Genomic DNA, 1,153,433 nt, shown 5'->3' with positions numbered 1-1,153,433 from the left:
TACAAGACTAAAGAGTTTACAGTAGTGACTTTGAGAGGCTGTACACAGCGGAGCTGAAGGAAATGCTAACGTCAGCATGCCAACATGCCCAGAACGACAATGCCAGTGTTTAGCAGGTATAAAGTTTACTATGTTCCACATCTTATTTTGTAGCGTTAGATGGCTGCTAACATTTGCTATTTAGCACTAAACAAGTCAACGTATGCTCATACAACGGTTCGTATGTTATCTTATGTAAAATGGACAAATGGAAAAGTTTGACCTGATGATGGTACTAGAGGAAAGGTTGAGGGATTGAAAGATTACAGATAATCCTGGGAGGAACGTGTATGTGTGTATTCATGGGAATCCATCCAAGACATTTCACTCAAAACCATTAGAAGTACCAAATTACCACATTATATGTAAATCTAAACAACCGGTAACAATGAAATCACAGCAAAAGGTACAGCAACATATCATCACTGTAAGAGTTATGAATTAATATCATTAAATTTGTCACTAAGACTTTGTTAAACTTGCATGTTCAGTGTTGCATGGTTGTCAGAACAGCTGTTTTTTCCAACCACTGTAAACCACAGTTTCTACAACAAACATGTGACCACAAGTAAAAGAACATCTGTACATGTGATATTCTATCATTTATGGATAATAACATGGATGGGATATTCATTGCCAACATTGTTGAATGAATCAGCCTACTCCCTCTCTCTTCTTTTTTTCCTTTTTGCATATTAATGTGCTTTCCAACCGTTTTTGGATGCCTGGCACACATAATTATATTGCGTATTTGTATGCGTGTATGGAATAATATTAGGGACTAGGTGATTGCTTATATCCTCAAAATTGCTTTTCTGACACCACATGAAAAATCACCTAAATCACTTTCAAAGATGGTAGGAAAAAAACAGGCTGGTGTGACAAATACCAAGGCAAATTGAACATTTGAACAAGAATTAATGCGCATTTAATCTTAATCAAACAGTAGAGAAAAAAAAGGGAGTGTATCTATCTATATCTAGGAGTTTATGACTTGAATATTCAAATGGATTAATTTTTTGAGATTACTGACAATGTGATGGCTTACTGATTGACTGACAGATATGGAAGGATATAGATAATCACCCCAAGATTACACTAGTCTGTTCAACTTATGGATACATAATTAAAATTACCCATGCAATGTTTTTTTTTTTTTTGCATAAGGCATCACTCACTTACTGCAAACAGTGCAATCAGAAAGTCTTAAGAAATTGGCACATTTTTTGGCATTGTAGCCCAGCTTTAAGATGAAATCATATGAGCTGGCAGATGAAAGGTGCAGAAATTAATTATAGACGTTTTACTATTTTTTTATACAACTTTAGAACATAGAAAGCATTCGGATAAACAAAAATAAACTTAAATGAAGTTATAATATTTCATATTTTACTTGAAATCCTTTTCAGTCAATGACTGGCATCGCTTGTTATCCTTATTAGCATAATGTTGGAAATTTAAGGTATGTTGTGTTATTTTTGTGACATGTAATTTTAAATAGTATAAGGATACGATTTAGATAATTATTTAACAACTTTGATCAAGTTTCAGGTGAAATACTGTATGTTGACCGTATTCCATATTACCCGTTTTACTCTTCACTCTAAACTAGTTTGTGAGGTGCAAACCGTTTTAATTAAGTCATGTGTAAAACTCCACTTTGTGAACACTTACGTTAAAACCAGGCTATGTTTGAAATTATGAGCAGCTAGTGCAACTGGTTTAAGGTTATTGACTTGGGAATAGGGCTGCACAAATATCAAACTTTTATCAAAATTGTAATATGGCCCGCTGCAATTTTCAAATCGCAGGAGGCGCAATATTTGTTAAAGGCAAAATGTGTATCAAAATACCATTTTAAATTAAATATTGTCATGCTGCAGAGATGTCCTGGCCTTGGTACAGATCCCCCCAAAATTACATCATAATCATTTTAATATGTTTTCAATGAAAATAAGAATAATGATGTAAAAATCATCATTCCCTCCAATATTGCAAATCATATCGCATTTGCAATATCAGTCAAAATCATCGCAATTAGATATTTTTTTCAAAATCGTTCAGCCCTGCTTGGTTCCTTTGTCTGCACAGTTCTAAAATTAGAGAATATGGTACACTGATCACCCATTGACCACACACTTCAAGCTAAAAATGAGGTGTTGAACCGCATGGTCTTTTTAAATCCAAAGTGCTGCACTCGGTGCCAAAGCAATTGTTCATATATCATTGTCCCAAAACCTCCTGACTGCACTCTACAAGGCCAAAATGGTAATGCCAAACTGCACATTACAACCTGTTCCCATTCTGTGATTCATGTAGAAATGTAAGCTATATTGTCATGCCGAATCCCTGCTTTCCGCCTCTTCTCCCACACCCACTCATTTCGCTCTGACATGGTGTTAATAAAGTTCTGATTAGGGAGCATGATATGATTTCATTACAGTGAAATCAGGGTAAGCCAAGGGAGGATGGAGGTTGGAGGTGTCTGCAAATATATTTCCTGGTAACCCAATCATTCTTACTCCTATGTGTGTAAAATTGGGTTTTTATGTTTCTCTTGGTTCTGAGAACTGTGTATTTCCTGTTATAAATGCTGGTTAAAGCTTCATGCAGGAAGATTGGACAATGTGCATATATCAAAATGGCATAATTGTGGCCATAATGCTTCCATTCAAGCTTATGAGCAAAAAGGGACTGGATCTACTGGCTGATTTTGCTGTGGTTCAGTGGCATTTCTGGACCATTTGTTGCGGTCAGTTGATATTTTAGAAGGGCCAATTAAATTAGCCCTGAAACTGAGCTCTCATTTTAACACTGGCCAGGCATGGGAACAATCTGGAGGGAGCCAAGTGAAATAGGTCCTCTGAAACACTAGGCAGTGATATTTAACAAACAAAGTCAACCTGTTTAGAGCTAAAGTTAACACTGTGGGGGAATACACAAATTCCATACAGTGGGCATTCAATTGTAGTAAAGCAAACAATTACATTTAGATGACATATATATATGTTCAAATAAGTATTGTAAAGAATTGTTTAGCTTATTCGGATATAAAAGTAGATCAAAAGTGCAAAACGACAACCTAGACAAGCTTCAAAAGGTTTACATTTACATTCACAGAAGTGCAGTACAGTATAGCACATGGATTAAAGAAATGACACTCTTACCTATATGCTTGGATTACAGAATGTGTAGGATTGTTTAAAACTAATTACTCATTGTACAGTGTAGCCTAAATGTAAGGCAAGGAATAACAGGGTAGTCCTGCGTTCCCTTGTCTTTCAGGAGAGAAGGCTAATTTATTATAAGGACCCAGGATTGGTGTCACAGAGCTACTGGCTCCTGGTTGAATGACAACCAGAACCACAACTAATGGGGTTATTCATCCCCACTAAGTGTGGAGAGTTGGATTTTCTTACAGGGCCACTAAAGTGAAAATTGCAGCTTTCAGGCACACGGACATAATGAAATGCACATAAAGCATGAACTCTAATGTGCAAGGGTTGCATGTCTGGTGTCCCTTTGCGTCTATCCTTGATAAAGCATTAGACAGTCTTAACCATGCCCTACATTTTCTGTATACACAATATTATTCTAAAGTTATTCTGTAACCACAGGACAAAAGTGCTGGCAAAAGCCACAATGCCTACAGAGTGTGTCCTCAAAATGTATCTTTGCATTGTCTGAAAGGTATTTGGAATATGTGACAAATTGAGCAGCTTTTGGCAAAGGGGGGAGCGTTTTAAATTGCTGGTCTCTGTATAAAATATACTGTTGCTAGGCTTACATTTACTGTATTATCCCGGCCAACTACAAGGCTGATTGAACATGAAGAATCACCTCTAACCCAGAATAATAACTAGTGTTCTATTAATGTATATGCAAGGGGCTCCAGTGAGGCGATAAGAATGTGGGCATGTGATCTGTGGTGAATGTATGCATATACGTACAAGAGGTCATATGCTTTGATGTTCTCCTTTTTGTCATTATATGTGGTTGAAATTGAAGCGTAAGTGTAACTGGATAATTACATTTTACAGGGTATCTCTGGAAGGGTTAATTGCAGGCCTTTGAGATGATATTATTTCTTTCTTCTCCAATTGGTAGTGGTACTTTTCATAAATGAAAACTGTCTCAAACATAAGAGTTGTCAGTGTTTGTCAATGCAGAATCAATGAATACAAGGATGATTAGCAGCTTCTTATCAAAACCATATGAAGCAAGGATGCAGTGTTTAGTCATGGCATTAGTAAAAGTAAGGCCTTTAGTCGATATTGCGTGTGCCACTTAATTTGTTGTTGAGTGTTATAAGAATGCTACTATATCAGTATGTGAGAGCCATTAGGAAGATCAATATATGCACCTTTCAATTGTACAATAACTTTTATTATGTTGGCTAAGAATGTGGTTCACAACTTTTCTCATATAGAGGCTAATAAGGTTGCTGCTGGTCTACAGCGAGGAGAGGCTCACGCATAATGTGTTTGTCTGCCGGCAAGAAAGCTGAAAGGAGGAATGTGTTTCCCTTGTTTGTCTTTTCCTCTCTGTTCCACGCTAAAAAAATGACCTACGTGGGCACACCATTCTCTGAAAATAAGACACATAATAAAGCGTGTAGACCTCACAGCTGTAAGGCATTGCTTCTATGCTTTATTTGAGGACTCGGGGACTTTGAATCCAATTTTCCACCTGTAAGCAGCAAGTAATTGATTCACACCTAGACTCAGCCATCTAGATAGATGACTGTGCAGCACACCATCCTTTAAAAAACTCATTGGGATATTAGTCTAGTCTATTATCCGCTATCCCAACACCATCCTTTAACAAACTCATTAAGATATTAGTGTAGTCTATTAACGGTTATCCAAACACAATCCTTTAACAAACTCATTGAGATATTAGTGTAGTCTATTAACGGTTATCCCATATAATCTTTGCCTTCTCTCTACAGTTTATCATATAGATAAGTAGCAGTCACACATTGTCACTTTGCAAACAACCTCTCGTTTTTTGTGTAGTTTATACACACAAAAAATATGTAATAGAAATGTAGCTTGAAATAATAACTACAATAAAGAAAGCCGACTGGACCACATAAAAAAAAAAAAAACAATATGAACATTTTGTTTTATTACTATATGTTGCCCTCATGACTCATTGCAAGCACTTAAAACGGTGCTTTTTTCATTTTGTCGTTTTAAACCTGTCGCCAACGGAAATAAAGTGGAGAGAAAACAATGAACAAAGCAGAAACAAAATCAATGTCCACATTTTTCATCACCTTCGCGGGGGGCTGAAAATAACCAGCTTTGAGATTAAACCAGCAGACTCCCCAAAAATTCTTGCAGCACTTTTTGTAAGGCCAAAAGTCTGGACTGGCAAAGCTCCAGCATAAGTAAATCCTGCATGTCTTGGCAACAGAAATCTCTGCATAGTTGAAATCTTGCCCACTCTGAGGATTTTGTACCCTTCTATTCCACACATTGTTGCTTTTTCTGTAAGCTACATCACCTGTTGTAAAATCCATGTGACCCCCATTCCGGTAACAAATGAAAAAAAGAACAAGTTTGTACCTCATGCCCCTCATTAGTTGAACTGTTATACTGTAGCACAGGGGGGCTGATTGCCTGAGCAGTACTGTTTGTTAATCTGATCATGTTTGTGTTTGGAGCCGAGCAAACAAGCTGCCATAAACAAGCTGAAATAGTGAGCCAGACCTCGCTCTTGCTCTCTCCGCTGCTACAAACCCCACACACACACACTCAAACACACACACACACACGAGCGTCAGCCTCTTCTCCAGGGCTAAATAATGAAGAACGGAGGCACATCGCTTAGGTGATTAATTATCCATGTCACCAGATGGGACGATGAGCAAAAAAAGTCAGATTCTTTTTTTTTTTTTTCCTAAATGCATTTCAGAGTGAGGATTCGATTGGGGTAATGACAGCCATATGTTGATGGATGACCATGGGCAAGTATTAATCAGAAATACAGATTTGGGATGTTACCAGGACAGAGGACTGTGTGTGTGTGTGTGTGTGTCTGTTTGTTCGTTTGTCTATGCAACCGTATGGAACCCGCACCGTGTTTAAAACTACAAAAAAAGCCTTGACTCTCAAAACGTGGAAAGAATAGAGGACAAGAGGAAAGATAATGCAAGCCAGCAGATTTTACATTATGTATTTTAGTAATTAGATTATGTATAGAGCCTCTTCAGGAATATGTTTTTGGACTCTTTACCAAGCTATTTCGGCTGTATCTATTAAAGTAATAGCCCATTTATCACATTCAAGTAAATGCGGTATGAAATGATTTCAAAATGAGTGACTTTAGTTTTATTTTTTGCCAGTTTTATTGTCAATTAAACAATTTCTTTTCCACCATGACTCACCTAACCAATCTAACTCATAATTGTATCTTGTTCACAGCCAAATTAAAGAGCGCCTAAAGTCAAATAATACTATTACGACGAGTGAAAAACTGCCATTCATAGCAGTTGAGATCAGCCATTTGCTTTAATTGCCATCTGTTGTACTAAAAATTCTATCAAAAAGAAAAAATATAGAGCAGACAATTAAGCTAAGAAAGTGTGTCAATTTTTATTAATGGATCAGCCATTTTTGTCTTTGGTTGAAAAGACTGAAACCGAGGGGAACTTGCCTCGGGGAGGCTGGGTACACACTGGGGGCCACTTATGTAGGCTGGTCAGGCGGAGAGAGTGGTTCAGGTCATTTTATCCCTCATTGCATGGGCATACATGTCAAATATCTACACCCTGGAGCACCATCATAGTTTTTCTTTTAAAGCCAGTTCAAAAACTCAGCAAAAATGTAAAGTAACATTTCAATAAGAATTTTGTAGGAGTACACTCAAAGTGCAAAGAGAGGAAATTAGCATTAGCTTCCTTGATGGAAAGGAAGACAAAGTTTAGTCTGTTTGACACTTTGTCTAGGGCGCCAGTAGCTCAGTCTGTGCGGACTTGGCTTGAGAACCGAAGGGTAGCCAGTTCAAGACAGTCTAGCACGGACCAAGTACGGAGTGTGGGTGGGTAGATGGAGAGATGCCAGTTCATCTCCTGGCTACTGCAGAGGTGCCCACCAAAACCGTAACTGCTTGGGGGTCGCCTGACCATGGTCAGCCCCATCACTCTAACATCTCTCCAACTACATGTCTGCGGGTCCTGTGAGTGTGTAATTCAGGCCTATGTGAGTGTGTGGAAATGAACATAGACTGAAAATCTTTTACTGACCTGTAAAACTTAACATCCACATAGTGTCTGGTGAAACATTTCCCATAAGTCCCCCATAGCTATTGTACATTGGGTTAAGAGTTGTTGACCTCAACACACATATTGCTGCAGACATTGCAGCAATGTTACTTTAAAACTGGATCACATATGGCAGTTGCCCTTTCCTGTATCGCTCGATAGTAAGTGCTGCATTTCAAAAATCAGACGCTATCCACTTTAAAGTTGGGCGAAGGCCACAATATGTCCAGCCCGCTTTCAAATAAAAAAAAGTAGGCATGAATATGAATGAATATAATCCTGGATTAGAAAAAAATACTTGTTATTCAATCCTTGCCTATCAACATCCTTTTTTCTTTTTAAACTTCTTGAAAGCTACGAGTCCATGAAGATCTTAATTCACAGTGTTTTGAAAGAAGCTCATGTCAATACAGTTGACAGATGACAGAAAACTCTTTTAAAACTTTAAAACAGAGCATTGATCAGAGCAGAAGCTCCATCTTTTTGTTGGTGATGCTGACTGGCTGAATATCAGATATTCAAAACTAGAGCAATATTGGTTCACTATATGCCAATATGTGCACTGTTTCCCACTGAAACGTCTGAAAACTGGTTGTGGTCCGAATATAAAAATGAAGTAGTGTTATGTATATGAGGTAGGAAATGAAATTCAGTCGGGTGGCTTGAAGAATGACCTCTTCACCTATTGATTCCATTCTGTCTAAATGGCGGATCATCAGGGTGTGAGAAGCACATTAATTTCGAAAAGTGTTAAGGCAGCTCCCTTTGACAAACTTTTGACATACCTCGCACTTACTGAGATTTATAGAAAGATTATATAAAACTATGTCAACAATGTGTATCGTTGTTACTTTACCAACTCAAAATATGTCTATATGTCCATAATCTATAATACTGTTGTGCTTCTCATACATGTACAAAGCTTTAAAAGTCATGCTAACTGCCCGTAGATCACATCTGCTTTGTCGTTAGATAAAAGCAAGACATGACTATGAGTGGACATGAATTGTAGCAAACATTGTGAAAGTTATTAACATGCATTAACAGAAGATAGATACTCACATTATTAGCTTAGCTTCAAAAAAGACTGGAATTAGAGGGAAACAGCTAGCTTGGCTCAGTCAAAAGGTAACAAGATCTGCCGAGCAACACCTTCTAAGCTCATTAGTTACATGTTAAATCTCATTTCTTGAAGTTTCTGTTGCCTGGCAACTTCATGGTAGCGACAAGTCTTCAGGAAGTTACTACTCCTAGCCAAGAAATAATCTGGCACATAAACCCCAAACACAACTTGGTCGTCGCACTTCAGTTTCTGTACTAATTAAACAAGACAATGTGTTAATTAATGATCTTGGTGTTGGTAGGCAAATCCGAATCAGAAATGCTTTGTTCCCCGGGGGTAAATTAGAAATGAAAAAAAAGAGCAAAAGTCTCTCTACATGTTTTTTTTAGAGAGTGTGCAGCTTAAATAAGATAATGCTAAAGAAATCTAACAAATAAAATAAAGAAAAAAGCTAAAAGTTGAAAAAAAAAAAGAAAACGAGCCGGGGCAACTGCAACAGGCTGTGTGCACGGTCAGCGCATGCACACATCATCGTGTGACCTTTGAACAGAGCCAGGCCAGCTGTTTCCTTGCTAAGCTAACTGGCTGTAGCTTTATATTTACTGGACAGATATGAGAGTGATATTAATATTCTCATCCAAGTCTCAACAGCGAGCCATTTACAATTTGAAAAACAAAAAAGAGGAGAGATCGGCTATAAAAGTGCATTGTTAAGTATGTGTATGCTACAAAAGTCATCACTTGAAAATAATCTAAAACTAGGGCTGTCAAAGTTAACGCAATAATAACGTGTTAACGCATATTTGTTTTAACGACAGTAATTTCTTTAACGCATTAACGCAGTCGATCTTCCGGAGGTTGTACGAGGCTCAGTTTTAAAGCTAGACTGAAGATACTGGCGTCATATGCAACTAGAAAACCTCCATTAGTACCAACTACGTCATACTAGCTTGTCGCCAAGGAGGTTAAATAACGCTCCAAAGTTGTGCTACATTTTGGTGAGGAAAAACTGTCATGGCCATATTCAAAGGGGTCCCTTGACCTCTGACCTCAAGATATGTGAATGAAAATGGGTTATATGGGTACCCACAAGTCTCCCCTTTACAGAAATACCCACTTTATGATAATCACATGCAGTTTGGGACAAGTCATAGTCAAGTCAGCACACTGACAGCTGTTATTGCCTGTTGGGCTGCAGTTTGCCATGTTATGATTTGACATATTTTTTATGCAAACTGCAGTACCTGTGAGGGTTTCTGGACAATATTTGTTATTGTTTTGTGTTGTTAATTGATTTCCAGTAACATATATACATACATTTGCATAAAGCAAGTATATTTGCCCAATCCCATGTTGAACAGATAAAATGTGGGCGATTAATCGTGATTAAATATTTTAATCGGTAGACAGCCCTACATGTATCTAAATCAGCAGATGGGGAGACAATTCCCAAACAACATGTGCCAAAAAGTGAGCTTCTGAAAACCAAGAAATCATAGCATTTACAGTGAGTAATATTGGCTACATATATACAGCCATTGTATGTGCCTGATAGCCGTACTTGTCGTTGTGCAGCTGTGAGGTTATCCTTCAGCTTGTGCTAAACCCATTCTGACAGCAACGTCACAAACTCCTGACATATTTATTCCTTCTAAGTTAACCACTTACCAGCGTAGAGTTCACATTTGGGTTGCGGCCCAGAGCGCAAAAACTGGTGGGAACAACTAAGGTGGAAAGACATTGACTGAAAATTTTAGGATGTTATATTTCAATAATTCTGTTCACACCTTTAATTAAAACTTAATACACCTCAGTGAGTGTGTAGGGGAGAGCGGCTACGGCCTTGTGGTATATTTGGTTGTCTCTTTCTTTTATACCCCAAACTGTGTAAACTTTGCAGGATTTAGCGGGCTTACTCCTGTGGAGAGTGACATATTAGACGTATTTACACTAGCTGCAGTGTGAACACTGAGTTATTGAGTCATTGGCTTTTGATGAATAACTTTATCAAAGCTCTGCAGAGCTGTGGCCATTTTGTGCTATGAGGAAAAAGTGTTATTGTAACAGTGACCTCTCTCACAGAAGTAACAAGTGAATGGATGGAAAAATGAAGCCCATTGTGCCCACTCTCTACTCAGAGTATTATTGCTCATGACTCATCTCTGAAGTATTTTTACAATACCCTAATACCTGAGACATTCATACTATATGTATTGCAGAAAAAGTGGCTTGAGAAGTAAACAAATCTTTCTTTTCTTTATTATTTTACAATGATATCATGGCATATTGATTGCAGTGATGAGTTGTTGGCCAAACACAAACTCAGTCACCAATCAGAGGCATGGCTCGTAATTAATTCTTCATGAAAAATATGTAGAAGTGACAGCAATCACAGTTCCAGTGCTTGTTTGGGTTTAAGTCATGCAGCTGGAAGAATAGATAAATGTCTGAGAGAGGGATGGGTGTGCTGTCCTGAATTTCTGCCTGACAGCCACAACAATAACAGCTTTTGCTTGTTCCCCTGTCACTTACTGTAGCTGACAAGTTGTTCGGAAATCCAACACTAACAACACACGACTGCTGCTCACATTCAGCTCCCTTCACTTCAAGGCTTTTTTCACATTCTTGACATTATCATTGCACAAACACACGCTACTTTATCCACACAGTTACATGAACGGAAAATTCGTAAAGCTAATAATCACATTGAAAAACACTTTAGAATGTACACTGGCACAGAATATACAGTACATGTCCAACATTGATTATTCACTCTATGCTAATATTCGCACAATGACAATTTAACAAGCTGATGTTTAGCAGGTAAATTGTTTATCATACATTTGCTGATTAGCACCATAGACTGTATAGAAGAAGTGGACCATCCAGTGGTTTGTGGACTGCCGTTTTGAAGCCTCAAATTCAGCATTTTGGCAGTCGCCATCTTGTTTTTTTTGCAACCAGAAGTGACATGAGAGGGTCGAGCTAAGTACAACCGAACACTAAATAAGGCATTTTTAGGCGACTAAAATGTTACAATTAACTTTCATGAACTGAAAACACACTGTGAAAGGGGTTAAAGTTCTAGACGAAAAGGCAGACAACTCCCAGACCAATGCCGTAGTAGCGACCTGTCAATTACAAGGTAGCCACGCCCTAAAGCATACCCTGCTTTATGGTTTTACTCTAAATGGGACCATACTTTACTAAATGAACATCATGCTGTATTGAAGAAGACTTGAAACTAGCGATTGAGACCATAAACTCGTGTTAACAATGTTTACTGAGGTAATACATCAAGTGAGAAGTAGGCTCATTTTCTCATAGACTTCTATACAATCAGACTTCTTTTTGCAACCAGAGGAGTCGCCCCCTGCTGGCTGTTAGAAAGAATGCAAGTTTAAGGCACTTCTGCCTTGGCTTCACTTCTTAGACCTGGACCCGAGGCTAATGGGAATGTAATTAGTTTTGCAAGTATTTATTTGGTCATAAACCAAAGTATTGGAACAATTTAAATGTTGCCTTGATGAGCTGGTGCTAGATGAAGAGTTAAGTGATCACCAAAGTGATCTTTCTGATATTTCAGTCTGGACTAAAGCGTTGGACCATCATCAACAAACCAACATTGCCATCCCTATAGAGCCATGCCGCTAGCATTTCTAAAAACGTTCTCACATCAATGAGTACCTCCTAAACTCAATAGCTTGCAACCATATTTTATCATAGCATCTAAGATGTAATGCATATATCTGACTGAATGTAGCTTCTAATGTACCACAGTACTTCGGTTTGTTTAGACTTGAAAGGAAACTGAAGTATAGCCTCTTATGAATAGGGGTAGATACAGAAGCAGATAAAAATAAAAAAAGATTGCTCTGTGAAGTGTAGATCATGTGTTGGATAAAGGGAGCAGCAAGTGCTGGATAGGGAACACTGAAACATATGGGGAATAAAGAGAGAGGAGAACCAAAGAACAATTAACAAGTCTATGTGATGGTTGGAGGAGCAGTAAAAACACACTTTGTTCTATTTATATTATTTATGTTTTCTTTATTTGTATTCTTCACAGATTTTATTCGCCTTTATAGCTTCAACTGCGGCTCAAAATCCCTCACTGACCTTATGAAATATCATCCATTTCTATTTATTTACATAATTTTACTTTTATTTACACAGGCAAGTCAGTTAACAACTGCTGTTTTTTACTGCTCAGCCACGATGTTGTCATTGCACAGAAGATACACATGGTGAATCATGCTTTGAAAAGGTCCTCATTTCCCTGCAAAGCCACCGTGCTGAGTAAGATCTGAGGAAGGCAAAACCATGAGGCTGGATTTATTAGGGCCTGCAGCATTAAAAGTAAATGAGGGAGTAAAGTAATATTAGCAGGGTTCTGGGAGACATGTGTCGCCTGCGGAGTGAATCCAGAGCCTCAGCTGAGATGAGGACATGAAGGATTCAGAAACTGAGAAGAAGAGCAAAAGACTGCCTCAGAAACTGATCTGATGCATTGACTGATGTTGAAAATAACTTAGGATCGCTATCACAAACTTAATGCATATAATCATTGGTTTGATTTGTAAATGACTGGGTGGACAGAGGGTGCGCTCGCCTCTCAAACATGAAAACAGAGAGACAACTCAACTCTAGTGCACCCTGGTGCTTCAGTTGGCTCAGGCACATACTGCACAGAGCAGAAGGTCTCAACCCGCGGGCCATGGTGTGCCAAAAGTCTGCAGCTTCTCATTCAACTTCCTCTCAACACTCCAGCTGATTTCACTGATTAGTTCCCCCCCTTTGGTTTAATATGTGCTAATCAGTGAAATCAGCTTCCATAACATTTAATTTAAAAAATAAAAAAAGATTATAATAAAAATTGGTGGTACAGTAATGTCTCGGTTTGAGTTTGGGGGATTTTTGTCTAGCACTCCTGACTGCAAAATACTCAGTCCGTAACAATCAGTTAGAGATTTGTGAGAAAGTGTACACACACACACACACACACAAATGTCTGTACAAAATTTCAGTAATTGTTGATATATTTCATGCTGAACCAAGGACCAACCGACCAACAAATCAAGCTACGGCACTTTTTAGGTGGACGTTTCGTCTGGAAGTCACTTTCAGTCAAAAATGGCGGGAAGTGTAGCTTTGCTGCTGGGCGCTGATGTTTCAATGGAACGAACAATTGCCTCTAATGTAGCCAAAATAATATTGATAAAGTCTTCGGGTACACCACTTCAACATGGGTCACTAACAGTGGCCACTCCGGGGTCTGAAAAGTGAAGGCAATGCAGAAATGTCTTAAACTTGCATTCTTTCTCATAGCCAGCAGGGGGCGGCTCCTCTGGTTGCAAAAAGAAGTCTGATCATATAGAAAATGAGCCTACTTCTCACTTGATTTATTACCTAAGTAAACATTGTAAACATGAGTTTATGGTCTCAATCGCTAGTTTCAAGTCTTCTTCAATACAGCATGATGTTCATTTAGTAAATTATGGTCCCATTTAGAGTAAAATAGATGATAAAGCAGGGTATGCTTAAGGGCGTGGCTACATTGTGATTGACAGGTCGCTACCTAGGCGTTGTCCAGTCTGGGAGTTGTCTGTGTTGGCGGCAGCCAAAAACTAAGATGGCGGCAGCCAAAAACCAAGATCATGAAGGCTTGAGGTTTTAAATGGCAGTCCACAAACCAATGAGTGGCATCACGCTGACTACATCCACTTCTTGTGGAGTGAAGCAGATAGGCCTACAACTGTAAGTGGTGTATAGTTTTGGTTTCAGCTAAACAAACACCATCCACATCAGCGCTACCTGTCTACCATCACCCCCGTCATTTCCTCCATGTTGATAGATGACCACCATGGAGGAGAGCGGGTCTGTTACATCAAGACCAACAGACAGAAAACAACCCAAGACACACCCGCATGGGGAATCTGGGAACACTTGTGCAGAGGTGGTGTGAGTAATGGGGGTACCTGAGTGGGGTCAATGTGGCATTTTCAGGCTAAATGTACCCACCATTAGCCAATGCCAGAGGGTCCATCCGAGCCCCCCGCACACTATTAACCCACTTGCAGGGCCACTGGACTGGGAAAATGGGGAATGAGGGGATTTCGCCCAGAGGAATACCTCTGTGTGTCTGTGAAGGTGCATGCATGTGAGTGCAGCATAAGCAGAGCTGGATAAATGTGAGAATTTGCTAGTTTCGGCACGAGGTGTGTGTGTGTGTGTGTGTGTGTGTGTGTGGTTGCGTTTCCATGTCAGTAGAGGCGAACGCCTGCCTGGAATGTGTTCACACATGCAGTCAGATGAATGAAGCGGAGGGGTCGGAGTTGAGCTGCGACAGTGGCAGCTGTCAGCACTGTGGTGTGTGTGATGTATGAGCTCATCCGTCACTACCGGTCCCTTCCTGTGGAGGGGGTGGAATAGTAATCCCAACATAATTTCCAATGCTTTCCTCGGTCAATTCTCATCTTGAATTTTATTGTTTCTTGTTCAGTTTAATTTGCAGTTCTTCTCTTTTTTCTATATGTTGGCACAGATGAGTGAGATGGGGTAAATATTGGTACTCTCTGCTTTGTCTTTCTCCATCTTTGGGAGTATTATGATGCAAATGTTTGCCTGTAGATGGGCTGGACAAGTAAACATGGGCATGAAACCACAAGATTAAAACTGGAAAATGTACTACTTCAAATCCATTTCAAAAGGCATTAATCATTAAAACAAAACAAAAAAGCTTTGGCTATGTTGTTGCAGATGTTGGCAATAAATATTTAGATTTAAATATACTTAGTTTCTAAGCTCTCTCTCAGCTGGATAAGTTAAATGTAAAAAAAGCCAACACACCAACACCCACGCACACACACAGACTCCTGGTGACACATTTATAAAACACACACATATTCATATGCACACACTCCCTGGCCAGTGTACAGCCTCCAGAGACTCAGACTGAATACCAGGGGACACACTGGTGCCACAGTGCCAACATGCTGCCAGTTGGCCACACCTGAGTCAAAGCCCACAGAGGATGAGACACAGATGCAGTGCAAATACGACACACACACATGGTGTGTGTGTGTGTGAGTATTTGTGTTTGTGTAAAAGTCGGAGATAAAGCCCGGGGATACAATAAAAGAAAAAGACTGCTGACGAAGAGAACTCAAAGGACTCCAAATAACAAAATAAATTCCTTGCAGGCCAAAGTTGCTGATGCTCGGTTTGCTTTACTTCATACAAATCTATACCCTTATGTCTCAATTATTAGGTGGTTAAAATAGATCTGCATAATGGATGCAAAAACAAAAAAAGTTTCTCAAATAAGTCAGCTCAGCGAAGGCACAGTTGGTGACAATACACTCTTCATTCCTCCAGATACCCACGGTGTCCGATTCTCCGTGCAGGAAGTATTAAAAGCCTTGTGTAAGGTACGTCTTTGAGATTAAGTGCAATAGTAGGAGATGTGTTACCTCATGTCCCTTTACTTACTCCCCCTAAGGCCCACTGAAGCACATTGAGCAGTCATCACTGCGATCCCTTTATGGCTGTCCATTCTGTCCTCATGAATTACATCTCACATAATTTCCACCTTTGTTCATGCACGGCGGTGCCAAGAGCCCTATGTCTGACACGCGTATAAATCAAAGAGCAGTTCACCGTTTGGATTAAGGTTGCCGGATACAGGCCATCGCTGGAGTCACGTTGTAAAGTATGGACATGAGCGTTCTCCGCGCGCCGTGCCAAGAGCACACGCACAGCCAATTGCAAGGCATGACAAGTGCACATAAGCATGTTTTATATTGCTAGTTTTATGCCTCACCATGTTTACATCAATCCCGTTAGAAGGCAACACGCCCTTCAAAAGCAGCACGTTGTGTACGTTCTTACAGCAAGCTGAGATAGACGGAGCATAAGCTTAATTATACCTCCCAAAATGCTTTATTTGCTAGCTGTGACCATAGACTGTATTATAAAGATAGATGACATGACAGCTCCCTAAAACTGAAGCCAAAACATCTTGATTGCCCCCTGGTGGCTGGCTGCAGTATAGGTCATAAATCCCGCCCCCTCCATGTTAGGGGATGGGACATGGGCCGAATTAAAAAGTCGAAGTACGTCAAATACATTTTTCCCAAAGATGGTTTCTGTCATTTCATGTAGTTCTTATAACGCTGATGTGTGTTCAAGTGTTAATTATTTGGATAAGTTTGGTTTTAATTAGTTATTTGATGCTATAAAAATGGGATGAGAAGTCATAATTTGACAGCTGTGATTGACAGCTGCTCTGAGTGAAGAAGCCGCAGTCGGAGGCTCGGGAATTGTATGAGAGATGAGATGTAATTTTAACTTTCTATAACCGTAATGAGTCTGTGTAATAGAACGTGTCAATTTGATCATAGAGAGATATTACAGTTAGTTGTTGTGTCTTTCTAGTCAAACAGCTACCGTGGTGCTAACGCAGCAGCTAGGTGGCTCACGCTAGCAAGGCGCGGCCGAGCTCGGCTCGTGATTGGCTCTAGCGTGTGTGTGGGCGGGACCAGGATACCGCAGCTCCAACCCAAGCCCCCAGGAAGATCACCAGATTTTGAAGCAAATTTTTTGCAGTGGCCAAACGGCGGTACTACAACTTCTGTGTCTGTCACCTGATGCCATTGGGCCAAAAAATACTTTTTCCCATAGACTTCCATTGGGAAAGAAGTGCATGAATCAGCGGATAATTATTTTAGAGGTAAATCAACTCCCCAGTACGAAAACTTGAATCGCCCTTATTTAAATCATTAGGTCCTAAAAAGTTGTAAAATGCACTAATAGCTGAATCCAGAGTTATTTTCCTTCCTCCGTTCATGTGAATGAGACCGCGGCTGGACCGAGGGCTGGGCTGCTCAATGGGCCCAATGGATGCGGAAGACCGACGGATGATCCGTGTAATTCATTACACGGCAGTCGAGCCATTTTGGCTTAATGCGCCACTGAGCAACTCTCACAGGAAGGAACAGGCGTCCGCATACACCGCTATATCCAGTTCTCTTTATACATCCCTGCTCCAGCCCCCCCCGATCACTACTGCCCAAACTCTGGCTCCAAATGACATCAAAATCTCAAGATGGCAGCTCCTGTATACAGGATATTTTGGCTTCACTTTTGTACAGTGGGAGGAAGTAGAGATGCGTCGTCCATCTATATATACAGTCAATGGCTGTGACACAGAGCAAGTCCAGCAACTGATAACAACTGACAAACAGATTTGCAAATAAATTGTCTGTATTGAATCTCTTCCTCTCGTTGTAATTACTTGCTTGTATTATTTTTCCTTTTGGTTTTGTGTCATCCTATTGGGGTTCCAGCGCACCAAGTGACAGAGCACTTTGTTTTGGGTTGCATTCTGAAGTCTACAGAAAAAATACCACCCACACTGGCTGTGACTCATGCAGCAAACACATGTTTGCATAACTCAAAATAATTGCATAGCATCCATCTCTAAAAAAAAATCTAGTTATGCCCTTCTCTCCCTTTTCTGGTACTCTCTTCTTTTTTCCTCTCTACAGTGAAAGACAAACAAGAAAACCAATAACGCAGAGGCCTCTGAGATGGCAACAACTGAGCAACACATCATGAAATGATTTGAACAGCACCACCCAATTCTCTTTGAGGCAAGCAAGCCTTACTATGCACAACAACCAACTTGCCACTTATTCACAGAGCGAAAGAAATCGTAACCACAGGCCACTTTCTGGGGCCAGTATCCACGGATGCCTGTGGGAATCGCAGAATCTTGCGCGGCTGCCCTCTAATTAACTGTATTCTCCTCTAAGAAATGCTGTTTGTTTGTGAAAGTGCCGCTTTCCTTTCTTGATGTAGCTTTCCGCACATTATGGTCTTTACTTCCAGCCAGCTTAATGGCGAGCAGAAAGTGGTCACCGTGATCCTCCCTGACCCGTCTTTTCATCGTCACCGCTTAATGGGACGTTTCCATCAGCAACTGTATCAACTCTTTTGCAATGCGAAAAAAAAAAAAAAGAAAGTAGCGGGTTGGCAGAGAAAAAAAATGGGACGTGGCAAGGAGTGGGATGGCAGATGCTTCACGGCATTGTGCTCTGCGCCGCTGCTGTCAAGTGTAGGTGTGCATTTTTTCTCGTTTTAAACAAGGTATGTTGTTGAAGGCCGAGTCATAGAGTACATTTAGATCCCAAAGGCCATAGAACGTATTTTACTGTTGGTCCAGGGTGGCTGAATTCATTATTTTTTTTTATCCTTCATGCTTCTCGTGTCTCTATCACTCTGTCTTGTGGGGAGCTGATGGTCTCTGAAGCAGCAAAAATCTGTGTAAATGCATCACTACCACTTGTCAGGCCTGTTGGAATAGATTTTGAAGAGTATGCGAGAGAACACAATGCTAGAGGAAATGAATAACCCAAGGCCTGCACTATGGCTTTATTGACAGGCAGTATAAATCCTTCACACATCTCTCACCGCCTTTCTCATGCTGTCTGTCTGTGAGCACGCACGTTAATACTACTACCACAAAAGCAAAAGAGAATGAAAAACTTTTTGTAAACATGAAGTGAATAACATTAAATGTGCTTTTCAGTGCTAAATACCTCTGCTGCAACCGAATAAACTGAGAATACTGGTATTAAACATCCAGCCATAAATATCTGAATTATGAACAGTCACGTTGTGTTCCCTCTAGGGGTGTCACGATTCCCCAAATCCATGATGAGATTCGATTTTCGATTTAAACATGCTTTTGTTAGACTATGGAGTCTTGATTTGTGAAAATCAACCGATCAATGGTTTTTAAGCCCTGACAAACTGTCATTTACACTTCTTTGAAAAGAGAATTGAACTCCCTTTTACTTAGAAAGTGTTTCAAAAATGAGATTACAACAGTCCACAATATAAAAAGCTGCATCTTTCCAATATCAGTATCTGTGTTTTTTTTTTTTTTATTTGACCTTTATTTAACCAGGTAAAATCAATTGAGAACCAATTCTCATTTACAATGATGACCTGGCCAAGAGGCAGTAGCACAGTCCACACAAGTGACACAAACAGCACAGATACAATACAGTATGACAAACACATGAGAAAATGGCTAAAAACAGCATAGGTAAATTAATAAACACTATGTACAAAAAAAGGCGGATTACTGGATGTTCTTTGTAAAAATGGAAGAGAGAGAGAGAAGTGAGGGCTGGTCAGCAAGTACAGCAGTCAACTATGACTTGTTGCAGCTTTTGTTTGAACATGTTGAGAGAGGTGAGAGCTGTTAGTTTGAGCGTGTTTTGTAGTGAGTTCCAGTCATTTGCAGCGGCAAAATGAAAGGAGTTATGACCAAACACAGTACGGACTTTTGGAATGATGAGCCTAATGAAGTCACTGGATCTTAAACGGCGATTGCTGTCGGAAATGTGCAGAAGATTGGAGAGGTAGCGAGGGGTCATTCCCAAAATGGATTTGTAGACCAAGAGCAGCCAGTGTTGTAGCCGCCTGGTGTGAAGGGAGGGCCAATCCACCAATCTGTAAAGATCACAGTGGTGGGTGGTGAAGGGTGCACATGTGGCAAAACGGATTGCTGAGTGGTGGAGTGTGTCCAGTTTTCTGAGGGTGGTCTTTGATGCCATTTTATAAATTATATCGCCGTAGTCAAATAGAGGAAGGATGGTCATTTTCACAAGGGTGAATTTGGCAGAGTGTGTGAAGGAGGCCTTGTTTCGATACAGGAAACCCAGTCTAGCTTTGACTTTAGCCAGAAGGTTATTGATGTGTGTGTTAAATGAGAGAGATGAGTCCAATCAGAAGCCAAGGTATTTGTAGGAGCTGACAAACTCCAGCTCCGAGCCATCAGCACTGTAGATCTTGGGAGGGCTGGGGATGATGAGGTTTTTCCGGTCAAACAGCATACATTTGGTCTTTGTGTGACCCACCTCGGTACATAATAATTACAAAAACAAAACATAAATCCTTCTGCAGTGCATTACAAGTGTGCTGTAACCTACAAAAATGCAGTGTTGTTGTCACTTACGGTCGTGCTCGTTTCTCTCTTTTTTACCCCTCTCTCTCCTCTGATCACTGTTTGTCATTGAGGGCTTGTTAAACCAAGTAAGACTAAGAGTGATGAGTAAGGAAAAGTAACTAACGAAAGTGCGTTGGCCACTAGACTAATTCATGCAGTGTGAAATGCCATAGGCAAATGCAGGAGGTGAGTATCGTAGCGACAGGGGTGAGGGTGAGGTGGCCATTACATTTCTTGAGTACAGCTGTATTTTCCCATACACGCAATTGGGCAGGGCGAAGGGAAACATAATAATCGTTGATCTTGCTATTGATTTCAATAGTCAAGATCGGAGGCTAATTTCGATCGATTTACGATTCAGGATTGACATCGTGACACCCCTAGTTTCCTCAGATATTGAAAATTCAACTCCGTTTTCAGGTCCAAATTCACTAATTAGACGGATTCCTTTTCAGCCAAAATAAGACACATACTATCCTAGATTATCAGTCTTAATGTTCTTGCTTCAATTTCACACTTTTAATAGATAAAAAAAAGTTTGTTTTAAAACTGTGCAGCTCCTCGAGCACACACGTCTGGAGAAAATATCCCCAAAAAAAGGGATGACATGACCTTTGAAAATCCTGAGGCAGCCATTTGTTTGGCTGTGGATGGATGGATTCCCAAACCCCACTTAAAGGATGCAGTATGAGAAATGAATTTTTTGCGTGCTGAGTATTTTAACTTGCATGTCAGCAGTGGCCTAAAGGTTAGATAAGTGGGCTTTTTACAGTCCTGATGGTTTTTTAAATATTTTTCTTACGTTCACGAGAATTTTTTTTTCCCTTCTGCACAAAGCTCGTCCTCCTCTGCTTCTCCATTCTCGACCCCTGTCAATATCTCTCACTGTGATTTTGTACTTTTGCGCCATCTTCCTCTGTCATCCTCGGCTGTTTCCACTAGAGTGTTTCTTTCTGTAGCCGGTCTTTCACCAGAGCCTTTTGTACTGCCCTACTCCCTCATTTCTTCCCGTCTTTACAGTCTCTCAGCGGCTTTGTCACTTTCCTCCTTTTCCATCTTACTCCTCAACTTGCTTCAATTCTTTTCCTGTGCTCCATTTCCACTTCCTTCAAATCTCTATATATTCTACCCTCAGTCTTTCCTTCCCAGTCAGTCCCATGCAACACTTCAAAGTCCCCATTTCCATTTATTGTCGACTTTTTTGTCTTGCGATTGTTTAACTCCGTCTATACTTTTGTACTTTAGTCTGCTTAGTCGATTTCTCCTGTGTAGCTCTCTGAGGTCTGATGCCACCAGACGGGAGAGCTTGTTGTATTTTTGGCAGCATTTTTGTTCTAACGTGTATGTCTTCCCAGTAAAGCAGTGTGTAATATCATCGCTTCACACAGACACATGTTGAAACATATTATAATTGAATTTTGCGTTAAAAAAAAGCCATATTTTGCCTTCATTTTTGTATCCATATTTTCACTCCCACCAGCAGCTATATTGATAGATGTCGATGTTCCAATGGATTCAGTTAATAATGGAGGTCTGATTGACAGGTTGCAGCTCACTCTGTTAGATATGTTAAGCAGACACTACAAAAACATAATTGAGGAAGCACTGTTTCTTTGAGTTGACTGAATGAATGGCCTAAGGGGCCAACTTTGCAAATCTAAAGAAAACCACCTTTTACTACCCAATTAAATGCTCAAATGCTTTAAATGTCACCTTTGTGTGACACTGGGCAAAATGATTCCAATATCCAAAGGTGAGTTGATTTATGATTAGTTACATTTATCCAATTGGTATTTATTTGGGCTGTAAAAGTTAACGCGATAATAGCGTTAATTTCTTTAATGCATTAACGCAACTTGCGATTTTTAGGTTGTAGCAAGCTTCGCTTTAAAGCTAGAAGATACTGGCATCATATGAAACTAGAAAACCTAAGGAATCTACTGGTACCAGCCATGTCATACTAGCTTGTCTCGAAGGAGGTTTAATACTTTGGCAAAGAAAAACTGGCATGGTCATTTTCAAAGGGGTCCCTTGACCTCTGACCTCAAGATATGTGAATGAAAATGGGTTCTATAGGTACCCACGAGTCTCCCCTTTACAGACATGCCCACTTATGATAATATCATGCAGTTTGGGGCAAGTCATAGTCAAGTCAGCACACTGACAGCTGTTGTTGCTTGATGGGCTTGAGTTTGCCATGTTATAATTTGAGCATATTTTTTTTATACAGTATAAGTGCAGTAGGCTACCCCTGAGGGTTTCTGGACAATATTTGTCATTGTTTATTGTTGTTAATTGATTTCCACTAATAAACATTTACATACACATTTACTTAAAGCAAGCATATGTTCCCACTCCCATGTCAATTAGAGTATTAAATACTTGACAAATCTCCCTTTAAGATACAAATTGTGCGATTCATTTGCGATTAATCATGATTAACCATGGACAATAATGCTATTAATCGCGATTAACTATTTTAATGAATTGACAACCCAAGTATTTATCCAATATCCAATCCAAGTTTGACAGAGATTTAGCTCTAACTTCACCCCACTTAAGCAATTGAGGCAACAGAACTTTAACCTCAGTGATGCTTCTTAGGATGTGTTCAGATTGACAACAGTGCTCTTAAAACAGGTTCTTAAGTCATTTCTGTGTGATCACTGCATTGACACAGCGAGGGTGGTGACGCTGAGCAAAAACTTGGCTCATCTTTTTCTGAAACACATGTGGTCACATGCACCATTGGTGAAACAAATACAAGTATACCAACAATTAAACCACATTTACTTTGACCTCAGCATACTCCTAACCACCAATAGGTAGTTGCAATTATTGCTACTATATCTATTTAAAAAAACACCACACTCGCTGATTTTCAATGTTCATTCTTTCCAATATGCTGTACAATACAAATCATATCCCTCATGTACCCATGCATCTAGTGATCTGATAAACTCTTTCGCTGGATTGGGTCTTTAACTTTGTGCTGGTCATGGGCTCCTATACATTCACACAGTGACAGTTTTCTTTTACTTAACTCCTTTTCTCTTTTCTGAGTGTTTCACATTTTAGTCATTTTGCATATCTCTACTGTTTTATTTAATCCTTTATTGGCAATGCATAAGGTGTATGGCATATCACCCCAGTATGCCCATCTCTCTTTCATGTATCTTGTGTACTAAATAATGAGAAAGCAATCCTAAAAATAACACCCACAAAATGTGATGTACAAGAAAAAGAGTTCAGGTTATATTATGGTGCATTTTGTTCTTTTATCATGAATCATAATATGGGGAGGTTAGAGTATTTTATAAGACAGTGTTAATTTATGGAATAAGACAACACAACAGCTACACAATTATGTTAAACTTCAGCTGTTGTTGTTATACACCTTTGATGGCAGTCTAGTTATGTACTGAAGGTGTTTTTAGGTAATGTGGCTGGCATTTACTTACGTATTTATAGCAGCACTTATGGGGTAATTTACAATTCTGGCCATGTGTTCGTCTTGTGAATCACGAATAACAATATGATGAATTTTTCAAAATGTCAGAGGGTACAACTCAGTTAGAAAATCATGCTAATTAATTATGAATTAAAATTACATAGTTAAAGACCGGCTCGCGAGAAACTCTGCGCCGCCAGCGCTTCAAGCCAGATCATCTTTGATGCATAAGATCATCGCATGCAGCCGTCTTTAATTATAACTGAAGCACCCACTCTCTTATGTCGCTTGTAAATCACTTGATCTTTGATTCATCCTCCAACAAGCTGACAATATACGACTATATGTTTCTATAAAACGTTTACCGAGGTTTATAGCTTCTCAGACATATTTCAACTTTCATTTTTGTACTCACTATAGATTAATTAATAGATGGAAGAGAACATCTGGTGACATCTTTCTGAAACATTGTTTCGATAGAAAAAACTTTATGTTCTTTATATTTGTTGACCTTTGGGAACATTTTTCTTGAGTGACACTTCATCAGCAGAACAAGGATAAAGTAAGCCGCTTTTATTCACTAGAATACACCTGAAATAAGGTCAGACAGCAGCTGTGTTTCATTAACATGCTGCTGATAAGAGATCAAGTGTTTTGCTTTGTTGTCTTTGTAGCGAGTGTGACAGTGTGTTGGTAAATGTGACCATGCTGTGGCTTGTAAAGATCCAATCCTCTCTTGTCAGTCTCTCTCTCTGCCTGTACAGTTTCTCTGTGGTGGCACAGGGCATCAGTGAGGCGCTAATTAGATGCTGCAGTGGAGCATGGGACAGACAGAGCGAGTGGACAATCACCACGGTGAGAGATGATTTCACACTCTCTGCCCTGATAACTGTCTAACGGCTGCTGGAAGCACAACTGGCAGAGAGGCCCTGCTCAGTAATCTCTCTCCAAGCTGAACCAAAGCAAAAAAAAAAAAAAATCATACTGTACGAGCAAGAAAGCAAGCGTGTGTGTGTGAGGATCTTCAAATGGCAATCATTCATCCCATCAGCACTTGATCATAACCCTAAACACAATCCTTCAACTCAACTGTGTTACCCCTTTCATTTGAGGAATAGAGTTGTGGAATAAAATAGAGGTGATCTTTATGAGGTGATGATATCATCCACCATGCAGATATTCAAATATTAACATTACAACAATATTAAAGTTGAGATGAATTGAAAAAATGCTTTTTTAACCTTTTTAGATTACGTCTCCGGTCATTTTGTGCACCTATTTAAAAAGGTGCCAATTACGGCTTTGGGCGCATTTCTATTGCCTCTCAACGGCTCTTGACTTGGAGACGGCGAACCAGATGGCTCGCAGCTAATGGTGCGAACACTAAAACTGCAAAAAATGGTAAAAGTGCTGACAGAGATAACATCTTTTACCTGAGGGGGAACTGGTGGATGGGTGCTATGCTTCCGCGATGACGCTGTCGATCAGGACGGCATTATTATCAGCTGTAACCGTCGTATGAGAGCAGTACAGAGTAGCGGTAACCGTGAGCTAGCCAGTGGGGTTACGCTCACTTGCACAAAAATGCACTAAAAGCAGGCACGGCCTGCTGGCTATGTCAACAAAGCACAGAGAAGCTGGGATTACAACATATTACAGAGGGAGAGTGACTTCATTCTCTGCTCAGGTAGACATTACTCCACTATATCTTTACATAGAAAATAGTTGTTTGCTGTTATATTAATGCTCTGGATATCAAATTTAGCACCTTTAACAACAAATGCAAAAAAAAAATCAATTTCTTCAAGTTCTTTCTTTGTTTCTTCTTCTTTTCTTCTTGTAAAAGAAAATATGACGTGTGCTTACATAAGCTAGTACCAACCGGTTTCAACCAATAATATTGTAACCATCAATCAATCTGCAACTTTTAGCGACTAGGGAGGTGTGTGGAGCGACAGTCAATATATGTGTATATGAGTTTCACATAAAGTATTGCCACGAATAGTTGAGTCAAATGAGAACTAGAGAGAGTAGTTCAAATCCTACTTTCTCACCTCTGCACACCTAGCCAATCACAGCGTGAAGAGGGTGTGGACGTTGGATTCTTGGTTTCGGGAAATTACAGAAATTGTCGGACATTGAACATCAGAAATAGTGTGAGGAGGGACGGGGGGTTCTGAGGCTATTCAACCATCTGACAAGCAGTTCTGCCGTAGTGTACTGGCACCTTTATCCTTACCATTCGCCAAGGTTATTCATTGAACAAGTCCAACTAAGTGAGGTTAAATCTTTTAAGCTTTGAGAAATAAATGACTAAAAGAGTCAGTTGACTAGCACTCACTCTGGTGCAGAAAGGGAAGCATATTAAGGCTTCATGAATCACAGGTCAGGAGGACAGAAATGCATCAAGCTTGCAAGGATCAAGCACTAAATTGATTTTCCAGTGTTACCGCCGGACATCTTTTTACAACCAAAATCTATTTCTGTCGCAAAATGATTAGAATTACAAAATGGCTCAGCATGTTCTGTCTTTGCTTTATATGTTAGTCTTTTTCAGTATCCATCAGCACAGGCTGTGACATAAGACAAGCAGAGGGACAGAAAGGAGAAACTGATACAGACAGTAATGGAGAAGACTGAGAAAGGAAATATATATTTTTGGTTCTATTTGGACAATCCTGAAATGGAAGTTTGCCTTGTTTGAGTGATAGCTACAGTACTTGTTGGTTGTTTGGCCCTTTGGCAATTTCCCAAATCACACCTACTATACTGCTTCACTTTGCCTTGGCCCTCCATAGTCTTGCCAAAAATAACTCTGGTTTTAGAGATGTGCATGCGCCCACGCACACACAAACCTGCACTAACTAAATGGTCCTCCTACCTCGCTCCCGTGTGATAGTGCATTGCAGATGTTAGTGATTAGCCTCGTAATGATGATAACTTGAGTCTGTTTCCCGGCTTCTCGCCTCGCTCTCCCTGTATCCCGCCCTTTCTGTCTCACTCTCCATCACACATTAGGCAGGTCTAGCCATCCTGTGATGTTGATGCTGGGTCACGTTATGTGTTGGAGGCCCTCGGGCCATGGGGTTCAGCTCTAATTAGCCCTGTTCCCTAGCACAGGATTGGCCATTTACACATGTTGCCAGGCAATTAAGCGGCTTGTCTGACATTGGGGTTTCTGGTGAGGGCTGACAGCGTTATCACATGTCGGACGAGAGGATGTGAAAGCATGGTTTGCTGTTGGAAGGCAAAATGGGGGCTTATGCTGCCTTCCCATCCTCTCTCCTTTTGCTTCTATCATGCCAGTGCCCACATGGTGATTACAGACAAAAGGGCAAAGAACCAAAATGCTCCCTGAACTAAGGTTCAGAAAGACCCATTCCTCAGATGACGGCACAGACAAAAGTGTTTCCCTCAACAAAATTCTTCTGGATGCGTATACCTCAGCTAGAATGTGTCAGACAACCAAAGCCAGCAAACAGAGATATTCTTTGGACGATTGCTGGAGCAGTGTGAGCCAGAAGAAGCCTTTGTTGGTTGATCTCACACATTAGAAGGCTGGGAGTAAAGCCGGTCCAGGCACATAGTGGACAGGCAAAATCACAGTTCTGGAGACTCACATCGGGGGGTGTGTAGGAGGAAGACGTAAGCAAGATGCAACACTGCAGGAACAAACAGCCCTGGCCACTTCAGCCATATAACACCAAAGCCATGTCTATTAAAAACAATACAACAACATTTTGAAAATGAATCCATTTTTGAATCCACTTATCATTTCAAATCCCCAATCGCTTCAAATGTAATTAGCTCTTTCGTTTCCAACATTTTCAAGTATAGTACTTTTTTGTCATTTTTAACTTTAGTTCACTTTTTGTTGTCTGAGAAGCCAGAAGCATCAGTTGTGATGCTGGGAGTGGTCAGAGGTGAAACAGGCTTGAAACCTTCCACCAGAGAGGGCAGGAAATCCCAGCTTTTCAACCTGCCGTTAAGTTACTCTTTAAACTCAAACTATATAGAGTACTTTATTAATCCCAGTGGGAAATCATAACATTATAGCAGCTTAGAGCAAAGACCAAGGTAATGAGCAAAAAAACTATACAATACTTATCAATAATATGTGATTCTCCCGAAATTTACCTTATGTGAGCAGTTGGATGATTTCTCTATTGATGAGTTGAACTACAGGCTTTCCTCTTGCGGCCATAAAGTGGTGTTACACCAACACATTCTCATCCCAACTCGTAACATACTGACGCTTTGTCAGACCCCACTGCGTCACTTTTTGGTCGCAGTAATCACATGCTTAATGTTGTGATTAAAAAAACAACAACACTTGCTTAGTTTTAGGCAACAAAATCACTTAGTTAGGTTTAGGAAAACACAACATGGTTGGGATTAAAATTACAATATTTGTACAGTGAAAATGTGACTTGAAGTTGTGAACACACGACACAACATGAACAGATTGTAAAGTGAAAGTGACGCACGGGACAAGAACAGCACTCTCCTGGATGAAAGCCCTGTGTTTGTTGGAATGTTTACTACATAGCTCTTCGCTAATGAAAAGAGGAAGCAGAGTTAAAAATGTTCTATAAAAGATTATGCTATCGAAATCCAACATTTAAAACATTGTTAACTTTGTGTCTTGCAACTGTCATAATTCAGCAACTGAACTGTGGTAAACTTCTCATGGCTCGGTATTACTGTTTCTGGACTGCTATGAAGGCTATTAAAAGCTATAAAAATGAGCTGTTACAGTCCCTAACTGTGGTTGCGGTTTCTAAACTAAACTGTTGTTCCAAGCTTGCAGTGAAACCTGACATTAATGCTATTAAAATCAATAGCAAGAACAGAAAAGTTTGAGTTATGCAAACAAAAAAAAGCTCGGAACTATTTTAGGGATGCACATCACCATTACGGTTATCAATTAGATTGGGTGGTTAGTAAATGCTACCACCTGTCTAAAAGTCTTGCACATTTACAACAATATTCTCATTGTTTAGATGACAGAAAATACTGCATTCACAGATGTGAGCATTCTATGAAAAAAGATTAATTATGATGCAGCATTCATTGTCTGAGCTGTTTTCATTATCAATCTGGCTTCCTCAAGGGAGAGCATCAGTTGCACTAGAGCGACCGAGGATTCTCGTGAAGCTATGTTCCTCAGGCCAAAGTAGTTGTTATGGTTTATTTATCTTCTCCAAAAATACTGGGGTATACGTCGGTCACTGATCAAGCATTTGAGCACAAACGTTCGCATTCAGAGGAGGACAAAATTATAAAATAGGCAAAGTATTATTAAAATACTGTATATCAGGTGTATGGTATGTCTAGGTATGTCTATGTTTTCCACGCTATCTATCCCTTAGCCTGCTTCATTGCACCATTTTCATGCACACAATCACCCCCTATGTCGCATGGGTCTTTTGTGGAATACAGGCGTGTTCGTCTCGACAACTTATTACCGATTAGCACCATTACAAAGGCTGTCTGTGTGCGAGTATACGTCACAGTGCAAATTTGACATGTTTCATTTTGTTTCCATGCCATTTTGATTATACCCTGTTCTTTTCCACGCTCGCACCCTCTTTCACACACAAATACACTCGTGCGTCACCTCGCTTGACTGGCAGACCCCCATGTCTGCTCCCTGGGGCACTGTGGTCCCTTTTATTAGAAATGTATTCTATCAGTGCTTTTAATGTAAAAATGCAATAAAGTCATTTCACGCCATGTTGAGCAACTTTGCCACGTTATTGTTAGGTCTCTGTGGCTTGCGGACCCACATCTACACGCACACACACACACACACACACACAAATACACTGATCTTGGCAACCTCGTGTACCTCCTCTGTGACAGGTAGAGGAATAGAAAAGAACAGATGAATAGCTCAGTAAATCTCTGTATACTAGTGTTGGAGTGGAGTCAGCGGCGAGAGAATAAGCCTCGTTGAGCCTTGCGTAGGTCTGTAGCATATGGATTTTTCACTGGGATGTCACAACATACTGCACAGTACAGTGTGGTGATAGCACATGATGAGTTCATAGTCAAACAGACCAGCAGTTTGCCTGTGGTATCTTCATGAACCAATAGGCCCTTTTCACAGCAGCAATTTTGAAATGCAATTGCAGGGTAACCACTAGGGGTGGGGGAAAGAAAACGGATATTGTAATAGATTTTATAATGCCAGAATCTATATATTTGCTTCATTTGAGTCTATGCGGAGGTAGAGGGAAGTTACCGCTTTTATCATCGGCCACAGCTAGCCGAAACTAGAAAGTAGAAAACGTTGGAGGGTTCACGTGGATACGACCTGCACCCTCACATTTTAAATCCGACATGGTAAACGTTACACATACAGTAAAGTATGGAAACACTTTGGGTTTCACACATTGCCAGGAAAAGCAGAGCTCGACATGATGGCTAAAGCTGCATACTAAACTCTGTCACGTTATTGTATTGCGGTAACGTGCGGTCAAGACAGCCGTCACTCACATCTCCGTGGTCAAATCAGCCGACGTTACAACTGTAGAGCACCCATATACTGACATGTATGTTAAATGCATTGAAATGGCCCCCGATGGAGCTGACCATGGATGTATAAAGAGAACGGAGCTGACGGGGAGAGCTATCGACGGATTTGGCGAAGTTAGCAGAAGTATACACGTGTGACTACGTCCGGTTTTCAAAATAAGGTGTTAAAGGGAATTGTATATACAAAATACATATATGGAAATAAGATTGATTAGATTATATTCACCAGAAGTATAAAAGCATTACATGTCCCTTAAATCTTAAAAAGAAAATAGCACTAATTTGTAAGGGTCTTTATTCTTTGATTTTTGGGTTGCTGGAAAAAATAAAGATAAATAATGACAATAACTGATATATTTGACTTCAGGACATCTCTGACTGCATATATGCTGAGAACCAAACATTTTGACCATATCAATTTAGATATTTTCTGTAAGTAAAGTAAAAGTAATAAGTAAAAGTCCCTAGACGTGTATGATTCAACTTTTTCCCATGGTCTAGCATTAAAAAAATTTACAAAACATACTTGTAGAATCGCAATACTTACAAATCACAATACATATTGAATCGACACCTAAGTATCGTGATAGTATCGAATCAGGAGATATAGGTGTATCGTCCCAGCCCTACTAAACACAGTTAGCTGGTCATTGTTGTGAAATAAACCCCTTCAGTTCAGTTCGTCGTGGCCCACCCGTGCAGCATCGCCCTGCCTGGGTTTATTTCACAACAATGTCAAGCTCCCTGTACATTATCCCTTACATGACATGTCAAAATGACTGCTTTGAAAAAGAACTATAAAAACATCACATGATCATGCTGCTGGAAAAATCCCTCATTTAAAAAATGGCTCGTTTCTTACTGTCTCTATCCGACCTTTCGCTCATTCAGTTGCGGCTTATCGTTATGCAATCTGATAAACCCTTCATGGTACTCTTGTCAGGACACATTCAGACACTGCAAGATCTATTTTTCTTCCCCCAAACCTCCAGTATTGAAAGAAAAACAACCCACAGAACCACCAAACTTCTGCTTGCAAACTTTGCACAGCAGGTACCCCTGGGAGGATGCTAAAAAGACAGTGGTGAAAGCTGATGAGTTATGCAATCAAACCAGTCAGGGGAATGCTCATTATTGTGTGTTTTTTGGTTTGTTTGTTTGTGTAGTTTTTTTTTTTTTCCCCATCCTTTCTCTCCTGTTTATCTCTCAATGGCAAACTTTGTTGTCTCATCTGAGGACTGCTCATCTCTTGGTGATATCGCATTCCTCTCAATTTGATATGCACACCATCTAGCTGATTCTAAATGTTCTTCTGCACAGTGCCAAGGCTGACATGGCAACTTATCAATGAGGGTTCGAGTCACTGAGGCTCGATCCTCCCTCCCATTCATCTGGTTGCATTTGTCAAAGGCTATGAGGGAGTCTAAATGGCCACTAAAGGAAAGGCAGTTTTGGATAGAGTTTTTTTTAAAAAAAAGTATAAATAGAAAAGTGAACCTTATAATGCAATTTGTTTACAGATAGCGTCCAATTAGTGTCTCAAGAACTGATGGTTAATTTGTGCCTGGCGCTGTCTATTTGGCTGACAAGCCCATTTCTGTTAATCAGGAGGAGCTCTTTGACCACTTTGCTACTAATTTGGGATAATAGCAGCATGTTCATTCTCTAAACAAACCTCTGCCTCTGAATGTTTCCTGAATCTCACTGTGTTTGTCCGTCTATCTTTCTTACACTGTCTCTGGTGTGTAATTTCATGGCAGTACGATGGTTGTGGCACAACCAGCACTGCTACAAGTTTGTATTTTCTTGCCTTAAAATGTGCTTTGTTGGCATCTTAAGTATCTTCATGCCTAATGCAGTGTACATGGTACAATAATGGAGAGAGAGATGCGAAAAGATGACCAGGGTCAACTTTGTATTGATTGACAACTAAAACTGGGTACGCACAAAAATAGAAATATGCATTATTTTTGTCGCGCAGACGCCAGATTCTGTGTTATGAATCTCAATCATTGTGGAACTGGGGTGCACTTGCCAAGCCTCATTTCCACAATCACAGTTAGCCATAAATTGATGTAGAAATCCTTAAACATCCGTTTGCGTAATCCATACTCGTGCCCGCTCCACCACTCGTTAGACCCGTCAATGAGAAATACGGCACAGAAGTGCAATTTCACCGACTGTGTCGCATCGACGAGGTTCTCCAGCGGTGCCAGAGAAGCTGTCATTACGCACAGCTGTGGCCATCATCCCTATTTATTAGCACATCTTAAAGTATTGTTGTTTCGAGCAGGTGCTCTTCTTCAGGCTTTTAAGTATTTCAAGTCTGAAGAAGACCATCTGCTCGAAACATTACCACTTTAAGCTGTGCTAATAGATTGCACTTAAACTTGCAGTAGGCAGAATATTTCCATAATAACCTTTAAGCATATTGTAATTCAAGTGTTCCGAGAGAAAACTAGACCTCTGCACCTCTTCATGGCTCTGTTTTCAGGCTTTAAAAAATCTAGCCCGTGACGGAAGACTTTGGCCAATCACAGGTCATTTCAGAGAGAAAGCGTTCCTATTGGCTGTTCATTCAACGGAGGCAGCTGTCAATCATTTGCAAACTCCGATCAAACAGTCAAACTGTCAAACTAGGCAGCGCTGATCACATATGAATCAATATTCTTTTACTGTAATGCCTATTTCTCGCCTTAAATGTTTTCAGAAACATCTTGTAGTGTACTGTTTAGCTGTGAAATGAGAAAGTTTGCTCCTAGCTGGTGGGCGGCGCTTGGTATATCCACAACCTATCTCAACAGGGCTGCTGGGGTCACAAACTTTCTCAATACTCATTATTATTAAACATCAGACGGATGATCAATGATTCAATTATAGCGCTCATGCAAAAAAATAATCATTGAAATTGACAAACAACCTAAAAACATATTATATTCAATCTCCTCCTTATCATTTAACCCGCAGCTATTTCAGCTACAACCATGTGTACGCCTGGTTTGAAATATGCATCTGAACTGTTTATACATCTGGCCCCAGGTGTTTTCAGCACAGTGCCATTCAGTCGATATCTGGTGACTCCATCAGTAATCACAAAGTACACAAAATACACATTAACTACAGAATATTACCAAATAATAATAAATAAATTCTTAAACACTCTCCAAACAGCAGACATCCAGATCAGCAACAAAAAGGTTTTAATTCACTCCACCTCTGCTTGCTTGCTGACTGTACTCAAGTCTTCTCCCTCAGCTGATTGAATCCCTACTGCCACCTGAAGGCATCCATTGTTAACTTCAATCATGCACCACACGGCTGCCCCAAAATAAGCAACACAAACTCATGTGCTTCAGCGCACATCACGCTCGGTTATAACTCGGTATTATCCAGTTTTGTGTGTGACATCCTGGGATACAATTTAAAAAGCTCAGGATGAAAATTTCTTGAGATTATTAAAATTCTTTCCTTTCTCCTTTTCCTTCCAAGAAAACCATGACGCATGCAGCTGTTGCCGCTAACAGTGTTGTGCGTCACAGCTTCCTTTCCGAACATGTCAAAAGGTGGTGATGTTTTAAAAATGCATTTTTAAGTGATGTGATGCAGGAGAAGTATGGCTCTTAGTTGGATTGTTGGTGAGATAGTTTGGGCTATATGTTTTATGTGGGTGTGAGTCAATAACTGTCTGGACAGTTATGTAAACAGGATTATAGAAATGTGTCAATTAATGCAGTCATAATCAGCTTAAACAGTTTTGCTTTGTTTTGGCAGCAGTGTCGTTATTGTCACATGTAAATGTAGCCAAATCTAATTAAATGCTACAGTATTAGTTTGAGTAAAAACTATAAAAATGCAATCAGGATTTTTTTCTTCATTTTAACTTTTATTGTAGCAATTTCCATGTAGCCTACAACAAAGTAAGAAACTGGATATGACAAATATTGTGTGGATAATTGTGTTACAATAGGGCTGTCAATCGATTAAAATATTTAAACACGATTAATCGCATGATTGTCTGTCGTTGATCATGATTGCTCGCAAATTAATCACACATTTTTTATCTGTTCAAAATGTACCTAAAAGGGAGATTTGTCAAATATTTAATACTCTTAACATGGGAGTGGGCATGTATGTTTATATTTACTAATATATAAATCAATTAACAACACAAAACAATGACAAATGTTGTCCAGAAACCCTCACAGGTACTGCATTTAGCATAAAAGAAATATGTTTAAATCATAACATGGCAAACTGCAGCCCAACAGGCAACAACAGCTGTCAGTGTGTCAGTGTGCTGACTTGACTATGACTTGCCCCAAACCACATGTGATTATCATAAAGTGGGCATGTCTGTAAAGGGGAGACTCGTGGGTACCCATAGAACCCATTTTCATTCACATATCTTGAAGTCAGAGGTCAAGGGACCCCTTTGAAAATGGCAATGCAAGTTTTTCCTCGCCAAAATGTTGCGTAAATTTGGAGCGTTATTTAACCTCCTTCACAACAATCTAGTATGACATGGTTAGTACCGATGGATTCCTTATGGTTCCCACTGTTTTTTTTAGTTTCAACTGACACCAGTATCTTCACTCTAGGTTTAAAACTGAGCCGCTACAACCCCCAACCGCTACAACCAAACATTATTATTGCGTTAACTTTGACAGCCTGAGTTGCAAAAATAAAAAACGTACAACATTATGCAGAAAACATGACACGGACCAGACTTTCAACATTTCCACAAACATCAAATCGATTTTTTAAAAAGGCACATCATCTTCGTTTTGGATAAATATTTGCAATGCTGCATGTTATCATTCTGATCCTCTCAGAAAAAAATAAATTGTTTTCCTACTTGGAGAAAACAGTTTGATGAGTCATCCTTGTCATGCACCACTGTGTGATTTGCACAAGTGTTTAAAAGGTATGAAATGAGTACTACAACTATAGCCGAGAGGATAATGATGAATCATAATGCCCATATATTCCACTTCAGAGGGCTCGGTATGAGCTAAAGAACAGGTGTGCTCGAGGACATCCTCATTGACCTTGTGTAAACGACATAAAGCTTTATGCTGGTCTTGCAATTGTAGAATGACAATAGAGCTGTCTTTGTCTCTGTTAGAGGGCCGTATTATATATATATATATATATGGCTTAACAGAAGTGGACAAGACAACAAATTGCTATGTGTGTGTGTCTGAATACATTAAATGCATTTAAAGCCTTTTCTGTGCATTCATTTATCTATGCATGTGTGTGTGCATTGCACATACATCTACACTTCAGTGTGCGATCATACTGTACACTGTCTGTCTGTGTGGATGCACTTGTGCCTGTGTGTGTGTGCTGCTGCAGTGCTGTGATCGTCCTGACCTAGAAAAGCACCGAGACAGAGAGCCAAGACTCTCTGCGCGGTGACAGAAGGAGGGGGAATCCAAGCGTCGTGCAGCTTCACTGAGCCAGGCGGCAGTCTCACTCTGTCAGTAGCACCAACACCCCCCCACCCCCACCCCACTAACCGAAGTGGTGCTGTGGAACGCCGCCGCTCCAGGATGAGGATAGGCACCAATCACAAGTTCACCGTACCCCTCCGAGAAACAATTTTTGAATAAGTTTGAAGAGTTGCTTGCGTCGCACTCGTCTGCCGCATCAAAGGCGGTTACTCATGCTCGCCTTTCAGCTCACTCTGATTCAACTCGCATTAATATCACATGCTTTTGAGAAGCTGTATCTTTTCAAGCACCGTTTAGAAATCTTAATACAAATCATCCTCCCAAAGCGCCGGGTTTAAACAGCGTGTCCACGCGATGTCATATTTCACTGACAGATTATTTCTCATGCTGCTCGAGAGGACAAAAGGTACCGGCAGACAATGCTTAACACTCTTTCATAACCTTTTTAGCAGATAGCAGTTGCTGTTTTCAAAACTACAATTGAGCCCAGTCCCTAGCTGAAAAACACGGTAAGGAGATAAGAAAGGTGAGGCAACAGGGGAGCACATCTGTGACGTATCATGGCAACGGAGGCAGACGGAGGAGAGGACCGTCATAGGAAGGCCATTCACAGCTGCACAATAGATTTGTCACACACTCTCACAAAATACACGCCAGCGCACATTATCCTATATCATCAATCAGGCAAGAGGCAAGCATATTGTCTTTGCGATGAAAAGATCCTTTACTCCACATGAAGAGTCAAATTAACTTAGTTTAATTACAGCCCCAGCTTCCCACTGTGCACAACAAAGACAAGTGGCTTTGTACCCCGAGCATCCCGTGGGCGCTTTATTCACTGATAATGACCCCCGACTTATATTTAGTGGGAGTAATGTGACACACAGGGTTCAGGTGGTTTTTTTGTGTATGAAGGAGCATCCAATCAGACGTGGCAATCAGAGCTGCCAGCATCCAACTGAAAACAGCATCTTACTGACTCACACACTCGTGATAATGTCAAGTGCTTCGTGCGTTTGGACCTCGTTTGGGAGCGACAGTAAATTTGGGTGAGATGAGATTGCTGTTGAAGTGACAGACGTATTCAGACGGACTTAAAGTCTTCAAAAGTAGCTCAGAACATGTCGTTTGCTGTTTCAAGTTTATGTACGAGAGAGAGAGAGAAAGAACACCACGTGAAAATAGGCTATATTCTTCCAGCTGATGTCAGCCCAGCTTTAACTTCTCGGATCCCCTCGGGGCATTTAAGACTTTTGTTCTTCTGAGATCAAACAGTCGCGCTAAACTGCTACTCTGTCCAACCAATTAACACCCTCTCTTTCCACAAAGGGATGAAAGTTGGCGTTTTGGCTATGTTTGGTTTGCGGCAATTGTGTTGATTTATTTCCCCCTTTAGCCAAGCCACCAGTCATAACTGCAAGCAGGGAAAATAACCCAAACACAACACAAGAAACTAAGACATAATGGTCTTTGACATGTCTCATAGATCAGTGGCTCCCAGCCTTTTTTTCTTTCCTTTTCTATCATCGATTAAACCATAACGATAAGTGACATTTTATGGATATTTCATATTATATTCAATGTATAACAATAACAGAACAGAACGACTGATAAACTGAACAATCGACCCAAATAGTGAACGCAAGAACTGCAGGACGTTTGTGTAAAACAAGCAATTTGGATGAATTTTGAGCAGATTATATCCTGTGAATATTGCATCAGAGATGAGTTTTCCTGTCATTTTTAGAACTTTTAATACATTTCTCTGTCTATATTATGTGTTTTTTTTATTTTTTAAAAACAATCATTCATGCTTTATAGGCTTCTTTTTTGAAAATGTTTGTGTTTTCTTCTCCCCGACGATTGGCCATTGTTCTATTAGCTCTTTGGTTGTTTTAACTGTGTATTTTTCTCATGCAGAACAAGGCTGTTTAGCAGAGAGGGAAGGCTCTGTAAATATAGGTTGTGTTCATGTCTTCACTGTGCCCTCATCCTGTTTATAGAATAACTTTAAACCAGTGTCATAGATAACGTCTCTCACTCTTCACACATGCTGTTTGTGTGCTATGCTGCAATGCTTATTGTGTAAGCCATGACTTGTTTTCCCACAAAAAGACGTCACTTTAACCTTAATTGATTTGTCTATTTAATAAAAACAGGTGTGTATGATGTGTACTTTAAGAGAGGTGATGAAACCAATTAAATCCAGGGCCATTGTTTTACGTTATAGTCATTATTGCATTACGCTGCTGAAACAGAGACTGTTGCTGAGGTCCTAGAAGGTTACCTCAAAGCCAACAGCTCTGGACTGGTTTTGTTTTATTTAACTGGCAGGTACATGTGTTACCTCTGTACTGTTATGTCTGAATCCGGCATATGACATGAATACACACTAAATATCCTTACGACATTAATGACTTACTGTCAGCCTCTACACTGTATTTTTACATTGTGTTCCAGCACGTTGGATTTCTCAAGAAAATAGAGATTACTTGACTTCATTGAGGGATTTTGCTTTATGGCACAAAGCAGGAAGAGAGCTTCCAACACAAACAAAGCTAAAGCTTGCAGAGAATTTGCACCAGAATATCAGATGGTGAACTGAATGAAAGATGATCTAAAAATTACTTCCAACACAATTGTTCCTTTTAAATAAGCAAAATAAGAAGCAAAAAGCACATAAAGCAAATAAATATCCTGATTGTGACATGACGAAACAAGTTTACTGGGAATAAAAGCTCAACATTTTGGGAAATATGCTCATTCACTTTCTTACTGAGAGTTACTGCAGATTACAAAAGATGGATACCCAACACGTTCTCATCCCAACTTGTCACACCCCTTGGCGTCACATTATTTTCGGCATTAAAACCACTATAGTTATCCTCGGCATCCCTTTAAGATTAGGCAACAAAACCACTATAGTTAGTTTTAGGAAAGATCTACAGGTTTGGGCATAAAACACTACGTATGTACAGTGAAAATGACACTGAATGTTGTGAACACAGGACACAAATGAACAGCTGATTGTAACGTGACGCACGGGACACGAACAGCGGTCTCCTGGATGAAAGCCTTGTGATTCTTGGACACATCACACCTGGAAACTGCCCAGTACAACCACAGTCTGATGTGCTGGCCACTGAGTTAAGTGCCTTGCTCAAGGGCAACTGAGTGGTGGTAATGAGGAATGGGAAAGCACTACTATTCACTTTCCCCAACCAGATTTATCCTGCCGGTCCGGGGGATTGAACTAGTGACCTTCCGGCCTCAAGCACACTACTCTAACTTTTAGGCCACCACTGCCCTCGTTTACCGTTTCCGCAGATGGGTTTGCATTATAGTTAATAGATCACCCGGTTCCTTTCATACTTGTGCCTAAAGAGAGCCTTGTGCGGTGTTACCGAATGCAGACGGCCGGGAAAAAGCCTCCGTTTTTAACGCCCTGGGAATGAGAATGGGCTGGGATACCACTCTCATGTCTCTACGATAAATATAAAGATAAAGTTGCTTAGCTTAGCATAAAGACTAGAAATGGGGTGGAGGACAGCTAGCCTGGCTCTGTCCAAAGGTAACAACATCCGTCTGCCTGTACCTCAAAAACTCCAGATTGCGGAGTTATAATTTCTTGGCCGGAAGCCGTGACTTCCTGGTGTCGCCACTGGCAACCTCCCGATGTCAAACTATTCCTTTAAGAATCACTTGCAATAGTGCTTGAAATGCATTCAATCCACCTAATTAAGTGTAACAGATTAGTTGGGTCAATACAGAGTGGATATTTAACTTCTCACTTTTAGGCTCTGACCTCTTCACTCCCCCACAGGCCTACCGACACAAAGCTCAACACAGCACCGACTGGGAAGTGACAATAATGAACGTCCCTCAAATAAAAAACACCGTAGAAACAGACCCCTACACAATCCGCTATGTGTGAGCCCAGCATCAGACATAATGTGACATCATGTTCCACAATAATAGCACCACCAACCGTTGTGAGGAATATATACCATCTAGTAAATTAAGATTAATAAATCCAGCAGCAGGCTGAGGCACAACAGTTATGCAGCATCAAATAATTAGCATTTTAAACAACATTTTTATGGCTCGGAGCGAGTCAGTTTCCTCTTATGGAACATTGTGTTGCATTGATAAGTATCAGTACATGAATGTGAGCTTAAGGTTGGCAAAGAGTGCAGGCGGCCGTGTAAATCGCAGAAGAGGAGCTCAGCAGTTTAGATGCAATTATGATATGAAAAATAGTAAAGCGAGATGACGTATAAACATGTTGCTTTGAGGTGAAATATTTCTCTAATGCTTAGCTAAATATAGCTCTGAAATGGGACTACTTATCCTATGCACAAAATGCACATGCTTCCTGTGAATATGAATTTGAATGAGCTGTGCACCAGATAAAAGCGATGCTGCTACACCCCTGAAGCCAGAGTTTGCATAAAGCTAATAGGTCACCACTAAAAACAACCACAACAACCCTCTTGGAAACATGTACTCATTAATACCCAATGAATATTCATATTGTACAACAATTGAAGCACAATGCATGTGCTAAACAACAAATAAGCTCAGCCACAGCACAGGCAGAGAGCATCTAGCAACATGACATGGCCCAGGTAAAAGACCTGGGAGAGCAAAACAAACAACCAGCAGCTTCAGCAACCTTGTAGCACATTACCAAACACACTTATGGCCTTAACTGAACACAGCCAAAGACATTAACACAACAAAACAGCAGACACTTACCTCGGTGAAGTGAAGCTGTGTGTTCCTCAGCAGAAAGATGTCCATTTAAAAAAGTGTCCCGAGGTGATGAAAGCTCAAGTAGGACAGGAAACTGCCCACTTCCAGGCTTAAGTGCTAGGTTAAGGCCCTGAAGGCAAAGGAGAGGAGGTGGAGCTTCTACACCTCAAATGGACCGCCTTAATTGGAAAGGGTGCATTGATATATGTAGCAGGGGATTGGAGTCTGTCATTTGACTGTAGCAGCAACACTTATCTTACCTTATAGCTTGCAGGTTTTTGGTGTTTAAATTTGCGTCACATACATGTATGGCACATGTAAATTGCTCTTACAATTCTAATTTGGTCATGCAAGTGGGTTGACTGACTGTTGCAGGACTGGTGAATTAGACTGCATTATATTTTAACGTGATGTACCTAATAAACTGGCAAGTGAGTGTATATGCTGTAAATTATCTCCACTAGCGGCAACATTAAAATGCACAGGTGTTTTCCCGTGTAGCTGATTAGACCTTTGCTCAGGTTGAAGTTGGGTTGTGCAGACACCTCATCAAGGTTCGTGTAAAACACCTGTGTGGGTGGACCATGGGTGTGAAAGGGCCTTAAAGGGGACATATCATGCTCATTTCCAGCTTCATTCTTGTATTGTGGGTTTCTGCCAGAACATGTTCACATGCTTTAATGTTAAAAAAAAGACACGTTATTTTTCTCATACTATCTGAATATACCTGTATTCAGCTTCTGTCTGAAACGCTCCTTTTTGGTGCCTGTCTCTTTAAAGGGACTGTTTGTAACTTCTTACACCTATAAATCAATGCGGGTCGGTTTCCCATGCGCGCTCGCGTGTGGCTTCGATGTTCAGACTCAGACTCCAACACAAACTACACGAAGCACCAAAACCACAAAGTTCATAATGACAGAGGAAAGAGATGAGGGAACGGTATTGGAACGCACAGATATTCTAATGAGCCTGTAAGTGACATGGGAAGGGAAGCCAAATCTGATTGACTTGTTGAATCACATGTTTTCTGATCTAGGCAGTCCACAAAAAAACTGACTGAGTTGTCATATTTCACAGTTTGTGGGTTGGTAGGCACACCAGATAACTAAACGTACTGTATGTGCACAAGCACGGAAAAGGTGTGTTGTGTGGCCTAACGTTTAAGGTAAAATTTGGAATACAGGGCTCACTTATTTGTAATACTTGTTTTTTTACACTGTTCTACTGGTCTGTTTTCTATATGTAAAGAATCTGAAAACGTCTCTCACCGCTGAATGTTAGAGAATTGGATCTGTTATAACATCGAGAAGCGCCTCCTTCTTCTCAGCCTGGGACAATTTATAGGCCGGCTATACCCCAGGCAACAGGGGGCACTTAGAGGTAAAGTGTCAGCACAGCTGCACACATATTTATCCAGCAGCAGCAATTTATGGGGAGGGAGGCCTTTCACCTGGCGACGCCTCAGACAGCAAGGGGACAGCGTGGGGAGGATGGGGGTGGGGGGGGGGTAATAGAGAAAGTAGTGGTCACTGCATGTGATTGGGAAAGAAGAGTAGAGGACAAATGTCTGGAATGTGAGAAATATTCACAGTCTAGCTTTTCTCTCTGTATCTTTTTTGTCTTTCTCTCACCCACACAAGCAGACACTCACAGTACATCTAATCTATGCACTGGGGCCGTCTCACTGCAGGGTCAGACTGAGAAAAAGACAGAAGCGTAGGGGGGGAGAAAAAAAGCAATAAAAGATTCCGATAATGAATCCATGCAACAGAATGATAAATGATCGCAATGAAATCAGAACTGGTTTAATGACAGCATAATGAAGATGGGTGAAATTGAGGGTGCGTGGAGAGAGAGTTAGAGAACATGAAAGTCAAAGCAGAAAAAGAAAAAGAAAATGAAAGCGCCAGATGTAATGAAAGTGGCAGTAGGGAAAATCTATACAAGACAGAGCGAGTGGAGAGATGGAATGGTAGTCCTTCTCTGCTGCAATAAGCCTCCAGCAGTGAGGGTAAGAGGCAGAGAGGCCAGTATTCCTGACAGAGCCTTATCTCATCTTCACCCTGGAATAAAACCCATTTTCCAGCCCGAGACAATAAAGCACAAGGTTACCGAACCTCGCACCCGTGACACCCCTATTTAGAGAGGGGCCTCGGCCCAACATAAAAATGCATAACACCATCACGGCGCTGAGAGGTCGTGTATGACGCCAGGGCTGAGCTCGCTATGTCTATGTGTGTACACGTGTGCTTTATGATAATGCAACAGACGTGTGTTCAATTTCAACGTGTAGTTGAGCAGATAAGGGCAAGTAAAGAGACTATACACTCCAGCGCTGTCATGCTCGCTGTTGTTGTTTTGCATTTACATGCTAAGAGTTCATTTAATTGCATTGTTCATAACCTTCAAGAGCAGTAGAGTAGTGTAGTTGTGCGAGTGTGTGTGCATGCATGCATTTAAACAATTGAATGTGCTTACACCCAGCATGCATGTTTGTTTCCCCCCTGGGATTTTTTTTTTCGTCCTCACACGTTGATGTGAATGTGACAAGTGGCCCCTCATCATCGCTAAGTGGATTGAGCTGCGTGATGGGCATATCAGGCGCCCTCCGGAAAAAAAAAATGCCACGCGAATCATATAATGTGATTCTCGCCTGTCGTAATGGGTGACAAGTGTTTCCTGTCTGTCCACCCACCATCCCCTCATCCATCCATCCGAGGAGCACTGTCTCTCTAAGCTTCGCCCGAGGAGACGTGGAGGCAGAGATGATAAGATGGAGAGATCGACAGGAGACAGCGAGAAGAAGGGATGGATGGGGGGAAAAAGGACAAGATGCCTCTGCGCATCGCTTCGAGCCAGGAGATGCCCACGAGTCTTTAAGTTTCTTGTCTCATTCGCTCACAAAAGAGAAGGCAGAAAGTGAAATGTCTGCTGTGACAGAGAAACAGACTCTGGCAAAGGGAGATGCAAACACAGGGTGGCTTAGGCTAACATTTGCCCACAGCTAACGCCTGCTTGATTGAACTTTTTGTATCTCTCTCTCCCTCTCGGTCTATCTCGCACACACACAAGCTTATAAAACCGCATTACCCAAAAGAGATGCGAATAAGAAGTAGCACACCACCATGTAGAAAATCCAGCCTGCTCTATTTTCTCATATTATGCTAATTAGGTCAATTAATCCAACGCATGTTTGGCATCATGGAGCGGCTTGTGCAGTTCGCAGAGCATTAACAGCGATGTCATACTAATTGCGAGTCTGTAGAAAAAATTTCAGTCACCACCATTTGGCTCAGATGTGGGTTGCAGTTTAAGTCCCCTGGCCTTACCTTTCTCATCAGAAGGAGACACGGAAAACTGGCCCCGGACCAGTCAGCGCCCATTTGAAGGAAAGGTTTCTCTGGCTCGCTCATTTAAATGAAATAGCGTTGCCGAGCCAGGCGCTGGCATTCACAGACTCCTTTAATTGCTCGAAACACTATAAAGCGGGAAAAAGAGCTATTTGACTGGAAAGCACACTTATCTAATCTCTTGTGAAGTATTTCGCTTGGAAATACAGCTCTGGGAAAGCCGAGACAATTAGCACCTTTTAGAACATATTGAGATAGATCTTGGGCAAATTTCAGAAGGCGTTGGGGGATGATGTGATCATTTGAGGATTTTCGAGTTGGAACTTGGCACTGCTGTTAAAGATATGGAGATCCTTCCCCGGCATCTGAAAGAAGGAGATTACAATGGGGGCATCCTTTCATTCAGGGACCGCACATTTTCAGTTCCAGTCTGAATATCATTATATAGCTATTAGGAAATGCAGTAGCTCTTAAGGCCCAGACACACCAAGCCAACATCGAAGAACTATCAGCGATGAAGGCCGACTGTTGCGTTGCTTCACATCATCTTTGTCTTGGCCGATAAATTGCATTTGAACACACCGCAAAGACTACAGCTGACGGCCAGTTAGCACGTACTTTCTGCTAGTCTGTATTAGTCATTCAAAAAGGGAAACCGGAATATACGAGCCGTTGTTATGATACGTACATGAAACAAAGTGGCATTTGCTGACCTTTTTCACATGATCAGATGAGATGAAGATGAAAAAGAAGAAGCTGAACATCCAATCAGAGTGATTTCTCTCACAGACGGGCTCCGCCGCCGATTGAAGATGCTGAATCTGCCAAAAAAGCCTCCCACACGGGCAGACTATAGGGCTGACAGATGCTCACCGACGGCCCAAAACTGTCTGACGGCCGACTGTCGGCTTGGTGTGTCAGGTCCTTTTAAACAAAATAAGTTAAAGGTGCAGTGTGTATCTAGCGGTGAAATTGCAGATTGCAACCAACTGAAACTTTTACCATGTGCCAAGCGTGTAGGAGAACTACGGTGGCCGACGCAAAAATGCAAATAGCCCTATCTAGAACCAGTGTTTGGTTTATCCATTCTGGGCTACTGTAGAAACATGGCGGTCAGCGAAAAGGACCCGCTCCATATGTAGATATAAACGGATCATTCTAAGGTAACGAAAACACAACAACTTTTATTTTCAGGTGATTATACACTAAAGAAAACTTAATATTATCAATTTCTGCCAATAGATCCCCCTAAATGCTACACACTGTTCCTTTAAAGTAAGCACATGTGCACACATTCTTTATATATTGTATGTGTCAAGTAGCTCCCATATCAGCCAGAAAAGAAAAGAAAAATATGTTAATGCAAATTGTCCCCTAAATATTAGTACAGTCTATAAATATTAATATGCTGTTAGTCATTTAATACAGTGCAGAAACTTATTATGATGCCCTGTAAAAAAAAACTGCCTTTTGTATGTACACACAAATCAGTGAGAAAGTGTTTGTGCCACCTTTATTTTGCATTCTACAAGACAGAATGCTGCAGGCGCCGCTGATCTCTAAAGTAATATAACAGCCATTAAAAATTGACTGCTATTATTGCCGGATCTATTCTCTCATTATTGCCAACGAAAACAGCACTTGAATGCATGATATACTTGCATTTCCATCGTCTGCATTCTGAAGTAAGAGCTTACAAAGTGTACTTGAAAGCGGCACCACCACAAGGCAATTTGCAGTGTGAAAAATAGCTATACTCAGCTAGCATTATTTGACAATGATGAAATGTGAGCTCCATATTTTCCTTTAGGTGTTTGAGACAGTGCAGAAAACTGTAAAAGGGGTGATGGAGGCTTAACTCCTTCCCTAGCATTAGGGACTAAGCCCAACAACTTGGTGTGTTTCTTTGGTAGTGCACATGAGTGAGTCTTTGTATGTGTGTGTTTGTGCGTCCTATACGTGTGTGTGTGTGTGTGTGTGTTTCTTTGTGTGTGTGCGCAGAAGCCCTTTATCAGATGCTGGCAGAGTGGAGCACAGGGGGATCGATGGAGCTTTGGCCTGAAACAGGGAGACAGTACCTGGATCTCGGCCGGCCTCCACCAGTCCTCTCATTGATCTTCATTACCTCCACAGACTGGAGCCGAGCAAGAAGGAGCTGGACGCAGTGGCCCATACACACAGGAATACATACTGTACACACTCCCATAAACGTACATGCGCACACACACTGTACAGTTACAAAGAGTCACAGTAATCTCTGACTTTGTAGCGACCTTAAGTGAACTGAGGCAAGACACACCACCGCTCATCCTTACATCCAAATTACAAATAAAGCAAATGTTGCATGGACGCAGCGTATAGGCAACATCAAACACAGGCCAGGCTATGTATTCTTATTCTATGAGGTTTTTATTTTGTTTGAAAAAAAAAATTGTTGGACCCCTGTCTTCCAAGATTTTATGAAATTAATTATTTATTATAATGTAATATAGTTCAAATAAGTGCTTCAATGTCGCATACCCATTTGCAAAGATAAAATAAAATTAGTTTAAATTTGTAGTTGTCTTATGCTAACCCTTACTTGACTAATAATCTTACAGAGACAGATATTAAGAGTCCAGTCCATCTCACATAACTTAGTTTATAGTGAGGAATGTAATCCAAAATATCATAAAACTATGCTGGGTGTTCTGTTGTGTTTATTGCTATAACATGTTGGAAGTTTATTTAGTATGAGACTCATTCACATACGACTCATTTTAATCTTCAAGTCCAGGAATAATTCAAGCCATGTCAGTGAAAGCTAATTTGAATGAGTCTACTTTAAGAAGTAATTTAAGTCTAGGCCTTGTGTCTCAATTCGAATACTTCCGTTAGTACACTTTCAAGTAGTACACTGTGCACACTATGTACTTATTTGCGTAGTGCGTTAATTTCGACAGGGTAGCGTTGTCTCGAATCGCACACGGCTGTTATGCACTCACCAGAAGCTCATTAGATCAGCTGGCGATAGTCAGCCACCAACATCACGCTGTATCGGCAGTAATTCAAAGTGGCATAAACAGGCAAGGAAGCATGGAGCTTCTGAATGAGTGCCATGCTGCAATTCCGAGTCAACATGGATGAGAAGCCCCGGAGGTACTCCGAATCATAGAGAGTTTGAACATCTGCAGTTCAACGATGACCGAGCAAACACAATCTCCTGTTGAAGACCATGCGATGCGGTCAAAAGGACCTTGTTGACTGCTGTTTCAAAGTCAAGAATGAACAGTCAAGCTCTGCTTTTGAATGACATCACATTTTAATGATGGCCACTGCAGGGCAACTTTTAAAGGGGCACTTCAGTGTTTTAGTATTGCACTTCAAAGTCGGGGAACTTGCAAGAGACATATTTTTTTTTACAAAGAATAATCAAAATCTAAGCAGTACTTTTAATCCCTTGTATGAGTGGAGCTCAAAAACACTGGATCTGACTGTACACTTCCCACAATGCAACTCCTGACAAATGCCCACATATTTGAAACTCCACACTCCCCAGTATGGAGCACATCAGGCTTCCTGCTTCCAACAGCAATGTTGAGCAGAATGAAGATTAATAATTACATATTTGAACCTGCAGGTTTCATATTCATATCAAAATAATAATAAACATTAAAAATGAAGCTGTTATGTTTACAAGCAACATGGAATGATTGAGTAGAATTCAGAACGCAACTAATTATAGTAATGTAATCACACACTATTAAATGCTAACACGTTTAACACATCTCTCTAGTTGTAAAGTGATTATTGTTGTCGACACCGTTGATTCGGTAATGTTTTGTTTAGCTCACAGCTCCATATTTTTACCACATGACTTCCAGTTTGCAGGAAAGCCTTTTTGGACCTCCTCATGGTGAGCTGCTCCAATTTGGATGTCATTTATATCCTTGACTCTCTCTCTCAAAAAAAAAATTCAGATCATGACTTTGTTTACGAAGCATTGTTGGTTCATGTCCAAATAATGTATCTGTATTCATTTACAGTACGTCCCAAGCGGGCACCCTTTGTACTTTATTATTTCCACAAACAATAACACCAAAATTGGATGTAAACATATTTCAGGTTTTAATCAAACCCCAACTTTCAATTAAGCTACTGAAGGTTTTGTCTGTTTGAAGGGAGTATAATTACTCTATTCAATTCAATTATTGAACCGAATGTCCTTGACAATGGAATAACAAACAAGCAAGCAAAAGCCTTTTTTTTTTTTTTTTAGTCAGGGAAATTGCTTGAAATACCCATGTAATCCTTTAAAGATTTCTAAACACTCCCAATCCAAGACAATTTACAGTCAACAAAAGCAAACACGTCAACAAAAGCAAACACGTCCACGCAGCCGGCGAAGACGCCAGGTCTGGCACGTGGATTAGAGACGTTGTTTGTGCATTGTTTGTGTGTGTCTCTGTTCACCTTGTCTCCAAGAAGCCAGGCATTTAATGCACACATGGGAAAGTGGGTTAAAAAAAGGAAGAGGAGAAGCAAGGGGAGAGAGCGAGTGAATGAAAGGTGCTTTATTGAATAACCAAAGCTCTCAGGTGCCATTCTCCCCTTGTGACTTAACTTAATTCAATTCCTCCCCCCCCACCCTGTCCCATCAAGCCTCGTCTGGAAGTAGACGGCATCAAAGCAGAGCCGGAAAACACTAAATGATTGTAACTCAATTGTTGCTGGGCCGTCATTGATTGTTTGTCCGGAAAAGAAGTTGGAAGAGAGACAAGACACTTATTTTCTCCACCTCTCCAACCCTCGGCAATCACTTTTGGGATGGATGTGTGTGTGTGTATGTGCATGTTTGCACCTATTAGGATGAGGAAGCTTATGTGCACTGCATGGGCTTTCACCTGTACTTACAGGGTATAAGCACACAAAGCACTAATGAAGCACAAAGTAATTACAGGGGGATAAAATTGCATGAAAAACACACTTTGGTCCCACACATAGACAGATGGATATTTAATTACAAGCCTAAAACATTTTGAATGCTCTCACGCACTCAACGACTGCGACTCTGCCACATTTTGACGGCATGGTGTTGAGCTGTGGTGCAGACAAAAATTGAATTTACTTTACTTTCTTGAATTAATATTTTCTTGGCCAGTGGTCCAAGGACTATTGTCTTCAAAAACATTAATCAAGTCTTGTGCCAAATATGTACGGAAGAACTGTCTAAGAAAGTTGGTGGTAAAGGGACACTCAACTGATTTTACAGATCAATTTCACTTTACTAATCGCAGGGAGTATAATTCAGCCTTGAAAACACGAATGTCTGCTGCAGCTCTAGAGGAAGCTTTCGTAAGTCTAAAATAAGCTTGGAGACTGCAAATTTTTAAAACTAAAAGCTGTGGGCGTGTAGTTTGAATGACATGAGCAGCGAAGGTCTAATATATTTTCTTTTACCAATTGTCAAGACACACAAAGTGGTACTTGTGTCAAAATTATTGAAACCACTTACTCATTTAGCCTCTCTATTGACCAGGTATGCTTAATCATGAGCACATTGTCTGCTTTACACTAAGTTTGAAATTCTAAAACACACTTTGTTTCGCAAATAACTACACACGCTAATCTACATTAGACCCGTCGTTCAATACAAAAAAGCCTGTATGTTGTTTGTTAAACACTGCCACTGAAATGCCTACACTCAATTATCAATCACCTGCACCCAGAATGCACCTGTGAAAACACTTATAACCAATTAGATAACTTAGAAATCAGAGCTTGGTGTGCACAACAGTGGAGGTCAATTCTAGAGAGAGATTAAGAGGAATGTAATTGCAATATACTGTATTCTGTTAATAGCACAATACAATAAAGTAATTGTGTCTGATGCTGTTATGAGTATTTGAGTATTGAGAATAAACAAATTAGTTTGGTTCCCCATCGCATTTGTGTTCATAGTCTACATTTACAGCATGCTACAAATGAAAATGCCAAAGACTCTAGATAATGGTGTTTTATACATAGCACATCAGTGTGCAGTTGGCTTGTAGAAAGAGCTATATATTTGGTGTTTATTTGTAAAGTTGTGATGCAAAAATATTTTATAGTTTATATAGTTTTGAATTAAATGTTTGCTTTCGTAAGAGATGAAAGATATTTTGTGTAAATGTTTTTTTTTGTGTGTGTAGACAGAGAGACCCCTAGATTCAGACATTTTGTTTTAGCAATGCAAAAAACTGTAAAATATGCTGTTGAGTTGCATTATGGGAAATGTAGGATCCAGTGTTTGGGGGCTTGACCCATACTTGAGACTAATGTCAGGGTATTTCAGCCTCTACTGCTTAAATTTTAACCATTTAAAAAAAAAAAAATCTGTCTCTTGTAATTTCTCCAACTTTTGTGGAAGTGTAATACCAAAACACAAGAGAACCCCTTTAATCAAATGTACATCTGTATGTCCCTACACAATTCCAACCTCCTTTACATCCATCTGACAATGCTATGCATATTTTTTGCATAATGAAATACATCAAAAAAGCGTCCCCTCTAGTAACCTAAATGTAAGTATGTATGATCTGGGAAAAGAGAGAGCAAATAACAAAGACATAAAAGACAAAACTTCACTGAAAAATAGTTTGAGCTGCTGTTAAATGAGTGTCTTCTACAGCAAAATGCTTTAGTGGCTTGTCCAAGAAACAAAGAGCCCAGCATGGGGCCAGGAGACAAATGCTTTGGAGGCTTTGTCACCTGTAATAAGAAGTGTGCCACAGGTGAAGAAAAAAATGGATTGACCTGAAAGTGATTGCAAAAAACGGGATTGCAGAGCACAAAAGAGATGTCAGTGCCACAGGAGGGGGGCAGAGTACCACTTCAGCATCATCCATAGATGACAAAATAGCAGCAATTATTGCTGAGAAGTCTCAGAAAGCCATCACGGCTGATGGAGTCTCTGAGAGCACAACTCTGTCAGAGGAGGCGAGGACCATCAACATATAGGGTACACAGCACACGTTTATATCGTAGTAATGGTATAGAAACTTAACGTAAAATGGTTAAAACTGAATGTCTTTAACATTTCCTCTGCTCCACTCTCGCTCAGAAAACTGCTCAGTATATGCTGCTGGCCCTCAGTGATTAATTGCTAAAGAAACAAGATGATGTAATCCGGAGCATTGCTAAAGTTTAGGAGTTTATTTTGTTAAATAAAGTCCTATGATTTGATCAGAGACTTTTCATCATAGAGCGAGAAAACTGTAAATAAGACCTACTTGGAAAGCTTGTTGTACTACAGCAACACTGGTTAGAGGTTAAGCAATGCCTGAAGACATGCTTGACCTCAACTGTCTAAAGTTGACAATGTTCATCATGCTGATATGGTTAGAGTTTGTGTGATGAATCCAAGCGGCAACCTCCGGACGATCCACCTCTTTGCCCATTTTTGGATTAGTCGTGAGTTAGGCTGTGTGGTTACTGCCAAGATGGCACCGGCCAGAGGCACCAGCTTCACAACGGCTTTTCAGAAACCTATTGGTGACGTCACGGAGACTTCATCCATATTCATCCGTCGCCCGCTCCTTATTTGCATAAAGTTGAGGTCTATAGGCTGCTTTATGCAAATCACAGACGTCCAACGCAACTCGCTGTTTCTGGAAACTCTCGAGAAACATTTAAACTAAGCACTGTCGATCTATAATGAAGATAGATTCAGCAAATGTTTTCTATTTTAAACTATTTTCGTGATATAAGAGAAGAAAGTTTTCAAACGAGTCGCCATATTGGTTCCAGTTTGAAAGCTGGGAGCAGCAGCCCACGAGGGAAAGCGTTCGTCCAATCAGGTGCAGAGTGCCTTGTGTCTTGTGGCAGCCCGTCCAATGCTGGGAAGCGAGGCGATCCCTCACATTAAAATACCACCTGTGGACATGTACTATAAGTCTTTGGCGCTTCTGGTTTGGCATTGATCTTTACTTATTACTCCATTCAGTCATTTTGGACTTTCTAGGGACACAACTCTACCTGATTTTGTTATAGCACCCATCAGCACACTCCAATTCCCAGATTCCCTCCCATTCCCTGTCTGTTCATATTTGAAACTGAGCTGGAGGGAGATTTAAAGATTGGGGGTTGCTGATAGTGGCCATTTTTTCCAGTTACTGTAGCCTGAAATATAAAAAGTTGGTAGGGGCTAAATTGGGATGAGAAATGGTATGTACAATTGCTGAGTGTGATAGGCTGAAACACATGTCGGTCAGTATCAAGGTTATAGGTCAAGCTGATAATTCAATGTAAGTCTGCTGATTGAGTTGTTAAAGAGGACCCCAAACATAACATTAAGGTTAAACTGTAATATATTTTTCATAAAATATTCATCATCTAGCACACAATACAAGTTGTTGTAGGAAAAACAGACCTTTTATTTCTTAGTAAAGTTTGGGGTTTCCCTTTGGGAGTTTTCTCTGATCCAGCATCTAGTGGCCACAAGAGGAACTGCAGCTTAAGTTTCCTCAATAGTGTCTTAAGCATTCAGGCCAGGAACAGCCCTGTAAGCTCTTTCATTTGTCATTCCTATCAGTTCAATTAATTTTTTCATCTCCGGCAGCTTAAAATAAGAAAAGAGGTCATCCATATTCCTACTATGGTGTAGATGATGCTGCATAACAAGTTGTTCAACTGTAAAGAGAAGTTTTATAGAATTAAAAATTGGAACTGGAATTAAAATCAGTAGCTCGACAAGTTGTTTCCTCAGAATAAAAAACAAAAACCAGAATGTGTCATTCCAGGGCTCTTTTGGCAGGTGTTAATGTGTTATTCATTAGAAATAAATCTGTGGCACAGTACTTGTCTATCATAAAGTTCTGCAGCTTGATGATTTCAAACTGGGTTGAAAGCACCAATCCTTGTTTACTTGTTCTCCCAGCTTTGTTCTCTCCATGCCACTTCGATGCACGTATTGGCATCTTGCTGAGTCACTTGGAGCCAAACAGAATCACAGCTGAAAAGTCATTACCAAAAAAAAAAGCCTGGAAAATAAAAGACTTGAAGAGAGTGGCACTGTTTATTAGCAGCTAAGTTTTAAAAGTCATTGCAAAGTTTTAGCAAAAAATGGAAAATATCGTCCATGCTTAATTTATTCTGTCTCCTACATGGCCAAAATTCACTAAAATGAAATAATGCCATTTCACATCTGCGGTAATAAGAGCATGTTTAGGAATGCGTCGCTGTCCGAGTTCTGCAGCACATTAACTGCCGACGTCCATGTGAACATCAAAGTTTAGTTTTTAACATCCATGCTAGATTAATGGTTATTTCAAGCTCTCTCTTTGGCTAAATCCATCTCGTTAGAAACAATGAAAAGGTCACTCTCATGACTCAAACCACTGACACGTTTAATAGTCATCTGAATATGCTGCAGTGAGTCACGCAGAGCGTTCTTTCTCGCCATGTACTTTTAGTTTCATATGTGGGCTGGGTTGGGTAGGAATGTGTTAACAAATTGTCTACTTCATCTACATTAGATGCATTTCCAGGACAACTCCTCTTGACTCTCACAGGTCACTTTAACTTTCATTCCACAGTTCTGCCACAGTTGGTAATAGAAAACAGGAACTGGACTCAAATGCAGACAGTAGAGGAGGCTGCGGAAGGATTTCAGTGATTTATTAAAGAAAAGAGGCACATCCATCTACAGTCTGACATCACACAACAATGGAAGCGCACATTGTAAATGCTAAACCATCAACTCAAAGGCAGAGCAAAGTATATTTGCTTGTATTTTATTAAAATAATTAGGGCTGTCAATCGATTCAAATATTTAATAGCGATTAATTGCATGATTGTCTATAGTTAATCACGATTAATCGCAAATTAATCACATTTTAAAGAGCCTTAAAGAGATAATTGTCAAGTATTTAATACTCTTATCAACATGGGAGTGAACAAATACAGTATGCTGCTTTAGGCAAATCAATTAACAACACAAAACAATGACAAATATTGTCCAGAAACCCTCACAGGTACTGCATTTAGCATAAAAACAAAATGTGCTCAAATCATAAAATAGCAAACTGCAGCCCAACAGTCAACAACAGCTGTCAGTGTGTCAGTGTGCTGACTTGACTATGACTTGCCCAAAACTGCATGTGATTATCATAAAGTGGGCATGTCGGTAAAGGGGAGACTCGTGGGTACTCAGAGACACCATTTTTATTCACATATCTGGAAGTCAGAGGTCAAGGAACCCCTTTGCCATGCCAGTTTTTTTCACCAAAATTTTGAAGTTTGGAGCGTTATTTAGCCTCTTTTGCGACAAGCTAGTACGGCATGGTCGATACCAATGGATTCCTTAGGTTTTCTTCACTCTAGCTTTAAAACTGAGCCCGCTGCAACCTAAAAATCATTTAAAATTTGACAGCCCTAAAAATAATACATGATATCATATAGTAAAACCTGGTCTGCATGTAAATTGATGTCAAAATACAGTATGTCGCCATGTTACTAGGTAGTTGGTTACAGCAGACAATCTCTGAAAGTGATCGACTGCACAAATGTTGTTCGGTAATACATCAAAAATGCAAGAAAAATGTGGAGGCTGCACTGTTAAGAGTTCAATTGTGTACACACTTTCCAAAGCTTGTCACGGTCAGCCATGTTTTTTGTTTACGTTTGGCGTTGTGCACCCCAGGCCTTTTGAAAGAGGCTGGGACACAGTTTTGAGCTCTGGGGTATGACACATGCACATCAGTGTAACTGAAGCTGCGGTCGGGCGTTGCTATTCACTCAATTTTGGAGAGTGCAGATCAGATTTTACTGTGCACTTGTTGTACCCTAAAGATATGACGCGTTGGGGACGCGTGACATCCTCTTTTCACCCTCTTTGCGTGCACCTGGAATGCTTGGAGGTCTGAAGTTGGAAATTTCAACTGGGAAAATTCCAATCTCCAAGTTGTCTGGAACGCAGCATAAACACTTGACTAAAAACTAAACACTAGGAAAAAGACTGCTATGGATGTACTAAGACAAACTGGAAGAGAACAAAGGAACTGGGCTGGTATATATGTAGTGAATGACTGACTGGGGAAGTGAGAACAGGTGAGCAGGAGGTGAGGTGACTGCAGGATGAATAAGGACAGGTGGAACTAACAGCCAATCAAAACACTCAAAGGCAGGAAGTGAAGTGAAACGAGAGGTGAGTAACAAAACAAAACGGGAAACACTAAACATGAATGATACGAATAAATGAAACAAAGAGAAACATAACCTCAGGAGCAGGGGCGGATTATCACAAGTGCAGGGCAAGCTGTCTCACTTACTCACACATCATTAATTGTACAATCTTTAGTAGACGGTATAATCACCCAACTCCACCGAGCATGTCAAGGTAATTAAAGGGCACTGCTCTGACTGACGGGATCTGAGAGTGCAGGCATGTGTTTGCCTATTATTTCTGCAGTAGAGAACCAAAATTTAGAATTAAGAGGCATGGCAAAGCTCTTCCATGCCGTATGTCGTATGTAACTCTGCTGTGTCATTATGAGCCAAGTCATTTTTTCAAGCGGTAACATTTTTTTAGATACTGAAACATAACAAGAGGGTATTTTAAAGAGCTTTACAGATAGCATCAGCACAGTTTGAAAGCTGCCTTTAGTGTGGCTGTTAAAAGATAGCTTGGGATATTTTAGATGCTGAACAGGAGTCTACTGAGGTACAAACTTGGCTTTGGCCTCAATGCCTGATTGGAATGCTTTCCAAAAAAAAAAAAAAATTACTTCATAAAAATAACTATCCTTAGAGATTACAGAATAGCCACAAAAGAGTATTTAGAATATTATAAAAAGCCTCACTTAAATTCACATTACACCCATTTAAAGGATAATTGGGTTCATTAACAGGTGAAAAACATAAACTGTGATTAGGCATGTTGTACACAAGCCAACAGTGTAGCTAGATGATCTAAACATTTTATTTGGAGGTAAAAGCGAAAAGTGAGCACAGCCACAAATGTTGGTAAAAATTGGGATTAAAGTAGCCTATATGCAAAATTAGAGATTTGTCTGTAAAGCTCTTTGATACTGAAGAAAACTGTGATTGTGATGTTTCTCGGGCAAGCTATAAAGCATCTTTTTTCTATGATTTCGGAGCGAATTTATGGTGGTTCGTTCACAATGGACATCAGAGATAATGATATTCTCGGGAAGTGTAAGACACTCCGAATTATATCAATTTGTTTCATGTCTGTGTGTTAAAAATTTGACTCAAATTCACCTCTTGCAGTATATCTCCGCTTTTGGCTTTGTCTTGTGAAATGTCTAAGTCTATTGCAGGCCATATCCTGTAACTCTAAGATTGTTAAAATGCCATCCGGAGCGATGAGTTAAATTACAGAGAAGCACCGTTAATACTTCATTCCCCACCTCCCCTTGTGATGTTAATCCCGTCCAAATAGGGTTTAAAAGTCTAACAACAAATTACCAAAACTATTAAAGCAATATCTACATTTTAATAGATGTAAATCATCTTTAACTTCACTAACAGTACACTTGCACCTTAAACATCAAAAGGTGTAAATGTATTATCGTGAAGAGCAGCAGTTGGCTTTGAACAAGGTGTAGGATGAGATTAATGAGTGGATGTGTGTGGAATAATGATGAATATGTCTCCTTGTACAGAAGTGGTCCAGAGATTAGCAGAGGAAAGCCCCAGAGGAGTGGCAACCAATCTGCACAAGATCTACCATAATACCACTTGTTGTGCATGCATTCCCATCATCCTACACTGCATTGTTATGCAGGGTCACAGGCTAAAGGCATCACTCTATCGCCAAGATAATTGAAGATCATTTCTGAATATCATCATGCGTTATTTATAACATGAGAGGTTACTGTACATGATATATGGTATAATAGATTTCCAAATGAAATGGGTTCTTTATTTATTGCAGTTTATAGACCTGAAATATAAATCACACAAACAATTTAGGTTTTCAGAGCCTACATTAACAATTAGCATACAATTAATGGTCATCCTATTATTCATAGACATCATAGACTATTCACTGTTTAATCATAAAAAAGACAACTTATCTGCTCTGGCTGACAACAAAACAATGTAGTGTAGTTTTACATGCAGCTCACTGCTCCCTCAAACACCACAATCACTGCCAGTTCCACATACAAAAAGGAACGGTTGCTCTCTGGAATAGCAAATCCTGACCTACTCGACGTTAACAGGAAAACACAATAAATGGCATGCACTACCGTAGCACCACAGCACATTTCTCCGAATCTATCACATTTAAATAAGTGTTATTGCATTTGCTAAAGATAGCTTTGCAGGGGAGAGATAGAAACTCCAAATTTGTAGTTAATTTTTGAAACAGTGGGACTTCACACGGTAGTAAACAAAAGCAGATTTCTCATTAGCTCATAAATGTGGATTTTGTTGGCTTAAATTGCGACTGTCACAAGCCGATTTTAATGCCAGCACTAAAACTAAAAATGAGTCGGTTGAAAACTCCTTTCTTCAGCTTACTTTTTAATGTTTCCTGCTGATTAGTTTTAAAAAAGAAGCCTGTAAAGGGGTCATAAATATGCACATGCGGGCTATATGTAATGTTAAAAGACTGAGGTTAAAGCTATATGTCCCAGTTCTAAAAGTCAGCATTCCTACCAGCTGATAAGGTTCAGCGTCGTCAGCATTGCAGGGTAGAGCTAGTTAGTCCTATAGTACAGTATGATAACTAAAAGTGTATTTAAAACATTAGTCTTTCCAACATAAGCCTGTTGGTTTGGTTGCTGTACAGCTTGTATAGAGAACACAGAACAGTGAGGCCATGTTTCTGATAAGTTTGGCACAGTTTGTGGAAATACTGGGTTAAATGTTCATTTAGCCCCAAGCAAAAATGTTCTCATCCCAGGCAGACAGCAAATACCTGTGAGGTGATGAAAATACCTTGGAAGATGCAACCCGCTGCCCGATTACACAGATAAAATTAGGTTGGGTTTGCTCCATTTTGAATTTCATTTTCTCAGATCAGCTGCATCGTCCAGTCAATAACTGATTACCAATAAGGGGGACGCGTCAGTCGGTAAAAGACTTCCGTGAAGGCTGCTGTCGTGTATCCTCGCTCATGGCTCCTCAGAGATCCCTCCTCGCTCCTATGTGCAGAAATGAGAGCTTTGAGACGGTCTTAAAAAATGGCGGACCAAGACAACTTCCGGTTCAAGCAAATAAGAGAATTTGGATGTACCCATGGTCAGAGACATAGACTGTATATAAGAAGTGGATGTCGTCACCGTGACGTCACCCATTGGTTTATGGACTGCCGTTTTGAAGCCTCGAGTTTGGCATTTTCGTCCGTCGCTATCTTGTTTTTTTGCAACCAGAAGTGAGAGGTTGGAGCTAGGTCCACCCGAACGCTGAATAAGACATTTTTAGGCGACCAAAAATGATATAATTATCTTTCATGAACTGAAAACACACTGTGAAAGGGTTAAAGTTGTAAGACGAAAACATGGACAACTCCCAGACTGGACAACGCCGTGATAGCGACCCTCAATCACAAGGTAGCCACGCCCTAAAGCATACCCTGCTTTATGGTCTATTTGACTCTAAATGGGACCATAATTTACTAAATGAACATCATGCTGTATTGAAGAAGACTTGAAACTATTGAGATTGAGATCATAAACTCATGTTTACAATGTTTACTGAGGTAAAAGTGAGAAGTAGGCTTATTTTCTCATAGACTTCTATACAATCAGACTTCTTTTTGCAACCAGAGGAGTCGCCCCCTGCTGGCTATTAGAAAGGATGCAAGTTTAGGTCACTTCCGCATTGGCTTCACCTCTCAGAACCTGAGGTAGCCCACTGGTCAGAGATGTCATGGCGTGTACGTAGTGCTAAGGTCACATATGGGGCTGGTCACTCTTGAGTGAGTAGTTCAGACACTGATACAAACAAACATTAAGAGGCTTTTATTAAGTGTTGTCATGCAGTTGAGAAAATTACATGTTCAACTTAATCATAATTGATTGTTATCCCAGTGGTAAGTCAAGTACGTATGCAGGCAAGCAATCATACACATTTTTATTAACAACTTTGCCTCACTTTGTGCATTTTATATGGAACACATTAAGTATAATTAACGACTCTTTGATTGGCTGTAATCAGCGGCTCTCAGAGTAAATCAGCTCACAGACAGCTCTGCCTTTTCCCAGTCAGTCAATCTCTTCTGACGAACCTTTTCTTTGCACGGACCAGCATCCCGTGGAGTCAGTGTAATGGGCAGAGAAGGACAGAAAGAGGGAGAGCGAAAGAAGATGGTGACCTCCTCGAGGGGGCATCCTGACATCATCCGCAGTGGCGGAGGAGACATGGCGCTGTCACAACACACGGCGAGGGGGGGCTGGCTCGGTGTCACCAGCTCTGACACACTGGGGGTTGACCCAAGCTGGAGCAATGACTGTGACAGTAATGGGACAGGTCTCTGGGAGAGGGATGGTGGTGGTGGGGCAGGATAGAAACAAGAGGAGGTGGAGGGGTGAGTTGTGGGAAGGGTGGTTTGTTGAGGATGATCAGAGAGACGAGGCATACGAGTAGACAGCAAGACTGTGTCAGCATGGATGGATACAGCATTGTTTGGATATCTGAAGTAAAACAGTTCAAACCTGACATGTGAAAAGCTTTGTGTAGCATTTTTAAACATAAGTGTCAAATTAACAGTGATAGTTTTGTATAAACAAATGATCAGACCAATGTCAAGAGAATGTCAGCCTCTATTGATTATTGTTTTCCTATGAATGTCCAGCAACACGTAACGCACATGTCAATTTCCGCTCCAGTCTTTTCAAAATAAACTTCCATCTTCACAGGAAACAACTTGGTTAGGTTTAGGCAACAAGACCACTTAGTTAGGTTTAGGAAAAAAATGTGGTTTGGGTTAAAATGACTATTTTAAATACTTTGTTAGATCAAACACACCAAGCTGACGGTCGGCAGTCAGTTTGGGGCCGGTTAAGCCTAGTTTTTGCGGCGTGTCTCGCACCGTCGGCTCTAGTCCGCCAATTCAGCATGTTGAATCCGTGGCGGAGCCCTTCGGTGAGAGAAATCACTCTGATCGGCTGTTCAGCTTAAACGAATCAGTGCACAAGAAGAGAGACGGAAGTGAGGATAACAAGCCAACGAGTAAAGTCAAAGAGGGCACACGCAGAAGGCTCTTCTCATTTTTCATCTTCATCTTATCTGATCTGATCATTCTGATACACGGATATTTTCACAACGACACGGTCGTCTGGAATGAAGCTAAGTGGTGAGTGAGAGCGATGTGAAAATGGTCGGCTAATGTGCACTTTGTTTCATGTACGTATCATAAAAACGGCTAGCATATCCGCAGTCCTCTGTCTTCCAGTTTCCCTTTTTTGAATGACGAATACAGACTACCGCCGCCTGCTGGTGTGGAGAGTTATTTCATCTCACGCAGGCGCAGAACGTGCGTGCTAACTGGCCGTCAGCTGTAGTCTTTGCGATGTGTTCAAATGCAACTTGTTGGCCAAGACGAAGGAGAATTGAGGCGACGCAACAGTCAGCCTTCATCGTCGCCGAGTCTTTGATGTCGGCTTGGTGTGTCTGGACATTTAGGCAACAAAACTTCTTAGTTAGGTTTAGGGAAAGATCGTGGTTTGAGTTAAAATAACTTCAGAAATGGCCTAAGTTAATTACGGAAGTTATGTAACAAATAAATCAATGTTGACTTCTGCTTTCACACGGGGTACGAACACCGGTCTCCTGTGCAAAAGTCTTGTCGCACTTTATATTTCCTGGTTCACAATTACGTGGATTACATATGAAATGATTTTGTGCGATATACTGTATATACGAATTACAGTGCATTCATTTTCGTAGGTATAACTACGAACAATGAGATCAGCCTGACCTCAAATAGTACCATATTTTCCAGAAAACCCTTTTTTGACCTTTGCCCTTTCCTCCATCTTTGTAGTTTGCTGTGAGAGACAGTCTTCTTGGGGAGGGTCTTAAATGTTCTTTAATGTCTTGAAATCTCCCTATGTTTCAGTTACCAAGTATAAAGCATTAATTTTCTTTGATTTCCCATGCTGATAATAAACTTGTCCCCCAGTTTTATTTCACACATTTCTAATGGGACTAATTTAGTAGCTTCAGCATTACAAGCATATGCATGTGCACGCTCAGCCAATCAGCCTGAGCCCATTTAATCTTTTGGGGTTCTGCCCGATAAAAAGACTCTTTTATGCATCTCGGATTGCCAGCAGGCATTGTGCAGAGACTATCCGGGGTGCAGAGGTGTAATCCACCATTTCAGGATACACAGCTGAATGGTGCTTTCCATAAACAGTGTGGGGAGAGAGGTGTTGATCCAGTGATTTGCTCATTTGGTTCAGTTGTCTCGTTTCCACAACGTCTGCACTTTCCGGAGGGGTGTGGAGAAAGGTTGCTTTTTTGGCCACCCTCACCTAAAAATGTTCTCTGCTATAGGAAGAAAACATCCAGTGATATATTCCTCTGTGGGAGTTGCTTTTCATTCTTCAGGCCCCGAGAACACTTGTGAACCCACATTTTCAGACAGGCCTCTCTTAAATTGTTGTCACTAAGTCTGCCCTGCAGACTCTACAGGAGTGACTTACTTTTGTATTTTTCCAGTTTATTCCACATATCTGCCGAGTATAAAAGAGCTCCGAATCGCATTCCTCTCAGGCAGAATCTGAACAAAAAAAAAAATCTCTTTTAGAATTAATTTAGGAAAAATGATCTTTGCCATCTGTGTTCAGACAAGGTGCATTTGGAGAATAAGTAATGGCTCCAGGAAGGATGCTTGACCAAAACGTAGCCATTCAATAAATTAAGAGCGTTGACAGTGTTGTGAGCTGATTTTGTTACTTAGAGTTAATTCAGGTCAACAATGAATCAGCCGGATGTCTTCTAGCTTCCTCCACATAACAAGAAGAGCAAGGAGAGGTTGCATTGCTCTTGGCATGTGTTATGTGGAATGCTAAGTGGAGGCACATACAATAGAAAGGGAGTGTCTGATCGGAAGCCTGCGTGTAGTCAGGTATGGACTTTTCCTTAATCTTAACATCTTTGTACAGCTTTGATCATTCATCCTGTTTGTTCATCCTGTTTATTCATCTTTTTTTGGACATGTTGGGTCTTTTACAAGTTACAAATACAGGACTAAAGGAGAGCTTTCACAACTCTTATTCCAAATCCATGAGCAGTTTGCCTAAAAATGTAGTAACCATTTTTTTTCCAAACCTAGTGCAGACCAAGAAACCCAAGTACCTAAATCCACCTGACAATGAAAGACGCCAGGCTTCAGTCATATTGAGGTCTAGTTTATTGGTCTATTGACAACTTCATTGGTGGCACCTTTGCACTGTTAGCGAGAACATGATGAAGAAAACTGTTCTTCGTTTTTCTATGAATTCTATATGGCCTTATGGATGTTTATTCGCGATGGACAGCGGCGAAGCATTAACTTAACTAAGTAGTCGTATTGCGTTTCATTGTCATTTTAAGCCAAACCATGATGTTTTTTTTTTTTAATAAACCTAACCAGGTAGTTTTGTTGCATTTTTTTGTGTTTTGTTTCAATTTCGAAGTCATTTTAAGCCAATTTTTGTTTCAATTTACAACGTTAACCACTTGTTCAGTGGTGGACTCAGGCTTTCTAAGGGGCAGGGGCCAAAAAAAATAAAAATTGCACCAGCTGCATGTGGTGGGGCACCAGCGCACAGAAAGTTTTATAGTATTTAGGGTATTCTATATGGCACTGCATCGCATCTTCTCAATTTTAGGGCCACCCTAAACTTTTCTCCTTTTAAGGGCACCTCAGGAAGCATTGTATCGTGTTTTATCTAGGGACATCCAAGAGGGCACTTTGCAAATTTTTTTTTTCAAACAGGGGGCGCCAAGGGGGGGCAGTCTCTGAGACTCTTGTTGATCCAATGAGTTCAATTGTATTCATGTGTGATGATGTTAGTCCCCATAGTAGCTATTTCATTGTAGTGAGACCATTTTTTGAAACTTGACCTCACTGTATAAAATGACCTGTTGTGACCTCTAGGATAATCACAGCCTCATGAAACTTTACAGCCACAAACTAGAAATCTAGGGCATTCAGAGGTCCTAAGGGGGTTTCTGAGCAGTTTCCAGAGCAGAAGTGCTCGACATCCAATTGCTGAAATATGCAATTCCTGCAGAAATCTCAAAATGTCAAAAGTCTTTGAAACCAAATCACAGCATGGCCCTTTCTATGATGTTCCTAGAGGTCTTTGTGTCTTAATGTGGTATTTTGGAGGGATTATTAATCATTTTTATCACTTCTCAATTGGTAAATAAATGGTCAAATTTAGCACCAAATCTTTGTAACAAATGGTATCAACCCAAAAATTGCCGCTACAACTCATGGAACATAATAGAGTATGGGAATGGATATCGTATACTTTGATCATAATGTTCTAAACCCTTATACACAATTAATTTGAATTAAATCATTAATTAATTTGTGTTTATTTCTGATGTATAACTAGAACAACTTGTCACAGTGCTCAGCTGCATCTGAAATTAATCTTCAGCTTTCAGATGATCTACTGTTGACCTGTACCCCCCTAAAAAAGACAAAAACGGGTCTATTGTGGATCTCAGAGGGTTAATAAACAAGAAAATTCTTTACAGATATGTAGGTATCAGGAGAGAATTTACATTCAGATCCAACACAATGTAATGATGGAGGGTGGTGAAAGTGAAAGAGAGGTGCTCGGTTTGAACTTCTCAGCAGCTTGAACAAAATGATCATGCGCTAGTCGTTTGTGCTAATGTGGCTCTGCCAGCCCATTTAACCTGCGTCAACCAACATTGTTTCCTGGCAACAGTGTGGTAACCACATGCAGTACGATAATGAAAATGTGACACCAACATACCACACATTGCAAAAAAAGTAGGTTAGAGAGATATGAGTTAAACAGGCTCGTTGTGATTGGCTGAGCATGTGCATGTATAATCAGTGGGCGGCTAGTGAAGAGAGCCCTAATGAAGAACTACAACTCATCATAGAGCTACAGTACAGCGGTGATATCATGTCTTTAGTCTCACCAAAAAGTCTGCTGCTGTTTTAAATATTAAATTTGCTGCTCAGCGCAGATCATCTGGAATAGCTCGTCTTTGGTATCGCTATTGACAACCGGCTCTGCAAGCTTTTCTTGGATGCTGCCTCTTTCTTTATCACAGATGATGTGGCTGCTTAGTTTTAATAGGGGAGATGAGATCCTCTGCTTCTCTGTCTGCTTAACATTTCTCCTCTCCCTCTCTTCCCCCCCCACCCCCTCCGTCTGACAGAAAAAAAACTGTGATAAAACGATGGAGCATCAGCATTCTCTAGAGGCCAATGAAGGGCATAACATATTCTCTGTAAACACATTCATCTTTCTCTCCGTCTGATCTTTCTCCTGTCTACTTCCCCTCGATGCGAGATAGTATAATATTTATTGCATAATCCAGCCATGTGCAGACTCTTCTATTTTGGGCTAGGTACAACCTGACTTTTTTTTTTTTTTTTTTTTTTTTTGAAAGGACGAACTGGTTTGATGTAACAAGAGGAACCAAGTGAGAAACCTGCTTTGTGGCTTGTGAGGAAGTTACAAATAAGGTTGACAAACATCACTATGGCACACCCTAACTGAAGTTAGTAAATGCCCTGAGGTCTGTATTCTTTTGCTTTGTCTCTCCCTCTCTCTGTCTGTCATTCACATAGCAACAACAACCGATCTACATACTCATTTTCTACAGTGCACATGTGTACCTTTGTTTACTATATATGTTTCAATCATGGTATATGCAGCCAGCCAACAAGTGGGTGTGTCAGCGTATTACTTGGAAACTAGAGAGAAAGAAGAAATCAAACAAACAAACAATAAAAAGCAGGTCTGAAATCCTTCCCTCCTGTGGAATGTATGGGATTGTTTGCTCTGAAGACACAACTATTATCTACTTCCCACAGGGATTAGCTGTCATGTGTTGATTTTGATTACTTTGTGTATGTGTAAGGGCCATGGTTAGTTTTTATTTTAGTTTTTCAATTTCATCTTAATTTAGTTCTTAGAGTGCATTCGCTAGTTTTAGTTTAGATTCAGTTTTTCAAAAAGGTTTAGTTTTACAGTTTTACTTTATTTTTGTTAGGGCCAGGTATAATATCTCAGAAGAAGGATCTAGATGTACGTATGACCATAATATTTAATCCTTGTGCTACTTTAGTGAAGCAATTGCAGCCATATAAGGGAAGGTCAAGGGCGTTCAGTTTCTGTGGTTCAATGTCACGGAAATTCATGTCGTCTCCTTTTTCGGGTAGCGATATATTATAGTTAAAAATACTCAAATTGAAATTAATTTACGTTCATTTTTTATTATTTTTACTACCCAGGCAATTTTGCTTCAGTTTAACTTTAGTTTTCTTAAAGGATATAGTTTTTATTTAGTTTCAGTTCAGGGCTTAGACGAAGTAGTGGGACACAGTGAGGATGTGATACTGTGGGATCTGAATATGATCCCATAGGGGATTTGGGGTGTGTTTGCTGACATCAGTAGTAATCAGTAAGTCTTCTTTTAAGACCTACTTATTGTAATTCCCAGTGTTTTTCTTTCACTTTTTACTCCAAACTATTGTTTAAATATTTATCAGACTTTCATTTTGAGTATAGGCTCAAAGGAGTGCCTGACATTGTTCTTTTTGTCCACATACAATCATCACAGTGCAAAGGAAGGAAGTAAAGTAAGTCAAATTTAATTTTAGTCAAATCCAGCAATCGGTGGCAAGTTGTAGTGACTCTACTCTCTGCTAAAACTCGTCCGTGGTTGCTCGTGGTAACTTATGTGAATCGTTGGCGTATATAATAAACACAGATGTATTTAAAATGGATTAAAGTAGAATTGAAGGGTTTAAACGAGGACACAGCTGCCGTCACTATACGAGCAACCACGACGCATTCGGCTGAGACTCACCAGTTAACACAGTTAGCAGACACTTTGTACATGTTCTTGACTGTGATGCTGACCTAATGATGTTTACTTTGTGGTCATTAGGTTGCCCTAGTTAGAGCAACAAACATTATATTTCACAATAACGCCACAGTTAGTTGATTGACTTCATTTAGTGTCATAAGCAGTGTTAACTTAGCCGACGTTACTTGTTTCACCATGTTACGCTAACGTTATAGGCAGCTGAGAACTGCTCAGACATCCTAGACATCGTAGTCAAAAGTAATGTTGTATAGAAAGTAAAGGTCAAAGTAGAAAATTGTAGGCCTACACTTCTTAGGACAAGCTTGCATTCAGACGGGGCCGTATTGGGAGACGCCACCCCGGTAATGGCAACTTGGTTTTTTTTCAGAACCTAAGTACGCTAGTAATAGGGTCAGTAAATGCAAGTTGATGACACTGAGGGGGATCTTAAGGTTAAATGCCTGAAACCAGTGCAAAACCAAGTACCGACAATGGCTCATACTTTGCATTGTAAAGTACACAACACAATGCAGGTATGTCAACTGTCTGGTTAGTCACCTGCGTGTTGATGACCTTTACTTTTGATCTAACTATCGTTATCACATCATTTTCCATTCTCGCGTCCAACTGTCTGTTTCTCTTTTTATTCTCTGATGCTATCTCTCTTGTCTTCCCTTGAAAAAACCCCGAGGCAGGTCTACTCATGCAAAACAAGCTCAGGTTGAAACTGCCAGTGTGTGAGAGTAAAGTGTCCGTATACGATGCTCCACCCACTCCTCCCATTCCTGACTCTTCCAGCAAGTCCACACCTCAAAGCCAACCCCCTCAAAAATATCCAGGTGAGACTGAGTCAGTCAGCATCGACACAAGGTCAGCTAGGACACATTCGCTTACCAGACAGTCTGTTACACTGCTTCTCTGGGTCTAAGGTAAGGGGCTTTATCTTTATTTATAAGATGCGTTAGATCAAGAAAATAAATAGATACATTTCAGTTTTAATATCAGATGAATACTATAGAGAGGATTCAAGAGGACAAAGGATTGTGCGAGAAGAAGGGACACTAAAAAGGGCAAGAGTATTGTTCATTCTGTTCCTTCTCTATTATAAGAGGGAAGATCTTGTGTGTCAGGAGGAAGCGCAGCCCTGGTGCGTACAAAAGAGTGAGATTTGTAAAGACATAACTGGAAGCGCTGCGAATAAAACTATACACGGATTGCTTGTGCTTTACTCCTCCGGCTGATACGTGTTACCTTGAAAGATGGAATAAAGTCAGGTTGAAGAAGGCGAGATGTGTGAATGACAGGAAAAAAGAAGAAGAAGACGAAGAAGAAAAAGGCTCACAAGGGAACTTCAACCCCACCTTGTTAGCCAGGAGCATTGACTCATACAGACAATGTAGACTCGGGTATTTGCAACTGGCTCAACCTGTAGAGCAAGTCACCGTTAAGGATCTATCAGCGTGTCAGATGAGGTGGTTATGTACACAGGGATTTAGATAAAGCTGTAGTCACGGAGATCTGCACTGAGTATTAATACAAGTGTAAAGGGATCTTTTCTAACTTTCCTTGCTTATAATACCACACCTGTTTGTGTGATGATGAGAATGTTTATGGTCGTTGACTTCCCTCATGAGAGTCACAACTCATGCACACTGTGTTAGACTCTTACCCCATTTGTGCCCAGTGTGCAGACAAATGTGAAGAATTTTTCAAAATCGGTCAAACCAGTTTTTCCTCATCTTTAAGACTTTTGTTTTTACAATAGACTCCAATATATTATAGGAAAAATCATTAGTCCCATGATACCAAATACTAAATATAGTACGATAAGAAAATGGCTGTATGACAGAGACTACAAGGTGCCCGATCAAGTATTTGGTTTCTATGAATAATAAATAATAAAAACAATAAAAATATTAAAGATATGCACACATATGGCAGGGTAAAAAAAAGATATTAAATAAACATAATGTTAATGTTTTTCCTAATTTTTCAAAAATCCTGATACATTCTTCATGAGATCTAAAAAATTCAAAGTTGTACTATTAGATACTAGACCGAAGTATGTTCTTACTAGGGCTGTCAATCGATTAAAATAATTAATCGCGATTAATCACATGATTGTCCTTATAGTTAATCGCAATTAATCACAAATTAATCACACTTTTTTTTTTTATCTGTTCAAAATATACTTTAAATAGAGATTTGTCAAGTATTTGATACTCTTATTAACATGGGAGTGGGCAAATATGCTTACTATATGCAAATGTATATGTATATATATATATACTGTCAGTGTGTCAGTGTGCTGACTTGACTATGACTTGCCCCAAACTGCATGTGATTATCATAAAGTGGACATTTCTGTAAAGGGGAGACTCGTGGGTACCCATAGAACCCATTTTCATTCACATATCTTGAGGTCTTATTTAACCTCCTTCTCGACAAGCTAGTATGACATGGTTGGTACCAATGGATTCCTTAGGTTTTCATATGATGCCAGTATCTTCACTGTAGCTTAAAAACTGAGCCTGTTACAACCTAAAAATCACAAGTTGCATTAATGCGTTAAATAAATTAGTAGTATTAAAACAAATTTGCGTTAACTTTGACTAACCTAGTTTGTACCAATTTTCAGGACTTTTGACCAATCAGAACAAATGTTGACGCATTTTCCCCTATAATATAAATATAGTCTTTGGGTTTAATAAAGCCACTAGAGATGTATTTGCATCGCTATATTGGAAACAAATGCACCCCATAACCTGAGGTTTTCTCAGTCGAGAAAGCGTGATACGTCTCGTCTGTCACAACAAAGAGAAAGACAAACACACGGCAGAGAGATAGACGAGGCCGCCTTCTGTCGGCACGGAAGGCAACATTGCAATCAAGAGCAAATAGGAAAACAAATTGTGGTCCGGCTTCGCCATCTCCCTCAGACAAGATATACTGCTGTCTCTTGAGTTTGTTATTTTTTCCGTATCTGGGCTGAATGTCACCTCAAAGTTAGTGTATGTGTGAGTGTGCATCTTGTATGAAATTGGGAGACAGCTCGCACTGATGAATCGTATGTTCTATATGTTTGTGCAAAAGCAATGAATGATTAATTCCACTCTCCATTTAGAAGGAGAGGTAACATCAGCAGTGACTGAACGTGTCTGGCTTTCAGTAGCCCATGTTGTGATTGTGAAGGCATTCATTGAGTCAAGTCTTTTTATGCTCTGTCATTTTTAATAGTCAGGAATTCTGGATGAGAGAGAAAATAGCAACTGATTTGACAGCTCAATATGTCTACAGTGATGCAGACGGAAAGTGTTTCTGAATTCAAATTGTCTGGATTAGACGAGACAGAAGTGAAATGGAACAGTGGGCAGCGAGGCTGTTATCCAACTGGTTCCGGGTGCATTCTTTTCTGTCGCTGAAAAAAAATCCTTGAGAAGTTGTAACCCTTTTGTGGCGTTCCAGACTCTCCTTATGTTTACACTTACATAACTAAGTCATAATTCAAAGATGTTTGCATCCAACAATGAGTCTTTTTAAACACTCATTCTGCACCTGCATGCACACACCTACATGCAAACAACACTTCATTTACACACCACCAAACCCAGGGAGAGAGAAAGAGGATACACACACAACCAAAGAAATCTGAGAGCACACCAACCACACACAAGGAAATGGAGGTGATCCATGACAGCTCCATCTTTAAAGTCTGCACACGATCACACCATTAAATCCACACGGTGATATTTTTACTAAAATTCCCTTTCTTTCTGTCTCAGAGCACGGGTCCCGCGGTACGATCAAGGCTTGCTTAACATTCACAAATGAAATGCGATCCCCTGACGGTCCTTTGAAGAAGGTTGCAGTAGGCACTTGGGGGTTACAGAGATGGCTGTGGCGGCCTGATCAGCCACACTGTTCAAATAGCTGACTAATAGAGTTGAGAGTATTGGTTTGTCTTTTCAGCACAGGGAGGCTCGGATGATGACTCACTCACTGATGTGTAATGAGTCAGTGCTGAAGAGGCAGCTCTGTGTAAATACGGATCGGCTATGAATGGGAATGTGTTTGTGAAAATGATGTCTGGTTGTTTTGTTGCCTCACAACTGACCGCCGTTTCAAAATTGCTTTTTTGTTTGTGATTGTTTCCTCGGTTTCTTAGGGCTGGGGGAATAACACAATAAAAAAAGTTCTGTAGCCGTTCGTTGCTATACCTACGAAAAGTAATAAGCATTTTAATTCGTATATATCCCATGAAATAATTTCATATTTAATCCATGTAATTGTGAATCAGAAAGTATAAAGAGCAACAAACCCAGCATAGGAAGAGGTTGGGGTGGATGGGTGAGTGAAAGAAACACTGGACTTTCACCCAGGTGACCGGTGTTTTATTTATTTATTTTTCACGTAACTTCCGTACTTAAGTTGCGCCACTTCCGGAGTTATTTTAACCCAAACCACGATATTTTCCTAAACCTAAACAAGTAGTTTTGTTGCCTAAACCAAGTCAATCTTTTCCTAAAACTATAGTTTTGTTGCATAAACCTAACTAAGTTGTTTTCTGCGAAGACAGAAGTTAATTTTGAAAAGACTGTATGCATGTAACAAGCAGATATTGACATTTGGACCACGTGCGTAGACTGTTTATAAAGATGGATGACGCGTGAAGCCAAAATATCCCGGATACGGGAGCTGTCTTCTTGAGATTTTGGAGCCGGAGTCTGCGCAGTATTGACCGGGCCGTGGAGCCGCGGTATCGAGGTCACCCGCCCGGACCAATCACGGGACGAGCACGGCCGCACATTGTCAGTGAGAGAGACTCACAGACTGCCAATCATGACGTCACACCCCCTTTTTATAGCATCAAATAACCAATTAAAACCAAACTTATCGGAAAAATGTACACTTGAACATACATCAGCGTGATAAGAACTACATAAAATGATTGGAACCATTTTTGGGAAAAATGTATTTGATGTGTACTTTGACTTTTTAATTTGGACCATGTCCCATCCGCTAACATGGAGGAGGCAGGATTTATGACCTATACTGCAGCCAGCCACCAGGGAGAGATGGAGATGTTTTAGTTTCACCTTTGGGGAGCTGTCATGTCATCCATCTTTATATACAGTCTATGGTCATAAAAATGAGGAATAACTCTTCATAAAATATACAAACCGTTTTATGAGGATACATTGAGATGTGTAAATCATTAAAGGGGCACTCTATTTTACATGTCAAGTTCAGTTCATGTGCATGTATAGTTTGTGAAAAACGTTGTATAATATCTCCTGGGGCTCTGGAGGGGGCTTGTCCAATCTGAGAAAATAACCCTGACGATGTCATAGCGGTGTCATCGGTCGACTTGGACTTGTAGACTGCAGATTTATAACAGAAAATCTAAATTATAACTTGGCAGTGTGGAGTTTAAAAGATGTGGGTGTTTACCAGGCAGGGAGGGTGTAACAAAAGACGCCATCTGGTTGCATTATGGGAAATGTAGGATCCAGGACTCTTGGGTCTTCCCAATTTTAGGGACTAAAAGTCAAGATATTTCAGCTGATGCAACACTTGTAACCCTTTAAAAAAGAAAAGAAACAAATCTGTCTCGCTCAAGTCCTCCAACTTTAGGAAGGTGCAGTATTACATCACCGGAGTATTCGTTTAAAGCTGCAATTCTTGCTCTATAAAATGAAATGATATATGAAAAGAGGAATGTGCAGTGCTCTTTAGTGCTTTACTATCCTTTTTCTAAACTGCTTTGTCTTTCTTCCATCACTCAGGTTCAGATCATCAAGAACCACCTGGTCTCCTGAGGAGCTCCCTCATCTCCCTCAGCCTCCTCCGTCCCCTCCTCCACCTCTAAGGCAGCAGCCATGAACTGGTCTGCGTTGGAGTCCCTCATCAGCGGGGTCAACAAGTACTCCACCGTGTTTGGACGCGTCTGGCTCTCCATGGTCTTCGTCTTCCGGGTGATGGTGTTCGTGGTCGCGGCCCAGCGAGTGTGGGGCGACGAGAGCAAGGACTTCGTCTGCAACACAGCCCAGCCGGGCTGCAACAACGTGTGCTACGACCACATCTTCCCCATTTCCCACATCCGCCTGTGGGCCCTGCAGCTCATCTTCGTCACCTGCCCGTCGCTCATGGTGGTCGGGCACGTCAAGTATCGCGAGCAGAAGGACATGAAGTACACCACCTCGCACAAGGGCAGCCATCTGTACGCCAACCCTGGGAAGAAACGCGGGGGGCTGTGGTGGACATACCTGGTAAGAACGGGGGGATGTGAACATTTACGCCTCGTTTCCACGTAGCTCTGTGCACGTATGCGAGTCAGTCAACTGGAAGATCATTCATTCCTATGGGAACCTACGTGATCTCCGATGTTTTTGCAAAACTGCAATGATGGCATATTTAGCAGTTTTGTGAACTATTTTGTTAACAGACGTATGAACCACTATCCATGCCCACTATTGTTACACAGCTAGCGATGTTAGCTAGATATGTCATCAATCTTTTCTCTATATAAATATATAAATATCTAGACTGGACGGCGAAAAACAGACATTAATTCATAGATTAAAAACAATGTTTTATGCAGTTAACTTTCCTCCCATTTCTGTGGTGTTTTTTTTTATTCATCCGTAAAAAGATACATTTCTGCGTTGAACACTAGGGGGCGTAATCCGTATACTATACAGATTTACAGACACAAAACAAATCTATGTGGAAACAAGGCGTTATTCTTGGTGTCCTGCTGTAGACGTCACATGTTAAAAACAGACACAAATGTGGTTCGGCCTTCACCAAACTGAATTTAGTCATTGTTAAAAATGTCAAAAATAATTGCCATGGCTGAGTGGCTATAAAAGGCAGGAGAAGACATTTGTGTAATTACATATGTTGTGTTTTTTCTCCTGGATACAAGAAAACAGTTTTGACAGATTCTTTTGCACCTTTTGGGTCAATCAGAAACAAGTTTCACCATCCCTCCAAACCTGGACTGAAGCTGTATGAGTTATGAATGGTTGAAAATCTTTTCATTATAGATCCTGCATTAGGTCTTCCTCCAGTTTATTATCAACCTCAGAGCAGCAGTGACTGAAAAATCACCTAGATATTGTTTGATGGATGGAAAGACAAATGGCCACCTTTTTTTTTTTTTTAATAAATGTCCCCCAGTTTAACCCTCATTTATCTTTCTCACAGGCGAGTCTGGTTTTCAAGGCAGGCTTCGACACCGGCTTCCTCTACATCCTGTACCACGTCTACGACGGCTACGACATGCCCCGCCTGTCCAAGTGCTCCCTGGCGCCGTGCCCCAACATTGTGGACTGCTACATATCGCGTCCCACCGAGAAGAAGATCTTCACCATCTTCATGGTGGTCTCCTCTGCTTTCTGCATCCTAATGTGCATCTGCGAGATGATTTACCTCATCTGCAAACGCATCCAGAAACTCATCAAGAGGAAGACCGATGCAGAGAGGAGGATGTTCGCCGACAATCACGAGATGACGTCGCTGGCAGCGCCCAGGTCAGAGTTCAGGTCCAAAAGCTCAATCAGAGTGGACCCTACATTAATCTCTACCCAAAATCTCAGTAACTTCAAGGAGGAGGAGAGGCCGTCTGAGAAAAAATGATGCACGATATGGCGGCGACCATGTTGAACAGCAAAGTACTGAAGTGGCCGCTGCAAGCAGATGCATTCATCAGACTCTATGGAGAACTGCTGCTCAACACCAAAGAGATATCCATCAATTCAGGGATTTCTGAGGCAGCGATTTGTAAATATTATCGTGTCTGCAGGAACGCACACTTTATGCATGCAAATTAACCCCTCAAAAGGAGGATTACAGAGGAAGCTAAAGGGTTTAGAATATTGTGTGTGTGTGTGTGAGATGTGTGTTCATGTCTGTATTTGTGTTTTTTGTGTATGTATTGTTGGCCACAGTTACAGTATGTTTAAGCTGTTATATGAGGTACTTTTGTACTCTTGTGTGTGTATATAAAAGTATAAAATGTTGTAAGACCCCTGAGCGAACCATTTCCCTGAAGACACGCACACACACTGCCCCCTAATGAATAAAACAAGATAAACGCACTTCCTTTAGGGGTGACGCAGTAATCGGCAGAGATCGCTTGAGGCGTTTTTGTTCTCAGATATGCAATATGAAGAAAATGCTTTATTGTTCAAGAGTTAGTTGAACTCCTCTTGACATTTTGTGTTCTCATGCTATTAAATCAGCTTAGTGAAGGTATGATACATGTATGAACACATGAAAAATTATACAAAAGATGTTTTTTATACCCACAAATTTGCTTATTTTTTGAAAAATAATGAAGACTCCAAATAATCTATTTTTTTTTGTATTTATTGTTGTGATATATATAAAGTTATTTCACTACTAAAATATTTGTGTGTGTGTGTCCTTGCTCTTTTTGAAGCGTTTTTTCACAATTATCACATGAAACTGTTTCACAATAATAATAACAATAATAACTTAAAAGAACAGTTTGATTGCAATACAACAAACATTATGAATAATAACAGTAAAGTTATACAGCTATTTGCCTCCACAAAGTCCATTAATTCCTGATAATGGACACCTTGAAGGGCATTATCTCGCTTATACCATGGTCACTTACCAAAGAAAAAAATATTAAGACAATTAATTTATATTTTAATGCATTTTGCAACCAAAATCTAAAGTTTTTCTACAATGCATTCACTGCATTTCCCTGGTACCCCTGAAGGTTTGCTAATACCTGGAAAAATCATTACCATCCCATAAGGTTCTTATGTCTTATGCAATGGAAATGTTTTTCACTGCTCCAGTAAATAGGACGGACCTTAGCTACGACTTGGCAACTAGTCCTTTACAGTGTTGTAAATAAGATATTGATTTTGATTCATTGAATGTAGCTGCATCGCATTACTTAAGAATGTTGAACAGACAGTTTCACTGGAACTACTTAGTAGGTGTCAATTATCAGGAATTAATGCACACCCTGCAGCCAATCAGAATTGAGTATTCACCCAGACCATGGTTTAAGTTTAGTTGTATGCTTTACATATCTTTGTCTAGCTTTGTTGTCATTGCATTGTCATTTAGCTGCATTTCTATCTTCCTGTAAATTGTTCTTGGAACTGTGTGCAAGCACATTGAGGGTAACTTAAAACTGGAGTCAAATTCCTTGTATGTGTACACACATACATACTCAAGATTCAAAATTCAAGATGTTTATTGTCACGCCGGATATACAGGTTCAATCGTGTGAAATGCTTTTTGCTGGGAAGCTCCATTAAAATAATAAGTTATATTACAATTATAAAAGGAAATACTTTGTACAAGGGCATATTAAGAACATATACATTAAGAACATATACAGTACAAGACATATTTTTGTGTGAGAAGGTGTCGTATGAATTATTTATTTAAAAGTGGACATTAAAGCTGAATCAGATTCATATTTATAGCTATAAATTAAGGGATTGTGTCTGACTGTGAAGATACGGAAAGGACAGGATACTTTGTTAAAAAAGAGAAAAAGAAAATACATTGAAAACAACAGATAAGCATTAAGGTGATTCCCATCTAAGATTGTGCACTGTAATAGTATAGTATTGATATAGCTAAATTAGATTAAAATATGTCCCCTTAATTATTATGCACGCAAATGAACTACCAGTAAGTGCTCCACAGACAGACTCAGGAAATCCTTTGTCCCCTGAGCCATCAAACTGTACAACACCTCTCTAGGGGGGTGACAAACGAGGACGGTCTGCAGGACAGATTATAATGCACTATATACATTTTTTAACAGTCTCTTCTGCACTATATTCACTTCTTTAATAGTCGTGTATCACAGCTGTTACCCTGCACTATATTCAGTCTTAACAGTTTTCTTCATCTCCTTGTATTTTTGTATCTGGTACATATATATATATTTTGTTGTACTTTGTACTAACTTTTTGCCTTTTTACTAACATGTTTTGCACTATGGAACTGTGATGCTGGAAACTTGAATTTCTATCTAAACCCAGTATGTATACAGGACGACACAGCGAGTGACTAACTCACTCACTCAGTATTGGGTTTCCATTCGCATTCATGAGAGTGACTGATGGGCATAGTGATTCATACTCATTTGTTCTGTCGTCATCACTTTTCCACTCCGCCGTCCAATCAGGAGCAGGGATCGCGGGTGCGGTTTATGACAGACCCGGAAATGCACCAATAGCCTCCCAGATGCGGCCAGCTGTCCGCCTCTTCACGGACGTCTTGTTGAAGGAAGTAAAGTCTGTCAAACATGAGTTTCCACTACGGACAGGTACCAAATAACGCTCTTTCTGTTTTGTCTATGTTAATTACACTAACATGTTAGTATTGTTGAATAACTGTGTTATCTGTTTCATCGCCTTGAGATAACGTAACTAAAGGTTTAAGACATAGAAACACAAGTTAACGCGAGCCAGTCATTAGATAGCAGTAAACTACTGTTGCTACTTGATCATAACACTCATTAGCTTGTGTTGCAGTGTGTTCTGCCAATGTTATATACATTAACATTGCTCTAACATTGCTGGAGATGTAGTTAGCCGTCATGGTATTTTCTTATTTGACCGGGTTTCTTGTCTGTGCATGTCCTTTTGTAGTTTCTCTGAGCAGATATCGCGATAGTTTGTACTTTGAGTGGTTTAAAGAAGTATTCAGATCCTTCAAATTCAAAGTGGCAATGTCTTACTGTAAAGATATTAGTCCTGCATTCACAATTTTACACAAGTAAAATACAGAAATAACATCAGGCCTATTATCAGCAAAAAGTAAAAAAGTAAAAGTGCTATTAGGCTTCTATATATATATATATTAAAGGTCCCATATCATGCTCATTTCCAGGTTCATATTTGTATTTTATGTGTGTACTAGAACATGGTTACATGCTTTAATGTAAAAAAAATACGTTATTTTCCTCATACTGTCTGCCTGACTATGCCTGTATTTACCCTCTGTCTGAAACGCTCCGTTTTAGCCATGGATGTATTAAAAGAACTGCGTTGGAGGCGAGGCCCCGGTCATTACTATGAGAGTTGCTCATTGGCGCATGGAACCTAAATGGCTCGACTTTCGTTTGGAAAAGTACCCGTATCTTGGCGGATCTTGGGCAACTGGGACATGCGCAGTAGCGTCCACTCGGTCACATGACTCGGTCACGGGGTCCCAGCGTCACGCCGTCGTCACGGCTTGCGCTCCAGCCTCGGTCTGGGTCTCGCTCACATGAACGGAGGAAGGGAAATAACTCTGGATTCAGCTATTAGTTCATTTTACAACTTTAAAAACGATTTTTTTGAAATAAGGGCTATTAGAGGGTTCGCACTGGGAAGTTGATTCACCTAAAAAAAATGATCCGCTGAGTTACATACGTCTCTTTCCCAATGTAAGTCTATGGGAAAAAGTATTTTTGGGCCCAACGGCATCACGTGACGGACACAGAAGTTGCAGTACCGCCGTTTGGCCACTATGAAAGTCCGGATCGCAGAACGGAAGTGCGTTGCCAGGCAACAGTTTTGGTCCATGTTTACTTCCTGTCAGCGGATGTCATTCACATACAATGCAACTGAAATAAACTGGGGCACATTTAGAACACTTGATGTTTAAAACTGTGAAATGGTTTATATATTATAGATTTGTGACATCACAAATGGACAGAAATCCTGACGGCTTGTTAAAAAAGGCACAGTTCCTGAATACTGGCTGTGTGTATTTCTCCGTGGACTGAGCATTTCGATACTTTCACAGTATTTATATATCACTTAAACCTGCTTTATAATATAACAGAAACTGAAAATCTCACTTCTGACAGTAAGGGACCTTTAAACCGTTGGATTTTTATACTGATGCTTTCGTCTTTAAGCAACATTGAAATGTTGAATTGAGAATCTTTTAAAAATACTTTGTGTTCAGGATAGCTTCATATATAACACAGTGTATCATATTTGATAAACTAATTGCATGTTTTGTAAGTAAAAGTTTTAACCTGCGGGCTAACTTTATCTGCCAGATTAATGTGGAGGTTCGAAAAAGAATATTTCCCACAGAACTGTAGTGGAGTACAAAGTAGTAGAAAATGGATTTACTCAAGTAAAGCGCCTCAAAAATTCAGTACAGTACTTCACTGGGTAGTGAGAACTTCTATACATATTACCTCCATCTAGCCACACACAGCCCATTCATTCCTAAGTTGTACTTCACATACATTCTCAGTGAACTTGTCTTGTCCATCACTGTAGGGCTATCCAGGAGGAGGCAACCCACCACCAAGTGCTCCATACGGGGGAGGCGCTAGTCCCTATGGGCAATCCCCCTCAGCTCCATACGGAGGTGCACCACGTCAACCAGCGGCTCATTATGGTGCTTACGGAGCCCAGGGTCAAGGAGGGCAGTATGGGCACGGACAAGGGGGTGCCCCCGCCGGGCATTATGCGGCGGGTTACGGTGGACAGCCTCACGGAGGACAGCCTCACGGAGGACAGCCTCATGGAGGACAGCCTCATGGAGGACATTATGGACACCACGCTCCTGCAGGTAACTATAGGCCGAGACTGGAGCTGCTTCTGCGGTACCTCTGCCCTGTGGGAGTGGAACAGGCCTATTCTGAACATGAGGAGACTGCAGATGGGCTCTGATTCCCCCCTTCTTCATCGCTTCTCTCTCTCATTTCCTCTCTCCCTCCCTCTCCGGTGGGATGATGGATAGAAAACGACTTACGTTCCCAGACAGTCATGTAGAGACAGGGTTCAGTTTGTGCCCCTCAGCAGGATTACACGGCTGGAGTGATGACTCCGGTAATACTGAGTGAGGGCTAAACAGAGTAAGAGACAGATGGGTAAAGAGTGTGTTGTGTGTGTGTTGTGTGTGTGTGTGTGTGTGTGTGTGTGTGTGTGTGATTATGCTGTTTCCTGTAGTGGCTAAGCCTGAGTCAGAACCTGAAAGCCTATGTTGCTATCACTCCCCGCAGGGACAGCATCCATCAGGGTCTGCTGGCCTGAAGTGTCACCTGTCCCTCTCTCCCCATTCATTTTTCTGACAATCAGCCCTCCCTCCACTCCTCCCCTTGTCTCACACCATATTTTCTAACACCCCCTTTCTCTTCCTCCTTGTATTCAGGTAGTGGCCTCTTGCCCCCGACACTATCTCCCTCTTAGTGAGCTGACTTTTTCCTCAACCTTTCACCCTGCTGTTACCTTTTCTTCACGACCTGTGCTTTATGAATCACTCAGCATGTGTAACTAAGGTTGGGGAGGTTTTCTTTAGCTGAATACAAACTAGTTTCACAACTGTACTTTAGATTCATTATTCATGTTTGTCCCTTAATGGAAGATTATACAGTATTTCAATGAAATAAGTGTGATGGTGGAATTATTAGACATTATTTACAGCTGTCACAAACCAGTATTTCAAACTGGATGAAATGTTTTCGTTGGTATAATCTCACACAATTGTAATGGTTTTTTTTATCCACTCATTCCTATTGCAAGTATATCAATACTGTATCTACCAACTGCAACTTTGTTGTAGGAAGTTATATTAAGCATCAGAGCTGCAACGATTCATTGATTAATTGACTAGTTGTCAACTATTAAGTTAATTGCCAACTATTTTGATAATCAATTAATTGGTTTGAGTCATTTTTTAAGGAAAAAAAATGCTCTTATTCCAGCTTCTTAAATGTGAATATTCTGTGGTTTCTTTACTCCTCTATGACAGTAAACTGAATATCTTTGAATTGTGGACAAAACAAGACATTTGAGAATGTCATCTTGGGCTTTGGGAAACACTGATCGTCATTTTTCACATTTCATAGACCAAACAACTAATCGAGAAAATAATCGACAATGAAAATAATCATTATTTCTATGTAAAGTTTATTCCATGTTATAGTCGTTATATGCTGTTGTTTACCAAATCAGTGCCTTCTAAACACCAAAGCTAAAAGATTGAGTCGAAACACAGATGTATTATTTTTTATGATCAAGTTTCTGCTTGACAGAGTCAGCACAGTTTCCACTGTCAGACAGTGGAAGTGTGTTTCTTCATCTCTCAATAAATAAATAATTGTTTTTGCATCGGAACGAGGCAGCCGCTTCATTTTTCTAAGAATCTTCGCTGTCTTTTTCAGTGAAATAATAACTGGTAAAAAAAAATATAATGACGGGAAATAATTCTAAGAGAATAATTCAAACTAGTTGGCTCAGACATATTGAAGAAGTCGAGGAAAACAGCGAGCAGGCTAAGAAAACAATCTGCTAGTGATGGGCATCTTTCTTCACCCTCCTATTTCTACTCTGATTTCTCCTCTCTGCAGGTAACATCCCTCCTGGTGTTAACCAAGAGGCATACCAGTGGTTCCACACCGTTGACACGGACCACAGTGGCTTCATCAATCTCAAGGAGCTGAAGCAGGCACTCGTCAACTCCAACTGGTCTGCTTTTAATGACGAGACCTGCCTCATGATGATCAGTAAGTCACACATTTGCAGCTAAATGAACTGCTCAACAGTGTGAGTGTGAGGTAGCTCTGTCACTATCAATGCTTTGATTGTGTTTCTTGAGGCAAAATGACACAATATTTCTAGAATACTTTCTGAGGAGGAGGACGTTATTTAGGAAAAAGAAATGGATTAAGGAGTCGTGGGACAAAGAAAGTAGGCTAGGTTTATACGTGAGTAGCCCCCTAAATCTCCTAAAAGTTGTGTTTCTAAAAGGAGAAATGTAGGCAGTAAAGGGGATAGCCGAAAAAACAAGTGAGTCATGTACGTCTCGGTACCTGTTAGCTGTGCGAGCATCCCGACATTCCAGTTGTATTTGCCAGGCGGTGACTAATGTGTTCCATTACCGTAATGAGACCTGTGTGACTCCTGTGTCCTACTTTAAGATAATACAAGGACAAGATCTGCGATGACAGACGAAGGGCTTGCTGGAAACATGGCAATCGCATTTGTGGTCTGTTTCGAAAGACCGTTGAGCTATTTCCGAAGAAAGCTGCCCGAGTCTTGCTTGCCTGAACGTGCTGTCCTTTATGTTTCCTGTTAGACATGTTTGACAAGACGCGGTCAGGTCGAATGGACCTGTTTGGCTTCTCGGCGCTGTGGGATTTCATGCAGCGGTGGAGAGCGCTCTTTCAGCAATACGACAGAGACCGCTCAGGCACCATCAGCGGCACGGAGCTACACCAAGGTATCCCCGTTTGTGTGTGTGTTTGTTACAGATGCTGCAATTAACTGGGGATCATTTTGTAAACAAAAATGACCATGATCGAGACTTTCAGCAACACAGAACAAAAAATGACCACCTATCTTGTTTCCTCTTTCCTCTCTCCCTCTCAGCCCTCGCTCAGATGGGCTACAACCTGAGTCCCCAGTTTTCCGAGACGCTGGTGCGACGCTTCCCCACGCGAGGCGGACGACCCGGCATCCAGCTGGACCGCTTCATCCAGGTGTGCACCCAGCTCCAGAGCATGACGCAATTCTTCAGGGAGAAAGACACGACCATGACGGGCCACATCCGCCTTAACTACGAGGATTTCCTCTCCGGGTCCGTCGGCAGGCTCATGTGAGCCTCTGCACTGTGAGATTCACAGCATCATTCCCATGTTCAGGTCATATTTTGCTCAGTTTTCAAAGCTTTACCATAAGTGCCCCCACCTGTCGGTATCTATACAGCATATCAGCCAGAACACATTATTCCATGTAGGGCTGTCCTCGACCAAATAAATTTTTAGTCCACTAATACATACGATTTTGTCGACTAATCGATTAGTTGATTTAATTAACGTATCTGTGAGTTCTTCCACAAAGAATCACACAAAAGCACCACTTAAAATCTTGCGTTTGTGCTCATAAGTTTCTTGGAAATAAGTCATTCAGCATAAAAAACGACTAATTTACAAAAGAAATCTTAGTCGACTAAGACCAAAACGACCGATTAGTCGACTAATCGATTAAGAGGGGACAGCCCTAATTCCATGGCTTATTGCTGTAAGTAGGTAAAGCCTTACATCACGTACTTGAATGCAGTTCAGTGGCTATTATAAAGGTAGCTAAAGCCCTTACTGGATGGCTTAACTTTCACCAGGGGGTCAGCAGCAGGTTGTGAAAGTGTTTTTGAAGTTGACTGATGCTATGCTGAGTCATAATCTTACCATATATGCCTTGGTGACAGTTAGAAAGTTTCCTGTTTACCAGTACCAGTATTTGATTGAATAGTTTAACTGAGATACAAGAGTCACTGAATGTTGACTTGACAATCCCCTGAGCCAAATATCTGTCAGGGCTGAATCACTGTGTACAGACTTGACTAGGAAGTCAACTGCATGACAAAATTATGCTGAACAGCCAATTCAAACCGTGTGAATCTGCTCACATGCAGCATTAACATGTTCCCGTGCCATTAAAACGATAGCCTTTTAAATGTACGTAGATCAGGAACATTCAGCATTTCCAGAGGGTATTTCCATGCAATAGTTGCACATTGTATTGAACATTGCTTTGCATTCTGATGTGTGTAATTAAGCAAAAAAATCTGAATTATTCTACTCTCACAATTTTTGCTACATTGCACTCGTGTAAGCCAATATCAACCATAAATAAGAATACCTGTGGCCAAAGGATAAGTGACCCCAAAAGCACTAGAAAGTGTTCCCTATTATGTTTGCCAATTTCCCCTCAATGAAATGGGATCTTCAGTGATCATGAGGTCTGTACTTTAATAGATATGTTTTGAAATCAGTAAACATGAACAAAATGGTTCTTCATGCCAAAAACAAATAAATGCTTTTCTATCACATTTTGATGTTTTCATATTCTTGATTAAGGCCCCTATTGACCCACATCTACGGTGCTTATAGCGATTGATAACGCCTATTTAATGGCCTGACAACAGCCTAATCGGCTGACCATTCACACTAATGAATAACTACAGTTCCTACACTTTTAAGAAGCTGCATACTGTACAGTACGTACGTAGTGTTTAATCTTTATCTTAAGGGTAAGTATTGTGTAAATGCAGCAGTAACTACTTTACTGTCTGTATGACAAATGTGGCCATTTCTATGGGCTTGGCTGAATTCTTTTTTTCTGGTCTAAAAGCGAGAAAACGGTAACTTAAATGGAGGAAAATCACTTCAGAATTGTTTTCTATCTCAGCAAAAGTGCAGCTGTTACTGTGATTTCTTTAACAGCAGTCATGTCTCGTTGAAATCCAAACCCTACTCATGACCTTTGCCCTCAAAATGTCCCAAATCAGAAACTCATTGGCTGCACAAAAGAGCAAAAGATCCTCTGTCTTCCCCTTCCACCTCTGGCGCTTCTTTCCCCTCACCAGCTGTTACTCTGCTTGATCAAAGTCAGTGTCAAGAGTCCTCCTGCTCCTCCTCGTCTCTTTCCAAATCAGAGGCGATCCATCAAACTCTCTTGTGCATCTTTTTTTGGTCATATCTCACGTCTGTCTGCTCCTTCCCCCGTCGCCCTCTATCTTAATCTGAGGCTAAACTTAGCCGTCCCAAGTCCTTAAGCACACTTTGTGTCACACTCTCCCTGCCATCTGACACATCACCTGAATGTGGATTTGGTTTGGGGACTTACAATTGGCCCAAAAGTGCACCATGCTTGAAGGTCTCAGCCCCATAGAGAGTGTTGCAGCAGCCCTTTTTCTGGCTTATGTGATTCAGCAGTGATTTAACCTGAAGTCCTGATTGTCATTTCCCGTGTAATGAGGGAATTTCCCACCACTGACCATGCCTGACATCTGTAATTAACTTGGGCAAATAGAGCAGGTCTGCGGGGCTTCAGTCAGCGAGGATGCTCCGCTCCACTCTGTCAGCCTCCAGTCTGTGATTTGGATTGATAAGACGGTTGTATTTTTACATAAAACTCTTGGCTAGTGCAGCTCTAAATCTCATTTACTAATAATCAGGAGCTGATGAAATAATCCTGGCACTGCTGAGGTTGCTGGTAAATCCAGAACTGGCACTAGTTAATGTTGTTTTCCCGCAGGGGATGATGAACACATTTCACTTTATCTGACAGGACTGATCAAATGCCAGTTCTGGCAACTACAAGATGGACGGCATCGAGGGAGGAAGTGCTTAAAAGAATCATTTTGAAGCATGAAGCATAATCACCCACACAGAACCCTGTTAATCACAATAATTTCAGCAGTCATTGGAAGTAATGACAACATAAAAATGTGGATATAGCTGCGTTTTTATTTTACTTTCTGCCTCTGCACAAATGACCAATGAGTCGGAACTGGTCATCGCTCCACGACAAGCCGCATTCCAATCGCTATAGATCAGCCCTGCGCCCTGCATGGTATAGTTTTGTGGAAAACTTTTGGGCCTGGGAGCTGAAATATCAGTGTCATCAATCATATGGAGCCTCACAAAGAACACTTACCGATTCACTACCCAGAAACTACAGTAGCATATTTTCTCCCCTCTATAGTCAATGCTGCAATTTATGGTTTCCCAGCTGGGTGGCTGAAACTTACACACAATTTCTCTGCATCCCTCATAAGCAGTTAAAGCAAACAAAAGCAAAACTTCCAAAACAGTTTGTGTATTTATACGGTTTACCAAGCCTCTGAGAGTGTCTGTCTTTAAACTGTACTTTTTAAAAGAAAACTATCTTGGCACTTTGTCATCCAAGAGGGGTATAGTTCACGCCTTGTCAGCGTACGACACAATACTGGTGACAGATCTGTCATGAGTATTCCTTGAGAGGAGGGTTTTTCTGCAAGAATGCCATTGTTGTTTGAACAAGGAAAGTAAAGATGATATTGTTATGGCTTCCAGGAAGGGACAAACATGCATGTATGGTATGCAAACGCACTCCTATAGTCACAAAGCACATGCTTTTGAGGTTATTTGATGGTAGTGTATTATTAGTTCTACAGCTTAATGAGACATATTTGGAATGTTTTTCATACTTGTAGGGAAATTGTTGTTTCAGTTTTCAAAGGATACACAAACAAGTAAGTTACTTTAGCCTATAAATGTTGGAATACTGTTATATTGATATAATATGTAACCTAGTTTCATTTTTCTGTTGCAGTGAGTCATTTTTTTTTTTTTTAATTTCAAAATGTATTAGAGGATAAACCCCTTGAGATGCACAATCTCATATTCAAGGGGGTTTCTCAGGCAGAAAATATGGAAGTTAACAAACATTTAAGCAAATACATAATAATAATGATAATAAATTAAACAAAAAAATACATTCAACAACAAAACAATCAAAATAGTAACATCAACAAGGACATACACATAAAGGCTTTCCCTCCATCCCATCCCAAACCACACCAATATAACATGAAAATAATGAACATAAAAATAATGATGAATATAATAATTAAATAACATTAAGTCAAAATACTGAGTCTGTTTGTTAACTGAAAACAAAGGCAAATAAAATCAAAAACAAGTGAGTAACAACCGAGTAAATTGGGCAAATTATTCCAGTCTGATGGTACTTTAAACTTAAAAGCACGTTTCCCAAATTTCTAGGCACGATAAAAAAAAAGGTTGTTGAAGTGAATATGATGATCTGAATCTGACCTTTGTGTCACTTTTGTGCAATGCAAATACTGTAAATCTACTGTTACGGATATGTGCAATAACATATGCTGATCACTCTGTGCAATAATTTTCTGATGCTGTGCAATAATTATATAAATATCTGACGGACACTTTGTGCAATAATCTGGCAAAACTGTAATCTGGCAACTGTCATCTCATCAATATACATATTGTATTTTTAAATTTTATATTGTATTATCTTTTCATTAGCACCTATGGGATTGTCACAATCTAATTTCGTTGTACTACACAATGACAATAAAGGGCTTGAATCTTGAATCTGATATCATAATAATGAAATAACATTAAGTCAAAATACTGAGTCTGTTCATTAACTGAAAACAAAGGCAAATAAAATAAAAAAACAAGAACAAGTAGATTTAAGATAAACAAGCAAAGAAATCTTGGAGTTGTGGAAAGAAGTAATCGATCTGAGTAAATTGGGAAAATTATTCCAGTCTGATGGTACTATAAACTTAAAAGCACGACTCCCAACTTCTTTAAGAATTCTAGGCACGATAAAAAAAGATTGTTAAAGTGAATATGATGATCTGAGTCCACATATTTAATTATCTTAAATTTAATATATGTATTTTTATATCATTGTCTATAAAGTAATTATTGCAAAGCGTTGCACAATGTATTAGATAGATAGATAGATAATAACTCTATTGATCCCGAGGGAAATCAAGTTTCCATAGTGCAAAACAGGTTAGTAAAAAGGCAGTAAAAAAGGTAGTAGTGCAAAGTACAAAAAAATATACCAGATATAAAAATACAAAGAGATGAAGAAACTGAATATAGTGCAGGGTAACAGCTGTGATACACGACTATTAAAACAGTGAATATAGTGCAGAAGAGACTGTTTAAAATGAATATAGTGCAGTACCAATAATCACTAGCAGTACCAGTAGTATTATCAATAAATATTGTTGTATATTCTGTTTCCTAAAGTATTCCTCCTCTCAGAGTAGTGCACTATTTCCACCACTAGGCGGCGCTAAAACACAGAGAAACACGCAGGTAAACCCTTCTTGGTTAAAAGCAAAGCGAGACTCATCAGCCAATCAAATTGAACCAGGACGTCACACGGATATTGCGTATATCCGGTGCTGCGCCAGCGTGTTATAACTGCAAAGGTGAGTGAAGACTAACGAAAGAAACTCTTCATTATCAAAGTATTACAGAGATTAAACACCACACGGACTTGTTTCTAGTAAAGACGAAGGGTGTAGCCTATTACTGCTCGGATTGTAACGTTACTCACTAAGTTACTGTAACTGTAAACACTCCTCTCCACTGTCTGGTTATAGGTTAATGGTTGGGCCGACGCCACGCCAGACTCCATAACAAATTTGACCATTTCATTTTCATTTCTTATTTACAAATAAACCATACGGCGTAGGACATAAATAAATACAGTTTCCGAATCGGGGAGAACCGCTTTTCAATTCGGCATAAAGCAACACACGCACAAACGTGAAATTATCGTGACATTTTAAGTTTTAAAATGTGTAAAGACGGTCATGTTGGCATTGCTAAGTTAACGTTACATAGGGTTGTTTACATTCACGACACTGGCGTAAACTGTAATCGGCAGAGGGCATGAGAAGGACTGGTGTCTCTGCCTGATATTAATAGGCTACCCAAGACAATTAGACATGTATCATACAGTAACGTTACAGTCAGTTTCAGACATCTCATGTATCAACAAAGCTGAATTATTTTCATGTCTAGGGAAGACTATAATAAACCTCACTATTTTTGATTTGATGATTAAAAATGTTAAAAAATACACTTTCTCAGCAGGTTTTCTCCCCTGTGGTTTGAAACCAGATGGAACAGAAAATGTTATTTTTAAATAACAGTCTGTTATTGAATTCAGTTACATGTTGGACATAAATGCTCTAATATGTGTGAATTAGGGATGTCACCATACCAGAAATTTAGTAGTCGATACCAATACCAGTGAATTTCCACGATTCTCGATACCAATTCGATACCACGGTAAAAATAAAATAAATCCCATGGAATTCAACACGCACTCTTTTATTAAAAACATTTGAACATTACAAAAAACATGTAGCCTTTAAGTAATAAATAAAAAGATTTGACCCATTTTGTTCATTTTGGCGTATCAGCGGCATGTTATCAATCGATAGTCAAGACGACGGACGCTACATACTGACCGTGGACGCATCTGGTCCTTCAACTCAGAGTAGTAGGAGCAGGAGCAGAGGATTTATTATCGAAGCGAAAAGCAAACGCACCTATTTGGCAATATTTCACGTTTAATCCCAATGCTATAAGGGAACCATAACCTTAATGAGGTAATCGCCGCGAGGCGGATGGAGCCGTCACAGCCGGTGTGCACGGAGCAGCGGCACCAGGTAGACCCCCGCAGCAAAAGCGCTACCGGAGAGGCCAGACACACCGCCAACCGATGATAAAGATCACAGTCAGCGTTCTGCACATATTGACCGTAATCTTTCTTGTAAAATGTCCGGTGTAATCGGTAACACCGGTGTTGTCACAAGTTTATTTACCGGTGGGAAAAATTTCTTCACCGTCACATCACTACCAATGACCATTACAGGCATCGTACGGTACCTTCGGTACGGTAGAAAAAGAGTACCGTCACTTTTTTTAAATTTAGGCATCGACTTGGTACAGAAGTATCGGTTTTCGTGACATCCCTAGTGTGAATAGCTCTTCAGTTTCCCACTTACTATAACACTAGCTCTTCAGTTTCCCACTTACTATAACACTGTAATCAACTGTTAATGTAAGCTAAAACACACTTTCAATTTCAACTTTTTTTTCCCCCCAACGCAGCACTCAGGAGCCAAAGCAGAGTGCAGCCATGTGGCCTATAGTTTGGATGTCGGTACGGACCTATGCCCCTTACGTCACCTTCCCTGTGGCCTTTGTGGTGGGAGCGGTGGGCTACCACCTGGAGTGGTTTATCAGGGGGACCCCTAAACTTCGAGAGGAGAAGAGCATCCTGGAGCTGAGGGAGGACAGGAAGCTGCAGGAACAAGAGGGTATGGACAGCACCCAGGTGCTCAGCCTGAAAGAGAAACTGGAGTTCACACCTAGAGCGGCTCTGAACAGGAACCGACCTGAAAAGAGCTAACGCCGTGTTGGTGTGAAGAGACTAAAGTTTACCCTTTCTCAGCAGCAGGACAGTGCATCGGGGGTGAACCAGAGGGCAAAAAACACCCATTCGTCCCATTTACCTCAGCCATACACTCATGCATCAGCTTGTGTGTAAACATCTGCTACTCTTTAGAAAGTAGGGGGTAATTAAAAAACACATTTTGTCTTTTATCAAGTCAAATATGTGCTGTATGTGATTCTTTGACCTTCTGCTTGATGTCGCACATGCATGCCTGTTCATGCGTTGATCAATGACTAATGTAAAGACACACCTTGAATATGGACCCTCTGGGTATTCAACGCTTTGAACTGATGACAGCGTTTGGTCATTTTCTGTTTTATTTATATCTAGTTGTGGTATTATGCCAGATTGTTATTGTGTCTTTGATGTTAAAATCACACAAATGATGCAAGAAGAAGTCAAAGATGCAAATAATTCTCATGTTCCAAGCCTGTCAAAAAAGTGTGTCTCCTTTTAATCATTTCTGTACGTTGAGAAAGGACTTGTGATGGTGAACATAAAAGCAGAGGAAGAGAAAGGAGACAGGTCTTTGTTGTAGTTTCTTTTTATCTCATGTAACCTTTGATGGTATGTGACAAAATAAGCCAACAGCGTGGGCGGTGTCTCAGGATGTTTAAGCTGCGTATTGTATTATTGTCTGGAACATCATACTTTCATTTTAGAAAGTCTGAGTGGTTTGCACACCATGTTTTAATTATGAGTGTTACTTAACGAGAGAAATAAAGGAAATTTGTGTTTGCTGACATCTTTTCTCAAGAATTGTTTTTGAAAAATTCCTGACATCATCCAGTTCCTGCTACTGATTTCTTTCAACAAAGTAATAAAACAAAAGTTTCGGTTTTTGTCACTTGTGTGTCAGCAGCGTTGTTTCACATTCAGGTTCGAACAAATATCTCATCCCACTTGGTTTTGAAACAATGCTGCTGCCAAGGATAGAAATCAAAGGAAGGAAGTAATGACTGCTCATTCAGCTTCAAGACGGAAATTATTCTCGAGGTAACGCGGTAGTCAAAGCCATGATAAATAAGGAAACTGACAACTCATTCACCTTTTGGAATTTGACCTGTGTTCTGCCTTTGGTGTGTTATTAATGATAAAAGAAAATCAACAAATCCATTTGAAAAATCTGGATTTTTCACTTCTTCAAAGCTGGCTTATGATGTATCTGCAGCTGTTGTCTGAGCAACAAGCCCTTAATTAAACCCAAACCTCCAAAAAAATGCAGGTTTATTCAGATAGCTGGTTCATGACCAAGTGTTTTTAAGGTGAACCCTACACCCTTACATGAAGGCAATTTCAGATACAAATTATACTTTTTTTCTCTCAAAGATATGATGATTTTGAATGAGACATTGGATAAGACATACACTACAGTTTTTGAAGCTAGAAAAGATAAGATTTGCTCTACGAGGACCTAAGATTAATTTTAGCAGCGTATGGCAACCTTTCATTAGATATCCGCCTGAGCAGCTGTGAGATTGTAGTATAGTTTGCTTTCATCATTTGGTATAGAATTTGTTTACTCTAAACTGCCACGCACATATACAAACACACCACGTCTTTTTTTATGTCTGTTTTTTTTCATTATTATTAGTGTAGTAGTAGTTAATTGAAAGCCTGGTGCGTTTCATACAAGCGCCAAAGGGTGCCTTCTGCGTTGCTATCACACGCCAATGGCCATGACAAAGTGTTGGCATTGTACGCCCCGGGAATGAGAGCAGGCTGGGTAGACATTACTCCTTTTTTGCATCTATATTAATGCTCTGAATATCTTATAGAAAACCTAATACATAAGTTGTGGCAGCAATTTTTGCATCGATACTATTTGTTACACAGATTTGGTGCTAATCGGGTGACCAGATCCCAACAAACCAAATGTGGGACATGTTGCCCTCTCGTTGAAAAATAACAAATTATGCAAGAACTCTTTGAGAATCGCCTTCCACCGGCTTTCACCCAGTTATAAGTAGTTTAACAGTCGTTGCTGTAGCTGCATTTCCTTTTCTTTGTGGTAGTTTCCATCATCCCATTGGCTGTAGCGTAGCAAAGACAGGTTAACCTGCACTTGGCCCACTGACGACAGCCTTCCCTGCTTTCTTTACAGCCATTTGATAAAAGCTAGATTTAAGAAAAGCGTCTGTCCTGCAGTGGTTTGACTTTTGAAAGCTAGAGCCGATCAAAATGTGGGACATAGTATCAATATGTGGGACACGGGAAAAGGGATGAAAATGCTGTGCAGTCCCTCATAAAGTGGGACACCTGGTCACCTTAGGTGCTAAATTTAACCATTTTTTTTTTACCACTTGTGAATTGATAAAAAATGATCAATACTGCCTCCAAAATACCACATTAAGACACCAAGACCTTGAGGAACAACATAGAAAAAGCCATGCTGTGATTTGGTTTCAACATTTTTTTGACATTTGGAGATTTCTGCAAAAATTGCATTTTTGGGCAATTAGTTGACAAGCACTTCTGTTCTGGAAACTGCTCAGAAACCCCTTATTGTCAACACACCTAGGAAAGCCCCTGAATGTCCTAGGTCTGCAGTTTGTGGCTGTAAAGTTTCATGAGGCTGTGATTATCCTAGAGGTCACCATGACATGATATGTCCCCTTTAACATAAATAACTGTGTTCTGCAAACACAAATGTACTAAGAGCAAAGGAACTGGTGTTTTCACTCAGACAAACAAGTGCTGTCAGCAGAGAGCTCAGGGTTCTGCTGCAGGTAGTGCAAAGGGCTCACACCTGAACTCAATCCCCTATATATAAACTCTGATCAAGCCAGGCTCCTCCTACTTCCTGCTCCTCCTCAGACAGCTCCGCCTCCAGACCTGTTCCTCACAACAGTGGACCTCATGGTTCGAAATTCAAATTCTCTTAAATGTCTCTTAATTTTCTTTAAAAAAATAAAAGAAGTCAACTACAAATGTACCGAGCATTCTTAACCATCTAAATCTGTTCTTACCCAGGTGTGCTCAATGATTAATCCCACTTGATCGTAAATTGGAGGCGTGTGGCCAACTGTTTGTTATTAGCATAGATAATGCCCTTAAACACCATATAAGGGCAGGTATTGTGCTGTGTGTAAATACTCTGGCACACGCCCAAGAATGTTAAAAGAAGAAGAACATAGATAGATGGATAGAAAGATAATTATATGATATTTGTGTATTTGTTTCCTTGTGTTGGATAAACAATTTGTAGGCTGTGAAAACAAGTATTTTTTTTCTTATCTTGGTAAGAGTGCTCTTGACCTCTCGTAAAATGTTCTCTTAGAGAAGAGCAAACATAAGAAAACATTGGTGAGTCCCAGAAATCAATGGGCACTAACAAAATAAGAACAAATCGTGGATATCGACAAAAATAAGAGATTTGTTAGTATAATGCTTCCTGCATGAAGCCCAATATGTATTAGCCCTTATTAATGTGTTTAGATACAGATTACAGGTGGTCTTGCTGCTACCTGTCGCTGTTGTTAATTTTGAAGTGCATCTTATCGCTAAAGGGCTCCATATACAACAACATAGATAGTTATGTGAAAACATTCCTTTTGATACAGCAGAACAACATGGGGCTAAAATTCACTTTATCCTTTTAAGGGCAGCTTTCTTCTCTTTATCTCACAAGCCATCAGTAGTGTCACACATTTATATATAACAATGATTCACTGTCGTACCCTTGTGATTTTTGATGATTAAAAATATGGTATTTTTTTTTGGAATAATATAGTGCCAAAAGAATATTTAGGAGGACTGTCGCTCAACATGAGCACTTCAGTGATGTCGTCTGTACAAGATGACCTTTGATCTCCCTGTGTCGGCAGAAAGAGAGTAAAAGTTACCACATATTCAATCAAGAGACTCTTTATTATCCTCATTATTACAACGAAAGCAGTGATGTGGTCCGGGAACAAAGACTTTAATAAGAACCCGCCATCGATTGAAGACAGAGAAGTTACTGGTGTCGTAAAACGCTACAAAATGAGAAAACTTTATGAAGCTTTTTAAACCCGACACGTGCTAACTCACATGCACTTAGAGAGAAGTCTAATAATTATTTTGTTGACGCTTTTACTCCAGTCCCGCGGCCTTTCCTGCGTTAAATAATGAAACACAAAGGTCCATCTCTCCCGTGCCCCGGGAGCTCTCTTAATGGATGATAACCTTTTCTAGTGTGCCAGGATAAGTTCCGCTACGTTACCCTGCCAGCTAGTGAAACGGGGAAAGATTATGAGGCCCAGATTTACATTGGCACCGAAGTGGTGAGTGCCGTGCTATCGGCAGTCATCAGCTTGTACTCCCCTCTTGAGTTTGCTATCGGTGGTGGAATGACCCGCTCCACTCCGGTGACCCCGCTCGTGCGTGTTCGGAGAGGCAATTGCTTCAAGCTGGTGGAAGTTTCCATATGAAACTAGTGAGGATGGAGAGGTGCGGCTAAAATATACTGAGAGAGTTACTGTTACTGAGAGAGTTAACAAGGAGTGTGGTGTGTTTAGGTGTGTGTGTCCTCCTGGGAACAATCAGAAGACAGGCTGTCTAACAATGGCCCAGAACTGGACAGTACTGTGGGAACCGAGCACAGAGGCTCCTGGGAAAGGAGGGGGGGATGTTGGAGGTGCTCCATTGTTCATGCTGGATGATGGGGATAATGGGTGCGGGTGATGCTGCCTGTTCCTTTTCTTTCTTTTTTTTAAGGAGGTCCAATCCAACATCCTGAGTGGACATGCCGGAGACGGTGTTCCCTTCGCTGCAGGAACAATAGAGCTGTCTGCCTGCTGGAAGGGCACCACATCCCAACAACACACTCACACACAGAATACAGGTATTGCTGTATATCAAACTTATACACAGACAAGAAGCTTAAATATAAACATATAAAGGGGCTCACACAAGGTCAAGGTAAAAACAGGGGAAATTTAAAATATGAAAAATGTTTACAAAACTTCTCCGACAGCCAGGATGCGTAATATAGTTGGACTAACTAAACTGGTTGACATCAGATATTACTCAAAAATCTGATATAATGATGATATAGTAATGACTACCCATAGAAAATACTGAAATGTAAATATCTTGGCTGTCAATACTGTATATTGTTGTTTCCCACTTAGAGCAGTGTCTCCTAATTCCACAATTCGCCTTATCTATAGATCGTGAGAAGAGCGAATTTGTGCGTAAATGAGCATTCCCGACCGTTTTTACTGCCATTTCTGCATCATACTATAATTATCTTGAATAGGTGAACCAATCATTTCAAAGAGATATACGTTTGATAAATCACAACTTTGTTTTATGCATGTTATTGTAAACACATACACATGTTAGATACTTAATAAATGAGACCAAATAAATGTATTAAGGCGGAGTTAAAATTTTGTTTTTTTCCCTCTAATCAGTAAAACAAACAGAATGTACGCTAGCCTTTCATAGTAGATTCGGTGTTATAATTAGGCTACAATCATCACAACAACACAAACATTCAGGCTCCCTCGTGTGGCTCAAAGGTATACTGCAGATATAAATCTTAAATAAAAGAATGACTGTCTGAGAACAATATTTTAAAGAAATCCTAAATCCTCTTTCATAATTTATCTAAAGGATAATCAGGATGGTTGCATTCTCAACTTTAAAGCCGCATCAATTGTTTTTTTGGTTGTTTTGTTTGGCCACTGGGGTCAGCAGAACACACTGAAAACACAACATTGACAAGTTATCTCGTTAAAAGTTTGATGTGGTGAACATGTTGCAAATAGTTGCCTATTTACACTTGGAGCAGACACTGGGTAACATTTGCATTCACTTGAAAATGTGCTATTATTCACTCTCCTTTTAGCTATTACGGTCTCCACCGACTCTTACTTGCTCATTAACTTGCTACATGCTCCACTACATTCACATTGGTTCTGGGCAGGTAGCGTACAGTCGGTTTAACAGAGCATTTTCACTAAAACCAAAACCGTAAACGTAAAACCAAAACAATGAGCTGAAAGACGTTAAAACGCTCCATAGAGCTGAGGGGGACAGTAGAGCTGGCGATACTTCTCTGTGGGTCGGTCAATATGTGCGATCCCTTTCATCACATTTTAAAGTCGTTTCACAACAAGCACGGATTTTCGTCCGAAAAATCATTTTTCGGACTATTGGTGTTTCGGAATAATAATGGGCCGTCCCCTTCTCAATACCCAATAATGTACAACAAACACTACTACCTCAACAACTAAATAAAGGACAATAAATCCCTTTATATCGCCCAGCAGCTGGGATATGATGAAGATGGTAATATAGCTGATATGCACTTGCTAATGTTATGTTGGTCACGGAACAGGGCAAGCAAAAACAGCCAGCGTTAGCATCAAATTAACATTAGCCCCTGGACATTCTCTGTCTGGATAGGTTTGTGTGGCGTGGACACGGCTCTATTTAGGGGAAACTCACTGGACCTCATTGACAAAAATGGAACGTGGCAACGCAGATAATTCGCACAGGACCCCGGTGTGAAAGTTTGCATTGTGGAAAATTCAAATGTGGATTTGCCGCATTCCCACAACGTATTTCGTGTCGGTCTGGTGAGAAACGGCTTTTTGTCATCTTACTCATTTCATCAATATATTGATTAGTGCAGTTTTAAATTAAACACCCATACATTAACCGATAATGACACTCTCCTCTCACTCATATGACTCTTGTGGTACAACTAGTTCTAAAAGTCTACTTGTAATACAGCTTGACAACCAATAGCTTAAGAGAAACCACCAAATAAGCACAAGCATGCCTTATGCACGCCTGCCCCACCTCTCTCTCTCTCTCTCTTCTCTCTCTCTCTCTCTCTCTCTCTCTCTCTCTCTCTCTCTCTCTCTCTCTCTCTCTCTCTCTCTCTCTCTCTCTCTCTCTCTCTCTCTCTCTCTCTCTCTCTCTCTCTCTCTCTCTCTCTTTCTTTCTCTCTCTCTCTCTCTCTCTCTCTCTCTCTCTCTCTCTCTCTCTCTCTCTCTCTCTCTCTCTCTCTCTCTCTCTCTCTCTCTCTCTCTGTGAGCCATAAGTGATACCAGCCCTCTCAATTGACTCCAGCCGCACAGCCGGCACTGTGCCCATTTCCCTCATCCTCCACTGGCCTTTGATTGGGGTGGCCGTGACATTAGATCAACACAACCTGACGGAGCTGGGACAAAACAATGCAACAATGCCCACTGCAGCCCAATTGTCAGGGTGGACAATCCCAAACGACCAATCCCTGGGGAGAAACAATACTGGAACAGGAAGCAGATACGGAGCCACTTCCTCTGCAGAGTTTAAATTTAGTAACTACTGAAAGCATTTTTTGTTGTTTTGTTGAGGAGCACAAATGCCCAAATTAAGGACTGGGTGCTTGGACGTGACATTGTTATGGATACGGCGAAAGCTGTGTTTCGGCATTGTGTGTACGTATGTTGAGTGAAACAAAGGGAGTTGGCACACACAACGCTGTAAGCCTTTCACACACACACACTATAACATAAACACTGGTCTTTGCTGTGCAAGGCACATTATTTCCAATTACAGCCAAATAAAGAGATCTTGCATAACCTCGACAACCTCATTTACCCTGTAGCTTGCTATTTTGAGCCCTGCTGGTTCCTTGTTTATATGTGTGTGTGTGTGTGTGTGTGCGTGTGCGTGCGTGTGTGTGCGCGTGTGTGTGTGTGTGTGTGAGAAAGTCACATCAGTTATTCCTAACTTCTTGAGTGTGTTTGTGTGTGTGAGTGCCCTCTCTGCCTGTTCAGAGTGCCATTTTGGACCGGCCTGGCACATATGTGGGCTCTTTAAAGGTCTCATTGAAACCATTTTTATGTAAACGAATATTTTTAAAAAATTGTACATTCACAGAGCCTTTAGAAAGGTGTTGAATAAAAGTATGGCTTTTTCTGAAAACATTTTTTATGATTGTGAATTAATCATTTTTAAATGTTGGCGGGTCCAAAATGAATGTTTTGTTTATCTCTGTGGAAGATATCAGATGTTTGGTTCCAACTTCTAACATGCTTGTGAGCCAATAATAAAATGGCGCTGGTATGACGTGGTATCTCCGGGTCGTCAGTTAGTGTGGAAAAAACGAACAAATGGCTGAAATTGACGGTAGTTGCCTGGCAACGACTTGTTGTGAAGTGAATGCAATGGAACGGGGGAAGGAGAATGCGACATCTAGTGGCTGAATGTTATCAAAAGCACCTTTAAGTATAGAGTACGGTCTAGACCTGCTCTATATGAAAAGCGTCTTGAGATAACTTCTGCTATGATTTGACGTTATATATAAAAATAAATTGAATTGAATTAAAGACTGTCCAGAACCTAGTGCGGGGCACGGCTGTAAGACCTTCCCTAAAGTAGAGTTTGCCTCTGGGCATGACACAGTTGGCCTTTCATAACACCCCGCTGGAGCCCGGAGGCTAACTTGACGGCGCTTTGAACTGCTTCACAGTCTAAAAGCTTGTATACTGTAGTGCGTGTGTCCCTTCTGTCTGTGTGAGTACACTCATTCACCCAGCTGAGATCTACTGCCTGTCTTTGTGTGTGATCAGCGGCATGTGGCTTCACCAACAGAGCGAGGAAATGCATCAGCAGTGACTCCAACAATGTCAGGAAGCGCGGTCAGAATGGCACCCGATCCCAGAGGTTGCATGTATAACCGTTAAAGGATGACCTGGCGCACAGATTGGGGTCTTCCCACCTAATGACTCCCACTTTTATTTGCTCAGCTTTACACAAACAAATAGCTCCATTGTCACGTTTTTATTGGAATGTCCTCTGAAAGCAGTGTGTGTGTGTGTGTGTGTGTGGGAGAGTTTGGGGAAATAGTCTAGACCTGATTAGGTAATCAAACCAATAAATGTGGGAACATTTGACTAATTTCCTAACAGAGGAACTAAAATATCACTTTCACCTGCACTGTTAGGGGGCTTGATAGGAGGGCTGCGATTCCTCTGGCGAGTAGGTATTGACTATAGAGGGAAAAAAATGGCCGTTGGAGCAGCAAATAACCTGCAATGTTGTTCTCATCTTGGGAGGTTTATATTTGCTTCACTGAACAGGAGGTGAGAGTTTACTCTGTGGAAAGAATAGAGCAGGGCGTTGGGCTTCTCCGGCTCCATCGGCTATAAGGAAGATGGATGTAAAAGGGAGCTCCGCTGTTCCGCTGCTGGCTTTGGTTGGCAGCAGAGGGACGATACGGGTCGCACCCATGCAATCTGTTCCGTGACCCCCCCTGGCTTTTTGTGAAAACACACACATACAACAATCGCGTGGACACGTGCACACACGAGTGCACACACATGCTCACACCCACCCGCACTGAGATAACAAGACTGCACGGGAATGCCAGCCAAGTTGTTGTGAACAGGCATTGAACTGGGCAGCTTCAGCGGGGCTCTGTTTGGATTGTTTTCTCAACAGTGTCTGCCAATTTATCCTTGACACAGGGAGAGGCTGCCCACAATAAAAAACACATTCCTCTCTGCGGGCAGAGAAACAGTTATTATTATTAGATCATAAAACATTTTGATAAAACCGCAGCAAAAGAAAAGAAAAGTATTTTTAATTTGTTTATCAGCTGCTTGTTGCAGTTCTTGTTTGGCCTCATACTGTTTGTTTTATGAGAACCTGCCTCACTTGGATTTCCCATAAACCCCCTTTTCCTGCTATAGATAACCGCTTATCGTCATGGAGACAGTTCGGTAAATTGCTGGAAATGAGTGCCGTATTGCAGCTGCAGACCCGCAAAGACATATGGCTGCATTCATTTCAGAGTACCTTTGTTAAAGGTGCTGGACTTTTATCAATTACTCCACACGAAAACAGCATTAACAGGCAGGACTCCCCAGGGGATATTAAATAGAGCCAACATAAAGCGCTGTTCCACCTTGTATGAACTTTTACTGGCATATAATTGATGCCTTTCTTCCCCCCGTACAGCCAGAGCTACGGATTTGAAAACAGCCATTAAATCAAAATTATTTCCCTCCATTTGTTCCCCTCAGGAGGTTATGTTCATGATAGCCTGTAAGTCTCATCCACTTCTCCATACCTCCGTCTTTCTATTATTCCCAAAGCGCTCTCTCTTGAGTGATTCAGTGCCTCCATATTGTGACAGTGTTTGGATAGCGGTTGGACATAGAAGCCACTTCAGAAACATTTTCCTCACACAGAAATCTCATCCCTATATTCAGAAACTAAAGTATACCCTATATAGCATTAGGGGTGTAAGAAAATATCGAAAAAATCTAATATTGCAATATTATGTTTTGCGATACTGTGTCGATTCTCAAAATGTAATCTGCATCCATTTTTAATTAATAGTTTACATGAAAAGATGAACTCAATCAATACTTTATTTCATTTGCAAAGAGATGCGTCCTCTCAGCGTATGTGCCCTCTAAAAGTAGTGCTATGGTGTCGGAGGTTACAGTGACTGTGATAAATGCAAATGCAGATCAGAACTGTTCGGATTGCATAAAAAAAGTACACTTTTTTTACTCAGATTTTATGCATATGGTGGTGTGTTCTTTATACTATGACAGTTTTCCTAAAATTATATTAAAAAAAATTGCAATATATCGCATTGCTTACAGTATCGCAATATATATAATCGTAACCCCTGTATCATGATACGTATCATATCGCCAGATTCTTGCCAATACACAGCCCCTGGCATATTTTGTATAACAGGAAAAATGTGGTATGTAATATGATCATAATTTGACAATGTCATCATTAATTTATAGTACTTAAAACTTTATTTTCCACAAAATAATAAATATTAACACTGGTGTTCCTTCATAATACTTTAAAACATTAAATACAGTTTTCACATAATTGGTCATTTCCTTTCATCAAGTTTGCACATTTCTGTACCGCTTTCAGTCCATTCAATGTGCGATCACTAAAGCATCTTTTGAGTTCTCTCTCAGGCTGTCGAAAAAGGTTAGATTTTTAAAACTGGATGCTTGTCTTTCCTCCATTATTCAGCTCTCATAATCTAGTATGCAGTAGTCTTCTCTCTCCCTCGTTCTTCATAGCTAAATTACTCTGGTTACTGGCAATGTTGTACAAGTCATTCACAATCCCAGAATTCCTCTGGTTTGGCTCTCCTTCTCTTCACCCATGTCTTCCCCGGGCCACATCCCCAACTCGAGTGACCAAAACTCACTGGGTGAAAGGGGAAAAGTACATTGTGTGCGTGCACGCATGCATGCATCCACGCAGTCATTATCCTCTCGGGAGCAGAGCGAGATCCAGAGACCAGTACATTCCACAGTGTGGACGGAGCCATGGGAGAGAGAGGGAGAAGAGGAGGGGGGGCCTTCAAAGAACTCCAGGGGTTACAGTGCAATTCCCAGAGGAATATGCTTAAATCTGGTACTCTCCGCAGACCCCCCATTGCACTGTTTTTTTCCACTGTCGCATCCAGCACTAAAGTCATTAAAAGGCATCTTATGACTGTAATCTTCTCTCGTCACGGAGTCTCATTTTCTTTGCCTTGGGGAGTGTTCTCAAAATGTTTCGTTTTGAATAGGTCCATTTATCTGCTAAATCTCCGTTTGCCTGCCTTCCTCTGAGGCATAGAAGTTCACAGTGCAATAGTTGTTCTTCGTTTCTCCCTCATTGGTGCACTCCTGATAGTCAAGTGTCATGTGCAGGATAGTATCCATGAAAAAAGAATCTGGAAACCAAACAAAGCTTTCGTGGTCATAAACAACAAATCACCACATCTGACTGCGTCATACATAATGCTTCTGCTTTGAGAGTGCCTTATGGGCGCCTTTAGTGTTTTTCACCCCTGTGTGCTGTGTGTGTTTCTTATAGTGGACCCTCGGGGAATGCGTTGTCTTCATGGCCCCCACGCAGTTCATATAACTGGGAAGTAGGTCACCCGCAGCCTCCCCGGGTCCCCAGTTCACCTCTATCGCCAGATCCCTGTAGCTCTCGCAAGGGTTCGGGTAGCATGCAGCCTCACGCTGCATTGGGAGGCTAACACGGCTCCCTGCTATGTACGACTGCGACGCACACGCTTGGAGTTCCGGAGCCTCCTGTTGAGCCGGTACCGACCGAGGTAGGTAGTCTTGGAGCTCTGCGCGGTAGCGTTTCTCCAGCCGGTGGGCGATGGCGAGCTGAAGGAGGTGGAGGAGCTCGATGAGGTTGAGGAGCACGGAGACGGCGGCGATCACCTGAGTGTAGATGGTGAAGATGGTCTTCTCCGTGGGTCGGGAGACAAAGCAGTCCACCGTGTGAGGACAAGGGGACCCCGTGCACTCAAACTTCGCCGCGATTAAGAAGCCGTCGTAAAGGAACCACAGCCCCAGGATGAAGCCGACCTCCAGGAGGACTTTAATCAGGATGCTGCACGCGTACGCACACAGCAACCTGCCTTTCAGTTTAGGAGCATCTGGCGGAGGAGCCTTGTCAGCTTTTCTACCTTTCCCACCGTCCTCCTGTCTCTCCTTCTCTTCTGCATTGTCTTTAGTCACATTGTTATTGTCCCTTTCTATTGCTATTTTTCCTCTCTCACCACCACCACCACGACCTTCTGCCTCCCTCTCATCCTCCTCTTTTCTCTTGGCCTTCCCGGCCCTTATAGCCACGTATCCGAAATAGAAGATGCTCGGCGTGGAGACGAAGATGACTTGGAGGACAAAGTAGCGGAAGTGGGAGATGGGGAAGGCTCTGTCGTAGCACACGGGGGTGCAGCCGGGTTGCCCCGTGTTGCAAACGAAGTCGGCTTGCTCGTCATCCCAGGCGGATTCGGCGGCGGTTCCCAGTACAAGCATGCGGAACAGGAAGAGCACGGTAAGCCAGACGCGGCCAACGCCCGTCGAATACTCCTGGCCCTCCTCCAGCAGGTGCTCCAGGTAGGACCAGTCAGCTCTGGACATCCTCTGCTCCTAAGAGGGGACAGTTGGTAAGAGTTAGTGTCAGGCTGTTCTTGTTTAAAACTCTCCTCCGCCTGTTCAGATTGTGAAAATCTATATCGTGTGCCTGGACCCCCTGCACGTCTAGTTGTAGTTGTTATGCAAGTCGTATACTTTCTCCACCTTTTATATTTCCTGCTCCATTGCTGAACAGATTGGCTTCAATGTGCCACTTAACACCTAATTGCTATATTTAATTTCCACGAAAATAGAGCTTTTTATTAATGCACAGCCAATGCACGCGTGTTTAATGATTTCTATAAGCAACTAAATGAGCTAAGTTTCTCCAAGCTTTTCAGTATAATGGTGTCTTTTTTACTGGGGAACACATGTATCTGGCTGCGGCCCCCCCTATTAGTTCTTCCATGAGCTCACACCGTTGTTAAGGGTGGGCTCCAACTCCTCATCATCGAGATGTGAGAAAAGAAGGCCTCCATACACTAAAATGAACTAAAACAAAAACACATGGCACTAAAGTTAACATTTAATATGAAAGGGAATAGTTTACGCTTTCACTGGAGTGAATGAGTCCAAAAGAGGCCACTCAAACTTTTACATTACACAGCATTATTATACACAATTACCTGTGGGTAGCTAATTGGATTTATGAATCGATTAAAGCTGAGTCAAATCATACCTGATTTCATAAAGGTATTGGGGGGTTTGATGAAAGTTATCAATGATAAATGACACAGTCAGTGACTTGTTGGGAAGCTCACACGCACACACACACATGCACACACACGCACACTGACATCTGAATAAACATCCTGTGTGGGGGAGTCAAGGGACTGCTGTGACATTTGTCTATTTGTTTAGACTATTTATGTTTTTGTGTTATTTCTTCCCCTCTGAGAAAAGAAAATATCCTAATAGTGAAAATACAAACTCTGGTGACAGGATGAGACAAGACAATGGACTGTCAGGGATTCTGGCCTGCTGAACAAGCACAAAAATGATAAGTGGACTGATCCACCTCCGGGAGTATTGTCTTCAGTATTACTGGTATCTCTACCACCACAGAATACCAACAAATAACGTGAACTAAAGACTGTAAAGTTCATACGGAGTACATCACAGTATAAAATACACTACAACACTATAACTAAGAAATCATTAGTGCCACAGACACTACAAGGACTATTGACAAGTCTACTTTTAAAGTCATTTCTAGCCTTATTTTTGGCATACTTTAGTTCTTATGTTGTATCAATATGACCTGCGCTCTCACAATATTCTACAGATGTTGGTCCCCAAGTTTAGAACAGAACTAGGCAAAAAAAAAAACTTTTAAATAGGCTGCCCATTGTTTCTTTCTTTCTTTCTTAACACAGATAAAAAATTAAAAAGATACAATTTGCAAAGGAATGGCCTAAAAGACATCCAGGGGCTTGAAAAGTGGCATTCTCCAGGCAGCATATTACATGAAATAATTACAATAATGTAATATACACGATTTGTATGTATCTATCAATAATTGCAGACATACACGTAAAAAAACGTAGTGAAAAACGGATACATAGTTTAGCAAAGTACTTAACAATGCATCCCATAAACACCCATACAGTAGGTGTTGCGGTCACTTTTGATCAGTGTGATTGCTCTTTACATTTTTCACTCAAATCATTTTAAAATTGGAATTGTTTTATGCATTATAACAGTTTTTTGTATTGTATATTAACTGGACATTGTGCTTTTTCACTTGTAGTGTGAGACAGCTGTATTAGTCTGCTTTATAATGTTTGTATTTATTATTGTAATAATGTCTCTGGACCAGGTCACTCTCGAGAAAGAGATTTTAATCACAATGAGATTTTTACCTGGTTAAATAAAGGATATAGTCTATCTTTATAGAAATCCTATGGAATTACAAAAACAAACTAACTAACAAAAAAACACCTAAAACAACTAAATAAATACATAAATAATCATAAAACTCAATATAAGGACCACAGATTCACTATCAGTTATACTGAAAAACTAATATAATACAAAAGGGATTCAAAAGTTCATCATGTAATTCCCTATAGGGGATAAAATAATAACACAGAAAGTCAATAAAAAAGTATACTAGGCACTGTAAACACCGTGTAGAAATGTGATTCTGATACTTCTGGGGATTAAAAAACAATATCAAACACACGATCCACTCGCTGACAGCTATTGACAACTACAGGGACATATGATTGTGTCCTTATTACACAATATAAGTGTCCACATGAACAATCCTAATCTGTTTTTGTTCCTAATTGGTAAAGATTCTTTACCTTTCTCTCTCGTGAAGCGGGTCTTTGTCTCTCCTGGTGTTTATTGGCCTCAGCACTCCCTCCGTGTGTCCTCTCAGTGTGTCCCTCCGCTCCCTGCAAACTACAGTACAGTAGCTGTCTGTAGCTCCAACTCGGTTTGTGTGTTTCCTTCTTTAAAAAAGAATCGATGTAATCGGAAAAAGTGGGGAGAACTTTCCCATGGCTGCTTGGTTTGGCCCTCCTCCCTCAGGAACTGGCTCTGCAGGAAATAGGATGGATGAAGTCAAAGTATAGCTCTCTGGTTTACTGCGCGCAGGAGGTGTTTAGGGGTTTTAACTGTGCGTAAAGAGACGACAATTTGCAGTAATTAGACGGAAAGATCTCTTATTTAAAGGTTAAAGGTAAAGAAGCGGAAGACGTCGAGGCATGAATGGACAATGGCATTCAATTTTGAGTTTTAAACGGAAAAATAAACACTTTAATTCACTGTTAGTGCAACACTATTATAATAAATATAGAATTACAGCACCATAATTAGACTTACATCCAAGTGTCATTTTTTCTCACCAAGAAAACAGCCTCTTATTATCTTCTATAAACATAATTTATCTATATTTGTCTCTACAGCAGCCTGACAGACTTATAATCATGTCTTTATCTTTGTCCTTCCAGCGCCTACCCTCCTTGTTTTATTTCTGATAAGATTTTTTTTTTTTTTATCAGATGACAATAAATAAGGACACTATCTGACTTTCATGTAGACTTGTGTAATTTTCCATGATGCCACGCAACGGCGCCAGTCACCTTATTTCCGAGAAGCTCATCATGACGCACAGATCAGTGGAGCCCCACTCATGCCTCAAATATGAACCTGAGTTATAGAATGGTTTCAACTCCTTATGTTTATGTTTTTAATATCCTCACTTGAGGTATTTTTTTCCATTTCCTGCTACTCCACACTCCTTTTCTACTGCACTACATTCATTTGACAGTTGCATTTAGTTTCTTCTCAGGTTAAGATTTGGATACAAAACATTCATTTTTTAAAAATGATACAAAGCTGCAGATGAAACTACCCAAATGTACATACAGCTTTTAAAATGAGCTTAATCACATCCAACTACAACAATAAAGTACTGCTCCATGTTAATGCATCATTAATAACAATCCAATGATGTAATAATATAACACTGACAGGGGCTATTAAAGCTTCAGTAGGCAGAAAGCTTTTAGCATCATTGGGTAAAAGATCCATACTAACCTTTCAGCATATTGTAATTCAAGTGTTCTGAGAGAAAACTAGACTTCTGCACCTCCTCATGGCTCTGTTTTCAGGCTTTAAAAAATAGCCTGTGACTGGAGACCTTGGCCAATCACACGTCACTTTAGAGAGAGCGTTCCTATTGGCTGTGCTCCAGCTGGTGGGCGGTGCTTGGTATTTCCTCAACTGATCTCAACATGGCTGCCGGGTCACAAACTTTCTCATTTTACAGCTAAACAGTACACTACAAGATGATTCTGAAAACATTTGAGGCAAGAAATAAGCATTACAGTAACATAATATTGATTCATATTTGATCAGTGCTGCCTAGTTTGACCGTTTGATCGGAGTTTACGAGTGATTGACAGCTGCTCAGAGACGGCAAGCTCCAGCTCGGCTCTGATTGGTTGTTTTCCTCCAGTCTGTGAAATCTTGAAGATGCCATTTGGAGCACTGGAGGACACAGAGGCACATGTTTTTTTTCAGATTACCTGTCTCATACACTACTGTAAGTATATAGTGTTTTATAAAAATAACTTTTTTTAATCATATTTGCTCCAGTTCTACCTACTGCAGCTTTAAGATTTGGATACAAAACATGATCAGTTTATAAAAACTATGCAAAGCTGTATGATGAAACCACCAAAAAGTACATAAAGCTGAACTCAACCTTGTCCAACTACAACATAGCTTACATGTTAATGCACCATTAATACCCATCCAATGATATACTAATATAATACTAACATGGGGCTATTTAAGCATAATGAGTACTTTTTGTACCCAATATTTCTGTGCGTTTTTGAATGAATGGAGTGTTTTTATAGTATGGTATTGCTACTTTTGCTTAAGTAAATAATCTGAGTTCTTCTTCCCCCACTGGAATGAAGTTAATAATTAGGTAGCTGCTTAGTAACACTAAGTACTGTATTTAAACCCATTAAGGTTTAATATGTTATAATTTGATCATATATGTGACAATTTGTACTCCCTAAATTAGTGAATACAAATTGAATGTAAGTTGGAGCCCTACTGTGAGTGTTGGTGCTAGACTTATGTGATTTAAGTGTGTATTACTGATGCCATAAATAGGCTTTAATAGTATCGGTTCTGCCTATTCAAGTCATAAAATATCCTACTTGGTAGTATTATAGATTACAGTATCAGAAGGAGCTCTATTTTCTGATGCAAACTATGCAAACAGATCTCACCTTGTGTCTGTGCTTACTGGAAACTACAGCCTGTCTAGTTTCCTTTTTTTTTTATTCAAGGTCCAGACAGCTGGCTGGCTGTGCACAGGCTTTATTTGCAGTTGTGTGGCTATAGCTAACTCAAACGTGTTGTTATAATTCAGATTCTTAAGTCCGTACAGAGATAATGCAAAACCTTGAGGCCCATCTCGGCAAAAAAATGGGTAGAAAAAGACATCTTTTCAAAACAAGCCTTTCTCCTTTCGGAAGATGCAAACAGTACATATTGTACTGTGAATAAAAGGTTGCTGAAAGACTAAATTTCTCATCTTAAATCTATTCTGGCACAAGCGAGGATGCACACCGCTGTGAGTATTAAATCCAATGGCATTCTCATGCTGGCAAGAAATTGAAACGGCGATTGATCGCAAACGAGCCTTTTACACAAATACATTTACTGCATGATGACACAAATTCAAAAACAGCCCAGCTAGTCATAATACTGTTCAGGACCATATCACATTGTCATAACATAGTCTGTGCAAATCCAACTAACGGCCACTCCAGTTATCACCTCCTGACACCGCACCCAGTCAAAATTAAAGTCTTCGCAGAGAAGTCATTTCCACACAGTCGTTCCCAATCAGAGCTGCACCGTCATACGTGTCAATATGTAGATTATAGAGGAGTTAGGAGGCCGGGTCCGTCTGCCCGGCTGCTGCACGGAGCCTAGCTTTATAAAAAGGCTGGTAAATTGACAGTGAATCATCCTGACAGATCAGCGTCTTGCTCTTTCTTTGGTCATTACATCCGTAGATGAATGGCGAGGAGGGAAGTGAGGACAGCCGACAGAGAATAATGGGACTGTTTCCATTCAGGAGGTGTGTTATGCCTTCCTGTGTTCCTTCCCGCCGTATGAAACTAATTGCCAGCTTCAACTTCAATCAATTCCTCACCGCTGGACACATTTTAGCATGCGCTATTGTATTTTAGGACTGATTCAGTCCTAAGTGTGCATCAGTAATGCAGATATGAATGTGGAATGGGAACACTAATTCAGAGATGGATTTGAACATCACATTATGAGTTTTTGAGGATGAAAAATCTATCAAACTTTTTCTTTTGTCATTGTTTAAACCTACATAATAAAAGCATGCAGTCAGGTATATCCTCACGGGGTTAAAATGAAACAGAACAAAGAAACAAAATGACAGGATCCATTAAGTTGACAGCTTAGGTCCCTCTAGGAAAAAGGAAATACTGACAGCCAACAAATCATGCCCATGTTTGTGATTTCTTTTTACATGAATAAGTAATGGTGGGAGTGTTAAATCAACCTTACCTTGCTTTGCTAAATGATTAACTGCAACCATCGCCTGTAGAAAAACAAGCTGGAACACCATCTACCCGCTATATATTTACTGAAACAAGATGGATCTGAAGTTGAATATTAATTTTTTGAAAATAGTGTGTCAAAATCTATGATATTTTTAGCCTTGCCAGAGGCATGGTTATAGGGATAGCCACAGTCGGTCCACCACTTGCCATGAGATTTTTTCTTCAGATATTCATGGTTCCCAGAGGATGAATCACAATGACCTTGGTGATCCCCTTACTTCTACTGATCCCTTCTATAGTGTCTACAATAATGTTAACATTTGTGTTTTTTTTTTATATTTATACACTATTGGATCCTCTAATGCTTCCACCAGGTCAACATTTCCACTTGAAATATGATGGATTGGCACCAAATTTTGTACAGACATTCATGGTTCCCAGACGATGAATCATAATGACTTTGGTGATCCCCTGGCTTTTTTTTCTAGCATCACCATGAGGTTCACATTTGTGGTTTTGAGTGAAATTTGCCAACAGCTGTTGAAGGTGTTGGGTGAATTGCCATAAAATAAGGTACAAACATTCATGGTCCCCTCAGGATGAATTGGTGACTCCCTGACATTTCTGCTTACGCCATCATCAGGTCAACATTTTTAATTGTCCAGTAATTTAGTTTATGAACAAATACCTGCAAACCCAATGACATTCCCACCGGCATCAGCTGCACTGTGTGTTTACTGCTAAGTAGCAAATGTTAGCATGCTAGCACACTAAATTAAAATAATGAGCATGGTAAACATTATAAATGCTTATGTTTGCATTGTCAATGTGAGCATGTTAGCATGCTGATGTTAGTATTTACTTCAAAGCACCGCTAGTGCCTAAGTACAGCCTCACAGCAGCCTGATCTCCTAAAAATTACATTCCCATACAATGAAATTGGATTGTCCATTAAGTTCTGTAGGAAACACATTTTCTTTGTTTGTTTTTGACGTTTCTAATTGAAGTCTACTTAAGTCTGCGTAGGGAGGAGGTTGGGGAGGATGAATGGGTCAAACCAACATAGGACTAATCTTAGCTATGAGGAATAGTCATGTGATGGTGCAGAGGCCGATGGGCGATGCTTTGTGTTGGTTCGACGGTTTTCAACATGGCGGAGAGAATCTTGATTCATATTTGATCAGCGTTGCCTAGTTTGAGAGTTTGATCACGAAACATGGTGTGTGTTAGCTCCGGCCGTCGGGCAGTGCTTAGTTTTCAGCTCGACTGTTTGTAACATTGCTGCCGGGTCACAAACTTTCTCATTTTACAGCTAAAAAGTACACTAAAATATGTTTCTGAAAACATCTGAGGTGAGAAATAGGCATTATAGTAACAGAATCTCGATTCATATTTCATCAGCGCTGCCTAGATTTTACAGTTTCATCAGAGTTTTGCGAGTCTGCCGCCTTACGATGGACGTACCTCATTTGCATGAAGTTCAGGTTGAGGAGTCATGATGCAAATTCAGATACAGGGACTGGTCAGTCAACTCGCCATGCCTGATTCCATCATGCAACGTGCAACCGGATCTCCTGCTCTCCATAGAAAATGAATAGGGTCCGTCAACTTTATGTTCGTCAACGGACTTGGTGGATCTCAACCCTTAGGACCACTGCAAACAAACATGGCATTGTATGGAGAGTTGTATGGGAACATCATTTTTAGGAGACAGGGCTGCTCACATTGCTGCTAACATGACTGTTAGTCTTGTTTATAATCAGTTTGTTATGCTGTTATCTCAGCCTTCTGGTTCCCCAGATGATAAGCTGCCTTTATAATTTATCAATGAGCAATAGTCATGTTGTCTTAGAATGGAAAAAAAGGAGAATTAGCTTTTGGTGTAAACAAAGAAGTCTCTGAGGTACAGGAACGTTCTTGTGACATGCAAAAATAATCTGCAAGAGTAAGTACAAATATCACTACTGCTACTGTATGTCTGTATTGTGCATTGTTTGCATGGGACAGCGCTAGAATTGCTCAGTCTGTCACAGTAACAGTAAATTTCCAGCACAGAAAAGCGGTGTGTGTCTATCAGTGCTGCCTGGTTAGTAAAGATGTCAAAGCTACATGAGCTATGGGCTCCGCAGCCTTGCATGTCGTGTGTTGAAATATGCATGACACTGGCTGGCAGAGCTGTAGATCTTCTGAAGTGATGGATATACATATATATAGTATGTGTTGAATCCTGGTAGGCCGATGGGAGAAGAGTGATATCACACTACACTAACAGGGTCTGTGACATCACCACGGTGCCAGCAGAAACTAAACACAGCTGCACCCTGCATCTCATACATTCTAGATCAGGTTTCTCTCCCCTTTTAGTGGACAATTCGGTGTCCTGATTCTTTAGTAGGATTCCCATTAGCTTCTAGATAGAAGATGCATTACCAATTCGCTCCTCTTTTTCCATCTCATGTGTAAACACAGTGGCATGTCTTACTGTTGAATTCAGGGTCCGTATCCAATCCGAGCGTCGCCTACATCCCCCCCCCGTGGTACTTACCATGTGTCTCCCAGCCTTATTACGCCTAGGGACAGGCGCTATTGATCACAGCCAGGCTTGGAGCGACGCCATGAAAGTGCACATTGGCAGCTGATGACAGCTTTATTAGAAAAGGAGGACACGGCGGATCAGCAAGTTTCCCCGCATCAAAAGGCCCAAAGGGGATGATCCATGGATAGAGCTCATCACATTTGTTTGGGGATCAATTGAGTGGCCGTTTTTTTTGACGGTGATCAATCTGTTTGGCCCAGTGGGGATAATCCACTCTGACCACAGGTAAACATGAGCCATCGCAGAAGGAAAAGCCTCTGTTGGGTGATTATGTGATACTGTAATGGGCTTTTTTTTAATGCTATTACTGACTTGTTTATGAATTCATTTAGCCTTTTTTACATTTTGCAAAACATTCCATGCTTTATAATAATAATAGAAAAACAATGGATTGTATTTGCAGTGATGTATGGATGTGTATTTGTACGCGCTGATGGGATGTGGGCAAGGTTGTGCAAATTTATTTTGGACTGCGTTTCCATGAGAGCCTGCGAGAGAGAAAGATTACTATTTGTTTTTACCATTGACTTTCATTTGTTTCCTAAAGATTGATTCTTATGGGAAATACCTGCTTTGCTAACACTTGGACTGTGAAAGTACGGTAGGTTTTTCAAATAACAATCCAGCCAATGTTTCTGGAGCAGAAAATAGCATTTCCAATTTATTTGTGACCATGGCAATTCTGGACTTCAATCTCAAGATCTATAGCAGGTTTACAGGGAAAGAAAAAAAAAAAAAAATCTTCTACGACACAAAATTGCAACCAGTGGGTGGACTTTATTAGACGTGAGCCGGGGTCAAGGCCTTCTGACATCTGGCTTAAGCGCAGTTCGGACGAGTGCTAATGAAGATACAAACAGATCTGCTGGCAGGCCGTGAAGCAGGTGGCACAAGGCCGAGCTGTAAACGATTCTAGCCCAGTGATGAATGCCCTGCCACATACATGAGGGGTGAGGGCGTCTATTGTGTCATGTTGAAAATGCGGATATTACACCTTGACCCAGTGAACCGATAAATATTCATTAGGCTGCCTTCCATCGAGAGAGAGAGAGTGTACAGTTTCATCTCAGTGGCCTTGTTATGTTGGAAAATGGTGTGCCATGGCTGAGCTGGAGTGCAATTGACTCGGAGAGATGCCACAAACATAATGAGGCTAATATACTAAAGCGCGGTTTTCTCTCCTATACTTTACATGAGCATTAATGCACTCTTGACTGAATAAAAGACACTTGCCTATAGCGAAGCTTAGGCCCCAGGCATGCTGATGTACTAAGTGTCAGTGTGGGAGGTTGGTTTGTTCAATACACCTCTTCTTCTGCAATCACTTTGTGACAACTAGACCACTACTGTTGAGGTTGGTGTGTGGATCCACGCAACGTCTCCTCATACAACGGCTCGTATATCTTATGAAAAGTTATACCTAATTTTTCATGCGTTTTGCTATGAATATACAGCAACACGTGACACACATGTCAATTCCCACTCAAGTCTTTTCAAAATAAACTTCTGTCTTAATAGGAAACAACTTGGGTAGGTTTATGCAACAAAACTACTTAGTTAGGTTTTAGAAAAGATTGTGGTTTGGTTTAAAATAACTCCAGAAGTGGCGTAACAACGTGACAAAAACTACTTAGCTAGGTTCAGGAAAAGATCGACCTAGTTAGGTTTAGGCAAAAAAAACTACGTAGTTAGGTTTAGGAGAAAATTAGGTTTAGGCAACAAAGCTGTTTAGTTAGCTTTTACTCCGGACGTGGCGTAACTTAATCAACGTTGACTTCTGGTTTCACACGGGGTATGAACACCGGCCTCCTGCAGCGTTTGTTGCTCTTTATACTTTCTGGATCACAATTACGTGGATTACCAACACTTTATAAGCCCAACTTGTCACAGCCCTTGTCCTCTGTAGAAAAGAGGACAAGGCCCAAACTTAAAACAGTTCTGCATTTTGAAGGCCATCCATTACATGGTGTTTTTAACGGACTCAGAAGCTCATTCAGTGAACGACTAGTGATGCCTCAATGTTCTACTGAACGATTCAGGAGGTCTTTTGTTCCAGCAGCGGTCAGATTTTTTAATGAACATTCTTAGATATGGTATTCTTAGATCCCTGGCACCTCTCAGCTGTTGATTATGTCTCAAAGGGCTTCTTATGATGTTATTTATTTATTGGTGTATTGTAAATACTGTGTTTTTGTTGTTTGTTTGTTGTTGTCTGACTTGGTGGCAATCGAATTTCCCCACAGGGATCAATAAAGCTGTCTATCTATCTATCTATACCGCTTTGTCACGACCCTTGGCGTCATTTAATTTTCGGCATGATAGTTAAACATGATAGTTACCCTTTGGCGTCACTTTAGGATTAGGCAACAAAGCCACTATAGTTAGGTTTAGGAAAGAAATACAAGGTTGGGCTTAAAACTGCTATGTTTGTACAGTGAAAATGACACTAAACGTTGTGAACACAGGACACTAACCAACAGCTGATTGTAACGTGACGCACGGGACACGAGCAGCGGTCTCCTGGATGAAAGCCTTGTGTTTGTTGTTTGTTGCAGTTCCCGGCATGATCTGAAACATCCCCTTATAAAGTAATCAAAGGCAGATATGATCAAACTGTTCATGGAATATAATATCACTCTGATCTGAAGTTGACTCAAACCTTTCATCCTGAGAGTCAACACGTTTATTTCTAGTGTCAGCATTCTGGTGTGAACAGTTAAAAACACACAGGCACACACACACACTAACAGTCTCACACAGTGGCCTTTAGCAGTGTCACTGACCATGGTGCTGAAACTAAAGGCTGCCAATGCAACCAAGCTGCTCCTGTTCCACAGCCGTCACTGCTATTAATAAGTAAACAGGACTATTTTACAATAAAACACTGGGGAACATAATGCACTTGCACATCACTCCCCATGATAAAACAGTTCTTAACAGCAAAATGCTGAATCCTCATCAAAAAGAGCTGCAGCAGTAAATTAAAGTGTCGGTGAAACACTGTGAAATTGCCAGTGGGTGAAAATCACAAGCTATATAGTAAAACAATTAAGTGTATTTACAGAAAAATATCTAAACCTCAGAGTCATATTCATTTTTGAAAGTACTTTATTATATCATGAATATTTATCAGCTCTGAAAGGGGGTAAACTCTGTTTTGCTAATGAAAGACGGGGAGCTGTGTTCAAGCATGAACCCTGAAATACATCCTTCAGGAGGGATGATATAGAAAATTGTCATTCCACGTCGTGTAAATGTTCGAATTCTTCTCTTAAAACATAAACATGATGGCTGCCTTTACCATTGAGGATAGCTCATATAGGGTGGACCCACCCTGCTGCACAGACTGCTGAGGAGCGTCTATCTGTTTCTGTCTCTGTGGGAGCAGCAGCGCTGAATGTATTTACGCAGCATCGCGAGAAATTAACACAGAAGGCGCCTGTGAAAATGACGGCCCCCGTTAGGAACCGACAAAAAAAACGCCCTCTCGGTTGCACACGCGCATGTGCACACCTATATCAGTCTCACTCTGTCTGACTTCTCCTTCCCTCACCATGCACGTGCATGATGAGTTTACCCATTATCACGAGTTCAGCTTAAAAGTTCATGAAAGGTCATCAGGTAATTATAATAATAATAATTAGTATTCATATTTGCAAGTATCACTAAGCCCTCTTGGTATTCAATCATGCAATAAAACACTCATTCATCAAATCATGAAATGGCCTTAAGGCCTATTGAAAATGAGTCTTTATTTCATCCCTCTCTCTCTCTCTGCTCTGACCCATTTACAGCTACCGTCTAAGTTAAGTGGCTGACGTGATGGCGTATTCAGAATGGCCGGCTACGCTGCTAAAAACATCACAGTGACACACACTTTACCTCAGAGCAACTATAGTGATGTTGTGCCTCTATGTGAAGGGATAGTCTGATAGGTTGAAATTAAAGCTGCAGTGGTAGAAATGGAGCAAATGTGAAGTTATTTTTATAAAACGGTCACTATATCCTGACAGTATTGCATGACACAGGTGATCTGAAAAAAAAAAATCACGTGCCTCTGTGTCCTCCGGTGCTCCTAATGGCATCTGCAAGGTTTTACAGACCGGAGGAAAACGACCAAACAAAGCCGAGCTGGAGCCTTGCCGTCTCTGAGCAGCTGTCAATCACTCGCAAACTCCAACCAAACGGTCAAACTAGGCAGCGCTGATCAAATATGAATCAATATTATGTCATTTAAATGCCTATTTTCTCATCTCAAATGTTTTCAGAAACATCTTGTAGTGTACTGTTTAGCTGTAAAATGAGAAAGTTTGTGACCCGGCAGCCAATATTGAGATCAGTCGAGGAAATACCAAGCACCGCCCACCAGCCGGAGCACAGCCAATAGGAACACTCTCTCTGAAATGACCTGTGATTGGCCAAAGTCACCGGCTAGATATTTTAAAACCTCAAAAAACAGTGCTAGGAGGAGGTGCAGAAGTCTAGTTTTTTCTCTGAACACTTGTATTACAATATGCTGAAAGGTTATTATGGATTTTTTTTGTCCAATGATGCCAAAAACTTTCTGCCTACTGAACTTGATCCTGCAATCATAACATCATACAACACAGGCCTATACAGCTAAAGAAATAGCCTTGAATAGGATTTGAGCAAACATATAATCACAATGAGTAGCCTATATATATTAACCTATACTTTTGTAATATCAACTATGGTTTTCTTTTGCAGTGCACTCCAGCAAATCCAAATGCATCCGCATATATATATTGGAAACACGTGGCTTATAGGTTAGACCATCTGAATAAAAATCGAAATATATATGACTCGTTTTTAATAGAGAAAAAATCACTAGGCATTGGAGCTGAATGGCTTGATTGATTTATTTGCAGTGTGCTTTTTATTTGGCCCCTCCTAAGAGCAGCGGATGAGGGGCCGCTGGGGATCCTAGTGGACCAATCCACGGCTGCTAATATTTCAGTGGGGGTAGAGAGAGAGAGAGAGACAGAGAGAGAGAGAGAGGCTGCTGTTTCTGCTCCCTCCGTTCTCCTCCACACAGCGATCGGGGAGCTGCGGAATAGGCGTGCGTTTCTCTCTTTTCTGTTCCTCCAACGTTGAGTGAAAAACGACGCACAGAAACCCTCGACTTGAAGGTAAGAGGACGCTCATCAAGCGGTTGGATGGATGGATGGATGGAGGGTAATAAGAGGCTGGAGGTGCAAGGTGCTCCTGTGCATCAAATCTTCTCTATGCACGCATGCAACGCGAGCAGGCTTGTTGTCTTTTTGGCTGTATATGGTGAAAGAGAACGACCAGATGTTGGTTGCAGTATAGGGGCAGGTCGGTGTGTCAACAGCTGTGTCAACTTGACAGGAGAGAAAAATGGGAAGTTGCGCCATTTGTGAACGCAGGACGACCCCCATCCTCTCTCAAACACACACACACACTCCAACACACAGGCACCAAATGGTTTTGGGGGCTGGCAATTCAACAACACATCTGGAAAAGACTGTTTGGTGATGGCCGAGTTTCATTCGTGCATAAAATGTTCTTCTGACCGTGAAAGCGCGCTTGTGTGCATGTTGCATGTATGTATGTTGTAGACCTGTGTGTGTCCCGGAGAGGAATTTGCTCGCAAGTATCGCGTTGACACACTGCAAAAGCAAGAGGTGCACAACGGTCTTAATTAATCATAGGAGAGAGGAGAGTATACACAACGAGCATGCATGCATGGCGCTTGGGACAGCTATAGGGAGGAGATGATTCCTCATCCAGGACCACCCTGGTCCAGGAATCCTCCAGGGTGGGGGTCGTTTAGGATGCTGCACATTTATTACTCTACCTGGATGATTAAAGGTGCACAGTCCTGAGGCTATAATGTCTTTATTTATTTAAAAAGAATCCCCATTAGCTGATACCAATGGCTATAGTCTTCCTGGGGTCCTAAATCAAGTACATTACATCTATCACATACATACTATATATACATCATCATATTTGTGTTACACTAATAACATTCAAATTTTCCAAACATATATAAATGTCACCTTCATACACATCTTCCACAACCATTTAGCTTCAAGGCCCATCATTATTAGGGGAAAAGGAACAAAAGAAAAAACATACATGACCAACACTGGACTATCGATCAGCTGCTTAAGTAATGTATTCTTAGATGGTATTTGAAGGAGGATTTGTTAGAGGATTGACGGATGTAATGCACGTTTGGTGCTCCTTTTTGAAAACCATTCTCCCTCTTAACATCTTTTTCCTGTATGCTACAGCCATATACCGCTGCAATACAGACAAGACACCGCCTCACTGCATTTTTGGGGCATTACAGTTGGATTATTTGGATAATGTGTGAAAAATCAGATCGATCAGGCATAGAACATGGCTCATCCACACCACACACACAGGTGTGGTTTGATACCTCTTCCTATGGGGTGTGATGTGAAATTAGATGTTAGGGATGATTGTGGGGGGATTATGGGTAAACCACAGACCGTGTAAACTCGAGTTGTGTTTATCTAATGCATTTGGAGTTAATTAAAGGAACGCAAGTAGCGTTTTTTGCCTCTGATTACTGGGAATCAAGGCTGCATCTTGCCTAGTGTGTGTGTGTTTGTGTGTAGGTGGGGGTTGTCTTGCATTAAAGGGCTTTGATGTTGTGTGTGATGTAGTTAAACATCCTTGCATCCAACACTTGGTTACATGAAACCAAATGTCGTTGGATAACAGAGTGGAGTATTGCCTGACCGACCAGGTACTGTAGTGTAATAAATTATTAAAGCTTTACAGAAGGGCATAGAAACTGTCTTTTTCTGGTGTGGTGAGTGAATGTGCCACATCCAGCTGACTCCCTCCTGCATCCTTTTTGGTTTCCCTCTCGAGTCAGTGTGTCCTGCTTGCACACAGTTTGCAGAAAGAGCCGGAGACACCCTCACTCAAAGGCACTTTTCTGTCTGCAATCTGTCAGATGTGAAAATGGTACGAGGAAACAGCAGGTTCTGTCGTACAGCAGGAAACGCTGCTCATTTTGTCCGTCAATTGGGAAAGATGAGTCACTTTGACAGGACAGTGACGGATTACACAGAAAACAAGATTGATACAGTGGAAATAAAGGTTATTTTTAATCACAGTTTGCTATCTTATATATATACACTGTCACAATATACATATACAGAAATTACAATATTTATAATCACAGCTCCATTTTTAATTATAACACCATGTGCTCTGGACGGAAATAATAACTCCAAACAGTGAATGAAACCCTCCTTTGAAAGCAGATTTTTTGGAATGATCCCAAGCCTCTTCTGTCAAATCAAACCGTCTCTTCTTTATTCACCAGGAAATACAGGCCATTAAGAAGGCAAGATGTTATCAGAATGCAGGTTCACCGTGACTTATCAAGTCTCATTCAACCTTAAAATTGATTTTCTTTCCTTGAACCATGTAAAAAAAAGAATAGGCAATGGGGGGGGGGTGGTAAAGGCTCATTCTGGTGCATCAACACGCATTGCATAAAATCCCATCATTTCTTTTCACCTTCACATAAAAGGCTTGGTAATGATGCTCAGCCCTGATGGGTACATGAAGATTAAGCACCCGTTTCGTTTAAGGTTCCTGCACACAGAGAGGAGGAAGAGATGCAGGGAGTGGGACAAGGTGCACCTTGAAGATCCACCGTGATGACAGACACAGAGATTTCAGTTCAATTTCTTGGGATAAAGTAGCACAACGTCTTATATCTGACGGGATATTATGATGTCAAACAACTTAGAACATTAGTTGATTGTGCTCAACACTGATTTGATCTTTGCTCGTGCAATACACACCTATAACAAGAGTCTACAGCTCATGGCACTTTGAAGCTGTCGGCTATCGGTCTGACAACGGATAAGCCTCTGGAGGCTTATCCGGTGTAGCCAGCGGATATCCAGGGCCAAGACTTCCTTTTCCATGTACTGCTCATTATTTACAGTCCGATTAGCAACTTGAAATGCGAGACTGGAGTTGGACTTGAGAGACGACGTGTATGACTGGATTGTTTCACAAGTAGACAGTTTACAAGCTAATTTTAAACCAATAAAAAGCAAAGTCGTCGTCAGTCGATAGCTGGTGGGTTCCCAGATTGCATTTTGGCCAATGCGTTCCGCCTGTTTTGCTCTGCACACGAACTGTTTACCTGCATTCAACCAAAGCCTGCTCAAACAGGATTGGTCAATACTATGCAGACTACGGAAACCAGAACGCTTCTGATGCCAAAATCTTGTCCCGTTGCAAACAGATTCTACATGTGAAAGCAGAATCGGTTTGTAGAGATTATGACATTGTTAACATGCTGATGTTTAGCAGGTATAATGTTTATACCATGCTCACCAGTTTACCATGCTAACATTTGCTAATAAGCACTAAACACAAAGTGCAGCTGAGGTTGACAGGAATAGCATTAGTTTTGCAGGTATTTGGTCGTTACCAAAATGTAGGACACACTTGGAAATTTGACCTGATGGTGGCGCTAGATGAAAAGCCAGGGATCACCGAAATGATTACAATATATCCTAAGGGGGACTTGAATATGTGTAGAAAATGTCATGGCAATCCATCCAACAGTTGTTGAGACACACACACTCAGAGGCACAAATGTCAACCTCATGGTGACAAGACGGATTCATCACATGGAAACCATTAACGTCCGCACCAAATTGCATAGCAATCAATCCAGCAGCTGTCAAGATACTCAGTAAAAGCCAGAAATGTCAACCTGCTGGTGTGTCTGGACCAACGTGGCAGACCGACAGACAGATCGACTGACATTGTCAGTCCTAGAGCCATGCTGCTTGCATGGATAAAAACTACCAGCTCAGTTTCGACACAAATAGAACATAACCACCCTTCCAAACCCAATTAATGCCAAACATTGAGTGCCAATGCTTTCTAGCACTTCTTCTAGCGCTATTAAGTGATTCCAGGCTTAAAAGCAAAAACTTAATTTGTACTTGACACAAGCTTTACTTAATGTAATATACACTGAGCACCATTGACAAATGTAATGGTTTGTGGACCATCTTTAAAACGTTAAACAATATTAGGTCTACATATCAGATTTCCCTGCCATTAATAGCTGCTTTGGAGTCAAACCCTTTCAGACTCACTGATAGAGGATCGTTTTGCAACGAAGCACTTTATCATCTCTACAGTATATCAAAGCTCTGTGCTGAAATCCTGCAGAAAGCAATACTGGCCCAGATGACAAGGTGAAGGGCTTTAAGGGGTTTTCCATATTGTTGCAGTTGCCTCTAAAGCCGACCGCTGCATGAAAACACAGGGCAGAGGAGATGGTGAAAGAAAACCTCTTCATGTTGATGTAGTGCATTCATTTAAAATCTGGATGAATGGGTGCTGTCGATAAGAACAATTTGGGGGTTGCAGTGGCTGGCTGTGCACATATTCCCTCCCAGCTTCATGTTGTCTGCTCATCTATCTACCTCTCCTTCTCCCTCAGCCCTGACTCTTATAAACCACGCTGAGTGTTAAGCCATAAAGAGGCCATTTTGCATATTGCATATCAATAAAGAGCAGTCAACTCTAGCACTGGGGTTTTTTATTGGGCTCTCACAGACACAACCAGCAGATTGGCGGCCATTTATGCACAATACGAGCACGCCATGGTCTGCCATCCATGTGCTTTATTGAGGTAAGGTTTAGATTTGTTGTCTGGTGATCAAGACATCAACTTTTAATGAATATAGAAGGCAGTTTTTTGCAGCCATATCATTAACGTCTAATGGTCACTGGAGTTAAAACAAATCAAAGTAGAATAACAATGACAGATGTGAAGTAAAGTACACTCTAAGTGGGTGAAAGTCAGCTTAGAGGATCAGATGCGGAGTGGAGTGATAAGAGCCATGGGCGTGGTTTCTCCATTTGAATAATCAGGATGCAGTTGTTTTTTTTCCTGGTGTAATAATCAGCTCAGGTTCTGAAGGGGCCCACCATGACTGATTCATGGTCTAATCTGGCTTGCCTGCTAATATCCCTGTTGTAATTAACAGTCTAACATTTACCTTTGAGTTAATCAGTGGATGTAACATTAGTCATTTAAAATGTTGCCTGTCCTACAGCTGTGTCTTCCTCACGGAACCAAACAGAAGGAAGGAGGGAGATTACTGTCGTTATGAAACGCAGGCCGGCACAGATGAGATGATTAGATGCTGCAGGCGTTATTGAAGCTAAAATAACCAGGTGCATTCATGGTTTTTCTAATGCAGAGTGGGTTCAGTATTGGCTAAATTATGGCAGTAGATGGAACATCTGCTATCCTTGAGCTTGTTGTAGAGAAACATGAGTCATGAACACAGTGCATATAACAAACTGAAGCAGGTGCATTACTTATACCCACATCAATTAGGAGAGACAAGTTAAAACAAATGCTCGGAGAGTTTTCAAGAAATTAATTAATTTGATTCAGTGTGTACAATATAGGAAAGTGTCAGTTGACTAATTTTACATATAAACTCATTATGAGGAGTATACGCAGTCTGTTAAATCAGTTGTGTAATGTCCTCTGTGGCTCTGGAGGGAGCTTTCCAAAGTCTGGGAGAATAACCCTGATGATCCTGGCATTGGCTTGGAGACCTCAAGTGTATAACTGAAAACCAGTGGGCAACCTCTAGGTCTGAAAAGTGAAGCCAATGTGGAAGCGCCTTAAACCTGCATTATTTCTAATAGCCAGCAGGGGGCATCTCCTCTGGTTACAAACAGAAGTCTGATTGTATAGAAGTCTATGAGAAAATGACCCTACTCCTCACTTGATTTATTACCTCAGCAAACATTGTAAACACGTGTTTATGGTCTCAATCGCTAGTTTCAAGTCTTCTTTAATACAGCATTATGGTCCCATTTAGAGTCAAATAGACCATAAAGCAGGGTATGCTTTAGGGCGTGGCTACTTTGTGATTGGCAGGTCGCTACCATGGCGTTGTCCGGTCTGGGTTCGTCTTACAATTTCAACCCTTTCACAGTGTGTTTCCAGTTCATGAACGTTAATTGTAACATTTTGGTCATCTAAAAATGTCTTATTCAGCATTCGGTTGTACTTAGCTCCACCCTCTTGTGTCACTTCTTGTTGCAAATAACCAAGATGGCGATGGCCAAAAACCAAGATGGCGACCACCAAATGGCCAAACTCGAGGCTTCAAAACAGCAGTCCACAAACCAATGGGTGACGTCACGGTGACTATGTCCACTTCTTATATACAGTCTATGCTGAAAAAACTAGTTTGAAAGACATTGGCATTTATTACAATGGTAGATGTCTGACAAAAATATGCTCTTGGTTGAGAAATGTAAGATCCAATATTTTTGGAACTTGACCCAAAGTAGTGAGGAAAAGTCTGGTCTTTTGTCCTGTGTCAAAAGGGTTTTCTCTGCCCCACTCCTTGTTGGCAGGCTCAGAGGGTTGGCCCCAAGACAAACACTAATAAAATAGCGAGGCCTGTATTGTTAATCCAGGTTCGGTGGAGTGAGGGCGTCACGCACACATGCACACACTTATACGGATGCATTTTCACACTTCTCTTTTAATTGTCAGCACTCCCCCTCACATCCATAAACATACCTTCATTGTTGCTATAATGGAGCTGCTCCAACTGGAGAGTTGGCACATTGTTTTGACACATTTCCCCGCCCGAATGATGAGTATTTAATCACGCCCACCGCCCTTATTGCAGGATAACGGGTCAACCCAAACTAATAACCGCTATCTCTGCAGCACACGCTCACAGTAGCTGTACGGGTCCCTCATCGTGCTCAAAATGATGTAATGGAGAGAAAGATACCCGCCCAGCCCCCAACACTCCAATACGAACTCTGTGTTTGAATCGTCTCATGGATGCGACCTGAAACAGAGCTCGCAGGCGAGCGGCGAGGTTAAAGAGGCGAGGGTAATTGCTGTAACCTATCTGGGTGGAAAAAATGTTTGCTCGTGTTCCCAGTGTACTCTTCTCTGATGCACTTGGGCATGAAATTGTTCCCCTTTCCACCCTTGCAAGCCCCGAGCCCAAGTCCATTGCCCATTTCTAGCCAGGCAAGTTGGTCTTTGGTAAATGGTAAATGGACTTGCATTTCTATGGCGACAACTCAAAGTGCTTTTACACTACATGCCAACATTCACCCCCTTCACACACACACACACACACACACACACACACACACACACACACACACACACACACACACACACACATATATTCATACACTGATGGCATGCAAGAGGTCATCTGCTCATCAGGATCTAATCGAATCATTCACATACACTCACACAGAAGCAATTTGGGGTTCAGTATCTTGCCCAACGACTTCAACACGCGGACTGGAGAAGCCGGGAATCGAACTGCAGATCTTTCGATTAGTGGAACATAGTTGTACATCACAACATAATGTTGGAACAATGGCCAACAATGACCACCTTTTACTAGACACTAGACAAACGTCTTTAAATCAGCTTTAAATACTGCCAGCAAAAAAAGTGTATTCTGTAGAGAACAACCAAAGCTGATAAGAGTTTTCAACAGTAGGCACTACTAACAGGCAATCAGGTGAATGTCTGTATCCACTGAATGGGTCAGTCCTACGGATGGTGCAGTGTCATCGACATATAAGATGGTCGTGTCTTTTCACATTGAGAGGAGAGGAGGCCTCGTTCATAGCCAGCTGGATTTCTCCTCCTCGAATTTCTGCAGATCAATGAAAGGCTTGTCGATGGACTTGATCATCAGTTCGCCGCAGTACACACATTCAGACGCAATGATGTCGTCCATGTCTGATTTTATCTGCTCGCGACTCGTGCCTGCATTGCCCACTCTACCTCCTGAGCTCCTTTTTCACACGTGTCTTTAAACGCCGGGGTCGTCTGTTTGCCTCCGGCCGCCAACTGTGTGAATGTTCATTTGAGTGGGTGTTGATGTGTGTGTTTGTGAGGGGGTGGTGGTGGGGGGGGGGGGGGGGTGAGCGGAGGATGGGTAGGCGTTGGGTGTCAGCTGGCCCTCTCCATTCCTCTCTGACTGACAGAATAAGTGAGCGAGCGCTGCAATGATTACGGGCTGCATGGAGAACTGTGGCAGAGTGATCACTGAGCATTTCACGCTAAAATCAGAGACAGAAAAAACAGTATGAGGAGCTGATTTGAGGACAATGGCTCAAGTGCTTCTGGATATGAATCATATTAGCATATGTCCATTCATATATTGATAGAGGAATGTGTGTTTGTGTGTGTTTTTCTGCTTTCTTGATTGATGAATTGATGAGTTTCATGATTGATGGCCATGAGTTACAGCCATTCAGGTACATGGGAAGTTCAACCAGTCATATAGTATGAAAAATATCTATTCTTGTTTGTGTTTCTGTGAGTGTGTAAGTCCCTGTGCTCCCAATAGAAAACCACAGTAGCGTTGGATCTATCCAACATGCTTCAAGCTGTGCTATGTGCTTGAGAAACGCTGCCCAGGAGATGTTTGTTTCCACTGTATATTCTTACTGTATATTCACTAGGAATTGTCAAGGGGAATACGCATGTTATGCTCAGTGTTTCCCATGACAATTGTGTGCAGGAGGAATAATATTTATAAGCAGTCGGCTCCCAGTTTTTTCCTGCATAACTGCATTGTTTCCATGCAAATGTCATGAAATTACTTTTATTTATCACGACAGAAATGAAACATCCATATTTGTACTCTTAGTGAGCACAAAAATCAGTGTTATTCCATTAGAAGTATAGCAAACATGTCTTTAAAATGTCATAAAATATATTTTTTCTGAATCCAATTGACCGTTCGCCAACCCCAACCCCCCTTAGTTACTGTTACTATGCCTGACAACCTTTCCGTTCTTACAAGTAACAGTAGTTTTTATAATATCATGATTCCAGGTCGTCCATCCGTCCGTCCGTCCGACCAATTCTTGTGACCGTGTTATCTATGGAATTTCTTCAAATTTGGCATAAACATCCACTTGGACTGAAGGACGAAATGATTTTGGTGGTCAAAGGTCAAGGTCACTGTGACCTCATGTCTGTCCCATTCTCGTGATATCTCAGGAACTCCTGGAGTGAATTTCATCAGGTTTTTGGCCATAACTCAAGAATTCATATGCTAATTATAACAATTTCACACAAATATCTAATAGGATAAAATGATGAAGTGATGACATTTTGGACAGTCATGGATGTAAACGGCAATCTGACTGGTTTGTGGAGGCATACAACTGCGAGGCGGTAATTCTAGAGTTGTAATTCTAGTAATTTTTTGAAAGAGTCTTCAATTCCACACAGAAGTAAACAAAAGCAGGCTCCTCATGCAGCCGATGACGTCTGAAATGACAACTGTCGCCAACGGTTTCTGATTCTGATTAATCCATTCCTTTCAATTTTACTGCGATTTTGCTTTTTCTAAAACACAAAAAACAAGTGTCCTAAAACACTGCTCAAAAGCATTTTGCCTGATTCATGTAAAAGCCTTGAAACAAGTTGATTGATTGGATATGAAATTATCTCTCCCCAGTGGCAAGTAAATGAAAACGACATGAGAAAACCCGACGCCAGATTAAATGGCGTGTTAAACTGGATGTTTTTATGGTCGAGGCATGGCTTTCCCTTCGTTGCTGGCACCGTTAGAGGGACGCGCTTCACCTGAAGATGATCAGGGGATGGAGGAGCGGGAGGGGGGGAAAAGCACGTATAAAGGAGGGTGGGATGATGGCCTAATGGAGTGGATGAGCAATTGCGTCGATGACTCAGGATGAAGGGATGGCAGTCGTTTGATGAATGGGTGACGGAGGGGAGCGAGGTGGGAGGGAGAGGGATGTGAAATGATAGAGAGGAGTAGTCTTTAAATGCTACATCCTACGGTAGCTATTCATTTCATTTACCCCCATTCTCTTCTCAAGGTGCACCACTTTTTAAAAATGTCTTTCCTCCTCTTTTGCACAGTTTCAATTACTCATTCCTTCCTTCATCTCCTCTCTCCTTTTCTGGCTTCCTTCCTGCCTTCTGTCTTGTCTTTTGGCTTTTATTCTTCACTCCCCTTTCATGCTTCCTCCTTCCTTCCCCATTTCTTCCTTCTTCCCTTCTTCTTTCTTTGCTCCATTCATCATCTCATTCTCCCCACTCCTTCCCCCATCTCATCTTCTGCTTATTTCCCTAATGCCCCCTTAATATCTGCCTCCATCACCTTCTTCCCTGCCTCCATTTTCTAGACTTTGTCTCCCATTTTTATTTCATTTGTCTAACCTCTCAGCCTCCCACTAATAGCTGTCGTGCTTAAGGCCCCCCTCCCCTCCCAACAATAACATCTCGGCCTCCCCATCACTTTCCCTCGGCATGTTTTCCTCTTTCACATCAAGCAGTCCCTTGTCTCCTCTCTGCAGCCCTCTCAATCTCTTGTAAGCTGGGCAGGTGGCGGTGCAAGTACACGCTTTCAGTGGGACATGCCTGCACTCAGATTTAAATAGATAATGGCAGAGCCCTAGCGCTTGTTGGGCTCTCTGAATAATGCAGGAGATCCTGAAGGCATTGTTGCCAGGCATCACTGATGGTGACATGCATACGCCAGCTCGCAAGCTTGCAATATTGATATCAAGAGAGAGGAAGGGACTCAGTGGCAGTTATTTTTATTTTTTTTCCCCCTATATGGCAGCTTTGTTCTTTATTCTTAAAGTTGACCCTTAAGCTGAAGAGAGTGTCCTTCAAAGAAATACGACATCATGGGTTACTTTGGCTGACTCTATGACTCATGTCCATTGGGAGCGCAAGGTGAAGCAGCGTGACATTGTTATAGAGCCACAAAGTCTAGAGAGGGGGAGGTCGAGGTGGTTTGATGCTTCAAAAACAACGTTGAACGTCAACTGTTCATTTCCCATTTCCTACAGTCAATGTTGATTTCTTTTAAACATCTAATTTGAAGCTGTTGAAGCTGATGGTGTCATTTAGCCCACAGTGTGTGCGGTTCATTAGGTGTATTCCATCCATCCATCCATTATCGGTAACCGCTTATCCTTTACAGGGTCGTGGAGGGCTGGCGCCGATCACACATTGGGTGCTTTTTATTTTGCTAACTTATGCTTCCTCGCGTCCTCTCTCCTCCCTTGACCCAGAAATCATTCCTCTTCTGCCGTCATGGAGGATCTTCCGATCCCTTAAATACACCTCGAGGAGCAAGGACAGAGGAGGCTTCTGGAGGAGCTTAGAGTGAGGAAACACAGGGGTGTATCCTACGCGGACACATTCACACCTATGGGCAACTTAGAGTCAACAATGGACCTAACCTGCATGTCTTTGGACCGTGGGAGGAAGCCGAAGAACTCGGAGAGAGAAAACCAACACTAACACGGGGAGAACATGCTAACTCTACACAAAGCAGGGCCCAAGCCAGCCAGCAGGTTCAGATCTTGAACCCACTTGCTTTGAGGCAGCAGTGCTAAGGCCCTAGGTGTATTTCCAAGTACAAAAAAAAAAAAAACATTTAGATTTTGGTGAACTGCTTGAATTGGGGAGGTGGTACAGACTTCTAACATGTCTTTACTTATCCAAAAATCCTGATCCAACTTTTTCTCTCCCGATACCAAATTTGAATATCTTGCTGTGTGGAACTAATTGGAGTCATTATTATGTAGGTGACATGAGGCCAGGGATTGCTATGGCACTAAAAGTGGCGACCTGCTGTCACTGAGCGGATGGGACTAATAGTTGAAACACTTCATTTTTTTTTTAATGACACTGATGACAAAACTGTATTTTATATGGATCAGTCCAATCATGGTGGTACAAGGGTGAGGTGCAGTCTATAGTTCAGTTAGAAAACTGCTGGTTATAGTTCTGCTTGAGCCTGAAAAATCCTCCGTCTGAAAATGGTCTGTGAGGAGTCCGGCCATGAGTCTTTTTTGTGTATAATTCGAGTCATGACTCGGTCAAATCTGAAGTCACAGACATGACATATGGATAGTATCTCAAGCGTGTCGCAGATAAGCATCCATACATCTGTTTTGGAATCACAGAAAAAGAATGAAAGCACTGGGTGAACTTACACGGTGATTGTTTAGTAGTGTAGTACACTGTTTTTCATTATAGATCACTGTAAACAGGGAAAAATACCTGTGGTGCTGTAGTTCAAAACATCACATGAATCAAAATGTATTTGTTCCCAGCCTCTGCGACAAATGATTAAGAACATCTTACAATTTACATTAAAAGCTCCTGAGGTGATGCTAGTCGCCTATCTCATATTGTATGCTATAAGGTTATAGCATGGAGCATCAGATCAGACTCTATCAGGGACACATTGATGATCTTCTGTATAAGTGTCGTAAGTGTTTGCCACTGGATCATTTACTCATTAACCACTTGAAAACCGATCACAACGATAATATCACCAAAACCGTTCTCTTTATCTTCCTCCTCTTTCCTCCGATGCCGGCTGATATTCTCATTTGATCTCAAATCATGCTCTCATGAAACCTAATCATAGGGGGTGATTGTTTAGATTTCCCACAAGCCACTGCGCTAATAACTATCAGTGTTATCCATTCTGTCGTGAACACTAATCTTCTGGACTGTTGGGCAGCTCATCTGAGATTGGCTGGTCTATCAGAATAGCCTCATCGTGATTTGTAACACCTGCAGTTATAAAAGGGAAAGGATGGAGACTTTAAAGAGAACAGGCTCTTTTCAAATGTGGGTAGATTTATTGTGCTTTTCAGCCTTTTCAAGGTTTTAGGGACAGTCTAGTGAAAAAAAAAAGAAGTCATACAGAAATATCATAAAAGGGGAGAAATAAGTGGAGCTGTGAAAAAGAAAAATGTGCCCCATTGTCTCCCGGTGTCCTTATATGCACCGGTACTTGAGGAAAGAAGAATATAGATAGAGTTGTGTTTGTGATCTTATCTTGTTGTTTTCTCTCTATTCACTACTTTTTCTGTAAAGACTTCTCCTGGAGGGCGCTTCAGACTTTTCAAGAATACAGGGTTGGTCCCGTGGGGGGCATTTTAGGGAGCTGTTTGTGTGTGGGCGCCTTTCAAACTGTCTGTCAGAGAGAAAGGGAGAGAAGGGAGATGGAAGTGGAGGAGAGGAAGGACTAGGTGGTGTTTGATCAGTGGGGTGCTGAGTCACACCGGGGTGTGATGGAGAGAGAGGTAGCGTTGCGACAGAGGAGAAAGAGACTAAATGTGAGTTTGGAGAAGCCTCAGTGGTCCTCCTTCCTCCGTCAAGGTGTCTTTCACAGAACAAACACACGTGAAGACACATATGCACAGTCACAAGTCTTTGACTCTCTCTCTTTCCTGTCTCTGTCTCTCTGTGGGGGTCTGTCTTTGAGTCGGAGCGAGATCTGCGAGGTAGATGAAGCAAAAAATCCTGTCTTATATTTCGCCATCCATCAGAGGTGTGGTACAGTGTGAGCGAGAGTTTCTGCTGTCAGCGGCGTTCTCTCTGCAGAGCTGACAAATGTGGGGCCCCTAAAAGCTCCACTTTTACACCTCCAACAATGCTCTCCGATGATGTTGTGAAGTGGGATTTGTTGCTGTCACATGTAGTCACAGTGCTGCATGTCACCGGCAATACGTGTGATAAACAGTTTTACATTTACCTTACCGCTTATGCTTCATCGCAGCCCCACGCAACACTAAGTTTAGGTTATACCAATTTTATTTAATCAAATTGATGATATATGGAATCAGAATTTTTGCAATATAGGGGGCTTATTATACAACCAATTGATAATACATCTATCACATAATAAATTGTGTAGGTTAAATATAATCAGCCAAATAAAATGATTCATCTTATAGAATGCTCCAGGGATGATGTATTTTTTGTATAGGCTAACCAGGAAGTTAGCACACTGCAAAAACAGCCCTACTAGAAATAAGCCAAATATTCTTAAATTTCGACAAATGTTCTTGTTTTGAGCAAAAAAATCTGCCAATGGGGTAAGCAAATTTTGCTTGGCTAGAATTCTTAAAACTAAACTATAAATCTAGACACTTTAAGACTGTAATGTGTCTTAAAACTAGAAAAATAGGCCAAAATTTGGCTTATTACAAGCAAAGAAACTGTTATGTAAGAAATGTTTACTTAAAATGAGTGTTGTGCTTTCTTGATTAAGCTGATTTTAAGATATTTTTACTTAATTTAGATTTAATAACGTAAAGATTTTAATATCTTATTAAGAAAAAGTTAGATATATTTTCTTAAAATGAGATTACTTTTCTAATGCAAAACTTGCTAGTCAAGATTATTTTTCTTTTTAGACAAAAAATAAGAAAAAATTCTTGTAAAGAAGGCTTTTTTTACTTTCTTAAAAATCCTTTTTTTTGCAGTGCATTGCTCATTTTTTGCATTGGGTTTTGGAGTATGGCAGAAAAAAAGCTCTGTGGCAAACAAATGTTTATGATACTTATGATTACTGAGGAGTAAATGCAATCACCAAAAGTAAAAAGCCAACATTAGGCAATAAACGATCTACATCACGGTCACATGAGCGCGAGTATACACAACGAGGCTGTGAAGGCGGACGAGTCGGCGTGATGACGTTTAGTAGTCTCATTTAGCCACTTGTTTGCAACTGCCTTTCTTAAGACACATAAAAGCTTCAAAATTCACAAGTGGGATATTTACTGACGCATTTTATATCATAGAGTAAAACGTTAAAATCTCTTAAAGGTCACCTATTATGCAAAATGCACTTTTCCATGTCTTTTAAACATCAATATCTGTCCCCAGTGTGTCTACAGGCCACCATAGTATCATAAAAGACCATCCTCTCTCTTTTTCTCCTCCTCCGTTTGTCCGGAAATGGGTGCAGAATTTTTTTTTGCTTTTTTCCTTGTATTTTGACGTCATTAGAGAATGCAAGCCACGTGAGGGTTTCCTGGTCGAACCAGAGAGAACCTTCAGTAGCTGACCCCGCCCCACAGCGCGTCACTGTCTCTCCTCCTCAACCGAACTTGAGCAAAGTAGCTCCTACAGTTAGTCTGCAAGAACCAGCAGAACCGTCTTCATGTACTCCCATCATCTAAATATAACATGTTCTTTCACAAAGGCTTTATGTAATTACACTGTTTAAACAGATGATATTTATATATTATATATATTTGATGTCATGCATGTAGCAGAGTACAGGTAGTAAATAGTGACTTGTAAGCAACACAACACATTTCTGTTTCACAGTCAAACTTTATTTGAGTTGACAGATGACAATATTAATTATTCACAGCATTTGTAATCATCCCACCTGTTAGTTAGTTATGTGACATGGTACAGGAGAAAGTCTTCAGCTCTGGTAAACTATGGTAAGCTAAGCTCCGGTGGTCTGTAGTCATGGTAACACAGAGACAGCTACTACTGTAAATAATATACCATTACTCTGATCTTCCATACATTTATCTTTTAGCAGAAATAATGAACTGACTACTGTTTCACATCTTCTATTTTCCACCCTGATGGTCGCTGTGTTTACACACCGTGTCATAGCGGTAGCATGTAGCTAACCCGTTAGCATGTAGCCACATGCTAACGGGTTAGCTACATGCTACCGGGTTAGCTTTGTATCTCCATGTAAACAGAGCCATCTGCTCTCAGCTGTCTGCTCTCCTCTGGGATGATTCTGTCGGTCATTTCTCACAGATGGATCTGTAAAGACAGACGTAAAACAGAGTGTATGTTTACGGTTTACAGAGTTGATGCATGAGGTAAACACTGAGCTAACTAACAGAGATATAAACAGCATTATTTACCTGAGAGAAACCGTCAGGAAAACCTGGAATCTGGACCGCAGATGTTCATCATGTGTCGCCGATTTCTGATCAGATTCCTCCGGTAATGTGCGCTGGGTGAAGTTTCTGGTTTATAAACTTTAAAGTGGTTTATAAACTTTATTCTAGCTGCTATCTCTCCACTCGTCTCTCTCTCTCTCTCTAGAGAGAGAGAGAGAGAGCGCTTCTCCGGGAGGGAGGGGGAGGGTGACGCTGTGTTGTTGAGGACGTTTGATTGACAGAAAACGCTGACCAATCAGAGCAGAGTGGGAGGAGACAGAGGCTACAGACACAGAAATCAGCACTTTTGGAAATGGGCTGAAACAGAGGTTATAGAGACATGCTGGAATGCATGATCTGATTGTTTTTTTGAAAAAAAAACTTCAGAGACATGGTTTGGAGGTGTCTGAGACCTATAATAACTAGTTTAAATGGAGTATAATATGTGACCTTTAAGCTTTTCAGGCATTTAAAACTAAAAACCCATTCAAAAAAAAACATCGACTTCCAGACGAGGGAACCGGAAGTGCAAAATTCTAACTAATTTCCGGGTTTTAGGATTCCTGCAGCAATCTATTGCACAGCAGTTATAATAGAATATTATGAACTCTTTCCTAGTGAGTCATTAGTTGTAATATTGTGTTGCCATCTTTCGCTGGCAAGAAATATGGCATTAGCAGAGACCTTATTACAATAACAACGTGTCCAATGCTAATCACTTCATGACAGACTTGCTCCATTTAGTTGACACTTTTTGATTTGGCTAAACGCTATTTATTTCATTTTCCAGCTGATGGAATTCATTATTTGAAAAGATAATAATTTGACAGTTGAATGAAAACAGCTTTATTCAGAAAACAGATGAAATTGCAATTTTGTCATTTCTATTTTTTCCCCCAAAGTAAAACTGTAACCTCTATAACATGTCATTATAACAGCAATGCTAATTTCCAGTTGGGGCCAGTTTGGGTTAAATGTGGCTCGTCTGGAGGAAGGCCAGAGGCAGCAGCCGCCGCTGCCAGGAAGAGAGCAAGGGGAGGGGGGGCCCACAGCTGTCACCCAGCTCTGACCTGACGGCATACAGGAAGAGCAGAGGTCCTCTGGCCCGACATGATACTGCAGAGACCCTGACCTCTGTCTGCGGTGTGAAGGCCGGCTAATGAGGAGACACACTCGAATATGAATCATAATGAGAACAGAAGAGATGAACTCATTTATTTGATTTGACAAGTGAGGCAATGTGCTATTATTTTAACTATAGTAATAGGCCCAATACTTACAGTACAAGTTGTGATTGTCCAACATACAAACTGTACCTTATGATGCTGTTTCTGACCCCTCGCTGTGTAGACATTACTGGCAAATGTAGTGCCACCAGCAGGCAAATAAATAGGCAAGAGACGAGCTCCACAGGGGGGCCAAACTAGCAAGGTGCATACACTAACAAGCACACACACACACGCACACACTCTCCTGCCACTGTGACAGTCAGTTGCATTTGTTGGATCACCGCAGGGCTGCGGGACCAGGGCCATTAGAGACTGAGCACAGCCAGTGTTCTGGTACCTACAGTACCCACTAATGGAATACATTCACCACCCCTGTGTGAGAGTGTGTGTTTGTGTGCATTTCAATGTCTGTGTGCAGTTAACACGTGCACAGCAAAAACTTTCAGTGTATGTGTTTGTGCAGTTAATGAAACCCACGCCCGTACACGCATGAATGCATGTATTCCCCCCGTTCCCATCATGCTACTGGTTTCCAGCTCATCCTCCTCAGTGTTGGCTGCACTCATTCACTGATTCACTCACTCACAGTGATCACTGTGGGAATGCTCCCACAGTGTTGGAGATAATTGCCTGTGGGCATTTTGTGAAGAAGATTGGCGCCAGAACTATCGCTCTATCGGTTCTATTTATTTATTATGATCATTTGATTAATCATTAAAGTGATTTATGCCAAATGTTTGCTTGTTCCAGCTCGAAATTAATTTAATACCATTATATAATAAAACAAAGTAAGGATCTGTTTTGATCAGGTACATTGCCATGAGCTATAGAAACAGGCAGGTTTACTAGTCTCCTAGAAGCAAAAAAATACTTTATGTGATTTAGATGACATTGAAGATGATGTCCATATACTGCCTATTATGTGATGATTTAAGAGCGATATATTTGAGTGAAATGTCCTTCATTTCTGATGAGTCCTTCTGGTTGGATGATTATAAAAACCTTGTGTTTTAGGGAGGGAGCCTTTTTTTGGTAGATTTTATTTTTCTGATAAATATTTCATCATTGTAACAGTATTTTAGTGTCTTATAAGTGCATATGGGCTCGGCACTTGCATAACATGATATATACTGGAAAAACAAAGTTCGGAAACTTGTGTTTGGTCGATTATTTCTCTGTTGTTACAATGCTAATTGGCATTGTATTTTACATCGTTGGAAAGCCTGTTTATTTACCTTCGCAATGATGTCCAACTTGTAAGGATCATGCATTTGTGGGATGAGCAGCACAGCTGATTATGTGGGTAGCGCCCAAGAAAAATTTGCCAAAATGCTCCGTCAATGGTAAACAGTGTATTCTCCTGTTGGTGTTGACTCTTGTTTTGAGTTGATTGGTGGATTGGATGATTGAACTCTCTATCAGTAACAGGGAACAAACAAGACATATTGGCAATTTTACACTTTATTCATTTAATACACCGTCAGGAGCCTCAGAAGCGGTGGAAGATCCATACGCAGCCACAACAGCCTGGCACCTCCTCCTCATGCTGGTCACCAACCTGGTCACACGTTGCTGTGGGATAGCGTTCCATTCCTCAACCAGGATTCGTTGCAGGTCAGCCAGCGTGGTTGTGTTGGTCACTCTAACACGTACAGCACGCCCAAGCTGATCCTACAAGTGTTGAATTGGGTTGAGGTCTGGACTCATGGCAGGCCGTTCCATTCTCTCTACTCCCACATTGTGGAGGTAGTCTGTGATAACCCTGGCTCTGTGGGGGTGAGCGTTGTCATCTTGGAGGATGAAGTTAGGTCCCAGATTGTGGAGATATGGGATCGCCACTGGCTGCAGAATCTCATCCCGATATCTCGCTGCATTGAGATGGCCTTCAATGATGACAAGCCTTGTTTTGCCAGTGAGGGAGATGCCGCCCCACACCATGACACTGCGCCCACCAAAAGCTGTTACTCCATCGGTGCACCAATCAGCACAGCGTTCTCCACGTTGTCTCCATACTTTGACCCTGCCATCCAACTTTGGCAGACAGAACCTGGACTCATCACTGAACATGACATTCCCCCACATGTTCAGGTTCCATTGTCTGTGTTGTCGACACCAGTGCAAACGGGCCTGACGGTGAAGGGCAGTCATTGCAGGCTTCCTGGTAGCCTTATGAGAATACACTGTTTACCATGGCAGAGCATTTTGGCAAATTTTTCTTGGGCGCTACCCACATAATCAGCTGTGCTGCTCATCCCACAAATGCATGATCCTTACAAGTTGGACATCATTGCGAAGGTAAATAAACAGGCTTTCCAACGATGTAAAATACAATGACCATTAGCATTGGAACAACAGAGAAATAATCCACCAAACACAAGTTTCCGAACTTTGTTTTTCCAGTATATAAATATCATAGCATGTATTATGGGTCTTTGGCTTTTAGGCTGTTGTTTGGACAAAACAAATGTTTTTGAAGATGTCAGTTAGGGCAGTGGTTCCCAACCTTTTTCCTTAAGGAACCCCTTTTCTATCATTGAGTACTAACTGACAGCCACTGACTAGGTGACATATTTTATGGATATTTCATATTATACTCAATGCATAACAATAACAGTACAGAACAACTGATGAACTGTACAATTAACCCAAATAGTGAACGCAATAACTGCAGGAAGTTTGTGTAAAACGAACAATTTGGATGAATCTTGAGCAGATTATTTGATTTCCTGTGAATATTGCATTAGAGAACAGTTTTCCTGTTATTTTCTTGTTCCTGTAAGAACTTTTAATACAATTCTGTCTTTATTATGTATTTTTCTTAGCAATCATTCGTACTTAATATAGGCTTCCTTTTTTTTTTTTTTTTAGCAAATTCAGTCCCTGATGCTTGGCAATTGTTCTATCAGCTCTTTAGTTGTTTTAACTGAGTACTTTTTTAATGCAGGACGAGGCTGTTTAGCAGAGAGGGAAGACTCTGTGACTTTAGCTTGTGTTCAGGTCTTTATCTTAAATAATAATCAAAACTTTTAAAATAACTATTTCGTTAAGTTTTAATCACAGAAATGAATGAAATGTTGAGGTATAGGCCAACTCTATATTTAAAAAAAAAAGTTATCTTACACCCCTTAAAACCAAGAAGACCTTGCAACGCCCCTGTGAAGCATTGGCGACCCTAGTGGGGGTCGGGACCTCCATGTTGGGAACCAGTGAGTAAGGGCTTAGGGAATTTGTGATGGACATTTTTTTCCAAGATGGAGTGATCAATCAAGGGAAAAAAAACAGTCAGATTTTATCAATCATTAAAATAATCATTAGCTGAATAAGTGGACTCTGTGGAAAATCTACCTGAGCCAATAACACCAACTGGGTGAGATAGCGCAGCAGTCTTTTGGTCCATGTTATTTAGATGCTGAAACACTGATTGTGCTCTCTGTTACAAGCCGAGAGCACTTTATTACCTCGTATTAGTAGACCGATATGGTTTATGCGCGGAATTCGTTGTCAGCCATGACTTTCTGTTTAATCGTTCAGTTCCGTTTCAAAAGGCGATTAAATAACCAATCGCCAAATTGTCAGTGTGCAGAGGTTAAATGGTGTTTATTGTACTCTGTGTTGGATTTAGTTTTGAGAGAAAGCAGCCAGGAATTAAGTGAGTGATGGGATTGTGTTGAGCTTTGTTTGTGTGTGTGTGTGTGTGTGTGTGTGTGTGTGTGTGTGTGTGTGTGTGTGTGTGTGTGTGTGTGTGTGTGTGTGTGTGTGTGTGTGTGTGTGTGTGTGTGTGTGTGTGTGTGTGTGTATGTGTGTGTGTGTGTGTGTGTCCTCTGAGCTCTGGGCAGCCCAGTGTGACCATTTTCTTTGACAGCTCTTGTGGACTGGTGTGTATGTTTGTGAAGGTGCAAGTGTGTGTGTGTGTGCTATGAAAGTAAATCCCACAGCTCATATCTATACATAGCTAACCCTCCGATTTACTGTATATGATTTTGTCACTCACTCAACGTTTTCTAGCTTCCTTTCTCTCAGCTCACACCCTTCTCCCCCGTCTCTCATTTTCCACCTCTGATATTAGGGTCACTGCATCAGTCCATCGCTCTTGGAGGTAGATGGACAAGGTGAGGGTCAAAGGGAAGCCAACGGGGAGTTTAAGAGAGGGTGAAAGTGAGGAAATGTAAGGGTCAGCAGTGATGGAGAGACCGGGAGATGAGGGCGGCAGAGAGAGGTCGGACGAGGGTGCTGTGATGGAATGAATCAATGGAGGAGGAGGATGGTCAGGGTGAGGGTGAGGTGAAAAGGGAGGAGGGGGGAAGGAGGGAAGGACATAGGAAGAGCAGGGGAGGTGATGTAAGGGTGAAATGGTTCCCTTTAAGCCCAACATTCATTGAGGACAATATTTTCTGTTTGGAATATGATTTTTATTGGTAAATTCACAAACATAAATGTTTATTTTGGTTATTTGGTTGCTATTTGGTTATTTTTCTCTGAAAACAAGCTGCTAAACCTCCCAATGGAGAGAGATCATTCCTCTTCACCAATGCAAATACACTTGTTTTGAAGAGTTTTCCTAAATTAAGTGGCGCAAGTTGGATAGAAGTTTAAGTGACTGATGCTTGTTTTTGAAGAAATTTCTGAAAAACAGGTTCATTTGCATTAAAAGCAAGTGGAATTATCTCCTATAGCCCTGAAAACTTTGCTCTGAGCTGAAAAATATGGAAAATATCGTAGTTTGGCTTAAAATAACTCCGCACGTGGAGTTACTTAAGTACGTCAGTTACATGACAAATAAATCAACGTTGAGTTCTGGTTTCACACGGGACACGAACAGCGGTCTCCTGGGCAGAAGTCTGGTATATTTTGACCCACCGATCCACCCCGACCTCCTCCGTACGCAGCGTTTGTAGCTCTTTATACTTCCTGGTTCATGATTAAGTGAATTACGCACAAATTTATTTCGTGGGATACGCCACGAATTACAATGCATTACTTTTCATAGGTATAGCTATGAACAGTGTATGAGACCAGTCTGAACAAATACATATCTTCAGAATTCACTTTGTAGTCCAATTGCTTCGCTCACTTTTCTCCAAGCCCTCTCCTCTTTTGTTCTGTCTCTGTACAGTACTGACATTGAGTCGTAGAGCTCCGGGTACCCACAGAAGGAGACAATAAGTTTGTCCTCCATTTCTGATTGTCGATGAATCTCAATGCTGATTGGCTTTCACGATGATATACAACTCGTTGGTGTCTATTTGCGCATTTGCATTCACTTTTTGTGCAATCGTGCCTTGGCGAAAAATTTGCTTCGAACACTCGTTAAGAGAAGAAAATCCATCTCATATGTGCTCATTAGGTAGGATGCTGGAGTCCGGACTTCTTTAGCCTAGCTTAGCATAAAGACCGAAAGCTAAATCTTAGCATAAAGACAGAAAGCAGTGTGAATGTAGAATATATACAGCATTAATGTTCGGTTTGAGATTGACATCAATCATCTCATCTCGCTCTTGGAAATAGAGCATGCACATATTTCCCCCCAAATTTTTTTGCTGCTCCTTTAAGATCGGTGAATCCTGCAGATGTAATTGTCAAACACAATCATGTGGTCATTATGATGTCAGTTAGCCTCCATGATTTTCATGTATACCCCTCCATTGGAAACAATACTTCTCCGGGTTTTTGGTCATTTGTCCTTGTTTCCCCTCTGCCCTTTCTCTCTTTCTTTCTCCCCCTCATTCCATATTCAGTGCATCCATTCAGGTCAGTTCTAATTACTGGGGTCCAATTGGAATTGGCTTTTCAATTGTTGACGCTGCAGTGGTGGAAATCACAAGGTGCCAGCGCCAGCGCCAGCTTTCTCCCACCCCCACCCCGCTGCTCAGCGCCCTCCTAGTATGACTTAATATGCCTGATACATTCACCTCACTGCGCCAACACTTTGCAATGCAGTGTGACTGTGTACGTTTGTGTGAGCGAGAGAAAGAAGGATGAGGCTATTACTGTAAGTCACTATGAGGCCAGCCAGTATGTGTGGGGAGAGAGCAGTGTGTTTAGACAGTGGAGGATGTGAATGCGTGTGTGTGTGTGTGGGTGAGAGAGAGGGTAAGTGCATCAGTGTGTTATAGAGAAATATTGAGGGAGAGGAGCAGAAAGAGGCATTTCTGGGAAGCGAGGGAAGGATGGGAGTGGCAGAAAGAGCCTGGGTCTCTCTCTTCTGTCTTTCCTTGGGTCCGCAGTGCAGGAGAAGAGAAGATTAAAGTGGAGACGCTGCTTTTGAAGTTGGGCAATGTAGAAGAAGCAGCACACACGCGTAGACACACACACACACACACACACACACACACACACACACACACACACACACACACACACACACACACACACACACTTCTTCCTTATAGCCTACTAAGTGAGGGAATATCAATGCTGCTCAGACTGCCTTTGATTCAAACTGCCGTTATGTGATCCCCCTCGCAACCTTTTAACATTCTCTCGCCTCGACCACAAAAAAAACAACCCCTTCAAAAAAAAATAAAAAATCGAATCCCATCCCCTATTTAAATGAGAGCAAGGTGATAAAGAAGTAAACTCGATTAAGTCCTGACTGTGTTTTGTGGCCGTTCGTTGTGGGGGATTTGGAGCCTGGGTCCACGCAGATACACTGGCAGCCCACTTGCTATCAAAGACGGGGATGGAAATTACAACTGTAAATGTTTGCAGTGGTGGTAAATAAGAGGATTAATCGTCCACTTTCGACACACACACACACACACACACACACACACACACACACACACACTCCACCGGGCCCAGTGAAAGAGGCCTGAATATGAGTCTGATGCAGAAATGTCAAGAGGTAATTGTAGAAGTACTCTAGACTGGTGAAATGTCAGACTCGCCCTGCCATTAGTGAGTCCAACCATTCATTACAAGCATATGGACTTTCCCTAAACTAATGGTAAACAATGATCATCGACCACTTCATGTTAATGATTGTGTTACAGTGCCCATGATGTGTTTACCATCTGTGCGCTTGAAAAGTCAGAGGATGCGTGTTCAGGCACACCTACTAACATTTCTGTGTGTGAACGCTCACATCCGTTCCCAGCTTTTCAAATCAATCTGCATTTATGGACATCGACGTGTGCCGAGCACTCCTGAAGACTGATCAGGCTTATACTCGCTCTGGATTGTGGATAGTGAAGTGTCCAAAGTGACAAATCCAGAATAATACTGCTGATGACAGAGCTGTCTTCAGCTCATAAGGCAATGTGTGTGTGTGTGTGTGTGTGCTGTATGGGGAGGAGCTGTCCAAAATAACTCATAATGTGAATAAATTGGATTTTAATGTCCTTGTCAAGTCGAATGGTTTCCCATTTGAATTCTCTGGAGGCTGGTACAAGCGCGCTCCGTAGCTGCTTTTCCTACATGACCTAAAATTCCCTCTCGCTGCATGTTGAGGGGGGGGGGGGGAGAATGTGTGCTAGCCTCTCTTGTTCTCCGGCTGCATCTCTTTGCATCATTCCCTTTGACTGTTCTTCTCACTCGCTGCTCTTGCTTTTGGCGTCATTTGGACGCCAATGCAGTAGTGGGGCAGCTAAGCTGAAATATTCAATTGTGCATTTTGCGATAAAAGAAAGAAATTTGGCACATATGTAGGTTTATATGTTATTAAAATATATAGATATCGGGGGGCTGCAAATTAGGCCCCTGGGGGCCGTGGCAGCCATTTTTCAGGGTGCTAAATATTCCAAAATGTTGCAGAAAACTGATTCTATAACTCTTGATGATTTCCAAGGTGGGTTATAGCTGTGTAGATCACATGTCAGAAGATCACAGACACGTCTTTTTCCCCTCTTTATTTTTTAAGGGTGCTTTTTAAAAGCTAATAACCTGAGAAAAACGCAAATTAAATGAGCCTGGTCACTTCAGGGTCAAACTTCACCCTTTTGACTTCATAATAGAATGACAACCAAAACATCTTTAGAACGGCAAGATCTTCAGCTTTCCAATGGTACATTTATCTTTTCATTAGCAGTCTGTACTATGAAATTAAAAAGTCTGTACATTAGTCTGTACTGACTGCAATTTAAACACATCCGCGTAAATATGCTAAGCTCAGAGTTAGTGACGTAGAATAAAAAAGTGAGAAAGACCACTTGTGGCAGACGGGAGGGGAGGTGGATGGGTCCAACAAACACACGATTTTAAACCAGCAGGCCGGTGTTCAAGTCCAGCGTTTTGTTTAGTAAGTTATGTTGTGACATATTTTTTAATGACGTTTGTGACATGTTTTCCGCACTTATGTTACTGTATTGTACAGTAACCGTGCCGTTACTGTTCCCGTACGTATTATACTTAGTTTACGTACTTATTGTAAGGCTAACCATGATGTTAGCTTGCTAATATATGACCTGTGGAAATAAGATAATATGGAATATGGTGTCACGAGGGTGGCACGGTGATGCAGTGGTTAGCACTGCCGCCTCATAGCAAGAGGCCTCTCTGTGTGGAGTTTGCATGTCGTCATCGTGTTAGCGTGGGTTTTTTCTCCGGCTTCCTCCCACAGTCCAAAGACATGCAGGTTAGGTTAACTATCTATCTATATAACTATCTATCTATTCTTGTATCTTCCACACACACAAACAGGTAAGTATATTCCTTTATTATATCACAATAGGTTCATTTTTGTCAAATGAAAAATGAAATTACAGCTGCATTCTAGAGATCCAGGTGAAGACACACACTGCCTACAAACTCCTCCACTGCAAAATCTCTACACACAAACAACAAACACTGCAGCTAGAACAGCCTCTAGACACTAGACCACACTTCTTTTTTTTTTTTGCATCCAAGGCCCTGCAATCCACTTTATCTTCTTTAAACATGCAGAGCACTCTTTTTTTTTTTTTTACAAACGCACACTTGCAGCTTTCAAACACACACACTGTTCTTCCATCAGTGATGTTCAAGCTCTCAGGCTCGCTGTGTCTGTGTCTCTGAAGGGACTCCTACTGTACACCGAGAGAAAAGCCGCTTGAATTATTGAAGGCAGAAGGAGAGAGATGGAGAGTGAAACAGGGGAACTTGTGCGTTAAGGAATGAGAGAGAGAAGTGGACCGGCAGACTGAGGTATAGATATGGAGGGAGAGAGGGAGGAAGGAAGGCATGGAGACACATTGGGAAGGAGTAGACGGTACGAGGAAAATGCAGAGATGCCGAAGGAGGCACAGACAGGAAGAGAAAGAGAGGTAGAGGTAAGTAGAATAGTGTAGTTTCCCTGTGGCTTGTTTTGCCTGCTGATGAAAAGAGGAAATGGCTAGATCAGCAGGGTGCTTTTACCTACACCTAGTTTAGTTGCGGAAATACATGCGTGCCACACGTGCATATAAAAGTCCGTGCCCCACGGGGACTGGAGGAGATGAAGGGAAAGAAAAACAGACACTGTGCAGTAATGTCTTCTTCATGCTCAGGTTACACTGCTCAATAGAGCTGCAGAGGCTGTCGGGCTTTTTTGCACTTTATTGCTCATGCCACTGTTTATGTGTGTGAACTTTTGTGTGTGTGTGTGGAGACGGGGACTGTGTGTGTGTGTGGAGACGGGGACTGTGTGTGTGTGTGTGCGCGCGTGCGCTATAAACTGGCAAACCTACTGGGACTCTGACTTCCCCCGGTGCTGGCTTTGTATCACCACCCAGCTGAACATGGCTGCAGATCAATGTCATCTCCAACACACCACACACACATGCACACACACACTCTCGCACACTAACATGCACACTTTTGGACTTGTTTACAGTTTAAACAGCAGGTGGCACAGATAACAGCCACTTAATCCGCAGCCATTTGGACAACCGAATGCGATACCCACAAATCTGTGTTTATCTATCTCCCTTCTCTGTAATATACTTGTTCTTTTGTGTGTGTTTTTATAGGAGTAATTTGTTCAACCTTGCTGTAGTGATGCACAAGTGTACTTTAAGGACGCTGTGACATCCCTGTTTGGTCCACGCATATCAGTGTCGCGGAGGTGAGAACGTATAACAGGCTTCTCACCTCAAGCTCTTTAGAGGGAGGAGATGAAGATGTGATTATTTCTCAATGACAGCAGGCGTTTCATTCTTCCTTGGAGTGTGGCTGTTGGGATTACTATAAAGGATTTTACCTTTTGATGTGTTCGGACGACATAGACTTAAAGAGTGTGGTCAATGAGCTAGTGATACCTGGACTTTCATGTCGGAGAACAAAGTTTGTGTCCTGTCACAGACCAACAACTAATGTTGACTCTTTTTTTTTTTACCTTAGCCAATGACCTTGCCGATAAGTTATGAGCGAAACAGTTCTTTTCAGTGTACTGAATCACTAGAATCAGTTCAGTAAAAAGAGTTGTTCAGTGCTTGACCGGAGCTCCAACTGCACTGCACTTAGTCCCACTCACTGAACTAAGACACAGCTGAACATTCAGTTCAGCTCGTAACTCGTAACTAGTGACCTGAGGATGGAAAATTTACTTGGATAAAAATACCGTTTGCAAATAAAAAGTTGTTATCTGTTTTTAAATATTTTTTGACTATAATTAAATGAAAACAAGAAATACAAGTAGGAAATATAAATTACAGTGCAAATAAAAACAATATCGACAAGAAAATACCAGAAAATAAATATAGACTACAACTTTAGTGCAAAAACAAATATTAAATCAAGGGCATAATTGGCAAGATTTAATCCATATAGAAACAATTAATACTGTCTATTTTAAAAATGATCAAAAAGAAAATATTAACTTAAATGTGCAATCAAAAACAGAATAAATAGCCTAACAAATATTAAATAAAGAGCATAATTGACAAGATATAATACAAAGAGAAACTGTTAACAATACTGTACGTTAAAATGAAATGAGAAATGAATGAATCGTTCCAGGAAGTGATTTGGTTCAGTTCATTCACCCAAAAGATTTGTTCTTTTGAATTAATCGTTCGCGAATGACCCATCACTACATCCCTAACCTTAAAGCAAGCGTTTTAGTTGCCAACCTTTACCATTACCTTGACTATACAGATTATGTACCATAACCACTATCTTCCATGTAATCTTAACCATACTTTGATCACACTGTAGTTGGCATGAGCAGATAATGAAGACATTGAATATTTTTTAATGTTCAATGCCAGCTAAATCCAAGGTTTTGCAGGACTGTCCTATATGAACGTTCTGGCATTAGGGCTGAAAAGATAAAAGTGCCACATGCAGAGACGTAAACTTCATGTATAAATCAATGCTGAATGACACGACAGAACCAATCGCATATGTTTGATTGACAAGAGCAATGAATGCTAAACACCAAACATGTCAAAATCAAACCTCATAAAGAAATTGCTTTTATGGAAATCTCGGCCAGCATGAGGTCCTTGTTTATCTACCTTTTTATTTACTGTTTATTCACCTTCACCTCAGTGATTACAGATGAAGTGTGGGAAAGTTTCTGGCATGTGTTCCTCCTTGACTGACAACGTTGCGTCCTCATTGTGAAAGCTGTCAGCCGGCATGTATTTACTGCCGGCCAGCTGTGATGACGCTCACACACACTCTCGGCCGGGCAGCCGTTCAATCCCTGCTGCTGCTGCCGCTGCTGCACCCATGGCCAACACAGCGGGACGGCTTTCAAAACCATGTGTGTGTTTGGGGGCTGGGTCGGGGGTGTGTATGTGGGTGTGGGTGTGTGTGTGTATGCGTGCACATGCATCCATACATGGAAAGTGTTTATTGGCGAGGCATTCTCCTCCCACATCTGCAGATCACTCATCCTCGGGGAGGCCTTCCCCTCCGCTTTCATCAAGCCGCACGGAAAAGTGGGAAATAATTAAAGGGTGAATGGAGTGAAGTGGAAAAGTATAGATGAGGTAGGAAGTACAGTGGCACATGAAAGAGGGAAAGAGAGCGAGATAGCGAGCGATCGAGCTTTAGCTAAAGTAAGGAAAGCGAGCGAGGCATGTGGCGCGGTGAAGGCTCTACCGGTCACCATGGCAACCCTTTAAAGGCCGATCCCCAATGCAATTAGAGTGGCTTTGAGGCAGCCAGTCTGAGGGCAGAGAGTATGAAAAATAATGGCAAGAAAGAACAGACATATGGGAAACAACCCGGCTGAATGAATGAATGAAAACCATTAAGTGTGTCAGTGATTGCATGGGATAATTGTGTGGAGGCGTCCATTTTTCCACACAGGTTGTGGGAATTTTAATAAAGAAGACCCCTCTGGCGAGGCATGTTTATGGGTTTGTAACGCAAGTGTGTGTGCAAGCTAGCGTGTGTCTTAGTGTGTGAGAAAGTATGCAGTAGAAAAAAACACTGCAGGTTATTTATTGATACCTTTGACCGCAGAATCCAAAGGCAAAAGCAAACTTTACACACGTCAGCAATACTTCAACAAGACAAGACAGAGAGGAAGAGGGAGGGAGAGGAGGCAGAGGTTTTATTCATAGCAGCAGAGAGGGATAAAGGCTGAGGCTCAGGCCACCAAGGTGATATTATCAATGAAATTAAACCTCGGAACTCTGTATTATTATTGCCTGCAATCCTCTCAAGTCCTATCTGAGCCCATTAAGCACAACATATCCAGGCACAAATGAGTACCATTTTCTTTGGTGGACACAAGAGCTGCTTCGTACTTCTTGCTTAAACCAACAAACAGCTGCTTAATTTTAAACGGCTTGTGCTCTACTTTCACAGAAGCAAAATGCAAAGTTAATATTCAGGTTTGCGTGCTGAGGGCCTTGGCGGTCCGTCCCACGAGGATCACATTGATTAGTTCGTCTTCACGCTGCGGATCGACTGCCAATTATTAAACAGACGGATCGAGGATTTTTCCCTTGCGATCGTCATCATAACCAGTTTGTGACTTGTGAATATCAGTCATGTCAACAGCCAAGTCATAGGAAACTTATTTGATTAAATAATACGAGGGGTGTCATGGGTGAAACTAGGATGATTTACGTCAGCCAAAATCGATGAAATGAAATATAAAGTTAATGGATATACCGCAGGATTGACTATGGACAGTATCTTTAAAGGCCCTGACACGCCAAGTCAACAGGCTTTTGGCCCATTCAGCATGTTGAAATCACTGTGATAAAAATCACTCCGATTGGTTTTTCAGACTAAACAAGAGAAACCGAAGTGAGAAAAGTTAGCCAACAAGTAAAGTCAAGAGGAAAAACACAGAAGGCTCTTCTCATTTTTCATCTTCATCACATCTGATCATTCCAGTACACAGATATTTTCACAGCGACGTGGCCATCTGGAATGAAGCTGATGGTGAACGACAGTGGCATGAAAATGGTCGGCAAACGGCACTTTATTTCATGTACGTATCATAACAACGGCTTGTATATCCGCAGTCCTTGGTCTTCCGATTTCCCCTATTTGAATGACGAATACAGACTACCGCCACCTGCTGGTGTGGAGAGTTATTTCATCTCACGTAGGCGCAGAACCTACGTGCAAACTGGCCGTCGGCTGTAGTCTTTGCTGCGTGTTCAAATGCAACTTTTTGTCCAAGACAAAGGCGACGCATCAGTCGGCCTTCATCGCCCGCTAGTTCGTTGATGTGGTGTGTCTGCAACTTAAACATGCACTCGAAAAACGAGGGAAAAAACATTGTGTTTGGGCATCAAATAACTGTTTCAAAAGTAAAAGTGAAACTTAACAGTTGTGAACACAATGACAACGACACATTGTTGATTTCACACAGGATGCAAACCTCCATCTGTATGGAGTTCTACGCTGTCTATACGGCAGCGCCTGACTCCCGCTTTTGCTTCTGTCATAATTACTACTGTTGTTAGAGGTCGCTGTCGTCTTCTTTCATTCCTTTCTTTTGGTGATCGACCATGTGAATAGATAATAAAAACCTACCAGTGAGTGTAGCAGGGCCCTACTGACCCACATCTATGAGCCTTACATTTAATGACCTGATAACAGGCTAATCGCCTTGAAAGTAAGACAGGATTTGAACTTTCTCTCTCTTTCTCCACTCTTCACACAACTACTTCTGTCTTTTGAAAGTCACCGTCTGAAAGGGTATACCGTTTCCTTTGAGTGTGGCCAGAACAGGAATGCCTTTAGCTGTGGTTGAACACGAACAAAACACCAACACAACAAAGGACAAGAATCTTGCCCCTTCGCGACCTTCCATCCCACATGAATTGAACACAACATAAAAACACAACCACGTTGTCGAGACATTTTTTTGCCACAACACCAGCTCTGCTTGCTAGAGTCATGAAGGTTGGTGTAAAATACTGTCGACCTTGTGAGAAGTCAACTCTGCTGCCCGTACATGCAGCGAGTCGACTCAACGGCAACTCCATTAATGTGGGGAACGCTCGGAAGGCAAGCAATGAGGATCTTTTTCATTGCACATCCAGGGCAAATTGATGGCTTGTGTTGCGGCCGTAGCCTACTGAGTGTTTATAATGTAGCATTTGCACTCGACTGCCCCGATCCTGCGACCCCCAGAGGGAATTGATTTCTGCCGCTCTGCTGCCCTTTCACGTCTCTATCTTCTCTCGTTGTTTTCCAATTCTCTCTCATTTTTCCTTTTTTCTCTCATCTTCTCTTCCCCCCCATCTCCTTCTGCTCTCTTTCTTCTCTTTGTACTTTCTTGCGCACACACACTCACCAATGTCTTTATGATTCTGCTCTGTCTTCATCTTTCTTCGTCCTTCATTTCATTCGCTCTTTTGCCGTCCTCCGTCCCTCTGGCTCTCTTGTCAGGTCTGCGCTGTTTTATTGCTTCATACAGTATCTCAAAGCCTCCAGCTAGTCTTCGCTCCTCGATTCATCCCCACACTCTGCTCCCAGTTTCATCGTTCAACCACTGTCACTCTCTACTGTCTTCTTCCCTCTCCTGTGTTTACACCCTCCATCTGTCTAATCACTCCATCGTCTCCTTTCAGTCTTTCTTCCCTGTTTGTCTTTCCCTCTCGTCTTCTATTTATTATTTCCTACCCCTCCTCCTGTCTGTTTGCGCCTCCGCCGCCAAGTGTTATCCTTTCCTCCTCTTCTCCGTCTGTCTCCGTGCATTGGGTCCCGTCCTCAGCCCACAGCTTGGTTGACAAATGGATTATCTCTCCAAAGACACCACATAACCATCTCCAGACCGCTTTATTTAACCAGCTACAGCTATTTTATCGCTGTCACTTTTGCAGATTGCTACCGGCGAGGTGGCGCCCCCTGACAAACACACATATGGGCATGTTTCGCTGCTTTTTTTCCCCTTATCTTGAAGTCTTTTCACATATCTTGTCATCACTCTCTGATCTCTGTCTATGTTTTACTCCCTCTTAGTTCATACTGGAAACATCCAAGTTGTCTCATGTTGGAGCTTTAATGGAAAAGAATAAAATGTAAAAATAAATAAGTACAAGTATCTCATATGTATGGTGTAAGGAAACCAAATTTGTTTCATGCTTCTTGACCTCTGTCTCAAGCTTTCTCCCTTTGCTCTGCCCAGGCCCAGATATACAGCAATGTGAAGGAGATCCCAGGTTCCGGTATTAGAGAAATATTAGCTTTAAAATAGGCTGAAATGAAAGCATATTATTCACTGTGGGGCTGTGACTTGCCCCTGTAAAATATTGGATAGGTTAGCTCCGGTGGTTAAGGTTTTTCAAAACTGCCCTTTTGTGTGAATTATTAAGCATTTTCACCGTGGAAGCCTCCAGTAAAAGGCTCGGGCCCATCACACATGGCCCACATTTCTGTCAGGAAAAAAGTTGTATCAACCGCACGACTGTGAACTTTAACCGTGACACCAATTGACCTGACATTTATCACAAGCTGCATCGGAAAGTACATTAAAGACAAGTTTTAGAAGTAATGAAATTAGAGATTTGACCTTTGTCTCCCTAATGACGGGATTCTTTTATTAATTTAATTTATTTTGACGTTATCTCCTGCGTGTATGTGTGGTTGTGTGTGTGTGTGTGCAGGGTTTTATAGTGTGGGCACCCCGCACATTGCCTGAAATAAAAAGCAGCTCAGCTAACGTCAAGAAATTATTAACTTTTAGGGGAAAAAAGCAGTGGCACTACTTCACACAGCAAAGGTAATTTACGTCATAATGCATCTACATTGATAACACGGTGAGATGCCAGGATCTGTCTGATTTAACTAATTAGGTGATTGATTGATCATATCATACGTTCACTTTGCAGTCACTAGAGCAGCCTGTTGTAATGTCGGGGAAAAAAGTAGGAGGGTAAAGATTAACTGATACCTACAATACTGAGACATTTGTAATTTCTCACTATTGTAAATGACTAACCAAACACAGAATTTATGGGCTCTAGAGGATGTTTGACTCAATCATTGGGCTATTGTCATAGACCGTATAAGAAGTGGACGTAGTCACCGTGACGTCACCCATTGGTTTGCGGACTGCCGATTTGAAGCTTCGAGTTCGGCATTTTGGCCGTCACCATCTTGTATTGATGCAACCAGAACAGACATGAGAGGGTGGAGCTAAGAACAACCAAACGCTGAATAAGACATTTTTAGGCGACTAAAATGTTACAAATATCTTTCATGAACTGAAAACACACTGTGAAAGGGTTAAAGTTATAAGACGAAAACACGGACAACTCCCAGACAGGACAACGCCGTAGTAGCGACCTGTCAATCACAAGGTAGCCACGCCCAAAAACATACTATAGACTTCTATACAACTAGACTTCTTTTTGCAACCAGAGGAGTCGCCCCCTGCTGGCTATTAGAATGAATGCAAGATTAAAGCACTTCTGCATTGACTTCACTTTTCAGACTAAGGAGTTGCCCACTGGTTATTGTACATAAGTCGCTGTGATAATTGGCAAACAGTTTTAGTGACTGCAGTCATACTGACAAAGTTCCTTAGATGTTTTTAAGCAATGATAAAGGTAAAAGTCATTTTGTAGTGATGAGCTCGTTCATAAAGTTATTCATTTTTAACATGAGTTAAATGTCCAAATAGTGTTAGCTGTTGTTTAACTGGTTACTGAAGCCATGTGGTGTTTTATAAACAAGGACTGTGCAGCGTTATTGAAATGAACAAATTCAGAAGGATGTAACTAACCATGAATTTTAGTGTAAAATTCATTCCTATGAGACTAGCTAAAGAGTTTTCGACACTGCCCATGTTTACTATTGCTTGTGTGGCAGAAGAGTTTTATGGGCCGTTTCTATTTCAGTATTTGAAATAAAAACTGTGGAAACAATTTATTTTAGTCTCCATTTTATTTCTGAAACCCTGCTGAAATTGCAGCTACAAAATTGGCTCCATGTATTTATTGGTTGTGCTATATAGATCCTGTACGTATCTGCACATGTGTGTGTGTGTGTAGGGATGAATTCTTGTAAAGTGCAGCATCAGTAAGTCCATGCTTTCTCTTTGCCATTTAATCTCCATGTCATTATTGAGAAACCCCTGCATGGCACGGTGTGTGTGTCTCTGTGATTATTACATATTGCACACGTTAGAGGACGGATGGCATGTTACTGTGAGAGATTCGCAGCTGAGGGAGCAGCAATTTCATAGAAAGAGAGGAAGATGGATGGAGAAGCATACAGGAGGGACCACGGAGGAGCAGAGGGGAGGATTTCGTTTGAAAGGCTGGGTGGGATGCTGTGTGACTGGACACATAGAGAGAGAGCGGTATATGACACATGAGGCCTAGACAGGTGCTGTGGTCACAGCCACAGACTGAGTGAAAGACAGAGGCAGTGTGAAAAATTGATGTGCCCTACTTACAGCAGCTGAGCAGAGACGGGGAGAGGGAGGGTGGGAGGCTGGAATGATGTTAGATTTTGGAAGCGAGCGAACCCCATGTTGTGTTTTTTTCCTCTTATTGTGCATTACATCACGCCAATTTGTTTTCTGGGTGTGGGTGTGTGTGTGCCAGTAACTCGTTTAGCTTCATGTTCAGCCAACATGCGGCGCGGCTTTGTTGTTCTGTTTTTGTAACATCTCTGAGCGTTATTTGTTTTCAAACCAAGAGTTCCTCGCTGCTGTTTCCCTATTAATTTTACAGGCTTGGCTGTAAACCAGCCAACATATAGACTTTCTCTCACACACACACACACAGCTCCCATTAGCCCATCTCACACTCTTCGGCACTGTTTGACCAAGTGGAGCCCTTTATCGGCCCTCCTCTTATTTGAACGAGGTGGGGAGGAGAGCTAGGTCCCTGAATGAGTCAGCAGAATGGAAACCGCCGTGTGTTAATCAACGCTCCCGAACTCCACACAGGGGCAACTAAGGAGCTGCGCCGCTTTAGCCTGTTTACTCCAAGGAATATCTTAATGACCAAAAAGGATTTATGGGGGGCTAAGTTGCAGGCCACGCTGGCGTTGAGGCTTTGAATTTATGCTGTTCTCAGCAGCCGGCTTAATGCGATGTAGTGACCATGACTCACCTGAGGGCTGAGATAACTATTACAGAAACCTAGCTCAGTGTTTTAACTCCCATCTCTCCACTTGTTAGGTGGGTATGAATTGGTGTGTGATATTTAAAAGCGCTTTGCCTCAGGCAGGCGAGTCCTTGTGTAGCATGTAAACCAGGCCTCCTCTTAATCCTCCCCCATTTCCTGTTTTCCAAGGGGGTCAATGAACGACAGCGTTTTCCATTTGATTGACAAGACAACTGTCGCCTGTTACCAGGGAGATGATCTCACAGATATGACAACATTTCATTATCCCTCTGAATACCATATGTACTGTATATCGGGGCCATGGGTGCACGATAATACGTGCGACCAGTTGACAGAGAGAGAGAGAGAAACAATACCTCCAGGGACAAATTGGTTCAACACATTCCAAACTAGGAAACATAATTATACAAATTGAACATGCTGCCATTCGAGATAAAGCATAATGAGAACATGTCGTTGTGATGGACAGATACGAACATATGAAGCTTTGAGTGAGTTGCTACTGTGTGAAATGTACAATCATAAGCTTTGGTGTCATGGTGGTCTATAGAGACTCTTACAACCATAAAATACGTGGGATGAGGCCCAATTCTAGCAAGGATCGTTTTGTTGAAGTATGCATAAGTAAAAAGCTAAATCCCTGCCTTGACCTTTGACCTCCCAGGGGAAATAAACTGGACAAAAAGGATTTTTTTTATGGTGTACAGCCATGACTAGAGCTGGGTTTGAAACATCAACACTTTTTTTGGTATAGACTGAACTTTGTCTGCAGTATCAAGTATCAAAAACTGTCAAAGCTGCTAGCAAATGTCTGGTCAGATTTGTGTATTACTCTTGTATTCTTATTCTTTGATTAGACAGTTTGCAGGTGGCACGGTGGTGCAGTGGTTAGCGCTGCCGCTTCACAGCAAGAGGGTCATTGGCATGTTAATCCCGTGTTAGCGTGGGTTTTCTCCAGGTTCTCCAGCTTCCTCCCACAGTGCAAACAAATGCAGGTTAGGTTAATTGTTGACTGTAAAATGCTCGTAGGTGTGAATGTGAGTGTGAATGGTTGTCTGTCTCCATGTGTCAGCCTTGTGATAGTCTGGAGACCTGTCCAGGGTGTACCCCGCCTTCGCCCCATGTCAGCTGGGATCGGCTTCAGCCCCCCGCGACCCTGAAAAGGATAAGTGGTTACATATAATGGATGGATGGATAGATAGTTTGTGATTTAAATTAATAAAGTTGCAAATTAAAAGGCCGGGTCACACCAGCATTTAAAACTAAGACATTTTGCATGAGGGTGAATCCATGCAAATTTTTCACATCAAGTTCAAAGTTGGTTAACTTTCACATGTGAGAAGTTTACCTTCAGGGCTTACTGGCAGACATCTATAGGTTTAGGCAAAAATCTACCTTGTTAGGTTTAGGAAAAGATCATGGTTTGGGTTAAAATAAACCCTGGCAGAAGTCCCTGAAGGCAAACTTCTCCCATGTGCGGTCAACTTTCCAATTTTTTGCCTTTAACCAATAGCAAACAGTCCTGACTCAGCTGACCTTTGAGGGAACGGAAAGCAAAGAGTCCAAAACAGAAAAAAGGCTGCGTTGCACCAACTAGTTTTAATTGAGACAAGGAATCGTCTCTTAACCAAACCATGTGCACTTTTTAGCAACATAGCTAACAGGATAATAATGCAACCAAGCTAACAGAGAGCTATGCCTAGCAATATGGCATGTTAATAGAGTTAGCTACAATCATTCACCAGCCCTGCGAGTAATCATTACGTCACCACCATTCGGGCACCATCTGTTTTGCGATGATGAAATTTGCTGTGCTACTTTTTTTTTTTGTTGCTGTGATCGAGCCTACGCTATTTTATTTAAAGATATTGCATTGAAAAAATTTATTATTTGTATATTGCTATTGGAATTCAATACTCTGCCCCGTAGTCATGACAACAGAAGATTCAATACTGCCTCTGTACTGTTGCCTAACTTTGTAGGGCAGTAGGTTATCATGCCAGCTCCCATATTTAACTCCCTGTGTTAGAAAATGAATCAGTTTGACTCCTGACACAGGCAAATACATAACAGTCACATTCTCCTGTTTGACACGGCCATTAAAAAACAAGGAATGTCCCACACCAAAATAAATATTTTAGTTTGAGAGCATTGACTGATTGTGAATAACAACATATCATAGCTTTGTCTATTTTCAAATATTCTCATTACTGACTTGTACAGTCTAAACAGCTATGTTCCCGCTATAACAACTCTCCTAATGAGGTAACCTCCACCAAAGAGGTTGGAGTTCATCACAAGTTACATGCCGGTTAGATAGAGTATAAAACCTCCTGTGTCTAAGAGGATAATTTTAGCACCTGTCGTCTCTTCCTAAAGTCTTTATCTGTATTTTATGTTTGTCCATCTGTCTCCTCTTTCACAGCACTCATTGAATAGGCCCCATTTCTCTGTGGGAGCAAGGCATGCTGGGTAATTGAAAGGGGGCAACTGGCACAAGTCAAACAGATGGAGATGTAGTGTGCTTAGAGAGTGTGTGTTTGTGTGTGGGGCGGCGTCTGGCAGGAGTCAAACGGCTGTGGATTTATCAGCTCCCCAATGAAGGCCAAAAGCAACGCTTGCCAGATCGCTTCAGCCACTCTCACTCACAAACACACACATGAGGCCTCACGTCTTCCAGTATTTCCCCCACTCCCCTTCTTATTGCCTGTCTTCATCTAGGTGTTTTTCTGGCAGCTTGTTGTTTTATTGTTGTCATGCATCCTTCCATTCATCCCTCCTTCTCTTTGTAGTTTCCTGGAAGCACTCTGAACACCACCTGTCACAAGTACCCTCCCTCATCTTCTTGCTCCTTCTTCTTTGCCAATGGCAATCCCAGTAAGTGACAGATGCCGGGCAGAAAGGGAGAGCGAGTGAAGGAGAGATCTTGAGAAAGGAGAGAGAAGAAGGAGAGAGGAAGAGGAGAGGTTTGATGTTTTGTTGCTCTTGTGTTCTAAAAGGAAGTTTTTTTTCCTTTATCAACAGTCTAACAGGCTGCTGGGCTCAGTCATCCTGCCTTTTCTTCGACTGTTTACTGCTGGGTGTCAGGGCCCGCACAGTTGGTGCCACGCACACACATATTTCTTTCATGTTACAATATGCATGCACACACTGACACTTTATTCAACAAAAAAAATGCTGTCATCCAAAACAAATATTGACAAATATATACAGCATTTGTGCATTTTTAACGGCTGATTTTTTTTTCCACAAAGCATCGCTTTTTTTTCTGAAAAACTGGAGGTCGCTTTTGTTGTAACAGCATCAGCAGGAAACACTCGGAATGACTCAGAAGAAACCATTTCATCTCCAAAGTCTTTTCAAGCTGCTGTCCTTTCCTTGACTGTTCATTTTAGGATTTAAAGGCGCTTCTTCAAGGCGCGGAGGAAATAATCCAGTGTTTCCATAATCCTGCGTGGATGTATGCACTCACCCGGTCACTTTCACACACACACACACACACACACACACACACATATACTCACACGCATATTTAAATGAGCATACACAGGCGCATATACCTGCTGCAGGTGTTCGCTGTGTTTCTGATAACCTGCCGAAGCGGCCCGCCAGTGTGTGACAAATCATTTACCGTCTTTATTGCAATCTTTAAGGCTCTGTGCCGAACGGGATTTGTCACATGTGAACTGAATCTTTTGATGGGTGTCCACGCTTTTGAAAGATCTTCTGTCCTTTTCATCTCCCCCAGCTTTTTTTCTCATCTGAAAAGAAAATGAATAGGCTTGTCAATCAGTCTTAGCGAGCCACCTGGAAATCGTATGATTAGGCTTGAAAATACTTTGTACGCCGTCACTTTGTAGTGCAAAATGAGTGATTGAAATCGGGACTCAGTGTGTGGCCCCTGAGCAAGGACTGAGGGGAATAACATATGCTGCCAATGACAAAATATTATTTTTAGAACTAGAACTTTAAACTTGTATTTTCACCCAAATGTCCCCAAAAATCTTCTTCTCTTTTTAGGACTTTAGTTATCGACCTCACTAAAGTGACTTTTTCCTCCCTACTTTGTTGAAGGTGACTTTTCCTTCCATTCCCAAGCCTAATTGTGGTTTAGGAATGAGCCATTTGGCATCACAAGAATTGTCTTATATTCCTTCAGTAGTTTGGCTGAGCTTCATGGATAAGACTTGGTGACAACAAACAGCTTAATATGTTTTAAAGTGACTCCAGAGAGGATTGAAGACAAAGACAGAGGATATAAAAAAGCCCTCTTTTAGGTCTCTGTTATGCCATACTGCACAGGGATAGAGGGAGGGGTAGGAGAGTGGGCTGTTTTTTGCTGTCTCATACCTTTTAAAAGTTCTGCAGTTTCACAGTCAAACAGGAATCCATCCATGGCCTGACAGGAATGCCAGGACAGTATATCCTGAGCACACACACACATAGTGAAAAATACCCCAGACACTCCAAAAAGCAGGCAGTGTGAGTGTCAGGGTTTAGAAGTTTAATTGGCCAATGTGTCAGTAGAGGAACAGGGTGTGAGAGAAGTGTGGACAACTGCAGAGAGAGCATGTCGCCCTCCAAGCTCTGTCTGATTTACAAGGTGTTACAGCCAAAGATGTGTTCCTGTCTGACTGCCAGTCTCCCTTGTGTCTCCACTGTTCCCTTCAATGTTGCAAAGTGAGAAAGGTAAGCAACTGTATGGAGCGGTTCTTATGTTAAATGTGGAGCTCTTTGGTGTGAGATCATTTTGTGCATTCTGGGTGCATGACGCCTGACTGTGGTTTGTGCTCTTCAAAACAAAATGGTCACTTTTTAGTAGGTCTACTTGGGTTTAGGGTTAAGGTTAGAGTGTTAGTAATATGTCAAAGTTAAGGCCCGGTGGCACAGAGAAATGCATCTGAATGTCTTATGCAAAAATATGTAGTGGAAGCTTGGTGATATAGCGACTACTCGCAGTGGACGTAGTCACCGGGACGTCATTCATCGGTTTGTGGACTGCCATTGTGAAGCCTTGAGTTTGGCATTTTTTATGTTGCCATCTTAATTTTTGCAACCAGAAGTGACACGAGAGGGTGGAGTTAAGAACGCTGATGACGACATTTTTAGGTGACCAAAATGTTACAATTAATTTCATTAACACACTGTGAAAGGGTTAAAGTTGTAAGACAAAAACACGGACAACGCCATGGTAGCGATCTGTCAATCATAAGGTAGCCACGCCCTAAAGCATACCCTGCTTTATGATCTATTTTGCTCTAAGAGGGAAGACAATTTACTAAATGAACATCATGCTGTATTGAAGAAGACTTGAAACCACCGATTGAGACCATAAACTCATGTTTACAATGTTTACTGAGGTAATAAATCAAGTGAGCAGTAGGGTCATTTTCTCATAGACTTCTATACAGTCAGACTTCTTTTTGCAACCAGAGGAGTCGCCCCCTGCTGGCTGTTAGACAGAATAGAAGTTTAAGGCACTTGCTCACAGCATTGGCTTCACTTATTACTGAGGTAACTACTTGCTAGTGAGCTAACTAATCAGTCACAATTGCTCTTCGAGCTTCTTTCTTTTGTCCCTGTAGTTCCATTTACTCCCCCTTGCAGTTTGTTCTTAGGATTTTGCATCATTCATAAACATTAAAGAGTAATTGAAAGGGGATAAAAGCTCTTTGAGTAAGCAAGATTGTGTGCTAACTGTCAGCATGGTTTATTCCAAAGATGAATTTGTACCACTGACTCTTGTCTCATAGCTATCTTGTAAACCGTTGCTTTTTTTGCGGACAAGTTTATACTCAGGAGGTTATAAAAGTGGATGGCGACACACAGCTAGCTAATAATCTATGTTAGCTTCCTCCATCTCGGACTCTCTGGCTATTTGTTCCCTCAAAAGGTCAATGGCCTGAATTTGCATGTCAACCTCTTTCACCAAAGTTGAACTCGTCGCAAAACATTTGCGCTGTTCTTCGACCCCCGAGCAAACTGAGGTTGCTATATTCGATTGGAATGAATATCGCCACAAGATGTCACCATTTTGAGCGCTGATGTGACCAGTTCTTTAAAGTAAAGTCGTGCACATAATGAAGAGTAGTGAGGATAGGTGTTAGAGATTGGATGCAATCAGTGGAACTGTCCATACAAACCTTTGAGTGTATGCATGTTGTTTTTTGTGTGAGCATTTCTGTGCAGGCACGAAAGGGTAGAAGGACTCCCTGAAGGAAAGACCTCATTCCAAGGCCTTGCCTGTCGATATTACAGCCACAAATCAGACCTCCCACACCGCTTAGAGCAGCAAATAGTACCTACTCACACACACACAAGCACACACTCTCAGACTCCATTGACTAAGGGAAAGTTTTATTACCAATCTCTGCCTGATACGGCTCCCCTGCTACAGTTTGGACTGTGCGGGAGTAGCTCCAATGCTCTTTGTTCATCCTGTGTGTGCATGATGTGCTTATGCATGCACATGTATAGGGATGGGCTGGTGTAAGAAATTCCAAGCTGGTTTTATATTAAGCAGAACACCGAATCGGACCGGTATACTTAATTTTACCGCTAGGTGTTGCATCTGATTCCGCAGCTGCTCTCGAGTTGAGCATAATGAGAGTGTAGCGACTCCTGCAGTGTTTATACGTTACTTCTTCTGTGTTTTTCGGCTCACCTCTTTGGTCAGCTTCCAATCCAAAATGTTGCACATATTGGCGCAGTTTTAGTTTTCTTTGAGACTAAAGGCCTTTACACACTGGGAGCGTGCCGAATAAACGACACAAAATTGCTAAATACTCACCTACGAATATCATGTGTCTAGGGCTTTTATTGTGAAAGGTGAGAACAGAAGGTGTGGATCTGGTCTGCGCTGCCTTTGTTAAGGTTGAAAAGAGTAATAATGTTTTCCAACTTGGTTCGGACTAGCTCCGTTTTGTTGTGGTTTCATAAATATAGGCGCAACTCAACCATTCTGCACAACGTGATTGGTCCATGCCTTTATTTAGATCAGATAAATCCACCTTGTTCCAGAAAAAAAATACGGTGCTTTTTCGCTGCATTCTGTGTTTAAATACTCATGACAAAAACAACAGGTCCAAAAAATATATATATTGACATGCAAATTAATTGCACAAAAAAATGCCCCTGCTGTGTAAAGGCCTTAACTCTGCCATGTCTCGTCCACCCAAAAAACACATGAACTTTCTAGTAAACAAACTTTCCCCCTCACACCTCTACTGAAATTTGATCTCTCTCATGTTGCTGGCCTCGGCAAACATAATATATTAATCGCATTGTCCTATTTCTTATTACTGTAACATGTTCGTCCCTGTTCATTGTATCCATCGGGGATTGCCATAGGAAAAAGGGGCAGGACGGAGAGCTCCGGAGAGGAAGACATGGATGGTCAATTGGATGCTCTGTGTACGTTTATTCTTTTCTTATAAAACCAAGCTAGGCGAACTTATGAAGAGCTGGTTGTGGCGGTTCTGATTCCCCAGATTTCAGCTGATCAGGTACATGCCTGAGAATCAGTTCCCAACCAAATAATGCAGAAATATTTGCTCGGAGAAATAAATCTCACAAGTGCCTTCACAATGAAAAAAATGCCTCTTCAATAAGGAAACATGTATAATGGTGGTTTCAATGAAAATTAACCAATAAATCTAAAACCTGTGGATGTTAGGTTATCATTAGGCAAGCACAAACTCTTGCACTAAGATCTGCCCTGATGCAGGTAACCTAGTGGAAAGGTGTTCTTTATTATTCATTCCTGCTTGGTTTCAGAATGCTTAAAATCACCCTCAATCAGAAAATGTAAGCCAGCAAAGGAGTCTCAAAAGGGCCTAAAGAACAGAGTTTCTGGCTGAATCTGCTAAAATGATGTCTGCATTATGTCGAGAAAGGATCAGAGTGCCCTGAGTGTACAATTCCTCACCTCTCTTAAGCCCTAAAGAAAAAGTGTTGTTTCATTCTGATTGGCCAAGAGGGGAAATGCACCAAGCTGCTCTTAATTGTTAATTAGGAGTTAGTCCTCACACCCTGCTCAACAGGTGATCTGAATAACCTCCAATCAACTCAGTAGAACTGTGACATTCAGCTAAACAAATTGGAAAAAGGGAAATGACAGCAAGCATCAAAGAATGATGGACTGCTACACGGTTACATAACTAATGCAATAAAAGTTGGATTTAGCCTCATGATGCTGTCGGCACAGGTTGCCAATGTCGGGCTACTTTTTAATTTGCCAGAATGTGTCATAATGATAAATGCCGGTTCAGCCGGTTTGCATAAAATCAAACCGGTTTAAGCTACTACACCAGACCTGGAAATCGACCCAACTCTACACACGTGTTTATGCCTGTATTTCATTTATTTGTGTGCATATGTATGCACATTTGTGCACACATGGGTGTTTTATTAGTATGCCTGTGTGCATGTGTGGTTTGACCTGTTTGCTCAGTTGGGAAAACAGATTGCACTCTATCTGGACAGAGATGTGCAGTGGAGCAACAGAGAAAACAAAACTAGTCTGAATCAAATGCATCAGCCGGCTGTCTTTGACACTGTTGCCATTTACAGAGCCCTTAAAAGCTTAGAAAAACCCATGATGCATTTCTAATGCTGTGTGTGACCTTTTGTATATTTTGCTTCACATTACGGTGGTCCAAGACACTCGTTTCAGCATTAAATCATGTAATATGTGCAAAACTAGTAAGCTGCGATGTTCTCTAAGCGTTTTTTCTGACAACACTTTTAATTTTATTACCACCCTGCATTTCAACATGTACATTTTCATTACATATTCACAGTTCTGTTAGAATAGAGGAATTAGAAGAAGCTAGAGGACAGGGAAACTCCTTCTAATATAACTCTTTCCCATTATCCATGCATTGCCTGTAATGATAGAGATCAACGAGTAAAGCCTGTTCTTAGTTATGATAGCCGCTCATCCCACCAGCGGATCACACCAGATCCACAAAAGATCCCTCGCTAAACCTGGGTGGTACAGTAAAAGACACTCAGTCATCATCATCCATCTGTTGTCGATTCGCCAGACCTCAACTTTATCTCTCGTCTGACTATACACTTTATCTGCGGGTAAGGGGCAAAGAAGGAAGAGTGTTAGAGGGAGAAACAAAAAGGTGCGACTGATGGAGAGAGACATTGAGAGACAGAGAGAGACCACTGAGACCCACCGAGTCTCTTCCCACCTGCAGCGTTAATGCGACCGGACGGTGAGGGTGTCAGACAGACTGATGTCACAGTCGAGTCCGTCACATGTAGTTCCCTCGAAGTTGTGAAGTTGGACACCCAGCTTGAACTCGAACCTGAACTTTTTAAGGTAAAAACGCAAGCAGGCCATGAAGAATCTGATGATTCCTTTTGCTTCTTACAGCCAGATATGGTTCTTTATTGACTGTGTGAGATTGATTTTAGTTAGATTAGGGTTGATCTGCCGGCTGGAGCTTCCTATGATTCATTTTGACAAGTGACATATTGGACAATAGTGAGTTAAATATGGAACGGATGTATTGTAGTTTGCGTCTCAAATGATCAAACCCACTAAAAAGTTCTCCCCTGGCTCATTGTCCACTCATTTTTCTAATAGTTAATTTTCCATTACACACCCACCCTTTTGTTCCGTGTCCTCATTTAAAAATGCAGCACTTTTATGGACTAAATTGAATGGCTTGTACTGTTGAATTGATTCAGTTCAAATTTGTACTCCCACACACACACATATCTCTGCTCCCTGGTCATGCGGATGCTTCCAACAGCATAATAAAAGCATAATTTAAACAGAATAATTCATCGGTGGAAGCATTGTCAAATCATTTGTTGACAGAAGCCTGTGATACTGTTCATAGTTCGGTATGCAATACTTTTTTTATGAATACATTATGACCACTTGTGTGTGCGAATGTGTGTGTGTCACATCCACACCAACCATTCAAACCGTAAAGCTTTGCAAATGCACAAAAATATCCTCCAGAGCTCCAGGACTACATGGGAGGTGACCCAACGATGTTCGCCCAGGAAGAGGTCAATCCCTCTGGGTCCATCTGTCAGCCTCACTGCTTCACCAGGCCTCACTCCATGGAGCTGGACTTTGGTAATGCAGCAGTCTTCATCCAATTGATTTGGCTAAGTGGCCATTTATCTTGATTAGCTAATGAATAGACTGGTTGAATGGGGATGGACGCAGGGTGATTTGACTTGATCACATTTAGTTTTGCTGGAGAGCAGTTCCACTTCTTCTCGCAATGAATCAAAACCGTGCACCCCGCTGGTTTTATTATACAAGAGATACGAAGTGAATGACAGATGAAATGCAGAAGTTAAAAAAGAGAGATGCAAGACAGAGAGCACAACAGAGAAGGTTTCCAGACTTTTAAAGCCGTCTTTAAAGTCTGAGGGATTGTCCCGACTCCCGGCGTGTTCTCTCTTCTCATCCGAGGCTTTTCTCTCCGTCTGACATCAGATTCATTTTCATTTTTCAAGCCATCAATATTTTGTGCACTGCTGTCACAGTCTGAGGAGACTATAGGTCCCACCACCTGGACCTCACCACTCCTCTACAGGAAGCAATTGACCATTAAGCAAAGCAGTTTAACTCATGTACGTAACGTTGGCTTAATTAGCTAGCTAGCTACAGCGGAATTAATCTGCCAGTGACAGGGTTGTATCTAGAAGGTAACCCCCAAGTTGCGAAAACTATCATAACCTTAATTATTCAAGGTCAATGCCTAACCTTAACCATCTATAGACTCCATATAAAGATGGACGACATGGTAGCTCCCCAAAAGTGAAGCCAAAACATCTTGATTGCCCCCTGGTGGCTGGCTGCAGTACAGGTTATAAATCCCACCCCCGCCTTATGAGCAGATGGTACATGGGCCAAACAAAAAGTCAAAGTACATGTCAAATAAAATTTTCACAAAGATGGTTTCTGTCATTTTAAGTAGCTCTCATCACACTGATGTTTGTTCAGTGTTCATTTTTCTCATAAGTTTGGTTTTAATTAGTTATTTGATGCTATAAAAAGGAGGTGAGACGTCATGATTGACAGCTGTGATTGACAGCTGCTCGGGAATTGTGAGAGAGAGGAGATGTAACTTTAACTGTCCATAACCGGAGGACATAGAACATGTGTCAATTTGATCATAAATGTAGTTATAGTGATATCATGGTGAGTTATGGTGTCTTTCTAGTAAAACAGCTACCATGGTGCTTACGTAACTGCGGCCACGCTTGGCTCGTGATTGGCTCAGGCGGACGAGTGGGCGGGACCTTGATTCCGCTGCTCCAGCCCCCTGATCACTACTGCGCAGACTCTGGCTCCAAATGACGTCAAAATCTCAACATGACAGCTCCCGTATCCCATATTGCAAGAGTTTTGCATCTATTGGGTTACCTTCTAGACACGACCCAGTGGCAGTTATCAATTCAACGTTGAGGGTTGCCGACTAGAAATGAGAGGTCTTCTTTTGTCTTCTTCTCTCTGAAATCAAGTAGATATTGTTTAAAATATTATGATTCATTTTGAATAGTAAATCAGCCACCGTCATTGTAAACTGCAGAGGTGGAATGCATGAACGGAAAGCTTGACGGACGTAGCAACAATACAGCGCAGCTACTATTTGAAAAAGGTTGGAAACAATATCAGGTGCGAATGAAGCCCTCTGTTGCGTGGGCCTGTTAGCATTAACATTTAACCAGCTGTTCTCTTTAGGTTAACAGAAGGTATGTGACATAAGAAACTTGTAGACATCATGTGTTATCATTTAGGCTGACTTTTAAACAAGAACTGAAAAAACACAGAGTTCGCTGTCTACTCAGAAGCCAGGTGCAGCAGATGGTTGACAAAACAAAGGTTTGACAGGGTTTGAGATAGATGATAAAGGTAAAAAAAAAAAAAGTTGCATCTATTATACCTGAAATACGTGCTGTGAAAAAGTTCCTTGATCAAAACCAGCAGTTATACGCTCCAAAGCTGCAGCTATTTGTTCAAGTAAATAATAAAATAACATTAAGCTTAAGCATTCTAATTGCAGGCACTGTTGAGACAACCTAATTCTGCAACGATAAGCATAAAAATTCATGACTATGCTTTGAATTCAGGGTTAAGCTACCCTGGACGAACTAAACAAAGCACAATTAAGGATCAGAGGAGCAGTGGTTGGGGGGGGGGGAATCGCACAGTGTTATAAAGGAGAAAAGAGACGAAAGGGAGTGAAGGCTAAAGCTGCAGAAACTCTAAGTATAAAAAGCCGAATGGAGAGGCAGGCTTAGCAGAGCAGATGGTTTCAGCATTTTTGCCCAAGGCGCTCCATACTCACAGAAATCACTACAAGGAGGGAGAGAGAGAAAGATGATGAGTTGAAACACTAACTACACATCTGCACTTCCTCTCCTCCAGTGCTTCAGAAGGGGTAGAGAGAGCGAACTGGAGGGGTTTTGACAGGCATCACCAACACTGTGCCACATCCAGTAGCCCTCAGTGTTCAGAGCAATCACAGTTGACACACGGCATCCATCATCTCATGATAGGTTTTTTACCAATTTCTTTTACATTTCGCTGGATATTTGCTGTCAAGCAGATGTACTGCGACTTTTAGACATGCATATTTAAAAAAAAAAATGTAGTTCAGTGTTTCTGGGGGCAAACACAAAAACATAGCTGACCTGAAATTCGGCAGCTGAGCTTCAGCGTGACAGCCAATCTCCTCAGTGTCACCTAAAAGTACACTGTGGACAAACACACACACACACCTATGTGCTGCCTGGCTATATAAATGAATGGTGAATGATGGATGAGTGTGAGGCTTGGTAGTGTTGCCATCTGTTCCGACACGACACAGAGAGAGTGGAGGGCTCGCGGTTCATCGAGCTTCAAGCCCATCACAGCGTTCAACTCACCTACTGTATACGCTCCACTGACACCTTGATGGATTTGTGTGTGTGACTGTGTGTGAAGTAGATTCTACTGTATAGGACTCTCGACCTATGCTACTCGCATTACTTAAGCAGAGATGGTGATCATTTCAGATATGGTAATATCTGACTGCGGGGAGTCCATAGTCGCAGAAGTTGATCCAAAATCAATTGCTTTTTCTCATTGAAAATCTCTCGACGTCGCACTGCCACACAGTCAATTTTCTCTGCCTCCTCACGCACATGTGCCCCCTAACTGCCTCTCTCCGTCTCTATTACATGCCCTGCCATTCTCTCTTTACACCACGATAGCCACTCTAAACACAATTACCATCGATTGCTTGATATCTCCCTTTTTTTTTTGCCTCTTTCGGCTCAGGTGAGAGGAAACCGCAGGTTTCTGCACACGCCGCCTGAGAGGGGAGAGGATTAGAGAATGAGAGGGGATTGATTGAAGAGTACTGCTTTCAGTTTGCTTCTGTATCGTCCGACACTTTTCGAATCCCCTCACGGAGATGACTCACACACACACTACATATGGTGTGAACAGCCACCTCATACCAAACGATCGACAACATGACACACAAAAGCAGCATCTCACAGTGCCATTTTGAGTGCTCTATCTGTCCTAGTCTTTGTGTGTGTGATGCAATCTCTCTCTCTCTCTCTCTCTCTCTCCTCCCCTCGCCCTTCCTCCTCCTGATGACTGGAAGGTTATCGTCGGAGTGTCATGCCCAAAAGCCAGCAGACAGCTCTGCCCTTTACAACAAAGTATCGGTGCTAATTAGAGACTATGAGTATGTCACTGGACTTAAGTGTGTGCGTGTCACTGCTGTGACCATCCATGCATGGCTGTATCAGCCTCCTCTTACATTCAAATACAGGAGCGTGTTCATCATCTCAATGGGACTTCTGAGATCTGATCCTTCGTTTTACGAGGCCACATCTCTGGGCGGTCACACACACACACACATGGCTTGAAAACGTCAGTTATTCATCTTGCAGGGATATATTTGTTTAAATATCTAGCCATAATACCTTTCCATACTCTCCCGCTTTGTCTCTGTGAATGATGGATATGCCCATTTACTATGGTTCAGTTTTAGACTTCATCGTGACTGCTTAGCATCATCTGTTTTCATCGTGTTTTAAATATCAGTCCAGTTGTGCTGAGAAATCGGCAGTGTTGCGGAGACTCATTTATCAAGACAGTTTTGTAAATAAACAAGTCTTCGGCTGTGCTAGAGGCTCTGCATGCTAACATGCTCACAATGACAATGTTAGCTTGTATTATGTTTTCCATGGTCACCATCTTAGGTTAGCGTGTTACCATGCCAACATTTGGGTGCCATGCCAATGCATTGTTCCGACTGCTCATTATTCCGAAACCCCACGTGTCTGACAACCTGTTATTTCGAATCCCTAATTATTATGCAAAATGACGCCATTGAACCTTCTCGCTCACAAAATAACTTTTCCTATCATGACGAAGGCATGACCCTAACCCTAATCTGGTTGGCTACCCTGATTACCTGTAGAGGCTAAGCCAAGCTTTAAGCCACTGAGGCGTTGCACCTGGCTCACCTGATCGACGCGCTGATTGACGTTACCATGTATAATCAAAGTCCGAAACACTTTAGCAACTTTATGCACGAATACTGCGTTGGTTTATTTCTTCTATGAAACTTATCGGTCTCCATTAACTCTATTACACGTTCACTCCAATAGCAACAAACAAGCAAAAGCTATACACAAGTAAAGACTGCTGCGACGTTTTGCCTCAGCGGTTAAAAACAGTTTTTGCTTCCAGGCGGATCACCTGACCCGGCCAAGATTGGTTCCTATACTTATGCATTTCAGAACCAGTTATCCCCAGGAGACCCAATAATACACCATCTGGCTCCTACACACCGGCCCCAAATTGTTAATGCCAAGCAGGTATAACAATTCAATACAAACAAAAGAAGAGCCAAATGTGAAAACCTCAATTAACATACATGGGAATGGAAATTAACATTCAATCTACACCTCTTGTATTAAATAAAGGTTAGTTACAGGTCTCTCAATAATGTTGAATTTGGTCTGAAGCTTGTGTTGAAGGTCAAGAAAACATCTTGGGCCGATAGTAGACTGCTTCTTTTATCTTCAACACTTCTTATAAAGTTAAGGTCTACTGGAATCTTCAAAAAACAGATCAAAAACTGCACTGGAGAAGTTTTCAAAGTTTGATGCAAAAGTGTTTATTTCTGTCGTCAAAAACAAACACGAGTCGTCAGTTCGAACGGAGGACTAACATACATGACAAACCAGTCCTCCTTATATACCATGAGCTTCATTCACAATTCTCTTTCATGTTCTTTACCCTCGGTGGGCAAAATACCCAAAACTCATTATTTTCTTGCAAACTCAGCGATTCGGCCTTATTTTGGTCCCATCTGACAAATTTACGACTAACATTTTTACCTCCAGCCTCCTCCATTCATGTCACCGCTAGAGGTGTTAGATCTCAGGAGGAGTCAACGTTTCGCTGACAGTTTGTATCAGCTCCCCCCTCAAATCTCAGGAGGTAGTTTATACTGTTATAAAAACAACCTGAACATTTTTCAACATTTGACAGAACGCACCAAGCCATTTTTGTCTAAAAAACCGCCAACACTTTGCAGAAGGGCCAGGAACCACATGGAGCTGAAGCATTAACGATGACTAACACATCTCCAGAGAGAGATGAGATTTTTCTTTTGTGCATTATGTCTTTATTAATATGTTGCATATCCTGTGCTTCACAACAGTTGAGTGTTCAGGATTTCTGTGTAGCTGCTATCACATACTTTCAGTTGTAGGGTCTTAGAAATGATCAGAAGCTGCACATTTCTGTGAAAAACGGTGGGCATGCTTTGATTTACATATTCATCACTTGAAATCCATACTTTTGTATTACAGGAAGCTGTGTATCCATTACCAAGTTCAATTCAAGGGCGGACAGATGAAAGCACTAACGCATGACACTTTCAAGCAAAAAAGTACAAACTTGCAAAACATACTCTTACACAAAAAGTATATATAACATATTCCAAGTGTTGTAATTTACTTTTTTGGTGCACCAAATTGCCTTGTCTATTTCAGCTTGTACGGAGGGATGTGAGAACTTATCCAGCCGAGACAAAATAAGAGCTGAGTGACTCAAAAAAAATACAGGATCTCTTGTGGCCACAACATTGTATGCTGTTATATATCGAGGCTGCAACCGGAGTCTTTGGGTCTTTTGATGGCACAGCTATAAACTCTGGAAACTATTTGGAGAGATAGAGGTGGTGGGAACAAAAAGGAACAAAGCAATAGGCCCAGCAGTGCAAGGTCCATCATTTTGGGGGTGGATTTCTCTTTATGAGAGGACTTGATTGAGCCCATTATGATGGGATTGTGTCCAGGCTTATATAGAAATACCTCCAAGTGGCAGCCAGGCCTCCCCAAGATGAGATCTGGCTCATTGGATTACAGTTCATGGTGTTTGACAGCACCCATAGCTGCCAGAAAATGCATCCTGGCAGAATGACAACAATCCCTTTTGAAACAGCGTGAAGCCGTACACCAAGCGAGGACTTTGGATGGCATTTTAGGATTTACTCTCTCGTTTGAGTCTCTCCTATTGTCTCATACTTTGCAGGTGAACTTTAGTGCATGCTCGTTAAATGTGAGGCAGATCCTTGTTTCATCGCGCTCCTGCTTTTTCTCATCAGGTGTCTCAGCTTGAAAACGTGTGCTGGTGAAAAAAAAAAGGAAATAGCTGATGTTAAGCTAGAAAACAGAAAATGCAAAATGAAAAAAGCAAGGCGGGCGAGAGCAGAGGAGGGGTCGCAATCTGGTGATTCTGCAACGAAAATGAGAAACTTCCATCTCAGGCATTAGCTTTTGTGATTGTAGATTTAGGAGAGGGCATTAATGGGAAGGATGGCACATTCAATTTCCTGTACTTTATCTTCTAAATTCATTCAAATGCATGAACGCAGGAAGAGGCCTGGTGCGGGCGAAAAAAACACATACCTGCTCCTGCTTCTAAATGCATATTTGATGGTGTGGATCTCTACGGGGTGGGTTAGAGGTCGAGTTTACACACCGGGTCCCACAAACACACTCTCTCTGCTGGCTGGCACTCTGCCCACAACCTCAGGGCATGAGAGGAGAGAAATTCAGCAGAAAGAAAGCAGAGAGAGGAGAGAAGGTTAACCAAAAGTGTGAAGTGGAGGAGTTTCATATTCAAATATGTACTCTGAGAAATAGTGTAATGTGCTACATGCTGTTTTTTTAATCCTCTGTTAACCACTCGGGTCTCTCCTCTCCCCGAAATAATTCTCTCCTTCATTTAAGCTCCAACTTCTCTGCTAGCTGATGAACATCAGACGCACGCTGAGTTTAGGCAATTTCTCTTCCCTGACTCTGTCTGTCTGCAGCGTTCCTCTCCTAGCTCTCTCCATTGGATCAAAAATAACCGAGCTGCTGGCTTTGTTGTCATGTAAAGGACAGCGGGGGGAAATGTAGCTATACTCTATTTGAGATACGCTCCGGCTGTTAGCGCAGTGCATGGTAAATCATGGTTTGTGAGGCTTGTGGTGCGCAGCTCCCATTCGATGAATTAATAAAACTCCAAGAAGAAGAGGTGCTATCTTCGCTGCAGAGCTCAGACTTTGTAATGAGTTTTGCTGTGTGTGCTTGCATTCTGCATGAATGCATGTTTCTGTATGTGTTTTTGTGAGGGCATGCTCGTCTGTATGTTTGTGTGACTAGTACGCAGCAGAATTCTCATGCAATATGGATGTCCCTGAGTGCTCCGAGTGGACTGTCGAAGGGAGCGTGTGTGGGGATGGGCAGCAAAGCAAAAACCACAGTAATGTTATGCAAGGCTGCATCTCGTGTGAAATGGTTTTACAGTGTGCGATTTTAGGAATACACTTTCATTTTTTGTTGTGAAATGTTGCAGAGAAGTTTGGCCAGCGAAGGAGAAATGCATGAATTTAAAATAAGCAGCAGCATGCACAGATGCACACAGCAGCGAGCACGGACAAAGATCAGGTCCGACAGATTTCTCTGGCCAAACATACATACTGTATTTGTTTATGTTTTGGGGGCGAAGGATCATTCATATCCCAAACAGATTCCAACCCACACAAAAACAGACTCCCGTTGGGCATGGGCACACACATTCATCTACTGCCGGGCCAACGTGAAAACAGTTGTGAAAATCGAGGCCTTCGGTATATTCGTAAAGACTGTCAAGTATGAAAAATTGATTAGTGAAGAGCCACATGTCATCACATTGGAAATCTAAGACGTTCCAACGTGTGACTTATGGCTCCTTCATGTGAGTGACACATGGAGAGGGAGTGACTTATGGGAAGTGTGTCTCTCTTAGCATGCGTCTTTTGTGTGTGAGCACTTCCCTGTGTGTTGGCACTTTGTTCCTGTGGAGCTGCTGACAGCGTGTGGATGTTCTTGCTCTGTTTAATGAGCAGATCTCAGGATTAACACAGGAAGATAATGAGAAACAGCATCGCGGGAAGAGACTGAGAGTGCCAAAACAGTTGTTCAAATTTTCAGCACCCTGCTAGTTCGGCTGCACATCAGACTGACTCGTATTTCCATAAACTGCTCATGGTCCGATAGGAAAGCTGAGCGGCTGGAACAGTTGCTGGCTGGCTGGCTTCACATGCTAGTCATGACACGAATATCAGTTCCTTATGAGTGCACTGATTTACTACTAGAAAAATCATACCTGAGCAGTCACCTGTATAAAGCTTCAAAAAACTGCTGAAAACATCACTTGTCACCTACGTGGTTTTATTGTGTCTTTCTTCAGAGCACCACTTCTATTGAATCCAACACACATCCTCACCTCCTTTTAGAGGTTAGTCTTGCTGTTTATGGAATTTATGGGAATAAAATGGGGTTGTTTGCTCAGGCTGCATTTGCCATGCAAATAGAAACAAACCTTTTATCATATTGTAAGCAGACATAATCCATTAATTTGCCAAATAAATCCATTAATTTAATTTTCAACTACATAGAATGTGAGGTATATAGCAAGATAGAGGTATACTATGCAGCATCTTCCTAAAAAAAACTATATATAGACTCATACAAACGTAATCCCTCTCAATCATCACCACGAGCAGTGTGTGGTGGTGTCTGCAGAGACCCTGCCCTCTGCCTGTATGAGGTCAGGACTTTACTTTATCAAAATGTCCAACCAGGTTACATCCCTGTGTCCATTTCTCTCCTCTGCTCTCCGTCTATGTCATGGTTGTATAAAGAGCTGCAGGTTGACTGTGTGTCTGTTTGACCGAGAGCAGGGTTGAGCCACACACACACACACACACACACACTGGCAGAGCAGAGAGGCCACAACAAAGTCGAGCGGACAGGATGAAGCGTGCACTTTGGCTACATTCATTCAAAATCCGGCAAAGCAGCACCTTCCCATGTAGGGTTGTGCGGATATGTGGGTGTGTTTATTTGTGCTTTCGAACGTAACAGCTGTGAAACAATTAGAAAATTACTTTTTATTTCTCTGATTCACTGCTTTGCTCTCGCTAACGCCGCTCCCTCTCTTCATTCAGTCTCTAGCTCGCACCAACCGACAGTGCTGCAATATAAACCTTTAACTAATGGGGAATGGTAGTTTCAAAAGCCGACAATGATTGAGCCGACAATGTGTGCAAACTTAGGGTTTAACGTGAACAACTAATCTATAAAAGATATGTTTTACAATAAAGAATGAATGAAAGTAGATTATTTAAAACTCCTGAATTAGCATGCTCAATCAAGCTACATCCCACATGATAACATCTAGCTTGCAAAAACTAGCAGAATGGGTTAATAAGTTATGTGTACTTTGATATCGATTCTAGGCTACTATCTGCTGGTTATCTGAAATATCATACAAAAATATAAAATATATTCACTCCAGTAATATAATCAAAACTTACATGAAAGCCAATTTGGCTCAGACAGTGCAGTACTGTTGGCTGAACATGTGATGCACAGTGCATGCAGAGGGCTGTAATTGGAATTTTTAGTTCCCTATTTAACTCCTATGGGATGCTGAATGCAGTGCATGATTACAATTCAATTAAATGGGCATATACTTTTAACTAAAACATGCCATAAAACCTAGTATTGCTTTTTTATGTGTATATTTAGCCTGACTCTGCCCTAAGATCACCAAAACCTCAAATTAATTAACACATTGTATCTTGTTGTATTTTTACACCAAAAGTAATGTAAAAAAAACAAAAAAACAAAACATTTTGTGGTTTTAGAGAGAGTTTAGTGCCGTAACTTCTGCAAAACTTCCATGTTACTAAGTAGCAAGGTTGGAGCCAGATGCTCCAGTCGGCCTCTGCATAATAGCAGCAAATGATTATACAGCAAATGAATAAACATCGAATCCTCCCTCTCAAACATAATGTAATGGTTAAAGCGAGTCGTGTTGCTTTCCCCAAGTTGCCAGGTAACATGTAGGTAACAGCAACCCTTTATTATCCACCAATCCTTTGACATTCTGCAAAGGCTGAAAGAGATCCTGTAGCAACTGTTTGTACCACGAACACCCTCCTCTCTTTGTTTTTCCTCGCTCCCTAACAGAGCTCTCCCTCTGGTCTTAATGCATCGAGATGGATTCCTTTAGATCACAGCCACATAGTACAGCAGGAGCTTCACAGAACAAATTCTACGCTAATCCCTGTATTGCTTAAGGGCTACAAGCCAAGCAGTAAAGATGGCGTTGCACAATTTCACAGCCCGTAGATGAATCTGGGCAGTGAGAGGAAATGAGGTATCTCTCTTTTCACTTTGCTTTATTATTTCTGTTCCTTTTGCGGTGACTCTGTGTGAAGTCTCTCTGTCTTTTTCATTTAGTCTTCTAAACATTTGCAGGAAGACATGTGGACATAAACACATTTGGGTGCCATTTTGTTGGGTTTCTTCAATCGTAGGTATGATGTGAGGGGCAGCAAAGTTAGAAAGTCAGGTAAGAGAAAGAGTCAAGAAATCAATAAATAGTCGGAACATTGACAGATTGATGGAAACAGTGGGGAATAACCTGGCAAAGAAAGAGAAAGAGAGAGCTTGTGAATGTGTGCAGATCACCAACGTAGCCAGCATTGTCACATGGAATAAGATAATCACCTCCCTCTAATGATGTGGCCGCTCATCGCCGGGGGCAACCGCAGCCCACGGGACTCTGATGTTGACAATCGCCACACGCGCGAGCACACATGCCGGACATACATCAAGACCCTTGCAAGCGCGACAGCCAATTAATGAGAGGGACGGGATGGAAGAGGACGGAGATTTCGGAATTACGACATTTCTCATTGTCAAAACTCTTAGCGCCGCTTTGCTTCCATCCGCTAATTAGTGTCTAGATGTCCTTCACTTTCTCTCTCTGCAGGGTGCGGATGCAGGTCTCTTTGACATCCACCGTGCAATTCTAGTCTTTGCAGCTTTTTTTCCCCCTGCTAATTGGTATAAGCTGAATGTGCTCGGTGTCAGAAAATGGGATGTTTAAATTCAGGCGTAGTTTCCAAATGGGCTTTGCCACAGTTGTGTTTTACATCAGAGAACATGGCAGAAGAGCAGTTTGTTGCATTTATTTTTGCTTTCATGCATGCATGAAAACCGAGGCCTGCCTCTGTCTGATGCGTGAGAAAGATGCACTAGATGTTTTTGGATTCCTTCATGCTTGCGGGAATGAATGTGGGTGTGTACGTATAGTGGTGAATGTTACCTACAGACTCACAAAGCAGCTGTGACAGTGCTGGCCTTTAGCAAACTTCTATGTGATGGAGGGTTTTACCAATGATAAGGTGAATACTCAATCTGCAAAAGCAATGCATTCACCCAATACGACATATGTGTGTGTGAATCGCTGACTTTTCTCCTCCCCTTCCTCACTTAAAGGTCACCGGATCATTTGCTTTTACGAAACACACAAATAAACACATGCACACACACACACACACACACACACACACACACACACACTGCAAATGACTGTTTAGATTAAGACCGACTCCCCAAACAGAAGAGATATGCAAGCAATCAATTTGGATGCTCTTTATATTGTAATTAGACACACAAACCTATGCGCGTTATGCAAGCAGCAGTATGCAAATTGCAGCGGAGGCAGCCAGTCCGCGACGAATGTTACGCCCATTGGTTCCGCTGGTGTGCACGGCGACAGGTTGATGACAATTTTAAGATACATAAACTCCTCTCTTGTTTGTTTATCTTTCTTCTCTCTGTCTCTCACTTAAATATAAAAGATATATTACATGTAAATGAGGATATAGCTCAGCAGGTAAAAGAAGGACAAATGCATTTTCTTCCTGTTTTGATGCTTTCCTCCCTCTTCCTCTCTGCCTCCTCCGTAACACTTGTCATTGTAATGGGGCTGTTTGATGGTGCACTTTTTTGTGTCCTTTTCCATGAACAGCATCTCTGACCACAAGTGCTGTGTGTTTCTTTGAACGGCTGAATTTTAAACTCAATTAGCACCTGTGCACACACACACACACACACACATACGTGCACGCACAAACACACGAATGCCAGCTCGGTTCGCACTCACACTGGGGGCTGGCACAAATTAAGACTGTGAAACACACACGCACATCCACGCTCTTGAGTGGTGAAGCTAATTTGCCCGAGCGGACCTGAGTGAAAGGAATAATGAGGCTTTGATGACTTCACTCGAGGAGACCCGCTCCACCGTGACATCATCTGCGACCTTGATATGACCCCTACTCTACTGATTTATTCAACTCCCTCCCCCCTCCTCCCTCTGTGGAAATCTGCACTTCTGATTGGCTGAACTCCACTGCGTCACATAAAGAAAGATGAAAACCAGTTGTCGCCACACTTATTTAGCTGCATTTGGGTCAATGAGAAGAGACGTCTGAAAGAGCTGATGTTCTTTGCCGAGAGAGAAATTCAAAGCACTCTTGAAAATGTTGCAAGGGCTTTGAATCAATAGGCATTGAAAAGTAAATAAACTCCAAATGAGTGTTGAATGACGGCTGAAATGATCCAATATGGTTCCATGCTCACAAAGGTTGTCTTTTATCCGAGTGGTACAAATGGGGCCAACATAGAGGTCCCACTTGTTCTCATGCGACAAGGACCCATTATAGAAACTAGAAAAGACAAAGAGTGCTTGCTTATGCTGAAAATCACACAACACTGTAAACAGGTTAAAGTATCTGAAATTGTCAGCATCTGAGATGTTGAATGGGAGCTGTGGTTTAAATTGAAGCACTTTAAAGCAGTTAAAGTGTCAGTTGAAGTTGAAACACTGAAAGGGTTTGAAGCCTCTTTTGAAGTGTGACGGGAGACAGGAGACAGGAGACAGGAGACTAGCGTTCATGTCCCCAAGTGAAACCAGATGTCAACATTGATTTATTTGTCAAGTTACGTACTTAAGTTACGTCACTTCCGGAGTTATTTTAAGCCAAACCATGATCTTTTCCTAAGACTAAAAAAGTAGTTTTATTGCCTAAACCTAAGGAAGTTGTTTCCTGCGAAGACAGAAGTTTATTTTGAAAAGACTGTATGCATGTAATGAGCGGAAATTGACACGTGTTCATGTGTTGCTGGACATTCATAGGAAAACGAAGGAAAAAGGAGGAATAACTTTTTCGTAAGATATCATATGAACTGTATGACAATACGTTGCACAGACAGTTGAAGTGTGTGCATGACATGAATATAAATATATTAGGGCGAGCAAACTAATTACAAATTTTGTTTTCATTCAAATTTTGTATTGTTATTTTGTTCTTTTTTGTTTTTGATCCTTTGTTGGTAGAAAATATGGTTCCGACTGTACACAGTGCAAAAACTGGGATTCACTCTCAGTGTTAAATTGCAGGTGACCTCAGTGGAACCTGATGACGTGGTTCGGGATGACGCTGTAAACCCTAGCTGTAACCCCTGTGTCGTATTACCAATAGTCTGCCGCTAATGGACATCCTATTCATTGCCTCGAGACTGCATCTGAACACACACAATTGCAAGTGCACACATTTACGCACTCACAAAGAGGCAAAACAGCATGCATCATTCATTTCTGTAATCAGCGCGCCGTCAGTATATTTGTCTAATGATCCATAATGCATTAGCAAGCTTGGAATCAGGTTTCGGGTGAAAGGACACGGAATTACACTTAGAGATTCACACATGCGTGTGCGTACAATTCAGATATGTTCAAACACCCACGCATAGACAAAATCTTTTTTTCAGGTCTGACTGAGAATAATGAGAAAGATAGTGATTGTTTGGATGCTCCGGGGCATCATTGCGACTGCTATATTCACCAGCAGCGGCGGAATGAATTAATCATAACTTTAGTCATTCTCCAAATTGCCCGCTTGTGACTGGCGAATAACGGGAGGTAATATGGGGCCACGCTGAACTCTGCAAATTTGTTCCTAGGCCGTTGTTGTTGCTTTGTTTTGCTCTGTTGTTCCTCATCATGTCGTGTCCTAGGAGAGCCGAGCAAATTAACGAGAGAAAAAAAAGGATAGAGGAATAGAGGTAAAATGAAAAGGCCGGGCTCAGGTTGCTGGCGAAGGAAAGAGGAAGGCAGCAAGGAGAGAGCTTAAGTTGTACAAGTGGAAGGTAGTGAGAGGGTAAGAGGAGTGAGTAGGAGAGGGTGAAAGATTGATTGAGAGAGAGAGTGAAGGGAGAAGAAACACTCACTTACAGTATCCAGCTGCTGCCAAGGAATCGCCTAATGAGAACCGAGAGATCCTTTAGAGTCGAGGGATGGAGAGAGAGAGAAAGAGAAAGCAGAAATGCTATGAAAAATGGTGCGCTGTCAGGTGAGTGCTAGAGAGGGAGCTGGGCTCTAAGTGTTTTGCCCTGACCACAGAGAATATGTGTGTGCGAGCGCACCCATAAAGACTGTGAAGCGAAGCACAGCTGCACACACATACACATGTGCATCCATATAAGCGCATACACATTTACAGTACATGCAGTCCACACACAGATGTAACAATAACACACAACCCAGTGAAGCAGAAAGAGTCCCTTCTTTGTTCCTGCTTCAGCTTTTCATTTCCCTGATCCATCTCAACCTTCCCCCTCGTGTCCTTCACATACTTATTATTTTTTTTTTTTTACCTTTCTTTCAAACAACCCATGTCCTTCTCTGTTCAGCTCAGCGGTGCTCCCTCTGATTTATGCATGCAGCTCTTTGCCAGCTTAAGAGCACCATATCACCACCACCTCACTTTAATGTGCAGCGTGTCTGCCCCGAGCTGGTACATTTCATTTGATTTGTGTACAGTCAGAACAGAGTCTAAAACCCATTAAGACAGGAAATGGGGGTGCTTGTTTTGCATCCAGTTGCCATCCAGTCTCTATGTGTGTGTGTGTGGGTCTACTTCTTTGTCCAGCTGCTCATGTGGAGAGGATTTGGCAAAGGGTGACAGTCCTGATGTTGAAACAGGTCATTTGGAGGCCAATAGTGGGAAGTTCTGTACTGATACGGATACTTTAATGCAACCTTGGTTTCAAGAAAAAATAGTTTTCAAAGCATCAGAAAAGGTTCGATGTAGAACAAGTTGAACTGCGTGCAAGAGCAAGCAGCAGTTCTGTTGTTTTCTGACACTATTAGCATTTCAAGGTGAACGTTTCAGGTACTCCTTTCCTTGCCAGAAACAGACATCTAGCAAAGCCATCTTCACTGCCTTTCAATTACCGCTATCTATCACAGATATATAAGTATGACGACTGCAGAGAATAGTCTCATAGTGGCAAGGCAGACATTCCCATTTAATGAAAAAATATAGAGTTACTGTGAATAATAAAATTCAAGACAGATTATCTGATCACCTACATCCATCTGTAGTTGCAGTGGTGCTATCAACACGAGAACTGAGGCTAAACTATGATTCAAAACCAGTTAACCTCTTAAATCAACTTTACTCAGTTAATTCCGTTTTTACCATCCAGCCCTTCTATGTCTCCTCCACCGCTCGCAGGGTTATATAAAATTGCATGGTATGCCACCACTAATAACTTCCTCTACTTTGGACTCTCTAGTTCTCTCAAAGGTCAGCAGTGTCAAAATGGTTTGCAATTCAGACCAAGGGCACAGATTTGTGTGTAAAACTTCTGCGCAAATTTACTTTGCCCCCACAAGTGAATGCTAGCACATCTACTAATTGCAGAAATTCCATTAAAATGTTTTGATATTGATTATAAATGGAGGGTGAAATTACCTGCTACACAGACTCCGTCTTTGTAGCGTGTGGGTGCATGCCAGCTTCACTGTGTGCATAGTTTAGAAGCGCAGGCATTATTAACTGGTACTGAATTAATTTACTGGATTTTTTTAACTACAGGATCATGGATGCACACTGATTTATTTTAATGTGAAATGTGAAAAAAACACCCACAAGGTCGCTCTGCTGCGTTGTATTGCCTCTAGTACAATGAGGTATTGTACCATTGTATCAGTACCATATTGTACCACAACATGTATATTGATTTAATCTTTTTAAACAGATGTATACTTGTTTTTTTACACAGTTCTATGTAGTCACGTAACAGCGCATTTCCACCAGATCCGGTGACGGAGGGCGTCTCAACACTTTCCATTCGTTTCCTATGGAAAACAGGATTAGCAGGCGGTTGCAGTAAGTTTTGAAACTCTTCATTTTGATGAGCCTGTGCAGTGCCTGTGCAGTGCCAAGTTGTCAAACTAGGCAATATAGTTCTAAAATGAAATCAGATTCAGTAGTGGTACAGCCTATTTCTCACCTAAAATGTTTTCAGAAATAGATTTTGGTGGATTGTTTTGACAGAATAACAGAAAGTGTATGAGCAGGCCGCCATGTTTCCTGTGTGAAACCGCGAGCAGAAAACCACAGACCATTCAGGTGCATTCCACGATAGGGTACGTCACCACTTGAGTGGCCAGTTGAGTGGAGCTTTGCGTCCTCTAGCGTCCTCGCCGGATCAGGCCGGACATGAAGCGTCAGTTGATTTTAATGGACGCACTCCGCAGCGGGCATGCTGCGGCAGACGTGTCATTCTTCATGAAAAGCAGCAGAAGCACCTTTCTGTTCACTTCAGCTAGCAAAGTTCACCATTCCTGCTTCATTCTGTTAACCTTTCTTCTCAAGCACCTTTCTTTTATTGCTTTTCTTCATCCATCCGCTACATCTGGATCAGCTCTCATAGATCACCAGGGAAAAGCAAGCATTCCTCTGTCCTTGCCCTCCTCACCCCTTATCTCGTTTTTTTCTTCCCTCTCTGAGAAAGCCTGACCCACACGGTCTCTAAAGCTCTGTCATCTCATGTGCAGCTTAATAGAGCTAATTCTAGCAGGCAGCGTGCGTCAGGCATTTACATTATACATGATCTCCTATAGAGATGTTCTTAGCATGTTCCATATATGATGGGCACTCTACTTAACTATATGTCTTACTCAGAGATTTGCGTTTTAGGGATCCGTGGATTAGCCTATCACACAACGTCATGGTATGGAATGAAGAAAATCAGAACAGTACATATGGAAGGAATACAAGCAACTGTTATTAAACTTTCCCCCCTCTGTTAAGCTGATGGAAATCCCCTATAGGGTGTTTGCCGAGCTGAAGTCAGTGTTCTGTTAATAGGATCTAATTGGAAATGGCTGGTGTTAAGGAAGTTGCTTGGGTTGTCTGAACCTAATCCTGTGGAAATCCCTGAGAAGTTAATAAGAATCTATGTGCTATGTCCTAAATGTAGGGCAGTGGTTTGCAAACGGAACTAAGCTTTCCGACTCGTTGGGTTAAGCAGTTGTCCCAAAGTTGAGAATACAGTAATACAATGCTCTTTTGCAAAGGCACTTTAAACACTGCTTGAGTGTTTTGTTGTCAACTTTGTTGTCAATTCTGTTAGTTGTCATTTGTCAAATACAGCTGTGACTTCCACCGCTGCCTTTGTATACTTACACAAAACAGTATGTTCTGGAGTGTTGCTTTGCCTCTGTCCACAGGAACAAATTCAAATTAAGTTTTCATTTCAGCGCTTGAAACTTATGAGGAATTTTGAGTGCCTGATGGTTGGACACAAGCCTTGTCATCTGTTAGGTCAATGCGCTGCTTTTGCGTTGCTGAATGCCTCGCATTTTTCCACTCTCATTTTTCACAGGAGCACCCTAAACGCCTCGAGTTGAAGAAAATCAACACTGACCGGAAAAAGCGCCTCACATCATTAGCGCCTTTTCTCAGTGTGGTAACTTTTGCTGGATACCCGGAGCTTTGTGACTTTACCAACCGTAGTTACCATGAACTGAACAGAAAACAGCAGGAGGCAAATAAGTCTGGTACTTTTTTTTTTAGATTTCGGGATAGTTGTTTTCATCAATTTAAACTGTACTATTAACTAGTACAAGCTATTAACTACTATTAGGTAATGTCAATGGGTAACTCCGGGGTCTGAAAAGTGAAGCCAATGCGGAAGTGCCTTAAACATGCATTCTTTCTAACAACCAGCAGGGGGCGACTCCTCTGGTTGCAAAAAGAAGTCTGATTGTATAGAAGTCTATGAGAAAATGATCCTACTTCTCACTAGATTTATTACCTCAGTAAACATTGTAAACATGAGTTTATGGTCTCAATCGTTAGTTTCAAGTCTTCTTCAATACAGCATGATGTTTATTTAGTATATCATGGTCTCATTTACAGTAAAATAGACGATAAAGCAGGGTATGCTTTAGGGCGTGGCTATCTTGTGATTGACAGGTCGCTGCCACGGCGTTGTCCGGTCTAGGAGTTGTTCGTGTTTCCGTCTTACAACTTTATCCCTTTCACAGTGTGTTTTCTGTTCATGAAAGTTAATTATAACATTTTTGGTTGCCTAAAAATGTCTTGTTCAGCGTTCAGTTGTACTTAGCTCCACTCTCTCGTGTCACTTCTGGTTGCAAATAACCAAGATGGCGACGGACAAAATGCCGAACTCGAGGCTTCAAAACAACAGCCCACAAACCAATGGGTGACGTCACGGTGACTACGTCCACTTCTTATATACAGTTTATGGTTAGCGTTACAGTTTGCGTTAAACTAACATTAAGACACATTTGGTCGTTGGCTAGCAACAATTAAAAAAAAACGGCAAATGCAGGTAACTGCTAAAATACAGTAGCTGTCTGATTTGGCGTCTTCAACCAAAAAAAAAGCAGCGTGCTGCGCCTCGCTTTTTCAACCTGCAAAACGTGCATCTGACCAGAGCCTAATGCGGACGGGCTTAGCGAAATGTCATCATCATCATCATCATCATCATAAACAATCCATGAACTTAGTAAGTTTAAACAAATTAAAACCTGGTTATTACTGGTGTGTCTTTTACTCTCATCCTCCATAGAAGGGGTGTTCAACAGAGCTATCAAAGTTAAGCAGGTCTGCTGTAGATTGCTGTGCAGCAACTGCTGTCTCTGTGGTCTCTCTCATTGTTTCCTGATTGCATTGGTCAGGCCAAACCTGTCCTCTCCTGGCCTGGTATGAACCGGCCTTACTGCTCAGCCCTGTGGGGAATCCTTGGCGCATGTCTGGCCCTAATTAATGCCCCTACTGCAGTCTCTTGTTAGAGAGGAAGATGGAGAGAGGAAGTGAGAGGGGGGGGATCAGTAGAGAAGGGGACTATCAAATATTGATTGTATTTGCATAAATAGCCGCAGTTGTTAAAAGCCCTGCATGATCCCACTTGCTAGCTTCGCACTCTCCAGGCATGCGTAGTGGAAAAAAATAAAGAGGGGCTGAATGAGGAAGAAAAGTGGTGATTAGAGTCAAAAGAATGCATGGATCTCCCGCAATGCGACATAGCGTCGGCCTCTCAATCAAGCCATCCCAAAGGCTACGCCACTACTTGTTCACTTTGTAATTTGCACCAATTATTGCCCCATTAGTGCGGCCCCTGTAATAAAGCAGACACAAGATAATGATGCTCTTCTGTTGAGTCGGTCATCAATACAATAGGTTGAACAAAACACCTGAGGAGGGGAGCCGTCGCTTTTAGTCGTACTCTGTATATCAGTGGTGGCACTTAATGAATGTGGCCTTTGAAATAGAGGGGCAACACAGTGTAGAGCATCGAGAGAAAAGAGAAAATAATTGCTTTTCTCCACACTTACCTCGCTCCTCTTCATCCAAGCTGCTGTTCAGTTTACATCCCATAAAGCTCTGCAGTCTTGGCCCCTGGACCCTCAGTGAGGTGACCCGTGGTGATCCTGTGTGAGCAGGTAGTGGCTGGACTATATATGATACTACTAGTTGTTGTGGAAGTACAGAGAGTGAGTCTGCGTGTGCAAAAAAGTGTAACACGGCGTGTGTGTTTATATAATATAGCCTATGTATTTGAGAAAGTGTCTATGAGGTTATTGAGGATTTACTGTTAACTAAGCTGTAGCTCTCTCTGCATTTTTAGAGGTTATGCAGAGGAGAACTTTGAGTCCCACAGTTGTTGCCAAAGAGTGTTCAAATACATTTGCTGTTGAAAGAAAAAAGAGAGAGAGGATAAACACACAGAAAAGCTAAGCAAAAGAACACGATTTTCTTGGCATTTACTGGTAAACAAAAAGTCTGGTAAATTATGAGAATCCTCAGTTCTCTTTATTTTCAGAAAAGACCCGAGTCTAAACAGCCTGAAGCTTTATGTAACTGAAAGTATTATGTGATATGACAATCATGATGTGTCTACAGGCTATGTTTTAAAGAGTCACCAGGCAACTTCGCACAAACAATCAAACAAAACAGCCGATTAGACTGTTGTGAGGCCGTTAAATAGGCGTTTCCGTTCTCTATAAGCACCATATATGTGGGTCAATAGGGGCCTACTACACCCAATAGTAGGATTTGTCATCTATTCACATGGTAGATCACCAAAAGAAGGTATAAAAGTACACGACAGTGATCTCTAGCGACCTTAGTAATTATGACAGGGGCAGAAGCAGAAGTCAGGTGCTGTATTATAGACAGTGTGAAACTCCATATGGGGTGGAGGAAAGGTTTTCACAAGGGAGGCCGGGGTTCGCCTCCCATGTGAAACCAACAACATTTGTCTTTGTGTTAACAAGCATTAAGTTTCGTTTTCACTTTTGAAAAAGTGTTTTTGTTGCCAAATTCACAGCGGAGGAGGGGCGAAGTGCAGCCTGCAGTGAGCTGCCATGTAATGTATATGAAAAGCTGCGGCGGCCGCTCCCGAGCTCAACAATTCTGCAGCAAAGTGCGGCCAAACAAAAGTTAGAAAAAGTTTAACTTTTAACTGCAAAGTTCGGCCAGAGAGTACCCTCAGCCAATCAGTATTCAGATCTCTTGTTACATGTTGACCTTAGAATTTCTTCCCACCTGAAACACATGAATACGCCTCCCGGACGCAGAAAAGTGTTATTATTGCGGCGAGCCACACTTCACCGCTGGTGTGAATTCAGCAGAAACCTAAAAAAGTTGTAATTTTGTTGCCTCAGCCTAAAGAAGCCTTTTTGTTTGTGTTCAAAACGTAACATTTCATTCAGTTTGACATGCTTTTAAGTTTCGCTTTCACTTTTACAACGTAGTAGGCGTAGTAGGCCCCTAATGACCCACATCTATGGAGCTTATAGCGACCGATAACTCCTATTTAATGGCCTGATAACAGTCGAATCGGGTGCACACAAAATATAAACAGATTTAAATGGATTCATTTACTATGTCCCTTGCTGCGTCCAATTTTAATTTAGTGTTTTTGTGTTTGTGGTACTTATCTATTACATCCCATTACCACAAATGACTGTAAACTAATGCAATTCTTACACCACAGAGTATTATACACACATACTTACTGTCACAGAAACTAAAGACAGTTTCCAGTCTGGTATTGATTTTGGAACAAGTGAATGAATTTGCATTGACTACGTCTGGCAATATTTTCTTTTTGCCGTGAGGAGCTTGAAGTTACTCATTTTGCACTATGTGCTCCTCGTCGTGAAGTTGGCAGTGTGTGGGCAGCGTAGCTGGAAACTGGTGGGCAGATGAAGCCGTGAGCTGGCGAGTTTTTCAGATCTCACACACCCGTTGGGACTGCCATCATTAATGTAGCGGCCGTGGTGTGGGTATTTACCTATCTCAGTGTGTATGCCCTGTACAGTATGTGCACCATGCCATCGCCATGTGTGCGAGAGAGCATTGCCTCTCCATGTGTGTGCATGTGTGTGAGTTTAACTGCATATTTTGTGTATTAGAGAGCTAGCAGAGCTGATCAGTGTCCATGCTGAGGGCTTTGTCACAGCTGACCTATATTAGATGAAAGCAGCTGGATCAGTGGCCTGCAGGGACAGCAAAAGAGTTGTGTTCTAATTATCTCTGCAGCTAGCTAGCGACACATCACACCCGCACGCGCACACACTTGAACAAGTACACACACACATACACACGCGTACATACTTTTCGGCAAATCAATGGGAGCTCATGAGAGCATCTGCCATGCTTCGCTTGACGAACAACAGCGGCAGATCCTCCGTGTAGGGGTTGGCAAGGATGCATGCAGCGCCTCATGTCACACAATGCATATTAAATTAAAATCCTTCTGTAATCATGGACTATGCACTTCGGTCTCTGAACGTGACTGCATGTGACACAACTCTGTTTTGCTCTGTTTTGAAATCTAATTATCAGGTGATACCCTGCTAAAATGAAATCTCTTGTTGAGGCATTTTGGGAGTTGTAGGAGTGCAGACGTCTTGTAGACGATTCCTCAAATGGGTTCAAACTGTGTAAAACGTAGCAGCCTATTAGCCGCCGTTGCCATGGAACCATGAGCTAACACACGCTGAGGGTGTGCGTTAGTTATAATGAGGCGCAAAATGACAGAAAGAAAACTGCCCAGGGAGCTAATGCTAACAGCGAATAGTAATCACTGGACTAATGGGAGGGTAATAGTTAATAGGGTGAATTAGCCTAATGTGGGTCATTTTTTGCATTTCAGATTTCTGGAATTGATTGTGATATGAAGCCAGTACATTAAATCCAAACCCAGTACTGCTCTGAAATCCCCAGGGTCAAACCAAAAAAAGAAACGTACTTATAAAAGAAATGGTAGACATATCAGTACTGTAATGCCAAAATTTCTCAGACAAATTTTGATTTTCTAATGTGGGACAGTCATGTCCGAAATGTGGGACATTGCAAAGTCTGTTAAAAGGCCTAAAATCACCTTAATTAATGTAGGAAAAACAATTTAATTAAAGTAATTTTACCACTTACAATGTTATTACAAAACCTAGGCGTATGTGTGGATGTTACATGAAGAATCAAACAACATCAAACAAACAAAAAGACTATAAATAAGAATAAATAAAGATTAATGAATAAAGACTATAATAGTTTTGAAGCATTTAAGCATATTAGAAAGACATTAAATATGAATTGTTTTATTGACTTTTATTAGTTTGAGGAAGACCTACACCCATTGGAGCTTCGGTGTCCCACATTAGGAAGTGTCCCACTTTATGGCAACTCACCCTATAGTGTGTGGAACCCCATGGCATCCTCAGTTATCAGCATTTGTCATTCAGCTCACTCAGAAACACATCAAGGATGAACGCTTTATTCTTTCTTGTGTCCTATTATCCCCATTGGTATGAACACATTTGTTCTGACACCAGGTGACGCACTCAAAGTGTTATTTTTGTGTAAGCCTTTTTGTGTTTTCTGAAGTCCAAGTGAATTCACACATTCTGCTACCTTCAGGAGGTAATTGGACGCAGCGCACACTCAATTAATCTGTTAGCCTCTTAGTCATCGTCTCCTTTTTTTTTTGTCTCTCTTTTTCCTGCGTCTATTTCTTTTCGTCCCTTTATATCTAGCACAAAGTTTGCTCTCCTTTCCTCATATGCTCCCGTTGTGCCTTCATTTGTGGGTCTGGGGCCTACAGCGCTCCAAGCAAGAGAGCTGTAAGCCTTAGCCAGGCAGTCGGGGGAGCTTCTTGTTTCGAGACCAACGGACACAGCCGCACATTTTCCACCACATTGCATCTTCAGGCACCGCCGGGGACTATTTTTACAGGTCGTAGCTTATGGGGAGGGGTGCTTTTCCCATGACAGAGGGAGGGATGTATAGCCTACTGTAGTAGAGAAATGAAAGAGAGACAGAGCATAACGCTTCCTGCCAGGTACGATAGCGTTTGCACAAATCATGTGAGCGTTTTACAGTTTCCCTTATGTTGTTCTTGTTTCTCTTCCTCTCTGCAGAGTGACTGAGTTCTTTAGCCGGCCGTTTCTACCTGACGACATGGAGCACCATTTCCTGATGAGACTGTGGTACGTAGAGTTTATGCACGCACACACACACACACACACACGTATGTAATTCCTGCAGCTACTTGTCACCTGCACCCTCACATATAAATCCCACTTATGTCTTGTGTGTCCTTGAAATCCATCCCCACTGGAGGAGTACGTAAGGGTTCCCAGTGGAACCTCTCAAGGATTAACCCGCGTCAGTGAAGTGCGGATCAGGAGCGTGTGTGCCACTCACTCTGTTCTCTCTCGCCTCGGCCTCTAGCATCTTGTGTCTGATCTCACGTGTGAAGCAGTATTGATTGAGTTAGTCTAAATGATTTGCTTTAGAAGCTGCAGTCTACATTCATGGCCGAACACACATACAACGGTCTGAGTTGTACCTACCGTGCGTGGGTTGGGAATGCGCCTTTTCAGAGGTCACAGAATGCATTGATTATTTCGTAGGAACGCGACAAAGTTGGCCTTTCATTTGGGAAAATGATGGATGGAGAGAGCGATGCAGAAAGAGAGGAGAGGAAGATGTCAGACGAGTGCCGGCTGGCACAGTAGTAAAGTAAAAAATAGCAGGACGATCGTGCTGGCCCGAGGTTGTACTACTATTCTTAGCCTCAGTCTCCTCCTTTTCTTCACTCTTCTCCCTCTTGCCTCCCTCCTTTCTCCTTCTTTTGTTACAGCTGTGACGCCAGCGCTCTTCAGTCCATCTGGTGTCTGGTAGCACTCTGGATCTACTCTCCCTCTCTAATTGGCTAAAACCACTTAACTGTCTCCCATCCATCTACCTCCCATCCATTTGTCATTTGGCTTATTTATCCTCCCCATTCACCTATTTATCCGTCACCACCTCAGCTGATGCAGTCATTCATCCCTTCTTTTTTTGTCCAGAGTTGGATTTGCCAATACATGCTCTGAAGCTTCCACTTATTTACAGCGAGAGAGACTTAGAGACAAAGCGTGTGAACGAGTGTGTGTGTGTATTTTCCTCTGATGTGACGGTAAAGCAGGATGGGTTTGGATGTTCTATACAAGTGAAATCACACAATCATCAAAATGTAGTTGTGAAGAAGCGGAAACCATTTTCACTGTTGCCACGGTGATACTTGTCATTGCTTTCGGGGGGGACTGCAGCGCAATTCATGTCTGACAGGTGTACGTGTTATGTCAAGCGATCTCACATGACGAGGTGCCCCGATATAAGGAAGTAATGGACTCGGTGGAGGTGACGGATGAAGACGTCTCCTCTGACATTTCCATCAGTTTCTAAATGGAGACATTTCATCCTACGTATATCATAGCCACTTACCATAGATTGCATTCAGTTGAACTCATGATTTGATAAGTTTTCATCAGTGAAGCATAGGTATTGTTGCTATGGTTACTTGCAGTACTCCTTAGGGTGAAGTTCTGCTACAAAAAAATTGTATTAATTTGTTGGACTTCTTTCCAATCTTTGCTTTTTGTAAAATAGTGGATCATTTTAAATGAAATTATCTGAGAAGTTTCGAGGGGAAATTGCTCTTTGGTGGAACTGCTAACAACTCATAGACATCTTAACATCTTGTGACAAGACACCCCAATTAGACAGTGCTTTTTATGCACCGGCAACATGAGTTTCTTCAAATCTGACAAACGTTCACTTGGACTCAAGGATGAACGGATTACAATTTGATGGTCAAAGGTCACTGTGACCTCACAAAACACGTTTTTGGCCATAACTCAAGAATTCATATGCTAATTATGACAATTTCACACAAATGTGTAATAGGATAAAATGATGAAGTGATGACATTTTGGACAGACATTGACTGGTTGGCAGAGGCATACAACCGCAATAATTCAAGTTTCTTTTGTAAGGGGTCACAAGCCAAATAGGATCTTTTACAAAACATTGTAATTTATAACTTTAGCAAATTTGTTTGTAAAACCTTAATTTGAAAAGTAACAAATATTACAACTGTCAATAAATGCAGTGGAGTAAAAAGTACAATATTTCCCTCTGAAATGTAGTGGAGTAGATGAGATACATACAACTTATGGAAAAACATTTTAAAACTACGTTAGACTAACGTTAATTGAATTTCTGTTTTTACTTTACTCCCTTCAAACTTTGCCTCACGGACCGTCTGCTGTCTGGCTGGTTACCTGAGGCTGGTGCTACGTGCACAATGGGAAAAGGAAAGTCATTTTCTCTGAATAAAAAACAAATGCACACGAGAAAAGCACCCTCGTCAAGTGGGTTGATAATGCCACAATGTCATGAGGAGCCCTGGCAAAGGTCTGCATGCAGGCTCGGGCTGCAGAGCCGGCCAAAAACGGCAATGCCTCACCTTTGGTGAGGGGAAAGGCAGAAGGCAGCGAGCCAGTAAATAATGAAGCAGTCTGTTTCATTACTTTGTATTCAAGTAATAAATATACAAATGTCAATTACATGGTAATCTGCGTGAGAAATGATGCGCAACAACAAAACAGTTGATCAATTGGACCCGGACAGACGTGATCAGTATAAGCGGTTTCCACTGTGTTCCATGTCTGCCAATAGATCCCCCTAAATGTTACACACTGTTCCTTTAAACACACAGGAGTTGGAATGTGTGCCTGCGATTAATAGCATTTACATTTGTACTAACCTAAATACATAAATGGAGATACGCAGATGCTACCTTAAATGGTGTATATAGTGTATAATGTTGTATGTAAGGGATAATGCACAGCGAGTCGGTTATTGTTGTGAAATAAACCTCGACAGGGCGATGCCACACGCCCGAAGGACCCTGACGCAAAGCCTCTGAAGCCTTTTGCATCGCCCTGAAGGGGTTTATTTCATAAAAATTACCAGCTAGCTGTACATTATCCTTCTTATTACATGGCTACTTACTTAAGAAATCAATAATTTGACACAAAAACAGTCCGCTAGAGTCCGACATCAGAACTGCACCCATAGCAACGGTCTGTTATACATAGCAACGGTCTGCTATAAAAAAAAATAACGGACCGTAAAACGCTGTGATTGACCAATCAGAACCGAGTTTTCAACAAAGCCGTGTAATGAATAGTATATATATAGCACAGTTATTGATAAATGTCAAACCCCCTTTATTGCAGTTTATTCCGGCATGTTCAATTTAACATCATTTTCCAGTACAGTGAACTCCTCAAAAGGCTTTAAATTGATGTCATGTGAGGTGTATTTTGCAGAGATGAGTCACCTCTCTCCATTTTTTCCCCCTTCACTCAAGTTCCACTTCTGAATGGGTGCCTGTGTGTGGGTGTGCATACATTATTACATTATCGCGTGCATGTGTGTGTGTATGTGCATATGGCTTTGTGGCTCTGTGCCCAGTCTGCTTGCTGTCAGCATATGGTTTCCGAGAGAGTAAAACTTCAAACAGCAGCTTTTTGTAGCACTGAAGGACGGCATCTCATTAGGCAGCACATCAGGATGTGTGTAGTTTGGTTCGTGTAGCTGCAAAGAGGCAGACAGAAGTGAGCCTGCAGGAGAACATCAGGTTATCAATTGTGCTTCTTGATTATCTGCAGTGCAGCTTATCAGCGGCAGATAAGAGAATTAGCCCGAGAATCGTTTTCTCTGTCGCAGTCCTGCATTCGCAACAACTTAGGCCTAATGCAGGGATGATATTATTTGATTTACTTTCTTATAACAGTAGAAAATAAACTTTTGTTATTATTCCTTAAAGGATTGTGTAATTTTCCAGAACAAAAAAGTTATTTACTCTCCTGCTTCTTCTTCTCCGAGCTGCACAAAACAGAGGGCCATCTGTCACTGTCAAACGCTGCAGCTCCTGCTTTGTATTACAGACAGGAAAATGGACACAATAAAAGCGAGATAACAAAAAAGCATGTAATAAATGTGTTCGCCACTTTGTGCCACGGGGCTCCTGTTGGTCTTTTAAAAAACTGATTGTGTTCTTGTCAAGTTCAAGGAAAAAGGCCACAACTTGAACTCAGCCGGCGGGTAAATTCACTGTCTGGATTTTTTTTTTTTTTTTTTAAAGATGAATCTTATAAATGATTAAAATGATAAATAGAATTGACCCCAAACTTTCTCGCTCATTTGATTTTTTGATGAGAAGATTTAATCAGTTATTCTAGGTGAAAATTAACAAGTATTATTAGTTTGGAAATTACTGTGACATTATATTCTTTCTGATTATCTGTTTCTCTGCATCTATCTGTCCATCTTTCCTTTTGTCTCCTCTCTTGGTGTGTCTCTCTCTCTCTCTCTTTCTCTCTCACTCCAGATGATTTATGGATATCTTTTATCAATGTTGAAAGCAGGGCTCATCTGTTCTGAACTACTCAAATCCCATATCATACAGTGAAAGAAAAAGGAGATTGAAGTGTAAGAATTCCAGTCCGTGTGTGTGTGTGTGTGTGTGTGTGTGTGTGTGTGTGACGGAGGACGAGAGAGAGGTAAGGGGGGGGGGAAGACAGGTAGAGTAGAGAGGGAGGCAGTGACGGCCTCAGCCTTCATATGATTTAATCAAAGCCATCCATCACATCTGGATAATTAGACAGCAGCACGGATCGCATGACCAGTGCCCGTCAGTTAGAACACACACACACACACACACACTTCCACACCCATCTCTATTTCTACACAAAAGAGCCCAGAAAACAGGGGAGTATAGGGTCCCAACACAGACTGAGTTCCAATCTCGTCACTCTGTATGCACTATCGCCGCTAAAACGTGTTGGCACAGATTTTAAACATAATCAGCCTGTGATGGAGTTGGGAGCAGTTTTGGTTTCCAGCCTAAGTTGGTCTACGTCAGAGGAGGTTTTCGGTGCTTGATGGCCAATTAAATGAATTAGTGCTGGCAGTTGGAGAGCGCTGCGCAAAGCCAGATAATGACCAGAACACAGGTCCTCACGGCAGAAAATGTCAACAAGAAGTCACGCAGTGTCAACTGAAGTCTTAAAAGTATAGTCCTACAATAAATTTAAAAAAGGGGATACGTTAGCGTTCCACTTGTTTAACAATGCTCTTGGCGATTTTTTGGTCAGTCGGTTTGGTCTACTGCTGCCTTCAAGTGGGGTCCATATGAACACCACCCTATTGTGGTATTCACAACCTTGTAAGTGGAAAGTTTCTGAAAGCTTCACGAGTTGTGACGTGTTTGTTGACATTGTCAGAAATGGCGGAGGCCTTGGAAGTTCATTTTTAGGTGTATAATAAGTTTATATATTGTAATTTTAGTCAGAGTTTTTCTTTGTAATTTTATAATATGTCTGAGGAAAGTGTTGATATTCCCAATGGACTCATCTTTTTCCTCTGTCATTATGCCTTTGCATTTCCTGCATAACGTTACCTGCTTGCTATAGCTTGCTAAATTGTTAGCCTCTGTGACTCCTAAACAACAACAGTAATGTTAGTATTGCCCTTTCCTAGCAGCGGTGTTCTCACAACCACTTGAACGCCCATGTCGTAACCACATACCACTTTGATCCAGACTGAAATATCTCAAAAACTATTGGTCATGATTATGTAGTTTCACTTATCCCTATCATGGTTCCCAAAGGATGTATCCCTAATGAGTTTGGTGATCCCCTGACTTTTCATCTAATGCCACCATGAGGTTCATATTTGTTGCTTTCAGTGAAATGTCTCATTATCTATAAACTATTGGATGGATTGTCATGGCGACCCTGAGGTTTCTTTTTATGCCAGAGCCCTCTGCTTTAGCAGTGTCACCGGACTGACATCATTCAAATGAATAAAGGGGGCTGCATTTTTTAACCCTGTGCTGAACCATAGACGTAGTGGACGTAGTAACTGTGACATCACCTATTGGTTTGTGGACTGCTGTTTTGAAGCCTCAAGTTCATCCTTTTGCCTTTTGCCTGTCGCCATCTTGTTTTTTTTGCAACCAGAAGTGACACGGGAGGGAGCTAAGCACAAACACATGTTAAACAAAGACATTTTTAGACAACCTATCAATCACAAGATAGCCTTGCCCTAAAGCATTCTCTGCTTTATGGTCTATTTGACTCTAAATGGGACCATAATTTACTAAATGAACATCATGCTGTATTGAAGAAGACTTGAAACTAGTGACTGAGACCATAAACTCATGTTCACAATGTTTACTGAGGTAATAAATCAAGTGAGAAGTAGGGTCATTTTCTCATAGACTTCTATACAATCAGACTTCTTTTTGCAACCAGAGGAGTCGCCCCCTGCTGGCTATTAGAAAGAATGCAAGTTTAAGGCACTTCTGCATTGGCTTCGCTTTTCATGGCTGTAGACACTTAGTAGTTTTCATTTCTAGGACAAAGTCGTTACACATATATAAGACACTGTCTCAAAAATCAGTTGTTAATGATCGTTGTGAGATTTTCTTTCAAATAGAAGATGCTGAAGTGCTCAATATTATGTGTCATTGTTGCAACATATGTCATATTTGACTTGATAATGTGATACTATTTGACTCATATTTGGCTTGACATTTTCTGCAGCGATGTTTCAATGTGCATCAAGTAAACTGAGGTAAGATGTTGGTCCTGATTTGCTATCTTGGTCAAGCCCTCCCTTGCTGATATGTGTCCTGACACCTCGGCTTTGCAGAGATTTAAATCTTTACCAAGCCTTCCTTCACTGCTTTCTATCATTCCAAAAAATGTATACATGTCTCAGTGCCAAGTGTTGTAAAAGTGCATACTGCCTTTATTCAGGTTATAATGATGCTGAAAAATGGGTCTCAGTAGATTGCTATGAGATATCGTATCACATTTACATGCTTGTATGCTAAAATTGCTTGATTTCGACAAAACAGATAAAAAGCAGCTCCAAACATTCCCTGCATGTCAAATTTGCTTTGATCCTCCTGTGTGAATGCTTAATATGTAAAAGACACTCAATAATGACTCCGCCAATTACATGCACATCAGAGGATGATATGTATTGCGACTACAGATTAGCAGTAATCCTGCCAAGATGTAATTTTTTATTGTGCTAGCTCGTAATCAACCAACAATGCTGCGTTTATGCTTTGAGTGATCCTGTTTTAATGGCGAGTTTGTGTTTACATTGATTTGATGAGTGGGTGTTGGGTGGATCCGTGGGCTCTGGTAGGATTTTAAAACAATATAGACTAATGAATGTGCGTATATATTATAATGAATGCATGCACTAAGGGTTGATCTTGGGCAGCAACGTCTCAGTCTCTGCTGACTAAGAGCAGCGAGCTCTCTTGTCCTTTTCCCTCTCCTCTATTCCTCACACATTCTCTCATTGATCATGCGAACGAGTGACAAGAATGCAGCGTCGAGATTTTTCGAAGGAAGGTGAAAACTTCCCAGCGTTTTTTTTTTTTTCCTCCCCTCTTGTCTTTGTACTTCATCGCTGCTGCGACAATCTCTCCTTGCTTCTTTCTCTCTTTCTCTGCCACCTTCTCTCTCCATCTCCCAATAAACACACGCAAAAAAAAAAGCCAGCAAAAGAAAAATCACATCCTGATTCGTCATTATCACCTTATCAGCTGCAATCTTTCTCGCTGCATTTCATTTTCGGTTGTGACTGAGATGTCAGCGCAGGTAATAATAAGAGCGTTTGAGCCTAAAACAGATCAGATTTGTCACAGAAAGCAGCTGGTAAAGTGAGGTGCCGTTCTGAAGCTGTAAAATTCAACAGATTCAAGCCTTGCACACCGTGTGTGTGTGTTTGTGTGTGTTTTTCACACATGAGTGACTGTGTGTATTGTGTCTGGGGGGAGGCAGGCAGTTGCAGATTCTAGTCACTCGCAGCATTTATGCTCCCTCAGTGACCTGCCTTGCCAGTCACAGCTGAAACAACATGTGCTTCAAACAGCACAACACACACACACACACACACATGCACACTGACTAATGTGAGCATTAAGTGACTACAGTAAGGCTGTTTAATCATTGATCTAAGAAGCATTGTAATGTACCGTATTTCATTGAATTATGCATAGACATAGATAAATGTAAGATGGCGTCACTGCTTACTCACTGTGGGCAGAAATATGCTTCCCATCCACCGTAGCAACATCACAAAAAGGAAGTCCCAACAAGAATAAACGTATTTTGAAGAGAAAATAAAGATGAACAACAAAATGATTACCCAACCTGCTCGTTGACCTTTACTGCATGTCATTTCTCATCTGTCTCCCCTCATTTCCTGTCGTCTCTTACTGTTGACTCCAAAGTAAAAGGCATGGAACGCTCAAAAAATACTTTCCCTTTATACGCATTGCACTGTGATAAAAGGTATTGATGTGTATTAAGTCTTCCAGTTTTAGGTACTGGCATATTGTTTTGATAAAACAGTGTATTTTTATTAACTTGGCACATTTAACAATACTGGAAACAGTGTAGGCGTAATATATAGGGAACAATAGATGACACGAATGTAATCATTTTCTTCCATTTCTTACCAAATGTTGATATTTTTTCCTCACAGTTCGGCTGTCAGATCAGAAATACAATCACACGTGCAGCATTGACCCAGTAAATTGTGTATTAGTGACATCTTCGCTCTGGAAATTTATACATCAATAAGAGACACACATTATCTGACAAGAGTTTGTGTGCAATGTACAAACACTGGAAATGAATAGATTGAGGGTAAAAATGGCAGGTGGTTACCATGGTGAAAGCAGCCTATAGCAGACAACCTGTCAAGCGAATGCAGAGAGAAGCCTTGAGCATGTTGCATACGATATACTGTATAAACACACACACACTCACACACAAAAGGTATGAAAATATGATATGATACACAACAAGCTACTCAGAAAAAGTGACTTAACATCGAAGCTACTTCTTCAAAAGAAAAGAAAATATAGCGATGTAGCATTTGGTTGTGCCATCCCACCTCTTACCAGATAAAGTAGTTTACTTTTTAATCGGTATTTCTTCCTTATACAAAATATAATGACATGTAGATATACTGTATATCCCACTCTCACATCTTCTTGTCCAGGGTCACACAAATCACAAAGAAATCAAATGTACACATACAGAAATAGGGTTGCAACTAACGATCACCCTCATTGCCGATTATTGTCTCGACCGATCGTTTAGTCCACAAAATGTCAATGAAAAATTTCCATCCCAGCCCCTCAAAGCCCAAGGTGACGTCCTCAGATGTCCTGCTTTGCCAGTCCACAACCCAAAGACACTCAGCTCAACATGATATAAAACAGATAAAGTAGTTTACTACTGGAAACATTACATGATTTTGCTACCCGACTGGTACTGGGGATATTTAGTTGAGCTAGTAGCGTAGCGGCGTTTCTCACCCGGAATACCTGTATCTGTCTTAAATTAGCTTACAAGGGCCTTTTTTTCCTGAAAAATACGGTTCTCTGTTGTTGATTGGTTGAATGTTGTACACTATAAAAAAAAAAGACGTTTTTTTCAAGAAATTTTACATTTTTTGTCTGTATTTCAGAATGACAGAAAAAAAGTGTAAAAATTACATGTTTCATTTGTGATTTATATGTAAATGGTCTTAGATTTACAGTATTTTTTGTAATCACAATCGTAATTATCTGTATTTAAGCTTTTCTTGATCATTTTTAAAGATAATTATTCTGTTTTTTTAGATGTTTATGACTATTTTAACAATTAATTTATGGTAGAAGAAAAGGATTTAATGGAATTCTAAAAATATTTCTTGTAAAAATACAGTTTTAAAATACAGTACTTCTGAGAGTTAATGTAAATTTGGTATTTTGCAATGTAAAATTACATGTTTCATTTGTGATTTATATGTAAATGGTCTTATATTTACGGTGTATGACTATTCTAACAATAAATATATGTTAAAAGTAAAATATTTCTTGTAATATTACAGTAATAAAGGCTAATTATATAAAGATAATTACTGGTTTTTTTTACAGTTTATTTATGTTAATTAACAGACAGTATTTTTCCGTTTTTTAACAGACATTTTCTGGCGCCCCTGCTGCCAGAAAATTTCCGTTATTTTACACTTTTGTTTTTACAGTGTAAATACAGAAATGTAAACACTGGTGAATAAACAATGTTTTTTAGTTTATTCTAGAGAAGACACAAAGGGAAATAGAAGAAAGTAAAAAAGGAGGATTTGTATGTGCAGTGCAGAGGGAACAGAAAGTGTAGGGCATACGAAATGCATCACTGAGCCGCCAGCCTCCCTGACAATTGACTTTTTCTCTTCTCTCACTTATTTTACATTCTATCCCTTTGCATCGCCGCCGCATTTCTTCACCCCATATCCCCTCGTTCTCTCCATCCTCCGTTTTTTTTATCTCCGTTCCCATGACTGTGCCCTGACACTCCAAAGCTCTGCTCCCCTCATTAACTCTCTTTCATGGGGCTGCAGATGACAATAATTGGTTTGAAAACAGGAGACAATGGGATACAAGGATTATCCCCGGCTCACACCCACCACCACCTCATATACCCACTCCTGGAGGACATCGCCGCATCCTCCCCTCCACTTCCTGTCCTCGTCTCTCCTGCAGACGGCAACTCCACTTCTCCTTTCATTTTCCTGTCCTTTGTTTCATAATTGCCCGTTGGTCTCCTCTCTTTCACCCTCATCATTCCTTAACCCCTCAAACTTTTTTTTTTACTCTTGAACTTCACCCTACACACACTTTCTTATTATCTCTCTTTTTCGTCTCTCTCTAACCCCTTATCCCCTCTTCTTTGTTCATATTTTCTCTCAGAGAGCTGTGAGACGAGTCCCCATAGGGATAAATCTTCTGTTCCTGCCAAGAGTGGAAGTGACATTACTGCCACACTCGCGCACGCAACACGCGCACAGACGGAGAGTTCTGTGAAATGATAATGACATTTGATTTAACACTGTGACTAATGTGATGTCATCTTTCCAAGGAAACCATGAACCTGTGACAAAGTGATGGAGGGAAATGGAACAGGGAGAGGGCAAAAGATGGGGAGGGGAGAAGGAGGAGGGGTGAGATGAGAAATGGGAGAGAAGTGAAAACAAAAAAAAAATAAACCCCCAAAAGGTACAAGTTCACCTCATGCCGAGTGTGCAGAGAAATGTCAAGAGTTGTCGTTCCGCTCCTTCTCTCCATCACCATGTTTTCTCCGTCATTCTCTCCCTCCGTCAGTCGTTTCCATTTGTCCTAAAGTCACTCTCTCCACTGCTCCGGCTTATCCCCCTCTCTCTCCGTCTGCACTCTCTCCATCTCTTCCCTCCGGTGAGGGCTCTCAGGTTTCGGCTGTAACTGCTTTAGCGCGAGGGATAATGGTTTGTAATTCACTCCCAGTTCCTCTCTGCTGGTCAGGAGGTCCACTCATGTACAAGCAGAGAGAAGTAATCAGTGTGTGTGTGTGTGTGTAAAGAGAGGGTCCTCGTATCACTTTTTCAGCCACACTGCCTGTGACTGTGTGTGCTTCTTTCTTTCTGGTTGCATTCATGCGGATATGCGTGTGTATTCGCATTATTTGTGTGCAAAATGTGCACAGAGAGCCTTTCAACCACACTTCCTGTATGTGTGCATGTATGTGTGTGTGTGTTTGTAATGCACAATCTGAAGCTGTATGGGGATCATCTGATATGTTACATAACATGTCAAAGATAAATGCCCCTTCCATCCAGAAATAATGAGCGCACACACACTAATACGCGCTTCTGTTGATGATGCAGAAAGTGTTAAGCGACCCCCTCTCTCCCACTGTGGCACCATGGTGCAAGACTCCAATACTTCACCTCCCTGGAGTATGAATAATAGAAGGATCCCATATGTGTCAGCTTGTAGAACTAGATCACCAACTGTGGGCCCGAGGAAGCTTGGTCGGCCCAAGGGTGCCCCAGGGTGGGGGTGGGGGGAGTGTTTGGGTTGAGGCTAAGCAGGACCAGGCAGACTGTCCACCGTGCGGTGCTCCACCTCAGGGTGACAAACACGCAGTGGGGACCGCATAAGAAGGCCAGTATAGCATCTCAAACAACACTGCCCTTTTACCCATCATTACTGTCGTAGACTGGATTGATTTTTGTGTATGTGTGTCCTTTATGTGTATGTTTTGTTGCATACATACACACCTCTTTCAGAAATGTAAGTAATTAAATATAGATGGGCAAGGAATATGCTTTTTTTTCTGGATTGTTTCAAGGTATTGTAAGGCAGGCTTCTCGCTGCCTTAACTATAAACTTACTTTTTACTGAATTAAACTACTGTAGGGCTGTGGGTAAAGCAAGAGCACGGGGAGAGCTTCGTCTGTGCAGCAGGATCCACTTTAATGTCTCAACTCCAGCGTAGGACAATTGAACACCAATAACCAAAAGGTGGCACATCACTTTCTACTTCATATCACTCCGCCAATCTTAATCATCGCTCACCTTACAAGCACGTAAAGTGCGCCATATTATATAGTTCCGGATATAACTTAAGGAGCAGAATACCATATGTATACTGTATAAAATAAATCTTTACAAAAAGAAATCTAATCTTTCAGTATTGTCACAATTTTCATTTTATTTTTTTTAAAGCGGTCTATAGTTAATATTTTTATAATTGTTTCGGTTTATGGGTCCGCAACTTTACTGCTTTAGTGACATGTCACTACTAACTATTTTTAGCCAAAAAAAACAAACAACAACCTGTATTCTACCTGCCCAGAACCAAACGACAGAGACAGTAAGCAACTAGTTGGTGAAAGTAGTGGAGCATTTATTTGCTAAAGAGCCAGATATTACTCTCACAAGTTGGTAGAGACCAAAAACAGAGCTAAAAGAGAGTGAATATTGGATTTAAATTTGTCCGGTGGACAGAAAAATGGCTCCATATGAATGATAATGTTGCTCTGCTGGATGTGTAATAATTAAATGTATGCTAACACCATAGACATAGAATAGAAGTAGAGCGGACATTATGGTCGGAGCAGTGGCCATTCTTATGTGTACCATTGCCATTGAAACAGGCCAACCTAACTACCATATAAACCGACTTTCGGCAAGTCGTGGATTCAATCATGCCAGCGTGACGTGTAAAACAACGGCGTCTGTGTGTGTGTGTGTATGTAGTCCAACGCAACACACTTTAGGTCCCACTGACGTGTGTTGTCACCATAAGTACTAACAATAATTGCTATTTTCTTTACAAGTCAAATTACCACGGCAAATATTTCAATGTCCATTCTACTCCTATTTTATTTCTATGGCTGACGCGTTCGCTATATCAACTTAAACTGTGATAATATGTCACAGTTTGTTTCCACTGCCAACACAAATACTTCTGTGTTATCTTTCTTCCCAAAGAAAGTTATCCTCGTCAACCCTTCATCCATATCATTGTAATCTTAGAGTACCTTGGATACAAGAAGGAGACTGATCTAGATATTATTTCTTGCACCATGGTGGTGGAATCTAAAGAATAAATGTCTACAGGGACCAATTTGTGCTACATTGGCTATTTCTGTACTTCAATCATTAGATTTCAACCTGCAGATGTCAGACAGGCTGTCTGCCAGTGAAAGTTCAGTGTCACTCAGACTCATCTAAATGGTTTTCCAATACACTCAGAAAGTGAATGGTACTGTCATGTTAAATGCAGAAGTGCCCTCTTCACTCAGAATACTTAATACTACTTTGTCTGCACGTCTAGGTCAAATTTGAATTCAGCATATTGGTAATATAGCTAACTTATTGTTTTTATTCTATTATTTATAAGAGTAAGGTCAAACAGTTTGATTTTGTCACAGTGTGTAGCATACGTTACACAAATCTTAAACCACAAACAGAAAATGGGCAAATTGAAAGGTTTTTGTGTCAGTGACACATGTTTGATTGCAAGTCTACAGTTTAAAAAAAAAAGAAGTTCTATTTCAACACTGCATCAATAAAAAGTCCATCAATGAACCCAGGACAGTTTTCTGGGCTTGTTACACGAATAGTTCAACATTTTAAAAGGCACAGTGTGTAGGAGTTGGCGGCATCTAGCGGTGTGGTTGCAGATTGCAACCAACTGAGTACCCCTCCGCTCATTCCTCCCTTTCCATGACCACCGAGTGCAAAACCGTGGTAACTCCGTTTGCCTCGCTCAGAGGACATCCTTACCATAATAACATTACTTTAGGAGCGGCTGGCGGTACCACATTACCGCAGTTTCACAAGCATATTGGAGAACTATGTTCTACTGGTCCTCAGGTAATGTAAAAATGCTAAAGGCTCTCTCTAGAGCCAGTGTTTGTTTTTCTTTCATTCTGGGTTACTGTAGAAACTCCTTGAAGAGGACCCGCTCAATTATGTAGATATGAGGGGCTCATTCTAAGCTAACGAAACACAAAGATTCTTAGTTTCAGGTGATTATAAACTAAAGAAAACATAGTTATGAATATTATATTCTGTTTCTGCTAATAGATCCCCCAAAATTATACACAGTACCTAAGAAATACGCTTATTTGCTTTCTTGCGGAGAGTTAGATGAGGCGGTTGACATGATATAACCTGTTAAGTGAGCTTTAGAGGTAGTGGTAGGTGGTTTTTGTTAACTTTTGACAGAGCCAGGCTAGTTGTTTCCCCTGTTTCCAGGGCTGGACTGGGACAAAAATTCAGCCCTGGCATTTTGGCCCCATCACCGGTCAATCGAGCTGTGTTTACCACGTTTTGTTGAAGGCTCTGTTCGAGGAAATCCCTTCAAATGTGGTTGTTTTGCATACTTGCCAACCTTGCCAAACCGGGGGGTCTGTGGGTCCTTCCCCAGAAAAATTTGAGTTTCAGAGACTTTGTTTCCTGAATTCTGGTGACTTTAAAACAATGAAAATAACAAAATAATAAGTACACTGCAACAGCATTTTTATGTTAAACTTCTAATTTTACCTTTAAATCTCAGGAAAGAAAACTGAATAATCCGCCCCTCTGGCATAAACTTTGCATGTGAATATCTAGCATAAACTAATGTCCATCAGTTATAATTCATTTTTTGCCCCTGCTGTCCCTTTTTTGGGATTATACATGCTATACAGTACAGTGCCAGAAACAGGTTAAAAAAAAGTTAATTTGATGTAAATTGGGAGAAATACAAATTGAAACCGGGAGAGGGCAATGAAAAACGTGAGTCTCCCGGCACAGAGCGATTGGGCCGGCCCAGTGTCAATTGAGGAAAAGAAATGGGCCGATTTACCCGTTTTATGGGCCAAAAAAAAAAAAAAAGACATACGTCGGCCCAAAAGGACGTCGGCCCACCGGGAAAACGCCCGGTATGCCAGATGGCCAGTCCAGCCCTGCGTGTTTCCAGTCTGTATGCTCATATTTACCATGCACAGAGTGGTATCAATCTTCTCTTGGCAATAAAGCGAACAAGTGTATTTACGAAAACGAAAATATTTCCTTAAGAACCAGTCACTTAACTGCATGCAGTAATTTAACATTTTGACAATAAGGAATGTGAATAGACACATTTTTCCATAAGCACCACTTGAAGAACCAGATTTTGGTGGAAGTGTCTTAGAGCAAAGAACCACGTCCAATCATACAGTGCACCAGTACCTCCCACCTCACCGGTCCGTTCAGCTGCTCCGCTGCACTTTTGATTTAAGCCCCCAGATTTGTTTTCTTTCCAATAGTTACTGAACTTATCAGGCTCTGACATGGGTGTGTTGTCGCTGTCACGGTGCTGGTCCTTCCCTCTGTTGGCAGAGAGGTGGAGAGTTGCGTTTGTTTGTCGAGATGTGCTCAGCAATTCAATTTCACAGCTCTGTCTCCGATGAGAGCTGGAGGAGCATAAGGAGAGAGGGGACAGTAATTGAAAGGCAGTGGAGCTCGTCCTGTGTCCTCCTCTTCTACTTTTATTCCTTTTGTCTACATCTCTCTTATATTTGTGCGGGCATTTATGTTTGCCCTCTTTAATGTCGCACTCTGTGTCATTATTGCTGCAACAATGGTCATTTTTGGATGCTCCATGTAGTTATCCAAAAAACAATGTATTATAATCGTAGCTGGCTCTCCGTCCCTTTGTCCCTGCTTTTGTATGCAGCACAAAGCCATCCCAGATTTGTCCAAAAAAAAAGTGTTTTGATCTCTACCTTGCTTTGAATCAAAGCCCTTTACTTTAATCAATGATTGAATTACCTGTGCGACAGCAGAAATAATCATTTTAGCCACATGAAAGAACTTAAATTTGCATGGAAAGGTACATTGTCGTCCCAGTTAATTTAAATTTGGGAACACATCTTCCTTAAAGTTTGAAACAGGGGGTGCTAAAACTGGGATTGTTCCGTCGGCGATTAAAATGAAAAATAAACTTTATATTTGCGGTATCTAGGGTGACATTGTGACCAGCTAGGATTTAAATATGAGTATGTAATTATGCTATAAAAGATGAGGCGAGGATCTGCAATTTTGTCCTCAAATTCACTGTAAATGGCACAAATCCAGTTGGTGTTGTATGATTATAACATAATATAAATAATAACGTGTTTGTTTCTGCTTTTGGCAATCTGTTTCAGCCATCAAAAAATAACATACCACCAGAAATGAAAGATAATTGCACATATTATATCATACTTAAAATATTTTTTTGACTGATCTGGGCATCTATCAGGTCTCCCTTCGTTGTGTCACTGGAGTGTGAACCAACAAAGGCTTTTAGTAGAGTCTAACTAGGTCTGAATGAATGTTTTGGCTGTGATTTTGGCAAGAGTGGAGAGAGAGGGAGAGTCACACTGCATAATTCAGAGGGGATAGGAGATTATGCGCCATCTGTGTCCATATCCCAGTGGCCCTGTCAGAATTGATCCACAACCCTTGACCTTTTCAGATACTGGGGGTGTTTTCCACCCGCTCTGTCGTGCGCGGTGTGTTAGCGTGCAGACATGTGGGTGTTTGTATTTCTGTGTGTGTGTTTGAGCATGAGTCAGCCTGCTGCTCGCTAACCTTTCCACTGGATTACAGAGTGCAGGTCAGATACACACGAGCACTTTTTTTCAGACTTTATTTAGTCGTCACTCAAATTAAAGGTCAAATATTTCTGCTAGAATGTGGGATATCACTGGCACTAAATACACTACGTAAATAGGTCATATGAAGTTAAAGGAACAGTGTATAACTTTTTGGGGAAATTTTCGCTTCCTTCCAGAGAGTTGGATGAGAAGACTGATACCACCGTCATGGCTTTACGCTGACTCTAGACTCAGCAGGCAGTTATTTTAGTAATTAGAATAAAGACTAAAGACCTGAAGAGGGGGAAACTCCTTGTCTTGTCACACTGTGAGGTTGCCAGACAACCACGGAAGACTCATGAAGTCACTGCATGTGGCCAAGGAAAAGCATGTAACACCCTGTATAACCACAATTTATGTAACATATCATTACGGAGCATGCTTTAGTGAGCTTTTGAACAGAGCTAGGCTAGCTAACCATACAAGGACCTTTGTCTTTTCTCTAAATGATATTTAAAAGGAGTAGTTTGCCTTTTTATTGGAAATATGCTAATTTCTTTTGTGGACTGCTGTTTTGAAGCATTGAGTTCGTCATTTTGGCCGTCGCAATCTTGGCTTTTTGCAACCAGAGGTGACATGAGAGGTTGGAGCTAAGTACAACCAAACGCTGAATAAGACATTTTTAGGAGACCAAAATGTTACAATTAACTTTCATGAACTAAAAACCCACTGTGAAAGGTTAAAGTTGTTAGACAAAAACACAAACAACACCCAGACCGGAAAACGCCGCCGTAGCGACCTGTCAATCACAAGGTAGCCACACCCTAAAGTATACCCTGTTTTATGGTCTATTTTACTATAAATGGGACCATAATTTACTAAATGAACATCATGCTGCAGAAAACTTGAAACTATGTGATTGAGACCAAAATTTTCTCATAGACTTCTATACAATCAGACTTCTTTTTGCAACCAGAGGAGTTGCCCCCTGCTGGCTATTAGAAAGAATGCAGGTTTAAGGCACTTCAGCATTGGCTTCACTTTTCAGACCCGGCGGTTGGCCACTGGTCTGTGTGGTAAGAAGGTGGAGCCAGCTGCCGGTTAGGTTAACTTATTATTGTTTTACACTTGCCTTAAATACACAAGCTATACCGTTCTGCTGGTAGGCAGATCTTGTTACCTTTGGACAGAGCCAGGCCTCCTGTCTGCAGCCTTTATGTTAAGGTAAGGTAACCGCCTGCCAGCTCCATCTTCTTATTTAGTGTACAGACATAAGAGGGGTATTGATCCTTTCATCTGATTTGGCAGGAAAGCGAAAAAGTGTATTTAGTTCTAGTGTGTCTTTCATCTTTACAATTGCAAGACTCCATAAAGGTGTTGTGCAATGGCTCTTTTGTCGGCTGTGAATCTCTGACCAGCTTGACAAAGCATCGAGGACAACCCGATCCTGTGTTCACAGTTGCCATGAAAAGCTACCTGAGTATCTTTTCAAAGAGAAAAGTGTTATAATAGTACAGTACATAGTGGAAGCGTATGGCCCTGAATAGAGTGATGGCTGCTGTAAGTTCATGGCTTTGATCTGAGACTGCAGAGCATCAACATAGCAAGTCCTATTCTCATACTGATCATATGCACACCTCTGCTAGTGCACATCTTTTGCTATAGGGCTGTCGCAGTGATGGAATTTCCCCTGCGGTTATAGGCTCAACAACGCAATATGCAGTAGTATTACACGGCTGTGCTGAATACTCGATTCTGATTGGTCAATCACGGCGTTCTGCGGTCTGTAATTTCTCTTTAACAAACCGTTGGTATGTATAGCAGACCGTTGCTATGGGCGCAGCTCTGATGTCGGACTCTGGCGGACTGTTTTTGTGTCAAAATATTGATTTATTAAGTAAGTAGCCATGTTATAAGCGAGATAATGTACAGCTGGTCATTGTTGTGAAAGAATCCCCGACAGGGCGATGCTGCTTCGCGTCGGGGTCTCTCCTCGCCCTGAAGGGGCAATGACCGGCTCGCTGTACATTATCCCTTACATATTGCCTTTTTTTCCTGCAAATTACTTCATTTATCCAGATTTTTGTGCTATATAAATACACTTTATTGTTAGGCTATTAGGTATATTGTTGCTTTTTAAAGGAACAATGTGTAACATTTCGGGGGATCTAAATTTATTAGCAGAAATGGACTATAATATTCGTATCAATGTTTTCGTTAGTGTATTAGTGTCACCTGATACTAAGAATTGTTGTGTTTTTGTTAGGTTAGAATGAGCCCTTCATATCTACATAGGGAGTGGGTCCTATTCATGGAGTCTGCCATGTTTCTACAGTAGCCCAGAACAAACAAACCAAATACTGGCTCTAGTGAGAGCCTTTCACGTTACCTGAAGGCCACCGTAGTTCTCCGACACGCTTGTGAAACTGCGGTAAAGTGAGCCGCAGAGTGCAAAACCGTGGTACCACCAGCCGGCGTCTGACTTCTGTTGCTCCTAATTAAGTGTTATTATGGTAAGAATGGCCTCTGAGCGAGGTGAACGGCGTTACCACAGTTTTGCACTTGGTGCCTTTACGTTACCGCTGTCTTAGAAAGGAAGGAGTGAGCGGAGGGGTACTCAGTTGGTTGCAATTTGCAACCACACCACTAGATGCCGCCAAATCCTACAAGTTGAACCTTTAAATAACAAAGATGACAGCTTTAAAACTAAATACTTGTTTATTGTTCAATACAGAACCCAGAAGGGCAATAAGGCACAGCGGTTGTAGCATAGCGTAAATTTGCGGCGCTCCCATTGTGAAGATTTTTAAAAAGCAGTTGTGGCAGTTGGTTGCCATCCCCTGTGGTTGGCTTGTTAATAGCACAGTATTGCAATATTGCAGTTATTGCGACAGCCCTACCTTTAGATCTCCTTTATATGGTACCATCATATCCAATATAGGCTGATACAGGTGTGGTGGTATTACCCATTCTCTCCACATAATTGCGATGATGACGAACGAGGTGGCTAATCATGTTCTTTTTGTTACCCCCATACTTCATTTCCATGAGACAGGTGTTGCAGATTATATTGTCCTTATCAAGTTTGTTCATCCAATTACACAATCCAAAGTGGGCCTAACTTTTGATTAAAAATATGCCTCTGTCTCTCTTCAGTGCTTTCCCCAGCTGTCTTGACATTGTGCTACATTTTTATTATCATGGCATATTAGTTAACTTGCTCTCATACCAACATACTTAACGTCAGAGCAACCATAAGGAGTCACAAGGAAGTGACTCTCTGCTAAAGCCAAAATGGTAGCAAGATAATTTAGAGCACTATCAATACTTGGCACACGTGGATTAGTAGCATATTACAAAAGGAAACAATCGATTTAATGCCCCATTGCATTTTGATTTTGTGTGCTGAGGCTACTGTGGTGAAGAAATTTACATCTCAATGTCACAATGGAGTTCTCGATGGAGTTGATTTGGCCAAATGATGAACCCAAGATGAATCTAAATGATGTAACTTACGTATATACCATGTTGCCTCCCATTTATTCAGCAATCTGCAGGAACACAACCTGTACAGTGTCCATTTATCATGTTCCTCTTGCACATTGGGACAAACCAATCAGAAGCAACTCTCTCAGAGCTAAAAAAAAGACTGCTCGATGGTCTCATACTAGCGTTACAGTCTAGAGTTATTGACCATGAGTGGAAGATTGTGAACTGAACAAAACACTGACCTTTAGCTTTTATTCCATCTATTAGCTCAGGAAAAAAATGTACCTTTAGCTCAGGAAATCACTGCATACCCTTTTATCTCTATCCAACTCTGTACATTGATGTGACATGGTGGGTTAAAGGTCAAAATAGACTATTTGTGTTTCTGGATACTGGTAAGTGTATTCAGGGCTAAGGAGCAGGATAATTACTACACTATAAAAGTACATGATACTTGAAATTTTCCATCTGTATTTTTGTCTTCATGTGCTGTGAAATGCAGCTAGATGTCTTTTGTTGAAGTGGGCGCAGCCTTAACATGAGCACAGTCGAATGCCTCCGCAGGAGCAAATCGGCCGCATGATGAGCTTGAACTAAATGACTATCTTACTGTAATTCTCGCCAGGGTTGGGATGCTTGAATACAAAGTACGACATGAAAGGCCGGGAGCCTCGTCTCTCACGCAGCACACATCAAAGAGCAGACAGGCGAATGACACCGAGCTTTCCTCTGATCCTCAAGGAGTCAAGAATGGGAACGAGAGGTTGACAGTGCTCCTTAAAATCGCTCCGTCTCCCCACCCGAATGACTCCCCCGCCTCTTCTCTCCCGCTCATTCTCAGCTTTTGTGATTTTATCTTTCGTTTGATTGACTCCAGATTTTTTTTTTCCCCTCCTCGTCACAGCTGGCTGAGAAGTTAAGGCCGTTAAGGGTTAGTATCGATGTGATGAGCTTGAATCGTTCCGCTTTCATGGCGCCCTTGAAACTTAGTGAGGTCGCGCCGCAGATGCCTGTACACATACAAAAATATAGTGATGAAAAAAAAAACACCCATGGCCAGTCAGACTGAGTTAAGGCCACTGTGTATGTGTGTATGTGAATATGTGGGATGTCTAGGTAACGCTAATGTGCTGTAAATTCCTGTCTGATTGTGATTAATTAGATGATGAGAAGTGTGCGCTGACAAGCTGCTTATTCTGATTAGAGAGATCAGCTTCCTGTGAGAAGCAGAACTAACGAGGCTCGTGAACCTCGACACCGAGCTTTCTTAACACATCTGCACCTTGTCTGCACTCTCTTCCCACCGATTTAGTTTTCTGTCACACCCTCAACTTCATAAAACCCCTTATAAAGACACCCGCTTTATATTTTCATTAAACCAGTTGTTATTCTGGGTTTCAATTAGTGTTTCAATTACAATGTTAAGTAAAATACATGTGCTCAATAACTCAGCCTTGCAATAATGCTGTCAAGCAACAGTTCGGTAACTTTGTGTGAAGCCAAAAAATAACACATTAAAGAAATACTTTTGAAAGAAGAAATGCCATCTTCCTCTTACAAATGATGAAGTTAAATCCATACTCGGAACAAGCTAAAAACACAACATCTGACATATTATCAATTGCCTCTCTTCCAGCATTAGCATTTATTGGGAGTTGTGTTTTTTCACCATTTTCACCAGTTTGTGGGCTGGAAAACCAAAACAATTAGTCGAAAGAAGCTAAAATGCCAACGTATCCTCATACAACGGTTCGTATGATATCCTTACAAAAAGTTATTTCTCATTTTTCATGTGTTTTCCTATGAACATTCAGCAACACGTGTCAATTTCCACTCCAGTCTTTTCAAAATAAACTTCCATCTTCACAAGAAAAACTTGGTTAGGTTTAGGCAACAGAACTACTTAGTTAGGTTTAAGAAAAGATCGTGGTTTGGATTAAAATAACTACGGAAGTGGCGTAACTTAAGTACGGAAGTTTGTGACAAATAAATCAACGTTGACTTCTGGTTTCACATGGGGTACGAACACCGGTCTCCTGGGCAAAAGTTTGGTGATTTTAGACCCACCTATCCACCCTGACCTCCTCCCTATGCGGTGTTTGTTGCTCTTTATACTTCTTGGTTCATGATTATGTGGATTATGAAATGATTTTGTAGGATATATACGAATTACAGTGCATTACTTTCCGTAGGTATAGCTACGAACATTGTATGAGAACAGCCTGAAAATGCTTGATAGAGGAACCACAGAGTTAGGTGGTAACTTCCTGGAGGTTTGTCACTACTGGCAACCACACACACACATATAAATACATTTGATGTACTGTTAATATAAATAAATATTGATAGTGCAGCTTTAAATCAAAAGAAGTGAATTGTGATTTATGAAACATATGGTGGTGTATCACAACTATTTTATAAAACCCACATGAGGCAGTGCTATGACAGTGCAAAACTTCACTTCACTTTGTTCTAAAAGTCAGAGTGGTTTATTGGTTTAAAAGAGAAGGTCTGTATCAAGACAAGTGGTTCCCATATAATTACAAGTGAGAAAAATGTTACATCCACCCTCGAAAAGCTTTGACATCTCTTAGCATTACCCTAAAATATGACTCTGTAGACTAAACGGTGCTTCGCAGAATCACTTCTATTAAAAAATTGGACCACTTGGACCTTTAAATGAATCACCGCTGTTCAAACACTTCCATGAACCACCATATTAAAACTAAATTGCTTTGTGGTTCCGGGGTTCAACAACGGGGTTACATGAATTCCAAGTGGATTAAACATTGACAGAATTATTAATAATGAGTCTTCCTTTTTTATAAGCTTTTCAGTACAAATAAAGAGCTATATGCTTGTGCGATGGTCATACACAACTTGGGGGAGTTAATGAAGAAGAAAATACTATTTATTTGTGAATTGTTCCCTGCATGGATTTGCATCCTTCCCTGTGGGACTTGTATAATCCTCCTCCCTCCCTGCCTGCTGCCTTCGGCCAAATGGCAGGTGTCCAGCTTGTTTTCCAGCCAGGGATGTGAAGAAAATTAAAAATGTGGCTAAGCTACAAACAATTGAAAATCAATTGCATTACAGTTGGACAGTAATTCATATCGAACGTTCAGAAGAGGCATTACTTTGTCTTTAGAGTGGGTTGCTGCAAGGTTTGGCTCAGCACTCAATGCACCAACGCACAACGATAGATTTCTTTTCTTTATCTTTAAAGATCAGACTTCCTATTTAGAAAAAAAATAATTATATATATATATATATATAGGCTATATATAAAGGGTAGGGGTGGGGGAAAATGTATGATTTTGAAATGCCAGAATCAATATATTTGCTCATTTGAGTCTATGTGGAGGTAGAACGAAGTTACCGCTTTATTGTTGTAGTCTGAGTAACGTGACGTCATATCCGTTCCGTATCCGTCAACCAAAACAAACTGCAGCAAGCCGAAATGACAAAGCAGAAAACGGCGGAGAGTCCGCGGGGATACAACCTGCACCCTCACATTTTAAATCCAAAGTGGTAAACACTACACACACAGGTAAGTATGTGTAGTGTTTACAACTTCTACCACTACCACTTCACCAGAAGTATAAAACATTACACGTCTCTTTTAAATTAAAAACAAAATACCACTAATTTGTGAGGGAGATGTCTTTATTCTTTGATTTTTGGGTTGCTGGAAAAAATTAATCAATAATGCCTGACAATGACTGATATATTTGACTTCAGGACATCTTTGACTACATATATGCTGAAAATCAAACATTCTTACTGCATCAATTTAGATATTTTCCAAAGTAAAAGTCCACAGAAGTGCATGATTCAACTTTTTCCCATGGTCTAGTGTTAAAAACGCAATAAAGCGTAATATCGAATCGCAATACTTGTAGAATCGTCATACTAAAATATCGCAATACATATCGAATTGGCACCCAAGTATCGTGAAAGTATTGAATCGGGAGATACTGTAGGTGTATCGTCCCAGCCCTAGTAAAGAGTTTTCCTGAATAAAAGAAATAAGCTGAATTCCATCATGAAGATATCCACAGCAGATGGCAAGGCTCCTCCACAAATGTGTAAATTTGAGTTAAGGTGGATTTACCCTCTACTGTTTTGCTGAATATAGCTTCTCCCTCTGTGTAGGAAGGCTTTCTCGGCTGAAGCTGTCTCGCTCATCTGTTTCCCACAGATGGCTTGTCAGTCATTCAGTCTCCAATTCACCAGAGATCCACAATTCCTCAGAAAGTTTTACTAAGCGTGTCCCTCTGAGTCATCCCAACTCTCTGTGTTTCTTTCTGATTATGGATATTTCTCTGAGGGCTCATGGCTGTCTTCTATTGTCTCCATTGATGGGTGATGGACAGACCATCCTCGCTAGCTCAATGACACATGCAAACACACACACACACACACACACAAATGTGCAAGCCTGTGAAGCTGTTTGGCATTAAAGAAGAAATGATAAGTCCCCTGGCAACAACACAGGCCGAGACAAAGAGACACAGTTGGTGAGAAGATGGAGTGCAGAAGTATACATTACACGTACACACTGCAATTCTACATTTGGAAACACACTAATCATGGGTACATTGGCTTCCATTACTGCGAGTCAGAAAGGTAATCAAGTGACTGTTTCCATGAATTCTCCCCTCATTAGCACTCATAAGCGTTTTCCCTCTCGACTCGACTACTTCCACGATCTTGATTATCTGTGGACCTGAAGTTCAATTCAATTCAATTTATTTTTGTATAGCGTCAAATCACAACATAAGTTATCTCAAGACGCTTTATATATAGAGCAGGTCTATGACTGTACACCATAGTTTAGAGACCCAACAGGATCCACCAAGCGCGCCAAGAAGTTGGCTCTACAAGAACACAGACTTCTTAGAGAAGCAGCAACAGACCTCATTTATCAAGCGAGGATGCAACCAGATTTCATTATTACACTCTGAGATCATTAGTATTTATGAATTAGATTTATTTTATTCTAAATGAGGTATCCACTGTATTAAAATCCGTGACCCCTTGACCTTGCAAGCTGTTCTTATTCAAGTCAGGAAAGACTGACTAAGTGACATTTAAATGGAGCTCCACTGAGTTTACACATCGAGTTTAGTTTACATGCATGGAGCGTCCAATTCAGCCTGTGGAAACAGTTGCATATCTCAGCATGGGCTTGGAGACTACACATTTTTAACAGACAGCCTGCGGTACAAGCTGGGGGTGGGGAGTTTGAATGACATTTACCAGCCAGGGAGTTGGCTTTCGAGTTGCATTATGGGAAGTGTAGGATCCAGTGTTTTTGGAGCTTGACCAAAATTCAGAGTATCTCGGCCTCCGCTACTTTGATTTTGACACCTTTTTAAAAAAAATGTGTGTTGTTAGTCTCTTAATTTTATGGATGTGCAATATCAAATTGTGAAGAATGCTCCTTTAAACTATGTATTGCTACAAAAAAAAAGCACAATCCTCATTACTTACAGTCAAAGGGATACGAATTTTTGTATCACAATGTTTTTAAAACTTTGTGTTAAGTGTATGTTATAGCTGCAGAAATGCTTGCTTTTTGCTTGAGCTTTAAACAATAAGTTAAAAAATATGTTCATATTTTTTTAGTCTGTCTTAAAACAATACTCAAAGTGTCGTTTGCTGTAGGATATCTTCCATAGACTGTATAAAATATGGACATAGTCTCCGTGATGTCACCCATAGGTTTCTGAAGAGTCGTTATGAAGCTCAAAGTGGGTGGCGCCATCAGTTGCCATCTTGGCAATGACGACACAGCCACAACTCACGGCCAATCCAAAAATGGACAAAGAGGTGGATTGCCGGTGGAGTTGTGGCGGGTCGGGTGACGCAGCAGAGCAGACAGCTAGCAGCTAGCAACCTGGTACAGCAACCACTTGTCAAGCAGATGATCTATTGGGATTGATTTGCTTTTGGAGCCAACCTCAAGTGGCCATTCGAAGAACTGCAGTTTTTGGCATTTGCGTGTTGGTTATATTTCTCAGCACCGGAGGTTGCCGGCTGGCATCTTCCAACATCCCTTTTTGAGCTACGGCGGAGGGAATATTGTACTACAAACAGTAACTTTGGAAGATTGATTTGACTGTCAGAATGCTGAAGCCTCGTATTAGCTTTGGCTGAATGTTGAAATGCACTTTTGAGCAAAACAAGGACTATGGATTTTGTCCCCCACCACTTAACATTGGAATCACAATAAGAAGTGATCTCTTTACGGCCAGTAGAACAATCACAGCGACCAATAACTCTTTTCATGTACATGTGGGCATGTGAGTGTTGTTTTAAAACAGACTTGAAAAAATGTGAACCTCACCTTTAATACTGTGTTAATTTACAGGCAGATATTCTTTTATTCGGAACACACATGTACAACCGGCAAAAACTCAAAGCTTTCTGAGCTCATAAACTCAGCACCCTGAAAAGGAAACAAACAAGAGATCCTAACAGCTTATTGTTTCTACCACTCAGCACCACTGACTCCAGTGGATACAGGCAGCCTTCCTCGAGATAACACAGTCCTGTCGATGTAACTGTCACTGTGAAGACATGAAACAAGCCACCAGCACACAATATGTCAAAGTAATTGAAGCAATGCAGGTGGAGGCGACGGTGTCCTGTTTGAAGATGACATGTATTTTCACTGTTCAATAGTTAAACTTTTTAAAGAAGGCCATATTGTAACATGTATATGTCAGAGTTTTAGCACATCGGTCTATTGTTTCTGCAAAATTACAAACCTTTTTAAGTATCTCATTGAGGATAGGACAGAGAAGGTAAAAAGCATGAATTGATGCTTTTAAAAGTTTGTTTATATATATATATATATATATATATATATATATATATATATATATCTCTAGTATTTTGTCGCTATATCACTGCAAAGAACATCTGACTTCCCACATTGTTCTTAGTCGCCACAGCCAAAATGACCTTTCTTGCATTATTCATTCTGCATAACCTGTAGTAAAAGACTACCACTTTCTCTGATCTTTCCTTTGACAATTTTAATAGATCTGCAGACTCATTTTCATTGTGTCTGACAATTTTATCTCACTAACATTTTATTGAACCAGCAATAAAAATCAAAGGCACAGTGAGCCACTAACAGCAGGGAGACACGGCCGTTCCCTTTGCTCCTCCATTCAAATCCTCCTGTTCTACTCCATTGAATTGATTGGAAATCCAACATTCGCACACCACCTGTAAATTTCGCCGGAGGCCGCTGCGCGACTGTGTAAAGATTTTTGGATTCCTGCTTTCTTTCAGTGTGCAATTCTACAGATTATGTCAGTGTGACAGCAAGTGGGAAAGTTTCCCACAATCAGGCATTTTTTAAGGACATCTCAGCGGTGGAACTTGTATTGGTTTCAACAATGGCGTGATAAATGAGGGCTGGTATCAGCGCTGATTAATGAAGTCTTCATTATCTCCTGTTTTCCTGCTTCTTTTCATTCTCGTGTGGTCTCATTGTTTTGCCTGGTTAGATTGCGCCGATTTCGTACTTCATAATGAGATGGGGAACAATAGCAGAGTACTTTTTCACTTCTCCTCATTTGCGATACTTCTTTTGTCTGCATTCTCAATGAATGACTCCTGAATGTCACTCTTTTTTTTATCTCTCTCTCCCTCGTTTTCTGCCAGCAATTCTCATTGATTCTTAACTATGAATGGTGACTGGAATGAATGAGAAGACCTTTCCATTTATAACACTGCTGACTTGTTGGGTTTGTAGGCGGCTATAAACCAAAACACCAATTTATAAAATTCAAATGCACGTATGTGTGGGTGGTTTTAAGTGACAGGACTAAATGTCAGTGTTGTGTGACTATCGGTCTTTTTGAAGGAACAGTGGTTGTATAATGCTACATGGCAGTATGCATATCCTATTAGATAGTATCTATTACAGAAATGAAATTACCTTCAGTTAATTTGATTTAGATAATATTAGGCAAATAGAAGTGTGCAGTGCTCTGTGCTGAATATGAATTGAGTGAACAGAATTATTGCTGCATCTGCATGGGCTGCATTTCAAGGCTCTCTTTCTTTTCCATCTTACTTCTCTCTCTTTTTTTCCTTTCTCTGACATAATCTTTACACAAAAAAAAGTACAGTAATAACAAAAGTCAGTCACTGTGCAGCGCCGACAAGTTCAACACTGAAGTGAAATAGATTACTATACTTTTGTCCGGCAGTGCAGCACATGAGAGTGCAATAATGGAATTACATACATCGCTCATCTCCGCCAAAAGTAGAGTAGGCTTAGCCTCATGCTTGGATGTTTTGGAGGTTTGTAAATCAGAAACAGAGCATTATCTGTGACAGTCGTACACAATGTTCTAGAGGAGTTATTGTGTCTGTGCATCTTCTTCTTAACATTAAAAAAGACAAAATTATCTATGTTCACATCAAGAGCTGTTTTGGCTTTGAACACGTTGCTGCTAAAGCTGTGTTAATTTAAGTTTTTTTTTTTTTTTCAATGATTACCAATGATTGCTCCTACAAATTGTGGCATGTGGCTATCCCAGGCCTGCCTGTAGCTGGTAGCGTGGCTCTTGGGAAGGCAATGACAGCCTGTTGGCATTGGTCCAGACAGAAATATCTCAACTATTAATTTTCTGACTTCTGACTGAGTGCCACCATGAGGTTGTCATTTGTGATTTTGGGTGAAATGTCTCATCAACTATTGGATGGATTGCCCTGAAATTTTGGATTGAAAGAAATATTAAGTCAGAAACAAATCTCACAAGTTCCTTCAAATGAAAAAAATGGCTTTTCAATTATAATAAAATGCCACTTCAATAAAAATCAAATACCTCTTTGATAAGAAGGAAATGTATTTAAAGGGGGTCTCAATGAAAATAAACCAATAAACAAAAATAAAGCCTGCAGGCATTAGGTTGGGTATCAGGAAAGCACAAACTCTTGCACGAATAGCAGCACTAAAAAGATCTGCCCTGATGCAGGTAATAGTGGAAAGGTGTTCTTTATTCACTTGCTAGGTTTCAGAGTGCTTAAAAATCACCCTTAATCAGAAAAAACAAGACAGCAAAAGAGTCTCAAAAGGGCTGAAAGATCAGAGTTTCTGGCTCACAATCACTGCTAAAATGAGGTCTGCATTGCATCAAGGACAGATCAGAGTGTTCACTTCCTCACCTCTCTTAAGCCCTAAAGAAAGGGCGTTGTCACATCCTGATTGGCCAAGAGGGGAAATGCACCAAGCTGCTCTTAATTATTAATTAGGAGTTAGTCCTCACACCCTGCACAACAGGTGATCTGAATAACCTCCAATCAACTCAGGAGAACTGTGACATTCAACTAAACAAATTGGGAAAAGGGAAATGACAGCAAGTACCAAAGAATGATGGACTGCTACACTCTCCCTTCCCCTATATAATAATAATAATTGGAGTTCTACTGGAGTATCTACCCATCCTTCTTCATCATCATCATCATCCTCTTCCTCCCCAGCCAGTACGTGCACCTCCTGCACAACTGCAGGCATATCCAAGCTGACATTTGCAGAAGGCTCAGATTCCAATTCAGCAAGCGAAGGTTCAATGCGGTCATTGTAATGTCTGGATTTTCCAAAGACAATTCAAGAACCTACACTCAATAAATACACTAAACAGAGATCAAAAGATGGGACACGAAACTAAATCTATTTATTCGAAAGATTATGCTTTGTGTCCCTCCTTGATTGACAACTGACTCTTCCTAAGTCCCGCCCCCCCTTATGTTACTGTCAGGCTGTTCTCTCAAACACCATTCATAGCTATACCTACGAAAAGTAAATGCATTGTAATTTGTATATATACCACAAAATTAATTTGTATGTAATCCACGTAATTGTGAACCAGGAAGTATAAAGAGTGACAAACGGCGTGTAGGGAGGAGAGCGTGGTGGATGGGCGGGTCAAAAAACACCAGACTGTTACCCAGGAGGCCGGTGTTTGCATCCCGTCTGAAACCAGAAGTCAACGTTGATGTATTTGTCACGTAACTTCCGTACTTAAGTTACGCCACTTCTGGAGTAATATTAACCCAAACCACAATCTTTTCCTAAACCTAACTAAGTAGTTTTGTTGCCTAAACCTAACAAAGTTGTTTCCTCTGAAGATGGAAATTTATGTTTTTATTATAAGACTGGAGCGGAGATTGACAAATGAACATTCGCAGGAGCAACGTATGAAAAATGAGGAATGACTTTTCGTAAGATATCATACGAAACGTTTCTAGGTCGGACAAACCTGACAAAAAAAAACATGGCGACACCGGCTGGGCGGTTCTGTTAAACCAGGTGCCGCAGAGCGTATTCGATTCGGGGCATCAGGCAATAAAGCTTCAAGAGGAAGACAGCAAAGGACTTGGACTTTTTCCCATTGGAAACTTAGGCATCATGTAGATCCAAATAAATAACACCAAAACAAAGCAACCAACCTATATACCTATCTGTCCTTATCCAAATCTTTTTAACCACAGAACAGAGGTGACCATTGTAAACATTCTACCTGCTAAATATCAGCATGTCAGCATTCTCATGGGCCTTTTTCACAGCAGACATTTTGACTTGTCATAGCAGGAAAAGCACATGCCTAATAACACTTACGATGGGTCTGATCTGTGTCCCAGTGAGAATGACAGTGAGCCAGCATGCACGATACCAGGACCGAAACATTTAGATTGCTGCTAAACACCCACCTCTTCTCACTGGTGTTTGATAAAGTTTATCTCCTGTTGTGCTGCAACTCTTTTTCTACTATTATGTGCACATTATGTTTATTGTTTTTCTCTGTTCTTGTATTCATTTTATATTTTTGTACATGTTCAGCACTTTGGTTAATTGCGGTTGTTTTTAAATGTGCTATACAAATAAAGTTTGACTTGACTTGAGCCTGAAATCTAATGGAATCCAGCCATCATTCGTTTATTATTATCACCTGTGCTTTTCCTACTGTGACAAGTCAAAATGTCTTCTGTTAAAAAGGCCCATTGTGAGCACATTAGCATGCCGACGTTTACATTTAGCTTAAAGCAATGCCGTGCTTAAGTAAGGCCTCACAGGCCTCTTCGTTCGGCAAAAAAGTTGTACCTGGCTCAGCTTTTGCTTCAACGTCATCTGGCAAAGCGCTGTGCTGCCCGATCACATAAATGCATACACACACTCCTGGTATAGATTACTTTGTAACATGAATGCCGTATTTCTACTGTTTACCTCGCGTTCGTCGTGGCGACAGATAAGATAATTGCCTCGGTGATTGCAGATTTGTAAAATCCTGTCTGTGAGTATTACAAACCATTGTGCAGTGTTTCGGTATCCGATAAGCCTTTAAACGAATTCATCTGTTACTCTAGCTGGACTTCCGTCTGAATACCTGCTTAGTCTTGTTTATTGTTCAGGGATTTAACCAGGTCAAAACGTGGGACTAAAATATTAGCCTACGTGGGACTTAATTCAAGTGTCAAGTTAAGTCAAACCTTCAGAGTCAAATCTCACAGCAGTCAAGCTTCAAAGCAAGTCCCCGAGTCCTCAAGTCTCACGTGTCAAGCATACAGCTCTGCAGCCTTTTATTCTTAATAAGGCAGAAACGTGTATCTCAGTATCAGGAAAACTAGCAGAATGTTAAACTTATAGTCACAAAAATACCTGGGAAAGCTGCTGGGCCCACCCTGCAGAGCTATGCTCACTTCTTAGCCTCTCCTTGGGTAGTGCATAGGTGTGTTAGATGGGTACTAGGGGTGGTAGCTGGATGGGATAAGCTTGGTACAAGCAAAGCCAGCAGGAGCAGGTAGTACACATGCTGCACGCTCTAGCATTTTTTACTTCCTGTCACTTCTCACCTATAATGCACAGCTGTGCCTCTATTGCCGGGAGTGTCAGACCACCTCTCAGCACGACAAGGTTTTCATCTTTCCGTGTGTATCTCCAGGTTGTTGTGTACGTGTGTAAAATCCACCCAGCTATTGATTCACGCAGCATGTGGCGCAGCGGACATTGAGTCTGCCTTTTAAATGATGTAAACACATCCTGTTTGGTCGAGATGACTGCTAAACTACTTCTTTTTTTGCCCCTCAATGAGATTAAGAGGTATTAAAAACCTCCTCCATCTGTTCAATATTAGAGTTCTCCAGACTGTACGCTGCACTTCTAGCATTGATATGAGTTTGTGCTATAATGAGGAGTTGCAGTGCAGGGAGGAGAAGAGAGAGAGAGACTGGAAGGAGGGAAAAGTGTGATGGGCATAATAAAAAGTAGGAATATGGAGGAAAGGAGAAGAGAGGAGAGGAAAGGAAAGAAAGTAGAGGATAACAAATGAAAGGAGAGGAAAGGAAAGGAATGGAAAGGAGAGGAGATGAAAACAATGGAATGGAGAGGAGAGGAGAGGAGAGGAGAGGAGAGGAGAGGGAAGGAAAGGAAAGGAAAGGAGAGGAGATGAAAACAAAGGAATGGAGAGGAGAGGAGAGGAAAGGAGAGGAAAGGAAAGGAAAGGAAATGAAAGCAATGAAGTTGGCCCACCTCTGTATTGGCCTCAGAACCACTCTACAAGGCAATCCTACATCAAAGCACCAGCATAAGGGACCACACACACACATGCATTATGCAAATGCACATATGCATTTTGCATGTATACTTTATTTGCATTTCAAACATGCTTACATTTGTATCTGAAACATATTCAACTAAACACACACAAATAAGCCCTAATCCTGCTGCATTGCTGACATGGTTGCACCCCAGCAGATGAGCTGAGGCTGATCATCATTACTGATCCCAGTAGACAACTCCTCTTTCTCTCTCATGGTGTATGAACACCCATGTGAGATTTATGCAAATATGTTCTACATGTAGTAACCTAGTTCACCAAGTAACCTAGCAACACTAGAGTCAGCTGGTTAGAAGTGTGTGTGTTTTTGTGTGTGTGTGTGTGTGTGTGTGTGTGTGTGTGTGTGTGTGTGTGTGTGTGTGTGTGTGTGTGTGTGTGTGTGTGTGTGTGTGTGTGTGTGTGTGTGTCCATCCCTCTGCCTGTCTGTGATTTGCATCTGCGGACACAGCTGCAGCTGGTATCCATGTATGTGCAGCATTTGGAGGAGTTTGGAGTGAACGCATGCTGGGAATCCGTCTACAAACTGGTAAAGTCGTGAAGTAAAACTGGAGTGATCCGTCACACTGCATGATGTTAGTTTGTGAGTTACTGCTTTTTCTGATTTCATCTTTGCTCTTAAGTACGTCTTGCTGTGATTTTTCCTTCGCTGTCAAACACTGGGTCCATAACTTCATGATAGTGTGAGTTTCTGTAGGTCATTCTTTCTCTTGGACAAAGTGGTTGACTAAGCAACCTCACAAAGTCCATTTTAAAGCTTGCTCTTGTTCATATCACATTATCCTCTACTACAGATTGATTTTGCCCAGTGGTCATGGATGGATTTTCAATTTTTTCCTAACACTTTAAGGACCTCTTGTCCATGTTGGCAAAGTTGAGGCAAAGGGGCAGCCAGAGAAGTGTGTGTGTGTGTAAAACAAAATGTCTTGCAAACTTCCCCATTGTGGGACTAATAAAGTAATATATTATCTTATCTTATCTTAAATTAAAACAGATTATTCATGCTTTCCTTGCAGTTTATGAGTATGTTTCTCATAGTTGAGAATAAAAGTTCATTGGCTCATTCACCATGGCTATTGCTGCTCGAGCTAATTAAACAGGCTGTTCTTCTCATACACCGTTCGTAGCTATGATAAGTAATGCACTGTAATTTGTATACATCCCAGCATTTTGTATGTAATCCATGTAATTGTGAACCAGGAAGTATAAAGAGCGACAAATACAGAATATGGAGGAGGTCGGGTGGATGGGTGGGTCAAAATACACCAGACTTTTCTCCCAGGAGACCGGTGTTCGTACTCCTTGTGAAACCAGAACAATGTTGATTTATTGGTCACGTAAATTTAAGTAACATCACTTCCAGAGTTATTTTAACCCAAACCACGATCTTTCCTAAACCTAACTAATTAGTTTTGTTGCCTAAACCTAACCAAGTTGTTTCCTGTGAAGATGGACGTTTATTTTGAAAGACTTTATACATGTAACAAGCAGAAATTGACCACGTGTTGCTTGACATTCGTAGGAACACACATGAAAAATGAGGAATAACTTTTCATAAGATATCATACGAACCATTGTATGAGGGTATGCTGAATTCTAAAAATCTTATTTTTTTGCTACTGAAGAATCCAAGTAACACATCATAGTCAGGTGAAAAACAGAGAACCATTTCAGAGGTGTTGGCACTTTAAGGCGACCAAACTTCATGAGAGTGGGAAAACACTTTGTGCTGCTGTTTGGTGCGTGTGTGCATGTGTGTCTTGATTCTCCTCTGAGCTGCTGGTTTCTGCATCTACCTTTGATTTTCTGTCAGGAGAGTTTGTAATACAACACAACACGCGCGACTAGAGAGACGCAGAGAGAGAGAGAAGGAGAAGCGACGCATTGAGAGAGTGGCAGAGAGAGAGGGAGCGAGAGGAAGACACACAGAGAGGGAAAGAGAGTTATGAAGTGACAAGTTAAGAGCTGCGGAGAGAGGACGCAGATGAAGGAAAGAGGGAATAAAAAGGACACAAAAAAGGAGCGATATAAAGCCAAAAGGAAAAAGTATGGAGAATACACTTCTGTGTGTAACAGAAAAAGAACAGTGATGCCAAATAAGAGCATAAGCACTACAGTGTGTATGTTGAATGACGAGTGCCTTCCTAGAAGAAGGTTAAAGGGGACCTATTAAGCTTTTGTGTTTTTCCCCTTTCCTTTAGTGTGTTTTATAGTTTTTTGTGCATGTTAAAGGTCTGCAAAGTTACAAAGTCCACGCCAAAGGGAGTTACTCTCCCCCACAAAAACAATGCTCCTGAAACGCCTTGATTGAAGTCCCGCCTTTTCTACCATAATGTGGTGATGTCACCAAGTAACGCAAGTATTTGCATAACGGCTAGTTTGGCACTCCCTCGAACAAAGCTATAGTTAGAGTGGAGCTGGGGCGCAGTCCGAAAGGTTTGGTTCGGTTGACCAATCACAACAGAGTGGGCCAGCTGACCAATCAGAGCAGACTGGGCTTTTCAGGGTGGAAGAGGTGCTGCAGCACAGCCAGTATGAGGAAAAATAATGTTTTTTTTTAACATTAAAGCACGTAAACATGTTGTAGTTGAAACCCAAAATACAAGTATGCACCTGAAAATAAGCATAATATGTCCTCTGGCCTGTTACGCTTTTCTCTCATTGCCTTTGCTCTGAATCTGACCCCGTCTAATATCCTCGGTTCTGTCCTCTCACGTTAACTGAGGTAAAGAGGGAAAACGCAGGCCAATTACAAGCGAGCAGCACTCTGCTAAGTGGTGTTGGTATTTTCCTTCTCATTAAGTCACAGTCAGAAGCCCTCTCAGACTGTAAACATACAGCTTTATGCTAAATGTGTTTCTTCATCATGTTAATTCAATCAAGCTGATGAATGTTGGCTGAAAGGCTGTTTTAAAGACAGGAATACATTTCGATATGATTCGTGGGTTTTCATTATATGTCAGGTCGTCTTGTCAGTTGAGGAAATTTACGCTAACTCCCCAAAATCACAGCCCATTCAGTTTCCCTCTTCTTGATATCCTCGGTCAAACAGGATGTGCTTGCTTTGCAGCTTTCTGATAATGCATTTTTTTTTTTTAAATTGGAGTACCAACATACATGGAGCATTTCCACTCATCAAGTAGCGTGTAGCCCAATGTAGCGGAGTAGAAGTACATATATTTTGTTGCAAATGTTCTTGAGTAAGTGAAAACTATTCTGCAAACCAAATACTCTCATAAAAAAAAATAATAATCAAGTACATGTCGCTAAATGTTAACTAACCTGACTGTATAAAGCAGGCAAAAGAAAATATTTTCTTTTGTTAATTAACTTAAGGACTTTTTTTCTTTTAGCAAACTTAATTCAAGACTTTTCAAGACCTGCATATATCCTGTTAATAGAAACCAGTGTTGACAGTTGTCAACGTCACGTGCCAATGTCAGAATCATATGCTTTGTGCAATGACCCCTTCCTCCTCCCTAAGGGGTTTTGTGGCACCAAAACTATTTCCGTCTTTGCGTCTATGCTTGAAAATCTAGGGTTTGTGCAGGGTCATATGTAATTCTAAATGTACATACATTACAACTATAAGTGTGATTGTTGTGTCACAGCCCGGCTCAAAAGCTGCGACAATGTAGGGAGACCACACAAGTTTCAAAGTGGTGAGTAGGCATATTTATATACAACGTAACCATATATAACAAAACAATCAATCCTTTTTTGTGGGGTTTCAGTCAGCACCAACAAACAAACACTGTCACTACTGCTCACTACAGTAGGAAGCTATCGTGTCATTATGGGCGTGTGTCGATTTGAATCAACCTAAAGGCATGAATCATTTTTAATTGGTTAATCCATCCATCCATTTTCTGCCGCCTGTTATAGTCCATGTTGTGTTACTATAATTGATTATATCATTAGGAGTTATTATTATATACTGCTGGCAAGTACTGACAAGAATGTGATATAATAATAGATAATTATAGGACCATATCAACACTGCTCATCCTCTCATACATATATATATGAAACAAGTATTATATTCTACGTGGTATTTAAAAGGTCTTAAATTCAACTTGGTGAACACTGCAGAATAGGTTTCCAATTTGCTTGAATGTGTGTGTTTTTATCTGCATTGTGTTGCCGCCACCACAAACCAAATACCTGATAAACTGAAGGGGTCAGACTTGTTTATGTCCTGCAGGACAGTTGTTTCTGATAGCATGCTGTAAGTAGAGGAGTGAAAGTGAAAGAATAGGAGATAGGAGGATGGAAATAGCAGGTTGTGCAGGAGGATATGGGAAGAATGAGAGATGGGAAAACAGGGCAAGAGGAGGAGTAGACGAGGAGAGCAAGATAGAGGAATTACCCCCCAGGCACTCTTCAATTTTGCCCTTATGATGGGAGCATATTTCCCCTGTGTTGTGGCCATCATCTCTCTCACACACACACCATTCTGTCTCACACTCTCTCACTCCAATATTTCCTCTTTCTCGCTGCCTTTCTGCTACATGTTCCTCCTCTCTCACTTTTATCTGCTCCTCATAGGCATCTTAGGCCACAGTCAATTGTCAGCCACCGTCACCAACGCCTATTTATGTCCAGAGTGTGCGTGCGAGTGCACATACTTGCAGGTGCAGCATCTGCACTCGGATGTTAACTCTTGTCAATTCCCACCTGAATGTGCAGCTACAACATCATCCAAAATAGATATAAAAAGCATGTACCGCACCACTAGATGCCTTGCATTTTTTAAAACCCTAAGCCATTATCTTTTTCTTCATATTTTTTTTTCCACTTATTCCACATCAGCCTCCGTCTCCGTATGCACAGAGCTGCTGACGAGCTGCAGGTCTGGCTCTGCAGTCATATTTTACGGGTCCTCTTCCGCGGGTCACTCTTGAAATGTTCCATCTTTCCCATCATCCATGACTCTTTCTGGATCACGATGGGTTAGCTACGGCAGTCACCCGGCTGCCAAAGTGTGTGTGGTGAGTGTGTGTGTGTGTGTGTGTGTGCATATGGGAGAAGGCAGTGGAAAAATGAAAATAGATCATTCACGGCTAAAAGCTGAGAAGAGCAAATCAGCCCTCCTGCCAGTTACCCAGCATGCATGTCTCTCTGGCTGGTGAAGAAGGAAGTGCAGGCCAACACACGGCTGAGCCAATCCTCTATTATTTCCATTCCAATTTTTATACGTTTTACTATTGTCTGTCCCACTCCCCATTATGGGTGTGCACAGCTCCAGTGGTTAATAGCATCTTTGAAGTCTACTGTATACTGGCACATATGGGCAGATACCAGACTATTGAAAACGTTCCCCATTGTTTGACTACAATTCTATAAGGGCTCTGTACAGTTCCACTTCTCGTATTCCCAAATGAGTCGACATATCTGGTCCGGACCACGCTGCAGCTTCGTTCATTGTATCTGCAGTCGAACAAAGCCGGTTTTCAGACACACAATACCCACTGCTTTGCAGCGGTAGCCCATTTCAATAAAAGCCAAGACTGTGGCTGCCTTGTCCAAATGATTGTCTGCATTGTCTCCCATTCTGATAGCAAAAAAAAACCCTATTTAAAGTTATAATTCATGACATTGTATATATGTTAAAGCAAAGGGGGTTAAATGGCAGGATTATTTCTTGGTTTGGCACAGTGACAACAAGACTCTAGGAAGTTAGCACACAATTCCCCATAAGACTACAACATGTCGTTTAGTAGGTGGATTTTGGTACATTAGGCCAGGCTAGCTGTTTTCCCCGTTTCCAGTCTTTATAAATTAAGCTAACTGGCTGCTGACAGTAACTTCATGTTTACTGTACAGACCATAGACTGTATATAAAGATGGACGACATAACAGCTCCCCAAAAGTGAAGCCAAAACATCTTGATCGCCCCCTGGTGGCTGGCTGCAGTATAAGTTATAGCGGATGGGACATAAGCATATTTCCTAAAAATGTCGAACTATTCCTTTAAAGCCAGTTTTCCATCCATCCATCTGCAACCGCTTATCCCGTTAGGGGTCGCGGGGGGGCTGGAGCCGATCCCAGCCGACATTGGGCGAAGGCAGGGTACACCCTGGACAGGTCGCCAGTCCATCGCAGGGCTGACACATAGAGACAGACAACCAACCATTCACGCTCACATTCAGCCTACGGGCAATTTTAGAGTCCACAATTAACCTAACCTGCATGTCTTTGGACTGTGGGAGGAAACCGGAGTACCCGGAGAAAACCCACGCTCACACGGGGAGAACATGCAAACTCCACACAGAAGGGTCCCAAGCCGGATTCGAACCTGCAACCCTCTAGCTGTGAGGCACCAGTGCTAACCACTGCACCACCGTGCAGCCCTTTAAAGCCAGTTTTGCTTTGTCTAATTTATACCATACATATATTAGATGTTTATTCTCTGGAGGTGACACCTTTGACCATCAGCCGCTTCATTCATGCTTCACAAATCACTGGCTTGTTCACAGCTGTGCGTCAATCAGCTGACCAGTCACGTCCAATCATATTAAGGTGTTTCCGTCCACCAAACTCCATCAAAATACGTTCATCATTTCAGCTGTTGAACTTACAGTATCTCACTGATGTGAAAACACCCTTTGACCCACAACTCACAGCGATGGGAAAGAGCGGGCAGACTCAGCTGTTAGCAAAGTGGGTCAGAGCAGCTGGCATGATAGCATGAATATTTAAAATGAAGCAGCTCCAGACTGAAGCCTCTGTAACAATCACGCTGATGCCAAGCAGTGTTAAACAATGACAGCATGTTGTACAGCTCCAACTCCCCACTGAGCAGCTACACAATATTTCTGTACACAGAGAGGAAGAGGAGGGTGGGGGGGGAGTTGTCCAAAGAGAAAACAAAAAGATGTGTAAAAGGGAAAAGGAAGTAGGTAGGGTCAAATCAAGTAGTGGCAGTACGTTCAGATTTGAAGAGATCCCAGAAGCACCTATTATTTGGTGTATAAAATGTGTGTACATAATACTGTAATACCTCAATTATCTTACGAGAAGAAAGAGGAAGAGAGAACACCGCAGGATGACAGAAAGATCAGTAGAGGCCAAGAGAGGAAGAATGGAAACAAACTTTGTAATTAACTCAACACGGAGAAGGGATGACAGGCAGAGAGCCAGACGGACTGACAGGTTTAAAAAAAAAAAAAAAAAGAAAGAAAAGAGGAGAGCGTAGGGAGGGAGAGAGACATGACTGGAGGATGGATAGAAGTAGGTCAGGAGGAGAGACTGAGAGGAGAGGGAGACATGTGGAGAGATGGATAGAGGGAAGGAAATAAAGGAGAGAAGACAGCCAACGTTCGGTTGTGTCTCTCCTACCTCTCTATCTATTCAGTTGGGTGTCTTTTTTTAATGTGTGGCATGTGCGTGCGTGTCACTGTGACTGACAGCTCCCAGCCAGCAGCCTGCTCCGAAAGCCAAAGACTTCATAATAAACACAACAACATGGTTTAATTTACTCCTCCAGGCAGAGCGGCACTGCTCACTTTGCTGTCTATTCATACAAACAGGGACACACGCAGGCAAGTATGACACACTGTAAATAAAAAGTCCATCTCACTAAAGCATTTGATATATATATATACGTATATATATATATACGTGTATATATATATACATATATATATATATATAATAATTTAATTTAATTTCTAAGAATTTTAAAGCCAAATTGAAATTTTAATTTTCCTCACATTTTGTGCAAGGAGTTACAAACTATGATGACACGGCAATTATTGTGCATATTTTCCTATTTTTCAAAAGAGGATGATTTCAGGTGATTAGCCTGTTATCAGGCCATTAAATAGACGTTATCAGTCGCTATAAACACCTTGGATGTGGGTCATTAGGGACCTACTCAGTGGTGATTTTAGACCCTTTTAGGGGTGCTCAAGCGCACCTAAATTTCATCTCAGCACCCCTAAAATATAATTATCTTACCCACTGAGACTTGCAGCCTTTAAGAGGCTGTAGCAGGCTCTTTCTTAACGCTAGTGGAGATATTGGTGTCATGAAACTAGAAAACCTAAGGAGTCCATTGGTACCAACCACGTCATGCTAGCATGTCGAGAAGGAGGCTAAATAACTATCCAAATTTTGGCTACATTTTGGCAAGGGAAAACTGGCATGGTAATTTCCAAAGGGGTCCCTTGACCTCTGACCTCAAGATATCTAAATGGAAATGTTTTTTTTGGGTACCCACGAGTCTCGAGCCAAAACCATGCAGCTATTTGCATGCAGTATAATATACAGTATAATACAATAACATTAAATGAGAAAAGTTTAGTTTCAACAGGAGAATAAACATTTTGAAAGCAATACATAATGACTGAGAGCCTTACTGCGTAATATTCCAATATATTTTTGTTAATATTTTGAATTGTCACCTTGCGCCTGAATTTTGTGTTTTCCTTTACATAAATAAAGACATTTCCGCCATAACTTGATGCAGAAAAGGCAGAAATTGTTGCATGAAGTTCACCAAAATGCAGAAAATTAAGTATGACGCTCAAAATTTCCTGGGGGAGGATCCCCACAACCCCCCACTTAATATTTGTCCCCCCTAATGCTGAAACAAAACCTACGCCCTTGACTGTACCTGGGTGTACTACACCCAATATTCGGTTTTATCATCTATTCACATGGTAGATCACCCAAAGAAAGTATAAGAACACGACATGACCTCTAGCGACCGTAGTAATTATTTCAGGAGCAGAAGCGTAAGTCAGGCACTGCAGTCTTTTGAAACATTGTTATTTTAAGCTAAAACACAATGTTTTTCTTTAAAATTAAGTGTTTTCTTGCCTAAACCTAAAGAACCCTTTTTGTTTATGTTCAAAAAGTAACGTTTCATGCAGTTTTAAGTGTTATAACGTGTTGCTTTTAAGTTTTGCTTCACTTTTAGTCCGTAGTAGGAGTAGTAGACCACTAATGACCCACATCTATGGTGCTTATAGCGACTGATAACACCTATTTAATGGCTTAATAACAATCAAATCGGGTGATATTTTGGGACATATTTATGGATACTGTTTCAATAAACTTCAGGCGTCTGGGTGCTTTTCCCATGGGAGCGGTTGTCTCTCATTTAGAGTTGCTCGGAGACACACTCTTAACTGTCTAAAGTGCGTCCCAGCCCTGTGTAGCCTACGAACGTGAGTCCCCATCCACCCAGGTGCTATGGCTGTCAGAATAGTGTCCACGGTGGGATGCTGACTCGGAGAGGCCCGTCGTCACGGCTACACCAATGACACGGCTGGGATGTGGGTGAGCTTCCTGGGTGGCGGCTCTCATTCAGCCAATCAAGGCAAACAGGCCACGCTCTATTTAATGATTATCCCAGCATCTGTCCCCTATCTCTCATCTCTGTGTGGAAGCAGACAAACAACTAAAGCACAAATAGACTCGCAGTGAATCCCATCCAGGCGAGCGGCTCGATTCCTGGCTTTCATCGAGTAATTTCATCTCAGTTTAATCAAATCTAGAAAAGCTCGTTTGCATTATAAACAAGCCGTGTGCCCTTGATTCATTATATAGTTAGTGGAGAATGTGGTTAATAGAGGATGAGATTACAATTAATGTCAGTCCAATAAAATACATGATTACAACATTTGGATCAGTTGTTATCCATGTGCTGAAAAGAAAGGCGATACAAAGATAGGCTGATTCCAGTCTGTTTAGTTTTACTCACACCAACCAGAGTGTGTGGGCGATAAGGTTTACACCGTGCCACATTGTTGCTGCGGCTTGGCAAGGTGTATTGATTTCATTTCCTGCATTTGTTTTGTGGAGAAGAAGATCCCATCCTCTTCTGCCTGGTCACATGGATGTTGTGAATCTTGTTATTGTTCAGTTGGTACACTCAAAAACAGTGAATTCGCTCTGTAATTAATAGCACGGAGGTTTGTGAATTTGCTTGCCGCCGCTCTCTATCTCCCCTGCTTTAGGATGCAGGTGATCGATAAACACACTGTTTTCCTCCGCTGTAAATCATGTGAACGCTCCGAGACTCCCCGCAGGCATGGGTGGAGGAAAAAAGAGACGGACAACAAGGAGTGCTGGGCTGATGAATTTAAGGATAAACAGGAGAGAGGAGCGAGAGGTGCTAAATGGGAGAGCGAGGAAACTGAAGAGACACAGTGAGGGAAAAAAAGAAAGGCTAATATTCTTGATTTATCAGCGCAGCAGCCTTTGAGATGAATGAGGAGAACAAAGCTGTCTGTGGCCCCTTATTGCAGCCCGCGGGATGAATGCTCACTATTGCACTGTTTGTCTTTGGTTGGGTAAAATGAAGTGCAACATCAATAGAAATGTTAATCAGAATACGAAAAAACACATTGTGTTCACTTTCAATTTAACAGGCCACTTGATAAAAGAGGGAAAACAATCTGGACATGAATCTACAAAGTCCATTTCTTTTTGTTGTGATTCATTTGTAATTCATACCATGAATTACACTCCACTGCACCTCCCACCTTTGTGAGACAAATACAGTGCAAAAAATCAAATAACTTTGTTTATAGCTGTACGCTCTCAGAATCATATTTTAAAGGATTATACCGCTGTTTTTGCATGTTATAACCCTTAGTGTGTACATTATTTAGAAAGCTTGAAATCTCAGCAACTGTTTAGGTAACAGAAGAGGTATAGTGCAGAGAGCAGATCTACTCATCATCTCACAGTTGTTCTGTGTAATGAAACTGCAAAATATATACTGATTGCAACACTTGATTCAATTATTTGATAAGATTCCTATTTTTCTTCATACTTACAATGCTCCTGTTGTCTCGCATACTATATTGTTGCTCTTTTTGTGCCTCCAGGTGAGACCGGTGCAGCCCTGTCACGCCCACAGCGCCCCCTTTCGGCCCGGACGGCCCACCACGCCCCGGCGCCTGTGAAAGGGTACCATGTCAGCCGTAGCATGTCCCAGCATTCCTCCGGTGGTGGCGGAGGAGGCCCCTGCCACTGCCCGCCTGAGGACTGTGACGGCCCGGGCAGAGACTACTACCATGGTCACAGCGATGGCCACTATTACCCTCCCGGAGGTCCGGCTGAGGCCCTGGCGCTGGAGAGGCACCATTCCCATTCCCACTCCCATAGCCACTCTGGAGGAGGAACCTTCCCTCGCTCCCACCCCAGCCAGCACCCACCTCTCCAGTCATTTGACTCTTGCGAAGAGTGCCTGTCCTCAGGCCACGGAGGGAAGATGCACCGCATTCCCCCGAACATGATAGACCAGTTTGAGAAGCAGGGGCCCTTTCATCCGGACGGCTTCCACACGCTGCAGTACCAGCGCACCGCCAGTGGGGGCGCTGAGCCGCGCAGCGAGAGCCCCTCGCGTATCCGCCACCTGGTCAACTCCGTGCAGCGCCTCTTTGCGAAGTCCCATTCCCTGGAGGCACCGACCAAACGGGAGTACAACGGCACGAGAGGAGGTGGCGACTACCGCGGCGAGAGAGGAGGAGGCCACAGGAGCGGAGGGGAGGAGGGCGGAGGCCACTATTCGGGTCACCAGCCTCGCTCTACCAGGAGGAGCAAGTCTCGAGAGCGTAGCAAGAGCGGAGACTCGCGGCACGAGTCGGGCAGACGCCACCGCAGCAGGACGGCGGGCTGGTGGAGCTCTGACGACAACCTGGACAGCGACAGCAGCTTCCTGGTCAGCGGGGGCAGGCGAGGGTATCCCAGCGGACACGAGAGCCTGGATGCAGCCATCCAGGAGCTTACCATGAAGAGGCCCAAGGAGCGTGGTGGTGGCGGTGGTGGACATGGTGGTGGTGGTGGTGGTGGTGGTGTTGTTGGGGTCGTTGGTGGTGGTGGTGGTGGTGTTGTTGGGGTCGTTGGTGGTAGTGGTGGTGGTGGTGGTGGTGGTGGTGGTGGTGGTGGTGGTGGTGGTGGTGGCAGTGGTGGTGGGCCAGGACATGGGGAGTGCATGGCGTGTACCACAATGGCTCTGGCCGGTACCGAAGGAGGGGGACACCACGGACAGCACGGACACCACGGACAGCACGGACAGCACGGACACCAAGGCCACTCCCTGAAAAGGAGCACCTGGTCGGCCATGACAGTGAGTCAGGCTAGAGAGGTGTACCCTTCCACCAGGGGAGGAGGCTACGAGAAAGCCCTGGTGCCCTTGGAGAGTAAGCTGAAGGAGAGGACCTTCCACTACCTACAGGTACTCTTGCATGTCAACCAATGATCATGTGTGTGTTTGTGTGTATACAGAGGGAATATGGTTTGTGGGTGACTTTGTTTGCTGCTCAAAGCTGACCTCAGCTCCAGTTTACACATTTTGCATAAAAAATTTCACACCTTCTTCTCTGAGTCATAGCTCGATCAAACCGGAGTGCATGCTACTCTTTCCAGTGAAAGAGTAGCGGCGTTTCCAACGTCCATAAACCCTTTTCAAAACTAGAAGGGCACTCGTGTAGAGCGCAGACCTCCGCCAAGGCAATGCCCGATCTCACATTGATGATGAGTGAAAAAATAAACCGTGTATCCACCCTGTGATTCAGATCCCCTTCAATGAAATGAATGGATTCTCCCTCGGCCCATGCTACACTCTTCCACCAAGTTTTCATGAAAATGAAAAAACATGACCACCTTGGCTGAGGTAAACATGTTAAAACATAACTTCAGATCATCCCTAACCTGACCCTGTCAGATGGCTTGTTTCACAGAACCATCTGAGAAGCCGTCATTGGAAACTGTTTGGAAAAAGGGCCGGCACTTTCAAAAAATACTTGGTTGGTGATTGGATGAACCATCTGTTCAAACTAACGAAAGTGAAAGTGACTGGAGGCGAAAACGTCTCCGTACTTTACACCTTCAGTGGCGTTCTTCTCACTCTATGGTCTCACTTTCTCACACACCTAAACCATGCCCGTAGCTACCAGTAGGTGAACCAGACACAAAAGCATTACGCGTGACATCGCGAGAATCCAGTCCATGTCTACAGTGCGAAGGGGAAGCGCTAGCAGCTAATGCAGCACAACTTCGGGGTGCAGATTTGCCTAAATGTAAAGAAATATAGGCTAAAAATGTGGCTCATATGTAGCTAACAGCTAACTGGCAACATAGCACTTTCTTTTTTTGCATTACTCAAAGCATAATGGGAGCCGTAGTGCTCAAATCTCGAAATGTTTTATTCCCAAATTGAAAATCCAAGAAAATAAATGTACACTCAATACATTTTTTTTGCCAAGACGAAGACATAGTTTGTATCAACATGATTAATGTCCTCTATCTGTTGGTTTACAGGTATTTGCAGTGTATTAAAAACCCTTTTCACACACAGGCTAAAAAACAATTTTTCCCTTCCTCTCATTTTGTATACATGAATTCCGTAAAATGAAAAGCTAATGGCTGTTAGAGTGTGTCTACAAAGTCAGGTGAAAGAGCGCACACACTCTCACATACCCACACAAACCTCCAGCTGTGCTGAGGTAGAGCTGCCATGCAGGCTGTGTTTCTACGGAAACAGCAGGTAGCCGCAGGAGTCCCTGGTGTTTTTCCAACTCTCATCCTTTAGACACAGCTGAGGTCTGCTGATAGAAGAGACAGAGAGAGAGAGCAGGGTGTGTGTTAGTGTTTTCAAAGGGAAAAACCCCACACAATTTGCCTCTGTGTCTTAGGATACCATCACATTCACACCTTAGGACACAAAATGAACTTCCCCACTGCAGCTTTTCTCATATCTCCAGGCGTCACTTGCAGTTTTCGTGAGAAGGGGGGGTGACGGTGTGTGTGTGGAGTGAATTTTGTGCTGTGCTTAGATGTGCTGAAGTCAGCCAGATTGATCCCATGGCTTCAGAGCAGACAGCTTCCTGGAGCTGCAGATATAGAGCTGTTCAGGTCTACTCCGCCGGTATACTACACCTCAGGACAAACAGCAGCACAGGTGCCACATTGAAGCAACAGCTCCAAACTGAAGCCTTGTTCTCCAGAAGTGAAATTGACAATGTTTGCTGCCAGACAAGTGCAGACGGAGTGTTTAAAGACTAGACGTCATGCATTCAACAACTGACTATTCATTTATTCAGACATTCTTATCCATCCAAATATGCTCTTATACCCAGGTGTGCTGAATGATGAATCCAACCGTATCATAAATTGGAGCCGTAGCATAGGGATCGCCCCCACATCACTATATAAGGGCAGGTGTTGTGCCTTGCGCAAGTACTCTGGCACATGCCCAAGATTTGGAGAGATGCCACCAAACAGCCAAAAAGACTGTAAGAAGAAGAAGAAGAACTTCAGCAGTAGTGAAATTGAGATACTGTTAAATAATCTTATTCAAAGTTGTTTTTCTAGAGCGTCAGCACTAGCGCTACAGGAAAATCAAAAAGCATCAAAGAGCAGTATATAAGCCATTCAGAATCATCCAAGGGTTTTATAGTCTTAATTGGGATCAATGGACCAATAGTCTTTCTTTAATAAATCCAATCATTATAATTACTCCAAAGTCAGTACTAGTTCATGGGCTACGTACAGTCCAATTTGATCTCCAGTGGGTCGGACCAGTAAAACCATTGCATAATAACCTATAAATAATAACCTCTCCCTTCCTGTTAGTGTAAAGTAGAATTCTGAAAACTTTCACAATTAATGAAAAATCCATTTACAAAACAGATGATGAACAACCTGAGATGTTTCACTGATCTCTCGGTTACGACTAAAAACAGACTGCTGTTTCCTCGAACCTTCCAACAATTCATTTATCTTCTCTGTTCTCAGTTTTCCTGGCAAGTTCTCGTATTTTTCGCCATGATGAATCAGACAGTGGCGCCGAATATTATATTCCTAGAGCAATGAAAGGTGCTGAATACACCAAACACACTGGCTTCCCATTTACCTCTGCGAGGAAATAGGAACTAGTCCATTTTTCTTGGAAAACCCGACACTGTGTCCACTTTTCTCCTTTTTGACAAAGGCATTTGACAAAGGCATTTTCCACCGGCGGCTCCTGCATGAACAGTAGCTTGACAGTGTTGTGTCACATAACCTGTTAGCGTGTGGGGTCTATAATAGTGCATCCAGCATATAGGGCCTGCTACTGAACTCTTATCAGGACAGCGCAACCCCAAAATAGGAACAGCAATGTATTTTATTGAAACATTGGAATTAATGACTTCTCTGCAATGTTTACACTTTGCAAAGTCATCCAGTGGGCCAGATTGGGCCCTTTGGCGGGCCAGTTCTGGCCCCCGGGCCGTATGTTTGACACCCCTGCTCTAAAACATATAATAATCTAAATTTGATTTTACGATATTCATGCGTCTATTTCCTTGTGTTGGAATAAACAATTTGTGGACTGTGAAAACAAGATGTTTTTTCCTTATCTTGGTAAGAGAGCTCTCGACCACTCGTAAAATGTTCTCTTACCAAAAATAAGAAAATATTGGTGAATCCCAGAAATCAATGGGCACTAACATAATAAGAACAAATCGTGGATATGAACAGAAACAAGAGGCCCAATGGATCACATTTCTACTTGTATATGAAAGCGGTCACTCATGATGATGAACCCACAGAGAATTATCACCCAACTCGCTGTTCCTCTCAACTCTACGAAGCTTTATAGCGTCTTTCAACTCATTGTTTGGTTTCATACAGTAGTCTGCAACTTTACTGTTCTAAAACAAAAACAACTGCATGCTACCTGCCCTCCACAGTTAGCGACTAGCTGGTGAATATAGTGAAGCATTTACCAGCTACAGCTCCCTCAGGTGTTAGTGGCAACAAAGAACAGAGCTAAAAGGAGAGTGAATATTGGATTTATATTCATCAGATGGCCAGAAACACGACTCCAAATGAATGCTAATGTTGCTCCTTATCTGCTGGTTGTTCACCATATACGTACATGTATATCAATAATATGTCAGTTTTTGAAAATAAAAGTTTTGAAAAGATCCTGATGACCCTGACTGGATAAGGACATAAGGAATTAAAGTAAAATATCATCATATAGGCTACAACAGTATTGCAAAGTTTGTTGATCTGTTGACCCCAAATTAGCCCAAACTTGTTTCCAATCGAAAAAATGAGTGATCACAAAGTCATGGATGTAGTCATCAAATCTCAAAGTAGAGAACAAGGAAGACATTATGATTCTTCTGAACATAAACATAAAGCATGCTGTACAAAAACAGTACATTTCAAATCAATTCAAGTATGCCACGACTGCTCCTTTAAGTCGGAAAAGAGACCAAATAGTTATAGAAGTTGTATTTTGAACTGGCATTTTGTAACCTTAACATGTATATACAAGTCCACGCTAGGTCGTCGCTCAAGTTTGACGCACAAATGCAAAAAAAAAAGTGAAGCAGTTCAAAGTGAAAATGGAAGCCCAAAAAACAGTGAGTGAATCTTCGCGAGTCTGAATTACTGTGGTCAGAGTCAAAGAGACATGTACACGGTTCTGTCCCATGGTGTCAACGCCAATCACGCCGCGCGGCATCAGACCCTGGCGCTCTCCATTCCCTAAGCCTCTCCCTTCCCATCGGCCTGGGTCTGATAGATAAGGAACGATAAAAAACGGAATATGGAGCGAGAGTGAAATTAAGACAGTGAGGGAGAGAGAGACAAAGATAGAGGAGGGGAAAGAGCAAGGTAGGGGGATGCAGAGATAGCAGAGCAAGCTCAGGGATAGAAAAGAGATAAAGGAGGTGATGGTAGCCAAAGGGCACAGCGAGAGGAGGAGAGAAAGAGCAGGATGAGAAAATGAGTGAGATAGGAGAAGGCCAGAGGGATTGGGAGATTAGGCTGAATCATCTTTTAAGTGATGACCTTAAAAACACACACTCAGCTGGATGCCAAACCCTGGGGGTCTTCCCTATGTGTGTGTGTGTGTGTGTGTGTGTGTGTGTGTGTGTGTGTGTAGGTGTTTTTATTTGGTCACATGCTTGTGAGAGACTACACACCTCACAGCATTTGCAAAAAACTGAAAGATGGAGATGCTCAAGCAGCTGCTGTTACGCTACTTCCTGTTAGACGGCGTGCAAAGCTGTCATCGTACTGGAACAGAAGTGGGATCAAATGGTACAAACACATATTTACATATCGAAGTGGAGTGGTCATCCACAATAATAGAGTTCTCTGTACAAGGTTGGTGGGTATTCACGTCTGCTATGGTGCCAATTAAAGCTGCACTTGTCAGTATTTTTTATATTAACAATGGATCAGATGACTAATGTGAAAGGCACCATTCATAGAATGACGAATCCACGGAAAATCCTCAACTAACCCTGCAGTAAGCGCTTCAGAGCTTTTAACCCTCTTTTAGCTCATTGTTTTGGTTTTTCTTGTCCACAAAGTCTGGTCACATCAAACCCATTTCCAAGCTCAGATAAACAGACAATATGCTACCTGCCGAGCACCAAACCAAACACGGAAAAAGTTAGCAACCAGCTGGTGTCTCTTATAGGCTGCGACAGAAATGGAAGACCAGATGAATTTAAAAAGTACTAAATAGGGATATCTTTTTACAACATAACAAGAAACAACGAAACAAACATGTAAGTCAGTAACCAGTCATGGTTAAGGTTAGGATATATTGTCTGTAGCTTGTCTCGCAAGAGTTTTTGCAGATCTCAGATCAGATTTTGCAATTTGTTGGCTCTTTTCTAGACACCGACCCTGCAAAACAAAGAATAGCCAGCATCAAAAGGACACAGTGACCCCAACTGATTGTCACTGGAGGGGTGCTGCTAGCAGGAAAAAGCAGGAAAACCAGAAACTATTGATTCCCTCACTAAAGCCTGGCGCATTAAAGGTTCCAGTCTAGGACCAACAGTTTACAACTCTCCAATAACTCCTCTGACGGAGCTCTCAAGCAGTCCTCAACATACCATGACTATCCAAACTAATGTTTATAACTCCTACCTGCAGCACACTGAGCTCAAACAGCCCCAAGGCACAACCAAAACTATCACCGCAGCCTCGTCCCTCTAATTGCCTAACCAGGAACTTACTAATACTAGCCTTCAGGTGTTACTTACGCACTGTAACCCACAAGCCCAGTAAAGCAACCAAAAATTGGTGACCCCACCTGCAACTTCCCCAAGATAACTACTCTAACTTTCATCACTACACCATCAAAAAAAAAACAACAAACACCAATGGGAATTCTCTTAAGCCTATAACTGGGACAGAACAACAGCTATTTACTAACCGTATATACAGGATCACCCGAGCTGTGCCACAAAATCACCAGCGTAACACAGCCTGGCGACACAAACACACACGCCAATACATTCGCCACTTGCAATGTGAGATGTTTTCAGTTGTCCTGCTGCCCCCAACTGGCCCAAAAAATCAACTAATGTAGCTTTAAAGACAGGAACTGTGATGTATTTCATTTTCTCTCCTTATAGCTGCCTGGCTCTTCAGTTTTTCATTGGTCAGGTTCCCCAAAAAATCAGACCATACAACATTTTAAAGAGTTATGAAAGCATTCTGACTTATGAAAAGTCATACATTTTACATGACGGCCACAGTGGGAACCTGTCAATGTGATTTTATTTGTTTCATATCATAGCTCCTTATCAATTCTCTGTGTGTTGTTTTCCTCCTTAGTTTCTTGTCTCGTCTGTGTGTGTGTGTGTGTGTGTGTGTTTTTTCATTTTGTTTTCTCATCAGAATCTCATTCATCTGCCCATCTGTCTTCCTGCTCCCTGCCCGCTTAAGTCTGTCCTTCAGCTTCTCTGTTTCTTGGTTTGCCATGCACCCTGTCTCTCTCTCTCTTCCACCTTTCCTGTCTGTCTGCCTACATTTTGTCCGTCTTTCCATTCTGCTGGTCTACCTTTTCGTTCATTGGTTCTCTCTGTCTGTCGGCTTACGCTGTTTTTCCTTCTCGGTGTCAGTGTTTCTCCAGCTGTCAGAGTTTCTCTCTTTCTGTAAGTCCCTTGGTCTCTTTCTCTCTCTCTTTAACATTATCTCCCATGTATATGTACATATATGTTTGTATGCGCTCTCATCGCGTGCATGATGAGCATGCCTGAGCTATATCTGTGTGTGCGGGGTGTGTCGGCTTTACGCCGGGTGCACGTGTGCCGTGACTGTACGTCTGATTCATCACTCTCCTTCTGTTCGAGGTGTGAAATATTTTTCAGTGATGAAATATATTTCTGTTTGGAGAAGTCCTTTGACTTTAACAGCAGATATTGAGAAGAAGAGGCTGCCAACAGTGCAGTGATGACATCCTCAATATCTCAACACTAATTAATTCACACTGTGACCAATTGTTTTTCCCTAAACAGTTAGTGTAGAAGAAGAATGCAAATTAATTTGAAGTCATTTTAACAGTGTTTAACCCACTAAAACTGATTGATTATGTGGTGGTACACTTATATACTCACTGTGTGTTGCAGATTAATCCTCCTCAGTCATTTTTATCTATGACTACGTGAATGTGACTGTGACTGTGTCTCAGGTCCCCTCAGAAGACTGGGGTGGTGGATATGGCGGCGGCGGTGCTGCAGACGGCGGAGGGGAGATCCCATGCCGTCGCATGCGGAGCGGCAGCTACATCAAGGCCATGGGCGATGATGACAGCGCGGACTCAGACTCCAGCCCAAAGGCCTCGCCCAAGTCCACCCTGATCGCCCAGAGGGACGCCTTCAGACGATCTATCAGCATGGATCAAAGGTCAAATGTCCCAAATAGAGTGTTTATATAAATGTTGAAAGAGCCTTCAGCTATGCACGCTGCTCTGCACAAAGCAATGCTCATACCCACTCCAGCCTGCCACTCTCTGGCCTTTATTATGCTACGTTAGCTGTAGTTAGATCACTAACATGTTTGCTCCATTCGAAAGCCACTGAAGGCATAATCTATTGTTGTTGATACAGTACATGACTTTAATATCCTTTCATTTTTGGCGTTAAGGTCCTGAGTTCAAGGGGTACATGATAAAGACAAAAAGTGTCACAATATATTCTGATTACAATACAACTCAAATTCATGTTCACCGCTTTGATTAAAATGTTTACATTGTATTTTAGAAAAAGAAAATCTACATTCTTACAAAAAAAACAAGAGTATATATTTTAAGTACTTAAAGGGGACACTCTAATAAACGCTTTATATTGCACTTTTCAGCCCAGTCTCACGGCAAAGCGTGTAATAGACCCGCCTTTCCACCAGAAGAAGTGTCAGCGTCACATTTTGTGTCGCCGAGATGTGAATATTACACGCTTTCATGAAGGTGCAGTGTTTTGTAGTGACGGTTGTCACGTGATGTTTGTCACGTGTTGTGTAGTGACAAAACTCTAACTTCAGAGCTAGTTATGTAGTATTTAAAGAGAGACCACTTATGGTGGGTGGATCAAACAAACACATGACTTTCCGGCGGGAGACCCATGTTTGAGACCGGTGTTTTGTTTTGCCAGATGGTGGCTTTTTTCACGTGTTTCCCGTACTGACATTACATTGTTTCCGTACGTGTTTTACTTAGTTTACATACTTATTCTAAGCCCAACCATGATGTTTTCCCTTAACCTAACTAAGTGGCTTTCTTGCCTGATCCTAAGTCAGTGACCATGAAGTTTTCCCAAGTCTGTGGTTTTGTTGCCCCCTGCTGGTACTGCATGTTAATACAGGCATGTAATATTCACGTCACCGCGAGGCAAAACGTGACAGTGACACGCTGTCCTCTGGTGGAGTCTATTCCACACTTTTACGTGATATCGGGTTGCGCTTGTATAAAATTGAGGCCCTCCAAAACCACTGGATCCTACGTTTCCCATAAAGCAACTCGATAGCACCTTTCATTAGACCCACCCTGCCTTGTAAATGCCCACCATGTCTCGCAAACTCGACACATTCAGTGTGTAATGGAAACCACACATGTGTGTAGTCTTTAATTAAGTTGGGATAATACACCCTGATGACATCATCTGGGGTTATTTTCTCAGACTTTAGAAAGCTCCCCCCGCAGTCACAGAGGATATATTATATAACTGTGTTCACAGGCTGAGTAAAATTGCATAACATCGGTGGAGTGCATCCGCGAACCACAGTAATTTGAGATGAGGATTTGGTCACAATATTGGTAGAGATAATAAGTGATAATGTTGAATTATTGCCCAACACTATAGTGCAGATAAAATCCAATCTGTTTATCACAAAAGCACAGTCAGGTAGCCAGTATAAAAAAAGAAATACAAGTAGCATCCATGTCCTTATAGTATGTAAGCTAGTGGATACTTTCATATAGGAAAGCTCCTTAACTGCACTTCTGTATAACCAACATGAAAAATACATTTACTCACATGCTTAGAATGATTTCACATAAAATAAATCAGAGTGATAATAAGATGCATTGCAGTTTTTCCCCATTTGACATGGGAATGCAGTATTACAACACTCAAAAATGCCTCCAGCTGGCACAGAGCATGACTCAGCGACATTTTATTTCATAGTTCTGGTGTTGGTTAACCCAATGTGTGTTGCTGCAGTCAGTTTTTGACAAAAATAGCACAGCTGAAGATTTAACAGCCAGAATATCATGTAAGTATACGAAATGTGTTGTCATACACTGCGGTTGTTGCAGTCATCAGAAATGCTGAATATATGTATTATTTGTTTAATTCAGGTACTCGTGTAAGCAGTGTACAGACTCCTACCCCAACAGCCGAACTACACCCAAAACTCAAACCCGCTCTCGTAGTTACACCCGCTCTTTGACCAGCTCACAGGTAATAACAAACAATCTGGTTTTTACTTGTGTGAATTATGTAATTTGTGTAGGTTTGGACTACAGCAATTTGTCTCTTCACAACCTCTCGTCCTTCAGCTGGGGGACACGTTGAACCGTCAGTTCGAGGCGGTGTGTGAGACCATGTTCGGGGAGGTGGAGTCTCAAGCCGTGGAGGCCCTGGACCTTCCAGGTGTGTTCCGCACTCGCAGCCACAGCTACGTCCGCGCCATCCAGGCCGGCTGTTCCCAGGACGACGACTGCCTCTCCGTCTTCTCCATGTCGGGCCCCCAGGGAAGCATCAAGGGCGGGGCCGGTGAGTGTGTGTGCGTGTGTGTGGTTTGGCGAACACCAATTGGTGTCTGCATGAGTGTCAGAAAGGATGTGTGGTTGCCTTTTTCATGTGGTGGCAACCTGGTGGGAGACACAGTAGGACAGCCAGTGTGGGAAGGAATTTTATGACAGCTTGTGTCTGCTTACCTCGACAAAACCACGTTTATGCACTCACACACAACCGCAAACCCAACACACACACCCTCATTCATTGCACAGCTGCGTGCAATGTGTGCAGCCATTTTTAATTTGTAACCTTTTTTTTCCTCCCTATTCCTTCAATCTCTATGATCTCACTTTTTCACCCCATCGTTCTGCAGCACTTTCCTTTGTGTACGCGTATATATGCGCGCACGCTATATAAGCATTGTGTATGTGTTATTGTGCATGCTCTTTGTTCTCTGTCATCTCTGTATCTCTCCCATCGCCCTCCACGGTGTGATTGCAGGTTTCTGTTTCTCAGTAATAGGTAGAGGAGCGCTCGTGATTATGATGATAGCTCAGTGTCTCCGGCTGCTTCTTTCTCTCTATCTATATGTCTACAGTATATGTCTCTTCTTTTGCCTTCTTACTCTCTATCACTCTTTATTTGAGTATTTCTGATCATTTTTTTTGTTTTATCTTTGCAATCATGCTCTTATTCAAGCCTGATATACAGTAAATCTGCAGTATTTGCAATAGTGTATGTGTGTGTGTGTGTGTGTACAGGAGACTGCAAAGCCACCTTGCAGGACTCAAATGTGTAAGCTAAAAGACCAGTAAATCCCCCCCAGATATTTACTAAAGCCTTTGTGACACATACAAACACACCTACATACATGCTTGCACACTTAGAGCTTCATGGTCAGGATCTTTGTAAACTGTGACAAGCTGGTTGGTGTTGAAGACGCTTTGTAAGAAACGCATTAAAGTTTGATCCTTTATTCACTGAAAATTAACTGTGTATACGCGCGTGCACGTGTATGTGTACGTCAGAACCAAGATGTGAGACCGAATCTGCACTTTCTCTCAGGAAATTGCTTTATCGTCCTAGGAAGCAGAGTTAACTTAGCTCAAGGGAAGAGGTTTTCTTTTGTCACTTCTGTCATGTCTGTCTTCTCCACCACGTTGCTCCCTGTCTCCCACTGAAATTCATACCAAAAGCAGATTTTTTGGCGAAAAGAAATAGTTCAGTTTATGAATCTTTCTGTCACATCTTGCATTTGGCATTATTATTTAATTTTTTTTTGTTGTTTTCTCTCCCCCTTCTCTCTGTATTTTTCTGTCAACAAATTCCCCTCCTTGTCTTTCATTTCACCTTCTCCTTCCAGTCTGTCCCTTTTGTAAGTATCCATGTCCCCTGCTCCCTGTTGATATAGTCCACTTTCTGCTCTTAACAGCCCACTATGCCTCTCTCTTCCTTTCTCCCCTTCTTCTGACACTTCAGTCTTTCCTTATCGTAAAGGTGCTCCTCCCCCACTCCCACCTCGCATGTCCAAGTCTTCGCTCTCGGTGCGAGCCCAGAGCAGCACCGAGTCCACCCAGGATGCCTACTTCAGCGGACCGCTGGCCTCGAGCTCAGGCCAGGGGCGTCCCAAGCAGCACAGCAACTCAGTGGACCTGGGAAGCTCCGACGGCCCCTCGGGTCGCTCCTCCAGAGGGGGCTACTACACCGCCACGGGCCCTGGACGTTCCCGACAGCACAGTAACTCGGCAGAGAGCCTAGACGGGGTCAGGGGGTCGCGGGAGCTGGTGCCCTACGGAGGGGGCCCGGGAGTCGGAGTGAGGGCCAAACACAGCAGCTCGGCTGACAGTCTGCTGGAGGGGCCACCCAGGCCGAGCAGGGAGAGGGACGGCAGGGTCGGGGGCAGCTTGGGGAAGTCGGTGTCTCTGCCTCAGAACAGCATAGTGCTGAGTAAAGCTGGGGGGCAGGACGACGGCCGTGGTGGGAGAAAGTGGAGGCCATCCATAGCAGTGCAGGTGGGAAAGGACATTTTACTCCATCAAAATAAAGCTGCAACTAACTTTATAAATTGTCATTTAGTTATTTAATTTTAGTCTACAACAGTGGTTCCCAACCTGGAGTTCGGGCCCCCCTTAGGGGGAGGCGCCAAAGATCACAGGGGGTGCGCCAGGATTTATCTGCTCTGAGGTTGTTAAAATTAGATATGCACATGTATAACTAAAATCATAATAACACACCTATAAAGCAAATATATAAAACTTTTTTAAAAAGATACAATTTTTGCTATTTAGTAGACCACCTTTTGTTTAAACCTTGTATTTCTGGAGGCTACACTAATATTATTAGTATTATATTATTTGTAGAATTAGATTCCAGTGGTGGCTGCGTAGGATTGTTTCCGACTCCTGTGATCCAAATATTTCAAAAAAGTCCAGAGTGTTGTTAAGTCCAAAAGTCAAAATGTATTGTAAAAAAAAAAAAATTCACAGCATGTTTTTATCTAACGAAATATTCAGCTTCAATCCATATTTGTTGGCGTTTAGCCTTTCAAAAACAACATTTACATTGCGGTCAAAAACCTATTTGCTCTCCTGCTTGCCACAAACAAAGGGAGACACACACTGACGAGTTATATTAACATTCAATTCAGTTATTATTTGATACACCGATTCACTTCATTCAAACTGAGGATTTTGTTCGAGGATTTGTAATTATTTTAAGGTATGAAATTTGTATTAGATACAAGTAGGGGGGCTTCAAGGAAAATAGGTTGGGAACCACTGGTTTACAAAATGTCAGAAAATAGTGAAAAATGTCCATCACAAGTCTTCAAGTTGCTTGGTTGGTGTGTCAAAACATATTGAATTTACAATGATATGCAGGTACATGTTAAATAAACACATTCCTTGTTTACATTTTGGCAAATACAGGAATATGCTGTCTTGCAGAGAGAAGATCGATACCACTCCCATGTCTGAGAGTGATGTCGATCTTCTCACCTGAGCTCCAAAGAATGAATGATTAATGAATGAAAATGTCTAACTAATAATTCCAGTTGACATCTTTAAAGTGGGTGTTTTAGCAAATATAAGCTGCGCTCTGATTGTGGTGCTTTGTCGCTTCTTCTGTTCCAGGTGGACAGCTCAGAGACTCTGTCAGATTCAGACGCAGACGGCAAAGCTCTCACCGAGGTCCACTCTATAGGAGTCCAAGTGGAAGATGACAAAAGGTAATGGAAATACAGTAACATCTAAGCAGGGAAAAAGTATTTATCCTTGAAATCTCTTCCCGACTTGAAGTGTGTTTATTTTTGCCTTAATTATAGACACAATCTAGCAAACTAAGATGTGCAGTTGTTTATTTGTTAATTTATCTTTTCCCCCAAAATATGTGGCTTCATCAAGAGCTTTTGGTCTTTGCACAGTAATTTATGTGAATAATTTTAATATGTAATTTTGAAAAAGCCTTCATCTCCTGGGCGCCCAGCAGTGCAGCCACCTATGGTTGATTTCGAGGCTGGATCCTATTATTTCATTTAACATTTCATCAGACATCACAGCTTGAACCCGGTAACACTTTGTTCCAAGAATGTCTTGTTTTTCGACTGTAACCATGACTACTGCAAATCATGCACTCGACATGACTTTCGCACATGATGCAGCCCTTCTCCTAATTATATCCAGCGTCGCTTACGGGTCAGATTCACACGCATCGCATGCGAGCGCTCGCAACATTGCCGAACCCCGAGCGAGTGTGTGATCATGCACCTGTTAACAATGTCCCCCACCTCCTGCGATCATTGAGGATGACAGTGTGACGTCGGGGGAAGAAAACAGAAGTGCGAGAACGGAAATCTGAGTCACACCTCACACCTAAACAGACAGCGAGGGAAAGGATGAGGGGAGGTGGGGTATAAACTTGAAATAGAGTAAACACTCATCACTGAGTCCATTGACATGACATTTGCACACACTGGTGTGTCATATGCCAAAGGATTAAGCAGGGCTTATCACAGCCGAGTGAGTAGTAGTGACTGCACTGACAGCGTGACTATCTTTGCTCCAATAGGAACGTGCAATTATTAAAAGAAAAAAATGATTTTTGCTTTTGCGTGCGATACTCTGACGTGACTGGATGGCTCTGGGCGTGCCGTGACTCCCTGTGTTGCAGGCGGGCTCGTTTCAAGCGCTCCAACAGCGTGACGGCGAGCGTGCAGGCCGACCTGGACCCCGAGGGCTTCCCCGGGCTCAGCATCGCCGTGCCAACCCAGGACAAGAGTCTCCAGTTTGGCTGTTCCTTCCAAAGGCACTCGTCAGAGCCGGAGTCAGCTAGCCAGTTCACCGAGTGCCACCGCACCGTCCACACACAGGGACAGTGGGCTTACAGAGAGGTAGGTCTGCAGTGATACGCTGTATCTTATCATTCATTAGTCAGTGGTCCAGTGTCCCCATACCTTATGGTCAAAACTAGACTAAGACATGAGGATTGAGGGTGAGGTATAAATTAATAATGGTCCAAATACCAAGTCCAACGGTTTCTTTTTGCTGTCCCAGGACTTTATCCAGGGTGGCTATACCACCGATGCCTGTCCAGCAGACCCACGGCCCCACCAGCACCCACACTTGCCTCCACGTTCCCACTCCCCTCTGCCCATCACCTCTGAGAGAGCTTGGGCGGGGACGCCGTCCCTAGAGGGCCCCCGGAGCCTGCCCGATTCGGGCCGGGCCTCGCCCTGCATGAGAGACGGGGAGTTCTTCTTACGCCTCCTGCAGACAGAGGTGGAGAGGATGGAGGGTTGGTGCCAGAACATGGAGAGAGAGGCGGAGGAGAACGAACTGCCGGAGGAGAGTGAGTTTGGGGAGGAGGATCGACAAAAAGGATCAACAATGAATGATTCGCTGATTTCTAAAAAATGACTTGTGTGCTGTTTCCTCTCTAGTTCTTGAGCTGATACGAAATGCGGTTGGCAGTGCCCAGATGCTCATGTCTCAGAAAGTCCAGCAGTTCTTCCGCCTCTGCCAACAAAGTGTGGTGAGTATGTGTGATTGCATGCAAAAGAAATGGCAACACACATTACATACGGCGCATGGTTTTGCTGAGATTCACTGAAGGCAAAATTAGCTTGGCTGCCAAAACACTTTCGCAAAAAATTGGTGCTATTTAATTTGTCGTCTTTCTCTCTTTCACAAAATCCTTGTCACCCATCACATGTCATGCACCCGTCTCCCCACTCACCCAGGACCCATCAGCGTACCCCCAGCCCACCTCTCAGGATCTGGCAGGCTTCTGGGACCTGCTCCAGCTCAACATAGAGGACGTCAGGGTCAAGTTTCAGGACCTCCAGAGGCTCAAGGACTCTGGTTGGAGGCTCCCACCTGAAAAGAAGGTGAGAGGCCCAGGGGTCCAAACAGCCCTGGTTTCCTTAAGGCACTCCCCCAGAGCTAAGATGGCAGTGTGCAGAAGAGTAGCGCAGATGGTCGTGCCCTCCAAGCCTTTGCAGGCTGTGAAAATACAGAACAGCAAGAGGAACTGAGCTGAGCTGCACACGAGACGGCGGAGTCTTAAACTGATAGAAATCTAAATGCATATCAGCTTTTCTTTTGCATTTATTGCAGCTGGCCAGAAGAAACTTGTCTGTTACATTATTGTCTATAAAGGTTAGGCTACTCACTGACATTCTTCTTGATAACAAACTAACAATTGTTTCTCTTTTCTTCTTTTTCTTTTTACATTATCTTTGTTTACCTTTTTCTTCTCCCATTTCATTTCCTTTTACCCGATGCCAATGCATGCTGAGATGCTTTTTTGCTTATTTTTTGTCAATTATGGTTATTTGTCTCTCATAATGTCTCGGTCCGTGATTCTTCCTCTCTTGAGTTTTACCCTTTTTGTTGTATGGTTTTGCTCTATGGTTTGTCATTCTTCTTTGTTTCTCCCGATATTTTTTTTGCATGGGATCCCTTTCGTACAACCATACAAAACCATTTTTTTTCCCACCACCCCGACACAATAAATCCACTGTCCGTTGTCATATTATATATATCTACGTCTCACCATTGCCGGGCTAGGAGGATAAGAAGCTTCCTCCTCCCTTACCAAAGAAGCCAGCAGGCGGGGTGAGTGGCAGCCTCCGGGCCGATAGCGTCGGGGATGTGGGCGCCGGAGGTGGAGGAGGTGGATCGGGAGGCCTGGTGGTGCCTCGCATTGGTGGACACACCCTACCCATCAGGGAGAAGTCCCTGGACCTCGGGGACCGTCAGAGGACAGAAGCGAGGAGGAGGCTGCTGCAGACCAAGCGCACCGCCTCCTTCAGGCAGAACTCGGCCACAGAGAGCGCAGACAGCATCGAGATCTACATCCCCGAAGCCCAGACTCGACTCTGAACACTGAGGTGTCTCCCACCCGCCTCCTCGCTCGCCATCAGCCCTGCGAAGCTGACCTGCACACTAATCTCAGTCTTTCTCTGAGCCTAGTTTTTGGATCCTCTGCAGGTCATCGCTGTTTATCCGCTATACCCTCCCATCACTTCACTTAACCACAACTGCAAATTCACTTCTCTTGCTCATTAAACAAGCAATGACAGCCATTTTAGTGTCTTGAAATTTGGACATTTTACTGACACAGAGGCCTCGACTTGAAGTGGTAGCTAGCGGACTTTTTTAAGAATTCTCTGAATTTCTTTTTGGCTGACAAACAAGAAACAGTCCACTTTTATAACGGTATAGTCAGCGGGAGGTTCACACAGTAGTAGCATGCCTGTGCGTGTTCACCTAGCACTTCTCCATCACTGAGAATAAAGGGCTTAACAGGCACAAAACCTCTGTGGAGAAGAGGAGATGACAGAATCTCCCTGTGGATCCTCCTGAATGCCATTTGCAACAGAATACGATAGAGCCACACTCTTCACCGATGCTACCAGTATGGATGAATAAACATGGATTCATTTCTCACCATCAGTTTAAATGCCCTTAAAGTCAGATGGTTGGCAATCCCCAAAGAGCAAGCATAGTCAGTCAGCTACAGCTGGCACTTTTCACCCAGGTGCCATCTGTCCACTCTGGCGCCCGGTCAAAGAATATGAAACTATTTTCTGTCTCTTTCCCCTCATTCCTCGCATCCCACGTATCCATCGACTACACACAGTGAAGCCGTTTGAATGTGCAAGTGCTATTTGTACATAGTGTGCACACTCATGTTTGCCAAAAGGAGCTTTTTTTGCGGTGTAGCATCACAGCCTTGACAGCTAGAGAGCATCACAAACAAACAGAAAAAACAGCTTTTTATGTAGTCTCTCTGAAGTTTCAAGTGTTCAGGGGTGGGGTTGCTGGGGATTTTTAGGGGAATATATTTTGGTGGCTTTTCAGGACTCTACTGAAGAAGGCCTCCATTTCACTGTGAGACTCTAGCACCACCAAGTGGTCAAATGAGGACCACCAACAGTGGTCCGTAGAGAGTTCTGTCCACCTCAGTCAGGAATTAACAGACGCCCTGATGAAACAGCCATGAAAGAAGATCACTTTCTTCATTACTTCCCCCGCCCCCCAGTTCTTTCCCCTCTCTTCTCTTGAATATTCGGAGTGGACTTTCACATGTAATTGCAAAGATAAAGCAGTGGATCACAAAGTAAAAAGAGGGGGAGAGCTGTCTTTAGCAGAATCCACTGGCCTAACTTGAAGTACAATCCTCTCCGTTTCACACGCCGCTGACGAAAGAGGGAATCTCTGAATCGAGGGAAAAACAAAAGGAGTCGTATTTAATGTAGCTCCCTCCAAAGCCTGTCCAAAGAGTCATCACAGAGAGGAAACCATCCGTTGTGAAATGATAGAAAAGAAGCAACATGATAGTTTTTGGTAATAATGATGAGATTAAGGATTATGAATGGACTTATACTGTATGTTTGTTGCACTATGTGCTCCTTTCCTTTCCTCTTTATTTACTTCTTGAAATCCACCCGCTTCGACTGTTATCAGGCCATTAAATAGGCGTTGTCAGTCACTATAAGCACCATAGATGTGGGTCAATAGGGGCCTACTATGCCTACTACATTGTGAAAGTGAAACTTAAAAGCAAAACGTTTTTACATGTTGTAAAACTGAATGAAACATCACGTTTTGAACACAAATAAAAAGGCTTCTTTAGGTTTAGGAAACAAAAAAATCATGTTTTGGGTTAAAATAACTACGAACACAAAGACAACTACACATTGTTGGTTTCACAAGGGATGCAAACTACGGTCTCCTGGATGAAAGTCCTGTGTTTTGTGTTCTGCTCCTGTCATAATTACTACGGTCGCTAGAGGTCGCTGTCGGGTTATTTTATACCTTCTTCGGTGATCTACCATGTGATTAGATGATAAAACCTACTAGTGGGTGTAGGACGCCCCTACTGACCCACATCTATGGGGCTTATAGCGACTGATAACGCCTATTTAATAGCGTGACAAGTCTTAATGGGCTGAAATCATACTATCTGGTGTTTCCACGGAAGAAAGTGTAGCATGATTTTAAAATCGTTGAAAGGAAGGGTCTTATTTATTTATGTCCAAACAGATATTTCTAATTTAAGTATTTTGTATGGATGGTGCATATAGTGCATATGTGTGTGTAGTGTGAATATGAAGGGCTGTGATGTGATGAAGCCCGGTGAAAAGTCCAAATTAGCTGTTTTAAAGACAAAAATCACAAACTATATGAATCTTTTAGCATGACCTGTTTGTTTGTTTTCTAACATTTGGGTGGAATGTGTTGGCAAAATGGGGATATTTTAATGGGAGATGTATATTTTATAATATAATCTACATTTCTAGATTAGTAGAGACTATTGAGTACAGTATATGTACAAAAACAGCATATATCAAATGTGAAATACTACAGTATTATTATGATAGATTATAGCATTGTGTGATACAGCTGTGTGGCATATCCAGACTCAGTACACGTTGAAAAATGAATTTCAAAATGATTATTATCTTCAGTTTGTGAGTGCTGGGTCAGGTTCACAGGGTATAACTGGCAAGAATTGCCAAGTATGATCCTCCTTAGGCCTACTGTATATCTGTCTGTGGTTCTAACAACATATACTGCTGTATCCCCTCCCCGTATCCCCCCTTTAGAGCCAACTACATGTGCCTAACCAGCTATATGTGGAGGTTTCCTTTGAACACAGTTTACAGTATATATATAGAGAAAGATGTGTAAATAGAAAAGTATCAAAAATCTGCAGAGAAATATTGTTAAAGAAAATGTTTTTATTGTACTTTGTCTCCCTCACTTTCACTTGCAATACACACGTAAGACTGGCAGATTTTGTCGATGTTAATACTGCATGTTTTATGTCGACCTCCTTTGAAAAATTTAGCAGAATCTCATTTTTGACTGATAAAAGCGAAGCAAATTTTGTAGCTTATAAACCGTTTTTTGTGATTGAAAAACAATTGACAGGATTTTACAATGAGTCATGCCTTTGTACAACGATTATATCCTTGGAGGACAATGATACTGGCAACCTTGAAACAGCTATTTTGATTTGAATCGCAACAGATCAATTTAACAACCTCCATGTAAAACAAGCTGCCCTGGCAATGAGAAAAAAAAAGGGCTGAGAATCAGACTCCATGTTTAATTCATTTTGCAGCAGTGTGGGTTGCAGAGCAGCCTTTTGATCCCCCATGTCCTCCTCCTCCTCTGTTACCCTCAAACTTGACAACATCTCAGTGGTGTTTGACACAGCCCTCATCGAACAAAGCACAAAGACCTGCTTTTATACTGTTACTCCACTGTGAAGGCCTCTTGACTCCACCCTCACACTCCTCAAACCTACACGCAGAGGGATGGCAAGGTATTTCCATTACGAGTCGGCCTTGAGGGGACACCAGGAATCAAAGAGGCTTTGTTGGATGTTTATCCACCGTAGCAACTTCTTCTTCTTCTTCGATTCTTGCTGGCTTTTCTCCTCTATACTTCTGATCACACGTTGAGGTGTTAGCCAGCCACCTTGCCTTGAAACAGGTCCATTGCAAACACATTTTTTGGTGGTTTGATTTCCATATTGTGCAGTATTTTACCCATCCATCTGTCCTATATCTTCACAGTATAAATACAGGAGCCTCAGCTAGAAATAGCACCTGGGTGTGTAGTCGTACAAACGTGATCTGAGCACTCACCAACACACCAGACAGACTACTATACGAACCCTTTCACCTCTTTCTAGAAGTGCATAAAAACCCCTCGTGGACAGCCAGACGGACAAGTCAACTCCGAGTACCTCAGTTTCTAGCAGCAGTGTCTCCAACCCCGACCCAGGCCTCTGTCCTCAGGGGATTCTCTAACGCCACACAACCGACGGACCCTGATAACACGGCACCGGATCAGTCCCGCAGGAATGTTGTCCATATTCTCTGAATGAACGGGGGAAATCATTTGATTCTCTAGCCATCCTCCAGTAGCCATTGTTCTGAGACTGGAGAGTGGCAGAAATCACAGGCAGTGAAAGAAATGGTGGTTGAGGTGAATTGTAGCCAATATGTGTGTGGGATGTATACTGTGCATCTGCAACAAAGTGGAGCAGGAGGGATGCTGTAGCAGCAGATTTGAGTTTTAGTTATGCAGACGTTTCTGAGAGGCCGAGCTGCTCTGGAGGAAAAAAAAGTAAAGTCACTGGTTGAGTTAAACCTCAGTGGGAGAATGCCAAGGACCTATTTCGTCTGCAGAGCTATGAGCTGTGGCTTCTGGTTCTATTACTCCCTGCAATATTTAAAACTGATCTAAAAAAATTTAGGAAATTGTCTTGTTTTATAGGGGCATTTGTTCGATGAACAATCACGGTCACCCCATGTTCTAGCAGTTGAATGCTTTTAACTAAGTGACAACAATAGGACATTTGGGGATAGTATCAGCAGTAACTTAATACAGTGGATCTCAACCTTTTCGAGTTGCAACCCCCAGAATAATCAGGTTGGTATTCGTTGTCAAATAACGCTGGATTACATGCATTGTTTCCTGTGAATCTCTTGTGCAATCCAGTCCAGTCCAATCCAGTGGTGGACCCCGCCACTAACATTGATAACTACTACATAGAAAAGGAATTACAGAATTCATGTCAAAAACGGGGTCTGATTTCATGAGAATATTAAGAATTATGTCTCTATATTTATACATTGTCCAGACTTCCTTATAGGTGCAGTGTGTAGGATCTGGTGACATCTAGTAGGTGAGGTTGCAGATTGCAACCAACATGGCGGCCGGCACCTTGAGGAGGGCCCGCTCCCTATTTAGATGCAAACGGCTCATTCTAAGCTAACAAAAAACCCAACGATTCTTATTTTCAGGTGATTATACACTAAACAAAACATACTTATTAATATTATATGCCAGTAGATCCCCCTAATTATTCCTTTAAAATGTCATTTTTTGGCTTCCCTCTCAAAGGTTTTACTTCCCTCTGCCTCCAGAGCAGCTCAAACCTCTGAATACATTTAACTGAAACTCCAATGTGCCTTTAGCACTGAGGTGTAATTATGTTTGTATGTATGTGCGTGTGTGCGTGTATTTACACTGTAATGTTGCTTTACAGTATACACACAGGTAACCATGTGGGTCAGACACAACTGAGCAATTACTGTGTAATTAACAAAAACAAATAATACCCTGCCACCCTCACGTTTACAAAAATGTAAATAACCTGTTGCCAATGGACATTGCTATTCTCAATATATTGTTATTACAATATGATTCTTATTATTAGTATGATTATTGTCATTAAAAGGATTAATTATTGACATCACTCATTATTATAAACGGTGTTGTCGATTATAGCTATGGGTAAACATTGTTCTGTATTCAAGGGGCGGGTCTTGTGTACTGTGACAAAAAAAAATAGTTTAATCTCTGATGACGAGTCTGAAATTGCTGCTACTAAGGAGATGGAGTAGAAGTAAAGCGAACTGACAATAACTCTGGGAAGACATTTGTTCTCTGGGATCAATGACAGACACTCCAATGAGGAGTGAGAGATCACAAGAGGAAAGTAAGCAGATGGACTGAATGGAAGATCCGAACATAAGACCTTCTTTCTCCATGTGCATTTATGTGTGCATTTTAGAGGGGAAACAACATGGACATCACGCTGATACAGACTCTCCACTCGCTGTATTCTACTCTGTAATGTAGCAAAAACTGAATAGCCCCTTGTTGTGTACTCTCTCAACCTCTCCCATGTATTTCTCACTGAACACCATGATTTTTAATCAAACGGGTTTGATATGGCGAGCTTTTCTGTCTTTAAGCTCAGCTTTATCTTGAGTTCTCTTCTTTTATACACGTTTGATTCAGTGCCAAGACAGCATCTTGTACATACAAACAGTTAAATGCTTTTGTTTTTTCTCCTATAAAAACAATTGACTGGAGCATATAGCAATAGCGATGCCATAAAGACATGAACTTTGTTTCAAAAATGCCACCAGTGGAGACACAAGATGCATGAGAACACCACGGTGACGGGGGGAGTCGGAATATGTGCTGGACGGCAAGCGGAGGGTGTTGCACAGTGACGTGTAAAATCATGATTCTTTTTGTTGTGTTGTGGTTTCTCATTTTTGTACATACAAATTTATTTATTGATCTTGTATGTTTTATGGATCTAGATGTGTCAAAAGGAGCACGTCTGATAGCGCTGAAGCCCAGAGAGATGGCACACTGTGACGTGGTTTACCCCAACACAGAATGTAACACTGTCAACGTTGTCAAAACATTTTCTAATGGCTAATATTATTACTATTAATATGATTATTATAAAGCTATTTTAGCGAGTTAAATGAGAGGTGCAGTGTCTCCTTTGTCTTTCTTTTGTGTCGATTTTCTGACTCTATTGAATGTTGCACAGAATCCCTTAGTCAGTCAAATTTACACTGTGTAGGATTTGGCGACATCTAGTGGTGCGGTTGCAGATTGCAACCACTGAGTACCCCACGTAACGCTGTTCGCCTCACTCAGAGGCCATCCTTACCATAATAACACTACTTTAGGAGCAACAGAAGTCAGACAGCGGCTGGCGGTACCACAGCTTTAAACTCTGCAGCTCACGTTACCGCAGTTTCACAAGCGACAAGCGTTGAAGAGAGGAACCGCTCCCTATGTAGATATAAACGGTTCATTCTAACAAAAACACAATTCTTATTTTTAGGTTATTATACACTAAAGAAAACATACTTATAATATGATATTCTATTCCTGCCAATAGGTCCCCTGAAATGTTACACACTGTTCCTTTAAGACTGAGCACAAGACTAAATGACTTAGTAAATGTTTTGCAGTGCAGACAAGCCCACCTGTGCAGCATCCATCAAATATGCAAAGCAGAGGTCAAAAGGGAAGGAATTTTCTAAAGAGAATTTCAATTTGTTGTCGTCTCTCTCTCTGCCTGCGGGGATTTGCAATGCAAATGCCGAGCAGAGCACACACACCTATTAAGGAAGGTTAAAAGAGACAGAGAACAATTTAGCACTGGCACACTTGAGTCAAAAGCACAGTCCCAGTGGGTATACTCTTCCCAGTCAGGTCCAAACTCAGACTGACATATTGAGGGGGAGGGTATTTTTGCCCATTCACACGGTAGTCGTGGTAAAGAATTGCACAAATATAGACTGCTGCTACTGAATATAAAGTTTCCCGCTGATATTTAAGAACATGGAGCAGTAGCCTCAGGGTAAGAGAAGCAGGTTAAGGTCAGGAGTTAGTCAAATATAAATATGTGGGAGGCGAATGAGTAATGTCATCCTGAGGCACTTCAGGGAGTTCTTGAAAATAAAAGTGCAAACAAGTGCTGCATAGAAAATCAAAACAGTCATCCAGAAGTACCCATGTTATCTTCTTCGCAATCGTAACCATTAGTGAAAAAAAAAAAAAGTGATTCGCTACTTCTCGAGTGTAAAAAGCACTCTCGAGGTTTGTACATCTTATCCGAGACTACAGAAATTCAGATAGGACTTGAGTTTTTTAGAGGAGGTAATTGTGTCTGAGCACAAAAGGGCAGCAAGGAACAAGAAGTTCCTAAAGTGATGAGACCTGAAGGATGCTTAAAGCGCCATTATAAGACACATAGTAAGAAAACTTTGTTTCTTGACCTTGCTTTGAGAAAGTGGACCAGTTTCTGAACTTCTTCGCTTTTTCCCCAGAGCTCCTTCGGAATAACATGAACCTCTAAGTTTACTACTCGACAGTATGACAACAACAACCATTCATCAGAAAAATCAAATCATCTTTTATTTAGCCATTTTAAAGATAGATCATAGATAGATAATAGAGTAAGAAAAAAGTGCTTTGTATGTAAATTGTTCAGTTTCCAACAAACCCTTTAAAAAAAGTAATTGTTTCTGAAACAGCAATTAGACAGTTGAGAAGCTGCCAGGTTCATTCATTCAAAAAAAGAGCACAATTAAGAGGCAGTGACACATTAAATCTTTCAGAGCTGCAAAGGAATCATTGAATAGTCTCCCATTCTTTCATTTTGGCAAAAACACTAAATCATTACACAAGCACTGTCCCTTTAACTATAGTGCACAAGTTTCCCCTTATCCCACAAAACAACCTGAGATGAATACATTCTGAATATTCAACCTTGAACACTTCGGGGGTTTAAGGCTCACTGGACGCCGTCCAGTTTGAGTGTCCAGGCCTGACCGGGGGAATAGGGCAGCTCAGGCAGAAGGACAGTAAGGCCAGCGTTGGGCTGGACTGGGGCCCAGGGTAGGGGATTTGGATTCCCCAACAAGGTCACCTGGACAAGACACAATAATCAGTAATTTAGTTTCTCATACCTACATCCCTTCTGTAACTTAATAGTCACTGGGCTGGTTGTAAAATGTCATGTTTTGGACAGCGAGTAGTACAGCTCCTCTAAAAAAAAGCTATGTGTTTCTGTATTAAAGGCAGGGTTAGTAACGTTTTTTTTTTATATTTATTAATATTTGTATTATATCCCGACAGCAATCATTAAATCAAATGCTCTGACACAAAAAAGAAAAAAATCTGGTATCTGTGGCTTTCAAAGGACTGTAATAAACCTGTGCAATCATTTCATTCAGCCTGAATGTAATGATTGTATGGGCTACCTATCTGCCTGTGCACACTCTGGCTGTGAACTCATTGCGCATCACCAGAGTTTTCCAATAGCCGTGTTCGTTGTTTACATTCATAATGATAATTTTTGGGGGAGTGGCTTTGGAGGGAGGCCTGAAGCGACGGACGGTCAGTGTTGCCGACTTGGTGACTTTCTCTCTAGATTTAGGGACTTTTGGAGCTAGTGCTGCTAGCTACTTTCACTGGAAAAGACTTGGCAACACTAGGCTCGTTTTTAAACCTGCCTTTAACAACGTTACATTTGTTTTTGTCACGGTCTTACTGTTGAGTTTTTATAATCTGTAAAAACACACAAACATTGTTAGGGCCTTTACCTTAGTGGATTTTGTTGTTTTGGGTCCCAACAGTTGCAATGTGAGCTTGGGGGGTTTGGATGTCATGATGGCGTAGACAGCGTTTCCTTTAGCTGTAAACCTAGAAAAAAGGAGATGATAATAGCATCATGGATCTCAATTTCAGGGCGTCCAGTAGCTGAGTGGTTGGGCAGTGTGCCACATGACCACAATGTTCTTTGTTGCATGTTATCCCCTGTGTCTCTCTCCCTGCATTTCCTGTCTACATCTCTACTATCCACTTCCAAATAAAAGCAAAATGCCCCCAAAACAATTTTAAAAATCTGCCTTTCATTTCGTGAATCGACCACTTAAACATGATCTTAGCAAAATGTTATTCTGCACTGAAGTGGGATTTGGCAGAGCATATCAAACTTAAAACTAAATATGTTAATTAACACTACACAACGTGTGAACGCATCAATTATAAATAACAGGAACTACAAGCTCACAGACTGCTTCTCGTTGATTCAGCTCTCCCTCGGCTTCTTACCAGATTGGTACAGTGGTGTTCTCGTTCTGGACCCTCCAGGGTGTGGAGGCGTAGATGGCCTCCCCGTTCATCTTTAGCCAGGCTCCAACACCCCTGAGTCTCTCCTCAAACACTGCGGGGATCATCCCGTCTGGTGTGGGACCCACATTCAGAAGGTAGTTGCCTCCCAGAGCCACAGTGCGAACCAGATCCTGTAACAGAAGTACAACCAGGGGGACAACCAGTTAGTCATTGGAAAGAGACGCCTCGCTGATGACTGACACATCATGTACTTGGATTAATTTCGGAGCAGTATTCTCTTGACAATGACCAAATAAAAGGCACACATGATTGTAACACAGCCAATTATGTATCAGCAAATTGACTGATTAAAAAAAGCAACATTTTCCTCATTACATTAGATTCCCGTGGGAATGTTGGCTTGAATTGTGTCCATGACAGCTGTACACAAGAGCAGAAATGACCTGTATTCTATATGTGTGAGAGCCATATACAAAAAAATAAGAAGAACCAGCCTGGTAATAAAATTATACCATCACATATCCTCACCTCTATGATAGTGGGTAAGTCCATCAGCTCGCTCATCTTCATGTTTCGACGGTAACCCCAGGAAGACGTGTCCACAGATGTGCATTTCTCCCATTTGTGCTTGGGCAGCTGGCCTGGAGTGTATTTGTCTTCACAGTTATAGTAGCCGCCGTGTTTACAGGCACAGCCAGCTCCCCATCTGTCATTGGTCACAATGGTATCCTACGACAAGGAAAAGTACATGCAACCATACTGAAACAATTTCATTTCATTTCAAAATGTATTTCGAACATGTAGAATACAAAAAAAATAAAATAAAGAAAAATAATGATCATACCAACAAGTGGATACTCAGAAACAAGTAGTATTTACATACAATGAAAAGCGTAAGAAAAATAAATTGTCAACACTTGATGCCTTGATTTACATATTCGAAAAGGAGTGAGAAGAAGTATAAACTTATTTAATCCAACCTCTTCTCCATAAGTCAATTATTAATTATTAACCAGCTTCCTTATTGAGCCATACATATACTCTAATTCAATTTTCCTAAATTTGGCACCATAATTACTATTATCTATAATTATTCTAACTATAATTATAACCTTTTATCTCTGTCATACAGAAATATAAATTAATTACTGATATAATTATATATATATAAATTTGTTATCAATCCAGAATACCAATTCATTACTTATAATATAACTTAATCACAATACCAATTCATTACTTACATATTTATCTTAATCATATTGACTATTTCTTATCTTTTCTTAAATGCGCAAATTATTATTTATAATATACAATTTATAATTGTATTAGTAATTAGTAGTTGAATTACAAAAACACACACACTGTCTATTTACAGCATTCTTGTACAGTTACGTGTTGCTTCTTTGTTATAAAAAACCCTTACTTTGACGGGGCTGTCGTTGTAGAGCCAGGCCAGAAACTGGGTGGAGTTCCAGTAGGTGTCAGGTGCTTCCCAGTCCCCATCAGACCAGATCAACTCAGGTCTGTACCTGCAAAAACAACAGGAAGGCAAAGGTTTAGACATACTGCCATAAGGTTGTATTGCCATGTGCCTCATACAGGCACAGGTCAATATAAGTAGGAGTTTATTATCATTATTAGGTGCAATAAACATGTTTGTGTTGCAATCAGCGGCTGAGGCTTTACAGACCTTACAACCATGTTATAAAGCTCTGGTAGTAGTTTCTGCATCACAAACTCCTGTGTTTTAAATCCATTCTTCTTGTCAATCAGGTAGAGAGGGTGGAACCACTCATACAAAGAGTTGTAGAGTCCATAGTGCAGTGACCTAAACGAGGAAATAAAAAAAACAAAAAAACAAAATGCAGGCATTAAAACTTAGGAAAGCCAGGTATCTGAATGACATGATAAATGCAAAAGCCACTAATTCAACAACACAATATTTAAATTGTATCATCTACAGTAAGTGTTCTTCTGATATCTAGAGTGGGGATGCACTGATCCAACTTTTTCTCTCACAGTACCAAAACCTCAATTCACTGTATCTGCAGATACGGAGGTCCGATCTGATACCAGGGCTCTCTTTTTCCTAAATTGAAAATCTGTATACTCATTGGAATCATTTTGATATAAAAAGGTATCATGAGAACAGGGATGCTGTGGCACTAAATGCTGAGTCTGCAGCCCGCTGTGACTGCATGAACTGATAGTGAAAACTAGAGCTGCAAAGATCAATCGATTAGTTGTCAACTATTAAATTAATTGCTAACTATTTTGATAATCAGTTTGAGTCATTTTTTTAAGAAAAAAAAAAGTCAAAATTCTCTGATTCCAGCTTCTTAAATGTGAATATTTTCTGGTTTCTTTACTCCTCTACGACAGTAAACAGGATTTCTATAATTGTGGACAAAACAAGACATCTGAGGATGTCATCTTGGGCTTTGGGAAACACTGATCCAACATTTTTCAGCATTTTCTGACATTCTATAGCGCAAACAACTAATCAATTAATCAAGAAAATAATCAACAGAATCTTTAGTTGCAGCCCTAGTGGAAACACAGAATTATTATAATGACATTGACAAGGCATCACATTATTTAATGTGAATCGTCACGGCCAATATCCAATTCACTTATTAGGGCTGAACAATTTTGAAAAATTATTTAATTGCGATTATTTTGACTGATATTACAATTGTGATATGATTTGCGATATAATTTTTTTTAATCATTATTCTCATTTTCATGGCAAAACATTAAAATGATTATGATGTGGTGTTTGCAGGGATCTGTACCAAACAAAGATGTTTTCTTAAGTTATCTCTGCAGCACCACAATACTGTGCCTTTAACAAATATTGCGTCTCCTGTGATTTGACAATTGCAGTAGGCCTTATTGGCCCTACTTAATCCAAAATTCAGCTGCTCAGCTTTTAACTAGACACAACAGAAGATCCCATATCACCCCTATTTTATACTCTCTGCACTGGCTTCCAATCCAATTACTTATCCATTTAAAAATACTGGTGCTAACCTTCAGAGCCTTGCATGGTCAAACACCCCAGTATATCACTGACCTCCTCGTGCCTTATACACCTAATCGGGCTCTTAGGTCTTCTAACCAAAAGCTTCTGTCAGTCCCCTGAACCCACTATAACACCCGAGGTGACTGTGCCTTTCAAGATGTCGCACCCAACCTATGGAATGCCATCCCCCTATCGCTGCGATCCCTAGAGTCCTGTGACATTTTTATGAAACAGCTGAAAACATTGTGATTTAGACAGGCTTTTGTTAATTCGTCTGAATAATCAACTCCACTTAATTTATTGCTTTTATTAGCCTTTTCTTGACTGTATTTGTTACCTGTTAATGTGTCTTTGTCCTCATTTTTTTTGTTTTTTTGTGTTTTTAGCTTGACAGCCCTGTGCTTGTCATCGCTACTTTTAATATTGACTGATGTATTTTTTTATTATTGTAAAGCACTTTGTGATTTTTTATCTGTGAAAGGTGCTATACAAAGAAATGTACTTACTTACTTACTCAATAAGGTCTGTATCTATCAGGTTGACGCATCCCTAACCTACAGTAAAGGGATTTCTATGAAATCTGCAAATATATTTGGCCCAAACTAGCTCTACACAACACTACTGAACAACAGATCATAAATCTTCTTCACCAGTGTTTCAGGAGGAAAGCAGCAGTTAAAATGTCCTGAACAGGACAAGTTGTACTACATTCTTTAAATCATTGTGTTAAATCACAAGTCTCCACTCCACCTGCAAGCATGGTATAGAATGCCACTGCTGATTAAACCACTTCACCTAGATTATATAAATCTGCCCTCCAAACAATCCCAGGCAGAACAAAGAGAGTGATGTGAGTTTGATATGGCATTTTGTACCTTTATTATTTATTTGGTTGAAATGAAATATATATTGTTTGGAAGTTAACAGATTGTTTTGTGTTATGTTAGATACCTGAATTTAATCCTATGTCAAGGAGAAAAGGAAAATTCCAGATTGTGGATGCATGAAAATGTAAATTAAAATGACCTAATTTATAATTTGTATTATATTTATGAGATATATAATATCATCTGTTAATGTTTCTTTGTGTAGACAAAATCATCCACCAACTGCCATCCAACTGAACCACCTTGACTTTAATAAATTGTTGGAACGGCTCCCTGGATCCTGTGTTTAAATATGCAGATGTTTTATGAACCAACACCACCACAAGCAACATAGCTTCTTCACACTGCATTCTTGGTATATTGCTGTCAGCACTTTAATAAGTACCAGTTATAACACTTTCCCTGAACTTCCTATATCATGTGATGATGACCCACCTGTTGCGCACTGCCTCCCCCAGGTCTCCCACCAGGTCCCTGTGAGGACCAGTATCCACTGAGTTCCAGTTCCAGGAGTTTGGAGAGCCCCAGTTAGTGAACCCTTCGTGGTGTTTGGCAGTCAGGACCACATATCTGCAACAAAGACAATGAGGAACACGCAGCAGATGTATGTCAACAATGTGTTCAATACCAGGAAGTGCAACTGTCTGTTATCAGAAACACACTCACTTTGCACCAGCAGCCTTGAAGATGTCCGCCCAGTCCTCCGGGTTGAAGAACTGAGCGTGAAACTGAGGAGCAAACTGCGGGTAGCTGAACCCGGGCGGGTAGTTCTGTGACATGTAGTTCACACACTTCTGGTCCGGAGGCTGCTGGCCCTGCCAGTGCCACCAGAACCACTCACTGCCAAACCCGGGGACAGAAAACACACCCCAGTGGATGAAGACTCCCACCTTAGCTTCGTCGTACCATGCAGGCAGCGGTCTGGCGTCCAGACTGGTCCAGTCCGCGGTGTACCGAGCAGCAGCCGTCTGGGACGCTACAGCCACGAAGAGGACCAATACAGCCAACATGGTTACTAAAGGGTAGCCTGGCTGGATGCTACTTGATGTCTTCAGGCTGGTTAACTAGCCTCAGATCATGTAAAAGTGTTCCACTGCTGGCAGATGTGATAGACGAGGGGTTTCACTTTTTGTTGTGACCCTTCCAGTGGAGCCGGTTTCCCATCATACAGCTGTCACATAAACTATCACGTGATCATCACTTCTGCTTTGTTAGGGGCTTGCTTTCTCTTCGTCTTTGGTGTTTATTGGCGAACCATCTTAGAGGTGCATTACCGCCACCAGCTGGACTGGAGTGTGGAGCAGGAGATTGTGCAGAAATAAAATTAAAGAAATTTAAAGAAAAAAGAAAAAAGAATAATAATAATAAGATATAAGATAAGATGAACCTGTATTAAGCCGATAAATACTGAAATCATTGTCTAAAATACTCACCATGTAAAAGTTTTTACTGTGGAAGGAAAACTACCTCAATGTTTCTAAAACACAATGAATTCCCAGAAAAACAGCCCTGCTGACTACACATTGGACTGTATAGACCTCTCAGCATTTTGTATTTACTTATTTACACTGTGGTTATATATTGTATGTGTTTGATGCACATATTTGTACATATTTCTTATAGTTTCAATGTCTTATTCTTATTCTTATTTTTTCTACAATTTATGTAGAAAAAATAATGTAGCATTATGTACATACTTTACATTTTACATATACTCCTTTATTTCTATTTTCTTACGTTACTTTCTGCTTTTATATAAGAGCTACTGTAATGTCCCAGTTTCCCGTTTTATAAAAATAACTTTTTTTAATCATATTTGCTCCAATTCCACTGCTGCTCTAATGGTAGATACAGCCCTGCTTGGACTGTATAGACCTCTAAGCATTTAGTATTTACTTACACTGTGGTTACATATTGCATGTGTTTGATGCACATATCTGTACATATTTCTTATAGTTTTAATGTCTTAATCTTATTTTTCTCTACATATATGGTGTTATATATTGTAGCATTATAATTCACATGTTACATATACTCCTTTGTTCCAATTCTCTTATATTTCGTTATGCTTTTATATAAGAGCAACTGTAACATCCCAATTTCTATCCGAGGATCAAAAAAGTATTTCTGATTCTGATAATCTATATAAAGCAAATTCACCATCCCATTTATTTAAGGATTTGATTCATTCTTCATTTGAAATGTGTAACTAATGATGCCTGAAGATCATATTTGGTGTTTTCCCCGCGAGGTAATGTTTTGAGCATCTCTTGATGGAGAATTTAACATGTTTATTTAATGGTAATAATTAACAACGTAAAAGTGGTTTTGTTTAGAAATTTGAACAGGATATGTCCAGTAATAATCCATGTGTTGGAGAAGTTCAGAGATTTCTGTTAATAATTATCTGCAATCTGTTCTTTCATTGTAAACACACAACAATATTCTGGATAGACGTTGATAGAAGCAGAAAAAACTGATCATCCAACTACAGAACATTTATAACTGTTTATAATGCAAAAAAATGGGCAACGTTTTTTGTTTTTTTTATCTGATTACATATTAAAGGACCCATATTATGCAAATTTTCAGGTTTATACTTGTATTTTGTGTTTCTACTAGAACATGTTTACATGCTGTAATGTTAAAAAAACAACTTTATTTTCCTCATACTGTCAGCCTGAATATGCCTGTATTCACCCTCTGTCTGAAACGCTCCGTTTTAGCGCATTTTGACGGAATTGCAACAGAATTGTGTTGCTAAGCAACAGCTTGGGTCCATGTTTACTTCCTGTCAGCTGATGACATTCACATACACACTGCAACCAGGAAATAAACTGGAACACATTTAGAATTGTTACGTTTAAAATTGTGTCATGGGTCTAAATATTGTATATTTGTGACATCACGAATGGGTAGAAATCCTGACAGCTTGTTTCAAATGCAGAGTTTCTGAATACGGGATGTGTGTGTATTTCCCTGTGGATTGAGTGTTTCGATACTTTCACAGTATTTATATAGTATTTAAACCTGTATTATAATTAAAAAAAACATTTTGTTAAAGATATATGCACATAAATCAACTTTCTTTGGAATAATAGTCTCTAAACAAGATCTCCATCTCTTTACTACATCATGCCGGATCATTCTCCTTGCTGCACACTAATAAGTCCGTGTGGGTCTCCAGCTCCAGCGGCTCTGGGCAGGATGTGTACGCCGCAGCCAGAGCGTCCAGCCCGGCCTGCACCAGCGTGTCCCTCCGCTGAGACATGCGGCTGTAGCCGAGCCGCTTCAGGGTCCTCCGGGTGGTGGTGAGCGAGATGGGCTTCTCCAGCCCGCTGCTGTTGTTGTACAGAGTCTGGATCTGCACACTCGTAGCCTGGTTGTTAGCTTCCACCACTCTCTCCATCGTCTTCTCACCACTCTCATCGACCAGGCGTTTTCTCCCGCAGGACCCCCGGTGACTGGAGGTCTTCTGCTCCGCACACCACTCCCTGTAGACCCGGGCCACTGCGGTCTTTGAGAAGCCCAACAGGTTCACCGTTTCCCCGATGCTGCAGCCTGAGCGTCGGGCTCCCACGATCATACCCCGCTCAAACTCACTCAAATCTCGAGACTTACCCATGTGTCACTGTGCACTCCCAACAGGGACTTTTATTAAGCAGCACTTGCATATCCTTGCAGATGCTTTTTCTGCTAAAAAAAACAACACAAGTCTTCTTCTTTTGGTTTCTTGGTGGGGTTGCAACTTTACTTATAAAGTGCATACTGACACCTACTGTACTGGAGTATATAGCACGAGAAATTGTCCCTGCATACATACTGTGATTTGGTTTGAAAAACTTGATCCTCATCAGGGACAATTAGGCTCCACAGCTGCCTCTCCTCAGAGATAATTCACCCTACCAGCCTGCTGAGTGGCAGGTGACCCTCACAGTGATGGCCATTCTCATGCTTTATTATGTCTTATAAGTTGTTGCAGCAATTTGTGGTTGATACCATTTTTTACACAGATTTGGTGTTAAATTAAACCATTTATTACCACTTGACAATTGATCAAAAATGGTCAAAAATGCCTCCAAAATACTACATTAAGACACCAAGACCTTAAGGAACACCATAGAAAAAGCCATGCTGTGATTTGGTTTCAAAAACTTTTGACATTTGGAGATTTCTGCAATAATTGCATTTTTTTTGCAATTGAATGGCAAGCACTTCTGTTCTGGAAACTACTCAGAAACCCCTTATTGTCAGTATACCTAGGAAAATACCATCCATCCTCTGAAGTCTCTAGTTTGTGGCTGTAAAGTTTCATGAGGCTGTGATTATCCGAGAGGTCACAACAGCTCATTTTATTGAGTGAGGTCACGTCTCAAATTAATGGTCTCACTACAATGAAATGGTTTCTATGAGGACTAACATCATTACACATGAATATAATTGGGCTCATTTGGATCCAAAAGAGTCTCAGCTTTACAGTGATACCCAATTTATGCAATTCCAAGACTGTTTAGGGACTCCAGTATGCAGAAATATTCAAATACACCATTTTAGAACGGGTGAACATAACAGTTATACTGCATTCAAAACCTGCATTGTTTTTGCCCCAAACTGCATGTGATTATCATAAAGTGGGCATGTCTGTAAAGGGGAGACTCGTGGGTACCCATAGAACCCATTTTCATTCACATATCACAGGTGAGAGGTCAAGGGACCCCTTTTGAAAATCGCCATGATGCCATGATTTTCTTTATTTCTTGGGGTGGTGGTGGATTTAATTGATAAAGTAATGCATTCTTCCTTTATTGCTATTTGATTTTAGTTGTGTCTCCGCTTATTGCATGTAACCTCAGCACCATTGAAAATGAGAGTTTTCCCCCAATGTGTTTTCTGAGATTTTAAAAGAAAATAAATGATGGAATGAGGAAAAAAAAAACTTCCAGTACACAAAAACACTGTCCTTCCTCCATTTTTCCTGAAGCATGAAAAACACAGGCCAACCAGTTTGCTGTCTTCCGTGACCTTTTATACCCTGTCACCTGCTGTCTGTGGCCAATCAGGGAGGATCTCTGGAATTAGTGCCACTTTAACCCAGCTGGCATCAATCTCCCCTCGTTTGGAGCCAGTTGGTAGTCAAATGCACTTTGACAAAAGCTATTAATCAAATGTACCCTCTCAAGAGGCTTGAGCAAATCATATTGTTTGTAAAGTAGACAAAACAAGTGTTCAAGTAACAATTAAGTTCTTTGTAACTAACATTACAGTTGTAAAAATTACCCACAAAGACATTTTAAAGGGGGATTGCACTCCTTAAAGGGCGGGTCCATTAATTTGAGTTTTTTTTTTTAGGTTTTCATATCATTCTGTAGCTTCTCAATGGTGTTCCTTTCCGTCAGACAGCCCTTTCCTACAGGGAACTGAAACCATTGTATCACTCTCCTCAAAGCCACTAGACTCGATTCACAAAAGCAGTAATTTTACCTTGCAGAACATGGAGGTGTTTACAACCCCATTTCAAAAAATCCAAACAAACGCTTTCAGTTATTTACAAATTTAGCACAGCTAACGCTGACTCAGCTAATGCTAGCGTTCACATTATCATAACCTTATTGATTAGCTTTTTTTGGTAACCTACGTCACTGCTTTTTGATAATGCCTGAGTGGGCGTTTCCATTTGAAAACCCGAGAAAAGATCGCAGATGGACCCGCCCTTTAAAGGGCCAGGCAGGTCAGGGAATTATAAATTATATACCCATCCAGAGACCTCTACATGTGTAACCAGCTTTATCCTTATAGTAAATACCTGTGGGAATGAAATAACATAACACAGTGATTGACCATATACTGTTGGTCCTGCTGTGAGCTTTCACAGCCTTTTAATATTACTGTGAATGTAACAAAAAATCCACTTAAATCCCTGATCATTTAATGTACAATTACTCCCACACACAGTACAGTAAAATGTATAACGACATGCCCTTTGACCTTAAGACTACTTGGTGTTGATTGTCTTACAACTCTCTAACGTTAGACGACTCCCTCCAGTTTCAGACACCAGGCCTTTCCAGGAGATATTGGCATAGCAGGCATAACAATCACCAGCCCAGCTGTTGGTGTCAGTGGTGCCCACTTCAGTGGTACGTTAGGATAGTCCATAAGTGTAACCTGTGGATGTACAAGAGTAGAGTGTAGAGTTTATGATTATAATAAAATGAAGTTAACTGGGATTAAACTTTATAGGCATATACTGTATAAGGCTTACTTTTGTGGCACCAGTAATCCTTGGTGCTGTGAGCTGAAGTGATTGTTTGGACGGCCAGTCAAGGATTATGGCATAAACGGTGTTGCTTTTGACAGTGTACCTATAATAGGAGCAAAAAGTGGCTTATTTTACATCACAAAATCACAAGATGTTGCTAGGGAGAGGGACGTCTGGACTTAGCTTGCTTAGTCTGCTGCCACTGTGGACTGGCCTCTCATAAAAATAAAAATCTCACCAGACAGTGACGGTGCTGTTCTGCATCTGGACCCTCCAGGGTTTGGAAGCATAGATGGCCTCCCCATTGATCCCCAACCAGGCACCGAGTCCCCGCAGCCTCTCCTCAAACACTGGAGCGATCATGCCATCTGCCATGGGCCCAATGTTCAACAGGTAGTTACCACCCATCGCCACCACATACACCAAGTCCTGAGGAAAGAGAGTGTTACATTAACACAATAATTAATAAAAAAACAACTAGACAAACATCAGTTGTAGGTGATGACCTACAGTGACCTTTCACCTTTATGATGGACGGCAGATCCATGAGCTCGCTCAGCTTCATGTCTCTTCGGTAGCCCCAGGACCGGGTGTCGATGGACTGGCATTTCTCCCATTTGTGGTCTGGGAGTTTACCAGGTGTGTACCTGTCGGCACAGTTGTAGTAGCCTCCATGTTTGCAGTAGCAGCCCTTACCCCACCTGTCATTGGTAACCACCACATCCTGAAGAAACACACAAGTTGTTATCTACAGAAAAAAAACATGCTCTGATGAAACCATGTTGCTGTAAAGACTCTTTCACCTTGACTGGGCTGTCATTGTAGAGCCAGGCCAGGAACTGGGTGGAGTTCCAGTAGGTATCTGGTGCTGCCCAGTCCCCATCAGACCAGATCAGATCAGGTTTATACGCCATCACAAGGTTCACAAGCTCTGGAAGAGTCTTACGGGCAACAAAATTCTGAGTCTTGAATCCGGAGGCCTGGTCCATCAAGAAAAGGGGATGGTACCATTCATAGAGAGAGTGGTAGAGACCCAAATGTAGTGACCTGTTGGCAGAGAAATATGAGTGAATACACAAAGCAGTTTAGCCCTGTCATTTTTATATCAACAGTTTCCAAACTGACTCATTTAAGACTTAAGAGAATTTAGAAATGCATAAAGAAATGTAAAAGGAAATGTATAAAGAAAAGAATACAGAAATAAATAAGTTTGGGGAAATAAATAGGGGGGAAAGCATGCATAAATAAATAAATGCAATTTAATAACGAGTAAATACATTTAAAAATAAATCTAACATAAATTTAAAAAAATAATAAATACATACATTTAAAAGTTAATATAAATTAATAAATAAATCCGAGGGGGAATTAAATAGAAAAGTAGATAGAAAACAGAAATATAAATAAAACAGAAATATAAATCTATGTCACATTTTATCAATTAATTAATACCTACATTTATTTTAATAATATTTCTAGTTCAGATAATGGCATATTTATCGAGTCATTTATTTATTTATTTTTTATTTGGGCAGGTTCCATCCTCCATAACAGCCTTTTTTTAAAAAAAAAAGAGGTAGAAATTGAATGAATGTAGATGCAGCATCTTTCTCCTAATCTCCTCACCTCTTCCTGACAGCTGCAGCCAGTTCTCCCACCAGATCCCGGTGAGGTCCCACATCCATTGAGTTCCAGTTCCAGGAGCTGGCTGAGGGCCAGTTTGTGAATCCTTCATGGTGTTTGGATGTGAATACCACATACCTATAAAAACATGCACACATTAATGTCCTTACACATTTCTGGTACTTAATTACAAATTCAAGGTACTTGAACTTTACTTTCCATTTTATGCTACTTTATACTTCTACTCCACTACATCTCAGAAGCAAATATTGTACTTTTAACCCCACTACATTTGTCTGGCAGCTTTAGTTACTAGTTACTAGAGAAGGATGCAGTGTTCCTTTATGTGTTGAGAAAATGATCCTACTTCTTAAGATAAATAAACTATTCAAAAACCCTCTTGGATCAGTTGGGAAAAAAAATGCATCGTCACAAAGCTGAAAACAGGGCTGTTTTTCTGACACCAGGAAAACATCTACAGCAGTAAAATGCAACATACACATCAATGCTGCAGTAATATTCAATATAAGAAAAAACATTATATATGATAGTAAAACAATGATATGGAATATTCTACTGCACAATGAGTAGTTTTACTTTTCATAATTTAAGTACATTTTGCTGATAACACGCATATGCATAATACTTTTATAAATTGTACATGTAAGGTTTTGAATGCAGGACTTTTACTTGTAGTGGAGTATTTTCACAGTGTGGTCTATATTGTACTTTTATTGAAGTGAAGGATCTGAATACTTCTTCCACCACTGCCTGGAACAAGGTAGAAGCTATACACTGTTATATATATATATATATATATATATATATACACACACAGTAATATTCTGGTATAACTTTTGAGAAACACTGATTATTGTTTCCTAAATAATATAGAGGTATACTGATTATTATGCCCTGAGTAACTTTGCCTACAAGCACATACATGACCCCTGCAGGTGTGGCTGAGGCTGAGGTTGAGCAAACATGGCAACAAAAGAGACTGCACTGAAACTGACACAGATACACAAATACAACAGGTTTGTGCACATTTCTATGGCACCAGGAAGAGAGCTGTGAGTATCATACAGTACCTGGCTCCAGAGGCTTTGAATATCTCTGCCCACTGATCCGGATCGAAGAACTCTGCGCGAAACTCGGACGCAAAATCTGCGTATTTAAAGCCTGGAGGGTAGTTCTTCCGCATAAACTCAACTTCCTCTGCGCGCTTTTGGGACTTCCACCAGTACCAGAACCACTCACTGTACTGCCCGAAGCCAGGGACTGAGAAGACCCCCCAGTGGACGAAGATCCCGATCTTCGCCTGGTCGAACCACTGTGGCAGAGGTCTGGCATCCAGACTGGTCCAGTTTGCTGCGTAACGCGCAGAGCATCCAGGTCCCCACATGAGAAGAAGGGCTATTACACTAATCAGAGGCATAATGCATGTAGGGCGCATATGAAGTGACATGATCCCTTATGAGTTAGTCTGTAACTCCAATGAAGAAGCTCTTGTTGCTTGCATATAGTCAGACGCGACAGGTGAGTTAACTCTACCTGTCTGTAACGTGCATTACACTTGAATGATGTTGTGGGAAGGGCAAACAGTGTAGCCGCCCCTCTGTGATTCAGTTCATACATAAATGGCCAACATACTTAAAGCTGCAGTGAGTAGAACTGGAGCAAATGTAATTAAAACATTTTTTTTTTTTTTATAAAAAAGGTCACTATATCCTGACAGTAGTGCATGAGACATGTAATCTGAAATAAAAAAATCATGTTCCTCCGTGTCCTCTGGTGCTCCTAATGGCATCTGTATGATTTCACAGACCGAAGGAAAACAACCAATCAGAGCCAAGCTGGAGCCTTGCAGTCTCTTGAGCAGCTGTCAATCACTCACTAACTCCGATCAAACGGTCAAACTAGGCAGCGCTGATCACATATGAATCAATATTCTGTTACTGTAATGGCTATTTCTCGCCTCAAATGTTTTCAGAAACATCTTGTAGTGTACTGTTTAGCTGTAAAATGAGAAAGTTTGTGACCCGACAGCCATGTTGATGAGATCAGTTGAGGAAATACCAAGCACCGCCCACCAGCCGAAGCAAACTTTCTCATTTTACAGCTTAACAGTACACTACATTACATTACAGTAAGAGAATATCAATTCATATTTGATCAGCGCTGCCTAGTTTAATCGTTTGAACCAAGTTTGCGAGTGATTTACAGCTGCGTCTATTAAATGAACAGTCAATAGGAACACTCTCTCTCTGAAATGACCTGTGATTGGCCAAAGTCTCCCGTCACGGGCTAGATTTTTTAAAGCCTGAAAACAGAGCCATGAGGAAGTGCAGAAGTGTAGATTTCTCTCAGAACACTTGAATTACAATATGCTGAAAGGTTATTATTGAATATTTGCCCAACGATGACAAAAACATTCTGCCCTCTGCAGGTTTAAATTGGACTCAGCTCTAATTTTGTGCAATTCCAATAAGAAAACAAACAAACAGGGGAAAAGGCATTTTAATTGGTATCTTTATACATTGATAAGTAGTCATTTGCATTTGATTTCAGTGATTGGTGGCACAGATTTCTACACACTGAATAATTTTTCTCTGGTAGGGGCTCAGCCACTAGAGGGCGCCAAAGGGCACCTTTCGTATCAATACTGCAGTTTGGTCACCTGATGCAAATCCTTGGCAAGCAGCAGGGAAATGTACATATATCACACAAGATAAAAACAAATTATTTACATGTAGAAAAGCACATAAAAAGTGTGATAAAATATGAAATATGTCAACAATTACACAACACATTTATTACAACAATGGTCCCATTACAACCACAAAGCGTAATCTGTGAACTGCAGTCTTTTTGGACAAAATAAAACATGCAACAGGCTACTTTATCATCTGTAAAGTTGATGTTCTCTTTAAATGCAGCACATACAGAGAAATTTGGATTTGAGCAACTGTGCAAAGAAATAAAAATAAATTAATTTATGTTTTAAAAACATTTTAAAACACTAAATCTATTTGCAAATCACTGGAGCATAACATCTCCAACAGTCAAAAAGACACATTTTCCAATTAAAAATGAGTCAATAAATAAGGCCATCTTACAGTAATAATTTAACATCAATAAGTATGGCCACAGTTAACTGAACAGTAGAACAGTTCAAGGAATGGTTTTCTTCTCCTACAGAGTCACTGTGTTATCGGTGCAGACAGCCAGCTGCCTTTCAAGCATCTGTTTCTCTACCAAGTCCTCCACTCTGCCAACCTCCACCTCGTCTACATCGTCCATAAAACTGGACCAATCCGTGCCCCCGTCTGCACGCTCCATGGGCTCTTGTTGGCTGGCGGGGTGAACCGATGCGGAATCATCCTGAGTGGTGGTCACGCAGTTGCAGCTGTCGCAGATGCCGAAGCGTCGGAGTCCCGGCGAAACACTGGATCCAGCGAAGGTTCGCCTGCAGCTCTTACATGATACCGGCCAGTAGTGCCTATGGACCTGTTGATGGTCAGCACAGTGAGAGAGACAACACACTGTGAATTATTTTGCACAGGTAACACCAACTTTTAGATTATTATAGGTGAAGAATAACAACATAGGAGCCAAAAGATTTACTGCTCTCATTATACTCCCTTCACTGCACACAAAACACAAGCAACAGAATTTAACAGCACTCATTAAAGAGGGAGACAGCTAATTGCTTTTTACAACTAACTGCTCGCAATTACTGGCTTTAACTGGTTTTGTACAAACTACTATGTATTATTGACTATACAATTACACTACAACCGAGACAAAATACAACAATTAATCTATGAACTACAACAAGGGGACAGATAATTGCTACTGTGCAGTTTCACCACTACAATTTAAATAACAAATATACGGAACAACTGTTTTCAATATTGTTTTCAACAAGTGAACTCTTATTCTGTAGGATAGCTGCCAACATCTGGCTGGCCATGAAATCTTAAATTCCTCAACAATTTAAAATAATTATAACTCACATTTCAAAATCACTTGTAATTTGCTTGTTTAACAAAGTGCAGTATTCTGTAAATACCACATCCCTGACAACAAAAGACCCAACATTGATTACTATTGGAAAATGGAATTGATAAAAAAAAACAAAAAACAGATGTGAGACTAAACAGTGGGTTTTTGTTTTTTTGTTTGTTTTGTAAAGTAACGATTTTGGTATCGAGTGGCCAGTTAGTGTGGAAAAAATGGATAAATGGCTGAGTTTGACACTGATGTCTCCGTCAGGCTGCAGAAAAAGTGAATATTTACTGACATTAGCACATATAAGCTGTTTTAGCCTAATCGTCCAAACAACAATAATCCATGAAATTACAATTTGGCATATTCAAACAAAACCAACAACTACCAACAGTCCTTACAGTCTTGATTAATGTGTTAGATTGTCAAAATGCGAAAAAATAACAGCTTCAATCCCTGAGGAGCTACGTTAGCATTTTAGGATTAGTAACGGTTGCGTCCAGTGGAGATATGGAAACGCAGACAATAACCTTTTAGTTCCTTGAAAAGTAGTCCCGGGACAAAAATTACCAGGAACTTCTTGGTGGAAACCCGGCTTTACAGGCCTACATATCAAAACCAGGTTAGGTGGGCGCAACACAATGCAAAACTGGGCTGATTATGACGCAGTCACACCGAGTTCTTACACTGAGGGCATGGCTGCGAAGGTGCTCCTGTCTTGTGAACCTCTTGCCACACATGGGACAGGGGAAGGGCCTCTCTCCTGTGTGACAGCGGATGTGTCTCTTCATGATCCCCTTCTGCTTGGCAGTGTACGGACAGAACGGGCACTTGTGGAGTTTCACTGGCACTACCAAACCATCACCTGCAGGGGGAGAGAGAGGCCAACGGTTCAGATATACATCAATGCTTGAGAATGCAACATAGTATTAGTTTCAGGATGTTTTAAGGCTACAGTGAAACATATGTCACCCTAGGCCGTTTGCATGAGCTTAGATTGATATTCAAATTACCTGTGTCCTCTCCAAGCCAATCAGACTGAATCTCCATGATAGATGATCCCACAAACCCTAAACTTTCATCCATTCTGCCTCCTCCTGTGCTGCTACCTAGTCCTTGTGTAAAGCGCTGCCCCACTCTGTCCCCCAGAGGACTGGGGCCTTCACCTCGGGCCAGCATCTCCATTAGCTGCCTGGCATTAAAGGAAGGGCTGTATCCCATGGGAGAGCGCTCATTGGAGGGAGAGGGAGGAAGTAGCCTGCTGTGATGAGGGTTATGGAGAGAGGGCCCAGGATATGAGACCAGGTCTTTGCTGTCAGGGGACTCCATAAGCTCCTCGTCGGGGTCGTACTCTATCTTGGGGTGCACTAACTCAGGGGTCAAAGCAGATGATGAAGAGGATGAGAGGTTAGCCTGATCCATGTGTCCCTTCTGTCCTTCACTCCCAGATGCAAACTCCTCCCTGGAATGGTAGTCGCTGTCCATGTCTCTGCTGGTGCCCGGAGTCGTGGTGACAGGGATGGACAAGGGGGTCCTAGCCGAGGTCACAGACTCCGGACCTAAACCCGACCCTCTATCTGCCTCTGCAGCCTGTGAATGAGTCTCGACAGCCCCGGCACCACTGGAGGTTGTTGCGGCAGGAGTGCCGCTGTCTGCAGGACCCATCCCTCCATCCTGTGACTTGTTCTCCTTCTCTGTGTTCCTCTCCTTGTCCTTGTTGCATATTTCCAAAGATGAGCGGATGTATCCCTTACAGAAGTTTACCAGGTCAGTCATCTGCAGGTAGCTGCCTGCTGACATCACCTCGATGACGTTGCTTCTGTTCAGGGCCAAGCGGCCGGAGTAAAGGTAGTCCAGGATAATCGAGAAGGCATCGGCTGTCACAATGTCCAGCGATGCTGTGCTGTAGCGCTGTCCACTATCCTGAAAAGAGATAGTACATATCATAGCAGTGTATGGCCAGCAAGAACAATAGAGAATCAGCTGTCATATCAACAAACCAGACCAGACAAGAGTGCCCCAACTCCCACCATCCACCCATGAGGAAGCCATTTACTTCTCACATTCTTCTTCACTGCTTTCATAGAAAGTGATCTGCATTTTTGTAACATTTTAAGGCATTAAAATAATCATCGATAACACAAGAATAAATACATTATCTTAGCCAAATCATTACATTTGTTTCTAAGAAGTCATACCCAACACTTGCCCACCTCTCCTAGAAATAATAACACTGATATAAGCTATTCTCACCTGCAGATAGTGGACCAGAAGAGCCCGGAAATAGCCGCTGCCAGCAAACAACACATTACGATGAGCCTTGAAGACACGACCTTCGACGAGGATGCTGCAGTCACAGAAGAAGTCCCGTTTACGCTGCTCATTGAGCTCGAAGAGCAGTTTGGGCAGGTAGCAAGGCACCTCCATGTCGATACCTCAGTGCGACCTGCCAGGGAGAGCGGACAGAAGAGACAATATAAAAGGGGAAACATGAAAAGATTGATACCAAATGAAAGCCATAACATAACCAGGACTAAACGAAGAAATTGATTTTAGTCAGTTTTTGTAGTGGTTCTTATGCATGTGGTCTGGTACTGTTGCCATAAATGATTATATATTATTACTTATTTACTTTTTTCTGTCTTGTTATCTGTATATTTATGTTTTCTTATTTTATTTTCATTATTTTCTCTGCTTTTTTTGACATCCTGTGTAGAGCCATCTAGTGACCACATTTTGCACTTGTCACCTGAGAGTTTATTGGCCTCTTGCTCAGGTGTTTGCAATCATCAAATAGATTAGGTCCAATTAAGCTTCCTGCCAGCTACTAACATTAACATTAACAATGCAACAGGAAATACAAAGAGGATGCATTAGGTTTGTGTACACATTTAATCACTGATGTTAAATAACCGAAAAGACAACAAGGCTTAAACATAAAAACCAAATAGCCACTCGTTATAGACAGTGGAAGTAATAAAAGCGAAGGTAAACTCTACTTTCTGTTTGATTACAAGCTAACTGAGCTAGCACCGAGCAGCCAGTTAGTGAGACTTCATTCAACAAAACGACAGACTAACAACACCCACTGCTCTCTGCAGAGCATGTTGACACACAGTGTGATAAGAAAAGGACATATAATACGGTCTCACCTGTGTAATTACGCGACTGGACGTGAGAAAATGAGGTATCATAACACAGACAGATTAGCAAGGTTCATTGTTCCGTGTCCACACAACAACTTCCGCGTTTAGCAATAAGTGACGCGTCTCGTTCATCCAATCAGAAGCCGACGAAGGCGTGGCCAGTACAGCTCCTACATGTACTGTACACTTTTATGTGGGTTAATTAATAATAATGACAACAATAATGATAATAATTATAATAATAACGACATTATTATTATTATCATTATTATTATATAATATATTATTACACTAGTAGCAGTAGAAGTAGTAGTTTTACTATTATAATATTAATAATGTCATTATTATTATTGTTTTTATCATTATTATTATTATTATTACTAATAATAATATTATTATTAATATTATTAATATACTTATTATTTATATAATATATATATATTATATAATAATAATAATCTCGTTATTATTATTATTATTATTATTATTATTATCATTATTATTATTATTATTATTATTGTTATTGTTCCTACATGTACTGTAAACTTTTATGTGGGTTTATTAATAACAACAACAATAATAATAATAATTATAATAATAACAACATTATTATTATTATCATTGTTATTATATAATATATTATTACACTAGTAGCAGTAGAAGTAGTAGTTTTACTATTATAATATTAATAATGTCGTTATTATTATTGTTTTTATCATTATTATTATTATTATTACTAATAATAATAATATTATTAATATTATTAATATACTTATTATTTATATAATATATATATATTATATAATAATAATAATGTCGTTATTATTATTATTATTATTATTATTATTATTATCATTATTATTATTATTATTATTATTGTTATTGTTCCTACATGTACTGTAAACTTTTATGTGGGTTTATTAATAACAATAACAACAAAAATAATAATAATGATATTAATAATAATAGTAATAATGATAAAAATAATAATAACAACGACATTATTATTATTATCATTATTATTATTATATAATATATTATTATACTAGTAGTAGTAGTAGTAGTATTACTATTATAATAATAATAAACTTTATTTCTTTATGCAAGAAATTCAGCACAAAGTGCTTTACATTAAGTGGAAATAGACAGAATGAACATAAAACCAGTTGCAAGACACTGCACTGACATAACTTAATTGAATTAAAAGAAAGTTTAAACAAGATGTACCAGATGTGAGACGTTATTCTAAACAATGTTCCAAAAAAAATGACCTAAAATAGGGTCAGAAATATACAAACTAAAGGTCTTATTGAAAACATTTTTTAACAGAGGAATATTTAAAAAAAAAAAAAATAATACATCCACAGAACTTTTAGAAGGGTGACAAATGATTGTGAATAAATAATTAAAAACTTTTTGGTTCCCCCTTCTCACAAGGCTTGTGAGCCAATAGTAAAACAACATTGGTATCACGTGGTATATCTGGGTCATCAGATAATGTGGAAAACACGGATAAATGTAGTGAAGTAGTTGAGTAAAACAGTTGACGGAAACATAAAAACTCAAGTAAAGCACAGATACTCCCCCTTTTTCACTTCAAATGAGTTATTATACAGCAGTTAAAAGTACTTGTGTCTTAATCGCCCTTAGATACATGATGGTTATTATGTGTTTTTGACTATAAAACATTTTCTTTAAAGTTTCATTTCCACTGTAGAAACTCATCGATAGTGATGATGGCCATGCTGATGATGATGATGATGATGGTGATGATGTGCAGAAGAACCTCAAAGTGTCGCCCTCCTTCTCGAACCAAGTCCAGCATACCGCTGCACAGCCGCAGGCGGCTCGCTCCTGCCCACATTGTCTGCTCAAGAATACTTGTTTATTTGCTTTCCATTTCGGAGAGAAAATAATTCCCTTTTTTTATTTTCGGACATAGCGAGAGTAAACAAGTAGTTCCTTCAGCGCTGCGCCACACCCTCTCAGCACAATCCACAGCTCTTAGAAGTGTTTTTTTTACACTGATGGGTGCCGACCAAGCGACTTATTTGTTTAAAATATTTTCCCATGGCAAACAGGGCGAACACAAAGGCTTCGTGGTGGCCCGGAGAAACCACAGGGTAGGCGTACATGAGCCTCCATGCTCACCCTCTTTTGAAAATGAAATTTATGGCACCTCATAAAAGTTCTATTCGCGCTTATAAGCACTAAATATAAACCAGTATAAACCAGCCGGGTTTGACTCAAGTCCTTGTAAACTTGACCTGATGGAGCGTTGCGTCCGGCCGAAGGCAGGCCAACCGTCGGTCGACCCGGCCGCCCAGCCCTAACACGCGTCTGCCCCAAAGCAAAGGGTTGAACTGTGAGGTAGCTCTGGTTGTCCTGACTCAGGGAAACACAAGGCCTTTGTTTTGGTCATTTGTTGACATATGGGCAGGAAACTCCCTCTCCACAGCCAAGCAATCACACTGGAGTCTCGACAATACTGCCCTATCTGTGTGGCAGTTTAATGCTGGTTTACACCCATCAACCCCTTAGGAACAAATAATATTCATGATTTATGATCGGGGTTTTGGCTTATGCCTATGATTATGACGACGCGTGATTTACAGATCAGTCTAAAAAATAAATACATGTACATACTGGCTGTTATGCAAGGCTGCATCCAGATTTGGGAGCTCGCTCGCTCAGTGTGTTAGCCGCTGCGAGACCCACGGCTGGCACAGAGGGCTCCAGCAGCACCCCTCCGGGTCCCTGCGGTCTGCGCCTCAGCACATAACAGCCACTTAGGCCGGCATTTTCCCAGGCTGAGACAACACACCACGGTGGCAGCGCGAGCCACAGAGAGGGCCTGATTAAAGAGTAGGGACAATGGAGGGAGAGAGACCGTGGTGGCATTTTCCATCCCCGCCGCTGTCTCCTGGGGGGACCAAGTATGTGCCGTGAAACGTTTGAATTATCCCAGAATCTCTGGAATTCAGACAGAGGCACCGCGGAGAGGACCCTCGACCGGGGATCAAAGAGCTTTTGAGAGGAGTGCGGTGGACTGGTGGTGAAGTTCGAGTACATAAGGGAGTATGAGTGTGTGTGTATGTGTGTGTGTGTGTGCTTGTGTGTTTCAGAAAACTGACTTGAAAAAGATAAAGACGATGTTTGAATTTTAATCATATTTTCTTTTATGGCTACATGTCTTAAGATGTGTTCAAGAGAAGCCATGTTTGACTTCTGAGGATCAGTGATCGTTGAGCAATGAAACACAGGCATGTGGTGTGCGTGTGTGTGTGTTGCTGTCCCTTTTATCCCTCATGGGATCAGATAATGCAATCATAGCCAATCATTGGGAGTCTAATACAGCGGGCGCCCCTCTTTAGTTTGGAGACGCCACTCTCCTCTGTGGTGGCAAGAGGAAGAGGAAGAGAGAAGCGAGAGGGGGAAACCTCGTCCCTCTCTTTCTGTCTATCTCTCTCTGTAATTATCACTTAATGTTCTTCGGTAATCCCGAGACGTCTGTCTCTTGCTCAGTCCTTTCTTCCCTCGCCGGAGAGGAAATGTATCACGGTCTGAAATAAATCTGCCAGCCTTTTTATTATTGTATATTTAGCACCAGAACAGAGTAGTAAATGGAGCCGTCCCAGACCACAAGCTTCCGGTAGTGCAGAGCCTCGGCTCTGGCTGGCTGTCTCTGCCACAGCCAAGTCCACAGATCAAAGCCTCCTGTACTATATACAGTTAGCTCGTCGTCCTCGAGCGTCGACCTCATGTCTGAGAAAGACAGCATGTGTTTGTGCATGAGCCACATGCAGAGTGTATAGAATTAGTTCAATACACAAGTAGGCCTTCCAGCAGTCTGCTGTGTGCACTTTTCTGAATGTGTGTCTGCCTCCGTCCGTGTATCTCCGAGCTGTATAAGTCCAGCTTTGTCATGGCATTGTCTCGATGTCAAACACGACTGCATTTGCGTTGACATAAAAACAAAATGTACAAAGTGGTTGTCTCATGGCATTCAACGATGACACAATTAGCATCATCTGATATAACTGTGATTCCCACCCAGTCTTCAGTTGCCAGCGGTTACAAGAAAAACTCAACTAATTAAATCAACCAAATTCAACTACGGATTTGATTTAAAAGATTTATCCACATACTTGTGTTGGATGGAAATGAACAGCCAAATAAGATTACAAACTGGCGCGATGTTTATCTTTAGTCAATTTACAATAACCAGTGAGCTGCCCATCAAATTCAGCTGAAACACACCAAAACCACATGTGTGTGTGTGAAAACTAGCGAGACAGCAGAGAGGTTGAAATCTAAAAGTACTCAATAAACAAATAATTAGCTAAAAGTAACAATAAAACAGTTGAAATAGCAAGCTAAAAGTAATGAATATACTGTAGAAATAGGTAGCTATATTAGCTATATAGCCATATTTTGATGTTTCGGCAACATTGTTTTTTTTAAACTTTCATGCCATTAAAGCCTAGGGATAGTTAGAAATGATGAATAAACAGTTCAAATAACAGTAAACGTATGGCTTAAAAGAATGGATAAATGACAAACATCTGTTTTCTGCCACTCCAAGTGACACAAATACAAGCTTGACCAAAGTAACCCAAACATTTACAATTAAATTACGTGGAAAAAAGTAACAATAACAACGTAAGGGATAATGTACAGCGAGCCGGTCATTGTTGCGAAATAAACACAGACAGGGTTTATTTTACAACAACGACCCGCTTGCTGTACATTATCCCGCTTATTACGTGGCTACTTACTTAAGAAATCAATAATTTGACACAAAAACGGTCAGCCAGTGTCCGTCATCAGAACTGCGTCCATAGCAACTGCTTTAAAGAAATAACAGACCGTAGACTGCCGTGATTGACCAATCAGAATCGAGGGTTCAACAAAGCCGTGTAATAATTTTATATAATTAATAGTGTTGTATAGCACGCAGTTTATAATCATGAGAACAGACTTGGAACATGATGGGCGGTGTTGATGATGGAAGGGGTACTTGAGGTCATCTGACATAGCCGAGGGGGTATGTCAGACCAAAAAAGAATAGGAACCAATGGGATATCTACTCAAGATAAGGCTCTTCACTCCAGTACACTAATATAGATTGTGCAGATTTATAGCTGAACTGATCCAATCCATTAGTTTAACTGAGCAACGCAGACTTATTTGGCGTCAAAATAAAACAGAATGAATGCATCCATTCTTTCACTTGGTAATTTTAATTATATAAGCATCTATCAAGACCAATAAAAGTTGTACCAACTCCCTCAGGATATGAAAACAGTGTTTGTCATTACCCTCATCCTTCCTCCCTCAAAGTCTTCCTCTTTCCCTGCACACTCACTGTAATCCCTTTTCTGGGAACCGCTAAAAATTACCCGGCAGTGCGGTGGCGGCAAGTTTTTATGCTGGTTTTTAGGGGCTTACGCCGGCTCTTCGGAGCTGCCGTCGGAACGAGGTGTCGGCCGGATGCCTCCCTGATAACGCCGTAATCTGAGGTGTAAAGTTATAGGAGGGATTTGGGGAAGTGAGAGGCTGTCAGAGAGCAGCAGACAAGGGTGACACCGGGATGGAGCACCATCTCCTGGGTTTATGACAACCAACCTGGAATCCAATCAATGCAAATCCTTGAATTTCAAACTGACCGGGGAACAGATGCATATGTCTCCTGTTTTGAATCCATCCTTCTTCTGTACTTTTCCTCTCAGAATTGCCATTTTCTACCAGTGGTGGAAAGTAACTAAGTCAATTTACTCAAGTACTGTACTTAAGTACAATTTAGAGGTACTTTTACTTTACATGAGTATTTGAAATTTGTGGTACTTTATACTTCTACATTTTAAAGGGAAATATTGTACTTTTAACTCCATTACATTTATCTGACAGCTTTAGTTACTTTACAGATTTTACAGACAAAAGATGTAATCAGTTTATATAATATGATACTGTGCTACAGATTAAACTATCCAACAAATCCACCAGCTGTCAACATTAAAATGCTGCTTACGTGTTAAAAAGCATTAGTAATAATTTTCCAATAATATGATATAAAATAATATAAACTCTCTGAAAGGGACAATTCTGCCCATTAAGTACTTTTACTTAAAGTTTATTTTGATGCTAATACTTTTGTACTTTGCTCAGCTAAGATTTTGAATTACGGAGTTTTATTGGACCAGAGTATTTCCTCACTGTGGTATTAACGCGTTTACTGAAATATCTGAGTCCTTCTTCCACCGCTGGTTTCTATACTAAACGCCATTTTTTTATTTTGACACTGACAAAAATAGAAGGCTGATAGAAGAATTAAGCGTCGCATGACTCCATGCAATAAAAATTAGTCTCCTCCATAAACTTGAGTGATAGTCAGAAGTCAAAACGCTTGAGCACAGCTAGTTTTACAGTGGCTAATATTAGCCCAGTCTTAAAACCCCCAGTCATCAAACGAGGCACAGTCGCATGCTCGGCTGAGGGGACACAGTGGATTAGCCTTGAACTCTTTCATTTTTCACTTTCCCCCTTTTTCTTCTCCTCCTCTTTTCTTTGCGGCTCATAAAAGATTGCGTCCCGTGTGTGATGTGGCGGAGGAGTGCAGTCAGAATGAACTGATTACGGACGAGGGCCGGCGTGCCTTTGAGTCATGGCGCAGAACGACATTCTTTCAAGCACTTAAAAATAGTAACAGCTTTTTTCAGGTTTGTTTTTCCGACTTTGGGGCATCCTCTTCTGGCTTTTTTGGAGACTGGAATCATAACCAGATTCCCCCCCCTCCTCCACGTTTCTTTCATTTTGTTATTGGGAGTTTGTTTAATCTTGTGAAGAAAATTGGCCTAGCGTGGGAAAGGCAGAATTCTTTTGGGGATGGGTTTTGTTGTTTTAGAGTTGTGCGCATTGTTGTTGTTTTTTTTCTTAGCGCAGGGAGAAAAAGTGCCAGTTTGTGCCAAAACCTCATGAAGTATTGATAAAAAAAGGAGTTGAGTGAGAGGGAGGCCGCAACACCACGACAAAGATATGGGCTGTCTAAGCAAAGAGCTTTACAAATGACAATCTCCAGGGGGAATAAAAGGGGGAGACAACATAAGGGTGGGAGGGAGTGGAAGAGGAAAAGAGGAGAAACAAATGTGGATGGATTGGTGGGAGGAGGGGGAGGAGGAGGAGGAGGAAGATGGGTATTGGGGGGGAGGAGGGGAATAACGCAGAGCAGTGAAGAAGAAGAAGAAGAAGGAGTGGGTTGGGGGGTAGATGAGAGGGGAAACATTCCCCCTTGCCCACATTAAAGACATAAAAAAGAAAACAAACAGAAAAACATGTCTGACATAAAGAGGCTGGTTTCCGCGGCGACAGCACAATGGCTGCCTGTGGCTCTCGGGGCCCTCGCCGTCCCGTCTGGGGCCCGGCACCAGCGAAAGTCACCGCAGTCACAGGGCCCGTCAGCGTGTGTGTGTGTGTGTGTGTGAAACATGGTGAATGTCATCACAGGCCTAGTGCTGTGGGAACCGCCATGAAAGGGACCCCACTCGGAAGCCACAAAAGTTCCTTTCTGCTTCTTCTCTTTGGCTTTTAGCCTCTTTATTTATCTGTGTGTAGGGGAGCCGGATGAGGAGGGAGGACTCTCTCTCTCTCTCTTTCTCTCTCTGTTCTCTCTCTATGTCTCTCGCTCTCTGACAGGCGGCATGACCCATCGCTGCAGCCCTCCTGCCCTCCTGACACCTCAAATCACAACAGCCACTATCTCAAACACATATACTGACTGTGTCTAAACCCTGTTTCTCTGGGGGTTTATTTACACCTCATATCAGTTCAATCGGAGCATTAAAAAACACAATGCAGCTCTTATAGGAACAAACCTGGCGTTCCCAGGAATGCCTCGTAGATCCAGGTTATTCCGAGTGAATCGTGGCGACGGCCAGACAGTGCCACAGTGCCACAGGTCCCAGGCATTCCTCATGTGTCTGAAGGGCAGATAATTCCCTCATGGGTCCAGCCTAGACAGTGCCAAGCTACTCCCAGTGCCAGTTCCCATGCCAATCCAATCTTGACCCCAGTGACTGAGCGCCCAGCCACAGGCGGACTACCATGGAGGCCTCATACCAATAAGAAATCTACAGATTTTTTGGGTGGGATGTCAATAGCGCTTGCATACAGCAGGGCGCCATGCAGAGGGCTCCTTTGGCCACAATTGGCCTTTCATACATTCTCAACAGGGATTCTAGACAGTGAACAAACATTTCTTTTTACTATTTGATTGCATCTGAGGAGTTATTTTTGGGTACCTTGTTATTTCAAAGATACATTTGCAAACACCAATGCCATTCCTATTGGCATCTCTTCCATTAGCAACCAAGATGGTGGCGCGTGCAGACGCAGTGGCTAAGCTCTCTCCTTTTGTTCTCTTAGTTTGTTTATGTTTCTCTTAGTTTGTCTATTTTCTATCAGTAAAGCAGTAGCCTTTAACACATACGACCGATCCTGTTTTTATGCTGCTCTTACTGTTATTATCACTTTTATTTATTTGTCTTTATTCTGAACTACATCGAGAAAAGCTTGCAAAATTGAATTGTACCTGAGTATAATGACAATAAAGATCATTCTGATTCTGATGATTAAAACCATGGTATAAAAAGTGCATCATAATTGCAAAAACCAAACCAAAAAAACTATGATAAAAAGCATCTGAATGAATATTTAAATCACTGGCGAGCAATAATTAAAAAAAAAAAAAACAATTCAGCGTTTCGCCATCTAGGCTTCGCTCCCACATGTCGTAAATGTATGTCATTTTTGTATTTTCTCTTGCATTATCATAAATGTGCTTGTGATTTCAACACAAATACAGCAGAACAATGTAAAGTAATTTTATTCCAACCCTTTTTTGTGCCTTGCTCATTGAAAGTCTAATGCAGGGCTGTCAAACTCATTCTAGTTCATGAGCCACATACAACCCAATTTGATCTCGAGTTGGCCAGAACAGTAAAACCATTGCATTATAACCTATAAATAACTATAAAGTTTTTCCTTTATTTAAAGAAGTACAAGTACATTCTGAAAACAATTAATGAATAATGAACAATCCATTTACAAAAGAGATGATGAACAACCTGAGTTGTCTTGCTGATCTCTCTTTACGAGTAAAAACAGGCTGCTGTTTCCTCGAACCTTCAAACAATAATTCATCTTCTCTGTTCTCAGTTGTCCTGGCAAGTTGTTGTATTTTTCGTCATGATGAGACTGACAGTGGCGCCGAATATTATATTCCATAGAGCACTGAAAGATGCTGTGAACACACCAAGCACATTGGCTTCCCATGAAAAAATAGGAACTGATCCGTTTTTTCTTGGAAAACCCAACACTGTGTCCACTTTTCTCCTTTTTGACAAAGATATTTTCCACCAGCGGCTCCTGCATGAATAGTTGCCTATACGCTTATAGCAGTGCATTTTATTGAAAAATTTTAATTAATGACTTCTCTGCAATTTTTACACTTTGCAAAGTCAGAGAGAAAGACCCTTTGGTGGGCCGTTTCTGGACCTCGAGCCGTATGTTTGACACCCTGGTCTAATGCATCTACATCATTAAAGATTAGGGCTGTCAAAGTTAACACCATAGTAACGCGTTAACGCAAATTCATTTTTTACGCCACTAATTTTGTCAACGCATCTTGCAATTTTTGGGTTGTAGTGAGTTCCGTTTTGAAGCTATAGTGAAGTTACTGGTATCATAATATTTTGGTGAGGAAAAAACTGTCCAGGCCATTTTCAAAGGGGGTGCCTTGACCTCTGACCTCAGGCCAACTTTATGATAAGCACATGCAGTTTTGGGCAAGTCATAGTCAAGTCAGCACACTGACACACTGACAGCTGTTGTTATCTGTTGAGTTTGCTAAATGAGGTACCTGTGAAGGTTTCTGGAAAATATTTGTGATTGTTTTGTCTTGTTAATTGATTTCAAATAATAAATACTTAATACATGCATTTGCATAAAGCAAGCATATTTGCCCACTCCCACGTTGATAAGAGCATTACTAGACAAATTCTAAGGTACATTTTGAACAGATAAAAAATGTGTGATTAATTTGCGATTAATCGCGATTAAATATTTTAATCGATTGACAGCCCTACTAATTGACCTTTTTTTTAACAGCCCTTTTTTTCACTTTAAAAAATATATTTAAAAAAATGTTTTATGGTCTAAAGACAATGTGATACTGTGTGAAAGCCCCACATCAGTACTTTTAACCAGCTTGTGCCCTTTTGCGAAAAAGAAAATGCACTGAAAAGACTGTTTTTTGTATTTAGTTGATGTTTATTTGTTTTACTTATTTTTCCCTTTCAACAGGTAAATTCTTTTCAGTGTCTTTTTACACTAGACTACCTTCATCTTCGGGAAATAAATGTTGCTGAAAGTTGGTGTTCTGTTTCTGAGTACAAATAATTAAAGTCAACCATGCAGTGAGACATACGGCATCGGACCAGTTATTCACTTTGACATGAACGCAGAGGAAAAAGTCACAAACAAAGTATCTCGTTGAGCTGGTTCCATCTCACAGACTTTCAAACAATAGCAATAGTCATGCATCGGAGGCAATAATTGCAGCCGAGTGTTTGTGCCTTATAAATTGTGGGTCTGCACTGTCCGCATTCGTGTGAAGGAGCCGAGTGCGTATGAATCAGTTGTGCGTATATCCCTGAGCGTTCACACGTTCATATTCGAGTTGCGCATGTGTGCGTGTGTGCGCAAATTGTAAAAGTATGAGCTTGTTAATTTCAATAAGGGACGTCGCCTTGTTGTGGTTTGGAGGGATGGGAGGGAGAGGACTTGAAGTGGCCGACCAAAGATCGCCAGAAATCTCCCAGAATTCCATCCCACCACCCGGTGCCAGCTCTCTCTCTCTCTTCTTCTTATGTTTCTCTCCATCACAACCCCTTCACACACCCCCACCATGAAACTATTTTCATAATTAACTTATTTATTTATTCATTCATCTTCTTAATTACTTTCCACTCAGTGCGTGTTTTTTATGCAACTTGCCTCATCATCCTGGGACGGCAAGAACGATGAGTGAAACCAGAGTTCATTTTAAAAAAACAACAACAAAAGAAACAAGAAAGGCTGGTGATACAGAGAGGAAAAGTTATTCTTTGAAGAGAAGGGTGGGTGGGTGATAAAAATAACAACAGAGAAGAGACTGACTTCATAGATGTCTCTTTTCTTTCAGACTCTTTCTTCCATGTTTTCTGATGCTGAAATGAGATCCAGATCTGAATTAAGGAATGATTGGTAATGAAAGGATATGTGAAGGGGGGGGGAAGGGAGAGAAAGAGGGGTTTCTCTTTTCTGTTAGTCCTGACTCATAGCCTACTCACCACACTATAAGCCCCCTGGTGATGGTCACGCTGATTACTGACACTTGGGTATTACAAACACACGCACATGCACATGTTTCAAGTTAGTTTATTACTTTACACGTATAAAATGCAGGCGGGCAGGGCTCAGTTACGTCTAATGCAACAGAGATTAACAGGAAAAACAAAGCTGTTGAAAAGCACATCATCATAAAAGAGGGAAAGAAAAAGAAACATCTGGAGAAATAAGTCAAAAATATACCTGATTTTTTTACACAAAGCTCTTTTGCAACTTTCAGGACCAAAATAAGCCCACATAAAAAGACTTGTTCCAAAAACATACACAAAGATCTCATGCATTGTAGTATGTTTAAAGTAACACACCCTTCCAGTCTGCCAGGCAGGAAGAGACACACTCAGCTGGGCATTGTGTGGAAGGGGGCATGCCACTTGGCCTCTCTCCGTCTTTCACACACACATGCACACACACCGCTGGGTCAGGCAGGCATCGCTCCTAACAACGGGCGCCTGGGCCTCGTGTTTCCATGGCAATCTGTACCAGCAATCTTCCCACGGTGGCAGCGGAACCGAGCGCTGTGAGTGAGTGTGTCCGCGTGTGTGTGCGTGTATATGTGTGTGTGTGTGTGTGTGAGAGTATAGGGAGCACTATCTTGTCCAGTGAAGAGGCCAGATGTTCAGACACTCACTGGACTGATTCCTCTCTTGACCCCTTGCTACCTGCCCTCATCTCTGCACACAAGTTTGGAAGAGGCTGGGTTCAAATAAAGTCTGCGCCTGAGATCAAAGCTTTTGCTTTCTCAATTAGCAGGATGTTTTTATGTCATAGTTTCTGAGAAAAAAAAAGCCACAGCCAAATCTGTGTCAAAAGTCGCATTTTTTAAAATATCCGCAGTTGGTAAATCCCAACCAGGGATAGGCTAACGTTACTTGAACAAAGAAACAGCTAATGTTAGCTAATGGTAAATGTAAAGATAATGGATAAACAACTTAAATAATGAGCTAAATATAATGGATACATAGTTGAAATATTGTTAGTTAAAAGTAATGGATAAATAGTTGAAATAGTAAGGCTAGCTATTGTACATTAGCTAGCTAAAAGTAGTGTATTAACGTTAGCAGTTAAAAATACAGTTGAAATAGTTAGCTAAAAGTAGGCTAATTGATAAATAGTTTAAATTGTTGCCTTCAGCTAAAAGTGGGCGGTAACCTTCGGGTCTGAAAAGTGAAGCCGATCCAGAAGTGTCTTAAACTTGCGTTCTTTCTAACAGCCAGCAGGGGGCGACTCCTCTGGTTGCAAAAAGAAGTCTGATTGTATAGAAGTCTATGAGAAAATGAATTTCTCACTTGATTTATACGTCAGTAAATATTGTAAACATGAGTTTATGATCTAAATCACTAGTTTCAAGTCTTCTTCAATACAGCATGATGCTCATTTAGTAAATTATGGTCCCATTTAGAGTCAAATAGACCATAAAGCAGGGTATGCTTGTAGGCATGGCTACCTTGTGATTGACAGGTCACTACCACGGTGTTGTCCGGTCCTGGAGTTGTCCGCGTTTTCCTCTTACAAATTTAACCCTTTCACAATGTGTTTTCAGTTTGTGAAAGTTAATTGTAACATTTTAGTCGCCTAACATTGTCTTTTTCAGTGTTCGGTTGTACTTAGCTCCACCCTCTCGTGTCACTTCTGGTTCCAAAAAAACAAGATGGCGACAGCTAAAATGCCAAACTAGAGGCTTTAAAACTGGAGTCCACAAACAAATGGGTGGCGTCATGGAGACTACATATAATCACTTTTATGTAATTAAAGGGCTAAAACATCTATTCATAAGAAGAGATATGGAACATGGCCATGGTAGGTTGGGAATGACTGGTATAAATGGTTTTACACCTTAGTACGCAGTATTAAAGCAATGTGGTTGTTTATAGAGGATAGAGGGAAAAAATATGCGTGCTTTTCTTATTTTTATTGTGGTTCTTTGCTGATCACTGACAGCTGCAGAGGGTCATCTTTGTATCCCTGCGGTAGTGTTTTCTCTCTGCTGTTTGTCTCTCACACTCACTCCCAAAACGCGGTTCAATAAGTCCATTCTCCGAGTCACCTGTGCGATTGTGTGAGAGCCGAGCTTTATGCATTGTCACACACTCGCCCTGTGGATGATGGAGTGTTTTCACAGTCCATCATTCCCACACTCCTCACCTCTCTTCTTCCCTCCCTCCCACCACCATTGTTCTACAAAAGCGGTGTAATTAAAAGGAGCAGAAATAGAAAGAAAGGAGGTTAGAAAGAGGGAAGGAAGGAGAGCAGGATGAGATTGGAGGCTAATTGACTGAGGATGACCGAGCAAAGGGTGGAAAGATGGGGCCGAGGGGGTTGGGGGGGTTGACAAGCAGAGGAAGGCCAGATTAAAGGGAGGGAGGAGGGACAGGGAGAAGAGGCGGGGGAGCCAGAACTGGCAACCCTGCCCCAACTGCCAAAGTCCTATTTTGTCATTGGGTGGCTGTGACAGAGAGAGGGAGCCAGGAGAGAAATAACAGAGAGAGAGAGAGAGAGAGAGAGAGAGAGAGATTGGATGCCAGTGATAAAGTAAAAGACTAAAGCCGCTTGTGAATTTTCTTAGTTGTCATGGGCCCTTGGGGGTCGAGCAAGTGGCACCGCTGACTCAGAAGACACATGAAGAAACAAACTCAAGTGACAAGAAGTAACTAAGGACAACAAGGCTTTTATAAGTAACAAGAGAAACAGAGAGTGAGGGGCACACAGGGTGAGTGCTTCATCCACAGGGGAGACAAACTTCAGCGTGTTGCCTCAGCAGAGAGACAAGATCCCTCAAATCCATCAGTCCGTCGTCTATCCATCCATCCATCAGTCCAGTGAGGAAGAGGCTCAGACATGAAGAGACCTCACGACTACAGCTCGCCAGACTCGGACACAGACGAGTTTATTGACGTGGGACAAGAAGACGGTTTTTGGTGAGCATCCGCCAACCACACCTGAGGTTGTCACCTCATGCCCTCCAGTCACACTTTAAAGGGAAATTACATGGTACACAGTTGAAATTAGTAGCTAAAGACTAATTAGCTCTAAACATACTTGGCAGTGAACTGTGGGGTTTTACAAGCATTTTCACACTTAGATGCTGAGTTGAAACACTACAGGAAAAGTTTTTAAGTCTCAGAAGCTGACGTGGTTCATAAAGCGATGATTTAAAAAAAAAAAAAAAATGTGATTCCGTTCTTAAAAGTTTTCTGCATTCAGCTTTAAAGTTTTTTGACAAATAAGAATTTTGACACATCTTCCAACAAAGCTGAGATGTCAGTTTAAAGTTTAACTTCACACCTCTGGCAGCAAATCTCCCGTATTCACCGAAATATAAACTCATTGCATTGTCTTGTTTGCTCCTTTAACATGTGAGTAAATGCAGAGGTTGGTAGTCGTCATCGCACGCATGACATGCATTACAAGTATAGGTTAAAAATGATGTAAGGCCTGTCATGTCTGAAGCCTGGAGACGGGTTGAAGTCATGAGCACAATTTTCTGATATTGAAAAATAAGTGTATTTAATATGGAAAATAACCTCAGATCAAATTCATTTTTGAAAGTCTTCATTCACAATTTATTCATCAAATATATTTTTGTTAAAATTTCTAATTGCAAATTATTGTGATGTAACAATATTAAATTTTTAATCCTTTTAATTCAGGAACTGTCGAATTACACATAAAACTGTAAAATTAACTCGAAAGTAGCAGCAGAGAGACAACCCCACATCACATAGACAGGAGTTTTTTGTAGTTATTTTGTAGGAATATTTGAGACACACATTTTTTTACACATCAATATATTTTTGATTTAATTCACAGTTAAATATACTGATGTTTTTAAAGGCTAAAAGTTAATTAATCTTCTCAACTTTGTTGTATTGTATGTCATACTCGTATAAAGGAAATTTTGAGAGTCACAATTTCAGACAATTTATCATATTTTGTTCATTATTCATATGCATTTAGTTAAATATATGGAGTTTTATAAGGAATAAGATGGAGATGCAAAAATAATTTTATTTGATAGAAGAAAATAAATCATTTGAACCTTTGACAGCTAATGTGACCTGCAATGTCAGGCTGTTTAACTGCAGTCTATTATGTATAATTTGTTTCAGTTGTTGTGGAAAATGTCTGATAAGCGGTAAAATGACTCCTAACACTGCACACACTCTTTACAAGTCATTATGCCATTTTGCTTTTAAGTTAAATTAGTCAAATTCCTCATCTGAAGTTACGGAAATGTGGATTAAAGCGGACATTCATCAGAGTGTATTCGTAGCAGTGCATCTACAGAATATAAAAACACATTCAATACTGGTTACATCACAAGCACCAAGCCAGCCAGTAACACTAAAGACATTTTGGATAAATCAAATTGCCATGTGACATGCAAACAGAAGACAGCGCCGCCTTTTTCAAGCCGGCCCCATCAAACATGAACCTAAACAAAAACACACAGCTAAATTGGCAGCCTTCATGTTCAAATCTAATAGAAATGCAGAGAGTCTTTGGTGGGGCAGTTTGAAGGGAACTCCAAGCTGTCAGGCTCTTTCAGGCCCGTAAGATGAGAGTTCACAAACAAACACAATCCACATTGAGTGACTGTACTCGGAGGAGCTCGGATCCCATGCTGCACGCTGGAGCCCCATGCGAGCGAAAGCGTCGCCCCGAGGCTATATAATCATCTTTCTAAAAGTGCTTTCGCTCAGATGGAAAGGAGAACAGCATGTCATTTCACTGAGACTAATGTCCAGAAACGCATTAAACCAAAAACAATCTCGTCTTCCCTCCTCTCCCGGGCACTCCTACGCTGTTCTGTGCCCAAAAAACAAATTAGATTGAAGGGAGCTGATGTGCTATCCTTCCTCTGGGTCATATTAAGGACGGTAATAATAACAATATGCAGGAGAATCAAAGTGAACATGTTACTCTCTGTGCCAATACTTTCTCTCTCTCTCTCTCTCTCTCTATCTCCGTGGCACAGCCCAGTCACCGGGTCCATGTCTCCTGGCAGCGCCTCACAGATTCTGGCTCGAAAGAAGAGAAGAGGGGTGAGTGGATTATAGCCTTTGGATGTTAATATTTTTAGTCCTGTCGTTTCGCTTGGCCCTGACTGTCCCTCTGCTCTTCTTTGTTGCGTAGATCATAGAGAAGAGGCGCAGAGACCGGATCAACCACAGCCTGTCAGAGCTCAGGAGGCTGGTGCCCAGTGCTTTTGAAAAACAGGTGACCACTCATAAATCCACCATCATTTAAAAACTGCTTCAACAACAGAAGTGATATCATAAAATCTGATGCAACTGAGTAAAATGTTGCTCATTTGCCCTGCAGGGTTCATCCAAGCTGGAGAAAGCAGAGATCCTGCAGATGACTGTGGACCACCTCAAACTCCTGCATGCCATGGGAGGAAAAGGTGAGACTTCAGAGTTTGTTGCTTGTAAAACAATTTTCGTCACAAAAAGCCTTTGGATAGTGCTGGAAAATATCTAAAACCCATCAAAAACTGCATTAACTGCAACTGCATTCCATTACCATTATTCATTGTATGACTAAGCTCTCTTTTTCTCTTTCAGGTTACTTTGATGCGAGGGCGCTGGCAGTCGACTACAGGACCTTGGGCTTTAGGGAGTGTGTTGGTGAGGTGGTGCGGTACCTCAGCTCCCTTGACGGGGACTCCCCGGACCCTATAGGAGCCCGCCTGGTGTCCCACCTCTCCCATTGTGCAAGCGAGCTAGACCCCCTTCTCCTGCAGTCGCCCCCGGCCTCCGCCATGCCCTTCCCTCCTTGGCCGTGGGCGTCCTTCACTCAGATCTCCGCCGCCACACCGGCCTCCTCCACGCCTCCTTTCCCCAGCGGGCGAAGAGATCTGGCCCTGCTGGGGAGCTACCCGTCGCACGCCTCCCTCCGCCTCGGCCCCCTGGCCGGCTGCCAGCAGGGGGTACCGCCACTCCTCACGCCTACAGCTCTGGCCACCATCCACAGGTTGCCGTCTCTTGCAGCGTCCACAGTGCTAGCCCCCTCCAGACCGACCCAGTCGTCGCCTCACAGTGCCACCAGGGCCTCGCCTCTCCCCCTTCTCACCCCTTCCTCCTCCTCTCCTTCTACCTCCTCCTCCTCTTCTATTTCATCATCTTCCGTCCCGCTACAAGTCTCTTTCAGGCCCTTCGCACCTCTGGGCTCTCCCACAGCCCAGCGCAGGGGCTTGAGCGGAGCAGCCAAGTCGGCCCAGGGATGGGGGACTGAGATCGGAGCTTTCTGAGGGGTCAACTCCGGTTTTCAAAAATGAACTCTGTCCAGTAGACATGGAGCTCCCATGTAGCAAATATGAAACCGTTGGAGAAAGACGTATTGAACCTTCAATGATTGTCTCTGCTTTTGAGGGACTCTAAAAAGCCATATCAGACTGTGGGTGTCAGATAATCACAAATATATATATAATGGAATAATGAAGGAATGTGAAAGATTTGAATAAATTCCTGTTCATGATCTTGCTTGACAAATACACACATACACCAACAGAGCCATATATAACGCTCAACAGAGTGACGTTGAGTTTTTACTGATCTTTTTAACTGTGATGTTTGTTTTTGTTTCCGAAACATTTATACATTTGATTACATTTTCCAAGTCTGAAGAATGTTTGACAAAAAATCTCTATAAAGACTAAGTGCCTTTACCTTTGTTCATGTTTTCCTCTGTGTGTTTATTTCTGACTGTATAAGCAACATGTACTTGCAAGCTATCAATACAAATGGAAAAGGAATGGTTGAAAGCTACATGTTACCCACTTATCCACATTAGCCATGTCTGCAAACACTGCTTGCATGTTCTCCAGCCGTAACCCCCCTCTGCATCTAAGCTGTCTCCAGTGATGGCTGATGGGAGCTGTGGTCTTGTGGCTGCAGAGGATAAACATGGTGGGAGCTGGTGATGTTTTTGGGATGCCGCGGCGAGGCAGACAGACCCATCACGTTGCCCTCTAACTGGCAGTCCCCTGTAATTAACTTTCCCCTCATATCAGTCTATGTATCTTCCTCTCCTCCGCTGTCTCTCTGCCATTCTTTCTCTCCAATCTTGCGGTACACCAGCGGATATCTTCTCTCCCCGTTTGTCTGCGCCACTGTCTCCTCAACAATGGACAGACGGTAAAGGAGAGGGCGAGAGGGAGGATGGAGAGACCGAGAGAGGGGAAAACAAAGAGAAAGATCTGAAGGGCTGCGGTCGGGTGACTGATTTGGCGTAGACGTTCAATAACAGGGTGGGAGGGAGGCAGGAGACAGGGTTAAGGAGAGATGAGAGGGATTGCGAAGGTTTAAAAGGAAAAGGAAGGGAAATAGTGTGAATCACAGAGAGTCGGCCAGCGCGGTACAGGGTGCACAAGAAAGCCCCCGAGCGATGATGAATGACAGTCGCAACGAGTTGTTTCTCAAGAAGATCAGCATAATTGTGCCGTGCTTCACCAAAACGGCTCCGCGGGGATGAGAGAGCAGAGAAGAGCCTTGTGTGTGTTTACTGCTGGAGAACGCTTTGATCTACTTCAGGATGCAATGTCTGTGGTCTGTGGTCCAAAAATGTGTGTGTTCCGCAAAGTGCATATTGTTTATTTGCGTGAGTGTGCTAGTGTGTGCTTAAGCCAGGCTCATGTGCTCTCTGCCCCGTGTGTGTGTGTGTGTGTGTGTGTGTGTGTGTGTTTGTGCCTCGCCGAGTGTTTTGTTTATGTGGTGTTGTGTGCACACATGTCTTGTGTGTGTGTGTGTGTGTAATGTGAGTTTTCAGGGCTGGCGTCAGGACTGAACCGCGATGGCGGCGTGGCTCTCGTGCGAGGCCGGCCGGCGGTCGGACGGACGGTACGGTGGTGGAATGTTTGTGGAGGGTGCGTGCGTGCACACACACATACGGACGACACACAAACATAGACACACACACACACACACAGGGTGGCTGGCACTATTCTAGCCTCTGAGTGGAGGAGCCAGAGTCACCACCACAGCTTCCAGGAAGGACAACCACAGTCACACTGCACTGGGTTTCCCACGGGGGAGGGGAGGCTGCAGGGGGAGGAGAGGAAGGAGGGGAGGGAACGATGGAGAAAGAAGGAGGGAAGTGCATATTCGCGTGTTTGTGTGAGTGTGTACGGCGAGGCGAGGGTGTAAGGAACAGACCGACGTCGTGGTTCAAACTGAAAAGGAAGGAAAAGATGCAGGGAGGAGGCAGAAGTGAGAGGGGAAATAAAAGTGTCAAATTAAATCAGGAAGTGAGAGAGATTTCTCCTAATAAACTCTTTCATGCAGTATAGTGATGAATCTTTTATTGGATTATGGGAGTTCAGTTTCTGTCTCAGAGAGTGTCTGTAGAACGCTGTTCACACAGTTCTTCAGGGAGAATCCAGACACAACATCGGCCAGCTTGGTAACTTTAGGAGGAGCAGGCATGGCGATGACGCGCTTGAGATAACATATGTGTCTAGAAGACAAAATCAACAACAGCATCAATGATTATGTGACATGATTTATGTAGAAATACACCTGCCATCAAATTGATTAAAATTAGAAGTCTGGTTACAATAGCATCTGAGCACTAATTGAATGTACTGTTACACAATTTCTGGGTATTTATTTACTGTGACATTTTTATCAAGAACATGATACAGAGTTGTATCTCTCATCTCTGGTACTGTATTAGCGCTTTGTCCTAAAAATGGCGTTCCCATACAACTAAACTGTATTCTGAATTACATTTGGAGGAGAACATATTTTGTCACAGATTGCGTTTGTCTTTGACATTATCACCACTACGTTTGTAAAGGCATGGTCATACATGCATGAAATTAACACTTGCCTCCCGTTCACTTCCATTATGAAAGTTACATGGTATAATAATGAGTATAACAAGCGAGATAGTCCACTACAGGTGGAAGGGGTGGTGAATGGGTCAAACAAACACAGGACTTTCCCCCAGGAGACCGCTGTTTGTGTCCCATGTGAAACTAAAAGTCAATGTTCACTTATTTTTATTTCATTTTCATTTTCATTTTTATTTTCAGCCAAACCATGATGTTTTTTACTAAACCTAACCCAGTGGGTTTGTTGCCTAAACCTAACTAATTAGTTTGTTGCATTTTTTTGTTTTGTTTTGTTTTGTTTCAATTTAACCACGTGTTTAAGACTTACAAAAGACTGTTTAAAGGCACGGTCACACATGCGCAAATTTAACATTCACCTCCCGTTCACTGCCACTCTATGCAAGTGAAGGGGCAAAAAAACATTTGCTTCCAGTGGCTAAGCAAATTCGCACCTTTAAATTTGCATGAACTTTCAGGCGAATATCGCCTCGGCAGGCGTGTGACCGTGCCTTAAAACTGGGACCACAATCCACGACAAAATAAGTTGCCCTCAAAACGTAAAATGTCATTGAGAAAGCAATTTAGTTGTATGGGAACGTAATTTTGTAGAAGACAGGGTTGATTAGCGATGTGCAATGTCACCTTACGCAGCTTCACCTCTGTTTGACAATACTTGAGTTTGTGTGTGCATGTTTGCATGCATGCATATTAAGACACAGGCATACCTGTGTGGAGGCAAAGGGAAACTCTCATCGACATAGGTGAAGAACTGGCAGTTGGGATCCTCAGTACAAGACCTCTGGCACGCCTCTGCATCATCCGCCCACAAATTGCGAAAGTTAGAACCCCAGAAATCTACTCCTGCATGATGCTTCTTAACCCAGTCTGTTAGCAAAGAGGAACAGGGTTAGACTGCTGCTGCTCGCTAAACTACAGAACACAACAGTAAACAAACCAAAGAAGAAGAAGAAGAACCAAATCACACCAAAACCAAATAACACAAGGTTTAAAGCTGCACTAAGAAATATTTTCAAAATAACGATGGAAACAGTGACTAATGGGTATTGACAAACCTACAGAGAATTAGCACCAGACTCTGGATTTAGTGCGTTTCAGCTCATTGTTTTGGTTTTACAGCCCACAAATGAACTGTTGTGGTTCAGTCTCACTGCTCATATCAACCTCATTTTCAGCCATGTAAAAGCTCTGGTAAACCCAGTAAACCTGCCTATTACCAAACAGTAGACAAAGTTACTGACTAGCTGGTGAACATAGTGGAGTATTTAACAGCTAAAGAGCCAGATATTTCCATCAAGAGTTGGTGGAGACCAAAAATGGAGCTAAAAGTAGGAAAGTTAATTTATTGCTATGCAAAAGCTCAGCAAATCAACCTTGTTACAAATAAACTATTAAGTTGCTTTTTCGCTGGGTAATATTAGCATTCTGTGTGAAAGCATTCATGACAAAAACAACAGTTCAAAAACGTATATTGACGTACTAATTAATTGCACGTCTGTCCGTAAATAGGCAACAGTTTGCTAATACATTTGCCATAACAGGTTAAGGTGATAATATGTCAGTGTTGTGTTTGCAATTTCTTGTGCTACCCCCAAGTGACCAAAAAGAAATCAGTAAATGCAGGTTGAAAGAAGCATCAAATGTTAACCAATGTTGTCATTCAATAAAAATTTGCTTTTGGTAATTGCAGATAAGATGAGGCAGGACCAAAAAAGTAGATGGCACAACTGCCCTAACCATCTTGACTAAAAAAAAAAAAACTTTTACTGTTTATAAGACTGTAAATGCTAAAAATAAATAGTTTCATGTGGCCCAAACAAAGCCACACACAAAATATTAGAGCAGGGTTAGCCTTTTTAAATACCCAAAACACTCTAATGGTCTGTGTGCACTGAAACTGTGTCAAATATCAGTAATATGCTTTAGACTTGATACGTACTGTTGTCTAGCTGACAGGAACGTGCCTGTATCCCAGATGTGAAGCTTTCTTTAGCTTGTACCACCATTTCATTTGAATTGTTCTTCAGGTAACACATGAAGTTATCACTGCAACATAACGACAAAAATATTGGGTTAAATATTATGTGCAAATGTTTAAAGCCTCTGTACACCCACACATGTGTTTTCAGTTATTCTGGGTGATTAGATCTCTGCTCAGGTTGAATGTGGGCCAGAGCGTTGATGGGAATTTATTAGGTCACAAATTTTCATCTACCAATAAGAATAAAGCTGTAAATTGTCCCGCCCTAACAGGTTCAACGAAGCAAACAGGAGACTGAGGAAGATGTCACTCAATACACACCCACACAGTCCTGAACAGAGGTTTAATCAGCCGGGTTAACTGAAAACACCTGTGTGGTGTTCAGAGGCGAATAGGAAAGAAGCATATGGTGCCTTCAAATGAAACTCGTGAGCTCGTGTTTACAACATGGGAAGTCGTGTACTCAACATGCTTGATGTTCAAGTGGTTAAGTCATGAGAGCACCACTGCTAAGTAAAGGCAATATTAACGTTACTGTCGGCGTCAAGTGGGTAACATAATGCAGTAAATGCAAAGGCGTGAAGATGAGGCCTGTCGGAAATATCAACATTTTCCTCAGACATATTTTAAACACACACTACCTGGTATAAGAGAAGCAGGTACATTGTGGATGAGCAGTGCACAAGGTGTGACAGTGTTCAAGAGAGGCAGCAGGCAGATTGTCCATTTCATTTCCTGGGATATCAGTATTCAGAAATAATGTGGTCGGACATGCTGTCAATACACAGATAAAATAGTGAGAAACCATGAACAACAGCCAGCAAGACGCTTCTGCGACCAACAAGTTTGAGTGTTAGTGTACCTGTGTCATACTGTTGACTTATTTGTATTTTGTGGGAGAATCCGGACACTAAACCAGCCTTCGCCTCAAGCCGAGCAATCCTTGGCACTGTCCAGCTGAATTTCAGTTGGCACTTATATCTACAAACAGAAGATGAAATAATATTGTTTTTTCGGTCATCACTCAACCATGTTAATCATAGACTTTAAAACTGGTGTGTACAGTCGCCTAATCTGAGCTGGGATAGTATTGTGGCTTGGAGTTAACCTATAGCCTATAATTTAAGGTAAATAGACTACATTTCTGTAGAGCACGTAAGGGTCTGTCTAACATTACTATTCTAGAGCAAATGTTCCTATGGAGGTTTATCTCAACCATACCAATTTTCATTTTCAACGCAGCACTGACATTGAAAGAAAAAAGAAAATATAGTTTAAAACCAAAGTAACAGTCTCCCCTTTCACCTATATTCTCCTGATGTAAAGTTTCCATTGTTAAAGGTAAAGAAGTGACAGGTAGGGTCATGTGTGCAGGCTCTCTGACACTCCTCATAGTCTGCTGTGAACAAGGTCTTGTAGTCTGCACCTGAGAAGTCCACATTCTGGTACACCTGAGACAGGCAAGGCTCTGGGAGACAGACACAATTAAGGACACTGTCACCACCAACCACTGCATAGATACTGAACTTTAAAATGGATGTACAGCTACTCAGTAACTGTAACTGATTACAATTACATTTATTACGTAACTCCGTTACATTTAACTAGTTACTCCTCAACACTGCTGGTTTGAAACGGTTGTGAGCCTACGTGGGTCTGGGGTGCAGGGTTTGAGAGAAAAGCCAGAGGTGACACCCTGCCGTCGAGCCCGAACATCGGGTTGTCCAGAGGGAGAGGACTTGAGGTAGCAGTAGAAGTGCCTGAAGAGAGAGGCAGGTGTACTGAGGTCAGCAGTCAACATAATCAACAAGGCAAGTAGGTGAAGGCTTCAGACTGGAGGACAGTAAAAGTCAATTTTAATTTAAAGTTACCTTAATGACGTTTGTGACGAATTTTCCGTACTGATGTTACGTTGTTTCTGTGCGTATTTTACTTAGTTTACGTACTTATTTTAAGTCCAATCATTATGTTTTTCCTAAACCTAACTAAGTGGTTTTGTTGCCTAAACATTACCGCGACCGTTTCATGGTAACGCTATGGCATTAAATGACACGTGACTCGAAAAGCCTAAAATGCTTTATCATAACACACGGAATGTCTTTAAAATGTCATGCTATTTTTACGCCTTCCCACGAGCTCTGCTTGCAATAGCCCTGGTCCTTATGACCAAAATTAATCAATCAATCATTTGGCGTCACTTTTTGGTCGCAGTAAACACATGCTTAATGTTGTCAATTAAACAAAAACACTTGCTTAGGTTTAGGCAACACAATCACTTAGTTAGATTTAGGAAAACACAACATGGTTGGGCTGAAAATTACTACGTTTGTACAGTGAAAATGTGACTAGACGTTGTGAACAGGGGACACGAACGAACAGTTGATTGCAATGAGAAAGTGAAACGTAATACACGGGACACGAACAGCGGTCTCCTGGATGAAAGCCCTGTGTTGTTGGGCGGAGAGTTACTCAAAGTTACTTTGAGTAAATCTTTGTTGTTTTACTTAATTTGTTTAAGTAATGTTATTTATAAAAACCACAGAGATTACACTGTCATGTTACTGCTGTGTAATGAGCTCTCATATCTGACACCTTCACAATTTTAATAAAATTGTGCAAAAACTCTTTCTAGGACGACCAAAATTATACTATATTCTGTTATGAATCTTGACTGCAACTATTCACATCAAATAAATCCTTATTTTCAAAAAGTCCTGGTTATTCTGGAAAAGAAAAATGTGCAATACATCCATATTTGAAACATTTTCTGGCTTGTGCTTCGAATTCTGGTCATCACATTTGCAGCAAAAACATACAAGTAAGACCTAAACAATACATCTAATTACAACAGTGGGCAGGGTTTTGTTTTTACACTCGAGCTTTACATTTTGAGCTATATTTTCTGAAAAGCATTTTAAATTAAATACTTTGCTTCTTCCAAAATTACTCTTTATTTCAGTGTGTGTTTTTCATAACGCACTTATTTCTGCCACTCTGGTCAAAGGTGAAGAAGAGGCAGGAGGGGTGCTGGGTGCACAACTGCTGACAATGCTCAACGTCAGGAGAGTAGAGGGATGTTATGTATGATCCCACGTAATTCATGTTCTCCCGAAGCTTCGTACGACACTCTAAAGAAATGGAAGAAAACATGTACATTCACACGTTTAGATAAATAGACACTTGTGCGGTGGTTATGCGTAAGCAGCATGTAAAACAACATATAACATGTATGCCCCCATGACTTGTGTTTAAGGATGGAGGTGCTGTACGTTAAGTCTTACCTTGACTAATGGAGACCCCACAGAGATAGAGCAGACCCACTAAGATAAAATGTGCTCTCATCTTCGCAGATTTGAAGCCAGTAAAGATTCTTCGAGCACCGCAGCAAATTGACCAAAGGGCTGTTTTTTTCCAGTCCCCACATTTGTACATCTGAACTAACTGCGTAACTGATTGTTGACTCATTTAGTGATTGGGTGGCAAGAAACTCTGCACAGCCTTGACCTGCTGTGAGGTAACATGCGGACACAACTCACAAAGAAGATTAATATTTCAATAGTTATTGGCTTAAATGATTATGCATGTTATACTGACTGGGTAACACTTTATTTGGATAGTCCATCTACAGTATTAGTAACATATTAACAGCGTATTAGTTGATTTTCAACAATTCAGCTGTTTCGCTATGTCTGTAGATGTTTAACAGATTGTCCAGAGTAAATTCAACTAACTTATTCTGAGAATATGTAGGTATTTTCATGAATTGTCACATATACTTTATAGATAATCTGTTAAACATCTCAATCTCACCTGTTGCAATGTTACAAATTTTCTATAAACTAGTGGAAGGTGGACTATCCAAATAAAGTGCATTAGTTTCAAAGGGACAATCAATAGTCCAAATGCACCTAAAGAGCGTCCCCATCACCAACATTCAAAAAGATTTGAACCAGCTATCATTCCCTGACTGGCTTTTTAGACAGGGGCTTACACTGAAAGAAAGCAGACCTTTATTTCTAGTTATGATGTGTTGATGAATGTAATACGGATCTTTCATTATGAAGCCTTACATTTATGTTATTAAAAAAAGTACAGATTGGGGTTGAGTATGTAATGTCAAACTGTGCTGAAACTAAATGGAGAAACATGCAATACAACACAAATAAGTTATTAAAACAAATTAGTTTCACAAGACTGAATTAGTATAACACAGAAAGAGATGAGATGATGATGCATAAACCTGTTTACACATTCACATTGTGGGGCCTCACCTTCGAAATTAATGTAAGTCAATGTAATGTCCTAAAAAGTCATGAAAACACAACTGTGTGTATGTGTGTGTGTGTGGGCGTGTATTACTCACATTGTGGGGACATATATCTGTTTACAGTCACATTGTGGGGACGCGCAAAAATGCCTTTCGCCCAGGAGACCGGTGTTCACACATAGTGTGAAACCATAAGTCAGCATTGATTTATTTGTCACGTAACTTCCGTACTTAAGTTACGTCACTTCCAGTGTTATTTTAACCCTAACCATGATCTTTTCCTAAACCTAACCAAGTAGTTGTGTTGCCTAAATCTAACCAAGAAATTGACGCTGGACATTAATAGGAAAACATATGATAAATGAAGAATAACTTTTCATAAGATATCATGAGAACCATCGAGAATGCGTTGCAGAGTTAGAACAGCTGAGCTGACAGCAGCGTCGCTTCATGTGGCCTGTTATCACCCACAGCTAAATATGTTCTCAAGTAAAAGCACCTTATTTCACACTTACAGTATGTACTTAGGTTATTGAACGAATGTTGTGAGCAGGTTTACAGGTTTTAGGTTAACACACACACACACTTCATGCAATTATTAATTTAATGTCTTTGATTTCTGCTAACATTAAAAATAAACCAGCTCTCAAAATCTTATTATACTTAATTTGAAAGGCATCATATTTTTTTCACATAATATTTACCGTGTCAATATTTCTACCACTTATTGTTATTCACTATGTAAAGGTACAAATTATTACTGAATAGGGAAAATACTGTCGTGACCTTGGAATGCTTTAAACTATGGGCAATCGCCATTGCTACAATTATTACAGATAATTAGGAATTGACAGTATCTTTTCATGAAACGTGATGCCAGTGGAAGAATATATTGGTGTAGAAACAGACAGATATTTTAATATCATTGCTCACCTAATACATAACACATGTTCCTGTTACAAGTGGGCTAAAATAGGGCCCTGTGGATACTGACTTTCAAATGAATAAAGCAAGCTGAAAGCAAACTGATGTTCTTTCTGTTTTATTGCTTTTGTTTATACACAAAAGAGTCATCTGCAGAACAACATCTGTATGTATGTGTGTGTGTGTGTGTGTGTGTGTGTGTGTGTGTGTGTGTGTGTGTGTGTGTGTGTGTGTAGAGCACTCCCTCAGGTCACACACTTCCTCAGGTTGAAGCCTGACACCACATTGGCCAGTTTGGTAACTTTGGGAGGAGCAGGCAGGGTGATGGCACGCTTGAGATAGCAGCGGCGCCTAGAACCCAAAATCAAAAACAGCATCTTTAAGCATGCATCATAAATACAGCTGTCATCACATTATAAAATGCTACAATAGTGTCTGATTGATGATCAAGTTGAATGTTTTTACAATTTCATTAAAAAAAATTAACAATATTTGTGTTTATGGAAGTTTGAATGCATGCAAATAGAATAGTGTACCAGTAAGCTCTGTCTGAGTAGGTTTCATTGACGTAGGTATAGAACTGGCAGTTAGTTTCCCCAGTACAGGTCCTTTGGCACGCGTCCGCATCGTCCATCAGCTCAAAACGAATGTCAGAACCTCGTAAATCGACGCCTTCATGTGCCACCGTAACCCACTCTGTTAGCAGAGAGGAACAGGGTTAAACTACAGAAATACTTCACTAATAATAAACTGAAGGATAGATATAAAAACAAGCGCTGAATAATTCTGGTCTTTCTACTAGATCGCATAAGAGTTTGTCACTCATCTATACATACAATGTTAGAGGAAAATGGCTGTTATCATTGTTTCTGAAATGATTGAACAATTTTGCCATTCAGTGAAAGTTGTCTTTTCGTGAATACAGATGAAACATGAAGAAAAAGTCCAGCTTTGGCACAACATCTTCATCACATAGGGTCTTCTGTCATTCCATTAATGTTTTTAGACTTGGAATTCTGGCACAGAGCAAATAACATACTTTAAAAATAAAAACAACATAAAGACCGTAAAACATTTCACATAAAAGAGACAACAGACTTAAAACAAACAGCAGGTTCATTAAGTAACAGGACGTAGGAAGTCCATTCAGTGCTCGATACTTAATCCTGTTTTTAACATATATATATATATGCTTATAAAATAATCTAGTTTAAAATGTCTCTGTAGCTCACACTAAGATGAGGGTCCAAAAACTTTAAAAGTGTTTTCACCAAAAACGGTGCAGGTTCTGGGAATGATGTATCTAATTTGTCCGCATAAACAGAGGTGGCAGCTACTGCTAGTCAGTATAAAACATAAATAAGGAGGCAGTTTGTTTAATATGGCCTGAATATGTGCACTAAATTTCATGGGAATCCATTCATGATTGTTGAGACATTTCCCTCAACTCAAAAGTCAGGGGATCACCAAAGTCATTAGGATGCATCATCTGGGAACCACGAATGTCTATAGAACATTTTGAGTCAATTCAACTAGTAGATGCTGCAGCCCGTTCTCATTCCCAGAGCGTTAAATACCGAGGCTTTGTCACGGCAGTCGGCCGTCGGTGTTCGGTACCACCGCACACGGCAAGGCCCGATAAAGATAAGGCTTTCATCCAGGAGGCCGCCATAGCTTTACATTCATGTACCGTTTTCACAACGTTCAGTGTCATTTTAACTGTACAAACGTAGTTTAAGACCAACCATGTAATTCTTTCCTAAACCTAACTATAGTGGTTTTGTTGCCTAATCCTAAAGTGACGCCAAGGGTAACTACAGTGGTTTTGATACCAAATATAAAGTGACGCCAAGAAGGGGAGTGACCCCAAGAAGGGGAGTGACACCAAGAAGGGGAGTGACGCCAAGAAGGGGCGGTATGTGATGAGTTGGGAAGAGATCATGTTGGATGTTGAGATATTTCACTAAATAAGTAAAAATAAGAGTGACCGACTGACCGACCGATCTATTTCCATCTATAGAGTCATGCTGCTAGCATGGCTAAAAATAACAGGGGAAAGATACGTTAAGTTATTCAGTTAGTTGATCTACCCATCCAAAGTAGTTCAGATGGTCTATGATGGTCTACTGAAAGCCTTTCTCACAGTTTCAGGTTTAATTAGTGATACATACTGTCGTCCAGCTGACAGAAGCGGGCCGGTATCCCAGATATGACTCCTTTTTTTACTTTTGTCACCATTTCATCTTTGTTGTACTTCAGGAAACATTTGAAGTCAGCACTGCAAAAAAGAGAGAAATAAAATGAAACCGTGAATAAAATGATGCCTATATTTTGAGATAACATAAAGTAAAGAACAGATCTGACTGACTGACCAAATATTTAACCACATCAAAAGAAATACTGTCAGGTAAGTTGCTGGAGCAACAAAGATAGGCTGATATAACTCAGCACTTTCTAATTGCTCATTGTATTTGGACACATGAGAGAAGAAAAAGTTATATAATATTTGACTACCTGACAAAAGAGAAGTAGGTGCAGCTTGAATGAAAAGAGCACAAAGTCTGACAGTATTCAACAGAGACAGTAGGAAGAACCAAGATGTCATTTCCTGGGATGTCGGTGCTTGGGAAAAGCTTGCCGTCACATGCTGTACAAAAACAAAGGTATTACAATAAGAGAGCATGCTAAACAACCTTCAGAATGTTTTCCTAATGCTTTTTCTATGAATGAATGAATGTTTGTGTACCTGTTCTAACGTCTTGAGTTATCTCTAAGATGTGGGAGAATCCAGATACTAGACCAGCCTTTCTTTCTGGAGTAGGAGTTATTGGTACTGGCCAGCTGAATTTAAGATGGCACTTGTACCTAAAACACAACAAGAAACAACATAGTTAGAGCCTATTCCATGTCGCCACCCTGCAGGTGCCAAAATCTTTCATCTTACTGGTTGGAATAAACCTTAGACTTGAAGGTACCATCACTGTTTATGTCCAGTGCATCCGAAGATGTAATAGCTAGTAGGAGAGGATAAAACAATTGAATTTCAACAGCAGTGTATGATCCAGTTTTACCTGATCTTCTCTGGTGTGAACACCCCATTTACAAAAGTAAAGAACTGACAGGACTGGTCCTGTGTGCAGGCTCTCTGACACTCCTCATAGTCTGCTGTGAACAACTGTCGGTAGTCTGCACCTGGGAAGTCCGTGTCGTGGTACACCCTAGGCAAACAAGGCTCTGGGATGTAGACAGAGTAAAGGAGTGTGACCATGCATCACTAATCAACAGTATTGGGAAGGTTACTTTTCAAATGTATTCGGTTACAGATTAGTTACCCTGTTAAAAATGTAATAAGTAATATAACTATTTTAATAAATTAACCAATGTAATGTTACTTGTTACGTCTGATTCTTTTTTGATCACATTTCTAACACATGTATAAAACTGGGCAATAAAGCTGAAAAGTTTTTTTTATCAAAAGTTCTTAAATAAAACTTGAATTGAGATTAGAACAAAGCTACAGCATTAAATGTTATATTCCATATTTTAAGGTTTTTTAACCAAAAAATAATATATTTAGATGTAACCCCTTTGTAATCACCAACATTTTGATTTGTAATTGTATATTAATTACATACTTTTCTTCTCAGTAACTGTAAATGATTACAATTATGTTTATGACGTAACTCCGTCACATGTAACTAATTACTCCTCAACACTGCTGGTTTAAAATGGTTGTGAGCCTACGTAGATCTGCGTTGCAGGGTTTCAGAGAAAATCCAGAGGTGACACCCAGTAGAGGAGTCCGAACATTGGGCTGTCCAGAGGACGTGGACTTGAGGTAGCAGTAGAAGTGCCTGCAGAGAGAGCAGATAGTGTGTGTATGTGTGTGTGTGTGTGTGTGTGTGTGTGTGTGCGTGTGCGTGCGTGCGTGCGTGTGTGTCTTTGACTTAAAACCTTTAAAAAACTGAAAAGGAAAGTTGGTCATCTCAGTAAGTAAGACAAATAGTAAGTACCCATGAAAATTACATAATAATCAAATACAGCAGTTTTTAAAGATAACACCTCTAAAAGAGATTAGATAATATATTTTTTCATTTATATTACATTTTGCATCCAGCACCTTCTCGACTTATGGTAGTGTACGGTAGCTCTGGATTTAAACACTAAAAAATTCATACATTTTTGTGACCTTGGTTGGAATTTCTTTTTTTGTTCCAACTTTCCAATTTTCAAAGATCAAATCTTATTTTAACCAAAAATTAAGTATTTGCTCATAGAAATAAGTACTTGCTTAAGAAATAAGTATTTACTCATAGAACTAAGTACTTACTTAAGAAATAAGTATTTTCAAATTAGTACTTACTTAAGAAATACAAATTTACTTATAGAAATAAGTATTTACTCATAAAATTAAGTATTTACTCAGAGATAATTAATTACTTACTTACTTAAGCAATAAGTATTTACCCATAGAAATAATTATTTGAAAAATAAGTATGTACTTATAGAAATAAGTACTGAAGAAATAAGTATTTACTAATAGAAAGAAGTATGTACTTACTTAAGAAATAAGTATTTACTTATTTCTAATTACATGTGTACTGCTTGTTTTGTACCTGTTATCTCTGGTCCAGTCAGCCCGAACAAAGGTGAAGAATTGACAGGAGGGGTGCTGGGTGCAAAGCCTCTGACAGTGATCTACATCAGCAGCGTAGATGAATTTGATGTCTGTTCCCGGAAAATCCACATTCCCCAGAAGCTCTTGATTACATTCTGAAAAAATGGGAAAAGGAAACACGCACATTTACATGTACAAATACACACATATTAAATACATTCTACCGCATGTAAGTGGTGAAACTACAATATATAATGTATGTATTACCTTGACCAAAGGAGAGGCTGCAGATAGACAGCAGACCCACCAAAATCAAATGTGTTCCCATCTTCTCAGTAAAGATTCTTGAAGCACAACTGCAGTAAAAGAGCTGGTTCTGCAACTGCACGTTAGTCAAAGGACTGTTTCGCAGTCACCAAATTTGTATGTTTGGCGATTGTATAGGTAGTCCCATACGAACTATGACCTCAGGTCTATTTGCTCTTTCAAAGTCCAGATTAAAATCAACATTTCGATGTTCTGGCAGTGTTCTGTTTAATTTTGCCCTGCTCACCCATTCCCTATCTGAAATGTTAATGTGATTTTGAAAAGTTTCATTCCCAGTATGCGGTTGTTTTTATGGCATGCTGAATCCTATCACTGCACTGTCCTGGGATGCCCCCTGGACTCAGTGGAGGCGGTGGGAGAGAGGAGGATGATGGCTAAACCACCCCATGCAGGACACCATCTCAGCACTGGAGAGCTCCTTCAGCGACAGGTTGCTCCACCTGAAGTGTGTGAAGGAGCGCTATTGCTAACAGATTGTGTAGAGTAAATTCAACTAACTTATTCTGAGAATATGTAGGTATTTTCATGAATTGTCACATATACTTTATAGATAATCTGTTAAACATCTCAATCTCACCTGTTGCAATGTTACACATTTTCTATAAACTATTGGAAGGTGGACTATCCAAATAAAGTGCATTAGTTTTAAACGGACAATCCATAGTCCAAATGCAACTAAAGAGTGTCCCCATCACCAAAATTCAAAAAGATTTGAACCAGCTATCATTCCCTAACTGGCTTTTTAGACAGGGGCTTACACTAAAAGAAAGCAGACCTTTATTTCTAGTTATGATCTGTTGATGAATGTAATACGGATTTTTCATTATGAAGCCTTACATTTATGCTATTAAAAAAAGTAGATTGGGGTTGAGTACATATATCTGTTTACACGGTCACATTGTGGGGACGCGCCTCCTTTTGAGGACAAAATGCAAGTCCCCATAACATAAATCATTTTAAATACTTTTTAGGGTGAAGACTTGGTTTAAGGTTAGGGTAAGGGTTAGGATTAGGCAAGTAGCAGTGTGTGTGTGTGTGTGTGTGTGAGAGAGAGAGAGAGAGAGAGAGAGAGAGAGAGAGAGAGAGAGAGAGAGAGAGAGAGAGAGAACCTCAGGGTTCAGGCTGTTCTCATATACCTTTCATAGCATACGATAAGTAATGCACTGTAATTCATGTATATCCCACAAAATCAATTTGTATGTAATCCACGTAATTATAAACAGGGAAGTATAAAGAGCAGCCAACGCCGTGGAGGGAGGAGGTGGGGGTGGGTAAGTGGGTCAAAAATGCCTTTTGCCCAGGAGACCGGTGTTCATACCTAGTGTGAAACCATAAGTCAGCATTGATTTATTTGTCACGTAACTTCCGTACTTAAGTGACGTCAACTTCCAGTGTTATTTTAACCCTAACCATGATCTTTTCCTAAACCTAACCAAGTAGTTTTGTTGCCTAAATCTAACCAATAAATTGACGCTGGACATTCGTAGGAAAACATATGATAAATGAAGAATAACTTTTCATAAGATATCATGGGAACCATTGAGAATGCGTTGCAAAGTTAGAACAGCTGAGCTGACAGCAGCGTCGCTTCATGTGGCCCGTTATCACCCGCAGCTAAATATATTCTCAAGTAAAAGCACCTTATTTCACACTTACAGTATGTACTTAGGTTATTGAACGAATGTTGTGAGCAGGTTTACAGGTTTTAGGTTAACACACACACACACACACACACACTTTATGCATTTATTAATTTAATGTCTTTGATTTCTGATAACATTAAAAATAAACCAGCTCTCAGAATCTTATTACACTTAATTTGAAAGGCATCATATTTTTTTGGTGTACAAACACACAGAGATATTTTAATATCATTGCTCACCTAATACATAACACATGTTCCTGTTACAAGTTGGCTAAAATAGGGCCCTGTGGATACTGACATTCAAACAAATAAAGCAAGCTGAAAGCAAACTGATGTTCTTTCTGTTTTATTGCTCTTCTTTATACACAAAAGAGTCGTCTGCAGAACAACATCTTTATGTGTGTGTGTGTGTGTGTGTGTGTGTGTGTGTGTGTGTGTGTGTGTGTGTGTGTGTGTGTGTATGTGTGTGTGTGTGTGTGTAGAGCACTCTACAGACACTTCCTCAGGTTGAAGCCTGACACCACATTGGCCAGTTTGGTAACTTTGGGAGGAGCAGGCAGGGTGATGGCACGCTTGAGATAGCAGCGGCGCCTAGAACCCAAAATCAAAAACAGCATCTTTAATCGTGCATCATAAATACAGCTGTCATCACATTATAAAGTGCTACAATAGTGTCTGATTGATGATCAAGTTGAATGTTTTCCAGGTATTGTCTGAATTGTTACAATTTCATTAAAAAATTTTTTTCAATATTTGTGTTTATGGAAGTTTGAATGCATGCAAATAGAATAGTGTACCAGTAAGCTTTGTCTGAGAAGGTTTCATTGACGTAGGTGTAGAACTGGCAGTTAGTATCCCCAGTACAGGTCCTCTGGCACGCGTCTGCATCGTCCATCAGCTCAAAACGAATGTCAGAACCTCGTAAATCGACGCCTTCATGTGCCACCGTAACCCACTCTGTTAGCAGAGAGGAACAGGGTTAAACTACAGAAATACTTCACTAATAATAAACTGAAGGATAGATATAAAAACAAGCGCTGAATGATTTTGGTCTTTGTACTAGATCGCATAAGAGTTTGTCACTCATCTATACATACAATGTTAGAGGAAAATGGCTGTTATCATTGTTTCTGAAATGATTGAACAATTTTGCCGTTCAGTGAAAGTTGTCTTTTCGTGAATACAGATGAAACATGAAGAAAAAGTCCAGCTTTGGCACAACATCTTCATCACATAGGGTCTTCTGTCATTCCATTAATGTTTTTAGACTTGGACTTCTGGCACAGAGCAAATAACATACTTTAAAAATAAAAACAACATAAAAACCTTAAAACATTTCACATAAAAGAGACAACAGACTTAAAACAAACAGCAGTGTCATTAAGTAACAGGACGTAGGAAGTCCATTCAGTGCTCGATACTTAATCCTGTTTTTAACATATATATATATATATATATATATACTGGAAAAACAAAGTTTGGAAACTTGTGTTTGGTGGATTATTTCTCTGTTGTTACAATGCTAATTGGCATTGTATTTTACATCGTTGGAAAGCCTGTTTATTTACCTTCACAATGATGTCCAACTTGTGAGGATCATGCATTTGTGGGATGATTAGCACACATGATTATGTGGGGAGCGCCCAAGAAACATATGCCAAAATGCTCCGCCAATGGTAAACAGTGTATTCTCATAAGGCTACCAGGAAGCCTGCAATGACTGCCCTTCACCGTCAGGCAGATGGTTTATGATGGTCTACTGAAAGCCTTTCTCACAGTTTCAGGTTTAATTAGTGATACATACTGGTGTCCACCTGACAGAAGCGTGCCGGTATCCCAGATGTGACTCCTTCTTTTACTTTTGTCACCATTTCATTTTTGTTGTACTTCAGGAAACATTTGAAGTCAGCACTGCAAAACAGAGAGAAATAAAATGAAACCGTGAATAAAATGATGCCTATATTTTGAGATAACATAAAGTAAAGAACAGATCTGACTGACTGACCAAATATTTAACCACATCAAAAGAAATACTGTCAGGTAAGTTGCTGGAGCAACAAAGATATGCTGATATAATTCAGCACTTTCTAATTACTCATTGTATTTGGACACATGAGAGAGGAAAAAGTTATATAATATTTGACTACCTGACAAAAGAGAAGTAGGTGCAGCTTGAATGAAAAGAGCACAAAGTCTGACAGTATTCAACACAGACAGTAGGAAGAACCAAGACGTCATTTCCTGGGATGTCGGTGCTTGGGAAAAGCTTGCCGTCACATGCTGTACAAAAACAAAGGTATTACAATAAGAGAGCATGCTAAACAACCTTCAGAATGTTTTCCTAATGCTTTTTCTATGAATGAATGAATGTTTGTGTACCTGTGCTACCGTCTTGAGTTATCTCTAAGATGTGGGAGAATCCAGATACTAGACCAGCCTTTCTTTCTGGAGTAGGAGTTATTGGTACTGGCCAGCTGAATTTAAGATGGCACTTGTACCTAAAACACAATAAGAAACAACATAGTTATAGCCTATTCCATGTCGCCACCCTGCAGGTGCCAAAATCTTTCATCTTACTGGTTGGAATAAACCTTAGACTTGAAGGTACCATCACTGTTTATGTCCAGTGCATCCGAAGATGTAATAGCTAGTAGGAGAGGATAAAACAATTGAATTTCAAAAGCAGTGTATGATCCAGTTTTACCTGATCTTCTCTGGTGTGAACACCCCATTTACAAAAGTAAAGAATTGACAGGACCGATCCTGTGTGCAGGCTCTCTGACACTCCTCATAGTCTGCTGTGAACAACGTTCTGTAGTCTGCACCAGGGAAGTCCATGTCGTGGTACACCTTAGGCAAACAAGGCTCTGGGATGTAGACAGAGTAAAGGAGTGTGACCATGCATCATTAATCAACAGTATTGGGAAGGTTACTTTTCAAATGTATTAGGTTACAGATTAGTTACCCTGTTAAAAATGTAATAAGTAATGTAACTATTTTAATAAATTAACCAATGTAATGTTACTTGTTACGTCCCTTGTTACTTGTTACATTTTTAACACATGTATAAAACTGGGCAATAGTGCTGAAAAGTTTTTTTTATCAAAAGTTCTTCAATTAAACTTGAATTGAGATTGGAACGAATCTACAGCATTAAATGTTATATTCCATATTTTAAGCTTTTTTAATCAAAAAATAATATATTTAGATGTAACCCCTTTGTAATCACCAACATTTTGATTTGTAATTGTATATTAATTACATACTTTTCTTCTCAGTAACTGTAAATGATTACAATTACGTTTATGACGTAACTCTGTCACATGTTACTAATTACTCCTCAACACTGCTGGTTTAAAATGGTTGTGAGCCTACGTAGATCTGCGTTGCAGGGTTTCAGAGAAAATCCAGAGGTGACACCCAGTAGAGGAGTCCGAACATTGGGCTGTCCAGAGGACGTGGACTTGAGGTAGCAGTAGAAGTGCCTGCAGAGAGAGCAGATGGTTTTGTGCGTGCGTGCGTGCGTGCGTGCGTGCGTGCGTGCGTGCGTGCGTGCGTGCGTGCGTGCGTGCGTTTTGACTTAAAACTTTTAAAAAACTGAAAAGGAAAGTTGGTCATCTCAGTAAGTAAGACAAATAGTAAGTACCCATGAAAATTACATAATAATCAAATACAGTAGTTTTTAAAGATAACACCTCTAAAAGAGATTAGATAATAGATTTTTTCATTTACATTACATTTTGCATCCAGCACCTTCTCGAGTTATGGTAGTGTACGGTAGCTCTGGATTTAATCACTAAAAAATTCATACATTTTTGTGACTTTGGTTGGAATTTATTTTTTGGTCCATCTTTCCAATTTTCAAAGATCAAATTGTATTTTTACCAAAAAAATAAGTATTTACTCATAGAAATAAGTACTTACTTAAGAAATAAGTATTTTCAAATTAGTACTTACTTAAGAAATACAAACTTACTTAAGAAATAATGATTTACTTATTTCTAATTACATGTGTACTGCTTGTTTTGTACCTGTTATCTCTGGTCCAGTCAGCCCGAACAAAGGTGAAGAATTGACAGGAGGGGTGCTGGGTGCAAAGCTGCTGACAGTGATCTGCATCAGCAGCGTAGATGAATTTGATGTCTGTTCCCGGAAAATCCACATTCCCTAGAAGCCCTTGATTACATTCTGAAGAAATGGGAAAAGGAAACACGCACATTTACATGTACAAATGCACACATATTAAATACATTCTACCGCATGTAAGTGGTGAAACTACAATATATAATCTATGTGTTACCTTGACCAAAGGAGAGGCTGCAGATAGACAGCAGACCCACCAAAATCAAATGTGTTCCCATCTTCTCAGTAAAGATTCTTGAAGCACAACTGCAGTAAAAGAGCTGGTTCTGCAACTGCATGTTGGTCAAAGGACTGTTTCGCAGTCCCCAAATTTATAGGTTTGTCAATTGTATAGGTAGTCCCATACAAACTATGACTTCAGATCTATTGGCTCTTTCAAAGTCAACATTTGGATGTTTTGGCAGTGTTCTGTTTACTTTTGCAGTGTTCTGTTTACTTTTGCCCTGCTCACCTATTCCCTATCTGAAATGTAAATGTGATTTTGAAAAGTTTCATTCCCAGGATGCGGTTGTTTTTATGGCATGCTGAATCCTATCACTGCACTGATCAGGAAGGCCAGCTCTGTCCTGGGATGCCCCCTGGACTCTGTCGAGGCGGTGGGAGAGAGGAGGATGATGGCTAAACTACCCTATGCAGGACACCATCTCAGCACTGGAGAGCTCCTCCAGCGACAGGCAGCTCCACCCAAAGTGTGTGAAGGAGCGCTATCGCTAATAGATTGTCTAGAGTAAATTCAACTAACTTATTCTGAGAATATGTAGGTATCTTCATGAATTGTCACATATACTTTATAGATAATCTGTTAAACATCTCAATCTCACCTGTTGCAATGTTACAAATTTTCTATTGGACTATCCAAATAAAGTGCATTAGTTTCAAAGGGACAATCCATAGTCCAAATGCAACTAAAGAGTGTCCCCATCACCAACATTCAAAAAGATTTGAACCAGCTATCATTCCCTAACTGGCTTTTTAGACAGGGGCTTACACTGAACGAAAGCAGACCTTTATTTTCTAGTTATGATCTGTTGATGAATGTAATACAGATTTTTCATTATGAAGCCTTACATTTATGTTATTAAAAAAAAGTACAGATTGGGGTTGAGTATGCAATGTCAAACTGTGCTGAAACTAAATGGAGAAACATGCAATACAACACAAATGAGTTATTAAAACAAACTAGTTTCACAAGACTGAATTAGTATAACACAGAAAGAGATGAGATGATGATGCTAAAACCTGTTTACACATTCACATTGTGGGGCCTCACTTTCGAAATTAATGTAAGTCAACGTAATGTCCTCAAAAGTCATGAAAACACAACTGTGTGTATGTGTGTGTTTGGGCGTGTATTACTCATGTTGTGGGGACATATATCTGTTTACACAGTCACATTATGGGGACGCGCTTCCTTTTGAGGACAAAATACAAGTCCCCATAACATAAATCATTTTTCATACAGTTTAGGGTGAAGACTTGGTTTAAGGTTAGGGTAAGGGTTAGGATTAGGCAAGTAGCGGTGTGTGTTTGTGTGTGTGTGAGAGAGAGAGAGAGAGAGAGAGAGAGAGAGAGAGAGAGAGAGAGAGAGAGAGAGAGAGAGAGAGAGAGAGAGAGAGAGAGAGAGAGAATCTCGGGGTTCAGGCTGTTCTCATATACCTTTCATAGCCTACGATAAGTAATGCACTGTAATTCATGTATATCCCACAAAATCAATTTGTATGTAATCCACGTAATTATAAACAGGGAAGTAGAAAGAGCAGCCAACGCCGTGGAGGGAGGAGGTTGGGGTGGGTAAGTGGGTCAAAAATGCCTTTTGCCCAGGAGACCGGTGTTCATACCTAGTGTGAACCATAAGTCAGCATTGATTTATTTGTCGCGTGACTTCCATACTTAAGTGACGTCACTTCCAGTGTTATTTTAACCCTAACCATGATCTTTTCCTAAACCTAACCAAGTATTTTTGTTATCAACCACAGCTAAATATGTTCTCAAGTAAAAGCACCTTATTTCACATTTACAGTATTTACTTAGGTTATTGAACGAATGTTGGTAGCAGGTTTACAGGTTTTAGGTTAACACACACCCTTCATGCAATTATTATTTTAATGTCTTTAATTTCTGCTTACATTAAAAATAAACCAGCTCTCAAAATCGTATTGCACTTAATTTGAAAGGCATCATATTTTTTTCACATAATATTTACCTTGTCCATATTTCTACCACTTATTGTTATTCACTAAGTAAAGGTACAAATTATTACTGAATAGGGAAAATACTGTATTGACCTAGGATTGCTTCAAACTATGGGCAATCGCCATTGCTACAATTATTACAGATAATTAGGAATTGGCAGTATCTTTTAATGAAACGTGATGCCTGTGGTAGAATATATTGGTGTAGAAACACACAGATATTTTAATATCATTGCTCACCTAATACATAACACATGTTCCTGTTACAAGTGGGCTAAAATAGGGCCCTGTGGATACTGACTTTCAAACGAATAAAGCAGGCTGAAAGCAAACTGATGTTCTTTAAGTTTTATTGCTTTTCTTTATACACAAAAGAGTCGTCTGCAGAACAACATCTGTATGTGTGTGTGTGTGTGTGTGTGTATGTGTGTAGAGCACTCTACAGACACTTCCTCAGGTTGAAGCCTGACACCACATTGGCCAGTTTGGTAACTTTGGGAGGAGCAGGCAGGGTGATGGCACGCTTGAGATAGCAGCGGCGCCTAGAACCCAAAATCAAAAACAGCATCTTTAAGCGTGCATCATAAATACAGCTGTCATCACATTATAAAATGCTACAATAGTGTCTGATTGATGATCAAGTTGAATGTTTTCCAGGTATTGTCTGAAGTGTTACAATTTCATTAAAAAAAAAATTCAATATTTGTGTTTATGGAAGTTTGAATGCATGCAAATAGAATAATGTACCAGTAAGCTCTGTCTGAGAAGTTTTCATTGACGTAGGTGTAGAACTGGCAGTTAATATCCCCAGTACAGGTCCTCTGGCACGCGTCCGCATCGTCCATCAGCTCAAAACGAATGTCAGAACCTTGTAAATCGACGCCTTCATGTGCCACCGTAACCCACTCTGTTAGCAGAGAGGAACAGGGTTAAACTACAGAAATACTTCACTAATAATAAACTGAAGGATAGATATAAAAACAAGCGCTGAATAATTCTGGTCTTTGTACTACGCATAAGTAAGAGTTTGTCACTCATCTATACATACAATGTTAGAGGAAAATGACTGTTATCATTGTTTCTGAAATGATTGAACAATTTTGCCATTCAGTGAAAGTTGTCTTTTCGTGAATACAGATGAAACATGAAGAAAAAGTCCAACTTTGGCACAACATCTTCATCACATAGGGTCTTCTGTCATTCCATTAATGTTTTTAGACTTGGACTTCTGGCACAGAGCAAATAACATACTTTAAAAATAAAAACAACATAAAAACCTTAAAACATTTCACATAAAAGAGACAACAGACTTAAAACAAACAGCAGTGTCATTAAGTAACAGGACGTAGGAAGTCCATTCAGTGCTCAATACTTAATCCTGTTTTTAACACATATATATATATATATGAACTGGAAAAAAAAAGTTCGGAAACTTGTGTTTGGTGGATTATTTCTTTGTTGTTACAATGCTAATTGGCATTGTATTTTACATCGTTGGAAAGCCTGTTTATTTACCTTCGCAATGATGTCCAACTTGTAAGGATCATGCATTTGTGGGATGAGCAGCACAGCTGATTATGTGGGTAGCGCCCAAGAAAAATTTGCCAAAATGCTCTAAACAGTGTATTCTCATAAGGCTACCAGGAAGCCTGCAATGACTGCCCTTCACCGTCAGGCCCGTTTGCGCTGGTGTCGACAACACAGAACCTGGACTCATCACTGAACATGACATTCCCCCACATGTTCAGGTTCCATTGTCTGTCTGCCAAAGTTGGACGGCAGGTCAAAGTATGGAGACGACGCGGAGAACGCTATGCTGATTGTTGCACCGATGGAGTAACAGCTTTTGGTAGAGGCTGTGTCATGGTGTGGGGCGGCATCTCCCTCACTGGCAAAACAAGGCTTGTCATCATTGAAGGCCATCTCAATGCAGTGAGATATCGGGATGAGATTCTGCAGCCAGTGGCGATCCCATATCTCCACAATCTGGCACCTAACTTCATCCTCCAAGATGACAACGTTCGCCCCCACAGAGCCAGGGTTATCACAGACTACCTCCACAATGCGGGAATGACGTATCTAATTTGTCCGCATAAACAGAGGTGGCAGCTACTGCTAGTCAGTATAAAGCATAAATAAGGAGGCAGTTCGTTTAATATGGCCTGAATGTGTGCACTAAATTTCATGGGAATCCATTCATGATTGTTGAGACATTTCCCTCAACTCAAAAGTCAGGGGATCACCAAAGTCATTAGGATGCATCATCTGGGAACCACGAAGCTTCGAAGCTCCAATAGAAAATTTTGAGTCAATTCAACTAGTAGATGCTGCAGCCCGTTCTCATTCCCAGAGCGTTAAATACCGAGGCTTTGTCACGGCAGTCGGCCATCGGTGTTCGGTACCACCGCACACGGCAAGGTCCAATAAAAACAAGGCTTTCATCCAGGAGGCCGCCATAGCTTTACATTCATGTACCGTTTTCACAACGTTCAGTGTCATTTTAACTGTACAAACGTAGTTTAAGACCAACCATGTAATTCTTTCCTAAACCTAACTATAGTGGTTTTGTTGCCTAATCCTAAAGTGACGCCAAGGGTAACTACAGTGGTTTTGATACCAAATATAAAGTGACGCCAAGAAGGGGAGTGACCCCAAGAAGGGGAGTGACACCAAGAAGGGGAGTGACGCCTGGAAGGGGCGGTATGTGATGAGTTGGGAAGAGATCATGTTGGATGTTAAGATATTTCACTAAATAAGTAAAAACAAGAGTGACCGACTGACCGACCGATCCATTTCCATCTATAGAGTCATGCTGCTAGCATGGCTAAAAATAACAGGGGAAAGATACGTTAAGTTATTCAGTTAGTTGATCCACCCATCCAAAGTAGTTCAGATGGTCTATGATGGTCTACTGAAAGCCTTTCTCACAGTTTCAGGTTTAATTAGTGATACATACTGTCGTCCAGCTGACAGAAGCGGGCCGGTATCCCAGATGTGACTCCTTTTTTTTACTTTTGTCACCATTTCATCTTTGTTGTACTTCAGGAAACATTTGAAGTCAGCACTGCAAAAAAGAGAGAAATAAAATGAAACCGTGAATAAAATGATGCCTATATTTTGAGATAACATAAAGTAAATAACAGATCTGACTGAATGACCAAATATTTAACCACATCAAAAGAAATACTGTCAGGTAAGTTGCTGGAGCAACAAAGATAGGCTGATATAACTCAGCACTTTCTAATTGCTCATTGTATTTGGACACATGAGAGAAGAAAAAGTTATATAATATTTGACTACCTGACAAAAGAGAAGTAGGTGCAGCTTGAATGAAAAGAGCACAAAGTCTGACAGTATTCAACAGAGACAGTAGGAAGAACCAAGACGTCATTTCCTGGGATGTCGGTGCTTGGGAAAAGCTTGCCGTCACATGCTGTACAAAAACAAAGGTATTACAATAAGAGAGCATGCTAAACAACCTTCAGAATGTTTTCCTAATGCTTTTTCTATGAATGAATGAATGTTTGTGTACCTGTTCTAACATCTTGAGTTATCTCTAAGATGTGGGAGAATCCAGATACTAGACCAGCCTTTCTTTCTGGAGTAGGAGTTATTGGTACTGGCCAGCTGAATTTAAGATGGCACTTGAACCTAAAACACAACAAGAAACAACATAGTTAGAGCCTATTCCATGTCGCCACCCTGCAGGTGCCAAAATCTTTCATCTTACTGGTTGGAATAAACCTTAGACTTGAAGGTACCATCACTGTTTATGTCCAGTGCATACGAAGATTTAATAGCTAGTAGGAGAGGATAAAACAATTGAATTTCAAAAGCAGTGTATGATCCAGTTTTACCTGTACTTCTCTGGTGTAAACACCCCATTTAAAAAAGTAAAGAATTGACAGGACCGGTCCTGTGTGCAGGCTCTCTGACACTCCTCATAGTCTGCTGTGAACAACTGTCGGTAGTCTGCACCTGGGAAGTCCGTGTCGTGGTACACCTTAGGCAAACAAGGCTCTGGGATGTAGACAGAATAAAGGAGTGTGACCATGCATCACTAATCAACAGTATTGGGAAGGTTACTTTTCAAATGTATTAGGTTACAGATTAGTTACCCTGTTAAAAATGTAATAAGTAATGTAACTATTTTAATACATTAACCAATGTAATGTTACTTGTTACGTCTGATTCTTTTTTGATTACATTTCTAACACATGTATAAAACTGGGCAATAAAGCTGAAAAGTTTTTTTTAACAGGACGTGGACTTGAGGTAGCAGTAGAAGTGCCTGCAGAGAGAGCAGATAGTTTGTGTGTGTGTGTAAAACTGAAGAGGAAAGTTGGTCATCTCAGTAAGTAAGACAAATAGTAAGTATCCACGAAAATTACATAATAATCAAATACAGCAGTTTTTAAAGATAACACCTCTAAAAGAGATTAGATAATAGATTTTTTCATTTATATTACATTTTGCATCCAGCACCCTCTCGACTTATGGCAGTATACGGTAGCTCTGGATTTAAACACTAAAAAATTCATACATTTTTGTGACCTTGGTTGGAATTTCTTTTTTGGTCTAACTTTCCAATTTTCAAAGATCAAAATGTATTTTTACCAAAAAATAAGTATTTACTTATAGAAATAAGTACTTGCTTAAGAAATAAGTATTTACTCATAGAACTAAGTACTTACTTAAGAAATAAGTATTTTCAAATAAGTACTTACTTAAGAAATACAAAGTTACTTATAGAAAGAAGTATTTACTCATAAAATTAAGTATTTACTCAGAGATAATTAATTACTTACTTACTTAGAAATAAGTACTTGAAAAATAAGTATTTAATTATAGAAACAAGTACTTAAGAAATAAGTATTTACTAATAGAAAGAAGTATGTACTTACTTAAGAAATAATTATTTACTTATTTCTAATTACATGTGTACTGCTTGTTTTGTACCTGTTATCTCTGGTCCAGTCAGCCCGAATAAAGGTGAAGAATTGACAGGAGGGGTGGTGGGTGCAAAGCTGCTGACAGTGATCTGCATCAGCAGCGTAGATGAATTTGATGTCTGTTCCCGGAAAATCCACATTCCCTAGAAGCCCTTGATTACATTCTGAAGAAATGGGAAAAGGAAACACGCACATTTACATTTACAAATGCACACATATTAAATACATGCTACCGCATGTAAGTGGTGAAACTACAATATACTGTATAATGTATGTATTACCTTGACCAAAGGAGAGGCTGCAGATAGACAGCAGACCCACCAAAATCAAATGTGTTCCCATCTTCTCAGTAAAGATTCTTGAAGCACAACTGCAGTAAAAGAGCTGGTTCTGCAACTGCACGTTGGTCAAAGGACTGTTTCGCAGTCCCCAAATTTATAGGTTTGTCAAGTGTATAGGTAGTCCCATACAAACTACGACTTCAGATCTATTGGCTCTTTCAAATTCAACATTTGGATGTTGTGGCAGTGTTCTGTTTACTTTTGAGGTGTTCCATTTACTTATGCCCTGCTCATCTATTCCCTATCTGAATTGTTAATGTGATTTTGAAAAGTTTCATTCCCAGTATGCGGTTGTTTTTATGGCATGCTGAATCCTATCACTGCACTGATCAGGAAGGCCAGCTCTGTCCTGGGATGCCCACTGGACTCAGTGGAGGCGGTGGTAGAGAGGAGGATGATGGCTAAACCACCCCATGCAGGACACCATCTCAGCACTATAGAGCTCCTTCAGTGACAGGCTGCTCCACCCGAAGTGTGTGAAGGAGCGCTATCGCTAACAGATTGTCTAGAGTAAATTGAACTAACTAATTCTGAGAATATGTAGGTATTTTCATGAATTGCCACATATACTTTATAGATAATCTGTTAAACATCTCAATCTCACCTGTTACAATGTTACAAATTTTCTATAAACTATTGGAAGGTGGATTATCCAAATAAAGTGCATTAGTTTCAAAGGTACAATCCATAGTCCAAATGCAACTAAAGAGCAACCCCATCATCAACATTCAGAAAGATTTGAACCTGTTATCGTTCCCTAACTGGCTTTTTAGACAGGGGCTTACATTAAAAGAAAGCAGACTTTTACTTCTAGTTATGATCTGTTGATGAATGTAATACTGATTTTTTATTATGAAGCCTTACATTTATGTTATTATAAAAAGTACAGATTGGGGTTGAGTATGTAATGTCAAACTGTGCTGAAACTAAATGGAGAAATATGCAATACAACACAAATAAGTTATTAAAACAAATTGGTTTCACAATACTGAATTAGTATAACACAGAAAGAGATGAGATGATGATTCATAAACCTGTTTGCACATTCACATTGTGGGGCCTCACCTTCAAAATGAATGTAAGTCAATGTAATGTCCTCAAAAGTCATGAAAACACAACTGTGTGTATGTGTGTGTGTGTGTGTGGGCGTGTATTACTCATGTTGTGGGGACATATATCTGTGTACACGGTCACATTGTGGGGACGCGCCTCCTTTTGAGGACAAAATGCAAGTCCCCATAACATAAATAATTTTTCATACGTTTTAGGGTGAAGACTTGGTTTAAGGTTAGGGTAAGGGTTAGGATTAGGCAAGTAGCGGGGTGTGTGTGTGTGTGTGTGTGTGTGAGTGAGAGAGAGAGAGAGAGAGAGATAGAGAGAGAGAGAGAGAGAGAGAGAGAGAGAGAGAGAGAGAGAGAGAGAGAGAGAGAGAGAGAGAGAGAGAACCTCAGGGTTCAGGCTGTTCTCATACACCTTTCATAGCCTACGATAAGTAATGCACTGTAATTCAAGGAAATCCCACAAAATCAATTTGTATGTAATCCCCATAATTACTAACAGGGAAGTATAAAAAGCAGCCAACGCCGTGGAGGGAGGAGGTCGGGGTAGGTAAGTGGGTCAAAAATGACTTTCGCCCAGGAGACCGGCGTTCATACCTAGTGTGAAACTATAAGTCAGCATTGATTTATTTGACGCGTAACTTCCGTACTTAAGTTGCGTCACTTCCAGTGTTATTTTAACCCTAACCACAATCTTTTCCTAAACCTAACCAAGTCATTTTCTTGCCTAAATCTAACCAAGAAATTGACGCTGGACACTCGTAGGAAAACGTATAATAGATGAAGAATAAGTTTCATAAGATATCATGAGAACCATCTAGAATGCGTTGCAGAGTTGGAACAGCTGAGCTGACAGCAGCGACGCTTCATGTGGCCTGTTATCATCCACAGCTAAATATGTTCTCAAGTAAAAGCACCTTATTTCACACTTACAGTATGTACTTAGGTTATTGAATAAATGTTGTGAGCAGACTTACAGGTTTTAGGTTAACACACACACACACACACTTTATGCAATTATTAATTTAATGTCTTTGATTTCTGCTAACATTAAAAATAAACCAGCTCTCAGAATCTTATTACACTTAATTTGAAAGGCATCATATTTTTTTGGTGTAGAAACACACAGAGATATTTTAATATCATTGCTCACCTAATACATAACACATGTTCCTGTTACAAGTGGGCTAAAATAGGGCCCTGTGAATACTGACTTTCAAACGAATAAAGCAGGCTGAAAGCAAACTGATTTTCTTTCTGTTATATTGCTTTTCTTTATACACAAAAGAGTTATCTGCAGAACAACATCTGTATGTGTGTGTGTGTGTGTGTGTCTGACAGTGTTCAAGAGAGACAGTAGGACGAACCAAGACATCATTTCCTGGGATGTCGGTGCTTGGGAAAAGCTTGCCGTCACATGCTGTACAAAAACAAGGGTAATACAATAAGAGAGCGTGCTAAACAACCTTCAGCATGTTTTCCTAATGCTTTTTCTATGAATGAATGAATGTTTGTGTACCTGTGCTAACGTCTTGAGTTATCTCTAAGATGTGGGAGAAGCCAGATACTACACCAGCCTTTCTTTCTACAAAAGGAGTTATTGGTACTGTCCAGCTGAATTTAAGGTGGCACTGGTACCTAAAACACAACAAGAAACAACATAGTTAGAGCCTATTCCATGTCGCCACCCTGCAGGTGCCAAAATCTTTCATCTTACTGGTTGGAATAAACCTTAGACCTGAAGGTACCATCACAGTTTATGTCCAGTGCATCCAAAGATGTAATAGCTAGTAGGAGAGGATAAAACTATTTAATTTCAACAGCAGTGTATGATCCAGTTTTACCTGTACTTCTCTGGTGTGACCAACCCATTTAAAAAAGTAAAAAACTGACAGGTGGTCTTGTGTGCAGGCTCGGACCTAGGAAGTCCGTGTTGAGGTACACCTTAGGCAAACAAGGATCTGGGATGTAGACAGAGTAAAGGAGTGTGACCATGCATCACTAATCAACAGTATTGGGAAGGTTACTTTTGAAATGTATTAGGTTACAGATTAGTTACCCTGTTAAAAATGTAATAAGTAATGTAACTATTTTAATAAATTAACCAATGTAGTGTTACTTGTTACGTCTGATTCTTTTTTGATTACATTTCTAACACATGTATAAAACTGGTCAATGTTATAGGTAGTCCCATACAAACTATGACTTCAGATCTATTGGCTCTTTCAAAGTCAACATTTGGATGTTTTGGCAGTGTTCTGTTTACTTTTGCAGTGTTCTGTTTACTTTTGCCCTGCTCACCTATTCCCTATCAGAAAGGTAAATGTGATTTCGCGGTTTCATTCCCAGTATGCGGTTGTTTTTATGGCATGCTGAATCCTATCGCTGCACTGACCAGGAAGGCCAGCTCTGTCATGGGATGCCCCCTGGACCCAGTCGAGGTGGTGGGAGAGAGGAGGATGATGGCTAAATTGTCATCCATGATGGAGACTGACTCCCACCACATGCAGGACACTATCACAGCACTGGAGAGCTCCTTCAGCGACAGGCGGCTCTACCCGAGGTGTGTGAAGGAGCGCTATCGCAGGTCCTTCCTTCCTGCAGCTGTCAGACTCCACAACCAGCACTGCTCCCAGTAGACCACTTACACACCAAAAACTGACAATAACTGCACTATACTGTACACTGACTGTGCAATATCATCACTACTACTACTCAGGTGTAATCCATACTGTGCAATATTCATTCTCACTGTGCAATATCATTTTTCCACTTGTACAATTGTGTTAATAGTCTGGTAATAGTCAATACTGTATATATTGTTCCTATTTTTTATATTTCCCCTTGTTTATATTGTTCCTATTTTTATATTTCCTTCTATTTAAATTGTTCATATTTTGTTTGAATTTTGTTTTGCTTTTTGCATCGTGTTGTATCTTGCTTTTTGTTTTTTACTGATGCTTCTTGTTAGAATTAATTTCACAAGACTGAATTAATATAACACAGAAAGAGATGAGATGATGATGCATAAACCTGTTTACGCATCCACATTGTGGGGCTTCGCCTTCCAAATGCGGACAAAATGCAAGTCCCCATATCGTAAATCAATATATTTTAGGGTGAGGACGTGGTTAAGCGTTAGGGTAAGGTTAGGTTTAGGTTAAGGTTAGGGTAAGGGTCAGGATTAGGCAAGCAGTTACAGTTAAGGTTAAGGTAAGTCTCCAGGAAATGAATGTAAGACAATGTAATGTCCTCAAAAGTCATGAAAACACAACTGTGTGTATGTGTATGTGTGTGTGTGGGCGTGTATTACTCATGTTGTGGGGACATATATATGTTTACACAGTCACATTGTGGGGACGCGCCTTCCTTTTGAGGAGTCCCCATAACATAAATCATTTTTCATACATTTTAGGGTGAAGACTTGGTTTAAGGTTAGGGTAAGGGATGGCAAGTAGCGGTGTGTGTGTGTGTGTGTGGGTGTGGGTGTGTGTGTGTGAGAGAGAGAGAGAGAGAGAGAGAGAGAGAGAGAGAGAGAGAGAGAGAGAGAGAGAGAGAGAGAGAACATCAGGATTCAGGCTGTTCTCATACACCTTTCATAGCCTACGATAAGTAATGCACTCATGTATATCCCACAAAATCAATTTGTATGTAATCCCCATAATTATGAACAGGGAAGTATAAAGAGCAGCCAACGCCGTGGAGGGAGGAGGTCAGGGTGGGTAGTTGGGTCAAAAATGCCATTCGCCCAGGAGACCGGCGTTCATACCTAGTGTGAAACCATAAGTCAGCATTGATTTATTTGTTGCGTAACTTCCGTACTTAAGTGATGTCACTTACAGTGTAATTTTAACCCTAACCACAATCTTTTCCTAAACCTAACCAAGTAGTTTTGTTGCCTAAATCTAACCAAGAAATTGACGCTGGACATTCATAGGAAAATGTATGATTAATGAAGAATAACTTTTCATAAGATATCATGAGAACCATTGAGAATGCGTTGCAGAGTTAGAACAGCTGAGCTGACAGCAGCGTCGCTTCATGTGGCCTGTTATCACCCACAGCTAAATATGTTCTCAAGTAAAAGCACCTTATTTCACCCTTACAGTATGTACTTAGGTTATTGAACGAATGTTGTGAGCAGGTTTGCAGGTTTTAGGTTAACACACACACACACACACACACACACACTTTATGCATTTATTAATTTAATGTCTTTGATTTCTGATAACATTAAAAATAAACCAGCTCTCAGAATCTTATTCCACTTAATTTGAAAGGCATCATATTTTTTTGGTGTAGAAACACACAGATATTTTAATATCATTGCTCACCTAATACATAACACATGTTCCTGTTACAAGTGGGCTAAAATAGGGCCCTGTGGATACTGACTTTTAAACGAATAAAGCAGGCTGAAAGCAAACTGATGTTCTTTCTGTTTTATTGCTTTTGTTTATACACAAAAAAGTCATCTGCAGCACAACATCTGTATGTGTGTGTGTGTGTGTGTGTGTGTGTGTGTGTGTGTGTGTGTGTGTGTGTGTGTAGAGCACTCCCTCAGGTCACACACTTCCTCAGGTTGAAGCCTGACACCACATTGGCCAGTTTGGTAACTTTGGGAGGAGCAGGCAGGGTGATGGCACGCTTGAGATAGCAGTGGCGCCTAGAACCCAAAATCAATAACACCATCTTTAATCTTGCATCATAAATACAGCTGCCATCACATTATAAAGTGCTACAATAGTGTCTGATTGATGATCAAGTTGAATGTTTTCCAGGTATTGTCTGAATTGTTACAATTTCGTAAAAAAAAATTATAATATTTGTGTTTATGGAGGTTTGAATGCATGCATATAGAATAATGTACCAGTAAGCTCTGTCTGAGAAGGTTTCATTGACGTAGGTGTAGAACTGGCAGTTAGTTTCCTCAGTACAGGTCCTCTGGCACGCATCCGCATCGTCCATCAGCTCAAAACGAATGTCAGAACCTTGTAAATCGACGCCTTCATGTGCCACCGTAACCCACTCTGTTGAGCAGAGAGGAACAGGGTTAAACTACAGAAATACTTCACTAATAATAAACTTAAGGATAGATATAAAAACAAGCGCTGAATGATTTTGGTCTTTGTACTAGATCGCATAAGAGTTTGTCACTCATCTATACATACAATGTTAGAGGAAAATGGGTGTTATCATTGTTTCTGAAATGATTAAACAATTTTGCCATTCAGTGAAAGTTGTCTTAACGTGAATACAGATGAAACATGAAGAAAAAGTCCAGCTTTGGCACAACATCTTCATCACATAGGGTCTTCTGTCATTCCATTAATGTTTTTAGACTTGGACTTCTGGCACAGAGCAAATAACATACTTTAAAAATAAAAACAACATAAAAACCTTAAAACATTTACAACAGACTTAAAACAAACAGCAGTGTCATTAAGTAACAGGATGTAGGAAGTACATTCAGTGCTCAATACTTAATCCTGTTTTTAGCATATATATATGCTTGTAAAATAATCTAGTTTAAAATGTCTCTGTAGCTCACACCAAGATTAGGGTCCAAAAATCTCAGTGAAAACTAAAAGCGTTTTCACCGAAAACAGTGCAGGTTCTGGGAAGGATGTATCGAATTTGTCCGCATGAACAGAGGTTGCAGCTACTGCTAGTCAGTATGAAACATAAATAAGGAGGCAGTTCTTTTAATATGGCCTGAATGTGTGCACTAAATTTTATGGGAATCCATTCATGATCGTTGAGACTTGAGATTTCCCTCAACTCAAAAGTCAGGGGATCACCAAAGTCATTAGGATGCATCATCTGCGAACCATGAATGTCTGTAGAAAATTTTGAGTCAATTCAACCAGTAGATGCTGCAGCCCGTTCTCATTCCCAGGGCGTTAAATACCGAGGCTTTGTCACGGCCGTCAGCCGTCGGTGTTCAGTACCACCGCACACGGCACCCTTTAGCGCCGGTAAGAAACACACAGGGCGTTCCATTAACTACAGGGTAAAACTATCGGCGCCAACAGTAAACGCTCTGAGAAAGTGTGCCGGGAGTGTGGTGATGTAGTTTCAACAGAGACCAACCATGTAGTTCTTCTCTAAACCTAACTACAGTGGTTTTGTTGCATAATCCTAAAGTGACGCCATGGGTAACTAGAGTGGTTTTGAAACCGAATATAAAGTTACACCAAGAAGGGGCATGACGCCAAGAACTGGTGGTAGCCTATGTGATGAGTTGGGAAGAGAGCCTGTTAGATGTTGAGATATTTCACTAAATAAGTAAAAACAAGAGTGACCGAGTGACCGAGTGACCGACTGACCGACTGACCGACCGATACATTTCCATCTATAGAGTCATGCTGCTAGCATGGCTAAAAATAACAGGGGAAAGATACGTTAAGCTATTCAGTTAGTTGATCCACACACCCAAAGTAGTTTAGATGGTCTATGATGGTCTACTCAAAGCCTTTCTCACAGTTTCAGTGTTAATTAGTGATACATACTGGTGTCCAGCTGACAGAAGCGTGCCGGTATCCCAGATGTGACTCCATCTTTCGCTTTGATCACCATTTCATTTTTGTTGTACTTCAGGAAACATTTGAAGTCAGCACTGCAAAAAAGACAGAAATAAAATGAAACCGTCAGGTAAGTTGCTGGAGCAACAAAGATAGGGTGATATAACTCAGCACTTTCTAATTACTCATTTTATTTGGACACATGAGAGAAGAAAAAGTTATATAATATTTGACTACCTAACAAAAGAGAAGTAGGTGCAGCTTGAATGAGCAGAGCACAAAACCTGACAGTGTTCAACAGAGACAGTAGGAAGAACCAAGACGTCATTTCCTGGGATGTCGGTGCTTGGGAAAAACTTGCCGTCACATGCTGTACAAAAACAAGGGTAATGCAATAAGAGAGCATGCTAAACAACCTTCAGCATGTTTTCCTAATGCTTTTTCTATGAATGAATGAATGTTTGTGTACCCGTGCTAACGTCTTGAGTTATCTGTAAGATGTGGGAGAATCCAGATACTAGACCAGCCTTTCTTTCTGGAGTAGGAGTTATTGGTACTGGCCAGCTGAATTTAAGGTGGCACTTGTACCTAAAACACAATAAGAAACAACATAGTTAGAGCCTATTCCATGTCGCCACCCTGCAGGTGCCAAAATCTTTCATCTTACTGGTTGGAATAAACCTTAGACTTGAAGGTACCATAACTATTTATGTCCAGCGCATCCGAAGATGTAATAGCTAGTAGGAGAGGATAAAACAATTGAATTTCAACAGCAGTGTATGATCCAGTTTTACCTGATCTTCTCAGTTGTGAACACCCCATTTACAAAAGTAAAGAACTGACAGGACCGGTCCTGTGTGCAGGCTCTCTGACACTCCTCATAGTCTGCTGTGAACAACTGTCGGTAGTCAGCACCTGGGAAGTCCGTGTCGTGGTACACCTTAGGCAAACAAGGCTCTGGGATGTAGACAGAATAAAGGAGTGTGACCATGCATCACTAATCAACAGTATTGGGAAGGTTACTTTTGAAATGTATCAGGTTACAGATTAGTTACCCTGTTAAAAATGTAATAAGTAATGTAACATTTTAATAAATTAACCAATGTAATGGTACTTGTTACGTCTGATTCTTTTTTTGATTACATTTCGAACACATGTATAAAACTGGGCAATAAAGGTGAGAATTTTTTTTTTTTTTAAAAAGTTCTTCAATAAAACTTGAATTGAGATTGGAACAAATCTACAGCATTAAATGTTATATTACATATTTTAAGCTTTTTTAACCAAAAAAATAATATATTTAGATGTAACCCCTTTGTAATCACCAACATTTTGATTTGTAATTGTATATTAATTACATACTTTTCTTCTCAGTAACTGTAAATGATTACAATTACGTTTATGACGTTTCTCCGTCACATGTAACTAATTACTCCTCAACACTGCTGGTTTAAAACGGTTGTGAGCCTACGTAGATCTGCGTTGCAGGGTTTCAGAGAAAATCCAGAGGTGACACCCAGTAGAGGAGTCCGAACATTGGGCTGTCCAGAGGACGTGGACTTGAGGTAGCAGTAGAAGTGCCTGCAGAGAGAGCAGATGTGTGTGTGTGTGTGTGTGTGTGTGTGTGTGTGTGTGTGTGTGTGTGTGTGTGTGTGTGTGTGCGTGCGTGCGTGCGTGCGTGCGTGCGTGCGTGTGTGTTAGTGTCTTTGACTTAAAACTTTTAAAAAACTGAAAAGGAAAGTTGGTCATCTCAGTAAGTAAGACAAATAGTAAGTACCCATGAAAATTACATAATAATCAAATACAGCAGTTTTTAAAGATAACACCTTTTAAAAGAGATTAGATAATAGATTTTTTCATTTATATTACATTTTGCATCCAGCACCTTCTCGATTTATGGTAGTGTACGGTAGCTCTGGATTTAAACACTTAAAATTCATACATTTTTGTGACCTTGGTTGGAATTTCTTTTTTGGTCCAACTTTCCAATTTTCAAAGTACAAAATGTATTTTAACCAAAAATTAAGTATTTACTTATGGAAATAAGTACTTACTTAAGAAATGAGTATTTACTTATGGAAATAAATATTTACTTATGGAAATAAGTACTTTCTTAAGAAATATGTGTTTACTTTTAGAGCTATGTACTTACTTAAGAAATTAGTATTTACTTATAGAAATAAGTACTTGCTTAAGAAATAAGTATTTTCTTATGGAAATAAGTACTTGCTTAAGAAATATGTGTTTACTTATAGAGCTAAGTACTTACTTAAGAAATAAGTATTTACTCTTGGAAATAAGTACTAACTTAAGAAATATGTGTTTACTTATAGAACTAAGTACTTACTTAAGAAATAAGTATTTTCAAATTAGTACTTACTTAAGAAATAAGTATTTACTAATAGAAAGAAGTATGTACTTACTTAAGAAAGAAGTATTTACTTATTTCTAATTACATGTGTACTGCTTGTTTTGTACCTGTTATCTCTGGTCCAGTCAGCCCGAACAAAGGTGAAGAATTGACAGGAGGGGTGCTGGGTGCAAAGCCTCTGACAGTGATCTACATCAGCAGCGTAGATGAATTTGATGTCTGTTCCCGGAAAATCCACATTCCCTAGAAGCTCTTGATTACATTCTGAAGAAATGGGAAAAGGAAACACGCACATTTACATGTACAAATACACACATATTAAATACATTCTACCGCATGTAAGTGGTGAAACTACAATATATAATGTATGTATTACCTTGACCAAAGGAGAGGCTGCAGATAGACAGCAGACCCACCAAAATCAAATTTGTTCCCATCTTCTCAGTAAAGATTCTTGAAGCACAACTGCAGTAAAAGAGCTGGTTCTGCAACTGCACGTTGGTCAAAGGACTGTTTCGCAGTCACCAAATTTGTATGTTTGTCAATTTTATAGGTAGTCCCATACGAACTATGACCTCAGGTCTGTTGGCTCTTTCAAAGTCCAGATTAAAATCAACATTAAAATCAACATTGTTCTAACAGTGTTCTGTTTACTTTTTACTGCTCACCTATTCCCTATCTGAAATGTAAATGTGATCCAGTATGCATTTGTTTTTATGGCATGCTGAATCCTATCACTGTACTGATCAGGAAGGCCAGCTCTGTCCTGGGATGCCCCCTCCAGTGGAGGTGGTGGGAGAGAGGAGGATGATGGCTAAACTGTCATTCATGATGGAGTCTGACTCCCACCCCATGCAGGACACTATCACAGCACTGGAGAGCTCCTTCAGGGACAGGCTGCTCCACCCGGAGTCTGTGAAGGAGCGCTATCGCAGATCAGTATCGCATACCATCACTACTACTACTCAGGTGTAATCCATACAGTGCAATATTCATCTCACTGTGCAATATAATTTTTCCACTTGTAAAGTGGAAAGTTGTAAAGTACTATAAGTTAAAGTATAACTTTCACAAACTAAAAAGTTAAAAAGTGGGCTACAAGTATATACAAGTATACTTGCAGTATAAAAACTATTAAACTGGGAGTACTTTAAGGTTTACTTTCATAAACTAAAAAGTGGGCTACAAGTATATAACTATTAAACAGTATACCTATTCACTTGTAGTATAGTTCATAGTATAGTTGCAGTACAAAATACAACTTAGATGTAAACTAGTTGTGTACTCAAAGTTTACTGTTCTTACACTTAAAGTACACTTACAAGTATACTACATTGATATTAGTATACTTACTAAATAAAGTATACTTCGGGGAAATATACTTGAACTTTACTTAGGTATACTTCATAAAATAAACTTTAAATATACTACTTTTTTGTCACGGGTAAACAGCTCAGTATAACAAAAAGCTTAACCCAGGCAGATTTCAAAATGTCTCTTTTTACTCTTAGTATGAAAGTTCAAGTTCATGTTCTGTTTGTACAGTGTGTTGCCACCTTTTGGACATATATGGAATAACAGGAAAGCTGCAAGTTCAAGGAGCCAAATGGCAACAGTAGAAGCAGCAGTGGTTTATTTGAATTTAGCGACCTCTGCTGTCAAAACTTCAAACTTCCCGTGAGAGACCAGTTTTGATGTCTATCTTGGTATAGTAATCTACAGTTACATTTTAATACCATTGCTCCCTGTTACACAGCATATTCCTGTCAAACATGGGCTCTGTCTGACCTTGAAATGAATAAAGCACGCAAAATTGAAAATCAATTTTTATTGTTTTTGTTTACAGCACGAAAAAGAATAATCTGCAGTTTAAGTCACAAACAAATTGTGTATGAAATTGACAGCAAATGCATATTTCTTAAAAATGCATTAGTGCAATGCAAGGAGCGGTTACATATTACACAACAGGAACAGTTCCAGTGTGTCAGCCGATGTGCGTTTGAATCTTAGATGTCTTTCAGTAGGTCTTGTCCCGGGGTCTCCTTCCAGGTAGGCGGCCAGCTGGCTGCGATGCTGGTTCTGGCCTTCAGTTTGTTATAGTAAGCTGCCAGTTTAGGGTAACGCTCTTCACATAACCTATAGAAGGGAGAAAAGTTGGTGTGAACTTCATATTACAAATGTATCGCTCGTTGGTAATACATGCATTCATTTTGTCAAGCAGTATGAAGTCATTTTTAGTGATTCAATCCACGTACCCAAATCTGTAGAGATAAGCGATGCTTGGGAAAACAATCACATCAGCCAGTGAAAAGGTCTTTCCTGCCAGGAAACAGACCTAAAAGACAAATAAAACTAGTTAAGGTCACATTCAGTCATGTGCTGGTGGGCAGATCTAACAACCAAGATACTCTCTGCTGCTCAACAGGTCTGCATTCATTTGCTATTATCCCTATTAAAAGGAGCAGTGTGTAGGATTTAGTGGCATCTAGTGGTGTGGTTGCAGATTGCAACCAACTGAATACCCCTTTGCTCACCCCTCCCTTTCCAAGCGTGTCGTATTTCAGAGTATTTCGGTGACTTTCAGGTAATGCAAAAATGTGAAAGGCTCTCTCTAGAGCCAGTGTTTGGTTTGTCCATTCTGGGCTACTGTAAAAAAACACGGCGGTGCAACAGGGCTCATTCTAAGCTAACTAAAACACAATGATTCTTAGTTTCAGGTGATTATACACTAATGAAAACAGTTATGAATATTATATTCCATTTCTGCTGTTCGATCCCCCTAATTCCTACACACTGGACCTTTAGCAATTACACTTTACATAAATGTTAGCTGTGATGGATGGCTATAAAGTAGCTAGCTAAAATATATTGCATGTGCCTTTAAAGAAACTGTTCCACATATTCGGAAATAGGCCTACGCTTTCTTGCCGAGAGTTAGATAAGAAGATCGATACCACTCATATCTGTCTGTTAACTATGAAGCTAATGTCAGCAGCCACTTAGCTTAGCAAACAAGACTGGAAACAACTAGTCTGGCTCTGTCTGAAGGTACCAAAATGTGCCAATCAGAATCATTTGACTAGTCCGAATCAGAGAGAAAATTTATACTTTTGGTTTGTTTTCTATTTAGTCTGGTTCGGTTTCACAGTGCAGAAATTAAAGTGGACCAAATTTTTAAAAATTATTTACTGAGGGGCGTGTACGAAGGAGCGAATTTATCTTTTTCGTCTCGAGAGCTGCCGCATCTTTGCAGAGAATCGCAGACTTTGAAATATTGCTGTCAGTTTTTTCACAGTGACTCTGCACAAATCCTTTCTTCTCCAGTTTATCTCTAATGACTTCATAAATGTCACTATTTTTGCAGACTTTATTTATCATATTCTGTATGTTCTCTTCGGCCCAGATGTCAAGCAAACGGTTGTTTTGGTCTGCGTTCACAACTGCCTGAACGAACCGCACCAGAGTTTGATTAAAATGGACTAAATGTTGGCTTGTGAAAGCGTCCTAAAGCTCACTAATTTGCATGTTATATCTTATTTGTTTGATCTGTATAAAAACCAAAGTGTAAAAACAGTAAGTTGTAGTAACAGGTGGTTATGCGCTGGACTAGTTCTTGGCCAGGAGCAGTAACTTCCTGGTTAGTCCAGCACACAACCCCACAACTTGCCATTTTTACACTTCAGGTATAGCAAGAGATTAGATTAAACAAGCGGGATATACAGTGTTAATTAGTAAGTTTGATGGTGCATATCCACAGGGACGTTTTTTTAACCCGAGTGATCGCCTTGCTTCCCAGCATTTGACGCCACTAGATACAAGGCACTCGACACCTTGGACGAACGCTTTCCCTCGTGGGCTGCTGCTCCCAGCTTTCAAACCGGAACCAACATGGCGGCTAGTTTGGAAACTTTCTTCTCTTATACCACGAAAATAGTTCACCGAAATGTGTTTCTGAAAACATTTAAAGCCATGCAGTTTCTGAATCTGTCTTTATTTTGGATCGACAAGACTTAATTTAAAAGTTTCTCGGGAGTTTCCAGAGGCGGCGACTTGCGTCGGACGCTCGCGATTTGCATAAAGTAGCCTAGACCTCAACTTTATGCAAATGACGCCCCATCTCTCGAATCACGCTGCCACGCTACCAGAGTGCATTGCACGGCTGCTTACTTAGCCAATGAATGGGAAGCGTGGAAAGGACAGAGGACCATTATAGGTGGTGGTAGTGTATTCTTATAGTTCTTTTTTTTGTTACCCTCGGACAAAGCCAGGGAGGGTCGCTGTTTCCCCAAGTTTCCAGTCTTTGTGCTAAGCTAAGCTAACTATCTGCTGGTGGTACGCTTCATATTTACCATACAGACATGAATGGTTTCAATCTTGTTATCGAACTCAATATGCTGCTGCTAAAATTTTACAGAACAGCATTCTCTTACATCCAACATTGCGGTGTTCTAACAAACCCTGATCATGTGTCACTTCCTCTGCAGCTCTATATCTTTTATCTTGTCTGTTTGAGGGTAGGCCTATAGTAGTTTATAATCTTCAGATTTACATTCTGCAGGTATCCCTCCCACAGTTTGATCTCAGCTGTCAGAGCCTCTTTGTTTCTCTTAATGGCAGAGTCGTGTCTCTCGTCTTCCGGCACCTTCCAGGTGTAGTAGATGACCTCCCCTGAAAAATGTAAACACAGGCATTCAGTCGTGACGGTTGCTCTCTGAGGTATGACAGATATCAATCAAATCTATCCACTCGTTGTTTAACATCCACTCCCATGCTGTGCTTAGACTAATTGCGTTAATTTCCTCTGGCAGTTAAGGGTGGGGTCAGTCCGGACATTATTACATAACATCAGTTTCAAACTGAAGATAGTAAAAGTGGTTAAAAAAAAGTTTGAAGCAGCCTACTTAAGAAAATGCCATGTTTACTGAACTGTGTTTCTGACTATGCACAAGTTGATTGTAAGTATTTGGTAATGCAACGCTCTCCTGTTTGGACGCCTCTCCAAAATCTGAAGTAACCTGCATGTCTCATGACTTAAGCTTTGCATGCAAGCTGAGCATGTGATCCTTTGTGGGATTATTATGACCTTTCAACCTCTTTTAAAAAAGGGGTGCACCAGACTTAATGCATGGCTTAATTATGTGTCTCAGGTCCCTTGGAGGGAGCCAGTTGATGTTGAGCTCCCTCTGAGGAGATGAAGACACAAAATCTCTGAGGTGTAAAGTCGACAGTTCGGTGCGTAGTGTTTGTTGCCAAGAGCAATGTAGCTCAAAGTCCCATAAGACAGACTCCTAAATGGCAACAACATCAGCTAAGACATAAAGTTGTTGCTGAGATAAAGCTGTAGTAGCCTGGTTAGGTAATATGCCGGGTTTACAGGGTCAAAGGCTACATCTTGGTTTGCAAAACAACAGTGAAATACTTCTTTGCACGTCAGGGTTAACATACCCGCTTTCTGGCTCAACGCTTGACCCTCAAACATGCGCTGGTACATCCGTGCCTGCTCAGCTGGGCAGTCAGGGATCAGCTTGTTTCCCTGGGACTTGAACTGGTTCTGTTGTTGGGAGACATGAAAAGAGCGGCCATTGTGAACGGCTACATGGTGCTCAGGTTTCTTCTCCTCTGGAGGAGGTGTAGGGTGTCTGTTTGTCTTGGAGGCATTGTCCAAGACACACAGCACAATCATCCCTCCTACTTATTAACTCCTTGGTGGCATATGGCTGCATAAAACATTAACTAGGGGGTTCTTACCTCCAGGAATATGCAGGCACCGCAGGACTCATTCAGGATGTAGTCTTTAAATTTGAAGGAAGGCAGCTTCAAGACAGAGAGGAATGAAAACGTTAAGTATCATTATTTTTATTACTAAAATTACAATGTGTGCATATCAGGAACAAGCAGACTGACAGTATAAGAGGATTTGTATTGTAATGTTTAAAGATTTACCTGTCCCCTGGGATTCATGGCCAGGACTTCAGCTGACTTGTGCCCCATTTTCTCAAAGGAGAGCATTTTCTGGTTGTAGCCCTGCAGGTTCTTCTCCTCCAGAGTGATCATGATCCTCCAGCAGGGAGGAGAGCCGGAGCCCCACAGCAGAGTCACGTCCTTGGCGGTCATGGTTGTAGAGTGAAACTGCTGCACCTGAGAGTGAAAGCACCTGGAGTTGTGAGTGGTGGGAGAAGGAGTGCAGCTGGAATGTGTCAGATGTCTGCTTTTATCACAAGCTCCAGCCCTTTGCATCCATTGGTGGAGTTTAGTCCCATCCCACTTTTGTGTGTGTATCACCAAAGATCTGTGACTTAAGACATGTTAAGATCGCTCACACCCAACGCAAGCATGATACACTCCCCTTCAAGCATGTTACACTCCCCTTCTGTTCAGTGAAGGCAACATGATGACAGATTGAAAGTCTGCATATTTCATAACTGCATTAAACTGATTTAATGTTGCATTTTGCCGCTATAGCTGCCTATAGCCACAGGCATTAGCAAAGTCAAGCATGAGGAGGACAGACTTCTCTTGCTTTGCATTAATACTCTTTGATCTCAGCCATGCAGACTTGAGGGCAATAAGGAAAAAAAACATGAATCCAACACTGAAATCATAATGCATTTTGTGCACTGATAACATAATTATATGTTACAGTAATAACCACAGGGGTTATTATTGTAATTAATCTATTCAGTGTGAGTTTGAGCTTTACATTGAACAGTAGTTTTATTATAACATTCCTACAAACATTACTTAGATAATGTGTATCTGTGGAAACCAATATTATCTTGGTTTATTGTTTTAATTTCAAACTATTCCTGCAGTGATTTACTTCATTATTTCCCGGTGCGTGTTTACGGCATGCTGAAATTTGATTGTTGAAACCTCACGGTGACTCAGCACTTTTCACTCACCCCTGCACACACAGGGAAACCAGCTCTGGCAGTTACAACTAAACGATCAAGTTGCACCTGAATATAAAAGACACTACCAATATAATTTCTCCCCATTTATAAATAAGCACCAACTGTTCACATTGTTCACATATAATTTGCAGTTTCTTTGTGCCTCTTTGTCCGGGTCAGTCTTTGAACTCCGGACGTTGTGCACTTGAGTAGCTGCCAGTATCAACTATCTCTTGCCAGTAGGGGAGAGTGGGGTAAGATGAGCCAATTTTTACTTATGCTGTCCTCGAGGTTAGGAAAAATGAGACAGAAGCAGAATGAAAACTTGAACCTTAAATTCAGGATCTCACCTATCAAATGAAATGATCAGCATGCATCCATCACAAAGCTGTCTGGAAAAAATGACCTTCCCAAAAAAAGTGCTCCTGTGGCTCAACTTGCCCCAGGTAAGGGGTAAGTTGATCCGAGTCAGTGGGTAAATTGAGCCATCGTGGGGTAAACTGAACATCTGAGTTTTTAAGTTTAAACCTCAGCATAAGTGTGTTAACAAACAGTTTCACAGTTATGAACTTGTGAGAACAAACCACCAGTGAGTTTCAAGACCATTTAACAATCAAAATATCATTCAATATTCGACTATATTCCAGTCGTCAAGGTTGCAGGGAAATATGAACTGTTGCTCCCTCCTTGCAGTTCCTCCAGCCTTTTGAGGTTGAGGTAGCTCCTTCAGCACATCACTCAGTGGAAAAGATGCCTCATCCTTTTCCTTGAATACAAAGGTGGGCTTCTCACGTCAAGTGTTCCCCCGGATTCTTCTGAGAAATCTTGCACTCACTTCGTTGCCCTCCAGGCTCTCAACCAAGCCAATGTAATGGTAGCTTCTGCCTTTGGATACAAAGTTTACTATGACAAAGTCACCAACTGACAGATCTGAGATGTCTGATTCACTTCTCTCATCATTAGAACTCTCATGCTCAGAAGTGTCATCAAATGGGATGGCATCACACTCTCCTCAGAACTGCTGTACGCTGTGATTTTCGTCTTGGTCTTTGGTTTGACCTAGGCCTACCTGCTAAACCCTGCTCTTTCCAGTTGTTGGGGACAGGAAGGTTGTTCTTTCTGCCAATTCCAATGCCATTTCACAGCATTTCTTTGGAGTAAGGCCGTGGAACTGTTCAGCCAGCTTCTTGATATGGTCTGCAAGCTCCTTCTCTACCTCCTCTGTGAGGACCCTCTTTGCCTCTGCTGTTCCACTATAACCAACTGTTTTAACTTCCTTTATCTCCCTCTTCTATAAAGATTAACATAAAAAAAATCAAACCAAGTTGTGTAACACTCAACGGTAATACCATTTTATACATCAGAGAATTAATTTGGTTAATTTATGGTGGGGTAAGTTGAGCCAGTGGCTCGGAATAATAGTAGAATATTAGTGAGCCAGTGGCTCAACTTACCCCATAGCCTTTGGCTCACTTTGCCCCATAGCTACCATTTTGGAAAAAATGGCCCAGTTTAGCAATTCAGGCTAATCTCTAGCGAAGGGATTAACATGGTGTTATATCTTAGTAAATCACCAACATGTATAATATATTTTTTTAGACCTGGATAAATTTGCTTTGACCTAACATTCATTATTCCTGACATGCAGAAAATTTACTTTGATAGGGAAAAAACTGTTTTTGGTAAAAAAGTGCTTACTACTTCTCCCATGTGCTTAACTCCATCACAGCAAGATAGAAATGATGGGTACTTCCTGAATTTATGGTCACATGACAAAACATAATCACAGTTGCCAAGATACAGGGGGTGGGTCAACTTACCCACTGGCTCATTTTACCCCACTCTCCCCTATGCTATCTTAGTCTGCATTCAAAAGACAACTTGTTGCATGAAAGAAAGCTGCAGACATCACATGAAAAACATGTGGTCTTGCTAAAGCCTGTTCCTTCCAGCAATCTTTTCTGAGAATGTTTTTTTCCTTTTGTTATTTACTCACAAAATACAAACCTAAACCTAAATTCCAACAACTAATCAACACACAAATGCATCCTGCCATTTCAAACCTCCTCCAAACCAATATACAAATCTAAACCGACCCTTTACTAATGCACCCTTCAAACAGAAGTCCTAAACACTGTTACTTTCCTTCAATTTTTACTGTACTTTCATCTTATAGCACGGGTAACATGCAATGTTAATACTTTCGAACAGCACTGACCGAAAAAGAAGAGAACAGTTATTCGTTAAACCTGTTTTCTTTTACTTCCTTCTTTTCTCTTCTCCCTTCCTCTTTTTTTTTATAGTGACATTAAGTACTTTTACACTGTCGCCCATGTTTCAGCATATTCTGTCTCATTATTTTGCAGTGTGAAAGCTAACTTTTCCAACTTAAAAAAAAATATATATATATTGCTTCAATGATCCAATCTTTCGTAGTTGGTGTATTTAATGCAGGGCTGCCCAAAGTGGGGCCCATGGGCCAAAGTTGGCCCACCATAAGGTTTGATTTGGCCCACCAGATGTTTCTAGCAAAAAAAAAATTAAAAATTAGTTTGAAAATGAATTTATATAATAAAAAATAGCTGTTTATACTGTTTTATTTTTGTGAGGTAAAATGCTCTTTAATTATGTAGGACCCCTAATTATTAATTATTGAGAAATAAAATGGAAAGGCAGGGACAGTGGCACACAGACAAAAGGCATTTCAAGTAATTGAACTTGGGATCCTAGTAGCCTACCATTTTGCATTTTAAGTTACCAATACAATAAAATACAATACTGAGATGTTTGCTTTTTGGTCCATAGTCCACCATTAAGTTTCAGTTTTCATGATTACCATCTTTGTGTTCATAAATAACGAGAGAAAGATCTTTTTTCTTTAAAGATACTCTGCTGAAGTTATGTAAATCTCCCAGTATACATGATTGTGATTGTGAGTGAGATGGCTAAATTAGTGTGGATCATCTCTTTCTTTGTTATGCCAAACCAAAGTTCTTTAACTTTACTGCAGTCCCACAACAGATGGAGCAGAGTTCCTTCAGCAGCACCACATTTTATACATTTATTATCATCCCTTATGCCCATTTTATATAGCCGTGATGGAGTGTAATATAATCTGTTGAGTATTTTAAATTGCCTCAGTTTGTTTTTTGTACAACAGAAGGGCTACAGTGAGGAAAATATCTTCCTCAACCTCTTTTTTTATGGAGGTCTGTAGTGCCACCACCCCATATAAAGGGCAGATGAAGTTGTTTGGCACCAGAAAAACTTTTAAAAGGGATGTTGAAGAACCAGGTTGATAAGCAGGAGTAGTGCAAAAATAAGTGCCATTTATTAACAAAAAGTATACTGGAACAAAGGGAAAAAAATGAAACTCGGGGATTTCAATTAAACTAAATTAAACTGAAGAAAAACAAAAGTAAAAAACTCACTTTTCAGTGCTTGTGCACATACATTTGGGTATCTGGAGTGCCTACCAACCCACACAGTGGGAAATAAGACAATCAGGTTGCGTAAGATCGCATAAGATCTGGGTACTTTATCACTTGGCAGTCAAGCCATTTTGGCTTCATGCGCCACTGAGCAACACTCATCGGAATGAATGGGAGCCCGCCTCCAACGCTGTATACAGTTCTCTTTACACATCCATGGAAATACCTTTGCAAATGTGCACCATGTTTTTCTCACAAGCCGATCAGAGCAGACTGGGCTTTTTCGGGAGGGGGGCTTAAAGAGACGGGCGCTAAAACGGAGCGTTTCAGACAGAAGGTGAATACAGGCATATTCAGGTAGACCGTATGAGAAAAATAAAGAGTTTTTTGAACATTAAAGCATGTACACATGTTCTAGTAGAAACCCAAAATACAAGTATGAACCTGAAAATGAGCATGATACGTGACCTTTAAGTATTCACTTTTTGGTATATTGTGATTGTTGATTAATTCAGTAAAGATTTTAAAAAAGAGCCTTTTCTGAGAAGTTAGACAAAAAGATTATATTACAGTTCCTCCATATTTTAAGGACAACCCATCAGAGCATTTGGTCTGAGTGTAGGTGGTGTGTGTGACTTTGAGTGAGTCTGGTGACATTCCACCACTTCATATCATTTCATCTTCATTCTAAAATGCTTGCCACTAAAAAAAAATAATCTTTGTCTTCATCAGTGTGGAGGTTGTCTTTCTTGACCTGCGAGTGTGCATGAGTCATCAGTTCATCTGCTTCATTTTGCTTGACTGGCATGACAAACAGTTTCTATTGACAAAGCATATTGACGAGGACGAAAAGCAATGGTGTTTACAATACAACTGATACGCCCAGGTTCTGCTCCACATGCATTGGCTTGGATATGTTGGTTTGTGTCCTGTGTACACAGAGTGCCCATGCGAAATTTAATATGTTGGTCTGTATCCTGTGTACACAAGGTGTAAGCAAATAAGAGAGGACTGCTCCCACTGGACTGTGTAAATTAAGGCTGAATGAATTAATGCGGTACACAAAATTCAAGCTGTAGTTTTTTTCTTTTTAATGCAGAGGCTCCATAGCAAGGATGCAGTTCTCTGATCACCCAGATAGTTACTTGAGGCCTTTTGTGGTCAGGTTTCCAAAGTAAAATCACATTTCAATATTTGGCTTAAAATGCCACTATTTGTTACTATTACTACTTTTACTTTGGATATCATACATTTGCTCTTGCAGGCTTATTATCAGCATGTGATCATCAATATTTAGCATTAATTCAATGTCATGAAGAGCGGGAAATGTGTCTGCAGACTTTTCCTGCATGTATGAGTCTTATTGAGTGCTTGTCCTGCCAGGAATCAGTTTGATTTCTAGAAACTGATCTTATAATGGCAAATAAGAAGATGCTATTTGATCACGTAAATGTTTTCATAGTTCTTACAGTTAACAGTATATCTCATGATGCAAAGGCAGCAGAGACTTTTGGTTGCATGGGGCAGCCACATGACTTATTTTATCTCTTCCATATAAAAATACCAACTGCCTCTGTAATCATCACCTGATGTAGCAAAACAGAGAAAGCCCCAAGGCCACACACCAGAGCTAAACATGTGCCCAGACACAGATCCAGAACATTCAACAGGTAGCGTTGGATAAAAGGGTCAAGATGAGCAAACAGGGTGTCACTTTGCACAAGTTGCTCTACTCAGTAGAACTGTGAAAAAGCTGCTGAACCCAAGTTTATAGGCATGTAAAAACACCTCTACATTGCAGATGCACAAGTGTATTTATTTGTATTAAAGTGATATAGACCAACATACAACACGGTGAAGGTGCTGTGAATCTCTAAAAGAAGATGTGCACTCTGCTGTGTTGAAGGCTGGGGTGTCATATTGAGCGCTCTGTGGTTCACCAGTCTGTGTTATTGTTGCAGGTGGTCGTTAAGGCAACCGGGAACACCTGATGGTAATTTAAGACTGGATGCAGCTGGCAGCTCGTCTCTCCGTAAAGGTCTCATCACTCACATTATGTAAATGATCCAATCCCATTTATGCAAAGTCATGATAACACAGGGCATTTCACTTACCCTTTGTGCAGGGCAAACCAGTTTAGGCACAGCCACTGACACAATAAAACCATATGTCATGTAGTCAAAGACACCGCCTACCTTTTTGTATTGAGGGATTCAAAAATCTTGTCTAGACTTCACCTGAACATTAGGGTTTATAGAGTTCATGCAATGTTGTATTCAGCTATAGAAAAGTCCAAACTCTAATACAAACTACTCTCACTCTTACTCTCTTAGACTTCCCGCCTCCAGCAGTGACATCATGGTTTTATTTGACCTTTGCTACGGTAGAATTGTAGAGCCAATATACTGGTTTACAATGCAGGGTGTAATGAGAAACTAGAGGACATGTTGAAATGAAGACACGCTGTAGTGGTGGTTATTTAGTACAAGAACAATTTATTTCCTAGGATGACTCGAAATGCATTAGAAACTGCTGTTATAGTGACTTGTACATGTAGATACACGGCATGTATCTCAGCAACAAAAGTTGCTATATCAACAATATCACAATGTGACATTTTGCCTGCTACCTATGCTTGTCCCCCTGGAAACATCACGTTGTAGTTTAACATAGCCTGTGTTTATTAACAGATTTTTATCAAACATTTGACAGAAATATGATGGACAAAAACCTTTAAACTAAATATAAAAGCTAGTTTGACAAAAAACAAAACAAGCACATTCTGCCCTTGTAACACTAATATATTTAGAACATACTTGTGAACTCAACACTTTTTTCCCTATTGAACAAAAGCATTTTTATAGAAACCAAAACATTACGGGCAGACGTGACTTTAAAAGTGTGTGTGGATCTCAGATGTCTTTGAGTGTGTCTTGTCCTTTGGGGTTCTCCAGCCAGTGAGGAGGCCAGCTGGCTTTGACGCTGGGCCGCTCCTTCAGCAGAGCGTAATACTCTCCCAGTTTAGGGTAACGCTCTGCAGACAACCTAAAGAAAAGAACGTATAGGAGACATTTGAGCTGCAATGTCAAGAAGAAATACATCACTTATTTTGTTTCTGTGACTTCTGGAAATCGCAAACCGCCTTCTCCCACTTACCCAAATCTGAAAAGAGTACCAACAGTTGGAAAAACGGTCACATCTGCCAGAGAGAAGGATGGTCCCGCCAGGTGAGAACCCGAGCCCAGCTTGGAAGAAACAGGTGAAAAATAAAGCATGTTTGAACGTGTCAATGTTGAGTTTGTTTGTGTTAAGGTGTGTATTGTATATACCAGCCCGTTCTCATTCTGAGGGATTCAAATACTGACGCTTTGTTCGATACCGCCGCACCCTTTAGCGATGGTAGGAGATGCACTTGGCGTTCCATTAACAACAATATAAACCCATCCACGGCAACAGTAAACGCTCAGATAAAGTGCTGTGGTGACGTAGTTTAAAGAGTGAAAGAGACACGAGGTGTATGTGCCCAACAATACAGGGCTTTCATCCAGGAGACCACTGTTCGTGTCCCGTGCGTTACGTTTTTCTTTCACTTTGCCATCAGCTGATCGTTCGTGTCCTGTGTTCACAATGTTCAGTGTCATTTTCACTGTACAAACGTAGACATTTTAAGCCCAACTATGTCGTTTTTTTCCTAAACCTAACTAAGGGGTTTTGTTGCCTGAACCTAAGCAAGTGTTTTTGTTTAATTCACAACATTAAGCATGTGTTTACTGCAAGCAAAAAGGGGACATCGAGGGGTCTGATAAAGCGTCAGCATGTGACGAGTTGAGATGAGAATATGTTGTATACTGTATATGGTACTCTACCTTCTGCAGGTAACCCTCCCAGAGCTTGACTTCGGTGGTCAGAGCTTCTATGTTTCTCTTTAGTGCTGAGTCATGCCTCTCTGCTTCAGGGACAAACCAGTCATAGTAGGTAACTGTATCTAGAAAAACACACACACACAGTCGTGTTTCCATCACTTTCCATTACATGACATTACATTGACTTACATTAATTTCCTGGAGACTTACCCTAACCATAATTGCACACAAACACACATTCAAGGGATAGTGGCTTCACTGGGTGTTTGATCTCATTTCCTTGGCGTAAAGTATTGCTTAAAGTGTAGCATTTCAAACATCAATAATGTATTGTTTAAAGATAAAGTTGCATTATTCTACATCTTTTCTTGTTGTCAAATATATCTTAGGAAAAGTAGGTCACACACATATATACTGTATATATCTTTTAAATGCCATATCATTTCATCAAACAACTGGGCACTGCAGTTTTTAGCAATCATTACTCAAACAGGTGAAAAAGGGGGGATTATTTTTAGCTGCGGATTAACACACATTTGTTGCAGTGAGTATTTTCAGCACCGGGTCAGTGTATGTGACTCAAAATAATCTATGTGCCCATGTTCATCGTAACAATGAAACATGTCACTAAGTAATATTGGTTTTGGTCTTTTAATGGGATTTACTGATTTTGTATTATTATTTTGATTATGCTTTGCTTTAACTGCCAGAAACTATCAGCTATGTTTGTATTAAAAAGGGATTTTGAGGGATTTTAATGTATTTGTCTTACTGAGTTTTTCGTAGAATGAGAGACCCTCAAACATGCGTTGGTACATCAGTGCTTGTTCTGCCGGGCTGTCTGGGATCAGTTTGGTTCCCTCAGACTTAAACTGACTCTGCCATTAAGGAGAGAAAAAAACACACACATTTGAACATATCACACTTCATAATGTTGAATTTAGTGTTACTATCTGTAAAATTGCTTTTTAAATTGATGTGCTTGTTAGTCGATGGACAGGTTCTACTGACCTCCAGGTAAAAACAAGCTGCATAGGATTCATTCACGATGACGTCTCCGTGTTTGAAAGAGGGAAGCTTAAAAATAAAACAGGTTATAATGTGAACAAGACAGACTCTATTCAACGGTTAACTGCTATCAGTGTTATCGCCATATAGCCATGTCTTAATGCAAATGCCACTGGGAGCTAATCATAACAACCTGCTGAGCTGTCACACTCTTGGGGAACAGAAACTACATGACTACAGCGTGTTTTAGCCCAAACAAATCGAAACAAACATGGTGCTTAGCTAAGTAAAACAAGAATTAAAGTGTGTGTAGTGTTTTCCAAGGCAGTATGACTGTACTGTACAGTACAAATAGCCTATTTACTGCAAATAAAGAATAGTGGTGCACGTTTGCTTGAGCTGACACAGCATTTATAGATCGTTTCAATGGAATTGTGTTGCTAGGCAAAACATTTGAGGTCAAATCTGAGATTATGAAAATAAAGTCACAACTTTACCAGTAAAAAGTCCTAATATTACGAGAATAAAGTCATAACTCCGCGTGAAAAAAAGCCGTAATATTACGAGAATAAAGTCATAACTCCGCGTGAAAAAAGCCGTAATATTACAAGAATAAAGTCATAACTTTGTGAGAAAAAAAGTCGTAATATCAGAGAATAGTCATAACTTTACGAGAAAAAATGTGTAATATTGCGAGAATAAAGTCATAACTTTGCGAGAAAAAAAGTCATAATATTACGAGAATAAAGTCATAACTTTATGAGAAAAAAAGAAAATAACACCTTATAATATTATGACTTTATTCTCGAAATTTCAGATTTATTTTTTCCTCCTCAATGTGGCCCTAATACTCCGTCGTACCGTCGTACCATAGACCTACAACAATGATAAATAAAAATAAAAAAGTAAAACAAAAAACAGTTATTCATTTCCACTAATTTGTTTTAAATTAAAGAGCCACATGTGGCTCTGGAGCCGCAGGTTGACCCCTGACCCCTGGCTTAAGCCCATGTTTATTTCCTGTCAATGTATGTCTGTCACATACACTGCAACAGGAAAATCAACGTTTACAACTGTGACATGGTCTATATGGCAAAACTATTTTCCAAAATCCAGTCAAGTAAAACCATAAACCACGAATTAAGACTGTCAAGTGAGCTGTGCACACCTCTTGTAGAAACCCTTTATTATTATTATAGCTCTGTCGTTGGCGCCTTCTGCTGGGCGTTTATGTGAAAGGCACTTGAGTGAGTAAAATCCAAATTTTACTGATAAAAAATGCTGCATGGTAAAATTTAATATAAGCCGAATTAAAAGGCACATCCATGTGATTCGTCTAAAGCCTTCAGTCATGTTTCAGCAAGTAAACATTTTTGCAGGTAGACTGTAAAACATTGAATAGACCAGATTTTGAATGGAGTTTGGCTTTGCCAACAGCATCATGGAGGATAAACATAGTGGGATTATAGCTGACCGGTTGTCTAACGTTAATGTACTATTTATTTAACAGGTTAGGGTGGATTAAAGCTAACTAACTCTACTCCATACCTGTCCCCTGGCATTTATATCTAGCACTTCTTGGGACTTGTGCTCCATTTTCTCAAAGGAGAGCATTTTTTGGTTGTAGCCCTGCAGGTTCTTCTCCTCCAGAGCGATCATGACCCTCCAGCAGGGAGGAGAGCCGGAGCCCCACAGCAGAGTCATGTCCTGGGCCATGGTGGTTGTAGATCTGACAGGCTTGAGTGGAGTGAGCAAACCTTTCTTCTGCTGTCACTGTGCAAACCAACTGCGCACCATACAAGGGATTTATTGTTACTCTTCTTCCCACAGTTCATGGGGATCTCAAGCTATAATAGAAGCGTTCATTGCCCCCTACTGGTTGGAAGGAGGTACTACAACAACGTGTTGTCTTTGCAATAATTTCCCTTCATCATATCTTTACTTTTGGTCCCATTTGAGATAAATTCCATTGGAAAAATACCAAAAATAAATACAGAATTTGTTTCGAAATAATTAAAATAAAATATATATATATAAAAATAATATATATTTTTTCATTTTCTCACTGAACATTTCTGATAGCCACACAATTTTTGTCTACCACTTCTGAAATCTATATAGAACGCTTTACAATTCTAAACATGACTGTGTATTGGCAAGAATTTGGCGATACGATACGTATCATGGTACAGGGGTTACCATTATGATACGATATATTGCAGTACTGTAAGTAAGGCGATATTTTTTTTTAATCACATTTTTTAACTGTCATAGTATGAAGAACATACCGCCATATGAATACAATCTGAGTAAAGAATAAGTTTACTTTTTTATGCAAATCAGATTAGTAGGATCTGCATTTGCATTATCACAGAGGACGCATATCTTTGCAAATACAATAAAGCATTGACTGAGTTAATCTTTGCATGTAAACTATTACCTACCTCTCTGCCATGGTGGCAGGTGCCCTGAAATTTTGACCTGCCACAGCCAACATTTACCCTGTTTTTGGCAGGTGGCTGGTACTAATTTCATTCCCTGACTAGTAGTATACTTTAATACTTCTTGGGACTAAATTGGCCCACTTTTTTATTTTTAGTTTATAAAAGTATACTTTTAAGTGTACTTTAAGTGTAAGAATAGTACATTTTGAGTACACAACTAGTTCACATCTAAGTCGTATTTTGTACTGCAACTATATTATGAACTATACTACAATTGAACTTATAGGTATGCTGTTAGTTTACTAGTTATATGCTTGTAGCCCACTTTTTAATTTATGAAAGTACACTTTAAAGTATACTCTCAGTAAACTACTATTTTATTAGTTTTTACTGCAAGTATACTTGTAAGTTTTCTTTAACTTATAGTACTTAGCCAATTTATGCATTACATAAAGAGACTTTTGCTATTTGACTTGATATTTTGTGATGAGATTTTAAAAAAATAATAATAATTTTAGTTTTTCTCACATGCCTACACGGTGAACAGAGAATGTAAAAAAACATAGAAAATGTGTACAGATCTATGGATGCATTCGGGCAAAGCATAGAGATGTTACAAGATAAGGGGCAGAATAGAAATGTTTATTATTCAAGTTAGATAGACATTATATCAACATTTTAGACTACCTCTCAGCATTGGTAACGTGTCCCAAACATACTTTGTCCCATATTTGGTTTGTTGGGATCTGGTCACCCAAGGTGAAGGTGTGTGTTTCAGAGATCCTTGAGGATGTCAAAACCCCTTGGGCAGGCCAGCCAGTGTGGGGGCCAGCTGGCTTTAATGCTGGCTCTATCCTTCAGCAGGCTGTAATATTTGGCCAGTTTGGGGTAACGTCCAACAGACAGCCTAAAGAGAAGAAATGAGGTTATGATTTCACTGGTAAAACAAAATCAGTCTACGCTCATTGAACTCTGTCACCTACCCAAAATGAAACGCATAAGCAATGTTTGGAAAGACGATCACATCAGCCAAAGAGAAGGCCCCCGCCAGGTATGAGCCTGCAGCCACCTTGATGCAGAAATCAAAATGAAAGACTGCAGCATAGTGGGTGCACATATACACTGTGTGTGTGTGTACTTTAATGCTCTATACCTTCTGCAGGTACTCCTCCCAGAGTTTGAGTTCAGTGGCCAGAGCTTCCTTGTTTCTCTCCACAGCAGAATCATGTCTCTCCTCTTCAGGGACAAACCACTCATAGTAGATGACTGAATCTAAGACAGATCATCCAATATGAATAGTGTGTGATTGTGTTCAGGAGGTATTCTGGTATTTGTGTGCACCTTACTGAGTTTATCAGTGAATGGGAGACCCTCCATCATGCGTTGGTACATCAGTGCTTGCTCTGCAGGACTGTCAGGGATCAGCTTGTTGCCCTGAGACTTGAACTGATTCTGTCACAAATAGAAAACATAAAGATCAGGCTTATGATTTCAGTATAATATTAAACATATCTTGTTTTTACACTTTACCTCCAGGTATAAACATGCTGCACTGGACTCATTCAGTATGTTGTCTCCATGTTTGAAGGCAGGAAGCTGGCAGAAAGACATGATATTGGCATAAGAAGGCAGGCTTTTAAGTTGGCATTGTGCAGTGCAGTTTGTGCCACAAGTGCATCGTTACATGTATGGAGAACGGAAACTAAAAAATGAAAAATATATGAATAAATAAATTACATTAAATATAGCAAGAATTTATTATAAATAAATGTAGCCATTAATTAACTGGTAAAATGTGCCATAAAATTGATATTTCTGTATTAATTTGATTCTTTATTTATCTTTGTATTAATTCCCTTATTTATTTACTCCTTAGTTACATTTTTTTTTTTCTGGTGATCCATTTTCTAAGTCTGATCTAAATCATTTTCTCTCCTGTGTTTATAACTTAAGAACAGATGGATTTTTTTTCCCTTTTTTTTGTCCGTGAAACAGGTAGAAAAAAATCATTTTGTTAGGCTAATTTTTCTAAGTTACTTTTTTCTTTGCCTCTTAGGTACGGAAGCCCTGAAAAGCAAGCGAGAATTTTTTTTTTTTCTGGTGATCCATTTTCTATTTTATTTTCATTAAATTTTACTTACAGTACTGAATGGTTTTAAATATGGCTGTGTCTGATTACTTGATCTTTGTGATCATCCTGTGCTATGCTGCAGTAAACCCACCTGTCCTCTCGGGTTGATTTCCAACACTTCCTGGGATTTGTGCTCTCCCTTCTCAAAAGACAGCAGCTTGTGTTTGTAGCCCTGCAGCTTCTTTTCCTCCAGAGTGATCATAAGTCGCCAGCAGGGAGGGGATCCAGCCCCCCACAGCAGACTCATCGACTTGGCCATGGAAACAGACGGGGTCGCACAGACAGACAGGACTCAACCTTGAACTGCACGAGTAAAGTGAGCAGCAGTTGTGTGGAGTTTATAGCCCCTCATTAATCCAAAGGTTGGTCAGATAGAGACAGAGACACCCATGTGTTCAAGAAGTGAAAGCAATGAAGAAGAATGACATGCTTTTTTTTTCACTCAATGTTTTTTGTTTTTTATTGCAGAGTGTGTATACACAGCATTTCAAGTGAACGTGTATGGTTTTATTTATGCAGCGATATTTCCCTGTTTTCGTTGTACTGCGAGAGGAGCAGATGGTTCAGCTGAGACTCCAAACTTTTCAAGTTCATACAAAGTGACCACAGAGTTCAAAGTAAATGCCCAAACACTGCTCCCCTCTCTCAGCACGGAGCAATACTCCGACAACACATATTTCAGCTACGACCACATCTTTCATTTATTACAATTCACAGAATAGCCTCTTTTTACCTTTTCTCTCCTCAGACTATAATACAAGTTTCTACAGAAATTACAAAAATAATACATCACATGAACCGCACTAAACATGCACACTGTAGTACTACAGTACTTAGTACCTGGCAGCTGACGAGGGCATTTACACATTTTATGCAGAATTCTCCGCATGTCCTTCAAAATAGATTATTAAAATAAAAAAAAAAATGTCATTATCTTTTTGTCTTTTTACACTTTACAAACAGTTCCTCTGAGATAAATACTTCCTTTTGTCTGCGTTCTGAATCAGTCGCTCATGTCAGCATTAGAAACTATTCATGTTGAGTAAGGTGCAAGATGTCCGAGCTTTGCAAATAAATATTTTTTGCCAAAATAAAAAAACTTAATTGTAATCATAAATTGATATAACTACACCTGTGAATGTGACATTTGTGAGTTATCTGAGAAGTAGGAGGTGACTGAAACAAAGATGGCGAAAAGGTACAGCATCATCCCTTTTAAATGAAAGGCACATCAGATTGAAAACCTTTCACGTTCCTACTAAACACAACTACACTCGTCACTTGTCAATACGTGCAGCTGCAGAAGCAAACATTTGCCTTTTCACAAAGGATAATTCTTAGTGAGCCTCTTTGTTTGTTGTGATCTCTTGGGAACAAATCAAACTTCCTCTTTACAACCGAAATTCACAGCTTAAATAAATGAGAAATTGGTGAAGCCACACCTACAGAAACTCACAAGCAAGAGTTATCCCTTTGGACTAATGCAACGTTTCAAATACATGTTTAGATAAAAAAAATTATCCATTCAGTGTAGAGGCAGCGTCACTCAATTCAAATTTCCTTGCCAAGTTGAATGCATCAGTTCTCTTTCTTCACTTCCACTTCTTTGTGTTGCATTAAAAAAAAACACTATCATGGCTGCAGCTTCATCACTCAGACACATCAGGCAAAATTAGCAGCTGGCAAAAACCTAAAGGGGTTTGTGACTGGTGAAATATAACTTAAAACTCTAAAGTGTGGCGAAGGCAGACAGCTGACAGAGATGTCGTTTCGAAGATTGTAGCTGTGTTTCCACGGCGATGACGACAGGCGGGAGGTTGGACGATCACATTTATGTATCCGGAAAATCGGTGAGTCCTAAAGCGAGAGCTTCCTCTGGGGTTAGACCGCTCTTCAGAGTCCGCCTCACTGTGAGGAGAGAGGAGATTAGTTAGCACATCGTGGCGGTACTGATTCCCAAGGCTTCAGCTGATCAGGAAGAAGCCTGACAACCAATTCCCGACCACACAATAGAGTGCTGCAGGAATGACATATTTTTGTAGGCCAACCAGGAAATTAGAATCGCCCTGGTTCCCTCAACAAAAATTATTTACTAACGTATTTATATTGTAGAACAAAATGTTACAATCTCTTAAGCTTGTGTTAACCGCAGACCTTATTTCAGGCATCTAACTAAAAACCCATTGACTTCCAGACGAGCGAGCCGGAAGTGCTAAAATGCGAACTCATTTCAGGGTTTTAGGACTCATTCCTGTAGCACTCTATGCAACAATATTTACTAAGAGAAACAAATCTCACAACTGTCTTCACAATGAAAAAATGCCCCCTTAATAATAATGAAGAAATGCGTCTTCAATAATAAATAAATGGTTCTTCGATAATAAGGAAATGTGAATAAAGGGGGTTTCAATGGAAGTATTGAACAAATAAAGCCTGCAGGCGTCTGGCAAGCACAAACTCTTGCACAAATAGCAGCACTAACCCAAAACTAGTGGAAAGGTGTTCTTTAATATTCATTCATTCAATAATATTCAGGTTTTCAGAATGCTTAAAGACATTCTATGCAGGAATTATTGAGTACTGTTTGTAAAAACAACCTTCAAAGTTGGCTCCCTTCTCCCCCCGGCTCAACGACACCATAAGTCCACACCCCCTGACCGTGGTTGCCAGAACACAGCAGAGTGTACCACCTGCAGCATCACATATAGCAGCAAAAGTGAAAGCTGTTCCCAGATTTACTCTCGTTTTGGAACAAGCTTTGTCTGCTTGGCGTTTCGCCTCTCTATATTTGCGTTTTTCCAGTGCTTTGTCCGCCATTTTCGTAGCTTTGTCTTGGATGTGGGCTTGTACATGGGGGCTACACACCCACTGCCCAAAGGTTGACACCCAGAAATGCTCCAAACACAACAAAATAACAAGAAAAATACAGGCAGAGGGAGGGATCTCTGCAGATACAGACACCACCGTCATAAGTGATGATTGAGGGGGATTATTTTTGTATGAGGCTTTACATTGTTTTTTTAAGGAAAGTCCTGCATAGTATACCTTAAAAATCACAATCAAGACCAGAGTTTCTGGCTAGCAATATCATCTGAAATGAGGTTTGCATTAAGTCAAGGAAGGATCAGAATGCCCAAAATCACCCTCAATCAGAAAAAGTTGAAGACAGGAAAGAAGTCTCAAAAGGGCCTTAAGACCAGATTGTCTGGCTCACTATCATTATCTCACTATCTATTTCCAAAGGAGGTAACACAATGGTGATTGAGCCTGTCAGAAAATGCTGTGTTTTTCTTCATTGTATAAACATAAAACATGGAAGTATGAACACAATTCTGAAGACTTGAAGCTCATGTATCAAGAAAAAGACTCAAGAGTGCTAAACTCTAATCACATGTCCATTATTTTCACTCAAATAGAAAATTTCGAAATCAACCAGGACTGAAAAGCACCAAGCTGCTGTCAGTTGTTAATTAGGATCCAGTCCTAACACCCTGCTGCTCAACAGCTGATCTGAATAATCTCCAATCAACTCAGGACAACTGTGACATTCAGCTAAAATGAAGAGCAGAAAGGGAAAATGACAGCAAGTCCCAAAGAATAATGGACTGCTAGAACAACATGGTCATTTGGTGTGCTCAAAGTGATGTGTACCAGTTCCATACTAACTTTATACAGTATGCTTTCATAGTACACAATTTCTGCATTTAGTATACAAGAAATCAACTGTTTTAAAATGATACAGTAGGCTTCTTGCTCTCTTGTGTTGTTGGCATCCATTAAACTGTGACTTTAAAATGCTATTTTCTAATTCCACTGTCCCCAAACACACCTGTGACTGCTCCAGTCATGCTACGTTCAAGTGTCCCCTGATCTCTCCCTAATGTCTGATTTTATGTCCAGCACAACTCTGTGCTTGTGTTTTAGTAAGTTCTTTTTTACTTATTGTCAGAGTAAAGGTGGGCGGGCCCATAGTCCAAACAGGTGAATGGGCCCCGCCCCCGCCTTTCAACAACTAGGCTTATAGAGAGACAAAGTCCCGCCCCTTCCAGTGGACCACCATGGGACCTTATTTCGGCGAGAGACAAATCATTTTTATATCACGTTTGAATTGCGTCATGAATCACACACGTTTGTCAATTTAAAACATAATTTAGCAAGTCAAGAAAGTCTCAGTTTGTGGTAAAACTGTTGAAGTATAAAACTGTGAACATAATACGTAATTAGAAAGACTACACACCCAAGTCAGAAGCTACGATTCCTGTGTGTTTCGTATTAGGATGTACTCACACCAGCATCAGGTCTCGCTCTTTCTCTTTTCCCGGCTGATAAAAAGACCCGTAACATTTTTTTGCTGGTCCATAGTTGTCTTTGTTATACATGTCAGAGACTTTTGGTCCAATTGATGAATTTAGGCACCTGCAATCATGGCCGTTCGGAATCTCTGTCTGTATGTCTTTCGCATATCTCGAGTACTGCTCAAATTAATAAACTTTGAATAAACAAGCAACCAGCGCTGTGTTGCAGCGGACGGGGCTTAAGAGCTCTGCAGACTGAGACGAGCATGTCGTCAGCGGCAGTTCACTTGCTGCTGGATGCTCGTCTGGACTCAAACGGACTCGCAGCACACCTTCGCAAGCATGAGACGGTAGTGGTGGAAGTGTTTTAAATAGTAAGATTGGTGAAAATGCATGTGTTTGGGAAGTAGTGAGCATACTACTGGATGAACGAGACTTGGATTATACTGAACGAGTTGTGTGAGAGTTTGTAAACAGATTTTTGATATAGTTTTGCTGCTGTTAAACCTGGACCCCATTTACTTCAATTCATTAAGGATTTTCAGATTCTCCATTCACATGGAGCAATTCAGGTGACTCGGTGGTAGGGCCCAGCCCCCTAATACCTGTCCTTGCCGTCGGGACTGCCCAAGGTGCAACAACAACACTGGTCCGTGTTGCAAATGCAACACATAAAGTAAAGTTTCTAATGTTACAGACGACCCCTCCGCCAGGTTTCCCCTCAACCCGTGTCTTGCGTTCTCATTGGCTGTAGCTCCCCGACAGGTCTAGATATTTAGCATGCTAGATATCTGGAATGCGTGAGCCCTGCACCGGTAAGCCTCTCAGCTTGTGTCTTTGAACAGTTCACACATAACGCTCGAGCACCAAGCCAGCCTCTGATCTGGGGCTTTTGTTGGGGAGCTACAAAAACTGTCGGCGAGCGGAAAATCAGGGCTAAACTTGTGTAGTGCGAACTAGGCATAATCAAAACCTGCTTAGAATTAGCATGTGGTGTGGATTTGAGATAGAAGTTAAGTATTCAGGTCTTACATGACTTGCGGTTGGCCCTAGACCTCCTCCTCTCTCTGGGCTGCGGTCTGGTTCCTGGACCCTGAGTGGCCGACCTCACTATACGCTCCATGATCTCGTCTGCAGCGTCGTCTCCACAGATCTGAGTGTCATCCACGGAGGGGGTCCATGCCGGCATAGTGCGACCTGAACAAATCGAGCAGAATGACAAAAGGCATGAACAAAGAAACCCTTTATGGTGCACTCTTGTTTTACTGTTGACTTCTCTTGTGTGACCCTGTAAGGAACTTCCTGTCTCCCTCACCTCCCCTTCCAGGCCGGGATCTTGTCCTTAACCGAACCCCTGGCACTCCGCTGGCCTCCCTGTCGCCGCCGCTGAGGCTGGTTCTCAGCACGGCTTTCATGTGCTCGTGCTCTGCAGCGTCCTCGGTGTGGTCCAAACCCTGAGGATCCTCGCCCTCCTGGCAGCCAGTGGGGGCGCTGTTGCTGCTGCTGGAGCCACACGGACCACCCTGATGGAGAGAGACCGAACAAAAGAGAATCAGAATTTGGACAGCTTGTATTTAAAATATTTGGGGCTTTGACTCAAACATGCCAAAGCTGAAGCATCAACGAAAACATCCAACCTGTAATGATTATGATGCCTACTCTACTTTATTGACTGATCCACTCAGATGTTAAAATCAGTGAAAAGGAAAATGTTGAGGTAAAGTGGTCCAGGGTTAGTGGTTTCATGCACACACAGACACATGTAGACAGCCAACACTTATGTTGATACCTCACTCTCCTCTTCATCATCAGACTACAGGGGAAAGAAAGAGTGAAAGTCAAAGAAAATGAAGAATAAAAGCGGCGGCAGATTTGGAAAGAGAAGAACAAGAAAAATAGAGTGGAAAGTGTCTTTTTGTGTAAGGGATTCTGTGTTTGTGTGTGTGATGCTCACAGGAGCGTTGACGTCCATGATCATCTTTCCTCGGGTCTTGTTGCGTTCGCGGTGGTCGGCTCGCTTCTGTTTCTGCTGCAGCACGCGGTCTCGGGTGGTTCGGTACTCCAGCGCAAATTCACTGAGGATTTTACTGAACCTGTGGACGCTGACCTCTCTCACACTGTAGGCTGGATGGCCGAGGAACAACAGGAACGAATGGAACCTGGGAGGAAAGGAGAGGAAGAATGAGAAAAAACAATCTTCCTAAAAATCCTTGTAGGAAAGTATTTTCTCCAGGTGTAATGCCATTTTTATAATTGTTAAAGGTCCGTGTATTTTAGGCTGTTTAAGATTTATTCCCAGTTTTATCAGACACTAAAAATATTTATTTCGTATTGAGATATCAACATTTTGGGTTTCACTCACATTTGGTGAAATAAACTGTAGTAATCAAGTAAAAGAAGAATCAGTCGGTCGCAGATGTTCAGATGTGTGTGTGGAGAAAATGTTGTGTTCCGTTACGTGGACGACGAGAGATTGTTGTGAGGGCAACTACCTGTTGATGATCCTGCGGTGAACAATCTTGAGGATGATAATCCTCTCAGCGCAGTCTTTGAGGAAGTCCGACATCTTCTGCTTCAGCTGCGGCTTCATCTCGTGCTTGGCGATCACCTTCAGGTGGTCCCATGAGGCTTTGCAGCGCCGCTCCATCTGACACAGGTTCTCCTGCAGCTGGTTGAAATCCACCTGACAGAAGAGGTGTTGATACAAATAAGGGACCGCATCCAAAATAAAATGTAGGAAGTCCTCTTAGTAACTGTATTGCTTCCCTTTTATAAAGCGGTCAGCTAAGGAATTAAGTGGACCCACCTAATCTTTTATCAATAGCGTAATGTAATACATTATCAGACTTAAGATTTCTCTTTTCATTTTCAGACGAAACTTCCAAACATGAGTTCTTTTGACTTGAAATGATGATTTGAAGGACAATAAGTGAGTGTTCACTGAGAAGCATGATTAGCATATCATTAGACTTCTCAGCATGCATTGTTTGAGAGCTGAATCTCTAAAGGAGAGCTCTCTTTTTTGTAGCTTGAAAAATACATGCATCACTGAAACTTGCTGTGTTACAACAGGTATTAAAACTGTTAAGTTGGTTGATCTCTCTGATAGTAATTAAAACAATGCAAATCATGATGCAGGGTTGTAACACTATCCACTTCAGTCCCTATGTCCGAAAACTTTTAATTTACATAGCCTGACAAGTTATCTGTTAGATCATTAGTGAGGAATCAACTCTTCAAACTGACAAAATGGAAATTGGGAAGCAATTCTGACTGTAACGTATCAGTTTGACTAAACAGCTACTGATTAAACTCAGTTTTACATTACAAGAACTCCGATAAACCGATGAGTTCAGTTACTGTAACTCCCATTTTTAAGGCAGCAGGGGAAGTTTTTGCTTTATATGTTGAACCGGCTTGAAAATGTTTTACAATGTAGGGATGCAAAATAGTACGTATATAAGCTTTCCATCAGTGAGTGGGGGAGCGTACTTACTTTTGCAGATCGCGTGATGGCTCCGATCTCGGAGTAGAGGTCGGTGCTCTGAGGGAAGTTCTCCACCACCACAGAGCAGGCGTGATGCAGCAGAGACTGCTTGTGAACCGTGTCCTTCACCTCTGGAACCTTCTCCAAATACGTCAACTCAAAGCCTTTAGCCTGGACACATGGACATACAACCAAAGACAAGGATTGAGCAAAGAAAACGTAACAAGGTGCATGTGTTCTCACCAAATTATTGTAGCTATGTGATGTAATTTCTAATCTGCAAATTACAGGTTTAGAAAATCCACCATTAAAATCACTGACTATACCTCTACAATTACTACAAACTACTACTACAAACAAAAGAAGCTTGTCATTAGTGTGATGAACCTGTAATGGTCATGACTCACATTGGTACCGTTGAGGAAGTTTCCCATAGCGAGCAGTGTGGAAAGGATGTAGCGGAGAGTTTTGTTCTTCTCCAGCTGTTCCATACCCTCCTTCAGATCCTGCAGCGGCTCTGCAACTTCCTGAGAGGAGGAAAACACACACATCATTAGTTGAGTCAATTAAGACTCACATGTGTTTCTTTAGTCTACAGCTATAAAAGTGGCGAGCAGGTGCACCTCGTCTCGCTTGTTTGAGGTCATGAGGTTGTTTGAAGGTTGCCGTCTCGGTCAGCTTTCGCTATCAAACGTGCTTCTGATCACACGAAGCGTTTGTTTTTGTGCAGCACGTTTTCTCTCGTGTGCATGTGTTTGTGTGCCTGCACGGTATGTCGCCCTCCATTAAGCCTTCCACTACCAAACCGTCCCACAGAGTCGAGTCGGGAACGCCGCTCTGCCGAATGTGCGGTCAGGAATTTTTCAAGGAGATTAAAGACAACTGCGTCCTGCGGAAAGCCGTAAAAATTTACAGGACAAGCAACGGAGGGGCGGCGTGCTTTTCATTCTCTGGGTTTTGACTTTGAACTTCTCCTCCTGGATGCACTCTTCGCCCGAGTAAAACGTGGTGTGCCAGAGGAAAACGAGGTGCCGCTAATAAGCGTGCATGTTTTGTTATGATGCTATGATTTAACTATGTTGATGCTTTGCGGATGTTGTTAGTACTAAAAAAGGATGTTGATACTGACACGGACACAAGAAGACACACACACACACACGCACACATGCTGTGCACATTAACTCAAACCTTCATGGTGCAGGGTTCATTTGGCTTTCTACGTGTATGTCTGTTTCTGCTTTAATAAAACTATCATTAATTTGAAGGAAGAGGTTTCATGCGCCTCACAAGGAATTATAGGTCTGTCCAGAATAATCTTGTAACTGGAAAGACTTCAGAAAGATCAATATTTAGATACGGAATTGACTTATAGTTATTCATAGTTATGAAGTTATTCATTATTCTTACTTACATTTTTAATAGTCTACATTTATATGGATGTGGTTACTAATCATATGTCACACATAGTTAAGTTCTAGTAGCTCAAGGTTAGCTGTGCTTAGTTTGGAAATAACTGAAATGGTTAGTTCAGATTTTTTGAAGTGGGGTTGTATGTATACTCTCGTGTTCTGATTGGTAAAATTACTGTTTTTGTGAATTAACTCTGGTGGCTTTGAAGACAGCGATATAACGGCTTCAGTCCCCCGTTGGAAAGGGCTGTCTGATGGCAAGGTAAGGCGGTGAATATATTCTAAATATAGGTGGCTAAAATTGTTCTGCTTTTGCCGTCCATAGCTGCTTTACCTCGTCATCAGACAGCCCTTTATGGCGTGGAACTGAAGCCGTTATATCGCTGTCTTCAAAACCACCAGACGACATTCACAAAAACAGTAATTACCGCTGCATTGATTGGTTATTGCATTGATCCAAACTAATGTGCCTCTACAGCAGTACATTGCTTAGCTTCTGTGCCAGCGCACCTGTCTGCTTCTCCAAACGCCGACCGCCATCTAAGTAACTGTAGATAATACACGGATAAGGATATATGTATGTATATATATGCAGCGTCATCATGCAGAAACCTACAACAGGTCACATGGGAAAAAGTTTTTAGAAGAGCTTGGAAATATAGCATTTTGATGCAAAAACATACCTACACTGACCAAAATGTGAATTTGAATACATAAAGAAAACCACAGGGAAGCTTCAGAATGATAAAAAAACAAATAATGGACCCACCCTTTAAGATAATGTGAGTCTCTGAAATGTTCGACTCTAATGAAGAGTCGATGCACCTGGCATCGAAACGTTCGTCTTCTAATAAAGTTTGTTGCTTTAAATCCGTGTCCTCCAGTATATTTTGGATCTAATTTCTGAAATGACCATAATCATTTGCTGAGTGCGAGCGTGTGGTTTGGCTCCTCTACATTCTTATGAAAAGTATCTATCTTTTCTTTTTTATTAAAATGATTATAGTTTTATGTAATCGCAACAGTACGGTCGCATGTTTATACAGACCTTCTGGGTTGCCTCGTAGTCCATCTTGAAGGCCCAGAGCTGGAGTCTGGCTGAAAGCTCGCTGATGGAGGACAGAGTCAGGAGGAACTGCTCTGCTGAGCCCAACGGGACATCAGGATTGGCCAGCTGGGCCTCCTGGATCTTCTGCTTCTCCTCCTCTGTGGGGATCATCGTCAGGATTTTCTGAGGGCAAAGGACAGAGCGGGATAAGGTGTCATATACGAGATGGAGGATTTTGGGATGAGTTTCATTTTCTTCCTTCCTTCTCACCTCTATGCCCTCCTTGTTGAGCGCGTACTCGTCAAAGTTAAGGATGGCCGTCTTGATAGTGCGAGGAGGAGGCAGCACCGTCAGACCGATGTTGATGGCGTTACTCCTCTTGGAATCCAAAACAATGATTTCCTGACGCTTGCCGTCTGCTGCTGTTTTCTAGAACACCAAAATACAGAGAGGGTCAATACTGGGTCTCTCTCCCTTTTCTCGGTGTGGTCTGCTTTATGGGTAAGGATTAAAGGGTTACATTGACTGCAGCTGTGGGAACTATATGGTGAGTAGGAACAGTAAACACCATTAAAGTTAAGTCCATACAGAATGTGTGTTTATGTGGGTGTTTGTCTGCAGTCATATTGTCACTGTATGTGAACATATGACCTCACTAGCACCAGGCCATTATAAGCTATAAATGGAAGGAAGTCGTAATATGTCAGCCCATGAACGTGTAACAGAGTACGTGCTAAGACCTGGTGACTGCCACTGGGAAGTTATATTGTCACCATATGGAGACGGGAAGACTTGCACTACAGTACGACTCTGACACTATTGAGTTGCTACATCTTACAGGCCGTGCTGTTCTGATATGTAAGACTAACTTCATTTTTAAAGTATAATTTTAGTGATCAAAATATTTATACCTAACTGTTATATTTAATATTTATATTTGAGTATTTTATAGAAATATATTAGCATAAAATAGAGCTAAAGGCAAAGAATTAAACATTTCATTAAATTTTTCAGGGTATCTTTAGCATTTTTCAACCTGGATTTACCCATGTTTTTGAGTCTAAGTGACTGATGACCATAAGGCGAGCCGAAGCGAGTTACCAACTGGTTCGGCTCTAACAGACGTTTTGGTTTTGATGCAGTGGCTCAGGAGTTCAAAGTGTGAGTGGCCTGGTTTCATCTTAGCGGACCATACTTTTCCTATTTAGAGGCTTTGTGAGAATTACGGAGGATTCAAAACTCCCATGTTTGATCAGGATCAGAACACATGTGAACTTGCTTAACCCTTAAAACATTCAACAACTTTCATGTGCTGGAGATAATGGACACCAAACCCATTGGCTTTGTGGCTGGCAAAGGGAAATTGTTTGTGATAAAGATGTCTTTCCCTTAATAAGTCACAAAAATGTCAAATTTTTAATCTGGTAGCGCCACTTTAGGGCACCGCTGACTCACAGACAAATTAAAATGTAATGTCTAATGGCCGTGAAGTTTCATTTTGAAAATGCTACACCACAGTTGTCAGATGCATCACTCCTCTAACTTTTTGTCAACCCCCAGTTACTGGTGTTTCCATCATGTGTGATGTAGGATGAACACTAACAGCACTTCCCTTAGACACCATTGTGATTAATAGTTGGGTTAGTCAAGTCATACATTCAGTATCATAGAGTGAGACTAATAAACTGGTGTCCCAAACCTCTCTGTAGCCTGTTCAGGCACTGGTTGTTTACCTTTGTAACTGGTATTTCCTTTGATTTCGACTCAAACAGGTGTTCCAGTTTGGCTGTGTCCATTTTCACTGGTTCCAGTTTGGTCCAGAACGAGTCTTCACTCCGCTTGTAGTCCCTGTACTGAGAGTCTGTCGGACGCACCTGATCACAAACAGAACAAAAAATTGACTGAATTAGGTGGAGGCATCTGTTATACTCCCATATCCTGCAGTAAAAGACTCTGAACACAAACAACCACCAATAATAGCATTGTGGTTGTGATGGCTCTGTAATCGTAACAGGCTAATGAAAACGTGCTGTCTTATAGATCTGCAGGAACTCCTGCCCAACCAACAGTACAGGTCAGATACTTCTGAAAAAACAAGTTTATTTTGAAACAACTGGAGCAGAAATTGACATGCGTGTCACGTGTTGCTGAACATTCATAGGAAATCGCATGAAAAATGAGGAATAACTTTTCATATGATATCATACGAACCGTTCGATGAGGATACGTTGTATAAATTCAGTGATAACTGTATCTGACTGATGGGAATGGTAACTGTATCTTGACTCACCTCGCTCCAGAAAAGCCTGATTGTCTTCTTCTTCTTGTTGAAGAGAGGCGGCTCCGGAGGAGGAGGCACTGGAATTGGGGCATTAAAGCAAGGTGGTTGAGGAGGTCTCATAAGCCCAATCAAGGGAGGGGGTGGGGGGCAGCTGCCTAGCATGGGTGGGGGCGGAGGGAAGCGGAGGATGCAAGGTGGAGGAGGCGGCGGCGGCGGGAGGTCACTGCATCCTCCCATCAAAACAGCATCCAGAATGTTTTTGTCATCTTCCTCGGTCAGGTCGGTGAAGTTGATGTCCCCGATGCGCAGCTCTCGAGGGCTGGCCAGGAGCTGGTCCCAGATCGTGTCCGATTCCTTTTTGGGCGGAGGAGGAGGAGGAGGAGGAGGAGGGGGCTCGCTGGCTGGGACATCCAGGTGATTGGAGGTCGAACCGAGGTCCTTGAACAAGTCTCCAAACCGCTCGGCTAACGGTCGGATGGTCCCGTGCTGCTCTGATTTGTCAGCCTTTTGGTCGCTCTCCTGGTCATCGCCCTGTTGCACGTCAGCATCCTCCTGAGTTTCTTTGTCCTCCCCCTCTTTCTCTTTCTCCTTCTCCACATCCTCTTCCTCCTCCTCCTCCTCATCACTGGGCTTCTTGCTCTGGGAGTACAGCATGTCCAGCATGAAGAGCTTGCTGTTGAGGAGTTTGCTGCACTGCTCGTTCACCTCTGGCTCCTTAAAGCCTGAGAAAAGAGATCGATGGGGTTAAAAGGAGCGCGATACAACAAAGAGTGCACACTAAAATAGTTAAAAGTAATAGTATAACGTTTTTCTGGAAGGAGTTTTTTCTAAATCAGAAAAAATAAACTCGGTTTTGGGCTTGAGACCTAAAATTTAAAGCCTGCAACACAAACTGGAGGTGTAGAGTTTGGCAAAAGTGGGCGTTTAGGAGGCAGGAGGGGTCTACTGAAAGACGCTATTCAGTTGTATTCTTGGAACTGTAGGATCTGGTGTTTTTGGAGCTTGACCTTTAAGAATCATCATTGAATTAACCAATCAACTTGCTTGACACAGGTCACGCAACACGTTGTTGAGATTTGGAAGGTGTGCCCATAAGTTCCTGTGCGAGCCTCTGCCCATGGTTTTGAGACTACAGTAGAGTAGTGTTGGTCTTGACTTAAAGTTATGTTTTCATTCACTGTTGCTCACCAAAATGCATCGTGTGAGATCCATGTATGCTACTGTAAACTGGCAGCAGAATGAAACCCACTCGTCAACACATTGCTCTACAGCATTACTAGTGGTTAAATATTCCACAACCTCCGGGTCTGAGAAGTGAAGCCAATGCTGAAGTGCCTTAAACTTGCATTCTTTCTAATAGCCAGCAGGGGGCGACTCCTCTGGTGTCAAAAAGAAGTCTGATTGTATAGAAGTCTATGAGAAAATGAGCCTACTTCTCACTTGATTTATTACCTCTGTAAACATTGTAAACATGAGTTGATGGTCTCAATCACTAGTTTCAAGTCTTCTTCAATACAGCATGATGTTCATTTAGTAAATTATGGTCCCATTTAGAGTCAAATAGACCATAAAGCAGGGGATGCTTTAGGGCGTGGCTACCTTGTGATTGACAGGTCACTGTCCGTGTTTTCATCTTACACCTTTAACCCTTTCACAGTGTGTTTTCAGTTCATGAAAGTTAATTATTACCTTTTTGGTCACTTCAAATGTCTAATTCAGAGTTTGGTTGTACTTAACTTCACCCTCTGGTGTCACTTCTGGTTGCAAAAACCAAGATGGCGACAGCCAAAATGGCAGTCTACAAAACAATTAGTGACGGCACGGTGACTACGTCTACTTCTTATCTACAATCTATGCTTTAAACATGACTGTAATGGTGTAAAGTGGTGAATGTTTTGAATAACTGTGTTTTATATATCTCAGAAAAACATCCTTCTCAACAGGTAATTTAATTTTTGAGTAATAATTACATAATACATGTCAGAATACAGCTCAAAATTTCAATTATTTCAAGAGAATGGCAGCTGAATAAAATCCTTAAAAGCAACTTTATGACTTAAATCTAGACTTGAACTAGAAATGCAACTTGAATGTTCACACAGTGCAGTACAAAACTACTCACCATTCTCACTGCTCCCCCTCTCCTCTCTCTCCAGAGTGCTGCTGGCGGAGGAGATGCTGGAGGCCGAGCAGTTGTCCTTCTCATTCACTTCTTCATTCTGTCGTTCTTTGTCGCTTAGGATGCCGCTGTCCTCCTCTTCCTCCGCCTCAGGCTCCTCTTTCTCCTTCTCCTTCTCCTTCTCTGGTTCCTGCTCACACTCTTCCACCTCCCGCTCACACTCTTCCTCCTCTTTTTCTGCTGCCGCTGCTTCCTCCTGTACTTCCTCCTGTACTTCCTCCTGTACTTCCTCCTCTTTCTGCTCTTCCTCCTCTTCAGCAGTGGCCTCTTTTTCCTCTGTTTCTACACTGGCACTGGAGTCATCAGCCTCTCCTGTCACAAAAAGAAATCAGTGTTTTTTTATATTCTCTAAAATGCCCGCTTACCATCTGGAGTGAAATACAGTGTAAAACATGTGACATGTCTGTCTTTGATTTCTGCACATGGGACGCCAACACAAACTCAGACACACTAATAAGAAAAACAAAAACACAAACACACATACACTAATGTAAACAATATGGCAGGTACAGAACGCCAGGTTGTTGCAGGACCAGGATGTGAACAGGAAATGAAGAATTAAGTTCCTGTTTATGTCAAAACACTCACAAACACGTAACTCCTCAGTACAGTCCAAGCAGTGATGCAGGCGAGGTTAGAATAACACGACACCGTGAGGCCTCATACACTGTGAGCTACAGTACCTCAGCTCATGGCTGTTCACGCACTCAGCTCCACAACAAGGCTTTTTTTCTTACACAAGATGTTTTGGCATTACACTTTCAAAAAGGTCTTTCAAAAACCCTTTTGACCCTTTCACCCATATCCTCCCTCTGTGTGTTTTTTTTTTCTTTCCACCCCGTCTGATGGTGTCCCCTCCTCTCCCTCAGTATGTTCCATTCACCTCTCCTTCTTTTGCTCACGCCTGCATGCTAATTTAAACGGCAGTCTGTAAACTGAAACAATTTAAGGTTAAGAATGATTGCTTAGGGGCGCACTGCTGGGACTTGAACTGGCGACCTTCTGGTTTTAATTATCCTCAAAGTATTAACCAGCAGAATTCATTAAAATAAAAATCTTTAACACACGCAACCATAAAGTTATAATCCTCAAGATTTCCATGAAGTCAAACCCCCGTTTTTCATGCTATTTATGTAATCATTTTTCAGCAATAGCCATTCAGTGTATTTACTCATCACATGGCTTTGTTGAATACTTGATTCTGATTGGTCAATCACAGTGTTCTACGTTCTACTGTTTATTTCTTTATAACAGACCACAGCTATGTATAACAAACCATTTCTATGGACGCAGTTCTGATGTGGGATTTTTGTGTCAAATTATTGATTTCTTAAGTAAGTAGCCGTGTAATAAGCGGGATAATGTACAGCGAGCGGGTCATCGTTGTGAAATAAAACCCGATGTGGCACGTGAAGTGGAGGGGTCTTGTAACGCTGGAAACCGGCTCGCTGCATCCCTTACGTAATTATCTCTCTACATAGTAATTTTCATTGTTAGTGGTGGAGTCCACCATTCTCGCGCTGGATTCAGATTGCCTGCTAATACACAGGATATGATGCATGTATGTAATCCAGCGTTAATGCAGTTTTATGACAGAAATCATTCTTCCAAATACTTGATGAATACTTGGATCAGTTTTAGATATCACAGAGTGATAAAGGCTGCACTCCTCCCACCTCCTGTGCCCTGCTGTTGTCTACTAATGTTTACTATGTAAAACTATTTACAGTGTGCACAGCCACAGCATATAATTAGATTGTGGTTGCAATTATTACAACAGTAGCCTACTAGCAGGATAAACTGTTGCAATCCTAGTAGTAGTAGTATCCCTAGTAATACTGAATATTATTGTATATTTTAACAAAAAAACTAATAGGTGGCATTTGGCTACAGCTTTTTAATTAAGTCTTCTAAACAAACAGAGATGTTGTTATATTTTACAAGGCTATGTTTAGTTAACTTGTCAGTCTTACATCTCGTTGTCTAAACATTTTGACTTGTTAATAACTCACATCCCCACAGAGGCCACGTGTTATTAGTCAGTACTGTGCGTAATGCGTTGATATATGACAGCCACTCCATCAAACAGTATTCTCAGTTTCCCTACCGGTCTCAGAGGGAGTGTAGGGGGTGGCGGGGGTCCCGGCTTCGAGGTCAGCCTCTGCGTCCTCCTGGGAGGCGAAGGAGGACGGGGTGCTGCTGCGTGATGACGAGGGCCAGGCCTCTGCGGGTTCAAAGGTCAAGTTGAGGTCAGGGCGAGTCCTCGACACCCGGACGTGATCCCTCTCGAACTCCTCCGCCGCCAGACGCTCCACGTTCTTGTACCTGAGAGAGAGAGAGAGGGCGAGAGATCAGAGGAGGCTAAAATAGAGTTAGAGTTACTTGCCTTTCTCAGCAGTGCTGCTCTCAGTGTTGGTCTAAACTAAACTAGTTGCCACTCTGCCGATTTACTCAAATTCATCACAAACTTCCAACCTCCTATGTTTACCTTAAAAACACTCAGACTCATGCCACCTCTTCACGTTATAAGCCCACCTCGCTCCTCTACCTCGCCCCATTTATCGTCCACAAAGCATTCATCACTCATTTCCTGCAGCCAAGAGTTCCAGCTAAATACAAAGCTATCACCGGCAGTCCAAAATGTGCAACCCAGAGGGAGATTGGAGAAGAAGAGACAGCGTTAGGGAGGAGAGAGGAAAAGGAGAACGACAGGAGAGAAGAATGGGAGAGATGGGGAGAAGTTAATGTTAGTTTGGCTGCTGAAAGGCCAAACATCCGAAGTGAATCAAAGTAAACCTGTTCAAGATGTGCCTCGATCAGCTCTCCTCCCATGTCCTTTTTCCTTTCTCTTCATCTTTTCCTCTCTCTTTCTCCCCCCTACCAAACTTTACCCCTCAACCTACCAGCTCGAACAGAGATTTAGGGCACCAAGTAAACCCTCTCTCTCTCTCTCTCTCTCTCTTTCTCTTTCTCTAACCCCTCCTCTTTCCCACCATACCATGAATGTGTGGAGCTTCTGTTCAGAGTTCATTAGCATCAGGCCACTTCAGAGGTCTGAAAAAACTGGATACCAATGTGTGTGTGTGTGTGTGTGTGTGTGTTTGTGTTTGTGATTAAGGGTCAAATAGAGCGAGTGAGTCCACTGTGTGTTGTGTGCTTCCATATGCTGTATGTTTTTACATCCTTAGAAATAAAAGGAGTTGAGTGATGGTTTTGTAAAACACTCTAATATATCAGACTATCACTGGAAGAACTATTTATGTCCAAAAATCACTCTTTGATAAGTCGTTAAGCTATACTCAACCAATACGTCTATATTGTCAAATATTGACCTGATATTGCTATTGTATTAATAATCTGTTAACAGTCAGTAGTGTTATGATTGATTGATTTATTTAGTATTCAGAAAAATAATCTACAGCCATGCTAGCGGCTCAATGAGGCGATTGCTGCATCCAAAATCGCATACTACGCATAACATACTCAATATGTGTATCGTTCAACATACTTTTGTGTGAATAAACAGCAGTATGCATCTTTTCGTACGCACTAAGCAGTAATTTACGTCGTCACTTCCTGAGAGCCTCCTTGCTGGTTGGAGACGCGTAACCATGGCAACCCGTTCCAACCTCATGTGACCAAACGATGATTTGTGAGAATCATTAAGTCTGCACTAATTTAAAATATACATTACACCTAGCAAAGTGAAATCTTACACTTACACTTAAATCGAAGCGTCAACGACAATACAGAGCTGTCCGTCAACATCAGTTGTGAACGTCGTCATCGCTGTGAGACATTTATGCTGCCGTAGTGTCCAGCATTTGCATATTGCAATATTTTTTTTTGCCAGATTTCGCACTTTGCGGGTTTGTATCATTGAGGCTTTAACCAGCCCGAGCAAGAGCTACACTTGATACTCATCCAGGCTCAGAAAACACTTGCGGGATAGCCTACATACAGTATGAAATGAATGATGAATTGTTGTGGTCTTATCTTGTATGTTTTGTTTTTCTTTTCTTTTATTGCTCCTGTGTGTCTGAAATAAAGTTTGAATTGAATTGATACCTGTTGGACACGATCGTAATATTTCACCGGAAATAGTATGCAATTCGCCTACTGTTGGTTTCATACTAAGGTTTCAGCCATACTAAAAAATCTCACATACTGTTTTAGCGTACTAAATAGTTATTATGGAATTTTGGATGCAACCTATATGTAGACCGTCTTAGTTTAGTGTGTTAACGTGCTCCTAACATTTGCTAAATAGCACTTTGCAACTAAGCAAATAGCAACACATAGTACAAATGAGGCTGATGGGAATGTATGTTACAGGTATTTGATCATAAACCAAGTTCCAGGGAGAAACAAAAAGGGTGTGTTCAGCGGCTTTAACAAACCCAAAAAATATTTGCGACATGCTTCAGCAATCCAGTTTCTGTCCAACTCTAGTAGGTACGCCATTAACAGTCATTTTTTGGACTCAGTTGTCTGTCATTAAGGCCATCATAATTCATGCAAGTCCTTTTTGTCCAGGTGTTACAGTGCTGTATCTTGTTAGACAGATGGGTCCCTCAGGGAGGTGACTCATGTTTTCCTGATAGCTGTGAAACACACCATAAATACATCAACCTCTCCAGTGGATACATCTCCCCACGTGCTCACTCAGCAGCTCATCTCACTCTCTGTCTATCTTGTGCTTGTTTCCTCCATCTGTTGTTGAATCAAACTGTTCGTAGTTTATCTTTCTTTTGCTCTGTCACCCCTGTATTTCTTTTCACTCTGACACTGTGTTATTGTATAAACGGTGCTTTAAATTGAGGGTGAAAGAGGTCTGAGTCCACAGGGAAAAGGGACAGCATTTGGCACAGTACATAACGCTGTAGTGTAATTGTTTTCAGGTTAAAAAAGGTTGGGTGGATACTGAACCACGATATAATATATGGCTGCATCAAGTAAGATCAGTCCTGAATCTGATCGTGACCTCACATACCCTCTTGAGTAAAATCTCTTGATTCACATTTGCACACAAACATATGTTTATTAGCCTCGTGAAAATTCTTCGTGTCTTTAAACGTACATGTGCTGAAGGAAAAATGTGTATTTGTGTATGTGCACGTGCATTCAGTGTGAAAAAAGCTTGACAAATCCTGGAATCTGATTTTCTCACAGCGTGCAGCCAAAACAATCGAGCCCTTGGCAGAGCGCGGCAGTTAAAACAGGGCTCCTTAAGAAAAGAGAAAACAGGCAGACGGAGGAAAGAAAATCGCTTCAGTATCCCCCCCAACCTTTTTAACCTGAAAACAATTACACTGTTACCGAGCTTCCCAAACCACAGGCTGAAACATATTCCCCAAAGGTACAGTTGTTCTGTGAGTGTGTGCTGTTTTGATTTAGTGCACACACTTACCTCTCCTCCCGCGCATGCCTGGCCTCTTCCATTTTATCCACATAGTCGCGGCTGTGAGAGACACACAAACAGAACATTTTAAAACATAATAATCATACCCTGCACCAGTATCCAGTCCTCTGGAGATCTGCAGGTGTGAATATGACACGGTTGCACATCATGCACACAAGCAGTTAAGGTATTGGTGTAACTCATAATTCTACTCTTTTTCACATATGTTTTGTATGGTAAATGGTAATTTCAGTACACTTCATCTTTTTAACCCGAGAAATCGCCGGTGATCCCGATCGACTCGCTGGCTCAGTTTTAGAGCTGGAGTGAAGCTACTGATATCATATGAAAGTGGAAAAACTAAGAAATTCATTGGCACCAATCTTGTCATGTTAGCTTGTAAAGCTGAAACTCTTGTGGATTCAATGAGCCCAATTGTATTCATGTGTGATGATGTTAGTCCCCATAGCAGCCATTTCATATAGTGAGACCATTTTCTGAAACTTGATGTCACTGTATAAAATGACCTGTGGTGACCTCTAAGATAATCACACCCTCATGAAAATGTACAACCACAAACTAGAAACCTAGAGCATTCAGAGGATGGATGACTTCCTTAGGTATATTGACAATAAGGGGTTTTTTGAGCAGTTTCCAGAACAGAAGTGCTCGCCATCCAATCACCAAAAAATGCAATTCTTGCAGAAATCTCCAAATGTCAAAAGTTTTTGATACCAAATCACAGCATGGCTTTTTCTATGGTGTTCCTCAAGGTCTTGGTGTCTTAATATGGTATTTTGGAGGAATTATTGATAATTTTTATCAATTCACGAGTTCTTGAGTCCACATAATGCAGTATGGGAATGGCCATCATATACTTCTATCATAATGTTCTAAGCCCTTTTACACTTCTGAGCTGCATCTCAAATTAATATTCAGGTTCCCAGCTTTCAGATGATGTAGACCACTTCTATGTGGCATGTACTGTTGACCTGCTATTTCCCCCTAAAGAGGAGTCTCCGCTGGTTGCCCTGTAACCTCACGGTGACAACAAGAGCCGAAAACCGTCTAGACTTGGAAAATTCAGATTCAGGTGCTGCCCTGGTTTAGGAGGCAGAGGGGTCTCATGAAAGACGCTTTTGAATTGCGATATTGAAACTGTTCCAGTGCTTTTGGAGCGTGAGCTATACTGGAGAAAAAAAGTCAGAATATTTCGGCTGCTGTTGTTTAAATTATGACAATTTATTTTTGAGTCTGTGTCTTGTGAGTCCCCCAAATTTAAGGAAGTATAATACTAAATTGTTGGAGTAATCCTTTAAATTGATTTCATTTTTATGTAATCTATCTCTGATCTCATGCTGCGTAGGGATCTTTAAAAAAAAAAAAAAAGCCAGCAATGCCTCACCTGTGCTTGTTCCTCTCCTCTCTCTCTATCCTCCCCAGTCTCTCCTCTCTGTCCACACGGCGGCGCTCTCGCTCGGCCGCCAGAGATTCCTGATGTTGTCGGTAAGAAGAGGACAGAAGACCTCCCAAAGCAGGCCTGAAGGCAAGAGAGAGAGAAGAAAGAGAAAGTTTGATTACACCACTGCACAGTCAGTGTGATGCTGTGATTCTCAAGCACCATTTGGGTTTGTAAAGCACTCTACTTCAGTGCGATAATTAAACATTTCTTCCAAGAGCCCATGTACAAAAGATTTAGATGATATTCCATGTTTCTGCTGAACTATTTTAATCTGCTGCACCACTGTGATGCAAAATGACGATATAAACAGCTTAATCTGTCCATGAACATAACACAACACATGCTCCTTGCATATACAGAGCTTCTATATGTGTAGGTATGTATGTAACACGGCATAAATTATGTTTTAATGAGTGTATTCTCCATGGAGGTAATAGGAGCAGCTTAGTAACTGGGGAACCAGAGAGCTGAGATCATATTCACTTTAGTATGTCATCACCATGAATGCACCACATGGCTGCACACAGACCATACTTGTTACACATGTTGAGTGTGTACATGTTTGGTCCTGCAAACACACATGAATATGTACTTGTGGACAGTACAGAAATGTGTATTCCTCTCACCTGGAGCTGGTGGGCGTACTTGGGGTGCTGTGACAGGAGTAGGACATGAGACCTCCATTCCTGTGTGAGAGAAGGGGTGAGAAAATAGGAGACAGTGAGCGACTTCACCAGTCACTAAGTTACACGACACCACATTGACCAGTGCAAAGCTGTTGGCGAGGAACGAAGGTGACACCTTGTTACATAACAGGAATGCTGTTGGTGCAACAGGAGAGTGACCCTAATTCATAACGGCTGTGGTGTTTAATCCCTTATGTTTCTGGGAAATTCCAGGCAAGGTGTCTCACCTCACTTACAGTCTACTGTGATTCTGACCCTATACTAGATATATATATCATTTAGCCAGGATTTATTTTTTTTGAGCTACTGGTTTGTGATTTAAGTTTCTGGTATAATACACAAAATAACAGAGGTTAAAGATTGTAAATATGCACAATTATTGTGACTTTAAGTCAGCATCTGATTATAGGATTATCATAACAGGCTATATATGAGTAGGGTATACTTCATATGAAATACAGTCCTATCCAACAAGAAAAAAATCTTACACAGCAATACGGTGAATGGAGAAAGTAAAGCTGAGAAAATGCGGGGTTCCACCAAAATAACCATACTAAGAAGCAAGGAGAGACTAAACAGATGTGCAGGTACTTGAAACTGTTCTTGAAAAGAAGGGGAAAAGGTGTGGCACTGGGAAACAAAGCAAACAAGTGCAGATAATCCACGCAGTGACAGAACTAAGAAAAAGAGATGTGAAGGTAACAATAGGTGATAATAAGGGAGTTGACAGCCTGAAGGTGAGAAGCCGTGCAGTCAAAGAAGTGAAAAGAACTCGTGAAAAGGGGGAGGTGATGAATAACAAAAGTGGTGCAAAGAGATCCGAGCTGGTGCAAGGATGAAAGCCAGAAACCGAAGTGGAAAATTGAAAAAGGAAACGTCGAAGGAAAGCTTTCTGTGCTTCTTGAACTCATGGGAGATTGAGTTCTGCTGTCCGTCTGACCTGGGAGACGTCGGTGACTCCTCGCTGGGTTTGGGCGGAGCTGGGGGTGACGGCTCCTCGTCGAGGTCGTAGGAGAAGAGGTGGAAGGGTGAGTGGGGCATGTAAAGCAGGCGTTCGGGGGAGGGCTGTGAGCTGCCGCGCGACGGCGGGCTGACCTCCGTGCTAGCCGGGACAGTGACGACGGGCCTCTTCCTGGCCAGCAGGGCAGCCAGAAGGGATTTGGGTTGTGCTGGGGGGTTGAGAGGGGAGGAGACGGGAGGACAGACGGTGGGGATAGGGGGGGAGGTGAGGGGGGCGGGTGCTGTAGGTGGTTCGGTCCGATTCCTCTGCTCGTCTTCGTTTACGGTCCCCCTTCTGGAAGTGATGGTGATGGACTGGACGGTCGTTCGGTGAACTATGGATGCAAGAAGTCGGGTCGGGCTAGGAACAGAGGAATGGATTGAGAGAAATAAATGGATGAAACTAGGCAAACTAAAGAGAAGTAGTACGATATGTACCCCAATGGAACCTAAACCAAGTACATAGGCCACAAAGAGATCAAACCAACCAGATATACAACTGAAAACAATAGCAAAAGAGACATTAAATAGCTTTGTGGCTTTATTTATAGACCCCCTTAGATATTTTAGAAGACCACACTTAATTTTTGTGTTACTACCATGTCCTAAAAATACCTGAGGGTGGTTAGTTTAGACATATCAGCCCCCTCCTGCTCATCCGAATCAGACTCAGTCACTGGAGTCTCCTCTTCCTCCTCCTCCTCCTCCTCCTCCTCCTCCCACTCCTCCTCCTCTATCCCATCCTCACATTCCTCCTCTCTGTGGAACCGGGGGTGGAGTGAATGGGTAGAACATTCAATGACGATTGAGGGAGAGATGATGAGACGATGAAGCATGCAAATGGAAATCACCACACAATCGAAGAAAGATGGAACAGAGGAAAGGATGAAATGAGAGACGGAGGGTTAGATGACATTGATGTGTGGAAATAATGATTACAGTTACACACAAACATTTATGATGCTCAAAGACGACAAACAAGGACATGACATCTATCGGACTGAGATGAAGTGATAGATAAACAAAAGGATTAAGACAAGAGAAAACACAAAAACTAAACAGGGGAAAGGGGGGATGAATGTTTCCCATTACACACTCCATGCCTCAGGTTATGTAGTTTTACATGCATAAGTAGACAAAGATATGACGACAAGGAGGAGGGTTGCTAAGAGGAGAATAAGCCGTGGCTGAAGAACTTGACTTGAGATCAAGTTTTGTGTGATGAAACCAGATGAGCCTTGTTGCAGTCGGAGTCGAAGCGTTTGCTGCCAGGCGTTGTTCCACAAGACCAGAGCCATGTGTGTGTGACGAATGGGACGTTCAATAAAAGTCATGTTTGTTTTTCTCTGTGTGCACGAACCATGAAGCAGTCTCTGACAGAAACAACTTTCACCCCTCACTTCATTCAATAAACCATATGCAAGCGGATTCACACACAATTATGTACGTTTTGGAGTTAATAAAATCTGCTACAGCCTGGTTTGGTCAGAAGTTGGTTCTATAGGCGACGCATGGCTGCGATCCGCCAGCAAACAGAGTAGAAGAAATAGAGGTTGCGAACCGGAAACATCTACGATAGAAAAATAGAGATGTCTTAAGTAATTTGTTTCAATTTTGCAAGTTTTAATTGTTCTTTCATGTCATGTCTTTCGTGTCAGTGCATCAACTCTTTTTCAACAAAGGCAAAAACCAACTCATGCGAGCGTAAAAACCTTTTTCGCAACTGAGGAAGTTTTGTCTAATTTTGCCGTTTCAATACAGCTTTTCTGAAGCGATCAAAATATGTGAATGGAAACACGGCTAGTGACCGGATAAAGAGATGAAGTAGAGGAAAGATTTACCTGAGGTAAACACCTACAGCCGGCTCTGAATTCCCATTTTGTGCATAAACACACACACACAGCACTGCAATAAGCCTGTGCTGGTTTTAATAACACATATTAGAATTACAAACCTTGAAGGCTTGTGCAGCTGCTGAGATCTTTAGTGGAGCAAAAGTCTGCACCAGTGCTTCAGTGCAAAATAAAAACCCACTCAGAGTGCTTTCTGTGACACGAGACACACTAGTAGCTGTTACAGCATGTAGGTGAGGAGCAGCGATAGGAAAACATAGGCAAAAGGCCACAAAGGTCAGCAGCTGACCTTTTTTCTGAGAGACCTTTGAACTTACATGGATGGAAGGGAACCTGACAGTGCTCTGGAGCAGAAACACATGTGCGTCTCAAAAGTGATGACTAAATATTTGGCACCAATCATTCTTTATACCTGCTGAAAACCAACCCCTTTATCGCCCCATAACTTCTCTCACCGTTCGCTCATTTCCTCAGCTCTCTGTCCATTGAAGGGCTGGAAGCCTGCCCTCTGTGGGGACGCAGGGCTGCAGGGCGAGGCGTGACCCGATCGCCCGAGAGAGGCCCTGCGGCTGCGCCTTCTCTCCAGTCCATGCTTTTTGTCCCCGCCCCCAAGGCTGACTCGTCGTCGGTCCCGGCGTCCCGCCGGCGGAGGCTGGCTGTCATCATCACCATCTTCATGCCGTAGGGACGTCTGGGGGAAAAGTCGATTGGGTGTCAAGTGAGAGTAGTGACGGTTGCTTCACACAGAGAATTTTAGTATTAAGCACTATAAATACTGTATGGAGTCATATTCATTGGATGTGAGCAGCACTTAACAGCTGATCTTTAAAATAAAATGTAAATATCAGCTTCCAATATTTCCCTTGTGATCTCATGCCTTTGTGTGTCTCAAACCTCATAGATGTTGAGCTGCTCAACCAGGTCCAGATCAGTGCCTCTCCGCCCCAGATGTCTTTGGGACACGGTCTCCATGCCCTGTTCCTCCAGACCATCCAACATATCGTAAAATGTGTCCTGATCAGGCAGCGCTGCAAGCGTCTACAAAAAGAAAAGGAGACAGATTGGTCAACAAGGTGTAACTGAGCTTTAAAATCCTCTGATTTTAAACATTTTGGTGGCAAAATTCCAAGATATTGCAATATTGCAAGTAAGTTAATTTTGAAAATCCCTAAAACAGCACCATTAAAACCTAGTGTGACCCAACACACCTGCTCAAAAACATTGGGATATCTTGTGCATAACTGAAGAATTCAATAACAAAACACTCAATTAAAAAAAATAAATGAATAAGGATTGAGTAAAGAAAAGGCGTGTTTTATAGACCAAACTGGCACATACAGGTAGTTTCGCAAAACGCCAAGGCCACGCCCCTTTTTGGGGGATAGAAAACCCACGAGATCCCTGAGATGTCAATGCACTTTGACATGTGTTTGGATTGTAATTTTGACAAGTTTGTATGCATTTATTTTTTATATAATGTCTCTAACCTTCATAGTGTGTTTGGGTTTTTTGGGGAGTTTGTTGTGTGCACTTTTATCCTTTTTGTTTTTGTTTATTTCTTTCTTTCCTGTCTACCTTGGTTGTACTGTATGTCACAATGGTGGCTCACATCTTAGAAAATAAAGTTATAAAAAAAAGTTTGTATGTATTTATTTCTTGTTAAACAAACTTTTGTTTTATAGACATATATAATACATAATAATTATTTTGTGACTTTGCCTGAACCTGAGTGTTCGCGATAACTTAATAAATAATATAATAATATAACAAATAAAAAGTTGGTCGCCATCATACAATTCAGTCTTTCCCCGTCCAACACAGTGTCTGGATACTGCTTATCCGGACATCTATATTTGATTGAATCACCAGGTATCGTTAGGATAAGTGTCTGTAAATAACCAACCTGTTAACAGCCAACTGTTTGATCTACAAGCTGAGATTTAGATGGAGACGAAAGGGTGCGCAGCTTTGGCGGTGACGCAATGGCTGTCTGGTCTGTACTACCGGTGGTCATATCACAGTTATATTTTCCTGTATCCAGTACTAATAATAAATGAATGCTAACAATTATATAAACATTCAGCATATAGACACTACAAACATGGACACCTTATTGATGAGGGTCATGGCGTAGACCAGCAGCTCTGTGTCCACTCCATCCTTCTCATGCAAGATCTCCATAGTATTGGACCACGGCTTGCATCCTGGAAATCAGTCCATTACAAATGAAAACATGAATTACTCTGTCCCTCTTTACCCAACCACCCCTCCCCTATATGTGAAGAAACCAAACAGTTACAGTAAATAACACAGGCTGACAGGATAATGAATGTTCCTCAGCAGCTGGTGGCATGTTGACTTATTTATACCTCTCTTGGTGTCCACAGAGGTGATGGCTTCTATCAGCAGCGGGGCGTTGGACTCGGAGTACTCCACAAACACCAACAACAGCTTCAGCGCTGTTTTCACCACCAGACGGAACTAGTCGGGGGGAATACAAAGTTAGAGACTCACACGGAGACAAGAAACGATACAAACAATGGATATATTATGGTGACCACCATGGTTGGAAATCTGTTATTTTTTCCCCCTGTGCTCGCATCTTTAACTCCTGTTTTAATAGGGCCTTCTAGACTAGACAGTCAGAGTTCACATGATATAGATTTAGCAGTATTGGCAACAAGGAAATTCATATAGACGTTATTTATTTATTGTGTATGTGTATATGTGTGAATAATGTTGTCTACGGGTTCCCGTCGTCAGAATCTTTGCATAGAGACAGAGCGCAATTAAGTCACGCCCACACAATTCATCACTCTCCATTGACTTTGTATTGCATGAAGGTGCCTCCTTGTCACTTTCATATGCTTGCTAACAACGAACAGATGCATAAAAGCTGCTGTGTGATGGGATGCACTACCAACAGGGTAAAGAACCCAGAACTAAGTTTTTCTAACCAAAAAACTGAGGATACAGGCAATAAAACGTGAGGCGTCAGCAGAAAGAATGGGAATGGTTGCTGCCAAACGTTACATGTGCAGCAAGCAATTTGTCCAAATGTCAGTTTTAATGTAACTACATTTAAATGTAACTATCTGTAAGTTAAGCTAAAGCATTTTGACATGTAACTTGTGGAATGTGGATACATCAGAAAAGCTATTATTAAGCTCTTGTGTTTGCAAGTGCCTTAGCTAAGTACAGTAACTTGATAACACATAGCTAACATTAGATCGCCAACAGCTCAATACTAACAGCTAACTACACCCCTGGTAGACATAGGGTGCTAAAATAATCCCTTGACATGATGAAATCTAATGTTTTCAGCCAACTACAGGCAGTTTGTTAGCATTTCAGCCCTTGGTTGCATATTGTGGTGGTGATTATTTCCCCTCCAGTAGGCATGGTTTTCAGAGTATGATGTATTGTCTCTATTGCAGTCCATGTTATGTGGGCTTTTATTTAGATGGCTCAATGTAGATGTTATTCCCTGACAGTTTAATGATAGGTAAAGATAGGGAGTGTATCTGTTGAATGTGTCCATGTTGAAAATTAATCAAATTAAATGAAATTAAGAAATAGAAACAATGCAATGTTGGGCTTCAGGCACTGGAATATAAACTGATACGTTCAGTGCGAAGCAGAAGTGTACCTTCAAACAATTCTGAAAATACCACAAAGCCAAGAAAAGACACCACCCCTCAGGTCAGGACACAGAATACAATCAGTAGCAGATGTGTTTGTGTGTGTTTCTGGGTATAAAAGCTAAAAATAATGCTCACCAAACAATGAATGGCTAGCTCAGAGCTGAAGATAGCCTGCTTGCAGTTTGAGTGTGTGTGTGTGTGTATGTTGAGGTTGTTTTTTTGTATGTATACTCGGCTATACCTTTGAGCCAACAAGAGTGTACAGCCACTGGATTGTCTCAGCGTGCCCAATGACGCCGTTCATCCCGTCTACGTACAGCATGATCTGCCCCAGAGCTGAGGAAGGGGGAGGAGAATGAAACAAAAAAGTTAGAGACAGGACAAATATAGAAAGATGATTCTACACCAAGCACACCAAATGACAACTGTGTGCATCTACAGTAGCTATAAATAACAGGGACAGCCATCAGGGAGTCGGGAAGAGGTTCCTTCCTTATGCTTTAGGTCTTTGTGACGGACAACAACACAAAGAGCAGAAAGTGGAAATGTAATAGTTCTCAAGCCTAAGTGGGTATTGTTTCTCAAAGAGGCATGTCAATTTTGTATATAAAGTAGTTGATATGTGACATGTGTTTTTCCTTTCCTACTAGTAGATCCGTACAGGACACTCTGTAGCTGAGCTGAATAATCTTTTCACTCAGTATTCATAAACTATAGACAGCTTCAGATTATCAGTAATGGAAAGTAACAAAGTATATTTACTCAAGTCCTGTGTTTAAGTACAATTTTGTAGTACACTTTACTTGAGTATTTCCAGTTTATGCAATACTTTATAATAGGGCTGTCAATTGATTAAAATATTGAATCGTGATTAATCGCAAATTAATCTGTTCAACATGTACCTTAAAGTGAGATTTCTCAAGTATTTAATACTCTTATCAACATGGGAGTGGGCAAATCTGCTTGCTTTGTGCAAATGTATGTATATATTTTTTATTGGAAATTAATTAACAACACAAAACAATGACAACATTTGTCCAGAAAACATCACAGGTACTGCATTTAGCATAAAAAATATGCTCAAATCATAACATGTCAAACTGCAGCCCAACAGGCAACAACAGCTGTCAGTGTGTCAGTGTGCTGACTTGACTATGACTTGCCCCAAAGTACATGTGATTATCGTGAAGTGGGCATGTCTGTAAAGGGAAGACTCGTGGGTACCCATAGAACCACATATCTTGAGGTCAGAGGTCAAGCTAGTATGACATGGTTGGTATCGATGGATTCCTTAGGTTTCCTAGTGTCAAATGATACCAGTATATTCCCTCTAGCTTTAAAACTGAGCCCACTACAACCTTAAAAATCACAAGTTGCGTTAATGCGTTAAAGAAATTAGTGTCGTTTGCGTTGACACGTTATTATCGCGTTAACTTTGACAGCCCTAATATTTAGTCATGTACTGTGTCTAAGTACAATTTTGTAATACACTTTACTTGAGTATTTCCATGTTATGCTATACTTTATATGTTATAGTTATTAATTACTTTGCAAAAAAATATTCACATACTGTGCAAAACATTATCAGCTTTTCAAATATGTTGTATTGGAATAGACTAAACTACCCAACAGTATATCAAGTAGTTCCTTCTCAACCTGCTTACACATTAATGATTAATAAACTACTAATGTAATATATGTACTTTAAATACTTGAGTAACACTTCTGTATTTTCTATCACAGAAAGGCGCATGTTGTTAGTTTTATATGTTCAGTTGAGATATGGTTTTCCTTCTCACTGAAACTTCCCTCTCCCAACCTTGCAGCTTCACATCCTGCCAAGTGTCCTGTTGATGCACAGATAATTTTAGATTCAAACCATGAGCCAAAATGAAAGTGAAAGAATTCTCAGTCAAGTTTTTACCACCTGTTGAATAAAAGTTTCTGTGAAGAGAGGGAAAGCTCAGCTCACACACATTGTGAACAAGAGAAGAAAAGAGACACTTTGCTTTCATCCTCCTCAACCATGTATTTGGACTCAAATTTGAAGCATGAAGTTTTGTCCTCCATTCTTGGAGAAATCGTTAAACCCTATGACAACCAACGATGCAAGACAACGACAAATATATTGTCTGTGGATGACTTTCATCTCCACTACCTCATCGGGAAAAGACAGGCTTACGTGAATGAATTTTTCATCGATGAGAAAACGTTTTTTGACCCACAGTATGACTTCGACTTCACTAATCTCTCTGACTCGGCTGCGTGCATGAGAGGTAATGAGCTTTATGAGCGCCCAAAAGGTTGGTACCGCATGGCCTTAAAGGTCAAAGGTACATATCCAGATGGAGACACCTGGCTGGGCACAAACGGATGGAGGAGTGACTCTGTACCCGGAGAATGGCCTGTTTCCTACCACGGAACAAGCTTAGCTGGAGCCAAAGGCATCATCAGGAGCCACTACAAAGCAGGAAGCGGAGCCGTGTATGGAAGAGGAATCTACTCAACACCAGTTGTACGTGAGAGTGAAATCTACGCCAAGACCTTCGCATCAGAGACGACGGGGAAAAGTTACAAAGTGATCCTGCAAAATCGAATCAATCCTGAAGAGAGAGAGATTTGCCCACGATCCGACTACTGGCTCATTCGTGTTGCTGAAGGAGCGTCTACCGAGGAGGAGAAACAGATAGTGAGGAGCTCTATTCGACCTTACGGCATTCTGATTAAGGAATTAAAAGATGATGTTGAAAGCAGTCGTGATGACAGGGGTGATGATGGCAGTGGTGGCAAATATTCTTCACTCCTTTCTGCAATTAAAAAGATGTTTAAGTAGAGCCAGAGTGTCTAATTGTCTGTTGCTCAAGGGCCTTTCAAGAGCTTTATTGTAGGCTCCCTTTGTCTGTTATGTCGTCACAATGTAAAATTTGCATTGACTTTCAATCCATTGTATAAACCACTTAACAAAGCTGTGTTCAAAATTGCTGGGATAGAAGATCAACAACACGAACATGTTATATTAGGAGTTTGATTCTGACATAATAGCTTTAGTGAGTAATGCAGACATCATTTCTCAATCAGCTTCGTACTATGATGATAAGGGTCCCACATGAACACACAATTTTTCTAGTTAAAATCAATCATTTTGTTACTTCACACAAGAGATTTCTGTATTAGTGTTGTGTCTGTGCTCTTGTCACAGTTTGAATTTCTTGAATTCTTAAGGCCTTTACAAATCAGGGGCATTTTTTTGAGCGATTAATTCGCCCGTCAATATATTTCCTTCAAACTGATGTTTTGTTTCCTTACTTCTACTTTAATTTTTTTCTTACTGTTTCAGAGAAATGCTGATTTGAAACCAAGTTTTTCGGTGCTTTAAGAACTACCAGCTTTTATTAGAAAATATTTGCAGAATCTTGTGGTTAAGAAACTTTGAGACTTTTAGAGAAACCTTTGATCGGTGCTCTGATGCTTTTAAAGCTACAGTAACTTATTTTTAAATGAACGTTACTCAATCCAGTTTCCTTGCTACACCTGAAAAACATGTTTGTTAATTGTTCTTTTATTACTGTAATAAAGAGTTTTAAATTGTCTTCCCGTCAGTGTTTAATTGGTGCTGGGGTGTTAGGGGATTTCCTACAAAGACTCTGACTGGCTGACACAGACCACAGGGGTGTCATGTGCCCAAAAAAACATCATAGTCCTTATAATACAAATAGTTTGTTTTGTTTCCCTCTGCGTTTTCTATCACAGATCTTTCATTTACATTGTCCACTTTAAAATCAGTAACAACAACAACATTGTGAAAGTCAAACAGGGAAGACAGTAAAAGAGGTTTCTGTCGTAGCTGCCATCTGTTGCTCTATGTCGACGCAGCACAGATTATTTTAGCTTCAAACATGCAGTCCAAATGAAAGTGAAAGAGAAGTATCATATTCCAACACATGTTTTTTACAAGTGTGTGCAGAGAGAACTCACACACACTGTGAAGAGACAGAGGAGGAAACTTTACTCCAATCTTGCTCAATTATTGAACTTTCTGGACAAATTCTAAAATTTTATGACCATACACGTGGGACAACAGTAGATATTTTGTCTGCTGATTTTTTTTTTTCAACACCATCATCATGAAAATACAGGCTTATGTGAAGGAGTTTTTCATTCACAATAAATGTTTTTTTTTTTTTTATCCAAATTATGACTACGACTTCACTGATCTCTCTGACTCGGCTCGGTGTCTGAGACACTAAAGTTGGTATCACATGGCCTTAAAGGTCAAAGGTACATATCCAGATGAAAAAACACCTGTTTGGGCACCAAAAGGATGGTGGAGTCACTTTGTACCTAGAGAATGGCCTGTTTCCTACCACGGAACAAGCTTAGACAGACCTTTACATCAGAGACGACAGGGAAACATTACAAAAGTGATCCTGCAAAATCAAATCAATCCTGAAAAGAGAGAGATTTGCCTACTGGCAAATCTGACTACTGGCTCATCCGTGTTGTGAAGGAGCATCTGCCAAGAATGAGAAAAAGACAGTGGAGAGCTCTATTCGACCTTAGGCCATTCTGATTAGGGAATTATAAAACAATTATTGAGCAATGACTGATGTAGTCAGTCATCTTTTTCCCCAAACCTGTTGTGGCAAGGAAAATCTCCCTTTTAACAGGCAGATGTCTCGAGCAGAATGGAGCTCTGGGTGGGCGGCTGTCTGCCTCGACCGGTTGGGTTGTGAATTGTTCAGATATATTTTTATTATTATGTGAATAAAAAGTTTCAGTGAGATGTTTTGTTCAGGGACAACCCTCTAAGATTTGTCACCTGGCTGCAAATAGCAAGTCATTAGGTAATTAAGACAAAAACGCTCCATAATTATGCTACTCATGTAATTATTATCTGTCACGTGTGTGTTTGTTTCAGTGTTAAAAAGAGAAAGCAAGGACCTCTCTGGGAAAGTAAATTTATTTACTGTTTTTGGAAATTATGGAAGGTGTCTCTGTGTGTACAATCATGTGTATACATGTTCATAAGTATTTACTTACAGTATATCAGATCATTTTCAAAATCTTAGAAGATACACAATATTTTAACAAACTTAAAAACTAAGAAAATATCAGCCTACGCTGCTGTGAAGTCTTTTTTTAATTACTATAGTGTATCTGATGTTATGTTATTAATATTATTATGTTTAATACATTATCATTGCACTTTAAATCATTCATTTTTGCTCTATTTTGATGTTTGGTAAACATTTAAGCAATACATGTACCATGTACAATGCAGTATGTCACTGTCAGCTGCACTTCCTGAAACAGCACCCAACAATAATCCAATATATTCATGTTTATTTTTTGTATTTATGTCACCAATCTCAACGGTATTATTATTAGTACATATTAGTCACATTATCAAAAATGTTTACTGGTTCTGTTATTATTATTTGTATTATGAATTGTGCTTATTGATAATTCACACACAGACACATGAACACCTACACAAAACTAAACTACATTTATTTTTTTGCACACCTTTGCTAATGTTTAATAGAAGTATTAATGTATTTTTTTGAAAAAGACGTAAAAATCAGCTGTTGCAGTCAGGTTTTGTTGATTATTACATAGGTGTGTTGTTTTTGTTGGGGTTTTTTTTATTTTATTTTTCATTTTTTACCTTAACAATGTTCTAAATATATTTAATATTGATGTCAGTATTCATACTTGTAATACTGTATCTAATTACTGTCGTCAGAGAGTGAGAGAAACTATACCTCTTAATATGTAGTTCGGGTAGTTCTGGTCAGCTTCAGCTCCCACATGTGACATGTGTTTTTCCTTTCCTACTAGTAGATCCGTACAGGACACTCTGTAGCTGAGCTGAATAATCTTTGCACTCAGTATTCATAAACTATAGACAGCTTCAGATTATCAGTAATGGAAAGTAACACAATATATTTACTCAAGTCCTGTGTTTAAGAACAATTTTGTAGTACACTTTACTTGAGTATTTCCAGTTTATGCAATACTTTATAATAGGACTGTCAATTGATTAAAATATTGAATCGCAATTAATCGCATGATTGTCCACAGTTAATCGTGATTAATCGCAAATTAATCTGTTCAAAATGTACCTTAAAGGGAGATTTCTCAAGTATTTAATACTCGTATCAACATTGGAGTGGGCAAATCTGCTTGCTTTGTGCAAATGTATGTATATATTTATTATTGGAAATTAATTAACAACAGAAAACAATGACAAAGTTTGTTCAGAAAACCTCACAGTTACTGCATTTAGCATAAAATATATGCTCAAATCATAACATGTCAAACTGCAGCCCAACAGGCAACAACAGCTGTCAGTGTGTCAGTGTGCTGACTTGACTATGACTTGCCCCAAAGTACATGTGATTATCGTGAAGTGGGCATGTCTGTAAAGGGAAGACTCGTGGGTACCCATAGAACCACATATCTTGAGGTCAGAGGTCAAGCTAGTATGACATGGTTGGTATCGATGGATTCCTTAGGTTTCCTAGTGTCAAATGATACCAGTATATTCCCTCTAGCTTTAAAACTGAGCCCACTACAACCTTAAAAATCACAAGTTGCGTTAATGCGTTAAAGAAATTAGTGTCGTTTGCGTTGACACGTTATTATCGCGTTAACTTTGACAGCCCTAATGTTTAGTCATGTACTGTGTCTAAGTACAATTTTGTAATACACTTTACTTGAGTATTTCCATGTTATGCTATACTTTATATGTTATAGTTATTAATTACTTTGCAAAAAAATATTCACATACTGTGCAAAACATTATCAGCTTTTCAAATATGTTGTATTGGAATAGACTAAACTACCCAACGGTATATCAAGTAGTTCCATCTCAACCTGCTTACACATTAATGATTAATAAAATACTAATGTAATATATGTACTTTAAATACTTGAGTAACACTTCTGTATTTTCTATCACAGAAAGAGGCATGTTGTTAGTTTTATATGTACAGTTGAGATATGGTTTTCCTTATCACTGAACGACAGTTGAGCTAAGTATTGATAAAAGCAGACGTTGCCGCCTCACATCCTGCAAAGTTTCCTGTTGTTCTTTTAGATTAAAACAATTAGTCTAAATATAGTCAAAGAATTCCCTGTGTCCATGTCAGTTGAATGAAGTTTCTGTGAAGAGAGGGAGAGCTCTGCTCACACACACTGTGAACAAAAGAAGAAGAGAGAAACTTTGCTTTCATCCTCCTCAACCATGTATTTGGACTCAAATTTGAGGTTTGAAGTTTTGTCTTTGATTCTTGGAGAAAACGTTAAAGCCTATGACAACCAACGATGCAAGACAACGGCAAATTTGTCTGTGGATGGCTTTCATCTCCACAACCTCATCGGGAAAAGAAATCCTTACGGGGAGGAATTTTCCATCGATGTGAAAAAGTTTTTTGACCCGCAGTATGACCAATTCTTCACTAATCTCTCTGACTCGGCTGCGTGCATGAGAGGTGATGAGCTTTATGCGCGCCCAAAAGGTTGGTACCGCATGGCCTTAAAGGTCAAAGGTACATATCCAGATGGAGACACCTGGCTGGGCAAAAAGGATGGAGGAGTCACTCTGTACCCGGAGAATGGCCTGTTTCCTACCACGGAACAAGCTTAGATGGAGCCAAAGGCATCATAAGGAGCCACTACACAGCAGGAAGCAGAGCCGTGTATGGAAGAGGAATCTACTCAACACCAGACATACATGTTGCTGAGAGAGAAATCTACGCCAAGACCTTCACATCGGAGACGACAGGGAAAAGTTACAAAGTGATCCTGCAAAATCGAATCAATCCTGAAGAGAGAGAGATTTGCCAAAGATCTGACTACTGGCTCATTCGTGTTGCTGAAGGAGCGTCTACCCAGAAGGAGAAACAGATAGTGAGGAGCTCTATTCGACCTTACGGCATTCTGATTAAGGAATTAAAAGATGATGATGAAAGCAGTGATGATGACAAGGGTGATGATGAAAGCAGTGGTGATGACAAGGGTGATGATGGTAGTGGTGGCATTGTTTATTCACTCCTGTCTGCATTTAAAAAGATGTTTATGTAGATCCAGAGTGTCTAATTGTCTGTTGCTCAAGGGCCTTTCAAGAGCTTTATTGTAGGCTCTCTTTGTCTGTTATGTCGTCACAATGTAAAATTTGCATTGACTTTCAATCCATTGTATAAACCACTTAACAAAGCTGTGTTCAAAATTGCTGGGATAGAAGATCAACAACACGAACATGTTATATTAGGAGTTTGTTCCTAACATAATAGCTTTAGTGAGTAATGCAGACATCATTTCTCAATCAGCTTCTTACTATGATGATAAGGGTCCCACATGAACACACAATTTTTCTAGTTAAAATCAATCATTTTGTTACTTCACACAAGAGATTTCTGTATTAGTGTTGTGTCTGTGCTCTTGTCACAGTTTGAATTTCTTGAATTCTTAAGGCCTTTACAAATCAGGGGCATTTTTTTGAACGATTAATTCGCCCGTCAATATATTTCCTTCGAACTGATGTTTTGTTTCCTTACTTCTACTTTAATTTTTTTCTTACTGTTTCAGAGAAATACTGATTTGAAACCAAGTTTTTCAGTGCTTTATGAACTACCAGCTTTTATTAGATAATATTTGCAGAATCTTGTGGTTAAGAAACTTTGAGACTTTGAGAGAAACCTTTGATCGGTGCTCTGATGCTTTTAAACCTACAGTAACTTCTTTTTAAATGAACGATACTCAATCCAGTTTCCTTGTTACACCTGAAAAACAGGTTTGTCAATTGTTCTTTTATTATTTTAATAAAGAGTTTTAAATTGTCTTCCCGTCAGTGTTTTATTGGTGCTGGGGTGTTTCCAGGGAAACATTACAAAGTGATCCTGCAAAATCAAATCAATCCTGAAAAGAGAGAGATTTGCCAAAAATCTGACTACTGGCTCATCCGTGTTGTGAAGGAGCATCTGCCAAGAAGGAGAAAAGACAGTGGAGAGCTCTATTCGACCTTAGGCCATTCTGATTACGGAATAATAAAACAATTATTGAGCAATGACTGATGTAGTTAGTCATCTTTCTCCCCAAACCTGTTGTGGCAAGGAAAATCTCCCTTTTAACAGGCAGATATCTCGAGCAGAATGGAGCTCTGGGTGGGCGGCTGTCTGCCTCGACCGGTTGGGTTGTGAATTGTTCAGATATATTGTTATTATTATGTGAATAAAAAGTTTCAGTGAGATGTTTTGTTCAGGGACAACCCTTCTAAGATTTGTCACCGGGCTGCAAACAGCGAGTCATTAGGTAATTAAGACAAAAACGCTCCATAATTATGATACTTATGTTATTATCTGTCACATGTGTGTGTTTGTTTCAGTGTTAAAAAGAGAAAGCAAGGACCTCTCTGGTAAAGTAAATGTATTTACTGCTTTTGAAAATTATGCAAGGTGTCTCTGTGTGTACGATAATGTGTATACATGTTCATAAGTATTTACTTACAGTATATCAGATCATTTTCAAAATCTTAGAAGAAACACAATATTTTAACAAACTTAAAAACTAAGAAAATATCAGCCTACGCTGCTGTGAAGTCTTTTTTTATAGCTATAGTGTATCTAATATTATGTTATTAATATTATTATATTTAATGCATTATCATTGCACTTTAAATCATTAATTTTTGCTCTATTTTGATGTTTCGTAAACATTTAAGCAATACACGTACCATGTACAATGCAGTATGTCACTGTCAGCTGCACTTCCTGAAACAATAATCCAATATATTCATGTTTATTTTTTGTATTTATGTCACCAATCTCAACGGTATTATTATTAGTTCATATTAGTCACATTATCAAAAATGTTTACAGGTTCTGTTATTATTATTTGTATTATGAATTGTGCTTATTAATAATTCACACACACGCACACCTACACAAAACTAAACTACATTTATTTTTTTGCACACCTTTGCTAATGTTTAATAGAAGTAATAATGTGTTTTTTTGAAAAAGACGTAAAAATCAGCTGTTGCAGTCAGGTTTTGTTGATTATTATATAGGTGTGTTGTTGTTGTTGTTTTTTCATTTTCTTTTTCATTTTTTACCTTAACAATGTTCTAAATATATTTAATATTAATGTCAGTATTCATACTTGTAAAACTGTATCTAATTACTGTCATCAGAGAGTGAGAGAAACTATACCTCTTAATATGTAGTTCTGGTAGTTCTGGTCAGCTTCTGCTCCCACCTTGATGAGACACGTCAGACCTTCAGCCATCACAAACTCATGGACCAGATCTTTGTCATCCTGAAGTAAAACAGAGAGAGAAGGCATAGAATAAGATAATATGGACGTGCTGTATACATACAGACCCACACAAAATCCTCATAATTTTGTATATTCAAGTTTCCTTCTCTTTTGTTACCACATGATGTCAGTAATGTGCAGGATTAGGACTAAAGTTGACAGTACATAAACTTTCAATCCCCAGCTGGTTGAGGCCAGCTGACACACTCCACATGTCAACAACCACGTGTTTTTGCAATGTGTTGCTTTTGCCATGTCATCTCGAAAACAAAAATTAAAAGGGTGATTAATCAAAGCACTTCAAGGAAGTTGTCTGACCAAACTCAAAAGAATGCTGCCTTCAGGTGCACTACCACAGTTCTGACATTATCAAACGTTAGGCACTGATTGCTTGTGTTGCTGGACATTAGTAGGAAAACGCACAAAAAATAACAAAAGGACTTTTCGCAAGAGATATCATACGAGGATATGAGGATACGTTGGTGTTTGTGTGCTGCAGAAAAAACACTCGGTGTTTTACGTGGCTGACTTCTCTCATCTTAAAATAAAGATTCACACAAAAACAAATGTAAACACCCCCCCCCACACACACACACACACAGGCCTACACACACCCACACACAGATACACACACACAGGGAGAGAAATGCCACGTTGATGGATATCCCTGTCATCATGGAGGCGCACGGTAGCCACAATAACCAACTGTGTTCTGCAACAACAAACTGACAGTAATTGCATGTGAAATATGCGCCTCTTACCTGAAAAATCTGCTTTAGAGAGAACAGCGCTCTTCTCAAGTCACGTCCATTGGAGTTATACAGTCTTTCTGGAAAGAGAGAAACAAGAGACAAAGAAATGGTTATTTTTCAAGAATTCAGCAAAACAAGTGCTATTACAAAGTGCTCATACAAAATGTGAAAAACAATTAAAGAAGAAATGTTTCCACCTGATTTTAAACAAGCTTTTTTGTTTGTATTGTTCATCCCCATGCAGCTTTCATCTCTCACCAATCCTCCAATGTGATTCATGACTAGATCAATAAAACTTGAAAGTAAAATGAGTCTCAGCTGTGCACAATAGTTATGATTACGCAGCGGAACGCCGGGAGTCAATGGAACCAATCACACCGCTTGGCTCTGATCACCTGAGGCAGGCACTTCATCACACACTTTCGCCGCGTCCTCACTTGCAGAGCAACACGTGCAACTCTCTCTCTCTCTCTCTCACGCACACAAACACACATTCACGCACACCCACACGTTGCAGTGGTGATTAGAGCTGTACTGGAATGTTAATGAGCTGCTGGCCGGGCTTCAACGGTGAGGTATTCAGGTCACGACACGGAAAGCACTCAGAACCAACGACTATACAAGCTCTTAAACCATCAAACTGATATTAAGCCTTATTATTTTTTTATCTATGAACACAAAGAGATCATTAATACACTTCTATCATGTAACAGAGCCTTAAAATGTTGTAAATTGTGACCCTGGGAACTGTACTTGGTATTTCTTATCTCCTATGGTAACATTGCAATAATCCTTATTTTAAATCTGGGGTTAATTATATATTTCTGGTACTCAGTGTTGCGTTATAGTAATTCAACATACTCTATTCTCTTAATACTATTACAATCATCATATTTATATTATATTCACATATGTATGGATATATTTTGATGTTGATATTTGATCTGAAAGTTACAATTTCCTCTTTCTTGTAAGGTACTGTTATGTCAGTGCCTGTACATCTATGAATCCATATACTATATGTGTGTAGGGAGGTTGACAAAATTCAACAAATACTGGAAACCTGTTTTAAACCTGCAAAGTTACATTTTTGGCAAAACTGTGTTATGAAGTTGTTGATTTATTGACTTAGTACTGTTGTACTAAAGTTTATTATTCTTTCCATAATTCCTCCTATTTTGTCTTCCCTGTATATACAGTACAAGTATTTTTATTTGCATACTATACTACTACACAGTACTTGTATTTGCATGTGCATACCACCATAATGATAAGACGACAGACATATTTTTCCTAGAGATGGGACCGATCTGAGCCAATATCGGTATTGGGTTCCGATATCGGACTGAGGTTACCGATCCAGGTACTGATCCATATAAATATGTCACTTTGTCATTGCACTCCTCTTTAAAATTCTCTTATAACTTTCTAACTCATTTATAGAAATCTTATAGTAGTTGATAATTTAATTGTTGTGCACTTTCAAGTTTTTCAAAGCATTACAGGAGTTGCTTTATCAACTTGCACTCCTACATTTATTTGTGTGTGAAGCCTACTTAACCTATAAATTGCTTTGGAATACATTTAAATGTAATGCAAAATTGCAATGCAATGCAAATATTATGCAAAAAGTGCTCTGATATTGGAATTATGTCGATATCGGCAGATATCCAAATTCAGAAACCTAAAAAAGTGGATTGTGCATCTCTAATTTTTCCTCAGTGCTCTGCATTAAGCTCAAAGTCTGCTCAGTTGAGTGTTCATGCTGTCCATTTGTGCGTATGAACAGTTGTGCATTCAGCTGTGTGTCAGCGGGGGGTTTGGGAGTCTGCATGTGTAAATCCAGAGTTTGCATGTTGATGACAAATCCTTCAGTCCATCAGGAGGGGGTTAAAAGCGTACGGAGGTAAGGGCCTGCTGTCTGGAGCTCAGTGGTTACCGTCGCTAAGCTAGACGATGCTAACCCAAGGCCAGGGTCAAAATCATTATCATTCCGCACACAGACGAAGAATCACAGGCCTGTCTGTCTGCATTCATGAAATACATCTGTGATAGCCTACAGCAGAGATAATCAAATCATACAAATCATTAGTGCCGGGAGGAAACTGTGGCAAGGAGTAGCGATGTGTGGGAACTAAAGAGTGACTCCAAACTCACCCAAAAAAAAAACAAAGAGTATGGTAGGAGGGAAAGAGAGGAAAGAACATTTCTACATACGCATGAAGGGGTTGGACTAAGAGAAGGGAATGGAAGGAAAGGACAAGACAGAAAAGGAAAGGGGTGACCACTGAGTACAGAGCAGGGTCTGATTTGAGGAAAGAAAGCCAATTGCTTCTGGGTAATCAAGGCAGAGGAGACAAATGAGAGAGGCGAAGACGTGGAAATCCCCTTCCAAAAATACACAAACTGCATATACAGTATGTCTCTGCCATGTCTTCTGAGTTCAATTCAGATTTGTTGAGTTAGAACAGCTGATTGAAATGATGTTTAGTTTACAGTAAGAGCCTGGCAGTTGAATGGGACGCAGTGTTCGAGTGTTTACTGCCAAACCCAACCGACTTGACATTTACTGTGTCAGATATTTAGACTACATTTATATGCGCAAAATATTCCTTTTTTTTGTACTTATTCCAAAAAAGACAATATTCCTACTGAGCTGTTTACATGGCTAATGAAAATGAATATACCACTAATATTCCCGCATACAATTAAAGTAAGGCTTCTCCTTAAACGACTGAAAACACAGAACCCCTTCAAAAAAAGTCCATTATAATCTATCTAGCCACACTCATATATGACCTTTCATTTGGTTAAATGCTATTTTTCTATTCTTAAGAGAGCACAGATCGGTGGCAGGTGCAATGACCTCATTCGACAAATCACAACAGACTCCAAACTGTGGCGTAGCTATAACCGGTTTGGTCTGATTCCCTTGTTCTCCTTTCTCTAGGTTTCCCTGGAAATCAAGTGGCCACTCGATGATGCAGGGAACACTTCGTCTGGCCCTCGAGGGTCAACGGTTGATTCAGTCGGTCACGTGTAATGTTCATGAGTGGGGCTGTCAGGGTAACCTTTACCAGCATGTCTGCTGTCTATCAAGAGCATGTCAGCAGCAGTGATAAACCTTAAACTTGGCTGTGAACAGGTGTGGGGAAAAAGTGGGCATTATAATTAGCTAGAGTTTGCAGGGACAAAATCCAGCGATGTAAATAAACACACACTGAATTAAATGTTCAGAAAATACTTTTTGTATTTTGTATTATATTATTACAAAAGTGTATTTAATAGGGCTGTAATAAGTTTATGCAATCATAACGCATTAAGGCAAATTCGTTTTAATGGCACTAATTTCTTTAACACATTAACGCAACTTGTGATATTTAAGTTGTAGCGGGCTCAGATTTAAATCTTGTGAAGTGAAGATACTGGCATCATATGAAACTACAAAACCTAAGGAATCCATTGATAACAACCATGTCATACTAGCTTGTCACAAAGGAGGCTAAATAGCGCTCCAAACTTGTGCTAAATTTTGGCGAGGATAAACTGGCAAGGCCATTTTCAATGGGGTCCCTTGACCTCTGACCTCAAGATACTGTATGTATATTAACTATGGACAATTTTAACCGACTGACAGCGCTAATAGCATCTGTTTACAAATGAAGTGTAAAAACAAGGTCACAAAGTAGCAGCTCCTTGTGGGTGTGTTTGTGTGACTCAGCCTTGTCAGTAAGGAATGTGTTGCTGTTTTTTTCTGGGTTGCTTTTAACACTGAAATTCACTAAGAATGGCACTTTCTCTCTTATCACACACCCATCGTAATCTGACACTAAAATTTGATCACCTGTGATTTTCGCTGGAAAATTATTAAGATGTTTTTCCGCAATGCGTTGTCAAACTAACAGTCTTACAGTCATGCCAACATCAATGTTGTCATGACGATACCCTGTAATCACCTGATAGTTGCCTAACAAAGTCTCGTCAACATGAGTACCAAACTGCTCCAGAGTAAACAGAATTTGACACTCTAAATAATCAATGGGCCATTTTCCCATTGGCACAGTTTAGGGCTCCAGCTGTCTTAACACTGCGTGTTAGTAGAGTGATGGCGCATTCAAGCTGGAAATAATTCAAACAAATGAGTCTCACCTTCAACCTCTGGGCCAAACAGCTTGGCCTAACAACAGAGCCTTCAGAGCCTGCATTTCTCTAGAGGGAGACTAAAATAACAGCAAAATACAAACTAGGAAGATAATGCATCTTGATTAGGTGCCCTCCTCTGGTCTAAGAGACAGAGGACTAGTGGGAATAAGTGAGGAGGGAGGAGAGGAAAAGGAAGGATTTGCCTGTCCACGTGTCTTTTGCTGGTCATTCTCCTTTTTTCCTGGCCCTATATTTTATTATTGTCACAAGAAAGGCTGAAACACTCACTGGGATGTGTCATTGTGGTTTGTGCATGTGCTTGTGCAGAGTGTGTGTGTGTGTGTGTGTGCATGCACGTGTGTGATTGAGTGCACAAGCCCATGTGTAAGCCAGTGCCTGCATTTGCTGAGTGCAGACAGACAGATGAAGGACAGACAAAAAGGCACATTTCATTTATAGGTTCGCTTGGAGTTTTACTGTTTTGTTTTTTGGAGGACTCGCAGCTCTTGTCCACACTGTTTCACCATGACCTCACATGCACTGCAATATGTCAGCCTTAACGAGTCATTAAGTCCCAATATTCCGTCTTCAAATTTTAGATTTTCTTTAAGCAGGGGGGAAAATCTGGCACCAGAATGAGTTATTTCCACTTGTTTCTGATTTAATCTAATATGATTAAAACAAAACTCTTGGTTCCATATGTCTTTAATGATGTTTATCAACACAAAGAAACTATGAACTGTACACCAAGTGTCTATACTCCATAAGAGCTTTCTCTATAATTAGAGCTTTACATTGACATGGACGCTGGAGTCCAGTTACTGTTGGAGCTTGGTCTACACTGACTTCCAAAGGGTTTATCACATCCTAAACACCACAAGTGAGGACCAAACAGATATGAAAAGATTTCATCATGAATGGTTTGACATTAACAATGACCCGATGGCCCGTGGCCACAAAAAGTTACTCCGTGGCCACCAAATATCCCCAAGTTTCATCAGGTCTCTCTTGAGGATGAGACTGCGTTTCTCAATGAGATTACAGTGTTTGTGTCCTCAATCACTTTAATTGCTTTGTTTTCTATTGACATGTCCTAATTAGCCGCGAGTGACGCAGCGCTGCAGTGTGAAGACGCGGCATGCCGTTTTGACCTGGACTTACGTCAGACGCCCTGTTTCTCTTTATTCCCGTCATTCTCTTTGAAAGGAACGGCTGATTAGTGGAGATAGACTGTATCTTTTGTAGTGCGTGAACTAAGAGACTGTGAGAGAACAAAGAACTTGGACTTTTCGATTGAAATAATCATATATTTCATTCTGTTAATGTCTTTTCATTTATGTCCCAGTTAAAGAAGGCTGTGTTAAGTTGCGATAAATTGCCTTTATTGTATTGTTTTTGCATAAGTTTGCATTTGGGCCACCGAAAATGTACTTTGGCCACCAAATTTTAGGGCTTGGTGGCCTGTGGGGCCATTGCTTAAAAATATTAGCGTCTATCCCTGGAGAGTGTCCTCTGCAGTGAAACAGGGATTCCCCCGGTGCCGAGGCTGTCTGCTCAGTCACTCAGGAGTAGTCAGATGCCTCCTTCCTCTCCTGCCATAATGAGATTAGTGCTGTGACCCTTCAGCTTTGACTAATCCCTCAACATTTACTGTACTGTCTACACATCTCCAAACAGAAAAACACACAGGCCAGCTCAGGATACACTAGGCCCTAATCCACAGCAATTATAATCAAAACCACCCTGTACTTTGTTTTACTGCTGCAACGCATTTAATGCAAAACCCCAGAGTCCCCAATTAAACCGACTGTAGTCTAATTCTGCTTAGTTGGCCTTAGCAAAGGGCAGCAGCAGTCTACTACTACTACTATGCTTAATCCTCAGATTTAACAATAGGCAGCCAGCACAGCAGATGTTTCCTAAAATCAACAGTTACAGAAACAGTGGTGTGAAGGTGAGATTCTGCAGGCTGACAAGAAAAAAAGGTCAAACCAAGAGACACATAAGAATCTGTTTGGCATTCAGCATGAGCTCCTCAGTCATTTAATAGCATTATAAGTCTCTATTTGAGACTCTTCTGTCTCTTAACTCACTTGTTGTGGTTTTCTGGCCCACAACTTTACTGATCTGGTTCACCCTCACCACTGTCATTGTCTCATTTTTGGACACAGCAGCGTTTGGTTTTTTTTCTAAAAAAGCTCTAAAAACCTATAGTACGCTAACTGCCCAGCACCAAACGGTACACGGACAATGTTAGAGACTAGTTAGTGGACAAAGTGGAGCATTTAGCAGCTAAAGAGCCATAGATACAGTATTTCCCTTAGGAGGAGAAGACCTTAAACAGAGATAAAAGCAATAGATTATTGGACTTACATTCATATCCAGAGACACAACTCCAAATTAATTTTATGTTGCTCCATATCTGCTGAATTGGCAACTACTACTACTGCTCCCAAGTGTGTTTTTGCAGATTTAAATAAACATGTAACTGACTAAATTTAAATGTATAAATGAATTCATTATAGAAAAGAATAATAAAGTAGACTGTTGCAAAAGAATCCTAAGATGCAGTTCCTCTCAAGAATACTAGACGCTGGCTCCAAGTACAGCGTGAAACCCAACTTCTCTCTGGAAAAACAAATTCAGTGCATTTCTGCAGAGGAAGTGGGGGGTCTCAGCAACTTGATGTTACAGATGCCACATTCATGTTGTCCTACACTCTTTGGCGGTAAGTGTGCGCGATCCAATAGAACCGTCTGCTTTATCATTTCCCCTTTTCTAATCCTTTTTCCAGCCATAGCTTAAATGTTGAGCATAATTACTGGAAGATCATTAAGAATTGATGGATAAAACAAATACAGCAGGTGCAACCTCTCCGCCCGCACTATAAACCTGATCAGAGGGAATTATTTCAGTGTAACACATCTTTATTGGGTCACAGGATATTTACAGACACTGAGGTCAACCAAGGGTAATATTTTTCAGGACGGTACAACTGTCTATGAGTCAGCCGAGAGAGGGGCGGGTCACAGCTGGTGGTCTTGCATTAAAGCCCAGTTATAACCGCTGACCGCTGTGTTTCTGGAGGATTTCATTGCACCCCTCTAAAAAAGCCCCCACACGGCTGTCTGGGCCAATCAGTCAGTTGGCTTCCAGACTCTTCTGTGGGATCTAAAATAAAGGAGTGAGAGGAGCATGAGGTGTAATGGCACGCTGGAGAGCTTGATTTAAGCCAAGGAAGTCCTTTCCCTCTCTGTGCTGGTATGATGCTATAAATATACAGTAGGTGGGTTGGGTATCTAACATACTGTAAAAAGCCTAGATACTGGGGTCAATCTTTGTTCAGGTCATGCAGTGCACTGTGTGTAGACGCTGCCCTGTAGCTCTATATTGACTGAAGGCAAAAATAAGTCAACTGGATGATACAATTCCACTTATTGCCAATGCAGTTTCACCTGTCAGGAATTTCTTATAAACAACTAATAAACTTTTGTCTCCAGCTGAACATTGGAAATAAGGAATTTCACACCACTGGCAGATTTGTTTAGACTTGTTTTAAGCATATACTGTACATAAGAAGTGGATGTAGTCACCTTGAAGTCACACATTGGTTTGTGAACTGCCGTTTTGAAGCCTCGCGTTCAGAATTTTGGCCGTCGCTATCTTGGTTATTTGCAACCAGAGTGACACAAGCTGTCAATCACAAGGTAGCCAGGCCCTAAATCATACCCTGGTCTATTTGACTCTAAATGGGACCATAATTTACTAAACGAACATCATGTTGTATGAGGACTTGAATCTAGCGATTAAGATCATAAACTCATGTTTACAATGTTTACTGAGGTAATAAATCAAGTGAGAAGTCATTTTCTCATAGACTTCTATATAATCTGACTTCTTTTTGCAACCAATGGAGTCGCCCCCTGCTGGCTGTTAGAAAGAATGCAAGTTTAAGGTGCTTCCCTATTGGCTTCACTTCTCAGATCTGGAGTTTGCTCACTGGTTTTAAAACAACTCAATGCAAAATTAAATGATGTAACGGTTTGCATTTGGTGCAAAGATACTGCTGGGTGGTATTTCCTTCTTGTGTGCACATATGTGTGGAGTGGCATGCCCATTAATCTGTAGTTAAAAGAATAAATACTCCATCAATCTGTCACAATCTAATAGAGTTTGGACAATAACGCATGATTTCAGTCTCATGTCAAGTGAAGTGAAAAGGAAAAGTTGGCAGGCAGCAAAGGCCAGACTGCTGAGGATAACTTGGTTATTTTGCGACTGTCTATTTTTTGTCTGTTGGTCTTGGCCTACAGTATGAGTACTGGAGGCTGCTGATGGTACAGATGACGATAGAGGCCCCATGAGCTCAGTGTGTGTGTGTGTGTGTGTGTGTGTGTGTGTGTGTGTGTGTGTGTGTGTGTGTGTGTGTGTGTGTGTGTGTGTGTGTGTGTGTGTGTGTTTGTGTGTGAGAGAGAGGAAAAGAGAGGGAGAGTGAGACCTCCAAGGTTTCACTGTAGCATTCATGAGATTTAAAGAGTGGCAACGGACCTAGACAGAGAGTACAATAGGCTCAGCAATGACACATACCCACACAAGCATGTACCCACGTCCTCAGGCAGATACAGTACGACAACACTTGGGAGTACACAAAAACAAACTTTTATATGATTCCCATAAATCCACCCCTGTGGAAACAAATGGCTGCTATATTTTATAGTTAGCACACTGATATACAGTACATACATACAGTATAGACACACACACACATCTCCAGACTTGTAACCTTGAACCTGGGAAAGAAGCTCAGAAGCAGATGTCTTCAGGAAGGAAACTCACTGCCACATAAACACATGCAAACACATAAAAATACACACATGCTCCCAAACACAGTATGTCCCGACATACTCCAAGACCAGAACGTGCCCTGTGCCCTTCATGTGCCCCTGGCACCTCTGAATTAGATACTGCAAACACACACACACACACACACACACACACACAGGAATAGTTACCACAACACAAACACAAATATATCCAGCTTTTCTTACAGGCACCCCATCTTACCCGTACCACGGTGATGACAGGCCTGAGCCCGACAGGCAGCTACAGTAAGGCTCTATATTCACACACCACCTTAATTACTATATTGTATCCACAGGGACAGTGACGACTCATTATATACTCACTAGGGCTGTCAATCGATTCAAATATTTAATTGCGATTAATCGCATTATTGTCTGTGATTAATCGCAAATTAATCGCACATTTTGTATCCGTTCAAAATGTACCTTAAAGGGAGATTTGTCAAGTTTTTGGGCAAATATGCTGCAAATGTATGTATATATTTATTATTGGGAATCAATTAAAAACACTACACAATGACAAATATTGTCCAGAAACCCTCACAGGTACTGCATTTAGCATAAAGAAATATGCTCAAATCATAACATGGCAAACTGCAGCCCAACAGGCAACAACAGCTGTCAGTGTTTCACTTTGCTGACTTGACTATGACTTGCCCCAAACTGCATGTGATTATCATAAAGTGGGCATGTCTGTAAAGGGGAGACTCGTAGGTACCCATAGAACCCATTTTCATTCACATATCTGGAGGTCAGAGGTCAAGGGACCCCTTTGAAAATGGCCATGCCTGTTTTTCCTCACCAAAAAAATTAGCGTAAGTTTGGAGTGTTATTTAACCTTCTTTCCGACAAGCTAGTATAACATGGTTGGTACCAATGGATTCCTTAGGTTTTCTAGTTTCATATGATGTCAACACCTTCACTACCTTTGCGTTATTATTGACAGCCCTACAATTCACATCAAAATTCAAGATATTGTACAATATTACACTGTGTAAGTTAAATGACTTGTGTAGTTTTTTTCCTATTAGTTTGTTCTCTTGTGTCATTACTGGAAATACATTTTACACAATGTAACTGTTGGAAAACAGCTTTTTTTTCATAAATGTAGAACTGTCAATTTCTGTTCCCAAAACAGAAGAAAAGCAACTTCTTCACATTTTTCTGTCAGAAAGCATTTTTGTGCTGTAAAGATAGAAGCATATTTGCTGTCTTGCAAAGAGTTAGATCAGAGGTTTGACGGGAAACAAGGGGAACTGGCTAGCCCGGCTCAGTCCAAGGGTAACTAAAAACACCTACCTCCAAAGCTCACTTAATAGTATTATATTTCCTGAAGTCTCCACTACCACCACCAGACATGGGCTCCAGAAAATTACTGCTCGCTATAAGAAATAGTCTATATAGATACAAAGAGTTAGTGAGCAAAATGTTAATCTGACAAACTTTGGCCTTTGGCCTTTTAGCCTGTATATTTTTTATTTATTTAACCTTTATTTAACCAGGAGGTCCCTTGAGATTAAAATCTCTTTTTCAAGGGAGACCTGGCCAAGATGGCACACCATTACAAAGTTACAACAATTATACAGTGGAGCATGTTAAAATAGACAAAAGACAACAGATACATAATACAAAATCCAGTTTAGGAATAGCAATTGCACTCTTCAGTTACACAGTTTTTTTATCAGAGCTTTGAACTCTCCCAATGGTATTGGTTTAACACTTTTAAATCCCTTTCATTCACATTTTTACCAAACTGTTTCATGCAACTGACATTATGTGAAGGAGTTTCTCTGTATTTGCATTTTATCTGTGATAATGCATTGTTTTAAAGTGTGACCTGATTTTTTGCAGCATGCAGCCAGACACAAAAGCTGATTGTGGGAAATATTGTGACGTTCAAACCCACATACAAGTGTGCACGTGTGAAACAAGCGTCCAGTGTTTTCCCTCGCTCTCCCCTCCCCCTTTATCATTCTGTCTCTCTCTCTCTCTCTCTCTCTCTCTCTCTCTCTCTCTCTCTCTCTCACGCTTGCTGCTGATGTAATTGTCAATTGACTGGACTCACTGGACATGTGCAATGAGATGTTACATGAGAAGATTGATACTACTGCACTGTCATGTATGTACGGTAAAAGTGAAGCTACAGTCAGCAGCCGGTTAGCTTGGCTTAGCATGAATTCAACTTTTGCTCAACTGTTGCATGCAACCGGCATTATGTTACAGAGTTGCTCTGTAACTGCATTTTAACTGTCATGTGCATAGACAGAAATAAGACTGAAAAAATGACAAGCAGAGAGATTGAATGAAACCAGAGCTTTGTATAGGTATACTGTATGTTCTCAATTTTAGTATAAGTAATGTATAATGAGCACTGATTGTTATGTAATACTATGTAATAATGTTAAGCCAAATGAGCATTTAAAGGTGTTCTTTAAGTAACAACTCTTTTATTGGCTTTGAAAATGTACTTTTGCAAGTGTCTTTGATGGCAAGTCATCCAAATAAATGACTGACAAAGAAGAGAGCGGAAGACAGACATAAAAGAAAGTAAAGACACAGAGAGAGTGAGAAAGGCAAACATATGGAGAAACCAGTGTAGCAGCAGCCAGAGCGGGTAAACAAAGAGGATATTGGAGGATATGTGCTGCTTGCTGAGTGGATTAGCTCAGTGAAATCTTGCTCTGACTCATACCACACTTGCCTGTTATTATACTCCTCCCTTGCTTGTGTGTGTGCGTTTATTTCCTTGTGTGTGACCCTAATACAACATGCATGATGACATATGACAAAAGCTACTGTACAAGGGAGTTCTGGCCTAGTTAAGTATATTTACAGAGGGATGAGACCATATCAGTTACACTTTTTGGAGACTATATTCTGTATGTTGGTCTTGGCTTACAGTAGATAGACAGAGATAAAAGAGTATAACTACAGCGTGGGGTGCAAAATTCATTCCTAAGCAACCTCTGGATCAATTAACCTGCAGATAAACTAAATGGAGACAAGATAAGATGCACTGTATAAAACAAGCATTCTTTCTGCTAGCCAGCAGGTGGCGAATCCTCTGGTTGCAAAGATAAATCTGATTATACAGTATATATGTTTATGAGAAAATAACCCTATTTCTCACTTGATTTATTACCTCAGTAAACAGTCCCATTTAGAGCCAAATAGACAATAAAGCAGGGTATGCTTTAGGGCGTCGTTACATTGTGATTGACAGGTCGCTACCGCGGCGTTGTCCGGTCTGGGTGTTGTTCGCGTTTTCGTCTTACAACTTTCACAGTGTGTTTTCAGCTCATGAAAGTTAATTGTAACTTTTTGGTCGCTTGATATTGTCTTATTCAGCATTCAATCGTACTTAGCTTCACCTTCTCGTGTCACTTCTGGTTGCAAATAACCAAGATGGCGATGGCATAAATGCAGATCTCCAGGCTTCAAAAGGGCAGTCCACAAACCAATGGGTGACGTCACGGTGACTACGTCCACTCCTTATACAGTCTATGTAACAAAACTGCAGAAAGCATTTGTTTATGTTGGACTTGTTGGACTACGTTGGAGACAAGAGCATGATTTTCACTGCTTAAGGCTTGTAAAAGTATAAAAAGGTACTGGGGTTAGGAGTAAAGTTAGGAGCTCATTAAAGTATAGCAGAACCACAGTGTGTCTTTAACTTAGTAGCAGATTCATATCACCTTGGCAAAGTGTTCTCTCTTTCTTCACTCTCCTCACCTGTAAGTTCGGCAGACCACAGAGCTATATGACATAACTTGTGGAGCTGCTGCTCTGTCTGGCAGGTGCATTTCCTCCTTGCTTTGTTTTTCCCTCGTGTTTCCTTCCCTAAGTGATTTACCATTTCCCTGGAAACCATCCTTCTCCCCGTCTCCCTCCACACATCCCCTAAACCCATCATCTCTGAAACCCCACGGCCAGGATAAGATGCCAAGCCCGCAGATTCTCCAGTGTGTGTTCTGGATGTTTAGCTTGTGGTAATTGTAATGTTTTATTGCATTATGTAATAGTTTCAAAATGATTAAAACAGACCGGCCAGAGGTTTGTGCAGGCACACTCAGCTGCATATATATGAACAAGCCCAGACATACCACTCTGATGCACACACGGCCAAACACACACGCACATATGTAGTGATATATTTCTTACTTTATTCCAGTAAGAGCACTGAGGGGTTGGGAGAGCAAACCCCAGACAGCAGCGTATTGTGCCACCACACAGCAGTTGGGCTGCTCATGTTTGTCAGCATAACTAAAGCCCAGGGAAAAAACCCTGCCACATCCACAGAAAGCACAGCACTGTGACATACAGACAGGATCCACCACAGCATCTGATCACGGTGACAATAGCCAGACACAGAGTTGCAACATACAACTGGATTACACAGCAAGAACCATAAAAGCCATAAATAATCACAGTAGACATGTTTCCATTCAATTGTCAAGTGAATTTTAAGCGACATTTTGAAATGTTGTAGAAAAGAAATGCATATTAGGCAAGTTTCTATCAACTGGTTTGGTGCAACAAAAATTTCCCACAGCGTAGTTTGGTTAGAAGTTGGCGCTATAGGCTATGCATGGCTTTAATCAGCCAGTAAACAGAAAAACAGAGGTAGAGTTTGCGAACTGGAAACAAGTCCCCTTGACCATCTAGGCCCAGACACACCAAACCAACACCAGAGAACTAGTGGCAATGAAGGCCACCTGTTGCGTCGCGTCACGTCGCCTTTATCTTGGCCGAAAAGTTGCACTTGAACACACCGCAAAGACAAAAGCCGATGGTCAGTTACGAGGTACGTTCTGCGCCTGCGTGAGAAGAAATAACTCTCCACTGCTGATTCAACGTGCTGAATCGGCTGAAAAAACACAGAAACTGGCTGACTAAAGCCAACGGTGCGGGACACACCGCAGAAACTAGGCCGACAGATGCACACTGACAGCCCCAAACTGGCGGACTGCTGACTGTCGGCTTGGTGTGTCCTTAACCCATCTACGAGAGAAAAATGGAGTGAGGTCTTCAGGAATTTGTCTCAGTTGGGCAACTTTTATTTATTCTTTCATGTAAGCTAGTATTGGCCATTTTTCATGCCGTCCGGATGGGAATATCCAGGAAGACGGCAACTCAGTCATGGGAGTTAAATGTTTGCTAAGTCAGAATTTATTGTTTCCATAATCCATTTAGCGTGTCAACTCAAGCAAGCATAAAACCTTTTTTCCGCAATTGAGGAAGTTTGATCAAATTTTGCCGTTTCCCTACAGCTTTCCTCATGCAATACTTCAAATGTGCATAGCTGAGTCTAAGCAGCATTGCAATATGCACAATTATTTCTATCTGCTCATGGCTTACAGCAACAGAGAACATTTAACTTTGTTTAGACCACTTCCCAGACCTGATCTACTACTAAACTGGAAGACGGCAAGTTATTTACAGTTCGAGACAAACTGAAGAGTGCTACTGCAGAATTGAGAACAGCTGCAGGATAGATGCGTGTTACGAGTTTTTCGACAGCAGCTACTGCTGTAAAGTTATTCCACCACATCCACTGCTCTACACCTCCATCCCTAATGCCCCATCAGCCCATCTCTCCATCTCCCACAGCAGCAACTAAGGCATGACTCATGTGGGCGCAATGCTCTCAGTCGCTCCTCAGGGTCTCAGCTGCTGGTAGGGGTAGAGGGGAAACTATGTGAGTGATTTTCTCATTCCTTCTTTCACTCTGTGAAACACAGATTAAAAAAAAAAGAACAGGGCGTCCTGTTTTCTGAACAAATAACTGCTGATTTCCGGTAATGATGTGATAGTGAAAACAAAATACAATACGGACACATAAACACACATTTGCACGAAAGATATCATGGCTACGCACAGATAAAAACAGATTGAGTGACAGGTCTAAACTTGTCAAAGAGCATTGCAAACAAGTCATAAGCATAGCAAAACATCCTTGTTGACACATCCACACACGTGCACATAGAGAGATCATAAGGCACAATTTCTTGAGCCAAAGCAACAGGTGTCTATGTGAACAAAGAGTCACGAACATCAGAGTAAATATAGATTTAGAGATCAGAGCGGGCAGGCCAGGAAAAGAAATAAGTTGCAGGGGTTAAACGACAGAAGCGGACGGTGTTTGAATGAAACCAGTTAGGAGATGTGGAGGAGAAACAGAGACAAATGGACAAAATAGATTAATAGAGAAATTATGCCAGGTTGAAAAGTAGTCAGAGTATGGCTAAGGCTAATGTTGGTTAAGGTTAGCACAGATATTAGAGTGCAGCGTGTCAGCAAAACCATATAATGTGTCTGGTGTTTTACAACTGCACAGCCACAGATGTCCTATACCACTGCCCCCTCCCAGTTTACCCATTACCAAGCATTATCTCCCTGTCACACCATGCCATTACCAGGCCTTATCTCCCACAGCGGGGGGGACGCCAGCACAGTAAATCACTGTTGGAACCAGCTGTAGTCATCTCTCCCTGCAGCATCTCAAGGCCAGACTGCTGTCACTACCACTGCACCCCCGTCGGTAAAGCAACACTGTACTGCTTTTTCACGAGAGACCACCATGTCAGTAAGCTCATATTTACAGAGATTTTGACTGATTCCATCAAATCCTCCAAATCTCTCTACAGTAAATAAATACAGTTACTATAAACCTTTGTTTTTGTGTAGTGGCCTATCATTATTTTTTGATTTTAGGCAGGAAAAGACAGACAACACAATCTTCAACTCCGTTTTCGACAAGCTGCCAATTTGTCATCTAACAGCCCAACCCGACAAAATCAACCTTCACTCCACTTCAACCACCGGCCCCCGCCTCTCTTTTACAGTACTGCGGGGGGTGATTGGAGACGGATAATTGGGGCACAGAAATCCAGCAGCATAGGAGCCACATTTTTTTTTTTGAAAAAGGGCTAAATTCCAGAGGTAAGTGCCAAGGGATTTGAACAGGCTCCAAAACACATGCGAGGTCTTTTGTTCTGCACTACGGCTCTTTTGTTTCACCTGCTGTACAACTCATTACAGGGAGCTTTACCTGTCAGATAGCATACCCTCTCTGTATTTGATCATTTAAACTGTATTTAATTACTGCATATCCTTTCTCTACAGGAGAGGCTGGGAAATGAGGCCACAATGGGAAACAAAAGCTGTGGGAATGTACAGTTTAACAGTGTACAAATGAGAAAATTACAGTTTGCCAGTGCAGCTTTGTATGTGGTTTCATCATTAATCTTTAATGTTTTTTTCTTTTTTGCAGCCAGCTACAACATTAAAATGCATCCTACATGTTACCGCATCAATAATAATAATAATCTAATATTATAATATATAATAATATAACAACTAAAGAGCCCATTTGGCTGCACAGTGAGTACGTTTGCTTTTATAGGCCTATTTTAAGTACATTTCCTTGATTATATACTTACATACTTTTACTTATGTAAGATTCTGAATGCAGGACTTTTACTAGCAATTCAAAGTGTTTTTTAATTGTGGTATTGGTACTTTTTAGAGCTGTCAAAATTGGCCAAAACTAACGTTCGGATATCCGTTCTAAAAAACACATAGGTTTGTTCTATACGAATATCTATTTTTATTCATTATTTCTATGACACTGTCCTAACTGGCCGGGAGTGAGCTGATCGGTCGCCCTGTTTCTATTTATTCCTGTCGCTCACATTGAAAGAGATTCAATGGACGTGGAACGGCTGATTGTTGAAGTTGAAATGAGGAGTTAGCTATAATTACGATTATTATAATTATTATAGATTACGTCTCCAGTCTGATCTCGAGTACACAGCTGATAGGTACGTAGTTTGTTTGCATGACGTAAAGTACCGCCTGCTGTTAGGACACGGTGTCACTCTCTCTGTGGCTGAGTTCTCTCCATCATTATGGTTGGGGTTGAATTATTCCTCGTTCAGCTTGACCTAACGTTACATTTCATTTTCAATTAATGAAAGTGATGTGTGACTCCCATCATGTAGTGTAGTCAGTGCGCGTGAGGCAGACAGCCGCAGTAGTGCTGCCAACCCCCACAATTGAATATTAATTTTCATATTCAAATATCTGCTTTTTTTACTATTCAAATATATATATACTAATTTAGAATATTCGTTGTCAGCCCCAGTATTTTTACTGAAGTAAAAGATCCCCACCAGCCTCCCAGTCTCTCTGCTTTTCGCTTCATTAATGGAACATTGTAACAGCTAAATGGACCGTTTAGTAACATTTTCCGCTGCTACGTACATGCGCATCACGCGCTGTGCACTGCTCACGTAAAAAAACTGTTTAAAAATCTTTCAGAAGAAGAAATCGATTAGTTGTACAACAAAAGATAGAGTTCATTTCTCATACTACCTATCAACATTATTCCTTCCAATCATCTTCCTCAATCAACACGTTTTCGCCCCTCTCGCTTCCTGTAACACATTTAACGAGTAGAAGTTCAGCACTGTGCTGCCTTCCTCGCATGTTTCTGTGCTGTCAACACATTCTAAAGATAACACCTCCATTCACCTCCACCCCCTGAACCACCTCTCTCCACCCGTCAGCTATACGGTCTTCAACAACTCTGCTGGGACGCTAAAATCAACCCTTAAACAAGGGCTTCTGATTGGCACTCTAACGGGAGTGCAGACCACGAGGATCAACTGAGGCCCTGTTCAGACCTGGCATTATGTGAATGCACCCAAGACGCATCATTGAGATCTGATTGCTCAGACCACATTCGGAAATATAAGAAACATATAGGGCACACGGATAGAGTTTGAGAGACAAAAGAACGCATGAAAGAGAGATAGGCAAACTGATGAGGCTTAGGCCAAATCTTGTTCAACTTCAACCTAAAGCTGAGGACACCCAGGACACCTGATAAATTCCTGTTAAATTGACCCCAATGTCCTGGTGGTTCAAATACAACAAGTACTGGGAAGACCTGGATCATTAAAGTGCCACGAAGGCCTCTCCAGTGCAGACACACTGCTGGTGTAAGCACTACTCTGCAGGCAGACAAAGTCACTGCTTTGCTGACCATGCCAATGTGTTCTCCATCTCATAAACAACAGAAAAACTCATTATCTCACACACATTATCACACCCTCGCTCACACATACACACATCACAGAGCATCCTTAATCCCAAACTGGCAAGTCTGAATGAAATTTGATCTTTCCATCAACAGTGATGCCAAGAAATGCCAAGGAGGGCTGTCTCTCTCATAGTTGTACTCATTTTTTCAAACCTTGTGCCCTTGAAAGAAGATCAATGAGCGACTGAAGGAAGACGCAAACCCTAAGATCTCCCTAACATTTGACCTCAATCAAATCCTGATCCTTGTCAATCAAACCTGAAAGCAGATGAAGACAGCAAGATTAGGAAAATCTGTAAGGAATTGATCCTTTCCTGCATTTTCAATCACATATAACTATCATGCATGTGGCACAGCCAGCAATCCATCAATTCAAAGCCATGACACGCAATCCTATACTATACTGACCAACTAATTGTGAATCACAGATACTTGATTCCACAAGCGATTTGCATCCTTGATTGTGACAGACTTTTCATTTAGGGAGAGTATGCTGACCACTGCCCAGGCGATTTGAAGGTCAAGGCCCCCGAAGGATTAGAGAGCGTTATACTGGCAGATGAGTGGATAGCTGAACTGATTCATTGAAGCAACACTGAGAGGGGGTGGAAAATGGTCAGTAGATCTCTAAAGTGAATGGATAGCTCTGACTCTGGCTCACGCTATCTGATTATACTGTATGTCTGTCTAATGCAGCAGAATTACAAAGTGCCCACTCCAGAGTATCAACTCAGTCAGTCAGGATCTGGTTTGCTGCTCAGCATCTGTGCCATGCTGAATGAAATCTGGATTGTGGGCGATATAGTGAGCAGACTCTATCATCAAGCCTTGGCACCAAGCAACGTTCAAGTTCCACTCATGCCCTTCAAAAGGAAATGCATCTCATATGGTGATGATGCAGCCAATTCTCCAATAAAAAGTTCTGTTTTTGTAAGTTGTTTTTTTTTCAAATCATGCAGAGACAAGCAAATATAGCCTGGCTCTGCTTTTTTTTTTTCTTTTTTTTTTAACCACGATGAGCCATGGGAAGATCCCTCATAAGAGCTTGTGTGTGTGGGTGGGTGTGTATATTACATGTGCACGAGGGTGAGAGAAAAATTTAGCTTACACCACTTCACACTTCATACACTCGGTCGTTTGTGTAGGATGCATGTGCATATATATGACATATCAGAGAACTCTCAGCTTTATAGTTTCTGTCACAACCACACCTGTAATAACCTTGCACATGTCAAATTTGCACATTTGTTTACTACCTCATTTAATTTTATTTCTAAACAAAAATTGTAACTTGCACACTAATGTATATAGTATGTTATTGTTATTCTATGCTCATATTTTATATTTTCTAAGATAGTTGTAGTAGTCTGGCATATTTATAGTATATTCTAATATATTCTTTATATTGTGTATACTATAGATACTGTATTACCTCTAGTGTTAATATATGTATTTACTGTTCCTGTGCATTGCCTGGATAACCTGCTGCTGTAACATGAGAATTTCCCAATTTGGGATCAATAAAGTCTGCCTACCTACCTACCTACACACACATGTATATACAGTATATATCTCATGCGCCGCTGCTAAAATTTTACACATTCATTAATATTGTCTGGTCTCATGTTTCACCGAGTGCGGAGCTTATAGCCTCTCCACACACACACACACGGAGCAGAGCAGTTAACACACCAGTCATAATTTTGTATTAATGAAAACTCAACTCCTGCCTGGCATTTGCTCCTGGTGTTCTTCACCACTGTTTTTTGGAAGAAGGAAATAACGGCAGTAACAGGCAAACCAGCTTTAAAAGTGACGTATTTTGTTTTAAAATAAGTGCTGGTGGATTTAATTTATGCCGTTGTGAAGAGCGGTTCATGTGCATTTAGAAAAGTAACTGATAAATATTTAAAGAAACTCTAAAGAAGTGTGTTCAATTTGATGTAGAACGAGTTTTGGGTATAGACTGCTTTTGGGGCCGCCCATCCATGACACCTAAGCCGTCAATTTAGGGGAAACTCATCGTTTTCTCATCCCGGTAACAGCAAAGCTCGTCTGTGAGGCTGAAGAGATCTCTCATTCTAGAGAGGACAGGAGCCAACTGTTATTTTTATTTATTTTTTATAACTGCACTGTAAAAATATAAGTTATATCACATACTAAATTGAGAAACTGATGGTTATTTTTCTGTATGTGTACGTTTTCTCTCCATGACACCATTAGTCCCACTCCTCGTGACCTTTCACCTCATCACGTTCCCAACCAATCCGCAACACTCATTCTAGGATCCAGATTTAGCACTGCTATCACTGGCATGGAGAATGTTGACCATGCAGACAAGTCATGGAGGAAAGCAACGAGCACAGACAAAGTGAGGGTGATATAAAGAGAGAGAGTTGCAGACAGAAAAAAAGGAATGCATTGCTTGTTGTATGACTTGCATTAAAATAATAAGAAAACAGACAACAAAAAACATCCATGTGTTCTCAGTATATTATTTTTTCTAGATCATATACATTACATGATAAGCCAGTAGGCAAGAAATACAATCCCAGAGTGAGGAAATTAAGTCTTGTAGCAGCTGTAAGGCTAAATTGTGAGTGGCCTGTTCTGGCAACTGTGTTAGATATTGGTAAAATCTACACTTTACTGTACATTACAGTACAATACTAAGAGTCCACAGCTATGCTAGCAGCTATGTTAGGCTGTAGGGGAGAGTGGGGTAAGATGAGCCAGTGGGTAAGTTGACCCACCCCCTGTATCTAGGCAACTGTGATTATGTTTTGTCATGTGACCATAAATTCAGGAAGTACCCATCATTTCTATCTTGCCGTGATGGAGAGAAGCACATGGGAGAAGTAGTAAGTACTTTTTTACACCAAAAACAGTTTTTTCCTTGTCAAAGTAAATTTTCTGCTTGTCAGGAATAATGACTGTTACGTCAAAGCAAATTTATCCACGTCTAAAAAAATGTATTATACATGTTGGTGATTTACTAAGGTATAAAACCATGTTGATCACTTTGCTAAAGATTAGCCTGAATTGCTAAACTAGGCCATTTTTTCCAGATTGGTAGCTATGGGGCAAACTGAACCAAAGGCTATGGGGCAAGTTGAGCCACCGGAGCACTTTTTTTTGGAAGGTCATTTTTTTCAGACAGCTTTGTTATAGATGCATGCTGATAATTTCACTGATAGGAGAGATCCTGAAATTAAGGTTCATGTTTTCATTCTACTTCTGTCTAATTTTTCCTAACCTCGAGGACAGCATAAGTAAAAATTGGCTCATCTTACCCCAGTCTCCCCTACATAGCTAATGATGTTCACCATCTTAGTTTCGCATTTCATGCTATGCTACATACTAACATTTGTTAATAAGCACTAAACACAAAATACACAAATACTGATGGTAATGTCATCAATTTTGCAGGTATTTGGTCAAAAACCAAAGTATTGGACAAACGGAAATTTTTACATGATGGTGGTGTGAAATGAAAAGTTCAAGTTAGGGCTGCACGATTACGGCCAAAATGATAAACACGATTATTTTACTAAATATTGAGATCACAATTATTTACTGCTTTTAGGGACAATATGTTTTAATTGCACTTTCGCATTTAAATAAACAGCACTGCTTTCACTCTCATGTTGTGCTACAATCCTGATAATGTACAAATCTTTGCATCAAAATAAGACTTAAAATAAGGTTATTCTTCACCTGAATTCAGTGCATTTTCGTTTTGCTCGTCTGCTCTCTATTATTACTCTTCTACTATGGAGTTTTTCACAGACTGCCGCTGAAAGGTGCTCGTGCAGCGGCACGACAGCTGCCTAAAAGTGAAGCCAAAACATCTCGATCACCCCCTGGTGGCTGGCTGTTAGTTTAGGACGTTTTCTATCAGTGGAGCACGCATTTTAAACGTCAATATCGCAGTTGATCATGTTCATTTAATTGCAGGAAGCCATTATCGCGATTGATATTCGATTAACTGTGCAGCCTTAATTCAAGTATCTGTAGTACCAAAATAAAAAAAAGAGGATTTGTTGGCTCTGTGTTGCTTCACAGTGTGTTATCCTCTCAACTCCATCTCCTATCATTCCCATCCTCCCTTGAAAAGCTCTCATTCAGTTCTTTCTTCCTATACTCTTATCATCACTTATCGTGCTGCCATCTTTTTCTTTAAGCACCCTCTTACTTTCAATGACACTCACACCTCCCTCCCTCTGTCTCTTCCTCCCTCCTCCTCTTCACCATTACAAACTGGGAAGAGTTAAGGGCATCACACTGTGAAGACTTCACCAGCCCCAGAAGGGGGAAAAAAAGGAGCTTACACTTAAAGCCACATAAAAATCTTCCATTCGCTTTTCTCTATCTAAACCGTGTAAAAGCTTGCATCATAGATCATAATAATTACTGACATGATCACAATACCACGTTGAATTTGGAGTAATTTCACATACCAGTCCAACCTGCCTCTGAGTGGGAGGTCTCAGGTCTGTCTGACCCCAGCATGTACCACGTGTAAACCCCTGGACAGCCATCTAAGCGTGTAGTACAGTGTGTTCTTAGGCTTGCTGATGTGTTTGACGGGGCATGTGTGTGCATCCAGGGAGAAACTCATGTTAAACACATATATAAACATGTCACACAGCACTCACCGATGCAGGCGTGTACACGGACGGTCAGCTGGGTCCGTAGAATAACACTGTGCTTCTTCCCTCTGGACCTGACAACGAGAGGAGAAAAAAATATCTTGAAGTTTCTGCAGCATCATTTTTCACGTACAGCACAACCTGTCAAACTTGTTTCATGTATTTTCTGGAATTTTTCATGGCATTAGTGGAGTGATCTGTCTTGTTTTACAATTTATTCACACTTGATTCTAGAAAAGAATATACTGCAACTAGTAAAACGGCATTGGAAAAGGAAGCACTTATCTCACCCAGTTGGCTAATTCTTTAAGGAAAATAAAAAAAATGCTGTTACTTGTGTCAAGGAAAATGAGATTTTAAGACAAAATATGAGGCAAGGACTTGTTATGATGGACCTTTTGTTTACAATGCAGAGGCAGTTGTCTTGGCATGATGGGAATGGTGCAGACAAACAGTAGCCAGCATTGGATTTGTACCCCTATACTGATACACATCTGAGCCTTGAGGACAGACAGCAAAAGTGCAGGAGCAGACACAACACACATGCACACATCTCCACATACTACCGCGAGCACATATTCATCATACACAGCATATTTCCAGTGGGAAAACAAATAGAGCACACACAAACATAAAGTATGATGGTATTTTGGGAGAAACTCTCTCTCCTAACCTTATCTTCCAATCTGTAGGAGTTAATCACTGACTTCCATCACAAACACGCTGATAGCGTCCAATCCAAGCAGGGAAAGCACTTCTCTGATAACACACACTGCTGCAATATACCCGTTATGCATAACATGCAGTAAGGATAACTCACACCCAAACAAGACACCAGCTGGCCAACTATCATTCCTTCTGTTAAAGCTGCGTTATCAGCTTTGCTCGGAAATAGAGCAAAAACGTTTACACGATCTGCTGAAATGCTGATAGAACTGTGTTTTTCTTGCTGTTACCTGTCTGATACTGTATTGTGTGAGAATTACAGTCAGAGACTCAGGGAGAATGAGGGTTGGACCGTTGGATGTGAGAATGTAAAAGAAGATTCAACATATATAATGTATAACTGTGAGGATAAAAAGTGATGTTATGGATTAAAAACGCTGGTGAGATGGGAGGATTCATTACACTTTATATTTTTATTATTCAAAACACTATTTCAATATATGTGGAATAATACAAAAACAGCTAAAATGGCTTGGAGGGAGTCTGGCTACTCTGCATCATAATCTACAGCAGTTTCCTCCCATTTTCATTTAGCAAACACATACTCTGAGCTGTCCTTGTCACCAGAGGACCTTGTTTACTATCAACTGTGGTGAACAGTGTCCTACCGCAGCTGGAACACATTTTTGACGTGTGGGAACATAAATTCTGGGTGAAAATCACTTTCCATCAATCTACTCTTTATGACACTCTGGACATTCTTCAGTGAAAGGTAATTTTCAGTTCAGGTTCGTCAGTAAAAAGTAGAAAAAAATAAGCCTTAATTATATACTATTAAAACACATTGTCTTTATAGCACATGTGAATAGTGTCCATAAGCCAATCACCATGATACCATGATACAGAAAAGCACATTTTAATTGCCATGCATATAGACAACAAGGCAAAATTGTTGTGATAATTGTGAGATTAGAGAAGCTTCAGCAGGAAAAAACAGTGCATGTGAAAACTGTATGTGACAAACAGCTATAAATAAAGCACAGTACCATCACAACTGTTGAATAGGTGCATCTAGCTAACACTATGCTTTACTTTAAAGGACTACTTCATCCACAAAATAACCATTTGTACATATATTACCCACCATATGTTACCTTGAATTCTTGAAGAAAACATAGTTTTTCTCGCACGCCTCCACGGTGAACGAAAAGGTCGAAAAACGGAGTAAATCCTTGATGAAATTAAGTAAATGGGGGTCCAGGTTTAACAACAGCAAATCTATATTAATTCATCAAGGATTTACTACCTTTTCGGATAATAATAATACACAAATTGATACACAAATGGTCATTTTGTGGGTGAAGTATTCCTTTAAAGCACAAGTTAAAATATGTGGTGTGAGGCTGAGATATTGAGTACGATTAGTTTATTCATTTCCGACACTATATAAATAGTGTTCTTCTGACAAAAGGAGGACAGGAAAAGCTTAGTCAGAAGCATCCATCATCAACCTCTGTGATGTTTAGACATGAAAGGGTCAAACCCAACCCAATAGGTGAATCATCTCCTATTGTCGGCACAGTATGTCCTTGGTTGGATGACAGACAAGCCTGACCTATCCAACCAGTTCCCCAAGAGCTACTTCAGAAAACCACAAGCCTTAATACACCTGTCAATCATCTGTCACATGGTTTACCAAGCACAAAATAAAAACACACATTGACAACAAATATATGTAGAACACAAATGTAGAACACATGGAAACAACCACACAATGACACAGATAAAAACCCAGCCTAGGCCTTTCCCGCTAAAAAAAATGTAAACAATGCACCACGCGTCAGAATTCAGCACTGATTTGTCTGTATATGTGTCAATGTGCTGTTGTCAAGGCTGTTATTATCATGCCTGTGACTCTTTCTGACAGGACCTGTCATTACGCTCATGACTAAGAGAAAGTCGGTCTTTTCTAAAAGGCTCCATGAGGCTTACTCCTTCCTTCATAAAGTAGGCTATACCAGCAACGACAAGGCTGCGTTCTGCGTTCTGCACACACAGAGTACATTTTGGGTCACACACAGTGGAAATGCTGATATAAAGAATCAAATTAAAACGCCCAGATAGCAATGTACTGTATAATAGTTGGCAGAGACTGTGTCACAGTCAGGCCATTTAGCCGGTGTTACACTGAAATCTGTGACCACCGAAATCTGTGACTCCAGAGGAGCCAGCAACAAGACACCACTATTTCTGATGGCTGTCGTCAGAAAATGTGACCCCACTGTGCCTAACTTTTGCTGTCCCAGTTTGCACCACACTTAAAATAATAATAATAATAGTATACTTGTTTTCAGTGCTTATATAGATGTGTATCATGTTCTATATAACATGATACACATGTTATATAGAACAACATGTGTTCTATATACATGTTATTGGGTTAGGCCGAGTCATTATTACCTAGGCCTAACCCAATATAAAAATGTAAACAATGCACCACACGTCATTCAACACTGCTTTGCATGTATGTGGGTCAATGTGCTGTTGTCAAGGCTGTTATTATGATGCTTGTGGCTCTTTCTGACGGAACCTGTCAGTATGCTCATGACTAAGAGAAAGTGGGACTCCGTGAGATTTGCTGCTTCCTGCATAAAGTAGGCTATAACAACAACGACAAAGCTGCGTTCTGCACACACTGCAAGATTACATTTTGGGTCGCACACGGTGGAAATGCTGATATAAGATCAAATTAAGACGGTTACATAGCAATATACAATAGCTGGCAGAGAATGTGTTACAGTTATTTAACCGGTGTTGCACCGAAATATGTGACCGCAGATGAGCCAGCAACATGAGGTTGCCTTGTGTTCAAAAGATTTGACCCCTATCTTTTGCTTTTCTTTTAGAGTTTTTCTGAATACATCTTTTAAATAAAAAATATTAAAATCATTTAAAAAAATTAACAATTTAGTTTTGTGTGTTTTCTGTCACGTATTTATGACATATTATACAGGTAAGGGAATTCAGCAGCAGGCAACAGCAGGAATTCCCTGCGAAGCCGGGGTGGATACACAGGAAACTGTGGGGTCACATTTCCTGACGACAGCCGTCTGAAAAGCTGACCTCATATGTTGCTGGCTCCTCTGTGGTCACAGATTTTGGTGTAACACCTGCAGCCTGCTTTTGTGCACACCTGATACCTTGTGTTTAGCTAGTTTTAAAAGTCATCTGACAATCAATAATTAAATTATACCAATGTAGTCCTTGTGTTTACTAATGCCACCATACAGTTTTCAAATACACTATATGTTTTGTTGGATTTTTTGGAGACAAAACATAATTTTTCATCTGTTCAGGCGCTGTCCATGGTGTTGAAAGGTGCAAATAATTGCTCCCCATCCTGATGGAAAAGCCTATGGTGCGTGCATAAGCGCATACCGGTACACTTAGGGTCCCGGTGACGGGGTAACCGACTTCCACATAACACTGGTGTTTGGAAAATATGGTCACCCTATCTCAACAGCAGCATTGAACACAATTTATCTACTGTTTTGATGTACTGGGAACTTACTAACTAGTAACGTTAGTTGTTGTAACATTAGTTAGCTAATAGTTAGCTATTGTATAGCCTCAGGTTTTCTCAGTGTTTTATAGCAGAGGCTGGTTACCTAACGTAAGGCTGAAATAGAGACTGCTTCCACTAACAATATATACAAATAATACACCTTTATGAAATAAAAAATAACCTTCAAGGACAAGGGAAACGTTTGAGGTGCTATGGTGCTTTCAGCTGCTGAAAATTAAAAGTGATTGGATCCTATTGGATAGCGGATCCCCAGGATCAGTTTGCCATAATTCACTGTCATAATGATGAATAATCAGGCTGGCAAGCTTCCTATAATTTCACTATATAAAGCCTATATATAAATAAAAAAACAAAACTGAAACATGTACAAATTATTGTACATTTAGAGTTGTTTTTTTTTACTTGTTGATCATACAAAGAGCTGAATTATCATACAAATTAGATAATTATGTGAACCTTGCAAAACTGAGGTGCTATTTTGCACAATAAAAAGGCCAGTTTAGGCCCCAATCTACTACTAAATTGATCAAATCAAAGTGTGTCAGGATCTAGATGGCTTACCACCACTGCTATACAACTTTCTGGTGGAAATCCTGAGCCCTAGTAGCAGATTTCCACTTTCCATTTCTCTTGTTAACCCAAAGAGAGACACCAGCACTGCTGCTGGGAGATATAATGAGAGACTGAAAATTACTTCACCACAACGCTGTTACAAAGTGATCATGCTGTTTCTTCTAGAGTTGACAGGTTTGTGAACCGTGAAATTGTGTCACAAAGAAGATCAGAATATCAATTATTGTAAAAACAACAGTGTAAGAGAGCTGTAGCTGTGGAAGGGAGGGCACATCTGTCCCCGCTTTCCAGAGCGCTTCATACTTTCCATGAACTTGTGCTTCCAAGAAATCCATATCCAGCAGCTTGTGATTCTTCCCATTTTATAAGAATGGAGAAACTCAGAAAAGATATATGTGTGTGTCCACGGTTGGAGATGTTTTGACAGTGAATACTGAGAGTGTATAAGTCTGTTTCGAAGGGTATAAATGTGAATCATGTCTCACCCTGTGTCATCCTGCTGAAAGCCCTCCAGCTCGTCCTTTTGCTCAGCCAGAGAGGACTCCAGATCCAGATAGGTGCCATTGTGGGAGAGCTGCAGCGCACAGTCATCAAGCTATGGAAAAGAATGAATACAAAAGTCTCAATGAATGATATAGACCTGAACTAAAAATACTGGATTGAACAGCGTTGAACTGGAACAACTTAACAATATGCATTTACACCCAAATTAGGGATGGAAAATATGGTTGAGCACTTGGACATACAGGGTGGCATGTGAAATTTCCCTGGCCATGCTGTGATGGACGTACATGAAACATCCACAGGAATGACATTGGTGTCTGCTCGGCCTACTATTTTTTTAATACTCGCTCATCTCTGCGTGTGTTTCACACCCGTTTTTGAAACAATTTGAGCCCGTAAAATAAAGCCAGTTTAGGGGATTTCAACATGAGTCGAGTGTGTACAGTGATCCATGAAAAGTGGGAGAACCATATGTGGTGTGCATTACAAAGCTGTTAAGGGAATTAACTAAAAATAAAGTGAAAGCTGTGAGAAAAATTACACTTAAATATTGTTTAAATTGTGTACAATATGAAGCTACAGCACATTTAAGTCTGCTTGTGGAGGGAGCAATCATTCCCACATACATCATTTACATTTATGCACATTCTGTTTTTCACTTCTCAATAACAGACCAGTCTTGCCTTCACGCCATCTGTGATTGCATGATCTAAGGTAGCTCTGCAGAGCGGCCCACGTCAGAATTGACCCGCTATGCTCTGTGTAATGAGAAACCCTGCTGAGTTTGAGACCAGGTGCTCAGTAATATATCTGCACACCACTGGCATTGATGTTTATGGGTACGGTCACAAGTTGATAGCAGGTGCGAGCAGCTACAACTCATAAAAAGTAACATACACCATGGCATTATTGTTACAATAAGCTTTGCAACTTATTGTTAAAGCTTCTGATGTATGAATATAGGTGAATGAGATCAGAGTCATGAGTTTGAGTTAGCATTTAGCACCACCATATGCCTAACCTAGCCTCTGGTGTGCTGCCAACACCCCCTGGCTGTCTGGTCGAGCTGCATGACGACACTCCCTGACCAGCAGAGATCACAAGACCTGCTGCTGCTCTCTGTCGCTCTGTTTCTAAGTGAGAAGGAAGGACAGAGAGACAGACTGTTGGATGGACTCACAGCATAAATATAACCTTGCTATATTTACTCTGCACTGAGGCAGCATGCACACGGGAGCTCAAGGGTGGGTGTGTCTGCAGGGGCTACCGGGGGGCACCGCCGAGGCCAACGTGTTGCAAAAGGAGACGCTGACAGTCATCCATGTCGCAATGAACTTTGCAGCACATAAGCAAATTACTCTGACTCTGGGTTCTGCTCCAGTTTTACCAAAAGTTCATCCTAAGGAGGACATGAATGTGTGTACCAAATGTCAAATCCAAAATGTTGTGCCAATCCATCCAATAGTTGATGAGATATTTCAGTCTGGACCAGTGGGCAACCTCCACGTCTGAAAAGTGAAGCCAATGCTGAAGTGCTTTAAACTTGCATTCTTTCTAATAGCCAGCAGGGGGCGACTCCTCTGGTTGCAAAAAGAAGTCTGATTGTATAGAAGTCTATGAGAAAATGACCCTACTTCTTACTTGATTTATTACTTATTATGACTTTATGGTCTCAATCGCTAGTTTCAAGTCTTCTTCAATACAGCATGATGTTCATTCAGTAAATTATGGTCCCAATAGACCATAAAGCAGGATACGCTTTAGGGTGCGGCTACCTTATGATTGACAGGTTGCTACCACAGCATTGTCCAGCCTGGGAGTTGTCCGTGTTTCCGTCTTACAACTAGACCTTTCACTGCGTGTTTTTAGTCATTTTTGTATTCAGTGTTCGGTTGTACTTAGTTCTACCCTCTCGTGTCACTTCTGGTTGCAAAGGAACAGGATGGCGACGGTCAAAATAAACAATCATTTAGTAAATTATGGTCCCATTTAGAGTAAAATAGACAATAAAGCAGGGTATGCTTTAGGGCAGTGGTTTTCAAAGTGGGATCCGGGGACACCCAGGGGTCCTTGAGCGGGTTCCAGGGAATCCCCAGCAAAAATGTTCACTATAAATCCATCCATATGTAACACACTTACAGAATCTATGATTATTTTGGTCATAGATTTAAAATACTTTCTGTAATAAAATATCTAAAAGCAAAAATCCTATCAGATGGGGAACCCTGGGACCAAATCTTATCAAATGGGGATCCGTGGTCTAATTTGTGTCAATTTAGGGGCCCTCAACGTGAAAAAGTATGGGAACCACTGCTCTAGGACGTGGCTACCTTGTGATTGAGAGGTACCTACCACAACGTTGTCCGGTCTGGTGGTAGGCCTTTTTCACGGAAGACATTTTGACATGTCACAGTGGGAAAAGCACAGGCGTAAATAATGAAACAAATGATGACTGAATTCAATCTAACTGCTTTGATTTCAGGTTCAAGGTGTCGTAAATGCTGGCTCATTGTTACTCCAACTGGAACACTTGAATACAACAGAGCCGTCGTTAGTGTTATTAGGAACACCTGTGTTTTTCTTACAATGACAAGTCAAAATGTCTGCTGTGAGAAAGGCCTGTTGTCAGTGTTTTCATCTTTAACCCTTTCACAGTCTGTTTTCAGTTCAAATTAAAGTTAGTTAGAACCTTTTTGGTCATCTCAAAATGTCTTATTCATCATTCAGATGCCCTCCCTCTTGGGTCGCAAAAAAAACAAGATGATGAAGGCCTCAAAATGGCAGTCCACAAACCGACGTGTGATGTCACAGTGACTACGTCCACTTCTTATATACAGTCTCTAGCACGTCTGAAAATATGAACTAATAAAGAGGAAATAAAGCTAGTGCAAATATTTGAAGGGCCTTTTTTGTAGGCTAGTGATTGACTAAGTAGAGGGGGGAGGGTTAATCATGCCCTGTCCCACTGCCCCACTTTTATGTAGGACAAAAGCATGTCTTGTGCCCAATCCGCCGTCCTTATTCAGCACGTTTCTTTCCAATATTCCACTTATACATAACAGTATGTCTTGCCCTTGATTGAGGCTTTGTTAATGTCTCTGAAAATCCCCCATTCTGTCTAACACATGTCCCAAGACAGAGCTCAACCACCATCACCACCACCACCTCCGCCTCCAGCTCCCTGCTTTCTTCTACTGCTCCGCTTTATCTACACACATTACTCAATCGTACAAATACTGCTTGGACAGCGAGAAGCAATCCCTCTGTAACACAATACGTTAACAGCTCACCCTCCAAAGGGTGTCTCCTTCCTTAAACACTTCGCTTGGGTAATAGCAGTAATATCATAACAAAACACATCATGCTGGACAGAGCCGACAGAGAGAGAGGTGGCTCCAGAAGGAACCGCAAGCTACTTCACACTCGAGGCTCCGGGACGGGCCAGGGAAACACTTAGTGGCTAGTATACTTTACACTCATTTAATCAAATTCTCCCCGAAGAGAGAGAAAAAAGAGTGGGGGTAGGGGAGTAATTACTTCCACGTTAAAACAACATCGAGCCTGCTGGCGATGACGATGGGTCGACATTTAACAATAACCTTACGTAACTTAAACGATGAGTTTTTAAGAACTTTAGTGTCAAAATCAGAGCCACATAGGGCCCGGCTCTTTGAAGAGCGTGGAGGAGGGTGTGTTCTACATGGCTATTAAATCTCCCAGTGTTGCTTTAATGGCAGCCCTTTGGTAATGAAATAAAAGTTGAGCTGTGAAGTCGAGGCTTTGTTGTTTTTTTGAGAGGGAAAGGGAGTTTTTCACTGCAAAACTGTGGCTGTTTGACTGATGGTGAGGCTTCTGCATTGAGCTGAACATCTACTGTATGTATCATCTTGTCTTAGTGCTTAATTTGACTGGAAGGAGTACTCAGTGAAAGTAAAAGTAGAAATACCACTGTGTAAAAAGACTCAGTACAGAAGTATTTTCAGCAAAATATACTTAAAGTATCAAAAGTAAAAGTATTCATTATGCAGAATGGCTTCTTTCACAGTGTTATATTATTATAGAATATTTTATTATTCTGTTTGTATCACAAACAAATTCATGTAAGAGTATTTTAATGTTGCAGTTCCTCAATGTGGAGCCAATTTTAGATACATTGTATACTACTGGGTAGATAAGTAGTATAGTACTACATCATAAGTCTGTCATGTTATTTATTATTTATTAAACATCTAATCGTGATTGCTTGATTGTCCAGGATTAATTGCGATTAATCGCACATTTTTTATCTGTTCAAAATTTACATATTTATTATTGGAAATCAATTAACAACACAGAACAATGACAAATATTGTCCAGAAACCCTCACAGGTACTGCATTTAGAATAAAATAATATGCTCAAATCATGACATGGCAAACTCAAGCCCAACAGGCAACAACAGCTGTCAGTGTGTCAGTGTGCTGACTTAACTATGACTTGCCCCAAACTGCATGTGATTATCATAAAGTGGGCATGTCTGTAAAGGGGAGACTCGTGGGTACCCATAAAACCCATTTTCATTCACATATCTTGAGGTCAGAGGTCAAGGGACCCCTTTGAAAATGGTCGTGCCAGTTTTTCTTCATCAAAATTGAGCGTAAGTTTGGAGCGTTATTTAACCTCCTTCGCAACAGCGATGGATTCCTTTGGTTTTCTAGTTTCATATGATACCAGTATTTTCACTCTAGCTTTAAAACTGTGCACGCTACAACCTAAAAACCACAAGTTGCGTTAACGCATTAAAGAAATTAGGCATTCAAATAAATTAATGTTAGCGCGTTAACTTTGACAGCCCTAGTTTTTATATGTAAAAATATGTTTGACACTTAGTCAAATAAATGTTGTGGAGTAAAAAGTACAATATTTCCCTCTGAAATGTAAGTATGTCAAAATAGTACTTACTGTATGTATAGTACTTGAGCAAATTAACTTTCTTACATACCACCACTGCATCTTTAACATTCAAATGTCCAACTCTGAAAAGTGATTCTGTGAGAATAAAGAAGGAAACTTCTTTGTTAAGCAGTTTGGACAAAATGACACATCCCATGCACACAAACCAGTGATGCACCGATTTAGCCCTTGGCCTAACCGTATGTGTGTGTGTGTTTATGTGTGTTTGTGTTTGAGTCTACACTAAACTGGTACGTGGTCAGAGAGGTGGAAGAAGGAGATGGAGGAAGAGGTCAGGAAAACCACGGTACCCAAAGTGAGGAGAACAAAGTGTCGCAGGGATCCAGGCCCCGGCCGCCGCAGGAATTCTGGGACAAGTGACCTATACTTTACATGCAGCCCAGCCAGCCGTACACAGAGCTCTACCATCACAACATATAATAATACAGTTGGCTTTTCTCAGAGAACAGCACAGAAGGTTAAGACAAAAAGAGAGAAAGGGGTGCTTAAACAAAGAAAGACTGAGAAATAGCTCAGGGAAATGTCATTTTCCGATAATATGATAACATTCAACACCAACTTTTACATCCTGGACAGTCTGACGTGCAAATTTACAGCAGTTTCATCCCTATAATCTAAGCACAATATCCAGTTGCCATTGCGCACAGTCTTCCTCCTGATGGGAGCAAAATTGCAAACACGAACGCAGGCTGTGCCATCTGTCTGCGTATAGGTTGTAATCATAAGCTTTTCTGTGCTGCGGGCCATTTTTCATTTGTTTTGTGGCTTTTAAAGATGGGGCAGCAAAAGATCTCATTGGTCTGGAAAACCACTCTGCTGTTGAACGTTGGTTTGCTGTCAGGACTGTGTGCCAGCAGTGGAACTCTCTTTTTCTCTGTGTCTCACTTTTATTTTCAATTCAATTCAGCTCGAATTAGGCTAAATAGGGCTGTCAAAGTTAACGTGATAATAATGTGTTAACGTAAATTTGTAGAGTGAAGATACTGGTATCATATGAAACTAGAAAACCTAAAGTATCCATTGGTACCAACCATGTCATATGAGCTTGTCAGGAAGGAGGTTAAATAACGCTCCAAAATCACACTAAATTTTGGCGAGGAAAAACTGGCATGGCCATTTTCAAAGGAGTCCCTTGACCTCTGACCTCTAGATATGTGAATGAAAATGGGATCTATGGGTACCCATGAGTCTCCCCTTTACAGACATGCCCACTTTATGATAATCACGTGCAGTTTTGGGCGAGTCATAGTCAAGTCAGCACACTGACACACTGACAGCTGTTGCTGCCTGTTGGGCTTGAGTTTGTTATGATTTATGCATATTTTTTCATGCTAAATGCAGTACCTGTGAGACTTTCTTTGTCATTGTTTTGTGTTGTTAATTGATTTCCAATATATATACGTACATTTTCATAAAGCAAGCATATTTACAAGCAAAGGTACATTTTAACAGATACAAAATATGTGATTATTTTGCGATTAATCCGCGATTCACTATTGTAATCGATTGACAGCCCTTAAAGCATCTGTTTACAAATGAAGAGTAAAAACAAGGTCAAAAAGTAAGCTGCACCTTTTGGGTGTGTTTGTGTGACTCAGCCTTGTCAGTAAGGAATGTGTTGCTGCTTTTTTCTGGGTTGCTTTTCACACAGAAATTCACTAAGAATGGCGCTTTCTCTCTTATCACACACCCATCGTAATCTGACACTAAAATTTGATCGCCTGTGATTTTCGCTGGGAACCAGAGCTTTCACTGACTGTCACATATATCTGGTTGCTCTGATGCCTTTGCACACCTGACACTGTGACAGTGCAAAACACATTCATAAATAAGAAATTCACATTTAGACAGGGACGTTTTCTTATTTCTAACCCCCTCAACGGAGAGGTCGAAGGTTAGCGTCAAGGTTTCTTTGAGTTAAAGGAGATCTTTCAGTAGAGCAAATGTATGCCAACATGGATGGGATATAATGTCGCTGTGGGCTTTGAGGGGAAACATTTGCAGTCCTCAAGCTGGAGAGCCAATCAGTTGTGCTTGCATGTGTTCTCAAAATAGCCTCTGAATGGTGGGTATGGAAGTTTATTTGCAGTATAGGCTTGAAGTGGAAAAAACAACACCTCATGCAACCCTGATTTAAACCTATGTATTCACAAGAAGGTGTGTTTGAATCTGAACATGAAAAATATCATATTTTTATGAAGATTTTTAGTTGTCATCGAGTTTCTAGTGATCTTATTTTTGCTTTATTATGGAATATATCACTATAAAATTCCCATATGTTTTTTTTTTGTTATGTGTTTGTTTGCTTTGTTGTTTTGTTTTTTTAACTCTACTCTTTCTTTTTGTCATTATTAATTATTGTTATTTATTTTCTTGGTTTTGTTTTGGTTTTGAATGTTGAGGTTGTTTTCTTTAGTGTACTTGATGGGTTAATGGTCTGTAAGCTCATCTACTTAAAAGTTGGTTTATAGACTGTTGTAATTACAAACAGTGGATTGCATATATGAAAACAGCCTTGAAAAAAATAAAGTGTAAAAAAATAAAATCCCCATATATTCTCAAGAGGCTACATAAGTGTAAATGAGTTGTTTACTGGTAATCCTACCTTGTGTGGAGCCTTGAGGAGCCGGTGGATGCCTGCTAACTGGTTGATGAGTGGGATATCCTCCCTGAAGGTGTACAGTGGCGGTCTGGTCGGTTCTGGGAAATTGGTGCTGTTGAACGGATCGGTGTCATCTAAAAACTGAACCCTGCACACAAGTGTGGCCATGGTGCATCCATGCAAGTGTCTTCTCCAGTGAGAGCTGTAGGCTACCAGCTATGGGACTCGGCTCGTTGCAGCGCTCCTCTCCTGGTAACGAAAAAACAAACCCTGGGTCGCCAAGTGCGCTCCTGTGAGCAGACTGTTGTCTTCCCACAGGACAGGACAGGACAGGGAGGACAGGGGGGTATAGGAAGAGTACTGGAAGCCGAAAAAGGTGGCACAACCTAAGGAGCCCGGTCAGTATCCTTCCTTGTGCTCGCCCTGAGATTGTTTTGGTGCGTAATTGTCGGAGAGGCAGGTGGCCAGTGGTAAAAGAGGAGGCAGCCTTCTGCTGGAGAGTGAAGGATCAGAGCAGCTTGGGACAGCCGGTCTGTCTGAGTCCCAGTAAATCCACACCCCCACCCTCCTCCACCCTCCATATCTATTTTCCCCTCTGCCTCATCCTTCCCTCCTCCTCCCCCTCCCTTCAGATCACTGCCTCCAGCTTATAGCAGGACCATATGAAAATGAACTGGACTAAAGAATATATATATAAAAAAAAAAAAAAGCATTTAGAAGAAAATGACATTGCCTAAATGAAAAGTAATGACCTGTATGTCGTTGCAATATTAGACAAAAGCTTAATATACCACAAATAGAGACAGTGAGACAGTATTACCCCTTTATAATAACTTTAATAACCTTTGAAAACAATGCTTTAAAAAGTAACAGACACAAGTCCAGATCAGAGTAATACAGGGATAAATATCTCCTCTTGAGGCTTTTGCTGCAAGTTAAAGTGCAATCTTGACCGATGTGGACCTCTGGTGGCTAAAATATTTAAATGCAGGTAATACAGTATTTTTGGCAAAAACTTGGAACACATTAAATTACAAATTAATTATTGTACTCTCGACATCATTGAAAATGAGGGCATGCCCTCAATGATTCCTCCAGATTTAAATAAAGGTTGAATTAATGAATTGTCAGTTACACCAAGTACTTTTTCTACAGTATCAATGCCTCCAGCTTAACAGGACCATATAAAAATGAACTGCACTAAAGAATATATATATATATTAAAAAAAAAGCATTTAGAAGAAAATTATATTGCCTAAATGAAAAATAATGAGCTATATGTCGTTGCAATATTAGACAAAAGCTTAATAAACCACAAATAGAGTAAATAAACTGAGCACTGAGGCAGTATTACCCTTTATAATAACTTTAATAACCTTTGAAAACAGTGCTTTAAAAAGTAACAGACACAAGTCCAGATCAGAGTAATACAGGGATAAATATCTCCTCTTAAGGCTTTTTGCTGCACGTTAAAGTGCAATCTTGACCAATGCAGACCTCTAGTGGCTAAAATATTTAAATGCAGTTAATCAGAATCAGAATCAGAATCGTGTTTATTGCCAGGTGTTAAGAGGTATACACTAGGAATTTGCTTTGGTTTTGTTGGTGCAAGTTAACAGTATAATAACAAAAGAATAGATAAAAACGTTCGAATAAAATAAGAATAAAAAAATTTAATTTCTACCAATATATAATATACAAAATAAGCTATAAACAAAAATAAACATGATATATACAGTATTTTTGGCAAAAACTTGGAACACATTACAATTAAACACAATTGTACCTATAGGTGTCGCTCTTGAATGTAACTGTTTTTTAACGCTGTTCTATTGTTGTCTGGCTGAATGATTCTTGTGATTTGTTAATTATGTTCTTGTGTGTATTTATTCTGTTTTATTGTACTCTGAACATCATTGAAAATGAGACCTGCCCTCAATGGATCCTCCAGATTTAAATAAAGGTTGAATTAATGAATTGTCAGTTACACCAAGTACTTTTTCTACAGTATATTAAACTGATTGTTGAATATTGCAGATGCACTATGCGTTCCTTATACTGTAAATTTAGTCACATATAGTAAACTGTAAAAGATGTCTGTTTGGATGCAGCTGCAATGTGTAAATGGTGTTATCTGCTGATGTAGTTTGTCTACTAGCTTAAAACATACTTGTGCATTTTTAATGGAAACATGAGAAGAGTGAGCACTCTTTAAATTTCCTTTTACTCTGAGGTGTTTTATACTGTATGCCTTATCAGAATCTGATTTATTTGCCATGTATGTGAGCACATACAGAGAATTTTTTTTTTCATCTCTCTCAATGTACTTACACAGAAATATAAATAACAGCTAGGGACAAGGACACAACAAGGCTGAACAAGGAATAGACAGGACTGTTATGTACACAGGTATGTGAAAAAAATAGGTGTAGCATATAAATTACTTTTTATGACTTTTTTTGACATACTATGACTATTTTAATGACTTTTTTTGGACATACTATATTATTACTTTTTTATGAATTTTTTCAACATACAGTACTATGACTTTTTATGATTTTTTTTCTAAATACTATACTATGACTTTTTATGATTTTTTTTCTAAATACTATACTATGACTTTTTGTGATTTTTTTCAACATACTATATTGTGACTTTTTTATGAATTCTTATGACATACTATACTAATATAAATATAAAAAGCACCAATGACCAACAATAAAATAAGATATAAAAAACGTCTATATACAAGGGGTTCACCCACTAATCACGGGGTTGGCGGTTCGATCCGCAGCTCCCCCTGTCCACATGTCAAAATTGTCCTCGAGCAAGAAAACTGCTCCTGATGGCCAGGCCGGTGTCTTGCATGTTAAAGCTTCCCGCCATCGGCGTGTGAGTGAGAGTGTGAATGAGAGGCAACTTGTTTTAAACACAGTCCAATTACCATGTACTACATTACTAGGCCCTTAGTCTGTGCACCTGTAAACATCATCTGAGCAAAATCTATTGTGTAACATGTCATTAAATCCCTAAGGAGATAATCAGTGGAGGTCATCTCGTTGTTACCACTGGAGGGCAGAAAGCCACTTTTAACACTTATAAACCTTGAGGAAGAAAACACATCCACTTCATATTATAATAGTGTGCATCTTAAGTCAATGCATGGTTGTAAAGTGAAGAACAAAGTACAAAGGTTTCTTCTCACACACCCTGACTACTGACATCTTTACTGTGGCTCTGACACATTGTTCAGCATGGTTAAAGAATTCGTAATCACTAATCATAAAACATCATCTTGAGTGAGTGAGATTACTTTTACAGTAATCAGCAAACCACTGAGTCATTTAGTATATTATAACAGCCTACTTGGCATCAACATTTAAACAAAAACTTCTCTTTTATACCACAGATCCTGGCGTTAGGGGTTCAATGAATGATGACAACACATTTGATGAATATCATAAATTGTTGCTGATGATTACCAAACAATGACCTTTAAGGGAAGACTTGGTCCTGAATGCTCCCTTGATGTAATAACACACAGCTCTGAGTGTAAAACACATTATTTCATTAAACTAATTAACAACTGAGAGAGCCAATCTTTCCATAAAGCAAATCTGAAAACCCAACAAGACTTCACAAGACTATTTGACCCAATTTGCACTGAACCGAAACAGAAAACTCAAGACATTTTACACATTGTTGAGAAGTTACTCCACAATGTTTTTAGCCCCTTTTATGGTGTTGCGTGACTCCAGTCACAGTGACCTGCGGATGTCTTAATAAGCAGCTGTGCCAAAGCGGAGAGAGATTATTATATAAGTTTTGAACAGCAGCCACAGGACACGTTTTATCCCAGGATGCAGTGGGGCACAAGCACCTTACCCTACATTATTCTCCCTTATCCGATAGAGACACTGTAGACTTTCTGTCTTTTCTGGATGTAGTTCTGTTGTTTTCTGAACTATTCTGTTTGTACTGTTGCTGTTGTTTTTGTGAAATGCTGTCTTACCTACTTAAATAAATACATGTAGACTTTTATTTGATTTAATATCACCTTAATAATGATACAAACCACAAGATCACTCTAATATAATAGTAGTAATGCAGTATAATGCGTGCCTCTACCCTTAAACACCCAACTTACACCTAAATTAATCTTTATGAGGTTTTAGTTTTTCATAAAATCTATTGTGAGAGCAAATTATTTTCTGTGTAAACACACATTTAAAAGTAAAACTTCTCAATGGGTTGCTTATTAACAATTCTTAATGCACATTTACCCCCCAGGTTGGATAAAAATCCAAGAAATGTCAAAGTCATAAATGGTTAAAATATTAGTTGAACTGAAAAAATACATGAATATTGTAGTTAAAGTCTGGTATTTAACAGTAATGTCCGAGAAATACGTTATGAGTTCCCATTCTGCCGATACATAAAAGCAAATTGGTACATGGTTAATAAATTCTATTAAATTAACAAGTTGATTTTTTAAAGGAATTTGCTTTTGTGTATTGGAGCATGATATAAACATTGAAAAAGAAAATTGTATTAAAAATAAAAGCAAGTATTGCAAAAATCAATAAACATAAATAGAAGATAAATAGAATAGAATTAAAGAAAATTACAATAAAAATATGAATAAAATCAACAAAAAAAATTTACATTATATCTGAATGTGCAGTTTTTAGATCAGTGGTAGTTGTGTGCAAAGTTTGACTGTGCTAAAGGGGGGGATAAGAGTCATTAGAGTCAGTGGGGGGTGCCGGGACTTGTTGATGAGGCCAGTTACAGATGGGAAGAAACTGTTTTTTGTGGCATAAGGTTTTTCGCAGCCACCTTTGCGTGAATTGGTGCACATTGCCCGTACTGCACATGTGTGCGTTTGAGTCCAAATTTCCACCACACACAAATCCAGACTCATCCTGTCCTGACTGGAAGGGATAATTCCAATGTTGACACCCATGACCCACTGTGCCTTCAAGATGGTATATGAGAGGGACAGATAAGTCACACACACACACTGTCAGTGCTCGTGATTTCTGATAGCCAGCAGCACTGAGAATCTCCCAGCTTCTACCGAGGAAGCCTTGTCTGACATTTTGGATCTGTAGACTGGATTTGAAACTTGATACCGGAGGGAGACTCAACAGCTACATTTTCCAGTCTAGTTAAGTTTACAAGAAGCCAACATGAAGTGGCCGAAACTCCCAAACCCAGGACTGGATAACCGGATCCCCTCTCATGCGGACCTGGAAAGGATGGAGAAGGAGGAGGCAGGGGACAGGCCCAAATGGGACAACAAAACCCAGTATCTGCTCACCTGTGTGGGCTTCTGTGTGGGACTTGGCAACGTCTGGAGGTTCCCATACCTGTGTCAAAGCCATGGAGGAGGTAAGCTATTGTTATCTGCAGCTAAAATGTGAAATGAATGCACCTATAGTGGAATCTGAAAAGTATTTGCAAAAAAAGTAGAAAGAAGTGTCTTTAAATAAAAATTTAAAAAAAATACATTATATTATAATGACTTTGTGTAAAAATGAAAATAATAATAATAAATAAATAAAATGAAATACAATGATTGTGATACTTTTACATTTTGTCTGGTGAATACACAAATTATAAATTATACTGTATTGGTTTATATGTTTTAAGTGTTGATTGGCTAGTCCTAAAATTAAATTAAATGGTCTTTGGTCTTTGGTTAGGTGTAGGTATTTTTTGTTAAAGAGACGGGATTCTGGTGTGAGCTGAAATTATAAAACCCAAAGAAATACTTATTGAGCAAACCAATATTCAAAGTGGCACTATAAAACCATAATGCATCACAATGAGCTTAATATCTGCACTTAGAGTGATTAAAGTTAAATATTAACTCGTAGAGGTGAAGGAAAGCTGTGCAAAGCTATAATATCCACTTTACAGCGAAGAACCACTGATGCGTCATTTTCATGCCTGGAAGTTTTAAGACACCAATGTGGCTGGAGTGAAGAAATAATGACTACTGGAAAATGGACTTTATGAATTGTAAAAGAAGTGTTTTATAATATTCCTTGAACTTTACCCCCACAAAGTGAGGGGCGCGATAATGATTACATGTAAACATAAACATGGCCTTGTGCTGAGGTGAGAGGTGCTCTGATATCACTATCATTTATCAGACAAACAAGCATATCTCAAGTCAGCAAACACTCAGATCATTTATCAACCGGAGCAGCAAAGATGCCAGTACAGTACATACAGGAATAATATTCTGTTACTGTTATTACCAATTTTGTTCATAATTTAGTCGAACATGGAACTTTAAGAGTGTGACAAACCGATTAACATCATCAAACATGAAAAAAAAAAAAGACATGAAAGTTTATGCTCACCCTACTATACTCATTTGAGTTTCCTCCATGGTTCCTTCCCAAAAAATTGTCACTTCCTGAAAGTGGCCTCAATGGAATTGTAGTCTTTTTTAGGGGGCGAGAAACTACAAACTAACGGGGTAGAAAATTACTTCAGGGACACAGTAAATGATTAAAATGTTAAAAATAAATAAATAAATAACTATATCTTTATATCTAATCAGAGAGAGCTTAACATGGCCTTTAAATTAATTAAATAATATTTTGGAGAATTTTATAATTTTATGGATTATAGTTCTTGGAGAAGTTGATTACTTTGCACCGGGGACATGGTAAAAATGAAAACATGTACCAGAAAAAGCTCAATAAATATAAAAAAAAGTATTTGTGCATTATTCTTTGTTTATGTTATATAAAGGACCTTAAGCCATTTGTTATAAATATTTGAAATATAAACATAAATGTTGCCGAATGACCCGTCCATTAATCTCCTCTTATCTATTATTCAGATTTATTTGGAATATATAGATAAAGCAACAGGTCGTTAGCATGAGTAGCATTACCCACCATGGCCGTGCAGGCAAATAGGCCACCACCCACAGAAACTCAAAGCTCACCCACCAGTGGTAAAATAAGCTAAAACAGCAAAGATTATTTTAAATAGTACATATGATAGTTAAGCTTACAAAGCAGTTTTCTAGATTTTTAAAAGCCAACATTTTGAAGATGCAAACAGAACACATAGACATACCGTAAATGAGATAGTACAGGCTAAAGATGATAAGATACAGAAGTTGTGGTACATTGGGCCAGCTGAGGTAAAAGATTATTTATAATGTTTAACTTGCTGTAAACTTTCAAGATAATGCTGAGATCAGCTGAAAACCTTGTGGAAATCCGATTTCCCAACAATCTCTGTGCCTCTGATGTCAAGGTTGAGCGTGAGCTGCCGTTCAGAAGAGACTGAATATTAATCTCAAGTAGTTAACATTTAGCTCGTATTACTACTGAGCGCTTCAGAGGCACACGTAACAATCTGTAGTTGGATTTAATATCCCTCTATAGGCCACAATATGTCAAAATGACACAATAATTCAAAGCGATTATTCACAAGGCTCAGAATTTGATGCGTGATTCAGCTTTTTTCCTATCAGCTGTTGTGGATGTCTTCTATCTGGAAAAAGTCCTGATTATTAGTCCGGATTACTGCCCCACTAGATAGCAGAGTGAACTTTAAGCCCTGATAATGAAGACAATAAAAGCTCAATCCCTTCTTGTTTGTATGTGTAGTTGTGTCTGCCAATAGTTTCACAAGATGTTGAAGTTTTGACAGATTAATAACTGTATAAAATGAATTGGGAGGACAATTATGCAGATAGTGACTGATAAAAAAGTGCTTATTTTATGCTGAAATTATCTACTGTTTTTATGTGTTGATGAGGTGTTGTAAAGAATATATAATGTTCGCGCATGGTTACAGTAAACAAAGTGTATCTATATGCTCTAACACCCACACCTCTTTTATATCTCCAGTTATCTAAATGTTGGTATGTCCCCAGGTGCTTTTATGATCCCTTTTCTTATCCTGCTCGTCCTGGAGGGGATCCCGTTGCTGTACCTGGAGTTTGCCATCGGCCAACGCCTCAGAAAGGGCAGTGTAGGGTGTTGGGCTTCTATTAACCCCTACTTGACTGGAGTTGGTGAGTGTGCATGCATGAGTGAATTTTAGTCAAATATTAAAGTCTTGCTTTGCTTTTTGGTTGGATGCACTTGTCTTAACCAGCTCTTGTCAGTACGGTTATTGGTAAAAATCCTCATGTACGCTTTGCACTACTATGGACGTCCATTAAAACCTTCAGTTTTGTTACTTCCGTTACAGGTATTGCCTCCATGACTGTCTCATTCTTAGTGGGCATGTACTACAACACCATCATCGCCTGGGTGATGTGGTACTTCTTCAACTCTTTCCAGAGCCCGCTGCCGTGGAGCCAGTGTCCTCTCAATGACAATCTCACAGGCACGTCACTATTTAAAAAAAAAAAATGTCTTTGCTTTAAAGGGATAGTTTGGGTGTTTTGAAGTGGGGTTGTATGAGGTACTTATCCATAGTCAGTGTATTACTTTCAGTAGATGACGGTCGGCACGACCCCAGTTTGGAGAAACAGACAGGAGTACCAACACCGGAGCAAAGCAATACAGTGCTGTGGATGGGGACGGCAGAAAAACGTATTGTCGCCACCAAAAAATGTTTTATATCCGTTTAAGTGTACACTATATTTAGAATATTTTCACCACTTTATCTTGCTGTCAGACAGCCCTTCCTTCTCCTTTCTGACGGAGAACTGAACTGAAAGTTGACAAAACCAGTATAGATACGCTTCACTTACAGTTCAGTTTGCCGTCTGTAAATATTCTAAATATAGCTTACACTTAAACGGATATCATTTTGTTTAGGTGACTCTAAAATATGTTTTTCTGCCGTGCCTGTCCACAGCATTGTATTGCTTTGCTCTGGTGTCGGTACTCCTGTTTGTTTTTCGATGCTGGGGGCAAGTCGACCGTCATTTACTGTAAGCAATACACCTACTATGGATAAGTACCCCATACAAACCCCACTTCAAAACACCCAAACTATCCCTTTAAGTCTAACATTTTACGATCCATTCAAACAATTTGATTTCCCCCTATTCTGTAGATCTCGTGTCAGAGTGCAAACGCAGCTCTCCAGTGGACTACTTCTGGTACAGAGAGACATTGAACACCTCAGAGACTATAGAAGACGCTGGAAGTCTGCATTGGTGGATGGTGCTGTGTTTGATTGCTGCTTGGAGTGTACTCTATATTTGTTGCATTAGAGGGATAGAGACCACAGGCAAGGTAAGGCATATCAATATGTTATAGAACTTTTTCACAGCCGATATTCTGGCTTGTCAAAGCAGGAAAATAGTGGGTGTAACTACTGTAAATGATGGCTCAGCTCCATTAAGTGTTCCAATAACCCAATAAACCAGCATGCACAGCACCGAGGCCCTGGGTAAAAGGTCTATTCCAGATCAATTCTATACCATGATTACGAGCACGTAGTGATCTGAGAATTCTCACTGTGACGATATCTCATGCTACGTGAACCGGTGGTAAATGGCAACAAAATCCACAATCACTAAAACTGAATCAATTCAGCTGGTCTAAAAGGGCTTTTGCTTTTTTTTGGTTTGTATGTGCTTTCACTTGTTAACAAACTGCTCTAATAGGTGACAAAACAAAAATTAGGTTGGCTAGATTGAAATGGTCTGAATAAGGTTAGCAGTGGCGGTCACCACCTTGGCATGATAATGTGTATACTGTAAACACTCCAATGTTACAATGTTTGATTGGGTTCTCTCCAAGAGTCTGTGCATCACGTATGGCACTAGAGGACATGTTTAGCCTAGCGTAGCATATAGGCAGGAGGAAAACAGCTCGCTTGGCTCTGTCCAAAGTGAAAAAAAGGCCATATAGCCTCCTGTAGGTGGCAGGTTTTGGTATGGATCTCTGTACAGGCACAACCTAACAACAGCTGTTTTTCCCTTGCTTCCTATAAGATAGTCTAAAGGTTAAGTAGTAAAGTAAAGAAGTTAAGTTTAAAGACGTCGTGACTCCAGCATTGTACTTAACAAACAGACATTTGATTGATTAATCCGCTCATTTCACTCTCGGAAAGAAAGAAAATAAGTGTATTTCCCAAACTGTTTCAAACCCCAGCTTTTAAATTGGGGGAGGCTACTTACAAACTGCAATAATGCAAAATCTTACCAAGCATATTTGTCTAATTACTAGTAAAAATATCTCATAACACCTAATATAAGACACAGTCACCTAACAAGTAACATTTCAGTGAGATATAGGGATGTTTTAAGACAATGCATCTTGAATATCTTAAGTAAATACTAGTGAAATATAGCTCAAAATGAGTTTCCCAGCTAATTTCAAGATCTTTTTTTTTTTTTTTTTTAATCTTGAAAGGCCTAAATATCACATCTTATTTCCAGAAATCTTACCAAGATAATTTTCACTTGTTTTAGACTTTAGACTTTTTTTGTCAAGTAAGCGCTAAATTTGAGCAATATCATGTTTTGTTTCTTACAGAAACCATACCAGTCTTTCAAAGATAATATCATGTTATTTTAAAATGATACAAATTGATCCTTTCTCTCAGGCTGTATACATCACCTCCACTCTGCCATACGTGGTCCTCACCATCTTCCTCATCAGAGGACTGACTCTGAAAGGATCTGTGGATGGAATCAAGTTCCTCTTCACACCAGATGTTAGTATAGAAATCACTTAATTACTTTCTCCCTGCTATTAGCATGGAAGACGTAACACTACTGATGATATTATTATTGGTTTCCAGCTAGATGAGCTGGTGAACCCGGCAACGTGGTTGGATGCAGGAGCCCAGGTGTTTTACTCCTTCTCCCTGGCCTTCGGAGGTCTCATCTCATTCTCCAGCTACAACCCTATTCAGTAAGTACATGTAACTACATGGCATCTAATCTTATCAGCTGAGATAAACAGAATAAAGTAGCATGATATTATATTCTATTTAATGCAAAAAAAAAACATTGCAAACATGTATGATAAAACTATATATTTCTATACTTTTTTTTTCTAGCAACAATTGTGAGCAAGATGCTGTCATCATCTCCATTATTAATGGCTGTACTTCTATCTACGCTGCCACCGTCATCTACTCAATTATTGGCTTCCGAGCAACAGAGCAGTTTGATGCCTGCGTTAATGGGTATGTGCATGGAACATTATGTCAATTTATTTGAGTTTATCAAGGCAAAAGTCACTCATGTTCCCAAATTTCTTCTTTCAGAAACATCATGATGCTGCTGAATGCATTTGATCTCACTGAGGGGGCCGTCACAGAGAGCAACTATGACGAAATTCTGCAAAAGCTCAACAGCACGATCTCAGGGTCACAGGTCATTCAGGGGCTGGACCTCAGCACCTGCAACCTAAGGACTTTTCTCAGTGATGTAGGATTATTTTTGGAGGCATTTTTTTATTCAGTAAACAAGCCCCCTGAGTGTTGCGGCTGATTTTGCACTTGTTTTCCAGGGAGTGGAGGGAACGGGTCTGGCTTTTATCGTGTTCACAGAAGCCATCACAAAGATGCCTGTTTCACCCATCTGGTCCGTCCTCTTCTTCATCATGCTCTTCTGTCTCGGGCTTTCCACCATGTTTGGAAGTGTGGAGGGAGTCGTGGTTCCCCTGCAGGATCTAAAGATCTTTCCTGAGAAGTGGCCTAAAGAGGCGCTCACAGGTAAATGATCTCAGTACAGTACAGTACTCACATTTCTACATTGGACTAAGGGGTGTCAATAACTTATTTTGTGTTGTTTTTCTTTGGATTTTAGGAATTGTGTGCCTCTCATCCTTCTTGATCGCGCTCATCTTTGCTCTGGGGTCCGGTAATTACTGGTTAGCACTCTTTGACAGCTTCGCAGGCTCCATCCCTCTGCTCATCATCGCCTTCTGTGAGATGGTTGGTGTTGCCTACCTGTATGGAATGGATAGGTAAGTGGTTAAGACAACTCAAACAGATGGTTGCTAAGCATATTTTACCATAATGAGTAGCTGAAATGTAGTTACAGGTTTTTGGTGATAAAAATGTATTTATTTTAAAGATATGCATTTGAAATTATTAATAAAACAATTGCATAATTTAAAACAAAACCCTAATTAAAAAAATAATAATAATAATACAATTAATTAATGAAATAATACAAAGAAAAATATGGATAGAATTTATATTATTAATAACAATATTAATAATAATTTTAATAATAATAAATACCCACCCCCCACAATAAAAAAATTATGTTTTTTTATCAAAATGATCAAAATTTTAAAGATATGCATCAGAAATTATTAACAAAACAATTACAGAATTTTAAACAAAAACTGAATAAAAAAACTAAAACAATTTGAAAATAATAAATAAATATAATAATAATACATTAATAAAATACAAAATATAATACTGATACAATCATTGATATTATTATAATTAATAATAATTGTAATAATTAGAAATACTCCCCCCCCCCCAAAAAAAAATAAAAATAAATGAAATGTAGTTACATTGGGTTTTTTTGTGTTTAAAATGATATGCATCTGAATGTTTTTACAAAACAATTACATAATTCTAAACAAAACATTAATTTGAAAAATTTAATTAATAACAAATAATAATTTAAAAATATAAGAATGCTAATAAAATTATTGATATCATTGTTTTCATTAATAACAATATTAATACTATTTTTTAATAATAATAAAATATTTATAAAATGAAGTTACATTGTTGTATGTATGTGCCAACTTGATTATACCTCTCTTAAATCAAGTTATACAAACAAATATTGCAACATAACAACAGAGTCCTGAGTCAGATCTACTTTCTTTGACAGGTTTAACGAAGATATTGAGTTCATGATTGGACACAAACCCAACATCTTCTGGCAGGCCACATGGAGAGTGATCAGCCCTTTGATCGTCTTGGTCATCTTTGTGTTTTACTTTGTCACCAAAGTCAATGCCAATCTGACATACATCACCTGGAATCCAAGCTCGGTATGTTTCACAACTGTTGTTACCTACATTCCTCCAAATTATCATATTTGTTTTTTAGACAATGTATAATTTCATAATTCTTTAACTGTTTTCTTGTCATGTCTACAGGAAAACTTCCCGGTGTTGGAGCCATTATCTTATCCCGGCTGGGTCTACGTCATTATCTTCCTCCTGGCTGGACTTCCCAGTCTTTTGATCCCAGGATATGCTTTGTGCAAATTAATCCAAAGATGCTGCTGCAAGAAAACCATCAATAAACTTGAGCTCAACACTGTATCTGCCAACGTCAACATATATGACACTAGACTAGACTGACAAGAACATTACACTGCTGCTTGACAGATGTGAAGTCATATTAAAATAAGACACATGCCATACTGTTTTAGGGTATCAGGGATTTTTTCAAAACAAGAGGCCGGTGCAATAAGGATTATTTATTTCCTACAGGATTTACTTTGTTGAAATTTGGTTTGTTGAAGTGATTTAATTTTGTGATTTATATACTGTATTTTCTGTGTGGTGAGATATTTTTATTGTGTCGATAATGTGTTGATAAGTATATAGAGTCAATGTAGATGTTCAGGAGGATTATTATAATTGTATCTTTTGTGAAAAGCTGAATAAACGGTTTGAAATATTCTACACTGACATTGACTTCATTTTATTGTCCTCTGAGTTAAATATGATAAACACAGTAAAGTTATGAGCTGCCTCATCATAAAGGAGATCTTTCTGGATGTTTAGGATGCCATTTAAACGGACCTAATGAGAGCATTTGAGTCATTTTCCAACTACAGAAGATTTTACTTTTCCATTATTTTGATGAAAACAGTTTAAATGTATGCCATAGCTTTATACATTGCATAATGATGTGAACATTATGGTGAGGGCTTGAAAACACATCACATGTGCAAAATATAATTTTTGTGATAATCACATTTGTGTGCATTTTGTGAAAATGTGTTCAAATGACAATTTATCAATTTATTTATGGTGATTTTGAGGATTAAATTGAATATTTTATTATTGGTATTCAAACATATAAAGGTTTCTGTGCAGGGATTTTTATGGTGTCTGAAGGAGCCCAATACACTGCAACTTGAGAACTCAACATAGATAGATAGATAGATAGATAGATAGATAGATAGATAGATAGATAGCAACTTTATTAATCCCGAGGGAAATTTCCAGCATCACAGTTCCATAGTGTAAAAACATGTTAGTAAAAAGGCAGTAAAAAAGTTAGTAGTGCAGATAAGCAAATGAAGAAAAGATCTTCAGTACTTTGACAAGACAAGAAAGTAAATCAAAAGCACATTAAGTGTTCAAACCTTCTGTGTGGAGTTTGGATGTTCCTTGCTGGTGTGTTTTTCTCCGGGTGCTGCGTATTTCCTCCCACAGTCCAAAGATTACAGGTTAGGTGTCCATAGGTGTGAATGCGTCAGCCCTGTGGTTGACTGGCAACTTGTCCGAGATGCACCACGCTTCTCACCAGATGTCAGCTGGGACCCTCTAGGACAGACCTGGGCATTTTACGGCCCGCGGGCCACATCCGGCCCGTTGGCTGTCCCTGCCTGGCCCGCGTGAGGTCAAGTAAATTAGAACATAAATAAAAAAATAGGCCTATTTATGCTGTGCACGCAATACGGCTGTGTGCTTTTATTTTGAAAAGGTTTTTTTATTTACGTAGTCACGCACATGCGTGACTACGTAACTACGTGACTACGCTAAACAGCTACATGTGATTCTGGTATGCTAAGCTAGCCCTCAACATGTCAGCCCACGGCAGCAAAAGAAAAATCGATACCGAATGCCGCGTTTTCAACAAGACATGGACTGCTAAATATCTATTTACAGAAGTCAAAGGTAAAGCCGTGTGCTTAGTTTGTGGTGTACAGGTCGCCGTGTTCAAGGATTACAATTTGAACCGCCACTATGTGACCAAACACGAGGAGAAATACAAGAACGTGTCTGAACAAGAGCGCGCAAAGGAGTCGGATGCTTTGCTAGCTAAGCTGCAAAACCAACAAGGACTTTTTACTAAACGTTGCACATCCAGAGATGCAGCTGTCAAGACAAGTTATGTCATATCCCAGAAAAAGTAAACCGTTTTCTGACGGGGAGTTTATTAAGGAGTGTCTGCTGGACTCTGCTGCCCTAATATGCCCGGAGAAAAAGGGAGCTTTTGAGAACGTGCCCCTCTCGCGACGGACTGTAACGAGGAGGGTTGAGGACATCTACTCTTCCCTCAAAGAGGAGAACTTTCCATACAGGAGGAGGCATGCTCAGAAGATTCTAGTCCTCTTTGGATCTACCTACGTATGTGAACAGACATTCTCAGTGATGAAGTTCAACAAATCCAGATACAGATCCTCTATCACTGATGACCACCTCTCAGCTGTCCTTCGCATATCCACCTCAGACATTCAGCCAGATTTCAATGCACTTGTTCAAGCCCAGAGCAGGCTGGATTTTTCCCACTGAACAAGTAAAATGAACTGTAAAACATTAAAAGCATTTATTGCTTTTTGCATCAAGTTGACAATTGCCTATCTTTAACATACTGTAAAACACCTATTCAGTATTTGGGAAGATTAACATGTTAAAAATAAAATGAAACACTGATGCAATTATTGTTTTTACTGTTTATTACTTCTATAGGAGTATTTTCCTATATGACCTACACCACAATTTCATATATTTATATAAATATTTACAGAATATCCTTATTCTTCTGATTACCAGTAGCAACTAATCCAAAATATATAATTTAATGCTTTTTACAATTAAAATCAATTAATCAAAATTAATACTGAGCAGAATTAAGTTCAAGTTATTGTTGGTTCGGCCCTCCAACACAACTCAGGTTTCTCATGTGGCCCCTTGTAAAAATTAATTGCCCACCCCTGCTCTAGGATATACAGGCAAATACAGAAATTCTGTGTAATTTGGGTAAAGGCAAAGGTAGATGCAATTTGGTCGTGTCTAGAAGGAACACACAAATTGCTAAACTCTCGCAAGATGGTTAGGGTTAGGCATTGACCTTGCATAGTTAAGGTTAGGCATTGACCTCGAATAGCATATGTCATCAGGCAGCGAGTCTTGCAAGAGTTTTTTGCAAGTTTTTGCAATTTGAGGGTTACCTTCTGACACAACCATTCAATTTGGACACACATTATGTACATACATGGACATCCTTTAAATAACCCTTGATATGGCTGCTATAGATCACCAGTCAGTATACACCACTCTGTAAATGCCGACACTCGTCTTTCTTTGGTTAATAATTGCATTAGAGAGGAACAATGGAACACTGATAAGGTTTATATGCACTCTGAATTGCTTAACAATTAAGCTGCAGGAAAAAATGTTGTGATATAAATACAAACAGAAAAAACCCTCTACTCTGTAACACTTTGACAACTACTAAAATAATTAACAAAAGCATGGCTCTGTATTATAATCACAAATCGGAGAGCGTGTGGACTGCACACACCTGTAGTACAGACTGATATGAGATGCTTGTAGATGCCTCTGCAATAAAACAATCAGATTTCTCAAGGACTGGAAAAGGTGAGGCCTGATAGATATAAGATAAGCTATGATGGGAAAATGTATGTCATTCTTTATTTCTGTCAAACAATGTGAGATTAAAAGAAAGTACATTTTGCAGTATATGTTGGATATGGTTGTTAACCATCAAGAAAATCTTGTGGTTTTAAGCGCAGTGATATATTAGGTAAACAGCCAATGCAATGCTCCATTTCCCTCACAAGCTCATAAATAAAAAACTCATCTTTCAGGGAAACGTGTTGGTGGCGGCACCTCATGTGATGTATTAACCATTATCATGAAGGTTTCCGCATAACCTTGCTGACATTACACAATACAACACAGACTGTAATGAGCTACTGATAACTTCAGTTCAGGTGTCATAGGTTGCGGTTAATACCTCAGTGCTCCTTTGCAGGACATACAGTAGGGTTAAAGCGCTCAGAGAGAGACAGTCCACGGAGAATCACTAACAGTTTCCTTAGAGGACATTGTATGAGAACGGACGCAGCCCCTCGAAGGCTCGCAGGAAAGTAGAAACAACTTGATACCTGAAGGAGACTCAACAGCTACATTTTCCAGTCTAGTTAAGTTTACAAGAAGCCAACATGAAGTGGCCGAAGTTCCCAAACCCAGGACTGGATAACCGGATCCCCTCTCACGGGGACCTGGAGAGGATGGAGAAGGAGGAGGCTGGGGACAGGCCCAAGTGGGACAACAAAGCCCAGTATCTGCTCACATGTGTGGGTTTTTGTGTGGGACTTGGCAACGTCTGGAGGTTCCCATATCTGTGTCAAAGCCATGGAGGAGGTAAGCTGGGTGTTCTCTGTTTGAGGTGCCAGAAAATGAGCAGTAACTGCACTGTTTTCAGTTACTGAGCATGGCTTTTCCAAAACTCAGTCTGTCTACTTTTAGTCAAAATTAAACCTAGTGCATAAAATCCATAATCATAGTGGATTGTAACACATTTACTGACACATTTGAACGGAGTTATTCATTAAAACTGAATGTTTGTATCTTTGAAATAAGCATTTTTTCTCAAAAATTGTGGGTAACCCGAGTTTTTGAAAATAAATTTGTATATTTAAAGGTGTTGTAAGATGTTTACAGACAGCAGGGATGCAGCATTTGTACTCTAACAGGCTTAAAAATAACAGAAATGACTGTTTTTCTTAGACTGATATCTTAAAAAAGGTATAAATCAGTCAATTACTTCTTAATTGGCAATTTGGTTCATAGTGAAACTGCTGGAATTACTTACTTTTCCTTTCCTTTCTCAAACTTTAAAGTGAATGTGTGAGTCTTATTCGTGGTTTATATGGTACATAGTGCAGGTAATAAAACATGCACAATGCTTTTTATGGGTGTCTTTATGGGAACAGTTTTGTGAATGAAGTTGACTGCTGAATATTTACTTACCTTCATGAAAGTGCTGATTAAAAAGTGAATCGCTCGACACAACCCATTATGACAATGTGAATGTTGTAACTTCTAGGAGCATTTATGATCCCGTTCCTCATCCTGCTGGTCCTGGAGGGAATCCCTCTGCTGCACCTGGAGTTTGCCATCGGTCAGCGCCTGAGGAAGGGCAGCGTGGGAGTGTGGAGGTCAATCAATCCATACCTGACGGGAGTAGGTGGGTAAAACAAAAAAGAAGCATGCACATTAGGTTTTGTTGCATAAACAGCACCAGGGATGACAGTAATGTCGGTCGATTGATCCAACTTTGATCCCAACTGAAATATCTAAACAATTATAATTGGTTTAACATGGAATTTTGTACAGGCATTCATGGTCCCCAGAGGATGAATCACGCTTTCCTTTATCCATCACCACCATGAGGTTCCCTTTTGTGGTTGTATTAGATAGATTTACATAACCGTTGGCACAGACATGCATGTGCCCCACAGGATGAACTTTTGATGACATCATCAGATTGAAATTTCATTTTCCAATACTCTGGTTTATGACCAAATACCTGCAAAACTAATGTTATTCCAATCAGCCTCAGCTTGCGTTTAGTGCTATCTAGCAAATATCAGCATGCTAACATGCTAAACTAACTGCTTAACATCATCATAGTAGCGTGTGAGCATGTTAGCATGTCAAAGATAGCATTTAGCTCAAAGAACCGCTGTAAATAGCCTACAGCCTCACAGAGACGCTAGAGTGGCTATAGACTCTTAGTCTTGTTTAAAAAAAACAACACAGACTAATTACTAAATTTAATTTAATTTAATTTAATTAAATTAAATTAAATTAATTAATTTTATATATTACAAGTATTACCTTTCAATATCATTCCCAATATTATTTTCTCTGTTTTAATTGACTTATTTTACTAAAATTATCTTACTTTTATTATCTTTCTATTAGGCACTGATGTTAGTATTACTTCTTATACGCTTTATATTTTTACTCCTCTTTCTATTCTTATGCTGATGCAATTTACTTTTCCATCTTCTTTAACTTATTTTACCAATTGTATCTTACTTTTATTGTTATTCTATTAGGCACTGGTTTTAATATGACTTTTTATACACTTTGTATTTATTCTGTTGTGTTTTTTATTCTCATGTTGTAATTTTGAACAATCTCGGGCAAAAGAATTTCCTTCCAACTTTTATCTGATCTGATTTTTATCTAATCTAATTGTGTCATTTTGTTACAGGTATTGCGTCCTTGCTTGTCTCATTTTTGGTGGGTATGTACTACAACACCATCATGGCCTGGATCATGTGGTATCTCTTCAACTCCTTTCAAAGTCCTCTGCCTTGGAGCCAATGTCCTCTCAATGCCAACAAGACCGGTAAGCCTTCATACATCAAGACAACGGTCCAAAAAAACTGCGCCAACATTTCTTTCCAAAGTCGCTTAAGTTGTCCTTTTGCTACCTGCGTATCCGTCCTTTGCAGGTGTGGTGGAGGAGTGCGCTCGGAGCACCACTGTTGACTACTTCTGGTACAGAGAGACTCTGAACACTTCAGAAGCTATCGATGACTCTGGCGGTCTTCAGTGGTGGATGGTGCTCTCCCTGCTGGCTGCCTGGACTCTGCTCTACGTCTGCTGCATCCGGGGCATCGAGACCACCGGAAAGGTCTGAAAGTCAACATTACATCTGAATAATGTGATGCCTGCTTCCATGCGTACACTATGCTTGTTCAAACACACAGATATGTCTTTGGATCATGTTGTCATTTTCTTCTTCTCTCAGGCTGTGTACATCACCTCCACTCTGCCATACGTGGTCCTCACCATCTTCCTCATCAGAGGACTGACTCTGAAAGGATCTACAGCGGGGATCAAGTACCTCTTCACACCAGATGTGAGCACTGTTGTAACACACCAACCTACATTAGCTTAGCTGAAATATTTGACGCAGATGATTTGATTCATTACATGGAACTGGATGTTCAATGGAAAAAGAAGTATTTGGTGTGATATTGTAATTTTCATACTAGCATTGATAGACCGGAAAGTGTTGCTTTTTGACTCGGGGCGCGACTTGCATGTGGTTCAAAAGACTTAAATGAGCCGTTTATATCTACATAGGGAGCGACTCCTCTCCATCGAGTCCGCCATGCTGCTCCGCCATGTTTCAACAGTAGCCCAGAACGGACAAACCAAACTCTGTTAACTTTTCCTCCTTAGGCCGGAGTCGATAATGTTACACACTGCCGTCACTCTCTCTCTCTTGCTTCACCACTCACTTCCCACATACACACAGACTCTACCACCAGATCCTACACATTGCTCCTTTAAAAAAAAAACAGCTCTGAGCGCATTTAATTTAGCACTTGATTTATCCCCCAGTAGTTCATTTTTATGATCTCGCACAACAGTCAATCATTTTTTAAATTCCTCTTCTCCTGGTTTTATCGTTTGTCAGGGAAGATCAGACTTGAGATAAAACTAAACTATGATCCTGATGTACAGTACTACTATCACTTATTAATTATTAACAATGGCCAAGACATTACTGTATGTGTGTTTACTGTCAATTCTGAAGAGCAGAGATACCACAAAAGGAAATAATTAGCACAGGAATCTTGGCTCAGTTTTACAGTACTTTCTATTGTATCATTTTTAAGGTAAATGAGTTAATGAATCCATCGACCTGGTTGGATGCAGGTGCTCAAGTTTTCTACTCCTTCTCTTTGGCCTTTGGAGGTCTCATCTCTTTCTCCAGTTACAACTCTATCCAGTGAGTAACTGCCTCAACTGCACAGTAATACAATGAGCCTTCTTTTTAACATTTCTCCTCACATGATCATAATTGTCTTTTAGCAACAACTGTGAGCAGGATGCCGTCCTTATCTCCATCATCAATGGCTGCACCTCAGTGTACTCGGCGACGGTTATCTACTCCATCATCGGCTTCAGGGCCACGCAAAAGTTTGACGACTGCACAGGAGAGTGAGTTTCGAATTGCACGAAAGAAGCCTTAAAAAAGCAGTAATTGGGATTATTAAGACTGAACTCATCTCGCTGTGCTTTTATTTTTTAGCAACATCTTGAAGCTGATGAATGCTTTTAACTATCCTGAAAACAACATCACAGAAAGCAACTACAAAGATGTTCTGACCCACCTCAACCAGACCAATCAAGATGTCATTGAAGGATTACAATTACAGCACTGTGACATGCAGGTTTTCCTCAGTCAGGTCAGTAAGATTATTTGATGTTAGAATTTATCGTTTTTTAATCTCACTGAAAATACTTAGTTGAAATATGTGGTTGTTACTCCCTTAGGGCGTGGAAGGGACAGGTCTAGCCTTCATCGTGTTCACGGAGGCCATCATCAAAATGCCCATTTCTCCTATGTGGGCCGTCCTCTTCTTCGTCATGCTCTTCTGCCTCGGCCTCTCGACTATGTTCGGGAACATAGAGGGAGTGGTGGTTCCTTTGCAGGACCTCAAATTGCTGCCCCAGAGTTGGCCCAAAGAAGTTTTCTGTGGTAATTTTCTGAATAAAATAAATATAAAATACTTTTTTCCATGTTGGGATAAGAACATTTGGCCTAGAGATATGAGTGTAACCATGTTATGGTATCATGTTTTTCAGCTCTGACTTGCTTAATCTCTTTCGCTCTTGGACTGATCTTTACTCTGCGCTCTGGAAACTACTGGCTCGCTCTTTTTGACAACTTTGCCGGCTCTATCCCCCTTCTGGTCATCGGATTATGTGAAATGATCGGTGTTATGTACATCTATGGCGTAGATAGGTGAGTCTATCCAAGATGTGATTATTGGCACAGATGGTTTTGTGTTTAGTGCTAATTAGCAAATGTTAACACGTGTCGCTAATATGCTAAACTTACGTGGAAACATTATACCTGCTGAACATCAGGATGTTGGCATCGCCATTGAGAGCATGTTAACATGCTGACATAAGCATTTAGCTCAAAGTACCACCATGCCCAAGTACATGTGTACAAGGTGTCTGATACTTAGTGAGGCTACCACAGTTGAAACAAAGAAGGAAATAACAGATCATTGTATTCTGACCTTGGAACAGAGATAAGGTGTCAGTCATCATAGCTGACACATAGGCACACTATAGAGATAAAGAAGTACAGTGCGTCTTGTGATGTAGCAAGACTATGGTGAGGGAATATGTAAAATATGTGTTTTTTGCTCAGAGTATCAATTATAATGCTGATGAAAGCAGTAAAAATGATTCAAATGTGCAAAATATTGCATTATGTTCCTCCTGTTTCTAGTCTTTATGTTGCGTTAGGATACACGGTTACTAAAGTAACAGAGTGGAGTTTTATTTCCTTGTGCAGCTTCAACAAACAGGCTGCTTTATTTACTATCTAATAAACCTACAAGGTTGTGTTTTATGGATGCTTTCATACACACTCAGCTAACATTACGTCCCCTCTTATTGCTTCCAAACAGGTTTAACAACGACATCGAGTTTATGATCGGCCACAAGCCCAATATGTTCTGGCAGGTGACATGGAGGGTGATCAGTCCACTCATTATGATCGTCATCTTGATTTTCTACTTTGTAACCCAAATCAGCAAGAGTCTCACCTATTTGGTGTGGGACCAGGAGGCGGTAAGTCATCACAATAGTTCAACCTTTTTATGTGTTGTCTTATTGATGGTGGCAGAAATCCACCTTTCTCATTTAAGACCTTTTGTGTGTCGTATACCTTGCTGTCAATTTCAACACTACCTTGACTCTGTTCGTAGGAGAATTTCCCCACCCTCGAACCGCGTCCGTTTCCTACCTGGATCTACGTCATCATCTTCATCCTGGCTGGAGTTCCCAGTTTAAGCATCCCAGCGTTTGCCCTCTTCAAATTCATCCAGAAGAAATGCTGCAAGCAGAAGGACGACAGTGACGACACAGTGCACACTATCTCTGCCGAAATACAAATGAGTGACAAAATGAAGTTATAGATAGCTTTAACTAATATTTAATAACAAAATATGGACTAAAAATGAATATGAACTTGTTTTTTTGGTGGTTTGTTATTATATTATGCTTACACCTTCTTTTTTTCCCTTCCTTGTACAATGACAGATGGGCACACTTGTGACTACTGACTTTTATCTGTGAAAACCACAAGTACATTTTACGTATTTTCTGTAAAATAATGTAATTTTGGAGAAGAGAGTAATTGCTGCTTGCTTTTCGTACCATTGTGATAGTAGTTTATGCTGTGTCATGTTTCACGTGTAACTGTATGTTGTACATTAAAGGAATAGTTGGGACATTTTTTCGAAATTCTTGCAAAGAGTTAGATGAGAAGATCGATACCAGTCTTTAGCCTATTTAGCACATAGATATGAGAGTGTCATCAAACTCATCTAACTCTTTGTTTACAAAAATGTGGAGCTATTCTCTTAGTGTTGTAAGTTTACTAAAGGCCTGTGTCTAGCACACAAAAATAATGTTTTATTTTAGGCTAATATTTTGTAAATAATGTCCAATAGAAGAGCTGATTCTTGTTAAAACTTTTGACATAGCCTACTGTAAACATGTTTTAAAAAGCAAAAAAAAACCTTTTGAGTTGTTTAAGGTATTTGACATATTGCGGAGGGCTATTGTGAAGTTCTTTTTGTTATGTTTACTGCACTTACAATGCCATAAACTGTCTGTTAATAATCCTTTCACCAGTTCAGACTGAGAGCAAAATGAAGTGGCTACTATTTGAAGAAATATATGCTATTAAAATAAATCATGTGGAATATCATGAAGTGACTCGCGCTTTTATGGATTTCGCCTGGAAACAGTTGCAATAAGGCCCATTTGAATGTTTTTTATAGAACCAATGAAATCTCCAGTTTAATATCCTGTCTTGTTAAGACAGGACAATGATTTTGAATAAACCCCTTAATAAAACACTTGAGTAACAAATGACCAAAGCACTGGGTATGATCCTTTCTCACCTGGTAGACAAGGAGGCCATCCAGTGAAATTTTCTATGTTCGACATTTAATTTAATGACTAAGACAAAAGTCCAGAGTGTGCCCCATTGGCTAATATGTGGCCAGCAACAGATACAGTAAAAGATCATAAAGGTGTTTCAACAGTGCTCCATGTGGATCACACATATAACCCCACACTAATGCTTCAACACTAGTTGACTCTACTTTGCTTCAGTGCACGTGTTCACCATGAGGCTCGTGCTTCCTAACCCTGGACTGGATCTCCGGATTCCTAACGGATTGCACCAGATAAAGTAAAAGATCATAAACCTCTTTCAACAGTGCCGAGTGCGTACGCTGAGCCCTCACTTTGACTTCCAAGAACAACAGTGTAACATCTCACCATGAGACTGGTACTTCCTAACCCAGGACTGGAGGACAGGATCCCTAACTATGAGGATCTGGACAGGATGGAGAAAGAGGAGGCCGATGACAGGCCAAAGTGGGACAACAAAGCCCAGTATATCCTCACCTGTGTGGGCTTCTGCATTGGACTCGGTAACGTGTGGCGATTCCCTTATTTGTGTCAAAGTCATGGAGGAGGTAAGACAAAAATTTTGACGAATTAAAGTGTGGTTGAGGTACCCAGGGGTGAATTTATTGTGATCTTATGGGAATTTATGGCATTTTATGGTGTATCTATATCTCAAATATCTAAACTGTGAACTTAACTATTTAATTTTCAATAAAATAAAGTAGAATGTCCTTACTAAGACGACTTAAGGCTGAGAGGAAAGTTAAATAAATCACTCATTCATGGCTACAAGCGAGTGTCATGAAATCCCCATCAAGTTATATTAATGATTCTCAACAGTTAGACGTCTTCTGAAGTAATGGCTAACCTTTAGCATGACATATGAGCCACTGACAGAGCTTTAGTTTTTGGCACGAGTTGAAACTGAATGCTAGGAAATCATTCATACTGCATACTTTGTATGTACAGCATGTGTGTGTTGTTGTTTTTTTCAAAAGTGTCTGTATTAAGTGGGTCACTGGGACTGAGCTACAGGAAGTGGGATAGGATTTAAAGGCATGCTCTTAAAAGTAGAATCTGCTGTTTTTCTGTGACTTGTTAACTAGAGAGCTCAAGCCAATACAGTTAAAACCACTGTCCATAGTCCATGTCATGAGTCACAGAAATGTGACTGTATACTGATTGATACAAAACAACAGCAATGTTGTATTTTAGTCTCCTGTGTGTTTTGAAATTTAATTTTTTTTTGTGTGTATAAAAAAGTCACTAAATTGTATTAAAACATCTGTGAATAACTTAAGTTGAAGACTCAAAGCAATATACAACAACAAATCTGTTACCTTTAAGTGCATACTGTAGTTAATACCTAACTGCTATTAAACATTTCAACACTGCCAACATCCCCATAGGCCATATTATGTTGTCATCTGCAACACTTTATCATACCAATTCGTCCAGCATCTACTTACACATAACACATTCTCATCCCAACTTGTCACATACTGACGCTTTGTCAGACCCCTCGGTGTCACTTTGCTTGCTATAAACATGTGCCCAATGCTGTGAATCAAACAAAAAATACTTGTTTAGGACTAGGCAACAAAACTGCTTAGTCCTGAATGTCATGTTTACAGACATCATGCATAGAATTAAAAAAATCCCAACGTCCCAACCACTTATACATTTTTCAGGTGCCTTTTTGATTCCCTACCTGATCCTGCTGGTGCTGGAAGGAATGCCTCTCCTGCTGCTGGAGTTTGCCATCGGCCAGCGTCTCAGGAAAGGCAGTGTGGGAGTGTGGAGGGCCATTAGTCCTTATCTGACTGGTATTGGTAAGTAAAATAGGCTCTTGAAAAAAAGCAAACGAAAAAAGCCCCCCCAACAACACATTGATGAGTATAGCTTCCTGTGAATTAATGATTGTGTCCTACTTAGGTATCGCCTCCATGCTGGTGTCCTTACTGGTTGGACTGTACTACAACACCTTAATAGCATGGATCTTATGGTATCTCTTCAATTCCTTTCAAGACCCGCTGCCTTGGACCCAGTGTCCTCTCAATGAAAATGGGACAGGTGAATATACTGACATGTTCAGCCCAGACATGCACACCAAAGCACCCCAAATTGCATCACTGTTTATGAATATTTGTTGCCCCTGCAGAATTTGTATCAGAGTGTCAACGAAGCTCCACTGTGGATTACTATTTTTACCGAGTGACTCTGAACAGTTCGACCTCTATAGCGGACTCTGGAGGAATCCACTGGCCCATAGTACTCTGCCTGTTAACCGCCTGGACAGTCATCGCAATCTGCTGCATACGGGGCATCGGCACCGCAGGCAAGGTTGGTTGAACTGACTTGTGTGATAGAACATGAGTCAATTTGATCATAAATGTAGTTATGTAGTTATGTAGTTATAGAGGACTTCTGTACTGTACAGATTCCTATCACTGAGACGCGTTGTCCATCTTTATTTACAGTGTATGGTACAGCCCCGTGCACTCCACTTTAACATGCAGAAAAATACAAAGCTTGAGAGACGGGCCTTTGTGCCTAGTTATGGTTGCCAAGCATTGATTGGAAAATTGATATTTGGGGGAGGGGTTTAGCAAATGGTCGATTATGATACATTACTTTTTATGATACCATTAGCAATTATTTCATCTTTTCTTTTCATGACCTCAGGCAGTGTACGTCACAGCCGTCCTGCCTTACATAGTGCTGTTCATCTTCCTGATCCGAGGACTGACTCTTAAAGGTGCCCTGAGTGGATTAAAGTTCCTCTTCACACCAGACGTATGTTTCAAATCTCGATAGAAAAAGTTATATCTCATAGCCCAAAGCCATATCACAATGTATGCCACACTCTTGCAGGTGAACGAGTTGATGAAACCAACAACTTGGCTGGATGCAGGCGCCCAGGTCTTTTACGCCTTTGGTTTGGGGTGGGGAGGACTCATCTCCTTCTCAAGCTACAACCCTGTTCAGTAAGAGAACTGTGCCGTTTCTTAATTCCAGTGTGCCTAGAAGCACAAGGCAAAGCCTTGTGCAAAGCACACTGGTCTATTATTCGTCGGGCTTATTCCAGTGTGCCTAGAAGCACAAGGCAAAGCCTTGTGCAAAGCACACTGGTCTATTATCCTGCGGGCTTATTCCAGTGTGCATAGAAGCACAAGGCAAAGCCTTGTGCAAAGCACACTGGTTTATTATCCTGCGGGCTTATTCCAGTGTGCCTAGAAGCACAAGGCAAAGCCTTGTGCAAAGCACACTGGTCTATTATCCTGCGGGCTTATTCCAGTGTGCATAGAAGCACAAGGCAAAGCCTTGTGCAAAGCACACTGGTTTATTATCCTGCGGGCTTATTCCAGTGTGCCTAGAAGCACAAGGCAAAGCCTTGTGCAAAGCACACTGGTCTATTATCCTGCGGGCTTATTCCAGTGTGCATAGAAGCACAAGGCAAAGCCTTGTGCAAAGGAGTCAGGGTTTCTGTCGTAGAAGCACTTTTATGACATGTACGTCTCTGGTTAACGCCTATTATAAACTGCCCCGCTGCAGCAGTTGCCAATCGCCACGGCAACTTCAGATTGCTGCTAGACAGCTGATTCTCATTAGCCAATCAGAGCAGGCTGACTAACACACACACACACACACACACACGCACACTATTTACTGTATCACGCCATTTCAGTGAGCCAGCATGCTCTAAACCAGGCTTCAATGGATCAGGGCCATAATTAATGTGATCAATTACACCTGTGATTAAAAGCCCCCAACTCTCATTGTATGATAACAGGAACTAAGTATTCACCTACTTTTCAAAATAAAATCCCTCAACTCTTACTGTATGTTAACAGGAAACTAAACACTCCTCACGGCCCCCCAATCACCATGGCAACCACTGACAGACACGCACGCAGCGAAAGGGCCTACAGTTATGACCTCACTATGGACCTCAGACAGTCTGAATCTGCCCCCCCCTTCCACACACACACCACCCCTAGCCCCCACCCATCCCCCAGCACCAGGCACACTGGTCAAAATTTCTTGCGAAATTTTCTAGTGAAGTCTTACTATTCCTCTTCTTACGGTTTTTGCCGCGCTACTCCTCCCTCAGCGTTGCCAACAATGCCTGGAAGGCACGTTCACATTCATCATTCCATATCACTTTCGAGGTTGATTTTTTTGTTAGTTCGGTGAGTGGTGCCGCCAATGTAGAGAAATGGGGAACAAACCTTCTGTACCACCCCACCAGTCCTAAAAAGGATCTCACTTGCTTCTTGGTCAGGGGTCTTGGAATCATCTGTATGGCCTTTATCTTCTCTATTTGTGGCCTTATCTGCCCACGGCCGACCAGGTACCCAAGGTATTTCACCTCCTCCTGAGCCCAGGAACACTTGTTTGCATTCAGGGTCAGCCCAGCTTCCTGTATCTTGCTTAGGACGATTTCAAGATGCTGCAAGTGTTCTTCCCAGGATTCACTGTAGATTACCACATCATCAAGATAGGCAGCTGAAAACCTGGAGCAATCATTAAGAACAATGTCCATTAATCTTTGAAAGGTCGCAGTTGTGCCATGAAGGCCAAAGAGTAACACAGTGTACTGGAACAAGCCCATCCCTGGAATCTGGAACGCTGTGTATTCTTTGCAAGATGGGTCAAGAGGCACTTGCCAGTAACCTTCATCCATCATCAAGATAGGCAGCTGAAAACCTGGAGCAATCATTAAGAACAATGTCCATTAATCTTTGAAAGGTCGCAGGTGCGCCATGAAGGCCAAAGAGTAACACAGTGTACTGGAACATGCCCATCCCTGGAATCTGGAACGCTGTGTATTCTTTGCAAGATGGGTCAAGAGGCACTTGCCAGTAACCTTTACAAAGGTCTAATGCTGTGATGTAGTTGGCTTTCCCGATTCTCTCTAGCAGCTCATCAATACGGGGCATGGGATATGAATCAAAACAGGAAATACTGTTCAGTTTCCTCATGTCTGAACAGAACCGAGGTTGAGTAAAATTTTTCTTGGGAACAAGCACTATGGGGTTTGACCACTCACTTCTGGATGGTTCAATGACTCCCATGTCCAACATCATCTGCACCTCCTTCTTCAGTGGTCCCATCATTCCAGTGTGCATAGAAGCACAAGGCAAAGGTATTCACCTACTTTTCAAAATAAAATCCCTCAACTCTTACTGTATGTTAACAGGAAACTAAACACTCCTCACGGCCCCCCAATCACCATGGCAACCACTGACAGACACGCACGCAGCGAAAGGGCCTACAGTGCTGACCTCACTATGGACCACAGACAGTCTGAATCTGCCCCCCTCCACACACAAACCACCCCTAGCCCCCACCCATCCCCCAGCACCAGGCACACTGGTCAAAATTTCTTGCGAAATTTTCTAGTTCCAGTGTGCATAGAAGCACAAGGCAAAGCCTTGTGCAAAGCACACTGGTTTATTATCCTGCGGGCTTATTCCAGTGTGCCTAGAAGCACAAGGCAAAGCCTTGTGCAAAGCACACTGGTCTATTATTCGTCGGGCTTATTTCTTATTCTTCTTCTGCCAAACTTTGGCACGCTACTCCTCCGGCAGCGTTGCCAACACCTGTACAAAAAATACATCAAAACGTGCGGAATGATCGGGAATCGTGTGCTATGACCTGGCTAAGAGATTCGCGCAGCGGTTTCCGAGAAAAACGCGCGAAAGCGCGATTTTTTTCTCCATTGGAATGCATTGAAAATCGACGTGAAGAGTGCTCATACACACTCCTCTTTGGGGCCATACAGAGTCGCCATACTTTAACGTAGAAACGGGATTAAAAGTTTAAACGGGTCACGAGACTTGGGACTTTATTTGGCCAAATGGAAATTTTTTGATAGCTGGCACGGTTTTCACGAAATCGCAGTTTACGTTTTGTGAAATTTTCAGACCGTTTCAGATTTTATAATGGGTGTGTATTGCGTGGGTCATTAAGGGCTAGAGTGTGTGACATCATCGCTAGAGTGCGGGAAAGCTTTGAAATCTTTTGAAAATTTTCCGAACAAATTGCTCTGTAGTCCACAATGTCCACTCCTCATACACAATGAATACATCAAAACGTAGGTATTTTTGTGCCGGTCGCAAACATGTAGCTATGGAATCAGTCGGACTTACACATTTGGCGACACATGCCTGAATGTGAGAGCAACTGCAGGCTTCGCTCCCATAGGGCCCCATATTAAATTTCACAGAATTTTTTGGATCAGAGAAAAAAGTTACTACTTTTCGAAACTGCCGCCGAGGTCACATTTTTGAAACTACAGACCCAAATGTCGCACCATTTGTTCATCCGAGACTCCTAACTGGTCTCATGAACAATCTAAGCGATAGGAGTCACGGTTTCTGTCGTAGAAGTACTTTTATGACATGTACGTCTCTGGTTAACTCCTATTATAAACTGCCCCACTGCAGCAGTGGCCAATCACCACGGCAACTTCAGATTGCTGCTAGACAGCTGATTCACATTAGCCAATCAGAGCAGGCTGACTAACTAACACACACACACACACACATTTTAACTATGTAACTCTTATTAGCAAATAGGCCCACAGTTATAGGAGGAGCACAGCCCCCCCCCAGCACCAGGCACACTGGTCAAAATTTCTTGCGAAATTTTCTAGTTTGCAGTTCAAGTCTCATTTTGCTCACAAAAAAGGTAGTAGCCATTCTCAGACCCAAAGTCAACATTTCTTGGTTATTTTGCTTATTTCTTTCCCCAAGCAATAACTGCAAGCAAGATGCTGTGATCCTGTCGGTCGTAACTGGCCTCACCTCAATCTACGCCGCCACAGTCACCTACTCCATCATTGGCTTCAGAGCCACTGAGAAATATGACGCCTGTATCAGTGAGTGAGTAGTCAGGATGTGGGTTTCGATGTTTTTGGAACATCCTAAAAGTTTAACTTTACGTAGGGTTAATTTCAAGGTTTTGAAAAAGTCCAGTGGACCTTTTCATTTTTCAGTTATGATAAAGTAAATTCCACTAATCTGTGACATATTTTCTCCCTAGAAACATTTGGACATTATTAAATGCATTTGAGCTTCCTGAAGACAACATCACTACAAGCAACTACGACACAGCCTTTAAACATCTCAACAGCACCTATCCTGATATTGTTCTTGGATTGGACATGAAAACTTGTCATTTACAGACACTTCTAAGTGAGGTGACTATATTGATGAGTCACAAGTTATTGTAGTTTTTATCTGCATTGTGATTAACTTGTGTTTGTACAGGGAGTGGAGGGAACCGGTCTGGCCTTCATTGTGTTCACAGAGGCCATCACCAAGATGCCTGGTTCTCCAGTCTGGTCTGTCCTCTTTTTCATCATGCTTCTCTGCTTGGGAATCTCAACCTTGTTTGGCAACATTGAGGGAGTGATAGTCCCACTGAAAGACCTGAATATATTACCTAAAACATGGCCCCAAGAAGCACTGACTGGTATTCTGTTTTGCAGTTAAAACAATCTACGCATTGGCTTAGCAAACCGATGGCCAGCTTGTTATAACACAAGCTCCCTTGTTTTTGTGGACGTGTGTTTCAGGAGTAACGTGTGCTGTCGCCTTCGTCATCTGTCTCCTGTTTGCGCAGCATTCAGGGATTTATTGGGTAACTCTCTTTGACAACTTTGCTGGCTCTGTTCCACTTCTGACCGTTGGATTGTTTGAGATGATAGCTGTCGTTTACATCTACGGCATAGACAGGTCAGTGCTCCTTCAAACATCTGTCAAAACTATGTTTTATATGTCAAAACTTTTCAAAACCTCTTGTGTTGCAGGTTCAACGAGGATTTGGAGTTCATGGTCGGACATAAGCCCAACATCTTCTGGCAGGTTTCATGGAGGTTCACCAGTCCTCTAATCGTTCTGGTCATTTTAGTTTTCTACCTGGTGACGCAAGTCCAAGAAGAGCTCACCTACTTAGTCTGGGACCCCGACTCTGTAAGCACACAAGCTCTGTGATCAGCAGTATCCCTTCTTTATGTTGCCTTTTTCTCTTATGTTCCCTTATTGCAAAATACACAAATAATCTGTCACGCTAAACATTTTTAGATAAATGTTGTTCCTCTGTGGTGCAGTATATAATGAGCAACTTGTCTGTAGATTCAGTAGACAGTCATTGCATACCCTGTTTTGTGGTTTACAGGAGAAGTTCCCAGCTCTGGCGTCAGTACCGTACCCTTCATGGATCAACGCAGTCATCTTTCTTTTGGCGGGAGTCCCCAGTCTGGCGGTGCCCTTGTATGCATTATTTAGGCTGGTCTTTGTTTGCTGCAAGAAAAAAATTGTATCAAAAAACACCTAAACTGTATAAAAGTCATACGTTTCACAATACAACAAAATGCAAGATCCTTGAAGTACAATACAGATGTTTTATTGATGCACTTCAGTACTTCTATTTCTGCTCATGTTTTGTGCAAATTTACTGCCGCTGTATCAATATACTGTACTTATTCATCACCCTTATTAGTCTGCTAATATGATTTCTTGTTGTATTGGACCTTTCTGAATTTCAAGACAAGACATCATACTGTTTTCCATCCATCCAGGTTTTATACCCGATTATATGGTGGCAACACACTGCAAATTAAAAAAAACATCTTCACCAATTCGACAACACATGCGCAATATTTAGAAAAAAATGCTACAAAGTTAGAAACACAGCCAAATACAGAAATGTACTGTAAATACACAAAACACAACCACATACAGAAATGCTGCAAGTAGCACAAATGAACACGACATGCCTTTTGTGTGTTTTCTGTATTTGCAGCACTTTTCTGCATTTGGTTGTGTTGTCAAATTGATCAATTAAGAAATTTAAGTTGCAGTGCGTTGAGCTCTCAGGGCTACCATATGTTTATCCTTGCCGTTGAAATAATTTTTGTCTCTGTCAAATATAATTTTGCCATTATAACTTTACAACACATGAATAATGAAATGTATAGCAAATATCTACCAATATCTAAAAATGTGTCTACCTATCGAAAGATAAACAATATAGCAAATGTAAACTTTTCCAATGAAAAAGGGCAAGACGTAGCTCCTAGTAATTGAATGCATCTGAGCCCTGAAAGCAATTATCTACAACATGAAAAACTTGCATAAAGAATGAGGATCTTCTAAAGAAATAATGTGTCAATTTAGATATAATCTCATGACAGATATAGTCTTTTTTCAAGAACAACTTTTAACCAAAGACACAAGATGACATGAGGCAACACATCAGTTGGTCTTTATAGCATAAGCTCTTTGACGTCAGTTTTGTTTATCACCATACAGACATGCAGCAGAAACATCACGTGCCATAACTCATGAATATTAATATTGTGTAAACTATGAATAGGCTGGATCAGGGATAGCTCGGGGTTCAGACTTCACGAACTGACCCATGCACTGTATGTTGTCAGGGACACGTAGACTGGATCCAGATATCTGTATACTCTTTTATTTTTACTTATGCAACATTGATTGTTCGGAATAAATTGTATTATTATGCTTTAACCCGTCTGTTTGGAAAATCTCTTTGTCATACAAGATTAACCAACACGTAACTGGGCCTTGACCTCTTGGAGGTAGAAGGCCAGTTCCTTCAGTCCTTTCCACGCTTCCCATTCTTTGTATGTTTAAGCAGCCGGGCAATGCATTTTGGTAGCGCGCATGGCGTAGCGATTCGAGAGACAGGGCATTATGTTGTCCGCTCCTCATTTGCGTAAAGTTGAGGTCTAGGCTACTTTATGCAAATCAGGGGCGTCCGACCAACGTAACTTGCCGCCTCTGGAAACTCCCTAGAAATGTTTAAACTAAACGATGTTGGTTTAAAATAAAGACAGATTTAGCAACTGCATGTCTTACTTCCCGCATTAAATGTTGTCAGAAACACATTTCGGTGAACTATTTACACTTTATACCCTATGACATCACAAATGTGAGTTTTAGCACTCTCATTTTTAGATTTGGGAGAGAGTTGCTCTTTGTAACTAATATTTTTGGACGTTCTTAGACCACGGGAATAACATGTATGGATTTTGAAAATGGGCGTAGTTCCCCTTTAAGATTGAGTATATGATTTTTCCATTCTAATAATAAACAAATGAAATTGAGATGGATTGATGTCTGTTGTTTGTAGTGTTAATACAGTATGCACTAAATAATTAACTAAAAACCAGCAATAAGGAACTTGATTAGCTCATCATAATAACAGAAGTTTTATTGATGTATTTTCCAGTCAAACTGAACTTTGCTCCTTTAATGCACTTGATAAACAGCCAGACTATTATCCTTTAATGATTCACAAAATATACACCTGCACGCCATGTACTGACCTCTTATATAATCGACTGACTCCCTTTGAAAGATCATCGTCAAGTCAGCTTGGTACACAACTAGCTGAAATAGTGTGACCTAAAGCCTCATGAATGTTTCCATCAGTCAATAAACAGTCTGGGGTGGTTTCAATACAATGAAATAGATAGAGTCAGGGAGTCCTGATGCATTAAAAAAAAATATACAGTATATATATGTTTAGGATGTTTTACCCAACGGGTGCTCTTATGATCAAAACAATATACATTACACTAGGTCAAGATAGTGGTCACCTACTTATACTCAAGTGATTCTTACACCATTTTACAAGGTACAAAGGAAGATTAGGGAACAAGGGGTTAACAGAGGAATTAGAAATATACTAGTCTGTACGCATTGTTTAAAATTACTGAGTATCTATTTAATAATTACATGGTACAGCTATATTATTACTGAGTACTGGGACAAAAATATATGACACTACAGGTTAAAGGTACAGTGTGTAGGATTTGGCGGCATCTAGCAGTGTGGTTGCAGATTGCAACCAACTGAGTACCCCTCTGCTCACTCCTCCCTTTCCATGACTGCGGTAACGTGAGCCGCCAAGTGCAAAACCATGCTAATGCAGGTCACCTTGCTCAGAAGCCATCCTTACTATAATAACACTACTTTAGGAGCAACAGAAGTCAGATGGCAGCTTTTATTCCATTTCTGCTAATAGATCCCCCGAAATGTTACACACTGGCCCTTTAAGAAGCTTTAAATATGGAGTACTTGACTGTGTAGTTAACCGTCATGTACATTATCATTCTTACTGGGAAACAAAACATCAGGCTCATGATCTTAATAAAGTCTGGAGCATGTGGCAATAGCATGTCTTCATCAGAATTAATGTCTTCATCACCACAGTCTGATGAAATTGCTGATTGTTAAATTGAAGGTCCCTTCCTACCCCCCTCTCAGGGCAACATTTTTATAGTTTTGCCCTTGACCTGTACCATGTTTGACGTGTGGTAAATTGATTATATTGATTTGAGGATATACAACATGTAAGCACAAAACTGAAATAAGGTAGCTCTAAAACTAGAGTTCAACACAAGGAGCCTTTTCAAGGTAGGACCTTAAGATTAGATAATAAAGAAGGACCCACCTCAAGGTCCTTATCAGCTCAGTTTGTATAGTGTTTTAGTGCTGAATCCCAAACAAAGCTGCACATAAATTAGCACAACTAGTTGAAACTCAGGCTGCATTGGGGGCCTATGGAGTTCTGGGGTTCAGTTGGCAATCCAGCCTTGGGTTCATAAATCCAGTGACATGGTTGTAGGCAGGTGCACGGGTTTTCTTCCCTTTGGAGGTCTCATCTCTTTCTCCAGGTGCAACTCTACGGCAATCCAGGGATCTCTCTGTTCAACAGTGTTCCTATAATCTCCCTTCATAATATTCTTGGAGCAACAACAGTGAGCAGGACTCCGTTCTCATCGTCATCACCAATGCCTGCACCTCAGTGTACTCTGCAATGGTTATCTGCTTCATTATCGGCCTCAGGGCCACACAACAACATGACGGAGAGAGAGTGAGTTTCAAATTGAGTGAAAGGTAGAGTACTTCCTGGAGCAGTGGATTCAAACCCAACTGGGTCTTCTCACTGTGAGGGGACAGTGCTAACTATCGTGCCATTTTTATAATATTTGATTAAATTGAATGACTAAATGGTAGTATAGACCGTTTAAACGGAAACTGCATTGCTAGGCAACAGTTTGGGTCCATGTTTACTTCCTGTCGCCATATGTCACTCACATACACAACAGGAAATAAACCAGAATACAATGGAAATGTTTACATTTACAACTGTGAAACGGTCTATAAAAACAGAAACGCAGAGTGAGCACTAGCTGACTAATCTGTGGATTGCACCAGATAAAGTAAAAGATCATAAACTTGTTTCCACACTGCCGAGTGCGTACGCTGAGCCCTCACTTTGACTTCCAAGAACGACAGTGTAATATCTCACCATGAGACTGGTACTTCCTAACCCAGGACTGGAGGACAGGATCCCTTCCTATGAGGATCTGGACAGGATGGAGAAGGAAGAGGCCGATGGCAGGCCCAAGTGGGACAACAAAGCCCAGTACATCCTGACCTGTGTGGGCTTCTGTATTGGGATTGGCAATGTGTGGCGATTCCCTTACTTGTGTCAAACTCATGGAGGAGGTGAGCTCAGATGATTATGGACTGTCAAATCTTGAATGATTGTTTGACAAATTATAATGTGTTTGAGGTACTAAGGACTAAACTATACCATTTTGGAATTTTTCCACGAGATTCCCAATGTGCGTCTTGAGAGCAATCACGCCTTCAAACAACTCAAGACAGTTGTAACATTGCAATTATGGCTTTGTGGAGCCTAAAAATACTGCAAAAGGTTGTACAATATAGCACTATATCAATAAAATGTGGGTGTTTATCACCTTGAATGACGGACTTTGGCTGATATGAGGTGTTGAGATGGGTTTTAAGGCACTTCTGTATAATTGAGCATCAGGACAGATATCGGAGCAATCACAATAATCCAAATTTCCTAGTTGTAACTACAACTTGAATGTTGACATGATACCCAGTGGTGGAATAACTTGGAATAACTATTCAGATATTTTACTTAATTAAAAGTAGCAATACTACAGTGTAAAAATGCTCTTGTTAAAAGTACAAGTCCCGCATTCAAAATCTTACTTAAGTGAAAGTACAAAAGTATCAGCATCAAAATATACTTAAAGTACCAAAAGTAAAAGTACTCATTATGCAGAATGACCCATTTCAGAATAATGTATATTATATTATTGGATTATAATTATTGATGCATTAATGTGTTCATCACTTTAATGTTGTTGCTGGTAAAGGTGGTGCTCATTTTAATTACTTTATTTATTTATTACTTTATTTATTTATTTATTATATATACTGCTGGGTTGTTTAATCTATAATAATACATCATCATCATCATTTATTGCTTGATTTATATTTTGTATTAATAATTTAAGTAATGTAAACTTTCACATAAATGTAGTGGAGTAAAAGTATAAAGTAGCATAAAATGGAAATACTCAAGTAAAGTTTAAGTATCTTAAAAATTGTACTTAAAAACAGTACTTTAGTAAATGTGCTTAGTTACATTCCACCACTGTGAATGCCATTTACGAATGGGGAAACTGCAATTACAGTAACTGCAACATGATTATATTGCATGAGAGCCATAACATATTAGTACTGATTAACCTTTTAATTAATGATTAAGCCCTCAGTTTAGTGAGCACACATTCGTATGTTTTAACAAAGTGTACACACAGATTAGCACAAATTTAGTTTAAGGATAAACTTTATGCCCAGTACAGACGTCGCAGGTACAGTACGACCAACCCAACTCCCCCTGCCAGCTATAACTTCAAGGAGAAAACACGGCAGCGCAAGAAAGACAGGCAGAGTGGGTGGGGTCGTCACAAAGGTTATAAATATTAGTATGCATCGTTCACAGGCAGGGCCCTGTTGGACTGCTTTACAGCCCAGACTAAACATTATAGACAACATCCAAGCTTTATTTGGCCGCTAAAGCATTTTTAGATTTAGGATGCTGAAAAGGCTTATGGTTGTCATAAATGCAACAATATTATGTGTAATAGAGTGCTGCCAAAATCTCATTGACTTCCAGACGAGGGAACAGGAAGTGCTCAAATGCTAACTTTCCTAAATTTGCTAAATTTCCAGGTTTAAGGACTCATCCCTGCATCACTCTATTTTGTTCTTCTGATACATTTTTCAGGTGCTTTTTTAATTCCCTACCTGATCCTGCTGGTGCTGGAAGGAATGCCTCTCCTGTTGCTGGAGTTTGCCATCGGCCAGCGTCTCAGGAAAGGTAGCGTGGGAGTGTGGAGAGCCATCCACCCTTATCTGACTGGTATTGGTAAGTGAAATAGGCTCTGGAACAATTTGTCTAAAGCGGAGAAAAAAAACAAAAACATAAATTTATTGATTGTGTCACTACTCAGGTATCGCCTCCATGCTGGTGTCCTTACTGATTGGACTGTACTACAACACCTTAATAGCCTGGATCTTGTGGTATCTCTTCAATTCCTTTCAAAGCCCGCTGCCTTGGACCCAGTGTCCTCTCAATGAAAATGGGACAGGTATTTGCATATACTCATTAAACACTCAAACTCTACTCATGGTTAAAACACTTACAGAGGACTGTTTCTTGCCCCTTCAGAATTTGTATCCGAGTGTCAACAGAGCTCCACTGTGGATTACTATTTTTACCGAGTGACTCTGAATAGTTCGACCTCTATAGCGGATTCTGGAGGACTCCACTGGCCCGTAGTACTCTGCCTGCTAGCTGCCTGGACAGTCATGTGTGTCTGCTACATTCGGGGCATCGGCACTTCAGGCAAGGTTTGTCAAACCTTCACACAAACAATCCTGAACCACTATTGTCCAAATGATTTCATGTTTTTCTTTTCTTGTCATGACTTCAGGCAGTGTACGTCACCGCCATCCTGCCTTACATAGTGCTGGCCATCTTCCTGATCCGAGGACTGACTCTTAAGGGCTCCCTGAGTGGATTAGAGTTCCTCTTCACACCAGACGTATGTTTTTATCATGGAAAAAAGCCAAATTAGGGTTGTCAAAGTTAACGATAATAACGCGTTAATGCAAATTAAATTTAACGCCACTAATTTCTTTGACGCATTCACGCAACTTGTGATTTTTAGGTTGTAGCTCATTTTTACAGCTATCGTGAAGATACTGGCATCACATAAAACTAGAAAAAACCCAAGAAACAAATTGGTACCAACTATGTCATGTTAGCTTCGAGAAGGAGGCTAAATAGCGCTCCAAAGTACGCTTAATTTTCGCGAGGAAAAACTAGCATGGCCATTTTCAAAGGGGTCCCTTGACCTCTGATCTCAAGATATGTGAATGAAAATGGGTTCTATGGGTACCCACGAGTCTCCCCTTTACAGACATGCCCACTTTATGATAATCACATGCAGTTTAGGGTAAGACATAGTCAAGTCAGCACACTGACACACTGACAGCTGTTGTTGACTGTTGGGCTTCAGTTTGCCATGTTATGATTTGAGTATATTGTTTAAGCTAAATGCAGTACCTGTGAGGGTTTCTGGACAATATTTGTCAGTGTTTTGTGTTGTTAATTGATTTCCAATAATAAATATATACATACATTTGCATAAAGCAGCATATTTACCCACTCCCATGTTGATAAGAGTATTAAATACTTGACAAATCTCCCTTTAAGGTACATTTTGAACATGTTCGATTAATCTGGGATTCATTTGCTATTAACTGTGGACAATCATTTGATTAATTGCGATTAAATATTTTAATCGATTGACAGCCCTATATCTAACAAAACAAAGCCACATCACAATGTATGCCTCACTCTTGCAGGTTGAAGAATTGAAGAACCCAACAACGTGGCTGGATGCAGGCGCCCAGGTCTTTTATTCCTTTAGCTTAGCTTGGGGAGGCCTCATCTCCTTCTCAAGCTACAACCCAGTTCAGTAAGAGACATTTATATATAGAAGCCCTGATGTCACTATAAAGATAGTAGCCGTTCTCAAACATTATGTGTCCTGAATCCTTTGCTTTTTTTCCTGTTTCCTAAGCAACAACTGCCAGCAAGATGCTATGATCCTGACAGCCGTAACTGGCTTCACCGCAATCTACGCCGCCACAGTCACCTACTCCATCATTGGCTTCAGGGCCACCGAGAAATTTGACAACTGTATCAGTGAGTGAGTAGTCAGGATGTGGGTTTCAATGTTTTTGGTAACAGAGTAGTCCTAAAAGTGTTGCTATACGTATGGTTAATGTCAAGGTTTTGAAAAAGTTAAAGGTGCAGTGATTGGATTTGGCGGCATCTCCTCCCTTTCCAAGACTGTGGTAACGTGAGCCACCGAGTGCAAAACCGTGGTAACGCTGTTCGCCTCGCTCAGAGGCCATCCTTACCATAAAAACACTACTTGTAGAATAAGGTCACACTAGGAAGGGGTAACGTTACAGTGAGTACAGGAGGAATTATTACAGCAACCAGTAACTCTTTAAATGTACGTATGGTCATGTGAGTATTGTATTTAGACACTAATCTGTGACATATTTTCTCCCTAGTAACATTTGGACATTATTAAATGCATTTGAGCTCCCTGAAGACAACATCACCTCAAGCAACTACGACACAGCCTTTAAACATCTCAACAGCACCTATCCTGATGTTGTTCTTGGATTGGACATGAAAAAATGTGATATGAAGAAACTTCTCAGTGAGGTGATTATATTGATGGATATCTGTCAGATTCACAAGTTATTGTAGTTTTTATCTGCATTGTGATTAACTTGTGTTTGTGCAGGGAGTGGAGGGAACCGGTCTGGCCTTCATTGTGTTCACAGAGGCCATCACCAAGATGCCTGGTTCTCCGGTCTGGTCCGTCCTCTTTTTCGTCATGCTTCTCTGCTTGGGAATCTCAACCCTGTTTGGCAACATTGAGGGAGTGGTGGTCCCACTGAAAGACCTGAATATGTTACCTAAAACATGGCCCCAAGAAGCACTGACTGGTATTCTGTTTTGCAGTTAAAACAATCTACGCATTGGCTTAGCAAAACGAGATGAATTCATTGTCTGTTTTAACACAATCTCCCTTGTTTTTGTGGACGTGTGTTTCAGGAGTAACGTGTGCTGTCGCCTTCGTCATCTGTCTCCTGTTTGCGCAAAATTCAGGGATTTATTGGGTAACTCTCTTTGACAACTTTGCTGGATCTGTTCCACTTCTGACCATTGGATTGTTTGAGATGATAGCTGTCGTTTACATCTACGGCATAGACAGGTCAGTGCTCCTTCAAACTATTTTAGCAACACATTGTCCGATTGTGTTTGCTTTATCATTCATCTTGACATTTACTGCAAAATCACCACACAGCATTAGCAGCATCATTCTGTGCCATTTATGGAGATGGCCGATTTACTTAAAGGTTCTTTATACGGAATTCAGATCCTATCTATTGCCTCTGCACGGCTCTCAACATGGCAACGACTGAGCCACCTTTAGGTCCTGTGTAACATGACACATTTCAAAACTTTTCAAAACTAATGAAAACCCTCTTGTGTGGCAGGTTCAACAAGGATTTGGAGTTCATGATCGGACATAAGCCCAACATCTTCTGGCAGGTTACATGGAGGTTCATCAGTCCTCTAATCGTTCTGGTTATTCTGGTTTTCTACATGGTGACGCAAGTCCAAAAAGAGCTCACCTACTTAGTTTGGGACTCCAACTCTGTAAGCACACAAGCTCATAAAATAATCTGTGTTCATTTATATTTGGGTGTATCAGTTCTGATCTCAACATCAGCATCCATCCTTTTGTTGACTTTTTTTTTATTAATTTAAAAAGAGCCCTCGCATTCGTAGCCCAGTAATAATGCCTTAATACAAGGCCGAGGCAACCCAGTTTACATTCTTCAGTCGGTGGGCTTTAGAAATGCGAGTGGGTTTATTTGCCCAGACAAACAAGAGGATAGCTGCATCAAGTTATTTAAAGAAAGACAATGGTAAATAGATGAGAAGGTTTTGGAAAAGGTACAGGAACCTTGGAAGTACAACCATTTTAATAGCATTGATGCGGCCAATCATTGAGAGGTTCCAGTTCTTGATGTTAGCCTTTAGTTTGTCTACCATGTCAGAGAAATTTAATTTCAGTAAAAGTTTGGGGTTTTGGAAATATTAAATCCAAGATATGTAAAGTGGATTTCAACAATGCAGGGCTCAGATTATTCATAAGAGACATGTTACCCCAGTTAATTGTACATCCCGACTACTAAATGATTTAATGTAGTTCAGGAGGTTGGGAACTGAAACTACTGGATCAGATATTAAATCAATAAATCATCAGCATGTTGCCCTTTTTTTCTAATGATGCCTCAAACACATTAATGTATCTAATATTTGTATTGTTAATGTTGTTGATAATCCAGCATATAGTGGTAACAAATGATTTTGCATACTGTTTACAGGAGGAGTTTCCAGCTCTGACGTCAGTACCGTACCCTTCATGGATCAATGCGCTCATCTTTCTTTTGGCGGGAGTCCCCAGTCTGGCGGTGCCTGTGTATGCATTATGTAGGCTGGTCTATGTTTGTTGCAAGAAAAAATAAAAACTAAGTGATAGAATTTGCCAAATTTCTTAAATTGATTAAAAAGACACAAATTGCAGAGTATAATAAAATGAACAATTATTTAATCTGTTGTGTTGCTTTATTTTAAAAAGGACACCCTCAGTTCCCCTCTAGCGGCAGTTTCTGCTTGTTACGTGCATAGTCTTTTTTCAAAATAAACTTCCAATGTAGGTTTACTTAGTTTTTAGGTTTACTTACGCAACAAAACTACTTGTTTAGGCGTTGGAAAAGATCATGGTTTGGGTTCAAATAAGTATGTTTGTTAAGTAACTGGCGTTAGTTAAGTACAGAAGTTATATGACAAAAGTATGGTAAAATAAGTCCACACACGGGACAGGAACAGCAGCCTCCTGTGGAAAGTTCTGCGTTTGTTTGACCCATCCAACCTCCCCTCCTGCCCACCCGTTTGGTGTTTCTGGGCCATAACCATGCATTACGAATATTTAAAAAGCTAGAAGATGTAGAGTAGCCAATTAGCCAAAAGAGGGGGACCTCAAAATGACAGATCACAGAGAGGCAGTAAAGCCAGGTGAACCAGTTTAACAAAAGACAGCATATGGAGCAGGTAAGATACACTGCATGTGATATAGGGATGTGTATAGATTAAACAAACAAAATACAGCATGCTAATTATTGAAATTGTTTCCCTCTGCTTCCATTGTTTATGCTAAACTATTAGTGGTGGGGAAAAAATCAATACAGCATAGTATCGCAATATTTTGTGTGGCAATATCTGTATCGATATATAGACGTGTATCGAAGTATGAGATCTTTTATTATATAAACTATTATAATTGCAAATACAATGTACTGTAATACAGTTCAGTTTGTCAGGTGCAACATTTATGTTTTTATGACAGTGTGGATCAGTCTGACTGCTTGACAATCCCATTTTGCTAAAAATTATGTAAGTGAGATGAAGGGAATGCATTTAGTTTTTTTTGGTAAAAGTTGCGTGTTGGACACAAATACATCATTTAACCTGGAGAGAGCTGAGACCTGAGACCTGAGACCTGAGACCTGAGACCTGAGACCTGAGACCTGAGACCTGAGACCTGCACCAGCCCTGAGCCTTCACCAGTGTCCTGGTCTCTCAAAGAGGTTTAATTAATGGATACTGGATAAGAATTAACTGGATAAGACACACAAAGGTCTTCCAGAAGGCTTTCCCCAGGATAACTGATGAGGAAACCCTTGAGTACCAGCGACGCTTCACAGAGCCTCGTCTGTCTAACGGGGATGCTGTGTGGGTGGACAGAAAATACTTCCTGGCTGATTTCTATGAGGAGGTGGAAACAGCAGCTCTGGCCCTGGACCACAGTTTGGCTGGTTGGTCGTTTACTGATCGCAGTGGAGACCAGGGGAAACATCTTAAAGCTGGAATTCAAAGCCTCAAACCTCCTCAGCTTTGTCCGCTCCAGCTTATGGCTGGCGACTGTGATGCTGAGAGAGCAGATCAGATCACAGACAGCGCTTTGGTGGAAGAGTCCACCTCCATTCCTGGTGGAATTTTTTTTAAAGGCAAGACCGTCCACACAGATAAGAGTATTAAATACTGGAAAAATCTCCCTTTAAGGTACATTTTGAACAGATAAAAAATGTGCGATTAATCTCGATGAACTATGGAAAATCATGCGATTCAATATTTTAAATATTAATATTTAAATATTTTATTTTGAATTTGATTGACAGCCCTAGTTCAAACACACACTCAGAGACCTGGGGATGTTGATGTTGGTCTGGGCTTTGCAGAAGTATGTTTACGCCAACAGGTGGCAGAAACTGTTTGAAATTATAGCAGCTCAACAAGAAGGTAGATGGGAAGCATAGATGTTTCCTAAAATGACGGATACATTTAGGAGTACATATATTTACATTTACAGTTGTAAAATACTTATTTCTCTTTTATATGTAGCACAGTCACCCTGCACTGCAACCATTTTCATTTATTTATGTGGCTCAGGACTAGGGCTGCACAATATATTGATTTTTTTTATCATCATAGCAATGTCAACTTGCACGATAAACCCATCGTGAACGACTGCAATATTGCACTCAGTGGTTTTTTGAGTTAGTTGAAAGAGTATCAGTAGAAAACTGCACTTTAAACTGTAATTATCGTTCTTTTTTTATTGGTGCCTTTTGTGTTCAGTTCAATTTGTTCAATAAAAGAAAAATAATTTCCTCTCACTTTTTTAATTCAACAGCCATTTGATGTTTTTTTAGCAGTATACTGAAAGAGGCAGACTGTTTGTGGGTTTGTCACCTGTGTGCTTTCACTCCCTGTTTAATTTCAACGGTCATGGTGTGTTTTTTATTAATTGCATCCAAATGGTTCACTTTGAGTCAGTGTAACATTGAAACAGCATCACCAGATTATCCATTAGGGGTAGGTTTCACCACTGAATCATCATGCCTGATGTTTTCTCTCTCTTCCTGGTGGCCTGATTTATTCAGGAAAACCAATAAAAGCTCCATCTGACTAAAAGCTGCAACTGATAGGACGTTAAAGGACAGCCCACTAAAGAGAGTAAGACAGAGGACGAGACGAGCACTTAGACTAAACAGGTGAAGGAGGTATTTTGACATGCACTGAGCTGAGATCAGGAGAATTCTGGACCAAATAAGAATACATATTGAAGTTTAATTTAAGGAGAGTTGCATCGTTGTAACAGAGCTGGAGTTGTGCTGAACATATTGACCAGCTGAGGATGAGCAACACAAAAGACACTGGAGTGGCGGAGAGACCCAAATGGGACAACAAGGTCCAGTACCTGTTGACATGTATTGGCTTTGCAGTGGGACTTGGAAACGTCTGGCGTTTTCCCTACCTGTGCCAAATCTATGGAGGAGGTGAGATGCTATTATATGATGCTATCATATGAGCTGCATTATATTTCCCCAATCTTACATCACACAATAGTTTAATTGAGTTAGCTGTTAGAGATTTATGCATCTTATCACTTACCGGTATGTTATGTTTTCACTGAATTCCTAAAATTGTTCAGATTATTTTTATTCAATCATGAGATACTGAATTGAAGTGCAGCCACACTTTAGAGTCTCTCTCTGCCTCAGGATATTTAGTTATTAACAAATGAACTAGGCCAGTCAATATCAAAATGGTGAACCTTATCTGTGTTTGATTGATAACGGTCAAAATCAGGGTTTGTTTCCACTCAACCGCCCCAATTCCTGTATTTACTTCCTCATAGTTCCCAGAGAGATCTCTTATCCCAAAACCACAGAATCCTAAAGGACCTGGGTCAGGGTTGAGTTGGGTAAGAGCTGATCGTGTTCAAACTTCATATATTGACTCTGAGATTCCTGATTCCCACAAGCAGTGTTACACTCAGCTGAGCCTCTATTTGACCTCATCTTAGTGACCAATAAATACCTTTTTCTTGAGTACCTTAAGCATTAGATCTGTGTAATTTGAGCAATTCAGATTAAACTGTACAATAAATTGTACAATGATGCAACTGTGCAATACTGCATTTATACTGTACATTTCAAGAAATATTCTTATTTAATTCTTATTTATACTATTCTAGCATTTATATTTAACACACTTAATAGATCCCACACACTCAGCATTTAGTATTTACTTATTACACTAATAATAAATAATAAATAATAAATATATGCATACATTTGCATAAAGCAAGCATATTTTCCCACTCCGATGTCGATAAGAGTATTAATTACTTGACAAATCTCCCTTTAAGGTACATTTTGAATAGATAAAAAATTTGCTATTAATTTGTGATTAACTATGGATGAACATGCGATTAATCGGCCCCTAGTTTGATGCTTTGATATTTATATATATTTCATATATTTAAAAATTGTATTTGTATTATTATTTATATTTCTTTACATATATTGTGTTTGATTTTGTAGCATTATGTACATAATTTACATATTCCTTTATATCTATTTTCTTACATTTCTTTATGTTTTTATATACAGTAAGAGCAACAGTAAGGTAGTCGGTAATTTCTGATTCTGAAGCAGAGATAGTTTTAATGGGATTTTATAAAACATTTGTATCAGTCACTTGGAAAATGGTTCAAACAGACACTCATGATCAAAAACACATTTTCTCTGCTATGTATGTTGATAAAGATTGTCTAATCTGGCAGATGAATAACTGTGAGGTAAATATTTACTTCATGTCTCCAGGTGCATTCCTCATCCCTTACCTAATAGCGCTGGTGTTCGAGGGCCTCCCCCTGCTCTACCTGGAGCTGGCTATAGGCCAGAGGCTCCGCATGGGCAGCGTCGGCGTCTGGAACTCCATCTCTCCGATACTGGGTGGACTCGGTGGGTGGCCTAGAATTATCAGTGAAATTTATTAGGATGTTTATTTATCAGATACTTTGTTATGTTGGGTTTTTTTTATAGAAAATGTTATTTCCTGTGTGTAGGAATTGCCTCCATGATTGTGTCATTCCTGGTGGGCATTTTCTACAACACCATCATGGCCTGGGTGCTCTGGTATTTCTTTCACTCTTTCCAAAACCCTCTGCCGTGGAGCCAGTGTCCCCTCAATAGCACTGATAACACAGGTAATATGTGTCTATATGTAAAATTATAATGCATCAAATTTGATTTGAGAAACTAGTACAATTATAATAAAGTTCCAAGATACAAGAGGCCTGGTTAACTATCAGGCTCTGCGTGACATTTCAGGTCAGATTTAATAGGAAAACTACTGGATTGTTATTGTTTTATGGCACCATAGGATCCCGTTGCAGCACAGCATAAAATAAAATGCTTTTGATCAGTGACAGATAGTGGAATACGTGGCAGGCAAAGAGCAAAAAAATCATGGTCTCATTTGTTTTCAGTAATCCTACCAAGATATTATATGTATGGTATGTTGGGGGGGGTAACATGAACACAAGGGATGCCAACAGACTGAACAGGCTGGTGAGGAGGGCTGGCTCTGTGGTTGGATCTGAGCTGGACGGTCTGGAGGTGGTGGCAGAGGGCAGGATGAGGAGGAAGCTGGACGCTATCCTGGAAAACCCCTTCCACCCCCTCCATGATGAGCTAGTCAAGATGAGGAGCACCTTCAGCCACAGACTCATCCCTCCTCGGCACAACACAAAGCGCCTGGGTCAGTCCTTCATGCTGGTAGCCATCAGGCTCCACAACCAAGGCTGACCCCCATATGACAACTATTAGGACTTTTAAGAAATTTAAACATGCACTATCTGGCGCACTTTACACTCACTTTACACTATACATCCTATATACCACTTTAGTGCTGACTGCACATATGTACATATTACATTTATTTATTTATTGTACATACTACATTTATTTATTGACGGACTGTACACACTATGTTCACCCATTCACTCTGTATCTTTTATATCTCTATTATTGTCTTTAGAATTTTTGTATACCTTTACCTCTCCTGTGATTCACTGTTTGCTGATGTTGCTGCTTTGACACCTGAATTTCCCTCCGGGGATTAATAAAGGTCCATCTTATCTTATATTAAAATGTGTTTCATGGTGATACATTGTTTTGCAGAAACACATTTCTCGTGTAATACAAAATCCATTTTAATATTTAACTCTGAAAGTACACTACAGTATGTTACAAAAGTTGATGCATGTTCAAGGGGACTGCACTGGTAAATTGTTCTGCTATTTTGCTTCCATAACGTCTTTTTTCAGTACACAAAATACACATTTAGGTGTTAATTTTACTACTTTGTCTATTTGTGTCTGTAGATTTCTCCTAAATTCACCAAAAGTTAGCATTAGATAATGCCTCATTTGCATATTTAAACATACATTTTCAGAAAACTTGTAATACAAAAAAGAATTGCCTTAATATAAGTAATCAACTTGGGAAGTTTCATGGCAATGTCTATCAGTTAATTTTTTAAACCTATACACTGGGGTGTCTCCCCTTAAACCAAAATAAACACTAATAACTTGAAGATTAAGCCCATGTTGTTATTGTCTTTCACTTCTCTATGCATCCATATATATAGAATATAACGTGGAGTGTGTGAAGAGCACTCCATCGAACTACTTCTGGTACCGTGAGACCCTGAACATCACACCTGACATCGAGACCAGCGGCTCCCTGCAATGGTCGATGGTCATCTGTCAGGCCAGCGCCTGGTGTGTGATCTTCATCTGCTTCATCAGAGGCATCGAGTCAATGGGGAAGGTCTGTTTATCTAGTGAAAAAATACTTGACATCACTGCTGATAATCACAGGAAGATGTAGAAAGAAAGAGGGCTGTATCGTATGTTTGCGTGTTTCAGGCTGTGTATGTGACGGCTACGTTCCCTTACCTGGTGCTGATTATTTTCCTGATCCGTGGCCTCACTCTGCCTGGAGCAACTGACGGACTGCTGTACCTCTTCACTCCTGATGTGAGTTTGATCACTTGCTGCTACTACTACAGGTGATGGTGAAGGTTTTAATACGCCAGACCTGATATGTTGTGTTTACATTCGCTGCAGTGGGAGATATTGAAGAACCCTCAGGTGTGGCTGGACGCTGCCACCCAGATCTTCTTCTCCCTCTCGGTCGCCTCTGGAGGTCTCATAGCTTTCTCCAGCTATAATGCAGAGAGGTAAGGACTCCTTAACTCCCTCAGTAAAATTGTGATGATTTGTGTGACTTTTTTTTTGTTGCTCTGTGTCCATTAGAAACAACTGCGAGAGGGACGCTATTCTAATAGGAATAATAAATAGTGCCACATCTCTCTTCGCCTCCATTCCCATCTTCTCCATCCTGGGATCTAAAGCTACCACTGCCTTCAACGCTTGTGTAAATGAGTATGTACGCATACATATTCTGTGTAAAGCTTCTTTTCTTCTTGCCGATACCAATGAGGCAGACTTTTTTGGTATCCCATCTGCAGAAACATCTTGGATCTGACCAATCACTTTGAGCTTTCAGACCAGAACATAACAGTGGAAAACTTTGATCACTGGTATGAGTATCTAAATCGTGTACATCCAGATCAGGTGGCCAGTTTGAACCTGAGGCACTGTGACCTGCAAGATTTCCTTGACCAGGTATTGTAACTTTGAAAACACATCCAATCTTGTACATTGCATTCTTTTTGCCTGAGTCAAATTTCTCTTTTCCTGGTTGTTTTTGTCTCTCGCCTCCCCTTTCTGTCCTTGGAGTGCAGTACATCATGTGCCGGTTGGTCAAACATGTACAGTCAGTTCATTCCTTTCATCTTCCTCCCCCAGAGTGCATCGGGTACCGGCCTGGCATTTATTGTGTTCGCCGAAGCAGTGCTAGAGATGCCAGGCTCCCAGGTATGGGCCATACTGTTCTTCGTCATGCTCTTCAGCTTGGGTCTCTCCTCCATGTTTGGCAACATAGAGGGAGTCCTAACGCCCCTCAACGACCTCAAGCTATTGCCCAAGTGGATTCCTAATGAACTCGTAACAGGTACCTGCAAATAGACTTAAGCTGTTCTAAAGTAAAAGGTTCCAACAGTTTTACCAATGAATTTTCAAAAATTTTACCCCATTTCCATCCTTTTTTTTGGTAGTTTAAAATAGGTCCTACATAGCGATCATAAGGCGCAGTAGTGAGGCTCTTACTCCAGTGTGCAATGCCCTAAGACACCTGCCACCAATCCTAAATTCAAATTCAAATGCAGCTCCATCTGTTTGAGTTGGAGAGCTTTGTTCAGGCTTTGTCAAACATCATTACGTGAGCAACCTGCCTGGACACCTCTCTGACAACATGCGATTTGAAGTAGGGCGCAATTCCAAATGTGGCAAGGTATGCACACTTTGTGTCCCCACAACGCCATTTGTCCGTTTTTAATAGTGGTGCAACGGCTCAACAAGCCCACGGTTTGGTTTGTACGTCATTGAACGGTTTGGTTTTTTACAGTTTGGTTTGTACTTCATTGAACGGTTTGTTTTTTATGGTTTGGTTTGTACGTTATGAAGGGTTAGTTTTTACGGTTTGGTTTGTAGGTCATTGAACGGTTCAGTTTTTTAGTTTGGTTTGTACGTAATTGAACGGTTCGTTTTTTTTAAGTTTCGGTTTGTATGTCATTGAATGGTTTGTTGTTTATGGTTTGGTTTGTACGTCATTGAACGGTTTGTTTTTTTACGGTTTGGTTTTGCATCCCTAAGCTGTACGAATAATGTGAGTCCATCGTCTTCAGTGCCCACATCATCTTTAAGTCAATGTTTTCCCTTTGAATTCTCTCTCTGAAAAACTTTTTTTCTTACTTCCTTAGCCGCCATCTGCTTCATAGCCTTCTTGACGGCTCTCATCTTCACCCTGGGTTCGGGGAACTACTGGGTAGAGGTCTTTAACAGCTACTTGGGATCCGTACCTCTGCTCATCATTGCATTCTTTGAAATCGTTGGAGTCGTTTATGTCCGTGGAATGAAAACGTAACTTGAACTCCTCTTCTTTAATGTTACTCTGTAGTCTTATTACAATTGAGATCCCAGTGCATTAAACATTTTCTCTGGTCCCCGTATCCTCTGACAGATTCAGTGACGACATCTACTTCATGACCGGGAAGAGGCCGAACATCTTTTGGAAGGCATGCTGGATGGTGATCAGTCCCTTATTGCTCCTCGGGGTGTTGGTTGCCTACGTGGTCCTCCAGGCACAGAAACATCCCACTTATCCCGCATGGAATCCGGCCTATGTAAGCAAGTCGAGGTTACTGACATGGAGATATCAAATGGGATCTAATATGCTTTTGTGCTTTTCCCCTTTCCTTTAGTGTTATATAATTTTGTGTGCATGTAAAAGGTTTGCAAAGTTACAAAGTCCACGCCAAAGGGAGTTACTCTCCCCCACAGAAACATTGCTCCTGAACTGCCTTGCTTGAAGTCCTGCCTTTTCTTCCGTAGCTTGGTGATGTCACCAAGAAACACATTTGCTTAACGGCTAGTTTGGCACAACCTCAAACTAGGGATGCTAATTTTGAAAAAAAAATGTAACCGATAACCGACCCTCGTTAACCGTTAACCAAGCTGCAGTGTTTAAGCACAACAGACAACTGAGTAAGAGATTTTACGTTTTGTTCTACGATATAAAATATGTCAGTAAATATCCCCTTGTGTATTTTGTAGCTTTTATATGTCTTAAAAAAGGCGGCTGCAAGCAAGTTGCGAAATGAGACTTCAAAACGTAATCACGCCAACCTCTAGTCCGCCTTTAGCTTAGTGGTAGTGACACGAAGTTATGCAACTGTGGTGTAGTTCGTTTATAGCCTAACGTTAGCTTTTTACTTCTGACGACTGCATTTACGCTTCAAAAATCATAAAAGGGGTGTTCATTTGTGGAGATTATCTTGCTAAACAAAACGTGTAAGCATAATGTGTAAGCATAATATGTAAGCATCAGAAATTTTTGTTTCATATACATGACATTTTATACTTCTTTGTCTTTTTCTTCAGGAACTGTTCCCAAAAACTGAAGTGAAGCCCTATCCAGACTGGGTGTTTGGCATAATCATCCTCCTCTGTGTAGTACCTGTGATTTCCATCCCTCTGGTGGCTTTCTACCAACTGATCTGCTGTGGAGTCAAGAAGTCCTCCCGTGGCGCTGACCTAAATCCCTACTGCAACGACGGCTTTGAGGTTGAAACACAGGAACAGAGGACCCAGAAAGCTTAAGAAATGCTGCAAGTAACAATGTTCCTGAACAGAAAAGGACAATGTCACTGCTTCTGTGGAATCTCATCTTAATTCACAGGATACCTGACTTATAATCAGTCATGCTGAGCTATAATATACTTTCATACTGATTGTTAATGTTTACATTTATCAGGACTTGACCTGACAACTCGCATTTGCTTCCTGAATTATAAAACGGGATTTATTTAAAGTGGCAGTCTTTCCTTTGTACATTGTTGTGTAGTGTAAGTAATACATCGCCATCTGACTTTGATTCCACATTTACAAAACCTTACATTTTGAACATCAATGTATTCTTAACACTCATTTTGTCTCGAAAAATCATTGTATTGAATCTCAAAGCTTCCTGCTGTTCATAGAAAGAATCTAAAAGATTGTCATCAGTGTAATGTAAAAAAAAAACTGAGCTACATCAAACTCTTCATTTAACTTAACGTAGTGGCTGACAATATTTCTGTGAACTTATTTTCATACAAATTATCTTCCAGGTGACCTCAGATGTCTTCTTTGTGGAAAACTACCACAAAGTGTATATCAAAGTCCAGAGAGACAAACAGCTATGGGATGAGGCGGGGTCTACGTCAGCAGCTGGATGATTTTTAATCATCCAATTTCCTTATACTTTGATCAGGTGTTTTTTGTTTTATATGGTGTGTTTATGACTGAGGTTTATCACTTAATTGTTTTATATCAGATCTGTTTTTCTCTCATTCCTGACACTGTGTCACGGATAATTTTCTTTTGGCACACTGAAGATCAGATAAATCCAAATCACTGATTTCAAATCTGAGAGGGAGACAATAAAAACAACAAAAAAAGGTTTGTACTTTCTTAACTTTGACAGAAATTGGGTCAAATTCTCAGTGCCCTTTGGAGAAACAAAAGACAAAAACTCACAACAGACACATTCTAGAGAAGCTAGACTAAATACGTATCTATACCTTTGAGCTGCTGACGGTTTCATTGTGGTGTTGGGAGCTGCAACTGGGGCTAGCGGCTGGTAGTCTACACCTGGATGGCCAAGAAGTCGACTGGGGTCCTGGGGTTAGTGGCCTGTCGAACCCTGGCCAGCCTCAGATCCCCCAGACGCCGCTCTAGACGGCGCTTCCCTGTCAAGAGGATGACAGCAGAGAACTGAATGATGTTTGTTTTTTTATGGTGAACTGGAAAATTCATCCACCTGAAACATTTCCAGCACCTGTAAGTAAAGATGGCAATAAACGGATTTGTGTACATGTACAGTAAGACAAAGTGTTGTATCTAGATTTGCTGGGTTGGGTGCGCCTCTCATAAAGTCCACATTTAAGGGTTTTGACCTTCCGAGCAAGTTGTAATGATGATGTTTCCATATTGTTCATTTATGGAGTATTTTAAGGTGAGTCACTTCATGCCTCTAAATGAACACACAAGGTGAGGCTGTGTTTATGATTAGGCGGTGCAATTTTGCGCTCATTTTGGCATGAAATTGAACTTGCGTTTCCACCTACTTGGAGCTTCTACCATAATACTGATAGGCAACATTGTAGTTGGCAGAGGCATGTACACACAGACCTGTTTGCTACCCACTTTTACAACTAGATTGATATTTGCATCATATAAGTACAACTTAAAAATGGGATTAAAGCAAGAGGCTGTAACAGGCAGAAGAATAGCTGAGGCTTACTGTATGAATAATGTCATCCATGTGTCACTGAAAGTAATCCAGGGACCTAGCATTCTGCAGAAACATCACTACTGACATCCGGTTTGACCAGTGAGTTGTAGAATGTTGGATCTTTTCCATGCAGTTGATTAAAATATCTTTAGCCATCACACAGCAGCAACATGATTTGAGGCAGGTATGGCTCATTCATTATTAAAGGTGCTGAATGCCAGATTGGGAGCATTTCTATTGCCTCCGCACAGCTCTCAACATGGCGGTGGCTCGCAGCTAACGGTGCTAACAGTGTTAACAGTGAAAACAAACCGCAACTCTGCTGACAGAGCTCAGTGTGGGGTGCTACAATAACACACTCTCTACTCAGGTAGACATTACTCTTCAATATCTTTACATAGCAAATAGTTGTTTGCTGTTATAGTAATGCTCTGGATATTGTATAGAGAACCTTTAATATCTCCTGACACAGCAACAGTAGGGCTGTGTATTGGCAAGAATCTGGTGATACGTTACGTATCATGATGCATGGGTTACGATTCAATATGTTGCAATGTATTGCAATTGCCTAGTTGCCCCTGTAACATCCAACATCATTGCACTACTTTGAGAGGGTGCATCTCTTTGCAAATTAAATAAAGCACTGTCGGAGTTCATCTTTGCATGTAAACTTTTAATTAAAAATCAATATCGTGTTTTTGAGAATCGATACAGAATCACAAAACATAATATCGTGATATAATTTTTTTTCCGATATTTTCTTACACCCGTAAACAACAGGAATGGTCTGTAATATTTTTTTCTTTCATTTCACTGTAGTTATGACAGAACTCTAACCTTGGGTGATTTAACACCTTGCACCACGTTTTGACTCGCTTTGACTAAACAAGACAACTGAAGACGTCACCTTGGACTGTGGGAACTTGTTGAATGAAATATGCTATATAAACTTTTATTATTATCGTAATTGGAAAAATATGTCGTGCTCGTCATCTTGTAGTGCCGTAGGATAGTTCCTGGGTGATATTATTGTGTGTGTGTTTCCTGAGGGTACATACGTTTGTGCAGGTGTGGGAGCAGATCCTTGTAGAGAGGACGGTGTTGTGAAAGCACCAGCAAGAAAGAAAGACAGAAAAGCAGCTCCACTGCTTCATATTGCACAATGCCGGTCTGGGCCTTACTGCCTAATATCAGTCCTGGAGTAAAGGGAAGGGATTAAAAAAAAAAAAGAGATGATAAGTTTTGAACTTGATATTGCTTAAATGATTTTTTTCCCAGATGTATGAAGGGGAAATGTTGCCTTTGTTGCTGAGCCTGATGAGTCGATTGGCGTATTCAGCTATATCCAGTATCATCCGCAGGAAGTAGACAGGGTTCTTAGCAACCGTCTGACCAAAGGGCAAACTCTGGGCACACACGTGGAACCTAACGAGAAAAATAAAAATCAGGAAGAGACAAACAAGACGCGCCCTGCCCATTCAGATATTTACATTCTGAGATAAAAGGCAGTAAAATTAGTTTCAGCTCAGTGCAGGTATTGATTGATAACCCTCCCTGCGCTTACTGTAACAACAGATTAAAATGAACAAACTGGAGAGGGGAAGTGAGTAGTGAAGGAAGAGTTGTGTTGATTGGAACTGTTTTTCAATACTTCAGGTGGATAATGGAAACAAATGATTCACAGTGCCCACTGAATTTATTTAATCTGAATGATAGACAGTGGTATTTTAGCATATTATGTTACAACAGTAAAAATTACAGTACATAATTAAATGGTAACTTTGGAATTTTTCAACCTGGATCCTATTTCCCCATGTTTTTGTATCTTATTGACATAGGGATAACAGTTTCTCAACAATTTACTCCAGTATTGAGGGATAACGCTGCTGATGACAGCTGCTCACGGGCTGCAAGCTGGCACCATCATTTACATCCACTAAAGTGCTTGCTTTTGCTATGACAGGCACTGATTGTTATTATGTCTGTATGTATTAAGTGTCTGACATTATAGAGAGAGTCTTGCTCAAGGAGAAGTCTCCTACTCGATGCTACTCTTTCACGGCTGCTAGTTACAGCGTTCGCCCTCAATACTGGACCAACTTCAAAAATAGCTGTCCCCATGACTCACTTATTCCATGTTGAAAAATACGAAAGTTACCCTTTAAGATTGCACTTTAGGTTTGGAAAAAAAGAGTCAAAAGTCAGTCAGGTCACTGTCTTTACCTGCATGCATGAAGCAGCACCAGCTTGTAGATGTTCTTGTAGACTGCCTCAAGAGAATTGGTCTGAAAAGGAAAAGGTATTCATTATTATAAGATCAGCACAAAAGCGAAGGTGCAGAAATGAAATAAAAGTGACTGAAATAGAAAAAAGATGTGTGGGACTTCCACTCCATTGTATGCATATCAATCAAATGCAAAAATGTTTATGAAAGGTAAAATTGAGGCAAACAGTCTTTAATATTTGTACATGATATGTAACATGGGCAATATTAACTAGTTATATTTTTTTGTTCCCTGATCCGTTTCACTATTTGTCCTGTATGTATTTATTAGTGCTGTTCTCAACCAAAGAAATTCTTAGTCGACTAACACTCTGCTGCGATTTTGTGTCGATTAGTTGATTTTAATCAATCTGATCTGTAAAACAGAGTTTCTCCACAAAGACACACACAAAACCACTTTAAATCTTGTGTTTACCAGAGATGTGCTCATAAATTTCTTAGAAATAAATCATTGAGCATGAAAAAAGCATAAAAAACAACTAATCAACTAGGAGGGGGCTGCCCTAGATTTTACTGATATTTACTATCAATCTGCTTCATTGTTTTTCCATTATGTGTTGACATGAAATGTCACGAGTCATAAATTCAGTTATCATGGACAAGTTTACAACGGTCATTTACAACTTTGTTGCTGTTTGAGAGTAACTTCCGGCTGTTCACCTTGGATATTGTTGACTCTACATGTTGATAAATGCCGCCTGACCGCATCATTTGTTAGAGGAAGTACAAATTCAGGTTTCTACCTTTGTAGGCTGTGTCCTTCGAAGGAGGCAGCCCCTTCACTCAGGCACAGCTAATGTATGTTTGACTAGCAGCTGATTTGAACAGCTGGGGCCGTATCACCTGTCGAAAGGAGCCAGTTGAGGTGGTTCGGGCATCTAGCACGGATGCCTCCTGGGCGCCTCCCTTGGGAGGTGTTCCAGGCACGACCAGCTGGGAGGAGACCACGGGGAAGACCCAGGACTAGGTGGAGAGATTATATCTCTACTCTGGCCTGGGAACGCCTCGGGATCCCCCAGTCAGAGCTAGTTAATGTGGCCCGGGAAAGGGAAGTTTGGGGTCCCCTGCTGGAGCTGTTGCCCCCGCGACCCGATCCCGGATAAGCGGTTGAAGATGGATGGATGGATGGGGGCCGTATCAAAGAAACTAGCCCAACATCTTCTGGCAGGTTACATGGAGGTTCATCAGTCCTCTAATCGTTCTGGTTATTCTGGTTTTCTACATGGTGACGCAAGTCCAAAAAGAGCTCACCTACTTAGTTTGGGACTCCAACTCTGTAAGCACACAAGCTCATAAAATAATCTGTGTTCATTTATATTTGGGTGTATCAGTTCTGATCTCAACATCAGCATCCATCCTTTTGTTGACTTTTTTTTTATTAATTTAAAAAGAGCCCTCACATTCGTAGCCCAGTAATAATGCCTTAATACAAGGCCGAGGCAACCCAGTTTACATTCTTCAGTCGGTGGGCTTTAGAAATGCGAGTGGGTTTATTTGCCCAGACAAACAAGAGGATAGCTGCATCAAGTTATTTAAAGAAAGACAATGGTAAATAGATGAGAAGGTTTTGGAAAAGGTACAGGAACCTTGGAAGTACAACCATTTTAATATCATTGAGAGGTTCCAGTTCTTGATGTTAGCCTTTAGTTTGTCTACCATGTCAGAGAAATTTAATTTCAGTAAAAGTTTGGGGTTTTGGAAATATTAAATCCAAGATATGTAAAGTGGATTTCAACAATGCAGGGCTCAGATTATTCATAAGAGACATGTTACCCCAGTTAATTGTACATCCCGACTACTAAATGATTTAATGTAGTTCAGGAGGTTGGGAACTGAAACTACTGGATCAGATATTAAATCAATAAATCATCAGCATGTTGCCCTTTTTTTCTAATGATGCCTCAAACACATTAATGTATCTAATATTTGTATTGTTAATGTTGTTGATAATCCAGCATATAGTGGTAACAAATGATTTTGCATACTGTTTACAGGAGGAGTTTCCAGCTCTGACGTCAGTACCGTACCCTTCATGGATCAATGCGCTCATCTTTCTTTTGGCGGGAGTCCCCAGTCTGGCGGTGCCTGTGTATGCATTATGTAGGCTGGTCTATGTTTGTTGCAAGAAAAAATAAAAACTAAGTGATAGAATTTGCCAAATTTCTTAAATTGATTAAAAAGACACAAATTGCAGAGTATAATAAAATGAACAATTATTTAATCTGTTGTGTTGCTTTATTTTAAAAAGGACACCCTCAGTTCCCCTCTAGCGGCAGTTTCTGCTTGTTACGTGCATAGTCTTTTTTCAAAATAAACTTCCAATGTAGGTTTACTTAGTTTTTAGGTTTACTTACGCAACAAAACTACTTGGTTAGGCGTTGGAAAAGATCATGGTTTGGGTTCAAATAAGTATGTTTGTTAAGTAACTGGCGTTAGTTAAGTACAGAAGTTATATGACAAAAGTATGGTAAAATAAGTCCACACACGGGACAGGAACAGCAGCCTCCTGTGGAAAGTTCTGCGTTTGTTTGACCCATCCAACCTCCCCTCCTGCCCACCCGTTTGGTGTTTCTGGGCCATAACCATGCATTACGAATATTTAAAAAGCTAGAAGATGTAGAGTAGCCAATTAGCCAAAAGAGGGGGACCTCAAAATGACAGATCACAGAGAGGCAGTAAAGCCAGGTGAACCAGTTTAACAAAAGACAGCATATGGAGCAGGTAAGATACACTGCATGTGATATAGGGATGTGTATAGATTAAACAAACAAAATACAGCATGCTAATTATTGAAATTGTTTCCCTCTGCTTCCATTGTTTATGCTAAACTATTAGTGGTGGGGAAAAAATCAATACAGCATAGTATAGTATCGCGATATTTTGTGTGGCAATATCTGTATCGATATATAGACGTGTATCGAAGTATGAGATCTTTTATTATATAAACTATTATAATTGCAAATACAATGTACTGTAATACAGTTCAGTTTGTCAGGTGCAACATTTATGTTTTTATGACAGTGTGGATCAGTCTGACTGCTTGACAATCCCATTTTGCTAAAAATTATGTAAGTGAGATGAAGGGAATGCATTTAGTTTTTTTTGGTAAAAGTTGCGTGTTGGACACAAATACATCATTTAACCTGGAGAGAGCTGAGACCTGAGACCTGAGACCTGAGACCTGAGACCTGAGACCTGAGACCTGAGACCTGCACCAGCCCTGAACCTTCACCAGTGTCCTGGTCTCTCAAAGAGGTTTAATTAATGGATACTGGATAAGAATTAACTGGATAAGACACACAAAGGTCTTCCAGAAGGCTTTCCCCAGGATAACTGATGAGGAAACCCTTGAGTACCAGCGACGCTTCACAGAGCCTCGTCTGTCTAACGGGGATGCTGTGTGGGTGGACAGAAAATACTTCCTGGCTGATTTCTATGAGGAGGTGGAAACAGCAGCTCTGGCCCTGGACCACAGTTTGGCTGGTTGGTCGTTTACTGATCGCAGTGGAGACCAGGGGAAACATCTTAAAGCTGGAATTCAAAGCCTCAAACCTCCTCAGCTTTGTCCGCTCCAGCTTATGGCTGGCGACTGTGATGCTGAGAGAGCAGATCAGATCACAGACAGCGCTTTGGTGGAAGAGTCCACCTCCATTCCTGGTGGAATTTTTTTTAAAGGCAAGACCGTCCACACAGATAAGAGTATTAAATACTGGAAAAATCTCCCTTTAAGGTACATTTTGAACAGATAAAAAATGTGCGATTAATCTCGATTAACTATGGAAAATCATGCGATTCAATATTTTAAATATTAATATTTAAATATTTTATTTTGAATTTGATTGACAGCCCTAGTTCAAACACACACTCAGAGACCTGGGGATGTTGATGTTGGTCTGGGCTTTGCAGAAGTATGTTTACGCCAACAGGTGGCAGAAACTGTTTGAAATTATATCAGCTCAACAAGAAGGTAGATGGGAAGCATAGATGTTTCCTAAAATGACGGATACATTTAGGAGTACATATATTTACATTTACAGTTGTAAAAGACTTATTTCTCTTTTATATGTAGCACAGTCACCCTGCACTGCAACCATTTTCATTTATTTATGTGGCTCAGGACTAGGGCTGCACAATATATTGATTTTTTTTATCATCATAGCAATGTCAACTTGCACGATAAACCCATCGTGAACGACTGCAATATTGCACTCAGTGGTTTTTTGAGTTAGTTGAAAGAGTATCAGTAGAAAACTGCACTTTAAACTGTAATTATCGTTCTTTTTTTATTGGTGCCTTTTGTGTTCAGTTCAATTTGTTCAATAAAAGAAAAATAATTTCCTCTCACTTTTTTAATTCAACAGCCATTTGATGTTTTTTTAGCAGTATACTGAAAGAGGCAGACTGTTTGTGGGTTTGTCACCTGTGTGCTTTCACTCCCTGTTTAATTTCAACGGTCATGGTGTGTTTTTTATTAATTGCATCCAAATGGTTCACTTTGAGTCAGTGTAACATTGAAACAGCATCACCAGATTATCCATTAGGGGTAGGTTTCACCACTGAATCATCATGCCTGATGTTTTCTCTCTCTTCCTGGTGGCCTGATTTATTCAGGAAAACCAATAAAAGCTCCATCTGACTAAAAGCTGCAACTGATAGGACGTTAAAGGACAGCCCACTAAAGAGAGTAAGACAGAGGACGAGACGAGCACTTAGACTAAACAGGTGAAGGAGGTATTTTGACATGCACTGAGCTGAGATCAGGAGAATTCTGGACCAAATAAGAATACATATTGAAGTTTAATTTAAGGAGAGTTGCATCGTTGTAACAGAGCTGGAGTTGTGCTGAACATATTGACCAGCTGAGGATGAGCAACACAAAAGACACTGGAGTGGCGGAGAGACCCAAATGGGACAACAAGGTCCAGTACCTGTTGACATGTATTGGCTTTGCAGTGGGACTTGGAAACGTCTGGCGTTTTCCCTACCTGTGCCAAATCTATGGAGGAGGTGAGATGCTATTATATGATGCTATCATATGAGCTGCATTATATTTCCCCAATCTTACATCACACAATAGTTTAATTGAGTTAGCTGTTAGAGATTTATGCATCTTATCACTTACCGGTATGTTATGTTTTCACTGAATTCCTAAAATTGTTCAGATTATTTTTATCCAATCATGAGATACTGAATTGAAGTGCAGCCACACTTTAGAGCAGTGGTCTCAAACTCAATTTACCTGGGGGCCGCTGGAGGCAGAGTCTGGGTGAGGCTGGGCCACATCAGGTATTCCACAAAAAAAGCTTTGTTAAAAAAAAAACAATCTTCTCAAACGTCATTATTAACAGTTCTTTAACTTGAATGGGTTCTTCTGAACATGGCCTATTGCGTCTCCCACTTTTCCTGAAATTGTCTGTGCTCGTCACCAACCTTTCTCTTCACTGCAGGCTTTGAAAAAGACATGATTGGGGCTGTGTGACAAGATATATATTCATTCCACTTGGTGTCACTCCGCAATAAAGTTGTGCCTGCTGTGTTTGTGTTGCTCTGCAATTACACCACCAAACCGCTAGTTGGCGGCGGCGTCTCTATGAGTTTCCTCTTCTTCTTGTACTACAAACAGAAACTGAGGGAGTTGGAGCTAATAACTGTTGAACCACAGAACTTTTACTGACATTACTGCAACGCCGAAAAGAGAAAATATATCTGAGTGGATTTGTGTGAACAAACATTGAAAAGATGGAGGCAGAGAGAAGTAGAACTTGGTCCTGGCCGCTCAGCATCGCTGAGAGACTGGACCAATCACAGCTGTTGCGGTCTGCGTCGCCGCGACGTGTAGTTACATTTCTGGAGAGGTGCACGTCAGGCTACGGCGTCGATTACACGCAGAAGTATAAATCAAGCTTTAATCGAGCTTATGCGATGTTACACGGGCGCCGCCATAGTTGTTGTGAAATGTTTCTCTGCTTGCATCAAGCCCGGCCGATTGCCCGCCCCCGGGAGCCATATACCCCGCTGTGATTGGTAGGTTCGTTCAGCTCGGGCTCGCGCAACAAAGGGACCTTCCACGGCAAACTGCCATTCACATAAAACTCGCGGGTTGAGGGCGCCTGGTTAGCTCAGTTGGTAGAGCGGGCGCCCATGTAACAAGACTTAGTCGTGACCACGGCGGCCCGGGTTCGAATCCGGCCTGTGGCCCTTTCCGCATGCACTCTCTCTCTCCCCCCTTTCCAAGACTCTATCCACTGTCCTGTCAATAAAAATGAAAAAATGCCCCCAAAAAAAAAACTTTATAAAAAATTTTTTTTTTTAAAAATTTGCGGGCCGCACTAACATTAAACTTTCATATCAAGGTGGGGGCCACAAAATATCGTCTTGCGGGCCGCAATTGGCCCGCGGGCCGCGAGTTTGAGACCCCTGCTTTAGAGTCTCTCTCTGCCTCAGGATATTTAGTTATTAACAAATGAACTAGGCCAGTCAATATCAAAATGGTGAACCTTATCTGTGTTTGATTGATAACGCTCAAAATCAGGGTTTGTTTTCGCTCAAATGCCCCAATTCCTGTATTTACTTCCTCATAGTTCCCAGAGAGATCTCTTATCCCAAAACCACAGAATCCTAAAGGACCTGGGTCAGGGTTGAGTTGGGTAAGAGCTGATCGTGTTCAAACTTCATATATTGACTCTGAGATTCCTGATTCCCACAAGCAGTGTTACACTCAGCTGAGCCTCTATTTGACCTCAGCTTAGTGACCAATAAATACCTTTTTCTTGAGTACCTTAAGCATTAGATCTGTGTAATTTGAGCAATTCAGATTAAACTGTACAATAAATTGTACAATGATGCAACTGTGCAATACTGCATTTATACTGTACATTTCAAGAAATATTCTTATTTAATTCTTATTTATACTATTCTAGCATTTATATTTAACACACTTAATAGATCCCACACACTCAGCATTTAGTATTTACTTATTACACTGTGCTTATACATTGTATGTGTTTGATGTAGGGCTGTTAACACGATAGTAACGTGTCCATGTCATACTAGCTTGTCGCAAAGGAGGCTAAATAATGTGCCATGCTTGCGCTAAATTTTGACTGTCATGGCCATTTTCAAAGGTTTCCCTTGACCTCTGACCTCAAGATATGTTAATGAAAATTGGGTTCTATGGGTACCAACGAGTCTCCCCTTTACAGACATGCCCACTTTATGATAATCACATGCAGTTTGGGGCAAGTCATAGTCAAGTCAGCACACTGACACACTGACAGCTGTTGTTGCCTGTTGGGCTGCAGTTTGCCATGTTATGATTTGAGCGTATTGTTTATGCTAAATGCAGTACCTGTGATGTGTTGTTAATTGATTTTCAATAATAAATATATGCATACATTTGCATAAAGCAAGCATATTTTCCCACTCCGATGTCGATAAGAGTATTAATTACTTGACAAATCTCCCTTTAAGGTACATTTTGAATAGATAAAAAATTTGCTATTAATTTGTGATTAACTATGGATGAACATGCGATTAATCGGCCCCTAGTTTGATGCTTTGATATTTATATATATTTCATATATTTAAAAATTGTATTTGTATTATTATTTATATTTCTTTACATATATTGTGTTTGATTTTGTAGCATTATGTACATAATTTACATATTCCTTTATATCTATTTTCTTACATTTCTTTATGTTTTTATATACAGTAAGAGCAACAGTAAGGTAGTCGGTAATTTCTGATTCTGAAGCAGAGATAGTTTTAATGGGATTTTATAAAACATTTGTATCAGTCACTTGGAAAATGGTTCAAACAGACACTCATGATCAAAAACACATTTTCTCTGCTATGTATGTTGATAAAGATTGTCTAATCTGGCAGATGAATAACTGTGAGGTAAATATTTACTTCATGTCTCCAGGTGCATTCCTCATCCCTTACCTAATAGCGCTGGTGTTCGAGGGCCTCCCCCTGCTCTACCTGGAGCTGGCTATAGGCCAGAGGCTCCGCATGGGCAGCGTCGGCGTCTGGAACTCCATCTCTCCGATACTGGGTGGACTCGGTGGGTGGCCTAGAATTATCAGTGAAATTTATTAGGATGTTTATTTATCAGATACTTTGTTATGTTGTTTTTTTTTTATAGAAAATGTTATTTCCTGTGTGTAGGAATTGCCTCCATGATTGTGTCATTCCTGGTGGGCATTTTCTACAACACCATCATGGCCTGGGTGCTCTGGTATTTCTTTCACTCTTTCCAAAACCCTCTGCCGTGGAGCCAGTGTCCCCTCAATAGCACTGATAACACAGGTAATATGTGTCTATATGTAAAATTATAATGCATCAAATTTGATTTGAGAAACTAGTACAATTATAATAAAGTTCCAAGATACAAGAGGCCTGGTTAACTATCAGGCTCTGCGTGACATTTCAGGTCAGATTTAATAGGAAAACTACTGGATTGTTATTGTTTTATGGCACCATAGGATCCCGTTGCAGCACAGCATAAAATAAAATGCTTTTGATCAGTGACAGATAGTGGAATACGTGGCAGGCAAAGAGCAAAAAAATCATGGTCTCATTTGTTTTCAGTAATCCTACCAAGATATTATATGTATGGTATGTTGGGGGGGGTAACATGAACACAAGGGATGCCAACAGACTGAACAGGCTGGTGAGGAGGGCTGGCTCTGTGGTTGGATCTGAGCTGGACGGTCTGGAGGTGGTGGCAGAGGGCAGGATGAGGAGGAAGCTGGACGCTATCCTGGAAAACCCCTTCCACCCCCTCCATGATGAGCTAGTCAAGATGAGGAGCACCTTCAGCCACAGACTCATCCCTCCTCGGCACAACACAAAGCGCCTGGGTCAGTCCTTCATGCTGGTAGCCATCAGGCTCCACAACCAAGGCTGACCCCCATATGACAACTATTAGGACTTTTAAGAAATTTAAACATGCACTATCTGGCGCACTTTACACTCACTTTACACTATACATCCTATATACCACTTTAGTGCTGACTGCACATATGTACATATTACATTTATTTATTTATTGTACATACTACATTTATTTATTGACGGACTGTACACACTATGTTCACCCATTCACTCTGTATCTTTTATATCTCTATTATTGTCTTTAGAATTTTTGTATACCTTTACCTCTCCTGTGATTCACTCTGTTTGCTGATGTTGCTGCTTTGACACCTGAATTTCCCTCCGGGGATTAATAAAGGTCCATCTTATCTTATATTAAAATGTGTTTCATGGTGATACATTGTTTTGCAGAAACACATTTCTCGTGTAATACAAAATCCATTTTAATATTTAACTCTGAAAGTACACTACAGTATGTTACAAAAGTTGATGCATGTTCAAGGGGACTGCACTGGTAAATTGTTCTGCTATTTTGCTTCCATAACGTCTTTTTTCAGTACACAAAATACACATTTAGGTGTTAATTTTACTACTTTGTCTATTTGTGTCTGTAGATTTCTCCTAAATTCACCAAAAGTTAGCATTAGATAATGCCTCATTTGCATATTTAAACATACATTTTCAGAAAACTTGTAATACAAAAAAGAATTGCCTTAATGTAAGTAATCAACTTGGGAAGTTTCATGGCAATGTCTATCAGTTAATTTTTTAAACCTATACACTGGGGTGTCTCCCCTTAAACCAAAATAAACACTAATAACTTGAAGATTAAGCCCATGTTGTTATTGTCTTTCACTTCTCTATGCATCCATATATATAGAATATAACGTGGAGTGTGTGAAGAGCACTCCATCGAACTACTTCTGGTACCGTGAGACCCTGAACATCACACCTGACATCGAGACCAGCGGCTCCCTGCAATGGTCGATGGTCATCTGTCTGGCCAGCGCCTGGTGTGTGGTCTTCATCTGCTTCATCAGAGGCATCGAGTCAATGGGGAAGGTCTGTTTATCTAGTGAAAAAATACTTGACATCACTGCTGATAATCACAGGAAGATGTAGAAAGAAAGAGGGCTGTATCGTATGTTTGCGTGTTTCAGGCTGTGTATGTGACGGCTACGTTCCCTTACCTGGTGCTGACTATTTTCCTGATCCGTGGCCTCACTCTGCCTGGAGCAACTGACGGACTGCTGTACCTCTTCACTCCTGATGTGAGTTTGATCACTTGCTGCTACTACTACAGGTGATGGTGAAGGTTTTAATACGCCAGACCTGATATGTTGTGTTTACATTCGCTGCAGTGGGAGATATTGAAGAACCCTCAGGTGTGGCTGGACGCTGCCACCCAGATCTTCTTCTCCCTCTCGGTCGCCTTTGGAGGTCTCATAGCTTTCTCCAGCTATAATGCAGAGAGGTAAGGACTCCTTAACTCCCTCAGTAAAATTGTGATGATTTGTGTGACTTTTTTTTTGTTGCTCTGTGTCCATTAGAAACAACTGCGAGAGGGACGCTATTCTAATAGGAATAATAAATAGTGCCACATCTCTCTTCGCCTCCATTCCCATCTTCTCCATCCTGGGATTTAAAGCTACCACCGCCTTCAACGCTTGTGTAAATGAGTATGTACGCATACATATTCTGTGTAAAGCTTCTTTTCTTCTTGCCGATACCAATGAGGCAGACTTTTTTGGTATCCCATCTGCAGAAACATCTTGGATCTGACCAATCACTTTGAGCTTTCAGACCAGAACATAACAGTGGAAAACTTTGATCACTGGTATGAGTATCTAAATCGTGTACATCCAGATCAGGTGGCCAGTTTGAACCTGAGGCACTGTGACCTGCAAGATTTCCTTGACCAGGTATTGTAACTTTGAAAACACATCCAATCTTGTACATTGCATTCTTTTTGCCTGAATCAAATTTCTCTTTTCCTGGTTGTTTTTGTCTCTCGCCTCCCCTTTCTGTCCTTGGAGTGCAGTACATCATGTGCCGGTTGGTCAAACATGTACAGTCAGTTCATTCCTTTCATCTTCCTCCCCCAGAGTGCATCGGGTACCGGCCTGGCATTTATTGTGTTCGCCGAAGCAGTGCTAGAGATGCCAGGCTCCCAGGTATGGGCCATACTGTTCTTCGTCATGCTCTTCAGCTTGGGTCTCTCCTCCATGTTTGGCAACATAGAGGGAGTCCTAACGCCCCTCAACGACCTCAAGCTATTGCCCAAGTGGATTCCTAATGAACTCGTAACAGGTACCTGCAAATAGACTTAAGCTGTTCTAAAGTAAAAGGTTCCAACAGTTTTACCAATGAATTTTCAAAAATTTTACCCCATTTCCATCCTTTTTTTTGGTAGTTTAAAATAGGTCCTACATAGCGATCATAAGGCGCAGTAGTGAGGCTCTTACTCCAGTGTGCAATGCCCTAAGACACCTGCCACCAATCCTAAATTCAAATTCAAATGCAGCTCCATCTGTTTGAGTTGGAGAGCTTTGTTCAGGCTTCGTCAAACATCATTACGTGAGCAACCTGCCTGGACACCTCTCTGACAACATGCGATTTGAAGTAGGGCGCAATTCCAAATGTGGCAAGGTATGCACACTTTGTGTCCCCACAACGCCATTTGTCCGTTTTTAATAGTGGTGCAACGGCTCAACAAGCCCACGGTTTGGTTTGTACATCATTGAACGGTTTGGTTTTTTACAGTTTGGTTTGTACTTCATTGAACGGTTTGTTTTTTATGGTTTGGTTTGTACGTTATGAAGGGTTAGTTTTTACGGTTTGGTTTGTAGGTCATTGAACGGTTCAGTTTTTTACAGTTTGGTTTGTACGTAATTGAACGGTTCGTTTTTTTTAAGTTTCGGTTTGTATGTCATTGAATGGTTTGTTTTTTATGGTTTGGTTTGTACGTCATTGAACGGTTCGTTTTTTTACGGTTTGGTTTTGCATCCCTAAGCTGTACGAATAATGTGAGTCCATCGTCTTCAGTGCCCACATCATCTTTAAGTCAATGTTTTCCCTTTGAATTCTCTCTCTGAAAAACTTTTTTTCTTACTTCCTTAGCCGCCATCTGCTTCATAGCCTTCTTGACGGCTCTCATCTTCACCCTGGGTTCGGGGAACTACTGGGTAGAGGTCTTTAACAGCTACGTGGGATCCGTACCTCTGCTCATCATTGCATTCTTTGAAATCGTTGGAGTCGTTTATGTCCGTGGAATGAAAACGTAACTTGAACTCCTCTTCTTTAATGTTACTCTGTAGTCTTATTACAATTGAGATCCCAGTGCATTAAACATTTTCTCTGGTCCCCGTATCCTCTGACAGATTCAGTGACGACATCTACTTCATGACCGGGAAGAGGCCGAACATCTTTTGGAAGGCATGCTGGATGGTGATCAGTCCCTTATTGCTCCTCGGGGTGTTGGTTGCCTACGTGGTCCTCCAGGCACAGAAACATCCCACTTATCCCGCATGGAATCCGGCCTATGTAAGCAAGTCGAGGTTACTGACATGGAGATATCAAATGGGATCTAATATGCTTTTGTGCTTTTCCCCTTTCCTTTAGTGTTATATAATTTTGTGTGCATGTAAAAGGTTTGCAAAGTTACAAAGTCCACGCCAAAGGGAGTTACTCTCCCCCACAGAAACATTGCTCCTGAACTGCCTTGCTTGAAGTCCTGCCTTTTCTTCCGTAGCTTGGTGATGTCACCAAGAAACACATTTGCTTAACGGCTAGTTTGGCACAACCTCAAACTAGGGATGCTAATTTTGAAAAAAAAATTTAACCGATAACCGACCCTCGTTAACCGTTAACCAAGCTGCAGTGTTTAAGCACAACAGACAACTGAGTAAGAGATTTTACGTTTTGTTCTACGATATAAAATATGTCAGTAAATATCCCCTCGTGAATTTTTGTAGCTTTTATATGTCTTAAAAAAGGCGGCTGCAAGCAAGTTGCGAAATGAGACTTCAAAACGTAATCACGCCAACCTCTAGTCCGCCTTTAGCTTAGTGGTAGTGACACGAAGTTATGCAACTGTGGTGTAGTTCGTTTATAGCCTAACGTTAGCTTTTTACTTCTGACGACTGCATTTACGCTTCAAAAATCATAAAAGGGGTGTTCATTTGTGGAGATTATCTTGCTAAACAAAACGTGTAAGCATAATGTGTAAGCATAATATGTAAGCATCAGAAATTTTTGTTTCATATACATGACATTTTATACTTCTTTGTCTTTTTCTTCAGGAACTGTTCCCAAAAACTGAAGTGAAGCCCTATCCAGACTGGGTGTTTGGCATAATCATCCTCCTCTGTGTAGTACCTGTGATTTCCATCCCTCTGGTGGCTTTCTACCAACTGATCTGCTGTGGAGTCAAGAAGTCCTCCCGTGGCGCTGACCTAAATCCCTACTGCAACGACGGCTTTGAGGTTGAAACACAGGAACAGAGGACCCAGAAAGCTTAAGAAATGCTGCAAGTAACAATGTTCCTGAACAGAAAAGGACAATGTCACTGCTTCTGTGGAATCTCATCTTAATTCATAGGATACCTGACTTATAATCAGTCATGCTGAGCTATAATATAGACTTTCATACTGATTGTTAATGTTTACATTTATCAGGACTTGACCTGACAACTCGCATTTGCTTCCTGAATTATAAAACGGGATTTATTTAAAGTGACAGTCTTTCCTTTGTACATTGTTGTGTAGTGTAAGTAATACATCGCCATCTGACTTTGATTCCACATTTACAAAACCTTACATTTTGAACATCAATGTATTCTTAACACTCATTTTGTCTCGAAAAATCATTGTATTGAATCTCAAAGCTTCCTGCTGTTCATAGAAAGAATCTAAAAGATTGTCATCAGTGTAATGTAAAAAAAAAACTGAGCTACATCAAACTCTTCATTTAACTTAACGTAGTGGCTGACAATATTTCTGTGAACTTATTTTCATACAAATTATCTTCCAGGTGACCTCAGATGTCTTCTTTGTGGAAAACTACCACAAAGTGTATATCAAAGTCCAGAGAGACAAACAGCTATGGGATGAGGCGGGGTCTACGTCAGCAGCTGGATGATTTTTAATCATCCAATTTCCTTATACTTTGATCAGGTGTTTTTTGTTTTATATGGTGTGTTTATGACTGAGGTTTATCACTTAATTGTTTTATATCAGATCTGTTTTTCTCTCATTCCTGACACTGTGTCACGGATAATTTTCTTTTGGCACACTGAAGATCAGATAAATCCAAATCACTGATTTCAAATCTGAGAGGGAGACAATAAAAACAACAAAAAAAGGTTTGTACTTTCTTAACTTTGACAGAAATTGGGTCAAATTCTCAGTGCCCTTTGGAGAAACAAAAGACAAAAACTCACAACAGACACATTCTAGAGAAGCTAGACTAAATACGTATCTATACCTTTGAGCTGCTGACGGTTTCATTGTGGTGTTGGGAGCTGCAACTGGGGCTAGCGGCTGGTAGTCTACATCTGGATGGCCAAGAAGTCGACTGGGGTCCTGGGGTTAGTGGCCTGTCGAACCCTGGCCAGCCTCAGATCCCCCAGACGCCGCTCTAGACGGCGCTTCCCTGTCAAGAGGATGACAGCAGAGAACTGAATGATGTTTTTTTTTTTATGGTGAACTGGAAAATTCATCCACCTGAAACATTTCCAGCACCTGTAAGTAAAGATGGCAATAAACGGATTTGTGTACATGTACAGTAAGACAAAGTGTTGTATCTAGATTTGCTGGGTTGGGTGCGCCTCTCATAAAGTCCACATTTAAGGGTTTTGACCTTCCGAGCAAGTTGTAATGATGATGTTTCCATATTGTTCATTTATGGAGTATTTTAAGGTGAGTCACTTCATGCCTCTAAATGAACACACAAGGTGAGGCTGTGTTTATGATTAGGCGGTGCAATTTTGCGCTCATTTTGGCATGAAATTGAACTTGCGTTTCCACCTACTTGGACCTTCTACCATAATACTGATAGGCAACATTGTAGTTGGCAGAGGCATGTACACACAGACCTGTTTGCTACCCACTTTTACAACTAGATTGATATTTGCATCATATAAGTACAACTTAAAAATGGGATTAAAGCAAGAGGCTGTAACAGGCAGAAGAATAGCTGAGGCTTACTGTATGAATAATGTCATCCATGTGTCACTGAAAGTAATCCAGGGACCTAGCATTCTGCAGAAACATCACTACTGACATCCGGTTTGACCAGTGAGTTGTAGAATGTTGGATCTTTTCCATGCAGTTGATTAAAATATCTTTAGCCATCACACAGCAGCAACATGATTTGAGGCAGGTATGGCTCATTCATTATTAAAGGTGCTGAATGCCAGATTGGGAGCATTTCTATTGCCTCCGCACAGCTCTCAACATGGCGGTGGCTCGCAGCTAACGGTGCTAACAGTGTTAACAGTGAAAACAAACCGCAACTCTGCTGACAGAGCTCAGTGTGGGGTGCTACAATAACACACTCTCTACTCAGGTAGACATTACTCTTCAATATGTTTACATAGCAAATAGTTGTTTGCTGTTATAGTAATGCTCTGGATATTGTATAGAGAACCTTTAATATCTCCTGACACAGCAACAGTAGGGCTGTGTATTGGCAAGAATCTGGTGATACGTTACGTATCATGATGCATGGGTTACGATTCAATATGTTGCAATGTATTGCAATTGCCTAGTTGCCCCTGTAACATCCAACATCATTGCACTACTTTGAGAGGGTGCATCTCTTTGCAAATTAAATAAAGCACTGTCGGAGTTCATCTTTGCATGTAAACTTTTAATTAAAAATCAATATCGTGTTTTTGAGAATCGATACAGAATCACAAAACATAATATCGTGATATAATTTTTTTTCCGATATTTTCTTACACCCGTAAACAACAGGAATGGTCTGTAATATTTTTTTCTTTCATTTCACTGTAGTTATGACAGAACTCTAACCTTGGGTGATTTAACACCTTGCACCACGTTTTGACTCGCTTTGACTAAACAAGACAACTGAAGACGTCACCTTGGACTGTGGGAACTTGTTGAATGAAATATGCTATATAAACTTTTATTATTATCGTAATTGGAAAAATATGTCGTGCTCGTCATCTTGTGGTGCCGTAGGATAGTTCCTGGGTGATATTATTGTGTGTGTGTTTCCTGAGGGTACATACGTTTGTGCAGGTGTGGGAGCAGATCCTTGTAGAGAGGACGGTGTTGTGAAAGCACCAGCAAGAAAGAAAGACAGAAAAGCAGCTCCACTGCTTCATATTGCACAATGCCGGTCTGGGCCTTACTGCCTAATATCAGTCCTGGAGTAAAGGGAAGGGATTAAAAAAAAAAAAGAGATGATAAGTTTTGAACTTGATATTGCTTAAATGATTTTTTTCCCAGATGTATGAAGGGGAAATGTTGCCTTTGTTGCTGAGCCTGATGAGTCGATTGGCGTATTCAGCTATATCCAGTATCATCCGTAGGAAGTAGACAGGGTTCTTAGCAACCGTCTGACCAAAGGGCAAACTCTGGGCACACACGTGGAACCTAACGAGAAAAATAAAAATCAGGAAGAGACAAACAAGACGCGCCCTGCCCATTCAGATATTTACATTCTGAGATAAAAGGCAGTAAAATTAGTTTCAGCTCAGTGCAGGTATTGATTGATAACCCTCCCTGCGCTTACTGTAACAACAGATTAAAATGAACAAACTGGAGAGGGGAAGTGAGTAGTGAAGGAAGAGTTGTGTTGATTGGAACTGTTTTTCAATACTTCAGGTGGATAATGGAAACAAATGATTCACAGTGCCCACTGAATTTATTTAATCTGAATGATAGACAGTGGTATTTTAGCATATTATGTTACAACAGTAAAAATTACAGTACATAATTAAATGGTAACTTTGGAATTTTTCAACCTGGATCCTATTTCCCCATGTTTTTGTATCTAATTGACATAGGGATAACAGTTTCTCAACAATTTACTCCAGTATTGAGGGATAACGCTGCTGATGACAGCTGCTCACGGGCTGCAAGCTGGCACCATCATTTACATCCACTAAAGTGCTTGCTTTTGCTATGACAGGCACTGATTGTTATTATGTCTGTATGTATTAAGTGTCTGACATTATAGAGAGAGTCTTGCTCAAGGAGAAGTCTCCTACTCGATGCTACTCTTTCACGGCTGCTAGTTACAGCGTTCGCCCTCAATACTGGACCAACTTCAAAAATAGCTGTCCCCATGACTCACTTATTCCATGTTGAAAAATACGAAAGTTACCCTTTAAGATTGCACTTTAGGTTTGGAAAAAAAGAGTCAAAAGTCAGTCAGGTCACTGTCTTTACCTGCATGCATGAAGCAGCACCAGCTTGTAGATGTTCTTGTAGACTGCCTCAAGAGAATTGGTCTGAAAAGGAAAAGGTATTCATTATTATAAGATCAGCACAAAAGCGAAGGTGCAGAAATGAAATAAAAGTGACTGAAATAGAAAAAAGATGTGTGGGACTTCCACTCCATTGTATGCATATCAATCAAATGCAAAAATGTTTATGAAAGGTAAAATTGAGGCAAACAGTCTTTAATATTTGTACATGATATGTAACATGGGCAATATTAACTAGTTATATTTTTTTGTTCCCTGATCCGTTTCACTATTTGTCCTGTATGTATTTATTAGTGCTGTTCTCAACCAAAGAAATTCTTAGTCGACTAACACTCTGCTGCGATTTTGTGTCGATTAGTTGATTTTAATCAATCTGATCTGTAAAACAGAGTTTCTCCACAAAGACACACACAAAACCACTTTAAATCTTGTGTTTACCAGAGATGTGCTCATACATTTCTTAGAAATAAATCATTGAGCATGAAAAAAGCATAAAAAACAACTAATCAACTAGGAGGGGGCTGCCCTAGATTTTACTGATATTTACTATCAATCTGCTTCATTGTTTTTCCATTATGTGTTGACATGAAATGTCACGAGTCATAAATTCAGTTATCATGGACAAGTTTACAACGGTCATTTACAACTTTGTTGCTGTTTGAGAGTAACTTCCGGCTGTTCACCTTGGATATTGTTGACTCTACATGTTGATAAATGCCGCCTGACCGCATCATTTGTTAGAGGAAGTACAAATTCAGGTTTCTACCTTTGTAGGCTGTGTCCTTCGAAGGAGGCAGCCCCTTCACTCAGGCACAGCTAATGTATGTTTGACTAGCAGCTGATTTGAACAGCTGGGGCCGTATCAAAGAAACTTCTAAACCATTACAGATGAACAGTTCCTGAGTCAATGTTTCTATTCTGACTTAAGATAGGAAAAGTGTACTACACAAGCATCCTAACTTCCCAAAATCTTAAATAAACTCTCCTAACTTTAGGATAACTGTTAAGCTGTCCTAACTTTAACTTTTCCATCACTTTTCTTCTGCTCTGTGGATATAAGAGCTGCCTTTTCGTATCACTTGTCAGCGTACTTATTTTTTTTTTTGATAGCATCAACGCTCTGTTGAATGCTGGATACAGCAGAGACTGTATCTGCTATCTTAGCCCGCTCTCTTTCTTTTATCTCCACAGTTAGCGTTGCTGTAAATTTTCCAAAAGGAACATCATTGGATTTCTCTACAGATGTTACCAACACCTCTAACTCATTTGTTGTTTTAATGTACATTTCAGTAAGTTTTCAATGAGAAAAACATAGTTGTTTAGCTCGGCGAGATGTCAAAGTACCATTGGTTGCTAAGTAACAGACAAGCGATGTTGGATTGAGTATTTAGGATTTCCAAGCCTGAGAAAAGATAGGATGAAGTAATAGAAGATAGGGTTCCTAAAGTTAGTTAGGATTTGCTTCTGTAATACCAAATTGGGAAAAATCCTATCTAAGTCTCTTCCTATCTTAACTTAAGACTTAAGATAGGACGTTTCTGTAATACGGCCCTTGATGAACATATATTGGATCAATAGCCTTTTTAAATAGAGTGAAAGACCTAAACCTTTGTAGAGGACCTGTTACTTGACAAGCTCTTCAATTAAAGGCTTTTTTTTATGTAGGCACTATTATTTCCCTGACCTTCAGGTCCAAGAACAAGGCATGGCACTTGAGTCTGAGGATAGCCATCAGTTTCCTCCTCATCTGCTGTCCAGCTGAGTGGAAGGAGCCCAACGTAAGGCTGTAGCGTAAAGACAGGCCTGCATAGCTGTGAGAGATGGAAAGAGAGAAAAGGCGAGAATAGTAAACAAACATTAATATTGTAAATGGATATGTGGTTATATATTGTGTTTTATGCATGAATATTAATTATCCCTGCTGGACTGGGAGTTCTTTCCAAGTATGTTTATGAGTAGGTACAAAGTACAGAAGGTGGAGGGAGGGGGGAGGCACTCAGCTTACAAGAAACCATAAAGTCTGCAAAAAGCCCCATAAGTGATGCAATAAGCACACTTGAGGCAATAATTCTTTAGTTTAATTACATCTGACGGGATGCTTCACCTTGAATAGTCTTTGTAGCAGTCCAGGGAGTGCGTGTCCAGCAGGAGTCCACACCAGGGGAAGAGGCAGTGAGGCGGCAGCACACGGATGCCGGGACATGACCCCACGCTGCCCGACACCTGAAAGTTGACCACCACCTTCTGCGGGTTGACCACCAGACCGTACTGTGGCACCCCGGCCAGCAAGATCCTACACACACACACAACGTCAAAGTGCCATTATCAACCACTAAATTAAACATTCAGCATCACGTTGTGTTAAATCTGTCTCTCAACCTTTTTCCATTAAAAAAGATGGGAAGATTAAAGAACAGATTTGGATTTGGGGGTGGTGATTTCAGAAGATAATTACACAGATATGATTTATAATGGCTCCCAGCAAATAATTAAACAAATTCTGCCATCAATCGGGTCCCTATTAGAACAGATCCAGCCTGCTGCAAGAGATCTTGGTGTTTTGTTTTATAGTCATTTATTTCTAATTAGTTAATTTAAGTTTTGAGCAGCATATCACAAAGCTTGTACAATCATGTTTTATCATCTTAAAAATATTTAAAAAATAATTCTATTTTAGATTTTTAACACACAGAGTCCATGTTATCTCCTCACACCTTGATTATAGCAGCAGCCTTGTCTTAAATAAAAATCTATTAATCGACTACAGACTGTATAGAGCCAAGCTGCCAGGCTTTGAGCCAGAACTAAGCGGTGTGATCACTTCACTTCCGTTTCAGCCTCCTCACGCAGGCTCCCAGTATGTTTTCGGAATGATTTTATGATCTTATTGATTACTTTTAAGGCTCTTTGTGGCCTTCCTCAGGCAGATGTTTTTATCTGTTCCAGGGGCCCGGCTTACGAGCCCAGCCACACCAAGCCGACATCAAAGAACTAGCAGCGATAAAGGCCGACTGTTGCGTCGCCTCACGTCGCCTTTGGCCGACAAGTTGCATTTGAACACACCGCAAAGACTACAGCCGACGGCCAGTTAGCACGTACGCTCTGCATGACAGAAAATAACTCTCCACACCAGTAGGCGGCGGGAGTCTGTATTCGCCATTCAAAAAGGTTCAGCATGCTGAATCGGCCGAAAAGTCTCCAACACGGGCAGGCTAGAGCTGACCGTGTGGGATACACTGCAAAAACCAGGCTGACAGACGCTCACTGACCATTCAGGCTCTGAAACAACCCAAGGAAATAATCAAGCTGAGTCAGTAACATCTTTTCTAAGTGGAGTCAGCGATTCTGGAGAAAGATTGTTGATATTTGAACTCAACACCCAAACAAACAAAAACAAACGTTAACATGATAGCAAAACAGACAGCTGGCGGATCGTGAGGAGACATTTGCTGAATTTAACCAAAAGTGTATTGGATTATTAACGATGACTGCACCTTTAAATCTTTTCTTAATGCATACTTTCAGTGGAGAGCTTATCGTATTTTATTTTATTTTATTTTTCCATTTTATTCTTTATTTCTTTTATCTCATATTTCTGGAATTGACTTTATCCATCTTATTGTAAAAATCTAACGCATTTTGTAACTTGATTTTATAATTTGTTGATTTTAATTTGCCGTTATGTTTAAAGCACTTCATAACTGGGTTTGAAAAATCTCTACAAATAAAGAATATTATGTTATTAACTTCTTTTATTCTTGTTTAAACTAAATTTATGTAACTGACTACATCTCTTGTCTATAAAAAGAGAGCAAAAGAGAAACTGAATGCAAGTGAGAGAAAAGATCAACACACTGTAAAATGTGTAGAAAAACTGTGTGTGTGTGTGTGTGTGTGTGTGTGTGTGTGTGTCATACTTGAGAAAGGTCTGTGCTCTGTGTAGGTCTGGGGTGATCAGAAGGAAATCATCCACCAGTCTCATCAAACATCTACAGGACACAGAGAGAGGAAAATAACTGTATAACATATTTACTGTATGTAAATAGAGATTTGCTACTATACAGAAAGACTGCCCTCTGCTGCTGGACATGTGTTATTACATCTGTAGAAGTTGACATTGACTGATATACATACCCTTTCTTTTCAGTAATATCTTTGAACAGGACATTCTCCATGTGACCGTAGCAGAGACAGCAGAGCAGACTGGACACAACCGATCCCTGAGGAATCCCTCGGCACTGACGGTATGTCCTGAAACACCGAGGGACAAAATCAGATTGTTGCTAAAACGGGGCAAAATAAATGTGAATGTGTGTGATGATGTTGTAGAAACTCAATTAAATAGGGTTGGACGATATGGCCAAAATAGCATATTTCCTGGTAATTCAATAAATAAACAATCTATATGAAACAACCACCTGGTAAATGGTATTTTTGTATACCCCTGTGTGTTGACAAAGGAAAAATACTGATTATTTTCTCATTTAATTAAGAACTTTAGTGCAAATTGATCTGATTTTCCAAGAAATTTGAGTAAGTATGTGCTTGCTATTATCAATTTAGTCAACGTAATAGTGCATCATATCTCGATATATGATTTCATCATGATACGATTCCATTGAAAGACGATAAATTATCATATTAATATTGCTCAGCTAATTACTGTAAGTACCAAGTTCTTTGAATGTGATCACATTTACAAATGAGCTATGACACGCTACATATTGGTCTACTTAATGGTGGTAATGCTTACTTCTTGCCAAACTGAACAACACTGCCAGTTAGCATTTGGGTGAAGAACTGCAACGCCTCTCTGCCGTGAAGATCTGAGCAGAAATGCTGAAAGAAAAGAAATCAAATGCTCAGGGTAAAAAGAAGTATCAAACTTCCTTATCTATTCTAAAGAAACATCTGAGAATGTCCCTCTCACCTGCTCTGCCAGCACGGCGTGATGAACTTTTCCTCTCTTCTGCAGTGACGTCACAAACCCTTTCATGTTGGTGGATCCCATGTTACCCTCCAGGAAATCTGCCTGTATTAACAAACATCAGAAACTCTCCGATGGAAGTTAAATATTGTTATCCTGTATACAGTATGTGTGTGTATGTCGGTACCTGTCTAACAAAGGTTTTTTTCAGGCCCTCGTGGGAATCAGCCCAGATCTTTGCATAGCGGCGGATGGCAAAGAGTTCATCCTGAACAGGTGACAGAGCCTCGCCAACCACTTCAATGAGTTTGTCATGAGGCAGACTCTCATAGGCTCCACTCACATCCACCTTAAATGCACAGAAAGACAAAAAATGAATGAATGAAGTAGGGAAAACCGCATTTAACAAAAGACTGAAACCTGTTTTCACAGTTTTAAGTGTGCTAAAACTACATTATAATGCTTTTTGTAGCTTTATTATCACAAAAAAAAATAATGAATATGACTGCTTAAAAGACATCAGTAACATTTTGTCAGTCTCTGCCAGTACAATTAACAAACTGGCACACAAAAACCAACCTTAACAAAGTAGAGGGGTTGTGGCTCGTCCCTCTGGGCCGGAGCTACAGAGCTCAACACCTTGTGGATATCAGTCATCCCCCACACTGTGGCGCCCAGGAGGGATGGCGTGGAGCCCACACAGGCCCGCAGCATGTCCAGCAAGTCCCGTACACGCCCTCGGTAGAGCTGCAGGAGAAAAGAAATGTCCTAAATAAACACGCTCATGTTATAACACACAACTTATGGATTTGCAAGAGATAATTTTAATCATTATCAAACTGTACCCTCGTTTTGGCATCTGCTCCTACAACTCGTGTGATAGGCCTCATGTTGTCAGTCTTGGGAATGAAGCGAAGGCGGGAGATGACGGTGGCCTTGGGGAGGGATGACACCTGAGCCGGAGTCAACTCCTCCATCTGACCCTTGGAGAGGTGACCTCTAAATCACAAAAATGGTTTGTGTGAGCTTCATGAGTAAAAACCTTTGCAGGAGTGTGTATGTATGTGTGTGTGTGTGTGTGTGTGGGTACCTGAAGGCTAAGTCCTGCAGTTTTGCCCAGACTTCCTGTCTGTAGAACCTGACGGCGTTCTTCTGGCCAAAACTCTCAGTGACATAGAAGCAGGCTCGAACCAGGCCTACAACGTAGCCATCCAGAAGCCAAGCCAGGAACTGACCCAGGATCTGTGTCCGGTATGAGAGCTCACTAGGCGGGAATCTGCCTGGAGATGAGAGTGGTTTGGTTAAGGTTCCATTCACATCAGATCTGGCGGTGCGGTGAAAACGCAAGTCCTCCCATTCATTTTGAATGGGGGTAGTGCGTTTGGGCTGTGGCTGCCGCAGGAGATGCCGGAATTTTTTTTTAAAATAATCGAAATTAGATATTTTCTCAAAATCGTGCAGCCCTACCAGCTATGACAATCTCACCTGTTTTACTGATCTTCAGCCAATCACAGTCATTCACCTTCATCTTCCACATCAGTTCAGCCAGTGAGAGCTTCTCGAACTTGCCACTGCTCAAGAAGCCCCTGACCCTGAAGAAGAAATTAAGTCGGTTGTGGTCGGAGCCCCATAGCTCCTGAGGGATCACAGCAGAGAGGCATTCCCTCACGAACAGGTAGACCCGGTGAGGTGCACAGTGCTGAGGCAAGAGGGAGCTTAATTCCCCCTGTTCTGCATCTCTCTCTTCCACCACTGGGCACATCCTCTGCAGTATCCTGCTGTAGGGACATCTCCTGTGTTGACGCAGCAGTTGACTGAACACAGGGACCATGTTAAAAAAGCGCCGAGGGAGTTTCTTAGGCTTCCTCTCCAGCCCGTTTAGATACGCCAGTCCCTCAAAGAAGACTGTTCGGACCAAATCTTGCCCTTGTAGCCTTCTTAATCCACCAGCACTCTTCTTCTTCCTGTTGAGAAGGAAGCCACGCATACCCCTTCCTCCATACAGGAATCCCAGTGTGCGGATAAAACACTGTGAGGGAGGCAAAGGGGGAAAAATCCCCGATCTCCAACTGGGTCCTCCCTCCAAGGGAATTATGGTTGTTTGCATTTCAACGGGCTGTTTGGAACAAGGAGTGCCATTTTCCAAAGGCTTCATAGATAGTGTTGGTTCCACAGACATGGGCTGCCCTTCCTCCAATGTTTCATAGCACACCTGTTGCATTTCCTGTGTGGGCTCTTGCTGTCCTACCCGCCTCCTCTTTCCTGAACAAGTCATCATCTCCTCCTCATCCTTCTGATTAGTTTCTCTCTTTCTTTTCCTTTTCTTCACTCTTGCATCCCTTCTGTTCCTCGTCTTGCCGATAGTAAGATTCTCAACTTCCTGTCTCCTTTTCAAGGTCACTTCACTTCGATTCCTTACAAACTGAGCACCGTTATGCGTCCTGGGCCGAGGCTGGAGATAAAATCCAGTGGAGGCAGTAGTCATGGACACCCTGTCATAGACGGGAGCGCCACACACCTGGAAAACACATGAAGGAGGGACTGCCACAAACACAGAGCAGCTCTCCAGCAGGTAGCGTGTAAGGTCTGTACCAAGTCGTATTGTGACTTTCTTCCACAGGTCACTGCCATGGATGTAGGCAGCACTTTGAGTCACATCTCCTTTGAATTTGAAGTGGTCTGCATCCCGCTCCTCCTGAGCCAGAGACAGAAAATTGTAGCCGTGTGCCAAGATGTTTCTTTTTCTTTTCCTTTTCAGACTGTTAAGAACAAAGGCCAGCAGTTCAGGTAGAGTGCAGATCTGTGGAAAGCATAAAATACACAACATCAGAATCAAACATCAAATTCAGTCTCTTATAAACCTCACAGCTTAGTGGTTTGTGCATCCATTATATAGCATGACTTATATTTATGTCTTAATGTAAACTATCCACAACAAAGCTACTGACCAACAGACTGATTGCTCCCTCGAGGACGGTCTGCAGGACAGATTATAATGCACACAGTGCACTTTCATAGACTAAGCTACTGGAGTTACCCTGCACTATACTCACTTTTAACAGTCTCTTCTGCACTATATTCACTTTTTAATAGTCCTGTATCCCAGCTGTTACCCTGCACTATATTCAGTTTTAACAGTTTTCTTCATCTCCTTGTATTTTTATATCTGGTATATGTTTTTTGTACTTTGACCTAACTTTTTTACTGCCTTTTTACTAACATGTTTTTGCACTATGGAACTGTGATGCTGGAAACTTGAATTTCCCTCGGGATCAATAAAGTTACTATCTATCTATCTATAATTGTAATCCAATATTATAATATATATTATTCTGAAATGGGCCATTCTGCAGAATGAGTACTTTAACTTTTTAGTACTTTAAGTGTATTTTTTAATACACTATATTTATATTAATATATTATATATATATATACATACTGTATATATATTATATTATTATATATATTATTATATTTATATATTATATGAATATTTATATACTACATTTTTTTATATTTTGTACTTTTACTTGAGTAATATTTTGAATGCAGGACTTTTACTAGGACTTTTAACTTGTACAGTAACACCATTGCCACAGGATCTCACATCAAAACCCAAATAAGAGTTAGTTAGCACGACAGCTAGTGTAAAGTTACCTGGTTGCAGCTCGGCACCTGCTGTAGTTGCTTGTCAAAGCAGACAGAAACCCCCCGGACGAAGGCTTTGAACCGGTTTGAGTCAGACTGTTCAATGAGCTCTGCTCTCTGTCCTTCTCTGAACACGATGCTGTTCGCAAACTCCTCCAGGGACTGTACGTGCTGATACAAAGACCGGAGGATGTCCAGAGTCTGGGACATATCAGTCGTAGACATACTGACCGGACAGCAATGTCCACGTTATTCAGTCAGGGCATGGTTGAGTATAGTGGTTAGTAAGAATGCGTTGCTAGGAGCCCGCGTTATCCTCAGCCAATGAGAGATCAGTTCACTGGACGCGTCCAATCAGATGGACCCATACTCAACAGTGACTTAACAGTTGACCAATAGCCAATAAGAAAAGGTATGTTGTCTTTTTTCTTCCAGGAATAGATGTGAATATTTTACAGTTCAAGTGCAAAAAACAGTGTGGGCGAAAACAGTATTAAAATAATCTTTCTTTCACTTTTTCCTCAAGTCGTCATTCAGATAAGAAACAGTGCAAGACGTCAAACAACAAGATAACCAAGACACAAGGCCTACACAAAAAAAAAAATTATTATAGTTTTATTTCAATTCAATTCAAATTGCTTTATTGGCATGACTGTCAGGTGAACAATATTGCCAAAGCGTCAATTCAATAATAAATTAAAAATTAAAAAAAGAACAAAATTAAAACAAAAACATAAACAAACATATATACAATTCATTAAGCAAATTACAATATAGAGATATTTAAAAAGAACATGCATGTAAATGGAAGAAAACAATAAAGAAGTAATTAATGTTTGTTGTGTCAATAAAACAAACAAACAAACAAATAAAAAACAATTAATAGCAATATATTGCAATATCAAAGGATAAATGTAAAAAAAAAAAAAAAAAAACATGTAGTAGAGGAGTAAATAAAAGGCAGAGTGTGAGTTACATCTATTATGTGTTGTTTGTTGTGGTCGTCTCTTAAGCTGTGTTTTATTTCTTTAAAACCGTTCTGATCCGACAGAAAGTCAGTAATGATGTAAGTTGAAATGTATATTGTCTATGAGCATTCACCACAGAGTAAATCTTTTTTATTTTAATGTCTGCTTTTGTGAATGTCAATCTTTGGAGAAAGCATTCAAGATTCAAGAGTTTTATTTGCCATTTGCACCTAAGTACATTGGAATTCTGAGCAGTTTACACAGAGTCAGCTTTAAGAAAAGAAAAAAAAGGTAGAACAGGCACAAGGTAATTACAGTACAAAATAAGTAGCACATTCAACTCAACACAATAAATAAATAAATTATTAAAATATAAAACGCCCTCAGTGTAGTCAATAAATAAACTAAACTACCCTCTGTAATGATGTAAGTTGAAAATGTGTATTGTCTATGAGCATTCACCACAGAGTAAATATTTTTTATTTTAATGTCTGCTCTTGTGAATGTCAGTCTTTGGAGAAAGAAGAATACAGACTAAACAAAGCAAAAAAAATATATTTATTTATTAATTCATTTATTTATTTTTATTTATTTATTTATTTTTATTTTTTTTAATTTTTTTTTATCTATCTATCTATCTATCTATCTATCTATCTATCTATCTATCTATCTATCTATCTATCTATTAATTCATTCATTCATTCATCTATTTATTTATTCATTCATTCATTCATTCATTATTTTTTTGCAATTTATGTATAGCCTTATGTTCCCACTGGTTGTGTTGGTACGTGAAAGCAGCATCACACGTTCCTCCTGCTGCCCTCTGCTGGTCAGCACGAGCACAGCCGCTGCGCTCATGGGAGGACGGCCCTCCCGCTTGGACAGAGCGCGCGAACGCACCCACACGTCTTTTACACAGTCGGCTGCTTAGTTAGCTAGCTGTTAGCTGTTAGCTTAGCTTAGCTTCCTTCACTCTGTGCTTCTAACAGCAGCGGGGCTCTGCGGGCACACCAGAGAGGAGCACCTCAGACTAACGCTTTGTGGCTCTCAATTATCATAAAGTCTCTAAAGTGGACTAGCGGCTACTTAAGATACCTGCACGATGGCGGACAAGGAAGGTGAGCTGAAGACACTCATTGTTGTCAGAGGGATAACTGACATGTCTAAGCTAGCTAGTTAGCTACCCGGCTGAGCTGGCCGTGATCAGTCACAACAAAAGCCGGGTGCATTTTCAATGTGTGAGCTGTAAAAACCTCCGTTTCATTTCGCAGTTCTTCTCTTAACACTAGTTGGTGTTATATACTATACACCCTCGTTGCAAGTTGAGGTTATAATTATAGTTAACACTAGAGCATAATGATGATAGCCTGGTAAGCTAACGGTGATCTGAAAACATACTGCTACATAGTGAACATCAGTCAGGCCTTGTGGATCATATCAGTCCAGTTCTGAGGTCTCTACACTGGCTCCCTGTCTCAGAGAATTGATGGTTAAAATACGTCTGCTGGTTTACAAAGCACTAAACGGTTTAGGGCCAAAATACATTTCTGATCTTCTGCTATGTTATGAACCATCCAGACCTCTCAGGTCATCTGGATCAGGTCTGCTTAGTGTCCCCAGAGTCAGAACTAAACATGCAGAAGAAGCAGCGTTCAGTTTTTATGCACCAAATATCTGGAACAAGCTCCCAGAAACCTGCAGGACCAACTCTGAGTTCCTTTAAATTAAAGCTTAAAACGTTCCTGTTTGCTGCTGCCTTTTATTAAACCAGATAATGATCTTACACTGCACTACAGCTTTTCCTCTTGTGTGTTATACTCTATTTTAGCTTCTACCCTAGCTTTTATTTTTAGCTCGTTCTTATTTTCTAATCTTTTAATGTTTTTATGTTTTTATAACAGTTTTAAATATGTCTTAATGTTCTTTTGCATTTTGTCGCAATGTTCTTGAATTTTTATGTAAAGCACTTTGAATTGCCCTTTTGCTGAAATGTTCTCCACAAATAAAGCTGCCTTGCCTTGAGTCATTATTATGTCGTTTGCAACTCTTCCAATAGTCGTTGAGGAAGTGCCAAAACATTAACTAACATCAGTAATGCCTAATGACCATCTGAAATACACTTGGCAGCTTCTCAAATATTAAATTGGCACGCTCAGTCAGTGAAAGCTATAACATCAGACGCATCTTGCAAATGGTTGAATGATAGCTCCACAACAATTTCAGCTGACATTTGTTACTCAACTCTGTGTCCTCCTCTCTCTCAGCAGGAGCATTTGATGATGCGGTTGAGGAGAGGGTGATCAACGAGGAGTACAAGATCTGGAAGAAAAACACTCCCTTTCTGTACGACCTGGTTATGACCCACGCTTTGGAGTGGCCCAGCCTGACTGCTCAGTGGCTCCCTGATGTCTCCAGGTACATGCTTTTCACACATTGGACCAGTAGTAACATGCACTCTGTCCTAAAAGTCTGAATAACATTAATGATAAAGCTATTTTCCTCCCATTACCAGGCCAGAGGGGAAGGATTACAGCGTGCACCGGCTGGTGTTGGGCACTCACACATCTGATGAGCAGAATCACCTGGTCATTGCCAGCGTTCAGCTACCCAATGATGACGCCCAGTTTGAAGCCTCACATTATGACAGCGAAAAAGGAGGTGGGAGATGCTAAACGCTAAAGCGTGAATGTTCAGACAGGCAGACTTTTCATGTAGTGTATATTAATGAGGTCCACGTGTTTCAAAGAGACCGATAACATGGACATAACCTGATTAATGTGGTATAATAATAATGGAATGATATTCTGAAGCCATTTAATGAAAAAAGTGACAGTTTTAGTTATTATTAGGCACCTCAGAAAGCATTAAAATGTGATTGTTACATGTAACATAGTTTCCTTTGGTATGAGTAACCACTGTTATGGCATTCTGGTGTTCTTGGGTAAATTGTACCCTTTTAAACTTACTGTTCCTAACTCAATTTCCCTAAAGGCCCAAACACACCATATCGGCATCAGAGAACTAGCAGCGACGAAGGCCACCTCTTGCCTCACGTCGCCTTTGTCTTGGCCAAAAAGTTGCACTCGAACAAACCACAAAGACTTCAGCCAACGGCCGACTACGACGTACTTTCTGCACCTGTGTGAGATAAAATAACTCCACACCAGCAGGTAGCGGTAGTCTGTATTCGTCATTCATAAAGGGAAAGCGGAAGACCGAAGACGGCGGATGTACAAGCTGTTGTTATGATACATGAAATAAGGCAGCGTTTGCCGACCATTTTCACACCACTCTCACTCACCACTTAGCTTCATTCCAGATGGCCATGTCTTGAAAATATCTGTGTATTGGAATGATCAGATGAGATGATGATGGAAAATTAGAGCCTTCTGTGTTTTTCCTCTTGACTTTACCGGTTTACTTGCTTTCCTCACTTCCGTTTCTCTTCTCGTGCTCCGATTCGTTTAAGCTGAACAGCCAATCCGACTAGATCCGACGGTGCGGGACACACTGCGAAAACTAAGGCGACAGACGTTCAACGACAGCCTCAAACTGGCTAATGGCCAACCGTGGGCTTGGTGGGTCAGGGCAGAAAAGTATGTCTTGCCTCCGTATTGTGTCTGTAAACATATTTTCTTGTATTTCCCTGCAGAGTTTGGAGGCTTCGGCTCAGTGAGTGGCAAGATCGAGATAGAAATCAAGATCAACCATGAAGGAGAGGTGAACCGTGCCCGCTACATGCCCCAGAACCCTTGCATCATCGCCACCAAGACCCCCACCTCAGAAGTGCTGGTGTTTGACTACACCAAGCACCCCTCCAAGCCAGGTACATAGATCACACACAACACAAGACACTGCTAAAGGTGGCATGTTGTTTGAACACATTTTGAAAGTAAATAGGGCTAATTGGTACCTTTTGACCAGCTGAAAGAATTTTGTTTAACACATCCTCATTACTGCGTATCTGCTTTTGTTCATGCTGTGAAAGAAATGGACAATTTGCATTATTTTCATTGTCGACAGACGCTTCTGGAGAGTGTCACCCTGATCTGCGTCTCAGAGGCCATCAGAAAGAAGGCTACGGTCTCTCCTGGAATCCAAATCTGTCCGGCTCTCTCCTTAGTGCGTCAGATGACCATGTAAGAAAAAAGTCCGGTTTCATTGCTGTATTAAAACATTATCAAGTATCTTCTTGAGTTTTACTGGATTACCAATTTTAGTGGCACATACTCCTAACAATAAACTCATGCTGTATTTCATGAAATGTTCAAACATGGTATCTGGAATATTGATGGGTTTTTATGTCATCTTTTCAAATCTGTAGACAATCTGTCTGTGGGACATCAGTGCTGTGCCAAAGGAGGGGAAGATAGTAGAGGCAAAGACAATCTTCACTGGTCACACTGCTGTGGTGGAAGACGTCTCCTGGCACTTGCTTCACGAGTCACTCTTCGGATCTGTAGCAGATGACCAGAAGCTCATGATGTAAGAAGCTTGCTGATCAGTCAAATCTGGCAGGCAGATGAAACGGTTCACCTGAAAAGTTACATGATCTTGCATCTTCACAGTCTATGAACATTTGTCATTTTTCTCCTCAGTTGGGACACTCGTTCAAACAACACATCCAAACCCAGCCATGCAGTAGACGCCCACACAGCAGAGGTCAACTGTTTGTCATTCAACCCTTACAGCGAGTTCATCCTCGCTTCCGGCTCTGCAGACAAGGTAATACAATATGCCACCATATCTTAATTGTTGTTATTTAGTTTAATTTACAACATGGTGTTTAATTCTGCGATATCATGTGCATTTAATAACTCTTTGACTAAATGAATACTGATTTATAGTGTTGCTGTTTTGTATCTTTCTCCCGCTCATAGACTGTGGCTCTTTGGGACTTGAGAAACCTGAAACTGAAGCTGCATTCCTTCGAGTCACACAAGGATGAGATCTTCCAGGTAGGATATTTATCAGTGACATTTTATTGAAATAATGATAGCAGCATGTCTTGTGTGCAAATCTGTAGAGTCAGTTAAAAGACAAAGGATGAATTTGGATCACAATGATGCAGTTTCAAGTTGTAAGGACAAAACTGTTTCCTGGTGCTTGTAAGAATCTCTGATGTATAAGTAAAAAAATTATCATAAATCCGAATTATCAACACTTCACATGTACGCTAAGATAAATGTTCCTGACAAATTCTTGAGATTTTCAGTATGGTACGTCTGCGTTGCTGTTCAAGGTGACCTAATTTGAATCTCTGACTGACTGTTGCAGGTTCAGTGGTCACCTCATAATGAGACCATACTGGCATCCAGTGGAACAGACCGCCGCCTCAATGTCTGGGACCTCAGGTAAACAACTTAACATCAATCTCCACCGAATTCAGCTTTGTTGTGTTCAGGCTCCATTGCAGTTGCCAGAGATGATCCCCTGCAATTCTAGCCAGTGAGGACATCGGGGGTTAGTCACACTGTAACATTGTTTGGTACCAAATTTAACTCTTCTGCTTGTTTTTTGTAGTAAAATCGGAGAGGAGCAGTCACCAGAAGATGCAGAGGATGGCCCACCCGAGCTACTGGTGAGTCTCATTGAAGCCTGCTGAACTTTAGAAGTTGAGATTCTCTATTATTGCTAACACCAGCTTGTATCATAATAATGAAAGTGGTGGCTTTTCTTCTATCTACTAGTTTATCCATGGTGGCCACACCGCTAAGATCTCTGACTTCTCCTGGAATCCCAACGAGCCCTGGGTCATCTGTTCGGTGTCTGAAGACAACATTATGCAAGTCTGGCAGATGGTAAGACGGCTGAGCCCACATTTTATTAAAGCATGTTAGCAACGGACAGGCAGAGGACACAATTCCTTCTTAGAGGGAAGTATTTCCCCGCAAAGACAATATAGGAGGTGATGAATTTTGCAGCAACATGTTTATATCACAGACGGCAGGCGACTCTGCTCTCAGGATGTCTCTTACCAAAGCGATAACATGTGGATCAGAGCAGGCGACAGTGAATTTGCAGGGAAAAGTCGTATGATGGGAAGTTCCTGACATTTCAGCTAAGGACTGCAAATAGGAAATCTCAGTCAAGATGGATTTTTGATATATCATTTGGAGGGATTCAGTCAGGGCAAAGTGAGGAGACAGAAGACAGGAATGGTAAGTGTACTAGCCCAGTTGTGTGTTTACTTCCTTCACTTTATAATACTTTTCTACACTACTAAAATGTCTTTGCTGTAACATTACTGTGATAGCTGTCAGAAAAGCTAGAAGTTAAACATGTAGTTGGTAAAATGTGGCTCTTTGAAAGCCCCACAGTTAATCTTTTTCTGGTTGTCCTGGAATTAAAAAATTCCACTGACTTTTAAATACAACCTGACAGTATGTGGCTGAATGATTGACACACTGACTCTTTTTAGGCTGAGAACATCTACAACGATGAAGATCCAGAGGGTTCAACAGACCCTGAAGCTACAGTGTAACTTCCTCTTAACCTACAACCTCATCACAAACTGCCACCTCCGTACTTCCATGCAGCTACCGCTTCCCACCTTCCTTTCTCTACTTTACCGTGGGACACCGTATGCTGTAAATCACTGTAAATACAAGAAAGACAATAATCATGTTATCCCTTTTTTCAATACTCACAGTGAAGAACTCTCCTTTTAACTGAGTAACTTATTCCCGGAAGAATCTCGCTCATGTGTGTCGCACTGCGCAGAAAAGATATATTTTTGTAATCAAATTGGCTCTCCCTCGTACACTGAAATGTTTTAGCGAACACCTTTTTAATTATAAATTAAATGCTCGTCTAGAACTGAAGATGGTGATCATACTGAAAGCCCACACTAAGTGGTAATTCACAATAACCTGCTGTTAAAGAGTGTAAACAGCTCCCTCTGCACATGTTGGAAATGTTGCAGAAGAATCATGTTTTAAGTAAAATGCAGTCCAGCATAGTGACAGTTACTCAGACTGTGATAGAGGTTGTTTGCAGGCTAACATATGGTCCTAAAATGTCTCATATTTTCCCTGCTTCAGTCTGGTCATCACCTAATTGTTCTGGATTTTTACACCGGCTGCTTCTGAATAAATTGACTTGGTTTTCAAATGTCCATTTGTGTTCCCACCTCCCCTCATCGTAGTCATACATTAATCATTTAAATGTTGTCGTGATGTAGATTAGCGGTTGAACTTTTTTTATGTTCAATATTTTGTAATTGTACAGTGAGTGCATTCTTAATAAAATGTGTTTCATTGGTCTTTGGGTCTGCTTTGTTAACATTTCTCAATATGAATGTGTTACTTTTTTATGTCATCAATACGATCAGCGCTTTGCTAAGCTTGGAAGTATTTTTAAACAACCCTAAATAATCCTTTCGGTGAAAGAGTCGGTTACACCTCCTGACACTTAACTCAGACCTTTTTTTTTTGTGATGTCTCGACGCTTCAAACTTACTCACACACTATTAGTCTGTGTCCCACTGTTTAGTTCTTCAGCCATGTTGCCCTTATAAGTACATGAAGCCCTCTCCGCTCCTCATGCAGAGACATTAACTCGTCAGTCGCACATGGATTACAACGAACACAAAGCCTTTATTCATAATAAAAACACCCTCTACAAGCTGCAGTCTGTTCTAAAATAAAACTAGTCAATTTTTAGTTATTTGTTTTAACAACAGCATGTCTCTTAATGTGTGTAAAGTGCAGTAACTGAATCTTGGAGTTCACTATGTTGCAGATAAAAAATAATCAGTTTGTTATTAAATCACAGAACTCAGGTTTTTTTTAATCAAGATCATACAATCATGTTTCCTCCTCATCGTCACACTTGTTATGGTCCTCAATGGCAGCCCTGTAAGAAAAAAATGTTTTAATTAGAGCTATTCCCTAGATGATTTTTTAAAGTATGATACAGAATAACAAGTCTTACCTGTAAAGTTGTAGTTGTTTGTTTAGGCTGTCTCTCAGCTCCTCTATCTCTTTGGTTTGTCTCTTCTGAATTTTTAACTCTGCCTTCAGCTCTCTGCTGCTGTCCTCCAGAAAGTACACTGTCTCCTGTAAGAACGGCATATAACGTTATAGTTTTGTGTATTAAATGAGAGTGCTTTTTACTGATGTACAGTTAAGGGACAGTTTGTCTACTTCCTAAGCCCCCACCTTCTGGCTCTGCCTTCGCCATCTTGCTTACCTTGTACTGCCCCATATCCTCTCTCCTCTGTAAGTGAATTAGTTTGAGTTTCTCCTCCAGGCAAGCCCTCTGGAGATTCAACTTTTGGATCTCCTCCTTTAGGGGTCTCAGCTGGGCCCTCAGCTCCTGGGCCTGCTCTTTGGCTTTCACCAGTGCTGCGGCTGTTGTGTCCCTTCTCTTCAGCAATATGAGCAAAATGGGTTCATACCTGGCCAAGACAACCGTTAAAAGTTCAATGAGATACATACATTTAATCAGACACAACATGAAAATGTAAAATACTCGCCTGTTAATATTATATATCTAGGGCTTTTAATGTGAAAGGTAAGAACGGAAGGAGTGGATCTGCCTTTGTTGAAAAGAGTAATAAAGTTTGCCATGCTGGTTTGTTCTATGGAGCCTCCGTGTTGTTTCATAAATATAGGCGCAACTCAGCCGTTTCTGCACCACATGATTGGTTAATGCTTTTATTCGCTGTGTGAAAGCTCTAAAAAATGTACCTTGTGTCAAAAAGTGTCGCTTTTTCGCTGCGTTATATTTGCATTTTGTGTAAAAGTATTCATGACAAAAACAACTGACAAAAAATATATTAACGTACAAAATGAATTGCATGAAAAAAAACGCCTCGGTGTGTAAAGGCCTTCAAGGTCTGTGTTTAAAGTGTAACAAAAAATAATAAAAGATGAGGGGTGGTCCTTGACGCCCCCATTCAGGGCGATGCAGACCCCGATAAGAAGCGGAGGGGTCTTGTATGGCCCTGAATGGGAGCGTCGAGGACCACCCTGAAGGGGTTTATTTCACAACAATGACCCACTAGCTGTACATTATCCCACTTATTACACGGCTACTTAAGATATCAATAATTTGACACAAAAACTAAAAACATCAGAACTGCATTCATAGCAATGGTCTGTTATAAATAGCAACAGTCCACTATAAAGAAATAACAGACGGTAGAACGCCGTGATTGACCAATCAGAATCGAGTATTCAACAAAGCCGTGTAGTAACAACTTTTAAAACATGATTTTTAGTCTGGCAAAAGCAGCACTAGACAGTGACCGTACCTGTCCTCCAGCGCTTTCAGCCCGCCCTGCAGATACTGCTGGATGTCTCCACAGGAGTGCCTCCTGCACTGGGTCAGTTCGTCTTGGGTGTTGGAGGTCTGAGTGGAGCTCTGGGTGTGAAGCTGTACTTGCAGATCTAAGAGCTGTTGTTGTTGAGCTGCCCTGAGCTGGGAGCCCTCCTCTGTCAGCTGGAGCACCAGCGACTGCAGCTTCTCCTGGAAGAAAGACATTTTTATGTCCAGCTTTCCTCTGAAATGTGATGCACAGATAAAGAGTTTCTTACCTCTTCTCTCTTTAGCAGCTCCACCTCACGGTGCTGGGTGTTTAGGGCAGCCTGGTTTTGAGCGCAGTCCCTCGCCATGGCGAAGAGCCTCCTCTTCAGCTTTCTAAGCTCCTCGTACAGCCCCTGTCTCTCCAGGTTCACCTTCCACAGCATCTTCTCCTCCGCCGCTCTCTCCTCCCTGAGGCTCTGAATCTCTTTCTTCCTCTCCTCTCTTCTCCCCTCTTCCTCCTTCTTCAGTGCGTTCATCAGCTCTGACACTTTGCTATCAATTGTCTCCTCTTCTTCCTCATTGCTCCCCTCTCTGTCTCTATTCCCTCTCAACTCCAGCACCTCCGTCAGCAGCTCCATCCTCCTCTTCTCTAACCGCTGCACCTCCACTATGCACTCCTCCATCTGAGACCCTAGTGCGCCTAGTTCACTCATGCCAGATCCCAGATTGATGGTGTCCATGTTGAGCCCCTGTCTCTCTTCAGCTGGCAATTCATTGTCGTCTACTTCAATCCCAATTACGTCTCCCTTCATGTCGTCTTCTGTCTTTGTCGCCTCACAGCACATTGGATCATTTTCTGTACTATCTATTGGCATTGAAGGCCCTGAAAACCTGAACTGAGGATGAAGAACCCCCTGGTCTTGCCAGTCCAGTGTTTCCATTGAGAAGCCAGCCATGTTGTCACAGCTAAGCACAGGATTCCGCTGGCTTCCATTAGTTGCCGAACCCACTGCTCCGTCATTTCTGCTTTGCTTGGAAACTTCATCTCCCCCAGCATGTTGACCAGCCCAGGACTGAAATTGCATCGGCTGGGTCTCCATCTTCATTGGCCTCTCTTGCTGAACGGGCACCAGAGTTGTACCCCTATGAAGTTGAGGATTCTTACTGATGTGTACATACTCTTGGCTTGCATCTGTAGCCCAGCCTTGGGGCTCAAAGTCCATCCCAGTCTCTTCCATGCAGCTCTCCAGCATGGCCAGCATCCCCAACAGCTGACCCTCGTACTGCACCATGGTTTCACTCAGCTTGTTTCCCGCCGAAGTGAGAGGCATTTGAGAAGCTTCTGCGGTTACTCCACACTTGTTTATGACTGGCGACTGGCCTTGCACTGGCTGGTGTTCTGTTTCAGCCCCATCCATGTGTGTGTCGATGTAGCTTGTGGAAAGATATGCTTGGGGAGGGTCTCCATAGCTCTCCATTGCATCTTCCTCTTTGCTGTGGCTACGAGTTGATTCAGTCAGGCTAGTTTCATTGAAACTTGCTGAGAAGTGAGAGCCAAACGGGATACCGGTCAGCCCCTCACAGCTTTTCAGCAAGTCATCCATCTCTTGTAAGTATGGCTTAATTATGGTTGATTGATTCAGCTGTGTTTCTGGGAAGGTTAGTCCAGGTTGTGCCGTGTTCCGCTCTCTTTGCTCCATGAGGGTTCTGTTCGGATCCGCATCCTCTTCTTTAATGAAGAGAGGCTCGAACCCAGCAGACGAAACGTTGTCGTCCTCCATTGGTTTAGGCTCTTCTGATGTATAAGTCTCCTTTACAACCGTCTCATCCCTTGACAAAAGCATAGGAATATGTTAGACAGCCTAGCTAATACATGTTAAACGTGATAGCTTTAGTTGATGGCAGTCGTGTCACAAATACTAGTCCTGGCCTGCGCTGATGACATGTCAACAGTGAAGTTCGGTTTATATTTTGGCCAGACGTCTGTATAATTTATGCTGATGTCTTTAACACATGCTTTCATGTAGAGCTGGGCAAAGGGGGCAGAGGGTGTGCTACCAGCAGCTGTCCCGCAAGGCTACATACCCAAGGGACCAACTGTCTGCTGGTCATGATCAGACACACACCTCAAACAAGCCTACTCATGCATCTGCAACACCACTTATATAAACACACGCAAACGGCTCTAGAGCTCCAACAAGTGGCATTACACGGATTACATTACAGACCAGATTATCATAACATGTCAATGTGCCGACGGATGGGCATTCGCACTCTCCCCTGGTGAATAATGTAGCTGTAATTTCATCCTTTGAGGTGTTTGCCAAGACTGGCCAGAGACTCCCAGAGAGTAAATTGATCAAATTGACCCAATACTGTCATCGGCAGAGATTAGTAATGTAGAAAGGGCACGGAAGACAAGCGGGACATTCGTTTCATAGCTGCAGTTTCCTCGCCAAATCTTCGTCGACCAAGACGCAGCTCTAGTATTTGTGGTAAATGAGGTCAGATCATAAAGATAGTCTATCTTATAAATAAAATATAATATTGAGTACTAAAATCTACTGGACTGGACAGTGTTGTGCTACGCATGGCTGACTAAAGCCCCGGGGAAGACATGACAGTCACCAGCTGTCTTGCTGCAGGCCAGGCATAGGCACAAGTCACATTCCTTTAGACCTCCACCACCCAAATACAGCACAGGCCTACAGTATATCTGCTGAGCGTTCAGAACACTCACTTTTCTTCTTATGTTAAACATTAAAAAATAACTTTCTTTTAAGCTTCATGTGATTTTAAATAGCTAAATAAGTGAGTTAGTTATTTGGAAGTTGACTCTTGGGAGCGGCATGAATGGTTTGTGTTCTTCAGCAGTTTCCATTCAGATTTAATCAATTACACAAACCATGTAAACATGAAATATAATTGTACTTACTTCTGTATATATGCTTGTTTCTTCTGGCCTTATGCGTTATCCTCTCAATGAATCCGTTAGAAATTAGTTGAGGTTCAAGCGACAAAGCAAAGAGTGAGCGGGAGCAGAGTGTGCAGATAAACTTAGAGAGGAGGAGGGGGGGTAAAGACAGTTGATCCAGCCTCCTCTCTCTCTCTCACTCTCTCAGTCAGTGTGCTGCTATGTGTGGCCATGACTACCTCAATTCTGTTTAGGTTTATTAATAAACACTGGCAGAAAGAGGAGCCACGGCAGACTGTTTGAACCCGAGAGACTTTGCCAAAATGGATCTCTAAGAATGATCCTGAACACATGGTAGCCAAATGTAATTTATAACCAGTTAGTCTAATTTTATATTTGTTGGAAGGAACAAAAGGACCTCGCAACGACCTCACTGAAAGTTGTTTTTCTTGTCAGAAAACTTGCATTTTCATTAATCAAGTGACATTATCTTGATATACGAGGAGTAATCTGCTGTATTTCAAGATATTACTGTAGTTTCAGATAAAACTGAAGGGGAAACTGCATTAGAAATTACAATTAAATAATTCACTGGATTTTTATTTGTTCTAAAGGTACAGTGTGTAGGATCTGGCGACATCTAGTGGTGTGGTTGCAGATTGCAACCAAGTGAGTACCCCTCTGCTCACTTCTCCCTTTCCAAGACTGCGGTAACGTGAGCCTCCGAGTGTAAAACCGTGGTAAAGCCGTTCGCCTCGCTCAGAGGCCATCCTCACCATAATAACACTACTTTAGGAGCAACAGAAGTCAGACGGTGGCTGGCAGTACCACGTTTTTGCACTCGGCGGCTCACGTTAACGTAGTTTCACAAGCGTGTCGGAGAAATACGGTGGCCTTCAGGTCACATAAAAAGTCTCTCTCTAGTGCCAGTGTTTGTTTGTCCATTCTGGGCTACTGTAGAAGCATTGCAGACTCCGCGAAGAGAACCCACTCCCTATGTAGATATGAAGGGCTCATTCTAAGCTAACGAAAACACGATGATTCGTTAGTATTCCTTAGTTTCAGGTGATAATACACTAATGAAAACATAGTTATGAATATTATATTCCATTTCTGCAAATAGATCCCCCGAAATGCTAAACACTGGCCCTTTGAGAAAAGTTTGGGAAGATCATCAATTTGCATCAGTAGAGTAGTAGCACACAGGCGTCTCTTTTTTGCTTGTTTTTTGCTCTATAATGCCAACTTGACTGGTGGAGTTCCAGCTGGATGCATTTATTATGGCTGTGGAGAGGTATGTGTGCAGGGTTTATAGTGTGTGAGTGTGTTTATGATGAAAGAGAACATGGCTCCAGGATCCCTCCCGTCCCTCCTCATTATCGAGGGGTCTTTAAATAGCACCCCTCACTTTTCTGGCCGCTTCCCACGGGAGGATTGGTTTTCACTTAAACTTGTGACCCCAACAACAGAGCACAGGTGGTCTTTCTTCTGTAGTCTGAAGAGAGGGCAGAGAGGATGAGACAAGGTTGTAAAAGACGAAAACATGTGGCAGATGTAGAAGAAAGGTGAAATATCCCAGGGTTAAAGGAGGAGACGATGGAGATGGTGAAGTGTTGAGAAACACAGACCAGTGAAAAGATTTCTGTGACCTGTATCCATCTTGAGCTGCAAATACTCCACGTTTTCATTATTTTTACTCCCAAAACAGACTTCTGTTTATGAAATGACATCCCTTTTATGGGTTATATTTATAATTTTTGCCTTAATTTTCATATTTCATACCTTTCATTACACACTATTTTTGAATATTTCTCAATACTGTATATAGTAAGAGATATAACAGGCAGACACCACTAGATGGCCTCATAGTTTAATTTTAAGTCACCCTAAGGTTAACATAAAAGGAAATGTTGAGTGTCTAACAACTAGTTTAGTTAAGAAACAGTTTCAACCTCTCAACCCTCTTTCTGTCGGCTTTTATATGTATATAGCAATTACATTACAGACATTATACAAGGTTACCGTAATGCGGTGGATGACTTTTCACACGCTTTTCTCTGTGTTTGTCTTATTATTTGTTATTAGAGGTAGAAAGAGAATGGCTGTTTAGCCTGTTTGTGTGCTATAAAATGAACAAAACAATATGAGGTTCATTTACTGCGAATCCCACTTCAGAGTATTTACAAGATCCTTTTTACTACGTATACTTTTATTGTCAGTTAACACCCTGTAAAATAATGACGGCCATTCCTTTGAGATTCTGATTCAGTGTTTCCAAGATTACGTCGCTTGTTCTCAAGAAAAGATGTAATGTTTATCTAATTCCCCCCTAGTTGACCACTGCGACTCTGTGTTTTGGCAAGTCAAGGCTTTGGGAGAGAGATTTACATGAAGTTATGTTCAGGAATTAACTGTTTCAACACGCTGTTCAACCCTGTTGTGCTGTTGCACGCCCACACAGCCACTGGGATCTCCCTCGCTTGCCTGCCACAAAAATCATCATCTTTTCAGTCTCTTTTCTATCATTTCCTTCCTAGAGGATGGAGAGATCATCAGTGTTTGTGTGTGTGGGTGTAGAGAAGAGACAAGGGGAAAGCAAATATTTAAGGGGGAGTTGTGGTTGAGGACTGGATATCCCACTGAGACAGGCCATATGCTGGACATTCATTTGGACTGGTCTGTTACTGTCTGCTCCAAACTGCAGTACTGTCCAAAATCACCAGTGCAGTCAGTGTGCCCTCCTCTTCCTCCTGGTTCTCTTCTCTTTCCATCCTTTAATCGGTCTCACAAACATATAAAGCTGAATTCATCAATGTTTTTTTTTTATTTTCCTGTGTGAAACGTACAGGGTTTCTGACATTCATATTGTTCAAATTACAAACCCTTTTTGCCATATAAGGCTGGCGGCACAATACTATTTCTTGGCTCAAAATTGGACTTTGGTGGAGAACGCCCTATGAGGAAATCTGTTCTGGGATCATCTATTTTAGTGTAATTTCCGACACTTGTGTTGACATTAAGTGCATCTTCATAGTAGGCTGCATATCCCATTCAAAACAAAATGTACATTTGGTCTATTGTTTGCTCTAAAAATGTTTTTTCCAGGAATAGGGAAAGGAACCCTTGCATTTCATTTAAAAGCGCCTTTATGTGTGGTTCCATTGTGGTTGCACTCATAGTTTTATTTGATTTTAGTGGTCTCACCACATTCGGCCTTCAAGGATTTAAGATTTTTTCCTTGGGGATTTTGAAATATAGTAAGGTTAAGACGTTGCTGCTAAATAGTACCAATAAAAAATAAAATAGCGCACATCCAACACAAAAAAAAACCATTGTAGTTACACTACCAGCTCAACAAGTGTTTTATTTAGAAAATGATTTAATTTAGAAGACGGTACAGCAGTCACAGTTTTCGTTGTGTATTTTTGAGACAAAAAAAATGGTAGCACATAATATGTGACCCAAAATAAGACCCACCAGCCTGCATGTACAGCCAAAATAGTAGCAGCCACTATTTTTGTCTGCATCCAAGATGTCTCTTATAAATGCATTAAATTTGCATACAGTAATATGTACTAATGGGAAACAAGCATTTAAAGGAGCACTAATACAAAATCTGAAATGTTTAAAAATGCCAGAAAAAAAAAAGTACCAAGACTTAAAGAATCCATACATGTACTGTGCATCAGTGGGAACACCAACATCTGTAGATTTTGAAAACAAGCTCCCAAAACATTCAGTGATTAGGACAAGTTTTATCTGCATTTATTTATGACATGACAGAAAAATTCCATACATGTGTATGTTTAGTAGGGCTGGGTATCTGTACTCGATACCTTTAAGTTATCGACCGAAATAACCCAATACCATGTAATATCGAAACTTCTCCAGTCAAATGATACCTGCAATCGATCCTTTTTGTGCCCAGATCTAGAAAAAAATGCCTACTTGTATAGTTTTACTCGCTGCCAATCATCACAAGCGTTCGTTTTAATGCGAAGGGTGATTGTGATAGTGGGACACTACTGTAGCAGCTCCAACCCATACAGCCAGGATTGCCTACCTGCACACGACTCTGAGGGCAATCTGTACCAATCTGTACTGCTGAGATAATAAGAGAACAAATTCCTTGCTCAAGGGCACCTTAACCACTATTTATTGTGATCGGAGAGAACATTGCTACTTCAATTTCCCCTGGAACATTTCCTCAGTTGCACGTTTTGAACTGATAACAAACCCACTTTTCCAACTTCTGTTCTCTCTCACTTTGTTGTTCCCTGTCGTCTGTCATGTCGTACATCATAAAGCATTGTCTCACTATGGCTAAGTGTGTTTTAATGACAGTGGCCTTATCGGTTGTTTATTTTAAAGAGAGTGGCTCTGCTACATAATTGTCAGCCGCCATCTTCTTACTGTCGTCAACCACCCAGTGTTTGTACCAGTTGGCTTTTCATGGTCTTAAGAGATCACTTAATATAAGGGGAGGGGGGCCCCCCATGTCCTTCTTCAGTGTCTTTTTCCACTGTTCTGGATTAAGAATGTCCTCTATTTAAAGATGACACGCTCACCCTTAAAGAGACACAGAGCAGCTACAGCTTGTTCCCACAGCGCTTTGATTAGTTTTTTTTTTATCTCACCCAAAACTCTTTTCAAACTGGGCTACTTTTTTGAAAGAACAATTGAGTCTTTGTTGGGAAGTTTCACCATGATGAGACAGAACCCAGGTTTTTTAGTATTGCATCAACCTTTCCTGATTCTTTTGTTGTTGTTCAGCGAATCACCTTTATACTGTGACACAGCCAGTTCCCATGAAGGGACACTGCAGATGAAAACAGCTGATATGGAGAGATGAGCTGACAGAAATGAGATCACATGCTCAGTCAGTGAGGATCATACTGTGGGTTCAGTCATGGGTGACAGACTTCATCTACATGTTGATCTGTAAATCTTTAACCATAGAGACTCAGTTTACATCAGTGTATTGGTGTTTATGTTTGTGTGCATGCGTGTGTCGACACAGTTCCTCCTAGTTCAAGAAATGGAATTGATTTACACAATGGTGGAGGGAGGATTAAGTGACTGCAGAGTCAGTGGCGCAAGAGCCAGATGTATTGTTCACTTGTTTTAGGAAATGGTTTTGCAATTGTTAGTCATGCTAGTAGCACTGCTCTGGACCACCGCCTTGGTCCAGACTGAAATATCTCAACAACTATTGGATGGATTAAGATGAAATTATGTACAAACATTCATGGTCCCTAGCAGCATGTTGCCGCTTTGTTACACCCCTTGGCGTCATTTTATTTTTGGCATCAAAACCACTACAGTTACCCTTGGCGTCCACTTAACCACTTATCTTCCTTGACTTATACTGTAGCGCCGCTACCAGGTTAAAATTTTCACTTATCCCGTGAAATTTTCCAATATATCCAAGATAGATTGGCCCATTTTTTGGACATTCATGGTTCACAGACGATGTACCCTCTAACTTTGATTATCACCTGACTTTTCCACTAGCGCCACCATGAGGTTGACATTTGTGGTTTTGAATGAAATATCTTGACAACTATTGGATGGATTGTCGTGAAATATGGTACAGACATCCCTGTCCCACTCAGGAATCAATTGTAATCACTTTGGTGATCCTTTAATTCCTCATCTAAACATAAGTCCAATTCTGACCAAATACTTGCAAAATAAATAACATTCCCATCAACCTCAGCTGTGCTTTGATTTTAGTGCTAATTACTGTTAGCATGTCAACACACTAAACTAAGATGTTTTTGCATTTAGCTCAAAGCACTGTATCTAAATACAGCCTCACAGAGCTGCTAGCACGGCTGTAGACTCATGTTAGTATACGTGGATGTCACTTAGTTCCAGTAAGTACACCAACGTATTATCCACCACACTAGTCAGTATAAATTGTAGCATTCCTCTGGTGTTACTCATCTCTCTCCAGTAGAGGCTCACCCAGCTCTTACTGGTGCCACTTTTAGCCCAACCGTCTATCATAAAGTCTCCAAGAGGACATTCTGTTCACCTGAAGCTCGCTCTAAACCCAAACATATAAAGCTTAGATGTGAAGCTAATGTTGTTACTGCTATGAGGCATCAGTGTGTGTGTGTGTGTGTGTGTGTGTACAGTATGTGTGTCCATTTAAGACAGTTAATGGTGTGATGTAAATGTTAGTTTGAAGTACTACAGTAAATATTAAGATTGCTTCCTATTATAAAATAAGTTTTATGACCTTTCAAAAGTTAACAATTCTTGCACACTCCCAAAAGCCTTAGAGTTGGACTGCACAAGTACGTTCTTAATCCCTGTTGTTCTCAGAAACGGTTTCACCAGAGAGAATTACCACTCTGTTTTCAGACTCTCTTAATTAGATGTTATGCCGGTGCCAATCCTGTTATTTTAATAAAGATTTGACAGAGGTCACCTCAGGTTTCCTGGCTGTGACGTAAGCGCCTCATTTAAACGACCCCCCGGAGAGATTGAAAACAGGCAGATAGTTCCTCTAAATGGAGAGACAAAGAAAGAAAGAAAGAAAGAGTGATGGTTGGATGGATGGATGGAAACTTGTGGCCTGTTTTTGTCCAGTCCCAAACAACCCAGCAGCAACCACACCCTCTCAGGAATTCCTGCTGCAAAAAAAATATTTCATGTCATGTTTTTAAAGGAGCAGTTCACCCTCCCTCACTATAACATGTTCAATGTTTAAAGCCTCCATGTTGCATAAAAGGATACTGTATATATGGAACTTATTGCAACCATATATTGTATGTGCAAATTGAATTTTTGCAGTAGAGAACATGGTTTTGTTCACTGTTATGTGCAGAGTAGTTATATAAATAGTGTTAAATAGTTATGCTAAAAGTACAAGAAGAGAAAGAGATTCATGTGATGAATTTTACATGGAGTAACCAACGTTTATTAACCCTAACCAACCCCAACCCGCAAGTGTATCAGCTGCGTTTTTCACTCGCGCGTCTTACGCAAAAGATACGCTCTTATGTTAATCTATGCTGTCTTCGCCGGCTCCATGCAGGCTTGTATCTCAGCTGCGTCTCACGGGCGTAACCACGAACTGAAGCGCTTATTTAGTCTATTTTTTTTATAATACCCATGTAAACACAAGGTTTACATGGGTATGGCAAGATGGCCAATAAACACTACTACTTTCCTATATTACTACAATGTACTACATATTTGAGGGATTTATCATTATTTTACCCTTTTATTTATTAAACTTTTATCAAATTATCTTATATTTTCTCATCATCTTCCCTTCTTCTTTGATTGCATTGTCTCAATGTCATGTTTTCTCATTTGTTTCTGTTTGTTTATTGATTCCATTTTGAAATGTGGTATGCAAATAAAGTTTTAAAGTTTCATATAGTAAACAATTTTTTTTTTTTTTAAATCTCAAACTTTATTAACTGCAGGAGAACATTCCTTGTTTCGTGTGAGATCATCATCTATTGGTCAAAATGGGCTAATTAGTACAGGCCTTGCTCGGGCTCAGAGAAAGCTGTAACCTGTTGCAAATTAATATATGCATCAGTGTCGATGGAAAATATAGATCAGGAATACTCACACATATCACAGGAGAACTCCACAGAAAGTTTAACTGCTCTTTTGCTGCTCAACGCTTCACGATCAGGACGGAGCCGGTATAGAGAGTCGCTCAATGTTAAACCAACGCTGTCATAATGCGACGCTGACGTGACGCTAGACACAGGGTTAGGTTTAGTCAGTTAAGCCAAAGGTCAAAGGGAAGAATAGCTATAAAGAAAATGAAACAATTGCAGATTGTAGTCCAAGAAAAAGCAAAAAACAAGGTTGTTCTTAATCAAAAGTGTCTTGTATCAAGGCCTAAATTGCGTGTTTTTTATTTGAGTATATTGTGTGTATAAGTCTGTGTATGTACAGTATATCTTCATGTGTGTATGAATCGCCGGCCAGATGTGTCTGTACACAGCCAGTGTGTTTTGGCTCTGAACACTCCTGGATTCTGAGAAATACTTAACTCACTGCGCAGACAGTTTCACTCTGAACATGGGACACACAGGGCTTTGTATGTTTGCTCTGACTCGGCTTTATTATTTCATCTTTTAGTAAAAACACAAGATCCAGTGGAGCTGGTCATGGACCGTTTACAACGTTATTGTTCCTTTTTTGTAATTTATGCCTGTGTACGTATGTCCAGAAAGGGTCATGTCAACTTAAAGCAAGAACCATCAACAGGCCAGCTTCAACTTGTCTGGGGAGAAGCAAACACTGATTGGCTCATAAAATTTGATGGACGGCTTAGGGGTCACTGAGCTGATCTATGACGGGGTTACACACACGTGGAAATCCCACCCGTCCCCTCTTTCCTAGATAGCATCAGACAGATAGAAACACTGATCTTCAGTTTCTCCAGTTTACACCACAGCTTTTAAGTTCAAAGCACTGCAGTTGATACAAATGTGTGTTTAGAGGCGGCTTCAAAGCAGGAGTTGTTCAAGAAGTAGTCATTAGTGATAGCAGTGAACATAAATTACAATATGACAATGTACACTGTATTGTTTTTGGATGATAGGTATGGTGAGTCATTCGTCTGCCAGACATGTAAATTTATTTCCAGGAATTGAATAAATTGAATTAGCCGTATTGTCTCTTGTCGTCTGGCTCTTGGACAAAATTGTTCCCCAGAGGCACCATAAAACAGACAACAGACAACTCTTACAGCTTCATTTTCAGCAGGTTCAACCCCATATTTTTTCTTTCCTGTCCTCCTCATCTCACACTCACTAGACTATTTCCTCTTCTTTCTGCCTTTTCTCATTAAGGCAATAAAATGGACACATCCCTCCCGCTCTTACAACCATACAACCTTATAACCTATAGTCTTTATGTGCCTCCACTGAAGGCAGAGGAATGCGGTATGGACAGTGAGTTGCTGTCCCTACCACCAAGGGCAACAACATGTCTGGACAGGGAAAACTAGAGTGCAGTGGGGTCGCAGAATAGTTTTTTACCTTCTCCTTTTTCTATTTCTTTTCACTTTTTAACTCTTGAACTACTTTTTCGTTCATTCCTCTTTCCATACCACTTTCTCAAGCACAACTCGCCGCCAACAAACACTGTAACATCTATTCCAGTCGTAGGCTGGTGAGACAAAGCTGTCTCTGTTGCACAGAGGAATCCCCTCTGTGTGTTTCACAGCTGAGTATCAACCTGGAACCTCTCCCTCTTCTCTCTGAAACTATTATTACATGCCTCGATTCTCTGTCCTCGTTTTCTTTCTCTCACCTCTCTTTCCACCCCTCCCATCCTTCACGTTATAAATAGTGGACTGTGGAATGTAACTTTGGAGAGTTTTGTTCTTTCTCGGTGCTTTCGATTACTTTTTGGTTCTCAGTAATGCATTTTGAGGATGCACTGGAGGATAAACATGCACACACTTGTTCAACTAAACAACAGAGAAGTGCATTTGAGACCTGTTTTGGGTGTTTTTTTTTCATGGAGTTTCAGTATTGTATGCCGTTGAACAGAGAGAAGCAGTCGGTGCAGAAAGAATGTGTCTGTAGCCGGACAAAGGCAGGTCGGGAATGATAATGCTGGTCCGAGAGAGCTGGGCTTATCCCAACCGGCAGTATGGATTTCCTGCCTGCAGCCTCCTTTCAGTCACATCTAACACAATCACACTCACACACACACACACACACACACACACTCAGGTCATTGACAGAAAGTTCACGCTGCTGTCATTACTGTGTTGGTACTGTGTGATTTGATCGATCTCAAGGCTTCTAATGTCCTTGAGCAAGGCGTCCAACTACGCCAGTAGATTGTTTGATCTTTGTTTTTTTGAATCCCTTATATCAGCTGTATTCTTACACTTCATTACATGTGTGCAGATATTGTATTACTAGAGCTGTACCGAATAGTTTGAAGCTTCATGCATAACGTTGACATTTTAATTCTAAATTAAAATTCGAATGCTACGCAGCTTGTTCTTTTTTTTTGCATATCTATTCATTCTGTTTGAACTCAGTATTTCTGCACAGTTGCAGATAAAGATTAAGCTACACTAATATTATTAGTATTATACTAGTTCAAGGTTTACACCCGAAAAGTTGTTAGGACCGGTGGCAGGCGGCTTTCTGTCTCTCTCTCTCTTGACCGCAAACACCGACACTCGCTAATGTTAAGCACACAACCTACACACTGAGTTATTCCTTAAAGGAGTTTGCTACATTTTAGTTTAAAAAACATCTTAAAAACATAATTTCCTGATGCTTTTTCCCCGGCGGGGAGTCATCTCAGGCCCGGTGGGCCGCCTGGCTTGCAATACATTTCTGGCTTGCAGAAACCCTGTATTTGTCTAATTAGATTTCAGTTGTGGCTGCGTAGGATTGCAAAGACAAGCAATTTTAGTTTCATTGACAGTACGCAATTGCCCCTGCCGGCTGCAGCGCTCTCGATAAATACTTTTAATACTTTTTTACAATTTAAAAAATTGTTGTCCCCAAGAGTCACTTACACACAAAAACATGGAAAAATAGGATCCAGGTTGAAAAAAATCCAAAAGTTCCCATTGAAGCACATTTTATCTATCAATCTATCAAGTCCTCAATATATTATATCATGATATATACAAATATTGTGATATAAAATGTTATTATTTGTGATTTAAGATTGTATCCACATCTCTACTTGTGTGAGACAACATAGGCCTCTTGTGCTTGCTGTAATGTTTTGGACTTGTCTTCAGACTGTTCGAACTTATATGGGTTTGTGGCTCTTCTTTATATGCTCGCAGTATTCCAGATGCGGCCTTATTTTCTGCATCATAATATCATAATCATACATACATTTATTATACATCCATAACAAGATCCTGTATGCTACATTACATTATTTATTTAGCTGACGCTTTTTATCCAAAGTGACTTATAATAAGTAAGTATGTCTCTAGAATCATGTCTTCATGAATAAACAGAATTCCTGTGTTCATCCAAAGATGATATAGAATTAAGTTTGATGCAACTGCACAGAAAAATGCTTGATCCGAAACTTGTGCAGTATTCCTATTGCATTTTAACTTATTCCACAACTATCTTAAAATGTTTGACCCGTCTGTCTTAGATTCAGTACAATTTTTTTTTGTAGCCGGAAAGGAATAGAAATGTGTGAATGTTAACATAGCCATCAAATGAAGCTAACAGTTGAGCGAGAAAAGTAGAGATGGAAGAGAAAAGAAACAGAGTAGGGGAGGATTGGTGATACATTCCCCAGTAGGCTCATAGTGTTCTGGCGGTTAATGATTTTGAACCTCTTACTGCAAATGTGCAGACACTCTGCAGCTCCCTCGCAGACGTGCAGAGAGAGAGAGAGAGAGTGGCTGTTTTCGATTGTATCGCCTTGGAAACGTTAAAACATTTCAATCTGTTAGGCATGAGTGAACTAAAGTGTGACTCATTTTAACCCCTCCCAACAGCACACAGTATGGATTCACCCAACACTCGCACACACAAAAAACCTCATAACGCAGAAAAAACATGAATCATCCCTTACTGAAAATGTGCAACAGGTCAGATTTTTTTTGGGAAAAGCAAATTAACTTTTAATTATTATGAATCCAGTCTTGGCTGAGAGGTGATCCTTATGATTCTCCAGAATGTTCTCCATAATAGAGGCTGCCGACTAGCACTGAGAGTATGTGATCTACTTGAGGAATGAAGGCCATTAAAGTTGCAGCATATGCCAACCATACTGACAGTGATATCCTTAGGTCGTGTGCCAGAATTAGCCCAGGAATCTCAACGGACAGGTAATTTAGCTGCCTCATCACGGGAACTAAATGAAGACAGTGACCCACTAGCTCGCTGATAATGGATGAAGCAGACCTTGTGAATCTGTTGGGTAATATTTATCACACATTATAACGCAAATATACAGTTATTTTCTTATTATAGACTTGATGTCAATTATTATTATTTACCTTGCCGTCTGACAGTTATACAGTCTATGTTTCTGAGGTGGAACTGAGGCCATTATCTAAGCTCTCAAATTTTACCTCACAGAACACAGGAGTTGCTTGTCTACCGCTGCCTCGATCGGTTAGTTTGTGTGTGTGTTATTGTGACTTTGGTTAGTTTGGATTCACTAATATAGACACACAATACAGCACAAACTCCTGTGTTCTGCCAGGTGAAATTACAGTTTTTTTTATTGGAGTCTGGTACCTTTGGCGAGAACATAGATGGATAAAACGGTTTCAGTTCCCCATTGGAAAGAGCTGTCTGACTACAAGGTAAAGGGGTGAAAATATTCTAAATATAGCGTATACTGATATTGATTTCTTTTAGGTGGCTAAAATACGGTTTGCTGCCGGCCCCACCCACAGCAGTACATTGCTTTGCTTTCGTACGGTACTCCTGTCTGTTTCACCAAACTGTGGGCGTGCCGACCGTCATCTACTGTAGGTAATACACTGACTATGGATAAGTACTTCATACAACCCCACTTCCAAACAACCAAACTATCGCTTTAAGTTTCCTCCCGTGATGTTGGTTGTTTGTCAGTTACAGCCTACTGTTTGCAAAGAGGACAAGAAAGATTGGTGTGGGGGGTTTTGTCAATTGTTGATGGTTTCTGAAAGAGGTTAATGGCGGTCAGATCATCTAGCTCTAATTCCTGAGTGACATATCAATGCAAGTGAACATGAGGCAGGGTGCGCTAATGCTTGACGTGTTCAGTCTATTCTGCTTGGATGAAGATATTTCGATATTATAAGGAGATACTGTGCTGTGCCATTAGCATAGATTATACCCTGAATTGAATGTTGCTAATTGATAAGTTGTATTGTAGACTGTAGCCACAGGCTTGTCTCAGTCTGTTCCACCAAGGCTGAGTCACCTCCTCCTCCAACTCCTGCTTCCCCTTTTTACCCCAGTGGGTCTCCTCCACATTCAAACCAGATGAGCCAGTCCCGCGACACACATATGTACTCCACCCATTTCTGACAAATGTCTCCCCCCCACCCACCCTTCCACCCACCCACACACATACAGTGATGTCAGCTTGTCTCGTCCCCACCAAAGTAGTGCAATTTGAAACTGACTTCAGAGTTCAGTGGTAGAGCTTGTATGTTAAGTACAACTGGACGAGACTTAATGGTAACTGGCCCCTTGGGACTCGCTTTACCTGTCTGTCTGATTGTATGTCATGTTTAACAAGGGGTATCGGGTTTCCACCTGGCTGCACAGTGACAGGAAAGAGCCACTCCCTCTTGACTGCAGAAAAAAAACTGCTGAGCCTTTTCACCTTTGCCAGACCACCTTTCAACACTGGACTGCTCTGTAGGTTCCCAGCAAACTTTGTCATCAGGGGCCTTCACCTGTCCTCTCTGTGAAAGCCACACAAGAGCTGCACCAGGCTTTCTGTCTTGTATTTTGTCTCATAGAGTGATCAAGCTATGGATATGCTGGTCCGAGGTGTGTATTTTTATTTCCTAGCCTCCTTGATGCTTCGTAACCCAATGGTTTCCCCCGTGAAGGAGACTGGGATGACCGCACCTGATCCCCAGAAAGGAGGCTAGGAGGAAAGACAAAAGGAAGACAGCTGGACAAGAAACTAGAAATGACCCATCAAGTTAAAAGACTCAATACTGAAGCTTAAATGCTAAACACCAGCTGTTTGGAACGTGAGGAACCAGCGCTGGAATGGTGTGGCTAACTCCTAACAACACTGTGAGAGGTGGGAGGAGAGGCTGGCTCTCATACAGAGGGAGGGACTCAGAGCATGGAGCTTCATTCACTCTGCTAAACACACACACACACACACACACAAACACATGCTCCGCAAAGCTGTTCTCAGGCTGAGAGAAAAGAGGGGAGCGGAGGAGAGGACTGCACGCTCGCTGAGTAAGTTGCATACAGTTATATGTCCTGTCTGAACATTTTACAGCACATATTTTGCATTGTTTGCTAATGTGATGCAGAAGGAAGCAGATGAAGTGCATGTATTCATCTTTAAATGTGTCTTTTTGTAAGTAAAAAGTATGCCTCGTGTAAGTATTTTTCCACTGCTAGTTTTATTGAATTGAACTTCTTTCTCTTCTCCAACTCACCCGTACAGTACGCACTTTTCTGCTGATGTGAACCACATGTCACACATGCATGCACACACACACACACACACACACACACACACACATACATAGACTCTGCAGAGGTCCAGCTCGCCTCCCTGGAGCTTCTCCTCTACATACACAAAAATGAGAGAATAGAAAAAGGGGAGCGGGGGCGGACGAGTGGAGGGAAAACTTTAGTAGGACAATGTGGGAATGCTCTTACATTTTGTTAACAGTTGGGTTGGTATATTTTCCTGTTTTATCCTTTGATTTTATTTTCATAATTTTTATTTTGTAAAAACATGCGTTTGGCTTATTACAGTTAATCTCCCTGTTTTAATGAATCTGCTCTTTTTTTCGTGTTTTCTCATGTCACACTGTCCTCCCTCTGGGTTTCATTTTTAACCTTATTTTCTCTCTTTCCATCTCACCCTCTCTCTCGCTCATCCTGCTGATCTCATTGTTGTCCCAGGTGGTGACAGACAGGAAAAACAGAGACACTGAGTGAGGCCAAAGAGGGACCGAGGGGTTCATCAAACCCTGGAGAGCAGGGAGGGTTCAGATCCTGTGACTTGTTCCCGATAGAGGACACACTGATCCGGGCGGAGGTACCGGGCCTTCTCTCCCAGGACCAACCTCCAGGATGTCCCGGAGGAGGTCTACAGGGGACCTGGTGCCCAGGGACATCACTGATATCTTAGCCCGGGAGGCGAGGGCTCAGCGTGGGCAGAAGAAGCCGGGTAGCTCCCTGGGACAGGCCTTCAGCTGGTTAAAGGGGAGCAGGAGGAAGAAGAACCTCAGAAATGGGCTAAACCAAACTGGTATTGGTGTGACGGATGCCAAACTGGGACTTCAGAATCATGACCCTGCAAAAGGTGAGTGGGTCAAGACTTTATACTTAACCTTTTTTTAATGTTAGGTGGTCAACTGATGCTTTTATACAGAGTGACAATACATAAAACATAAGAACAAGCTTTGCCTCCTGTCACTGAAAATGCCCCCCAAGCAAACATAAAGACTTTTGCACATTTTCAATATTCTTTGACCATCAAAGGCTCATTTAAAATCAGTAAAGGAGGCTCAGTGTCCTTTTACAAAATTCAACTCAAAATTGAATTTACTCATTGTAGTTCAATCTGTATTTATGAACACGAAAAAGCATATTTTTAGTCTAAATCTGAACTAATACAATCATAATCATCATCAGTGATATTATGAATGCTGTGCTAATCAATATGTTTTACATTAAAGAGTAACTAATCCAATCTATATGGGTATTTAGTAGTGTTGTTGATGGATTCAGGTCCAAAACTTGACATTTTAGTGTTAAGTATTTGAAGTCTACATATTGTGTTATGTAAATATCGACGGCCCTCTACTGGTGAATTGAATGAATTGAATTTTGCTATTGGCTTATCTGATGCCATGTGACGTATATGGTGCCAGCTATAGTCACTAGCCAACCCCCCCTCCCTGCCCCCTTCTTTAAAACTATTGCAGACTGTGGAGAGGAGTATTAGTGAAGAGTCGATTGAGCAAATTGTGTGGATTGATTATAGTGAGTGATTGAGTAGTTAGATTGTAGTGTTAGCATAGGTTATTTTAGCGTACATTTTATAGTTGGCTGTGTGTTTATAGTATTTAGTAGGTTAGTTAGTGATTTTAAACAATAGATCAAGTGACTATGTGTAATGTGAAAACTGTCGCTCATAGTAACGAACCGACAGATAATTATCGCTCGACTCTGCAGTTTCTCTCAGCTCTACGGAGCGTTGCATTGGCTTTCAGCTCATTGTTTTGGTTTTATGGCCCGCAGCTTGAGTTGGTATTTTGGTCAGCCCAGTCGCAAGGAAAAAATGTTGTCATTGGACATTCAGCAAACCAGGGATACGCTGATATGTCAACGTTTTTTGCATTTGGTAAGAGCAACTGATATACTGTAGTTTAAAGAGCGAAAAGAGACACACCGGGCAGGCGGAAGGGGAGGTGGATGGTCCAATAAACACAAGGCTTTCATCCAGGAGATCGGTGTTTGTGTACCGTGCGTCACATTACAATCAGCTGTTCGTTTGTGTCCCATGTTCACAACGCTCAGTGTCATTTTAACTGTACAAACGTAGTAGTATTAAGCCCAACCATGTAGTTCTTTCTTAAGCCTAACTATAGTGGTTTTGTTGCATTGTTACGGTTTGTTACGTTATGTTGTCATGTTGTCACATTATTATTTGAACACAAACCATTATCTTTTTTCTAACCTTAACCAAGTAGTATTGTTGCAAAAGTCTAACCATTTGTTTCACAACGTTAACCATCTGGCATTGCGTTTCTGCAAGCGTGATACAAGACTGATATAAACGTATTTTTGGTTCATATATGTCGCCATTTAACTTCAATTCGTGGTTTGCAGAAATGTCCAATGCCAACATTTTTCCTGTTGACTGGGTTGGTTTTGGTTCACTCTCACCGCTCTCAGGAACCTCATTTTTAGTCACAGAAGGCAGCTGTTTTCAGCAAAAGTCTCTGTAGACTCTAAACCCATAGTATGCAACTTATCCAGCACCAAACAGCAAACAGACAAAGTTAGAAACTATCTGGTGAACATAGTTGTGCATTTAGCAGCTAAAATGCCAGATATTTCCCTCATGAGTTGGTGGAGATGTACAGAGCTAAAAGGTGTGTTAGCTAATATGTTCGCCATAACAACTTTACTTTACTTTTAAGGCTCTATACATGATGTCAGTGTTGTGTTTACAGCTGTTGCGCTGCCCCCAAGTGGCCAAAAAATCTATGAATGAGGAAAAATTTAGAAAAAAACAAACAATTAATATGTGATAGAAATTTTTAAAATATAATTTCATTAAACTGCCTGCGACTTTCAAACCAGGAAAATGTATTTTGTTCATTAGTAAAATCACCAAGGTTATTGTTTCTATGTCAACACAGCCTGATATCAATGAAAGAAGTTTCTGTTTCTAATAAGAGGTGCATAGAAGACTCTCATAGAAGTTATTCCTTGTCAAGGTTCAGTTTAGGTGAGGATCAGAGTTTTGAAGCCATGTTTTGCTTGTTTGGCAGCTCTACTGTACAATTCTGTCTTGTTTTGTCTGTCATGATCACAGACGGTATGGTCATGATGTGTCGGAGAAATGTGTTGACTTTTGGATTAAGTTGTAAAAGTAATAGGGATTTTGTTATCGTCAGAACATCAGTCTGTACATTTATAACTTGGCAAAAGAGACGCACACACACATAGACTGACACAGGGGTCTAATCCCCCTTTCTGTTTACTGATGCGTTTGCTTGGTCGGCAGCACAGAGATTACCCACAGTCCCCATTTCCTGTTTTTGTTCCACGTCCAAAGCTATCCCTTTCTCTTCTGTCATTGTGTATGTGTGTGTGCGTGCGTGTGTGTGTGTGTGTGTGTGTGTGTTACTGTAGTAACTATCCAACAACTCTTGGAAATCCAGATTCACAGTCTTTCAGACCTTGTTTGGTCGTTTGTGGTTTTTGTGCTCGTTCCGCCTAAAACGAACCTCCATGATCCCTTATTATGCAGTACATTGTGGTTTTGTAAGGTCTATGGAGAACTATGAACGCTGGATGGGTAACAGACAGTGACTCCATTTGAAACCAAAGATTAACTAGCATTTGGGCTAATAATTCCCCAGCTGAGGATGTGGTCAGAGACTGATGGTAAAAATGTGTGGGAACCATATATTTTTGCCATTTTTGTCTCAGTGATTTTCTGATTTTCTGACTAAGGAGGACTAAGCATGTCCAAGAAACAGATCACAGATAATCATGAACACCCAGCCAGCTGGGAGTTGCAGATAATGACATTTCACCACATTCCCTTATTGTTTTACAGCATGTGATGTTGTTTATTACAATTTTTTTTTAATTCAACTCTAACTAATTGTACTTGATCAGAGGTGGGTTCTAATGTAAATGCTGATGTGTTTACTATTGGTTTAAAGTTTTATTTTGGAGAGAAAATCTGTGAAATCAGAAAGTAGTAATTCTCACAATATTCCAAAATGCAGCCGTGATTTGTTTTCTAGATCTTGTAAAGGTAACCTGCTGTCGACATACACAGGAGGTCTGTAGCCGCTTGACAGAATGAACGGCTGGTGCTTTCTGTCTCACCTGTGTGTGTGAACAAATTGTTAGGTTTGGATTGTCTTGTTTTCTTTGGCGCTTTGTCTCCCACAGAGAGAGTGAGGGATGCCTGTTTTCCCACCAGTAAATAATTGGAGCATTGCACTTTATTTTTCTCTCGCTGCGGTTCATTCTCCCTGAACCCGCTGGATGACTTCACCAACCTGACGAGACAAAGCATAAAGACAACTTTCGCACAGACACGTATACAGTTATGTACTCACACAAATCTTCATAGTCCCCTTGTCTAACTACTGGGTCTATATGACTACTGATATGCTGGTTTGGTTTACAGACCCACATAGGTTTACAGTACTTGTAATTCATACATTTTATTAGTGTGTACAAAGCAAAACGATCACTCACTAACACAAGTTTCTATTTGACACAAGCCGTTTAAGCAGTGACCTTGATCTTGTCCTATCTTGATAGTAGTGTCATCCAACTAGTTTCAGTTGCTGTTGACTCTTTCAAGAAAATCTCATGAACCAGTGACTGCATTAGACACAAGTGGAATCAACTCAATCAGTTGGTATAAACTACATCTGAAATCGCCCCCTAATTGCTACTTAGTGCACTAAATTCAATTTCCATCATGTCTGCGTGTCTGAATTCTGTTTCTGCACAAAGTAGTGCCCTAAAAGATTCTCAGATAGAGCAAAACATGTATAGAGACAGAGCGCATCATGTCACATGCCAATCAGAGGGGAAAACAATTGGCTCCACGACATGCAACAAAGGGTTGGAGCCTGAAAAAACATAAATCATTTAGGTAACACTGAGGCTACAACTCAGTAGTTGATAGTTCTAAAAGAAAATAGTCTAATTCTCCTGGGGTAAATAAAGATGACTTATCACCCCTCTCCATTTCTCCCTCACACATGCTCTGTCTCAATTCAAATACTTCTGTTAGTACACTTCCATGTAGTACATTGTGAACTCTATGTACTTACTTGCGTAATGCGGGACATTTCGACAGGGTAGTGTTGTCTCAAACCTCACGCCGCATTGGCAGTAATTCAATTCAGAACGATAAATTAACCCAATAATGGATTCTATGTGACTACAGTATAGTGGTACTTGTTGAAAAAAAAAACATGTATAATTTAAATTTGTATAGTTCGGTGGCGACCGTTGAGAGAGAAGTGTCACACTCAACGTTTTCAGTACAACATCCTGGTACTTAGAGTGCAGCACATTTTGCCATACTTCTCAGTTTGAACGCACTTATGTACTCAAAATAGCAAATGTAAGTACAGAAGTAAGTGAGTTGAGACACAGCAACACATACAGAGTGAAAAAAACGTCAAATATTATTTGAATGGTGTATCCTGTATAAAATCTTTTTGAAAGATTCTCCAGGGCAGGTACTCCACATGAGGGAAATTTGGATTACAATTTATTTATGGCCAAAATAAAGCCAGATATAAAAGAAAGTTTGGTTGCAGTTGATAACTAAAATGGTGATGAGACAAGTTAGCGGTTAGCAAGCTACTGTACTTAGCTAAGGCACTTGCAAACATAATATTGCATAGCTTTCTGATTTATCCACATTCCGTTCCATAACACAAGTTGCATAAGGTCAAAATGCTTTAGCTTAACTTACAGAAATATAGTAATATAAAAGTGTCATCTGGACAAAATAGTTGATACTTAACACTTCGGCATACTTAGTGTCAGGATCCCACAGTTTTCCCATTCTTCCTGCTGCTGCCTTATCTTCTTAAAAGCTCAGTTTTTCGGTGTGGCAGCGTATATTATCTTAGTTCTGGGTTCTTTACCCTGTTGATAGTGCATCCCACCACACAGCAGCCTTTAAGGATTTTTCTGTTGTTTGCTAGCAGACAAAAGTGACATCATACAATGTCAATGGAGAGCGATCAATTGTTTTCCCCTCCGGTGTGTTAGCGGGACTTAATTGTGCTCTGTCTCTATTGCCTTTGCTCATATGATAACAGATTTTAATTGCAGTTTTGCGAAGTCTACATTAGGGATGCTAAATTGATGATGATTCACAAGTGAATCATATAGGAAATATTGAATGCACAACAAGAAAACCATTTCCGATACAGCCATCATTTTTCCCTACAGTCTATGTTAATGAGATCTGAACTTAAAGATGCATGTTTGTAGTAGCGTACAGACATTTGACTTGATGTTTCAAATGACAACAGAACACAGTGACTTCTGCCCCAAAAAGAGAGACTATCCTCCAGTGACTCACTGCGCCTTCTTGTTTCTGTCGCAATGACATGCAGCTCTTACTATAATATGTCTTTGTTGGTGGGTTTACATTGGCTGTGTCATTCCTGCGTGACTGGCTCTGATCTGCTCGTCCGTGATCCAGAGCCCCGCAGTCCACCGCTGACTACCGGCTATATTTTATACAGATTCCTCTCCTATAAAAGAAAAATAACACTCTTTGATGTGCTGAATTCCTGAGAGCCGTGCATCAGAGCGGTGTGTGTGTGTGTGTGTGTGTGTGTGTGTGTGTGTGTGTGTCAAGGTCTTTTAGCGTGCGTGTGTGCATGCGTGCGTGTGAGGCAGCCTGGATGCCAGATTGGACCTAGAGTTATGCGATGAAGAGGAGAGATTACAACGAATCACAAAGCCCCATTCAGCCTTGAGAGAACTCTTAGGGAACACTCTCTCAATGCTTTTTTAATTAGAGCGACTTCTCAGCGCACACACACAAACACACACACCTCTCCGATTTTTCCGTCTCTTTGCCTTTTCATTACTGCATATTACTGTTTTTGATTTGCTTCTCAGATTGCTTAATACCCTCTTATTCAGCAGCACTGCTGTGGGTGTGTGATGGCCTTCACTGCTTATTATTGTGTAATCAGCGTGTGTTTAAAGTTGTGAGTGAGGGTGTGTGACCGAGTGCTACCCTGTATCAGAGGGTATCTCTGTGTTTGTGTGTCAGCAGCATATTGCTGGGCTTAGGGCGGCGCCGACCAAGCGCCAGCGCTCATTACATCACCTCCACACATACACACACACACACACACAAGGGCGTACAGAGCCTCCGCAACTACCTGCTTTGTCCAGCGCAGCCCATCTTCGGCCGCTGGCTGTTTGAGCGGTGAGGTCATTTTGCGCAATCCCTGGGATTCCACGTGTTTGTCCGAGTGTGTAGTCATTGTTTTCTACATGTGTGAAGCCATGTGTGTGAGAACACTTAAATGCAGGCCTTGTAAATCTGTTGGTAATGGATCCCATTCTCTGCTTGATTTTTCTCTTGATCTACATGGGTGTGTGTGTGGCTGCCACATCACGAAACGCAGTCAGGGTGTGTAGATTCACAAACTATAATGCAGATTACAGACCCAGCAGAGTAATTGAAGTGCAAACATCTCATTACATAGAGAACATTGTATACAGCCTTAGCTCTATTACAGGCCACAACTCAGGGCTGCTTTAATACAGTCTGACAGGATGAAGGCAGCGAGTGGAGGGCAAAGAAAGGCATTCGGCAGAGAGGGAGGAGTGTGAAAGTTTAATGCAACCACACAATGTTCCCCCGCGAGCATCATTCACCGCTCACACACACACACACTCTTTGATGAGCGAGGTAATTTTACCTGGGTAAGCAGATACCTCCAACCCTCATCCATCACTGTAGACCTAAAGCCATGCCGGTGAGGTAAACGTCTCCCAGGCAACGGCATTGTGAGGCAGCAATACTGCGTGGCAACAATAGGGTTCGTGTCGGAGTGAAACATTATTCGTCTTTCAGGTTAATGTGAGGATATACAGTAGAGTAGCATGCAGAGATGTGTTGCAGCAGAGAACGAAGATAGGATGGAGATAACGTAGAAGAAATGGGAAAGCATGATAAGAATTGAGGTCACAACAACCCCCCCACTGTTCGGTGTTAATCAGATTGAATTTCACAGTCATGATGACACAGCCCATGCACACTATGGGCTGTCAAAATGGCACAAAATGACATCCTACAATTCGTTCTAAAAAACCATACAGGTTCAGACTATTCAAATATCTATTCGCCCCCAATGACAAACATCAGGGCCGCATAGGCCATATAGACCATATACTGTAGGTAATCGCCTTGGGTGCCACCTTCTGGGGGGCGCTGGTTGCCCTCTAAAAAAAATGTTCTGCATTAAAGTAACAAATTAACAAATAAAGAAAGAAAGAAAGAAATACACTTTTCACAGCTGTTGTTTTTGTAGTGAATTTGACATGATGACATGACACAAACATGTTTAAGCCAACAACATCAGGGACCTATTGTTATTTATGAAAATAAAAATCTTAATTTTTGTCTTAAAACCACTGATGTGTGTTGCGGTTTACGGGGCTAGGCTTAGGGACGGATTCTCTGTTTTAAAAGTACAAACGTTGGAAGATGGCAAATGCTACTCACCCATCTTTTAAGTGGTTACATCTCCAGTTTGATCTCGAGCACACAGCTCATATGTACGTGGTTTGTTTACAGAACGTCTCGCTTGCTGTTAGGACACAGTGTCGCTCTCTCTGCGGCCGAGTTCTCTGCCATCATTACAGTTATGGTTGAATTATTTCTCGCTCAGCTTGACCTTACGTTACATTTCAATTTCACTTAATGAAAGTGGCGTTGTGTGACTCTCGTCATGCGGTGCATTCAGTGCGCGCAAGGCAGACGGCTAAGGTAGGGATGCTCTTTTTTTTCTTTCACAATCAAATATCAATTTTCATATTCAAATTTGAATATATATATATATATATATATATATATATATACACACCCAGAGCATAACGCATTTTTAAATTATGTTTTTACCATATTTCGTTAGAGAATCATGCAGACCCATGCAGATAACACATAGATACCCTCATATGTACATAGTAAGGGATAACTGAAATTACTTGTGCTTTTCTCCAGAGGTATTGTTTATGGAATAAGAGCTAATGGGTTGTTTTATAAGGACATGGAGTGTGTTTGATGTGGCAGGGAAGCAGCTGTGAGACATCAGCGTGGGACTGAGGGAGTGGGAGTCTGTATACAGGGGGATATACAACTGATTTACCCTTAAGACTGTGTGTGTGGCTCGTGTTACGTAACTTGCTATAATAGATACACCTGTTGAACACTGTTTACCGGATCCAGCTGCGCATCGTCTCTTTCTGACTTATTTTTTTTTCTATGATGTGAAGAACAGACCAGACGATGACAAAGCAACTGAGAAATTCAGTCAGTCTTGATTAAAGTGACATTTGGGACCATATATGTTCTGATGGGCTGAGTAAAACATCTTGGAACACTGACCACTGACTGTATCTTATCTCTGATATGTTTGTTTCTGGCTTAAGCTGCAATGCCACAGTATGATTTATCATCTGACTGGCTCATACTCACGTATTTATATTTAGCAAGCTTAATTCTCCACAAGAACTGCTCCATAATTGTAGTCAAGTTCTACACATACTATCCCATGACACCAATAGGAAAGGAAATGAACAGCAGCAGCAATTTAAACCTGCAGATGTCATCTATGCAGACAAAGCGGGGCTTGACAGTAAGGGTTGCCAGGTTGCCATTGGCAATCATTTAGAGAAATTGGCAACCAATTCTTGGCCTTTGGAAAAATTATACTTATACTTTTCATTAATAAGATGATGCATAACTGCATAGTATCTTAATTATTCAAAATATAAGGTGACTAAAAATGGCAACCACATTTTCAGTTTCGGCAACCAAAAGCTGAACGTTTCAAAAGTTAGTGCTGAACCCTGCAAAGAAAGTCATAACTGCTGCCATTTTAACATTTGCTCCACCTGCAGGCTATCAGTATTATAGAGGTTTTACATTTAACACCTACATAACTTGTTATCTAAACTGGAGGGGTGTAAGGTTCCGACAAGCACTTCTAATAAAGTATATTTGCAAATTGCCTGGAGAAGAAGTCTAAATAACCCCTACCTCTGTTGCTCTCTTGACTTACCAGAAGGACAGAGGACTCACGGTGACATTTAGAGCAGTGTGAACTTTGTACTTTTCCCAGTATTCAGCAGAAAATATGCTGCAATTAACAGAACTATTTCCATTTAGTTAATACCTCAAACACATATATACACACAAACAAGCTACAACAAAGAAAATAAATGCAGTTGTACCCCTTTCCTTGTTACTTTCCTTGCCTATAGATGGCGCACATTGGCATCTCTCTATCTGCATCTGCTTCTCCTGTAGGTGGCACAGGTTAGACTGAAATTGACTGTTGCTCTTCTGCAGCACTGCAACTGGATGTTATTTATTGGGTTTTGAGTGCTTTGCATTACGGTATGTATGCCCCTAGGGTTTTATATTGTGATAGCAGTACCTTGCCACAAGAGGGGAGTGGTGGGTTGATTCATTGGGTATGGAAATTATCTGTAAAGAATTGTGCTAAGGAGGATTGATGCCATCAATGTCATATAGGTAAATGTCAGTGTTTTACATTGTAACTTTTTCTAAACTACTTCAGGCCGCTGGTCTCAGACCTGTAGTCTCGCGTACACACTCACCAATAAAAGTACACAGAAACATTTAGAAAGGTAATCCTGTCTTGACACCCTGGTGATGGTCACCCTGACAACCACTTTCCCTGACGACTATACCTTGACAACGGCATTCCTCTACACAAAATGTCCTTTAATGTACGCATGCGTACCTGCACACACACGCGTACACACACACACACACACGGACTCGCTACGCTCCCCTTTGAGTTCCCAGCAGCTGTCAAATCCTAAAATCTCTCTTGACAACGACACACACTTTGATCACACTCATATTTAAATGTATCTAGGGCATGTTCAGCACGTTGTACTGCAGCTGGTAGGTGAAGGAAGAGCATCCGACACACTCACATTATCTAAGTGCACTCTCTATGACAGTTGAGAAGATAGTGAGTACTCTAGCAGCACAAATGTGCTGGGTGTGGTTCTGCATTAAGAGGATGTATGTCTCTGTGAGCATTTAACTGCGGATCATTTTACACTCTGCAATTGGAAGCTTGATGTCATACTCCCACATCTTTCATTTCTCTTCCTCTCATGCAGATACATGTATATACATAGCATCCTTATTCATATTTGGAAATTCCCAGAAACTCCTCCTGCTCCTCAGACGCCAAATCGATTCCTGCTCTAGAAAAACGAGCAGCTCAGTGCTCAGTAGTTCAGCAAATCTCCCCTTCCTCACGACTCCCCCCAGTCAGTAAATCTGCTTTTTATTGCAGGCTTTTTATCTTCCTACACACCAGAGGGGTGGGGGGATGGAGGGATGGGAAGAAACATGATCGGGGTGAGCATGATGAGGAGTGTGTGGTTTCACTTTTCTTGCTCTTCATCATCACACTCCCTCCCCTCTTCCTCCATTTTGATCCTACAAGGAATCTCAGTTTCATGCTGATGTCATTTCTCTTCTTCCATATATGTCTCTCTCTGACCTCGTTCTGGATGACTGCTATCGATCGACAAGCTCTGGGAGCGTCGTCGCCGTCATTTAGTGACGGCATAGGTCATGACATCATCATGGTGGGACATCATGGTATTCAGGGGACTGTCCAACACTGTTAGCTCCTTTTAGGGGTAGAGGGAAATGAGAGGAGGCAGAGGGAAAGAGAACATAAGAAATGAGGAAGATGACTTGCTGTAATTATAGAAAGGCAAAGTCCCTCCCCTTCCGGGGGACCCCATTGCGCCATGAATCACACATACAATGTTTGTCATAATTTTGCAAGTCAATAAAGTCGTAGGTAAGAACGAGCGAGACCCGTTGCTGGTGTGAGTACATCCCAGTAGGAAATACACAGGCATCGTAGCGTCGGTGAGAGAGACGTCACTTATGCGACTTTTGGGTGTGTAGTCTTATACTTCAACTTTCTGACTTTCTTGACGTACAAAATTATCTTTTAAATTGCCAAACATCATATGTGTAATTCATAGCGCTATTCAAACCGGATCAAAAAAAAAATTTGTCTCTCGCCGTTGACTACCGTTCATATTTTTTCCAAAATAAGGTCCCGTGGTGGTTCGCCGGAAGGGGTGGGACTTCGTCTCTATTGGGTTTATTTTTTGCTCAGTGTTGCCTAGTCTCTATTTGCTTCCTCATGCTTGCTGAATATCGTCATTACTGTGTTACTGTAAGTGCTCGGTTAAATTTAAAGTAACGTTGCCTCTCTGGAATCCCCCGTCATCCCTGTTCTTGCAACTCACCCATCTGGCTCAGCATCTGTATTTCTTCTAAGCATAGCAGGAATGCTCTCGTCTCAAAACAAGCTTTGATCTGTCCGACCGGTTGACTGGCATATATCCTGCTCTTTCTACTTTTTTTTTTATCTATGTCTATGTGTGTGTTGTGAGGAATTTCAAGAGGTGCCAGACAGGAGAGCTGCACCTGTGAAGAATACGTGAATTATTGAGCAACCCTCTGCTGTTTTTAGATTCCACTTCTGCCTTTATCTCAGTATTTATTCCCCCTTTTTATCACTCATTCTTACGTAAACACCACTGATGTACTGCTCTGTTCCCATCAGCAGCTTTCTGTGTGTGTGTGACTATCGTAGAGGAATCTGTGTTTTCTCCGTCACCACGTTGTGTTGACAGTATCTGTCGGCTGTGCTTAGAATGGTTTGAAATAAAGACAACTGCTCGCTACAAGAGGAAATTATACACAACAGAAGAGTAGCATTAACCATAAAACAAAGGTGTGACTCATTTCATTATCTATATTATGGAGATGAATGTGTGTGTGTGTGTTGTTTGTTTTCACCCCTCTCCAACACTGAAAATGCTCAGCTGTGTGAACGCTCAGCTCGGGAGCTGAGCGATCACAGAGGCAGAGAGTGGGAGGGGCACTTACACACACACACACACACATGCATGCACACACACTTGGTAGTGAGGCTTGTCAGCGTTGGATGCTGCCGTTGCTTCAGCAGCTGGATGTACGGGGCTGGAAGTGTGTCAGCTCGGAGAATAGGACTGATTTGAGTGTTTGCATGCTGGATCTGTTTGTGTGTGTGTGATTTGTTTTATAGGAATGGTGTCTTTAGTACGCATTCACTATACCGCGGTGTGTGTGTCAGCAGGACTGAATCAGCAGGAATTATTTGACCAGTGGGATTCAGGAGCGCGGTATTGACTTTGACTTTGGGGTGTGTTTTCATGCTGGAGAGCGAGAGGGGCTGTGGGGTCTCAAGCGAAGGAATACAGATGTAGTGTTACAGGACGACGAGATGATAGACCCCCTTTAGGGGCTTCAGGACTGCCCCAAAATGGGGAACAGCGTCCAGAAGAAAAAGAAGGTTCAGACAACAGAGAAAAACTTCTCTGCACCCCCGTCACCAAACCCCAACAAGGAAAAACCTAAAGGCTCCTGGCTGTTTGGACATAGAGACAAACTGAAAACAGGTGAGAGGGACAGTGGATGTCTGGAGTGGATGCAAAGATATGAGTTGTTGACAATCTTTATTCATATTTGTAAAATCAGACTTGTTTTGAATGTGACCACTTTGAGATTACTTATGTAGTTGTATGCCTGTGGGTGTGTGGTGATGTGCATGTTGTGAATTAGTTCCTACAGTAAGCCTTTTAGATGCAGAGTGACAATATTCCCATGCTGACTTTACCTTAGTCAGCTTCAAGGCTTCCTGCTTATTGCACAAGTGTGCAGAAGAGGGTTGTGTGTGGGCTCTTTTTGTTCCTGTGATTTGTTTCTCCTGCTGACAGATGAGTAGTTACAGAGGATTTCAATTGAAGACAGCCTCTTTTGAAGCTTTTTTCCCCAAAAACCTCTATGCACCTTCAATGCAACAGTATATATGTGTGTAAAAGAGTGGGTATTATTTTATGATTCTGTGAGTTGTTATTGCCAGACCAGTATACCTGCAGTGGAAAACAGAGCTTAGTCTGTCCCATACTGATCATTGTCTCTGTTAACAGACCCCGAAGCAACAAAAAACACCAGACAAACAGGTTTAACACATAGCTCGCACTGACACAGACAGATTTGTCAGATAATGCTCTGACACTGAGATTTGTTTCTCACAAAGCTGCTGTTGAAGTTTTCGGTTTCTCAGGTGTTGCTTTCTGTTTCATGTTTTCTGGCCTCACCCAGGACTATTTTTAGTCTAAGTGTGTTTCTCACATAATTCCACCCCGTCTCTCTTCTGCCTCTTTGGTTGTTATTCACAAAACTTGAAGTTTCTGGACACGGGGTTGCTTGTACCAACTCTAGCCTAGAAGTTGTAATTATACACATTTTATATTAACAATGGATTCAATTATTATGTGTAATGTGAAAGGTCACTTGTTGGGACGAATCCACAGAGAATTATCACTGGACTCTGCAGTTGCCCTCGGTTCTACACAGCGTTTTTGCATCTTTCGACTCATAGTTTTGTTTTTTTGACCCGCAACTTTACTATTTTGGTTCACTCTGCTCGTATCAAACTTGTTTCCAGCTGCAGCAGGCAGCTGTTTACAGCAACAAAGTTCTGAAAAACTCCCTGTACGCAACATGCTCAGCCAGACAGACAAATTTAACAACTAGCTGGTAAACAAAGTGGAGCTAATAGAGATATTTCCCTCAGGAGTTGGTGCAGACCAAAACAAAGCTAAAAGTTGAGTGAATATTGGAGTTACATCCGTCAAAAAGCCAGAAACCTATCAACTTAATAATGTAATAATACGTCAGTGTTGTTCCGCAGCTCCAAGTGGCCAAAAAATCAATTATTGCTGCTTTAGTAAAGAATGCTTGGAGCCATGCAGTTTGAATTTATATTTTTTTAGACTCTACTGTTTAGGGCGGCTGTGGCTCAGAGGGTAGAGCAGGTTGTCCACCAATCGAAAGGTCGGTGGTTCGATCCTCCGGGTGTGTCCTTGAGCAAGACACTTAACCCCAAATTGAGTATTTAGATTAGATCCTGATGGGCAAAGTTGGCACCTTAGTAGCCTCTGCCATCAGTGTGTGAATGGGTGAATACTGACATGTAGTGTAGAGCGCTTTGGGTGGTCGGAAGACTAGAAAAGCACCATATAAATGCAAGTCCATTTACCATTTAGGGCTGCAACTAATGATTATTTTTATTGTCGATTAATCTGTTGATTATTTTCCCGACTAATCGATTAGTTGTTTGGTCTATAAAATGTCAGAAAATGGTGAAAAAAGTTGATCAGTGTTTCCCAAAGCCCAAGATGACGTCCTCAAATGTCTTGTTTTTTCCACAACTCAAAGATATCCAGTTTACTGTCATAGAGGAGTAAAGAAACCAGAAAAGATTCACATTTAAGAAGCTGGAATCAGAGAATTTTGACTTTATTGCTTAAACAATTACTCAAATCGATTATCAAAATAGTTAGCAATTAATTTAATAGTTGACAATTAATTGATTAATTGTTGCAGCTTGTTTCGGTCTGTTGTTTTGGCGCGTTCATTACCTTGGCAAAGACTTTCGCCTCGCTCACCAGTATACACCCATAAGAAACCATTTCTAAGGCACAACTTAAACTGATGTAAGCCTATACACTGTTTCATTTTGCCTTCAATCAGTTTACTAGTTTCTGTCCAAATACTTTTAGACAAACTGTTATGTACCAAATCCAAAAGGCTAAGTCAGTGTGTCAACGTTTATGTCCACTGTTGCAACACTGTTTGCTTCAAGCTGATGTTTTTTTAATTTATGGTGTAAAGACTTTTGATGAACAGATGCTGATGGAGCAATTTGTCCACCACAAAACCTACCATAGATCTGTTTCGCCTCTTTCGTTAGACAGCTGTCGTGGTTATACGGCCATTAGTTGGAGTTGGTGCATTAGGATATTACCAAATGCATCTGCTTGTGTCATCAGACAGCATGAAATATGACCAACATTAGCTGGAACCAAACAGCAAAAACAATCAGACCAAGACTAATCAATTATTGACAGACTTCCATTTTTCTGGTGTTTTTATTGCAGTTAGACTTTCAGATGAAAGAAATGCAACAATTTCACGTGTAGCCTGCATTTTCCCAAAAAAAAGGTTCACTTAAAATTGTCTTGATAGTTCAGTTCAGCCTTCAGTGCATCTTGAGTTTCACCAATAGGTCTCCATGGTAACACCTGACCCTACTGAACCCTGTGTGTTAAAGGTAGGGAGATGCATCAGCTGCCAGTAAAACAAGACATGCAGTTAAGTCTCTTATCAAAACATAAAGAAGGCGTGTGTGTGTGTGTACAAAAAAGATGAACTATGCTCGTTCTAGATAATGAATGTGTGCGTATACAAACACATCTTGATGTCGTTTTCAGTCAGGGTGGTCGGTGTCTATGTGGGCGTGTGTGTGATTGTTGTCTTCTGTATTCACCGCCTCATTCATGGGGAGTTTATTCAGAAACTTGGGGTGTGAATGCATTCCTACATTCCAACCAATTTCCTTACGCATGAGCACCCATCCAGCACACACACTTCTTGAAATGAGGCTCAGTTCCTGTTTTTGAGGTGATTGCAGCTGCTTTTTGTTCACCCTAAAATGAAGGCAGATTGAGCAAGAGAAAGAGTGTATTGTATTATAGAATTGTCATTGCACGTGTTTATGTGCAGCTGTATTGCTGCAATACTCCTCAAGGTTGTTGACTTTATTTATATACCAGTAAACCGTAGCTAATGGATTAAAACCACAGTAAATGCAGCAACCACTCAGTACATGGTGTCTCCGTTCAGCAGTAACGCTGCTTCTAGGTGTAGCAGACTAATGAAACATGCAGGAGATGAACTCAGTGACTAGATCCTCACCACGTGCTCCCGACATATGTGTCGTGTGTGTGTTTTTGGTCATCGTCCAAACCAGACACCCTGCCTGTGTCCTTCACAACACCTGAGAGGTTGTTTATGTTGGGGAGTACAACACTTAACAGACTGGGAATTGACTGGACGTCACACATGGAATGACTGGCTTTTTCTGTATTTTTGGTCAAGGTCATCCATCGGCTCATCCATTGTTGCTGAGGCCACTTGGTGTGATCCTGAAAACCAGTCATAATTGCCAAGATTGATAGTCAAGCAGTGTGTCTCCATCATGAAGGGACACCCAGGGAAGCGCTGAAGAAGAGTTACTGTAAGGGTTGCAACTCGAGCTGGTCGATGTGGCCCAAAAATAAAATCTCAGATTTTTTTTCACATCATTAATCAATTTTTTTCCCTTAAAAAAAACCACACTAGGCCTACAAAAGACAAATGAATTATTAACTTTCAACAAACCTCACTTTTAAAAAAAATAAATAAAAGATTGCTCTTGAAAAGATGTATTGTATCCCTGAAGAAACGCTTTTGTAAACAAGATTAAACATGTCATTGTGCATGCCCTGTGGCATGTTACAATGCCCCCCTCATGATGGACTTAGAGGTATTTCTTGGCCAGATTACAGCGAATGTGCATTAGAATATTATATGTGTTTCAATTCACATACTTCACAACGATGGTTGCAATGCCGACACACCTTCCTCGTCTTCTACACAACTCAACGCTGACGGGGGAACCAGCAGGCGGGTCGTCCAGCTCCGCCGGTTTCTCACGTTTATTAGCGCATGCTTCCATGTTGATATTTGACCTGTGTCTGAAGAGAACTCATGCGCTTACTATGAACTACGAGAGCTCAGGGTAGAGCTAAGCAGAGTTAAATTGAAAATTGATTTTCATTTTTAAACGTCGTCCTAAACCATGAATTTATCGCCCAGCTCTAGTTGCAACTAACAATTACTGTCATTATCAATTGATCTACTGATTATTGTCACAATTAATTGTTTGGGATGAGAATGTTTGACAAAAATGACTGAAACAATTAATTGATAATCAATATAGTTGCATATTTTTCTGTCAATCAACTTACAGATTAATCGACTATGTGCTCAGGCTGTTCTCATACATCGTTCGTAGCTATACCTACAAAAAGTAATGCACTGTATTTCATATGTATCCCACAAAATCAATTCATATGTAATCCAAGTAATTGTGATCCAGGAAGTATAAAAAGCAACAAACGCCACGTATGGAGGAGGTCGGGGTGGATAGATGTGTCAAAAAACACCGGACTTTTGCCCAGAAGACTGGTGTTCATACTCCTTGTGAAACCTGAAGTCAACGTTGATTTATTTGTCACGTAACTTCCGTACCCAACCCCTGTAACCCAAACCACAATGTTCTCCTAAACCTAACTATATAGTTTTGTTGCCTAAACCAGCTGTTCCCTATGAAAACAGAAGTTTATTTTGAAAAGACTGTATGCATGTAACGAGCGGTAATTTACACGTTCTTGGACATTTGTCACGTGTTGCTGGACATTCGTAGGAAAATGCACATAATATGTGGAATAACTTTTCGTAAGATATCATACGAACCGTTGTATGTGGATAAACTGAATTGTTTTAGTTAAATGTTCCTCTTGTTGACTACAAAGATGAAAGTTAACTAGATGCTTTAGAACATTTTTAACATGAACTTTGTTTCACCTGGTACAGTCACACTGTCAGCTCATCAATTCAAGTATTAGTTATCAATGAATGCATACATTTGTCTGCTCACAAACTGTTAGAAGACACAATATGTTGTACAGAGTAAAGATGTTGCCAGCTGAGCTCCAAAGTCACAAAGATGTCTATTCATCTGGTGATGAGAGCGTGCTAGGAACGGCTGCAATGGATAAGATTAGCTCACTATGAGCTACTGCATCCACAGGTGGTCAGTGACACAAAGGGAGCCCCACACATTCACACACACAGAGACTCTCTTTGCGCCGTCATCCTTTCATTCTTGGACCCTTTTGAGGTTTTATAAACTCATGTGATGTAACTTATGGGCCTCCAGATGTTTCATATTACCTTCTCATAACTGTCCTCTCTGCAGGGGGAACCTCAGCTGGCTTTCATCCCAGGATAGAGCATGTCTCTGTACTAAGATGAGACGTCAGAATGATCCATCTAATAAACTAGCATCACTGTAAAATTGAAACTGAAATATTATTAAAATCACACACCTCCTCTGCCTTTTACCTTCCCCTCGTTCCTTCACACTCCCCTCTTCTTCCTCTCCTTTATGCTGTTATCTTCTCAACCTTGGATTGTTGGCTGGTTATTTATCTTCCAGCCTTCCAAAGGGGAGATATTTGCATGTACCAAACAGTAAGATTTACACAAACTGCACCCCTTTTGACTGCAAAATGGGAAAAGAAATGTGACTTTCGAGACTCATTTAGAAGGAAGGATTGAGAGGTGAAGTAAAGTGAAAACCGATGAAAGAATTAGCGAGGCAGAACGGAAAGAAGGTGACTCTAGTCTAGAGGATACAAAGAGTAGAGAAGAAGAGAGGGACATGTTGTATGGAGCTGTGTATAATTTGAGAACAAGGCTGCCAGCAGATTTTCCTACCATTTTCATTACGACTGTCTTGTGCGGGTTGTGATATTCCATATTCCATTATCCTGCTGGGTAAGGCTCGCCTAAGCCTTTTGATTTCTGTAAGCCGGGCTAAGACGCCTCTCTTCTTGGTCCTCCTTTGAAGATCCCATTTACTGTGTGCCACTGTCAAAGTCGTGGACTCCCTGCAGAGAGCTTAGGCAACACACAGTTGGATAAAGGGAAGATGACTTCTCGTCTCTGCTATCTATCCCTCCTACGCCTCGCCCCATCTCGTCTTCCAGCCCTGATATTTGATGATCTGTTGCTGTTTCTCTCTGTGCATCTCACGGCAAGCAATACCTGCACACACAGGTGTCTCAACGGCATCTCAATGGCACACATACAGCATATTCCCTTTGTTTGTTTATTTTCTGCTCTTTTTGAAGCTGTATTTCCTACCACAGGAGACAAAACAATAGGAAGAACGATGGAGTTATTCTTTAACCAACCTCCGTCTTCTTACTTTCCTGTTTCTTCTTCATCTACAGCCTTCTGATCCGTCTGTGCTTTAGACCAAGTAAGGTCTGTTTAAAGTCAGTGAGAAGGCTCTGCCTGTTTTAATTGTCGTCATCAATTTTTCACCTGTTACATCATGTTCTGGCTTGTTGCACCAAAGTGTCGCCAAAGTGTTCTTTGGAGATGAAGGGCGGTCGTTACCTTCTTCCGCTATCCTGTCCTCTCATGCCCTTTGGCTCTACTAGCAGGAACTTTTGTTTTCTTCCTCTAAATGAAAGGACGAGTTTGGCAGCATGTAATTGCGGTTTGTCTGCATTCTCTGGTCCTAAATGTAGCATGGGAATTCCTCAGCCATTGGATGGCATCTCCAGAGCACTTTAAAGTAAGAATCCGCAACCCGTTAGCAAGTCTCATGCATGCAATTCCTAAGTTTGTTATGTGAAGTCTTGACCCAAATTTAACTTAAGCTGCCACTGGGAAAGAAATCCTGTTCTTTCAGCCATGGTTAGGAGCTGTGTTGGACTCATTTAAAAAACTTGTACGATTATCACCTGAAGGCAGTAATCCTTTGCTTAATTAAAGCTGCACTAGTCAACTATTTTGTTTAAACAATGGACTAAATTACTTTGTAATGTGAAAGGGGTCGCTGGTAGTAACAAACTCACAGAGGCTTTTCACCCAACTCTGGAGTTCTCAGCTCTACGGAGCCTTTTAGCAACTTTCAGCTCATTGTTTTTGTTGTTCAACCCTCAAACTCTTCTCTTATTAGCCGTGTTTCCAGGTAGCTGTGTTAGTTATAGAAGTCATGACAAACACTGTGTACTCTACCTGCTCAGCACCAAACAACATATATCAGTGACTAGGTGGTGAACATAGTGGAGGATTTAGCAGCTTAACGCCTCCTTTCCACATACTGTACCTCTCTGTACGTATGCAAGGCAACCATGAAGTCCATTCATTCCTATGGGAACATCCGTGATCTCCGATGTGTTTGCGATGTGTTTTCCGGTCCATAATTTGCCTCGAATACGTTGAAAAAAATTAAACTTATGCGGGAGATTTCGGACAGATCGTATGCACTGTGTGCCACAGGTAATGAATTAGGGATTTAATAATAATTGATGAATGTAATACATCTCTATTTATACATTTTTTACCAAGTGAAAAGTTCGACGGCATATTTAGCAGTTTTGTGAACTATTTCGATAAAAGACGTTTGAACCACTATGCATGCACTCTAATGTTACACATCTAGCCTGCTACCAATGTTACCTAAATATGCCGTCAAACATTTCACTTTCACAAAAAAATTATAAATGTGATTCGTCTTGACTGGATGGCAAAAAACTGACAAAATTAACTTCTCTCCTATATCTGCGGTGGTGTTTCTATCCAGCCATAAAATGATGCATTTCCTAATCCGTATACTATAAGGATTTACGGACACAAAATAAACTGTGTGGAAACAAGGCGCAAAACTCAGATGTTTATGTTGTTTGTATTGAAGTTGCACTCCTCAGATCGCCATAAACACGTGAATGAATTAATGCAGTTTTAAGTTTAAGACAGGAGAATACTTTACAAATTATACGTAGATCAGGTGAGAGGCGTTTGAGTAACATTTATGACCATGTATAAGCCATGTTGCTGCTCAATTACCCCAGAGCTTCAGTGAGTCAGAGTAATCTCTCCCTCATCTGTCTCCAGTAAAAAAGGACTCAGTGTTTGTATCGCTCTCAGTCCAGTGGCTTCCTGCATCGCCACCTAAATTGAATTAAAGCATCAGACCATACCATTAAACAGCACACACACACACACACACACACACACAAACACACAGAACTCTGTGTGACCTTATATCAACTCCGGACATTGCTCGGATTTGATATTTATCATTATGAAACAAGAACAAAATAATCTTTTATTGCTCTCGTTAGGCTTCATTATCCAACATCACTGTGTCCAATCCATCATTTGAAACTTGTGACAGTCTTAGCTCAGCATGTCCTGCCCTGCTGATGGAGAAGAAAGCGACATCAAACCTCAGATTAAACCGAGTCGCTGAAATTAAGTTATCCATCAATCAAATTGGCTTTTACTGGTCATCTTCACTGATAAGAATAAATCTGGTTTGCTACGCTGTGATGATTGCATATTTTCTGTGGAAAATATGAAGTTTTGGACCACTCATAGTGCTATGGTTTTATTTAAAGGTATAATATGCAAGAATTTACTAAAAATAACAATGTCTAGACTGAGACTGGGCTTCAGCAAACAGCCGTTGGGCCCCACATGGGGGTGTAACCTCCAGCCAATAACAGCACACAGGGTGTGCAGCCCGTTCAGGTGGTCAAATACCGCCGCTTTGTCACGCCCCTCGGCTTCTGATACCCAGGCTCAACAGTCAGATACAAAACAGCCGTATTACACGGATGATAACGGGTTGTGTTATGTGATCCGGTGCTCCTCCTATGCCTCAAGTTTGTCATTTTGGCTGCCGCCATGTCAAGTCAATCATACATGACACCTGCTATAATTGACCTCAATAAGTTATGTCATCTTACTGGTGTCAGGAGATCTTGGACTTGTTGGCAAAGAGGCTCCACTGAGGAGTTAAGTATGTGTGCCAAGCAGATGGTGTTGTCGAGCCAGCGCCAGCCACAAACACTTTTTGTACTCCAACATTTGGCAGCATGTTTACGCAAACACGCTTTCGCATTTTCACACGGATTTACAAGTGTTTTCAGACCGATTCAGTCAAAATGGTTCTGACTTGTTTACGAAAGAGAGGCTTAGTTCATTGGCCGTGCAAAATGGGATTTCTCTGAGGAAGAGTGATGAGGAGGAGTGTGTTTCTGGGACTGTAATGAAGGCTCACAATTGGCAGAATGAGATGTTGTTGTCTGTGGGCAGTGGGCACACACACACAAAGACACACACACACACACAACCCTCAATGTCTGCATATCTCTCGCACACACATTGTAGCACTTATATTGCTGACGAACAAGCTACTCTCACTGCCTGAGCATTTATGTGTGTGTTACATGTGTGCTGCATTGAAAACAGGGTGCATCTGTTCAGGCCTAATGTGTTCAGTGTGACTCGGATGACAGACAGTCAATGAACTTCAAGTCACTTGTAACTCACAGCTCAGCACTCAGGACGTCAGCAGATGTTTTTCCATCTAAACTCTGCTGCTCAATCCTCATCAGCACACTTGAAATTGATGAAAAGCACCAACATGTCTGTGGTGAAAGAGGGAGTGCTTCATCCTGAATGCATATTATTCATTGTTAAACAGCTTCTATGTCCATTCCTATGTGTTTCAGCAATTTGTGGCTGAATCACATGAGATTAATCCATTATAAGAGACAGAGACCATGTACAGAAAACAACAAGGGATGATTGTCTCACAGATATGTCCTCCATGTCTGGAAATATTTACAATCTCTATAACTTCCAGAGAGCAGATGAGGACATGAAATGATGTAAATGACATTTTGGTTAAAAGGAAATGCAGACATTACATTCTGATTCGCTAATGAGACAAAGCAGATTGTGACATTTGGATTTCGTATAGCAGATGAGAAAAGGTTACGGTTAAAATGTTTTCCAGGCCTAATAATCCCGGCCTCGCGGGTCTTGGTCTGTGATACTGGAGAAATACACTATCCTTTGGTTTGGTTTGGTGTCTCGTGTCAGTCCTATAAAAACAACAGGATAGATAAGTAAATCCATGAAACCACTGACTTGTACGGCAAGTACGAGGAAGTACTTTTAATGATGGGCAAGAGTGACATGGATGCACTCACATAAAGAACAATTGTAGAGAGGTACAGCTAAAGTTTAAGTTTACTGAAATTTTTTGAAAAGCCAAAAAAAAGTCAGCAATTGTTTCTTCCTGAGTCTCCTGTTAGCTTTGTTGCACCTGTTAAGGCTGGAAAAATTGCACCATTATCATTCTTATTGGTAGATGAAGATTTGTGAAGTAATAGATTTTCATCATAGCTCCACCTGAGCAGAGGTCGAATCAACCAGAATAACTGAAAACACCTGTGTGGGTGTTCAGAAGAAGATTGATACCACTATGCCGCTACAGGATCCTATTAGCTTAGCTTTGCTTAGCATGAAGACTGGAAGCAGGGGATGACATAACCCCTCGTAAAACCACAACTTGTCGTTTTTACTCTTCAATTTTTGTAGGAATTAAACAAACAAGATATAACGTGCTAATTAGCAAGCTTTAGAGCAAGCTTTGGTCGGTGGATTTTGTTACCCTTGCTGTCCAAAGTGAACAAAAGCCAGGCTAATTCATTCCCACTGTTTTCAGTCTTTGTACTAATTGTTGTATTCATGGACAGATACATGAGTGGTATCAATATTCTCATCTAACTTTTGGCCCAAAGTGAATAAGCAAATTTAAAGTTTGCTTCAGTTCAAACAAGTTGGTCGAGTCCTTAGACCTTTCTAAAGACGGACTTTAGGTCCGTAAAAGGAGTCAGACTTGAGGGCGTCGGGCCTGTCCTGTCCTGTCCAGCTCAGAGATGAGTCTGTGCGGAAACTGTAGGTCTCTCATTAACCCATCAATCAAACTAAATGAGTACATTCACCATTAGGGGGACATGCCCTCAAATAACCTGCAGCACCTGGGCCTTTTTTTCTCTTTCCAGCTGTGTCCTGGGTGGTGTTACTTTAATGACTGCTAATGCAAGTTAATTTAGAGGTGGCGTTTTCCTTCTATACAGTTGGCTATAGAGTGGTACAGGACTGACATATTTTTGTAGGCCAACCCGCAAGTTAGCATCGCCCTGGTTCCCTTGACAAAAAGCCAATGTGATTTTTCCATTGGGTTTTGGATTACTGCAGAAAATAAGCTGTGTGGCAAACAAACATTTATGATACTTACACGTTTTGTTCAGCAAGATAATCTCCACAAAGGAACACCACTTTTATGATTTTTGAAGTGTGAATGAAATCGCCAGAGGTAAAAAGCTAATGTTAGGCGAACTACACCACGGTCGCATGAGCGCCAGTATAAACAACGAGGCTGTAAAGGCAAACGAGATTATGTTTAGTAGTCTCATTTGGCCACTTGTTAACAAGACACGTAAAAGCTTCAAAATTCATGAGTGGGATATTTACTGACATATTTTATGATGTAGAACAAAACGTTAAAATCTCTTAAGCTTGTGTTAACCACAGACCTTATTTCAGGCATGTAACTAAAAACCCATTCAAAAAAGTCATTGACTTCCAGACGGGGGGAACCGGAAGTGCTGAAATGTTAACTCTTGTATGGGTTTTAGAACTCATTCCTGCAGCACTCTATTGGCATCTGTCTCTGTGACACTGTATTGGAAACATATAAAATAAGTTAAGACAGATTTCTCCCCCAGTATGTTCTGCACAGTCTGTCTTCTCTCAGGGTGGTTTTGCCTGGAGGCCTTTGTGTCTCTTCAAACCCTCTAATTTCCCAGGGTCACCCTGAGGAGTCCTAGGCTCACTCCCACACCAGTTGGCAACAAACAGATTTATTATCTTGTGGTAAGACTGTAGATAACTGTAGGGAACAGTGAATCAACTGTGTCTCCGCTGTGAGGCATCTGTATCGGTGTTTGCAGAGCTCTCAGTTTGGCTCAAAAAAGGCTTTTAAGTTGGAGTGACAAGAAGCGAAAACAGCTCATCCTCCGAGAGGAAAAATACCCACAATCCCCTTACTGGGTAGAGAGAGAAAGAACAGGTGGGAAAGAGGGAGAGAGGGATGATTACAAAAAGAGAGACAGTTACTATTTTTAAGCACAGTGGGTCCTGCAGCATCTCAGTTTAGTGTGTTTGTGTTTCCTGAAGTGGAATCAGTCACCTCAGCTCAGGTGTTCAACCTGCTGCAGGTCAGGATTAAGAAGGGGAGTTATTACAGACTTGATCTGTGCTGAGGAAATGAGACAGCATGCAGGATGCAGGGTTAGGTTAGGTAACCAATATAAACCGTCAAGGAACCATGCTTGTCTATTTTGCTCAGTTTATGCTGAATTTAGTGATTCTAAATAACAATGTCAATTTAACTACTTCTAAACTTGTATTAGGATACGGTGTCTGAAGTCTCAGTTTCACTCTCATTCTTATATTTATCCAAACCTAGTAGCAGAGCAGTATGTTTATGTTGATTTTTTATTTGTTTCACACAAATAAAAAAAGATATTAAAATACAATTCACATGAAAGAAATATAAAGTATGACGGTGTGGTAGAAACCTATAATGGCTTATATAAAAACCACAACCAAAAAGACATACAAAATTAAAAATATCACGAGTATAGTTAAACAAACACAGAGAAGCAGGAGTAATTGCCGTATTTACAGTATGAACATTTTATAAGCAGTAGTTGGTTGAATATCTTGACACCCACCAGAAATAAATAAATAAATAAATAAACAACAACAATTTTTTAAATGTTATTCACACACATAAAGAAGTGTATATGTGAATACTCAGTTTAGGCAACAAAAAATATATTTTAATGTTTTATATACCGTAACAAAATCTTGCAATGACCTGTTTACCAGAACCATAGTTTAACCTTCCCACTGTAAAACCTAAACTTTATCAAAGCTCTTTGTCTTATAACTGATATTGTACATATGTAAGTGACAAAGAGGTAAAACGACATCTCCCTACTTTTACATAATTCAATTAATGGTGGAGAATATCGCTACACAATTAATTGAAATTGTTTTTAAATTGCAATATGGCTTACTTAAATATTGTGGCGCTGCAGAGATGACTTAAAGAAACATGGTACTGGTAAACATGATAAACTTGGTACAGATCCCCGCAAAAATCACACCATAATCATTTTAACATGTGTTTGCAATGAAATTGAGAATAATGATGTAAAAATGATCATTCCCTCTAATATCCAAAATCATATCGCAATTGCAATATCAGTCAAAATCGCAATTAGATATTTTTTTTCTAAATCGTTCAGCCCTAATGGAAAAACATAATATTCACACAATTTGTGCCTGTAGTAAAAAAAAAACTATTTTCTTTTATTTTTCCACTTCCTGTCCTCGTCACTGGATCTTGTTTTCACCTGTCATCATCCCTCGTTAACCTGATTAAGTTCACCTGATCACTCCTTATTTAAAGGCTGCCCTCCCTTTAGCTCAATTTTGTTCACCTTCGCGGGGCAGCAGCTCTAATACACCAGCCCATGTGTGTGTGTTGTGCTCCCTTTAAGTTCATAAACTTAAAAGTTACTTGAGTTTTGGAGAAAAATAAACTTTGTTCAGATGATCTTAAATCCCTGGCTTTCCCCAAGCATCCGATGCACATGATGATAATCAGCTTTTCATTCTGAACCTGCTAATTAACAGTCAGTGCCCACAAGATAATCTGGGGTTCAGAATTTTTGCAAATTTCCTGAAGTTTTATGATACAGTTCTGCTCACAATCTTACAGTGACTCATTCGCTCTCTTGTATTCCTTTGCCCTCTTCGACCACCTCGCCGTTTCTATTCAACCCACTCTCTTCCTTTCTTGTTCCCTCTTTATCTCACTTCCTCCGTGGCCCACCCAGAGGAAATCAGAAATGCGGTGCTTCATGAGTAGTGACAGTTACTGTACTCAGTGATTTATGTGCTTCCTCTCCCCTGTACCCTTCCCTCCTCCTCCTATTTCCTCGTCTCCTCCCTTATGTCCCTGCCCTTCTGTCTCCGCCACGCCTGCTGTCATCTTCCCGTCATCTCCAGGGTCCTGTTTTGCATGTGTTACATTTCCTATGTTTTGTTTTTATGTTCCCTCTACGACTAATAGCTCTCATCAGATAGATATAACGAATGCGTCTAATCTTACAGTCCATATTTCATTCCATGCAGGCGACCTGAACAGTCGGTGACAGATATTATCATAACAAGATACACATGAAACATGAAATATTCTGCTAGATAAGTGCAGGAGGATGGAGGTTAGCCTGCCTCTCTCTCTCTTCCTGGTTAATACTACACCACTCAATGAAGGAGAGCTCATAACTCAAGTCCACCACAGCAGCCATAGAATACAAATCAGGGGAGCAGCAACGAGCTGGATAATGACACCTGACCTGTGTGTGTGTGCGTGTGTGTGCGTGCGTGTGCGTGTGTGTTGGAGCGAGGTTTATTGCTGGTCACATTTTAACCCTCTCTTCCTGTACTCTGGCAGTTTCATTACATCTATCTAAAGGGATGGAAAGAGCAACTGCAGGGAAAGACAATGCGGCCAATCATTGTGGTCAGCAGACAAAGACACCACTGTATATCCACCGATATCACTAAAGATGCTGTAGAGTGTAAACACATCTAAACGTTTAAGGCTGGTGATGTTCTATATTTTTCTTTCAACAAATCATAGGCAAAAACAGTTCCACATTTACATACATGTGTACTGTGATTTGTTTTTATCAATCCCACATACACCGTCCTGCAGCTGCTAATACTCAGAGCACCAAATGTGTATTCATCCGCAGCTGAAAATAGTCCCCAACAAATGCATTTACTTCTGTTTCAGTAACTTTTTCTAACTAGAAACCATGTTGCGATGGGATCACACCAGCCATGATGCCAAATCGGTTCAGGGGCGTAAAGTGTGGAGGGCGAATGGCCCCTTCCCCACTTCCTACCCCCCTACCTTGCTCTGACCACACCCATCTTCGAACACGGTCTTCATTTTGATCTCAGCTACACACATATAAAGTTTCATGACTACATCTTGCACGGTTGTGACGCGATCGCGTTGACAATATCTGCCCACAGACAGACAGACATTCAAACACCTGACCTCTTCTGTGGTAGTTCCTGCTACAGTAGGTGCAGCCTGATCTCACAGAAACATGTGAAATGACCACGACCTGTTAACAGCACATTATGTGGTGGTGGTGGTGGCACAGAAACAATTCCCAGGTTAAACAAAATTACGTTTTTATCAGGGACTTTCACCCAGGAGACCGGTGTTTGTGTCCTGTGTTAAACAACAAGTCAATGAGTTATTTTAAAATAAATTGGCTACATAGGAAGTTACGTAACAAATGTAGTTCTTGTAACCCAAACCATGATGTTTACTTGACCACCAAGTAGTTTGGATGCCTAAACCTAACGTTAAATTGTTTCTGTGGTGGCAGCACTTAATTTGAACACATTACCGTGCTATCACCACTTACTGTAAGGCGCTGTCAAGTGGTCGTTATCATTTCACGTATTTCAGTAAGATCACGTTGAGTAGGTGTCTCCAGGACCACATTTTGCCTGGATGACACACACACAGACTCACAAGGTGAAAACAATACTAGCCACACGCTGTCATGGCTGGTAAAAAAAAGAGCCCAGCTGTTTTAGATCATTATTAAAATTAAAGTTTATATTTGGGACTAGTTTTGAAAGATTTTTGTCATGGGAGTGACACAGACAGGGTTAGTGTAGTTGGAAAGTATTCAGAGATGACCTAGCACATTTTTGTTTTTTGTCTTGTCATTGGCCAGCCTCACACATTTACACTCAGTTTTGGATTTTTGTTGAAGACATTGTGGTCATGTCACGGAATTTCAGTAGATACATTTCAGCATTGTTACAGCAAAACATCAAGACGCTAAAGAGAATGAGGAAGTCCCAAGCCTCTGTCTTGAACAAGTTGTCCATGTGTACTCCACAGCTGTGACGTTGTGTGAAGCAGTCCAGGTTCTGCAGGTGTGCCTGAGATGTGGTGTAAAACACTGCTCCTACTTGGCAAGCACCATGATCAATATTTTCATTTTTACCTATGTTGTTATGTACCATTCTCAATTTTGTCTTTACAGCTCTGTTCCTGCCTCCTCATGTCCCCCCCCCAGCCACTTTTTTTCTAATGAACCCAGCATGTACTACGCACTGAACCACACATCCGTTTATACTCACACACAGTGGCTGTTTTCAAGCCTACTTGGGCATGAAGTGGAAGCCCTGTTACTTCTCATGGCCCAGTGGCCTTTAATGTTCACCTGATACTGAAGTTGAGGTTGTGACAAAGGCAGTGCAGCTATCACTTTTTACTCTCTCTCTCTCTCTCTGCTTCTCTGTTTACATCCTTCCTCCCCTGTGCAGGAGATGAGAGGTTGAGCTGAGGACATAAGATGAGCTAATACTCACCATGTGGTCACAGTATTACATTTTCCAATAAGTGTGTGTGTGTGTGTGTGTGTGTGTGTGTGTGTGTGTGTGTGTGTGTGTTAGCATCTGAGTTTGGGCTTGGTCAGTCCACTGGGAGTCATATTTTACACTTAGCTGTTTTTTCGTCCGTCATCAGTACAAACTGGCCCTGTTTATCAGGAAATGTTCTCATCCAATGACCTGCTGTTTTTGCTGTCTCATACTTGCAGTCCAGACAGAGTCAGAGTTGATAGAGCGCCCTCTAGTGGAGCAAGCAGTTGTATATGTGATTGTACAATAAATGACAGTGCTGATGTAGAGCAGCTTATCTTTCATCTCTCCTCAGAGAGTAAAACTGGTAAAACTGATGTATTTGCCTTTTATTGAATAGATCAGTCAGTTATGTCAAGTGAGATCTTTTCTCATATATAAGCAGTATTATATCCCAGATTTCTGCCCGATAACAGCTGCTAGCTGCAAATTAATGCTATTTATTCATTTATTTATTTATTTACCTGCAACCCCCCCATTAGTTACAACTACGGTAGAAACTACTCTTCCTGGGGTTTGTACAAAATGACTACATCGCAATGTAAAAACAAATCCAGGGCAAAAAAGGAAACAAAAGAAAAATAAACTTTAACCTAAACAAAACAAAAACAAAAAAATAAATAAATCAACAACAATAAAACTACTAATAAAAATAATAATAACAAATGACCACAAGTAAAAAACGGAACAAAAAAAATCGTATTAGTAAGGATTTAAAGGGTCACTTTATTTTATTGTATTGTTTTCTCATGTTTTCTCATCATAAAAGAGTACAAAAACTATACATTTTTCACCTTAAAAAAGAAGAAACCAGAGAATATTGGGCTGAAAAAAATGATTTAATCAATTAGTCGCTGATTAATTTTCTATCAATCAACTACACACAAAATCAACTAATCGTTTCAGCTCAGTACATAGAGTTTATATTTAGTCCAGTCTATACTGGCAGGAATCCACAACATGAGATATAAATCAGAAAAAGATAACTATCATTATTTTCAATGTGGCTCTTACAAATAAGATGTATGTCTTTTGCCCTCTGACATTTTAACAAGCCTGTTTTGTCGGCTGTGTGAACTCTGATTGTCCTCCAACAGGCTGTTTGACCTGCTAACAAGCCCAACAGTCCGGCTCAGTTGATTTATAATATTATCTTTAGTGTTACACAGGGAAGCTTCTGAGTGGCCATTAAAAAGTCATAAAAATATATTGAATATCTGTACTTTTTCTACGATCACTCTCTATAGTTAAAATATGAAGTTTAGGGAAATCCACATTAGCATAAAGTAAGCATATGTTGCTTTCCTCTATTGTAATGCACAGTGATATTTTGCTTATGCAGTGGAATGGTGTATTGTGTGTGCAGTGAATCAAAGGCATCTGAAGCCCCTTTCTCCCCTCTGCCCTCTTCCCCCAAGACCAGATGGTGTCTCTTTAGGCCCTCTAATGAATATTGATATGGTTAACAACAGGGGGGGGTACACAGGCTGGGCCAGAGACCCCCAAAATTGGCACTTCGTAAAGGTCTGCATTGAGGGGAACGGTGTGGAAAGGATTTATTTTAAGAAGAAAAAGGACTTTTTGTGACTTTTAGCTGCCAAACAAAACAGTTTTAAGCTCCCACATGTTTGGTAAACAGTCTTGCACAAATTAATATGGATTAGAAGATAATGAGTATGAATCAGTCGCCTGATTGATATAATCCAGAAGATACGTGAAGCTTTGGTGTAAAGTTAAGAAAAAGGTGTGAAAATGTAAAATGATAGAGACATTTTTAAGCAAAAGGCTGAGATGAGAAGTGCTGATCGAGGGTTGAGGGAGTGTAAGGTGAAGAGATGGACAGGTTAAGCCACTGGCAGAGTTAATCCTCTGGCATGACTCCCGTGTTTAAAGCTGCTCTCCTGAAGGCCTCAGCTTATTCCAGCCCCCACTCAACCCGAGGCTGAGCCACCGCCAGCACCCCAGGCTGGGCAGTCTGACCCTGGACTCTATGGGTGGAGGTTTCTTCACTAGAGAAGCTTAGTATCCCCACACGTTTGCCAGCGAGGGATGCTGGTTGTATGGATGAAAGTACCCTCCAGCTGGTGCGGATGTATGGGACAGCTGTAGCACCCTGCTGTGCCACTTTATTGGGAATAAACATCCATTCAGAGGGCAAGAGGATCAACTGCTGCTTCTATAGTGGGTAAATAACCCTGGAACACAGCACCGGTTGTTTGTTTGGCACAGAATCAGCCTTTTTAAGTTTACCATCGCCGTGTTGTATTTCATACCCTCTACAGTTTGTCAGGAAACATCAGTAGGCTCATAGGAACTCATACGCCACACGCACAGAGCGCCATGAGAGCTGCAATGATGAACCGAGGCTGTGTCAGCTATTTATAACTCAAGCTAGACCTCTGTGGCTACAAGTTAAAGGGGCAGACGGGAAGAGAGAAAGAAAGATGTGAAGGAGGAGAGATCGGCAGAGACAGAGGGAGGCCGATAGGGCACTGGAGAAAGTGATGCAGTAAAGAGGGTGAGGCATTATAGTACATTTAAATAGTGGTTGTTTGTCTTTTCACTGTGAGGACACAACCTCTACTGTCAAATGTAGCCCCTGTAGCCCTGAGATAATGAGACAGAGTGTCAGACGGATGCATGGTGCTGAAGGCTTTCATTAGAGAAAGGACAATGACAAATACAACTATATAACCCTGAAATATATTAATGATTATAGTGTAGTTTTAGCTGTTATTATAGCCACAACTGGAATCGATAACAATAAACACAAGGAGGAAAGCCTCCAGTGCCGCACACCGACAATAAAAACACATTTTCATTGCAGAAGCTGAAGAATACAGTTAACAACTTTGATTCTTTTTGTCTAAATTCGTTTTTCTTTTACCGCAATTTTTTTTTTTTATTATTGTTTTTAGGATCTAGTTATGAATGCATTTTTATTTTTTTTATTTGCATTTTAAGAAATTATACAGTTAAAGAGCATATGATAAAATAGAATAAAATAAAGATAACATTAAAAAAATAAGATAAAATAAAATATATAGTTTTAGAGCATATGATAAAATTGAATACAATACAAAATAATATTAAAAAAATAATAATATAAAATATAATATATAGTTATGGAGCATATACCCAAATAAAATAATAATAAAATAAGTGAAATAATAGGCAACAAAACAGAGGAGAAAAAATAATAAAATGAAAAAACAATAAAATAAAATAATTGATTACAATAATAGGATATAGTTAATGAATTCATGTGAGAGGATACATTATACAAACACCAGACAACAACCGGGTGGCATAGATAAACACATGCAGTCATCTTAGCTGTCACATCTAACAGGGGGATCATTAGAAATGTTGTGTGTTGTATACCTCACCCATTTTTCCCATCTTTCCTCAAAGATATGAACTTGATTTCTATTTCTCATTCCATGTATTTCATTCACAAGATCCTTCCATTTGGATTGTTTATTAAGTTATCATCTTATAACCAATTCCTAGTTATGAAGAAAGTTTACATCTATACATTTTTAATTAAGAACCTTTTCATTTAAGTGTTTTAGTCATTAAAATATGTTTAAATTTAATTATCATATAATTTTCCCACCAATATATACTGCACTAAACAGTACAAACTCAATGTAAACCCTTAAAGGACTGGTTCCCAACCTGTGGGTCTGCATCCCTCAAGATAAATCAGAAAGGCAGTTTTTTCTCTAACTGTCACTTAGATTGTTTTATCTTTCCATGCTCTTGGCATTCACACGCATGGTGTGTGTGCATACACACAATCACACGTGTCTGTAGTCGGGGTGGACGCCTCCTGAAAGCCAAACTTTGACAGCCGTTTTGCTGATGGGGGGGTTCTTCATTTGACAATAGAGAGGCAATGGAGAGAGGCAGTGTGAGCGACAGAGCAAAATAGAGAGAGAGGGAGAGCAGAAGGGGGAAGGGAGGAGGAGGGAGGAGGGTATCAGACTCAGGGATAAGGCAGCTGGGACGGGCGGACAGACTTGGCTAGAAGCAGATCTTATTGTGTGCTCGTCCTTCCCAAGTCACTCAGCAGAAGGAGAGAGCTTCTTACTCTGACAACAGGCCATCTACGATCACTCGCAGACAAACGGCTGCCAAGATTTTCATCCCTTTTTTTATCCTCCAGAGTTCAGAGCATCTGGATCTTCTTTGTAAAACAAAAGAGGACTTATTGGGCTTTTGCTTTACCACAATATTTTGATTTTGTATCTGCTATGGCGCTGCTGTAGGCATGGTGGTCTTCTTGAGGAAGAGCATCCACTCTCTGCTGTCCGTCTTCAAGAAGAAGGGTGAGTGCTGACTCACATGGAGGAATTTGGCAGGCTGTGGCTTTGACTTTAGGCTGCTGACAGAAATGAACGCTGGTTTATACGACAGTAATACTCTTAAACTTTTAAGCTGACATTTTTCCAATACTTGATATACCCTAAAAAGTTTGTGTTGAACAGTCGAGGTTATTAGGGGATGGATTAGTAACATGTTTTTGTTTTAATGTCAAAACTTGATGATAATCGCTGCTCATTGTCTCTCTGTCTCACACACACTAACATACTGGCACGCACGAATTAGTGTTGAAGGCAATTTAGGGGTCTTCTCTAATAAGATAAAGGGCTTAACTGACTTTTTTGGCGATTCGTCTAAACCTCCCCCAGGGGTCTGACGGAATCTCATGAAGGGCTGCTTTTCCAATTAATCACAACTGATAGTTAGAGCACCTTAAATGTGAGCACTCTGCGCTGGCCGTTTTATAATGAACTTCTGTTTCTTGGATTGCATCAGAGAGTCCCAGGTTCACAATGACCTGAGATTTCCCACAGCCACACACAGGGGAGGGCATTGTGTCTAGGCTGCCTCACCTGTGTGAACGCGGGTGGATAGGGGGTGGGAGTGTCTATTACCTTACACACACACAGACATGTACAGTATGTACATCCACACTCGCACAGTGTTACCTTACACAGGTGAGACTGAGAGCCACAGTGTTGAGAGTGACAAAGGAGGGGAAAGCGGACACCTCGCCTTGACCTCTGATTAGCTAATAACAGACAACAGACAACTTATATAACTTACACAGCGCGCACAGCCAAAAGCAAACAAACATGCAAAAAAACATATTAAAAATAATAGACAAAAAAATAAATAATAGAAATTATAATAAAAATGGGATAATAATGCCAATAACTTCTTTAACACATTAACGCAACTTGTGATATTTAGGTTGTAGAGGGCTCAGCTTTAAAGATACTGGCATCAAATGAAATTATAAAACCTAAGGAATCCACTGGTACCAACCATGTCATACTAGCTTGTCACAAAGGAGGCTGAATAACGCTCCAAATGTATGCTACATTTTGGCGAGGAAAAACTGGCATTGCCATATTCAAAGGGGTCCCTTGACCTCTGGCCTCAAGATATGTGAATGTAAATGGGTTCTCTGTGTACCCACGAGTCTCCCCATTACAGACATGCCTTCTTCATGATAATCACATGCAGTTTTGGGGCACGTCATAGTCAAGTCAGTACACTGACACACTGACAGCTGTTGTTGCCTGTTGGGCTGCAGTTTGCCATTTTATGATTTGAGCAGATTTTGAAAAGTACCCAAGGCAACCGAAAAGCCACAAAAGTCAAAATGTCTTTGGTGTTCACATCATACCAGATGGCTTCCATCTCCTAAATCACCATACTGTATATTGTTTTTTGTGTGCACATACTCACGGTAATAGAACATAAAGCTAACCATCTCTTGAACACTGTAGTTTTTAGTATAAGTGAACCTGTTAGCTCTGCCTATATCGACTGCTGTCCAACTAGTACTTTATTTTATTTTCAAATCTTAATTATCTGTTCAGTCTCCACTGTTTTTGACATTGAGTAAAAGCCATCTTGAAGGTAGAGCCTGGTCCAGTTCCCACGCAGGAAGTCCCCCAGTAGGGAGCAAGTGGCATCCTTACATGCGGTCAATCCAGATTATCTAATCCTCCATGGACTAGTGAGGTAGAGAGATACTGCAGGAGATTAGCCTGGCATTAGTTTACTGTTGAGAGCTGGACGTCTGCCCACTAACTGCTCGGCTGAGGAGATTTGAAGAGTGTGCGGTGTCAAAGGTGCACAGATAAACGGCACGTGAAGGTGCAGAGGATTCACTGTAAAGCTGATAAATGTTTTGGCAAATGGACACCTGTTGAGTCTGTTAGTATGTGTGTTGATGTTTGTCTCCTAAGAGGACGAGGAAATAAGTTAAAGTTAAATGGCTTGTAGGAAGGTGATGTGTTTCTGCAACGCAGTCTCACGGGAAGGCGTATAAATAGCACGATATTAGGACATTATGTGTGTAATGAGGACGCATTTTAGGCTTTTTGCGTGTGATTTGTATGCCAATAACAAAACCACTCACTTAGGTTTAGGCAAGTAAACCACTTAGTTAGGTTTAGGAGAAACATCATGGTGGGGCTTAAAATAAGTACATAAACTAAGTAAAATACGTACAGAAACAATCATGTCACAAACATCACTAAAAACACGTCACAAACGTAACTTTAACTTAACTAAAAAAAAAAAAACACTGGTCTCCTTCTTAAAAGTCCTGTGATTGTTGGACCCATCCACCTCCCTTTCCGCCCGCCATAAGCGGTCTTTCTCTTATTCTACATCACTAACTGAGTGTTGCATATTTACGCAGATGCGCTTACTTTGCAGTTAGTACAGACTACATGGCGTACAAATGACACGCCAAAAGCAAGAACGCCATTCTTATTGCACGTTAAATGACTTGCGAATTATCGTGTCTTTCATACTCCCGGGCTGGTTTCAGAATAAAGTGTGGTGTTTTCTGTCCGAAGAGCAAAAATGGGCAAAATGGCAAATACACAGTAGTTAGGAAGAAGTTTAATACGATGTTGTTGAATGACATTTAACATCAGCGTTAACCTGATACCAATTCCAGCCTATTTACAGTGAAATTACTACAATTCTCCTTGAAGCGCACGCTCTACAGTAGGTCACAAACAGCAAATTGTTTATTATCGAATAAGCCAATTACATTTGTCTTCTGTTTTCTCTATCATTGCTACAGCTGGCCCGAAAGGGAATGAAGACCAGAAGAGGTTGACCGTCCACTACAGGACCTCCCAGCACTACCAGGAGAATGTTTTCATTGAGGGCAGCCGGCCTCAGTACCTGGAGGACCTGCACACTGAGGCCCAGGAGGGGCTCAAGATACTACAGCAGGAAGGTCAGACGCAGCATTATGAACATGAAAACATATGAGTTCACACTGTAGACTGCACCTACTGGCATATATTTATGTTCTATAGTCAAAAAGTTTAATAAATCGAATAACACATTGTAGTAGTATATTATAGTAAGTACTATCAAACTGCTTAAAGGCATACGAGTCTATTGGTTTTCTTTGTGGCAGTGTTTTGCTTTTTATTTATTAATTTAATTTTTAATACAGACCAAATGTACATAATAAACATGACAATATGATGACATCATGACACTATAACATCACAAAAACAGGAAAAACTAAAGAAAACACTTAGACTAAAGGAAAATAAAAGATAAATAAATAACCAGAGACAAAAATAAAATTAATAGAATCCCTGCAGTAATTCAAATAATAATGTTGACAATACATTTAGAAATAAAATATTAGGGCTGTCAATCGCTTAAAATATTTAATCACGGTTAATCGCAAATTAATCACACATTTTTTATCGGTTCAAAATGTACCTTAAAGGGAGATTTGTCAAGTATTTAATCAACATGAGAGTGAACAAATATGCTTGCTTTATGCAAATATATGGATATATTTATTACTGGAAATCAATTAACAACACAAAAAGACAAATATTGTCCAGAAACCCTCACAGGTACTGTGAAAAAAATATGGTCAAATCATGACATGGCAAACTCCAGGCCAACAGACAAAAACAGCTGTCAGTGTGTCAGTGTGCTGACTTGACTATGACTTGCCCCAAACTGCATGTGATTATCATAAAGTGGGCATGTCTGTAAAGGGGAGACTCGTGGGTACCCATAGAACCCATTCTCATTCACATATAATGAGGTCAGAGGTCAAGGGACCCCTTTGAAAATGGTCATGACAGTTTTTCCTCGCCAAACTTTAGCATAAGTTTGGAGCATTATTTAGGCTTTGTACCCGATTTCTATAGCTTTGAACCTGCTACAACCTAAAAATCACAGGATGAATTAATGCGTTTCAGTGGTTTATAGCAGTTTTTTTCCAAATGAAATTGGCTTTGCAATGTATTTTTAGGAAACTTAGATTCAGATTAGTTCTTGATTGAGCTTTGGATTAAATATTTTACCCAACAGAATAATTGTATTTATTATCTGGGGACAAGTGGCAGTGTTTTCTATATGAAGGTTGTCACCTTTTTATCTGTGATTACATAACTGATCATAGATGCTGAATATACACTGTTATGGATTGAGTTTGAGTGTATTCACATTCTGTGTCTGTGTCTATTTGGTTCACACAGAATACACGAATGGAGTGAACGTACCTGATGATGAGAGCGTTGCTGTAAGTGCCCCAAAAGCTCTGTGTGTCATTATCTTTCACTTCCTGCACACAAAGAATGCCACCTCATGAAAAACGGCTGTGTGTGTGTGTGTGTGTGTGTGTATCCTGCAGTCCACAGATACTCTGCGTCCGGAGCAGGATATCAGCTCCAAGGATGGTGGTGGCTCTCCGGAGTCGAGATCCACCGCCGGAAGTACTGATACCACAGTAACCTCTGCTGTGTCGACCAGGCCCGTGCTCACCCGCCAAGGTAAACCACAGCTGTGTGTGTGTGTGTGTGTGTGTGTGTGTGTGTGTTTTTGGAGAGAAACTCTGAAAGGAAGCATCCGTATCTCGTTCATCTTAGCGAAATAGGAGCTAATCACAGTGCTTGTGCAGCAAGCAGTTTGAGCTTTGTTCCCGGGTTTACTGCTTTATGACGAGTCATAAGCGTGTACTTATTTAGCATGCACGTCTCATTCCCAGCTGCTTGGAGCCTCTGCAGTTATGGTGTGAAATCAAAGGGAAAGCAACTTCAGACACACAGCTGAAGCTTATTTTCAGTTACTCAAAAGTTCACAGCACTGCCTCTGCATATCACATCACAGCTGTAAGGCAAAGTATGCCACTCCGTGTGTGTCTGTGTGTGCATAAAGACACTGCGATTGGTATTCTGGTCCATATTTCAAACATCCTTTTCAAAATCCTCTGGAGAAGCCAGTTCCCCGACGTACTTTACTGAGCTTCAATGTATTATAGAGCATTGCTCTTACTATTTCACCAATTTCTCTTCCTGTGCCGAATATAGCTTTTTCACTGCAAAAAAACAACCCTTCTCAAATTCAGTTACAGTATTAATCATAGACTGTAAATAAGAAGTGGACGTAGACACCGTGACGTCACCCACTGATTTGTGGACTGCTGTTTTAAAGCCTCGAGTTTGACATTTTGGCCGTCGTCATCTTGGTCTTTTGCATCCAGAAGTGACACGAGAGGGTGAAGCTAAGCTAACCGAATACTGAACAAGACACTTTTAGGGGACCAAAAACGTTACAATTAACTTTCATGAACTGAAAAACACACTGTGAAAGGGTTAAAGTTGTAAGACGAAAACATGGACAACTCCCAGATTGGACAACACCGTGGTAGCGACCTGTCAATCACAAGGTAGCCCATACTTGCCAACCTTGGTACCTCATTTCTAAATCACAATCCTCCCCCAAAAAATTTGAGTTTCAGAGACTTTGTTTCCTGCATTCTGGTGACTTTTAAAGAATGAAAATTATTAATGAAAATAATCAGTACACTTCAACAGCATTTTGAATCTTAAATACATAATTCTCAGGAAATAACACAGAATAATTCGCCCCTCTGGCATAAACTAATATTCATTCGTACATCAGTTTTTATTCATTCATTCATGTTTTGCCCCTGCTTGAGTATTTCTTTCTCTTAGTACTCTCCATTTCTCTCTCCGTCTCTCACTCACTGAAGGCCCTTTCAGACAAACCGTAACAACGTCACCACTGTACTCTGAAACCCATTATTTCCAATGGCTTGCGCCACGCCACAACGGCTTTTCATACTGCGTCAAGCAAAGCCCAACTTCAGGCGCTGCGGGTTGTGATGTGTGGCGAGCGCAGCTCAAACCGAGTTGTGTCGCGAGCTCTCTTCTGCCAGTAGACAACATTCGGTGTAGCTGTATTGTTGTCCGGATGGAAACAGTAACATACATATACATGCTGTATAGTGCCAGAAACAGGTTGTGATTGAGGCCATAAACTCATGTTTACAATGTTTACTGAAATAATAAATGAAGTCAGAAGTAGGGTCCGTTTCTCATAGACTTCTATACAATCTGACTTCTTTTTGCAACCAGAGGAGTCGCCCCCTGCTGGCTATTAGAAAGAATGCAAGTTTAAGGCACTTCCTTCTGCATTGGCTTCACTTTTCAGACCTGGAGGTTTCCGCCTGGTAATAAGACTCTTCTCTGTCTCTCAGGTTCTACATTCAAGCCTCTGAATCCAGTGAAAAGATTCGAGAAGAACAGGAAGAGGAGCAGGAGGACCACCATCATGGGTATTCCCAACCAGGTCCAGAAGGAGCTTGGTATGTCCACACCATCATGCTAAACCAGTAGACATCATGCATCCTTGGTGGTTAACTTGTTGCTGACAGTGATCTGCCCTCTCCCCAGCATTACACAGAAGCTCAACCTTCCAGCAGCTCGTTTCTACGCCTAATCATGACGGAGAGCTCAGTAACAGCCAATCAGGTGTTGTTATCATTCCTACGGTTGATGGAGGGACTCCGGTAGCGAATAAGGAGGGAGCGAGGGTACACCTTTCAGAGCTGGAGGTAAAGGGTGCTTCACAATAGTTATATAACATACAATACAGGTTTTGTGGATTTGTTTATCACTTAAGAATGGTCCTGTCTTTACTCCTAAACAGGCTTCCAGAGATGAACAGTTGCTGAGGAAGCACCTCCAGGTCATGTACCAAGACCAGCAGTCGTTCAACCACCAAGGCTCCTATCTCTGCCCCACCTCAACCATAAGACCCAAGTCCCTTGCAGTACCTGGCATGACCACTTCCTCCTCCTTCTGTCCTTCAACAATGTTTAGCTTCCTCCAGGAACCCCAGGTAAGAATGAAATCAGTTAGTTAAGGATACTGTGTTGTGAAATTTAGCTGTGAAATTCACAATTCTGTGTTTCTTTATTCTTTTAGGGCCCTGTGATGTCCATGTCTCCTCAGGCCACCTACATGTCTACAATCATCCCTAATGCGGTCTTACCAGCCTCGGTTGACGTCATAGAGATCGACCGCAGCAGCAGCCGGACGCGTGCCGGCAGTGTAAACCACGGCGGTCATGTCCGCACTGTGAGCAAAAGCAGCCTCGCATCCGGGGACTTATCAGTCAGCCCTATGTTGTCCAGAAGATCAGATGGCGACGGTTCCCAGACTGACAATTCCCACGACGACTCCACACTGATGCCCACATCGGCTTCGGGGTCGAACTGGGGCGAGTCTTCAAAGACCGTTATTTCAAACTCCTCACCGGGGTCCTCTAAGGGTAGCTCGCGTAGTGGTAACTCAAAGAGAGCGGGTCGGAATGGGCGGGAAAGCTGCCAGACAGAGCAGTCTAGCATGGACCCAGACCTCGTCAGTCTCCGTAGCTCAGTTAGCATGATTAGCACCTCCAGCAGTAAAAGGGAAAATGTTGTTACAGGTCAAGGATCTGAGTCTGACGTCTCAGGTTCAGCGGCGGCTGGGGACGATGCGAAGACCAGACGGAATTTCGCTCGTCTGTCGGTTATGAAGACCAAACAACCCCCGGCGCCTCCACGGAGAACGAACTCTCTGCATAATAACAAGATCATTAGCGACTCCAGGGTTCTGGTGGATATCATTGACTCTGTGTTGGGAGAAAATATTGCAGCAAAGGATGAGATAAAGTCAGTTATTGCAGATACCAGTAAGACCCCCAGCCTTGTATCAAACTCCACTGGGTCCACCTGTCAAGACGCTTCCTCCAGTCCTTTGAGCCCCACACAGGCCTCTTCCACCGACGCAGGAGGAGCAACAGAATCCAACAGTCCCTCCCCGCAGAAAACTCCCTCGGAAGGGGGGAAATTTGAACGGACCATGTCTCCTTCCAGTGGCTACTCCAGTCAGAGCGGCACTCCAACGCTCTCCCCAAAAGGGATTTCCCCGACCTCGCCTGACAAACAGAAGAAGAAGCCTGTCAAACCAGAGAGATCCGTGTCTCGGGCCTCATCCTCAGCAGCTTCTCCTTCCTCCTCTCTTACCTCTCTATCGTCTGCCACATCCGAGCCTGTCAATCCAGATGTTTCCACATGTGGCCCCAGTCTGCCTTCACGGGGATCTCCACCCACCGTTGCTGCACAAGAACCGAATAACAATTCTTCTCCTTTGAGTGTTGAAATCAGAGAGCTGTTGAACATCCCGCCACCTCCCAAAGTCAAAGCGCCGTGTCCTCCTCCTCCGGAGACTTGGGTGCACAATAGACGCACCTTTCAGCTCCTGTGTGGGCCTTACCCTAATGTCAGCAAAGCAACCCAGAAACCGTACAGCACAGTTAAACAAGCAGGAACCCAGACCGAAGACGTGAAGGAGACGCGAGTTTTAGTTGAAAAACAATCAACTATAGACACATCTGTCTTAGAGTTATCAGAAAGCAAAGAAACGCCTGAGAGTTCGTTAGAATCAGGCCCTGAAGGTGTTCACAACGAGATGGAGAATGGGGAAAGTACCGAACAAGAGAGGACGGAAGCAAGTGCAGACGTTCAGAAACAAGAGCAGAGTAGTAGCCCTGTAGCGAAGGACCCAGAGAGTCCAAAGAAAGATCCTCCTCCTGTCATGAAGAAACCAGTGACGTTCAGAGAGGATTTGGTGTCATCAGAACACTCAGTAGACAGACAGCAAAATAAAACGAGTAGCAGTGCCGAGACAGATGTTCATTTACCTGTTGAGAACCATGCAACCTCCTCACAGCACGGGGTTGTAATTTTAGTCGATGAGAGTGAGAATGAGACGGACAAAAGTGAGGTCACATCCACGCAGACGCTTTCTGTAGGGGCCCCCAAAATTAGTAAGGCCTCGCCACCACCTACCCCTCCCCCGGCGTACCACCCTACACCTCCTCCGTCAAGAAAGACACCTCCTTCGTCTGTGTCCGCGCCACCGGATGACTTACAGAGGGTGCAGGAGGAGATCCAGGTTGTAGAGTCTTGCTGGCCACCTCCTCCGCCTCCTATGGAAGGGGACTCTGTCTTCGACGGAGGAGACGAGGTTGACTTTCCCCCACCTCCTCCTCCGCCCTTTGTGGCAGACAGCGTGCCAAATGTGGTGGACAGTTGTATCACAGAGGTGGATGTCTCAAAAGGACCCGCAGAGGAAGCTGGAGAGACGATTGAGGATTCGAGTGAAGCGTCTGTGCATGGACAAATTCCAGATGTGTCCCCACAAACAGACACCAAACCAGAGGTTGTCGCGCAAGTTTCAAAAGCTGACACCGCTGATGAGATTTCTTGCAGACCAGTGCAGAATTTATCTGTTTCAGAAAGTGTCCCACCTCCGCCAGTGGAGGCACCTCCATTGCCACCCATCACAAGAGCAGAGAACCCAGTATCAGCCTCCACTTTAGTTCCTCCCAGCAGCTTCCTGAAGCGAGACGCTCCCTCCGAGCCTCCCGTCAGCACCCAACCCCCCATCACTGCCCCAGTAGCACCACCCCTTTTACCAGCAGAGACTTTAACACATGGGGTTAATTTCAGAAGGCAGCCCAGTGTACCAAACAGAGACGCCAGGAGCAAGGAGCTCCTTTCCCGCCACAAAAGCGCACCCATTCCCAAAGAGGATGCCAACATACCTCTAGTCACCCCCTCCTTGCTTCAGATGGTTCGCCTCAGATCAGTCAACATGACTGAAGATCAGGTGAAAGCTCCATCGGAGGACAAGTCAACAAACCAGGGAGCTTCGGTTGAGGAGAATTGCCCGGGACCTCAAACCACCCCACAGAAGCCCATCCGCAAGTCTCTGTCACTAAGATCTCCCCCTCAGACAGTAAAGACGTCCTCTGTGATGCTGAACACGCCTTCCATGCGCTTACAGGAAGCCATACGTATGAAAACCGCAGCCATGTCTTCAAGAGACGGTCTTCCATCCCGACTGGGTGTGAAATCTTCCGCTTACAGCTCTGTTGCTGAACAAGCGTCCCTGAAAGCACCCGAGGGATGCGACATGCACAGGTCGCCGGCCTCTACCGCCAGCTTTATCTTCTCTAGGAGCACAAAAAAGGTTGTCGTAGAGACCGCAGCTGCCTCCTCCCCTGAAGCTCAGGCAAGTCTGAAGCAAAGCTTGGCGGCCGAGCTCATGCAGGTGTCCGACCAATCAAAGGCTTTCTCCAATGGCGGGGTGAAGTCGGACAAAGTTCCTCCACCGGTGGCAAAGAAACCAGCACACGGGAGCGCCAGCCCTTCACAGAATCGTTCTGCTCCTTCAGCAAAGATGGACTTGAGTGTCGAAGGAAACGGAGCGATCGGAGGAGTGCAACACACGAGCGGGATAACACCTCCTGAGACAACAAGTAAGAGCCGCAACATTATTTGTGACCATGATTATCTGTCATTTGCAGCGTTGCCAGATGTACGATAATCGTATTTGTACTATTAATAATTCCCCAAAGTGTCATAATGTACGATAATTTGACCATTTTGTGACGCTTACAATTAGTAGTTGGTTTCAATGCCCAGACACACCAAGCCGACATCAGAGAACTAGCGGCGATGAAGGCCGACTGTTGCATCGTCTCACGCCACCCATGTCTTGGCCGACAAAGGGAAACCGAAAGACCGAGGACAGCGGATATACGAGCCGTCGTTATGATACGTACATGAAACAAAGCAGCGTTTGCAAAACCATTTTCACACCGCTCTCACTCACCACTTAGCTTCATTCCAGGTGGCCATGTCGTTGTGAAAATATCCGTGTATTGGAACGATCAGATGAGATGAAGATGAAAACTGAAAAGAGCCCTCTGTGTTTTTCCTCTTGACTTGACTCGTTGGCTTGCTTTCCTCACTTCTGTTTCTCTTCTCGTGCACTGATTCGCTTAAGCTGAACAGCCAATCAGAGTGATTTCTCTCCGCCGCCAATTCAACATGCTGAATTGACCACCGACACGGGCAGACTAGAGCCGACGGCGCACGACACACCCCAAAAACTAGGCTATCAGACGCTCACCGACCGCCACAAGTCATCCGACGACCGACCGTCGGCTAGGTGTGTCAGGGCCTTTAGTCTGCGCTGTCTCATTCTAATTTATTTCCAGATGAATCCTAAGTCTGTGTTTACGCATCTCTTCTCACGTGACCTTTTTCCAGCCAATCATGCTCGGTGTAGGCTGTGACGTTGATGAACGTGACCTGCAACAAACACGGCTTCTCATTTGAAGAGAGTTTGCACAAGAGATAGCTTTGAATGCACCAATAAGCCCAAGTATTTAGTTAGTTATCTCATGGCCTTAACTGTTTTCATGCAGAATATGAACAGGCTTCCAGTTGTGCTTTAATTTTGTAATAGTAGGTTGTTGTCAGACTGATGGACTTATAGACACATACCCCCTTCCACACATCATAGCTACGTCAGCTTGGTTTAAAAAAACAACAAACAAACAAAAAACGTGGAAATGTGGAAATTACACATTTATGTCTATTTGTTCTCGTAGTTAATACTCGCGTAAGATCATTTTCCTAAAAAAATATGATCATTTTAAGTCTTTGCTACGATAGTTTAACATTTCCCATCCGGCAATGTTGGTCATTTGCAAAAGCCATGAAAGACCGGCCTTCATCAGTGTGCTCCAGTGTGCTGCTGCTGAGTGTGTAAACTCCTTAAAGGCTGATTCAGTGCTCGCATAAATCAATAACTAACGTGCCACTCTCTTGTCATGAGAAAGCAGAATGCAAATCCTAGCATTACCATGATCTGGAACAGCTAAGCAGTTTCACGTTACGTTAAACAGCATATTTTGCAGAGAAAATTGCACACAAACACGACACAAATACTGCTGACTCGCCTTCAGCTTTTTTCCAGTCAAATGTGCGAGCATGTGCTTCAATAACCTGAAGCTCATGGTCACGTCTCTGAATTAGATTAGGACAGAAGAATACTCATCACTTGTGTTCCTGTAACTGTATTATGTTGATGCCGTCATGTCTAACCTCCTCTTGTGTTCCCCCTTCAGCTACAAGAGTGACAGCGGACACAATAGAAACACTGTTTTGAAAGAGCGCTGGTGGACGAGGAGCGAGCAAAGACTACAAGCAAGTGAAAAGGACAACTCACAGCTCGGACTGACATTACTGAGAGACGTATGACTCAACTATCAGAGTGTTGTGTGTGTTAAGTCTTCTCCAAAAGCCTTAGCCTGTAATGGCCTTCCTACATATTTATGCAAAAAAAAAGAAATATGTCGCTCCCAATTTCCTATGATAGCTTTATTCTGGAGTATTTTTCTAAGCTATAGTTTATCTCTCATTAAGGCCCCTCAGGATGACACGGTGTACGTTCAGCTGACCTGTAAATATTTGGCTTGTGTGACATCGCCTCCCAGAGGTAGAGTTAGGTAGCAGCTCAGAGAAGAGGATTTGTCTCGACAAAGCATTTCTGTACAGATGTTTATTGTCTGTTAAAGTCTTTTTTTCCCTGTTGTGATATAATACATGATTAAAAAGAAGCTGACGACGGCATGCGCTACAGGACAAATCAGCATTTTTTGTCATCAACACATCCTGTTTTCACTGTGTGGATATCTGGAATAGTGTTTGAGAAAAAAGGGATGCTGCATACTTTTTCAATTAGCAAAGAGGCACTTTTGTAAAAGCTACAGATTATAAACAATTAAGATTTAACAAAGAAAAGATTACAGCTTCTACAACAATCTGCACAATCTCTTCTTGGGGTTTTCAACACATTCTGAGAGACGTTTTTTTAGAACAGTAACACGAGCTATTTATTTATGTGTGGTTGTTTCCACTTGTAGCACTGTCGGTCACCTTTTCCTACCAAATATGAAATATTTAAGAATCTATTTCATCTGACAAACCACTCTATAGGGCTATGGATGTGCTTGGCCCCGGATGATTGATACACTGGAGTAGACTTAGTGTGAGGTCAGTGTTTTTATTAAATGTTCTGCATCTTAAACGTTGACCCCCCCCAAGCCTTTTTTTGGTGTAAAATCCTGCTCATCACTATTTGCACAAAATGCTCTCCCCCCAGCGAAATCATCGGTGAGTGAATTACACGGACTCTTCATGATGGGTCAAAAATCTTGACGATTATAAAGAATTATGTACAGTTATTACTTCTATAAATAAAATTTAAGTGTATTAAAAAATGCTTGTTTTGTTTCTTTAAAGATGTGGTACACCTAAATATACAGTATCTCTCATCTAACACAAATACATGTTTTCTTTTTTATTAGTATAAAAACAGAGTAGGAATACCTATTGATATGAGAGATCTTTAAATTGCAAGATTTATGGATGGGGTTTGGTGTAATGTCAGTGAGTATGTAGGGCTGTTAAGAAGGTAATGTTCTTCTAACACAAATGTATTTAATTTCTGCAGACCACAGAATTCAGACAGATTTTTATTTCATATTAGAGATGATGCATCACGTGATTATATGACAGTTAATGTCCAGATATTGATTTCTGTACACTTCCCCCAATGTAACCGTCCTGTGTCTTATAGTACATGGCATATTGATTTGATATATGTTTTGGCAGATTGGCCCCCGCCCTGACATTTACCATGAAGGCAATTTTAACCCAGAAACATACTGAAACATGAAGTCCCCTTTTAAACACCTGAGATTCCTCTTCAGCTACTTCCAACATCCAATAAAGCAACCCTTCATTATCTGAGTGACAGTACGTTTCTTATGCAGAAACGGTTGTATTTAACACCATACAACATCACGTAAAGAGAAACCGTAATGAACCATTGGTTGATTAGTTACAGATTGTTTTGTTGTACAATTTTAGGAATTACATTCTCTAATAGAGACAAAGCAAGGAAACAGAAATTTGTAACAGCCAGTCCAAAGCATCCGAGACTTTTGGCATCAATGTCCCATCGTTCTCCAAGAAAAACATCCAGATGAAGTTTGACATCGCCATGGCGATTTGTTGATGAAAGTTGTTGTTGTAATGTGGCCGGCAGGAGCAGCTTCAGCGGTGAACGTGATGTATCTAACTGATGTTTCCTCCTTTGAGAGTCTTACATGTGATCTGTCCCAGTTTAGTCATCAGATGCTTGTCTTTCCACTGAGCTACACACCCGTCTGATATCTTCAGATCCACCTGGGGAGACGGAGAAAGAATAATATAATCATTATGTACAGAGCTGCAATGATTAATCGATTAGTTGTCGACTATTAAATTAATCGGCAACTGTTTTGATAATCGGTTTGAGTAATTTTTTAAGAAAAAAAAAAGTCTAAATTCTCTGATTTCAGCTTCTTATATGTGAATATTTTCTGGTTTCTTTACTCCTCTATGACAGTAAACCGAATATCTTTGAGTTGTGGACAAAACAAGACATTTTGAGGACGTCATCTTGGGCTTTGGGAAACACTGATCGACATTTTTCACCATTTTCTGACATTTTATAGACAAAAACAACTAATCCAATAATTGAGAAAATAATCGACAATGAAAAGAATCGTTATTTAAATCCCCTACAGATGACGAATTTTATTCCAATATACCATTGTTCCATTAAAGAAAAATGATGCTAACTACAACACATTGGTCCATATTTAAAAGAAATTACATTTGGAAGAAAAATCATGCAGTATACTGGATAATCTTTCTGAACAGAAACATACCTGTACTTTCTCCCACACCTTCTTCTTTGGGTTGAGTCTGTCGTCTGGTTTGCCCGTCTCATATCCCTCAACAAAGACCCGTTCGCCCGGCGACGATCCCTCTGGAGGATCCAGAGGCTCCACCCTCCTCGGCTCCCCTTCACTAGAAATCAGAGAGTAGAGGAATTTGTTTATTCAAAATGAAGCTGAGGGGATGTACCGTGTGATTGTGTAAAAAAACAGAATTAACACTCACACAGAGGCACATAGCAGCATGGCTTGAGACTCGATGCCTCGCATCTTCTGTGGTTTCAGGTTGCACAGCACCAACACCAGTCTGTCCTGCAGGTCCTCCTGTGAGACGAAAGCCACCAGCCCGCTGACTACCGTTCTGGGCTCCGGCTCTCCCACGTCGATCTTCTCCAGGTACAGCGAATCGGCATCCGGATGCTGGAAGTTGGAAAACGAAGAGACCCGAGTGAACGCGGAGAACGAGGAGCTGTACAGATGGATCGTCTCGATACACGTCGTCTGAAGAAAAGCTACAAAAGCTGTTGACGTCCTACCTTCTCCACACTGATGACCTTGCCCACCCTGATGTCCACTCTGGAGGGGACAAGCTCATCATCATCATCTCCTCCTCCACCACCACCTCCTCCTCCTCCTGCCTTGGCACCCTTTCCTGCTCCTTCTGATCACACAAATGAAGGCCACATGAAGCTAGCTGACATCCCAATTCATGCAGAACTAGTCACACTCACGCTGTATTTGGATTAAAAAGGATGTGAGAGAGGGAAGACACAGTGAGGATGATGGGTAAAATACTGACTCGTCTTTGAGTGGTCGGGGTAGGCGGAGTTGGTAAGTTTGCGGAGCTCCGGCGACTCAAACTTTTTTCTGATGGGCTCCAGCAGCTGGTTTAGTGCTACTTCCACCGAGGCCTTCAGGTCTCCTGGGTGGACCAGCTGCCACAGCACAGGGAGAAAATTAAGCATTTTAGCAAGGATAGAATTTAAGGAAGGGTTTTATTCTTCCGCCTCGTTTCCACATAGCTCTGTGTACGTATGCGAGTCAACCGGAAGTTCATTCATTCCTATAGGAACCTCCGTGATCTCCGATGTGTTCGTTAAACTCCTTCCGGGTTTTTTTCGGTCCATAATTTGCCTCGAGTACGATTAAAAAAATTTAACTTTTGCAGCAGATAACGGGCAGACCCTGCGTAATCTGTATGCTATACGGATTTACAGACACAAAACAAAACAGTATGGAAATGAGGCGTTCAAATAAACCAGTGTGTCTCTACTTCACCTCCTCAGCAAAGTCCTTCTCCACCTCTTCAAACCCAGTGTAGACTTTGTCTCCGCCCCACTTGGCGTCTCTTTTGATGCCGAACTCTGAAACACAATAATCACAATTATCAGCTCATTTTATACGAGTGGAGGAAAAAAGTCTGAAGCAGAGACGACAGAAGGAGATTCATCGGGGGGAGTTTTCTACCTCCGCGCAGAGGGAAGATGACGTATTTGACGAAGGAGAGGATTCCGTTGTTCTGGATGTTGCCCGGCTCACAGAAAGCCTTCTTCAGCTTCTTCTTCACGTCTCCAGGAGAGTCCAGCAGATCGATCTTTGACTCCTGCAGCCGAGAGAGAGATGATGGTATGACCACATTAGCATCAGAAGAAAATGTTCATACAAATGTTGACCTATTTTTTTTATTGTGACGTACTTCCTCTGAGGAGCTCATCTTGGCCCCCGTCAATCCCGGTACCATCGGGTTCATCAGATGGGAACGCTTGGCGTAGCCAAGAGATGGCAAGTACTGGAGACAGATGAGAGGCTACAGTTAACACATTATATCTTATAGAGATCTTACTCTTAAAAAAGTTTCATGGGATCATCCTGCTGTGACATTTATAGTTCATCATTTCTATAAATCATAATTTCTTCATAATCTATTTTTTATGTCAAAGACCAAAATCTTAATGCACCAGGTAAATACATTAGAATTGTTATTTCAAATAAATCCCAAAAATGATCAAAAACCTCACAGCTACTCTAAAACTAATTAAGTTCTACAAGAGCTGACGGTATAAAGTATGCGGTGAAAATGAATTATCCCGCGTCTAGACCGCAAGCGTCTCGACAGCCCGAGCAAAGCCTGCACTAATTATATTGACCGCTAGATGACGATCTCACACTAAACAATTATGTTTTCAGGCTGCTGATAAAGTTTGAGAGATTGAAAAAAAAAACTTACCACATACCACATTTCAAAACAGAATCAATAAACAAACGGCAATAAATGAGAAAACATGCCATCGGAAACAATGCAATCAAAGAACAAGGTCAGATAATGAGAAAATAAAAGATAATATGATCAAAGTTTAAGAATTAAAATGATAAAATAATGATTAAACCCTAAAATATGTAGTCAATTGTAGTAATGTAGTAGAGTAGCAGTCTTTATTAGCTGTCACTGTGCCGTTTACGCACGTAAATATCGAAAAGAATAGAAGCCTAAATAAACGCTTCAGGCGGCGTTTACACCCGTGAGACACAGCTGAGACACAGCTGAGACGCAAGCTTGGACGGAGAACGTGTTAGACAGCTGCATAGATTAACACGAGAGCGTATCAGATGCGTCGGACGAGCGAGTGAAAAACGCGGCTGATACATGTCTGATACGCTTGCGGTTTAGACACAGGGTAAGAGGTCAGTAATGACGGGAAGAGAGAGGGTGAAGGGTTGATGTAAATGTGCAAAGATGGAGGGAGATGGTACCTTCTCCGCCAGGGTGAAAATCTTCCTCTGGTCAACTCCTCCAAACTGGGCGTCCACCTTGAGGTACTCCTCATCCAGAGCCTGAGGTCAAAGAGAAATCACATTCACTACTCCAATCAGTCATAACAGCAAATACAACAAAAAACAAAACATGAAAAACAACAAGTTCTAAAGACTTCCAGATGTGAGGGTGCACGCAGGATCACATCTGCTTGCTGTTGTAGTTTAAAAACAGCTTTTATTTGGTATATTTATATCAACATATGTGGGCATTTTGCTGTAATTACAGTAAAGAGACCCAGAGTAATATTATACCACTCCTTAGTAGCAGTGTGACAACTCCAGCAGTTACTAGTAGGGATGTCACGAGAACCAACTCTGTACCAAAATTCTAAAAATGTGACGGTACTCGTTTTCTTCGGTACCGAACGATGCCTGTAATGTTCATTTGGTACCGGAGCGGAGGTACTGGAGATGTGATTCTTCTGGATCTAATGAGGGCAGTATACACTTACAAGTGTTCTCATCTGCCGTGAAATGAAGGAAGAAGAAGAACGCCGTAACAGCACGGAAAACAAAACATTAACACGAGACGTGAAAGTATCGATACTCGTGTAAATTCACTGGTATTGGTATCGACTACTAGATTTCTGGTACCGTGACATCCCTAGTTACTACTCCATCTAGAACTGTGTTATTACCTGCAGTCCGGGGTAGAGCAGACCGCTCAGCAGAGGATGCTCCACCTGTTTGACGACCTCCGCTCCGGCCTTCTTAGCGTCGTGCTCTGTCACCATGGACGACAGACGGTACACATCCAGAGTGTACTCTCTGACAAACATGAAAATACACACCTGCAATGTGAGTTTTTGCAGCTGTAACATCTGTTTCTGAGAATGTAAAGTGAAATAAATGCACATTAAGACAGACAGTCTCCAGTACTGTTAGCAACCTGCTGAGCTGGAAGTCCGTTCCTTTGACAAACTTCAGTTTATCCAGGGGCACGCCGATGCTCTCCAACATGGCCTTGATGACCTGCTCGTAGTACTTCACTCTGAGCTCCAGCAGCTCCCAGGGGGCCTTCATGTTGTCTAGGAAGGCATGCAAGTCTGCAAACAGAATAGTGACCTGAGGAAAAAGAAGAGGACACAAAAACATGAAGCTAACTGGTAAGCAGGGCTCTAATATAGCAGGAAGTGCAGACAGAGATGCTCGATGAGATCCACCCACCTCACATCCAGCCTTGAGGAAGTCTGCTATCTTGGACATGGGGACAAAGTAAGCTACGTGGGGTCTGCCGGTGGTCGCTGTGCCCCAGTACACTTTCACCTCTCTCTCCTGAAGAACCTGCTTCAGCTTCTCCTCTCCAAGGACCTCCTGCAATACAAAGAGATCAATGAGGCCAAGCTACTGGGGGGACTTTAGTCACCATGTGAGTGTATGTATGTTTCTTTGCACGTCTCACCTGGAGGTTCCTGGTTATGAGGTTGAACTTCTCATCCGGACTTAGCTGATCTGCCATGGTACCGTCTGAGGAGGAAGATAGGAGTTTAAGCATCGTTATGAATCAGTTTTTCAGCCCATATTGGACTTTGTGTGCAGAGGATGCTGTGACAAGACTACAGCGTTTTTGTCCTTGCATATGGCTTATAATTGCCACCTCCCCCATGTTGGAGACGTCGAACGATTTTACACATAGTTTACATCTAGATTTCTTTTCCAGATAAGGAGGAGGAGAAGGAGAAGGAGAAGGAGAAGGAGAAGGAGAAGGAGGAGGAGGAGAAGGAGAAGGACAAGGAGAAGGACAAGGAGAAGGAGAAGGAGGAGGAAAAGGAGGAGGAAAAGGAGAAGGAGGAGAAGAAGGAGGAGAAGGAGAAGGAGAAGGAGGAGGAGGAGGAGGAGGAGGAGGAGGAGGAGAAGAAGGAGGAGAAGAAGGAGGAGAAGGAGATCTCTCCTTCCACATGAAGCAGCTGTGTTCATTTCTTTTGATGGATGGAGGTCTGGTAGTTCAGTTTTTCGTGGCTTTGTTTGTAGTTTATTCTGTTTTTGATCGTTTAGGGAGGAAGCTCTGGGTCCTGGTGTGGCTGGACCAGACTCCCTCCATCATTTTGTTCTTTTTGGCCAAAACCAACAGACTCGATTAGTTTTAGTTAATTCATGGCATTGTAAATAAAGTAATTTAGCTTGTTTAAACTAACTCTCGGGTTCGGCGTCCCCTCTATATGTTGCTGGTTACATGTTTGAGCCAAACGTTAAGACATGTCTCTAGTTAGCCACTGAGAGAAAGACAACATCAGACTGACTGACTTCAACAGCACTAAACATGGAGCTAGTGGCTAACATTAGCTGTGTTTCTACTATCAATACCACAGTTTATCTATACGTCAACATATGCCAGTCAGTCAACTTTACTTTAAGATGATACTCTCGCTAAACTAGTGGCCAGCTCACCTTTAACGTCACGCTGATGATGAATGAACAAACCTGCTAACTAGAGCTATCTGTAGCTAAACCATGTGCAGCTAACGTTGCCTAGCTACGGTGACGTTTCTGTTATAATTAAACCATTTTAATAACTACATTTTACAGCAATATCAGTCTACTATAAAGCGATACTGTACAAGCTGCTGACTCACCTCTAAACCTGTCTTCTTGTAGTGAGACGTGGTGATTGGAGCCGGTTTGATGTCAACCTGTCAGTGTGTTGCATCAGCGCGAGCTCCAACTCTGCTATCGACTCACTAGAGACTTCAGGGGAAAGCAATCGAGTGCCGAATGCAAGAGCCTCTGATTAAGTGAATATTAGTAGTATCATATTATTTCTTTATATTAATCTTGTCTCTAGGTGGAGGCTTCAGATAAGCCCAGTGGATTTTTTGCCTCTTCCTGCACTGTATATTATTCTTCTTTTTTTTGTTATGTTGTATAGTCTTAAATTGTGCAAAACAAATAAACAATAAACAATAAACAATAAACAGGTTCCCCAGAAACCAATCAGTTCACCTGGGCTCGGATATGCTGTATGTTAATGGTAATTTAATCAATCACAATTTATGCGTAATCACAATATAAAATAATTAAAGTGTTAAAACTACCTTTTCATACTGTGCCCTTCTAAAAACACAAGGCAAGATGGGTAGGTAATAATGCATGACCCACATAAAAGGATGATATTCAGTTCACGGAATGGTTAAGAAGCAAATCCACACCAATGCCTACTATTGATCATAATAGTAATTATTTTTGGTGTTTTATTTGAAGACAGAAAATTGGACCTAATGATTCATGTTTTACTAATTTTAGTCAAATTATTTTGTCTTTTTTTTTTTCTTAAATCATTTGAATGGAATGTGTCTATAAGTGCAATATACATAGTTGTTATGAAACAGGAACAAAATTAATAGATAGTATTATTTGCCACACATTTCCTGCAACTTCAAGCAATAGGCTATTTTATAAAATTGGGACAAAATCCAGACACTAGATGGCAGTAGTTCACCATAAATAATGTCCAATGTGTTTGTGAAACTCTGTAAAAGTCCAACTGAAGGGCTACAGAAAGTGTGTATCCTTTGTAAACTCTGAAATAATCCAAACAATTAGCTAATAATGCCTCCACATCCTGCCATGTCTGGTTGATACACGTAGTGATATAAATGAGTGTTTTTTTCATAATTTTGCATAATTCTCAAAGCTGTTAGCCCCATTTGTATGTCTTTAATTTGACTTTTTAATGTTGTTTAATTACTGTTACTGCTCTCACAACCTGCTCCAGGTACATTTGAGGACAGTTTTAAATGTTTTGAAGACAGAGTATATAAGATATCATAAGAATTATATCATTATCTCTTCAGTAGGCATGGGGTTATGGCTAACTAACCACATTCTGCAGGCATGATAAGAATACGTGTTTGTTCTTGTTTAAATTTGGCTCAAGCTTGTGTTACATAGTTGTTTCAAGTAAAGAAATGTTGACAGCTCATTCACAGTACACGTATCAATTAGTATTTATTAACAATATCTTTTTCAATCTCCACATCTTTTTCTTAAATAACTACAGTACAGTGTACATGGGTTCGTTTCACAGCCACAAATATCAAAGATATTTACAGTCTTTACATACAATATATACATATGCACAGGAGGCATGTACACAAGGCGTCTGTGTGTCCCTGTGGGATTAAAGCTCACACATTTGGCTAGAGCCTTAAGAGTCATGACGGAAGTTCACAAACAGGCAACAACTAAACAGGGTGAGATTTACAGGAAGTACAATTATTACAGGGTTAGCGTGTGAGAATAGCACTGTGTTGGCATGTACAGTATCCTTTACTAGAGATATAAGGAACCTTTAAGGTGGAAAAAAAAAAAAAACCACACACACAAGGGAATAAAGTGAATGAAATATGAACATTTTCACATCGGCAACCCAGTTGTCAGCAGCAACATGTCGAAGATGTAAACGTATGTATAACATATGACACTGTATGTACACATTTCCATATCAATGGATATGAAATATGTCAATCCACTTTTTCATGACGGGGATTGAGATGATCACAAAGCATCCTAGTTGCTCCTTCATAAACACACATGTACAGTATATACAAAGAAAAATAAACATTCAAACACACACACACACACACACACACACAAGGGAGACAACAAGTCCACCCCCCCCATCTTCCAATCTTCTTTTTTTCCCATAATCAAGTGCTTCCCTTTTTGAATGCATTACGGAGCAAAGATAGTAGCGTTGGCAACATGCATTAAAAGGCGTGTGAATGTGTTAAAATTTGATTCCCACCCCGTTTTCCTCATTTGGAAACTTCTAATTCATCGGAACCTCAGAGGCCTTAAATATATTTAAATACTGCAAGAAGCACAACTTTCCAGCAAAACATGAATTCAAAAACAGTAAAATCAAAACTAATAAATATTTAAATAATGATATAACTAAATCTGTCACCGTGAAAATGAAAGCATTTAGAGAAAAAAAAGAAGCTTTTTCCGTTTTCAGTAGCTGTCCTATAAATAAGATAATGTAAGTAATGTAATTGCAAGCTAACTGCTTTTACTATTGTAGTGGTTTCAGTACTATGGTGGGGGACTAAAACAAGCTGTTACTGTCCCGCCACGAGTTCAAACATCACATTATGACGGCTTCTTAAAAGGAAAAAAAAGCTAGTGGGATGGGAATGAGATGCAGACAAACTGGCTGACTGATTCCAGTGAACTATGAGGATTAATTGTAAAATTACAAAACACATTTAAACATGTTCACACCAAGTCAATGACTCAAGAGCAAGTGACTGGCACAAGTGTTAGTTTTGTCAGTTCTGAATTTTGTTACCCCAAAACGGAACAGATATTAAGGCGTTATCACTGTTTGTTCAAGTTTCTCACATCGACGGGAACTAGAAAAGTTGTCTTTAGCGCAGTGCTCAAGGTCATTAATGCTCCGTGTGGTATGTACAAGGATGGAAACTGTAGCACCAATAATGGCCGCACTGACAAATTATGCTCCCATCACATTTCATGGTTTTGTGCAATTTCAAATGAGGACCTAATCTTTTTTTTAAAAAAGAATCCACAGTGCTCAAAAGTAGTATGCTATACAAAAAGTAAGGCTTTTGAAATCTGACTGAACAAAAGAGGAGAGTGAATTTCATGCTGGGAAAATGTCACAAATTGCAGAGGGTAGGATGTTTTTTAGAGAGGCCTCAGCGTGGCTGTAGCGATGACACTTCTGAGTCAATGAAGTTTTGTAGATGTGGAACAGCAGCAGTGTGATTGGACAAGGCAGTGTCTCTGTATGATCCGACAGGGCCCAGGTATGTTGGTCCCGCCCAGTGCAAAATGCCAGTCGATCACCCGATTGGTCCGTGGGTCTCGAAAAAATGTACTATGCCATGTTGGCAAGTTCTGTCGAGTCTGTTTCTGAATCTGCCTCGTTGTCCCTGCGAGAAAATAAAGAGTCTCTTCAGTTGGAGATTTGCGTCACTGATACAAAACACAATAAAAGGCATTTTAATCCACAGTCTTACCTCAGTTCCTGTAGCAGTTTGCGGTTGCCTTGCCTCTTCTCCTCGGTGATTGGATACGAGTACAATATGCACAGGCCGACTATGATTAGAGCTATGGGCGCGGCGGAGACCAGCACTTTCAAGGTTATGTGCACTTCCTCTGGTTGAGAGCAGCCTCGACTGATGTAGCCTGCAAAACTGAAAGAGAAGAAACTGAATTTAAAAAACAGTAGAACTTTGCATTGTTATGCATTGCAGAGCATTAAAGGGTAACTTCAGTATTTTTCAATCTTATTTTCCCATGTTTTTAACTGGCTAAGAGGGACAACAATTTCTGAAATTGGTCCAGTATTGAGGGAGAGCGCTGCAACCGCTAAACGGGCAGTCAGTTTATGTTCACTAAAAGTGCCTGTTTTTGTCACACTGACAGGCTCAGATTGTTATTATACGTGTCAAAGAACATTATGGAAAGGACCCTACAGAGAAATAATACATTCTTCTTCCCTTTTGCAAGTTGGAGAGAGAGAGAGGAGTGCCACGGGACAACGTTATCTAAATGATTTGCAATGTCACGGCTGAATATTTAGATGATTTCAACAATGTGGATGCGATGCAAGGTTTCAGAACAAGATTTCTCCGAACGAGACACACGATAACAAACAGACAGAATCAAGCGAAAGATAAGAAAAAGGTTTTACTCCTCTGCAGGGTTCTTTCCATAATGTTGTCAGACACTTATTATAACAACCTGAGCCGGTCTGTGCCAAAAACAAGCACTTTTAGTGGACATAAGCTGACGGTACCAGGTTGCCCCAAACGATTACATTACAGTTTATCGGCTGGCGGTTGCAGCGTTCTCCCTCAATACTGGACTAGTTTCAAGAAGTCTACGATGGTAATCCCATTTTTTTGTAAAGCCGAGATCTTGATTTGAATGCAAAAGTCACAGCAAATCTCTGATCAAAGGCCAACACTCTGTAAAGTCAGTCATGAGGTGCAGCAGCAGCAGCAGCAGCACACACACACTACCGCCTTACTGTACTTAATCTAATGAAAGCAAAAGGAATTCCTTGCTTTGATGTGGGATTTGGGAACTGGGAGATTTGGCTTAACCTCATTTAGACCTTTTTTTTTTTTATAGTGTCCCAGACAAATGAAACACCTACAGAAACGTTTTGAATGATTTACAGTATAGGTTGCGTGTGCATGTTAAAGCAAATACTTACTCTAAACTGAGAGTGGAGATGCCGAGGGAGACTCCAGAGGCGAACTTGGTGAAGAAGACGTAGAAGGAATAGAAGAGAGCTTCGTGGCCGCTGGAGTCGGGGTTCTGCACTTGGAAATCGTCGACAACATCAGGCAGCATAGACCTGAAAAAAGTTACAGTCATAAATATATATATTAGAACTGTATTCCTGATAAGAAAACATGGAAAAAATCATCAAATATAGTGCGTAGGGATCTTACCAGGGCAGCAGGAAGGCTGCAGCCACTCCGACCCCGGCAGCAAAGGACACAATGTAGGTGACGATCAGGTTACTCTTCATACACACCACCAGGATCATGAAGGGAACCACAGACTGAAAAAAAGAGCAGAAACACATTAGACCATCAGCTGCCACTCAGACATTTACTTCCTAAAACAAGTCTCTTAACGGCACTAGAGCGGTTTTCCTACCACTCCTAGAATATCACTTAATTCCTGTCAATCTCACAGGCTTCATACGCATTAGAAGTGGTGCTTGGACGTGATTGTGGGCCTTACCAAGGTGCCAGCGTAAACCGCCGTCTTTTTCCCAAAGCGAGTCAGAAACCACTGCCAGAAGGGGATGGCCAGAGTAGCGGAGAGCTGAAGGGGGAAAAAAAAACAAAAACATGAAAAGTCTGGTTAACCAGCTGTTTTTGTTTTGACGCACCCTCCGACAAAAAACTCACAGAAGTTGTGGTAAATTCCACACAAGGCCCTCTATTACAAGTTAACAGGATTTTGCAGAAGACCCTCTGGACACGACAGTAAAGAAGCAGGACATTAGATGCATTCTCAAAATGCTTGTTTGGGTTTGACATGACCGGACGCGTGGTGATGCAGAAGCACATTTTGACCTCTCGTACCTGCCAAACACAACAGTGAAGATGGAAAGACAATACAGTTTCTACGGCTCTTCCCATAACACATCTGAGCTCAAATGTGATGCAGAATTCCACAGGGGTCATCCTATAACTCTGCAGGGGGAGGGCAAGAGGGCTCGCTTGGATCAGTTTGGCCTCTGACCCCTCCGTGTTTGACTAAGGTAAAGATAACAGCATAACAGTATTTTCCCACCTTTTCTCGGGCTAAGCTAAGAGATAGATCACACATCGCTTCAGTCACTTCAGTCTCGCTGCACAGTCATGTGTGTTACAATGAAAGTTCTGTGATTTTAAAAGCTGTCTTATGTGGTTTTCTCACTATGAGTAAACATTTCCATTTCATTTCCTTCCCGTTTGCAGATTATTTCATTTTGTCTTGCGTCAGCAGTATGTGTGAACACTTCATCTTCAAAGCCACTTCCTTGCACAGACACCAGCCTCTCCGCTATGAACCATATCAGCCTGTTTTCTCAGAAACATAATTATCACTTAATGTGGCTTTATCTTCTAAACGGACCTCATAAAGCACTGACTTGCCAAAATGAAAGCGAGTAGCGGCTACTCCTACAACATAAACACCGTCCAGCCCTTGGAAATGTTACAGTGCAACAGCAAAGCTTGAGAACAATGTATCATACAGCATGCTTTCTGCAACGTGCCTCAAATTGGCAGAAAAAAGTACACACAATAAGGCTCTTTCTGTTCGTTGCAATTAATGAACTCCCCATTGCTTCTCGCACAATGTCCCATTACATTCGACCTTTATCGTGTCAATCCAGTAAAAAGGACAACCAGTTTGAGTTACAAGTCTTTATATAATATAATGCCTGTTAGTTTAATCAACGATGTGAGCTTCCAAGGTTAGTCTGACATCTCATCAAATAACTTAAGATGAGGATTAGGATCACTTAGTGCTGATTACGGAGCAGTTCCCGTCACACTGTTGAAAAATCTAAAAAGTAATTTCATGAAATAAATGTACTTTAACGAAAAAGGTCGCCGCCTTGCCTCCGTAATCCTTTCCATAAAGTAAAGGATCAAAGCGTGTAATCTCTTCGACTTCACTTTGTGCGTGCTACAGACGGCACATCTATGAATTAATTGGGTTTAATACCTGTCAGGATCTGAAGTGATTCTTTGATATGAGAGAGCTTTTTTTTTTTTTTTTTTTTTTACAAGAGAGGTCACGAGGAATAAATGAGAAGGATTATCAGAAGGTGGCTCCACTACTGTCTGTGGGAATGGGATGGCATTCAGGCAGAGTGGACACTCGTCTTCGAAATAGGCAGCCAGGAGACACCGTTCTCTAACCGAGAACAAACCAGCCTTGTAATTGAAGACAATTTATGCGTTCGCTCTGGGAGGGAAGCTTTTGTCTGCACTCTGAAGCTAATGGCTTTAACTTATCCCACACAAATGGGCTGCTCAAGGTTTCGTATGCTGGAGGGAAATGCGGTCATTGCCATGGGAACAGAGCGTCAATCTGACTGACTGTCTGAAAGTGCTACCTGTGTGTGTGTGTGTGTGTGTGTGTGTGTGAGAACTCACCATGATGACCAGCAGTATATTCTGGAAGTCGTTTCTGAAGCCCAGAGTGGAGCTGCAGAACAGGGCGAAGTTTCCCTCCAGGAGCTGTAGGACGAAGCACAGACACTCAGTCACTGCCTAAACACACAAATACACACACAAACACACCTCGGCGGGCGCCACGTAAACTCTGGCTGGGAGCACAAACCAGCTCCCAACATCTAACTTAAAAACATACTGACATACTGTACATAGACTCACTAAGCCCATGGTAAAATCGTGTGTGTGTCTCTATACGCACCATGAAAGCTAGCGATGTAAAGAGGAAGACCATGACCAGTTTGGCGTACGGTCCATGTCCCATCACCAGCTTAATCCCCTGGAAGAAACCCATGGGCTCTGACCTGGGACGAGAAGACTCTGGAAGAAGGAAAAAATAGGAAAGAATGAGCAAAACATGCAAAATTACATTCAACAGAATAAATTTTTTCAGCTGTTCAGGCTGGTCTTTTACTAGATTTCTATTTGACCCATTGCTGGTCATGAGGCTTCCCATTTAAAAAACCTGTGTGCTCTCACACAGCCCATCAGGCCACAGTTATACCACAGCAAACAGCTACAACTGTGCATCCTTATTGACCTAGAGTCAAGACGTTAATAACAGCTCCGTCACATTTATGTTTATGTGCATCCAAATAGGAGGTTGAACCCGAGCAACTCGTGTTTTTGGGGGTGTTTAAAAACAACCGAAAGTCCTGAACTCAGGCTTACTTAGCTGAACAAGACTCAACAGTTAAAAATTCAAACCAAAAAATGTGATTGGCCTGTTATATATAGTGCAACTTAAAAGGCATGGGTCAACAATTTGAAAAGCAAAAAAACTTTTCCTTGATTTACCACTTATTTTTTTCAAAATAAGGCAGTTAAACTAGAGCTGCATCGATTAATCGATTAGTTGTCAACTATTAAATTAATCGCCAACTCTTTTGATAATCAATTAAATCGGTTTGAGTAATTTTTTAAGAAAAAAAAAAAAGTCCAAATCGTCTGATTCCAGCATCTTAAATGTGAATATTTTCTGGTTTCTTTACTCCTCTATGACAGGAAACTGAACATCTTTGAGTTGTGGATAAAACAAGACATTTGAGGACGTCATTTTGAAGCTTTGGGAAACACTGTTCGACATTTTTCACCATTTTATAGACCAAACAACTAATTGATTAATTGCGAAAATATTCTATAAATAATAATCGTTAGTTGCAGCCTTAAATTAAACGAGTAATGGTATCTAAATTGAAGGATGGAGCCAGTTTGATAGAGATATTAATGTCCTTACCTTTCTTCTCTTTCACACCGAAGAACAGAACAATAGCACAGAGCACATAGATAATGCAGATGACGCCGGAAGCAATCATGTAGGCCCGTTTCTGTAAGGAAAGAACAAGGGGACAGTTAGCAAACAGAAGTTGTGTCCCAAACAGCAAAAGTCGTTATTTGCCTTTCCTGTCAAAACACATGACTAAGTTTGTTTACCGTGTCATCCAGGGAAATGACTGGCCCTGTGTCATTGAGCCCTACAGACAGAGAGGAGTTGATGTCACCGGGTCCTGGGAGGCAGGGAGCGTTCGCCATACCAACTATCTGCCCCTGGATGGCTGTACCCACAACAGTGCCCAGAACCTCCACCGTCATCCCTGATTGATTGAAGGAAACACGGAGGACGTTTTAGTCACTTAGGAGGTGACAAAATAATTAAAATAACAGTTTTACACACACACTGCGTATGATACTCACTGTATGCGGTGGCTGAGTCTCTTTCTTTCTGCTCTGAGCTGATGAACATGGTGAGGGCAGAGTACGGCACATGGAAGCACTGATTGGCAAAGAAAAAAAAAAGAGCAACAAGGTGAGAAATTAATGCAGCTTCACTTTTTGGTCATGCAGACAAGTAATTGTTCAACATGTTGGGAAATTTGTCTCCGCATTCTGGTGGGAAATTAGAGGAGAAGATTGATGCAACTATCAGGCTCTTTGAAATGATTTACTTATATGAATACGTTGACATTTAGGGAAATACGCGTATTTGCTTTGTACAATTTAGGAGGATTTCCTAATGAAATGTTATGGATATTTCCATATTTTGGAAAGATTGCTACACTTTGAGTTTGAAAAAAAAAAAAAAAACATGATTCACAATCAAAATAACCTTTAATTTCATAATAAGGAGTTGGGCGTTGAGGGTAAATGGCAAAAAAAACATGATTCACATTCAAAGTTACTTCATATTGACCCCACAATAACTTTTAATTTCATAATAGGGAGTCATTGAAGGGTAAAATGGTTCAAATCTTGGGAAATCAAACTTTTTCCAATGACCCTGTATTGCACATATGGAACAACAGTAGTCACTGGGAGTGTCTGCATGGGCACGAGTGTGGTACTCACAGTTTGAAGGCTCTGGAAGATGCAGTAGAAGAAAAGGTACCAGATGACTTTCCCGCTCTCATAGGGAGGAACGTACCATATGAGGAAATAGGAGAGCACAGCCAGTGGGGTTGAGAGCAGGATCCTTCATATGGACAAAGGAGAAGAGACGACAACAACATTAGTGGCTGAAAACGTGATCCTACTCGAGCGTGAAACACTCTCACTCTGTGAACAATCATCAGCCTTCATGAAGAGGAAGGACACTCAGTATTACATAACGAAATTGTGGCCGTTTAAGTGTGGCTTCCATTCAGTTTGTGCCAACTTTTCATCAGCTCACTGTTTGTCATTTCACGCTAATTATCATCGATAAGAGACGCAGTGTTCCTGGCGTTCACATGCGAGGAACAGGTTGAGCTTGTGGTTGAATCAGAGGGTTATGAGCGTATATAACACTGGGGAATGCTGCTGAACTAAACAAGCGGTTTCATATACAAATGACTGAACAACTACATAAATGTTTCAATGATGTATGTGAAAAATATTCATTATGAATGAGACCACGTCATTTTAGTTTTGTAAACACATCCGTACCATCCTTTCCTCCTCCTCCTCCTCCTCCTCATCACATGTCTAACATCCTGTAAATTTGGACCGTGAGGTCATTTGAAGAGGAAAAAAGCTGCAGGAGTGGAATCCCTTTAGTCATTTCCTTCTTATTTGCTTCTTCCTATGGTCAGATCAAAACTATCCAATCAGATATGAGCTAGAGAGGGCAGCCACATCTCTGGTAATAACACTCTGACTTGCGTAGCAGGAAGCAGACCGGGCTTCCCGTTTATCCATCTATTCTCTACGGTAATCACTTACATTAGGGGATTCATCCTTATCAGACAGGAAATTAAGTCACAAATGCATCATTGCGGGCTACAACAAACAGCACGTCATTGTCTTATATAAATACACTGTATATATAAATAAAAAAAAAGTCATAACTTTTCGCCATGTCATCGGTTAATATCCATCCCATCACACTGCAGGCTCGCCACTCATCATTTTAAGCCTATTACCAGTCAAACTTTGATGAACAGTATGAGCTTTAACGTCAGGAGGAGCAGCAATCAGCAGACTCTCTCGCGCATGTGATGTGATCAACTGTACACTCGTGTGAAGTCGCTGCGGGAGTTTGCAGGAGTGGCCTGCAAGTTAAAGCAGATATGTTTGTCTGGAGATCGACATTTAGGAATGCATTTTTTTTACAGTTTATTTCCTCTGTTGCCAAAGAAACAAACAACCACAAAAATAAGGCATGATGGTACTTGATTTAACCGAAGTGTGTCTATCAGTGAAAACGCCTTTTACTTGAATTTCTTAGCTTCGTTCAGACATGGATGAAATAAACTAGGGAATGAAAACATAAAAAGATTGAATCTCTGATTTCAAGTCCAATTTTTCCAGCTTCTTTGCTGTTCTCAAAACAGTTTGCAAGGTTCAGGATTTGCTCTGTACGTGCAGACGTGCAGTGACACAGTAACGCCATATAAGTCCTGTCATGATGCCCCTCCTGGAATCGTATTTACATGTCCTCTGAAATAGCCGTGCTGACTAGGGAGGGGTGGTTTTATCCCAGCGAGCTAACTTAGCAGGTGACAGCTTTTAGTCTGGTGCATATTAATTAACTTTTTATGGGCTGACGGCAATAATTATAGTTTGGCAGCTATCATTGGGCTGGGTGGCTGTAATAAAAAAAAAAGGAAAACGAAGCAGATGTTCTGGTTTTCAGGCCCTGAATTCATGTTTTTCTCTGACAATAACTTAAGAAATCACAAAAATTTGAAAAATAAAATCATGCTTTATGTGGAATTGATGTGAAAAAAATGACCTAATGCATATTAGCCGAGACAGGCAGTCAGTATTTGTTGAAGTAGTAATACAAAGTCTGGATACGTAAGAGCCAATGTCCAAAGAAATGCATTTAAATGTATATTTAGGGAATAGCAGGAAACCTGCTCCAGCAGCTGTGCAGCAACAGCGCAACTCATTCTACTACTGCTGCTCCACAACTTGAACTGTAGTAAACCTCTGGATTCCTCAGTCTTTAAAAATCCTACCGGGCCATTCGGAGTTGAAAGCCGAGATCTCATTGGCTCATGTATGTGGTGTGTTGTGGGCTGGACCAATGAGAAGCTAGCCTGACTGATTTCCCCTCCCCCACTTCCTACACACGGGTGCTTTTAAGATGGAGCAGCACTGTCTGCTTAGTCCCCGATCTCAGCCACCGCACCCATCTCCTCTTCTTCACAGCTTAACAACCCGAGCTGACCGTGATGGGAGTGGAACGTGCCAATCATTCCTCCATCCTTTCTTTCACCTACAACCTCCCCACACCCCAACCACTCCCCATCTCGGACAACAAATGGATGCATCTCGCTTTTGCACAAGCAGCCCCAAGCATGACCCACTTTTGAGATTCACACACGTCAGCATCTTGATGTTATAGCTGAAAATCACAATAATGATGTACTGACCTCACCCCTCCTGCACATTAGTTCAATTAAGCTCAACAGAATTGCATGCACTAACATTAAGCTATTTTTTCCTTGAACAGAATATCCAAAGTATGCATGAAATTATTTTTTTGTTTTTTGCAAATTCCTGTACAGCACTGTAGTTTTCCCAAAGGGTGATCATTTGGTTGTACAACCTCCGTCCTAACTTGCAGAACAAGAAGTTATTTCAATATGTGTTGCATATCTGTAACCTCCAATTTCATTGCCAAAGAGGAACACTTCTGACACTTCTCAGGAACTGCTAACCAACGCGATCATTCCTTTGTATTCTAAAACACTCATGCAGGTGTTTTCAATGCACGCACACCCAAGGGAACATTAACACATGAAACTGAGGAGGGGGACCGCACGCAAGAGACCTTCATGACTCCTTACACATGGTGCACACATTTCATAATCAGCTAGGGAGATAATTATGTTTTTAATCAATCAGCCGAGGGAGTAACACTCATCTCTCTGTGGTGCTCATTATGAAGCTGCTTAGACCTTCAGACATTTACCTCGTCTTGTCAAAGTGTCACCTTTTTAGCCTGATCACACTACAGAGGTACAGCGTGTTCAGAAATACTGAAGGGACAGCAGCTCAAACATGTCTTCTGTGTTGACAGGAGGCTGGAAGCCACTTCTGTAACCCTAACCAGCCGCTACCGCTGACACCCCACACTGTACGTAACAGTGGAAATTATACCCTTTAGACGTGGGTCAAGAGCTCCAGTTGCGGGGACGTGCAATATATTCATGAACAGACAAATATGAGATAATCCCACCATGTAGGTCTGCTCAGAGAGCTGGGGGAGGGGATATAGCAGCTGAAAAGAAAAAGGTCGGTAACCTTTCTGTGAAAAAGCGGCGCAGGCCTCCCACTCCCTCAGCGTGGCTGCCACACACACAAGCAAAGATGCAAAGCAGCATTTTCACATTCACTTTGTTCTTCACAAGGGGATTTCACAGAAAGAGGCCAAAACCCAAAATACTATGTGTCATTCTTTTATGTCTAACTCAACAAATGAGCGTATTATCAAAATCTATTCAAATATGCAGAGATTTTAAGTTATCTCCAGAGGAATTCCTTCTGATAAATTCTTTGAGTGCTTGCTGTGAGAAGCAAACTCAGTAGCAGGCAGGAGTTATATTTGTCAATGTCATGCCAAAGGCCATGCTGTGGGAAATGTGCAAGGCTAGCGCCTGAAGGAACTGCCCTATATTTGTTTGGTAAAAACCCCCGGAAAGTCTGGCTTTAGTGGTCCAGCGTTAACCATTTCAACCAAAAGCATTTTTTCAGTAGATATATTTCATAGCCTGTATACATGGCAGCAGTTGTGCGTGTGTGTGTGTGTGTGTGTGAACGAGAGAGAAAGTGGGGAGTTTGAATGGACACAGTAGCATGTGTGGGCAGTGAGTGAAGTGGCTACAGTTGTTGCATCAGTATGACCTATAGTAACCTCTTGAGAAATGACGCTGGTAGATGCCGGTCTCCTCTCGCAAAGCCCCGCCCCCAAACACTGACACATGTACACTGTACAGTTGGAAAACTTCCACTCACTGCTCTGACTCACCGGGGCTGAAGGCAAGCCCCCGTCAGGTATTTCCAGCAGCAAATATGCGATAAACGCTTCAATGACACATAACTGGGCTTTATCAACAAGGTAATGGAGATGGTCTGACTCCCATGGCCCCGGGAAAATTACCCAGATCTATTAAAAAGCTCTAGAATCTGGCGATACAATATGTATCATGATACAGGGGTAACGATTCAATATATTGCGATTTTTTTAATTTAAATTTTAGGAAAACTGTCCTAGTATAAAGAACACACCAGAAACGCACCACTTTAGAATAGGCAAAAATAACACATTTATAATGCATGCAAAAAACTGCTTGGTTTTCGCCCAAACTGCATGTGATTATCATAAAGTGGGCATGTCTGTAAAGGGGAGATTTGTGGGTACCCATAGAACCCATTTTCATTCACATATCTTGAGGTCAGAGGTCAAGGAACCCCTTTAAAAATGGCAATGCCAGTTTTTCCTCGCCAAAATTTAGCGTAACTTTGGAGCGTTATTTATTGTTAAGTAAATATTGATACAGTATCGCACAACATAATATCGCAATACTCATGTGTATCGATATTTTCTTACACCCCTAACGTCCAACAGCATCTTGCTTGTTCAAATTGGGAGTTAAACCTACCAGGGAAGCATGCGTCCGAAACGCGTCCACGGGCTTCGGGAGACCAGGAAGCCCACCGTGGGGTCCGTTACGGCGTCCCATGCTCGGCCCACAAACAAGATAATGGAGGCGTAGAAGGGATCCAGCTGCCGAAAGGAGATGACACAAAGATTAGTGACATTAAAAGCACACAAATGTCAAAGAACATTTCACTGTACACATTCAAATATCCTCCCAGGCAGCGTACATGTACACCGTCCACACTAGAATGATTAAATGTCATGAGCAAACTGACAAACTATACATAGCCTGCTAAGCCGTTTGATGGAGCAGTAAGCAGTGTAGCTTTACAACATGACATTACAGCGATAGGTGTTTAGTTATCTGCTTTTTTTTTTTAAGTCAAAAGGCAGCACTTAGCAAGTCAAATAGTGAAGGTGCCACTTGGCAGCTCAGCCCGTCTACTGTTCATTCAGCATTGTAGAGAGGAGACGAGCCTGACTGGAAGCCAGGCACGATGAATGCCCGACTCCTGACTGTACAATCTGCGCCACGCTGTGTCACCCAATAGACTCTTAATTAACAATCTCGGTAGCCGCACAAAGCTAAACCCTGGGAAGCAGTTGACTTACACGCTATTTTGGCCATCGGATTAGTGTCAGAGCCCATTAAAGCGAGCCCCTCCACAACGTTCCCCTCCCCGACATATTTTTGAACAAGCCTCTGTTAAGCCTTTTGATACAGCGGTGCCACATCATGGAGTCAATAATGGAAACAACGGAGAAATTTTTTCCACCTCTTCATTTGTACAGGATAAATCGGCCCTTTGTTGGGCGAGCTTTGGCGGTCACAATGCCCTGTGTGTGCCCTTATGAGAGAGGTGATTTTAGGACGCAGGAAAGATCATGTGGAACTTCTTGTTCTCACGTCTGTAAATGCCACCACACATACTGTAGGGCGGTCCTTTAAGGGCAGCAGGGGGGAGGCTATATTTAGGTCTGTGTTATGGAAATGACACTAAATATGTGGGCAGGTGTGAGCATGGAAGTTTTGAAACTAATCTCAACCAACTCACCTGAGCTACATCCAGTAGGTAGATCTGCAGGAAAAATCCCAGGGCGCATCCTGTGATCTGGTAGGGTGCACCACCGATGGCGTAGCATATCTTGTTGCAGACTGACAACCGGTTCCTATTCTCATGCTGGGGATAAAAAACAAAAACAAGGAGAAACCGAGTTAATCAAGTAAAAAATTAGCAGCAACATTTATCCTACAAGTGGAACCAGGATTAGAAAATTACAGACACAATAGCAGATATGAGATCGTCCGTCTACTGAGAAGATAATGCCTTATAAATGAGTGACTTCAGGCATATTACTCATTCAACATGAACCTGCATGTGGAGAAAGTGTCCTAAAGGCTAATTATTTGCAGCTGCCCACACACAAACCTTTTCAGGCTTTGGCAGGGCCAAGCCCCGGTAATTATAGGAGGAGGAACCAATTCTGCAGAGTCGACATACAGCAGCTCAATCGCAGCACACACTTATATGTCGTCAGGTAACTTTCTCAATTTCCGTCTGAACCATTTAATCTCCAATATTCGGTGTTGCATAGTTCCCACTAGTCCGATTAAGACAACAACACAATGCCTCATAAGGATTGTGAACTAAAATCGCCAGAGAGTTTTATGAGCCGAGCTGGCAAAAGGCTAACCATCATGTAGCGTATTTGGCAGAAGTCAGGGGCAGCCACTGGGAAACAAGAAACCCTTGGTTTCCTAACAAGCGCTCATTCTTCCCCATGTTCTCCACTGTAGATGTAATCATTTCCTCATCAGACAGACTCTAAACAACTCCTCTAATAGCAACACAAATCTCTGCAGATTAGTGCCAGGGCATGACAACACCATGGTGTCACACACACACACAGCGAAAGCCAGGGTGACACTTGGCAGCAGCCTGACCTGGCTGAATAGGCAATGGGTTGCCTGCCAGTTTGACCAGTGCTCTGACCAATCCTGCCCACAGAGGGATGAAAACACACCCTCTCAGCTGGCCAATCAAAAGGTGGCATTTGGTGCTGTTTTCAGCTGGTCAAGGAATTTTTCATCACTGGTGTTGAATGAGGACGAGGAAAGGTAAAACCCCAGCTTGTGAAAATGACCTTGAACTGCAGGCACTCGTGTCACTAATACGCTTTAGAAGAAAACAGACCAGATCAGACCACAACACAAAACATCACTGCGGCTGAATCAACCAGCCTCTGTCTTGTTGATACACCCAACCCAGATTTTGTATGGGTGACAAAACGGGCTGATATGAGAAACAAGCATCATCAGCATTATTCAAACTTTAGTGAGTGAACACAACGGCTGGTATTACACCAGTTGGACTACCTGGTAGTGATTTAGGTCATGTCTCCATGGTGGATGTGGGGTTTTGAGGATCAAAACTGACCCCAAGGTTAGGGCTAGTCTATACCTGATGAAGGTCTATGACCAAGACGTATTTTGCTGACTGTGTGTGGGAGTCCAACTCTTTCAAACTACACCTGTTCTACCAGTTTACACACTTCTGCCCCTTCTAGTTTTACTGTCACTCTCTCCACACAGTTTCAAAGCAATTCACTTAAAAACACCCCTCTTGCATTACCCATCCTAAATACATCTGTTACAGTAGAGGAGGAATGTGTCCCTTTATACTTTCTGCAAAATATGAGTCAGTCTGAGTTTATCTATCTAATGAGGAAGTCTCGACAGTGTTCTGTAAACCTGACATGAAAACTGACCTCCTAGGGCTATTACTTGTGTTATCAGTGCAAGCAGTCATGATATGTTATCACCGTAGACTGAAAACATCCTCTAACAGGTGTGTTTTTCAAATACTGAAAGGATAGTAAAACTGTTTTTTCAATGTTACAGTCACAGATGTAAAAAAAACTTTAAATAGTTTTTACTGGAAATGACTGAAATGTCAAAAACTCAGATTTTAGATGGGATTTTAGGGAAATATCCTGTTCCTGTTCCTCCCCTGTGTCTGACACGTCGCCTTGGTAGGTGCTTCCTGTTGCATTCAAAGCTATCGGAGATATGGATATTAAACACAAAATGCACTCGAATACCAAATTAAGCAGGGATTTTTTTTTTTTTTTACAACCAAGGAGACATTTAAGAAGACACATGAAAAACTAAACAGTGAAAAGAGATCTCTTAAATACTGTTTCATAACAGTCACAGTCATTCAGTGAATTAACATGTGATGCAAATTCTTTTCCTCCTAATTTTGCTACTACAATACAAAGCATTGTCACATTATTTCCTGAAACAGAAAGACACGCACGTACTAATAAATCTACGATTATTTTGTTATAATTCCCATTTACATACCAACCAAGTGTTAGCACTGGATGTGACTCTCTCAGATGTGGGGGGCTTCATAGGAGCCCCTGAACGCAGCACTACAACAAACCTAGCTATCTACTAGGCGACTACGTAAACTAATACAGGTTGTTGCTTAGTTACCTACTTCTATTGTTATAAGTCGACATAACCTTACAGCGTTTTTGTTTTTTTTGAGAGACACATTTTCAGTGTGACTGCACATTTTAATTAATTTAAATTCATTAAAAGCCATATGCAAATGAGAAATCCCAGTGTAAAATGCTAATTTGACGAGCTAACGTAAAGTCAGTTTACGTAAATTAACGTAAAGTTAGCTTACGTAAGTTACGTCCGATGTAAAAACGAACGTTAACATAATACTTGAAAGACAGCCGTTAAGAGAGAAGAGTTGCATTTTGGGGGATTTAAATTTAGCTCTTTAGTGACTAAAAACGTCTCATTTACACCGTCTAGAAACTAAAATTATGACTTAAATTTACTATATTAATAACTCAATTAATTTAATAATTCAGTGAGTCACATATGAGACATATACATTGGTTAACTTGTGTAGAAATATCACATAATGAGCTCCGCGCCTACTAGATGACTCAGTGCCTTGAAATGTCACTTCACCGGTGTGCTCCATTCATTCAACGGTTAAAGATCATACACTCCCCTCAGAAACCATCCTCTTTGGTGAAGCCATTTAGGTAAGAAAAAGAAAAAAATATATATATTTTTATTCATATTTAATTAATGAATGAACTCACCTTCCTGGCGAGCGTGATACCATCCGAGCTGACAGGTTTATTAGTCAATAAACTGGCGTTGGAGTATTGTTCTCCTCCCTCTCCTTTCGCCATAGCAGCAGCAGAATCAAGCTGGTTTCTTAGTTGAACTTAATGCAGAAAATAGTCAATCAAACAGGTCTTTTTGATAAGGTTTGAGGAGGAAACGCGTTATATCGTCGTGGTCTACGACCTGTGTGAAAACTGAGAAGATGTGGAGGCAGAAAGGGTGGATGTAGTAATTTTTAGAGCTGCACCGCCCCTTCCATTCACCCCATCGCTCAACCCCGCCCCCCTGAAGGCGGAGTGACTGCTCACACTTATCAAACACATCACCATCATCGAGCTGCTGCAACCGCCCTGCAAAGATAAGACATGCAACTCTCACTCAACACAGTCCTCTGCATAAAGATTATGAGCTTCATCAAATTCTGTTCAAAATAACAAATAGCCTCACTGTGTCCACTGAAAATGTCCCACATGATGCATATCTATAAACAAACATAGGCTGCTTGTTCCACGTGTTACTAACTTACCATGGAGGACACTGAGGTCCTGTCAAAAATGCAGGCTACATATGGAGGGTGTTGTAGAGTTAAAACAGCATTTAGACCTTCATATTGTGGAAAAGAAATGCAGAAATCATAAATTAATAGTTAACTAATAAGTTAAAGACTATCTTGCTAATGTAAAGTTGGGTCGGGTGTTTTAAGGACCTCAGTATTTCTACAATTTTGGCTATGGTCATGGTCATATTGTGTTTATATACAGCTATGTTAAGTGTTATTCTTCATCTAATATAATTCTGGCTATAATTGTAATAATATAATTGTACATTTTTATTCTAATTGTACATTTTTATTCTAATTGTACATTTTTATTCTTATTTTATTCTAACGTTTTATCTATTCTTTGTTATTATACTGTTTGTCTCGCACCAAAAAGCCAAAGAAAATTCCTCGTGTATACCCCTTACACCTGGCAATAAACACCTTTCTGATTCTGATTCTGAATATCAAATTCGTTCACCCCGTCCCTGTAAAGGCTGGGTGACTGCTCACACTTATCAAACACATCACCATCATCGAGCTGCTGCAACCGCCCTGCAAAGATAAGACGTGCAACTCTCACTCAACACAGTCCTCTGCACAAAGACCAAGTGTTTATCTCTTTACATGTAAACCTTAAAATACATATTTACAGAGTAAGTTATGCGTATTTGCAAATCGCCCTGTATTTTTGTGGATGTGACTTTACACAACAGAAATACAAAAATACATGTTTGTGGATAGTGAAATATTTGCAGATCATGGTACATATTTGTGAATTGTCTTCTGTGGATTACAACTATTATCTACAGATCTGCTGCGGTACCAATCGGACAAAATTCTGTAAACACACAGGAGGGAAGTTGCAAATGTCACATGGCCCACAAATGCACAGGAAGCGATCTGCAAATGCAGTGTATACGTATTTACTGAGTAAATTATGCGTATTTGCAAATTGCACTGTATTTTTTGTGAATGTGACTTTACCCAGCACAAATACAAAAATACATGTTTGTGGATGCCAGCAATAAAACTTCACAGAAAATATATGTCCCTAAAGGACATCTCCTAGTAAAGATATTGCAAAATATTGCTCTCAGCTGATACACTAAATGTCCCAGTTAGGAATACAAACCATGGTGCAAAGTCTATATGTGTCATAGCTAAGTTTCAAGTATACAGCCCAAAATATTTTTAATTAATTTATATTTAGGAGTTGCTAAATTATATTTTTGAAATACTTAACAGATGTTCAGAATGTAACCAACATTTACAACTTGCATTTCCAGTGTTCAGGGAATTAATGTCATCTACATATGCACACACTTCTTTTGCATACTATGTGTATTTTGGAAACTAAGGGGCTTCACAGTGTGTGTGTGTGTTTATCTGTGTGTGTGTATAACTGCTATTTCCGGTCAGTCATGCTCTGATTCAATCTTAACAAGTCCTGCCTACTGCTGTCAACTCAAAGTGACCACTTTCCTCTGTACTGACCATCAATGAAGTGACCATTTAAGCATCCTTTAATACAGACATGCATATAGCCCAACTGCTAAATGGAGGCATACACAAGATTCCTCATGTGTGGATAGAACAAACAACAACTTTTCTCATGCGGCTAGCTGGAGGTTGCCTGCTTGCTGCCTGAGGGTTTCTCAAACTCAGGTCTTTATTTGTAAAGCGTCTTCTGCTCTGGCGAAGTGGCTGTGCATATATATGTTCCCATTTTAGCTGAGCACACAGTATACAGTACCTATGCATTAAACACACACCAGAACTGGTTTGAATACTCATCTTTGTGTCCGGTATGAACCTCTGGATTGCAGGAGAGGTATAGATATTTGCAATGTTTGCTTATGGCTATGCATGCACACACAGTCTTTCCACCCTCACACACACTTCAACAGGCCTCACGCAGGTACGAGCCTCGAGCGCACACACCTGCCGCCTCCCCTAGACCAAACAAACACTTACAATACAGCTTTATCTCTATATACCTATTTGTTTACACACACACCTCTAAGAAGGACTCTCCCAGCTGTATTGTTAAAGTTCGGATAGTTGAACCCCGACCATGTCAACTGTACAGTTAAGTTCAGGCCATACGCACACGTGGTGTGAGTCTGTAGCCTAATGGTACGGACAAATCGATGTGTGTCAACATGTTGCAGATTAGATAAGACAGTATGGCCTGGCTGAAGTAGGGTCTTTCCTGCTGTTCTGTATTTAATAATGTCAGTTTATCACCGTCTGAATTCCTCCACTCTCTTGACAGTTGTCTGCTCACTTTTGAACTCATTTCAATACAATTAAAGGAGTTGTTGTAATGCCTCTGGAGCAAAGAGTCAAAGAGTTACTGTCTGTTTCAAAGTGTTTGCAAAGTGTACATGTTGAAATATTACCATCTGCCAGTAGCAATATGTCTGTCTGTAAAGCTAAACTCCCACAGGAGGAAGGAAGGTTTGAGACATTTTGATGGTATCATTGCAAGACAGATTGACGGACAGAGGTTGATGTCAATTTCCAGGAGCGAATTGCGGTTGTATGCCTCTGCCAACCAGTCAAGTTGCAGGTTACGTCCATGTCTGTCCAAAATGTCTTCACTTCATCATTTTGTTAGACATATCTGTGAAAATGTCTGTGAAATAGTCATAATTAGCATATGAATTGTTGAGTTATGGCCAAAAACAGGTTTTGTGAGTTCACAGTGACTTTTGACCACCAAAATCTAATCTGTTCATCCTTGCTTCTTATCCTCTTACAAATTAAAAGTTGAATTCATTAGCAATAAAACGGACCCTTGCTTAGTTCAGTACACTCAGGCATTTAGCAGCTACAGCCTCACTTGGTCTGATTTGACCATAGACTGTATATAAGAAGTGGACATAGTCGAGTTTGGCATTTTGGCCGTCGCCATCTTGTTTTTTTGCAACCAGAAGTGACACGAGAGGGTGGAGCTAAGTACAATCGAATGCTGAATAAGACATTTTTAGGTGACCAAAATGTTACAGCTAAGTTTCATGAACTTGAAAAACACACTGTGAAAGGGTTAAAGTTGCAAGACAACAACACAGACAACTCCCAGACCGGACAACGCCGTGGTAGCGAACTGTCAATCACAAGGTAGCCACGCCCTAAAGCATACCCTGCTTTATGGTCTATTTGACTCTAAATGGGACCATCATTTACTAAATGAACATCATGCTGTATTGAAGAAGACTTGAAACTAGTGATTGAGAAATCAAGTGAGAAGTAGGGTCATTTTCTCATAGACTTCTATACAATCAGACTTCTTTTTGCAACCAGAGGAGTCGCCCCCTGCTGGCTATTAGAAAGAATGCAAGTTTAAGGCACTTCAGCATTGGCTTCACTTTTCAGACCCGGAGGTTGCCCACTGGATATGTCCAGCTTCTGGTGGCCAATGTTAGCTTTAGATAATATAGTGGTGTAACTGACTTTACTGATAAGATAAGATAAGATATTCCTTTATTAGTCCCGCAGTGGGGAAATTTGCAGTGTACAGCAGCAAAGGGGATAGTGCAAAAAAACAGAAGCATCAGCTAACACAGTAAAAAAAGAGCTAAACAAAGTGTAACAAAATATGAACCATTTAAATGCAAGGAAGTATAAAAATAAGAGCAGTATATACAGTATTGACAATAAACAGACTATTAACAAAATTGCACAAGTGGAAAATGATGACTCCTTTGTACTTGAACTACTCTGAAACTAGCATTTACAGTTATCCTAAATCACTGAATTTTTTTTTTACACCATTCCTATTTTTCTCTTACAAATGAAAAGTTAAATTACTTTGCAGTAAAACACACCCTTGCTCCGTTCAATACATACAGGCATTTAGCAGCTACAGCCTTACTTGAACTGTAGCTTATAATGTTGGCTGTTGCTGCAGGCTACAACTGGCATTACTGAGTCAGATCACTGGCTGTATAACTCTTGTGCTACTGCTCTGTCTTTCTGTCTGTCTGTCTGTCTGTCTGTCTGTCTGTCTGTCTGTCAGTATCTCATGGTGGCCAATTGTCTCTTTTAGATGACTTTAGATCCACATTGCTGTAGAACAGACATTCCTGAGTTAGATCACTGACTTTGTGACCCTTCTCCACTTGTGCAACAGTTACATAATATCGTCGCAGTCACACGCCTTGCCCTGTAATTATCACCCTGTTTTCACACAGCTCTTCCAATTTACTGTAGCCTACACGCATCTGATTGCTTGTAATGAATGCGCTGTACTTTTAACTGAGAAACCAAACTCCCTTGCATTTTATTGCAACAATACAAAGACTGTACACTGCACTCAGCATCCTCAGAGACCTAACCCTATTCCAACCAGGTGCTTGCTTTCCCATGGATCCCCTTACCTGTCCCATTTCTTTTAGCTCAGCGACTGAAAAAGCACCAGAAAATGGTTTCCCCAAAGGAGCTGCTTTGACCCTGGGTGTAACTTGGAAGAGTCAGTTAAATTGATGAAATAATGTTTTGCATGTGGCCCGTGGTGCTGTGACTATAGTGTGGTATAGTATATAATGTATAGTGTAAAATGAGTGCAAGCGGGGACACAGTCGCACTGGAAAAACTTGATCTAGGCCTGTGTGATTACAACCCAAGTCTTTTGACATGAGTTTGCCCACATGTGTTTGTTTGAGTGCACGTGTGTGTGCGTGTGTGTGTGTACTTTTAAAGTCACACTATTTGTTGATAGATATCACATTGGCACTTGTGACGACCGTGCTGTGTACAAGTGGACATATTTATTGTGTGTGTGTGTTTTATGCGCGTGAGTAGAGCCTTATGACTGTGTGCATTTGTTGCCAAACACAGCATGTGAAAGAGTGAGAGCAATGCAATGCGGTGAATGCAGAGGCCGTCCAATGGGTCGAGCTCTGTGTGCGTCACGTCCACCAAGTAGCAGGGCATACATAGATAGCTACAGGTGGGATGGAAACTCAGGAGGGAGGGCAACACACACCGACAGATACACACACACACACATATGTGGAGACACAAATAGAGGGGAGATGTAGGGGAAAGGTGGGGGTTGTCATGTGCCCTGTGTCTAGGAGTTCAGGTATTTTCCCATGAAGTGGGTTTCAGAGAAGATGTTCAATTATCTGGGAAGCAGTTGTTCACTGTCAGGGTCACTGTGTGTTAAATAAGTTTAAAGCAGCTGACAAAATATTTGTTATCTCATGTGAGACATTTTTTTTTTCATTTCATAAAGAAAGATTGAAAACTAAAAGATGCATTCAAACCCCAGTTAGGAGAAACAAACAGGAGTTACCGCACTGAACCAATGCAATGTACTGCTGTGGACGGGGCCGGCAGCAAAACTTATTTTAGCCACCTAAAAGAAAGTCTCACTTAAAAAAAAATCTAAATCAGTTTGATCAGTGTATATTTATAATATTTTTACCGCTTTACTTTGCTGTGAGACAGCTATACAGTCCATGTTTCAGAAGTGGAACTGAAGCCGTTATCTATGCTCAAAAAGCCAAAGCAATTAGACCCCATTAAAAAACTGTCATTTTAATTTGCAGAACACAGGAGTTGCTGGTGTTCCGCTGCCTCGATTGTTTAGTTTGTTTGTTATTGTGTGACTTTGGTTAGTTCAGAGCCCTGTGTTGTGTGAGGTAAAATGACGAAATCATAGATAGATGCAAAGGCTTCAGTTCCCCTTTGGAGAGGGCTGTCTGACAGCAAGGTAAATACAACCCCACTTCAAAACACCCAAACTATTCCTGTAAGGGGTTAACAAATATTTATTGCTGTGATCAAAGTTAACGCTCCAGGGGGGAAATAAATTAAGATTCTTCTCTTATTGTGTCCTCTACCTGTCGTGACTTGCATCAAAAGCTGCACCCTTTCACTCTGCCTACACCCACACATTCACTTCACACATTTAATTCTGTCACAAAGCATTTCTGTGTTGATTAAAGCTCACCGCATTAAAGTAGCTACGTACTTGCCAGTTCAAATTAATTTCTTTAATGCATATCTAGTCAGATATTTAATAATTCAATACGTGAAAATGAAGTAATAACTTTATATTTACGGTTTATATCTAAAGCTCAGATACTCAGATACCTGGTTGTCGTTAAACAGACAAAAGACCAGCAGTCACGTCCTGTTTTACCACTGTGGTTTCTGCATATCTTACTGAGTCTGTTTAATCTCATCTGTGTGGATGCTTCTAGCATGGCAGCTCACACATCTGCAGAGCATGAGGGACCATTGGATTGGTTTAAACATAAACACCTCATCCTAAAGCCACAGCAGAATGTTGTCTGTCCTGCCAAGAGGATACTCTAGAGGTCTACGTCATTGCAGCTCGTGATACAAATTGATCATCCACAGAGTTGGGACTTTGGAGGAGTCTTCATAACTTTTATATCAAATCAGGGGACGATTATTGTTATTGATTATTGTTTGGATGCAGTTTGACTGTAGATGAACTTCAGATGAAGTCGTAGCAACACTACAGATGCTATTGAAGCAATCCTTGCTTGTTTATTTATTCATATTTAACCATTGTACTTTAGTGGTTTTAGTCATCAGTGGAGCCGTGATTATTTTTTATCATGTTTGTCTATTGTCTGTGTTAATAAAATGTGTGCCACGATGGATACTTTCTACAGCAAAAGAAATCTACCCATGGATACAAATACATCAATCTGAACTTGAACCTGAAAGTTAGAAAGTATAGGGCTACATGTATTAAAGTTATGGGGAAACATATTTAATGCATACAGTACACAGTATTATACTGTATTGTTGAGTATATTACAACACCTTCATGGGCGTAGGTGGCCTTGGTTGTAACACCGGATTCATATTTGAGCTGGTATTTCCGCATTGTTTTGCATTTCTCCTTGAGTCTTTTTTTGTCCTACCTTAGGACGTGTATAGATACTAAAAGGTATTCCTCGTAAAGAAGGGAGTGGACATTTTAAGTAATTGTGTAAAACCAGGTCCATTACTCATTTTAATTATATAGAGGGAAAGTAGCATCACACTATTACAGCATCCTGGGAGCCTGATGTTGTGGCTGCTGTCAAAGCTTGAGAGATATTTCCACCCTGCTTCATTGTTTAAGACAGATATTTGCATATTTAGTTGAAGGCTGGAATACCACTCTTATTTTTGCATTGTCAAATGTACATAAGATGTCACATCAAGTTATTTCCAGCAATAAACCGCAGCAGACGGCGGAGCTCTGCAGCCTCAAAGCATGCTGTGTTTTTAGTAAAGGACACTTTTTTTCTTGCCTGGAAAAACTTGATTTATCACTGTCACCATGTTGCTCTCCTTCAACCAATGAAAAGGTGAGAAAATTCAAGTTCATGCCAGTGTTTAGCGTGTGAACTGGGGTGATTGTTTCAAAGTTCATTTTTGTTGACCATGTGGCTCAGAGTGACAGAACATTGAACCTGGCTGTTATCAGGGTGGACTGACCTCGCTGGCATCGAGACATCTCGCCCAGACTGGTGATGTCACTGTGTTTTTGTTGCCTGTCTGCGTTTTGCATCTCCTCGTGTAGGCCTCAGGTGTTAGTTGTTTTAGAACGACTTGTATAAAGCAGTGCTAGGTGCATTCACACATTGCTTGGCTCAAACTGCTTTCTACTTCAGTTCCCAGAAATCATATGATGTCATGCTAATAAATTGAATTTGTCTCTTGGAGCTGCTTAGAAGTGGGAAATGAGAGGAATACAAAGGCTCTTAAGAGCTGGGAAAGAGGCGTTTTTTCACTGTTGGAGCCCCATGTATTCATACATAAAATGTTGCAGCTTTAAATGCAAATTGTCCAGGCAACATAAAAGTTCAGAGTCTGTCAAGAAAGGTTAAAAAACGACAGTATGTTCTCTGCACAGTCAGCACGACATAAAGTTGGTAGGAGAAGAAAGGATCGAGATGACATAAAAGACTATAGAGGAATCATGAAAACCCCACACTGAGAGATCTCTTTTTAATATCAACAGCGCTGTGCGTCTGCAGACGGTATCTTGATGAGATGATGCGGATATCAGAGAAGCTCCAGGGATTTCCAGGCACCTCTGAGGGGAAACAATGAGAACAGGAGATTTGTGAGAAAGAAAAAAAGACAATGTTGACATGCACAAAAGAAACTCAAACAGAAAACACACAAAAATGTGCTGCAGCTGGCTTCGTGATAGTAGGAGGTTTGTCGAGTATTAAATAGTCTTATCAACACGGCAGTGGGCAAATATACTTGATTTATCCAAGTGTATATGGACAAATATTTCCCAGAAACCCTCACAGGTACTGCATTTAGCATAAAAAAATATGCTCAAAAAACAGGAAACAACAGCTGTCAGTGTGTCAGTGTGCTGACTTGACTATGACTAACCCCAAACTGCATGTGATATCATAAAGTGGGCATGTCTGTAAAGGGGAGACTCGTGGGTACCCATAGAACCCATTTTCATTCACATATCTTGAGGTCAGAGGTCAAGGGACCCCTTTGAAAATGGCCATGCAGGTTTTTCCTCGCCAAAGTTTAGCGTACGTTTGGAGCGTTATTTAACCTCCTTCGCGACAAGATAGTAAGACATGGTGGGTAACAATAGATTCCTCAGGTTTTTTATATTCACATGATGCCAGTATCTTCACTCTAGCTTTAAAACAGAGCCCACTACAACATAGAAATCGCCAGAAGCCCACGGGCCCCAGTGCAACTGCAACACCTGCACCGTCTATATTTACGCTCCTGCTTTGGACAGACCCAGGCTAGCTGTTTTTAGTCTGAGTGCTAAGATAAGCTAACCGGCTGCTGACTGCAGCTTAATATTCTTGTACGGACATAGTGGTATCAATCTTCTCATCTAAGTCTTGTCAAGAAAGCGACAAAGTGTATTTCCCAAATGTCAAACTCTTCCTTTAAAGAAACAGTTTGACATTTGGGTAATACACTTTCCCTCAAATCAACAGATCAGCCAACAATGTTAGTACTTTGGACTGAACATAAAGACTTTGGGAAACTGCTAGACTTTATATTTGGACATTGGCACCCGTAGGTGCACCTAAAGCATGAATGTTGAGACGGAGTAATCAAGACTGTCGTGTTTCATCTCTGGGACTTTGTCATGGTTAGCAGTGAATTCACTGCAGACTGTATGCAGAGTTCAAAGAGATAAATGGGCCAGATCAATAACGTACTGTATGTTCTTACATGGGGAACACTGTGTGCATTCAGTATTTGAACCGTGTACACAGAAGCAGTTAAATGGGAAACAGACAGTAGAGTAAAGGGCAGCTACGATACACATGAACACACATTGCAATACTTTTATCAATGTCATTTGTTTAAACCAGCGGGTACAACCAATATAAACTCAGTTGGACACGTACACATCATAAAAGCACATAAGCCAAAGTCCAGGTGTCGTATGGAGAATTCCACTTCTTAAATCCGGTTTATACAGTGAGTCAAGTCCATTATCACTTTATCTTTCATTAAAGGCAATAAAATTAAGACCTTACAACACCGATATGAGAAACAGACACCATGCAGAATCTTAATTACATTCCAGACTAAGTTCTTTATTATGTTTTGGCTGTCCTGTCTGTGTAATGGATCATGTGCTCAGTGCCGCGTGGGACGTCACTGTGGCGTGACTGTGTTGATGATTTAGCCGGAGGTCACCTCAGGCTGCCGAAGGGTCATTTTGACTCTGAAATACAGATCAGTCAGGTCAGAATATGGACACCATCGGTCAGTGTCTTGCAACACAATAGCTTGCTTTGTTTCCGTTGATCCATCAGATTGTTGTGTTGATATCAAACACTCACTCATCACTGTACTGTACATGTGGACAAGAGGAGCAGCTGGGGCGTCATAATAGACTCCCATCAGCTGACTGTGTATGGTTATGCTCTCAGGTTTATTTATGTTTAGAATGGAAACTATGACGTGTGCTTGAGGCAAGAGGCTTTCTCTGTGAGTGTGTGTGTGTGTGTGTGTGTGTGTGTGTGTGTGTGTGTGTGTGTGTGTGTGTGTGTGTGTGTGTGTGTGTGTGTGTGTGTGTGTGTGTGTGTGTGTGTGTGTGTGTGTGTGTGTGTGTGCTTCGGTCCCTTGGGAGAAAATAGACAAGGACAGTAAAAGGAAACTGGAGTTTGCAAGTTCACGGCCAGCCTGTTGACTTGTAAAGCTCTGTGATCTGGTTGTGTGCCTCATCTGCTGCTGTGTGTCTCTATTGATAATCAATTAAGAGATGCAGCCACTTGTAGAAGATCTGTCTCCAAACTGTATAGATACAGTATATTGTAACTTGCACACTTCTAATATACTGTATAGTATGTCATTGCACACTTTGCTATTGTATATATCTATCTATCTATCCTTGAATTTGATTATGTCAGCTTTGAATAAAAGACCATCAGCAATAAAATGGGCTTATGTTGGTGTATATGACATCACCCTGAATAGATTTGCAATCTCTCATTTCGAAGTTCACATCACTAACACACATTCAGACACTCCAATAAACCAATGAACACACTCTTGGGTTACTTATCTCCAAGAGTAAACCATTATCCAGCCTCATTAGCCATTATCTTTATTACCTCTAAAGAGATATTCAGTTTATGTTTCCTGCTCTCTGTGACCTCTCACAGTGTCTCTGAGGAGAGCATCTTTGAAGTGTGGGAAATCAGTTGTGGGATGCTATATAGAAAGTCTACAAGTCTATAACATTGTATTGTAAAATGTCAATGGACACCTTCTCCAATGCTTCTGGATTTACTTTTAACTTTTATTTTGTATTTCCTGGACTGCTCCATAAATGTGGAGTGACTCCAAGGACAATATGGTGGCAGAAAGGAAGATTTTATCATCTTATTTTCAGTTTTATAGCTGTAAGCCATTCAAAAGGTTCTCATTTGAATGTAATAGCTCCTAGCACCTTCCTAGACATATTAGCCACTGTTTAAAATCAGCTAAATATTCAGTCCAGATCTTTATTGTAAGCAAATAACCAACAAATAAAGGACTGATTCTATGATGGATCTAGAATAGCACCATTAGGTGCCTGTAAACATGAAAAACATTTAACCTCTGCAGTAAACACAACCTGTGTTGTCCTTTCTTGCACGTCGCTCAGTGTTCACGTCAAAGTCCAATGTATTTTCAATATAAGTACCGAGGTACCTATAGCTCTCTAACAATTTCTTCTTCCTGTCCTTTAACAATGATCCAGGAAGATGGAAGTGATGTATAGTGGAAGTCAATAACCATACACCACAATAACACAATACACATAGAACAATAGGCTATACAATATTAGAGTGAATAAAGTTACTCTTTACACTATAACCCTATATTTTTGTAACTTTGCTGCCACCTACTGGAATATTTGTGGAATTACAGTGTCTGTGTTACTGAGATGAGGACACTGCACAGACAAACAAAACCACACAACAATAAAAATTAATGTTTTTTGTTTTTTTTATGTGCATTTCTCAATACTGAGTTTGCTTTTTCAAAACTCCCCACACTGTCAGCACAATGGCTGTGGATCCCTTTTCACTGCAAAATGCATTCAATGACCAAATCTTTCAAATTTCATATATTGTTTTCTCACTCAAACTCAGCCACTACAGATACTGTTTATTTAAACTCCATTTTGCATGTTTACATACACATTTATGTTCAAAGCGCAACACAAAATGACTGAAAATCACACACAAAAATATTCTGATACATCGACATCCAAAAAAGAAAGAAAAGACTTTAAAAAATGATCTTCCTCGTGGAAGTTGGAAAGCTTATGACCACTCATCAGATGTCTCTCCTGGATGCAATGGATGTTGGACATATCTGCAGAACATGGGTTGACTACCACTGCTGTATATCTATATCTGTATTGATAACTGTAATTACTTTAGAAAAATAAAGCTTACTGAAGCATATTGCAGCATTTCTGACTAATTTCTGTACAAATATTCCACAAAGGTAACACAATCCATGCTTTAAAAGAGGTTATATAGCTTCTATAATAATAATAAAGATAATATAAAAAGTCCAAAATATGTCTTCTTGTTGGGAGACAAATGTTGCCAGTTTTATGACACAACAGTTCATCCTGAGAGGTGCATGAAATGTTTTGCTTGCATAATTATACTTTGGATGTCCCATTATTTATTTTTTTGTATTTATTTTGCACAATTTAAGACTATACAACATAACAAAAAATGAATAAATTAATAATATACAGTGCAGGAAGAGGCAAAAAAACACACTTGGCTTATCTGAAGCCTCCACCCAGAGACAAGATTAATATAAAGAAATAATATGACTACATAATAGTGATAACAAACAATTAGGACAAGATATATAAAATAACAACAATAACAATGCAGTAAATATATATATATATAAAAAAAGACAAGTGTGTGTGTGTTGCGTGGAAGTGTATGGTTATTGTTTGTGAGGAGGATATTGATTTAAATATCTATAAAGACTTAGTTTTTATTTATTTATTTACAATTGCTAACAAACAGTTACTAGGCTAAACTCTTAAACACACTTACATCCCACAATTGGCCAAATTTTCTGCTCAAAACCACATATTGTTCATTAAATACCAACGCTACATTTCAAAATGCAAAAAAAAAAAGTTCTCTACATACAGTAACTCAATATCAAATCATTCTTTCGAAAAGCTGATATAACTCACTCAAAATAACCTACAATAAGGGTGAGTTTATTTTCAGTCTTTTTCTATCTGCAATAGCTCTTTTAGTCCAGCAGAGGTCAGTGGTGGCGCTGCAGAGAGAACACAACAATTGTGCATCCTTGTTAGGGAGAGTAGAAGGAGACAGCAGAACCATAGTACCATAGAGATAGTAAACTAAAAACAAAAAGGAAATTAACCACGCAGAGTAGAAAGTATAAATGCATCATAAAAGTTAGTTTGAAGGTCCTCTGCCTGCCTGCCTTCACTCAGCTTGCTCCATTCTCATGTGCATGCGCGCACATTACACACTGCAGAAGACTTCGTAGCTCTGAGAATATCTAGTGAATCCACAAAGTGGACGTTTGTGCAGAAATAAATGCTGCAGCTCCTCCAGACCAACAGAGGTTTTCCGTGTCTTGTGAAGTGACGGGGCTCCACAGCGAGAAACGTTATCGTCTCCGACCGGGTGCCGGTGTCTCCCCTGTTCCCTCCGGCAGGGGTCGGGAGGCTGAAGCAGGAAAAGCCAACACTAGGATCAGCAGTGATTCATGGAGAGACCTTCGTCTGGTCAGCTAACATTACTGCCAAGCAGGTGAAATATAGAGTGATATTGTGGTTTTAGCTGACGTGTGTCGCCTCACTGTTTTGAGCGATGCTCGTTCAGGTATATTTAGAGTGAGCAAGCGCGAGTCCGACGCTGACCTTCGTTGACTTAACGGCCACAGGTGTCGCTGTTAACAAGCAATTCTGATTCTTACAAACAGTCTGTTCGTTGGGCAAATCGCCGATGGACATACAACAGACTAGCAGAGGATATGGCAATATGAAAGTTATAGACGCATTCCAAATTAAATAGTTTTTTATTAATAAATAATAATGTTCCCAATAAAATAGTTCCCCTTGCCTGCACATACTGAGGCGGTTGCTAGAACGGTGGTTGCTATGGAATGTACACTAGCAGCTAGTGTATTTCTTTCTTCATCACAGGCTAGTGTTTTTTTTTATTTCATTATGTGACTCTTTATTTACATTATTGTATGTTGCCATTTAGTGTGGAACCACTGAGAAACTGTCCAGTGTCAGAAGGATGACTTTGATAACTGCTTGTACCAGGCTTGCCTTTTTTGTTAGGCGGAGATGTGTTGTTTGGCGTGGTGAGGATGTTGCTCCACTTTTCTCCAGTTCTTGAGTTTCGTTTGCCAATCCATGTGTCCACATCCGATAGTTTCTGAATCGTGGTGCTGCTGAGGTAGTGGTTAGTGTGTTTCTGTGTGCAAGCATTTGTAAATAAGACAAGAAAGAAAGAAAATGTTGGTATTGGTTAAGCTTGCATGTAAAGAAAAGCCTTTGAGAAACCTGTTAATTGACTGCATATTCTGTGAAAACAGCATAAATTGTGTTAATGGTTTAGTCCACAACAGACGGCTGTTGTGCTAATTGTGTTTAGAGTTTTGAAAATGTAACTACAGATTGGACAAAAGGATGTAGCAATTGTAAAGGCAAAAAACTAACTGGTGTGCTGAGCTGCATGCTGATAGGGCTGCAACTAATGATTATTATTGATGAATTCATCTGTTGATTATTTTCTTGATTCACCGATTAGTTGTTTGGTCTATAAAATGTCAGAAAATGGAAGATATTCAGTTTGCTGTCATAGAGGAGTAAAGAAACCCAAAAAATTCACATTTAAGAAGCTAGATACAGAGAATTTTTACTTTTTTTTCTTAAGAAATTACATAAATCGATTAAGTGATTATCAAAATAGTTGGCAAATAATTTAATAGTTGAAAAGTAATCAGTTAATTGTTGCAGCTCTATTTGGAACAAAAAAAAATACAATTATACTTAGAGTGATCTAGGTGTTAGCCGAGGGCAGGGGGATAATTGATCTTGTGTGCAGGAAACAACATGCCCAGCAGGGAACAGTAAAAGTCAATGTTCCTGCTATGATGACCAGGGTTGGGATCATTCATATGCAATGCAGATACTGTATTCCAGAAAATGAGTCTTCTTCAGGCTGCATAAGCTGTAAAGGTTTGATATTTTCTCTCACATGTGGAATGACACAAGTGAGTAGATCCAATAGGTATTAATCATCAGGTGAAAGGTGGCAGAGCCCCTGGGACCCTGACCTTTACTGAAAAAACAACAATTATAACAAAATCGAATGTATTGAGTATCGATAGAAGTCAGTAATAATAATGCTCACCCTGTCTCTGTGACTATGTGAGCACACCACCTCTTTTCAAAAGACCTTGGGGCATGCACACAGTGTTCAGGGTCACACAAGAGAGAACTATTTTTTCCTGATCCTTGAAGTGAATCTGTGCTTTTGATGCCGAAGTAGAGTTGGAGAGCGAAAGGAGCACTGTCACAAATGGAAAAACTAATGATGATGTGGTCGTAATTGGATATGATATAGATATTAGTCATTCTTTGCTTTGGATATGTGAGGCGTTGGCGTCAGCATACTGCCAGTCAGTCAACGTCATGGATTATGGATATTTATCTTATTATATAATGTTGAACAGCTTGATAGAGAATATACCAACATAGTCATACCAACACAGAAATATGAAAATGCACCCAGCCAGAAGACGCTTTTTCTGTGCTTATTTAGTAAATGCACATATATGATGGGACTAAATGGATAAACGCCAGCTTCAGGCCTCCCGGATAGCACAGCGGGGAGAGAGGAGAGCCAAATGCTTTGGTAACTTCTACGTTGGAGTCAGATATTAGGAGCTGACTACTGAAGCAAGGATGTCTTGCCAAGACATGAGACTACACAACAAAACAATATTGGCTCACAGTTTCTAATTTTACAGCAAAATACGCATCCTGTGTCCAAATTACCTGGTCAGCTGATGACATTTCACTCTATGAGATATCTGCAAATCGACAACCAAGAGGCGAGACGATTTAATTACATGCTATGTTTGCTGTCTCTTTCGCGAGGTTGATGCCCAATAAAAAAAGCACTGAATAATATATTAATCCACATTTTGCAATCGGAGAAGCAGAGTGTGCTGTGGACCTTTTATCCAATCATAATCAACCATTGTGTAGCCTAATTCAAATGAACACAAAGTGATCTGACATCCAGGCCGCTGCAGTTTCATAATGAACTGAAAATATTTTTACACTTCTCAACTGGTGGGCTGGCCCTCGCCAAGCGCATCGTCTAGTATGCCGCGACCGACTCGAGGTCTGCTTGGAAAGGCCCGACCAGCCATGAGTGTTACAGCAACCCGCGCCCAAACTTCGCCACTGCCCGGGGCACCAGATTGATGCATTTAACTTTAAAATGGTCAAAACTACCATGCCCCACCACAGTCTCTCAAAATCCTGTGGGAAACACTGTATTAGCCTATGTCATCCAAAGCTGCCCCCCCTCCCCCACACACTTCAAAACTGATTGCTGCTGATATAGAGGAGTAATCTCTACCTGAGCAGAGAATGAAGTCGCTCTCCCTCTGTGTGTGTTGTAATCCGAGCTTCTTCGTGCTTTGTTGACATAGCACCGTCCCGACCAACGGCGTCGTTGCAGAAGCGTAGCACGCAGACCTCCAGTTCGGCCTCAGGTTAACACTGTTAGCTCTATCAGCTCTTTTACCTTTGTTTCCACTGTTAGCACTGTTAGCACCGTTAACTATGAGCCACTGGCTCAGCCGTTGCCATGTTGAGAGCCGTGGGGAGTCAATACTGTAGATATGCTCCCAATCACGCATATAGCACCTCTAACACTTTAACAACTTTGTTTTCCCTCGTATGTTTTTTCTAAGTTTTCTTGATAGAGGACTAATATAAAGAATGCATGCAAAATGCTTGTAGTTCTAGACATTAGCTTCTTTTCGATTAGCAATAAAGTCTTTTCCAGTGCCAACCTTCTCGTTGCCACCCTTCTTACACCGCTCTGTATCACAAAGTGAATATAAGAGAATGTAAATATGATTACTTCAGGGACTGCTGGGGACACAATGGGTGATTTTTCCTCGGTTGTCATCACTTAGCTGACCACCAATTCACAGTGTGTCTCTTTAAGTGGGGTGGCGAGGGGGTTGGGGGGTATTAGATGATGTCACAGCTATCTGTCTGTCTGACTGAGTGATTAATCACCAGGGGGCTCAGAGTGGGAGGAGAGGGCGAGGGGGATCGGATTGGAATGAGGAAGGGAGGGGCCGAAGACTGATCAATCACAATGATTTACAGGCCTGATCGGAGGATCAGCATCCCTGGAGGATACTACATCACCACCGTCAGACACCGGCACAAACACGCACACAACCGGACACAAAGTCACACAAACACATACAGTATAATCACAAACACGTGCACATGCATGTAAAAATACACACAGTCAGACACGTGCACACAAATTGCCATCACAGCACCACCCACCCATTGGGTGCTGCTTTTTCTCCCCCATCCACACTTGAAGAATGTGTCAGCAACGGAGAAATACAGCCAGATACAGGTTGGATAATAGCAGCCTGAGTACAGATGGATTTACTGCCATGATTGGGACACACACACACACACACATACACACCCACCGTAATCGTCACCATGTATTCATGTCAGCGACACATTCTCATCATGGTCACTTTACGGAGGAGAGAGAGAGCAAACTCAGAGATAAAGATATACAGCGCAATGTTGCATTTAATGAAGCCACGTGCAAACATGTGCTCAGATACTCAGAAGAGCAGCACACAGAATAAGTCCTGCATCACATATTTTCAGGGAAAGTAATGAATATTCACAAACTCCACTCCCTCCCCCTCCTCTCTGACTTCTCCTTTTAACCCCCTCCTCCTCCTCCTCTGTTACAGTATCATCTGCTGATTAGTGGTCAGTTTCGGAAAGAGACACATCTGTCACTAGCCAGGGTCGACACATGGCGAGCCCCCGAGGCAAAAGGGCTGCCACCTGAGAGACCACGGCCCACCATCAGAGCCTCTCCCTGGGGTATGATCACTTCACCCCCACCCACACCATCTCTTTACCTCAACTCCACCACCATATTTAACCCCCTATATTTTCTTCACCTCTTTGTCATCTCTTCACCCCCTACTTTTTGTTATCTAAGACATACAATGGGCCAAGATTATAGAAGCATTTGCATTTCTCTATCTTCAACCCACCCCCCACCTTTTACCCCCTCATCCCTTCCCCCAAAGTAGCATCACAATAGAGGTAGTGTGTCTCTCCCTCCCCACAGTTAAGATGTAACAAGATGCTCCTCATTGATATTGATATCTGCTTCTGAGTGTGTGTGTGTGTGTGTGTGTGTGTGTGTTAGGGGTGTAATTCATAGTTCAATACATCCCACAGTTCGGGGATCATGGTATGTTTTTTGTAAAGTGCAGAAGAAGACAATATATGGAATGTCAGTTTATCCAATGTTAAATAAATATGCTTATGAAATATTTTAATAATTTATTTCCTATAGCTATGAAATAAATCCTGAAATAAATAAACGAAACAATAAATATATAAATAAATGTAAATATAAATACACATTTATTTATTTATTTATTTATTTCAGGGGACTTTTACTTCATAATGCCACATTTATTTATTGGCTAAAATGGCATTCCAATAAAAAGATGGTATTTCTTTCCATTTATTTAGAAAAAATCTTGCTCAAACATTTGCATATGGCCAATAAAAAGAGAAGAGAGCAAAAGGCAACAAATAAATAAATGCAATATGTCAGTGTCGCTCAACATTAAGTTGAAAATAATTGTGGCTAGTCGTAATATTACGAGAATAAAGTAATAACTTTACAAGAAAAAAAGTAATTTCTTCCTCCACAAAAGAGGCAATCTCTCCTGTGTTTGTGTGGTTTGGAATAAAAGCAGTTTCTTGCACAATCTTCTCAAGGTCCTGATACTTGTGATAACGTGGTGCTGATGTGCCAAAAGATTAAGTATTTAGTTATTTGTGAAACCTAAACTAAAGTATAACTTCACAAGATGCTCCACGATCCTCATTTTCACACAGGCTGCTCTATTTCCCCTCTAAAATAACACGTGAAATTACTACTTTATAACATTATGACTTTATTCTCATAATACTAAGACTTTTTTCTCTTAAACGTCTGACTTTATTCTCATAATACGACTTTTCTTTTCTCCAATGCTTCCTTCTGTCAGCACTATACCCCATCCCACATCCAAAACACAACAACGAGTCCCAGCGGAGTGCAGAGAAGAACCTCCAGGCAACGGCTGTGCAGAGGTATAGTATATAGTGGCAGTATGTAGACTGTAATTAGGCTAAGAAGACTGTAATTATTAGGTTCAGGGGGGTGTATCAAACCGAAACTGATCATGTATCAATTTGAGTGACCTGTATCAAGTGTTTTGTGGCATGCGCTGTTTCAAACAGTGTGTGTGTGGGCATGTGGATGCCTGTGTGCCTGCACTTTCAAGCTTGAGTGCCTTATAACTAAGTTTGTTAAAGAGGAAGGGAGGCAGAAAGATTCCCAGAATGATTTGAATTCCTTCAGACTGTGACCTTCTGCCTGCGATGTCAGAAGGCCATATGCTCCACAGACAATAAGGAGAAGATTCACACACATTCGCACACACACACACACACACACAAAGTGGCTGCCTCAGTTTTGCTACATTTGAAGGAGGAGCTGGAGGAGGAGGTATTGTTGAAGTTAACCATTGTATCTTCCTCAGCAGCAGGGATGGTGAGAGACAATTGCTGGGTGTTTCATGCGGTTATGGAGGGGGAGGAAAGGAGTTTGTGATGGGTGACGGGAGAGCAGTAAGTCTTTGTAGCGAGGTGAGCACCCAAAGAGACCCAATGAATACATGGTCTTCAGCAGCAGATTGTGTGTGGGCGCTGAACACTCGCAATGTGTCATTCGGAAGACACCTTACGTCAAACGCTGGACAACGGTGAGGAACACCCACAATTCTTCCGGGCCATCCCTGACAGTGCAGTTAAATCATCAAATGTGATGCAGCCACATTTTAGGAAAAAGTATATATGAAATATATTTAACCATCGCAATGTTCTCTCCCTCTGCACACGACTATGGGAGCATTATCATACTCGCAGCACTGATATTTTAGGAGACAGAGGTCGTTAAGCAAAAAGAAAAATTGGATTTCCCCTCTCATTATCATCCGCACCAGAGATTGGATCGGTGATTGCAGGTGGTCTATCGCCCTTCTGTCTTCACCTCTTTACATGGAGCATAATCATACTTTATAATACGGACTATGTAAGTGTGGTAACCATTTTTACTTCTTTCTTTATTGGGTCATATTCAGAGAAGTACACCAGACAAGTCAGTCATCAATTTTAAATTATGTAGAATCTTTGTGACACCAGTGAAAAGGACATAATGAAAACCACTGAAGGGGAAAGGAACCCTGATGATGTCATAATGGTGTCATCAGGGTTATCAAAATATGGGAAATGAAGAGCAGTGTTTTTGGGAGCTTGACCCATACCAAGGACATTGGGTGCTTTCCATTATGCTAACATGTCTCCTTGCTTCCCTAACTCGTGTCTTAGCTCCTCTCAGCGAGGATGCGAGGAGGAGACGAAGCTGCCAAATGAGAAATCCTTGGTTCCATAGCTTCGGTCTTAAGTGACATCAGTTGTTTATGACGTGCTTCAAACTGTGTGCCACGTATGGAGGTGCTGCATTTATACGTCACGCCACTTGACGTCCGCGTAGGATACACTTGTGTTTCCTCGCTCCTCCAGAAGCCTCCTCTGTCCTCGCTCCTTGTCTCCTTGTGGTGCATTTAAGGGATTGGAAGATCCTCCATGACGGTGGAGGGGAAATGATTTCTGGGTCACGGGAGGAGAGAGGACGCAAGGAAGCATAAGTTAGCATAATGAAAAGCAGCTAAAGAGTCGGGATATCTGTCCTTTTCTGCTTGATTTTGACTATTCCGTTTTTGAATCTGTCTTTATTGAGTCCATGCAATGCCAAATTTCCAGAATATCCTATTAAGCGTGACATTAATCTTTCTTTTTTAATTTGATAGTGTATCATACTGAGCTGAAATGTGTAGTGTTAAAGATGTTTTGAGGGGGGGAAGCATAAATTAGTACTTAAAAGCTACATTAGTTGTTTTTTTTGGTGACTTGGGGGCAGCGGAAACAAACTAAAAACACAACCATGAAATATTAACACCATATAAACGTGATATGGCAAAATGCTTATTCACGCATCCAGCAGATGTGTTGTGTTATGCACTCTCAAGTTAGCTCTGTTTTTGGTTATACAATCAGGGGTGGAAGAAGTGTTCAGATCCCTTCTACAAGTAAAAGTCCTGCGCTGAAAATAAACTGTGCAAGTACAAGTAAGTATTATCAGCAAAATGTATTTAAAGTATCAAAAGTAGAAGTACCCATAATGCTGAAAAATTACATGTTTTGTCGTGTTTTACTATTATATATTGGAATATTGTATTATTATTACTGATGCATTCATGTGTAATCAGCATTGTACTGATGTAGTCGGTCGAGGTGGAGCTGATTTGAACTATTTTATATACTGTTGGGTAGTTTAATATATTTAACATACAAAACATGATGCATTGATATAATAAGAGTTAACCAAAACAGTCAAATTGCTGGCCAGAAAACCAACACAAAGAGCTGAAAGATGCTAAAGCGCTCTGTAGAGCAGACTGCAGAGTTGTGTGATAATTCTCTGTGGATTCATCACTACTACAGGCATCTCCTTTCACATACAAGAAGTCATGTGGAACATTGTTACCATAAAGATATTGATTACAACAGTTTTAGATATAAGCTTTTCTGCCATTTCGGTTGTAGTTTACCTTATGCTGGTCACTCTGCAAACATGCATCCAGTATCTAGTTGCTAAATAAGCGGTCTCGGAGCGGTACTGAGATTAATGTACCAGTGTACTGACATAAAGTAGGCACTGTACTGTGAGACAATGCTAACAACTGATGCGATCTGTGCCGACAGCCTTGTTTTGTTTTGAATCATCCTTGTGTGGGAAATCACACCCACAGGGCCAATAGGAATTACCCTCGCTATTCAAAAGGCAATTAATCTTAATTAGGAATAATTAAGAGGCGAGGTGGTCTCTCCCGGTTCCTTTCATCTCCACTTATCCTCCTCTGTTGTGTGGGCAACTGTGTTTATAGCTTGTACATTTCTAACAAGAGCCTATGGAGAAAGAACAGAGACATGGTTTCATCTAATCTGCAATGACAGGGTTAGTTCATTTGAATAACAAATAGCGTGTCTCAAAGCTGTCACGATGGAAATTAGAGTTCAGTCACGAGCAGTTATACGTAATTTTTACAAAGAAAACAACACACGTGCTGATAGTTAATTTTATGAAGCATTTTTAGCTCTGCTAAAGTAGTCAGTCCTTCCCAACTTTCTAGGAAACCCAGCTATTGTTTTGCATTTAGTGAATGTGATGTAAATGTGGAAGATAATGCACAGATGTCCTCTTCCTCTCTCAACTTCCTCCACTCCTCAACCAACACAGATGCCTCTGTCTATCAATCTTCACTGCTGACAAGCTAAAGCCACACTCCCTCTTTTGATCTCTGCAGGACCCTTTGTGTGTGTGTGAGTGTGTGTGTGTGTGTGTGTGTGTGTGTGTGTGTGTGTGTGCGTGCGTGCGTGCGTGCGTGCGTGCGTGCGTGCGTGCGTGCGTGCGTGCGTGCGTGCGTGCGTGCGTGCGTGCGTGCGTGTGTGTGCCCATCTGTAGGTTGCCACACATCCCTTCCTCTCATGCCTCCAGGCTACAAGACCAGCTCAGGACCAGTATCCAGCAGCCACCACTGTTTACCCCCACACTTCCTTTAAAGCGGCAAGAGGTGAGCTGAAAAAATGCAAAATCTTACCAAGTATATTTGTCTAATTACCAGTAGGGCTGTCAATCGATTAAAATATTTAATCACGATTAATCGCTTGATTGTGATTAATCGCAAATTAATCACAAATTTGTTATCTGTTCAAATGAACCTTAAAGGGAGATTTGTCAAGTATTTGATACTCTTATTAACATGGGAGTGGGCAAATATGGTCACTTTATGCAAATGTATGTATAAATTTATTATTGGAAATCAATTAACAATATAAAACAATGACAAATATCGTCCAGAAACCCTCTCAGGTACGGCATTTAGCATTAAAAAATATGCTCAAATCATAACATGGCAAACTGCAGCCCAACAGGCAACAATAGCTGTCAGTGTGTCAGTGTGCTGACTTGACTATGACTTGCCCCAAACTGCATGTGATTATCATAAAGTGGGCATGTATGTAAAGGGGAGACTTGTAGGTACCCATAGAACCCATTTTCATTCACATATCTTGAGGTCAAAGGTCAAGGGACCCCTTTGAAAATGTGCCATGCCAGTTTTCCTTGCCAAAATTTAGCATAAGTTTGGAGCATTATTCAGCCTCCTTCCTTAGTATGACATGGTTGGTACCAATGGATTCCTTAGGTTTTGTAGTTTCATATGATGCCAGTACCTTCACTCTATAGCTTTAAAACTGAGCCCGCTATAAATAAAAGATTGCAAGTTGCGTTAATGCTTTAAAGAAATGAGTGGCGTTAAAACTAATTTGCATTATTGTGTTTTTGCGTTAGCGCATAAACTTTAACCTGAAGGCCTAAATATTACAGTAACAAGTATGTTTCCTTTAGTGTTTAATCACCTGAAAATAAGATTTTTCGTGTTTTCGTTACCTTAGAATGAGCCGTTTGTATCCACATAGGGAGCGGGTCCTCTTCATGGAGCCGCCCGCCATGTTTCTACAGTAGCCCAGAAGGGACAAACCAAACACTGGCTCTAAAGAGGGCCATATGCGTTATCACTTTTTCGCGTTGGCCACCGTAGTTCTCCTTCACGCTTGGCACACGGGAGAATTTTCAGATGGTTGCAATCTGCAACCTCACCGCTAAATGCCGCCAAATCCTACACACTGCACCTTTAACGCTTGCCTTAAACATCTGCGGCCTAAAGTAATTTGATGACTTTTTGGCTGCTTTGGGGAAATGCAGGAAGCTTTACAAACAACATTAGAGTTAGAGTTAAAGTTACACTGTGAACATATTAGCTAACAGTTGCATATTTACACATCCAGCAGACACGGAGGAACATCAGCATTCATTTGAAGTTGTGTCTCTCTAAGTCCAATATTCCAATAATATGCTGCTGGTCTCCTCCAACTCCTGAGGGAAATATCTGGTTCTTTAGTTGCTAAATGTAGTCAGCTCTTTGACTTAAGTAAAAGTTGCAATACCAGTGTAGAAATTCTCTGCTACAAGTAATAGTCCTGAATTCAACATTTTACTTAAAGGGACTATTTGTAACTTTGTACGCGCATAAATGTAGCGGGTCGTCACACATGCGCGTTCGCATATGCGCGCTCGCGTGTGGCTGGAGCCTCGTCTCCGCTGCATGCTCTCCTTCACTCAGAATGCGCGCGCGTCCTCGCTGTCTCGCTCCACCTCTAGATGTGAACGCGCGCTCACTACACACTGCAGAAGAGTTTAGCTCTGAGAATATCTAGTGAATGCACAGGGGACGTTTGTGCAGAAATAAATTCTGCAGTTCCTCCAGACCAACAGAGCTTTCCCGTGTCTTGTGAAGTGACGGAGCTCTTCAGAGAGTTATGTTACCCGGGTGCCGGTGTCTCCTCTGCTCTCTCCGGCTGCGGGCGGAGAGAGCAGAGGAGACATGCTGCAGAGCCCCGCTGCATCAGCCTGCACTTAGGCAGGAAAAGCCAACACTAGGATCAGATCTAAATCATGTTCATGGAGAGACCTTCGTCTGGTCAGCTAACATTACTGCCAAGCAGCTGAAATATAGAGTGATATTGTGCTTTTAGCTGACGTGTGTCGCCTCACTGTTTTGAGCGATGCTCGTTCAGGTATATTTAGAGCGAGCAAGCGCGAGCCCGACGCTGACTTTCGTTGATTTCACGGCCACAGGTGTCGCTGTTAAGAAGCATTTCTGAAAATTACAAATAGTCCCTTTAAGTAAAAGTATGTATGTATGTAATGTCCATCCATCCATCTTCAACCGCTTATCCGGGATCGGGTCGCGGGGGCAACAGCTCCAGCAGGGGACCCCAAACTTCCCTTTCCCGGGCCACATTAACCAGCTCTGGCTGGAGGATCCTGAGGCGTTCCCAGGCCAGTGTGGAGATATAATCTCTCCACCTAGTCCTGGGTCTTCCCCGTGGTCTCCTCCCAACTGGTCGTGCCTGGAACACCTCCCTAGGGAGGCGCCCAGGGGGCATCCGTACTAGATGCCTGAACCACCTCAACTGGCTCCTTTCGACGCAAAGGAGCAGCGGCTCTACTCCGAGTCCCTCACGGATGACTGAGCTTCTCACCCTATCTCTAAGGGAGACGCCACCCTCCTGAGGAAACCCATTTCGGCCGCTTGTACCCGCGATCTCGTTCTTTCGGTCATGACCCAACCCTCATGACCATAGGTGAGAGTAGGAACGAAAATTGACCGGTAGATCGAGAGCTTTGCCTTCCGGCTCAGCTCTCTTTTCGTCACAACGGTGCGGTAAAGCGAATGCAATACCGCCCCCGCTGCTACGATTCTCCGACCAATCTCACGCTCCATAGTCCCCTCACTCGTGAACAAGACCCTGAGGTACTTGAACTCCTTCACTTGGGGTAAGGACTCATTCCCTACCCGGAGTAGGCAATCCATCGGTTTCCTGCTGAGAACCATGGCCTCAGATTTAGAGGTGCTGATCCTCATCCCGACCGCGTCACACTCGGCTGCGAACCGATCCAGTGAGTGCTGGAGGTCGCAGACCGATGATGCCAACAGGACCACATCATCTGCAAAAAGCAGCGATGAGATCCTCAGCACACCGAACTGCAAACCCACCTCCCCCCGACTAGTATGTAATGTACCAAAAGTAAAAGTTACTCATTATACAGAATGGCCCATTTCATAATAATAATATATAATTGGATTATAATTATTGATGCATTAATGTGCGCATCACTTTAATGTTGCAGCTGGTAAAGGTGGAGCTTATTTCAACTACTTTATATACTGCAGGGAAGCCCAAGTTTTATCTTAATCTGCCAGCTACTCGCTAACTTTGTCTTGTGTGTTGTTTGGTGCTTGGCAAGTATGTATATGAACAACGGGGTTTACAGTATCAGAGCTCTTTTTCTGCAAAAAAAGATTCCTGCTGCAGCTGAAAATAATGTCTAAAGCGATGAGACGAAACAAAACAGCCAAGTTGTGGGCTCTAAAACATAAACAATGTGCTTAAAGGCTTAAATGCTACATAGAGCTTTTACATTACATTTTGACATTTGACCCATTTTAATAATTAAGAATATTGATTAGTGCAGCTTTAAATGTGTCACCTGCGCAACTTTGGTTTGTTGCCTCACAGCCAGAAGGGGATTTGAATCTCCCAAACGCATGCAGCTCAGTGGAGACACAGGGTTTAATTGTGGCATTACATGGTGTTCATTTTATTTCATACAAAGGTTTTTTTTTAGGTGCAGGCTGTTGTTTTGACATCTGCTCTGCATCAAAGTGTTGATGCCAAGTTGTTGTTGTCTGCACACACACACACACGGACTGTTCTGTATTGGCTCGTCAAGGTTACATCTTCACTGTGTTCAAAAGCCAACTGAGGACTTCATTCCTGTCAGTAGGCAGAGAGCAGATTCAAGGATTTGTCTGTAAATTAGCAATGTACATAGAGAAATATTACATTTATATTTTGCTGCCTTGACAAACTATTTGCCCTCTTGTGGTTGGTGCTATTCAATTTTTGTACATTATGTACAAAACACAGAGCAGTGGTATTTGAATGCATGAATTTAAAAAAAGGGAAAAAGTGCATACAGAATAGAAGAGCTGTATGTGGGCATTTTCAGATTCAAGGCCAGCGTGCCAGTCGAGTTTGTTCTCCAGCTCGTCACGCAGTCAGGAGTCAGAACATGGACACGTTCTCACCACTAGATGTCTCACTGCTGAACACGATGTTCTGATCTGCTGCAGAGGGAACACACAGTGGGTGCTGGATTCAGGCAATCTACCAAAGGCTGTGCAGGGACACACAGAGATGCTGTATTCAGTTTTAAGGGGAGACAGTACTACAAGAGAATAGGGTAAAAAAACTAATGGATATTACCATGAAACTTCCCCAGTTGATTACTTACATTAAAACAGTTATTTTTTGTATTGCAAGGTTTATGAAAATGTATGTTTAAATATGCAAATGAGGCATTATATTATTAAATATGTGCTAATTTGCATACATTTTCAGAATCAGATATCTGAACATTGGATAAAAGCCAGGTTCAAAAATTCTTGTTTCATTTTATTGACATATTAGAGTCAAAGGTTTTTACAGAGGGAATTATGGATATCTCTTTTTATCACTCCATAAATCAGAAAGTACTGTCAACTGTCATGTTTTTAGGATTAAACTGTTCTATAAATCAAGCTATGAATGATATATGAACAAACCGCTCAGTAAAAACCTTCAGGATATATATAGGAATGAAACTGGAAAGTTTGGTGGATGTAAGTGCTGCTGAAGACACTACAGGCGAATAGAGTAAAACAAATACTAATAAATATTACCATGAAACTAGACAAAGTGTAGAAAAATAAACACCTAAAGGTGTATTTTAGATGTTTTCTTTCCACTAGTCTGAAAGAAGCAAAATGGCCCAAATTCCCCAAATTCTCCAGTGCATGAAAAACAATGTTTTTGCTTGTAGTGTCTCATCTGATACCAACATATTGGTTAGATGGATGTAGTGGGGTAAATATTGCTTATATCACTTTACCATTTAATTTATGGATTGAAGATAACACCATGTCTGCTGGATGTGTGAATGTGCAATTGTTAGCTAACACATTCACTACAACACGGTATCCAACATGGCAAGACCTTTTTTGTCATGAAAATGTAATGTTTTAACATGCTCTATCTTTAAAGGAGCAATATGTAACATTTAGGGGGATCTATTGGCAAAAAAATGGAATATAATATGATTATTAAAGGATGTTTTATTTAGTGTATAATCACCTAATCGTTGCGTTTTCATTACCTTGGAATGAGGTAAACCAAACACTGGCTCTAGATCGGGACATTCGCGTTTTTGCGTTTTTGCGTTTTTGCGTCTGCCATAGTAGTTCTGCTTCACGCTTGGCACACGGGAGAAGTTTCAGTTGGTTGCAGTCTGCAACCTCACCGCTAGATGCCGCCAGTTCTTGGATGTTGAATGTTATGATTGGTCATGTGACCATCCTGGTTGCTGTTGCTGTCCAGAGCCTTTTAATGGCACCATATGGTGCAGGACACTCCAACAAACAAATCAATCCATAACAGCTTTATAAGGGGCCAATAAGTGTTTACAGCTTGGTTTTTATTGCTCCCAGTTGGCCAAAACACAAGTTAATGCAGCTTTAAAATGTGTTTATAGTATATTTTCTTTACCATATAATTTGGCTACTGCTACAAGGAGAGATGGCAAAAACAGTCCATCACACAACCATTACTGAATACGTTATACTGAATTACAAAGACCATCACCAGCTGGAGGCCACATGTGCTTAACTCACCTTTTATATTTATCATTGCATCATCGATAATTGCTACAGGATGCCCTGAAGTCCCGATGACCAAAAGGAAACACTTTTCTCCCAAGTCGAACATAACATTTTAGAAAATGAGGCATTAATTAGATGAAGAATTGACCATATTCATCCTACCTGCTTCTCTTCAAAACAGCTGTTCTGCCTGCCGGTATGGAGAAGCTGTGATATCTGTAGACGCATTCAAACAATCAGCACTTCCGGTTATAACACTTTGACACACACACACACACACACAAACACACACGCACACTGATAATTGCCCAGACATTTTGTATTTACGTTACATAATGCAAATGCAAAACAGCAGGCGGTTTATCAGAGGAAATGTTTGCAGACTACTATTTGCTTGTATTTATTTACTACGGTTTGTATGCATATATGTGGGATTATCTGTACTCTGTGTTGACTGAGTGTGTGTGTGTGTATCTGTCAGTGTGTGCAATGCCTCAAGAATGCTCAATAACGCTGCCCTGCCAAATATCAGTTATGTAATTGCACCGTTTTCTTCAAGTCTGTTCCTGTGAACTGCTATCTCTTCACCTCCCTAAATCTCCATCATGCCGTTTCTTTTCTCTCTCTCCCCCTTCTCCCCCTCACTCCCCTGCTATATAATACCTTTTCCCTCCCTTCCCCAGTTGTCTCTACATTCTTCACACCCCCACTCTCTAATTTGTTATTTTGCACAGCATCTTTCTCCTCCATTTCCCCCCTCTTCTTCTCTCCTTCTCCTGCAGACACTTGTTATTCCCTTGCTTTCTGACACACACATATATACCCCTCTCTTTCTCACACCCTCTCTCTTTACCTCTCTTTCTCTCTCTCTCTCTCTCTCTCTCTCTCTCTCTCTCTCTCTCTCTCTCTGTCTCTCCAGGGTACAGTCTGTGCTGACAGCCTGTTCTTCCAGAATTGATTCCTACCCAGAATGTAATAAAAAGTCACTGCAGAAAGAAGAGGAGCAACTGAGTAACAACAGCTTGTCAATCAGTGCTGCTGATGCGTGTGTGTGTGTGCGTGTAATATGGGTTGGGGTGTTCTATGAGCTCATGCGGGGACACACACACCCCGTGTAAGGTGAGTTGATACCTGTCTATGACAGAGACGCTGTGTTCGTTACATGTGAGAGCAATGACGTCTCCTCACTCTTGGTATTCAGCTTTCAGTCGTGTCCTCATCAGGCTGAATGGATTTCCTGCCACTTTGATGGCTTTTCTATAACTGCTAATCATTAGCTGTGTTGCATGTTTGATTAAAATCAATTTGTCATTTGATTACACACAGCTGTTGTTTTTGCACAGATGTGGTTGTGTGTAGAGAAACATGACACAGGATGATATACACGGATTAAGATGTACTGCAGAGTCAGAGGGAGTAAAAATTGATGATGTGCTGTATTTCATGCGTTGATTTAATATTCTCCCACACATCACTGGAGATGCCATATACAGACAGTTTTATAGCTTGGATAAAAATCCTACATATGAAATAATAATAATATTAAATATTTATGATAAGATAAACAACAATCAAAGGCTGGAAAAAGACATATTTAGGTATTATTTATCAAGAGTTTAATACGCCCAAGGGAATGTGTGGGTGTGGTTTGATCAGAGTTGACAGCGTAAGCAGCCCCACAACTGTCATCAGATTGTGATTGAAATGTTTCTGAACTCCGATTGGTGCATGGAAGTTTGTGCAACATCACCTTTTTTTCCAACTGTGAAATACTCAAAACTGTCCTTACTTTGGCATAATTGTGTGTGTGCATGTAGGACCCAACACGTTCTCATCCCAACTTGTCGCATAACACCTTGGCGTCACTTTAGGTTTAGGCATCAAAACCACTATAGTTAGGTTTAGGAAAGAACTACATGGTTGGGCTTAAAACTACTACGTTTGTAAAGTGAAAATTATTGTGAACATGGGACACGAACGAACAGCTGATTGTAACGTGAGGCGCGGGACACGAACAGCGGTCTCCGGGATGAAAGCCTTGTCTTTGTTGGACCCATTTACCAGCGCTCCCGCCCGCCCGGTGTGTGTCTCTTTCGCTCTTTAAACTACGTCACCACACTCTCGGAGCACTTTCCCGGAGCGTTTACTGTTGCCTCGGATGGGCTTACATTATAGTTATTGGAACGCCTGGTGCGTTTCATACCGGTACTACAGGGGGCCGTGTGCGGCTGACAGCTGTGACAAAACCTCTGTATTTGACGGCCTGCGACTGAGAACGGGCTGTAGGACCCCGTCGCTCACAGGAAGAAGTAGATTGCGAAAATTGCTTTTCAGGACCTTTTAAATACTCAATTCAGCCAAATAATCAAAAACTAAAATCAGATCAGAAATCAGGAGAATGGACTGGGAAAAAAATAATAAAAAATAATAATGCTGAGAGCAACACTAACTAATTTCCATTCACCTCCATTGTATTGGGGTGGTGGCAGAAATCTGAGAGATAATATCTCAAAACTTGGACAAATAAAACCGAAATGATCTCATTGCTATGTAGATACCACAAGAGGGAAGTGAGAAGATTGTTTTTTGTATTTTGGGTGAACTGACTCTTTAAAAATAAACAAGCATGTGTAGCCCGGTGTAAAACAGTCAGGGACTAAAACAAGTTTGCTTAGGTGGATAAATCCAGTAAAGCAATTAAACTGAAAGTAATTTAGTTTAATGAAGAAAGAACAAAGGTTTAATTAAAAAGTAATTAATCATAAATAAGGTAGGATGTAAATGTGTTAATGAGTAGTTACAATAAATAGATGTATATTGTTTTAAGGTAAACAGTGGATTTAAACTAAGTGAAAAATACACAGACTGTGCCTTTAGTTTCAGCTATTTTGTTTGTGATTGGTTACTGGGGTTATCAGTCAATGACACCTGTGGTGATTGGTTGTAGTTAAGGAAGAGAACCAGTAGGGGGCGGGAGTAGAGAAAAAACACGAAGAGAGACGCAGAGAAAGGAGAGGAGAGAAGGGAAAACGGAAAACAGACGTAGGAAAAGAGAGAACGAAGGAGTGGGAAGAACGCTAGGTTTGATAGCCTGGTGAATGTTTTATGTAAACAGTAGAAAAGTGTAGCTGTGAACTATCACACCGTTTTGCTTTTATCACAGTGGATTAAGTGAATGTTTGGTGTGAGCTGTGTCGCTGCTATGCTAACGTCAGTAAGTTGCTAGCCACGAGGACGGCGTTGCTAACTGAAGACTGTTTGCCACGTGAAGAGGACGCTTGCTCGCTGTGAGGAAGGCTGTTGCTCGCTACGTGAGGAGGACTGACGCATTGCTACGTGAGGAGGACTGACGCATCGCTACGTGAGGAGGACGTTTGCCTGCTTCGTAACGGGGATTTCGTTTCCGCTGCCACTGGATTCATCTCTCGGACCTGAACTGTTTTTCCTGAACTACGAACTGTTTCTTCAAGGAAGACTTCGAACTGTAAGTTGGACTTTTCACGTCTTTGTTCGCTGAGGATAAAGATTTGGACGGCCGCACCGCACCCGAGCAACGTACAGGCCTGCTACTTTTATTATTTTGCGTGCGTGCGTGTGTGAGTGTGTGTGTGTGTGTGTGTGTGAGGGCCCACAGAAATGTTTAGAGTCTAATTGAGTTCAGTGTTGGATCTGAAGTTGTTTATTTTCTATAGGGGAATAGTGGTAAAAAGAAAAGGGAAGAAATAGGATTTTCAAAGGGAATCTAAGTTGATTTAAGTGTGTTGTTAAAGTATATTTGTGTAAACCAATTCAGTTTTGCCAGTAACTGGCCAGGTTATTTATGTTTTGTTAACTGATTGCTCAGATAATCTGATGATGTGGTCTAATATTTCAAGTGTTTATGTTTTGAGATTTTAAAGGGGCATAAAGTGTGTTATAATTGTTATTTTTTTCTTTGAACAAAAAGAGTAAACATTATTTGTACATTACTAACAACGGTCAGTAAACTATATTATTTTTTATTCAGAGAAGTTGTCTGGGGTCAGTTATTTAAAATACATCACTGTGAGTGTAAATAGATTGTGTATCACTAGGGTAATATCATTTTCACCCATAACAGGTAAACCTTTTTGGTAGCTACCTTAAGAAACCGAACTCAAACACCCCTTCATCTTAGTTTAAGGTTATTTATAGCTACTATAGCGTGTTTGGGGTGCTACATAAAATGGAGGCCCCGCTGGGATTATTTAGTTTCATCCAAAATTCTGACCCAGACAACAAAAGTAGTGAAGTAAAGTAAGTTAAAATCAACATTTCATTTCAGTTCATTGTTTAATCTAAACAAAAATAAAAAGTGAAGTTCAGTTAGCTAGACTTAAAGCTGCATAGGCCCAGACAAATAGTATTGAGCAATCACCTGACACAGGGCACTAGGGCACAACTTCGGCATTGGTGTAAGGGAGAAGGCATTGACCCTTTACATGCCATACTGGTGAAAGATGTCCCAGAAGACTTAGAGAATGAATTCATTGAAGAGACCATGCAGTCTATCAAAGTTCTTGGTCGTGTCAAGGTCAGAGGGAGGATGTATGATCCTGAAAGTCAAGGTCTAACTGTACTCTGAATGTAGAGAGAAAGTTAACATACAAGCCATCCCTCCTGACGTTTTACCGAGAGGCAGCCTAGCACCGTGGAGGATTTTTGGACCCTCCGAAGAAGATTCTGCTCAGGAGCAGCCACAAGTACCAAGTCCTGCTTCACCTCTCCTAGGGTCCACCCCTGAAGCTATTATTAGAGCAGTGGGGGAAATAATGCTGAAGACATCTAAGCTTCACAGTGACAGTAGCTCATTCAGAAGGTTGCGAACTTTCTCTGGTGTCGTCCCCACACCTTCTGGGGAAGAGCAGCTGGACAACTGGATAGAGCAAGCTCGACTAATGATAGAGGAGAGTGATCTGCCCGACAGGGACAAGAGAGTGAAAATAATGGAAAGTGTAAAGGGTCCTGCACTAGAAATCCTGCAAGCTGTTCGATTCAACAGCCCAGATGCAACTCCTAGAGAGTACATTGATGTGATTGAGAGCACATTTGGCTCCACGGAAACTGGTGAAGAGCTCTACTTTGTTTTTAGAATGCTGTGTCAGCAACCAAGTGAGAAGCTTTCAGCATTTTTGAGAAGAATGGAGAGAGTTCTGAACAAAGTAGTCCAAAAGGGAGGCCTGTCACATGTCTCCGCAGACAAAGTCCGTCTGGACCAACTCATTAAAGGAGCCATGAGATCCGACATGATGCTCCTGAACCTCCGGCTAAGGGAGCGAAAAGATCAGCCCCCTACATTTCTGCAGTTGTTAAATGAGATACGCACTGAAGAGGAGTATGAGGCCACACGCCGCAAGTTGAACCCAACCAAATCAGTGCATGTTAAGACTGTTGCTATGCCTGCAGAGACGGAGATAAAAGATCTCAGAGCTGAGATACAAGACCTGAAATTTCAAGTCACCTCTGCTTTGTTAACTGCTCAGTTACCTCCTCCACCTGCCTCAGAACATGCAGTCACTAATGAGGCAGAAGCCTCCGAGGAACATAAAGACCTCAACGCCTTAAAGAAAGAGGTAAGAAAGCTGAGGAAACAGGTCTCAGTTATGTCAGTCAAACCTACCTCAGCATCCAAGGAAGCACCACCCAGTCCAGACTTTCCGCCCATACACAGCCAGCAGAGAGCCTCGTCCCAAAGAGACTCAAGTGACTTTTTCTGTTACCGTTGTGGCAAGGATGGGCATTTTGCCACTAATTGTAGTGCCCCAGAAAACTATCAGAAAGTGATACAGAAACTGATCCGTGCTCAACGACAACCAAAACAAAATCAGAGAAAACCATGGAACACCCATAACGTCAATGTGAAGAGGAGTGCTGTGGATGTCCAGACTAGCCATTTGCCAGAAGGGTTAATAGGGCCACCCTCAACCGCCAGTGTAAAAGTTGACGGCAAAACCTGCACCGCTCTCCTTGATAGTGGATCACAAGTGACCATAATCTTCGACAGCTGGAATGCCAAGCACTTGTCCCATGTACCCCTACAACCAGTCAGTGGTTTAGACATTTGGGGTCTTAGTGAATCTGAGAGCAGTTATCCCTACAGAGGATACATCCAAGTTGAGTTGGAGCTTCCAGAGAAAACACCTGGCAAAGCCAAGTCAGTCCCAGTTTTTGCCTTGGTGTGCCCGGATCTTCGTTGTTCTGACAACATTCCTGTCCTGGTTGGCACCAATGTCCGCAAGGTCAAACCGTTCACCGCCAACGAGAAAGTTGGGAAGGCAGGTAAAATCCGGGCAGCGAGAGTGTGTGTTCCAGAGCAGAAAGCCCAGCCCATACCTGCCACAAAGTTTTCCAACGTCGATCCTGATGAGAGCCCTGTAGCTGAAGTGACGTGGTCCAGCCCTGGCCCCCTCGTCATTCCTGCTGGAAGTCAGTATATAGCTTCCTGTAAAGTGAAAGGGAGACAACCTGTTGAAGATAGCGTCCTGATCACAGAGCGTGCTCCTTCTCTTGTTCTTCCTCAGAGTGTGCTAGTGCAGCCAACTGTCTTATACTCAAAAACGATGGACAAGAACAAGTTCCTGGTACTGATGCGTAATGAGTCACTCAAGCCAACCTCCATTCCCAAGGGCACAGTGATTGCACACCTGCATGTAGCTGATATTGTGACTCAAGTTCCCAGTCCCAAGTCAGAGACTTCCCCAAAGATTGATGAGTCACTGTTTGATTTTGGAGATTCGCCGATTCCAAATGAATGGAAACAAAGACTAAGAAAGAAGCTCGCCGAGAGGTCCAATGCATTCTCCACTGAGGAATGGGACGTCGGGTTAGGCAAGGGGGTAGAACATCCAATCCGACTAAACGACGACACCCCATTCAGAGAACGGTCTCGCCGCGTAGCTCCTGCTGACCTGGATGACCTCCGACGCCACATTCAAGGTCTTCTGGCAGCAGGGATCATAAAGGAATCAAGAAGTCCCTATGCTTCGCCGATCGTAATGGCACGAAAGAAAAATGGAAAACTGCGCATGTGTGTGGACTATCGGACACTGAACCGAAGAACAGTCCCCGACCAGTACACAGTTCCACGAATTGACGATGCATTAGACAGTTTGTCTGGAAGCAAGTGGTTTTCAGTGTTGGACTTGCGCAGTGGTTACTACCAGATACCGATGTCAGAGCAGGATAAAGAGAAAACCGCCTTCATATGTCCATTGGGATTTTACCAGTTCGAGAGAATGCCACAGGGGATCACAGGGGCTCCGGCAACATTTCAAAGACTTATGGAGAAGGCGGTAGGAGACATGAACCTGCTCGAGGTCATAGTCTACCTAGATGACCTGATTGTTTTCGGTAAGACTCTGGAAGAGCACGAGCAAAGACTCCTCAAGGTGATTGACCGACTGGAAGAGGCTGGTTTGAAGTTGTCAATAGATAAATGTCAGTTCTGTTGTCCACAAGTGACCTACGTGGGACACATTGTGTCAGAGAATGGAATCGCAACAGACCCTGCCAAAGTGGAAGCAGTATCCAAATGGAAGCAGCCCACTGATCTTCCATCATTGCAGTCCTTTTTAGGATTCTGTGGGTACTATCGTCGCTTCATAAAGAATTACTCGATCATAGTCAGACCGCTTACAGAACTATGCAAGGGTTACCCCCCGACTCAGAAGAAGAGAAAAGTAGCCAGGGTACCAGACAAGACCTACTACAAAGTAAAGGAACCCTTCGGGGACAGGTGGGATCAGACATGCACAGAGGCGTTCAATAAAGTCATCCACTGCCTCACCGACGCACCTGTCTTAGCTTTCGCTGACCCGACAAAGCCCTATGTGTTACACATAGATGCCAGCCTTGAGGGCTTAGGGGCAGTTCTCAATCAAGAGTACCCAGAAGGGTTGAGACCAGTTGCTTTTGCAAGCCGGAAGCTCAGTTCCTCGGAGAGGAACTATCCAGTGCATCAGCTCGAATACCTTGCGCTTAAGTGGGGTGTGGTCGACAAATTTCATGATTACTTGTACGGAGCAAGTTTTACTGTGAGGACCGATAACAACCCCTTAACGTACATCCTCACAACCGCCAAGTTAAACGCAACCGGTCATCGTTGGCTTGCTGCTCTCTCGACGTACAACTTCACTCTTCAGTACCGACCAGGAAGTAGCAACATCGATGCCGACTCCTTGTCACGCAACCCACTTCCACACAATGATGAGTGGCAAAACCTTCCGCCTGACAGTGTTAAAGCTCTTTGTAAACAAGTCAGATGTGGAAAGCGAGTTGGAAAGCTCACCAGCTGTGCAGAGTCCTTAGGGGTATCTCCAGAGGCCATCCCTGAGTGTTATGTGTTTCCAACACGCTTGGATGTTGGTTGTCTCACCCAGATGAGCCAGAAGGACCTCGTCACAGCTCAAGATAACGACCCAGTAATTGTTCCGGTCAAGCAAGCAGTTAAAAACAGGCACTCGTTCCACTCAGTCAAGGGCGATGACCCCCGAGTCACACTGTTGCAGAAAGAGGCAAAAAAGTTGCTCATATCTGATAATTTGCTTTACAGAGTGACAAAAAGATCACCTGGTACAGTGATACACCAACTCGTCCTTCCTTGCAAGTATGTCCCACTTGTACTCAGATCTCTCCACGACGAGTCCGGGCATCTGGGAGTGGAAAAAACAGTTGAACTTGTGAGAGACCGGTTCTATTGGCCTAAGATGGGAGCAGAGGTGGAACAGTACATAAAAAACTGTGGCAGATGCATTGCACGAAAGACACCACCCCAGAGAGCTGCACCTTTAAACCAGATAACCAGTAAAGGTCCACTCGATCTGGTGTGCATTGATTTTCTATCGCTTGAACCTGATTCCCAGGGATTGGCAAATGTTCTTGTTGTGACTGATCATTTTACCAGATACGCCCAAGCTTTTCCTGCAAAAGACCAGAAAGCGTCAACTGTAGCCAAGATACTGTGTGAGCGTTACTTCGTGCACTATGGACTTCCTGCACGGATACATTCAGATCAAGGTCGGGATTTTGAAAGTAAACTGATTCAAGACCTCCTGAAAATGTTGGGGATCCGTAAGTCAAGAACAACACCGTACCATCCTCAGGGGGATCCACAACCCGAGAGGTTTAACCGTACACTTTTATCCATGCTTGGAACTCTGGATCCAAATCAAAAGCAGAAGTGGAGTCAGAACATCAGTCATTTGGTGCACGCCTATAACTGCACCAGAAACGAGGCGACTGGTTACTCACCTTATCTGCTCATGTTCGGGAGAGAAGCCCGTTTACCTGTGGACATTTGTTTTGGAGTATCTGATGACAGTGGAAAAAGTGTGACGTACCAGCAGTATGTTACTAAGTTGAAAGCAGACCTCCACAAAGCCTACCAACTTGCTACAGAAGCTGCGGACAAGAATCACAGAAAAAACAAAAGAGCACATGACAAACTAGTAAAAGAACAAGTCTTGGAAGAAGGAGATCGTGTGCTGCTGAGGAATTTCGGTGTCACTGGAAAACATAAGCTGAAAGATAAATGGAGATCACTACCATACATTGTGGTTGGAAAGATGCCGAATCTCCCAGTCTACCAAGTGAAACCGGAAAGAGGAAATGGAGTTGTAAAGACAGTGCACCGCAATCATCTGTTACCCATCGGCTATTTAGTGAGACTGGATACAGACAGTGATGCACCTGAGTTACCCCAGAGACCTGTGACCAGGAGAAAGCAGAAACTAACTCAAATCGCAACACAGAATGATGAAGGTATTCCACTGTCATCCGATTCTGATGATGAGGATGTAGATACACCAAGACCGCTTGTAATAGAGTGGAAAGATTTGTTGTCACAGCCAGAGTTATGCCCGAGACAACAAAGTCAAGTCACAGATGACGTCCAAGTTTCTTCACCAGCCAGGAGCCTGGATGAAGTTGATGCAGTTTTAGAGACTGTTGATATTTCAGATGCTCATTTGCCTCCTGCCACTGATGCAGATGCACACAGAGATGTAGAAGAGGAAGCAGATGTAAATGAGGATGAAGTATCTGAAGAGGAACCCTTAGTTGAACGCTCCCAGCGAGTGAAGAAACCAGTTGTGAGACTGAGTTATGATCAACTGGGAGAACCCTCCGACCAGCCGTTGACTGTTTTAAGCCACGGTGTACTTGTTGGAAGCGGAACCTACAGAGACTCCAGATATCGCCCATGCCATATCGCCTAGTGCCACTCCATGGCATTGTGTCCTGATTGTTTTAGTTAAAATCCTTTCAGTCAGTATAAGCAGATTCAGGTTGTTTAAACCTTTAGTTTGATGAGGACATCAAATTCTTTAGAAAGGGGAGGATGTAGCCCTTAACTTAATAAAGTTAGGTGGATAAATCCAGTAAAGCAATTAAACTGAAAGTAATTTAGTTTAATGAAGAAAGAACAAAGGTTTAATTAAAAAGTAATTAATCATAAATAAGGTAGGATGTAAATGTGTTAATGAGTAGTTACAATAAATAGATGTATATTGTTTTAAGGTAAACAGTGGATTTAAACTAAGTGAAAAATACACAGACTGTGCCTTTAGTTTCAGCTATTTTGTTTGTGATTGGTTACTGGGGTTATCAGTCAATGACACCTGTGGTGATTGGTTGTAGTTAAGGAAGAGAACCAGTAGGGGGCGGGAGTAGAGAAAAACACGAAGAGAGACGCAGAGAAAGGAGAGGAGAGAAGGGAAAACGGAAAACAGACGTAGGAGAAGAGAGAACGAAGGAGTGGGAAGAATGCTGGGTTTGATAGCCTGGTGAATGTTTTATGTAAACAGTAGAAAAGTGTAGCTGTGAACTATCACACCGTTTTGCTTTTATCACAGTGGATTAAGTGAATGTTTGGTGTGAGCTGTGTCGCTGCTATGCTAACGTCAGTAAGTTGCTAGCCACGAGGACGGCGTTGCTAACTGAAGACTGTTTGCCACGTGAAGAGGACGCTTGCTCGCTGTGAGGAAGGCTGTTGCTCGCTACGTGAGGAGGACGGTTTGCCTGCTTCGTAACGGGGATTTCGTTTCCGCTGCCACTGGATTCATCTCTCGGACCTGAACTGTTTTTCCCGAACTACGAACTGTTTCTTCAAGGAAGACTTCGAACTGTAAGTTGGACTTTTCACGTCTTTGTTCGCTGAGGATAAAGATTTGGACGGCCGCACCGCACCCGAGCAACGTACAGGCCTGCTACTTTTATTATTTTGCGTGCGTGCGTGTGTGAGTGTGTGTGTGTGTGTGGGCCCACAGAAATGTTTAGAGTCTAATTGAGTTCAGTGTTGGATCTGAAGTTGTTTATTTTCTATAGGGGAATAGTGGTAAAAAGAAAAGGGAAGAAATAGGATTTTCAAAGGGAATCTAAGTTGATTTAAGTGTGTTGTTAAAGTATATTTGTGTAAACCAATTCAGTTTTGCCAGTAACTGGCCAGGTTATTTATGTTTTGTTAACTGATTGCTCAGATAATCTGATGATTTAAGTGTGGTCTAATATTTCAAGTGTTTATGTTTTGAGATTTTAAAGGGGCATAAAGTGTGTTATAATTGTTTTCTTTGAACAAAAAGAGTAAACATTATTTGTACATTACTAACAACGGTCAGTAAACTATTATTTTTTATTCAGAGAAGTTGTCTGGGGTCAGTTATTTAAAATACATCACTGTGAGTGTAAATAGATTGTGTATCACTAGGGTAATATAATTTTCACCCATAACAGGTAAACCTTTTTGGTAGCTACCTTAAGAAACCGAACTCAAACACCCCTTCATCTTAGTTTAAGGTTATTTATAGCTACTATAGCGTGTTGGGGTGCTACACATGGGATAAGGTGGAGGGTTAGACAGAGAAACAGAAATGTGTATGTGTGTGCGTGTGCAACTCAGTGTGCAATAGCTCGATGTAATGAGCATCTGGACTGAAAGGCAATCCTCTCCCTTACCGTGTGTGTGTGCGTGTGTGTGCGTGTCAGTAGGAGGTCAACGCCATCCAGTGGGTAGCAGCTGTCACTTTTCTTCTCCAGTCTCCCAGATTACATGAAGTGAACCTGTGGCGGCCCAGACACCACAGACACAATGATGGGTGGGTCCCAGACATAGGTGTTCATTGATCAGTCTGGAAGGTCAGAGTCGGGTGGAGCCGGAGCGGTTGGAGGAGTGACGTGAAGGGTGACCTGGGAAGATGGGGGGGGGTCGGCGCTTGTCGTCTCTTCTCCAACTACGATCCCGACCATCACTCCTCTCTCCAGCTCCACCCTACTTCTTTCCTTCCCTTCTTCAGTGCAATAATCATCTCTTTATACACATTGAGTAAATTACCCGTTATGTACGTATTAATACTAGGGCTGTCAATCGATTAAAATATCTAATTGCGATTAATCGCATGATTATCCATAGTTAATCGCGATTAATCGCACATATTATACCTGTTCAAAATGTATCTTAAAGGGAGATTTTCAAGTATTTAATACTTTTATCAACATGGGAGTGGGCAAATATGCTGCTTCATACAAATGTGTGCATATATTTATTATTAGAAATCAGTTAACGACACAAAACAATGACAAATATTACTAATAATATACTATATATATTATTAATATAGGTACCGCATTTAGCATTGAAAGATATGCTAAAATCATAACATGGTAAACTGCAGCCCAACAGGCAACAACAGCTGTCAGTGTGCTGATTTGACTATGACTTGCCCCAAACTGCATGTGATTATCATAAAGTGGTCATGTCTGTAAAGGGGAGACTCTTGAGCACCTATAGAACCCATTTTCCTTCACATATCTTGAGGTCAGAGGTCAAGGGACCCTTTTGAAAATGGCCTTTTCAGTTTTTCCTTGCCAAAATTTAGCGTACATTTGGAGCGTTATTTAGCCTCCTTCTCCAGCTTCTCAAGGTAGTATTAAAAAGGGTTGGTTCCAATGGATTCTTTAGGTTTTCTAGTTACATATGATGCCAGTATCTTCACTCTAGCTTTAAAACTGAACTGAAACTTTTAACCCGCTACCACTTAAAAATTGCAAGTTGTATTAATGCGTTAAAGAAATCGATTTTAAACAAATTTACGTTAACACATTATTATCGCATTAACTTTGACAGCCCTAGTAAATATTACTATTCATGTAGGCAGAGGTTTTACTTTATATATTTAGTTAAGGTGACAGACCTCAAGCATCTGTACATTTATATTTCTGTGAATTCTATTTTCTTTTATAATCTGAATGACAAGTGAGAGCTGACATTACACGTTTGCTCAATTATTTCTGAACATCTGTTGTAAATCCATGTGTAAGTCTGATCACATCACATTATTCAAGTAACCTGCACTTCTTTGTTCATTTCCTTCTTTGCTGCACTACTCTTCTTTCTCTTTGCATAATAAGTGTGATTATTTATTATCACATGCAGTGTTCTGTATGATAGTCATTTATCATAAACTGCACTTTGCTGCTGCTGTGACAGCCCCATTGGGATCATTACAGCTTCATTTAATCTAATCTAACACAACTCGAACACAATTCTATGCACAGTATGTTGCTGCAGGGGAAGTGTGGTAGGAAAACAGCAACTGTTGCATGTGAGTGTTGTAATCTTTAATTTTGGGAGAAATCTTCAGAATACCTTTTCTTTGACAGTTTTTTGTATTTACTTTCTATATTTAATCAACTTTTTTCCCCACTTTAGCAATTACAAAAGTTCAAACAGACATCTGTAGAACATATTAGTTGCATTATAATCTGAGAACACCACTGCTGACTACTGATGAAAGCAAATATTTCAAATTAGGAAGTGAAATAATCTGATATAATCTGATAAATGATATAAAAAAGGGATAGGCTGTTTTATAAAGGTGTCTTGTCAACGTGTGTGAGGGGATTACTTAAAATACAATTGTGTTTTTCTTCCTTTTTAGATGCTTCAAAAACAGGAGATCTACCTTTGTGTAAATAATATTTTGCCAGTAGAATCAAATTGTTGTTGATATTTAGTATACTGGATTTCTGCCAGAAAAGTTGTTAGGCAAAACTCTCAGGAGCGGCTTGTCACTAACCAACCCTCTGAGACTCACATGGACCTGTTTTTTTCTTTTTTTAGGGGGGTACAGGGGCTGTTTAGGGGGAGATAGCAGGTCAGCAGTAGATGTCACATGGAAATTGACTTGTCAAGTTGTTCTAGTCATAAATCAGAAATAAACATGAATGAATTAAAACAACTTGTTAAGGTGTATAAGGTTTTAGAACATTATGATGGAAGTACTGTACAAGACGGCCATTCAGACCGCACAGTGGTTTATAACACTATGAGACGGGATTTTACAACTCTGGAACGTGTATTTGTCGCGACAATCGTGAGGTAAACAGTAGAAATACAGCGTTCATGTCACAAAGTAATCCACCAGGAATGTATGTTGCGTGTATGCGATTGGCCAACGCTGCAGAGTTTTGCCGGCAAAAATTTGAGCTAGGTTAAGCTTTTTTTGCCAGAGCCCCCTGCTTTGGCACCCCCACTGTGCCGTTAGACTGGCCTCATTCAAATGAATGAGAGGGCTATGTTTTTTTTCACACAGAGCTACAGTCGGTGTGAACGCAGCCTTAAGGCCCAGGCACACCAAACTGACATCAAAGAACTAGCGGCGATGAAGGCCGACAGTTGTGTCGCCTCACATCGCCTTTGTCTCGGCCGACAAGAGAAACCCGAAGACCGAGGACGGCGAACATACAAGCTGTTGTTATGATACCTACATGGAATAAAGCGCCGTTTGCTGACCATTTTCACGCCACTCTAACTCACCACTTAGCTTTACTCCAGATGCCCATGTCGTTGTGAAAATATACGTGTACTGGAACGATCAGATGAGATGAAAAATGAGAAGAGCCTTCTGTGTTTTTCCTCTTGACTTTACTCGTCGGCTTGCTTTCCTCACTTCCGTTTCTCTTCTCGTGCACTGATTCGCTTAAGCTGAACAGCCAGTCAGAGTGGTTTGTCTCACCGACGGGCTCTGCCGCTGATTCAACACGCTGAATCGGCCGAAAAACCTCTAACATGGGCAGACCAGAGCCGACAATGACGGACACACCGCAAAAACTAGGCCGACAGATAGGCTAGGCTTGGTGTGTCGGTGCCTATAGATGAGAAGATTGATACCTCACTCTCTTGATTGGTGCAGTGACTTTGTGGAGGTACTGCTGATTGCCTGGCAACTTCATGGTTGCAACCAACACCGAGAAGTCACTGCAACCAGCCAATTAAAAGTCCTGCACATAAACGTCCTGTAAAAACCTCAACTTGTCATTTTTTACTCTTTTTAGTTTTTGTGTGGATTAAACAAACAACTTGTCAATTTAACTTCAACTTTATTTAGCGTTAAAGGTGCTGGTGGTCAGATTTTGTTACCTTGGGACGGAGCCAGGCTAGCTGTTTCCCTCTATTTTCAGTCTTTGTGCTAAGCTAAGCTAACTGGCCGCAGTTTCATATTTACCATAAGGACATGAGAATCTCAGCAAGACAGCAAATGAGTATATTTTTCAAAAGGTTGAACTAGATGTCAAGGTTGACAAGGTCGGCGTTAGCCTCAGCACACTTTTACTTACAGTTGTTGTACACCAGCACTATATAGTATTGTATATTAATATGCATAGGGCAGATCAACACCATCAACTTCTCTATTCTGGCAGCAGATACCGCTTAATTGGCACCGCGTGAGTGATAACGTTCCACTAATCCTATGAGACTGTCTCTGGCATGTCTTTGCTGTATGTATGGATGTTTCTTAGAGAAAAAAAATAGAGGGAGACAGATCAGAGGTTCAGCGCACATCACAAGTTACCCCTCCTATTTCTATGCAAACAAGGTCCACTAATCCATCGGGAAATTACTGTAAATTAGCTATTTCCCTCTGATCCTGCACCACAACACATCCATGTGAGGATCTGCATGGAAAGAGCATGTTCAAGAATCACATATTTACATTTACATATCAATGAAATGTCGCCTTTAAATAGGAAAGTGCACATTTTTGTACATATAAATGATTTAAAGTGCGGGGGCTCATAATGAGGGCTGAACTCACTTGATCTACTTATTTGATCAAAAAAGGCATTTCTTTTCTTTTCATTTGAAGGAGCTGGTCCTTGCACCCATTCACTTTTAATGATTAATTCAAAGCAGGGGAGGCAGATTAAGCATTTCAAAGTATGTAACAAGGCAGAAGACAGAGAGGAAGGAGATAAAAGCGCTGAGCCAAAGAGGGATCAGGAGCAGGAACGAGCTAAGAGAGAGAAAGTGATACAGATGGGGAAATTGAAAGATTGGCGCTTCTGTTTCTCCAGTCTGTTAGTTCTGTGTCTTTGTGGGCTCTCTCCTGGGAAACGGAGGATATAACCCTCTAAAGTCTCCCCGTTTCATGTAGGGTCAAGATCTTTTTGATCAGGGGTGACTGAGGATAAAAGCGCAAGAGGGGGTTGCTGGGAGAGTGGGGGAAAAGTAGGCGAGAGTGAAACTGAGGAGAGAAGAATAGAGGATGAGTGACAGAAGATGGGGTTTGAAGGAAAGAGGAGGAGGCGGGATGGGGTGTCTGAGTTTGATGGGAAGATGAGGTGGACAGACAAGGATTTCACGCTGTCTGCTTTGCCACAGAGCTGGAGGGGGAACTTCAGAGGAGCAGTTATAGGAAGGATGTTTCTCAATCACCGTCCTCAAGACCCAGTGTGCCAAAGTTTATTGCGGCAATAGTTTCGTGGCTCGAAAATAAGGGCAGAGACAGAGAGGGTTTCATATGGCAAGAAAAACAAGAGTCAGCAGTTGTTGGTGTGCATCTGCATGTGTGTGTGCAGCTGTTGTGGTGACACACATGACATGGCAGACACAGAGCGTTGCTTTCATATTGACTCTCTCAGAGAGAGATAGAGAGGGGGGGAGGGGGTTGGGGGGGGGGGGCTCTACATCATAAGCTTGATATTGATTACAGAGACTATGAGATGCATGGGTGACATCTGATACTGCAGCCATATGTCCGCAGGAAATCACTGTGACCACCACACACACACATGCTTATCTCCGCCTGTTGTATAAGATGCCCTCCTTTTTACAGTCTTTCCTATGGAGGACGGAACCAGCCTAATTAAAAAATGAACAAATAAATTAAATAACTCGATAAATATATTGGCTTGGAGGTTCCCAGAGAGAATGAAGAAAAGAATATAGAAATAAATACGTTTTGGGGAAATAAATAGGGGGGATATGCAGAGGGAAAATCATGCATAAAGAGATATGTAGATAAAAATACAATTTAATAATGAATAAATCAGGGCTGCCCCTTCTTAATCGATTAGTCAACTAATCGGTTGTTTTGGTCTTAGTCGACTAAGATTTCTTTAGTCAATTAGTCGTTTTTATGCTTTTTCATGCACAGAGACTTATTTCCAAGAAACTTAGGAGCACATCTCTGGCAAACACAAGATTTAAAGTGGTGCTTTTGTGTGATTCCTTGTGGAGAAACTCTGTTTCACAGATTTGTCGATTAAATCAACTAATCGATTAGTCGACAAAATCATACGAGCGTTAGTCGACTAAGAATTTCTTTGGTCTAGGACAGCTCTAAAATAAATACATCCATCCATTATCTGTAACCGCTTATCCTATTCAGGTTTAGAATACCGTAAATACATTAAGAAATTAATTTAAAATAGATATAAACAAAATAAGTACAAAAATAAATAAATACATTTCAATGTAATAAAATTAATAAATAAATAAATTAAAGTGAAAATTAAAAAGAAGAGTAGATAGATAGGGGACACAATACTTCTATTTAAATGGTTCATATTTTGTTTCACTTTGTTTAGCTCTTTTTTTTTTTACTGTGTTAGCTGATGCATCTTGTTTTTTGCACTATCCCCATTGTTGCTGTACACTGCAAATTTCCCCACTGCGGGACTAATAAAGGAATATCTTATCTTATATATTAAATTTTTTTATTGGCACAGAGTACAATGAAGCAGTACAACTATAAAGGAGTCAGTGTTTTACGTTTTACACGTTTGAAACAGTGTTATCCTAGACAGACTTATCTTATCTCAAAGAAGCAAATTAATTGATGTCACATTTTTATCAATTAATTGATGCTTACATTTATTTTTTACATTTTAAGTTCATTTAATGGCATATTTATTTATTTATCGAGTCATTAATTTATTTATTTACTCATTTTGACTTTTTTTTCATGCAGCATGATGATTTAACACACATGTTCGTGCATTTCCACTCTTCCACTCACTCACACACACACATGCACACGTTGTTATTATGTTTGCATAATAATAATTATTGCAAAAGCAGAAGAGTGTCATCTTATGAAATCGGTGTCATATAATCCTCCTCTAGTGCTGTTCTCATAAGATCCCCCTCTGCAGAGCGTCATGTTGAGTGTGTGTACTGCACCTTTAAACAGCAGGCGTGGCTCTCCTACTACGACCCGCCTCTTATGCATAACAGCCAACTCTCCTTCACCCGGATCATATAGTGCAGTAGTCGGCAAAGAAAGTGACCACAGCCGAAGCCTATCTATCCAACCCGTTTGAGCTGCGTTGACTGCGACCAAACGGACTCATTCAACCTTCAACTACTGTTTACAACCAGGAAAAAAAGACACCCAGCGGCTGCACATTGGAGGCAGTTTTACGCGTAAAGGAAACCATCGTAGCTGCTGCTGCTTTTTGGACACTTTATATTTTTGCGCACGGCGGATCTATGAAGACGCGAGCAGGTTTTTCACTCTCAACACCAGGTAATAACTCTTTTTATTTCAACTTCTCTCGTGATAGGATGTTTAATACACAGGGTTGGCTTAATGAGTGAAAGTTGTGGGTTTTTTTTTTTGCAGCTTTCTTCCCAGCTGCTTAATTAACTGATCAGCGCTTTTTTTTTAGTCGCAGCTGAATTCTTTGAGCTTTGAGCTTGAGAGTTGAATCTGAGGAGGAGCAAAATATAAACTACTTTACATACAATTGAGCATGTTCATTGGTAGGCAGGACTGGTAGGCTACCTGTCCATCCAATTAATCTATTTCAATCTAATTTAATCACTATTTGCTGCTGAGCAGTCAGCAGAAAATAGAAACCCCTCCTCTCTCCCTCTCTCTCTCTCTCTCTCTCTGTCACAGTATACTACTAAAGCACTGTTATGTAATGAAACACTGTTGCGAAACTTGGAACTTCTCAGCAGCAAAAACACACCGAGTGGTTTAGCTTTTAACTTTGCAACATTTTGAGCATTTAAAGGATACTCTGTGTTTTGTTTTTTTCCCCTGAGAAATCACCAGTTTTTGTTCCAATGCGTATAATAGTTGCCAGTGACCTTATAAGGACACTGGTTGTAAGTCTTAATTGGCACACCATGTTCTTTTCTGATGGGCTACAGGTACACAGATTATCTGATGCACTTTGGTGGGTGTTTTTAATCTGGTACACTTGTTTCTTTTTAATTGTAGGATAATATTGAGCTGTTGCATCCAAAATAGCTGCATTATTACGCATGGCCACAAAATCAACTCAACATGTCCACAGACAGGGGGTGTGTGATTATTATGATGAGAATAAGGCTGATCCTGTTCTTATCTCCATGCAGACAGAGGGAACAGCATGTTCAAGAATCATATATTTATATTTACATATATATATCTTATATTTTATATTTACATATCAATGAAATGTTGCCTTTTTAAATAGGAAAGTGCACATTTTTGTACATATAAATGATTTAAAGTGCAGGGGGCACTTAATCTGGTACACTTGGAGTGGATGTTTTTTCCTTTGATGGTTTATTATAGGATAATATTGAACTGTAAGAAACATCCAAAATAGCTGCATTATTAAGCATGGCCACAAAATCACACCCCCAACATGTCCACAGACAGTGGGTGTGATTTAATATGATGAGAATATGGCTGATCCTGTTACCTGTTATCAAGATTCAAGATTCAGGTTGTACAGGTACAAACGTGTGAAATACTTTTTGCTGGGAAGCTCCATTCAAATAATAAGTTACATTACATTACAATTATAAAGAAGAAATACTTTGTACAAGGGCATATTAGGAATATATATATTAAGAAAATATACAGTATAAGATAGATATACATTTGTTCCTCTCCATGCAGACAGAGGGACCAGGGAGTGATTCACCCCCCTGCCTGCAGCCCCCATGCCGGGCATTAGCTCCACCGCGCCTCGGTATGAAAACTGGGACATGGACCACCTCGACCACTACCAGCATTATTTCTACGACGACCACCACGACCCGGACGAGGATTTCTTCAAGTCCACCACAGCTCCCAGTGAGGACATATGGAAGAAATTCGAGCTGGTGCCGACCCCGCCCATGTCTCCTATCCGGGCTGCGGTGGAGGGGTCTGCAGGCAGCAGGGTCGGGCTGCTGCACCACCCGTCTCTGGGGGACAAGCTGGAGTGGGTGTCTCAGTTCTTGGGTCAGGAGGATGAGCAGCAGCAGCAGCAGCAGCAGCAGCAGCAGGAGCTGCCCTGCAAGCTCACCGCCACGGCAAGCGACTCCTTCGGCAACCTGAGCTCCATCATCCTCCAGGACTGCATGTGGAGCGGCTTCTCTGCAGGACAGCAGCTGGAGAGAGTTGTAGGAGGGAGCTGTCCCGGGACGGGGACCGGGACCGGGAGCGCTGCGGCGAAAGTCTCAGCCGGCTCTGCGGTCACATCTCCGGGGAGGGTTCAGCAGTGTGCACCCGGAGATGCCTCGGCTCTCAGCGGACTAGCTGCGGACTGCGTTGACCCAGCTGCGGTGCTCACTTTCCCGTTAACCGGTGGATGCAAGAAGCAAGTGTCCTCTGGTTCCGACTCTCACACCGACTCATCAGGTCAGTAACATGCAACATATATTACTATAATAGCTCTTCTTTGACTTCTAGTTTGTCTGTGGTGAAGTAAGCTTTATGGTTGTTACCATATCCTTATTTGTAGTGAGTTTAGTGACCATAATCACACCTTCTTATGGTAGTTTTTTAGACTCATCAGGTCAGTGACAGACGGAATATGCAACACTTTTCTGTATATTACTATAACATATCTTCTTTGACTTCTAGTTTGTCTGTGGTGAAGTAAGCTTTATGGTTAGCCACATCTTTTTATGGTAGCTTTCTCATGATATTTCAATAATATTCCTTTAATTTTACACTTTTCTATTTGCTTGCACAAAGTATATGCAACTTAGGGGCTTTTCTGTATATTCTGTATATTCCTATAATAGCTGTTCTTTGACTTCTAGTTTGTCTGTTCTGAAGTAAGCTTTATGGTTGTTACTATATCCTTATTTGTAGTGGGTTTAGTGACCATAATGGCACCTTTTTATGGTAGTTTTCTCATGATATTTCAATAATATTCCTTTAATTTTACTTTTCTATTTGCTTGCACAAAGTATTTTTTTGTAAGTGTGACTTATAGGACTTTATTTGACCTCAAATGTCATGCTTCTTTCTTTCATTTTAGTTTTTACTTTGATTAGCCCATTATCTGGAAAAAAAAAAGGGGTTGGCATGGCACATGATGACTGCATTGCGTTACCTTGGTGCATGCAACACATGCTTCAAGCCCTGAGAGCGACACGCCCATTGAAACATCTGCTGCTTGGCATGGCTCCAGCAGACCAGCTGCTACCTCTCTCTCCCTGTTCCTCCAGTCTGACTTATGATAACAATATCCTCCCCAGCAGTCCCTAGCTGGCTCAGATCTGACATGAATTCATTACTCATTATTATTGGAACTTCATGTAATTTGGAGGGGAAAGAAAATCAACGCTGTTTTAGTTATTATTATTGTCTAGCCGAAATTTTCCCTGACTCCAGATTAAATTTTTTTTTTTCCCAATTTCTACTCCGTGAACCCATATGATTGAGATTGGTATGTAGGCTGCCATGTGATGTTGAGCTCGGACCATGCATAATGGTGTGTGGAATGTCACAAAGGGAACTTGTTGCTGCATTCCTCCACTCCAACAGGCTGCAGCGCCAATTGTGTCAGTGGGGTGGATTTGGTCCGAGCCAGCCCGGGCTGTGAATAGAGCGGGATTAGCCGTTTTAGGAGGTCGGCTAGGCGTGCAGAATTTCTTTGACCTGAGTTTGAGGCCATGTTTCACACCGTTTCAGGGGGTAATGTGCGCTCAAAGAAGAGGAGAATGAGCAATCGTAAATGCATGTAAGCTCCAATAAAGAGCCATATGGGGCTATTTGAGGGAATCAATTCTGTTTGCTTTGTGATATAAGATGACATACAAGGGCTGTTGTACATAATCGGCAGGCAAATCTCTTTGTCCGTCCCCTCTTTACTGTTATTCATATAGAGATTACTACTTTCTGAGCAGTCAAATCCGCAGAGGTGCAATTACTTTAAAAGTGTGTTTCAATTTACAAGAGTATTGAAAATCTCCCGGGAGTCTTGTCAGTTGGCGGGAATCAAGTCGATAAGACCTCTCCTCGTGTTTAATACCCTGTTTCCACTCTAGTAAATAGAGCAGCAAATGGTTTTAAACGTGCGCAGCGTTGATTATTAGTCAGCTCATTTTTAACGGGAAGAGTTGTTGATTTGCACCTGAGTGCTTCTCAAACCAACCTGTCTCTCTCATCCTCACTCGGTCCACATGAGTGGAGAGAGGGAGCTGACAGTGTTGTGAGATCATTATGAGTGAAGTTCATTTCTACAGAAGCATTTAATTGGTTGAAGGAGGCAGTGAGTGTGTCCAGGGAGGTGGCTCCTTATGTGACTCATCTTTCCAGCTGTCACCTGCAGTCATTAACCATGTATTTTTTTATATATTATATAAGCACATAATTTAATACATGCATGTCTTGCTCTTTCAGATGATGAAGATGACAAAGATGAGGACGAAGAAGAGATCGACGTGGTGACAGTGGAGCACAAGCAGCAACGCAAACCTCGTCGACTGGTCAACGCTCGCAAACCGGTGACCATAACGGTGCGAGCTGACCCTATGGACCCCGGCATGAAGCGTTTCCACATCTCCATCCACCAACAGCAGCACAACTACGCTGCCCCCTCGCCGGACACACTTCCGCCAGTTGAGCCGCCTCGGAAGAGGGTACGGCAGGAGGCGTCCTCCCAGGTCACCCAGCCGCACCAGAACTCTCATTACCACCAGCCGCGGCCCGGCCACGCCCCTCTGAACTTAGACAGGAAGTCTCATGGGGCCGCGACTGGAGTCAGGTCGGAGTCGCCTACCCTCAGCGCCTACTCGCCTACCTCCTCCTCCTCATCACCTTCGTCTCCTCCCTCCTCGTCCTCTTCCTCCTCGGCGTCCCATTCCCAAAGCTCCCCCTCGAAGCCCCATTCCTTCTGCCACCTCTCCAGCCCCCAGTCGTCCGACTGCGAGGACACGGACAAGCGCAAGGCGCACAACTTTCTAGAGCGCAAGCGACGGAACGACCTGCGCTCGCGTTTCCTGTCGCTGCGGGACGAGATCCCGGGCCTAGCGGACTGCCCCAAGACGCCGAAGGTGGCGATCCTGACGCGGGCCACGGAGTACCTGCAGCAGCTGCACGTCAGCGAGAGGCAGAAGGCTCAGGAGAGGAAGCAGCTGAAATCCCGGCAGCTGCAGCTGCTGCAGAGGCTGGCGCTGCTCAAACGCTCCTGAGCGACGGGGGCGGGGGGATGGGGGAGGTCGGCTGTCACCACACACACGTACACTCACAGAACTGAGCTACATGAAGGAGAAAAGACACTAATGTTCACTTTGAATTGGTCACGTTGGAATAGTGCGGGTGGATTTATTTTTTTTTGTTTTCTATTTTTGTGGTTTGCACATTAGCTTCTGAGTGATTGACGAGGCCGATCAGGACAGCGAGCTAGGGACTGATCTTATGGGGGCATCTTACGGGCAGATTAACATGTCCATGGTTACTCAATATAGGTTTGTCAAACTGTTATATTTCCCCTTGCTGAAAAAAATGTTAAAAAACCGTTGCTTGCTACGGGAAGACTTGCTGTGAATGCAGCAGCTTCTAGTTGATAAACTGCTACAACTGTGCTGTCTAACTGCTGCATGGTCTGGTCAGACGTTTCCTTGATTGTGATGGTGCACAGCAGAGATGTCTCCTCTTTCTGCCTGTCATCAGTCTAAAGCCCCTGAAGTTTCTCTGTATTCGTTTTCTTTACAGTCTCCTGCTCCTTAGCGCTCTGCATATCTACGACTTGCACATTTTGTGCCTTGTTTTTCTGCTCTTTTTCCATTTTTCATTCTTTTCTCTCATTCTCCATAGCATCTTGTTCTTTTCTTCACACTTTTTTCCCCTCTTCAGCTTCTAGCTTTATGCTTGCTGATCATGGGAACGCAGGGAGCTGTAGTGGGACTGTACTGAGCCATGCAACAGCGATGTCACAACTGTTCTGCACCTCTGGAATAGCTCAGGTTTAAGTCCTAACTTCTGTGCCTGCAGGTTTTCCATTCAGTGTTGCATCATAAATGCTTCAACAGCAGCAACCATGCCGGAACAGTAACGACCAGTTTTGTAGCATCATTTGGAGAAAAATATGTTGCCATACAGGCATTGTTTGAGATTTATCCTATTTTCAATCAATATCTGCTAAAAAAAAAAACACTATAAAGATCTTTAACTAAGATTTCTCTTTATTGTTGTTGTGCCATGGAGACCAGCCAAAAGGTGAATGTTGGCTTCAAACCATCAACCAAAAGAAACTCTTAGAGAATGGCTTAAATTTGAATCTGTATGTTTTAAGCAACATCAAAAATGCCAACTTTTTCGCTTTGAGATGAAGCCCAGTGAGGTCCAACTGTACATTTCTTTCATCTTGCTGTCTGATATATTTGTAAATTGTTTTGCATTTGATGTAATGCCTATAGAAGCCTTTCAATGTACGTAGACTATCCTGTTGGATGTTATGTATATAGTACCCTGACTGTACAGTCCCTTCCAAACCAAAACCAGAGCTGTCAACTATACTCATCCTAGTTTTTGTTCGGCCCCGCGTCCTAAACCGGGGCCAAGCTTGCTGGCTTTTCAAAGATAACTCAAAGCTTCTATTTTTGTTAATAAAATGATTATGAAAAAAGAGTCAAAATAAAACACTTACTGAACATTGATCACACTAGACACTTTGTCACCACATTTGTTTGTTTGTTTTTCTGCAATGCCTGTTTGTTTTCTTTACTGTTCATTGCGTTTTCTGTCTCTGGGGTTTCTTTTATTTGTACAAGTCAAGAGTTGACAAAAGTTTTATACTATATTTTCCTACCGAGTTGTGTTTCAGTGTGCGCTAATGACTGTTTTTGTTGTTGTAGCTGGCAGGGCTTTATTGGTGGTTATGTGCTGAAAATTGGCATGTGTAGTCTGCTTTTTCTCTGTGGAGTGGAAAGCACCTGAACGCTCCTGTATTCAATCCAATCACTATAGCTGTAGCTCTCTCTTAAATCTGGCGCGGGTGGTGAGGAGGGAGGGCGACATAAGAGGATCTGCCGATTAAACTTCTGGCTGTGTGTAGCCTTTAGTGACCTTACTGCTTTCTCTCTGCTTTTTTTTTTTTTTTTGCAAACCTGGTGCTCCCTATTGTTCCCATAAGCCATGCAACAGAGAACACTGTAGCCCTGGATCGAGTACTGTAAATGACTCGGTCATGACGAGTAGCATGCTCTGCTCTTACCAGCACTCAGGAAACTCCCACGTAGCCTGTAGCTCTTGTGATGGGGCCAAAGGCTGTGCTCGAGGAAAACACCCCCCCCTGCTATAATATGCTGTAACATAATGCCAGACCCACACGGACAGAAAGAGAGCATCAAGGGAATCAAGATGTACCTGAACGAACACAGGATATCATTAATATTCCCTTCCTTCTTCTAAATCAGCTGTAATATTTTTTCTGCTAATTAATTCAGCACAAACCACCATTAGCCCTGATTTTTTTTTCTCAATATGGGTGCACCCACAGCAGTGGTTTGCCCAATTTTTTTTTATTTGTTTGACTTGTGTTGGTCACTGGTCTCTGCTGTTGGCACAGTCACGGTGGACGTTGCTTACTTATTTTTGGGAGTTTAACTACGGTGATTTTGGAGCCTTGTTTCAGCACTTTGTTTTTTCTGTACCTCATAAGCCTCTATGTATGAAGAGTAAGTCAGAAAAATAATAAATTCATGGTTTGACATCATAAATGACCTGTTTGCTTCATCTGTTTGTCTCTTTCACACACACAATAATAATCATCTAGCTATACAGTGTATTTGTTGTTTAATTTATAGCTGCACACAGCTACAATTAAATGAGTTTTATTATATTGCACACATTTATTTCCCATTCAAACCACCTGTATGAGTGAACACACATCTCCCTCTCCCCCAGCCGCCATTTGTTCTGAGCAGTCTCCAAGGTAACTGATCCTGGCATCTTTGCCATGGCAACAAGCATCCTTGCTGCAGAGCTCCCAACAGTTTCCATAGAGACAAATTATAACTATACATGCAAAACCTCCATGGAAAAGGCATTTTTATAAATTGTTATCAACAATCTGATCTGTTTCACAAATGCAGCAATAAGGGAGAGATAAGACACCTTATTGACTTGATTGAACTGGTTTTTGATTATAGTTCTTTAACATGTAAAGCTGCTGATACCAATCAAGAGTGTTTAATTTAAACCAGTGAGGCTCAAATGTTAAAATAATTACATTTAGTTAAAGGCTCATAAGATGAAAAACCATTCCACACATTATCCCCCATCAATCAATGTTGCCACAGTAACGGCTGCCTGTTGCCTAGTAACAGAGCCCTCCTCTCATCTCCAGATACCCACTGCGCCTGCGCGGTGCCGTCAGCTGGTGCTCAGAGGAAGCAGCATCATGGCGGCGGCCGCTAGCAGCGTGCAGTGCAGAGCCTTAAGGAGAGCGATGTTACCGTCTTTAGTGGTGATTCTGGGAGCTACCGGTACCGGGAAGTCCAAGCTGGCGGTGGAGCTCGGAAGACGGCTTCAGGGAGAGATAATCAGCGCTGACTCCATGCAGGTAGGAAGACTGTCAACACGAGGGAGTCCTCGACATGGCAGCCATAATAATGCTCCTGATGACACACTTGCGACTGAAATAAGTCGAGTAGAGCAGAATAACAACAGTTAAATGAATGCAAACCCGAATAGAAAGCTAGCAGGCTGTCGTATATAGCCTAAATCACAAATCAGACTGTGAAAATGACTGTAAATAGTCACTAAAATGCGACTATTCCTCTACCACGAGCAGTTAAAGGTCTGCACTGACTCCTATCCAACACTAAAACACCTTAGATCCCTGAGACAACAAGACAAACATCCTATTAACATACATGCACATACACAGTCTGTCTTTCTTTAGTATGTATCTTTTAAAGGAAAGACAGAAAACACACACACACACAAAGGAAATGGAGAACATTATTATAACAACTCATATCAGCTGTACCTTTTCCTCCTCCTACCTTATATCTCTTGGTCATATAGTTTAAAAAGACAACAACAGGGCTATAATTCAATATTTTGGGGCTTTCAGTGACATGCATGGCAATGTGATCTCAAGATGCAAGGTATCTCAATTGATGATGATTTATTAAAGTTTAGTGAGTGAGTGAGGTGTAAACCATTCAGAGAACATTATTGTTATTGCTAGTTTTGTGTGACATCACCATACAAGCCTGTTCAGTGAAATCCTGAAGTTAATTTCTATGATAATTAAAAGATAAGATATGTCTGAAATGTCACAGCGGCAAAAGAAGTACAAGACTGGATGCATAGATAAGTAACTAGAATACACTTCGCATTTTGGACATCTGCTATATATACAATATGAAGCATGAAAAATAAGAATAAAAGGTACTATACAAGCCGGACAGAAGTAGTAACCATAAAGTGTTTTGTGTAAATAATCACTAATAAATTGAAGAAGTACAGTACATTGCAGTAAATAACTGAATACAAGCGAGCAGGCTGTCATCTAAACTGTGAAAATGACTGTAAATAGTCACTAAAATGCGACTATTCCTCTACCAGGAACAGTTAAAGGTCTGCACTGACTCGTATCCAACACTAAAAACACCTTAGGTCCCTGAGACAACAAGACAAACATCCTCTTAAATGCATGCAGCACAGAGTGTCTTTCTTTAGAGGCCAGTTAAAGTCATTTAAAGGAAAGATAAACTCCTTTAAGTCATTCAGAAAAAACACACACACAAAGGAAATGGAGAACATTATTAACAACTCATATCAGCTGGTCTTTTTCCTCACCTTCTGTCCTCCTTATCTTATATCTCTTGGTCATATAATGAAGACTTTAAAAAGACAACAACAGGGCTATAATTCCGGAGTCTCTCCTCCTCTGCTTGCTTGCCTTCAGTCATACACCGCGCGCGTTCTCGCTCCACACACTGCAGGAGAGTTAGTTTAGCTCTGAGAATATCTAGTGAATGTACAGTGGAGGTTTGTGCAGAAATAAATGCTGCAGCTCCTCCAGACCAACAGAGGTTTCCCGTGTCTTGTGAAGTGGCGGAGCTCCGCAGCAAGAAACGTTATCGTCTCCCTGCGGGCGCAGTCGGAAGACAATAACATTTCTCTTCCTGCTTCAGCCCCGGCACCGACCCGCTTTTCCTGCTTCAGCCTCCCGGGCTGAAGCAGGAAAAGCCAACACTAGGATCAGCATTGATTCATGGAGAGACCTTCGTCTGGTCAGCTAACATTACTGCCAAGCAGCTGAAATATAGAGTGATATTGTGGTTTTAGCTGACGTGTGTCGCCTCACTGTTTTGAGCGGTGCTCGTTCATGTCTATTTAGAGCGAGCAAGCGCGAGCCCGACGCTGACTTTCGTTGACTTAACGGCCACAGGTGTTGCTGCTAACAAGCATTTCTGAAAGTTACAAATAGTCCCTTTAATGTTATTGCTAGTTTGGTGTGACATCACCATACAATATGAAGCATGGAAAATAAGAATAAAAGGTACTATACAAGCCAGACAAAAGCAGTAATCATAAAGTGTATTATGTAAATAATCACAAATAAATTTGAAGAAATACATTGCAGTAAATAACTGAATACAAACATTGCACTTGGATGAATGGAATCAGGCAGGTAAGGTGTCCTGTGTTTTCAGATAACAGTGTTGGCAACATGAAATACACTTATTGCAGAGACAAATATTTAATATGTTATTATACGTTATTTAACAGAGGATATTTAAGCAAAATTATCTCCATAATATACTGGAAATTAAAATAAATGGTACTTTCCCTGGAGGATAAATGCAACGGAGATCATGAAATATACTCTTTAAGTCACATTACTTTTTTAGATGAAGGTAAAATATTATAATGTAAGTAATGACAACAATGTCATCACGATATCTATATAAAATTTAAAAATAAATAAATAAGTAATAATAATAATGCCATCAGTCAAATTCATCTTTAACATTGTTTATTGTGTGTTTTGTTTCCTTTTTTTTTTTTTTGCAGAGGAATTACATTAAAAATAAGAGTGTAGGGAGTTGGAGAGAGAGTCTGTAACCATAACTGTATATATAAAATGATTTAAGAGGTGCTGGATTATTTACAGAATATTATCAAATGTGTATTAATATATCAATATTTCATTTTTAAAATATCACATTGTTATTGTCAACGCCGGTATATCACGACACCCCTAACTGAGTAATTTGTTTAGATACTGTAATATAGCAGCGTGTCTCTGGGCTAATTAAAGCAAAGTAAAAAATGAATGGAGATCAGTGATGACTTAGTATCTACACACCGTAAAGATATTTATTGGTTCATTCATCTCGGCGTCTTTTATTGCTAATCCAGTAACAGTAAAAACAATCATATTCAACAGGAAGTAGTTAAAGGTTTATATGATAAGCAGTGAGATCTCAGAGCTGTATGACGACGGATGACTGTGTTGAAATCACAGGATAGTGTGTGTGTGTGTGTTTGTGTCAACGCAGTGACATTTAAAAAAACTCAGGTTTGCATCTCTTTGCTCGTCTCTCTCTCTCTCTCTCTCTCTCTCTCTCTCTCTCTCAGCCCCGCCCTCCCTTTTTTGGTTCTCAGGCTCCGTTGCCGCAGCAACCAGAGGGCACGCACACAAAAGGAAAGGTTGGGTACAGGTTTGAGCCTGGGTCACACTAGAGAGTGGACACGTACAGTAACTCCACTTTATCCCTATCAGCCAGCAGTGATGCCTCTGACTGCAGAATTCACCCAACCACATCGTGTTCACTCTTTCATCACCTTGCTCCTGTTTCATCACCATCTTTCTTCTTCCCACCTCTTGGTTCTGCATTGTCCTTGAGAGTGTGTGTGTGTGTCCCTGCGGGGAGCGCCCTCTTCCAGCAGTCACCTGGTAGGCTACTGGGTAAACTGGGTTACGCTAATAACATTTCAGCCCAGAATATCTCAACGACCAACGAGCCCTGGTGGAGAAAAAACAAGTGGCCTAGTTACGGCACGTCAGCCCCAGCCTATCTCCACAATCCCTGGCCTTGTTGCTACCCTCCTGTTGGTGTGTGTGACAGCGAGAGAGAGAGAGACATGCAGACATGGAGTGAGTGAGAAAGAGACTGCTTATGTGAGAATGAGGCTGTGTATAGGCTAGAGCTGGCCTGTGTTGTCTTTGGGATAGGAAACAGTCTGGTCTTGTTTGGGAGAAAGCAGCATTGTGCTGAGCTGGTGCATATTCAGCGCCGTGCTACGCCGGCCCAGCAGCTGATAGTGAATGGGCACGCTGTGGCCACTGGGAAGTGTCTATTGTCCCGGGGAGAATTGGTTCCCACACTCCCTAACACTCCTATTGTGTTCTGATCACCCCCTCCTCGCCCTGGCCCATGCCCTCAACCCACAGTTCATTGGACATGCAGGGGGATATTATTCCCTCATTAAATGAACATGCTATCTATGGCACACACACAAAGTGCTCGGCTGTACTGTCGGTGAATGGGGCACCGCCAAATAGTGTACAACCCGTGGTTCCCAAAGTGGGGGTCCAGGGAGCAGCGGGGGTCCCTACAGAGGCTTCCAGCAAAAACGTCACTGTTCTCTCACTCCTGTGAATTATGGGAAAATGTGTGCGTGCACAGTGTGATTTTACGTTTTACAGCTCTCACTGTACCTATCGCCTCACTTATATATAGCATAATTGTGTCACCAGGTAGTTGTGAGCCTGTGAAGTCTCAAATTAGCCAGTTATGTAAAGTATTTTTTATTTCAGGCACAGATAATGAGTGTTCTGTGCATCATATTCCCAATTAGATTAATCCAGAACTGAGTTAGTAGTACAGTACGTCATATGCTGTACTAAATTTAACTGGACTCTTTGGCCCTTGAACATTTAATTCCCTGAGATTCCTTTTTCTTTGTAGTGCAAACTTACCAGTTTTAGTTTGAAAAAAAAGATTGGATTCATTTTCTGTCTATTTTGCAGTAAAATAGAATTTTCAAGACAATTTTTATTTGCCCCTATACAGATTGTTTTATTTATTAGTGGTTATCAAATAACAACAAAGAACAAAGTTAATTGTCTTTTTTAATCTTTATATAAGTAAATTAATCTGGAGTTTTGCCCACATCCTCTCTAACGCCACACAGCTAAACTCCGGTTTCCAGGATAATTGAAATGCTCGCTTGTGCTTCAGCTCATAAACCTTGTCTTTGCCTGCCGCCATGTTCTCGCGAGTTCTCGATCGATACTGTGCACGTGCATCTCTCAACGGAGATGAGAAGGAAGCGACATGGCTCGCTCCTTATCTACATCCATCATCAGCTCCAGGAAACGCCCGGGGTGAAGGTGGCTCCGACCGTGAGCTTTGCCGCACCCCTCGCCCGGTCGTTGCCACTTCCTGGGGCCGTTTGTGCTCGCTGCACCCGCTCTCCCTGCAGGGAGGGACGGGGCTCCCGGTGCGACTGTCCACCGGGGCGGATTGTCCTCAGTCGCGAGGTGTCTGCGGCGATGTCGCGAAACCACCCGACCCGTCTTGGAACGCGGGCCCCGTCTCGTTTACCATGCTTGTGTATGACCTTTTTTGCGGTGTCATCACCATTCATATCTATACAACTAATGTGTTTATGAGTAATTTATTTACAAGAGCACTAAATTGTTTACAAGAGCACAAAGTTAAAAAATGGCGGCTCGACTTCAAGCATTTCAAGTCGACTGAAGGGTCACTGACACTGATTCAACTCATCGACTTTCAGGAGGGCAGCCCTAGTCTATATGTTGTGTGTAATGTGGCTTGTGTCTCTGGCTTCTGTTTGAGAATAGTTGGAGGATGCAAAAACTGTAAAATCCTGGTAGTGTGTGCGTGTAGGACTGTGGGTAAGAGTTAGGATACACGGAGATGCAACCTTAAAGTTAGAGCAGATAAAACTTTTACAGCCAAAGTTTACAACTTGAGAAATGTTTTATAGGCAATAATACGACATCAAGGTCATTTGTTGCACATATGCACAAGTTGTACGAATTAATTGGTCGAATCAGGCTTTTGATTAGCCGTAATGGACGGACATTTGTTAATCAAGTGTCACCTCAGGGGAGAGGACGATTTATCCCCGGCACTGCTGCCACTTTGCAAAGCATTATTGGTAATATGAAACATTTGACATGGGCAGTGACGGTAAGGGGATAAAGTGAGGGGCACTTCAGAGGTGATTCATGTGAGGAGTGCTCCGACTGAAACATTAGAGCAGTTTACTCAGAGCTGTGATCATCGTTCAAAACGCCGCCGTGTTTATGTTCTGCTGCACATCAGTGAAATATACTGTGGAGTTGACTGACCGTCTATCTCTCTTCATTTTAAGGATATTGGCAGCTGCTGGCAGAGTGTGCAGACTGTCCATGTTTCTCTTTATCATCTTGTCTGTCGCTTCATCAATCTTGACATATGCAACTAAAGTGTACTTAGTAATTTGAAGGATCTGAGTAATTAAATATGTACTGGAATTTTGTAATATTGTGATTAATTTTAAGGTGTGCAACAAGTCTCAGATATTTTAGTTTCTCAGGAACACTTGAACGCACCAGCAAGGACAGTCTCTGTTTCAAAGTTTCAAGTGTCTGGAAGGTTTATTGAAATTTAACAGTGAAATGAATGGAAAACAGTTAAAGGTACAAAATGAATCTAAATTGATCATTAGTGATGCAAAGCCTACTCTAGATTTTGAATAAATTGGCTAAATCACACACGCATGATTTTGTTAATACCTCATAAAAGATGTGAATTATTCAACACTTTCCTCCGAACAAAGTTTGTGCATGTTTTTTTGAGCAGATTTCTCATGCTTACTCGCTGTCACCTGTTCAATGCATTAACTAATAACACATTGTTGCCACAGAATAAATCACTTCACTGCGTGCGGGGTGTAAAAAAAAGGGGGCGTGTTTGAGTTATGTGTGGGCAGGGCTGTGCGGGTATCCTACTAAAGGGCCATCGGAGGTCCTAAAGGTCAATTTAACAGGTCATGCACATGTATGCACCATCACTTCAGCTTGTGGGACTGTTTGGAAGTATTGGTGACCAGTGACCCTTTTTGCTTTTTGGCATTTATGAAAGAAGGAGTGTCTCAAAGACGACATGAGCAGTTGAGAATGGCGACAAAGGGAGACAATTTGTCAGGCTTGTGGTTTTGTGTTGGATGTGAGAAATTGGCCTGAACAGCAGGAAAGCTGTCATATGTCATCTTGACCCTTAATGGTCCCATAAAAGTGGAGCAAAGGAGGTCTTCTTTGTAAAAACGCCAAGGGCTGATTTGCCTTTTAAGTCGTAAATTTGGAAATGTGATGGTTATGTGGCCAACTGATTTGACCGCTGCGGGGGGGGGGGCTTATTCTTTCAAAGGTTACGCTTCTTATTGGCCAGAGGTTGTTACACACACACATACATACACCAACTGCTTATCTACGTATTAAACACATCCTACACTCCAACGCTGTGCCGCTATGTGTTATATCCCTCTAATTCGCTCGCAGTCATCCCTCCTCCTCCTTTCTCTCTCTCTGTCCATGTCTCTCTCTCTCTCTATCTCTCTCCCCCTCCCACTGTCTCTCTATCTGTCTGGTGTGGCTATGACCTGTCTGGGCTTTGACGTATCTGTTTGTATTGTAACTCAGGCGATGCTGCCTCCCACATCCGATTTATGATGCATCTTTTTAAGCAATCTAAGCCTATGTAGGAGCGAGCCAGAAAAGCAGGGCTGATTAACTCTTATTTTTGTTGTGTGCGCTTGTGTGTGTGTGTGTGTGTGTGTGTGTGTAAATATGCAGTCTGCGGGTGTGGTGATGCGGTCACCGCTACAGTAAAGCAGCGAGGGAGAGGAGGATGGCAGGATGGAGAGGGAGGAGGAGGAGGAGGAGGAGGAGGAAGAGGAGGGGGGGAACAACGCCATGAATGATTTATTAGTCTGGCATTACTGGGCCATTCCCTACAGAGAGAGGAGAGGAAGATGGAGGGATAAATTGTTGAAGGATGGTGCCTTGAGGGGGAAGGAGAGAAGGGGTAAAAAGAGAAAATAGGCGGGTAGGTATTCTGTGGTAAGTGTAATTGAGGGAAGGATTCAGAGGGAAGGATAAAAATAAAGCAGCGCAGCTTACAGTTTGGCTGTTGGATGTGTAAAGGGCAGTCAGTGTCCAAGGGTCAGAACAAGGACGGACTGTACTGTGTTCCTCTCTGGACCAGAGTTGACTGACTGCTATTGTTTTTGACCAAAGCTTTCAACATTTTGGCATTTTATGGCAATATATTTTGTCTCTACAAATTTCAAAAAAAAAATCTCCAGATTACTTTTTTCCTTTTTTTTATTTTTATTTTTTATTTTGAATAAAAGCCACTGAAATGTAATTTAATCATCGTAGGATCACTGAAACCATAATTATTAAAGGAGCAGTGTGTAGCATTTAGGTGGATCTATTGGCTGAAATGGAATATAATATTAATAAGTATGTTTTCTTCAGTGTATAATCACCTGAATATAGGAATCGTTGTATTTTCGTTACCTGAGAATGAGTTGTTTATATCTACATCTATAGGGAGCGGATCCTCTTCAGGAGCTAGCCGCCATGTTTCTACAGTAGCCCAGAATGGACAAACCAAACACTGGCTCTAGATAAGGCCATACGCATTTTTTGCAAGATGTTGCCAAATCCTACACACTGCACCTTTTGGTGAAATGAAAATTGTAGCACACATAGTAGGCCTTTGGTGAAGAACTGACTTTTATTATTGAATAATTAATACCTCCAATACTGATACTCAAACTCAGGGCATCAGTTAATACGGAGTACAGATCTGACACCAGTGATTAAAAATATCACAATATAGCATGTTTGTTGTAATTTGATAAATAAATAGTCTATATGAAATAACCACATGGTTTTGCAAACAACTGTGTGAATTAAATACTTGGCAAATGAAAAGTACTGAGTATTTTCTCATTTAATTAAGAACTTTAGTGCAATCAGATTTTCTGAGAAATTTCAATTAGTACTGTATGTGCTTGTTATTATCTATGTAGATGATGTAATTGTGTATCACGATATCTCGATATCTGATTTTAATCACGATATGATTCCATTGAAACACAATAAATTATCATATTGAATTATCGCCTACACCCTAATTGTGCATCAACGTGATAACGGCAGACACACCAGCATGCCCTCCCCATCCTAAAGGCCGGATCATACCAGCGTTTAAAAACGGCAACATTTTGTGGTGAATTTGAGTCGCTCAATCTAATCGGCTCTAATTGACTGGCTCGGAAAAGTAAATGTTTTGTGTCAAGTTCAACTTGGTGAAGTTTGACCCACAAATTTTGCGCAGTTGACCAATTGCAAGCTGTCTTAACTAGTGCTGACCTTTGAGGGAACCGACCTTATGTGCCAGACTATTTCTTGGCCACGCCTAGTAAGTTTTTGTCTTGTTGTGACCGCGAGGTCCCCAGGCAACCAGTGAAGACTTCCATTTTATTAAATGATTAAACATACAAGACACACTGTGTCAATTAGTGAGCTTTGGAGGTGCTGGTAGGTGGATTTTGTTACCTTTGGACAGAGCCAGGCTAGCAGTTTCCTCCTGTTTCCAGTCTTTGTGCTAAGCTAACCAACTGTCTACACAAGGTATAGCTTCAGGACAGATATGAGAGAGGCATCAATCTTCTTATCGAACTTGTCTCGGCAAGAAAGCAAATGAGCATATTTCCCAAAATGTCTTTAAATCAACGGAGTGGAATAGAAAACTGTATGTGGATCAGTAACATCTTGCCGATACTCGATCTGCTCAATTAGGTCTGTACCTGCGAGTGCATTCGCTACATGATTATGGAAAGAAAAGCTAACATTTCAGATCTTTTACATGGAAGCGTTAGCTTTATTTTGGTCTGTTCTGGCCATCCCTGGTCAGAAATAGTAATTTTGCAAGTACATAAACTACCAATACTGGCAAACTGATACATTGGTCTAACACTGAAAGGTCTGCTTCATCCCCCTTTTATTTGCTTTTGGCTTTCTCTGAATCTTATTTCATGTCTCAATGAGTGTTTGTTCTCTCCGTCTCTTTCTTTTTTCCTCACCCCTCTCTGTCTCTCTTGCCCTCTTTCTTTCATTTGCCCATGCTCCCCCCTTATTTATGTGGCAGAGGAGAACAGCTGTCTCGTGCAGGGCGTAAGGTTTGCCAGGCAGGCCGGCTGCAGGCTCTGCGGCGCTTGAACACTGAGCTCATTGTCTCACACACACACACACACGCACACACACACACACACACACACACACACATTCCTCCCTCCCTCACACACACACACACACGGTCACATCCATTCACATCCATTTAAAAGCGAGACAGGAAGGAGTAGGCAGCTGAACCCACATTAGCTCGGTTACCATTGAAGTATATCACCATGAATTATGACGATTGGAATTAGAGAAACTGAATGTGATGAGCGGCATCTCTGAAACGTTTCCTCAAAACACGGCTTACGCCTCCTTGATTATTTTTCATTGATAATGAAATGACTCAACACATTAAGGTCGGAAGTTGAAATGTCTTTTCACCTCCAGGCGGCAACCTCCGTGTCTGAGAAGTAAAGCCAATGCTGAAGTGCCTTAAACTTGCATTCTTTCTAACAGCCAGCAGGGGGCGACTCCTCTGGTTGCAAAAAGAAGTCTGATTGTATAGAAGTCTATGAGAAAATGACCCTACTTCTCACTTGATTTATTACCTCAGTAAACATTGTAAACATGAGTTTATGATCTCAGCTGCTAGTTTCAAGTCTTCTTCAATACAGCATGATGTTCATTTAGTAAATTATGGTCCCATTTAGAGTCAAATAGTCCACAAAGCAGGGTATCCTTTAGGGCGTGGCTACCTTGTGATTGACAGGTCGCTACAACGGCGTCGTCCAGTCTTCGAGAAAGTTAATTATAACAGTTTGGTCGCCTAAAAATGTGTTATTCAGCATTTGGTTGTACTTAGCTCCACCCTCTCGTCTCACTTCTGGTTGCACAAAAACCAGATGGCGACAGCCAAAATGCCGAACTCGAGGCTTCAAAACGACAGCCCACAAACCAATGGGTGACGTCACGGTGAATATGTCCACTTCTTATATACAGTATGTGTTCACTTAGAAATGTTTCGAATGCTGGCATTTCCACGTACACGCCGTCAACGCCGATCATTAATAGAAAACTGATAATTGCTTTCACTTATTTGGTCCTCAGACGGCGTGAAATATGACCAGCATTAGCTGAAACCAAAGAACAACTCGGCACTAATCAATTCTCCCTCCACTTTTCGTCATCTTTTTGTTTCTATTCTACATCTTCCCATCTGACCCAGACAAAACAAAAATGTCAGATTTAATTTGCGTCATTTGAAATGTTTACCCAAAACAATGCTTTGACCGTCATTTCACTCTCCTCCTTTTCTTGTGACATTTTCTTTCAGTTTCCTCCAGAGGACATGTGTAAACACAATTAGCTGTGTTGATTTTTATCTTTTGATTCCTTTATGACTCTGAGCTCGAACATCGCCGCAATTTGTAGCTCATTTCCACCGCCCCGACTGGAAGTCTTCCTCATTTTCCCTCTCATTTGCAGTTCCCGCTCGCTGCATTTTTCTCCTCACATCTTCCACTCAAGTGGCTCTTTTCATTTTTCTGATTTACAGTACACTCCGCGGTCTTCTTCTGCCTGCTCTTACTCTCGGGTCTCCTTGCCCTCGTTAAGGCGAAATTAAAATCACAATCTGTTTTTGCAAAAACTCTTGCACGAGTACGCACAAATGTACAGTGAGGATGGTGGTTACATAACGGTTCGCTGTGGTTCTCTCAGTGGCAGGTGAGACAACGTGAGAGGGTTTGTAAGGAGGAGGAGGAGAGGAAACTTCACAACTACTGGACAGAAAGAGGCCAGTTTTGGGAGATCCGGGGGGTTGTTAGCGTGGAAGAAGTGTGGAAGAAACGATGGAGATTAAAGGAGGAGATTGGGGGAAGCTGTTCCGTAGCTATCAGTCATATCACATGAACTTCTTAGGCAGATGGAGTTTGCCCAGTTCTCATGAAATCAAAACTTTTAATCCATCACCAGTAGTTTTACTTGTAGTTGAGTAATATTTCAGTAACTCTGTGTGTGTTTTAAAAAGAGCTTTCGTCTTTTCACCATGTGAGGAAGTGCGTTAATCTGGGAGTTGTGTGGCTCAAAATGAAACACACGTGACCCTAACTCACTACAGAAGCATCATAAAATGCAGCAACTACTCGACAGCTTCTAGCATAGACAACAACGCCAGCAACGAATGAAACCACTGGTGGTCGCACGGTAATCATGACTGATGCTGTTTGTTTGCTTCCGGAAAAGTGTCACGTGACAGTGGCGTGACGAATCGGGGAAGGACACATCGTAACCGATCTAATCGAGAAGCGAACGTGGCTGTCTGCGTTACGGGTTTTCAAAAGGTCTCCGTTTCTGCCCGTTACAGACTAAAAACCAACCCCGGTGTTTTTTAAACTAAAACACCATTAGCAGCTTTTTCCAAACGTTTTAGGGGTTATAAAACGTTAGATTGGGGTGGACGCTAGGCATAAACGCAGCAAAAGTTATGCGTTTTAAAGCGTATTAGTGTGGATGTAGCCTAAGCGTATCTCTACACACACACACACACACACACTCACCTGATGCCAACCTTTATCTCCGAGCATCTCTATATCTGTCTATTTCTCACCATCATTCTGCCATCCTTCTGCTACCTGTCATTCTGTCTTCACTGTACAATCTGCGCGAGTGTGTGTATGTGTGTAAGAGAGAGAGAGAGAGAGAGAGAGAGAGAGCAGCGATGGCAAAGGAGGGGTGGTGGCGGTGGTGGATAATGTGTGCATATTTGTCGGGGAGCATCCTGTTCTCTCTAACAAGTACACAGCGCTCTTCTGTCTCCTCTCCTGTCTGTTCATTTCCTTTTTCTCTCTTTCTTTCCAAAAAACCCTTCCAAACCTTCATTTTTTTCTCCATCTCCTTCATCTGTCCATCCATCCATCCATGCATCCATCCCTCCCCTGGCCGACAGCGGTGTCGTGCAGAGAGGCCGTGAATAATTCATCCGGCCGGGTTGTTTTGCCCTGCTCTGCTCCACACTTTTGGCACGCCGCGGCGCTGAGGAGCATTTGGTTGAAGTACACGCGACCCACGCACACACACACACACGCTTTCACCAAAGGATGTGATCAATAACCTGCACAGCTGTATTGATCACCCAGGGCATGTATGTTGGGTTAAACAGCCTGTAATGTTGTTGCCTTGAAATCTAAGATTTAGACTACTGGGAGATGCTTGGTAACCACGTTAGGAGGCATTCAAGAGGATGTGGGCACGCCTTGCAGCACAAAATACTTCCTAAGCTGAAAAACTAATAAAACTGTCTGGTTCTCGCTTGCATGTACTGCTTTACTCTGACAGGACAAAAACATATACAAATATGTTTTTAAAAAAAAGACATTTCACACTAATTAAAAAATAGAGTTTCAGAGACTTTGCATCCTCCATTCTGGTGACTTTTAAAGAATGAAAATAGTAAAGTAAGTGCACTGCAACAGCATTTTTATGTTAATTAGCTCACTTAAAGTTTATTTCTAATTCTCAGTAAAGGAAACTGAGTAAATTGCTCCTCTGGCGTGAACTCGTGTGAATCTCTGGCGTGAACCTGCACCTGCTTGAGCATTTCTTTCTCTTGGTACTCTCCGTCTCTCACTCACTGAAGGCTCTTCAGACACAATGTGACAACGGCACCACTGCCCTCTGAAACCCGTTATTTTCAATTACTTGCGTCGCGCCACGACCGCTTTTCACTGCGTTCGAGAGGGCAGTGAAAAAAGGAAGTCTCCCGGGAAAATCAGGAGGGTTGGAAAGTATGAATATAATATTAATACTCTTGTTTTCTTACTGTATAATCAACTGAAAATAAGAATCGCTGCTACACGCCATTCAAAAGCGGCTACAGAGTGTAATCACTACCCACTTTCGTGAATAGCGACCATGCGGCTATCCTGCTGAGGTCAAAGTATGTAAACAAACTACGTAGCATGCTCCCAGTAATGCGAGACGTCAGGAAATAGTCACTCATTGATAGATAGATGTTAAACTTTCGATCTTAGCGTGACACACCAAAAATTTTTTTGTATTATAGGGAGGTAAAGTAAAATCATTTTCGACGAAGGAAGGAAAGAAGGAAAATAAGGAAGATACTGACCCATCTCATCTTTCCACTACTACATGTCTCAGACTCTCAGCTGACCTAACTTTACACAGATTCTGAAGAGGCTCTGAAAAAACAAAGAATCGTAACTTTCCACAATGCATCGTTTGTCTTCAAATTTCATTTTCACAGAGGAAAAAATAAGCTCACGAGGTTAAAATCAAGAGTGACTTCATTCATCCATTATTTCATGGTGTAAAAATAATACTCGTGTGTTCATTTGGGATTGTGCTTCAGACCCAATAGCCGGGTGACTGCTTATAATTAAAGGACTGTATTTTCCTACTCTGAATTATTGAACAACAGAGCGCTTCACCACTCTCTTTCTTTTAACTCAATTCAAACGCTGAATCCAACCAGAGGCTTCAGCCTGCCGGTAAAATTGTTTGTGAAGTTTTTTTGACTCATAAAGTTTTCCTGGCAACTTCAGGCTGATTCACCGCTTTCTGAGCCACACACACATACTTTGAATGGTTGATGGTAGACTACACACAGATGCTGTGCAGAGGACGGGGTCATAGAGGTGTATTTACATGATGAATGAGGGGAAATGTTGATATGTGGACATCTACAACCTCATTATTGATGTTGTACGCTGCAAAATCGATAAAGGTGCAGTCAAACTATTGTACTAGCATGGCTTAGAATAAATGCTGCTCCATCTACTCTCAATTACATACAATTGTTTTGAACCCATCAGGTGACAGATGAACCATCTCTGCCATGCATTTCCTCTTGTTTTGGTCACGTTGCTGCACGGTAAATGTACCAATTCCATGTTTCTGAACCGCTCTGTTACTTTTGACCTTTGACCTCACCATGATCCCACTCTGCAGTTACCAACCAGTTCACCATATCTGCATCCTGTTTCTTTTCTTTCATCTCTTGTAGTATTTTAAAATGATCCGCATACCGGATGGCATCAAAAAAAAAAATCTCAAATACACCAGTTTTTATTGAATAAGGTGTTAGCAGCTTGTCAGCAACCTCTGTCAGCTGCTTCACAATAAAAGTCTTATATAAGTTTGCTAGTGGAGGATGAAAAAGAAGAGCAGAGAAACAAACCGCAGCGACTCCTACAATTATGCAGGAGCTACAAATCTACTGAAAGCTGCAATTAGTGTGTCACCTTTTATTATATTTGAATCACTTCCCATGTTGATCCAGTCGCCCCTCAGTGGTGCAATACCATCCCACGTTGCCAACAATAGGGCTGCAAGTAACGATTGTTTTCATTGTCGATTTAATCTGACGATTGTTTTCTTGATTAATCGATTAGTTGTTTGGTCTATAAAATGTCAGAAAATGGTGAAAAATGTCCATCAGTGTTTCCCAAAGTCCAAGATGACGTCCTCAAATGTCTTGTTTTGTGCCCCAACTCAAAGATATTCAGTTTACTGTCATAGAGGAGTAAAGAAACCAGAAAATATTCACATCGAAGAAGCTGGAATCAGAGAATTTTTACTTTCTTAAATCACTCAAAGGATCGGGATAAAGGATTTTGTCTATATCATCCAGCCCTAGACTGGAGTATCATATATTGGATGGTAATAGCAAAGAGCATAAAAGTGTAATTACACTCGAGGCACAATATTCTTGTCTTGCAAACCAAATGTAAAGGTTAACAAAAGTGTAAATGTGTCTCCAGTCCATATATCAAAGGCAGAAACAGACATTAGTCTTAGAGTGCAGATCCATTCAGGAAGTACGGATAAAGGAGCCTCATCAGAGTGGGGTTTTCAGAATAATCAAGTACATGGAACAAAGGAAAACAAGGACAGAAAAAGGCCCTCTAGAAAGACGAGTTAGAATCTGCATCTGGAGACATCTTTTTAAATCTCTCCACTCTTGACTCTGTGTGTGTTTTTGTCTGAGAGTGAAAATCATGACGGACTGCTGTATGACACCCAGCTGTCAAATTCCACGAGGGAGCCCCCTCGCTGGGTGATGATAAAAATGGACAGAGGAGGTGTGGATCATAATTTGCAGGAACGGTCAGAGCCATTTCACATGGGCGACATACAGCGTTCATCATTCCTTCCTCAATAACAGCCTGCTTCCAGCTTTTGACATTGATGAATACACACACACACACCCTACCACTTAGCACAGATTTCAATCTTGGGTCCGGTTTGTTTTATGGACTATTTTTTTCATTGTCCAGGGATTCATGCTTTCTAGGACAAAGAACTTCCATTAAACGTCCAATCTTAGAGTGCATTAATGTTGAGCATTTTATGTAACTGCTGTTAGAATTTATAATTTTAGCTCATTCATATATATGTTCGGATTAGGGATGTCACAATACCAGAAGTGTAGTAGTCGATAACAAGACCAGTAAAATTCTACAATTCTTGATATCACTCTAAAAAACAAAAGTAAAACAATAAATCCTATGTACTTCAACATACACTCCTTTATTACCGTTTCCATACTGGTTTTTGTTGGGATATTAAACGGGTCATAATTCCCCCTCTATTATCTATTTTATAATGCTGTGAAAACATCTGGATTTATTCAAGTTTCTCACCAAAAACTACATCGTACAAGATTACATTTGAACATATCGTGATAACGTTAGAACTCACTTTCGCCCAATACTTATTTTTACTGAATAGAGCCTGAATACATCATAATGTGGCACCTCCTGCAAGGAGTATAAAAAGCGAAGAGACAAAACTTTTTTTTGTTGTTTTTTTACAACAGCCGCTGCCGCCATTTTGGACTGAAAACGCTTATTATATTTATAATATTTTATTGTTCAATACAGGCCATTTCGGTAGAATATGACAATAGAATATAAATAATTTAGTTTTACTTTTGTACGTCACTTTTTAGGCGGACCTTTGTACTGGCGTCCGATAGTCGCTTTCAGTCCAAAATGGCGGAAGCGTAGCTTTGCTGCTGGGCACTGATGTTGCAATGGAACATACAATTGACTTTAGCTTCTTAGCAATATACATTCTTTGCCTCCCGTGTTCAAATCGTCAGGACGAGAGCTAGTTAACATTAGCTGTTAGCAGCTGGTAAGCAGCTCAGTCCTGCATGGAGCTAACAGCTAACATTAACTAGCACTTGTCCTGCCGATTTCAACATATTCAACGCTATATAAAAATCTATTAAATTGAACAGATATGTTGTTTTGCAATGTAGCGTTATCAGTGGAAAAAATAGGTTGCGTCCCCTGGATGTGTCGACAGTGAGCGTACTGCGTCCCAAACACATTTTCCATCATCCCCGAGATGACGTGACGCCGTTAGTCTTGAGCCCCGACGGTACCTGCGATACTGTAGAAAAACGAGTATCGTCATGTTTTTAGAAATTTGGCATCGACTTGGTACCGAAGTATCTGTTCTTGTGATATCCCTAGTTCTTATGTTATTGTAATTATACCTGCCTATTAAAGCATTTCTTCTTTTATGATGATTCTCATTCACTTTATCATGTTTTTGTGGTTCTTTTGCATCCCCTTCAGGTGTACCAGGGCCTCGACATCATCACCAACAAGGTGACGGCTGAGGAGTGCGCCCAGTGCAGACATCACATGATCAGCTTTGTGGACCCGTTGATCACTAGCTACACGGTGGTGGACTTCAGGAACAAAGCCCTGGCTCTAATATCCTTTTCCTGGAAATGTGTGAAAGCAGTGGAACAATATTTTCCGTAACACCTCTCCACATGTTGTCACATCTTCCCTACCAGATTATTAACTGCGGGAAAAGAATTCAGTCAATTTGACTTTTACTAATTTGTGTGTGTGTGTGTGTGTGTGTGTGTGTGTGTGTGTGTGTGTGTGTGTGTGTGTGGAAGAGGATCTGCCATGTCTTCGTTTTGTCAGCATGTCTCGCTGCAGATGTTGCACTGAAAATGAGAAGAGAGAGATCACTAGAGACGATATTTATAGAGGAGTCTGTGCGTCTACACACACACACACACACACACACACACACACACACACACACACACACACACACACATACTTTGGGCAGTCACACCCTCCCGCAGACACCGGCCGTCACACAGATGTGGAGAGGGGAGGCGATAACTAGAGACGGTATTAATAGATCAGGAAAACATGCGCACACACACACACACACACACACACACACACACACTCACACTCACACACACTCACACACACTCACACACACACTCACCAGTGCGGCGAGGGGCTGCGGTATAGCTCCAAGAATAGGCTCAGTGCTGCGCGAGCTCGCTGGTGGGAAGAGGGAGAAATGGAAAGAGATGAATACAGATTAGTAGGGATAGAAGCGAGGTGGAGGATTTTAAACTGTCGAGCAGGAAAGAGAGACGATGGAGGGGAAAAAGAGGAAGGAGTGCAAAGACGCAGCACCTAGTGACGCATCATCAGCTATCAATCCTTCACTCAACATGCCATTCACATAAACTCCCCTGTCTAAACCCCCTCTCCTCTGTTTCTCCTTCATTGCTCTCAATCTTCCAGCCTTCTTTCTGTTTTCCCTCCCTCGAAATTTTCCTCGCCGTTTGTCAGTGATCACCCTCTCTCTCTCTCTGTCTCTCTCTCTCCCATCTCCCGCTCTTTGCTTCTGCAAACACAGTGATGCAGCCCTCGCTGGCGTATGTGTAAGAGAGAGAGAGAGAGATAGAGGGGAGGTGAGCAACAATGGCTGATGAGCCTTTATCTTGTTTGAGTGGTTATTTGATTATCCCCGAGTAGAGAAGGTGGGCGAGGAAGGGAGGTGGAGAGAAGGAAAGGTGCAAGATGAGAGCAGATGCGACAGAAAAGGAGACAGTAAAGGGAAATAAGGTGTGGCAGGCAGGCAGGCAGGCTGTGTGAGCAGGAAGGTCTTTAAATTACAATATTGATATTTTTGTGTTGATTTAGAAGGTGAACCAAGCTGTTGGCAGATATTGAGTTTGTGACATTATCGAGTCTTTTGCTGCAACTAATGATTTTTTTTTTCCATTATCAATTAATCAATTACTAATTTGGTTTGTAGAATTTTAGAAAATAGTGAAAAATGCATACCAGAACTCTCCTGCTGCTCACATCTTCAAAATGTGTGTTCAAAATGTATTCAGTTTGCTATCATAAAAAGGTGATTTCCATCCTGGAGGTCAGGAACCCCCCCCCCCTCCCCCGCTAGTGTGTCACAGGATAAATCCGAGGGGTCATGAGATGATTAATGGGGTAGGAAAGAACAAAAAACACAAACAAATTTATTTTTTTTCTTATCCTTAGTCGCATAAAATTGTATTCCTATTGCTCAATATCACAAATTATTTGCTTTTTTTGTGAAATATAGGATAGTTTAAACTCTTCAGGTCTTAACTTAAATTAATAATTGAATATCAAAATTGTTGCGGAGCAAATTTCTCAGTCGACTTATTGTTTTAGCTCTAATGCGTAGTTCACACCACATGACTTTTGCCCTTATTTACCCCAGCAGTTTTTTTAGAGCTTCCCGACAAAAGCCTCAGATCAGCGGCAAATCCGCGTTGGCTCGGCACTCGCACATCGGTGCTCGAGCGTTACGTGTGAACTGTTGAAAGACGTGAGCCGAGAGGCTCGTCGGTGCATCGCAGCGACATTCCAGATCTTTAAATATCTGGACCTGTTGGGGAGCTACAGCCAATGAGAGCATGGGTTGAGGGGAAACCTGGAGGAGGGGTCGCCTGTAAGAATAGGAGCTTTACTGTATGTGCTGCATTTGCAACACGGACCAAAGTTGTTGTTGCACCTAGGATGTTTGCATGAATAAACCCATAACACATGACTGATCTGCGTAGGGGAAATAGTAAAAACGTATTAAACGTAATATATATTTTTTTATTATTATGTGAACATGTGTGCCAATGACAACATCAACAAGCACCGTGTCACTTCTTGCGTGTGTTTTCGTGACATGATGTAGTTTGGAGACCTCATCGGGGATTCCTCCTGGTGAAAGATCTTGTAGTGTGTGACCCCCTGTCTCCAGTCAGTCATGTAGTGTGAAAACCACAACGACCAAAGACGATTAAAGACTCCCAATTACAAGACAGCAAGTTGTGTAGTGTGAACAGTAAAGCGATCTGACGACTTGGAAAGTAGAGACTGTGTATGTACCTCATACACTTTATATTAAATGACCACTGTTCGAGTGTATCATCATATCAACCACACTGGACTGAGTTACTGTAAATGATGACAAGAGGAAGAAATCCACTGAGCGGCGATGCTCTGATCTTAATACTGCTTTTGCAGTTCTCTTTATAATGTTACAGCCTGTTATTGACCTTAAGTGGTATTGTTGTTGTTCATCAAGTATTCTGCTGAGGCTCGTCTTTTATGGGCCATGTCATTACAGGGACAGTCCCAGCATGTTGAAGTTCTTGGTTTACTCCCTGGACACTGTTTTGCAACACTTCTGTCATGATCTATTACTCAATGTTCCTTTTTTAACATTGTTTTTCAAGTTAAATATTCTGAAACAAACTTACTCCCTCTGAAGATGAGACTGTCAACCCAATGCCACATTAACCCTCTGAGACCCGCGATCCCGACCCACTCTACTGTCTTTCAGAGACTGTAGCAGGTTCAGTTTTAGAGCCAGTGAAGATACAGATATATGAAACTATAGAAAACCAAAGGAATCCACTGGTATCATGTTATGCTAGCTAGTTGGGAAGGACCCTTGACCTCTGACCTCAAGATATATGAAAATGGGTTCAATGGGTACTTTATGATAATAACAGTTCTGATCGGTCAGGAATAGACGTGGTTTTAAATATTAATAGCTATTTCCAGACTGTGTGAGCTAATACAGACAAGAAACCTGATTCTCCTTTACAAGAATTCTCTACATGTTTACAGTCAGGCAGGTAAACTCATTAAAATTTGCAATAATTAAGATTAGTGTATATGATGGAAGAGACTGTGCAAAACACACTTTTCTTTGTACTTTATTTTTGCACTTTATAAAAATTCACTGAATCAGCAGAATTTCAGTCTGAGTTGAATATTTACAGCAAATGATGAAAGAAATAAGAAGAAATGAATGAATATTATTTATTTATATTATTATTTATTGTATTTAATTAGATATTCATTATTATGCACTGATTGTGGGAGAACTGGATCACCCAGATCGAACCCGTGCGTTCCACAACAGTAGACAACACTGACTACTGCGGTGGCGCTGAGAGCTCAAGCCCTCGCATTCATTCAGAAGGAAAAAGTCAATTTTTCCTTCAAGATGAATGACACATTGAAGACGTTTTTTATCTATAGGATAAGTCCAATTATTCACTATATGTGGGATAAACCGGAGCTCCCGGAGAAAACCCATAAACCACCTTACCACCTTACCACTTTACCACCTCGTCATGGCGGCGAGCATAGAAGAGAAGCACCTGCATACCATGCAGCACCTCTGTCTCGGTGGTGCCATCAGGTGACCTTTGACGGCGGAGACGATACGCTCTCCGACTGCCGGTTTACCCCCTTTCAAGGACACTAGCACCCACATCGCATTGCCCCACGTCTTAATCAGGTCCCGGTAAATGGCCTTTTCGATGTTTTCCAATGCTTCTGGGCTGGAATCGAAATCGAGACCCTCGACTTCGGCCCACGTTTGTTCAAAAAGGCGCTGGATGATGTCATGGACGTTTGAAAGGGTCCAGGTCACTTTTGCCTTCTTGAAGATCCGCGTGACCAGCCTCTCCAAGATCACCTCGACGCAGTTTTTTTTTTGTTCGTTCCGCGCTCGCCGTGCAGAGTCATCACGACTCTTCGTCACGGATACCGGGGCAGACGGTGCAGCGATTGCCAAAGGTTTCTTGGCCCTGGGCTTAGTCCCCAGTATGGCGTGTCTCATAGTGTCGACGAGGTCGTCGGACTGAAAGATCTGCCACCATCTGGCCAGACACAGGAAACCGAGCACCTTCCGCTGCAAGTCGGCGCGCATGTTGGCACGTATCACCGGCTCGGGGATGATCTCTGGCCCATGTGTGATGTGTTTGTAGAGGAGATCACTTAAGACCTTTGTGAACTCCAAGACTCGACCGGGGGGAATGTTTATGAGTGGAGCGCCGAGTCCCAGAAGATCGCGGTTTTCTGGTTGTTTCATCAGATCGTTAATCTTCTTCGTGAGAGACTTTGCCGACTCCCGGCTCTGAACTTTGGAGCCCCGGTGGAATCTTTTTCTCATCTGTGCCACAATGCGATGGATGCACGTTTTGGCAAAGCACTTCGCCAAAAGCTTCTTAATTTTGCTTCCGATGCTTTTCTTGGAGCGTTTGCTCTTCTGCGCCGACGGAGTCTGTCTTAGAGCATCTTCGGCGATACTCCGAGCAATTTCTTCCGCGACGTCTTCAATCTCCCGAGAGTTTTGAGACTGCAGCAACGTGTACTCAGAGTCCGGCACGTCAACCAAGAGAGGTTCGGTGATGTCGTTCAACTGCTTTTTGATGATGATTGTGACATTCATGATGTCTTTCATCTCAATCACGACGTCCGACGAAGGCGTCGCCGCATGGCGGACTTCGGCGTCTGAGGGTTCCGGTTCCACATCTGATTCCTCGCAGATGGTCCTCTGCTTGCGCGGTCGAGGCGAGAACACCGACTTCATCTTGCCGATGAACGCCTGGCACATTTTGCAGGCGTGCAGAATCATGCTGTTGAGTCTGCTGGGAGGAGTGAGGCGCTGGACTATGCCCTCGGGGCTGGAGAGGGCACTTCGGACGCTCTCCGAAACCTCTTCAGAGATCAATGTCGTCAAGCTTTTGGAGCTCGGACACTGAACCGAGACGTCGACGCCCAGAGCTTCGGCAAAACCATGAGAGATTGCGTCGCCCAGATTGATTTGGACGTCGTCCTCAGACGCCAGGGTCCTGCTCCCGAGAGATTTCAGGAAAGCTTTTGTCAAGGCCGCTGTCATGTCCAACAGCAACTCTCCCATCATGGTCATAGTGGCGTCGTCGGGGCTGCCGGATTTCAAAAATCCCCACTGATCCGCCGTCATCCCCTTAAAGAAGGAGTTGAGCAGCTTGGAAACAACGCGACGGACGTTGAACTCGGGCATGATGGCTTCTGGCTGGGAAGTTCTTGATGATACCATGATGCTGATTTATGGTCAATTCTTGTCGATGCTTCGTGGTTTTTGGAGAGAAATTCACTGCTTCTCTCAGTAGATAGTCTGATGAGTGAAAATAATGGTTAGTTGCAGCCCTAATTATTATTACCTAACATGTAAGCTGCATTTAAATGTTGAGGCTCATTTTAACTGCTTCATATACTGTTGGGAGGTTTAATCTAAAGCAATGCATTCATAAACTTCATACCTCTTTCTCTTGAGACAACTGCTTCTCTCAGTCGATGTGTTTCGTCTGATCGAGTCTTCAGATTCAACTACAGTTGTGTGATTCTGGGACTCTCTCCTGAATGTTACTCCTTTATGATGTCACCGCTCCTTTAATCCATCAGTGTTCCATCTAGTGATGTCACATGCAGTGATGATGTCACCACTGCTGTGATGTCACACTCCTTTAATCCATCAGTGTTCCATCTAGTGATGTCACGATGCAGTGATGATGTCACCACTGCTGTGATGTCACCCAAACACACACCTGCACACACACGTGCACACTGCGCACGCACACGCACACGCGCACACACACACACACACACACACACAGTGGAGACCTTCAGCTTTGCCTTCTTAAAGAAGCTTTTCTCTTTTTAATCACGACATCTCTCCTGTTCTGTGTGTCAGATCACTTGAATATATTTGAACACTTTATTTCAAGTAGGAACACTCAATTTTCTGTCTCATTTGGATCCTCATTGTATTCTTCAATGTGCATATAATATAAACGTACCATTTAACACATTCCTTTTGAAAATGCACAGTACACATTGATAGCCCGGGGAGTTGAATGCCATTTACAAAAATCGCGACCGGCAGCCGCTCACGGTGACTGATTGAATTAGAGCCGGCTGGAGTTGCTTTTTATGCCATTAAGGTGTGAATGCAATGAGCTCAACGGATCATTTAAAAAATGCTTTTAATTGTGGTGCACTCATGTAAAAACTGCCTAAAATAGCAACAGGTGAGACCACCAGTTTCCTCCTTAACAACCTCCAACATAGACGACATGCACGGCAGAAACAAGCTGCCAGTCGTTGTAGGAGGAACCAACTATTACATTGAGTCTCTGCTGTGGAGAGTCCTGCTGGATACAGGGGTGAGTACAACTCAAGATACACCTCCATTCATCCTCTCATGCCTCTCTGACACTGTTTATCTCATTTTATGTATTCATCTCTTATTTCTCTTCACCCATTTTTTTATACGTAAAAACGAGGTCCATATTAAACCAGTGTGTGCTACCTTCAGTGCTTAGTGATATTGTAATAAAACAAAAAATGTGACTTTGGTTTAATTTCTCAGTCGCCAAGACTTTTAAGGGCTGTGTCTTCATGCTGCTCTTCCATAGCACGCTATTTCTGACTCAATTCACTGCTCAAACAGGACATATTAATATCTTAAGGATGTGAAAGTTTGAGAGGAGCATTTGAAGGCTAACGCTAAATGAAAATGTGTCTCGCTGCAGCAGGAGAACGAGGAGCCAGGGGACGCAGGAGACGGGGCTCCAAACAGGAAGCTGGAGCTGGAGAAACTGGGAGGAGCTGAGCTACATAAGCGACTGGCAGAGGTGGACCCCAAAATGGCGGCGATGTTGCACCCTAACGACAAACGCAAGATAGCCAGGTGATGCAGCCGGTAATGTCTGCAAAAACTAACTTATACACTAAAACAGCACACCTTGGGATAATATGGTGTTTTTGTGTTATATGAGTGGCTCACAATATTGTTGAGTTTTCTCATGTTTTGTGCGAGATCCTGAAGGACTGTCGCTCTGTCTCAGGCTGACAGTCACAGTATACGGCCTCCATCCAGTCCACACTGACAGGACGAGTGTCTGTTTACACACACACACACACACACACACACAAGGCTTGATGAGTCGCAGTCAGCGCACTCTGGTCTTTTGTGCGAGCAGGTTAGGTTACTCTGTTCTTCTGGATGACAGGAGATGACAAGAATAATCTTTTCTTCATAACCTCGAGGCACGGCTAAAGGGTCTTGCCTGGATTTAAATCTCAGCGTCACAAAAGTTTGTTTAGCCCCGGCTGAATGTTGAAATTTGTGTCGGTGAGAAAAAGCGTGATTTGTTTTGCATCTTGTCATCATTATTTACATTATCCGTTGTTTTATCTCTTTTTCTTACCCTTGTCTTGTCTTTTTGAATTTATTGCTGCTGGTGTGTTAATCATTTAGACTAGACTCTAAATTTGCGCCTTAGAAGGGAGGTTGGGGATTTTCATTTACACTGGATTTCATGGATGAGTGGATGTTTAACTCATCTAATCTCAGTGTATCCACCGAGGCTTGACATACAGGGACTGGGATGTGAACTCATAGTATAGTGGAGATCTGGAGAACAACAAACAAAAATAAGAAACTTGTTTGTTAGGTGGTGTCTACACAGTGGAAAAAAGTTGTTTTATTTAACCACAAGAACTCTGGTTGTATGTTTGTTATCAACAGGAGTCTTCAAATCCACGAGGAGACCGGCGTCTCCCATAGCCGCTGGCTGGAGGAGCAAAGAGGGCAGGAGGGAGGCGATGGGCTGGGGGGGCCGCTGAGATACCCAGACCCCTGCATCCTCTGGCTGCACGCTGACATGGATGGTGAGGAGGGAGGAGTGTATGGATTTCCATTTTTACTGTTATTGCTATTTATTAAAACAACAAAAATGACAATGTTGCTATGGGAGCTTCAGCGCAGAATGAAATGTCATTTTTTTTTATGTGCGACTGTCTTATTATTTTGCTGGTGTTATATTCGTCCTTCTCTGTTCCCCTCCAGCTCTAGACAAGCGGTTGGATGCTCGTGTAGATGAGATGTTGTCCGCTGGACTCATAGAGGAGCTCAGAGACTTCCACGTTCGCTACAATCAGCAGAAAGTCCAGGATGACAGGTCAGCTGCAAAACATGTCCACGCTCCTGAACGAACACAGTCAACCCGATCCTGAATTAAATCATCTTTAAGTGCTTTCAAATGTTGTCACTGTTTCAGATTCTGTCTGGATAGTTGTTAAAAACATCGGGATTTTAGGAGCTTGTTTGCCAGTTATTGTGATAAGGGGAATCGTGTCAAAATATAAGTGTCATATGATGCAGGGATTACACATATTTGCTGAAAATCTTTTGTAAAAAAGAATATTGCATAAATTGAATGAATGCATGAAAAACGTTTAAAAAAAGAAGATCAAAATCAATGCAGCAGAATCAGATCTATTATGTTTTTATTCCATGCATTCTTCTTCCTTGTCAAAACCTGGCGCCTACATTACCCACAATGCAACTCGACCGCCAACAGTTTGGTCAAAGATGGTCGTGTCTAGAAGGTAACCCACAAATTGCAGAAAACCTTTATTTAACGTTTTTATAAATGAAATGCAACATAAAAACTATTCCGCATTCTACATTTAAATTATATAATTGTCTGAACCCCTGGTATACTGTATGTCGTATATAGCGAGACTCGCTGTCCACCAACCTATCCTAACCTTAACTATTAAAGGTCAATGCCTACCCTTAACCATTTTGCAAGAGATTCGCAAATTGTGGGTTACCGTCTAGACACAACTGTCAAAGATTCGGGTGATTTTCATTTTCAAACTTGTAGTCGACACTGCAGTTTATCGGACTTTGTGCAGCTCCCTCTGGAGACAGAAAACTTACACATACGTAACCTCCAAAACCTGCAAACAGACTTTGATGTGTAAAATCAGCGCAGTTCACCTTTAACACCCCCACAATGTTGCGTTATCCTCCCTTTACAAAGCCAAAAACATTCTGGTTACACATGGCTTGTGTTACTTGCAAGTCTTTAAAAATATCTTTTACCTTTTTTTAATTGCAGAAACAACCAAAATCCACCCTAAAAGATACAGAGTGGGGCTTTGTTATGTGGGCCAAAATCGTGCGTCATACTTGGGCTTTGGCCCTGTCGTCATCTATCGGCCCTATTAGGAGGATTCGGTGTCCGTGCAACAAGTTCAAGATCACATTCTCATCTTCCTATCTAAATGAGTGATCTAAACATCCAGTCTGGATCCAGACTCAACTCCTCTCTTTCATGTAACCAGGGCAGTAGGAGTGAAGTGAACTCGGTCAAGCAGCTATCCAGTTATTTATTTCTCCTTCCCAGTCTGACAGGTCACTCTGTTCTCTGCGCTGTTGTTTCCCAAAGGCCTGCAGACCAATTTAGATACAGCCCACACTGCTGCGAGTTTTTAGCTCAGATGGGACTGATATTTCTTCAGGATGTCCAGTGATTATTAATAATTGCGGAGATAAGCCCCCCCTTCATAGGACATTAGAGCTAACAGGGGAGTCTGGTGCTTATTATTACCTCAGCGCCTCACATTGAATGGACATCCTGGTGGAACAAATGACTTATGTTGTCTGTTAAAGATGCTATTTGAAGATAATGGTAATATGATTAAGATTGATATTTTGCCTTTTCGCACAAGTCGTCCCTGACATTTCCTTAACATTAACCTCATGACCGGTAGCAGACTGGAGCTACGTCACTCTTTCAGTGGTATGGACTGCACTGTTTCCTGTCCTGGTTACAAACAAATGGAGCATTTAACTTTGTAATAATTACAACTAAAGGACAAAACTTAAAGGGTAAAAACCAGCCCTATTTGAAAAAGACTTTTCTAATATGTTCTGATCTGCTTTGCTGACGGCTGAAACAGATCCAGTGTGTGAACGCTGCTGTGGGTCTCTGTTGGCAGCAGATATTGATATTGTATGTGTGTGATGGGGTGTGGCTGCGGGGAGTTGATGCACTGGTGGAACGGTGCCCAGGAAGCTGCCAATTCCCTTCTTCCGTCCCTCCTTTCTTTCATCACCCCATCCCACCTCATGCACCAGCAGCCTCCTCCTCCTCGCTCTCTTCATCCTCTCTCCCTCCATCTCTGCCACTATTGCCCTCTCAGCAATCTGATCACCCAAGCACTTTACTCCCTCCCTCCCCCCTCCTCTGTCTGTCTGTCTTTCTCTCCTTCACCCTCATGTCTCCATCCCCGGCTGGCTGCTGTGGCCAGACATCAAGGTCAAATCTCTCCCTCCCTTCCTCTGTCTTTCTTTTTCCTCCCTCCATTGACTCTACATTTCCTGTGCTCTGTTGCTATTCTCAAATTTCTGTCTCTGCCCGTCTAGCCAGATTTATTTTTGTTATTTCCTCCTCTTGTTTCTGTTACAAGTGTAACTTACGGACCAAAAATAGGGGATTATTCTTATTATAATGTTTGCTCTACACTTGGTATTAAGGAGGAAATGAAAGCGCTCTACATATGAGACAACATTGACAGCAAGAACGGTGAATTATAGGTAAAATAAAAGTCAAAACAAACGATTAGATAAAAGCAAGTAAATCAAAGTCAGTTCAAAAGAAACCTTGAATATTATTAGAAGAATACAATTCACATGCAAAAACATCCTGCCCATGACACAATTAGAAATCACTAACAACATCAGGCCTGTGGGAACATTACAGAAAGTGCTCTGAAATTGCAGTTTAATTGTACTTTTAGTATTTATTAGGAATGTAAACAGGGATATGAACCGATAATGGGCTCTAAATATATACAGAAGAACACTCAGCTCATATATTTCAGACAGGTGCGTACGAGAGGGACAAGTAGATAAGAAGCTGCAAACATACTCCTGCACACTTTTTAACTTGCAATAATACATTTATTTGCGACGTTTCAGTGCTCGACCTCCGTCAGGCAAATGATTAGTGACGATGAGAAGCCATCCTAAATAGGGAGTGGCTGTAAAGTCTGAAACCAATCACTTTCCACACGTACGATAGGAAGGCATAAATACCAAACATCAATTAACTATATAACGGTCTCTAATATCATACACGGAGCTATAAAAGTAAAAGAAAATCTGTAAAATAACAGTCAGAAATGTACCCTAAAATCCTCACATGGGCCGATTACCTTCAAACGAATGCTTAAACACCCAAAGGATAAACTGCATTTTCTTAAAGATACATTTTTAGGTCTACGTCTGGCACTGAAACGTCCCAAATAAATGCATTATTGCAAGTTAGACAGTGTGCAGGAGTCTGTTTGCAACTTTTTTATCTGCTCTGAACATACAGTATACAAACACTGATTTGTGATCTCCATCCAAAAGTCAATTTAGAAATCCTTGGGGGGGAAAAAAGATCAGATTCAGACTTTTTTACTTCAGTAATCCAGCAATTGTTGTCTTTTCAATGTAGTAGTATATTGTATAATACTACTAACGATTAAGTAGTCACTAATCGACTAACCGTTGCAGCTCTACTCCAGACCAACTTTACATTCATCTGGGCCTCCTCTCATTATAAACACCACCTCCATCAGTCTCTACAGAAAGTGTTCCATTAAATAGGTGCAGACTTGATCTTTCATCCATCAGGTCAACTGTTACGATCAAATTTTTGTCTTTTTCTTTTAGCAGTAGAAAGAAAAATGCCACCACAGCCGACCCCTACTGTTTTTGTAATCACTCTAAATTCAGAAAAGGTTCAGGTCATTGAACTTAACACGCACACCAATTGTGGAGCTATTACTAAAAATGTTGGAAAGGTACAGCTTGGGCCAGAACAGGCAGTGATGCTCAAATTGGGGTGATATGGTCTGATATTAATGGAAATATTCTGTCTTTACCGTCTGACGAGGTAACCGGTGGGCTTCTGCCCCAACCTGACGTCACTCCGGTCGGGCTACAGTCCCGGCACCCTAGGGTCTTCCTGCCACTATTTTTAATGCCACTCTGTCAGTTTGTCCCCCGGAGGGCCTCACATCTGCTCAGACTGATATTCTTTGTTCGGGGAGGGAAGCAGAGATAGAGGAGGAGGAGAAGGTGAAATGAGTCACCACCGGGTTGTCTAGAAATGTCAAGTTAGAGACGGAAACTTTTTTTTATTGATGGATAAAGTTTTGTTTTCTCCTCTCCTCTCCTCTCCTCTCCTCTCCTCTCCTCTCCTCTCCTCTCCTCTCCTCTCCTCTCCTCTCCTCTCCTCTCCTCTCCTCTGTCCTCTCCTCTCTTCTCCTCTGTCCTCTCCTCTCCTCTCTTCTCCTCTGTCCTCTCCTCTCCTGCCCTCTCCTCTGTCCTCTCCTCTCCTCTCGTCTCCTCTGTCCTCTCCTCTGTCCTCTCCTCTCCTCTCCTCTCCTCTCCTCTCCTCTCCTCTCCTCTCCTCTCCTCTGTCCTCTCCTCTGTCCTCTCCTCTCCTCTCGTCTCGTCTCGTCTTGTCTCGTCTCCTCTCCTCTGTCCTCTCCTCTCCTCTCCTCTGTCATCTCCTCTCCTCTGTCATCTCCTCTCCTCTGTCCTCTCCTCTCCTCTGTCCTCTCCTCTCCCCTCCCCTCTCCTCTCCTCTCCTTTCCTCTCCTCTCCTCTCCTCTCCTCTCCTCTCCTCTCCTCTCCTCTCCTCTCCTCTGCAGTCAGAACTATCAACATGGGATTTTCCAGTCGATCGGTTTCAAGGAGTTTCACGACTACCTGACCGCTCTTGAAAGCAGCACCCAGCAGGAGAAGGACACACTACGAGACAAAGGTCAGAGAGATACTTGATCAAAGTCATACCCGAGACGGTTTCAGATTGGTGGACTGGTTGACTGATCAACCAGAAGATTTTTTTCTCCTGTGTCCTCTTCATCTATAACAGCCTCCTTTTAACTCTTTCTAGGTATAGAAGCTTTGAAGATTGCCACGAGGCGCTACGCACGCAAACAGAATAAATGGGTCCGTAACCGCTTCCTTAAACGTGAGTACTCAGCTCATGTGGTATGACTTTGTGTGTGTGTGTGTGTGTGTGTGTGTGTGTGTGTGTGTGTGTGTGTGTGTGTGTGTGTGTGTGTGTGTGTGTGTGTGTGTGTGTGTGTGTGTGTGTGTGTGTGTGTGTGTGTGTGTGTGTGTGTGTGTGTGTGTGTGTGTGTGTGTGTGTGTGTGTGTCTGTGTGTTTGTCCTCCACAGTCCAGTTCCTTAGCAATCAGCACTCTCTTTAACAAGCTGGGATTCATGCACAATAAGCCTCTCAGACACCGTGTTGTGTTACAGGTGTAGTGTGTTTGTGTCCGTGTGTCTGTGTGCACAGCAGGATTGGGGCGATGTCACTTTCAAAACAATCATTACAAGTGAATTGCTTTTGCTTTTTTACTCATCACATATTTTTAAGTGAAGCTTTTTTTATTTATTACTTTTACTTGAAAATGCATTTTTCTTCTTCCTGACTTTCCTAAGGATTCATTTTTGTATGAAACATTTACAGCCTCTTTAATATTTTCTTATGGTTAAATGAAGAGTTCAACAGCGAATATGCTTTTTGTCTTTCTTGCTGAGAGTTAGATGCGAAGATTGATACCACTCTCATGTCTGTATGCTAATTAGGAAGCTACAGTCGGGAACTTATATTAACATAAATACTGCAAACAAAGGGGAAACAGGTAGCCTGGCTCTCCAAAGGGAACAAAATCGGCCTCATTTTGTGTGTTAAATCCGTACAATAACTTAAAGGAACAGTGTGTAATATTTTGGAGAATCTATTAGCAGAAATATAATATAATATTCATAACTATGCTTTCTTTAGTGTATAATCACCTGAAACTAAGAATCGTTATGTTTTCGTTATCTTAGAATGAACCCTTCATATCTACATAGGGAGTGGGTCCTCTTCACGGAGACAAACTAGAGAGAGCCTTTTTGCGGTTTTACGATACCTGAAGGCCACAGTAGATTCTCTGTTCACGCTTGTGAAACTGCGGTAACGTGAGTTGCAGAGTGCAAAACCGTTGTACCGCCAACCGCCGTCTGACTTCCGTTGCACCTAAAGTAGTGTTATTATGGTGGGGATGGCCTCTGAGCGAGGAGAACGACCACGGTTTTGCACTCGGCGGCTCGCGTTACTGAGTCTTTGAAAGGGAGGAGTGAGCAGAGCGGTGCCCTGCAATCTACATCCACACCACTAGATGCCGCCAAATCCTACACAATGCACCTTTTAAATGTAAAAATGACAAATTGTCATTGCTGTCTTTTTACAGGGGTTATGTGCCCACAGAGCCAGGCTAATTATTTCCTGTCTGTAAGCAATGCTAAACTAACCATCTCCTGGCTGTACCTTTAAAATATAGCGTACATTTATGAGCAAAAAAAACAAATAAGAACTATTCCTTTTGATAGGTTTGATTTTTTGCAACAAGAACTTTCATACTCAAAATGGCATGTTGATTTGAAAACACGACCATGTTTCCTTAAAAATAAAAGCGCATTTGATAGCATTATATATTTAAATTGTGGAAATCACCAGATTAATTTATTCACTGGCACAGAATTGGATTAAATTTTCTGCACCGTGTGTGTGTGAGCTGCTGTGACGTTACAGAGGGGATACTGTTTCAAGATCCATCTCCAGTGTATACCTGCAGCTAAGACGCTTTAATGCTTTTTTTTCCAGCACCAAGTCCCTTGTGGCACCAAATGTATAGAAATGAACTATAGTGGTTGGTTCTGGCACTGCAGAATGGATAAATGGATTCAACACAGCCAAGATCAACCAGTGTTTGGCAGGTAGTGATTTCCCACCCTGGTCGCAACCCCTGGAAGTCAGACGTGTTTTAAAATGTATATAAAGGCCGAGTGTGTTTCTCCGTCCCGAAAAGGAAACCTGGCCTTAGTGTCCCACCAGCAGTTTGCCCTGTAGTAACCCAGCCGCCTAATCCTGTTAGGCCCAAGTGGCTTAGGCCACGCCAGGCCCTAAACCTCAATACCCCTCTTTCTGACTGCCCGCTGCACGCACCATATGGTCTTCATCACATGTGTTCCTGCACTTTTACATATGCAGTAATCCGTCTGAACTTGTCTTTGCTTCTGCGCATGCATGTGTCTCTGTCTGTGTGTGTTGTAACTGACCTTGAAGACCCTGCTTATAGACTCAATTCAAAACAATCCGCAAGACGGTTCTCTGCGGCATCAGGCCTGACAGTGCAGGTGGCAGCAGATGAGATCAGCTCTCTTAAAAGTCTGAAACTCTTCTCTATATCCTATGAATTCTCCCAGGAAAAAAACTTAGTGGTTATTACAGCTATTGGTTGTGATATGGTATGCGCTGGCACTCCTCAAAAAAATCACACAAATTACTATGAAAGTGTGCATGTCAGTCTTGTTTTGTTTATTAACGAGTCCATTTTTTAATGTCCTTTGTAACAATAATACATTTTATTTACCACCTCTGCTGTAGAGATTTGGAAATATGAGAACAAAGATCAGTCAGGACAAGAAGAAAGAGCCTCCTACAGCTCTCCAAACAGAAATACCTGTTGTAGTTTCTGCTATACAGTTCACACAGCAGCAGCTACAGGGATCTGCAGAAAACTACTTTCTATGTTTACTCTAAAGTTGTATGAGGTACTTAGTATCCATAGTCAGTGTGTTACCTACAGTAGATGGCGGGAAGCTTGCCCCCAGTTTGGAGAAACAGACAGGAGTTACCGCACGGGAGCAAAGCAATGTACCGCTGCGAACGGGGACTTCAGCGAAACGTAGTTTAGCTACCTGAAAGAAAGGCTCACCTGAAAAAAATCGATATTCGTTTAAGTGTTTTTAGAATATTTTCACTTGCCGTCAGACAGCCCTTTCCAACAGCGAACTGAACTGAAAGTGACACTTATCTATGCTTATCTATCGCTTTGCTCCCGTGCTGGTACTCCTGTCTGTTGTCAACCGTCATCTACTGTAGGTAATACACTGGCTATGGATAAGTACTTCATACAACCCCACTTCAAAACACCTGAACTATCCCTTTTAAGGTGTTAAAGGGAAATTCTGATATTTGTCAACCTGGGTTTTAGTGGGCGTTCAGACAGAAATCAATAATTTAATAACAATAATTTAATCTTTTGTCTTTGATCTGAGCAATGAGCTCTTTTACAGCTTTCAAAAAAAGCTTCAAACTCTTTTCTTGAGTCCGACTGAAAGTGAACTTGCAAAGTAGTCCCCTGGAAGTCCATGTAGCTGCTGTAGTGAACTAAATAGCAAGCTTACATCTTTCTAGTATGATTTCTGTTAAATCTGTGTTTTTTGGAAAGTGGTAGGAAGCTTGCTCCTTAGTCCCAACAAACATTATTCTTGCTGGAGTCCATGTTTCCCAAATCTCTACATCTGAGTGGGTGAATAAAACGTAATGTTAAAGGTGCTCTATACGATATCCAGAGCATTAATAAAGCATCAAGCAACTACTTGTTATGTAGAGATTTAGAGGAGTAATGTCTACCTGAGGAAAGAATGAAGTCTCAATCCGTGTGTCTACGTGCTTCTTCTGTGCTTCGTTGACATAGCCGCGTGTGTTTTTAGTACATGTTTGTGCATGTGAGCGCGCCCCACTGGCTGGCTCATGGCCGCTGCTCTGCACTGCGCTCATACGGCGGTTACAGCTGATAACGCCATCCCGACCGCTGCCGTTGCAGAAGGGTAGCGCCCACCATCCGGTCCCCCCCTCAGGTTAACACTTTTAGCTCTGTAGGTACTGCTTTCACTTTTAGCACTGTTAGCACTGTCAGCACCGTTAGCTGCGGAGGCAATAGATATGCTCTCAATATAGCACCTTTAAATGCTGTAATTTTCCTGTAAAAGATCTTGTTTCTGTTCACACATAAACCAAGCTCTCCAGGATCATAGAACCACATGTTAATATCTATTTCAGATGTATTTTTTCAGTGTCAGACATCCTCGTCCTTGTGCCCACCCCTGGCTTGGATCGTCCTAACCCAGGGGTTTTGCTCTTTAACCCCGCTCATCCCACCTTTTCTGTCTGCATCGTCTGTGTTCACCTCGCTCCCTCGCTGTGACTGCTGACCTCTTTTCTGTTTCGTCTGAGCCACACACACGCACACTCACACACACATGCCGGCAGGCCTCAGCTGAGCTGGCTAATCTCTTGAAGCATTACAGAGCTGCCGGGAATTTGCCCCGACCACACAAACTCGGGCAATGGGGTCACCGGGGGCTACGCAGACCAACCCAAGCACACAGAGACTAGTGGGTCAAAGGGAAAGACGAATTGGAGATGACAGAGGGCCTCAGTCAGGCAAACAAGTCGGTCAGAAAAGCTAGAAAATGACCTGAGTGATGTAAATATACAGAACGCTGAATCGTATATCTGGAAGGTACAAGTTTAACCCAGTTTTACGGTGCACAGATTTCAACAGCGACTGTCAGTGAGGGAGCAGGTGGGCGTTCGGTATCTTAAATACATTTCAACTGGATACAGGGTTCTTGATGGACTCAACTGTGGTTGCTGTGGGGATTTAAGCGCCAGGTCAGCAGGCTCAAATTAAATCAAGCTTAATTTGTCTTGCCTTTAAGTGCGTCTGTATGTGGGTGTACGCTTATGGTCTGTGTGGATATAGGGGAATGGTTAATTAGTAGATTTAATTACCCATAAAGAAAATGGTAATTTGAGGTTATATTAATGTTAATAAGTGCCGCATTTTATAAAAGTTTTTTATTTTTTTTTAATTCCCCCAAAGACATGCACACACACACTCTGCCTGTAACCAGGATATGCAGGTGTAGTTTGGCTGAGGCCCCGTGAGTGTTAAGTAACAGGGGTGTAGGTATCTTTTAGTCCCAAGAGAAAGAGAGAGAGAGAGAGAGAGAGTGAGTGAAGGATGGAGGGAGACGGAGAGAGACAAGAGCGACACATGGGTAGCTGGGTGGATGGAGAGTGAAGGTAATCTGATCTAGCTGGGGCAACAGGTGTGGGGCGAGTTTACACACCCCTTGTTTTCTAGCAAGTGCGAAGCTTTCATGTACGCATACACACAAACGCAACCTCCACCCGAGGGGTTAAAGTCAAGCCAGGGTTGCGGTCGCCTCAAAGACCTCTCTGTCACCTCCACTACAGAAGGTGGAGGTGACAGAGGGTTAAAAGGAGATATAGTATTAGGTACTTTTCCATCCTTTTCCAATGATTGGAAATGCCAGAAATTGAAAAACAAGAAAGATAAGAAAAGGGTTGCCACTCCTAGAGAATCCCCCATGAATAAAGAATAAGGATAAAAATAAAGAATAAAAATAGCAACAGTGTCGTAGGGGTATGCGACTGCAACGTCCTTGGTTCGAGTCAATATTGTCAGACGTTTGCTCAAAACTTGCACAGCATTTTAATGGAAACTTAAACCTGCAATAACAATTTTTTTGGGGGGGTAGCAGAAAGAAGCTGTGAACACAACATTGACATATCATCACCCTTTTAGATTAATATGGCGAACTCACTATACATCCAGACGTTACGGGGCAACATTAGCATTCATTTGGAGTCATGTCCTCCTTTACACCTGGCATTAAAATGCATCTCGTATCCAGATTGTATCTAGATGTGATTTAACTTGATCACCATTTACACCACTGCCGGAGAGGCGGTGCGTAATGTGCAGACACACCAGTCTCAAAACGCTGCCGTTTAGGGGGAGAGGGCCTGCAAACGTGAGGTACGTCTAAACTCACACGGACAGAGTGGCAGTGATCTCTCTGCTCATGGCAGTCCAGTGACCGGAGGAGCGCTGGGAGTGCGCTGCAGATTGAGCCAGATTAAGCTTCGAATTTTCGCTGTTGATGAGGCCTACTACCGAAGCTCTGGAGCCCAGAAAATGGTACTCCATACAGCCCTAGCATTACATATTTCCGCACATGTAGTTGTTGTATGTGGATTGAAAATGCAATTGCATTTACACTTGTGTTCAATGTGGTCACAATGTGACCACCTCCTGAGGTGGTTTAGATCGGATCAAAATCAGTTCTCAATGCGTTAGGTTGCATTTACACCTGTACTTTCATGTGGTCAAGCGTTATCCGACTGCAATCCGATATCCCAAAACACACTTAGTGTCAGGTGTAAAGGAGTCTTTTTGTGTCCACTCTGAATACACGTCCAGTATTCACTCTTCTTTTAGCTCTGTTTTTTTTGTGTCTACCAACCCCCTGTGGAAAAATTATCTCTTTAGCAGCTAAATGCTCCACTTTGTTAGCTGGTCGCTCACTTTGTCTACCTTTTTGGTGCTGGGTATGTAGCGTATCTAGTTTTCAGAGCTTTTTGTCTAAAAGCAGCTGCCTGCTCAATCCAAATACGCCGCCATGAGAGTGGTGAGAGTGAACCGAAACATTGAGCTAAAAGACACTAGAATGCTCTGTAGAGCTGAATGAATGATGAACTTCTCACATCCAAGCACTCATGCAATCCATTGTTGAGAAATCTAGAAATATTGACTATAGCAGCTTTAATAGATGAAGGGTGAAGGAGAAGAAGCTCCATAATGGATGGAGTGACAGATAATATATTGGGGGATTCCCTTCAGTCGTAGCTCACCGATCAGCCAGTTCAAATGAATCCTCAATTTGGCAGAATCCTCAGAAAGATCTTTGACCTCTACTTGACCTGCTGCAGAAACATAAACAACAGAGAGCGAAGGAGGTGAGGGAGACAAAAAGTGGAAGAGGAACTATAGGAAAGAGGAAGGAGGCTGTTGAGTGAACGGAGGCAGCTGGCGTGTCCCAGTGTGGACGACAGCCAGAGAAGCACAGCTGGGCCGGAGGGGGGACGGGGGACGGGAGGGGGGACGCTGGTAGTTGAGTTTTTATAGCAAAGCACACACTGGCGCACATCCTCACTTAACAAACACAAGGATGACGCAGCAAATGACTCCTGGCCCGTTTGTTGCAACAGGTGGACTACTGTTTCAACACACACACACACACACACACACACACACACACACACACACACACACACACACACACACACACACACAACACTGGCAAGCAGCTGCCCAGCGACAGGAGATGCTCTTTCTTGTTGGCAAAGCGATCTCCCCTGTGTGTTTGAAAGGCAACGTTCAGTGTGTGTGTGTGTGTGTGTGTGTGTGTGTGTGTGTGTGTGTGTGTGTGTGTGTGTGTGTGTGTGTGTGTGTGTGTGTGTGTGTGTGTGTGTGTGTGTGTGTGTGTGTGTGTGTCGACCACCCTGCTCTTTGTCCCTTCAGAGTTTCTTATCAACCCTCATTCACTACAGAGTGGATTAGCAGAGTTCAATTTCACCAGATCCCAAACAAGAACAGTGGAGGCGGAGCGGGGGGGGGTTCCATCCAGCATCTGGCAACCCACCATACACTCTCCCCCTTTTATTTACTACTCTGCCCAGTGGGAGGTTGGTGGTTGGAGGGCGGGGGGGTGTTGATAAAAGAGATAAAAACAAGAGATAAAAGAACAAAGTAAAGAGGGAGGGATGGCGGGACAGGAGGTGAAGTATTTATTAGAGCACCTAAAGGAGAGAGCTCCAGCTCTGCGTCTGGTATAGGTATGCCAGGTGACGCTCGCCGCCCCCACCTGCCTGCTATTGTGCCACAACACACAAAAGACTTCCCCTCTGCCACACAGAGAAACACACACAAAGTAACCACACTAGTGAAACCTGAGGCTTTGATTAACAGTCACTGGTGTTTTTTTTGACACACACACTTAACAAATTGTCTGTATAAACACACACTGGGAAGCAAAATGATGCAGGTGCAGGAGCGCTTAGACGTTGCCATGAAGGATCTTTGTGTTTATTTTGCTTTTGTCAGCAATTCAATTAAGCAGAGCCGGCCCTCGACAGGACATTAATGAAATACATCACATGTTTTGGCTGACGGTGAATTAAACCAACGGTATGCAAATTTAAACCAGAGGGAGTTGGAAAAAAATGCAACTCGTGCCAAGAAGCAGGCCGGAATTTAAGTTCATACTTGTCAGGCGTGGATGTGTGAAGACTCTCATTGTTCCCACACACACACTCCTTCCTCTGACAGAGTCAATGCAGTTAGTTACAGTATACAGATGACCAAGTTATACAGTTGCCGCTCTGTATTCCCCTGTAATGATGGAGCCCCAGACAGTTCCCAGCAGAGTTAGTAACTCCAGTCTGTTGGGCGTCTGCTGCAGTCCAGTCTGTGTGTGGAAAGGATTAAGCCATAATTGAGTTGTGCCTTAAAGGTTAATGGGATTCATTTACATGGAGTATGTGTTCTTAACACACTTATTTTGTATGAAAAACTGCTCCTGACTAGACGGCCCGTTCTCATTCCCAGGGCGTCAAATACCGAGGCTTTGTCACGGCCATTGGAGTTCAATATCGCCGCAAAAGGCACCCCTAAGCGCCGGTAAGAGACGCACCGGTAAGAGACGCACCGGTAAGAGACGCACCGGGCTTTCCAACAGTAAACATCTCCGAGAAAGTGCACCGGGAGTGTGGTGACGTAGATTAAAAAGCTGTTTGTGTCCCGTGCGTCACGTTACAATCAGCTGTTCGTTTGTGGCCCGTGATCACAACATTCAGTGTCATTTTCACTGTACAGATGTAGTAGTTTTAAGCCCAACCATGTAGTTCTTTCCTAAACCTAACTATAATGGTTTTGTTGGCTAATCGTAAAGTGACGCAAATGCTAACTATAGTGATTTTGATGCCGAAAATAAAGTGACGTCAAGGGGCGGTATGTGAGGAGAGCGTGCTTTGTGTCCTTTTTTGAATTGTTAGCAGCGGTGCTGATGACAATGTTAATCGATCAGTGGTTTTGTCCACTGCTGTTGTCACGACTTAAATATTTCAACAACTATATGATGGATTGCCTAGATATATTTTGTACAGACATTCATGATCCCCAGAGGAGGAATCATCCTACTGACTTTGGTGATCCCCAAACTTTTCCTCTAGGGCATGTAGCCACCAGAGTTACGGCGTGCTATAACTCCTTAATGCAAAAGTATAACTCCAGCTTCCAGTAAGTCCTAGTTTCTTGAAATGATTTATTTGCCCTTTATATTCCATTCTTCTTCATTTTTTATTTTCTGCTCACATATTTTACAACTCTCTAAATGTATTATGCATGCATAAAAAAAAACATGTTTGAAGACACTTTCTCTACAAGTTGCACATACACACTCTTTTCCTGTGCATCCTCTGTGTTTGTCTTCAATCAGTGCAGGGCAGTGACTCTTGATGCAGATGGGCAGACAGATACACAGACAGACAAGCAGGGCAGGACTGGTGCTGCTGTTTAGTGCTGAGGCCCGGCCTGGAGACTGCTGACTGATGCAAAATAGAAACACGGGGGTTGAACAGTTAGAGGGAGGGAGGGAGGGAGAGAGAGTGAGTGAAAGCCGAAGCCAGACTGATGGAGAGGGAGAGAGAGAGAGAAGGGTGGGAGGAAGGAGGGAGAGACATTATCGAGCCAGTGTGAGTCAGCAGGTTGACAGAGCTTCAGGGTGCGGCTCCAGCACATCACTGCTACTGTAAATTTCCCACTCTGTATTGGATTCATCCTGAAGTCCACCTCATCCTCTCCGACGTAACATCACTCACTTTTGGAGCCTGTTTGTTTCTTATTAGATGGAAAATAATCAGCTACATAATTAGGAAGTCAATATACTGTATCTCACCACATTATGAATCAAACCTCTTTGATATAAGGGATTATGCAGTTTTTTTGAGTGTGAAATTGATCAACAAACTGGCTCTCTATGAGAAAACCTCAGCTCAAATACACTGTAAAGACATTTTGTCACTTAACACAGCTTAGCGGTAGTAGGTAACGGTCAAAATGCAACCTTTCCATTAAAAATAAATAGTGGAGGCACAATCAAAATGTTGGCGTTGAAAAAAACAAAACGTAATTACTTAATTGGCAGCTTGTGTTGGCCTTGTAAAATAAATAATGTATGCTAACTACTGTGTGTGTGTGTGTGTGTGTGTGTGTACTGTAGGACCAGGAGAGAACGTGCCGCTGGTGTATGGCCTGGATGTGACGGACGTGTCGAAGTGGGAGGAGACGGTGCTGAACCCTGCACTGCAGATACTGGACAGTCTCAGCAAGGTGGGGCCACGATAGTGTAAACTAGCTGCCTCCTGTCAGCAGCTTTCAGCAGCCGTTGGGATAAAATCATACGTCTACTTCCTTCTTTACCGCCTTTTGTTCCTGTAACCTTCATCATTAATTTCTTTTTTATACTTTGTGTCAGTACATGTCGTTGATACATTTCCTTTCCTTTCTCTTATTTAAACAGCTTGACGCAAGTTGTTATCAATTTTTATCTGTCACGAACAGATAACACATTGCATACATAAACAAACAGCAAAAAAACTAAACGAAAACAAACCAAAAAAGGGAAAAAGGTTTCATTTCATATCTCAGTTGATGTTTCTACGGATGCCAGGACTTTCTATTACAGTTTCATGTATATTACCTGAAATATCTTCACAAAACATAATCCATTTAATATTTCATAACATTTGTTATGAGTCAGTTACCTTTATGTAGTTTAAATTACATTTATTTTGAATTTTCCAACAACTTTTTCATTCTTATTGATTTTTTTAAATTCAATTTTCCCCTTGTTTACCTTGGGAGGTTCCAATTTTTTCCAACTTCTTGTTATTTGTTTGAGTGCTGTAATTCTCAGGATCCAAAAAGATATAACTATCATTTTTTCATTGATTACTTTGTTGTTTTTTTCCATTGCTTTTTGTTTTCGTTCCTTTCTTTCTTTTTTCCACCACTTTATTTGCCTCTTTTACCTCCATTTGTTCCCATCTTCCTACATCCATAGTTGTTCCCCTCCTTGTTTGCTTGATTACTTGGAAATTTTACGTCCTTCACTCCTTCCTTTTCCGCTTCCTCTTCTCTATTGTCACTTTTTCTTTTACCACTTTGCCTCTATACGTTACATGACTTCCTTCCTTTCATGTTCCTGTTTACCTCTTTTTTCTTCCTTTTCCATCTCAGCCTTACGCTACCTTATCCAACTCTTCCAACCTTTCCTTCCTGCTCCGTAGGTATCACTAAATAGATAAACCCCATTATTTCATTAACACTCTATTAAAGGAACCCTGTGGAGTTTTATGGAGGCATTATGTTTTCGGGTTGTTCGTCTGTCCGTCCGTCCCATTCTCATGAACGTGATGTCTCAGGAATGCATGGAGGGAATTTCTTCAGATTTGACACAAACGTCCACTTGGACTCAAAGATGAACGGATTAGATTTTGATGCTTAAGGTCAGGTCACTGACCTCACGTCTGTCCCATTCTCGTGAACGTGATGTCTCAGGAATGCCTTCAGCAAATTTCTTCAAATATGGCACAAACGTCCACTTGGACTCATGGAGAAACTGATTAGATTTTGGTGTTCAAATTTCAGGGTCACTGTGACCTAACAAAACACATTTTTGGCCACAACTCAAGAATTCATATGCTAATTCTGAAAATTTCTCATAAATATCCGACAGGATAAAATGAAGTGATGACATTTACAAACATGGATGTAAACTGCAACTTGACTGGTTGGCCGAGGCATGCAACCGCGAGGCGGTAATTCTAGTTGACCTCTTTTAGGAGGAAGGTTTTTCAATTTCAAATTTCAATTGGGTTTTCGGTTTTGTTTGTGTCGTGCACATAAGGGTGCACGTGCATTACTCACATCCTACTGCCCGTTTGACACTATTCTGATGATTGACAGTTTGTGGTAGTGACGTGCCAACAAACACAGCAATACACCAACAAATGCAGTGATGAAGAAGAGTGCTAGCTAGCAAACATGGATGTAAACAAGACACAAACGCACGCAATATCATCCAAGGGTTTTTATAGTCTTAATTGGGATCAATGGATATTTTTTTAATAATCCAATCATTAGAATTACTCTAAAACATATAATAATCTTAATATAATTATATGATATTCATGCTTACTTTTTATGTTCCTCAAATTTTTAAACTTATGTTTCCTTGCATTGGACAAACCGTTTGCGGATTCTGAAAATAATATGCTTTTTCCAATCTTGAGTCGAGGTGAGAGAAGAGCAAAAAATAAATAAAAAACATGGTGAATCCCAGAAATCAATAGGTACTAACAAAATAAGAGCAAATCGTGGATACCAACAAAAATAACAGGGAAATTTGTTCGTATATCGCCTCCTGTATGAGGTCCAATGTCTTTCTGTGAGTAATATTGAACGGATTTGTTTACAAGAAAACTCTACAGGGCACATCTAACCCTAAAAAACCCTAAAACTAAAAATGTTTTTTACAATCAATCAGAGTGAGGAGCCATCTATTCAGCCAATCAGAGTTCAGGGGGCGGAGCAGAGGAACAAACGGAGCCGTCACACATGTGATCTGTGTGACAAAGTGATCATCGGTGACCTGGAGTGGACAGGTGAGGCTGTCGACTCACATCATACAATTTCATTTTAATCTCACAAAATCATGTGCCATTAATTAATGTTTGTGTTTAGTCATCAAAATGTAAACGCTGTAATCTCTTTTAGATTTCTGTGAATATTTACACCATATATATATATTTACTATATATAGTGAAAGTACACACCTTATGTCTAGAAACCATTTCTACTTGTTATTATCTGAGTGGAGGCCATAAACAACACTTCAGTTCACTTCAAGGGCTAAAAACAAGGTGCTTAAAAAGACCACAGTGTCATAAAGAGTGATGACAAACCTAATCGCCTCTGGGACTTAGTTTATCTCGTGCATGACTCATTTGGGATCATGATTCACTGAGATGAAACGGTGGTTTCTCGTGCCAAATATATCCAATATATCTCTGTTTATTTTCCTCTACCTGCAGCTCACCTGAAGTCCAAAAAGCATCACTATCACGTGAGGAAGAAGAGGAAGTCTGATCCAGCCTGTGACCAATCCCAGGTTTCCGCTGCAGCTCCCGTCTCTGCTGTGGAAAGCGTCTCAAAGGACTCTCGTGCTACTGTCGCCTCGGGCTGCACTGAAACCTCTCAGGAGTCTTCCCCAGACGCAAGGACAACACACAAGGAAGTACCTGTGACATTTCAAGAGTGACGCAGACTCTGGACTACGTACATCTTCATTCAGGTTTCCACCACTGTTCTGCAGCAACAGCTGTCTCCTTACAGTCCTTATGGGGCTACTTTCTTGCTTCCCATGGAGTCAAATCGAACTGTTCTTTCTCTTTAATCCTGCTGCTCAATCTTCTTATTCGTCAGGGTAAAAGAATGGAATCGCCGACCTTCTCAGCCCTGTAGATATGTAGGAATGAATAATACTGAATGTGGATAGCAAAGAACATATTTGAAATACCGCAAAATATTTTTTTACTTTCATTCATAGTTGCTCAGAGTGTGGATCCTTGAAGCGATTCATTTTTGTTGTAGAGATGCTGAAGGTCGGGACAATTCAACAGTGGACTCAAAAGGATGAATTGGACTTTTGCCGCATGAAGCCAAAGAACTATAATTTGTAATAATATAACATATATATTTTCCCCCACTTCCTATTATAAGAGAGAGAGTTATTTTTCTATTTTAAAATGAAACAATGTTTCATACCGTTTCATACCATCTTCCATTTTAAACGTGTTAACATTTCAGGATGTACGTTTTTTTCTTTGTCTTTATGGTTTTGTCACCATGCACTTTTAACTTCATCCACTTGGTTTTAAACATGTTCAATAAACCAGAATCTTAAAAGTTCTCTATTCAATATTCAGAGCATTAATATAACATCAAACTACTATTTGCTGTGTAAAGATACAGATGAGTAACGTCTACCTGAGCAGAGAAGTCGCTCTCCCTTTTTGTGTGTTGTAATCTGAGCTTCTCTGTGCTTTGTCGACATAGCCCGGCCAGCTGTGCGTGTAGTGCATGTTCGTGCATGTGAGCATGTCCCGCTGCTTTCATGCGGCAGCTACAGCTGATAACGCCGTCCCGACTTATGGCGTCTTTGTGGAAGTGTATCACCCACCCTCCGGTTCCCTCCCCCAGGTAAACACTGTTAGCACATGTCAGCACTGTTACTGTTGTTTGCACTGTTAGCTCAGCTGTCGCCATGTTGAGAGCCGTGGAGGCAAAAGAATTTCGTATTGAGCACCTTTTAATGTTTCTTTACCAATGGAGGATTATGTGTTTTGTATCACAAGGTTTTCACATGACATCAGCAGTAGTTTTACCTTTAACTCACACATTGGCATACTTACACAGCACAAACTGTTTCCCGCTGCCACCTTGTTTTACTCATTAAAGTCGAGATGAAATGAAAAATACCTTTTAGATCACATCCCCGGTTATATTGGGCACCTATTAACAATATGTGCAAATAAAAGCCAAAAAATAAATGTCTTCATATTTTTATATCAAAATCCAATCATCTTTTCTTCCTTTAAACAAAATACAATATGTGCTTACATAAGCTGGTACCAACCAATGGGCAACCTCCGGGTCTGAAAAGTGAAGCCAATGCTAAAGTGCCCTAAACTTGCATTCTTTCCAATAGCCAGCAGGGGGCGACTCCTCTGGTTGCAAAAAGAAGTCTGATTGTATAGAAGTCTATGAGAAAATGACCCTACATCTCACTTGATGTATTACATCAGTAAACCTTGTAAACATGAGTTTATGGTCTCAGTCACTAGTTTCAAGTCTTCTTCAATTCAGCATGATGTTAATTTAGTAAATTATGGTCCCATTTAGCGTCAAATAGACCATAAAGCAGGGGATGCTTTAGGGTGTGGCTACCTTGTGATTGACAGTTCGCTACCACTGCGTTGTCCGGTCTGGGAGTTGTCTGTGTTTTCGTCTTTAACCCTTTCACAGTGTGTTTTCACTTCATGAAAGTTAATTATAACCTTTTTGGTCGCCTGAAAATATGTAATTCAGCGTTTGGTTGTACTTGGCTCCACCCTCTAGTGTCACTTCTGGTTGCAAATAACCAAGATGGCGATGGACAAAATGTGGAACTCTAGGCTTCAAAACGGCAGTCAACAAACCAATGGGTGACATCACGATGACTACGTCCACTTCTTATATACAGTCTATGGTACCAACCAAATTCAACCAATAATATCATGACACTCATCAATCAATCTGCAACTTTTAGCGACATGGGAGGTGTGTATGATGCCAAAGTCCTCTATAGCTCCCAATCGCGCTACAAGCCCGCAGCCACTTCTTAGCGATCCAATCAAATGTGAAGGATTTGATTAAATCCCTCTTGTAGCTGTATATCGCTTCACTGAGAAATACTCATGGTACAGAAGCTAAAGATGGTCTAACTTCCGTTTCACGGGAACTTAAAATCCGTTTTTCTAGCTCATTGTGTGATAATAACTAGTCACCCGATTTGAGCTGTTGTCTGTCAGTGCAGCTTAGAGCTGAGCTCATTTCTGCTCTGACAGTGGTATAAACCGCCGGCTCAGGCTGTGAGGAGAGAGTGTGTTTTCACAGCAGTGTTTACAGGTCTTTGTTTATCCAGCGGCGTGTCGTACCCCTTTCAAACCAAGGTGTGCCTGCCTGCCTGCTGCAAAACCACTTACACAATACCTGGCATCGCTCCAGCGGCCTCTGTTGGCGCTCCCTTTCCCTCTCCTCTCCTCACCTGCCACTTTTTCTTCTCACACTCCCCCGCCTCCCTTTCTAAGTATAAAGACAATTGTTCCACATTCCCGGCTAACACTCCATCATCTCTTTCTTTAAGTCTTCAGTCTTAGAAGTATTCTTTCAGTATGTGTTTTGTTCACAGGCTCCCACTGTTTGACCTCATCCACATGACTAAAAATATTTCCAACCATATAATAGCTGGAAATGTGTGTGTGTGTTTGTGTATGTGTGTGTGTGTGTGTCCCACATTCTCTCTTTCCAAACTGGGTCAGGCCTCAAGCTTACTGTGAGCTTACCATACAGTATGCAGTCACACTGATAGCAAAGGTCACTGTGCAACTGGTGTCTGTTTTTTATTACCCTCTCTGTGTTTGGATTCTGGTTTGTTGTTCTTTCCTTCTGTTGTACATTTTACAACCGCTTTGTTTTCTCCTCCCCGTCTGGGATTTAATTTTTTATCTAATCTATAATCTCTGTAATTACAAAAACACAAACGACGAGAGTGATCTTTGTATCAGAGAAATTGTTATCATGAGTCATCTGATACATGTTTGAAAAGCCTCACATTTTCTTAAGTAACTCGGTGTGTGGTATGTTCTTATCTCGAGTGCCTCGGCAAGTCTGGCCCTGGCACCTCCAGGCACTGCTGAATCACTCCGACGTTTTAAAAAAGAAAAGCTTGTGCAACTCAATGACATAAGGCCTCTTGAACCGCGTGTATTCGCAGAAGTGGAGAACTAGGGCAGCGTCCGCGGTCACAAGGCTAATTAGTGATTTACACGATGGCGGTGGATCATCTATGGACACACACAGACACACGTACTTGCGCTGGACAAACTCATTAGCTGCAGACAGTGAGCACAAAGAATCAACACACCAGACCAGCTTTGAAATGGGAAACCTGCAACTATGACCTTCCTCTTAAAGTGGAGTTTTTGGCTTTCTTGAGTGTTTGATTTGATGACTGCTGCGACTCCAGCACGCTTAGAGAGTGTGTGTGTGTGTGTATTTATATGTATAGCTGCATCAGTCAGCGAGCCGCACGATAATTCACCCAGCTCTAGCGCTCCATTTCTGTCTCTCCCTCTCTCCATCCAGTCCTCCCTATAGCGGCTAGCTGTAACATGCTCACGGAGCACACACTGTCCTATACATGAGGCCAACCGTGGGGGAACTACAGGCTTACTTATGTAACATGCTGCAGCCTATAGATGCTTGTTGTCTGTGTCTGCTGGCCTGTTTGCCATGGGGTTTGGGCCTCTGGTACCGGCTTTGCTGCATATACTGCATCCAGTGTGTGCTGCACATGAATACTTTTGACTAGACATCACTTTTTCTGTGCATCACTTTGACATCGACTCGTGAGATATCACCTAGTTATCATGTATCATGATGGATATATGACAGTGATGTTTGTGTGATTGGAACAGATTCTCACTCCCAACTCGTCAAGTACACCTCCTTCGTCATTGGAGACCGACGCACGGGGTCTTGCGTTACTTTTGGACAGACCAGGCACGACGTGTCAACATATACGCGTTACATGCATTGTGTCCTTTCAAAACAATCTTCAGTTTTCACAGTAAGTTAAGTTTAGGCAACGCAACTACTTAGGTAGGGTTAGGAAATGGTCGTGGTTGACGTTAACTTCACTGAAGTATGGCTCACGTGACTAACAGCTCATGTGACTATAGCGATCACGTGACTCGCGGAACTATGTGACAAAATAAGTCAGAGGTTACTTTTAGTTTCACACGGGCCACGAGCAGCGGCCTCCCGGTTTAAAGTCCAGGGTTTGTTTGACTCATTCACTACCCCTCTCGCCCGCCCTGAACTGGACTCACACGCTCTTAAGACCACGTCACATGCTCTGACCGTCGATTAACGCCGTGGGTGGGTTTAGATTGGTATTAGTTGAAAGCCACATACTAAAGGGCGCCTCAATGCGTCGGTATCCGATGCCAAAGGGGCACTTCTCAAAGTATTTTTTACGAGTTGGGAGTGAGACCGGGTTGGTGATTTAGTGCTGAAAAGATCAGTCAACAGGAAATTAGTCAATTTTGATAATTGATCAATTGCTTTTGTAATTATTCGAGAAAAATTGCCAGCTGATTTGTGCTTTTCAAATTTGAAAGCTTTAGAGGTGCTGGTTGGAGGTTTACGTTACCTTTGGACAGAGCCAGGCTAGATGTTTCCAGTCTTTATGCTAAGCTAAATTGCTTTACATTTAGATACAGATATGAGAGTGGTATGAATTTTCTCATCTAACTATTGGCAAAAAAAGCAATTAAGTGTATTTCCTAAATATCAAACTATTCTCTTAAGGAATCCATGAATAATACACTGGTTATCTATGAGTGAAACTAATTTTTTTGTTGTTTGTATGCTACTGATGCTAATCAGAGTCTGTGTTGTTGAATTTGCCGGGCCTCTCCGCCTCAGAGCTGTGGTAGTGTGTCATCCAGTGACTCTGCGTCTAGGTAATTTGAAGTCCACTTAATCCTAATCTCTAATCCCATTTGACTAAACATTCTCTGCCATCTGGCCCTGGCGAGACAAAAAAAAAGACACACCCACACGCACCTACAGTACACACACACACACACACACACATACACACACAGACATGCAAGCAGCTAATCAGATAGAGCAGCAGCTGTGGTCCAAGACGCTGTTGACATGACGACCACGAAGAACATTTTATTTATGAGAAATATCCGCACCGCTAATGTGGAGCGTGAAACATGTTTACAGATAACACAGAAGGACAAATATTTGGCAGAGACACCACACAGTTTTATTATCTCAGAGTAGAAGTATGTGGAACGTGAAGGTCTTGGTTAAGAATGTGTAACTTCTGTAAGCAAGAGTGGAAAAAAGGTCAATTATCAAGCTGCCAGCTGTTGTGGGCATGAGTTTATTTGAGCTTTATCTCGAGTACAGAGTAAACCGAGGGCTCTTATTTGTGCACTCTAACATTATTTCCTCATTTACTGTCTTTTTAAGATTGGTGTACGCGAGCTTCCTCTGTTCAGGACCATGTTTTGCTGTCTATCAGGAAGAGGACAAAGACAAATTCAAAATGTGGGTGTTGTGTAACCAAGTGAGAAACTCAACACTGTCAGGTGTGACTCAATCAGATAAAAGACCATTGTGTTGTTCTCTGTGTGTGTGTGCACATAAAAGGGCCTGCTTTTTCTTTTTTTGCACGTTTTATATTAGCAATATAATAAGAAACACACACACACACACACACACACACACACACACACACACACACACACACCCCCCATAACCCATGTAGCCACTCTAGTGGTTGTATGTGTTTGTGGTTCTCTATGTAGTAGGGATGTCACGGTGAGGAAATGTTCCCGCCAGTTAATAAACTTGTGACACCGGTGATACTGATTACACATTCTTGACATTTTGCAAGAAAAGATGACACTCGATACCTTCAGAGCGTTGGATGGCTGTATGTCTCTGGCCACTCCGGTCGAGCTTTCGCTGCAGCGGCGTCAGGTGGAAACCTGACGCCGCTGCTGTGAGCGCTCCGTCTTCTTCACGGCGATTACTTCATTAACGTTATAGTTCCCTTATAGCATTGGGTTTAAATCCAAAATATTGCCAAATAGGCAGTTTTGCTTTTCACTTTGACTCCAAATCCTCCGCCATCGCAACACAGTCTCACGGCAGTTTGTGAAATGGTCACGAAATTTAATCTATTTGATTTGTGTACATAGACACGAATTTCCCTTTTTTTCGTGACACTAAGCGCGACTTTCAACAACGTATTTTTTGTGTGTTTTCCTACAAATCTCCAGCAATACGTGATGCATGTGTCAATTTCCTCTCCAGTCTTTTCAAAATAAAACTGCTTAGTTAGGTTTAGGAAAAGATCGTGATTTGGTTTAAAAAACTCCGGCAGTGCTGTAACTTAAGTACGGAAGTTACGAGATGAATAAATCCCATCCACCCCGACCTCCTCCGTACGCAGCATTCACCGCTTTTTATACTTCCCAGTTCACAATTACGTAGATTACATACGAATAGATTTCATGCTGACCATCACAAAAAAATGTGAAATTCGTACATGAATCAATACATTACATTTCGTGACTATTTCAGAAACTGCTGTGCGACTGGGCTCGCCAGCGTCTTGTCTGTGAACTCTCACTCGTCCCGTGATGATGAAGTGTGAAATCTGACTCCTGCTACTCTGAGCTGAGATTCCGTACGGAGCAGACACTTTCAGTTTTTTTAGTGTCCGTTGTTCGACTCTGTATTGATAACACGGCGCTGATACGGGGAAAAATGAACTAAATGGGTTTTATTTCTATTAAACGGAGGTCGGGTGGTGGGTGGGCAAGTAATGTAATCGGTGTGTGCTCAAACACCGTGTAACACCGCTAACTCCAGCTACCGCGGCAAGCCTACTCTGCATACGTGTAATAGCTGTGTGTTTGTACCTATATGCATTATGGATTACACACACACACATGGCCAGAGCTGCATAAAGAGGAAGGAGTGTGTAGAAGCAACCTTTTTTGTTTCAATGCAGTCTGATGGAGGCTATGCATCCAGAGCCAAGTGAAGACCATCATTTATTGATGCGCGTGTGTGTGTGTGTCTATAGGGACAAACGAGGTTCAATGAGTTTATGCAGCTCCCTCCCTCTCTCTCTCTTTTTTGTCACGCTGTCTGGCTCCTGAAGTGGCTGCTGCCGCCGTATATACACGAAAAAGCGACAGAAGGACGAAGGGAGGAAGAGATGTGATTAGATGTGAAAAGCCTCTAAGGAAAGTGTCATAGGTGCAGTGTATGCATGGCTTCCTTTAGTCTCTCTCTCTCTCTCTCTCTCTCTCTCTCTCTCTCTCTCTCTCTCTCTCTCTCTCTCTCTCTCTCTCTCTCTCTCTCTCTCTCTCTCTCTGCGCTGCATATTTCCTGCCCGGTTATGTAATGCGGGGGCCGCTCGGTACTTTTTTCCCTTCTTCTTCTACCCTTCCCAATCCAGAGCATGACATGCCTTCCTGTTTTTCCAGCAACCCAGTGAACTTTTTTCCCAGGGCAACACTTAGGAGGGCACGCACTCGTACACACACACACACACACACACACAACTGTATCGTCACGTATTGTGAGTAATGTGCTTATTTTAGACAAAGCTGCTTATCCTTGATGTATTGTGTCTGGTGGGCCACATAAATGTCATTGTCTCGCACTCCTCTCACACTTCGTGTGTGTGTGTGTGTTTCTCCCTCATCTTCCTTCATATCATAATAAATCATCTCTGTCCATTTCGTCTCTTATTTATCTGTGTGTCCACTTGTTTTCACCTTTGCTCTCAGGCAGGAAATGGGTGTGCCAGCCCATAAAGGACCAACAATGCAGCCCGACTGCCTGTGTGTGTGTGTGTGTGTGTGTGTGAGAGCATGTATGTGTGTATGTGTTCATTTTATTGCCATGTGTGTGCAGAGGGAGCAATGTACTCTCTGCAGTGTGTGTGTGTGTGTGTGTGTGTGTGTGTGTGTGTGTGTGTCTGTGTGTCTGTGTGTGTATGTGTGTGTGTGTTTCTCCATTGTCAGTGGCTTAAGCGCCGGAGCCGGCTTTTTCCCGCCAGTGCGGCGTTTTGTGGGAGGGGCTGTGGCTGGGCTCAGCAGCAACAAAGAGCCAGAGCTTCCCGCCCAATATGCAAATAGGCTGAGAGTGGGCGTGGTCGGGAGCCTCCCGTACTGCAGCGCTTAACGCTTTCACTGCCGGGCTGGAAGTCAGCTAAGTGCAGACACAGGCTGCGTTGAGTGTGTGTGTTGCTGCTGCTTCTTGTTCTTGTGTCATCAAAAGGACAGAATAGCTTGGGTTTAGGGTCGAAGTGTGATTTAGGATTAGGTTAAGATTAAAGAAGTATACCCACATTCTATAACACAATGCCATCTTATACCATGAAGTGTACATTATGCAAGTTTATTTTTTTTGGAAGTTAGTCTGCAAAAATCATTCTATACTTGATCCATGACCAGATTAACCTGCTGCAGACCCCTATTCACACTCTATTCTTTCCACTGTCTGTTTGGAAATTTGATTTGACTAGGGCTGTCAATCAATTAAAATATTTAATTGCGATTAATCACATGTTTGTCCATAATTAATCATGATTAATCGCAAATGAATCACACATGTTTTATCTGTTCAAAATGTACCTTAAAGGGAGATTTGTTAAGTATTTAATATTCTGTGGGCAAAAATGCTTGCTTTATGCAAATGTATGTATATATTTATTATTGGAAAAATAAATTAACAACACAAATATTGTCCAGAAACCCTCACAGGTAGGGGAGAGTGGGGTAAGATGAGCCAATTTTTACTTATGCTGTCCTCGAGGTTAGGAAAAATGAGACAGAAGCAGAATGAAAACTTGAACCTTAAATTCAGGATCTCTCCTATCAAATGAAATGATCAGCATGCATCCATCACAAAGCTGTCTGGAAAAAATGACCTTCCCAAAAAAAGTGCTCCTGTGGCTCAACTTGCCCCAGGTAAGGGGTAAGTTGATCCGAGTCAGTGGGTAAGTTGAGCCATCGTGGGGTAAACTGAACATCTGAGTTTTTAAGTTTAAACCTCAGCATAAGTGTGTTAACAAATAGTTTCACAGTTATGAACTTGTGAGAACAAACCACCTGTGAGTTTCAAGACCATTGAACAATCAAAATATCATTCAATATTCGACTATATTCCAGTCGTCAAGGTTGCAGTGAAATATGAACTGTTGCTCCCTCCTTGCAGTTCCTCCAGCCTTTTGAGGTTGAGGTAGCTCCTTCAGCACATCACTCAGTGGAAAAGATGCCTCATCCTTTTCCTTGAATACAAAGGTGGGCTTCTCACGTCAAGTGTTCCCCCGGATTCTTCTGAGAAATCTTGCACTCACTTCGTTGCCCTCCAGGCTCTCAACCAAGCCAATGTAATGGTAGCTTCTGCCTTTGGATGCAAAGTTTACTATGACAAAGTCACCAACTAACAGATCTGTGATGTCTGATTCACTTCTCTCATCATTAGAACTCTCATGCTCAGAAGTGTCATCAAATGGGATGGCATCACACTCTCCTCAGAACTGCTGTACGCTGTGATTTTCGTCTTGGTCTTTGGTTTGACCTAGGCCTACCTGCTAAACCCTGCTCTTTCCAGTTGTTGGGGACAGGAAGGTTGTTCTTTCTGCCAATTCCAATGCCAGTTCACAGCATTTCTTTGGAGTAAGGCCGTGGAACTGTTCAGCCAGCTTCTTGATATGGTCTGCAAGCTCCTTCTCTACCTCCTCTGTGAGGACCCTCTTTGCCTCTGCTGTTCCACTATAACCAACTGTTTTAACTTCCTTTATCTCCCTCTTCTATAAAGGTTAACACATAAAAAAATCAAACCAAGTTGTGTAACACTCAACGGTAATACCATTTTATACATCAGAGAATTAATTTGGTTAATTTATGGTGGGGTAAGTTGAGCCAGTGGCTCGGAATAATAGTAGAATATTAGTGAGCCAGTGGCTCAACTTACCCCATAGCCTTTGGCTCACTTTGCCCCATAGCTACCATTTTGGAAAAAATGGCCCAGTTTAGCAATTCAGGCTAATCTTTAGCGAAGGGATTAACATGGTGTTATATCTTAGTAAATCACCAACATGTATAATATATTTTTTTAGACCTGGATAAATTTGCTTTGACCTAACATTCATTATTCCTGACATGCAGAAAATTTACTTTGATAGGGAAAAAACTGTTTTTGGTAAAAAAGTACTTACTACTTCTCCCATGTGCTTGACTCCATCACAGCAAGATAGAAATGATGGGTACTTCCTGAATTTATGGTCACATGACAAAACATAATCACAGTTGCCAAGATACAGGGGGTGGGTCAACTTACCCACTGGCTCATTTTACCCCACTCTCCCCTACTGCACTTAGCATAAAAAATATGCTCAAATCATAACATGATAAACTGCAGCCCAACAGGCAACAACAGCTGTCAGTGTGTCAGTGTGCTGACTTGACTATGACTTGCCCCAAAACGGCATGTGATCATCATAAAGTGGGCATGTCTGTAAAGGGGAAACTTGTGGGTACCCATAGAACCCATTTTCATTCACATATCTTGAGGTCAGAGGTCAAGGGACCCCTTTTGAAAATGACCATGCCAGGTTTTCCTCACCAAAATTTAGCTTAAGTTTGAGGGGGTTGAGTTTTTAAGGGGACAGGGTTGATAAGATCATGGATGACATGAAGTAGCTCTAAAGCTAAATGATAAACCATCTTAAATTTAATCCATCTGCCACAAAAAAAAACATTTGTATGAACCACCAGATACTTTTTGCTTTGTTTCCACAGATTTTGAAGACTGCATTAAACACGTGACATGCTCTAAATTTAAACTACTTAAGTTTCATTGTGTTACTGATACTTCACTCAAAACTATAAAAGCTGCTGCAGTAGTTCAAAGTTGGAGCTCTGATAGCTTTTTACAGGTATATTGTAAAACAGATGTGTGTGTGTGTCCACTTTTTTTAACAGCCCACGGCTCACCCATGTTTCAAGTGTGTTATGCAACCCAATGTAACATTAGACGGCATGTAGACCAATAGCAGCTGTTGTGCACACACATGTGCGCTCCACACATTTTCTCTTCACCCCGTTTCAAACAAAGAGCCCCTTTATATGAAGAAGTCGTGTGCTTCAACATGCTAAGCAGCAGCAGGCAGGATGGGGACTCAATACGGTCTCACACACACAACTCATACACTGTCAGATATTTCAGATATTCACTGACTGTGCTCTCCATTTGTGCATTTCTCTTTTGCAAACTATATATATACTGTATGTGTGTATATCCAGTTGATGCATGGGAAACATGAGACTTATGCAGTCGACAGCAGACATACAACATATGTGATATTTGATCCAAGGCTTTGAAGTTATGTAATGTGCTCTATTGATTCTTTAACAGTCATGCAATTGGCTTTTTCTCCTAGAACCAGTAGCTGCAGCGGCGGACTCAGGCTGTCTGAGCGGCAGATTCGAAAAAAAAAAAAAAAAGGGACCGTAGTGCGCAGAAACTTTTCTAGCGTGTAGTGCAGCCTATATGGCACTGCATCATGTTTTCTCCATTTTAAGGGCACCCTAGAGGGCATTTTATGATTTTTTTATCAACCTTGTGGGCATCCAAGAGAGTACTTCATCACATTTTCTCCACTGGAAGGACAACCTAGAAGTCACTTTTTCATGATTTCTCCACTGGAAGGGCACCTTAGAGGGCAATTTATCATGTTTTCTCCACTGGAAGGGCACCCTAGAGGGCAATTTATCATGTTTTCTCCACTGAATAGGCGCCCTAGAGGGCAATTTATCATGTTTTCTCCACTGAATAGGCACCCTAGAGGTCAATTTATCATGTTTTCTCCACAGGATGGGCACGGTAGAGGGCAATTTATAATGTTTTCTCCACTGGATAGGCACCCTAGAAGTCAATTTATCATGTTTTCTCCACAGGATAGGCACCCAAAAGGGCATTTATCATGTTTTCTCCACAGGATGGGCACAGTAGAGAGCACTTTATCATGTCTTATCTAGACATCCAAGAGGGCACTTTAGCTGAGTTCCTTGCAGCAAATGCAGCATTTGAAGCTTTACCCATGTGCAACACTATAGAAAGAATGAAGCTATATCACTACACTAACATGAGGAGAGGTTATAATAATATCTTGACTTGTACAGATATACCTGTTGTTCCTCCTGTTTTTTACTCCTAATCACTTCTAAATTCTGATTCAGAAAAACTCTATTGACCATAAAAGCAATAGAACTATGTTTTTTGACACAGTTGATACTGTATGTATACATGCTGCTGAGCTGCATATATACAGTGTAGGGATTTCTGGCACAACTTCACCTACTTCTAAGATGCACGGAGAAATGAAAAAGTCAGAAGAGGTCAAAACCCCAGTAACACTTGTAGTATAAAGCAGAGGTGCAACTTGCAACTCGACTTGGTGTTAAACACCAGCGACTTGTGACTTTACTTGGACAAGAGCCTTTTGACTTGAAAATACTTGATACCTTCCCCCAAGTCCAAAGATATTAGTTATTTAAAAAGTGTGTGCAAGAAGATGATCAACTGCCCGGTACCGGGGGTATTTCCAACAGCGTCGGGGATGTTGGGGTTATTTACTTTTTGAGGGATCCTTTATTGATTTGTTTGGGAAAAGGATTTAAATAATGGGTGGAAAAACTGAACTGAACAAACTGAATTTCTATCTTTTGTTATTTATTCCCCGAAAAGTGTTTTTCTTTTGTTGAACTCTGGACTTTTGGTGAATATTTGACTTGCATTTGATTATCTTACACTTAATTTCCCAGATCCGCTTTGTTTGAACCAATCCGACATCATTCAATCAAGTTACAGGAGAAAACCATGAAGAACTAACGTTGCGTTACTGAGCGCCAGTTGGCACCAGTTACTCTGTTGTTAAAACGGCATTATACAATTGGTGAAGAGCGCATTATGATCCCTTGGTCCCACCTCTGACTTGTAGTATAAAGAACAACTTTACTGTGGATCACCCTGATGAAGATCACAAGCCAAAACACGCTGGTCTCAATATAAAGTTGTTGTTTATACCACAAGTGTTGCTGTGGTTGTGACCTCCTTTGCATACTGTATGAACATCACTGGTCTGAAATGAAATGACTGAAAACATTTACTGTTTACATCTATTACCTATATTGTTTCTCTTTCTCTAACGCCACCAAACAGCTTACTTTCAGAGAAAAAAAGGGCCAAAATGTATGTAAACAACTGCAGATTTCTTAATTTTCAGTGACTAGAAAACACTTGTCCTCATACAGCCGTACAAATACACTCGCAGACACACATAGATGTGTTACATGAACACAGAAATGTTGCACTGCACAGTTGGTCAGCACATTTGTGCAGAGCAGGTTGTGCGGAGCAGCAGTTGGTCACCAGCCGTAACAACAGCCGGGCTGTTTTACATGGCGGCTGGCGAGGACAATGACTGACTGCTGATATGAAATATGTTATGCGTGATGTGCTCTTCAGTTAATCGTGAGAGCGGGAGACAATGAGGGAAAAGAGAGACTGCGTGTGTGTGTGTGTGTGTGTGTGGGCTGACTCAAAGTTCAATGAAAGGCGGGAGTGGAAGCCAACGGAGGGAAACCACTGTTGTTGAATGTGGCTGATAAGGTGTTCCCGACGTGGGGCAGTTAACGGTTAATAGCTGATCCGTTTGGGCCGAGCCCTCCTGATGCGGCACGACTTACTGCGAAGAGGGAAAGCAGCAATACGAGCCGGGAATTTGCAAAACATTTTAGGGGAACTTTGGTTTTATCTGATAGCCTTGAATGTTTGGAGAGTCTAACTGAAAAGAAAATTCCCCCTCTCACCATGACCCTGTTTGCTCTGCAGGTTTCACAACTCAGGTACATTACAGTTGTCTAAAACCTACAATGACGCTCTGTATTTGCATAATTTGCTCCCTCATTTCCTTACGAAATAAGTTGTAAATGAGTTCTTTATTGAAAGGCCCACACTGGGCACAATAGTCTGGGACACACTGTCCCAGACTATTGTGAAAGGTGCTAGCCATCCAATATTTTCACTCGTCTGGGTTTCAATGAGTTTTAATGTCCCGTGACGATCTGATCTGGGCTTGACAAGAATAAAGGTCTAGAGAAAACACCTATAACATGCAGCTTTTGGCTGTGACAATTTACAAAATCTACAAAATCTTTACAAAACAATTTATAAAATCTGCAGCAACTTTCAGTCCACAAAGTCACAATGCATCATGTTGTCCATTGAAAGGCGGTAAACACGTTACATTTTCCAGAAGTAGTGCAGGTTTGAATTTGAATGCATTCGGGAAGTAAAATGAGACGTTGGTTCCTTATTTATTACATGACAGTTAGGGCACCAAGCCAGACCCGTGGATACCAGTTACTCCACTATTTGCCTACTATCTTTTTCATTTTACTTCCAAATCACTTTGAATCCAGGAGTGTCTTTGCTCACAGCTGCTTTCCTTCTCTGTGTGTAAGCTGTGGTTGTATTTTGCCCTATAAGATGGTACAATATCTGCATGCTGCTCTCTTTTCCATATATAACTTGTGACAGGCCCTCCTGTGTCCCCCTGCCCTACTTTACACTGTACAGTGCAGCCAGACAGCTGGACTGTGTGCCTGAAGCTAATTCTCTTTTAAAAACCTACTCGGGGCCTTATAACCGCCACCGTGACCCCAAACTGTTTAATTACATGTTTTAAAAGTTGTTTAATTATCAAACATTACTGCTTATTTGGAACAGCTATTATAGTTTCAGAAGGTCTTCTTAGCTGTGGGGAAGTAGACCGCTTCTGTTTGGTTTCCAATAAAGTGTAAATTATTTATCTTAATTGGTTGGTTTTGCAGTGTTTTATAAATTGATCTTTTGCTGCCCCCTTGTGGTAGGATAGGGGAAATGACTGAAGTACGTCCTGAAATAGAAGAACACACTGTACCATGAGAGGCATTCAACTTGGGCTGCAAGTAACAATTGTTTTCATTGTCTATTAATCTGTCGATTATTTTCTCAATTAATCGATTAGTTGTTTGTTCTATAAAATGTCATGAAAAATGTCGATCGGTGTTTCCCAAAGCCCAAGATGACGCCCTCAAATGTCTTGTTTTGTCCAAAGATATTCAGTTTACGGTCATAGAGGAGTAAAAAAAACAGAAAATATTCATATTTAAGAAGCTGGAATCAGAGAATTTTGTGTTTTCTCTGTGTAAGTCCTTGATTAGTTTGTTGGCCAACTTAATTTGTGCCTTAAAGTGCCTTTATTTCTATTTTTATGTTTTGTTTTCTAATGGGCAACACTTCATTTCACAGCTCCCCAAATTTCATGGTAATTAGGTGATAATAATAAAGTAACCGGTTTGAAATTGTTTTGGAATTACTGCCAAATTACCCCAATATTTACCTCAAAATTGATAGAAAATGACTTTATTCTAAACATTATTTAATAATTATATGCTAAAATAGCGTATAATTGTTAAAATGGGGCCCTTAGGCTTGAGAAGCGGTTGTGTGCTGCTCTTCATCAGCGGTAGAAAACCAAAACTAATAGAAGACACTTCTGATCAGGCACAAATCTCACCAATGTGTGACTTATTGTCTACACAAATGTAACTTGGTAACTAATGTAATGATTCAAGGACTTTTTAAAGAAATTTCAAAGAAGTTATTTGCTAATTATCATCTATTTCTCAGCAGACATGGACAAAAAAGCATATCAATTAACTTTGTATTCTTTCCCTGGAAATGTATTAAATAAATTAACATGATATTTGCGGACCTGTAAAATTAAGTGTTACCTTTTAATGGTCATCATCTCTACCAGTGGTTCCTACCCTGCTTTTGCATGTGACCCCTCGTCACAGGTTGCATGTCTATGAGAGATTAGCAGTTTGATCAAAAAGTGTTTTCCCATATTTATATTGTTTCATCTGAGAAATTTAGGTCAGTGAAACAATGCAGTATTACACTATGCAGTACTAAAATAGCAAGAAACATCAGGTGAGGAAGACCGTTTGTGGCTGAAACATTGTCGAGTTCATGCAGAATTTAATGAAGAACAGGAAACAGGATAGCACGTGCGTGTAGGTGTGTGGTTTATTGTTACCCAGCACCTGCAAAGTCCTTTTATGGATGTGTGTGTGATGATTTCCTGTTCACACTGGCTATTAAAAGACGACTTCCTAATGCGATTCCAATGGAAGTAATGGGAGACAAAAATCCACAGTCCTTATCATAAATTATTATGAGGTTTCAGTCTGAGTTAGTCAAATCAAGTAGATGTAGACCAAATTTATACAATTTTTGTGTTTTCAAAACAGTGTTTCCTCGTTGAGCTGCAATGGCTTCAGATAAACTTTTGAATACATTTTTGCACAGGATGCGGACTGTGGATTTTGTCCCCCATCACTCACATTGGAATCACATTAGGAAAGAATCTCTTAATGGCCAGTGTGAACAAGAGGAATGATTACAGAATGAAAAACCTGTTGCATTGTTCATATGGGCACCTGATTATTGTTTTAAGACGGCCCTAAACAACTGTGAACCTGTCCTTTAAAACTTTGCTGACATTGTGTGTGTTGCCAGAATAAGTGTTAGTTAAAACGAGACACCTCAGGCAAAAACATTGTTTTTCATGCACTGATCAATTTTGAGATTTTTTTTTTTTTTGCTTCTATAACATATCTTCCTTCAGACTGGTAGAAATAAAACATCCAAAATACACATTTGGGAGTTTATTTTACTACTTTGTCTATTTGCGTCTGTAGATTTATCCTAAATTCACCAAAAGTTAATCTCATTTACATATTTAAATAAAAACTCAGAAAACTTACTGTAAGTAATCAACTGGGGAAGTTTCATGGTAATATTTATTAGTTATTTTTGTAACCTATTCACCTGTAGTGTTTTGCAAAATGTAAGGGATTTTATAATGCATATCTTTAAAGGCTTGTTTCTCCAAATTAGGTTTTTCCTCAGAACATCTCCACTTCAGCAGCACTTACATCCACCAAACTTTCCAGTTTCATTCCTATCTATATTCTGAAGGTTTTTACTGAGCGGTTTGTTCATATACCATTCATAGCCTGATTTATAGAACATTTTATTCCTAAAAACATGGCATAAATTGATTTTTCATGGCTGTTGACAGTATTGATATATGGAGTGATACAAAGAGATATCCAAAATCTCCTCTCTAAAAACCTTTGACTCTAATATGTCAACAAAATGAAACAAGAATCTTGAACACAAAGTTCAGATTTCTGTTCTGGAAATAAATGTAAATTAGCACATATTCAATAAAATAATGCATCATTTGCATATTAACAAAACTTGTAATGTAAAAACAAAAAAAATCTTAATGTAAGTAATTAACTTGGGAAGTTTCATGGGGATACTGTATCTATTATTATTATTTATCTATTGAGATTATCATTGTGGGTGCTATAGCAGCTAATGTAATTCATAATCCACTGTTCCGGCTTTGCATCACATATAACACATTTGCATTAGTTATTACATTGACTAATGTCATGGATGGGGCTCTAAAGCTCTACAGACACACAACATCAGTGGTTGAATGTAATAAATGACAAGTTTATTGTTGCACAAAATGTACAAAATAACAAGCAAATGGACAGCCCCTACCCCCCCGCCTTAGCATCCCTCCCCTCCCTCTGGTTCATCTGCAATAATGAAGCTGAATTTCTGAAACCTATGACTACGGCAAGTCCGATGGTCCAAGCCAAACGCATGGTAATTCTGAGAGACAACACATACCCAATTCCAGCATCACTGAACAATTAAAAATGAATAAAAACACCTTATTTACACATTTCTGTCAGAACTTTTACAACATGCCATCTATATATTTATACAGAATATGCTTGTTCACATACCCCTGTATAGAAAATATATTATAAGATCAAATTAAATTAGACTAAGGGCTATAGACATCCAAAGTACAGCACTTCTTTTTAATCTCCGTTTTGAGTTTTCATTTTTTCATTCAATGACTTAGTTCTTTGACAACCTCGTACTAAAAAGAAAGCAGATGTATGTTTTTCCTCGACGACCCAAGCTGACCATGTAGATGCCTGTTAAGAAAAGCCTCACATATTTACACTGTAACACTCAGATCTCCCTTTTTAAAATGCATGTGTGTAAATTTCTCTCTCTCACTTTGTGTGCGTCATTTTACTGTTTGGCTCGTTCACATCCTCATAATAGTACTTAAAATGACAATCAGTGATGTTTTATAAGACTTCAAAAAACCCTCATCCTCCTCCTCGAGCCTGGCTTGATGATGCAAAAAAAACAATCAGCTTTGGCACTGGGTGAAGTAAGTAAGTGTGCTGTGGTTTCCTAGAATGCCTTTTTTAATCTTACAGGTCCTGTAAAATCTGATTCATCCCTGTTTGTGCACTAATCACAGAATAGATGAAAGCAGATTCAACATATCAGTGCAAAAAAAGGGATGAAGAAACTGATATCTAACAATCTAGCACTGTGATATCTAAACCACATTAGCACCATGGAGAAAGAGAGAGAGAGAGAGAGAGTGAACGACGTTCAAGTAAAGCCAGACTACTCACAAGATGTTTTGTGCTGGAACATATACAGCGTAAGGGCACACAATATTGGATGGCCATTTTTTTGTGTGCCAAGAAAAACCACATATCCCATAGATGGATGGATGTATGGATCGGAATAGGGATGAGGGCGATGGGCAATGAGGGAGAAAATGAGGGCAAAAATGGACTCCTTGCCTCCTTTCCTTCAGCTGCACCGATGCAGAAAATAAACAAAACAGGTAGAAGCAAATCTCCGGAGTGCATCCATCACATTGCTTCATACTTCACCTGTAGGTGGAGATCAGTGCAGCTGAAGGAGATCTGCAACCTCAAGACCTTTAATCCGAGTGTGTGAGGGGGGCACAGGAAAGTCTGCGGGAATCAGTTTGGGATCAGATCTCAGGGGTAAAGGAGATGGCGTTGTTTGTGTGCAAAAATACTTGTCAGACTACAGCTGGAACATGAACCTTTTTTTTCATTTGTACATTTTCAGTTTGTTTCGGTTCTGACCTTAAATTTTGCAATATAGCTTCCTCTTTAATCCTACTTCTGCTGCGTTGTGTTTCACTTGTTTTTAATATATATCTATATTTTCTTTTCTGGCTTTTTTTTCTCTTTTCTTACTTTACAAAATGAGAGACAGAATGATGGACAGCTGACAATATATATAATTATTTTTCCTCTTCTTATTATCATCAGGTTTCTCTTAACCCCGGAGATGATTTTCTTTGTTCGTTGTAAACAAACAGGTTTATCAGCCACTAGCGTTTGTTTCCTCCTCGTCTTTCTTTTTTTCTCTCCTCCTTCAAGTGCGCTCCTTCTTTTCCTCACTCCTTCTCTCCACCTTCTCATTGCAGGAGGGCCCTGATTTGTTTGGAGGTGCTGTCATCATTTAGATGCCGTGTCGTATACCTGAGGAAGAAGGTAACAAAATGCTCTTAGAAATCCTTGTTTGTATAGCTCTTTTCTCTGTCACAGAGACACAAACGTTCATCATACAAACCTCAGTGCGTTCAGAAGTCCCTCCACACTGTTGGACGGTTGCTCTTTCAGCACCTTGATGCAGCCCTTCATCTGCCGCCACAAAGACAACACAGGGCGTTAGAGAAAGGTCAGCAGCCTCAGATCCACCTCATCTCCTGCTGTTGCTGCTACAGCAGCCAAACACTGACTCAAAAACACACATTTGTAAAAGTGTGCGATGCACAATATGTATTGTACATGAGCAAACATGTCTTTATAAGGTTAGTCCTGTGGTTCATTCTCGGCTTGTTGCTGTTTAAAATGAAGCATTATCTATTTGTCTTCACAGGTGATGGCCTTTGTGTGGACATGGGTTGTGAGCAGTTGAATCAAACAGGATTTCTACAGCAAAGGTAAACATATTCAGTATTTCACAAGAAATAACTATGGGTACCCACGAGTCTCCCCTTTACAGACATGCTCACTTTATGATAATCACATGCAGTTTGGGGCAAGTCATAGTTAAGTCAGCACACTGACACACTGACAGCTGTTGTTGCCTGTTGGGCTGCAGTTTGCAAAGTTATGTTTTGAGCATATTTTTTATGCTAAATGCAGTACCTGTGAGGGTTTCTGGACAATATTTGTTATTTTCAATTTCCAATAATAAATATATACATACATTTGCATAAAGCAGCATATTTTCCCACTCCCATGTTGATAAGAGTATTAAATACTTGACAAATCTCCCTTTAAGGCACATTTTGAACAGATACAAAATATGCGATTAATTTGCGATTGACAGCCCTAATAGAAATGTAAAGCATTCACTTTTTTCCATCAAATCTTAATCTCTTAAAGGCGCAGTGTGTAGGATCCGGCAGCACCCAGCGGTGAGGTTGCAGATTGCAACCAACTGAAACTTCTCTCGTGTGCCAAGCGTGTAGGAGCACTACGGTGGCCAATACGAAAACATGGATGGTGGCCGGCTCTGTGAAGAGGACCCACTCCGTATGCAGATATAAACGACTCATTCTAAGGCAGTGGTCTCAAACTCAATTTACCTGGGGGCCGCTGGAGGCAGAGTCTGAGTGAGGCTGGGCCGCATCAGGTATTCCACAAAAAAAGCTTTGTTAAAAAAAACAACAATCTTCTCAAACGTCATTATTAACAGTTCTTTAACTTGAATGGGTTCTTCTGAACATGAACTGTCCTGAACATTAATGGAACATTGAAGAACATGAACGGTTCTTCTGAACATGGCCTCTATTGCGTCTCCCACTTTTCCTGAAATTGTCTGTGCTCGTCACCAACCTTTCTCTTCACTGCAGGCTTTGAAAAAGACATGATTGGGGCTGTGTGACAAGATATATATTCATTCCACTTGGTGTCACTCCGCAATAAAGTTGTGCCTGCTGTGTTTGTGTTGCTCTGCAATTACACCACCAAACCGCTAGTTGGCGGCGGCGTCTCTATGAGTTTCCTCTTCTTCTTGTACTACAAACAGAAACTGAGGGAGTTGGAGCTAATAACTGTTGAACCACAGAACTTTTACTGATATTACTGCAACGCCGAAAAGAGAAAATATATCTGAGTGGATTTGTGTGAACAAACATTGAAAAGATGGAGGCAGAGAGAAGTAGAACTTGGTCCTGGCCGCTCAGCATCGCTGAGAGACTGGACCAATCACAGCTGTTGCGGTCTGCGTCGCCGCGACGTGTAGTTACATTTCTGGAGAGGTGCACGTCAGGCTACGGCGTCGATTACACGCAGAAGTATAAATCAAGCTTTAATCAAGCTTATGCGATGTTACACGGGCGCCGCCACAGTTGTTGTGAAATGTTTCTCTGCTTGCATCAAGCCCGGCCGATTGCCCGCCCCCGGGAGCCATATACCCCGCTGTGATTGGTAGGTTCGTTCAGCTCGGGCTCGCGCAACAAAGGGACCTTCAACGGCAAACTGCCATTCACATAAAACTCGCGGGCTGAGGGCGCCTGGTTAGCTCAGTTGGTAGAGCGGGCGCCCATGTAACAAGACTTGGTCCTGACCGCGGCGGCCCGGGTTCGAATCCGGCCTGTGGCCCTTTCCGCATCCACTCTCTCTCTCCCCCCTTTCCAAGACTCTATCCACTGTCCTGTCAATAAAAATGAAAAAATGCCCCCAAAAAAACTTTATAAAAAAAAAAAAAATTTGCGGGCGCACTAACATTAAACTTTCATATCAAGGTGGGGGCCACAAAATATCGTCTTGCGGGCCGCAATTGGCCCGCGGGCCGCGAGTTTGAGACCCCTGTTCTAAGGTAACGAAAACACAGCGATTCGATTATACACTAAAGAAAACTAAACTAAACTAATCTGAAACAGCATTTAAAACACAAGTTGGAACCAGTGGTCAAACGCGGGGGTCTGAGAAGTGAAGTCAATGCAGAAGTGCCTTAAACTTGCATTCTTTCTAATAGCCAGCAGGGGGCGACTCCTCTGGTTGCAAAAAGAAGCCTGATTGTATAGAAGTCTATGAGAAAATGAGTCTACTTCTCACTTGATTTATTACCTCAGTAAACATTGTAAACATGAGTTTATGATCTCAATCTCTAGTTTCAAGTCTTCTTCAATACAGCATGATGTTCATTTTGTAAATTATGGTCCCATTTAGAGTCAAATAGACCATAAAGCAGGGTATGCTTTAGGGCTTGGCTACCTTGTGATTGACAGGTCGCTACCACGGCGTTGTCCCGCCTGGGAGTTGTCTGTGTTTTCGTCTTACAACTTTAACCCTTTCACAGTGGTCGCCTAAAAATATCTTATTCAGCGTTCGGTTGTTCTTAGCTCCACCCTCTTGTGTCATTTCTGGTTGCATAAAACCAAGATGGCGACGGCCAAAATGCCGAACTCTAGGCTTCAAAACTGCAGTTTACAAACCAAGGGGTGACATCACGGTGACTATGTCCACCTCTTATATGCAGTCTATGGTTGTAACACAAAAACTCTCCACAGAAGCCTGGACTAACAAAATGATTCAGGTGGGTTAGCTTCCCTCTAAAGGCAGAACTAGGCAACTTTTACTGCAGCTTTTATTGACCGTAAAGTAGAATAATCTCACACCACACTGTGATGATGCATTATTAGAAAGAAGTGTGTATTTGTGTGTACTCTGCCTCCCAAGGACTTCAGTCCCTTTAAAATTACTATTTTATTTCAGTAGCAAAAGTACATCTTCCGGTACAGAAGCATATTTAACGAAGGCTTTAAATGTAATCAAATAGAAATTTTAAAGGGAGCGTTTAACAATGTTGCAAGACAGAAATTACAAAGATGTGCGTCAGTTATTTGTGTGTACTCACATCAATTTTGGAGGTCTTGGCAAAAGCCCCGACAGGGTGAACGTGGTCATAGAGAATGATGACTCCCACCATCACCCTCATGCAGAACAGCATGGTGTCTGTGTTGGTGAACCGACAGCGGTACTCCCTGGAACAGAAGGCAGTTGTTAAACGAGAGATCAGGATGGGACTTAGAGTCAGGGTCAGGATATTGCTGCCGTTATTCGAAGCACTGTGTGACAAATTGCTGATGGCTTTTTTATTCACATAAAGACATCTAATAAAAAAGATTAAACATTTTAAATGTGGCATGAAGGACTCTATGACTCGGATTCAGTCGGTTGAATAAGTGGCTCAAACTTGAGAAAGGACTCTTTTGTGTTCACTCTGAAAGGACTTAATTAATTTAAATCAGCTAATTAAAATCAAGGCTTCTGACCTTTGAGGACAAGCAGAGAAGGAGATGGATTGATGGAGAGAAAGGGAAAGTGTGTAGAAAGTACTCACGGAGTCTCCAGCATGACGCGGCACACACAGGCCATGGTGCTCAGACAGTCTGTGGTGTCCTCTATGGGCAAAGTCTTATTCTGAAGGACGGAGAAAAAGAGAAGTTGGTACAGATGAAAAGCCTCTCTGCCTAAAAATAACATTAATTTGAATGTTTGGAAATTCCTGAGAATGTCCATCCCTTCCCCTCATTAACAAACACTGTAGTTTATGTCCTGATTGAACAAAATGTTCGACCACAAGGTGGAGACAAAGTACATCTGCAGAGTTTAGTAACAGAATAAGGAAGGGAAGGCAACTTTGCTGAAAGGCAATCGTGACCTGCATGTTCTCTAAATTTTTAGTTTATTTTAGTCTCAAATGTCAGTTGCCTCGAGTTGCACTGAGGTTAGAAAAAGACTGCTTCCAATACACTAAAATATTGTTTTGACAGCAAAGGAAATGAGAGGTGCAAGTTTTCACGCCACAGTCTAGCAGCTCAGGGCCTTTGAGGTGAGGAAGGAAGTGTACAAGGGCATCCATCGACTAAACCTCACGATTGAAGCCTGATATTGTTCCACTGATAAGGACAAGTTATATAAGTTATATAGAATACTTATAAATATTGAGTGCAAAAACACTTATTTTAAATAGTTATATGGTGAGTTATATGTTATATTCACTGGTGTATTTTGCGCTCTGTAGCTTTTTAATAATTAGTCTGCATGTTCTCTGTGATCAGTTAGCACAAGACGTCTTGACATTACCTTGAACACTCCCTTGATTTATTTTTTGGATGCCTTCTATGTATATCTTTTATTTAACCAGGTAAAAATCTCTTTTTCAAGAGTGGCCTTGGCAGCATGAACATTGTTACAACAATAAACACAAACAATACAAGCAGACTAATACAACTGTCACACACTACAAGTGAATGAATACAATATCCAGTTAATATGCAGTACAATAAAACTGCTATAGGTCGATTTTAAACCAATTTCAGTGAGAAATTTACACATACACAAATTTACACACATTTACACATTTATGTATGAGAAGGAACCAGTCCAAGGAGCTATTTATATGTAAGAGCGAACCAATACGAAAGTCTGCGGTCATACTGAGATGGCCATTAAGCAGTAGCGTACCGGTAAACACACTTCTAAATGTGACTTTCGCTTGAAGCTTGCTCTCAATGACAATACTTAAAACTATGAGCGTTAAATCTGGACTGAAAGTTCCCACTCTCTTTGTGTGAACCAAGTCTCGTTACAGAACACTTCTATATGGATCTGACTTGAGAAGAATTGTAAATGTACCTCTGAAACAAACTTGGTGGTGGCGTTACTCAAAGTCTTCAGCATCGGTGTTGCCTCAGCGTAGAACAGGGACATCCGGTTAGCCATCTCATTGTTGACCTCGTTCTCCGCTTCCAGCTGTGAGACAATACACGGTACACAAGTAGCATCACCACGGTGTAGAAATACTTTGTTACAAGTAAAAGAAGCAATACCACAGTATAGAAATACTCTATTATAAGTAAAAGTAGTCATACCACAGTGTAGAAATACTCTCTAACAAGTAAAAGTCCTGCATTCAAAACTTTACTTCAGTAAAAGTACACAAGTATTAGCATTCAAATATACTTAAATTTGCGAAAGTAAAAGTGCTAATTATGCAGAATGACCCATTTCAGAACAATATACTATATATTATATTATGAGATTGCATTAATATGTAAGCATCACTAATGTTGCAGCTGCTAAAGTTACTGCTGGGTGACGTAATCCATATTAAAAATACCTCATCATTTATTGTTAGATTTTGTATTAATAATCTGACTTTGCAAAGATGTATAAAGACATGAAATGGAAACACTCAAGTAAAGCACAAGTACCTCAAAATTTTACTGAAGTACAGTACTTGAGTAAATGTAATTGTGTAATGTGCGTGTGATGAGAGCGGCTCTAATTTGTGTGGGAAGTGGAATATTTCTTGTACATCTCTGAGTGTTGTTAGGAGGAAAGAAACACCTCCACCTCAGTCATAAATGATTAAACAGAGAAAGGGAAGCGGTGCAGCATAAACAGCCGGATCATGTCTCCGTCGAGGCCTCACCTGCTGGTTGTTCAGCCTGTTCCTACTTATAGTCCTCCTGTAGTAGCTGAAGTCATTCTGAATGGCTGGATTTGTCATCTGCATGGTGAGAGAAGAGGTGATTTATGATATTGATTTTTGCAGTTACAGTAAAGGTCAGTCTCTGAGATTCTGTAATCAGACGAAAAAACGATTGCCTTCACCTTTAGTTCATCGAAGCTGAGTGTGAAATGAAGGATCTCAGCGAACTGTTTGGCCAGGGCCTGCTCTCTCTCCAGGTGCTGCATGGGAGCGTACGGCGGGCTGGTCAGCGCCTCCAGCAGGCTGCGCAGGGCGTTCTCTGCAAAGATGTCAGACATGTATCTTCACAAGCTGCAATCTGCATGCCACGCTGCTAATGTACATACTTTTATCTCCTCGTGTTCAGACTGCTGTAATTCTCTCTAATCTGGCCTGGATCTGAATTCTCTTTCATGTCACCAGAGTTAAAAACAAAACGCAGCAGCAGCAGCAGGATTTAAACTGCAAATCAAACAGATGAAATCGCTTCACTCCAGTTCCGTCACCTCCTCACTGGATATCACTGGATACCTGTTGGGCTTTTAGAAATGGACCCGGCACTGTTAGAGCACAGTGGGATCTGGCCTCAGGCAGTTTAACAGACCTTTGGATCCCCTCTGAGAACAGGGCTCAGGTCCTCAAACAGGGCCCTTCTGGCTGGGATTTAACCTTTAATGTGACCAGACATTTAGCATCACCCTCAAGCTTTGGGACAACACGTCTGAGTTATTTTTCTTCTTAATATTTATTTCTGTCAGGCTATAGGGGCACGACTTTAGGGTTGACGATGTTGGTCTGTTGATTGGTCGGCCCATCACTTTGGTCCAGACTGAAATATCTCAACAACTACAACTTAATGGATTGCCATGAAATAGATGACATAATGACTTTGGTGATGCCTTAAAGGCAGGGTTGGTAAAGATTTTAGGAACATTTTTTGTTACATTAGTTGAAATTCTCAGTACATCCTGACAGCAATCAATAAAAAAAAATATATCGGTGCGTGGATGGATCCAATAGCACGGTGCTTTCATCCAGGAGGCTGCCGTTCCCGTGCATTACGTTTCACTTTCACTTTACAGTCAGCTGTTCGTTCATGTCCTGCGTTCACAAGGTCAAGTCACAAGTGTACAAACGTAGACATTTTAAGCCCAACCATGTTGTTTTTCCTAAACATGTGGGTTTCTTGCCTAAACCTAAGCAAGTGTTTTTGTTTAATTCACAACATTAAACACGTTTTTACTGCGAGTGAAAAGTGACGCCGAGGGGTATGACAAAGCGTCAGTATGTGACGAGTTGGGATGAGAACGTGTTGCAAAAAAAAAAGGATGCAACAGAACCAGAGAGTTCTTTTCCCTTGTTAATACCTGGTGCCTACATTACCCACAATGCAGCTCGACCGCCAACAAGTCAACACTTAATTCCCCAGATCCACTTTGTTTGAACCAAAGATAATGTCGTTTGAGTAAAAAAACAATGCAAAAAATACAAATTGCAGTATGCAAAACACGCAGGTCGAAAATTACAGACAGAGACGCAAATGACATTTACATTTGGATGATTTTTGGACAGCTGAGTAGAAGCACTCCTGGGTCTTTGTGGTAATCACATACAGGTGCTCCTTGGATCCTTCAGGTGTACTGTGCTTATTCAGTCTTGTGAAGGGCTCATTGTATGGGTGGAATATGATCTCAAAAAAGTAGTAGTAGCTTGCAAGCTACTGCTGAATGCTGACAATGACCCTGATGAAGACCTATGATGGTCGCATTGGTCATTTTAAACAATTATTGCCATGTAAAATAAGGCATTTTAATTTTGTTCAAACTCTACAGTGTGTCTTGGATTATTTTTGAATGAGACTTACATTTTGTACTTTTTTGAGATCATATTCCACCCAGGCAAGGAGCCCTTTACATGATTGAATAATGACTTGTTTAGGACTTGAAACTCAAACTTTAGGACTTTAGGACCCCTGGCTAGTAGCAACTAATGTAACCTCAAGCAGAGATGAGCGGGCTGCGGGCTGCAGAGTTTCTGCACTTCAGCACCTCTCTTTTTGCATTAACAATACATTTCACTCTACAAGACAAACTGAATGAACATACTGTAAGTGGTACTCCGTAGAGATTACGCTGCGGCTCATCATACAGATGGAGCATCCTCGTGGACTCTGTATCAGTGACCATACACATCCCCTGTGTCACTATTGAACCTAATAAGCCTTTCCACTGCTTTGCTGCCTCCAACAAACCAGACACCACCAGAGCCGGACCTCAGAGGCTCTGTGTAGTAGAAATGCCTCAGAAGCAAAGTCCCCTGAGGCCACATCCCTTCCTCTGCATTAAAAATGCATAAGGGCCTTCTATAAATACAGCAACGAAGTGTTTCATCTAAAGGGCCTGGGCAGAAACCTCCCTCCTGCTGTTAGCACAGAGCGCTTGGTCCCTATCCTGAGCACTGATTCCTCCTGAGGGTATATACTGACAGATTGGATAGAGAGACACTGCAGCTGTTTGTTTTCTGACCTCTTAACCTCTTGTTTGTCCCCTTTGGTCAAATAAATATCTCATTAAGATTTAATCCCGTTTCTCTCCATGAGGAGGTGCAGGAAGGCGATGTCTACAAGATATCTATTGTCCTATACCTCACAGATACATTAGCGCAGATACATTATCATTAATTATTAGTTAGCCCTCCTTCTACGGTAAGCTGAGAACACGATGTCCATGAGATCGAAGTATTATTGGAAGGCAGAGCAGAGGCGGCAGCACAACTCTATTCCTCTACTCTCTCTCTTTCTACTCTCTCTACTGTCTGTCTTTGTGCTGGGCGACCATGTACCACTGTTTCCGTAGCAACGGCTGCCTGGCTGCTAGGTCAGGATGCTGCAGAGATGGCTGAGAGGACATCATAGTATGTGTGGGTGTGTGTGTGTGTGTGTGTGTGTGTGTGTGCATGCGTATGCGTGTGTGTGTGTGTGTGTGTGTTAAGGAATGCAGCCGGACTGAAATTGCATGTAAAATCACGATGGTGGTACAACATGGAGTGGAGCTGTGAAGCAACACTGACAGTAGGAGCTTCTCCCCATTGCTAGTATATGATAATAGTCTCGCTGTTCATCACCTAAAAATGAATCTGTATCTTATTTCAGGTTCAATGAAACATATTTAATGCATTCCCTGTGTTTAAATATATTTCTTTTCACATATTGTCACATTCTCATCCCGACTCATCTCATACTCTCTTTACTCACTTTTCGGTCGCAGTAAACACGTGCTTAATGTTGTGAATTAAACAAAAACACTGGCTTAGGTTTAGGCAACCAAACCACTTAGTTAAGTTTAGGAAAAAACAACATGGTTGGGCTTAAAAATACTATGTTTTGACAGTGAAAATGTCACTTGACGTTGTGAACACGGGACACGAACAAAAAGCTGATTGTACGCAAACAGAACAGCACTTTCCCTGATCATTTACTGTTGCAGTGGATGGGTTTACAATGTAGTTAATGGAAAGTCCGGTGCATCTCATACAGGCACTAAAAGGTGCCTTGTCACATTCTAGTCGGTATCGAACGCCGACGGCCGGGACAAAGCTTCATGTGACGCCCTGTGAATGACAACGGGCTGGTATTTGTCAGGGTCACAATGTAGGCCTATAAACAGCAACTGTCTGTCACATACAAGACATGTCATGTCTCACACCCTGTAACTGTCAAAATAGCTTTCAAAAGACAAAAGCAACAGCTCCATGCAGTACTAATCTGTGAGACTTTAACATTTCAGCAATCCTGTACACTTTTATGCACTGCAAATGTGAAGTAACGCTCTAAAACAGCCATTTCACACATATTTCTGTCACAAAATGTGATAAACAGACACCAAAGAAAGACTTTACAGCTTTGCCAGAATGCAAGAAAAGCTCATTGTAGCCTCAGCAAATAGACACGAGTGAGAGTGATGCTCCTCTTTCTGTGTGCACCCATTTCTTATAATCTTCCTTCCTTCCTCTGACTCTACACCCATACAACACTTTCACCCACTAATGTACCCTTTGATAGCCATAGTCGAGGCCTTGCTTCTTTGATTCTCACAGCAAATGCTCTTTCTAAATTTAGATTTAGGTTAGCGCTGCTTGCAGCAATTATTCCAGCTCTTACTGGACCTCCAATATGGCCACCAGAGAGTGTGTTACATCACCTGAAATTACTCTATAGACTGTATGTAGTAGCCGTGCTCACCCAGTCGGAGGGAAAACTCGTAGAAGCGCTTCAGTTTGGCCACCAGGGGGCAGACTGCGTTCCAGGCCTTCTCCTGCAGAGCGAGGTCACCTGGGTTCTGGATGGCCTGCGGGCGAGGAAGCACAGATGTTACTCTCCAAAAATGATTAAAAAAAACCTCCTCATCTCTTCTAGCCTCTCTTCCTTTAAGCGATATTTCACTTTAGTAAAACATTTTCACTTTTAACTTTGATAATACTTCCTTATTATAGTAATTTAAGTTCAGCAAAAACTGAGGTATCAAAGACTCTGTATCAAATGTCATTTACCAGCAAAACCTAATTTAGTTTTGTTGACATGGCACATAATATCCGCTTAATGACATATCACTTGTATTATTTGGTTATTGGAATGAATTATTAGACATAGTTAACCAAACTATCCAACTGTACTGGTACTGGTGTTATTCTATATTTTTCTTATTGTCAACAAATCCCATGTATAGATTAAAATCAACAATGTATGTCTCTCAATAATTTCCAACTTTCTACCACTTCTGTGGCACTCCAGTCCAGTCGGCAGGAAAAAATGTTGGCATTGTACATTTCTAAAAAAACAAGGATAGGTTTTCAACCTACGTTGAATGTAAAAGTTTTCGCTTTCGGTCAGAGCAAGTGACGTAGTCTATCGATCGACCATTATTGAAAGTTACGCGAGTGGATGATCATTCAAACAAACCCAGGACTTTCATCCAGGCGACTGCTGTTTGTATTCCGTGTGAAACTAAAAGTTTAACGTTGACTTTATGGTTGTTACGTAACGTTACGAAAGAAAGCCTACTAAGGGTGGTTGTTATTTATCTACATTAGCTACGCTGTTACGCTTGTTACGTACGGAAATCCGCTAAGGGCGGTTGTTATATATTTTTGGTAGTTACGTTGTTACGTTACGTTGTTACGTTGTTACGTTATGTTGATACGTTGTGTTGTTATGTTATGTTGTTACGTAATGTTGTTACGTAACGTTATGTTACATTGTTACGTTACGTTGTTACAGCTGTTATGTAACGCTGTTATATTACGTTGTTAGATTTCAGGGTCACGTTCCATTGTTCCGTTCCATTGTTCCGTTTCGTTACGCTACGCTACGTTACGTTTTTACGTTACGCTGTTGCGTTACGCTGTTACGTTACGCTGTTACGTTACGCTGTTACGTTACGCTGTTACGTTACGCTGTTACGTTACGCTGTTACGTTACGCTGTTACGTTACGCTGTTACGTTACGCTGTTACGTTACGCTACGCTGTTACGTTACGCTGTTACGTTACGCTGTTACGTTGTTGCGTTGTTGCGTTGTTACGTTATTACGTTACGTTGTTACGTTATTATTTTAACACAAACCATGATGTTTTTTCTAACGTTGTTACGTTGTTACGTTATGTTGATACGTTGTGTTGTTATGTTATGTTGTTACGTAATGTTGTTACGTAACGTTATGTTACATTGTTACGTTACGTTGTTACAGCTGTTATGTAACGCTGTTATATTACGTTGTTAGATTTCAGGGTCACGTTCCATTGTTCCGTTCCATTGTTCCGTTTCGTTACGCTACGCTACGTTACGTTTTTACGTTACGCTGTTGCGTTACGCTGTTACGTTACGCTGTTACGTTACGCTGTTACATTACGCTGTTACGTTACGCTGTTACGTTACGCTGTTACGTTACGCTGTTACGTTACGCTGTTACGTTACGCTGTTACGTTACGCTACGCTGTTACGTTACGCTGTTACGTTACGCTGTTACGTTGTTGCGTTGTTGCGTTGTTACGTTATTACGTTACGTTGTTACGTTATTATTTTAACACAAACCATGATGTTTTTTCTAACCTTAACCAAGTAGTTTTATTGCCTAGACCTAACCAATCATTTAACAACCAAGTGGCATTGTGCGTTTCTGCAAGCGTGATACAAGGCTGAGTGGAAACATATTTATGAAATGTGTTTTTGGTTCAAATACGTAGAGATTCAATGTATCCGTGGTTTGTAGAACCATACAATGCCAACATTTTTTCTGGCAACTGGGTTGGGTACTCAGCACCAAGACCATTTGTCCACATTGAAGATGTCAATTTGAAAAAAAAAAGGGTCACAAATATATAGTTTCACCTCTAAAAAGGGCTCTCTAACAGCTGGGCACTGCGGTTTTAGCAAATGTTACTCAAACAGGAATAAACAGAGCGTTTGTTGGGGAATATTTTTAGCCATGGATTAATACATATTTTTGCTAGCAGCAGGAGAGTGTTTGTAAGATATACTCACTACAGTGCCCATGTTAATCGTAATGAAGGAACATGTCACCCACTGCAATGGCGTGACTCATTTATGTATTTTTAACAGTTCTTTGACCAACAATGGCTCAAAGGAATAAGCCGGCTTTGGCTACACAGGCAATACTTTTTAATAGGATCAATGCATTGTGGGTTTTGGTCTTTTCATGGGATTTATGGGCAATAAGAAAAATACAGACTTATCCTTTAGTGCTCCTCTGATAATCACATCCTTTTAAAAAGATGGATTCACTTATTCTGAATCGTTCTCGCTGGTGGGATTAATTGAACATAAAATACCCCTACATGTCAGTAGTGGGCGGTACGGCAGCTAAGGTCTTTCACTGACTTCAGAAATCCTCAGCAGGTCCGTTATGTTTAAAGAAACAATTATCAAGCTATGTGAGTAAGTGGAAGAGTCTGCCTAAGAGAGGCCTCCAAGTCCTCAAGGTTAGGAAGCAAGGAGAGGAAACGATTCAGCACTATTTGTTAACAAGTAAAGCAATGCCAACAGCTGAGCAATCAGCAGCGATCGTTCATGCTGCAGAGGGAACTGGTTTGCAGTAATGTGTCGTTGAATCTCAGCACACTAAAGCTGGATGATGTTTATGCCTCTACTGGAGCGCTGCCAAAAAACAACATATTGCAAGAAATGTTTTGCTTGAAAAAAATACTTCCACACATTTCTGCCTATATTTAGTCCCTTCTGCATGGCACACTACATGTCAGAATTTCACCCTGGCAGGCCATGTGAATCACACACACTGCGCCATGGCTCGACTAAACTCGAGTTTATTGACGTTCAGCACTTATCGACTGCTTCGCGCTCACTTCTCGTATCTCCTGGCCCGCGCCATTATAGGACTGCAGCTCGGCTAGGATCCCATGAGCCTCCTCCAGCACAGCGCTGACCTGGTTCCACACGGCTGTCTCTGCCTCCGTGGGCTGGGCATCTGGTAGGAGAGGAAGGAAGGAATGAGGAAGAGAGGGAGTGGGAAGTGAAAGTGTGATGTAAGGTACGGTTGAAAATATTGAGGGTGAGGTGGCAGAAAAGAGGAAAGGGGAAAGATGGCGGGGAGGGTGAAGAGAATGAGAAGGATTTGAGGAGAGAAGGAGGTTAGTGATGAAGGAAGATGACATCCTAGAAGGCCAGATAAAAACCTGAGATAACTAATTACTCACTACACGACTGCAATAAAAGCGAAATGTCCCTGCAAGTGAAAATGACTGCATTTCATCGTGCTAGTGGACATTGCAGCCATCTAAGGTCAAAATCTGGCAAGTAAATGAATGATCCAATTTACCCAGCATAGAATTATAGCAAAAGGCCTGCAAGCCACGCTCTGTCACACAGTGAGGTTTGATTACACCCAATAAGGACCAGGAGATGACCAGTCAGTTTCACCTCAGGGAGCTATTTGGTTGAGGGTGTAATTTTGATGGTTTTCAGGAGCAGTAAAAGCGGCTGGATTGCACCGCTTTGAACAATCTGTCTTTATCGTCCCAACTGTTTATTCAGTGGAGATTTATAGGCCTGCTTGGTGTAATTGTCCCATCAGTTTAATATAATAGTCTTCTCACTCACTATTCCCCCTCCACGAATGGGTAGGGACTTTTTATTTTTTTGCCCTTGAGGTTTAATTGTAAGAAATGTTAAAACAAACAAGCAGCAGGGAGGACGAACCTCTGGGCATGCTCACTCTTTCTCTTTCTCTGTTCCACTCGTACACACTGAGCAGCGTGCATACTGTAAACTCAGTGTTTTTGCCGCAGGGCACCTCCCAGTCACAGTTCTGCTTTGTTTGCCCATGTGGCGTGCTGCATGCATGCGAGAGGGATTAGGTGTTTGAGGGACACAATTTAAGATGCGTCCTCTTGAGTCATCATTGTGTTTGGTCTTCTTTTCTTCAAACTATCCGTCTCAGTGTGTGTGACTCAGGTATGAAGTGAGAGTGGGAGTTTGCCCAGGCAGATCTCTACAGGCGGTGGCACCACTGATTATGTTTGCACCCTGAAGCATTGCCTCCCTGCAGAGAAATAGCAATCACGGAATATTTGCTATCCTACGTGCTCACTGACTGCTATAATCACACAGCAAGCATGTAGCTATTTTGGTGATGACTTGTCACCAACGTGCATTTCTCTTGTAAACAACAACATCTTTTGTTTACTAGTACTAGTAGTGCTCATAGCATTAAGGGATTAGTTTTGCTTTTTTGCCGATAATTAAAAAAAAGTCTATTGTATATATTTTCATACATCATTTCTATCGCGATATAGGCCAGTCCTATACAGTATTTATTTATTTTTTCTATATAATTTCACTTGAAATTGTTATGTTCATTGGTAAAACTTTATAATAATCATCACTTATAAATAGTAAATTGAGCCACTGTGATGTTTTACAATTTCTTTCAAGTTTACAAATAATATCTTATATAGATATTTATATATGTAGTATATAAAATGTTATAATGTGTGCAACGATAAACTGTTAAAATAGCATGACTAATAATTAGTAAACATTATTAATTATCATTTTGTTGTTTGTTAACAGTAAAATAACTATTTACTAAGTTGAATTAACTATCAATTTACCATTTAGAAATGATGGTTATTACAAAGTGTTACCTATTGATTTTGTACTGAAGTTCTTAAAGTGAGAAATACACTATACAAGTATACTGTATAAGTAGTATACAAAAATACCATGTGGCTTTACCATGTGGTTATTTCATATAGACTATTTATTTATTGAATTACCATAAAACATGCTATATTGTGATATGTATCGTTATGGCGATATGAAATTACCAGATTTTGGCCATAGCACCCAGCCTGAACGGTTACTTTGGTTATCAAGCGTAATGCTTTCATGTCTGAGATGGAAACTTTAAATAAAAAATTATCCACATTTTTGTAATTTGTCATCAGGTTTGATCCTTCAAAAGGTTTTTATCACAGTATAATAATTAGCATTCAGCCATAAATAGTTTCATAGGTCAGTAGGCTATTGAGTTTAACCAAACTTTGAGCTGTGTGACAGAGTTGACTCCGGGTTGAGAAAGGAGAGCTCACAGATGGCACGGGGCTGGTTGGGGAGGGGGGGAAGTGTCTAAAGCTGCCGTGCCTGAGCCTGACTCACTCCACTCGCTTTTGAAGTAAAGTGAATCACAGGCATAATAAATGAAGGGTAAATTCAGCCTGTTTGACAGCTGACGTCTCTTGCCAGCAGTGAGCTCTCCCACTCCCTCTCTAACATACAGTCAGTAAAGGAGGAGGAGGAGGAGGAGGCCAGCTGTTAAAGGGGGAAAGTGGTTGAGGAGGGGCAGAATATATTGGGATACACTGCAAAACATCTCCATCTTAACAAGTCATTTAGTCTCAAAATCAGTCTTAAAATCTTCAGTAGGGTCATTTTTGATAAAGATGACTTGATTCCAGTAGTCTATGTAAACAAATACTGCATTTTGGTTTGGATTTCTAGCCATGATAGCAGCATGTGTTTAGTGCTAGTTAGCAAAGATGCAAACACACTGAGCTAAGATAGTGAACATATGGTAGACATTACAATATATCTATCTATAGATATATCTATCTACAGTATAACATGAGCATGTTGGCTTTGTCATTGTGAGCATGCTAGCATGCTGATGTTAGCATTTAGTTCACTGGTTCCCAACCTGGGCGTCCCGACCCCTATTAGGGGTCGCCAAAGCGTAATTTCTTTAATTATACAATAGTCCTATATCTGAAGAAAACTAAATGAAATTGTAATTTTTTTAATTTGGATTATTATTTAAGATATGTAGGGAATAATGTATAGCGAGCTGGTCATTGTTGTGAAATAAACCCTGGCAGGGCGATACGGCCCGAACGGAGGGGTCTTGCGTCGCCCTGAAGAGGTTTATTTCACAACAATGACCTGCTAGCTGTACATTATCCCGCTTATTACACGGCGACTTACTTAAGAAATCAATATTTTGACACAAAAACGGTCCGCCAGAGTCCGACATCAGAACTGCGGCCATAGTATGTTATACATAGCAACGGTCTGCTATAAAGAAATAACAGACCGTAGAACACCGTGATTGACCAATCAGAATCGAGTAAGGGCATGAAGAGCGTGCATGGGACACCGACCCGATTTATACGTGTAAGAAGTTACAAACAGTCCCTTTAAGTATGTATGATTGTTAAAAATAAAATATTATTCAGGGGTCGTCAGTTCACTAGAGAAGGGGCCCCTTAAGGAAAAAGGTTGGGAACCATACAAGTACAGACTCACAGAGCTGCTAACATGGCTGTAGACTCTTGTGAAACACAAAATGTTTTAGGCTATTTGTTGCGACAAATTAACACTGAGTACTAAAATGAAATGACTTGTTGAGATGGACAATTTTCAGACTGCAAAGTTTAGAATTCACTGACTAGGAAAATGAGACAAAAAGAGAGAGGAGGTAGAGGTGTTTTTATTTACCAACCTCTTTCTCGATCTTTCTCTCTTTCTTTCAGTTATCAGTTTCACTCTCTGACTCACACATTATTTAGTGCAACACACACACTTACACACACACACACACAGGTCAGACACACAATAGGTCACACAATAGGGGATGAGGAGATGAGGAGGAGGAGGGATGACGATAGACTTTTTGTTAGACATCGTCATCCCCGAGCAACAGGAACCCACACAGGACTGGCATTCACTTTCATTTTTCCTCAGTTTTTGTAGCTTAGGAGCCGAGATCAAAGCATTATTGTTGTCATTTTGCTACAGCGTCACCATGCCATTGTGCATCTGTCTGCGTCTAATAAGATGTGGCGCGTGTGAATAAGACCCTTTAGAAAGAAGCCAAATGCCTTTCAAATGCCAGTCCCTGCAGCAGAAATCAAAAGATAAACAAGAGGGTGAGGAGGAGCAGAGCTGAGGAGGGACAAAGGGGGTAAATAAGGATGTAAGGATGACACAATGGCCAGCTAAGATTGATGGAATGAGGAAAAGAAAGCAACGAAGAGAAAGGGATAACTCAAAAAAATAAGAAGCGGATGGCCTCACGTTCAAAGTCAAGGAAAACTATTGGGCCATGCTCAAGTTCGGCGCAAGCCAGCACTTTCAGGAGGTTTCCCATGAGCCCCCTGGAACAGAGAGAGGGGAGAAGTCTGTGGGTGATGAGGGGACGGGTGTCGGGGTTGTGCGCGTGTACGTGTGTGTATGTGTGTGTGAGTTGTATGTGTGTGTGTGGTGTGTGAGAGGTGAATGTGTCGGGGTGGGGGCCTGGATGAGAGGGGGTTGTTGGAATGGGAATGATGGAAGTATGTCCTGGGTGAAGCATGGCAACATGGACACAGAGCTTCTTTAATCCCACTCCTATAGTTTTATTTATAGCTTGATTTGAGTAGAAAAAGTTGATTTGGTGATGATAGCAATCCTCAAGTTTAAAGGTCAAATGCTACAGAGAGAAAGTCCAATTAAATCTACTTTTTCATCTGCAGAATTCTATGTAAAAATTATAAATATATGAATGTATTACTCATTTTATGGAGCAAATGTTAAAAAATATGGGATTCTAATTGTTTCAATAGCAATTGAGCAAATTATCCCAAAAATATAAAACATAATTGAATAAATAAAATATTTGAAAAACAAAAAAAAATGTAATACAAAGAAAGACTACTTTAATTTATTTCTCATTTTTCTGTTAAGAATCAAGCAAAAGAAAGAGAGAATGAAAAAATAGAACAATTTTAAAATAATTCTACTTAAAAAAATACAAGAATTAATTTCTCATTTTCTGGCAAAAATCATAAATCATATGGGATTATATTTATTTCAATAACAAATGAGCAAATTATCCCAAAAATATATGAAAAGAGAGAGAATTAAAATAACTGTAAAACCAAAAAAATTTAGAAAAAAATAAAAATTAAATAAAAAATACTATAATTTATACCTCATTTTTTGTTCACAATCATAAATTATACAGGGTTATAGGAATTAAGCAGTATGAAAATAATTTAAAATTTAAAATTTAAAAATACTTCTTTACTCTATGTAAAAAAAAAGAAAGAAAGAAAAAATAGTAAAATGTATTCCTCATTTTCTGGCAAATAATTTTCATTGATCCTCAATTGATTATTTTTTTCAATTCTTGAGAGATTTTGTTGAATAATATTGATATAAATCTAATTCTATAAAATTACTACCTTTAAAAATGCACACTTACAACGAGTCAAAGTCCTATATATTGTATAAAATTCAGAATATATATAAATCAGTTTTTTTTATTTGAGGACAGTGTTGTTTGAGAGGTAACAGCAGAAATGAACTCTTCTCTGAAAATCATATGGATGCTTGTTTGCCTCACTGTAATTACCTACCAGTTTATTTATACCTATGCACCACATATATATTTCTACAGTCATTGGATAGAGCAGCTTTCAGCATCAGAAAGCAGCGAGAGTGGGACTAGAGAGCGTCTGATAATGACAAACCACACCCACAACAACACTCCATCACACCATCAACAACTCAGCAGCTCACATCCAAATATACCTCCCCGTGACCCCACCCAGCGACCTCCCACTGAACACCTCTGCTGCACACATGTGCACTCACATTTCAAGCACACCGACACGTGCACACACACCCCGGCGCTCACTTACTTTCAAAGTCCAGGAAAAAATGTGGACAGTTCTCTAAATCCTTGCCAAGGACCTTAATGAGGTTCCCCATGGCTGGCGACCTGGACGGGAGGAAACAACAAAATGCATACAGTACGCAGAACCTGGCAACCCAGAGTAAATACACAACATGCACATGGAGAACACAGCAGGTTGTGAGTGTTTAATTTTTTTTTTTTACCCATCTGCACTTTTCTAATTATCTCTTCTTCCTCTCCTCCTCCATCCTTCTGTCTAAACAATATGTCCAGAGCGAAGTCAGACATCCCAGTCATAAATGACACTGATCACAGTTTGCATCCCATACACAGTGTATGCTGTATTCGATTAGAGGGGGGCCGAAGTCCAGTAGTGAATCATTTAGCTCACTCATCGGGAGTCACTAGAGCTGAGCAGCGGTTTTAATCCATTTACATTACTATAGTAACCTAATAAAAGCCTGCTATGTACGGCCTCCTTTCTCCTAATGCTCTTCAAGTACAGCAGTCTATGGATACTTTATGACAAGCTCTTTATAGTTCATACCCAAAGGCCAGATGCCAGAGCTTTATGAGACCAATGATGCACGCTTTATCAGATTATACTGCAGGTCAGACGGGCAGGATAAACAGCATTATATGCTTGTATGTTCAGATAAAACAACATATGTCAGGTGTTTTAATAATGAAGACCACGACAGTGGACCCCTGGTTTCAACCTCTTCAATCCCAGTGGGCCAGACGGTGTAGACGCCAAATATTATTCAAAATAGGGGTGGGCCGTATCACAAAATTAGGTTTTGATTCGATACCAAGTAATAAGGCCAGAGCCAGCATTTAAAAATGAAAAACAGCTCACCTCTACATAATAGAACGTAAGCTAACGAGTCACGATTTATGAGGTGGATGCATCATTAAAAGGATCCTTCTGAATACATTTTCATCACCACCAAATATTAAGCATATCTTTTTATTATTCTCTAATAATTTTATCACGAACACATTAAAAAAAGTACGATTTTTAATAGGAAATTTATGTGATATTGTGGCAAAAGATTGTGTGTGAATTCTTTGAACTAACGGTGATTACAGTATTCACACAACAGCAGCCAGAGAAGGGGACTTGGACTCACACTTAAGTCGCAAACACAGTGACTTGTGACTTGGACTTACAAAAGATGACTTGTGAACTGTCACTAGTTGGAGACCAAGTGTACTTATACAATACGGTTGTACTCTAACTGTTATTGAAAAATATGTTACGGTTATTATTGCATGCTCAGTAATGTTTAGGGCTGTGTTTTGGCAAGAATCTGGCTATATGATACTTATCATGATACAGGAGTTACGATTCAGTATATTGCGATATATTGTGATACAGTAAGCAAAGTGATATATTGCGATTTTAAAAAAATCGAATTTTAGGAAAACTGTCATAGTATAAAGAAGACTCCACCATATATATAACATCTGAGTACAATTTGTATGCTGCATTCTGGATCTGCATTAGTATTTATCACAGTCCCTGTAACATCCGACATCATAGCTCTACTTTGAAATGAAATAAAGTATTGACTGAGTTAATCTTTGCATGTAAACTATTAATTAAAAATCGATACAGTATCACAAAACATAATATCATGATACTCAATATTTTCAATATTTTCTTACACCCCTAGTAATGTTAGTAATATTTTCCTGTTGCCCTGAGTAATGTCAGTTTATATCCATAATTAGGGGGAAAATACAGCTGTCTACTTTAAATGAAAGTTTTCATTGTGTGTTTTTTTTCCATATTGCTTTGCTGATACTGTATGCTAATAGATAAAGGAGTGATGATACAGTACATGCTTTGAATTCCTTAGATATAGCTATGCCATGTTTTAAGCAGACTGGATGGCATGCAGCAGATGATAGGACGCTCATTACAACCAGAAGAGACTTTACTTGGACTTGCAAAAAACTAATTGTGAGCATCTCTGACAATAGCAGAGAAGTACTGTTCCTGCCTAGAATATGATCTAACATGGATCTATCTTTTGGTATCGGTCCTGTTGCCGCTTGTAGCTATCTATATTCAAAACAGTTACTTAGTATTTTAGTATTAGTATCTATACTTAAGGTATCGGACCACCAACCCCTAGTTCAAACACACAGTTTAGTGGTGTGTAATTGATGGAGACTTCAATGTTTCCACAAATACCAAATATGTCAGAATTGTGTTTAAAATGATGCCCAAGACATATAGAATATTTCCATTTGAATGAATGGTGCAGCCTTAAGACATACAGTGTCACATATATGTCACAGAGCTGGAACAAGCTGATACAGAGAAAATGTGACATTGTCAGACAGTGCGTAATAACATGTTTTTAACAACCTCAAAGCTACTTAAAGAGGGAATTTAAGGAAAATGGATGTTAAGGGATCAAAGAGGGAGAAGATTGAGAGGCCGCATAATAAAAACACAGAATAAACACACAAACCAAGTGGAATCCAATATTCAAAAATGACTCTCAGCTGTGCGAGTATTAAAGCCTCTCCTCCCCTTCTCGATCATAAAGAGCCATCGGTGGCAGCTGCCAAGTTTCACTTCCTCTGCCGTACCCTCTGTGTTTATGTGCTATGTTAGCACATAGCGAAGGCCTATCAGTTTCCCCCCTGCAAGACTGATTTACTGGCCAGCATTAGCATGTTTACGAGATGCCACCATCCCGCAAAAAAAAAGCCGGTCTTTTCACTGTTACTCAGCAAGAATGGGTGTTGCATTGCAGCACTGAGGTTCAGATGAGAGACAGGATGGAGGTACACTGCCAGACAGTTGGCTGACATTCTCCAAAGTATAGTGGTTTCTCTCTCAGATGAGTATCTACTGTATTATATACGTCTACAAACTCTGTTGGGAGGCAGAGAAAGAGAGCTATATGCTGAGTCACTGCTGTAACCCGTGAGCATCAGGTCCAGACGTGTAAAACGCATCCCCGTCTCCTCCTGACTTTTAGACCACCTGCTCCCAGATTCACGCTGAACTGACGCTATGAATATATGAATAACAGATCCATATCTGACAAGGTGATTGCAAAGGCGAAATCAGTTTCAAATCATAAAGCAACGAAAGCTCCTTGACATGTGAATAGGTGTGTGTGTGTTAGAGGTAGCCACACACACACACACACGTTAACACACATACACTAAGTCTGGAGCAGCATGTGGTCCATCCTGAGAGCAGCGCTCGGCTGATGGTTGCCAGGTTACTGTTGGCCTGGTAATATCGTCTGCTCGTCTCAGCAGAAGATGTGGAGAGAAAAAAGCATCCAGCTCTGCGCACACACACTTGGTCAGTTGCTTACAACAGTGATGTGATGCATCAATCTTTACTTAAACGGCAGTCAGCCTTTCTATTAATTGCAGAACAAAGATGGTAAACACAAAAAAACAGGAAGTCAAGTGCCCGGCAGCTTCTCACACCTCTCCATTCTTACCCTCTTTTCCTACGAGTGATTCGCCTCTTCCTTTATCTTTCGCCCTCAGTTTCTTCTAACCCGTCCTGTCCTTGTCTTCCCTGCTTTGTGAAATCGTTGCTGTGAGTAAATCCCAGGTTAGCCCGGCTCAGAACGATGACTGCAGTCCCACGGTGGCACCGGTTGCCACTCTGCTGTTCATAGAGACTGATGTAAACTTCTGCTCTCGCTCTTTCTCCCTCTTCTGCCTCTGTGTATCTCCGTCCACTTCACACTTCTCTTTTTCAGCCATCTATTTAAAGGCCTGTGGTTTTTTCTCTATTTGGTCTGTGCGCTACAGTAGATGTTGCTTTTTGTTTTGTTTTCAAGCCGTTTGTAGAATAGGATAATGTGAGGTTGTTGGTATAAAGAGCATAAGATTATTTATATTTCTTCTGTCTTTTTCCTCTGGCCGTATCATCCTGATACGTGACCGTATCTTTTCAGCTCTTACATAAACAGAGAAAACTCCTTCTCTCTTTTTCGTTTCTGACGTCAGACTGGGTTCCTCAAAAATATCCCCTCTGCCTCACTTCTCTATTTCACCACTCTCCCCAGCTCGCCTGGCCTCGTCTTGTCACAGGACATCTATGTCACGGTGCCATTCGGTTTCACTGGTGGCCCTTAGGTGCAAACAAATCTAAGTGGCAGAATGGAAATGGAGATCAGGCTGCGCAAACACAAGGGCGTCCATAAAAGCCGTTGGATGTATCGCAGGCTCACTGTTTGAACATTAAGACACGGCGTTCTCTGAATTAGGAAGTGTGTTTGGTGGCCACCGGTTGCAGTTTCTGTTACACGCACAATGTTTGCAGTCAGCCAGCGTGAAAGTGGAGCAAAGTGCTTGTCTTATGCAACCGTGCAGCACACTGTTCTCATCTGTAGTCCGGCAAGAGAAACCAAGCCGGGGGGCTCCTCGAGTCTTAATAAAGACACGGCTTGGCTCCCACATGGCGGCTGAAAAGCAAACCTGGTCCAGACTGGAAGCCAAAGCGTCAGAGCGAGGCCTCCCGGCTTCTTTTCAGCTCTTACTGAAAGATTCCTCCTGTTACAGCCCAGGAGCTTCACCAGTGTGGATTTATACCAAGCACAGAAACACCACCGCTCTTCCTTGCCAAGGCTAACCACTATTAACGCACCAATAATACCATTTGAATTCCCTTTCTCCATCTGTGCGTCTCTTTCTCTCTGCCTCTAAACCACAATGATCTCTCTTTCTGTCGCACAATGGCTGACTGGGTGTTCAGTGGCCTGTGAATCAAACCATGCAGCAGCTGTACTGTACACAACTGATGCAGCGACTGTACTATCTTTCCTCTCTACCCATCACTGTTCCTTATTCCTAAATTGTCCATCCGTCTCTCCGACTCGCCCATATGGTGTTGTGTCCTTATTTTTCAGCTGCTGTTCTCTCTCTCTCTCTTTTTTCTCTCAGCATTTTTCCACTCCTCATTTTTTATTCCTACCTTCGCTTGTGTTTATCCCTCTGGAACACTTCACTGCATCAACCAGGGCTTGTCAGCTCCACACGGTGGTTACAGCATCAGCACCCACCACCTGACAAACAGACGGACAGGTAGACAGAGAGAAAGAGAAATTAACATAAAATGTAACATCATGCACAGTAGAGTGTCGGGAAAAGCAGGAATGTAGAAGGCTTGATTTTTGGTTTTAAGGATGCGTTGAGTCAACCATGGCAAGGAAAAGCAGGGCCGTAAAGGGAAAATTAACATAAGAACAAAAAATAAAATAATAATTATGTAATTAGGCTAGTGCTAGTTTGCCTTGAGGTGAGAATATGATTTCACCTAGCTAGCTTTGCAGTGAATCTTGACAGAGATTTATCCTGCTACTACATCGAAAAATGTTTCTAGTCTATAGTTTAATAATAATAATAATAATAATACATTTTATTTGGTGGCGCCTTTCTGGACACCCAAGGACACCTTACAAGAATTAATTAAAACATAGACAGATAAAACAATATAAAAACAACAGGACATGACAGAGACATATTTGTACAGACACATAGGATGGGTGATGATGAGTGCTAGAGAGAGTATGCCAGTTTAAACAGGTGGGTTTTGAGGAGGGATTTGAATGATGTGATATTGTCAGACTGCCGGATGTGTGGGGGGAGTGAGTTCCATAACCTGGGAGCAGAGCAGCTGAATGCCCTGGCTCCCATGGTGCTGAGGCGTGAGGTGGGGGTAGTCAGAAGTCCGGCTGATGATGAGCGGAGGGAACGGGAGGGGGCGTACTCCTGGAGGAGATCTGTGAGGTAGGTGGGGGCGAGGTTATGGAGGGCTTTGTAGGTGAGCAGGAGGTTTTTGTAGTCAATCCGGGATTTAACAGGGAGCCAGTGCAGCTGGGTGAGGATGGGGGTGATGTGGTCGGAGGATTTGGTGCGGGTGATGATCCGGGCGGCAGAGTTCTGAATGATTTGGAGTCTGTTGAGTAGTTTGATGGGAATGCCAGAGAGGACAGCGTTGCAATAGTCGATTCGGGATGTGACAAAAGCGTGAACCAGGATTTCAGTGCTGGAGTGGGACAGGGATGGGCGGAGTCTGGAGATGTTGCGGAGGTGGAAGAAGGCAGTCCGGGTGACGTTTTTTATGTGGGATGTAAAGGAGTGGGTGCTGTCCAGGGTGACCCCAAGGCTCTTGACGTGGTTTGAGAATGGTACTGAAAAGCCATCAATGGTGAGGTTTTGAGCAATGGTGGGTTGAGATTTGGAGATGTTGTTTTTGGAGCCGATGAGCAGGGCCTCGGTTTTATTGCTGTTTAGTTTTAAAAAGTTCCTGCTCATCCAGCTCCTGATGTGTTGTAGGCAGGCGGTGAGGGAGGCGGGTGGGAGGGCAGCAGTGGGTGTAGTTGAAATGTAGACCTGTGTGTCGTCGGCATAACAGTGGAATAGGACATTGTGATGACGGAGGATAGTGCCGAGAGGAAGGAGGTAAATGATAAACAGGAGTGGACCCAATACTGACCCTTGGGGGACACCCAGTGAGACAGCGGAACACCTTGATCTGTGATTGTCCAGTTTTACAAATTGTTGTCTGTCGGTGAGGTATGAGGAGAACCATGTGAGTGCAACACCAGTGATACCAATATCAGTCAGACGTGTGATGAGTAGTGGGTGGGAGATGGTGTCATACCTGCAATAACTGTTTTTGCCCACTTGGAGACAACAGAAACAAGCTGTGATCACAACACTAACATACTATCAACTGAGCTGAATGAGTGAACATGTTAGCCTACATTTGAAGTCGTGTTTGTGTGCACGCAATGAATGTAAATCCAATATTCACTCTCCTTTTAGCTCTGTTTTGGTCTTCGCTAACTCCTGTGAAAAATATCCATCTCTTTAGCTGCTAAATGCTTCACTACGTTCACCAGCTAGCTGTTAACTCTTTCTGCCATTTGGTGCTGCACCAGGCTGTTCTCATTCCCACGGCGTCACATACCGATGTTTTGTCACGACCGTTGGTGTTCGATACCGCTGCACAAGACACCCTTAAGTGTCGGTATGAGACGCACCGGGTTTTCCATTAACTACGATGTAAACCCATCCACGGTAACAGTAAACGCTCAGAGAAAGTGCTGTAGTTTAAAGAGACACAAAGGGCTGGTGGGAGGGAAGGTGGATGGGTTCAAAAAACACAGGGCTTTCATCCGGGAGACCAATGTTCATGTCCCGTGTGATATGTTTCACTTTCACTTTACAATCAGCTGATTGTACGTGTCCCGTGTTCACAACGTCAAGTCACATTTTCACTGTACAACCGTATTAATTTTAAGCCCAACCATGTTGTATTTTCCTAAACCTAACTAAGTTGTTTTGATGCCTAAACCTAAGCAAGTGTTTTTTATTTAATTGACAACATTAAGCATGTGTTTACTGCAGGCGAAAATTGACGCCGAGGGGGTCTGACAAAGCGTGAGTATGTATTGAGTTGGGATGAGAACGTGTTGGCTGCACAGATGGCGTACAGTGGTTCTGTAGAGCTTTTTCAATGAAAACAGCTGCCTGATAAGAATATTTCGGTCTTTTTGGTCACCAGAAAACCAAAACAATGAGCTGAAACAAGCTAAAAAGGTTCAGCAGTGCTGAGAGGAACTGCAGAGTCGGGTAATAATTCTCTGTGAGTTTGTCACTATGAACAACCTCTTTTACGTTAGATGTTATTTGAGATATTATTATTATTATTTTAAAAAGATTAGAGGCGCTGTAAGTGTCCCATGATGGTCCAGATGGAGTGATACCATTTGAGTTATAAGTTTCTACACAGCAGTTAATCCCTCATGGATCAGAAACAAAAAGATGTATATAGCTTCAATCCAAAATTATCGGTACTTCCCTCCCCAAAAGCTAAATCAGTCTAATCTGAGGAACCTAGAAGGTATTTCTTTCTTTCCCATTTTAACATTTTGATAATGGATTAAGCTCGTTAAGCTTATCTCCCTCATTGTGCGGCTCGAACAACTCCGGCGCTGTCTTACCCGCTGACTGGTGTAACTATTAACACAACTGCTGCTGCCGTTGCATCATCGAATCTCATCATGAGAGAGTGCAGACAGGAGAGAGGCTGGGGGGGGCCCTTTGAAGAATAGTTGCCAGGGAAACACAGCCTCTTATTCTCATGGCAACACACAGTCCGGTACTGTTCAGTGTTGGCAATCAGGTGGATTGGATGGTTGGATGAATGGATGGATGTATAGACTATAGGCTCCTTAATCTCCAGAGTGTGGGACACCAAAGCATTGACTTTACTGCTTGTGGGGGTTGTAAACCAAACTGTCCACTGCTGGAATTACATGTCCTTTACCTTAAATTTATTTTCACTGTGTGTTCCCTTAAAGTTAATTGCCTAATGCGTATTGATCTCTCTTCTCAGTGAAAGGGCAAAGGTCAAGTAGTGCACAGGATGCTGAGGTCAAGGGAGGTGACGACTTGAACTAAGCCACTGAGGCTATCACGCATCAACAGAGTTACGGTAAGATAAACATCATCACACTTTGAAAACTGACATGATGTGGTACCTAAACTGTGTCTGTATATGAGTCTCATATGTCAACAGGGAAAGTCCCTCAGAAACTCACATCATATACATTTTCTCATATTTCTAACCACAGAGAAGTAGTTGTTTTAGTTACAGACATATCATTAATGAAAGGCCAGCAGCTCTTGTCGTAAATATTAATGGATTTTTCAGATCAAATTGAGAGCAGACATATCATTTCACTCCGGCTTCAGGACCCTGACTACACAGTTTGATGGATTACTATTTTCAGTTAATTAGTTGAGTGCTTTAGTTTTCCATTAGAGCTCATTGCCACCTGTTTGCTTTCTCAGCACTGTTTATAATTTGATCCATACACAAACTTCCGTCTTTGTTTTTGCTATACAGCGTGTGGGTGTGAGATGCAGTGGAGAATTAAAGCGACATCTCCACTCTCGTACAATTCCTGAGCATCGTGCGACTACTTCACTCAGAGCAGCTGTCAATCACAGCTGTCAATCATGACGTCTCACCCCCTTTTTACAGCATCAAATAACTAATTAAAACCAAACGTATCAGAAAAAATAAACTTGAACATACATCAGCGTGATAACAACTACATTAAATGCTAGAAACCATCTTTGGGGAAAAATATATTTGACGTGTACTTTGACTTTTTAGTTTGGCAAGAGGCTCCAGAACAGATTCAGTGCTGGGCTTGAAGGTTCATTCATGACCTTGGACACAGCAGCTTCACAAAACAATTCTCACAACACGGTCTACTTGTTGTTTCTGTTACCACGTGACCGGAATCCCATACCATGTGGCAACGACTAAACCATGATTCTTCCAAAAGATATCCCCTCATTTGGTGTTTTGGTGATAGCAGATGGCACATCTCTCATCAACTGATCTAAGATCTGGTGGCTCTAAAGGCAATAGCATACGATTCATACCATTCATAGCTATACCTACGAAAACAAATGCACTTTAACTTGTATATGCCCCCCAAAATCAATTTGTATGTAATCCACGTAATCGTGAACCAGGAAGTATAAAGAGAGACAAACGCAGCGAATAGAGGAGCTCGGGATGGATGGGTGGGTCAAAAAACTCAGGACTTCCGACGACCGCTCTTCATACCCTTTGTGAAACCAGAAATACATGTTGATTTAGTTGGAATGTAACTTCCATACTTAAGTTACGCCTCTTCCGTAGTTATTTTAACCCAAATCACAATCTTTTACTAAACCTAACTGAGTAGTTTTGTTGCCTAAACCTAACCAAGTTGTTTCCTGTGAACATGGAAGTTTATTTTGAAAAGACTGCATGCATATAACGAGCGGAAATTGACACTAGTTGCTGGACATTCGTAGGAAAACACAAAAAATTAAGAATCATTTTTTGTAAGATATCATACGAACCGTTGTATGAGGATGCGTTCACATTCAGTGACACTGAACACTCTGCAAATTTAGTGAGGTTTTTCCTTCAATCTGTTACTAGTCTGTGTGAATATAGTGTTGATATAAGATTTTCTTTTGTTTGAAGTATTTAAAGTCAAAACCAATCAATCAGATTCCAGGAAGACTTTGATATTGGCGCTGCCGCTTGATGAGCCCCATCATGAATCAGTGTCCAGCTAATCAAATATTAAACTACTCTGCAGTCTCCAGTGAGCAGACACTGAGAGAGACGTCTGGCCAATCAGAGGGAGAGTCTTTAAATATAGTTGCTTTTTCAGCAACCTCAGAAAGAGATGGTGAGTGGATGGATGGAAGGAGGGAAGGAGGGGAAAGCAAGAGATCACAAAATCATTGTATGCAGACATCTGTCCGTTTAGTTGAGAGTCCGTGATACTTTGTTCATGTTAGTTCTGCCCACTGAGCAGGCCCTTCTTTAAAAACCCCACTGGTGATTATTCCTTTTCTTGCTCTCTATCTCTTTCACTCTTCTTAACCTTTCGCCCGTTCTCTCGACACACCCCTCTCTCCGCCCCCCGTTCACTCTTTTATGCAGCCGCTCATTCACTCATCTTCTCACCGCTCACCCTTTCGACCTCTCCCTCTGTTTGTGTGTCTTTTACATCCTCCCTCTATCTTTTCATTCTTTGTTCTCAGCGTATTCTCCCTAAAGGTAGAGATGAGTGCAGGAGGCTGCGGATAAACCACCATGCAGTACGTGTGTTTTGAGAGTCAGGAGGGGAAAAGAGGAGGCAGTAGAGTGAACTAAACACCCACCTAAACTCAGTTAGTCCTCTGTTTTGTTTGGAGAAAAGGTGAATTATATAATGTACAGTGTTGGTATAATGTACGCTGCTGTAAGTAGCGTTATGGTGATGCTGGTGGTAGGTGGGAGGGAAAATAGGTGATGATCATCATATACTGGAGGTCAGTTTTGTGGGAGGAGAGGAGATGAGAGAAATGAGATGGACAGGAGAGAAGAGTAAAGGAAAGGAGAAGCAAAGGAAAGGAGAGGAGAGGAGAGGAGAAGAGAGGAGAGGAGAGGAGAGGAGAGGAGAGGAGAGGAGAATACAGAAAAGGAAAGGATAAGACAGGAGAGGTGAGGTGAGGAAAGGAAAAGAAAGGAAAGGAGAGGAGAGGGGAAGATAGAAAAGGAAAAGACAAGAAAAAAGATGAAAATACAGAAAAGAAGATGAGATGAGAGGAAAGAAAAGAATGGAAAGGACAGGACAAGAGAGGAGAGGAGAGGACAATACACACAAGGAAAGGAGGGGAAAAGAAAGGAAAGGAGAAGACAGAAAGGACAGGACAGGAGAGGAAAGGGACAGAGAAGACAGAAATGGAGAGGAGAGGAGAGGAGCATTGACAAAGAGCTAGTTTCAGGAGTATAATGGGAGGTGGCAGTGTCAAACCCAGCTAGACCATCGCTAAAGATTGACCGCCGATGGAATGCTACAGCCAATTTGCCTCAGGCCTACACACGCACACACACACACACACACACACACACACACACACACACACATTGACACACATCTATACACTATGATAGATACTGCCGTCCTTCACGGAGGTGAGGAGGGAAGGAGAATGAATGGCTGAGCGTGAGAGCGAAGGATGGAGCGCCAGAGAGCAAAAGATAGATGGAAATGGAAGGAGGAGGTTACGATTCTTCAGCATCACCCCTCCCCCTTCTCACACACACGCACACACACACACACACACTGGCTGAGTCTGAGTCCAGAGCGGCGCACGGTGCCTCATGAAAGGGCGATTGCAAATGAGCATTGTGATTCTCTGTGCTGCGAGGCTGACAAAGAAAAAGGGGTGGATAGAGTGAGAAAGATGTCAGAGAGAGAGGGGTATGGCATATTTAAGCTGTACTTGAATCCATTTTCAGTGTAACATGCTTCAGTGTGATCATTTTTTTGGTTAAAATAAAGATCTGGGGCAGCAACTGAGGGATTTCAAGGTTTATTTGCTCAGAGGGGGAGCTCTAATGTCTCTCTTGTGTAGATATTTCTGAAGGTTTATGTGCATTAAGTGCATTTGCATTGATTATATACAGTCTCCTGTTTGTCTAAGTGTCTAACATGAAAGATACTTTGTAATATATCCTTTTCAATGCTCTGTTTTCTTTCTTTTCTCCACCACAGAGATGAATATATGCCTTATATTTAATGTAGCCATTAATATTTGAGTACCACAATTGGGCTCAGGGGTGTTTTGAACCTCGGAAAAGCAGAGAGATGGAAAAATCGCAGCTTTGAATTGCAGTTTTCCTCTCTCTGAGCTTCGGCTGTCGGAGGATGAATGTAAGCTCTTGTTATCTTTATTTGTGATGTGGGATGCCAATTAGCTGCTATCAAAGGGAGCGCTATAGTCTTTTAGGGGTTGACACATACCCGCACGGGGGGCTTCTGATGTGTGTATGTGCATACCTGTGTGTTACTGTCATTGCTAGGACTATTGTTGCACCCACCACCCCCTTTCCTTGTCCTTCCCTGACCCCCTGCTATCTGTAAACAAAGAGAGCAGCGATATACGTCTGTACAGCCAGCCACTCTTTGTCCCTGATGGACTGCTTACACACTGCTTCATATAGGTCAGGGCTGTGTGTGTGTGTGTGTGTGTGTGTGTGTGTCTGTGTGTGTATATAAGAGTGTGTTTACATTTGAAGTTAATTTCATTGGGATGAAAATAAAATTTAATTGAGTTGAATTGATTTGAATTTATTTGAATCGTGCCGTCTGTGTGTGATGTGCAGAGCCCTGTACGTACATTAAATTGAATTAATTTGCGCTGAGCTGGTTTCACTTGAATCAAATTGAACTAAACATTTGTGTGTGTGTGTGTGTGTGTGTGTGTTAAACAGAGAGTGAGTGACAAGGACTACTATAAAACAGTACATAAAGGCAGTTTGAACTCCCTGGTGTCTCTCTCTCTGGCTTGTAATTCTCCTCTCCCCTTCAACTCTCCTTCACTCTGTCAGTCCATTCATTGTCCGTCTGTCTGCTTATCTTTCTGTCTGTCCACTTCTTCGCCTACTTCTCCGCCAGCAATTCTTCTCTTCTTTTACACAATTATATGTTTTGTTTGTGTCAGAAATCTAAATCCCTACTCCTACTACTGTCTCTTTCAGATCCTTTCTGTCCCCTTGTAGGTGTGTTCCAGCTCCATACTGTACAGACTTTTTATTTGTAAAGATTGTTTTTTTTTGGCTTTCTTCACCTTTATTGGACAGTAGCTGATAGTACAGACACAGACTGAAAACATGGTATGACAGAGAAGGGTATGACCTGCAACAAAGGTGCACAGTCAGGATCAAACTGGGAACGTTGTGGCTAAAGCAGTCATTCCTAAAGACTGGCTCGGGACCCACAGGTGGGTCGCAGGAGATTTCATTGGGGTTGCCAAATAAATTTGCAGTATTTCTTCTGTAGTCTTTTTACATTTATATCTGCAGTACACCTTTGAGCCATGGGAGTTCTGAATGTTTGTATTTCTCTGATAATTGTAGCCCAATTGTAACATTGAATCTAATATGAAAGGCTAGCTTACACTCTGTTTATTTTACTGATGAGAGAGAAAAAAAGAGAACCTGTTAATTCCGTGTAAATGCATGTATTTGGTCTCATTTATTAAGTGTTTAACATGTATATGTTTTCAATTACACATGCATAAAATTACACATGCATAAAACAAAGTTGTGATTTATCCATCATATATCTCCTTGAAATGGCTGGTTTACCTATTTAACATGATATAAGGTGATGAGGAAATAGCAGCAATAATGGTCAGGAACGTTCATTTACGCACAAATTCGCTCTTCTCACGATTTATAGATAAGGCCCATTTTTAAAAGAGTGGGTCCCTAGAAAAAAAGTTTCGGAAAGACTGGTCTTAAGCACCAAGCCACCATAATAAGTCTGAAATGTGTACACACTGGGAAAAAATACCTGTACAATTTTACAATTTTATCACAATGGATATAGATTATAGTGATAGTAGTACGTTTTCCAGAGTGATCTTAGAAAACAAAAATAGAAAACAAATATTTCGAAGAGCATTTTGCCTTCTCTCTTGCACAAAAATAAAGTAGACCTCTCAATCACTGTCCACATCTCAGATTTTTCAGAAATTCCAATGTGTTGTTTACATTGACCGCTGTTTCCCTGGTTGGAAAAACAATTAATCCAATCAGAGTTTTGTAGGTGTGACTAACATTTTGTTCTAACTGGATGCAAGCATCCGACTATCAAATCACGTAGCATTGTACGCTCTTTGTCCACACTTAATACCATATCAACCATATCAGACTGGAGACGTAACCACTTAAAATATGGGTTAGTAGTACTGTACTTGCTATCTTCCTACGTTTGTACTTTTTAAACAGAAAACAATTTTTTTTATATATTGTGATATTTACTGTACATAACATACAATAGCCAACATCAAGTATGTTGTTAATAGCGATCTTCCTCCAGCCAGCTGCCACCTTATTTAGGTTTTTGAAGTGAAATGAGGAGGTATTGTACTGATAAATCCTCTCGCACGCCGTGCATCGTGCTCATGCCTGGGACAAAATGTGTCAATGCCACAGGCAGCGACACAAACAGGTGCCGAGATACAGCGCAGGGAGTCTAACAACAGATTAATCTAACATTTTGACTGATTTTTTCATAATCAAGAATGGTGACGTCATCTTCCCGTGCCAGAGCCAGAAAAATTATGACAGGAAAAATTGTCACAAAAATGACAACATGCATGGACGAGGTTGTCGCATCTTTAGGCTGCAGGTTGTTGTAAGCCGATTTATAAATATAACAACTCTTAAATAAACAGAAGACTAAAAACAAAATTAATGTCAGAGAGAATAATAGAGTGAAAATGAAAGGGCTACTACTAGAAGTCTGATTTTCAGGCATTAAAGTACAGTCATTTTTGTATATTACAGTAACAGTATACTGTTTATACTTGTATGTAGTACATACTGTATACTATTACTACGCATGTGTAGAATTGGGAAACAGGATGTGTCCCGCAGCACATGACCACAGAGAATGAATGAATGCAGTGACCTCTGACACCAGCGTGACCTAGAATCTATATACAGCTCGGTGTGTGGAAGTCGTCCACTCTATACATACTGGGAAGAGCTGCATGTCCTTGACGGAGGCGATGCTCCATCACACTGTGCTGCAGTGTGTCTCACATGGCAGAGGATGCGGTGTTACACTATTCTCGGTCCCACTGGGAGGGGCAGAATCTCCCCAGCAGCAGCTCTCAAATATAGGAAATTGGCTGCGATGTAATGTATGGGCTCAAGATGACGCAGAGAAAAAAATAATTGATGGAACAGGATGAGAAAAAGTTGATTTGGGACAATTTGGTGGATCCCCTAGTGTGAAAGTTTGAGATCTTGGCTCTTTTTGTGGTTTATTTCTGTCCAAGGATTTATTTCGAGTTACAATGCCTATTCTCTCTTTGTAGTTTGATGCAAAAAGAATGATATATACAGTAGATGAATCATCACTGGCTCAAGCTGAACTAATTAGTGAGCATGTGTGTGTGTGTGTGTGTGTGTGTGTGTGTGTGTGTGTGTGTGTGTGTGTGTGTGTGTGTGTGTGTGTGTGTGTGTGTGTGTGTGTGTGTGTGTGTGTGTGTGTGTGTGTGTGTGTGTGTGTTTGGCACAGAAATGGAAAAAAATAGAGTTGTTGTGTATCGTCTCACAAGCCTGATCAAACACTGAACACAAGCGTGGACGCCAGCAACCCAATGTGCCCACGGGCAGATCTGGCATACACACATGTGGACAAACACACACACACACACACAGAAACAGATAGCAACATACAAAGACAGTGATGATACTGAAAAGAGAACCGTTCACTAAGTCCCGCCCTCCTTGGTTACAGTTGCTATGCTTGTCAAGCTTTCCGTTCTTGCACGACACATGCAGTTTACAATAATACCAATGATCCGCCTATAACTTGAAATTTTTAGTAAGTTTTAAAACAATGGTTCCTTGATTTCACACAGACGTAGACATTAGGCTTTTCCTCAGTTGGTGATCCATATAGGAGGCAAGGAAATAAAGGAGCAGCATTGTTTCTGTACGTTTGAACTAGTCTGTTGAGGAGCAGTTGTGCTTGAAACACCTCCTAGGTGCAATGAATAAGTGGACATTGGAGCCCTGCAGTGTGCGAGCTATTTATTTGTTTATTCTATAGAGCTTGTTTGCCCTAGTATTACAAACAGTGCTGGCGATATGCAGAAATTCAAATATCACAATATTTTTGACCAAATACCTCGTTATCGATATTGCTGGTGAGTTCAGAAAATGACATCACTTTACTGTAATACAGCCTTCAAAACCAGGAAAAGACACCACTTATGCCATATTACGATGTCCAAAATCTAAGACGATATCTAGTCTCATATCTCAATATCAATATAATATCGATATATTGCCCAGCCCTAATACAGCGCAGTATGATAAGGGAAATTTTGAAGATCAGACAGTAATTTCAACCTGACATACTAACCCTGTTTGTTTGTTACAGAAAGACATACTTGGACAAGCAACACAGAGGTTATGGTGGATGTATTTATGCTTAATTAATGGCATTAAAGGACTGATTGATGTGTTTGGCAAAATATCCAATAATGTTGGCTGTGGTTGCTGATGTGTCAAACATAATAAAGAGCATGACAGAGCTGCTAACGTTAGCCTAGACTCTGATATAGTATCATTCAGGACTCCCACACTGTAGGTAAATACTACATTATGGATGTCCAAGTCCTGAAGGTAACTTACACATTAATAGTAGTTACCTCCACCAAGGTGTTATGTTTTCGATTTGGTTTGTTGGTCTGTTTGTCAGCAGGATTACAAAAAAAGTACAGGCCCGACTTTCATGAAAGTTGGCGTAAGGGTGTAGCATGGGCCAAGGAAGAACCCATAAAATTTTGGAGCGGATTGTGTGGTGATTCGGTGGCCTAGGTGAAAGTCTGCGCTTTCAGAGTGCCCTTCTAGTTTGTAAATGATATGTTGCTTTGGTTGTGGAAGTAGTGCTGCTTTAGGGCGGCTGTGGGTCCCAGGTAGAGCCGGTCGCCCACCAATGTTCTTGCTGCATCCACGAGGGTTGCGAGTGTCCACACGGCCAAAGTGATGTCACACCATCAGACGCGACCATTTGTGAGGGTCTCGTGCGGCAGATTTGTTCTAACTACGCGGACTCGGATGGGTGGAGAAAATGGAGAACTTTGAGGAGCTTTGAGAATGTCTGTTTGCCGCGAGGAGAAACTGCACAAAGTATAAAAGATCCAAACGTTTCCTCATCACGATTTCACGCTCATGTCCGTGCTACCGTCCTTGCAGAAAACATAACTGAGGCTTTAGCAATACAACTACATAGTAAGCTAGTTAGCCAGACATGCTATTGCTTTCACGTTACGTTGGAGCAGATACACATGTATGGTTTTGCTCTTGTGTTTTTGGGGGTTTGGAAAGGCATAAAAAATGACCAACTCTTTTGATATTGTTCTTACTAGAGCTTGACAGACCTGCTGTGCCTGGTTACCGTTGCTAAGCTATGATTGGAGAATCGCTGTTAGCGAACGGTCAACTGAGGAGAATAGGTAGAGATTAAACAGAGACTGTGATCAGTGTTGCCAAATTGACAACGTTGATGTTAGATTTAGTGGCTTTTCAGACCCTCTTAGCATCTTCATTTCTAAAACGTGACTAGTGACAAATTTAGCGACTTATCCCCATTGGGGGAAAAACCGAGAAATGTATTATACTGTAATTCATTCCAATGCATGCTGCTCAGAGTAATCACAGTCCACGGCTCTTCTGCCAACATCACGGGGCCTCTCCCTCTCCTCTTGCACTGTACACAGTCAGGCAGTCAACTGATAACCACTAAGCTTTATGCAAATGATGCGTGATGACATCACCAATATGTAAATGACGGCGTCATCTGGCAGCTTTTGGCAACTTTTGGAGCTAGTGCTAGCTACTTTCATCGAAAAAGAGTTGGCATCACTAACTGTGATGAGCCGCATAGTTAAACACACATCGTGACTGTTACACTACGCTCTGTCTTCATATCAGATAGTTAAAGTGTTCCTCTCTCGTGTTAGTGTATTTACCTCGAGCCTCAGCAACCAAACAGTCGCTTATATTATCCAGCAGAACTTTTAAAGAGAGCTGGAGCCTCGACTGAGATACCATCGCTAAGTAGATAATTGCCTCTTCACTTATTACACACTAATTGCAATACTGTCTCGCTTCCTCTCTTCCCGCTCTGCTCTCTTTAGCCTTCCGTCGGCCTAAATTGGCTTCACCTTCCCATCGAATTGGGGTTATTGATCTTAAATATGACCAGAGGGCGGGCATTTGTGCTGTACATTGTTAGTGGACAGCAATTGATCTGATCAACAGACAACAGGCCATGATACTGTAGGAAGTCCTCAGAGAGCAGATCTGAAGTAATCCGATTACATCCAGAAATTCACCATCTCCTCTTTTATTGTCGTAGAAAGAGAGCTAGTTTGACAAGCCAAGTCATGTCCGGTTAGAAGTCGCCTCGCAGAGGCAGGATAGGATTCGCTGTGGCCTGCCTCCGTGTCGTACTGGATGTAATATCACACATTTCAAAGAGTTTCAGCAGGACACACGTAACCAGGATGATAACACAGTTTAATAAGACTTTTCAGTAGTTTCCACAGAGGGCCAATCCAACATCGAGAGTTAGATAGTATGATCAAAGAGTTATCAGATCTTGGCTCCCTTGTCACTGTGAATTAAATCTCACTGTCTCCTTAATCTATTACCTCACTGGTTCAGTGGGTTACTTCAAAGACACGTGTTAAATTAAGGAATCCATCATTTCGAAACTTGTTAGGCAAGTTTTTTAATCAAGTGTTGAATCACAAGTCTCATTTCTCATTAGAGAATTTTGTTTTCTGTTAAATCACCTTTACTTGAATTAAGTGTTTTATTGTCAACTTTAGATCCTTGTTCCTCTTTGTTTCAAGGCACTTGAAGAAAATTCTTGAAACATTTGTCTTAAAAGAATAGTGCTACCTTTTGAGAAAGAGGAAGGATGCCACTCTCATATCTGTACAGTAAATATGAAGCTACAGCCAGCAGCTGGTTGGCTTAAGCCATGACAGGATCAGCGGTAAAATCGCTCTGCGCTGGCTGTACCATTGTTTTCCAATGGGCAGAGCGGTGGCACCCGACTAGGTGGAAGGGCTACGCTTGGCGTGGTTCACCGCTCAAAATTGCTCAAAGTTCAAATTATTTCAACTTCGACCTCGGCTGCCACTGACCTTTCAAAGCGCAACCAATAAGAACAGCTGCAACTGTTGCCTAGAAACAGTGAGTGACATATACCCGCTGCCTCTGCAAGGCTCTGCGCCCTACCTCGCAGTGAGTGAAGAGCAAATCTCTTATCATGTGAAGGCAGCTTTAGCTTAGCATAAAGACAGGAAGCAGGGGGAACAGCTAGTCTGGCTCTATCCAAAAGTAATAAAATCTGTCTACCAGCACCTCAAAAGCTCTGTAATAAACACATTATATGGTGTTTGTTTATTCCGTACAAAAACCAAAAGTGTAAAAGTCTACTCTTCACCTCGAGGTTGCCAGGCAACCAGCAGTGACTTCAGGAAGTTACTGTTCCTGGCCAACAAATGGTTTGGCACATACCCTATATGTTAGCCCACTCTAAAACCACAACTTGTTGTTTTTACTCAGTGGTGCATGAAGTACCTGAAAGCCACACTGCCAGTAAAAGTACAGATATCTAACCAGAAAACCTATTAGAATATTACTTGAGTAAAAGTCTTAAAGTATCTGATATTTTCTGTACTTAAGTAACAAAAGTAATTTTCTGATATTAAATGTACTTAAGTATTGAAAGTACAAGTACAAGTAAATGCTGTTAATAAAAAAGCAAGCAAGTCAGAAATTTGAGATTTATGAAGTATATTCCTCTTAACATGCACACTACCTTAAAAATGGAGGCTACATTACACTTAAAGAAAAACAAGGTCTTCACAACTTAAAGGATTTAAAGAACAAAATCCAGATTTTTCTTCCCTTGTAGTCGCATGTAGCATGATCTCACATGCAGCCTGCATGGCCTGGAGCAGAAATTGAAACTTAACTACGGCTTTGAGAGCACTGAGAGCGAATGATCTAACTTCCGAGCTATGACCACTGATTCGCCAAACCTGCTTTCTTGCAATAGTAACGGGTAAAGAAGATGCTTAGAGGAAATGTATCGGAGTAGAAGTCACATTTTATTTAGGAAATGTAGTGGCGTAAAAGTCAAAGTTGACAGAAATATATAAACTCAAGTAAAGTACAGATACTCCCTACAAATACTTAAGTACTGTATTATTATTTTGTTACATTACACCACTGTTTTTACTCTTAACTATTTTTACAAATTAAACAAACAAGATATAATGTGTTAATTAGTGAGCTTTCGAGGAGGTTTTGTTACCTTTGGACAGAGCCAGGCTAGCTGTTCCCCCCTGTTTCCAGTCTTTGTGCTAAGCTAAGCTAACCATCTGCTGACTGAAGCCTTTATTATTATATTACATTATATATATATATATATATATAATATTATATTTAACGAACAGTCTTGAGAGTGGTATGATCTTTTCATCTAACTCCCAGCAAGAAAGCGAATAAGCACATTTCCCAAAATGTTGCACTATTGTTTTAAGAAACCATAAGACTGAATTTCTGTATAGGCAAAATCCCCAATTTCTCTTTTGTCCACCGTTCTCTGGCAAAGTTGTATGTATTTAATATACTTCTTGCATAGCTATATCAGGACCCTCCCTCACCACCCCGCACCCTCCGTCACGCCACCCCGTCCCCCTTTAACAGGATCATCTCTGCTCTGAGGGAGTAATCCCTGATTTCTGACAATACTGGCTTAAAACCCCACAAGATTACCAGGTGGAGACGGATCACATCCCAAATTCCTAAATTACCTCAACCCTGGCTACTATACTAGTCTGATCCGACCTCTGAACTTCAGTGAAAACAAAAGGATGAAAGCACAAGTGACAGATGTTTGAATGACAGATGTTACAGCTGGACAGATGGGTCGGTCAGTCAACAAGATTAAGAGTGTTTAGAGGATTGTCAGGCATTTTTTGAGGAAATCGAAATCAGTCGGGCCACATGGACAAACATATGGATGATGTTGTATTTTAATCAAAGGATTGAATACAACATGGTTGTCCATCCACTTGTTTCTGGAATCACTGTCTGTTAAGCTTTTCCAAGTAAAGAAAAGAGCAATAATCCACCATTGAATCATGTACAGGATGTTCAGGGAGACTTTCAAAGTTATATAAGGGAGATATTAACTGCTCGAGCAAACGATGCAGGTAGCAAATATCCTTGTGATTTTCATTTTGATGCTTTGAAATGCTCTTTCAGGCTGTCCTATTAGCATCTATTCAGTGTCAAAATGTTTTGACAAATCACTTTTTCAGGCGTGAACCATGACACTTTGGAGTAGCTGCACACATTTCCGTGTCATTGTACGTGTCACTCATCTGCCTTATTCATAGAGTGACGGTGAGGGTTATGCCGCGACCTCAGCCATGTCTAGTTCAGTGAAAGCTGGGGGAGATCATTACACATCATTACACCTGATGGGCTGTGTTGACAGTGCTTCGAAGGTGACAAATACTGTGAGAAAGCAGCAAACAAGTCAAACATTACCCATCCTCTCCTTTTTTTTTCACTTGATCTAACTTCTAACCTTACATACCCCCATCCTCTATTCCCAGTCTCTCAACATGTAATAACCGACATGGTGGAGGAGATTTATGCACATCTGTAGCGTGAAATCATCATGGGGAAGTATTGTGTGGGTGTGAACTTGGGGTAATTGCAGTTATGACATGGAATAACTGTGCATATTGTTGAGGAGAAAAGATTGAAATACATAAGGTGATGTACATTAAGAGAAGCCTTGACACCCCCAACCCTCATTCCTGTCTTCCGCCTTGTCAAACCTGATAATCCTGACACATGCTAAGGCAACCTAGTAAGATACTGCACCTCATATGGACAGAGGAAATGGGACATTGTGAGACACACAGAGCACTAATCCTCTGCAAAAGACAGCAGGACAGAATTATTGTGCGGAGCTGGAAGACACCGCCACATGCTGTCAACACCATTTTGCGCTGAGCATTTTGACTAGATGAGGGTGAAGGAAGTGACAGAATGTACCGGGGTGATGAAGACGGAGGGGGCTTGGAAGGAAATAAATACTGAGAGCGGGGATGAATTAATGAGTTAATGACGGAGAGAGAGAGAGAGATGAATAGAAAGAGAGAGAGAGAGAGAGCGCACGATTGACAGACAGCAAGAGAGAGAGAAGAGAAGAGGGGGTGTGAGACAAAGAGTGACAGAGAAGGAGCGAGGAGAGAGGAGGAAATGCAGACGGGCATGTTTCTATGGGCGCTCAGGAAAGATTTGGGATGAGGGAATCTTGCATCATCGCGGCAGGCCAATGAAAAGGCTCGGTATAAATGTTCAAAGGGAGTGTCCTAGCAACAGCAGAGTAAATACCATCACGGCCACCATTCCATCTTAGACCGGAAAAAAACCTTTATACACACAAACACACACACACACGCACACAAAGATTAACACACTCAGAGCACACACACGTTAGCTGTTTCAGTGCACCTTGCCGTTTATTCATACAAGTAAATGGGTTACAATCTGCATATTCTGATTAATGTCCGTACAGCGAAACCTATATATCACTTATAGTATGTGAGCATGTTTCCAATGACAGTAATAAATTGTGACAGACATCAGACTTATATTGTATATACATATAGACAAGATGTATGATATTCAGTACTATGTATAATCTTAGATGGTTTTGTACATGTGAAAAGTGGTAGTAATTGTACGAGTATATACGAGTATTATGTATGTATGTATGTATATACAGTATATATGTGAGTGTATATATATATTTATACATGTACAGTATAGACACATTTTTAAGTGTATCAATACACAAATTTCACCATCTGTATTGATACATGTAAATATGTGTATATATATGTATACCGTATGTATGTACGTATACAGTATATACATATGTATGTGTTTATATATATATATATATATATACAGTATATATGTGTGTGTGTGTGTGTGTGTGTGTGTATATATATACTTTATGCACATGGATGAATAAGTGTATGTATAGCTATGTTGTACAAAAACATAGAGGATAAGGTATACCTTCATATTTATGTTTATATATACATACTGCATATATTTATATACACATTTTTAAATGTATCAATACACAAATTTCACCATGTGTATTGATACATGTAAATATATATGTATATATGTATGTATATATATGTATGTACGCATGTATATGTGTATATATACATATGTATGTATATATAAATATATATGTGTATATATACATATGTATGTATATATATATGTGTGTGTGTGTGTGTGTGTGTGTACATCATACATAAATGTGTATATACAGTATATATTGTATATGCACATGGATGAATAAGTGTATGTATAGCTATGTGGTACAAAAAGAGATGATAAGACGTACCTATTGTTTGCGATTAATATTGTAACATAACATACTGACACATACTGAAAAATTACCAAATTATTGTGTGTGTGTGTTTGTGTGCGTGCGTGTGAGTGTGTGTGTCAGTCACGAAAGTCAACATGGCAGTAAATCATCACTTAATCTACTGATACGGATTATAACCAGAGTCAGTAGATTACAGAGGGATAGACAGGGACCAGATCTTTCAATTACACACCTCTCCTGTCTGTTTCTCTCCCCTCCACCCGCCCATACACACTCAAACACCCACGCTACTTCATCCTGCTTTCTCTTTCTAACCTTACTATTCATCTATCTCTCCATCCACAGCATCGCTCTCTCATTCCCCCGCACACACAAAGAAGACCTGCAGAGTCACACGACAGCACCGTACTGTAAGGTAGCTTCACCCTTTCTGCTCTCTCTTGCTCCGTCTGACAACCTCATGCACACCCTTAGTTTCCTCCACCAGAAATTTGTCACATTTGAAAGAACGAAACACTCCTGAAAAGCCTTAGCCCTCATTCATTCATCCCTCCATTCAGTTTTTTCCTCCCTCCCTCCTTCCTTCCCTCCTCCCTGTTTTCCTCTCTAGTCGCATGCACCCACCCCTTCAGATCAGCAGTGCAATCTGGGGCTATTGTTTTTAGCAGGCTGTTTGCAGAGACGTCTTGCACAAGCACAGACACACACAGACCTCTAACACCTTCCTCACTGTACAAAATTGGACGCCTTTTGTAGTGATGCTAACAATTCCTGATATAATGCGTGTGTGGTAATGGAGCTGAAAAGACGAGGAGGCATGCTTGACATGCAATTCACCCACATTGTTCCCAGAACACTCCAGTGCATCAATGTGATATATGATGCATGTGCTGTGATGGTTCTAGGTCACATATGTCCTGTGACCAAACCATCATCCATCACTGAAAAAAGACACGCACACAAGCGTATGTAGACTCCATATTCTCCTGATGGATTCCTGCTTATACACAGAGGAAGATCTTTTGCTGAGGTGTGTGTGTGCGTAGATGTGTGTGTGTGTGTGTGTGTGTGTGTGTGTGTGTGTGTGTGTGTGTGACTGTGGCAGTGGCAGTGACCGTGCCGCTCTGGCTAAGCACTGCAGTGAAAGAGGACGAGCCCCAATTGACCAGCCCAACGGGGTTTGGTGTGGTCGGGCCAAATTCAACGTTCCCCCCTCCTACCCGCGGGATCCTGACCCACGCCAGTCCTCCACCTTCTACCCACAGGCACTAGCGCCATCTCTCAGCCCCTCTAAAAACCAAGCACCAGTCAGCCACCAGCCTCCGTCTAGAGTCTAACCCACATCCATCCTCCAGCTCCGGCTCAGCCTCCCTCTCCAGCTTACAGCCTCTCCTTTAGGTGCAGGGTGGGACTGTAAGGCCCCTTCCTACTATCGGGGGCTAAACGGATGGAGCGATGGTGAGAGATAAAATGAAGAAGAAAAACGAAGAGAGTGTAGGGCTCAGCTTACCGGCTGGGTGTGCAGGATGAGGAGGATGATGCCTCTGACTCTGCTCTTCCTTCCTTCTTCTCTGGACTGAGGGTGAAACACAGATGGATGCAGGGAACAAAAGAGGAGGACAAAAAGAGACAAAATGCAGACACCAGCCGCTGGTGGCTCGTGAGAGAGAATGAAGCGAGAAGATAAAAAAAGAGGCAAAAAAAGTGCTGCTTTTCTCTTGTCTTCCTCGGAGAGACTCCTTTATCCTTGTGAGCCAGAGGGCTGTGGATTCACCTAAACACTGAGCACACGCACTGCCTCACGCCACACAGCCCTCCCTCTTCCTCTCTCTCTCTCTGCACTAAAGACAGCAGCTGTTGGTCTATGAGAAATAGAACGCCATGTCCCCCCTCCCTCTCCCCTTCTCCTCCCACCACGCTCGCTCACAAAGACCCCCAACACACACACACACACACACACACACACACACACACACATTCAGCATGTCCTCACAACACCCCCTCCCCCTTTGACTACCACTAGCCTGCTGGCAATAAGAGGAGGGGGCACCATGTGTGTGTGTGTGTGGTGCAGAGTTGTATTGTGTTTGACATTGTTTCAGTAGCAGAGTGACTTTTTCTGTCCATACGGTGTGAAAGTGAATCATGGTGAGTAAGGATGTGCAGCAGGGTATTTTTGCAAACTGTGTGGGTGACTTGCCGAGCATCACTTGCTACTGTGCTGCAGAGAAGGGAAGGAAATTCACTTTATTTGTGGTTAGAAGCAGCACGAGAGCGTGTGAGGGTGTTTATATTTACTGTAACAGCACACACAAACCATGGGCATATAAATGAGCTGACATTTATGAAAGGTTCACTAGCAGGTGAAGTCACTGCTGTTTGTGTGTGTTTGTGTTACCCCCTTCCCTCTTGGTCCTTACGGTGAAAACTCTTAGGGACCCTTACTTCAGGGTCGCAGCCCGGACGAAAGGGCATGGTTAAATGAGCCATAGCTAAATTGTCACTCTACATGTGTGTGTGTGTCTGTGTGTGTGTGTCTGTGTGTGGGACAGAGTGTCTATTGTCTGGTGATCTTAGTACCGGCCACCCGGGGGGACTGGAACAGCGTAAAAGACCTGGTGCCCTTTTAAAATAAGGTTACGTGAGTATGCATTTTCGGGTACAGTGAGAGGAGTCCAGTTGATGAACTCTTGCCACCGTGGACGTTTTTAATATTTGAAAAGGTCGTTGGGTCAAATGAGGACACCTTAAAGATGCAATCAGACTCCAAAGTGCTGAATTGGCTTTGCCTTTAATGCACTTTTATTGAAAACAATGTGAAAAATAACTTAAAAAAAGAAAGAAATGCTAATTCAAGGAACACACAGAGTTTGCGTGCGATGAACTGATTTGTCCTGTCAAAAGAAATGTTGTGTTTTGACCAGTAAAAAAAAAGAATCAAGCTGCAATGTGGCCTCATGTAGACATGAGGAAGGACTAGAGGGTACAACTATCAAGATGATTTACTATATAGATAACTAGCATGCTAGTAGATAATAATAAGGTTACTAGTTAGCTACAGTAGTAAGTGTCCCTCTCACACTTTAAAATGCCCATATCATTAATGTCATATACATTTTTGTGATACATTTTTTGAATTTGTCAATGAATTCAGTTCAGATGTAAGAAAGCCCTACATATGGTGTTGATAAACGGAAACAACGACTGCACTCAGACTCTGTGCTAAACCTAAATGAAAACCAGAGGAAGAGCTTAATGTCTAACAATAAATATGTGTCTTCCTGTTTTTGTGGTCGTGTCTGAGAAGTGGATCTTCTGACTGCTACTTTCACATCGCCAAACATTTTCCGGCATTACTAAACAGACTTCAGATATAGGCAGCCTGCAATCATGTGCAAACACAACACGTATAGTTTTATTTTGTCCTCTGTGGTAATACATTATTAACTCTGCAGACATGATCTCGTAATACAGATTAGAAAAGTATGCAGAATGAATTTATGTCCCGAACCCTGTTATAGTGAGAGAAAAAAAACATATAGGTATATTTCACGCATTTTTCAGTCACTGCATATACACATATTTGAGCGTTATAGTCTCCAGGCACACATGCAAAGAAAAACTCCATATACCAGAAAGCACCTGTGTCATCTGTAGTCCATCATAGAGGAAGAGACGCACAGAAACATGGAAGTGGGTGCTGCAGTGGTTGACACCCTCCTGTTATCTCGCAACTGAGCGCCACAAACATGAAAGGGAGATCAAAGACAATGAAGGGAGAGGCAGAATAGAAAGAACAGGGAGCAACACTTCATTTTGTAGTCATGTCAGAGTGTTTTAGCTTTTTATTTAACACATGCTGGGAGAAGAGTTTCTCTCCACAGGGATGTCAGATGAGGTTGAAGAATGGAGGAGAACCAACGTCAGGCAGTGTTTTCATGAGTCATTGAAGCTCATTGAGTGGGAGGTTATTATAAAAGCTGGTGTGAGACCTCAGTCTCTTATGATCCGTCTCCCCAAATGTGGAATGAGCTTCCCGACTCAGTCAGGGAAACAAATGTTTTGATCCAGACAGAAGACAGTAGGTTTGCACCCATCTGTTGAGTGAATAGCTCCTGAGGATATATCTGGAAATTTGAGGCTTTGGCACCACATGAAGCGTGGCATCTGTTGATTTTGGTGTCTTTGCTTTGCAGGGTGTTTTGACTGTTTGACCCCCACAGGCTCATTGTCTTACCAACACTATCAATGATCAGAGGTGGTAGAAGTATTTAGATCCTTTACTTAGGTAAAAGTACTTATACCACACTGTGAACATATTCCACTACAAGTAGAAGTCCTGCATTCAAAACCTTACCAAAGTAAAAGTATGCATTATCAGCAAAATGTACTTAAAAAATCAAAAGTAAAAGTATTGATTGTGCAGTAAAATGTTTCCTGTCAGTGTTTTACTATCATATATGATTTTTTCTGGATTAATATTACTGCTGTGTTAATGTGTTACTCCTTTATATGTTGTTGGCTAGTTAAATCTACAGCATTGCAATCATATTCTATAAGATCTTCATATGTTTGTAGCGTCGCTGTCCTGTGAGAACCACATATCGCTAAAAAGTCAACTTTTCATGGTGTCAGAAAAACAGTTTTCAGCCTTGTGATGATGCATTTTCCAGCTGATCCAAGAGTTTTTTTTTAAATAGTTTATTTAGCTTAAGATGTAGGAGAATTTTCTCAAGTCATAAAGGAACACTTCAGCCTTCAGTTTATCACAAAAATTCAAAATCAACACATTTGGAGATACCTGGTTTTTACTGGACAGGAAGATGGTATGAAAAACTGCAATCTGAAAAGTAACTAAAGCTGTCAGACAAATGTAGTGGAGTAAAATGTACAATATTTACCTCTGAGATGCTGTGGAGAAATATAAAGTTGCTTAAAAAAGAAATACTCAAGTAAAGTACAAGTACTAATTTGTACAGTACTTCAGTAAATGTTACTTTCCACCACTGTCAATGATGCCATTCTAATTTCTTCTTTTGAAACTGACTCCAACATAGACATAGATCATTTATTTACTCACTGCATCCGAATCTGGAAGGCTTTCAAACAATTAAATTCTCCAGTTTCACAGTTGTAGCAAGCGTCGCCACCCCTAATGACTCAAATATGCACGGGACCAGATGTTCTCTTTGAAACAAGAGAGAGAGCAGTGAGTTTTGCCCGTTGTCCGTGAATAAACATCAACTTTGATGTGAGGCCTTGTATTGGCCCCTTCTGACCAACTGAACTCTGGCTAACAGATAAATTGTTCACATCTCACCACACCGTGAAATTCAATTCTGTATGCTGTTAAGGGTAGACCCACACTACTCTCTTTCTGTGTTTGTGTGTGTGTGTGTGCCAGATTGAACAGCAGATACTGCTGAGACGCATGATCATCACCTGCTCTGAAAGACGGCGGCTCTGCAGTGAAGGAGACCAAAATGAATAAATAACTGGTATCCAAGGATACTGAGGGAGGATGGTGAGTAAGTCAATTTGCATAAGCTTCTAGGGAAAGTTTGCATCCAGAGAAACCTACTGTATACAGTCCCCTTAGTACATGAATATGAATTAACGATTGCTAAGCCGCTCATTAAACTTGGTTAATTGCACAGAAGCTCTTTATCTGATAGTACTCTGAATTCTCCTTTAACATCATATCAGCTGTGAAATTGAAAGCATATTCAGTTTGATTGTCCATATTGATTAGGAGGTGAAAAAGAGGACAAGCTGTCTTTTCAAGACCCAGCCTGCGATAAGTGAAAGTGCATGGAGGTCTTTTTTAACTGAAATATTAATACCCGAGCATTATTGCCAACCACCACCTTGGATTATTTATACAGTGTCTATTATTTTTTTTAGGTCAGTTGTCCCATCCTGCTTGCCGTTGCATGAATGGCAGAGGCCGCCTGTGGTGTGTGAGCCTGTCCTCAGATGAGTTTAGTCTTTATAAAGGCAGGCTTTATGAATTATGAGGAGAAGTAAAGTACACCAGTACCATTAAGGGGAAACATAGTGAAAGAGACACTTGTTGTGAGAAAATCAATTCTGAGGACACTTATTTCAGGGGGATTTTATACAGAAATGTCATATTTTGACGCCTAGGGAAATTAATAAATTAAACAAAAGAAATCATATGTTTGTCTTGAATTAAGAAGTTTTGATTCTCTGTGTAATCAGTTTTAACAAACATTTCAATTCAATTCAAAATATTTTATATGTTCCTCAAGGGGCAATTCAAGGCAATAAAGCGTGCAAACAGAAACACAGAGACAAGTCATTTATACACATAAGAAACAATCTATAAATACAAGTATGACAAATGTGTTAGAAAGACATACACAGGATTAATAGCAACAATATCTGACACAGGTTAAAGTGTAAAAGTCTAATGGCTTCTGGAATAAAACCCAACTTCCTTCTTTAAGTTTTACATAAAGGTAGTTTGGATTATAACAGTAGATGGCTTGATGAAACAGGATTTCGTTAAAGGTCCCATATTATAAAAAAGTGAGATTTTCATGTTTTTTTATTATAAAGCAGGCTTAAGTCCTATATAAATATTGTGAAAGTATCGAAACACTCAATCCACAGGGAAATACACACAGCCCGTATTCAGAAACTCTACATTTGAAACAAGCTGACAGGATTTCTGCCCATTCGTGATGTCACGAATATACAATATTTAGACCCTTGACACAATTTTAAATGTAATCATTCTAAATGTGTCCCAGTTTATTCCTGGTTGCAGTGTGTATGTGAATGTCATCAGCTGACAGGAATTACACATAGACCCAAGCTGTTGCCTAGCAACGCAATTCTGTTGCAATTCCGTCAAAATGCGCTAAAACGGAGCATTTCAGAAAAAGGGTAAATACAGGCATATTCAGGCTGACAGTATGAGGAAAATAAAGTTGTTGTTTTTTAACATTACAGCATGTAAACATGCTCTAGTAGAAACACAAAATACAAGTATGAACCTGAAAATGAGCATAATATGGGTCCTTTAATAGGTAGGTTTACATTAAATTGAGACTATATAACTTTTGCTGAACATCAATAACTGCGGACACAAATGACATTTGAGAAAAAAAAGGTAAATGCCAAAACATATAGTGTAATAGTAGTACAAGAAGAATCATCAAGTCAGTGAACTCTCTCAGTAATATCAGTTATGCAGCAATACCTACCTAATTATTTCTAAAATTAGCCACCATAAGCTACAGTACGGGTCATACCAGACCGAGAAAGGTTGTATCGGCAAAAGCCCTTAAGTGTTTTGAATTGAGGAAGGATGCATTTTATTGCTTTCATTTGTGAGAGGAAGAAAACAATTTATTCAACACAAATCTTGGGGTTTACTGCGTTATGCTTACTCCATTAAAGGGGAACACTTTTACACATCAAAGTCTGCTTACAGGTCTACTACTGCATACAGTGTGTGGAAACGGTTGTATAAAGCCTTTTATGGTTTCAGAGGGAGCCGTCTGAAGTCTGATAAATTGCCTGATTTGATGTCACTTGAGTCAGCGTCGTTTGGGGCTGAAGAAGTTTGAAAATCAAACAATGTGTGGTAATGGGCTTAGAAAGAAGTGAACTTACCAGACCTTTGTAGCCCACTTCTCATCTCTGCTTGAAGCTAGTGGCTCGAGGCTACATTAGCCGCTACTAGCATAACACACTAACATCTCCAACTGGACTGTTTATGGTCAAGTTGCATTGTGGGTAATGTAGGTGCCAGGTTATGACAGGCGGCAACCTCCGAGTTTGAAAAGTGAAGCCAATGCAGAAGTGCCTTAAACTTGTATTATTTCTAACAGCCAGCAGGGGGCGACTCCTCTGGTTGCAAAAAGAAGTCTGATTTTATAGAAGTCTATGAGAAAATGAGCCTACTTCTCACTTGATTTATTACCTCAGTAATCATTGTAAACATGAGTTTATGGTCTCAATCGCTAGTTTCAAGTCTTTTCTTCAATACAGCATGATGTTCATTTAGTAAATTATGGTCCCATTTAGAGTCAAATAGACCATAAAGCAGGGTATGCTTTAGGGCGTGGTTATCTTGTGATTGACAGGTCGCTAACACGGCGTTGTCTGGTCTGGGAGTTGTCTGTGTTTTCGTCATAGAACTTTAACCCTTTCACAGTGTGTTTTCAGTTCATGAAAGTTCATTATAACCTGTTTGGTTAACTAAAAATGTCTTATTCAGCGTTCGGTTGTACTTAGCTCCAACCTCTCCTGTCACTTCTGGTTGCAAAAAACAAGATGGCAACAGCCAAATACCAAGATGGCAATGGCCAAAATGCCGAACTTGAGGCTTCCAACAGTAATCCACAAACTGCTGGGTGACGTCACGGTGACTAAATCCACTTCTTATATACAATCTATGGTCTATGTAGAATAAAAAAGACAATATCTAGAATCTGCTGCATCAATTTTGATCTCTTTTTTTCAAACAGTCCATTGTGAAGTTGACAGAGTTGGGAGTGCAATACTAAATCTGTACTGTGCTCTTTTAAAGATAATCAGGGTGAACATGCTTAGCAATCTGAACTCAATCATTATTTTGGTTCTCTCAGTCAAAGGGCGTCTTATTCCTCTCATCAAAGGATGGAACATCTGAAGCCTGGACCAGTCACGTTGCACCACAGACGTCCGTGCTGTAGCCCACACTCTCCCTCCATGACTCTCACCAGCCAAATGTTAGACTTCCATATCGATGAGTATGTGGGCAGCTGGTGAGCTGGCATCATGCAGACACTACTCACAGTATCAGAATTGAGAAAATGAGAGCTTTGTAAATGTACATTATCAGTGTGGACCGACACACCACTTTTGACATGGAAGGTGTTGCTGGGAAGTGCTCTGTCACTTAGCAACATTACCTCAACCTGACATACAAGCATCCCCACTCACAGATACATTCACCTGCCTCTCCTCGCCATCCTCTCTCCAATCTCCATCCTTTCCTCCCTCGCCCCACCTCTTCCTCCCCTATGTCTATTTCTGTCGTCTTATTTGGAGTCATTGATAGAAGTGTGGTAGCTCAACACCCCCAACCACCCCTCCTCTAAGCACTCTCCTCCATCCTCCTCCCATCTCACCCCGCTGTTACAGTCACTGTGGTCTCCTTGCCCCAGCAACACCCCCGCTGAGCTCACGCGGTTAGTACAGTCTGCCTGTGCTCTCTCCTTATAAGGGCAAAATGCATTGACAGAGGCAGAGAGAGGGGGGCTGTACCAGCACAGGCAGGCAGGTAGGGGGACAGTGGCTCTAAGCGGAGGAGAGAAAAGATGATGTAGAGGCAGAGGAGCAGAGATTAGGAAATAGTGAACAGGGAGGTGGAGGGATGAAGATGGCCAGGGAGAGAGGGTGATGGGGATTGTGTGATTTCAACTGAGGAGGCCAGAAGCACATATTTTGTGGCATCGATTTTCAGTCTCATGGAGAACATTTCAAGATCTAGTTTTTCTCCCTGATCTTCATTTCATTGCAGGGTAGAAAAACCTACAAAGAAACACAATTAAGACAGGGACTAACCACTAAAACCAATGTTAATTTAATTATAAAGGCTGATATTTAGTCTGAATATCAAATATTTGTACATTTCTAATGTGATTTTTGTTAAGACAAAAACAGTGAAACAGTATTTAGACCATAATACACCAAATCTTTCCTCCAAAACCCATAATGATATTATCATAGACTGTATATAAGAAGTGGACATAGTCACCGTGACGTCACCCATTGGTTTGTGGACTGCCGTTTTGAAGCCTTTTGTTCAGGATTTTGGCCGTCGCAATCTTGGTTTTTGGCCGTTGCCATCTTGTTTTATTGCAACCAGAAATGACACAAGAAGGTGGAGCTAAGTACAACCGAACACTGAATAAGACATTTTTAGGCGACCAAAAAGTGCTGAAAACATACTGTGAAAGGGTTAAAGTTGTAGACAAAAACACGGACAACACCCAGACCGGAAAACGCCGTGGAAGCGAGCTGTCAGTGACAAGGTAGCCATGCCCTAAAGCATCCCCTGTTTTATGGTCTATTTGTCTCTAAATGGGACCATGATTCACTAAATGAACATCATGCTGTATTGAAGTAGCCTTGAAACTAGTGATTGAGACCATAAACTCATGTTTACAATGTTTATTGAGGTAATACATCAAGTGAGAAGTTGGGTCATTTTCTCATAGACTTCTATACAATCAGACTTCTTTTTGCAACCAGAGGAGTCGCCCCCTGCTGGCTATTAGAAAGAATACAAGTTTAAGGCACTTCGGCATTGGCTTCACTTTTCAGACCCGGAAATTGCCCACTGGATAATATTTCCAACTGCATGATGATACAGTACCATGTCTCCAAAGCTGATCAAAATAGCAAGCACTTTATGTAGCTTGGCTAATGCAGACCACAAATTTTAGTACTTGTTAAATTAACCATTCATAAAATGAGCAATTACGTGAATGTACTCGGGAGGCTTTTGCTCCAGAACTTGCATTCTACATTTTTAGCCTTTTCCTCATTGCTTGTGATTGAATTTTGAAATGCGGAACTGTTTCCAGGTCATGTCAGCAAGTCACAGTATCTGACACAGAAAAATGTATTGGCTTGTTGGCTGGAGGCAGTGCTCAGATATTCCATCTGCATATATACTGACAGTAGCATCAATGTTGATAACAATGACTGTTGTCAGCATCGTCATTATTGAATCAGCGACATCCTGTTCTTCCTCGTCATGATCATCACAGTGATCATATGGCCTGATCAAATTCACATAAATATAAAATTCATCATGCTTTTGTGGATTGTGATCACGTGTCCCTTTACTGTCAATTTAGGTTCAGCACTGCTTCACTCACCATCAATAAAGTATTGATCAGCTATACAAAATGTAATCAAACAAAAAGCGTTGTATCCATTATGGTCAATATGCAATTTCTAATAAAAGGTCAATGTTGACTTAAAACATTCAATGAATACTCGAAATGACCATTTGTATATCAAATACTTACCATGTGTTACTTTGAGTTCTTAAAGAAAACATTGTTTTTCTTGCATGCCTCCACATTGAACGGAGAATAAAAAACTGAAAAAGTCTTGATGAATTGAAGTAAATGGGGGGCAATTTTTAACAACAGCAAAACTATATCAAAACATGGATTATAGTGCACGAGTTGTATGTGAGTTTGTAAATGGATGCTTTGATATAGTTTTGCTGTTGTTAAACGCAGTTTTCTTCAAGAATTCGGGGTTAGTAATTGATATACAAATGGTCATTTTGAGGGTATAGTATTCCTTTAAAGGGGTACACCAGCAGTTTAGTGTTTCACTTACATTAAGTTGGGGGACTTGCAAAAGACACATTAAAAAAGAATGGTGAAAATCAATTGGATTTTGAGTATGGGTCAATCTCCAAATATGATGAGTCCTACACTTGTCTTTTCATTTGCCTGGTAAATCTTTCAAACTGTGCATCCCCAGTTTGTAATGCCGTCTTTCTGTTAAAAATGTAAAGTCTCAACTGATGACATCATCAGGGTTATTTTCTGACACTCGTCAAAGCTGCTCCAGAGCCACAGAAGACATTATACAAATGTTTTCACACTACACTCCCCATGATGAGTAAACGAATCTTCATGTGTAAAATCATGAGTAACCCTTTAATCTCACCATAATAAAATGAAGAGGCATTGCCAGTGGTTACAAAAAGAGAACTGGTGGAGTACAAAAAATGAGGCATAATCACTTAATATAATCACACAATATTAGGAACGTCTTCTGCCTATCAAATTTACTTAAAAGAGTAGTGCACAGATTTAGCATTGCACTCCTATAACATTTTCAAACTCACAATGGACTGTTTTTAAAAAAGGATCGAAATCGATACAGCAGAACCAGAGGCATTGTTTTTTTTATTCCACATAGTCTTCCTCCTTGTAAAAACCAAGCTCTATTACCCACAATGCAACTTGACCTCTGATAGTTCGTTGGAGATTCGGATGTGTTGTGTATGCTAGTAGTGGCTAAGGTAGCCTTGAGCAGAGAGGAAGCGCAGGCACAGAAGTCTGGTAAGCTCACCTCTTCCTACCTCCATAGATAGTTTTCATTTTCAAACTTGTAGTGTTCAGCCCCAACCGACACTGACTCAAGTGGCATCACTTGAGGCAATTTATAGGAGCTACAAAAGGCTTTATACAACTTTTTCACAATAATACTACTACTCCCCAATACCTGTAAATATAGCCTACTTTGATGTGTTATATATGATATAATGTAGTCCATTATATGTCAACAGATTAACACACTGTTGGAAAACAGTCATTTTTTAATGTGCATGATCAGCTTCAATTACAAAGTTTAGTGTCTGTCTGAGTGTGGTGTGTGACAGAGAGTGTGTGGGAGGTAAGGAGTCTCGATTTGTTTTGTGCAAGTGTATGTGTGTGCGTGCGTGTGTGTGTTTGTGTGTGCGTGTGTGTGCTGGTCCTGTTGGTTCAGCTGGAGCATTTCTCAGCGTCACACCTCCTGTGCAGCAGGAGGCCCGGTCTGCCTGCGAGGACTGGGCAGGTGCTAATTGGGCCTAAAGCTTCTGAATGGCGGCGCCTGCCATGAATGGAGGTGAATGCGTAGAGCGAGGGGGGCCTCATGTGATCCATGTGTGTTTGTTCAGTGTGTGTACCGTACATCAGCGACAGCAGTGCCACAGACACTGCATAAACACATACCTCCTCTCTGTGCGCTGGTATCTGTCTCAGTTAAGTTAAATAGACCCCTCATTTTGTCGCAGATGGAGGCATGACACCCCTTTGGGAATGATGCGGGAAGAGAGATGCAAATCCACTTAGTCACAGGTCCCTAAGTGGAGTAAAAAGGGAGACGCAAGGAGGGAAAGAGAAGGGAATTAAACCAACATAACACCCGGCTGCTAAGTGTGTCAGCATCTACGAAAGGAGGGAGGCGGTGGTTCGTTAATGGCATAGGGTTTGTTTGTGTTTGTTTCGGCATATTATCAGTATGAAACATCTGCTCTAGTTAATCTTTACCAACCTATAGGCAATGCTTAATTTACTCTGAGTAATTCCCCCATGGGGACAAAACTAAAATCTACCCTAAAGCCCTCACACCTGAGGAGATCTTAGAAGAAAATAGATCAGATGAATACATAGGATCTTGATTCAGAAAGAGTTTGGAGATAAGCCTTTTCTCACCATCTCTCCTCTCAGAATATATAACAGCGAACTATCTCCTCACATCTCTCCGTCGTGTTTCTCAATCGACATTCTCTTAGAAGGAATTAGGGAATGAAAACTGTAGAGAGAGGGATGAGTCTTGATAGCTCAGTGTCGGTTATGTAAAGAGACGGCGATATAACCTAAGAGGAGAGATGGAGTTTATGGGATGAGTAAATTGAAGGACATGCAAGAAAGAGGTCACATACAGGATGACTGTATACATGCGTATGAACACAAAAGGCTTTTTTTATGTGAAAGTGGCAGTAGTTAATAATATGGTGCAATAAAACACCATATGCTCAGTTTATAAACTCCAGAAAAGCAGAAAAACATATTTACTTGCCTAGGTTCAGGTATTCATCAGCAACAAATTGCTAAAAACATGTTGGTATTTTGTTCTCAGTATTGTTCATCATTGGAGAGAGTAGAAAAAACTCTAGCAACAACATAGCCATCCTCATAACCACAATGCAACACTCTTCAAGCAACATCATTGAGGCTCTGGACATCTACTGAGACTGGGTAGCATTGTTATTATTGAGGCAGACTGAGAAGATTTCTGAAACTATTATATTTTTACCCGTTTTTAGTGTGTGCACAATGTAAATATACACAATATACAAAGTTTACATTCAAATTATTGTTTTTAATACCAAGTGAAAGTACCACATACCGTTTGGTACCTTGTAGTAATAGGGTAAGCCTGCTGGTCCCCTACCTTTAAGCTGTAATTATTTATTATGTATTGGGCAATTGAAACATAATACGTGCAGTTTAATTTATTTGTAGGTCTCCTTTAAATGCACATTTATTCCCCTTATTCACTTGACCTTTGTACCTGCTGTGACTCCCAGCAACATTGGTACTATTTGAATTTTTGGTTGAAATGCCTACCACATGTTAACATACTGTACTATACTATGACATTTTTTTTATTTATACAATGCCTTTTTTGTGGCATACTATACTGTGACTGTTTTTATGACATACTATATAATGCATTTTTTTATGAAATCTTTTAATGAGATACTTCACTATGACTTTTTTATCGATTTTGTGACCTTTTTCGACATACTATACTATGACAGTTCTTTATTACATATTATACTATGACATTTTTATGACTTTTTAATGATCTTTTTGACATACTATATTATGACATGTTTTTATGGCATAGTATACGATAAACAATTTTATTAACTTTTTTATGACATACTATACTATGATGTTTTTATGACTTTTCTATGACATACCATATTGTGATTTTATATGAGTTTTATGACAATAATACTATGACACTTTTGTTATGACATACTATGTGTGGCATTTTTATCACTTTGTGACCTTTTTTAAAAAAGTATTTTATGACAGTTTTTATGACACACTATGCTAGACATAATTTATGACTTTTAAGACATTTTTTCAACATACTATACGATGACTTTCTTTTCACTTTTTTCGACATACTATACAATTACTTTTTATTACTTTTTTCGACATACTATTGTCACAGCCCGGCTCTAGAGCTGTGACAAAAACGGCAGACACACGGGTATACTGAATAAATAAAGTGATTTATTATCCAAAAACTATATAAAAAGTCAAAAGAATGTATGGGAGGAATCTGTAGAGTCAGTAGTGTAGTGAGTGGATGTGTGAAAATGTGCTACATGGATGTTGTGCTGTAAAACAAAGACAAAGAACCAAAACCATGTAACAAAGGTAAAATGTGCAAGGAGGTCCACCAGCCCCAGACTGCTGCATGCTCTGGCTTATATGCAGGGAGCACACAAGGCCCAGGTCTGTCCCATGCTGCTGATTAGCCTCATCAAGTCTGCAGCCCTGATGAGAGAAAGCAAACACAGTACAAGATCCAAACACAGAGGGGCCGTCACACTATACTATGACTTTTTTCAACATACTATACTATGACTTTTTTCAACATACTATTATATGACTTTTTTTGACACACTACACTATGACTTTTTTATCACTTTTTTAAAACATATTAAACTAAAAAAGTGATAAAATAGTCACAATATAGTATGTCGACAATTGTTTTGAAAAAGTCATAATATAGTATGTCAAAAAATGTCATAGTTTTGTATGTCGAAAATTAAAAAAAAAAAGGAATAATATCATATGTGGAAAACAGTGAAAAAAGACATAGTATAATATGTTGAAAAGAGTCATAAAAAAGTCATAGTATAGAATGTCGAAAATGTTTTTTGAAAAGGCATTATATATTATTTCGAAAAAAGTCATAGTATAATATTTCGAAACTAGTAAAAAAAAATCATTGTATAATATGTCGAAAAAAGTGATTAAAAAGTAAAAGTATAGTATGTCGAAAAAAGTGATAAAAAAAGTCATTGGATAATATGTCACAAAAAGTCATAGTATAGTAAGTGAAAAAAAGTCTTTGCAAAGTATGTAAAAGAAAATGAATAAAGATTCACAGTATACTTTGTCAAAAAAAGTGACAAAAAAGTCATGTTATAGTTATCAAAAAAGTTATAGTATAGTATGCTGAAAAAAGCGATAGTATGTCGAAAAAGGTGATTAAAAAGTTACGGTATAGTATGTTGAAAAAAATATAAAAAAGGCATAATATATTATTCCAAAAAAAGTCATAGTATAGTATGTCGAAAATAGTTAAAAGAAAATTATAGTGTAGTATGTCTAAAAAAGTCATCGTATAGTATGTCGAAAAAAGTGATAAATAAGTAATACTAAAGTATGTTGAAAAAAATAATAAAAACTTCATAGTATAGTATGTCGAAAAAGTGATAAAAAGTCGAAGTATAGTTTGTCGAAAAAAAGGAAAAAAAGTGATAGTATAGTATGTTAAAAAAATGGATAAAAAAAGTCATAGTATAGTGTGCTGAAAAAAATTATAACTTCATAGTATAGTATGTCAAAAAAAGTCATATTATAGTATGTCGAATCAATTGATAAAAAAGTCATAGTATAGTATGTTTAAAAATGGATTAAAAAGTCATAGTATAGTATGTCGAAAAAAGTAAAAAAAAAAGTAATAGTATAGTATGTCGAACAGAATAAAAACAAAATAGTATAGTATGTTGAAAAAATAAAAAAAATAGTATTTTTTTTAGTCGTTTTCCCTCTCCTGTGTCTTTTCATGTGCCGCCCTCCCCCGCTGCGCAGCAGCAGTAACTTAAGGTACGCGGCTGCGCTCAATCAACAATCAATGCTGCGTGAATAAGAGCCCGGGAGAGAGAAGCAGACGGCGCCAGTGGCATTTTCACAGTTGCGCTTTCTGTTAGGTAGAAAGTAGATTTAAGTTGTTTTTTTGTACACTTTCCATTTGTTGTTAATAAATTATTACTCATTGTTTACACACATCTGTTGCCCGTCTCTCTATCCTGGGTTTAAAAGTTATTGTTACTCCCTCCATTCATATGACACACTATGGCATTTTAATGAAATACTATACCACAATATTTTAAGACATTGTATACTATGACATTTTGATGACATGCTATAACATTACATTTTTCTTTGACATTGTGATACACTATACTATGACAGTTTTTATAACATGCTATACCATGACGTTTTTATGACATGCTACACCATATGACTACACCATGGCATACTATGACATTATTTATGGCATATTATAACATTTATAGGATTTTTTAAGACATTTATGACATACTATACTATGACTTTCGCAGGGCTGACTTGTAACGCCCCTATGGCGGTATGTGCAAATCAGTTTTTATGACATTATATACACTGTATATGTGATGATCCCGGCTGACTTTGAGACTGACTCAGAGTCAGCCTGGATGAAGCCATTGGCTCCAAATGAGATGTGACGAACAGTTGGATGAGGTGCAGTGACCACAGTTACGCAGTTACTGGGCAAAGGGAAGGGGTTAACACATTGTTTGTGTATATGTGTGCTGTATGTCTGTATCAGTGCCAATAGGGTGAGCTGCAGGGGGTGGAGGTGGGGGTGGGGTGTCCCAGAAATTGCCCCTCACCCTTCCCCCACATTGGGCATCCACATGGAGAGTGACAGACTAGAAAAGGAGGAGGGAGGAAAGACAGAGAAAGAAGATGGAGGTATGCCAGCATGTCTTCCCCCCCTGGCACCCAGTTGATCCTCACGGCACGCCTGCTGAACCCTCTTTGTCCAGATTTATTTAAACACTATCAGTTGAAAACAGATCCTGGATTACCAGAGCCTTAAGGGCGTGTGTGTGCATATTCCCTATATAATCTATAAGAAAAACAACTCCACTTTCTCTCTTCACACAAACTGTACTGTACATCCCGCTATGTCTCCATATGTGTCTAGACCATGAGTTTCCCAGTAACCCTTAGTCGTCCAGACCTCTCCTGTCCCCCTGAGGCTGAGCTGATTAACAGTAATAGGGAACAACAATGCATAATAATGTGAATTATAATGGACCAATGGAGGCAGCCTTTGGCCCCGTTGCTCCATATGAGGCCAATGGCACAGTATTGGTGTACATAGGCCCTGCAGGGATGGGCCAGACAAAGACAAAAGCATGCCAGACTGTGGGTTAATGTAAGTGGAAAGGACATGGGAGGCCTGGAGGGGGTGTCTATAGGTCCTCAACATGGTCCACACACATTGAAAGATGAGGAAATGAGTCTATTTTGAACTGTAAATACACTAATGCCTGCGAGTGTACACGCAGAAGTGCAATGAGGTCACTCTATACTGTAGCTTTTCATGTTATTATGCTTACCTAAAAACTTGTTCTGGTTCCTGAAAAATTGATATTTTAGAGATTATGTGTTTTTTTACTCAAGAGCAGCCAAGTGTGGTCAGAGTGTTTTGTTTTTGCAGCAGCTATAGCTCATCTGTCACCTCCTCTCGGCAGCCAGCTGTTGTTCAGTTGTGCTGTTGTTCTTTCTCTCCGGCCAGAGCTCTGGGGCAAGTTACAACCTGTGGGGGGGTTTGACACCAGAGACATACAGTGCAGTGAATTGTCGAGAAGGACCAACAGAACACACACATTGACTGTGAGATTGGAGGTCTTATCCCAAGTAAAGGAGGTGAAGAGGTCAGGCGATTTACTCTGGAGAGGATTCCCTCTGTCTTTGGTCCAAACACACACACATACACACAAAGTGAAATAAACTGAGAGACAGAATTGTCCCCTTTCACCTCATCTATCACTCAACAAATTGGACTCCGAATCCCACGTAGTGTGTGGAATCTGGTTATAAGGAGCTATAAAAGATGAAGCTGACAGCTAACCGATATTGATGAGACTCATCCACTGATATTTCTCTCACTCCGTCCAACTCCGTCACCCTCGACTTCCTTTGCTCCTCTTTTCTTTGCTATGCTCATTTCTCTCAGTGTTTCTATCATTCTCTCACTGATGGATAACTGCTGAAAACTGGGAGGAAACTAAAGACCCAGCGCAAGACTCAAGGCCGGTATTAATTCATTCAAGACATACCACTACACTCTTTATTCCTTCCTTACTTATGTCACTTGTTGCAAACTACATCTGCTGCCTACAACACCCGCTCTACTCACCATATCATGTTAAACAAATACTGTTTTTGGTCCGTTGTCATTCCGATCTGCTGCAGCCAAAGACTGGAACGATCTGCAAAAAACACTAAAACTGGACAATTTTATCAACAAGTTCACTTTCAAAAACTCTATTATGGACATTCTGGCTGATACATGCAGCTGTTTCCCCGACCTAATACTATTCCCTAAGCTTTGTCTGTCTGCTGCACACTGTTGTCCCATGCATGTTTTTGTTGTCTGGCTGCTGCCGTGTAGCTTTGCCTGTTCGTCCTACTGCTTGTATATGCTACTCTTGATCTGTTGTTGTATTTTCTGATGCTGTTTGTCTGCTACTGCCCAATGCTTGTGTCCTAGTCTGCATATTTTTTTTATCTAGCACTTGCTGTTACATGTATAGCTTGTTGTGATTGTCTTTACTACTTGCTACTCTGTTGTAATATTGCCAGATATTGTTTGTCTGGTACTGTCTGTTGATTGTGTGCCTGTCTGCATTTTCTTTTATGTAATGCTTGTTGGTATATGTAATGCTTGTCATGTATGCCAGTGCTGTCCTTTTAACATTTGATATTTATTTTTACCCCCTTCTCTCAAGAGGCTTTGCATTGTAAATAAGAATTTGTTCTTAATTGGCTTGCCTGGTTAAATAAAATTAATAAATCTTACACGGGACTTGTTTTACATTGGATTCTTACTGTTTTTGGAGTGAGTATGCTGTGGATAGAGAAAGTTCTCATGACATGCACTCCCATGCACCATTTCTTATGAAAACACATAGTTGTTCAACCAGGCATTTATAGTTCCTAAAGTAGGATTAAAATGTAGATTAAAGGCACTGTTTGTAACTTTTTACACATATAAATCTACCGGGTCGGTTTCCCATGCGCGCTCGCGTGTGGCTACGCTGTTCAGACCGCTCCTCTGCCTGCTTGCCTTCACTCACACACCACGCGCGTTCTCGCTCCACCTCACGTTCATGCGCGCACACTACACACTGCAGAAGACTTCGTAGCTCTGAGAATATCTAGTGAATGTACAGTGGACGTTTGTGCAGAAATAAATGCTGTAGCTCCTCCAGGCAAACAGAGGTTTCCCGTGTCTTGTGAAGTGACGGGGCTCCGCAGCGAGAAACGTTATCGTCTCCGACCGGGTGCCAGTGTCTCCCTCCGGCCGCGGTCTGAGACGATAACGTTTCTCTTCCTGCTTCAGCCTCCGGGGCTGAAGCAGGAAGCCAACACTAGGATCAGCACTGATTCATGGAGAGACCTCCGTCTGGTCAGCTAACATTACTGTCAAGCAGGTGAAATTTAATGATATTGTGGTTTTAGCTGACGTGTGTCGCCTCACTGTTTTGAGCAATGCTCGTTCATGTCAATTTAGAGCGAGCAAGCGCGAGCCCGACGCTGACTTTCGTTGACTTAACGGCTACAGGTGTCGCTGTTAACAAGCATTTCTGAAAGTTACAAACAGTCCCTTTAAGTATTGTATTTATAAAAATAACAAATGTTGATCATCTTGAAATTTCTGAACAAATAATACATACAATCTCAATTCCTCTATGGCGAAGCTATAGCATGTGTCCCAAAAATGTGATGTTTCTGTGAGATCCAGTCAGGAAAACTCCCTTAGGATCTCCACTGTTCATCACAGACACTTCACACCACGGCCAAAACGTATGTGGAAAAAGTGTCTCCTCTCTGGCAGGCGCTACACCATGCGCCAAAGCAAGCAGACACAAGGAGTGTTTCTTCCCACAGGACATCTCACTCATAAACAGTTAGCTCAGTTATGTGAATGTCTCCCTACAGACTCTGCACAATACCCAGCAGTTACTGTGCAATTACTATTGTTGTAGCTGTGTTTATAGGGTATGTACTGTATGTACTGTGCTGTACATAATATTCCTTTAGTTCTCAAATACCGTCTTCATTCAACACAGCCTGTGCAATATCTGTACATAAAGCCACCTCTATATTTAATGTAATATACCAATTTAAATTCATACACTATTTATTCTAATGTTCTTTGTACTATTCATCCTTGTAGTTTTAGCACATAGAGCAACCAACAGAGAGCAGACCAACCAGAACACAACCATGTATATATCACTCATAAATACCCCCATCATATCTATTTGGCTTGTTTGATTCTATCCGTTTACAGATTGTTCCCATTACTTTAACTAATTCTTATGTGTTCTGTTATGTTAACCATTTTATTTATATTCTATTTATTCATTTTACATACAGTGTACTTGTTTTAAATCCTTCACTAGGGTTTTTTGGCTCACACTAACACTGTACATACCACACATTTATATTGCACAGGGTTGGGTATAATGATTGAAATTTGTATGCATTTTTTGATCTACATACATACTTATTTTGAGCTTGTATTTGTATTAATTGAATTGGCAGTACTAGTGTTGCATGTACCTTCCCAGAGACTGCAAATGGAAACTATAGCTAGAAGCTAAATCACCTTTTTTTAAAAACAAATAAATTCACTAAATTAAAGTAATCTGATCAGTGGTAAATAAGCAAGCTGAATCTTTAGTATTACAGGAATGTAATCAGTGATGCTGCCAAACATCTCTGGCGCCACCTGATGGACATTTTAGGGAAGTGCACTCTCTGGCTTCAGGTTTTGACATTGTCAAGTTTTCACCACCAAATAAAAATGTCTACAGCGAGTGCTCCAAAATACTTTTATATTTCCAAGCTATTGGATTTTTTTTCCGGATGAACATGGAATACAATCTATATAAATTAATTGATCTAAAACACTAAATGTGCTATGGTACTTTCCTGCATTATATTCAGTCAGTATACATTTTAAGCTCAATAAATGCTCTGAAGCTGTTCTGGAAGTTCCTGATCTCTCTCAACACTGGGTATCAAAGCTACAACTTCAGTAAACATAATACAACACAAAAGCTTTCCAGCATGACAGAGTTGACTCTAGATCTCTGAGTAATAAACAAACATTATGAATAGAGGTGCAACGATTTATCGATTAGTTGTCAACTGTTAAACCGATTAAATCAACAGTAGGCATCATTGGGCAAAAATTCCATAATAACCTTTCAGCATTTTGTAATTCAAGTGTTCTGAGAGATAACTAGACTTCTGCACCTCCTCATGGCTCTGTTTTCAGGCTTCAGAAAATCTAGCCCGTGACGGGAGACGTTGGCCAATCACAGGTCATTTCAGAGAGGGAGCGTTCCTATTGGCTGTTCATTCAACGGAGGCAGCTGTAAATCACTTACTCCGATCAAACAGTCAAACTAGGGAGCGCTGATCACATATGAAATCAATATACTAGGATATAGCGGCCTTTTTTTAAAAATCATATTTGCTCCAATCTCACCAACTTCAGCTTTAATCGATTATCAAAATAGTTGCCAATTAATTTGAGTAATTTTTTAAGAAAAAAAGTCACAATTCTCTGATTCTAGCTTTTTAAATGTGAATATGTTCTGCTTTCTTTACTCCTCTATGACAGTAAACTGAATATCTTAGCTGTGAACAAAACAAAACATTTGAGGACGTCATCTTGGGCTTTAGAAAACACTGATCGACATTTTCCACCAAACAACTAATCAAGAAAACAATCAAATGATTAATCGACAATGAAAATAATCGCTAGTTGCAGCCCAAATTATGAGCTTCATCTGTTTTTACTACAGAGCTACAGTTTTAAGGTGTTTGTTATATTACTTAACCACTGTGGGCAGAACGTTTCTCTCAAGTAGGTTTTTATGGGTGTCACAACGTTTTCCCATTATAAGCAACCTTACTGTGTGAGAGACATCAGCTTGGAATAACTGAAAGGACCTGCAGCAAAAAAGTTGTATATGTAAATATCCATCCATGTTTATTACAACATTAAAATATGAAGACTTTTACATTGTGTCAGTTTTCTTAAAAGGTACAGTGTGTAGTATTTAGGGGGATCTATTGGCAGAAATGGAATATAATATTCATAAGTATGTTTTCTTAAGCGTATAATCACCTGAAACTTCAAATCGCTGTGTTTTCGTTACCTTAGACAACTGGCAGACAAACAAAACACTGGCTATAGATAGAGCCCTTTATGTTGTTGTTTTTAATCAGCCACCGTAGTTCTTCTACAAGCTTGGCACATATAGGAAGTTTCAGTTGGTTGCAATTTGCAACCTTACTGCTGGATGCCGCCAAATCCTACACACTGCTCATTTAAGCACTTGTTTCACTGTTTTTTTAAACATAACTTGTTGTTGAAGAAACTGAATAACATGTCAGTCTACACACAAAAAACACAAATGGCACAACGTAACACACTGATGACCATTGATAAGAAAATTGTCCTGTTTCACTGGCAAAAACAAAAATGTTGAAAAAGATCTTCCTTGATGTCTGTAACTTGCAGTCTTTGTGTCATGTTACAAAATATCAGGAAAAAAAACCAACTCAAAAAATTTGGAGGAAAAAAATAAGAATCAATATCTGTATTTTGTAGAATAATCCTTTGGAGACACCACCAGACCTCTTCCTTTTCTGGCTCCCCGGTAAACTGTTTCAACAATGTCTATCATCTCCTGCTTGTCCTCCATTGTCCAGTTAATCTTGTTGTTGTTGCCAGTGCCCAAATCAATCATGATGTGTTTGTTCCTGAAACACAGTATGAAGTTCTAAAGTTGTACAGTAATTCTTCAACAATAACAGACAGGAAGGCTTTATATGAGAAGGTCCTCAAACCGCAACAGAGTTCATTTAAATCACATTACAAGAAGTAACATTTATATTTTCAAAATCTTGACATTGAGTGCCTTACCTGAAAAAGAACATGACTGTGCAGGGGTCATACAACTCGTACATCTTGTTGAAATCGGGCACTTCTGTGATGTCCACCAGGTAAATGACTGCAAAATTCTTCACCTGTCAGGACGTACATAGGTAGAATATTAATACAATAGTAAACCATCGAGGCATCATTATCGACGGCAAAGCATTCAACATTACAGGCAGAACAACACAACAGGGAAAGGTCAGTTTCTGTATTAAACAAAACAATTCCAATGAACTATTGATTTTTTTACAATTGACAGTCATATCTGTCATGACTGTCAGACATGCATGTAATCATTTGGGTTATTTACATGATGCTTACACTGGTAACCTGATATAATTTATGGTATCAGCTCATCTTTTAACAGGAACATACCAAGTGAGAGCTCAATTCCCCGTACTGGCCTCTCTGTATTTTTTAGGATTGATTTTAAGATTGTATTGTTTGCCTACAGATCATTAAATGGGCTAGCTCCAACCTATCTCTCTCTCTGACCTTTTACAACCACGCATCCCATCAAGGTCACTCAGGTCCGCTGACCAGTTGCTACTGGTTGTCCCAAGATCAAGGTTGAAGCACAAGGGAGATTGTGCTTTTGCAGTTGTAGCCCCCAAACTCTGGAACAAGTTGCCTCTGCATGTTAGGCTGGCCACTACACTGCCTGTTTTTAAATCCCGTCTCAAAACACATCTTTATTCCTTGGCTCTTAATATGACAGTTGCCTTATTGCTTTTATTATTTTATTGTACTTTTGTCTTTTAAAATGGTCTTTATATGTTTATTGTGTTGTTTTATGTATTTTTTTTGTTTTTATTGTACAGCACTTTGGTCAACTGTTGTTGTTCTTAAATGCGCTTTATAAATAAATTTGAATTGGATTTAAAAATGCATTATGATAATATGAACTAATGCTAAACATACTGTTCAAGGACTGCCACAAACATCCTTTGCCTGCAATACCTCACCTTTAGTGTACTGGAATGAAAAATGGGCATGCTTAAATAAGCTTCAAAAAGAGTATAACTCTTTAAGAACAATATTGCAATGCCTCAGCTTTTTAACAGCCTTAATAGCTTTGGTCCTGAAAACGGTCTACACACTGCTGACTGAGAGTAAGATACCCCAACATAACATATTTTAATGGGAATCTCAGCTGTAAAATTAGTAATAAACTGCTTAGTGCAGTGAACATAGTGATGAAATAGTGATGAATCTTCACATCCCTTCAGCAGACAGTATAAATCTGCACTAGAAAACTTCTACAGCAACCCAGAAAAAGACCCACACATGATTTTCTGTTACCTACAAAATCAATATGATTTTCAGCTGAGGTCAAGTCAAACCATAAACCGTAATGCTCCTGTTGGTACTAAAGGCTGAAAATGTGCATTTTTACCAGAAAGCATTTCCAAAAGTTGATTTAGATTTGATTTAGCTCAGTTGATATGGAGGGTTATAGTTATTTGTAACATTGTACAATAAACTGTCCTTTGCAAATAAAAACTAATCATTTAGCATTTAATGCAACTGACAATCAAGGATATTAATAATGTATAGCTGCCAATGGAGTTTTAATAGTGCAGGTGTAGGTATTGATCAGACAGTCTCTAATAGAGATTCTGTATGTCAGCAGGTTTTTGAAAATAATGTAATTAAAATAACTTCTATGAATACAACAGCCTGTGATAACCGTATTACTTGTTTTCCACCCACAGTAACTGTTATTTACATATCACTTTGGTGGTATATATACGGTATATCATCAGAGTCCCACGGTGCAGATTGAACCGTTACAAACATTCATTCTTGCCGATGTCTATTCAATTTCTCAACAACTCATAACATAAAGCTATCATAAGGACAGTGCAATATGGTTAGACAGTGCAATATGTTAAATAGGGAAAGTGAAATATGTTGCATCTGTGTAATATTGGGCTATTGTCTGCAATATGGGCAAGACGGTAGACGGTGCAGTGCACTACCTGGGTGCAAAACCTTGCCATGGTGTGTATGATAGTATGTGGACTGTGTATGTGTTGAAACATCTGTTTCTGTGGAACTGTTTCCCTGTCTTGTGTGGAATCGTTTATTATTGTTGTTGATGCTGTTTTAATTTAGTGTTTGTAACTGCAGTTGGACGGAGTCCAGAGAAAAATTTCCCCACGGGGACAATAAAAGTATATCTTATCTTATCTTATTTGACAGTAAACCTGTGTAGTGTGTAATTAAACAGATACATTTTACTGAATTTGAGTCAAAATAACAAACATTTTCTTAAGCTTCTGTTGTTGTCTTAGTGTTACCCCTTAAAGGCAAGTCAGTACTTCAGTCTCATATTTACAATTACAGTGTTATCTCGATTAACAAGCTATTATGCATCTTGTCACTGTGGACCAGCGGGTGATGCTATTGAGCATGTTAAGATAGCAGGGGGATAGCCATTATAATGCAAATGCTACAGCTCACACGGTTTATAGACTGGATCAGACACTGTAATCGTACCTTTTCAGCGATGCTGTAGAGAACTTCGTCCATCTTCATACACGTGGGGTCCCAGTCGTGTCCAAAGCGGATCACAAGGACTCTGTCCTCTTCAGACAGGATGGCTTGGTCGACCTGCCAGCCATTGTGGAGATGTGGTAGCATGTACGACATCTTGATCCGGATCTGTAGATTCACCCAAGCTGGAAAAAGAAACACATTTCACTTTAGCTTCATTTAACTTGAGAGGTAGTGAGAGTAAAGTTTCTTTAACATCCCAACAAAGTCATGCATTCAGCTCATAGTCTGGACCAAAATAGAAACTAATATTTTGCATAGCATTGAGAGTAATATTGGCAATAATATTGAAAAACCAATTCCAAAAAGTAATAATGCACATGGTATGAGATTATTATTGAATTTACTGTACAGGCAAATATTGCCTTTTCATACAACTCACATATTGCACTTAGTTATATAGAAATGTAATGTCATGCATCACCTGAGATAATACAAAGTCTAATTCAGAGTAGAGTCACAGGAACACGACGTGCAGCCACTTAAACAAGAGAACAGGAGCTGCTGAGTGATTTTACAATGTGATGTCTCAGGACATGTGTAGTTAGCCTGCTAACAACAGCTAACAGCGAGCTAGTTAGCTGTTGTTAGCAGCTAGTTAGTTAGCTTGAATCGACGTTAAGTCTGAAAGGTGAAAGAATTAAACTTGACTAATTAGATAGGAATGAAACAATAGTCTTGCGGAAAGACCTACCTTAAAATGAAAGTGAATGGATACTATAAACGTGGCTTTTTAACACTAATATAAGGCGAAACCTCCTTTAGCTGCCGCTGATGCTGCTGCGTCCTGCTGCTGTGTTACGTTCTGTGCGTACTACGTCATCAAACGAGCGAGAGTGTGGACACGACGTGGTTACGTCACGCGTATGTATACTTTTTTTTTTTTTTTGTAAATCAAAAAATAAGAAAGATGCGAAAACAATTTATTTGTGCTCTTTGTTTAATGTTTTATTCAATTGTTCTGACATTGTTTGTCTGTATTAATGACTCCTTGGTTTTTATGTGTTTTGTTTTGAAAAACCACACATGCCAGAAAGCTGTTTGTTGATTACAGCAGTGCTTTTAATACAATCATACCATCTCTTCTAATATCTAAGCTGACAGACCTTGGCCTCTGTAATTCCATCTGCAGGTGGATACAAGATTTTCTGAAAGGCCGACTCCAGGCAGTAAGAGTAGGAAACAGATACTCATCTACCACAGTTCTGAATACCGGTGCTCCACTAGGTTGCTATCTCAGTCCCTTACTGTATAGTCTGTACACATATGACTGTGTGGCTAAACATCATATAAAACAGTGTTGTGAAATTTGCAGATGATACAACAGTGATTGGGCTCATTACTAAAAACAATGAGATGGCATACAGGGACGAAGTGAGGAACCATGTGGTGTTACAACAACAATCTGTCCCTGAATGCGGAGAAAACTAAGGAGCTTATAATTGACTTCAGGAGAATTAAAACTGTTCAATCACCTGTTGAAATAAATAACACTCCTGTCGAAATTGTCAACAGCTTCAAGTTCCTAGGCATCCATATGTCTGACTCCCTCTCCTGGTCCCTGCACATCAGTTGTGTCATAAAAAGGGCACAACAGAGACTTTATTTTTTGAGGTGTTTAAAGAAACATGATATGTCCACAAAAACCCTCATCAACTTCTACCGGTTCACAATAGAAAGCATCTTAACTGGATGCATACTGGTATGGTTTGGCAACATTACATCATATGACCACAAACTCCTGATGAGGACAGTGAAAACAGCATAAAAAATTATTGGATCACCATTACCACAGTTACAGGACATTTACACCACTCGCTGCAGGAAGAAAGCACTTTGTATCATGCAGGACACAATCCAGCATATAGTCTTTTCTCTTATCTCCCTTTTTTATGATTTTATTACTAACTTAGGGTACAAAACATAACAAAAAAAACCATAAACTTTCTTTAAGGAGTTGAGAAGAATCTTGGATTGACAGAGAAGCAAACCAAAAACCTCTGATAAAATATAGCCTACTTCACAAAACCAATACCATCTTTATGAGGACAGATTCATTTGTTTTTGGTAATGTAAGGTACATTTCTCCAATCAATCAATCAATGGCCATAAACACACATGTTAGCTAAAGTGAGCTAGTGAAGAGAACACCTCTGTTACGTGCGGTTCCAATCTGGATAGAAAATGCAATAAGTGAACATGAGGAAAGTACTTTCAGATTATACTAGTTGTCCTTCAAATGCTATCTTTTCGTGGAGACAGATTTTCCCATTTGCTATTAGGAAAAATACCTTCTGTGATGTCGTCAAAGAAATACCAAGGTAGGCTATTATCTCTGCAACACAAGAAATGAAAAGCTGACATTTCCTCAGACTGCTCATACAAACATAAAGAACACTTGATCCACATTAACCATGTCCCTGCATGCCCACTTCTAGGGAGTCATTACTCATCTTCACTGCCGTCTCTCGGATGATAGACCGTAAGTAATCAGCTGTCTTGTTTTTGGATTGTAATAGTGGAAATTCTTTGATCGATGATACCATTTATTTGTGCTTTTTTTTTTACAACTGCAAAATGCTGTGTAAATTACACATCCATTGTATAAATAGGCTACTTTAAAAAAAAAAATTCATTTATCTTCATCTTTCTCTTGTCTCCAGACATCTTAGATGGAAGAAGAATGCATCTCATTGAGGGATGACTCATTTAAATTGGGTGTATATAAGTATATAAATTACACTTAAAATATTGAATAGTTTGTATGCAGTACAGAGACAAAAAGACAAAACATTTATTATTGTGCAATTCATTACAGTACAAATAGAAAGAACAATGAACAAAGGTTCAAAAGGTTACAAGAAAACATTCCAGTCTATGACATAGCAGCATATTATGGCACTCCTTAGAGTATGAATCATTATTAGATGTGTTTTAGCCTATCCTTAATTTCACCACTAAACTATACAATCACATTACTGTGGTTCTGAACGGACAAGTGATTGACAAAGTCCAACTATTTCACGTTAGACTATTTGGTCTAGGAAACATGATTGTTTTACAAAAAAATGATTTTGCCAATTTCACAATAAAAATAAGATCTATTTCCTCACTACCATCAACACTGTAATCATCTCTTAAAGCTGAAAAAGGCATTTTTAATTCTGAACGGCTGCTTTTTCACATTGCACAACATCAGCCTTCAGCCTTCTGATCAAGTCGGAACAGTCTGTCAATCAAAATCTCTGCTGAAAAGAGACGTAACTCTCCCACCATGTTGGTTATACAGGTCCTCTGCTATAAAGCCACACCCAGTTCAGCAAAACAGTTCAGTTCAGATTCCAGGTTGCATGAACCCACTTGAGACCAGAAGGTGGCATAAGGAACATTCACATATTTTCTGGAGACTAAATGACTCGACCAGTGGTTCTTTGAACATCCCACAACGTCTAGAGAAACATATCCAAAGTATATCGCTATTCCATGAGGCAATATGAAAAATCCTGTGCACAATATTGTCTCACAATCCCTGAGCAGCGCTGATGCTCGGCTGAAACAGACAGTGTTGGGATGGGGTCAGGGCACACAGTCGACTGTACAATTGACCGAAACAGTACTCCTGCAGCTCCTAGTCGGTGGGATGCTCCGGACACGAGCGATTCACCTTAAACCATTCGTCTATACACCTGAAACAGGAAGAGGAGAACAACAGTGAGGATTGTCTCAGTTGAAATATGAGCTGATTAGATTTAGCTCCAATAATCACAGTAAAAATCTTTATTTATTTTATAAATTATCAAAAGATATCTAATTACCCGGATGGCAATGTGTGTGTTTTCTCAAGGTGTTTCATTCACCAACATATCTAATCAACCTAAACATCTATGTGCACATATGGAACTGCTTGTTCATACACATGATGGAGGTCTTTTAAACCAAAACGTTGAACATTTTGGGAAATGCGCTTATTTGCTTTCTTGCCGAGTGTTGGATGAGAAGATCGATGCCACTCTTTTATTAGTCAGCTTTGTTGAATACTCGATTCTGATTGGTCAATTATGGCGTCTGTTATTTCTTTATAGCAGACCGTTGCTATGTATAACTGACCGTTGCTATGGACGCAGGTCTGATCTCGGAATCTGGAGGACTGTTGTTGTGTCAAATTATTGATTTCTTAAGTCAGTAGCCGTGTAATAAGCGGGATAATGTACAGCAGGCAGGTCATTGTTGTAAAATAAACCCCTTCAGGGCAACGCAAGTTTATTTCGCAACAATGACCAGCTCGCTGCACATTATCCCTCACGAGCGGCAGGCTAGCTTAGCTTAGCATAAGGACTGGAAACAGGAGGAAACAGGAGGAAAAGGCTAGCCTGTCTCCCTCCAAAGATAACAAAATGTGCCTGCCATCTAACGTGTCGTATCATGTTTTATGGATTTTGTTACCTGGAGCTAGCTGTTTCCCCCTCTTTTCAGGCTTTATGCTGAGCTAAACCTACCAGATGTTTGTGGTAGCTTCATATTTAACATAAAAACATAAAGTGGTGTCAATCTTTTAAAACATTAAAAAAATTTGACCTCTGCATTTAACCCATCCTAAACATTTAGGAGCAGTGAGCTGCTGTAAAGCGCCCAGGGAGCAACTTGGGGTTCAGTGTTTCGCTCAAGGACACTTGGACATACGGAGAGTAGGAGCCGGGGATCAAACCGCCAACCTTGTGGTTAAAGGACGACCGCTCTACCTACTGAACTCCCACCGCCCACAATCTTCTCACGTAACTCTCAGTGAATAACTACAATTCCCCAAATGTCAACTATTCCTTTATTCCTTTAAATACATAAATAAACTAGCAGTAAGTGAGACAGTAGGCACAAGTTATTTTTTAGTTTTTTTTTAACTTTTATTCAAGTTGTTCTGGCCCTCAAGATACATGTCACACGTTATGAAGATATTTTCAGTTATCGTATTAATTATAAAGTTTAAAGCTGTCAATAAACATTGCTTCTCCATCCACCTGCATTTTCATTTTTGTAATTTTTTACAAAAGGACAGGAGAGGTTTTAGGTCTGTGCCTGGCACAAAACTTCTAATTGGCTCTTACACAGTGTGTTCTGGCATTAATACTGAAAATCTAGTAACGTCTGTATTACAGGAACAGTTTGACATTTTGAGAGATATGCTTCTTTGTCTCTTGAGAAGACCGATACCACTCTCATGTTTGTATGCTAAAAATTAAGCTCGGGTTACCTTTGGGAGTCGTGACTGTATTGTCAAACTATTTCCAACCACAATCTGTTTATGTATGTGTTTTTGTGTGTGTTACTTACCCTTTATGGTAGATACAGAGGCAGGGCAGCCTGGCAATGGTGTCTCCCTGCTCCAGCTCTTCTAAACAGATGGCACATTCCCCAGAGTCTCTGGACAGGATGTCCTCTGAGAAAGATAATACGGACAGAGAGACAAACTGAGAAAAGCACTGCCTCGCACACCAAACCATGCATCAGATGTTCAGCTCAGTCACTGAATCCTGCACAACCATCTGTTTAACCTTTGGTACCTGAATACCCGGCGTCATCTGTGCTCAGATGAGAACTGGTATCCCTCTACTGTGTTGTATTGTCTCCAGTGGGAATAGGTTGTGTTATGTGGAAAGTAGCATTTCTTTGTGTAATAGCTTGATGGCATATTTTAATAACAGGTATGATGAAGTTTTCTTTAGTATCAAATGTTTACCTGCATATTTAGCTATGACAGGCCCTAGTGTCAATACCGGAGGCGAAGGAGTAACTAGAACTGTTTTCATATGCTCATGTTAAAATGAATCCTGCAAGTTATGAAACTTGTGAAAATATTTGCATGGGTTACGTCAGATGACGGATAAATAGGTTTTACACATCTATGTGTGCCTGTGATAAGCTACGACACACCGTAGTAGCTGCATCTACTGTAAATTTCTCAGTAACATGCAAGCTGCTGTGGATGGGTGCCAGCTGAAAGTTGTGTGCGCGTGTCTCAGCACATGCATCAACATTTAAAGATGAGCAGTCTACTCTTGAGAGAGTGTGTAGTGATGACAACTGTATGTCTAGTACAGACAAGATGTGTTTGCCTTTCCTGTGTGCATACACGTATAAGGCAGAGTTACAGTATGTAACCAGCAGGTAGCTAACACATTGCACACATACGTATAGGTGACTGTGTAAATGTGCAGCTGCATCACATAGTTGGATATCGGCAACTGTATAACATCTAGTACAGGTGCATTTCTGTGGATAATGAGTTCTTGCAAAAAAAACACTTTATTAGTCTATCTACGAATCTTTTAATGCAAGACTTTGCATATTAATTCATGATAATCCTCACGATCCAGTTGTAGAAAGAGTATGGCACACCTTTTGTGACTGAGGAAGGGAAGAGAGGCATTTGTGGAATGTGAATAAGAACATTTTGTACTGCATTTAAGTACAACTCTGAGGTACTCCACTCTATGCCGCCTTATATTTCTACTCCATTACTTGTAATTAGAGCTGTCAAAGTTAACACGATAATAACTATAATAAGAATAATAAGAATAAGAATAATTTGTTTTAATGGCACTTTTTTTTTTTAATGCATTAAATCAACTTGCGATTTTTAGGTTGTAGCAGGCCCATATGAAACTAGACCACCTAAGGGATCCATTGGTACCAACCATGTCATACTAGCTTGTCGGGAAGGAGGCTAAATAACGCACCAAAGTTACACTACATTTTTGGCGAGGAAAAATTGCCATGGCTATTTTCAAAAGGGGTCCCTTGACCTCTGACCTCAAGATATGTGAATGAAAATGGGTTCTATGGGTACCCACGAGTCTCCCCTTTACAGACATGCCCACTTTATGATAATCACATGCAGTTTTGGGGCAAGTCATAGTCAAGTCAGCACACTGACACACTGACAGCTGTTGTTGCCTGTTAGGTTGCCATGTTATGATTTGAGCATATTTTTCATGCTAAATGCATGAAGCAGCATATTTGCCCACTTCCATGTTGATAAGAGTATTACATTCTTGACTAATCTCCCTTAAAGGTACATTTTGAACAGATAAAAATGTGCGATGAATTTGCGATTAATCGCAATTAATTATGGACAATCATGCGATTAATAATGGTTAAATATGTTAAACGATTGACAGCCCTACTTGTAATGAAATATTTTCACTCACTTATATTCTAGTAAAGGATCTGAATAGAGTGCTACAGGAATGAGTCTTAAAACCTGTAAATGAGTTAGTATCTCAGCACTTCCAGCTCCCTCGTCTGGAAGTCAATGGGTTTTTTAAATGGGTTTTTAGTTATGCCTGAAATAAGGTCTGTGGTTAACACAAAGCTGAAGTGAGATTGGAGCAAATATGATTAAAAAAAGTTATTTTTATAAAACGTCACTATATTATATCGGCAATAATCCAAAATCCAATGTAAAAATCCCAATGGCTTTTTGTCAAGAGAACCAGGGCGATGCTAACTTCCGGGTTGGCCTACAAAAATACGTCATCCCTGTAGCACTCTATACCGGATATTTGTTTTCTGGTCTCAGCTTTCTAATGTACCAGTATTTACTGTTGTCATTGTTCAGTTTGACACGTTCTAGTTTGAATAAAAATGAAGAAGTAAAACTGAAGAATAACAGATGTACATAGTAGCTGTGGCCCAAAACCAAATCAAACTTCAACTGTAAGAATCTCCCATGCCCTTTTGCACTTTCACCCCTGATTTTCTTACTGTTGTAGGTGAGGCGCGTTTTGCTGAAACACATGAGCAGGTGCTTCTCTATTTCATCCGACGCCATAAACTTGGAGCAAACAGGACAATGGAACCCTGTGGAGGAAAAAACACAAAAGACAAGAGAACATGAGGACGCAGATGTGCCAACGTCATAACTTTTTATTGATATGTACACAACAGAGGGCGTGGGATGATTTTGCTTGAGCTTGATCTTACACCGGACGCCTGCATGGCGTTAAACCTCATATGCACTTGCTAGCTCTGTTTGCTGTAAACAATCTGTTACAATCTGCTTACCTAATCATACAATCTTTAGGTGTCATTGCTCAAATTAACTGCAAACATGTCCATGCATGGCATATATGAAATGTACAAAGTCATTTATAATTTGACCCACATACACATTATGCCCCCCCCGACCCTACCCTGTGCATCTTCTCAGTTACACAAAGATTAATAGGCCGGGAGCTGCTTGACTTGAGATAAGCTAACCTCCTGTTTAACATTATAACACCTCAGTCAAGAAAGGGACAACAAATGCATTATATTATGCAGGCAGTAATTATCTCTGTGTCTGTCATGTTTGTGTTATGTTTCTGTGAGGGAGGAGAAGCCTGCGGACACAATGTCAGGCCTGCAGGGGGACAATCACACGGATCTGATGAACAAAGGTTGCTGATGAGGTTATTAATGATTAGATTTCCTCGTAAGGTAAATTACCCCAATTAGAAGGAGCGGAGACATAATTTCTATTTTTATTGATGACGATGATGAGGAAGTTGGAGCATTTACAGGAACACCAATAACAATAAGGATTCAGGAAACACTGTAAAATGTTTATCTTTTGATAAGGAGCTTTAGTTTTCCAGTGATATAGATGTTAAAGCGCCGTAACAGTCCTGTTAGTTTCAGCCCTGTATTGTTGTGGTCTGGTCTAGAGACAACCCACCAGTTGAGAAACAGCTAGACTTGCAGATTCAGGAAGTGTGTGTGTGTGTTTGTGTGTGTCAGGCAATGTGTAACCAGCAGGAAGCTCTTATCTGGTGACCTACATAATGCACTCTTCCCTCTCAGTCGCAGCGAAAAACAGGCCAGTTTTGCAAGAAAGAGGAGAGGCAGAAGAAGACAGGCGGCGGTGCAGTACAGCACAGCCACCTGTGGCTACAATAAATGTGCAGAAGTGCCAAACAAAGGGCTCAGTCAGTCATCAGACTGCTATTACCATGTGCCAGGTGTCGTATGTCAAATGGAAAAATACTAAGCAACTTTGACAGCAACTGTAATGAATATCATAAACATATGGTATCCTACATGAACTAACATGTTGACTCCGAACTCATAATGGGTGCCATAAACGCAACATTAAGACCAGAACTATTACAGTTATGCCACATGAAATGAAAATGGGTAAGATAAAGATAGTACACAGTGTACTAAAAACACAGTATAAATATTACAAAAGATAGATTAAAAAAAGCACCATTATGTCTCTACTCAATACTGAGTACCCTTACAAAAAAGAAGTATACTTCAAGTTTATTTTATGAAGTAAACTTAAGTGTAGTTCAAAGTATATTCCCAAGTATACTTTATGTAATAATGAACTACTAGTAAACTTGTAAGTGTACTACTTCAATACTTCTTGGAACTAAATTGGCCCATTTTTTAGTTTATATAAGTATACTTTAAATATACTTTAAATGTAAGATGTTGAGTACACAACTAGTTTACATCCAAGCTGTATTTTGTACTGCAGCTATATTATGACCTATGCTACAAGTGAATTTATAATTATACTGTTAGTTTACTAGTTATATACTTCTAGCCCACTTTTTAGTTGATGAAAGTACACCGTAAAGTAAACTCTCAGTAAACTCCTAGTTTAATAGCTTTTACTGCAAGTATACTTGTAAGTTTTCTTGAGGTTAACTTATAGTACTTAGCCAAATATACTTTTCTGTATACTTGTCAGTATAAGCCAAGTATACTTGGACTTTTCTGTATACTTGCCAAGTACACTTAGCCTTTTTCTGTACACCTGTTGGTATAAGCTAAGGATACTTGGACTTTTTCTGTATACTTGCCAAGTACACCTAGCCTTTTTCTGTACACTTGTCAGTATAAGCCAAGTATACTTGGACTTTTCTGTACATTTGCCAAGCACACCTAGTCTTTTTCTGTACACTTGACGGTATAAGCCAAGTATACTTGGACTTTTCTGTACACTTGCCAAGTACACTTAGCATTTTTCTGTACACTTGTCGGTACAAGCTAAGGATACTTAAGTATAATTGTGTTAAGTTTATCTCTGATAAGTACATAAAAAGTAAACTCAAAGCATACTCTTATTTTAAGTTTAAAAGAAGTATATAGCACACTTTTTGTAAGGGGGGAAACAGGAAACAATAAGGAAATCAGGAGATTAAAAAGTATCATAAAGGCACTGAGCAATAACATATTACTATGAATATTTACAGATGTTTTATGGAGTATAACCCATGCATTACAATCTTACCTCCCAGCAGGTGAGGAGAAAGGTGAGCAGGTAGAGAGCCTATAAGCAGCCTGTGGCCTTCAGGAGGCAGCTCGCTCTCCTCGTCACCATCCAGACTCTGATTGTGCGACCCTAATCTGCCGCCGGCCGGTATACTGAGCCCGGAGCTGGTTGGCCCTCCACCTGTGTACCGGATCCGGGGCCCATCTGGTCCATTGGTGTACCTGAACCCCGCAATCCTCCCAACTCCGCTGGAGTTTCCAGAGGGGAGATCAGAGCTGGAATAAGCCCGAGTCCTGCCATCGAACACCGGGCTGCTCTGCTTGGCCCCCATGCTGTCTCAAGTCTTTACCTCCACAGGTTTGTTTTTGTGTGCGCTTCAAAGTGTTTATCCACGACACATGGTCACAGTGAGTTCTGAAGAACTGACACCAACAAAGGAAATCAAACCTACAACAACAAAGGCGAGGTGATCCAACATGTTAAAGTTTCATGGTAAAGTGCGCACTATCTGACGCATAACTTAATTTCCAAATGGTTGTTGTTGTTGTTTTTTTCTTTGTAGAGCCCTTCCCCTTTTTTTCAACAATGGAAAAATTAAAAAAAAGGATGAAATGTCTTCAGATAAAAGTCTTCAGTTCCTCCATTTCAGACGAGGACATTGTGCGCAAAGTGTTGAACCCAAAGCTCGTCTGGTTCAAGTTTGTTTTTGTGCTCAACTGTGGCCGTCTGGAAAGAAAAATAACAGCAGGGATTGCCCTCCTCCTCTCTGTGAGGCTGCTCTGTCAAACCACCCAAAGTTCACCTGGATAACATCAGTTCGCCTTCAAAGTAAAAGCGGTGAACACAGTATGGAACAATAGGAATAACTGCACTGTAAACAATTGCTGTTAATTTACAGCAGGATTTCCACAGTATTAACCTGTTATTGCTAAAAACAGTGCTTTACTGTTAATACAAAAGAAAACCTGTTAAATTACGCTCATAGGCCGTTTTTAAACTAATAATGCATTCTTAAAAAACAGCACTTTACTGCTGATCAACTGTCTAAAGTATCATCAGTAACAGTTTCATGCAGTATTTTTTTAATTCTGGGACCTGATCTGCACATGTGAGGCTTGTACATTGTACATGATTGTAAAATCAGTGAATTAGCTTTATTGTTCTTCACTCACATGTTGTTATGGTTTGCATTCTGTGCTTGTAGCCAGCTATAGACAGACATTTTGGGGAAAGTGTCAACAAGTCTATTATAGCCTTTTTCCTAACAAGTGCCTTTAATTGTATTTAGTGTGACTATTCCTATGTCTGTAACCTGCTAAGTCTATTCATCTAGGCAATAAATAGTGTTTATTAAAATGTATGTAAAAAATACAACCTAAATAGTGCATTAAAACAAATCAGTAAGATAATGTAAAAGAAAGGTGAAAAACAGCTATATAATGTATCTTTAAACAGTAAATTAACTGTAAAATACTGTGAAATTAATTAAAAAAAAACTGTTCAAACTGTATTTTTCATTAACAGTACAAAGCTGTAAATTTCAGCGACAGTATAATAATGTTAATTTTACAGTAACATAAAGGCAACCCTGCAGCCAGTTCTTTACTGTTATTTTACTGGGAAATTCTTAACAGTGTGTGGAAGTTACTGTAATATAGAATTACAGAAAAAACTCAAGCAAAGTAGGCTAAGCACCTCCAAATTTTTACTTAAATACAGTACTTGAGTAAATGCAGGCTAGTTAGTTACATTCCATCAATGCAAATAATATAACAATATAGAGAACTGAGTACAATTTGACTTAAGTAAATGATCTGAATGATTGAGAATAGGGAGATAGAATAGGAGAATGACTGATTGTACACAGATTTTTTTTTAATTGATTATATTTGTTTTTGTATGTGTATGTACTGCGTGTGCGTATATGTATGTATATATGTATACAGTATATGTATGTATATATAAATAGATTTTATTTTATTTTTTTACTTGTGTATATTCTTTTTACTTATTTATCTATTTTTTGTATATAATATGTTTTTCCTGCATCTATATTAGCTTATTTTATATTAATATTAGGTTTGTTAAGTTTCTTTGTACCGAGAATGTTATTATTGGGGACGTTTGTGAATGTTTGTTCTGCTGTTTCAAAATGAACAAAAAACAATAAATATAATATTGAAAAAAAAAAAGTAAATGATCTGAATACGTTTAACACCGCTGAGCCACAGATATACAGAGCACTGCCCTTAACATTTAGGATTTTCTGTTGCTATGTTTTTGGTCTATTATTATTTGTTTTAACTAGAAGTGCAATTTGATGTCAAGCACTTTGAGCTGCATTTAAAAGAATACTTCACCCACAAAATTACCGTTTGTATATCAATTATTGAGGGAAATCGGGGGCAATTTTAACAGTTTTTGGTTTTGATGTCAGTACTCTAAAAGCTCTTGAATTATTTGGATAAAATTGTATGTAGGTAACTTGTATTTGTGTTCTACTTGTTAACAAATATTTTTACAAGCAATGTCAGAGTCACAATATTGATTGAAACACTAAGTCAAATGCTACATCCGCCCCCACGTGCAGGGGCAATTGTGACCACACACGTAATACCTTCATATGAATACCAAGACATTGTTCAATCAATATTAAATTGTTTTAACTATCAATTACTTTCATATTTCAAAAAAAGTCATGGCAGAAAAACTTTGACATGAGACATCAGTTTATCCTTTGGCTGGCAGAGAGGGGTCGTCACAGACCATGTGCATAATGAGTTTCCTGGGTCCATTTAGTTTCGGATTGGTGCAGAAAACATTGTTTTTCTCGCATGCCTCTCCACGGTGAACAAAGATTCAAAACACGGAGTTCACTATATCGTGACTTCTCTCCGTTTTTCTTTATTCTCTGTTCACCGTGGAGGCATGCGAGAAAAACTTTTTGTTCAAGAATTCAAGGTAACACGGGGTATTGTAATTAATATACAAATGGTAATTTTGTGGCTAAAGTATTCCTTTAATGTATGTAAAATATTATACAAGTCAAATTTATTGTCATGTCATGTTAGGAATTTAACTATTCTGTTGTTTCACTCTGTCACTTGTATCAGATCAATGGCTACAAAGGTTGTACTTAGGTAGACGTAATGCTCAAAATTGGTAGAAACTATGGTGTGCATTGATTATTCTCACACAAAGTGGAACATTTTAATGGGTCAGTTCACCCAAATTAAAATTCTATAAAACGCCTTGTGCTTGTAGACTGTGAGGCAATTCACACGTACTTCAACCACTACTGGAGAAAATTAAATCATATATTTGTATGCGCATGTGGTGTGTGTCTTTTAAAGGTCCAATGTCTTCCAAAAAGAATCTGGGAAAAAAAAATCTTCCAAATGCATACAGTTTGGTTGTCCAGTAATTTGCTTGTCAATCACATAAAAAGCTACAACTTTTGTGCTTTTACATTGAAGGCCAGAGCACAGCTTCCTGTCTGTGGCTCCAGCTTCACTCAGCGCTGAGTGGGCGCGTCAGGTGGCCTCGTGACGTCAATCCCAGTAACACCAGCGGGCTGTTGGTACAGCAGCAGGTCACCAGTCCACTCTGAGATATAAAAAAGCCCTCCATGTTTGGCGCTTTGTGTTCCATTAACTTCATTAAAAAAAGAAAAAGACGCTCTGTTCACACGGTTTATTGAACAATATCACACACGTCGGAGGACAAACAGAAGATACACTGCATGAGACACATTCAAAGAGGCAATAAAAAGACTAACATTTACAAGCCAAAGTAAACAGGCTAAAGATGAACCTCTGAAAACAGTCTTGCATGTGGATCGAGTGGGCCTGAAGCATTGCAGTGCGCTGGATGTGACATACAACAACACACTGTGAGATTAGAGATAACAGGGCAGGCAGAGGGGCGGCTGTTAATAAATATATTCTCTCCCCTGTGATATCACGCAGGGATTTGGGTGTGCACTTATTAAATTATGGTTAAGAGAAACCATCGGAAAAAAATTCAAAACAACACACGCAAAAGAGATTTGGGCTAGATTTAGGATCAGATTGTGCTGAGAAACGAGAGCAAACTGTGAACCACCAACAACCAGGAAGACTACAGGACAGAAAGGGTGTCATGTGACAATGAGACACCCAAACCGGGAAGGGCTTAAGCTGCAGCATGGGCCTTTGTTATGATGGTCATATGATAGTAACACTGATTAAAAACGTCCTCATTAAGTGATTTTTAACTCTTTGAGGTGTACTGCCTTAGAAACATTAAGAGACACACCTCAAGAAAAATGATCCATGCTACTGTAAAGCTGCACACTTTGATTTCCACGAGGTGTAAAATGCTTTTAACTGTAACCTATAAGACTGGATAGTTTGAGAGCTGAATCTGAATCTACGTCACAGCTACAAGTCCCCTCAGTTCCCTCTTTGTTTCCCTCCGTGAAGTGGAAAGCTACAATACACCGTTTTCCCCTCCTTCCTTCCCTCTCTTTATCTGCGTCACTCCGGCAGCCACAAACTGTCAGTTTTCACCTATTCTTCATTCAACTAGTTCTTGTGTATCGTCTGTGTCAACTGCCAGACACTACCAGGAAAGTAGGTTATCTGTCACATTCATCTCCGACGCCACGGGGGGGAAGTGTGTGTATCGCGGTAACATCTGACTGTATTTCTGCTTTCTGCATAACAAAGCCAGCTGAGGCCGATGTAATATTGCTGTGCTGTGGAACTTTAACTAACCAGATGGTGAATGATTATGATACTTGCATTGTACATGGCTACAGCTCACGTAGCCTCAATGTGTGTATGCGTGTGTGTGTGTGTGTTTGGTTAGGGGGGGTCAACAGTGCAACAGAGTGCACTCTTTGGGAAGCATAGCCACTGAGACATTCAAGAACACGGTGGTGCATTTTTAGCGAGTTGGCCGTCAGTATGTGTGTGTGTGTGTTTGGATAAGAGTGTGTTGTTAAGTGTTTGGGGCTGATGAGTTGAGAAGGCCCGGAGCGTCTGAGCAGCTCTGCCCCCAGCTGCAGGCCTCGTCCTGGGGCTCATCACTGCTGGCTGACCCCCATCTGCTGGTGGTCGGGCCCTGGTTCCCCCTCCATGTCAGCGTGGTAATGCTCAAAACTGTCGTCTTCTATGTCGGGCAGACCCAGCAGCTAACAGGGGTAGAAGGAGAAGGTTGTGTTATACAGGTTGTATAACTAGGGCTGTCAAAGATAAGGTGATAATACATTTCTTTAACGTATTAATGCAAATTGGGACTTTTAGGTTGTCGCAAGGCTCAGTTTTAAAGCTAGAGTGGAGATACTGGCATCGTATGAAACTAGAAAACCTAAGGAATCCATTGGTACCAACCATTTCATACTAGCTTGTCACGAAGGAATAACGCTCCAAATTTACGCTAAATTTTGGTGAGGAAAAACTGGCATGGCCATTTCCCCTTGACCTCTGACCTCATGATATGTGAATGAAAATGGGATCTATGGGTACCCACGAGTTTCCCCTTTACAGACATTCCCACTTTATGATAATCACATGTAGTTTACAAGAGTAAGTCATAGTCAAGTCAGCACACTGACACACTGACAGCTGTTGTTGCCTGTTGGGCTGCAGTTTGCCATGTTATGATTTGAGCATATTTTTTATGCTAAATGCAGTACCTGTGAGGGTTTCTGGACAATATTTGTCATTGTTTTGTGTTGTTAATTGATTTACAATAATAAATATATACATACATGTGTATAAAGGAAGCATATCTGTCTAATCCCATGTTGATAAGAGTATTAAATACCCTTTAAGGCACATTTTGAACAGATTAAAAATGTGCAATTAATTGGCGATTAATCACGATTTACTATGGACAATCATGCAATTAATCGCGATTCAATATTTTAATCGATTGACAGCCCTAGTTGTAACATAAAGATGTGTGTAAATTGCACCAGCCCATTTTCTGTCTGTCTTGTACGGAGGCAGTTCAATGATGCCATGTTTATCGGAACGTTCAGTACCAAGCACAACATGACCAAAGGCCTTATATTAATAATTAGGTTAATCTATTCTCTTCCAACATACTGTACATCCAGTGGTGGAAGGTTACTAAGTACATTTACTCAAGAACTGTAAGAAAGTACTTGTACTTTACTTGTACATGTTGGGATCAGTTGAGGAAATACCAAGCACCGCCCACCAGCCACAGCAAACTTTCTCATTTTACAGTTAAACAGTACACTACAAGATGTTTCTGAAAACATTTGAGGTGAGAAATAGGCATTACAGTAACAGAATATTGATTCATATTTGATCAGCGCTGCCTAGTTTGACCGTTTGATCAGAGTTCGCGAGTGATTTACAGCTGCGTCCGTTGGATGAACAGCCAATAGGAACGCACTCTCTGAAATTACCTATGATTGGTCAAAGTTTCCCGTCACAGGCTCGATTTGCCTGAAAACAGAGCCATGATGAGGTTCAGAAGTCTAGTTTTCTCTCAGAACACTTGAATTACAATATGCTGAAAGATTATTGTGGAAGTTTTGCTCAATGATGCAAAAAATATTCTGCCTACTGCAGGTTTAAATAATAAAAAAAGTAAATCAGCTCTTCAAATTGAGGTTCCATGAAACTCTTACATGTCAAAGAGACAAGAATATTCTAAGAATTCGTAAAAGGCCTTGAGTCATGTTCTGTATCCTGCTCCTGTTTTGTAACATTTACAGATAAGCAACACTGAAAAGTCAGAATTCTGGGTAGAGTTTGACATGTTTTATTTTGTCCGTACCAGAGAGAACAGAATGTATCAGACCCAGACACGGCGAGCTGAGGTCACTGTGCTGCAGTTGATGCAGTGTGTTAAAAAGAAAAGACTGAGCGTCACTCTTTTTGTTTCCTTACAGGCCTGAAGGACGTGAAGACCTTCTCCAGGACCTCCAGCAGAGTCTTCTTCCCGCAGGAGGAGATGTAGTCCTGGGCCAACTGTAGGAAGGGAAGGCAGTCCTCGCTCTCGCTCCACACATGCTACAGATAAAAGACGAGCAAATATTAATGCAAAGTGGGCTCCACTGCAAAACAGTCATAACGAAATTATTACATGACTGAACCAATTTGTGTTTGTTGAACAAAAATAAAGATTCAGCTTGCGCATGAAAGGAGAGTACCTTAAAGCTTCATTTTGTAAAGGGTAAACTTTACTCCTCCATGTAATTACGTTAGTGAACTAATACTCTATGCCAAGTGATGTAATACTGTCACGCTTCCTCCACCAGAGTAGCTTCATCATGGGGGCTGTATAGTGACGTACAACTTGCAGGAATTAACCGGTAAATAAGTAAAGCTGGGTCAGGGGCAATGAAATGGAGGCAACAGAAGAAAAAAAAATAGAACAAAGCAATTAAACCAGATAAAGGCATTTCTTCAAGGACACGCAGCAGACAGAAGTGAAAATAACAGAAACAGTGGTGACACTTTACAGTAAAATACACAAAGTCCTCGATATTTATCAAGGAAAGTGTAGGGAAATGACTAACAATGAAATACTGGTAGTAGTTCCTGAAAAAATCTGAATCAAGGAATCTACATATACACTTTCTCCATGAATTATTCCCTATTAACTCTGAATCAGGTACCAAATGCCCCCAAACCAAAAGCTAGTCATCACTTCCTTTTTTCCTACTTTCCTACTACAATACTAGTTATGTTTTTCAAAAGCCTGCGTTGTTACTAGGAATGCATTATTACTTCATTATAACCTTATAATTGCTTGAAAGGTTTAGGTCCCCTTAGAAAAAGTAAGGCACCGTCTCACCACTGTAGCCACTAGGTTTAAGTGGAAATGCCCCAGTATATGAAGGATAGTCATTCAGGACTTTGTGTTGTATTGTAAAGTGTTACCTAAACAATAAGACAACTGCTACCTTTGTCACACTCATTAGTTGTGCCATACAATACACAGTGCTTTTGCTCCACTTCAAGCCAAGATAACTCTTTCATACCACAAAGCCTGTCTAGTGTGACGGCTTAGTGTAAAACTGGTGCGTACTTAGGTCAGAAATGTTGCTGATGGCCAATAAAACAGTATCAAGTAATGAGAAATTGCAATTCCTAATCAGACGTAGGAGTCCCAGTCAGATTAAAATCAACTTCCTTCTCAGTACAAGGTGTCCACCATACCTCAAAGCTCTGATTTGTAAACATCACTGCTTGGGATATAGGTCATTGAAGCAATTCTACCTCACTTACTTTTACTGTTGTATAATTGGAGTCAAAAGGCCGTACTGTTATAGATAATGTATTGTATGTAGGTAATGCTATTAGGGGTGGCTGGCCAAGAGTGCACTATGATATTTGATTTTATAATTTTAGGAAATGATTTGGGATATTTGGGATTTCAGTTTATATGAAGGTCTAAAATAATTTCAAGTGGAAATTAAGGGAGTTATATTCTTGACAGTTCAGGTATTTATTGCACACATTTGGGATTAATTAAAGGGACTGTTTGTAACTTTTTAAGCGTATAAATGTACCGGGTCGGGACACATGCGCACTCGCATATGCGCGCTCACGTGTGTCCGCTGTCTCTCCTCCTCTGCCTGCCTTCACTGACACCGCACACATTCTCACTCAGCTCGCTCTACCTCTAGACGATAACGCGCGCTCACTCCACACTGCAGAAGAGTTAGTTTAGCTCTGAGAATATCTAGTGAATGTACAGGGGACGTTTGTGCAGAAATAAATGCTGCAGCTCCTCCAGACCAACAGAGGTTTCCCGTGTCTTGTGAAGTGACGGGGCTCCGCAGCGAGAAACGTTATCATCTCCGACCAGGTGCCGGTGTCTCCCTCCGACCGCGGTCGGAAGGCTGAAGCAGGAAAAGTCAACACTAGGATCAGCATTGATTCATGGAGAGACCTCCGTCTGGTCAGCTAACATTACTGCCAAGCAGGTGAAATATAGAGTGATATTGTGGTTTTAGCTGACGTGTGTTAATTCGTTGACTTAACGGCCACAGGTGTTGCTGTTAACAAGCAATTCTGAAAGTTAAAAATAGTCCCTTTAATGGAGTATAAAATGTTAAAATGTTATTTTAAATTGATTACGTGCACAGATTAAGGGTTTTTAGGGGTTACACCCCTTAAAATTTACCATGAAAACCGTCCCTTAATTTTATAGAGTCTTAATTTTTCAATTAAAGTGAACATTCATTCATGCCAAGTAATGAATAAAATAATCTTTGTAATACCATGGAGCATACAGACGCGTCGGATGGTTCTGACCTCCATGTTATCCATTAATTCCTGATAGAGGACATCACGTTGGGCATTATCCCTTACTTAATATATGCATGATTTAAGGTGCTTTATTGGGTAAACATTTTTTTAATTAACCTAACATCATGAAAACCATTCCTGTATGTTCACCTTAATTGAAAAATTAAGGCCCTCTTCAAAATGCCTAATATATTAAAATCTATTCATTTATGCATTAATTATCTCCCTTAAAAACATCTTAATTTCATCATTGTTAGTGTAATTAATGGAATTTTAAGGTCAAAAAAATAAAAAATAGGGATTTGGTTTCATAATGTTTAGTAGGGACACCTTCATGTCAGGGTTTTAGGAGTCATGTGAGCGTCACGTGAATCAGCCCGGGGACATTGTATTCACAGTGTTGTAGACAGGGCTAATATTGAGCCCTCCGGCCCTCACCGCTTAGGGACGGTTGTTCCAGTTTGACACTGACTGATGGACTCTCACACGAGGGTGTGTTTCTGCTGCACCGGGAAAAACGCCATCTTTCAGCAGATCTCACACAGCAAATCCAACCGCTGTTGTTTTTCAGCTGCTAAACACTGTATCACCTGACCCGCACGACTGAAAACTGCTAAATCTTGCCCTGAGGGAAATTACAGAGCTGGAAACAGTGATGTGCAGCTGTGCTGTTGTTGTTGTGTGGAGCTGATCTCACAGCGCCCTCCAGTGAAGGGACATGGCAGTGATACAAGGTTTTGAGGGAAAAACAAGATAAACTGAGAAAAGGACTGTGTGTGAGAAAGAGAGAGAGAGAGAGAGAGGCATGTGAGACGCCCTGGTGATAGCAGTATTGATCGTGCGAGCGTAACTAGATCTCAAGAGTCCTGCAGAGAGACAGAGTTATTCTAGCTGATATGAGAGTGCATAGCAGACAGAGAGCTGTGAAAGTGTGTCCATGAGTGTCAGGGCTGCAGCAGTTGACATGCATTAGATTCAAAAGCAGCAGAAAAAAGTGTTGTGAGGGAGATAAAGGGGAAAAAAGAGATGAAAAATTAAGTTGCCACTGAGACAACTAAACCACATGATATGTGTGTGTGACCGTGCTTAACTCCCTGCTGTGTTTTTCCCCCCTGTAATGATATTCTCAATAAGATGATCATGCAGCAGCTGCATTTATATTCATCTATTTTCCACCAGCAGTCATGGAAAGCCCCTGCTCAAGCTGCCCTGCTCTGGTGTCTGTGGGACAGACCGAACTCCTCATAACACAGGCACGCTCGGTGTGACATAATGTGTTATTGACTGAACAGACGCCCTGGCTCCTGGGTCATCTCCATCTGCTCTCCCCGCCCTGTTAGCCTCTGTCACTGAGCAGGAGGAGGGAGCAGGGCGGGTCTGGCCTCAGGAGCTTTAGGACTCACAACACCACCACTGCACCACACTGGTATGGGTTATAGCTAATGTCAAGACTGACTGTACATCATCAGAGTAGGGCTGCTACTGTACCATCAAAGAAACGGAGCTCATATCATCCATATTGTTTCTGGAGTTTAGGGTTTTTTAAAGTAAGATTTCAATGTGGTTGTTTTAGAATTTTCTATTTGCATGAAAACAGTAGAATTGTGCTTAGAGTTTATCAGTCTGGAGTCTTTTTGTTGAAACACGAGCATAGAAATAGAATTAAAAAATCCTATTTCTATATACATGAACTTCAAATTTTCAGAATTGTGTGCATACATATACGCATACAACAGCATTTTTTTTCCAGGAATGTCACCACAGACACGCATTTTATAATTCTGCAAATATATAAATATTGCAATACTTTCAATAGTGGCCCATATAGGCTTAATCACCATTGTGTTACCTCGTTTGGCGATAGATAGTGACTTAACAGACATTTATTTAAATGAAAATCTTGCGATCGCCACTTTAACAGCTATTGGAGTGTATGTTTAACAATTAAAGACAAATTACACATATTTAAGTCTGACTCTGATATTGCTAAGGGCCTTTACATGCGTCTGTTTTAGGGAAAACCAAAGTCAAATGAAGATATATAGTATTTCCCCATCATTCCAGTGTGGGGAATTCTTAGAAAACATCATTTAGACTATCATGTTGGGAGAATATATAACTGAACAGCATCAATTATTTACATTTGCTTACTTTATTTGTGTGTGTGCAAACATTTTGAGAAGAGTCTCTGGGATAATTTGAATCCAGGACCAGAGCAGAAAACTGTCAATAATTCCTTCAAAGTACAGATATGAAAACACGTCCCTTGTTAATTATTTACTGTTTGTCTGCAGAACATCAACCTCTCTGATCAAGTCAGTCAGTGGAACCAGAGAGAATTATCTGCACACTAGTCTGGTGTAAAATCTGATTTTGAGCTTTTTGGTAGCAAGCAGGCCTTCATTGCTATAATAAAAAATAATGTTATGAAAATGGCATTTAAAGAGATCAGCAGAATATGCTACTTATATTTAGCCTGATACATCAATTTATTCAAGGTTCAAGGTTCTTTAATTGTCATTGTCAATTCCAGCAAAGCAATTTTTGGCAATGAAAATCTTTGGTCTCAGGTTCCTTCAACAATGTTCATAAAATATGTTCGTATAAAAGGTGAAATCACACAAGGAAAGGTAAAAGATAATAATCTAAGGCATAAAATAGTGCAGTTAAAATGCATATAAACACAAGTAAATAGAAATAGAAATGTAAATTTGTAATTTTGTTGATGTCAGTATTTCAGATGGTAAAACTGGATGAAAACATGAGGTAGTATGTATATGCATGATGAGAAGGAATATACACAAAGGTGTACACAGGAATGTAGTATGTAATAATGAGAAGTATTAAATATATACTGTATGTATATATACTGTGTATGTATATATACATACATATACTGTATGTAGATATACTGTGTATATATATATGTATGTATATATACACATATATACTGTGTGTGTATATATATATATGTATGTATATATACACATATATACTGTGTGTATATATATATGTATGTATATATAAACATATATACTGTGTGTGTGTGTGTGTGTGTGTATATATATACACACACACACACACACACACACACACACACACACACACAGTACATATATATACATACTGTATACAAACTGTATGTATAAATATATACACACTGTATGTATATATACTACATATATACTGTGTATATATATATATACATATATACTGTGTATATATATATACAGAGTTATAATAGTTTGTAAAACAGTATGTAAAGTATATAAGGTAAATAAAGGTAAAGTGATTTTATTTTATTTTAAGAGGCCTACCCTTTGTGTTTCAGATAGATAGATAGATAGATAGATAGATACTATATATTGTAATTTGCTTAATGAATTATATATATGTTTTTGTTTTTATTTTGTTCTTTTTTTATTTTTATTTATTATTGAATTGACGCTTTGGCAATATTGTTCACCTGACAGTCATGCAAATAAAGCAAATAGATAGACAGAAGTGATTTTATTTTATTTTAAGAGGCCTACCCTTTGTGTTTCTGATAGATAGATAGATAGATAGATAGATAGATAGATAGATAGATAGATAGATAGATAGATAGATAGATAGATATTACTGAATGATGGTCTGCAGGGCTTTTATTTTGAAAGTCACAGGCCTGTTTTTTTGTACCCTGGCTCGCTTGATGGTGCTGTGGTTCATCAGGGTTATCGCAGTTGATTATGATGGAGGAAAAAACACCATCGACAGAGGGGGAGCTTGTGGGAGGGAGGGTGTGTGTGCACCCAAACTGAAATGACATCATCCCCTCCAGTCTTTCACCAGAAGCCCCTTCCCTTTACTCTCCTCTCCTCTCTCATGTCTATCAGCCGGAAAACCGGGATCAACCGGGACAACCCCACCTCCAACTCCAACCCACACCCTCGACACACCTACACACACACACACACACACACACACAGAGAGAGAGCGAGAGAGAGAGAGAGAGAGACAGAGACAGAGAGAGAGAGACAGAGCTAAAGGCCCTTGCAGAAGAAGCAGCAGCTTCACTCACGAAAGTGTCGGTGCCGCCTGGACACAGCACGTAGAAGGAGACGCCGGGCTCTGCGTAGAAGTCCAGCCGCCTCTCGTCGTCCTCCTCGGCGAAGATGAGGTCGAACGGGTTCCCGGAGCACCACTTCTCCGCCGCCTCCACCAGATGCTTGAACTCCATCCTCCGTTATCCAGTCTGCTGCGGTGTGTTCCCTGGTCTTGATGTCGATGTGTCTGGGCCGTCACGGCGGTGAGGTGATGATGCTCAAGACGAAAAGAACAGCTGATCGGACAGCAGCATCAGCAGCAGCAGCAGCAGCCTCCAACAACTATACTACCGCATCTCCTCTAGCGCACCGCCTGCACGGCCTCTGAATATAGACAATAATAACACTGATGGTGCATCTATAGAGCCGTAGACCGGGATCTGGTGCTCATGCGTTCTCAGTCAGAGCCCCATTCCTCTCTTCCTCCCCACGTTATGAAATCAGCCCCGTCGGTCGGTCGCATGCATGCATACGCAGGAGGACGCTGGGAAAAAACGCGATGACGAACAGTGGAGCCGGGCAACCGTCCACATCCGAGGCGCTGCAGCCTATAGGCCGACTCCACACTGTCTCACTGTCTCACTGTAGGGCACTATTACTGTAGGCAGGTTCTAACCTGCTGCTGACAGCATGCAGCATGCAGGAGGCTCATTAACACAAGCATTTAGGGGATTTAACATTATGCATTATATCTAAAGAAGATCATAGAAATATTATTTAGCCTAGACATACAGTATACACTATATACTACTGGTTGTCATTCTATCATGAAGGCAGGGTGGTGAAATTTGACCCTGAAGTGACCATGCTGCTTTTATTTGTTTTTTGCATTTTTTTCTCAGGTTAAAAAGAAGCACACCTTGAAGCTTGAACACACCTTGAAAATCATTAGGAGATTAAATCAGTTTTCTGCAACATTTTGGAATATTTAGCGCACTATTACTGGATCAGGTTCTAACTTGCTGCTGACAGCATTCAGCAGGCAGGAGGCAAATTAACCATATCATTTAGGGAATTTAACATTATGCATTAGGCTTAAAGAAGCTGTTGTAGGAGTATCATAGAAATATTATATAGCCACTGTCTCACTGTAGGGCACTATTACTGGGTCAGGTTCTAACCTGCTACTGACAGCGTGCAGCATGCAGGAGGCGAATTAACCCAATCATTTAAGGAATTTAACATTATGCATCAGGCCTAGGGAAGATGCTATAGGAGAGATCATAGAAATATTATATAGCCATTGTCTCACTGTAGGCACTATTACTGGATCAGGTTCTAACCCGCTGCTGACAGCATGCAGGAGGCTCATTAACCCAATCATTTAGGGAATTTAACATTATGCATTAGGCCTAAAGAAGATCATAGAAATATTATATAGCCTATAGACATACAGTATACACTATACTACTGGTTGCCATTCTATCATGAAGGCAAGGGGGGTGAAGTTTGACCCTGAAGTGACCATGCTGCTTTTATTTATTTTTTTGCATTTTTTTCTCAGGTTAAAAAGAAGCACACCTTGAAGCTTGAACACACCTTGAAAATCATTAGGAGTTATAAAATCAACAGCATGCAGCATGCAGGAGGCGAATTAACCCAATCATTTAAGGAATTTAACATTATGCATCAGGCCTAGGGAAGATGCTATAGGAGTATCATAGAAATATTATATAGCCACTGTCTCACTGTAGGCACTATTAGTGGATCAGGTTCTAACCTGCTGCTGACAGCATGCAGGAGGCTCATTAACCCAATCATTTAGGGAATTTAACATTATGCATTAGGCCTAAAGAAGATCATAGAAATATTATATAGCCTATACACATAGTATACACTATACTACTGGTTGCCATTCTATCATGAAGGCAAGGGGAGTGCAGTTTGACCCTGAAGTGACCATGCTGCTTTTATTTATTTTTTTTGCATTTTTTTCTCAGGTTAAAAAGAAGCACACCTTGAAGCTTGAACACACCTTGAAAATCATTAGGAATCATAAAATCGACAGCATGCAGCAGGCTCATTAACCCAATCATTTAAGGAATTTAACATTATGCATTAGGCCTAAAGAAGCTGCTAGAGGAATATCACAGAAATATTATATAGCCACTGTCTCACTGTAGGCACTATTACTGTGTCAGGTTCTAACCTGCTGCTGACAGCATGCAGCATGCAGGAGGCTCATTAACCCAATCATTTAGGGAATTTAACATTATGCATATGGCCTTAAGAAGCTGCTATAGGAGTATCATAGACATATCAACTAGCACCTATTTTTGGCTGCCATGGCCCTGGGGGTCTAAATAAAAGCCCTGCAGACTATCATTCAATAATATCTATCTATCTATCTATCTATCTATCTATCTATCTATCTATCTATCTCATTTGAAACACAAAGGGTAGGCATCTTAAAATAAAATCACCATTTTGAAAAATGGCTGCCATGGCCCCCAGGGGCCAAATTTTCAGCGCCTGATATCTATTTCTTTTCATAAGATATAGACCTACATCTGTGCCTTATGTCTTGCTTTTAATCGCAAAATGCACAATTGTTATGAATATTTCAGCTTAGCTGCCCCACTGCTATACTCTATGTGGTATATGGAGGAGAAATAAATGAGGCCTAAATACCAATACGCTACTATCATGATATGGATTTATATACGACTGAGTCACTGAAATACTAGTTCACCCAAATCACAAATTATAAAAACCTATTTTATGGGGCTCTCTTGAAAAAGTTTTTCTAACCTCAATGAGGCTTCCATGGTTAAATAAAGGTGAAATAAAAATAAAATAATCATATCCTCACATACGATAGTGTTGGTTTTACTTGTTTAGGATGAGTAGGCCTAAAGTTTAAACTCCAGTGGGTTGGATATATATATATTTATTTTTATTTATTTTTTAAATAAAAAAAAAAAGAAAAGAAAATTGCATAAGATCCACTTACTGGAAAGACCTTAGCCAACTCTATCCACTAATGAAGACCACCAAATGTGGCTGAAAGCTCTGGAAAATTTCTACCAAGCGGTTGACCTTGGACCTTGGGGATTTCTTTTTCTTTTTGTGAGTAATGCATTCTCCAGCTCAGATAATAGAAAGATATAGTGATAACATAAATACTACTACTACTACTACTACTACTACTATTACTACTACTACTAATAATAATAATAATAATAATAATAATAAATAACGATTAAGTTATTATACTAATAACATAAATTAAATAAATAATAATAATAATAATGTGAATACTATTACATAACTATTAAGTTATTATACTAATAATATAAATACAATAAATAATAATAATAATACAATTAATAATGTTAAATAGCTATCAAGTTACTTCTACAATCTATTACTAATAATATAAATACAATAAATAAATCATAATAATAATAATGAAAATCAAAAACCTAAATTCTAAAATATTTATATAATCATCACTTCACCTAGGGGCTCTGATAAACGCCTTTATAACCTCCTATTGATGCCATTATGGAAACCTCTGGTCTATATAAACAGCCCAGTGTTTACAGTGTTTACAGGAATGCAGCCTGCTGCCATCATCGTGCCTCCAGTGTGACCCTCCCTGCTCCCAGGAGTCCTCACCACCACCAGACACCAGAGGGCGAGTGAAACCAACTCACTATCCCAGCTGGAGCTGCGTCAAGCTCACAACATCTAACTTCAATAACACCGGAAAATATGAGCGTGTGTCTCGTCAGAATAAAAGCGGAATTTGTGGAAAAATGGGTATTTGGATCATATACAGTAAGCTAAATTACTACATTTACAGACCATCCTCAAAACAACAATTCTTTTAGGACTAGTACACAACAACAGCTAATCGCAAGTTGTTAATAGCCCTAATATATACAGTATACTGTATATATTGCCATGTCATGGCAGTGGTGGAATGTAACTAAGCACATTTACTCAAGTATTGTACTTAAGTAGATATTTGATGTATTTGTAATTTACTTGAGAATTTCCACTATGCTATATGCAACTTTATGCTTATACTCCACTACATCAGAGGTAAATATTGTACTTTTTACTTCACTACATTTATCTGATAAATTTAGTTACTTTTCAGATTACAATTTTCCATACACTCCTGTCCAGTGAAAACAATGCATCTCCAGACGTGTTGTGTTCCTTTATATGTTGTGAAAATTCTCCAACTTCTTACAGGACAGCGACACTACAAACATGTCATGATCTTATAGAATATGATGCACTGCTGTAGATTAAACTATAGCCAACAGTATATTAGTTAAATCAGCACAACCTTAAACATCTACAGCGGTAAAATTCAATATACACAATAATGCAGCAGTAATATTGATCTGAAAACATCATATACAATACAAAACACTGACACTGCATGATGAGTACTTTTACTTTTCATAAGTTAAGTACATTTTGCTGACAATACTTGCATACTTTTACTTAAATAAGGTTTTGAATGCATAGATTTTTACTTGTATTGGAGTATTTTCACAGTGTTGTATTAGCACTTTTACTTAAGTCACTCTCACTATAATAATTACAGTTAGAATAATTATAAATAATAATAATTTTAGTTAGACATATTTAGGAAAATTGAATTAGAGTATATGTATGGCTCAATAAGGAAGCTGGTTAATAATTAATAATTGACTTATAGAGAAGGGGTGGGATTAAATAAGTTTATATTTCTTCTCATTCCTTTTCGAATATGTAGATCAAGGCATCAGGTGTTTGACAACTTATTTTCCTTATGCTTTACATTGTATGTAAATACTACTTGTTTCTGACTGTCCACTTGTTGGTATGATCATTCTTTTTCTTTCTTTCTTTCTTTTTTTTTTTGTATTCTACATGTTCGAAATGAAATGAAAATGAATGAATAAGTAATGGATCTGAATACTTCTTCCACCACTGTGTCATAGCCTGCCCACTTTGACACAAAAGCCTGCTGCTGCTGCTACACTAAATGGGCTTTTATTTTGAAAGTCCAAAGCAGAAGTAGTTATATTGATCATTCTAGTTAGGTTAATACTTTCTTTTCCACAGTGCTGCCTGCCTATCCCTGAGGTTGTGATCCTCCTCAACAGTGTGTGTGTCGGATCTCCCAGCAATCAGACGCGCTCCTCTTACAGACAGACAGTGGACTCCTTTAAAACCCTGAAGCCTTCAACAGAGCCTGCAGCCTGCAGCATGCAATGTGCTCTGTGTGAAGGTTAGTGAGGGCGGATCACAGCTGGACACCTCCTGCTGTCCAGCACCCCGGGGTCGAGCTTTTGTTTGCAGTGAAGACCCACATTTCCTTTCACCAAAAGAAACTCCACATATCCTCAAAAATGGATCCTTTACAAAATGGGAATAATTGTGAGGAGGACTCGCAGTGTGCTGAGGAGGAGGAGGAGGAAGGAGAAGAAGTGGATCCAAGAATCCAGGTGAGATTTAAAAAAAAAAATTAGATCCAGATGTGGCCACCAGTGAAAGTGACATTGAGGTGAAAATGGGAAGCCCAGTGAAAAGAAGTCAGGTTGTGTTGAATTTTAAAAATGTTAAACCTCACATTTAGTGGAACTAAACAGCCAGTAAAAGCCAGGGAAATGTGAAATATTAGTACTTTTGTTATATTAATACACTAATAATATAGTAATATAGTTCCACTTAACATAATTCCATCTTAACTGAATGTGCTTTCTAGTCATGCAATAACATTTAATAGAACTTAAATAGATAGAATTAAGAGTATTTGTCCCTCACACACACACTGAGGGCTCCATGCTCAGTAATTTGGTCACAAAAAAAAAACAGAAGTCACACAGTTTAGCCTCCAGACTCACAATCTGTTTTAACCATACCCTCTCTCTCTCTCTCTCTCTCTCTCTATGCCTCTCCATGCATGTATGCCATGTTGTCTGTAAACAGGGAGAGCTGGAGAAGCTAAACCAGTCTACAGATGACATCAACCGCTGGGAGAGCGAGCTGGAGGTAAGAGTCGAAACACCAACCATGATTTGTCATTATCATCAGTGCCTCCCTCCCTGCTGTGGTAAACACTTCCAGTCATGGCTGAGCTCTGCTGCAAAAACAGCCGTCTCAAGGAGCCATTAAGTCTCACTCTCACACTTTAATTCGAAACAAGTGAGAAATCCTGTCAGTGCTGTGAGATAACTCATCTCGTTTCCAGTTTTGTGTGTTTCAGGAATTTGCCTAGCAACGAGGTCACTGCATAGAAACTGTTTACATGGAAAATCTTGCTCAAGTCTAAATGTGGAAAGATGTGGAAAAACTGAAGCGGCAATTGTCTCTCCTCTATAATAACACTGCACTGTATGACCTCTTAGTGCCACAAGAGACGTTAAAGTGGCAGTAGGCTGAATATTTTTGGCATCATTGGGCAAAAATCCCATAATAACCTTTCAGCATATTGTAATTCAAGTGTTCTGAGAGAAAACTAGACTTCTGCACCTCCTCATGGCTCTGTTTTCAGGCTTTAAAAAATCTGAATTTGGCCAATCACAGATAATTTCAGAGAGAGAGCGTTCCTATTGGCTGTTATTCAGCGGAGGCAGCTGTCAATCACTCGCAAACTCCGATCAAAAGGTCAAACTAGTCAGCACTGATCAAATGTGAATCAATCAACAATATTTTGTTACTGCAATGCGCGTTTCTCTCACGTAAATTTTTTTCAGAAACATCTTGTAGTGTACTGTTTAGCTGTAAAATGAGAAAGTGTGCTCCGGCTGGTGGGCAAAGCTTGGTATTTCCTCAACTGATCTCAACATGGCTGCCGGGTCACAAACTTTCTCATTTTACAGCTAAACAGTACACTACAAGATGTTTCTGAAATCATTTTACGTTAGAAACGGGCATTACAGTAACAGAATATTGATTCATGTTTGAGCAGCGCTGCCTAGTTTGACCGTTTGATCGGACTTCGCGAGTGATTGACAGCTGCTCAGAGACGGCAGTCTCCAGCTCGGCTCTGATTGGTTGTTTTCCTCCGGTCTGTGAAATCTTGCAGATGCCATTAGGAGCACCGGAGGACACAGAGGCACGTGATTTTTTTCAGATTACCTGTCTCAGGCACTACTGTCAGGATATAGTGACCGTTTTATAGAAATAACGTGTTTTTTTTAATCGTATTTGCTCCAATTCTACCTACTGCTGCTTTAACTGTGATCTGAATGTTAAATATAATATATGAATGGCACATTTGGAGCAGTTTAAATCCCAAGTGCTCTTCTTGTTTCCTTTAAAAACATGCCTAACATTTTTAAAGTGGTGGTAGTTTTTTTTTTTTTTTCCACAGCGCTCGCTTGGATTTAAACATTTACTAGAAGAGTTACTGTTCAGCAAAAGTAAAAACATTCCAGAGGTAGGCAGTTGTTTTTCTTTTCCTCAAAGTAGGCCTCTTCTGTTTCTCATTAGACCCTCACACATCCGAATGCTACAGTGCTGGAATAAATGTCACAACAGACAGAGAGATGTGTGTTTACATATCCTTCTATTTGAACCATTGTTGCTTAATTCATGTTCTTCAGCTACATTCTGGATAATTGTCATAGATCCCGGTCATGTTTACCCAACTGGTGTGAAGGAATTAACTGCCGTTTGCTGTTTTTTGAAAAATGTTAATTTTTTCCCACTGCCGCTTGCGATATTTTTGAAGCAACAGTTGTGTCACTGATATAAATATATACACAGACATGCAAACAGAAAATGAAAGAAGTCGATTCATGATGAGTTAGAAAGCCGGGAGCTGAAGAATGTGAAAAGCACCGCTGGCAGGCTGCAGGCAGTTTCCCTGCGGAGTCTGGAGTTGATTAAGGACTGTGTACAGTAGATTCAGAGGATTCAGGAAAAGCTGAAGCAATGAGGTTAAATCCTGTTCAGATTTAGGGTTCTCTACTCTGCCAACAGAAAGGTAAACCTCTCATGGCAGAGATGTGTTAGAGATGAAGAGTGTGTGCCATCACCTATACTAGGCCTATTTAATTACTTATTTAAAAGGGCCAGATTTAAAAACAGTTAGGTGCCAAGGGGCCAGACATTTACATTACCTATCTGATCTGCAAAGCTATAGGAATTTAAATGTAAAAACTATACAGCTTTTTAATTTTAGTAGGTTGTTGTTCTAATAAACACAATGTGGCATTTAACATCTTTTTTATTCAGTTTGGCTTTCCTAAATTCCCTCTGCTTAAAGTGCTTGGGTTAAAACTTTTAACAAAAATAAGTATTTCTGTGCTAAACAAGACATAAGAAATGGGCTAATTAGCCTACTAATAAAATGATGATCATCTAATAATCAAACAATGTAAACACCCGTAAATGTAGAATGTCAGCAGGTCATTTAAAAGGACGAGTGGGTGGCATTTAGCGGGATCTATTGACAGAAATGGAATATAATATTCATAAGTATGTTTTCTTTAGTGTATAATCACCTGATAAGAGTCGTTGTGTTTTCGTTACCTTAGAATGAGCCATTTATATCTACATAGGGAGCGAGTCCTCTCTCCACGGAGTCCGTCATGTTGCACCGCCATGTTTCTACAGTAGCCGACAACGGACAAACCAAACTCTTAACTTTTCCTGCTCTATGAGTTGATAACATTACTGGCTCTCGTCGCTGCCGCGCTCTCCCTCTCTCTCTCTCTCTCTCTTGCTTCACCCCTCACTTTATTTCACAACAATGAGCTGCTAGCTGCACATTATCCCGCTTATAACACTGCTACTTACTTAAAGGTCCCATATTATGCTAATTTTCAGGTTCATACTTGTATTTTGTGTTTCTACTAGAACATGTTTACATGCTGTAATGTTCAAAACCCCTTTATTTTCCTCATACTGTCTGCCTGAATATGCCTGTATTTAACCTCTGTCTGAAACGCTCCGTTTTAGCTCATTTTGACAGAATTGCAACAGAATTGCGTTGCTAGGCAACAGCTTGAGTCCATGTGTACTTCCTGTCAGCTGATGACATTCACATACACTGCAACCAGGAATAAACTGGGACACATTTAGAATTTTTACGTTTAAAATTGTGTCAAGGGTCTAAATATTGTATATTCGTGACATCACGAATGGGCAGAAATCCTGACAGCTTGTTTCAAACGCACAGTTTTTGAATACGGGCTGTGTGTATTTCCTTGTGGATTGAGTGTTTCAATACTTTCACAGTATTTATATAGGACTTAAGCCTGCTTTATAATAAAAAAAACATTAAAAAATCTCACTTTTTTATAATATCGGACCTTTAAGAAATCAATAATTTGACACAAAAACAGTCCACCAGAGTCCGACATCAGAACTGCGCCCATAGCAACGGTCTGCTATACATAGCAACGGTCTGCTATAAAGAAATAAGACTGTAGAACGCCGTGATTGACCAATCAGACTCGAGTATTGAACAAAGCCGTGTAATAACCGAATATGCTTCCCAGCCTGCGTGCTGCGTCATCATCTCATGGCAGGAACAGGAAGTCAGGAAACGTAATGGTGTCAAGGGAAGTGTGCTTCCTGTAGCACCCTCTCCCTTTTCCCTCTTTTGCCCTCTCTTGTCCTCTTCCTTCAGTTTTATGAACAGGATGCAGGTGCTGCTGCCTTTCAAAGTCTCCTCTCTGTAAATTACAACACACAGACACACACTCAGTAACCCTGCCATATAGATTAGGTGATGACAGACCTCATCTATGAATAACAGGTCTACTGTCACTGTGCCACCCTGAGCTTTATGCCATAAAATCCGCACACACACACACACACAGCTGTTGCCAATTACGCAATATCAGTGCTCACAAACAATTTCGATATGATTTCACTACCCAAGAATGTAGGCTATAAGGTTTGCTAAACAACTCTGAAGAGCAAAAACCAACAGTGAGATACAACTGCTGTGTTCTGTATATCAATGCATGTCCTTGTATTTGGGTAAGGGTTTAATGATGACTTGAATTAGAGCCGCTTTGGAGGCACCAGGCCAAATTGATTAGGGCCAGCAGGACAGTACAAGCCGCAAGGCAAGCCAAATTGTGGCTAAAGCTTAAAACATTAAACACGAGAAAATACAGTTTTTCCAGTTTTCCAGATCCAGTTCCGACCTTCACAACAGCTTTGAAATGCAGTATTATGACTGTAGATTAATTGATACGTTTAATATCTGTGTGTAGGACTGCCGTCAGCGGTTTCGCGCCGTGCTGGTGGAAGCAACGGTGAAGCTGGACGAGCAGGTGAAGAGGATCGGACGAGCCGTGGATGACTCCAAACCGTACTGGGAAGCCCGCAAAGTGGCAAGACAGGTACACACACACACATACACTTTCACTGAAGAGAGCTGGAGTGACTGAGGTTGGCAGACAGCGAGTGTGAGGTTAGGCTTACTGAGGATAAGCGATGAGAAGTTTAAAGAGCTCAGCTTATATCTACTTAAAGGAGCACAGTCACGTGAAAGCTATTTTTAAACTCAGTCACACCTCTGCATCCTGAGCTACAGGAATTGTCTGAGCTGCACGGAAACTGCCATATTTTTGGCTGGACTGCAGAGGGCCAGCCCTACAGAAGTTTGTCACTGAGCGAGTGACTGACTGAGTGATGAATTTACACGATTGGTCGGCTGAGTGTTGGAGTTTCCTTATTGGCCGTTGCTCTTTCAAAAATGAAAAAGCGGAGAACAGTCCTTTATGCAGATGAGCCCGTCCAGCGTGACACGTCCTGCTCACGAAACTTAGACCGAGCTGTCAAACAAGGCGATCTAATTCTAAAATGAGACGAGATTCAGCGGTGGCATAGCCTATTTCTCGCTTAAAATGTTTTCAGAAGTAGATTTTGGTGGATTGTCTAGATGGAATAACAGGCCGACATGTTGTTTCCTGTTTGAAACGGCAAGCAGATACCAGGGACCAATCAGGTGCATTCAACGATCGGGTACATCACCACTTGAACGGCCAGTTTAGTGAAGCAGCGCGTCCCCTAGTGTCCTCGCCGGACCTGGTGGACATGAAGCGCTGGATTTAACATTATAGACATGACCACTGACTATTTGTGTAACAATTTAGCCACAAATTCACAGCCTGACCATACACGGTCCAGACATATACTCTATTTTAACTTGTGTCATAATGATGTGTTGCATCATTTGCTGCACTGTTGCAGGTAGATACAAAGTATGGCAACCTCCCCAGTGGTTAATGCACTAAACTGGGCTGTCCCCTCTCCGGTGGGTCATCGTGTCCTTTACTATCAAGTTGCTCCGGCCTGTTGAGGCTTTGATCTGATTGGGCAGCACCAGAAATTTTGAGTCCCGCGCACCCCTCTTCTCAGCCAATAAGGAAGAAGCTTATGAGTCATTCATCAGAAGGCTGACATTTGTGGGTCAGAGCTGAGCTGTCAAACTGAAATAGATTGTGTATATGTGTGTGTGTGTCCTTGCTTATCTCTGTTTCAATATGACAAACTACCTGCCAGTAGCGTCTGTTTCTGGCAGTTACACGTGAGGGATTACTGGAAGGTTTTGAATTTTGATGGGACCTGCGTTCACGTGAAAGGATCCAAAGCCTTCCTTAGCTCCGTGTATGTGCCTGTGTGCGTGCGCTTGTGGGTGTGCATGTGTGTATGATCAGGGGGATTAAGCAAAGCCGATGAAGCCCCAGGTTAAACTAGCGTATTGTCTGGTCATGATTTATGGATGAATATTTAATATTTAATACATGACCTATTTTAAAAGGGATTCAGATGCTTTACCCTCACTGACCCAACCAGAACACACACACACACACACACACACTACCTACCCCCACCCATAAGCCAGTGTCAGCCCCCAACCCCCCATGTTTATACTCCTACATTCCAGCAAACTGGGGGTGCGGTGTATAGGAATTTGCCTGCACTGTCCTATCTTTTGTCCTTTTTACCACGCATTCTCTTCTGCACCACTGCCTGTCTGTCTGGCTGTCTGCAGTGGTGATTTTAGACTCTTCTTAGGGTTGCTCACACATACCTAAATTTAATCACAGCACAGCTAAATAATGCTCGGCTAAATGTCCCTTGACCTCTGAACATCTCCACCATAACTTGATGCAGAAAAGGCAGAAATTGGTGCACAAAAATTCACCAGAACGCAGGAAATGAAGTGTTTGACACTCAAAATTTCCTGCGGGAGGAACCCCTAGACCTCACCTTGCACATCACATCAGCTGGATTCCGCGACGTCACGAGATCATGCGAGAATCGCAGGATCAAATTTCACACAAAAATCTATCTCGTCAGGCTCCAAGTAATGCGTTTGTGTCCGGCTCGCCAAACAACGAACCAATCAGCGTCCTGTGAGGAGCTACTGGCAGCTGTGGGTGTGGCTTAGATGTCCATAGTGAGACCATAGCGTGAGACGACACTGAGAGGCGACTGTTGGTTCTAAACAACTAATGGCGACACCTTGAGAGGTTAGCGTAGATGTTGCAATAGCATCCGTTATATCAGAACTGGAGAGTATTTCTTCATTGAAAGAAGAGCAAAGTACAGCACTCAACGTGTAAAGTATGGCGATGTTTTCATCTCCAGTTAGTTTTATTTTTGTTAGTTCGATTGACAGATGGTTCAATCGCTGCAACGTGTTTTTTGAATGGGCCTGTCCTTTTCCAAACTGTTTCCAATGACAGCTTCTGAGATGGTTCTGTGAAACAAACCATCTGACGGGTCAGGTTACCCCAGACCCCCTACTTTAGATGTGTTCCCCCCCAATGTTGAAACGAAACCTATGCCCTTCCAATCCAAATGTATTTATAAAGCACATTTAAAAACAACAAAAGTTGATCAAAGTGCTGTACAATTATACATAAAAAACATAAAAACACAATAAAATACTAAGACCAATTTAAAACGAACAGGACATTAAAATAATTAAAGCGTTATGACCAATAGGAAAGGAAAAAGGATTAAAAGAGGCAACTCTCATGCCGAGCCAAAAGCCAAGGAATAAAAGTGCGTTTTGAGGTTTGATTTAAAAACAGGGAGTGTGGGGGACAGCCGAACATGTGGAGGCAGAGCGTTCAGTTATGTGCATGGTTACACACACACACGTATACAGGATGTGAACAGGCGTCATGCAAATACGAGGTGACAGCGTGTCATGGTATTTCAGACCAAAACCATCGTATTGTTTGCCTTAGAGACAGTCAGATAGTGTGGGTTCCATGACATCAAGTTAGTTGACAATGCTTGCCATGTGCATGCTGTCACATGCTCAGCAGGCTTCAAGGCAAATTGCGTCATCCACCTCTGATGCATGTTACTCACCAGGGTGCTAAAGATTTGTCATTTGTTCATTTCTTTCTTTTTTTTGCAAAAGTAAAGAAAGGCAGTGACTCACATAGCCACTGTGTTTTGTAAGCTTAGCTACTGACAACACTATCAGTAAACAACAACCCGGCATGAGAAAGGAAGTGTGCTGCTGCTCTGTCCAGGAAGTCCTGTGAAGGACGGGCACGTTTTATCTCCAACTTGACAAAAACCACTGATGGATGGTGTTAAAGTCTCAGTTCCTTCTATTCCTCGCTCATGGTCTCTCCTCATCAAATATCCATCATCGTCCTTCTGGTTTCCCTGCACCCCTTCTCTTCTCCGAGCCTGGGAAATGGGTCATGATGGGACAAAGAGGAGGGATTCATCTTTGCCAGTCAAACTAACAGATTACACACAAAGAGCAACTGTTATCTTCCCGACCCCCTTCCTCTATCTCTTCACCTTCTCAAAGGGGCTTTGACAACCCTGGATAGGCTATCTATATCTAACTATAGCTAACCGCCGCAACAGTCAAGACGTCACAACAACACCGACACAAAAGATGCCAGCTTTTGAATTTTCTACGATTAGTGTGAGACGATGCAGATCTTTTGCTCACGTCACTGTAGTAGCCTTTATCATAAACATGGCAGGGGGTCATGTCACCGGGGTTAATGTAACAGAAAGTCAAGGAAGGCCGTGAGAAAAAACGTGTAACAGCTGAGAGAACTGCACTGAACCTTTAGGAGTCTGTTATGTTGAAGCTGTTTAATGTGAAATGTGTCGCTCGTAGTAATGAACACACGAGAACTGCAATTGACCCTTTGCTAAGCCCCGCCTCCCCGCTACTACTCCGTCAAGCCATCAGAGCTGCATGGAGCCCACACTGTCACTAACTGCACAAATATCTAGCTCATTTTTGGAAAAACAAAAAAAGTGATTTAAGAGAGAAGCAGACAGAAGGATCTACAATATGCATTTGGAGGATATATCAGGATGTCAAACTGATTCAGCGGCGAAAACAGGTTAAAAAGATAAAGTGCATGAATTCGGCGGCCAGGAGGCGTGTTCATGTGTTTCAGGTGGGAAGAAATTCTTTGTAACATTGGTCAACATGTCAAAGTAGTCACAGGATCTGTTTACCGATTGGTTGCGGGTATTCTCTGGCTGCACTTTGCTGCTAAAAGTTAAACTATCCCCAACTTTTAGTTTGGACGCACTTCGCCTCAGAATCAAACGGCTGCAGCTCACTGAGCTTGGGAGTGGCCGCCGCAGCTCGCCGCAGGCCGCAATTCACAACTGCTTTAGTGTGAATTTGGGATAAAGCGCTGATAAACCCACTGGACTACATGCTATCTGTTCAGACAGACAAAGTTAGGAGCTAGCTGGTGAACATAGTGTTGTGAGAGTGACGTAGGTCATTTGGAGAATAGCAGAGTCAGTGTGTAGTGTGTGTGCGCGTGCATGTGGGAGGTGGAGCGAATGGGAACGAGTGCGGCGTATGAGTGAGAAAGCAAGCGGGCAGCGGAGCAGAAGAGAGTTGGTTTTAGCTTAGTGAAAATATAAAGTGAATGTTCGATGGAAGTTGCAGTTTGTACAAGAAATAAATGCTGCAGCTCTTCAAGATCAACGGAGGTTTTTCCCGTGTCTTGTTTCCCTGCTGTTGAGTTAAGTGCACGGGGGTTAACTCCGGAGCGAGTACAGTATCGACTCCGGCCCTGGAGACCAAAGCTACGGTCTCCCCTGTGTCTTCTGAATACGGTCAGGAGGCTGAAGCAGGAACAGTTAACAATATGTAGCACTTAGTCAGAGTCAGATATTTCTCTCAGGATTTGGTGGAGACCAAAACGGAGCTAAAAGGAGAGTGAATATTACATTTGCCAGGTGGCCAGAAACATAACTACATAAATGCGTTCGTCACCCCGTGTCTCCTGGATATGAAATAGGCAACTAACGCGCTCAACATAACTTCTTATCTTCCTAACATACAGCGAACAAGCAAATGAATGGAGCGCAAAAAATAGTCCAGATATACTACGAGCGATATCACACCCTATTATATACAGAGAGTGATATTGATTTATGTCAGTTACTGTCAGTGTCAATTTTGACCAATGGAAATAGGTTGGAGGTGCACAAAACTTTGCATAAATAGAGCCAAATAATAGCCTGTTTGCTGACGCATGGAGCAGGTTAGGACATCATCTGGAAAAACTGAAACAATCCGGTGTTCACTTGTTCGCATCGTGTCCAGTTAGGAAGAGGTGTTATGTGTCAAATCCCTAAAATTACAGATGTTAATGCATACAGTGAGTATAGGCATACAATTATGATAAATCAATTTGCACCTTTTCTAAAATAAAAGCACCTATTAGCAAGTTAAGGTAGAGGAAATAACGTGACTGATAACAATTTGTATAGACCATTTCTTTGCAGCTTGGGTCAAGTTTTCTTTGCTGTCATCTATTGATTTTGGGAAAATACATTTGGATGTCAAACAATTCATGTTTTGAACTGTGAAAATGGTGAGAATGGATGGCTTTATTTCATAGTTAAAATGGCCATTCAGCTGCAACAATAACCCATTCAAAATGCTCAAGGATAGAAACACAAACTAGAGTTGTTATTGTAGAATACAGTCACTGCAGACAGAGTTAAACAGGACAAGTGGCATAATGACAGACACAGGGTATGTTATGAAATAGGGTGACACGCCACTTACAATAACTGATTCCCCTTGAAGGGGAAATGTGTCCCATTAAGCTGTTGCACTGTACAAAATGTACTCTATCCCAATAAAGCATTTAAAGGAGTGGGACGGCCCCTTGTTGCATAACTTTGGATGTCTCAGATGCAAGTAAAATGATATGCCCGATAGCTCGGAGCGGAGTAACTCACAGATGTGATGCTGTAACCATTTTGCCTATTATAAAACCATTTGTTAAACTGAAAGTCTGCAAGATGGGTATGAGGACGAGGATGTTGTTTTGTTTCTTCTGTTTGTGATTTATGTTTGATATGTAGAGATTGAGCATTCCCAAAACTAACATCATAATCAATATGTATGGCATATGTATGTATATTATCACAGCCCCAGCTAAATCCTATACCCTTGCTTTGTCTTGGAACAAGTTCCTAGGAAACAAAGCATGTAGTTTTTTGGGTTTATTCCACCCGATGCCTTTGATACTATACTTTCTCTAGAAATCCAAGGTGATTGTCTAAATCATATCCCTGATGTAATACATTTTCATGTGGGAGTCCCCAATGTTGACATTCAATTATGGTGATGTCATCAGCAGTTTTGACAAGATAAAGGTCTCCATTAAATTTACAAATCACAAGTCAGGATTTCATGGGCTTTTTTTGAGGAAAAATTCCTGATTTCACAGCAGCTTTTCTAAAAAAATGAATGCATGTTGCAATGTTTAGGAGGTATTTTTGCAATAAAATTGCGGGAGCAAGTGAAAATTGCAAAAATAGTTACGACTTAGTGATTTACACAACAATAACGTTACCACTAACCATGCATAGTTAATATAAGTTACTCACCTTTATTTATTTATTCAGCACTTGCAACAGATTTGGATGCAACAGCCTGTGTCATGGTGATTTGTCTCGTCTGCTGTCCACGCTTTTTAGCCATTCTCCGTGTGTGTTCTGCAGTAAAAAAGTGTTTGTCAAACAATGACCTTCGTTTGTGTTCCACCACAATATTGCAGGCAGTGCTGAACACCTCCGCTTTTGTGCAGAACATCGGGGAACTACCTTACACAGTCTTAAGCAGTCATTTTTGTTGGTAAATGTGAGACATTGTCCGAGTTGTCTGATGCATCTTCACAACCAGAAAGAAGGAAGTGACGTGGGCGCGGGGGGACTGCTATGATTGGTCAAATTTGCGGAAACGTTGCAAGGTCGTGCAAAAGTCACGGAAATTGGTTGGATTTGTGTGAATTGTTGCGATCGCAACATCGCGACTTCCTGGAGGGACTGACAAATTACCCAGATTTTCTTCATCATTTCTCATCTTATTCCATGAAATGGGATAAGAGTCACTGTAACTGCTTGGTATTCAGCCAATACACTGACCTTTAAATCCGCCTGTCTGAGCGGAGAGAGTGGGTCTAAATATGTCCAGCATGATGGGAATAATCCTCCTATTGACTGTGACTGTGGGCAGGAAGAACCCACTGACAGCGTGTCAGATTTTCTTAGTGACAAAGCTCCTGTTTGTCTATTGGATCAAGGCACGGTTGTCTTTCTGTGCGTGTGTTTCTCTGTGTGACCTCTTCGCACCTCTATGGCTGTCACAAGGAATCAACCATGGTTCCTCCAGAGGAAAGAGGACATACACTGGAAGCAGCACGAGGACAGTTGTTGCACTCATACCACATAAGAACAAAGGCTGGACCAACTTGCTGGTAGAAATTAGTGTCAAATTCATGTCACGATGCTATCATTTAAGCTCTCCGTCAGCTCTGTCACTTTTCATAACATCAGAATTGAGTGAAATCCCAGTTCATCATTAAATCCTGAGCTCCACAGCAGTAATATGTACCACCTATCGCTGATGTACATTGTTTTCAAGCATGACACTTGTAGCTACCTCGCTTTCACATTTGATGTGATTATAACTGACTTTTCTCTTTGAACTCTAGGCCCAGATTGAAGCCCAAAAAGCCACTCAGGAGTTCCAGCGGGCGATGGAGATCTTGCGGGCAGCCAAGGAAACCATCGCCCTGGCCGAGGAGAGGCTGCTGGAGGAGGACAGCCGCCAGTTTGACTCCGCCTGGCAGGAAATGCTCAATCACGCCACAAAGCGGGTACGAACATGATGCAAGACAGCTGAATAATACTGAAAAGATTCCATCCTAACAAGTCATTTGTGCTTGACGGTGAAGTTTAGACCGCTACGGACGCTGGAGATAGGGATAGTTTGCTTGGTTTTTACCATTAATATAAACTTTTGATTGTTTCAGGTGATGGAGGCCGAACAGGAGAGAACACGCAGTGAAGCTGAACACAGGAAAACAGCGTCCAATTACAATTCCTGTATCAGCCATATGAGGCAGTTAGAGAAGAAACTCAAACGCTCCATCAACAAATCCAGGTCTGTGCCTTTGTCTCCTCTCTGAAGGTTTCGTTTTCCTTTCCCCCTGCTTGGGCCTCGCTGTGTGTGAGAGTGCGTTTTGTGTGCACGTTTATGTCATCTGATGCAGTCCAGATGTTTCATATGTGTTGGTTTTGCAGCGTTGGGGTGTGCACCCTTTCTAAGAGCCAAGGAATGTGACTGCTCTCAGGAGTGTTATTCTTCCAGCAGTTTCTCCAGTGACAGCTGGCACACTTTCTTCTCCCTCTCTCTCAGTTTTTCTTCTTTTTCTCCCCCTGTAGGCCGTATTTTGAACTGAAAGCCAAGTATTATCTACACCTTGAGGTATGTATATTAGCAGGCTTTTAAACAATTTAAAGATACTTTGAGCCATATCAGTTCAAAGCACTGGAGTTTATACATTTTTAGAGACGCTAATGTCAGTTGGTATATCACTATGGTTCAGCCTGAAATATTGTCTCTTAAACCCCATTCGCACAGGAGTAGTATTACCTGGGAACCTCTAGTAAAGTGTAATAATTGCAGAGATTATCTGTGATCTTAATCCTCTGCGAATCTGCCATGTCTGTATTTTGTCAAAAGTAAGAGCTCCAGCGCAAATTACCTACTATTTTTCGCCAAATGCACAGGAAATGTCATGATATAAGTCCCGTGCCAATCGGCATCTCTGTAATTTAGGGTCGTATTTTGAATGATTTTGGGAATGAAAGCACTACTCTGGACTGTGTAAATCATCATAAATCATGCTCACATAAACTAGTAAACACTTTGTATGTAAAAAACTCATATGTACTTAGTTTTTTTTACAAAGAAACTGTATGCTTCCTCATAGCAACTCAAGCGTCATGTGGATGAGCGCCAGGCCAAAGTTGTGGTTGCTAAGGCCGACTACCGCGCAGCACTACGCAACCTTGAGAGCATCTCTGAAGAGATCCACGCCCAGCGACGCTCCCTCGCCATGGGAACCAGGGAACAGGGTGTCGGCGCGGAGGGAGATGGGGGCAACGAGGACATCGCCAACTTCAAGATGGAGTCAGACGGTCTGTCAAGTGAGTAAAACTGAAGCTTAGAAATGAATATGCATCCATGTCATCCATCCACATCATGGGTTTTTGTTTCGTTGGTGCATCTGTGTGTCTGCATGTTTAATGTGCATATCTGTGTGTGTATGTGTGTTTCAGTGGTGTCCGTATCAATTGACGAAGAGGGCAGTCACAGTAGCAGCTCAGAGGAGGAGGCCGACACTCACTCGCCCTCCTCACCCCGAGCCATGCCCTCCTCACCTTCCACACCTTCCTCACCATCCTCCCCATCCTCCCAACCTTCCACCTCTGCCTCCACCCCCCTGGACATGCCCTGCTCCTACCTCACCTCCTCTCCCTCCTCCTCATGTCCCGGTGAGCTGGAGTTAGCGAGCCCCTGTAGCTCTCATGACCCAGACTCAGCGTGTGGTTCTGGGCATGGCTCACCTCTCCTTGGCCCTCGCAGCCAGTGCAGTGGAGCTTCTTCTCCAGACTGCGACCAGGAGAGAGGTGTGTGTTCATCACATCATCAGTGTGTACATGTGTGTTGAGTTCTAATGGGATTCTTCATCCTACATGAGGAAATTGTTTTGTATTTTTGTAGTGGAGCATTAAAGAAATAGTTCAACCTTTAGTTTTGTAATACGCTTATACTTTTTCCTCTCTGAGATTACAAGACTGATACGATTTCATGCCAGTGCATTAAGAATAGAGCAGGAGTCCACCAGAGTAACATTGACTCATATTAGTTCTTTATTGTGCAACAAATAAATAAATCATAAAACATCATATCCATCATGCTAGAGGTGGATGACATTAACTGGAAAGTGTTTGGTTTTCAATTTATGTTTGCTTCAGTCAGCAAAGATAAATTGGTGTATCCTATGCACATTATTCACCATTGCATGCCCTCATTATCTGTGTGTGTGTGTGCGTTGCAGGTGACAGAGCAGAGGGAGCGGAGGCGACACTAGAAGCCGGTTTGAAAAAGCTAACCTTGACTGTAGCGCAAAAACAAGAAGGGGACTCCGGGGTTGAGCAAGACCCCCATTTCATTAACCCTGAAATGTCCTCTCCCAGCTCAGCCACTACCGTCCTGTTACTCAACAGTGTCTGATAAACATTTGTCACACTTAAAAACTCTCACTGTGCCAACTTTGGACTTTAAGGCAGAAGACGTGGAGCGCGGGCAGGATGAAATACTCCTAATCTGAGCAATGAGAGAGCAACCTGCACACTCCAACCAACCGGACATTATGTCTCCATATTGTCTACACATCCAGTGGTGTCACATTAAAGGTGCTATACGTAGTGTATTTGAACATCAGTGCATCATTGACAAATCAATTGTGAACCTGTATTGTAAACAAATGAGGGACAGGAGGATTGGTGTCTATTGGTATTATTAGAGTTAGCATTATTCAAAAGACTGCATTTGTCATAAACTTCATTGCTTCCTGTTGCAAAGAGGATGTTGCTTGTTGCCATTGAACTGATTTCACGAGCTCTGTTTCTGCTAAAAGAAATTTTCGAAATTTGTGTTGTAAATGGACTTGGTAAATGGACTTGGACCTATATAGCGCTTTTCTAGTCTTCCGACCACTCAAAGCGCTTTACACTACATGTCAGTATTCACCCATTCACACACACATTCATACACTGATGGCAGAGGCTACTAAGGTGCCAACTTTGCCCATCAGGATTTAATCTAAATACTCATTCACACACCGATGGCTATGCCTCTGGGAGCAATTTGGGGTTAAGTGTCTTGCTCAAGGACACATCGACATGTGACCCGGAGCAGCCGGGGATCGAACCACCGACCTTCCGATTGGTGGACAACCTGCTCTACCCTCTGAGCCACAGCCGCCCTTGTACAGGAATATGGGAAATTTTCTTTCCTTTGACATACTGTAGAGGCTGTCAGTCATCTCAATAATGGTGTAACCTGTCTATAGCTTTATAATAACTTGTTAATGTGGTAAACATTTATTGGTGTGAATATACTAGAGTTGGCACCACTAACAGATGACAACAGCGAGCCTCTTTTTTTGGATCTGAATCTCCAAACGAGGATAAAAATGGGACAAAACAAGCTGTCAGATGTTGGACCACGTCTTGTTCTACCTTGATTATTGAGCTCCTCCTGTAGCTCCTAAATGTAAAGTGGAAATGCAGGGTGGAGGAATAGTTGTCAGGGAGGAACGTGGAGTGCAAGCAGTACTCTGAGCACTAAACAAAAGAAGAGACTGAACACAAATGGTCTTCCATTTGGATTTGTGAATGAATGAGTGAATGTATTGAGTGCTGCAAATGATTTTTTGTGTGTGTCTGTTGTGTTTTTGAGAAATGCTCAAATACTACCCTGTAGTACAGATATTCTATATTTATACTCCTGTATTCTTGTATATGAACAGTGTTTTGTGGTTACTGTTGTTAATGTTTAACACAAAATAAGCAATAAACGTGTTACACGGAACAGATTATTATTTTATTTTTTAGCAGTCTTCGAAAATGTCTTAGCATTTAAGGTTATAAATCTAAATATGGGTCATGAAAGTCTCTTTTGAAATAAGGTCATATTTACACAATATAAAGGTGGGAGTGGTATAGCTTTATGTTTAAGTTTATGGATATGTAAAACAATTTGTCAGTGCAACCACTTTAAATCATTTTTTGCCAGTTTCTTCAGTCTTTTTCACACTGATATTTTCACCCTATTGGAGCCTGATATATCAGGTATTCAGATATATTGTATCAACCAATATGGTGACCAATACTGTAAGTAACATGAACTTGCAGTGCAAAAATGCCAATGATATATTTGAGGTAATTTAGAGACTGTTTCCATTATAGAGTCTGTATACCAGAGCGCATTGACAAGTTTATTTTTGTAATTTAGGAAACTGAAGATATGGAGACCAATTCGTCAAAAAACAAATATTTTCAGCGACCCATATAAAGCATTTTAAATAAAGCCAATATCTGAATTGGTAGAAAATATCCTTTCCTGCTTACTATTTTTATCTCTTCTTCCATCTTTCAGCTTTTACTCTGCACTAAACACACACACTGACTGTTTATATGTCCTGCTGTTTGCTCAGCTGTTTCAGTATAATCTCATGACTTCAGTTAGTGCCCTGAGACAGTTTCTTTTACTCTGCAACCCTGTCTGCACACGTTCCTGAGAGCATGCTGACTTTTAATTATACTGCATCCTGTGACTTCAATATCTGTGCCAGAGTAGCTCTGGCCTGGACTTTATAATATTGGGCAATAATATGACCATGTTTTGTAAGATACTGACATCTAGTGCTAAGTTTGGGTTTTGTATGCACTCCAGTCTTGAGGCTTTTAGCAGGAGCGTCAAACTATTTGTGATAAATACTCTTTTCATATTGGAACTCATCAGTCATGGTTTTAGTTAACTGGCAACCACACTGTAACTACAGTATATACTGTATGTGTACACACTGTGTAATCGAAGATAAAGACTAAGGGTGCTTTCACACCTGAAGTTTGGTTCATTTGGTCTGGACGAAGGAAAAAAAGGAGATATTGCTGCATTTTAGTTCTGGTCCAGTTGCTGTTCACACTGACTTCTTACAAATGAACCAGAGGAGTAAACATTGAGTTATACAGACTGACAAGTAACTTGTTGATTGGACTGTTTTGGTGATTGTCATCCTGCATCATCAGGACCCTCGTGGGAAAATCTAATTCTGGTGATTGACTGAAATTCATGCAGCACTTCATATACTTATATTTATGTTATTTGGTGTCACAAAGAGCTCACAAAGAAATAACTGATTATCAGCATTATTAGTATTATTAGACTGAAAAATCGACTGCATGTTATGAATAATGACTAAAAGGTAGGCTAGAGACCGGACTGTATAAAAGCCCCCTTGTGCGCTCCCACCAGATGACTGGTGCGAATATCGGGGAGTGCACGGACAAACATTATTTTCTGAATAAAGCAACATTTTGAAAAAGGCATATTGCAAATACGCAGCTGAGTAGAGATTGTCAAGTATGAGTGTATTGTAGCAGCACACTTGGGGTGTCTACCCATTTACAGGCTTCCTCCATTAAAAAAACAAAAAATCATTATCTTACCTCAAGGACGGGAGGTCACAGTGTACTTGACCTGTCACCACCAAAATCTAATCAGTTCATCCTTGAGTCCAAGTGGATGTTTGTGCCAAGTTTGAAGAAATTCCCTCCAGGTGTTCCTGAGATATCGCGTTCACGAGAATAGTACAGACAAATGGACAGACGTAACACCTGGAAACATGCCTCCAACCGCGGGTGTCACTGGCATATAGGCATAAGAAAACTGAATAAAATCAACCTTATTCTGAAATGAACTACTACTGTATATTGAAAAAAGGTATGTTGCAAATATGCTGCGGTGAGTAGAGATTGTCAAGAGTGAATGTATTGCAGCAGCACACTTGAGGTGTCTAGCCATTTACAGGCTTTGCTCCATAATTAAAAAGTAATCATCTTACCTCAAGGACGTGAGTTCACAGTGTAATTGACCTTTGACCCCCAAAATGTAATCAGGTCATCTTTGAATCCAGGTGGATGTTTGTGCCGAGTTTGAAGAAATTCCCCCCATGCGTTCCTGAGATATTGCATTCACAAGATTGACGACGACGAGAAAGGACGACGGACTAACAGACAGAACACCCAGAAATATATTGCCTCCGGCCACGGCTGTTGTCGGCACATAGGCATAAAAAAACTGAATAAAATCAACCTTATTCTTAAATGAAGCACTATACTGAGTATGTTGCAAATATGCTGCGGTGAGTAGAGATTGTCAGGTGTGAATGTATTGCAGCACCACACTTGAGGTGTCTACCCAAACTTACAGGCTTTGCGCCATAATTAAAAGTCATCCTACCTCAAGGACGTGAGGACGCAGGATCCAAGAAGTCTATGTTCGTTTGTTTGTTGGCTTCCAGATAAGCATTCATTCCATCTTGAGCTTGATCATCCATTTGATCTTCTATGTCAAGGCTTTGGAGAAGTTTTATTTTAGCAGCTGATGCAGCAATTTGAGTGTCAACCTCTCTTCGTTCCAATGTTGTTTTTAGCATCGCTTCTTGAAGTTGAAGTGCATATCTGTCCTTTAATGCAGCATTTCTTCTCTTTCCCATACTTCAACCTCAAAACAAACATTTCAACATTTAAAAAAAAGTTGTAACGACATCCAAACCTAGATGTTGTCAGGGGGTTGGAATATATAGCCATTATGAAAGTTGAAGTTATATTATATTAATTATAATACCCTTGACTATAAAAAAAGAATAAGAAAGAAAGTCCAAAAGTCCAGTGTAACCATGCTCAGTCACACTTCACTGTGACTGGCTGGTTCAAGCAACCCGTCGACTCTGCTGTTGTGAGGAGAATGATCATGATGAGCGGGAGGCTGGTTCATCTTTTTATGCCGCCATTTATCTGAATAGGAAAAGAATATGTAACGTTACTGGTCAGTCATAAAAATGGTCTCGCTACAGGCAGCATACTACAAAAGAACAGCCGGTTATTTTACCCCAGAGGATGGCTAGCTAGGTTATAGAGTGCATTGTGCCGTTATTTGAGCATTTTAGGTACAGCAACCCACTTGTAACTCTTCTCATTAACATTAATTCCATATATCACAGTGCAAATAATGTTCATAAGGTTATACGGACGTATGTTAATATACAATATTTGTACACAGTGCTGTGCTCTGCAAGTCACCTCGGACACATCTCTCAATAACTGCCAACATTTCAAAACTGCCACTTTTTATAACTCTGAAAGTTGCATATGAACGCATAAAAATCAAATGTTCAACATTAATAAATAACTTACTGATAAATGTGTAGAGAAGCCGTCATCGTGTCCCATCGTGTCCCGTTTGTACTGCTCGAGTCAAGAAGTGAGTGAGTTCTCTTCGAAGGATGCAGGACATAGGCCTACGCAGTAGATTGAAATTCCAACTTTTGAGGAACAACAATTCTACGTAACTTTATATCACTTATCTATATCACAAACACAACTGTCAGGTACGCCTAACACTGTTAAGGTGTGAATTTATGATAACTTTTTCAATTTCTTGCAGTTTTGTTTGTGGTTTTGGTGCAAGCTGCACATTATTTCAACCTGTTTCACGTGAGAGGTTGTGCTATAGGTCGATGAAATGTTTGCTATTGTGCAACAACATTTCTTTTGTTGCACAAACAAATTCATGTACACTCCTTCCACATCCTGTTCAGATTGCCAGATATTTAAAAAAATAATTTTCCATTTTTTAAACCACTGTTATGGTGCCCATTTGTTCATCAAACATCCGACACTCCATTTGCGGTTCATTCATTCATTTAGTTTGTAAAAAGTTTGTACTCCCATGAAGTACTTGGGAGGAACAATAGTTCACATAACTTCATATCGCTTATTATGCAAACAGAATTTTCAGGTTGCATATATTTCATAACACTGTTAAGGGTATGAATGTATGATAACATTTACAATCTTTCAGGTTGTTCTGTGGTTTAGGTGCAACCTGCACATTATTTCAACCCGTTTCATGTGAGACGTTGTGTCAGAGGTTGATGAAATGTTTGCTGTGCTCTTTCACAAGTGTTTGAAATGAATCATTGTTGGCTCATACCAGTCCACATGATTCTCCTCTCTCTCCTCCTCTTCTTTTAAGAGCAAAATTGCACAGAACATCATTGACAGTTTGATTAAATGTTTCCAAACCTTCATTGACATGATCAACATTCCCAACATCCACCAGCTAAGCTTTTTCATTCACTTTTCTTGTGCATAATCTTAGTTTGCCACTGCAGGATGCTTTGAGTGATTTTAACCATGCTGCCTCAGCAGCTGGTCTCAGGGTTGTCAGTCATGTTTATTCATGAATCATGTTTTTAGGCTGCGTTGCAGATGTTTCTATGCTGCATGGCTGCGTCACAGTGCAAACTAACTAATTAAGTGACTCTCCTTCCACAGTCTGCTCAGATGCCCAGATATTTAAATAGCATTTCCATTTTTTTAAACCACCATTATGTTTGTTCACAAAACACCTGGCACTCCATTAATAGCTTGCGCTTCATTCATTCATTTAGTTTGTAAAAGTTTGTAGGCCAACTGGTATATGAAACTTTTTGCTGTCCATCTTGACCAGGACTCAATGTGACCTTTCTGGTTAAATAAAGGATAAATAAGATGTACTCACGACCAGACCAGTCTGTCAGCTCCTGCAGGTCCCTCTGAATCTAAAGTCAAAACAGGTATTTTATTAACAAAGGATTTCGACTATTCTTTTCTCAAAATAACCAAAACTTTTCAATTGTTTCAGTGGTAAACCTTACCATGCGGTGGAAAACCCCATCTGTCCACAGGTGTCTTCAATCTCCTTAATTAAACAGCAGACATGCAGTAGCAGAGCTGAACCACAGGGGGGCGCACAAGATATAACCACACAGAAATCATTCAACATTCATTTTAACATAACCATTTAACCATACCATATACATAGCATGTTTGTATAGGCCTACCGCTTTTTCCTTTCTTTTTTTTTCATTTTGTTTTTCCTTTATTTGGTTTTACTCAGACGTTTACATAAACATACTTAATTAAATACAAATATGAAGTGAACCAACTTTTCCACTTTTTACAATGAAATTATAGAACACACAAATAGAACATGGGGTGCTTTTCATGTGAAATAAGATAAAATAAATAATAATAATAATAATACAAAATTTAATTTAGAAAAAAAGAAAAATTAAACAAAAGAAGGGCGTTTTGGAGAAATATACTTTTTCCACTCCTTCCAAATGTCCTCAAATTTAGTTTCTTGAAGCCTCATTGAGAAAGTAATTCATTCAATTACAAATATTTCATAAATAACATCATACTAGTTCTCTAATGATGGGGTATCTGGTTTAAGCCATTTCTTAGTAATTGCTTTTCTAGCAGCTACACTCAATATTCCAAATAAGTATTTTGTTTTAATATTTGTAGATGTTGAAAGTAGAAGACCAAACAGGAGTTTGTCACACTTAAAAACTATGTTTGTATATAATATAGTAACTAACTCTGTGTAAATCTTACGCCAAAAATAATTTACTTTTGGACAGGCTCTTTTTACTTTCATACATTTATCATTTCTGCATACTTGTATGCCAAGTATACTTAAGTATACTTTTGTCAAGTATATCTCTGATAAGTACATAAAAAGTAAACTGAAAGTATACTCGCTTATTTTAAGTTCAAAAGAAGTATACTAATAGCACACTTGAACAGACTTCATTTTGGTAAGGGTAACCATAGCTCATTATGGCTCCAACACATAGGCTTTGTAGCCTATCTAACCTCAGCGCATAGGCTTCTGTACAGTCAGCAAATTAGGCTTATCTGTGTAAATTATGAGATAACTGAGTTTTTGTTTTTTAAATAGAACGCAACCTCCAAAATGAACCTTTTTGAAGTGTCTATAACATGACATTCATTAATATGAATTAACATGTAGGCTACAATGAAGTAAAATGTAACCCAGCCCCTGCAGTAGCAGTAGGCTAGTTGACTGAATCTGGCCCTATAGTAAAAAATAGATAGATAGATAGATAGATAGATAGATAGATAGATAGATAGATAGATAGATAGATAGATAGATAGATAGATAGATAGATAGATAGATGGATAGATAGATAGATAGATAGATAGATAGATAGATAGATAGATAGTAACTTTATTGATCCCGAGGGAAATTCAAGTTTCCAGCATCACAGTTCCATAGTGCAGAAACATGTTAGTAAAAAGGCAGTAAAAAAGTTAGTAGTGCAAAGTACAAAGTACAAAAAATATATACCATATATAAAAATACAAGGAGATGAAGAAAACTGTTAAAACTGAATATAGTGCAGGGTAACAGCTGTGATACAGAACTATTAAAAAGTGAATATAGTGCATCATTATCTGTCATGCAGACCGTCCTCCTTTAAAATATATAATTTTGTAGTAATTATAATCTGTAGAGGAATGGTATTACTTCTAAAACCACATACACAAACTCATGTGTTGACATCTGCACAGGCTTTTACAACATGGTTATTTAGTCATATGACACAGATCACATGATTCACACACAGAACCCGCTTCTCGTCTCTGATTGGAGGACACTCTTCCATGCCGCCCTGTGATTGGTTGAGAGAGGATGTAAGTAACTTCCTGTCTGGGTTAGTTAACTAATAGGTGTTTTGGTGCAGTAGGTTGCAGAGTCATGTGTCTTTGTTTGACTTTAGTCTGACTGCTTTATCTCTTGTATTTCTGATCTCACAGTAGAAACGATGCGTTTGTTCATCGCAGCTGTTCTTCTGTGGGCTGTCATAGGTAAGGACAATATTTATGTTCCAGTTAGCTACAGTAGCTACATGCTATGATTATAGTGTTATTACAAAGTCTTTTCATATTAGCTGTCGTTCAGGTTGCTAAATAAAATACTTATATAGAGATATAGGTAATTTACAGCAGTGGTAAGTACATATATATATTCCAATTTGGAAAGTAGGTCTGTTTCTGTGTCAGATATGTGTTGATGAATGCAGAGAATGACATGCTGTACCAGACTTCATGCAAAAATCTGTCAATTAAGAGTTGATTGTTTATCAGGATACCTGCATGTATTCTAATATATGGCTTATGATGCTGGACGAAATCATACAGTCTACACTTTAATTCGGCATACATCCAACACACCTTGCTACACTTAATTGACTAAACTATAAGTATTTGTCATAAGCCCTTCTGTTGTATTGTTATTCCTTCAGTGCATGAATGAATGCAGAGAATGACATACTGCACCAGACTTCATGCAAAAATCTGTCAATTAAGAGATGACTTGTTTATCAGGATACCTGCATGTCTTCTGACATATGGCTTATGATGCTGGACGAAATCATACAGTCTACACTTTAATACATCCAGCACACCTTGCTACACTTGATGCAACAGAAGGGCTTATGACAAATACTTATAGTTTAATCAATTATTATTCCTTCAGTGCTATTCCAAATGTACTACGGAGTATTAGGGCCACATTGAGGGAAAAAAAATCAGAGATTTCCAGAATAAAGTTGTAATATTACGAGAAAAAAGTAGTAAAATTACGAGAATAAAGTCATAACTTTACGAGAAAAAAGTCACAATATTACGAAAATAAAGTCGTAATATTACGAGAAAAAAAGTCACAATAATACGAGAAAAAAAGTCACAATATTCCGGGAAAAAAGTCGTAATATTGCGAGAATAAAATCCTAACTTTTCGAGAAAAAAAGAAAATAACATGTTAAATTACTACTTTATAAAATTATGAGTTTATTGTCATAATATTACGACTTTTTTTCTCGTAAACCTATGAGTTATTCTCGTAATATGACTTTTATTCTCGTAATATTATGACTTTATTCTCGTAATATTACGACTTTTTTCTCGTAAAGTTATGACTTTATTCATACACCATAGACACAAAACACAAAACAGTTATTCATTTCCATATTAAAAAATCCACGGGGAGCCACTGGAGAGGAGCTAAAGAGCCGCATGTGGCTCCAGAGCCACAGGTTGCAGACCCCTGCCCTAGGTGTAACTCATTTATTACCACATTTTCTAGCAGATATTTGCTTAGACTCTAAGTGATAAGGACACACTGTTAGAGCAAATGTCCAAGGACAGCTGTTGATATTCCCAGTCACATTTCTTCTGTTTGTCCTAATGATAAGTAAATGTAAAAGGTCAGTTACAAAAATGTAGTTTCTGTGAAGCACCTTTCAACACTTGTTATGCTCGTTTTCAGCTACAGAGGGAAAAGCAGTCCCTTCCCCTCCAAATTTTGGGAACAGCTATCATGTCAAAGGTAAGAAGTACATCAGATTACACATTAATGCCTCTTTTTCCTCAGAATCCAGCCTAATTACATGTCTGTTTCACATTTGTATTGCAGGAGTGATCTCCCTGCCCTACGCTGAGATCAAGGAGCCATTTGAGGCCTGGTTAGACCTAGCGGCAAAGTCCAGCCGAATAGACTACTACCATGGTAAGAAACCTCCTGACTTGTGACTTTTTCTCATAAACTTGTAACTCTGTATTTTCCCTATGTGGCTGGATCAGTGATGTGAAACTGAGAACCTGTTGTGTCAGACCAGTGTGACCAGAGCAGAACAGATCATAAGAGGACATAAACAAAGAAGTGAAAAAGGATGAATAAGCACCGTTGGGGGAACTTATTCTGTTGACTCATGTTACATACTCATATGACCCGAACCTTTTATTTTCTGTCTCGTTTAAGCTGATTTTGTAAGTTGTGTATTTTGTATCCATACTAACCTGAGAAGGTCAAATGTCAGATTTTAAATTTCTCAGTTATAAGCGGTAGTTATAATCACAAGTTGATAAGGAACTTATGAATGATTTTTTGTAAATTTCTGGGTCCTTTAAGCATTGTTTATCTCATAGTGTTTTAACTATGTATGTGACCATATTTATCATAACAATTCACCAAAACAAAGCAAATGCATATTAACAAAATTGTAACATCTTTACCAGAGGTGGCTAGAATAGCCAAAATATTTCACTGATGTACTGACCTCAGACCAGCGTTCACAACCAGAGCCAGCTGTGGTCTGTTGCATGAATTGCTAGCTCTGTTTTAAAATGATTTTACTGACAGAAATGTCCCAGGATCAGCAGACCACCAGCCTCTGTTACCTTTTACAAAAGCATTAACTGAATATACACTGAATGTAATAAATGTATGGTATGTTATAATGCAAAAAATGTGGACAATTGAACATCAATTATTAGTTCTGTGTAGGGCAGACCCCACTTAGTCGATTAGGCCACTAATCGGTCGTTTTGGTCTTAGTCGACTAAGATTACTTTAGTCGTTTTTTATGCTTTTTTCATGCTGAATGATTTATTTCCAAGAAACTTCTGAGCACATCTCTGGTATTCACTTTTGTGTGATTATTTGAGCAGAAACTCAGTTTGACAGATCTGTCGATTATCAAATAATCGATTAGTCGACAAAATCATATGAGTGTTTTAATTTCAATTTTAATGAAATAAACACACATACTTCCTAGTTGGGGATTATTTATAGAATTAATTAATGGGGCAGCTGAAGTGTGTCCTGTGCACCATACATTAAATAAGAAGGGTGGCACTGTGTAAGGGTTAAACAAATTTTAGGTATCTTACTAAATAAAGCTGTTACTGTAAGTACATTGATGTTTGGCACACTGAGATTAAAGGAGCTAATGATGTCTAACTTCTCACATTGCTCTTCAACAGGCCAGGTGTCTACTTACCAGCTGGGAGCAGAGCAGCAGTGGGGCGTTGCCTATAAAATCACTCCTGAGACGACGGAGACGGAGCTGAATGTGATGAAGTGTTTCCTGGCCAACGGAACAAAGGAGGAAGCGGTCACAACGCAGGCGTCTCTGCCTGATGTTCAGGGTTTCCAGGTATGTGAAAACACACTGTGCAGTATTTGAACACCAAAACACTTATTGGATTGTTTTGTGTAACATTCGTTTTATCACTATAAACAAGCTTGAAGAATGTTGCTAGAAAAATAATGTGTTTTGTGAACATGAAAGCATGTAAACATGTTCTAGTAGAAACCCAAGATATAAGTATGCACCTGAAAATGAGCCTAAGATGTGCTCTTTAATCTCCCTCATAGTTCCTGAGGATGGAGTACTATGGAGGTTCCCTGTGTGAAGTTTGGCAGAATGTGACCACTGTGGGTTACAAGAAGAACAGGTACACACTGTGGGTGTCCCATTCAGAGAGCGGTGCCAAGGATGAGCCTGCCACTCCCCTCCATTACGAGATGATGGGATACAACACACTGCTGGGGTCACATTATGACAAATACTTGGTGGACTACAACGAGTTCAGCACTCACGTGGACCCCAAAGTCTTCTCGCTGCCTGAAGGTTTGTGCTCTGCTGCAGGTGCATGCATCAAGATGTTTTAGAAAGGTTTAAAGGGGAAAAAAAGCACTTTCTCTATTTTAATTTCCCCCCTTATAGGGATGAGCTGTGGAGGATTTCCTGGTCCAGGAGTGGAGCACCACATGTTGGCCAATCCAATGAAAGATCTCATCCACACCTCAGCATCGGGCCACTCGCAGCGCATGTTCAATCATTTCAAGGATAAGTTCCAGCGCCAGTACAGCGATGAAAGAGAGCATGAGAAAAGGGAGCACGCTTTTGTTCATAACCTCCGGTGAGACGAACATTAAAATACTGATGAGTCGTGTCACTGCAGCATCACAAATATGATCTTTTCTTAAAAGGACATAGGCATGCTTTATGGATATATATATCTGAGGACTGTTTTCTTGTTACTGTAGGTATGTCCACTCAAAGAACAGAGCAGGGCTGCCCTTCTCTCTGGCTCTGAACTCTCTGTCAGATCGCACCATGTCGGAGCTGGCCACCATGAGGGGAAGGAAACGAGGAAAGACCCCAAACAGAGGGCTACCTTTCCCCTCAGAGGTTTACGAAGGGGTGGAAGTGCCTGATTCAATTGACTGGAGGCTTTACGGTACGTATATATACAATCTAAAATGTTAAACAAAGATGCATCTTCCTGAAAGGACATCCTAGTTTTTACCTGAACTGTGCTCTTGCAGGTGCTGTGACCCCAGTAAAGGACCAGGCCATCTGTGGCTCCTGCTGGAGCTTTGCCACCACTGGAGCAGTAGAGGGCGCTCTCTTCCTAAAGGTGAAAAGTATTTTTTTTTAAAAAGCAGTTTGCACCACAGTCACTGTCCACATTCCAGTGTTTTCAACTGAAGGTGCTACTTCCTTATGCTGTTTGAAGCCACAGATGTTCTGCATGGCGGTTCATCTGGTCATGTTTTGGTAGATTTGCACTGCAGCTACAATTAGTGTTAATCTATTATTGGCATCTTTCTAAATATTCAGGAACTCTAGGGGGAGTGGGTTATTTAGGCAGAAAAATACAGCACATTAAATAGAAACAATGTAATATTAATGCATGAATGAAAATAAGGGGGGACTTGAGGTCAACTGAGGTACTTTCTTGTGACAGTTTTCAAAAGACGTCAGTAAAACAACACAAGAAGGAAAGTAAATTGTACCAATTAAATATTAAAAAGTTAAAAATGTCCAGTATGAAATAGGAAATTATGATTATTGTAGAACAGTGGTTCTCAGGGATTTGTTTGTTCTGAGGTTGTCAAAATTAGATTTGTGCATTTATAACTAAATTCATAATAACACACTTACTTATCACGTAAGTCTGTTCATAAAAGTATTTAAAAAGATATATGTTTTTTGCTACTTCATAGGCCATAGCGCTCCGTGTGTCCGTCCGTCCGTTCGCATGTCACCCTTTTGTTTCCGGCGCAGAACTCGGAAACTATTTAACTTAGGAACTTCAAATTTGGGCACCCTGGACTTGAGGAAGGTGAGCTAATAACAAGCTACATTGTGCCGAATAGACTAATTCCATTAGTTCCTAAAGGGCAAAACCCTTGGCCCTGCTTTAGCAGGGGTCAAGCAGTGAGCAGGTGTATGTGAGCAATGCTCACTTTTGCCTTGTTTGAGTTGCAGCTCTTTTGTCTCCATTGAGCTTCCCTGTGAGTGAAAACAAGTCCTCCCCTTCAGAGGAGGGGCGGCTCCTCAACACCATTCATTGTGCCACTTTCACTCACGTTAGACAGACTTTACAGTGTGTGAGCGGAGAAATAAAACGTGTCAGCGTTGGCTGGCCTCCATCCCGTTCAAGGAAAAGCTCAAAGGCATTCCTTTTCCCGTGTTGCCAAGCAACGCAACCCAAACATTGGATGGTTTATTATCTGATGGCACTCTATTGAAGTGATCAAATTCTTTGACTCTCTCACTCAGGCACTCTTGATTTTGTCTCTTTCCTTGAGCAAGTAGCTGTTTAATAGATGATAATGGAGATTTCTAAGGAGGTATTTGACCCACTGCAGGGAAAAATTCAAAACGCATTTGGGAAAGATATGGTTAAATTTAGAAGGGCCTTACAGAGTCATTAAGACATGTGCTTCTGGGCAGAGGGTAATGTGTTGGTAAAGCGTTATTTAATGGGGAAAAAAGGAGAGTTATTATGAACTGATGAAAGCAAGTTTATAATTGCTTTTGAGGTGCTTAAGTACATTAATTGGTTAAATTTTTAACTAATCTTTTAGCCTTTAAAATGTTGACAATATCCAAGCACAACTTGCTAAAACAATTTCTTTAAAGCAATTTTCTTTTCCTTTTTATGAAAGGAAATGGAGAGAATCAAGCGACTCCTAACATTTAATATTTAACCTTAGTTCTTTAGTTCTTTATTTGTGCATATAATAAAATAAAACAAAAGAGAAGAGATATACAATAATGTAAATAAATGCGCATGTGGGTTGTAAAAAAAAACCTGAGGGCTTGTAAAAGGAACCCACCTAACATTGAAATTAAGGACAGCTGTATTACAATTTTCCAACAGACAAAAATATTTTTAAAATATCTAAAAGAAAGAAAAGAATACTATTTCCTAACAAGAAATGCAAGAGATAAAAAGAAAAAAAAGATAACTAAAAATAAGATTACTAAAGTGATTTGTCAGAATAATGAGACCACAGAGGGAGAAGATGTGTGAACTTCTCCGTGGATGAATAATAGACTAAAAGACTTCACTAATTGTTTCAGTGTTTGCAAGTATAGTTAGATTGGGATAGGAGGAAGTACTGTGGTGAAGCCTCAGCAGTTCGTCTTTGTGCCTTTGCCAGCACGCAACGCAGCGCAGCAGCAGGAAGTGACCTGCAGGACGCGGCACCCCCGTCCCCACAGGCAGGTTCACAAACAGAGCCGCTCCTCAGGGGCCAATTTTACATCTACTTCTCCGTGATCTCACAGCGTCTGCCTAGCAACCTGCAGATAACAGCTGGCGTAGAAATGTTCACTATAAACTTCAATGTTCCAACCATCTATTTGTGCTTTTTGTTCTTGCAGGGCAGAGCAGAACAGGCTACTAATTTGTGTGCGGAGTGTGAACAAGTTTTGCTCTTGTGTTTCAGACGGGCTCCCTGCAGGTTCTGTCTCAGCAGATGCTGGTGGACTGTTCCTGGGGTTTCGGCAACAACGGCTGTGACGGCGGCGAGGAGTGGAGAGGATACGAGTGGATCATGAAACATGGAGGCATCGCCACAACAGAAACTTACGGAGCCTATATGGGAATGGTGAGATGATTCCAAGATTTCAAGCCTGTACATGTTGAAACAGAATAACCTGTAAATCAAGACTGTATAGCACTGCATTGAAACCCATTATAGTGCCATTTTGATTGATGATGAACCAAAGCAAAAGAAGGTTGTTTGACCACTCAGAGCCACCGTCCGTATTAATGTCATCATCCAATGTGGCATCTGATAAACATTCACTTCATCACCCAGCACAAAGCAATTTACGACAAAGAAATAAAAGAATACAGAGATTCAGAATTTAAAAGTAGATTTTGGCAGGTGATTGAAGAACATCTTGGAAAGGACAAAGGATGTAGGAAAGATTAAACATTAGTGATTGTGCTCTAGGCAGCTAAACTATAACTTCTTGCTACTGTCATTCATTCATTAGCCCCATTTGGGACCAGCCCTATCCAGTGCACCCACGAAATTAATTCAGTTTTGTCTTGTATTGCTAATTTTCGCAACAAATAGAACAATAAAATGCATCGGACTCGGTGTGCAAGGTTTCTGTACGTAATGTTTTTTATCGGAGGATGAAACGCATTCGAAAAATACGGAATAGATGTATAAAGATATTTATATATTTTACTCAGATGGCATTTTGGAAGTCTTTCTCCTCGATTAACTTTGGGATAATTGCCAAAATAAAGCATGAAAAGCAACCTTTGAGCCCGTTTAACGTCTGAACTAAGGCAGCAAAGCTCAGCTGGACATTTTTTAACAGACTACCAGAAATACAAGTTCCCGTGAAACAGGATTCCATCCATCTGCACCCGATTATGTCTATGGAAAATATATTAAGGCGCCTTAAGAAATGTTCTTACCAGCACCATGTGCCTCTGTTGCCAGATACATACATTATGGTTTCCTGTCCTGTATTAAATTGTCTGCCTCCCTCTCTGAACAGAATGGATTTTGCCACATGAACACATCCGAGCTCACTGCACACATCAAGAGCTACACCAACGTCACATCAGGAGACGCAGAAGCCCTTAAGCTGGCGCTCTTTAAAAACGGGCCGGCGGCCGTCAGTATCGATGCGTCACATCGATCGTTTGTGTTCTACAGCCACGGTGTCTACTATGAACCGGCTTGTGGTAAGTTTACATCTCACTCACACTTTTTACAGCAACACACCGGTCTGTCTCGCTCTATAACTCGGCGTGCATCTCGTGTTTTTCAGGCAACACCACCGATGATTTGGACCATGCTGTGCTTGCTGTGGGATTTGGCACCCTGTATGGGGAGCCATACTGGTTGGTGAAGAACTCATGGTCCACCTACTGGGGCAACGACGGCTACATCCTCATGTCTATGAAGGATAATAACTGTGGCGTCTCCACTGATGCTACATATGTTACACTGGCCTAGATTTCCTCTAAATGTATGTTAATGCCACTATGTGAGTGCCTGAGGATGAAAGACACCTAATGTTGGATGCGTTGAGGTCTCGTTGTCACATCAAATTGAGCTGCTTGGTGAAAATAATGTGTTTAATGTTGCTGTTGAATGGTGTCAGAGTGAATTAAGATGCTGCACAACTCGCACACTTTTTGGTTTTGACAGGTTTATTGCTGGTGGCACAAAGCTACAGTGCCTTCTTTTCAGTTGTACAAAGTACATTTTGAGACATATTTCCACTTTTTGTTCTTGTGCTTTATAATGTGTTGCATTCAAATGCACTAGGATGGAATCAATGCAATAAAAGAAATGGAAAGTTTTCTATTTGCTGGCTCGAGTGACATCTCTGGTTGATCTAACATACTCACATGCCGTTAGGCAGCAGTAAGGAATGCTATCTGGAGTCACGCAGTGGAAATTGATTTTATGCATTCAAAGCATAAAAAAGCATTCTGGCCTCAAATATCTTTGCTGTAGGAATGATAGACTTTGAAGAATCAAATTCCTTTTGCCTGAGTAACATTGCATATTACATGAACTGTTCTCACATTCTCTTCCCAGCTCGTCACATACCGCCACTTTGTCACGCCCCTTGGCGTCACGCCCCTTGGCGTCACGCCTCGACGCCTGCGGTCGTGACAAAGCCTCGGTATTTAACGCCCTGGGAATGAGAACGGGCTATTTTTTTTTTTATGTATCACAGATTCATATACACAATAACAGCCCTTAAACACTTAAAATAAAAGTAAAACATTTTTCACAGTTCCAAGTCATCGTAGCGAATCATTTTACATCTGAGTATAATTCAACATAATAAAAAGACAACAACAATGCTGAAATCAAATATCTCTTCACATGCTGATCAGAGTCACTCATCCCTTAGTATCCATACAGAACTACAAACGAGCTACGTTAGTCTAAAGGCTAGATTAGGCATAATAAGCTTAACTAGCGCATGCGATCTCACTTTTATTTCTCTTGGCTAGAGTATGAGAATATAGAAAACGAGGCAGTTGCTTGTTCAATACAGTATTAAGATACAACAAACAGTCCACAGACATGGTACACTTTTGTACAAAAATGTTATATTAGTGCTTTTATTATGAAAAAATTGAATAAATCCTTTATTCCTGGAAAATAAGAAGTCCTGCTCAATAGGACTGTGTACTGCATTAGAGAGGAAGTGGCAGTCTGCTAAAATCTGATTCCTCAAATCAGCACAGGTTTAGAAATTTCAGCTGTGAGCTGATGCCTGTAGATTTATAAATATATACAAATATGGAATCTGTGTGTCTGCAAAGTCTCAAAGGACCAGTGTGTAACAATTAGGGGACTCTTTTGGCAGGAATGGAATATATTATTAATAAGTAAGTTTTCTATAGTGTATAATCACCTGAAAATAAGAATCGTTGTGTTTTCGTTACCTTAGAATGAGCCGTTTATATCTACATACGGAGCGGGTCCTCAGCTGACCGCCAAACAACCGGCTATCGGCCAGTAGCTAGTAGTGCTAGTGGCACGACATAAACAGAATTTAATGTAGTTGCAGGTTATTTACTAACACGCAGGGTAAAAGCACAGAACACAACCTCTTGCATCCATGGTCTGTGGTCTATTATACATCTATTTTGGATCCTTGACGTGAAAAAGATTGAGATTGTTCTCAAAATCTGTGTGCGGGATTTTTCTATCTTCCATTAATGTCCATCGCTCACTTTAGGCTCCTCTGGGAAGCCGCCGGGGCAAAAAGTTTAATAAATAAATAAGTAAGTAAATCATTATAATAGTATGCATATTTATATTGTTCAACACAGGCCATTTCGGTAGAGATATTAAAATTATGACAATAGAGTGGAAATAATTGTGTTTTACTTTTGCACGGCACTTTGTAGGCGGACGTTTTACTGGTGTCCGGTAGTAGCTTTTCAAATGGTAGAGGCGTAGCTCTGCTGCTGGGCGCTGACGTTGCAATGGAACGAACAATTGACTTTCATTTCTTGTCAACATACGTTTTTTGCCGTACTTCTCCTACATGCTTGGCACACGGGAAAAGTGTAAATTGGTTGCAACCTGCAACCTCACCACTAGATGCCACTAAATCGTACACACTGCTCCTTTAAGGGGAACTATTTATTCTGTCTCACCACATATGTAAGATATACATAAAGTTATAAAGTATAAATGTAAAGGACAACTATTCCTGACTCATGCAGGTGTTTACCTGCATCTGGTAAAACAGTACGCTGTTGATTTGGCTCGGCAGCACATATGACTGCATGTGTACCTGCATGCTAGTTTGGCGGGTTTGCATAGAGCTCTTTATCAGATCCTGACATGTTATTACATGGAGGATGTTAAGTTAAGTGCTCTATCTGGAGGCAGTATAATATTTGAATGATGGAAATGTGTGCAGCCTTTTACGCACACTCAGGCCTGGCTTGCTAGACGTCGTAGCTCCTGCTTGTCTGTGCTGCTGGGTGATTGGATAATATCCTCAGAGATCTCAGGGTTCTCCTTGTTTGGAGGCGAACTGTAGGAGACAAAACACACACTGAGCTGTTTGCAGAGGTTTGGGTCTTTGCATCGGAACAGACGGAGCAGTGAGACTTTGTATCCTGTTCAGGGTCACAGAGGCCGAGTAGCAAGGACACGTTAAAAGCACATAGCTCGAAAATAAAAACAGAGGTCACATTGTAGTACCTAGTCGTGTCCCAGTTCTCTGCGTCCTCCACCGTGTCAGGAAGAGGTCTGTCGGCAGTTTCGGGCAGAGCCAGGGCCAGGACAGCACCCAGCAACGGGGAAATAGCGAAGATGACCAGAGGTGTATTGGGGCTGTGGTCATGAAGCATGTTTATAATGGGAGCTAACACACCGCCAATCCTCGCAAACATGCCGGATACACCTATTCCCGTTTGCCTGTAGGTACACATGGGAGGTTTTAGAGACTTTGGGATCATGTGTGTATGTGAAAAGTAATTAAAACTGTACAGATAGACATGTCTCACCGAACCACAGTGGGGAATATCTCAGCCGTGTACACGTAGATTACAGCAAAGGAAGCTGTTATACCAAACTTCCCTACCATGGCAAGACCAGTCAGGACACTGGGATGATCTACAGACAGAAGCAGCGAAATTATCAAAGTGATGAAATACATTTGCATTCGTGTCAGAACTAAGGCTATCAATCGATTATATTATTTAATCGCAATTAATCACATGATTGTCTGTGATTAATCGCAAATTCATCGCAAATTTTGTATCTGTTCGAAACCTTAAAGGGAGATGCAGGAGTAGGCATATATGCTTGCTTTATGCAAATGTATGTATATATATGCATGTGATTATCATAAAGTGGGCATGTCTGTAAAGGGGAGACTCGTGGGCACCCATAGAACCCATTTTCATTCACATATCTTGAGATCAGAGGTCAAGGTACCCCTTTGAAAATGGCCATGATAGTTTTTCCTCGCCAAAATTAAGCGTTATTTAGCCTCCTTCCCGAAAAGCTAGTATGACATGGTTGCGTTAAAGAAATTAGTGCCACGAAAACAAATTTGCGTTAACGCATTGTTATCGCGTTCAATCAGAACACAACAAATACACATTGTCCATCCTACCTGCAGGGACAGCGAGCATGAGCAGACAGGCGAGCCCTCCAACAGCCAGAAACCCGCTTTGGGCGAGTCGGCGACTGAAGGGCAGGACGAGCAGGACGAGAGAACGAGCCGGGATCTCAACCAACCCGAACACAAACTGGGTCAAGTAGAGGTTTGTCCCTAGCCTGGAGACGCCCAGAGAGAGGCCGTAATACACCAGCACGTTCACAAACCTGGGGTGCACAGGAGGAACACGGATGGAAGACGAAATGGTGAAAGGAATATAGAATTTTTTTTTTTTTATTGATGTAAAAACAAAACTATAAAGCATACATGCATTCACACATACAGTACACTTTCAATTTACCAGAGGTAGAACAAAATGATAGACCTCTTCCTCATCTGAGGAGTTCGTACAAGATCCACTGCTGAATAACTTTGCTTCCCTCCACCTGAAATCTGACACTTCTCAACCTGGACACACATAAAACAAACCAAAAAAGCATTATTATTATTATTATTCAAATTTTCTATAGATATCGCAACAATATCGTTATCGTGAATTCTTTTGGGCACAATAATCGTGTAATAAAAATCTGATATCATGGGGCTGAGTGCCACAGACAGGGTAGAGAAGTTGGAAATGGACTAAAGCATTGTTGGTTTAGGTCTTTTTATGGGTTTGTTGACAATAATAAAAATATAGAGCAACACCATCCTTATCCTTTTATGAAAAGATTAGTCTTCAATAAGCCATAATGCACGCAGCAGGAAAAAAAATACATTAGGTTAGATCAGTCTTTCTCAAAGACTCGGTCGGGACCCACAGGTTGGTTATAGGAGATTTTATTAGGGTCACCAAATAAATTAGCAGAATTTCTGCCAGCATTTAAGATCAATATCTACAGTAGACCTTTGAGCCACGTGAGGAAGCCTGAATGTTCCTATAGTTCTGATAATTGTAGCGTACTTAAAACACTGAATCTAATATGAAAGGCTAGCGTACATTTAGTTTGTTTTACTGATGAGAGGAGGCTGTTAGCTCCGCCTAAATGCATTTATTTGGTTTCATTTATAAAGTATTTTTCAATAACACATGAATAAAAAAAGAGTAATTTATCAAAGCTATACCTCTTCAAAAAGGCTGGTTTACCTATTCAAGATAATATGATGTGGGAATGGCTTTTTTTTTTCATGATTTAAGGCCTATTGTGAATTGGGTCGCCATGGTTTGTCATTTTCAAAAAAGTGGGTCCCCAGAAACAACCCTGTGTGGGAAACACTGGCTTAGATAGCATGAGAGTGTATGGAGAAACATGCAGAGAGAGAGAGACACACTTGTACAGCAGGAGGTAAGACCCGGCCGTTGACGAGTGCTGCCTTGCGGAGGAGTGCGATGGCTTCCTCCTTCCGGTCGTTGGCCAACAACCACCTGGCCGACTGAGGAACCACCCTGACAGGAGATAGAGAGAGCAGACAGGGAGAGAAGAAAGAGTGGACAGAGGAGGAAATGTAGATCACAAAGAGGGCATTCATGTACTCTTATCAAAGAAAATTTATGAATACACAGTGGATCTAATGTTCAGATGCTCATTGATTTTCCCACCATATATAGAAGATGAGCAGGAAGCCTGGGGCTGATATAGCCAGTTGCAACTTTCTCCAGTCTCGTATCAGGTATGCTATTCCTGGTAGAAGCATGTAGCCCAGACCAAACGCGTAGTCGGTGGTGATGCCGGCTAGCATTCGCCTCTTGGTGCACGTCCACTCAGTGCCTTTGCAGGGTTAGGAAGGAGAGGAGAGGAAAGGAGAGGAGAGGAGAGGAGGAATCACGGGGAGAGGGTTAAACTGCGGTGGCGGTTGGAGCTTTAAGGTAGTGGAAGGAGTGGCAAGGGTTTGTGGGATTGGGCAAAAATAGCACAAAAAAGCATGAGCCATTATAACACTATCATTATAACAATATCTGTGCCTGCCAGTAACATTTTGAGTTTCCATATGTGAGGAATCCAAAGCTACAGTATCTGCTGAGTATCTGTGTTTTGTTAGTACCAAGTACAAAGGCATTGATGATGACTCCAGATATCGTGGCGCCAACTATAAAGCGAAGAATCACATAGACGGTGAAGTTGGGTGCAAAGGCCACAGCGACTCCAAACACAGTCTGAAGAGCGATGGACAGCAGCAGGATGAAACGTCGGCCATACCTTTGCACAGAGAGAGGAGCGGACATGAGTTGGCGCTTGCAGAAATGAGTGCATAGCATACAGTAAGTGAACCACTGTGACAGGGAGGGTGACACCAGGATATTCAAGCCAGGGTTAGTGTATGAAAACTGCCTTCAGGAATGTCAGTAGTATGTGAGCGTCTTAGTTTACCATGAACATTTAAATTCTATCAAAGAGTGAAACAGAAATATTTATGAAATTAAAAATCATACAATTTGTCACAAGATGTTTAAGGGACAAACATCCACTTTAAGTTCAATCCAATTAAAAAGAAACAGTCTCCAGTGAAACGCTGACTATGTTTACATGCACAAACATATTCCGTTTTTTGCTCTTATTCCAAAAAAGACAATATTCCTACTAAGCTGTTTACATGGCTAATAAAAATGAATATTCAATTAACATTCCTGTTTACATGCAGCCGTGCATATTAACATGACCGGAGGCGGACTTGTTTGACAGCGCAAACAGCACACGGGAGAAGTTTGCCTTTAGGGCATAGACTGTACAGAAGAAGTGGACCTAGTCACCGTGATGTCACCCGTCGGTTTGTGGACTGCCGTTTTGAAGCTTCAAGTTTGGCATTTTGGCCATCGCCATCTTGGTTTTTTGCAACCAGAAGTGACACGAGAGGGCGGAGCTAAGTACAACTGAACGCTGAATAAGTTATAATTAACTTTCATGAACTGAAAACAGTCTGTGAAAGAGTTGAAATCGTAAGACGATAACACAGACAACTCCCAGACCGGACAATGCCGTGGTAGCGACCTGTCAATCACAAGGTAGCCCCGCCCTAAAGCATACCCTACTTTATGGTCTAATTTACTCTAAATGGGACCATCATTTACTAAATGAACATCATGCTGTATTGAAGAAGACTTGAAACTAGCGATTGAGACCATAAACTCATTTTTACAATGTTTACTGAGGTAATAAATCAAGTGAGAAGTAGGGCCATTTTCTCATAGACTTCTATAGAATCAGCCTTCTTTTTGCAACAATAATAAACCCTTTGGCAGAAAGCCTTGAAGGCAAACTTCTCCCATGTGCATGCGAACACAGCCTCCCTTTTTCATTCCTTCAACCACCTTCTTGAAAAGGTCGGCATTGGGATATCTGCGCATATCCAAAAACCTGTAGATATCCAAGTCTTTCATGATGGTTAAAAGTAGGTGTGTTTTTCCTTCCGACCAGAAACGTGGGCTTTTGTTTTGGGCATGCATCTCTGCAAACTGTCAGCTAGTTGGTTTGTGTACAACACACAGAGCTGGCCGTAAACATTCAAGAGGCTGTGTGTCTCAAACTGCCGTAAAAAACCCAATTGAGACGCATATTCCGAATGTATTCCAAATATGACAATATTCAGATTTTGACACAAGTCATATAAACAGCATATCCCGTATGGATATTCTGAATTAGTCCTTATTCCGAATGGAGCATTTTCGGATTAAGACATGTGGGATATGCCGATATTATTCAGGTTTTAGGAGCATTCTTTGGACATGTATACAATGCATGTGGAATATGTGTCTCAGTTGTGGTTTTTACGGCAGTTTGCGACACGCGGCCTCTTGCCTTTTTACGACAGCTCTGTTAGTTGTACACAAATTTTGAGTGTCAAACACTTCATTTCCTGCATTCTGGTGAATTTTTATGCGCCAATTTCTGCCTTTTCTGCATCAAGATAAGGTGGAAATGGCTTTATATCTTGAGGTTAGAGGTCAAGGGACCCCTTTGAAAATCGCCATGCCCGTTTTCCCCTAGTTTTTAGCCTAACTTCGGAGCATTATTTAGTCTCCTTCCCAACAAGCTAACATTGCATGGTTGGTACTAATTCCTCAGGTTTTCTAGTTGCATATGATACCAGCATCTTCTCTCTAGCTTTAAGACTGAGCCTGCTACAGCCTCTACAGTGGGTCTCTGAGGGTTTGAGTCTAAAATCACCACTGCAATGTAAACAGTTTAGAATGAATATCGTCTTTTTTGGAATAAGGGCAAAAAACTGAATATTTTGTGCTTGTAAATGCAGTCATTGTCAGTCAAACCCTAGTGTGAAACTTTAGCCGACTCAGTCTGCCACATTTGAAGCAGGCAGGTGGACCCAATTGCAGAGACAGAAACAGGAACTACAGGATATTTTCCAACTTGATACGACAAATGAACTGAACAATAACAGGCAGGTATAAATACCCAGGGTGCTAATCACCAGACATGGCACAGCTGGAGTGAGCAAGGAACTGGAATAAGGAATGAAAAACTCTGATCGGGTAACAAGACAACGAGGATGGGCAACACAGGAAGGGCTGACGAGGGCGTAACAGTTGCAGGGCTACAGGAACACATGAGGAACATACAGAGGAAGCACAGGAAAAGCAGTGTATATCAGAAAAACAGAACTGTACCCTAAAGCAAACAAAAAAACACCAGAACCCAACGTAAATCTCAGATTACAAACAGTGCAAATGGTTTAGGGTGGACGTAATCTAAAAAGCACTAAAAAACAGCTGAAAACACCAAGGAGTCCAACAGAGCCATGACACAATGAGCATGAAGTGGCCTTTTCTTACACGTGGCTGCCACGTATGTGTCTGCTGTCCCACTGCAGCCATGCTTTGATGCTGAGGGTTTGGCTGTGTGTCGTATCTGTACAAAGTCAGAGGCTCCAGGCTAAGGACTTAAAACATTCCTTTTTAGCAGAACCTATATGACTTTTAATTAACCTTGCTGGTTGCTGCTTTTATGCTCATATTTTTACGATGTTAGCTTTTTATCTCCGTTTTTACCTGCTTTTAACTTATAGCACTTTGAGATTTGTTTTAAATGTAAAGTGCGTTACAAATAAAATGTATTATTATTATTATTATTATTATTATTAATAATAAGAGAGAGCAGTGAAGCCTACCTGTCAGCCATGGCTCCAAACAGCACAGATCCCACCAACAGCCCAAACATGTAGATAGACGAACTGAGACTGTTCAGTCCAGCTTTGTCACACACCAGGTCCCACTGGTAGGAAGGAAAACCAAAGAAGAAGTGATTGCAAGATGAAACACACCATTTATTTCTCCTTCATAGACTGATGCCTGTACAAGTGTTCAAGCAGGAATCACTGTGAGTCAAAAGTCCATAATGACATTATTATGAATGGTAATGTTTGGTACCAGGGCTGCATTTCAGCTGTGCAAAGCAAAAAGCTGCAGGTTCACTGTGTTGCAGTTGCTTTATTGTAATATGATTACCGTGCAACTATCATTGGGAAAATGTCAACATGCATCATAGAGCACAATATTAACAGCCATAGTAGGGCCTTAAAGTGTCAGTAGGCCTTATATTTTTGGCATCTTTGGGCTCCATAATAACCTTTCAACATATTGTAATTCAAGTGTTCTGAGAGAAAACTAGACTTCTGCACCTCCTCATGGCTCTGTTTTCAGGCTTTAAAAATGTACTTTGACCAATCACAGGTCATTTCAGAGAGCGAGCGTTCCTATTGAGCCTTCCTATTGGCTGTGCTCCGGCTGGTGGGTGGTGCTTGGTATTTCTTTAACTGATCTCAACATGGCTTCCGGGTCACAAACTTTCTCATTTTACAGCTAAACAGTACACTACAAGATGTTTCTGAAAACATTTGAGGCGAGAAATAGGCATGACAATAACAGAATATTGATTCATATTTGATCAGCGCTGCCTAGTTTGACCATTTGATCGGAGTTTGAGAGTGATTGACAGCTGCTCAGAGACGGCAAGGCTCCAGCTCGGCTCTGATTGGTTGTTTTTCCTCCGGTCTGTGAAATCTTGCAGATGTCATTATAGGAGCACCAGAGGACACAGAGGCACGTCGTTTTATAAAAATAACTTCTTTTAATCATATTTGCTCCATTTCTACCAACTGCTGCACTAATAATAATATGTTGTGTGTTTATGTTCTTGAATGTATTAGTTCATTTTTTATTTTGTTTAAAGAATTTAAGAAGCAGATTGGGTGCTCATGAGGCTTAATAGTAAACTAAATTGCATTATTAATTTCTACAGTGGAAAAACTGCATGTTTCCATGCAGGAGCATGAATCTGGGAAGGATTAAAATTGCATCATTTTTTCCCCCCTGCAATAACAGATCATACTTGATATGCACACCATGCATCCTATATTGTACCTCAGTGACTGTTGTACTCTGGAAAGTCTCCTTGCTGTACACCCATCCGCGGCCACATGGCACGCGCTCAGTCCGGTTGTCCTCCTGCTGCAGGACATCGGATGAGAAGCAGGAGGACTCCGAGAGGAGGCTGAAGTTCAGGCTGAGTGTCCCCGGGAAGGAGGACTGATTCCCGGCCACTGAGATGGAGCTGTCCCGGCAGCGGTGGGGCGGCGTCGATCCGGTGAAGATGCTCACCATCATGTGGAAGGCGAGGAGGATCTGGGGTAAACAAATCCATACGTACAAGGTCTTCTGATATCTACCAAAGCCTCCGATGGCAGAGAGGATCTGGTCGAAATTCATTTTCTGGGGAAATATATAGGTCAAAGTGTAGACTGATGTCTCTCTATAGCTCTATAGGATCAGGAGGAAGAGGAGGATGGCTGTTAAGTGTAAACACCCAGCAGACAATGCATCAGAGGAGAAGGGCGTGTTGTTCAGGAGGTAAACAAACAGCATCCATCAGTTTACTAATATGACCCATCTTTAGCAGTCTTCAAATGACCTGAAGAAAACTGGTGTCATCTTCCTTCTGACACTTCTCACCTTGCTGCAAGCATCATCTATTCTCTCCAAACGAGGAGAGGTCGATGCACTTGATGATTTACAAAGACAAATAAGTCTGATGCATGAAAAACTAAATACAAAAATTGTATGTTTATGTCCTCTGAGGCTGTCCTCTGCTGCCATCTGCTGGTGACAGATTGAATTACAGTGAGTCTCCTCTGCCTTCCATCACTGGTATCAGTGAAACATAATGTATTTGTGGTCATTGTTATTATAGGTCCCTGTTTCTGCTGTACAGTCAAAAGGGGATATGGTTGACAATTACTAAGGTCAACAGGTCAGGTGCTGCATTAATCTCACTAGCTCTGCTGCCTTCAAGGTGTGCCCCAATAACAGAATCAGTTTTATTTGCAAAGTACATACATACAAGGACTTTTTTATGCATCTCTCTAAGCATACTTACACAGAAATAGGGTTACAGTTTAAGGACAAAGACAACAAAGCTGGACAAATAAAGGTAAAGAATAGACGGCGCTGTTATGTATACAAGTAGTGATAAAATAGGTGTACATATAAATATTGTATTAATAAATATAAAGTACCAATGACCAACAATAAAATAAAAAATAAAATAAAAATGTCTATATACAAGTCAAGTGTTCTTTAAGTGTTAACAATACAAATAGTGCAGATAAATAAATGGATATACGGGGACTGGATGATTATGTCCAGTATGTACATGTATACATGTCTATATACTGTATGTACAGTGTGTAGGATAACTTTCCTCTGTCATACTCTGCAGACTGATACTACTTTATAGGCTGTATTCAAGACAAAACAAATGGACCTGTTGAAATGCAGTCTTCTGATGGTGGTGTTATATATTGTACAGATTGTAAATTAATATAAATATATATAAATATAATAATAATAAAATGTAATAATAATAATAATAATAATTATAAATAAAATTGAGTTGAACTGACTATACAACAAAATGGAGATATTTGAAATGTAATATTTAGGGTTACAGTTGGGTAAGGGACTTGTAAAATCCACAAAATAGGAAAATACTAGTAGGAATATAATAACTCTGACTAATTCAGTAGGCCTTATATGATTGCTGAGTAAATACACCATTGATGTGTGATGACAGAATACACTGAATAGGCTTTGTACAGTACTTGTAATTGATGTATACAGGCCATGCAATAGAAAACACTGACAACACTGTGTTACTAGTCATCATAGAGCTGTAAGTAGCGTGGAGCACAGGTTTGAATCAGTGAAACCACTCATCACATCAAACATCAAGCATAGATCATAAATATATAGATAATAATACAAGAAGGACCCAAAGTAGCACAGAGGTTACCTTAAACCATCATACAGAGTACCAATATTCTACAAATACCCTAGTGTTTTATTTATTTTGGAGTTAGGCCTTTTTATTCCCTTGGGCTTATACGTTTCATTGCACTCTGCAAAACCTAACGCAGCCAGTTACAGCTTTGTCAGGTCCAGAGTAGTGGGGGTGAGGAATGGCTGACTCAGCCAGTTATTCTCTGGAGAACAATGTCTCCTCTCTCTGGTCAAGTGGGAGGCGATTGCTGCAGATTCATAAGAATTAGTTTCATGTTTTAGTCAGTGTTCAATTTTAAAAAGCCTGTTTTCATATAGTATGTGGGTGGAAGGATGTTTTTATTCATAATAATCCACCTTGCTGGGGAATCATGTCTGTATGTTGATCAAATGTAGTAAAACATATAATTAAATTAAATTAAATTAAATTAAAAACATTTTTTTTAATTTATTATTTACTCTACATGTCTGTTATAAACAGTAGCCTGTCCCCTTCCGGTTGTGGGTGCTCGTGACGTCACTGATGCCTGATCCAGACCGGGTTGGGTGCTGCTGGTTTGGGTGTCTGGATGGCAGCAGCGAGAAAAACTGTCAAGTCAGATAGAGTTCACCAGGAAGCTACTAGATGTTCCTTTAAAATTAAAAGCACAAAAAGTCTATTCCAAATTTCTAAAATAAAAAATAATAATAAATAAAAAAGACTAATGATATATATATATATAGGTGTTCATAACCAATAACCAATAGAATACACTTTAAGTCATCAGGTGAAAATATGAATCAATCTATTGCAGATTATAGCACATTATTACATTTATCCTGTATAGACATTGGAGCTCCTTTTCCATTTTTGGTTTAGTTTTTGCTTAGTTTGACACTGACAATCCTCCATTAAAGTATCTTCACATTGGAAATAAAGGCCTTTATAGTTTTGAATATATGCAATAATAAGGACATTGAGGAAAAACATAACAGAAAATAGGAATAATCCTTTACTTAACTAAAAGTTAAAAATACCACACTGTAAAAATACTCTCTTACAAGTAAAAGTCCTGCATTTAAAATTCTGTTTGAGTAAAAGTACTAGAGTATTACCAGCAAAATGTACTTAGAGTAGCAAAACTAAAATTCTTCAATACGCAAAATGGCCCCTTTCAGGGTGTTTAATTATGGAAACTTCAATGTCCCAAAAGATTATAAATACTTTTTCTTCAAACTTATATACACAAGATGATAAGTTATTATCGTTATTTTATTGTATTATATATTATATATATATATTAATCTACCAATGCATAACATATGTATCTTTTATTTTGAGATTAATTCTAACCTTGTTTTATTTACGTATTAATTTTTACCTTTATTGTATTGTATTATATTATGTATTATTGCCTTTTATGCACTTTTCTATGTTTTAACTATGTATACCTGTATTGAGACAGATCCTAACCCACTCTTTTTTTAAATGCACTGTATAAATAAACTGACTTGATTTATGAGGTTAAAATGTGTTCACTGATGAGTCTTTTATTTTGAAGGCGGTGAGCAGCAGTCTTGTGGTTCTCCTCCTGGCTGGCTTCACGGTGGTGAGAGGAGGCTCCGGAGAGAGTGAGAGACAAGAGGAAGAGACAGAGCGAGATGGCTGAAGGGAAGGAAGAGAGGACCGGGTCAAGAGCGACTATGGAGAGCACCCTAAGGTGACCTTGATCATCCGGAGCTGTGGAGAGAGTCTATAGACCAGAGAAATAGATCCGCCCGGCCTGAACCCAGACTGTCTGACAGCCAGGGACCGTCTCTACCTGCTCATCCGAGGGACAAGCATCAATATCTAAGGATTATCTCATCTCTCATCTGCACCAGAGTCCCCCTTTGCGTTGGATCAGTCACTACTGAGAGTGAGTATATATGCTCTGCTGCTTTCACACATTTCAATGGCGATGTCATCATCATGAGGTCAGCTGATCATGTTCTGTGTGTTACTGTAAGGACACACGATTTATGGAAACCTCAGATCCGCATCCTGCTGACGTGACCTGCTGATGTAGATGAAGCCCCACCCTCAGACAGACAGACAGCATTCAAATAACATTGTTTATGTCACATGCATGAATGAACCCCTGGCCTATTTACTGGGGACCTGCTGCCCATGCAGCAGCATTCACTGCAGGACTGTATATTCATATTCTTTTTCACTGTAGGACATTTAGTTATTTTTTTATTTATTTTTTATTTAAAAAGGATCCCCATTAGGTGATACCAATGGCACCAGCTATAGTCTTCCTGGGGTCTGAAATCAAGTACATTACATTTATCACATACATACATATACAACATCATATTTGTGTTACACTAATAACATTCAAATTTTCCAAACTTATATAAATTTACATTCATACACATCTTCCACAACCATTTAGCCTCAAGGCCCATCATCAGGGACATCATGTAGACATATCATTTTACTGATTTTATTTTGGGTTATTTTAAAAGAGCAACCACCCTGATTGTAGGTTTTTCTTTCCTCACTGTTAGATCCCAAATTATAGTTCAGTAAATATATTCTAAATCCTCAAAAACATGCAGCACTTTGACTCCACATTATAGGGCTGTGTATTGGCAAGAATTTTGGCGATACGATATGTAGCATGATACAGGGATTATGATTCAATATACCGCCATACTATAAGCAAGGCAATATATATATTGCGATTTTTCAAATCTAATTTTACGACAAATGTTATAGTATAAAGATCACACCACCGTATGCATAACATCTGAGTAAAAAAAAGTTTACTTTTTTTATGCAATCAGAACAGTAGGATCTGCATTTTAATTTATCACAGAGGGTACTTACACTGGGAGGGAGCAGATCTTTGCAAATTAACTAATGCACTGGCTAAATTAATATTTGTATGTAAACTATTAATAAAAATCGATACAGTATAACAAAACATAATATTGCGATACTCTATATTATCGATTTTTTCTTACACCCCTACTCCACATCCTTGGGGTTTAATATATGTCTTTATGGAGATATTTTAAATAACTTTTACTCTCCAAGAGCTCATCCTTTTGGTCCTTTTTGAAGACCTGAAGATGAGGATTGACATATATGGTTGAGTTGGTTGGGGCCTGTTAAAATGCATGCCCTTTAATCCCCAAATCTGCATGTGAATGTTGGCAGTTTCAACCTGAAATCACCTTTCATCCACATATTATGTAATTCTGGAACAGCCCCATTGAAACAGGTTTTTACAGGCCAAATAATTAATTTCCTCCAAAACGCTAGCCAGCCAACAGAGAGTGAATAAAGCTGCCGCAATGAGAAAGACGTCCCAAGGTTGTATTGCTGCTGCTCAGAGAACAGAGCATGTGCAAGCAAAAGCGTCTGTTCACCTTCATGCGTGAGCATTTTATGTCAGATGCACTCATCCATCATCAGCTCCATCTTTTATCTCACGCAAGTACAGAGACAGCCGCCTATTCATGCAACTGACTACAGACCTCGTCTCTATTTATATACTCCTAGCCGCGTCGCTGGCTGTTTGATCTGACACTCAGGTGAATTTCATGATGCACATCTGTGGTGTGTTTACTGACTGCAGGCTGCTGTGCATCTGCAGCGACACACTGCAGAATAAAGCTGGAAGGTCGCTATGCACGAGCACTGCTGTACCTACTTCAGATAGGGGGCTCAGGATCAAACTAGGCTGCATCAGTAGTCTGCGCTGTGAGGAGGAGGGCCTCCCTCGGTGATTGCGAGGTCAGGAGGTGTGTGTTGCAGTGTTGGCTAGTGGTTCAAGAGCTTGTCCCTTAAATTCAATACCCGTGTTGGCACGCATTCTTGCAGCACAAGTGGCCTTGAAACTCAGAACCCCTCGCAGCCCAAGAGCCACTGTTCTGTGGTTTTACCTGCCGTCTGAACTCCTATTAGTGGAGAACAAAGAAACTAGAAATACCACCTTGCGGTTGTACGCCTCCGCCAACCAGTCAAGTTACAGTTTACATCCATGTTTATCCAAAAATCTAAAATTCACAGTGTCACAGGTTCAAATTCGTTCAAATCCGGCTTGGTGCCCTTCTGTGTGGAGTTTGCATGTTCTCCCCGTGTTAGCGTGGGTTTTCTCCGGGTTCTCCACTTTCCTCTCACAGTCTAAAGACATGCAGGTTAGGTTAATTCTTGACTCTAAATTGCCCGTAGGTGTGAATGTGAGCTTGAATGGTTGTCTGTCTCCATGTGTCAGCCCTGTGATAGACATGCGACCTGTCCAGGGTGTACCCCGCCTTCGCCCAATGTCAGCTGTGATCGGCTTCAGCCCCTGAATAGGATTACGGTTACAGATAATGGATGGGTGGATGGATGTCATAATTAACGTATGAATTCTTGAGTTATGGCTAAAAAAATTGTTTCATGAGGTCAGAGTGACCTTTTATTCTAATCAGGTCATCCTGCAGTCCAAGTGGACATTGTGCCAAATTTCAAGAAGTTCCCTCCAGGTGTTCCTGAGATATCACTTTCACGAGAATGGGGCGGATGGACGGACAACTCAAAAACATAATGCCTCTGATAATGACCAATTAAGTGATGCGCTTTCATTATGTGATAATATCAAGAGTTGCTCTTAACCCCCTTTCATTTCCCGACAGATGAGGAGGAGTGGTGTCTGCAGTGGACGGGCTGTGATTTCTTCAGCTTGCTGGCAGGCAGCACAGTGCCGACTCAGCACTTGAAGTTAAAGACTCTGTAGGGAAAGCGAGAGGCGTATAGATTAGTGTGGACTTTGTCTGTATGACTCTGTAAAGGTTTCTTCTTCTCTCCATCCTTCCGTCCTTCCTCCCAATCTCTCCTCTCCAGGTTTGTTGTACCAGTCAAGTGGATCTGCTGCTGACCCAGAGGAGCTCCAGCTCCAGAGGCCCATGGCCCTTGTTTCTCTCCACCAGTGAGAGGTGAGCCAAGCTGGCTTCCCCGGCCCCCTCCCCGCCCCCGGCTCCAGACCTGGACCCGGACCCGGACCCAGATCCCGAGCGGCGGCACACCCACGAGGAGCAATATGTGAGCGTGGGCGAGTCCAGCCAGCCCGACAAACTCCCGGCGCCGCCCGACTGCAGGGACGCCGAGACCATCACAGGTGTGTGTGTGTGTGCATGTTAAGGTTAAGAAAAGAGCCTTGATTTCAGTTTGTATTAAGGAGCATCCAGCGGGTTGTTTGTGACAGCATGAAAGGATTGCATCTTCTACTGAACTCAAAACATCAAAATCTCCAAATATAGCTGCATAGTTTGCACATGACATCAGCAAAATGTAACTTGCTGTTCCTCCTCCTTTAGAATTTGTAATGTAGAACTAATTTCTTTGTTGTTGTCTAATTTTCTGTGTCATAAAGTAATGCTGCTTTAAATACATGATGCCCCAAATGGCATCCTTTTAATAAAATCGAATCATGAAAAGATTATATACAGTTTTAATGGTTATTGTTTCAGCACAAACTGTTTTCACAAAGACCACAACAAGTATTGTCAACACTTGAGGTGTACTTCAGGTATCAAAAATACTTGTTATTGCAGAAAAATGCAAGTGTTATATGTTTAATACTGAATCATTAATGTGTAATGTCTTAGCTGGTCAAGGTGGAGCTAACTACTTTATATACTGTTGGGTATTCAAATTGTAAAATGATCATGGTTTTTGCATGTACAGTACAAACGTAATCTGCAAAGTAACTGGTAACTAAAACTGTCAGATATGTGTAGTGGTGTAAAAAGTACAACATCTGTCTCTGAATGTAATCTGGTAGAAGTATAAAGTTACATACAGTGGAAAAACTCAAGTACAAGTACCTAAAAAATGTACTTAAGTACAGCACTTAAGTAAATGTACTTCACCCGTGCTGCTTACATGTATCGCACATATACAATATCTGTCAGTCACAGGGTTAGGAACAGTTATTTATCAAAATAATTAACCTTCTGACTCCAAATGACTCTAAAGTAAGTGATCAGATAAAGACAATGGTTGCATCTGAAATTCCACACTAACATGCTATTTAGTAAGCTAAAGCAGTACGTGAGATTTTGTTAGTATGTCTAAAACCTTAGTATGAAATCAATAGTATGCGAATTACATACTAATTCCTGTGAAATATTACAGTATGCAACGCTGGACACTACTGTGGCATAAATATCCCACAATGCAATGCGATAGTGACGAAAACTCTGTAACATCAATAACGCTTCAATTTAACTGTACGTACAAGATTCCACTTTGCTAGGTGTAATATATATTTTTAATTTATTCACACTTCATGATTCGCACAAATCGTAGTTTTGGTCACTTGAGGTTGGAACGGGTTACCATGGTTACACACCTCCAAGCAGCAAGGAGGCTCTCAGCAAGTGACGACGTAAGTTACTGCTCTGTGAGTCCGAAAAGATACACACTACTGTTTATTCAGACAAAAGTATGAATGATAGTACACATATTGGGTATGTAGTACATAGTAGGCCCTACAGTGTCTACACAAATCAAATTATTAACCATTAAATCCAGTAAAGGCAGTAAGTAATAAGTCTTTTTTTTTTATAGTATTTACCTGGCTATTAGATAACATGTTCTAAAACCTTTAAACTGATTTAAAATGATCACAACTACACTGATTGTTTTACATGAATAGATTCCAATGAGACGTTTGACATTGAGGCCTTATTGGGAATAGGCTGAGACTTGAGTTTTAACAGAGTATTAGGCACCATGTGACTCCAACACACTGACATCATAAAGGCCAGCAGTGCACCACCAGGCAGCAGTGTGTGTTGACTTTCTTCCCTCCCTGTCTTCTCTGTGGTGTCCAGATGTGTGCAACAGCACCGACCTGCCAGAGTTCGAGATCATCAGTCTTCTAGAGGAGCAGCTGCCGGTTTACAGGTTGCGGGCCGACACCGTCTACGGCTACGACCACGATGACTGGCTGCACACTCCACTCGTCGCTCCGGACGCCAGGCTTGACCTGACCACCGAGCAGATCGAAGAGACACTCAAATACTTCTGTAAGTCTGGCCAGAGTACACAGCGATTATATATCGAAAATATCAGTTTCCTGTGCTGCTGATGAAGCATAAAGGAAGCTTTTAGTTATCTTGTTTCAAATTCAGGCAGAGGAAATGCAGTAAAGAGATAGATGAGGAGGGACACTGGAGATTAAATTGGTGTGGTTTTATCTCTGGGACTGGTGTCAGAATACATGTGAAGAATTTATCCATAGTTAATCCTTCAAATGCTTCTTGGAAAGATAATCTACTTTAGTTTGTGTGAATGTGTGTGTCTGAATTTCTTGACAGGTTGAAACACATGAGACTTGAGTGCATGATGACATTTTATTTCATTTTCTTGGAGATGACCACAAAGGTTCACAACAACAACAAATCTGAACACATACAGTACATAAAACAAACAAATTCTACATTAAAACCAAGAAAGTAAGGGCATATTGTCTAGTTTATTAGGACAAAAGCGGGATAATATTACTACATTTTCATTTGCTTGCCATCATAGCTTGCATTGGGGTTCCTGTCGAGTTTACACCCTCTATTCCTTTCCTCCGAGCCTCATACTACACTGTTACACAGACACACTGAGTTGCATAGAAGTCTCATAGGCTTGTTAATGCCATACATCCCTTTTCTTTTTTTTGTATTTAATTATTGTAAAACAGATAATGATTCTTCTAGTTGGCCCAGGATGATCAATACATTGTTATTGCTCTCCTCCTGCCATAATATCAGCACTATGCCTTATTACACTGGCCCAGAGAGAAGAGGCTGTCTGCAGAGGCTCTCTCATATCAACAGTTTTGAGAGGTTGCCATTAATATTGATACTTGCTGTTTGTTTATTATTGTATATTGTGCTTGGAATGCCTTAATGATAGATATATGGAAATACGATTTTACATTATGATGAAAGGAAGAAATACAATCTTCTACCTTCTTGACAGATACAGTAAATCCTTCCCAGATTAATCCTGATGAATCAAATTCAATAGGATTATTTTTAATCTTCTAAACTAGCTTTGTGTCTATTTTCTAACCAAGTGAGATTTCTCCCTAAGTCTTACATTGTCCTTTCCCCCAGTTTATAATATATATGAGATTGTAGCCTCCCTCCACAAGGTGGTGCCTAGTTTCATTTTGGAGTTACTGAACACAGCTTGTTTTAACCAACATATTGATGAATTTTGACTTCAGTGATGTCTTGGTGACTTCAGGGAGGCTCAGATGATGAACATACATTTGGGTATCTGGAGTTGGACCCACAAACTGTTTTGTGGGCTGTCTAGATCAGAAAAACATGTGATACAACAAGCCATTCAAATTTGGCTCCTCTTCTAATGTCACATGCAGGCTCATTAGAATAAACTGCCCACAGCTTGAGAACTACCTGTTCAAAGGTGCTTAAAGAGACAGGCACTAAAACACAGCGGACAGATGGTATGAGAAAAATAATGTGTTTTCTGAACATTAAAGCATGTAAACATGTTCAAGTAGGAACCCAAAACACAAGTATGAACCTGAAAATGAGCACAATATGTCCCCTTTAAGGAGATTTTCAATGTGTTGTTCATTGTTTAATGTAATACATCTCTAACTTAAAAGTAACTGTTTTTTAGGTTTTTTTATTTTATGGATAGTATTGCCAGCATGCGGTTTCTTTAGTTTGTATGCTAACAACATATCTATCTCCTGCATAACATTAACTTAGTTTAAGCATGTAGTTGTATTTTTTAAATCCACTTTATTAGTAGTATCTGATATGTTGGTAAATTAAGCTTTGTTTGTTTACTGAACATTTTTTAGTAATAGTTTTTCCCCTTCACTACAGCTTCAGAACATATCTGAAAACACAGATGGTGATTGTTATTTAAATTTGAAAACATTCCTGTCAGGGTTGGTAATGTAGAAAACAGGAACTGGACACAATGCAGAAAATAGAGCAGGCTGCAGAATGACTGGGACAATTTGACACTAAGAACACTAAAAACTTGGCAAAACTAAACACTGACAAAAAGACAGGCTCGCTAGACAACAGATGTACTAAGAAAAACTGGCAGAGAACAGAGGAACTGGGCTGGTATATGTAGTGAAGGACTGATTGGGGGAGTGAGAACAGGTGAGCAGGAGGTGAGGACAGGTGAAACTGTAACGAATCAGACACTCAAAACTGGTGGGAAAACGCTCAAAGGCAGGAAGTGAAACTAGAAGAGAGGCGGTGTAACAAAATAAAACAGGAAAGACTAAACATGAATGATATGAATAGAAGAAACAAAGAAAAACATAACCTCAGGAGCAGTGAATCTTGACAGTTCCCTGTTTTAATATCAAATGTATGTGATAAATCACTTTACAGTTTAATTTGGGCATTAAGGCTTTTTCACACCGGGGACAAAAACGAAAATGTGAAATATTAGTTGCAGATTTTATGCGTTCAAACCTTTCACACCAAAGCCGACACGAATATTTGCGTTCTGTGAATTCCACCAAATATTTAAGTTTCACACCGTCACACAATCATCGATGCATATGTTGTTACTAATAAAATAAACCCACACTCAATTCTACACACTGGAGACGGTTTTGCACTCGGTGACTCATGTTACCGCAGTCTTGGAAAGGGAGGAGTGAGCTGACGGGTACTCAGTTGGTTGCAATCTGCAACCACACCACTAGATGTTGTCAAATCCTACACGTTGTGAATTTAAGAGGAAGTGTTTTACAAATAAGTTAGATTATTTGTTCTCAGTCTATTGTGTTCCAACCTGTGTGTGTGTGTGTCTCTGTTTGCAGCAGGATCAGTGGTAAAGAGTTGGTGTTTATGTCTCTGCGTGTGTCAGGGGTTTGTTTGCGGATGAGGGTCACCATGGTAACAGTCGCTAGAGGCAGAAGAGAGAGGATGCCAGGGGGTGAACGAAAGGTGAAAAGGAGAGAGATGTGGGAGTCCAGCTCTGATTGGCTCTTCCTTCCATCCGGCATCCTCTCAATCATATAATACAATTTCTACTTCCGTTAACCTCCAACTCAGTCGCTGTAGAGCGCTCTCTCTCTCATCTCTCCACCTCCCTCGCACTCACTCTTTCGCTCCCATGTGGGCGGAGGTTAACTCAGTCTCTGGGCCTGTTACACAGTAGCTGAGCAGTAGGAGTAGGAGAGGGAGAGTGAATGGATCAGTGTTTGGACCGGTTGATGTTTCTGCTCGTCGGTCATCGTGGAGGTCGGGGAAGAAAACGGGATGAGGAGATTAGCGAGGGATGAATGTGAGCTGGATGACAGGCACTATGAGGAAAAGAAAGGTAAAGTACATTCCTAGAATACACAAAATAAAGACAGGTTTAATGTAATTTAATATGGGAGCAGTTCAATTGTGGCATTTCTTTCCAGTACTACTTCCTTCTAGCCCAAGATTTCCACCTTAATGACTGCAACAGATTACAACAACAGATTGATGTTTTTATTATATTTCAGGATATCTAACAACAACAAAAAACAGCATTTTGTAACAGTTTGTGTGTGTTTCTTGGGTAACGTACACTGGAGCTTGTCTCTGCTTTTGTTCTTCTCATTACGAGGGATTTTCATGAAGCCTGCTGACTTTGTGATTTGCTCTGTTTTGACATATCAGCCCTCGAGCACACACGCATGCACACTCAAATCCCCACAGCCCACCAATGTGTGAGCCAGAGTGGATCAGAGTTTTTTGAACACTGTTGGAGAGGAGAAACTCAAAGGTGCTTTAATGAAACTAAATTATTTAGTTCTGGTTGTAATACTGACAGGATTAAAGAGGATTAACATCACATATTCAATAACTTTGTTAGAGCGTGTTATTGATTAGAGCTCGGAAGTTAATAAGTGCTTTCTCCTCAGGGCAACAGAGCCGACTGCTGTACGCCATGGAAACAACTCTTTCATACACTAACATTACATCAATAGCGATGGAAGTACTACATCCTAAACATGACCCGTCCACCACCTCTGAAAGGATGACTTTTTAAACTTTCTGTGTTACATAATGTGGCTGTGTGTACATCATGCATCACAGCAGAATTGATGAGAAGATGAGCAGTCCCAATGCTCTCATCCAGTAAAGGATTTCTCAGACTGAATGTAGCTCTGTACATCCCCTCACTGTGTTTGTGTGTTTCTATATTTCCAGTGCTATGTGCAGACAGAGTGGGCCAGATGACGAAGACCTACAATGACATCGATGCTGTCACACGTCTGTTGGAGGAGGTGAGACGGCCTATTTTTGTCTGTTCTGTCAGTGTGATTCAAAGCTGCAAGACAATATTTTAATTAGTCTAAATCACAGACTGAGGCTGCAACAGAGAAGATGCTGCTGCTGTAGATTTGTCCAAATATGTTTATGGTATGAACAATTGTGATCAAATAAACAGCAAAATGCAGAAAGCAGTGAGTGAATTCTGCCTCTAAATTTACCAACAGCAGCTGAACCTCCACCCACACGACACCAACAAGAACAAAGAAAGAATTAACTGATAGATATCGCCATGAAACTTCCCCAGTTGATTACTTATATCAAGACAATTATTTTTTGTATTACACGCTTCCTGAAATTTTATGTTTAAACTAGGGCTGTCAAAGTTAACGTGATAATAACACGTTGACACAAATTAGTTTTAACGCCACTCATTTCTTTAACTTATTAACACAACTTACAATCAGGCTCAGTTTTAAAGCTAGAGTGAAGATACTGGTATTAACTAGAAACTAGAAAACCTAAGAAACCCATTGGTACCAACCATGTCATACCAGCTTGTCAAGAAGGAGGTTAAATAACGCTCCAAACTTATGACATTTTCAAAGGGGTCCCTTGACCTCTGACCTCAAGATATGTGAATGTAAATGGGTTCTATGGGTACCCACGAGTCTCCTCTTTACAGGAATGCCCACTTTATGATAATCACATGCAGTTTGGGGCAAGTCATAGTCAAGTCAGCACACTGACAGCTGTTGTTGCCTGTTGGGCTGCAGTTTGCCATGTTATGATTTGAGCATATATTTTATGCAAAATGCAGTACCTGTGAGGGTTTATGCAACAATTTTGTCATTGTATTGTGTTGATAATTGATTTCCAATAATAAATATATATATACATTTGCATAAAGCAGCACATTTACCCACTGCCATGTTGATAAGAGTATTAAATACTTGTCAAATCTCCCTTTAAGGTACATTTTGAACAGATACAAAATGTGCGATTATTTTTTATAGATTTTGATTTGTTTCAATTGACAGCCCTAATTACAATTTTTCGGAAATTTTATATTTGTTAGCATCATATATGCTAACTTTTACTAAATGTGTAGCATGTAGATGTGTTTTCTTTCTATTAGTCTGAAAGAAGATATGTTAAGGAATCAAAATAGCCCAAAATCTCAAAATTGACCAGTGCATGAAAAATAAGTTTTTTGCCTGTAGTGTCTCATCTGCATAATGTTGTGGGATTTCGGGGGTATTGATGCTATACGTATCATCTATCTCCTCCAACCAATAGAAAGAGAGAGATTTGGAGTTGGCTGCAAGAATCGGCCAGTCGCTTCTGAAGAAGAACAGAAATCTGACTGAGCAGAACGACTATCTGGAGGAACGAGTGGCACAAATCACAGAAGAGGTCGGCTCACACACACATACATTCAAACAATCACAACTCAAGCTCCTCTTTGTAGCTTTTTCTGGAGCTTTCAAATTAATCTGTCTTCATCAATATCACAAGCGTTGAACATTATCGTCCCTCGTACCAGGTGGCCCAGCTGCACCATGAGCTGAACCTGAAGGACGAGCTGCTGCAGTTTTACACCAACGCAGCCGAGGAGAGCGAGGACGAGTCCACCAGCTCCCCGACGTTAGCATCCTATCTTTGTTGCTCAATATCACTCCTCCAATACTTACCTCAAAAATGTACACATTTTAGAGATGTAAAAGTTTATCTTATATGTCCAAAGGGGTAAGAAAAGTAAAGTGGAAGCTGCTACAGGAGGCACACTCCAGAAGAAACTCAAAGAGCTGGAAGAGGAGAATCTCTCACTCCGCTCAGAGGTATTTCCACACATACACATGACACAATGTAAGAAACTTCTGAGTGTATATTTATATAAACATAATGTGTATTTGTACACAGGCAAACCATCTGAAATCAGAGACTGAAATTTATGAAGAAAAGGAGCAGCAGCTTGTCAACGACTGTGTGAAAGAGCTCCGTAAGTGTCTCACACTCATGTGTGTTTTATTCAGCTTCCCTGTGTTGGTCTGTATGTATTCTAACTATAAAGCAAGGAATGTCCGTCCTTCCGTCCGTCCATTTTTCTTCCTGAAATTTGGTGCCATATGGCCAAAAAGTGGCGCTGGAGCAGCATCATCTAACTAAAAAGAAAGGAATCTCTGTCTATCTGTGTATGTATGACTGTCCTTCGCATATCTCAACAACCGTGCATCCAATCAACTTCACACTTCGGTTACAAGCAGCCACACCATAGTTCTCGACAATGTTGCAAGCAGCACTTCTGGGGGCCAAGAAATCAGCCTGTTCTGGATGGGCAAGCGCTCCAAACGGGCACTGCACTAGTGTGTCTAAACTTATATAACTTCTCTTGTTTTCTCTCTGCCTCCCTTTACTCTCACGTCTCTTGTCTTTCCCTCTAAACTTTTCCTTTTCAATCACTATCAGGGTTGTCCAGTCTCCAAATCAACACCATAGCGGAGGAATTGGCTCGTAAAACTGAGGATGCGTCCCGCCAGCAAGAAGAGATCACACACCTCCTCTCTCAGATAGTAGACCTGCAAAAGAAAGCCAAATCTGTGAGCACACATGGACAATGAACCCATTTGAACTCGAGGGGGATTGTTGTTATACTCATTTCACTATGCTCATTTCGCTGACTCAAACCTGCATGTGTGTGTTTCTAGTTCGCGGTGGAGAATGAGGAGCTTTCTCAACACCTGGTGGCGGCCAAAGATGCCCAAAGGCAGCTCACAGCAGAGGTAACTGCCTTGTCGTGATCCCATTTCCTCGCTTGCCAAGCTGACACCAGACAGTTTGACTTCCAAAAGATAATTTTATATCTATCTTTATGTCTACTAACAGCTGCAGGAGCTGGAGGAGAAGTATTTAGAGTGTATAGAGATGCTGCATGAAGCCCAGGAGGAGCTGAAGAACCTGAGGAACAGAAACTTCCCTGCAGGAACCCCTCGACGTTACCATCCTCTGGGATTGTACCCGATGGTGAGGGAGTGTGTGAGTGCGTCTGTATGTGTGTGTGTGTGTGTGTGTGTGTGTACATGATCGTCGTCCGTCCCTTCACGAGGAGCATTTGTGTTGCAGGATTCTCTGGCGGCTGAGATTGAGGGAACGATGAGGAAGGAGTTGAGTCTGGATGACCCCGAGTGTGAGGAGCAGAAGTACGATAAGAGTCGGAATTAAAGTGGTGCACATCACAGATATAAAACACTCACTACATTTAGGCTAATTCTCTTGTGTTCGGTTGTGTGCAGAAGCCATCGGAAGCGCGTGTTTGAGACGGTCAAGAACGTCAACCAGACAGTCCGTCAGCGCTCTCTGACGCCAACCAGCGCCAACATCCCGGGCTCCAACCAGTCTCTGTCGGCTCGCACGTCGCCCCAGTCAAGCGGCCTCTCCACGCCTCACTCCATCATGTACGGAGGCGACATCAGCGGAGACAACGTTGCCCTTGACAACCGAACGCAGAGCATCCTGATGGAGACGGCAGCCAATCAGGACAGGTGAGGAGGCAATTAATCAAAACCTTACTTAAGTAAAAATATGTAAGTATTATCAGCAAAATGTACTTAAAGTATCAAAAGTAAAAGTAGTCATAGTGCAGTAAAATGTTCCCTGTCAGTGTTTTACTATTATATCTGATATTTGTGGATTAATATTACTGATGCATTAATGTGTATGTTGCATTTTAACTCTTTTATATACTGTTGGGTAGTTTAATCTACAGCAATGCATCATATTCTATAAGATCATCATATGTTTGTAGCATCAACTTTTCATTAACTTGGTAAAACAGCCCTGTTTTCAGCATTTTCCAGCTGATCCAAAAAGCTTTTTAAATAGTTTATTAACTTAAGAAGTAGGAGAATTTTCTCAATACATAGAGGAACACTTCATCCTTCAGTTTACCACAAACATTCAAAATCACCACATCTGGACATACTGTGATCTGTAAAGTAACTAAAGCTGTCAGACAAATGTAGTGGAGTAAAAAAGTACAATATGTACCTCTAACATGTAGTAAAGTGTAAAGTTGCTTAAAATTGAAAAGTACAAGTGCCTCAAATTTCTACTTAAGTACAGTAGGCTATTTGAGTAAATGTACTTAGTTACATCCCACCACTGAGTTTATATAACATGTACTTCAACTAATCATCTGCAGGAGCACGGAGGGCCGAGAGAAAAAGGCCACAGCTGAGGACCTGCGTCTCGCCCTGCGCCGCCTCTCTCTGCGTCGACAAAATAACCTGAGCGAGAGGCGCTTCTTTGATGAGGAGAGGGAGCGCAGACGGGGAGGACACGGAGGTCTACACGACGCCCTTGGCCAGGAGGGTTCGTTGACCCCCTCGGAAAGCATCATGTCCCTTGGGAACCTCCACCTCTGGGCCTCACGAGGGCCCTACCTCCCTGACAAACTCCAGATCGTCAAACCGCTTGAAGGTGAGGGAGGGAGGGAGAGCGGGACGTGCAGCAAGGCGGGGAGGAAACGGGAAGGCGACCGACACAGAGGGGTCGGGACAAAGAAAGGGGGCAAGCGGGGCTGGGAGACGGAGGGGGAGAGGTGGCAGGAGAGCCAGCATGGGCGGATGCTTGAGGGTGAGATGGAGAGAGAAAGGAGGTGGGCCAGAGACCGAGCCGGGAGCAGGAAGATGAGAGAGAGGAAAGAGAGGCCTCTGTCACTAATGCTCTTCAACTCTTTCTGGTCTCTGATGCACCGTCACAAGTCAGGCAGCTATTACAAAGACACACGGCCGAGAGGATGGCTGTAGACAGACCATGCATCCAAATCCTTTGCTTCTTTGACTGATCTTGACCTCCCTCCGGGATTTAGGGAAACAGACTTAAAATTAGGTGATCTCATGATAGCTAACCAGTAAGTGTAACACTCACACAGTGATTTAATGATGTCACAGCTGGTGTTTTTTTACTTTGACAGCTGATGGAGAGCCCCTGATGTGGCATCACTGACTGACCACAAGTTTAAACCCAGAAAGAGTCACAGCAGTGTTTTATTATTCACAGAGGTGTGGACTTGGACTCGAGTCGGACTCAAGTCAGACTCAAGTCACAAATTTGATGACTTTAGACTCGACTTGACAAATTCAAAAAAGACTTGTAACTCAAATTGGACTTTAACTCCAATGACTCGTGACTTCACTCAGACTTGAGCCTTTTGACTTGAAAATAGTTGATACCTTCTCCAAAGCCCAAAGATTAAAAGGTGTGCCATGAATCAATTCATTTCCTGAATCATTAACACATTAAAGCTTTTCACAAAACCATGAAGAACTAACTCAGCACCAGTTGGAAAAAATGACTCAAAAAATAATTTCATTCTCGTAGAAAAACTATACGGTGGTCAACAAAAAAAACATGCAAAACATGCATGTCGAAAAATACAGACGGAGATACAAATGGCATTGCATTTGGTGAAGAGCGCTTTATGACATGTTTAGGACTTGAAACTGAAAGTCTAGGACTTGAGACTTGATTCGGGACTTGCCTGCTTTGACTTGGGACTTTAGCACAAAGACTTGAGACTTACTTGTGACTTGCAAAACAGTGACTTGGTCCCACCTCTGATTATTCCCCTTGTGATTTAGTGTTGATTCAACCTTAAAGGTGGCTGCTGTTGGCCGGTGCTGCCCCCTGTTGGTAATAATTCATACTTCGTTTAAAAGCAGTTTACTGTTAACCCAGCAAACATCTCCATGATATATAGACCGTTTCAACAGAATTTTATTGCTAGGCAACAGCTTGGGTTCATGTTTACTTCCTGTCAGCTGATGTCATTCACATACACTGCAACAAGGCCTATTGAAGGAGGCGGGGACACGGGCGGACACAGGTCTTGGGGTATGGGGTATAACACGTGCGCAGTGTAACTGAAGCTGCATTGCGATTGGCTCAAGTTTGGCGTGTGTTGATCAGATTTGACTGCGCATGTGTTATACCCCCAAAGATATGACGCTTTGATGATGCGTGATCCAGCCTCTTTCAATAGGCCTTGCACTGCAACAGGAAATAAACGGTGACAACTGTGAAATGGTCTGCCATTGCGTCTGTTTACATCTATTTGTTTATTTGTATTTACACCGTCTTATTTCTTATATATTTAATATTCTGCCTTTATGTGTTTCTTTACTATTTATTATTTATTTACAACGTCTTCTGTTTTTTTTTATGATTTTAGTTTGCTCATTCTGCTATCTCTGTTTCAAATTCTGACTAATAAAAAACATTTTCTCATTCTAATTGCTCCTCCACTTCATTTCCATCTTCTTCCTCTGCTCTTCATCACTTATTAATGTCTCGGTATTCTTGCCAACTTTGTTTGTCTTCCTCATCACTGAGGCTTATTCCGTAACATTTCTCCTCATTCATTTTTTTTTTCATGGATATGCTTATTAGACGTACTTATTAGCATTAAAAGTGCATACTTTTAATGTTTACTTGTCATGCTTTTGTCACATCATTTGCAGTCTTGTATTATCCCATATGTTAGTACTGTATGTGATATCTACATACATACATCTCTCAATTTGTCCCTGCACCAATATCACAAAAGCAAGTACTACACATTTATTATAGGTGATGGATAACAAGATTTTTCACAGATTACCACAGAAGACAGCCAGCTGTTTGTGACGATAAAATAATCAGTTTCTTATCAAGTATTGAGTCATAAACAATCCCTCAAGTGTTTATTTGTGTGTGTTTGAAGATACATTGAGTACATTGCAGTTGTGTTGCTGTCTCTCCACCAGGCTCGGCCACGTTGCATCACTGGCAGCAGTTAGCTCAGCCTCACCTCGGGGTGATCCTGGACGCCAGGCCGGGAGTCGTGCCGAAGGGCTACAGACCGCTGGAGCTGGAGCTGGAGCAGGTCTGTGTGTGTGTGTGTGTGTGTGTGTGTGTGTGTCCATCTGCAATATGGTGATGTTCATGTAAATGCATCCTTGCATGTTTACTGCATGTACAACTGTGTTGGGTTCATTATGCAACATGATAACAGATTACTGCAAATATAATGCTGGTTTTACCACTATTTTACTAGACATTATTTACAACAACTTTTTCATTGCACAAATAAAAGTGGGATTCATAGTCCTCTTTTACTGTGTAGAGGGAATCGATGTGCAGGCCATCTCCATTTAACTTTTCTGATATTTTTCTTCTTAATTAGTTCAGTGACAGAAGACAATGGTGAATACATTTTGACCAAGACAATTCAGGAAAGTTGCAGCTTTAAAGGGAAATGATAAATAAAAAAACCTTGTGTGTTTTTATATGGTAGGAATTGACTTATTACTTGCAAAGTACCCTTTACCCTACTCCTACTACCTGTTAAAATTACTACAAGTAGTAACACTCAGCATGCATCTATAATGATCTCTCTTTCTGTGCTGCGTTGTTGTCTACAGGTGTATCCTTGGGGTGGCTTCGAGGAGGAAGAACCCGGGGAGCAATACTTCCAGAATCTGCCCACCTCCTCCTCCTCCGCCACCGCCGCCGCCTCGCCAGCCGTGCCCTCCACCTCAAGCACGGGTGACATCAACCTCATGCAGCCTCTGCCCAGCCTCCTTCTACCTTCTCCACCCTCTCCATCGCCATCGCCACATCTCAGCAACACTGACGTCCTGGGTGAGGACATGATACTGTACATTATACATGCTGCAGTGTATCATGGTGTTTGAAAAGAGATTCATTTAACGACTGTCTGTGTTTGCATGACTTGCAGCTGCGTATTACCCCGGTAAATGCATGGCTCACACCAGCTCCACTTACACCTTCACAACTTGTCGGATCCTCCACCCAACCGATGAGCTGACACGGGTCACGCCAAGGTAAGCAACAGAAGTAGTCCAGTGCCCTTCCCCTTGAGTTTCTCTTTAATCTGCCAGAATTCATTCATAATCAACTACTGCAAAGTTTAGTTTTCGCTAAAAGCAGCCAAACGTCTACCTTATTGCAAAAGTCCTAATGAAATAATGTGTTTTTATAAAGAGCTGTCATGTGTTTGCAGACTCTCCTCTGTTTTAATGGTGCGTGCTTTTAAAAAGCAACTAAAATTAGTTTTGTATTACATTTCATATATTGTAATAACACTAAAAGTTAACATATAAACATGCAGTTTGTACATATAATGCAGCTTAATGTGGTAATGCTCCTACGGAGTTCTAAATGTGCACTCAGTCTGAATTTGACTAAGTCCCGCAGGACAGATAAGATCCAAACAACAGTCTCTGAGGTTGGATCGTGTCCAAGCAACAACATTCAGTCAGTTGTCTGCTAGACAGCAAGAAGGTGCTTAATAATACATGCAGGTGCTTGAAGTTCGAAGAAACAACATCCCTCGTGCACAACAAATGTCAGTTTATACTGATGAGATATCATGAAAGTGCAATTTAATCAGCAAGAAGTATCATCATTTCAATGTTTCTAATTGTGCGCTTTCTTTCCAGTCTAAACTCAGTCCCAGCGTCGTCCTCCTGCGTGATGACCAGCACTCTGTTGGGTACTCCTGCTGTGACGCCCTGCACGCCCCGCAGACTCAGTCTCAGGCCGTCCGAATCCTCAACTAACCTCAGGCACGGTTCTAAATACACCAGAAAATTACTTCCTTTTCAGCTTTTTTCTAAAAATATGTCTTCTGTTTGGTATTGTAAGAAGTAAAACTTTGTTTCTTTGTTAATGAGTTAGCAGATTGTTACTCTTTTATAAAGTCATTCACTGTGTATCACACTTAGTTTGTCTTAGGTTTGTTTAGGTACAGTGTGTAGGATTTGGCGGCATCTAGTGGTGTGGTTGCAAAGAGCCTGTCTCATTCCCAAGGCGTTAAATACCAAGGCTTTGTAACGGCCGTTGACGTTCGATACCGCCGCACAAGGCACCCTTGAGCGCCGGTATGAAACTCACTGGGCGTTCCATTAACTACAATGTAAAACCATCGGTGGCAACAGTAAACACTCCGAGAAAGTGCGCCGGGAGTGTGGTGATGTAGTTTAAACAGCAAAAAGACACACACCGTGCAGGCAGGAGGGGAGGTGGATGGATCCAGTAAACACAAGGCTTTCATCCAGGAGACCGCTGTTCATGTCCTGTGCGTCACGTTACAATCAGCTGTTTGTTCAGTGTCATTTTCACTGTACAACGTAGAAGTTTTAAGCCCAACCATGTAGTCCTTTCCTAAACATAACTATAGTGGTTTTGTTGCCTAATCCTAAAGTGGGTAAAAAAATGGTAACTATGGTGGTTTTGATGCTGAAAATAAAGTGGCAAAGCTGCGGTATGTTTCGAGTTGGGATGAGAACGTGTTGGTAGAAACATGGCGGACTCCGTGAAGAGGACCCGCTCCCTATGTAGATATGAAGGGCTCATTCTAAGCTAAAGAAAACAAAACAATTCTTAGTTCCAGGTGATTATACACAAATGAAAACATAGTTATGAATATTATATTTCATTTCTGCTAATAGATCCCCAGAAATCCTACACACTGGACCTTTAACTTGCTTCCAGTAAGTTTAACTTGTTTCAGGGCTGATAGGCAGAAGAAAGCAGATTGCGTTGCCAAGATCAACATAACTTTTGTGGCTCAATTATCAGTCAGTATGATGTTGACTCTCATTTGTTTTCCCATGTTTGTGCAGAGATGCAACACGCACCACCAGCACTTCCCTGGGGTTAGTGCGCCTTCTCCAGGAGCGAGGGATCTCAGCAGCGATGTATCACCAGAGCCAGGGCCTGGAGTACGGTCAAGGCAACGGAGGAGTCTTATTCAGCACCTCCATCGCGCCTAACCGAGCGCCCAACCCCGACCCTCTGCGCCCCTCCACCCCTCCCAACTCGCCCACAGGACAGGGAACATCAGCCGCGCCAACGCCCCCGGACTTCGACTTCAAGAGCCCTTCCTACGACAACTTCCTGACCTCCAAACCGGCCCGCTCCATCCTGAAGGAGGTGACGGGGAGGATGAGGGGCAGGCAGAGAGGGAAGGACTGCGAAAGCCAAACGGACGTTAGCGTGACCGTCCACAACCTCAACCTGCTGGACAAGGTGAAGCGGCTGGGCGTGGCTGGAGCTCCAGGGGGCAGAGCAATGAGTCCCGGACCCATCCTGGGGCCTCTGGGTGGGCTGCGCAGATCCGGCTCCCCTTTTGGGCCCGATGGAATGAGGAGGAACCGGAGTTATCCCGCCATGGTTGGGGCCAGCATGGCCATGACAACCCCGGGGCCCCAGGAGTAGTCTGGACTGCTGCTGGCGTTTAGGGTAGCCAAGTAGGAGCCAGGCAGGGCCGAGGACTGACTGTTGATCAGTCGCCTGGAGCCCAAACACTGACTGACACTGTTCATACTGTACAACGTGGCACTACTGACTAGTTTCTATTCACTACTGTGGTTCCACACGGACACTATCCACTCTTTGATGCTTCTAGGTGGTGACTCATGCTTGAATTAAAAGCAAAATAGCTTAACCCAAATTATAAAACCTATTCTGCACCCGTGCAGATAGTTTTGGTTTAATGTGCCGATATTATCTCTGAAATGTCTCAGAGATTTGACACATATCTAAAAATCTGGGCATATCAAACCAATTTTAAATAATTCAATTTTATGTAATTGGGTGAACTGACCCATTAAAAGCAGAATATCAATATACTTATTGAGATATCTCCCACTGCTGTCCACTCACATCCCTGCTTTGGAGGCTGACTCTGCTGGCTAGATGTAGTACTCCCACTCCTTTTGCCTTTTTGCTGAAACGCATCCACAAAATCCCACATACACATCCTGACATACGCAGGTGCACTCTGTTAAATAAATCTGTCATCGCACTAGTTGGCTCTTTGCAGTCTCTGTAGCACTAAAACATGCCTATCTTCTTCTCTATTATTGGATTAAGAGCCACCTTTTATACATGATCACACATACATGAAAATATGTCACCCTTTACCCATCGCTCTCTCCCCTCAGTTTAGCCCTTCTTAAATCCCCCCAACGTGATTAGGTGTGAGTCTGACAAGTCACTTTAAACAAATCATTAAATATATTTTATGTCAGTATTAAAGATACTTTGGTTCAGTTTCCTAATTGGCCATTAGACCGGAAAGTTGATGGTGCTTCCAGTGAACGGGACGGATCGATACGCAGAAGCAGCTCACGAAGCGGACGGCGAGAGGGGTGAGGGAAGTGGCGTATCAGCCGTCGTGGTTTCGGAGAAATTAAGCAATATAGTGCCTAGACTATCTGTTTTTCATCATTTATGTTCTTCATGTGTTGGATTAAGGATGTGAAAAAGCTGTTGCACTATTTATTTAAAAAATCCTATGAATTTAACCTATTTTTTGTTAAAAAAAAATATGTTGTCTCACACGTGCTCACTGTATATACTGTCACTAAATCATCAGTAATGGCACACTCATAAAGGAACCGTTATGTGTAGTGCATAACCAAGAACCACACGTCACTGTAAGTATCCGGGTGAGCATGTAATGAGGGTTTTTTCCAAAATAAAAATTCAGTAATCAAACATTAACTTAATGGTATGATTATTCCTGTCTGTGTGTTTTTCCCCTCTACATGAAGTCGTGACTCATTCAAGACATGAAAAGAAGACAGGAAATCATCATTTACTCTCCTCCAGCAGATGGTGCTCACGAATAACCAGACAATATTCAGCATGTGAAGTGCAGCGCGTTTGTCCGTCTGTCCACATTGGCCATTAGCCATTCACCATCTGCATCTCTTGTGCTATGAGGTTTATGATGAGGGCTGCTTATCAAACCTCTATTAGCCTCAGGGTGAACGAGAGGTGAGCAATAATCAAAAAATGCCACTCTGGGCAGCCGGGGAGGATAATTAGAAGAAATGAGTAACTCTGTTTCAAATGCCACTGACGTCTTTCACGGTGGATGTTTGTCCTCTTAGCATAACATTTTGATAATCTTGTTTATCACAAGATCCAATCACCTTCTGAGCACACAAACAGGGGCGAGTCTAGGATCAGACATTTAGGGGGGGCTCAGCCCCTAATGAGAATGAGACCGACCCAGTCTCACTCCCGACCCGTCAAATACCGGCAATTGAGCAGCGCCCCTCTGTATCGGAAACCGGCGCACAAAGGCACTCTTTAGCAACAGTATATGACAAACCGGACTTTCAACTAACTCCAATGTAAACCCACCCGTGGCGTTATTCTACGGTTTGAGCAAGTGACATAGTATTAATAGGGTGACAGTCCGCTCAGGGAGGCGGAAGGGTCAAACAAACACAAGACTTTCAACAGGGAGACCGGGGTTTGTGTCTCTTGAGAAACTAAAAGTAACGTTATCACATGAGTCATTAGTCATGCGAGTCGTTATTCAGCGAAGCTAACATCAACCACGACAGTTTCCTAACCCTACCTAAGTGGTTGTGTTGCCCAAACCTAACTTCCTGTGAAAACAGAAGTTTATGTTGAAAGGACACTATGCATGTAAAGAGGGTATATTGACACGCCGCCCCTGGTCTGTCCAAAAGTAACGCAAGAGGGGTACCCTGTGCGTCGATCTCCGATGCCGAGGGAACTGACCAAGCGGCGGTATTTTATGAGCTGGGAGTGAGAATGTGTTTATGTGCCGTGTACAAGGGCATATTAACTGTTCAGACCAGAGAGTGGTATCGATCTTCTCATCTAACTCTTTGCCAGAAAGTGATAAAGTGTTCTCTAAATGTCTCTACATTTCTTTTAAATGTGTAGTTTCCTAAATCACTATCTTTGAATCATTTGCCGATGTGTTATGTGGTGATGGTTGCAGGATGACTCTACATCATGTGAGCTTTTGAATTACAGGTTTTTGGAGTAAACCTTCCTTCGCTTACCATAACTTCTTCTGTTTCAGATGCCAGTAAAATGCCTTTGAATTGACTAAAGCCGATCTGAAAGTTAAAGAATGGACATTTTGGAGACATGTCGAGCCAGTTTCATAGATGATCCAGGAAGAGCTCGGACCATCTGCTCGTCACCGTCGCTGGATCTTCATTACAGCCAGTTGGAGCTCATGCTGCTTTCATGAGCGTGTGGCTTTTCTCATTAGCACACAAAAACCAGAGCACTTATGCATGTATGAGCGCTCGAAGCGCTCCATGTTGTAGGCTGCACATGCATTCGCCTTTCGGCCTTTTTTTTTGTGCATCATTGGCACTCCTAGCAGATATCCACATCTGCTGGTACACACACACACACACACACACACACACACACACACACACACACACACAGTGGAGACATTTACTGGCCGTCCCACTGAAGCCTTTAATCCTTTCCAGAGCCTTTAACTCTCAAGTCGGCCTCTGATCTTTAAACAGAAAGTTTGAATCAATCCCCATGGCTCTCTCTGAATCTCAAGTCTCTTTATATTTCTGATTCAAGTGCGACCTCAGCCCAGGCCAGTGGCTTGAATGCCCAACAACACACAGAGATATAAACACACAGCAAACCCTCTCTTTCCCCCAAGGCATCCAAAATCACCTTTCTGAATAATTCACCGGGTCTGCTTTGTCCATCGATCCCTCTCTGCACCTCTTACTCACGCAGACACATCTTTCACTTAACACACGAGGCCAGGAGCGGCTTAATGGGCCTCTTCATCACAATTCACCACCACCGAGGATTCCTCCTCTTTCCCATACCTTCTACAGGTTGAAGAGCAGCCTGTCTGCTGGCTTTTCTCACTGTTGTTTGCACGATAATCGTGGCAAAAAGACGTCAATACCACCTCATCAAATCTCTTCTGCCTTAAGAAGTTTCACATTTTCTCATAACAGAAATTTTCTTCATAACACCGAAACACTCTGAAAGCTGATATTTTGAGCCCGCTTTAATAATTCAATCGATATCAGTTTCTGCAAACGCTTCAAACCGTTTCAATATTTAGCACAGACGTTAAAGCTCATAATGATCTTTCCGTTCTTTTGAAGATATTCTCCAACGGTCCCCGGCCCGCTTCCTGAATGATGCATTCACTGACTTTCATCTCTTTTGATGAAAAGTGCGTCTGCACGATGACCCTTTATCTCGGCATCAGACATCTCTCCTTTTACATTCGTCATACCAGCATGATTACCCATCATCCACCATGGTCCAGCAATTTCGCTTTCATTATTTTGCATTAGGCACAGACACTGACCTCTGACACTGGAGACGTCATTTGAAATCATTTTGTTCTCTATTCATTTCTACTTGAATAGCAGTGAGATGACAGTGGTTTTTATTTCAATACATTTAATTTATTGCATTTAACTATTAATATAAAAGAAACTACACCTGGCAGAAAATAAGAAGTGGATGATTAGTCCCATGAGAGACTCTTTACTCAGGGATCTGCAGGCAAATCAATTCTATTAGTTTAAATATAAAGGGAGAAATGCACATACACAACATCACTAATAACTTAACAGACACCATCCAGACATGGACTTCTGTCAGATCCCCGTTTCAGTAAACATAGTCCCTTTGAACGATGATGAGAACTATCTGGAGAGACATAGTCCAGAAGTGGCTTCAAATACTCAGATATGACTCATCTTCAGTCTTTAAAGTTCCCCCTCAAGACACATTTAAGTATGTAAAAATACTCTGCTATGATAAATATTTTGTTTAACGTGGTTTTCCCACATAAAAAGTCAATTTTAAAAAACTCTGTAAAGGGACTGGAAGCACATCTACACTTTCTCCCTCATTTAAAATTCTGGATCTGGCCTCGCCCCGCCCACCACCACCGCTGCTGTTTGCGCTAGATTGAGCAGTGAGCATCAAGATGGCGGCGCAGAGTCCAGTTTGCGATCTTCAGCGATTGTTTCCGTGTATGGTCTATTTTTTCTCCGTTAGTGGAAACATCTGAGAAATTCAGCCGTACATGTTTGCCCAGCCCAGTCGCCAGGAAAAACTGTTGGTGTTGTACATTTCTGCAAACCACGGATACGTTGAATGTCAGCGTTTTTGCATCCGGTCAGAGCAAGTGATGTAGTACGTCGAGAGACCGTTATTGAAAGTTACGTGGTATAATAACGAGTATAACAAGTGCAAAAGTCCACGAGGGCGGGTGGGATGGTGGATGGGTCAAACAAACACAGGATTTTCATCCAGGAGACCGCTGTTCTTTTTTTAAATTTTTTTTTAAATTTTTTTTTGGGGGCATTTTCCATTTTTTTTTATGACAGGACAGTGGATAGAGTCTTGAAAGGGGGGAGAGAGAGAGTGGATGCGGAAAGGGCCACAGGCCGGATTCGAACCCGGGCCGCCGCGGTCAGGACCAAGCCGTAATACATGGACGCCCGCTCTACCAACTGAGCTAACCCAGGCGCCCTGGGAGACCGCTGTTCTAAATGTAAATGTTGATAATAATGTTGTTACGCTTGTTAAGTAACGTGCGGTTGTTATTTATTCACGGTAGTTCCATTAAGTTGTGCCGTTACGTTGTGGTTGTGCCGTTACGTTGTGCCGTTACGTTGTGCCGTTACGTTGTTACGTTATGTTCTTATGTTACGTTATGTTCTTATGTTACGTTATGTTCTTATGTTACGTTGTTACGTTACGCTGTTACGTTACGCTGTTACGTTACGCTGTTACGCTGTTACGTTACGCTGTTACGCTGTTACGTTTTGTTGTTACATTACTTTGTTACATTGTTACATTGTTACATTACGTTGTTACGCTACGTTGGTGCGGAAGGAAGGAAAAGGAAGAAATGAAATGGGAAAGATTTGTTTGATCCAACCGAAAAGAGGTTTGGAAAGTCTTGATAAAATTTGGAAACAAAAAATCAAGGACTTAATCAGGTGTTTAAGGATGATTCTAAATCCTCTTTTAGTCAGAAGGCCCTTGCTCTCATAAACTATGACCAAAATGACCAGCATGATTATTACATGCTCACGCTGCCATCCCTAATCTCGCTTGTGAAGTGTTATGGTTCATTAGAATACTGAGGTTATAGTACATTTGCAGCAGTAATGAGGTGCCACAGATAATCCTATTTTTGACACCCAATGAATGCTAATGGGTCTAATTTAAGCAGCATGCATTGTGTTGGAAGAATTCACAAGCAGAGAGTGATATTTCCAATCTTTATTCAGTCCAGTTAGTCCCATCAGACCTTCACACCATCCCAATCCTTTCCACTCAAAATGATAAAGAAAACCAAAGAAACAGAAACAAACCTTGGACAGTGAGAGCTTTTCTGCAAAATTTGGCATATGTATATTGCATTATTACAGTTTTACCAACAAATACATCATAGATAGACTCTTATTGTGAGACAGTGAGGAGCCAGCTTGCGTGGGGTTTGTTTTTTCTTCTTTTTCCCTTTGTGCCCGTACGTAGGGGGCATGAGCCGTGGCTTCCCTTTTACGAGGAGTACTCGTACTCTTCTGCACTGCGGCGGCCGAAATCCATCCAACCCAAGTAGTCCCTGTCTTCTATCCGGTGGCTGCCGTTGGCTTTGCTGTTTGCCGTGGAGTTTCTACGCACAGCGCCTGGGAGGAGAAGAGGGGAGGATGAGGAGGTGATAGAAAGAGTGGGTGGAGGAGAAACAGAGCAGGAGGGAAATTAGTATTCCTCAGAGTTAGCAGAACATGAGAAAACTTCACTGGGTTGTGGTCCTGCTTTTGGTTTCTTTTCTGCGCAGAGACAGCTGGAGGAAGCTAGTTAGAAATGCTCTGATCGTGGAAGCAAGACGCGAGCAAATGTGGTGCAATAACAGAGAGAAGTTATTCTGACACTCAGAGGATTCATTTTGTGCTTCCTTAAAAACTAAAACGCCATCTTTCTAGTATATCTGGTGAAATGTGGCGTTTTTTGCGAGTGATAGGACACAAGTGATGCTCTCACATACCAGCACTTAACAGTCTGCATGCACTGAAATGTATTTTCAGTGACTGATGCTTTTAATATCAAAAAATGTCATCACTTCTACAACTTTTTTGCTCAGATTTTTTGCCCTGCAGTTTAGCAGTTAGTTGAGTTCACTACCAAATGGCACTTTTCACAATTTGGTGTTTATGCCCGCAGAGACAAAAGTGATTGCAGCTCCGCAGCTGACGAGTGATGGTGTTTGGTTTCTGTGACTACTTAGGTTTTAAATATGATTTTTGCTGTGAAGCTGATTCGCTTTTGGTCATTTTAATCATCTCTTTCTCGTGATTTCTTTCTCTCATTCGCACATCCACACACACACAACACCAGAATAAAGGGGCCGTTCCAACAACAGCTGGACTTTAGGGTGATAACATACTATTACCCTCTCTTTCTTTGTGTGTCCATGCATGTTATCAATGTGTACGTGTGCACTAGCTAAGTCCATTCCCTTGGAATGATCAGAGCGCCCTCATTTCTTCTTCTTCTTCTTCCCCACACACTGTGACCTCCCATCTGGTAAAACATCTCCGACTTTTTATTCCAAGCAAAGAGAAGCAGGAACGCTGTCCGTTTGGTAATCAATTGAGCGCTCGCAGAGATGCTGTTTTCACTCCACCCACATCCTCCTACGCAACACACACACACACACACACACACACATGCACGCACGCACATAAACACAGTGTTTCAGTTCCCTGGTGTGCTGAGAAGATTGGCTGCAGAAGGCTCGACAACGACACCTCCTACACCGTAACATGCAAGTGAACAGCGAGCACCAGACGCCCACAAACACACACGCACGATTAAACAGAAAACATGCACATATTCCCTTCAGGGTATTATACAGTATATTAAGTTCAATGTGCCCTTTGACATTGTATAGACTTCACTGTCTGATTGTACAGCTCTGAAGTCTGTTTTGCATTTTTGTATTAGTTTTAGGCTGTAAAACTTTAAAGCTAAAATATGAAAATGTGGCTGAAGATGCAGAAAACTTTTCTTCAGAGCATTTAGTGTCTTTTTCTAACCTTTGATTACGTGTTAAAACGTTTGCAGCTCTGTGACGATTTGTGACAAAGTTTCACGCTGTAGGAATTGTTCCACACTGAGACGTGGACTCACAAGAAGTCAGTTTCTTGAAGCCAAACTGAATATTCAGGTCTTGACAGTGAGTATAAGTGTGTGTTGTGTATTGTATGGTCCTGTCACACAGCCAGAGAGATCAGAGCGCTGAACATGAGGAACTATGACAAGGGCTTGGTGTCTTTGCATTGAAGAAAAAAAAGATCAACTTGGAGTCAGACGGGGTGAAAAAAGTGAAAAAAAGATGGTATGAGGAGAATGGCTGGAAGGCTGCGCACACTAATACGCGCTCTTTCAAACCACAAAAGCTTTTCTGAGCCACTAATTCATTTTACAAAGCTGGCTCGGCGCTGATTCCAGTAATTAGCGAGACCAGAGGGGAGGAGAATGGCAGGAAAGAGCACTTGTCTTTGAGAATGAACCTATTTTGCAAATGTTGCCAGATGTTTTTCTTTCATCCGACCCCTAATATCCTTCAAGATGCTGCAGGTGCAGCAAGGATGATGGAAACTAATAATACACATCCTCACACACACCTTTCCTGGAGGAGATGAGTCTTGCCAGCAGCTCACCGAGGTTGGCTCGGGAGTCTGCATCATCCTCAGCCAGAGGAAGAGCTTTCAGCTGGGGGGCAGAGCGGCTGTGTTGGAGGTGGGGCTCTCCCAAGGTTCGGGTGTCAGCCTCAAGGAGAGCTACAGACACACACAAGAGTAGATGTTATATATTTAAAGGTACTGTGATATTAATGATTGTCTTTTTTCCCCCAACGGTGACAAACCTTCAGAAGCAGCGGACATGGAGCGGTGGCCCTCGTTGAGGGGCTTGGAGGAGAAGGGGAGCCCCAAACAGCTCATACACAAGACTGCCAGCACGACACACATACACAGCCCTGTAGTCATCTAAAACACACACACACAGGAAGAGAAGTTTAATAATCTGAGATGCGGTCCAGTCTGGGTTTACAGCAGGCGTTCTGACTCAACAGTCATCTTCCACACTAGGAAACTACAACCATCTGCCAGACGACTGCTCCTTCGCCCGCTAATGATTGCTCAGACTGCACCGAGCATGAATCAGAAACAGCATTTTCACACATTGTCATCCAGGGGCACAGCACATAAAAACACACTGTGGATGGTTACATCTTGATATCCTGAGCGCAATTTCAGCAGGTCAAAGTGACCTGATTGTCAACGCAGAAAGAATCATTTCCACTCTGCCTTGGGGAAACATCTCTGGAAATTCACAGAATAAAATGAAAAAAAAGTAAAACATGTCAATTATTTTAATTTAAAACTATTACTTTATCAATAATTTAAAAAACAACAACACACCAAATGTAATGTATTTGCATAAAGATTGCTTTTACATATTTAAATATTCAAGCCAAAATTCATGTATCCTTTCCTTGCATCAACATGTTTTTTTGTGATAACTGCATCCACGTTTGAGTTCCTGTCCGACCATGAAGAAGAAATAAACATTTTCACAAAATAAAAAACATTTCATAAATGCTAAAGTATCTGGTCAGTCAGACAATTAAAAATAAATAAAAAAGCCTTACCTTGAGGAAAGAGGTTCAGTGTCAGAGGAGTGTGTGAGAGTGAGGAGAGCACTTCTCTGTTGAGTGGGAAGGATGCCCCTTTTATACTCCACGCTCGGCGCCCTGTGTGTGTGTGTGTGTATGTGTGTGTGTGTGTGTGTGGGTGTGTGGGTGTGTGTGTGTTGCCTCAGCGTACATCCTGTGTATTCCTCGGTGTGTTTGCGAGCCTAATGCGAGTGTATTTGCTACAACCTCAATAATACAACAGCGTGCTTCAGTTTTTATTGTCTGTTTGCTCGTCATAAAATTCAGGGGCTGATGTGCATTAACAATGTGTGTGTGTCTGTGTGTGTGTGTCTGTGTGTGTGTGTGTGTAATAGAGTGTGTTGTGCACATAACAGTGAATCATCTGTATCAAAACTAGAGCCTGAAACTAATGTTGAAATATTGAAGTTTCAATTTTTTAACAGTACACTGATAGGATGATCCACTTTAACTGCTGTTGTGAGAAGTGTGTGTGTGTGTGTACGTGTGTGTGTGTGTGTGTGTGTGTGATGGGGAGGGTGGCTGTGTGGTCAGGCATGCGTTGGTGTGTGCATTTGTAACCACCCACGCATGCATTAGATGTCAGTGCATGTTCACTCTTAAAAAAGTGGGCGGAAAGCAGAAAGGAGAGTCTTCAGTTTTGTTCATTTAACAGGTGACTGAGCTCCAACTGAGACATCTCCACCGTCCTCCTACTGTCTCCCCCTCTCTCTCTCACCCCTCTCTCCCTCTAAGCACACAGGATTAACCCGGCTCATCGATCATGCAGGTGTAGCAAATCAGTCAGCCTGAGTCAATAGCTAATCATCCGCTGAGTTAATGTTTTTATTAATGAGGCCGACGGCCCGCTGATGCATGACAGGATTAGGAGCTCTGTCACGGCACCGGAGCTGTTTGTACCTGCTGAGATAATGTGGACAAGAAAATGAAGCATCAAGTGAGGCTGTTAACTGAGGTTAACGTCCACCGGGGAATCATAGAGGAACACAGACATCCTTTTATCGCTGTCGTCTAATTAGGAGCAATAAATGAGTGACAGTGTGAAGCTTACTGAACACACACACACACACACACAGAGAGCAGTACTCAAAAGTAGCTCTACTGGAGTGCTGACATTCAATGAAATATGAATCAAATGTTCATTTGCTGCCAAATAAATAAAGAATCCCTGTGTGATGGGTTTCTGTTATAATTAGCAAACACTTCCCCTGACATTTGCCTTGAATCGCTAACGGTGCAGATGAACGAACTGTTTAAAAGCCAACACATTCTCATCCCAACCCTTCACATACAGCCCCTTGGCATCACGCCTCTTGGCGTAACTTTATTTTCAGCATCAAAACCTCTATAGTTACCCTTGGCGTCACTTTAGGATTAGGCAACAAAACCAGTATAGTTAGGTGTAGGAAAGAACTACACGGTTGAGCTTGAAATTAGTACGTTTGTACAGTGAAAATGACACTGAACGTTGTGAACAAGCACGAACGAACAGCTTATTTTAACGTGACGCACAGGACCCGAACAGCAGTCTTCTGGATGAAAGCTTGGGCCAACTGTCAGTTTGGCAACACTTCGCCGCAGAATCAAACAGCAGCTCAGGAGCGGACGCCACAGCTTATAGGTCATTGGGGCGACAATGCTGCTGGATATACTAACGTTACAACCGAACGCTTCTTCACTTGACTTGTAGTCAACGAGCGTTGAGCAGTTCTCGAGAACGCTGCAAGCAGCAATTGATTCGTGCTGAACGGGCACAAGCTCCCAACGGCCCAAACGGGCACTACACTAGTTGATAAAAACTTACTACTGCATAGATCTGACATTTTTCAACATGTTTGCAATGTTCAGATTGTACATTTCTGAAAAATGTTTACTGTGAGTCCTACAAGACTCTGTCAACACTGTCTTGACAGCTTAAGTACGGCTGCTGGTGTTAATGACCGACTCATTCACTGACACGATTTCCACCTTTTCTTAAGTGAACGTCATACTACTTGCCGTTCGGTGTAAATCACTAAAGAAGCACAGTTGCTTAAATGTAGAGATGTTGTTGCCAAGATGCAACTCTGATTTGATATATGAACTCTTCACTGGTAACAGGAAGTGACATATTCTTTCTAAACAGCAGTGAGATGGTGCTCTATCCAGACATGGTTGGATTGATCTCTGCAATGGCATCAAATATCATTACCAAGCCAGGTTGTGTGCCTATTGTGTGCTGTTTACTGGTATTTCTTGGTATTAAAAGCTTAAAAAAATTAAATTCAACCACCTCTGGGCTGCCAGTTGCGAAGTTGCCGGCAGCCCAACTTTTGGCCACAACTCCCAGCTGTCACTCCGGAGTCTGTCTCGATCGCATCAGCTCACTCTTGAAATTTTTTTTTACTTTCATATTCATGACTATGCTTCAGTCTGTCTGTCTGCCTATCTTTCTCACTCACTGAGGATACTGTAACGTTTTCTCCAGGCACCATCAGAAGGCATGAGTGTAGGAGGTGAGGCCACGGACGTTCAAATTAGAATTAATTAACCATGTGGTGTGGGAGGCATGCATGTGTGTGAAATGTGTGTGTGTTTGTGAGTTTCTACTAGATATATACACACTTTACTTCTGTGTGTATTTGAGTTTGAGATGTGGATCCAGTGCAGCCTCAAGGCAACCTGTTGAGCATGATTATTTTCTAACCTCCTAATGTAGGCGAGCAAAAATCCTCCACTCATTTATCTGAATGAATGCAACACACATCTGGACAAGATAGCTTGAGTTTAAATGCTTGTTAAAATGTCTAATTAGTGACGGTGAAGAGTTTTCTGTGAAAAAAATCAAACTGAAATGTGCAATTATAAAGAGAGACGGTGAGAGACCCCCTTGCCGAGGGCATTTGCTACAGCTTTAGTATAGTTAGTAAACACGCTAAATAATGCATAGATCTATTAATGTCTCAGTCGCACTCAACAGACACTTGCAAATATGCACTTAGGCCATTCTCAGAGGACCGTTTAGCCCCCGACGTATGTCTTTGAGCCCCTTCACACATATCAGTGACCTGATGGTTGTACCTGTTGAACTGTAGATGATATCTTCCTTGTGTGAGCCGTGGTTCTCCGCACGTCGCAGTGCCTCAATTTGAAGCTCAGCAGGAGCCTCGTGCCATCAGGAACGTTACATACTGTACAACCACCTGTTAGTTTCTATAAGAATATAAGTGTGTGAATATTCAGTCATAGTTTTTACATATCAATCAATTTAAAACAAAAACTTAAATACAAAGAGGTGGTGGAACCTGACAAACATTATGAGAATTTATAAAAAATAAATAATGGATTTATTTGATCAAAATTTTAGATTAATTAAAAAAAATAAAAAAATACTATAAGTCTACTGGTAGAGTATTGGGCTAAATTTTGCCACTTTTTATTTCAACATGATCTCGTAAAAAATTACGTACCACCCAAAGACTGTATAAGAAGTGGATGTAGTCACCGTGACGTCACCCATTGGTTTACGGACTACAGTTTTGAAGCCTCGAGTTTGGTATTTTGGCCGTCGCAATCTTGTTTTTTGGCCATTTTTTTTTTTGCAACCAGAAGTGGCACGAGAGGGTGGAGCTAAGTACAACCAAACGCTGAATAAGAAATTTTTAGGCAACCAAAATATTACAATTAGCTTTCATGAACTGAAAACACACTGTAAAAGAGTTAAAGTTGTAAGACGAAAACAAGGACAACTCCCAGACCGTACAACGCCGTGGTCTCGACCTGTCAATCACAACGTAGCCACGTCCCAAAGTGCACCCTGCTTTATGGTCCATTTGACTCTAAATGGGACCATAATTTACTATTACTTTTTTCTGATTTGTTTGAAAGGAAGGAAATGAAGCTTACACAAAAAAAAAATTCAGATTCAATTAGGTGTAATTATAAGCAGCTTGCAGATAAGTCAAAACATTTTAAAAGAGAGGATATAAATAAAGACAAAAAAAGAAAAATTAAATCCAGTTCATGTGAAAAGATTTATGGCTGCAGGCGTCTGTTAAAATCATGACAAGACACATCACACATAATACTGTTTTAAATGTGTGTATGATTAAACTGCAGGTAACCATAGCAACAGTTCCTCTGCTTCGTGCTGCATTAACTCTCGATGAAAACGGACCTAACGTTTCGACTAACTTTTAGAAATAGTGGACCGCAACATCTGGCTGGAGACCTGTTTGGGTGGGACGACTTAGCTTTGTCATTCTTATTAGTTCATTAACACATTGCTAATTTTAACAGATAATGTATAAATCAGAACGTATGGCTTTGTATGTCTCCATTTCATTTCAGCTGATATTTAACTTTAACAGCTCTTCTGTGAACTAAGTTTTAAACTGCAATTAATAGCCCGGGTGTTTATTTGCTTCAATCCCTGAACTCAACCTGCGTATATTTGGGACAGGGGACGGGCTTTTAATTTCTTTCGCACAAAACTGTTTTATGCAAAGATGGGAAATACTATCAAACTGATTATTTAAACCAGTATAAATATTACTTGTTTAAAATTCAGGCTATTGGATAAAATACCAATTATGAATCATTCATTTGATGTAGCTCAGAGACAGTTAATGACGCTCCTCGTTTCACAGCACCGGCATACCAACATACTGTACACCTCTTTTTATACTGTAAAAACCCAGCTGCCCGTCAGCGACGAGCCGGTCTGCCAAAAAAGGAAAAGGAATACTATAACAGAGAAAAGTGGGGACACCTTTATTTTGTAGTGGACTTCACATGACAATATTCACATATTAGATTCATTTTAATTAAACACCGTTTCGATTCTTTTGATTGGTGAACCCTTACGGACCAAAGGAATATATATAATCGAGGAATGGACTTTATATGACCGCTTCAAAGGTAAGGAGTCCATACGTTTTATTCCTCTCTTTTGTTTAGCGTTGTACTGAATAGTTTGAAGTTTAGATGCTTCATTCATAACATTGACATTTTAATTACGAGCGACGCGGTGCTCAGCGTCTCTGATTGTAATTGTCTCAGTCTTCAGTCCAAAGGTCGATGTAATCATTTCCATAATTCACAACATGCTTCCATCCAGCGAAACAATCTGCTTCAACCCATATTTGTTGGTATTTATCCTTTCAAAAAAACACAAAGGTAAGCATGCAGCTAATAGGGCGGTATAGCAGCAATCAACAGCACCATAAATCAGAATGAATTATACTTTGATGCTCATGGTTTCTGTAAAGTGGACGATTGAATTATGGAGAATCTAACCGATCTAATGATGTGTAACAGGTCCATATTGACAAGTTACCCGGCGTTTAATTGAGACCTGTGTTTATTTGTCAAAACGTGTAGCCACATCCGGCGAGTCAAAGGGACTCGCTGTCTAATTGGGGCTCAGCTTTTAATTGAAGTTTTACGGTAAATGAACAAAAGTGTTTTGGATAATAGCCTTTCAGCATATTGTAATTCAAGTGTTCTGAGAGAAAACTAGACTTCCGCACCTCCTCATGGCTCTGTTTTCAGGCTTTAAAAAAATCCAGTCTGTGACGGGAGACTTTGGCTAATCACAGGTCATTTCAGAGAGAGAGAGAGCGTTCCTATTGGCTGTGCTCCGGCTGGGCGGTGCTTGGTCTTTCTTCAACTGATCTCAACATGGCTGCGAGGTCACAAACTTTCTCATTTTACAACTAAACAGGTGAGAAATAGGCATTATAGTAACAGAATATTGATTCATATTTGATCAGTGCTGCCTAGTTTGACCGTTTGATCGGACTTCGCGAGTGATTGACAGCTGCTCAGAAACAACAGGCTTCAGCTCGGCTCTGATTGGTTGTTTTCCTCCGGTCTGTGAAATCTTGCAGATGCCATTAGGAGCACCGGAGGACACTGCAGGACACCGGAGGACACAGAGGCACATGATTTTTTTTCAGATTATCGCTCTTATGCACTACTGTCAGGATATAGTGACCGTTTTATAAAAATAACTTTTTTTAATCATATTTCCTCCAACTCTACCCACTGCAGCTTTAATCTGTATACAAACAGAAATGTTGAAATGGCAATTTTCAATATTTGGGGGAGTTAGGCTAACTACAATCAAATGTGATACAATGAGTTAATTGAAATTTAGAGGTGTTGGTAGGGATGTTTTCTTCAGTTAGGCTAGCTGTTTGTTAGTGCCTTTGTGTATCAAAACGCAATGTCTCGTACAAGAAATTGCTACTGATTCTGTAGACATTCATTAACCGAGCAAAGCCATGCTGAGCTTGCCATCAGACATCGTTTTGATTTGTCACAGAAAGACGCAGCCTCAGACCCAGACTCAGTTTGAAGATAACAATAAAAGCGATTTACTGTAAACGGTAAGTGGGGGAAGTGGATGACTGAGTCAGAGGGCAGGGAGCGTTGATCAATGGCTGGAGATGGTGAGGTAAGGCGAGGCGAGGGACTGAGATGGCTGGGAATGCTGGTGAGAGCAGACAGGCAGGTGAGTTGGCAGGTGGTTGTGGATGTCTTTTAACACAGGATAAGGCAGGGCAAAAAAACACAAGAAGGTAAGCATGAAAACTGCAATCACAAGGAGCAGTCTGAACTGTAACTACCAATGTAGCTGACAGAACGATCTGGCAACAAGTGGATGAAAGACCAGGCTTTATATAGTGCAGAGTGATGAGCTTGATGGAAGGCAGGTGTGAGTAATCAGTGGTAACTGGGAGCCAGGAGGGAGGAGAGGAGCGCAGTGGAAAACACAGGGAAACACAAGGAAAACCCCAGAGTCACAGCCGTGACTATTAAATACCTGAGATTAAAAAAAACAAGAAACAAAGCACACAGAAAACAAATGAAAATTTTAAAGCAATAGTTCAGCATTTTGGGAAAATGGCTTTGGCTTTCTTGCCAAGAGTTAATTGAGAAGATTGATACCACTCTCACTAACAAGCCGCTGGCTGTAGATTCATATTTAACTGACAGATATGACAGTGGTATCAATCTTCTCATTTAACTCACAGCAAGAAGGCAAACAAGCACATTTCCCTAAATGTCGAACTATTGCTTTAGAGCTGCAGTGGGTAGAAATGGAGCAAATATGAATAAAAAAAACAGTCACTGTATCCTGACAGTAGTGCATGAGACAGGTAATCTGGAAAAAAAAACATTTTCCTCTGTGTCTTCCGGTGTGCTTCGGTGCTCCTAATGGCATCCGCAAGATTTCACAGACCGGAGGAAAACAACCAATCAGAGCCGAGCTGCAGCCTTGCCGTCTCTGAGCAGTTATCAATCACTCACAAACTCCGATCAAACGGTCAAACTAGGCAATGCTGATCAAATATGAATCAATATTCTTTTACTGTAATGCCTATTTCTTGCCTCAAATTTTTTCATAATCATCTTGTAGTGTACTTTTTAGGTGTAAAATGAGAAAGTTTGTGACCCGGCAGCCATGTTGAGAACAGTTGAGGAAATACCAAGCACCGCCCACCAGCCGGAGCACGGCCAATAGGAACGCTCAATAGGAACGCTTTTTCTCTGAAGTGACCTGTGTTTGGCCAAAGTCTCCCGTCACGGACTAGATTTTTTTAAAGCCTGAAAACAGAGCCATGAGGAGGTGCAGAAGTCTAGTTTTCTCTCTGAATACCTGAATTACAATATGCTGAAAGGTTATTATGGATTTTTTTGCCCAATGATGCCAAAAAGTTGTTGCCTACTGAAGCTTTAATTGAGAGGATTGATACCACTCTCGCTTACAACCCGCTGGCTGTAGCTTCATATATAACTGACAGATTTGACGGTGGTATCAATCTTCTCATCTAACTCACAGCAAGAAAGCAAATAAGCATATTTCTCAAAGTGTCGAGCTATTGCTTAAAGTGAAAATAAAAACATTTCTATCAAAATGGCACCATTGTGACGAAAATTAGTTCTTGTACGCAGAGCATTCACCGTGGATGACAAAGTGCACATGATGTCACATATATCTTCCCATCAAGCCCAGCCGCTCTTCACGTGAAGCCCCAAAGCTGCACCTCGAGTGCCGAGCTGCCTCAACACAACACCACCTCCGCGATCACACACTTGTACATGCATGTGCCAGTACGTTCGCTCTTGTACATTTGAAGCACACACACTCTGGTTGTTGATGAATGCTAACATGTGGACGGTGCTTCTGGTGCGTGGATACAGAGTTGGTCCAGCAGCACTTGAGTCACAATGAATTCAGTTTCGAGTGCAATGTGAAAAAAGACACCTGGACCTTCAGAGGACGACGGAGCCCCAGATACCCCTTTAGACACACACATGGAAGAAACAATTGATCAAGATACGTCCAACCATTCATCCGTTACAAACTTGCTGCATGGCTTGGAATAATAAAAACTGATTTCACAGTTTCTTTATGCAGATTCCTTTTCAGTAGCTCCTAATCTTTCCTTTCCTTTTCACCTTTGAATTTCCATGCCTGTAAACAAGCTCGCTTTTCAATTAGATGTAACAAAACCAAATTATTTTGTACAAATCTTCTTTAAAAAACGTATAATGAAAGAGGAAAAGTTATTAAAACTGAGATTTAATTTGTCACCTCCACACATGGAGCTTTTCCATTTTCTTCGCCGGGCTGCAGGCGACTTCCCCGCGTAGTGAGAATGAATCTCCCAGGAGATCAAGCACCAGTATAGACAGGACAGGAAGACCTATTACACTGTGTGCTTCACATCAATTTCTCTGACACACGGGGCGATGAGACCCAACTCGCCTCGCCACAGCAATGAACCAATTGTGATGGAGATGTTCACACGTATTATGATGTGCAAATTGCTCAAATCTTGTTCTCAGTGTGTTACTCATCCCATCTCTTGTGGCATACAAATGCACAAAGTAGAAGATATAAATGTTGTAATGGAGCAGATATTGCATTTAAATTTGACTCTCTTGTGTGTCAATTTACTGAAAGAAATTAAATTGACCTTGAAACACAATGTCTTTTTTAATGTGCTGTGAGGATGCACGAATAAGATGAGGAGAAAAGAGGAAAAATAAGATTTTAAGAGCGAGCGATCGGTTCAGGAGAGCGATGTGATTGACTGGAGGGGAAAGGTGGGGGTGACTCTGTGTGGCTGGTCTTTGTGATAACTTAGTAATTAACAGCAAGCCTGAAACTTTAGCTCTGTTTGACTTAAAGGGTCTCAGTCAATACTATTGATTAGGGTTAATGAAAACATAGTTTCACCTCTTGGAAACTCTCTTTGCAGCCTGAGATCCAGACAGCTAGAATGCTGGTTAATTTTTCCACGTTATCTCTTCACCTGTTGCTCATCTCAGGAGGTATCATGTTATTCTAGCAATTCTATAGGTGGTTTTATATGTTTTGTGCTAACCAGGGAGCTAATTAAATGATTCTCAACAACCTGGGTTGTCTCCTGGAACACAATATGTCTTTTAAACATCGAGTGTCTTACGAAAAAAACAACTCACGGTGAAGTTAAGTTTCTATAATAGAAAGTAATGCTGTTTTGTTTGTTTTTTGGTGCAAGGATAAAATAAATTCAAGCAAGGCTTTTATCAGCAATTGATTATGGTGATATTGTATATGATTGCAAGTTTGTATTCTTTTAAAATGTTGGATTCAGTATATCATGCTGCGTTAGGAGTCGTCTTTGAGTCGGGTTTCCACAGGTCTGGGTATCATCGGATAATCCGTTTTTCCTTTGGAATTCAGAAAGGAAAAAACGTTTTTTTATTTTTTCGTTTTAAACCAAAAACCAGAAAACGGCCGTTTTCTCGTTTTTCGTTTCTGAATCAAAAAATGAAAAACGAACCCAAACCGGGCCGTTTGTTTGTTTTTGCGAATTCCTTTTCTCATTATTCGTTTTTAATTGAAGAACGGAAGTCACGTGGGTTTTTCGTTTTTTCGTTTTAAACCACAAACGAAAAACGGAATCACGTGGTGCTCTGTTTGTTTTTTGTTTCCAAACCAAAAACGAAAAAACCAAATTAAAAAAACGATCCGATTTAGTTTCTTCAAGTTTCTTTCTGTCATTTTCTCTTTTGAATCGAGGAGCGGAGAACGGCAGTCACGTGACCAGGAAGTGAAGGCAAACATGTCAAAATAAAAGCCAAGAAGATAGTGTGGTCATATTATAAAAGTGTAACATTATTTAAGCACATGATCGAGGTAACAGTAGAAGATAAATAGGCTAAATAAATACATACTGTACCTAAAAAAGCCTAATTAATTATATATCCTAGACACCTACACTGTGCCAAAATCATGGAAATTCACAATAATTAGGCCTGTGCTAAAAAAGCCAGGCGCAAGTAAGCCAAATGATCTTTGGCCCATCGCAATAACCTCCATATTGTGTAAAACAATGGAACGAGTTCTTGCCAGCCACCTGACCAGCACAGTGGCTACTAAGCTAGATCTGCTCCAGTTCGCTTAAATAAGAGCGACAGAGTCCCAGACGACGCTGTGCTGACTGCTTAACACCGTCCACAAAACACCTTATGCATCCTAAAGGTTATGCCAGAGCTTTATTTGTGGATTTTAGCTCAGCTTTTAACTCAATGAAGACGCATATTCTCCTGAAAAGGCTCCTTGATCTCAACATCAACACAGGGTTAGTTGTGTGGATCAGAGGGTCTGTGTCAGGGAGAACATGTCAGACAGGCTGCCCACAAGGCTGTGTTCTTTCCTCTGTGCTATTCTCTCTTTTTACTAATGAATTTATGACCAATGAGAAACATTTTAGACTGTTTAAGTATGTGGATGACATGGCCTTAGTTGGCCTTTTACAGGAAACAGGCCCACTAGGTGAAGCTGCCTATCTGGCCCACGCTACAGCCCTTCAGACACGGTGTCACACTAGCCAGCTAGAAATCAATGTGGCCGAGACGAAAGAATTAATCATGTGCTGCACAAAACAACATTTGATCACAGAGCCAGTTTCACTTGATGGCCAACATGTTGAAACTGTGGAACACTTTAAATACCTCGGTACAGTCCTGGACACCCAGGTGAGCTTCTCTGTAAATACAGAGTATATTTTCAAGAGATGCTCACAGCGACTTTATCTTCTAAGGAAACTTAGTGGCCTCGGTGTCAGCCGGCAGATTTTAGAATTAGTGTACAAAACTATTGTTGAGAGGATTTTAACCTTTAACCTTCCTGCCTGGTACGGTCACCTACACTGTAGATAGAAGAATAAACTGTCTAGGATTGTGTCAATAGCAGGCAAAATAGGTGGTAAACCCCAAAAGCCCTTGACTCAACTTTTTACAGAAAGGACGAGGAAGAAAGCGAGGAGCATCCTGGCAGATAGCTCCCATCCTCTCTGCAGCCAGTCGGGAGGCGCTATAGAGCCCCTCTGGCAACTAAACATGTTTAAAAAGTCTTTCATCCCAAATGCCATCAATACTCTTAACTCAACACAGTGACTGAGCAGATCTGAGCCACAGACACTGACATGAACTGTTTTTAATGTGTAACATAACCTGTCTCTGTTTTTTACTAACTGCTGTCTGTTGTTTTCTGTGTTTTGTGAGCCGAAGAGAAAAATCCACCCTGGTGGACAATAAAGTTTGATTGTATTGATCAGTTCATATTGAGGGGCCGTCAGCTTTACAATTTAGTTTGGAGGGAGATTCGGTACCAGTGAAGTCAGTGCATTTTATGAGTGGGCCTTCTGTGACGTTACCCACCGTAGGGGTCAGAGGTCACCACTCCTCAATCCCCAAGGATTTTCTTTTCAGTCAAATTTTCAATTTTGACGCATTTATAGATGAAAAGTCAAGTCAATAAACATGGTCAATGATAGATAAGTATGGTTGATCAGCATGTTTGCCAACCTTCAGACATCATAGTCTAATATGAGGATTAATCAGCCTGAGTTCTGAAGGAACCGGCCTTCTACCTCCAAGAGGTCAGGGCACAGTTACGTGTTGGTTAATCTTGTGTGACAAAGAGATTTTCCAAACAGACGGGTTAAAGCATAATAATACAATTTATTCCGAACAATTAATGTTGCATAAGTAAGATAACAGAGTTTACAGAATTCTGGATCCAATCAACGTGTCCCTGACAACATACAATGCATGGGTCAGTTCGCGAAGTCTGAACCCCGAGCTATCCCTGATCCAGCGTTTTTATGGTTTACACAATATCAATAGTCATGAGTTTATGGCACGTGATGTTTTTGCTGCATATCTTCTTTTTTGTTTCTTCTTCTGACTCCATCCTCCCGTGACCTTGTGAAAAGAACAGAACATGCAGTCCCGTGTGCCTCCCCCCTGTCCTCGCCCTTGAGTAGTTCAAAGCCTCTCCAAATGCTGCCGGAGATTATTACAATGTGACTATATAGAAATCTACAGTCACCGAATCACCTCCTCAAGGAACAAAACAGTGCAACAACAACTGAACAGCCCCAAGTCCTTCATTCCTTCACCCTGAGTTATGCCCTTAGAAGCTAATAATTGAGAGACAGTTATTGAGCAATCATGAAACAATACAACAGTTTTCAGCTTCCCTTATAAGCAGGTTATTTCAGGTCATTGTAAGCACTTTTGTACATAATAAATCCAACAGTTCACTAAAAAACTGAAATCACTAACTTTCTGTATTCTGTTTGGTGGTTTATGAGGCTTTTCAATAATTTCTAGTCTATTTGGTATAATATGTAATTTAGTTAATTTGTTCGACATCATGATAAGGCTGATTTTTCAACCAGTGGTTATGACATTAATGCCAGCTAGACAGAATAAAGCTCCGTCTGTCATGACAATAGAACTGTACTGAAAGCCTTTCCTTTACTCGGGTGACTCTTTACAGCCGTCTGAAGACAGCAGGTATCTGTTAAATCTACAGTATCTGGAGTGATGGAGTGGCCTTCAGTCCAGTACAGTATTGTCATGACAGACAGAGCTTTATTCTGTCTAGCTGGCATTAATGTCATAATCGCTGGTTGAAAAATCATCATTATCATGATGTAGAACTACTCGGCTACAGTCTTCCTAATGGAGTGCAGGGGATCAGGTGGAAGTGTCAGGTGTGTTGAAAGGATTAGCCACATAGTGCTTCTCACCTGCCGACATAAAGAAACAGCCCCATAGTAAGGGTGTGAGAGAGAAAATTGTCAATTATGTGAGAGTTCTGTATAACATCTGTAGAGACCCTCCCTGTTGTATAACATCTGTAGAGACCCTCCCTGTTGTATAACATCTGTAGAGACCCTCCCTGTAATTTATCACACACTTTTTGGATAAAAGACATTCATGTGTTAATGAAAAGAACAAAACAAAAAAATATCTATGTATGTACTTATTTGTGTATTTATTTAGCCTATTTATCTTCTACTGTTACTTTGATCCTGTGCTTAAATAATGTTACACTTTTATAATATGACCAAACTATCTTCTTGGCTTTTATTTTGACATGTTTGCCTTCACTTCCTGGTCACGTGACTGCCGTTCTCCGCTCCTCGATTCAGAAGAGAAAATGACAGAAAGAAATTTGAAGAAACTAAATCGGATCGTTTTTTTAATTTGTTTTTTTCGTTTTTGGTTTGGAAACAAAAAACAAACAGAGCACCACGTGATTCCGTTTTTCGTTTGTGGTTTAAAACGAAAAAACGAAAAACCCACGTGACTTCCGTTCTTCAATTAAAAACGAATAATGAGAAAAGGAATTCGCAAAAACAAACAAACGGCCTGGTTTGGGTTCGTTTTTCATTTTTTGATTCAGAAACGAAAAAATAAAAAAACGTTTTTTCCTTTCTGAATTCCAAAGGAAAAACGGATTATCCGATGATACCCAGACCTCCACACACATCATTGCAGTTTGTGAGAGAACGTTGGTTTGTCCTCCTTATACAACTATTTGTAAATTTTTCTCTATAAGCTATATTACACAAACTGCCTCCTTATTTATGTTCTCTACTGACTCCTAAAGCTATCAATAGCTGCAACCTTCCTCAAACCTGCACCGTTGAGAAAGTGCTTTTAAAGTTTTAACATTTTGGTGTGAGCTACAGAGATAACTAGATTATTTGATAAGCATGCAACATTTGCATGCAAAAAACAGGATTAAAGACTATTCGAACACTGAATGTTCTTGTCCTGTTACTTAAATATGTGGTAAACATTGTAAATTGAAACAAAACAAAACACAAAAACGCAACAATATTACTTGGTTAGGTTCAGGCAACAAAACTACTAGGTGGTTCGGGCATCTGATCTGGATGCCTCCTGGACGCCTGCCCCCTTTAGAGGTTTTCCGGGCACGGCCAACTGGTAACAGGCCTCGGGGTAGACCCAGAACACGCTGGAGAAATTATATCTCTTGTCTGGCCTGGAAATGCCAGGAAGAGCTGGAAAACGTTACTGGGGAGGGATGTCTGGAATTCCCAGCCAAGCCCGCTGCCCCTGCAACCGGCCCCAGATAAGAGGAGGAAAATGGATGGATTGATGGATGGAACAAAACTAGTTGGTTAAGTTTGGTAAAAAAATACATCATGTTTGGCTTAAAATGACTACGACATTGAAACAAACCAAACAAAAATGTAAAACAACTACTTTTTACCCATTAGTATACCATGTTCATTTACAGACGCTCAATATACTACATCACCTGCTCTGTGCGTCGCTCGTTGTACTACGTCACTTGCCGCGGCCCTTCATGTACTATTACAAAGGTATTTGTGATACGTTAAAGACAAACAAAATCCGCGATAAAATGAGTTTCCCTCCAAACGTAATTGAGAATGCAGTTCAATTGTATGGGAACGTAATCTTTAGGAGCTAGGGCTGCAACAGATACATAGAACCACACTTTGACCATTAGGAAGTGGTCATAGTCCTAGATTCCACTATATGCAAAAACCGCATATAAGCAGCCAAGAATGAAGAGCAGGAAGGATCTATTGAAAAGTTGAATAGCTTCAGACCTTGACATGCTTTAAGTGGGGCTCTCGGAAATATGAGGATGAGTTTAATGCCATTATTGTTAGACGTCAGCACTAAAAGAGACTGACGTTTCTGATGAGAGGTCAAATTGAGTCAGTGTTTGTTGTCCTCACCATGTTGTTGCTTACAATCTTACTCACTTGTTATTACATTTGTGACTTCTGCAGCAGTCAAATCACATGATGTCAAACAGGGATAAATTGAAGAAACAGATTTTGTTTCCACCGTTATTAATGGCAGGCAACAAAACTCTTAGACGGGGGTCTATCGTGGCAAACTCATCTATTTGGAGGACTTCGATATGAAATATATATATATGTGCTACTGAGCCATGAAACATGTTTAAAGATCTTTTTTCCTGCAGTGTAATTTGTTCAGGATAGAATTGAGGTGCAGCAACATGGATTTTGTATTTCTATTTGCACCGAGCAGCCGGGTTTTTGCCCTCGGCTACATTCTTGCAAACTGCTCCTGCATGTCTAGATCTTTGGCATATTCTCTTCAGGACTTGTTGTATAACAGCAACACTTTCTTATTTAGAAAAGTGTTGATATCATGGGACACAACCCTGGTGAAGGCAGCGTTGTTTCTGTGGACTGTCCAAATAAATATGAGCATCAGAGTGTGTGTGTGTGCCTTGTTTCTTATATCTACTGTGGATTTTTTTGGCCTGTAACTCACTAATGCAAGTGTGGATGCTTCTCTGCAGTTTAATACCACGAAGCACCATTCTAGGTGAAGAACAGCTCTTAGTGAAACTAGCAGATCAGTACGTCTTTGACAGGCAGTTAGACATGATGTCCAACCAAGAAGAGCTGCAACTATGGGCACCGTTTCAAATACATCCCAATTACGGACTCGGAGAGAGAGAAGCAACTTTAACCAGGAAGCTATTCCCTGCACATCCAAAGTGAGTATGCGAATATTTTGCATCCAATTAAGTTGATGAGGGTTCATTAAATCATGGCACATTTCTAAACTCCGTGCAATTAAAAAGCTTTTGATGAAGAGGCCACGTGAGACACAAAGAAGTGAAAGGCTTGCGGAAGAAGAAAAAAAAAAATCAAAGTTCGTCCTTCAGGATGGTTTACGATTATAATGAAGCTGACACCTTATTATTAATGAGGAGACACGGCTTTCTGTGGATGCGGGATGAAATTTCCAACATGTACAATTTAAAATAACATGCGAGGGTTAATGTGACACACCAGTCAACAAAAAGGTCTAATGATATTAACCCTCTTTCCTCTGCACCGCCTCTTGTTGCCTGGGAAATGCCATCACCTGTGTGTGTGTCTAAGCACATATATACGTGGATGGAGAGAGGCATGAGAGGCTGGTAATTGTTGCTCCACTGTGGTGTTTGTCTGTAGAAAGCCATCCGTGTGCCTCCTCTGGCTCTGCTTGGTCTCGGCGCTGAATTATAAATGATCCTGTGGTGTATCAGTGATGACAGAGGAGAGTGGATATAGGTTACTCCCACTGAGCAAACACAGGAATCACACAGGGAAAAGATATCCGTGACGACTTTATTGCCTCGCTTTTACTTAGAAACCAGCTCCAATCCCAATGGCTGTGTCGCAGTATTTTCTTTTTTTAATTCAACAAAGACATAAAATAAACAATCTGACTGTTATCATCAAATACTAACACTGAAATGTGACTCAGTGTGTGGATGCAATCAGACCCCCATAACTGGATGAAACATGATTATATAAAACAACAACTAAATAAATAGGACAAATATTGACTAGGACTGTGTATTGGCAAGAATCTGGCGTTATGATACGTATCATGATACAGGGGTTACAAATCGATATATTGCGATTGTCAAAAACTAATTTTAGGAAAACTGTCATAGTATATTGAACACACAACCATATGCATACAATCTGAGTAAAACTTTTTTTTTTGCATTTATCACATTCGCTGCAACATCCAACATCATAGCACTACTTTGAGAGGGCTCATATCTTTCCAAATGAAACAAAGTATAGACTGAGTTAATCTTTAAATATAAACTATTAATTAAAAATCAATAGTGTTTTTGAGAACCAATAGAGTATCACAAAACATAATATCGCAATACTCAATATTTTCTATATTTTCTTACACCCCTAATATTGACCATATATTTTAGGAACAAAATAGAGTTTAAAACTGAACAAAGTGGGGAACAAGTCAATAAAAACCTCTTTGACTGGTGCAAATTACACACACACATACACCACAACTCTCATCTTGTTTTATATTATTGGGCAAAACATTTTCAAAGCTTGCCAGAGGATAAACAGAGGCAGTGGCTGCGTGCCGAAGGCGCTTTCCACTTGTCAAAATGAATAAACTCCTGCGATAAAGAGCGTTTTTTACACTAAAGAGATACACTTTTTCTTTCATTTGTCGTTGTGGGAAAGACTGTAATAGCCCAGTGAGAACAACCTCAACAAGAGTTCACTGTAATCAAGTGCAGCTTTTCTACGTGCACTTGTTCTTTTAGGTTGGCATTAGTCTTCAAGGTGTCTCTCATGTACAGGTGACTAGTTCACTAAGCCCCCTCCTTAGTTACTGTTGCTACACCTGTCAATGTTTCCGTTCTTGCACCACTCTAAAATTGTAGTAATTTTTTCCAGACAGAGATAGCAGGTTCTTTTCTAGGCGGCAAATGTCAATTCTGCGGTCTGAAATGATGACTGTCGCTGGCAGATTTTATCATGTTTAGCTATTTAGCTAATTAAGCTAACGTCACCTCCAAGAGCTGGTTAAGCCCGCTGTCGTAATGTTTCCAGCTGACTCATTTTAAAATGGGAATCATAAATATAGCTACATACATGATATCATGCTAAAAGACTGCGGTTGTGTAGTACCAATATAGTGCACTACATGTCCGCCATTGTATTTGAGTGTCCGAGTGTGTAGATGCAGCCACTATATGGTGCCCTCAAAAAGAAATCAGCAAAAAATAGTGTCCATGGTATTTTATAAAATGATGATAATTGTCAGAAATCTCAATTTACTACTCACTATTACCAGGGCGTCAAATACCAATGCCCTGTCACGCCACCCCGGTGTGTGATACCAACGCACAAGGTATCCTTTAACGTCTGCATGAGGCACTTCAGGCTTTCAAGTAACTACAATGTAAACCCATCAGCGACAATATTAAACACTAAGAGAAAGTGCTCTAGGAGTGTGGTGACGTAGTTTAAAGAGCGAAAAAGACACACATATGGGTGGGAAGGGGGGGAGGTGGATGGGTCCAACAAACACAGGGCTTTCCTCCAGGAGACCGATGTTCATGTCCCATGGGTTAAGTTTCACTTTCTCTTTACAAACAGCTGTTCGCATGTGTCCACAGCGTTCAGTTTAATTTTCACCTAACAAATGTAATTTCAAAGCCTGATGTTTTATGTATTAACCACATGTTTACTGCGCCCGTAAAGTGACGCCAAGGGGTCCCTGACAAAGGGTCAGTATGTCACGAGTTGGGATTAGAACGTGTTGACTATTGAGTGTCTTTTATATAGAGAGCAGTGAATGAATTAACAAGGGGAATGATTTTGAACACATCCTGAGGCTAAAGTTGCAAAAAGCATCCTCAACAGTTAATGAGCCATGTAAAAGACATGGGAATACCGTAATAAAGAAGCAGCATTGCTCTTGTGTTGCAGAGTAGAGCTAATTAGTCCCAGTGTTATGGTTATGACAAAGTAAAATGTTAGATCTGACTGCTACATTCTAACAAAGCTCTCTTTGGATGATTGTTTGTATGATAAGACTTTGAAGATTTAGTACAAGTTATGATTTTTTACGAAAAGACAGCAAATTCATGTTTTTTTTCTAAAACAATAAATGCATTTTTTTTTTATAACAATGATGTTTGCTTTATGCTGAAGAGCTCACCAATCTTTTCCTTCAGATATACTCTGATTCTGATTCTAGTCTAAGCATTTGGATGTGTGACAATTTTACTTAATTCATTATATTTTTTATGTGGTAGTTTTTTCCTGTTTATTCACCTCATGACGTTCCTCTGATCCTCGGAGAAAAGACGAATGCAGCTCCATAACTCACGTCACGGCAGTTAAGTACAAATCCATTAGACAAAAAAAAAAATCATTAAATATTAAACACAAGCCGTAATCGTCATTCAGATTGATGACCACGTATGTGCGTGCGAACATGAGGTGCACGCTTATACACGCAACACGTTCATGTACTGTATGTGGATATCTGTGACACAAGAAGAAATTGGCCAATAAAAAAATAAACAGCAATCATTAGCTCTCATCGAGAGAACCATTACCCAGATATAAAACTGCCTCACAGAATCTCTATTGATCTCCGCAGCTGTAAATATCAAACACAATCTTAACCAAATACGACTCATCACCTCTGGAGAAATAATCATTCAATTCATTGCATGTGGCATAGTCTTTTCACATGCTGGTGGAAATGCATAATACTGAGTGTTCATCTGCGGAGGTAATGAACACAGCGTGTTCACATCATGTGTGTTTACTCTGGTTTGTTTGTCCGGGTGAAAACAACATTATTTCAACTCAGGCGGTACCAAATAACAGCATCAGTCTGCAAAGTGAGAGTCAGTCGGTTACATGTGAAAATGAAATCCCATCAACAGCAAACAACCCCAAACAATATCAACATATGATACCAAATAGCTCTGCTTGGGAACAACCAAATTACCATCATGTTATTCCATATTCCATGATCATATTATTATTATTCACGTGATTCTTACATAAACAACAAGCAAATGGTTATAGATGCCTCAACGTAAAAGCTTTCTGTGTTCCATATATATCCTTATTTTCACATTTTGGCCATCACTTCTTCAGGTTTTCCGCCAGAAAAGTTGTTAAGCCCAGCGGCAGCGGTGAGGCTGAGCAAAACGGGACAAGCAAGTTGTCACTAATGAGATTAGCGCTTTGTCCACCTTAAAGGTCAGCCCACCTTGAGCGAGCCAGAGCCGAAGTTGTGGCTAACTTTGGGGCTAACCCCCTTCAGTAAACACACTGTGGAAAGCAAAACACGGGAACTTGGCTTGGGTCTTGAGGAGTTGTAGTATTTATTCACCAGCAGTCTAAACTGTACACACACTGCACTACAGCTATAATGTTACTGCTAACTTCATACTCACTGTCAGTCTGTCATACACACTCACTCACTCTTGCTCTCTCTCGACCGCACAATGACACTCGCGAACCTTAAGCACACAACCTACACATGAGTTATTCCTTAAAGGAGTTCGCTACTTGTATTACACATTTTATTTAAAAAAAATATATAGAAATACCGCCTTGCGGGTATATGCCTCCGCCAACCAGTCAAGTTGCAGTTTACATCCATGTCCGTCTAAAATGTCATCACTCCATTATTTCCACTCCATCATCATCACTCCTAGACATTTGTGTAAAATAGTCATAATTTTTGAGTTATGGACAAAAATGTGTTTTGGGAGGTCACAGGGACCTTTGACCGCCGAATCCGTTCTTCCTTGAGTCCAAGCGGACTTTGTGCCAAATTTGAAGAAATTCCCTCTAGGCGATCTTGAGATACCGTGTTCACGAGAATGGAGAGGACATGAGGTCACAGTGACCTTGACCTTTGACCACCAAAATCGAATCAGTTCATCCTTGAGTCCAAGTGGGTGTATCACGAGAAACAAGAATACACGAGAATGGACAAGACAGACGGACGGACAGATGGACGGACAACCTGAAAACACATTGCACCCGGCCATGGTTGTCGCCGGCGCGGAGGCGTAAAAATAAAATAAAATTCCCTGATGCATTGGCCCAGCAGGGGTCAACTTAGGCCCGGTGGACCGCCGGGCTTGCAGTACATTTGCAATACCCTGCGTCTTTTATATTTATGATGGAAATGATGTTCTCTGAACATAGCAGCATCATTACAACATTTATCAAGATTATCAAAACCTTTTAAACGCAACTACGGTAGGTCAAAGTTGAAAGAAGAGGTGAGGCTGAAAATAGGAAGGAAGGAATATACCCTGCGATGATAAAGATTGACTAAACAGCGTGATATGCGGTATTATTGCGAAACCTCTACGGTTTGCTCGCCAATATAGCGCAGTATTGCAATATTGCGGTTATTGTGACAGCCCTAGCTGAAAACCGTAGTGGGTGTTTACAACCTTTACAACAGTTTTCTTCCATAAAATCTTGGCTGAACTTGAGGTTTGTTTACAACCCATCTGATCAGCTTCGTAGTCCAGTTATGGATAGTATGTGCAAAGAAATGTTGTTTATGCCAATTTCACAAAGTCTTGTTACAAATATTAAGTACAGAGAGAGTAAATTAAGCCAAAGTCCATCATACCCAGTTAAAATTATTGCCACTGCCAAAATCTACAGCGTAGCAGGACAACAGGTCGACTGACCAATCAACAATCTCTCTGATCCATCCGATCCATGTCACTGTTGTCCTAAAAACTCTGCTTTGTAGAACTGACCAGTATGAATGTCAATAAGAAACAGGTTTGGAACCGGAGAAAACAAACTAAAGGTTTGATTGCAGCAGATCGCAGCCTGTGACTGCTCTGTTATGTAACTGCTGCTCTGCATCACTGTGTTTTCCTGCCAGCTTTGCTGAATTTTAATGAGCGACAGACAGTCAATGGACGAAGGATCCTGACGTGTTTTCTTCCGTGTCTCGCACCCATGTTAGCGAAGAAATTAGTGTCTGAAAGTCCTCGTATAATATTACTTTTCTCTCTCATCTCTTTATATCGCTCTCTTGGCTCGCCATCGATTTTCTAAACACTTGTTGAATGCTGAAGACAGCAGGGGTTTTAATGATTTTCGAACACACACACACACACACACACACACACACACACACACACACACACACACACACACACACACACACTCCTCTCCCCTGTCTCTGCCTCCCTCTCTCCCTCCCACAGGATGTATAATTCATTAGGCGTTAGTGGGGTTTGGCAGCCATTGGCTCTGTGAGAGTTCAGAGCTGCAATGTGACTCGAATTTGGCAATCGCCAGAAGAGATGTGTCCAAGCAGACTCCACGGGAAGACATGCACTGTCCAGAGAGGGAGGGAGAGTTGGACAGATCTGGAGCTTTGGTCTGTGTTGGTGAGGTAGATTACAGGTGTCAGTGATGACCTCGACTGCATCTGATTGGAAACCATCAATTAGCACCAATTCAGGCTATTAAATCCAAAAGATTTTGGTAGGTGGTGGTGGTGAGAGCAATTTTTAACCTTCAGGGCTTCTGTACGATGTCATCCTGGCTCTATTTGAGGTTGGAGACAATGTGTGTTTATTTTTGATTATATGATACTTATTATTACTCCCTACGGGGAAAGTCTCTTTTTGCCTGAGGGCTAGTTTCACAGCATGACACCTGAAGCTGGTAGATATTCAGTCCTGTGTTCAGAGATGCTTCAGCAGGTGTAGCTGTAATGACTCGGGCAACCTGCTACTTTTGCATAAAGAGGGAATGTGAGATGTACTGTAATAAGTAACAGTAGTCTTAAAGCCCAAACCAAGATAACCCTGGTGACATCTTCAGAGTAGCTGTTGCTGGTGCTTTCATGTCACCGTCCTCAGCCAGTTTGCCGATGTACAAATGTAGAAATGTCGCAATATTGCGCTACTGTCAAGCCAACCGCAGAGGATGGCAAGCAACCGCCACAATCGCTATGTTCACTTTTTTTCTTTTTGTAATTCTTTACAATGGGAGCGCCGCGTATTTACACTATGCTACAAACGCCAGCAGCTTGACGAGGCACTGAGCTTCTATTCTGCATTCTATTCTGTTTTTTTCTGGTCGGCGAGAGTTGAAAAATGCTCTCAACTTCGGGTAAAACGCTGCGCTCTTTACTGTCACCAATCATAATGGAGGAGGGGCAGGACAAATACCCCAAAGACCAACCGTCAACACACACTCCCTACGTGCTTCAGCCTTCCCTTCATCCAGAGCAAGTACTCTACCTTGTGCCGACATTTTTACTTCGACGGATATTCAGTATCATAGCAACCAAAGCATCTCAGCTGAAAAAAACGCTGCTTCTCATTGCCCTTCTGTGTTCTGCATTCAACAATATCTCTTCATTTTTGTCATTTAAAAAGCAACGATATACCTAATAATAGCCTAACAAGAAAGCTTATTTAAGTAGCACTAAAATCAGGATAAATTATGTAATTTGCAAAAAATTCATAATAATAATACCACATATTGTGCTGTTGAGCCGATCATTATGACCGCAGGGGAAATGCCTTCACCGCGACAGCCCTAAACAATATGTAAATATTCAAATTACACAATGACACGTAACGTAACAACGTAATGTAACAACGTAACGTAACAACGTAACGTAACAACGTAACGTAACAACGTAACGTAGCAACGTAACGTAACAGCGTAACGTAGCAACGTAACGTAGCAACGTAATGTAACAATGTAACGTAACAACGTAACGTAACATAACAGCGTAATGTAACAACTGTAACAACTGTAACAACTGTAACAACTGTAACAACTGTAACAACGTCACTAACGTAAATAAATAGCAACCGCCCTTAGCGGACTTTCCTATGTAACGGTAAGTAACAAGCGTAAAGTCAAAATTTACTTTTGGTTTCACACGGGACACCAACTGGGGTCTCCTGGGTGAAAGTCCTGTGTTAGTTTGACCCATCCACCCACCTTCCCTTAGAGAACGTATCCCTGATTTGCAGAAATGTACAATGGCAACATTTTTACCTGGCGACAGAGCTGATCGCACGACAAGGTGATCTACAATTACATGACAACCTGGAACTCCTTTTTCTGATGGAGATCGGGTGATATGATTGAAAGCTCATGACCAGTTATGAAATGGACCTTGTGTTGTGTTGTTGTCAACCACTGTTTCCGAGGTCAAGAGCTTTTCCCACTGTAAACCCACCCTTATGTGTCGTGGAGTGCCCCTTTAATGGAAATCACCATTGACAGTGCACCACTGCTACTCAATATTTGTAATCCATGCCTTCGGGTTGACAATCCGTACGCATGGAATACTTAATTTGATACTTACATATGTTTACTTAAATAAAACGTTAAATGCTCTGGGGTATTTTTTATATTATAGTATTGCTACTTTTAGGTAAACAAAAGATTTTCTTCTTCTTGAGAACAGGTTAAGTACACTACATTACTCTTATTATTATTATTATTATTATTAAACAAAAGAATAAACATATAAATTATAAGTACATACATTAATGAATAAATGAGTATTACAGCATGGCTACTGTGTGCCAACAATATAGAGACATACTGTAGAAACAACATACAAAATGTACTATATGGGAATAACATGGTCACTATAACTACACTGCATGACTGCGGATACAACTCCCTGTAGGAATATTACAGTACCATATTAAATTGATACCATAGTAGATACAAATTCCCAAAAGTACAGTAAGGTCACTATAAATGTATACTATTCAGTACCACAGACTCATTATAAGTTCCCTATAGAAATACCATGGGTCTCCGTAAGTGAGTTAATCTGTAACCTTGATAACCTTTATACAGTATTTGCTATATAATTTTAAACAGCTGTTTAACAGGTCTTTCTCAAGAAATATCTACATATATGTCTGCTTCGAAGGGAATAAATAGAAGACGTGGGTAGTTAGTCTGAGCAGTGATATCCATCTTGGCTAAGCAGAATGCTTATGAAAAGGATGTGGTAGTTTGATTGGCAGGTGATGTCTGAGAGGTGCAGAAACACTACTGTGAAGAGATGGAAACAAAAGTGCCAGCGAGTGATACAGATTGTGATTACCATACTGTGAGCTTCAGATGTACTACCTTTAATGTTCAGAGCAGATGGATCTGCCTATCAGACTGGTCCTCCATCTCACTGACCAGATGTGGACCTCTATTTCTCTGCTGTTGTTTTCAAGGCTCTCAGAGCAGAGAGAAAAATCTGAACAATTTCTTCCAAGAGCAACATTCTTACATTTTTGCTAACCTTTTTTGATGAGCGTACAATCAGCCGTGTGCATCCCAACCTGATCTCATGGGAAGGCGTATAAATAGCACGACATTTTAAGGACGTTCAGCGTGTCATGATAACGCATTTTAGGCTTTTCGTGTGGAGACCACTGTACATATCCCGTGTGAAACTAAAAGTCAATGTTCACTTATTGTAAATATCATAATAAACATAATCATTTTGTGTAAAATCATGACATTTTACTACTGAACCTAACCGTTGTTACCGGTCATGGTTATGTTTAGGCAACAAAACCACTTAGTTCTAGTTAGATTTAGGAGAAAAATCACGGTTGGGCTTAAAATAAGTATATAAACTAAGCAAAATACATACATAAACAACATAACATAAGTACAGAAAACATGTCACAAACGTCTCTAATGTAACTTCAAAATAACTCAACAACACTTTAGGTCACAAACGCCGGTCTCCTGGTTGAAAGTCCTGTGTTTGTTCCATCTCCCCTCCCGTCCACCAGTCTTCCTCACTTTATATTCTACGTCACTATAGCTCTGAGCGTAGCATATTCCCACAGATGTGTTTACATTGCAGCCAGTACAGACTACATGGCTTGAAATGATATGGCAAATGCAAGAATGGTGTTGTTATTGCACGCAAAATTACTTGCAAATTGCTGTGTCGTTCACACGCCATTTGGTGCATCCCTGTATAACATTTCTCTCAGCACCACTCAGCATCAAGAGCTAAGTACAGTAAAGGGAAACATTAATATCATATTAATTTTCTAGAAGGTTTCCTGTAAAAAAACAGTTCAATTTGGTATTAATTGTAGGGAAAACAGAAACACAGTGCTTAGATAATTAGGATTTAGTCAGGTGAGTTTATAGGCAGTTGTCCTCAGACCTTAATATTCATTTATTATTGGACACTTTACTCTCCTATAGATCAAATTGTAGAAATATTTAATTTTACGTTTAGCTGACCTGCTATGCATTGACTATAATACTGAATTAAAGGTGCAGTGTGTAGGATTTGGCGCCATCTAGCAGTTAGGCTGCAGATTGCAACCAATTGAAACTCCTGCTGCGTGCCAAGCATGTAGGAGAACTACGGTGGCCAATGCGAAAAACGTGAATGGAGCTATCTAGAGCCAGTGTTTGGTTTGTTCGTTCTGGGCTACTCCGTCCATGAAGAGGACCCCCTCCCTTTAAACATTCTAAGATAACGAAAACATTCACAATCTTATTTTCACAAAAGAAAACATACTTATTAATATTACATTCAATTTCTGCCAATAGATCCCCCTAAATGTTACTCACTGTTCCTCTAAATAATTGGAAATGCACCAATTGACTATGGTGCCTGCATTATTTTACTTATAAGTAGCATAGTAAGATATACACATCTTTCTTCCTAGAAATGTATTAAGACATTATTACTAAATTACACGTGTGTCTTGAGAAACAATAATTTTTCTTGGCTGGAACAGCACAATCGTTTTGCTGAGATAGTGCAGGTCTGGAAATGAGACACTAAACGATCGTAATCAGAGGTGACATGAAGGAATTAGTCACACAGCCACACTGAAACCCACATAGTCATTTATGTGGGCACACATGCTACCACTCTCTCTCTCACACACACACATGCTGTCAGGTAGATCTAGCTCCCATCTTATTGCATATGGATGTACACAGCCTCAGGCCCTACTGAAATACAGTATGCATGGTATGCTTGTTTGCTTCTATGAATCATAATGAATATTTCATATTTGGCATGCCTTGTCTGGGTAAGCAGATGGTACCTGTTCTGCCTGTCTCCCGTGCACCTGGACCCTATTCTCGTTTTAGTATTGAAGAATGTCTTGTCCCTCTCTCACTTTCCTCTGTCTTTATGTCTCTCTCCCTCTCTCTTTTTATCTTTCCTCTGCCTCTGTCCAAACCACGGTATCTACGCACTTTCCAGGAAACATCTGATTAGTTTGGTTTGACAACGCAACATCAGCTGCTTGATATCTGCCCGATTACCACCACATTTTGGTAATCGTCAATCTCAAATGGGATCTGTGCTAAAAATATGAACTTTATGCAGCACTTTGTCCCGTTGTAAACACCAGATGAAGCCATTACTATACCCAGACAGCAACAAAAGATTCTTTTTATGCATTTGGATTTTTGTTTTTTTGGTACACCAGACTTATTTGTGGTTTGACAGTCAAAACTGCTGTATCATATATCTTGGACAATTTGCAAAAAAGTGACATATCATAAAGAAAAACTGAGCTCAATAAGCTGAGTGGACAGAGCTGTTTTTCACCTTAGGATATATTGTATTATTCTGGCTATAAAGCAAAGCTGACAATGATCTTTCATCTTATTACCTAAGGGCCCAGACACAACAACCTGTAATCAAATAACTAACAGCGACGAAGGCCACCAGTTGCGTCGCCTCAAGTCGCCTTTGTCTTGGCCAAAAAGTTGCACTTGATCACACCGCAAAGACTACTGCCGACGGACGACTACCATGTACGTTCTGCGCCTGTGTGAGAGGAAATAACTCTCCCTACCGGCAGGTAAAGGCAGTCTGTATTTGTCAATCAAAAAGGGAAACTGGAAAACCGAGGACAAGCGGTTGTTATGATACGTACATGAAATAAAGCTGTTTTTGCCGACCATTTTCCCACCACTCACTCTCCACTTGGCTTCATTCCAGATGGCCATGTCGTTGTGAAAACATCCGTGTATTGAAATGATCAGATGAGATGAAAAATGAGAAGAGCCTTTTGTGTTTTTCTTCTTGACTTTACTCGTTGGCTTGCTTTGCTCATGTCCGTTTCTCTTCTCTTGCACTGATTTCTTTAAGCTGAACCGCCAATCTCTCGATTTCTCTCACCGACGGGCCCTTCCACCGATTCAACATGCTGAATCGGCCAAAAAAAAACGATACTAGGCCAACGGATGCTTACCGACGGCCCCAAACTGTCTGACGGTTGCTTGGTGTGTCAGGGCCTTTAGGCTGACTAACAAAACCACTAACAAACCGTCCTGTAGCTGAGTCAAAAGGCTATAAATATGAATGAAGACTTCATTCTTGGCTTGTAAAATGTACCTTTTAACCTTTAACCAAAGGTCAAAAGTAAGGAAGTAAAGCCTCCCTTTGTGTTTTAATGCATAGTGGACGCAGGTTGGCTGTTAATGGAGACGCATTCTCGTGCAGAGTCACCATTATCCGTTCCACGGGCATCCCATTAGTCAGCCATGTGGTCCACAGGATGCCAAAATAAAAAAAAGAAGAAGAAAAAAGCAACCTGAATCTACAGAAAATCCCACAGAGATGAAGCCAAATGCGAGAGGCTGCGCTAAAGCTTGACAGACGATCTCAGAGGAGCCAAGCCGCCCATCTCCCAGATGGCTCCATCTACAAGCAGATAGGGGGTTGTACGTTCCTAGAGGAACTAATGAAGCTTCTTTCGCTGCGAGAAAAATGATTTTTAGGCCTGTGGAAGAGTTAAATGCTATTAAATTGAAAATGAAAATACTCTTCAGCATCCCTTTTTAGTTCATAGATAAAAGAAAAACAATGTCACCTTTTATAAGGTAGTTTAAAAGACCAATGTTTCCACAGGCGTGACTGGTATCGTACAACACTAAAATTTAAATTGTTTTGATTTTATGTAATAATGTATGACTATATTTGTTTTTATGACTTGTCCTGCTGATTTTTTGCTTTTGTGAGGTATACAGCTGAAACAATTAGTCGACTTATTGATCAGTCGATCAACAGAAGATTAACCCTCAACAGTTGTGATCATAGATCCTCTGGTTTCAGCACCTCAAACATCCGGATTTGATGCATTTCCCAGTTTTATAGCCGTGTAAATTCAGTGTCTTTGGTTGTTGTAATAGTTAGTTGGACAAAACTAACAGTTTGTAGATGTCACCTTTGGCTCTGCAAACTTGTGGTGGGCATTTTTCACTATGGACTAAACATCGAAGAATCAAACTAGACTAAGGTGTAGGCCTAATGTTTAGCAGGTAGCTCATAATGTTCATACCATGTTCACTATCTTAGTTTAGCATGTTACCATGCTAACATTAGCTAATTAGCACAAGAGACAAAGTACAACTGAGGCTTATGTGAATGACATTTGTTTGTTCTGAAATCAAATTATTGGACACATTTTTGACAAATTTGACTTTATGTTGCGTAAAAGTCAGGACATCAAAGTCATTAGGATTCATTCTCTGTGGACCACGAATGTCTGCACGATGATTTTTTATGGCAATCCATCCAATAGTTGAGATATATTAGTCTGGGCCAAAGTGTTGGATCGACCAATTACCAGACTGACATCCCTAAAGCCACGCTGCTACCATGGCTAAAAATAATCGACAGATTAATTAATAATGAAAATGTTTGTTTCTTGCAGGCCGAGTAAAGCGCTATAATAATCATCGGCTATTGACCATAGACATGTTTTTTTGCAACCAGAAATGACACAAGAGGGTGCAGCTAAGTACAACCGAACACTGAATAAGACATTTTTAGGCGACCAACATGTTACAATTAACTTTCATTAACTGAAAACACACTCTGAAAGGGTTAAATTTGTAAGACGAAAACGTGGACAACTCCCAGACTGGACAAAGCCGTGGTAGTACAGTAGTAATCACAAGGTAGCCACGCCCTAAAGCATCCCCTGCTTTATGGTCTATTTGACTCTAAATGGCACCATGATTTACTAAATGAACATCGTGCTGTATTGAAGAAGACTTGAAACTAGCGATTGAGACCATAAACTCATGCTTACAATGTTTACTGAAGTAATAAATCAAGTGAGAAGTAGGGTCACTTTCTCATAGACTTCTATACAATCAGACTTCTTTTTGCAGCCAGAGGAGTCGCCCCCTGCTGGCTATTAGAAAGAATGCAAGTTTAAGGCACTCCTGCATTGGCTTCACTTCTCAGACCTGGAGGTTGCCCACTGCTGTTGACACATCCTGCCCTTAATACTTTAAAATAAATTAATAATTTCCTATTATCCTTTTTGCATTCATTAAAATTACATGATATTCTTGGTTCCATTTACTGCTATAAAAGACTCTGCTAATTCTGAAGGCCATAGGTTCCTCAATGTGTTGCATCTCAAAGCAGCAAAATCAGAAACAACATATCAGTTTTCACAGCGTGCTCTCTGCTTTGACCCATTCAGTCGACTCATATAACAGTAATGGACCTCGAGCAGCAGGGGTGAAATGACTTGCAGAGACAGTGCGTTGTATCATACACTCAACTATGTGGTTATTAGATATCATTTTATCCTCAATAATTAATGAATTTCATTTTCTACAAAGCCTAATGGTTCCAGTGAACAGCTGGATGTTTCAGTGATCAAGGTTATTTCATAACATAAATTGAATCATTCCTTTTTCTGGGGAAAATAAAAACCTTAATGTTGTCCTAAGGTTTTTAAAACACACCAAAGGGACTACTATACTGTATTATAGCCTGTATCAAATATGTATCAACATTGAGCCTAACTCCCCATTTTTACATTAACATTAAGTCGCTGAATCCATATAGAGGACATCCAATAAATGCCTTCAATTCATAGTCAAGCCCTCCTTGGTTAAAGCATGCAGCAATTGTGTGTCTAAAGACTGATCACTTATCTAACACAGCGGGCAGTAAAAACAGATGTCAGTATAAATCAGACATTCTCATAATGAACTCCATGCAGCACCTTTGCGAGGCTTTTAAAATACTTTTAATAATGAGAAGACGTCTCAGATGTTTTGTGTTACTTGGGCGAAATGCCACTTTAGACAAATTACTTGCTATTTGAGGGGACATCTTGTACTCTTATGTTCAACAGTCCTCATTATCAGTCCATGTAGGACAAGGTGGAGGAAATTGACACTTGAGCACTTAAGACCAAACTCAATCTGCAGCGACGTACGTTTGAGGGGCTGTTAATTACAAAGAGGGGATGATAACATCTCTCTGTCTGGCAAAGCGCCCGTCCCTCCATCGCATCCTGTAGTTTTGTTCTTTTTTCTTCTTCTTTACTGTTTGTCAGAGCGACTGCCACTACAACACACTATGATCAAAGAACTGCCGTGTCTTCTTCTTCTAAATTGTCCCATTGGTGGCTTTACCCAAAATACGAGAGGATCAACAACACAGTCCCAAATCTACAGTATATAAAATATGTGTGCCTGGAGCTGTTGAATAATACTTTAGTTTGTATTGTTTGGGTAGCAGTGCTATGATAAAAGAGGAGAAGAAGAAGACCTCAAGCTGATGTAAACAATGTTAAGTTTTGGACGTTTTTAATATGTTTGTAAAGTATTAAAGCTGCACTAATGAATATCTTTATATTACTGCCCAGTCGCCAGGAAAAATGTTGGCATTGTATGATTCTGCAAAACCACGGATACGTTGAATGTCTACATTTTTGCACACCACACTGTGTGTGTGTGCGCTGTTTTTGGCCAAATCATTGCTCTCCACACACTATAAGAGCAAAACTGTTAAATTTATCACAACATGTTGGGATTATGTGTGGGGTCTCTCACATTTTCAACACTTGTTAAGATTTGAAAAATCTTTTAGTGTGGCCCAGCCTTTAGTTAAAGGGACTGTTAGTAAGAATCAGAAATGCTTGTTAACAGCGACACCTGTGGCTGTAAAGTCAACGAAAGTCAGCGTCGGGCTCGCGCTTGCTCGCTCTACATAGACATGAACGATCATCGCTCAAAACAGTGTGGCGACACACGTCAGCTAAAACCACAATATCACTCTATATTTCACCTGCTTGGCAGTAATGTTAGCTGACCAGACGAAGGTCTCTCCATGAATCACTGCTGATCCTAGTGTTTCCTGCTTCAGCCTCCCGACCACGGCCGAAGGGAGACACTGGCACCCGGTCGGAGACGATAACGTTTCTTGTTGCGGAGCCCCGTCACTTCACAAGACACGGAAAACCCCTGTTGGTCTGGAGGAGCTGCAGCATTTATTTCTGGAGCGAGCTGAGTGAAAGCAGGCAGGCAGAGGAGCAGAGTACAGCAGAGACTCCGGTCCTGGAGACCGAAGCTACAGTCTCCTCCGCGTCCTCCGACCGCAACCAACACTGTTTAACAGACGGACTTCACTAGATATAACTTTGCGGTTTTGGTGCTTCCGTGTAGTTTGTGTTGGAGTCTTGTCTGAACAGCGTTGCCACACGCGAGCGCGCATGGGACACCGACCCGGGTGATTTATACGTGTACGAAGTTACAAACAGTCCCTTTAACAAACAAATGCTTTGGCATTTAGCCACGGGTAAATGTGGGCTGAGAGGTTCTTAGTTGCTTCCTAGGAGAGAGCCTATGGGACTTGTGTATGTTTTTGTACTAACAGGGGTGAGCAGTAGAAATTATCCAAAATGAGACAGAACTCAAGTTGAGTAATTTATTTATAAATGATTCAGTAAAAGTGGCACCAAGCAGGATACATGCAGAAGTAAGCAACCCACAACAACATTTATATATAAATAATTATAACTACATGCAAAATAACAAAACACAGCAACCCAGAATATAACTGCAATAAAATAATTGAAGGCAACAGGCCACAGCCTCACATAAGCACAGGCCCAATCTTTGCTTTCCATTAAGAAAAACTTCATTGTCAACATTTTGAATATTTAACTTCTCCCCTGGAGCATTTCCATGCTGGTGATGTTAGTGCCACCGATCATTAGTGTCTTTACTGCGGGAGCGAAACACCTCAGAGAGCGCCACAGAAATATTTAACACTGCATGTTCGTGTTCGTGTAAGTAACACACATTCCCCCTCCATAACAGGATCTTTAAAAATGTACTACAGTTCCCCCGGCAGCGTCACATCGCCTGTCCTCATTGCTGACAGCGAGGACAGCAGCAAAGCTTCTAATCTCTCAATCGCTGTCCTGTTTGGCTTGATGGATGCATCCCCCATCACCACATGTCAAAATATAGCTGCCTTGAGAGAAATCAGCAGCATATGGTAGTGTGTCTGCTGCTGCAGGGGGGATCGGTATGATAGAGTGCTCCACGTATAGTCGGAGAGATGCAACTGCTTTATTATATCCGACCTGGATTTAGTCTCTTCTTTGTGTGTTTGATGCTCATATTTCCTGTCTGTTGTGTTATATTGGCCCAGGTCTCCCTCGGAAAAGAGATTTCTATCTCAGGGGACTTCCTGGTTGAATAATAAATAAATAAAATAGTGGAAAGATATCGCTTTGCTACAGTTGCATTGTGGGATCCCGCAGTTGAAATGTGGATCCTTCCCCCAGTTATTTTCCAACATCAAAAGTATCTCCAGCTCTGAAAACGACTTTTTAAGTTGCATAATCATCAGGATAATGAAGTGTATTCTTATACTGAAAGTCTTTCCCTGTCACTCTGTCTTTATTTATGTATGCCTGCAGACCTTCATGGAGACATGCGATTATGAAGTCTCTCTGGTCTTCATTAGAGTTTTTATTCACAACTTTTGTTACAGAGGGAGAGAGAAAAGAGAAAAGGGAACAGAGGAAATGGGCTCGGGAGAGAAAAGAGACAGAGGTGAGGACATGGGGAGATGGTGGAGATGAGAGAGACATTAGAAATGAGACTTTCATTCTGTCATTCTCCTCTGCTATCACATACGGCATGATGATTAACTGTGTTAAACTGTGGGGCACATTTAATACAGAAAAAACTGCAGCTTACTATGGTACATGTAATGAAGTGTAATGTCTAAAAATGCATAATATCAGTGGTGTGTAATTATAGCTGCAGCTTGAGCTGACGATCAGAGAGAGAGATGGCCACAGTGTCAGCTGTTTGAAAGATGTAGAGGAAAGAAAAATTTCTTTAACGCATTAATGCAGTTCTAAAGCTAGAGAGAAGATACTGGCATCATATGAAACTATAAAAACCTAAGGAATCCATTGGTACAAACCATGTTATACTAGCTTGTCGTGAAAGAGGCTAAATAACGTTCCAATTTACGCTAAATCTTGGCGAGAAAAAACTGTCATGGCCATTTTCAAAGGGGTCTCTTGACCTCTGACCTCAAGATATGTGTATGAAAATGGGTTCTATGGGTACCCACGAGTCTCCCCTTTACAGACATGCCCACTTTATGATAATCACATGCAGTTTGGGTCAAGTCATAGTCAAGTCAGCACACTGACACACTGGTGACACACACCTGTTGGGCTTCAGTTTGCCACGCTATGATTTGGGCATATTTTGTATGCTAAATGCAGTACCTGTGAGGGTGTCTGGACAATATCTGTCATTGTTTTGTGTTGTTAATTGTTTTCGAATAATAAATATATACATACATTTGCATAAAGGAAGCAGATTTACCTACTCCCATGTTGATAAGAGTATTAAATACTTGACAAATCTCCCTTTAAGGTACACTTTGAACAGATACAAAATGTGTGATTAATTTGCGATTAACTATGGACGATCATGCGATTAATCCCGATTCAATATTCTAATCGCTTGACATCCCTATTTCAAACACATAAGGAACTGTATTTCCTTCACTATAATTAACAAAATACAACTTACAAGCTATAAACCTGCTTGTTCTCTGTTTACTTTACCGCAGTTTTTCTGGACACATAAGGTGTAATAGAATGAGTGAAACTGAATGGGAAACCATTTGGATTGTTGATAGATATAGATGTCTGTCTGGGTCCTTTAAATGTGATCAGCAGGATCAGGACAAACAACACAGTATTGTTAACCTCGTACATATTTAATGCCCATCGCTTCAATATTTGATGTGCCGAGAGGCTTCACAGATATTGTGGCGTCGGCTGACAGATGTTGGCTTTATAAGTCAGGGGAAAAAATCTCTGAGCTTAAAAGTTTATGTCTCAATTTCTGAGCATTTAGTGTGCTGTGCTCATTTCTTCCTCTACAGGAGGACAGGATAGAGACTGAGAGAATATTAAAAAAGAAGTGAAAACAGGTTGTTGTTTTTGTGATGTTCCATTTTTCTTGTCGCATCGCCCTGATTTCCTAACCAGGGCGGTTTCTTTAAACCTGGATGAATTGATTTTTGGTCCGCCTGGGGGCATCGCATCAAGCTGTAAACATATTATCACCCAGGTTGTTCTCATTTACCGCTCATAGCTATACCTACAAAAAGTACTGCACTGTAATTTGTATACATCCCTTGAAATCAATTCGTATGTAATCCACGTAATCGTGAACCAGGAAGTATAAAGAGCGATAAGCGGCATGTAGGAAGGAGGTCGGGGTGGATGCAGGGGTTAAAGAACACTGCACTTTCACCCAGGAGACCGGTGTTCGTACCCTGTGTGAAACCAGAAGGTAGTGTTGATTTATTTGTCACGTAACTTCCATACTTAAGTTACGCCACTTCCGTAGTTATTTTAACCCAAACCACAATCTTTTCCTAAACATAACTAAGTCATTTTGTTGCCTAAACTTAACCAAGTTGTTTCATGTGAAGACGGAGTTTATTTTGACCATATGCGTGTAACAAGTGGAAATTGTCACGTGTTGCTGGACATTTGCAGGAAAACGCCCAAAAAATGAGGAATAACTTCTCATAAGATATCATACAAATCGTTGCATGAGGATAGGGTTGTATCACCGAATAAAGCAAACGTATTAACAAACAGTGGTTTACTTACACATTGAGCAGACACGAAACAACATTAGCATTCATTTCAAATTTGGTGTTTGTGTCCAACTATAAGTCAAATATTCACTCTCCTTTTAGCTCTGTTTTGTTCTCCCTCTAAATATCTGTCTCTTTTAGCCGTTAAATACTCCACTTTGTTCACCAGCTTGTTTTGTCTGTTGTTTGGTGCTCGGCAGGTGGTGTACAATGGGTTTTAGAACTTTTTCACTGAAAACAGCGCCTTGAAACAAGGCAAATGAGGGCAGTGAGACTGAATCCAAACAATAAGTTCTAAGAAGCTAAAACGCTCGGTAGAGCGGAGGGGAACTGTAAAGTCAGGTGATAATTCTCTCTGGTTTTGTCACTATGAACAACCACTTTCAAATTACACATAGCATTTGATCTGTTTTTAAAAAGGTGCATGTAGGATCTGGCTTATTAATATTATATTTTATTTCTGCCTATAGATCCCCCTAAATGTTACACACTGTTCCTTTAATATAAAAACATTTTGCAGCTTTAAATATCTATCAAAATTGTTTATTTTTCCTAAAATCTTTCCAGAATTGTATTTTGACTCAGTTTAATCCAATTAAATAGACCAAACAAATGCATCTTAAAGAGGATATACAGCACTTAATACCTATTAATCCTACACCCATTTGATTTCGAATAAGTAACCGGTGGCGTGCCACTTAATCGATCAGTGATCTGTTATGCCAATAGCACTGTGTTTGCTGTACTTGATTGATATTGACTAAATCATTATCCCAGCAGGAGCGACGACGCCGTTCCAGCCTCTTATCTCGTTATCAGATGACTTTTAAATGTTGTGTACACATCATTCAGCTCAATGTGCCATTTGTCGTGCGCTGTGAATGAGACTTGAAACTTGCCCACGTGTCGATCATTAACGCCGCTGCTCCATGCCAACACTTCAGGATACATGACGGATCCATTTAGACTGTCTCAAAAGGAAGACAGCAGCTGCAAATTGGAGCACTCTAATAAAACACCCTTTATAAAGCCTATAGAGATTGTAACTAATGGCTATTAATGGTTAATAAATATAAAAAGATCTCCAGTTTACGTTTCAGCCTGGGGTGGCGATGTCTGTCGGCCCACCACTTTGGTTCAAACTGAAAATATCTCAACAACTAGTGGGTGGATTATCCTGATTTTCTTTGTCAATTTTGGGTCCCCAGAGGACGAAGCTCTCTCACTTTGGTGATCTCCTGACTTAAAAAGTAAGTTGAAATGAGCCAGTTTTCCAAATACCCAGTATATTACCCTTAAGCCAATCAGAGCTTTGTAACAAAAAGCCAGGCGATTGCACCCCAACATGAAACAAGCTTTGATGCAGCTTCGCCGCTGGGTCTTCAGCTGTCGTCGGCGCGAAAGAAATCCTTTTGTTCAAACAGAAAAATCTATGAATGAGTGGGAGCAAAAGACAGAAAAGAACACAAGGAGGCTGGGGGAGATGTGGGGTGTCTTAGGAAGAAAAGATCAGGGGTGATGTACGGTACGTTGTGAGGGTTTGATCTCCGTTCGTGTAATGACCTGTGTGTGTGCTGACCTTTTCACACTGTGGCAACATGGGAAATCTGTGTTTTGAATCTTGTAGTTTAGCTCCCCCCCTGGGTGTTTCCATTTGAGATACATATTGTGAGAAAAAAGAGCAGGAGAGACAAACAGAAATGCTGAATGAATAAATAATAAGATTATCATAGGGACAGCAGCACACCTATTTATGCTTGACTGACTTCTAGGTGTGTGTAACAAACAAGAGGAGTTAGGGAATGACAAATTGGCTGGCTAAACTGTAAAAAACACAGACACATGGTGAAATTAAACCACTCTCTGGAGAGACTGATAGCCTTTCTTGGGGCAAGACAAATGCCAAAAAAGCAATAAATCAATAGGTAAATATTTATACTTAAAATGAAAGGACATAGGTATTTTTCAGGAACAAGCTGTTGGAGTAATTACGTGGGGCAAGGATCTTTTTTTTCTCTCTCTATCTTGCTGCGACTTCAAATATATGGAACACTTGCCAAACAGCAAATTTGAGGTAGATTCAAACAATTATACTCAAAATAATGCCAATAAATAGACAAAGAAATGTTGAATCTGAATTTCTGGTGAGCAGCATGTTTAACCCTTTACAGACTTCAAGTGTTTTAGCTGACAATTTAAACAAAATAAATAGAAAGTCTCAACTGTGGTCAGTATTTTTCATTTTAAACAAGCAAAGCCATTACCCGAGCAAGAAAGACAAGTCTGTTTACAGACTCAGGTTTAAAAGCTGCCCTGTGACAGGTCACAGATTCCCTCCTGTGCTAAAAGTCCTCTCAGATAAATAAAACAATAAATAGACAAAGAAATCTTAATTCTGGTCAGCAGCATGTCAAACTCTTTGCAGATGGTTTAAAATATTCAAATATAACTTCAAGTGTTTAGCTGACAATGTAAACACAATAAATAGACAAAAGAAGAGCTTAACTGTGGTCATTATTTTTGTGGTCAGTTTCAAACAACTAAAGCTATTACCCTATAAGTAGCGGGCAAGAAAGACAAGTCTGTCTACAGTGTCAGGTTTTATAGCTGTTTCAATCTTGTCTGGCTTGATATACAGTATATCAGGTCTTGAAGTGTGGATCGACCAAGGATGCCATATCAAGCAGGTCATCTGTTCTCTGGTCATCATTCTCGTCTAAATAACTCCGGAAGTGGTGTTACTTAAGTACGGAATTTACATGATTAATAAATCAATTTTGAATTCTGGTTTCACACGAGACACCAATGCCGGTCTCATGGGCGAAAAGTCCAGTATATTGAAAGAGGCTGGGACACCGTATTGAGCTCTGGGGTATGACACGTCGTGCACAGTGTAACTGGAGCTGCGGTCGTGCTTTGCCATTGGCTCAATTTCGGCGAGTGCAGACCAGATGTTACTGCGCATGTGTTGTACTCCAAAGATTTGATGCGTGACGTCTGTTTTCATCCTCTTTGGTTCACGATTACATGGACTACATATTAATTAATTTCGCTGGATATACATGAATTACAGTGCATTACTTTTCGTAGGTACAGCATAGCTACGAACGGTGTATGAGAACAGGCTGATGCAGTACAGTGCATGGACGATTAATATTAAGTTGTGTAGTTTTATGAAGAAAACGCTTGTGCTTTGATCAGTTTCAGGGTTATTTTACACCTAGAATTTAACATTTTGATTCAGTCCAGCCATAAATAAAAGTTCCTAGAGTGGATGTATCAGAGCAGCAAAAACTCCACAGACACATGTCCTCGCTTTGCTGTCTTTTATTCGAAATCCCTGTTGGACTTCATATTCTCTCTCTCCCTCACTTCCTCTGTGGTTATTTCTCTCTTCGTCAACATACGCACGCATGAGAGGACTCAGATTTCTGGACGGGAGTGGGCTATATCTGTGCAGGAGATCGGCCTCATTTTGCTGGGAGGATGCATGGGATGGATGGACGGGTAATTTGCGCCGGCGAACGCGGTGCCCAGAACAGAGCAGAGGTCAATGAGCTCTTACATGGCTCCATCTCGCATCTGTCGCTTTGTATGGATCTCAGTCCAGTGTCTGCTATAATGGCTTGGTCAGGTGTGTGTGTGCGCGTGTGCCTAATAAACGTCTCTGATGCATGATGGAGAGTAGTGGTCAGCCTAGACAAAACTTGAGGTCACAAGGCCATGGTGAGTCTACGATCCTATCATTGGTTGATGGCCCCCCAACACACACACGTTATTCACATTCAATCACATTCTGCCTGACGACGCTGCTACAGTGGGGTTGCCATGACTCACTGACGGGAGGGGAGGAGGATACAGATCCAATTGGTCTGTGGAAGAAATTAATCAGAGGACATCAGGTAATGCAATGGCTATAAGTAACCACTTGTCCCACAGATGCTACGTCAACAAACGCATCTGTCCCGTCTTCTTCACCAGAAAAACTATCATGCAGAGCTCCTGTCTCTTGGAGGAAAAAAGAGACAAAGTATGACTCAGCGTGTCACCTCGATCTGCCGCGGCGGAAAAGTGGGCATCGTCTTTTTGAGTTTAGCCCTCTTTGAGTGTCATCGTCACTGGTGTAGAAAAGCGTGCGCATGCATATGTAGGTGCTTTCTGGATGCTTGTTGAAGTGGGCGTGTGAGTGCGTATGTGATTGTCTCTGTATGTGGGTGAGACTAATGTAATAATGGGTCTTAGAAGTAGGTGCTCATTTCTACGTCTCATACAAGGATCAGGTTCCATTATAATTTAATACAAAACAATACAAAACATAAAGAAAACTACTCAGACAGAATACACACACAGCCGATGATATCATTTCTTGGCGTGCAGCAGATCAGCCCAGCAGCAGCAATAGTGAATAAACAACATAAGGACGATTTTAACACCTTATCTTTAGCAGAGCTGACTCTGTCTGTATGTTTCTGTCCACAGCTTTGTTCAAGGTGTGACAACGGGCATGAAAAGAGGCAACAGGAACACTGACAGTACACAACATTACATGACACTAACACTACACAACTCAATCTCATGGGAAGGCCTGTAAATAGCACGACATTACAAGGACATGCCGCGGGTCATGAGGACGCATTTTAGCCTTTTCGTGTGTCATTTCTACAGCACACAACAAAACTCCGGTAACATCCGCACTTAGGTTTAGGCAACAACACCAATTAGTTAGGTTTAGGAAAAACATCATGGTTGGGCTAAAATACGTACGCAAACAACGTAACATAAGTACGGAAAACACATCACAATCATCACTAACGTAACTTCAAAATAACTCAACAACACTTTGCGACACGAACACCGGTCTTGTGCTTTAATCCATGTCACTAAAAGGCCCAAAGGGGCTTACTGGCATGGGAAACTACATTTACATAACCAAAGCAACTGTGAAAACAAAAATCTTGTCCTCTCTCTAGGAGGTTGTGTTGTTCTGGCTCTATCTGGTTGGCAACACTTGACATCCTCCTGGATGCATCTTCTCCTACTGTATATGTTCACATTATATGTATCAATTTAAATGTTTCATATGGATTGTCTATGTTGTATTTTCATTATGTTGTTTCATGATGTACACACAACATCTATTGTTTCTACGTCTGTCCGTCCTATTACAATGTTTTTTGGGTTAAGTTTTTCCTCATCCAATGAGAGGGTCGTACTGTAAACGACAGAGGGTGTCGTATCCTCTACAGATACAAAACAATACAAAACATAAAGAAAACTACTCAACAGAATACATGCACAGCAGATGAGATCATTTCCCCCTAATGCAAATTTGTGATTTGTAATATTGGGCTATACAAATAAATTTGACTTGACTTGACACAAGCTCTAAGTGTAGCATATTTACGCGGATACTTTTACATTGCAGTCAATACAGACGACATGGTGTTCAAATGAAACACCAAAGGCAAGAACAGTGTTCTTATTGCGCATGAAATTACTTGCAAATTACCGTGTCAGTCATACATTTCAGCCCGTTCTCATTCCCAGGGCGTCAAATACCGAGGCTTTGTCAAAGCCATCAGCGTTCGGTACCGCCGACACACCAGGCATTCCATTAACTACAATGTACACCCATCTGCAGCAACAGTAAATGCTCAGAGAAACTGCGCCAGGAGTGAGTGTGGTGACGTAGTCTAAAGAGTGAAAGAGACACACACCGGGCGGGTCAATCAAAAACAAGGCTTTCATTCAGGAGACCGCTGTTCGTGTCCCGTGTGTCACGTGACAATCAGCTGTTCGGCATGTGTCCCGTGTTCACATTCAGCGTCATTTTCATTGTACAAACATAATAGTTTTAAACCCAACTATGTAGTTCTTTACTAACCCTGACTATGGCTTTGTTGCCTAATACTAAAGTGACACCAAGGGTAACTATGGAGTTTAAATACCAAAAATAAAGTGACACCAAGGGGCGTGACAAGGCAGCGGTATGTGACGAGTCGGGATGAGAACGTGTTGACTACACACGCCTACGACATGGAGGGGAATTCGATGACAATATGACACAGAGTGAGTTCCAGCTGATATAAGAAGAGAGGAGCATGTTATGGGAAGTGAAATAACATATGCTCATACAACGGTTCGTTTGATATCTTAAGTAAAGTTAGCCCTCAATTTTTCGTGCGTTCTCCTGCGAATGTCCAGCAACACGTGTCAATTTCTGCTCATCACATGCATACAGTCTTTTCAAAATAAACTTCCATCTTCACAGGTCACAACTTGATTAGGTTTAGGCAACAGGAAAAAGATCGTGGTTTGGGTGAAAGTAACTACGGTAACTTAAGTACGGAAGTTACATGACAAATAAAATCAATGCTAACTTCTGGTTTCACACAGGGTACAAACACCGGTCTCGTTTTGGACCCACCCATCCACCCCAACCTTGTAATCACATGGCATTTGTCTCTCTTTATACTTCCTTGTTCATGATTACGTGGTTTAAATACAAATTGATGTTGTGGGATTTATACGATTGACAGTGCATTACTTTTCGTCGGTATAGGTATGAGCAGTGAAAACAACCTGAGGGAAATGACAACGTCAAGGCATCCAATAACAAGAAGTTGTTTTCCATGTTTTCACCTCTGGGTGAAAAGGCTCATTATCTCATGCTGCTTTCTGGTTGTCTCCATGATGAGAGAGAGCGCAAACATGTCTTGGTTGTGAGCTGGAGCCAATAGTCTTTGAAGAGTGAAATACAACACCAAATCAATGTCTCTCTCTTTCTGTTTCTTTCTTTCTGCCCCCTCCTCGTTTCCTTTTTCCTGACACCTCCTGAACGCAGAGGAACGGCTTTCCTCAGGACCAGGGTGGAATAGGAAATGAAGGCAACCTCAGGGGATCACGTTCTTCTGGCGTCTCGACTACGTTACGCCCTACGTCACCTCAACGTCAGAGCTGCTCGCTCTGCTCTCTATGGGAGGGGTCGGCCACATCCGCCCACGCCTCGGTATCTCAGGAAGACAACCATCAGGGACCTGTGTCATACGTTCTGACCTGCTCAATGGGAAATGTTTGTCCAGGAGAAGTGTTGTGCCACCACCCCATATAAAGGGCAGATGAGGTAGTTTGGCACCAGAAAACTTAAAAAAAGGGACGTTGAAGAACCAGGGGACGTATTCAAGACTAGATCCTGCTAAAAGTAGTTATTTACAAAGCATCTTAGCCCTTAAGAGAGCTCCTAAGATGATAAACTATAAGGAGGAGGACTTTAAAGAGGTTTAAGAGTTTCTTAAGCAGAGGAGAAAATAGCTTGTTTGCTGGTTTATAGATTTACATGCAAACCAATGCCACTACTTATATAGATGGCCAGCACTCACAGAAATTGATGAAAGCTGAGTCATTTTCCCCCGTTAATATCAAATAGATTAACTACTAAATCACTGTCTACTCTATCATTTCTCATGTACAAACAACATGGCATAACGATCTTTACATTAGATAATAGAATCAGGTGCACACAAAAAAAGACGGAAAAATAATTTAAGGGCTATTTTTTTGTGAATCACATTCTTCTATTAAGCTAAAAAGTCATATTGCATTCTTATTTTTCATTACTTTAAGGGCTTTCAAATAAGAAAGAAGCTCATTATGAAATACACTAAACCAAGATTTCACTTTCATAAACTTGAATTTATGTAGATCAAATTTCCCAAGAATCAGATTGGGTTGTTAGTTAGAGAGTCATCTTTGCTATTGTCCATATATACATTGGAAAAATAAATTATCCGTAGTTTCAATGTCATCACAAAATACACAATTATTGGTTTCAATTCCAAAGCATTGTCGCTGGATGGATACACTCCATTTAAAATTTTAAAATGGATTTCTTTCACTTTTGGAGTCATGGGGATTTTAAATATTTAGTTTATAATTTGTGAATAGAGCTTTTCGAATAGATTTGTGAAATTGAGTTTCTATAAGATACTATATAGAGAATGACATGTCATTAAACGAAGTTCCCTAAATAACTCCTAAACTAGGACTCCTTGCTAAAAGTTTTTAGTCTAATAAGATAGGAGCTCTCTGAGAGTATTCTCAGAATATTTGTGAAAACGGCCATGAGTCGATAAGCAGGAATATAGTGCAGAAAAATGTGGCATTTATTAACAAAAACTTTACTGAAACAAAGGGCCAAAATGAAACCTGAGAATGTCAATGAAACTAAATTAAACTGAAGAAAAATAACACCAAACAAAAGAAAGCTGCAGCCTCACAGCAAGCTGCCAACTCTGGATTTTACCTTCTCAGTCTTTCCTAACTGGAGCTTACCATCTGCCAAGAATAGCGAACACACCATTAAAACAATATCTCTAAGTTACTGCTGACATTTCAATCGATCTATGGGCACCCATCCATACCAATGAGCACACCAAATATCAATATAATTTACTGCAGAACTTACATATCTTCTTACATATTACCAGGCCCAGCTCCTCGCTGCTAAGAGGACATAATGAGGCAAACCTGTTGAGACTCTCTTTGATTGAGCTGCTGATCTACCCCAACATCCCAGACAGAACAACAACAAGCAATCTTATGAGCCCATAAAACAAACTGAACTAGACAAGCTTGTATCATTTATACCCCTGAATTGATAATATATGAAATAAACTGAACCATTTGACTGATATTAATAATTAAGCAGACACAGAAACACTGTTAATGTTGGAGAATAGGTGTGGATGTTGTTAGTGGATGAGACATGGGTCAAACTAAAAAGTCAAAGTACACATCAAATAATTTTTCCCAAAGATGCTTCTGTCATTTTAGGTAGTTCTTATCAAGCTGATGTATGTTCAAGTGTTTATTTTTCTGTAAAGTTTGGTTTTGATTTAGTTTGATGCTATAAAAAGGGGGTGAGACATCATGATTGACAGCTGCGATTCTCTCAGTCACAAGCTGCGGCCGTGCTCAGCTCGTGATTGGTTCAGGTGGGTGACCTCGATACCGCGGCTTCACTGTCAGATCCCTACTGCGTCAATGTCATCATGAAATACAGACTTATAAATGAATCAGGGCTGTCAAAGTTAACGCAATAATAATGTGTTAACGCAAATGTCTTTAACGCAACTTGCAATTTGTAGGTTTCAGCTCAGTATTAAAGCTATAGAGTGAAGACACTGGTATCATATGAAACTCGAAAACATAAAGAATCCACTGGTACCAACCATGTCATACTAGCTTGTCGGGAAGGAGGTTACGCTAAATTTTGGCGAGGAAAAACTGTCAAGGCCAATTTCAAAGGGGTCCCTTGACCTCTGACCTCAAGATATGTGAATGAAAATGGGTTCTATGGGTACCCACGAGTCTCCCCTTTACAGACATGCCCACTTTATGATAATCACATGCAGTACCTTTGAGGGTTTCTGGACAATATTTGGCATTGTTTTGTGTTGTTAATTGATTTCCGATAATAAACACATCCTATACATATATTGATAAGAGTATTAAATACTTGAGAAATCTCCCTTTAAGGTACATTTTGAACAGATAAAAAATGCAAATGTAATTAATTGTGATTAACTATGGAAAATCATGCAATTAATAGCGATTATATATTTTAATCGATTGACAGCCCTATGATTTGTACTTTTCTATAATGAAAATATAAGGTGTATAATAAGTTATTGTATTATCATATTGATCACTTTGTCTTCTAAATGCTCACGTAGGGTAAAACTATGAACATGTAATCCAGCTCTGTGGTGACTAAAGGTGACTGATGCTCTCCCTGACTCTGGCAAAGCAGTCTAGTTTGTGTTGCCACCAAAGCAAAACAATCTGGATCTCTGTGCTCTGTGGCTCCTTCTCAGTCTGCTACAGCTAATTGGCTCCTCTGAGAGCCACGTACAGCAACTCTACACACACACACACACACACATCCACGCAAACACACACCAACAACCCAGGACCTCCCAGCCATCTGCTGGGGGCTCACACATACAGGTGTTCCTCTGCTCCTGCTCTCCTAGCTCAGAGCTCAGCGGGGTGGGGGGGGGTGTTTGAGGTCCCACCAGCCTGCTGTTGTGTTTGATCAGAGACGTCGTGTCGTGTCTCGTCATTGTGATTTTGCAAACATGCAGTTCATGACTCATCTCGCTCCAAAACAGCCACTTCTCTCACGGCCTCTCTACCTGAGTTTACATAAAAGAAGATACACTTCACAGCAAGAGATCTCAATCACACAGATGCTTCACTGTACATTACACACAGCTTTACACTCTTATCCAGTCCTGCTCTTCATCTGATTAACATCATCCATTGATGTACTGTAACATTATCTCACGGTGCTTCTCTCTCAGGGTGAATCTGAAACGTAACGCTGCTGACATCAAGCTGTGGAGGCAGGAAACTACAACTGAGTCAGATTCTGATGCACTGGATCGTCTGTTATTGTCAGTTGCTCCATCCAGTAAAGGCAGGTAATTTAGATTTGGATTAAAAACTCATCTTTTGAAATTAGTATATTCATTTTAATTGCAACAATTTGCATCCTATTTTTACTGATTTATTTGATCTCTATTGCCTACTGAATGTGTTGATTTTATTGATGGTGCTTGTTGTGTATGTATGTTTTTACCCCTGGTTTTATGTGCTGTAAGGTGACCTTGAGTGACATGAATGTATTAGATATTATTAGATTTATTTTGAACATGTAACAAATAAAACGAGAGCCCGTGGTACCGCTAGCCGCCGTCTGACTTCCGGTGCTCCAACACGTTCTCATCCCAACTCGTCACACACCCCTTGGCTTCACTTTAGGATTAGGCAACAAAACCACTATAGTTAGGTTTAGGGAAGAACTCTATGGTTGGCCTTAAAACTACTACGTTTGTACACTGAAAATGACACTGAACGTTGTGAACACGGGACACGAACGCACAGCTGATTTTAATTGAATGCACGGGAGACAAACAGCGGTCTCCTGGATGAAAGCCCTGTGTTTGTTGGACCCATCAACCTCCCCTCCCGCTCGCCCTGTGTGTGTCTTTTCGCTCTTTAAACTACGTCACCACACTCCCAGCGCACTTTCTCTGAGCGTTTACTGTTGCCGCGGACTGGTTTACATTATAGTTGTAGGAACACCCAGTGCGTTTCATACCAGCCCTAAGGGGTGCCTTGTTGCGGTGGTATCGAACTTCAATGGCCCTGACAAAGCATCTGTATTTGACGCCCTGGGAATGAGAATGGGCTGTTTGCTCCTAAAGTTGTGTTATAAAGGATGGCCTCTGAGCGAAGGGAACGGCGTTACCACGGTTTTGCACTCGGTGGCTCACGTTACCGCAGTCTTGGAAAGGGAAGAGCGAGCGGAAGGGTACTCAGTTGGTTGCAATATGCAACCACACCCACTAGATGCCGCCAAATCCTACACACTGCACCTTTAATGTTTATACACATAAATAGCTGTCTTAATATATAAAACAAACAAAACAACAAAAAATTGTTCTTATACTAGAAAAGAAAGAAACGTGGCATTTTCACTGCACACATTTTGCATTTTGACATGTCATAGTGGGCTTTTCCTGCCAAACGGCTGCTATGAAACAAGTCTATTAGGATCATCAGCAAATGATAAGGGGCAACTAATTTGTGGATGATTACTAATGTTTCTACTTTCCTTGATAATAGATCACAGATCGATTATCCATTTGACCTCTGACCTCTCTGAAGAAGCCACTAGGAATCAATTTTTTTGCCATGTTGTAATAGGAGGAAACCACCTCTGTAATCTACAGTATAATCCACCACTAAAACAAATACACAATTTTAATCAAATAATCAAATTTCCTAAATACATTTCGATTAATATACCGCAAGCCAAGAATGGTTTATTATTAAAATTTTATTTGACGTTTTTCAGGTTTTGATTGGTTCACCCCGAGTGTCTTATGACGTTGCACTGGTTCATGTTTTTTCCATTCCCAGTCTTCCCAAAATTGTCCAGTGGGGGTTGAGGAACGCTGACTATGGATCTGTGACTTTAATGCAGAAAAAAAAAATTCCAGTTTCTTTATTGTTGCTTCAACCTCTAACGTGGCTGTCTTTTGACACTGTTGTGGAAGATCTTATTACTAGCAGCAGTAACAAAGCATAGGTAGCATTACTTTATAACACCAGTAGCACTCTCTTCCTTCCCCCAGTGAAACCAGTTGCTGTCCAGACCGTCCAAACCAGTTTGAGTTTAAGTACCACAGGGTGTGTTTGTTTTCCCGCTTCGAGGAAGTGTTCCAGTTTACTGTGTGAATTATACAAACACAAACACTATGCAAAACAAAAAAACTATGAGACACGGATATGTCCCCTCTGGGATAATAACCTGACTGAGGAAGATTAATCCCTTGTGTACTGTGAAGAAGTTGTGTACTCACTTTCAGTATTTAAAACCTAGATAATCCTATAACTGGTATTTAGTTAAGGTTTAGTCTTATTGGAGTTGATTTTTAGTTAAATATTGCCTTTCTTATCTGTGTTACTCTTTTTTTTCACAGGATAACGACTATCTTTTAAAAAATATATTTTTTTTAATGTCCTGTTAAAGGTGCTGTGTGTAGGATATGGTTGTATCTAGCGGTGAGGTTGCAGATTGTAACCAACTGAAACTTCTCCCGCGCGCCAAGCCTGTAGGAAAATTAAGGCTGCAGTCGGGTTGCGTTTCTCCAAAAGTTGATTCTGTTTCTTTTTTTCCGCCACAGGCCGCAGCACAAACACACTACCCCCCAATCAAAATGAACAGATAAACTTCGCCTAAGGTGGCGGACCCTGAAACGTGAAGGGGTCCTATCTAGAGGCAGTGTTTGGTTTGTCCGTTCTGGGCTACTGTAGAAACATGGCGGCCGGCTTTGTGAAGAGGACCCGCTCGCATGTAGATATAAACGGCTCATTCTAAGAGTCTGATGTCAGACTATGGTGGACCATTTTTGTGTCAAATTATTGATTTCTTAAGTAAGTAGCCGTATAATAAGCTGGATAATGTACAGCTAGCGGGTTTTATTTCACAACAATGTCCGGCTCGCTGCACATTATACCTTACATATTCCAGATAGATAGATCCCCCTAAGTGTTACACACTGTTCCTTTAAATAAATCAAATCAATACAGTGAGTGAAAGCAGCACTAAACACAATAGATTTCCTGGCGTCATCTGAGTGAAACGGTCACAACAATAAATAGATTTTATGCCATTTAAGAGTCAAAGAAAGAGTCACAGGTTTTTTGAAGTCAAAGAAATACAGCTTTATTTAAGTGTAAACAAAAAAACAAACAAAAAAAAACTGCATAGGAAATGTTTAAAGTCCACAGAGTACAGAGAGAGCAGCAGGTGGCCAATATATTATAGTCTCCTCTACCGTATTTAGACTGAAGACCTGACATCTGCACTTAAACTCAGCAGGATGTGTGAGTGTGTTAAGAGGGAGGGGAAGGTGTGCTTGTCAACACACACACATGTACGCACGAGGTTTGACTGATAAACACACACACACACACACAACGGCCTGGAAGAGGAAGCGCCAGCAGCAACCATCTAAACTCAGCTGACCACGCTGGCTCGCCATGCCTCGTGGACTGTTAGGATACATTCAGTGGATTTCTGCTTACACAACACAGATGCAGCGCACAAACACAATATCCACTCCACAAACAACCGGCCGCTGGGAGAACAGGACACAATGCAAACAAGAGATTTGGACGCCTCCCATGTGGGCGAGGCAGACGTTTAAAGCTGGTTTTATGAATGAACGCGGTGCCGCATGTTCCACGATAACCACATGATTCCACCTCATACTTGAAGTATTGCTGGTGTGGAACATTTAGCGGTGACTGTTTAGAGAACAATGCACTGTGTTCTGTCGTAGCAGCAGCTGGTTGTAGCGTGAGTGAGCATCAACAAGATGCCATTTAACCCTTTTCTTCACAAAATACATTCTAAAAGGGCCAATGAACATCAAGTGGTGTGAAGTATTTGTACATTTTGTAAAAGAAAAACATTGGCAAAAAAAAAAAAAAAAAAATTATAATCGGGGAAACTTATCGAAAGCGTTTCAGATTTAGAAATAATTTGTTTTATAATATGTAAATGGGCACACAAAAAAAGAATCAGACTAGTACTGAGAGGTCAAAACAGAGGGGGAAAAGTCACTACATCATCACTACGGGGACACGTTTCAATGAGACACCTGCAGGGCAGGGCTGCTGAGAACTACCTGAGTTTTATTTTTTTTCCTTTCTAAATTTTCCAACCTTTTTTTTGTCTTTCTGTCTTTAGAGTATACAATCATTAAAATGAGGTCTACGACCTTGCACACGTCACCTGGTGCAGCTTTGCTTTTTCTCTCTTAAAGCCGTTGAGAGGCCAGCAATAATATGGTGGACAAAAATAACCACAGGGGCCCAATAAAAAAAAAAAAAAAAAAAACACCGAACAGGAGTGCAGTCAACCGATCACGTGCTCAGCAGCCATCACCACACTCCCTGGATTCTTATAAAGACAAGGAAGGAAGCTGATTGCTAGTTTGTGCTGGAGAAACCCAGCTGCTTCTCACATGACAGCGAGAGTTCCCATTACTAGGTCAAACACAAAATGGCCCGCCTTATGGATTCATAATTGTCGGGAAGGTAAATCTACGCTTTTGCAGCTTCCTAAAGTTTGAGTGAAAGGACTATATGTTAATACGTCTACCCATATTATGCATACTAGAGGGAGTTAAAGTAAATTAAGCACTAATGGTCGAGGGGCACACCAGCCTTTATCTGAAAGCTCTGCCTCTATTGTTTCTCAGGAGTCGAGGCTTGGCCGGCTGAACAGGTTGTGCTCTGCAGAGCCTCTTGAGAACAGGAAATACAATCGCAAAGGTCAAAGGTTAATCCCATCCAACGCAATCCTAACACACACATACACATCTTTGGGTATATATTTTGGTAAAACCATCCCAATAAATCAGCTACCCACCCCGTCTGAGTTTTTTCAACACCTATCTGAGAGACGTCAATATAATACAAGGACTTTTTAAAGCATGCAACAAAATGAAAAAAACAAATAAAAATGTTTAAAATACGTTTCCCCTCTTTTAAGAGTGAAAACCTAAGGATCTTATAGATAGAATTCTGCAATTTTAATTGAAAAAAAAAACAAAAACTGATGCAACATGAATGAACATTTCACAGATTAATACTGAAAAGCAAAAAACAATCGTGTTGGTGAAACTAGGTGTTGAGTTCAAAGCAGCTGGGTCTGTGGAATCGAAACTGGCTCGCCATCAATGTGCTAATAGCTCCACTTAAATAATAAACCAAGCTGTTGTCACGCGTGATATTCTGATGTGTTTGTTTAAACCGCCACAGAATGTTGGACTCGAGGTCCAGCGTCAATAAATCCACACTGAAATATTGGTAAATTGTGCTGAAATTAGAGGTAATTCTTGTGCGTTAAAAGGCGGATTTGTGAAGTTCTTAACTCTTTAAAAGAGCCCACATCCTCTTGCCCTCATCCTTTGCACACAGTAGCAAAGTACAAGTGGAATCTGCATCATCATTATGAGGTAAAGATAAATTGGGCCCAGCCCTCTTAAGTGCATCCAATCAGAGAGAGGGGATTTATCCCCGAGTGCTCCGATTCAACATGTGTATCTATGATATAATGGTCCAGTGACATTTGTCGTCGACAACAGCGTGGTCCCAATGCCAACCCCTTTTGGCACAGAACTCTCACAGATCATTTTGGCACAATGCTTTCATCTGAAATATTTGGTTTCTTGATGACAAAATAAAGGCATAGTTCACCAGACATTTTACAGTAGATTCAAACAAACCAAAAGCTGCTCAGGGTTGCGAGATGGAGCGACGAACCATAACACAAATTTCTTATTTCAACTCGAGACAGTACCGTGATCTTTGGTCCTAGAGCGATGGGACATGTACTGCACTGTAACACAAGAAGATTCAAAAGAATGAGGTATATTTGTAATGCATAAGGTATGCTTAAATAAAAGAGTAAAAATGAGGTATTCAGAATGTGTAACAAGTTGAGGTATTAGAATGTTTAAATGCACAGTAGCTATGAGGGACATACTTGAGGTATTCAGGAGACGAGGTATACGAGAAAGCGACCGTTTGAGGTATCTGAGATATGACGGTGTAAAATCCTGATCATGTGCGGACGGGCCCCTCGCCTCAGAGGCGAGAGCCGGTCGGTGGATCTTTTCACGGGTCCCAAGATTCGATGCTAGGCTAAGGAAGTGGCTAACAGAACCGTAATTGTCTAGTGCTTCCAGTGGGACACAGATTGAACAAAAAGGGCAAGGGGGATTCAAAACCCCACAATGCTTTCACCACAAAGAGTTAGTAGTTTCTATGGTAATTAGATTGGGATACGAAGGCTAATCTGAGACGCTACTTTGAGCCTATGGGCCGTTTCATAATAATGATCGAACTAAAGGCGTGGTTTGGTGGGCTGATAAATGCGAAGGGGAAGAAAGGGGTTCTCTTTGGTGGCGGGTATCTTCTGTTCTCTACACTAACATCTCTGCAGACAGGCGAAGAGGATCTTCGTTCAAAACCTGCCTCACACATAGCAACAGGTCATAGCAGGATGTGACATGCACAATAAACTGTGACACCACTTTCTTTTTCTAAACATGGACAGTGCTATGAACTCAAATCCATGCGTTTTTATGAACTTCAGACGTCCCAGCAACAATGATTATTCAAGAAAATGGGTTTAAAGGGGGTTCTTTTAAATCGCCAAATCTACAGTTGGCCATTGTGCAGAGATTCTAACTTTGGTTGACTCCAGTAGTCGGTGTATAGACCTCCGTCTTTAGAGGAATCGGTCTACTCGTCAATCTGGAGACGTCTCCTCAACTCCGAGCATCAATAAATAGGGCAGGGCTTCGTGATGACACCCTCTCGTTGGGACTAAATCCCCGGCCCCAGGAGCCACAATCTAAATCCAAAGGATTGTAATGTTAGGCCTGTCATTTGATGCCATTAATGTCCTCTGGACAGCCAAATTAGGTGTGAGGCTTTTGTCACACAGCATGCCTCATCAAAAAAGGTGTCATTCAATTAAATGATTAAATCTCTACGTTAGGATCGCTAATAGATCCAGATCTTGGAAAAATTCATCACCAAAACCCTTTGGTGGGTCATCCCCTTTTGGAGGAGACGCTGCTCTCCTTGCATACTCGTCTTTGCATCTTTAGTTGTTCATGCGACGGACTGGATAGTGGCGACACAGGTTGTCTTATTTTTATCAATTCATCCAGTCTTATGAGACAGGATTTGGGGGCTGGGGGTGTATGGATGATCAAACACTTTGGATTACTTATTTATTACTTATTTTAGGGATCATTTTGGAGATGATTTCCTCAACAATAAATTTATCGATTCAGCCAGTAAAGCTAGAGGGAGAGGCTGAAAAGTACTGATCATTTTTAAATCAGTCCTACCTACCGTGACCTGAGCTAATTTTGATTCTATCTAGTTTGGCATCGCTTCACACTCTCTTCTTAAGCTATCATGACACTACAAACTCCACGGAGCCACAAAGAGACAAGGGTCGATGCATACGCGAGAAACTAACTAGCCTAAAAACATGAAAAAGGACACTACTGTACCCCTAGTTTCCTCTCTGAGCGAAGCCCTCTGATGAGAATAAATCATGCAGCCTCTACAGCGGTCTGAGTATTGTCTCAGCAACAACATTCAGGAGGTTCACTTTAACTCATATTTCAAAATGCACGGCAAGAATTTCTTTAATCCTGTGCAAATATCAACTGAACAGTCTATTCTCTTTTTTTTTTTGTCTCTCTTAAATAACAAAGTATAGAGGTAGGCTTTTCTTCTTTGTAAAACTTCACGGACTAAAACCTCTGCTCAGTGACTATGAGTACATTCGTAAAGAGCTAAATGAGGTAGGTATGGAGCAGAGGGTACAAGATTTCAAGAAAAGTGAAAAAATCCCTGAGATGGATACTTAAGGAGAGCTTACAGAGAGAATTGAGAGCAGCTGAGACCGAGGAAGAGAAATATGGCTTTTTTTTCTACTGATTATCAATTTGTAGAGGTCCCCTTTGTCATACAAACCACAGATATCTGATTGGGAATATAGCAATGTAAGTGAAAACAATCTAGAGTTTTAATTTCCCTTCACTTCAGCGTGCTCTCAATCCTCTCTGTGCTCCTGTTGTGTCTGTTGATTCATTCTCTCACCTCCATTTCCTTTATCAAGAAAACTGCTAAAAGGCCAAACAGAGGGAGAGAATGCAAAAATAAACTTTTTTTTTTTTTTTTTTTTTTTTAGAACTTGAGGATGCGATTATTTCCAAAGTCAACCACCACAATGACTCCGTCAGGCGTCACGGCCACGCCGGAGGGGCGATCCATCTGTCCGAAGCCACTCCCCTGTGTGCCAAATTTGCATAAGAAGTTTCCGTTGGGCTCGAATACTTGGACTCGGTGGTTGCGGGAGTCGGCCACGATGATGCGGTTCTCCTGGTCCACGGCGACGCCCTGGGGCCGCAGGAACTGCCCGTTCCCGGTGCCCTCGGAGCCCAGGAAGCGAGCCGACTGGCAGTCCGGCCGGATGACGAGGAGCCTGTGGTTGTTGAAGTCGGTCACCACCAGGTGGTCTTCGTGGTTAAAGGCCACGCCTCTGGGAGAGTCAAAGTGTTTCCACAGGGCCCCCTCGAAGCCGTACTTGTTGAGGAAAGAGCCGTCGGGGCCGAAGAGCTGCACGCGGTGGTTCCTGGTGTCTGAGACCAGGATCTTACCCTCAGAGTTGACAGCCACATCCCAGGGATAGTTGAACTGCCCATTCTTAGTACCCTTTTCCCCAAACTTCAGCAGGAACTGGCCCTCGAAAGTAAACACCTGTCAGACAAAGCAAATGTCTTCAGGCCCAACATGTTTACATCTGCAGTAGAGAGTAAGCACGAGGAGCTACGTGTTTACATATGTGTATATGGGTTTACAAATTTTCATAAGCTAACATGCTTTTTTCATTTAAACAATTCTTTCTCGTGCAACTTTCCTGTGGCTTTTGGATTTTACCATCCACATGTGAATAACAATCGAATTCCAGCAATTAAGACAAAATCAATAAGCAGAGATGTGTCGGTTTTCCTACCTGCACACGGTGATTGTCCTTATCAGCCACAATGATTCGTCTCTGACTGTCACATGCAACCCCTGCCGGACGATCAAACTGACCAGGTCGAGAACCCAGAGAGCCAAACTTATGGTGGAAGGCACCGCAAGGCTTGAATATCTGGAGAGGGAAGGATAAAAAAACGCTGCTTATGGATTGCACTATGTACCAACTCTCCTGTAAAGCTCTCTCACATTAACCTGCATGTTCGATGCGATGATCAAACTTTTTGTTTAGTTTTTACAGACTTTAGATTAAAACTCTCCGCTTGACTTTCTGCAAGCACTCTAATGTACATACATGCCTTCACCAGCAATACACACATGTGAGAACCACTCAAGTACACAAGTATTTGGTACATTTTTAGAGCCTTCCTTAAAATTTGTTTTATTAAATACAATGCTATTTTTTTAGTTTTTCAGCATTTCATCACTGAAAAAAACCTTTTAGTGACGAGACATCACAGTGACAATGGTGTGTGTGCGTGTGTGTGTATAAAGAGGGAAGAAGGGCACTTTCCAACATTCAAACACAAAGTTTGCCTAGCAGACTCTCTGCTATGTAAACATTTAAGCACAAAAAAACAGTGTGAAGTTAGTATTAACTGGTGAGTGAATAATGAGTGGATGATAAATTACATACAACCACTCTAAATGCAATTTAAGTTCAGATATCTGGGGTGTTAAGAGGAGACGGGCTTTCTTTAAGGGCTGTCAAAGTTAAAGCGATAATAACGTGTTAACGCATATTCGTTTTGATTTTTAATTAATGAAATTGATTAATTTCTTTAACGCATTGATGCAACTTGCGATTTTTAGGTGATGTCATACTAGCTTGTCGTAAAAGAGGCTAAATAACGCCCCAAAGTTATGCAAAATTTTGGTGAGGAAAAACTGGCATGGCCATTTTCAAAGTGGTCCCTTGAACTCTGACCTCAAGATATGTGAATGTAAATGGGTTCTATGGGTACCCACGAGTCTCCCCTTTACAGACATGCACACTTTATGATAATCACATGCAGTTTGGGGCAAGTCATAGTCAAGTCAGCACACTGACACACTGACAGCTGTTGTTGCCTGTTGGGCTGCAGTTTGACATGTTATGATTTGAGCATATTTTTTATGCTAAATGCAGTACCTGTGAGGGTTTCTGGACAATATTTGTCATTGTTTTGTGTTGTTAATTGATTTCCAATAATAAATATATACATACATTTGCATAAAGCAGCATATTTACCCACTCCCATGTTGATAAGAGTATTAAATACTTGACAAATCTCCCTTTAAGGTACATTTTGAACAGATGAAAAATGTTTGATTCATTTACGATTAATCACAATTAAATATTTTAATCTATTGACAGCCCTAATTTCTTTATATTTGCTTTACCCACATTTGTCATTTCCTTAAGTGCTGTAAATAACGATGTGTGAAACTGACCAAGTACAGAGAAGAACATTTTATAACAACCAACTCACCATACTTGTGTCAGGGTGATTTCAGAGAGAAAGAGATTGAAGAAGGTTCTCTACCTGTATGCGGTTGTTGCTGCGATCGGCCACCACCACGTATCCCTCCTTGTCCACGCTGATGCCCCAGGGACGACACAGCTGACCGTCTCCCTCCCCCTCGCTCCCGAAGGCCGACACCTGGGTGCCGAGGGAGCCGTAGCTCCGCCCTGACTTCACGATCACCTTGAAGGGGCTGCCCTGGATGTGCTGGTTGCACACCAACACCGACACCAGGTGCTCCCCCTCACATTTAGGCAGGTAATTGACGGTGTACTGGCCGTTCTGGTGGTCCGTCACCTCCGCTGCAGACAGGTTGCCATCTGGGACGGACATGACTATTGCAGACACCGTGTCCCCGCCGGAAAGACGTGGCTCGCCGTCATGGTCATATCCGATCACGGAGAAGGAGGCGGGCTTGCCACGAAGCGCACTTTTTAGACCCTCGCCATGGGCTTTGGTGACCGGGGCAAAGGCTCCGCTGCTGATGAGGCCCATGGACTGGATGGCTATGCACAGAGCCTGTGGGAACCACGAGGGAATACATTTGTGTGTTTTAAAGGTTTACTTTGTAAATGATCCCCAAGGTTAACTAGCCATAGCACCTCTCCTACAACTACTTTATATTACATCAGGCTTGGTAAACGTAGCGATGCTTTCATAATGTTAAAACACATCCAAACTTGTTAATGATCCATGATGTACCTGGTCTGGAGGAGTGAACATGAAGCGGTCATCCTCTTGCGCCTGCAGCAGGCCCCTCAACGCCTTGAGTTCGTGGATCTGGGTGAGCATTCGCTCCCTGGCCAGCAGCACGTCGAGGTGGCGGCCCTCATCGAGCACCTGGCTGACGGCAGCGATGGTGCTGTCCAACTTGGTCAAACTCTGGTGCAGTTTCTCTACCTGCAGGTACAGAGACTTGGCCTTCACCTGACGGATCTTCTCCACCTGAAAGGAGGCAGAACCAGAATGTTTACCATCACCGCAGGGGATTTTATTGTTCAAACTGCATATAATGCACATGAAAGAGGCATTATTATGTTTTACATTGTAAAATATGATATTTAAATCAGGTAATGTTGGCAGCCAAAACACGGACATACATTTTTGTATTTAATAAGGTTTTCCAGTTGCTGTGGTTACATAACTATATGAGCAATATACAATAACACACAACAAAATAAGGTTTCAAACTTCACTCTGTGGTTGATTTAATAACTTGTAAGGGCTCTGCATTAATGGTTACCCAGATTTAGATCACTTTTTGAGTTGAGGTTACCCTCGTTTGCAACCAGTTCCTCCACTTTGACTTTATTTCTTTTTAATAATAAAGCTGAATGAAGTCTCCTGGTAACTCCATACCACCGACTGTTACCAGCGAGTCTGCCCACAGGATGGCAGCAATGTGCTGATCATGCCATGACTGTCACATATTAAGGAAAAAGAAGACGAAGATGTGGGTGACGTGCTGCTAGTTGCCTGCATACAATTCTGATTGGGTGGGCTCTCAGTGAGTGAAACGTTTTCACGTCAAGGACCCCTAAACTGACACAAATTAAACCACGGACCCCCACTGGATAAGATTTTGTCCCAGGGTCCCCCATTTGAGAGGATGTTTGCTTTTAGATGTCTTATTAGGGAAAGTGTATGAAACCCATGACCAAAATAGTCATAAGATAAGATAAGATAAAAGTAAGATACATTTAGTAAAATAAGTAAACTAAAATACAAAAGTAATATTGTGAGCATTATTGGAAATGATATTGGAAAAAGTACTAAAAAGTAATACTGCACATGATATTCTGTCATTGTGGTACTAATGGATGGAATTATAGTTAAAAAGTAATCCCCTTTTTGCTGGGGGACCACTGGAACCCCTTCAAGGACCCCTGGGGGTTTTGGACCCCACTTTGAAAACCACTGAGTGAGTCAATATTAACCAGTCTGGTAGCGTGAATAGACCTGAGGTAGCAGAGGTAGTTACAAGATATATTATAAAATGCATTTGAAGTGGACTTAAGGTTGTTGGTATGGAGGAGAAATAGTGCATTACTGATTCCAGTGGTAAACTCAAATTGTAGGCGATTGACAAATGTAAATGACTCGTTATGAAGTCATAAACTTCCATTTCTTTACATGACATTTATTTCTGTGTAATAAGTATTAACAGACTCAATGACTGACATACTGCATACAAACTAGTATACTGTTCAAAGAGATACCAGGGTCTGGGACTGATAAAACTGAAAAAAAGGGTACTCAAAGTATTACTGGGGTGATTTATTCAGCTCATTGTGAAAAAAAAAATGAAACCGTCACTTAACCACGACACATCTCTGTTACCGTGAGAAGCTACAGTACAGTCGGGGAGGATAAAGCATTAGAGAGGGTGGTAGAACCTGAGAAGCATAGACTGGGCTCTTACTTAACTGTCACCTAACAAAAAGAGTATAACACAATAGCCTTTATGGTTAGAAGGACTTCTGATAGTAGGGAGGGACTCTGAAAGATACAAAGAGTCCACAAGAGAGGGCTCTTTTGTGAATGCTTGGCATAAGTGGAACTCCAATTTGCATCTGTGAGACTCGAGTTACACTTTATAGTCACCAAGGACAATGACTCAAGTTAGGCTTTCTAATGGACAGACAGCTTTGATCAGTGGAAAATAGGCAAAGTTGGTATGTATTTCACAGAGTTACAGAGCAAAAACCAGACAGACAAAGAGACTTTGATGTAACAACTACTTGTAAGTTACAATGCGGGTTGGATATTAGCACCAGCCACCAGCCAAATGCTGGTAAAATATGCAAGTGGCTGCTTGATTTGCTTCACTCACCAGTAAAAAAGACAATGGTAATGTATCGAGTGGTCGGTAGATTTTGGAATCCACCTGCCACAGTGGCAAAAAAAGTTAATTTCCAACCCTGGTTACAACCTCACATGCTCGCACAACTCCTGTGCTGCACATTCACAACATATACAAGACACACCCAGACTCAGAGCCCTCAAGTCGTTTTACCTGTGAGTCACGTCATATAGTGTTTTGCTGTCATCTCTCACAGCCATGAATCTAGTTCACAGCCACAGTGCTGAGACACTGTTGCCCAGACAATTTCTGTTTTCTTCACAACACTGACAGCACAGGTGGCCGTCACACTGGCTCGCAGCACAGGAGGTACTAGCTGAGTACGTTCCAATATCTTGTATGATTCAGGAGTTGTACGGCTCAATTTGCGATTACCAAGATTTCCATTATCATTGCGTTGATTCATCAATAGTTCAGACAACTACAAGTCTGAAAATACACAATTCCTCAGATCTTCAAATTACTCACAGGTGCAGTTTGTGTTGGGGCTCGCTGAACCCCCTAGTGGCTGTAGCAACAAAAAAGAATGCATGGAGTGATATCTATATTTTTGATAAATAACACAGAACTAATATTTTTTTGTAATGATGAATAATAGGCCTATGGTGTGTCTTGTTATTGACAGAATATGAATCCAACAAAGATAAGAAGATAGATTTGTGGTCTTTTTATTTACTTTACGTTTTTTGCAGTGAAAATGAGGAGGTATCTTATAGATGACTCCTCATTTCAACTTCAATTTCATCAGCCGTTCCTCGTCCATTGCGGCGCTCAAAGCAAGCGATGGGAATAGATAGAAACAGGGCGTCTGACAAAAGTTCTGCTCAAAGCGGCGTCACACTGCGCAGCATCGCTCACGGCCATTCAAGTAGAAAACAATGCAATCAAACTAATTTTGTTGCTGCGGACTTTTACTTGCGTCACACTCCGTTAGGACACGGTGTAATATGTAAGCGACACACAGCATCCCAATACATTAGAACTCTCTGTGTTGTACAACACGTACATTCACCTAAAGTTTAAACTGCGCCTATGAAATGACTTGTTTTGTTTGATCAACAGTCCAAACAAAACTAATAGTTTCAGCCCTATTTAACAAGTATATACACCCCTCCACCACACAAAAACACATACACACCTATAACAAAATAAGTAGTTAACCTGCGGCTAGACAGCCTCCTACCAGCTCTACAAACACCAGAGGACAAATATATACTATTTATCGTCTGCCTCCAGGTTGTCAACAACATTTCTCTTAGCAACACTATACACAGACCCAAACTGAACATTGCAAAGCTGTCTCAATGCTTAGTCGCACACTTACAGAGTACAGGCAAAGCATCGGCATTCATAAAACATGGGTAACAGTCAGCCAGTTTGCAAGACAAAAAAGGGAAAGACTGTGTGTGTGTGTGTATGAGTCCTGTAGTGGTGTAATAAGGATTAAAGAGGGAACACGGGTAAGTGAAAACCTCCTTTGTGACACTTTGACCTGCACACACACACACACACACACACACACACACACACACACACACACACACACACACACACACACACACACACACACACACACACACACACACACACACACACACACACACACACACACACACACACACACACACACACACACACACACACACACACACACACACACACACACACACACACACACACACACACACACACACGAGATGTAAGATCTGAGGGAGTGAGACCCAGGCCAGTTTTTACTATGTCACTGAGCCTGCTCTCAAGAGGAGAGGAGAAATAAGAGTTTGGTAGACCGGTGGGTGTTGAGGTAAATCATCGGTTATGTTCTGTCAGACCCAAAGCAACACATTTGTACATTAATGCACATTTTACTATCAGGTTCCATCTGTCATTGTGTGTGTTTGTATGTGTGTGTGTATTAGAGACTTGCCTGGTACAATGGCATGCATGTAGTACAGTCTCCTTTTTATGTGGCTATTTATTTATGACCAGAGGTTTAGGGATTTGGTTTAGCCAGCGGTGTGGGGCCTCAGGGATGAGAGTTCTTTCTTTTACCCGAAACCCCACTCTGGGTAACCGTAAACCTGGGAGGCCCTTGCAGAGGGTTCCTGAAGCGCAGGCTGCGGGCCAAACTGCCAAGTTAACAGCTGGCTACTTGGTTTTGTTTCGCTTAAACAAGTTTAATTGCGTTAAAAGCGCACATGCTTACGCAGCGCGGCTTGGCTGCGTGTCTTCTAGAGATTTGAGTTCTCGCCTATTTTTTCCGCGTGCTGTGCGCAGTTCATAGCAAAAATAGAGAGTGAAAATGATCTTTTGACATTATATTGACATCGTACCAGCAACATTACTACAGTTTCAAAGCCTTCTAGTGTTTTTTTTCCTGTGGACAGAATCCCTTCATTTGTTAAAACAAGAATCTTATTCTGAAATATATGCAAGACAGTGTTGTGGAAAAACGCGGCGACTTGCACGGCTCCATAAATTAATAGAGTACCGGCTTTTAATTGTGGATTATTTTTATTATTGATAAAAAAGTACACACTTCTTAACCTTTTTCTGTCTAAAATATAAATGAAATTTATAATTAAATGAAATGGCCGTTATGAAAGGCAAACTCTATGTAGAAAGAAAGGGCTGGCAGTAGCAGCAGTAACGCTGTCAGCGTGGACACCACATGCGTGAGAGAAGCAGCAGTTCAACGATGCAGTCATCACACGCTGCTCACGCAGGCAGTGTGGCTCAGGTGATATTCTCCCTGCTGATAATGGCTTTGCTCATAATTTTTTTCATAAGGTAGGGATTGTTATATTTGTATTAAAACCCCTCTTCTTAGATTGTATTGTATATAGATTTTGCCTCCTATCCAGAAGCTCTCCAAATAAGGCAATAGGTATTTGTTTGCTCTTTTAATGTGTCTGACACAGGTGTAATGCATTTAACAAACACACTGTCATTGGAATAATCATAACACTCCTGCAATGAGCATGCCACAGTAACAGTATTGTATTTGAAGGTCCTTGTGCCAAGAGGATATCTCATTAGCACCTGGGTGAAAAGTAGAGAAAACACTGCATCTGATTGTGCCAAATTGACCTGAATGCTCGAGGCCTCGGACCAAAACAGTGTAACGCCCGGGCCACACAGCACGCTTCAGGCTCGCCTGACGGCAGCGTCACGTCGTGGCCGCGTCATGCCCACCTAGGGTGTTCACACTAGACGCGAGTTACCCACGTCTCGGGAGCGTCTCGGAGCTACCTGTCAGCTGTGTTTTTGCTGTTGCTGACAGCCCTTTCTTTCTACATAGAGTTTGCCTTTTAATGGCCATTTAACTTCATAATAAATGTGATTTATATTTATTTAAGACAAAAAAGGGTAAGAACTGTGTGGTAATTTGTAAATATTATTAAAAACAAGCAAATAAATTCATACATAAATATTAATATATAGCCCATATAAATCCCTCTTCACTGACAGTGAGGAGGGATTTCTATGGGCTATATATATACATATATATACATATATATATGTATATATATGTATATATATAAATCCCTCTTCATTGACAGTGAAGAGGGATTTCTATGGGCTATATATATATATATATATATATATATATAAATCCCTCTTCATTGACAGTGAAGAGGGATTTCTATGGGCTATATATATATATATATATATATATATATATATAAATCCCTCTTCATTGACAGTGAAGAGGGATTTCTGTGGGCTATATATTAATACAAAAAAATAAATAAATACATTAGTAGTAAGAGAGAGCCTACAGCAATCCCTCTTCACTTTGACTGGCACAGTTTTAAACAACATTTCCAGGGGGTTTCGGGTTCCTGTTCTACAGCATTCCAGGTTGCGGCTTTTATCGAAAACGACTTAATTTACATCTGGGGCGGGACAGCAATTTACATTATAAATGCTGATGTTCCGACATCTCAGGCAACTTGGAGCTTTTCACCACCTTGTTGCTGAACTGCGCCTTGATGGAGAAAAACACCTGAAGTATTTCAGAATGATAAATATAAGTAAAGTGGTTTTTTTTTTATTATTATAAAACAAAGCAAAATAAACAGTTTCGTTATTTGTTAACCTTTAGAAAACGAAAATTATTATTAAATATCTTTAAAAAAATTAAATAACACCTCTAAAAGAAAGAACAATAAAGTTACGTGGTGTTTGTTGAGAGAGAGAGAGAGAGAGAGAGAGAGAGAGAGAGAGAGAGAGAGAGAGAGAGAGAGAGAGAGAGAGAGAGAGGGAGAGGGAGAGAGAGCGCATCGGAAAAATACTGCCAACTATCACCTGATGTTCTTATAACCTATTAACCCAGTCTATTATATTTATAGCATATGTAGGGTTTCTGCTATGACTACTACAGTGTTTACATAATTAAAAGCCTGTACTATATTAACTTGATGGAAACCTGCAAGCAGACAACTGCTTTATTTAGAGTATTTCAGAATAAAAGCATTGTGTTAACGAATGCATGATTCTGTGCACTAAAAACGCTAGAGGACTTTTATTTTGAAATCTAGATAGGAAGTGTAAAATATTGATGGTCAGTGACATATTCTACAGATGTCTAGACATGGAAACTGTAGTAATCTTGCTGGTATGATGTTCATATACTGTCAATAGATCACCTTCACTGTCTGTTGCTGCTGGGAGACGCAGCCGAGAGGTAAGCGGCTAGCGTGAAAAATAGGCGAGCCTTCTATTCTATATTCTACGTGCGTCTGACGCACGTCTGACGCGCGTCTGACGTGCGTCTCATGCGGGCAGTGTGTCCACTCTAACCTGTTAACATGGACGCCGAAATAAAAAACAACACGCGACGTTGCCGTCACGCAAGCATGAAGCGCGCTGTGTGGCCCGGGCTTAAGACTTGACAGTGATGAACATGAAGGTAGAGCTCACCTTCCACAGTAGTTCACACTCCCTCTCCTCCAGCGCTTTTTTGTGTCTGAGCACGAGGGCCTTCACTTCAGTCTGCACCACCTTGGCTTTGATCTCCACCTGCTCCGCCATGGCCTGGACCTTCTCCATGCTTAGCTGCGGAAAACAAAACACAATCACGTCATCTCACTGATGTGACATTAACACCATGTCAGCTTATCTGACAAACAGCAAAGATCAAATAAGCAAAAGACAAATGATTATCTGTCACTCTGCAGTGTCCCATAGGACGGGACAGGAAAGTCTAAATGCTCAAACACACCACCACCTGGTCTGTTTTATTACTCAGATAGAATACAGAAACAGGATGCAGAGGACCAGGAAACATTAAAAGAGAGGACACACTGAATGTGACGTCTTCCTGGCAGCAAGTGAACGCTCAAACACCTGCTCAGTTTTTGTGATCTATTCGTGTCTCACGTTTGGCGGCTCCTTTAGAGAGGAAAAGGAAACACGGGTCAGGAATAGGAAGTCACTTCACACTGCACAAAATGATGCGACTTCCGGGTGGGTGGAACCCCTTTATCAGTCCTGATCGTCAAAGTCGGCATCACAAAAATGATAAGCTCTACATTTGAAAGTTTCATCCTCATAGCGAAGTAATGAATCTTCTGAGAAGAATAGAAAAGTGTTAAGTAGGGGTGTGAAACTTTCAGTATCTCATGATTCAATTCAATATTGATTCTCGATTCAAAACGATTCCCGATGGTAAAAATCGATTCTGGATTCAGTACACAGGGGTGCTAATTACATTAATAAACACTGTTTAATACACCAATAAAGGCGGTGTGGCAAATTATGGCATGAAAGCAGAGTAAAGTGTGTATAATATTATGGAGTTTTTATATTTGAAAAAGTTATATAGATAGATAGATAGATAGATACTTTATTGTCATTGTCATTGAAAACAACGAAAAACTGATTGCTATAATGTAAACATACAAAGGTAACATTTAATCATGCTAAACCTGCACAACTAAACATGTTTTACTTAGTATTTCTCAATTATCAGTGACTTCAAGAATAACGAGTTCAACTTATACAAAAAAAATCAAGAAATGCTGCCTGGCTTTTATTTTTTTAGGCAAATTCAAAAATAAATTCTACACAAAATAACCCTGTAAAACTGGTATTCGGTTTGATTTATCATCAAATTCCACACATTGTTGGATTACTGTACAACAGTAGCTATATCTAGGTTTAAAAATAGATTTTTGGAAGTTTTTAGAAGATGAGAATCTCGATTCTACAAGAATGGATTTTTTCTCCCACCCCAGTGTCAAGTTTTGAAAGTTAGCATTGCACACTTGCATAAATTACTTATTCTTTGATCAGATATTTAATCATTTAAATCTTTAATTTAATTATCTTCATTTTTCAATTTTATCATTTGAATCATTACTTTAGAATATATTTTATTAGGCAAAGTTCTTTATTTATCACTGAGCATTTCGGTATGTTTGTTATGTGGAAAAAAATGTTAAAATATATTTATATTTCCTAAACTAAGGTATTTAAAAAAAGTGTTTTGGTATCAAAACTCAGGCATCTTACTATAAAAAAAATTATATTATAAACAATTATAATAAACAATCTATAATAAACAAACTTATGTTCATTTTGAAGTTATTTAAATGACAAAATACTCAGTACCTTTCATTTTCCAAGTATTTAATACACACGTATTATACAAAAATAGGCTTTACTGTGTGGTTATTTCATATAGAATATTTAATTTACTGAATAACCACAAAACATGCTATATTATGAAGATACCGTATATGATAGGAAATTACCTAAATCGGGATAAAAGATTTTGGCCATATCGCCCAGCCCCAACTGAACAAGAATCTGGGTTTCTGTTCAATGAAAAATGGACACCAAGTTTCTTCATCACCTCGATAAGTACAGGCACTGAAAAGCAACTGTATGGCACAAACTTTGAGCTTTTACAACCTACAATTTGGGCTAAATGCACATTTCTCCTCTTTGTCTCCCTCCCTTCCCCCCGCAGTGTTTTATCTGGCTTTTCCTCTGGCATTTTATGGGAGGTCACAGGGTGAACCGGACCTCACAGAGACGAAGGGGAGGTGGGATAAGGCCTCCTTTGTGATATCGGCCGCAGGGATCAAAGGTCACCTAAACCTCTACAGGTCATGATCTGCAACTCCTGTCTTGAGACGCATACCGCCCGCCCCCCACTGCACCCCGGCAAGAACAAAGCCTGGCAGCAGGGCCCTTTTCTCTTTCGCCTGGCCATTTGAGGTGGGCAGCTGAAGGGTCAAATAAATCAGGCCCCCAGAGAGGGAACAGCAGGGAGGGATTTTTGCAAGAATCGGGGGAGTGTTATCAATACATAATGAGGATAGAGGCAGGGTGAAATATAAAGCCATCACCTTTCTATGTGTTTCTTCTTCTTCCTTCTCCTGACTGTTTTTCTTTTCACCTCACTCCAGCTCAGTCTCTTTTTGTCACACCTTATTTTCTGTCCTCAGCTTCCTGGTCTCATAATCTCACTCTCCATCTGTGTCTCCATCTTCTGTCTTTCCTTCAACATTCCCAGAAGAGCACAGCTTGGAGCACAAAGAGTGTCAAACTGACCAACCAAACTGCAGAGTGAGGGAGCTCTGACCAACCAGGAGGAGGTCACAAGCCCAGGGTCGGAGGTCAGGGAAGATAATGGGTGTGGAGTGGGCGGAAATTTCCTACCTCAGGGGACAGGAGCGCGTGTGTGTGTGTGTGTGTGTGTGTGTGTGTGTGTGTGTGTGTGTGTGTTTACATATTATCTGGCGTCAGCATTTACTCCCATGGTGACCTGGGACAAAATGGACAAACACACACCAAACGCCGCAACGTATTGCCAGATGGTAGGCGTCGTTTCTGATGACTCAGCAGCACAGATCCAGGTGCTTTTCATTAAATTAATTACTGGTGATTTGACCCTCATTGGTCAAGAATAAGTGCGTGCTGTGGTATTGGTTTTAAAGTTCACTACACATGGCCTGGGTGTCTGGCATTTAACTGAGCCGATCCGTGTTGTGATATCTTGGAACTTGAGGAACACCCAGAGTGACATAAGTGCCCATCCATTAAGGTACAAAGTGTGACCCAGTCACACAAAGGTCAAGCTCTGCTGAGGAGATAGTGCATGCCAGTATGTCACATGACCTCAGTGGAACAGCTAGTATTTCATGTTTCGGGAGAGGTAATAACGCTGCCCCACCTTCCAGCCACGTTAGACAACACTAGTGTGAGTGACCTATCACGTTTACCCTTTTAGCTGTGGTTTCAACACCTAACTCACAGACAAGTTGGTACAGACGTTCATGTCCACCTCAGTATGAATAATAATAACTTTTGTGGACCCTTAACATCAGGTCAACATTTTTGATTTGTCCAATACCAAACACCTGCATGTATTTTGTGCAAATTAGCAAATGTAACCGACATGCTAACATGTTAACTAAGATGTAAAATGGACTGCACAGGGTATTCAGCCATGATAGGAAAGATTAAAAAAATGTATGGAACAAAAATGCTCAGTTCAAAGGGAACTATATAAAGGCCCAGACACACCAAAGAACTACCGACGATGAAGGTCGCCTCCCGTCACCTGTGTCTTGGCCAAAAAGTTCAAACACACTGCGAAGACTACAGCCTCTTCTGCGCCTGCATGAGCGGAAATAACTCTCTTGGTGTGTCAGGGCCTTAAGGAAGGGGCTGAAGCAAACAGCTCTTCACTTCGCCGCAAGCTGACAAGCAAGATTACCAATCAGTCATTGTGCCTCGTTGGGAGTGCTAGCTTAGGGCTATGCAAGCCAAACCAAAACTGAAGTTCCGGCTCCTTGTAACTTCAATATTACAACAAGTGTTAACGTTAGTTGTCAGTGCTAATGTTAGTGTGCTCTGGAGACATTGCTGTTCACTGAGTATTACAGAGTTTAACGACAATGTTATTAATAGCTAACTAATAATTCAGGATTCCCAGGAGGCGACCACCAAATTTATTTATTTTCAATATATATATATATATATATATACATAAATATACATATACTGTATGCATACAGTATATGTATATAGCAACAGGTATCCGAGGTGTTTACGTTACCAGGGTAACGCCTTGAATATAATCCGGAACACGGACAGCTGTGAACACCGCGGATGCACAGTAGTTATTTTTATACTCTCCGCTCGGAGAACACGCTCCACACATGCGCAGTAGATCGCTACGCTACCACTTGTAGTCCGCAAGCCTAACGTATACCCTTTGATGACGGAATTAACGTCACGCGGACCCGAGCGGACGAGGGAGATATAACTTCAGTTTAAGGCACAGAGGAAGTGATGTCTGCGTTAGTGACGTTGCAGGGTGTTCCGAATTGTCGAGGGTCCCGTAATCGACATTCCCCGAACAGGGAGCATGGAGTAGGGAATACTGTTTATGTACACTGTGGAACGGAACGCAGCTAGAGCGAGCGTGGTAAACATTTCCTGCTAAAAATCAGCATGTTGGCGTTGTCATTGTGAGTATGTTAGCATGCTATCATTCACATGGTGTCACAGAGCCGATAAATAACTGAATGGAATTAATTGGTTATCAAAATTGTTGGCAATTGTCAAAAGACAAATTAATTAATTATTCCGGCACAATATAAAACCATTCCCTTCAGCACATGCAACTCATATGGTGCTTTTGGACATAAAGTGCATGCGTCACTGTATAAACTGGAATCTAAGGGGGCTTGCTGCCACCCAATCTATAATTACGTAATTGAAAACAGTGTGTGTGTTTGTGTTTTGTGGGAGTGAGAGTAAGAGGCGGGGGAGTGAGTGAATAGGGGGAGGGCAAAGTGTTCCACTTCTTTAAAAGAGGAGGGGAGTTTTCCTTTCTCTGAAATCCTTTAAATACCTCATCCACCCTCCCCCATCCTCCTCCCATTTGACCTTCAGCCCTGCCCCCGAAAGACCTCACCCCATGTGACCCACCCCCTTTCAGGGCCAGCTGGACACCTCTAACCTCAGGCTTCCCAGCAGCCCAGGACTGGTCATTCTCAAACACATTCACGCTGATCATCTCCTGGTTGCTCTGTGCTGAGGGGAGACACAGCTGCTCTCCTCAGCATCTCCTCGGTCGCTCTAGGAGACGGATGAGTGTGGGCTTGTGTGGTTTGACCTTCATAAGGATTGTCTTTTTGTCCGATCTTGAAGAATCATGCAGGAGAGCTCTTGGCATTGTTTAGTGAAGACTTAAAATCAGGTTGACCTATTTGAATCCTGTGGAGTAATACAAGACCATTTTTCTTTTCATGCAATTAGAAGAACATCTGGCCATGTTCTCTCGCTGCCTTATATCCAGCTCTAAGTGGTAGGGCGAAGAAACAAATGAATAAATCATTAGGGTATTTTGTGGGTTCCTGTCTCACCTGCACAGCCTGACGTCCCTGCTGTGCATCTGCCAGCAGCTGGATGGTGATGGCCCTGCAGTCCTGTACAGCGTCTTGTAGATAAACAAAGGTGTGGCCCATATGACGGCCAACACTGCACTCCCTACAGATAGGCACCGAGCAGGATTCACAAAAGAACAGGAATACCTGGGAAAAAAAGGGAGATAGATGGACAAATCAGTGTTGTGTTGCAAATAGTACGAACTGAAACAGCACTTGCTGTCATGGTCGTACAACAAACAAAAAAACGGGTGTAGACCACAAATTGAACTTTTATCAAAGCTATAGTCACAAATTGACAAACTTTGATATTGGATGCAAATAAAACTGACAAATCATTTTGAATACTCTCATTATTACAAGCTGTTATGAAATTGACCATTGGCAATGTGATAATGGTCAATGATTTTTAAAACGGATATAAAGATATCTGTCATCGTCTCCCCTCTTCCTATGACCTGGCAAGAGGACGACTCAGCTCTATGAAAGCTAATGTGTTTTACTGTTGTGAGTCAACAAATGAGACTGGCAGGAGGAATGCATCAATCAGTGTGTCACTCTTTCACACACCAACACACACACAAATCTAATTAATGAGAAAAAAGACCACGAATGATAAACAAGTCATCCATATGCATGTGTTACCAGGGAAGCTCATATCGGCCTCGACACCCCCAGAGAGTTCCTCTCCTCCAAAAAACAGATTCAGAAGAAGCACAGAGGGACTTAAAGGCCACCAAAACTCGATCAATACTCATTCTGAACAATCTTTTAACATCTGTGGAGGAGGGCCATAAAGGGACGTCACATTTTTTAAAGCCATTTATTACTATAACTACATTGGCAACAGTCTCATGCTTGTTGAGATTTGCCCTTGAATGTTTTTTTTTTTTTATATGATTGAAATATACTGTCATGGTTGACAAAAAAAGTCCCTCGGGATAAAAAGGAAAAATGTCATTTAACCTTTGTTGCTCAAACCTAAGCTTTGCTTTAAACCCCTTGTCTGAATGCTGATTGTTTGTAATGGAGGGCTAATTAAATATGCGCTGGCCATCATATCCCAAAGAGACGCCAGATTAATGGCCTCCAATAGCTGGAGACCTGAGTGGATGGGGAGGGGCCTGCAATCAATCCATCAATAATGGCTGTTCCCCCAGGGAGCAGCATAATCTAATGAGACACACACACACACACACACACACACCTCCCCCTTTATCTGACTTCCTCCTCCTTTCTGCCTTCTCCTTAAGCTCCTCTTGGATCCTTTTCTTGCTGTCTCTCTTTCTGCTGTCCTCTACTACAGTCTCTGCACCGCTCCTGTCCTATCCCACCCCCCATTGACATCTCCTAAATTCCAAGGGGACAGGACGCACAAAAGCGAGGAATGCAGCTGGGCCGGAGTGGAGGAGGAAGGTGGAGATGGACGATGATGGACACAGGGCTCAGAGGGTTGGGGGTGAGGGACAGGCAGATTGATGGGGCAAGGAGAGGATGGATTCTGGTGAGCGATTGACCCACAGTATCTAGAGGACTGAGGATCATCAAATGAAGCTGTTCCGATATTGACAATCACATGACGAGTGGTTTAATGAACTATGCATTTTTATGGTGATAAGAAAGCGGATTTTGACGTGAAAATGCTGACTTGCCATTTGCGATGTTGATTACGTCATCTACTGGGAGCTCTACAGATTGGCCCATTACTGAATGCTGCAGCCCCAACAAGACCCTAAAATCAGAACACTTTAATAAGCCTTATTGATAAATTTGATTCTTCAGCAAAATTTGGATACGATTGGTTTATGTAGGGCTGTGCTTGACCAAAGAAATCCGTAGTTGTGCAACACTCATACGATCGTGTCGACTAATCGATTAGTTGATTTAATCGACGGATTTGTAAAACTGAGTTTCTCCACAAGGAATCACTCAAAAGCACCGCTTTAAATGTTATTATACCAGAGATGTGCTCATAAGTTTCTTGGAAATAAGTCATTCAGCATGAAAAAAAGCATAAAAAACTAATCGGCTAAAAAAATCCTAGTCAACTAAGACCAAAATGACCTAATCAGCTAAGAAGGTGCAGCCATAGGTTTATGTGTAACATGGTTTATACCAAATGTGTTGATGCCATTAAATGAAGCCTCCCCACCAATGTCCACGTTGCTCGGGCTACTAAACACGGTGGGCTCTTGTTTTAAAACCATCTCCATCACGAAATCTATAGCATGTCTGCCCATCCTGAGTGGTTCTTCCAATTTTCCTTTCCGTTAAAAGGTTTTTGGGAAGTTTTTCCTTATCCAATCCAAGTGTCTGATGACAGAGGATGTCTTACGCTTTACCGACTGTAAAGCCCATTGAGGCAAATTTGTGATATTGGGCTATATAAATAAAATTGACTCGACTTAAGCCTCGGCCGATGCTAATGAGAAATGCTAATCAGTTTTATTACACACAACCTGCCACACAACAGTGGGGGAGGTTGTATGTAGTAAAATTTTCTAATTTACTCAGAGCTTTGCAGTAACAGTTGCCCAGAGCAACCAATTCGTAAAACAGTCAACCATGCGATGCTTTCTGGTTGCACCTTTTGATTCTCCCAAAAATAGCCATCTAAGAAAGCTATATTTTACATATTGAAATGTTACCATCTAATACTGTACATTACCTCCCAAATGTGCTACTACTACTACTACTACTACTACTACTACTACTACTACTACTACTACTACTACTACTACTACTACTACTACACCGATGTTTAAAATAACTATTTGACCGATAGCTGATACCTATGTTTTTGTTGTTTATTTTGTTTTTGTTGTTAATTATTCCTCTTTTGTGCCAGGGAAACAAGACATCTGCTGTTTTAAAGTCATTCAGAATTTCATTTGAATGAGCACTAATTCAATCATACACATTTATGAAACAACCTTAAATATAACCTTCTTTCACATGAAAAAGATTTTTTTTTTTTAATTTGTAATAACCAACACAATATTTAGACGGCGCAAAATTGATGTGACGCAACAGATAAGAACATTGGCCACTGCCATCTGCAAGGGTCATCTTATTTAACGATAGCATCGTTGCATCCCTAACTACTACTATTCCTGAGGTCCTACCTTCATACTGAATCATCACCATCGCACCCAACACAATAAAATGATATCAAAACCATACATGACGTACAAAACATGACTGTATTATCTCATGTTTATAGTCACATTTTGTCTAAGTGGAAACTTGGCAATATGAAAAACAACAGAAGAACAGAAACCTGTTATTGAAAACACTGGAGTCCTATTTCACAGAACTGGATCCTGTGACAAATAGCTGCAACAGGCTTCAGATATCTTTAATGCTATCTGCTGCTTATGTGCCACCAACAGCTCAGCGGTCCTCGAGGTGAAAAACACTCACTCATGCACGCAAGGTTGTGGATTACATAACACACCGGCCTCTTGGAACGCCAGTCAATATTATTGACTCACACAGGATACTGGCTCTTCCCAGAGGTCTTCATGGAGGGATGCTGTTCCCTCTCAGCCTGCCTCTCGTCTTTATCTGCCTCTCTCTAAAACCCATCATTGACAAGCTTGCAGCAGCAAATTTGTTTTCAAACTATGAGAGACAAAAATGCATAATACACAACAAGCCAAATTCTTTGCGAGCCAGGAATACAGCTGCTCCCTTACACATGTGGTACTTGAACAGACCAGGAATGCCATGCGCTGGACACGCCGGATAACCTCACACATGCAAGAACGCACTCTAGTGTGCATGTGACGCACAAATGTGAAAAACAACCTAAAAAGATGTGAAATAGGCGTGGCGTCATGCCAAGTAACTTGTAAATTCCACGGAGAACACCCTAGAGGGGAGGCATTCAGGCCCAGGTGACTCACCTATAGAATACATATAACATATAACACCTCGCACACTGACAAAATATACAAGTAAAAGCACATGTTGACTTGCCAAACGCACAACAAAACACATACACACAGTGAGAAGTACACTTGATGTGTGCTGGGTGTTTTTCTGCTGCTGGGGAGGGGCTGGAACAAACTGCCATCAGCAGCTATAAAGCTCCGAGCAGCAGGGCTCGGCTACGTTGGGGGAAGTGAGTTATTGTATTTCATTAGTGCACCGGATGTTTCTCATTCTCTCTCTCTGCCCATTACGCTCCTTCATTGTAAATTTATAACTCATAAACACTCGTATATGTCGGTGTATTTGTGTTTGAAAATGTAAAACAAAAGAGACATAAACAAAAGAGACACCACCAAAAGAATGTAAGGAGTTTTTGTTATTGTTTTGCTGCCACCTTATTTCCATTGAAAACCATTCTAATAAAGCTGAAACGATTAGTTGATTAATCGATTAGAAAAGAGAAACAACAATCTTGATAATCCATTTGCAGATTTGCTGATCTCTGTTTTATTTCATTGTACATGTTATAGTATATTTTGGAGTGTTGGTCCAAAGCAATTTGAAAAAGTCACCTTGGGTAATGGGAAATTATGGTGGGCATTTACACCATTTTACAGACCAAACACATAACAGGTTTATCCTAAAAATAATCAACTAATTAAATCAATAATGAAAATATTTTTTATTTGCAGCCATAGATTCAAATATAAACTAACGCTGTGTGAAATCGGATACTTCCGTTAGGACACTTCCATGTAGTACACTGTGCACGCTAGGTACTTACTTGCATAGTGTGTGAATTTTGACAGGGTAGTGTTGTCTCAAATGCACTCAACGGAAGCTCGGTACATCAGCTGGTGATAGTCAGCCAGGGACATTACACTGTATCGGCAGTAATTCAATTTAGACGGATGAATTAACCCAATAAAGGCTTCTATCCGACTACATCATAGTGGTACTTAGTGAAAAAACACACATGTATAACTTAAATTTGTATAGTTCGGTGTTCGCCGTTTCAATCGCAACCGCTGCAGCTTCCTCGCCCGCCATTTTCACAAGTTTGAAATAGGTTGGTGGCCCCTCCCCTTCCGCTACGTGACAAAGACGGCAACTGTTGAGGGTGAGAAGTATCCGGCGTTCCACATTCAACGTTTAGACCGTTTTGAGTACAACATCTGGGTACTCAGAGTGCACTGCATTTTGCCATATTTCTCAGTGTGAACTCACTTATGCACTGAAAAAAGGAAACGCAAATACGCAAACTGAGACACAGCATAATACTGCTAGTGTACTGAAAAATATATTAGGCTAGTAATCTCTGCTTAACACCAAAGTAAAAATGTTAATAAATGATGGAAAGTGCCCCTCAAGTACAATCATTTCATGGGTAATTATAAACTACAAAGTAGCAGAGACACACAAGCACCACAAAGGACAGGAACATTAGACATGTATTCTATGGTAGTAACATAATATACCTTCACTTTCTAATGTGCTAGTTATATAATAGGTATGACAGTATCACACCACACTCTTGGCAAGAACAATACACTGAACTTGTGAGGTAAACAACATTAGAATAAATGCATGATGGCTGTGGGCCTGTCCCTCTGCTCACACAGTGGGCAGGCAGCAATAGGATCAGTCCCCGTTCCTCCCTCCCTCCCTCCCTCATAGGTACTGGGAACTGGGGGAGAGGGCACGAGCTCCACTAGCCAGTAAAATCACTACGTGCAGAACTCGCTGCCTACGTGCACAGCCGAGTGGGGGGAAGGGACAAGGGCCATGTAATGTCACACTGTGGTGCCAGAAGCACCGGGACTGCTCTGAGTAACTGTGAAAGCACATTCTCTCAAAGAACTTTTCACTGACAGTGAGATCTTCAGACCATATGCAATGGTCATGTCCAAATGCCATTTCTCAACCTTTTCCATCTTACTCTATAGACCGCATCTGTCACATGCAAGAAAAATGCATCTCACATGGACTTTTTTAAGAATATATTTTGTAATGCCTTTCAAAGTCATGGCTTGCATGACTGGAAACTCGATATACAACTGGAAATGAATGGGTTTTTTTTTTGTAGGGAGTAAAATGATAGTTGGGAGGGCTACTATAGCCGTGCATCCCTTTATGATGAATTTCATATTAATTATAATTTCATATGCACAAGCAACTCAAAGATAATACTGTTAGTGACCCATTCTGAAGTAAGTAGGAAAGATGTGAGCTTATTTTTAGAGATGAGATCAGACTGTGCTTCCTCTGGGATTGTATTTTTCCAGCAGCAGTGTGCAGGGGCTCAGGTTAATGGGATTTGATCTGTTAAGAAACTGTTAAGAAAATTATTATTTTAACCCAAAGAAACAAAATAAATATATGTTTAAAACCACAGGGAAAAAAACAGTAAATCTATTCAAAACATCTTTTGAAAGCTAGTGGCAAATACAAGGACAAATACATTTTCAGAAAATTTGCTTGAATCCTTAAAACACATAGACCTTTTCTTAACAATGTTTTTTTTAAAGATTCAGGGATTAACTATGTGGCGGTTCAACTGTTTTTCACAACACTTAATGTCGTAGTCCTATGTACTCTGTCTTTTACAACCGAAAGGCGTTGACATAAACAAACACACACAGAGGCACATTTTTAGAAGCTGATGACAGACGTCAGTGTGTTTAGCAACACAAGACAAACACATTTAATAAAAGGTGGTTTTCTACTGAGAAACAGACAAATCCTGCATAAAACACTAAATGTACTATACTTCTAGACCGTTTGTTTCTTTGTGATAACCTTTATTTTAAACATTTATCTATCAGAGCAGATTCACTAAGCCTGAAAGCGCTTTTTACAACACTTTAATGCCTTGCTTAAGGGCACCTTAAAGTTAGTAATGAGGGAGGGGCAGGCGCTATACTTGGAATCATGCCAGCCCAGTGTCTATTTTCTTTCCTTAACTATTTTCAGAAGATAAGATTGCTTTTAGATGATGACTACGTACACAAGTGTCAAAATAAGAAAAAAAATGTGGGCTCTCTTTTTACCGTACAATTTATTTTTAACAAATACTTGAAATGAAAGCATTTTTCAAATCAATAAATGCTGTGAAACTGTATATCAGGCAGATTTAAATCTGTTTTTGTGCCCTCTACGAGACATCCGGTCAAGGAGATCCTACACATTACAAGTAAAAGTCATGTCAGGTTAGACTGCCAAGCATTTGAGAGATTTGATGACCGACGCATAACTCCCAACACGCCTCATTCCAACACGTCAGGCTGAAGCAGGTGTCAGGGAGGCTTAAGCACTAATGCACTAAATTAAAACACACATACAGTGGTCATACTGTGGAGCATTTCCTGCACAGCAGAATTGACAGCAGATTGAGAGACGGTTACTCACTGTCTGTGAGGAAAGGCTTACAGAAATAATTAGGGTTGAGAACTAGGGAATGAGCACTTATGAAGGGCCAAATAGACAGCACCAGCCCTAAGCCAGTCTGGTATGTCCAAGATGGATAATCTGTGGAATACCCAATCCCAACATTCACAGCAATCCCAGGAACACCATCTGCCAGACAAAGCTCCTTTTATGGAACTCACGGACACCTACACTAATCTTTTCCAAACACCCTCCATATCTTGCTCACATGTAGTTTTCCCTTCCCTCTCTGTTCCATACATCACTCTTCTCTCATTGCTATTTTCCTTCCTTCTCCGCCTTCTCCTTCGCGGCCCCGCCCTCTCGTGGCAACCCCTGTTGGCTTGTAGCCACGGACACAACACACACACAGACACGCCTGCCGATGTTTTGAAACTCTGCCAGAGACGACAGGGGGGCGGTGGCCGTAAGCCGGCGTTCTGATTGGTCGGCCCCGGAGCGAAAACAAACCACAGTCAGCTGGCTTCCTTAGCCAGCGAGCATGTGAATGACTGTCGTGTGCTTAATGCTTGAGCAGTAAAAACAACGGAGAAAAGGAAGAGAAAGGGTGGGAGAGATGGGGGTAGATACAAATCAAGAGCAAGAGAAGAAGGAGTTAAACAGCAAGAGAAAGAGGGAGAAACATGAGGGTGAAATGGAGAAGCAGTGTGAATGAAAGGTGGAGCAGCTGAGATATAACAAATGTGCGCCTGTATACAGTCCACTATTCCTGGTTACTGTAACGTTAGAGAGCATGATAAACAACCCACATGCTTAATGACCCTCAATCCATGACTGACTGCTTATTTATATCAGCAAAACATAACCATATGCCAAGCTTAGTCCAAAAACAGTACATTAACATGCAAGACAGATAAACATTCATTGTTTTGTGCACCAAAAACAATAAAACAATATTTACTGAACACAATACATTATTATTATGAGGAATTGATGTTTACCCGGTGTTCAGACCAAAAACAATGTTTGTGGGGGTGTGTTGTTTCAGGTACCAGTGGGACGTTGAGTGATAGATCTATGAGTTTGAAGGCTTAAGGCCAAGACATACCAACCCGACATCAAAGAACTAGCGGCGATGAAGGCCGACCGTTGCGTCGCCTCACATCGCCTTTGTCTTGGCCGACAAGTTGCACTTGAACACACCGCAAAATCTACAGCCGACAGCCAGTTAGTACGTACTTTAAGTTCTGCGCATGCGTGAGATGAAATAACTCTCCACACCAGCAGGTAGCGGTAGTCTGTATTCGTCATTCAAAAAAGGGAAACCGGAAGACCGAGGATTGCGTATTTACAACCCGTTGTTATGATACGTACATGAAACAAAGCGCAATTTGCCGACCATTTTCACACCACTCTCACTCAGCACTTAGCTTCATTCCAGATGGCCATGTTGTTGTGAAAATATCCCTGTATTGTAATGATCAGATAAGATAAAGATGAAAAATGAGAAGAGCCTTCTCGTTGGGTTGATTTCTTACACCAGCAACATCCGCTGCCGATTTAACATGCTGAACCGGCCAAAAAGCCTCCAACATGGGCAGGCTAGAGCCAACGGTGCGGAACACACCACAAAAACTAGGCCAACAGATGCTCACCGACGGCTCCAGACTGGCTGACCGTCGGCTTGGTAAGGGCCTTTAGCGGACATCAAAACACAGTGGTTTCAAAAACTCAAAATCAGGAAGGAGGGCAACAATCGTTTTACCCTCCATCCATGTGATCAAGAGGTAAACAGCAGAAATATGATTTTTGGGTTACAAAATAATATACTAGGAATGTGTGCTTGCACATTGGCCAACGCAGCACCTTGCCTGATGACAGAGTGTTGCATTGCAGCCATGTTTAACTGATTCTTTGGCCTCTGTGTTGTCACCCACACTGTCAATGCATTGGTTCCATTCAAATGAATGAAGACTGTTGCATTTTTTCACCCAGTCAGAGCATGGCCTTACTGTAATGTATTACACAAATCATCCAAGCTTTAAGGGTCTGCTAGTTGAATTGCATACTGCAGCCAATGGAAACGGATGGCTGCCTTGGACAGTAGAAAAAAATACATCCAAACAATCTAGATCTGTACAACTGAAAATGGTCAGCCAAAGTGTAAAGCTAAAACTTGCAAACACACTGGCTACTTTTTTCTACAGCAACTGTGCAACTGCTAACAAACAAGCATAGCCATGGCCGACTATTAAAAAAACACTCAAAGTGGACGAAATGTGGCTGGAAGCTGTGCAATGTCCTCCAAATAGGGTTGAGAGCTTTAACGTCAAATGTGTTAACTGCGCAATCCCGTTGAGTGAGGTCAAATAATGGCCAATTAAAACCCCATTTGTGCCCAACCACTGAGTAGGAAGTAGCAGGTTCCAGCTTCTGAATGGGTTTTAAATCCTGTTGTCAAAGAGAATGTGATAAATGCCTCCCTTTCTATCCATTAAATTTATATGGCCCAAAGTCCTCAAATGGACATACATCAAAGCTAGGACACACACACATACACACTCCCCCTTAGCCTACATGAAACACATTCACAACACACAGGAAACAGGGAATGCGCTCTAATTACTGGGCACATGTTGTGCATTAAAACCCTGAAGTACAACTTCATATAATCTAACTCTGCTGGCTGTGTGGAAAAAAACACACACACACACACACACACACACACACACACACACGCACACACACTAAAATCCTCTTCAGAGGATAACTACCTACAGATGGGAGATGCTCTTAGAAAGGAAAACGCTGCTGCCTGCCACACACTCACACGGATACTTCCAGGAGTGATGAAATGTAATCACTTGCCCCTCAATAGCAACAGCTGCTAAATCATGTTGAGGAGACTTTCTGCGTCCATAATGTCCATTGTCTCTGACATAGAGCAGACAGAGAGCGCTGATGAGAAAGGCAGGACTCGGCAGAGGAAATACCCGGTGTGTGCGAGCGAGAGAGAAGGGGAAAAGAGAACCCAGGAGGTATAAACTCAAGTTACAGGAATTCCTCTGGCCTTGTATCAGCGTCAGTGTTGGGTTAGGTTTCCTTACAAACATTCTCCGCTAGTGAGCTCCAGAGAGGGGGAGTACAACTAGTGATCACAAAGCCAGCATATGTTTTAAGTGATTGTCTTCCCTTACATAACTAGATAAAAGACAATTGTGAAAATGTGTGACAAACTACTAGCGGTGGAAAATGTGAAAAAAAATCGATTCACCTATGTATCGCGATTTTTGTTTAACAATTTTGAAACAGATTTTTTAATACCAGAATCAATATTTTTGCTTCATTTGAGTCTATACGGAGGTAGAAGGAAGTTACCACTTTTATTGTTGTAGTCAGAGTAACGTGATGTCATATCCGTTCTGCATCCGTCAACCAAAACAAACCACAGCCGGCCACGGCTAGCCGAAACGACAAATCTGAAAACGGTGGAGGGTCTGCGTGTATACGACCTGCACCCTCACGTTTTAAATCCAACGTGGTAAACACTACACTACAGTAAAGTATGGAAACACTTTGGGTTTCATACATTGCCAGAAAAATCAGAGCTAGACATCATGGTTAAAGCTGCATGATAACTCTGTCCTGGACAGCAAACGTTTTTCTTTTGCGGTAACGTGCGGTCAAGCCAGCCGTCACTCTCATCTCCGTGGTACAATCAGCCGACGCTACAAAGGTAGAGCACCCATATACTGACATTTGTGTTAAATGCATTCAAACGGCCCCGATGGAGTTGACCATGGATGTATAAAGAGACTGGAGCTGACGGTAAGAGCGAGCGACGGACTTGGCGAAGTTAGCGGAAGTATACACATGACTACGTCCGGTTCTCAAAATAAGGTGTTAACAAAGGGAACTGTATATACAAAATGCATATATGGAAATAAGATCGGTTGGATTATATTCAATATTATATTAGAAAATACCACAGGGAAATGTTTTTATTCTTTGATTTTTGGGTTGCTGGAAAAAATGTAATAAATAACGCCTGACAATGACTGATATATTTGACATCAGGACATTTCTGACTACATACTTGATGAAAATCAAACATTTTCACTGAATGCATTTAGATATTTTCCAAATTAAAAGTCCCTAGAAGTGTATGATTCAACTTTTTTCCCATGGTCTAGTGTTAAAAAAGTGAACAAAAATCGCAATAAATCGTAATACTTGTAGAATTGCAATACTTAAAAAATCGCAATACATATCAAATCAGCACCCAAGTATTGTGATAGTATCAAATCGGGAGATGGGTGTATCGTCCCAGCCCTACAAACTACAATAAAATTCCAGGACCTCCCACTGCAACCGAACATCCCACAGCCTTCATTACTGTGACGAGACACAAAAATTGTCCCCGAGGAGATACAAGAGCATTGGTAGGCTGTGTGACTGATTAGTTCAACTTCACCTCATCCTTATAAACACAATGTATTGTAGGGGCTCATCGCCAAGCAACCACTTTCTGTCCGCTCCCAGTCTGCTTCAGTAAACCCCCCCCGCTCCCGCTACTTTATAAAGACTATTTGTGTGTTCTTGTTTCTGGGAAGCCACGCACGTGCACAGCCAGGCGCGGTTGTTGTCATGGTGACAACAACTTAATCTAAAGCACAGAGTGACATTTTGTAGGATTATCATATCATTAGCAGTCTCTCGGATGGAGCTGTGTATGTGTTTGTATGTTGGAGGGCTGACATCACAGCAAGCAGAGGGCACTTCTTTGATGTAATCCAATTTTCCATTTCCACTTCACACGCGCGCACACAAAACGCGAGACCCTCTCTGACGGCTAGTGATTCACATGAGTAACAACTGACATTTCTACTGTTTAAAGTAGGCCAACATATTCACTCGTGTGCGAAAACCCTATATATTCTTATCAGTGGGTAGCCGACTCCCTTTGCTGCCTGAGGAGCTTTATCTTCCAGCTTAAACACTTCATTTCGCAATTTTTACGTCATTTGGGAATCTACAATTTCTGATACATTTTATTCCCAAATGATCTTCAGCTGAAGAGTGTGCATTAACAATGAGTTAACTCAATATTACTGATGTATCCATGTGCACAGAATTGGGAGAAACCTCAAGCCAAAGCAAATAAATTTGATATTCACTCCACGGCCTCCATTATAAAAACATAACCCCTCTCTCCCATTACAGTTGATGAAGTTAAAACATGAGGCGAGAGATTGTGCATGTCCCTCCCTGTCAAAGTATCACCATCCCTGTTTTTCCAATAGCAGGCTCTTACCAGATTTCCTAAGTTTGAAGATGATATCATTTCCAAAAACTGAATCTAGCACTTTCCATAGAGGCTTCCTACTTTTTTCTCAGTAACTGCCAACGTCAACAGTTGAAATGAAAACTGTTGCTGGCCAATTTTATAAGCTGTAGCTAATTAACATTATTCTCTTCCCCAAAAAAAAATGTTGTATTTTTTCCTTATCCAAATCTAGAGTCTAAAGGCCGAGACACACCAAACTGATATCAGAGAGTTAGTGGCGACGAAGGCTGCCTGTTGCGTCGCCTCGCGTCGCCTTTGTCTTGGCCAAAAAGTTGCACTCAAAGACTACAGCCAACGGCCAATAACAGCGTACGTCCTCCTGCGTGAGATGAAATAACTCTCCGCACCAGCAGGTAGCCGTAGTCTGTATTCGTCATTCAAAAAAGGGAAACCGAAAGACAGGACGGCGGATATACAAGCCGTTGTTGTGACACGTTAAAATGCTTAATGACGGTTAATTAATAACTTCCCTATCAGACATATTATAAAACACGGTAAACACAACCCCATTTGAAGGCACCAATATCATATAAATAGTCAAAGTTTAACTGGGTCCTCCAGAACACAGGGCTGTGAAGCACCTCATCATGTCAGTCTGTGACGCCAACGTTCCATCAGTCAGATATCATTAGCTTTAACATGGTCAGACAGACCATTACCAGAAGCTGCAGCGCGGAGCTATCATCAGCAGTGTCAGATATCATTAAGATGTTTTTTAAACTGTCAGACTTGACTTAGAGCTAGTCATTAAACGCCTTTGTCACAGCACACATTTTTTTACTCGCAACGGCAGGGAAAGTGTCGCTAACATCAATTATGGCTCCATTATATTGAACAAACATGAAACTGGAACACCAGGGTGTAAAGCAAGCATCGTTAAGGTTATTAATTACACCTGTGCTACACTCATTCTTGTTGCACCCCTTTTTCCAAATCATGACTCAGACTGTGTGTTTGTCGGCCAACCAAACCCCTAATAAAAGAGGGAAGTGATTGGTCATTTAATTGACCCTTTACTCAATCTGTTTTATTTTTGTACCCCTTTTAGACCAAAGGGACTGAACGACTACCAAAGCATTTCTGTTGTTTAGCAGTGAGCAGTAACCATCGTCTCTACCAATCTCCTGGAGAGGAGAAATTCTTTGTCAGGCTCACGCAACACTAGAGAGCTGGACAGCTCCTGGAAGAAACTCAGCTCCCTCACACACACACTGCACAGTCCTCTCATACTGGTACGAGGGCACTGATACACCACGGCGACATCAAAGGAGTAGCCCAGGCAAAAACATGCCTTGCGTCTTCTGTTGCACTTATACACAGCGAAGGCTACAGCTGATGGCCAGCTGACTGCAGATATGCATGTTTGGTCTGGGCTTGCATGAGAGGAAATAATTAGTCAGTAGGTCATATTCCAAAGACCGAAAACAACACGGAAACAGCTGTTTTTACGTTACTGAAAATGGGATTAAATTGGATGACAGAATAGCGAAAATGATTGTGACAAATTGCACTGCAACTACACAATGTAAGAAAATCATTTTGATGAGATCCCTCGCTGCATGCAGCAAACTTCTTCTTGCAGCAAAGGTCTCTGTTGACCTCTCCAGAAACCAGCTCCCACAATCCATACAACTAGATGACAGAAATATCTGGTTGGAGGGAGCTTTGCTGGACAATAGCATTCAAAATAGTACCATGGTCTTTTCTTACTGCTCACACAACAGTTTGAGACAACAGCTGTGTTTCCGTTCAACTGTCAAATGAATTTTAAGCAAAAAAGTAAATGTTTCCATCAACTGGTTTGGAGCGAATAAACTCGGCTACAGCATGGTTTGGTCAGAAGTCGGTGCTGTAGGCTACGCATGGCTGTAATCTGCCAATAAACAGAATAGAAGAGGTAGAGCTAGAGGTCTAACCATTTATCTACAAGAGGAAAATGGAGAGAGGTCTACAGGAATTTGTTTCGATTGGGCACATTTTAATGCTTTTGTCACGTCAGCTAGTATTGGTCCCGTTTCATGGTGTCTGGAGACGAAGACAAGCATTCGCACGTTATGGTGATATAATATCCGAGAAGATGTCGACAGCGGAAACAGCTGATCAGTCATGCGAGTTAAATGTTCACTACGTCAGAGTTTATTCGGCAAAAAGATGTTTCCATAATCCATTTAGTGCATCAACTCTTTTTCATAAAAAGGCAAAAACGATCTCTTTTTTTCCACAATTGAGGAAGTTTATCCAATTTAGCCGGTTCCATACAGCTTTTCTAATGCGATACTTCAAAAACAAGGCTAATGTGAGCTCTGAGGCTAAATCAACCACTTTCAATTCTCAGGGAATGCTCAAACTTTACGAAAATGACAAGTTTCTGAATGAACCGGCAGGCTCTGGGCTGGGGTATACTCAATCAGAACGAGGTTGGAAATGAAATGTGTTTATAGCTTTTCCGAACAGCAACTCGAAGGTGGAGTGAAAAGATGGCCGTCGTAGAGAGGGAGGAGATGTAATATCGTTTAAATGTGAAGATAATGGTGCATATTTTCTCTCCTGAATTCATAGCGTTGCACTCTGTTGTTCATGTGAAAGGTAAGTGACAGAAATAGTTGTGTAACGGATGAAAAAAGAGAGCTAGAGGGAGAAGTTCAAACCCCTGGCTCCTTACTCACCTACGCACAGCTAAAGTGGGTGTGAATGACGGATCGACAGTTTCGGAAAGTTCGAGAAATGGTCGGGCACAGGGGTATACTGGCTCCTACACAAACTGAGAAATGGCAACTTGTGCATTAAGTAAATCTGCATTGGATAAGCAAACCAGGGTTTAACAGAACAAAAAAAATGTGAGTAAGAGGATTTCCACTTGACACCTCACCAACAGAATGATCTAAGGAACCATTTTAACATATGACTGATGTGGGGCTGGCTGATGGACAATGCTCAGAGCTCATTGGTAAAGAAAGACGAGCCTTCTCCTGTGTCATTCCCTCCCCCAGGGCTGGAGCACAGTGAGTGAGTGAGGCATTACTGGGAAATGAAGCCCTTACTGGAAAGCCGTGTGCACCTATTTACTGGCAATGGGTGGAGGGGGGGGGAACTTCCTTAGTAAACGGGGCTTTTGTGACTGGGTTTTAAATGTTTTGAAAACTGCAGATAGAATTCATAATTTATTGAAATCCCTGCAGCACATTTTAACGAACACTAACAACGCTGAATCCGTTGACTTTACATGCATGGCCTTTCTTATCCAAGTCTTGACAACTTGTTGACGTTATATCATAAGGAATTGGGAAGCCATTGGCTGGGATGATCAGCGTTTTAAGCTTCTTTTATGTAGTTGAGCAGAGTAGAAAACAACTACTTGCATCAGTTTCTCTAGGGAATCAAAACCTATACAACAGGTTGTCTCCAAGCCGTGCAACAGAGGATATTTTCATAAAGTCAAACTCACAACTTTCCCTTGTTGCACCAGTATTTTGAGTCTTGAAGTCGAAGTGGGCAGCGTCAGCATGTTTTTCAACATTCAGGTAACAATGAATAGCATGCTGCCGCGTCTCAAGTGTTTCGCTGTGTGACGGGCAGTAAGGCGTACACATGTTACTGTAAATTGAAAGGTTATTGTGTAACCCAAGTCTGCTAATTGGTGATGTGAGAAAGTTAACACGGCTTTAAAGCTGCAGTCGGGAACAAGCAATTATGATAAAAGGTTAATTTTATGAGGCAGATAATCTGTTAAAAAGCAAGTTCCTCTTTGCAGGTTTTCACCGCGCCCGAACCAAAACAACCAATCAGAGCCGAGGAGTCTCTAACGCAGCTGCCAATCACTGCTCGCGAAACTCGCAAACTCCAATCAAACGGTCAAACTAGGCAGCGCTGATCAAATATGAATCAATATTCTGTTACTGTGATGCCTATTTCTCGCCTCAAATGTTTTCAAAAACATCTTGTAGTGTACTGTTTAGCTATCAAATGAGAAAGTTTGTGACCTGGCAGGCATGTTGAGATCAGTTGAGAAAATACCAGGCACCGCCCACCAGTCGGAACACAGCCAATGGGAAGGCTCTCTCTGAAATGACCTGTGATTGGTCAAAGTCTCCCGTCACGGGCTAGATTATTTAAAGCCTGAAAACAGAGCCATGAGGAGGTGCAGAAGTCTCACATGAATTACAATATGCTGAAAGGTTATTATTATTTTTTTGCCCAATGATGCCAAAAACATTCTGCCTACTGAAGCTTTAAGTGAATTATTAGAGTGCACGTAAATAAACTGTGTGATCTCGGCACTCAAAATTTGCAGACTTACCTGACCACACTTACAGACCTTTTTTGATAATCTAAAACATAACTGTTTCTTATTCATGTTCTTGCGGCCAAGACGTGTGGGGAGAATTTCTTTGAGCTCCTCAACAGAAACCAGAAGTGGTACAAATATGACATTCCAAGACCCCCTACCAATGCTATTTGTTATTCTTCCTGAACATATGACTAAACCAAGAAAAAGCTGGTTTCCTGTTATACAGGCCTTTGTAGTTTACTTTGCCAAGATCACATGGTCCAAAAAAGAAGCCCTTTGGGCCCCAAGTTCCAACTTGTCTTTCCCATTATCAGAGAAAACCTCGATCTCCATAATATGTCCATGGATAGGACTTCTAACAGTCATAGAAACATGTGTGCAGTTACTACAGGGGCCTCTCTCTGCCCTGAATGGATGGTGTGGTACAGATTAACCAGACTCTGCATGTGTCTATGCTTATAAGTGTGTGTGTGCACGCAGGGTCTGTGTGTGTGTAAATCCAGCTCAGCACACGTGCCTGTTCGTCTCCAGGGAACTAGGTGAAGAGCCACTCAGCTCCCTTTGAACCTAAGGCCATATGGCCCCCAGTATGGTTCTATACTACACACACAACGCTATTACACTACAGCGGTGTGTGTGTGTGTGTGAATGCATTTGTGCAATAAATATGTTTTTACACCCCAAAATGATAAGAAAAATAAGAAGTATTTCTGTGTGACACGCCCACCCATTTCTGAAATGTGTCTTCTGTCCTCAGGTGCAGTAGTTTTATGCTCTACTCACCTCGTTGTCATGGTGTTGGCAGAAGCTCATGTGGTCCTGGAACAGGGACAGCAGGGCGAAGTTGTTCTGCAGGGACTGGGCGAGGGACACCGACACCCCTGGCTGACCCGGGTTGCTGTTGACGTTGATCCGGCCCAGGTGGAGGTTCTCTCCCAGGCGCTCGATGAAGTGGTCCTTGGTCAGCCGCACCCTCTGGTGTGCCCGCACACAGTTGTCACACAGGTACTCCTGGCAGTCAAGGCAGTGCGAGGTGGCCGGGTTCTCCTCGTCGCAGGAACTGCACTGAGGCTCTCCCAGGTGGTTTGGGTGCAGCAGACCTCCATGAGGGTGATGGAAGCCGGAGGAGCCTCCGCCTAAGCCTCCCCGGTGGTGGTGGTGGTGGTGGCCGTTCTTGTTCTGAATCTGCTCCTCGGAGCTCACCACCACGTCCAGCAGGTTGCTGAAGAGGAAGTTGGAGGAAGGCAGGGAGTCCACTCCGGCCTCAGAGATGCACACCTTCTGGTCGCAGGTGGGGCACCGCAGCTTCAGGGGGTCCCCTGGACTTCGTTGGCCCTCTAGGCACTGCCTGCAGAAGGCGTGGAGGCAGGGCAGGACGTGGAGCCTCCTGGTGGTCTGGCTGGAGGAGGATGAGGTATGCGAGGAGGATGAAGAGGTAGAAGAGCTGGAGGAAATGGGAGCAGAGGAGCCACACAGCTCCTTGCAGAGAGGGCAGGTCTGCAGGTCCGAGTCTGGAAACGAAGCCATCTGAAGATGCTCAGCTTACAACATGTGATGCAGTTGAGGTATTTATGTGGGGACACATTGGCCCCTTGTGTTGTGTAGAAAATAAAGTATTTGAGGTAGATTCATGAGGTATTAAAAGTCAGTTCAAACAGTGAAAACGGTGCTCATCAGACATACAGATGTTTTCTCTGTATTATACAACTCAAAACAAGGAGGTAGGCTTCAAAAACAGTTCTTCAAAGGTAATTTCTGAGGTAACAAAAAAGATCAATTGAGTTGTGTAAGGCGTGGGTGAGGCATCCGCTTCACTATTTTAGATTACAACGTATGGTGCTTCAGTTCAAGGCTCATAACATCAACCCGAAACTGGAGTGACACTGGATCGGCGTCGAAGTACTGGAGGCTCCGTCTCTCCTCCCCCACCGACTCAACAACATGACTACAGGGCTCTGCGTTATAAACAGCACCAAGACGACTATCTAATGAGTTATACTGTTGTTTTACTTGCTGCTCGCCAATCCCCGTGTGCTCGTCGTCGTGGTTGTGTCTCTTCTCTTCTCTCTAGTCTCTAGTCTTCTCTCTAGTCCACCATCGGGGCCCGTTCAGGCGGCGTCGGGCGCAGCCAGCGGTCGGTCGGTAATCGCAGCCTCGGACCGTGAGACCGTGAATTATTCATCAAAGCAACATCATGTGCGTTGAGGTCATCAACAACAAACACATTGAGTCTCCGATAAAGACAAAAAATACCATCTATAAGGAGCCTCCGCGGGTGAATTCAGCGGTGCAGCTTGTATTAGAGGCCGCTTGCAGCTCCTCTAGAGCCCGTTCAGGCTGCTGGTTGTCGGTGGTCGGTCTCCTCTCTCTCTCTCTGCTTGTGGAGGAATGCGCAGGTTTTCTCTCCTCTGGTTGCAGCGACCCTACGACCGGGAAGACTCGGTCCTGGAGCTGATTTACGTCCCTTTACTTGGTTATTTGTTGTTGTTGCCGTTGTTTACTCTCTCGGGGTGGATTAATACTAACATAAACATAAAGGTGGAGGTGGAGGGAGCGCGTTGCCCGGGCTGCAGCTCCTCGAGCCGCTCTTATCCGATTGAGAAAAAAATGGACACACTTCCGCCCTAGTGATGTGTCGGTCGCGAACGAGCCGGTTCAAATAGCCGGCTCTTTTAAGTGAACCATAAGAGCCGGCTCTTTTAAGTGAACCATAACCATTTTTTTTTTCTTGAATTAATTCAAGGCAGAATGATAGGACGATCTTCTCCGCGCCACGGGCACTTCAAATCAAATCAAATCAAATCAATTTATTTTTGTATAGCGTCAAATCACAACAGAAGTTATCTCAAGACGCTTTATATATAGAGCAGGTCTATGACCGTACACCATAGTTTAGAGACCCAACAGGATCCACCAAGCGCACTGTGGCCAGGAAAAACTCCCCGATTACTGGGAAGAAACCTGGAGCAGAACCTGGAGCAGAACCGGGCGCAGGGCGGGCGGCCATCTGCCGAGACCGGCTGGGGGGATAGATAGATAGAGAGAGAGTGAGAGAGAGAGAGAGAGATAGAGAAGCAGCCACAATAGTAGCCTAGCAGCTGTAATAGCTAATACAAGTAGGACTGATAACACAAAACCAATAGTGGTGGATGGAAAGAGTGATAATACAACTATCAGAATTGATGTCATTGGGTCGTCCTCAGACGGGCTTTCAAGTGGAGCTTCCAGCTGTCTCAGACCACCATACATCTTGCTAGCTCGCCAGCACTGTCCAGCATCTCTCCTCAGTACGTCCACTTCATGCACTGACTGTGACTGAATGTTGGGTCAATGACATCCGTGCGACCAATCAGGTGATGACAGACAAGGATCATAATGGGCGGCTGTGGTTCAGAGGGTAGAGCAGGTTGTCCACCAATCGGAAGGTCGGTGGTTTTGATGCTCCGGGTCACACGTCGATGTGTCCTTGAGCAAGACACTTAACCCCAAATTTCTCCCGAAGGCATAGCCATCGGCGTGTGAATGAGTATTTAGATTAGACTCTAATGGGCAAAGTTGGCACCTTAGCAGCCTCTGCCATCAGTGTGTGAATGTGTGTGTGAATGGGTGAATACTGACATGTAGTGTAAAGCGCTTTGAGTGGTCGGAAGACTAGAAAAGCGCTATATAAATGCAAGTCCATTTACCATTTACCATTAATGACGTCCGTGCGACCAGTCAGGTGATGACAGACAAGGATCATACCATCAAGCAGGGAGGGGCGGGGGTGCGCAGCGCGCTGACGTTCTACAGGTACAGAGCAGGAGGTGTTTACTCTCGGGGTGCGGTGCGTGAATAGCAGACAAGATGAGTGACAGTCAGAAACAAAACAGCATGTACAATTATGGTATTCTGGAAATTATAAGGTTTAGTATAATTATATTGAATAGTTTAAGTGATATGTGCGCACACCTACTAATCATAGGTCAAAACAGGTGATACATTTGGCTGAATTATAAAAGGCAGAAGTGGTAAAATGAAGAGCCGAAAGAGCCGGCTCCTCTTGGTGAGCTGAGCCAAGTTATCTGGCTCACTAAAAAGAGCCGTAATTCCCATCACTATTCCGCCCTAGGGAGGAGAGAGAGAGAGAGAGGTGTGCGTCAAATGCTCGCTCCCAATAGCGAGCAGGGAGCGTGGTAATGTGCGTGTGCGTGGTCTCAGCAGCGCTCACTGGCGTCAGTAGGCTGAGCATGAGAGCTATTAGTGTGCTCTCGCCCGCAGCTAAAACGGATGTAACTAACATTAGAATAGAGGGATAACCTCAGTAACCAGCAGGCCGCAGGGTATTTACTCCATTTGGAAGTTGTGGTCTTAAGTGAAGAATGTAAAGAAACATTATCATACAAACATTTCCTTGTTATCGGTTCTCAAGTAAACGCATCTAAAAAATATTATTTTATTATATATTAATTTAATTACATTTTAAATTTAATTAATATATATATATATTATTTTGGCAATCCTATAGAACATCTACAACTTTATATCAGAATCATATTATAAAATTATTATATACATAGAAATATACAATGCATTAACATTGATGGACATGTAAACACACATATACGTGTATATGTGTGTGAGTGAGTGTGAGTGTGTGTGTGTGTATATATATATTGTATATACACATATATATACACACGCATATATATACACACATATATACATATATACACACACATACATACACATATACAGTATATATGTATACACATATATATACATACATATTTACACATATAAACACATATATACACAGATATTTATACATATATACACACACACAAACACACATATACTGTATATATATATATATATATATATACAACACAATAAGATAAGTAAACTAATCAATTAGCACAAACAACATATTGGTGAAGTTATACAAGTCATAGTATTATGTTCAGTATTATTGTTGTCATGATTATTATTACTGTTCTTCATTTATCATTACTATTATTTTATTATAAGACATTTATTTAGTATTTTCCCATTTTATGTATGTATTTATTTTTGAAGAGTGTTCTTATTGTGTCTTTTGACATTATGTTTGTTTATGTGTTGACATGGAAAAGAAGCATGGCGATACTTTGTTTTGTTATGTTGGAAAAATTATGCCTCACAATAGAAACATTTGAAACAACAACGATTAGCACAAACAACAATTTTCAACATTTAAAAATCTGTTTAATAGATTAGTAAATTGTGTATGCATACTGTTTGACTAATGAAGTAATTCATCCTCTTGTTTTATGTATACATCTGATTTCCTGAACTCTGAATGGAAACATAACTCATTTTGGGGCCTAATAAAAAAAATAAACTGGCTCCAGTTACCTTTTGGAAATACATATAGCCTAATGGAAATATATACCTGACCTACTCAGACAACATGCAGTATGGGGAAGCACAGAGGAAGCTAGTTAGAGTACTGGGATATGGAAGACTATTGATCTGCTGTCTTTTATTCTCTTTCAGACAAACCGGTGGGAGCAGAAACACAAACAGAGGACTGTAAAACTGGGATGACTCATGAATTCAGAAGTCATGTAAAATGAGCATTTGAGTGAGTGAAGATGTTATCAACATATCATTCTTCCATGTCACTCTATGACTCATCCTTCTCCACATTCATCTTCCAGCCATCTCACATTTTAGAAGCAGCATTTGATTTGGCCATACCATAAGCATGTGTCAAGCATTGTGTTATTTACATCCTGGGGAGGAAAATGGTGACACATATGGTGGAGAAAGTCAAAACTTTGGGGTTAGGAGGTCAAAGAACGTATATTGCCAAGAAGTAAAAGTCGCTTGTTTGTTCCATTGCAACATCAGCGCCCAGCAGCAAAGCTACACTTCTGCCATTTTGGACTGAAAGCGACTACCGGACGCCAGCAAAACATCCGCCTAAAAAGTGCCGTACAAATGTAAAACAAAATTATTTCTCTTCTATTGCCATATTCTACCGAAATGGCCTGTGTTGAACAATAAAATATTATAAATATAATAAGCGTTTTCAATCCCAAATGGCGTCAGCAGCTGTTGGTAAGGTTATTATCTAACTGAGGCACTTAAAGGGACAGTGTGTAGGATTTAGTGGCATCTAGTGGTGTGGTTGCAGATTGCAACCAACTGAACACCCCTCTGCTTACTCCTCCCTTTCCAAAACCGTGGTAACGCCGTTCGCCCCGCTCAGAGGCCGTCCTTACCATAGTAATACTACTTTAGGAGTAACGGAAGTCAAACGGCGGCCGACGGTACCACGGTTTTGAACTCTGCGGCTCACGCTACCGCAGTTTCACAAGCGTGTCGGAGAACTACGGTGGCCTTCAGGTAACGTACAAACGTGAAATGCTCTCAGATATAAACGGCTCACTCTAAGCTAACAAAAACACAACGATTCTTAGTTTCAGCTGGTTATACACTAATGAAAACATAGTTATTAATATTATATTCCATTTCTGCTAACAGATCCCCCAAAATGTTACCCACCGGACCTCTTACTAATTTAAATTGACATAGGTCACAAATGTTATCTCGGGGTTAAAGGAAAGGAAAAACAGTGACTCAGACAAAAAAGGGGAGATGGTAAGTTGATTTACATCAAGCACGGGCAGATAAAAGGATGAATCATTTGAAAACATGCCAGAGGTTATGTTGATACATCAAAGTGAGAAAACATTCCTCCCGGAGGAATAATCCATAATGCAGTGTGTTTCACACAGTCCCTTCACAAAGACACTGCAGGCCACTGATGACGCTGGCTGCAGAATCAGAGGGTTAGGCCTAAAGTTTAAAGAAGAATTCCTTCATTCATATGACAGATGGAGCGTCGGCCCTCGGAGGAAACAGGCTGAAGGTCTGGAGGGCAGTCGAGGTTAAGTTGAGGCGGGGGTGAATCATCAGAATCAGAATCAGAATCAGAAAGGTGTTTATTGCCAGGTGTAAGGGGTATACACGAGGAATTTTCTTTGGCTTTGTTGGTGCGAGACAAATAGTATAATAACAAGAATTAAATAAAACGTTAGAATAAAATAAGAATAAAAATGTACAATTTACAAATAAGCTATAAAAACAAACATGATATAAACAGATAGTGCAAATATTGCCGGTGTGCAAACAAAACAATCAGGTAACAGAGGGAGAGAGAGGGAGAGAGAGGAACATGATTAAGACAGCACCGCTGTGAGCAACAACCAAAAATATCACACACAAACAGTCCCGTGTCAGGGTTCCCTGGATGACACACACATATCCATTATTTACAGCACATCATCTGACTGGACGGTGTGGGGGTGACGCTTTGCTTTAAGTCCCCCCTATCCAGCATTTACAAGCTCTATATACAAATTTCATAATTTAGATTATAGCACACTATAAATGTAGCTGTTGCCAATTGTAACTTCAGTTATCTATGCAGCAGAGGTCTATTTTCTTCTAATTTCACCAGTCACCTCTTTCAATCACCTGCACATCTTTAGGTCATCATGTTTCACATTACTATTCACCTCACCACAGCCCGGTTCTTCCCCCTGGTGGGTCAGTTGCTCAGTAACACCTTTACATTGTAAATAAATGCACAGAAACAGAGGAGCGGCAGCTGATGCACATGCAGTTCTTTGACTTCAATATGTGACCATGTGAAATGAGAAAATGCATGAACTAATAACACATTGATTTGTTTGTTTTTTTATATGAAAACGGCTGTGTTGTGATGGCTTTGAATGTAGCTGCTACAAACATTATCTCACTGCTTCTAAAGGCACTGAAGAGCATGTAGGTCTGAATAATATAGATAGACCATAAACCAGATTAAACTGGTTTATGGTCACGCATGCACATATACATATGCTTTGAGGTGACCTGACATGTGAAGGAGGATGCATATGTGTGCCCATGTAAATAACATTACTATATATTTGCGCTTCCCCCCTACCCCCTTTATTTTCTATTAACTTATTTGTTTATTTAATTTATTATTACTCTTATTTTTGTATTAGTTTTTTTTTTGTGTTTTTGTTTTTGTAATTCTATTCTTTCTTTTTATTATTATTATTATTTATTTTTTTCTTCATTTTTATTTAAATTTTGAATGTTGAAGTTGTTTTCTCTAGTGCACTTAATGAGTGTCTACTGTATAAGCTCAACCACTTAAAACATTGGTTTATAAACTATTTTAATTACGAACTGTAAATTGCATATATGAAAAAAAACTAAAAAATAAAGTATAAAACAAACAGATTAAACTGACATCTGCTTGACCAGTCTGGCTATCTGTTGGCTGTGTCATGGCAGCCATGCAGCCAAGCGGTTACCTGTGCCCTGAATGCTGTGTGCATCTTGTCAGTAACTAAAAAAATCGTTTAGGTTATATCTCAATTTGTTATTATTCTATGATGCAGAAAAAAAGGCTCAATGTAAATACAGTTACCATCATTTGTAATAGGCCCTTTTCACCGCAGCCTTTTTAACATGTCATAGAGCAAGGGCTGCAACTAACAATTTTCATTGTTGATTAATCGATTTGTTTTTTGGTCTATAAAATGTCAGAAAATGGTGAAAAATTAGTCGATGAGTGTTTCTTAAAGCCCAAGATGACGTCCTCAAATGTCTTGTTTTGTCCACAACTCAAAGATATTCAGTTTACCGTCATAGAGGAGTAAAGAAACCAGAAAATATTCACATTTAATAACATGGAATCAGAGAATTTAGACTTTTTTTTCTTAAGAAATGAAACCTCAAACCGATTAATCGATCAAAAAAGCTGGCAATTAACTTAATAGTTGACAACTGATCGATTAATCGTTACAGCTCTTGTCATAGCAAGGTAAACACAAGTGTAATTGATCAAATTAATTATAGTTCCATTCCATTTAGCGTCACAGCATGCACAATACCAGGGCCCCGGCCCATCTAAATCTAACGGGACACATAATTAATGTTTTTAATTACACCCGTGTTTACCCTGCAATGATATGTCAAATTGGCTGCTGTGAAAAGGTCCTATAAAGACTGGAGAGGCTAATTATGTGTCAGCTGGATGTCAAAGCAAAATGTTTTCGTCTTTAATTTTAGAGCACCAGCATTAGTCCAACTAACTGTGACAGCAAGGAGGACATTATACACAGTAATGATGTCTGAACTACCCTTCCCAGTCATTGAGGACTATTAGGAAACTGGGCTCCATCAGAAAGCTGCTGTGAGTGAAGAGACACAATATTAAGAAGGAATTCATACCCTCCATACAAACAAAAACAATAATTTGTGATTTAAACTACCTACCTACCAACCTTTTAACTCCTATTCCAGAAAATATGTTTTAGGATTTATTTTTTTTGTGTGTGAAAAGACACTACAGAGTCAAACTTTTTGGAGCAGAACATTTCTTTTTATAAAAACGTCACACAAAGAAAAAGTAAATCACAGCTCTTGAACAAGCAACAATTGAGGTTTTGACAATCAGTAAGATAATACAGCAACATAATACTGTCAAAGACTTAACACCATTATAAATATATACCTATATACACTCAGATGTTATTTACATTGTTGTTAGAAACTAAATCTATCACTTGTAAACAACAACCCTACAAAATGATGCTGGTCTCTGTTCCCCAACGGACTTATTTTTTTACCAAATAGTAAATCACACAAACACTGAGTGGCATGAATCAAATTATGACAAACTAGCTAAAAGAACTCCTCAGGAAACAACAATTAAACAAAAAAACAACATATTTTAAAACAAATTTGAACAAAAACAAGTTCTTATTATTTGTAATAAACAAACATTGAAAAGTTCTGGCGTCAGTCTTTGATTGTGATTTTCTGCTTCTTAGTTAAAGGTTAAATTGAAATATGACAGACGCATGACATGCGATTGTTATCCCGATTTCATTGGTTTTTCCCCAGAGTCAACTGATGTCGCTGGAACGTGCGCAGTTTCAAGGGAAATCAAAGTTAAGTACTTCCGGGGACTTGCAGGGGAATAATGGTTCAATGCGTCCACACCTCATTGGCCCACAAATGGTTGTGGCGGAGCCAGCATCGAGCAGAGGGAACGTCGAGAGTGAATACTTGATCCTGTGAAGAGTTCACTGCTGTGTAGTGTATGATGAGTTTGGGCTGAAGGATACAAGCGGCAGAGAGGATGCGGCTACCGGCGGAGAGGTACTCGCTCTCACAGCTTTGAGTCCTGGAAGGAGGAGGAAAAAGAACGTCATGCAGGGATGTCAGCATACCAGACATTTAGATGTCGATACCAATACCAGTGATTGATACCCAATTTGATGGTTTTTGTGAATTTACTATTAGTACCTTGATCTGCCTCAAAATTCCCGCCAAGAACTAAATTTTACAAGATTACATTTGAAGACATCACGACAACATTATAATTGACCTTCATCCAATACTCATTTTTTTCTAAGTAGAGCTTGAATGCATCATAATGTAACTCAATGGAACCTCCGTACGTCAGCTGTTAGCTTCGTTATCTAGCCAAGCAGGACTGTGCTTTCCACCGGCTGCTAACAGCTAACGTCAACTAGCTCTCCTCCTGCCGATTTCAACACAGATTTGTTGTTCAGTGTAGCGTTATCAGGCCTTATCAGGACCCTAACAGTCGCCGTTAGTGGCCGTTCACATGCCGCGTCTAAAACGCATGGAAAACACCAGCCGTGCTGCTTCATCCTTTTAACCAAGGTGCTGTCGTGCTTGCCGTTACTAAGCAACCAAAACCTGCGCGCTGCAATGATGATGATGATGAAGTTGTGGTAATTTAGCAGTAAAAGCCTCACTGACTAAACTAAACAAAGTTAAAACAAAGTTAAATGGATTTCAAGCACCGTAAATCCCTCACAATAACACTACTGCTCGATTTCTCCGTGTCAAGTTGGCTCACCTTTCAACCGGATGTTGTGACGGAAAGGGTGAAGCCAGTAAAATAGTCCCGTGGGACAGATCATAAAGCTCTGGGTAGTCCTGCACTAAAAGGATTAACTTCTCCAAATATTTACAATAGACTGATATCTACGTAAGAAAGAAAAGATATCTGCAGGCTGTGATTGGTTGTTCCTGGTCACGTGACGTGCGGTGCGTGCTGCAGCGTTCCAAAAGTTGAACTGGTTTGATCTCGGAGTGCAGCCTGCTGTGCATCTTACACTGACAACAATGGATTTGAGCACGCAAATAACGCGTCATGTGAACGGCCTCTAAGTCTGCCCTGATCCCCGATATCTGCAGTATTGTCGAAAAAACGAGTACCATCACGTTATCAGAATTTTTGCATCGACTTGGTACCGAAGTATCGGTTGTCATGACATCCCTATCATCATGTACATACAGATCACATAATGCAACCAGTTTTCTCACACACAAACACAAACGTTACCTTTTGAGAGTGATGCAGAGGCAGGACTTGGTGGTCTCTGAAAGGTGGAAAATGTCCGTTGCGTTGACAGTGATGAACATCTCCAAGGTGAGAGCCAGCTCCACCTCCCCCAGTTGACAGGGGACGATCAGCTCCATGAAACCAGGAGGAGCCGACACACCTGGGTAGTACCCCGTACTCAGAGAGTCTGATGAATATACACATTGGTGTAACCACTGACTCAAACGTTTCACTGTCAAAGTTCATTTGTCTACTCTCTCTGCTTTTCCCCCCCAAGTTCTGTTTATGATCCGTATTTCTATGAGTGGAGCAGTCAATAAAACCAGAGGGTTATACTTACGTCTGAAGACTTCCCGTGCCCGGAGCCAGAGGTTTTGCTTGCCCAGTTTGTGCAAAAGCATCTGCAGCAAAGCCTGGTCAACTGACAGCTTTTTTGAGAGCATGAAGTCGACCGTGTCTGAAGCTACAGGAATTATCTGTCTTTCCACGCACACTTGCAGGTGACAGTTAAACAGAGGACCATACCTGGAGACATCCACCAAGTCTGAGGAAAACAAAACATACAATTACAACCGTACACTCGGAGGTTTCCGCCACACGTTTTTTCTGAACAAAATTGTTTCCCGATGAGTGCTGTTTTTTATGCCTTGTGTTGACGACGCACAAGCGCCTTTGTATTTGCTCAACATTTCCTCTCCTCATCCATCTGTGTGTGTGAGTGTAGACGTACCTCAGAGTCACGTTTGCGGGCCCTCTCCCCCTAAACGGCAACGTTTTGAGGCTACTGTCTCCACGTATGCAATGCAGCCTGCGAAAGCTTCCTCGCAGCCCCTTCGGCCCGAGCACCGCATGGGTTGCGCTCCGACATAATTAACGGCGACAAGGGCTCTGGCTCGGCATAGCGCTTTAACATGTGTCTTTAGGTTTAATTAAAAGGCATACATTTTTAAGGATCCTATTATTCTACAGTATTTATTATTGAATAAGATGCATTTTCTAAAAAGTTTGGTGTGTTTTATGCATGTTTGTTATCCTGAGTGGATAAAAAAAAAGTCTAAATCCCAAAATTGAAAACCGAATACCTACCCAAAGAACGAATGACCAAATAGTCGAATAATCGGGTCCAGCCCGACTTTGAAGTCAGCACAACATATTAAAATGCTGTAGATTTTACATACATACCACTGGGTTTTACCTCAAAATAACTACATCTATTTTTGCCTGTTTTTTCCAGTAGTAGGAAAATCAGGAGAAATTTGAGCTTAGAGACAAACTTGCTGCTCAGATGCCACTTGTATTTCAATTTTCGGTATTTTTGGTAACAATGTTTGATGCTCCTTACTTTTGCTAATCAAATTTGCTTACAGGCAAGCAACTCTATGGCAATTACTACCAAGGATTATAGTAAAAAGATAGTTAAATTCCCTGAAATATGAGTCATTCAGGGGTTTATGAAGTGTTTGGAAAGTGTAGTGAGCTCATAGGTTTGACTTCCGTCATTCACCACTGAGTCAAACAAGTGACAGGTCTGGACCCCGACCAAATTAAGTTAGAGCTTTTCTGGGTCTTGACGTTTTTTCTCTGCCTCAACATTCAGGTATATCATGACATATTTGATTTAAAGTGATAAAACTTTGATTGTTCACATTGCAGGCAATGAAAAAGCTGTTTTCTCTCTCACCGTTTGGCTCTTTGAGTCCAGGGAGGTTACAGAGGACCTCCAGCGTGTCTCTGTGAGAGGTTTTCTCCGCCAGACGCATCAACACACGAGTCCTACTCTCCAGATCAGCAGGCTCACACGGCCACGAGCACGAACTCAGGAACCACTTGTTTTCTGAATTGACAGATGCATAAACAAAGGTTCAACACATAATAATTTGCAGGAGCCATTTTTTTTAACAGATTTCTAAAGCATCATGTACAAGACGCCCTATCCTAGAGAAAAATAAAAACTGTTTACAGTAAGGGTATAGTATAGGGCTGTTATATCAAGGTCCAAATCCATTTCAGAATCAAAAGCCTGTTCAAAGAGGTCAGTATTTTTACAAAATTCTACATATCACCACCATGGAGTTGTGAAACTGTGCCTCCTTCAAAAAACTGGCTGCATGAGACACTGAGTAGAAACACAGGTTACATTTTGAATCATTCTGGGGTAAGGTAAACCGATCATGGCTACCTATTAACTCCAGGGTCAGAAGCGTTACCTCGCAGTGTGTTGAGAGCTCCCTCCAAGCTGCAACTCAGGAGGAAGAGCTCAGTCGCCACGGTTACCAGGTGGCAGCGTGATGATCCATCTTCATTCCCAAACAAACCCTTCAGTGTCGAGTAGTTGACTTTTGAACTGGACAGCACCTCCACCACCCTCCGACCCTACATGCGCACACACACACACAGTACAAGGCACTTGCTAACATTACTGCATTTTCAATTATACATCTTTTTAAAATTGTGATTACAAAGAATCTTTGTATATCTGCAGTATTTCTGATTACCATCACACCAAAAAGGTTCTACGTGTCTAATCATAACATTAAAAAAAAAAGAACATAGAGCTGATTTGATTAATTCAAATTTTAGTTTTTGCATAATATGGAAATCAAGTTGTTAAAATGCAACATGACAGGTTATTTTCATTTAAACACAGATTATACACTGCCATCCAAAAGTTTGGAAACGCTGATTGATGGCTTTATGTCTCTGAATAGTGTTTTGACTTTGTCTAGTTTAGTCAGTGAGGCTTTTACAGCTAAATTACCACAACTTCATCATCATTGCAGTGTGGAGGTTTTAGTTGTAGAAAGTCCTCTTTCCAAATCGATGTTATTTTGTGTGACGGGTTTGCAAAAAAGTAATGTTTTGTACATGAAGAACAAAAGGCTGCACAATGGTTCAACCAGACAGACAAATGAAAGGGCAGAAAGAAACAAAGATCCCTCTGAGCAGCACTTCAATAGGAATAGAAGAAATACCCAGTCATTGTTAAAAGAAACTGAAAGCTTAGCATCTAAATGTGTGCAGCTTCAAATAGGAACAGGTTCCTGTTTCAGCATCAAGTGCACAATAATGCCTATAACAAGCTGGAATTAACATGCGTGTAGCACAATTGGAACTGGATCAGGGAATATCAGCTGAACATACTATGGACTGACAAATCACAGTTTAAACCTCTTCAATCTAACCACTGAGTCGATGGTAGAGGGCTCAAAGAAAAAACTAAATATTTAGAAGGCAGTTGCATCGTTGTGGTTCAATAATGATCGAGGGTCACTAGGGCTTTCCTAGACTGGACTGAACCAATTCAAAATGAGAGAAGAGGGTCGCTCGCACTGTAAAGGACAGAGGGTGTCGTATCCTGTACAGATTGTAAAGCCCCCTGAGGCAACTTTATGATCTGTGATTTTGGGCTATACAAATAAAATTGACTTGACTTGAAAGTCTAAGGGTATTTGGGAGAAAAATGATTCTCCCGTCGTGCAACACTGTGCGGACTAAATGGAAGTTTTAGGCTCTGATCAGATTGAGTGAGTTTCAGCAGCCTGGGGTGGCTTTTTGTAATTGTTTGAAATGAGAGTTAAGTGTTTTGCGCGCTGCTTTTGCGTCGCTGAGTGCCTCGCATTTCTCCGTTCTGTGCGCCTCACGTTTTTAGGAGGAGCGCTCTGAACGCCACGAGTTGGCTGGCGGTCCATGACAGAAATCAGATGTAAAGGAGAGGAGAGGTAGGCGTGTGAAACATACCAAGATGGTTTATTTACCTTGCCCCACTGATGCGTTTTGTGGTATCTCAACATGAGAGAGACTCCAATTCTGCCTAAAAAACTCCTGATCAGGCTTTCCTCACCGTCGTTCTGACACACTAAAAATCAGAATAAAACAATGGGATATTAGTAATTACACAGAGGCATGTTTTAGAAACAAATGCATTTTTTTTTTTTTTTTAATCTAAAGTAGCAGGTTGTACCCGTCTCAGCGAAGGCAGCAAAGGGCAGTGACCGCTTGTCTTTGCTCTCAGACAGGAGCGCTATGGCGATGCGACCGCTGATTCGCTCCACTTGGTTGGGATGTTGGCTAGATTGGCAGATGGACCTGAAAACCTCCCCCATCCGCCTCCAGTCTTCTTGCTTGGTACAAAGCTGACAGACAGAAAACATAAAAGGCAGGCCTGAATCCAATGACAGTGAACACAAAACCATTTCATCCCCGGACAAGCTGACAAAAGTAATCTTCAGAAGAGAACAACTAACCTCTATTTCCACGATGCAATGGGCCAAATTCAGGTACTCTGGAAAGGGTGCACTGGCGGATAACCTTTTATTAAGAAATATAAAGTTAGTAAGCCACAAATAAATAAATAAATCACAAAACATTTCAGAAATAAGAGTCATAAATACGTTTGGATGATAACCGAGTTGACGTTCCACTTACTTGTGGTTACCAGACACTGAAACAAGTGAGTTTGGATTGACGGTCTCCTGGAACTCAGGAGTGTTTTTTACACAGTCGAGGCAGTCCAAACTCAGCACAAGGCCCGCTCTGGCCATCTGTCAACATAGATGCACAATGAATTATTTCACATACACATATAAAAAAATACAGATCCTGTAGGAGTGTGTAGGAGTCGAGATACCTTGAATGTGAGCTGCATGAGTTCAGGTACAACACCCGTGAGACCCTTTTCTCTCACAATGTTAAAGAGCGCCAGCAGGAATTCGTGGCCAGGCTGGCAAGAGAGGAAGATAGGAATAAGTTTGACATCTATTTTTATGCCCATAGTGGTGATGATGGGTAATTTGAAATCGAGTGCTTCTCTCCCCATACAAAATAGAGCATGCCCTGCCCTCTACTGGACTACACTGTGTACTGCAGCATGACATTATTGTTAAAAAGATGGATGAAAACCGGCACACTGACCACGATCTTGTGGGCCAAGCTGACGCTGAGGACTGAGAAGACATCGGACACCATGCCGGCTTTGTGCAGAGCCCAGAGGAGACACAGAAGCACCGGCATGGAGAAGTACGCTCCTGGTGGGTTGTTTTGGTAGTAGCCTGTAAACACAGCTCCTGGAGACAAATGGGAGGTTCACTCATGTAAAGACACCCATGGAGGGTCAGACAGATGATGCAGCAAAGTAAAAATAAAAGGTAAAGGAAAGAACATTCAAACTGAGGCACTTGCTCAGGAGTAACATAAGCTACGATAAACTGTGCCCAGTCGGGGTGAAATTACTAGATAAATTGAAAACTCACCTGCTTTTTGAAGGCACATTGGATTTTTGGTGAACCGTGTCACAGTTTCAACGCACAACTGAAAGAAGAAACAAGCGAAGTGACTCCACAGTTGCGAAATGAAGTGTGGAATTACAGGTTTAGCACAGCAGAGGGGGATGTTGCCTCCGTGATCAACACCCATCTAAGAGCTTTAACATGAAGAATTACTCCACTTTGTGGCTTTACACATCAGATCTACAACTGACTTATAAATCATTCACTGTCTACTTAAAGGAATACTTCACACACAAAATGCCCATTTGTATATCAATAAATCATCCTGTGTTACCTTGAATGCATGTGAGAAAAAGTTTTCTTCAAGAATAAAAGGTAACACGGGGTGAGTAATTCCTATACATCATTTTGTGAGAGAAGTATTCCTTGGATCTACTTTACTTGATGAAGGGAAAGTTACCTTCTCGTCCCCCTCCACAGGAACATGCTGGAAGCGACACATCTTGAACCCGCAGGACAGCGACTCACTGAAGTACTGCCTGCAGTATTGAGGCTTTAGAGGAGGAGAGAAGCTGCTACGTTACTCAAATCAAATTAAAAACATCATCATGTCTGTGGCAGGAGACAACAAGTCTTGATTAAATATCATTAACAAGCTGAGCGTCATTGTAATTCATCTTCAAGCACTAATTTTCTATGTACATTGTTTAAATTAAACTAGATGACTGTTAAACAAGGTGATCAATTTAATTTATACCCAATGCTGTGTAATTTATTCAAAAGCAGACCTGAATTCTTATTTGTCCTGTACTTATGGTGCTTTTTTACATTGGAAAAATTCTCAAAGTCTCACATTACAAAATGATTTCTAATTTTATATCAGAAAGAACACAGATGATACCAGACATATGAACTATACTCAGCCGTACTGCATCTTTTATGTACTTTAAAATTAGAGGTGGTGCTCAAACCTTTTCTATGCTATTCTTTCTTCTATGCTATTCTTTCTAGAATTAACACACCACAGCAAATGAAGCACAAGATTATTTTTTTATATTTGCCTTTTACCGCTAGCGTTAAGTTACAGAGATCCCAGAGCAAGCTTGCTTTCCTTTCACATTAGTTTCTATTAACGCAATTTTCAGTCTTAGATATGGACTCACACTTGAAAATTAGCACACAGGGTTAATGGGTCATACCTATGATGCCATTTTAGGGCCATTGTAGATAAACGAAAATAACTAATGTTGCTTGGGGAGAGGGGTAATATTCAAGAGAAAAAAAACAGAATTTACGAGAAAGAAACTCAGAAATTCTCTGAGATTAAAGTCACCAATTTAGGAGAAAGAAAACTGAAAATCGTCTTTTTTTTGTCAAGGAACGAACTACATCGCTTCAATTTGTAAGGTTGGATCAACCTCATCACACCGCAGATGCCACCATTAAACACTGCGTTAACGCAATTAATTATATTAGTATATAATTATGTTCGTAAAAGAACATGAAAGAATACACGTTTATGTATCTTTCAGGACCTTCGCCTCGCTCAGGTGCCATCCTTACCATAAGAACACTGCTTTACTGTAGGTGCAACGAATTCAGGTGGCAGCTTCATTTTTTGCACAATTTCTGAGTTTTTTTCTCGTAAATTCTGAGATTTTTCTCTGAATATTACCCCCCTCCTTCGGCTCCGATTTTTTTTTTTTTAACATACAACGGCCCTAATACGCCGTCGTATTTACCACACCACCTACATTAAGGAAGAATGTTCTGTCATGTCTAGCACTGATTCATTTTGGCCAGGTTCTTTGGAATAAATAGGAAATACAATCCATGCTTAAGCCAATAAACATGTTTATAAATGAGGCCCATTTTGAGGGGAAACAGTGACTGTTCTTCATTTAATGAAACACTTACATTAGACTTCTGACGCCTGAAATCTGTCACGTTTGCTGGGTTTGTGACCAATGATCCTGTGTAGAGAGCAGAGGAGCAAAAGAACATCATACACAGCAGCTCAAGTTTTTCCCTCTTCATAAGGAACTGACTGAACATTTGCATTGGCAATTAAAAGACAAAATGAGGAGTTATCAGTATCGGTATGCTGTTTCCATTTTCCCTCACCATTTCTTATGCTCCTAAGTGGAGAGATGTGCTTATGCAGGGAGTTCACTGTCTGGATGTGCTGGCTCCTATTACAGGACATAAACACAGGGATTATAAAAACAATCAAAGATTAAGAAAGGTTTCATCATGTGACGTGTGCAAACAGCTACCTCTCCAGGACTCCGTTTACATGATTGTTGTTGGCATCAGGCTGACCCTGTTCAAAAACACAAGACAGATTTACCATGATGAAGTTTACTTCTTATCGCAGTTATTAAACCTATTTGGTCAAGATTATGTGTTTAACACTCCTAGCTTCCATTACTTCATCCACGGCGTCTAATATTAATGCAGCAGACTCAGTGTTACCGTAGTAGTAGGCATGTTGTTGATGACATAACTTCCTGTAAAATCCTAAGAAAGACTTATTTTGAAAGGTACCCGACACTCTTTACTTTTTGTAATGTTAGTGTGCGTTATGTTCTCTTTTCAACCTGGACTTTTACTTGGGGAGGCACAGAGAGCAGGAGAGACTCTGTTAATGCTTTGTTTGCTGTTGCGATATCTGGTGCTTTGCAGTACAGTGCTGAAAGACAGTCCCGGGAAGTGTGGTACGTGTCCACTATATGACACAACATTGGACCCACTGCATTACCATGTTTTTGGTTTGTTTCTCTGCAGCAGGCCATGTGTTGCTTTGCATTTTGGATGGGATGCTGCTGCTGCTCCTGCTACAGTGAGGTCTCCATGACCTGCTGTCGCTCTCCTCTGTAAAATGCACACAAAAAAAATACACAATCTCAGGATGAAGAAGAACACATTCAACACAACCCATTTTTGTTTTACATAGGCATCAGTTGTGAAAGCGATCCATGAGTCTGCAAGCAGAATTTAGCCTCAGAAATATACACAAATATGTCTTCTTCTGTCGTAGATGTTTATAACTTTTTGCATGTTGTGTTGTGGCTTAAATTGACTCGTCTGGGGCTGCCCCCTCTAAAGCTAAGTTCACACTACACATCTCGCTGTCTCGTAATCAGGAGTCTTTAAGTCATTGTGTTTTTCACACCCCATGACTGACTTGAAACAGGGGGTCACACACTACAAAATATTTCACTAGGAGGTATCCAAGATGAGGTCTGCAAACTATGTTTTGTCACGAAAACATGCAAGAAACACACGGTAAAAGACGTGATACCATATATGAGACACATTGCTGATGTTGTTTGCACATGTTTACAAAATAGCCTGTTTCCACTCTCTTTTTTACTATTTATTCCTCTATGTGCAACAACAACTTTGCTCATGTTGCAATGCAACACATACAGTAAGTTCCTATTGTTACAGGCCCTGTTATTTTGGTCTTAGTCAACTAAGATATTTTAGTCAATGTCACCTTTTGACTTGACTTTTTTTCCAAGAAACTTAGGAGCACATCTCTTGTAAACACAAGATTTAAAGTGGTGATTCTTTGTGGAGAAACAAATCTGTCGATTAATTCAACTAATCGATTAGTCAACAAAGTCATATGAGGATACTCGACTAAGAATGTCTTTGGTCAAGGACAGCACTACTCTCATCATTGCTCTGTTTGTATTCTCTGACTGGTGCACTGGCCATACCTTCGATATCAGCATCAGGACTGTCCCAGGGAAAACCAATATTAACTGAGGTCAATCTGAAACACAAATCACAGTCATTTCATTTGTAATGGACAACACAACCCATCAGTGATTGTAAGGAGATTATATCAAATATGAGACCTTACCTTTGTTTAAACTCCAGCGATGCTCCATCCGTCCTTGGCGACAGCGTTTTCACCTCTCTAATAGGTCTGATTTTAGGGGCCTCGGTTACCCTGGTGTGACCCAGTTTCAGCAAACTTCCCTGGGGCAGGTTTTCAAACAGCTCTGGGTCTTCCTGGATCACATCAACAAGCAGGATATCCTTCTCATAAGCTGTGAACTCATCCAAAATGCTGCGCTGAGCATCACCAGCTGCCTCTGCATCAGTTTCATCCCTTTCACTAGTAGAACATGGCTGTCCCTCATCACTGAAGGCTCCACCATCATCTTCATCACTGCTGGGAGAAGAGCAGGGTTCTGTCAAAGCACCTGAGGTTAGGGTCGCCTTTATTTTAGGGTCGGAGGGAACTTCAGATGTTTTGTTACCCTGTTCCACATCATCTGAATAATCAGTTTCATCCTGGCTTTCCTTTTCAGTGCCATCATCTTCATTAGTAGTTTTAACGACTTTCAATTCCACACCACCATGTTCAAGATAATCCTTGGCGTTTTCATTATCGCCATTAACAATTTGTGGCATGTGACATCCAGGTGACATCTTGCGTTTTCTGGTGTATATTTCCTCCTTCTCCTCTTCATCTGGGCTTTGGGGCGGGAGGCTTATCTGTGAGCGCCCTTGCGGCGAAGCGACAGGAGAGAGCATTGGTGGAAGCATAAACTCATTCAAGTCCAGTTCTACACACTTTTCTGTGAGGATGTCGCGCAGTTTTACAACTACATGGTTAAAGGGGCTTGTATTATAATATGGCTCTAGTTTCGGTGGGGTCCTGCCTGCGAAAAGTCCTTCATCGCTCTCTTGCTCGCCTTGAGGGAGGAGGAGGAGGGAGGATACGCATGAATCAAAGGAGTCAGAGTTGTGTGGAGGAGCAGAGGACGAAGTCCAAGGAGTCATTCGGGTTTCTTCACAGCAGAACAATGTTTTTTCTACAGCTTTGACCACACATTTGGGCGAAGAGGACGTTAGCGATGCGCTTGCAGAATCAGCCACCTCAGCACCTTCGACTTTCTTCAGTAGGAACGACGAAGGTGGGAGAGAGGATGGCATGGCTGAGAGGCTGCTCAAACCACCACGTGTGAATGGAGATGCCATGGGAGACAAAGCATTGGAAGTTTCCCAGTCGCTCCGGCCAAGTGCTGAGGGGGAAGGGGTAGATGTGGAGTTGTCAGATTCAGGTCTGTTAACTGGCGAAGACGAGGCGGAGACTGTGTCAGTGCCAGGCTCTCCTCCATGTTGACTTGGGTTGGAAAGGGTCGCCGTATCCAAGGAAAGACTGGCTAACGACTCTTCTGCCTCCATAAAGTTAGGTGCAAACTCCATAGACACATTACCGTGTGTTTTCCCATTTATGTCTACTAAAACGCTTTCTTCTTTCTCTTCTCGCTTCGCTTTATTTTGATGAGAAACCTGGTGGGTTGTGCCTGAAGTGTGTGTATCTGGGAGCATGTCATTGGTTGAGCCTGGCTGATTGTGATCTAATGGCGGGTTATCTCTAGCTGATGGATCAATGGGCTCTGCTGGACAGCCTGTGGTGCCAGCATGTGTGGTAAGCTTCCAGGCACTGTTAGAAAAGGGCCAGGACATGTATGTGCGGGCACAAGAAAACTTTATTTTCCTGAAGTAGGCCCTCACTCTCTGGCAGGTGAATGACTCTAGTTCATCCGTGTCCACCTCGTTCCTTTCACAGTTCAGATCTGATGACATTTGTGCTGCGTCAGTTTTTGTGGGATTGTCGATCTCCTTGTGAACACAGTTTTCTTTCACATCTAAGTCAAAAGAGCTGCTGCCCGCAACCGCATGCTCTAAACAGGACTGACTGTCATCAGACGTCCGTTTCTCTTTGTCACAAGAGTCAGTTTTTGCTGGGTCTTTGCAACCGATGCTTTCAAAATCTGGCGTGGACGGCAAAATCCCATCTTTAACGCCATCCCCAAGCTTTATCCTTTTGTCTCTGTGAATCTCCACACTAGATACTGGCCCAGGATCCTCCTCAACATCCCTGTCCAACATGCCAGTCCTGCACTCCCCCGTTTTTGTACGTTCACCTAGTAAGACAGAAGCAGAACAGGTTGCAGAGCCTTCACTTGTCCAACTGTTGAGGAAACGACATGTGGCATGACTGGAAAACGTCTGTACATCTGTGCGTTCTTTCAGGTGTCTTTGGCGTTCAGTCAGACTCTGAGACGGCTCAGACTTAACTCTGGGACAAATCTCTCTATTTTCAGCCAGAGCACTCTCCTCACTTTCGCGTTGGCCATGGTCAAAACAACCCGGCCTATACTGAAATCCAGCTCTCATCTCCTGTTTGAAGCAATGCACAACCTTGCTTTTGAGAACATCCGGTAACACATAGCCACAATCGTGACGAAGAGCATCACATCTTTGAGCTATGTCACAAAGCGTCACCTGCGGTAACTGGTTTATCCATATGATAATCTTCTTAGAGGTCTCAGTAACTGCGTTTTCTTTCTTGATCCTAACCTCAACCGTAGGCTGCTCTGGCCCTGGGCTACTGCTTTTTCGCCCCTGCTCACGCAGTCTCTTCTGCTGGGGGGAAATGTATTTACAGTCACCACAGAGACCACAGCCGGAGGCTCTTACAGCTCTTCTCAAAGACCCGTCTGAACCAGCAAGTCCAGTGGGGCTTGGGTGCGTATTTCTATCAATGTCTGCAAGTGGAAACAAAAGCTTGTCAAATAGTGCATAAGTGAATGCATTAGTCACCATCTGGAATTATTAAGCACTAAGGGAACCCACTCCATCACCATGGTAAGGTGTTTTTTTTTCTGGTTAAGGCAAGACACCCCAGTCAAAAACATCATTTTTCATGCACTGGTCAATTTTGAGATTTTGACTATTTTGCTTCCACAGCATGTCTTCTTTCAGACTAGTGGAAAAAGAAAACATTCAAAATAGAGAGGTGAAGTCCCTCCCATTCCGGTTGACCCCATAAGACCTTATTTCAAAGAAAAAAAACAGCAAGAGACAATTATTTTTTTTTATCCCATTTGAATTGCACCATGAATCACACATAAGATGTTTGTCAATTTAAAAGATAATTTTGCAAGTCAAGGGGGAAATGTATGCAAATTAGCACATATTTAATAAGATAATGCCTCTTTTGCATATTTCCAAATACTTTCCTGTTTGCTGCTGCTAACCTTTTATTAAACCAGATAATGATCTTATACTGCACTAGAGCTTTTACTCTTGTAGTTATACTGTATTTTAGCTTCTATCCTAGCCTTTATTTTTAGCTTTTTTTATTTTATAATCTTTAATGTGTATATAACTGTTTGAATTATGTCTTAATGTTCTTGAATGTTTATGTAAAGCACTTTGAATTGCCCTGTTGCTGAAATGTGCTCTACAAATAAAGCTGCCTTGCCTTTAAACATAGCATTTTAGAAAATTTGAAATACAAAAAAAGAATTGCCAAACTGTATAGTAATTAACTGGGGTTAGTTTCATGGTGGTAAATCTCACCCTGGGGTGTCTCCCCTTAAACTGAATGGATTCCCACCACTGTTAGTAGCCTCATTTGGGAAGATAAGATGAGACTAAACGTTTTTATCACAGGGATATATCTTATTGAATTCAGCATAAAATAGTTCTGTTGTCCATAACTAACCATTGTATGTAAATGATCCCCATATATCCACTGACAGAAAACACTCCCAATGAGTTAGCCGTTAGCTTAGCATCTGACACGCTGGTTACTACACACTTAGCTAGTAAACGTTAGCGTTAGCTCTCAGCCCTAACCTACCGAAACATCCTCATTTAGAAAACGTTACCTGGAGTTAAATGCTAGTAACTTTTACACGCTTAACTGGAGGTTAAATAGCGAACCACCAAGCTCCAAGCTCAGGTGCACCTTACTTGACTGTCCGGTGGCGGTGGACTGTGTTCCCGTGTGAACCTGTCCGGTGTCTGCAGCAGCAGCAGCGGCAGCAGCGGCCTGTGGATCACCATGTGGATCACACCGAGTGGACCTGGCCTTCACTCTGCCGGTCTTATTAACAACGCGGGTCACACGCGTTTTAATACATCTAACAGATGATTTGCCCACACTAGACTTCAGGCTCCTTATAGCCTTGCTGCTCAGCTCCATCTGACACGCCATTTTGGAGACAGTGCTCCTCAGTTTCACCCCCCGGTGGCGGCGGACCTGCGTCCTGTGTTTAACCACCTGTGTCCGTCTGTCTGAAGCAGTGCAGAAGCACCAAGTGAACTTCAACCTGAGGTCGCAGAGCCTCCTGATGCCACCGTGCAGACTCCCCTTGCTCCTGGTGTTTGGTTTGCTCTGTTGATACTTGCCTCTAGTGAACGGCCCTTCTTCTTCATGTTTAACCTCCTGATGATAACTACTTCTCCTCTTCTTCTCTGCCTTCATCTCCTCCTCCGGCTCTCCTTCTTCTCCTGCGATGTTAGCGGTCGCATCTGTCACATTTCCCGGGCCCTTTAGAGAGGTTTGGACGGGTTCATGACTGCTAGAGACAGAGGCCGACACTAGTTCAGAAACGACCTGGTTTTCCTCTTGAACATCACTCAGAGACTTGGTGACTCGTCTCCGCCGCGGCTCCAGTTTCATCTCTTTTAACGCGACTCGGTTGAGTTTAACTCTGCTAGAAGATCCCAACATACTGACAATTAAAATAGTACTTTCTTAAACTTGGTTACTATTAAAAAAGGCCTTTCGAACTTGCTACAATAACGTAACGACGTCAAACATAGTCCCGACCCTGACGTTCATCTTTCCCTGCTGCTGCTGCTGCTCACCTTTATGAACTACAAGTTGTCATGGCAGCCAGGGTGTGCTGGGCCACTCTGCGCATGCGCAAAGTGCTAATTGGAGTCTAATATAAAACTCTGTGTGTAGATATTTATTTCTTTGCCAACCAACCTGTTTTGGCCATAAATAACAATACTTCCACTAGATACTACTAGATAAAAAAATAAACAAGACATAAATAATAGCTATAAAAGCAGTAGAAGTGGAGGATACAACCAGTAAGTGACAAAATAGATTTACAGGGGCAGGTATGGAACATCTAAACTATAGGGATTCCACTGAAAACGATATAGATAGATAGATAGTAACTTTATTGATCCTGAGGGAAATTCAAGTTTCCAGCATTACAGTTCCATAATGCAAAACATGTTAGTAAAAAGGCAGTAAAAAAGTTAGTAGTACAAAGTACAAACAAATATACCAGATATAAAAATACAAGGAGATGAAGAAAACTGTTAAAACTGAATATAGTGCAGGGTAACAGCTGTGATACAGGACTATTAAAAAAGTGAATATAGTGCAGAAGAGACTGTTAAAAATGAGTATAGTGCAGGGTAACTCCAGCAGCTTATATCATATATTGAAGCATCTTTGTGTGATTACTTTAATTCCGGTCATCTATAATGATATTTATCACAGGTCTTAGAATCTACACCTGAAACTGTACCTGTACCTGTACTGAGATGTACAATATAAATATATATATATATATATATACAAAATGAATGTTCATCTTTCCCTGCTGCTCAGATATATGAACTACAAGTTGTCATGGCAGCGAAGGTGTGCTGGCCTCTTTGTGACCTTTTCTCTTATATTAGAATATTTATTTCTTTGCCAATCAACACATAATGGCCATGAATTGCAATACTTTCACTTTGTGATAATGGTGTTTGTGGTATATATGTTCATATGACATATAGTAGATTCTTATTGTAATACACTGTAGGCTATTCTCTAGTTTAATCCATTGTTTACCACTGAACATGAACAAAATGAGTGACTAAATAAATTAATAACTTGATAAATAAATAAACAAGACTTAAATAAGCTGTAGAAGTGGAAAATACAACAATTAAGTGACAAAGAAAATTAAAGTGAAAATAAAAAATTGAATTACAGGGTCAGGTATGGAACATATAAAGTATAGATGTTTAACTGAAAAACTATACATTTACACACATCAGACATCACAATGTTTTTAAGAAATAAATTAGGATTTTTATTTTCATAAATACATTTATTTATTCTAATAGAAATAAACAATTGGTCCCTGATATTGTTGGCTTAAAAGTGTTAAATCAGTTTCACTACAATTTACACCGTTATTAACAAATATGTGCAGCCGGGCAGATGAAAAAGTCTAAGAAAGACAGTTACAGAGGTGAAAAGTGTATTTCTCTCTTTGTTCATTTGTTACCTCAATGCAGAAAATGAGTACGGGCGCCCACCAGCATTTCTTTTTTTTAAGAGGGCGATCAGTGTCCCCCAGAAGATGGCGCCCTCGGCGACCGCCTATATGGCCTATGCCTTAAGCTGGTCCTACCTGTCATGTTTAATATTTATCACGTCTTAAAATCTACACCTGAAACTGATGTGACTATTCTACATTTAAGATCTGAAACTGACCATTGCACATGCTGGGAAGGGTCAGCCTATTATACTAGTATTTTGTGTAGAAACATGGATGCACAGTTGGCAAAGGTGTGGTGCTGGGATTCAGTTCTACTGCACAAAGTGAATAATATGTTTTTATCCTGACATGACTGGAGGTGATCAGTTATGTGCACAGCTGTTCACGCAGAAGGCAAAACAAAATGTATATATATATGATGCATTCAGATAATTAGCTGGTGGAGCATTGCCTTTACATATGATGTCTACAACGTGAAACAAGAGAACATTTTACATTCTGCTTTGTGTTCAGGGACAAAACATAGGCTATATAATGAAGTACCTGTACAGCTGTAGCTCATAAGATCAGGGTCTACAGGGGGAGCATCCAATATAACTTGTGCAATATATACTGCATGCTAAGGTAATTCAATATGAAGTAACATTTTTGCATAGACTTCCTCAGAGACACAGCATCAGCCTTTAACAGTTACAGTATTTTCACAGTCATTAAAAGAACAAAGCCACAGACATGTTTTTTTAAATGTAGATTTAATTTTTGGGGGGTAAAAGTACTTGTTTTAATTGTAAATTATGCCATTATCCTTGTTGTATGTGTTATGTGGGGTGTGATAAATCTTTATTTGGGATATTTGCTGTTTGTTGTACTATTTTTCTGATTCATAAAATTGATATAATGCAAAGGAAATATAAAGTACAAGTAATTAATCACCATTACATCAGAGTATTAAGCAACAGTTTAATATATATATATGCTGACTGAATGCTTGGAGACGGAGGTGAAAGCCTGAGAAGATGTGAGGGGTGAGGGTGCGACCCTGGTGTTGGGAAGTAGCCGGTCCCTGGATTGCGGCGGCCTGATTCACAACACCAGCTGTCCCGCCCCACCGAGCCAGCAGATGGCGCTCTGATGGCAGAAGAGGTTCTCCGTTGGAAGGCAGAGAAGTGGTTCCATCTCATTGCGTCCTCCCTTGGGGGTAGATTCAGTTCTCCCTCTTCCCATCTGCAGAAAGAGAACATGCAAATTAGATCCCGAGGAACCCATTCGAGGCGAGGGAGAGGAAACTTTCTCTGGGCTCCTCTCGTTGATCATAAATCCAGACATGAGGGATTCTGGGAGTCTGTACCCCACCTCTCTACACCTGACAGGCATTAGACCACCCACAACCCCCTGCTTCAGCTCTGGTGCTTCTGCACTCCAACAACATCCTCTATGCAAATTTTATAATCACACCCCAGCAATGAGGGATGTGTGTGTGTACGTACAGTGAAGAGTGATATAAGCTTTTACTTAGCATATGAAATGAGCTGGGATTAGACGGAGATAAAGAGCAGAGTGAAGAGCAGAGGGAGTGTTACCAGAGAGGTCACTCATAATTTTGCTTCTATGAAGCACTTTAAATCTTCCTGACTGCTCTCGCCGGTGTTGGAATAGCACGCAGGGCTCAACCGAGCGATAAAAGAACACCGGCAGTTTCACCAATAACCGTGCACTTCAAATTAAAATGTTGTAGAATATCAGCATGATAAAAAGGACATTAAAATCTTTATAAAAGAGGAAGAATCACCCATCAACCCCATGAGCCCAGACATGAGAGGTTGATTCCTACAAATCATCAGGCACTTAGCTGCTCGTTTCTAGACCACAAAAGGGTTTTGTTCTGGGACAGACGGCTATTATCATTATCTGTTATTCTTTTGATTATTTTCTAAATTAATTAATTAAATCGTTAGTCTCTACAATGTCAGAAAATTGAGAAAATATCTCAGAAGACAAAGTTAAAAACTAGAACTAAGTAATGTTTGTTTGTTTTTTGCTTGAAAATTACTTAAAGGATGAATCGATTATCAAAATAGTGAATAGCTGATTAATTTCCCTGTCAATTTATTTATCAATTTATGGACTAATCGTTTCAGATCTACATTAGTGTGTTATTTTTGTTAAATGTGATGGCCTCTAACTACCAGACCGCCTTGGTTTATGTCCAAAAACCTGTCAGACGCAAACTAAATGTCTAATTATGCAGAAAATCCAGAAACAATATCTTTTATAGGGCTGCAACTAACGATTATTTTCACTGTCGATTAATCTGTCGATTATTTTCTCAATTAATCGATTAGCTGTTTGGTCTAGAAAATGTCAGAAAATAGTGAAAAATGTCGATCAGCCCAAGATGACGTCCTCAAATGTCATTCAGTTTACTGTCACAGAGGAGTAAAGAAACCAGAACATGTATTTTAAATAATACGATTATCAAAATAGTTGGCGATTTATTTAATAGTTGACAACTAATCGATAATCGTTGCAGCTCATTATCTTTTCTGTCTTTATTTGTTGAGTGGGGAAAGATAACTTCTTTAACCTGAACACTGTGTTCAAAACAGCGTTCTTTTAGTGGCTATTTGTTGAAAAGAATAGAAGAATAGAAAGGAAGCACTGCCTATTATTAACAGTTAAATGTTAACAGAGACAGTTAAAATACAGCAATGCTCTCAGTAGGTGTTGGGAAATAAATGTCAGTTTCCTCCAGGTGTACATCTGACGGAGAAATATAGGAGTATAAAAGACGTGTGTGAGAAATCCTGCTTTCCTTTGTTTGCTCTGCCTCTCTCTGTTTGGCATGCAAGGCACTGTAGGTGCACAGCAGTTGTTCTTCCTCTCACACTTGTCTCCCCATGTGCTGCTGTCCACTGAGAAATACCTCTCTGGAGAAAATCTATGCTTTTTTTTATTATGAATAATTAGAGACATTACAAGTGGCCCCTTCTGCAGATAATTCGAGCATATGCACATCATCGTAATCATCATCCACTATTGTGCAAGCAAGACTGCGTTGTGCAATTCACATTTATTTCTATTTAGGGAAATATTTCACCGATGTGCATCCATTTTGGCAGCGAGCGCATGTCCATTTTATGTGAACGGATTTAAAATGTGTGCAGCCGAAATGAGAAAGATGGTGCGTTCACATGTTTAGCTGTGTTGTTAAACGGAAATGCTGCATTTAAATCTGATTTATTTAACCGGCACAAGCATGAATGCTAAGGAGTGGCGGACAAAACATGAATTTCATGGAGTTAAGGCAAATTAAATAAATGTTCAGACTCCTAACTTCCATTTGTATAATGAAAGCAACCTTTCATTTAGACTGTTACTAAGGGATTTGTTGCATTCCTCTCCTTTTTGTCTTCACACCAGACATCAGATTGCAGGGGTGGGACTATAGGGATCTATATTTTCCTGCATTCACATCTACTTCTTTGTCTTTCTCTCTGGACCGGTGTGAAGCTGACGGGAACGCGAGCAGCAGCTGAATTCCTTTAAATAGCCCAGCCTGCCTCATCATATGGTTGCTATGGCAGCCAGCCCCTCGTTTCAAGATAACGTCCACATGCTTGGAGAGACCTCCTCCATCTGAACGCTATAGATCCACGCCGCCGCGAGAGAGATTTGCCGGAGCAATGCAGCCACTTAACGGCACATATGAATAATGTTTCATGTGTCTACGATGTGGGAATTAATCAATATTTGAGCTTTGTGTGTGAGATCAATCCGCTGTCGTCGAAGCTTCCCTCAGTGTGTGATTGAAAAAAAAAAAAAGAAGCACTTACTGGAAAAAAAATGTAGAGTGTTTGAAGGATATGAGCGGAGGAAGAAGAAAATGTTAAGCAGGTAGAGAAGGAATAATCTGAAACGAGATCAAAAGTGAAACAGATGAGTGAACAGCTGGTACAAGAAATGGAGTGATACAGAGAGAAATGAGGGGTGAAAAAGAGGATGAATGATCCGTGACATTTTTGAGGGAATGAAGGAATTGAAAGAAAGCTATAGATAGGAGAGCATAATGCCATCTTTTCAAAAATCTCTTCTTAATAACCAGCTATTTTCACAAGCTCTTTCCCCATCTCCTCTTCTCATTCCCAGCCCCCCATCCTTTGTCCTGCTCCTCTCTCTTCAGTTAGCTCTCAATTAGTCGTATGTTTAGCTGAGGGTCAAACAGGACGCTAACAGTGCAGGATTGTAGGCAGCCGGTAGAGATCTACGTAGATGTACCTCTGCTCAAGCTGACTTTGTCCTGGATCTCTCCCCTAAGTGCACTCAGGAAACTATTGTGAGGCTCAAAAGGTGTGAAATCAATTTACAGGGCGAGAGAGGGAGAGGCAGGTTTCACAAAGCCAGATTTAAAGAGCTTTTTAATGCTACCAGGAACTGAATAGAAGATCAGTTTAACAACTGAAACATAGAACAAAAGCCCGAGTTATTTCTGACAAGAAAAAACAAACCCATATGTAAGTTTTCTAAATGTAAAAAGAAATCAATCCTGTTTATATGCTGCATAAAGCCTGCATTAAACTCATTGGAAAACATATTTAACATGAGAGAATATAACATGCATTACTGCCATCTCTATTAATATTGTGTAAAAATCCACAAATCCACGGTATTATTTAATATTATTTTTAATTTATGTCAAATGAATTCATTTCAAATTACGCCATCAGTAACTATGATAGAACACGAAAAATCTGTGTGGGTGCTTTAAAATAAAACTTGCATTGTGGGTTGAAAATATGACATATGAGGCCTTAAATTAATTAATTGAAACATTTCAAGTAGCAACGATTATATGATTAGTTGGCAACTATTAATTAAAAGCCAATTATTTTCATAATCGATTAACCGGTTTGAGTAATTCTTTAAGAAAAAAGAAGTTATAATTCTCTGATTGCAGCTTCTTAAATGTGAATATGTTCTGGTTTCTTTACTCCTCTAATGACAGTAAACTGAATATCTTTGAGTTGCGGACAAAATAAGACATTTGACGACGTCATCTTGGGCTTTATGAAACACTGATCGACACTTTTCACCATTTTCTGATATTTTATAGACCAAACAACTAATCAAGAAAATAATTGACAGATTAATCGACGATGAAAATAATCGTTAGTTGCAGCCCTAAGACACTTTGGAGAACATGCTCATTTAGAAGGGCATAAACCAGTTTGACAAAAACGTTCAGCATAATATGAGCCAATACGATTTTAGGTCTAAAGACAAAATCAACAGTAGCCAAACATATTTTGCACTTACCTCAGGAAATCTGAATCTATCTAAATCTGTATGAGTCCTCACATGCATCCCCTTTGTCCTTTTTCACGTTGCCTAAAAAAAAAAGGACAAATCAGTACAAGGTAGTCATGAAAAAAATCCATACGCAGCAGTTTATGTTTTGAAATTATTTCAGTGAGACAATGAGTCTACAAAAGGAGGAGAAGTCCAAGAGAAGTCGATAGAGATGACACCCTCAATTTCCTCTTAAAGCACACGGGCAGGCTGATTGCATTTGAGAGAGTTGGGCGCACCTCAGCATCTCCTAATGCGTCTGTAAATTGAGTTGGAAAATGACGACGCCTGTTGTCTGCACTTGGGATGGAAGCCAGGGAGGCAAAGAGCTTTGCTGTGGGGAGCGTTCTCCCCATCTCTGCACACTATTAACCAGCAGACCTCCACTTGTGTGTCAATCACTATCCTCTTTTATTCCGTATCACATCATGCTGAGAAAGACTAATTCATTTAGTTTCACTTTTTTTCCTTTTTATGTGTCGTCTCTTCCTCTGTCTTTTAATCAGATGATAAAGCACTTTGAGAAATGACTGATTATCCGTGACAGTAATGCAAATATGGATATACTTAACTATATCAAGTAAGGATTAAAATGACATTTAATATGAATAAGCGGTGTAAATCACAAGTTTCATATATCAAATCATATCGATTCTTTGGACAACAATACAATATTTGCTGATATCACAAAGTCTGACACGATACGATTTCGATCGATATGAGACTATATACTATACAATTTTATCACTGGGTTCTTCCAGACATGTAAATGAAAAACAACCTATTATTTTTAATAAAAACAATAAAAACAAACCTTCTGTTGTTCACAATAAATTGCCACATTCCTCATGTTTAAGTGCAAATGTTTTTTTTTAATCAGTGAAGAATTTCAAAATAAAGGCATATCTTAAAGATGACGATATGTATCGATGTTTTTCTCTTTGCATCAATGATATTGGATCGTTAGTCATTGAAACGATATATCAATCGAGATTATATTTTCTAGACTTTGAAGACTGCACGTCAAAGCTCGGTTGTTGTTATCGCATGCTTGGAATCTCAAAGTTTGAATGGGTTAACTAGCGTTTTTTCAATCATCAGTAATGTGGATATAATGACTAAGTGGGTAAAGGCAAATAATAGAACAGCTAGAACAGTGTGGTAAGTTCAGAAAATGACATCACTTTACTGTAACAGAGCCTTTAAAACCAGGAAAAGACAACATTTACACCATATTACGATATCCAAAATCGAAGACGATATCTAATCTCATATCACAATATCGATATGATAATGATATATTGCACAGCCCTAATTGTAACCCTACTTCAAATGATTTAAATCAAGATTGTTTTACCTGGAACATGTAGTTTTTTCAAGAGTAATGTCTGAAAAGAGGAGAGGGACATGTCTCCCATCCCGATCCGCAGTGGAAAATACGCCCACACAATATATTGTTTCGTAAAATAAAAACAGAAAATGGATTTTTAAACACGTAAAGCCTGAAACACACTATAATAAATGCGCAAGTCTCCTGGATTAGAATGCATTATTTTGTGCATTAGTATTATCTGTAGCAACACACTGTGGAGGCTGAGAGGTGTTAGTGAGTGCACAAATAAAAATGACTGTGTGTTTTGTGTCCATTATTGTTATTAAGAAGCTGTGGTGGTCAGCTCTGAGAGCAGCGGTGATAAGGATGCTGGCGGAGCGTTTGCCAAGCATCCATTTCCTCTTTACTCGGGTCTAAAAGGCCCTTCGCCAAACACCGGTACACACACACACACACTCAAACTGCTGTCCTCATGTTGCCTTTTACTCTAAAGCTGGACATCAATATCTTTCCAATTAAATAAGTTAACAAAACAAGATGATTTCTTTACCCTGGCCACTCTGACTTTATCTCTTTTATGGTCTTATTTTGAAATTGTCATTAGCGTATCTATGAATGCCAGGGGCTCTTTTAAATGGGACCATATAATACGAAAGGTGCTGCGTACCGTAGCTCACACGATAATTATCAGATAATATAGCTACTATGATACTTTTAATTGTGCTTTTGTGAGTGTATCAAATAACACAAATTGAAAATAGAACGCCATTTAATAAGATCACATTCTGTACTTCCTTAAATTGTATTTTTGTCTTTTTACTGTTGTTTTTTAAAAATATTTTTTACAAGAAAAAAGCCTGCCGTTAGCTGTGCTTTCAGCTCTAGTCTACTCTATTTATAAGCATTGAACAAATGGCTCCATTATATCCATATAGTTGAGTGTGACAAAGAGAAAGAGAGAGAAGGATTATTCACTCCATTCAATGCTAGAGGTATCTCACATTCACATACTAGCCCTCACACCTATACACACACACATCCATAGACACACCCTTTACGGTGTGTTGCGTGTGAACGTACGGCGGCGCATTCCCTCGCCGTCCGCCGTTCCTCTCTGCTGTATCTCTGTGTGACGGTGTGACCACACTACCGCTTGGCGAACGCATTAGAAACAGCGGCAGAGATTTTAATGTGTAAGCCCGACCCTCGGCTGTCACGTTCAAGCCTCGCATTCACACACACACACACACACACACACACACGCAGACACACACACTCTCTCTCTCTCTCTCTCACATGAGCACACAAGCCGCACACCCACACAGTTGAGATAAGGCCTCGTAGTCATTTAGTTCAGCTTTGTCTTTTTTTTTTACAGCGTCTCCCTGATGAACTGCAGAAAACGCTAGCACTTGCAGTATTTGAATTATTAGCAAAACGGCACAGCTTTAAACTTAATCCAACGATGTTTATAATCTCTGCTGTGTGCGTGTGTGTGTGTGTAGTCTAATATGAATGGGAGAAAAAGTGCGTATGTAAATGAGAAAATGCTGCTTATCTCAGTATAAAAGTGTGTGTTTAAGGCTGCTGGTTTAAGAAGGTGCCCACCTCTGAAAGCTGCTGAGATGTCATATTGGACTAGTGACCTGAGTCATTGCTCTCAAAGCATAAAGAAATTGCCATCACTCGATGTGATGTACTCTATTGTCGCAATGAAACATTAGTTTTTGCGCTACAATAAAGCCTCTGCATGTGTCTTGACTTGTCCTATTGACTGTTATAAATCAGGACCAGTAGCAGTGTTTTATGCGTTTCTCTCTCTCTCTTTCCCTAATGTAAGTATATTATTTGATAGGCTGGCCTTTGGTTTTAAGTGCAGATCTATAAATTTACAAGTTCCTGCCTGATGCTTGCAGATGATTTTGGCACAGAGGCGTGCCAAAGGCGCACTAACCCTGATGACTCCCGCAGGTTGCCAGTTCTGGGCAGGGCAGGGCCGGGCCGGCGTGGCTGGGCGGACGGACGGACGGTTAGATGGCTGGATAGCTGGCTGGGCGGCCGGTTGGGTGCTGGGCTGGCGAGGCTGTAAAGAAACGACAAGGTCAGCTCTTTGGTGAAACACATTCAGCACCTTAAATCTGTGAAAACGCAGACGTTCTGAAGATGGCGGACGTGAAGCTGAAAGGGCGACTCCCCGGCGCCGGCGCTACCTAAAGAGACGGGAGAGTTTTATTCTCAAAGCTAAATGTGGGATCTTTTTTTACAGCTTCCAGGAATCATCAGCTGTTACAGTGAGGCGGTTTGACATAATGGCTCCTACACTCTAGGTATATTGAGGTTGGTAATTATGGATTAGCAGAGATCTCCGGTGAGCGGAGACTTCCCCTGACACAAAGCAGTCAGTAAAAAGCAAAAAAAAGCAGGATTACACTCACATAGCACTCGCACACAGGCAGAACACACACGCACCTAGACAAACAGGCGTACACACAGACGCATAGATAAGCGCAGCCATACACGCACCTTAGACCTACACACTCGTCGGCCATCACAGACAGCGTGCCGGCTCGGCAGCCATTTTGCAGGAGCTGCTCTGGAATGTTCAATTAGGGTAATTGTTGCTTACGCCGTCATTTCTCGGGCGTCACACACATCATATAGTAGCATTTAAGGTCACCGGTGCGACTACACTCACCTCATAGTGTCCGAATTATAGGAAAAGAATCCCGATTGTGTCTCCGAGGCCCCGCAGTGTGAACCAGGACGTATATGACGGCCAGTCATTGTGCAGCCATGTGTGAACTCCACATGGTCATGAATGTATGTACGCGGCACAGCTCGTTGTAACGTATGGATGTGCCGAGAGGGGAGGGTGGGGGGGGGGGGGGGGGGGGGGGGGGGGGGGGGGGCACGCCCTACAGCTCGTCAGTGCTCACATATGGAGGAGGGGATGTGCATTTGAGCACAGAGAAAAGAGAGAGGAAATGGGAAGGGTGAGAAATGGAATAAAATGGAAGAGGAGTGAGGCAGAGAGGGAGAGGGAGAGGGAGAGGGAAAAAAATGCACAGCTTGTTCTCGTCGCCACCATTTTTGCACTATGCAGTTTGGTCACTGTTAATTCGGTTTCGGAGAAGCCATAGGCTAAGGATATAGATTACTACGCTCTAGTGATATATGCAATAGAGGATAACGACAGCCCGCACCTGTCACGCACCATACTCCCTCATAAGACCAAGGGATGCTGTCTCCGTCAAATATTGAATTTCCAGGTTATTGCACACCGAATGGCCCGGTGTCACTGTAGGTGAATACGTGACCTGAATGTCTAGAGTTGGATCTCAGCTCTTCCAACCCATGTATACCCACCCTCTCTAACCTAACTGACCCGTCTCACCCACACGGTACTAACCAATAAACGCCGCAAAAATGATCTGAAAAAAAGATGCAATCGTCACTTCTTACATAACAGATATTTTTGTCCGAAGAAAATTAGTCTTTTTGAATGAAGAATAAAGCCGTTTACCCGTCTGATACAGCATTTGTTAAACCAAAAAAAAGCTTTGACTAGTTCTAAAATCGACAAAACTCCACTAGACTGCACCCCCCGCTATCTGCAATCACATGGGCAGGATTTAACAAAGGCCACATAAGGGTAAGAGCACATCTAGTTGACACAAAGAGCGGATTGATAATGTAGTGTCATATGAACGGGGCTGAAGCAGTCTAGAGCCTTGTGAGATGGAGGCTGCTGGTTGCTGCATGACGGTTGGAGGGGTCGGGGTGGGATGACGGCCGGCTGTCAAACGGGACAGGTTGAATAAGGGCGTCAGGGACCGAGAGGACTGAGAGCACGGCAGCGCAATGCGCACATGTGATCTCCTGGAGACGACTGTGCCACTTCACAGGATGATCAGACACACTGTACGCACATGCTTACTTACGGAGGTGCCCTGCGTAGACGTGACCGTTCGACATACGAACCCTCCCCCCCTACTTTCCCACCCACACACACACTCAGAGTATGACACGAGACTGCACATATGATCCGCCGCCCTTTGTCTGGGTTTATCGGTCAGTAATGGCTGACTCCTGCTCCAATTCTTTCTCTTCACACACACACACACCGGCAGTCATGTGAATGGCAGATGACCCCCTCAGTGTCTTCACCTCATTCTTATGGTATGTCTGTCCCACATTACAGTAGTGTCATGACCGCCAACCCCCCCATACCCCCCCCTCCTCTCAGCCTCCGTGTCCTCAGAACGCACCCCCACCCCCACCACAACCCCCACCCACCGGGTGATCATCTGCTGTGACCGTGTCCTCCTATCACCGTGAGTCAGGAGTGTTCGACAGCGATGGGTGGGTGGGAAGATGGGGGTGGAGGGAGGGCACCCTATTTAACTTCTTTTTCCGATCAGACATGATTGCTGACGGAGAGAACTTTCCCACCCATCAGCGGCAGCGGCGGCGCTACAGCGCCAGACAGAGGGGACCCTTTGTCTCCCACCATCACACTGGGAGGGACGCACACATATATACTGTACATTCTGGCATGACTACAAATCATACACTCGCTGACAGCAACTAACACACGCTACACACATGAATACATAGGATGCAGTGACAATACCCACATCCTGGAGCACATTAGCGGCTGCACACCTGTGTATGTAAATGCAATTCAACACATTCCCCCCCTGTGTGCAAAACAATGTGGAGTCATTGTTGCACATGTATGTGTGTGTGTGAAAGTGTGTCAGAGTATATGCGTGTCCTCAGACTCACCTGGCAGCACCCCTGGAGCTGGTTGTCGTGGTAATGCAGCCTCAACTGGGGGTTGCAGAGCTGTGACACCTGATGTCCCTCCTCTCTCTCTCACTCTCCCTGCTGTAGTATAGGATCAGTAGCTACACCCTAGCACTGACAGAAGAGGGGGAGACAGAGAGGAGGGGTTCTTATAGAGCCTGGCGGAGCGTACCACCGGTCGCCCGCAGACGAGGGGACGCCGGGGGGCAGAGCTGGTAGGGACGACCCTGATAGCACTCCGTCGAGCTGCATCCGAACCACCCTGCTGTCTGCGTCGAGATGGTCTCTCCCTGCTCCCGCTGCTCTGATTGGACGACGCGCTTCCTCCTTCATCAAAATGTAAAATTCCAAGACAGAGAGAGTAGTGCAGCGTTAGTGTGTGTGTGTGTGTGTGTGTGTGTGTGTGTGTGTGTGTGTGTGTGTGTGGTGTGTGGTGTGTGTGGTGTGTGTGGTGTGTGTGAGTGTGAGAAAGACAGACAATGCAATAGAAGAAAAAAAAATGTGTGTATCTTGTGTGTGAATATTTGTCATGCAGACTGGTACGTGAGTGAGTGTGTGTGAGTTTTCATGTAAATGTGTGTGTTTGCGCCTTTGTGTCAGGGAGACGATATACAGGATGCCATTGTCTGTGTGGGCGTGTGGTAGAGGAAGAGGTAGCCGAGGGAGAGAGACACAAGACAAAGAGAGCGAGAGATGGGAAGACATGGTGTGTGTGTGTGTGTGTGTGTGTGTGTGTGAGAGGAAGAGAAAAAGAGAGCTAGTGTGTACGGCGGCCCGAGAGCTGTCATCATCAGTCTCTCTGCAGTGGCTGGTGTTGGGCTGCGAAGGGGCTTGTCAGTCAGTTTCTGCCACAACATGTCACGCTGAATTGTGACACACACACACACACACACACTATCCCAGAGGATATCATGTCAAAGATGGGGGCCGGTTGCTCTGACAAGCCCATCCAACCCCCCCCCCCCCCCCCCCCGCAACCTTTCACCCCGCTCCTCTGCGACGGTGTCACACACAGGATCACTCGTCGGCTTCGCTGTGTGCTGAAAACATTTGACAAAAAGGTAGAAAAAGTGAGAGAGGAGCGCAAACACACAGAAGAGAGTGGCAAGAGGCAGATGGCAGCGAGTCTCCTGAGGACTAACCAGTGAAATACTGCTGACTCACTGCACTCTGGCAGGCCTTAAACACACACAGATCAACCTCAACACCCAGTATATTCACTACTAAAGACTAACAAACTAAATTGATTACTGATAATATCAATGTCGGGACGAAGGGGAAAAAAAGACCACGGGATTTTTCCAATTGATCCCCTTGTACTTCGCCGCAGAGGGGAGTTTTATCCTCAGACATAAAACAGACCGTCCCTTTTTCCTGGCTTTTCTCTGTCTCTCTCCTGCTGCCGATTTAATTACCTTCTATATTTATCGGAGCTCAAGATGCTATTTTGGTTTCGAGACTCTTGTCACTGATATCGGGAGGCTACATTATTCAGAGTGAGAGCACCGGGGGCCGTCAGACACAGAACAAGAGCGCCGTTGTTAACCGCGTGGAAAAGGACGGAGGATATGTCACACTTTACAATACGACTGATCGTGTGTCTAACATCCTTATTTAATACACTGTGAAGCTGGTCTAAGGTGTGGTCTGTCTTTCTCGTGTCTCCATTTTCCCGGCTGCTCCATCTCAAAGCTCAGCGCATCGGGAGAAAAGAGTATTTCACACACACATGCCCACATATACAAACAACGTAGAGGCGCGTGCGTGCTTGTGCACAGCAACACGCACAGCTGGTATAGATCGGTGTCCTCCATATTTGGTTGTGATTTACGATTGCTCTTCAGTAGAGGCCACAGTCATCTGGGAGATGATGGCCATATCGATCTGATAAACAGTTTCATTTACTGCCAAAGCCCGCCATTCATACTCACACATGTGCACACACACATACAGTAGATTCACAGCAGGAATAACCCAGCTTTCTGCTTCATCAATTCCCCACCTCCTCCACGTCTGCTTTCCTGTTTTTCTGCTCTTTCTCTTCTCCTCCTCCTCCTCCCCCCCCCCCAGGCCACCTCACCCTCTCCTCCGCTTTAACCCGTTCCTCTTCTGCCCTCGTTCCTTCTACCAGCATCCTCTGCCAGTCACCTGGTTCTCTAAAAATATTCTCCCCCACGCATCGCAGCCTCTTTGTTTCTCCACTTAGCTCCACATGGCTTTATGCTAAGGTTATATCTCAGTCTGCCAATGTTTCCCAGCATGCATATGACAGCAACATGCAGGAGGCGGCTGAGTTTGACATGTACAATACAGCGATACGAATCCTACAATCCTATGTATGATTACTGCCGTTTTGTCAGGCTAACAAGCCTCCATGTATCCCTCTGATGCTGCACAGTAGGTAAATACAGTCTGTGGAAACACAAAGAGGTAATTATGTACAAAAAGATGGTGCAAGATAACCACTTGATTTAATAACTCAGCCTGCTGATTCTGTGCCTCATTCCTTACAGTAAGGCATCAGTATTCTCCAACCCAAGTGCTTGTCAGATGGTTGAACATCTGACCTTTTTTTCAATGTACATATGGCTTCTGAGTATTGTATTACAAATTGAAAGAAAATGATCTGAACCTATCCTTTACAGGAGCTCTGAAAGTTGAAATGAGAACGATTATTAAAGGGCAGGTCCGTTACTTTTGAATTATTTGAGGTTTTATATCATTCTGTATTCAAATCCGAACATTAAGATATTAGTCAAAATATGTATGTTTTAGCGTCAAAATGCTATTTTCCCAAGTCCTTCTAAAAAATTTTTACCAAGTGACCTGACAGGTTTCTGCATGATTCTTTTTACATGTACAGTAGATATACGCATCCTTAGTCAGTGTATTAATGTTACATACAGTAACCTAGATTGCGGATAGCTAGGCAATGTAATGCTGTGCAGACGTCACATTTGAAAGTCACACAATAACGCAATCAAAGCAGCGGTAGACCAGCAACTCCCGTGTTCTGTGAGGTCAAATTACTGTTTTTGTGAATGGAGTCTGGTCTGGTAGCTTTGAAGGAAAGGGCTGTCTGATGGCAAGGTAAAGCTGTGAACATATCTTAAATATAGCGTACAATTAAACAGATTTTTTTAGGTGGCTAAAATATGTTTTTCTGCTGTTCCCGTCCACAGCTGCTTTACCTCGCCGTCAGACAGCCTTTCTGACGGGGAACTGAAGCCGTTGTATCGCTCTCTTCAAAGCCACCAGACTCCATTAAAAAAAGCGGTAATTTTTCCTTGCAGAACACAGGAGAAAACATACAACCCCACTTCAAAAAAAAAAACAGAACTAACCCCTTCAGTTATTTACAAACTGAGCACAGCTAACTTTGACTTTGACTTTTAAGCTCACTTTGGTAACTTACGTCCCTTACGGCTGAACGCAGATGAACCCAATTTTGAATGCTATCTACTGTATACAGTACGTTAATTTCAAGCTACGTATATATTAACACAGATTTTCTGTGTTGGTATAGGCAAACCTACTGTATCATTATCTATTAAAATATTTCCTGTTTTGCTTTTTATAGACTGTATATAAGAAGTGGACGTCACCCATTGGTTTGTACACTACTGTTGTGAAGCAGAGAGTTCGGCATTTTGGCCGTCGGCATCTTGTTTTTTTGCAACCAGAAGTGACACGAGAGGGTGGAGCTAAGTACAACCAAACACTGATTAAGACATTTTTAGGCGACCGAAAATGTTATAATTAACTTTCATGAAGTGAAAACACACTGTGAAAGGGTTAAAGTTGTAAGACGTAATCACGGACAACTCCCAGACCAGACAACTCCGTGGTAGCAACCTGTCAATCACAAAGTAGCCACGCCCTTAAGCATCCCCTGCTTTATGGTCTATTTGACTCTAAATGGGACCATAATTTACTAAATGAACATCATGCTGTATTGAAGATGACTTGAAACTAGTGATTGAGACCATAAACTCATGTTTACAATGTTTACTGAGGTAATAAATCAAGTGAGAAGTAGCATCATTTTCTCATAGACTTCTATACAATCGGACTTCTTTTTGCAACCAGAGGAGTCGCCCCCTGCACATTTGCATAATGTTAATACTACATAGCACAATAGTGAGTTGCCAGAGGGCCAGTCAACAGTCAAGGTCAAGATCGTTCTCCATAATGCCAGCAATTGTGGCTCCGGTTTTGCAACGTAGTGCTCCACCACAGTAGCCAAAAAGTCAGTGTAGCCAAAATGGTAATATGTTACCCCCGGGCAGTTTATAGTCATGGTCAGTAGCAAAAAGAGCCTGGCCGTTTCATGTGTTAAATATTTCACACTGTCGGTCAGTGTGTGACGGACCACAGTCACATCAAAACAGCCTTTATTTCATTAAGTCCATTATAGTCTTTACTTTAATCTTTTAATACTGATGTCAGGAATTAATCCGGCATTAGAAAGACTAATGTTTCCAGAGTTTCACGACTGTTTAATTGGTGTGATGGGTCAAACTGCTTTAATTAGCCCTTCTGTTAACTCTGAAATTAGTGAGAGAGTTTTTTAGAGTCTGATGTCGGTCTACGTGTTCATTCAAAGGCTTTTCTAGCCTGAAAAGAATAACAATCTGGGATGAAACTCCGTATAATTGTGCTTTTTTTGGAGTAAAAATGTCCAAATGTAAAGATATATTGACCATCAATCGTCAAAATCGGTTGAACCTCCTTCGTATGTGTCTTTCTCTGTGTGTGTGTGTGTGTGTGTGCATTTGTGAGTAAACAGATAATGTTAGAGGAGTGGAAAAACACACACCAGTGAGTGCACAACATATTCATACACACACACACACGCACACACTAGAAGGCTTTCAGTTTCTAAATCAATCCCACATCCGTAGCTAATGCAGTGCTGGGCCCTCTTCAGGAAGCATTAGGCCTATTAGTCAAAGTGCGTACGCATTCCTGTATGTGTGTGTGTGTGTGTGTGAGAGTGTGTGTAGAAGCCGCACACTCAGCAGTAGCCGATCTCAGTGGATCCTGTGGGGTCAGCAGGTGCAACAGGGAATGAGGGACCATCTTATTGTGTGTGTGTGTGTGTGTGTGTGTGTGTATGTTCCCTCCCCTCCAATATCCTCTGGGCTCTTTATCGCTCTAAAATTATCCTCCATTTACTGGAAGACACTGGACCGACTGAGAGTGAAAGAGAAATATGGACACTCTAGTTTGAATGCCTTCCTGGATCACTTATGGATGCAGAACTAAGAGACAAACAAACTTCTTGCTTCGTCAAATCATCTAATTTAATAAGTGCGGATGAATTAAGAAGTCTGATAGATACAGTAAGACTGAGGACACCTCAGATAACCAGAGGAGACATTTTAGCCTTCTAGGACAACACAAAACATCTGGGATGCTCATTGGCACTAAAGCTGGAATTATAGTTGTGTGTTAGGAGGATAGCTGCGAAGCTAACCTCAAGTTCTTCTCCCACAAGTTTCTAATGACAGTGAAGACAACATTAAAGGATAGGTAGACTCATGAATGTAAACTTATCCTTCAAGGAAGTTAAAGAAAGACTCAGCAGTCTCCAACAAAGCCATCCCAACTGCAAACGTTCTGCTTACCGTGGTCCCCACTATCCATCCCAGTGAATGAAACAAAGTAAATACGGCCACATTTCACAGCAGTATTTTATAGAAGAAGTATAGAAATTACCAGGATGTAACTTCCGTTACGTACGTACATGCGTAGCCCACTGTCGCTCTATATCACAAACTAAATGACAGAATATAAATACAATTACTGTGGGGAAAATAATTAAAGCATGATACAGCCTGATCATGTAGAAACATCTGTCTAGAGTTGTGGTGGTGCTATCAGTAGGGGAAATTAGGGCTGTCGCAATAACCGCAATATTGCAATACCGCACTATTGACAAGCCAACCTTTTAACTAGGTAAAAGTGATAAAATATGGGGAAGTAGAATTAACCAAAATCAGAATAAAGTGTGTTTTAAAAGAGGACACTGGACTAACTTATTGATGTGATTTAGAATTTAAGTTGGGGTAAAAAGTCACACCTAGATGTTTAGCTAGTACCTATTCAGAACTATTTTGAGGGCCAATACATCTGTCACAATAGCTGGCAAATGTCTGGTCCTGCCAGGTTTGTAGTCTTTTTGCTTTCATCAAATGGATCACGATTTAAGTTTATAAAATGTCCAACTCTAGGTCATTTTATACTAACAGGAAATGATGTAATACATGTGGCGTCAGACAAACTGTGACTTTTCTTTTTTCAATTCTTCACAAATTCTTCACAGCGTATATTTACACTATGTTACAAATGCCAGCAGCGTGACGAGCAGAGCCTCTATTCTGCACTGAGCGTTGCACGTTTGGTGTTTTCTTTTGAAAATGTTCAACTTTGGATAAAACAGCCACACTTGTCACTGTCACTTTTTACCCAGCCGTACAATCACAATGGAGGAGGGGCGGAACAAATACTACACAGACCAACCGTCACGTCCTACATGAGAACACACATCCACTCTCCCAATCTGTATAAATGAAGTAATTTGCAAAAAAAAAAAAAAGGCAATAATTTCCCATATCACGCGGTTGAGCCCATCATTATCACCGCAGGGGAAAATCCTTCACTGCGACAGCCCCTAGGTGAAATCCATCGCTGGACTATAAATCAAAACCTATGTCTACAGCAGGAGTCCCATTAGCCCCTTGTGTCAACTATAAATCCAGTTTAGGTCATACAACATAAACCATATTGGCTTGCAGATACAGAGGACTCTCACTGGCTAATTCACACAAAACATATGTTCTCTCTCACCTCTAGTGGGATCTAGCTATGCAAATAGTTATCAGACATCACTGTAGATAATTTATAGGGATAAGGAGGGACTATTTCCTCAGTAGAAAGTAGTTCCGTTGAAAACTGTTCACAGTGAGATTATTGGATTAACTGGGACATATGTCTGCATGATTGAGGCTAAATGATGATAATCCTGATTATGTTTGATCAATATTGACATCACAATTATTCATTGACTTTAGAGATAAAATATTTTTATTGACATTTAAATAAACAGAGCAAAGCTTTCACTTCCATGTTGTGCTACATTCCTGCTAATGTACAAATATTTGCATCAAAATAAGACTTAAAAATAAGATTCTTATTCACCTGAATTCAGTTTATTTTAATTTTGCCAAAATATTAGTAATATAAAGTATATTACTCTTCTACTCTTGACTGCAGCCGCAGGAAATTTTCTCACAGGCTGCCGCTGAATGGTGCGCATGTGACGACTCCCTAAAAGTGAAGCCAAAACATGTCGATCGCCCCCCCCGCCCACCGGCGACCGGCTGTTAGTTTGATGATTTGATATGTAGTGGAGATTTCTATGAGTGGGGTATTTTAAACATCAATATCGCAGTCGATCGTGTTCATTTAATTGTGGGAAGCCAAAATCGTGATCGCGATCAATACAAAGAACGTATGTTGCCAAGAAGTGAAAGTCAATTGGTCGTTCCATTGCAACGTCAGCGCACAGCAAAGCTACGCTTCTACCCGACGCCAGTAAAACATCTGCTTAAAAATTGCCATACAAAAGTAAAACAAAGCTTTTTCTATTCTATTCTATTCTATCATATTCTACCAAAATGGCCTGCGTTGAACAATAAAATATTATAAACATAATAAGCATTTTCAGTCCAAAATGGCAGCAGCGGCTGTTGTCAAAAAAACACCGGAGTTTCGTCTCTTTGCTTCTCTACTCTTTGATTAATATTCAATTAATTATGCAGCCCCACTGGGACACTGTTTCCGGAAAAACATGTTGCAGTTGAATATATATATAAAAGATATCTCAGAGACTGGTATCTCAAAATCTTAGCAGATAAAACCCAAACTATTTGTAATCAACAGCAAAGTCTGTACATTTGTAAAATGTGCCGTTCAGCCTGCGTCACTCTGCTTCAAGGAGCCACTAACACAAAAGTAATTTTATTAGTCTGTCTTTTAGTAGAAAGTTTCAGGGCCTCGTCATAGTCTGAATAATCTTCTGAGACAAATTCTCAGAGAAATCCAACTGTTTTTACTTACTGCACTTTTGACACAAAAAGAAATATTTTCAAAAACCCATCTTTATCAAAAACTACATCGAACATCAATACACCCTTATATGACATCCTTTCATCTTACATATGGCCCTCAATATCCCCTTTTATCTCCTTCCCTCACATGGCCTCGTGCCTCCTCCTCTTCCTCACACTGTATTTGTCCCTGAGGATTTTCACATCCCGAGGTGGATCAAGTCTCTGCAAATCAATATTCTCCATTCATGTGGGTGCAGCTCACGCATGATCATGTGAACGCTCATACATACGCGCACTGGAGTTGCTGCACCTACATATATAACTACGCTGAAAATGAGTCGTTATTGCCAAATAAACCGAAGTTGCTACGAATTCATCTCAGTGTGCTCGTGATGGAGGCAGGAGGGAATATCAGGAACACCCATATAAATAATAGCCTTTACTAATGCCAGCAGTAAGTACTCAGATCAGTCAGACAGGGCCAGTTAATAGACCCGCAGAGATGCTGAGGATAGAAATGAGGGTAGAGGATGGAGAGAGTCAGTGGAAAAGTGAGAGGGAGGAGAGGAAACTAGCGGAGAAAGCGAGACAGCGAGACTGGCCATTATAAATCATATCCGCTGTTGGCGCCGGCCACGTATCCTAGCAACCAGACAGACCCTCCGCCTCTCCTCCATCCCTTTTCCATCTTCCGCTAACAGCTTGGTCACTTTTATTACCCATACTGCACTGGGCCATGCCCCAAAAAGTCATGACGGAGTGCAGTTTGTGCTCACAGCTAACTGACTAATCTACAGTGGGTCTGTATTAACCTTGTGCTAATCTGACCTAATATCAGCTGACCCCAGAACAGTGCACGGCGAGCGGACAATGGACACACTGCAGACCAGGTCACACACACTGATAGAAAATATAAGAGTGACGTGTTCGACCTTTTTGTAATCTTACTCATTGACAAATCGGCAAATTACAACCAAAAGCACACGTAGCTATGAGCCAGCACGTCACACACACACTCACATGCCAGAGGAGACCATCCATGTTGCCCTGAGTTTTCATTTCCTCTGTCTAATTAGACCTCCTGTTCATGTTGAAGTTGGGTGTAGCTTTGACGGGAACTGATACGTGAGGTCACCAAGCTTCATGTACTAATAACAATGATGAAGGTTTTAACTGCCCCACCTTATCAAGAGCAACAAATCGAGAGTCTGTACATGCACATGCGGCCTTAATTAGGTCTAATTAGGTGAAACACTTGTGTGGGCTACATACTACATACTAAATGTATTCAGTTCATGCTACTAATTCTCATAGTATATTGATTTATACTTAACCCATAGGCCCTTTTCACTGAAGACATTTTGATTTTGCCACAGTAGGAGAAGCAGAGGTGTAAATGAATGAATGAAATGAATGATGCCTGATTCAGTTTCAAGGTCCTGGTATTGTGCATGCTGGCTCACTGTCGTGGCTCTTTGGGACACTTGAATAGAATGCGCTTCTTATTATTACGACAAGTCAAAATGTCTGCTGTGAGAAACGGTTTTATTACCAACAGGAAATGATGGAATATTTACACAAACAGACGTCAATCAATCTGCGACACTGGAATGTCAAAGCCAATCAAACTTAAAAGGACCAGTGTGTAGGATTTCATGCTGCAATCCATTTCAAGTCGGAAGTCAATAATTCCGAGTTGGTATTTACGACTTCCAATCTAAATGTGTCCCAGTGCATCTGCTCGGGGAAAACATGGACACTGCAGCAAACTGATGTTTGCATGTACGTAAGTGTCGGAGTTTCACAAGAGGACCTACATCAATCACCGCAGCGCCATTAGCAAAGACAAACGCATCTTTAAATCAACTACTAGAGAATCCTATGGGGGAATTATTTCTGAATACTTTCTTTAAGGATCTGCGGGAAGCCTGTTAAAAGAGACGGACTAGTACCATATCCTCGCAAAGACTTCAATACAGGCACGAATCAACTGAATTGAAATGGAAAGAGCAGCTACAACGTTGTTACAGCGTGTTTCAAAACACAAACACTGCATAAAATAAAGTAAAAAATGATGAAAAGGTGTGTATATGTCGGCGAATTTGGGTTAATTAAATCTTCCCCGAGTTTCTGACTTGGAATTCTGACTTGAATGACCGTTCCAGTGTACTTTTTCGTGTCGGAGGTTGTTTTTTTTCCGAGTTCCGTGTACAATGGATTGCAGCATCTGAGGCATCTGGCGTTGAGGTTGCAGATTGCAACCAACTGAGTACCCGTCCGATCACCCCTTCCTGTCCAAGCGTGTGGAAGAACTACGGTGGCCATCAGGTAACGTAAAAAAAAAAGTCTCTCTAGAGCCAGTGTTTGATTTGTCCGTTCTGGGCTACTGTAGAAACATGGTGAACTCCATGAAGAGGACCTGCTCCCTATGTAGATATGAAGGGCTCATTCTAAGTTAACGAAAACACAACCATTCGTGGTATCAGGTGATTATACACTAAAGAAAACATAGTTATGAATACTATATTTCATTTCTGGAAATAGAGCCCCCTAAATCCTACACACTGGACCTTTTCTTCTTTCTTTTTTGAACTGCCTAAACACTATCCACAATTTAGTTTCATTTTTTGCAGCTGTTAGCAGCTCCTTCATTCCCTTTGTGCATTGCGAAACAATTAGCGTACGTCAAAAGCACACACAAATACTGAACCTTTTTAGTATGCATACTGGCTTTTATGAGTATACTAAATTTCCTTTCCAGTGTGAACTCCACACTCCACTCAAAGCCTTAAAACTAGCCTGTAGTAGGGAACTGGGACACAGTTTTAATTAATTCCACTAATCACTTTTCAACCACCTATGCTTTGTTCATGTTAATAACTCGGGGACTGTATTTGGTTACTTTACAAACTTCAGCAGGGTTTTAAATGTATTCAGGTTAATGACGTAAACATGACTTAAAGACAAATCTTTTAAGATTCTTGAGGATTATCATCACTGGATAAAAGCCTAATTATACACTGCATGGGTGTGTGTGTGTGTGTTGTGTCATATTTCTAAAAAAGACTCCTGCATGTTAGACCTCCACAGATTGCCTGCCACCACTACAGCAAAGGGCTTCCTGAGTTGACACTATACACTAGTGGTTCCCTTTTTCCTTTAGAGACCCCTTTTCTATTACTGAGTAAACTGACGACTTCTGACTAAGTGACATATTTAAGGGATATTTCATATTATATTCAATGCATAACAATAACAGAACAGAACAACTGTACAATTAACACAAATAGTGAACGCAATAACTGCAGGAGGTTTGTGTAAAACGAGTGATTTGCATGAATTTTGAGCAGATTATTTCCTGTCAATAATGCATCAGAGGAGTTTTCCTTTAATTTTTAGAAACTTTTAATACGATACTTTGACTGTATTATATATATATATTTGTATTTTTAACAATCATACATTCTTAATAGGCTTCTTTATTGACAAATTCTCCCTGACGCTTGGCCATTGTTCTATTAGCTCTTTGGTTGTTTTGACTGCGTACTTTTCTAATGCAGGACGAGGCTGTTTAGCAGAGAGGGAGGACTCTGTGAATATAAACTTGTGTTCAGGTCTTCACTGTGACCTCATCTTGTTTATATCATAAAAAAATAATTCATTTTAGTTTTCTTCACATAAATGAATGAAATGCTCAGATATAGGCCAGCTGTATTTTCTTAAAAAAAAAGGTTGTCTTACACCCCTTAAAATCAAGAAAGCCTTGCAACCCCCTGTGAAGCTTTAGCGAACCCTACTGGGGGTCGGGACCCCCAGGTTGGGAACCAGTGAGTTAGATTACACAATCAAGACAATTTAGATTGTTATGGCTTTGCCTGTTTTGTGAAATTTCCTCCTGATTGTCCCAGGACTGAAGAGACTGAACAGACTCTTTGTTAAGTCAATTTACTGCCACTGATTTTGAGGATACACGGTGTAACCTCTAGCTAGCATGACTAGCATTTAGTAGTGAGACTCACTGAGCAGGCCGGCTCCACGCTGCAGCTTTATGCCAACTCCTCACTAAAAGCTTCACCCAGTTACCGGTCTCCAGACAGCTACAGCCCTAATACTACCGCTGCTCCTCTACGGGCTTCACTACAGCCTCATTGTCTACCGGCTTATGAAATTTTGAGTGCTCAGCAGAGTGAACGGACAGTAGAGGAAGAGTGTGTGCATCTATGACAGAGAGCGAAGGAAATGAAGCACTCAGGAACCACTCAGTCAGCCCATAGACCGAGAGCCACGAGAAGTGGGTTGGTATGAGAGGAAAATTGTGTTTGAGGAATGAAGGACAAAGTAACCAGAGTGTGTGTGTGTCTGTGTGGGTGTGTGTGTGTGTGTACTAACAGAACACAAGTACGCCACCTTGTGGACCAGGACGGGTTGGGCTCTCCTCAAACTGTCCTTGACCCTATGAGAGAGAAAATCACACATCATTTATGAGAAAAAGTGTCTTGTTTCGCAACTCATCACTGTGTTTTTGCCATCATGTTGGAGGAATGAATACCTGAGTAAAGCTCGCCAAATGTTGCTTTTTTTCTTTCAAACATCATGTACATAATGTTTAATGTATGTAGACTAATCTAAATCCTGAGGTCATTAGGTGGCTCCTGGATCCAGAGACAAAAAAAACTCTTAAAACTGTAGTCAGCGAACACTGACTAGCCTACAGAATCATTTCTTGAAGGGTGCTCCTGACCATTTCAAGGGTAATACCTCTGTAAATCTACAAGATAAACCTCCTTTTAAGATTTAATGAGATTCACAGTGAGAGTGAAAGTTTAAAAAAAAGGGGGAAAAGTGAGATAGAAAAAGCTGCTGCTATTCCTACAGCAGCAGGATCATACTGTACCACTCAAATCCTCGAGGATAATGAATTAAATTAACTTTTCCTTTAATCTCTTACCTTATCTTAAATTATAGTACGAAATGTGTGCCGATAAGAAAACGGTTTAATCTCTATGCCAGCAATTATGTTTTCCTGTCTATTATTAGCTAGTTTGAGGGAAGCCAAAGTCATCTCTCTCAGTTTGTCATTGCACAAGACCCACAAGACGCAAACAGAATTATTTTTCAGCCCTTCCAGGCAGTGTTAGGAAAATGTATGTCGGTGTATTAAATTCTAATTATTATTTTTTTACAGCAGCATAACCAAGGGCGTTCACCAGTTGTTTAGTGAATATTGGAAAAAGTATAATACAGTATTTCACAACACAACATGCTTCAAGATACAAAAGCCAGCCAAAATGATGTTTAGCTGGTGTGTAAAAATGGCATTTACTCGAGTAATGTTCAAGTACACATTTTCAAATAAATGCCAAAGATAGTTTTGGAAAAATGTGACCTTAACAGCATAAACAGCCAGTAACAGTATATTCGTTTCAATTTGTCACCTCCGATTGGCTGAGTGACGTTAATTGGAACAACAGGGTATGCTAATCTACATGCAAATATTAGCCCAAAAAAACCCCCACTTTCCTTACCAAAAAAGAAGTTTAATCAAGTGTACTATCAGTATACTTCTTTAAAACTTAAAATAAGAGCGTATGCTTTCAGATTACTTTTTATGAACCTTTCAGAGATAAACTAAACAAAATCATACCTAAGTATACTTGGCTTATACCGACAAGTATACAGAAAAGTCTAAGTGTATTTGGCAAGTATACAGAAAAGTCCAAGTATACTTGGCTTATACCGACAAGTATACAGAAAAGCCCAAGTATACTTGGCTTATACCGACAAGTATACAGAAAAGTCTAAGTTTACTTGGCAAGTATACAGAGAAGTCCAAGTATATTTGGCTTATACCAACAAGTATACAGAAAGGTCTAAGTATACTTGGCTTATACCGACAAGTATACAGAAAAGTCCAAGTATACTTGGCTTATACCGACAAGTATACAGAAAAGTCCAAGTATACTTGGCTTATACCGACAAGTATACAGAAAAGCCCAAGTATACTTGGCTTATACCGACAAGTATACAGAAAAGTCCAAGTATACTTGGCTTATACCGACAAGTATACAGAAAAGTCCAAGTATACTTGGCTTATACCGACAAGTATACAGAAAAGTCTAAGTTTACTTGGCAAGTATACAGAGAAGTCCAAGTATATTTGGCTTATACCAACAAGTATACAGAAAGGTCTAAGTATACTTGGCTTATACCGACAAGTATACAGAAAAGTCCAAGTATACTTGGCTTATACCGACAAGTATACAGAAAAGTCCAAGTATACTTGGCTTATACCGACAAGTATACAGAAAAGTCCAAGTATACTTGGCTTATACCGACAAGTATACAGAAAAGCCCAAGTATACTTGGCTTATACCGACAAGTATACAGAAAAGTCCAAGTATACTTGGCTTATACCGACAAGTATACAGAAAAGTCCAAGTATACTTGGCTTATACCGACAAGTATACAGAAAAGTCCAAGTATACTTGGCTTATACTGAAAAGTATACAGAAAAGTATAAGTATATTTGGCTAAGTACAATGAGTTCACTTAAGAAAACTTGCTTGCAGTAAAAACTATTAAACTAGTAGCTTACTGAGAGTATACTTTAAAGTGTATACTTTCATAAAGTAAAAAAAAATAAGTAAATTAAATGCAGGAAAAAAATAAAAAAATAAAATAAAATGGTAGCCATTAATGAATTGACAAAAATGTGACATAAATTGATTTTCCTGTTTTAATTTATTTCTTCAACTTTATATTATTTCCTTTTCTGTTTAATTTTTGCTTTTATTTATTATTTTATTATTATTTTTAATTAATTAATTATTTTTTGCATTTCTTTTTTATTTCTTTTTTGAGTGACAGCCCCCTCATTTGCATAATAAAAACACAAAAAGCATAAATAAATATATGAAGAAAAGAACACAGAAACAGATCAGTTTGGGGAAATAAATAAGAGATAGCTAGCTATGTTGTATAATGGTTATACAATAGTACATTACCTCTGTTGTATGAAGCCCTGTGGAGGTCACAGCTGTGGGATTTCATGGATTACAGTTTGGGACAGTGCCTAAAGTCAGCAAACAAACAGCTAGAGAGTCAAGACTTCATCGTCAAGACGACGACCGTTCAGACAAGATGGAGGACATGACAGCTCCCTAAAGAAGTAGATTCTAACTCCTCAAACATCTAGAACGCCTCCTGCTGGCTGCTTCACACCACTCTGCTGCCTTCAGGTGTAATTGGACATACCATGGTGGAACCCCCTGAAGCCCTCCAACCAGGGTTTAAAATTAGTTTTTTTCCTAATGTGCCACTGTGGCAGGTCACTGAACATTTCTACCAGCCACACAATTGTTTTGTCTGCCACTTCTGAAGTCTATGTAGAACGCTTTAGAATTGTAAACACTGAGTCAGTGGTACCAGACTGTAGAATTATGGAATATATTGTGTAATCTTAATGCATGACTATATGGTAACACTTCATTTTACAGGTCTGCAAATTTCACGGTAATTAGGTGATAATCAGCAAGTAACCTATTTGAAATTTCTTAAGAAATTACTGCCGAATTACCCCAATATTTACCTCAAAATGTATCGAAAATGACTTTATTATAAACATAATTTAATAATTATATGCTAAAATAGCATGTAATGGTTAAAATAGGGCCCTTAGGCTTGAGAAGAGGCTGTGTGCTGCTCTTCATCGGAGATGGAAAACCAAAACTAATAGTAGACACTTCTGATCAGGCATAAATCTCACCATTGTGACTTATTGTCTACACAGATGTAACCTGGTAGCTGATGTCATTAATGTCATGACTCAGGGAGTTTATTAAGACATTTTTAAAGAAGTTATTTGCTAATTATTATCTATTTACCAGCAGCCATGGAAATAAAGTAGATCAATTAACTTTGTATTCTTTTCCTAGAAATGTGTTAAATTAATTACCAGCTATTGAGAAATAGTGGATTATAATTATTAAATAATGTTTATAACAAAGTGATTTTCAATAAATTCTGAAGTAAATATTGGGGTAATTTGGCAGTAATTACAAAGAAATTTCAAATAGGTTACTTGCTAATTATCACCTAATTACCATGACATTTGTAGACCTGTAAAATGAAGTGTTATCATATATTTAATTTAGGCTTTATAATTGCTTTTTAAAAATAATATTTCTTAATATAAGGAAAACCTGTCTGCCATGGTGGCAGGTTACCTGAACGTTTTACCTGCCACAGCCAACATTTACCCTGTTATTTGGCAGGTGCTAATTTAATTCCCTGCCTCCAACACTACAAATTGACAAATAATTCACCAGGTGCTAAACTGTCAGGAGAATTTTTTTTATTTTTTATTAATATTTCTGTTAACAACTTTGCATTCTAAATTAATCACAGACACATACTTAGTAAAAGGGTGTTTGGTTACTAGTGGTAATGGTCACATTTTAAATTGAATTATTTACGGGATGTACATGAACGCATCATACTACACTGACAGTTACCTTCTCACATGGTCGCAACTACAACACCATCACAAACACCATGCGAAGGATGGCTGAGGAGATACAACCGACCAAGGACCAGAGGTGAGTTTTCCTCCTAAAATGACGCTTTTATTTCATTGTTGTCGTCATACCATGGTTGGTTATGTAAGTTTGCCTGTTGCTTCACCCTATGAATGCAGTCCTGTTGTGTGATGACCCAACTACATGTTGTTTCTGGAGTACCTTTCTGTTACAAACATACCCAAACACATCCAAACCTCTGTTAAAACTGTGTTATTTAATGTTTACTCGCTTACTGTCAAATATCCAAATGACATCTAATAAGCTACCGGTTAAAATCTATCAGTATCTTCTGGGGTACAAAGTGTTCTTTCATGCAAAACAACTTTATTTAACTCATTCATGAAATCTCTGCCTCTCTGACTGTTTCAAATATTGAATTTGTGTTAAATTAACTGTTAACTTGATGCATTTAATCTGTGCCGAATTGAGCAGTGGGTACTATACATTGCTGTGAGTTCTTAAGTCATCTTTTACCAAGTCTACATTCATGTTGGGAAACAAGTCAACATTAAATTTGCATATTTCTCAATGACATTTGGCACAAAGGTCACAAAATACAAACTAAGTAATCTGGGCTCCAATCTGTTAACTGTTTGCATGATGTCAAGTTTTGTCAAGTACTGTATAGATTGCATACCATCAGCACTGATAGCAGCAACGTCATGTGGTCAAAGTTCAATATACAGTTTGCCTTTTTTTGTGTTTGCTTGTACTTCACGTGTTCCTGCCTGCTTGTGCATGTCTACTGTCTGAATCACAGCTCCTGGATATTAAGTTGGCTTCCCTCTTGGTGCCCCACGTCTCCCTCTCAGCTGAAAGATGCAGAGGCAAAAATGCTCAACAGTAAGTGTGCTGTTGAGCCACCGATGAGTGGCTTTCAGTCACAAGTTTTGGTGCTGCATTGTAGAAATGCTGAGAGGTTTGGTGCAATTTCTTTAATATTTTTGTCCCATTTCCCTTACTTTTCCTTGCTCTACTCGTCCCATTATTCTACCCCTGTACTGCAGGTGTGAAGCGTCCTTTCTCCAGGCAGCACATCCGGATATCCAACAGCAACTACCTGTGGACCATAGCCTTTTCCACACAGCCGTGCTCTCTCCCCGAGCCCCCTGCCCAGCCCAGGTCTCCTCTGGTTCTGCTGCACGGCTTCGGAGGCGGGGTTGCCCTTTGGGCCCAAAACCTGGACTCTCTCTCCAGCGGCGGACCGGTCTACACTCTGGACCTGCTGGGCTTCGGCAGGAGCAGCCGCCCCGAGTTCAGCACCGACCCGGCGGTGGCCGAGGAGCAGTTTGTGTCAGCCCTGGAAGAGTGGAGGGAGAAGGTGGGACTGGAGGAAATGGTGCTGCTGGGACACAACCTCGGAGGATACCTGTCCGCTGCCTACACACTCAAATACCCACACAGGTGATGCCAACTGGGAACTTAATCCTGCTCTTTAAAATCTCAAAAGTCTGTGAAATCTTTTTACGTACTTTGTTACACTCTATCATGAGTAAATGTGTGTGTGTGTGTGTGTGTGTGTGTGTGTGTGTGTGTGTGTGTGTGTGTGTGTGTGTGTGTGTGTGTGTGTGTGTGTGTGTGTGTGTGTGTGTGTGTGTGTGTGTGTGTGTGTGTGTGTGTGTGTGTGTGTGTGTGTGTGTGTGTGTGTGTGTGTGTGTGTGTGTGTGTGTGTGTGTGTGTGCAGGGTAAAACACCTGCTACTAGTGGAGCCGTGGGGGTTCCCAGCACGTCCAGAGAACCCCAACCACAGCTCCATCCCAGTGTGGATCAGAGCCATGGGGGCCGTTATGAGCCCCTTCAACCCTCTGGCTGGACTCAGACTGGCTGGGCCTCTAGGTCAGCACACTCACACATATACATATATACCGTAGTAGGGCTGTCACTCCATTCAAATATTTAATCGCGATTAATCGCATGATTGTCTGTAGTTAATCACAATTAAATGCAAATTATTCACATTTTTTTATCTGTTCAAAATGTACCTTAAAGGGAGATTTGTCAAGTATTTAATACTCTTATCAACATGGGAGTGGACAAATATGCTGCTTTATGCAAATGTATTTATATATTTATTATTGGGAATCAATTAACACAAAACAATGACAGATATTGTCCAGAAACCCTCACAGGTACTGCATTTAGCATAAAATATATGCTCAAATCATGACATGGCAAACTGCAGCCCAACAGGCAACAACAGCTGTCAGTGTGTCAGTGTGCTGACTTGACTATGACTTGCCCCAAACTGCATGTGATTATCATAAAGTGGGCATATCTGTAAAGGGGAGACTCGTGGGTACCCATAGAACCCATTTTCATTCACATATCTTGAGGTCAGAGGTCGAGGGACCCCTTTGAAAATGGCCATCACATGTTTTTCCTCGCCAAAATGTAGTGTAAGTTTGGAGCGTTATTTAGCCTCCTTCGCGACAAGCTAGTATGACATGGTTGGTACCAATGGATTCCTCAGGTTTTGTCTGCCTCGGTCTGCGTTGTCATCGCTTCAACCATTGTCTCTTTCTATCATCTGATTTTGAAAGAATTTCTGCAAACTCAATCTGTGTTTGTATCTTCTTCTCTCAGGTCCAATGCTGGTCCAGACAACCAGGTCAGATTTCAAGCAGAAATACTCCTCTGTGTTTGACGACAACACAGTATCTGACTACATCTACCATCTGAATGCCCAGACTCCAAGGTGGGATTAGATTTTCAACTTGGACCCTATTTTGTCATGTTTTTGTGTCTAACTGATGAACCGGGACAACAATTTCTCAAATATTTACTCCAGTATTGAGGGACAGCGCTGTAAACAACAGCTGCTCACGGGCTACAATGTGGTGCTATTGGGGCAAGCTGGTACTGTCATTTACATCCACTAAAAGTGCTTGTTTTTGCCATGACAGGCTTTGATTGTTATTATAAGTGTTTGTCATTATAGAAAGACTCTGAAGGAGAAGTCTCATTCTGAAATCTGGCAAGGTGACGTGTTACAAGGTAACGGTGGAATAGTGGAATACGTCCATGGTGGAAACACGAGTGCCAGCCGGGCAGAGTTTGTTGTGTTGGAGTACAGAAAGCATAGCTTAGTGTTATCGAAAAAACTTTCAATGTCATGGCTGAATATTTAGATGATTTCGACAATGTGGATGAGGTCTTTGAATCCAATGGTCGTCCGTATTTATTTGAGCCAGAGTATAGGGATATTCAGATTTCACAACGAGACTTCTCCTTGAGCGGAACAAGGACCCAACAACAAACAGACCGGATCAAACGAAAGGTAAGAAAAGCGTTTTATTTCTCTGTAAGGTCCTTACCACATATGGACCAACATTCCCGATTTTCCCTGGAGGCTCCTGTTATTCTTCGCCCTCTCCCGGTTTCCTCCCGGGGTCACAATTCTACCGCATTTCTCCCAATTTATGGCAATCATTCACACCTTATTTTTCCTTTATGTTGTCTCAACCTGTCTCTGGCACTGTACAGCGTGTATAAGCCATAAGCCAAACTGTTTCCACCCGAAGGCATTAGAGCTACACCAAATATCTTTTCCTGGCAGAAGAGAGCTGCTTGTGACACTGCGCATTACAGCAAAGCCGTCGTGGTGCGGCGCAAGCCATTGGAAATAATGGGTTTCAGAACGCAGTTGTGCCGTTTTGACGCATTGTGTCTGGACGGGCCTTCAGTTAGAGACGGAGAGAGAAATTTAGAATACTCAGAGAAAGAAATACTCAAGCAGGGGCAAAAAAAATGAATGAATAAATGAAAACTGATGAATATTAGTCAGCAAGTTCACGCCAGAGGGGCGAATTATTCCGTTTTCTTTCCTGAGAATTAAAAGTAGGCCTATTTAACAAAAAAATGCTGTTGCAGTGTACTTATTATTTTGTTTTTTTCATTCTTTAAAAGTCACCAGAATGCAGGAAACAAAGAAACTCTGAAACTCAAACCTACTCAAACCGCTTTGGTTTTCAAATCCTCCCTATTTTTGATGTCTCAAGATTGGCAGTATGCCTTTCCATAATGTTGTCAGACACTTATAATAACAATCTGAGCCTGTCAGTGGCAACAACAAGCCCTTTTAGTGGATGTAACGCTACATTGATGCTGCTCACTATCCTCACAACTCGTTTTATGGCTATCTGTTACAGTGTTCTCCCTCAATACTGGAGTTAGACACAAAAACATGGGAAAATAGGGTCCAGGTTGAAAAATATCTATTAAGTTACCCTTTAAGCCGATATGTCCTGACACTTTATTTCTCTCCAACATTATATTTCTATCTGTTTCAGTGGAGAAACGGCCTTTAAGACCATGACCATTCCCTACGGCTGGGCTAAGAGGCCCATGCTGGAGAGGATCGGCCAAGTCCAGGCTGGTATTCCCGTTTCCTTCATCTACGGATCACGCTCCAGCATTGACAGTGACTCTGGATATGCATTCAAGAAAACCAGACCAGATGTGCAAATCAAGGTTCTTTTTAAATTGTTTCATGTCAAGTCTCTTCAATAATGTGGTTTGAAAGAAATATCCACGACAACTTCATCTCTAAACAGCTGACTCTTTCTGTTCAACTGTGTGTCTGTCAGGTGATCAGAGGAGCAGGCCATTACGTCTTCGCCGACCAGCCCGCTGACTTCAACCAGACGGTCCTTAAGATACTCGCTAGGACGGAGAAGAAAAGCCAAGACGAGGGATCGAAGCAGTGAGAGCTCCTTCGTTCAGACGCAACACAGGAGGGCACAGGGTTTAACCAACCCCTAACTCATTAGCTGTTAGGCTCTTTATCGTGCACTTTACTCTTAAGAGAGAACACTGAGAACACTTCACTCATCATTTGGGGGTCAAAGGTCAGATGATGCCACGGGTTTCTTCATCCAACCTCTATAAAGTTTTGTAAATAAATGTGAGATGCAGTCTTTTCTGAGAAACTGTCTGGCAATTCTTCTGTGAAAAATCACCCCTCAAGGGAATATCTTGTTTTGGGTTGAGGTCTAGGCAAAGTACACAGGATGTTCTCTTTCTGACCCCTCACCCACTCAGAGAGAGATATGAGGGAGAAGTGTATGGGGCAAAGGGCTGCTGTGTTTTTTTCACGAAACTTCCTCATTTCTCCGGAGACGTTGTGGATGAGAGCAGCCAGCAGGTGGCAGCACAGTAGCAGCATACACACACTACCTCCCCTCTCCTTTTGCAGAACAGTGAAGCCCAAACAAAGCTGCAGCCCTCACATGCATATTGAGTTGAGTGACCTGCACTCAGGAGACCTGGACAGTGATGCTTTAAGAGCAGCACGACTCTCGGCTCTCTGCTAAGTCACAACTGCGGTGACAGAATAGGGTCAGAGATGTGTGCTGGACTAAAAATAGGACTTCTGTTTTCAAGGGGGTCGACATAAAGTTCCCCTCCAGACACGTTTTAAATACTCTGCTATGATAAATATTTTCTTTAAAGGAGCAGTGTGTAACATTTTGTGGGATCTATTAGCAGAAATTGAATGTTTTCATCAGTGAATAATCACCTGAAACTAAGAATCCTTGTGTTTTCCTTAGCTTAGAATGAGCCCCTCATATCTAGATAGGGAGCGTGTCCACTTCACGGACGCCGCCACGTTGCTCCGGTAGGTTTCTGCAGTAAACAGAACAGTTGGCATCTTTTATTTGTTTCTGTTGTCTGTAAGATTGTACCTGACAGTGGTTGCAAAACATACACTAACATCTAGTGGGATTTTTTTGGCAGATAGTGGAAGGATGCTCCGGTTAAGTCAGTATAGTCAACGTCAGACATTTTAGGGGACATAAACATATGAAAAACACATTTTTGAGTGTTGGTCCTTTACAGGAGACATGTATTTTGTGAATATGTGAGTCTGCAAAAGTAGCTGGAGCAAGAAAGCCGTTGTTTTAGGTTGCTACAATGGTAAACAGTAGTCAACATGTGGCTCTATTAAAGTACAAGGTCTGTCAAGTGCCTTTATTGCAATGGATAACATAGTTTCTTCCTTAAATGTCAGTTTTGCCTCAACTTTAAAAGAGTACCTATTTAGTATTACACTCCTACAATGTTCAGACTCATGATGGACATTTAAAAAGAAAATCATCTAAATTAATTCAGCAGAATTCGAAATATCATCTTTTTTATTCCATGCATTCTTCTTCCTTGTCAAAACCTGACGCCTACATTACCCACAATGCAACTCGACTGCCAACAGTTCTGTCAGAGATTCAGGCGTTTTACGCTGCAGGCAGAGATGAGGAGTGGGGCTACAGAGGTCTGGTAAACTCACTTCTTTCTAACTCAACACCCACAGATTGTTTTTCATTTTCAAACTTGAAGTCTTCAAGTCTTCTGACGCTGACTCAAGTGACATCACATGAGGAAACTTAATTTCAGCTCCTTCTGGAGACCCAAAGGCTTTAAACAACGTGTTCACATATTCAGAAGACCGGTAAACCGATTTTGATGCAACAAGATGTACATTTTTAATTAGTTTATTTTTCAATTAGTTCTTAATTGTTTTTAATTAGTTATTTTATGCTATAAAAAGGGGGTGAGACGTCATGATTGACAGCTGTGAGTCTCGCTGACAAGCTGCGGCCGTGCTCGGCTCGCGATTGGTTCAGGCGGGTGACCTCCACCCTACTGCGGCTCCAGCTTCCCCCGATCACTACTGCGCAGACCCTGGCTTCAAATGACGTCAAAATCTCAAGATGGCAGCATTTTGGCTTCACTTCTATACAGTGGGAGGAAGTGGAGACGCGTCTTCCATCTTTATATAATATATGTAGACATGACTTGATTTCAAATATTTTGTAAAAGTGTTAGACATGAAGAATGCATACAACAATCTTTGATGTCTTTTGAACAACTAAGGAAGAAGTATGACTTGTCCAGCAAAAACTTCTAAGGAAGATCCTTTCTTAAGACCGTTCTGGGACCTACAGTGACTTTACCTGTGCTAAGTGATGTAGAAAAGCTGCTTCATGAGGGAAATGTACCTGGGTTTATTTCAAAGATGTATTTTTTTGTTGATGGATGGAGCTTCAAAGCCAGATTTGCATAAATCTAGAGAGAGGTGGGAGTCTGACTTAGATATATCAATTGATGCAGAGCTTTTGGTCAGACTTGTGCCATAAAAGTGTGTCAGCCACTATTAATGCTAGATACAGATTGATCCATTATAACTTTCTTCACCAACTCTATTTCTCACCACAGAGATTGCATAAATATAGACCTGAGATATCAAATATGTGTTTTGGATGTGGTATAGAGGAGGGCTCATTTTTGCATTATTGCACCTGTTCATGTACAAAACTTAATATCGTTTGGCAGGACTTCTCTGACATTATGACAAGACTTACAGGATTTACCTTCCCATTGGATCCTCAAATTTACTTATTAGGGAATTTCACAGTCTTTAGTACACCTTTAAGAAACTTTTAAATAAAGTTTTTAGAAATAGCTCTATGCATCGCCAGGAAGTGTACAGCAATTACATGGAGGTCTGATTCCCATCTCCTCATATCTAGATGTCTTTTAGAAATGAACAGCTGCATTCCACTTGAAAAGATCAAATACACCCTCAGAAATGAATACAACACCTTACTGATTTGGCAACCCTATTTAACCTATACGGACTCCTTAACAACACCTATATCGGATTTGATATAACAAAATTGTCAGACTTGATACATCATTAGTCATCTGAATAAGTCAGAGCACTGCATCTCGTTATTTGTGATTTCTTTATTTGTGTATTTAATTTGTTTTTATATATATCCTTTTTAATTCACTTGATAGTTAACTATCCAATACTCCTTTTGAGTATGGTTCTTTTTCAGTTTGTATGTTGGTGGGATAGGGAGGGAATTTGAAGCTATGTTTGTGTGAGTTTGTGTTTTGAATGTTTTGTATATTTGGTTAACTAAAATATTTGAAAATAAAATATTAAAAAAAAAAAAAAAAAATGCATACAACGCCTTTTGGTGAGAAACACAAAATACAAATATAACTTGAGTTTGTTGGGCTCCTTTAATATGTCTTTTTATTTCCAGTTGTCTCCTGCAGCATGGTGCAGAAGGCTGCGGGTTAGTAAAGTAATGGAGGAGAGACTTGAGATGTTATTTTCGAGCAGGCCTGGCCTTTACCCTTTGTTACCTAATCTGCCCGTCTCTGTCATTTCTGAGACATCAACCTGGCCCACCCCAACTGTCTCCTGGCAACAGGGTAGCCACGGAGACCGAGTCTTTTGGATCTCCGACCTGCAGGAAGTGATGCTGTGGTTGGACGGGGTAATTATGGGTCTTCTTGTTTTCTTGAAGAACGCTGGCTGGCTGCTTGTCAAGACAGCGAGGAGCGTTCAGCAGGAGCTGCATGTGCTCAGCCTCTCGGGGACGGAGATGTGAACACACAATGTGCCCAGGCCTCAGTCCATAATACTCACTTAATAAGCCTGCAGGCTTATTCATCATGTCTCTTTCTCTCTCTCTCTCTGTCACCCCCTCAGTCACATGGGCACGAAATCATTTCATTAGGTAAAGTGAGAATTGTGACAGGAGCTTTCATACTGGGTTTGGATATAATTGAAAGCTTGAAGGCCTGAAATAACTGCACATAAAAGGTGGAAACACACTGTTGCACTGCTGCTGGCAGCCTATCAGTTTATCTTTAATCAGCTCCACCACATACTGGTCTGTGCAGCCAAAGCATGAGGAGTTCAGTTTTAAAAGCTGACAGTGATAATCTCTCTCTGATCTGCAAAACCAAACTGATATTTCTCTGTTTGTTCTGGCTCATTTCAGGTCCTAACCCGTAGTTTTAGAGTCAACGTGTAACTACTTTTTACAAATTATGATATGAATGAACGTGGTGGAGTCCAGAAGGTTGTCCTGGAGATGCGTCATACTATAGGTATCCATCACCTCCGAGCAGAAGCCCAGAGCGGGAAGAAGTACATCTTTTACTTAAGTAAAAGTAGCAATATCACTGTCTAGAAATACTCTGTTACATGTAAAAGTACAGCATTTATAAACTTATTTAAGTAAAAGTGACAATATCACCATCTAGAAATACTCTGTCACAAGTAAAAAATACTGCATTTATAAACTTACTTAAATAAATGAAATAAAAAAATTATACTTAAAGTACCAAAAGTAAAAGTACACATGAAGCAGAATGACCCATTTCAGAGCCATATATACAGTACATTGTATTATTGTATTATAATTATTGATGCATTAATGTGTAAACATCACTAATGTTGCAGCTGGTAAATGTGAAGTTAAACTACTTTATATGCTGCCAGGTAGCTTAATCTATAATAAACCATAATCATTTATTAGTTGATTTATATTTTGTATTAAATAATATCAACATTAAAAAGTATCAGAAATCAGAAATACTTTATTGATCCACGGGGGGTGTTTGTACTTAACAGGTACAGTACTTATTTACATCCGACCACTGCAGAAGCCCCACACAGTTGTGTTCATTTTCCACGTGACAACCCACTACTGTAATGAGATGCATCACACACATGCAGCTCCGTTCCCGTCTTGTCTAAACCAAACAATTACAGTCTGCTTATGAGTGACTGATGATATTTACAGATCTATTTATACCGCAGTTGGCAGCCAGACTGACATTTGCACAATAAAAAAGGACAATATTTCAATGAAGTCTGTGCTGTTGTTAAATGAAAGGAATATCTAGAAAGTAAATCCCCCCACCAGTGATCTGAAAGGTACAGTTATTTCACCAGAACTCCCAAAATCCTCAGCCTTTTAAATGCAGTGAGAGCACTTCACAGCACCTCACAGCTCTCACATTACACCAAAGGCGTCGGCGTCTTAATGATCACAGCGTTTCAATTCTGACTGAGTGCATCAGGAAAAAGCTAACAGAGTTTGCCAGCTGGTTGGTTTATTCTCTACAGACGCAGCACAGGAAAAGCTGTCGATGTGACGGCTTCTCTTCACCTCACAGGAGGAGTGAAATGGATCCAAAGAGGCGTTGAGACTTTTTGCATTGAGACATCTCATCAGTGACATTTCTGAGACTGATACTGAAGTGCTGCTGATTCATAATATCCTGTAGAGCGGGGTAATTTCTCTCTCTTCACTGAAACTATTCATTCTTCAGAACCAAATCTGGTCTCGGAGCCACAGCTATAAAGGCTTGTCCCAACTTACATTGATTTAAAGTACAGCTAGGCCTTCATCATCCACGTATTTATACATATTAGTTCATCATCATAATAAAAAAGAAGGGTCAAAATTGATGCAGCAAAGGTAGAAAAATCTTTACTTTAAAGCAGCTATAATCCATTTAAGTGGCTCGTAGTGATGAGAATTATCACCCAATAATGTTGTTGACTGTTCCTCTCAGCTATACGTTATTTTAGCAAATTTTTTAGCTCATTGTTTTGGTTTTATGGCCTGGAACTGGGTCCACTCTCACCAACACATTCAATCAGCATCATTTTATTGCAGCAGGCAGCTGTTTTCAGCAAACAGTCTGTGCGTTTCAATACCCATACTACCATACTATTTAGTGGGCCAGAAAAAGATTTAGTAAGATAGTATGTTGTCAAATGCAGTATGCCAAAAATACCAGGATGTCCTACTGTATATGGTTGCATTTTGCAGTATGCAAGCCAGCATGCTTTTCTGGCTATTCTGACCCACAATCCTCTGTGCAGCGAACATATGAGCAAGAGGGTCAAAGTTCAAGGTGCAATGTTATGATGATGTAGTATGTCCCAATTGTATGCATACTGCATGCAACAGTACGTACTTTATAAGGGCAGATGCAGTAAAAGTAAAAAGAAAATCTATGCGAATTGGATCGTAGCCAAAGTCTAAAAAACAGTGGGCTACCTCCGGGTCTGAAAATTGAAGCTAATGTTGAAGTGCCTTAAACTTGCATTCTTTCTAACAGCCAGCAGGGGGCGACTCCTCTGGTTGCAAAAAGAAGTCTGATTGTACAGAAGTCTATGAGAAAATGAGCCTACTTCTCACTTGATTTATTACCTCAGTAAACATTGTAAACATGAGTTTATGGTGTCAATCGCTACTTTCAATAATATATATAATATATTATTGTGAATATATTCACCAGGTGGCATAAAAACACTATTTCAAATAAATGCTAATGTTAAATTATATAACTGTTTTCACACTCTCTGTGATTCCCTTTAAACCAAACAGTGACTGTTTATTGTCACCAAGACTATTTGACCTTATTTGGAAAAAGGCTGCAGGCTACAATTGTTAATTACTTCAGAAACAAAGAGCTTTCTTGCCAGAATGTCTGCCTCGTTGTTCAGGAGCCTCGACGGGCTCTTATAAAAACACACTTGGGTAACATCCAAAAGGCCATTCTCATACTTAAGAACATTAAAAGCAGGTGTCCTTCAGAGCGAAAAGGATGGGGGAAGTCTGCCATCCCCACTAATGTCCTTGAAACCAATAATACCACAATTCACGTATTCTTGCAGTCATCTTGGCCTCTGTGCTGCTTCATGATTTCCTGTTCAGCAGCAGTGTTGTGACTATCTTTTATAGCTTTGATGCCCAGTGTTCCGCCAGCTGCGTCCTGCCTTCTTCACACTGCAAACGTTGTGTTTTTTTCACATCCTTTTCCTTGCTGCAAGTCTGCTCCCTCTATTCCAGGTCATATAGTTTGAGTTTATAGGTTTACAGGTTTATTTGTTGTTAAATTGCCATGGCTTCTTTTGTCTTCCGTGTAATGTCTGTAATTGTTTATTGTAAACCTTCCCTCTCCCTTATTTGCAAACTCCCAGGTTGTCACGGCTAATGAAAATTTCCTTTTAATTGACTTGTTGTCTCTCTTTCTCTGGCAGTCCTTGGTTTCACATTGTGTGAGATGGGCACTGTTTCACTCTGAACAAGCCTACAGCGAAATCAAATGTGCACACACACACACACACACACACACACATAAATAGAGAATCACTACACACACACTCCTCAATGTCAGATAAAAAAAAGCTGCATCAGATGGCCAAACAGTGTCTGTGTACTCTGAGTGTGTGTTGCTGGTTGGGCATCGTCACAAAGAAATGAAGTTTTAAAATAACGGAGGAGTGTAGTGTCTCAGCAGGCTGAATTTAGTCTAAGAGGTGTGGGATCCGTCTGGCTGACAATGTGTGTGTGTGTGTGTGTGTGTGTGTGTGCGTGTTGTGTGGCTTTGTTCCTTTAAAGCAGTTTTATCAGCAGCTCCTCTGACAGCCTGCTGACAGGAGTTCAGCCTCAACATTCAGCTCCACTGACGATCAGATTAAACGCTCTGCTGACAGACACACACTCTTCTAGATAGAGACCGTACAATGTAAAGACAGGGACATCCATAAAAAGGAACCAAGTGCAATAATGGCTGATATTACTGATACTGAACATGCTGTCGTTACACACCAGAAAACACATGTTGGATGTACTAGCGTATAGTCAGAAAAGTAATGCATCAGAAAAACGGGGTATGCCCAACATGTTCTCATCTCAACTCATCACATACTGATGTCAGACCCCCTCTGAGTCACATTTTGCTCGCAGTAAATACATGCTTAATGTTGTGAATGAAACAAAAACACTTCTTTAGGTTTAGGCAACAATACCACTTAGTTAGGTTTAGGGAAAAACAACATGGTTGAGCTTAAAATTACTACGTTTTTACAGAGAAAATGTGACTTGACGTTGTGAACACGAGAGAAGGATCAGCTGAACGTGAAAGTGAAACATGACGCACAGGACACAAACAGCGTTCTCCTGAATGAAAGCCTTGTGTTTGTTGGACCCTTTTTCGCTCTTTAAACTACGTCCTCACAGCACTTTCTTTGAGCGTTTACTGTTGTCTTGGTTGTCTTTGGTCTTGGTCTCAAAACCAGTTTTGTCTCCAGGTCAACCGCATTTTTACTGGTCATGTCTCCGTCTCAGACAAAGACTCCTTGGTATTTTATCACTGAACTGCTTGTGCATTATCTGATTTATTTGTTATCTAATCATTACTGTGATCGAAAACAAAGGAAAATTCCCACACATTAAATTCACCTCTGCAATACCTTTTGTTTATTTTATTTTAAGACATTTTTCATTGTACACTTATACATACACACCTATGCTGTATATATGGCAATTAAAGAGTTGAATGAAGAGTTTAATCTTCATTTGTTTTCTGGGGGTGTTTTTATGAGAATGTGGGTCTTTCAGATCAATTTGAGGAGTGCCTCTGGTTCACATGTGCTGGTCTAGTCTTGTTTTTGACTTGATCTCAACCCCTCAAAGTCTTAGCAGCCTTGTCTCGGTCTCGATACAACTCTGGTCTTGGTCGTGACTTTTTGTCTTGGTTTTAGGTGGTCTTGATTACAACGCTGCGGCAGATACAGCTGTCAGAACACCAGCAAACAAAACTCCCAAGTGGCAACAAAGACAAACTGACAAAAGACAAGTGACAGCACAGAGACTAAATACACTTGGAGAGGAGGGAGATAACGAGGAACAGGTGACAGCAGGGCTGACGAGGAGGAACAGGTGAGACTCATCGGGGCGGAGCAGACAATCACACAGGCGGGAAACAAACAAAGGCTGGAAGTAAAACCACTATTACTTTTTTTTATCCAAATCACATAGTACGTACTGCATCTGCGCTTACAAAGTACGTACTGTTCCATGCAGTATGCATACAATTGGGACATACCACTTCATCATAACATTGCGCCTTGAACTTTGACCTTCTTGCTCATATATCCGCTGTGCAGAGGATTGTGGGTCAGAATAGTCAGAAATAGCCAGGACCTCGGATCCTCTAGGGCAGGGGTTCTCAACCTTTTGTAACTTGAGGCCCACGTCTGATTGTTAAAATAATTTCGAGGACCACTTTCCCTAATAAATGAAAAACTTGGCTATTATGTGTTATGCCACTGTCAGGTGTAATGACCCACATACATATTCAGCTTACCCTCACCCATCACTGCCTGCCATTATGAATCCAAACTATTCAGGGTCATATTTCCTCACCACGCGCTTTGGAGCTTTTACTGGTGCAGGGTTGTCTCCAACATCACTTTTCATTTAAAAAAATGCTCCATTTTGTGTCACTGCATCCAAGACATATATGTCTGTAAAGGGGAGACTCGTGGGTACCCATAGAACCCATTTTCATTCACATATCTTGAGGTCAGAGGTCAAGGGACCCCTTTGAAAATGGCCATGCCAGTTTTTCCTCGACAAAATGTAGCGAAACTTTTAAGTGTTATTTAGCCTCCTTCCCGAAAAGCTAGAATGGCATGTTTGGGGCCAATGGATTCATTAGGATTTTTAGTTTCATATCATTCCACCTTCCTCTAGCTTTAAAACCCTCCCACAACAACCTCTGAAAAACAGAATAGCGGCCGTTGGATTTTGAAGAGGTTAATCTAACCATTTGTCAGTACCTGGTCATGCTCCCCTCGTAGAATATTTTGTACATTTTAAAGTTAAACGCATCAATCTGGTGCACTTTGAGAGCAAAATTAAGAGGCTAGATCTGTGAAGAACTTGGCGGGACCGGTGGGTTTGCCAACAGGAGCACATGTTTTTGGTTCATTATGAAACTGTGGCAGGTCTGGGTAATTAATGGGAAACACTGGGCTACACCATACCAGCACACTATGTCGTGCCGAGCTGTGACGAGGATTTATCTATGTGGACATTTTCTAACGATTAAAGCAGCTTTAAGTACAATTTGTAGGTGCTTCTTTATACGAGGCTACTACGCCACCACTACATGTCGGATGATGATATTGTATTTTTTTATACCAGTTAAAGGAACAGAAAATACAGTTTTGTATGTCAGTAAAGGATTAACTTTAACAGACTGTACTGACATGCCCGATCAGATAATCTGTCTTCTGCTGTGAGCGTAGCGTCTGTAGATGGTGTTTCCCTGCCAGTCTGCCAGATTGATACTCTGCATATCACACAGCATCTAACCACAGAGACTAATGTGGACTCACAGGGTTGCCCACACCTTTGGCACATCCAACGTGTTCTACATATTTGGTATTTATTGTGAAACTAATGCAACTATTAAACTAACTAATTGAGATGTACAGAGAGCGGTAGAGAGAGATCAGATGGCGGTAATGTCTCGCTGCATTGTGGGTAGATGATTTGATTCCAGCACGTACTTCGACTTACACATGACATCCTCCCTCTGACACACTACCCTCAGTGGTCCATTCACTGTTTGAAACCCGCGTGACGAGCTTGTCATTTGTGTGTGTGTGTGTTATCCTACATGGCTTATGTTTGTGTGTGTGTCTGTGGGTCACACGGGTTTATGCGTCGACTCTAGAGCTTATCTGGTCTGATCTGATTTCCTACCAGCTGGCTGATGTGGAACAGTAGCCCAGATGTTGCAGAGATTACAACTCCCTGCAGTGTTTGGGGGGAAACTACGAGACCATTCAGGAAAATAAACACAATGGGAGAATTAGTCCTGCACGCAGATCCCTTATTTTCTATCAAGTCTCCTCCATAGAGATAATCCCTGTTTTCTATTTACAGATATCAGAGATGACAAACAAAAAGTCATGTCTTTGGCAGGATATCACTTTACTGCTAATAGAAAATCAGCATTAAAATGACGACTGCCTTCATCTCTGGCTCTTCATACCCTTTAAGTGATGCTCAACTAAGTCTGGCAGTTTTTGGGGGCAAAATTCACAAAAATTAGGCAACACATGAACAAAAAAATAAATTGCAGATGAAGCAAAAGTACTGGAGAGCAAACAATCCATAGTAAAGAGATTAAAACCACCCCATAGCTCATGACCGTGTCCAAGCCTCTTTCAGTAGGCCCTGGTTCATGATTAAGTGGATTAAATACAAAATGATCTTGTGGGATATGTATGAAATACAGTGCAATACTTTTCGTAGGTGTAGCTACGAACGGTGTGAAATGAGAACAGCCTGAACCTCATTATGTCCTCAATAGTCCCTATACGGCCCTGGTCAGACAATCATCATAATCTTTATTTAACTAGGAAGTCACATTGACATTTAAACCTCTTTTACAAGTGAGACCTAGTCAAGACAGGGTCAAATAGCAGCATCCAACACATAACAAGACAACAACATTGAAACACGGCAGCAACAATTGGTACGACAAAAGAAATATCATACAGTGTATTAACAGGGCAGCATGTTGGTCAAGTGTTTGTTAGTTAATTGAAGCAACCGCAGCTAGCAGTGACCACTTCCTTTATTCTATGTTTAAAATCATTTAAAGAGATAAGGGTCTCAAGTTTAAGCTTGACCTGCAGATCGTTCCAGGACCAGGTCCATAGTGGTCGTAAAAGGCTTGTTTTACCTGCATCTGTACTGATAGAAGGCACTTTAAACTGAAGCCATTTATGTGACCTGAGATTATAACTGCTTAACAGAAATACAAACTTCCAGTTTAAGTAAGTAGGACATTTGCCAGAGATGATCTTACAGACTAAAATGAACCAATGTTGTAACCTATACGCAAAGTGAGGGATGACCATCCTACCATGCTGTATGAGGTACAATGATGAGTCCTGAAGCCAGAATCAGTGACCTCAGGGCTGAGGGATACAGGGGGTCAAGTTTGGACAAGGTGGACGGTGAGGTAAACCTGTAAATAGTATCACCAAAATCAATCTGTGTCAGGACAAGACCAGCAACTAAGCGTTTTCTTGATGCCATGGAAAAACAGGAGTTTAGCTTTTACAGAAAAACCCAGTGTGAATTTAAATTTCTTTACAAAATGGTCTATATGGTATTTAAAATTTAGACTTTTGTCCATCCAAATTCCCAAGTAAAACAATGCTGTACGTATTAATTTACTCTCCAAAAAGCCATATATTTGTATTTTTTTTTTTACACTGATTTGCTCATATTTACCTCAATATGGTTGCACAACAACACGTCATTTTAGTTTTCTTTCTTTGTCTCTAAACCTGTGCACAGATCAACTTTCACTCAACAAAAGCCAAGAAACAGACTTCGTTCACGTCATTTCATTTTAATAGATCTCTATCATATACAGTACGTACAGTACAATATGCTCAAGACAGATTTTATGGCACATCCATTTTTGTTGTACATTTTGCAGTCGCTGGTATTGCTGTGAGGCTACAGTAAAGTGACCGTTTGAATCTGTTACGTAGGTAGATACAGCAGGTGGATTGACCTCAGTGGGTAAGAGTAAGGTTGCTACAGCAAAACACATGCACTGTCAAGTTATATATTCCACTAGGGGTGGGTCACACATCCAGTTACACAGACCGATACTTGACGAGGCGGCGTTGTTATGTATTGAAACCCCTTTTGTTGTTTTTGTCTTGGAATACGCTACAACAGTGGCTACAGTGGATCCTGGAAAGCTACGGGATGAACACGGTTTCGGCTCCACCCAGAGGTCCTTCGCTTTGAATTTAAAGAGCTGCCAGTATAATAATTTAGTTTCATTTTCTTTTCCAGCCATTTCTAACTCTGGGTTCAACCAAAACCTTGATTATCCAGTAGGAGTGAAGCATAATGGTGTATCTAGTATTTAGGTTTACAACTTTACCGTCAATACAACGGGTACAGAGTACTGCTAGGAGGTTATTCACATATGTACAAACTCCGCCGTGTAACCGCGCAGAGACTTGACAAGTGAGTGTGCCTTTTCCTTTCCGAGTCTGCGGAGCAAGATAGAAAAATAAAACAGTGATCGACTACAAAATACTGTGTGTGCCAACATCGTACTCAAGTGCTCCTGTCCATTTTCATCCTCTGAATGAAAACACAGGCGTAACTTTCAGTCAGAATAAAAAAAGCGGATAAAATCTCAAAACAGATAAAAATAATGGCATTTAAAAAAACAGCATCGAGTACAACAGAAGACGATATGTAACATGATAATAAAACATCAGCTTTTCCCTTTTTGTCAGCTTATCAGAGAGTGATGTAGGTGTGGGTGTGCACAAAATGTGTGCATACAGTATACTGTATATATATTTAAGTGTGTAAGAGCAGGGATGTGAGCACCTTCTGTATCTGTACTTAATGTCTCTTTTCTAAACCCACCAGTGGGTTAAAATGTCCCTTTAGTGTCCTGTTTAATCTGCTGAAAGTGCTTCACATACTTGGCATGGCACCCAGTGTCCTCCATGGAGACTTTTTGCGTCTCTAAAATGTGCAAAGTAGGCATTTGGTCGTTCTCCCAGTTATCCGTCGTAAGTGTTAAATAATAGGAAATGGCATAAAATGCAAAAATAACGTGAAGTCGTGAGCCAGTGGTGATGATAAGGGGATGTATAGATGAGCGTGGAGGTGCGGCAGCTGATGCAGCGGCGCTCTAGATGACCTGGCAGCAGCTGTGTGGGGTGGGAGTACAGAGCAGACCCTCCTTGGGGCTCCTGTGGATGTTGACGGACAGAGTCTTGTCGCTCAGAGGCATCTGCAGCACGCGGTTCTTCATGTTCCGGTGGTTCTCCCGGGCTAGATCCAGCTCTCCCAGCCTCAGCGTGCCCGTGCAGGGGCCCTCCAGCAGCGGGTCTGCCAGCACGTCTCCCAGCGGGGGTTGGTGGTGGTACAGGTTCCCCCTGGGTGACGGGCCACCCAGGAGCGAGACCTTATCCAGGCTACCGGTGGAGCCGCCCATGCACATCCTCCACATGGGGCGGTCCTGGGTGTCCCCCACGACAACGCCACCGCTGCCGCCGCCACCACCACTGCCCCCACCGCCCCCTCCTCCCCCTCCCCCTGTCAGGTTGTGGAACTGCGAGCTCAGGCACAGGCTCATCAGCTTTAAGCTTTCCACCAGGCCGCTGGCAGCTTTGGCCGTGCCCTTGCCTTGGGCCGAACCTGATCCAGGACTGGCACAGTTGGAGGGACTGCCCTGCCCTGATCCCCTTTTCTCTCTACCCTCCTTCCTCCCTTCTCCCTCATCCCCTCGTCCACCTACAGTCGCCGTATCTGGTTTGTGGTGACTTTCCGTGTCGTCGTCGCTAGTCTCTGAGCTGGGGGTGAAAACGGCGACCGGTGCTGTCAAACCAACAGTTTGTGGCGATGATATGAGCGTCGGGAGCGATGATATTCTAGAGTTCAGATTGAGGCTGAGGCTGGGTTTGGGTGGGCCGAACCCATGCATCTCCCTCCTCTCCTCCTCTTCCTCATCCTCTCTATCCTCCTCATGGATCTGGTTAAGAACTGGAGCGCTCATACGGGACGTCAGCCGATTACCAGAAGAGGAAGCAGATGATGAGGAAGAGGCTTTGCAGCGAAGCACCACCTGAGCAGGTAGCGCAGAAGGGGGTAAACATTTGTCTTCCTCCCCTTCTTCTTCCTCGTCTTCCTCCACGCTGAAAAGACTGGGACTACGAGTTTTGCAAGGCCCCACCGAGGTCAGGGAACCCAGCCTGAGGGGGTTGGAGTGGGGCTTCACCAGAGGCCTGAGCCCCCTCTCCTGGTTCTGTCGTGCAGGCTGCTGCTGCTGCTGACTGGAAGCCAGGTTGTGGTTCTCCTGCCGCTGACTGACGTCCAGCAGAGCCGTTTTGGGCCGGGGGCCTTTGTGGAGGCTCTCAGCACTGCGGGCAGGTGACTGTGGCCCCCCGGGGTGGGAGATAGTCGGACCCCCCAAACCGTCACTGACATCCTGGTGAACATCCACTCTGGTGGGCCAGGACTGCCTGTGAAGAGTTAAACACACACAGAACACAAGGTTTAGTGGGTTAAACAGAATAAACAATACTGTATTTATATATTTACACTTCCAAAAATTATCATTTGAACATTTATAATTTAGATATATTTGAACAAGAATGTCAAATGAAGAAAATGTTAATATTTAATTCTGTTTGAGTGGTTTAATCCCACAATCAAGTTCAGATTAAAGGGATAGTTTGGGTGTTTTGAAGTGGGGTTGATTGAGGTACTTATCTATAGTCAGTGGATTACCTACAGTAGATGACAGTCGACACGCCCCACAGTTTGGAGAAACAGACAGGAGTTACCGCACGGAACCGAAGTAATGTACTACTCTGGACAGTAACAGTTTAAGTGTACGCTATATTTATAATATTTTAAACACTTTACTTTGCTGTAAGACAGCCGCTTCCGACGGGGAACTGAAGCCGTTGTATCCATCTACGCGCTCACCAACTAGACCAGACTCCATTGAAAAAAATTTGTTTTGAACCTCACAGAACACGGGGGTTGCTGGTCTAACACTGCTAAAATTACTGTTTTTTTTCAATGGAGTCTGGTGGCTTTGGCAAGAGCAAAGATAACAGCTTCACTTCCCCACCAGAAACATAGACTGTATAGCTGTCTGACAGCAAGAAAACATCCTAAATATAGCGTGCACACAACTGATATTGATTATTTTAGGTGAGGCTTTCTTTGAGGTGGCTAAAATACGTTTTGTTGCCGCCCCGTAAGCTGGGGGCGTGTTGACCGCCATCTACTGTAGGTAATACACCTACTATGCATAAGTACCTCATACAACCCCACTACAAAACACCCAAACTATCCTTTTATTGGAATGGTCACGTTGCACTTTTGTATTTCAGTAGTAAGAATCTGCATGAGTCGTCTAAAAGCTGGAACTTTAACTAATGAATTTGCATGATGCAAAACACACTAAACCAGTTGAGATAATCAACATAATTGCGACTGCTTGGTTAATTATAGATTACAGACGGGCAGCTTGGTGTATGAGATAATGAACCAAAAGAGAGGTAGCTTGGTCAGAGTTGCAGACTATGAATAGGCGCTAAACACTAACCAGATATCTAGCTGCTAGATATGCAAGATTGCAATTTTAGTGCAAGCCATCCTGTTTTTATAAACATTCATGAATCTCTTTAATTTTCTCTCTCTCAATAAGGAAAATATGAGCCTTTATTTCAAGATATTTTTGGTGGCACATCCCTGATAATGTTGCTGATCTGCAACCTCTCTTCTATTCTCAGTCAGTCCTTCATTCCCTGCTGAAAAAAAGGGCTCCATCTGCTGTCAAACTTGTCTCTTGGAAACTGACAGCACTCTGTCCATCTCACGGAATTATGTAACGTGTAAGACTGTGAGTTTGTGCCGGCCGACCGTGGCTGGATTACTGGTACCAAACGCTGCTGACAAGCTCCAGAACATTCCCGTTTAAAAGCCGAGCCTAATGATAATACAGCGGGAACAAAAATCCAACAGGAAGAGGTGTGTGTGTGTACCTGAACTGGGCCTTGCTGGGGCTGGGTGATCGTATCTGGCTGTGCAGTTCCTTCTCTTGCCTGTCCCTCAGCATCCTCTCGGCCAGCAGGAAGTACGTAGCTGTGATGTGGTTGTACTGATTCGACTCCAGAGCCCTGAGAAGACGGAGAGAGAAATCAATTTGAATTCCAAAACACACACAGGTATTAAGCTTTAGTTGGACTTGTGAACCACGGCGTTTTTTTTTGGAGATTACACAGGAGAGAATAGCTGCAATGCTGCATGACACATACTCAGTGATGGTGTCTCGGTCTGCGATGCCGCCCAGCACCATGCGCTGGATGATGGAGCCGTGCTCCTCCTCCGACAGGCTGCGATGGGACACCAGAGGGGTGGACAGCTTGGTGGCCGGCGAGGGGTCGACACCTTGAAGCCATTCGTGGGCCCCGATCTCCTCTAGGGTCGCTCTCTTCTTGGGGTCCCTCTGCAGCATACGGGCTATAAGGCTGGAGGGAGTCACAGAGGGGGTCAGTATTATGGAGGACCTACGGATACACACTAATATTCCCATAGCATTTGTGATAAATATGTTCATGAGCGGGCATTTGGACGGGTTTTAAACAAACCCCCAGGTTAGCCAAACTTATCTGGAAGAGAAAATAAAGGCTAATGGTAAAATGATAACCCAAACTGTCTGCTGTAAACATCTGTCACAGTTTACAGACCGACTTCTGGTTGTAAAAAAGTTGTAAAAAATAATCTTTAAATAATCCGTTCAATGCCTTCCACCTCCAACAAGAGCGGTAAGATGCACTTTATTCATTTAACATACTTTTGGTGTAATCGATCAATAACTCTGCTGGCACAACACCAGAGGGTGGGTGCTACGTTTCTGCAACGACGCCGTCGGTCGGGATGACCGTTATTGACTGTAACCGCCGTATAAGAGCAGTCCATAGCGGGCGGCATCCATGAGGTAGCCAGTGGGGCACGCTCACATACACTAAAAGGCACGTGCGGCCGGCCCAACAAAGCGAGAAGAGGCTCTGATTACAACACACGCAGAAGGAGAGCGACTTCATTCTCTGCTCAGGTAGACATCACTCCTCTATATCTTTACATAGCAAATAGTTGTTTTGCTGCTTTATTAATCCTCTGAATATCGGATAGAGCACCTTTATAAAGCCCAGATCAGTCAAACCTTACGGGGGATAATCCTGTAAACAAACAAGCTATCCACCTTTACCATTTGTTTTGCAGTCTAGCGAAGATAACACGAACTTCACTGGCTAAATCACTCACAAAATAGGAAGTGCTGTTTATTTAAGGGGTTCAAACAAACACATGAATCAGGACGTGTTGCCAATATTTCAACTCAACACCAACTAATGAATGTGTTTTCAAAGCTGCAGTCATTCAAAAGCGTATTCAGCACCTCTTTTTGCCCTGTTCTGCTTTGAAGCATCGCTCAACCCTCACAATGTTAAAAATAGAGGGCCGATTTTAACGGGTGCATTAGATACACTTTAACGCAGCGCTGCATCTCTGGCGGAGCAGCTGACTGCGGCGCCGAGTGAAAGCAGGACAACGAGGGGCAGCAGAAGAGAGGCCGTCGCCTCCTTCTCCTCCTCCTCTTCTTCTCTCTCTTCGCCTCTCTTGTCTTCACACATCTATAAACATGAAATATGCAGCACCTGCAGAGTACTCCGTCCATCCATCTGTGCGTGTATGTGCGTGTTACTCACTCTCTGCAGGCATGGGAGATGTGAGGAGGCACTGTGTATTTGCAGTCCATGATCATAGTGAGCGTCTCACTGTCGTTGGTCTCCTGGAAGGGGGGCTGACCGCAGACCAGCATGAAGAGGATCACCCCCAGACTCCAGATATCTGCAGAGACACAGAGAGGATGCCGTCTGTTCATACCAAAGATGCTTGTGTGCACATAATATGAGAACTGAGTGAGATTTGGGGGGGAAAAAAGGATGACAGACCAACAAAGTGAAGCCCATATATCCTTTCTGCTTAGTGACCTACATTTTAAAAAAACAAGAGCTCCCCCCGGTTCAAATGAAGCATGAATCACATTCGATCAGAGCCATTTCCATAAATATGCGCTGGCTTAGGACACATCTGTCTAACCAAGGGTGAGGCTCTGCCGCCGGCGTCATGCTCACACACATACACACAGTCCCAGGAAAGTGGGTTAACGTGTTCATCCCTCCGAGCTTCACACAAATGCTAATTTCGTGGAACAGTTCTCTCGGTCCGATTATCCACCGCTTTTAAAAAAAGAGCAATGTTTTTTGCTCGGGGCGTTCACTGGCACTCTGGTCAGCAGGATGGTCCACTGACACACATCCTGCAGTCATACACTGACTACGAGCAGAGTGACAGCGGCATAAAAGCTTCATAGTCAGTATGTTGACCTCTGTTTCACAGCGACTCTGGAAAAATGACAGCAAGATTTTGGGCTTTACGTGTAGAGCGATATGAAATAATGCAGTGGGTAAATAAAATAGCATTTCTTCTTCTTTGTGAGCAGCATGAATATCAGCAAGAGTCAGTTGATTTACAATATCTTTCTCCATTTTTAAAGCTGTGTTAATTGATTTTTTGGGCCACTTTGGGGCAGCAGAACAAGCTGTAAAACACAACATTAACATATCACCTTATAAACTATAATTATTTTCTTGATTAATCGATTAGTTGTTTGGTCTATAAAATGTCAGAAAATGGTGAAAATGGTTGATCATCAGTGTTTCCCAAAGCCCAAGATGACATCTTGTTTTGTCCACAACTCAAAGATATTCAGTTTTCTTCTCATAGAGGAGTAAAGAAACCAGAAAATATTCACATTTAAGAAGCTGGAATCAGAGAAAAATGGTTGGCGATTCATTTAATAGTTGACAACTAATCAATTAATCATTGCAGCTCTGCTATACACATCCAGCAGACAGCAACATTTGTATTAATTCTGAGTCGTGTTTCTGGCCAGCTAGTTGCTAATCTTGTTTGTCTGCCATTTGGTTCTGTGCCGGTAGCATATGACCAATCTATCAGAGCCTTTTAAAGTGAAAATCTCAAAGATTTTCATTTACATAAATGTCTGTTGAGTCACTATCTGTCGCCGAAGGAGGTAACGCACTGGTGATTGAGCTTATGGCCCACTGATGAAAGTATTGCAATATTTATATGTTTGCAGTATTACAAACTGAGTGTCTGTGGTGACATTCCCAGAAGATAATGCTGTAATAATAATGTTATACACAAGAAATGGAAGTATGCACACAATTCTGAAAACTTGAAGCTCATGTACATAGAAATATATTTCTTCTGTTCCATTTCTATGCTGATGTATCAACAAAAAGACTCCAGTCTGATAAACTCTGAGCACAAGTCCATTGTTTTCACTCAAATAGAAATTCGAAATCGACCAGGACTGAAATCTTAAGAAGTGCCACTTTAAAGTAGGCCTGCTGTTTAGTTTTATTTTTTGATACTATTTTTTTTAAAAAAGGTTTAGAATGGTTAAATTTGGATTTATGAATGTGATACTTTGCAAAAATAATCATCAAATTGATTATGTGTTTTATTATTGTTATTGGAGATACCAAACAGTAAATTTTCCCAGAATAACGGGAAAATTCAGGGCCAGTTGCCGGCTATACCATCCAGCCTTGGATAAAGTGATTTTTATTCTTTACAAACAGGACATTCATTTAATCTTTTAATAATTTGATTTCAAGTCCGCAGTAATAAATCATTCCAGCTGCTGTAACAATATGATTAAAACTGTTTACATTTATGAAACTTGTGATGATGCTTGAACCACACGTTGTTTCTTGTTACTGACATCATTATGCTGACTAATTTGACTGACTTTAACTACCAGCTGGAGGGTTGATGAGAGCCGTGAGAGTGAACCACAACAGTAAAAATTGTGGGCTGTGAAACAAAAACAATGACCTCGAAGACGCTGAAAAGCTTTGTGAAAGTGAGGTGAACTGCAGAGTTGGGTGATAATTCTCTGTGGGTTTGTCACCATGAGCGACCGCTTTAACATTGCAGATAGTCATTTGACTAATTGTTGTAAAAAAATATTGATTATTGCAGCTTTAAAGTGCCAGTCTTTGGGGTTTACTACCTGTCTTTTTAGTGGCATTTCTGGTAGTAAGTGCCTATTGCTGCGTCTACATCACTATTTGATCAAACAAAGTGACTTTTTCTCTGTTGATGAAGCTTTCTCTGCCATTGCTGCAAAAACTGCTCAGGCCAATTATCAGTTCTTCCTCTGAATATTAACCAGAAATGTAAAATAACTTCCTGTGAAGCTGTTGACTTCTTCTCCAAAAGACAACAGCAGACGTATCGATGCTCACGTATAGCATCAGTTTGATATTAATTCTGCAAAAACAAAGGTTGTAAACTGGGTAAACTAAAGTGGGTTTGTCCTCCACAGCACCCCCCGGTGATCTGTGTCTTTCCCATCATGCAGTTTGCCAGGATACGCTGGAGATTTCAATCTGGCAAAGTAAAATGTGCCAGTTTACTGTGGGTGGCGAGTATTTATTGCTCCGAGGCTGTGAAGGAGCGTCTCATACTGCTGATGGAGGGAGCAAAAAAACGCTGCTGCAGTCCCCACCACCATCTTACCCCTAGCCAACGTATCCTAGCAACCGTGACCCTGCTCCCTCATTACTTGCGTCAGCAGCGGTCCGCCAAACTTCCTTCCTCGATAACTTTATTTATAAACCAGATGGCTGACACATCACTGGATAACGCCCGTTCGCGTCACTGCACATTAGCCTCACTTGAGCTACATGTAACGACGGCGGCTACTTATTGGCGACAGCTGGGAGTGTAAACATCCCCTTCATGTTGCCTCTCGTTGCATTTTAACACTAATTGCTTCCCTCAGATAACCAACAAGCACTTCTTTATGTCTTGACACTGTTAACCCCGAGTGGGCCAAGTCCAGCATCCTGTCCATGCTGATCATTATGTAATATCTTTTTCTACAAAGTCCTCCCACTTGTGCATGTTCACTATGCACAGATATGCTCTAAATTATGCATGCGTCCAGGATATGCTCTTTGTAATTGCTATTAGGTAAGTTAATTTTTCTGAAGTGCAGCTTGTGCTTCTTGAAGAGGAAGAAAAAATCTATATTTAACTTTTCCATTTACTGGAGACAAAAAAAGGAGAGAGCCCACACACTGCATAACATCAGAGGCAAATAGAGGCAGGCATCTTTTCATAGCACTTCGTTCACTGTGTTAAACCTGTTAATTCCTTCTAATTCGCTGCATAAAAATAACATTTCACATATTATTCAGTCCTCAAAATTCATTATATTCACTCACTGTTTCACTCCTTCTGGGAGAGTGTTTTTCACCTTTTTTTTTTGTCATTTTATTGAACGATTAATTGAGAAAGTAAACAACAGATTCATCAATAATAAAAAATGATTGTTATTTGCAGCCTTAGTCCTACAGTAAACATGTGAGGGAATGATAAAGAAAGTGTGGTAACACTTTATAATAATCATTATTAAATGGTAAATTGATACTTAATTAAACTTTCGTTAATATTTTTGAAAGTTATTTTACTGTTATCAGACAAAGAAATGATAATTAATAATGTTTCCTAATAATAAGTACTGCTATAATTTATGTTACGCTTTTTTTTTAATGTGTTCTCACCTAGGTTAGAAAACTTAAGAAATCTATTGGTACCAAACATGTCAAATAACGCTCCAAACTAATGCTAAATGTTGGTGAGAAAAAACTGTCATGGCCATTTTCAAAGGGATCCCTTGACCTCTGACCTCAAGATATGTGAATGACAATGGGTTCTCTGGGTACCCACGAGTCTCCCCTTTCTCTGACATGCCCACTTTATGATGATCACATGCAGTTTGGGGCAAGTCATAGTCAAGTCAGCACACTGACACACTGACAGACATCAATTTACCATTTATTATTGATGGTTACTATAAAGTGTTACCGAAAGGGTTTCTGCTGGTAGAAGCAATCTATCACCTTGGATTAATAAATAGCTTTTTCTCTGCTTTTTTGCTGGTGCAACATACTCCCTCTATTCTGGATCACTTCTCATCTCAACTTATTTTCAGCACTTCCTCAAAAGATTAACAAAACTCCAAACAGGTCCGACTAGCGAGCGAGGACAGCAGCCTCTTTATCTCTGCGACAAAACCGGGCTCGCCGCCACCTGGCACGTCACCAGCAAACCTCAGCACCCCAACCGACTGTCGGCAGGTGTCTTGGCAGCGATGCCATCCCGGGCCAGGTTACCGCAAAGCCCCGAATGTCGGGACTTCTGGCCTCCGTTCAGCCTGATAGAATCACACAATAGTACATCCCGGCTGGGTGGATAATCCCCCGCCATCAAAACATCATCATCTCAGCTGAATGAACAATAGCGGCACGGGCGGCATGAACACACCAGAGGACATGAACACACGTGCACTGAACATGTCCGCCAACATCTGATTTGTCATCTGGGTCAGACAGGCTTTTACAGGACAGCTGACCTCACACATGCAGTCAAATCATTGTTATTACTCCACTTCCAATACTTAAAGGAGCGACATATCTGCTTTGCCATAAAAAGAGAGAAGGCAGACAGAAGAAGAAAATAGCCACTGCGAATCCACTCAGTCAGAAAAACAGAAAATGCTTCTCCCTTGCTCTGACGCAGTGGCCTCTGGGTAGACAGAGGGACTACTGATGCTGTTTCTCGCTCTGCCTCTTTCACTCTTGTTTCTCTCCCCCCCCCTTCGAATCTGCACGCCTCTGTTTCATTTCTTTTCCATTACATTTTGATTGAATATCTAAGCTGTGGCTCAGCAAGGATTGGTACCACTATCGATGGGAGAGACGGAGGGGTAGGTGATGGTGCTGGAGAGTGCTGAGGAAACCAATTTCAGCCTGATCTGATATCAGATTTTATTATACACAGAAAGGCCATGACTGTCAATGAACGGAAACCCGCAGACAAAAAATAAACTGCAGGTGTAGGACGAGGCAATTCTGTGGGTTAAGTTATAGTCTAATTTCCAAACTGCCTGGTACACTAACGCGATCTGAGCTTCCTTCTATCAGCTGGCTGATAAGGCTGCCAGCTGTCTGCAGGGTACTGTGGGTCATACAGTATGGTCAAAGTGCATCCAGAGCTATCAGTGGGTCAGAGAGTGTGTGAATGTGAAAGTTAAACCAGGCTGATATACATTAGAGGACAGCGTGTCCTGCTGCTGGGAAACGCACACTGGACTACGGACCGAGGCAGCGTCCCGTCCCGTTGGAGGTAAAAGCTGTAACTTTGATAAATCAGCATAGATAACTCCCCCGCTACGTCACCCAGGCTGTCAGCCCTTTAGACTTACCCACAGCGGGAGCGTCGTACTCGTCCCCCAGCAGGATTTCGGGAGCAGAGTAGGCCAGCGAGCCGCAGGATGTGTTGAGTGTTTTCCCGGGCTGAAACCGGTTGCTGAAGCCGAAGTCGGTGAGCTTGACGACGCCCTGCTTCTCGAAGAACACCACGTTCTCCGGCTTCAGGTCCCTGTGCACCACGTGCAGCCGGTGGCAGTAGGAGATGGCGTGGACAATTTGGGCGAAGTAACACTTGGCCACCTTGGAGAGGAGGAGAGGCAGGAATGGTAGCAAGCATTAGTAATGTATCTTGACATAATAAGCATGTCAGTTTGTGAGTTTGTAAGACAGCAAACACAACAAGACGCACAGTCACATCTAGACCTATAGGTCGTTTAGATTCTCTGAACCATCTGAATTACATGTGTTTGGCTTGTGGCATGAATAGTGCCAACCAACAACTAGCAATGCCTTTGTAGACACTCCAAAGCAATAGTTCAACACTTCTTGCTGAGACATGAGAAGATCGAAACCAGGCTAGCTGTCTCCCGCCCCCCTACTCCAGTTTTTATGCTAAGCTACGCTATCGTCTGCCTCTTGCTCCATACTTAAGGGACAGAAATGAGAGAGAGTGGTATGAAATGTTCCCGTCCATCTTACTCTGTACAAGAAAGCGAATAAGCGCACAGTACTTCCTTTAAGCAAGGGTTGGTAATCATCTTCAAAAAACTATTTTGTTATATTTGTTGAATTTCTCATTACATCCCGACAGCAAAAAAAGAAGGAAAGGTATCTGTGGCTGTCGCAGGACTGTAATAAACCTGTCCAATCATTTCATCGTTTGTTGTTTACGTTCATAATGATAATTTTGGGGGAGTGACTTTGGAGGGAAGCCTGAAGGGACGGGCTGTCTGTGTTGTCGACTTGGCGACTTTCTCGATAGATTTAGGGCGCCTTTACAAGCCATAGTCCGTTTGGCTACTTCCAATCAGAGTGAAATTGATACTTTTGGTTAGTTTTCTATTTAGTCTGGTTCGGTTTCTCAGTGCACAAATTAGAGCGGACCACATTAAAAAAGTAACTTACTGAGGGGCGTGTACGAAGGAGCAAATGTATCTTTTTCATCTTGAGAGCTGCCAAATCTATGCAGGGAATCGCGGACTTTGATATATTGCGTCAACGTTGTTTCACTTTGACTCGGCTGATCTACTGTGCGCAAGAATCCCTTCTCCTCCAGTTTATGACTTTATAAATGTCACTGTTTTTGTGGACTTTATTTAGCATATTTTATAGAATTTTCAATATCACAACTAATTCTTCACAGTATAACATGCACCAATCTAACAAAACATGCCAACTGTTATTGTAACTTATTTTACCACAAAACCAACCAGTAAGGGTACATAAAACGTTTATAAAAAAGCCACTGCTACCATTGCAGAGTTTGAGAACATCTCATCCCTTTTCCCTGCTTAACTTGTAATGTTACAGCTTTCAATGTCACACGGTTGCCTCCTGGTGTCTGGAATTGATTAACTTTAAAGAAATCTGTATGCGCGATGCATTGGTGAGCTTCTAACTACCTTTGAAGTGTCCTTCACTGCATTCCCACAAAGTAGTCTCAACTAAAATTGTAAAAAAAAGAAGTAGATTCAAATTCTCTTCCCTGGAGAGTCTTAGGAGAATTAATATTAATATGATACTTTATTGATCTCCGTTCTTTTGCTTTATCTTGAGCAACCCCTGGAGATGGTAGAGAGCCCCTAAGTCAAGGACACTTCAGTCCAGGTCTATATTCAACCTCATGGCCACATTGTTGCCCACAACCCCACTCACCTCTTCAGTGAGGCCTCCGTCGTGCTTCATGATGCAGTCGTACATGTCTCCTCCGTCCCCCAGTTCCAGGATGAGGTAGAGTTTGGTGGCCGTGTCGATGACCTCGTAGAGGCGCACCACGTTGGGGTGCTGCACCATCTTCATGCATCGCACCTCCTGGAATAGGTGCCCGCGCGCCACCGGGTCCAGCTTAGTCTTATCTATCACCTTCACTGCGACCTAGAAGAGCAACGTAAAGAGAAAAAGAGAACTGATGAATCTACAACTATCGGCAGCAGCTTTTGCATACTGTAGAGCTGAGACCCCCCCGCCCCCGACGTCATCACCCAAAAAAAAACTGCAAATCCTCAGTTTGAATTAAGTGGTTCAGTGTATTAAATTAGTCTTTTTTTATTAAATCAACTTGCTTTAATGAATATAACTCGTCAGTTTGGTCAACATAAATAATGTCTTGCTACGTTTTTGGAAAGACTTAATTCATTTACTATATTAGTGTTGCAGCTGAAATTGATTTTTTCTTATTGTGGTTAAATAAATGTAATTTGTGGTGTTGTTTGCTGCTAGACTGCCCCGTTAATACAGGTGCGTGCCTTGCTTTGTGTGAGTCAAGTGGGAGAGCAAATAGGTTTTTGACCACAGTGAAAATGTTGTCTTTGAAATGCTAAACGCCAACAAATATGGATCGAAGCTGAATATTTAATTAGATTTTGTAGCAAAGAAATATATATCTTTTCAAATAGTTCTATATACAGATATTTTTGTATAAATTATCTAGTAAGCATGTTATTATGATTTTAGTTATACATTAAAAAATATTTAATTTTAAAAAAATATTTTGACAACCTCAGAACAGACAAATCCTGTCGCACCCCCTGTGATCTTTGGCGACCCCCTAAGGTTGGCAAACCCCTGCTTTACAGGCTATTGACGCTTTTGGATTGAAGCAGCTAATTGCTGATGTGTAGTGCCGATACTAAAGATGATTATCAAACAGGAAAGTTACTAAAAGTATGTAGTGTTTGGTCTTATCAGTTGGGAAACATCTCTAGAATCAACATTAAGACAATCATGTGATGCTAAGACATTCACAAAAGCCAAGATCAACACAATACGTTGGCAAATCAATCCACTCATCTCACTTTACAGACGTTACTCAAATGCCTACGAGCGTTACTCGTCACCCTTCTCTGGTATGTCTGTCTCTCAGGGTGAGGCTGACAGCTATTTAAATATCAACAAAATTCCTTCACTGATTTCAAAGCATTCCTCTCTGCATGTTCAGACATGGACGAGCGCACCTTTTCCCCAGTGAAGACGTGTCGGGCCAGTTTGACCACAGCAAAGTGTCCGCGGCCCAGCGTCTTGTCCAGGTCATACAGCCCGGCGATCTTCCCATCACGATGACGTTTGAGCCCCGCCATGGCTGCTGGTGGACAGGGGGAAGGAAGAGCTGCCTTCTGTTGCCTGCTGGTCTCCGGTCAGTTCTCCATCTCCTCCCGAGTAGGTTGAAGTTAGGTGAGGTTTGTAGGCGGCGGTTTCGTCTGGGTCTCTGGAGGGATCTTCAGGGATTTGCTGGATGGTGACAGCAAATATTCACAGAGCTCTGTCCTGCTGCGCTGCCTGCCGGTGCTCAATTCAATCCCATCTTCTCGTGATCTGAGGGTGAACATGGTACAAGAAAGGGCGGGAATCAAAATTCACCCAATCATAACGACAATATGACACTGCGTCACTGCTTTGGAGGAATTCCGGCTGAACTGAATCATGAACCTGTCTGATGGACGGTTGTCCTCATGCCACATTCCCCGCATGTCAGTATCATAATTACATAACCATAACAGCTCTGCAAGTCTGCACATACATGACTACCAATGCTCACAATGACATTGTTAACATGCTGATGTTTAAGAGGTACCGCATAATGTGTCAATTTAGGCGAGGAAAAACTGTCATGGACATTTTTAAAGGAGTCTCTTGACCTCTGACCTCAAGATATGTGGATGAAAATGGGTTCTATGGGTACCCACGAGTCTCCCCTTTACAGACATGCCCACTTTATGATAATCACATGCAATTTCCAATAATAAATATATACATACATTTGCATAAAGCAAGCATATTTGCCCACTCCCATGTTGATAAGAGTATTAAATACTTGACAAAGAAGTCAAGGTATATTATGAACGGATAAAAAATGTGCGATTGTTTTGCGATTAATCGTGATTAAATATTTTAATTGGTTGACAGCCCTAGTTTATACACTAACCCTAACTCTTACCATGGTTCAGTAACACAGTTCTGAAAAGTACTAGTATTAGTAGTTTGAAAGTACTATTACGATTAATCTGTTGATATTTATATCATTAGTAAATTAATTGTTTAAGTGTATGAAATGATTAAAAGGAGAGTAAAAAATTCTTAAAATCCCATGGTGACGTCTTCAAATGTTTTGTCAGACTTACAGTCCTAAACCCAAAGATATTCAATTGACAATGATATCAAACAGAGAAAAACTCGAAAAAATAGTCACATTTGAGAACCAGGAACCAGCAAATATTAAATTTTTTCTTGATTAAATGACTTAAATGATTATTAAAACTACTGCCGATTAATATCCTGTTAATCTACTTGTGAATTAATTGACTATTTTCTTCAGCTCTATTACATGATTGTCCAATGGTTCTCTGCTATATTTAGTTTTTCATAATTAATGTTGCATCATTTGAACAAAACTATTCCAAACTAATCATCTCGCTGTGCACACGTCTAACCCTCCCTCCGCTCCGTTCACCAGACGCTACCGTCGTCATGCCGTGTGTGCTTCACAGCCCTGATTATGAAACAACGCCTCCAGGGGAGGCATGGCATTCCTCTTCCAAGAATCTACCTGTGTACCGACTCCGAGCACGCGGAAACTGAAAAAACACACACAATGTGCAGGCAGGAAGAACATTCCTGGGAGGTTATCTTCGCCCGGGTGTGTCCCACTCACCTGGATTCACAGATACAACTGGAAACTGTTGCCAGGGAACACGCCTATCAACATAACTAGACACAGTAAAAAAAAACGTCTCTAACCCACCGGCAGTCTGTGGTTTCTCAAATGAAACTTTGAAAGCGTAAAGAGCTCTTAGGGTTTTTTTATATGATCCTCAGTTGGGGGATTGTTCCTGTGAGAAAAGTGTGAGTCATTTTTCTTTTAATAGGAAACTGACATCTCTATCTGCCTCGCTTTCTCACACACTCACAGACACAAAAGTAAACTGCTGAATTCTTCGACACTGACAACACTGTAGGTGTTGATGTTTCAACAACTGAAGCCATGAAAGGAGACACATACTCACTTGTGCCTGCTTTCATGTGCACACACTCACACACACACACACACATACATACAGACGGCTGTGGCACACTGACAGGGCAGGTTAGGTGAGATCAATGTAGGCTGTAGTGTGGTGCTGAGCGGGTGTGTTGGCCTGGATCTGCTCATCTAAAATCCAGACCTCTTATTTACCTCAAGAGTGTGTGTGTGTGTGTGTGTGTGTGTGTGTGTGTGTGTATAATCACTTGGTTGGTTTAAAGCAGGTGATGGGTGAATTACAAGTTGAGAAAATGCACTTGATGTTCTGACAATGTACAGTAGTGTAGCATTCGTGCACGCTTTGAGGTCGGTTGTGTAACTGTTCAAGGTGCTGGTGGTGTATTGATTCACAAGGTAGTAAAGTGTGCACATAAATAAACACACATACGAGGTCAAGGACCTGTTATGAGAGCTGCTCCGCTCTCAGAGCCTGATATGGGGGTTATCAAGTCTGTGGTTAGCTGGAATCAGTTTCCTGGTACATTTGATATCAATGTGTCGAAGATAAGTTAGGTAACAGGCAAATATTTTGGACAAACTGCCGATGGTAAGCAATTAGAGACAAAAATTTGGTCGCCAATGGCACAATAATGCAACAGTTTCTAACTGTTTGGCAAATCACCACTTACAGATTTGATTATATAAGCCTGAAATTATACCATAAAAAGTAAAAATCAGAGGTGTAGTCAGTCAAAGATATCCAGGTATCGATAGGGGGTGTAAGAACATATCAATACACACGATTATCGCGATATCATGTTGTGCGATACTGTATCGATTCTCCAAAACACCGTACAGATTTTGAATTAACCTCTTAAAAATCCAACAGCCCACCGTCAGGCTCGGGCTGCTATTCGATCTTTGGGAGGTTGTTGCGGGCTGAGTTTTAAAGCTAGAAGTTACTGGCAAACCTAAGGAATCCATTGGTATCAAGCATCTTATAGAAGCTTGTCGCGAAGGAGGCTAAATAACGCTCCAAACATGCCCTAAGTTTTGACGAGGATAAACTGGCATGACCCTTTTCAAAGGGGGCCCTTGACCTTTGACCTCAAGATATGTGAATGAAAATGGGTTCTATGGGTACCGACGAGTCTCCCCTTTACAGACATGCCCACTTTATGATAATCACATGCAGTTTTTAGGTAAAAAAACATGCAGGTTTTTTCTTTTGCATATTTTTGCCTATTCAAAACTGGTTTATTAAAAGGTGTGTTCTTTAAACTGTTAAAGTTTTCCAAAAGTTAAATTAGTAAAAAAACGCAATATATCGCCTTGCTTACAGTATCGCAATATATCGCAATATATTGAATTGCTACACGTATCGTATCGCCAGATACTTGCCAATACACAGCCCTAGCATCAATACATATCGATACTGAATATTTCAATCGTTCAATACTCATTTTCTGCAGTATCGTTACACGGGTACGAGCTGCCCTTTCTGCTCTCTCTTCTCCCACATACACCGCTATTAATCTTTTAATACAAATTTTAAATTGTATTCCTTCAATGTTGTGTCAATTTTCCCCGCGGTATCAAAAATTTATATCAATATTTTTCAAGGTATTGTGTCAAAGTTAGAAAATCCAGTATTGTGACAACACTACATCATTTTAAGTAGCAGAAACATGTTTTTTTCCCCCTATCCTAATATTCTCAAGACCCCCTTAGAATATACTTGCAACTCCTTGCAGGAAACCTTAGTACCCAGGTTGGGAAGTAAATATGACAGAAAATATTATAAAGGGTAGCATAAGGTGCTATATAGATATGGTAAGTCCCTATAAATTAAAATAATACAGGAACAATATAGTGATTTTTTTTCTGTTGGACTCTCTTTCACAATATGTGCAGCCTTCAAGAATGTCCTATATGCATATACAAAGAGCACAATAACTGCATCATCTTGTCTGTGTGGTGTTATTATAGGACTATAATAAATACACCATCACAGTACCACAGGAACACTTGAAGTCATAATATACTGGCATGTATTAGGATTGTTGTGCTCCTTCACTGTGCTCAGTTATCCCTGCATAGGTGCTGCCTGCTGCCCATCTGGGACCCGTCCAACCCCCCTCTACTGTCAACATGCCTGCTGGCTGCAGCCACAATAACATGACAGCGCAGAGCAGAGCAGAGCAGCCTGCGCCAACACATGAGAGGAGAGAGGAGAGAAGACACGGGCAGCATGATAACAAGGATGCGCATTTATAAAATAAAAACACAGTCCCCTACTGGGAGCTAAAGCTTAAGTTGACACATATTCCTCCACCGGGCCCACAACAGCATCAGCCTGCATGCGGTCCTATACTCACCACAGAGAGATGTGGAGCAGCTCCAACACCAACACGTCCTGTCTGCTCCTCTTTAAACCTGCGGGAGTGTTGCGGAGCCACGGGACGGTTTAACGGGGATGAAATCCTCCGGTGTTCAGTTTAACACTACCGGTACCGACTGACAGAGAACCGGGGCAACGATTAGTCCAATGAGTCCCCGTGTAAGTCTGTCACACTGTAAACTAAACCTCTCTCTCTCTCGCTCTCTCTCTCGCTCTCTCTCTCTCAGCTGCGTCAAAGACACACAGGTAGCAGGATGATACCGGAAGATCAGCTTTCAAAATAAAACCAATATATCCTACTATGAATTAATGAATGAATTAATGAATGAATTAATGAATGACTTTATTTCGAACATAAAAAATAAATAAAAACAGATACAAAATAATAACAAACAAAACACGAGTAATAGTGTCCGAAAAGGAGTAGGTACGAACTTTCCTCTTAAATTATAACTCCCCTTAAATCTATTTTAGTAGCCTATAACATTTTGAGTTGTAAAACTTGATTATTAATTTGATGATTTTATTAATTAATTTGTTTCTTTAACCCTCTGAGACCTACAATAAATAAAACCAATATCCTACTATGAATTAAATCTATTTTAGTAGCATAACGTTTTGAGTTGTGCCCACAGTGTTACCCAATTTATGAAGAACAAAAGAAATTAAAATACTAATTACGCAAAAAACTAAATATAGTAAACAAGAAAATAGTTCAACTAAAAATTGAACTTAAATAAAGTCTCTAGAATAATAAATCAAACAATACTACTTATTATTGTTAATAAAACAACAACTAAATACTAACAAAAAAATAAATAGCTCCTACGGATTTGTTCAAAGGATACTAAAATTGATTGTTTAGATTCTGGAGATGAAATGTTGTGGAAGGTTTTGAGAACAGCTGTGTTCCTGCCACAAAACAAGGAAAAGATCCATGGCTGAATAGTTTCTGAAATTTGTTTCTCATTCTGGCCGCCCGCCCTGCGCCCGGTTCAGCTCCAGGTTTCTTCCCAGTAATCGGGGAGTTTTTCCTGGCCACAGTGCACTTGGTGGATACTGTTGGGTCTCTAAACTATGGTGTACGGTCATAGACCTGCTCTATATATAAAGCGTCTTGAGATAACTTCTGTTGTGATTTGACGCTATACAAAAATAAATTGAATTGAATTGAATTGAATTGAATTCTAATAACATTTAACATTTTTCTGTATCTGCTCGCTATTTTGTCATGACCTAACACTGCCTCTTCCTTCAGCTCAGCAGCTTCTTAACCTGGATCACTGGCCTGAATTTCACAGCCAGGGAATGAAATTAGCACCTGTCACCTGCCAAATACAGGGTGAATGTTGGCTGTGGCAGGTAAAGATTTCAGGTCACCTGTCACCATGGCAGGTTCTTATATAAAGAAATGCTATTTTCAACCCTCTGAGACCCACATTAGACCCGTTTTGGTCTTTTTTAGGGGGGTACAGGGGGTCTTTAGGGGGAGATAGCAGGTCAGCAGGAGATGTCACACAGATTTGGTGCTAATTGATAAAAACAATCAAAAAAATATTCAGACACCAAGACCTTGACGAACACCATAGCAAAAGCCATGCTATGATTTGGTATCAAAAACTTTTGACATTGTGAGATTTCTGCAAGAATTGCATTTTTCTGGAAACTGCTCCGAAATAGTTAATCTACCTAGTAAAGCCATCCATCCTCTTAATGCCCTAGGTCTCTAGTTTGTGGCTGTAAAGTTTCATGAGGCTGTGATTATCCTAGAGGTCACCACAGGTCATTTTATACAGTGAGGTCAAGTTTGAAAAAAATGGTCTCAATGAAATGTCTACTGTGGGGACTAACATCATCACACATGAATACAATTGGACTCATTGGATCCACAATAGTCTCAGCTTTACCTAATATCTAATTTATGCAATTCCAAGACTGTTTAGGGACCCCAGTATGCGGAAATGTTCAAATACACCATTTTAGAATAGGCAAAAAGGTAAAGGGACCCCTTTGGAAATGGCCATGCCAGTTCTTCCTTCCCAACAAGCTAGTATGACATGGTTGGTGCCAATGGATTCTAAAACTGAACCTGCTATAGCCTCTGAAAGACAGTAAAGTCGGTCGGGAACGCCCACGATCCAGCAGGTCTCAGAGGGTTAAACAGCTGGGCTAAGTGTGATTATAATATGAATAATGTCATGGATTTGTCTAATAGTTTGATATTCAAGATTCAAGATTCAAGCCCTTTATTGTCATTGTGTAGTTCAACGAAATTAGATTGTGACCGTCCCATAGGTGCTAATGAGAAGATAATACAATAAAAAAAAAAGAGATAGTGCAATATAAATATAAAAAATATAAGAGATAATACAATATAACATATAAAAATACAAAATGTATATTGATGAGATGACAGTTTTGCCAGATTATTGCACAAATATTGACCTTTTGCTTTGGATTTCAACATCTTTCCTCACCTATCTATCATATATTTGACCTATACCAAGAGAAACACGTGCAATTAAAAGAAGGGCACAGAAGTAGAACTTGGAAAATGTATACATTTTTTATTTCACTAAATCAGAATGGCTAAGAAAAAGAAATAACTTTTAAACAGTGAATGACAACCCACCTACATATTTTAATAAGATAAGATAAGATAAGATGAACCTTTATTTATCCCCGGAGGAAAATTCAGGTGTCAAAGCAGCAACATCAGCAAACAGAGTGAAACACAGGAGAGGTAAAGGTATACAAAAATTATAAAAACAATAAATAGAGATATAAAAGATACAGAGTGAATGGGTGAACATAGTGTGTACAGTCCGTCAATAAATAAATGTAATATGTACAATAAATAAATGTAATATGTACATATGTGCAGTCTATAAAGTGGTATATAGGATGTATAGTGTAAAGTAAGTGTAAAGTGCGCCAGTGGTTAGAGTTAGTGCATGTTTAAAGTTCTTTAAGTCCTCATAATATCAGTCTATAGAGTAAATATAGGCAATTTCTTCAAAATATAGTTGTTTTTTTTCAAGATCTGTGAAAATATCAAGACCAGCTGCCCCACAGGATATAAAATGTGCTCTCTTTAAGTATTATGCTTTTATCTTGAAGGCCAACTGGCCTGTCTTCCGGTGTGTTTACCAGTGACTGACAGCTCCATCATCACTGCTGCATCCGTACCATTCATCTCTGACGTCAGAACGACGCTCATAGAGAGGAACGCGTGTTTATCAGGCCTCATGATAATAACCCAGATAATGTGCTTCATCTTGTCTCTACCTGACCCACGTGGTCATGGTTGGATTTTGAGGCATTTAAAGATGTGTGAGGGTGAAAGATAAACATTTATTTTATTGCTCAGGATGCAAAAGAGCAATGGGTCATTATCAGTTTGTATACTTCCTACCACTGAGTGAGCACTTCCTCCACCACTCCCCCCATCCTCTGCCACATTTCTCGGGCTGCCAGGGAGCAATCCACCGCCTGGTGAGTGGTGCTGGTGGTGGTGGTGTTGGTGTGTTGGCATTAACTGTGCTGTTTCTCTGCACTGAACCAGCTGGGCAATGTTCAAGTGTGTTGTTATGTAATATTTACAAGCTCCTCACTGGGATTTGAAGTAGAGCCTGTTTTGGCTGGTGGCAGGATCTCCTATCATGCTGGTTCAGCTCAGACAGACAGGACTGGGCTGCAGGCTGCTCTATAAAAAGATCTTTTTAATGATCATCTGTTACAAGTCAAAGCCATTGATGGCGAGCAAGCAGCATTGTGTCTGTTAAAGTGACTCCAGGTAAATTAGATAAATATTAATTTCCTTTCATCACCACACCCTGGCAGCACACAGCTCACCTATATGTATTTGATCTATAGAGGACTCTGCTTTGCATTCAGGGAACTCAAATCAACCTACATGCATCAGTAAAAGGTGTTACTTTTATTATCTTAAAGTATAAATACAGACAAAGGGGTGAATATCTACTATTAGCTGAGACTGCCATCTAGTGGATGTTTGACAAAAGGGTTCTTACAAAACAAACAGAATTATATTATTTTGTTAAACTTTTTGCTTTATATGCAATTGTGGAAGAAGTACTCGGAACCTTTACTTCAGTAAAAGTAGTAATAATACCACAGTGTAGAAATACTCTGTTACAAGTAAAAGTCCTGCATTCAAAAGTATTAGAATCAAAATATACTTAAAAGTATCAAAAGTAAAGTACTTATTATGCAGAATGGCCCATGTCAGAATAATATATATTATATTATTGGATTTTAATTATTTATGCATTACTGTATAAATCATGCTGATATTGCAGCTGGTTATGGTGTGGTGGATTTTAAATAATATAACTGCTGGCAGCTTAATCTACAATAATATATCATAATTCATTACACGGCTTTGTTGAATACTCAATTCTGATTGGTCAATCACGGCGTTCTACTGTCTGTTATTTCTTTATAGCAGACCGTTGCTATGTATAAAAGACTGTTACTTTGTATAACAGACCGTCGCTATGGAAGCAGTTCTGATGTTGGACAATTTTTGTGTCAAATTATTGATTTCTTAAGTACGCAGCCGTGTATTAGGCGGGATAATGTACAGCCAGCTGGTCATTGTGAAATAACCCCCGACACAAAGGGGTCTTGTATCAGCCTGAAGGGTTACATGTTAATTACTCCTTTATTTCTATTTTCTTACATTTCTTGATGTTCATATATGAGCAACTGTAATGCCACAATTTCCCCCCCAGGGAATAATAAGGTATTCCTGATTTTGACTGATTTATCACAGTTCCTGTGTTTTTAAGTTTAGTGACTCGATGTCAAGTGGATGCTTTCTGAACACATTGTTTGGCTTCATGAAACTGCACAAATGAAATCACTGTTATCTGTATGTGACGCAAGCTATTCAATAAAAACATGTTTGAACAGACAACCAGAGATCTGGCTGAAGCACTGCGCCCCCTCTGATGAAATACAACTAACGTCAGATTATCAATTACAATACAAAGTACTAAAAGGCACAGCAAGTGCAGCTAAACCGGTCAAGATCATTTCATTGGGCCTTTTTATTTGGCCTGACAAGACTTCTACTATAGTGTTACCTGACTAATAAAAGATGTGTGCCACAAAATACCACTCCGTCAAGCTGAAGAAATCCTCAGGTCGAGTATATTCCCTAGCACCCTTCACGTACCGATTTTTCCATGAAATTTAACAGTATGGGAGTTGATATTTACTAGTCCGTTAGGTTTAATTATTTATAATTGGAAACATCTAACTGAGCCAATACATGTTTTGTCAAGTGTGCAAAGAACAGAAGAGAAGACAAAGATGAAGAATTTGAACAGGAGATTTATTTTGTGAGCATTGTTCACTTCTTTGCTTCCTCCTTCTGGAGCTTCTTCACCTCATGCTTGATGATCTTGTTCCTCTGCAGACACAAAAACAATATGTGCATTAATTAAAAAATACTCAAGGGACTGCTGTAGGATCACTACATGTTACACTTAAGACTAACGGAGCCTTTAAACTGGAGCGGCATTGGGTGTTAAATCAAGCTGCAGCTTTTTTAAATTAATAAATCATTAATGTACTGAACATCGAGGATTAAGTTTGTTGTTTTGCATGAATGAAATCTGACTAAATGCAGTGATCTGTGTCCCAGTTCTACTTACCATTCTCTTGGCCTTCATCACCTTGTAGCGGTCAAAGTCAGACATTTTCGCCCTCTGCAAAGATAATCAAGAAGAAAAAAAGTCAGAGATACAACCTGAGAGGTTTACTTTTCTCACAAGTATCAACCTTAGCACACCAGAATTTAAGTTTTAGGAAGGATGGACATTCATGGTGGTGTGAACAGTGGCTGTGCTCTATCAGGCAGCATTAGTATGTAACCTCCAAAGTGGGCAAACCGCTTAAAAAAATAAAATAGGAGTAGAGTCAGCGACACTGAATTTATCCATTTGAATTTTCAGATTATTATCAGATATGGAAAACATAGCAAAAATAAACAAGGCAACTGTCTGTTATAGTGTATGTGAGATAATTTTGGCCAACTTGTTAAGTATTGGTGACCTTTAAAATGTTAAAGATGTATCCGGAGTTTCCTACAGCTGTTGATGGTTTAGTAAGTTTATACCATCATCTAGTACCTGAATTTAATCACACAAAAGACTAGACGCTATCAGGAGGATGGTCAGGCTCAGCTCAGTAGCTGACAGTGATCGATCAGCCTCACACACCAAACATCTGCTTTATGGTAAATAAAGTATCGTATGACACTGAATTGTTGGAGTCGAACAGATCAGTCAGTCACAATTGTCTGGAAACGTGTGAGGAATATAAATGTCACATGAGAATGCAAAAGCCGCTGCCATCAAACACTAGTATACCAACTGGACGCAGATTTTTACACTTAGTACTGAATTAAAATGTGTTTGCCATATAAAATTGACCAGTTGGTACACATTGCACTTTGTTTTGATGCATGAGCAGCATGTGCCGTATTGTGTGCTGGTTTGTAGTGAAATTAAACCATAAGGTCCAGACCACCACTGCGGCAGTCAGGTTTTTGTAGTGTCCCAACCGGCACACCATCAGAATGTGCTCAGATTACACAGGTGAGATGGGAGACCACATCTTCACCTACATATTAGCAACACTGTCACCACGACTACCTAGGCTATAAGACTCATTGATTGGGTGTAAAAATAAACATTTCCAGTGTACAGGAACTCAAATTCTAATGTATGTAAATACATTTTTTACCTACAGTTTACAAACCAATACAGTTCAACTGCAGTCACCACAAAAATAAAAACATAAGAGTAAAACCCTGTATGGCTAAAAACAAACAATTTATCTAATTCTAAAGTCACATTTTAGAAATGTCCAATATCAACTTAACATGTCTTAAAATATCACAATTCTCTTTTCTATAGACGCCAAGAAATCCAACAGCAGGACCATGAAACTACTATGTCCATATGTATGAAATGGGGCTTTAACTAACGATTATTTAATATTTCATGTTATTCACATTTGTCAATTAATCTGTAGATTATTTTCTCGATCAATCAATGAGTTATTTGGTCTATAAAATGTCAGAAAATGGTGATCAGTGTTTCCCAAAGCCCAAGATGACATCCTCAAATGTCTTGTTTTATCCACAACTCAGATATTTAGTTTACCGTCAGAGGAGTAAAGAAAATATTCACATTTAAGAAGCTGCAATCAGACAATTTTGACTTTTTTTCCCCCAACTAATCGCTGCAGCTCTAATATGAAACCTTTTAATAGCCAATCTGTTGATAATGACCGGAGAGTGAAACACAGCCTTTACCTTCTGCCTCGCCTCGATCTTCTTGGCCCAGCTGCTTTGTGACCACTTCTCGTTGACCTCGGCCTTCTCCCAAGCTCTCCTCACAAACTTCTGGCGGGCGCTGTGAACCATTACATACAGTCAGTACTGATACTGGAGGCGTCATTAAGAGAGTGGACACAAATCTGTCCTTAATTACAATGAGAAACTTTGGAATGCTGTACTCGCTTCTTTAATTTTTGTAAGCTGGGTTGTCCTTAATGAATTTTTTTTACAAAAGATGTTTTAAAAAGAATAGCATCTCATGTATGTAGCCTGTTAGAACTAGGTGTGTACACAATGTGTGGTTGTCCCAACAGATCTTTGAAAACCATTTGAGCCTGCAATTTAAACTTTTAATTTAATTTTCTCTGGGCTTGCCTAAGCACAAATGTGAAGAAATTTACAGAATCCGCCATAATATATCTAGTATTTGGACACATGGGACTACTGTTTTTGCAAATATATTTTAGGAAAAAACAGTAGTTTCTGCCCAAATACAGAATGTTAAAAAAAAAAGGCTGTATCTCAGAAACTACAAAGAGCACAATCAAGTATTTGCTATCTATGAACTCATAGCAAGTTGAATATAGAAGATATGCACACATATGCAGTGTAAAAACATTTAATGAATTGGCTTTGACTAAAAATTTAAAGTTGTACTGTTAGATACTTGCCCAAAGTATGTGCGTACCAAATGTTTAAGACTTTTGACCATCAGAACAAATGTTGTGGCATTTTTCCATTATCATACTAAATATAGTCTTTGGGCACATGAGGGTTAAAAGACGTGCGTTTATTCCACCTTACAAAAGCACTAAATATTAGTGAAACAAATAAGCTGTAAAACATACATTCTTAAGTATATAGTCATTTGGACTATACCATCAAATCTTGCACAGGAATTTTTAGTATCAAGGATCTAACAGGTGTTCCCACTCACCTGTGGGGTACTTTGATGATGTAGTCTGTGAGCTGCATGCACTTGAAGGGCATGGATTGCCTCTTCACACCTGTGCAGGGACCATCAACAAGAGCCTGAACAAGCACAGGGCACAAGAAACATTCAATATCAACACATAGAAAATGAGGCCAAACACTGATCAATCTCCCCTCACAGAGCACCTCTGCTTTCACAACAGCTTCTTCCCAGCTACAATAGGACTGGTGGCAAAGGACATTAAAGAGGGACACAAATACCCCACACTTCACCTGCATACCATTATTGACACACAGTACACCTGAACTGAATGGACTGTAATGCTGTGCAATATGCTGCTTTCCACTGTGATTGTCTGAAATGTATTAATTATTTTTTTTTTAAATAATTTTGAGAGCTACAAGTTCTTTTAACATGGTCATGGAGCATATATATATATTGTATATTTGTATTGTGGGGGGATCGTTCCTATGCAGAGGGTAGTTTAGTTTATTTATTGACTTCACTGAGGGCGTTTTATATTTTAATACATTTATTTATTGTGTTGAGTTGAATGTGCTACTTATTTTGTACTGTAATTACCTTGTGCCTTTTCTACCTTTTTTCCTTTTCTTAAAGCTGACTCGGTGTAAACTGCTCAATGTACTTGGAGGGTGCATATGGCAAATAAAACTCTTGAATCTTGAATCAATCCACTGTGCTACACATGATGCTCACCCTGTTTTGGTCGATGACATCTACGATGGCCACCAGCTTGCCGTTATGGGGTCCGAAAGAGACGTAGGCAACACGGCCGATCTCGACGAAGCGTTTGAACACCTGAGAAAGACACCAGAGAGATTCACATCAGAAAAGGAGGCAAGCTGCCTTGATGATCGTGGACAGATGAGTACAGTGCAGCTTTAACCTACTACAAATAACTGCAGACAAACACCAAATGCTGTCTTTTTCTGGGACAACTCGTGTGGTTAGATTGGAGGCGGATGAACTAACTAACTCGACTTAAATCACACCAGACTTGCATTGCCCTGAACAGAAACATCCGACTAGCTAATGCTAACTAGCTAATGTTTCTGAGTGCAGTCCATAAAACGTGACTATATGTAACAGATCCAACACTACGTATTTAAATGTATTTAAATAGATGAATGGAAATGATTTAAGTCATTGTTAAGAGGACAAAACAAGTGAAATGTGTTCAGTTAACCGAGCAGCTCTCGGCCTGCTCAGCCTAGAGGACCACGTTGTAGTGTGAAGAGTGGCCGACATTCTACCGACAGAGCGTTAAAACGTAAAATAAACCCACGTGTCTATATCAAAAACTTCATAAATATGTGTAAGAGAGTGTTAACTATACATATGACTTTAGTTCTCCCAGAACAATGAGATATATAAGAAGATATTCGACATAGAAAAGCTACAACTCTCATGGCGAACTCACCATGATGGCAGTCCGGGAGCAGAAAGGACGTCACGGCTTCCGGTCGGCGCACATACAGCTTCCGTTTATACAGTGCGCATGCGCAGTCTGACTTCTGGTTTTATTAGGCATCTTTTTTCTTTTTTTTAATTCAGAAAATTAATTTACAAATAAATAAACTGAGCAGATATCACATTAGACATAAAACATTTACAAAAAAAGTAAGCAGAATAAATCATAAAAAACATGACATAAATAAAAAAAAGAATAAGCTATTGTTAGCTATTCAAGATTCAAGATTCAAGCCCTTTATTGTCATTGTGTAGTACAACGAAATTAGAAATGTGACAATCCCATATGGGCTAAAAAGGATAATACAATAAAAAAGAGATAGTGCAATATATATATACAAAATAAATAAACATATTCATATATATATAATATAATACAATATAAAATTTAAAAATACAATATGTATATTGATGAGATGACAGTTTTGCCAGATTACAGTTTTGCCAGATTATTGCACAAAGTGTCCGTCAGATAATTATATAATTATTGCACAGCATCATATAATTATTGCACAGAGCGATCAGCATGTTATTGCACATATTCGTAACAGTAGATTTATAGTATTTACATTGCAAAAGTGACGCAAAAGTGACCATCGTGTTATTGCACATTTACATTGCATGTGTTCAACTCAGACAGAGGAGACATAGTTATAGACAGAGTTATAGTATCAGATAACTTTAAAGTAATATAAAGAGATCTTTGGCATATTTGGATTTCATTAACTTCAGGGACTTAATATAGATTTCATAGTTTCATTATAGTAACACATGGATGGGTGATGGTCAAGAATTTTGCCTTATCCATAAAGAATTTGGCTAAAATTAGTAAAACATGAATCATTAGGTCCAGTTTTTTTGTCTTCAAATAAAACACCAAAAATAATACTACGATGATCAATGGTAGGCATCTTAGAGGAGCAGGGAGTTGCATCAGGCAACACCCAACTTCTCATGTGACAATCAGCCAAATCCAATCAACATGCCATTCTGCGGTAGGGGTTAGGCAACTCTTATATTTACTCCATGTACTTAATATAACACCGACAATTTATTTAATGCAATTTATTGCAAGTACTGCTACACCTTAATTTTACCTTCTGCTTGGCAACGTTAAGCTGTGTGTTCTCCAGTTTTTTGAGGTAATATAATATCTCCTGCCTTCACATTTCTCAGCAATGAAATGGGAATTTGTCAGGATGATAAATGTTAGTATTGATCCAGCTGAAACTTCCTGGCAAATAAATCTCATTCTGATTCTCACATTGTAGGCCCACAGTGACATCTAGTGGCCACGGTCCTCATCAACCTTTTTGAAATTTGAGTTCTATTTGTGACACTCAGAGTCCCTCCTATAGATACAATACAATTTTATATCTATGGTCCCTCCATCATCACCCCTGTAGGTCATCCTCACCGTCATCAGTGGTGGAGGAGGTCAAATGGGCAGCATCATGATCACATATCCTACAGATTCACACTACATACTACTAGAAGGGATAATGTAAATAACACAAAGTAGGCTTTTTTATTTATATAGGCTAGATAGATAGATATAGATATAGATTAGGGCTGTCAAAGTTAATGTGATAAAAACATGTACGCAAATTTGTTTTAACGCCACTAATTTCTTAATTCAACTTGCAAATTTTTGGTTGTAGCGGGCTCAGTTTTAAAGCTAAATTAAAGATCCTGGCAAAACCTAAGGAATCTATTGGTACCAACCATGTCATACTGGCATATCGCGAAGGAAGCTAAATGACGCTCCAAACTTACACTAAATTTTGGCCAAGAGAAACTGACATGGCGATTTTCAAAAGGGTTGCCTTGACCTCTGACCTCAAGATACTTCCACCCCTCATAGAAAGGCAGTTTATATCTGCAGACAAACGCACTAATTTGTCAGGTGCTGCGTGAGTCAAGCACACAGATTTAGTGTCATATTTTTCTTTAAATGAACAAAAAATAAAAGGATAAACTACTTAAAATGCTTCATAAACTATTATACTGTTCATGAGCATGGTTGGTATTTAAATTTTCTAATAATTTTGCTAAAATGTGGGGCCTATAACCTTTACTTTCATTCTGGCACATTGGGGGTGTTTATAAATTTAGCTCACCTCCATTTTCATCAATATAATAATAATAATAATAATAACAACAACAACAACAACAATAATAAATTATTATTATAAATATCAATAAAATAATATAATGGTATTTTTGTTACTTACACCCCTCATGTGCGTCAAACACACAGATTTAGTTTCATATTTTCTTTAAATTACCAAAATAAAAGGATCAACGACTTAAACAATAGTGTGTCGCTTAATGCTTCATAAACTATTATACTGTATATGAGCATGGTTGGTATTTTTAATTTCCTACTAATTTTGCTAAAATGTGGGCCTAACCTTTTCTTTCATGTTGGCACATTGTGGTGTTTATAAATCTATCTAAATGGTATTTATAGTAGGTACAGTATAACCGGAAGTCATAATTATAACTCTTCCCAGCTTGACAGTGGTGTCTGTCTAGGGGTCAAAAATTGAGACAGACTCCCCACATTTGCATACACTATTTCCCCACTGCATCAGAGCTGAAAGACAATATGACCCTGCACACTTCACCCTCTGCTCGGTAATCTACTCCGAGGACAGAGAGGAGTTACTTTCTCTAGTGGGGGTTTGGACCGGACCGACACTTTCTCTTCAGTTTACCCGTCCTCCCTCTGCGTCCAGCCGGCTGTCTCCACAGCAACGGGAGGTAAGAGAGCGGAGCTCCGCGCTGGGACCTCTGCTAACTGCTAGCTGTTAGCTCACTTAGCTTAGCTAGCGAGCTAACTCGTTAGCAACTTAGCTGTGTCCCAGCCAGGCGACCTAACACATAGCCACGTTTAACCGTACATATTTCATACATAGCCACATATCTTAAATACGGTCGATGTAACTTCAAAGTGTAAGTTTTAGATAAGTTGTTAGCCAAGACTAAACAGACTCTAGCGTCAAGCTAGCTAGACTCAAGAGTAGTGTTTCTGCTGTCCTTCAAAATAAAAGCGCAATTTGTCAATTTTCAGAGCTACAGAAGTGAAACTAATGTAATCAGTAAGCATGCTGTGATGCAATTACGTTGACATTATGGTGAAATGTGTCCCTCCAGATGTGATACATGTAGCTCTTGCTAAGCTTTGCAAGGCTTGCATCAGAGCTGGAACAATAAATTATTTGTACGATACAACTTTATTGTCAGTTTGCACTGAAATTCATTTTGCATCCCCAATAGGCAGCTCAGTTTGAGAAGAAGTACACATACAATAGATATACTGTTACCATAGACAGACAGACAAGTAAGACCCATCAGACAAAAACAAAACACATCACAATTATTCATACACTCATTACAAAATGACCACCTGTCCTCTGGATATACATGTCTTTAGCAGCACGTTATTATTATTTAGCAACAAGAGTGTTATATACAGTAAAGCTTACTGTCGGTGATGGAATGTAACCAAGTACATTTACTCAAGTACTGTACTAAAGTACAATTTTGAGGTACTTGTACTTGAGTATTTTTTATTATATGCTAATTTGTTCTTCTCCTCCATTACATCTCAGAGGCAAATATTGTACCCCACTACATTTATTTGACAGTTTAGGTTACTAATAGTAATAATACATTGATATACTATTGTAGATTAAGCTGCCCAGCAGTTAAGCATTCAAAATGTGCCACACCAACACCAGCTGCAATATTAATGTGATATATTCATGTATCAATGATTATAATCCAATAATATAATTTCATATTATTATGAAATGGGCCATTCTGCATAATGTCAGTACTTTTACTCCTGGTTTGACTTTAAAAAACTAGAGCCAATGAAAATGTGGGACATCGTCTCAATGTGTGGGACAAGAGATAAAACTGCTGTGCAGTCCCTTGTAAAGTGGGACACCTGGTCACTCTAATACACACAACACAACAGAACAACTTTCAAAACGGCAGTTTGTATCAATTAGGGTGACCAGATGTCCCACTTTACAAGGGACTGCACAGCATTTTTATCTCTGGTCCCACATCCTACATATTGAGACGATGTCCCACATTTTCATTGGCTCTAGTTTTCAAAAGTCAAACCACTGCTGGACAGACGCTTTTTTTTTTATCTGGCTTTTATCCAATGGCTGTGAAGAAAGCAGGGAAGGCTGTCACCACTGGGCTGTGTTTGCTGTCAAACTGCGCACACGTGGGTCAAGTGCAGTTTAACATTTCACTTTCTTTGCTATGCTACGCCCAACAGAGAAAACTGCGAGTCACCACAAAGTTACAAGCTATGCAGATTAGGAGAAATATGATGGAAACTACCACAAAGAAAAGGAAGAGCAGCTACAACAAAGACTGTTAAACTAAGTATTTATAAGCCGGTGGAAGACGATTCTCAGTTTTTAATGAAATTTGGCGGTTATTATGTTTAATTTCACCGAGGGGGAATACAAAATGAAGCGACACAGTTCATGTGAGTCTCACAAGAAACGTGCGGCTCAAAAGGCGATGTGCCGATCTATGGATGCATTCAGGCAAAGCATAGAGATGTTACAAGATGAGGGGCAGAATAGAAATGTTTATTAATTAAAGGTCCCATATTGTAAAAAGTGAGATTTATAAATAATGTGAAAGTATCAAAACGCTCAATATACGGAGAAATACACAAAGCCCGTATTCAGAAACTCTGCATTTGAAACAAACTGTCAGGATTTCTGTCCATTTGTGATGTCACAAATATACAATATTTAGACCCTTTACACAGATTTAAACGTAACCATTCTAAATGTGTCCCAGTTTATTTCCTGGTTGCAGTGTGTATGTGAATGTCATCAGCTGACAGGAAGTACACATGGACCCAAGCTGTTGCCTAGCAACGCAATTCTGTTGCAATTCCGTCAAAATGCGCTAAAACGGAGCATTTCAGACAGAGGGTAAATACAGGCATATTCAGGCTGACAGTATGAGGAAAATAAAGTTGTTTTTTTAACATTACAGCATATAAACATGTTGTAGTAGAAACACAAAATAGAAGTTTGAACCTGAAAATGAGCACAATATGGGACCTTTAAGTTAGATAAATATTATATCAACATTGTAGACTACCTCTCAGCTTTGGTAACGTGTCCCACACAAACATACTCTTTGTCCCACATTTGGTTTTGTTGTGATCTGGTCACCTTAGTAAGTGATGCAGCACATGCTTTTATTGTGATGGTTACATTGCATTCCTTCCGCTCTGTACTTGACTCCCACTATCTAACTTGACAGCAGCAGCTATCGGAGGGAGGCTGGTGCTCAGGGGAACCAACCAGAGTTGACGGTATTAGCTTAGCCAAGATAGCCTTGCTAGCGAGTCATCTGCTCTTTGTAGGTTTTGCCAACATGCTAATAGGGACAGTCTAACCTGAACACACTGCAGCAAGTCTCCTGTCTGACTCTGCAGAGGTCCAGCCGAGCTGAACTCCTCGGAGCCATGAGACAGTGGTGTGTCCCCGCTGCGACCCCTCGCACTGGACCACTCCCGGGGCGCCTGTCTGTGTCACCCCCTCCAGCAGGTAAGACAACCTCAGGGACGGGGTTTAACTTACTTTTCAAGCGAAAGACAGCTGTAGTTTTGCACAGAAATAACCCAGAATAACAGTGTGGTCAGTGTGGTCTGATAGGTGCAAGTCTTGTCCTGCAAACACTCAAAATGTGAAACCAAACTCTTTGCATCTGGCAAGTCAACTTTTGTCCTGCTTATCAACAAACATAAGTTACACGTGTGACAGTATTGGACTTGACACATCTTTGAAATCTTCCAGTCTTTCTGGTGAATTCGGTATACATCTCATTTAACAACATCAACTTTTTTAAAGGTTGTTTGTCTCTGCTTGTTGGAGTGTAACACTGTGTTTTTTGTGGATGTATTGTGTGCAAACTCTATAAAATCTATGCCGAGTTGAAGAGTGGGTTCATCAGATTGGTAAAACGTATAAAGTTATGTTGTCCCAGATTTCTATCTTTTTCAAGTATGCAAGGTCATGTTTAATTAGTAGATTTTCTAAAGGAGTTCAATGCGAACTTCACACTGTAGTCTGCACAATTACTGGAGAATACAAAGGCAAAGCTTCCTACAACCCTGCGCATGACAAGCAGGTATAGGATGGATGGATGGATAGATATGACTAGGCTGAGTGGACATGATGTTAGGTTATGTATGCCAGGGTGATCTTACTTTAATTCCACCCTGGACAAATGTAGCAAGGTTAGGCCCAAGTGTCTGTGCCAAGTGTTTGAAAGGGTGCCAACATTTTGAATGACCCAAGGGTTCTCCAGAGGAGAATGCAGTCTGTTTCAGTTTTACAAACCAAGTCTTGTATTTACTCAAAGTTCTTTGGTATAAGCATAACTAAGCACATTTAATCAGATTTGCATTTAAAGTGTTGTATTCAAGATAAATGAACCCCCAACAAAGGAAGTGTAGTGTTTGAATTTAGCTTTGGGTTTTCATCTATTAATAATCCTTTCATCTCTTATCAGTTTGTCTGCAGGTTCTGAACAAGTTTGCAACTAAATTTAAGATCTATCAAAGGTAGAGATAAATATAGCAGTACAGTCTTGGTAACACTTTGTGAAGTCTTGGGGTGCTGTTTATCTGGTGAGAAATCAACCTAAGCATGCAGATCTTTGGTGTATTAATAGGGCTACAGTTGGTTCATATTCTCTTACAAAGTTGGCGTTGTATTTCCTCCAAAATGCCAGTCTCAAATTCACATTGATAAAACCCCCACATTATGTGTGCAGATGCCAGAATGGAGTGCTGTGAGGTGGAGCCACGCTACACCATCGAACAGATCGACCTCCTGCAGCGCCTGCGTCTATCCGGCATGACCAAACCTCAGATCATCCATGCCTTGGAGTCCCTGGAGAGGCTCGACCCGGACCACCGCCCGTCACACTGTGACTCTCAACCCGCCCCGTCCAACAACGCCCCCACCACGGCCGCTCCAGCCCCGTCCTCCTCTTCGTCCTCCTCCTCCTCGCTCTCCCTAGCCTCTGCTACCACGCAGACCTCCGGCCTGGACGGCGCCGCGCTGTCACCCAGCAATAGCTACGAGGCGTCGCCTCCGCCCCTCTACCCTCCCAGCGTGGCGGTCCAGCGGTCATTCAGCTACGACATGATGGGAGACGAGGAGTGGGACCTGGAGGAGAAGGTGGAGGAGTACATGAGGTGAGCAGGGAGGACGGTGGAGCTTAGTGTTATCAGACAGCTGGGTGAGGACGAGTTGGGAAGCAAGACCAAAAGAATGGTAGAGACAAAGAGAGACTATTATAACATCAGATAATAACAGCTACCGTCTCCAGAGGCGCAGGCTTATTCTCCATAATTTTAGTGGAGTTAATTCAGGTCGGGTGTTCAGGGATGGCTGAAAAAAGAGAAGCATCAGTGAATAAGGTTAGTCAGAGCAAAGGCTGGCGTTTTAACCACCGTGTAATAGTTCTAACGCCATGATGGCTTTTTTGTTGCTTTTACAGGAGAGACAGCAACCTGGTGAAAGAAGAGATCAAAACTTTCCTCAACAATCGCAGGATCTCTCAGGCAATCGTAGGCCAAGTTACAGGTACTGTGCTTTTATCTGTGAAGTTATTAAAGCCCATTAAACAGCTATATGTCAAATATCACTAGTGGGAATCTATAAATAGCCCTGAAATGAAGGGGTGGGGATCTTTGACAATCTCATGACTGATTTGAATGTGACTCTTGATGTCACGATTAAGATTGATTTTTGATTCAATAAGTACAAAATGGGAACTGTTTTCAGGCTCTTACTCCAGTGTGCCAAAGCATTCACTCTTGTTTTTAGTGCACCAAGGGCGCACTGACTGTATCTAGCAAGCCACACGTCGCTGCTGCGGTATGAACAGATTGTGCTGTGATTTACTATAGTTGCAATAAACAGATCAAAAGGATGCCGAAATAACTACATAATAATGCAGATTTGTAAAAAGTCTGAATTCATGCTTTGTCAGCTCTGTCCGCAAGACGACAAGCAAACAACTTTTAAAATGCTTGTTTTCTGAATGGAGTTTGGATTGATCAGTGCCAGGCTCTGCAGCTGCGTCATCAACACATCAAGATAAAGTCATCTGGGCATAAACACGGCAGCGACGTTGTTGTTTATACCGTAGACAGTTTGTGGTTTATACACATACATTTATACACACTGTTTCGTCCGGTCTCTGAACAAACATGATGGACTATCGTAGCTCTGGGTGCCCACAAATGGCTATAGTATTTTTTCCCCCCATTTCTGATTCAGCAACGTCAGGAAGTCAGTGACGACAGGAGGAAAGTCTCAACGTTGATAGGCTTTCGTGACACAGCGTCACGCGAATTTCTCGCTCAAGTTGAAATATTTCAACTCCCACGAATGATGCGAATTTCGCCATTTGCATCTATTCGCCTCTTTGCATTGACTTTGTATGTAATTGCGCCGCGCAAAAAGCTCGCTTCACTGTTTGTGTGAACACACCATTACAGCCTTGTTTTGTATACTTGCGTTCATGCTGCCGTGGTGTAGTTTGTTTAAAGCCTAACACTACTTCTGCATTCACACTTCAAAAGTCATAAAAGTGGTGTTCATTTGTGGAAATTATCTTGCTGAACAAAACATGTAAGTATCATAAACGTTTGTTTGCCACAGAGCTTATTTTCTGCAATAATCCAAAAGCCAATGGAACAATCCCATTGGCTTTTTGTCGAGGCAACCAGGGTGAGTCTAACTTCTGGGTTGGCCTAAAAAATACGTCATCCCTGCACCAACTCTATAGGTCAATGGACCTATTATTAGGAAGAGAAGGACTTGTAGCATCCACAGCCAAGGCTCCACCTCTAAGCAATAAATACTGGAACTTCACAAGTAGCAGTATGTTCACAAAGTAATGCTCCAAGTCACGTGTTCTTAATTAAGGTATTGATATTGGGATGGCTTCATTAGCTTAACGGCAGTGTTTCACACTTGGCTCCCAGCCGATCTCAACGGCACAGATGCTATTGGTGCACCATGAAGTAAATCAATGTGTTTAATGTGTTAAGATAACATGCCTTACCTCCTGCACGCAGGCATCAGCCAGAGTTACATCTCCCAGTGGTTGCTGCAGCAAGGCCTGGAGATGAGCGACTCCAAACGCAGAGCTTTCTACCGCTGGTACCTGCTGGAGAGAAATAACCCAGGTGAGGGTTGCAGGGGTCAAACAGGACTTACAAGCACTATGTTTCAGCTACAGTGTTGAATATGACTATTACAGAGCAGAGGAGTGGGATTATAGATCATTACGAGGATGATGGATGTTAGGTACAGGAAGACTGATGATGTGAAAGTGCAGATCAGCGCCTCAAGGTTGAATGTCGGGTTAATGATGATAGATTAGATAATGTAGGAAGGAGGGCTTGAAAAAGGGATTTATTTTATGTGAATGTGAACCACTGCTTGCTATCCTTCCCCCTCCATCTGTCCTCCTTCATCCTCCTGCATGGTAAACCCACACACCTCTAATTCCTCACGCTAACTCCATCCTGGTCCTCAAGGGCTGCGAGGTCAAGGAAGGACACGAGACAAATCTATAATTTCAGGGGAAAGACAAATGATAAAGGTAGTTCTGTCACAAGAGATGCTAATCAATAATATTAAGGCATCTGGTTTGGAAATGAAACTTTAGTGGGTGAATGCGGTTTGTCTGTACAGGCTAGAGTAACAGCTTGGGTAGGTGTTGACCTCTCCATGTCCTCGGATACAGGGATATAGATAAAAAATGGTTTCAACCCTCTGAGATCCACAATAGACCCGTTTTTTTTTTTTTTTTAGGGGGGTACAGGGGGTCTTTAGGGGGGGATAGCAGGTCAGCAGTAGATGTCACATAGAAGTGGTGTACATCATCTGAAAGCTGGGAACCTGAAGGCTAATTTGAGATGCAGCTCAGCAATGTGTTTCAAGTTGTTCTAGTCATAAATCAGAAATAAACATGAATTGATTAAAGAGCTTAGAACATTATAATGGAAGTATATGATGGCCATTCCCACGCTCTATTATTTCTTATAAGTTGTTTCAGCAATTTTGGGGTTGATACCATTTGTTACACAGATTTACTGCTCAATTTAACAATTTTTTACCACTTGAGAATTGATAAAAATAACCAATAATCCCTCCAGAATACCCCATTAAGACACCAAGACCTTGAAGAACACCGTAGAAAAAGCCATGCTGTGATTTAGTGTCAAAAACGTTTGATATTTAGAGGTTTCTCGCAAGATTGGCATTTTGTCGATGAGATGGCGAACACTTCTGTTGTGGAAACTGCTCAGAAACCCCCTTATTGTCAATCTAGCTAGGAAAGTTCCATCGTCTGAATGCCCTAGGTCTCTAGTTTGTGGCTGTAAAGTTTCATGAGGCTGTGAGGCATTTTATACAGTGAGGTCAAGTTTAAAAACAATGGTCTTAGTATATGAAATGTCTACTATGGAGTCTAACATCATCACCCATGAATAAAATTGGATCCACAAGAGTGAACTTTACTGTGATACCAAATTTATGTAATTCCAGGACTGTTTAGGGACCCCAGGATGCAGAAATATTCAAATACACCAATTTTAGATTAGGCGAAAATAACACATTTATATTGCATTCAAAAACTGCATGTTTTTTGTCCCCATCTGCATGTGATTATCATAAAGTGGGCATGTCTGTAAAGGGGAAGACTCGTGGGTACCCATAGAACCCATTTTCATTCATATATCTTGAGGTCGGAGGTCAAGGGACCGCTTTGAAAATGGCCATGCCAGTTTTTCCTCGCCAAAATTTAGCCCAACTTCGTAGCGTTATTTAGCCTCCTTCCCGACAAGCTAGTATGACATGGTTGGTGCCAATGGATTCCTACTGAACGTGCTACAGCCTCTGAGAGACAGTAAAGTTGGTTGGGATCTCGGGTTCTCAGGGGGTTAAACAGCTACAACAAACCAAATAAGTAACTGCTAAAGATGCTTTTATTGGTTTGTGACAGACAGCATGCATTCACAGTAAATTATGTCAGAAATCTTTACATGATCAGTTCTATGAAATAAATAAAGCCGCCGATGGATCATCTGCTGACCCTGCTGTCTCCCTTCATCTTGATCCTTTATATTTTCCTCCCAACCCACCCAAGCTTTGCCTTAGCTCCTCTGTAGTTCTCAGCCCTGATGCTGGAGGTACTCTGGTGCTGGTTTTCATTCCTACATGGCTAACAAGCTGGTTATTAACAGTGATACTAACAATAACTAATTTCCTCAGTGGCCGCAATGCTTTGCTTCTGATATAGGCTCCTATTGATCTGCCCATCTTGAATCATAAAAAAGAAGCAGTGTTGTTTGTCAAATTGACTTCTAATTGGCGAATAAAGCAGGAATTTGTTGAATTTAATATGATTAAAAACTGCCAGGCAGGTCTACAGGAGTGTGTCAGTTAGCCCAAATAACTCTCAATTTCCAGTTACATTAGCCTAAATTGGTGTCCATGATCTAATCCACGGCTGTGGCCTGCCTGACCGTTGGTTTTGTCCCGACTGAAGGGCTGAGGTGGAGTGAAAGCCAGCACAGCGTGAGTCCCATGCCCAGGGCCAGGGGAGGGGACAGAGACGGGACGGTAGCAGGGGCAAGCGGCAGCCTCCCCAACCCCAACACCAACCTCAACCCCAACCCAGTATGGAGCAGGCAGAGAGAGCTGCTGATGCACTTGCTGCCGTGGTACGCTGCCGCAGCCGCCCAGGCCCAGCCAGGTAACCGCGCCCTCGCTGCCCCGGCCTCAGCGGCTTGCCACAAGAGACGTCTTGCCGATCAGCTGACCTGCATGCCATTCACCCCGTAGCTTCGTTGTCAGCCTGGGATGCATTTCAACATTCTCAAATGGCAGAGATAAACTAGAGGATTGAACCCTGAATGATAAAAATGCAGAGGCTCGAGAATATAATCAGTAATATTAGGTATGAGATGTGTTTGCATCCGATTGCGGGCTGTCAGGAGACGTTATGTGCGTATAAACTAGGGCTGTCAATCTAATATTATATTTTTTTATGAATATTTAATCGCAAATGAATCGCACATTATCTGTTCAAAATGTACCTTAAAGGGAGATTTGTCAAGTATTTAATACTCCTATCAACATGGGAGTGGACAAATATATATGTATATATTACTGGAAATCAATTAACAGAAAACAATGACATATATTATATATATGTAAATATATATATATATTATCAAATAATATCACAGGTACTGCATTTAGCATAACAAATATGCTCAAATCATAACATGGCAAACTGCAGCCCAACAGGCAACAACAGCTGTCAGTGTGTCAGTATGCTGACTTGCCCCAAACTGCATGTGATTATCATAAAGTGGGCATGTCTGTAAAGGGGAGACTCGTGGGTACCCATAGAACCCATTTTCATTCACATATCTTGAGGTCAGAGGTCAAGGGACCCCTTTGAAAATGGCCATGACAGTTTTTCCTTGCCAAAATTTAGTGCAAGTTTGGAGCGTTATTTAGCATCCTTCGTGACAAGCTAGTATGACATGGTACCAGTGGATCCCATAGGTTTTCTATAATTCATATATATCACTCTAGCTTTAAAACTGAGCCCGCTTCAACCAAAAAATTGCAAGTTGCGTTAAAGAAATTAGTCTCGTTAAAACAAATTTGCGTTAACGCGTTATTATCGCGTTAACTTTGACAGCCCTAATATTTATACCAGGAGCACATTTCCTGTGACAGACTACAACGGTTTGTTTATGATGAAACGGGCATGAATGCTTTGTATCGTGTTATACAGTTACCGTTACTTGGAAAAGGTGATGATACAAGAGTGCATTCACTGGAGATGGGAATTTCCGCTGCCACTACCTGGCTGCCTCTAACTGTTTAGGTGCTCACTTTAGCCAATTTAGCACATTTTGGTTCAAGATGGAAGTTTATCACAGACATTGTTTAGGTTTTTATTATTAATGTTTATACTTATGTGTGATACAGCCATCCCCACTCTGGTAGATAAGATCAAAGTACAACAGAAGTGACTGATAAATCATTGTTGAATTTTTTTATTGAGGTAACAGAGGAACACCTGTTGTATCATATGGTAGCTAGTTCAAATATGATAACATACATTACCTTCTCATTTAAATAAAACAAAGAGAAGTCCCTACAACTGTGTTTCTGTCCCACAATGATGCACTGGATGAAACATCACTTAATGTTTTGAACGGAAGTGAACAAAGTGGTGCGTTTTGAATTAAATTAACTAGTTATAATGCAGCAGTTTAATGTTGCCTTCACTGACTTATGATTCAGCTTTTGTTCAGCCGGTGCGACAGGCAGCTGGAGTCTAAACACAGTCACTGTCTTTGTTTACGTATAGTCTCAACAGTGAAATTGTTGCATGTGCCCTCGTCTCTCTTCAGGTGCCACCTTATCGATGCGGTCTCTGGTGAAGGAGGAGCCTGATTGGAGGACAGGGATCATGGCTGGTGACAGAGCGGGGATGGTGGGTGGGCCTCTGAGGCTGCGTAGAGGAAGCAGGTTCACCTGGAGGAAGGAGTGCCAATCAATCATGGAGAGGTGAGCAAGTCCTAGTGCTACGTATAGAGTCATGACTTCGGCTCTCTGTGGGACTTATTATATGAAAGGAGACGAGTGCTGTATGTGCTGCATATATGATTTAAAATGGTACAAAGTGGAAATTTCTTCTTTGGTATATCGTCAACTGTAAAGGAGAAAATTCGAAGGAAAAAACGTAGTCAACTAAAGCAGATGTTACTGTATTTAAACTGAACTAGGGCTGGAAGTAACTATTATTACCCTTCTCGTTTAATCTTACTCTTATTTTCTTAATTCATCAAATTATCTTATGGTCTATATAATGTCAAAAAAATAACAAGTGAAATATCACACATTCCCATGATGAAGAAAAGCATCAAATCCTGATAATTTAGTAGTTTGATCTAGTGAATGTTTGACATTTTTGCTTGAAAAATGCCAAACATTAACAATTAATTGATTATGAAAACAATCGATTATCAAAATAGTTTCAGATTAATTTCTGTTGATCCAGATAACTGTTTCAGCTCTAAAATGAACAGATTCTTTATTTAACTTTCAATGTCTGGTTTGCTATAAAAAGCAAACATACTGTGTATTATCTCATCAACCAATCACGCAAAACGGACATATTCAAAACAAACACTATAATGTACAACAGCACAGAGGCTTCATAGTCCGAACCAGCATTGCAAACTTTAGTACTCCTTTCAACCTTGACCTTGACCAGATCCACTCTTTCGGTTATTACCTTTCACATTAAAAGTCCTAGATAAATCACTGCGTAACTGTTTACCAGAGACAAATTCACTTGGTGCATTTCACTAAAAGGAAACTCCATAGCATAAAGCATACAGTAGTTTAGGTTGTAAAACAATTCTGCTCAGACAGACTGCCAGACGCTGCTCTGGGTCAATAGGGTTCTGGTTTTGGTCTCTGCCTGCACAAATCTATTTGAAAAAGTGCTGCAACTGTCAGAAATAATATTAAAATAATATAAATAATATTCGCAGGCGAGTATTTTGTATTTTCCCCCGGTGTATAAAGGCATTAGTTTGTGTTTTGCATTGAACTGATCAAAAAGCTGATCAAGAGCAACCAAAGTCTGCAGAAAACTTCTAATGTGTCTGATGGCTTCAGATGAGTTTGAACACGTCAGCACTGGTTCAACCATCAAGTCATGGATTGTTATCACATATGATAGGAATGCAGCATTGCTTCGAGGTAATAGTCAATATTAATAACGATGGATGAGAAACGATACTTTGGTATCAAAGTCAATGCCAAAATTCTGAAAACGTGATGGTACTTGTCTTTCTACCATCAGGGTTCAAGACTAATGACGTCCTGGGGATGATAGAAAATGTGTTTGGAACGCAGTAAAACTCACTATCGACTCGTCCAGGGGATGCACCCTATTTTTTCCCTGATAATGTTACATTGCGAACATAAAATCAGTGTTGAAATCGTCAGGATGAGAGCTGGTTAACGTTAGCCAGCTCTCATCCTGACGATTTCAACACGGGAGGTGCCCTTGATTTACATTATGGTGCATTCAGACTCGGTAAAAATTAGTATTGGGCGAAGGTTAATTCTAATGTCATCATGACGTGTTCAAATGTAATGAACTTGAACAAATCCAGTTGTTTGAAGCAATGTGAAATAGATAATAGAGAGGGAGTGAGGAGGGAGTGAGGACTTTTTTAAAACCAGTATGCAAACAGTGGTAAAGGAGTGGATGTTGCAGTACATGAGATTTATTGTTTTAATTTTGTTCTGGTATCGAATCGGTATTGGGAATCGTGGAATTTCAACGATACATCCCTATTAATAACCTTCCCAGGGTGAAATGTCCTTTTCGTGCCTCACTGTCGTGTCCTCCTCCTTGTTATTCAGATTAGTATGCCGTTTTGTTCATTAGGTATATTATGTCTCTTCTTCTCTGTAACATATTTGTCCCAGACAGTCCTCTGTCAGTAACCCAGAAGGATGCAGAGAAAGAGGAGTAGACATTCCTCTATAGTCCTACCTGCTGCGTGCAATTGATTTCTCTATTACATGGTTGCTGTAAGTATAGGATGCAGTCTGGGCACTCACAGTAATAAGACCACACAGTCAGGCCCTCAGACAACACTCACCAGCAGTGCCCCACGGATTACGCAATTCTACTGCAGTGCTGATCCCTATGAGCTAGTTTAGACCCAAGGACGATACAGTAGAGGTGAAGATGATGTGGAGTGTGTGTGTGTGTGTGAGACAGAGTGGACAGGATAGGGCAACTCAGAGGGTGAGAGGAAGAGAGCGCTGGAAGAAATTGATCCCTGCGTGTTTTGTAATGTGAGCTAATGATTCTTTTTCAGTCTTGGAGGGAAATAAAGGAGCTAGACATGAGAGAGGAGAGAGAGAAAAAAGGTTACTTTGATCTTTACCTGGATATATAAATATGTTTTTAAAGGAGAATCGTCATATTTCTAGACGTAGGAAGAGATTTAAGCATTCAATGCTTGAGTCGCAGAAATTAATCCACCTAATGCATCCATTAATCTATTCCCCTTACAGTGAGGACGTCTCCTGAAGCTCCTCCACTGTATGAATATTGTCCTTTCTCTCCTGTGGTTCAATACAAAGACTAAAAGTAGATGAGGTGTAAAATGAGGGCGTAGCGAGCACTGCTCAGACTGGTGCCGTCTTCTAATAAATGTGCAGCCTGTGATGCAATATGATTTAACTGTTTCCAATACTGTGGCTGTTTGTCTCTGTAACAGTTTCTTCATGGAGAACCAGTACCCAGATGAAGCCAAGCGAGAGGAGATCGCCAACGCCTGCAACTCTGTCATTCAGAAACCAGGTACTACAATAAGAGGCATTGTGACCGAGTCAAAGAAATGTCCTCGAGCAGCTGCTCCAGATAGCTCAGATAAAGTCTCTTTTTTTAAAATACTATGTGCATACTTGATTTGAATTTGTTCTGAAAAGATTATTTCATCCATTTAATCAATTGACTGGTAAAAAGTAAGGAAGGAACAAAAAAAGTAAAGGATAATGTACAGCGAGCCGGTCATTGTTGTGAAATAGATCCCGACAGTACGATGCGGCGGTCTTGCATTGGGTTTATTTCACAACAATGACCGGCTAGCTGTACATTATCCCGCTTATTACACGGCTAGTTACATAAGAAAACAATAATTTGGCACAAAAACAGACCGCCAGAGTCCGACATCAGAACTGCGTGCGTCCATAGCAACAGCAGTCAGTTATACACAGCAACGGTCTGGTGTAAAGAAATAACAGACTGAAGAACGCCGTGATTGACCAATCACAATCGTGTATATATTACAAAGCCGTGCAATGATCATGGATAAGGGGAATAATTAGTTGCATTTTATTTTTTATAATGTTATTTCATTAGAAAGTGGATTTTTAGCAACCCCATTTCACATTTCACGTGTGAAACACATTAATATGTAACATTTTGGGGGATTTATTAGCAGAAATGGAATATAATATTATTCATAACTGTGTTTTCATTAGTGGATAATGACCTGAGACTAAGAATAGTTGTGTTTTCGTTAGTTGAGAATGAGCCCTTCATATCTACATAGGGAGCGAGTCCGCTTCAGGGAGTCCGCCAAGATTTAGTGTTAAGAGTTTGTGTAGTCACATTTACTGGAAATGTCACAACTGAAGTATTTAAAAGGTTTATTTGACCTTTTTAAAACTGCACTAGTCATTTCTTTCATGTAAAATTAAATCTGTTATCCTAAATTATGTAGAAGATGCCTCTGTAAAAAGTGACTTCCATAGATGAGGATGGTGTCTCCACAGAGATCCTTGTGTTTTGAGATGTTGTGTATTTTTCATCACCCAGGCTGTAAGCTGTCTGAGTTTGAGCGTGTGACGGCGTTGAAGGTGTACAACTGGTTTGCCAACCGTCGAAAGGAGATGAAGAGAAGAGCGAATATCGGTGAGGATCTGATAAATTGCATGTTGTTTCTGTCCATGTATCTCCAAAAAAAGAGCCTTGCTTTCAGCTTTATGACATCTAACACCTCACGGGCTTTTAAATAGTTTATCTAGAAGTAGAAGATTTTCTTGAGTTTATCTGGAAAATACAATTTCTCCAAAAGTTGGAGAAAAAGTTCGATGTACCTGTACATTTATATTTCCCACGTTTCCATCTTTTACCTCCGCTTCCCTGTCTAACACAACCAGAAGCTGCCATTTTGGAAAGCCATGGAATCGAGGTGCCAAGTCCAAGCTGCCACTCAAACGGAGAGGAGGGAGAGATGCACGAGTTTGCCGATCAGGTGAATCATCGATTCTCAGAGCAGGTAAGTCAACTTGGTGCCACTTAACCAGTTGTTTTAGAAGAAGCAAAATTCACTGGCATCATGTTGTTTTCTGCACACATGTTGCGTGTTAAGGTCTTTTGAAACGGGGAGCGTCATCACGCTTGGATCCGCGGGGTCTGATTGCGTTCTTCATGTGAATAGACAGGCAGGCAAGCGCTCCGCTAGTAAAACGGCAGGTGCTGTACGTCTGGTAACCATGGAAACAGCTTATATGTATCCCTGCCAGTACATCTGTGTGGTGTATCATATATCCCTAATCACAGCCTGATTTGTTGACACGTGGCAATCCTAAACTGTGTCTCAAATCGGATACTTACCCATACCGGTTATCACACTTCCATGTAGTACACTTGTCACACTATGTCCTTACATGTGTAGTGTGTGAATTTCGACAGGGTAGTGTCGTCTCAAATAGCACACGGCTGTTGTGCACTCACCGGAAGCTCAGTAGATGCGCTGGTGATAGTCAGCCACGAACATTACGCCGTCTCGGCAGTAATTCAATTGCACCTCCCTACCTGCCCGATTGCCTCTCACCCCCGTGTGAAAAGCCTTCATTTCGCACGTCAGTATATATTTTTTTCGAGCTGTTGTTTTTGTCATGAGTACTCTCACACAGAAGGTTTAAAGTTAGATACTAGCTTGTTGAAGGAGGCTAAATAAAACTCCAGTTACACTAAATTTTGGCGAGAAAAAACTGGCATGGCCATTTTCAAAGAAGTCCCTTGACCTCTGACCTCAAGATATGTGAATGAAAATGGGTTCTATGGGTACCCACGAGTCTCCCCTTTACAGACATGCCCACTTTATGATAATCACATGCAGTTTGGGGCAAGTCATAGTCAAGTCAGCACACTGACATTTGCATAAAGCAAGCTGTCCAGTCCCATGTTGATAAGAGTATCAAATACTTGACAAATCTCCCGTTAAAGTACATTTTGAACAGATAAAAAATGTGCGATTAATTTGGGATTAATCGTGATTAACTATTGACAATCATGCGATTTAATTGTGATTAAATATTTTAATCGACTGACAGCCTTAGTATGCACATTTCTGTCTTTGTGCGTACACACAGTTGTAGCTACACAGTTTGTTATGCATCTGACCCCTGGTGTATCTAATCAAGTAGATACCGAGTGTAAATCCAAATGTGTTTTGCTTACACGTCCCTACTTCTTCACAGGAAGAGACCTCTTCCCACAGGATCATCGACCAACAAGATCCCTCCTCACTGGCCACTACGGAGGTCGCCGCCCTGCCGAGCCCCAGCCCTCAGGTCCTGGATCAGAAGGAGGAGGATTCAAAAAGGGAGACGGTGGACGAAGAGTGACCAAACCTGGTGGATCATATTTGAATTTTAACGAAAGATGAAATAGGAAAACAATAAGTGTCTCCTCCTCCTCCTCCTCCACCCATGTAGGGCCTATGGCACCCAAAAATCAAAGGGAGAAGGGTGCTGAAGCTCGCTGAGGTGCCTCTGATAGTAAGGAGGTCACTGTATTTATCAACAGTAATCCTGCTTATATTAACGGCAATATACAGTATATATATATCGATATATAGTGCATTCCAAGATGGTATTAAAAAGCCTAAATTCCTTAGAGGGAGAATTATGTAAAGGATACCTCGCCCATTTTAAGCTACGCCTTTTTCTTTTTTTTGTTGCTACATGCCTTCTTTTAAAGAGTGGTTGTTTGATGGACTGTGGTGACACGAGTGTGCTGAGCCTGCAGGTCAGGTGTGTTTGGGTGTGGGGATAAAGTATGCTATCAAGGATCTAGTTTATGCCGATGTGAACGCCCTCTGCTTGCTTGAATGTCTTTGACCCCATCCGGTTCGTAACCTCAATCAGTCGATTGATTCAATCAGTCGATCAATCAACGAGTGCTGTTGCTATCAAATCCGTAAAGCCCTGAGGGACAACTGGAATCTCAGGTAATCCCAAAAAAATGGTGGATAAAGGACAGTGAAGAATTGTCTTAACATGCGCTTTACTTTCTTCATCTTCATTTTCTTTAACTGCGTTTTAACCAAAACAGGATGTGTTATTTATACCTTTTTATATTAGCAAAAACAAGCCTAGGACAATATATCATTAGCAATCTCTTTGTCTTCTTTGTTATACTGAATGCTGCTGTTTGCTCATTTTTTTTATAGTATAATCATCATTTCAAAAATCTCAATCCTCAACTCAGCCAGTGAAGCTAGACTAGATACATAAGTCTACTCAGATTTTATTTTATTTTTTACGTTTGAAAGAACGCTAAAACAAAAATGTGATCAAGAATAACGCGTCAGCCTACACGCTCCAGGCACCTTATCTCCTACTGGAATAAGCTAAAGCTTAAGCTCCTGTACGTTTGTATGACTGCAAAGCTGCACTTCAAAGTGGATCTCACTATAATTGAAAGACTGTACCTGCGTTTTGGGCCGAGACATGTACATAACTCAGAGCACTGGTTCCCAAACCTGGGGGTACTGACCCCACGAGCGGTCGCCCAAAAGCTTCACAAGAGGGTCGCGAGGCCTTCTTTATTTTTAAGTGGTGTAAGAAAACTTTTATTTTAATATACAGTTGGCCTTTGTCTCAGCATTTCATTCATTTCTGTGAAGAAAACTAAATTAAATAGTTATTTTTAAAGTTATTTAGGATGTAAACAGGATAAGGGCAGGATAAGATAAGCCTTCCCTCTCTGCTAAACAGCCTCATCCTGCATTAGAAAAATACACCGTTAAAACAACTAAAGAGCTAATGAAAAGCTCAATAAAACATAGAATTTGTCAAAAAAAACCTAAAAACTATTAGGTATGTATGATTATTAAACATAAAAAAAAGACAGAATTGTATTAAAAGTTCCTAAAAATCTCTGATGCAGTATTTACAGGAAATAATCAGCTCAAGATTCATCCAAATCGCTCGTTTCACACAAACTTCCTGCAGTTATTTCGTCATTATTTGTGTTAATTGTACAGTTTATCAGTTCTGTTATTGTTATGCATTGAATATAATATGAAATATGTCACTTAGTGAGGGGTCGTCAGTTTACTCAATGATAGAAAAGGGGTCCCTTAAAGGGAAAAAGGTTGGGAACCACTGACTCAAGAGAATATACACGTCTATGGGTGCTTTCCTTTAAATTACATTAGCACTATATAGAAACTGTTGTCAAACTTGAATAGCTGACTTAAACTCTGCATTAGTCCCCTATATTTACTGGCCCAAGGCCTCGGGAGTTACTCCCTTAAATGTTCATGAAATGGACAAAGACGCTTGTTCTCAAATGGCCCCCTCGACGGGGCGCTACCGTGTTACCTCCTAATGCCAAAGCTATGCCAAGGTAGAGATGAGCTGCTGCGCTCACAGGAACAGGAAATGACACAGTAGATACGACTCTATAGATATATACAGAACGTAGATGTTTATTTGCTCAGTACAACACTAGCCAACTCTAGCTTACCTCAGAATATCTCTGTGTCACGAATGTGTTACAGGCGAACTGTCATAGAAAAGTGACTTATTGTGACTGTTTATGATACGGACAGTGTTATGTAGCATTTATGACGATGGGGTTTGCCCTGTGTTGTTAACGTATACTCACCTCAGACCGTTCTCTCGTCCGGCTTTGGACAGGAACCCCAAAGCTGCACGCTGTTTCTGATTATTATGCTCCTCTCTATCTGCTTTTATCTGAGAAAAACAATAACAATAATAAAATTGTAAACAATGGCTGTGATATGTCTGGATTGTTTTTTTTTGTTCCAGTGATTTTAAGTGTTGGGATTAGGAGCAGCTGGTGTCAAGATGATGAAACTGGATTCAAGCAAATTCCTGAAACAAGTTGGTGTCTCACCCCGTCAGCTCATGCAAAGTAGGACTGAATTATTCAATTAGTTTCATGCTAGACCAAATGGCTTTTTAAAAATGTATTCTGTAGTGAAAGCGTCAGTGTTTTCTAATGCATTCAGTTCTCATCTCAGGAATAGTGCCGGCGCTGTGTGATCATATCTGGAAGAGCAGACGTTCAGGGTCACTGATGATGATGTCGGTTAACAGAGGTGAGCGATGCTGTAACTTCAAGGTTTAGCAAAGACTTCCAGCTAATATTATATCCCCTATTATAGCCCTCTTTTTTTTTAGAGGGGTAGGGGTGGGGGACACGTCATCTGAAAGCTGGGAACATGAAGATTCATTTGAGATGCAGCTCAGCACTGTGTCAAGCATTTGTTACACCATTTGTTACACAGATTTGGTTCTAAATTGAACCATTTTTTACCACTCGAGAATTTATAAAAATGATCAATAAAACTGCTCAGAAACCCCCTTATTGTCAATATACTTAGGAAAGCCATCCATCCTCTGAATGCCCTAGGTCTGTAGTTTGTGGCTGTAAAGTTTCACGAGGCTGTGATTATCCTAGAGGTCACCACAGGTCATTTTATACAGTGAGGTCAAGTTTTTAAAAAATGGTCTCACTACAATGAAATGTCTCCTATGGGGACTAACATCATGACATATTAATACAATTGGGCTCATTGGATCCACAACAGTCTCAGCTTTACAGTGATACCCAATTTATGTAATTCTAAGACTGTTTAGGGACCACAGTATGCAGAAATATTCAAAACGACGAAAATACATTTATACTGCATGCAAAAAACGGCATGTTTTTTTCCCCAAACTGCATGTGATTATCATAAAGTGGGCATGTCTGTAAAGGGGAGACTTGTGGGTACCCATAGAACCCGTTTTCATTCATATATGTTGACGTCAGAGGTCAAGGGACCCCTTTGAAAATAGCAATGCCAGTTTTTCCTCTTTTTAGGGTAACTTCGTAGCGTTATTTAGCCTCCTTCCGGACAAGCCAGTATGACATGGTTGGTACCAATGGATTCATTAGGTTTAGTTTTAAGGGGATATGCGTCAAAACTTCCTGTCTTACATACTGTATGTTGGATGAATTACTGGGTGAATAATGGAGCTGGTAAAATATCTGGTTAGGGTTACATCCTGATTGATATGTGGTATGGAAAATAAATGAATAGAAAAAATAAATGCAAAAGTACATAAATACATTTAAAAACTAATATGAATAAATAAAAGGGAAAATTAAACAGAAGAGTAAATAAATAAGGGAATTAATACAAAGATAAATAAATAAAGAAGCAAATTAAAACAAATATCAATTTATGTCACATTTTATCAATTAATTAATGGCTATACTATACTATTATTATTTCATGTTTATTTCTGATTTATGACTAAACCACCTTGACACAGTGCTGAGCTGCAAATTAATCTTCAGGTTCCCAGTTTTCAGATTATGTACACCACTTCTATGTGACATCTATTGCAGACCTGCTATCTCCCCCTAAAGACCCCCTGTACTCCCCTAAAAAAGACAAAAGCGGGTCTATTGTGAGTCTCAGAGGGTTGAAAATAGAATTTCTTTATATAAGGAAAACCTATCTGCCATGGTGACAGGTGACCTGAAATCTTTCCCTGCCACAGCCAACATTCACCCTGTATTTGGCAGGTGAGAGGTGCCAATTTCATTCCCTGGCTGTGAAATTCAGGCCAGTGATCCAGGTCAAGAAGCTGCTGAGCTGAAGGAAGAGACGGTGTTAGGTCATGACGAAATAGCGAGCAGATACAGAAAAATGTTAAATGTTATTAGAATGAGAAATAAATTTCAGAAACTATTCAGCCATGGATCTTTTCCTTGTTTTGTGGCGGGAACACAGCTGTTCTCAAAACCTTTCACAACATGTTTATGTTTTTTTTTTACCAGAACAAGAGAGGCAACGACATCCATGTTTTCTTTGAGTTTGTTTGCTTGCTTCTTGGCTAAATAACTCATCACAAACACATACATTTTGCATGGCCAATGGACTCTTTTGCCTGCGTAAACCAACCATGGTGCATTAGTGGCCCTTTGGATTTAAGTTTGATTTAGATTTTTGTGACAAATGGCCACTACAAAATCCTTTAGGACTTTTTTTAGAGTTAATACAGAGTGACAGACCTCTGAATTGATCGCTGGCTGCAGAGAAGCAACGTTTCTCCACCAGGATGTGTTGCTGAAAGATTGAGGTCTCTAAAAGCATTTCCGGAGAAACTATTTCCTCAAATGTGCTCAGAAAATCATTATATACTCTCATATTTATGTTGTCCAACTTGTTAATTGATTTTCAGTTGAGCAGTGTGCATGGAGCAGAGGACTTGGCAGCATGCAAAGAGGTGAAATTAACTTGTCTCAGGAAATTGGCATTTAGAAAAACATTAGTGCTTTATTGCCCGTAGACACGGTGACTGATGTAATGTAATTACATCGACATGGTAGAATTTGCTTCAGAAAGCTGCTGCGTGTTGAAAGTTTGGCCTTGAGGCTGAAGTCTGGAGATACTCCAAATGTTTTAATCCATTAATTAAATGAGAATATCAATGTGAATGTGTAAGCAAAGGTGTGTGTTCTTTCATATGTATGCAGGCTTAATCATGCCCTTTTAGAGGTATCCATATTGAATGCAAAATATATGAGTGAACTGTTATATACCTGTTATTCATCCCTTATAACACATGAGGGAGACATTGTCCACTGTTGATTTTTGAGAATCAGAGGGCGCTGCTCTGTCTAAAAAACGATGCTGAACCGCTGCTCCTAATGTCAGGGAAAAGTCTAAACCTGCATGCTTTATGTTCACTTATGACTTTTTAAGTTTGCGATTTGAAAACTGGAGTGAAAATGTTTTTGCAGTGAACTCTTCTTCACATTTGTTTTCACCTACTCCAACTGGTTTACAGGATAAAACAATATGACGAGTGTCAGCAAGTGTCGACAATCACACTGACGTATTTGCAAGTCAAATTAGCACCGCTCTCTGTATTTTTTCTTGTCTGGCACTCCATGAAGAGTCGCTTTGCAGCTAAACACGAACCATCTGGTACAATTAACAGCCTGAAGCAAACTCTGTATTCTACAGACCGACTGCATTTCAATGTGGATGTTTGGTTCATTTCTGCAGCGCAAAAGCGGCAATGTTAACTATTTTTCTATTTAATTCTGTTTAGTTAAGATATAATTGAAGTTAAATTACAGTTTTGTAAATGCAAGGAGATTGATCCTCATGTTTCCAGTGTGGTTTCATTTGTAGCACCAGTGCAGTGCCCGCTCGTGGCATGCCCATTTGGATTGGGCTGATTGCTTGGCTCTCCGGTAGCCTCCCGGTATTGCTTGCAGCATTGTCGGGGCCTCATGCCTGTTCCAAGCGCATGGCCGTTCCGAGTGGTCTGATTGCTTGGCCCCAAGGAAGTGCTGCCTGCAGCAGTGTCGAGAACCACTCGGCGACTCCAGGGAAGTGAAGAAGAGTTTGGTTGTAATGTTAATACATCCAGCAGCAAACGGGAACTGCACTTAATGAGTGCCTGCATTGAACACGTCGCGGGTCTAAATTGCACCAAATTCGACATAGCACGTCCTTTGGGTCCCCCAGCAATACACCCGCCAAGTGTGAAATAGATCAGATGAGCAGTTCTCGAGATAATGCGAAGGACATACAGAGATTCCTTGCTTTATAGTTAGATGATGGAGAGCAGCAGAGCCTGCACTCTCCAGCTGCCCGGAAGAAAAATGTCAGCATTGTACGTTTACTATAAACTAAATAAATAAATACTTACTGGTGCATTCAAAGCTATCTGTCGTGCAAACTCTCAAATGAGCGTTGAGTGGGAGGAGAGAGAACGACAGCCGTTCTCGTGAGTCACGTTCATCAATATCGTAGCCTACACATGACTGGCTGGAAAGAGGTCACGTGAGAAGAGATGCGTAAACACAGATGGAACTGAATTAAAATCAGACAGCACAGACTAAAACCAAATACTAATTGTAAGCATCACAAAATGGTCAAATTAATCTTACATTATGACACTTTTGGCATTAATGATCATACAGAGGGCAATATTATTGTGCAAATACGATAATTATCGTACATCTGGCAACACTACTTTCAGTCTTGATCAATCACCTCCTGGCTCCAGCTTTGCACAGATGAACATGAGAGTGGTATCAATCAACTCATTGAACTTTCGGAAAGAAGGCGTTACTGTTCCTTTAAGATGTGGCTTTTGAATGTGTTTTGTTCTTATTTAATGACTCAATGACTTCTGTGTCCAGTTCTCAAGGAGACCATGATGGACAGTGAAAGACCAGCAGAGAGGGCTTGATTACTGTGGTTCAGTAGGTTGCACACACACACACACACACACACACACACACACACACACACACACACACATAATAACCACAAAATTTCATTCAAATCTGTACATGTTCATATATACAAACCTGAATGCACCTTTCAGTCACACGAACATACACATTGGAAACGCTGTGCACAAGAGCCTGCACACACACACCCACACCCACACACACACACAGACACACACACACACACGGTGTGTTTTGACCGCGTCAGGCTTTAAGACCAACGTGGCTCTTCTATCATTCATTCCCTCAGAAGTGTTTTTCATCCTCTTTTTCCCCGTGGAAAACAGAATTCATGACCCGTCGCCTTTTTTGCTGACTGCACAGGCCATCGGCTGCCTCTGTAAACGATTTTCCCGGCTATTTCAGTTGCCTCACAAAACACTTGATGACACAAGTGGCATGAAAAGTATGCAATTCAATTTGCCGGTGGTTATTTCTCTGTGGCGGACAGTTACAGTTATGTTTTGATTAGGGGCGTTTTCTGTCGAGTTGGCTGTCACCCGGGCCGCTTTTAAAAGCGGAGGGGGAAAAAGTGTTTATTTCTTCCCCTTCGGCGATCTATTAAGTGTCCCCTCTTGTCTGATTAAATTTCATCTCATTGCAGGCTCACCTTTTAGCGAGGTGTCCTTTTGTGCGGCGGGGAGAAAGGAGGTGAGAAATGGAGTGGGGAGAAGGTGTTACACAGACGAAGATAAAGGGAGGAAGGGAAAGGTTACCTTCAGACTGGCAGCAGACTGAAGAATTTGTGTGAATAGGAGAGAAAATTCCATCTAGTCCAGTGCTCTGATTTCTCTTACAGCATTCGTCCATACAGCGTGTGTGTGTGTGTGTTTTAAATAAAGCCCCAGCACCAGCCAAATAGGTCATTTGCCCTTGAAAGAATGACACAAGACTAGATGAGTAGAAACCTTTTTTTTTACCATGTCCTATTTCGCAGGACAAATAAAAGAAAACACACTTACAACACACTGTGCCCTGAATCTGTCAGGGTCTCGGTCCCCCTTCTTCTTCCAGGCAGATACGAATTTCCACAAAGGACTTGTCGCAATCTCACCATTATTTTTTTTCTTCTTCCCATAATTCAGAGCATCCCTCAGCGGCACCTAGCAACTTCTCATAAGAGCATGGGCTGGTTCAAATAACGCAGGCAAAACTCGTCTCTCCTTGGAGGCTTCTCCTCCGAGGCAGATATGTGTTTTCTTTTTTCATTCACTCCTCTCTTTCTCTCTGGCCCCCGTAACTTTTTCTCTTTACTTTGCTCTTTCCACCATCATTCCCCCTCAGTCGGGTTGCAGGAGAGGAAAAAAAAAAGGCTTTCATGTTGAAAGAAATCCAACCTCTAGTTACTGAAATACCAAACCATCAGCCGTCTCAAATGTTCAAATAAGACACAAATGACAGCTACACATATATTTTTAACCTTCTTCGTTTCATCTAGGGGAGGGTTTTGCTGTGCGTGTGTGCACTTTGCAAACAGTTCCCGGCTTCGTTCTCACACAGTAACACACATTCACGGAGTGATCCGTCCAGTGCAACCTCACTGTTCTACTGCTGGCTGCTTAAAAAAGCAACTGCGGGGTGTACCTTGCTCAAGGGCATATTTCCTGAGACTGGAGAGTTGTTTTTCTTCTCCAAAATCTTCCCATTCAGTCTTGAGACTCAGACCAAGAGAGACTGACCTCACACAACAAGAAAAACAACAGCATTGGTCGCATGTTCAAACACTTAAAGTGGCAGAAGGCAGTATTTTTTGGCAACATTGGGCATAAATTCCATAATAACCTTTCAGCATATTATAATTCAAGTGTTCTGAGAGATAACTAGACTTCTGCTCCTCCTCATGGCTCTGTTTTCAGGCTTTAGAAAATCTAGCCCGTGACGGCAGACTTTCACCAATCGCAGGTCATTTCATTGAGAGAGCGTTCCTATTGGCTGTGCTCCGGTCATGTGACCGGAACTTGGCGTTCCTTCACCAGATTTCACAATGGCGGCAGCGTCACAAACTTTCTCATTTTACAGCTAAACCGTGCACTACAAGATGATTCTGAAAACATTTGAGGCAAGAAATGGGCATTAACGTAACAGAATATTGATTCATATTTGATCAGCGCTGCCTAGTTTGGTTGGAGTTCGCGAGTGATTGACAGCCGGCTCTCATAGACGGCAGATAGACAGCAGACCTCAGATCAGCTCTTACTGCTTGTTTTCCTCCGGTCTGTGAAATCTTGCAGATTCCGTTAGGTTCACCGGATAACACCGGAGGTAACAAAGGCACATGATTTTTTTCAGGTTGCCTGTTTCATGTACAACTGTCACAATATAACGACCGTTTTATAGAAATAACTTTTTTTAATCATATTTGCTCCAATCTCACCTACTTCAGCTTTAATGTTTGTAAATCCCTGCGTTACAAATCGCATATTTTTTCTCTTGACCAAGTAGTTTTAAGTGCCTAAACTTTAACCTTAACTATAGTGGTTGCAGATCAATAAACATTGTTGTGTGTATGGAAGGCCACGGCAGACAACCGGTTTTACCGTTTAGCTTGGAGGACTTGTTGGACCAGAATCCTGACAAAAGCAATCTGCCTAATCTCCAGATATCTCAACGTTAAGACACTTTGTATCCCGTTAGCGTGTCGCTCATAGATTCTGTCTTACCAGACGTCACTTCCTCATATGATTTTCATGTTCCTGCCGCCCCGCTGTTTCATAAGGGTATAGGCTTGCTGGCAGAGGACACACGAGATGAAGTACCTGAGTGTGCTGAGCTTCAGAGAGTGCTACTCTGCCCCGCGATAGATAAGACTCCGCCAGCCTCCTTCGCCACGCGCTCATCCCTTAGTGAAAAAGATTGAAAGGGAAGATTTCCTGGAAAATTTCAAAGCAGCAAACAGGATCAACAGCTTAGACAGCTTTTCACTTCTCAGCAACTTCTTCCTGCCTAATGTTTATGCTTGCTTTAGACGGATGCTGCTACTGAGTGTGTGTGTGGGAGTGTGTGTGTGTGGTGGAAAGGGTGGTCTTGTGAGAGAATTTATTCTCCTGTGTATTGGAGTGTAAAAGATGCCAGAATGCTGTCTTTCACTTCACTGATGATGTGCAGCAGCCACATGAAGCAGGAAAGTAAACCTCACACACACACACACACACACACACACACACACACACACATACACTCCCACTGTAACTCTTGCCCTTCTACCATCACACACTCTGCGACATTCATATAAATATACCCACTCAGTACATTATTACTTTAAAAAAGGCCATTACGTTACGCTCCCGCCTATGTCACTTTTATGGCCGCTGCTCTGTCGCATGAATGCAAATGAGACTGAGCGTATCCAGCAGACGCACAAAAACCAACAACCTGGAGATAAAAGCTTGTAGCTGACACTGCCAAAGCCAGTGTGCATGAGCCGATTCTTCTTCCTGCCTCTAATTCCTCAGTTGCTTCATGAAGTTGAAATAAAACAGCCGTTCTGGGCTGGTGTAAGGGACTGACTTGGCCTCCATAGATGTTCTATGTTTGCACCAAATGTTTTTCTACAAGCAGCAAAATTCCACGTCAACGCCAGAGGCCGTAAACAGATCGATCGGAAAAAGAGGAGGAGGATGCACAGAGCTGGCGTTCTGGCTGTTGACAGATAGAGGACGGCAGCAGTCGGGGTCAAACGGCTAAAATAAAAAGAGTCCGCATCAAACAATCCAGTGTGTCCCCAACTGAATCCAAGTCCAAATAAACTGGTGGACCAAACTGAAGCCAGGACTGGAATGGGAAAGTGTTGTGCTTATGGGGCCAAGGAACACAGACTCCCAGCTGTGCTCTGTTTGATGTTTTTCTTAGCAGTTTCGGGGAAAATCTGCACCGTGGTGGTTCTTTTGGGTGACAGCAGGACACGGTACAATCCTCTGAGCTATAAAATCCAAACCGAAACGAACAGAAAACACTTCTGATCAGGCATAAAGCTCACCATTGAATGGCGTTATTGTCCACACAAATGGTACTTCAGCACCTCCGATAAAGTGCAGCTCAGCTTCAGTGGGAAGCATCCTGGAGTAGAGAGATGGTCCTAAACAGAGCAAAACTGTCTCTAAGCGAGGGGGAAGCACATAGACTGTATATAAGAAGTGGAAGCAGTCACCGTGGCGTCACCCATTGGTTTGTGGGGTGCCGTTTTGAAGCCTCGAATTCGGCATTTTGGCCGTCACCGTCTTGGTTTGTTGGAACCAGTAGACACTAGAGGGTGGAGATACATACAACCAAATGCTGAATAAGATGTTTTTAGGTTATGATTAACTTTCATGAACTGAAAACACACTGTGAAAGGGCTAAAGTTGTAATGCCGGGCACACACTACACAAGAATCAAAATGATTTTGGGCTTGATTCCCCCCTCCCGACAATGGACAGCAAATCCTTTATTTTTTTTATGGTTCTAAAGGTTATCTTTCCAGATGTTTCCGTGGTGTGAGGTATGTTAAGAGTGTTTTTTCATCCCCCGATAGGCTTGGAAGTCCACCCTGGCCGCACCATTTCAAATCGTAAATATCGAACAATATATTTAATATTTACGATCGGATATCCAACCGGACAGCCGATGACATAGTCACGTAGAAAAGAACGATAGCCAATTGAGAACCAAGCTGACTGAAGAAGAAGCTAATGCAAAATGCGAAGTATAAAGTAGAAACGTTAGTAAGATGGACTCAGAAATGGAGGACCAACGAGTGTTCATTAAATGTTTCTCCATGACTTCCTCCATTATTTTCCTTTATTCTTTGTGAAATCTCAGGACAAAGTAGTGCAAAAACTAACCGCTAATTCATCCTGCCCGTCGTCCGCCATGTTTTTTCACGTTTGATCGTGAGAGATTTTGCGAGATTTCTGTTTTTGTTTTTTAAAGTTGGGACTCTTGTTGTTCATGAATGAAATCTGTTAGTGTGTGGTGTTTTAGATGTCAGATATTAGATCATTCTATGTCAACTGACCAGAGGACTAAAAGACAAAACCTGAAGTGACTACTGTATGTCTGTAAGTTCATTTGGATTTGATACTACAAGCTTTTTGTAACATTACCAAAGGGTTAAACATAAAAAAAACTTGCCTGTTGCAGGTGATGGAAGTAAAAATTCTGCTATTATGACAGCACTGGTGTACACCAGTTCCTATAAGCATTCAGAGGAGAAAGTCTACAGCTGAGAAATAGAAACCCTGCTGTTTGTTCTGCTTGTTATGTGGACTATGGGCTACTCCTGTGTGCTGACCTGTACTGACCTCTGGCTGTATGCGCTGTACACACTGAGCCGATGCTTTTCTTTTCCAACTGCGCTTTTGGCTTCCTCCACAGGAGTTTGCTGCGAGAAGGCACCTCTGCCCCGACATGCCCAAACGCCAGATAGATCCAAGTTGAAATTTGGAGAAGATATCACATTGTTGCTCGGTGTGTGAGTGCGGGTGAGAGCTGCAGACATACAGTCACGTCAAGTGAGGTGTTGTCAGAGATGTCCAGACAGGTTGAAGTCTTGTCGTACTGTGTGCTGTCTGTTTATGTGGGTGTGTGTGTGTTTTCTCGTTTCCTACTTCATTCTGCTCGCCATTCCCTCTCTCTTTCCACGTCCCTCTGTCCATTCCATTCCTCTGTCGTCCTGCTTGACCTTGTATTATTCTAATTATTCTCATTACTGAGTGACTTTAGGGACTTCCTATGTGCTAACAGCAGAGCCTCAGCTGACCTTGGAGACAGTCGGACGATGATGGCTCATTTAAACACAACGGTGACGGTCCGTGGTTGGTGTGTGGGAGGAAGGGGAGATGCGAGGGGGGGGAGGGTTTGTGGGCTCGCTCTGGGAGCTAGTTTGTCTCCTACACAGGTAATTAATACGCTTATTAACTCCTCAGCTCATATCATAATCAACATCACGAGGAGAAGGTGGTGGGGGTGGAATATCTTAATGGAATTCACAGTGCTTTAACTCGCAGGGTTGAGTCTGATCGTTGTGTGGAAAAAAAAAATTGCTTAAAGTTTAGAGGTGACTGAATCACTGAGTCGTTTGATGGAGTGTGCTGTGTTTCTGGCCGGTATATGCATGGGGGTCAATTGGGTATGGCGAAGTGTGGGCAGCTGGCATATCTTCGCCTATAAACTAGATCTTGTAGTTTATGAGAGTGAGGATGGAGCAGAAAATGGTCCGAAAATCTAGTTGGAAGCCACGGTTACATCAAGAAGTTGTCATATTTCATGTTCATCAGGTGGGGAGCAGGCAAGGTTACGCAAAAAAATACAGGTGTAAACACACGGTGCAATTGTAATTCTTCTGCATGTGAAATGTTTGGTGTTGAAGTTGAAGCATTTTAAGCAGTTGAAGTGTCAGTAGCAGTTGAAGCACTGGAAGTGTTTTTCAGCTGAAGTGTAAGCACATAAAGGAGTTTTGTGTCAGTCAAAGGGAAAGCACTGAAAACAGCTGGAGTCTTTTGAGTGTAAGCACCGAAAGCAGGTGAAATTTAAGCGCTAAAAGAAGGGTCCATTTAGGTGTAAGTACTTAAAATGAGCTGATGTGAAAGTAGTTCAAGTGTTTGGCGAAGTATAAAAGGGCGAATATTTCCAAAAATGCACACAGACAGCTGACATGGTTCTGTTTGTGCTACATTAGGTGCCCATACACGTTTGTTGACGTGTAAGGTGTGCATGTACAGTCCGTGGGGTTATCAAGTTTTTTTAAAGGGCCAGTGTGTAACATTTTGGGGGATCTATTAGCAGAAATGGAATCAAATATTTCGTTGTATTTTCGTTAGCTTAGAATGAGCTCTTCATATCTACATAGGGAGCGGGTCCTCTTCACAGAGTCCGCCATGTTGCTCCGCCATGTTTCTACAGGAGCCCAGAACGGACAAACCAAACACCAGCTCTGGAGAGAGCCTTTCATGTTTTTACGTTACCTGAAGCCCACCGTAGTTCTCCAACACGCTTGTGAAACTGCGGTAACGTGAGCCGCGGAGTGCAAAACCGTGGTACCGCCAGCCGCCGTCTGACTTCCGTTGCTCCTAAAGTAGTGTTATTATGGTAAAGATGGTCTCGGAGCGAGGTGAACACTGTTACCACGGTTTTGCACTTGGCGACTCATGTTAGCGCAGTCTTGGAAAAGGAGGAGTGAGCGGAGGGGTACTGCCGCCAAATCCTACGCACTGTACCTTTAAATGTAATTTGGACTAGAGCATTAAAAGCAGATAGAAGCAATGAAAGCAGTTGAAGGGTCAGTTGATGAATATGAGCTGATCACTTCAAGTGTCACTTGACGTGTAACGCCAGATTCACTCCAGGCAGCGGCGAAGGGCGGCTCGCCGCAATAATCATATTTTTCTGCGGCCGGGAGGCGTTTTAACATGTTTCAGACTGGCAGAAATTCTTTGTAACACAGGTCAACATGTCATAGGAGTCACTGGATCTGTTAACTGGCTGCGTGTCCTGTCTGGCCGCACTTGGCTGCTAAATGTTAAGCTTTTCCCAACTTTAATTTGGCCGCACTTCGCCGCAGAATCAAACGACCGCAGCTCGCCGAGCTCAGGAGGGGCCGCTGCAGCTTTTCATAGACATTGCACGGCAGCTCGCCGCAGGCCGCACTTCGCCGCTGCTCTGGTGTGAATTCAGTGTAAGTGCTGAAAACATTTGAAGGGTCGATTGGTATGTGCTGAATGAAGTGACGTAAGAGATGAAAGCATTAACAGTGTAATTTAACGTGTTGCATGGGTGCATTCAGGACCCGTGTTCCCCTTAAACTGATCATTTGATTGGTGCTGTGCCGTATGTTGAATCATTGATTATATCGACCAGCAAGCGAGTCATCTGCTATTGTTCCAATGTGTCACCAAAAGTGAGGAAAGTAAAGTTTTGGTTTGAGAGTTACTTGGAGACTTTTCCAATAAAGTAAGCTTTACAGAGCTGCTGGCTGCAGGATGAAGGAAGAAGGTGAGGGGGATTTAATGCACACAGCTCTACAGAACATTGCAAGAGCAATGCAACAAAAAAAAAAAGATTTCTTTAAAATTCATCTAAGGTACAGCCTTGGCTGAGGCTGGATGGTCTGCCTGACCTCAGTACTGTAGGAAGCACTGCAGGTAGCTGAGCGAGTCCATTGCCAATGCAGACTTTCAGACGCTCGAGGCCACATCAGACCTCATCAGGCCAGCTGTCTTGATCCAGGTGTTGTCTGAGTCGTGAGGCCTCACCCTCCGCTTCCCCCTCGGCTTGTGTACGAGTGTAGTTTTATTCAGGCATGCGGTGCATTGTTTACATTGTGTGTGTGTGTATGCGTGTGCGTGCTTTCACTAAAGGCCAAACCAGACAAATCTGACTCGACACTCAAGAAGGACCTCGTAACCTCGACGTGAGGAGGGAGGTCAAGCCTGCCAAACCAACCGAAGACAGGTGGGTTTCCTGATATGTGAAAAGACACAAAAACTCCCCAGGGACTTTGATTGATGGGCTCTTTGCCTGCGTAAGCGAAGCCTCACCCCCAAAAAATTCACAAGGTGCACGCTTTTGTTTATGCATGCATGATGAGCTGAGCAGCGAGGTGAGAAACAAAACATTGTGCTTTAAATTACCTGGTGTGACATGATTTTTCCCGCTGTGGCGTTGGTCGGCCGATGGGCTGAATGCAAAACAGCATGTACATATTAGACATGCAGTTAACATACACAGCTTTAGCCTCGCCGCGCAGGTGTGGAAAGACAAACAGAGCGCTAGAGGGACAATGCAGAAATGTGAAGAGAGTGAGCCAAATTTCGGATGTGCTCTTTAACTCTCTGAGACCCACAATAGACCCGTTTTTGTCTTTTATAGGGGGTTACGGGGCTGGGTTAGGGGGAGATAGCAGGTCAGCAGTAGATGTCACATAGAAGTGGTGTACATTATCTGAAAGCTGGGAACCTGAAGATTAATTTGAGATGCAGCTTAGCACTGTGTGTGGAGTGCTCTAATCATAAATTAGAAATGAACATGAATTAATTAATTAATTAATATAAATTGTGAAAGTCTATAAGGGTTTAGAACATTACAATAGAAGTATATGATGGTCATTCCCATGCTTTATTACAGTATGTCTCATAAGCTATTTTGTGGCTGTAAAGTTTCATGAGGCTGTGACTATCCTAGAGGCCTAATAATGTAATTCCAGGACTGCTTAGGGATCCCAGAATGCAGAAATGTTAAAATACACAATTTTTAGAATAGACAAAAAAAAACATTTATACTGCATTCAAAAACTGCATTGTTTTTGCCCCAAACTGCATGTGATTATCATAAAGTGGGCATGTCTGTAAAGGGAAGACTCGTGGGTACCCATAGAACTAATTTTCCTTCACATATCTTGAGGTCAGAGGTCAAGAGACCCCATTGAAAATGGCCATGCCAGTTTTTCCTTGCCAAAATTTTGCCTAAATTTGGTGTTATTTATCTTCCTTCGGGACAAACTAGCATGACATGGTTGGTACCAGTTGATTCCTCAGGTTTTCTAGTTACATATCATATCTACTTTCACTCTAGCTCTAAAACTGAACCTAAACCTAAAGCCTCTGAACAACAGTAAAGTTGGTCGGGATCGCAGGTCTCGGTGGTTAACAGTAGACGGCTGCAGGAAGTCAGAACATGAATATTGTTCTTGTGTTTGAAACAGGCAAATGTCTGCTTCACATAATTACAAATTCCCATGAATAATTTTTAGTGATATGTGGAGCGAAGAGGTGATGGAATTGTGTTCCTCTGCATTCGCTGCGCGCATGAAACATTCAAAGCAACGGGTAATGATGCAGGGAAAGTTGGGTGACTGCGGCGGCGGTGGCACGGCGGCACTTTTCTCTTTTCTTGTTTGCAAGTTGGGGCGTCTGTCATTAGCTGGGAAGAGCCTCACATTTCGACACACGTGCACACTCTCATATACCTCAGAGGGTTGTACTTGATCACACATCTTTGGCTCTTGGGAACATGGTGTTTTTGTTTACTGTTTACACACACACACACACATACGCGTCTGCATGCCACGCACACCCACAGACCTCGATCAAAGGGAACCCTGAAAAGAAGCTCAAAGGGAGGATTTCTCTCCTCTCCTTTACTCCTCTATTTTACCTTAAAAGAATAGCGGATTTGAAGAGGCACTGTGAAGAGAGGTATATCATTTACAATCATTAAAAACTGAATGTGGGATGAGTTACGGCTGTATTTTTATAAATGCCCTGAAGGTAAAAGCAGGTGAAGAGGGGGGGGAGATCTCAGCACTCCTGACATTTCTCTACGGAGCTTTAATGGCTATGAAAGGCCTCTGATCTCCACCTGCAGCCAGCCTTTGAAGGCCTAAATGCATTTCTAATTACTAGAGCGCTAAATCCTCTATTGGTTTCAGAGATTATTGATAGCATTTGTGCTTTCTAGACGCTATTCAGCAGCGAGAGGCAGGAGAGACCGTGGTTTGACATATCAAATGGGCTGTGAGCCATGTTTGATGTTGCTGTTTCACTGAGACACCAGAGGGGTTGGGCTGTGACAGTCCATCTGTTTTGGGTAAGGAGAGGCTGAACCATAGACTGTGTATAAGAAGTGGACGTAGTCACCGTGACGTCACCCATTGTTCGTGGACTGCCGTTTTCAAGCCTTGAGTTTGGCATTTTGGTTGTCTGGATCTTGCTTTTTGGCTGTCTCCGTCTTGGTTTTTGACCATCTCCATCTTGGTTTTTGGCCGTCTGCATCTTGGTTTTTGAGCGTCTCCGTCTTGGTTTATTGGCCGTCTCCATCTTGGTTTTTGACCATCTCCGTCTTGGTTTTTGGCCGTCTGCATCTTGGTTTTTGAGCGTCTCCGTCTTGGTTTATTGGCCGTCTCCATCTTGGTTTTTGACCGTGTCCATCTTGTTTTTTTGCCGTCTTGGTTTTTGTCCGTCTCCGTCTTGGTTTTTGTACGTCTCCATCTTGGTTTTTGTACGTCTCCATCTTGATTTTTGGCCATCTCCGTCTTGGTTTTTGTCCGTCTCCGTCTTGGTTTTTGTCCGTCTCCATGTCGGTTATTTGCAACCATAAGTTCAACTAAGTACAACCAAAGCTGAATAAGACATTTTTAGGCGACCAAAAAGGTTATAATTAACTTTCATGAGCTGGAAACACACTGTGAAAGGGTTAAAGTTGTAAGACAAAAACACAGACAACATCGCGTTAGCGACCTGTCAATCGCAACATAGCCACGCGCCCACAGTAGTATATGCAAATTCACAATGTTGAGCTTCCCTCCATGTTGCCAGCACCCTAAGGCTTTCGCCGGACGACGTATGACTTTGCCAGCTCGCTGTTTGTTTGAACTACAGATTGCATTACCTGATTTTTTGTATGCCCACCCCCCACAGCTCCTCACCACTCCAAAATCAAAACAGACACAAATTGTAAATGGCTTTATAATATTTGCTATATAATAATAATAGTATTAGTTTTATAGAGTTTCTTATCACCTACCAGTCACCTACTATAACTCAACATAGTGCATGCTTCTTTAGCCCCACACCCAATGCACATCTCTTAGTGAATGCTGTACGTTACATCATAAAGCTGACTACCTGGCCAGTATCCCAAACATTGGTTTATAAGTTTAAAGACTGATATAGTCTGATATGACTGTATGAGTGGTGTGATTTGTGCTGAAAGTAAGTAGGCCGCTTTGGAGACCAGGACGCAGAGGAAGGGCCGGATCTGTTTACTCACACTCAAGGACTTCATTCGTTATTTTCATCGGTGTTCTGATTTTTCTCTGAGGGTTGTTATCATTGTTTTGTCAGTATGTCTGTGTGTGTGTGTGTGCACTTGTGTGTGATTTATGTAGAACATGCTTTACACTGAGGGGCTTCCCCTCTCTCCTTCACGCTCTGATGTAAGTACTCTACACTCTCCTGCTAAAGATATACCCTCCGTATTGATTTATGGTGCCCGGTCGCATTCATCGGACCCAAATGAAAAGCCAATAGGTGTTTATGGACACATATATATCTTCACATAATGCCCCGTGGCTCGTTAGGTTTTTATATCCAGTGTTACCTCTGGGAGATCGCTCAGGTAGCCGTTTGCATTCAACCCTGGTTCTGTGTCATCAGTAAGCAAACAGTAAAGTGGCTGTGGGAGACGGTTACGCTCTCGGGCAGGGCGGTTGCGCCATGCGTAGATTGAGTGAAAATTTCATTGTGTTGTAGACCCATTTTAACGGGGCGGTACGACGGAATATACTAGCCTATATCTCCTTGTGTGTACAGTTTTCGTCTATTAATAATGGAGTGGGTCATTGTAGTACTTGAAGCCCCTATGTGTATTTATTTAAAGTATATTAAAGCATATTTCCAGTTATTCTGATGGTGTCAATTTTTGTTGGTAGAAATGCTAGCGTCCCTTTTAACATTACTCATTTGGTTCAGTGTTAAAAGATCACATGGTTTCTCACCTTCCTTTCCATACACATAGTTTCACAGAGTTTTATTTGCCCAGGTTGTGAGATATCAGTCCGTGAGACGTCTGCTGACATTTTGTTTGTGGTGCTCACAACACTGAAACATTAAATCAAAAAGATTCAACAGCAATGTGCACCTTCAGAGACAATGTCCTAATCCAAAGACTTTGCTGTGAATAGTCCCCATGCAGACAGATATCTCTAAAGTATTGGCATGGCAATATATTGTTAGTGTTAGCAGACAATAGTATTCCCATAACAAATGTACTGTCCCTTTATTGACCCTTTTATACGTATAAAAATGTTGATTAAATGAACAGCGTGTAACATTTCGGGGGATCTATTAGTAGGAATGTAATACAATATTCATAACTATGTTTTCATTAGTGTATAATCACCTGAAAGTTAGAATCGTTGTGTTTTCGTTAGCTTAGAATGAGCCCTTCATATCTACGTAGGGAGCGGGTGATCTTCACGGAGTCCGCCTAGTTTCTACAGTAGCCGAGAACGGACAAACCAAAACACTGGCTCTAGGGGAGAGCCTTTCACGTTTTTACGTTACTTGAAGACCATCGTAGTTGTCCGACACGCTTGTGAAACTGCGGCAACGTGAGCCGCCGAGTGCAAAATCGTGGTACCACCAGCCGGCGTCTGACTTCTGTTGCTCCTAAAGTAGTGTTGTTATGGTGAAAAAGGCCTCTAAGCAAGGCGAACGGCATTAGTGGAGGTCATATTAAGCATTTAAGAATAATGCTTTTCTATTAAAATCAATATAGTGCGTGCCAAAGTGTTAGTATGGAGAACTTGAGCAAATGCTACTGAAGAAAAATGATTTGTCTGTCTAAGTTATATTCACGTAGGGATTTTGTCACTTCCAAGTGCATGTTTAAATCGGTCTCACTATACTTTATGCACAGAAGAATGGAATAATGGTGTCCACGTTTCAACAAAACTGTCAGTAGCAGGAGCAGAGTTATTAGGGAATAAAGTATTCTTACATATTCTTACACTAAAATGAACTATGACTTTTTTAAATGAGAAAAGCTGGAGTCATTTCCCCCAATCCCTCTCAGCTCTGTCAGAAATAACACAACCTGAAATGTCACATTACTTATTTATTGAAGCAAAAGACGTTGTGATTTCACCTGCCATGTTTTTTTGCCCTCCGGTTTGTTAAGCGGATACATTAAAGTTTTTGGCTGCTGGGTCTGTGCCATTTTTTTTCTGTTTTTGCAGTACCAGCATAAATATGTAAGTAAGTGCCCTCACTAATAGCTTTTCCTAGAACTCCAAGAGTTTCCGAGTGGCGGAGAAAAGACTCATGCAATGCAAATATAAGTCCAGAGGAATAGAGTAATGCTCCAGGTAATTTTACAAATACACGGTCTTAACCAAAATTCTATGGAGGACAGAACCTGCCAAAACCAAAAATAAATTACTCAAAAATTAAATTAATTCCCTTATTTATTTACTCGTTTAATTTTTTTACAAACATAAATGCAAAAATAAATAAATGTAAAATTATTAAGAATAAATAAATAAAAGGGAATAAAAGACTAAATAATTAAAGGTATTAATACAAAGATAAATAAATAAAGAAGCAAATTCAAACAGAAATATCGATTTATGTCACATTTTATCAATTAATTAATGGCTACAATTATTTTAATATTATTTTTGCTACATTTAATTTCATTTATCAAGTTATTTATTTATTATTTTTTTTATTTTGGCAGGTTCCGTCCTCCATAAAATTTATGAAAATGTATAAACATCTGCAGGGTTTAATGTTATTTTTCAATCTTCCAAGTGCTTCTTCAGATGCAGATTCCTCCGTAGAAACACTGATCATCAACGAAATGACAGGGATAGAGTGACAGGCTGGGGTATGACAGGAGAGCTTGTTTGCTGTGGTGGTGAGGGAGGGAAGAGGTGGAGGTGGAGATGGAGATGGAGGAGGGGGAGCAGGGCGGTGTTACAGACCTAAGCAGGTGTGACAGTTCTGAAAGCTTTCATGGGGAAAAAAAGGTTTCTCTGGCCTTGTAGCGATGCTAAACTGAGCGTGACCCTCAGTCTGAACCGAGCTATCTCTCTCACTCTCTCGTTTGCTTTCTTGCCTGAACCGTCCAGGAGCAGGAAAACCCTCCTGACAGTGTGACACTAAAGGATTTAGGCTTACAAATTCCTATTCTCCTTTAATTTACCTCTCTAACACTTTCATTTTACCTTTTTTATTCTCTATTTACTATTGTCTACTTAAGAAATACTGTAGACCAGAGCCTTTCCGGGGGGCTCAGCGAATAGAAATGAAAACATGTTACATTAGTTATCAAGAGATCACATAGAACAGCCTATGTAACATGTTTTCATTTTCAAAAACACCATAAAACTTCCCCTGTTAATTACTTACATTAAGATAATTATTTTGTGCATTACAAGTTTTCTGAAACTTTATATTTAAATAAGCAAATGAGGCATTATCTAATACTAACATTTGGTAAATTTAGGAGAAATCTACAGACGCAAATAGACAAAGTAGTAAAATAAACACCTAAATGTGTATTGTGGATGTTTGCTTTCCACTAGTCTGAAAGAAGATATGTTACGGAAGCAAAATGGCCCAAAATCTCAAAATTGCCCAGTGCATGAAAAACAATGTTTTTGCCTGAGGTGTCTCGCCTTAAAGAAATAGTTCAGACATACAGTACAGTGGGGGAATTTTACTGTTTCCACCACTTTCCCAGAGTCAGACCTAATAAATGCCTTAGGACAGACCTTTTTTATGTGTTTGGTGTAGTCTGAAGTTATGTCAAACAGCAATAATAGACTATTTTGGCTCAATTGTTGAGAGTCTGGGCTCAAATAACATAATCATGATCCCATAGGCATCCAGGAATTGAGCCAATCTAGGCAAGTAAACTAAGAACAGGTGAGTGGGCGCCTTCTTCCAAGCTTTATCTGAGTGCAGGCCCACAGTCTCAGGCTTTGAAAACCCCTTCTATAGACCAGTGGTTCTCAACCTTTTTGAGTTGCGACCCCCTAGAATAATCAGGTTGGTGTTTGCGACCCCCCGCCCAGCCACCATGAGGTTGACATTTGTGGTTTCGAGTAAAATTTCTCAACAACTATTGGATGGATGGTCAGGAAATTTGGCATACACATTCTCATTCCCCTCAGGATGAATCACTTTGGTGACCTCTTAACTTTTCAACCTAGCACCATCATCAGGTCAAAGTTTTTAATATCCAATCCTTTAGTTTAAACCATAGACTGTAAATAAAGATGGACGACGCGTCTCCGCTTCCTCCCGCAGAAGTGAAGCCAAAACATTACGGTTACGCGAGTTTGCGATTTTTTGTCATTTGGAGCCAGAGTCTGCGCAGTAGTGATCAGACGATAGAGCCGCAGTATCGAGGTCACCCGCCCGAACCAATCGCAGCAGCAGCTTGTTAGCGAGGGAGAATCACAGCTGTCAGTCATGATGTCTCGCAACCTTTTTTATAGCATCAAATATCTAATTAAAACCAAATTTACCAGAAAAATTAACACTTGAACATACAGCGTGATAGGAACTACCTAAACTGACAAAAAATATTATTTGAAGTGTACTTTTTAGTTTGGCCCATGTCCCATCCGCTAACATGGAGGGGGCGGGACTTATGACCTTTACTGCAGCCAGCCACCAGGGGGCGATCGAGACATTTTGGCTTCACTTTTGGGGAGCAGTCATGTAGTCCATCTTTAAATAAATAATGTCATTCCCATCAACCTCAGCTGATATTTTCAACTAGATGTTTAATGCTAATTAGCAAATATTAGCATGCAAACACGCTAAACTAAGACAGTGAACATGGTAAACATGACACCTGCTAAACATCAGCATTTTAGCATTGTCATTGAGAGCTAGAGTTAGACTGCTGACTTTAGCATCCATAAGTACAGCCTCACAGAGCTGCAAGCATGAATCTTCTTACTCTTGTTATACTGCAGTTTGTAAAACTTGCAGTGAAACCTGCCATAAGGAGCTGCTAAGATTTTTATTAGTTTGACTTTTAGTGGAGTTTCAGAGTCCCACGATGCTCTAAATGCTGTTTCGCAGGCTCCTCTGCCCGAGCAAGGATAAAACTCCAGGGGAGCACTGAATTCTTGCCATTTTTTGGGGCATGAAAAATGGTCAGATGCAAAGATCTGGTTTATATAAGCCTAACCCCAGTGTTTACCTCTTTCCATCTGCCCCTGTTTACCCCAGACTGTGGCTCTGTATGTTAGGGGACAGGGGAAGTCCACACAAGCAGAAGGCGAGAGCGCGAGCTACCGGATTGGAACCCCTCCACCTGCCAAGAGAAGTAACTCTTCCTTTTATGAGCCAATTGAAATTCAGCTCACAGGCTATCCATTCTGTCAATGACAAGAGGAGTCAGAACAACCTTGCAACCCCCAACACTAATAACACTGTAACGGTCAGAGATAGATCAAGCTCAACGCTGATAGTTAGAGCAGGTCTTCGGCCTCACATAAGTGTTTATTGCGGACAATTTTTGCCTTCATTTGTTTTGAGCAGATGCATTCCCGGGTACAGCTGCGGTCGATCGTAATGGTTTTCACTCCGGCAGCCGACTGACAAATGACCTGCAGTTTTTGCTGTTTGTTCAAAGAGCATACGCCTGCACATAATGCATGCTGTATATGCTTAAAGACCCAATACACAAGGAACGGTCTGCTATTGCTTTGTATGCATTAGGCCAGCTCTGACCTCTGACCTCTGACCTCTCGTGCCTCCACTCAGTGGAGCGACAGGTTCATTACCACCATCTGAATCGGAGGAATCAATCTTTTATAGGCTGCTCCTAGACATTCTCGTCATTGTGCTTTTTCACTTGCACATAAGTGTTTTTGAATCAATAGAAGCGCAGAGGAAAATGGGGGGATGAGACAACGAGCAGGGCTTCTTCTGATGGATCCCAGTTTGACCAGCAACAAACAGTGTCAGAGATGGATGCACTCTTTGTTATGGTCAACACTGCCACTAAGGGGCAGTAGAGAGCCTGGAATGAAAGTGCCACATCTTCAGGACACACTCACTGTCTGAACTGAAATTATACTAACAAATTAAACACTGACACAAGATGTGTCATCATCTATCATCACATCAGTTCATATACACTTGATGATATGAAATGTATTATATTGCAGTGTGTAACAATTCAATACATGTTCGATTTGGAATATGATCCTAGTTTGTAGTTCAGTTTCTATTCACAGACTATATCTAAAATAAGATAATCCTTTATTAGTCCCACACTTTATTAGTCTAACACAGTTAGGGGACGGTGCAAACAAGAGGCATCAGTAAAAAACAAAACAAGATCTAATAAATAAGCACGTAAACAATAAAAGTAAACAAAGATATAGTAAGTAAGAAAATAGTAAAAAACAAAAAAACATTATTGCATATATGAAAATGAAAGATGAAATGTTAATATTGCATACAGCGTATTGTATTGAATATGGAAAATATTGAGTATCTATCCATCCATCCATCCATCCATCCATCCATCCATCCATCCATCCATCCATCCATCTATCTATCTATCTATCTATCTTAAATGTGTAGTTTATACTCTAAGTTATTACATGGTCATGCCACTCTGCTCAAGTAAACATATACTGTAATATCCCTGTGATGATTCCCAAATGAAATATAATCAAGATTAGGGCTTCTTCTAAATAATCTTATTTCTTAATAAGATGATAAATACACATTTAAAAAAAAGGGAGATAAATAATCTACATTCCCTTCTATATAAAGTAATCCATGCTTAACCTGTAGACCACACAGTGCACTTTCATAGACTAAGCCCATGGAGTTACCTTGCACTATACTCATTTTTAACAGTCTCTTCTGCACTATATTCACTTTTTTAATAGTCCTGTATCACAGCTGTTACCCTGCACTATATCCAGTTTTAACAGTTTTCTTCATCTCGTATTTTTCTGTTGTTTTTGTACTTTGCACTACTAACTTTTTTACTGCCTTTTTACTAACATGTTTTTGCACTATGGAACTGTGATGCTGGAAACTTGAATTTCCCTCGGGATCAATAAAGTTACTATCTATCTATCTATCCATCTATCCATCTATCTATCTATCTATCTATCTATCTATCTATCTATTTATCTATCTATCTATCCATCTATCCATCTATCTATCTATCTATCTATCTATCTATCCATCCATCCATCCATCTATCCATCTATCTATTTATCTATCTATCTATCTATCTATCTATCTATCTATCTATCTATCTATCCATCCATCTATATCCATCCATCCATCCATCCATCCATCCATCCATCCATCTATCCATCTATCCATCTATCCATCTATCCATCCATCTATCCATCCATCCATCCATCCATCCATCCATCCATCCATCCATCCATCCATCCATCCATCCATCCATCCATCCATCCATCCATCTATCCATCTATCCATCTATCCATCCATCCATCCATCTATCCATCCATCCATCCATCCATCCATCTATCCATCTATCCATCTATCCATCTATCCATCCATCTATCCATCCATCCATCCATCCATCCATCCATCCATCCATCCATCCATCCATCTATCCATCTATCCATCTATCCATCCATCCATCCATCTATCCATCCATCCATCCATCCATCCATCCATCCATCCATCCATCTATCTATCTATCGCCTTAACCCCTCTAATCCTAGAAAACACTAGACATCACAGTAAAGATAAACTGTAGCTGCTTACACCAAATCCCCATTATGGTCATTAATCAATTCACTTGATCACCTACTGGCTCTGATACACCTTCAAATAGGAATACCATTTGTAATAAGTTCCTATATGAGTTTTCCCTCATAGGAAAGTGAAGTAGCACCTCAATACCTCCTAATAGTCTAGACCTTTTTTTATTCTAACAGTATGTCTACCTCCACCTCTGGGCACACACACCCACTACTAGAGATCTGATCATCAACACACAGTAGGCGGTGTCAGTCAGTCCGGAGCACTACGTCCTCTCTGATCTCACTTCCGCCGGCTCCAGTCGGATCACTATTCTCCCCATCTCTCTCTCTCTCTCTGTGCTTTTGTTCTCTCTCATTCCCATCCAGTGAGCGCTGCTGAAGAGAAGAGAAGAGAAGCATCAGTCAGCTCAGAGAGGAAACCTCACACAGACTCAGAGTAGCGGACCCGTCCGTCGCAGTAGCCACATGCAAAGCTCCGCCTGCACACACACAGAGAGGATACGCGACACTCCGTAGTTACATAAGTGGACTACTTCTTTTTCTTCTTCTTATTGGGTTTTTTGACTCTCCCCTCTTTTCCATCTAAACCTCAAAATGGAGAACGACGACAAATATCTCCCCGAGCTGCTGGCGGAGAAGGACAGCCTGGACTCGTCGTTTACTCACGCCATGAAACTTTTAAACGCAGGTAAAAAAAAAAAGTTCAAATTAATTTTGTCGTTCAGAATTTTCAGTTAAAGAGGTGACCGTGAACGCAACACCCCTGTATAGACGCACACACCTCTCTACACGCTGTGGTTGCCATGTGTTCAAGGACGGGACGCGGACTGTCCCCCTTTAACCGATGAGTGTTGGGAGTTTATTTAGATGTTTAGTTGAGTGTCTGAGTGTCTAAATATCCTAAAAAAAGCTATCACCACACCACCACAGAGGGAGACACACTTTAACATATCATTAATTAATTTGAGCTTTCTCTCAAAACATGCTTTATCCTATTATTAATAATTTTGTACATTATTCGAGAGACAGAGCGGATTTCACAGAATATGGCGTCTTGTAATGTAGTGATGCTGTGGGATAGTGCCAGGAGGATGGATCCATACAGTCACTGTATGCAATATATGCACTATCTGTTTATATCATGTTTATTTTTGTTTGTAGCTTATTTTGTATATTGATCGAATTAAATTTTTTTATTCTTATTTTATTCTAACGTTTTTATCTAATTCCTAGTGTATACCTCTTACACCTGGCAATAAACACGATTCTGAGTACCACATGAGCATTACAGTGATGCTACAGAACATGAAAATACACAAAACCTCATTAGGATATTATAAGCTGGTTATTAAAGTGCTATAGTTGCTAGTTAAAAGTGATTATTTTTGTGCTCTCCCAGAGATTGTGAGTGATTTTCTTGCAAGCTGCTTCTTAAATGCTTCCTCCAGTCAAGCATCTCAGCTGGTTAATGGTTCAAACTGGTCTATTTGTCTAACAGGATGTGCATCATAATCTCTAGGCTACATCTCTGAAATTGAAAATGAGAATGATCCAGAAAGACACAAGTGTGTCAATGTGTGTGCTTGTGGGTGTCCCATGGTGTGTGACATCTACTGAGGTTCCCCCTGCCTGATCTGCAGCTGGTAGACGGTGTGGTGTAGCTGACATGTTTGCACATCGCAGGCTCAGGAGTTGTCATGGCCAGGAGTGAGGAGGTGCTTTTGAGATGAAGTGTTAGAGTGTGATGGGTGCTGGATGACTGGGTGCTGGGTGCCACATGGAAGAGGTGACAGAAGGGAAGTGCTGATGGCTACAGTCTCAAAATGTAGCTGTTAAAAACTGCACATTTTCTAATCGTGGTTCAGGATTTGGGCGACGATTTTAAGATTATTTTGATTATTGACTAGTCTGACATATATATTGATTTTTTTTAGTTCAGGAAATGTCAAATAGTGAAAAAAATCACACAGAGCCCAGGTGATGTCTTCACGCGTCTTATTTTTGTGTGATCAGCAGTCGAAAAACAAGGATATCCCGTTTCCAGTGGTAGAAAAAGCAGCAAATTCTCACATTGAAGAAGCTGCAAAGCAGAGATTATTTGGTGTTTTGCTTTAAAAGCAGCTGAAAGATTTAGCCTATTGATTATCAAAGTTGTTGCCAGCAAACAGATTAATCAACAGACTCTATTCAGGATGTTCGACAAGATCACAAAAAGATGTGAAATGAAGCGCACCACTTGTACTCTTTCATCATCTTGTATTCATCTATAAGCACCACTGTTTGGCATTCAGCAAACGTGGTCAAAAGATCAAGTTGTCTCGGTTAAAACCAGACAAAATTAGACTGAAAAAAGTTCTATAGACGTCTAGAAGTGCAGTTGAACTGTTAAATGTGTGTCTAAAAATAGTTCATTTTTCAATAAAAATCTTGCCAAGTTTGAACCTAGACACTGAGATCGAATATTACCTGCAAATCTCTAAATCTCTGCTTACTTAATACTACATAAGTGCACATAAATCCTCCTCATAACTGTACTTTGCCTCTTTGAATCCTGTTTGATTGCATGAACACTTTGCCTGAAACGGTGCCTCTCCCCTTCTAGAAATTGATAGAATCCAGAAAGGCGAGACTAAAAAGGAGGCAGAACCGTACCTGGACCTTTTCACAACGAAGAACATCAAACTTAAGGAACGAGTGCTCATACCTGTCAAACAGTACCCGAAGGTGAGCTGCCTCTGTCTTCTTTTTTTTAATCTTGTCCTCCTCCTTTTTCTTTTTTTTCACCATGAACCCCTCTTGATTTAATTTATCCTGCAGCCGGGTTTCAATTACACAAAGCCATGGGGTTACTTGGGAGTCTCAAATTACTCCTCTCAACCTTGATCTCTAAGCTCCAGAGCCAATACTGGCATGTCCTAAAATATCATAAAAGGATCAAAAAGTTAATTTTACTATGGTTAGGATAGCTCTATATATTGCAGTGTAATTCACACGGTGTGCAGAAGATTGGATCTTCTGCACATGTTTCCATTCGGACTAGTAACCTCAGGTGTATTCATCCATATCAGATCAATCTATATCTGGCTCACACATTTGGCTACATTGATTTTAGGATGATTTTTTTTTACGATGTGAGGGTATAAACTGTCCTGTGAAAACTCACACAGAATGCATCGCTAGCTGCATTATGCTTCATTTGCATGTTGTTGAATATATTTGCATCCGTTTGAGTCACCTACATTTTTATATGGTGACTTTCTAAAGCCTTTTTTGGGATTCAACTTACTTTTTTGACATTTTTACAAAACACTTCTTTAAGATTTTAAAAAGAATAACATGAATAGATGCTGCCCCGATGTCGAGCATCAGATCAATATGATGTAGGAGTCGGGTCTGTGGGGGTAAGACAGTCTTCTGATCTCCAGAAGCCTGTCTTAGTTTGCCAGACTTGGTTTTTAGTCGGTACATGTTTGGTTTCAGATTACAAAAGCTACTTTTACAACTCCAGGAGGAATCGCTTCCTCGGCGTCAACCCTCTGCTAAATGCCACTGACGGCTAATTGTAGGACACATCATATATAATGATAATAATTACTTTGTTCGAAGATTACGGAGGTAAAGAACGCAGGTTTTTCCTCACAAGGCTCAGTGCTTGGATGATTGTAGTTAACTGACGGTGTTCCAGCCCTCGGGGGCTCATATCGACCTCCTCTGCTAAATCTACTACTTAAGGCTGCAGCATGTGCAACAAGACCCCTGACAGTGATTGCTCCTTCACTCTCTTGGTATTAAACTTGCCTCTTGCTGTTGATTGTCAGGCTAATTTTGTCCTGTTTTGTTTTGCTGTTAGTTCAATTTCGTGGGGAAGATTTTGGGTCCTCAGGGCAATACAATCAAGCGTCTGCAGGAAGAGACCGGAGCCAAGATCTCTGTGCTGGGCAAAGGATCCATGAGAGACAAATCCAAGGTAATACACTCCCCTCGCACACACACATCTGGCGCTACACACCTGTGCGAAGGGTACCTGAAGCCATAACACATATGGCCTGTACTTGAGAAGGGATGTCAGGCAGCGAGCCCAGATGGCGTCGACTGGCAGGATAGCTCGGGTGAACGTAAACGCGGAGCCAAGGGCACCCACGCACTGCACATCTGTTCCAGAGAATCTTCCGGATATCCTGCTAAACCTGTTATCTACCACTTTGATGTAATTATCGAGCTAAATAAAGGAAGGGAATACCACACCTATGCCTGATGCCCTCTGAGGCGGATGAAATGCGATTACTTCGTGCATAATTCATTTCATTTTAGAGTAAACTGCGGGCTTCTCTTTGACTCGCTGACGCGTCTGTGATGTTGCCCTTGTCTCAGGAGGAGGGGCTGAGGAAAGGCGGCGAGCCCAAGTACGCCCACTTGTCTATGGAGCTGCACGTATTCATCGAGGTGTTCGCCCCCGTGCCGGAGGCCTACCTGCGCATGGCACACGCCATGGAGGAGGTCAAGAAGTTCCTGTTTCCTGTGAGTCTGACATTTTCTTGTGTCTTGTTGTTTGTCTATTGACTCGTCTGTGTGGGGCGTTCCTAGAGCTGCATCTATCTAACCATTTGTTTTTTTTTGCCATTAATTAACCTGTTGATTACTTATTCAATTCATCATTTAGCCTGTAAAATGTCGACAATATTGCCACTCAACACAAGTTAACAGAGGCTAAAGTGATGTCTTTAGATATGTCTGATAAAGCTTTATTATTCTAGAGATGTAAATCAAAGCTGATCTTTTTTTGTAACAGTACATTTTGAGTTAGTAGCTGATAAAAGTGGTTAAATTAGTATTAGATTTGAGTTATCTTCTGTCCGTCATTTAATTCTAATAATTAATGAGTTGACAATTTAAACCTACAAATTGAACTCTCATTATCGAATTTAGGGATGCACCGATCCGACTTTTTTCAGTCCAGTTACCGACTCGGGCTTTGGGTATCGGCCGATACCGAGCTGATACCAGTGTTTAATTAATAAGCTGTATGCCTCACTGTGTGAAAGTGACCGGGATCATTATTTTATGTGAAAAGAAACATCATGCTTGACTTCAATATTGCTTTCCAAACTTGACCGATGGTGTGCATTTCAAAAAAAGGCGGAGCGGGGTGTAAGGTAGACAAAGCAATGCAACGTAATATAAGCAATCAGCTTAAGGAGGGGGAATCGGGTCGCTTTAACTGTGTCGGCGGGGTCACCCCCTCACCGTGTCGTCTCATTCTCCAGCGAGTGAGCAGAATCGGCTCGGTAGATGTAAGGCTCCCACACAGATCTGAGCTTACTTTATTAGTTTTATGCTGAGAGATTCTTGAGCGCGGGCCAACCCAGTCTGCTTGTCGAGCCCGTGCTGAAGCCCACAGTGCTCTAACAATGGCTCATGTCAGCGCAGGCCAATAGATGCCCACACTTTTTAATTAGTGCGCTATAGAAGAAGGGATAATTTGGGTCAAAGGTGAGATGAATGGGGCTGATGTTGCCGCGTTATGTAAAAGAAGCCCGTCGTTACAATTTAAAGCCCTAATCTGTCAGTGTTGACACCCTTTTATTTGGAACCAGGTCATGTTTTAATAAATGCCTCAAGTTCACAGTGTGGTTTGTTGTTGAAATGTTTTATGTATTGCTCCTCCTGAGGTATTCCAGAAAGCTTTGATTCTTTCTCTTCATCTTTTTTTTCTTATACATGTATACATCTGTATACCTGTATGTCTGCCAATGTAAATGCAAAAAGCACAGCCTTGATCCTGTGTGAAGGGGTTTTTCAGATCCCTTTTTTGTTCCTCGACACTCTTTTTATATTTCCTATAGAATGTGTAAAGCGACTTTAATTAATCTAAACACCTTGATGGGTGAAGACGTGTCACCTTGCCGACTTGTTAAATGCAGCTGTAGTCGCGCTGCTCCTTGCCGTGTGTGACTGAGATGAATTCGTAATCAGTCAAGAGGTTTGCTTACTTTTTTGCTGCAGATAAATTGAAAGCTGCCGTCTGCGCTGCATATTCTAGTATCCCCTCCACCCTCCTTTCTTTTTCAGCGTCATTAGAGCTCGGTCACCGTTCCAGGGACTGATTTATGAAAAAATGATCGATCGGGTCACAGTGCAGGCCTTTGCGATTGCTCCCCGAAGAAAGGCGGCCGGATTGTGTTGCGGGATTTGCTGCTGCTCAGACAGGCAGCTTCACTAATCCATCCCAATTTATTGTTTTTTTGCGGATGAAATAAGGTAACCGTTGATACAGCAGTCACACCAGACTTGTCAAGAAGTGATTTACATTTTGTGCCTGATGGAGAGGCACACAGGAAGACAGGGAGTGTGGATGGATGCTTTCCAACCTCCCACATCCACGCCCCCCCCCGCTCCCCTTCTCTTTAACACTCTGAGTCACTGGCACCGAGACTTTTTCTCTCCACTCGCTCTGTTAGTCATTAGGGGGATGCCATGTTGTGAGCAGCTCTGTAATTGTGTTTCACTCTTTTATTCATCGCTCGTTCTTCCACACTGGCTCCTTTTCTCCCCTCTTCTTCTCTCGCTTTTTTTTTTTTTTTTGCTTTACATTTGTGCTCCTGTTTCTCACCCTCTCTCTCTCTCTCTCTCTCTCTCTCTTTCTTCTTTTTATTTTCTTCCTCTCTGTGTGTGTGTGTGTGTAGGATATGATGGATGATATCTGCCAAGAGCAGTTCATGGAGATGAGCTACCTGAACGGAGGCCAGGAGCACGGAGCCAGAGGGAGGGGGGGCCCTCCGGTCAGGGGCCGCGGAGTCCCTCCTGGTGTAGCACACAGGTGTGGAGACGCACACACACACACACACACACACACACACACACACACACACACACACTCACACACAGTTTCTCATATAACAGCTGCTAGGTCACTGAAGAAATACAAAGACACTATTGTTCATCGACTACCATATCTATGTATCAATGGAAATGCTGAGCAAGGCCGGAAGCAGCATTATATCGACTCCTTTTTGTGTAATTGTGTAGTTTTCAGTGTACTTATGCTGAAGAAGCAAGATACTTTTGATCCGCCGAGAATACATACTGATACGAGAAACAACTGTAGCTGTGAGTTGAAAAAATATCAAGGAATCTAAGTCAATAGCCAGTCACACAAAAAAATTCCAAATGCTCCCTAAATTATCAGCTCATGTTTAGTTTCTTTGATAAAAATGTGAAGAATCATACAGTATAGATCAGTGCTGTCAATCGATTATAATATTTAATCGCATGATTGTCAATTATTAAAGGGACTGTTTGTAAGAATCAGAAATGCTCGTTAACAGCGACACCTGTGGCTGTTAAGTCAGCGAAAGTCAGCGTCGGGCTCGGGCTTGTGCTCGCTCTACATAGACATGAACGAGCATCACTCAAAACAGTGAGGCGACACACGTCAGCTAAAACCACAATATCACTCTATATTTCAGCTGCTTGGCAGTAATGTTAGCTGACCAGACGACGGTCTCTCCATGAATCAATGCTGATCCTAGTGTTGGCTTTTCCTGCCTCCCTGCCAGGGGAGACACCGGAGTTTTGGTTGGGGACGATAACGTCTCTCTTCCTGCTTCAGCCCTGCTGATAACGTTACTCGCTGCGGAGCCCCGTCACTTCACAAGACACGGGAAACCTCTGTTGGTCTGGAGGAGCTGCAGCAGTTATTTCTGCACAAACATCCACTGAATCTACATTCACTAGATATTCTCAGAGCTAAACTAACTCTCCTGCAGTGTGGAGTGTGCGCGCATGCACGTGAGAGTGGAGTGAAATAGCGAGAACAAGCGTGGCGTGTGACTGAAGGCAAGCAGGCAGAGGAGCAGAGTACAGCAGAGACTCCGGCCCTGGAGACCAAAGCTACGGTCTCCCCCACGTCCTCTGACTGCAGCTAACACTGTTTTGCAAGACGGGCTTCACTAGATAGAACTTTGCGGTTTTGGTGCTTCTGTGTAGTTTGTGTTGGAGTCTGAGTCTAGAACAGCGTAGCCAAACGCGAGCGCGCATGGGACACCGACCCGGATTGATTTATACGTGTAAGAAGTTACAAACAGTCCCTTTCAATTGTGATAAATCGCAAATTAATCGCACATTTTTTATCTGTGCTAAATGTACCTTAAAGGGAGATTTGTTTGCCCAACAGGCAACAACAGCTGTCAGTGTGCTGACTTGACTATGACTTGCCCCAAACTGCATGTGATTATCATAAAGTGGGCATGTCTGTAAAGGGGAGACTCGTGGGTACCCATAGAACCCATTTTCATTCACATATCTGGAGGTCAGAGGTCAAGGGACCCCTTTTGCAAATCGCCATGTCAGTTTCTCTTGGCCAAAATTTAGTGTACGTTTTTGATCGTCATTTAGCTTCCTTTGCGATATGCTAGTATGACATGGTTGGTACCACGGGATTCATTAGGTTTTCTAATTTCATCTTCACTCTCAATCTTTAAAACTGAGTCCGCTACATCCCAAAAATCACAAGTTGCGTTAATGCGTTAAAGAAATTAGTGCCGTTAAAACGAATTTGCGTTAACGCGTTATCTCGTTAATTTTGACAGCCCTAGTATAAATGTGTTAACATTGTATAAGTTTTCCCCTTTTTTCAAAGGACTAGCTTGACATTTTGGCAAAAGCGCTTATTTGCTTTCTGGCCACGAGTTAGATGAGAAGCTCAACACCACTCGCACATCTGTACGGTGAATGATGTAGCTGGAGCCAGTAGGCTTAGGTCATAATTAGCGTAGAGATATAACAATGGTATTGATCTTCTCGTCCAAATCCCTGGTAAGAAAGTGAATACACATATTTCCCAAAATGTCGAACTATTCCCTCAAGTAGAAGAAGAGCACAGTGTTAACTCAGCATTCTCGTCTCCAGGGGTCGGGGAATGCCACCACGCGGTGCTCCCGCCAGAGGAGGTGTGCCCCGAGGCGGCCCAGCGAGAGGTGGCGCAGTGAGGGGCGTCCCAGGAGGCCGAGGAGGACCCCCAGCAGCACCATCCAGGGGAGCCTCAGCACCCCGTGCCAGGCCCCCAACCGCCGGACCCCCACAGAGGATGGCACCCCACCAGCACACCCCTAGTGCAGCTGCTGAGGGCTACGACGAATATGTAAGTACAAGAACCAGCGGAGGGTAGTTTTAATTCATCCATTTAGTTTATACGTGAATGTCCTCAGCACAGTTCTTATCATACAAACAAACAAAAAGATATTTTAAACGGCAGGTTTGACGTAGCTAAATCTGGCCTCCAACACGTGTCTCCTCTCGATGAGCTTGTTCTTGGCACTCGGTTAGCTTTGAATTGCTCGTCCGTCAACACAGAAATAAGTGATTTTGGATGCTTGAGACATAAGGGGAGCGTGTCTGCTTCAGTACAAGTGTAGTACTTTGGGGACATCTTGACATCCATGATTCATGAACAAGCCTCTCCCTAACTCTCACTCTGTTTCCTTCCCTCTCCAGGGCTACGATGAGAGCTACACAGACACGGCCTACGAGTCATACGACAGCTATTACAGTCAGCCGCAGGCGTGAGTGAATCAGACGTCTCTTTGGTTTTCACCTGCTTCTCACAAAGTGCACACACACACACACACACACACACACACACATTGCCTAGTTGCTAGTTTTGCCCAAAGTGTTTTTTGAGAGCAGAAAAACACTTTTTAGCCACTCTGCACAAAATTCAGCGCTGATGGTACTTCACGTTTCATGGTTTGGATGGCGGTGTTTTTTTAGGAGAACCAGCCGGGACTGAGATGTTTCAATGCTAGAGAGCCAAGCTTTGATCTTATTCATGGAAGCCAATTATCGTCCCCCCCAGACATTACAGTCAGCAGCTACTTGATGTTTTTTGCAAAGATTAAAAGCGATTATTTTTCTTTTTCTCTCTCTTGTTTTTGACCATCAGAGAGCCAGAATACTACGACTACGGACACGGAGAGACCACAGAGTCGTACGAGTCATATGGTGAGGAAAAACTTTATTCGCTGTCAACAAAGATGACCTAATTTATACTTTTAAAGATATGCTGTATATAAAAAGTGTGCATACAAATATGACCCCCCAAAAAACAAGTTAGCAAGAGTAAAAGTTATCAAAGGAAAAATGTTTTAATTGTATTTCATTTGTATTTTCATTTTTTAAGTCCTATAGTATGAAATACATCCCCACATGTTGGTATGGATGCATTTTCATTTATTGATTGGTTGATTGATTTGTAAGTCTAAAACTTACGGCTGTCCTCGACCAACGAAATTCTTAGTCGACTAATCGATGAGTTGATTTAATCGACAGATCTGTAAAACTGAGTTTCTCCACAAAGAATCACACGAAAGCACCACTTTGAATCTTTTGTTTACCAGAGATGTGCTCATTAGTTTCTTGGAAATAAGTCATTCAGCATGAAAAAAAGATAAAAACCAACTAATTGACTAAAGAAATCTTAGTCGACTAAGACCAAACAAACGATTAGTCGACTAATTGACTAAGAGGGGGCAGCCCTACTACAAATATTGATGTGACTTATTGGAGAAGGACTTAAAATTGACTTTATGGATCACCAGCCAAAATTAGATTTCATAGTTAAAGCCACTAACCGGTAACTTTAAAGCTACCCTGTGGAGGTTTTGACCACAGATAGCACAATGGAGAAATATTCTTATGAGACGGCCCCTGATATATTTGTATTGGGCAATGCACAGTCCTGCCAATGGTTTCATGTTATTCCAAATAGGAGTGTAAGAAAATATTGACACACATGAGTATTGCGAAATGATGTTGTGCTATACTGTATTGATTCTCCAAAACACTATATTGATTTTTAATTAACCTCTTAAAAATTCGATGGCCCGCCGGCGGACCCGGCCACTATTCCGTATTTCGGAGGTTATAGTGCTAGCATGTCGTGAAGAATGTTAAATAACGCTCCAAAGTTACACTACATTTTGGTGAGGAAAAACTGGCATGGCCATTTTTGAAGGGGTCCCTTGACCTCTGACCTCAGGATATTTGAATGAAAATGGGTTAAATATGGGTACCTACAAGTCTCCCCTTTAGGGACATGCCCACTTTATTATAATTCCATGCCGTTTGGGGCAAAAAACTAAACATAAATGTATTTTCGCCTATTCTAAAATGGTGTATTTTGATATTTCTGCATAATGGGGTCCCTAAACTGTCTTAGAATTGCATAAATTGGGTATCACTGTAAAGCTGAGACTCTTGTGGATCCAGTGAGTCCAATTGTATTCATGTGTGATGATGTTACTCCCCATAGTAGCCATTTCACAAATTGACTTTGTTTACTCAGATTTTGTACATATGGTGGTGTGTCTTTATAATATGACAGTTTTCCTAAAATTAGTTTCGACAAAACCAGCCCTAATTCCAACACTTTTGTGCAAAAACCTCCACAGGGCACCTTTAACGTCCACTAACCAAATGAGTTTTCTGTGATAAGATATTCCTTTATTAATCCCACAGTGGGGAAATTTGCAAAAAAAAAAAAAAAATCTTAAAGTGGTTTGAATCCATATTGAATTGTAAATGTGTTTATTTTTGTGTGTGTCCTCTCCAGGCCAGGATGACTGGAACGGGACCCAGCGAACTGCTGTAGGGAAGGCCCCTCCCCCCTCCAGAGGTGCCAAGACGCCTTACCGGGAGCACCCATACCGACAGTACTGAAGCGGACTCCCCACCCTTAACGTGTCGCCCTGTCTACCACGGCAGCTCTCGCTTTAAGCAGCCCGACAAAAGTAATTGTCCGTTTTGTCTTTGGTTTGGTCTTTTCCTACACTGGACTTTATACGAGAGAGCAAATTTGGGAACTGAAAATCGGAACTGGTTTTTGAGATTTGACCGCGAACTCCCTCCCCCACCCCTACTTTGTCGCTCCAACCAACCAGCCACCAATCCCTCCAACCAACCAACCAAAGCGGCTTTTAGATGGGTTAGAGAGGAGAAAGTTGGCGTCCTTTTTATGTTCCTTTTCATTTGAATTTTTAATTTATTTTGCTGTATTTTTTTCCTCTGACCCTTTTTACCCCCCCTCTGGCTTTTTTTGCATTGTTGATCTTTAATTTTTTTTAAACTGTTTGGGAGTAGTCATTTCTAGTGGAGTTAGTGGCTCATTATCAACTTGTCTAAGGAATTAATTGTTTTTTAAATACAAAGAATCTGTCGAGGGTCAGTTGCAGATTCCCATTTAGGCTACATTTCAAAATTCTGTTAATATAGCCAAATAAAATACCTTTTAAACTTTCAATTATGTAATATAGAAACAAAAAAAAAAACCAATCCTAAATTAAGTGAAGGTTAAAGAATCAATGTTAATGGAATCAGTACAATTCATTCTTGATGATGGTTTGTTTTTAAATAGTTCTAAAACGTTGTCCATTTAGACTTAGGCAGCAATATTTGTCATTGTACTTAGAGTTTTGAAATATAGCCCTAATAGACACTGTTGAGATGGACTGTCCTCAAATCCTCAATTTGTTCTACATGTAAAAAAAAAATTAATTTTAAGACTCTGAAGACAAAAATGTTTGTTTAATGAGCACACGGCCGAGAGATGGCCTCGTGTTAATGCTAAAAAAACAGTTCAGGTCTTCATTTTTGTGATCTGATTCTCTATAAACTGCATGCACAAAAAGTACACAAAGAAGGATTGGGACAAAAATCTCCACATGGGTCTTCTCTTTCTACAGAGAAGGGATCCTGCAGCTCAATCCGAACTCTTGTACATATTTTAAAACATCCTAACTGTACTTATTCTGCCACTAGTATCTGTACCCTCTCCATAAAATGCATTATGCTACATGTGTAAGCTTGCCTAAATAGGTTACTAAATCTGTCCAAAAGATGTTTTGCAGCAGTTTGTCAATAAAGCTTAGTTTGTTTTTTATGAAACTTAACTTGCTTTATTTGTTTCCTGTCCTAGTAAAATTCTGAAATGGCCTTTTTTAAACAACAAGTCAGATGTAGATGTTTTCATTTGTTTCTCATTCAAAACCGCATTTTAAATCTAAATGAATGTATTGACGTCTGAAGACTTTAACCCTACTAAATGATGTCTTGATTGATTATCAAAAGAGCACAACTTATTCTTTCTCTCTCTTTCTATACTTTTTAAAAAGGACCCAGAGGTAAGACCTCTAAAATAACCTGGATAGCTTCCTAATGTGTATAGAGTTCTAAAGCATTGAATGCCTGGGTATGTATAAGACTTTTTCAATCCTCTTACCTGTGGTCGTAATCGTTAATGAGAATTGCTTTTATAGCTGAAAATTAACTGAATTCAAACCACCATTCAGGTCTAGGCTTCATTGTCATGAATGACGCTGGCGCGATGGCTACTTTAGTACAGAGTAATGGCAGTGCAATGGAGAGGATGGTTATAACCTAGAGAACTCCACTGTAAAGGTAACCTAACCCTAAATGTTTAATTTCGTAGTGTGTTTATCCATTGACATAAACTTGCTGGTAAATGCGTACAGTTTCTTAAAATATTATTACAGTCATGGCAACAAAAAAGAATCGACTCAAAAGTAAGAAAAACGTAACTTCCAATATCATACAGTAGTGGATTTTATGTACCAAAATAACTGTTCTGTGTACTAACAAAATATATTAGAATAGTGTTAATGCAACTCTTGCTAAAATGAACAAAGCCAAATCTATGTCAATATCTTCTGTTACTTTTTTTATTTGCTGTGTAAACTGTAATATTTAAAAGGTTCTGCCTGTACAAAGTTATCCAAAAAAGAAAAGCTTGAGTTGCATGAGCATATCTTCTCCTGTAGACGTTGCATGATCTGTCTCAAGTTTCTCCCAGTGTTTTTAGACAGGGTATTGATTTGGGGTTTGTCCTTCCTTCAGGCACAGCTATCGGTCACTGAGTGCCCCGGAGACTGACAGTCTGCTGAAGTGAGACCATACAAACCTCAGGTTGGTCCGCCGCCGCAACTCTTTCCATTTTAAAGAGCCATAGTGCTGGTTTCTGCATGCTTTAGCACAGTAACGCACAACTTGCATATTTTTTTCCCCCACTTTCCATGCAGCAAGTCTTAAAGATTGATTCTTCTACCTTCCAGGCAGCCATTAGTGTTCGTTCATGTTTGTACAATATCAAACATCTTGCATAGACTTGAAACTTGCATGAAATGTGTAATCCATCACAGAGAACTAATCTTTCTTTCTTTTTTTTTTTCAAATCTTGATTGCTTTTGTAGCAAGTAGAGCTCATTTTGGGGTCTTTCCCTGTTGCCACATTCATGGACACTCGAGATCACCACTCTGGTTCCAGACAGCAGCCTTTTTAAAGGAACAGTTTGACATTTGACAGCCAGTAACCGCTTAGTTTAGCATGGCATAAAGACTAGACATGGGGGGGAAAAGCTGACCTGGCTCTGTCCAAAGGTCATAAAATCTGTCGTCTGTACAAAACTGATACGTAAAAACATCATATCGTCATTTTACAGGGGTGTAGTCTCATAAATAAAGGTCTGGCTCTACACCTTTTCTGGTATAGGGGAAAAAACGCTCTGGCTTGTTTGTATTTCTTTTAACCAGTTGCAATTGTCTTGGCCTAGCACAGGATGCAGCGACGGTGCCCTTGCAAGAAAAGATAGTGGATAGTGGATGCTTTGAGATACACAGCCAATGACAGACTTATACCCACAGTCTACTAGGGCTGTGTATTGGCAAGAATCTGGAGATACGAATCATGATACAGGGGTTACGATTCAATATATTGCGATACTGTGAACAAGGCAATTATATTGGGATTTTTTAAAAACTCATAGTATAAAGAACACAGTTTACTTTTTTATGCAATCAGAACAGTGGGATCTGCATTTGCATTTATCACAGTCGCCGTAACATCTAACATCATAGCACTACTTTGAGAGGGCGCAAGTATTCATTAAAAATCTAGGGCTAACCCAAAACTTTGTCCGTTGCCATGGTAATCAACCTCCAAATCAGTATTCGAATGCTCAGTTTTTCTAGCTTTTATATGTATGTAATAATAATGTATAAATCCCCAAATAGACCATGAAATAAGGAATAATCCCACAACATTATTCATTATTTATATTCAACATTAACGAGTATTAGTTATTCTCAGACGCCAAGTAGTGGTAACTTCCTGGATTCTCCTCTGGTTGCCCGGCAACTGGTCCCAACCAAGAAATACACACCTCCCTGTAAAACTTCAAATTGTTGTATGTACACTTTTGACCGTTACTTTTGGATACAGCCAGGCTAGTTGTTCCCCTCTATATCTAGTCTTTAAGCTTCATATTTGCTTGGGTTTTCGTATAATGCCTCAATGATGCTTTATAGCAGCTGAAATCTCCACTAAGGAGAGTTTTTAGTCCCTGCTTGCAGCACCAACTTTAAAAGAAAACTGACAAGGCCCCCTCTGTGATGGATTAGTCATCTCGAGCTGTAATGTGAAGTATACACAATTTGTAGGTAATGGTCTAAGACATTCCAAACCCACTGGTATGGTCCTTTTAACTTGTCCCATTTTCCCAAAAGACCATTGTGCAAGAAACGTTGCTGCAGATGCCTGTGGGCGTTTCAGCCAGTGTAACATTATGCAGCGGCAGCACGTTCGCGATACTCACAGCATTTCAAAGGTTGGTTGATTCTGATGATTGCCCAGCTCCTGTAAGTCGCCTGGCTTTTTGACAGCGCCTGTGAATTGGTGTGTGGCCGCGCTAGCCTTCAGCAAGTCTGAGCGGGGGAGAACGCGACGCCGGGTGTCAGTGTGGTCTCGGGGAAAGTGACTAATGAGGATCCGTAGCTCAAGGCTCTCTGACAGAAGGGAAATAGGCGCGAGAGGCGATTCCCGAAATGGAACCAGCATGAGGAGAGAGGTGTCAGAGGGATTTTTCGTGATGTCCTGTCCGCGCCTTGAAGGCATGAAAAAAGTTAAATGAAGGCTCGAAAAGTAATGCTTGGTGGTCAGACTTTGAGAAACATAACTGTCGGTGGCATTTTAGGAGAGTGGAGCTGGATAACGAACCATTAAAGAACTTTTGGAGATGTGTTCTGATAGAAAGGTCACACACTAGTTTGAGGAATGTGTTTGACACGACTGCTTTAGACGTTAGAAGAAAAAAGAAATCCTGTTTGTGTTGATAACGCGGCTGGGTTTGGAACTATTTTCACAAAAGACCCTCGGAGCAAAAATGTCCTATTTAATCATGAAAACTATTTACTAGGGCTGTCAATCGATTCAAACATTTAATCGCGATTAATCACACATTTTTTTATCTGTTCAAAATGTACCTTAAAGGGAGATTTGTCAAGTATTTAATCCTCTTATTAACATGGGTTTGGGCTAATATGCTTGCGTTATGAAAATGTATGTATATATTTATTATTGGAAATCAATTAACAACACAAAACAATGACGAATATTGTCCAGAAACCCTCACAGGTACTGCATTTAGTTTTAAAAAAATATGCTGAAATCATAACATGTCAAACTCAATCCCAAAAGGCAACAACAGCTGTCATTGTGTCAGTGTGCTGACTTGACTATGACTTGCCCTAAACTGCATGTGATTATCATAAAGTGGGCATGTCTGTAAAGGGGACACTCGTGGGTACCCATAGAACCCATTTAGAGGTCAGAGGTCAAGGGACCCCTTTGAAAATGGCCATGACAGTCTTTCCTCACCAAAAGCTTAGCTTATTTGGAGCGTTATTTAGCCTCCTTCCCGACAAGCTTGTATGACACAGCTTGTACCAATGGATTCCTTATGTTTTTCTAGTGTCTTAATGCGTTAAAGAAATCAGTGGCGTTAAAATGAATTTGCATTGACTTTGACAGCCCTACTATTCACTATTAACTGCTATGTTCGTAGCTGATGCAAAATCCTCAAAAAGAGAGACCTGTGACCACATTAGCTGTTGATTGAAATATTAATGCACTAATCCAAAATCACCGGTCTTGCCAGTAATTATGTCTTACTTAGCATAATGTTGCTTTACTACTCTTGAAGAGCCGTGCTACTTGGCAGGAAAATGACCTTTAATTATTACAGCCACTGCTGCTTAGAAATTAAATTGAGAAAGTGGGCTCTTTTTATGCCAAACATTACCTCTTATCTGTCATTAAATCACTGTGAAGTAGAGGAGGTTCTGTGACTTCAAGCTGAAAAGGAAGATATGGAGCAAATATGATTGAAAAATGTTATTTTTATAAAACGGTCACTATATCCTGTAGTGCATGAGACAGGTAATCTGGAAAAATCATGTGCCTATGTGTCCTCCGGTGCTCCCTAGTGGCATCTGCAAGATTTCACAGACTGGAGGAAAACAAACAATCAGAGCCGAGATGAGCAGCTGTCAATCACTCGCAAACTCTGATCAAACGGTCAAACTAGGCAGCGCTGATCAAATAAAAATCAATATTCTGTAAATGTAATGCCTATTTCTCGCATTAAATGTTTTCAGAAACATCTTGTAGTGTTCTGTTTAGCTGTAAAATGAAAGTTTGTGACTTGGCAGCCATGTTGAGATCTGTTGAGGAAATACCAAGCACCGCCCACCAGCCGGAGCAAACTTTCTCATTTTACAGCTAAACAGCACTCTACAAGATGTTTCTGAAAACATTTTATGTGAGAAACGCGCATTACAGTAACAGAAAATAATTCATATTTTATCAGTGCTGCCTAGTTTAACCGTTTGATTGGAGTTCGCGAGTGATTGACAGCTCCCTCCGTTGAATGAACAGCCAATAGGAACGCTCTCTCTCTGAATTGACCTGTGATTGGCCGAAGTCTCCCGTCACGGGCTAGATTTTTTAAAGCCTGAAAACAGAGCCATGAGGAGGTGCAGAAGTCTAGTTTTCTCACAGGACACTTGATTTACAATATGCTGAAAGGTTATTATGGATATATTTTGCCCCATGATGCCCAAAACATTCTGCCTACTGCCACTTTAAAGAACCAGCGATGTGTGTTTACATGTGGTGATGTCTCGCCTGTGATTTTGTCTCCTCTTCAGTGAAGCCGTGCACGGGAGAAGCTCAGCATGAAGGAGGTGGTCAGACGAGGCTCTCAGGGTCGCCCTGTTGAAAGGAGTGGCCCAAGGCCCAGTTCTGTTCCTGGCAGGGGGGTGGCTGTGGTGGCCGGCCGCCAAGTGACCCACAGGAGCCAGCTGATAGCTGAGAGGAGCTGGCTCAGACTCCCTCTGGAACAGGACTAAGACCGCAGCTGGTCAGCGAAGACTTTCAGCTCGCTGGGAATCCAGAACAACCAGACTCTCATTTTCTGTGGACTATTTTCTTCTATTTCATGTCTATACATTATCCTCGTGTAATTATTTTCTAACACCGAAGACACCCACTTGAAGCTGATTGCATGCTGCTGTACGCAGCTTCCGCAGACCACCCCCTCTTCCAACAAATGTAATTGTTACAGCCTAATTCACCATAAAATGAGCACTCCTGTTATAGTAGGCTGTGAAATTGCTTTTAATTTCTATTAACCCTTAAATTAGACATGAAACAAAAGCCTTTCACTTTCTGCAAGGCAAGCTGTATTCTCCCATTCATTTGTGACATCTGCATTTCAATTATTTTTTTAAACATTCTGGCTGCGTGTTATTTAGTATCCATGCCTTATTGCCGCGTGAAATTAGACTCAGTGCTGGAGAGTTAAACATGCCCGGAGAGAGTGGATCACTATCTCGCCGCGGCCGAGTTCACCGCGAACACACACACACACACACACAACACACACACACACGCCGCCACATCTTGGCATTGCACGGCCTTGTGCAGCCCTGAGGATATCAAATGCTAATGCAGCGGCCTATTTGCATGTACTCGCATGTGCGCTCCCTGCAAATGTGCAACACTTTCATAACCAACGCTGGCTTGTTCGCAGCGCTTCGGCGTCCAAGTATGATAATTCGGCGAGATGTACCCGGGAGGAGGGCTGCATGTGAGAAAGGGACTGGGTGAAGGCAGACATTACTAACTTCCCTCCATCTATCCATCTATCCATCATGCCTCTGTTGATTTGATTCCCCCTCTATGCCATTTTCTGCCATTATCACTGATGGTATTACGGCTGCCTGTGGTGCTGAGTTACATTTAGAGGTCAAAACTCTACTTTCCTATATTAAAAACAAATTTCTCTGTCCCGACTCGCTGGTCAGAGGCAGCATTAGCCAAGTCAGAGGCTCCATTTAGTTTATTGAAAAAGCCAGCAGCTTAGAGGATAGAACATTAGATATTAGGATAGAAAGAGATGAAACGTCAACGGGCCATATCCAAAACAGATCATTTTTCAGTCTTCATGTGCTATTATGTCTAAAATAATGATTTCTGTGTCTCCTATAATCTAATGAAAGATAAGTGATGGCATGGAAGCCATCTCCTTTTGTTTGAATCGATGAGCTGTCAAGAGCGCGAGGGTGGAAGAGAAAGTAAATGTTGCTGTGCAATGATCAATAAAAGTAGACTTGAATGTGAACGAGCCATGTATCAGTCTGTGATGTTTCCTCTTGGCTGTAGCTGCCTGCAGCACAGTCTGCATGTAGTCAACTGGCGTGGTGCGTTCACATAACGCTACGTGGGAGAATAGGTGAGAGACAGGAGGCCGAGGCTGTCTTGTCTTTCTGAGGCTGGCTGGGTGGGGGTACCGAGTGTGGAGGAGAATGTGTTAAAATGCTGCGTGAGTGGTGTGTGTTAGAGATGGAGATGCTGTGGGCAGATATGGTGGACAGCTGGATCGCATCTTCTGGTGGCGGCAGATTCACACCATCAGAGGAACATCGCATGCTGATGCCTGTGAAGACGGTGACAATCAGCCTCCCACAGATGCACATCAGCTGCTGCCTCATCAGGCGAGGCAATAATCTTGGTGACTGGTGGGGCTTTAAGTGGGGTGAGCTGACCCGAAAGTGGTTTTATGGATGGCTATTCTAATAAGCAGTCAGTCTGTGCACTCTTATGTTCACACAGTATAGATTAGGCATATTCAATTACTTTTTTAGAAGAGCCAGATTTGGAAAACAGTGGAGTACCAAGGGGCGGGACATTTACATTACCTATCTGATCTGCAAAGCTAGGAATAGACATTAATTTCTTTAACGCAACTTGCGTTTTTTAAGGTTATAGCGGGCTCTGTTTTAAAGCTAGAGTGAAGATACTGACATCATATGAAAGTAGAAAACATAAGGAATCAATTGGTGCCAACCATGTCATACTAACTTATTTAAGGA

General features: G+C 41.0%; 49 protein-coding genes, 7 long non-coding RNA genes and 2 pseudogenes across 99 annotated transcripts; 24 read left to right on the top strand and 34 right to left on the bottom strand.

Annotated features, from left to right (window-relative positions):
• Positions 1-55,026: 55,026 nt before the first annotated feature.
• gjb9b (gap junction protein beta 9b) lies at positions 55,027-74,363 on the top strand. Of its 2 annotated transcripts, none has more exons than XM_074612311.1 (3): positions 55,027-55,107; positions 71,738-72,220; positions 73,161-74,363. In XM_074612311.1, exons 2-3 carry the CDS (start codon positions 71,831-71,833, stop codon positions 73,590-73,592), a joined length of 822 nt encoding a protein of 273 aa, XP_074468412.1. In that variant the 5' UTR covers positions 55,027-55,107; positions 71,738-71,830; the 3' UTR covers positions 73,593-74,363. The 2 variants fall into 2 exon arrangements, with proteins under 2 accessions (XP_074468412.1, XP_074468411.1); XM_074612310.1 differs by lacking the exon at positions 55,027-55,107 and adding an exon at positions 66,651-66,880.
• Positions 74,364-76,127: 1,764 nt separating this feature from the next.
• Positions 76,128-82,796, top strand: pef1 (penta-EF-hand domain containing 1). 2 transcript variants are annotated; one of them, XM_074612308.1, is made up of 6 exons: positions 76,128-76,284; positions 78,242-78,446; positions 78,480-78,536; positions 80,317-80,472; positions 81,045-81,188; positions 81,338-82,796. In XM_074612308.1, exons 1-6 carry the CDS (start codon positions 76,264-76,266, stop codon positions 81,565-81,567), a joined length of 813 nt encoding a protein of 270 aa, XP_074468409.1. In that variant the 5' UTR covers positions 76,128-76,263; the 3' UTR covers positions 81,568-82,796. The 2 variants fall into 2 exon arrangements, with proteins under 2 accessions (XP_074468409.1, XP_074468408.1); XM_074612307.1 differs by having other exon boundaries at positions 78,242-78,536.
• A 3,793-nt stretch (positions 82,797-86,589) lies between these two features.
• smim12 (small integral membrane protein 12) lies at positions 86,590-89,511 on the top strand. Its single transcript, XM_074612309.1, has 2 exons — positions 86,590-86,726; positions 88,423-89,511. The coding sequence occupies exon 2, from the start codon at positions 88,451-88,453 to the stop codon at positions 88,721-88,723; it is 273 nt and encodes a 90-aa protein (XP_074468410.1). The 5' UTR covers positions 86,590-86,726; positions 88,423-88,450; the 3' UTR covers positions 88,724-89,511.
• A 10,003-nt stretch (positions 89,512-99,514) lies between these two features.
• Positions 99,515-104,137, bottom strand: gja4 (gap junction protein alpha 4). The gene is made up of 2 exons (XM_074613380.1): positions 103,974-104,137; positions 99,515-101,679 (listed from the first exon to the last, which is right to left on the bottom strand). The coding sequence occupies exon 2, from the start codon at positions 101,668-101,670 to the stop codon at positions 100,519-100,521; it is 1,152 nt and encodes a 383-aa protein (XP_074469481.1). The 5' UTR covers positions 101,671-101,679; positions 103,974-104,137; the 3' UTR covers positions 99,515-100,518.
• An 11,209-nt stretch (positions 104,138-115,346) lies between these two features.
• On the top strand, positions 115,347-249,894 carry dlgap3 (discs, large (Drosophila) homolog-associated protein 3). Its single transcript, XM_074613708.1, has 14 exons — positions 115,347-115,487; positions 185,025-185,093; positions 228,929-229,882; positions 230,024-230,280; positions 237,538-237,752; positions 239,701-239,803; positions 239,902-240,118; positions 241,562-242,094; positions 243,214-243,308; positions 244,250-244,469; positions 244,633-244,927; positions 245,019-245,110; positions 245,319-245,465; positions 246,148-249,894. Exons 3-14 carry the CDS (start codon positions 229,030-229,032, stop codon positions 246,460-246,462), a joined length of 3,342 nt encoding a protein of 1,113 aa, XP_074469809.1. The 5' UTR covers positions 115,347-115,487; positions 185,025-185,093; positions 228,929-229,029; the 3' UTR covers positions 246,463-249,894.
• A 4,417-nt stretch (positions 249,895-254,311) lies between these two features.
• On the bottom strand, positions 254,312-261,539 carry LOC141754982 (tissue alpha-L-fucosidase-like). The gene is made up of 9 exons (XM_074614485.1): positions 261,408-261,539; positions 260,641-261,257; positions 260,410-260,544; positions 257,753-257,890; positions 257,486-257,591; positions 256,588-256,788; positions 256,039-256,229; positions 255,528-255,627; positions 254,312-254,851 (listed from the first exon to the last, which is right to left on the bottom strand). Exons 2-9 carry the CDS (start codon positions 260,982-260,984, stop codon positions 254,717-254,719), a joined length of 1,350 nt encoding a protein of 449 aa, XP_074470586.1. The 5' UTR covers positions 260,985-261,257; positions 261,408-261,539; the 3' UTR covers positions 254,312-254,716.
• A 4,277-nt stretch (positions 261,540-265,816) lies between these two features.
• LOC141754981 (tissue alpha-L-fucosidase-like) lies at positions 265,817-269,439 on the bottom strand. The gene is made up of 7 exons (XM_074614484.1): positions 268,948-269,439; positions 267,860-267,994; positions 267,037-267,280; positions 266,757-266,957; positions 266,472-266,662; positions 266,237-266,336; positions 265,817-266,139 (listed from the first exon to the last, which is right to left on the bottom strand). Exons 1-7 carry the CDS (start codon positions 269,322-269,324, stop codon positions 266,002-266,004), a joined length of 1,386 nt encoding a protein of 461 aa, XP_074470585.1. The 5' UTR covers positions 269,325-269,439; the 3' UTR covers positions 265,817-266,001.
• A 931-nt stretch (positions 269,440-270,370) lies between these two features.
• zbtb8b (zinc finger and BTB domain containing 8B) lies at positions 270,371-275,157 on the bottom strand. Its single transcript, XM_074614483.1, has 5 exons — positions 275,020-275,157; positions 274,121-274,313; positions 272,881-273,790; positions 272,554-272,732; positions 270,371-271,366 (listed from the first exon to the last, which is right to left on the bottom strand). Exons 2-5 carry the CDS (start codon positions 274,292-274,294, stop codon positions 271,052-271,054), a joined length of 1,578 nt encoding a protein of 525 aa, XP_074470584.1. The 5' UTR covers positions 274,295-274,313; positions 275,020-275,157; the 3' UTR covers positions 270,371-271,051.
• Positions 275,158-288,825: 13,668 nt separating this feature from the next.
• heyl (hes related family bHLH transcription factor with YRPW motif like) lies at positions 288,826-293,131 on the top strand. The gene is made up of 5 exons (XM_074613650.1): positions 288,826-289,373; positions 291,434-291,500; positions 291,592-291,675; positions 291,781-291,862; positions 292,023-293,131. Exons 1-5 carry the CDS (start codon positions 289,294-289,296, stop codon positions 292,706-292,708), a joined length of 999 nt encoding a protein of 332 aa, XP_074469751.1. The 5' UTR covers positions 288,826-289,293; the 3' UTR covers positions 292,709-293,131.
• Positions 293,132-294,742: 1,611 nt separating this feature from the next.
• On the bottom strand, positions 294,743-300,732 carry LOC141754526 (coagulation factor XI-like). Its single transcript, XM_074613648.1, has 9 exons — positions 300,572-300,732; positions 300,271-300,418; positions 298,941-299,050; positions 298,596-298,758; positions 298,153-298,271; positions 297,932-298,064; positions 297,249-297,355; positions 296,017-296,176; positions 294,743-294,912 (listed from the first exon to the last, which is right to left on the bottom strand). The coding sequence occupies exons 1-9, from the start codon at positions 300,720-300,722 to the stop codon at positions 294,765-294,767; spliced, it is 1,239 nt and encodes a 412-aa protein (XP_074469749.1). The 5' UTR covers positions 300,723-300,732; the 3' UTR covers positions 294,743-294,764.
• A 1,851-nt stretch (positions 300,733-302,583) lies between these two features.
• On the bottom strand, positions 302,584-307,528 carry LOC141754198 (plasma kallikrein-like). Its single transcript, XM_074613112.1, has 9 exons — positions 307,367-307,528; positions 307,098-307,254; positions 306,226-306,335; positions 305,553-305,715; positions 305,228-305,346; positions 304,996-305,128; positions 304,653-304,759; positions 303,018-303,177; positions 302,584-302,832 (listed from the first exon to the last, which is right to left on the bottom strand). Exons 1-9 carry the CDS (start codon positions 307,425-307,427, stop codon positions 302,727-302,729), a joined length of 1,116 nt encoding a protein of 371 aa, XP_074469213.1. The 5' UTR covers positions 307,428-307,528; the 3' UTR covers positions 302,584-302,726.
• A 1,873-nt stretch (positions 307,529-309,401) lies between these two features.
• On the bottom strand, positions 309,402-313,531 carry LOC141754197 (plasma kallikrein-like). 2 transcript variants are annotated; one of them, XM_074613111.1, is made up of 10 exons: positions 313,372-313,531; positions 313,103-313,259; positions 312,447-312,556; positions 311,776-311,938; positions 311,451-311,569; positions 311,219-311,351; positions 310,876-310,982; positions 309,869-310,028; positions 309,556-309,662; positions 309,402-309,493 (listed from the first exon to the last, which is right to left on the bottom strand). In XM_074613111.1, the coding sequence occupies exons 1-9, from the start codon at positions 313,490-313,492 to the stop codon at positions 309,560-309,562; spliced, it is 1,173 nt and encodes a 390-aa protein (XP_074469212.1). In that variant the 5' UTR covers positions 313,493-313,531; the 3' UTR covers positions 309,402-309,493; positions 309,556-309,559. The 2 variants fall into 2 exon arrangements, with proteins under 2 accessions (XP_074469212.1, XP_074469211.1); XM_074613110.1 differs by having other exon boundaries at positions 309,402-309,662.
• A 2,208-nt stretch (positions 313,532-315,739) lies between these two features.
• On the bottom strand, positions 315,740-320,876 carry LOC141754915 (plasma kallikrein-like; annotated as a pseudogene).
• Positions 320,877-323,003: 2,127 nt separating this feature from the next.
• LOC141754206 (uncharacterized) lies at positions 323,004-323,647 on the bottom strand. The gene is made up of 2 exons (XR_012590575.1): positions 323,277-323,647; positions 323,004-323,177 (listed from the first exon to the last, which is right to left on the bottom strand). It is a non-coding gene; the product is annotated as an uncharacterized LOC141754206 (long non-coding RNA).
• Positions 323,648-326,184: 2,537 nt separating this feature from the next.
• LOC141754199 (plasma kallikrein-like) lies at positions 326,185-331,188 on the bottom strand. Its single transcript, XM_074613113.1, has 9 exons — positions 331,029-331,188; positions 330,760-330,916; positions 329,753-329,862; positions 329,076-329,238; positions 328,751-328,869; positions 328,519-328,651; positions 328,270-328,376; positions 326,628-326,787; positions 326,185-326,423 (listed from the first exon to the last, which is right to left on the bottom strand). The coding sequence occupies exons 1-9, from the start codon at positions 331,087-331,089 to the stop codon at positions 326,318-326,320; spliced, it is 1,116 nt and encodes a 371-aa protein (XP_074469214.1). The 5' UTR covers positions 331,090-331,188; the 3' UTR covers positions 326,185-326,317.
• Positions 331,189-332,465: 1,277 nt separating this feature from the next.
• On the bottom strand, positions 332,466-336,925 carry LOC141754203 (glutathione S-transferase A-like). The gene is made up of 6 exons (XM_074613115.1): positions 336,596-336,925; positions 336,401-336,466; positions 336,098-336,203; positions 335,202-335,320; positions 332,908-332,987; positions 332,466-332,788 (listed from the first exon to the last, which is right to left on the bottom strand). Exons 1-6 carry the CDS (start codon positions 336,887-336,889, stop codon positions 332,659-332,661), a joined length of 795 nt encoding a protein of 264 aa, XP_074469216.1. The 5' UTR covers positions 336,890-336,925; the 3' UTR covers positions 332,466-332,658.
• Positions 336,926-343,451: 6,526 nt separating this feature from the next.
• On the bottom strand, positions 343,452-347,667 carry LOC141754204 (glutathione S-transferase A-like). Its single transcript, XM_074613116.1, has 6 exons — positions 347,396-347,667; positions 345,851-345,916; positions 345,612-345,717; positions 344,843-344,961; positions 344,133-344,221; positions 343,452-344,021 (listed from the first exon to the last, which is right to left on the bottom strand). Exons 1-6 carry the CDS (start codon positions 347,561-347,563, stop codon positions 343,889-343,891), a joined length of 681 nt encoding a protein of 226 aa, XP_074469217.1. The 5' UTR covers positions 347,564-347,667; the 3' UTR covers positions 343,452-343,888.
• Positions 347,668-348,605: 938 nt separating this feature from the next.
• Positions 348,606-350,701, bottom strand: LOC141754205 (glutathione S-transferase A-like). The gene is made up of 6 exons (XM_074613118.1): positions 350,514-350,701; positions 349,822-349,887; positions 349,638-349,743; positions 349,445-349,563; positions 349,275-349,360; positions 348,606-349,198 (listed from the first exon to the last, which is right to left on the bottom strand). The coding sequence occupies exons 1-6, from the start codon at positions 350,679-350,681 to the stop codon at positions 349,066-349,068; spliced, it is 678 nt and encodes a 225-aa protein (XP_074469219.1). The 5' UTR covers positions 350,682-350,701; the 3' UTR covers positions 348,606-349,065.
• Positions 350,702-350,852: 151 nt separating this feature from the next.
• On the bottom strand, positions 350,853-426,425 carry fhod3a (formin homology 2 domain containing 3a). Of its 6 annotated transcripts, XM_074613103.1 has the most exons (29): positions 425,888-426,425; positions 418,312-418,421; positions 413,008-413,075; positions 390,248-390,315; positions 389,381-389,486; positions 379,408-379,502; positions 377,892-378,003; positions 377,632-377,726; positions 376,417-376,560; positions 375,978-376,213; positions 374,285-374,428; positions 373,611-374,030; positions 372,611-372,670; positions 371,928-372,062; positions 370,532-370,582; positions 367,229-367,446; positions 365,065-365,433; positions 362,952-363,664; positions 362,395-362,535; positions 360,932-361,090; positions 360,662-360,844; positions 358,612-358,731; positions 358,214-358,375; positions 357,210-357,400; positions 356,672-356,876; positions 356,507-356,530; positions 356,033-356,240; positions 355,750-355,914; positions 350,853-352,330 (listed from the first exon to the last, which is right to left on the bottom strand). In XM_074613103.1, the coding sequence occupies exons 1-29, from the start codon at positions 426,050-426,052 to the stop codon at positions 352,254-352,256; spliced, it is 4,944 nt and encodes a 1,647-aa protein (XP_074469204.1). In that variant the 5' UTR covers positions 426,053-426,425; the 3' UTR covers positions 350,853-352,253. The 6 variants fall into 6 exon arrangements, with proteins under 6 accessions (XP_074469204.1, XP_074469205.1, XP_074469207.1 ...); XM_074613104.1 differs by lacking the exon at positions 356,507-356,530 and having other exon boundaries at positions 425,888-426,424; XM_074613106.1 differs by lacking the exon at positions 374,285-374,428 and having other exon boundaries at positions 425,888-426,424.
• Positions 380,648-383,331, top strand: LOC141754202 (uncharacterized). The gene has a single exon (XM_074613114.1). It carries the CDS (start codon positions 381,193-381,195, stop codon positions 381,997-381,999), a length of 807 nt encoding a protein of 268 aa, XP_074469215.1. The 5' UTR covers positions 380,648-381,192; the 3' UTR covers positions 382,000-383,331.
• LOC141754200 (uncharacterized) lies at positions 386,393-388,011 on the top strand (annotated as a pseudogene).
• Positions 426,426-430,724: 4,299 nt separating the features above from the next.
• Positions 430,725-439,732, top strand: LOC141754483 (sodium-dependent neutral amino acid transporter B(0)AT1-like). Its single transcript, XM_074613555.1, has 12 exons — positions 430,725-431,278; positions 433,797-433,937; positions 434,117-434,254; positions 434,933-435,114; positions 436,433-436,543; positions 436,631-436,743; positions 436,892-437,020; positions 437,102-437,264; positions 437,347-437,551; positions 437,646-437,805; positions 438,702-438,864; positions 438,973-439,732. Exons 1-12 carry the CDS (start codon positions 431,077-431,079, stop codon positions 439,177-439,179), a joined length of 1,914 nt encoding a protein of 637 aa, XP_074469656.1. The 5' UTR covers positions 430,725-431,076; the 3' UTR covers positions 439,180-439,732.
• LOC141754484 (uncharacterized) lies at positions 437,027-444,063 on the bottom strand. Of its 2 annotated transcripts, none has more exons than XR_012590666.1 (3): positions 443,836-444,063; positions 440,196-440,376; positions 437,027-437,788 (listed from the first exon to the last, which is right to left on the bottom strand). It is a non-coding gene; the product is annotated as an uncharacterized LOC141754484 (long non-coding RNA). The 2 variants fall into 2 exon arrangements; XR_012590667.1 differs by lacking the exon at positions 443,836-444,063 and adding an exon at positions 442,052-442,138.
• Positions 442,381-449,623, top strand: LOC141754482 (sodium-dependent neutral amino acid transporter B(0)AT1-like). The gene is made up of 12 exons (XM_074613554.1): positions 442,381-443,226; positions 443,912-444,052; positions 445,088-445,225; positions 445,332-445,513; positions 445,631-445,741; positions 446,508-446,620; positions 446,704-446,832; positions 446,924-447,080; positions 447,169-447,373; positions 447,481-447,640; positions 448,320-448,482; positions 448,620-449,623. Exons 1-12 carry the CDS (start codon positions 443,025-443,027, stop codon positions 448,827-448,829), a joined length of 1,911 nt encoding a protein of 636 aa, XP_074469655.1. The 5' UTR covers positions 442,381-443,024; the 3' UTR covers positions 448,830-449,623.
• A 341-nt stretch (positions 449,624-449,964) lies between these two features.
• Positions 449,965-458,341, top strand: LOC141754479 (sodium-dependent neutral amino acid transporter B(0)AT1-like). Of its 2 annotated transcripts, none has more exons than XM_074613550.1 (12): positions 449,965-450,404; positions 451,527-451,667; positions 451,771-451,908; positions 451,997-452,178; positions 452,521-452,631; positions 452,710-452,822; positions 456,597-456,725; positions 456,886-457,042; positions 457,113-457,317; positions 457,421-457,580; positions 457,655-457,817; positions 458,023-458,341. In XM_074613550.1, the coding sequence occupies exons 1-12, from the start codon at positions 450,206-450,208 to the stop codon at positions 458,179-458,181; spliced, it is 1,857 nt and encodes a 618-aa protein (XP_074469651.1). In that variant the 5' UTR covers positions 449,965-450,205; the 3' UTR covers positions 458,182-458,341. The 2 variants fall into 2 exon arrangements, with proteins under 2 accessions (XP_074469651.1, XP_074469652.1); XM_074613551.1 differs by having other exon boundaries at positions 451,997-452,182; positions 452,525-452,631.
• On the bottom strand, positions 451,547-464,166 carry LOC141754481 (uncharacterized). Its single transcript, XR_012590665.1, has 3 exons — positions 464,016-464,166; positions 458,004-458,147; positions 451,547-451,683 (listed from the first exon to the last, which is right to left on the bottom strand). It is a non-coding gene; the product is annotated as an uncharacterized LOC141754481 (long non-coding RNA).
• On the top strand, positions 462,094-468,451 carry LOC141754480 (sodium-dependent neutral amino acid transporter B(0)AT1-like). The gene is made up of 12 exons (XM_074613552.1): positions 462,094-462,392; positions 463,996-464,136; positions 464,222-464,359; positions 464,440-464,621; positions 464,705-464,815; positions 465,642-465,754; positions 465,860-465,988; positions 466,362-466,518; positions 466,601-466,805; positions 466,915-467,074; positions 467,361-467,523; positions 468,258-468,451. The coding sequence occupies exons 1-12, from the start codon at positions 462,194-462,196 to the stop codon at positions 468,396-468,398; spliced, it is 1,839 nt and encodes a 612-aa protein (XP_074469653.1). The 5' UTR covers positions 462,094-462,193; the 3' UTR covers positions 468,399-468,451.
• Positions 468,452-470,866: 2,415 nt separating this feature from the next.
• LOC141754477 (sodium-dependent neutral amino acid transporter B(0)AT3-like) lies at positions 470,867-479,338 on the top strand. The gene is made up of 12 exons (XM_074613549.1): positions 470,867-471,272; positions 472,605-472,745; positions 472,850-472,990; positions 474,436-474,617; positions 474,716-474,826; positions 474,917-475,029; positions 475,106-475,234; positions 475,321-475,477; positions 475,661-475,865; positions 476,674-476,833; positions 476,934-477,096; positions 477,854-479,338. The coding sequence occupies exons 1-12, from the start codon at positions 471,131-471,133 to the stop codon at positions 478,070-478,072; spliced, it is 1,863 nt and encodes a 620-aa protein (XP_074469650.1). The 5' UTR covers positions 470,867-471,130; the 3' UTR covers positions 478,073-479,338.
• LOC141754914 (telomerase reverse transcriptase-like) lies at positions 478,502-482,739 on the bottom strand. The gene is made up of 5 exons (XM_074614347.1): positions 482,692-482,739; positions 481,971-482,032; positions 481,048-481,172; positions 480,806-480,943; positions 478,502-479,202 (listed from the first exon to the last, which is right to left on the bottom strand). The coding sequence occupies exons 1-5, from the start codon at positions 482,737-482,739 to the stop codon at positions 479,099-479,101; spliced, it is 477 nt and encodes a 158-aa protein (XP_074470448.1). The 3' UTR covers positions 478,502-479,098.
• A 3,939-nt stretch (positions 482,740-486,678) lies between these two features.
• On the top strand, positions 486,679-496,695 carry LOC141754476 (sodium-dependent neutral amino acid transporter B(0)AT3-like). The gene is made up of 12 exons (XM_074613548.1): positions 486,679-487,038; positions 489,959-490,099; positions 490,204-490,344; positions 491,792-491,973; positions 492,072-492,182; positions 492,273-492,385; positions 492,462-492,590; positions 492,677-492,833; positions 493,017-493,221; positions 494,032-494,191; positions 494,292-494,454; positions 495,213-496,695. The coding sequence occupies exons 1-12, from the start codon at positions 486,897-486,899 to the stop codon at positions 495,429-495,431; spliced, it is 1,863 nt and encodes a 620-aa protein (XP_074469649.1). The 5' UTR covers positions 486,679-486,896; the 3' UTR covers positions 495,432-496,695.
• On the bottom strand, positions 495,621-508,233 carry tert (telomerase reverse transcriptase). 2 transcript variants are annotated; one of them, XR_012590664.1, is made up of 17 exons: positions 507,954-508,233; positions 505,782-507,096; positions 505,387-505,576; positions 505,142-505,295; positions 504,876-505,043; positions 504,484-504,645; positions 504,300-504,401; positions 504,123-504,208; positions 503,504-503,620; positions 503,287-503,358; positions 501,474-501,662; positions 501,054-501,180; positions 499,332-499,393; positions 498,409-498,533; positions 498,167-498,304; positions 496,396-496,563; positions 495,621-496,240 (listed from the first exon to the last, which is right to left on the bottom strand). XR_012590664.1 is itself a non-coding variant. In XM_074613547.1 (16 exons), exons 1-16 carry the CDS (start codon positions 508,167-508,169, stop codon positions 496,460-496,462), a joined length of 3,327 nt encoding a protein of 1,108 aa, XP_074469648.1. In that variant the 5' UTR covers positions 508,170-508,233; the 3' UTR covers positions 496,395-496,459. The 2 variants fall into 2 exon arrangements, 1 of the variants encoding a protein (XP_074469648.1); XM_074613547.1 differs by lacking the exon at positions 495,621-496,240 and having other exon boundaries at positions 496,395-496,563.
• A 1,588-nt stretch (positions 508,234-509,821) lies between these two features.
• Positions 509,822-516,180, top strand: rbbp4 (retinoblastoma binding protein 4). Of its 4 annotated transcripts, none has more exons than XM_074612748.1 (12): positions 509,822-510,033; positions 511,183-511,330; positions 511,428-511,573; positions 512,568-512,741; positions 512,939-513,054; positions 513,240-513,400; positions 513,514-513,640; positions 513,796-513,873; positions 514,193-514,269; positions 514,439-514,496; positions 514,606-514,716; positions 515,337-516,180. In XM_074612748.1, the coding sequence occupies exons 1-12, from the start codon at positions 510,018-510,020 to the stop codon at positions 515,397-515,399; spliced, it is 1,275 nt and encodes a 424-aa protein (XP_074468849.1). In that variant the 5' UTR covers positions 509,822-510,017; the 3' UTR covers positions 515,400-516,180. The 4 variants fall into 4 exon arrangements, with proteins under 4 accessions (XP_074468849.1, XP_074468847.1, XP_074468848.1 ...); XM_074612746.1 differs by having other exon boundaries at positions 511,407-511,573; XM_074612747.1 differs by having other exon boundaries at positions 511,180-511,330.
• Positions 516,181-516,489: 309 nt separating this feature from the next.
• On the bottom strand, positions 516,490-521,241 carry sync (syncoilin, intermediate filament protein). Its single transcript, XM_074612743.1, has 6 exons — positions 521,103-521,241; positions 518,458-519,997; positions 518,175-518,389; positions 517,109-517,316; positions 516,851-516,975; positions 516,490-516,772 (listed from the first exon to the last, which is right to left on the bottom strand). The coding sequence occupies exons 2-6, from the start codon at positions 519,946-519,948 to the stop codon at positions 516,724-516,726; spliced, it is 2,088 nt and encodes a 695-aa protein (XP_074468844.1). The 5' UTR covers positions 519,949-519,997; positions 521,103-521,241; the 3' UTR covers positions 516,490-516,723.
• A 13,625-nt stretch (positions 521,242-534,866) lies between these two features.
• nhsl3 (NHS like 3) lies at positions 534,867-582,962 on the top strand. 3 transcript variants are annotated; one of them, XM_074613873.1, is made up of 10 exons: positions 534,867-534,997; positions 535,679-536,081; positions 572,578-572,736; positions 574,013-574,056; positions 574,168-574,306; positions 576,037-576,144; positions 576,233-576,393; positions 576,489-576,680; positions 576,767-580,148; positions 581,808-582,962. In XM_074613873.1, the coding sequence occupies exons 2-10, from the start codon at positions 535,850-535,852 to the stop codon at positions 581,846-581,848; spliced, it is 4,458 nt and encodes a 1,485-aa protein (XP_074469974.1). In that variant the 5' UTR covers positions 534,867-534,997; positions 535,679-535,849; the 3' UTR covers positions 581,849-582,962. The 3 variants fall into 3 exon arrangements, with proteins under 3 accessions (XP_074469974.1, XP_074469975.1, XP_074469976.1); XM_074613874.1 differs by lacking the exons at positions 534,867-534,997; positions 535,679-536,081 and adding an exon at positions 548,246-548,770; XM_074613875.1 differs by lacking the exons at positions 534,867-534,997; positions 535,679-536,081 and adding an exon at positions 569,655-569,791.
• A 242-nt stretch (positions 582,963-583,204) lies between these two features.
• Positions 583,205-589,958, bottom strand: yars1 (tyrosyl-tRNA synthetase 1). Of its 4 annotated transcripts, none has more exons than XM_074613878.1 (14): positions 589,856-589,958; positions 588,685-588,749; positions 588,450-588,596; positions 588,172-588,347; positions 587,921-588,050; positions 587,220-587,300; positions 586,165-586,257; positions 585,936-586,071; positions 585,747-585,832; positions 585,268-585,403; positions 585,005-585,129; positions 584,695-584,888; positions 584,460-584,601; positions 583,205-583,932 (listed from the first exon to the last, which is right to left on the bottom strand). In XM_074613878.1, the coding sequence occupies exons 2-14, from the start codon at positions 588,739-588,741 to the stop codon at positions 583,822-583,824; spliced, it is 1,614 nt and encodes a 537-aa protein (XP_074469979.1). In that variant the 5' UTR covers positions 588,742-588,749; positions 589,856-589,958; the 3' UTR covers positions 583,205-583,821. The 4 variants fall into 4 exon arrangements, with proteins under 4 accessions (XP_074469979.1, XP_074469980.1, XP_074469977.1 ...); XM_074613879.1 differs by having other exon boundaries at positions 588,685-588,742; positions 589,844-589,948; XM_074613876.1 differs by lacking the exon at positions 589,856-589,958 and having other exon boundaries at positions 588,685-588,783.
• A 1,243-nt stretch (positions 589,959-591,201) lies between these two features.
• Positions 591,202-608,487, bottom strand: mfsd2ab (MFSD2 lysolipid transporter A, lysophospholipid b). The gene is made up of 14 exons (XM_074613119.1): positions 608,223-608,487; positions 605,144-605,269; positions 604,090-604,214; positions 599,348-599,471; positions 598,697-598,775; positions 598,436-598,596; positions 598,239-598,329; positions 597,204-597,322; positions 596,924-597,007; positions 595,011-595,094; positions 594,713-594,825; positions 594,472-594,615; positions 593,267-593,443; positions 591,202-593,179 (listed from the first exon to the last, which is right to left on the bottom strand). Exons 1-14 carry the CDS (start codon positions 608,313-608,315, stop codon positions 593,125-593,127), a joined length of 1,575 nt encoding a protein of 524 aa, XP_074469220.1. The 5' UTR covers positions 608,316-608,487; the 3' UTR covers positions 591,202-593,124.
• On the top strand, positions 608,007-651,616 carry LOC141754208 (uncharacterized). 3 transcript variants are annotated; one of them, XR_012590577.1, is made up of 5 exons: positions 608,007-608,162; positions 626,342-626,477; positions 631,282-631,357; positions 638,028-638,227; positions 649,109-650,042. It is a non-coding gene; the product is annotated as an uncharacterized LOC141754208 (long non-coding RNA). The 3 variants fall into 3 exon arrangements; XR_012590578.1 differs by lacking the exons at positions 608,007-608,162; positions 626,342-626,477 and adding an exon at positions 651,058-651,616 and having other exon boundaries at positions 628,951-631,357; positions 649,109-649,215; XR_012590576.1 differs by lacking the exons at positions 608,007-608,162; positions 626,342-626,477 and having other exon boundaries at positions 628,951-631,357.
• Positions 651,617-655,611: 3,995 nt separating this feature from the next.
• myclb (MYCL proto-oncogene, bHLH transcription factor b) lies at positions 655,612-663,341 on the top strand. The gene is made up of 3 exons (XM_074613870.1): positions 655,612-655,929; positions 657,301-658,026; positions 660,022-663,341. The coding sequence occupies exons 2-3, from the start codon at positions 657,345-657,347 to the stop codon at positions 660,810-660,812; spliced, it is 1,473 nt and encodes a 490-aa protein (XP_074469971.1). The 5' UTR covers positions 655,612-655,929; positions 657,301-657,344; the 3' UTR covers positions 660,813-663,341.
• A 589-nt stretch (positions 663,342-663,930) lies between these two features.
• trit1 (tRNA isopentenyltransferase 1) lies at positions 663,931-708,570 on the top strand. Its single transcript, XM_074613872.1, has 11 exons — positions 663,931-664,186; positions 681,400-681,540; positions 688,035-688,133; positions 688,503-688,660; positions 689,501-689,643; positions 689,822-689,933; positions 694,474-694,586; positions 694,719-694,796; positions 704,819-704,928; positions 707,147-707,264; positions 707,694-708,570. Exons 1-11 carry the CDS (start codon positions 664,025-664,027, stop codon positions 707,918-707,920), a joined length of 1,461 nt encoding a protein of 486 aa, XP_074469973.1. The 5' UTR covers positions 663,931-664,024; the 3' UTR covers positions 707,921-708,570.
• Positions 708,571-716,801: 8,231 nt separating this feature from the next.
• On the bottom strand, positions 716,802-785,637 carry LOC141754839 (uncharacterized). Its single transcript, XR_012590731.1, has 3 exons — positions 785,593-785,637; positions 718,253-718,402; positions 716,802-717,844 (listed from the first exon to the last, which is right to left on the bottom strand). It is a non-coding gene; the product is annotated as an uncharacterized LOC141754839 (long non-coding RNA).
• On the bottom strand, positions 726,067-772,251 carry fam49al (family with sequence similarity 49 member A, like). 4 transcript variants are annotated; one of them, XM_074614215.1, is made up of 12 exons: positions 771,911-772,251; positions 751,752-751,842; positions 745,183-745,262; positions 740,955-741,076; positions 737,819-737,924; positions 733,722-733,858; positions 733,540-733,617; positions 732,741-732,857; positions 731,443-731,522; positions 730,957-731,083; positions 727,657-727,727; positions 726,067-727,565 (listed from the first exon to the last, which is right to left on the bottom strand). In XM_074614215.1, the coding sequence occupies exons 3-12, from the start codon at positions 745,253-745,255 to the stop codon at positions 727,502-727,504; spliced, it is 975 nt and encodes a 324-aa protein (XP_074470316.1). In that variant the 5' UTR covers positions 745,256-745,262; positions 751,752-751,842; positions 771,911-772,251; the 3' UTR covers positions 726,067-727,501. The 4 variants fall into 4 exon arrangements, with proteins under 4 accessions (XP_074470316.1, XP_074470319.1, XP_074470320.1 ...); XM_074614218.1 differs by lacking the exon at positions 745,183-745,262 and adding an exon at positions 746,790-746,869 and having other exon boundaries at positions 771,911-772,250; XM_074614219.1 differs by lacking the exons at positions 745,183-745,262; positions 751,752-751,842; positions 771,911-772,251 and adding exons at positions 746,790-746,869; positions 750,268-750,739.
• A 7,434-nt stretch (positions 785,638-793,071) lies between the features above and the next one.
• txnl4a (thioredoxin-like 4A) lies at positions 793,072-797,473 on the bottom strand. 2 transcript variants are annotated; one of them, XM_074614221.1, is made up of 4 exons: positions 797,306-797,473; positions 796,555-796,736; positions 794,038-794,141; positions 793,072-793,874 (listed from the first exon to the last, which is right to left on the bottom strand). In XM_074614221.1, the coding sequence occupies exons 2-4, from the start codon at positions 796,705-796,707 to the stop codon at positions 793,703-793,705; spliced, it is 429 nt and encodes a 142-aa protein (XP_074470322.1). In that variant the 5' UTR covers positions 796,708-796,736; positions 797,306-797,473; the 3' UTR covers positions 793,072-793,702. The 2 variants fall into 2 exon arrangements, with proteins under 2 accessions (XP_074470322.1, XP_074470323.1); XM_074614222.1 differs by lacking the exon at positions 797,306-797,473 and adding an exon at positions 797,036-797,087.
• Positions 797,474-799,376: 1,903 nt separating this feature from the next.
• On the bottom strand, positions 799,377-807,631 carry LOC141754837 (E3 ubiquitin-protein ligase znrf2-like). Its single transcript, XM_074614220.1, has 4 exons — positions 806,888-807,631; positions 804,370-804,465; positions 801,937-802,042; positions 799,377-800,297 (listed from the first exon to the last, which is right to left on the bottom strand). Exons 1-4 carry the CDS (start codon positions 807,198-807,200, stop codon positions 800,240-800,242), a joined length of 573 nt encoding a protein of 190 aa, XP_074470321.1. The 5' UTR covers positions 807,201-807,631; the 3' UTR covers positions 799,377-800,239.
• Positions 807,632-810,547: 2,916 nt separating this feature from the next.
• Positions 810,548-820,715, bottom strand: mturn (maturin, neural progenitor differentiation regulator homolog (Xenopus)). Its single transcript, XM_074613709.1, has 3 exons — positions 820,211-820,715; positions 813,781-813,903; positions 810,548-812,045 (listed from the first exon to the last, which is right to left on the bottom strand). The coding sequence occupies exons 1-3, from the start codon at positions 820,367-820,369 to the stop codon at positions 811,938-811,940; spliced, it is 390 nt and encodes a 129-aa protein (XP_074469810.1). The 5' UTR covers positions 820,370-820,715; the 3' UTR covers positions 810,548-811,937.
• Positions 820,716-825,308: 4,593 nt separating this feature from the next.
• LOC141754271 (SH3 domain-binding protein 5-like) lies at positions 825,309-842,136 on the top strand. Of its 4 annotated transcripts, none has more exons than XM_074613215.1 (10): positions 825,309-825,688; positions 826,173-826,235; positions 827,560-827,625; positions 830,420-830,548; positions 838,184-838,348; positions 838,505-838,635; positions 838,917-838,959; positions 839,468-839,684; positions 839,817-840,199; positions 840,599-840,772. In XM_074613215.1, exons 1-10 carry the CDS (start codon positions 825,593-825,595, stop codon positions 840,629-840,631), a joined length of 1,326 nt encoding a protein of 441 aa, XP_074469316.1. In that variant the 5' UTR covers positions 825,309-825,592; the 3' UTR covers positions 840,632-840,772. The 4 variants fall into 4 exon arrangements, with proteins under 4 accessions (XP_074469316.1, XP_074469317.1, XP_074469314.1 ...); XM_074613216.1 differs by having other exon boundaries at positions 825,310-825,688; positions 839,817-840,032; positions 840,599-842,136; XM_074613213.1 differs by having other exon boundaries at positions 825,311-825,688; positions 839,817-840,167; positions 840,599-842,136.
• Positions 842,137-843,953: 1,817 nt separating this feature from the next.
• On the bottom strand, positions 843,954-846,980 carry LOC141754676 (uncharacterized). The gene is made up of 3 exons (XR_012590700.1): positions 846,895-846,980; positions 845,526-845,629; positions 843,954-845,126 (listed from the first exon to the last, which is right to left on the bottom strand). It is a non-coding gene; the product is annotated as an uncharacterized LOC141754676 (long non-coding RNA).
• A 1,913-nt stretch (positions 846,981-848,893) lies between these two features.
• On the top strand, positions 848,894-857,670 carry LOC141753759 (digestive cysteine proteinase 1). The gene is made up of 11 exons (XM_074612301.1): positions 848,894-849,053; positions 850,516-850,575; positions 850,663-850,755; positions 852,012-852,184; positions 852,406-852,661; positions 852,758-852,953; positions 853,081-853,274; positions 853,363-853,454; positions 855,778-855,939; positions 856,853-857,042; positions 857,129-857,670. Exons 1-11 carry the CDS (start codon positions 849,011-849,013, stop codon positions 857,314-857,316), a joined length of 1,647 nt encoding a protein of 548 aa, XP_074468402.1. The 5' UTR covers positions 848,894-849,010; the 3' UTR covers positions 857,317-857,670.
• A 285-nt stretch (positions 857,671-857,955) lies between these two features.
• Positions 857,956-868,038, bottom strand: LOC141753760 (solute carrier family 22 member 6-B). Its single transcript, XM_074612302.1, has 10 exons — positions 867,324-868,038; positions 866,072-866,175; positions 862,994-863,148; positions 862,551-862,719; positions 862,283-862,397; positions 861,312-861,418; positions 860,966-861,177; positions 860,352-860,460; positions 860,047-860,262; positions 857,956-859,876 (listed from the first exon to the last, which is right to left on the bottom strand). Exons 1-10 carry the CDS (start codon positions 867,666-867,668, stop codon positions 859,774-859,776), a joined length of 1,635 nt encoding a protein of 544 aa, XP_074468403.1. The 5' UTR covers positions 867,669-868,038; the 3' UTR covers positions 857,956-859,773.
• Positions 868,039-879,362: 11,324 nt separating this feature from the next.
• trak1b (trafficking protein, kinesin binding 1b) lies at positions 879,363-892,082 on the top strand. Its single transcript, XM_074612300.1, has 17 exons — positions 879,363-879,582; positions 880,446-880,522; positions 881,808-881,924; positions 882,055-882,155; positions 882,256-882,349; positions 882,432-882,510; positions 882,978-883,108; positions 883,217-883,291; positions 883,395-883,532; positions 883,632-883,708; positions 883,802-884,050; positions 884,710-884,987; positions 887,315-887,433; positions 887,972-888,191; positions 888,289-888,394; positions 889,013-889,138; positions 890,198-892,082. Exons 1-17 carry the CDS (start codon positions 879,522-879,524, stop codon positions 890,790-890,792), a joined length of 2,643 nt encoding a protein of 880 aa, XP_074468401.1. The 5' UTR covers positions 879,363-879,521; the 3' UTR covers positions 890,793-892,082.
• A 4,554-nt stretch (positions 892,083-896,636) lies between these two features.
• Positions 896,637-900,246, bottom strand: LOC141754618 (cholecystokinin-like). Its single transcript, XM_074613842.1, has 4 exons — positions 900,088-900,246; positions 899,302-899,422; positions 899,060-899,215; positions 896,637-897,058 (listed from the first exon to the last, which is right to left on the bottom strand). The coding sequence occupies exons 2-4, from the start codon at positions 899,420-899,422 to the stop codon at positions 896,931-896,933; spliced, it is 405 nt and encodes a 134-aa protein (XP_074469943.1). The 5' UTR covers positions 900,088-900,246; the 3' UTR covers positions 896,637-896,930.
• A 53,845-nt stretch (positions 900,247-954,091) lies between these two features.
• Positions 954,092-989,332, bottom strand: trim71 (tripartite motif containing 71, E3 ubiquitin protein ligase). The gene is made up of 7 exons (XM_074612900.1): positions 987,500-989,332; positions 969,738-969,905; positions 964,273-964,407; positions 957,186-957,428; positions 956,505-957,002; positions 954,953-955,093; positions 954,092-954,696 (listed from the first exon to the last, which is right to left on the bottom strand). The coding sequence occupies exons 1-7, from the start codon at positions 988,241-988,243 to the stop codon at positions 954,124-954,126; spliced, it is 2,502 nt and encodes an 833-aa protein (XP_074469001.1). The 5' UTR covers positions 988,244-989,332; the 3' UTR covers positions 954,092-954,123.
• Positions 989,333-996,121: 6,789 nt separating this feature from the next.
• Positions 996,122-1,012,066, bottom strand: topaz1 (testis and ovary specific TOPAZ 1). 8 transcript variants are annotated; one of them, XM_074613635.1, is made up of 21 exons: positions 1,011,161-1,011,295; positions 1,009,685-1,009,825; positions 1,007,244-1,009,323; positions 1,007,098-1,007,153; positions 1,006,131-1,006,243; positions 1,005,646-1,005,692; positions 1,005,494-1,005,561; positions 1,005,287-1,005,342; positions 1,003,830-1,003,922; positions 1,003,394-1,003,451; positions 1,003,056-1,003,207; positions 1,002,772-1,002,864; positions 1,002,570-1,002,685; positions 1,002,389-1,002,452; positions 1,002,106-1,002,277; positions 1,001,900-1,002,000; positions 1,000,352-1,000,517; positions 999,826-999,978; positions 998,485-998,688; positions 998,145-998,331; positions 996,122-996,950 (listed from the first exon to the last, which is right to left on the bottom strand). In XM_074613635.1, exons 2-21 carry the CDS (start codon positions 1,009,704-1,009,706, stop codon positions 996,752-996,754), a joined length of 4,200 nt encoding a protein of 1,399 aa, XP_074469736.1. In that variant the 5' UTR covers positions 1,009,707-1,009,825; positions 1,011,161-1,011,295; the 3' UTR covers positions 996,122-996,751. The 8 variants fall into 8 exon arrangements, with proteins under 8 accessions (XP_074469736.1, XP_074469728.1, XP_074469733.1 ...); XM_074613627.1 differs by lacking the exon at positions 1,011,161-1,011,295 and adding an exon at positions 1,011,599-1,012,066 and having other exon boundaries at positions 1,007,244-1,009,947; XM_074613632.1 differs by lacking the exons at positions 1,009,685-1,009,825; positions 1,011,161-1,011,295 and adding an exon at positions 1,011,599-1,012,065.
• A 1,794-nt stretch (positions 1,012,067-1,013,860) lies between these two features.
• LOC141754709 (uncharacterized) lies at positions 1,013,861-1,040,268 on the bottom strand. 2 transcript variants are annotated; one of them, XR_012590705.1, is made up of 6 exons: positions 1,040,097-1,040,268; positions 1,037,482-1,037,545; positions 1,024,955-1,025,302; positions 1,022,121-1,022,249; positions 1,018,801-1,018,872; positions 1,013,861-1,014,711 (listed from the first exon to the last, which is right to left on the bottom strand). It is a non-coding gene; the product is annotated as an uncharacterized LOC141754709 (long non-coding RNA). The 2 variants fall into 2 exon arrangements; XR_012590706.1 differs by having other exon boundaries at positions 1,037,500-1,037,545.
• A 1,277-nt stretch (positions 1,040,269-1,041,545) lies between these two features.
• LOC141754639 (1-acylglycerol-3-phosphate O-acyltransferase ABHD5-like) lies at positions 1,041,546-1,046,599 on the top strand. 2 transcript variants are annotated; one of them, XM_074613866.1, is made up of 7 exons: positions 1,041,550-1,041,689; positions 1,042,432-1,042,514; positions 1,042,679-1,043,075; positions 1,043,356-1,043,507; positions 1,044,255-1,044,366; positions 1,045,961-1,046,141; positions 1,046,258-1,046,599. In XM_074613866.1, the coding sequence occupies exons 1-7, from the start codon at positions 1,041,646-1,041,648 to the stop codon at positions 1,046,375-1,046,377; spliced, it is 1,089 nt and encodes a 362-aa protein (XP_074469967.1). In that variant the 5' UTR covers positions 1,041,550-1,041,645; the 3' UTR covers positions 1,046,378-1,046,599. The 2 variants fall into 2 exon arrangements, with proteins under 2 accessions (XP_074469968.1, XP_074469967.1); XM_074613867.1 differs by lacking the exon at positions 1,042,432-1,042,514 and having other exon boundaries at positions 1,041,546-1,041,689.
• A 12,095-nt stretch (positions 1,046,600-1,058,694) lies between these two features.
• Positions 1,058,695-1,077,958, bottom strand: LOC141754468 (SNF-related serine/threonine-protein kinase-like). The gene is made up of 8 exons (XM_074613538.1): positions 1,077,790-1,077,958; positions 1,073,409-1,073,766; positions 1,072,111-1,072,329; positions 1,070,289-1,070,535; positions 1,064,629-1,064,770; positions 1,063,177-1,063,389; positions 1,062,904-1,063,038; positions 1,058,695-1,061,367 (listed from the first exon to the last, which is right to left on the bottom strand). The coding sequence occupies exons 2-8, from the start codon at positions 1,073,529-1,073,531 to the stop codon at positions 1,060,035-1,060,037; spliced, it is 2,412 nt and encodes an 803-aa protein (XP_074469639.1). The 5' UTR covers positions 1,073,532-1,073,766; positions 1,077,790-1,077,958; the 3' UTR covers positions 1,058,695-1,060,034.
• A 5,197-nt stretch (positions 1,077,959-1,083,155) lies between these two features.
• Positions 1,083,156-1,087,664, bottom strand: rpl14 (ribosomal protein L14). The gene is made up of 6 exons (XM_074613157.1): positions 1,087,563-1,087,664; positions 1,086,839-1,086,940; positions 1,086,125-1,086,219; positions 1,085,164-1,085,263; positions 1,083,497-1,083,550; positions 1,083,156-1,083,252 (listed from the first exon to the last, which is right to left on the bottom strand). Exons 1-6 carry the CDS (start codon positions 1,087,563-1,087,565, stop codon positions 1,083,193-1,083,195), a joined length of 414 nt encoding a protein of 137 aa, XP_074469258.1. The 5' UTR covers positions 1,087,566-1,087,664; the 3' UTR covers positions 1,083,156-1,083,192.
• Positions 1,087,665-1,090,182: 2,518 nt separating this feature from the next.
• Positions 1,090,183-1,109,352, top strand: LOC141754194 (homeobox-containing protein 1). Of its 4 annotated transcripts, none has more exons than XM_074613100.1 (11): positions 1,090,191-1,090,378; positions 1,093,104-1,093,215; positions 1,094,447-1,094,873; positions 1,095,179-1,095,264; positions 1,096,767-1,096,877; positions 1,099,247-1,099,453; positions 1,101,135-1,101,291; positions 1,104,036-1,104,118; positions 1,105,139-1,105,234; positions 1,105,486-1,105,601; positions 1,106,809-1,109,352. In XM_074613100.1, exons 2-11 carry the CDS (start codon positions 1,093,134-1,093,136, stop codon positions 1,106,953-1,106,955), a joined length of 1,512 nt encoding a protein of 503 aa, XP_074469201.1. In that variant the 5' UTR covers positions 1,090,191-1,090,378; positions 1,093,104-1,093,133; the 3' UTR covers positions 1,106,956-1,109,352. The 4 variants fall into 4 exon arrangements, with proteins under 4 accessions (XP_074469202.1, XP_074469201.1, XP_074469200.1 ...); XM_074613099.1 differs by having other exon boundaries at positions 1,105,483-1,105,601; XM_074613101.1 differs by lacking the exon at positions 1,099,247-1,099,453 and having other exon boundaries at positions 1,090,183-1,090,378; positions 1,105,483-1,105,601.
• A 24,100-nt stretch (positions 1,109,353-1,133,452) lies between these two features.
• khdrbs1b (KH domain containing, RNA binding, signal transduction associated 1b) lies at positions 1,133,453-1,152,678 on the top strand. Of its 4 annotated transcripts, none has more exons than XM_074613293.1 (12): positions 1,133,454-1,133,841; positions 1,135,756-1,135,877; positions 1,137,004-1,137,120; positions 1,137,525-1,137,671; positions 1,139,837-1,139,970; positions 1,142,061-1,142,292; positions 1,142,646-1,142,713; positions 1,143,094-1,143,152; positions 1,144,762-1,146,328; positions 1,146,497-1,146,605; positions 1,147,062-1,147,130; positions 1,151,208-1,152,678. In XM_074613293.1, the coding sequence occupies exons 1-9, from the start codon at positions 1,133,748-1,133,750 to the stop codon at positions 1,144,866-1,144,868; spliced, it is 1,080 nt and encodes a 359-aa protein (XP_074469394.1). In that variant the 5' UTR covers positions 1,133,454-1,133,747; the 3' UTR covers positions 1,144,869-1,146,328; positions 1,146,497-1,146,605; positions 1,147,062-1,147,130; positions 1,151,208-1,152,678. The 4 variants fall into 4 exon arrangements, with proteins under 4 accessions (XP_074469395.1, XP_074469394.1, XP_074469393.1 ...); XM_074613292.1 differs by having other exon boundaries at positions 1,144,762-1,146,396; XM_074613295.1 differs by lacking the exon at positions 1,133,454-1,133,841 and adding an exon at positions 1,134,796-1,134,939 and having other exon boundaries at positions 1,144,762-1,146,396.
• Positions 1,152,679-1,153,433: the final 755 nt, after the last annotated feature.

Source organism: Sebastes fasciatus, chromosome 17 (genome assembly GCF_043250625.1).
Source record: "Sebastes fasciatus isolate fSebFas1 chromosome 17, fSebFas1.pri, whole genome shotgun sequence".
Classification (NCBI taxonomy): domain Eukaryota; kingdom Metazoa; phylum Chordata; class Actinopteri; order Perciformes; family Sebastidae; genus Sebastes; species Sebastes fasciatus.
The sequence above is the reverse complement of the archived record's forward strand: the minus strand, read 5'-3'. Positions and strand labels throughout refer to the sequence as shown.

Excerpts from the sequence above, each read along its gene's own strand:
- gjb9b (XM_074612311.1), top strand. The coding sequence starts at position 71,831 with ATGAACTGGTCTGCGTTGGAGTCCCTCATCAGCGGGGTCAACAAGTAC. Across the intron at positions 72,221-73,160 it reads GGCTGTGGTGGACATACCTG|GCGAGTCTGGTTTTCAAGGC; the intron begins GTAAGAACGGGG and ends TCTTTCTCACAG.
- pef1 (XM_074612307.1), top strand. The coding sequence starts at position 76,264 with ATGAGTTTCCACTACGGACAG. Across the intron at positions 76,285-78,241 it reads TGAGTTTCCACTACGGACAG|GGCTATCCAGGAGGAGGCAA; the intron begins GTACCAAATAAC and ends CCATCACTGTAG. Across the intron at positions 81,189-81,337 it reads CGGCACGGAGCTACACCAAG|CCCTCGCTCAGATGGGCTAC; the intron begins GTATCCCCGTTT and ends TCTCCCTCTCAG.
- smim12 (XM_074612309.1), top strand. The coding sequence starts at position 88,451 with ATGTGGCCTATAGTTTGGATGTCGGTACGGACCTATGCCCCTTACGTC.
- gja4 (XM_074613380.1), bottom strand. The coding sequence starts at position 101,670 with ATGTCCAGAGCTGACTGGTCCTACCTGGAGCACCTGCTGGAGGAGGGC.
- dlgap3 (XM_074613708.1), top strand. The coding sequence starts at position 229,030 with ATGTCCCAGCATTCCTCCGGTGGTGGCGGAGGAGGCCCCTGCCACTGC. Across the intron at positions 229,883-230,023 it reads CGGTGGTGGACATGGTGGTG|GACATGGGGAGTGCATGGCG; the intron begins GTGGTGGTGGTG and ends GTGGTGGGCCAG. Across the intron at positions 244,928-245,018 it reads GAACGAACTGCCGGAGGAGA|TTCTTGAGCTGATACGAAAT; the intron begins GTGAGTTTGGGG and ends TTTCCTCTCTAG.
- LOC141754982 (XM_074614485.1), bottom strand. The coding sequence starts at position 260,984 with ATGTTGGCTGTATTGGTCCTCTTCGTGGCTGTAGCGTCCCAGACGGCT. Across the intron at positions 260,545-260,640 it reads TTCAAGGCTGCTGGTGCAAA|ATATGTGGTCCTGACTGCCA; the intron begins GTGAGTGTGTTT and ends TCTTTGTTGCAG. Across the intron at positions 257,592-257,752 it reads CTTTATAACATGGTTGTAAG|GTACAGACCTGAGTTGATCT; the intron begins GTCTGTAAAGCC and ends TTGTTTTTGCAG.
- LOC141754981 (XM_074614484.1), bottom strand. The coding sequence starts at position 269,324 with ATGTCACTTCATATGCGCCCTACATGCATTATGCCTCTGATTAGTGTA. Across the intron at positions 266,958-267,036 it reads ACAATGACAGCCCAGTCAAG|GATGTGGTGGTTACCAATGA; the intron begins GTGAAAGAGTCT and ends GTGTTTCTTCAG. Across the intron at positions 266,663-266,756 it reads ATCTGCCGTCCATCATAAAG|GACTTGGTGTATGTGGTGGC; the intron begins GTGAAAGGTCAC and ends CTCTTTCCTCAG.
- zbtb8b (XM_074614483.1), bottom strand. The coding sequence starts at position 274,294 with ATGGAGGTGCCTTGCTACCTGCCCAAACTGCTCTTCGAGCTCAATGAG. Across the intron at positions 273,791-274,120 it reads TTCTGGTCCACTATCTGCAG|GATAGTGGACAGCGCTACAG; the intron begins GTGAGAATAGCT and ends ATCTCTTTTCAG. Across the intron at positions 271,367-272,553 it reads TTCGCAGCCATGCCCTCAGT|GTCCATAGGCACTACTGGCC; the intron begins GTAAGAACTCGG and ends GACCATCAACAG.
- heyl (XM_074613650.1), top strand. The coding sequence starts at position 289,294 with ATGAAGAGACCTCACGACTACAGCTCGCCAGACTCGGACACAGACGAG. Across the intron at positions 289,374-291,433 it reads GGACAAGAAGACGGTTTTTG|CCCAGTCACCGGGTCCATGT; the intron begins GTGAGCATCCGC and ends TCCGTGGCACAG. Across the intron at positions 291,863-292,022 it reads GCATGCCATGGGAGGAAAAG|GTTACTTTGATGCGAGGGCG; the intron begins GTGAGACTTCAG and ends TTTCTCTTTCAG.
- LOC141754526 (XM_074613648.1), bottom strand. The coding sequence starts at position 300,722 with ATGTACAAATGTGGGGACTGGAAAAAAACAGCCCTTTGGTCAATTTGC. Across the intron at positions 298,759-298,940 it reads ACCCTGCACCCCAGACCCAC|AGCCTTGCCTGTCTCAGGTG; the intron begins GTAGGCTCACAA and ends TCTGTCTCCCAG. Across the intron at positions 298,065-298,152 it reads AAGTCAACAGTATGACACAG|CATGTCCGACCACATTATTT; the intron begins GTACACTAACAC and ends GTGTATTGACAG.
- LOC141754198 (XM_074613112.1), bottom strand. The coding sequence starts at position 307,427 with ATGGGAACACATTTGATTTTGGTGGGTCTGCTGTCTATCTGCAGCCTC. Across the intron at positions 306,336-307,097 it reads GACTGGACCAGAGATAACAG|GCACTTCTACTGCTACCTCA; the intron begins GTACAAAACAAG and ends CTCTCTCTGCAG. Across the intron at positions 305,129-305,227 it reads AACTCAAGACGTTAGAACAG|CATGTGACGGCAAGCTTTTC; the intron begins GTACACAAACAT and ends GTTTTTGTACAG.
- LOC141754197 (XM_074613110.1), bottom strand. The coding sequence starts at position 313,492 with ATGCAGTTGCAGAACCAGCTCTTTTACTGCAGTTGTGCTTCAAGAATC. Across the intron at positions 310,983-311,218 it reads ACCTACTTCTCTTTTGTCAG|TGCTGACTTCAAATGTTTCC; the intron begins GTAGTCAAATAT and ends TCTGTTTTGCAG. Across the intron at positions 309,663-309,868 it reads TTCTCAGACAAAGCTTACTG|GCGCCGCTGCTATCTCAAGC; the intron begins GTACACTATTCT and ends TTTGGGTTCTAG.
- LOC141754199 (XM_074613113.1), bottom strand. The coding sequence starts at position 331,089 with ATGGGAACAAATTTGATTTTGGTGGGTCTGCTGTCTATCTGCAGCCTC. Across the intron at positions 328,870-329,075 it reads TTCACAACTGAGAAGATCAG|GTACAAGTGCCACCTTAAAT; the intron begins GTAAAACTGGAT and ends ATTGTGTTTTAG. Across the intron at positions 326,424-326,627 it reads TTCTCAGACAGAGCTTACTG|GCGCCACTGCTATCTCAAGC; the intron begins GTACATTATTCT and ends TTTGGGTTCTAG.
- LOC141754203 (XM_074613115.1), bottom strand. The coding sequence starts at position 336,889 with ATGCAAAGGGCTGGAGCTTGTGATAAAAGCAGACATCTGACACATTCC. Across the intron at positions 335,321-336,097 it reads AGCGTTGAGCCAGAAAGCGG|GGGAGGTCATCTACTACACC; the intron begins GTATGTTAACCC and ends TACATTTTTCAG. Across the intron at positions 332,789-332,907 it reads GCTTATCTCTACAGATTTGG|GTTATGTGAAGAGCGTTACC; the intron begins GTACGTGGATTG and ends TCCCTTCTATAG.
- LOC141754204 (XM_074613116.1), bottom strand. The coding sequence starts at position 347,563 with ATGGCCCAGGACATGACTCTGCTGTGGGGCTCCGGCTCTCCTCCCTGC. Across the intron at positions 344,222-344,842 it reads GGGAGGGTTACCTGCAGAAG|CTGGGCTCGGGTTCTCACCT; the intron begins GTAGAGTACCAT and ends GTTTCTTCCAAG. Across the intron at positions 344,022-344,132 it reads GGTACTCTTTTCAGATTTGG|GTTGTCTGCAGAGCGTTACC; the intron begins GTAAGTGGGAGA and ends TCTTTTCTTTAG.
- LOC141754205 (XM_074613118.1), bottom strand. The coding sequence starts at position 350,681 with ATGGCCAAGTCGATGAGTCTGCTGTGGGGGGCTGGATCCCCTCCCTGC. Across the intron at positions 349,361-349,444 it reads GGGAGGAGTACCTGCAGAAG|GTGGCTGCAGGCTCATACCT; the intron begins GTATAGAGCATT and ends TTCTGCATCAAG. Across the intron at positions 349,199-349,274 it reads GCTTATGCGTTTCATTTTGG|GCTGTCTGTTGGACGTTACC; the intron begins GTAGGTGACAGA and ends TCTTCTCTTTAG.
- LOC141754202 (XM_074613114.1), top strand. The coding sequence starts at position 381,193 with ATGTATTTGGACTCAAATTTGAAGCATGAAGTTTTGTCCTCCATTCTT.
- fhod3a (XM_074613103.1), bottom strand. The coding sequence starts at position 426,052 with ATGGCCACACTTGTGTGCAGGGTTCAGTTTTTAGATGACACCGATCCG. Across the intron at positions 418,422-425,887 it reads TCCTCAAGGCTCCACACAAG|CTTGATGACTGTGCGCTGCA; the intron begins GTAGGATTACCA and ends TCTTTTCCATAG. Across the intron at positions 363,665-365,064 it reads GAGGGGGAGCAGTGAGAATG|GCTTTAAGGAGCCAGAGGTG; the intron begins GTGAGTAGTTTT and ends CTCTTTTCTCAG.
- LOC141754483 (XM_074613555.1), top strand. The coding sequence starts at position 431,077 with ATGAAGTGGCCGAAACTCCCAAACCCAGGACTGGATAACCGGATCCCC. Across the intron at positions 431,279-433,796 it reads GTGTCAAAGCCATGGAGGAG|GTGCTTTTATGATCCCTTTT; the intron begins GTAAGCTATTGT and ends GTATGTCCCCAG. Across the intron at positions 437,265-437,346 it reads TAAGGACTTTTCTCAGTGAT|GGAGTGGAGGGAACGGGTCT; the intron begins GTAGGATTATTT and ends CTTGTTTTCCAG.
- LOC141754482 (XM_074613554.1), top strand. The coding sequence starts at position 443,025 with ATGAAGTGGCCGAAGTTCCCAAACCCAGGACTGGATAACCGGATCCCC. Across the intron at positions 444,053-445,087 it reads TCCATACCTGACGGGAGTAG|GTATTGCGTCCTTGCTTGTC; the intron begins GTGGGTAAAACA and ends ATTTTGTTACAG. Across the intron at positions 446,621-446,703 it reads TCCAGTTACAACTCTATCCA|CAACAACTGTGAGCAGGATG; the intron begins GTGAGTAACTGC and ends ATTGTCTTTTAG.
- LOC141754479 (XM_074613550.1), top strand. The coding sequence starts at position 450,206 with ATGAGACTGGTACTTCCTAACCCAGGACTGGAGGACAGGATCCCTAAC. Across the intron at positions 456,726-456,885 it reads TATGACGCCTGTATCAGTGA|AAACATTTGGACATTATTAA; the intron begins GTGAGTAGTCAG and ends TTTTCTCCCTAG. Across the intron at positions 457,581-457,654 it reads TACATCTACGGCATAGACAG|GTTCAACGAGGATTTGGAGT; the intron begins GTCAGTGCTCCT and ends CTTGTGTTGCAG.
- LOC141754480 (XM_074613552.1), top strand. The coding sequence starts at position 462,194 with ATGAGACTGGTACTTCCTAACCCAGGACTGGAGGACAGGATCCCTTCC. Across the intron at positions 464,622-464,704 it reads GCATCGGCACTTCAGGCAAG|GCAGTGTACGTCACCGCCAT; the intron begins GTTTGTCAAACC and ends TCATGACTTCAG. Across the intron at positions 466,806-466,914 it reads GCCCCAAGAAGCACTGACTG|GAGTAACGTGTGCTGTCGCC; the intron begins GTATTCTGTTTT and ends CGTGTGTTTCAG.
- LOC141754477 (XM_074613549.1), top strand. The coding sequence starts at position 471,131 with ATGAGCAACACAAAAGACACTGGAGTGGCGGAGAGACCCAAATGGGAC. Across the intron at positions 474,618-474,715 it reads GCATCGAGTCAATGGGGAAG|GCTGTGTATGTGACGGCTAC; the intron begins GTCTGTTTATCT and ends TGCGTGTTTCAG. Across the intron at positions 476,834-476,933 it reads TATGTCCGTGGAATGAAAAC|ATTCAGTGACGACATCTACT; the intron begins GTAACTTGAACT and ends ATCCTCTGACAG.
- LOC141754914 (XM_074614347.1), bottom strand. The coding sequence starts at position 482,739 with ATGCGGTCAGGCGGCATTTATCAACATGTAGAGTCAACAATATCCAAG. Across the intron at positions 482,033-482,691 it reads TAGAGTCAACAATATCCAAG|ACCAATTCTCTTGAGGCAGT; the intron begins GTGAACAGCCGG and ends TTTCCTTTTCAG. Across the intron at positions 479,203-480,805 it reads GCTCCCACACCTGCACAAAC|GGAAGCGCCGTCTAGAGCGG; the intron begins GTATGTACCCTC and ends TCCTCTTGACAG.
- LOC141754476 (XM_074613548.1), top strand. The coding sequence starts at position 486,897 with ATGAGCAACACAAAAGACACTGGAGTGGCGGAGAGACCCAAATGGGAC. Across the intron at positions 492,386-492,461 it reads TCCAGCTATAATGCAGAGAG|AAACAACTGCGAGAGGGACG; the intron begins GTAAGGACTCCT and ends TGTGTCCATTAG. Across the intron at positions 492,834-493,016 it reads TGCAAGATTTCCTTGACCAG|AGTGCATCGGGTACCGGCCT; the intron begins GTATTGTAACTT and ends TTCCTCCCCCAG.
- tert (XM_074613547.1), bottom strand. The coding sequence starts at position 508,169 with ATGTCTACGACTGATATGTCCCAGACTCTGGACATCCTCCGGTCTTTG. Across the intron at positions 501,181-501,473 it reads TGCTACAAAGACTATTCAAG|CTATGCAGGCCTGTCTTTAC; the intron begins GTGAAGCATCCC and ends CATCTCTCACAG. Across the intron at positions 498,534-499,331 it reads GTGCTGCTTCATGCATGCAG|GTTCCACGTGTGTGCCCAGA; the intron begins GTAAAGACAGTG and ends TTTTCTCGTTAG.
- rbbp4 (XM_074612745.1), top strand. Across the intron at positions 511,331-511,406 it reads TGGCTCCCTGATGTCTCCAG|CTATTTTCCTCCCATTACCA; the intron begins GTACATGCTTTT and ends TTAATGATAAAG. Across the intron at positions 513,874-514,192 it reads ACAAGGATGAGATCTTCCAG|GTTCAGTGGTCACCTCATAA; the intron begins GTAGGATATTTA and ends TGACTGTTGCAG.
- sync (XM_074612743.1), bottom strand. The coding sequence starts at position 519,948 with ATGGAGGACGACAACGTTTCGTCTGCTGGGTTCGAGCCTCTCTTCATT. Across the intron at positions 516,976-517,108 it reads AGGATATGGGGCAGTACAAG|GAGACAGTGTACTTTCTGGA; the intron begins GTAAGCAAGATG and ends CCGTTCTTACAG. Across the intron at positions 516,773-516,850 it reads AAACAACTACAACTTTACAG|GGCTGCCATTGAGGACCATA; the intron begins GTAAGACTTGTT and ends TTTTTCTTACAG.
- nhsl3 (XM_074613873.1), top strand. The coding sequence starts at position 535,850 with ATGTCCCGGAGGAGGTCTACAGGGGACCTGGTGCCCAGGGACATCACT. Across the intron at positions 574,307-576,036 it reads GCCCGTGCTCACCCGCCAAG|GTTCTACATTCAAGCCTCTG; the intron begins GTAAACCACAGC and ends TCTGTCTCTCAG. Across the intron at positions 576,394-576,488 it reads TACACCTTTCAGAGCTGGAG|GCTTCCAGAGATGAACAGTT; the intron begins GTAAAGGGTGCT and ends ACTCCTAAACAG.
- yars1 (XM_074613876.1), bottom strand. The coding sequence starts at position 588,777 with ATGCTTAAACTCCTATCTTCCTCCTCAGACGGTACCATGGCAGATCAG. Across the intron at positions 585,130-585,267 it reads CCCCGACCACTCAAAGACGA|AAGGAGCAGGAAAGGGTGCC; the intron begins GTCAGTATTTTA and ends TTGTGTGATCAG. Across the intron at positions 584,889-585,004 it reads AGGTCATCAGTGTGGAGAAG|CATCCGGATGCCGATTCGCT; the intron begins GTAGGACGTCAA and ends TCCAACTTCCAG.
- mfsd2ab (XM_074613119.1), bottom strand. The coding sequence starts at position 608,315 with ATGGCGAAAGGAGAGGGAGGAGAACAATACTCCAACGCCAGTTTATTG. Across the intron at positions 599,472-604,089 it reads TTCGGACGCATGCTTCCCTG|GATCCTGCTCTCAACCCCAC; the intron begins GTAGGTTTAACT and ends GTCCATATGAAG. Across the intron at positions 598,330-598,435 it reads TCATTTCCCTGGATGACACG|AAACGGGCCTACATGATTGC; the intron begins GTAAACAAACTT and ends CTTTCCTTACAG.
- myclb (XM_074613870.1), top strand. The coding sequence starts at position 657,345 with ATGCCGGGCATTAGCTCCACCGCGCCTCGGTATGAAAACTGGGACATG. Across the intron at positions 658,027-660,021 it reads CTCTCACACCGACTCATCAG|ATGATGAAGATGACAAAGAT; the intron begins GTCAGTAACATG and ends TTGCTCTTTCAG.
- trit1 (XM_074613872.1), top strand. The coding sequence starts at position 664,025 with ATGGCGGCGGCCGCTAGCAGCGTGCAGTGCAGAGCCTTAAGGAGAGCG. Across the intron at positions 689,644-689,821 it reads GCTGCACGCTGACATGGATG|CTCTAGACAAGCGGTTGGAT; the intron begins GTGAGGAGGGAG and ends GTTCCCCTCCAG. Across the intron at positions 694,797-704,818 it reads CCGTAACCGCTTCCTTAAAC|GACCAGGAGAGAACGTGCCG; the intron begins GTGAGTACTCAG and ends TGTGTACTGTAG.
- fam49al (XM_074614215.1), bottom strand. The coding sequence starts at position 745,255 with ATGGGAAACCTCCTGAAAGTGCTGGCTTGCGCCGAACTTGAGCATGGC. Across the intron at positions 731,084-731,442 it reads CGCGTCATGCTGGAGACTCC|GGAGTACCGCTGTCGGTTCA; the intron begins GTGAGTACTTTC and ends CTTCTGTTCCAG. Across the intron at positions 727,728-730,956 it reads CCAAGACCTCCAAAATTGAT|ATGAAGGGCTGCATCAAGGT; the intron begins GTGAGTACACAC and ends TTGTGGCGGCAG.
- txnl4a (XM_074614221.1), bottom strand. The coding sequence starts at position 796,707 with ATGTCGTACATGCTACCACATCTCCACAATGGCTGGCAGGTCGACCAA. Across the intron at positions 794,142-796,554 it reads TCTACAGCATCGCTGAAAAG|GTGAAGAATTTTGCAGTCAT; the intron begins GTACGATTACAG and ends ACGTCCTGACAG. Across the intron at positions 793,875-794,037 it reads ACAGTCATGTTCTTTTTCAG|GAACAAACACATCATGATTG; the intron begins GTAAGGCACTCA and ends ACTGTGTTTCAG.
- LOC141754837 (XM_074614220.1), bottom strand. The coding sequence starts at position 807,200 with ATGGGGGCCAAGCAGAGCAGCCCGGTGTTCGATGGCAGGACTCGGGCT. Across the intron at positions 804,466-806,887 it reads TTCTCCTCACCTGCTGGGAG|GGTTCCATTGTCCTGTTTGC; the intron begins GTAAGATTGTAA and ends TTTCCTCCACAG. Across the intron at positions 800,298-801,936 it reads CTCTGTATCTACCATAAAGG|GTGTATAGACGAATGGTTTA; the intron begins GTAAGTAACACA and ends TTCCTGTTTCAG.
- mturn (XM_074613709.1), bottom strand. The coding sequence starts at position 820,369 with ATGGAGTTCAAGCATCTGGTGGAGGCGGCGGAGAAGTGGTGCTCCGGG. Across the intron at positions 813,904-820,210 it reads CAGGCGGCACCGACACTTTC|CATGTGTGGAGCGAGAGCGA; the intron begins GTGAGTGAAGCT and ends TTTTATCTGTAG. Across the intron at positions 812,046-813,780 it reads TCTTCACGTCCTTCAGGCCT|CTGCTGGGTCTGCCCGACAT; the intron begins GTAAGGAAACAA and ends TACCCCTGTTAG.
- LOC141754271 (XM_074613213.1), top strand. The coding sequence starts at position 825,593 with ATGGATCCTTTACAAAATGGGAATAATTGTGAGGAGGACTCGCAGTGT. Across the intron at positions 825,689-826,172 it reads AAGTGGATCCAAGAATCCAG|GGAGAGCTGGAGAAGCTAAA; the intron begins GTGAGATTTAAA and ends GTCTGTAAACAG. Across the intron at positions 826,236-827,559 it reads GCTGGGAGAGCGAGCTGGAG|CGCTCGCTTGGATTTAAACA; the intron begins GTAAGAGTCGAA and ends TTTTTTCCACAG.
- LOC141753759 (XM_074612301.1), top strand. The coding sequence starts at position 849,011 with ATGCGTTTGTTCATCGCAGCTGTTCTTCTGTGGGCTGTCATAG. Across the intron at positions 852,954-853,080 it reads GCTTTTGTTCATAACCTCCG|GTATGTCCACTCAAAGAACA; the intron begins GTGAGACGAACA and ends TTGTTACTGTAG. Across the intron at positions 855,940-856,852 it reads ACGGAGCCTATATGGGAATG|AATGGATTTTGCCACATGAA; the intron begins GTGAGATGATTC and ends CTCTCTGAACAG.
- LOC141753760 (XM_074612302.1), bottom strand. The coding sequence starts at position 867,668 with ATGAATTTCGACCAGATCCTCTCTGCCATCGGAGGCTTTGGTAGATAT. Across the intron at positions 862,720-862,993 it reads CATCAATGCCTTTGTACTTG|GCACTGAGTGGACGTGCACC; the intron begins GTACTAACAAAA and ends AACCCTGCAAAG. Across the intron at positions 862,398-862,550 it reads CTGCTCATCTTCTATATATG|GGTGGTTCCTCAGTCGGCCA; the intron begins GTGGGAAAATCA and ends ATCTCCTGTCAG.
- trak1b (XM_074612300.1), top strand. The coding sequence starts at position 879,522 with ATGAGGAGATTAGCGAGGGATGAATGTGAGCTGGATGACAGGCACTAT. Across the intron at positions 881,925-882,054 it reads TGGCACAAATCACAGAAGAG|GTGGCCCAGCTGCACCATGA; the intron begins GTCGGCTCACAC and ends CCCTCGTACCAG. Across the intron at positions 884,051-884,709 it reads ACGGCAGCCAATCAGGACAG|GAGCACGGAGGGCCGAGAGA; the intron begins GTGAGGAGGCAA and ends AATCATCTGCAG.
- LOC141754618 (XM_074613842.1), bottom strand. The coding sequence starts at position 899,422 with ATGACTACAGGGCTGTGTATGTGTGTCGTGCTGGCAGTCTTGTGTATG. Across the intron at positions 899,216-899,301 it reads CATGTCCGCTGCTTCTGAAG|CTCTCCTTGAGGCTGACACC; the intron begins GTTTGTCACCGT and ends GTGTGTCTGTAG. Across the intron at positions 897,059-899,059 it reads ACTCATCTCCTCCAGGAAAG|GCGCTGTGCGTAGAAACTCC; the intron begins GTGTGTGTGAGG and ends TTCTCCTCCCAG.
- trim71 (XM_074612900.1), bottom strand. The coding sequence starts at position 988,243 with ATGGCTTCGTTTCCAGACTCGGACCTGCAGACCTGCCCTCTCTGCAAG. Across the intron at positions 957,003-957,185 it reads TGTTCACTCCTCCAGACCAG|GCTCTGTGCATAGCCATCCA; the intron begins GTACATCATGGA and ends TGGTTCCCACAG. Across the intron at positions 955,094-956,504 it reads GCAGCAACAACCGCATACAG|ATATTCAAGCCTTGCGGTGC; the intron begins GTAGAGAACCTT and ends TTCCCTCTCCAG.
- topaz1 (XM_074613627.1), bottom strand. The coding sequence starts at position 1,011,923 with ATGTTGGGATCTTCTAGCAGAGTTAAACTCAACCGAGTCGCGTTAAAA. Across the intron at positions 1,002,001-1,002,105 it reads TGCTGCCTTCGCTGAGACGG|TGTGTCAGAACGACGGTGAG; the intron begins GTACAACCTGCT and ends TCTGATTTTTAG. Across the intron at positions 999,979-1,000,351 it reads AGCTCTCAACACACTGCGAG|AAAACAAGTGGTTCCTGAGT; the intron begins GTAACGCTTCTG and ends CTGTCAATTCAG.
- LOC141754639 (XM_074613866.1), top strand. The coding sequence starts at position 1,041,646 with ATGCGAAGGATGGCTGAGGAGATACAACCGACCAAGGACCAGAG. Across the intron at positions 1,042,515-1,042,678 it reads AGAGGCAAAAATGCTCAACA|GTGTGAAGCGTCCTTTCTCC; the intron begins GTAAGTGTGCTG and ends CCTGTACTGCAG. Across the intron at positions 1,043,076-1,043,355 it reads ACACTCAAATACCCACACAG|GGTAAAACACCTGCTACTAG; the intron begins GTGATGCCAACT and ends GTGTGTGTGCAG.
- LOC141754468 (XM_074613538.1), bottom strand. The coding sequence starts at position 1,073,531 with ATGGCGGGGCTCAAACGTCATCGTGATGGGAAGATCGCCGGGCTGTAT. Across the intron at positions 1,072,330-1,073,408 it reads ACGTCTTCACTGGGGAAAAG|GTCGCAGTGAAGGTGATAGA; the intron begins GTGCGCTCGTCC and ends TTGCTCTTCTAG. Across the intron at positions 1,063,039-1,063,176 it reads GACCGAGACACCATCACTGA|GGCTCTGGAGTCGAATCAGT; the intron begins GTATGTGTCATG and ends CCGTCTTCTCAG.
- rpl14 (XM_074613157.1), bottom strand. Across the intron at positions 1,086,220-1,086,838 it reads ATGTCATCGACCAAAACAGG|GCTCTTGTTGATGGTCCCTG; the intron begins GTGAGCATCATG and ends GTGCTTGTTCAG. Across the intron at positions 1,085,264-1,086,124 it reads ATCATCAAAGTACCCCACAG|CGCCCGCCAGAAGTTTGTGA; the intron begins GTGAGTGGGAAC and ends AATGGTTCACAG.
- LOC141754194 (XM_074613099.1), top strand. The coding sequence starts at position 1,093,134 with ATGAGACAGTGGTGTGTCCCCGCTGCGACCCCTCGCACTGGACCACTC. Across the intron at positions 1,095,265-1,096,766 it reads AATCGTAGGCCAAGTTACAG|GCATCAGCCAGAGTTACATC; the intron begins GTACTGTGCTTT and ends TCCTGCACGCAG. Across the intron at positions 1,101,292-1,104,035 it reads TGCCAATCAATCATGGAGAG|TTTCTTCATGGAGAACCAGT; the intron begins GTGAGCAAGTCC and ends TCTCTGTAACAG.
- khdrbs1b (XM_074613294.1), top strand. The coding sequence starts at position 1,133,748 with ATGGAGAACGACGACAAATATCTCCCCGAGCTGCTGGCGGAGAAGGAC. Across the intron at positions 1,133,842-1,135,755 it reads CATGAAACTTTTAAACGCAG|AAATTGATAGAATCCAGAAA; the intron begins GTAAAAAAAAAA and ends CTCCCCTTCTAG. Across the intron at positions 1,139,971-1,142,060 it reads CCTCCTGGTGTAGCACACAG|GGGTCGGGGAATGCCACCAC; the intron begins GTGTGGAGACGC and ends TCTCGTCTCCAG.